The 1,153,433-nt window shown below is 38.7% G+C and overlaps 16 protein-coding genes and 2 long non-coding RNA genes across 53 annotated transcripts; 5 read left to right on the top strand and 13 right to left on the bottom strand.

Moving 5' to 3' along the window:
* Positions 1-73,867: 73,867 nt before the first annotated feature.
* ALDH8A1 (aldehyde dehydrogenase 8 family member A1) lies at positions 73,868-87,195 on the bottom strand. The gene is made up of 7 exons (XM_027746584.2): positions 84,708-87,195; positions 79,934-80,081; positions 79,399-79,554; positions 77,526-77,675; positions 76,597-76,853; positions 75,808-75,969; positions 73,868-75,015 (listed from the first exon to the last, which is right to left on the bottom strand). Exons 1-7 carry the CDS (start codon positions 84,846-84,848, stop codon positions 74,563-74,565), a joined length of 1,467 nt encoding a protein of 488 aa, XP_027602385.1. The 5' UTR covers positions 84,849-87,195; the 3' UTR covers positions 73,868-74,562.
* A 76-nt stretch (positions 87,196-87,271) lies between these two features.
* On the bottom strand, positions 87,272-147,549 carry HBS1L (HBS1 like translational GTPase). 3 transcript variants are annotated; one of them, XM_027746580.2, is made up of 18 exons: positions 147,418-147,549; positions 144,726-144,791; positions 142,634-142,771; positions 140,367-140,561; positions 112,901-113,009; positions 104,685-104,941; positions 104,059-104,224; positions 101,995-102,112; positions 99,252-99,398; positions 98,538-98,612; positions 97,731-97,848; positions 97,475-97,543; positions 94,502-94,606; positions 92,409-92,499; positions 90,696-90,804; positions 90,010-90,110; positions 89,005-89,149; positions 87,272-87,948 (listed from the first exon to the last, which is right to left on the bottom strand). In XM_027746580.2, the coding sequence occupies exons 1-18, from the start codon at positions 147,458-147,460 to the stop codon at positions 87,937-87,939; spliced, it is 2,064 nt and encodes a 687-aa protein (XP_027602381.1). In that variant the 5' UTR covers positions 147,461-147,549; the 3' UTR covers positions 87,272-87,936. The 3 variants fall into 3 exon arrangements, with proteins under 3 accessions (XP_027602381.1, XP_027602384.1, XP_027602382.1); XM_027746583.2 differs by lacking the exons at positions 140,367-140,561; positions 142,634-142,771; positions 144,726-144,791; positions 147,418-147,549 and adding an exon at positions 139,719-139,736; XM_027746581.2 differs by lacking the exons at positions 140,367-140,561; positions 142,634-142,771; positions 144,726-144,791; positions 147,418-147,549 and adding an exon at positions 120,920-120,940.
* Positions 147,550-194,248: 46,699 nt separating this feature from the next.
* On the top strand, positions 194,249-222,803 carry MYB (MYB proto-oncogene, transcription factor). 3 transcript variants are annotated; one of them, XM_027746652.2, is made up of 16 exons: positions 194,323-194,404; positions 198,085-198,202; positions 199,839-199,910; positions 200,570-200,662; positions 201,056-201,276; positions 202,804-203,041; positions 203,866-203,946; positions 204,347-204,451; positions 205,770-206,027; positions 207,255-207,410; positions 208,972-209,114; positions 209,821-209,935; positions 210,027-210,152; positions 210,825-210,935; positions 211,562-211,669; positions 221,374-222,803. In XM_027746652.2, the coding sequence occupies exons 1-16, from the start codon at positions 194,382-194,384 to the stop codon at positions 221,488-221,490; spliced, it is 2,085 nt and encodes a 694-aa protein (XP_027602453.1). In that variant the 5' UTR covers positions 194,323-194,381; the 3' UTR covers positions 221,491-222,803. The 3 variants fall into 3 exon arrangements, with proteins under 3 accessions (XP_027602454.1, XP_027602453.1, XP_027602455.1); XM_027746653.2 differs by lacking the exon at positions 207,255-207,410 and having other exon boundaries at positions 194,249-194,404; XM_027746654.2 differs by lacking the exons at positions 204,347-204,451; positions 207,255-207,410.
* A 5,727-nt stretch (positions 222,804-228,530) lies between these two features.
* LOC114001481 lies at positions 228,531-243,551 on the bottom strand. 3 transcript variants are annotated; one of them, XR_005563688.1, is made up of 5 exons: positions 243,492-243,528; positions 243,137-243,300; positions 236,553-236,662; positions 235,557-235,699; positions 228,531-228,706 (listed from the first exon to the last, which is right to left on the bottom strand). It is a non-coding gene; the product is annotated as an uncharacterized LOC114001481 (long non-coding RNA). The 3 variants fall into 3 exon arrangements; XR_003545577.2 differs by having other exon boundaries at positions 243,137-243,551; XR_005563689.1 differs by lacking the exon at positions 228,531-228,706 and adding an exon at positions 229,829-229,974 and having other exon boundaries at positions 243,137-243,551.
* Positions 243,552-249,289: 5,738 nt separating this feature from the next.
* On the bottom strand, positions 249,290-344,942 carry AHI1 (Abelson helper integration site 1). Of its 7 annotated transcripts, XM_027746639.2 has the most exons (28): positions 344,701-344,836; positions 344,124-344,160; positions 343,414-343,483; positions 341,637-341,679; positions 340,425-340,496; positions 339,921-340,042; positions 332,208-332,818; positions 331,472-331,629; positions 330,272-330,485; positions 329,308-329,500; positions 327,722-327,817; positions 325,937-326,122; positions 323,730-323,870; positions 321,486-321,618; positions 320,366-320,489; positions 317,930-318,159; positions 316,879-316,982; positions 316,143-316,261; positions 312,982-313,112; positions 308,469-308,609; positions 306,359-306,561; positions 294,934-295,051; positions 273,616-273,674; positions 268,053-268,118; positions 265,568-265,730; positions 264,023-264,123; positions 254,108-254,187; positions 249,290-250,434 (listed from the first exon to the last, which is right to left on the bottom strand). In XM_027746639.2, exons 5-28 carry the CDS (start codon positions 340,432-340,434, stop codon positions 250,203-250,205), a joined length of 3,735 nt encoding a protein of 1,244 aa, XP_027602440.2. In that variant the 5' UTR covers positions 340,435-340,496; positions 341,637-341,679; positions 343,414-343,483; positions 344,124-344,160; positions 344,701-344,836; the 3' UTR covers positions 249,290-250,202. The 7 variants fall into 7 exon arrangements, with proteins under 7 accessions (XP_027602440.2, XP_027602442.2, XP_027602445.2 ...); XM_027746641.2 differs by lacking the exon at positions 343,414-343,483; XM_027746644.2 differs by lacking the exons at positions 341,637-341,679; positions 343,414-343,483.
* Positions 344,943-457,614: 112,672 nt separating this feature from the next.
* On the bottom strand, positions 457,615-477,498 carry LOC120323351. The gene is made up of 3 exons (XR_005563703.1): positions 477,408-477,498; positions 469,736-469,835; positions 457,615-457,703 (listed from the first exon to the last, which is right to left on the bottom strand). It is a non-coding gene; the product is annotated as an uncharacterized LOC120323351 (long non-coding RNA).
* A 16,149-nt stretch (positions 477,499-493,647) lies between these two features.
* On the top strand, positions 493,648-666,335 carry PDE7B (phosphodiesterase 7B). 2 transcript variants are annotated; one of them, XM_027746616.2, is made up of 14 exons: positions 493,648-493,764; positions 493,923-494,037; positions 551,529-551,589; positions 628,560-628,643; positions 641,547-641,698; positions 643,136-643,199; positions 645,127-645,222; positions 646,914-647,014; positions 648,501-648,632; positions 653,997-654,088; positions 655,150-655,294; positions 657,213-657,309; positions 660,862-660,942; positions 661,437-666,335. In XM_027746616.2, the coding sequence occupies exons 2-14, from the start codon at positions 494,017-494,019 to the stop codon at positions 661,652-661,654; spliced, it is 1,344 nt and encodes a 447-aa protein (XP_027602417.1). In that variant the 5' UTR covers positions 493,648-493,764; positions 493,923-494,016; the 3' UTR covers positions 661,655-666,335. The 2 variants fall into 2 exon arrangements, with proteins under 2 accessions (XP_027602417.1, XP_027602416.2); XM_027746615.2 differs by lacking the exons at positions 493,648-493,764; positions 493,923-494,037; positions 551,529-551,589 and adding an exon at positions 586,814-587,144.
* On the bottom strand, positions 584,059-587,717 carry LOC120323341 (uncharacterized protein C11orf96-like). The gene is made up of 2 exons (XM_039381748.1): positions 587,346-587,717; positions 584,059-585,654 (listed from the first exon to the last, which is right to left on the bottom strand). The coding sequence occupies exons 1-2, from the start codon at positions 587,646-587,648 to the stop codon at positions 585,547-585,549; spliced, it is 411 nt and encodes a 136-aa protein (XP_039237682.1). The 5' UTR covers positions 587,649-587,717; the 3' UTR covers positions 584,059-585,546.
* Positions 658,055-690,147, bottom strand: MTFR2 (mitochondrial fission regulator 2). Its single transcript, XM_027746612.2, has 9 exons — positions 689,876-690,147; positions 689,135-689,266; positions 688,670-688,774; positions 688,315-688,439; positions 686,131-686,345; positions 684,829-685,129; positions 682,429-682,615; positions 680,933-680,998; positions 658,055-661,966 (listed from the first exon to the last, which is right to left on the bottom strand). The coding sequence occupies exons 1-9, from the start codon at positions 689,936-689,938 to the stop codon at positions 661,928-661,930; spliced, it is 1,233 nt and encodes a 410-aa protein (XP_027602413.2). The 5' UTR covers positions 689,939-690,147; the 3' UTR covers positions 658,055-661,927.
* A 3,197-nt stretch (positions 690,148-693,344) lies between these two features.
* BCLAF1 (BCL2 associated transcription factor 1) lies at positions 693,345-718,687 on the bottom strand. 12 transcript variants are annotated; one of them, XM_039381744.1, is made up of 14 exons: positions 718,523-718,687; positions 712,768-712,906; positions 711,644-711,717; positions 709,502-709,625; positions 707,720-708,625; positions 705,657-706,328; positions 705,373-705,542; positions 702,580-702,685; positions 701,602-701,686; positions 700,729-700,904; positions 699,404-699,584; positions 695,707-695,853; positions 693,845-694,054; positions 693,345-693,712 (listed from the first exon to the last, which is right to left on the bottom strand). In XM_039381744.1, the coding sequence occupies exons 4-14, from the start codon at positions 709,603-709,605 to the stop codon at positions 693,707-693,709; spliced, it is 2,763 nt and encodes a 920-aa protein (XP_039237678.1). In that variant the 5' UTR covers positions 709,606-709,625; positions 711,644-711,717; positions 712,768-712,906; positions 718,523-718,687; the 3' UTR covers positions 693,345-693,706. The 12 variants fall into 12 exon arrangements, 11 of the variants coding, with proteins under 11 accessions (XP_039237678.1, XP_027602388.1, XP_027602387.1 ...); XM_027746587.2 differs by lacking the exon at positions 718,523-718,687 and adding an exon at positions 718,109-718,240; XM_027746586.2 differs by lacking the exon at positions 718,523-718,687 and adding an exon at positions 717,774-717,912.
* Positions 718,688-724,724: 6,037 nt separating this feature from the next.
* Positions 724,725-751,317, top strand: LOC114001445 (vacuolar protein 8-like). The gene is made up of 14 exons (XM_027746609.2): positions 724,725-725,251; positions 728,376-728,495; positions 729,445-729,564; positions 730,631-730,750; positions 735,715-735,837; positions 736,883-736,965; positions 738,222-738,347; positions 739,156-739,201; positions 740,364-740,497; positions 745,003-745,131; positions 747,118-747,232; positions 748,141-748,275; positions 749,471-749,596; positions 750,396-751,317. Exons 1-14 carry the CDS (start codon positions 725,026-725,028, stop codon positions 750,515-750,517), a joined length of 1,725 nt encoding a protein of 574 aa, XP_027602410.1. The 5' UTR covers positions 724,725-725,025; the 3' UTR covers positions 750,518-751,317.
* Positions 751,318-753,966: 2,649 nt separating this feature from the next.
* On the bottom strand, positions 753,967-870,441 carry MAP7 (microtubule associated protein 7). Of its 8 annotated transcripts, none has more exons than XM_027746601.2 (19): positions 870,028-870,441; positions 805,121-805,189; positions 799,715-799,792; positions 789,068-789,231; positions 788,154-788,265; positions 787,201-787,287; positions 784,865-784,975; positions 779,376-779,489; positions 775,893-776,044; positions 773,372-773,487; positions 772,705-772,985; positions 768,936-769,119; positions 767,054-767,249; positions 765,504-765,605; positions 765,171-765,221; positions 765,019-765,076; positions 762,867-763,005; positions 756,453-756,679; positions 753,967-755,794 (listed from the first exon to the last, which is right to left on the bottom strand). In XM_027746601.2, exons 1-19 carry the CDS (start codon positions 870,071-870,073, stop codon positions 755,784-755,786), a joined length of 2,298 nt encoding a protein of 765 aa, XP_027602402.1. In that variant the 5' UTR covers positions 870,074-870,441; the 3' UTR covers positions 753,967-755,783. The 8 variants fall into 8 exon arrangements, with proteins under 8 accessions (XP_027602402.1, XP_027602404.1, XP_027602401.1 ...); XM_027746603.2 differs by having other exon boundaries at positions 805,121-805,186; XM_027746600.2 differs by lacking the exon at positions 870,028-870,441 and adding an exon at positions 855,738-856,331 and having other exon boundaries at positions 775,893-776,020.
* A 2,286-nt stretch (positions 870,442-872,727) lies between these two features.
* On the bottom strand, positions 872,728-977,652 carry MAP3K5 (mitogen-activated protein kinase kinase kinase 5). Its single transcript, XM_027746585.2, has 30 exons — positions 976,818-977,652; positions 945,187-945,326; positions 942,423-942,446; positions 932,333-932,526; positions 931,900-932,068; positions 930,819-930,925; positions 927,698-927,868; positions 923,593-923,705; positions 917,134-917,293; positions 914,924-915,077; positions 914,291-914,398; positions 908,942-908,991; positions 904,875-904,970; positions 903,397-903,478; positions 901,327-901,460; positions 895,880-896,007; positions 893,920-894,056; positions 893,182-893,287; positions 891,280-891,437; positions 890,607-890,784; positions 889,780-889,800; positions 888,570-888,747; positions 888,301-888,469; positions 885,171-885,356; positions 881,790-881,895; positions 879,120-879,360; positions 876,241-876,353; positions 875,242-875,354; positions 874,270-874,346; positions 872,728-873,457 (listed from the first exon to the last, which is right to left on the bottom strand). The coding sequence occupies exons 1-30, from the start codon at positions 977,215-977,217 to the stop codon at positions 873,397-873,399; spliced, it is 4,074 nt and encodes a 1,357-aa protein (XP_027602386.1). The 5' UTR covers positions 977,218-977,652; the 3' UTR covers positions 872,728-873,396.
* Positions 977,653-984,480: 6,828 nt separating this feature from the next.
* PEX7 (peroxisomal biogenesis factor 7) lies at positions 984,481-1,026,875 on the top strand. 2 transcript variants are annotated; one of them, XM_039381773.1, is made up of 11 exons: positions 984,481-984,619; positions 985,919-985,976; positions 987,473-987,623; positions 991,908-991,985; positions 992,301-992,409; positions 1,003,559-1,003,665; positions 1,004,081-1,004,194; positions 1,008,448-1,008,503; positions 1,009,855-1,009,944; positions 1,015,714-1,015,813; positions 1,026,378-1,026,875. In XM_039381773.1, exons 1-11 carry the CDS (start codon positions 984,490-984,492, stop codon positions 1,026,444-1,026,446), a joined length of 1,062 nt encoding a protein of 353 aa, XP_039237707.1. In that variant the 5' UTR covers positions 984,481-984,489; the 3' UTR covers positions 1,026,447-1,026,875. The 2 variants fall into 2 exon arrangements, with proteins under 2 accessions (XP_039237707.1, XP_027602468.1); XM_027746667.2 differs by lacking the exon at positions 1,009,855-1,009,944.
* Positions 1,026,876-1,033,013: 6,138 nt separating this feature from the next.
* SLC35D3 (solute carrier family 35 member D3) lies at positions 1,033,014-1,038,191 on the top strand. Its single transcript, XM_027746681.2, has 2 exons — positions 1,033,014-1,033,464; positions 1,034,599-1,038,191. The coding sequence occupies exons 1-2, from the start codon at positions 1,033,029-1,033,031 to the stop codon at positions 1,035,426-1,035,428; spliced, it is 1,266 nt and encodes a 421-aa protein (XP_027602482.1). The 5' UTR covers positions 1,033,014-1,033,028; the 3' UTR covers positions 1,035,429-1,038,191.
* A 26,204-nt stretch (positions 1,038,192-1,064,395) lies between these two features.
* On the bottom strand, positions 1,064,396-1,084,857 carry IL20RA (interleukin 20 receptor subunit alpha). 3 transcript variants are annotated; one of them, XM_027746664.2, is made up of 7 exons: positions 1,084,769-1,084,857; positions 1,072,644-1,072,773; positions 1,071,109-1,071,287; positions 1,070,269-1,070,444; positions 1,069,138-1,069,282; positions 1,067,843-1,067,982; positions 1,064,396-1,065,754 (listed from the first exon to the last, which is right to left on the bottom strand). In XM_027746664.2, exons 1-7 carry the CDS (start codon positions 1,084,851-1,084,853, stop codon positions 1,064,813-1,064,815), a joined length of 1,797 nt encoding a protein of 598 aa, XP_027602465.1. In that variant the 5' UTR covers positions 1,084,854-1,084,857; the 3' UTR covers positions 1,064,396-1,064,812. The 3 variants fall into 3 exon arrangements, with proteins under 3 accessions (XP_027602465.1, XP_027602466.1, XP_039237699.1); XM_027746665.2 differs by having other exon boundaries at positions 1,072,644-1,072,742; XM_039381765.1 differs by lacking the exon at positions 1,084,769-1,084,857 and adding an exon at positions 1,077,368-1,077,419.
* A 23,015-nt stretch (positions 1,084,858-1,107,872) lies between these two features.
* Positions 1,107,873-1,114,277, bottom strand: IL22RA2 (interleukin 22 receptor subunit alpha 2). The gene is given in 8 exon segments (XM_027746651.2): positions 1,107,873-1,108,305; positions 1,109,380-1,109,558; positions 1,109,993-1,110,162; positions 1,111,432-1,111,610; positions 1,112,438-1,112,588; positions 1,113,553-1,113,628; positions 1,113,630-1,113,748; positions 1,114,073-1,114,277. Coding segments are annotated over 6 exon segments (771 nt in total). The 5' UTR covers positions 1,113,669-1,113,748; positions 1,114,073-1,114,277; the 3' UTR covers positions 1,107,873-1,108,305; positions 1,109,380-1,109,402.
* Positions 1,114,278-1,123,323: 9,046 nt separating this feature from the next.
* IFNGR1 (interferon gamma receptor 1) lies at positions 1,123,324-1,144,937 on the bottom strand. Of its 2 annotated transcripts, none has more exons than XM_027746649.2 (7): positions 1,144,762-1,144,937; positions 1,134,125-1,134,239; positions 1,133,552-1,133,736; positions 1,131,977-1,132,125; positions 1,131,193-1,131,364; positions 1,130,044-1,130,156; positions 1,123,324-1,124,332 (listed from the first exon to the last, which is right to left on the bottom strand). In XM_027746649.2, the coding sequence occupies exons 1-7, from the start codon at positions 1,144,847-1,144,849 to the stop codon at positions 1,123,829-1,123,831; spliced, it is 1,326 nt and encodes a 441-aa protein (XP_027602450.1). In that variant the 5' UTR covers positions 1,144,850-1,144,937; the 3' UTR covers positions 1,123,324-1,123,828. The 2 variants fall into 2 exon arrangements, with proteins under 2 accessions (XP_027602450.1, XP_027602451.1); XM_027746650.2 differs by having other exon boundaries at positions 1,133,552-1,133,724; positions 1,144,762-1,144,936.
* Between the last annotated feature and the right edge of the window lie 8,496 nt (positions 1,144,938-1,153,433).

The raw sequence follows: 1,153,433 nt of genomic DNA, 5'->3' as shown, positions 1-1,153,433 counted from the left end.
AAAAAAAAGATTTTTTTCCCTTTTCTGTCACAGACTTCTTGACTTCAAATATTGGCAAGTAGCACTGCCTCTCTCTTCCTCTTCATCTTCATCTGTCTTATTGATTGATGCTGAAAGTTCTTTGTAGCCAGGTCTTGACTATATTTCATATATGGGTCCAATCAGCTGAAAGATGTCTAGGCTTCCCTGCAAATTCTCTGAATCACTGTAAAATATTAATAATTAAATGTGTTTGAAGAAGTTTGGCCTGAGTAAAACAAAGGTGGTAACCAGTGATTTAGACAGCAGTTAGCTCTCACAGATCTATTAATATACAATTTGAGTAGTTTTGTTGTTCTTGAGGTATGTTACCAGAAATAATTCAAATTTAAAAGGTCTTTGGAAGAGAGGTAGAATTGAGAAGTTGCCACATGATCAAAACAGAAAAAACCCCCAACACAATGTTTTCTCGACCTTTTTCAGATAAGTATAAAGGTGGATGGTTTAAATAATTGCTTCAATCAGAGAGATCTAGATATTAATCTTATGAGATGAGGGAATTACATTAAATGCTATGTGCTACAAAGTTTCAATTACCTCATTACACAGCTAGTGTATTCAGGAATGCACAAGTTTTTCAGCTTGTGACACTGTTCAATAAATCTTAGGAAATTATATAAAAAGAGAGGAGCTCAAGGTTAATATTTCAAATACTAATGAACTTTTAGATACTGAGGAGCTTTATTTGGGCCCATGAATACTTTCTACTGATCTCAAGTACATTAAAAACCTATCTCAAATTGAGAGAAAATAGTCTAGTTTTCACATCACTCACTTAAAAACTTTGGAGAGCCATAGTGAATTCATTATTCTGCCACTGGGTACCATTTTACCCTCTTATTGAGGAAATTTATGCAGGATAAATTAAGAAAGCCTGGAGTTTTGAGAGATAGAGTTATCTATTTCTAACTATCTAGAGTTGCCTCTAGAGACATGAGTCTGCTCAGTTCTGCATTATTTGGTTCATATTTGAAAGGTGAGTTTCTTTTTTTGCACATAACAGATTGCAAACCCACATCTGCTGACACACAGAGGAAAACCTTTCCAACTCTCTACAGAGGCCCTGAAACAATGAGACAAAAAAATCAAGATTCATTAGGCAGAAACGGGAAAGGAAAAAGTTGGAATTGGTATTCTTACAGGCTCATCTAGGAAAAAGGAAATTTAGGTTTCAGTCCCTGTACCTATGAAAGTTTTTTGCATTTTCCATTGGAAATTTATGGGACAAACAAGCGGGAGTCTGACCACTCACTGACTTAAAGAAGACCATTCCTTTGAAGTCTTAGCCACAAAATTGTAAGCGAGTTTTTAAAATGAAATGGAGGAATTAGTCAATTAAGCATTAGAACACTGATACCACTGCCTAAGTATCTTTGCAAACAATGACCTATTGTATATGGACTGTGTCCTTACACATAAACTTATATGCCCAAAACCACCAGAAGGTAGTATATGTTACGTGTTTAACATCTTTGGGGATCTTTGGTCTCCAGATACCAGCACCACATCAACACAATGCTACAGGTAGCACCCAACAAAAAGACCGTAGGGAGTTCAGTTGTAAACCATCTCAAACACAGATGTGGATTCTGCTTTCCTCTTGCTGCTTAGAAAGACCATACAGATTTGTGAAGGTCTTGGAGGTGAATTTTTTATAGCCTCAAACTGATACCACTGCAAACACTGAAACTTTTGATGAAACATATTAAAAATCACAGACGTAGATTGCACTGACAAAATTATGGCAAAACTGGCTTCAGACTCTATGTATTCCACAGTGATGTTAATAATTTACATAGACAAAAGCTGTCTTTATGTCTGTTTGGTGTGCTAGGGAGTGCTTGCAGATATACCTTGTATTCCTACCCTACCTAAGCCCCTGACTTAGATGTACTTTATGTGCATGAGAAACACATGTGGTTTCATTGAGTGGGAACCTAACTTTTCATCAATTTTTGTCTGTCACTGAGAATAATAGGAAAAGTACATCACAAGTTTTGGATACAAATGATGATATCTGGAAAATTTTCTGCAAAAGCTGCCAAGGACAATAAAGATAAACCAGAACTTGACCTTTCTAGTATAGAAAACCAAATGGAAAAAAAATAAAAAGTTCACAGAGAAGCTGTAGTTCTGCCATGTCATATCCTAGTGAAATGCTCACATATGGTATATAAAGCTACACCTTAGAAGATACAACAGGTATACATATGTACATTTATTTTACTGGTTTGACATTTATCTTCAAAAATCCCCTTATGAATTCCACTGTCTTAGCATGTAAGCATCTTAGAAGCCCTTTAACTTTACCTGGGTAAGTAATTGTATGATGGGGGTTCTTGTTTGTTTGCATTTCTTTGAATCAGTAGCATGGAATGTACCAGAATATCAGACCACAAAACATTCCTGACATTTTTGAAAAACATGTTTTTATACTACTGCTGTTAAGCTTTCAGAAGACCATTTCATATCTGTTTACACAGATACACCCCAAACAATGTAGGGAAACCCCACTTTAGTGGCCTTATGTACATCCACAACAGCACTGCAGGTAAGTTCCACGTACATGTAGAAATGATCTATAGAAGCACACTGCCATACTGAAAATTAATTTTATTTTGTACAATTTGGTAGGTGTTTGACTCTTATTATTTTTTCCTCTTTGGCTGGAGCATGCTTATCTTTATTTGCAGGTATGTGTGTATGTACTATGTATATACAGATATGTATAAAAACAAGTCATGCAAGCCTTGCATAGGTTAAATGTTATGGCAGTGTGCATAAAAGGAAGCAGATGCAGAATTTTTCAGGTTCAGGTCCATGTTAAAAATGATTAATCTGATTCTTCAGCTGTCCATATAACTATATGCATCAAGAAACACTTTGAAAGCATGCAACCTTTGCTGCATTTTTCCAAACAGTCATGAGACAGCAGGTTACATTTACCACACAACAATCCCAGAACCAAATCCCAGGACTGATGTGTTCCGGAAGAGGCACTGCTTATTAGACCTCAGTCTCCACTTGGTTCAGTTATCTGCAGAAATATAAGGCAGTTTCTTTCCTGTCTTTTTGTGTTATTGTTAAGATTAATTGCCATCAATTCCACCAATTACTGCAGTGCTCACTATATTCATGAAAAGGAACTCGCCAAATAGTAAACTCCAATAATATTTTTCTGTCACAGTTGTCGTAGTCTGCCTTAGAGTTGGTTCTGCTAATTTCTTTCCTAGTTGAGGCCACAAATTATAAGATAGAGTATTAGTTGATTGCTGGTTTGCGAAGTACTTTTTCACTCTAATGAATACAAACATATAGAAAAAAAATCAGCAGCTTTCTAAAACTTGAAAAGTCCTCACAAATTGTGAACTCTTCAAAAAATACATAATGGAAGAGCTGGCTGTACCAGTCCATTAGAGTAATCAATGCAAAATAAGACGGTAAACAAGCCATACTTGGAACCAGGAGCGGCACAGATCCCTAGGATTCCATTTTCCATTAATGGTCAAATTAGTATCTCAGGTGATATAATGAGTTAAGACTTCTCAAAATATATTATTAGATATGATCATTCCTCTTCCACTGCTTCCGTTAGTGAGAAAAATCCACATACTCTATTCGCAAAGTTTAGGGCCTAAGGGAACCACTAGGTTATTTGTTGTTCCCTCTAGTACATCACATGTAAGTTTCATCCAGTTGTCTGCCTGCTAAATTCATGAATCTGCCAACAGAAAGACACTGGATTTTGATTTGAAGAATTTAAAGGGCAAAAATCCACTTCCTACCTTGTCCTGAAGATTTATGTACTTCATTAATGAGTTGCTTCTCCTTGAAATTTGTACAGGATCAGCTGCTAGCATTCACTGTGCTGCCTTCATCCCCTGTGCCTTTTTATAGTTGGCATGTTTCTTCCTATGAAGAAATACTTCATAGAATCACAGAATATGCTGAGTTGGAAGGGACCCACAAGGATTATCGAGTCCCACTCTTAGCCCTGCACAGGACCATCCCCAAGAGTTACAGATGTGCCTGAAAGCATTGTTCAAATGCTTTTTGAACTCTGTCAGGTTTGGTGCTGTGACTGCTTCCCTGGGGAGCCCATTCCAGTATCCAACCACCCTCTCTGTGAAGAACCTTTTTCAAACATCCAACCTAAACCTCCCCTGACACAACTTCAGGTCGTTCCCTTGAGTCCTCTCATTAGTCACCACAGAGAAGAGACCAGTGTCTGCCCCTCCTCTTCCTCTCCTGAAAAAGTTGTAGACTGTGATGAGGACTCTCCTCAGTCTCCTCTCCTCTGGGCTGAACAGACCAAATGATCTCAGCCACTCCTCTCAAGGCACTTCACCATTTTCATTGCCCTCCGTTGGACACTCTCTAATAGCTGAATATCTTTCCTATATTGTGGTCCCCAAAACTGCACACAATATTCAAGGTGATGCCTCCCCAGTGCAGGGCAGAGTGGGACAATCACCTTCCTCGACCAGCTGGTGATGGTTTACCTCATGCCGCCCAGAACTTCAATCAAACCATCTCCCAGACACTTCTATTTGCACCTGCAGGGCATATTCTTCAGTCTTCAAATCACTTGCATGCAACTGTTCTGTTGTCTTCAGTTTCTCAGTCTTTCTTTTTCACAGCAATCTCTGTGGTTCACTACCAAAGCTCAGCAGCACTGTCACAAAGGGAGAAGCTGTCTCCACAGTCTTGCTGTTTTGTACACCCCAGCACTGCCTTAGTTTTCACTCTCTGCAGAGGGTTGCTGCTGAAATGCCTGCACAGGCACCTGTCTATGTCCAAAGACCATATTCTGCAGCCATGCCCAACTTTCTTTGATCCTGGATTCTAAACCACCATTTGAAAATTACTGAATGTCCTTGCTTACCAGAATACCATGATTCCTCAATTTGACAGTCTGCTGATCACTGTATTATCTCCATATTTTCTCAGTAACAAACTAAGACTTCTCCTAAAAATAAGCACTAGTTTCAGTTCTGTGACTTCTTGACAATATCTTGCTAAGAGATAGAATAAGATCTATGAGGGTTCCTCATTTGCAAGCAGTTGCAGGATTTTTCATTTACCTTGATTCTGACCTAAAATTTTGCCTTGATAAAAGACAGTACTAATATGTAAATCAGAACACAGCAATGCTGACAAAGCATCTTTACAGTCACTGATCACACTGACGTACATCAGTCAGCTCTTCAGCCAACTACTCTATGCTAGATTAATACAAGTAAACTATGCCTACTGCTTTTAAAGGATTTGCCAGAGATATTTGCCATCATCCTGCTCAGATAGTAAAGGTCTCTAAGATTCTCTATCAGGTGGAAATGATTTCTTCTACTTCTTTACAGGCACACAGAGCTATATTTAGTGGGTTTTTTCTCCTCTTCCAAATCTCTAGCTAGTAATGTGCCACCAAATTTTCAAAATTTACATTATGGCTGGAGTACTTACGCTCTTTATTCGTCTTTTTCCTGGAACTTGATTTTTTATTTTTTCTATTGTTTCCCTAATAATTTTTTCTGTTACATGACCTGTGATTTATTTGATTACTATATAATTCTATAAATTTTAGTTTTATGTGTATGTATATACACACACATATAAATCACTTTTTTGTTTCATTCCATCTTTGAGCCACGAAGTGTTTTACTTTCTGACTATTTGGTACTGTAATGACATGCATTATGAATTGTGCAATGTTCTTATGTGACCATTTTGCATCAGTCATTCTCAAGGATTTACGGGAAGTGGGCACAGATGATATGACTGGACAAAGTAACATGGCTTTGCAATTATCCTCCGGTACACACTTTCAGTCACTGGCATTAGGAAATAAGAGCTCATCGGGCACAACTAAGCTGCTTTGGAAAAATACTCAGGAAACATGTGGAAGAGATATTAACAGAAGCATTTCATCTACCCCTCATTGGTGCCAGATGCTGAGTAGCCAGCAGACGCAAATTATTTTTAGCTTACGGCTCAGCATCTGTCCTCAGGTCAAGAGTTGATGCCCTTCAGAGAGAGGAGTCATGGCACACTCACAGGCAGCAGGGTCATGCTTCTACTGTAGATTGAGCTTCCTTTGCTTTCCTTTCAAGTACATGATAGTGAGAGTCCTCTAGAAGGGAGATGAGTTAGTTGATAGAAGCAAGGAAGTCAGAGACTTGTGAAAGATAATTCTCCCATTTCCTCATGTTGATTTCTATCCTGTGTATCCAGGATTTTTTTGCCATGTTCCTACACCATGTATTACATTAGATTTCAAGGCTCACTTAACCAAAAAGTGTTCCTCCATACAGATAAGTCACTCACAGCTCTGCTTAATTTGCCACTGGGTCCTGTTCTGATGCTAATAAAAACCTAGACATTTTTCCAAGATCAAGTGAATCCTCCTCAAATACTGTAAAACCTCTGAAGATAACCTTTTCTGGACAGTTAAGAGGATGTATAAGAAGCTCCAGTGAAAGGAACCATTCAAAATTCCTTGAGGCCTCATATTGAAATAATACTCATATAATATTTTCACTGTATATTAACAAATGTGTTCCATATATTAAACACATACTTTTAGCAGGCCTGTTTCCAGTGATATTCAATGTGCAAATATTATTATTTGTAAAAGTACTTAGTCCTACACCTAGCTTCACGTTACACAAAGAAGAGAGGAATGCAAGGTCCTGGGCAGAGAAGGAAAACCAGCACATTTCATTCTCAGTCACTGACTCAGATTAAGGTCAGCAGCAATCAAAGTTGTTTGCAGAAAAATGGAATTCAATGGTTCATGTGAAATAAATCATCACTCTCAGCAGTCAGACCCACAAAGACAGTCACTCATGTTGCTAAAAAGCAACATGAATAAAAGAGAATCCAGAACCCCGTTCCTGAGCAGACACATCCTGCAAAGTGCCTTACAGGTAGCCCCTGCCCTGAGTAGCACTGACAAGATGGGGAGGAGAAGCCATGTATCCATTGCTTTCCTTGAGCCTATTCCATGAATCAAGGGATTTCTATTTCCCAGGCAGTGAGATGTTCCTTGTCAGGAGAAGATGATCTTGAAAAAAATGAAGGTCTTATTTTGCAGAATAGGAAATCATTTTTGTACACCTCAGGAAGTCATGTCCATCTCTGATGCACAGAAGGAGTGAAAGATGCCATCCAATTTGGTAGTGCCACAATTTTGAAAGAATGCAGGAGGTGAAAATTTCGCCATCACCATCAGCCAGTCCCAGTATGCTGATCACAAATGTCTTGGCCAGCTTTGGGGGAAGCTCTGCAAAACAGACTAAGCTCTCCTTCAGTCTGATGGTGGCTTTCAAGACATCATTTTTCTGCCATTCAACCCAAGTCCAGATTTACTAGTGACAGCAATCCAGTGTCATGGGCTAGCATTTGGTATGAACCATCAGTCACTAAGAAGGTAATGGCCAACGAACACCTTTCTTCAAGGGAGCAGATTTCCAAATCCAGATGTTTCTACACAAAGCTCACATCTGCCCTGCTCTAAACTCTGTCCTCCCAGTCTACAGCCAACCCAAAACAATGAAGGAAGAGAACCAAAGAAAATGGGACATAAAGACTGAGGACAGAGAGAGACCCTTGATCCCAGGCCCCTAAAGGGCATAACAGCATCACTGTGCAATGCAAGGCAACTGTTGATGTGGACAGATTTTCCAAGGTACTTATCAAGAAGCTGAGCAGACCTGATTTGGGAATCCTCTGTCATGCACTCAGTCTGGGTCACTCAAAGGTGCTGCTGCACATAGCAGCATTCCTGAGAAATTCTTATTTTAGGTAGATGTGACTGGCATGAGCCTTAATGTTAACAAAATAAACTGAGGCCTGTTATTAAGGCACACAAACTCTGTGATTTCTGACATCAATAGCAGTACAAGCTAGCTTAGCATCCTATGCAGTAGTCTTTTCCTCCAAAAGGGAAAAGACTGACACTCCATGAGAAGTTGAGAAAATGTCAGGAGGAAAACAATGAGCATCTTTTGAAAACATTTCCTGGTAGCTTCACACACACAGCTGGAAAAGCGATAGATAATAAATTTGCTAATCACCTTTCTGCCATAAAACTTACCTAGGTGAGGTCATAATTTATATAGTTGTGCTTCAAAGCAATAAGCCTGTCTGATCTTACTGTTCCAATCTTCTCCAAATTACCATTTTTATTGTTTTTTTTCAGACACTCTTATTTATAGCAGAAGGAAAAAAAGTTATTGACAAACTGTTCAAGCTGTTACATAGACAGTGTAATGAGATCCTGGTTATGTTGTACCACTCCATGGAGAACAAATCAGCTTGGTGTGTCTTCTTATGGCAGAAAGCTGCAGAGGAGACCTTTCCATTGGCTATCAAAAAGCACTGGGAATTTCTTCTGGTTTTGTTTGATGCTGGAGCTTTGATTTTTTAAAAAAATTATACACTCTGACAATGAGCCTAGATGCTAGAGGAGCAATTCAGAAAGGAGAGTACCAATTATTGGGTGCTTTTAATTCACACTGGGGTTTACAGACATAAGCTCAGCAACCCCAAATCAAGAGAGAGGATATACCCAATAGTGAACATCAGCTACTTCACTTGGCACCAACTGTGTGCTAAGCCTATTTGATTTGATTGACTTATGTGGGTCAGAGTCAGTCAGCGCTGAGCAGTGAAATGGGACTCCATGACAATAGATTGACAGTTTTGTACAATCAAGTATAAATGACTCAATACAAAACTTGCAACCTGAAATTTATAATTGCTTTGGCAATCTATTTCTATGGCAGCAGCTAGTTTCCTGCAGCTACTTCATTGAATAGTAATATCAACTATTATTGCAAAAAGATGTCTCTTCTTATGACTCAACTACCAGAAATAATATATGTGCTAAGTGTTAAGAAATTTAACCTATATGCCTCAATAAAGTCCCTATTGACACATGAATAAACTCAATATTTCTATAAATTCAAACTTTTGTAATGCAGATTTGAAGACCAAAAAAAGGAAGAATCGTCTGAGGCTTACATGAATAAGACCAGCTCAGCAGTTTCTATGGCACAAGATTGACAGAAAAATAACCGTAGCAAGGCAAGGAAGAAAAGGAGGTTCAGGGGAGGCCTTGGCACTCTGTACAACTGTCTGAAAGGAAGTTGTAGCAAGGTAGGGGTCAGTCTGTTTTCCCAAGTAACGACTGAAAGGACAAGAAAAAATGGCCTCAAAGAGGAGACAGATAGGATATTAGGAAAAATTTATTCACCAAAAGAGTTGTCTGTCAAGCATTGAAACAGGCTGCCCAGACAAGTGGTGGATTCACCATCCATGGCGGTATTTAAAAGACATGCAGATGTGGTGTTTGGGCATGGTTTAGAGGTGAGTTTGACAATGTTGGGTTAACAGTTGGACTTGATGATCTTAGGGGTCTTTTCCAACCTAAGCTGTTCTGTGATTCTGTGCTGGCTCACAGAATGTCATCTAGTGACTGCTGGCTGCAGTGTGAGCAGGAAGAATATAGCAGGGGCAGCATGAAAGAATCAGTCTTGAACACTGAGACTTTCTAGCTGACTGAAGCGTTGAGGTCATGAAGGCAGCAAACCAAACCATACTAGTGTCATCCTCCTTGAAATAGGAGTTGTGTTCATATAACATCTACCAGGTTGCCTGGTGGTGTCAGTGTGGTGTACCATGAACTCTTTGGCGGCAGCTGCTGCTGAGTGTTCTGCTTTATGACATACATACACAGTAAAGAGGGGAAGGGTCTTCAGAGTCCTCTCTCTTTTCAGGCAGATGATGCAACCAATAAAAAGTATACTACATGGCCTGTTAACACCCACAACGCTCTTCTGATTTGTTTCCCAAGAGAAACCACTTGTTTGTTGCTGGTATTGAGAGGTTCAGAACCTTGTTGGGACAAGCTCTGATGATTAACAACAATCTGCTGCCTTATCTAGAGCCTACATCAGATTTCTGGTTTGGGGAATTGGACCAGTTCATGAAGTCTTATCTCTAGAGGCATTTAGTTCTGCAAGACTGATGCTCAAAAAACAAGCAGAATATTTTTTTATTGGGAATAATTTTTCACAATAATTAAAATTCTGCAATATTTATTCCTATTTCCTTCAAATGAAAGTAAGAAAAAATACATTTAGTTTTAAATCAAAAATTCTGTGTTGAATCAAGCTGCAAAAATTGATTCATTTTTTCCATTTTACTTTGGCTTTAATCACAGATGTTTCTTTTTTTTTTTTTTAAATCAGCACGATTTTATCCCCGGGAATTTAGACTAAATGACTAAATTAAATCAATTTTAATTAAAAGCTTTAGTTATTTCCCTGCAGATTTGTTTCAAAATCAGAAATAGGCATGGAAGTTACTGGCACTATTCAGCATATAAACTTTTTACTAAAAGCATAGGAAAATTTGGGTTGGGGGGAACCTCTAGAGGTCATCTGGTCCAATCTCTTGTTCAAACCAAGAGTCAGTTGACTCAAGGTCTTCTCAAGCTACGCATTCAAAATCTCCAAGCGTGAGGAGTCCTCAGCCTCTCTGACATTAAATTGCATCTGTCAGACACATTTGCTCTATGAAGTAGCTTGTGTGGTGGTCTCCCACCGTGGGATGTGACTTACACAGTTATCAGAGATCAACTTAAAATGTCTTCAAGTAAATCAAAGTTCAATATATCATGTGCTACTGTGTGCAACAGTTTTTCAGAGATGTTCAGATGCTCTTGCAGCGAACAGGATTGCACACACAGTAAAGTCTATCTTTTATGAAAACAATCATCAGGAAATTCAAGGTAGTTACCCAGGTGTGGAGTGTCACAGTTATTCCAAGCCTGAATCTGTCACTTTTCACTGATTTATTTCTGGGAATTAGAAGTAAATCTAGTAAATCAGTGAGTTTTCCTGCACTACAAACTTTCATAAATTTTTCTTCAGGAAAAATAGAAATTAATGTCCTTATAAACACCAACAGTTCATTAGTTTACCAAATCTCCATTCCACTTACTCTTTAGAATTATAATTAAAGAATAGTAATAGCTTTTATCTAGCTCATCCCTGAAGTAAGATCTGAATCTGCACTCTGGAGGTGCTGATATCCCTTCATTTCTGGTGAGTGAGTGTATTGGGTCTGGCTGAGCTGGAGTTCATTTCCCCACAGTAGCCCTCAAAGTGCTGTGCTTTGCATTGGCAGCTAGAAGGGTGTTGGTAACACACCAGCGTTTTGGCTGCTGCTGAGCACAGCATCAGCACTGTAACATTCCTTCCTCAAACAAGGGCAAGACCCTCAGAGGGGACACAAGTAGGCCAGCTGACCCAAACTGACCAGAGGGATATTCCAGACCATGTGACGTCAGCTCAGATATAAGAGCTAAGGCAAGGAGCAGGAAAGCAGGCATTCATTGTCTGCAACGGTTGCCTGCTGAGGAACTGTCATGCGTGCTGAAGCCCTGGTTCTCAGGAGTGGCCAACCATCGCTGCTGATGGGAAGTAGAGGATAAACCCTGCTATCTTTTGCTTCGTTTTTGCGCACGCAAGCTTTCACTTTGCTTCTGCTTCAATAAACTGCCTTATCCCAACCCATGAGTTGTTTTCCATCTTACTCTCTCCCCTGTGTGGCTGGGAAGGGGACTGATAGAGTAGCTGGGTGGGCACCTGGCATCCAGCCAAGGTCAAAACACCACAGTGAGCAAGCTTGGTTATTTGCCCAGATATGGTTAGGAAGAATCAAGGTCAATGTGTACGTCTTTTAGGAAGCAAATGCCCTGTACTTGCATCCAGCAACTGACAGTTTGCCACTGTTTTCCTTCTTTTCAGCTGAAAGAACCAAGTAGCTGTAACTACAACAGCATAACAGGAAAATACAAGAACATTTAAAGCTTTGCTCTTGTTGCGCATTTCCTGTTCATTTTTGGTGTGCTCATTTCCACATTACCAAGAATTTCTCAAAGCTTCCAACACTGTCATAACAGTTCAAAAGACAAGTTACATCCAAGTTTGTCAGATGCCAATACAGACTTGACTTTTTTTCATGAATTTCTAAAAATAAAGCCCACACCTCACCACATACTGATATTGCACAGTGGTCTCATGATAAGCAGCAACATATCAAAATTTTGATTATTTCTTCTGCAATCTGTTGCCAACTCCTATTCCTCTGGGATCTTCAGACGTGTTTCTCATACTGATAGTAAAATGCTATAGATGTAGGAGTCCTTGACAGTTTTCTTCCCGTGATCTTTCAAGATCCTTCATCTGGCTTCTTTCATTACATATTTCTTTCTGCTCATCTTCATGGTCCTCCTCATGTCCCCTGCTTTCGTTTGTTATGCCCCCTTCTTCCCAGCCATGTAACCCAACAAATTACTTTGCTGAGCTTTCTCCAATAGTTTTGTCCTGTGTTTTTTAATTCTCTATCTATAATTGCTGCTAACATTCTTTCCTGATAGGCACACTGTCATGCACTCTTCAACATGCACTTCTCCGAAGAAGTCTAAAAATCATAGCTCTTCACCTAGAAAACTGACTGATCAAACGAGTTACAGTTACAGAGAACAGATGTTCTTGAGGGTGATACTGGGGTCAGCAGAGCACAGCGATGAGCTGAAGCAGCAAGTGTTCAGTTTTCTCCTTTCTTTGAATATAGTGTGTGTGCCATCAGGTTTCTAAGTTTTGTAACTGTCTCTAAAATGCTTTATTAATAATAGGAATAATAATCTTAGTCATCAGTTCTGTCCAGTTAATCACAAATATCAGTCTTAAAATTTTCAGGGAGGTTTTTCCAGACTGAAAACTGGCATCATTGTATAGGGCAGCAAAATGCCAGTGATTTACCACTCCTTGCTTCCTGTTTCTGGAACAGTCATCCTGCAGAGCATCTCATCCTAACAGCTTGATGCAAGGAGAGTCAGCATCTTTTGTGTCATTTTAATTGTCTGGAAACTATTTTCCAATTCTCAAGTCTTTGAATTCCATCTTTTCCAAACAAAGTAGTTGCAGCATGGTCCCATTGGTTATTTCTGCATTATTTGCTTGCGAATGGATTATAGCATGTGACAGTAATTAGCTGCAGAACCCTCATCAAATGCTGAATTTGTGATTAAAATCATATTAGGTAAATAAATACCAAATAATTGATAAACAAAGGCTTCTGCGGGAGTTGATTTTATGAAGAAAACTTAATGAAAGTACTGTGTCCTGAAGAACTTCCCCAAAGAATGGAAAAGCAGCAGGGACAGAAAAACAGCAATAACACCAGGATTAGCGTGCTCTTAAAAGGAAACAGAAACTAAAATAAGAGAGGACTAAACAGCTGGCTAGAGGACGTGGATGACAGGAGATGGTGGAATCATTCAAAGGCTCCTGGGCCTGGAGGTTACTTGATCACTTCTCAACCCTCTTTAAATACACTGAGAAGAACTAAGATTGATTATTTACTGCAAAAAAACACAGCTCTGTTGAGCTTATCTTCTTCAATCAGGTAGTACTGATTTACACTAGATGAGAACCTGATCTACTCGTTAAAGACTCATGCTTGATACCAGCAGGTTGTTTGCTGGCTTTACACCAGACATTAGAGAACATCACTTGCCCTTTTAATCCAGATTTTGAAAGAAAATAATCCAAATCCATTTGAATTTTTTTTTAATTTTCATTACACTCCCTAAGGAAGTTCATGAAGGAGAGGAGGGGGGCAGCCCTTTTGCAAAAGGATGACAAGCCATTTGGTCAGTCTATATTTTGTTAAAAAGAAAATGAAGTATGAAATTTAGAGGAGTATATTTTCTCAGTCAGAATCAAAATCCACTGGACCATGATATAGTCTCAAATTATTCTTTTGGGGATTCATAAATCTTTGGTTAATTTCAGCAAAGATACCCTCTAGGGGAATAATACTCCTAATGGAATTGAAAAAACAAGTGGAAAATGTCTTTTCTGGTCAGATTCACACAATTCCTTATTCAGAAGGAATGGAGACACAACTGAGAGCTCAAGGCAAGCAGTTCTCTTGAGGTTTCTTAAGAACTGGAAGCTGTAATAATTATTGTAGTCGTCAAAAGATAAGTATTTAATCAGACGAACAATGTCTGATTTTAGATTTTAGAATCAGAGCATGCAATGCTAACTATAAGTCATATTAATCGAAGAGAGCTTTGTCATTTGGAAGAATATAAATAGAACCTTCCTAAAGCAGAAGGATTTTCTGTCCAAAATCTCTTTTCTAATTCGAATGTGGCAAAAATGAATACGTATGGATGCAAACAACTGAGGAGCAGTAGGTAATTAAAAATATTTCTCCTCTTATTGCACAAAGGTTTCATGTTCATCTAAAATTGAATGACCATATTTTCAATCTAAGAATAATTTCTCCTTGGAGAGTGCTATTCAGAAGACTTCAGCTCTGTGTCAAATAAAATAGTGCCAGATTTGTTGCTATGATGATGGGTCAGTCCTACAACAAAGACCACAAGACAAACCGGCTTGTTATCCTGAATGGTAGTCTCCCAGATCATCTACTTCTTGGCGTTAAGGAGGAGGATCATTGAAATTTTTAGCAGGGAAAAAGAACATTCCTTTAAGATATAGAGGTGAAGAACTCACTCCATGTCAGGGTTAAATAAACCCAGCAGCTGGAACAGACTGTGCTCTTCATTGCATCTGTGATCTTCACCAGGTTAATCAATATGAAAATACGACTAAAATCTTGATATTTGGCAACATAGTGATTTTATTTGCTAATAAATCAGCCAGTGCATATATAAAGCTTTTTCTGATGATCTGCAGGACTCAAGAATAAAATTCAAATTTCCTTGAATTATGTCTTCAAAATGAATAGGCAAAATACATTTTTAACAATCTTATATCAAAGCACAACCATAGGTTTTCAGCATGTTATCCTTTTCCTCTCACTGGAATACAATATTGAAAGTTACAAAGCACTTTCAAACAATATTGCGTTTAAAACCCAAATCTCAAAGCAACAAGGACACACTCAGAGTTAATATAGCCAAGGTATTTTTAAAACCACTTCATTTTTCCCAGCTGGTGTGCACACTGTCTGCATGCCAATGGATCTCACACAGCGAAGTATGCTTGCGTTGAATAAGTCTCTAGGACAGCTCTCAGAGCTGTAGAAATGATCAGGCATGAACCTTTTGCTGCAAGGTCACTAATTAAACACCAGCCTCAAGACAATAATGACTAATCTCTTTTAGTTAGTGTTTTACTATCACGTGCATAGCAGGGCAGTTGTTTCAGCCCTGTTTCTAGCAGCCGGCAGCCACAGTACAGAATGCGCTTACACACCAGGAAGTGTTTGTTTGTCTGTTTGTTTGTTGCGCTAAAAGCCTCCAAAGACAGAAGGATGTAAAGGACTTGAAAAAGAAACTCCCTTGCCAGACGTAAGTATGGCATTTGCTTATCATGCAAAATGCTAGAATAGTAGCATGGGGGAGCTTCAGGACTATGTATAGGCCTAAGTAGTTGTACTACTCACTATAATGTCAGGGCAAGATATTATATTCTAGTTCCCTTATACCAGGACCCAAGAAAATCAGGCTTTTCTTCTATTGATCTAAAGAGGGTGAGGACCTATGTTTTCTCTCTCCCATCTCATTGCCCTGTAGCAACACATGTTAAGTCCTGTTCTTCAGGGATGTCCTCTCTCATCTCCTGCCTAAAATCCCCCTCTTACACCTTCCGCTGAGTTCCATCCCTTCCTCTTTGGGGAAGCAACAGCTTTGCCTTGATTTGGAGAAGCCCCGAGCTGGGTGTAGAAGCCCGTACCCACTCCTATCCCAGCTAAATGGAGAGCTCACCCCCCCGTGTTGTGAATCTGTCACCCCACTTCACCTACCCCAAGTTCTATCAGCTGTCAGGCACCACCAGCTGACATCTGGCTGTAGGATGTCCTCTGTCAGTCCCTTTGAAAAGTTTTACTCGAAGAGTTCATAAAGTAATTATTCCAGGATAATAGCTTTGTATTTCCAAATGTGACATTTAATCCCATGTCTATGTACAGTCACAAAGGAAACTTCTGATCATGACTGTAAATATATTTATAAATTCAATTTAAAATCCCTTTGGCATTTCTTCTGGCATGTTGGGTTTTTTTCTTTAATAAAGATTAAATTGCTAGAAAATTTGCTTCTGAAGACTTGACCTTGAAGTGAAATTCAAACCCTTACATGTCTAGACTGTACAGAGGAACCAGCTCCTTCCTCTTGCTAACTCCAGCATTTCTCAGAGGACTGCAGTTGAAGATAAAGGCAGCTGGTGACAAGGAGCAGTCAGACAAATGTGTACACATAGAATACTTTCTGTCTAGGGGATTTCAGCTTTTTTCCTACATTCTTTTGATGAAAATATGGAAATGTTGAGCTTCCAAAGCAGCCTGAACTTATCAGGACTCTGGACCTCTTAAGAGATAAAGGCACTCAAGACCTGGTTAGGAAATGGTCACTAAAAAACACACAAGCTGTACCCTGCAAAAACTTACCTGCTTCAAAACTCTCTCTTCACAAAGAACATGAGCTGTTTTTCAATACCAATGCTGTTAAATGGCATATTATAAACATTGCATAAAAGAAATCCACTTGACTATACAGCAGCTATAGAAATTTGCTTTGCAGGCACACATTAAGGCACACTGGAAGCTGTGCTTACCATTCCTCCCCAGTCACATGGAAGCTGGCTGCTCCTGTGGTCACACACGTGAGGCAGGAGCGTTTTGCTGCAGCCTGTGGAAAGCTTACCCATGACACGTGAGGGTGGCTCTCTTCTAACACCAGATTTCCCTCTGGCTTTTTCTTGCTCCGGCAAATGTCGATTCTACAGTTATCCGCTTCTTAAAATATTTGCATTTATTTATCACTGCTATTTTGAACTACATAACAAATGCTAAACCCATGTCAGCACATACATAAAGGTTTTTTTTGATAGAAAATCTCAGAGGAGCCAGAGTGCCCAGAACAGCCATCTTAGTGCTGAGGGAGTCTTGCAGCATAAATCCTCACAGGTTGTTCCATTAATTAATAATCTGTAAGCATTTAATTGCTATCACTGGATATATTCAGAACATAGAAATGACAGTCTGAGGAAGGAGGTAGCAGAGGCAGAGTTCTTTCAGGAATTTTTTTTTTCCTGTGAATAACTTTTAGCCTGACAGTCTACCAACAAAGCTCTCCCTTCCACACAACATCCGGGGTGCTTCTGGGGGATACAGATGTCTCATGCTTCCTTCAATAGATGTTGTTGGTATTCTTGGGGCTTCAGAGCAAGAAGAAACATAAGCAAACCCACCCTTGGGCCTCTTCCAGAGGCCACAGAGGGCAATGGAAAAGCTCCTGTTGACTTTGGACACAATGTTTCCTCAGCCCACAATCATGGCGGGTGACGGACTTCCTGCGTAAGGGCTGGAGGGCCTGCTCCAGCAAAGGGTTTTGGTGTCAGCAAAATCTTTACCAGCTGAAGGCCATGACAATGCTCTTAAAAGGTCTTTTATTACCTATGGGTAAGTATCAGCCTTGTTGATAATTGTTTCCAATGCAGCAAGAAAGAAGGCTGAGCCCCATTAGACACAAGAGCATCGCTTCTCACCCTTCCTCTTGCTAAATATATGCATAATCTAAAAGGAAGCACATACCTTCCCATCTCAGTGAGCAGTGGGGCTGCTGATCCTGTTTGTCGGTGTGGTCAAGGCCGGCATGCACTTACAGCATGCACTTATAGCTAAGTTATTCTGAATAACTTAGGTTGCCATACCCTAACCTCCTCCTCTGTTTATGGTCTCATTTTTCAGCTGGGCCTTTTGGAAAGTTGGTATTTCCCTGCCTCAAATGTGAGTCATGACAATATTTAGGTGAGCACAAAATGCTTGCCTTCTCAGATCAGGGCACTTGTCCCCACATGTCTGGGCTCAGACTCACTCAGGGAGGGAGCTGTGCTCTTCTAAAGAGAAATGATCATCCAATTCAAGGTTGAGTTGGAGGGTAGGATTGTTCAAGCTATCTTTTCAGCTAACTTCCAACTAATTCCCACCTTAAGTGCATAAGGCAACAGTCTATATCACTCTGTATGTTTATTTAGAATTCGTATGTACAGTTTGTATTAGGAAATCTGATTCACTTGTCTGCCAGAAAGTATCTGGCAAATATAAGCCTAGTGTAAAGACATAAAAATGTTCCTTTGAATGGTTTACAGAAGTGGTTAAGGAATTTGCAGAATTTGTTTTAGAGGCATAACCTTATACCTCCTGAGTTATGACAAAAACAGGTAATAGCAAGGACATTCTAATAAATGATAACTGCTACTGAGGAAAATAATATTTGCTTTTAAGCTAAACCAGGTAGGGTATGTTCTGAGTGCCCAGTGACAAGCCCTTGTAAGCATGTACAATAGCTGCCAAAGGTATAACTTCCAGAATGCATGTGTTCTCAAAGGCTGCCATATTTCTTAATCTTTCCTGATTTTACCAGGGGTTTTCATTATATACACATTATTACATTGAACTTACTGATAAATACTATTTGTAGACAGAAACACTTTAGCTAGGCATAGCAATCAGTTGTCACAGCAGTTTTGCACCATTACAAACCTTAAGGCAGTACAGCAGTCCCTGATGCCAGAAGGTATTACACATTTTACATAAGAAACTCATTAGATTACACCCTCACACACACTTACCCCACCCCCACCAAAAAAAAAAAAAAAATAGGAAAGAAAACTAAACTAAAAATCAAATCACAAAACTACTTTGGTTTTATCTTAAACTACTGTTATGAAACCTGTGCAACCATTTTCTGTCAGGAGACAATTGTAAGCCATAAGACCATCAGTTAAATGTATCTAATGGTACTACAAATATCTTTCAAGCAAGAGAACACTTGATAGGTAAGCAGTAGAGAAGCAAAATAAAAGGATGTTTTAAGGATATTGGAGATTGTTTTCTATATACTCTACTTTTTCACATAATGCTGTTTCTCACAGATATTCCTCTAACTGCATTTTAGAGCAATTTACCAAGGTTTTATTTCTGTTCACCCTTGTGTTGCATAGTTCACATACCACCACTGCTCAACACTTTCTTAACAGTGTGGTGACGGGCTGCAGGTGCCAGGGCTTTAGCCTTTAGATTCTTGCTGAATTCCTAAATGCAAGGGAGCCTCTTATTTAGAAACTGTAAGTGGGCACATCAAAAAATACAGCAAGCAAATAATCTGTGCAAGTTGTTGCTGAGTAAATTTCTTCAGAAATGCCTCTTCCTTACCTTGCTTGTGGCATTTGATATACTGATACTCATTTCCAGTAATAGTAGCTGCAGGGTGTGTCATAGATGACTGGGTCACATGTGCATAGCCTCCTCAGCCTGTCTAATTCCCTGCATTAATCCCTTTGCTAGCCTGGATAACTTTTTTTCATTGACCCAATTTTTTCTTTTTTTTTTCTCCTTTTTTTGATTCAGAGAGTTCTGCACATTTCATTCATCTGAGGACTTACATCAATCCTTTATCTGTTCTCAGGCTCAATTCTGCTCTGAGAGTGCAGCTTTTTGTACCCAGCTCTGGTTCTGGGTATGCAGACTAGCCCAGTCCTTAAATGCTTCATTTAGCTGAAAGTCCTTTAAAATAACCATCTCCCTAGTACCAAGGCTTACTTGTCTTTTCTAGAGTTGCAAAGTTGAGAAGTTGACAGAAACTTTAATTTCCCAAGATTTAATTCCCAATTTTAATTTCAGATGTATCTAAATTCTGATGTCTTCAATGGGAAGGTTTCTGACATAACTTGTACCTACATTTTGAAGTTGACAGCATTACCTGTCTCAGCTGAAGTATCAACTCAGCATCATCCTCTAGCCTTCATGGTGAATGCCACTGACTTTGAGGACTTACCTCTAGGCAGACATAGAAGGTTATAGACACCCTTTCTGAAGCTGGACTCAAACTTTTACAGCTGTTAGTCCTACATGGTGAGAAAGATGCCACTTCTCCACAAACACAGAATTTCTGGTCTCTTCACTTCTGAATCTATAGTCCAGGAATTCCCCTCTGACAGTACAAAGTTGATATTCATATTATAGTTCAGGTAAACTGCTAGAGGGTAATTTTAAGGGGCAAATATATGGTAGTCTTAACTGATCGATAACCAGTGTTTTATTTTATCGAAGAAAAATCAAGTTCACACTACCTGTAAGTTCTATTCAGTCAGGTCTATCAATAGAACTGTTTAGTTTCACACTGCTGAACTTCCTGAGCTACACTCTTTGTAAAAAAAGTAATGAATCTGACCTCTGGCTACTATTTGAAATGTTCCAGTACTTGTAATTGAGAAAAAGTCTTGGACATTGTTATCTGTCTAATATAGTCTAGTATTTCCTAGAAGTTTTGCTATGGGGCCCATCATTTGTTACAGAGATTTTTCAAGAGGCCCTGGAGCAGAGCTAATCATTCAATAGCTATTTTCAGTTCTTTGAGCCTCTATTGTAAGACATTGTGCTGTTGTCTTTTGAGCATCTCTTAACACTAGGTTTTAAATTGTTCAGCTAACATTATTAATTATTTTCCTAAGATGTGAGTCACCAATGTTGTACATCTGGTGCTGTCATTCACCTTACAAAATAGTGAAAGATTATGAAATATTACTGCTCTGATGGCTAACAAGCCAAGAGATTCATTCTATTATTCATCCTGTTAAGATGCAGCCCTCTCTATTACAAAAAAATCAAAATTACTTCAGCTAACATAACAGTCATTTGCCTTAAAATTCCTCTGATGACTTCTGCTGGTCCATATGTTATGGATGGCAAATACCCACTTTGGTCCATGAGTTGAAGTGTAAGCTCACAATTTGGTATAGGGAAGTTTAAACTGTAGGCAAGCTTTTTACTGAAGTATATGGTGAAGGGGAATAATCTTCTATAACAAAGTTGATTGCAGGTGTTGCAGAGCATTTTTAAACATCACCTATCTTTGAAAATAGAAACAAGGGTATGCCTACACTGCCGTTACTAACCTTGCTTCTCAAACAGCAAATTAGAGAGCTCCATGCTGCCATGTCTGCTCATACTCCAACTAGCTCAAATGCCTAACAAGAAGCACAACCCTGGCTGACAAACTACTCTGATGAACTTAGCAGCACTGTTGAAAAGCAACAAGACTAGTGATATGAAAGACTAATTTTTCCACAGAGCAATTTTTCCTTTTATTTCAGTGCTGGCTTTTAATGGTTTGTTTAAATCATGCTGAGTAATTATAACATTCCTTTAATCCAGGTCCAGATGCTCCCTTGCTCAAGTTCTGTGACACCCACGCACATATTGCAACCTCTTCATTTTGAGCCAGCTTCACATCTTACCCTCATGCTCAGCAGTTGCTGTCAGCGCTGCCATTCCCTGATACCAGCTTGGAGCCCATTTAGCAGGTCTAGATGACATTGTAGCAGATGTCCCCTCTTAATAAAGGAGAGAGATGTTATATATTTTTCTATACTAGAAGAAAGAATGGTCAAATGTATATGCAAATAGCTTGGAAGTGTATTTCATCCTTTCATAAATAACAAACGAATTATTACAGTGTCTTGAGAAACTGAATTCAATTAAGAAACATCTACATCACCATCCTTTGCTCTGATCCTCCTGTGTTACGATTCTCCTTGGGAGTCTGCCTTCCTGACAGAGAGATGTGCTGGTATAAGCACTTTACAAAAGCACTTTACAGAGGCATCTACTTCTAGCTTACTATCTGGGCTGCTACAAAGCAGTTTTCATGAAAGTGTTAGTTCTAAGGAAAAATCAGAACAGCTTCTGCTCTCTTCTTTTAAAAAGGAAGAGTTTTTAATGATGGTAAGCAGACACATATACCTGAGGGAAACCATCAATTCCACTGTGTGCAGCCAACAGAATATATGAAACCAAGAGCAGCCATGAGAAACTTGGGTAAGAGGGCCACTGTGCCCAGGTTTGCATGAAACATAATAGCTGTTTTTGCATAAAGGTTTCTTTTTGTGTTTCACTGCTACCTGATTTCTCAGTGGTCAGTTTTCTTCTAGACAAACATTGGATAATCCACTGCTTCTCTAGTGTCATGTGCAATCATCTCTGGAATTTAAGATCATTCTGTTACTTACAGTAATTACCTGTCCCTTTGTTAATGACTACAGTTATACATGGACAAAAAGCCTTTCATGTACTTACACAAACTGGAAGGCACAGGGCAGTATGAGACAGGGTTCAAAGTCCAACTGACTCTAATTCCACAAACTAGTAGTTTCCACAGCATCTGTCCTCTGAGGATCTTGCTGAACCTCCCTATATCCTCATGAAAGTTAGATGAACCCTCCAAATACAATAGCAGATAGTGGTTTACCACCCATATAGTACTTCTTGCCTAAGGAGGGCACATTCTCTGAAGAACACCATAACAATCCCGACTATCGCTTTTTCCACTTTACTGGCAGCCCCCAGAGCTACCAGGAAATTATGAAAGAGTTAGTTCTGAGGAGACAGTACTTCCAGTAACGAGAGGAAAATATTTGATGCATGTCATTTCAAGTGAGAAGACATATCCAAAAATATCTGGTCTATCAAAATGTGAATCAAATGTTGCAAACTTTGAGAATTCCCCAAACTCAAGGGGTAGAATTGAGTTTTGGTTCCCAACTACTTTGACTGTAATTGCCAGCAGTGCTTATAAGACTGCAGATAACCCTCCTAAAACTACATCTACAACAGCCTTCTACAACAGCTTTAAACTACTATACACATACACATAGTATGTCTTTCAAACTAGTCTTGGCTATTGCTGGCTTTATCTAAGTTACAGTGGAGGCTCCTCTATTTTACTTACACCCAGGCATGTCAGCCAGACTGATGAATGAATGGCAGTATGTTTGCACACATTCTAACATAAGCCATGTCAGAATGTAGCCTAGGTATAACTTATCACAAACATGGAAGTAAATAATAAAATTCAGATAAAGGTTTTTAGGGCCAACCTATATAAAATGTGTGGGATGAATAAGCACTTCCCAGGATGGGATCATGTGGTCTCCCCAGTTATGTCCTAGCTCTTATGATGAAAAGAGACATGGTTGTGACCCCTATCCCTTAAAACTCAGGGTCCCTCTGTATGGCAAAAGAGCCAGGGCATATCCCACCAAGTTTCTTTAGTTGGCAAAATACACCTGTATTTCAAATATAATTGTGAAATGGCTGGCTCTTTTCCTAGGAGTTGCCACATGCCTCCAGTTTCTCATAAAGTCTCTGGCATCATAAAAACTCTGCAGCTCTCAGGGTTTAGCCTTTGCATTAGGAGTAATCAATCTTCAGCCTTTGAGGAAGCACGATCCACCAATACTATGGCAGAAGCCCTTAAAACACAAGCATATGCCTCATCAGAGGGGAAGAGCTATAAGTCCAGATGCCAGTTTTCTTACAGATATACTACATCATTGTATGTCAAATGTCAGCTATGACAAATAATGGGATTTTCAATACCTACTGCTGTAAGCAGCAAATTTGTGATAATGCAAACAACAAGAAGTCACAGAACATGGACATGGAACATATGACACGAAACAGCTCTCTTAGTGAGCTTTTAAAACAAAAGTGTACAAAAAAAAGGACAAAGAACTAGTTCTCTACCAGTGCCACTTCCTGAGCACAGCCTGTGACAAGAAATCCAGTCTCTGGGCTGTTTCTGATTCTCATTTTGAGGTTATTATTCCAAGTGCAATCCCCAGCAATGAGGTAACAGAGATATTGTGGTTTTTCTGTGGGAGACCTCAGAAGTACTTGTTTTGGAATATATGAAACTGTTCTCTTGAAAATCAAACATACTCTAGTGTTGGGTTTGTACTTAAGATGAGTGTTAAATGACCCTGGTCAAAAGACTAGAAACATCTCAAACCAGATTTAAGACTTCCCATTTCTTTCACCCACCCTCTTCTCCCACTACAGAAATGAAACTATTTCTTTAGTGGAAGTATGCCACCACTCTCAAAGCTCTAGCATTTCACTGCTGTCTCTGGCGCATGAAGCATTCCCACAGCAGAAACAGGAAATTCTGCTGGAGCTCACATTTTAATATTACAGTGACACTGTGGTCTGGTAAATTTGAGTATATTGGCTGAATGCTGGAGCTCACATTTTAATATTTCAGTGACACTGTGGTCTGGTAAATCTGAGTGTGTTGGCTGAATTTTTTAAAACATATTTTTTAAATCTCTGGTAGCAAATTAATCAATGGAAATTCCTCGTTGTCTGTCAGTGCAGTTGTTCATATGCGGTGAGGGTGCTCACTGATGCATGTCCCTGGACCATGGGCCTTCTTCCTGCTGAACTGGGATTCAGCTCCTTCTCCAGGCTTCTGTTACCTCCAGAGACAAACATTTCATCCAGAGGATGATTCAGAGCAGGACCCTCAGCCTCTCTGACTCATCGACTCTCCACTGATGATCAGAGACAGCAAGGAGATTATCTTCACCTGGCTATGTTGAGCCTCTACAAACACTCTGCTCAGAATTATTTCTGTAGCTCCACCGTTTGCCTAACACCTTTCTATAGTGACTTCTAAAATTATCTCACTTTCTGAATAAGTTTTGCTAATCCTTTTGGAAAGGTCTGAAACAGTTTCTTAAATTACAGTGACAATTCTAAAGTTACCTTCTAACAGAAGACATTTCCCTAAACACACTTAGATACATTCTTTCTTTAACATGATTTTATGATCAAGGATAAACATAAAATTAAAAAACCCAACTTATTACAGTAAAAGAAAAGCTTACACCTCTCCCTGGTTCTCCATAGTGGATGAGACATATGATGTGTGATTCACAGTGGGGAGAAATTGTCCATTTATCTTTTTTAAGGGACCTGCTTAGATAAAGTTTTTTATTCTGATCACATTTTCTGTCACAACACTCTTGAGATGCTTTTTCAAAATTACTGTATACAATTTACATCACAAAACTCCTGACAGAGGATCAGTCAATGGTATCTAATAGCTAGTACCTTATCAAATCACAGAATGGTTCAGGTTGGAAAGGACTACAGTGGGTCATCTGGTCCAACTTCCCTGATCAAGCAGGGTCACCTAGAGCACATGACATAGGGTTATAACCAGACCGTTCTTGAATATCTCCAATGAGGGAGACTCCACAATCTCTCCGGACAATCTGTTCCACTGCGCGGTCACCCACACAGTAAAAAGTTCTTCCTCATATTCGGGTGGAACTTCCTGTTCACCAGTTTCTGCCTGTTGCCTCTTGTGCTATTGCTTGACAACCTCCCTTCAGATACTTACAGACATTGATGACGTCCCCTCTGTGATGTCTCTACTCAAGGCTTAAGAGTTCCAGCTCCCTCAGCCTTTCCTCAAAAGAGAGATGCTCCAGTCCCCTCATCTTTGTTGTCCTCTGCTGAACCCTCTCCAGAGGCTCCATGTCTCTCTTGTACTGAGGAGCCCAGAACTGGACACAGCACTCCAGATGCTGCCTCACTAGCCCTGAGTAGAAGGGTAGGATCAGCTCCCTGGGTCTGCTGGCAATGCTCTTCCTAATGCACCCCAGGATACCGTTGGACCTCTTGGACGCAAGGACACACTGCTGGGTCATGGACAGTTTGTCCACCAGGACCCCCAAGTCCTTCTCCACACAGCTGCTTTCCAGAAGGTCAGCCCCCAGTCTGTGCTGGTGCAAGAGGTTATTTTTCCCCAGGCGTAGGACTCTGCATTTGCCTTTGTTAAACTTCAGACAGTTCTTCTCTGTCCATCTCTCCAACCTGTCAAGGTCTTTCTGAAGGGCTGCACAGCCCTCTGGGATATTGGCCATTACTCCCAGCTTTGTGTCGTCAGCAAACTCACTGAGGAGGCATCCACCCCTTCATCCAAGTAATTGATGGATAAGTTAAACAATACTGGGCCCGGTATTGAACGTAGGGGGACACCACTAATAACAGGCCTCCAACTAGCCCCTGTGCCACTGATTACAACCCTCTGGGATTTGCCATTTAGCCAGTTCTCAATCCACCTCAGTGTCCGCTCATCCACCCTTCCAGAGTTTGCCCATGAAGATATTGTGAGAGACAAAATTGTGAGTGTCAAAAGCCTCGCTGAAGTCAAGGTAGACAATATCCACTGCTCTCCCCTCATCCATTCATGTAGTTTTTCATCGTAAAAGGCAATCAGGTTGGTCAAGCATAATCTCCCGTTAGTGAACCCATGATGACTACTCCTGACCACCTTCTTGTCATCCATGTGTATAGAGATGGACTCCAGAATGAGGTGCTCCATCACTGTTCCAGGGACTGAGGTGAGGCTGATGGGATAATGATTCCCTGGGTCCTCTTTCTTGCCCTTTTTGAAGACCGGGGTGACATTTGCTTTCTTACATTTGCTTTCTTATAGACATACTCCTGTCTTTTCATATTGCATCAATTAAAAAAAAATTATTTAAAATAAATTTATTTTATAATGAGAAAATAAATAAAACTACTGGCCACTTCCAAGAAGACACTTGCATTTAGCAAAGTGAGAAGAATCACTGATTTTATTTTTTTTAAGATAAAGTTAATTTTTCATCATATTCTTAACACTACCTTATCCATTCAATGTCAAACAACAGTGAAAAGGAATCTACATCCATATCAGACTTGTGATTGCAGGGATCTTCCAGAGCACTGCACCTTCCCTGTCTGACAAATATATCACATCAAAGGCATGCTGGAAGGATGGAGAAAGCAAAATGATGCTCATACAGCGATGTCACCCACAGCATCAGTCTGCTCCAGTCACACTGATTGGAACGCTTGCAACCAAACTAAAAGGAGCTGAATTTCTATCAAAAGGCATAGCCTCAGAGCAGAAGCCTTACAAAAGGGATCTGATCATATATATATTTTATATATGCATATATATATTGCATGTAGACATGCTGTGTGAGATGCTGTGCCAGGCAGTGGCTATTAGATCCTGGCTCCTCCTCCCAGGAGTGAGAAAGCTGCCAGCTTTCAGTGCAGGGCTGACTTTCACAGAAGATTGTCCTTGAAAGAGATTAGGAAGCATAAGGATAGTTAACCTGATCATAAGTGGGTCATTGCATTTTATTATGACTGAACAGGTATTATAGAAATATTTTGCCTTTAGTTAAAACTCCAGTCCCACAGGAACAACTGACATTTCATGGATTAATTTCACACATAATGTTTGACCGTAAGAGGACTGAAAAGAAAACCAGTTCTGCTTCAGACCCACAAGCTTTCTACATTTTACTAAGATAAAATATTATTACTGAGACACATTGTTTTAAGGAAACTTCCTTTTCTAGAACCATCTGGGAATGTAGAAATAATCAAGCATAAGACAAAAAATCAAAATGACCATTAAGTTCACCAATCAAGTAAGAACAGAAGCTTTTGAAATCCTTCAAGTCGCTTTTATGGAAGGAAGGCAGTCCTCAGAGTCATGATCAACAGTTCTGCATTTCAATTCCAAAACTTGATTTTTCCAATATTTAATTTTTATGCAATTAACTATGCTCACAAAAGGTTGTTTTGGGGGACTCACAGGAGGTTGTTTGGAGGGAAACATGATTAAACAATCAGTGAGACATGTATGCCCCTAACATGCAGTGTAGCATAATTAAGATAACATTTGCTTATTAATTGGGTTATAAGGTGAACATATGTTTGGACTATTAACAGTATTTGGCTTTAAGTCATTATTTTCCTTGAGAAATAATCAAAGCCATTTGCAAAAATGAGTGAGTGAAGCCTTGCCATACTCCTGAAGTCATTAGTCCCACTTCATTGCCGAAGACATGTCATGCTCTGTACATCAGCACAGAGGGATAACAGGACTTTGCAACAGCAGCAGAGAAACTTATCATCAGGCTAGAAACAGGACCAAGGTAACCAGGCTCCTTGGCATGCATGTTACGCGCAGAGATTCAACCTGAGTCTTCCCTCCCCACATAACAGGAGCAGAAAAAAAATGAAAAATGCCACAAAGCTTCAGACCATGCCCTATACTAATATACTAGTCTCTCAAATGGTGATTCTCTCCTTCCTTTGGATCTTTAAAATGTGTCTGGCTTTTCCTTCCTTCACCAACTGGAAACAAATGGCAAAGTTCAGCTGTGGCTATATGGTGACAGCAGGAGGACACTAGGCACAGAGTCTGTCTGTTACTGAGCATGGTCTGGCTGCCTCACAGCTCATGAGGAATATGTACAAAATCCTCATGGCAATTTATGCAATCTGGCCTGCAATCAGCACATTCTCGTTACCAGCAGGAGCATAGAGCTGGTTTCCCCAGTCACCCAATTCAGTCGCTGGCATACGGGCCATTATGAAATGCAACCTGAAATCAATAACATTTAACAGGGCAAAGTGTAAAAGTGTGTCAAAGAGCTGGCAGTGAAATTCTGAGGTTAAGTTCCAACTTTTCTAGCTACAGGTACAAGTATAGGGACTTAAGATGAGACAGACATTTAACATTACTTCATCTACCATCTCTAGATTTCTTAGCACAATTCTGCATTTCTCAAGGCCTTTCCAAAAAGAAGAATGAAGATCAGCTTTATGGGACAAGAAAATTTCCTACGGAAAAGAAGGACTGTTTTATACTGTGAGAGAGCAAAGATGTGTAACTGTCCATTCACATTTTAGAGCAGGGAATATGGTGAAGCAAAACAACAGGGAAAACTATGAAATCTTCCCATTTACTTTCTGCTGTGTAATTTATTCATCTCATAGCATAAGGGTACATCGAGAGAAACAAGGCAAAACGTTTTTTATCAGAGTTCAACCAGTGTCGTGGAAAAAGAAAAAGACATCTTTATCCTTTAGGCAATTCTTCTTAATTGTGAACACAGTCCAACATTTTTATAAGGATGCTCGCTGCAACTTCTCAAAAATAATTAGTGTGGATGATGTTCATAATTACCAGTTTTAAAAAGGCCAGAGGAACTGAGGTGCCATGTGAGTCCCAGTTTCCTACCACACAACATCTGAACAGCACAGCAGACCAAACCAGATGCATCACTGGGCAGGCTGCAGCTGTCTGTTCATCTCATTATGCTGCTAATGGCCAGTCATGTCCTCCATACCCCCCTCCCAGTCACACAATCTTGGGAAAACAGGTTTCTCTTTGTCAAATATTTTATGGCAGTTGGGGGATCCAGTCACTCTATTTCCTTACTCTGTCTCCAGTGCAATGAAAAGGAACTTCAGGGCAGCAGAGAGTAATGCCCAAAGAATTCAATTCCTCAATTTTTTATGCCTTTTAAAAGTTTTTAAAAGCCTAATGCATAATGATAAGGGTATTTTCTACCAAAAGTGCATTGCTGCTGACAATGGCAAAGCATTGGATATTCAACCCTTGCTTTTATCTGATTCCCTTCTGTAATCTCCCAGATAAGAGCAAGAAAAGCATTTTACTTGTAGACCCTTCATATCCCTCCTGGGTAATTAAAAGTTGCAAAAATCCACCATAGAATACTGAGAAGCTTAAGGGAGAAATAATGAATGCTTTTTAGCAAGAAAGGAAGAAAACTCTGAGGAACCTGAGGACAGAACTGTAAGGAAAGTCAGCAATGACTGAATGGCTCTGGAGAGTAGGATATCAGCCAACAATAGATCATTATGTATATGGTCTTAAGGGACTCCACCCAGAGGAGATAGCAGGGAAAGTTTCTGCAAGACAGGAGAGAGACATAAAGTTTCTCATCCCTTTCTTTCTGATTCAAGAGGAAAGAGAAACACTGTACCCTAAGGGCAGCTCCATGTTGAAGGATGGCATCAACCCATCCGGCCTGCACGAATGCTGGGGAGGAGGGTCAGGTTTTTCAACTGAACTGCATTTCAAGGACAGAATTTACTTTGAAGAGCCACACAAATTTGGCATCTCTTCATTTTTATTGTTGCAAGTTTTTGCAACAGAAATAAAAAACAATGACAGAGAGGATATACTCAGTTTTGTAAAGAATTCATTATTATTTATAGCTAAGGAACGAACACCAACATGTTTTACACTTCCCGCTTGCAGATGTCATTTGATGCCCTGTGTTAAATGTCCATGTTGTCCAATGCAGTCTACCTGTGGCTCTGGGCTGCTGGACAATGCAGTATTTTCCAAGAGTTTGAGGGACTCACATGGACTTGAACATCAAGTGCTTCAAGCAGAAGTGAGCACCGTCAGCCCAGCACTGTATGGAACTGAAGGAGTAAAAGAAACAGAGGGAATATGTATAAGGGATGTGGCTGAGAGTCTGGGAAAAAAGACATTTGGACATGAAGGGTAAAATGAAGAGCTGAAGAATATCAGTTGAGAAACATCACCACATGTGGTACTATGTTCTTTATTTTTAGTTTTACTGATTGTTCCTAGTGCTCTAAAGCACACCCATTCCAGATCCTTTTCAGGAGGGTCTCAAAATTTGAGTTTTTATTGTTGAACAACACTCTGACATACATGGTTTAGGCAGGGTCCTGTGTGCTGAGACAGGCCAAAAGAAGTTACTCCTTATGTCTCTGCCTATAATGAAATGAATCTGAGGATTCAAGGAGTATGTTATTGAATAACATAAAGCCATTAGTGAAATATGAGTATATATCTCTAAAACCTTAGATGACAACTTTCCAACCTGAACACAGACTGTTATTGACCTTATTATAGTAATATGTATATAATGAGTACTGGATCCAGAGATGAACAGTTTTGTTGGGAAATGAGCTTTTCAATGCACAAGTGGTCCAAATCCCAGAGGGGAACAGTCCCACATGGGACTGGAACAGGGAAGCAAGAAGACATGTGAGACCTTATGGTGTTCCTTGTAGTTGGGAATCTGAAAAACCCAAGCCAGAAGAGATCTGCAGCTGCCAGCTGAATCTGAGAAAGACTTAGCATGGATAAGGCTCGAAGTACTCCCACTTTAGAAGGGCAGAGACAGCTGACCTGACTGTAGGCTCAGAGGGAACTTATAAAACTTATGAAGCTGAGTTCATCACTAGATTCAGACATGCTGGTACTGCAGCAATAAGGGAGACTTTCTGCATACCTCAGTGAAGAATTTACTCAGATATTGAGATTTATTATTTAAAAACAACTAATGCTATTTTGCCTTTACAGACAACTACACCAAGACATGATTTCTGCAGGCATTGATTTATGAAATATGTAAGATAGAAAGATAGGTATGAAGTATATATAGCCAGTAATTATTGGACAAAAAAGTAACCTTCAGATTCCATTTGCAGTACAAATCTGCCACAGTAATCAATAAAGGTCAGTTAAATATTAGTGAAGAGAGAACAAATGGGGAAGGAGCATACCAGAAAGATACCACTTAGATTTCAATTAGCTGCTAAAATCCTTCTCTTTTTAATCTGTGGCCTCCAGAAATTTAGCATTGTTTGGCATTGTAATTTGTCTCCATTATTTACACACTTACTCTTTGAATGCCTGCAGCAGTCTGATGGGAAACATTAGTGGAAAAAGATATTTCTGAAAAGACTTTGTTTGGAAGAACACAATTCAATAGAGATACGTAGAAAATGTGATTCAAGAGGGCCACATACACGCTTACATTTTTATTTGTAATCACAAGACCAGAAGGGGAATTAAAAAAGAGGTGTTTTTATCAAGAGAGAATTTTAGTGGAGAAGTGGGGAAAACTGACTGAAACTGGTGAAAAACAGTGTATCTGACGGGTATGGTCTTCTTGTTACCTTGGGTTCCCTCTTCTGACTATTCTTCCAGTTATTCCAGCTATTTACCACATGCCCAGACTACAGAGCACAGCATAGCAGTGAATGCCTCCTGCTTTGAACAAGCTTCCCCAGGCAGCACAAGGAGCATGCTGTGCTGCACTTCAGGTTCCCACTCTGGAGAGGTCAGGCTCACCAGCAGCGGGTCACAATACCAGCAGCAAGATGGTTGTTCACAGGACTCCCTGACATGACACTGAAGCTGTCGACAGTGATACTACAAGTCTGGCAGCCCGCAGGACATGGGTCCTGTCCCTGCACAAAACTAACAAAGTATATTGTGTTATAGTCCTTTCAAAATTCAAGATCTTTTGAAGAATTAAACAAGACTTATGAGGCGCCTCTTTTCTCACACAGATCCTCTGCTTTAGCGGAGAGAGTAATTTTTCAAGAGGGAATAATCTCCATTCAATTTGGTCTCTGTGATATAACTAACCATTAACATGACAGGGAGATTAAGCCCCAGAAGATGGTGCAGTCACATACCATTGCTTATTAACTGCCAATAGCAACACAAACCAAAGGCTTACTGGCAGATTTTTTTAATCTGGATAATTTGACATTTAACAGCTAGGAAATGCACCCTCAGAAAAAAGACTGGCAAGTCAGGGTGGTCTCCAGAGAGCAGGATACTAAAAAGAAAAACAAGTCATGATTCATAAACTGCTGTAGTGCCACTGAATGTAGCAAAGCTCTACTGGTCCACATAAACTCAGACTCTGTCTGACAGGGCCAGATCCATCAGGTCGCCACACCTAATAAGTGAGCCATGCTGCCCACATGTTAATTCCTTGTGTTGTCCCACAGGTTTTCCCAGTCACTCCACCCCTGCACATACCTTAACCAGTGTGATTTTGGAGTACTAACATTCACATGAAATATTGCTCACTACTGATAAAGGACCACACTGCCACTTTTATCCAGAAAAGTTGTCAGGGTACTGCTCAATCTAAGTGGGGAAGTAAGATACGCTTCCAGGAAAGAAATCATGGGCAGTAAATTACAGACATTAAGTCTCCTTAAAGAGTCATCTGCAAGCCTTTGCACTTATCCAATGATGACCGCACACTGAAAAGCTCATTTGATTAGGAAAAAAGGTTGGATCTGACAAATCCTTGTGACTAAGAAAAACATGTCCTGAGGAGGCCGTTCCTGCTACAGTACAAGAAAGCACATTGTGAAAGCACCATGGTGTGGGTGGGAGAAGCAAATTCCAGAATTGGGGATGGTATGTGGCAGCATATTGATCACTCCCTGACAGGACTGCCCCAGCTTCACCCAGGCAGTTTACTTGAAGGAGGCAGAACACAGAGAAGCAAGTAACTCCTGCAACACAGGAACTATTCTGAACAGTCAGTTCATCGCCTGCATGGAATTGTCCATCACGGCTAAAGTTGTTTAGTTTCTTCAAAATCTCTCCATATTCCTGGGCTTTGGGCTTTGAGACTATGGAAGCAATGAAAAGGACTTTCCAAATCAGCTGTTAAACTGCAATATAATTACTTTAGTTCATTATATAAAACTAAGAGCTCTGTTTTTATAATAATGTAGATTCTCTTGTTTTTCTAAAGCCCTATGCAAACTTTTAGCTATGTAACAATAAACTTTGGAAGGCTTGACCTTGTTCTTCATAACAAAAACATGGGGTAGGGAGCCTTCTCTAAGATGAAAGGCCTGCATTTCCACCCTTGCACCATATTCAGCTGTAAAAACAGTCTTCATGCTCCTCTGGAGAGTTATTGAGCAGGTTTAGCAGTGGAGTGCCTGAAAAGGAATTGTCTTCACAGCCCAGAGTGCCCACAGTTGTGTTTTAGCTAATACTGAGGGAGAAACCTGAAGTGAATGCTGCTAAAAGGCCATCACACATAAGTGGAAATGGGAGCGGATTCAAGTAGAGACATAAACTTTCTGCTTCTCATGACTGAGGAACGTGAGGACTTTTTGCCCACATTGCAGGTTTAGTTTGGCCCAAATGTCCCCAAGTCAGGTACTTACCCTTCAAAGCCTGAGTTCAAACACTTCAGAAATGGCAGCATCCCCTACCTCCAAGAAGGCAAATTGCATTTGGAAACGATTGCCATGCCTTCTGGGAGACTTGTGGTGAGTCCTGGACCTGCCTCTGATCCATTAAGACTGCTCAAACAAGCAGACTCAAGTCAGTAACATATCTTCAATATACTTGATGCTCTGGATCTCCAGAGCCTGTGATAGATTTGAAGTTGTACAGAGACAGTGACTGAATCCAGTTCTTGGTCACATATCCGTAAGTCAGCATGAACATGTTCTGCTTCTCCTGCCATGTCTTATTTGCCTGCTTGGTGGTCTTCAGAGTTCCCTGAAGCAAAATAACATCATTTCCTATCACTCTTCACACAACTGTGCAGACAGTCAGAGTAAAATTTTCTTGCTAATAAGCACTAGAAATAGGCCTTATTGGAGTGAAACGTGCCATGAATATTGACAGGAAACTTCAGGATGAAGGGGCATCCCAGCTCAACCTCAATATTGTCAATGCAGACCAAAATTCAGGCTCTGTCAACCTTTTCCCCAACCTCTGTGCAAAGCAGGCGGAAATACTTCTCTTCTGCTTCTAGCTGGATCAAGCAAACAAAAAAGAGGCAAAGTTCAGTATTTAATTTTGTAAAAGATAATTTTGTAAAACAACTATTGCACAGCAATAGGGATGATGTTTCATTTCAATTTATCAGCTATAATATATAGGTACCTTGACACATTTTTGTAAGGATGAAAAATTGGAACAGCTCAGTGAAGAGCAGAGAGATGAAACACAAATACCAAATGGTAGGTCATTTCCACCAATAACAGTTTACAAAAGTAGAAAGTGATGATCATCTGAGCCAGAGGAAAAAATAGAAATACAAGTGTGCTACATTGCTAGAACAGTGGGGAAATAAATGAGGGCAATCAAGAATTATGCCCACTCAAAGCGTAGTCATGGCCAGGCACAAACGCACTCATACAGGGCAAGGCACACTTTTGCTACTGTCACAAGTATAGGATCTCTTAAGTATAGGACCTCACAGACAAGTATTAGCCCATATTGAAATAATTTTAAGTACTTCTGATGATGAGTACTGAAAATTTCTATGGTTCAACTTAATTGTTAGGTGCTAGATAATTTATATTTTTTACTCTAAATAAAGAAAAAATCCTCTCCTAATTAATTCTAGTGCCCACTAAATTCTTTCAGTACTAGTTTAACACATTGCCATCTAGGCTGAGCCATTCAGTATAGCTCACTGCAATATAGATCATCCTGTGAAACTGCATTGTGTACACTCTTTATTATCTCAAAAGCTTTTCGTACAGGCAGTAAAAACCAGTATAGATGGAACAACATATCCCAGGGCCTTATGGGCTCAGAGGGGGTGGAAGACTGCCAGACAGTTGTTTCTTACCCAGTACAGCAGTACCCTGACTTCTCTGGGTAGGGAGAAGTCCTGCTCACAGATCAAAATACACAGAATAGAAAACAGATCTGTGCTGTCAAAGATCTTAGTTATGGCTTTCACAGGAGAGCTGTGAGCTGTAAAATGTGCAGTCTAGCCATTTTCCCTTCATATGTAGTAGACACAAATGCTTTTTGAAGGAATCAATGACTCAGGGAAAGGTTTGTTTGCTCTCCAAGTAATTTGGGAAGGCAAAGAAGAATGCTGTTGGGGAGTTTTTGGCATGAATTTACAGCACAAAGATAACAGCCTGCAATGGAAGTTGGGAAGTATTTAGAAAATTTGAAAACAAATTGTATTATATTCTTCCTGTCTCAAGTGATGTGTGGACGATGTTCACCTCCCTGCGGGAGGGAAGGGGGTGGGTGGCTGAGGAGGGAGGCAGTGGAATTTGCACACTCCAGTCCCACTGGCCTTTGTTTTGGTACAGAGGGAGGATGGAGGGCAAGGAAAGGACACTGCTTGTATGTCTAAAAATAAAGAGATGTTTTAACTATCAGGAATATATTGTCTTGTATTTATAGCTTACAGGCAAGAGGTGGAGAGGAGAGGCAAAGTGGAGGTTCTTTCTACCCATGGACTAGGCAGCATGGGAAAGCACACATTTAGAGATAGTCAAAAATTTTTACCATATTAAATTCTACAAAAATTTAGCCCATTTTGCAAAACATAAGTTGTGGTTGTTTTAACAGGACGAGGGAAGAGGGTGGGGTTGGGGAAAAAAAGCAAAGAAGAGAGGAAGACAAGGTACATGAGAACAGACACATGTAAGACTTCCCAAAAAGTTCAAAAAAAATATGCATAGACTAAGTTATAGTACTTTGGGAAGTTTTGGTTTCGGTTAGGATCACCTGTCAGGTTTGGCCAAAGTAGCTAGTCCACAGTGATCCCTAGTAAATCACCACACATTATCGCAACATTACAAGAGGCCATTTTCAACATGACTGTTCGCCTTCCAATTACCACCAGTGATGCCTTGGTTATGTAAGTCTACCCTAATTACACCAGGTGTAAAGCAGATCAAGGTCTTAGAAAAAAACAAAGCTCAATTGGCTCTGTTTCTAAGCAAAAATCTTATATTTCAAGATCCTTGCAGTTCAGCTGTCCAGAACAGCTAAGCTCAGAATGCTGTTGATAGTGGTTGTAGAAAGGAGCCATGTTTTTATATTCCCTGCCTGCCACTGGCTCCAGCAGTCCCAGACACAGCACAGGAGGAGAACTGGAAGTGCCATATGGGGTTACAGAGAAGATTGTCTTTACATGGTTGTTAGCATCACTATGGGCCACTGTTTAAGGGGAAAGACTCCTTGGTAATATCTAGGTATCTAAAATTTAAGTCAAGAGGGAGTCAGACGTGTTCACTAGCCTTTCAATGCCCTGTGCCATATGACACTACTACATAAACCTTCCTCTCTCCCAGGCTGAGTAGGAGCAGGCAGTTGCCTACCTAGTGCACGTGCAAGTATCCATCGTACAAGGGGACCAGTGCCAGATTTCAGTATTTGCTACTTCCAGCAACCATTTCACTCCAGTTATGTGATCTATGGGAATCATTGGGGGAGTGTTTGCACAAGCTAGTCTGAAAAAGGTCAGCCTTATGACCTCATAGCACCAGAACTCGTTTGCTTTCAAAATCAGCTGATGCAAACCAGGTCAGGTCAATAACGTCCAGTTTGGTACCAGCTTACATCATGGTCAGACTAGAATGGACAGTCTTGCTAAATGGGATAAATTGCTTTATCATGTCTATTCTGGCATCTAATTTCTATGTTAACTGTTTGCTGAATTCTGTATCCTCTGTCCCTTATCTATTGTAATGACATATTAAATATGAAAAGAGTCAGACTTAACATTGTTAGTGAGATGGGAATGTTTCCATGGTACAGTTACCAGTTCCAGGCGTCTGTTTACTGCATACTAAAAATTGTGTCACTAATGCACTAACACTCTAAAGTATGTAACATACTGGCCAGTGTTTCAACACATTATAAAGCTACAGTTGCATTAGGTATTGCTGTTCTTATGGCCAGCAAGATCTGTGTGAAAGCTAAGGTGAAAAAACTGAGGATCTTTTAAAAAAGACAAGAGAAATTGTCTTCTGCTACATTCACATCTTCTCATGCACTCTTCCTGGAAACATTAAACCACCTATTTAATTAGGTTAAAACATCCGCAGAGATGGACTTTATGCTTACACATGTAAGGATTTTACATTTTTACCTCATTAAGTAGTCACACCAGCAACCTCGCTGTAATTATACTCAAGTGCAAAGGGACAGTATCTTTCATCCAATTCAAACTTTCATGTCTGTGGTACAGAATTTGCATTCTCAGCTCTGAAAACATAGGGTCAATAAAAGTCAGGAACAAGACTGTGAAATAATTTTGATTGATGATGTAAGGTTGTTCACAGTCCATTGCCTAACTGAGCAGTAGGAAATCTTTCTACGGTGATGAATCAGCATCTGTAGCTGGAACTAGATGCCTAACAGCAGGTTAATACAAAATCTAACACAAAGGGATCACCAAGGACTAAAAATCATGCTAGCACTTTCAACAACGAAAAATGGCCACAGGCAAAGGGCACAAATATCATTAAGAGTGTTCTTGTCACATATGTGACAACAAACATTTCTCCAGACTAGCACTGGATGTACGTGGCTTTCCAAGGAACCTGTTGGCAATCAGGAATCTCAGATGTTTATTTGGGTTTGTGATTACAGTCCAGCTCCAGTATTCTGTGATGCAAACAGAAGCACACAGCGAGTGCGAGTCGCCTTGAACTCTTCCTGTGCAAACTGACACATGGACACTGGTGGTACTCTCTGAGATACACTTGAAAGCAAAAAGTGATGCAAGACTGCATCATAATGAGATATTAGGTGGTTAGAGGTACATCAGGTTCTGTTTCAAGTGGGTTTGTAAACCCTTAAGGAACAAATAGTACATTTATCCTGTACTTCCTGAAAAGATCCCACTTATTGCCTGTGCTCCCTTACAGATTTTGCTTTCTAATGGCCCACTTTTTTTGGCACAGTTTTCTTGGCAAAATTCAATGTTTTTAACTACTTAGAACAGATGCATAGTCACAACATTTCCATCATGCTCACATTTGGATACAGATCTCTAATTTTTTCGTAAGAATGGATGGTAGGTGTTATCTTTGTTTATGGTTTAAAATTTTCAAAACAGTCAGGTGCAACATTTGCCTAGAGGGATCTTGCATCTGAATAAATACACAGCTTTGAATGAAGCACTAAGTATTATCACAGGTTTTACATGTATACGCCTGCTCAGTTCTTCCACTTTTATTATGGAACAGCCATTGTCTCAGTTATCTTCAGCCCAACTTAGCAAATAATTCAGCAGGTAGAAATCTCTATCACTTACAGTGAAGACTGAGCGATCATGTTGATTGGATGACCTCTGGAGTATCTAGCTTGAGAATGTTCTCACCTCTCCAGGTTTTGAGCTGAGATAATCAGTACATATTTTATTAGCTCTACACCAGAGCAGTTCTTCCAGTTGAAATACAATAGTTAGAACACTCATCTGCTGAAAAATGGTCCAAGTGGAATCAGTTCTAGTCTGCCAGTACCCACCCATATGAAATGTATGTGTCAACCACCCTCTGGATTTACTGAAAGTGGATTTATCACAGTTGTTTCTAAAGAATCCTCTAAAGCAAAAGCCCATTCATTGAAGTACAGTCTTAATTCATTTCAGGCTCTTTCATGCCCTGTCATGTTACAGATATTCCTATTTCACAATCTAAGCAAGGAAAACAGAACAATTCATCCTTTGGTTCGCCAAAACATTCACATGAGTTGATGACAAATATGCATCATGGAAGAAATAAGAGCTTTCACATGATGCCTAAAAAAGAAATGTTCAAATGGAGTCATTTTAATAAAAAATTTTAGTTACTTTGGACAAATATTTATGCACTTCAGGAAATAAAACACCCATTTTGTTTTTCATCTACTCACTAGAAACAACAACAACAAAAAAACTCTTAGGAATTCAAAAACACTGCCAACTCCCTTCTTTCCCCTGATGTTTGTAAATTGTCTGCAGCAAGTGTCCCACATACATTGAGCAAAACTGCTGATTGCTGTCAAAAATGAGACAAATAGCACTACAGAGAAAGACTTAGACTGAAGAGGAGTTGATTGACCCTTCCATCATGCACCATCTGAAAGAGGGCTGTTGCTGATTTCTGAAGTAGCAGAACAGTACAAAAGAGCAGCTTTTCCTGATTCTCGGGCCAAAGGGCTTGCAGCACAGTTTGTATCCCTACCTTTCACTCAGAATGAAAGGTCAGAGCATGCTGAGCTTGTCACTCCTAGCTGCTCCTCGAGATGTGCAGCAGATTTACATTACCCCCAGTTATGTGACTCAAAAATCCAATATATTAGTTACAGAATACTGATAAAAACTGAAGTGGTTTAGAGTATTCCTGTCTCCTCTCTTCAGGTATCTTTTTTCCCCTTTCTTAATTTCCAGATTGAATGTTCTCTGGTGCTAAGAGCTTTTAGTCTTGACTTTTTAAATACTGCACAGGACGTTTTAAGCTTTCCTATCCAAGTGCACTAGATCCCTTAAGGGGTTCAGCCCTGAGGACATCACCTCTCTGTACACAGAAGGGCAATGATCCATCTGTTGAGAGGGAATCTTTGAATTGCAAAACCAAAGACAACAAAACTTTTTTATTTCATATACACTCCAGTGCTGAGCTCCTACCATTTTCTTTAAAAATCTTTTTTTCTTTCCTTTAATTTGGCCCACAGTTTGCTCCTTTGCATTCAAAGGTTGTTGGCAGCAAAGGAAGCTGGAAAAGAAGTACAATAAACAAATACAAGAACAGCAGAAGTGTCTTGGTACATTTTTTGGTCCTTGTCTTTAAGAAGTCTTACAGCATATTTTGAGGTCAGCAGAAGGGTGTTTATTATTCACACTGGAAAACATTACTTAGGCAAAACAACTAATCTTAAATTCTTTTTTACTTTGACTTATACTAATTAATATGTAAACTTTGAAATAGACTCTGCTTGCCTTGACTCACTCTTTAAATTGACTGAAAACTCAGGGCAAGTGCCTACTCCATAACAGAGGAACGCAAAAGACAGATAAGCTGGTCCAGAGGCAACAAAATTACCCCCTATAATTTTTCCCTTAGAGGCCATGCCTGCAACGCTCCCTACCACAATTGTTTCTGCTTGCAGAAGATGATGCAGAGGATGCCTGTCTGACATCCTCTGGCAAACATCTGTCTCACAAAATGACACTCTTCGCTCACCAATCCATTGAAAGTTATATTATGGGAAAGCGGCCCCACAGTATGTAAAAACAGACTGTGGCATAAGTGGAAGTGAAAGAGCTGTCTAGCAGGCTCGAGCCCAATAGGAGAGGTGGTCTTGGTTTTTCAGCTTAGCTCACCAGGGTTAAAAAGGGAAATTGTTTCAGCCACTTTTTTTATCAGGACTGCATTAATAACCTCAAGTGGGAAGCATCAGGTCACAGGGAGCCTAAATCACTTGAGGGATGCAGGAAGTTCATATGAGTTACACAGACCGAATAAAGGATTTGAGTTACAGAGATGAAATGAAGGACTTATTGCAACAGCATAACTCTTTCTCTCTGAGTTCACCTGCTCTCCTTCCATTCTTCTCATGATTACATCACCTGGAAATGGAGGCAAATCAAGGGTCACAGTGCTCCAGAAATCTGGAGTGCTGCTGCCAGCAAGGAGGTAAGAAAAAAATGCAGTTATGTAACTTTATGAACATTTTGGTTACACAGGAAATTTAATCAGCAGAGACATCGTGTACTTTAGGACTTCCTAAGTAGCAGTATTATCTATAAAAGGAATGAATGCTATTACATGAATTCCCCTTCTGAAGGCAGAAGTACATTTCATACCCTTTGCCTGCTTGGCATGCCTATAAAACCTAAAGTATTTACAGGTAATGAGCTCCAGGGCTACTAGGCAGTGAATATTTGATTTCAGTAGCTCTTCTGAGCACCATATGTTGTGTGATTCAAGAGATGAGTTTTAAAACCTCTAGGTTTTTTCATACTAGTGACTTCTAAGTCACCGGTTGTTCTATAGTTGTGGTAACACAACTCTTGTCTTGTTATCTGTCTCTCAGTAATTTCATTTGACATCTATAATACCTTAAAATCTCTCCTCTTTCAGAGGCACACAACTTAAAATCACATCACAGGTCTGGAATAAGAGAGTCTTGTGCTCTAAACTGCAGCATCCCTGAACATTGCCCAGTCCCAAACTCCATTTAATACAGAGGGAAGAGGAGGCAAAGCCATGGCGATATGCTCCTTGGAGATGTAGTCAGGGTTTAAGTTCATGTTTCCTTCTCAATCTCTTATGCACCCAGAGAAGACACCAGGAGGGGGAAAAAAAAAGAAAAAAAAGATGCAATAAGCCGACTTATCCTGTATTATATTCTTCTCTGAGGTTTTTACACAGTTTGTTTGCTGGAGAGTTCCTCAGGCAGCTCCATGTCTCTGCCGTGCAGGAACTAAGAAGCTTCTTAGCATGTCTTACAGGACTCTGCAAGTCCCAGGTGCTTTACTACGAAAATTAAGATATTATGAGAAAGACAGCTTATATCATCTTTCCTTAAACTGACACTTCTTACTTCCTGCCTATCAGGGAAGGAAGAAACTAGAAAGAAATAACCTACATATTAAATCCTTCGAATGTCCCTCTTTTTAACAGTTAGATTCTACTAACAGTACCTGTAATATTTGAACATGAACCTCTTCTAGATGAATATCCCTATTATATATCCCTATTATATATCTTTATATCTAAAGGTATCAAAGATTACAGCATCTCAGCTTCTGGAGCATTTTACCATAACTAGCACTAACTCACCCACCAGGTCTCAAGCTTTCAGGCTCCTTACCATTAATTTTTTTGATCCTAAGGGAGAGCCTCAAATACCTATTTTCTATCAATTTTTCCTTCTTTGTCCATTTTCCTTGCATAGTCCTATACAAAGGTACCAACACCTAAAAACTTTGTCTGGTTTGCCACACAGAGGTATCCCAGATGATCAGCTCCACTTATTTTACATTACATTTCACTTTTTCAGTTCTGCATTTTAGTTCTAAGAACAACGTACGCTGCTAAAAATAATAGCGATGCTACAATAAGTATAAAGCAAGGACCTTTCTACTTGTGAGCAAGTTACCTCCCAAGACATCACAGGACAAAAATTGAGTACACTTCTCGTTTTGTCTTACACCAGTGTATTTGTTGCAAATATCTGGGAGACAATTTCTCCTTCTCTACATGAACATTCAAATGAGACAGGCAATACGCTGGCCAAAATAAAACCACAAAGTCATGTTATGTACTCTTAAGGCAAATGAGCTCTACTTGCTAGGCATGCTGTGGAAAGAACCGGAAGAGAATCAGAAGTGTTTAGAGACATCCCCTTGGGGTTTAAAAGAACAAGTTGAATTGAATTTAACTTGTACCATGAAAAGTACACTACCTAAAGCCGTAGAAGCAGAGAACCAGTAACTGAAAGCCACGCCATGCTTGGGCACCACAGATAAAACAGCGCAAACACAGAGCACACAAATTATGTCCGTGTAATTAATCATTGATCTGAAAAGAGAGGAGTAATGTTCATCATTCATCTACTTCAGCATATGACATTAAAATAAATCAACACCTTCATGAGCTTGAGAACTTTGAGGAAGAAAGCATTGTGTTTTTAAAGAGCGAAGGTCCACAAATTCTAATCCAACCTATGTTAGTGAGTGACAGAGGACAAATACAGGCGTTGAAGGATCTGAGAATTAGAATAAATAGAGGGCACAGTGTGAAAAACAAGGAAGGTTCAGCATTCTTAACAGCTTTTAGATTACACTAGGGAAAAAGAGAAGTTCAAATTTGGATCTTAAGGAAAAATTGACAAATTTACTCAACTATGTGCTTTGCACTACTATTACCATTATTTTATTATTACTTTAATTCCTGTTCTCAGGTGTTGATATAAAACTGAAAGAGAAGAGCAGGAAATCAAAGTTATCATCCTAGAATCAAGAAAGGATTTTAACTGTTACCACACTTTACTACACATACATGCTATGAGACAGAAAAAATCATTTGCTTATTAATAGCACCACTGTATAAAGCAAAGTGACTACAAGCCTCTCACTAAATCTTCTGAGGATTTTAGTAGTTCTTCTCACAACAGCTGTTAAGATGGGAAGCTGAAAGACACAAGCCAAAGCTCTTAAGCTGGCTCCTACTAATTTGTCAGGTGGCATCAAATTGAACACTTCAAATGAACTTCTCATATTCCAGATGAATATCAGTGTGGAAAAAACTCCACATTGGAATTTTTTTTTCAAATATGGCCAATTCACACTTCTCTTGTTGTGTGTCCCCTCTCCACCCCAAAAACAGGGAAATTAAAGTTTTAAAATTCCAGAATTTGAACATAAGTTTACTATTAAAAAAAAAAAAAAAGTTTCAGCTAGACACAAACGTTTCTTTTCCAAAAATGAAAATTATTTTGACCTTTTCTGTTAGGAAGGGGTGAACAGTCTTTTCAAGATAGCATCAATATTGCAGTTCTTAAACTGGAGGAGACCTTTTGTTGTACTGCTGCCAGTTTATTGATCTTAACTTCTTCTAAAGCTCTCATCACACACCTCTGAGCACCACACAATCTTTTAATCTCTTTATCCTTATGGAACCCCTGAGAGACAGTCAAGCACTGTTATCCCCATCTGTCAGGTGAGCTGATGGAGGTAAACCAGTTCCTTGTGCACTTGCACCAGAGTCCCTGGCACAGGAAACAGGGAAAGGCTGAAGATTGCTGCTCAGCAGCCACCTAACCCTGCATGTGCCCTGGGTGTCACTGTCATTCACTCAAGGTTTCACCAAACCACTGGTGCCATGGGTTTCTGCGGATGCTCCTAAGGTGCAATTCTTGCCCCGGCAGTTCCTGGTGATTATACCAGAGCTAAGCCCTAAGCAGACAAAAATCCTAGAGCAGAGCAATATCCTCCCAGCAAAGGGGCAGGAAATTTTATGTATGGCTGTGATACCTCACGAGATGAGGAAGACCTTGAGTCTTTGCTCCCAATTAAATAAAGAACTGAATTCCTCTCTTGGTCATTTTGGATATTTTCAGTGTAGTCCAGCAGCTATTCATGCATATCATTTGATATCATATCTCTGCATCTGAACAATGAGCCCGCTTCAAGAAAAAGTACCGACAGATAAGAATCTTGTAAAGTAACCATCCACCTCTGATGACTCCTGCTAAGCTGGTGCCTCAAACCTTCCTGTGCATTTTGCTCATGGTTGCCTCTCTGCAGGATGCTGTTTCTCCCCGCACACAGTGTAGGAAATGTGCGCTTTCAACTCAGTGCTTGGAAGAGCCCTGAAGGAGTTGAGTCTTGCAGTGCTGAGCAAGAAACCTGAGTACAAGCACCTCTGAAGGTCCAACCCTGAGTTGTCTACCAACAGTAATAGGAAAAAGGTGGTTGAAGATGAAGCAGGCACATAAATTCAGGTGTTCCTGAATTTGTTTGTGAATTCTAGTGTTCCAGCCCCTAGACTATCCTTGCTGCTGGACCATAAAAATTTTTGAAAGGAGATAAGAATCATTCCTACCCTCACCAGCCAAGACTGTTTTTATCCAAGAATATATAAAAATCTCTTCTCTCAGCCATCTGGCAACAAGATGAGCACCCATTGGGTGGGAATGTTAATGCATTATATTAGCTTCCTTGACCTCCTCCACCTGATATCTCACGATGTACAGTTATGTGAGTCTGATTTATTCAGAAAGATTAAAATCATTAAGTGTAGTTAACTTGACCAAACAATTTCTAAAATGGAGGTAACTGTAAGCATCAAATAATTTAGAAGACATAAAAACTGAGTAAGGAAATTAACTAGTTAGGTTAATCCAAAGGAGTAGAAATTGTTCTGTATGGTGGTGGTTAAGTACTGTCATTTTTTATACTAGACTAATACAGAGATTAAAAATTGAAAAACAGCAAACATTTAATGAGAAAGCAGCAAATTATTCTATCTACCCTACTACACCACTACAGGTTTTCTTTTCCTCTTTATCTACCCTACTACACTACTACAGGTTTTTTTTCCTCTTCTGCATTCTATTCTCTATTTTCCTGTTTTATTTCACAGAATCACAGGATGGTTGAGGTTGAATAGGAACTCTGAAGGTTATCTTATCCAAACCTCGTGCTCAAACAGGGTCATCTAGAGCCAGTTGCCCAAGTCTACACCCTGATAGTTTTTGAATAAATACATTTATATTGTCTAAGACATTTAACCAGCAGTAAAGTCTAAAACAAAGTAAATCTAGCATACATTCTAGGAAGTAAACCCGTGATGCTTCTAGGCAGAGCAATCATGTAAGTTACAGATGTCCTTGGAGAGCCCACATACAGCAACTGACTATCCAGATCAAGCAAACTCGGTTGTCATCTAAATTATATTCCTTTATATTTATTCTAGAAAGATACAGCTGATGAAAACAAGAACTGTACCTCTGAAAGTCACTCGAGAGCTTAGATAATCTTGATGTATTGGACCCGAACCTCTCTGTCCCAAGATGCTACAGAGTAAACAAACAATGCTAATGAACATAAAAAAAGGAAAAACAAAAGCTGGAAGAGATGTCTCTCCTATCTTTCAAGAGAACAATGGTACAGAGAAGAGATGAGCTCCAGAACTAGCGGAGTGAGAACAGCCCTGAGAACAGGGTATCTATCCCATATACCCTCTCAGGTATGTTGTCTACTAGCATGATGCTTTTACATTGAGACTGGACTACTGAGAGAGTACTGTGGGGTAGCTTCCAGTTCTATAAACACAGAGCTATCATTTGCAGTAAAAAAAAAAAAAAAAATAAAAATCACAATAGATGCATACACTAGAAACAATGCCAGGGAACGGTAGTCATCAAAAATTTTTCATTTTTTTTCATTGACCACTACGAGAATTTGATATCACCGAAGAAAAGCTGGCCCCCTGTCCCACAAATGTATTTTGGCCTATTTAAGCAGGCAGCTCTTACCCTTGACTTCAACAGAAATCATTGATTAAACTCATCCATAAGCATCTGCAGGATCAGAAACTGTGTACCCATAGTCAGCTTCTTCTAATACAGTTCACAGCACTGTCAGAGAATCATATTTAAGACTGTATTGTAGTATATCCAATCTATTTAGCTGGTAAGTTATGCATCTCAGGATATCTAATTTCCACAAACTATTGCTGAAGATTTGCTTTTCTGATCCCCAGTTGTCCTGATAATCTGCTTTCTTTTTCTGTCAACATGTAATTTATTAAACTGATTTAAATGGACTTTCATTTTATTTATGTTTAAATCAAGCTTGCTTAATTCCGTACGTGTATTATTTGTGATATGCATAACGTTTGGAAACACATGAGCAATACACTCACTAAGCATAGAAATTACCAGCTCCAAAGGCAAGAAAATTATGTTCATTCCATTATCTAGCTTCACCAACAGAAATCTCATTGATGAACTCTATTCTAATACACAGCCAGATAAGCAATCTTCTTACCTCATAATGATTTCTCTTCATCTAAATCTCCATTACTTCTGACATCTCATTTTTATGTAATGTCCTCCTGAAAGATGTTTTTATGTTAAATTCCCCAAGCAGACAATAAATATTATGTTTTCTTGATATCTATTGCAAAGCCTTTTATGTGGATTGAAAATAACTGTAGAGAAGCTAGAGGAAGGTTTTGTATCCTCATGCACTCCAACTATACATATTCCACAGTGCAAATTTCTTCTAAATGAAAGCTACACTCTTTCTTCTCAGAAATAATCCTATTTCCAAAAGTAAGGATTAGGAAGCTAAACTTCGGGCTTAAAAAACTTCTAATTTGATATTTTGTTATTGCTGATACTGGGCAAAAAAAAATTCCAGAAAGGCCCTACAGCATAACAGCTGAACCATATTCCACATATGATGCAATGGTAGCATCCTACAGTTCCTTCCTACTCACCAGTACAGATTTCTTGCTCTAACACACCTACGAACCTCACCACATTTGTCTTATCAAGGTATAGGTCCTGGAATCTGTCTCTTAAAGATGGAGAGGTGAAACCAAACCTGGATGAAACACAACTTGCATTTGGTAAGTACACATTAAACTAGAGTAATCTGATCATTTTTCTCTGAGAACTTACTAAGACTGCACTTGATCCCCTTGTCCAGATCATTAATAAAGATATTAAACAGGACTGGTCCCAATACTGAGCCTTGGGGAACCCCATTAGTGACTGGCCACCAACTGGATGCAGCACCATTGACCACCACTCTCTGGGCTTGGCCATCCAGCCAGTTTTTAACACAGCAAAGAATGTACCTGTCCAATCCATGGGCTTCCAGCTTCTCTAGGAGAACGCTGTGGGAGATACTACTGAAGTCTGCAGGTAGACTACATCCACAGCCTTTTCCCACTAGGTGGGTCACCTGGTCATAGAAACAGACTAGGTTTATCAGGCAGAACATGCCTTTCCTAAACCTGTGCTGCCTGGGCCTGATCCCCTGGTTGTCCTCTGTGTGCTGCATTATAGCATTCAAGATGATCTGTTCCACAACCTTCCCCAAAACCAAGGTCACACTGACAGGCCTGTAGTTCCCCAGATCCTCCTTCTAGCCCTTCTTGTAGATTGGCACCACATTGGCCAAATTGCAGTCATCTGAGACATCTCCAGTTAGCCGGGACTGATGATAAACGATGGAAAGTAATTTAGCAAATTCTTCCACGAGCTCCCTCAGTACCCTCAGGTGAATCCCATCCAGCCCCATAGACTTTTGAGTGTTTAAGTGACCCAGCAGGTCACCAGCTACCTCCAGAATAGACACCTCTAGGTGTCTATTCTGCTCCCGATCCCTGTCTACCCACTCAGAGGGCTTGTTGCCCTCAGGATAACTGGTCTTTCTGTTAAAGACTGATGCAAATAAGGCATTAAGTACTTCTGCCTTTTCCTTATCCTTGGTGACAATGTTCCCCACCCGCATCCAATAAAGGATGGAGATTTTCCTTGGCCCTCCTTTTGTTGTTGTATTTATATGTATTTATAAAAACACTTTTTGTGGTCTTTCACAGAGTGCCCAGATGGAGTTCTAGCTGGGATTTTGCCTTTCTAATTTTCTCTTTGCGTGACCTAACAACATCCTTGTACTCTTCCTGAGTTGCCTGCCCTTCCTTCCAGAGGTGAGAAACTCTCTTTTTTTCCCCCTAAGTTCCCATGAAAGCTCCCTGTTCAACCAGGCAGATCTTTTCCACTAGCTCTTCTTTAGGCACATAGGGATTGTCTGCTCCTGCACCTTCAAGATTTCCTTCTTAAAGTACGTCTAGCTTTCCTGGAGTCCTTTGTTATTAAAAACTGTTTCCCAAGGAACTCTTTGAACCAGTGTCCTGAACAGGCCAAAGTCCACCCTCCAGAAGTCCAAGGTAGAGGTTTTGTTGACCCCCTTCCTTAGTTCATCAAGAACCAAAAACTCTTATCACTTTGTGGTCACTCTGCCCCAGACGGCCGCTGACAACCACATCTCCCACCAGCCCTTCCCTTCTTTAAACAGCAGGTCTGGCAGGGCCCCACCCCTGGTAGGCTTGCTTATCAGCTGTGTCAGGAAGTTATCTTCCACATGCTCCAGGAACCTCCTGCGCCTTCTCTCTGCTGTGTTGAGTTTCCAGCAGACATCTGGCAGGTTAAAGTCTCCCACAAGAACAAGAGCTGGCGATCATGAAACATCAGCCAGCCAGTTATAGGATATTCCATCTGTCTCTTCATCCTGATTGGGCGGTCTATAACAGACTCCCACGAGGAAGTCTGCTTTGTTAGCCTTCCTCCTGATTCTTACCCACAGGCACTCAACCTTATTGTCACTGTTCTTGAGCTCTATACAGTTGAAACACTCCCTAATGTACAGAGCCACCCCACTGCCTCTCCTTCCTCACCCGTCTCTTCTGAAGAGCTTATAACCACCCAGTGCAGCATTCCAGTCATGCAAATCATCCCACCACTTTCCATGATGGTGACTACGTCAGAGCTTTCCTGATGCATGATGGCATCTGGTTCCTCCTGTTTGTTACCCATACTGTGTGCATTGTTGTAGATCCACTTGCTACTGATCCACTCCCCTCCAAAATCAGCTTCCATGTATCTGAAGTTTTGCACCTGAAAGGAATGTAAACATTTGAAATAACGGTCATTAGCTGTCCTTAAATTAATTAATAATTCTAACCACTGCATGATGCTGAAAAAGAGAGTATGCACGATTCAGACAAGTTCACATATGTGTTTTGAGACTCAGAAGAGAAGGTATTTTGTGTTAACAGGTTAGAAAAACAGTATGAAGAATGTCCTGAGGGCAAATGATCTAACAATTGCATATTTTAGAAAGAAAAAAAGATTAACTGCCATGGTGAGCTAAGTGATCATTTAGACTTTTGCAGGCAAAGGAAGTCCTGCCCTGCTGAGCTTTTAATGACTTGAGAACAAAAGCATCTCCATTTAGACACCAGAAGCATTTAACTCCCACAACCCGCTATTGCTGTGTTCACTAGGTTGTGCCCATACTGCCCTTCTGGTTCAGTGTTGAAGCGAACCCCCAACTGTCCCAATTTACCATCTGTCAGTTGAGTTTTCAGAGTCGTTTTAGCACATTCAAACTAGATTCTCTGAGGAGGAAACACATCCAATAGCTCTTCTCCATCCACTTATGCACCAAACTTACTCCAGTCTGTAGTGGAGAAAATAAGTGGCTAAATCAGTGACTTGTCCTTCAGACAGCCTCAAAATACATGTGAGATGGGGATATCAGGGGACCAGATTAAACCTAGTCCAGAGTAAAATACCCAAACTATTAACAATGTTGCTATGTTAGATGATGATTCACCTGCCCCACTTTACTACCTACTCCTTTTGCACAAAATTACTTGCTTATGTAAATGTGCCTACAGAATTAACATTATTAGACAGACACAAAAACATTATCTCTCCAGGTAAAGGTTGTGTTTTAATAGCTCTATCATGTCTTGTGATTGCCATTGGTTTGGGTTTTTTTTTCCCCTAATGGTGAATAAAAACTCACTTGTACCTCAGTGAAGTAATAATCAGGGTCTCTTCAGATCTTCAGATGTATATTTGACCAAGATTCAATAATGTGGACTTCTGACTAGACATTAGTCCATAGCAGACACCAATACTAAGAGAGAGCATAATGATAAGGCTACTTCTTACTGTAACAATTAAAATGCTTGTTCAGAAGAATTTCTTTGCATTTTATGATTCTATCGCATGGTAGATACTATTCACAAATCAGCAGAGAAGAAAGATTCCCATTACTGAATGATCAAGGCTGTTGTGAGAATTAAAAAATACTGTAGCAAAACTTGCAGGTACCAGAGATTAGATTTGAGTTCTCTACACCAGTTTTCACAGGCAGATATTTAGAAATATAAATTGCATTTGGCCTAGGGAATAGTCCTCAGTGTCCCTATTACAAAATTCTAATGCATGTCTCCATTTCATCTGTTTAGCACTACTGTCATTTTATGGCTAAACATGTCTGGATTTTCTCTCTCAACAATCAGTCTCATTACCCTCACAATATTGCAAAGTTAGGTTTTTTCTGATTCTTGTTTCATCTTGCCCATTTTAGTTGCAGCACTGAATCATGTTAACTTCAGAACATGTAACTGCTTATCCACATCAAAGGTAAGTAGCCTCACAAACCATATAATGTGAGATCCAAACAGGGTTGCCTAATGCCAAGGTAAACTTGCACCAGAGTAGAAAGACACCCCTCCTTGCTGCTAATTCTCTGTGTGTCCGTATCTTGAGTGACTTCTCCCTGCATCCCAATATGCTGAATATGACTATACTTTGAGCAAAGACTACATTCCTTGTGCCCATAACTCTCCTTCCTCTGTTGCACACGACAGCCTCATCACCATGCTTTCTTTTCTCCCAAGTATGTTCCTCAGACTGCCTTAGCCCAGGCTCTCTCAGTTGTGATTCTGAAACACAGCTTGAAACAAGCTCTGCACCTGAATGGAAAAGCACCATAATGTACCTGCAACAACCAGAGAGATGTGAAGCACAGGTCTCTGCAACACCAGGTGTCCAAACACATGTTCTCTAGCACAACCTGCAGCAGATCCAGGGGATACTCAAGGTTTAGTGACCACTGAAAAAAACCTCTTCCATGATAACCTTGGCTGCAGCCTTAGGAAGTACCATCCATGGGAGCTTTAGGTGAGGATAACATAGGGCACTGCGAGGGCAGACTACTGTAGATGACTTCCCACAGCTGCCATGTGCCAGGCTGCACCCATGCTTGACCCATTTACAGTTGCCATGGAGAGAATGAAGCATATAGAATTATCATTCCCCAATTGCACTGAGATCTCACAGAAATAAATATCTACTTCCAAATTTAAAGGGGAAATAAAATAAAATAATTATATAAATCTATGTCCAGTGACTGCTAGCAAACATGCATTATTTAACAAAGCTAATCTACAGTTCTTTGTTATCAGCAGGCTGCAGGTCTAGCCTAACCAACCCCCTTAACAAGAAAAGAAATGAAATTGGACACAGTTGTGGCACCATTCCTTTTAAGACTTTCACATTCAAAACTCAAATACTTTTCATCTTAATGGTCTTGCAACACAAAAATGGATTAAAGCAGCATTAAGCCAAGAATCACATTTTTGTGTGCAGTGCAGTTTCTCGCAAATTCTGTAAATAGGTTGGTCTCCCTCCCAGCAATTAGATTTCTTCCCTGTAACTGTGTTGCAGCTACAGCAGCTACTAAATAGAACAGCACAGTGAGACTGATTCTCCGAGATTGCAAAGAAGAGCTAAAACACTCACTCCTTCCAAGTGCTACTACTTGGCAAGGTTTCTTAAAGAAAGAAACATTGGTATACTAAGGTTCATGGAGTTGATAGGAAATTACCCAAACCTTTTCATTTAGTTTTCAGTCCAAAGTAAACATTTTATGCATTTTAATGATTTTTTTCATCAGTTTATTCCCCTTCTCTTGTAAACTATGAATTTATGAATCCCAACTAGGTATAAAAATGTTAAACTATTGAAATCAACTCTGTAGTCATGTGATAGCCCAATTTTGCAAGCTGAAGATAATTTTGGTCAAGCCTCTGATTGAGGATAATTGTAGCACATAATAGCAATAATTTATTGAAACTACAGCTCAGTGAACAATGCTATCTATGCTTGTGTGGCAGTGGATGGCCCCTGATTAGCCTTTTACATCCACGTAGCTAAGAACATTCATTCATTTTTATTTTCATTTGTTTAAAGAATTTAGAAACCTAGCAGAGGACCAGCATTCCCAAACATCATCTGCATTTGGGGGAGTTTAGTCTTAAAGATCTAATCCCACTTTTTTCTAATGAACCTGCTGAGTACCTTACATTGGTGATAGCAGGGAGAGAGAAATAGGCTAAAAGAATAGAGTACAAAAATCAAGCCATATAAAGTCTATTATTCTAACCAGAAGGTCCCACAGGGAAATGATTCAGGCCTAGCAATCCTGAACCTAGAGAAGGGGAAGCTGTGCAAAACCACATTTGATTAACACAGACCCAAGTTGGGTGGTTTCTGTGGGTTTCTGGTTTGTTGTGGGGGTTTTTCATTTGGGGAGGGGGATTTGTTTGTTTGTTTTTTCTTCATTTTCTTTCCTGGTAAACATTAAAGTAGCCAGCTGAAAATTCAGAGGTAGGCAATGTCTTTCATCCGTCCTAGAGATAGAGGGAGATGGTTTGTCCCGCGGTGATGCAGTGCCATCTAGTGATTCCTTTATTCAAGATAAAAAAAAAAAAAAAGAGAAAGAGAGAGAAAGAGGAAAGAGGAGGGGAGAGGACAGGACAGGACACCCGGTTTTACGGGTCCCCAGGGGTCGTGTGGCAGTCAGCACAGCCTGGGCAGACGGCGCTGGGGTTCCCTTAGCCAGCATTTGGCTTCCAGAATGTAATTAGAGGCTGCGGCGCTAAATGACAGCTCCCGAGAGGCAGCGGCACGTCAGCGCCGTTCTGAGGTGGTGGTGCCTAGAGAAGGCTACAGCTCGGTGTCAGGAGCAGCACGGACACCACAAAGCTGTTCAGAGGAGCCTCTACCCTCCCCTCCACCCTCTGCCCCCAGGCTGCCAGTATCCTGATTTTTACTAAGAGTTTTGCAACACTGGAGCTTACCCGTCTTGACTACATATAGTTAAAAGCAGCTAAATCCAAAATACTTACTTCACAGGTGTGGAAAAATTACAAAAATGGGAAGGAAACTTTTTCTTTTTTTTTTTAAGAAAAGTAAAACCAAAATCTCTCACCACAGAAGACTTCAAGAACACACAGTGATCTCCAGATGCTGGCAGTTACTCAAAAGCTGATTTATCCCTGTCCTGCGAATTGAGGTTCAGGTGTAGGTGTGGGTGCCTTCCAGAAGCCACACGTTCCCATTAGCTAATCGCTGGGCTGCATGCCACGAAATCCCACATATTTTGTTTCTGCTTCCATTTGGCCTGAAGAAACCCATCCCCTTGTGTAGCTGCCCTTGACCAGGAGGCAGCTGCAGGCTGCACATACAGGTGGGGAATGGGGTGAAGTTGCTTGGTCTCAACTTTGGCATGTGACCACTATGTGTGTCCACTGCATTAGCAGCTGCTGATATGGAATTGCTACCTTTCCCTCACCAGCAAATCTATGTTTTACCTTCTTTATTAGTAACTGAGAGGAAAATGAGTGAGAGGAAGATCAACCAACAAGCCTAGGATTTAGAAGTGCCAAATATAGCTCATTGCATGCCGTAGATGTTGAGTAACCTGTGATTCCCTGGGCATGTAAGGCATTAGCGGTGCTCACTGGCTCACACATGCAAATGCACTCTCTGGCCATGTCCTATCCTTACTCTGAGGTATGACCCAGAAGTTGCATCATTCTCTTTCATTTCTCCTGCCTATCTTCTTCCCCCGATCCCCATATTCCACAAAGAAAGCACAAGGCACCTAGGAGGGAGCCAACTAGAGGGCCTTTAAGAAGCAGGAAGTTAATGATATTTTCTTCTTTTGTAAATGAGGAAAATAAGGACCAGAATTAAAAGCCAGACACCCAAAGGAATAAAATAAGCAAATAATAAAACAGCCTTGAGGTCCTAAGCCATTTCAAAGGCTTGTAGACAGCTGTTCCTTCCATCACAAATGAGTGGTTCCAGTGGTAAGTCCAGAGTAGTTACCTGATATGTATTTTACATATATATATAAATCCTGATATATTAGATATATCTTATCTATATATACAAAATAAAAGCATGAGGCAAAGTATGTACGTTTAACCAGAGAGTTCTTGCCTACTTAGAATTCAAGAAATAGCAAACCAGAGCTTCCTTATGGGTCCAGTTTATATGGGTCCAGTCTCTAAATAACAGAGAACTGGTTCTGCCAGTCACTGCATCACATGATAATGATGTGTTCAGCATGCAATCTGCATATGAAAGGACGTCTACCATTCCTCACGAATCAGAGGCTGCAACATAGTTGGAGGCAATCAAGATCAGCTCAGGATGGTCTGTTTCGTTTTTGCTAAGTTTTGCTCAACACACTCTTCCAAAAAGTACCACCTCTAGCACACTCTGTCTAAGAGCACTAAAAACCAAAAAATGGGTAACAGAAAATTCCTCACAACTGAGGACAAACTGAAAATATGTTTAGAGGAGCATTATGTCAACAATTTCAAGATTCATACAAATAAAAATATTGATTTTATGTTTGGAGAGAAAAAATTAATGGGAGAGCACTAAAATGCTGAACATTGAACAATATATTTGCTTTCAAAACCATTAAGAATATTCAAGAACACAAGTAGTACCATTCAATATGACCTCAATAGCCATATTTCACATTGAAAATCAATAGTACTGAGCTTGAGAATTATTAGAACTTGTTAATACAACACCAGAGTAAAGGAAGGAGGAAAGACTCCTTATAAAGTCAAAGCTGGGATCTGGGGAAAATGTTCCAGCAAGGTTGATGCATTTCTTCTGTCTGCATGAGGACTTCGGAATTAACACAATATTGGGGAAAGAGTTTCCCATGGGATCCTGATTGTCTCTCTCATCACTCTAAAAAGAGTGCTGGTGACAAAGGAATGTGTTTGTGGAAAAATTACCAGTAACTGGTTCTTTTCCATATTCTTTCAGTGAGAAGGAGCAATATATCCCAAAGTCAAATTCCTAATGCAAAACCAAACAGAAACATTTGCACATTTTTGATTGAGCAAGTTTTTATGCTCTCATGCAGCTACATTTTCCTAGAGCTGACATTTTTTTTCCTTCAAGTGGAAATACTTTCCTGAAAACTATAGCTTACATATTGGGCCATAACAACATTCTGGTCATACAGAGCCTGAGAAGGTATATTGAAAACAATGGGGAACAGGCTTCTAGAACAGTAGAGGAGCCAATCTCGAAGGCTTCAATAGTTCAAAGCTGATCTTTGTTCGGCACTAACATGTAATTCTTAACTTACATGACATACAAGAAGCAGTTCTTTGCCTTATTCTGTCCTGGCAAGCTTCCGCTCCAATACCACAGCCAGGATTGGGGGTCATCTTCATGACATGTGCAAAGAAATCCAGCGGAAAGCAGTGAACAGTAAGAAATATCCAGAAAGCACGGCATACAAGGAAGACTTGCATGCGGTAATATCATCTAAAAGTATATGAACAGCTACTGAAAAGAGAAGTAATAAGATCTTCCTTTGCATTTAGGAGAATTCAGGTTGGGTGCTAGCAAAAAGCTCTTTAGAAGTAGAGGTAGTGATATGGGGGTAGGGTGCCTGAAAAGCTGTGGACTCCCTTCTATCAGACGTCCTTACAGAAAAATTTAATAAACATACAGGTATGATAACTCCAGCCTGAAGTAAAGCCTAGACAAGTTCATGAGGTTCTTCAAGCCCTATTGCTCCATGAATGCCTGATATTAAAATTTTAGCCTAGAAAAAAGTGAGCTTCCTTCCAACTGCCAACACAGAGTCAAAATACAAGTTCAGCCTGATTTGACACATACTAGTGTAAATCAAGAGGTACTAAGCTAAGAGCAGTGGAATTATGCTGCTGTAAAGCCCAAGGAGACACCTTTAAGATCATTAACCTAGTGGATTTTAATGTAACTGAAGGTGATTTCAAGACAGCTTTTGAACCCCTACCAGTCTCTTTGTTCTGTTCTATTCTGGGTTTTATAGCACTAACTATATATCATCACTTCATTACTCTGGTACCTAAGGAGTGTAACAGGTGGAAAAAAATATAAGCCAGGAGAAAAATTAGTTGATTTGATGCCCCTGTACCATGTTTTAAACCCACTGGTGGAAGGTTTGCAGTTGAGTACATTCTTTATATTAAACTCCACTTAATAAACCAGTTTCTCTGCCTTCTGTAACTAACAGTTTCACACAACTTTCTTTTTTTTAATTTGCTAATTTTCTACATGGTAAGTATTAATTAAAAATGGAACCAAAGAGCCTAGCTAAATCTTTGATCTTCTCTGTGCCCCAGTTTCCCAGCTGTAACACAGATATTTTATTTTTCTCACCCCAGACATCTGCTGGATAATTCATTTACATTTGTAGGGTGTTTTGATATTTCCAAGTTATTAAACTAGATCATAGTAGACATTACTAACACCGTATTAGAAATTAATTCCCCTTTACTAGACTTTCGATGAAATTCTGAAAATTACTGAGAGATCTGCAGTTTTTATTTCAAAGGTACACACTGTCAGCCAGAGAGGCTGGCCTTGCTGAGATCATTGATCAAGTCTCCCAGCAGCCTCACTGGGAACAGGATCAGCTCACACTTTCCCACTTTGTCTCCAGGATACCCAGCTCCTACTGACACAACAAGCACCTCCCAAGAGGTACCTCTACTTCTGCATTTGAATCCTCTTCTAGAGGAACTCCCTTACTATCACCTCCCACTGCCCCTTCGTACACGGGTAGAGAGCTTTCATTGCATATAGGAGTATTTATATGTCCTTTTTATTTAGCATGAAGGGCAAGGTAATCAGTACAACATTGGTTTAAGGTACTTTACTTATTGACAAGGGCCAGTCTAATATCATCTATTGCTGGGTGGAAATAAGTTCTCTTCTAGGTAAAGGGGATGCACAGTCTGCCTGACTGCACAAATGCCATAGAGTGCCCCATGTAGTTGTGATTATATTTAACTGCCTATGTGTGGACACTCTTATCCTAGGAGTAACAAGAGCATTTTCATGTTTAATTCACTTCTGAAGATAAATGCTGAGTGTGAAAAAACTAAGCAGGAAGAAGACCCTTTATCAGCCTGGAGCTGATAAAGGAAAGTTTATCAAGCTCAGCATGAAGACAAAACAAGACACACCTGAAGTTATGCATATCAAAAGCCCAGGTTCAAGGTAGGAAAAAAATCACCTTAAAACATCTAACCACACATGAGTAGCCTGAGTACTAGGAAGCAGGTATCTGGAAATGTGGGGCAACAGCCACCAACTCACCAAAGGTATCTGGGACAAAGTGTCATCACTTTCAGCTGTTAATGTTTTTGACTCCAGACAGCTTGACTTGTCATAGGTGAAGCTATTCACTTCCCCAGAACTGAGAGGATACCAAGCAAAGACAACTTTCACTGAACACTGCAGCAATGCTCTTGCTTGAGTACTGCAGTAACTTTGCTGTTTCTCACATTATTTGAAAATTGTGCCCTAGATATTTTTGCTCTAGCAAAGCTCCTTGTTTTCTAAATATAATTCTGAAATAAGCAAGCCTTAAATTTAGGTTATTGCCTTTGAATTCCAGATTATAGTTTCGATTGTTTATTGCCACAACAGACTATTAAAGAGGCACCTCCATGAGAAAAATTCAAGATTTTGTCTTTGAGCATAATAATGTCTCTGAGAGCTGCTCAACTCTAAAAGGATATTTAAACATACACATAAATTTAAGCATGCAAGGTTGTCCTCTGAGGTCAGTCAGAATGTTGTTTAAAAATAAATCTGTGGTTAAGTTGCTATTTACAGACTTTTTTTTTCCTCAATAAAATATAGCTGCTAGGCAACAATCACTAGCATAGCACTTGTGGCGAAAGGCAGAATGCTTTGATTATTATATAAAGATTCAAATCTTCAGAATTAAATTGTTTTACTAGCAGCTAATGTTCCTCCTGTTGGCGCAACAGACCATAGTGAGTTTTTATTAGCTCTGATAAGCAGCATCAAGACAATGATTACACAGCATGCTCTAAAAGACCACTTTGCATTGCAGAATTAACAAGGCATTGACTTCCTGTACAATACCCCAAAGATGGCACTGTAGAACAGATGTTTAATCTACAAAGAAACTGTCTTTCCCTTGGTAAGGAAATCTTTTAATTTACCTCCTCTAAAAATTACACCTAAGAGACTAAATTATGCAAATGCTAATAACAATCAAAGCATAAATATAAGAAGATTTCTGAAACTATTTTCTATGCTGAAAAACCTCAGACCTCCTAAACTGCCTGTTTTTAGATGGTGCTCTCACAGCTTGTCCTGAACCACTTTTTGGGAATTTTAGGGGGAAAACTTAGTTCCCCAGCAGTATCCCCATGACTCAGCTGAAGCACAGTTGGGCTTTTGCAACTTCCAGCTATCCCCTCTGCCCTTTCCATGAACATGTGTGATGTCTTTCCTTGATGTCACACCAGAATAGTCAAGGACCCAATGCCTTCTTATCACCTGCCACAAAGGCATATGGGATTTATATGAAATCTGAATACAAGCTACTACAAGAAACAACATCCCCAGAAACAATGACGTCTTGGGATTCAGCAGGCTCCAATGCTCTGCTTTAAAAGTAAAGAACAGACAACATCCCTGAAATTCAATGTAAATACATCTCTGATAGCAAGAACCATAAACTGAGACTTTGAGATTATAGCTGAAAAAAAATAAGGTAGGTACTTTTCATAGCATATTTTTAAAGGAATCTGTACTTATTCTGACAGTTTTCATGTAAAAGAATGGTCACACGTTAATTAAAAAAAAAGAAGATAAGAAAAAAGAATGAACTGTTGATAAGGGCTACTTCACAGTGGATCCAAAAAGCTACTTTAACTCTGCTTAACTAAGTTGTCTCTGAAATGGGAACACACCAGTGGAAATTTCTTTTGCCTCTGCTACCTATTTTTGGACTTGTCAAAAGCATATCACCTAGATTTTTCAGCTGATAAAACACTTGTTGCTTCTCCCAATGGCCCAATTCATAACATTAGTCAGGTCTTATGCAAGTGTAAATATCCTATACCCTTCTATTTAAAATACACTAGTTAAAGTCTCAGCATAGCCAGTGGAAGCTGAAATAAAACTAAACAGAATTATTATCTGCTACTAGAAGTGTCTGGACATTTTGACAGACATAGATTTGCATCAGTTTGAGGCAAATATCCAAAGATTTGATGTTTCAAAGTATATCACATCTGGATCTGGTCTAGCACCAATATGAAAATCTAAGCGCAAGGGTCCCTCACAGGAACAACTTTCCTGCTAGTTTTCAGTGCTTTGTCCTTTTGCTGTTTTGTATTTCAAACTTGCAGAGGCAAAGGTAAAGTAGACAAGAAAAACATCATGGTATAAAGCTGAGAAGGGTTTTTTTTAATAATCAGAATGAAAGTTCACTTCAAGAAGTAGGTGAGCTTCAGTAACTACTTTTTAAAAAAATTCTTACTCGTGATTTTCAAAACATTTTTGAAGTCTTTAACTGTCTTTAACACTGCACACTGACAGCAGTGATAGAGATCAGTAGGCTCTGAGATGAAAACCAGTATCTTCTCCCTGTCCAGAGAAATGCCAGAAAACTACTTGCTGGGAAATCATCTTTGACAGGCACATAGGAAAGCCTAGTGAAAATGTTTGACACAAACCCTGGGTCTCCTACTCAAAACTAGGGATGGCCTCCAGCCATGCATCTTCCACAGTTTTAAATGGTTATATGGGACCCAGTATGAGAACTTGATGTTCCTCTTTGTTTTAACATTAATCAGATTTTGCAGAAGCAGCAGAACTGTTTCATCCATTGTCTTTTTAATTTATAGAAACATTAGATTAAATAAATACATTAAAATCATTTTGCACACCTAAAATTTAAATTACTACAAAATTGAAATATAATTTCATACAGGACTGGAAAAAAACTATCAAAGAAGGAGGGAAAAAACTGAAAGTACTTTCCTATCCTAATATACATGATCAGTCAAATAAGTTTTCTATAACTACCAACAAATTTGGTTCACAAAGATTTCATTTGCAGTTCAGCACTACTAAAACACCCCCTAAACTTAGTCCTCCTTGCCATTTATTACCACAGAAGCTTAGAACTGTCAGAATATAGGCTTGCTCTAGCAAAAGTCATGAAAACATACACACACCACCACCACTCCCTGCAAATTATTTTACTGGTAAAATTCTTTGTGGTGCTCAAGATAAGAGGTATAAACCAGTCTCAATTCTGCAGACTGAGTCAAACCATTCCTCAAATAAACAGCAACCGGGTAGAAAGGAAAATTCCTTGCTTGGCTCAGAAGTTCGTGAATGCTGAGAAGGAGAGAAGACCTCTGCATGCAAGGGGAGTTCCTCAGCCTCCTCCCATCCCATCCCAATCAATCAGCAGTACAGCTTTACACACCCTTCAGGGCTGGTTTATATTTAGAACTTAATAAAGAATAAAAAATAGCGAATTATACACCCACTCTGCTTTTGGGAAATAAATGTGCTAGTCAACGGAAGATATAAATAATCTCACGATGACAAAATGAAACGCCTCATCCGGTGGCTTCAGTGCAAACTGCTGTCCAGAGGCCAGCAGAGCTGCTGGATGTACTTCATTAATCTCTTTTCCCAAGTGATGGATTCCTTTTTTGGGAAATAGCCCAGTTCACTGAGGAGTCATTTTTTCCCCCCATCAGCTGAGATCAGTCACCAGTAACTCATCACTTCTCATCCAGCCCACGCTCTTCACTTGTAACTGAGACCTTCCAGCAACGATACCACAGCTGGCCTGCAGGAAACACTCCTGAACTCACTATTCATAGTCTGGGAAGGGCAGAGGAAGGAGAGAGCAGGCAATCAGATACAGAGCGATAGAAAAAGTGTGACCTTCCTTTCCCTCAATAGCGACACCATTTTCTCCCTCAGCTTTAACCTTTCAAAAACAGTCAAGAAGCCACATGAAAACCCACAGCCTCATGCAATTAAGGCATAGTAATTCCACATTTTTAGCTACAAAGCAAAATCCATAGTGCTGGGTGTAAATAGTAGGCCAGAGAAGGTGATATGACCACAGCTCCATGGAAGAGCTATTCTGTGCTCCTATTGCACCAAATGCAGGCATTTCTACTAAAAACTGCTTTTATGTTCCATTAGATAAATTAGACAAGCTGTCTAGGAAGCAAGAAAACAAGAGTTTGGTGCATCTAGCTTGCCCACTCTGAAACAACTTACCTTTAGGGAATGTATGAAAAATAACCTTTATCAGGGACTTTCATGCTCCCTCCCTGCCAGCTGCGAGGTTGGCATGAGGCAGTAGTTGTAATGCTTCTAGACACACATGTGAAAGGATCGAGAAACCTGGAATATTTAGATGCTATATGTAGAGAGGATGTCAAGTTTATGTGATGGCTAAGCGGGGGCCTGGGACATCGCAATGTAAGAAACCACTCTATAAATAGCACTCAATCCCTTGCCTTGAGTGAACCTGGCTCTATATGTCTACTCAAATTCACAAGTACTTGCGGACATGTGACTGGAGGTGTACAGAGACAGCAGAGCAAAAAGTATGATTATTTATAGGGAAGGAACTGGGATGTTTGCTGCTTTCCAGCTGGCTTACAAGAAAGAGTGCTCGTATGGCAAGCTTATGCTCTCAAGAGAGCTCCTCAGTGGGTTGGAAAAAAACCAGGGAGTTTATTTACATGCTCAGTTGCTCTCTCTGAACTCTAATAAGTGCAAGAGTAGAATGAAATGAGGTCCCAGCCACTGTGGAGAATTGCCAGATAATGGCATTTATGGAAGAGTACGCGTTTATATACATCCCTCAGCAGTTAACCACTGTATCAAGCAAAATTTATGCTGTCAATTCAAGGGTTAAAGCAGATTAATAATCAGAAGGGAGACTACAAAGACTCTGATGCAATCCCGCTGTGCAGGACAAGGAGGCCGGTGGTGAACACACACCTGCTTTTCCTTATAGCAACAATATTTTTGTTCACTTTCCCAGACCACAGAATCAAAGAATCATAGTGCAGTTTGGGTTGGAAGGGACCTTTAAAGGTCATCTAGTCCAACCCCCCTACCGTGAGGAGGGACACCTGCAACTAGATCAGACTGCTTAGAACCCCATCCAACCTGGCCTTGAATATTTCCAGGGACCTTGGAGCAGCTATAAACTGCAGGGCTTCTTTTGTTAGCTGGGTTATCACTGCAGTTCTGAATCAAGTTAGTGCTAAAGCTCAAAAGCTTGTGTTGCCTCTTTGACGAGCAGCACAAAGTGAAGGAGTTTGATCCAACTCTTAGCATTAATATGGCTGTCGGCACCTTTGCTGACAGTTTCTGGGCACACAGAATTACTTTCTTCTTTCCAGTCCTAGCAGGGCAGAGCTGAGGTACTACTGCAGAAGATATTGCTTGATCTGCCTCTCTTTGGGGAGGAGTGAATGTAGGTCTCTTGGGCTGTGAATTCTACCGGCATTTCTTCTTAACTTACCTACGGTTTTCTCAGAATTAGGGGTGGTGGAGGAAACAAGTCTAAATAACCCCAATGCAAACATTTTACAGTGGAAAGAAAGCACCACCCTAAAAATGGCACAGAGCCATCATTTTAAATTACACAGGGTAAGAGCAATGCCCCTTTGGAAAGTGTAATTTCAAGGTAATGAGGGTGTTGAGGAAAGAGTGTGTGACCCTGCTCATATTTCTTCTCCAAATAAGTGGGGCTGTGTCACGAACAGCTGTTACCAACCTGAGCCGCTCCTTATTCCTGCATGGCAAGTTCTGCCTTGCCACCAAGAGACAAAGCACAGCCACGGCCACTACAATTGTTCTGTACAAGCGGCTCACAGCCCATTTATCACTGTGAACCTGCAGCGGGGAGTCAGCGGTGCCAAAAGGCAGAAATAGCAGCACTCCTTTTATCACGCAGTGTTTCACACTGCACAACGTGGTGCCAAAAGGTCCATTCCCCTCACTTTTTCACAGGGATCATCACTTAGTGTTGACATTTACAAGAACTGTAAGAAAAGGTTTCTCATTTCCATGTGTGGCAACGTGACCCTTACCTCTCAGTTCAGGATGTGGTCTTTATAAAGATTAAACTACATGGGACACATCCTGAGGAAAGGGTGCAGTGCCACTCTGCATGACCACTGTCTAAGATCATGAACTGCACTAACCTTCTGGAGGGCTTGTGGAAGGACGGGGAAAATGAGACTGCCCCTGATCTGGGATATACGGTCACCTTTAAACAATACTTCAGTCACACAGTCGGACTGTCTCTTTATCTTTGCCCCATCCCAGTGCAGGGGGGAAATTGCAGCTCTAAGCACAAATTTAAGAGCTGGGGCTGTTCTTGGTCAAACTTCCTATTGCAATGACCTGAAGCAAAGTAACAAGAATGGGCTGAGTCCTCCCAGCTCTGCAGACCTGGTCTGAGCTCACCATCACGCTCACCCATCCAGAGCAAAGCTGTCCCTGACAATAAAAAGGCATCCACTGATGTTGGAAGAACAAAGTGCTGCATTCAGTATCTTCCCTAGGACCAGAGAGCTCTTTCCGCATTCACATTTTTCCATTAATAAAGTATGTATCTGTCTTCCCTACAGAGAAATAAGAACTATTACCATTCCTGATGTTTCAGGTACAGGTGTTCTGCATGGAGATCTACAGGCCCAGAAATCATACCTATTCAAAGCATGGCAAATTGTTCAGGGCCATATAAAAAAAGAAAGGAGATTTCACATGAGGTTTGTGAAACCCCAGGCAACTTTCAGTTTAGTTAAGATAACATAACCCTGATTTGGCATGCCTAATGCACCTGCAGCTCTGATCATGCAGGGCTTAATCCATGTACAATCACGGCTTTGAGTGTTCACATTTCTTAAATTTAACTCAGAGACTAACTAAGTAGTCGCACATGGAAAGAGAAATAGTGCTGTGAATCAATCATAAAAATTATCTGACTTAGCTTCAAGAGCTATCAAAATCTGACAGCATCCCAGTGGCAGCTCAATGAAGTACAACTCCAGTCCTTAATGGCTGTTTCCTAAAACCAAAATAAGTTAAGTTCCTATACGACTTCATGGTAGTGAAATCCAGACAAAAATTCAGTATTGCTCAGAATATTGCGGTAGATTTGTGATTTTCCTGTCCCACGCATAGACGAGTTGTCAGTAGTTGCTTTTTCTCTGTATACGTGACTTGAATGACCTCAAAGGCAAAAGCCAACACCATCAGGAAAACCTATTTCATTTTTTTTTCTGACATTCATCCAAGTCTAGTCCTCACTTATATTCTGCTTCTTTACATCTGCTGTTATTTTTATGATTTAGAGGTATATAAGTGGATTTACAATATTCATCTACAGTGAAATAAGGTCTTACCAGACTTTGTGAATTAAACAGTCTGACATCCCAGTGATGCACACTGAAAGCTTTCATTCTTACTTTTCCTGCCTCAGCTCTGCTCTAACTCATCCCTACCAGATAATCAGCAGCCAAAGTACACACCAGCTGACACATTTTTCCTTGAGTTTCAACAGTTAGTGTTTTCCAGGATGCCTGAAGACAACATAAACCACATTACAACGAAAGAAAGGAAGAAGCAAGAAAATTTCAGCCAGGAACATTCTGCCTCTCCTCTCCAAAGCAACTTTCTTCTCTGGTGAGATTATTCAAACCTTTCAGAACATGACTGCATGAGGTAAAAAACACCTTCAACTCACTTTGAAGAAATATCTTGCAGGTATTAGTGTTATAAATTTCCTCAGTAGCAAAATGAAAAATGCTTCACACTTCCAGATGTAAGCTTAATTAGCCAAAGTTCATAAACTGCTTTGAAGATGGAAAGACCTCTGAAGGAAGCGCTAAGAACAGATAACCAGAATCCATCTTTTCTGGTATAAAAAAACCACCTCATAAAAAGCAGATTGATATTGCACAGAAAATGCACAACAGAAAAATTTTTCAATTGTAGTAGGATTATTCATCAATGGTTTACTTGGAGCCTCAGGGGTTGCTCAGAAACTGGTATTTCCCAGATGTATCTCAGAGCTGGGATTTCACTACCTATTTTTGACAGGTAACACAAATGGGACATTAGAGTAAATATTGCTGGAACACTATAACATTTTCTTCAGCATTCAGGGCTCACAGTTTTCACATTTAAAATACAGGAGATTTCTGACAGCTTCCTCAAAAAGTGATTTTTTTTTTGTGTTTGTCCAAGTACATAGCAACCCAGCTAAAAATACTGTTTCTGCAGCATAGTATGCCCATTAAATAACTCATATCACTGACTAACACTAGTGAGAAAGGGTATGTAGGAGTGAAACAACAACAAGTGAATCTGAGTGCATGAAAGCACATTTCTAATTATTAATTAGGAAGGAAAGAAAAATTGAGCACATTTAAAAATCAAACAGAAATGCACCTCTTACTGTGTTTTGTCCTTGGACAGAACATTATCATCTTGACATCCAAACTTCATAAACTGCAATAACTTCACCAAACCTCAGGAAGAATGACTGGAGAAATGACTTTCCTCCCCCGGTGGTGAACAGCTACATCTCAGACAAAGAAGACACTTTGGTAAACAATATTCTAATTCCACCGGGGGAAAGAGGTATTGGTCAGACCCTGGGAAGAAAAGTGAGTCCTAGGCAGGACAACAGCAAAACCAGAAGTGAACCATCAGCTGATGAGCAAAAGTAGACATTGATTTGTATCAGCTGAAAAGAATGTGACCTCCCATGAACCCTTGTCCTTAAAATAAGGTAGTTTTATTATTTAGAAGAGTGAATGGTGTTAAGCACTACAAATACACAGCAGGCTGTGCTATAAAGAGCTCAGGAATCTGAAAAACTGTTTTTCTTTTAGGCTGTTCATGGAAAGAAACTGAACAAGAAGGTAAGGTCTCAGACCAGAGTAAGATTTTCTTTGGAAGCACATGGATCAATAGCTCAGCTTGTCCTTCATACTGGAGCATCACACTATGGAAAGTACATATCTGAATCATTATGCACATATTTATTTTTTAAACATAAAGCAAAGGTTTCAAAACATATCACCAACAGAGGAAGCAGCCTGAAGCTCCTTGCAGGGGTCAACTGATTAGAAGAATCTCCCAGTGCTGTAACAATAAATTTATCTTCCAATCACCAACGAACACTTGTGCACGTGGCTCTTGCAGGATGCTGGTTTTCACTCTGTCCCATATGACTCAAAGTCACAAAGACCAGATACATATTTTATGATCAAAAAAACCCTCCACACTGTGCATTTGAATAGGAAAAAACTGACAGCTCTAAAAAAAATTATTAAACATAGGAATACAATTATGTACTACAAAAGTATAATATCCATCCTCAAAAAGCTTAGTGCAGTTCTGGAAGTAAACCAGCACAGGAAGGAGATCATTTCCTAATCAAACTTCTAAGACTATCTTATCATACCTACTCAATATCTTCTACTTGGAAAATTTGCTCCAGTGTCTCCTTGGAAAAGGGTGACTGAAATCCAGCCATTCAGCAGGGCTGAAATTACCTATTTTCAGCTAACAGATATTCATATGGAAATATGGATATTTCAGCACAAGAATCCCAAAGAGAATCACAGACTAGCATTCTGCTGTTTCCACCAACAAACATTCTGGCTTTCATCCCGAGGACAAAAGCTTGTATTTTCAGCACTTGAACACAGTTAATTCATTGAAGCCAAGTAAGTGTAAACAAATCAATTTTAAAAAACTAAGGCAAGATTAGGAAATGTTTCTCCTTTTTGTTGGTTTGTTTGGTTTTTTAAGTCAACCCTTGAAAATGCCATTCTACAGCTGCAGAAAATGTGACTTTTCCCTGACTTTTTCATTGGGTCAGCCAAACTTGAAGAAAAACGAGAAACCTCTCTGTAACCAAGGATAAACCCTTACTTTAATATGCACTGTTCCCAATGGGGAAGAAAATTCAATTACTAAAATGATAGCATATTTTATTATTATTATATTATTTCAGGAACTCAGAGTTAATTGGACAAGTTTAGCACCCTGCAAATGAATGTGTGTCCTCACTTCACAATAAATGCTCTATAATTGCTTCCATTTCTCTGAAACCAGGAGATAGCTCTCACTAGCAATGCCCTGAAAGAAGCCTTTTGTGCTTCTGGGTACTTAATACAAACCCCATCTTTATCATATCTGAGCACTCTTCAGCAGCTCTCGAACACAGCTAAAAGTTCTTATTTCATCTCGTGTGTAACTGCGCAAAGGCCTCGCACGCCTACCGTGAAGTAGAAGCAGTGCTTATTCCTCAACCTCAACTGCAGCTTAGCATCTGTCGGTCACCTACACATATCCCAGCAGGCTCCTTGGACCAGGCATTCCTACCTTCACTTGAGCCAACTGCAAGGTCCAGCACATCTTCCCAAAGTGCAGAACAAAGACCGAGTGGTTGTAACCAGGTGACGAACCTTGGCCCGATCCACCTGACATGTCATGACTTCCCATCTTCCCCTTTTCATCTTAAACCAATGCCCTTTCAGGACCCTCCCTTCTATGGGGGCATCTGCATTTTCTGGGAAATTATTAGGGACACTTGATGCCAGAGGAAAACACCACAAGACAGGCTGTGCCATGGTTAATTCATCATCCAGCAGAGAAGACATCTGTCAGGCGTGTACCACCATCTCCTGTGTTTTAGGACACAAAACTTGCTCTTCGACACAGCAGCCCAGAAGTGTGCATCTGCCCCTCTGAACTCCTCACTGACCCCTGTAATTGCTTCCCTGCATATGAACACACACACACATACACACACACCAGTTATCTCCATAAAATGTTTCTGAAGCCAAAAGGTGTTCCAACACATTGTCCAACTCCTGCACTAAAAGGACTTTTTTCAGAATTTGGAATAATTCACCTGCCTCTACATCCTTTAAAAGGGAACAGAAATAGATGCACAACATGACAGTAATATTACATACAAAGGTAAATATTATTTGCAGTTTCAGCACATTCTGCTTATTCTCTCTGGAATCATGCTGGCTCTCCTGTTAATTAGAATCATAGAATCCACTGGATTGGAAAAGACCTCATGGTTAGTAGACCATGGCACAAAGTGCCACATCCAGTCTCATCTTAAAAACCTCCAGGGATGGTGAATCCACCACCTCCCTAGGTAGCCCATTCCAATGTCTGATTACTCTCTCTGTAAAGAATTTCTTCCTAATATCCAACCTAAACCTCCCCTGGCACTGCTTAAGACCATGCCCTCTCATCCTACTGCTGGTTGCCTGAGAGAAGAGACCAACCCCCACCTGGCTACAACCTCCTTTCAGGTAGTTGTAGAGAGTGATGAGGTCTCCCCTGAGCCTCCTCTTCGCCAGGCTGAACAACCTCAGCTCCCTCAGCCTCTCCTCATAGGACTTGTGCTCGAGTCCCTTCACCAGCCTTGTTGCTCTTCTCTGGACCTGCTCCAGCACCTCAATATCCTTCCTGAACTGAGGGGCCCAGAACTGGACACAGTACTCCAGGTGTGGCCTTACCAGTGCTAAGTACAGGGGAAGAATCACTTCCCTGGTCCTGCTGGCCACACTGTTCCTGATACAGGACAAAATCCCATTGGCCTTCTTGGCCACCCGGGCACACTGCTGGCTCATGTTCAGCTTCCTGTCAATCCAAATTCTCAGGTCCCTCTCTGTCTGGCTGCTCTCCAGCCACTCTGTGCCCAGCCTGTAGCACTGCATGGAGTTGTTGTGGCCAAAGTGTAGGACCTGGCACTTGGCCTTGTTGAACCTCATCCCATTGGAATCCAGCTTGTCCAGGTCCCTCTGCAGAGCCCTTCTGCCTTCGAGCACTCCCCCCCCAGTTTGGTGTCATCTGCAAATTTGCTAATGGTACACTCAATCCCCTCATCCAGATCATCAGTAAAGATATTAAACAGGGTTGGGCCCTACACTGATCCCTGGGGACACTGCTAGTGACAGGCCACCAACTGGATGCAGCACCGTTCACCACCACTCTCTGGGCTCGACCCTCCAGCCAGTTCCTAACCCAGCACAGAGTGCCCCTGTCCAAGCCATGGGCTGCCAGCTTTTCAGGAGTGTGCTATGGGAGATGGTGTCAAAGGCTTTGCTAAAGTCCAGATAGACCACATCCACAGCCTTCCCCTCATCCAGGTGGGTCACCTGGTCATAAAAGGAGATCAGGTTGGTCAGACAGGATCTGCCCTTCCTAAACCTGTGCTGGCTGCAGTGACGTAGCAGAGCTCATGCTGAGTTCCACACTGTTGGGCTGGTTTGGCTGAACTAGTATTCTCACAGTGATTATGCTTTCCCTCATAATCTGCAAATCCTTTTCAACTGCTCCTTTTCAGGAGGCACAACCATACCCCTAGTTTCTGGACACATAACTAGCTTTCAGCTGCATTTAAATGCATCCAGGTTACCTGGTTCTAATACTGCAAGACTTCCCTCTTTTTCTCATTATACCCCCCTTCACCTAAAGTACAAGTGTTAGCAATAGGGATTCGACATATTGTAGAACAAAGCTCATGCATTGTCACCCCCTAAGTACAAGCATCACCCTCCAAGTGCAAAAACAAATGCTTGGAAAGTAGAGGAACAGAATTCAATGAAGAAAATGTCCCAGCCACCAGGATTTCCTCTAACTGTTGTGGGTCTCCTTTATTCATTATCTTTCTACATCATATTTGATTACTAACTAGTGTGGAAAGTGAGACCTGGTCTTACTCTAAGTATAGGAAAATTTAATTCCATATTCATTTTTCACTCTCTCACCACAAAGAAAATCCACAGATTTAATATAGAGTTTGAGGTAAGTACTTGGACACTTCAGACAGCATTCCTTCTACAGCTGAGACAGGTGTTGATCAAACATGCTTCAAGCTTGATCAAAAACTTATACCTCAGTCCTGAAGACAAGCCTGATAAGAAAGTCCTCACAGTTCCCTCAGGATCCCACTGGTCTTTTTATTTTTTTCTTCTTTTTTGTTGTAATTAAAAGGAAAATCTTAGGGAGTTGACTCCACTTGTGGAGCTGAATCTTAAGGTATAGCTTTCTGAAGCTTGGAAATTCAAAACTAAGGTTTTAAAACTAGCCTAGCTCACATTCTAATTCTGCACATTGAAGTTAGGCATGAAACCTTCTTTGACCCAAAAAGTCAGGTCTCTTTTCATCCGTGCTTTGCCTAAGTTACAAACACTGTGGGAACAGGAACATAGCTTTACTTGAATATAAACATTAGAGTTGTTGTGTTCCCCCCTCCAAAGTATGTCCAGAGATTCCCTAATCAAAGCTGTTTTCAAGCCTTATACAATAACTGGATACAGATATAAACAGGCTGAGAAAAGATCTGAAATAGAACAAAAATAACCTTATGCTAATTGAGAGCTGTAAAGTATGGTAAATGTATTAATACTTCCCTATGCAAAGTAATAACCTCACACTCGTAGATAATCTACTGTTAAACAGAACTGTACTTGCTCCATCAGTAAGAATTAACAGATGGAGCAACTCTTTGAGCTTTACATAACAGTAATTAAACAAATCCTCACAACGGTCACATGATTTCATGCACAAGCCAGGGCAGTCTACAGAAAAAAGCTTTGCTGTCATGTTGGAAAATTCCAGGATGTGTAGCCCAAAGAGCTCTGCAAGGGCCATCAGCCTGATGACTTGGATCAGCCTGCCTCATTCTCCAGGACATCCTCTTCACTGTGCACTCAGAGTGAGAGAAGAAAACTCGGAAACAAAACAGCTGCAACAGACACCTTCTTCATCTGCAGGAAGAAGTTCTTGGACTGCTTCATCTGTAAGATGAGACAGTTATCCATGTACATTGCTATATTGGAAGTCGGTCTGAATAAAAAACATGGGGAAGTTCATAGCATTCATCATATAGAAGAATTCAGTGTCCCCACAGAGAGCCCCTGGTACAAGCAGGTAACCTCTTTCATGTCACCTGTTTCACTACCACAAGCACCAGCAGCTCTCTTGGGTTGGAGCTGAGGCTGGAGGTGGGTGCGGGAAATGCAAAAACTACCCATTACTTCAGGCAGGAAAAGAAATCTCCCCACTAGGTAACACCCACACATCCGTACATATCCATCTGTTCATCTAAAAGGGCAAGAAATAGCAGAATAAACAAGGCACTTGAACTGCACCTTAACTGGAAAAGGAAGGAGTCCATCCATTACAGATGAAAAACACAGAAAGGGACAATATTTTGTACCTTCACATGGGCTCTCCCTCCTGTCCAAAAGTAAGCAGTATCATTAGCGCCAGTGGACGTCCCTTACCTCTCTGAGGTGCTGGACACAGGGATGATTGAAAGGGGTACCCCAGGAGTTCACCTCTGAGAAACCCTCAGAGCCATGCTGGACATGGAGTTGCCATGGGGGCACCTGGGGGTCCTACAGAGCTCCATCCCCATCCCACCTACTACTCCACTTCTCCACTACTCCACCTTTGATGTCTTGGGCCAGAAACATACAGATGACACACAGGCCTTTGTCTCCAGTATGTGAAATACACATAGAAGCCTTCCATGGTATCTAATGCAAAGATAAAATCAACACCTGAAAGCAAATTCATCTCAATAAGACTGAACCATAGACCAGATCCAGGTGGTGGAAGGAATCCATCCATATCTACTAATTGTGCAATATCCCATCTGCTGTTGCTGAAAACGTTTGCTCTCCCACCCCCAACTAATGAAGAGTTTTGCAGCTTTTGGGTTCTTCTGCTCTTCCAAACAGGATTTGTAAATAGAAAAAAAAAATAGGCAGAATGAAACATGCACTGATATAGCTGTTCATTCCCCTCTCAGCAAAATGAGTGACTGGGGGGGGGGGGTTAAAAACACCAAAGCACATGTTCTGCTGCCACCACCTGGCCATGAATAGACCTAGATAGAGTTTTAAAATAAAATGTGCTTCTTCAGAATGCATCAATTCACTAAGCCTATCATTTTTATATCCTTTTATTTTCCTTTACCTGTCTTCAGCTTGGTGTACTTGTACCAAATCCATCAGAAGCCCAGAGCCCCAGCCTGCCTGGCAGGTCTGCCCTGCAAACAGGTGGGATTCAGATATCTTGAAGTTCATCACAGACTTGGGCCTCAGCTCTGTGATAAAAGTTATTTTAGAAAAGTGTTCTGAAAATCACCTTTTCAGCCAATTCAGGACACATGTAGAAAATACTTCTGAAAGGATCCATCCCCTAATCTAAAACTTTTAGAGTTCCTGGCACAACTTGTGGAAAGTGAGGATGACATCACAATTACTATAGAGACTTCTCTCAACAAAAACTACTTAAAGAGAGAGAGAAGACTGTCTTTATGCAGCTGTAATCTGAAACAGCCTGTAGGCATTTTTTTTTTTTTGCTGAGAAAAGTGCAAATCCAGCATGAGCTTCACCAAACTCTGGAAAGAAAAAATTAATCCTATCTGGAAAACATACTCTCTAAAAGTAAACCATGCAAAAAACTTACCTTAAATAGAAATATCAAAATAAAGGTATGGATTGGTATTCATATATCGGCCTAGAGACTCCTCTAGATGGTCTGCATCAGTTTTATCAGTCTGGTATATCATAGCTCCACAACCTTAGAAACTTTATAAACCATAAATATGCCATTTTTTATTAACCCCAAATCTCTCTCTGTATTTTCTTTTTGGTGTGCAAAGGAGCAGCAGAGAGCAATTTGCTACTCCATTCTTTCACTTCTCTTTAGTCACAATTTTTCATCTATTTGTTTATTTTTTATATGGCCCTTTTCTTTTGCCCCAACACCCCTGAAAAAATATCCCAATTACTAATGAGTAATTGGGCATTTATGAGTAATACAGGCATTTATGAAACTCTATGCAGTTTTGTTTCCTGTGAAATGCAGCTCAAAACTTGAAAAACAAATCATGAAGGGTGGCTTTAAAAATTCAGTAGCAAGCTAACCTTCTCGGGAGGGTAAATGTGTATCCAGCTCTATATCTCTTTTTGTTGAATGTAAGCAATTTTGTGATATACCCAATTAAAAAAAAATCTCTGCAAACAGACGAGGAAAAGTTGAAAGTGGTTTTACATTTTGCTGACAAACATTTCCAACAGTTAGTTCTCTTAGGAGTCATTTCTAGTTTTTACTAATAAAGAATGACGTTGTCTGGGATGCAGCCACATCTTTGTTAAGGGATGTTAAAAACCACCATCACTGAGGCCTAGAAGTGAAAAAAGGCTTTAATTTCAAAATAGTTAGAGAACAGGCATTAGGATTATTCAGCTGCATACTATAAAGCAGGTTATAACTAAAACATTTATTGTCTCCATGAATATAATGAGAATTTCATGATCCCATGGTTTAAAACCACTTAGTAGATTAAAGGTAGTTCCTCAGGCTTTCAGTGTGGTATAACATTAGTCCTTATCTGATATCAGTGAAGTGCAATATGGATTGATATGTGGACCATAGAGTGAAACAGACTGATTGCCATTACAATATCAGCCTTACCATGTGCTTGCCACTTTGTCCCTCAAGGTAATTCATCAACCAGAGGTACAGTCATATATCACTCTTTCTGCAATCTGCCTTAGAGAGACAGATTTTTGAAACCTGAATACTCAAAAAACTTTAGGATCCATAAAATAGGCAGGTCATCTGGCTTGGAATGGGTTGATTGTGGAGTCCACACTGATCTTCTCATTCAACATGAAAAGCTGCCTTCAACAATAGCATTTGGGATGACTGTTTTCAGATGTCATTGATATTACTTGACCACAGTTCAAGAAAAAGATGGCCACAATAGCAGCCTGTGTTCTAGAGAGCCATTTTTGGTAACTCAAATTACTGTAATTTATTTCTTGTAACTCAAATTACTGTCATTTATTTTACTCTAAAATACTTCCTTTTACATATGTCAGTGCTTTATTGTGATGGTTTTGACCTCAGTGAAGAACTCGTAGGAATCCTTTGCTCCCTCCCTTCCTATGCCTGAGGCTTTCATCCCACCAAATGGCAAGTTCAGATCTCTCACAAGCCAGCAGTTGGTCCACACCAATCCAGACTGTAGCCTGTGTGCCACCCGGTGAACGCGTCCCACGTTGTTGGACCACACAGTGGCTGCCAAGCCATATTTCACACCATTGGCTCTTTTGATCACTTCTTCTTCTGTATCAAATGCTACCACACATGTCACAGGACCAAAGATCTCTTCTTGCATGCAACAAGATTCATCCTTAACTTCAGCAATAACTGTGGGCAACATGAAATAGCCTTTCTGGTTGCCAGGTGGGAGATCCAAAGCATCCACTCCCTCTCCACAGAGGACTCTGGCTCCTTCAGCCTGAGCTTTCTTCACATAGTTCCTTACCTGGGAAAGCAACAGGAAAACATCACTGCTAAAGGACACCAAATCCTGAGGCTCCACACATTAGCAGGAGCCCCTGAATAACTCCAAATGGAACATACTGCCCTCCTACAACAGAGGGCAGCTTTCCCCAGCTTTTGTTCTTAAGTTTCTTTAAAGGTAAAGCTGTGTATTTCTTGCTGAAAAAACAATTGTTTGCTCTTTCCTAACACTTACTAGCCTAGCAGGCAACACTGCTGGTCCTTTTGGATAAGTATTGTCTAAAGGGTAGGGCCCTTGGTGAAAACACAAGTGCTCCCAGAGCCTCCCTCCCTTCTTCTAGGAGCCTGGGCAGTATGCCATACATCCCACGCCATGGTTCACTCCATTACTCCAAGGGATCAGTAATATTTTCCTGCCTCACAGGCAGGCTTATTAAATTTTTACACACCACTAGGATGATGAATGCTACAGAAAATCTCATCAATAAATAATTAAAGATGTTTCCATGGCTGCTGCCACCATATGCTTGCTACCTTGAACACATCAGACATGCTGTTGATCTGCTTCTGCCTTTCTGCAATTGTTGCCTGGTTTCTCTTCTTATAGAAAGCCCAGAGAGACACCACAGGGCTTCCTTTTCTTTTTCTTCTTTTAGGCACCTTGGTAGGTTAAACTTGGAAGTCCTCTTTGGAGCCACAGACAGAGGACCTCGGGAAGTGGGTGTTTCTATCACTCTACTTTCAGAACCTCTGAAATCCCCTTGTGCAGCCCTCTAGAAGATGAGAAGAAATTACAAACTCTATGTAACATCACCTTTTCTAGATGTTCTTTACTTATAAGTGCTCCCACATCGACTGTAGGATCTGAGGGATTCCCGGTCTTCCACTTCTTGGCCTCTGCTACAAACCTCTTCAAAAACTCACTGTATATGCCCCTCTGAACAAAGATCCTGGAGGTGCAGAGACAGATCTCACCCTACCAAAAAGAAAGGAACAAAAAAAGAAATCAACAATGTTGGTTCATATTACACTGTACTATTGACGCATCCTAGGAGTCATATCCCACAATGAGACTTGTGTCTCCACATCCTCAGAAGTGCAAACTACATTAACCAGCACTGCAAAGTGGGATTTTTTTTCCAGATAAAAAAGGAAAAGGGAAGGAAAAGATGAAACAACATCAGGATCATGCAGCCACTACCATAAGTAAATTTGATTTTTCATTGATTCCATGTTTTCTCTTTCAACATTTTTCATAGGAAATGTGATTCCAATTCTGAATGATCTCTGTCTTTATTTCCTGATAATTGATTTCTGATACCAAGCTAGTTCTCTGAACATTTGCACTGATACAGTTTCCTGGCTTTGGTAATCTCTCCTGAGGGTAGCGATGAGGGAAGAACAATGTTGGTAAAATTTGGACAGAAGTCTCCTAATAAAACTTTCTTCATATTTTTCTACTTAGGTTTTTCTCACAACACAATTTCGAAACAGACCCTGACAATTTACAGATCCAAAGGTATAGGCATATGCACACGAACTCTTGAACACACGTCCCTCCTTGCTGCAAACAGGGTTTATATGCTATAGAGGTGGGAGGAACCTGGTTGGAAAAGCTGGACCTCAGGGTAGTAGGGATGCATTGGCTCAAGTCGGCATCATCAAAGATGATGGCAGGGTTTTTGCCTCCCAGTTCCAGCGAAAGCCGCTTGCAGTGCGGAGCACTTTTCTCCCTGATCCGCTGGGCCGTCAGCGTGCTTCCCGTGAAGGAGACCAGAGGCACGTCGGGGTGGCAGACGAGGGCTTCTCCTGCCTTGGCGCCTGTTCCGAACACTATATTCACCACCCCATGAGGAACCCCTGATGGGAAGAAAGGCACACAGTCATTGTTCCCTTCCCATTGCTCAGCAGGTTTCACTTCACTGTGTTTTGTCCCAGAAGCTAGAAAATCACCTGTAACTCTAGAGTGTCAAATACTGACCCTTAACTTAAGTAGAAGCTGAAATGCATGATGCTAAATAGCTCTGGAGATCATGGGTTAAATGATAAAACCAATTCCACTGATCAGTTGATCTCATCTGATATGCATCATCAGAGATCCAGTTCTCAGTCATTCAAAGAAGAAACAATCATCCTCCCAGTTTTAGTTAACAGTGCATCAAATACAACCATGACACAGATACCAAGAGCTGATTCTCACTCTTGTATGCTCTCATGGCTCCTCAGCTGGCATCACAGACTTAAGGACATCCTTAAGCAGAGTGCAGGAGGGGCAAAGGAGGCCTACAAAAACTTTTCATCAGAAGATAGTGGAAAAAAATGGGCAATAGCTGGGGTTGGAGAGATGGGATAGTATGAGGACTGGGAAAGCTTTTTTTCTCCAGTGCAACATTCAGCTACAGCAAACAGGCTTTCCCAAAGCCTTTGAGCACCTTCTGATTTCTGCAACAACAAAAGAACCCCCAACAAAATGGTGCACAGATAAGCATTTTTCCACCCCATTCCCCCTCCTTAGCATGCTACAGGACTTACCTGCTTTCTCCAAGAGCTTGCACATCATCCAAGCTGTGACAGATGTCATCTCACTTGGCTTGGCAACCACAGTATTTCCACATGCAATGGCAGGAGCTATTTTCCACGTCAACAAATACAGTGGCAAATTCCAAGGACTGATTAAACCAGCTACAAAGCAAAACAGAGGTAGAAATTCAATCTGCTGGGATACAAAACTCATATCTCTGACCTCAAGAAGTTATACACCATTTCAGATTTATGAAGGGAATTTGGCTATGGCTCTTATTTGCAGACAATTGTACAATAAATTTGCAGCATTTCTCGCAGGCAAATAACTTTTAAAAAGAACTGTGCAAATTATTCTAAAGGTGATCAACTGAACTCTCTGAATCAAAGTTTTGCTGCTTCTTCAGGGCAGAATCTGATATTCACAGGAAGTTTTTCAGTGTTTCCTAGGAACATTAATGCAAGGTTAGCCATAACAATCATTTACATCAACTGGTCTGTGGTTAGCAAACAGCAGGTGAAGGTAATTATTGAATGGTTTGTGTTGTGAGGGTCCTTAAAGATCACCTAGCTCAAATTCCCCTGTCATGAGCAGGGACACTTTTCATTTGACCAGGTTGCTCAAAGCCCCATCCAACCTGGCCTTGAACAATTCCAGGGATGGGGCATTGACCAGTTCTCTGGGAACCTGTTCCACCACCCTCACAGTAAAGAACTTTTTCCTAATATCTAATCTAAACCTACCTTCCTTCAGTTTGAAGCCATTACCCCTTGCTTTATCGCTACATGTCCTTGTAAAAAGTCCCTCTTCAGCTCTCTTGTAGGTCTCCCAAGAGCTTTCTCTTCTCTAGGCTATGTTAGCTCAGATCATTCTTGCTTTCTTTTGCTCTTCAAAGCTTTTCTTGTTTTTCAATTTTAATATTTAAAAAGTATGCATAACATATAGTACACATTTTCCAGATAAATTTTAGTCTAACTCATGAGTGCCAAAATTTGTCACTGTACAAAACTTTTGTTCCCACAAATTGCTCAGTTATCAGAATTATTTTCAGTAATTTCCTGTAGGAACATTTTCACTTTACATATTTATAAGAAATTATGAAAAATATCTGTGATTGCTAGGTGTGACTCCTCACAAAAGCCACAGGATTTCTTGCTGTTTGATGGAGTAGATACAGTGAGGGACTTTTTCTTATGAGAGTGATTTTACCAGAAGTAGTCTTGTTCTCCACTGCTCAAGAAAACTTTTAAATAGGTCCACTAGGTTAGCCAATCTTATGTTTGAAATAATTCAAGTGTAAATGTGGAGCACTCATATATAATTAATGTTATATGTTATTTATACTATATATATATCTAATATAACCTAATAATAAAATCCATACACCATCATTACTTTGTCAGCTCAGCATAGCCACCTTATTTGTGAAGCAGCAGCATCATCTAGTGGCTGAGTTCAGCAATTCCCCAGCTAGAACTGGTTTATCCACCCATGTGCACTCGGGTCACAGACTCGTTGCAAGCAACTACTGCTTTCCTAAAGGTGAGGAGTATCCTGTTCTCCCTGCAGGAGTAGCTGCTCAATGCTCTGCATGCCTCACTGACCCCCAGCTGTAATACTTAACTACAGACACACATGTCCAAAACACAAGAGAGATTTTGAGGGTGAGAGGTGGCAGGTTTGGCTTTTTAAGGCGCGCAATAACTTTTTTGCCATGAAGTAGCATAACTGATTTTATGTGAAGTTGTTGATGTTTTAGTGGACAAGCCATGTTTCGCACATAACTCAGAGACAATAAATGCTGTTGAAAAAATCCTTTCTTTTCTGAGCCACATTTGAGGCAGACATTTTGCCAAGCTATTCAGCATGTCAAGATCATCATACCAACTCCAACAGGTGCCCTCGAGGTGTAATGCACACAGCCCATGGTTGCCATCTCAGTGCACTCTGTGATGTGGTGAAGGATGGAAGAGGCAAAGAATCGGAAGTTGTACACAGCTCGAGGGATGTCCACTGTTCTGGCAAATGTAATAGTTTTTCCTGAAACAAAACCAAGCAAGCACGCTGCTATTATGGACAGAAACAGTGCTTTATACTCTGCTCTGAAAGTTGATTTGCATGCTTTTTGGGAAATGTCTTTTGTCCTGCACCAAAGTAATCCCCAGCACAGGGCAATCCTTAGTCAATGACAACAGCCCCCCACTAGTGATGCAATCCAAATATCTAACAACTGAAGCCAAAGTCAGCAATTCTGAAAAGCAAGAATGCCCCAGGAATCCAAAATCCAAAACTTCTTCAAAGTTCATGCACATCAACTTCAGTTTGCTCCAACAGTTTATACCATACTAAAAATTTCATCCAAATCCTTCATTTCAACAATCAGCAAGACACACTTGGGATGAACAGTTCCAATTTTTACCCTGATCCTTTGACTCTGCTTGTGCAAATGCTTCCAGGTCATGTTCAATAAGATCTGCCAATTTGTTCAGGATCTGAGATCTTTCCCATGGACTTTTTGAGGACCAAATTGGGAAGGCATCTTTGGCAGCTTTGACAGCAGCTTCCACCTTAAAAAGTAAAAGAGGGATGGTGAATGTTTATGAAAGGCATAAGAAAATATCAAACTCTCAGCAGATGAATTCAGATTTCAGAGGCTAGTAATCCAGATCACACTGCTGGGAAGATGACATCTCCTTAGAGCTTCTCCATTGCTATCAAGACACTATCCCGTAACTCAAAAAGTGTTATTGAAATAAGAGTATCTAGAAAAAAAAATTCCACAGGAACTCTTGCTTTTCTCCAAATTCCAGCAACTTGTAGGCAACCTCCAGGCCTGGAGGAAATGTTGGACTGGTCAACTGGTACTAGCAAGTGCAACTGACCAAACTGAAGCAGAATCTTGTTGCTCATGAAGAAAAGAGCAAGAATCTCCCCTGGAGCAAATGCAGTTTCAGTCTAAACATCCACAGCCCTTGCAATACAGGACTTCAGCTGTACCAGACGATGAAAGTAAGGGGCTGCAGAAGGAACAGAATGTATGTCCTGCCCTTGATTTCCTCTCTCCTTTGCACCATTTGGTTTCAAGCAAGGACTAAGAATATATTTACGGAATGGAAACTAAGAATATATTTACGGAATGGACACTAAGAATATATTTACAGAATGGACACTAAGAATATATTTACGGAATGGACACTCAGAAAAATTTTATCTTACCTGATCACAGCTAGAAATTCATTAATGCCCTCACAGGAAAAAAGTTCCTTCCTAAACTCTTGGAGTTTAGTCAGTTCTGTCATCAGACACCTATTGAAACCTACAGATAAGAAAGATCATTATATGCATTTATGTAAATGCATACCAGTCTTATCAGTATTTTACTTGAGATGTACATGACTGCTGCATGGTCCTTCAGCCTGACCTTTCTTCTGAATAGTGGCAGATTACGAGCACTTTTCTGAAGCAGACTAGGCTTCAAAGGATTAAAATTCATCAGAAAGCTTTCTCTCTCATGAATCATTTCCTCCGGACTCTTACATGGAAGTTACCTGCATCTATTGATTTATAAGCAGTTCCTTCTTGATGTTTACCAGTCTCAGACTAAGTAAAGATGGTCATCAATATCCTTCCATGTTTTAATTAAGTGCCCTATTTCCCAATTTTTCTTCCTATGTATCACTTCTTCATTGTTCTAATGCCTAATCAAGGTGAGTTTTCAGTCAAAGCTGTCTTAGCTGGTTTCCTAAAATTTTTGCAAATAAAATTTCTTCAGATTTTGGAAATCTGCCAAAATCAGTAACTAGGAGGATGCTAGTTATGACCTTTCCAAATGCTGCCACATTGCTGGTTCCCATGCAGTCACTAAAGGTTCCTTTCCACCAATTCTACAAAACTGAGTTCCAAATTTGTTCCTTCTGATGCCTTAGAGCTTTTTTGGATTTTTTTAACTTTTGTAGATTTTAGAAGTAGTTGTGTAGTAAATGTAGATTTTTATGTAGCTGTATTATATCCCTTACCCTTTATCAATGCCTCTAAATTGTGTTAGCGTGTTTAGTCTTTTTCCAAGGTAGAATTGTAGAAAAACACCCCTGTTTAAGAACATGTCACTCTAGGTCTGGACCAGGAGATATCACACAGACAAAGCAATCTTCAAGCCCAGAATTTTGGAGGAACTCCAAGGACTGTACATGCTTTGAAGAAGATGAAGATGAGGAATAAGGGCTCCCAAATGCCCCCAGACCCAATTCTCGAAGGGGTGCGTCGGGGGGCAGAATGGGGCAGAACTGGGGGTGGACAGATCTGGGATTGGATGGAACTTATTATAAAATTATAGAACCACTGTCTGGGTGTGTGCGTGTAGTGTGTATTCCTCTAGGCCTACTGGTCCCATTATCTTATCTTACACACTAAATTGGCCTGGAGTCTTTTTCTCTGGTCTTTTTAGGCAACACTTCAGATTGTGATGGGTGACATTTCAATTATGTTTTACTAATGAGGGCACAAAATTTTAAACAGGGGGGGAAAAAAAATCTATCTAACCCTTCTTCTTCACGGTCCCATGCACATGAGAATTTATGGTCCCCATAAAAATAAGACCCAGAGTTTGAGAGCCAGAACAATACCAGTACAGAGGCCAAGGAAGGAAATAAACCAACATGCACAATGTCACATGGATCACTTGCTATGTAGTTCAACAACCTACTGCTTAAGTGCTGATGATAGCAGGCTGTCAGTCACTGAACAGGTGAGGCAGGACCAAGGCAGGCCTGGGAAAGAGGAACTGCAGCTTCCTGAGTGAGTCCGGTGCAGATGCCATGCTACCCTGAAAAGGTTCACCCTCTGTGAAACCATACCACCTTCACTAATTAACTTGTTCTTCCACCCTCCCATCTTGTGGTGCTGCTGCTCATCTGTCTTCTCCTCTGTGGCCTTTTCCACCGGGTGCTGCCAGGACAGAAGATAACGAAGACCATCTGCATTTTTAACCCTTCAATGGGTTTAGAAGAAGGACAAAAATATTGCTTTTTCACAGACAGCAGAAAAGAAAACTAGCAAAGGAAGGAATTAAGTGGTAGTAGATTAATCTAAAAAAGGTAAGAGGAAAAAAGAAGAGATTGGTACAGATGTAAGAGAGCATACAAAAGTTAAACAGTTACTTAGTTTGACTAGCAAAAAGCAGGAAAGACAGTCAAGCCACAAAGAAAACACACGTAAGAATTAAACTATGAACTCGTGTGTCTGAAACACTTCCTTCTGCTTTCCTCTTCTGCACAAGACAGACACAGAGAAACAATACACAATCCAGACCCATCATAAAAGGTTGATATCAAAATACCCCAAACTGAACTGCCCTCAGGACATGATTTTGCTTTTGCAGGGGCTAACGGACAGAAGGAAGGTTCTTTAAAGAGAGGTTTTTAGAAAGTAGCTTTTTGCCAGCACTACTTAGTCCTCACCAGTCTGTCTGAGACACAGGGCACCTGCTCAGCTTGCTGTGGTACTGCTATTTAGAATTTAAGACATCTAGGCGAGGGAACAAACTAACCCCTGAAAAAATACATTCAGTGTTTTTGGCAGAAAGTGGCTGAAATGGCTACTGCAGCTGACCTGGTGTTAAACTCCAGGGTCAGCAACAGATTTGCTGTCTCCCTCCATTTCACCTTCTAATCTTCCACTAAAATTAACCAAGAAAATATCCAACTGGACATTAAGCCTTGCTGGAAACTGGCATCCTGAGTTCTTTGCTGAACTTGGGTCTATATGCTTAATTTGGTATCTCTAGATAACCTCTAGTAGTATGTGATTGCATTTTCTTCAGCATATTCCATCAGTCACCAGTGGATGCCAGCTCTGCAGAGCCCAGTCTTCTTGTGAGTAAAGGCAGGACTAAAGCACTCGCCAAATTTACAGGTCTTTAAACTGGGTTCCCATCGCTACACACAACCACTAACTCAGAAACTGAAAGAGAAAAGCCATTGCTCTTGGTATATTTGAACTGTATCTCTAGAGTGGCCAGTAGTCTACTTTGTTAGGTTGTTGTGGTATTCTCGAATCTCTCTTTTAATGATTTTGCAAATGAATGGACAGGAAGATTTGCACCTGCACATTAAAGAGAAGTCTGTTCAGGTATAATTAGGGTTGGAATGAACTTATACAGATTTATTCTAACAAACCCAGCCTGTTACTCTTTAACCCTTGGTCATCAGCATCTAACAAATATTTACCCAGTTGAAATTACAGTGCAAAGGTTTCTGCTGAGAGAAGCAAAGAGAAAGATGTCAATAAGGCTGAAATGCAAGTGAAGGAAACAGCTACATACAGCAGTAGTTTGTTTTAAATATAATTTTGAAAATACTGTCCGCTACTACTTGTCAATATTTTCCAAGTCTTTTATGCTATCCAAGCTTGTCCAGCAGCTTCTCTCTTCATTAAATCTGAAGCGCTATTTTAGACACAGACTTGTAGGTCCCTTATGAAGTAGAATCAATGAAACTGCAGCTCCCCTGATCAATGTCATTGCCCATCTACACCTGCACACGTACAAGGTAACAGGAAACATTCATCCCACTAGAGAGCATGGGACCAGGAAACTTATTCACGCAGACGACAGAGTATGTTATAAAGAAACGCATTCATCACAGCTACTCCATCACCTCTACTGAATATCCAACTGCTAAACCAAAACCAAAGAGGTCTAGAAGCTTTTTACCATCCTCAGAGAAGAGACAAGCCAAAAATCCTTTTAAATGAAAACTGCAAATCATCAAGAGACTAAGAGAGAACACAGTTACATATGGTGCCTCTAAGTTTATTTACAGAAGAGATCAATAAACGCTTTTCTCTCTTACAGATTGTTTATACTTACAGCCAATCTGAGTGTTATTGTTAACTTATGCACGACATCTCCCATGTGAGCTGACAGAGCTCCACGGAAGCTACTTGAGTTTTGTTGATTCGTACCAGTTTAGGATCCAGACCGTAACTGTCTAGTAGCAAAATGTGAAAAAATAACAGCATTTGCTGCCACAGCAGTGGATTACACAGCACTACAACGTAATCAAAAACTCACTCATTTAAGTGTTGAAGTCTTCCTAACTTTTCTGTTCTCTTACCGTCAGCCTCTCTTACTCAAAAGATTATTGTTATGTGCATTTAACATTTTTCACTTCTTTGTACCTCTGGACAGTACTCACCTCTTCTTTGCCACTGTCTGGCACCTTGCAATAGACATCTCCGGTGGACGGATTATAGGAGTCTATGTAGGAGGAACAAGGAATAAATTTGCCACCTATAAAGTTTTCCAGCACTAGGAGAGCCTTCGACTGAGCCATCATTAGCTGCTTGCTTCATCTGTGACTCTTCCTCTATGAGGCATCAATTTAGATTAGTGTATCTGCATGTATTTGCACAGTAAGTCTGAACTCCTCCCCCTCTCTCTCTCTGCACCGCTTGCTTGCTTGCAAGTGGGAACAAACCCGGGTTACAACAGCAGGAAAGGGGGAATGGGGAAAAATTACTATTTCTGTGACACTTGGTTCTTTTCTAGGAGTTGAAGCAAGGAGGCAAAAACAGCATAGTTGCTGGAAAACGGCTCTTCTTTCTCTCTGGGAAATGAAATACCAAAGAAAAAGAGAAAAAGGAAGGTTTGACAGGGAAATGTCTCCCAGTACCAGTTTTTCAAGCTACAGTTTGAAGACAATTTGCAACAACTAAACAAAATAACTCAAACACCTAGCCAGGAACCTGCTCCTTAGTGTCAGCAGACACAAAGACAAGACACCTAGATTAGCACGTCTGCAACTCATGTTCACTGCTTGTCATCATCAATACTTTTCCTTGTATCCCCAAAACCAATGCACCTGCCAAAACAAAATATTTTAAGCATTAAGAAACTCTCTTTTTTTCCACCAATATCCACAAACAACAAACAATACAAACAGCTGAGTGACCCCTCAATTCAAACACTTGAGAAGCACAATCCTACCTGGTACAGTATGTTGTATGCCATCAAAAATTCATCTTTTTAAAAAAAGAAGGAAAAAAAAAGCAAGACACTGACTTTCACTTTCCCTTCTGTAGATATTCCAGTGGAAGCCACCTTTCTATTACATATTATTAGGTTTTTCATTAACTTCCTAAGAACTCAAACTGCCTAGTAAGAGCTGTGTAAAAGACATTTTTCTCAAAGTGAGAATGCTTAAGATTATCAGATTGCTCTAAGACTGCATGCCACTTCCTTGCACTTCAGAGCTATTCAAAACACTACATCCAGAGAGCAGTATGTTGTCACCAGGAGATTGTGAATGTTTCAGTCAGCAGTTTAGAAAGGTTTTGCACCCTAGGCCACTGCCAAGCCATCAAATTTCTTGTGGATCAACATGCAAGCATATTTTGATTGAATAAAGGTGATATGTTTCTATTGCACAATAACAGATCATGTAGGCTTCAACCAATTGGCATCTCCGGGCAGAGTTCAAATCTGTGCTGAAAGATAGTGCAGTCACATTGAAACTGGATTAGGTAATACCTCTGCTTCTCCCAGGCTACAAACTGGGAAAGCATGCAGTAGCTTTTCTGCCATCACAGAATAGTGAGCCTCAAAATTTATTGCAATCATGTGTGAGAAGAATTACCAGAGGTTCACCCCATATCACACTTCCTTGTCCACAAACAGTAAGGAATTTATGCAAGTTTTAACACTGAAGACACAGTCTTGTGCCTGTAACTGCCCACTGCCTTAAAAGCAACCTAAACATTTTCAAGGTCTGAAGGCAAGTTCAAGTAGGACAGGTTCAAATGCAGGAGCTAGGCAGTATGAATCTCTGGAATCCAGAAGGGCACCAAAACATTCACAGCTGGCATGGTAAAACTGGTAAGAATTTAAGTGCAATTTCTGGACTATAAAAAGACATAACAAACAGTGATAATTCATAAGATTCAGTTTTGGCAATAACAGTTTTCAGGTAATTCAGATTTATAAGATTTTACGTGCACATAAAGCATTGCTGATACTTCTAAAAACGTTTGTGCAGTCAAGAATACAATTTATCTATAAGGTCAACTGCTGAACTGGAGCTAAAGCAGGTAAGTGCAAAAAAGTTACCTACCAAAAAAAGTACATGGAAAGTGTAGGTACAGACCATCCATGACTTTGAACTAAGTAACAATCACGGGCTTTTTGCATTCTTCACTCGCTGGACACGGCTTTACTTCAATTAACCCCAGTGACTGATGCTGTGGAGAAAGTATTAATTCCTGCCACCCACTACTAACTATGGGCAAAGTTGCATTGTCTCCACTCTGCACTCATGTACAGGTCCTGAAATACCTGAGGTATTTTCACACATCCTATTGAAAAAAAAAGACAAGTTGTAGTCAAGTGTGTCTCTCCTGAGCTTACACTGGAGGTCGCAGAAGGACCCTCTTTTTAGTTGGGAGGTTTCATCTGCCCCACTACTGAAAAGTGGGAAGGAGTTATAGGCATAAGTAAGCACAATAACTGGATTTAGCAGACATCACAAGATTAAACTGTCAGCCTTTGCTGAAAAGAGTTTTTTGGATGAAAGACATGTATCCGCAGTAGCTGCACTGACTAACATGAGAAAAACTGCAATTATTTCTTCAGAAGGACAAGTTGGATGCCAGTTTTACATTTTAACTTGCAAATTTACTCTGAAACTTCTCAGTTATAGAAAGTAAAGAATGATTTAACACAATTTAGAACTGTTTAAATAGTAAAAGATGAAGCAGACAAAAGTGCTCAGACAAATTTATTTTATTATTCTTACTCTTAAGAATATTCCTATTCTTAAAAAATAAAATTAGCCAAAGTTGGCACAGCTTCCACTACACAGCAAAAGAAATTTTTTTAAATAAATTTTGGGGCAGGGAAAATAATCCCAAGATACTACTACATGCCATTCTCTTAAAAACAAAGTAAATAGTTCTTTTTTCCCTGAATATGAATTGAACTCAAACCTAAAAATATATTAGACCAATAAAGTTACTTTACTGAATTAATGTGCAGCAAAAAAGCAATCAAAGAAAATATGTAAACAATTTATGTCTGTGAGTAAGGAGCTTTTTTCATGATAATTCATCATCTTTTTTTCTCCAATTCAACTTTCTAAGATTTTTTCCATCAACTTCTCTAAGGCCTAAATTCCACATAGAGACACACATGAGAGTCTTGAGATCGAGAAGTGCAACACTTGCAGTTCCTTGTCAGTTGGCATCTTGTTCTGCAGCAGGAGAAACTGATGAAGGGATCCCCAGATGTATCACACGATTTAGCTTTTGCCATCGTCATCTTCTCCCCAATTAATTGCACTTGTTCCTTCAACTGAAATAATTGCATTCTTAGACAGAAGTTTGGATATCTGATTGTGTTTTGGTTGGACGGTGGAAATTCTGTTACCATGGTCATTCTTTAATCTAAAAATATAAGCAAATGGAAAAAACCCTATGGTGAAAAATGAAGTACTGAATGTAAAACAATTACAGCATTTTTCAACATGATGCAGTTAGCTGTGGAAAAAAATAATTCCTTTTGTTCTGAAGTTCTCTGGAACAAGATCACAGGTACTAAAACAGCAATTCCCAAATGACAATCAGAGAGGTTATTTAGTCTCAATTCTACAAACATTGGTCATCACACATCCAAACAGAACCCCACTCACTTCAAATTAAATTTATGAAAAATGGGTGCAAGATGAAAGACCTAGTTCTGGATCAGAAGAGACCAGAGAGATCGGTAAGAGCCCTAAAGCTCCAAAAGGCCCAGAGCCTCTGACAGACCTAGCACATCATTCCTACACAAACATGGAGAAACCAGAAATTTTCATGCTCAAATTCCATGTTTTGACATTAAATGACTCAGCTTTAAGTCTCAGTACCAGAACTAGGTTAATGTGACTAAACTGCACTCCTTCAGGCCTAAAATTAGAACTCAAATTCTAATCCAAAAATAACAGCAATATTTTTTTAAAGGGACAGATAGAGGGACATTCATAGTTTTGGCTTCTAGCAGAACGCAAAATATTTATGTTTAGCCCCACAGTTTTTGATTCCTCTAACAAAGAATCAGAAAATATTTATAGCATCAGTGAGAATGAAAGGTACAGTTTTCTTTAATGTTAACAGAAAAAGATCTGGGACCCTAACTAGACACAGCAAAAACGGCCCATACTTTTTATTTGCAAGCTATTTCCAGTGTATTTATACAGGCAGATTTCAAAAAGACTGATGTGTGTTAAAATAGTGAAGGGTTATTTTTTAACTCAAGAGAGGTGGGAAAAAAATTCTAAATAGAGTAATTCTTACTCCTAATAAACTGAACAGGACCATGGCAAGTTTTCCTCACATCTTACTGAAGCACTGCCTCTTTTTTAGAGGAAAAAATTCACTTTTCAGACTAGAGAGTGTAAAACAGATCTTAACCATAATATTGTTCCTTTGCAGTATAGAAAGTCTCTTAGAAAAACGCCAAACCTCTGTAACAACTCCTGCAGCAATAGTGGAACCGCTGTAGCGTAACATAAACCTCCCCAGCTCTTTGAAATCTTTGTACAACTCTAGAGCAACAGGTCTTTGAGTCTGTAGTTCTATTAGAGCATTCTGTCCTTTAGTCAAGAACCTGCAGGTAAATAAGGAGAAAATTCTATTAGTAATATATATCCACAAATAAATGAAGAAAAGAACACTAAATGGGAAAAAATCAAGTTAAAAGGCCAAAGGTGTAAGTATCAAGCTTGATTTCAAGTATAATCCAAGCCATGAGACTGAAGTGCATATATAAGGTATCTGAGTTTTCTTCAAAAACTTCTAGAGAAGGGCACTCACCACAACATTTAGCAAATTGTTTTGAAGCTAACTATCTCATTAACACCTGTTTTTTCATGCCAAGTAGAAATCAAGTCTTGTTTCAAATGCCACAACTAAAGAGTCAATTCATTGCTCTGTAGAAGTCTGCAACAGTTTCAGACATGCAATTTCTGGAAAAGGATTATTTTGATAACATTGTACGTATCCAATAGCATTTCTAGCCAAATACAGCTTTAAATAACTAGAGGGATGTTACTGTAGTTGTATGGGAAGACTCTCTAAATTTTTTTTACGTTGACCCACTGCCTAGTCAAGTGTATTTTAGAACAGTAAACCAGCTCCATGAGATCCCGTGCTCTAACAGGAAAAGAAGAAATACTACAACCAAAAAAAAAGGAAAAAAATCCTTTAATTGCAGGGCTGTTGATCTAGGATTCACTCCCAATTCTGCAATCGACCTTAAGGAAGTCATTTGACTTCTCAGGTGCTCTGCATTTATCAAGTGGGCAGGAGGTTTTTTACTTTGTAAAACACACTGAAATCCAAACATGAAACCAACTAAAACAACAAAAGAATATTCTTATAAACATATTATCAATTCATGGTAGAAACTGCTTGATATTAAAAGTCAACCCATTTCTTGAGTAATCATTAACTGTTCAAACCACTTACTTAGGTTTTTTCTTTGTCACTTCACCAGTGCTTTTGTGCAGGACACTCAAGAGTCTTGTAATAGTAGCAGGTTCGCTTACTGTTTGATAGTGTAAAAGCACCTAGAAATATTTTTTTCAGTTATTAAACATTCTACAATAATTAGCAATCCTAGGTGTTAATACTTGAAAACACCAGCTTGTTTTAAGACTTTTTTTTTTTTTAAATGCTTATAAAACTTCTCTCGCAGGAGTGTCTGCCTCACATTCAGTTAACTGTTTCTAGCTCCGAAACTTTGTGATCTCTACAGATACGACATAAAGGCCATGTTTTATGTCATCATAAACACATTTTTCATTCATAAGTGTTTTGCTTTTGCCACCTCAATGCAGCATGAACCGATATTTAATTTACTGTAAAAGGGATCTTACAACTAAGTGCATCATTATACTTCTACAGGGTGTGAGCCTCTAAAGGACAGCCTAGCTGTGGCAAAACTCACGTTCTCTGAAATGGCCAGTAACAATATGCATAAGCAGACACAGTAGCCCCTTACATCTGCTTCAAATTACAGAAGAATCTGTTTCCTCTAGAGAGACAGAACCACTTCTGGATTTTAAATGTCTCTTGTATTCAGGGGATCAAACATGGAGAGGAAAAGCCCTGAGCAACCTGTAATGAACACAGGAGCTTTCACAGAGACTTACAGGAAATCCTTTAGTGATTGGAATCTCAATATTGAAGATGAGAACACGAGCTCTGAATCGAGTGCAAACTTTAATGGGTTCCTTGGGATCACAAAATACACAGCCCACACTACAAGAGAGAAAAAAAATCCCCATATATATGTCTTGACATACAAATGTTAATCACTGCACTGGAAAAAGGTAATTATTTAAAACAAGCAAAGGAAAGACAACACCACTTTAATATAATCAGGGCAGTGGGGGGGGGTTTGCATGGATATATCCAGGAACACTGTATTAAAGCCTGTAACAAAATTAATTCCTAGAGAATGTCTACCTTATTTTGTGTGTATGCATGAAGAGGTCTGTCTAGTTCAGTGAACAACTACATCCATTTCTAATCAGTTTCTAAAAATGTCACTGTTTCCTGTGCGTAGGTACTTTTAAGAATCAGACTTTCATTCAGAGATTCAGTGTTTCAGATCAATAGCACAAAGTAGTGTAGGGTGCCCAAAATTTCAGTGCTGCTGCTTATAACTCAACTGTTTTCTGGACAAAGTAACATCGTGATCAGGACTCAAAACTTGAGCTTTCAGCAGCATTCATTTCCAAAAAATTCTGCAGAGTCACAAGAAAGCTGCTGCTCACTGTAAGTTGACAAGTAGACTAGACAAAGCTTTTTCAGAGGGGTTAGTTTTAGCCATCTAAAATGAAAATAAAATTAATCCCACACAGGAAAACATGACTGAAGAGAACAAACATCATGACTAAACATAGATGTCATCAAATTTCATCAATGTCAAGAGGACTTAAAAATTCATAACTTTTCTTGACAAATCTAACAGATCTCCAAATGACATCAAGGTAGCAAATTGACTCAAGCCTTCATTCAACAAGTAGAGCAAGACTTCTTCCCCTCCCATTTACCACAAAAAATCACACTCCATTCGGAAATGGCAATACAGAAAAACCTGTACTTCTCCCTTAAAAGCAGAACATAAATTTGAAAAACTATCAATGCAAGGAAGTTTTCAAAGATTAGCTTGAAAGTTTGCTGTCTGAAGTCCAACTGGAATGTAAAAAAGCTGAAGAAATGATGGGTCTGATTTTCTGGACTAAACAACGACTGACACTTAACCTAAAAGCTTGAGGCTAATGCTTAACATGAGACCTATGGACTGGAATAGACACAAAGAGATTTGTTGTGTCTCACTATCAGACCACCCTCTCCAAAAGTAGGGTCAGCAAAACATTTAGGGAAACAAATCTTACAAGCAGCTAACTGTGTTGAATAAAGAGTTTCCATCAATTCCATTTGTCCAGATTTACTTATTGGTACAAAATGGGAGTTGTTTGGATGTGTTTTGTTAGAAAGATTTATTATTTGTTAAGTTCTTCAAAAATCTTTTGTTCTATTTAGCAACAAGGGTTTACTTAATTTAGCAATTAAAATGTCCAAGGACTAGTCTAAAGGAAAAAGGTTCTGAGGGTTCTCAGTGTCAGCACTAGGCAAAGTATGAAAACTAACAGTATTCTTCTGAGGTTGCCGTTGCACATGCAGCAGATGTTTCCAACGTTTGTGCATGCAAGCCAGGTGATATGCATCATTTTGGTTTTAAATATCCTGGTAGCCACATCATTCTTCAAGTAAACCGCCAATAGTCAAGCGTAATAGTTATATGGCTTTTCATTAAAAACAAACCGTTACTTAGACTGAAACCCAGTTCTGCTCACTTGATTTTGATGATATCCATGCCGGTCAAAGTGAGACTAACGTGATCTCCTGCTGCAGCCCAATCAACTGGTTCATCATGCAGTGTGATTCCTGGAAATGAGTAAGAACAGAACCTCAAAGTGAAGTACCTAGCTTCTGACCTACAAACAAACAGCTCTGTTTGGGCCCTTTGTGCTTCATCAACCATTACTCATCAGTTTTCAGTATGAATGGGTTGAGAGTAAAAGCTTTTTAACTGAGAAGACTGAGGAAGCTTCTTCCCCCCCCTCGGTGAGGATTCACTATTCTCTCTCACCCCACCCTGCACCATAACATGGCCTTATTTAAGCCAGAGGAGGGGATCTGGCACTTGTTATCAGCACAGATGACGCAATCCTGAAAATGCCGTAGTACTAATATCTCCATATCTGCCCCACCTATCCTTTGAGGCACATGCACACCCTAGACCGCATCTTTCGTATACTTTAATGGTACTATGTCAACTTTCATTTACCTTACGTGGGTTTGCTGACTCTTTCATAAAAAAGCATAACTGAAGCCTTTCATTCACGACACCATGTCTATTAGAAAGCATCTTTAAAAGTAATTTTTATTCTGATTTTGGTGTATTTTAATTTCTTTAAAAGACAATCTGGCTGGTAGATGAGACTAATCTGCTCTGATTTAACATTCCGAGGTTTCTCGTAGACACCAAGAGAGAAAGGAAAAAACTGTTTTTTAGAAATACTGCATATATTTATAGGATCTAGTTCTATTTTGCTACAGATTGTATCCATTGATTTGCAAATCTGTTCCCAAAACCACTTGCCAAAAATATGCCAGAAAGCATCATTCAACTATAAGCATGTTAAGTACCATTTTTTAGGCACTGTTGATAATTATTTCACATATATGTCATTCTCACAGAATAACTGAAATTCAGCCTCTTGCAATTAAAAACTTGATTCCTAATGTGCACACTACCTTTAGTAAACACTGTGTGATAAATTATTTCTTCTTTACATTAAAGGTAAATAATACGTGCTTAATGAACTAATATCCCCAATCTTCACTTGCATTTCAGTGATATGAGAGGCAGTACAAAAAAAACCCCATAATTGTACCACTAGTGATACTCAGACAAAATACACCTTCTTCCACGCTACTTCCTCCACTCACAAAACAGAGGAGTGACTACAGTGGTGTGATACCCATATTCACCCATATTACTGTAACATTCCTGTGCATGTGAACAATATGCATAGAACAGTATAAGCTGGCACACTGAAAGGCTTCCCAAACTAGCATTGAACAAGGTGGTTTGGGAAGAGAATGGGACAGTCAAACCAGCACATTGCTGAATTCAGGCTAAATACTTAGATACAGAAACCTTTTCATTTAGATTGAGGACTCAATCTTTTATTCATTGGTTAATGTAGGAAAATCATAATTTTATCTTTCTGTTTGCATATGAAACAAACAACTCTGCAGAACAAAGACAGCAAGCTTCATCAGGAAATTGATAAGCATTTAATGCCTAGCTACTCCTCTTTTCAGAAATTAAATGCATTGAAATTTAAATCCAATTTTCTTCTCTTTTCTAGTTGCTCAGGGCAATTATATCCCGAAAGTTTGATATTATGAAAGGATCAGTGACAAATCCTAGGAACACCAAACAGGAGAGACTACTTAATTCTCCAGTTTTTTCATATCCACTTCATAAGATTAATTTCTAAAGGTTGTTCAACATCTTCACACTTCCTAACAGCAGTAACACTTCACAGTAAAGCTGAATACTAATGATTCCTGTACTGCATATTTTTATAGACATTGCTGGAACTCAGATATTTTTACAGAGTCTTCATAAAGCAATGTCAAAAGTTACAAGGTTATTGCATTTGGATTATCTGGTATGGTAAAAAAAAGCATGCAAGATTTCACATACTCTTCATAGACATATTTATACAGACACAGTCACATCTAAAGAAATTCGTTTTATGCTTTCACAATTTATGTTTGACAGTTAGTATCAGTTTGACAGTCTGTTACCATTTCAGTAACTGCTTCTAGCCCAGCATTGACCTGAAAGTAAACATGCTTCTGAAGACTGTACCTTTTGCAGTGCAAGTTTCATTGGGAGGCATTGCCAGAAGTCGTTCTCCAACTTGAATATAGCCTGCTTCTATTTTACCAGTCACACAAAATCCTGACCCTTGGTCTGTAATAAACACAGCAACAATTTCAAAAAAACTTCATAATTTGGTCAATTTCCCACCACAAGTTAGTCTTTCAGCAGTGCAGTGAAGATTTTTTTCCCCTCCCAGTAGAGTGTTCAGTACTTGCCAGTCAGCCAGCTGAGCATCATAATGAAAATTAAACATTAAATTCAAAACCTCTAGATCTTATATTTTTCAGAACTAAGGAAGAAATAACCTTCTTTAAACAAATGTAGGTACATGAAGAAATATTTTTTAGTTTTTTTCAGTATTAGATTAAGCCCTTTAATTTCTAGCAATATTATTTAATTCAGCACTTTCTCACTATAATTAGATAAAAAGCATACAACAGACCTCTCATAATTATCATGCACAGGAGTGCAAATTCCTATGCCATTTACTTTTTAATTGAGTCAGAATCCTACATGCTCTGTCTGCATATTCCTTTTACTCCTGGAAAAGTCAAAGATTGATCCAGTCCTATTTAATATGAGAAACTATTATTAATAGGGATGAGTTAAGTACTTCTGAATAAAAGATCTGCAAAGTTTTTCTTCTTGAATGTCCTAACACTGTTCATCATTTGAATGATATGTCAATTATTTTCCACAGATATCCTACACATGCAGATTTATGCACATATACCTTAAGAAATGCCACATCTTCTTAGCATGTGTTTGCAGGTGTGTTTAAAAAGGAATCCTCTCAACTGATTCTACAATGACATTTTCAGTATCCATACAAACATCAAATACATCTTTTGCTGAACATCACAATTCAGTGATAAGCATGCATCTTAGTATTTTGTGTCTCGCAAAGCTGGATTTAAAGTTGAATTCAAAAGAGTAAGTTGACCTCAAATATTGAGGTCACTTATTACCAACTTGCTCTTTTGTGTTCATCTCCAATATTGATGAATGCTTCCATCTACCTAACTAGAAAAATGTTACCAGTATGCCTGCATGCTAATTTTACTCTATTTGTTCCAGCAAATGAGATGAACACAGTCAATTAACAGATGACATCAGATTCCAAGCAAACAGAAAACTGGAGAAGCAGATACTTGCTAGAAAAGGAATACCCAAGTCACGGTACAAATGCCACGTCAATATGGTACACAAAAGAACCTGAAGCTGCTTTTGCAAGCACTTCCAGGCAATGAGAAATATGAACCGGTTCCAGGCTCTCAACCACTCCCAAGCACAATCAAGAATGATTTATCTTTTGCTCACATCATCATCAGCTCTGGCATGGCAAACCAATGTAGTCTTTGAAGCTTCACCCCCTCCCATGCTGATTGCTTCCTGCAAAGTATCAAGTTCTTTCAGATCCCCATGAAATATAAAGAGAGGGGTTTTCCAAACTACCTAAGAGTACACTCAGCACTCGCACTTTTTACACACTTCTGTGGACAGCTCCTCCTGAGCATGCACAGGTACCGGAATAAAGCTGAGAACAACTATTGCTTCATGTACTTGTATCTGCAGCTACTTCCTCTGGTGCCATCCAAGTTAATTAAGTTTTGAGATCATAAGGTAAGAAAAAATAGCCTTAAAACCACCTAAAATGCTGCATTTAGTAATAAACCTCAAATATGTAAATTTAGTCCCTTTCAAAGCCACTATTTTTTTGCATACTTAAGCAAGGCAGATCTAGTCAATATAGCCCATTTTGTGAAACTTACGCTCAACACAAAAACTATTACTGCAACAGAAAAGCTATGATAATAATTTGAAAGATCTCAGTCAATAATCCTAACACGCTTTCCCATAAGTCACAAAATTAAAAAAGAAAAAATAAATACAGTGATGACACAGATGACAAAAACTAGTGGTAACACACTAGGGTAAATTCCCATGCAAGTTTTCAATATTTAACATTATGGCTTCAGTACCTTCAATCAGCTAACCAAGGGTATGTATAATACCCAGTGTTTTCGCAAAGGTACACATGAAAATTGCACAGTATTCCCAATTACAATCAGAATTTTCATCTGTTTTTTTTGTACTTCCCCTATAAACACCCTATATATAAACCAAAATTTCTTAATATATGAACTTCAGTAATGATATTTGATTACAAATATTTACAACATTTCAAATCATGCTGTCATTTAGTTTGCAACATTCCTCAAGGGACATACAGAATGTTTTATATGGGATGTGTCTACAAATCTTACTTCTTGTAAATTACCTTTAAATGTAAATGACTAAATGAAAAAAAAAATATCAAATTTACCATGAAAACCTTAAGGGCTCAAGGCAGTCTGTTTTTTACAGAATATCAAAATAAGTACTGATGATAGTTACTTGCTGTCCCTGTCTCTATTAATGCTAGGGAACAGCTAACTGCCTTTCATTAAACCTTGGCTGCTTATAACAATCTCACCACTACCGCCATTTTCTTCTACCTCACTTACCCCAATTTTTATACCAAAATTAAGGAATGTACCACTGTTCGCAGCTATGACAATGAAAATAAAAGGTACAAGACAAACTTGTTTAAAATCTAGGACTGGAAGGTAAAAGAGCCCAAAGCCACACTCATAAAAAGTTTGAGAACACTGATTTAGGTCAGCAGAATCAATTTGGGAAAAAAGAAGGTCCCACGTTCCGTCTCACAGAACCATAAACTCATTATACAGACAATTAACTGGTCATGCAGATTATCTTCCTCAATTTCTTTTACAGTGTGTTTCACCTTCGGCAGTGCTATTTAAAATTTGATAAGGAATAGAAAGCTTACTATTCAGGTCCAATACTACTGACACACATAAAGTTCCTAGTTTAAGCCTTATTTTGACAGCATTTTGCAACACTTGTGTTAAACATTGGTGAAATTATTGTGAAAATATTATAGAAACAACCAACCTTTAAAAACATCAGCAACACATAACCTAAATGGTTTATCCACTGATCTCTGTGGTGGCTTGAAAGAATCTGCAAATAAATTGATAAGATTTTTAGAATTTCTGTATTCAACAACTATCTCAACAACTTTTCAGTTGGAGATAAATCAACTATGGTGCATTCCAATGGCTTTGTCCCACATTTTCCCCAAAATAAAAGCTTTGACATACACAGAACTAAGATATTTTAGTTTTTAAATGAGGAAAATTGCACTCACCAATTTGCTCTAACAAACACTTTCCTTTATACCACTGTGTGAGGTCACTTGACTGACCCCTCGTGACTAGATTTTCACCACCAAGGCCACTTGTTGGGATATAAGCCACATCTGATTCCTAATCAAGAAAACAAACCGAGGTTAAGCATACATTAATAACAGGATCTTGTAGGAGAAGCAAGAGGTGCATTTTTTCAATATTACACATCTAAACTTTAAAAGAACAGTTGCCACATCCATATGTCCCCTGGAGAAGGCAGGTTGCTCAGTGGATTTCATTTCTGTTTCCCTCGTGCCTGATCACAATGCTCCAAAGAGTTGGAGATATTTAAACATAATGATAGCAACACTAACAACTAGAAACTGAGTTCAGGTAACAAACTCCAATTTCCTATCTGACAGGCAAAACTTTGGTTTGAATTGCTGCATTCTCCATAGGTATTGCAGGAAGGCCACAGTCCACACTGACAATCGCTCTAGTATAAAACTCTCTACTGTCATTCATATAATCCTGAACGTTAACACAGACAATTCTTGCTCTCTTCTGCTTCGTAGACAACAATCCCAAGAAAATACAAATGAGGTGAGTGCCCAAAAGATTCAACAAACAAAGATGATGACACAGAGTATTAAATAACTGACTAACCTTATCCAGGGCTCAATGTATGCTCTATCAGCAAGAAAAGGAATCTGCTATACTATGTGCAGACAGTAGTAGCAGGTAAGTGACACAAAATAACCTGACTGGAGGAAAAACTCACCCAAATGCTTGAACAAAGCAATAAAGGCCTCGCAAATTTACATTACCTTAAAGCCAGCTTGCTTAAGAAATTGGCCGAGCTTACTCGTAATCTCCTGAAATCTTTCCTGTTGCCAATTGACCTAAAATAAAGAACAGATTATGATACAATAATAAAATAGATTTTTAACCATGACTTGAACATACAGGTGCATGTCATCAATTCTGTAGTAGAAACAGGTGTGCATTTATAAATATGAGATTTCCAGGTGCATTCATACTTGAATATATAAGAGCATACACATTAACAATTACTGATAGCAAACAACGCATCACCTTAACTTTAGTTTGAACAGCAACTTTTTTTTTTTAAAGTTTACACAAAATTCAGATTCAGCAAGATATATTCAACACAGTAGTAACCTAAAATATAAATAGTAGTATTTAACACACCTTACAGGTTTAAGTAAAACTATTGGGGTCTTGACCTGAATAACCACCAAGATGCTCTCGCAGATACCACTGGGTTAACTGCTTACTTGAGATTTCCACAAGTGCAAAAGGACCCCTGCTCATTTTAGCAACAAAACTATCATTCTGTGTATTTTGAAAATACACCCATAAATAAAAAGAATAGTACTGTGAGGTCTAAACACAAGAGACAGAGCTGGAAAGCAAAGAAACAATACTTTAGCATTAGTTTCACAATACTGATCCTTAAACTTAGTATCCACAAATCTAGACAGAAGGCCTTCACTTAGATGAGGAAATTAAGCATGTACCTGGTCCATTTTATTGACTGCAACAGCTAGCTGTGTCACTCCAAGAGAGCGCACTAATAATCCATGTTCTCGAGTTTGTCCACCTGTCTCAAACCCTGCTTCAAACTCTCCTCTGCTAGCATCCACAACCAAAATTGCCACATCCGCCTAGATTAAAAGGAAAAAAAACAAAAACCAATCAAAAGTGGTTAAGAGGTGGAAATAATCTGGGTGAATACACACATATATCAGTAACATTTCAGGCAAAATATATTTTACAGAGGAGGAATCCTGACGTGCTCCAAATGTAATTGAAACTGCTCAGTCCTATTTGTATCACGTCCACTTTGATGAGATACTATGGCATTATGTCATCTCATGTCATAAACCAGCACCTCCTGGTTAAACACAAGCCAACTCTTGGTTTTGGGAACCTGTCTCTTTCAATCCACCTACCACGGATGTGCTGCACAGATCTCAACTAAACAAAAGCAGCCTATGCTCAGAAGCTTTACCAAGGGTATAAGCACAATACTCAGTTCGCCCTGCCTCAGTCTGGACACCTTTATAGTGAGAAGCTGCAAAAATTACAGATAAATCACCTCACTATATAACTGGGACAACCAGTTATATAGTTTTAGACTGTATGCTGGATGTGAATGCTTCACAGTACACTCAACACACTGGAGCATGCCAAAAACACAAGGTGGAAAAGACAAAGTAGTCTATCTTATCACCTAGACAAACTCTCTGCCACAGCATTAAAAGCAAATAGTCTATAGCACTGCACAAAAGTCAGCATGTAAACTCTGGGAAAAAAACACAGATCTTGCTGTTAGCCTTAAATGCTGTTAATATTTCTTCTACTTTTCCTGCTTTGGTAAGTAACTGTCTGTTAGACCATCATTGTGTACCAAATGATGGCAACAAACACGAATAATAAAGGTACTGCTGTCAAGAGGCAGGTATAAAACAATTCCACAGGACTGAAGAGATGGATATAACGGAAAGAGAGAAGAAAAAGTGGTACTTTCTCCCTTTCCTTACATGTTTATGCTTCAGGATGCCAGGAAAAGGAACAGAGCCCTGACTCTGAACTCCCCTCGCCTTGTCCTAGGCATGTAATCCCACAGCTCGTTCAGAGACCACACAAGTATGAGAATGGGAAAAGGATGACTGATGAATTTCCCTACAGCTTTCAGCCTCAGAAGTGCATTGTAGTGAACTTCACCCTCAAAAAAAAAGACATCCTGCATTTTCTAAATTATATATAATAAAAAAGGTACCTCGGGATTTACATAAATGTGTATCAAAGGCCAGATCCTGGCCCTGATAAGGCTGATTTGAATTCTGCATAACAGCAGCTGGGGATTCACCTTCTAACAGCATTCTCCACAATAAAAAGGCATTAAAGCCATTTCCAGCCATTGCTTCAGCACTGAGCCTACTCTAACAGGCAACGGAAAGTTGCAAAGTTTCAGTAATTCCTTAATAGGTTTCAGAATAGACCAGCCCCTCCCCATCCTGATAGTTGAGGGAACAGAGAGATAGAAGCTTTATTTGGTCAGATCCATCTTCTGCTGAACTGATACAACTGCTGGTAGATCTGCAAGTCTTCTCTTAATACTTCTGCCTGTATTACTTTTACCCCAAAAGACAAACCAGTTTAAATTACAATTGTAAAGAAATTAGCATGTCTCAGTTGACATTTTCCACTGCTCTGAAACTAAAGATCCACTTCTAATTTTAAAACTCATAAAATTGCTACAACATATAGATGACTGTGTAACAAATACACCATAATTTGCAAACTTCTGACTATTCTGCAGCCTAACCACTGGGTCATAAGGTATGAATTCTTACCCAGGCTCTGCTTAAAGCAGAACTTGGGGCACACCAGGCTCCCTACACTGTAGTTCTTTATCTGTAAAATCATACTAATAGTACTCATCCAAGTATTCAAACAAGATCTTATGATAAAACTCATATTTCAGACTGTTATGACACATGCAGAGCAAAAATCTATACACAGTAGCTTAGTTTTGGAAAAAAAAGAATATTTGATTAAGGCTCTACTTTGGAGAATCAATTTTACTATTTAAAAAGGGTGCCTTCAAGTGGAAAAAAGTCTCACACATTTTATGTCATGTAACCATGTTATTTTTCCCCCAACTCTGATTTATTATTTCCACAAATTAAATAACTAACCTATATGAGAAGGGTAAGTGCCATATCGAATGCAATGGCTAGTGGCCAATACTTTTGACTTCACCTACTGTTCCTAAAGCAAGTGGCATGTAGTCTCTGCAAATGTCCTCCTGACAAGACAGACGCATCCTGTATAAACTTGTTTTCTCATCCCATATAGAACATGCTATTAAACAGAAGAATGTGTTCTGTTTGGTCTCTTCAAATCTTTTTTCTTTAAGCTCAAAATTACTTGAAATCTTTACCTACAAGATCCCTTTCACAGAACTTCATTGAGTAGACATATACCACATGTAAATAGCTTTCAAAGCTCAACTGTGATTTTATCAAACTGCAACTTAGTATTCAAATTACTCCCAAATGTTAACATACAAAAAAAAGGAACTACCTTTAGTGTTTAAAAAACACATTCTTTTTTAAGTTTAGAAAACTCATTAAAACCTCAAAGCATCATCAATTATTCTATTTCATCTTAGATTTTAAAAGAAGAAAACCAATTTAAGAAAAAGTCACAAATAATACTGATATTGGAAAAAGCATTTTAGACCATTTCTACCTGTGCAGCTCCTGTGATCATATTTGGAATGAAGTCTTTGTGGCCTGGAGCATCCATCAGTGTAATTACTTTAGTCTTTGTCTCGAATTTGGTCATACCCACATCCATTGTAACTCCCCTTAAACAAAGCATACATGTAACGCACCATTAAAACTGCTTTGAAAGCTTCACAGAGATATAAACCAAGCTATTAAAACACATTAAATTATACACTTCATAGCTTTCATGGATTTAGCCTGCACACAAAAACCTGTTTCTTGGAAGAGCAGACTTCTAGATCTGCCTTTCAGTAACTCCAGTCATGAGGAAAAGCATCCAGAATTCACAGTACTAACCCCATGCGCCCATAGACTGTGTACCAACAAGCACAGCAAGAACATGAAAATTGTACTGCATATTTAAATCATTACTAATTCTACTTTTAAAACTTGGCTCTTCAGAAAAAGGTATCAGAGTAAGAGAAACACAGCCAAGTTTAAAAAAAAACAGGTGGTGTGGAACTATAGGAATACAGTTACACGTTTGCAGAGATCCACATGCAGAACTACTAATTACCGAGAAGGGATCACAACACACTTTGACTCAGCTCCACATCTCACTAACCATGATATGTTCTGCGTGGCACATAGGACAGGATTCATCTGATCAAATGCAACCACCTATCATACACATCTGTATCTGGGTTAGTCACCTGCATCTCCCTTTAAAGATGATCGAGACAGATAGGCACTTTCAAGGGACAAAAATTCTTACAATAGCAGACACTTTTAGTATGCTACTTCAAATGACCAAAACACTCCAACAACAAAATAAGCCCTCCAAAACCGAAACATTTACACATGACTCCAGAAAGCTTCTCTTTAAAAATACAAAACTTCAAGCAGAGAAAACAGAATCAATCAAAAATACCAATTCAGAAAACTTTTCCCTTAATTACTACAATTTTTCTTCTGAAGAGAAATCTGGTACCTAAATGCACAACTGTTAAGACACTAAATAAAAAAATCACAGACCAAGAGATATCACTTCTGAGGCTCATGACAATTATTCTCCCAACTTTACTTTGTATTAACATTTTACTCTTTGTAGGCAAAAAACACTTGCCTCTATTTCTGGTTTCTCATATTAATTACATCCTATCAAAGGTAGTTTGTATTAATAAAATAACAGATTTAATATAGTGTTTAATTATTCTATTACAGTTCTGTGAAAGGAATTGATCTTCAAAGTTTGTTTGGCTTACACCCATATACATCTACAGGGATTAAGACGACTTTTCCCCTATTAGCTTTTCCTCTATTACAACTTTAGACTTTAATGTCATGACAACACTACCACTATAATATCATCAGGCTTTACTGACAGAAAACTACTTCTAAAATTTGTGTTTGGTCACTTTGGGATTGCCCCCCCTCCTTCATATCTGCACCCGCAGCAACATGCACACACCCCCCTCAGGTTTGTATGTGTGCTTTGCAAGTGAAAGAAAGGACTCTCATAGGCAAGTTTAACTGTATACAGGGACACTGCAAAAGTGTATATGCCTTTGAAAACAACAGCTACACACTTGATAGGGACTGCCTTATTCCATGTTCTTCAGCATCAGTTTACGTTGTGAAGGTTATCTTTCCAACCAGAAGAGCTTATATGCTATTAAACCATGGGTGACAAGTGATTGCGAAAACATAAACACATACGAAAATGCCTTTTCTTATTACTTTGTGAATGCAGAATATCTTATCTAGCTTGCCATATAGTGTCCTTAAAAGAACTTACACATAGATTTTTTTTTAAATTGCTTCACTGCTTCCCCATTACACACTTCTTCGATATGAAAAAATGTAATCTAAAATTTCTTATTTCAGATTAATAAAGGCAGTTTATAAAAAATGCAAATAAAATTGTTAATTTAATTTGTAGATTTTATTTTCAAAGTAATGTAAGTCACATGTCACGAACTGACATTTCAATGCTCAGTTTATTAGATTAATATTTTCTAACAAATGCTGTTCTTTCAGTGAAAAAAGGTTTTATATTTTAATTTCCATTAAAATATATTTCTACCTTTCTCTCTCTTCACCCGTTTCATCCAAGACCCACGCATAGGCAAACGAAGCTTTACCAGCCTTCTTAGATTCCTGTTCGTATTTGTGCATAGTTCTTTTGTTCACATTTCCCAAAAGGTACAGCAAATGACCCATTAAAGTACTTTTACCTGCATCAACATGTCCTATGGAGGGAAATAAATATTATATCAATTTTATTTATTTATACAATTTAGGTATAGCACAAGAAGAAATATATGAACAACACATGCACTAATAATGCTTGTGCAACCCATAGAACTTTACAATTCTGTAAGACAGAGACACAGAGAGACAGTTTATTACAAGTCAGCTACCATGGTAGCCATAGAGCACCTCCAAATTCCTACTAAAAGGAACACGATGCAACAATGAAACCAAACCAAATCACGTTCTGTATGGTCAAAAGGAACCTAAGTCAACCTCACTGACCTAGTCAAAGACATCTGAATGTACTCCCTCCAAAGAATAACCCCCAAGATGTAACTGAAAACAGCATGAGATTTCCCTTCCCTAGAGAGAGTTTTGCTTCTGTATCACATCCAGATTCAACCAACATATTTTTTAAACTTTATGTTTGCCAAAAATATAATTTAACAGATTTACCTATTACCACCAAATTAAGCAGTTGCTTTCCTCCTTGTCTTTTCTCCAACTCTGCCTTCACATCTATTTGTGGTTTTGCCTTGCTTGACTTTTTTGCTGGAGTAGGCACCGTATTCTGCTCTTCTGAAACCTGCACTACTTGGGATGGAAGAGTAGATTTTGAGACAGCCTCAAGTACCCCAGAAGCTACATCGGCATCTTCAGGTAACAGTCCTTTCTGAGGTGTGTTAGTATGGCCGTTTTCTTCAGCAATTGCACTAGGGAAAAAAAGAAAACACAAAGAATGCAAATGATAAAGAAGACATAGAAATATAGGAGAGAAATTGAGTTTTCCCTTCACTATCGTGTAAACCCCAGACAAAGAGTATGTGATAAGCCCATTAAAGTGGAAGTGATAAGCAGCTGGATACAAACTGCACAGATACCAGCTCTGAACATCTTGTCTGAAAAGCACTGCTTACAAAAGCAAGATAAGAAGTAATCTTGACATGAAACAGATAAACAAAAGCTTCCCATAGCCTCTTCCTTTAACAGGAAGGGAAAAGACAATTGTGTAGAAGAGAGAGCTGGTTGTCTCTGATCTAAGAGCCCAAGTCAAGTCTGAAGCACAGATACTAAAACAGCTTCCACGTACACTACAATTACTGCAGCTGAACATAGTGATGTTCTACTGTCAGAACAGCAATATAGCACAAAGAATTGATATTAAGCATATGTGAGCTGAAATTTAAGATGTAGTGATTATACAGAACCATAACAGGCAAGTTAAGACTTATCAATACTGAGAAAATTTGTTTTATGCATAAAGAATTAAAGGGATCTAGGACTAAGATTTGGATTTTCCAACTCCCTTTTTCTAACACCCTGTTCTCCCACAGATCGCCATACTAATCTTAACAGCAAATAATCCTAAATATATTATTTTCTTACACTCTTTTTCTCTCCATTTTGTAAATTAGCATATTTTCCTAATTTACATAAGATTTCTGAGAATATACAATATTATTCTTCACCTGTTATGGCAAAGATGACCACTAAAAACAAACACTAAGAAACATCTTCCAGAGAGCAAAAGCTTTCTTACTGCCTGACAGCTCCAGGATGAGGCATTATTGTAAGCAATATGACAGGAACAGAAGCAGTTATTACAGGTGTGCCAACATTATATCACAGCAAACTTTATTATACAAACCACTGATTATTAAAGTATAATGAAAATCCCTATAAAATACTGTTTTTAAAACTTTACCCAAGGGGAAGAGGCTTCTTCCCCTGGAAAACTGGAAATCCCTTCCAGTTCAGTACCATCATGCTGCAGGCTGCTTTCTCCGAACGGGTTCATGTTCAGACTCAAGTATTTCCACATCCACAGTGAAATTTTCGCTCTCTGCTTTCTGTTTACACACCACAATTAACTTCCCAGTTTTAATCTTTTCAACCTCTGTAAGCCAAATTTTGTTTGGTACTTCAGAATTCCACATTGTGACATCTCTTCTTTTATTTGACATTGCTTCTCAGTTTCTGCCTGTGTAGGAGTATTTGCATTGTATTTGTCCCTTTCCGTTACATTTATGTCATGGAACAATACAATCTAAGCATGTTAGTCTACTGAACAAAGCCGTTCCAGAGTTTGATCTAAAAATCTAAACATTGTTAATGTTCAGATCGAATGCAAACTTGGCTTCTCACTATAGCACTAAGTAACATGGGACATTTTATGGGTCTCCCTTTTTCCCCCATTTTCAGAACCCACCTATGTTATCAGTACTACAGCAGACTGATTGATTTTGACACCTTTTTCATTTTTTTGGCTATAGTTCCAAAACCCAAGGTCAGGGTCTTGTCTCAAGGCTGGATACAGAGGCATATTTCTCAAATTAGCTAAGCAAACAGCCTGGTTTGCACCAGCCATGCTGGTTGCAGGGGTAATGATGGTACCTGTGCTTCTGCATAATGGATAGACAATTCATAAGGTTTATTCAAAAGAACTTACCCTATCAAAATATTCTAAACTACTTAGAGGAGAAGGACAAGTTTATATCAAACTACGGTCTTAGGTCATACAAGCATGACATTCTAGAATTTGCACTACAAAGTTGGCTGTTCTGTACCACCAAGTATAGCTCCAGTTTGTAACACTGCATCTTGGCAAGCTGAATAACCTTTATAAAAGGTTATTCTTGATTCTCTAAACCAAAAAACTAGTTGGTCATCATTGCTTTAGATGTGGCTATGAAGAAAGTTAATTATACAGGAATTATTCCACAGAAAAAAAACTCACTACAATTATTTATGCTTTCTTTTACTGGAAAATTTAAGTGCATTTCTCTAAGGCTCAACAGAAGGCTCTATTTTTTAAAGAGTCCTTATATAGTAGATTAAGTTCTAGCTGAAAATCTACTTTGGAATGGCAAAACAATTATTTTCTCCAATGACTCTTCATGGAAATTTTACTTTATAAAAATTGACTGAAACTAATCAAGTTGATAGAGGGTAATTGTGTAGAGAACTGTGGTAACAAAGTTTTCTATATACTTTAAGAAGGTATTTAAAATCATCTGAGTGATGTAAAGTACACCAAATCATTTTTGTTTGAATCATTTAAGAGAGCCTCATATATTTACAATTCATTTGCATTAGACGACTTTCATCAAGGTTAAGACTCTCTTCCATCTTCTTCCCTTTTTTCAGGCAAACTTCAGTTCAGTCTCAGCATAACATCTAGCATGTTCACACTGAAGTACTAGGACTAGTGCCAATATGCAAAGGTCACAGTGTAATGCAAATAAAGTATTTTACATTGCTATCAAGTTTTCTTCCTTGAAAGTCCAATATTTGAAGTTCTGGAGAAAAGTATTTGCATAAGAAATCACATCAAAGCAGCCTTCACAGTTGGCCATAATTTTCTCTCCTTTTCAATGTCTGCATTTCTTCCCAAACCAAATTTTCAAAAGTGAAAAAAATTTAAAAGGCAGTTACTTAGATGAAGCTGTAAGTAATGCGACCCCAAAACATATCTCTCATGTTTTTCTATAGCTTTCCAAAATATATTCAAAGATTGTCACATCAGCCTATTAAAAGACAAGAATGTATTTTCAGACACAGGTTATTTGTAAGCTTCTAAATTTTATTTTGTTAAGCTAGGTAATGACTCTGTCTAATCCCACATGCTGAGATCTTCTTGCAGGATTAAGTCTATGTCACTAAGCATTCCCAAAAAGAGGATGGATTTTGAGTGGTAGAATTCAAACTAATTACAGCACCTGAAAAAATCATCATTATTGCCAGATACAGACAGTACTCTCTCACTTCTAAGTAGCTTTTATTGCAACTACCACTGCTGCAGGTTGCCAAATAGCTTTTATTTTGGGTGGTGCAAAGAAAAAGTGCTAGATACAAACAAAATAATGAGCGCAACGTGACTCCAGCCATCATTAGGCCCTAGCATTTTTTCAAGGGTGCAGTATCTGAAGTCAGTATACTGCTCCATTTAGTTTTACAGATTTCAGATATTACCATGTTTTGGAAACCTGCAAACAACTTGTGCCATGATAAACAAAGACTTGCTATTTCAGAGAGTAAACATCAGAATGGACAGATACTCACAGAGCACCTCTAACAAGATAATTCAGCTTTTTGATGACTGGTGTCAGGGAAAGGGAGAGCAAGTTTATTGCTAGGTAGCTAAATAGGCAGGTGGGCAGATGAAATGTACAATCCCAGTCTCATGGAAGTACATGAAGCAAAATGCAACAGTGGGACCCTGACAGTTAGTTATGCCTCATGGCAACCAGATGAGCAGTTTACTGAAAACTTGATAAGAGCTCAGAAAAATGCTAAGGAGCTTTATCTCTGACAGTAAGTGGGAAAAAATGAATTACACTGAAAATGCTTTTCAGCAAGCCTTTTCCCCTGAGTTTTTTCAAAATTATTGAATTGAAAATTTTTGTCAGAAGACAGAACCTAGTGTGTCACCAGTACAGGCAGCTAAGGGTTAAAAACAAGTTGACTGCACTGGAAAGTTCCAACTTGGTCTGAGACATAATGAACTACCATATCAAGAAAAATTTATACTGGAGGAAGACCACTTCCTAACCAATTGCTTGCATCTTTGTTTGAGAACTTGATGGAACTATCAAAAGCAGTCCCAGTTTGCCAACATCTGTTCCTGTCTGCCACACCACTGCTAGCTGATAACGTGGAGCCACTGATTATGCAACTCAACTTCTTTGAAAGGACAGATTATGAACCTTGTATGTGCACTAAGGTCATGTACTCAAGAAAGCTTGACCACCAGCAATTCAGGCATAAATGTCAAAAGAGATTACCACACCTCTTTTGGAAATCAGTAGACATAAAAAAGCCTGGCAAAGACCAACTTTTCATCAAAATTAAAACCACCAGGTCAGAAACTTCCTATGCTGTTTTCCCAACAGGACCATAGGAGTAAACTGAGTACAATGTTATGAGTACATCACTGTTGTCTGAGGAAAATTAAATAATACAACCTATGTTATTATAAGACATGCTAGAAGACATTCACACAAATGAGAGATTCTTCAAAGAAGAACCTGAAAGCTTATTTGCTGAAGATTAACTCTTCATAATTTTGCTTTTAAACATTATTTTCAATCTTTTAGTCTGGATGCTTGGTGATTTATTTTTACACAACCGACTCTTTCGGAGTACTTACAGTCATTACAGAAATCTCTATATTTATTTCCCCTTTCAAAATTATTAATTACAAAATATTGGTCAGGTTAGTTAAAACAGTCACCCTTTTTTGGTCACGACTTTTCCTGGCTTCCTTCATAACTTAACAGGAAGAAAAAGTCCAGTAAATAGTTTTGTTAGAGCATCAGTTTGTCAGCTAACTCCATTTTTTGTAGACGTCCTCACTAAGAATACCAAGCAACAAAGGCAATCAATGCTCAAAGCAATTCATGACTTCTAATAATCCATCCATTTAAAGTAAGATTCATTTATTATTGTAAGGTCATATATTTCATAACAAGACTGAATCATAAAGACTGAATCGATAAATAATGGTTACTCCCTCTAATGCAAGGCCATTGGTTTTAAAAGCATGGTTCATAAAATACCTTTAAGATTCCATAGAAGGTGACAAAAAACCCCTAGTTTATACATACTATACAATCACCTTCTAACGGTGTCTGCGCCAGCACCATAAAAATATCTGAGATGAAAGTAGGGGGCACAGTGAGAGATGTTTTAGAATCCAAACTGCTATGAGTAATTTATACCTGTGCTTTTGGTCAGTGATATAAACCATGTACTTAAAAATCTGCATTATTTTAAACACTCTGCAGTAAATTTATCAATGAAACAGTAACATATAAAAGGTGTGAGAGGAGTCAAAACGTTCTTAGGTGTTAATAAGCAGAGATTCATTCTGTTCCCTGACAGGCTGTCCTTATGCTGCCAATAATCCAGAAGATAACTGCAGAAGAAAAAATCCAACTCTGAAACTCATTGAATTGAGGTGGGGGTTCATGTTTTGCTTTGTTTTTCAAGTTTAAAAACAGATGTATGCAACGTCAAGGTTCTAGTGCCTTGGCAGAGCCTCCACAGTGGCCTGTAGGACAAAGAAAAAAGGAGGCCATCACAGGCTCCTTGAAGAAGGGGTCTTTAGACATGCAGGTAACTTTACTATTTAAAATGTGCCTTCTTCCAGAACATTCATTTATTGGTCATGCTCCAAATCTCATGCTCTTTTACAAATCATTTCACTTCTTACCTATTCCTCCCACTTAAGGCTAAATGGCTAATGTATATCCCGTTCCTACAGCAAAAAGGTTTGGGTTTGATTAGTATTTCAGCAGTACCACTGAATAAGTGAGGTGAATTAAAAAACATCTTCACAATCATAGAATGACAAAATAGTTTGGTTTGGAAGGGGCCTTTAAAGGTCATCTAGTCCAAGCCCCCTGCAATGAACAGAGACATTTTCAACTAGATCAAGTTGCTCAGAGCCTGGTCCAGTCTGACTTTGAATGTTTCCAGGGTGAGACATCCACCACCTCTTTGGGCAACCTGTTCCAGTGCTTTAACACCTTCATTGTAAAAAACTTCCTTATATCTAATCTAAACCAATTCTCCTTTAGTTTAAAAACATTCCCCCTTGTCCTATCACAACAGGCCCTCCTGAAGTCTGTCCCCAACTTTTAGACCCCCTTTAGATACTGGAAGGCTGCAGCGTCACCGCAAAACCTTCTCTTCTACAGGCTGAACAAACCCATCTCTCTCAGCCTGTCTTGATAGGAGAGGTGCTCCATCCCTCTAATCATCTTGGTGGCCCTCTACTGGGCCCACTCCAACAGCTCCATGTCTTTCCTGTGCTGAAAACCCCAGAGCTGGATGCAGTACTCCAGGTGGGGGCCTCACAACAGCAATATTAAGGATTTATCTAAAGGATTTACCCACAGGTCCTGAGGGCTTAATTCTTCTCTGTCACAAAAAATAGTATGCTACTGAACTGGAAGCAATTACGATACAAACTACTTTAGGGTCCCTGAAGAGAAGCAGAATGGCTGAGAATCATGTTGGAGCCAACCAACTTTCCTCAGAGATCAAGTCATCACTAGCCTATCCATGAATTACTTGAGTCTACAGATTAGGAAGCATTCTTCTTACCTCCCCTTTCCCTGTAGAGCATGCACAGGTGCTTAATAAGTATCAAAGATACAAAAGTCTATATTTGCTGGTTTTTATAAACGAACATTTTAAATAGTCATTATTATAGCTAAAAAAAAAATAATCAATCACTACTACTTAACACTAATTGGAAGATCTTCTTCATTCACTTAATATTCCTTTCTTTTTATAAACTTCTATCCAAATTAATTTACTAAAGTGCCCATGAAAAACTCCAACTTCTAAGAAGTTCAGTAGGAACACAAGAGATGAAGGTGTCATGACATTAATAGGAATCTCATTATCAAGTCCAGTTGTCAAACCCAGAGCACTGATTAGTAGACAGCAAGGGGAAAAAAATATGCTCTCTTTAATATACTGCAAATCTCAAACAGTATAGAAAGATTTTGAAAGTCTCAGAAATTTTTCATTTGGAGCTTATTCCTTCTAAGGAGCTGAATGAAAGTGATGTCTTTTACCAATGACATTTAGCAGCATAAAGGGAATAATGACATCATTTTCACACCTGACATTAAATGTGTTTAAGTAGATGAAACTGCTTGCTTTCCACTCAGTTATCAAACATGCACAAGATACTGTAAAATAAAGACCATGCTGCCCTCTTACTCTCAAAAATGCTTTCCAGATCAGAAATACAAACCCTGTGGGATGAGGTTGGGATGTTAACACAGTTGAGAATTTTTTGACCCCAGGAGGAACTACGGAATTTCTTGCCAGAAATTAGGTGGCTATTGTAAGACTGGGCTCAAAAACAGAATAATGACACCAAAGTAAGAAAAATACATTAACCATTCTTACTAGAAACAGACTAAACCAAAAAATAAATAAAAATTGTGGGGAGCCACAGAATGCTCCACGTGATATTTCATGAACTGTATTCCCAACAAACATGCCATGTCCTTATATATTTCTTTAACTGTTCACTGCTGGCTACTGTTGTAGATCCAGATGTCTGTTTTCATGCTCTCATGAGACATCCTCCCCAACAGTTCCAACTCAGGACAAAATTAGAACTACTGTTCAACCACTCTAATTTAGCTATAGCATAAGTAGGACTGATCGCCACAACAGTTGTACCCTGGACACCTGTTAAAGTTAATAAAAGCTGCAGAGGAAGGCAAAGTTTAGCCAAAAGTGATTGTTTTCCCCATTAACTATTCTTAAATGTACTACTTCCTTTGAAGAACAAGCAATTACAGTTAAGATTTATTGATTTCATAATTCCACTTAGAGAACTAAATTTAAAATAAACGAGCCCCAAGAAAGTTCAGTATTCTATGAAGCGGATGTTTAAATAATCTGACTACCTGATATCTCTATGCACTATTCATAGTGAAAGGATTTGTTAAACTCAAAACGTGAGGTACCATCTTCTGAAAGTAATTCTGAGTCAAACAAGAAGCTGAGATGGTTAGTTCTGGAGAGTGACACTAAAACTGCTGTGAAAAATAGAAAAAAAAGAAAGAAGAAAACTTGCTACAGGTGCATCAGTCTGAAAGAAGAGCTACTGATGTACCTTGATGTATAAGGGCTTGGCTTACCATGGAACTTCAAATCCCATAGACTGTTTCTTTCCAGATACTGTCATTTTGGTAATTTTTGGCACAATTTCAGATTCCATTCTGGCTGATTCGGAATCCCTCGTTTTCCCTAGTAACAGACAAAAAGTAAGTTTGAACTTAAGGTTGCGACTAACAGGTGTTTATAAAGTTTAACAACTCACATTACTTCTCTCCAAACCAAAGATAGTAGTCTTTCATGATCAACTCTCACATTTCAGTGTCTTACTTACATATATTAAATAATTATTCAAAATTATCTACAGTTATATCCATTGTGAAAATCTCATCTCTATCTCCAAGCATTCACATGACACTTATACCATTCAAGAGCTTTACTCACAGCAGTTCTGCAGGGTGCCAGAAGCATTTCATGCAATATGAGGATGAAAAAATACTTTGCAGCTGCTCACTAGATGATTAGGTTAATTCTTATTTATAGTTTTTCTTTTGCCTTAACATTGTTAAGCCTCAAGGCTATTGTAAAACAGAAAATATGTCTATCTCAGCTATGTGTGGGCTACAAGGCCTTCCCTGAAACCTAGAAACTGACTTGTCTTGTACTGAATTACATTGAAGAAAAGAAGCAATACTCCAAAGCTAGCTAATTTAAAAGTTATTTAGAAATAATTACAAGAATTGAGTAACTTAATTACTTTAAAGGTATTAACTTTTACCATAACGTAAATGAAAACACAATTACAGTAAGGTTCATTCTTAATTTTGTGAAACTACAGTTTCACAACTAATAGCACTACAGTGCTATTAGTTTCTTTTCAAGCTGTAAAAAAAAAAAATATTTACTCTGCAGAGGAGTTGTTTATGTAAAAGAAGTAAACTAGGTCCTTTCTTTCCACAATTCCCTCTTTAATACGTTAGGATCCCTTCTTCCTTCAAGAAAAAGACTTTCAGCTTTACAGTGTGAGTGACAGCAGCTGCACCTTGTCTGAAGAATGTTACATACATGAGAAAGCAAAACAATAACCTGAATTCAGAAGCAAGTTTTAAACAAGCTTCAACTACAGATGTATCTGAAAACTAGAAAAATGACACTACTCTTCCAGTAGTAGACCAGTTCAGATACTCAAGAGCCAAGTGAATATCAAGTTACTCTTGATACTATATTTTAGATATACTATATTAGGATGAACTGTTGAGAGTCATTTGGTTCTACTCATTTAGGTTAACTCTTTACTGCATTCTTATGTATGACAGCTACACCTTTAAACCACAAAATCATACAAGTTTGCAGGTTACATAAAAAGTTGCAGTCAAAGCTGCTGAAGATTTCAGGTAAGGAAACAGAATCCCACAGACATCTACAACAGCAAACAAAAAAAGATCCTGTGTGACTTTTTCAAAACAATCACACTACAGATGGAGGAGACATTTTTATTTATCTGATGACTTGGTCTTCATCTCCCTCATTTCTCTTATCTGCTGATATTTATATGCCACCTGCAGATCTCTGAAAGAAGTAATCTATGTGTTTTATTAACAGGTCCATACAAATTACACCGTAAATAAGGAACAAAAGTAAGAGAAATAAAGGCAACAGTACAAAGCATGACTTATAAGAATCACAAATTATGTAACTGACAAACAAATATTAATATTCAGAATATCAAATTTTCACTGGACAGGGACTACTAGTTAAGCATAAAGATTTTGTTTCATCTTCAAGCTGCTAAATAGATCACGTATAGGATTTTTTTAATAAGTAGTTAAACACTTCAATCACGGTAAAAATTACATTACTCTTGTTGCCAACTTGGTATGGTTTTTTCCTCTTCAATTCTAACAATTTTCAAGCAAATCACTTTAAGTTAACAGGTAAACGTGAAAGCTTTACTTCTCATTTGAAAGCTGAATTACAGTTATTTCTCAAAAAATACCATGTTTGAGATCTGGCTGCAAGGAACTAATAATTACAAAAAACACAACTAAATTGAAATGAGATTCATATTATATTATGTCAAAATAACCTGTAATCTGTTGATCCAAAAATCAAAAGTTTTACAAAATACATCTTCTCTAATCAATTTCAAAATTCAGCTTCACTCTGTACAATTAATGTTGGACTGTTTATTACTGACCCAAAGTTAAACTGTACGCAGAGACAAAACACATTCCACTAATGGAGTATTTGACACAGAAAATAAACTTAAAACTATAATTTAGTTGAAAGAAGATACAAAACTAAAGTTACAAACAGTAAGACAAAGTAAAATAATTGTCCATTGACACTGACAGTATGGGTGGGTGTTTTATTCAGTTTTATAAGTAACGATAACAATGATAATTAATCAATTAATTAAATACTAAAGCACAGGTGGAATGAGGAAGCAGACTGGGATCATATAAAGATAAACCAAACCATAATAAGATAATCCTATAATGGACATTCAAACAGATGCAAAGACAAGGCAAGAATTATTAGCAACACTACTGATAGGAGTGTCAAATACAATTTTCTGATTTCAATGTTTTTATAACCAAGTACAGAAAAATCAAGCTGCACATTTGAGATAAAGACCAAGTCTGTATTTTATGCACTACAGGCGCCATTAAAGATTAATAATTATGGGCTTCATTACAAAGGACAGGAGGCTGAGAAAGGAATATACTTTATTATCTAATCTATAGGGAACCGGAGAAAACTGTATGATAAATTCTTATCTGCTTTAGCAGGCAAAGCAAAAGCTATTTGGCACTTAAAAAATTGCATACAGGTCCTTAGGTTGCACCTTGGAACTAAAAGGAAGTCAATGCACAAAGCTGATATAATTCTTAAAACACTTCTTAATCAACAAGCAGGGTATCCTATGGCAAGTGAAGTGCACTACAAGCCCAGAAAAAGTGTAGAAACAGTAATCCCAATCTGATTAGGACAAAAGCAACTCTGAGGAAAATTAACCTTTGAAGGGAAAGGAAAACATGGGTTAAATTTTTGCCAAAAAGGGCTTCATAAAGTTCTTCATGCCTACTGCCATTTGGACATTCTCAAACACATACCTAAGTAATTCAATGGCAATATATTACCTAAATCAAGAGTACACATAAAATTAAAACGAAGACAGATACATCTTTGTAAACTCCAAAAGAAGCCCCAGTGCCTCCTTGGTACATTTCACTACTCTAGTATTGCAAAAAGTAAATATATGTGTGGACCCTACAAGTAAATGCATGGTGTCAAAATGCAGAGCAAGAGATTTAACTGAAGAGGATATGTCATAAAAATCCTGGCAATTCACTAACTTAACATTACGAAAATTTTAAAAGTTTCCTTCCATGAAAACACATAGGATATATTTATAAATTATAGAAACGTAAAAACTTAAAGGCTTGTAAGCATGACAGTTCTCACAATTCAGAATGTTTAAAACCCCAAACTTCTAGTCTATTTTAAGCAAAGCAGCTTTCAGACAGACAGACTGCACTGACATCAGAGTACCTAGACTAAATCGTACTGCAGCCACAAGTCAAACACTATTACAAAACAAAATATGCACTGATGAACCTTGTTGCAGTATTAAATTAGGATAAGCCTAACATCAAAGGGAACAGACAGACCTGCAGTGCCATTACTCCAATACAACTGGAGTGCAGCACCCTGACAAAGCTCTCTTCTATTATTCTTTGTTTTTACCTCTCCTATGACTGCCAGTTGGTCTTCTGACTTAACAGCCTTTTGACTTAGTCAAAAAGTATGACACTAATGACACTTGCTGTAACTTCAAAATTATTAAAAGTACAACCCCAAAATCTGATGGCACAATAAAGTATCTGCAGGCTGATAAAAGGATACAGATACACAGATATGGAGGAAGGAAGTAAAACATAGGGACAGTCTTTAAAAATTAAGAGTCTCCCTGGATGTTCAAGCTAGAAGAGCAAAGTATCTAGATATACTCAGCCACCTTCCTTTACTGTAAGCAACTCCCTTTGGATTTCTTTGGTAAAGTCAGTTGTAAGGAGTACCTGTAAAAGATCTATACAAACAAATCAAAAGATTGCTATGGCTACTTTATCAAACATAACTGGCTTGATACATTCTTTTTTCAGTTTTGTTCATATATATACTTAACATTGGAAGTAATCTGAAGATAGAAACTGATCTTTTCTCTAATTCTGTTGGAGGTATGGAAGGTTTCAGTACATGAAAGTGTTGATTGATAGTCTAGTCTGTTCCCAGGTAGTTTAAAGATGAATAAAAATAGAAGTCTGTTAAACAGCCACTATCTCAAGAAAGACATGTTGATACCAGATGAAACAGGGATATTAGCATACTTGGAGAAATGCATGCAAACACTGGGTATTTAAATCCACAGTAGCTTTGTTCAGATGACCATACCTTTCCACAACAGAACGAAAATGCCATAGTTTTCAATTCCCATACACAGAGGCTTCTGCTCCCAACTTGTCTTCCCCTCATCAAACTGTAAATTGGCACTGAAACTTGAAATTCAACTATACCACTGCACAGAGAAGCCTGTTTCTGTTAAGATGAACCAGAATTTTTCATGTGCCTGAATTGAGCTTGAAAAGCAAGGACAAATGTCAACAAGTCTCCAGTCCATGCTTTTTTAGATGGCAATCCCATTTAAATAAATTCATGTCTACTCATAAAACAACTACTAGGGGTGTATCAGCAATGGCAAAGGATCAAACCTTCAAGGGAATTATGTTCTAATTAGCTGTGGCCAGATGGTAGTTAGTTTCTCTTTAAAGTTTTAAGTCATTTACATGCTTTTGACATTTTTACTTGGTTTATATTGTTGTTCTGTTTTCAAAAGTGGCATGCATACCTAAAGCCATATTTTGAATGGGGTTGAGGATCCTAGATTCTATTGACTCTTAATAAACAGAACTACACTTACTTAAGCAGGTTCTCCTAATGCTATCTAAACCAGCACTGCCATGAAAAAAAATATACATCTAATACCATGCTTTCTAATCTAGAAGATATGGTTTGCATCCCTTCCTCTGCTACAGACTTTCTATATAACCACAAGCAAGCCACTTAACACCTCTGTCTACTGATTATACAGCAACAGCCACCAACTGTATAAAAGAAAACAGACAGTGCACTTGTTTTGTACTGGTTTTGTACACCATGTCATGAGCTTGTTCCAAGTATGTTTAATGACTCACTGTTTTAAAAAAAATATTTTTTGCATGCAGTACTGGCAGTCCAACTATTGAGTGGAACAACAGAAGACATAGTTTCTGTCTGAAAAGCAGAGTTAATAGCTGAGGCTCCTCTCAAGAGCATACTCCCCTTCCTATATGCTGCACTATTATTTCAAACTAATTTTAAGGTCCTACAATTGTGAAAATATTTCAAATATGGACTCACATGAGTGAGTCAACCAGATGTAGGTGCCTGCCTGACAACACAAAATTTCACGCTCAGAAGTAGGTATCACCTGTCTGCCCACATACATCTGGATTTATATTAACATCTAACACATCCATCATGTAACAAGCCATCTGAAAAATTTCAAATTGTTTACATTCTTCTATTTATGTCATAAAACTCATCAGTTTCTAGCCTTTCATTAAAACTTTTAATTTGCCTTAAAAACAGTAAAATTTATTTTTTTCTCTTTAAATTACACAGCACACTGGAAAAAAATAACATGAGAAAATACTGAAATTTGTCCCGTTAGAGAGATATGCTACTGAAAAGAATATATTTTGGTTTTATAATTCAACTAAATTTTTTGACACTCCTGAATTCCACAAAATATACAAAATATAGTGGCAACTTGCAGTTTAGTTAAGTTTGCACTGGGATGCAGCACACTGGATCGTCAGTGGTACTGGGTATTAATATTATCATCACATCACAGTGCCAAGAATATTAGAAGTCCAGGACTCTCAACTACGCACTACCAGTACATAAGACTAGGGAACTTAGAACACCCCAGATTTCCTAAGTTTACAGTTTGCTAACCTTTAAAACATTCTGCCTGCACATAACTTGCCGTGCATTATCCCTGTAGCCCATCAATTAAATTTCTTTGGATGTAACAGTAGAGACAAAGCATGTTGCATGTGTGAGAACTTCAACACAGAATTCCTTCCATATGCAAACTTCAGTATTTAAAGTATACTGGTTCAAAATATCCATTTTTAGGAAAATGTATGACATTATACTACTATGAACCACGATATACAAATGGATGCTACTGAATATCCACAGCACTTATGAAAATAATGCAACAGTCCAAAATAACAGAAAAGGCAACTTGCTAAGTCACCCCTTAGTGATGAGCCACAGTCATTATAAAGATACTACTGAAAACAATTCTCCAAACAAGAACACTAAACTTTTTCTTTTTAAAAGAAAGGTTATTTCCTAATAGAAACCACAGTCAGGGGCTTTCCAGGTAACTTTGTCTTGTTGTTATAACTATTACCTTCTCTGCAAAGTTTCAGATGGTGAATATGACTTTTTTTTTTTCCCATGAAATTGGAAGTAGGTATTTGCACTGAAAAATGCTGAAAATAAAAATGTCTACTTGCACCTAACTAAAAGAATTTTTTATTTTGTTCCTAAGGTTTGATACAGCAGGAGGGAAGAAGGACACAACAGGATCTTGAGTGGTGATATTCCTGAGTATCTCCATCATGGGCCACGTTCCTGTGACCCACAAAACACCAAAAGCACAACTTGCTTCCCCAAGACTGAAGTTCCAGAAACAGTTTGCTTCACTACATGCAGCTGCAACAACTGGATGTGCAGCAGGCACAGTCAGAAGGGCCTGGCAGCCTCGCCTGTTAGACCCAGCTGGCACTTCTCACTTCTCTGGCTTTACTTTCAATGCTTGCAACTTTCAGCAAGTTGAAATCTCTAGTCCAAAAAATAATTTGTTCAAGTGAGGTTCCTGCCTGGGGCCTTATTTTCCTGCTAGACAGGGAGAACGGGGAAATTGGAAGATAAAAGACAGCAAATTTTTGAAAATGCCACCTAAAGAAAGTTATTTGCATAAATGAAATCCTTCAAGTGATCTTTTCACATTCTGAAAACCCACTCAATTTAGCCTTAGAAAAGTTTGCACACACTTTTACAGCTGAAGTTTTAAAATCTAAATCCCAGAAATACTTCATCAACCGTCAATATGTAGCTACTGTGACTAATTTTGTCCAGGCTGGACACGATTGCATCACCTGAGTGAAAATTCTGCCACTCCTGTCGTCTCCATAGTTTCCTTCCACATAAACAAACTGGCATAAATTTGCCTTGGATAAATCACAAAAATAAACAAAACTCGGGGGCAAGAGAAGAAAAACAACCATATGGTGAGCATTGGCAAGCAACAAGACACATAGACTATCAAGGACACACAAGGATTTCAAGAATGAAAATCAATAAAGCAGAGAAGTTGCAATGAGAGCTACAATGACAATACAAAAAAAAAAAGACAGTATTAGTGAACAACCTAACCTGGGAAAAAACTGCATGTAAAGAGAGGGAGAAAGTAAGAGGCCACATACTCAATGAAAAGTTACATGCAGAGCCAAACATGAACAAAGGAAACAAAAGAAGATCAGAACTGAAAGCGAATGCAAATTACGACTGGAAAAGAGCAAACATGGAAAATAATAATGGCTAATGATTGGAAAATAGGTAGGAAACTGGGAATGGCTAGATAAGGAGTTTAAAATTACAAAGTAGAGAAAATGGAACTGCAATAACAAATTTGGAATGACATGGTGAAATATTGTGTTTAAGACACAAACAGGAATTCAATAAAAAAAAACTTGAACATGACTTAATAAGTTAGAGGGTAAGAAGGACACAGATACTGACATTAGATCAGGCTGAAGTGGATGGGGTGGAACGTGTTATAACAAGGCAACATATTTTCTTCCTGCCTGAAACATTTCTGGAGCCTCACCATGTCTCTTGCCATCAATACTTTGTCCCCACCTGAAGACGAATGATACAGAATACAGCACTCAGTTACTGTTGTGTGCTCTTGGTCTTCTTACCTGAAACAAACACCTTCCTATGGACATTTTCTGGCCATCAGGACTTATTCAAATTACGCACAGTCAAACCTGCAAGTAGCACAAAATTAATTTCACCTGTCAAAAGCTACTTTTTCTCTGTGACTCCTTACTGCAATCGTTCCACTGAATGGTGTACATTTAATTTAGAATATCTAGTGCTGCCACAGAAACCCAATGTTTCATAGAACGGTGTATATATACATATAATATAAATTTTTATATAAAAATATTTTGCTGATCTCTATTGCAACTGTGAGCCTTCAGTGTTTTCACAACTTAAACTTGCATCTCTCAATATTTGGAAGCTTAATAGGGCATGTATGTTTTTATGAAATTATGTTTAAGCAACACACGACAACAAAGGGATGCATAGACCAGTTCTGTATGTAGACCACTGGTAGGGTCTTTCCAGAAACATAGATAATTGGTCTGGTTTACATTCACAGTTAATCTACTAGAGGAAAGAAAGGCACTGTCACTATAGTAAAACTCTCAAGATTTCCAGTTTCACTAAACCACCACCTCCCATGTAAAAGATCGGAGACCTGCTGTACAGAAAGACAGACTGGAGGGGTGGTGACTGTTTTCTTCTAGAGATTACCCAAACATCAGCTGTCTCCTTTCGATGTTTCTAATACGTAAATGCTTAAAGGCCCAATAGGAATTCACAACAATCAAAAGTGACTTTCTCATCCATCAAGTTTTTCAATACAATGTCCCTGTGGTATTTCTCACGCTACTGCTCATAGTTAAATGGACTAAAATCCAGTCCTTCACACAATTTAACTCAGCACAACTCATCCTGTAACTACTGAAACCTTATTGTGGGAGGTGTATTGCTTCGCACTCTAGCAATGCCAACAATACCCCTTCTAAATCCATAACTGAAGGTAAAACCTCCTGTAAAATTTTATTACACTTTTGCAGTTGGTCTGTTACAGCACCTTTACTCTCCCCCACATACACAACCATAAGTCGTTGGTTGTGTTTCCTAACTCAACGAATTTTTCTTAAATGACTGTGAATTTTCTTTCACTGAGATTTAGAAAAAGCTCGGTCTGATATTTCTGAAGTGCAACTTCCTACCATAAATGGTCACGTAAAAAGCAGAGTCAGCACAATGGGGAAGATAACCCTAAAAAGATATCCCCTTTACCCAGTCATTTAATTGACCAGAATACAGAGTCCATGCAAATTACCAGAATTTCTGTTAAAAACTTGGCCCAAAATGAGTATGTAAAACTGAAAGTACAATATGTACATTCTATTACAATTATATTGAATTTCCAAAAATAACAGACAGCAATTTCAGGTTGAATTCTTAACTAAAGCTCTAATGCCAGAGGATGGTGCTATTTGCCTGCACATCATCCAAGTAATTCAGAAACAACATCATGCCTTTTACACGTTGACACAATTACATTCCTGTTGACTGTATTGAGGAGCGCAAGGTATTTTACAAAAGAAAGCTTTCCTGATCTACGACTTCTATTTATGCACCAAAATCACTTCAGTATGAAACAGAAGTTTAAATATAAGAACTGTGAATATGAAAAACATATCAAACTGACAGTATTTAAATAGTAAAATCATCTTGTATTTGTTCAACTTTTCCATAACCATTCTGCAAATTTTCTCCAGCAACTTAACAAGGGGGCCTTTTAAAGGTGCAGAAGAAAAAAACGTATTTATTAATCACATATGATTAAGAATGTTGAAGCCACAAATATTTTTAGCATTTTTAAGTCCCAGAAAAGTGTATTTTACAAAATTTTAGTGTAGTGAGAACTTCTAGGTAAGACTAGCTAAAACTTTATTTAATTCAAATTTAGGTTCTCTGAATTCCGAACTCTCCCACTCTGCTGGTGACATTACAATCATACTAGTTTCTGATTAGGTCAGAGAGCTGACATATCTGTGGGAGAATTAATCAATTTTTGTCTTAAAATTCAGTCAAATTTGAAAGTCTTCACTTGTCCATGCATCCACTTTTTTTGGTTCTCTTCAAAGCTAGTCCTGTGTAAGAAAAAGAGATCCACTCAATGCCCTTCCATGGTTTCAGGGGCATTTCAGTGAAAATTGAAATGTCACAGCATAAGCCGCATTTCAGAGTGGAAGATTTGTGCCTTCAGAGCACCAAAAACCTAATCATATATCAGCTGTTGAAAAAAGCAGCTCAGGGGCTTATGTAAGATGTGATTTTAAAGAATCAAATGTGTTCATCAGATTGAGTATGGTTTAAAAGAAAGAAAAAAAAAAGAAGGTCTAGCAGTACAGCAATTACTGATAATACTAGATATACACAAACACCCCTCACTTACTGTAAATTGAATTCATGAGTATAAGTACTCACTAACTGAATTGACTTTTGCATTTCTGCTTGCAAGGATATGGTAATTAAATAGCAAGTCCTCAGAAATGTCCCCTTTTAGTTTGTGGGGGTTTTCCCTTAAGAAGACAAAAAAATAGACATACTCTACTTACATATTTTACAAAAAGTCAGCCAAATATTCCCATTTTGAAAGCTTTACCTATAATGAAGATGAAAGGAAATGACAGTATATATTACAATTTCATTAAAGACGGAAGGAATGGTGGTATGGGACTGCCAACAGAAATGGAACCAGAAAGATGGAAACACATGATGTGGAACAGTTCAAGGGGTTTTACTTTGGTTGCTATAAAACTGACTTCTTGATCATCCTTGCCATGCTCACCATCTCCTACTCAACAGAGATGGAGACATTTTACCAAGTTAGGGCACTTCTCTGGGATCTAGTAAAAACTAAGTACTAAAACAAAGTCCTCACTATAACTGACAGAAACTGGATGATATGTATATGATTCACACCACAGTAAATGTTCAGACTTTTGACATTTTTTGGGAGTTTTTTTTTTCTTTGCACTTAGACAAGCCACAACCTTCCAATTAAAAAGCACTTCACTATAGACTACTAATCAGCTTTAGGTGTGAGCCTCAGCTCAAAACCAACCATCTTTGTGTTCACTATTTGCTCATATAGAGAACTCAAAGATCTAGCTTGCATTTGTGCTAGAAATACTTCAATGCCAGTTAAATTCTACAGTCCATAGCCATAGCAGAGATTGGAACTCAAAAAGCATCATTTCAGGACACTGCACTGCTTTCATTAAGGCAGAAAACAGCTACTGAAGAAAAAGATACTAGGGTACAAATATGAATAAAGTTACAGAACTTTTTCTTCTGAAACATAAATAAGACTCTAAATATTCATAGTATAAAAGCAACATACCAAAGAGTATTACAACTCTCCATACTGAAAACTACAATTACATAAAAGAACACAAACAAAAAACCCATTGTTGACAAAAAAAACACTGATACAGTGAAAACAAGTGGGCAATTTCAAATCTCAAAATAAAAATCATTAAAAGATATTATTATTTTGACCAAATAAATTAGACACAGTCATTTCCCAACAGTCACAGAACAATGTTTAGTGTTTGTGTTTCTTGATCTTGAGCAATTTTAATAAATTGAGGAAACTGACAAGGAAAAAGATCATTACCCAGAATGGAAATGATGCTGGAAGGCAGGCTCCAATGAGAATGAAACCAGTAAGACGCAAGACTAACATTCTAACAAGCTTGCCTGCTTTGCAGAAAAAATTGTGTTTTATGCAAGCCAGCGCAACACCTTTTACTCTAGAAGGAAAAAAAAAAAACAAAAAAAACAACTTCAAAAGGAACAAGAATAAGAAGTGAAATAGGAACTACCATGTTACATTTAATAGATGCTCTCACTTTTTAAGGCAATCAATCATAACAGGGTCTGCCCATGTGCCCCCAAGACAACGGGAATTTTCTTCAGAGCAAGTATTTGTAGCTGTGCCCATAAAGACTTTATGTAAGATAAGCAGCTAACTACTGTAAATAAAATTTGTAAAGAAAACAGCTCACATGAACTAGTAATACAGCTGAATGATGGAAAAAGTACCTCTGACAGGTGACGAGTCCCAGTACAGAAGAACTCCCAGACCTAGGAGATGATAAGCCCCTAATAACCAGAGATGCAATCAAAGATGGAGGATAGAGTAGGAGAGATGGTATTTACAGTTTTACAAAACAGAATAGCTCAAAGGTACTGTTAATTTGAAAATCCTACCTCTTTTGGTATTCCAACTAGTCTCTTAATAACCAAAACTTAAGCAGATACTGAAAATGTATAACCTTGTAAAAAGTTAAATGATACATAACTGAGTTTATTTTAAAAAAACTGTGAACCTTTAACAGTTAAATACATGCATTTAAGAGTCACCTGAACAATTACTCTGAAGAGAAAAATGTTAAAGGTTCAGATTCTTACCAATCAGAAAGAATAAATGCTAAAAGGACAAACTGGAAACAAAAGGCATTAAAAATACATTGCTCTTTGTACATGTAAATTAAGTTAAGTTAAACATTTCACACAATCTGTTCAAAGGAAATATGCTGAGTGAACATACACTTTTTATAGTACTTGTTTTACTAGGACTGAATGTAAAATAATGAAGCAAAACATAGATAATTAACAAAACCAAGCAAAATAATTAACAAGGTGCTGTTTTTCCTTCGTGTTTTTTCCTCCAAATTAGAGACTAATACTGATAAACCTGCTCTTCCCCTCCTTAACTGTTCCAACATTCCATGTTTTATGCTATTAGTTCAATTTTGTGTTATTTCTCAACAACAAAATATGAAGTTGGTATAAACAAAATAAGTAACTGCAGGATCACAGTTCTTCAATAGAAATTTCAGAAATGCTAATTAAAGTTTTAACACTTTTTCTTATATCAGTCTAAGATAGTTTTAAAAAAATTAGATTTATAAATTATTTCTATGTAGATGGGACAGTTAAAGTACTCTGGAGGCATTCAATTTTAAAAATATAACACCAGGAGAAAACACTTAAGATTTCCTCCTTCCAGCTGAATTTTGTTTTCAGTGTTCTTACAGCATGAAACCAAAGGTTGTAGGTGCACCATCAAGTGTTTCTACAATATGCTCACAACCTATAATTCAATACTAAAAATTACACTTTACAATGTCCTATTATTTAGCAAGGTGCTCTCCCTATTTTTTATAATAGATACCACTTAAAATCAGAACATATTCCCATCATCATCCAGTCTTACTCCCCTCCTTAATGCTATTTTCCACTCATGGGAGAACATCAGAAGAGAAACAAAGGGAAATGAGGCTTCAAGTTCAGTCACATTCTTATCTACTAGTTTTTGGTACTATGTCCTTAACAACGGGGTACATGAAGATGTGTTATCCACATGCGACTGCTCTCTGTGGGAAGAGACCGTGACTGGTCATAATTATTCTAGTGAACCAGTATTTTATTCTACCTTACTACTGGCATTTGAAGCTCAGTTTTTCTGATATAATTAGCTACATCACCACCATCAGCTCTTGCTGGCAGACTTTCCAGATATTCCTGTGCTGTAAAGGATCCTTTTCTGCATGCACCTCCCAAACTCGAGTAACTCCTACCATTTGGAAAGAAAGACTGCAATCTCAGTTTTGTTCTCAGTGCTACACAGATGAAAGTTCAATAAATCACACACAAACCTACTCAACAGCAGCTATCTTTAGCAAAAGACAAGCAATAACTAAATACATCTATAGGAGAGGATGACCATATTCTCAAAGCACAGATTGAGACAGAAACTGGTAGATCGAGCCATTTGAAACTACTAAGGCATACTTTACTGTCACAATTTTATTCTAGTTCATTCTTGTGAAATTTTCTGGTTTTCTTCACTGTAATAGCAACAGGTTTCCTTCAACATCTACTTTTAGTGCTTCCTTTAATTCTAATGGAAGGCCCATTTCCTAAATAAACAGAATTAGTTTGCAACGCTGTCATCTTGTCCTGTTCATAAATACAGTACATTTGAGGAAAGGCAAAAATTAAGAGGAAGTAACAGTTACTAAAAATGCAAAGATATAGAAAAGCTTTAGCATTCTTTCTTATTTAAATATCCTAGTGGCAACACATTTAGAGACAAAGAAAATTTGAATGTTAGGTGAGAAATTGCTAAAGATCTCTGTATCTAACTTGCAAAACAAACTCAAGCTGCATCAATGCAGTACGCTGATCAAACCTACTTTAGGTTATCTGCAGTCCAGAACTGCCACGGTATTAAAAAAAACGTACTAGCAGGAAAAAAAAAAACACACCAAAAAAAAACACCTGAAAACAAGTTCATGCAACTATTACTACAATTTTAGAGACAAATTTTAAACTATTTGAAAAGCCACAAAGACAGTTTTCCAGGACCACCACTGTGCATCACGCTGTTTGTGTGAACACTTAGTTACAATAGATTATATACCAGAAAGACATAATTCCCTAAGGAACACATTATGGATGCTACCACCAACAATGGATATTACTAGGGATTTAGTGAATCTACCACTAATTTGATGATTAAGCTGACAGTAGGGCTTTTCCGTAGCTAATTGATACAAAATCCTAGAATTAAGCTCTAACTGTATTTACCAGGGAAACCACTGCAAGGAAAAGTGCAGACACTGGCCAAGCTGAAGTAAACAAGGTATAAGTAAGCCACTTGACATACACAGCAGCACACATTTGAGAAGCACAAAATACATTTTAAAAAATTATTTGTTCTGCACTAAAAAATCAGGAAAAGTTTATAAAAATGGCACCATCCTTCAGCACAAGAAATGTATTCACATACACAGTTCAGTTTTCCCTTTTGAACTGCAGCATGTTTTACAATATCTGCATTATTTATCTACACTTGAAATATTTATATAGATTATCATTCTGAAAACTTATTTATTCCATATTTTCCTATTAATTCATCTGGCGACAGCCAAATTTATATAATTCAAGTGTTATCAAAGATGAACTTGTTTAATTAAGTCTAGAAAAAATGGAGACCGAACATTACCATAATCTGAATAAAGGAGACCTCTATTTTGGAAAATAACAACCTATATATAGATGTGATGTGAAACATAAGACTGGAGGCTCTATTCTTCATTGCCAAAATAATTCAAAGACACAAACTGATTTATAAGAAGCTGCACATCTGAGTTTAGAAGCAAAACTGAATACGATAAAATATAACCTATAGTTTTAAATAAGCTTTGCACAATTTATCAGATGCAGAACGCCAGAACAATTTCATTTGCCAGTCTGAAGCAGTGCATTTCACCCTATCATGATTTCAGAAGGGAACTTGCATGGACTCGAGTTCATTGCTTAATGTTTTTCTCTACATTTCACATTTACAGTAACGCCCTTAGGCACACAGATTGCATCCACAACCCTGTAACAGTTTGTTTCCATACGTTATCAGAAAAATAGCTTTGAGTAGCACTTTACCTCCTTTTTTCAACTTAAGCATAGCACTTGGTGTATACACAGTTACACCATCTTGCCTAGTGGACAAGCAAAGTTAGTCATTTTCCTGTTTATGTGGGTCAGCGATAGGGAAGAGGAAAACATGAAAAATAGGAAAATGTGATTCTAAAACCACAAAAAGTGCTAACAAGGGCTTGAACAAGGAGTAACCAAAATAACATCAACTCATATTTTGGAATTAATTAGATATAAAATTTCCACTTAGGGTAAGCTTTTATATGCAGTAAAAATATGGAAAAAGAACTGAAGCAACAACCAGCCAAAGCTCTTCCATGTCTTTGCCAATAGGGCATTACAACTTATGCAGACACAGGTATTTTCCATAACTACGTTACCTAGTTTTCCAAGCTTTTGGCATTTTAAGCATGAATTTCTACTTTCTTATAGAGATTCTGACAGTAGGCTCACGAGTTTTAATTTTAATGGCCATTTCAATCACAAGTATAACAGAAGGGAGAAGCCTGGTACTTCATGCATTTGTAACTGTCCACTCTGAAGACCAAAATGCTAGCTTTATGAACAACACAGAAGCTGAGATGATGAAAAATGGGTAATGTTTTGTCACCCAAGAACAAAACAGTTCAGTTGTAACTAGTCACACAAGCATTAGGTGGGTGGCATTTCTGTTGATACTTATGTGCCATAGTACACTACACTATGCAACTAATATGCTTTATAACAATACTGAATCATACAGACAATTGCAGAAACACATCCAGAAGACAGTACGAAGTATTTATCGATAACACCAATTTTCTAGGGAAGGAAGTATTTGTAGTGAAAGACACCTAGCATAAGCAGACATTGTGAAGTAATTTTGTATTTTAAGCTTGAATTTTTACACCTTCCTGGTTTTTACTTTTTAATTTAATTTCTGAATTTTCACACATTTCCTGTTAACATTCAAACTCCTTTTTATCAGTAAGTAATGTATTTTAAACTGTTCCTTTTGCTCCCGCTATTTTGGATTTGATATGCCTATACTTCTAACATTTAGTTATCTTACCAGTTTCTAGAGCTGAAATGCATTACTTTTCAACTGCAAAATACTCGTGTGTCAGCCTTGTCAACAGCCCTGCTTTGAGTACTCAAGTGCAAACTTCAGGTGGGACTCACAATGTTTAAACTGATATACAATAGTACTACAGCACAAATGACTCATTCATCCTTAAGACTTAACAGGATTTTTAAAAAATGTGACTCCAACCTTCCTGATACTCCAGTAATCCCATCTGAGAACTTACTAAATTCTTCACTTTACCTTCTAGAGACACTGAGAAAACCAACTGGTAGTTGATTTTGACCATGACCTAAAGGGACTGACATAGAAGGTCACTGTAGGAACTAGCAGAGCTACAGCTTCCCCAGGATCTCTGATTCTTCTGGAATGCCAAAGCTCTAAAAAGGACACAATCATTTTTAGTTTTATCTAAGCTCTCTTAGTTTCCAAGCAAAACACCCAATTTTCATACAGGATACAGTCAACTACAAAAATGATTGACTTTGTATTGGTTTACACTTCATCCTAACAAAAGTAAACCAAACTAGTGTTAGGAACATAAAGGATAACTCAGAAAAAGCCTGGAGTGTCACTTTTTCCAGTGTAGGTGTATAGTATGTATGAGGAGAATCTCAAAAAGATATCTCAAAGGATTTTGAAAAGCTTTTCATTGCTGGTGACACATTTTTCCCTGAAATAAGCCACTTCCTTTCTAAACCCACACCGTACCTCAGTGTCAAGATTCAGTAACTTCTCAAAGTCTGTGTATATATTTTTCTTACCCAAAACACGGAAGTCTTACATTCTCATTTACTTTCCATGATTTAAGATATATCATGTCAGATTCAAACATTTCCATTGAGAAAAGAACGTATCTTCTTTATCACAGACTGAATGCATGCCATATCTGAGTACAATTAAGTACAATGGGTCCTCATCACTGTAGCAGGCATTTGAGAACTGTCAAGTTACAGGAAAGTTAGCACACCTAAGTGAAGTTGGGTACAAAAATTTCCTTTTGAGCTACCTGTTTATAAATAATGTATTTTCAAATGAGCAAAAATCAAAGCATCAGAGCCTAGTATGATAATTGGAAGTAAAACCTGAGGGACTCTAAAGCTAATGAAAATATATTGTACGTCGCCATTCAACTTCAGAATGTTTGCTCCTCCAGGATTTCTTTGGAATTAGACCTACAAATAAAACCCATAAGTATCAGTTTGTTTGGTTTTGTTTTTTTCATTTAAGACTCTCAACTTCACTTGTCCATAAACCATAAAGCAGAAGTGATAGAAGTTATCTGTTAAAGCACAATAATCTGCATTCTGACACTTTGCACTAGGAAGCAACCACTATCAGTGTCCATCTGCAGCATAAATAGACAGAAGACAAATAAGTATTCCTCCATGGAAAGAGAAACACCCACCATTCTGAACCAAAACTTAACCCTGCTGCATTCAACTGAGTTAAAAGTAAAAGCTAATTACATCGTCACATTGTGGAGATGTTTGCATGATTTTTTCTTTTTTATTTGCTACTGGTGTAAAACAAAAATGAAAGAAGATACTTATACAAGAGAAGCAAGAAAAAGAATTTCACAAAATGAAAAGAAACATTAATAAAATGCAAGCTAAGCACATCTCAATTTTATTTGTGCCTTTTCTTCTAGAAATTGCCCACACTGTATTAATAGTTACATCAAAAACCTGAATACATGCAGTATTAATAAAAATATAAATCAAAAATACATGCCAGTGAAAAAATATCTGCTTCTCTATTAACATCTATTAACTGCTTCTCTATTAACAAAGTAGTAAAGCCCAATATCTAGAAAACTAGACTCAGGTGTGAGACTTGTGCTCTATTCCTAGATTATCTGGCATATCATGAGTAAGGCTTTTCAGCTTCCTGTGCCTTACTTTCAATTCTGACTCTTTAGTATGAAGTTTGTTTCTTATTAAATATTTATAAAAACAGCCTTCTAAAAGCCGTTTACAGTGCTATTCCTGAGAAATTACCATAAAACAAAATAGCCAGCGCCACCACAAAGACAGCTCAACTCTAGATTCCTTGCTACCCCAACAACAATAAAACTAAACATGCTCAGTTCACAGTAGTTTTTATTTCCTGCAAGAACTGCACATTTACAGACATCTGACCTCCTTCTTGCTCAAGCATCACTAAAATCAAAAATCTTAGTGTCATAAAGTGGTTAACAATTCCGTTAATGGTGCCTGAAATGGAAGAGAACCTTGCTCAGTCACCAGTATCTGTTTGTTCTGCAACACTAACACAGGCAAAAAGAAATGAAATTGTAGCTTAGCCAGAAAAAAAACAAGCAGAAATGAAACGAAAATGCAGAGAATGCAGATCTTTTTGACTAAGAGGGTACCATTTTTACATAAATATTTTTTAGAAATGTGAATTTTAAGAAAGGTTTTTCAGAGAACCCATAAATATCAGCTACATATCATGACACAAAAATCTTTGCTTATCTTGACCATAGTGAGAGCAAACTTACTACAACCGTGTGTTTCAAATTACAATCTCTGAATATCACTAATCATACCAAAGTAAAGGACACCTGAGAAATGCTACATACGTCAAGAACATATGCCACCAGATAAAAAAGAGAAGTCTATATTAAGACTTCATTCTTTCATGTTATGGACAAAAATATTCAAAATAGCCAATCAAAATATTAAAATAATGTCCATCTTCATCTAGCTATTGCCTCCAAACATTGACAAGATCACAGAATCACAGAATATGCTGAGTTGGAAGGGACCCACAAGGTTCATCAAGTCCAACCCTTAGCCCTGAACAGGACCATCTCCAAGAGTCACATCACGCACCCGAAAGCATTGTCCAAATGCTTCTTGAACTCTGTCAGGCTTGGAGCTGTGACCACTTCCCTGGGGAGACTGTTCCAGTACCCAACCACCCTCTGGGTGAAGAACATTTTTCTAGCATACAACCTAAACCTCCCCTGACATAACTTCAGGCCATTCCCTCGGCTCACCACAGAGAAGAGATCAGCGCCTGCCCCTCCTCTTCCCCTCATGAGGAAGTTGTAGACTGCAATGAGGTCTCCCCTCAGTCTTCTCTTCTCCAGGCTGAACAGACCAAGTGACCTCAGCTGCTCCTCACATGGCTTCCCCTCAAGGCCCTTCACCATCTTTATTGCCCTCCTTTGGATGTTCTCTAAGAGCTGAATATCTTTCTTATATTGTGGTGCCCATAACTGCACACAATATTCAAGATGAGGCCGCACCAGTGCAGAGCAGAGCGGGACAATCCCCTCCCTTGACTGACTGGTGATGCTTTGCCTGATGCCCCCCAGGACACGGCTGGCCCTCCCGGCTGCCGGGGCACTGCTGACTCATATTCAACCTGACACAGACCAGGACCCCCAGGTCTCTTTTTGTGGCACTGCTTTCCAGCATCTCATTCCACAGTCTGTATGTACATCCAAGGGTTACCCCATCCCAGGGACAGAATATGTCACTTCCCCTTCCTGAACTTCATATGGTTGGTGATTGCCCAGTCCTCTAATTTGTCCAGGTCTCTGCAAAGCCTCCCTGCCTTCCAGGGAGTCAACAGCTCCTCCCAGTTTTGTATCATCTGCAAATTTGCTTAGTATTCCTTCCAGTCCTACGTCCAATTCATTTATGAAGATATCAAAGAGCACAGGATCCAAGATGGAACCCCACTAGTGACAGGTTGCCAGTCTGATGTCACCTCATTCACTGTTACCTTCTGTGCTTGACCTACGAGCCAATTGCTCACCCACCACACGATGTGTTTATCCAGCCGTGTGCTGGACATTTTGTCCAGAGGGACCCTGTGAGAGACAGTTTCAAAAGCTTTACTGACTGCCTTGTCTTTCAGGTATTTATCAATACCTCTGAAAGTAACCTTCTCCATAATTTTACCAGGCACTGAAGTGAGACTGACAGGTCTGTCGTTTCCAGCACTTCTTGAAAATCCAGACAATGTTTGTCAGCTTCCAGTCAGCTGGAAGCTGACAAAACTGATGATGAGTAAATACTTCACAAGCAACTCTTCTCTAAAATCTCCATATTCTCATTATAAAAACAGTAAAATAATTTTCACTACATTTTCACAAGTCTAATTCTTAAGAGATTGTTCAAGGATTCTCTTATCTCTGCAGACTACAACCATTTTACAGGTTCTAGTCATCTTCTGGTCATATTATTACCAGAAACTTGTAGGGTAATGGGTTATTTTCTAAAGGAATCCTACCAACAATAAGCATCCAAATCAATTATTTGACCAACGAACTACTGACACACCTCAGAAGTCACTGACAATTGTTTCTAATGGACCATTTTTAAGCATGCAACATAACGAATCCACAAACCAGATAAAGAACCCTTCCATGATGACACTGACACTAGAAACCCATGAACCATTTCATACAGATTGTTCATCTCAACAATCACCTAAAATCACAAAGAGCAATTAGCTTTTACTTTTTGGTAAAATTATGTACTTTAACAAGCTACATAAAGGAGCAACTGGCTGTATAATACGGCAATAATAGAACAGACCCATTCCCAATGAACTGCATTGAGATATCAATTTGGGAAGAAAAGAGACTGCCTCAATAAATAAATAAATAAAACACCATTGGCTTTGATTTTTGTTTCACCACATTGTTTTCTAGTACAAAATAAACATACCAGTTTCACAAAAAAAAAAGCTTCTCTTACTTCATCAGAGAAAACCCACAGTCAAAATGGATTAAAACCACACACAGAAGTATAGATAATGACAATTCCTTATCATCTAATTAGTAGTCTGGACACAGTGAATTGAACATCAAATCTACTTAAGAGTTTATCAGCTGTCTACACTTCACAGAAACAAAAAAAACCATGTAAGTTATCCATAAAAATTCAACTCAATTTCCAAAACCCCTTCCCCCCAAAAAAAACAGAGAAGCGTCCCCTGTCAGCACTTTAGGAAGTTTGCTTTTACTGCATGAATTACAATGTGATGAAATGTTTGCTTGAAATATTGATTCATAATCAATATTTGATACAAAAACATTTTAAACATTAGAGAAGTTGAGTACTTTAGATTTGAAAAAGATGTAAATAATTATGCATATAACCCTAAACTACTAGTACCTACTACTTGTATAATGGAATTGTAATAAGTTATATACCCTTCACAACGACAATCTGTATCTTCATACAAATCTTTTGTACAGCTATTCATTCTTGCAGTAGTAGTTTGCTGTTTAACTTTTTGCATAAGTGCAGATTTTCAGAAATTGCTGACTACTGAAAAATGTTATTTGAATGACATGATAAGACGAAATAGGGCAAAACACAAGATTGCAAAGACTACCTCACTGCACCAACTAGTCTCTAAGAAAGAAGATTTTGAAATATAGTTGTGCAATAGTTCCAGAAACTTAAGCAGCTTGCTGCATCTGAAACTTAAGATCTTGAGAACTGACCAAACAGATTTTGCCTTACTTTCTCCACAGGAATCTTCCATGCATCTTCCATGCCCATTCAGTCACAACTCTATTTCTATCAGGTAAGTTAATAAGAAATTGTAATTAAATCAGTGCTTTAGGAATATGCATTTTATTTACGTACATAAAGCTACATCAGTTTTGTATTAAAAATATTTAGCAACCATTCAAAAATTATGCACAAAATAAATTTAATGTACAAAACGCCTAAGGAGTATTCAGTTTGAATACCAGAAGTAGTACGTCTATGTAGTTTAGTATTGTCTTTTTCTCTTCATATGCAAACACAGACAGGTATCTTGCAATGTTAATATGTGAATTCCAAAACAACTAACACAATTAACTCATATTAAGCAAAGATACACAGTAGCTGCAAAACAAGGAGGGGAAAATTATATATATATATATATAAAGAAAATAAGCTCACTGTGTCAAGCATTAAACAGGTAGATTTAGTTAAGAAGAATTCTAACGTTCATCAGGCACAAATCCTTCAGTGCAAAGGCCAAACACAGCCTTGTTATACAAAAATGCCACATACTATAATATCATGCAGTATTCTAAGACAATTAAACCTGTCCTTGATAGCATAAACGTGGTTCTCAGTAAAGAAATTAAGGAATAATTAGGGAAATTAATAAAATACCTGTTTCATTTAAAAAGCAAATACAGTGACATAATACCTTTTGTTTAGAAAAACAAAACGATAAAACTGTCCAAGAATGAAAATAAATAATTTCTGCTACAAATTATTTGGAATTCAGGTTTATCCACCACTTAGGTACCTTCTGCAGTGTTCAGCCCGTAAGTTTGTACTAATTCAAGGCTCACTTCGGGATTCAGGATTGCAAACTAAAGAAAAATCCCTCCTCTACCGCTTATACACTGAACAGCACGTATGGCTCTTTCATGACCACTAACACTACAGTCAAATGCAAATGAAAAAGTAATTATATATGAAAATCTAGGTACCTAACAAGATCCAAAGTTGTTTACTAAGGTAGCAAACCCACAGTAAACATATAATGTTTTAGCCACCTGTTGAAACTTTAACCTGCATGAAAACTATGGCAAAACCGAGCTCCAAGTACTACACATTGCCCTCGCTACTTGTACATACTTTCCAATGGGACCCATCCAACATACATTTAGTTGTTCAGATCAGGCTCTAAAATTACTAAAATGCTAAGAAGTTTTATGCAGATAAGGGCAGCCAGGGGAATGAGAGAATAGATCAAAACCAAAGAGAAGCTAGACAAGAATAAGAAAATGTTTAGACGGAAAAGTGAAGCAATGAAAATTTAAAAAACCCACATGTATTAGAAATCTCTACCAACATTAATTAATGCCTCAAGAATACTTGGAACACAAGAAAACAAAACTACCTAAAAACATACCAGGCATGAGAATGCCAAACTTTGCACTAACGTTCTATGTTTAAAAATCAGAATTTCTATTCTAGAAAACACACAATCTTGGAAAGCTGAAATTTATAAATTCTCCAGATAGGACCTTTTGCCTCAGTAGGAGTAAGAGACTTGGATTTTTAAGCAGGGGAAAGTTAACCTTTGGACTAACTACAGAGAAATAGACCACTGAAAAGCATTTCATATTCTTCACACAGAAGTATTTGCTATTATGACTAATTAATAAAACTTCCAGTATTACTATCAACCAGGCTTCTATAGAAAGTCTTCAGAGGAAATCAATTATGCTCCTGCTAATGAACTTATCACTGTACAATGGATTGTATTTTTTAATCCTCTAAGGCACTCAAAATAGGTTAGGATACAGACGGCTAGATTAACACGTCAACTGGAACATAAACACTACAGCACTGTCATTATATAAAACTTTTATTAATAAGGGTAAGAAACATTCATTTCATTCATGAGGTCAAAGGTCACACTGCTCCTAAATGACAATTTCATCAACTAAACAAACAAACAAAATATACAGATCATTAAATTTGTACCTGAGAGAACTGGAACATGTTTTATTTTTGTTTAGAAACAGAACTGTAGTGCAACCTGAAGTCAAGAATAAACCTAAAGTTTTTGTCTTCTTTTTGATGTAATATGATTAACAAAAATTAGATTAAAACTAGATGAAAGTTGTATCTACTGTTTCATACTAGCTGCCAAGTTTAGCATGAATATGTGTATGGCAGTACATGAACAAACATATTTTTGTAGTTGCAGCAGTATCTTTATTGAACTTATTGCTGTTCAGAATTTAAAATAGTAACAATGACATTGGAAATATATTAGAAGTCATAATGTGTACTAAGAAGAAAGTTAAAACATATATACAGTTGCTAATTTGACCAACAGGGCACCAGAAAACCTCCAGAATGTTCTGATTTGGATCTTTCACCTGAAGATTCAAAGCAACAGTAATGGGTGCAAACAGTAGAAGAGAATGTATTTCCATTTCTAAAGGAAGTTTTCTTCAAAACAGACAAGAGGCAGACACAAATAGCACTTATGCTTTGCCTGATTTTTTTTTCCATTGAGCAAAGACTCTCATGCTACAGTTGAAAGAACTGTTACTCCAATACTCCTCTGAAAGACTTGAGAATAAACCATAGAATCCTAGGGAAACTTCTCATGAAATAAATGCAGCATGTATTTATATACCTATAAAATTGCTGTTTTAACATTCTGAATATCATATTTTGACAGCTGATTGGAGGGGGAGTACAACAATTTTCACTGCTTGCTCCCCTACAAATTTGGTCCTACCAAAAACTATACATGTCCTACCACAACCAGAACTGTCAAAACCTGAGGTCATTGAGGCTTTTTAAAAACTAAAGGTATTTCTGTTGTAATAGTGTCATCAGTATAAATATAGAAAGAGAATAATGACAGTGACTGGAAACATCAATTACAAGACTGACAGTTTAATAACATACCTTTATCAGAAAATCTAACCTTAAGAACATTTAATAAAACACTTGTAATATAAACTGAGGTTCCTGCTCCCCAAACTATACACCATATAGCAAAAGTAAATTACTTTACAAAATAATAATTCAGTGTTCTTCCCAATGAACTGTATCTTCAACACCTAGAGATATTTCAAGAAGTCTAATGGTGTTCACAGAATTTTGTACATGCAATATCTATACACTGAAGTTCAAGGCTTTGCGAAAGTTAAAAATGTTAAACTGTCAGTGAAAATTACGCAAAAATTAAGACATTCAGTGCAACAGTTTAAAAATTCACATACAAATTTGCTACCAATCAGTAAGAACTGTAATATGTCATTTTAAAAAATAAAAAAAAATCAATTCTGCATTATAAATATGTCCTATGTGATTTTTTTTTTTAATATAATGCGATATAAACAGTGAGACTTGGTTTTTCCTTATTACTGTCTTGTAAAAGCTTTTTTTTGGTTAGCTTTTACAATATCATCAGGAGATGCTGATTTGAAATCAAATGGTGTTATGGCTACTATGGGACCAGTTTCCTTGGGTTTTACATCTTGTACCTGTCTACTGTATAGGAAAGTTTTATGTACACCAACTGTGTGACGCTTATATCCTTTTGGAGGATAACGGAGGCACAAGGTTAAAGCAAAAGCTGAAGGTCTTGCACACAGCGCCTTCATCCATGAAAGGGACAAATCCTGCCTCTTAAGACCATGCCCTTTTTTGGTTTTTCTGTTTATTTTGGCAAAACCAGAACATCTTCCTCGTTTTTCTTTTACAAGTTTAGTTTCAGGGCTTAAGATACTTGACTGTCCTACCACATTTTGCTCTGTAGATACATCTTCACTTTTTACAAGGACACTCAAATCAATGCTGGTTCCTTGGGAAGGCCTGAATTCCATTACATTGTGCACGGGCAAGTCCATCCTTTGCTGAGTTTTATCTGTTTCAATAGTCTCTGCTATTAAATCCGAGAGTGATAAATTCTCAACCTCCTTTACTGGAGAAACTTTAGAGAGGGCTAGAGAAGACAAAGATCCTGTCAGCTCTGGCATCCCAACTGAAATTTGGGGTTGACTTACTAGTTGTAATAATGACGAGGTTCCCAATTTCCTATCAGTGAGGCTTGCTGTTGACTGGGTGTACAGATCAGCCAAAGAGTAACAGTGGCTAGCACTGCTTTCCTGGTGCTCCTGAAGTAAGTCAGCCAATGAAGTACTTCCAGGTCTTAACACTGGCAAAGCAGCCATGTCTGAAGAGGGACTTTCTTGTTTTCTACTTTGCACAAGCGAAGAAAAATTTTCAAGAAGTTCATTCTTTTTATTTACAGTATGACTGACTTCATTATCAAGAGCCAATTTTCCTAAAGCACTTGTTAAACATGGAGAACTGTAAAAATTTGCACTACTACTACAATCAGAAGTATTTGGGGAAATGAGAGGAATGTTGTCTTCAGGACTCAGAGAATCACAAACCACATTCTCCATCAGCAAGGATTTCAAGTCCTGTGTTTCCTTGCATTTCGAGGGGTTACTTCCTATGCTAAAGCAAACACTGTCAGGAACCAGACTTACTGCATTAGCACTTTCTGGTAGTTGCTTCTCTGCCTGTTTATTCACAAGTTCACAGAGTGATCCTTTACACAAATCATCACTGAATGAAGATGACAGAACAAGTGAAGAGGATTTCAATCCTTTCCTTTCACATGAAGGTATATCGGATTTTTCAGCATTAAGGAGTACTTTGTCATTTGTAATATTCTTTAAAGAATAAAGAGCTGAGCCACTTTTGGCTGTCAAGTTTCCAAACTCAGGTTTGTTGGTGTTGTCAGCAAAATTTTCTACTGCACAAGAGAAACTGTCTGTATCAACACACATTTCTGGACAACAATGTAAGTCTCCTTACCTTACAATAGCCAATAATTTTCAGATGGAAGTGCAATCACAACGAAATATCCAATTTTTTTAAAGTTGACAGCAGCGACAAAAAAAAATCAAGAAACATGAAAAGGCATTTAATTACTAAGTGTTATCCAAAGGTAAGGAATGCTCTACAATTAAATTACATGTATCTACTGAAATATCTAAGAAACTTTAAGCAAAGAATGTCAGTAAAGATTGCAAAGATTTAAGCACAAATCAAAATAAGAAAAGTTACTCTATAGAAACTACCAAAATAGGGAGGTATTGGGGATGGGAGATGTCAGTTCACCTAACAAATAATGGAAGCACATAAAATTTAAAGATGCTGTCCATCTTAAAGGGATACGCGTTAATTCAGTCATCATATATTATAAATCAGAAAACTATCATGAACTGCAGCTGTTTGCAGTTTGCATTTAAACTGACACTAAGGTGTTATTTTGACTTCCAGCTCAAGAAAAGTTACTGTTTCCTTTAAATGTTTTAGAATGCAGATATAGTAAGTTGATATTCTTTAATTCTCTAAGAAATTAATATTGCAATAATAAGCATCTTCAGTTTGTAAAGCCAAAATTAAACTGTAGATAGAAATTAAATCACCTTGAATGTAAACAATTAAATATAAATATACCTTTTGTATTCTTTGCTAAATTCACAGCATCCTTATTCTTGGTCTTCACATTTTGCTTACTGCCTTGTGAAAGCACAAGATCCAAAGCCTTCTGTACATCAAATTTACTATCCAGTAGTGCTTGCACCATTGCTTGTTCTGGTATGGACTCTGCCAAAATTTCTCTCATTTGATCAAGGCATGAATTAAGACGGGCTGAAAAAAACATAATACTGTTAAAAGCTGCACAAAAATGTGTCTTAGATGGCCTAACCACTAGCACCACACCTCTAATAAGAAAATAGAAGAGAAAAATATTACAATAAGTTAAAACCTTTAGAAATTAATTTCAATCTCACTTACTGCCCTGACAAACTTTGTTTCCATACCCTGCAGAATATTTGACCTATTTCAGACATTGCTATAAGGAACATATCACTGACTACTATTTATTAATTTAGAAAGTCTCAATATTGAAATATTTTGATGTTGTAAAATAACAACCTTAACTGCAGAGAAGAAATATAAATAATCACCTTAAAATTATCCAAATTAATTTAGTAAGTCAACGTGGAACCCCACTGAACAGTGTATTTTAAGCATTTACAGATGCTACAATTAACACCGGAAGTAAAACAGCATTTTTGAGGTCCTCAGACCTTAACAACTGAAAACTCTGGATCAACATGCCAGGTTTCAAACTACCTGCAATCTTTGCCTTTTCTAAAAGGCAAAGTAATATATTTTTTGGCTGATAAAATCAATTTTCTTTGGAGCGTATTTTTGCAACTAGCCTTGACTAAGATACTTGCTGCACAACAAAAGACTGAAAATTCACCAGTCTGCCATTCACTGGAAGTAGGGTGCTGATCAGCCACACAAACATAAAAGAAGAAAATCTTCCTGAATATCCCAGTTTCTGCCAGTTCAGGTTTTAGAAAACAGGAACTGAAGAACAGGAAGACAACTACATATTTTTTATTTGAACACCTCCTGAAAGATTTTTAAAAAACTTTGCTACAGGAATTCAACACCACAGAATTCCTGTGGTGTGGTTACTTAAATTAGCACCTTCTACCTGTAATTCAAATAGCAAGTCAATGTTGCCCACACGTCTGCCATGCCAAACAAGTATGGGCAGAGCCCTACACAATGGCTGGTTGCCATTTTACTATCTAACATTCAACAAGGACAATCTTTGCAGCCACATTGACTGCATCAATAACTTTGTATTAATGGCCAGCACTGCACATTGTCTCAAACATAACAAGTCTTCTGAGACCGCTGCTGTTTTCACAGTAGAAATGGTTATTTTGAGGTTTCTTTTCCTCCTTTTTTTTAGTCTAGAATGTTAGTTTCCTTCTTGTTCCAGTACCAGTTCTTGACCGATTAAGTCTGTCAAAAGCATTGTGAAAAGCTAGAGGACCATATGGTCTAGATCACCTGTACCATTGCACTGGCTCATTCTTTCAAATTGCCCTCTACAGCATTATTTCCTGCTATAAAAACAGGATACTCCCTAATGTACCATATTTAACCATATCTAAGCATTAGAATAACTTTTACCAACGTAACTGACATGGAATCAAAACTGTTTCTGTTCTATCTGTTGCTCTGAATTTTCTGCAACTTCTTTTAAGAACCAAATTTCAACGCACTTTACCTGAGCTTATCAACATTTTAAAAATAACCCTGATTATTTCCAAAACATTAAAAACTACATTATCTATTAATACTTACAAAGAGACTTGTCAATCTTTTTCGCAAAGCAAGTAATTAAGCAATCAGGCAGCAAGTTTAAAAAATTAAAGCAAGTATTTTTTCCCTCACCACTTAGCTTGTAATGTGGAATTCATGGCTGCAAGACTGAATGGAAACAGAAGTCTTATGAATTCAAAACAAAGTAAAAAAGATTGTAGAGAATACTGGCTACTGTTTCAAGGAAATGAGATACTTTGAAAACCCCTCTAATGCTGCTAATTGCTATACTTCAGAATGCAAAACAAGCAAAAAATCATGCTACAAATACTCAGTATTCAAGAGTCAAGACTTGAGCAGTCAGTACAGCTGTTCTTATGTCTGAATTTCACATGAAATCTCATTATTTCTAGTAAAAAAGTAGGAACACGTTTCAGTGTATGCAACCAAGTTACAAGTAATTCACAAAAGGTAGTTAAAAATTTGAAGTCACCACTGAGGCTACGTTCATGGAAGGTGTTGTTCTATTCTAGTAAATCCTTAATTCATATATGAGATTATTCTGATAGTTATTTATTTTCTATAATTACCTCTATCAACTTCAGTCAACTGATGACCGGATGTAAAATAATCAGCAGTATCATCGGTACCTTCATAGCCATATTCTTCTTCTAAAGGCTCAGCAAATGTGGCTGGTTTGTCTCGTCTGGAGTAGATAAACTGAGCTGCTGCATTAGATAAAAAATGAAGTATATAAAAAAAAAAGTCAAATTTTTTTTCCTTTAAAAACAAAACATATGTAAACGGAAAATAAGTTAGGAGACTGAATTGTTGCAGTGGTTTCAAGGGGGTGGGGGGACACTGCTGTATAATCACTACTACCTGAGAACTACACGGAGCATACAACAGCTCATACTAGAATATAAATAAGTCATCATCACAGTGAAACTACAAACTGGCCAATATCCTTGTATCCATGTAATCCAACAATTCTGCAAAGTTCAGTATTGGAACAAAAGAATATACTCATGGTTTGAAAAACAGTATTTTTTATACAAATTACCATCTGTGGCCTAATGTCTTCAGAGCCTTACTCCAGAATTTTTTTTTACTTTAGTTTCAAGTAAAAAAAAAGTCATCATGAAATTCACGTTGCTTTTACAGTATGTCACTGTCAAACTACTACTAAGACTTTCATAGAGTTGAACATATTCTTCCCTTCTTGGAATTTCATTGGAAACACAGCCCATGAGTTAAAATGTATAATCACACAGAACTTTAAACAAGTGTACAGTTTCACTCTGATTTAGCAACACATTAAGGCATATATAGATAAAACTCCTTGCTGAATAAGAGCCCCAGTCATTATACACTCTCAGAAATGTGCAAGGTATAATGTAAACAAATTGCCCTATGTTATGTAATATGCCCCCCAGCTCTGAAATACATACTGAAAGCATACATATATCCTGAAGTTAAGTAGTATAGCCTTAGAAACTGTTTCCCAAATGCACACATACTGTTTCATATTCAGTCACCAAAAACTGAAGCAACTATTAAAAGATCATTAGACGATCTAGATAAGATTATTTTATAAATGAAGCTTACACACAAAGAGTTCTTAGGAAAATTACTGTGCACAGGCAGGAATTATTTTTGCAAGTTATCAGTCTATACTTGAGTAAAAAGTATAAGTTACACATTTTCATCACAAAATAACAAGGCTATTACTAATTCTTAGAGAATGACTGAAAAAATCCAGCAATTAAACTCAGAAATTGAATGCAAGACAATCTGTTGGGGAATGTGACTACAAATACAAAAATTACACACCTAGATTCCCTCATCTAAAATCCACAGCATGAAAGAGGAACAGACTTTTAAAGACTTAATTATTTCAAGTTCCTGTGACCAGAGGTCACACACTACATCACAGTCACAGTGGATTTAGATCCAGACCAGTTACCCGCAGTAGCACAGCTTCATATCAACACTAGCTGTACTATTTCCAGGGCCTACTCAGCTCTAGAAACACTGCCACCCAACCTGGGGAAACCCTGAACTGATAACTTGCCAGAGACTTGACTGGAGAACACAACCTAATGGTTCTACAGTGGGGTTAAATTCCTCTTGGCTGAGCTGCTTCAATTACATCTTACCTGAGCACACAGCATCACTATTTTTAAACTTACTTTGCAACATTACAAATACTGGGAGGCTGGTTACCTCCACGTGACCTTGCATGAGAGGAGAAGCCACTGAGGATCAGCACTACAGCCCACAATAAGACTCCTTGCCCCACATTTGCCTAAAGTTGTGTAAAAGAATCAACTACCAGGTGCAGAATCACAACTGTTAAGCCCACATAGACTGTACTAACAATTTGAACAGATAGTAAATGTTTCATGATTATCAACACATTCCCACAGACCAGATTTCTCCATTATCAGGTATATTCTGACCATCTAAGATAATATAATATGCTTGTAAGAGTCAAGATGTAGCCAGTTGTCTAATGTGACTTCGAAAAATACAATACTAACACTACATAACTGACTTTAACAGCATTGTGGCTACTACGCACTTTTCAAAAGCATCACTAGCTTTTAGATATTGTTTTAATTAATAAATATCGGAGCAGGGATCAATGGACAATACTTATATGTAATTATATGAACTAACCTGTTGAAGGAGAAATGCAATAATCATCTTCTACAGATTGGCCATACACATCATCATCTTCAAAATCTATAAGGCAAAACCAGCAAGATTCATGTGCACAATTTCTAAATAATATTATAACTCAAAGTGTAGCTTTTGCACAAGGTTTTATGAAATTATGCATCTCCAGTATTTCAGAAGCACAGTTAAGTTCTTCTTATTCACCTAGGTAAGAATTTCTAAGTTACAATAATAGAATTTTGTTAGAATAATAGAATTTAACATTTAATACTCTATTCATTAGAAAAGCTGAAAATTTTCAAGAGCTAGAATGCTTCACGCCTCCTCCTTCAGCATCCCCTTTGGAAGGCTGCCCTCTCAGACCAAATCCAACTTTCTACAGCTACACAAATCTTTACCCACAGTACTTCTCTTGATAATTCTGCTTCACCTCTCAGTCTGAACCACAGACAGTTCAATTACAATCTCTACTCCAAAAACTCAGGATCAGCATTTCTACTCACTTCCTATGTATTTCTCACCTTTCTTCTCATTTTATCCTCATGCCCATCCACCTTTCAAATGAGGTTCAGCAAGGGAAAAAACCCAATTCACAATTCCCTTTGAATATGCAAAATTTTTCCAAGCAAAAAGCAAGAATCTTACAGTTACTTAAACATAACCATATACTTTCCTCATTAAAAAAAAGGCATCAAGAAGCACAAAGAGAAAGTAAGTTATGCCCTGTACCCCCAAAAAGCAATCCTAATATTATGTAAATCTTGAAAATAAATTTGTAATTTTCACCAAGTAATAATGAAATACACAAAAAAAGTAATAAACTATTGTTAAAGATCCTATTGCATACATTTGGCAGTTTCACAAGTAATACATATTGTTTATTGTTTTAAAAGACTTACAGACCACAGCGTGCACTGACCATAAAAATAATTATTTAAAAATTACAGAAATTAGAAAGAACAGAGTAGAAGCCACTCAAGCATTCCAGCTGTATCACCAACATACTCACAGATATCACATTCAGTTGTGATCACAATAACTCAAAAACAAGAGGAAAAAAATGGAACATGGTCAAATAAAGGCCACAAAATCTAAGGCCTCAGAAGTCTTCCTATGAAAGGAAACCAAAAAATACTGTAAATATTTACTTTAGAAATGAGATACTTAATTGGGCCAGATAAAGCATTACAGAATCATAAGTGGCATAAAAAGAACATATGGCATTAAATAAAGCAACAAAGAAGACACGAAATCTACTTCATTCGGGCCATAAATGATTATATGTGACTATAGAAGCAGTACATTGTGCAAGGATAAGACCCGACACGTAACCAAACAGTAATGTTTCCAACAGCAATTGCAACTTAATGGCTACAGCAAATTACTGTCCATCTCAACAACCTCATTAAAAGATTCTAATAAGTGTGTGAACAATGAAATGAATTCTATGAATTGGGCACTCAGCTTCACAGATGCCACAGTCTGAGCTGAAATCAACATTTCAACCAATCTGTGATGAAAAAAAAACTCTAAAGGATGAAAAATCAAGCAGTAAAATTCCCAATGCAGCCCAAGAGTTTTCCTATATTAGCTAAATTTACATATACAAAACCTGCAAGGTGGGACATACAGGTGCCACAGCTCATATGAATTTACATGACTTGCACAAATATTCCAAGATCACAGTGCAAAATAGAATTTGTGCACCTCTAATACATACACAGTGTGTCTGTTCACTCAACAGCAAAAGACTAGGAGCAGGCAAAAGCATTTCTAGTAATTTTTAAATAATCTGACAAAGTGAGGCAACAAAATTGCTGCTCTCTTAACAAAGGATTCTGTAAAATACCAGTATCAACTGGAAACGTGTCCATTTTTTCCACAGCCCAAGTCAACAGCAAAAAAAACTTTGAGGAAAAAAGAAGTGTGATTAATAGTTTGCCTAAGTTAATGGGCAAGGGCACAAAGAAAGCTACAGTAGTGCAAGTTCATTCCATGCAAGCTTAAGCATAGCAGGACAGGTGTCTGAAAAAGAAGTCGATCCCTAAATGCGCAATTTCATCTTTAAGGATTACATTTCTTCCGCAGGTAACAGCTGTTGCCTCTTATTTCTTGTTATGGCTGAACATCAGCAACAATTTATTTGCATTAGGCCGTGAACACAACTTTTAAGTTTTACAAGACTAAAGGTGGGTGGGTTAAAATTGTATTGAGGCTTATTTTCAAGTCACTGCCGCTCCTGAAAAACAGAGTCAACTTGGGCATCTCAAGGCAGCGCAGGGGGGACCCAGCTGTGGCTTGGCCGCGCTTTGCCCGTTTGGAAGCTCCCGGCAGGCCCGGGCACCGGGAGGAGGTCCTGAATGTCAGTGGCAGCGCGGCCACGTGTGCCCGACCCTCCGCTCAGGCGGGAAGCGGGCCGGGGACGGGGCGGAGAGACGCCTCGCACGGAGCCCCGTCCAACCCCCGCCGAGGGGAGGTGAGGGGGCGGCTTTTCCCCTCCCACCGCCCCTGACAGCCCCCCGGGCCCTCCCCTACCCCCGTGCCGGCCCTGCCACACCCTCCTGCCCGCGGCCACCGGGACGGGCGGCCTGGCCGGGAGTAGGGGCTTGGGCCGGGGGAAGGGAGCAAGGACGGACCGGCAGCTGGGGCGGCCCCGCAGCTCTGCCGCCAGCCTGCTCGCTATAACCGCTACCTTCGTCGTAGTTGTAGCCGCGGACGTTCCTGTGCCGCGACATGATGGCGGCAGCAGCGGCCTCGCTGTCCCGCCCGCGGTGGCGCTGGTACTGCGGGCCTACGGCGCCATGTTGGTGTCCGGCGAGGCCCGGCGGAATCCCCCCTGCGCAGGCGCGCCGGGCACCTTTCCGCCAGCGTTCGCCACCGCGCATGCGTCTCTCGCGTGGTTCGGGACCTTCCTCGGGCCGGCGGGGCGGGAGTGGGGAGCGGCTCGCGCTCCGCCCTCGCGCCGGGCGGATGCGCGCGGGTGGCGTGAGGGAGGGACCGCCCGCTCCCGGGCAAGGGGTGGATTATCGTTCCTGGAGGAGTTCAAGTCACGGCTGGATGTGGCATTTAGTGCTGTGGTCTAGTTTTCAAGGTGGAGAGCAGACAAAGTTTGGGCTCGATGAGCTCGGAGATCTTTTCCAACCTAAATAAACGGTGCAGTGATTCTGCTAGAGTGTTTCCTAAGGCTGCGGGTTACATTGTGCGTCGGGATACACGTTAGGTTTATGGGCTAAAGACAAATGCTCTCTAATGGCACAGCACAGTGCCATGCAAAGACACTAGCCCTGAGCTCAGTAAGAGATTGCCAAGGTAGTCCGTCATTCTGCTTGTGTTACTTTCCCTCTGACTGGTATAGCTCCGCGAAGCTAGCCAGTATGGCTTCGGAAAGATGTGTTGTACACAAAAACCCACTTGTTGGTCAGCACTGTGCTGACCATCTCATCTGCACTTTCTGAAAGCTTGTCTTGAGTACTTCACTGTGACCTTTCTCTGGTGAGTCCCCTTATTCCCATCTCTCTTCAGCCATGTTTTTCCATAGACTGTTCTGCTTCCCAGTGCATGCTTCCAGTCACCATCGTCTCAGATTTACCAACCCTGATCTCTGCTCATAGCCAGCCCACCCACTTACACGTGAAGCTACCTTGCCAAAGGTCTCTGCAGCAGCCTCTGGCGCTGCTGTGCTCAGCCCATCGCAGGGCAGGCTCAGCCTGGGGTAGCCACCAGCGCTCCTCACCCGCCCACAGCAGGGAAGCACCCTGGCCTTCGCGGTACCACGGCCGACATGGAATGCTGGCATCCAGCCTCCCACCCACGTGCACCTCACCCCCACATTGTTGTTCACACCTCTAACTCAACACAAGATAAATGGCCTTGCCAAAACTGATCTCTTTCTGACAAGCATAGAATCATCAGGGCTGGAGGAGACCTTCAAAATCATCGAGTCCAACTGTCAACCCAGCACTACACTGTAACCACTAAACCATATCACCCAGATGCAGATGCCTCTTAAACACCTCCAGGGATGGTGACTCCACCACCTCCCTGGGCAACCTATTCCAATGCCTGACCACCCTAACTGCAAAAAAGTTTTTTCTAGTATCTAATCTGAATCTCCCATGTCTCAGCTTAAGGCCATTTCCTCTTGTTCACTCACTGCACGCACAGTAGAAGAGACCAGCCCTTAGATCACTACAAGCTCCTTTCAGGTAGTTGTGGAGAGTGATGAGGTCCCCCCTGAACCTTCACTTCTTGAGAGTAAACAAACTCAGCTCCTTCAGCCATTCCTCATGAAATATGTTCTCTAGTCCTTTCATGAGCCTTCTTGCCCTTCGCTAGACACACTCCAACACCTGGATAACTACACCAAGAACTGATGATCAAGAACCCAAAATAAACTAATATACAATAGCAAGCAGCATTGCAAGATGTGCCAAGCTGTATGCTAAAAGCAAGAGGTTGAAAATTCATCCCTAATAAGAAGGATGATTTCAAGTTTACTCAGCAGTCTCTGGCCTCTCCAAACAAACTAGTAACATAGAGTCTATCTGTGTTAGATGTCTGTGTGGTGACTTAAGTGAATTACAGGGGAAAACTAGACATAAGATGCCCATTTTCTATCAATGACAGGTTTGATTCAAGCCAGAAATGGGAAGTGTGCATGTGCACACATGTAAGGAAGTGTTTTTAAGCTTATTCAAAACAGTTGCATCATTGAAATCATGGGAGCATTCTGGATTGGCCTACATTCACTAACGGTATGCTCATTTAAATTCACTCAAAATAATGTGTCTGTATTTGTGCACCACCATGGGAGCAAAGTTTGAAAGCCTTTGAAATTAACTGCAAGGTTTTTTCAATTCTGGAACTGAATCATCTCGAATTGATCTGGCTTGTTGGTGACAAATAGCTATTACAATCCAGTGACTGACTAGTGGCCCGGATTAAATAAACTGCTGTAGGTAAATGCAAGCTGTAGTAATTAGCATTACCTTTGGTAGTGTTAAGCAGCAAAATGTCAAAACATTAGGTCCCATGGAGGCCTTGATCTGACTTCATTGGCATATTACTGTGGCACCATCTAATGCCAAGTTTCATCCTCCGAGTTCAGTTGCAGTGCCAAGGGATTAGATAATCAAGGAATGTCCCTGCAGCTACTCCTCTTGTTGGGTTAGAGAGAGAAGAGCAAGCAGACAAGACTTTAAGCCTTGGCCGAAGAGGGAGTTGGGAGAGAGATCCCAGTTCACATAACCTCCAGCTCTGTAAGAATCTGCTTCTATATCTGCCAGCCAAGTTGTTCCCCAGGTACCTGCATTCATCTACATGCTCAGGAGCTGTTATGCAGACAATCCCATTAATGTTTCTCAAGTCACGTATCTTCATCTTTGAGACCTTTAATAATTTATTTACCATCTTTTTATCTGGTCTTGACAATACCAAAAATCCAGCCTCCTCCAGCCACCTGCATGCCCCAGGTGTCCTCTGATACCCCACCACACAGCCACACATCCCTACAAACACGCATACCATGGTTTTGTAACTGCCACCTAACTATTGTCTTGTCCTGGCCCACATGCCAAAACTGTCACTATCTACGACTCCACATCCTTCCTGGTCACCGCTAGAGGCAGGGTGTGTTAACCATAAGCCAAAGTTTGTGTTCATATACAAATTGTATGTAAAGCTGCAGATCGTTTCCTTATGTTATTTGCATATTTCTAACTAATTTGTACAAAGCAGCACATGCAGCTGCACAGGCTTAGGTTCTATATAATATCTTTCATATGGTGCTAAGATTAAAACAGAACCAGAAATAAAGATTTCTATTTAATACCAGTGTCCTGTTGACCTTATATTCTCTACAGCAGAGGTTTGATAGTGCTGATCCTTATCAGTCCCAATCTGTTGATATGAGTCAAAGGTACAAAAGTGAGGAATTGCTATCATACATAATGATTTAATATTACACAGCCAGGGTAGCACATTTCTAAATTCAAAACCTGATTCCAGAATGTATTCAAAACTGGAAAATAAATAATAGTTGTAAAAATATAAAGATCATCACTATGTAGTCTTTCCATGGCATTAACAGTGAATTTGAAAGGTTGCTATTTTTCTTCATTTCAAGTGTAGTAGGTTATATCATATGAGACCTAAGGAAAGAAACTCCAAGGACAACAATTTCATACAGAAACACAGTTATTTCATATTACAGTACTATCTTCAAAGAGTCATAAATACATCGTGATCATTCCTTACCTTTCTGTAATTATGAGACTTATGTTAATGTTTCATGGAAGGTGTTCAAGCAATAATGAGCTTTAGTCCTCAAGCTCTAGATATATCTCAGTTAGTGCTACTTGTATGTGAATATAAGGTTCATGAAAGGTATTCATCCAATAGCAAAGCAATCTAAAACTAAATATTATTTCTTCAGCAGCAATTAAAGCACCATCAGAGAACCTGCTCCATCAGCTCTGACTGAGGAATGACTAAGTCATTCCTAGTAATAGAAGTCATTCTAGTCAGTTCTAGTAAACATTTTGGGCATTCATTTCCTTCCTGCCCACTGAGATTATATGTTACTGTAAGGTGTGCGCATTAAGAAGTCAACTAAGATCACCAGTCTCAATCCAGGTGGTCGTCCTCTTATTCAGCAGTCTCCTGGACTTTCCCAACCCCAGCACCACTTTTTTTTTTTTTTCCTTAACAGTAAGAATCAATTAATAAAATATTTAATAATGTCTTTTTAGCTAAATAGAAAGTCTTTCAAATGATGTTATTTCTTCTTAAAGTGAAGTTACCAAGATTTTTAGTAGTTTTCTTAGTTGCAATATATTCAGTCTATTTCAATATTTTGTCCATTTAAACCAAAGTCAAATAAGGCCTCATCTGGGAAAAAACCAGCATAATTCCAGATGTTTTACCACACTACCAGGTGTGGGTGTTAAGTTCTAAAATATAGATATTGTCAATGTCACTAAACACTTTTCCAGCTGATAAATGACCTGAGTAGCTCAAAAGAACTGCAGTCAATAAATACGTGTCTGATTTTGTCTAAAATGATGCCACATAGTCAGAAGCTGATTTAGAAGTCAGAAGACAAAGAGTATTAATAAATGATCATTTTGTACATATGGTAAACAGCAAGTGTCTCCAATTTTCCACAGTACGAATGAGCTTGTTAAATATATTTATTATTTATTTGATAATGCATCAGTGCAGAATGACAAGTTTCACATGTGAGTTAGTGATTTATGTTAAGTCAAGACCTTACACAATTTCAGCAGAATCTAGCTAAGTCAGATGGCAACTGATGGCAGACGGTAATGTAATGACAATTCGATCTGGACAAGTGGCCTGTTTGGGTAGTTTAATATAGAATCAGAGACTCATTTAGATTGGAAAAGACCTTTAAGATTATCAAGTCTAACCATAAACCTAACACTGCCAAGTCCACCACATTTGTGTTCCTCATAAGTATGTAAACTTTCTGTTACAATAAGGAATAAAATATTTCGCTGACTTTATCTGTGTCTACACTTCCTGAAACACTTTGGTCTCAATCCCAAATTCCCCTGCCATCCTGCTGCCCCCCATCTGGCTGCTAGAGTGCTTCTCATCTGCAGTGACACAAATATCAGCCCAGAAAAGGAAGTTCGGTCTCTACAAGGAGGGGAATCACCTTGAACCACACACCTGGGAGAGAAAGAGTTCAAATTCAAGCATGGTCACCAAGTGCCACTGTGAAGCTCTCACTGAAAATCTGCGATCAATTACATTTACTTCTGAATGCAAAAAATATATTCTTACAACAGAGTGGCATTTACTTCTAGTTGGTCTATGAAGTATACTGTTGATACAAGGAGACATAAGTGATGAGAATCATCAGGGGCATGGGAAATTTCTTATACAAAGAAAGATCAAAAGTATTAAGAATTTGTCTTACAGAGAAGATGTATAAAATGAAACATGACCAAAGTATATACTTTGGTATATACTTAGAAATAACCTTTAGGTTTTTTTCTCATAGTAAAAGCATTTCTCAATTTCCTTGAGACTGAAAGAAGATGAATTTTAACCTGGTAAAAGTAATCAATTTTCATTCAGCATTGAATTAGACTATAAAATTGATGGCCAAAAGAAATGATCATGGCCAAAAAACTATCTGGATTCAAACACTTTAGATCCTTGTGTAAATGACAAGAATACTTACACAAGATCACAGTAAGTATTCAAAGGTTATATAAAAGTTCTTCAAGGTATGAAAATCTTCATGTTAGTGATTCAGCCTACTTTTGCTGTTACGGATGACAGGATAAATTAAGGGAGCTACAGACCTAAGGAAGAGGCAAAACAGAAGGCTGTCATTATGACTGGCTTGAATAATATGATTCATGTATCTGTGCTAAAGCAAATTATCATGACACATATATATGTAGTGGCAGTATTCTGTTGTGTGTGGTGGTACACATCAATTTATCAAGCACTTTTAAAAGTTTGTCATGGATCCTGGCTACTACCATAAACTGTTACTTCACCAATATATCTATGATGAGGTATATTTATTGAACGTAGGGATCTAGTCAAGCTTCCAGTAACACCAGTGAGACCTTCTTCTACTTCCTCTCTAGGAAAAAAAAACAAAAAAGAGGAACTCAGATTCTGGAAAATATCTTATAAGAAACATTACACAAGCACTCACAGCTGCAAATCAAAGATGGATGAATACAGTTTGAAAAGTCCCTCACTTTTCTGGATAAAGTAATTCATGATACAAATCTGACTGAGACCTTCCATTACTGATCTCTTCATTTAGACCTTAAATTAAAAACAAATGCTGACACATGTATGGTTGTGGGAGGCATAATTATATTTGGGTTGTTGGAAAGGCAGCTTGTTAAATTCTAAGCATTATCTTAGTATTACTCTGATTTTGTTTTCTGTGTTCTGCACTTCTACGTTTTTGGGACCTGCCTTTGGCAAACCCAAACAGACTGAATATGCTGTCAAGAAAACTGTGTGTGCTAGTCTCTCAGAGACTTATTTGTTGCCTGAAAAAAAGGTGTCTTAGAGGGGTGCAGAGGGGAATTGCCAAACACATGGAAAATTCAACACAAACTTCTAGCATACATTCAGACTTCCAGAAGACATACAGAAGAATTACCATTTCATATTCATATGTTAATTGGGGCTGTGGCAAACTTGGTGAATATGTGTCTGTTTTATTTGAACTGCAGACTCATACATGGGGTGTGGACAAGCCGTGGGGTATCCTGAAAGAAAAATCTCAGCTCCATGGTGTTTGTTAGGCCCACTTCGAGTACAGCCCGACTTACGATGTGCACAGTCTGCAGCCCTCCATACGTACCATGGAACATGGAGCGTTGCCGTGCCTCCATGTTGCAAGACTGTGCAGCTGTCGGTAGTCTGTAGGCAGACAGAGAACCGGTCACCTTCATGGGATGCAGAAGGGGCAAACTATAGGCATCCTAATGGCAGGAATGGCATGGATGCTGAGTCAAGGAAACCCTCTGTATTAATCTATCTTGGAAATCCGCTACCTCCGTGGTTTTCCTGAATCACATTCCTTGGCACATAAGACACAAAACTGGATCTATAAAACTGGAATACTGGTATTATTAAGTGGGTCAGGGAGCATCATTAGATGAATAAGAAATGGGGCTTCATTAAGACTGAAACTGTACTTCAGTCTTTGACCAAAGTCTTTGTTTTCTCCCCCCCAAAAAAATTCACTTTAAGGGGTGATTCTTCATGAAATTATCAAGTCCCTCTTTATCTCTAAACCAATTCTGATGTACTGCAGACTTGAGAATCCCATAGTAGGTATTGCAATCACTTCAAATACTCTTATTTTTCTTTTCTTTCTTTGTCATCTGGTTATATTTTATGTATCCTAGAGTCAAATGTAGTCCTGCAGCATAAAGCAGTGACGCTATCAGGGAATGGAAACTTAGCCCGATCTTGCACAATAATATCCTTTTAGTTTGTTTTTTTTTCTCTTTATCTGATAACCAGAAACTACTTAACAAGACGCTCATTTACTATCTAGTTTGCCTCACATGTTTAAAGTATAAAATTCTATCACTTGCTATTAGAACAAATGTCCTATCTTCCATGAGCTAATCTTGTATGGCATATGCACTGTCTTACATGTATAAATCTATGAGAAAACCAATCTGATAAAATTTTATGCCTGCAAAATGATGATTCACTTATATCAATGTACTTGTCACTCAGACCTTTAAAAAATATATATAATACCACAGAGTTGGGTGGGTGCTGAAAATATGCAAGACCTCGATAATAGGAAAACATTACCCACAAAGAATAAAGGAGAAACACCAATTAAAAAAAAATACCAGTCCAAATTCCCGAGTTTGTGCACCACATATTACGAAAAGGAACATATAAGCTTTTGGTCTTAGGGTACTGCAGCAGCTCCCTCATGGGTGATGGCATCATTTCAGTTTAACTGGAGATATCTTACTCATCTCCCCAATTTTCATATCTACACTTTTTATAAAAACAAACACGGCTTAGGCCTTATGAATCCATATTTTAATACTGGTGTCCAAAGCTGAACAGATGTGGCTGTTCTATTTAAACATCATGCTACCTCCAAAATATCCACTTCTGAAAAGATTATTTTCTCACTTTCTAAGCTACCTCTGAGGAGAGGTTAACTACATAAAATTTTTCTTCATGTGTTTAAAATCATAATTGTTTTATGTGATTTTCAATGTTGCTGATTGCAAGTGTAGTGAGGTTTAGTCTTTGTCTTGAAGTCCACGTGTTTTATGTTTGTATCCATGTAATGAATTGCCTGAAGGACACAAAAGCTTTGCAGTGTAAGCCAAATACAGTTAACATAAAAGTTTTTTTTTTTCCCCAAATCATACATAGACACAATGGTAAGAAATGGTCCTTTCTGTCCCTCTGCTATGGATAAAATAATTTCCCACAATACTTCATACTGAATCAGGTGCACCTTGCCCCAAGGATTCCTGCAGATAACCTCTTTAGAGGCTAACACATCTGACTTAAAATAACACCTACACCATCTCTGAATGGAGTGGATTTCTGCAGCAACAAAATCTCTCTTTGCTCTGCACTCATGAAAATCAGGAATTAACATCATTTTCCTTCTACATTAGTAATCTGTGTGGGAGGTTTTTTGCAAACTTTTATAGAAGCAAAGTTTATGAAAAAGGAGTTTTCATAAATTTAATCTTCATAAAATTCAGTAGCAAGATTCAAGAGAGGCACTCAAATTAGTACTCCCTCAGATGGAAAAACAGGTAAAAGCGAACTGTTACAGGCTCTGTAACTATAGTTTCACATTAGTCATAGTATGGGCCCAATGATGGTGTCATAGAGATATGGAGACAGCTCTGGTTACTGCTGTGAAGGGTAGCTGGGGGACAACAGTGCAGTGCAGATACAGTGCAGATACAGTGCAGATAAGAGTGCAGAAGAATCCGTGTTTCGTCCCTTCACTGCTCCGAGAATAGCTTGTTTTATTTGACATAAACTATTACTGGAGTCTGAAGTATTTAATAGAATTTCTCACAAACTATCCACATTATTTCGGTCGATGGTAGGATATTCAGGATTTAACGAAATTATTTCTATTCAGTATTTAATAATTGACACTGCAGGATTTAGAGTGGGTGAATTAAGTCAGAATAATCTATTTGGCAAGGCACATAAAAGTGTGTTCAGTGAAATTTAATCAGAAATTAATTTAACTCCATAGCATTTAATAATAAAATTTAATAATAAAATATCTAGTTGCTATTCACAAACCTTATTCTGGTAAAGCATTAGCTAGGTGTATAAGTAGCTTGCTGGATTTCATCAATTTGAGGTCATAATTTGCAACTATGATGCAATACCAGCACTCCGTATTGGTCACTTAACTCTGTTAAAGGAAAGTTTAGAATGATTGGAAATGTTACAAGCAGGATGAGTAAGGGCATTATTTGCAATAGAAACAAAAAATATTCCTACTTCATTTAATTCCACTGTGCTCATGAGAAAATCCACGTTTCATTCCCAATAAAAGCTATAGCAGAATTCTAGTAGTACTGACCAACTAAAAGCTTCTGGTCATCTTTTTATAGAAACTCATTTGGGACCTACTCCAAACCTTGTGAAAGTCAATATGCAAATAGCATTTGCTTTCATTAATCAATTTGACACTAACCAGACCGATAAAATATATAAAGGAGAGGATTTGGGTAGAACAAAACTACAAAACTGTACATTGGATTCCAGTGGAGTAAATTGTTTTAAAGAGACACCCTATTACTGCTAGAGGAACCATGAGCTGAGCAACAAAAGATAATTATACGTATAGTAAATTTCTTATCTGTGTTCTCAGGCAGTGAGAAAATGTCAATGGATGTTATCTGTGGAAACACAAAATCAAGTGGAAAAAAAAAGTGAAAAATAGTGAAGAGGAGGCAAATAACCAAGAGCCCCTTTCAGCTTGAGGAGGTGGGAGAGAAGCACTGGAAGGAGCCAGTCCTGAGCCATTATTTGACCAAAAGGGAATGCATCAAATGAGTCCTGCTAAGGACCAAGAAATCCGGCTGGATCCATTGTCTCCTGATTGTAGGGGCCTTTGGGGGCAGCCTTAGTCAGGGGAAATAACTTTGTGTTTTGCTGCTTGGTAAAGTTTGCATTTCAGGTAATGAGCTGTGCTTGAGGGCAGGGCAATAAAGAGCTTGGGTGCGGTAACAATTTTTTTTTCCCAGGCTGGTGAGGGAGCCTTCCAGTTTACAAAATATGGGGCCTTAGCAAGGACTGTATGCTTGTATGAGACTTCCTTCACCTTGCAATAAAGACATGATGCTTTCCAGTATTTTAAAGTAGACTTGACACATTATCTTTGAGTGTGTATCAAGAAAAATTATCACCTCTCAAAAAGAAGAGGAAAAAGAGATATTTTGTGATCCATTCATTTGAAATTTTTAAGAAAACTTCTTGTATGTTGAAAAGTAAATATTTTTCAACCAGAGGAAAAAAAAAAAAAAAAAGCTTGTCTCAAGTTGTAAGCTCTTTGGAAAAGGGCTCATATGTATTTTTTTCTGTATTTTTGCCCAACTGAGTACAGCACAATTCTTCTCCAGGACTGGCACACCAGAGTAACAGCTGTAAAACATTGGTATCTCACAGATGGATGTAAACCCACATGTATTTATGACTAGTCAAAAGACCGTCAATGTATTTGAAGTCCACTCATAAGCCTTACAGCAGAGTTGCATTTGTACAAGTTACATGACTTGTGTAGGCTTCTGAAATAAATTGTTGTTGTTCAAATGAGCATCATTTCTTGAATCTGCAGACACCTTTAATGTCACTGCACATTGATTTTGCAGGATTTAAAACTTTCACTTCATAACTTGGATGCGACAACTTTTTAAAGAAAATTCTGTTCAGGTATAGAGCTAGAGGAGCTGATTTTCCTGTCTTTTACATCATGCACTCATTCTGAAAAAGATCCTAAGCTATGTGTGAAATTGTAGAAAACTCTATTACTTAACCAATGTAAGTTAAAGAATCTGTAATTACTCACGCTGGTTCTGAGCTTCCAAAGCACAAAATGAGCTGCTGAAATCTTGTTGGGATGTTTTTCTATTGTAAATAACAGGGAGAAATCAATCAATTGAAAATGGAAGGCAAAAATATAGCCATAAGAAATATGTATACAAGGAAAATAATAGTTGAAGGAAGTTTCATCCATGAAGTTTCGTCCATGAAGTTTCATTCATTCATCCATGGTTGCATATATTTCCTTCAGTAAAGGGAAAATCTGTAAAACTGTGTCTACATTCAGGTTTACCCAGATTGCTAGTCTCTATGCTATCCTGTCTCTCTGACTGGGAAGCCAAATTTGTCTCTTACAGTGCTTTATATCAGTAGCTAAAAGCAAAACACAGACAGACTTTCAATGGAGTTTAAACGTGATCTCTGCATCAGCAATGTTGAGGAGAAAGTTTTACTGGTGAATGAGTGAACATGTTGCTTTGATGTAATTAGTTTTATTTCATAAGAATGCTCAAATACACAATCTGTTCAAGTTATAAGCAATGTGACTATTTATAGTCTAACACAAACATAATACACTTAACTGAGTAAATAATAAATACTTTGTAAGGGCTAAAAAGTGAAAAAAGAGCTGTTGTAGGCACTGCCACATGGTATACAGCTTTTGCTGAAAATGACAATGCAACATCTCCTCCAGGATCCCACAGGATGTGTAATTATGTTATTTCAGGGTCTCATCCAATTTATTTGACATTATTGTAAGATTCACATAAAATTGAATTGATTTTGGTCCTTATCTTGTCATGTAAAATACTGGCTAAAAACAGAGTTTATATTTGGCGAAGTGAAATAAAACCTTCCTATTCCCATACCCTGAATAAGCACTTTCACTTTGTTTAAGACCATTCCAAAAATAACAGGAAGCAGGCAGGTAATAGGTACTATCTGACCTAACATAATTGCAGCCCCAGGCAAGAAAGGAATAATGGATTATTCTATACCCATTTTCCCCATGACCAAATCTTCAAGGAAAAGGGACAATTGGAATAATAAAGATTCCAAATCTCTAAGAACCTTTTAAAAGCCAACTTATTAATTCATTACTTTAAAAAAATCAATCATTTTTACCAGTTCTATGCAGTACACACATAGTTGTTTACTATTTACTCTGTTTCCCTTCTTTAGTTGAGGGATAAATGTCTAATAAAAACAAAGTCTGGAGAGACCTGTGTGACCACAGCTCAGCAGATCAGTGAAGAAAAGTAAGCTTCTGCTTAAAAAAGTAGATCTCAGTTGTCAGTGTGCAAATTTATTAGGTTTTCTGATGGTAGGAACTAGGGAAGGCATGGGAGCTGGGAAGTCATGAGTGGCAAGGAAAGCCGGAGTGCCATACTCATTCTGGGGGATTGTGCTATACATTCATCCATCCCTCTGTCCATCCATCCATCCATCCATCCATCTTCTGTGAGTATAACCAGCTATAGGTATATTCCCGTATGTTGCGAAGTTCTTGTATTAATGGTGTTTGTGCCTTCAGCTGTCAATTTCCTGCTGTTTGTCAGTGACTTTAGCTTCACCCTTAACAAAAGCAGTGAGCTCCAGCTCTGTGTTACCTGTTTGTAGTTCAGCACCCTCTCATGAACTAAACTTAGCCCAGAAAAGCAAGAATTGAAGCCAGCACCCAGCCTTTCAAGTGGCAAAATGGTTGGAGGTAGAATGACAATATTACCATGACTCAGTGACAGGAGAGTCAGACAGGATTGTGGGAAGAAGCAAATGTGTCCTTCAGGTATCTGTCTGGGACGCACACACCCACACAGATGTGGGTGATCTGCAGGCAGATGTGTTAGGACCATCATCTGAGTGGTGCAATCATGACTTCTGATAAAGGATTTTAGCTAAGCCACCATCAATAAATAAAATTTTAAAAGCACTATATGCAATAAACTTTTTTTTCATTGTTTGATCCATGGACATGAGAATTCACATAACAATATTTCTCAAAGAGTGTCCCCATTCATAAGTGTAAATTTGTTCTACTGAACACTGAATTGTTGGTTACGCAATTTTAGTGTGACAATTCCTGGGGGATTTGTACATCATCAACAATAAGGGCTCTGTGCTCATCACATACGTGGCCTACAGATGATCAGAGACTATGTTTCAGCTCTCAGTTCACACTGTCTTGCTAAACTTGTCTGGGCTGAGGAAACTTGTTTTTGCTCCTTCCTGTGGGCCTCCCACTAAGAAACAAAGGTGAATTGATTTCAGTATTTCCATCTCTGCTCTCAAAACCAACCCAATCCTGAAAAATCAAAATGCCTCCACTCAAAAAAAATCACAAAATGAAACACTGATCTCCACAAAAGCAAGAAAACATTTACAAAAAGTTGAATGAAACCTCTGGTCTGTGTGCAAAAGACAATGAGTAATTTATGAAGAATAATATGTGTGATTTGTTTAACTAGAAATACCGCAGTGAAGACAGTAAGACTTTTCCTGCTATCAGCAGTGAGACCTGGAAGACAATGTTCACTTATAACCCACACGCAGGTTCCTGCTGATTTGCTACTTAGCTCCCACATCCAGTAATAGTGGAACTGCCTTCATCCTTGAGACAGCTATCATCTTCACACCTATTACTTATCTGTTTTCTGTGCGAGCTTATTAATCTTTTCTGGTAAACATTCTTTTCTGTCTTGTCCGGGAATACTAATCATTTTACAGATTATAAATCAAGAAGGTGTCTAATGTTATCCCATAATCTGGCCTCCTACATAAACTATTTGAAGCAGTTCTTATTTGAATTGATGCATGGCTTTTAGATGATTGGGTTTTTTGTACCCTTATCTCTTGAGTAAATGCTTCAAAGACAGAAAAAAAAAAAAAAGTTGAGGCCTGCATCCAACAACCCATGACCACTCTGTTCTGCCTCCCTGTCTACAATAGGCCTTTTGGGCTACATTTATACTTCTGAGTAAACCAGATTGGAGACTGCATCGACCCAGAAACCATGTGACATGGCTTGAATCCAGATCTGAAAATCCCCACCATCCCATCCCAACCCGATTCACTTTATCCAGACCTCCTAATGGGAAGGGTTCATGTAACATGCTGTCCACTTAGCGAAACCTACACGTTTTCAAGGACAGTAGTGCTAGTTGTCAAGGGCCAAAACTTATGCTTGGAAGTGTGCTAAAACTGTAGAGTATCAGAAACTGCAGAAGGGTACATGCGTATGAGCTCTGACCCTGTTTTACTTGCACATATAAGAAAAACTCAGTGACCTTTATCTAAGCTTGCAGCCATTCTCTTAGGTTTCTCCAGCTACAACTTACTTCTCTGTCATTTATGCAGCACTCCCTCTTTACATACTCCACTCCTCCCATCTACTTGACTACTGTGTATCTAATAAACTTGTGTAGTACACTCTACTACAATCTGGGGGCCTCAGGATCTCCAAGCTGTGTGCTCATACAGTTTCAACCTGCATCCCAGTTCTTATATATTTTGCTTCCTGTTTATTCTCCCAAGTAAATATGTGATGTAGTAGCTATCCTTGAAAGCAGACTAACAGCTAGGTGGGCTGACTGTGCGTGCTGAGGAAATGGGCAGATGTTGTCCATTGCAATGAAAGTAACGTGAGGAAACAGTTGCAATTGGTGCAATTCCTTGCGAGATCATGGTAAATGTCATGATGTGACAAAGCAGCATTTTCAGAATTGAAAATCCTGAATATTTACAGGAAGATTAATTATTCTGAAGGAGACGCACTGGTCACAATTCTATACAGTTGTCTTCTGAAGCTGTCTTAAAATCAGCCTTATTTCTGGACTGTGAGGGCTGGGGTGATATCAAGAAAAGAGGGAGTTTTTGACTGTTGCTGCCCAATCATAATTCTGTCATGATGGTGGTGAGTTTTCTTCTCTGACAGGCAGGAGGTGTCACTTCTTTATTCACTCAATGTCTGTAGGCAGGTAATGAGGTCTTAGGAAAGAAGATGTTCACAGTTCTTGAATAAGGGGAAGCTCCAAGCAAAAATGCCTTCTGTGCACACAGCTGCTACTGGGATCATAAGGTAGGATGGGAATGTGGTACACAGTCCGTGACTGTAGTATTTGGGAGAGAACTAAGGAGTAGGGGTCATGGCATGTGTTGATATGGCTAGGGCCTCAAATTACCCTAATGGAGATAATTGACTTCAGTGCTTAGAATGTGTTCCTTTTTGCTAGCTAGTATCTAACTTCTTTATGAATACAGCTAATTTTCTTTTCAAGGTTCTACACTGGACCTCTGACACTTATACAAAGTCAGACATGATTCATATTACTTTTGAGACTACTTCAAATACAGATGCAGGTGGCATCATGGTAGTGTTGGATGTCACCCTCTGCAAGATGTGCCTTTCTCAAAACCACAGTCTGCCTTTGTGGTTGTTGTTTTAGAAGCAGCCCTTCAGCTGGTGTTATCACATGATGATACAAAGTGTGGGAAATGAGACAGTCAACAGGTGCTAACAGACCTTGAATACTAGAAGCAAGAAAAAAAATGAAAAAAAAAAAAGACTAAAGTTAGGCCAAGGAGATAAAAAAGCACCAAAAATGCTGAAAATTTTTTTTCAAAGTAAAAATAAGCCAAGTCAAGAGAATTATAGGTCATTCTGGCTAGATCAGAGGAAACACTGTGTGAGAACAATGTATTTATAGCCCATATTGTCATGTGATTGTAGGATTTCCATGCTCTATTACATCAGGCTTTCTCTAGGACTAAGTAGAAAAACATTTTGATTTAGTGTTCTTTATTTGCAAAGTTTTGCTGGCAATGGTAAAACCATACCACACTGTCTGTTGTTTTAGTTGTTGCTTTTTCAGTGAACTTAGTTTCAGGACACGGATTCCAGGGCAACCATAGGATCTGGGGCAAACTCAGTCCTAGAGCTGTTGAAAAGTTACAGGAGATACTGTAACATCATAACTTTACCTCTTCTTTTTAAAATTTTAATTTCTAAGGGAATGAGTAACTTGGGCAGGTGGAGCTCGTCAGCCTTGGTAGGCAATCCACCTAAGAGAAGGTCACTCTAAACAAACCTTTTACCTCATTTCAGATAAGGGACTAAAATGAGTATTTGGTTGTGCTGTATGTCCAGAGGTCTATCTCATTTGTATGTCTCCTGCTCCATACCTTCTGATGTCACTGGCCAGTTTCTAGAAATTTCAAAATGTGGCAAGTATCTTAAAGATAATTATGATCCTAAGTGTTTCTTGGAATTCCATTTGTTCAACCATCCTACATTAATACTGCAGTAGAGAAAAAGGAAGAAGAATTCAGCAGTTACAAAAAATATTTGCCTTCTTGGCCAGTGAAGGTCCACATAGTAGCTGACCACAAAGCACATCAATCTCTCCAGGTCAGCCATGATATCGACATCTCCTTCACGCTGGAGGTGTTGAAGGAATTATTTTTGAAAGGTGCTATCGTGGTCGAAATGGTTAAGGGACAAAGGATTCAAGTCTGTAAGAAGCCATCAATTCCTTTGCTTATAGAACCACCTATTAATTACACACGCAAAAACTGCCTGCAATCAGAAATATTATGAATGCACTAGGCTATTCAATAAATATATGCATGAAGAAGTGCCCCAAATGCATCTTTAAATGCTATTAAATATGTGTACAAAATAGTTAAGGAATATGTTGATATGTTTATGCATCAGTTCTAAACATTGAAGTGTTTACTTGCATAAACAAATACAATTACGATACACTACAAATACAATTATAGCAGTTGCAATATAGGCACACAGAAAATTTGATTATCATTTCAGTTGAATTAGCATTATCTATTTTCTCCAGACTCCTGACAAAATCTCAAGTCCAATTAAAAATAATAACTATCCTGGAAGTATTTTAATGTATTGTGTATTTATATATGTACCGAAGACTTTTCAAAATTAATACCAGACCAAAATTGAGCATAATTAATTGTAAGAATATGTTTCAAAGCAAAGGCTGATAACAAAAGGTATCTTCTGAAACAAAGGCTGAGACAAGCTTTTAGTTTAAGACATTGTTTTTTCATTGCTATCACCAGTGGGGCACATGGTCCATCGTGGCTTCTCTGCCAACTCTTCTTTTCTATGAGTCATCACAGGATCAAAAGTCTGTCAAACAACAGAACAGAGATAACATATCCATAGACCACACTGTTTCGTACATGTTTCCCCAGTTTTATTCTAATATGCCAGAAGAGGAGACTCAAAATGACTTCTTCCTCAAGTCCAGACACTTCAAATGTTACTCTCCGCAAGCTTTGGTGAGTTGAACAAAGGACAAAACTGTCTGTAAACGACATTGGCATTACCAAGGGCTGTGGGTACTTGGTCACTGCTGTAGATTAGCCTGTGCTCCTGACCCCTCTGCCCAGCAGAAACACTGGGGTGCCTCAGTAGCTGTTCCAAAGTTATGCTTATTTCAACTACAGAAAACCCTTGATTTCACACCAAAAATACCAGGAGAGAGAAGTGTAGGGGCAACTACTGGCAAAACTGCATTACAACTTTCATTTTATTGATTTTAAGTTGAACCTGTATAAAGGATCAGGCTATCTATGTAAAAGACTCTATTGTACTGGTGAAGAATATTCCTCCCTAGATCAACAAACCAGCAATTAACTACTCCAAAATGAAGTCATTAGCTTAAAATTGAATTTCTTTGAAAATATCTACAGCAACTTTTAAAAATGCCTTTTAAAAATATTTTCATTTCTAAGGAAATATTCAGAGAAACTCTCTGGCCCTTTTATTGTATATGTTCAAATTTTCCAAACGTGACTGCAGGTATAGGGAATAACATTGATAGATCTCATTTATTAGGTGCAATCCTTCACTAATTGTAAAAATAATGAAAAATTCCAAAGATAGCCATGTCATGTACAATACAGAAAAGAATACTAAAAAACAAGCCATCTTTTAAATCAGCAGCAAGACCCTTCCCCAGAGACTGAGTACAGTCAAAAAATTCTACTGAATAATTAACAGGTGTTATTGAATGTGGGGTGAAGTGGTTTTAGGCGTATATCCTGAAGGAAGTAGCATGAGCAGGGTACCATACTAAATAGTGCATTATGTGAAGATGAAATTCTACCCACCTAGCTGCTGTTGAACCTCTAAGAACTGCCATTGCACAGGTGGTTAGTAAGGCAGGAGCTAAGAAGGAAGCCTGGAGCACAACTACATCCTACTTCTTAAAAGTGTTTTAGTATTGCTCCAGCAGACAACTAAAATCATCCTGGCAATGTTATAGAGGGCAATGTCAATTAACAATATGCCTGCTGCACTCTACATGAGTATCCAGGTCCAAAGCTCAGTGAACTCAAATGTGAGAGGGCTTCAGTGGGCCCTGGAATACGGCCAGATTGCATGAGGCAGAAAATATGCTCTCAGTGCCTGGGAAGGGAGGAAGCCCACGCCTCCCATCCTGTAGCACCCAGCAAGTGAGTTCTTCTTGGTTACCTATACATAGATTTCTGACTCAAAACACTATGATCCAAAGGTGAGTTGATGTCTTTGACTATTCAAAGCTTGCAATGGCTGAACCAAAAGAGGTACAGAACATAATGTTGCGCAGTTAGCTAGTCTGACAGACCGAAGTGTTTATGTTCATAGTATGGACTCATGTAGAAGACTCAGTGCGAAGGAATATCCTGAATAACTGAAAATAAAGAAAGAAACATCAGAAGGTATTCTTTGAGAAAAATACCTGTTTGACATATGAAAACTCTGACCAAAGCATGAGTCACTGCAAGTGACTTCTGATGATTCACTACCATTTTTTAAAACTCTGACAACAATCGCTAGTTGTTTCAAAACTTTTTTTTTTTTTTAATAAATGGGTTTGGGCAGTTTTCATATAAAAAGACTGTGATTTAGTTTTCTTCTTTTTAGCCTCTACACAGCCATACTAGTGGGCTGTAGTAGGTAAATTTGCTTACATTTCTTGCTCTTTGTATCTTGAAAGGCCATTTCTAGTACAGAGAATCAAGATCTTGACTACTCTATCTCAGACTGGAAATTGCTTATAATTCTCGTGGTGATGGACCCAGGACCAAGGGAACAGATCTCATGATAGCAAACCATTGGAATGCCACCAGATTATGTCTTTTGGCTACTAACATGGCCTTTGAGTAGTGACTCCTGCCTTACTTGTGCAGGAAAGTTTAGTCGCTTTCTTACACCAGTATCATTGCTCAGATAAAAATAGCTTGAACTTTCTGTCAGGTATGAGAAGGTTCCTCCCAGTCAAGCATGAATCCCTTTCCTCATGACGTAATATAAACTGGAAAAAAAAAAAGGTTTTCTGTATCAGAAAGAGACAGTTATGTGTTGTTTGTGTTCAGCTAAATCAAAGTAACTTGACACATTCAGCAGTGTCCATGTGGAAAGAGTTTAGTAGTGAAAGACTCTGGTCTATAATTACTAATCCTCTTGACCATTCCCACAGTCTTCTGTCCTAAAGGCTTCATCTCCAGCTGATCTAAATTTAGGCAAGGTAAAAATGTATCAAGGTATTCAGACAAATTTTGCAGGAAAACAGTTTTGGAAATTGTCACAATACAGTTTTGGAATAGCTTTGAATAGTTTTGGAAATTCATTTAAGTTTAAACTGTTTTGCAGATAAATTGTTTGAATAAAATAAATTATACCCTTCCTAGTTTAGACCACAGAAAGAATTTCTTCAGTCTGTTCATTCTGTATCTTATTACATAGAGGTAATATGAAAATTTCAGATGGGAATCACCGATAGTCAAGTAATTCTTCTGATAATTCTGCTCCAAGGCATACATCAATGATTTCAACCACATGAAAAAAAACCAACTAGCTTGGGGCTATTTGTTGCTCATATCATTGCTGACCCTGTGAACACTTGTAGTCCATTTCAGTGCAGTATTGAAGAGGTTAGCTACTAACTAAACCCATCTGAGCATGACTTGAGCTAATCTATATCACTTTGTAAAAGAATGCTTAATATTTAGTTACCAACCTCCCTGAGAATAGTAGCTAAGAGTAAATTTTTCTTAAGTTCTTTGTTAGAAAAATATGGCAGAAATAAAATCAAGCCTTAGGAGTGCAGGAGTAGACTGTAAAAATATTCATTCTGGGTGAGACCTAAGACTGATCAATTTGAGTCAGTATTCAGTATTCAATATCTGCACCGACCACTAGCAAAACTGCTAAGGGGAACATATAAGGAACAAGGCCAAGTACTAAGTGATGCTGATATGCATCAGCAGTCAATAATCAGAAGTTTAGGGGTCTCTCAGTTTGGATCCATCCTGTGCTGATTTGACTGATCTCTTTTAACTAATCTATATTTTGGCTTTCTTGCTATCCTATGGCACTGGTTTTGCCACAATGTGTGCGAACATCACATGGAAAAAATATTCTTATTTTCTTAAGCTTGCTATCTGATCATTTTATGAAGTGACTCAAGTTCTTATGTAGCAAGAAATAGAAGTAAAAGACAAGAAAGCTTTTACTAAATGTGAAATCAGTTTGTTGTGTTATATTTAACATATTAGTTAACTTATTGTTTAGTTATGGGTCAATATAAATTTGCAATTACTGAATTTTCCATTTGTTTTTAATGCATGTAGACCTGGCAGTTTATGCCATTTCAGTTACAGTACGGAGTTCAACGCTTTTCTGATTCCTATAGGGACATCTGTTCATTAGCACGCAGGGTGGCCAATATCGCTTTAGGTAAAGATCAGCTAGTTCCTCTGTTCTACACACTTCGGAAGAATAGCTTTGCTTATAAAATGTAACAAATGTTTCCTGGACTCTAGCCAATATATTTTTGATCCTTTCTTGATCTTCATTTTCACTAATCCTTTGCTTTTTGTATTCTTGCCTTTTGTTGACATGCCAAAACTCTGTCAGTCTTGTTTCCTCTTTCAAAAAACGTATTTTTGTTAAATTGAATTAAGCATTCTACTCTGTTGCCAAGAGCAAATTAAGTTCCCCCACACTGAAATCAAATTTCGTAAAGTGTCCGGGCAATTAGCTCTAATAAGTGGTTGCTGTAACTCTTAATTTTCCCCTTTTAAGGGTTTTCTTTTTTCTCTGTCTTTGTTTCTGAACAAATTCCGAATCGTGAGATTCATTCTCTTCCCTCTGCTTGTCACCTTTTTGTTCCCCAGCATTCAGCAACCATCCACTGATACTTAAAAGTGAGGTAAACCTCACTTTTAATCTATAACCCAAAGGCATTTAATAACAAATTGTTCATTCTTCAACCAGAAACCTAAGCTGGTGGACCAGTCTGCTGGAACTGGAACAAAACTTAAAGAACAGACATCTGAAGAGCTCTCCCATGCACCACATTTAGCATATCATATGCACACTGAGAGATTTCCCATGACAATTGAAAACTGGCACAGCTCACCCACATAACAACAGAAGTGTTTTACATCAGAACTTATCTTCTGTGCATTTGTTGTCAGGGGTTTGATTCCAAGAGGTTCAAGGAGGACAAAGTTTGAGCACATAATTATTCCAAGTAGATGAGAAAGACCCAATTTTAGAAGGATAATGAGAAAATTGTGCCTGTTTTGTGATGGAATGGCCTAGATCTAGCCTAACTTTCTTGCAAAGCTTTAGCATTCTCATGTCTGCAGCAGCCTGCCATAGGCTTTCCTCTCCAGGCTGCCTTCAGCAAAGAGGTTTTTCTTATCCTGCTCCCCAAACTTTTTGTCTTGATGCACAGGCAGAATGCACAAGACAAGGAATAAGGCTTCTCTCTGATTGCCATACCAAGCATTCTGTGATGAGGAAGGATGTAATCAGAGCCAAGGAAGCAGTTGTTCCAGTTCCAATAAAAAGTCATCTTTTACCATCAAAAAAAAAAGTCTCCTGGATGGTTTCCCAATGTCAACTAGATTAGAATCAGCTAATTTGTTCATGAGAAATCTGACAGTTTGAACATTACTCAGTCAGTCGCCGTCCCTCTCTTTCCTTTACATCCCCATTTATTTTGGCAGACTTGAATAGTGCACATGATAAAGCTGTGTTATAGTGACAGTCATCGTACTATTTTAAACATAACATTAGAAGTCAGAGAAAACCTGCTTGAACTCCAAAGGACATCTCTCACTCTCTCTCTCTCTAAATATATATATGTGTGCAAATTGACCAGCCACACTGCAAACATTCTAATGAAGCAATAACTGAATTCAACAGGCGAAACCTGCAATTTCATAAAATATTCTTTTGTTTAATAAAAATTGCTTCTTTCCATAGGTGCATACAAAAGTGTTTTCCTGCCTCCCATACTTCCCATTGCTGATTGCCAATTCCTGTCAATGTTATTACTCCTTTAAGTCAAAGACAGGGATATGTTCTGCTGTTCCTGTTCTCCCTTCTTATTCCTACTCCCCTGGCAACACTCCTTAGTCTACTTCTTCCCTAATGTAATGTTCTGTCAGGCCTGTAAGTGATACAGAAGGGAGGTGCAGCTGAAAGTCGAGTGTCTAGTCCTTGTTGAATTCCCTGGGGACTAGACATTAACTGCCCTTCAGTGTTTTGAAGATTCCTTTATGAATAGTAACACATTAATAACTCAGTCTCTATTTCCAGTTATTGCCACTAGAACACCATCCAGAAATTCAGAGCTAATCTTTGCCCTGGGTGGTATGATACCCATCTACTGCAGCCAATTCTTCTGCTTCTTCAGGCCACTTAAAATAATCTTCCTGTGGCCAAGGGCAAGAAGCTCAGCATGTATCTACAGAGAACAGGCAGAGGGATCCTGGGGGAGGATGTGGTGACAGATGGGAGCTGAAGCCTCTTTTCCTTCAGGTGTCCCACCACTGCCCCATGGAATGGGTGGGAAAGGGTGTGGAGCTAGGTCATGAGGCAGCCTACATCTGAACCTCCTCTCCTTTTATTCTAGTTGTCCTGGAACACTTTGCCATTCAAACCCCAGCACAGACTGATATCACATGATCTCACCACAGCAGCCACATGTGACCTACTCCCAATATCATGTAGTACAGGAACAACAGTAGCCACCTTTATGTAACCATTACCAGAACTGCAGTGCCTATACTCACAGTGCCTCTAAGAAAAGGCTGGGATGTCTGAAGGCAAGTCTGATAGCTTGTGAATTCCCACAAAGCCTGAAGCTCCAAAGTAACTCCCCAGTTTCATCCTTCTCCTCTATTTCATGAGTTGTCCCCTTCTATTCTCTCTTCACCTTTTAGTTTTCCATCTGGCAGACCTGATTTATGCTCTATTCTGTCCCATCCCACATGCATCAGCTTCTTAATCCTTCTTGATTCTTACCTCTGATAAGACTGATTTCTTCATTATTAATGTTATCAAAAGGATGAATTAAAATTAATGCAAGACTTGTAATTCAGCTGCATTGTTGAAGTGAGAAGTCAAGCCAGTCAAAACAGTAAATGAAACATGCTCAAAGGCATATCACAGCAGCTTTTAAAAGAAAACACAGACTATTTAGAAAAGCCTAGGCTTCAAAACAGAAAAGAGAAAGGTGCATGATCATACAAGGGACAATAAGTCTTGACAGAAGCTATTTGTGAAGCACATATGATATTTTTAAACATTTTAGGCCAGTCACATGATAAGCACAAGCCTTCTCATGATACAGCTACAGCATCCCTATGTCAAACCTATGTCAAATATAATCTTCCATAGGAAAAAAATAATGGTTTTTTGTATTATAATCTTGACACTGTTCTTCTAATAACATCAGACACTATTTTTTCTATATTTTCTTTATAAGTATTTTATCCAATATATTTGAGTTAGTTCATAATGCCTTATAATATATAGCTATTGGTTTTCAGCTTTGAGTGAAAGGAAGAAATCACCTTCTTTTTCAACAATTCAGTACGTTTCCCAGTGACTTAAATTCTCATTCTTTTCGAACTTTATTTTGCAAGCTAAGTAGTACTTAAACTTGTATTTCCTGGCCTTTAAGTTAGCATTTCCACTGCTACAGCGAGCACTCTTGAAAGGCATATTACTTTATAAGCATTATTTCCAAGCACAATCAAGTGGGAAAAAATCATAAAACCTCAGATGGAACACAGATTTAAATTATCACAAAGCATAAAAGGAAAGAAAAAAATGAATGTGTTAGAAAGAGGAGGAAAGCAATGTATAGATCCATTACATAATGTAGGAAGAAAGCAAGCATGGTTTCACACACACGAAAACAGGAAAGGTAAATTGCAATCAGCCACTTGGAAGAAAATATATTTTAACAAGGAGAGAAGAGTACCAGACAGAAGAAGCAGGTTAAAGAACTTATTTAGACAAGTAAGTTATGTTCTAGCCAGCACAGATAGATGGAAGTTACTCTAGACAAAACTAGCAAAACTTGGTAGTAGACTAGCTGATTTTGGAACTAACCAAGACACTTTCCCAAATATTAGTGATTACATGTGGGAACGTGTGGAGGACAAAAAAGCTCAGGAAAATGAGAAAAGTCAGAAGCCTTTTACAGAGGGAGGAAGGAAGATGTGAAGATGCTGAGCATCATAAACTAATCAATCTATAAAAATCATGGAATGAATTACTCAACAATACATGTCAAGTGACTTAAAAATGATAAAGTGATAAAAGCCAGAACAAGGGTGTGTCGATAACAGCTCGCTTTACACCAAACTAATTTACTACTTTGACAGGAAATAGATGTAGCACAGAAGGAAGAAACAGATGAAGGCTATATTTCAATCGCAGTAAAGCTTTGCCATTGTCCACATGGAGTTCTCAAAAGGAAGCAGAATCTTGATATAGTCACTATCAGGCAGATAGGGTTGGCTGAATTGGTTTCAAATCTGCTTATTGGGGATTCGTCACCAAACAAAGTATCTCAAGTGGATGCAATTTTTCCTTGAGTCTTCTGATTCCAATTATATTTATTATTTCTGCAATGACTTGCACAGTACAGTAGAAATTGCCCAGTACAATAGAGACTCAACATATCATGTGGCTGGGAAGAAAAAGGAAATACTGATTTATTCTGTGCTGGGGAGATTTCTGATGGTGCTCTCCCTACCTGTGCTGATACTGTGGGCCTCCAAAAGTATTCTAGTCATATCTTTATTGCATACCAGATGTATTCTGCTTCTCGAACCTCTTGCCAACCCTGTGATTCATCCTAGTTCTATTAAATGAGAGGTTGATGTATATTGCTTGTGCTGGGGGGTTTTGAAGAGTATTGTATTGTGAACTTAATGAATGGATCTAGGGATCTCACTCAAAGACCACTTTAGTTCATATAAGTGATAATGGTATGCAGATGGATGATAAAGACATTTGGAAAGACTTTACTCACTTCCCTAGCCAGAGTGACTGAAAGTATTTAAATAACTTGAACAATAATCTGACAACTTTATTTGTTTTTACTTTAGTGGCAGTAGTCTTTTGGAAGTAGCTCCACACTCCCATCATTAATTTACACTCAGGCAATTGAAAAACAGTAGTCCAGATGCTCAGTGAGGGAAAACTGGCTGCAGCACCACTTAGAAAAAGTAGGTTTGCCTAATTTATGAGAGGTCATTGATCTGGCCCCTGTTCCAATGTTAATATGTCTGTCTGTCTTATGTTAATGAGTTGGTGCTATTTTATTTGGTAGTATTTTTGAGGTTTATAGCAGTTTCCAAAAAAAAAAAAAAAAAGAAAAATATATATACATTTCTAGTTTATATGGCATCTTTTACTGAAAAAATCAATTATTTGATAGAGTTGGGTTTACTTTTGGTTTTTACTGAACATTGGTACATATAACATACTTAGGATTTTATATCAAAGGCCAATAACCACTGAAGTCAAGCTTAGGGGCAGGATTTCCTTTAGTTAATGAATCATACCTATACTTTTTGTTAACTTCAGAGTCAAATCACCTTTACTTCTCCTTCTCTTTATCTTTTCATCGCAAATTTCACAGAGAAAAGGCTAGACTTATTCACAGGCACCAAGGCACAAGAAGGTTTGATCAAACAGCAAACTAAATATCAAGCGCAAAGTTTCTGACTCAAAGATTCAAAAGCCTGCTCAGGCAAAACATCACCTCTCCATCTTAGCTGAGTACAAGAGTTTCCCAAACAGCAAAGTACTGGTTTTAAGTACAAGGTCAGATTAGCTGAACCTTAAAAAGTAATCTCATTCTATTTGGCCAAAAGCCTGGACAACTGAACAAAGTGAACCTAGATTAACTTCCAGGTTAGCTGGCTGAGTGTTGTCGGGACTCTGCTCCTGTGGATACTGCTCCAGAAAATGTAATTTCTTTGTTATAGCAACCATGGCCTAAAGTGCAAGAACAGGATAAAAGAGAGGAAAAAGAAAGCAGTATTTACAGTTGATTTTTATTTTACTTAACTCACACACAGTAGTGATTAATTTTTACCATTAGGGAAAGTAAGGGCATACCTTTCATGAGTCATAGTTTCTTGTGGATTTCTCAGTTTTTAATGTTTTGTTTCTTGATTTTCTTTGTAACTCCTTGTCACAGAGGTAAGATTAGCAGTAAAAGGGTGACCACCAGATGTGCTTTCTCCTGATCCTTAGTATTTTTGAACTAAGTTGCAATTCGGGTCTTCTTGTTACTAAGAATTGTCTGAAGTGAGCAGTTCAGGTCAATCTTAAGTGCCTAAAGTAAAGGAATCTAACAAATATGCATCTTTTCCATCTTTGGTCAAGGGATACAAAACCTCATCAAGCAAGCCACGTTGCATTGACAGACATAAAAGGAGACTGGGAACTTACCTTTAGTCTTTGCAGTTTGAAGATCTTGATCAGCTTTTCTGAAAAAAAAACCAAACCAAAAAACAAAAACAAAAAACAACAACCAAAAAAACCCACACAAAACAACAAACAAACAAACAAAAACACAAACAAAACCCCAAACAAACAAAAACCAAACCAAAACCAAAAGAACCCTCAAACAAACAAAAAACCACCCCCCCCCCAAAAAAACTCCAACAAACAAACTCAAAAAATTTTATATATACAAACATAAAGTTCACAATTTAGCCCCTGATATAACTCACCTGGGCCTCCCAAATCATACCAGAAGTTAATCAGCCATACAGAGGCAAGGCTGAAAGGGCTCAAAAGTATTCACTGACTTTGCATGCCTCTGTTTATGGTTGTCTGGCTTTAAAGACTTACCAGCAGGTGTCTAATTTAGGCTATCTAAAAAAAGAAGAACCCAAAATGTGGGGGACTTTCAGAAAAGATTTCCCCAAGTGACTTGTACAAGGATTTTGAGAGCGCCCATGCCCAGTTCAGAAAAGGTACCTGAGGACCCGATCCAAAATTGAGTGAAGGACATAGTTGGCTTGTATGACACTCATGCTTCTGGAAGTGGCAATCACAACATAAGCTGGACTGTGTAATATAATGCATTTGTAACAGGGTTCTGAGACAGAGAGGTGATAGTTTTCATAATGAAACTATATATTACTTTTGTATGCACTTGGTATGTATTCAGTATACAGACCTTGTCTTCTCTAAAACGAAAAAGGGAAAAAAAGTGAGGGTTGGTTTTGATCCAGTTCATTCATGATCTATGCTATAGTCCTGAAACCAAAGGAAAAAACAATCTTAATCTTTCTTGGCCAGTCAAGGAACGCCTGAGGAACCTACTGCAGTTCTTTTGACTGGTATTTAGAAAGTGTACTTAGCTTTTTCTTGAACTTTCTGGAAAATCAATGTCACTTGGGTATCAGCCATTAAAGTATTCTGATGCCAGATTTCTACTTCAGTTTTCATATCCCTCAAACACTGACTTCATAAGATTTAAAAACTCAAAATATCTTAACTTCTTTTTTTGTTTGTGTGTTTGTTTTCTGATTCTGTTTTTTGTTTTGGGTTTTTTTTATTTACTGCTCTGTTAAAATCCTTAGCCCCTCCTCACTGGCTAACAGGGCTTAAAAACTCCAGTTGTCTTATCTTCCTCAAGATTTTGTCAAAGATTAATTAACATGGCTTGCAATGCATCCCTTTTTAATAAAAGAAAGGCTGTATTTTTATTTTTTTTTAAAGTTACCACTAGGACAGTCAGGATATGAAAATGAAAGATTTTAGCAATATAGACAGAAAGACAGATTTGGAGAAGTTAGACTAACCACCTGACAGCGTCAGAGTGCAAACAGAGGTGAGAAAGGAGGTCAAATGTACGTCAGTTTCTCACACCTGTGAGAAAGTAGGTGTGGAGAGTTCACTTAAGAAAGAACAGGGAAATAGAAAAGTCTATAAGATACTGAAAACAGTGTTGAACTCCCACCCTTCCCCAGCCATTTTGTTGGAAAAAAAAGAAGACAGTATTTGCCTGCCTTTTAGTAAAAGAAAACCATGGTAAATTAACAGATTCTCTCACTATTTACAAAAGCGGAAGAAAATCCCAGGATCTTGGGAATTATATATATTTAACTAACAACAGTAGTTGGCCTAATATTTTTCTTTCTAAGAGAGAATTTATTTGTTTTTTTAAAATTAAATCTTTACTCAAGCAAGATAATACCTGCCTCAAAACCAGAGTGTGAAATCTTCCCTCCTGGGTGGGGACCTGAGCTGCAGAGCCATGGAAGGTTAGATACAAAAGGGATGCCATTGAACATCTCTGCACTTAATTTCCTCTCTGTCTGTGTGACCGAGTAGAGCAGCCCAGCAGCCATGCATGGCATGGTTGATGTTGAGGACCCCATGTCCACCCACTGAATGTTTCATGAGGTTTTAGGTGCAAGAAGCTGGAGCCTGGCACCAGGTGCTGAAAGCTGATGGGAACAGGAGTGCACTAGGTGTGCTCCTGCCAGGCATTCCCATTTTACTTCCACCCAAGAGAACATCCAGCCTTTGCACTCCCCAGCCACTCCACAACAGACTGGAATGGGGCAAGTGGGGCAGGATGAGCAAGGGACTTACTTCAAAGGTGTGACCATGATCTGCAGTGAACCCTGACTGTGCCTTCACCTGGGGCCCAGCCAGATGGGCTGGTAGAGGGGGTATCTGCCAGCCAGGCCCTGTCCCACTGGGAGGAAGCAGGTGGAGAAGCCAAGGCTTTTTGGTCAGACAAGCTCAGGCATGAACCAGGCCCCGAGCTGTTCAGTCATGTCCTCAGTGAAGCATTTCATACACAGGCAGAGAGAAGCAAAAGCTTCAGGGGCTGGTGGATTTCAGGCCACGACCAATAGTGGTTTCAGGACTGTGTCTTTTAAAGCACTATTCTGCTCCCTAAGCAACATCTTAGGCACCTGTATAGTACTTCAAATCATTTGCCTGAAGCCACCACAGCCATTTGTGGCAGAACAGGAAAATACACCTTCATCCCCAGAGGCTCTGGCTAACACCATAACCGCACCTACGTCCTTCCTCTTTTCTCCTTCCTCCTGGCTGGTCAGAATCAGCTTAATTTCACATAAGAGGAACACGTTTTGATCACAGAGAGATAGGGCCATGAGACAGTTCTTCCTGAAAAGGAGACACTTGATCACAAAAAGTCCGTGTGGCACATAACCAGCTGCACCAAGCCCACAGTGGTCCATTTGAGATGAAATGGCTGCAGCCATATGAAATGAGAGATAGTTGTGGGGATGCGCGAGGAAAGGAGATCATGAGGTAAAGAGAAATGCTGGGAAAGATATGTTATTTATTCAAAGGGAAATAAAATTCTTAGCTGTCATCCTATTTCACTCAATGGCGAAATTTTCACTGACTTCAAGACAACTGGCCACAAGTGTTCAACTCAGCTGTCACCCCTCTGTGAGGCTGTGAGATACCAGCATTTTGTTTCATCACAAATTAGCAGCAAAAATTTAAATATTTTATTTTTTTCCAAACTGAAATATTTTGTATTTGTTTTCAATATGTGACAACATTTATTTTAGGGCTTGAGTTTTTGGCCAATGCTATGATAGAAGAAGTTACAATAGTAAGTATGGAATGCCCTGCCTATTTACAGAATCACAGAATGCACAGAATAATCAAGGTTGGAAGAGACCTACTGGATCATCTAGTCCAACAATGAACCCATCACCAACATAATGACCTCTAAACCATATCCTCAAGTGCCACATCCAGACACCTCTTGAACACTCCCAGAGATGGTGACTCCACCACCTCCCTAGGCAACTTATTCCAATGCCTGACCACACTTTCAGTGAAAAATTATTTTCCTAATATCTAATCTGAACATCAGTTTAGCAGATCAGTATACAGAATATGAAAATTTTTGGTGATTTATTAAGTATTACAAAACTTAGTAATTCACAAGAATTTTTTCTTGTTTAACTGAGTAAGCACTTCAAGATTTCCACTCTGTTTTCAGTTCATTGTTTTATACTGGCTGTACTTGCATGAAGAGGAATTTTAATCTTAAAATATAAAGCTTGAATTTTCAAAACTCAGGCAAGTTACCATGCTCAAAATCTTGCTCCCTCCAATGAAGGAGCCTTGGCAATTAGTTTTAATGAAGCTGTGATGGCATCTATTACCTTTTACAAGTTTTGGATCTTGCCTTTGTTGAAAAATCTCTAATGATATCTTTCATAGTGGCAAAAATCTAAAGAGATGGAAATTGATCAAAAATAATTAATAGACTCTTTTCTCCAGGCTCGTTCCAACTTGTTGTTTAGTTTGTTTTAGTCAAATATTTTATTTGTAATACTTTATTTATTGGCTGTAAAAAGCAGTGAAAAACAACAATAATTAAAAATAAATCAAACTAATAGAAAATTTATCTTTATTTATAAGAATCTCCTCAACAATTCACATTTTCTAAATTACAGTGTCATTATTTATATGTTCATTGCACATACAGAAGTAGCAATGTATATGTGAACTGCTACCAAATATTCTGATGTATACATTTGCTTGTGGTATATTTGCAAAATTAATACAAGACATATTAATTTCCCATTCTGTCTACTAATAATTCTACTAATAATCAAGAGGAAAAGAAAGACAGCATCTCACAAAAAGGATATGGAATAAGATGTGGCCTTGGTTTTTTCCAACTCTTTAGATTTTTTTACTTCATGGTCCCAGAGTCCCAGCTCCTACAGGAGGGGAAAATGTCTCAGCTCTAGCTCCAGGTGGTTGGGTGAGTGCACAGGGAAGAGGACTAGTGATGGGCATGAGTGTGGACAAGAATGTCTGATCTCGTATGCACCCCATGAAAACTGAGAAGAGAATGTTTCTGACTATCTCCTTAATGCCAGGTAAGAAGAAGCTACATTTCCAAATTTGGGGCAAAGAGTCAAAATATTGAGATTTGCTTTATAAAACAAATTCCAAGTGATTTCTGGGAAAACATTAAAGCAACTGTATCAAAACTCTAAACATTGAAAGGGTTCTGCTAAATGATGTTAGTTTAGTAATGTAATATGTTATTGTTCTTTCTATCTTTAAACAGAATACAGATGACATAGTAGCACTAATGTAGAGGTTTTAATAAAATTAAAATATAAATCAAAAATTAAATAGCACAAGAAAAAGTTACATATGGAAGCTGAAAATGGTAGTAAGATTCAACCTCTTTAAAAATTAAATAAAACCTTGTAAAATATTTCTGATAGCTTTCTGATAATTTTCCAATATTTTGAAGGAATCTGATAATTAAGATCTTAGGGAAATGATGCATTTGGATTCTGCTTGTCCTTTCCTTTTATTTTTTTATTATTTTGGGCTTTGGACAATAAAATGTGCAACATGGGATATTAGTATCTAGTTCTCTTTGCGTAAGGAAGACAAGATATGATAGGATATGGTTTCAAATGTAGTTTTCCCCATGAATCATTTTTATTCTGAAATAACATAAAACAAATGCTCATCCCACCTACAGTCAGCACTTCCCTACCGAAATGCAACACCATGTAACATGGTTCTTATTTAGAAAGCAAGCTTTCTTGGAAAGTGTGGAAGAAAGTATTCAGAGGAAGACCAAACCACAGCAAACAGCTTAAGCTTGCCCCTGTTCTGTGCTAAATGTTTCCTTACACAGAGCTGTCAGCATCCATCCAGAACCCCAGTGATGCTGTCCAAGCTGATACAGTTTCATCCATATGCCATAACCTGCAGGGTCTTAATTCCTGTTGCATTGCTGTGGCTTGAAAAGCAAAAGAAAATGACACCAGGTAGGAAGCTGCTTACAATCATTCTGCTACATTTTATGAGATTAAATGAGGGGATTTCCCGTCAAGGTGAAGGAGAAAGCACACCTGTAAAGACTAAACATCAGCAATAATTTGGCATAGTTTCCTTCCTGCTCCCTAACCTGCTGGAACATTTTTCACTTTTTTCAAACTCTCGTTTGTGTTACAGATGAAAAACAATATACAATTTGAAAGCTGCAAAGCTGTACTTTCCCACCTGTTCATGTCTTAACATGGCTGGACTATTTTTGGTTTAGAAAAACTGAAGTACTGCTTTTATACCTCTCTACTTCTTTGCCTTCCAGTCTTGCTCTATGATTTATTTTGTCTCACTCTCCCTTTCTCTTTCATGTGTCATTTTGTTGATGCTCTTTAGAAACTGCCACACCCTCTTTACTTCACCACTGGGACAGCCTGGACTTTTCTCGTGCTTGGATCACTCACTTGGATGTCACTCTGCCGATAGAAGCCCAGAGTGCAGAAGGGAGATAAACCCCATTTCTCCTATATGAAATAACGGTTGGAGAAGAGTTGACCAAAATACGTTCTGAAAGGGCCTCATCTAATATCCCCTGTAATCAATGGAAGACCTTTAACTGACTTCAGCAGGTCCCAGATAAGGACCCACATTAATATTGCAATTATCATTTGTAACGGAGGCTCTCTGAACATTGCTGTATGGTATGGTTTGCAAGAATAGGAAACAAATATGGGATGGTGTGTTTGTCTCTGATGTTTTAAGAGAGCATTAGTTTCATGCAAATTTTTGCTTGCTTTGTTTTCTTTGATGCTTTTATGTATCAGATATTCCCTTGCTAGAGGTCCTCCATGTGATTTGAGATCTCTCAGGCCTCAACAGAAAGATAAGAATATTAAAAATCAACAAGGAAGTTTTTCTCACAAACAGTTTAAGCATTTGCGGTGATGAAGCTTTAAAGAAAAAAATACTTGGAAAAATTCAGATAAAAGAAGAAGTCCCACCTTATTTAATCAGGTCTCACTTGTATGGGTGACAGTGATACCGTTATCCTTCATGTTGCATTGTGTTCCAGGAAGAAACAGACTTAAATATCTCGTATAAGAACCCAAGCTGAACTTTCTCAGGTCAGAAATGTGTAAGACTTTAAAAAAAGGTGTAAATACTGCTTCCCTTTTAGAAAATTGCTTAAATACAGTGTAATAAAAGTCTGTAGAGATCAAAAAAATTAATAGGGATGTCTCTGCCCCTGTTGACCTCCACTGTGTGGAAAAAAAAAAAAAGAAGTGGAGCAGAAAAAACTGTTCTAAAAGAAGGATATCTCTCAGAGAGTTTTTTGCTTCAGTAATTTTCCATTTGATTTATATCGTGATCATTCCAGTGACTCTCATGAACTTTAATGCATTAATTTTTGAAATGCCCTCTAAAGAATGGAAATATTATCCCTTGCAAGAGTCCTTAAGCTGGACCCGCTGAAGCTGGATGATATGCTTTGGGTCATGCAGCACATCAATTGCAGCATGCAGGCCTCTTCACTCAGACAAGTCAGCTCAGCAACTCCAAGGTTACACTTGAGCACTTGAGGAAGTTGTACCTCTGTGAATTGCTGCTGGCCATTGCTCTTGAAGTCATCACATCTATAACTGAGCTTCACGAGTTATGTTCTGGGCTTTGTCCAATTCTCATTTAGATGAACAGAAAAATCCTTTTGACTCTGCTATGAACAGAAGCAGGAATATGACATGCAAGGAGCCTGTTCAAGAACTAAATGTAGGGTTGCATCTGAGTAAGTTTGAATTCTGTCTAAACTGAATTTATATATGTGCACATCTTTTTCTATCAATATCTAACAACCCGTTTCTTACACTTTACTCTTTTACCTCTTCCTCCTGATTTCTTACTTACCCTCACCCACAATCTTTGCCAGTCTAAGAGAGTTTGCCAAAAATTGTAGTTTGTATGCCCAAATCCCAGTACACATAGGAATGAAGCAACTAATCAATAACCACTTAGATCAGCCCTGTATTTTCTCTAATAATTATCTAGTAACTTCTCCAAGTACTTTGGATTGTAGGTTTTACTAACTCCGTACATCAAAAAGTGTATATAAATAGGGAGTTTAAATGAATGCAAACCGTATTATTTGTATATCACCAGTGATGTTTGTCTGTATCAAAAGCTAAGTAGTTGTAAAATTACATTTTCAGTTAAACCGGTAAAGTAAAAATAATTCAAATGTGTTATTCATATGAATTTCATCCCAAATGGATAGTTTAAGATAATACGAGTCAGGCTGAACAAAAAGAATATAATTTATAGCATTTCACACTTTTTTCACTCACCTGCTTTCCAGTGTGATTTCAGGATAAAGAACTTTAATTTTCATAAAGATGAAAACTTAAGTCTGGCCTTGGTACTCTGAAGCACTAAAATGCTGATGAAGTTACACAATAGCCAGAATAGAAGGAATCCTTACAGGCAACTATCAAGTTTTAACATGGACAGTTAAAGGTAGGGGAGAGATTCTTCAGTTTGTAGTAGGGTGTAAAGACAATATTGGTTTGCCAATCACATCTTTCCTAATCAAGGAGAAAGAAAAAAAGAAAAAAGAAAATAAAATATGGAAGCCTTGAAAGCCTCAAGAAATTTAACTATAGCTTTATGTCTGAATAAAGCTTTGTGAGATGGTAATACAGCCAAAGAGATACTGCAAAGTGTTTACCAAGATGTAACTGTATGAAAATAATTAAATGTTAGACTAACCTAGTAATTATTTCTGAAAAGGATTGGTGCGTGGCTTTCTATTCACATGCCATGGACACTCTAAAGAATGCCAATCAGGTGACCCTAAAAAATATGAAGTTGGCCATTTAACATACCATTTCAGACAGACATTACGAAAGTGTTTTCAGCATAGAAAACATGTGTGATCAAAACAATAGTCTGTACTTAAAGAATGATCTTGATCACAGGTGTGCTAGAAATGCAAAATGTAGGAAATGACAGAGGGAGGCTCATTTTTCAGTCGTGTGCTGAACAAAAAGGCACCCAGGAGGAGCATGCAGAGCCATTCTACTCAGGTTCTATTACTTGTGTTGCTAAGTGTGATGAATCCTGGAAAGTAGATTTCCTACTTTATGGTAAGCATACAAGCTTTAAAATACGCTTTGTATTTCTATTGTCAGCTAGTATACAATTATCTTCATTACCAATCCAAGTTAAAATAAACCAGTGTTGCCTTCAGTAGCTCAGCAGGACAGCTGGAAGTGAGGGTCAATTTACAGAGGAGACAACACAACACACATTGGTTGTTGTTTGAGACCCAGTGGACAGGATGAGTAGAGGTTTGCAGTCTGTAAAGCTGCAGTATCATACCAATCCAGCTGATACAGAAGTGTAAAGGGAGCAGCTGAAGAATATGGGTCTCTTGAAAGAGGCAAGAAGCATGAAAAGCTAGTGAGGCAATTCCCTTGTAGCTGTGATGCAAAGCATCATATCTCATTTCTCAACAAGAACGAGATCACTGCAAGTGGGAATCATTTTCCTCAAGAAAATGGAAGTAGTTGGTGTGCTTTGTGCTGTTCTCCTGTGATATGAGACCAGTGGAAGACACCTATTCTACAAATGAATCTTTTATGAGTTTCACTCTTGCCTATGGTAACCCTGAGGTCATTCTCCGCAGCCAGAGCATCTGTATCAGAAAGGAAAGGAATACACATGACAGGGCCTTTCCAACACCCATTAAAAAAAAAATTGCGTACCAAATTGCCTGAAAATGTTTGTTGCAAAACAAAAAATATTCTTGGTATTGGTCCCTTCCATGTAAGAGTAAAATGGTCCTCTTTCTTTCTTCTCTTAAATGAAACCATATGAAGCTTCTATGACTTTTTCCTTACACAAAATTTCTGTTAATAGAGTACTGGGGTGCATTACTCGGAAGCCAGGCCTTTTCCTACAGAAAGAATTGATAACAATGGATATCCCAACCCATCATACAGTTACAGAGAGAAAAATCTCAATATATTTATCCTGTGGAAGAAAGCACAGGATCAGGAAAATCTACAGGCCATTGCTCTTTGGAAAAGTCAAAACCAACAAAACTACATTCGCCTGACCAATACCTTACAGAGTAGAGTGAATACCCCCTGCCTTTTCAAACAGTAGTAAATTGCTAGCTACAAGCAAAAAAAGCATATTTTTTGTAGGTTTAGGGTAATCCCTAAAACCTGGAAAGGAAACTGAAAATAGAAGACAGGATGGCCCTGAGGCTTTCAGAAACTGCTGAAAAACTTCACTATTTCTAGAGTAGCCTACAGCATGTAAAAAAAAAGCCTGAAAATCTCTGAATTCTGACACTTTAGTAAGGCAGTAAAAAAAATAAAAAAGTGATTTTCTGATAATACCAGCTTTGTCTGAGGAAGACTAGAAGAGTGGATATCAATCTTCATGTGCTAGAGGGAGAGAAATAGCCAGCTGGGCTAGAATATTAGCCAAAATACTTATGAACTGTGTGATTGTCAAGTACAACTAAAATGTCACTGTGAAGGTTAAGAGTATGTTTTCTTACTGGGGAATTCCAGAGGAACTATTACAGGAAAAGAAAAAAAAAAGACCATGGTTTATAGGGCAAGGTTTCAAAGCTTTTTTGGCAAGATACAATTTCTACTGCATTATCACCAGCCCTCAATATCCTCAAGCAAAGGCAGAGACTGGAAGAAATGTGCAGACAAGATGATCCTTCCTTGGCACAGTTATGTAAAGATCAGCTCCTGTTATGTCAGCTAAATAAAACAGACTTCACAGAGGAGCACTTTCCATCTCAGTAGCTGATGCCAGAAGAAGCTCTGGTTATGTATCTACCTACCTATCTCCAGAAAACAGAGGTTGAACAGACCATATTGATAATGTCCAGCTGTTTCTGAAACATTTTAGAGATTTTAGGTGAGGACCAAAAAAAAATTTGTCTCAGCAAAATTATGTGAGTATTTTTCTACAAAAAATGCTGAAGTCTGTTATTATCAGGAGTACCCGAAACTGTACATTTAACAGAAACAGCAACATTGCCTCTATTGCTTGCAAAGCCAAGAGGTAGCTGAGGCTAAAAAAATTACATGATTTGCCACCAAAGCAACCTCTGAAAATAGGTTTAATACATATTTGTTTCAATCAAATGCGTTTAACTTGGATAGTATGAACTGGTACGGAATTTTTGCCTGTGTTTAAAGCAGCCTGAAGAAGCAGCTCCTGTGATAAGCTCATAGCATTCATTTGAATAAGTCTGAAAACTAGAGATGGACCATTTAGACATTGTCATTGACTACTTCATCGTTTATATTGGAAACATTAAAAATGTTTCTCAGTTCTGTCCAAACTCCTCCAGACTTAGATTTCTTCTAACAGAGTAAATGCCTCCAACTTCATTCTTGACCTCTAGAAGGCACTGGCTCCTCAGAATAGAGAATTTGTGTCTGTGTGTTAGCTTACCACACTAAATTTAGAGCATCTGAGGTTAATTTTAGTGCCCTTTCCAGTGTAATCTGATAGCTCCTACTTGTCTGTCAAGTTGTCATTCATCAGAGCTCCATAATGGCACTTAGCTGGTGTGTTGCCATTGTTGACTTCTAGTGCCTCACCCTAAGAGTCGTGTCCTGCTCTCTAGTTATATTTGGGCAGAAAATGGGGGCATAAGCAGATACTGGTCTCCTCGTCAATTTAAAACAACATCTGACAAGTGATAGATCAGTAAGGATAGGTGCTTTACTTATTCATATGCACCCCCCAGCAATTTAGCTGGTTCCCTAATCATCTTGTTTAAGAAAAGTGAGTTGTCTCTACTTGTTTTATATTTCTACCCACAAAGCACTATGGATCCTCCTCATTTTGTCATTCTCAGAGCTACTAAAAGTGCCTTTACTTACTTTATTTTTCCTTTTCTTTTGCAAGACTGCCTCTCTATTGGCGATCAGTCTGAAGAGTCAGATAATCAAGAAGATGAAATTGTTCTGTAATTTTGCTTATGTAATGTAGGTGTATCTAAAAAAACCCGAACACTCCCTCGAGAAACTGTGATCACTTATATTTCTAATTGAGAAAAAAGGGAACATCCCTAAAAATTGCAATTTACACAAAACCAGAACAAAAAATTTTAATGAGAGTTCCATGTGAAAAGAGAGACAAGGCACTGAGAAATTGTATGTGATTGCAAGTGAACAAAAAGTGAACTGAACCTAATAAAATTATTATACTCATGCTTCTTTCTTAATGAACCAAGTTTTATTGCAGAGTTAAGACTGATAGGTGACTAAGTAAAGGAAATTTTTCAAAAATAATGTTGCCTGACAAGTCCCTCAGCCTCAGTTTCCACAGAAAGGAAAGGAAGAAATATCCAACTTTGACCTAAAAGTACAGACCAGAAAAACTGTCTTTGGCTGCATGTGATTCTAGTCTAGCAATAATATCCCCATCAAACTGAAGTCCAAGTAATTGCCCCTACAGCAAGTTCATCTCTAAAAAGAAGTTAAGCACTCTAAATGCTCAGTTTCTGTACCATCTCCAAAAATAGCTGAGGAATCAGAACCCAACTGCTGACCTGGTGGTACAACAGGCAGATGATGGGCCAGCTCCCCTTTCACGGCTCTTTGTGTTTTACAGTGCTGACAACACTAGAGCTTGTTTTCATAAGTATACTATCCAGATATGAGTCAGAAGGCGTATGAAGAATATGTACCACTAAGATTCAATTTTTAAAGTCACTTTTCTGTTCAAAACCACACTTAAAAAAAAAAATAGAAAAAAAGGAAAAAAAAAGAAAAAATCAAACCAAAAAAACCCACCCCACAACAAAGATGTGCTAAACTGACAAAACCTATCACTAATAGCTGCCTAAATCAATTGGTGGTCATGTCTTGCACTCTAACTTCAGTGGGGATGAAAAAGTGGAAAGGTGCTTGATGTATAACTATGAAAAATGTTCATTTGGGGAAAGGTTTTGGATTAACAAACCTGAACACTGAATACTATCTAGCTTACAAAATAAAAAAACTAAGTTTATGGCAGCTGAACATAAACCAATTATATTAGTTACTATTCAAAAGAAAGAAAAAATAAAAAAGATTTCATTTTGGTGTGGACACTTTTTGCATCACAATATGCCTGCAAAATGCGAAGTGCCTATGAAGAGGAGAACAGGCACTTGTGAAGTCCACCTTTGAAGCTATACGCATGGCATGGCCATTTGCTGGGAGATCTGTAATTCATACTAGAAAGCAACAGTAGATGGCCTACTTTTCACAAAAAGTAGAGCTAGAGAAAACCACATTGTGCCATAGGGAGGGGAAGCACAGGCATAGCCTTCATTATTAATTGGCATACAGAGAAAGAGCAAGCAGAAACAAGACTAGTGAAAGAAAGAAGGGAATTCTCCCCGGAAACATATGGGAAGCACAAAACAGAAGTAATAAAACATTAAAGAATAGGGATACAAACACCAGCATGTCCAGAAAGTGCAATCATTAGCACTGAACATAATGAAAGCACTGGAAGTGTGATTGCAAAGGTTAATGGCTTCTTTTACACGTGTACAGCAAAAGACCGGGGTATCTAAATAGGAAATGTATGAAAGAGTCTTCCAAGTATCATTTTCTATATAACTCATCAGCCTTCACTAAAGGGAGAAGTAAAGGAAAGCACAGAAAATTCCACTTTGACACCTGTCCTTTAAAGCTGTTTTCATTTTCACAATTTATCTTTGTAGTTACTGCACAGCTGAGGTCCCAAAGCCAAGCACTGTTAGCAAGTCACTCTGGCCATAGACCTGGTGTTCTACTCACTTTAGTGGTCCACTGGACCAACTCCTTTTTTTAATTAGGCATCAAGGCTAATTTTTAGGCTAACCTTGCCATATAAGCCAAATAAATGCTTGAATTCCTAAAGAAAAATAAGCACTCAGACACTGATGAGGTGCCCTCTCCTCAGGAAGATGAGCACAAGCCTTTTCAATATGTTTGACTATCCTTTTCCTATCTGACTGAGCTCTCAAAACACAAGTTGCTGAATGTTGTCAATCGACATTTGCAAGACACTTTGGGAAATATTTTTGCAGCTCCACAAAGTATTTCCAATGCTGGAAAGCCAGTGCACGTAAACATGCAATTTGAAGAATTATTGCTAAAAAACATTTAGTGAACACGTTTTCAAAGATCATACCCAAACTTCATAGGACACAAATACTTAGTAATAACGTAGCAATTGTTTCACAGTTGTCTAAGTGATAGCAGTCACCTCTCTAGCCACTTGGTCTTGCTTCTAGTTAAGATCCAGCAAACTTCTTTAAAAGCTAAAGGTGTGATGTAGGAGTAGCTTAATGGAATTAAATGGCAGGACTTATGGGCACAAGGAAGAGAGGAAGGAGCGCAGCCGTATTTGTACACACGGTGTTACTGCAAACATAATTTGACTAGCTCTTAAAGAGTAGTGAATAGCAAGGGTTGCAAGATATAAAAATGGAGGTGATTAATTCTGTCTTGGCCTGAAAAAATTATTTTGCTTGCCAATATTTTGGCACCTCCTACTGACTAATACAGAAAGGGCCTGAGGATGTAAAACAGTGAAAAATGAAAAGTTTTGCTAGCTAGCCTACTTAGCCTACCATAAAAATAGAGCAAGTGGGAAGGAAAGTGGAAAAAGAAAGGTTGATTCCAATGTACAATTTTCGGTTAGTTAAATGATGAGAGAAGGTTTTAGAGGGGAAAGGTTATAAGCATAATAACAGAAATGGGAAATAGGGCTTCGTGTGTGAAGTGTCAGTGCCCATCACAAATCTATAAGATGAGATTAATAATGGGTTAACATCTAACAGAAAACATGTAAGAAATGGCTGCAACCAGTGAATTAGAACCACAGGAGACACATCTCCTTTGCATATCTTCCAGTAAAAGGAGAAATTAGTAAGTTTTACAATGGGTCTGACAAGAGTGTGCCCACCCTTTTATTTAAATTGGTGTAAATCACATGTATTTCCTTCCAGTGTATCAAGCCAATAGAATAAGAATGGAAAAAGACTGCTGTAAGGGAGAACCAGGCCTCCCCAGTAGCATAACAGTGAAAAAAGGGTAAATGTAAGCAGTTGGTGTCTATAGCACTTTGCTATGCCCTGCATTGCACAAATAAGTGGCTAAAATCATTTACACCTGTTACTCTCAAGTACACTACTACAGTTTACAGACCAAGCTCTGCTTTCAGGTGCAGACTGATAGTGCCTTCAGAAACATCACTGGAGTTGCTTTTGCGTTTACAAGGGCAAAAATGAGAGAGAAGCAGCAGATTGAATTCTCTGTTAAACGGGTGCAAAGGTGCAGCACCTCCCTCAGAGGACACTTTTAAAAGCAGCCACAGAACAAAAGCTTCTCTGCTTGCCAGACAGGCATGCATTATAGGAACCACACCCTTCTAGGTAAACATGTACATAGAGCAAATCACTTCTTTTGTGAATAGGGTTTACTTTATCATTTTGAAATGCATATTGCTGTTTCTTGACATATTAGTATGCTTAAAGGAATCATTTAAGAAAATAAACTTATTTGCCTATGTTTAGACTTATTTGTCTGTTATTAATCAAATGTGTCTAATATTTTTATCACATTGTATTTTAAATAAATAAATAAACACCACGATTGCCTCTCAAATAGTTAGCTAGCAATAAAAAAAAGGCAAGAAATCACATAGTCTCCTGTGTGATGAGAGTAGGTGGAAAGGATGTATTGCTCCAGGTATACTGGTAACAGACAATGTCAATACCCCACATATTGCGAATTTTCTATTGCTTTGAATGTCAGTGCCCTGCTACAGGTTAAAAAAATGAAGCTGCATATGCAATGAGTGCTTCTTATTGTTACTACTGTGTTTTAAAAAGAAATTAGATTGTTCTGCCTGATGATGTAGGGTTTTATATGGAAAGAGGCTGGTTTTCACAGGAGGCGCTGCACTTGGAACACCACCAAGAGCACCGTGCTTGGGCAGCCAAGACACTGTGTGGTTCTGGTGTTGTCCAAGGAACTGATGCCACTTGCCCCAAGCCTCATTTTGCACCTACTGTACCGTGCTGTTTCAGAACAAGTGAAATAACAGCTTTTGTGCAACATATGTTCAGTTCCTATAGTAAGTTATTTTTGCAGTTGGAAGGCCTCAGGCATTACTCTCCTTCCAAGCCATACACAAACAAAGAGGGCTTACCACAAAAAAGAGCCGCTGCTGAAGACTGTAAGGTTTACCTTTGCTCCCTCACTCAAGATCCTAATTTCATCAAGTGATGTCCCTTCCTTTCATTTTATGTTATATAGCTATAACCTGAAGTTTTCTCTGAGGAGCAACACAGGTCCCTTCTGGTTTTCCCTTACCTTTAAAACCAACAGGATCATCCAAGACTTTGCCATCAGGAAAATCTAGATGTCACATCTGAAAGGAAATAGATCTTTTATTCTGCTAGTAATCCCTTTCCTATAAAATTTCAGTTGATTCAATCTCACCTTATTATTGAATTCTTATTGCTAGCTGATCTGAGCTAAGGTCAACTATACTTGAAAAATAAATAAAGAAAAAGATATAGTGCAATCAACTGGCAAGTATGAACTGTTGCTGTCTTATTTCTGTTCTCTACCAGAACACACAGGATTTTCAGTATAGGTGTTCTGCTATAATCACAGGGTAACAGTGGTCTAGAGGGCTCTAAAACTGCATGTGCTGAAACCAGACGTGCAACTTAAAGATCTAGGGTACGCCATCTACATCGCTGGAGTAGGAGTCATCAGAGCACCTCCTTCTTTCTCCAAGCACATAGATGCATAGCCTAGGAGGGATCTTGTTTCCAGCTGCTGAAAGTTTCCAGTCAGCTCAGTACCCTTTCTCTGGCTGCAAGAAAACATGGGTATGATGGTGTGGAGGTAGCTGCATCTCCTACTGCCCACACTTTGCCATCTGTTTTGGGCCTATCCAGGTCCACACAATGTCCATTTTCATAGGGTAGGTGATTGCCACTCACACCTACGTGTTTGCTGTTCTTAGAGTCTCAGCACACATGCAAATCTGGGTGGCAACACATCCAGCTGCCTCTGAGGCAGGTACTCCTAGGGAAGCCAGCAGTGCAGACACCAGGCTGGCCCTCACACACCGCACAGTTTTCTGAAACAAAAATGTTAATGCATATTGTGGGACATAATTTGTATCCACAGATAAGGGAATCTGGCTAAATATGTGGCTCTAAGTGACTTGGTATGTGATACAAGTGGCATTAAACCCTCATCTCCTGTCTTCTTCTCCTGAGTTTTTAAATCAATCTTCTTATCTCCTTTCATGAGGAACTTATGTTAGGAAATCTACATCAAAGGAAAATATACATTTTTACTTTATTTCAAATGTGTTAACATTATTTATGAAAAACATTTCTGGGCAAAATATCAAAAACCATCTGATGTTCAATTATAAAAATACCACAACTGCATTTGAAACTTTACCGTAACTACAGTCTAAAAGTGAAACTAAAAAAGTGAAAGTTGCTTGTTGTTTTATGCTGCATAGACAGAAAGAAATGCAGAAAGTAAACAAAAAAGCACACATTAACATACATTTATAAAAATCCTTTTTGCATTCTAAGATACCTCTGGACCAGAGGGAAAGAGGGCTGGCAATTTATAACACTTGTGATAAGAAAAAAATACGTGTGTGACACTGATTTCACAGTATTCCTAGCAGATTCTGTGACAAACTCAGAAAAAGTAGGAACAGGTAGATAGAGATTGCTGTGGAGATTTTCAAAAGTCTAAAAAGAAGGTATGCAACTACCTCCTGTCCATTTGGAAAATCCTGGTGTTCAGTCTTACTGTTCTTCTCACAGCTAAATTTCCTTCCCTATTCCTTTTCTATTTGGTTATGCCTAATTAGCTAACGTGTGCAATACTCAGCCCAAGTCATGCCCACTAAATAGCAGATCACAACAGGAAAACATTAAGGAAGAGGACAACACATCTTGGATTTGATGTTTAACGAGGATGCTTCTAAACTCCATTTTGAGGTTTATGTTTGTAGTTGAGGTGCAGGAAACCAAGTGACTCAATGTGTATTTACTATTTATATAATTACTTCTGTTAAATTGCTTATACAATTTGTGTAAGCAAAAAAAAAAAATTCACCAGAACATGCAGTTACACTGTTTACAACTACTCTGTCAATTGATGCAATTACTATAAATAGGTTCAGAGACATCACTAATTAATGAAGTCGGAAGGGTAATATAAGAAGTCTGCTACTGCACATTTAGGGCATAAATCTTGAGATGTAGAAGGGTGATTTCTTTTTCTGTTGGGCTTTGGCAAGGATATATTATAAAGAACCCTGGCACCCCAAATTCCCCCAAGCTACAGATGCTCAGGAAAGAAAGCAAAATAGTAGAGTTATGGCTTGTTTTTAGCTAAATTTTAAACATTAAGAATGAACCAACACTAGTGGAGTGCGTGCACACATCTGACTGATTTTAGTGGGGTTTATATATGCAGAGTGAGTTGGGGAAGACTGATCTTTAAACCTGGAGCAGAGGTGCCATTTCCCTCTCTATTTTGAACACAGTAAGATGTGTTTTATTTGCAATTCTATGTAATCTTATAAACCAAATGTAGTGGATTTCTTTTTCAGTCTGGGAATTATTTTTTCGGAGTCACTGGAGAAGAAATGTAGCCTTGTACGAAAATCGTCAGAAGAAAATTGTGCATATTAACAGTTCTCTTGAGAGCAATAATAGACATTCTTTGCATTTGTTCAGCAAATTTACATCCAAATCAGGAAGATGTTGGGCTTGTCTCAGTTAACACTGAAATATTTGCAAAAATCAATAAGGGAAAGTGTTTCCTGCAGAAGGAAGAGATAACCTTGCACAGTTTTGTTTGTACCTTTTTGGGATACTATAGGCAAAATGATCACACCGTTTCAGTGAACTGTGCATTTTCAGGCACAGAGTAGTAGTATGTGTCCAGGACAGTAGATCCAGTGAATCCTGTCATATCCTTACAGATGCATTGATGACAGGCCCAGCTTTGGGCCTCCTGTGTACATAAGCAGTACTGACCAGTGGAGCTGTACTCAGAAGCTTCTCTTACTTTTAAATAATCTGTAAAGTATTCAGGAACATTTTACACACACACAGAGAAAAATTATACTCTTGTGGATTACGATCAGCTTTGTTTCTGCAACAGTAACATCCCCAAACTGGCCTCCTGATTTCCTTCATTCCTCAAATACATCTTTACCACAAAAAAAACCAACAAAACCCACCTCAAAAATCTAAATGATCTGAGTAGCCTTGTTCTCTGCTGATGCCAATACACACTTCATGCAAAGTTTACCAAGTGTAAAATACAGAGTTAGTCTTCAGTTTTCCAGTTCTCCTGTTGCCATTGGCATTAAAGCCCCCCTCTCGCCTCCCTCCTAGCAGAGAAATGCTTTGCAAAGATGTCACTGTACAAAGCCCCTTCCCCCTTCACTAATGCTGGTGCCCCGGTGCAGCAGACCCTTTTTACAGGTAGGCAAGTGGAGGCCGGTCGGGACGGCACCTCCTGCCAGATGCATGGCTGGGGGAAAACAGGAACGACGTGCACCCTCCGGCATTTGGGACGAGGTGTGATCCCAAGACCTGATGCAGAGCTCGGGGAGACAGCCCCGGCTGTCAGTCCATCTCCGCGCTGCCTGAGCCGATGAATCCCGTTAAGCGGGAGCCTACGGGACGCACAGACTCCCGACGGGGCGGTGGCGGGGACTGTGATGGGGCTGCGCTGTGCCCAGCGCACGGCCCCGGCACCCCTCCACGTCCCTCCGGGAGCGGCGCCGCGGGCTCGGGAGCGGCCCGCGGCCCCGCCCCGGCCCGCCCCGTCGGCGGCTCATTGATGAGCCGCGGGCCTTTGAGGAAAGGGCGAGTGCGCCGAAACCGCTGCAAAGCCATGATTTTTCAAGCAGCAGCGCAGCCTGGGAACTTTGCATGTTTCGCCATTTTTCACATCCTGACTCATTTCTGTATCAAAAAACGTGTTCTCTGGAGCTCATCGGACACCCGCCGTCTCTCCCGCCGCCGTCGCTGCAGGCAGCATCCACCGCCGGGCAGCAGCAAGGGGAACTATAGCAGAAATCCCCCGCGGCGAGGCAACCGCAACCGAGCCTCGGGCAGCCCCGGCCCCGGCTCCCTCTGAGTCCCCCCCAGAGTTCCTTTAATATTTCCAGCGAGAGTTGCTCGCCCCCCGGGGGCCGGTGCCGCTGCAGCCCGCACGCCACGCAGCGAGCGGAGCAGGTGCACCCGCGAGGGCCCACACTCCCCCGTCGGCAGGAGGCATCTACGAGGGCCTGGGGTAGGTGGTCGGCGGGGTCGCCTCGGGAGCGGCCGCGCCGCCCCACGGAGGGACTCTCGTTCCACGCCCGCCCCGCACGGGGGAGAGGGGCTGCCTCCCGCCCCGACAGCTCCGGCAGTGAGACCTCGGGGCGCGGGGGGGCTGCGGAAGCGCCGTCGAGGGGCCGCAGCGCGGGAGTGGCGACAGCGGCGGCGCGAGGCAGTCCCGCCGCTTGAGCGCGGGAGGGGCGGGGCGCGAGGGCCCCGTCGGGCGCGCGGCCCCGGTGCGCCCGCCCCGCGCCCGCAGCCGCGGCAGGGGCCCGCCAGGCGCCTGCGCACTGCAGGGGCGCCAGATTTGGCGGGAGGGGGAGTGTCCAAGGGCCCTTTGTTTGATGGCATCTCTGTTTACAGAGTTTACTCTTTAATCTCAACCTGTTTCCTCCTCCTCCTCCCGCGGCTCCTCGGCACTCCTGTGTGCGGCGGCGGAGCGCCCAGGCGCAGCCCGGCAGCAGGGCGCGGCGGCGGGCGCGGGCTCCCCCGTTCTCCTCCCCCAGCGGCCGGTGCGAGGATGTCCCGGAGACCCCGGCACAGGTAACCCGCTGTCTGCGGGCGAGGGACGGCTGGCCCTGCTCCGCTCCGCTCCGCGCCTGTCAGACGGCGCGCGGGACGGGAGAGGGGGAAAGCAGCAGCAGGAGACGGGCTTGCCCGGCGGACGGGGCGGCGGGCGGGCGGGCAGGCCGGCCCCGTGCTCCGTGCACCTGGTCTACTCCGCCCCCGGCCCCGGGACACGCCGCAGAGCCGCCGGTGACAGGGCGGTCGGTCCCCGCGCCAGCCGGGGGCCGTCAGGGACCAGGGCTCGCTGCCCGCCGGGGCCAGCGCGAAGTCCGACGGAGCTGAGCGCCCCGCAGCTGCGGGACAGGACAATGTCTGGCGGGCTCGGCAGCGGCAGGTAGCGCGTCCCGTCCCATTCATTCATTCATTCATTCCCGGCGGAGTGGCACGGCAGGTGGGCGGTGGGTGCGGGCATTGGGCTCGCTCCCTCGTCTGCTTTTTATTTATTCGTGCAGTGGCGGCCCCTTCGCCCTTGGGAGCGCGGCTGTCGCCAGCGGGACTAGTTACACCCTGCGGGACTTAGCTTTTCACCGGCACACGCCGCTCGGCACATGCCGGAGCGCGGCAGCGCGGGCGGGCAGCTGCGGGGGTCTGCGGGTCCGATGGACCGCTCGGCCGGAGCTGTCACCCGTGCCCGCCCTTCTGCCGCGCACCCGGGCGAGGGCGATCCGTGCCGCGCCAGGGGCTGGAGGTGGCGGCGCCCCGGGGACGGCGGGCTGGACGGGACGGGACGGGACTGGGCGGCAGCGCCGCGTGGCCGCGTCCGTGCCACCGCTGCCGGGCGGGCGCATAGAGCGGGGTTGTTGTCTAATTAGCCGGGGACAGCGCGTCGGACACGTGGAGGCTTTTTCTCTTTCTCTTTGCAGCCCGGCATCCTCTCCTCTTCCCCTCCCCTTTGGCTGGCTGTGACAGGGGAGAAGGTCGCAGCCCTGCCTGTCACTGCCCGGCTGCCGGCCCCGTCCGGCAGGACTGGAGGGCTTGGGGGTCTCTTTTTAAGGAAGAGGGGCTTACGGTGCGGGAGGAGGCGGCAAGCCGCTGGGCGAGCGCCGGGCTTACTCCCAGTGTCAGAGCGGGGTTGTCGCTAGGGCTGGCGGTGAGTCACCCGACCCATCTCTCCCGAAAGAGAACGGGACGGCCACCGCTGCCTCGCGGGCGCCTCCCGCAGGGACACGGCGCTCCGCCGCCCCGGGCTGGGCGGCAGGGACTGCGCGATGTCCGCCTGATCCGCGGGCGCGGCGCCGGCGGGGCCGCCCCGGCGGACGCGGGCTCTGCCCCGCGGGGCTGGTGCCCGAATTCCTTCAATCGCAGCAGCGAGTCATTTCCTTTACACCTTCTCTTTTTCTTTACTTTTTTTTTTCCCCTCTCCCCCTTTTTTTCCCCCCGTTCTTTTCGCCGTATATCATTGCACAAGCCGGTTGCCCGGGCGAACAGCGCAGCGCTGCTGGGGCGGCCGGGGGGCTCCAATCCGCTGTCCCGGCCGGGCGGAGCGCCGTGCCGTGCCATCCGTGCCGTGCCATCCGTGCCGTGCCATCCGTGCCGCGCCGCCCGGGTGGAAGCTTCGGGCCTTCGGCCGGAGGTGCAAAATAAAGTTTTAGAGGACCGCTGAGGGACCGGTTGGCTGAAGAAGCTACCGAGCGTCCCGAAATCCCGAAAAAGGGCCCTTTTCTCCTGCTGGAGATCACAGGTAGTACAGTGGCGTTTGCTCGGTACTGCAGTGCCAGCGAGGCCCCGGTTATTTAAATAAATCTGTTACAGTACTGGTCCCACATTGAAGTCCTTTAACCTGTTCGCCGCTGATGCTGTGCTACCGCTGCAGAGCGGCGTTTCCCTGTGGTGCCCGCGCGGCGCCGCCGCGCAGGAAGCGCCGCCAATGGATGCGTACCTGGTGGTTGCTGTCTACGAAACTCATTTTCAAAATGATACTTGGAAATTGAGCCACAAAGCTTCCTTTGGCATATGGGCAGTGGCGCAGCTGTCTCTGTGTGTCATTGAGAAAAGCGAATGCAGTTTGAGCGGCGGCTGGGGACGGAGCTGCACTCGTGGCAGCTGGAGCGTGGGAGCTTTGCTCAAGCACGAGAGGCTCCAGCTGCCAGCGAGGGGTGCCTGCGGAGTGGGAGCTTCAGTCAGGGCTTACCCGAAGTGATTACGTGGGCTGGGGAACAGGGAGTGAGCCGTGGGGCTGCAGGACTACAGCATGGTGGGGGCGAGTTGAGGGTGGCAGCGATGGGCTGGGTGGGTGAGTCAGGGGCCAGCTGGCAGAGACTAGGGGAAGGCCACATGCATCACGGTAGGCTGTGGAAAACTTCTTACATGTAGCGTAGTTTTCATGGCACATGCCACAGGCCAGAAAACGAGGTGGAAGATGTACAGTGTGATTAGCCCAGTACTTTAAAAGAATGTATGTTCAACAGCTTGCATTTTGGGGGTGTTTGCATCTTGACTAACAGTCTCTGCTTCACTGCAACTTAATTTAAAGTAATCTCCTGAAAACAGGTTAACAGCATAAACAATGCCAGGTAATTTTATTACAAAATAACTTTCTTTTAATGTCTTAGTCATACCTTAACACACCACAGCATGCCGTACCATCAGATATATCACAGATTTTAGTCTCGCAGCATGACATTGACTCCTTTCTAGCACTCGTGGTTAGCATCTCTTAGTTGAAGTATCAGGACTGTTGCTTATACCTTAAAAGTTAGAAATAAAATACTGTCCACCAGAAAGGCACCTCTTGTTGCGAAACACTCTCTATTAGTTTTAGTTAGCTAGGTAGAGCAAGTGCCATTTGTGAAAAGAGTAATGGAGTCCTTTTTTACCCATAGATAGCCTCTGGGGAAATCCCTTAGTCATGAATTAGGTGAGAAACAGAGTATTTCAAAAACAATAATGTGAGGGATTTAGAAATAGAATAGAGGTAATAAAGTATTAAGTTAGAGAAATGGAGGGTATGGAAGGGTTTAATCATTCATTTGTTTGTTGCAAGATATTAAACATACTTGTGCTCAGTCCTTTTCCGTCCAGACCCATAAATGGAAGGCACATTTTATACGAGAGCTTATAGCATGTTAACGCTGCCACTTACTGTCTGTACTTAATTGTAAAAACTTTTGCCTTTGCATATAGGGTCCATAACCCTTTTCTCAGACAAGGTTATTATTGTTTAACTTTTTGTATTTGTACACAGTCTGTTTTATTATGGAACAGTATAAATATCTGCTGTATAAAACATATAAACCCACTAATATTTTTCAGAATGTATGGCATGAGTTAAAGATCTTAAACATGTGCTTCTGTACTGGACACAGCCTCTAGTTCTCTTTATTGTCCCAAACATTGTGTTTTAATTTGAAACCTTCATTGGTTGAAAGTTTGCCAAATGTGTAATTCACCACTGATCTAACATTAAGAGCAGGTCTAAACATGCACAGTAATACGAAGGTTGCCAGCCCTTTGCTTGTATCTGTGGATACCAAAAACAGCAGAACCAGTTCAGAATACTAGAACAACAGAATGCAGAACAAAATCTTGTTGTGCAAGTTTTAAAACTTTTATCTCTGTAACCTTTGTAAGGATTGTACTGGAGTTTTTTTGTGCTTTGTAATTAAGCAGCTCAAATCCTCATGTTCCACTCTGTCTCACTGTGTTACTTTCTGCAGTATATATAGTAGTGATGATGATGAAGAAGATGTTGAGATGTATGATCACGATTATGATGGTCTGCTCCCTAAGACTGGAAAACGTCACTTAGGAAAAACCAGGTGGACCCGCGAAGAGGTAAATCCAAGTTCATTTTTCTCCTGCATGTAAAAAGATAGAGAGCATGGATGACATTCTTCTACGACTTGCTTCATGTTCTTCACCATGTTGCTTATCTGCAAACTCACTTCAGTGACAGTCCCATGTGTATCAATGAGGACAGCTTTTTTGACCCATTAGCTACATTCAGTCTTTTGTTGAACTTTGAGAATTGTTCTTACATTTTAAATAAAATGTGTAAATACAGGTTTTTTTATTTCCACTAAACTCTGTGTTGCAGGTTTATGGTATGTGGGTCTCTGTGTAATCCTTCTTGGAGAAAGAGGTTCAGAGTCACCTGTAGCAATGCTTGATTGTTACTACTTGGCTCTTTTTGTTTGAAAACGGTTGCTATGAGAGAACTGATGTGAGTTAGTGTCCCACAGCAGCAAACAACTGTGGCAGAAACTGCTGCAGTCCTTCTGTGCAATTTGAAATTTGCACATTAATTGCACCATTATGATTCCAAGTGAACATAAATTAAAAGCTGGAGGAAAGAAATCCAGCAGTATCAAAATTGAGCATTCAAGATGTGTTTTGCTTTTGAAGGTCAGAATATGTTTTAGTCATGATACCCTTGAGCTGACTTCTGGGAAAATTGTGGTATCAAACTCCTTTACCAGTTGGATATCCTTTGGCTGTTTAACTGGTTGGAGTTTATTGTGAAATACATTAATGGAGTTCTTAAGTTATGTTTTGACTTCTCCTCTCTAACAATGTATATTGATATATAAATAGTGGCAGGTCACCTCTTGTAAGCCTTTTTTTTTCTTTCTTTTTTTAAAAATCAAAATCTGCTCTTACAAAGGTGGACATGATTGTAATGTGGCCTTGGAGGAAGGAATGGCCATTTTCCTGTCACATGAACTGGGAGCATACTGGGAGACGCTAACTGGGGAAGGAGAGGCTTATTTTCCTCCTCTTATCTCTTGGGGCATTTCTCATTTGTTTTACACTATCTCAATCTTTCCCAGTACGTGAGATTGGTTTCTTTTGTCTTTAGGGTCTACCTTTCTGGCCTTATCATTAAAAATACTGGGCCAAATTTCTTGCTATTGCAAGTGTGCCAAATTCCCTCACAGAGAACAGGAGCAAAAGGGAGCCATTAGTTTTATCGTGCATTCATTGTACATGGGTAGGTCATGAGCAAATTATGGGTACTCCCATTACTTGCAAGACACATAAAGCTTAAGGCTATGATTTTCAGAGGTATCCAGATATCTAGGTGCCTGAGTGTTACTGAATTTAATTGTTATTCTGATGCCTGACATCTGAACATCCATGCCCTCTTCTAAGTCCAATCCAAGAGTAACAGTTACAGTGCTTTGAGCAGTAAAATGGGAATGTGTAGTGTGAGTCAAAGAATAGCACAGAAGAAGTCAGTCTTTCTCCTGCAGCACAGTGAAGAACTGTGCAAAATCCACCGGAGTAGAAAAAAATCTCCTGTTTTAGGCAATTGAAAGTATGACAAGTGTACAGACCACCCTCTGGTACACTCAGAAAGCAGAAGTGGATGCATAAAAAGCTAGAAAGACAAATTTTTAAAAAAAATTATTTCTTTTGCATTATAAGAGATTTCAGTATTAATTATGTCTGGTCTTTTTTAATGATTCAGGATGAGAAATTGAAGAAACTTGTGGAGCAGAATGGCACAGAAGACTGGAAAGTCATTGCTAATTTCCTTCCTGTAAGTGGATATTGGTTTCTGCTTCCAGGCCTAGTGACAAGTCTTTATCAGAGGTTTCCCTCATAAAGGGGAAGGGGAGTGGTTGCTTTATAGTTACATTTTTGCGGGAGATAGAAAACCTCCACAAATGGAGACCTTAAAATTTAGTTAGGTTACTGTAGAAACCCTTACAATTTTTTTCCTTTTCGCTTCTCAGAAAGGGTTGGAGAATAATTGAACAAGCAAAAATGGGGGGTGGTGGGGTCTTGCACAGTAGATGGTCAATGTGACACTGAAACAAAATGTCTCAGCACAGTGAAAAAAATTGCTTTGGTGAATTGTAAGTGTGGTTTTGAAGATAATTGCTTTGTGAACACTTTGGCTGTTGCTGAAACTGTATGTGAAAGCATGCCAGCTATTGTGCAGATGAGGAAGATTAAGTTTGTGTAGTTTGGGTGATACAGTCCTCACTGCAGAAGCGATGGAAGTCTATCTTTTCAGTGAGAAAATTGATAGTTGAGCACCTTTTTCTCAGACTTACTGTATCACTCTATGTTTTTTGGTAGTTATAGTTAGCAGTGAAATAGGTCGGGAACAAGTGTACCTAAATAAGAGCTTTCTCACTCTACATTCATCTTGTCTAAAGAATTATCTACTTTGTGTATTTTACATTTTGCTAGAATCGGACAGATGTGCAGTGCCAGCACCGATGGCAGAAGGTACTAAACCCAGAACTTATTAAAGGTCCATGGACTAAAGAGGAGGATCAAAGGGTAATCAGTTTTCCTTTCTGTCTGATTAATGCCTTACTAGCAGATTTCATGTGTTGGGGCAAAACTCCTGGAAGCTTTGGTGGTCTCAACGCTAATGTGGCCAGAGGCAGACTGTATTTGTTTAGTGCTTTCTAAGTTTGCTATGCAAATAAATTAACATTGCTTTACAGCACTGTAATGTAGAATTGCAGTCTAGAAATGCCTTAACTATTACCAGATTTTTCCTTTTGAGTAAAAGTAGGAATGGGAAGTGGGGACCCTTAATTGTCTGTTAGTTTTACTGTAGTAGTTTTGAGAAATGTTGTTGAAAATACTGCTCCACCACAGAAAAAAAAATTCATTGATTCATTATGCATCATTAAATACAGGCAGTTTTTATGTCCTTCTTTGAAGGTAATAGAGCTCGTGCAGAAATACGGTCCAAAGCGCTGGTCTGTCATTGCTAAGCATTTGAAGGGAAGGATTGGAAAACAGTGCAGGGAGAGGTGGCACAACCATTTGAACCCAGAAGTGAAGAAAACCTCCTGGACAGAAGAGGAAGATAGAATTATTTACCAGGCACACAAGAGGCTGGGAAACAGATGGGCAGAGATTGCAAAGTTGCTGCCTGGACGGTAATGACATATACCTTTAGCTCTTAAATAGGAAAAAAGGAAAAAGCTGCAGGTCTGAGCAGTCTGTTTCGGTCTCCTCAGGCTGCACTTTGTAAATTGAAAAATTTTGGAATCAAAACCTGGGAAGCCAGTGACACTGATGTGCGTTTTTCTCAGTGGGGAACTGCGCTGTTTGGTCAGTACATGGAACAGTACACTATTTTTACATTCTTTTAATGTTTGTCATAGGCAAAAAGACCCTGTAACTAGAGCAAGACCATAACAACTTCCTAAATGTCCATGCAGTCTTATTTCTGCCTATGATGACTTCAGATTTAAAGGTTCATATCTAAAGGATCAGGCTCTGCAAGGGGAACATAATTTGCATTCAGTGAAGGGTATGCCTTCAACATGAAATCCAGTCTCTTTATTCAAAGTGATTTAAGAGAAGGCTGCTTCAACTTTTGTAATTGCTCCTGAATCATCCAGATGATTTCGATCTGTTAAAAATCGATGTATGAATTAGGAGAAACTGACTTCCACAAACTCTGGTCCTTGAAATATTTGTCTTGTTGAAAGCCTATACACAGCTTGCATATAATTTCAAAGATTTAGTGTCTTATTCACTGTGATTAAAAGTGACTTAAAGTGTAGGCAAGGAAATAATGTAAATAATGTAAGCAAGAAAGAGGTTTCCCTTCTTACTTTTATTCCTGCTATTTGGTAAAACATCTTCAAGATCTAAACATAATGCCTAAGGTCATGATAGCCTTTTAAGCGGGCATTCGCTAGGCTGCTTTCACCTTCTAGAAGAAAACAAGAAAGGAATTAGCCCTTGGAAGTATTTTTGTAGCTTCCACACATCACAGATACTGCTTTCAATGATACTGTGTGGTGGTGATGTTTTTCAAATAGAGGAGATGTTTCTGAGCATACTCTTAAAATCTCACAGACTTGGTAAGTTTGCTTTTTCTGACTCATATATGTGAGAATTTGAATCTCAGTTTTTCTGTGTCTTAAGAAAAATCCGAACAGCTTTGTTTACCAAATTTTTATGCACAGCGTGGTATTGTCATTGTCTAGGTGGAGTGCTGGAAAGTTGCTTGGAAGTTAGTCTTTTCACAGCTGTTCTTCACAGCCTTTCTTTCCAGCAGTGAGATACCATAAGACTCCACTGAAATATTAACACCTAGAAAGATGATGTTGGCATCCTTTAGGTTAGCCTCAAAGGGGTGTTAGCATTTGCTGTCACCTCATCTCATGGGAATGAGGCAAAGCTGAATTTCTTACAGTTTGAGGATGTAAGGCATAGAGATTGCTTTTAAAAAGTACATAAACAACCTTAGCCTGCATTTATTTTTTCACTAACTTTTGTACTGAGCGTCTTTCCCCAGAAGTTGAGAGTAGAATTTGTAATGGCAGGGGAAGGAGGAAGGTTAGAGAAGAGCTCAGGGTTTAAATAGAGATGCCAACAGCAGTTCCCTGCCTATTGACCTGTCTGAAATGAAAATGCTCATTTTTGAAACTCCTCAAATGTATGTGTTGCAGAACTGATAATGCTATCAAGAACCACTGGAATTCCACCATGCGCCGAAAGGTTGAGCAGGAAGGCTACCTGCAGGAATCCTCCAAAGCCTGTCACTCCTCAGCAGCTGCTGGTTTTCAGAAGAGCAACCACTTGATGGCCTTTGCTCACAACCCGTCGCCATCTGCCCAGCTGCCAGTAACTGGCCAGCCCCCGCTGAGCAGTGACTACCCCTACTACCACATCTCTGAGCCACAAAACGTGAGTGCCGAAAATGTGCCGGGGGTGGTTGTTTGGCTTTGTTGAATAGGGGAGTGCAATTTAGCCATACCTGGTTTTGAGGAGCATGAAGGGTGTTCTCCCAGTCTTGGGGGACTTCTAGTGTTTGATGTCAGATGAGGACTTCTTTGACTTTTACTTCAGTCAGTGATGAAAACATGTACATTTCAAACTGATGGGATTCAGGGATTGGAATCGGGTACAGCGGTTTTAATGCCTTGTAAGCAGTTAACGTATTTCTTAGTGTGGTGAATATCAAATTTCTTGCAAATCAGTTGAATCTGGCTAGTTCTGTGTTCTATCAAAATCTCCCACGTTCCCTTCAGTAATATTCTTTTTGTGGGTTGCCTGTTGGAACCAAGTAAACAAGTATTGTTTTTAATCAGATTCCTTTTCTATTAATGATTAATAACGAAACGGGCTCCTGCTTCAGACAGTTATGTCGTAGTTTTAGATGATAATAAATTGCATCTTTTGCTTTTTTCACTTCAGTTTAGAAAATCCCTACAAATATGTCTATAAATTATTCATCTTTTCTCATTCAAGAAGGGTAAATATTTCATATATGAATGTTCTTTCTTCCTCTATAATGCTCACTCTCATATTCCTGAAAAACTGTTTACTTTTCTTGTAAACATTGTTAGGTTTTTTGCTATCATCTCCATAGATTGTAAATATTAAGTACCTAAACCTTAAGGTTTAGTATGTTTAACATGTTTAGTATGTATGTTTAACACAAATTCACAATGCAAGCAGATAATATGATAGAAATAATAACTTTTAGTGTCTTTTGCTTTTTGGCCTAGGTTCCTGGTCAGATCCCATATCCAGTAGCACTGCATGTAAATATCGTCAATGTTCCTCAGCCAGCTGCTGCAGCTATCCAGGTAGATAACTTGAACCTCATTTCAAGAGTTAATTTCTGGAACATTTGTTAAATCTAAATGCAGATATCGTACATTAAGGAAACATTCTAATGTATTAAGTGTGGTGAAAAGAGAAAATGGGGAAGGTGGGGGTGTTCTAACATGGCAAATAATTGCTCCTTCTGAAGTGGATTTAAAGCACAGTAGTTGACATCTGGTGTGATAGCTTTCACTTTCTCCATTTCAAATGTCTATATTGAAATTCAGCAGGGACTTTGATAGTGGAAAGCACAATTGACATTTGTTTCATCTTTGAGTCTAATTTGGCTGTTATAACCACAGGTCGGCAAGCCATAAGCATTTTAGTTGCTACATCCTATCAGACCTTTATCTTTTCTTTTCCCTTAACTCTTAATTTCAGAGACACTATAATGATGAAGACCCTGAGAAAGAAAAACGAATAAAGGAATTAGAGTTGCTACTAATGTCGACTGAGAATGAACTGAAAGGGCAGCAGGCATTACCAGTAAGATTGTCACCGTGTGCTTGGATGGAGGGATAGCAGCTTTACCCCAGTGCTTGTCTTTTTAACTTTTTACTCCCCCTCTGCCTTCAGTACTAATCAAGGCTCTATATTTCAGTTTTAAAAGGATGAAACATAGCACACATATAATCTACATTTGCTTCATAAATTCTTCTATTAAAAACAAACAAACAAACAATTTGCAGGTATTTTACTTTGCAGAGTGGGAGCAGGACTGGGGTCTGTAACATGATGTAATATCAGAAGCGCGATGATTGTACAAAAATTAAAAATCCTACAGATCTTTAATCAATGAGATCTGCATTTCTTAAAGTGTGCAATGGTTCATGCGATGAAAATGTAGTGCCTGTGCATTAGATTTTTCTTCTCTGTTGTATTCTTTCCTTCAGCTGTGTTTTTTACACTTTGTAAGCTTCAGACTTGGTGCATGTTTGACGGTCTGTTTTACTTCTCCAAATAATGTTAGATTCTTCATAACTGCATGTGTGGAGCAAGTGCTGGCTATTACTGAATTCTCACACTTCGTTGTATATGCCATTGGATGTTAATGTGTGAAAACCCTTACGTAATTACTTAACACCATCACCAAAGCGAAGAAGCCCAAAATCATTCTTGAAGTTAGGTGATAGCCAGCAGATTCTTTTTTTTTTTGGGGTAATATTGAAATTAATAGTAAAACAACTGCATGCGTGATACATTAGTTTGGCTACTTTTTAACTTTAGTTAATGTTTTGCAATTTCTTCTGTTGCATGATCACACTGGAAAGAAACTTCTGTTAATTTGTTCTTCTGCTTTCCTAACCACATTGATTTGACAGCCTCTTCATTGCATTGGTGTAAGCTGTAGCATTAGACAGGGATAGCAGAAGACAAGGAGATAAGCAGACAAAAGCAACTCTAACTCTTAAACCCTTTAGCCTTCTACAGGGCTGAGCGCTCAGTAGGGAAATCCTGCCGTTTCTTGCTTCTGACAGAAAACGACTTGCAGACACTTTTTGAGCTCTTGGTGGAACACAAATTGAATTGATAATGTGTTACTAATGATAAATGCCTATAATCCTGGAAGTGAATTATGAGGTAACTTTGGGATAACAAATACAATGCCAATATTACTTAGAACAAGGTCTTGCACTGATGAAAGGAAACATCTTGACAAATGTTTCATAGGCATAAGCTTTTAGATGATGATGCAACTATTATCTTTCTTCCAGTGGCATCTGACACCTTGTGCAATTTCATTGCTAAGTTCCTTCTGCCTTTTCCCCCTCCCTTTTCTTTTTTTTTTTCCTTCTTCCTTTAGACACAGAACCACACATCAAACTACACTGGCTGGCACAGCACCACAATTGCTGACAGTACCAGGACCAGTGGTGACAGTGCACCTGTTTCCTGTTTGGGGGAACATCACCACTGTACTCCATCTCCACCGGTGGATCACGGTTGCTTACCTGAGGAAAGTGCATCCCCTGCACGGTGCATGATTGTTCACCAGAGCAACATCCTGGATAATGTTAAGAATCTCTTAGAATTTGCAGAAACACTCCAGTTAATAGACTCCGTAAGTAGACTTGCCACCTCAGGTGGATTTGTGCATGGTCAAAGAGCAAGGGGAGAGGAACTGGGACTGTCCTAAATGTGCTTGTTGTTTTTCTCCGAGTAATTTCTAGTTGCTCCAGGATCTGAAGCTTAGCTCCTGACATAACAAAATGTAGCTGCTCGTAAATGAAGCCCTCGAGCATGGATGCGTATGCTTTTTGTGGGTGTCTCCCTTTCCTGCTACGTCTTGGTGTGGGAACATGACTTTTGGCAAGCTGTACAGTAGGAGCTTGAAACGATCTCTCAACATTAAGTCTCCTTAAAATAAAATCAGAGACACTGAGAAAGATTTTAAAAAAGGAAATGATACTTGTATATATTTGAAGTGATACATGCCATATGTATGGCTGCTCCTGTATTTGCATCATCTTCTAGAAGTTTTTTTTGTAGCTTCAGTAGCTGGTTCTCAAAGTTTAAGGAGCTTGCCCTGGCAAATCTCAAGGACTGTAAGCACATATTGAACTGCCAAGTGTCTGACTGACATCGACACGGGCCTTTTCTTGTTGTGGTCTCTGTGATGATACATGTACTGAAGTAGCACATTGAAATATGTTTGTTGGTGGCAACATCCATCAGCAGCAGAAGTGCCTGCTTCATGCGGCATCACGTCCCTTTCAGCGCATTCAGAGCAGGCTTGCAGGTTAGGAGTTTTGGTTTAGAGCACACATGTTTTGCTAGCGAAAGGCACATCTTCATACCAAGCAGAAAATGCTGGGCAAACAGATAGTAAGGGCATAGTGTGACTCATTCTTTAGGGACTCAGTTGCCAGCAACACTACTAGAATGTTAGACAGTTTGATGTGATCAAGGTATGTATTGAAAGCACAGTGTTCACAGTGTTACTACTAACATAAACGTGGTCAGGCTGAACTGAACTGGGAACTACTTGTTGTTGGTTACAGGCATATCCTAGCGCTGTATTTTCATGAGGTGGCACTATACACTGTCTTATACCTCTGTGCCTCCCACGTTGTTTCAGAATCCTTCATCATGGGGTGATCTCAGCAGTTTTGAATTCTTTGAAGACACAAAAACTTTGGCTAGCAGAGCTCCCTCAGGCAAAGTTGCACAGCTTCAGCAAAGAGGGGCCAGTGCTTGTAGACCTCAAGAATACCCCATCACAAATTTGAGCAAAGTCATGTCAAGTCAGGGCTCTCTACGCTCACCAAAGACCTTATCTGCCTCACAGGGCAGTGCGGCTCCGTGGGTCCTTCTTCGCAAAAGGAGAGGGCACTCCAGCCCCTTAGCCAGTGGCCACGGTAGCACCTTGGTCCTAGCTGACGTCAGCAGCTCAACTCCTACTAAGCGCTCCCCTGTCAAAAGCCTGCCCTTCTCTCCCTCGCAGGTAGATCAAGACTTCTGCACAGATGTTACTAAATTCTCAAAGTCACCCCAGTCTTAACAATTTAGAAACTAATCCTTTGGAACAAATGACTAATTACCGTTGTGCTTGTTGATTTTCACTCTGTGTTTGAATCTTCTCACTGCTCTTAGACTTCACCACTGAGTTTAGTTAATAAGCAAGCTAACTGTTGATTCTCTTCTTTTAAATTCATCTGTGGGGCTTGGGTTTTTGTGTTTCGTTTTTTTTCCTTTTGGGATAATTTCTGTAGGGGAATGAGATTCCTTGCTTTGCTCTTGCTGCTAACTCTAACTACTAGAGTTTAACATTTCTGACCATTTGTAATACTTTCCATCTCTGTCCACTTACAGTATGATTCATTGACCTAGAAAACCCCAAACTGCATTTAAATAGCATTCAGGTTGTGAGACAAACTGACAACAACCAGAAAATTCAAATCACACTCGCCATCCTCAGCCTAGGCCACGTGGGTTGGAGTGGAATAGGAATGAGGAGGAAAATGGCCTGTTAAAATGGCCTGGCATGCACTTCCAAATTCTGATAATGGTTGCTTTGTTTCACAGCTGTAGCACTATTTAAAAGTGTTTTGGATTTTTTGTTTGTCTATTTGTGTTGGTTTACCTTGGTTTTGCTTTAGTCTTTGAAGTCAAAGAAACACTATTTCATAAAGGATAGTAAAAGATTTCATGTAATGATCTCCCACTTATTTCCCGTTACCTGTTAATCCCATGTCATTTATCCAGAGAAAGCTGGATTTTCTTAGATGCCACATTTTTATAAAGTAGCAAGTTGAGTCCAGAAGGTAATACATTGAATTCTTGTCAGAGTAAAGGATACCACTATGCTCACAGATTTGTAGATGCTGGAAATAGAAACAATATTTTAGGTTACTAGGCAGAAACATGCAAGGGCAATTTTATCCAAACAAATACTGCTGCCTCCTTTTCAGTCAGCTATTTCTATTCCAAAACACTCCACGCCCCCATCACAGGTGGCAGTTCTCATTTTATGCTGTGAAAATGAAGCACTTTGTTTTGAGAGAGATGATGGGAAATTTATTTTCCTGTCATAAACACTTCATTTACTACCTTAAAAGCCCCTAGATTCCCCATGTAAATCTTTGTGGAATTTAACCCTGTTTCCTGTTACTGAAACATCCATTTACTCATTTTCATCCAGTTCTTACTTGGGCACACTGCTCTTAATTAAAATTTATTTGGAGAAATTCCAAATCAGGCTTTTAGGATTTGGCTCTTAGAGTGGTAGAAAGTGTTTCTCATTGTAACCAAGTGTCACTGTCTTTAGAACTTCCCTCTCTAGAATTGCTTGGTTTGGCTTCCTAAGTGATCCAGCCAAACTGTTGAGTATTTTTTCACAATGCAGTCAGGTATCCCACATACACCTACTTGCATCATAGGGTTAGGACAGTGACTCATGTCAATCAGAAGAAAATAATTTCTTTTTTTTTGTTCAACAATGTCATCCTAACAAGTCAACCATTTAATCTGGATATTACTGTTAATTTTTTCTTTCCAACCTGCAGTTCTTAAACACCTCATCCAATCATGAAAACTTGAACCTGGACAACCCTGCACTTACTTCCACACCAGTATGTGGCCATAAGATGGCAGGTACCACCCCGTTCCACAGGGACCAAACTTTCAAAGCTCAGAAGGAAAACCATATGTAAGTCTGTTGTCTTGTTGGACTCATGAGGGTTCATTTCTTCAGGTTTGCATATAACTATAGTGCTGGGTCAGTGTATGCTTCAGTCTGAAAGAGGGCAGGTTTAGACCAGATATAAGGAAAACATTTTTTACTGAGAGAATGGTGAGGCACTGAAACAGGTTGCCCAGAGAAGTTGTGGCTGCCCCATCCCTGGATGTTTTCTAGGCCAGGATGGATGAAGCCCAGGGCAACATGATCTAGTGGAAGGGGTCCCCACCTGTGGCAGGGAGTTTGAAACTAGATGATAAGGGTTGGACCTGAGGATCTCAGAGGTCTTTTCCAAACTGATTGATTCTGTGATTCTATGATATTTAAGGTCCCTTCCAACCTAAACCATTCTATGATTCTATGATTCTTGCAGAGTTGTTTGCTAACACATTTCAGATTTTTCTTAGTTTGGAGTAAAACTTTCACTTCATGACTGTGGAGGTAAGTTATTAATACAGAACAGTCATACATATAGGCTCACCAGTTTTTAAAATAAAGCCATTACACCTTATCACAGTAAAAAAAATGTTCTGCCAGAAAAGCAAAATGGATTATAGGCTTGCAGGGAAATATTTTCCCAACTCTTACAGCAGCTACTGCCTGTATGCACATATATATGTAAAGAGGTAGCATTTCCAAGTGTCTTCCTTTAAAGTTCCTCTCCCTCTTTTTAAAGTTTCAGAACTCCAGCAATCAAGAGGTCGATATTAGAAAGCTCTCCAAGAACACCCACTCCATTCAAAAACGCACTTGCAGCTCAGGAAATCAAATACGGTCCTTTGAAGATGCTGGTAAGCAGGAAACAATGATAAAAGTTGCTTTGATATTAGTGCAGAGGGATGTTCTGGGACTTGGATATAACGTTTCTTCTCTTCCTTTCAGCCTCAAACTCCGACTCATCTTGTAGAAGATCTGCAGGATGTTATCAAGCAGGAGTCGGAGGAATCTGCAATAGTGGCTGGGCTACATGAAAGTGGACCCCCTTTGCTGAAGAAAATCAAACAAGAGGTAAATCTCAAACTTACCTTAGGCAATTTAATTCAGAACACTTTCTGAGAAACTTATACGAATACCTTTTCTGTTAAATAGCTGTGTCTGTTTTTCTTTCATGTGAGCCCCAAGATCTTAGTGTCGGTTCCATTTAGTATACTAGGCATGCCTAATTCATCTCCCATTGATTTCCATAGAAGTCTTTCTGCTGTTTTCAGCAGGGGTTTGCTTGGGCTGTTCTAATGCAGTTTTCGTTTGAAACTTAAAAAGAAAAGAAAAATTAGATAGGAATTTGGATTGAATCTTTCAAATATTGGTGAAAAATATAGAAGAACCCTATGGGGACCAAGCTCCATGGAGTGCCTTAGAAACCTGAACATTTGAGGACATTGAATTATATTACTTTGTCACTGAAGTTCTAAAAATACATATATTCTCAATCCTTTCTAGGGGATTAAACTCCTGAATACTGACAGAGCACTGAGTGCAAGTATTCAAAGTTTTATTAGATGGCGATTTTTTTAAGAACCTTGAATTTTTTCTTCTATAAAGACCAAGGGTGCTGTAAAAGATGTTATTGTAAACAGGCATTAGACACAGCTGTGAAGAATATTTGTTCAATTTATTAAGCAACTGACAGAAATCTGGTCACTTAAGTACTGGTTGTTATCATGCCTTTCCTGCTTTCAGGTGGAGTCTCCAACAGATAAAGCTGGAAATTTTTTTTGCTCAAATCACTGGGAAGAAGAAAACTTGAACACTCAGCTCTTTACACCTGGGTCTGCTATGGAAGATGTGCCAGTAAGTTTTCACACCATCAAATAATTTTTTTTGTTTTACACCCCTGTTCAATTCTTACATGCAAGAGAGAAAATATTTTGTCTGACCTTCTTCACAAGTAGGCATTATTCATTATTTCTGTATCATTTTCCTGTACTAAGCATAAAAGGTGAAATCCCACTCTTGATTAGATCACCGTAGTGCCTGTAGAAGGTAGCAGAAGTTGCAGCCATTTTGCAGCCCACAGACTTTGGGAAGAGCCTGCACTAGGAGGACGCCTGCACTTGTGTATAGAAATGACTGTATCATGGAGTTAAAAACTGGTAAAAGAAAGAGAGAGTCTCTCTTGGTTTGTGTGCAAAGGAGACCTTGCATGTGAGTGGTTTCCTTTGCTTTGCCAGGACTCTTGGGACTATTCAATGTTACTGTTATTCTTATTTGGGAGTTTCACTGGATGGAAAACCTTTGCATGTGGCAATGCTCCTGCAAAGCCAAGTCCCAGGGAGCCCAGGCTGAGATCTACTCCCCATCTGTGATTACCCAGTATGACAACTTCTGCAGTCAGGCTGAGTTTGCTTTTAATACATTTGAATTCAGGTTGTTCCTGTGAGTTGCTGAAAACCATTTTTTTTTCTTTTCCTGCTCAGAATCTTCTTACCAGCTCCATTTTAAAGATGCCTGTGTCTGAAGAGGATGGTAGTTTTCACAAAACAGTTGCAGTACCTAGAAACAGGCCACTAGCTAGTCCTCTGCAGGTAACTATTCTTTGATAAAAATATCCCTTGTACATAAATATATATATATATATATAGTTTTCTCACAGACTGATTTTAAGTTTTGAGTATGGAAGGATGAGATGTTCAGATGAATGTGGCTGAGGATATCACTTTACCTGTGGAGCATGAGGACACAGTGGCTTCAGCTGTGCCAGGAAGCTGAATGGGACATAGTGCCATGTGTGGGGTGTTGTAACTCAGCTGGGTGCAGTGTTAAATTGGTAGGACTAAGAATTAATGTCAGCCAGAGGCTTTTTTTATGGACTTCTTGTAGGCAGCACTGCTGTTTTGGAGAGCAGGGGAGTTGAGTGGTATGGTGGTGACCAGAACTTGTCACTGGCCTAGGGGTGAGAGGAGAAGACTCTAGCACTGCCTGACACAGGTATGGCCAGTTTTGCCCATCCAGGCCAGCACTAGGATGGCCTTTCCCTGAGTGTTGGCTGAGGCTGGTCCAGAAATGCAATTGTAACGGGTGGTCTGAAGGGGTCTTTAACCCTTACGGCCAGCTGTACGTCTGGGCGTCTCTGAAATTAATGAAATGTGTGATTGTTGTAATGTAAGATAGATGTGAGGCTGGGCTTTATGTATCTATGTTTTTGCCAAGTGTTAACAAACATATACATTTGCTATACTTTAAAATATAGCTGTTACATAGGGCCTGATCTAAAGCCCACTAAAGTTATTAGCAGCCAGTTTGTCAGCTCTTGTGGACTTTAGATGGGCCCCACAGCAAGTCATTCAGAAAATGAAACACAATGTAGATGGTAATTAATCATCCTTCCACCACAACCCGTATTTTTGAGGTAGATGAATGTGATTTTGTAGCCCTTCTCCACACAGGAGAATTAAAGGAAAGTGTGTCATTCCCCAGGGTGAGTCACTGTCAGAAAGGAAATTGTAACTCCATAGTTCCTGACTTTCAGACAGATAGTCCGCATGGCTAATCCTTTCTTTCCTCTCTCTTTCCAGAATTTACATTAGGGTTTACTTACAGTAGGAAGGAATGAACAAAGGCTGGTTTTGATTAAGCATTTCTAACCAGGCATTAAAAAGGGAGATAATAAAATTTTACACGTCCCTGTTTGACACAGTTTGCCATGGAGTAGGCTTGTATTTTCACCGCAGATTCGTTTGATGAAAAACAGCTTTGGAGAGCTGGGACTATGTTTCCCCTCAGCACGGGGGTGTCTGTAGGGCCCAAAGACTCATACTCCCTATTGCTTATCTTCTCTTTTCTCATGAACTTGTTTTTTTTGCTACCCCGTGGTAGGTGACTGAGAGAAGGATTTTTAGATCCACTGCCCCTGGTCTAGGACAGGTATATAGGGACTGAATTCAGACCACCTCATGGCAAAGAAGCCTAGGGCTCCAGCTTTGCAGGGGGTTGCTGAAATTCCCTGGACGTCTGGCTCAGCTCTGCTGCCTTGCCAGCATGCCAACACCTCTCTGTGACCTGTGACCCTAGCCAAACTCCAGGCTCCTCCATGGGTTTAGGGCAACATTTTCAGGTAGCTAAACAACGTATTCTGTGTGTTGTCCTGTTAGCGGTAGTTGCCTGCACTCCGGCTGTAATAAAAAAGAAGCATCTGAGGTGCCTGTAAAATAGGATCCTTTGATCTTTGGTGTAAGAGTGTTATATTTCCTGCTATCTAAAAATAATTTCTTTATAAGCTGCTGTAAATGAAAGGGCTTGTTTAACCTTCTGTCCTCACTCATGCTGATTTTGTTCAGGAAGTTTACACGAGTCAATTTGTGGATCATTCTGGATTCAATTCTTCAGTCCTTTCTCAGGAAAAGCATGTTAAAAGTCAGGTATTCTCATTGTTCGGATAAAGAGGATTTTTTCTTAAGTAGGAACTGAATTAAAAAGGACTTCCCAGCTCATCTCAGAGTTTAAAGCATGTTGAACTGAAAGAAAAAGTAGTTGTAAAAAGCCCCAAAATTAATAGTTAGTAGGCAGTTTCTTGTTGTACTAGTATGAAAGTAAAATTGTTCTCTCTGCTGATGAAACATTAAACTTTTCAGCTGAAATATAATCTTAAGTGAAGGCTAGGGGTTTCTGTGATGGTGGCAGAGACAGCTTTTTCAGAATGAAATACAGGCTTTTTATAACAATGCAGTATTGTCTGACGATGGCTGCGCTCTCTGATTTGGATTTGATGTCATGGTCAAAAGTAATGGTAAGGCTGCTTGGCTTCATTTCAGAGGGGAGAAGTTTGGCCCCATGAAGCTCAGAAAAGATGTGTAGTTTAGCTCTTTTTCACACCAAAAACTGCTGCTGCTCTGTCCCTAATTCTTCTCCTCTTCTACCCCAGTGTAAATGGACTTGTATGATGGGGACATAGAGTGTCCAAAGGGTGCAAAGCAATGGGGAAGGTTGGCGTTTGTGCTTGTTGATCGGTTGCATTTTGTACCTGACCAGTTTTTAAGCATGTTTTGTTCTACACTATCTACACTTCCTAGTTTCTAATTTGGTATATTGCCTCATACATGAACACATGCATGGACACACATGTGAACACTGAACTAAATCCATTGATTCCATGCAAATAGACATGAAACACGAGGGAAATCATCTGGGTGAAATTTAATTTTGTCTGCATGTGTTGACATTGCTGCTGTTAATATTTTGGACCTGATCCAACTGTTCTTAGGCAAATTCTCATTGTCTTCAGTCCAAGTGAGAATTATAGCACTCTCTGCACCTTGGAATCTGTGCATGAAGAGGGAAGAAAGAAAGAAAGAGAGCACTGAACTTAATTTTTGTTTATATGCTTGGTTCTTAAAACTCCCTTTTAAATTTGAACTTACATAAGAGGGAGGCAGTATATTTACCAGCCCACAGTATTTTTCATTGCTTTAATAATTTGCACTTCATTTACATAAAGATATTTGGCTAGCAATAAACTGATCAAAATGCTTGATTACTTATGGTTTTGCTGTTAAATTCCAAAGAAGGCAAGAGTAACAAATGTTCAAACAGATCTCTAAGGATATTTTTTACTGCATTTTGGATACAACTGATCGTATGCAATTTAGTAATTAATAGCTGATGACCGTATCAGATAGCACAATATGATTCATGATCACTTAGGAGGAACAGCATGTTGCATAATTTGGCATGTGAGGTCAGGTAGCTGCATATAACAGCACTGGGAATATGGTGGTGTCAATGTTGTACTAGAGCAATGGGAGGAGAAGGCCTCTTAGACTCAAGAAGAGTTTGGGCTTGATCCCCATTCAATCCCGTGGTTAAGTCTCTCTATGACATTGGATGTAAAGGTAGCTGTGTGTAAGACCTTTCTGGTAAGGTGTGAAGGTTCAGTCAGTTTTTTTGTCCTACACAACAAATCTCGTGTTTGTACATTAAGTATTATCTTGCTGGCAGGAACAGGTCGTGTCTCACCCAAACCCACATGTTGCCTTGGGGTGGACTTACAGTCCATTGCACAGATCCCAAATACTTCTGCTTTATATTGGTGGAGTTAGTTAAAACCTGTATTTTTGCACCCTATATTTTTGCCACTTACATGGCAGGGAGATTCTGGCCTTACAAGCAACTTTTCCAAGGGTTAAGATTTTGGGATAACCTACTCCAATACTGAACATGTGCTTGAATAATGCCTCGTAAGAGGTTACATAAAAAAACCTTTGTTTCTGGCCCTTCCTATGTTAAAGTTAGATTTTATTTCACATTATGTTCTGTAACAGTAGCGGTACATAATACAAACTATCCTAACATAGACATTGTAACAGATAGAAAAGTAGGTTAAATCACAGACCTTCCACCTAACCCTGCAGGCTATCAAAAGACACCATGAAATGGAACCTTTTAAGAAAATAGCGCTGCTTTGATATCTTCTTCCCCCAGTAACAAAGGAAACAACACAAGGTAGAAGCCTTGCAAGCTAAAGAGAACGTTCTTCAACCCCTAGCTCCTGTCACTTTCCATTTTTTAACCACAGACTGACACGTTTCAGCTCGAATTTCCTGACTTTCAGCGGTTTATGTAACCATTTTCTTTAAAGAGTAAGTTTAAAGGATTTTAAAACAGTTACTTGGTTAACCTTTTTTCAAGAGTGTAAGCTGTCATGAAGCTTAATTTTCTCAATTTAAAAGGTAAAATGTTATTTCATTTGCAACTGGTTGTAAGATAAAATGTCCAGGAAGGCAGCATGGTCTCATGCAGTAGCAGGCTTTCTCTTGTTTTCCTCCATAGCTTTTCTGGGGCAAGAAGATCCTGAAATCTCATACTCTTCTTTGTTTAATCAAGGGAGAGGAGGAAGCATGCTGTGTTTGAGATTTGCACAGCAAGGGAAGGTAGCCCTGTGGGTTTCCCTCACTTGTGTTGCCCCTTCTCTCACCAGTGACTGATGTGTACACGAAAGAGCTGTGCTTGGCACAGCTGAGGGAGCAAGAGGAGCTTTGCAGTTACAGGTCAGTCATTGCATGTTTTCCGTCCAGGGCAGCAGAATTTGAGTTGCAAATAGATCAGATAGAGCTGCCCTAAGCTGGTGGTGGTCTCTCAGAAAGAACAAAAGCGACAACTTAACTATTACCCATTTGCAGCAATGTATCCTGATATATGAAAAAAAAAAAAATTACTTAAGGACAAAATCGGAAAGGAACTGAATATCCTAGCGTGAGTTGCAGATGCTTAACCCACTTCCATATCGCATCCATTAATCTTACTTGGAAAGCTCACACATCTCGAGCAGGAATTTTGTCTGAGCAAGGCTTCGGGGTTAAGCTCTTAAAAGTGCCATCAAATAGCTTTTTCTAGCTCTGGTATCATGCTTATAAAAGTTGAAAAGTTGGACCATCATCTTTTCTCACATTTAGCAAGCTGTATTTCTGAGCAACTGGGAAAACCCCAGAGTTTAGGAGAAGTCTGTCCCACGCTCGGGGGGAGAACTAGCAACGTGAGCAGAAATTGGAGTAGAATTCATTTATGGTCACTTCAGTTTTTCATTAGTCTTTACTGTCTGGTATTGATAAGTAAAAGGGCTGCTCTTGGTACTGCATCCTTACAGAACAGAAAGCCATGTTATTCTACGTGATATTAATTGTATTCTGCTAAGAAATTGTTTTGTTTAGGACACTGGTTTACTGTTTCAGAAGGAGTACCGCATTTCTGTTCCAAGCCCTCTTTTCAGTCAGTAGCATGTTCTGCAAACTATCCATACCATGCAATCTAAGGGAAAACTGGCAAGAAATCCAGCTTTTTGCAGCAGAAAAACATGATAAGAGACCTTCAAATAGTCTGAACCCTCTAAATATTTTAAAAATATTAGCTTTTTTTTTTTTCATAAATACCAGCACAGCTTGGCTAAATTAATGGGAATGTGTGTAAAACCACTAACTTTGCTGGAGTTGCTGAAGATACTTGCCAGCATAGTGGAGATTTAAAATCTGTTTTCTAGCACAGTTCTTTGGCCAAGGATTTTTACTGCACTTTCATCAGTTTGGGAGCTCAGCACTGCAGGACTGCAGCAATGTTTGGTTTTGGCATCAGTTCCTAACACACAAGGTGTCGTAACACTGGAGCTTTCTTAAGCTCTAGAGACAGCACATGAAAAGGCAGTCCCAGCTACGAGTGCAGTAGGACAAGTTCTGTTAGAAGAACACCTTTCCACAGTCTTTTTTTCCCTTACTCTGGTCTTGTTTTCTTTAGATGGTCCAAGTTTTTATTTAAAGTGCTTTAACTGGATGTCCCAGTTACAACTTTGACAGTTTGTTTACAGTTCACATCTGCCTGAGGGCAGTCGAAAGTGTATTACAGGATAAGTAAGGTAGTTTTACTGCCAGGAGAAGGATGTGCTGGTAGGATTATTGAAGTTTAAAAAAAAAGAAAGAGAGTGGGAAAAAAAAACCGCCAGGGAGAATGACATAGCTGGAATTGTACTATGGGTCTGTAATTTTATCCTATGGAAATTTGTAGTCGTATGCCTTCTTCTTCCCCCCAACTCCCTGATTTAACTTAAGAAGGGAAACTGCTGTCGGTGGAAGAGAAAAATACAGCTGGAAGTACTGACTGAAAAGGCTTAAACTCTTTTAATCGACAGCAGAACTATAACTAGTCTGCCACTCTTCAAGGCAATTCAAAAATTATGTATATGGGAAGAATTTACTATGGAAATCCCTTTCACTCCCCAGTGGCTGGGAATTTAGGTGCCAAAACAAACACCTCACTCTTAAATGACTGAATTTAAGTAGGGTGAAATACACTGAGTCAATGAACACATGTCCATCGATTCTAGTGGGTTTTGGGTCAGGCCTTTTGGTTTCTCATTACAAAGCTCTTGTGTTTCCACCCATTGATTTGCAGACTTAAACCTTTAAATGTGATGAGGAGGATGCAATGAGCTTTCTGCAAAAGGAGTGTTCTGACAGGGGTTTCTGTGCTGTTTTCCTGCATGCCTCTAGCTTTCTACCTGGGTCTCTTTTCTTTTGATGCATTTGAGGAGCACTGCTTTCTCCGGGGCGCTGCTACTGTCTTGTATCAGCCCTGTCAGTACTTGCTGTGAACCTGGCATGGAAGGAGGCATTGTAGCATCCCTTTTTATCCTTTTTGCTAAGAGATCCCGTAACTGTGTGTGACCAGGCCCGGGAAGGTGCTTTGCCTGGGCTGTGGGACCCAGCATTCCCTGCCAAGGAGGGAAGGAAATCTTCTTGCGTCAGAATGACTTTCACACGTGCCTCTGGCCCTGCACTGCAGGGCTGGCAAGGCAAAGGCATTGTGCTTTGTTTTGTGTTGGCTGCCAAGAGTCAAGACTTCAGACAGAAAATGTTTATTAAAAATGCCCACTGTAAATGTTCTCTGAGTTCCCCAGGGTAGAACTGAAAAATGTCTTAGTAAAAATGCTACATCAGAAAACATTACTTTTGGTCAAATTCTGCTTTCTTCACTAGAGCAAAGCTCTCACCGCCATCACTGAGATGCAAAGTTAGTCTCTTTTTATAAGTTTGTCACAAGAGGAAAAAAAGTAGTGTAATTTTCTGGGAAAATTAGTACAGCAAAACTCAAGTTGTTTGAAGCAGGCTCAAGTGAGGGGTTGAGCTGGTCCTCCTTGCTGTGTCTACCACCGAGTGCTCCCCAGGGTGGCCAAGCCCGGTGGGAGGGCAGAGGGTTACTGCCTGCCTGAGCAGCTTCTGCCACACTGACATCAGGTTAAATGAAGACCAGGCTTTCAGTGGAATGAGTGACATGTAGCAGCCTGCTGAGATGTTGGAGATACCAGGATACAGATTTATTATTTTTTTTTTCTACTAGGCACATGGCTGCTAATACAAAGAACTCAGTGTAGATACTAACGATTAAGCCTAATTTATGAAATAGGGACACTCCTTGCCTGAAGTTACTTTATTTTTTAAAAATTGACATACTGTGACAAATGGACTTCTCCTTACATGTTTTCAGTTATTTAAGGGACTGCTGATCTCTCATTTCTAGACCAGTGCATTGAAGCTGTGGGGGATCATAGGGAAATACCTGTCAGACACGTATTTGTGTTGAAATGATGGATATTCTGGAACTACCAACTACTTTTGAGGTGTACAGAACAAATTCAACTTCTAAGTAAAACCAATGGCATTGTACCAGGCATTAATTTGGTCCCTGATACAAATACCTCTGAAAGACTAGGGGAAAATATTCACAGGTACCTGAGTCCCACTGAGGATCAATAGGAGCTTGTAGGTTTCCAGCTTGTGTAGGTGCCTTTGAAAAAGTTACCTTGGAAGCTGTTTAACCAAAACATAAAAGAAGCTGTGGCATGTCGCATGCATGTCTGCGGCATGCAGAAAGTATGTCACACCTGCTTTCTGGCTGTGGCATGTGCCTTAGGCTGAGCCACAGCACAAGATATACAGCCAGCCCATATTGAACTGCTCTAGAAAAGAGGTGTATGGCATGTTTGTTCACTTCGCAGATGCAGCTTTCCCAGAAAAAGCTGCAGAAACTTGATTTGAGGCCTGACCTGGTTCTCCTTCAGATAAGGAACTCCCACAGAAGCTCAGCAGTTTTGCTTGCAAAGTGGCATCAGGAGCAGACAATATTTGGTACCTCTCTATAGAGAAGAGAAAGCCATGTCTAGGGAAGCCCAGCAGAAGTTTACAGAGGACTAACGCACTTTCCCTCATCTTGGCCATTCTGCTTTGTTATTCACTGGTTTGGTCCCTTTTTGGACTGTAGCCTTTCGAGGCAGGGAACCTTGGTCCCTGTGTTTGTACCAGTGCCCTGATTAGGGCGTGTTATGTGAAATTATCTATATTTCATATGTTGCCCAGCCTTTTACTATCCGTATGTCTCAGATAACACAGTTTACAGTCAGGAGAGCGTTCTCTAAACACTTAGGCCAGAAAATAATTTAAGGATCCTCTTGCAAAGTTATCAACTAGCAGCATAAAGAGCCATGGGCACACCAGGACAGTTCTGCTCTTAGCAGATGGTTTGCAGTCCAGTAATTATGCTTCATCCAGTGTCCTAGATGTTGGGAAGGCATTGGCCATGTCGTTGAGCAACATAGTTATTGAACTGCAAAGATGATCCTTTTTGAAAGCAATGGAAAACAGAGAAGGGCTTCTCCTGACTTGTCTTTATTGGTGAATCTTGAGCGTACACCTTCTCAATATTCAGCAGTACTGGGATCCCTTGTGGGCAGGCAGCTTTCTGTTAAGCACAATCGTGTGCATTTTTGGCATGCAGAGTACTCATGCAGCATACTCTATGTGATAATAGAGTTGTTATTCAGGGCTTAGGGAATATCTCAATGTGGAAAAGCAGACACAATGGGTAAGTGAAGGAGTTCAATAGAAAAAAAAAGAAGTTTGTGTATACTGGTAAATTCCAGGAGCTTTGAAATTTCATTACTGTTTATAGCTCAAGGCAATGAGAAACTCTCACATGTGTAGTGAGTAAATAAATACAGTGCACACAGCCTTCTGCAGATATGTTTATCTCACTTTAACATTATACTAAATGGTGTCTATAACCTCCATAAATACCACAAGAAGTGAAATGGCTTACATGATAATTAAAATGCTGTTTCTGCTGAGAGTCGAGCCCCCCTCCCCTTCTCCTTTGCTGGAGAAGCGGAGCTAATGGGCACGTGCCAATCACTGTGCACAGGTGAAAGCAGCCTCGAGCGCGGGGTTTTTCGTTGGCTGTGGTCAGGACGTCAAGGTTGTTGGGTTCATTTAGGGAACTTGCGGACAGCACAGCTGTATTTCTACAATAGATGTTCAGCAGGAATTTATGCATGGTCACAGCACTGAACATAACTGTGGGCTTTAGCCTGGCTGTATTCTGTTGACTGTAAAGTCCACTCGCCAAGTATATTCTCTTTTAGACCTTTCATGTAAAGGAAGGATTAAAGGCAAGGCTATAGATATGGCCTCGTAGAAAAGACATTGTCTGAGAGAGAAGCAGGGAGGTTTTGATCCTGGCTCTTGTGTTGTGCCCCTGTGCAGGTCATCTGGTCTGCCTACCCCTGTGGTCTCTAACCAAGGAGCAGGGGTGATATTTTTTTGCTTGTTGTGTTGAGATTTCAGTTTCTCTGGAGATGGGACAACATCCTTCTGCGTGTTCATGCAACAGTTAATTAGAAGCGGGCCCGGCTTTGGCTGGGGCTATGGATAAGTCACATGGCGTGCAACTCAAATCTCTCTGTTTTCTAATTCAGCATCTGAACAACGCCTGGGAGTCAGCATCCTGTGGGAAAATCGAAGATCAGATGGCTCTGACAGATCAGGCACGCAAGTACATGACCACCTTCCCCACTCGGACTCTAGTGATGTGAGAGGGTTGACGAATAGAGAAGCATTATGGTTTTGAGAACACTTCACCTCTGCTGGGAAATTCCTGTTCCTCTGCATGAAAACTTTCATGAATGGGAGAAGAGCCGATCTTTGTTGTGGTACAACAGTTGGGAGCAGCACAAAGTGCATTTACTCACTCAGCATATATATTCTTGTTGGATTTCACCCAACTTAAGAGTTGTTTTTTTTTTAATGATACTTGCCTAAATTATTAGGTATTGAGTTTGAATCAGTAATTAATGATCTTAAGTGCAGACTTATAATAAAGACAATTTTTCTTGTACTTTTTGAGATCAAGCAGACTTAATACACCAGTATTGTTATTTCAGTGATGTGCTAGCCAAGGGGTGGGGTTTTGTTTCTTTTTTTATTTTTCTTTAATAATAAAAGAGCAGGTACTCAAACAGATATATTTTAAATCACTGAAGAAAATGCATTGGTGTGAAATACCGAAGTGAAAAGCATTACTATAAACGCTTGTCTGTGCAAAAGGGGAAAACTGATTAAGATCATGAATACTCAGATATCCATGCCTCTTGAAATAGTCTTTTCTGTTTTGGTTCTAGACCAATATACATTGTGTGTTTCTGTTGGGGGGGTGGGTAATTAGCTTGCTTTAAAAAATATTACTGTATGAAACATAGATTTATGAGAAAAAATATATTTTTATTCAGTAATTTAATTTTGTAAATGCCAAATGAATACTGTGTTTTGCTGCTACAGACCATAGCGTGTAGAAATGCTGCTAGTGTAAAAGGAGCAGTAGAGCTTTATGGAAAGAAAACAAATGTTGATGTTAGCTAATTGACTATGCACTAGCATTCCAGACCTTTTTGTTTTAATTTTTTTACATCATCATTTATATTTTTTCCCCTTTTTTTATAAGCAATATTTTTGAACACTGTTCCTGGGAGATTTTTTCTTTGTCTGGATGTGTTGTTTTGTTTCTCATTGGTTTGTAACAGCATGCATTGCACCTTCATATGTTTGGGAGAACACTGTCTTGTTCATGTTGTCTCTTTTGTTCCATGTCTAGCTAGTTGTTCCCTAACTTGGGTCTTGTGTACTGAATCAGGTTCTTAGAAATTCATGGTTCTTTGTGCTGCCCTATCAACTCTTTCTTGATATGGCAAAACACTGATTTGATTTTATTTTTTTATTGTTTTGGTTTTTTATAACAGCCTATGAATTTGCTGCCTTAATAGCACTTGGTGCAGCTTCATCTGCACCTAATTTTTTATACAACAATGTACTGCCTTGTAGATAAATAAAGTGTGTTCTTTTTTACTTAAACCGTATCGTCTCCTAATCTCGTTTGTCTTTAGTGTTTTGGTGGTGGATTTAAAGGCAACAATCAAGCCAAGAAGGTTTTTCCCAGTGCACTCAGATAAGTAAGGAATAGGGTTTTGCACACCATAGATAGCCTCAAAATCCTCAGTTCTCATTGATTGCTAAGGAAGTGGAAGGAACACTGCACAAAACAGTGAGTACTGAGCATGTTGTGGTCTCAAGGCACATTTTTAGTGACACCAAAGTCCAGGTCAGCTTCAGTCAGTGGGAGACTTACTGCGCCTTTTGTGCAAAACCGCCCTTCTCCGAGAATGATGGCTAATTTATTTGTTCATCTAAGACTGCCAGGTCAGGAACCAATTGAATAAGAGGGAAATATTCTTGAGTTCTTACATTGTAGAACAAGTTTTTTCACACTTGTCTTAAAAAAAGAGAGGTGAGAATATACTTTGAAGCCCTGGTGCATTATGCTGCACAGCAAATAATTGGTCAGACCTGCAGAGCCTTATGCAGCTCAAGCGCTGAGTGACAGTCAGACCTAGGAAGGCTAGAGATAAAAATAATTCCCAACAAAACAAACAAAAAAGAAGATGCAACCTGCCAGGGAAAAAAAAAAGCATTTTATTTAGTAGCTCGAAAATAAATTGCAGCAGCCCCTCCATGTTTTGCCTGTATTTCACATCTATCCCACATGTGTGGCTTGGGCTCTCAACTAAATGCTGGGGGGCTGGGGAGAGGCAGCCCCAAGGCAGTTTCTCAGAGGTTACCACAGGCAGGACTCTGGTGCTGAGCATGGATTATAGAGAAGGGGAAGTCTGTGGGAGCACTTGCCTGTGCCGAAGCTGCAGGCTCATGCCATAAAAATGCTTGTGCAAGACGTGAGAGAGGACTGCAGGACTCAATGGTGTGCAAAGTGGAAAGAGGAAAAGGCCTGACTTGAGGCATGCCACATAGTTTAGCAACCTGTTACAGCTTAGGAAAAAGAGAAAAAAAAAAAGGAGGAAAAGGAGAAAAAAAAAGGGGGAAAAAGAAACACCAAGCTTACAACAGTTCTTCAAGGCAAAGCTCCTGCCTGGTAGGGCTCAACTCCACCAATCCTGGCTAAGTTTAAACAGATCATTATCCCAGGGCCAGGAACCATGGAGGCTCTGCCTGCAGGAGTGGGCTTTTTCCCCCCTACACCTTCTGTTTCTTTAAAACCTATTTTAAACATGTAAAACTACTACAGTAATTGTCTTGTTGATGGGCACACTTAGAGCTAATACAGAGGAAAATGTTTCTTTCCCCCTTTCTCATTTTACTGAAAATGTAAAGGACTTAGTAGATTAAGGCTGATTTGCATATGTTTCTGCATGCATGTGGTGCTCAGCTTGAGCAAAGAAAGAGGCTTTCTTTGGATGCTGTACCCAGGAACCTGATTATTTTCCCTCCACCAACGCTGGCTAGGTTTCCTTTGCAGCAAACTGCCACCTCCTACATGTCTTTCTCACACAAATATCCCCATGTGGCTGTGCTCTGCTCACTGTCTGAAACACATCTTTGAGAAGCCCAAGAGAAGTCCTACCTGTCTGGTAAATTCCATTTTAAGCATCAGACAGGCAACACCTATTCTGAGACAGGTCTGTGTAAATGCTCTTGGTGACAGCTACTTGGCCTTGCAGTGGCCTCTGCACAGGTGTATAGCCATCCTGTGCCCATTTAAACCTAGAGTAAGCTACCAAAATGAAGGGAAAGCAGGTTCAGTCAAGTTCTCATTTAATGGAGAGTAGATATTTGGCTCAAATTTCTATGAACCTTTTTCTTCGGTGTAATTATAATTTAATAATGTTGTCAGTGGGAATTCTTTTGATTTCTGAAAAGAATTTAAATTATCATTTCAGCATGTGCCTCTAATTAAAAATGAAGAGGCAAAGGAGCCAGGGCAAAAATAAAGGAAAATACCAGAGTGTGAGGTGTTTCCCAGCTAATGCCCTGCAATTCTCCAGTTTCTATGCAGAGAATCCCAGGGGTTCGATGCCCACAGGTCTGACCTATGTGACAGCTGTAAGCTAAACTGTAAAAGAGCCAGAGCTTGGATTGGTTTGGAAAAAAAAATTAGAGCTTGAATGAAAGAGCCAGAGTTTGTAGTTAGGAGCCAAATAACAAATCTGCAGAGGGTAAAGCAGGGAGCAAGCACAGCATCAAATATTCTGTATCATGGAGTGATCCATCAAAAAAGCCAGAAGACTTTTCCTCAGTATTTGTAATCTTGATCCTTATCTGTACCAGCTAAGTCAAGCCCCCACAGGCAGGTACATAAGCAAAAGGTGTTTCTGTAGGGTTGTGACAGGACCATCATGATCATCACCTCTTACTCCTGCCATATTTATTTGTATTTTTACCTCAGTCCTGATTTGAGAAAGGTGTGATGGCAAAGCACAGAAAAAAGCCTTGTTCCTAGAAATCTATTTAAAATGTTGGGGGTTGGGTTTTTCTGTAGATTGTTTTTTTGTTTTTTAAAGAGTATGTTATAAATACTTCAGTTTGGGAAAGAATGATTTTGAGGCACTGGTCTGCATTTTGCCTGTGTCCTCGTTACCTAGCACAGAGGGAGTCGGGCAATATCCCACATGTTGCTCCAGAGCAATGGTGGTGTTCTGCCTGGGTGGCCAAGGAAAGACGCTGGTCACATCTTTTAATCACCAGGCTAATGTCTTAATTTAAAAGGAAGTTGTGCTTCCTGACCAAATGTACTTGTTCCCTTTGTTTGCCTCTTTTATGTGAACTTGACTTTGATGTCTCAGCAGTTTTCCTTGAAGACTCTACTACCAGCATAAACTTGTTTGTGACTTCTTTGCTCTCAGTGACTGATGGAGGTTAAGATAATGAAGATGGACCATAGAGGTCCAAATTCTGCCTTCATCCATGTTTACAAGCCAGCAGTGGTTATACAGCTCATTGTTAAGGGCTACAAAATATATTTACTCTGCTATTATTTTTCCATAAATTATCTGTAATCAAGTTGTTGGTTGGGTTTTTTTCTACAATCCCTCTTGATAAATGACATTTCAAGAAGGCATTTTTCCAATCTATTTGAGTATCAGAATAATTGCTGACTTTTTAACTGTTTTGTAAAAGAGTCTCCCCTTCTCAGGCTGCACAGGCCTTCATTTACAGCCTAGCTCTATTCACACCCAAGGAAATTTTGTTTCACGGGGAAACAACTTTTACTACTTGATTCAATCACTACTCATCACCACAGCTCCAAGACATGCTCTGTACACACATCTGTCAGAGAATCGAAGAAGAAAGTTTCAGGAAGCTCTCCCCAGACAGGTTTCTACACTAACCATAGAGACCACCTCTGCATCTCCCAGTTCCTGCCAGCCCAGCTGCAAGCCTGCCATGGCCCTCCCAGTGCAGGCAGTCCCCAAAGAGCTTTGACAGGGTGCCTGCAGGTGTGCTTTCCTGCCTGCTGCCTCTCTTTCATGTTTCATTAACTCTCTCATCAGCCTCGATCAGCACAGGAGTTATCTGAAGGTGCAGGGAGGCCATAACTATTTCAGTGATGGGTTTTGATATCTTTGTTCCTACCAGCTCAAGGTAGAGACCTCCGAGGTGCTGGCTCAACCTTCCTGTGCAGATAAAGACATTGCTAGCCTGTGCTACCGGCTGGGAAATGTAAATCTGCAAGGGGTTAGAGCTCCTACCTGCCCAGCCAAGCCTCACTGCACCAAAGAATTAAACTGAGAAACAGCCATGGTTTGCTGCAAAGGCCTAAAACACCTTTCAGTGAAATAATAAAGAAAAGAGATGATACTTCACTTTTCTGCTCTGTTCTGCTCTGCTGATACTGGCAATCCCCTCTGATGTCCTACCTACTTTAATTGTTTCAACAAGGCACACCCCTGAAGAGGTCTGGCCCAAACACTGCTGAAAATGGATTGATAAAAGTCACTTGTCTCCGTGACAGCAGTGAGCCCAAGCCAATGCTTAGACAGGGCTAAGGACATGGATCATTTCCCTGCCCATGGTTGATGGGGTCCTGCCATTCCCACTCAGGAGAGGTCCCACACACTCAGGATGGTGTCCCTGCTATGCCCGGCTTCAGGAAAATCTTCACTGAAAAGCAAGCTCTGGTTGTATCTCAAGTAACATCCTCCAGTCAAGGAGGAAAAAGAAAAGCCTTTCACTGGAGGTGATTTGCCTCTGGCTGGGAGGCCCACCAGGAATTGGCATGACAGGCCATGTTATGTCCAGCTTTGGCACCCTCTCAGCAGCTGTCTGCCTGCCCAGGATAGGGACGAATTCTTCTGCTGGGACCCCCCATAAGGGTCCCACGGTGGCACCCCAGGAGCAGCAACTCACAGGCTCACCTCCTGAGCTACCACTGATGCAGGCACAGCCTTAACTTTCTTTAATCAAAAAGGTTAGAGTAATTCTTTCCTTACCAACCTCTGATTTGTGGCCACATCCTCTAACAGAAAACCCATAACAAATACCAACAGAGTTTGTATGGTGATAAGCTACAGATGTGATAGTCATCCTTCCATCACCGCTCTGAAACACATGGCTTTCTGGTACAAACTTTCTTTGCATCCAGTTGGTGTAGCTGCTGTTTGTATCTCAGAACAAGAACTAATATGATGAGAGAGAAGTGAACCTGACACACACTTGCATCACAATTTTGCCACAGGCATCAAAAAGCACAAAACATGATGATTAAAATAAGATGCTGAATTATTCCAGTGCCCCCCCTCCCTTGTTAAGTTGTCACTTCCAAGTTTTGCTGCGCTGTCTGATATCCAAAAAATACTTGTTACCATCTTCTCTGGCAATTGATCAATCAAGCAACTTGATAGCTTGAATGGAGTAAATGTGAAAATTTATTTGATACCTTGGTTTGCCTTCCTGTCAGTGGTAGAAGCTCTTCTTCCTTTCTCTTTAGCACTCATAACTAACTTTTTCCGAAGTATTTCCAATAATAGAAATCCGTTTCTGTCTAGACCACAGGAAGTTTTCCAGTAGGCTGAATGTCCTGAATGTGCCCCTGTACTCTCTTGAAGCCAATGCTGAGGGTGCTACAGCTTCAGTCTTGCTATACCAAAGCAGGTTTTCACACCCTAATCCAACCTTTCCAGTAGAGCCAGGCTCTGTGGAAGAAGGAGAGTCCAATTGCTATGCATGTAGGTTTGGACTGATTAGATTTCTATTGACTTTGCACACTGGCTGGCCAAGGTCACCCTAGTTCTGGAGCAACATTCTGGAGCTGAGGATGGTATGAGAAGTTGCATGTAGAATAACAAAATCAAACAACAGAGTGTGCTGCCATTGCAGTTTCCAAGTCCTTGAATCTTCTGAAGAAGTTTGCATTCATTAGAGAGCTGCTGTAAGTCAGCAAATGGAGAAGCACTGGTTTCCCTGAAAGGTGATGACTTTCCTTTAGATTTATTTAAACTAAGTGCATACAAATATATTCATGCCTCTCTCTCTCTCTCTCTCTCTCTCTCTCTCTATATATATATATATATATATACACTTATTATGTTAGAAATAAAGGAATGATATTTTACTAAGAAGGCCCAAATCCCAACCAGCATTCTGAATCTATCATAGACTGTGTATCATGTGCTTGGGTTATGGAAACTCTTGGCCCCCAGAACAAAAAATTATAAAGGACAGAACTCAGACAAACATCAGACTCCACACTCAGAAAAAGAGAAAACCATCCAAACAAGAGATTGCTGTGAGAACGTCTTTTGTGATGAGAACTGAAACTGCAAGTCACTGGTTTTCATTGAAAGCAATGCAACCAAGAGTCTGAAATCAGTCATGTCCCCCAACTGATGAGTTGTCTGAAAATCTGCCACCTTCCAGAACACATAGATCCTGAGATTTCTCAGCTTCTTCATCTGTGATCATAGATTTCTGTAAAAGGGTAGTTCATGATTAAAATCAAATTAATAACAATAATAATACAGACACCATGGAAACAAACATGCACTGAAGTTGTCTGACATGTTTTCTTTTCCTCAGTGAATAACGGATTAATGTTGAATTTATGCCGCAAGTGATTTCACACAAAACCTCTCATCCTAGAAGTTGGATTGTCAGAGGTTTGTCCAGATACATCACCGTTTAGAGTGGACTGGATTTAATTTCACAACTGTATTTTAACCTAATTCTTACATGCCTGCTGCAAGAGTTTCCAGCCAAGTCAATGGGAGTAATCATGTGAATAACACACGCAGGTTTTGGCCTGAAAATCTCTGCCACCCTCATTTGTGGGTCAAGGTTGGCCCGCTTGGAGAAAAGCACAATGCAGTGCCAACAGTGAATGGCCTTTACATGGTCCATTTCCAAGAGATACAATGATACCACCAAACCACCGGGACTGTATGCACATAATGAAAAGTGACAATGCAGTCATTTGTGAAGGATATAAGACAGCCATGGTAGTTAGGACCACATTTGCATAATCACATTAACTTTAAGGACCTACTTTAAAATTGACCTAACAATGGCTCTCATTGTTTAAAGCCACAGCTGTCCATGCTGATCGGACAACATGCTTGGTCAACTTGTGCTGCAGCCATCTTCTTCAGGAGTATTTAGAAAATTTGACTGAAAAAATCGGGGGCTCCAGGACATCCTGTGAATGTTTGGCCTTACAATGTGGTTTGGCTATCTGGGAATCCACAGCTTTCAGGGCTGCACAACTGTTGCATTTTCATTGGGACTGATGTAATTTATGACACAGCTTTATTTTTCAGAATTGTTCATCAAGGTCATGTGAAAAAGCACACACAGCTAATTTATTGGCTGCTAAGAATATTACAGAACATGAATAGTCTGGGCCCTGGTTATTTTAGGCTTTAGCAAGTTACTGCTAATATTTGAAAAATATCAGAACTTGTGCTCCAGACATGACACTTCAGTCACATGTTCTTTCTACACACAAGGAAGATTGAACCATTTTCATCTTCATACGTGTCTTGCACAATCATACCCCCCACAAAATTGCTGATATTCAGCCAAAATACCTGGTGAATGTTCTTCAGTAGAAAAGTATTTACTTAAATTATCAATACATTTCAGGGTAGTTGGCCATAGACAAAGTTCTGATGAAAACCTCGACTCTTCTTAGCTAAGATTTCTTTTTCTTGTACCAATTTTAGAAAGGCAGCCTTGTCCACCTTGAAAAACATGTTTATTTTTAGTATTTTCAGGATTCTCAGACAATCAAGGTGGTACTAGATTAGCAGCAGGGAACTCAAAGTTTCAGTTACAGTGTGTGTCTTCTTTGAATAACATTAACCACAGGTAGGAAAATGACTAGAGCATACACTCTAGAATGGAAAACAAATAAAGAGAAATATCAAATTAAAAAGAAAGTTGTAGCAAAAATGGTTCAGCCCTTTCTGAGAACAAGTTTGAGGAAAACTCGTTTCTCCTTGCCCTAGTAGGCCTAGTTAGCATAGCATGAGTCTGTGAACTTTAACTGACTTTTTGTTTTGCATTGCATACACTGTGATTAAAAACCCATTTAGGCTCCCCACTGTCATTTGGTCTCAAACCATAATAGCCAGTTAAAATATTCTTACATTGGTTTCAATTAAGACAATCTCCTACCTTTACACTGAGGATTGGGGACTTGAAATTTTAAGCAGGAGCATCATTTGTGACTCTTATTCCTATGAAGATCCATATAAATTTGGCCAGGTCATGCCATCTGAGCACTTCACTTGCACAGGAGCATGAAGGCCTCACCTCTGTTTGCCAGCTCCCCTCCTTGAGACTCCCTGGGCAGGACACACCACCCATCTGTGGGTAGGGGGCTGCAGCTGGTCGTTTATTACCCTGCTCCTTGCAGTAGGGGCCAATGCAATGTCACACAGGGGCTCAGCTAAGCTGCCTTGGCCTCTAAGGGGGGCTCCTGCTGGGAAGGACGAGGTTGCCCAACACGAACGTGAAGGGATGCAGATCAGAGGTGGGTGTAAAGGCAAGTTGGAAGCAATCGAAAGTACTGGCTAGGAGACAGATGTAAATGTGTGTATGAGTGTGTGCACACACATAAATGTGACTGTAATTAAGATTGGTATTGTAATGAATATACAGAAAAGTGGGGAATGATGGGAGGGTGAATTAATTGCATGTCAAACCTCAATTCTGACTCCCCTAACTTTGAAGTACTGCACTCCCAAGCCTTAATGATCTTTTAATTTATACTTTAAATGATAATTTACCTTTTGATTATTCAAGAGATGGGCAACATTTGACACCAATACTTTACATTTAAGCAAAGTAATTGAAAAGATGCAAATGCCTTTACTGAACAGATATGCAGAATGCCCCTCTGCATTAAGCACAGGTAAAGTGAACAAGCATATTAATATAGGCAAAGCTTCCCTAACCACACTGTTATTTATATTTGAGGCACTTAATTCGTCATGAAGATCAGTCTGTATTCCTCATATTCATATCTGATCATATTAAGGCTACTGGAATAGTTCAATAACATTACAAGAGAACTGCAGTTAGAGCAAAGATAGGGATGAGTTCTGTGAAACTTCTTCAGGAACACCTATGCTGTTTCAGCACTTTACTCTTTCAGTAGTCCAGAAACCTCTGTACTTTGGACTAAGAGAAAATACAGCTTCATATCCCCTAGACACATATACTTTTCCCACACAAAGGAAAACCTCAGAGGTGAGTACTGTTAAAAGAAAAAAATGCAATGGTTGTGTACTATTGTCTTCTAACAGTCAAAATAAACCTTTGGCAGGGAAAATTATATGAAATCTTCATTTGATCTTATTTTAGGCATCCAGAGAGCTATGGCAGTCCTTTTAAGTTAAGTCAATGTCAGGATTCACAATGTAATTTTAACTTTTGAAAATCAGCATTGCGTTATTCATACACTCCTATGAATTTGGTTATTACTGATGGACACAGTTTTGTTGCAATAAGGCAACTAGGTATTTCATCATACAAAAAGTCTTGTACGGGTTTGTGAAGGGACCCAGGATTGAATGGTCATTTTTCATTTTTCAATGAAATGAATGGCAAGGATGACAGTAGCTCTCTAGAAAAAATCTTTATGGGAGAGAGTAAAATGTGTAAAGTGCAAAGGACTGAACTAGGGAATCCATTAACATGCTCAGTAGTATCAAACTGCTCCTCCTCATACTGTGGAGGATCAAACTGCTCCTCATTGTCAGACAGGTCCAGTACCACCTGTTTATCAAGAATATTTCTACACTCTCACTACAAAACACATGCCATTAGATGCTATTCCCAGCACATCCTCGCATACAAGCCCATTCAATGTGGGCTAAAAAGCAAAGCTTTGCCAAGTGAATGGCTAAGAGCAAAACAGCACAGCATTCAACTCAGGCCTTCTCCACTAACTTGGCCCATCCAAAGTTTGTACAACTAAAAAGGAAGTTCTCTTCAGGAAATCACATTGTCGTTCAGGTTCGGTCCATTTGAGGTAAAATCTTGCTCATTTGTTTAAGCAATTAGCATTCACTTTCCTCAGTTACCACTATTTGTTGACGGATTAGATATTTCAGGTTTCAGCTCCACCATTTTACACAAACTTACACTAAACTTACCACTTACACTAAATGCATGTCTGCATTGGAGAACAATTTGAAATAACTTGAAAATTATGTTAAGTATGAGCTCACAATATCATCAAATTGGCCAATTACAAATAGCACCTATGGTAAAAAATACAGTCTGTAAACACAACATTAAATTCATCCTCTGTAAAACAAAATTAGTTAAAACTAATGCATCTGGATGTAAAAGGAGGCATAAGAATAGGATTGTAACTGCTTTATGTAACTCTCCATACAAAAGAGAAACACTGAGTCATTTATCTTAATGATGCCGATATTCTGTGAAACATAAGATAAAACTGCAGAGTGCGGATAGAAAGTTCAGAAACCCATTCAAGCACCATGCAAGTTCTCGCCAGCTATCAGTAAAAGTAACTCATTTACTACAGAGTCAGACAAGGTTTACAGGGAGAGCAATATTTTTATTAGATACAGCTTCTTAGATCAATGGTTGAACTAATACAAAGATATTACAGACTTTGATTTTTCTCTGCAGCAGAAAGCATAACCTCATTTGCACCTTTAGACAATCACAGGTACAAGAGCATTCACTAATTATACGACGCGTGGGACAAAGTCTTGTCCCATGACTACATATGAATGTAGTGGTGCAAAATGAGTACTGGCAAGACCTCCTACAAAGTTAAATGCAGCATTAACACCACACCTCAGAAACTCTAAACAGCACAGATGCATAGGAGCACACTGTGTATGTACTAAACCAGGTAAGATCTTCAGTCCAACTCTTATCCCATTTTGCCTTACACAGTAGGTGGTGGTACCTCTTGCTGTAGAGATAGCTGAGAACTATCTGCAAACCAGCAAAGTATTTTCTGCAGTGGTGGTGAAGAGGCAAAGGTGTTCTTTTTGGGGTACTGCATGCCTTGACTTGTGAGATTTGGTTAATCGTTCTGAATACTTAATGTTATTTTGCAGCCAGCTACCCATGTTATACATATACACTGTTTAAAGGCAGATTAGCATTAGAAGGTCATAGGCAGCTCAAAATAAAATTACACTAAACCAACCCAGCTACCTCCCCCAAAATCCCCACATACTTCATTGCAATATGCATGCAGGTTATTTTCAGCTGCTTGTAACTCACTGGTCTCCATTTAGCAACTTCTGTATTTTTTCCTCTTTTTTTTAATGGCACTTCAAAGGTGTGGGCTTATAGAGCAACGATGTAAAACAATAACCCAACAAACCAACCTAAATTAAGCTTTTTTTTTATATACCACTGATAAAAAGAGGGGGAAAAAATCAGATGTCTTCTGCTTCTGATAGTATTTTAAAACCCCACACAAACAGTGCATAACTCTCAAACTTTTCTGATGGATATTTTGGGGTTTTCCTCCTGCTAAAAGCCCTTTCATGGAGACTGTTATCCTGCAAGTCTTATGTTCTACTCACATTTAAATATCTCTGTTCTTAATACTGCTATTTACCTATTGCTTATTTCTACCACAGCATCGGTCAAAAATGTCACGGAGAGCCTTATTGTATAGTACAGTGTAGCACAACTCCAGAAAGTTCCCATTGTGTCAAGCAGAATTTGCTATGAGAATTATTTAATAGCATTGTATTGTTGCAAGAATAGATCTCCCATCATCAGAGAGTCCATGTGTTATCCACTGCTCTCAACAGGCAGTGAAGGCACCTTTGCAGCCAGGTGAGACTACTTATTTTCATCATACACTAGCATGTCATGACATAAATCTATTGGGTATCTGTGAGAACTTCTTTTGTAAGCATATATCAAGCTGTACAGGTAGAGCTCCCAAGCAATTCTTTGTCTTGCTTTGGTTTATTGGAGGAGCTACAACAGCTGCAGTAGTGATGTGGCATGGTATGTGTTACACAGGGGTGGCTTGTCTCTTCAGGTATGGTCAATTAGTTTTGGGGATTCCTTCCACGCTTCCACTGTCTCTCACAACAACAACAACAACAACAACAACAACAACAACAACAACAACAACAACAAAAAGAAAGAAAAAAAGAAAAAAAGAAAGAAAGAAGGGAAAAATCTGAACCTATTTCTTTAGAGTGGAGACCTCCACACAGTGACTAAGGCACTGCAGCCTGCTTCGTGTCTTGCCATGTTCTGTGGAAATTCAATCACTTTGATCCCTGGGGAGGTGAGACGGAAGTTGGTCTTCACCATTTAATTTTTTTATAGATAGCAAAGTCCATCCTTCCACCTGCATCCAAAGCACTGAGGCAGCTGGCAGAACAAAGCACTAGAGAAAAATAGTTGACCAGAATCTATCTGAAATTGCCAGCATACAGGTGCAGTCTTGTTTTTCATCTCAGTTGCAGCAGTCCCTAGTGACTGTGAATGTTTTACTGAAACTGATTAACCCTTTCTTTGCCTAGAATGGATCAGAGAAAAAAACCAACCAAACAAACAAAAAATCCACCCAACTCACCCACTGCCCAAACAAGAATATAATTACATGAGTAGAGAAATGCAAGAATCATGTCTAGTCCAGGACTGTGCTACAAATAAAAAGGTTGCTTGAAAAGTAAAAAAGGAGTAGCAAATCTATGGGGAAAATTTGCCTCTTGGGATTGCTGAGATAGTTCCAAGGTTAGCATGTTACTTCTAACACCTGAAGGAGGTGGTAAAGATAAACAGAGAAATCACCCACTGCTGAAGCACCGCCAACTTCTGAGTGCAAAGGAGCAATTGTTAAACAAGGAATAGTAAAACTGAACAATAAACTTGGATAAGCACTGTGGACAGGAAGTTAGCAAATATAAACAACCGAAGCAAAAGATAAGACTTTGAGGATAGATAAGAATTCCCAAAGCTGCAGTTTGGCTGAGCCATCAACATTAAACATTCCTTCAGATCCTCAAGGAGAAGTGGTGGCAAAGGAGCCTTATGAGGAAATCCAAGTGCAAAAGGCAGGACTGCTCCCTGCAATGTAGTGCCTCATGTTCCTTCTTTGTCTGGTTGTTCAAGTCCTAAACTACAGGCTTCCACTACTATCCTGAGGAGATGATCCCATAATCCCAATGTTAGGATTTTTCCATTTACATGTAGCCTAAGTTTTGCTTCTCATTTTCATCTCATTTCTGCTATTTATACCTCCTTCCATTAAAAAGAAAATGTCCACAGTTATAATTTGTGTATTATAATTATTTACCTCATTTTCACGCCCTAAGGAAATGGCTGTCATTAACAAGGGTATGCTTCATTCTCTGACAGCCTCCATGGCAGCCAGCTGTCAGTGGTGGTAGAGCTATTCCAAATCCCTCCAGCCTTCCAGGGCCAGGCTCACCACAGTGCCTGTAGAGAGGGAAAGGTCCTTGTTTCTCGCTGCCATCACCTGATACCTCAATATCTGGATCCCTTTCCCCACCCACGACATGGGGGAACCCATTTCTAGTTCCATCTCCATCTGAAGAACCATTCCGATGTCTTGAGGGAGGGGGAAAGGGAACTCCAGCGACAGGGTTTTTCAGGCCCCGAGCCTGGAGGGGAGAGGTGCCCTCCCCTCCCCCCAGCACCCACGTGGCTCCATGGCAGGCACAGAGACAGCACACCGGCGTGGAGAGGAGGCAAGAGAGAGTTTATTGTTGGGAAGGGGTTTATAAAGCTTTTAGGAGGGTCAAAGGGGAACCAATCACAAGTTCAGGGTCACACAGAAAAAACCATCAGGTAAAGGGTCAACAGCCAATAGGAAGGGGTTAAACAAAGGACCAATGAACACCTCAGGACACCTTCCCAGGACACCTTGTGTGGTAGACAATAGCTTCACAGGGGGTGTCTGGGAGAGGGAGACAGTGACACTGCAGAAAATACAAAAAGCCATTTTGAAACATGTTTAAACCAATTTCTCATCAGATTCACTGCTACATCAATATGGCCCTCTAAAAATGCATTGGACTTTTTTTCCTTCTCCAATCACACACTGAGCACATGTTTAACTTCACTAGCAGTAAAGTTTTTTCCATTGCGGAAAGTATAGTTGGTCCAGGTTACTTTTCTCCCCATCAGTTTTTCCAGAGCAACTTGTATTAGACCTAACCACCCCTGTGATTTGTCACAAACAGTGACAGCTTCCTACCCACCACCAAAAGCTGAGTGATGGCAGGCCAGAAAGGCCAAACAGGCAGGGAACATCTGGGCTTGTTTTTACCTTCATTCTTTGGTGCCTCAGCTTCCAGGGTAGACAGTTCACAAGGATGATCTGCAGCTGGTCTCCAGCTGTGACAAAACCCAGACTCAGCTTTGCCAAAGCCTCTGTAGCTGTAAATAAGGTGGTTTTGGTAAACAGAGAGTAATGTGTAAGTCTGGGAGGAAAAAGGGGAAAATGGGGGGCGAATTCTCCGTTGTGGTGGTACAGCAGGAGTTCAGCACTGGTGTTAGAGCTGCTGAGCCCCACCTGATTCACTTCAAACAAGCTAGTTCAAAACACTTCACCAGCCAGAGTTGGGGATTCTTGAGCTGCAGGTCACATTCCTGGCCCTCAGCAAAACAGCCCACTCTGACCCTCGGGAGCAGCGTCAGGGAAAGCAATGCCTCCAGACCCAAGAGGTGGAAGCCTGCCACAGGGCTGGAACTGCTGGAAAGCGAGGCTGTGATGCAATACTTTGGCAATCATTGGCTATGCTGTAGTAAAACTTGCACGACTGTGCCAGTTGTGCCTTCTGTATCCCTCACTTTGAAGAATGCCATGTGCAGACTCAGCAAAAGGAAAAACATCTCCTTTGCCAGGACACTTCAACAGCAAGCCTCAGATATTCTGCTGGCTATAAAAATAGAAAATACTGTTGGAAGGTATCTGAAATGGTCATTATGTTCATCCCCATGTTTTTAGGTAGCATTAAGTCTAAGAAGCATTCCTGCAATGGATTTGTTTAACCTCTTCTTGAATGCCTACAGTGGTGGAGCTTCCCAGTTTCTTCAGAACTCTGTTCTTCATGTGATATTCTCTCAAAGTCTTACCTGAATCTTCCTTGCTGCAGTTCAAGCCTACTCCTTCTTTTTCAATCAGCAAAATCATGGAGAATAGATTCCTACTTTCCTCTTTGCAGCAATGTTAATACTACTAACAAATAATCACCCTCTAATGAAACAGAATGGGATCTAGAAATATCAGCCATTAGGAGACTTCACCTGAAAGGTAGCTGAAAGTATGAAAGAACCTGCTCTCTTAAGTCTAGTATTTCAGGATTTAACTGGATTCACAACGCTAAATTGAAATTCCACAGCAAATGGAACTCCGGTCTTGCAAAACAACTTCCTCCCATTTATAAATCATATCACTTTGCATATATTTGAATGGCCAAACATCTATTTAGTCCCTGGAATTATTTGTTCTTTCATTAATGGAGACTAGATGAAAGCTGCAGATAACAGCTCAGAGTGACTGAACATAAAGTAAACCCCCTTTATTGTAAAGGATCTGCAGCCTGAGCACCATGGCAATAATCTAATGATGCCAAAACTTGGATGCCCTTCAAATGCTCCAGAACAATAGGTGCTGCCAGCATGACCTACACGAGGTACCAGTGACTGAAGCCAGACTCTGAAGTTACACTTTCCCTCTGCCACCGTGGGCAAGGGCAGTGCCCCAGGGGAACCCAGGAAGGGCTGTGCATGCAGAGAGCTGGGCAAGGGGCCAGCGCTGCTCAGGCCCAGCCTCTCGAGGCTGCTCTTTCTGATTTAAACCCTCTGAAGTCCAGCTGCTAAAACTCAGGCAGAGGTGAATCAGAGTCCTCGCTAGGGTATTCTAGAGCAGTGAAGCCCAGCAGTTTCCATGGATTTCAGCAAGGCTTGCCCAGCAATGAAGCATATAAACATCTACATTTGCAGAACTTTCGCATTTTAAAGTTGTCAGGGGTTTGGCCTGGGTAAGAGGGGTGGGATGGAAGTTGCCCCTAAAGCTGCTCGAGCACTTTGGAGCAGATAGTAAAGGAACCTTCTCGGGGACAAGTGTGCAGTACACTACAGGCAATTAAATACTTTGTGTGCATTCAGCTATACATCAGCAGCCTCTTTAGAAGAAATGTCCAGCTTCTGTCATTTGACACCAAAACCCAAATTGAGTGGCCAGTGTGATTATTCAATGTCATCATTCAATGTATGTGCCATAAAATCCACATGTGCTTTGTAGCATGAAACTAAAACTGCTGGAACAAATACATTTTACTTGCAAGCAAAAAGTGATTTCTCAGACTAATACTTGGAGTAGATTTGGTGCTTTCAGAGAGTTTGTGGGAATGGGAAAGGGTAGGGAAAATAACTGAATCAAAACATGGTGTAGTTAATTTCCGGTCTATTATTTCCCTCCTTTCCACCAAATGGTTGCATTCACTGACTAGATAATTTCCTGAACAGAAATCTGTTAATTCTGAGTTGCAGAGAAAGAGTCCCCCATTGAGAAAAAATGTGAGAAAATTACAAACCATTTACTGACTGAGATCATAAAAGAAGAAAAATGGACATGAAAAAGGTAAAGTTCTTGAACAGTGATATGTTTCCAACTGGACTCTGGTATTTAGTTTAGTTTAAATTCAGTGAATTAATGAAATGAAGGTGCATAGTTAGGACCCACCAGAAATATCCTCCTCTACCTACTATCATCATATCAGGCTCCATATTTTTTAAAAGCTGAAGGGGTCACAGCCTTTAATAGTCCCATTTCAAAGTAAAGACACTTCCACTCCTTAATGAGAGACTGCTTACAACTAAGATAGATACTGGAATTGCAGCATTATCTTCCAGTCTATTGATATGGCTTTATTATCTCATGTACTGTAAAACAAACAGGGTCTCCTCAACTACTTCTTAATACATTTGTGTTTTGTTATCAAATCAACACACCATCCTATATGCTGGGCAGGTATTCCTGTTTGTGGCGGACAGCAACTTGGGTCCTTTCCTTGCCAGCTTATCCAGCATTTATCTTCTCTATCTGTTTTGATGGTAATTATCACTTTTGAATGTAAGACACCTGAGGGGAAACGTAACCTCTCTTTCCTTGCCATGGAACATACTTCAAGGCTTTCAGTTTTTCTGGCCAGACTCCCATTCCAGAGTTTTGGAGCTCCGGTGGGGCTTACTCTATTATTATAGCTGCCACCAGAGCGTGTATTGTAATAAGTTATAGTGTCCAACTACAGCTGAATAATCCACTTTTATGAACAAAGGCCTTTTCCAGAGCTCTTTCCTCTCATGCCTGATACTGCCAGTCTCAAAAATAAAATAGTAAAAATTGCCTATCCAAGCCATAAGACTGAAAACCATGAGTTTACAGAAGTACTTAAAAAAAAAAAATCAACCTCAAAACTTAGTCCCAACATAAAATGGACTATTTTTCAATTACTTACTGTGTCATAGGTATGTGACAGCTAAACTTTGAAGATTCTGCTAGACAAGTGCTTGAGGACTGTACATTGTCAAGACAGTCTTACACAGATTAACTCTCAGGCTGTCCACAGGAGAAATATTAGTATCTCCAGCTAAAGACAGGGAAATTGATGTGGAGGTTCAATTTACCCAAGGCCATGCCATAAATCATTGGAACAGCACAATTAAAACTGAATAGCCATAGGCTCATGAGTTCTGGAGAAAGATTCAGGGTCAGGATTTTTGCTCCAGATAGAGATTTATGACAGAAGAGATAATGAATAAAACATTTTCACCATAATGTTCTTCTCAAAGAATGGCTGTTATGCACCAACACTGATCTACTGAGTCTTACAGATGCTGTTTTAGCAGAAGAAAAAGGCAACTAATAATAGTAAGCATAACATAGAGAAAGAAAGGAAACATATGATCATCTAATTTAAATGGACCCAGAAATACTTAGTTGGTTCACTTAGGTTTGTCATCTTTCACACTTTTCTGCAACAAAACTGAAAAGCCATTTTATATTTTGCCTTTGGTTTCTTTGTCCTCTAGCACAAACCTTACTGGCTGCCATTTTACCAATTTGCAACATTACTTCCATTTTCCAACATAATTTTTAACTCTGATCACGTCCTACAAACAGCCTGAAAACTCCTGGTGTCACGCACACATTTTATAAATATTACTACATCGTCCAGCTCATTAATGGAAATAGTGAATAGAAGTGACAGAGAACTGACCTCAGGGACCTCACTTGCAATATCTCCCTGGTATGATAACTAAACTTGGATAACTCTTTTTTGAATGCAGCTTTTCTTTTTTAATTAGTTATGCATCAACTCCTTGTAACAGTTTCATCTAGACCATATTTCCTCCCCTTTGGTTATAAAAAATATCATATAAGACATTATTGAAAATCTTACTGAAATCAATATTTGTCACACTTATTATGCACTCTCATTTACTTACACCAGTTTTACCATCAAAGAAGCAAATTCATTCAAGTATTTAACATCAGTATTTTTCATATAAATATTTTTCAAAAAAAATGGTCTTTAAATAAGCACAGAAGTTCTTTGTGAAAAACTGTCAACACTGTCAACATTTCCACTAACAATGTAGTTCTACTTTTTTCAAAATTATTGTAAAATCACTGTTGGTATTTTTTAGTAAATACTGATAAAACATAGCTCAGGTTAATGAATTAGGTCACTGAGTATTTAGACAACAATTTCAGATTAAAGTTAACTAATCTGCTTTCAGTTGAAAGTCACAAAACCAGCTGTAAATAAAACCCAACAAAGTGGAAATAAATAATAATTTCAACATCTTTTGACAAAGCATTTTCTTGGTTTTCAGAGAGCACTAAGTATCCAGATCACAACTTTCAATTTAACTTTCCAAAGCATTTCCACATGCTTTTCTTAGGTCAGAAGTAGCAAAAACCAGTTCTACTTACACCTTTCTAGTCAAAGAAAGTTATAATGGTAGTGGCAAATCACCAGCCAGCCAACCTAAACAAAAAAGCCAACCTTCAAAAGGGCCAATGCAAAACAAGGCAGCTATATCAATATTTGCACAAATTTGTCCAGGAGTGAATAAGTTCTTTGAGCTACATGAGGCATGAAGAAGTGAGTCACCCCAGGGATGGACGGCAGGGTGTCCGTCAGAGATATAAGCGGTGTTTGATGCCCGGGCATCTGGCATGCTGCCACCCATCCCATTTCTCCATTTCAGCTGGAGTTTTACAGAGGAGGCAGGAGGCCAGCAGGGAACTGAGGGCAGCTGGGAGGGAGAATGGGAGCAGCACCACAAATTGTGCGTCCTTCCAGGAGTCCTTAATCCCATGTGACATGTGCCACTGCTTACAAATCCGCGTATAACCAGGCCTGTTTTCCACACTGCTGCACTATGCAGAGAGACTACCAGTGCACTGCTCAAGCAGTACTACACTTCTCTGCTGGTATTGCACAGGTTCAAATCACAAGCAAATTCTCTTTTTCTCTTTCTGACTAAGTTCTTACTCAACTCACAGGATTCAACCTGACCCTGTAAAACGTATTCATGGCAAGAAACTCCCATTCACACAAGAACTCTGCAAGTGAGTTTAACCAGCATTCAGCTATGGTTTCAGGCACAAACACATGCATCTTCAAATTTGGAAGCTGCGGCAGTCCATTGCTAGGTCCTAAGAAAGCAGATATCTAAATTTAGTTGATTCTAGCTCTAGGAAAAGATGGCAGCGCTCCAGAAAAATACACCAACGGTTCAAATGGATTAGAAACAGGTTTCTTCAATGATATAGAGATAAATTTCCAATATGTAATACCACACATTAAGAAAAAAAGAAAAGTCAGAAAAAAAAAAGATACTCCAAAACATTCACAGATGTTACAGCACTGATCTTAGTGTGGGAAACTGGCAGAGTTCAAATAACTTGGTGAAGCAACCTCAGCCTACAAAAAGACTGAACCTTGACAGTGTTTGACCAGTATGTCAGCCCCAATGTGCTGAACTAGTAACTCTTTCCTCTCCCTACAAAATGTGTTCTTAGAAAAAGCAACTTGAGCTAAATATTAGGTTCATCATCTTTGGTGGCAGGCCCCATAAGTACATTTAGGCTGAAAGAGATTTGTGTCTTAACAACTTTCTGTTCCTAGTTTTTCATGGCTCAGGAGAAATCTTTGTTGGTAGTGGTATTGGTAGTGGCTGTCAGCATTACTAGTCCTGTATTGCTTCCCGTTTCACTGGCATGAAAAAATATCAGCGAAGGCTAAGCATTGTAAAAAATATTAGCTCCCTTGATGAAGCAAACTGAATCAAGTTGTTGCTAGATGATAGCACAAACCACCAAGAAATCATATCTTAGACGACATCTACACAGGTCTCTGTCCTTCAACTCAGAACCTGAACAAAAATCAGAACCTGAGAATTACCAGACATCTTTATCTCTATGAATTCAGGCTAGTCAGGGATCTAACTGGAGGCAGCCAACTCTGCACTCCTTGTCCTATGAACCTGTTGTCAAAAACACTGCCTCAAGTAAGTCTCAGCAAGAGCCAGGTGCCCAGGTTTCCAAATGTGACTTGAAAACCCATACTGTTGTGTTGCTGAAGAGTATAAAAGGCAAAATGCCAAAGACGATGAACTCAAAGAGCTACCATTGAGGGCTTTTTCTGTTTTCAGAGGAAACCTAACCCTGACGGAAAGAACACCAAGAAAAACCAACTATAGCTACCACTTCAACCAAGTGTGAGGCAAAAGCGCCGTCTAGAGCTTCCACCCTCCTTCCTTATGCTGGCTCAGTGACTGGCACACCACTCTGGGGAGCAGGAATCCTGAGCCCTGGCCCTGCTCATTACCTACCTGTGACCCCCTCTCTGGGGAGTGAGGGTACCCTGCTGCCTGATGATGCTGGGGGCAGCCCGCTTGCTTCTCATCCAAACCCTTGCACACAGGCAACAAATTAGGAACTCTGGGGCCTAAACTGGGAATCCTGATTCTGAGATGTTTCCTTTGGTGAACAGGACCTGCAAGGCCATACATTCCATTGGGAAGCAAGCCAGTGGATGGCCACATGTTGCTCCACACCTTCTGTCTGTCTGTGCATGTCCATGATGCATCACTGAGGAAAGCCACCCCAAGATATTTATTGCTCTGCAGTGTTCTGCCTCAGTTAACAGAAAAGCCCTTTTCAGTTGCCCTCAGTTGTAACCTGAACCTGCTCAGCTCTGGTCCTGCTGTTGGTTGAGGAGGAGGGATGGCAGGGGCCTTTGGCCACACTTGCAAAGCACATTTATTGCCCCTTCTGCCCTTTCCCTGATGTCACTGTTTTATTATGACATTATACCAAATCACAATGAGGATTAACCACCCCCGTATAAGCTTATTATAGGCTTATGCAGGCTGCTAGAGCTTGGCTTTGGATGGCATTTATTTTAATGAACTGATGTCACTATTACACCCATGACTGTATATCCCCATTAAGCACTAAAATGAATGCAGAATATAATATTAAGTTACCTTATACAGTGTCTATACAAAGGTGTCAAAATCCTGATGCATCATCATGGCTGGGCTTCGCGAACGAAGATTTGGGAAGGCTCTATCCACATTTGCTACAGGCACGCTGGTGGCTTATGAGGCCAATACGTGACAGACAAATCCGATTGCAAAAGGCACAGTAGAAAGACTCCTTAGATGGTGTATTCTGCAATACACGGTTCTTTCTGCATTGCCTTTTTTCCTCGAGAGTGATCCTGTGTGTGTTCTCAAAGGAGACAGCTGCGTTATAGATGGTGTGTCTCCAGGCCTCCCAATCTGAGGCTAGAGTAGACCAGTTATGGTGATCAATATGGCCAAGGCTGAGATGTTGTTTCAGGGAGTCCTTGTATCTTTTCTTCGCAAAATCCTGATGACATACACAGAAAAAAAACCTAGCTGATTATGCAATGGCAAAATAAAAATGTTGAGGTGGAACTAAGGGAATAATTACAGTCCATAATAAAAAGGCCCTGCCAAGTGAGTAACACTTGGTGAGGAAAACTATTTTCATTTACTCTGTACAGCTCACCTGCAGGAATGGATATGCAAAAGCTTAACTCATGCACAGTGCAAGCAAAGCACCAAACTAACACATTCTACTTATCAAAAATTTGTGAGGGAAGAAAGAGGGTTTTCTTCAAATTATACAGTTGTGCAGCGCTGAATTAGCTATGTTTAGCTGTGGATTAATAGCAGGGTATTCAATACTGAAGATATACCCAGAAAAAGATGAAATTCAGTACTTCTTCATTTTAACTGAGTGCTGAGGCAGTGAACTTAGGAAAAGTAGCTGAATGCAAGGACAGCCTTTTCTAGTCACCTTTGTAAGAATGAGAGCAGTAAGAGACATTAAAAAACTGATTTGTGAGAAATTTGTACTAATTCTCTTTTTGACTCACAGACAATTTCATTGGAACTCTTTCACTATTACTAAACAAAACTGAGTGTCTTTAACATGGGCAGAGAAACAAAAGTATGGACCAACCAAAAAGAAAGTTAAACTGGCACTGAGTGCCTCAGCTCCACTTATTAACTTCATCACCAAAACGCATGGCTAGGGCCTGCACTGACTCACAAAATGTGTGAAAAGAGGTTCCTCAGTTGAACATGTCCACAGAACTTCATTAACTCTCCTTCTGATCCCAGAACAGTAGGATCTAAGCCAATATATTCTGCAACAATTTCCTTTCCAGCTAGTACCTCTGCCTGCACCGACTCTGCCATGTACACTCCAGGATGTTGGTGAACGTGAGTCTGGTGAAAAATTTCTAGATAATAGAGAAATAATGGTAATATCTGTCTACCTTTTCTTTTTTTTTTTTTTTTTTTAATGCCTGCATTTTATGTGACTACAGAGTTTTCAAACAGCTATATCATAACAGTCTGTCGCAAGTGTATTGGGTGTTTCAGTTTGCCAGACCTGTCATAATAAATTAAATACAGGATGTTGCAGAAGTGGCTGAGTTCCAGCAGCATCTTGCACAGTTTAATATAGACCTATTTCCCCATTTCGATGTATTTGTGGTTAGATAAATCCTCAGAAAATTTACAGCTGCTACACACAAGTTTATTATACTCCCTGCCTTTGCAGGCTATGTAAGTGCAATAAAAATTTGACGTCTGCTGAGAGCATAGATTTTACTGATATTGCTTTACCGGTGTGGAAACATTTTTCCGCTAAAAGTGACATCTGCAGTTTGTGTTGATTATTTGCATTTGAGCATTACACAGGACTTGTAAACTTGCTTTCCACAGTCAAACATAGTGCAAATTCATTTGGTTTGACAAAGTTCTCAAAAAAAAATGAGATGCACGTAGTTTTACCTGAAATGCAGAGCTAACATTTTCCCCTATGGGTGCAAGATAGAAAATATTTTCCCAGCCTTTAAAGTTAGTGTAAACTAATGTATAAATTGCAGCCACGATGTTGTGACTCAAAGCCTAATCCTTGCTGACTTTGCTGGAGTTTTGAGTATAGGGGTCCATCTACCCCGAGCAGCTTGCAGGACTGGGACTCAACATATACATCACACTGCTGAAAAACAGACCCTTCTGAAGAGGAAGGCAGTGACAGACTCAACAAAAGACAAAACTTTTGCCAAAAACACAGTGAGCAGAACACGTCCACACATAACAAAAGGATTGTACAATATCTAATGTTTAAAACAGCAGCTTGATGCTTGGTGTGAAGTTCCAATCTCTGCTCTAGCTGTTTTGCACCAGACGAAAAAGCTGGAGAGGTCTGAATCAAGGCAGAGGTGCCTATTGCAATAGACAACAACTAAAAAGGTGCCCTCTGAAGACCTATGCCAGAAGTTAGGGAATGAAAGCTTCATCTATCCCAACAGCTCTTCAAGCCATAGACTTGAAGAGTCCATGCCATATGGACCTTCTGGACTGTAGCTCAGAGTTAGAACACTACTGAGGTAAGAGTTACTGGAGAGACACAGAATATTCCTCATAGGTTCTGAGAGTTCATCCAAAAAGCTTCTGTAAATGGTACAAAACAAATGTTTAAAAAAGTGGTTAAATATCCTAGTTTCTAAAGTCTAAAAAACATGACTGAAGCAACCCGAGCTCTGCTATAATGCACCTATACATTATCTTCTGTTCCTTCTTCTTGAGTTCCAGTTTCTAATTGCTACGTTTTTGCAAGTCTTCCTCAGGCAGCACCTTTCTTCTCAAGTTGCTTATTTCCCTCTCTCAGAACTCCTCCTGTTTCTACTCCCTATGCATAGCAGTTTTGTTCCTAATGCACATATTCTAAACTCCAAGCAATAAAACTCCTGGAACTAATACAGCATAGTTTTACAAGTGCAGGTGTACATCCACAAAATAATTTATCAAAAATATTCTCTTTGGCCATTGGACAAAATACTAAGGAAAAAAACCCAGAGTACCAGCCTCTGGACATGAATCTTCCTGGCCTCCCTCCACTATTCATAAAATACTTCTATCCCCTCTCAATCTCCACATCCATAAAACAGGTTGCACTGCATACATACTAATTTCATACGTGCTAGAAAAAGATCATTAAAAAACCCCACCACTCTTTGTGTTTACCAAACAAGTGTTTTTGCTTTAGTCTGTTCCCGCCTTAAACAAAGTATTTCCTATTCACCTGAGTAATTAGAGCAGAAGGATGTAGTGAATGAAGTGCCTCATTATCAAGTTTGTATCCACAGTCTCTGCAGAATGGCTACCATGCCGGCTATTTTTCATAGCTGTCTGCTTTTGCTTGTAATGGGCCATTGTTAACCCTAAATGATCCTGACATTCAATTCTCCATCAGACAATCGCGTCCAGCCGGCAGATTTAGTTCACTAGTCAACAGAGACTTTCGGTTGTCATGTTTCTCTGTGTTCTCATTAGCCCTTGTTTGACTGTGATCCATCCCCTACTGCCTTCTGAATTAAGTGATGCTACAAATACACTTATTGTGTTTTATGATGTCTGTTCCTCAAATTATTTTAAGGAAAAAACTAAATGCAATTTGATGGCTATTGGGAAACACAGGAAAAATGTGTCCTGCATTTGCTTCTGTTTGGCTGATTTATGCGTTGTTCTCGATGTCTCTGCCATATCATAAAAATGTAACAGCCACTGTATGTTGTAACCACACACACAAAACCTAGAAACACCACAACAATGAAAGACCTACTAGGCTGCTATCACCAGACAGCTAAAAATATCTAATATTTAGCCTTTTTTAAAGAACATATTATCTGTTTTGCTCCAGTAATGAACTTGGGTAACCCTCTAAGAATGCATCACAGAGACTTTTAGAACTCTTGTATTTTAATTCACACATCATGGCTGAGGGAACAATTTTACAGGGCACTCATACAGTTCTTCATCTAAAAAAAAAAGGAAAATTTTCAGTAGGCAATCTTAATCCCTCTGGAATTCTTTTCTTCACTGAAATTTAAGTCCTTTAAATACTTGGACAATATTCAGCATATGTACATGATATTAACTGTAAAGTGATTTTAAGAAATATGTAGACTGCATTAACACAGAAACAAGAAGCATTATATAAAGTTTTTAAATTAAAAATCTATTTTAAACCACTACCCTAATCCAAAATTTTTAAAAGTTGTATCCTCTTTTGTAAGTTTAAAATCCCAATAGCAATGTCTGAAGAATAAAAATCTACTAACATCAAAAAGCAGTTTTTCTTAAAGTGAATGTATCAGCCATATTTCTGAATGAAAGTTAAAAACTGCCTTTGCCATTGTGCCATGCTAATAATTTGTTAGGTTTTAGGCTGAAGGTTCTAATTTTAATATTGAAGAATCATAGACTTTTTCAAAATTTCAGATATTTTTGTTCCTTTTCTGTTAAATGAATGCAGAAGAGTAACACCACAGTGACATGGTAAAAAGGAATAGAAGTCCCTAACCAACCATGTGGTAGGGAGGAAAAAAAATTATAAAAGCAAAACAAAAGCTATTGCAATTACAAGTAAACATCATGAAAAGTTTATTTTCAACTCTTGCATTTTCATGTTTGGCTCTTATCTGATTCCTTCTGCTTAATTGTTATTTGGAACTGTGCCTTGGAAGGCACTACTGCTGCTTCTCCTCTCAATTTGGAAAGTGTGGCAAAGCAGCTCTATTCAGCTTCAGAGCAGTGAACATAATTGGAGCCCTAGTTCGCAAGCATGAAAGGAGGTGCTGTGCCTTTGATTAGAACTACCATTTCTCTGTGGTGTTTATCTGAAGTGTTATTTCTGTCTTCAGTGTTGACAATGCCAAATTAACATTTTACAATGCTTTCCAATGAGCTCCCAGATCTTGGCTGCTGCTCAGCTCTCCCTGACGTGGAGCCTGATGTCACTCTGCCCTTATTTTAAATGTGACCCAGGACATTTTAAGAAATGTAAAATGTTGAGATTTTTCTCCTTTATAAGATCTTTAAATTCCACACATCACACAGGATGGTGAGCTGAAATACATTGCAAAGGCTGAGAGATAAGAGGCAAAGAGCCCTGCTAGAATCAGGCAGTCCCAGGATTAACATAATTTTACACTATCTCTGACTGAGGAAAGAGACATTACTAAGTTTCCAGTACCATATAAGCAAGTTCTATTTAGGAGTGGACTCCATACACATACTGTAAGCAAAGTAAAGCTAGGACTATTAGCAAATATCAACTACTAGTGGGGTGAAAAAAGAGTATTTGCTGCTGTGCTTTACTTGAAAGAAAAAAGTTTACAGATTTTTCTGACTTTCAAATGTGCAAGAAAGTTATTACAATATAGAGCAACTAGTCCTCTGCATCTGGGTGCATTTCACACATCAGTGCCCAACACTGTTATTCTCACTTCTTTTTTTAATGGAATCAAGTGCCCTGTCTACTAAATAAGGACTTTCTAATTTTATGTTATTTATTGCTTCAGAGAGGGAGGAGGAAGAATTTCCTAGCAGAGTAAAAATAAACTGGACATCATCAGCCAGAAAAAATACCAACACTAACTGTTAGAAAGTATTTCATTTAATATAAAACATAAATTATTTAATACCATAGATAATTAATGAAGTCATCAGTAAAAGTTCACAAAATAATACTCAAGTAAAAAACCAGATTAATGACACAAGTGAATAAGGACTACAAGTAAAACAAACGGCATAGTTGGATATGAAATATTTCATTCAGACAAAACCAAAGTATCTTTGGCAAGACTGCTGCCAAAGCAGCCAGGAACTCTGACAAAACTCCAATGAATCTTCACTATGTGCAGAAAACCTCATCTGAAAAATATAACTGTCTGGAATTTGCAACACTTATTTACTTTGATAAGAATGAGTAGTCCTACTGAAGACAGTGTAGTTACATAGGTTAATTCCGTTCAGAGCTGCAAAATGCAGTCCAAGTGAGTATTTGATGTCAGAAAAATATTTTCAAAAAGCTTACATTTTTAGGTACACCTTAATGTCAGCACTTCTTTGGAATTTTACCGTTCTGAACACTCTTCTGTTTTACTTACAACACATTTTAGAATGCTAACTTAATAATATATGTAGTGGTTGAGCTTGTTTTGCTCTAGATCACACTTCTTCACTTGATTCTCCGCTCACAGTGGATTGATCTACAGCCTACAGAAATGCCTAAGTGAAAGTTAAATCAGATATTAAATTAGGAAATGTTGTATTTGACAGTTTCAGTTTTTTTCCAGTCCAGTGAGGAGCTGAACCTCACTGTTGATTTCAAGGACAAAAGTCACCCAAAGCAGGTTAACACCATCAGTAAGTCACAACAGGTGGCATTTTGCATATTTAAGTATTTTAATTTCTTTGTTTGCTGTTAATCCTAGAAGAGAGACCGAAATTGGAGCCTTCAATGTGTGTAATGAATATCACACCAGTATTCAGAAATAAATTATGACTATACGTCCCAGCATTCAGGTTCAAAGGCAGTATTTGTCTTTCCATTTGTGCTTAAGTTTGAGCCTCTCACTGCCTTTTTCTTTTTCTTCTTCAATTCCACCCCATGGGATGTAGGTTCATTTTCAACACCATTAGCTGTAACTGATGACAGAGGAGTATCGAGACTCATTAAGTTGTGCTGATTTTCTCTCTCATTCCTCTGTATCCTTTTCTTCTTTTTCTTTGTACCTCTAGAGGAAGGTGGATATAAAAAGAGTAAAAGAAACACAAAGTTAGCCCAAATTTAGAGCTTTTTCCACCCACAGCTGATGTGTTAGAGCAATTGTCTGCCTGTCCCCTTGAGCACAATGCTGAAACAACTACAAAAACTACTGTTCCAAAGCAGAACAAAGAAAGAAAAACCATGAAGACAAAATACGAGAGCACTCCACCAGTCTACTTTATCATAGCATTGCCTTGAAAAGAACTCTTCGTGATCTTAAAAATCAGCTTGCCTTGATCAATAGTAAACAGATGTAATTAAAAAATAGAAATTACTAGTCTCCTCCTCTCATAAAAGCAATTGGACTTTTATTTTTTTTACATTCCTAAGCTCAGACATCAAAATACTTGTAATTAAAGAGAGATTCCTGGCTTATTTATTCAACAAGAATAAGATTAGATTTTTGCATTTTAATTTACCTGAATGGGGACAGATTTACAGAATCAAAAATAACTTTAATGTCTATTTATGCTTATCAGACTTCATACAATGCCAAAAGCATCAACCAAGCTCCTGTATCTTTCCCAGTTAATGCCTTTAACTGGTCTTGTGCATGATGCCAGGGATTTTGCAATGTCACACCACTTCTACCATGAATTTCCACTCTTGGCAGAAGCTGTAACTTTATTTAGCTGTAAATACATAACAATACTTTAACTATAACCTTTCAAGGGCAGGTACAGTCTTTGTTCAAAATCTGTATTGTGTCTAGCAAAAGAGGTCTTGGTATGACCTGAACTGTTATGCTGAATGCTTCTGAAACACATAAGCAAATGGATGAATCAAGACTGAGGAACGTAATGTGTGCTGTTTCCCCAAAAAGTGTGCTGTAAATGCTCTACTGTTGGTGTTACTGTCCTAATGTAATCAGATTTTATACATGAAAATGTTTACACATCAGCCTTGCTAATGAACTGATGACTATCTGCCTATAGTTTGAATTTTTTTAAAAACTAAATTGTATATTTATGAATAAGTGGATTGCTGCAGCTCTAGTACTGGAACATCTTAAAGAAAAGGTTCTGGAGTTTAAGACCTTCTGTGTTATGATTTCTAGAATAACTGGAGAAGTATTGCAGCATAAGGAAACTGCGGAATAAAAATCATAATTTGTCAGTAATGTAAGTACCAGTGTACCAAACTGAGTGTTCAGCTGGGTCTTGTGTAAATTCATGCAGAGAGCACTACAAAACTGTGCAGCTCAACAGAACTGTATAACAGGAATATATCTAAGGAGATAATGTCTGTATTGACAAGTAGTATCTAATCATTAATATTCAAAGGTTACTATGAGGTTACTATGCTGGTTTCCAATGTAAAGCTACTCTAATTTTGAGAAGCAGTTTTCATCTTTTTATTATTTGAACATCAGATGCGATGATGTATCAAAACAAGACACTTAGATTGAAACCACTGAGCATCTATTATATGGACAATTCTCTGTATCTTCCAGAGTCTGCAGAAGATAGGTTAACTGCTTGGCTAAGATAAAAGTCTACTACCATCTTGCATAAAATTTAGCTTTCCTACTGTAAAACTTTAATTTCCATCCAGAAATTCTCAAAGACAGACATGTCTTAAGCACTTTCCATTCATTTTCTTTTACAGCAGGTATCGTGGCCAAAATGAATACTGCTCTAATAAGGCAAAACAGCAATCATTCATTTGGCATACTGAGTTGTGCAGGTGTTTACAGTTTCACTTCTCCATACTGAAAGCATGTACTTGGCAATCACATCTCACTTGATTCTTATGAAATTTATTTACTACATAATTCCTATCATATACATAGATGTGAGATGGATATTAAGGTATTTTCACAGAAAACAGAAGAATAACAGTACGTTTTAGGTGGAGCAACTATTTAAATACAGGTTGAACTGGACCTCAGGGCATGTTGATACTGCTGTTAGATGCTAAAACAGAAAACTTTTCCAGTTAAGATGGCAATACTAGCATGCATGTGATTTTTTAAGGATATTTCAGACACATCAACTGCAGTAGGCAAGAAAACTACAGCTCTGTCACAGCCCCTGCAGGTCATGTTTCTGATAACAATGAAGTGAGAGTTTTCATGAAAAATAGGCAGCCATGTTTCTGAGATGTTTTATTATCTAATCTGTCCTGTATAAACAGAAATATGTGAGATCTGTCAAACTAATAGCACCAGCAGTGTCAGAGGATCCTCCTCTCTTTTAGCTCTCAAAATAAGGCAGAAGCTTGTAGTCTTTTCTGAAAGAAACTTGGTACGCACAGTCACTGCTATGAAGTACTATGACATGGAGCATGCATGAATTCAGACTGGAATCTTTGTGATGCTCCCTATAGTTCAGGAGGAGGGAGCACATTTCAGTGACTCAGGCATGTAGGTGTTTTCTCTCACCTTTCCTAAATGTAACTGAAGTGGTTTTGGGGCTCTATTTCTTCAGTGTGACCTCTTTGTCAGGACAGTCTTAGTTTCCACTAAAATGAACATTTCACATATGTTATGACTCGAAATTCTTGAATTTGCTTAAATTATTTGTGATTCCACATTTTAATTTAGTAACCACGGCGGTAGTGGATCAAGGGTTGGACTTGATGATCTCAGAGGTCCCTTCCAACCCAGTTGGTTCTATGATTCTATGATTAATCTGCAATGGCACATTTTTCAGTGGATGCCCTGGAAAGCTCACTCAAAATAGTTGTTTCCTGAAGTTCTACTATGGAGTTGAGTCATACCAAATTTTTGATACTGACTTCTAACAGACTGTATTAACCATCACAGTAACTATGCATTTTAGGCATTTCCTTCCTTAATGTACATACTATCAGAATAGTTATGCCCAAAATTCAACACTGAATTCTGTCAATGTGTAATTATACAGCCCATTCCTCATCATACATGAGGGTTAAACTTTCCACTCACACCTTATACAGACAGAGATATAAAATTAAAATTTAAAAGCAGGTTAAAATCAGATATGTATCTGCATCTACAGCATATATGCACAGATTATTTATATGGGGAGGGGACCAGTGTGGAAAACAATCAGTGAAATAACTTTTCTTAGGTGACAGATATAATGGGAGACACAGGAAGTATTTTCAAATACACTTTTGAAGTACAAATGGTTTTATAATAGCTAAAGATATTGTGGAAGTTCTTATTTAAAACACTGAGATCTTATCTGCTTACAGCTTTCACGCAATGAACAGATATGATTTTTAAAAAATACAAGTGTCACCATCAAAGACGCTGGTTCACGCCTTCTTAGAATGTGACAATCACAATTCACATTAATTAATTTTTAGAAGGCGCAAAAATAGTTTAAAGTTTGTAGCAATAAATCCTAATACATAGCTAAGGCATGCCAGCGGACAGCCCCATATCCTGAGTCATATCCCTGAGTTTTGATTGTCATATACATTATAGCCCTTGCTTTTTTGAGGATAGAGTGTGTATGCACATCTGTGTGTGCAGATATACATGAACTGTAACTTATTTCACATTTCGAGTGTGAAGCACGCTCTCACTGATAATCTTAAAGCTAATTCTTGTTTTGCTTGATAAAACAAAATAAGCCTTCCAACGTTTTCATAGTTTTCAAACAGCAGTTGTAGAAAAAACTGCAAATTGTTTTAAGTTATTTCTTGCTTACTGTGTTGCAGGTGAGTCTCTATCTGTGTCACGCTTGGAGACAAATTTTAGGTCCCCTGACTTGCTAATGACTGGTGACATCTGTGAAAGAAAAAAGAAAAGGCAGGAAGGTAAAAAGAAGACAGACAAGAGGGCCAACACATGTGCATAGAAAACCCACCAGCTTCCTGAATAAGGAGAGAATATACCTCGTTTGAAAAAGAATGTCTATCAGCCATAAAATGTTAACTCCTATGTGGTTACAAACAAGGAAACAGCACCCTGCTATAAAAAAAAAAAGCTACTTGCAAATAAAAGACAGTTTTCAGGTATATGTAGAAACAGATGGTTATGAATCTGCTTGAAATCAGCTTAAAATACACATGGTCTGTAAAGAATAAAGTTATTTCTGCTCCTACAAGATTAAAAGCACAATGTTAAAAAGACACCTTATTGCACAGTTTTAACAAGATAAACCTGTGGGTTAAACCTGCAAGTTTAACTCAAAAGTAGTTGAAATCACTCCAGGTTACTTTATAATTCAGGGCTAGGAAGACCCCCCAAACCTGGAAAAGTTTAAGTAAATTCTCTCATTTCCACCCTAATTAGTGGGTCTCTATACAAATTGCTCCCTCTACAAACAAACCTCTTCTAATTCTAACAGGTCTCACAATTACTGCAGGAATTCCCATAAGGAAATGCGAGCGCCCTTCCTGAATCTTCAGGGACAGATTATTTTATAAGTTTAATATTTTTCTGCTGACTGGGAATAAACAGGATCAAGCTTTCATTGACTTACTGAATTCATATGAGCACACTGCCCACAACAACCATGTTCAAACATTAGTCATTGGAATTAGTCTGCTGAAAAAACACAGATTGCTGGAATAGTTTAGACAAAAGTCAGTCTATTAGAATACAATAAGTAGCTGAGCTAGGAAGAAAAATCATGTACTTCACACACAAAATCCTTGTTAATACAGCAATAAACTTGAGACTAAGTCAATGGTAAAAGTAAACACAAAAGAAGGAAATATAATGCCACTGATATGAAAATACAAAGGAGTGTTGTAAAGGGAATGACTCCGAGTAATTAATACTTCCTTCAGCACTTACAGCCTTGTGGTTCCCTGCCATACACAATTGTGAATTCACTTCGCTTGCAGTCAAAACAAAATCTTTTTCTGAAAATCCTGTGTGAATGATGTTGGACCATTTTTTAACCCTCTTTTTTGAGTAAATATTACAGAATCTCCTCACTGTACTAATACTATAATCAAATATAAACCATTCCAAAGAACAGTGAGGTAGAATTCCCTGAAGTGTTACTATAGAAGACTGACCTCTTATAAAACTAGACTAAGATTTTTAACACTTTCAGACACATAAACACAGAAAATTATACCTGTTTTACAGTTAGAAGATTAAAGTATCCACTAAATTAATGTGCCTAAGTGAAAATTCTTATGATCAAAAAAACCTCATCACATAGGCTTTACATATTAAAGCACAGCTCTTTAGTATAAGTACCAAGGAAAGAAAAGCACACAATTGGAGACATTCCACTAGCTGTGTTCTCCACACATGGCAACTAATGAGAATTCCTAGGGTCTGTAGAGAATAACTCCCAATTCTCCACAGCAGTGTTTGAGTATGATAGGTTTCTTACCTCATTCCTACAATCTTTAAAGCATGTAATGAAGAGGGAACTAGGTACTAGATCTTTTTGAAGCAGATTTCACTGCTGCTACCTTCTTTTGTCTACACTACATACCTTTGTGTCCCTCTTAACCTACTCCTTGAACTACTTTTCCCATCCTGGGGATGTAAGAAGTAACTACTGAAGGAACAAGAGGGATCAGCAGCAGATCCAAGGAGCTGGTGCAGGAGCTGGTGAAACAAGGGGATGAAGCAGCAAGAGGAGCACAGCAGAGTAAATGGAGGCTGGAAAAACAGGCAGGAGGTATTTGGCTCAGGAGGTGGTGGTAACATTTACATGCTGAGAATTCACTGAGGACATATCAATGTAAGGAGCAAGCCAGAGAAGGTTAGAGTTTGGAGGAGCTGAAGAGGCTGTTGATCTCATCTTTGTCCATTTTGAAACCTCTCAATGGTTTTGATTTCAAAACCATTTTGAAATCACTTGTTATACACAGGCAGATCTCCAAGGAAGTTCCAAACAGCTCTGCACTATCGTCACTATGTCTGTACTAAGATTCAGTAAACCTAGCATTGGACCAGATATGGTGTTAGTTATTACATTCATCCAGACTGCAGATCTTAAATATTAATACAGAATTATTAGGGCAGTGTTTGTTTTAAAGAAAACACCCTAATATTTGATACTTATGCGTATTTTTCTGTTCGCAAGAACAAATACTAAACACAGTAGAAAAAATTAGCTCCTTTGCAGAGTGCCACTAATGGTGTTCTATTTTGTTGCCATATTCTAATTCTCTATCCTTTGAGAGATACAATCCACCAGAAGGAGAAGAGAACATCAGTTCATATCAACTGCAGAAGCTTGGATTTTCTGAAGTTTCCTTTGCTTTGTTTATGATCATAAAAATTGTAACACAATACATATTTTCCTTTTCTAAAAGGTTTGCTCGCTTTACAGCACATTTTTTTTTCATACTTACTATTCTCTGTGATGCCACACAAGAAGCAACCAAGGCAATACAAGTAAAGGCAAAATACTCAAAAGTATATCAAGTTCCTAATCCCTGCTGTAGAATCCACACCAGTAAGTCAAGCACTAAACCCTCCCTGTGCAACTCATGGAAACAATCAGATATATCAGAACATACTTCCTAGCAGAAGCTGCAGCAGAGGACATCTAAAGGAAATACTAGTGCCAAAGTCTCATCCCAAGTCTACATCTTTGGCAGTACTTTACTCTAGGCTGTGCAGAGTCGTCACTAAGACTGATGGTCTGCAGAGGTTCTCTGACAGACTAAGAGGTAGATGGACAGAATGGAGTGGTGCAGAAGATCTATTCAGGTGATCCAAGCCATGACAGCAAATGAGCTTGCTCCATAGCCTACTCTGCAGAGAGGAACTCTCCCATAAAAGTTGTTTCTACAGAACTTGATCTAATAAAAGATTCACTGGATCAGAGATGGCAAGAATGAACATGTCTCTCTGCCTTTTCAGACTAGTCTTTCGGACTCAGTATTCAGTTTTTATTTTGTTTTCTATTACACAGTCCATGGATAAAAGACTCATAGTCATGTGTTTAACTCCTCAGAACGCTGCTGATGCCTCCTGACAAAACTGTTATAACAAGTCAAGTTTGAGAGAGATGTGGTGACACCACACTCATCATTTTCTTTCTTGCTATTCTGCACCCGTCCACACACTTCCTGATTAAATGAACAACTGGTAGGGATCTTTGCTAGCAGAATTACATATATTTCTTTTGCCAAGACTTTCCTATTTAAAATGCAATTAACTTATGATTGCTTTTTTCCCCTTTCTAGCATTTTTAAGAACAATTCTATCTAAATCAGATTGACCGTGTTCTAACCCTTATGTCTAACAGTATTAACTTAGTTGTGATCATCTAGTGGAACAATGGCTCTGTATACCACAGACATTGGCATGGATTTCTATCTTCTGCACAAAAGGAAAAATCTGGTGGGTGAAAACTGTAAGCACGGCTTGACGAATACTGTATTTCAGAAATCAAATCCACAAGATGAGTATTTGAGGGACAACAAAAGGAGGAGGAGGAAGAGTGGAGACAAGATACTTCAGACTGAAGCAGTATGGTTTAGAGCAGCTGTTTTCAGTCTTGAAGTCTCGGCCTTTGGGAATTTATCTGTGGTCACAGCTTTGCCTAAGATTTGCATAAAAATAGTTTAATTCTCTTCAGAAAGAGGCTATGAGGACCCAAGGAGAAAATGTGGGGAAGAGAGAAGCTAGGCTTGTAGTGAGAGCTATCTTAGTAATATGTGTCCCTCAACAGTATTTTTGGTTCTGTTTGACCAGTTCAGTGGCTCAGCCTGATTCTTCCTACCTTTAAACAGACTGGGCACTTACAGTAAATGAGTATTTAATCTCTTCTTTTTTTTCCCCTAACAGATAATTATTTGCTTATAAACCAGATACCTTCTCTTTCTTAAATACTATAGACAGAGGTATAAACATTTTTTGAGACACAACACATAGCTACCAGCTTACAAACAAAGTAGTAACACACATGCTTAAGAAAGGGTAATTCATCTTGCAGGTGCAGTCACACACTGGAGGGAAGGGATACCATCCAGAGGGACCTTAAGAGGTGGGTTGATGCAAACCTCACGAAGTTCAACAAAGAGAAGAGTCTAGGTCCTATAAACAGGTCATGGTAAATCCTCAACATACCTACATGTTGAGTGGAGAAGTGGATTGAGAGCAGCCCTGCACAGAAAGACTTGGGGGTGATGGTTGATGAAAAACTCAACATGAGCTGGCAGTGTGTGCTCACAGCCCAGAAAGCCAACTGTCTCCTGGGTTGCATCAAAAGGAACATGGTCAGCAGGTTCAAAGAGGTGATTCTCCCCCTCTACTCTGCTCTATTCCAACACCTTAGCATTCTGTGATTCTATAACTCTAACTTGAACAGTAAAAACTGCATTTTAAAGGGAAAACAGAGCACCAAGAAATAGGAAACTACAGAACTCAAAAGCTGAAATATGTTAATGTTGGGTAACCTTTCAGAAAAATGGCCCATTCCTCATAAGATGGTGCCACAGTAACATTTCCTTCAAAAGGAGGATTTCTTAAAGAATAATCAAAGTCCTTACTACTTTGAAAGTAGGATTTGTAAAGATATATCTATTTCATAATGCCATTCAACGATTTATGTGGAAGACTACACAGCAGTTTTGCAGACCAATTCTAGAAAAGCATAGTTTCTTTCAGCCTAGACATCAATACTTTCAGAAAGAGAGATCTGTAATCATATTAGCAATGAATGAAGCCCAGACTTACAAACTTCACTATAATACATTCTAATTCAATTGAATATCGCTTTTTTAATAGCTGCAACCTCTCTGAACCTTGAAAATGAACACACTTTGCGATGTGTCGAAAGTCTTCAGCTCTATTCACTGCAAGAGTTTCATTGTATTAATTTCTCAGTGTTTCCCTCATTATCATAATCACATCTTCTATTCCCTCCTCCTCTTCCTAAAAGGTAATCAGCCACTGAAGTGTTTCCCAGTAAACTGAAGAAAGGCACCATTACAGAAAATAGAAACTGCACAAACTCTAAAATAAAATTTTTGATTACATTAATAGAAAAATTTCTAGCTACTATTTTTGGAAAGCAAAAGCAAGTTTTCTATGCTTTTTAAAGCTTTAGATTTAATAAAAAAATTTTGAGCCCACAAAGACATACATACAGAAGGAGCTCAAGCCCAGGGGAAAAGCGTCAGTTGCTTGGCAAGTTAGTTTCAGACATAGTGGACTAAATATTCACAAAGTCCGACAACAACCTTCTCTAGGGGAAGAAGAGTGAGAGCATGAATTATTTATGTGAACAGTGATAATCCCAAACTTTATTTAAATAGACATGGAATCAAGTTGTGATGATCTTTGGGCAGATTATCCAAATTGTGCAATAAGAATGTGGTTTTTGACAGCAACCCTTTTGATGCTTATGACCATTATTTTACATCTTGGTATAATTTTTCAAAGATAAATATACTAGAAAACTATTTTCTTACACTTTTAATGAAAATTTTAAATTAAATTAAATTTTGGTTTTGTCTATTACTACTTCCTACTATTTTCATGTAATGTGGAATTGCATACTTAATAGTTAGAATGCATTTTATGTAGTGAGTGGTAGGCCACCTTAAAATTATGAAACGTATTCCCAAGACTTCATAGACAACGGAAAATTTCTAGTTAAAAACCCCCCATACTATCAACTTTGAAATGCTTCTAATTTGCCAAAATTTTGCAAAACCCACATTCTTGTTTCTTCCCTATCTGAATTCCTGTCCTTTCCACTTTCATCTTAAGGAACCTGGAAACAGCACATTTACTGGAGCAGTGAGATGATAAGTCTGTCTTTATTTCTTGGAATTCTTCATCAGTGCAGCGACACCTTCACTCCATGAAATTTCTATTGGCAGTTTAGAGGTATGTTGTAATTAAAGATGATTATGACCTAATTTTGTGGCACAGGAGTTAAGTAACTCATAAGGCAGGAAAACAAGGTTTGCATAAAATTATTATGTTACGAATGCAAAGCTGATGGTAGAAAGAATTTTGAAAGCAAGTCCTTTGAACTACAGCCTTTTTTTTAATTATTTGCAAAGACTAATATTGGATCTTGAGTATTACACCCTCTTCTAATGTTAATAATTCCACTTTATTCACTCATAAAACTCTGATGATTAGCTAGATATGCATTTGTTATATCTGCAGTTGGAAAACTATTTTTAATTAGACTATCTGGTATTCTCAGTAATTAAAACCATAGTCATATTCAACATTTTAAGTGCCCTATTTAGTCTTGTGTGGTAGTAAAATCTCACAGGTAATTTCTATAATGATTTTCACAGTAACTGTTTTGCAGGCTTAACAGAGCTAAATATTTGAGCAATCCTCCAAAAAAACCCAGAAAGAATAATATAGCAAACCTAGGTATAACTAAATATTAGGGGAAACATGCTTGTGGACAAAAACAAAAGACAACCAAAGAATGAATTATATTTTCCTGCTTGTGGTAACAACTTAAACAAAAACTTAATTATTAATTAAAATATATTTGGATTAAAAAAGAAACAAAAAACCCCAACCAAACAAAACACATAGGGATTACAAAGTAATGATTTTTCTTATGTCCCATGTAAAAGAAATTGGTATTTCCTTTTATCTGGTCTTACATTGAAAAAAAAAAATGTAAGGAATAGGAAGAAAAGTTGCTGTGTCACTACTGCAAGACAGGAACTGCCATAACTGATCAGCCCCCTCAGTGGTCACCTTAGCAGCTTTGTCTCAGAAGTATCCAGTATTGCCTAAAGTCAAAGCACTGCAGAACTTTCATTCACGCTGACAAACATTTATGACAATTTGTTTCTTCTAAGCAGAACTCTGTTGCTTTTGTAAACCCACTACACTTCAAGGCATCACAAGTCTTACAGAGGTTAGATTCATAATTTGATTCAACTGTCTTATCTTTTTGATGATTTATTTGGTGTTGATGTGACTTGAAATTTAAAAATCAGTCAGATCTGCATTTCCCATTTATTCAGATGCTTTTTGGAATTTCAGCCATTACCTCAGCCTAAAATGCGTTAAAGCAATTAATCTCTAAGCACATATATTTAATAGTGTCTTGTAGTAGGTTTATCAAGGCATAAACAAAAATTTCCTTCTACCAATTAGATGTGCTCCATTCCAGATTAATGTTCCCTGATCTTGTTTAACAGCAGAAGGAAAAAAAAAATAAAACAAAGAAGAGTGCATCCAATTCACATCAGGTACTACTTTATATGCTCTCTCCACTTGTAAGTATATCCTCTTATATAATTTTTTCCAGGACTTGTAAATATTTCATAACTTCCCTCTGGGCTCTTCACGATTTTGTAGTGCCCTCAGCTGCTGTGCAAGATAAAAAGCAACGTATTTGCTTTGTTTTGGACAGTCATTGTACATTTGCTTCATTGTATCTTTTGAATTTCTATATGTACTATATAGACTACTACAAAATTCCAACTAATTATTAAATATGTAGTCAATTTAACTCAAAGTACAAGTAGAATCCAAGTAAAGAGTATTTCAATTAAAAATTACTAAAACCGAGTGTTAGTAAAAAAGTACTCTAGTAATACAAAACCTAGTGTTAGAAAAATGTCAACCACAGACACTTGAAAAATTATAAGCAATCAGAACTAATTCTCACAAAGCTAACTTCTCACAAAGCTGAGTAACAAGTACTAGTTGCAATAATGTTAGTAACATTAGTGCACATAAAAGTATTTTTATGCAGTAAATTGACTAGATTTCTACTAGATAAAAACAGAAAAAAAGATGCAGATAACAATGATCAAGTCTAATAACAACAGGTGTCTTAGCACTTTTCTAATCTGAGTACAAGTGAAACTGGATGATTATAGCAACATATTCCCTCTGGGATACCTTCCTTGCCTCTAGCAACACAGACAACAAATGAAAGAAATCTTCAGTAACATAATTTTTCCCATATTTGTTAAAGTCTGCCTTTACTGCCAGTACCTGGAAGTAATGCACCCTTGTCTCTCCTGGACAATGGTTTGGCTATGAGTTTCTCAGCTATAAAGAGGTAAAAGATACTTCAGATTAATTATTACTACTCGGTGCAGTGATTAATTCCATTTTTCAAGTATAGTTAGAGACAAAACACTTAGTAATTCAATTTATAGCAGTTGGCTTCAAGAAAACTGCTAAGTGAGTAATCTGTACTCAATAATTTATTAAATGCTACCTCTCTCTATTCACCTACTAAAAACAGAAGCTACACAAAAAAGGTTAATAGAAACAGCATTGAGTATTTTAACCTTGAACACTGCAATGTCTTTTCCAACCTAAACAGTCCTATAATTAGATAGATCATCTGAAAAAAAAAAAAATCCCCAAAATTGTAACAAAGTAACATGGAGTAGTTTTGAGTCTTGCAAATCAGACATAAAATATTAGATTCAATTTTAGAAAAGTATGTGGAAAAGTCAAATAATCTGAAAGAATCTGAACAAAACTCACTTTTAAGTAGTTATGTTAGTAACACGAATAAATGAATAGTTATGAAAAGTACACTTATTAAGGATACAAATATTTTGAAATAAAAATTCCTTAAATTCTAACAGTTATTGACCTAATTTTTATCTTTTTTTTTTTGCTTACAAATTATCCCATGTTTTAAAACAAACATCAGTCTTATTTCACAGAAGGGATACAAGCTATGCAGTTTCTAATCTCCTTCTAGTGAAGTGAGAATCAAGTGGCCTGCTTTGCACATAGTAGAATCTCTAAAGCTCAGAAAAGAAAACCCTATAAAAATCAAATGCTCAATTTTTCTTGGACTAAAAACTGGGTCCTGCTTCTTTGTCCTTCTGCACATACTGTATTTTAACTAAAATCACAGAAACAGGAATGCTTATGCACACAATGCTTATGTGGCATGTAAGCAACAACATAATGCCATATGCAATTGCAACCCAGTATAAGTATATGGTGGAAGTGGAGAGATAGTAGATAGTGTCGAGGCAAAAGCCTTTATTACCTTTGCTCCTCCAAACTATGAAGTCTCTATAGTTCACCCTCCTAAGCAACATACAGGATAGGTGCAGCCACTCATATTGGAGACCCATCAGCAGCTTTTAAACAGAAAGAGCCACCGACAAGTAAGCACATTTAGATGCAGCATATCTCCTCATATGGTATAAAGGCTTCATGATCACATTGCGTATCTTTAATTAGGATATTACAAGAACTGGAAAACTCCCAAGAGAAAAACATCCCAGCTCTTTCCTATGTAACCCCATAGATAAGGAAATTTCATGGTTGAAAATCTGAAGAATATGTGGGCAATGCATATTCCAAGAACGACAGTCAAGCACCTGAAACTATGTCAGGTTTTGACAAATCCATATTGTTTCCTCAACCATGATTTACATCAGATAGCTGTAAGAGATACTTCTGTAAACCTTGGAGTCAATGGGAGATTTGCCCCTCATTACAATGGTGTAAATAAGCAGGATATTTAATTGCCAAATGACAGAACAGCTGATTCCACGCAAGACAAACATTAGACTGATGCTGAAAATCTACCTGCTTGCCTGGAACGAGGTCTACACATAAGAAATTCTTACAAAAAAGATCAAAAATTAATACAGTCCATGTGTACACAAGAGATACAATATAACACTACTTCCAGAATCCTTCCTTCTCAAATTGTTACCTTATCTAATGTCAGAGAACCTTCCTCTGCTTCTGTTGGTCCTTCTGGCAGAAGAGGAGCAGAATCTGATACTAATTCTGAAGGTTGTTCTTCATACTCTTCTGAAAAGAGGAACCATAATTCGCCATTATGAGAGACATGAAAGAATTTATGTGAACCACCATGACATTACGATCTAGCCAAAAACAGATGTGAACTGAAACAGGTGAAAAATGTTTGAAGCCAAACATTGTATGAGAATTTATTAAATTTTTCCCATAAACTTTTATTCATATTAGTAAGTTTAGATTTAAATGTGATTTATATATTGGTTATTATATAAAATAAAAGCACTCAAACATTTACCTAAGAACCAAGTCCATACTGATAGCAATGCAGCTGACACTTAATAAATGTATCATATGCATTTCTTTTGATTCAATAATAAGATGATTCGATCACCAACTGAAATAACACATCTACCAGAGATTTTTTTGCACAGCTGGACAACTGCCTCCAAAATTTTGTTTGTTTTTTTTTTTTTTTTTAAGAACATATTTTAAGGCCATCACTGCAGACTCTTCCTACAGACTTCTCTCTGGGTTATTTTGCAAGGAAGAAAGGCTGGAGAAAATCCACAGGATGTGCAAGGAGAGCACAAAGGGAAAGGGCAGTAGTAAATCTAACTTTAGCTATCCTCAAGTGAGCACAGTGTTATGTCCAAGTCTTTTTTAGGAAAGAGGCTTAAATACTAGATTTCACTCAAAAGACAGAGGGAGGAACTAGAAAATGGGGGAAAACATCTTGAGAAATGTTGAGTTAAAGGATTTCTAAACACCAGCCTAACTGATAGTTTGATAGTTCAGGATGGCAAATGAATTTCTTGTACTATGCAACCACATGCTGTGTCCACAAGCTGAATACTAACAACTATCAACACACTGAGCATCTTTAGAGCAGTTGACTAAGTAGGATGCTTCCTATATTATTTGTTCAGATTCATTTAGGTTTGTCTGTATCAGTTTAGTCAAAACTGTTTTAATAACAAGTACCTGGTTGCAAGTTCAACGCTTAGATATGACATTTAACCATGACTGTTCTTTTAAAACTTCATACTGAAATCCACTTTTTTTGGGAACTGAACATTCTCCAGTATGGAAGGGGGAAAATTAAGAGGTTTTACAAAAGCTAGATCTAGGGGAGATTGCCTAAGAAAAAACTAAGATGTTTGTAGAATGCTTTGATGTGTCCTAAATCATTACCAAGGTAGGGCATGAACCAGGCTGCTATATGTAAGAAGAGACAAGGAATCAATCCAGTTGACAGATAATTAAGTCAGTACTGTATTAGCTGGAATGTTTAACCAAGAGCATACCTTCCTAAGTCAGGTATGTCAACTTGCTAAGTGGTTAGATATACAGTTTTTGCACCACAATAAGTCATCATTATGCCATGTGTGTACTACACGAATTCCTATCTTCAGAACAATAGCAGTACAGCACAGTAAAATCTTGGACCATCAGTTAAACCCACACCGGTATACCAGGAAGACAGCAGTAAACTTACTTTCACCAGCCACATAATTAGCTGGAAAATAGCCTTGCTGTCCATTTGCTAGGCTGCCAAACCACCAGTTATCATTATCTTTGTATAACACTTGGATAATGTCACTGCGATGGATGGTTAGCTCATCTGATCGATGCGCTGTGTAGTCATAAAGAGCCACTACCTAAAAGAGAGATAAGAGCACCACAGCTTTATCACAACCATGCCACAGAGAAAAAAGCGCAACATTCACTTCCTCTTGCAGAAAAGCAGCTGAAACCAAAGCTGCACTTTGGTAAAAGCTGAGGCTGCCTCAAGTTTTGCTAATGGGATCAGGGGTGGTGGGAAAGCAGCAGGAGAGGCAAGATAAAGGACTGTGGGATTGCAGAAATGGTTAAGAACATTCAATTCACTAAGATTAGCTTCAAAACAGCAGCTGTTAGTTTTATAAGCAATTTGCTTGTGAAGCAAAAGGAAAAAAAAACTTCATACATTCAGTTTCTCAGAATTGTTACACCACCTTCAGATCCCATTCTCTGTGTGCTCATGAAGCATATGTGTTTGAATAAATACTTCAACAGTTTGACAGTTTTATCGAAGGAAAAATTTAATACAAAAAGAGATTGCAAAGTTTTGCTTTGATCACTCAATTTTTTTTTCTTTCTTTTTTTCTTTGTTTTGCTTAAAAATAAGGGTTTGGATGCACAACTTTAAAAATATCTTTTAAATATTTTAAAAATACATTTAAATTCCATTTCACATAATAAATCCATTTGACATACAGTGCACCTATACTTTTATGAAAAAGAATACTAATAGTCATCAGCATCATGCATACTACATAAAATACATTACCAGAAGCCTGCTTTCTACCCTGAATATGAAAATATCAAGTACAATTTCTTATTTATTTCCTATACCCTATCTACAAAAATCTGTCCTGGTGAACTCCAAGCAGAAAAGCTTGAAAAGAAAATAAATGAACCGAAACAATAAGGGAATTGCTCACTTTCCTCATCATAAGTGAGGAGTAAAATTATGACCTATTTTAGACACAGAATGCTGCTTCCCTACCTATAATTTTCATCTCAGATTCCTCTACAAAATTGTAAGTAAAGAGGTCAAAGACAGGGATTGTTAGGAGCAATAGGAGGTTTAAGGGGATTGAAGGACATAACAAAGTATGACGATAGGGATTTGAAGGAAAAAACCCCTTTTTATTACTCATGCATGCATTTAAATCTTAAGACTGCTGAACTGCACAATGCTTTTATATTTGTATTTCTACTTTGAGTAAGATCACCTGTGAGTTAGATGTGTAAAAATATAGACAATGTCACTTGTATTTTCAAAATTCCATGTCATCAATTAAACAGATTAAATCAGTTATAAATGGGAAAAGATGTAAATGATTCCATTGATTCCATGATACCATTTTAAATTTTATGTGGCAATTTTTGAGCTGGTCAGTATCAAAAATTAGTATCAGCATAGTTCTCACTAAACAGGAAATTTATCTAAATATGAATTCAAAAGTCCTGAACTTACATAAAGAAGTTAAACAATGAAATAACCCTTATCATAACTTTCCTCCCTGCATTAGGAAAGCTCATACACTAATTACAGGTGGTGTTGACAATCTAGAAATATGAACTGTAGCACAGAAGCAAACTAAACCACGCTAATGAGCAGCGTGATCATGTCCAGTAAGAGGTGCTCTAATAGTGCCCACTTCAGTTAAGTGACGACTTCATGAAAACCATGAGGTCACTTAAGGTAAAAAAAAAAACAAACACCAAAAACTAAACCCAAAAAGGAACATAGGAATGTAACACTAATTACTTGGCAGCATGAAAAACAATGAAAGGTAGAGCTACAATTACTTCATTTTGCAGTGTCTTTTTTAAGATAGTTCTGGTGTAAATGTTATGTTTTTTGGAAAATATTACAAAAATTCACTGCTACAAACAGTTCAAACCAATCAAGCAAGTCCCATTGTCTGTTTCTCAGAAATAAGAAATTAATAAACCAATGTGTCCTGTAATACAAATGGTTTAGTAGGCCTGACAATTTAAAAGAAATGTGGAAATTGCCACTATATTCTCTGGAGACATGTGATCAGAAAAATGACCAAGATGGGATAGAGGAAATGCACCTCAGAACCAAAGAAGAATGTAAACCACTTACAATTATGCCTAAAGCATTGGACTTTCTTCTGGTGTGTGACATTCAAACATTTGTCAAGTTCTGCCTGTGTCCAAGTCCAAGTGAAAAATAAAAAATTCTATATTCAACAAAATTTTACAAGATTGTTTTTCAAGAGTGATATAAACCCAGCATTAATGTAGTTATGCCAGTTATGAACATCTTTGTAAGAATTACAAAATCTATGGGAGCAAAAAAAATCCTTGGGATTTCATGCTACAAAAAAGGGAACATGCTTTCAAAAGCACAGATACAGTATAACAGGTATAGAAAATACTGCAAAAAATTACATAATACTTACTGTCTCTTGCACGAGTGGACAACTGCTTCCTCCTCCCACTCCCAGTGCTGTCAGGCTGTCATCATTCTAGAAGAATAAATTATGTTGAAACTTTAATATGAAGTATCTTGTTAAACTATGAGTATTTTCATGTCTACTAAGATGATAAGAATTATCTGTAATATAATGCTCTTTTTAAAAAAGAAAAAGCAGAAGTGATGTTAAGCAACACTGAGTAATATTGGCTATTGGTTGGTAGATATTTAAAAAAGATACCAAGTTTTTCAAGTATGTAAACTGCACTAAAGACAACTGGACTGGTGACTACGCAGTCCCATCTTGTTTGCATTGCAAATACAGCAGATATTTAAGAAGTTGTTGCAGTGAACTTTACCTCTGAACCAGTACGTAAAAGATGTCACTTCTATATAATGGAAATTTCAGGTTGGTCTTAATAACCAAAACTTTCCATTTAATTCTAGTTGTTCTATCTTTACCACTCACTCTTCAGACTTCCAACGAATTCAAAAGAATAGTAGATATATAATGCAATAATCAGGATATGCCTGTACCAAAAAAATTTATTTCTGTCAAACAATAGAATGCTTCAGTTGAAAGGAGATATATTATAGAAAAATTAAGAAAATTAGTAGAGTAACAACAAACTAGAAAAAAAAAGGAAGAGCTGGAAGTCCTTTGCTGGTATTAATTTTTTTCAGTGGTCGATCTTCACAAAGGAGAAGCCAGTTTCCCCTAGATTTTGTATGTGTCAAAGGATATACACTACAGTACAGAATAGAAATATTACAGAGCAATTAAGACATTTTAGAAGAGAAAAATCAAATGTGAGATTTGTGAAGTAAACATTTCTACCTCTAACAGATATACCACTTTATAAACACTTAAATTTGAAAACTTTTATCCAATATACTTCACCTTTTTCATATTCTACTGCCACTCCTTTAACTATCTTTTACATGAACTTCTTTCTCTTCTCTTGCTTTTTAAAAAAATGTATCTAAAATATAGTGCTCCTTTTATTTTCAATAGGGTTTTTTATTTTTTATCAGTATGGTTCAAGGAATGTCATTACATATTACAAAGAAAATCATTGCAAATCCTCAGCAGAATAAATGGCATTCTCAAGAACAGAGATCCTTGCCCTCAATGTTGCCTTCATAACTTAGTTTGGTTTATCCTATATGGAAAATAAATCACTGACTATCCTGAGGTTCCATCCAGTCTCCAGATTGTTTCAGAGCTGTCACAGTAGTTACAGACACATACAGTATATACAGATGAACACAGTGTAAAAGTGAACAGTTGTACTCAATTCTCATCATCTACCAGAACATCTAAACCTACCACCTAAAGAGTTGTGAGTAATTATGTACATGCACAGAAGGAAGAAAAAAAGTGTAACTGCCTGATTTGATAAACAAATTTCGAACAAGGACTGGTGGAGCTGCAGTTCAGAGTATGTGGCTTGTTCAGTGGTCTACTGGTAGTTAGCACTGCTGTACAGGTTTCAGCTAATTCTCATTTTCCATTCTCAAGGTTAAGAGAACTGTACAGGCAGTGTGCTTAGCCTGTGGGATGGGAGTGCCTCCTGTTGCTCAAAAATGATTCATCAGAATTATTAGCAGTATTATTTAGATATCTAGTTCAGGTATTCATATTGCCCCATTATTGTGTCTCAATCTGTCTCTCTCTCTTTCTCTCTTTTTAATAAAGTATTTATGTGGCTCTCAAACACTCAAGAAGAGCTTGAAGAGAGTGAGCTGTTTGGAAATAACAAGCTAAAATCCATGAATCACCCTGCGATGACGTTGAATATTCTCAGACACTGCCTTAAACTTTTAAGCAACAACAATCCATAGAGGTGCCTCTTAAAGAGATAGATACTCTGAGTATGTCACTGGCTCTACCTGGCAATTGCCACAGCTGTGATTCAAAGAAATCAAACTCAATTATCATTATATGACCCCTTTTCAGCTGTCTACCACAAATGTAGCTACTGCAAGGCAGAAGAGTTGCCTCTTCCATGCCATGCCATTCCTCAAATAGTGCCAACTACTAGTTACACTGCAAGAAACATCCAACTAAAACTACTGGCCTTTCAGCTTAGAAACATAATTTTTTACATGTTGTGTCACAAGACTAAGGCACATTTTCAGGATTCCAAAAAAGCAACAGACATACTGTAATGTATGAATACATAATTCTTAACGCAATATTAATGTCTCCTTTTTTTCATGCAGGATGGAAACTAGATAATCCTTTTTTTGCATTGGAACAGATGTGGGGCTATAGCCATCTTCCAAGGAGTTGGTCTTTTTGGGAGGCAGACATCTGTGAGAAACAGAAATGAAATCCTTGCTGAAAAAGTCTGCCGTGTCACACTGATTTTGGTTGAACAAAGCTGTTAGGAGCTTTCAGCATTAAAGGAACATCCTCAGAGGAAGATAAATAGATCCAGTCATTCATGCAGACTTCTAGACCATGGAGTATCACACTGGTTATCCATGACTAACTCACTTAGATACCCTTGAAATTTCTAACTCAAAACCAAACAAAAATGTTTCAAGACACTAATACAAAAGAGAACGTTGCACCTAACAGTAAACCAATAGATACACTGTTGTATCAAGTGTTATCAATTCCTGATAATACGCTAATTAAAATGTTTATGGCTTCTTTTTAATTGGGCAGTTTCAGTAATTGTGCTAATGGAGGTTTTGCTTTTTTGATGCAGATGTATAGCAGCCGACAGGATTTGGGCATTAGATATCTCTCATCCTCTTAGGAGAAGGAGCACTGAGTAAGAACAAGTGATCAGTTGTTACTGTCTTTTCAGTAAAAGTCTCAGCATTTCATTTGTCCTACTGAATCAATATATTTCAATTACCACATTATCAAAGTTTAAAGAAAAATACGGAAAAATGCAAAGTCTAATGATGTTTCCATGTTTTTACCTTATAGGTAAACATATTCTTCATTGTAAAAGAATAAACATACAGATTAAGTCCCACTTCTAAGAGTTAGTCATTACCTCTTAATGACAACACTTGAAAAATAAGCTTTTCTAAGACTAATTTTAGGCGACACTACACACACCAATGGGAACCCTAACGTGTATGCATACAGGGCCAAAGCCACCCTCTCTCCTTTTCCCATTAGTGACAGACTCAGTGACATGAAGAAGGACAAACAACTATTTCCTGAATGCTGCACAGCGCCACTACTTCTCTCCACTCCACCTCCCTATACCTGCCATCTGCCAGAATGGAAGAGAAACTGGGAATATTACTTATACAAACAGTCCAGTAAACACACAAGGAATGTGTGTTACAGCTTCTCTTGCCTATCCAGTAAATCTGTGCCTCAGTGTGTAATAGTCCAGGTTCTAAGACTGTTACCTTTTCAGGTTTTTTTGTTGCTGCTTTTGGTTTATGGTGGCTTCTTGGTTTGGTTTTTTTTTAAAGAAGACAAAATGAGAAATTAACTTATACAGCTTGATTGAAAACTCTTGGTTAGCTTAAAAGATAATATTTAAAACATTTAAAAATCTTACAGAATAGACCTGAGATTTTACTGTTGCTACATTGTCTTCCTTTTTTCTTATGAAGGGTTAGAAATTCAAAGAGTTAGAATTTTACTTAATTGTCTCCTCTCCTAAAAATGTCATGCAATCTCTTTACTGCAGTAATTGAAGTTTTAAATTAAATGCTAAATAAGCTGAGACTTAGAAGAAAACAGACGAATACTGTCAGCACTATCATATTTCTGTTCTTGTTCTCTGGTCCAATGCATTCTTTTTCCCATTAGTGACACCTAACTACAAATTTAGTCTGTGGGAAACAGAAGTACAAGTATTTGTATTAATAGGTAAATTAAAATTTTTCCAAAAGTATCAATTGCTAAGAATTCCATACTCTTCTTCAGTTGTAATTAATCTGTCCATAGAAACTTTAAAGTTACTTCCTTACACTTCAGATGACTACAATCCTGATTTGATCACAGCCTTTTAATATTTAATAATCATGGGAATGTATAATTTGCCTTGAGGAAAAAAGAACCTGCAGCAGACTGCACTTTACTGAAACCTGCAACATACAAACAGAAATAAGAAATGCAAACACAGCTGCTACAGTAAAGCCTACAGGGATAAAAAAAGAAAAAAGGAAAAGGAAGAAAAGATCAATTCAGAAGCATGTGAAATACTCCAGCTCCTGAAATTATTTAAAACCTCTTCAACTATTTCACCATTTCTAAATATGCTACTTTTTTGGTATTAATTATTCGGTTAACCTGCACTTACATACATATTACTGCATTTATAATAGGAGAAACAACAAATATATTCAATACTCAGTGTTCAAATATAACCCTTAATTTAGCCCCCTCAGAAAAAACTATTTTAAATTAGTTGCTATTTAGTATCTTACAAAAGAGCTGATCCTGTAAATGTTTATCAAGCTTGCTGTGGTGGAGAGCACTAATGTACTGGTTGAACAATTTATACTTTTCCCTAAAAAATATATATTGATGGCAAAAAATTTAAAGTGTGAAAACAAGAACCATTTAACCACTAACAAAACAGCAACGTAAAACCACACTTTCAAATTCCTTGGTGAATTCTACTTAGTTTACAAGCCTTCCACAACTGTATTAACAGATTCTATTAAATAAGGCAGGATCAAAAAAATCCTAAACCAATCCAAACCAAAACCCCAAATCCAAATTGTATAAATGATATAAATATACCAAAAGGTATAAATGATCAAAGTTAAATTGCGTCCATTTATAATATTTCTCTCAAAAATTACAAGTAGTGCAATTACAACAGAATAATAAACCATGGCATTCTGTTCATGAGTGCAGGAGGATTAACATCTCTAGTACAAGAGGCTCAGCTTCATAGAGATACAAATGCATTCACTATTCAGAAGCACCACTTGTTCTTCTGTCACTAGTTCCTCCATACATTTTGTGTTTAATACAAGTTTATCAAATGTAAAGTTGGAATTTATGGCATTTACAGATTCTGTTCGATTTTTATTATGGTGATCAGGAAACCAGAAATAAACAAAGGAACAAATATAATCAGTAGAAGCTTACAATCAATATTTAATAGATAAGCAGTTAAATAAGCAAGAGAATATCTGTGATTTCACTTGTTACAAAAAGATGAAGTATGAAACAGTAAACAACGAAAACATCATGCTACAAATAGAATTTCATTCCCAGTAACTGTCTCAGCTTTCTTTTGCTGTTTATGAATGCCTTCTTTCTCAGTAATAATAAAAAACTCGAGGGTGATTCTAGCTTATTTATTTCTAAACAACAAAAAGTAAATAATGAAAAAAATATAAAGCTTTTGATTTTCAGATATCTGATCTTCCTACCAGCTGGCTGCAGCATAAGCTAATTTGCCTATGTAGACAACTGGCTTGAAGATACCTCTTTTTTTAATAAAGACGGGATAAAAAAACCACCTCTCTACAATGAGAACTTGTGAATAATGACATTTTATAGTTAAACATCAATTTAAAAAAAAAAATGCAAAAAGAGAATTCCATACCATCTGTAGTCTACCCAATAGTGTTCGGCTAGGAGGATTTCCTACTGGGCTGAAACACCCTGTGAAAAGAAAAGGCTGTGAATTTTCTGCTTGTTATCCTTTTCCATCGAATAAACCATTTTATTTTAAAATCATTATGTTAGCAGGATATGTTTGACAAAATTCTAATGAAAAGCAGCAGCATCTTTCAGTCACAACTATGCAACCTTCAGTCAGGAACAGTTGGAGGATTTATTTAACTAACAGACCTGACACAAGGTTAACTAATCCAATATTTCCATTCAAATGATTTGGAGAAGTAGCTCAAGCTATGTCCACATGCCATCTCATGCTCAAAGCTGACACTATTATCTAGGCTGTATTGCTTTCCTCTTCATTGAATTTCTGAGTAATGCATACAAAGTTTTCCAACAGAAATGATCACAAAAACTCACAAAGGAATTACTTCCTTATTTTATCTGAAAGAATAACTATGTCTATTCAGTAGTTCCTTTTGATCATCTGAGTTCCTATCACAACACATCTTGCTGTTTATTTTATTCACTCTCTACAAAGCACACTTGAACAAGTACTTGTAAATTCTTTTCAAACTATTATGTTAACTACTAAGCTCAAGAAAATCCTTTCATCATCTATGGATTTATCTTTTTGTTATTGGTCTCCTCAGCTGTATACTTAAGAAAACATCTTAAAAAGAAAAGATACAAAAAAATCTGAAAATCGTTGAACATGACAGTGAAATATGCTACTGCTTCACTGGAGAACTGTTTCTCCAGCACAGAAATGCCAGGCAACACAGAGTTAAGCTCACTGGATTTTCTCTGTGAGATACTAGCTTTCAAACAAGTTTTGTTTTCAAAGAGGAATAAATTCTGAAAACTCATTTTCATTTGCCACACCAAAAGCCTGCTGTCCAGTATCTGAATAAAGAGTACTTTTCAGATTCAGATTCCCATGCACTGGCACAGCTCCACAAGGAAGCTTGCACAACTTCACCTACAGTATCCTTTCTAAAGCCTAGCGGTTTTGACTTTCACAGGAGATTTACTCATAAATGCTTAATCATTAAGATATTTATATATTTCTAGCTAGAATAAAAGCTGCAAGATCAAATAGTCATAGTTAAACCATGCTCCTGCAGATCTTCTGCATATGACTAATTTTGTACTTGTGAAAAATCCTGAACATGTGCAATAATACATTATTCAACTTTGCGTATGAATTAAAAGATTTCTGATCTTGATAACTTCAAAAAAGCTTGTATAAATTCTGAAATACTTCATTTTGAAAGGCTTTGCTTCTTATTACTTTACCCCATCTCTTTTAAGAAGAAGAAAGAGAAGAGAATAGAAACCATTTTCTGAATTTAACCCATGCTCAAGATGGTAGACCTGAAGCTAACCTTTTTTCAAACAAGCTATTTGCTAAAACATTTGTTCAGCACTAACACCAAAAGTCACCGGGGATATTACTTCTACTGATATTATTATCTACATACTCATACAAACCCAGATGCTACAGAGGTGATACTACATATTGGATATACTGTTGCATACAAGTGTTACATCAACTCTTTGAATAAAAAACCCCAAATTCAGAACCAATAAAATCTCTGCATGATAAAAAATAAATTTTTCTTTAGACAGCTAAGTGTTCTACCATAGGATAATGAATTTGAGCATTGCAGTGTTGTGCCAATTCACACAAGCGCATACTAAGATACAAGATATATTAAATATTTGATAAAAAAAATAGTTTGTTTGGAAAAGCCAAGTTTTAATTAAAAATAAAATTAATCTGTATTTTTATCAGTAATATAATTGACTTTCTTGTTTTCCTAAGGAAAATACGCATTACCTCCGGACTGTATGTTTATGCATGTGAGTACTCTTGTGTAGTCTGTCTATTTAGCTGCTTGTCAAGTGAAAACTTTATGGTTAGACTGATATTCCCAATTAAGATTCAATAAAGAGCAGTGCAGACCTGTTATGCTGCAAGCATAGGATAGAGACAGATGTGTAACTTAAAGATACAGGCAGTGTGCTGTACTGAATTCTAGAAGCTGGCACTGGTTTATACAGCATTTTCCATGACTAGAGCCAAAACAAACAGAAAATTCTCACTACTCTGCTTGAGGTGTAAAAGACCACAGCACACTTGGATCCAAATACTCTATGATCACGGCTATTGGTTACCCTAAACTAGTTTTTAGCATTATCCATTAGTTGTTTTCAGTTATTAAGTATTCCTTTAGTAGCCCCTACATTCAGAACAATCATATTAACAAATCTCAAGTAAATGAAACAAAACCAACAAAAAACCCTGTCCAAAGCTTCATCATTCCCAAAACAAGGCCCGTTTAGCAAGCAAGGGAATATCCATCCCTTCTTTCTCAAATGATGCAGAACAATTTTAAAACAATGTTATACAGCTACTGGCTTGATATGGTTCCATGCTTGATGAAGCATGTAAATGACATCAAGCAGGTGTGACTAATAGCCTCAGCAGTGCTTTCTTTGGTTATCTCTGATCCAGGCTGCACACTTTTCGACTAGTATAGTGAGGTACTGAAACTGAGGTCAGGATTGCAGAACGACATTTCCACTTAATCTGAAAATGAAGTTTACAGGACACCATGACCTGTTGGGACTCTCACTTAGTCTGAGTTAATAGAAAGGTCATTAAATCCCTTGTACAGCTGAGCCTGAAAAAACCCCCAACACTGCCAGGTTAATCTAGATTGTCCTATTTTAAGGATACTTCATAATCAGTAATGGAAAAGCATTTTAATTGATAGAGAGGGTTTATTTGAACTCTTCAATAATCTTCTTTCTTAACAGCATCATCTGCCTTCACCTTCAAAATCATGTACATCTTGAGAAGCTAATTTTCCCTATTAAAGTATCAACATTTGAATTACTGCATTTCTTATTACTCTACATTGATTCTTCAGTGGTTTCCTTTCTATGAAATTTTACATGAGAAGAACAGATTACTTCTAGAAAAACTTACTGCTAATGTCTAAATGAAACATTAGATGTCTCAAAATGATAGATGCTAATGCTTTTTCTCAAATGACCAGAATTTTCATATCAATACAATTTAACAGCAAGACAGCTCCTCTTTAGGGTCCACATAATCCTACTGTTAAAATTATCTTGTGAGTCCAAGCATGTGCTGGCTTTTGGGAAATGACTACCAAAGAACCAGTATCTTTTGAAAAACAAAGTAGCTGTCTGCCTTGAGAGGAGTCTGAAACCGTGTTAGTTTCCTGCATAATTTGAACAGTGAACTGAAAGTCTATCCTCAGTTCCTCCCAGGTCACTTTGGGCAATATATTCTCTGCCAGTAAAACAGCAACTAAAGAAAAAGGAAGACAGAAACCAAGTAGTTGTCCTGTCAAAAACACACCTATACTACTAAGTTCCCAGTTTTACGGCATGCTTTCACTGAAAAACTACCCTCTGCTCTAGACAAGCACATTAGCATGAAGTCATCAAATTCTAAATAGTTGGACTGAAATGCACAAAGTAGATGAGTTGGTATGATAACAGCAACGGTGCCCCCCAAAGTAGTACTTGTAATTACTAAGAAAACTTCCCTTTAAATAACAGGATCTTTAGCTATTTTATTTATTTTAAATTAATAGCATAAGAGCCAGAATAGGGAAAAACATTCCTTCTAGGAAGTCACATAAATCCACTATTATCCTACTGGATTGTCCACAACCACGCAATGTTAAATGTTTATGTGAAAAAATGCTCTTTTAAGAGAGGCTGAGAGAACATTCATTACAGAATTCATGTTTTAATTAACTTTTCAAAAGAAGGTTTTTTCTCGCTTTCTGATATGTTCTTGATAAATTAATTTTTTAATTACTAAAGGTATTTTAGCATCATAAATCTCTAAGGATTCCAGTCACATGGAATCTACAGTTAATGAAATCATCCAAAATTTCATCCTGGAAAATTCTCATAAAATCACAGAACATCAAAGAAAAAAGACTAACAAAACTGAAAAAAGTTAATATTCAGACATTTCTGTGATGAACGACTGTAAAGCATGTAGAGAGAAAAAAAATCTTACCCACTCCAATTCCACATTATTCTGTTTTTAATTGAGTTTTACTTTAAGTTTATACTAATTGCTAATGTCTAAAAACCCACAAACAGGTCCTGAAAGACAGGAAAACAATGCCTCTAGGAAAAGGTATTTCTTATTGCAGACATTACATCGTGGCCTCTTGCAACATAATACAGCCAAGTAAACAACAAAAAGTGGGGAAAAAGTCAACTCAGATATGAGATGAATTTGTGTGTATCAGCTCAGTCCTTTTCCTACTCATCTTCTGTGGCTTTAAAACTATTTTTCAGCAAGCAGAATTATTTTCAGCACAGCCACTAATTCAGAAGTATGACCTTTGTGACCAAAGGGTCTTTTAGTATGCAGTATAATCTCTACTTTAGCTTTCAAAGGTTTTAAAGGAAAGTTCCAAGGTGGGTTTTCTTGTTGGCTTTTTTTTGGTTTAGGTTTTTTGTTTGTTTTTTTAAGTAAAAGTTTTCAGCATTTTTATTATTCAAGCCAGGTATAATATAAGAGAAATATGATAATTTTGTAATGTTCTAAATATACGTTAATCTTCCTCCAAAGGCTTAATCCTCAAACCAATTATGCTTTAATAGATCAAACAGAATTCATTAAATAAAAAGATTGTTTATATATTGGATAAGAAGCTATTTTCCTTTTTTTAAACACAGGATCACAAATACTTAAGAAACCCACCACAAACATTTTCAGATGCAGTTCACATAAAATGAAAGGAATGGATGCATCCACTTAACAAGAACACCTTTTGTTTTACCAGCTAAATAGATGTTTTGCTAATATCCCTTGCTGCAGGTGAAAACCCACTTCCAATTCTGCTCTACATAACTTAGTCTAGCACCTATGATTTTGAAGATATTCTAAACTGAACAGGAGAATTGACAGGATCAAAGTACATTGAAAACTGTATCACAGTTTTTAAAACTACTTTAGATGCATTTGGCTGAAAGTAGATTAAAAAAACTACATTCAAAAGCAAATACAAGTGAGACAAGCAACAGAGTATTTTTAGCATTTTTTCTAAAAGAGCATACTCCTTGTAACTAATACAATGCCAAAGGAAATGGTTAATTCTCTTGAGAGCCTGTATCAAGAAGGGCAGTGGAGTTGGCGAAGGGTGTGGAGCTCCTATGAGAAACGTCTGAGGGAGCTGGGGTTGTTCAGCCTGGAGAATGGAAGGCTCAGGGGTGACCTTATCACTCTCTGCAACTGCCTGAAAGGAGGATGAAGCCAGGTGGGGGGTGGCCTCTTCTCCCAGGCAACTAGTGACAGGACAAGAGGACACAGTCTCAAGCTGTGCCACGGGAGGTTCACACTGGACATTAGGAAGAATTTCTTCATGGAAAGAAAGGGTTGTTAAAGCATTGGAATGGACTGTCTGGGAAGGCAGTGGAGTTACCATCCCTGGAAGTGGTTCAAGAAACCATTGGATGTGGCACTTAGTGACGTGACCTAATTGACACGATCGTGATTGGCCAAAGGTTGGACTTGATGATCTTGGAGGTATTTTCCAACAAAAATGATGCTGTGATTCTGTGATCTTGAAAACCACTTAAAATGTATATACCCAAAATAGGCAGTTCTCACATGTCATATTTAAGTGTATATACAAAAGTGCTGTGATTGCAACATTATCAAATGCAAAGGTCTTCTACAAACACCCATAGAATTCTAGGAGTGTATTCTGCACTGATAGAAGTCTATTCACTGTCAGCCGTTACTAGCATTCCCCTTGTCTTTCCCCCACTTTTTTCTTTGATCAGAGCATCTGGACAAGACTGAACTATCTCCTCAACGTTGTTCTCATTTTCCAAGTGGGGTTGCAATTTATTAACCTAAACCTATCTACTTAAAACCAAAACCCCAAATCTACAGGACAAATGGAATCCCTCTCTGTTTACTGTCTCACTTTTTATAAGTAATAAAGTTCTGTTAATTTCTTTAGTCAGTTGGATATGAGAGCTGTTTGCATGCTATATACACTTAAAAAAAAGAGAGAAAAGCCTTAGGTCTTCTGCTGCCAGATGTCTCTCCTCCAATTAGTGCAGATCGATCTAGATGGCAATGACAAAAACCCCAAAACTTAACAAAATACCAAACCCACACCACCCCTAGCCCCTCCCAGTTAAGGCAAAACAGAGCTGTACTGATAGGTAGAAAAGCATAGTATTTTTGTTTCCCTTCCCCATCCCCATTAATACAATGAAATCTTGCAAACTAACAAAATAAACTTGGGAAATTATGTCAATAGATCAGGCTTTGGCTGCTGTTCAAAATACTATACTATAAAGAAAAGTCTGCACAGAAGGATAAGTTTTCAATAAAAAAGTAAGCAATATTTACCTTTTTAACCATTTACTAAATACTGGTATTAAAAACAGTTATCTAGTAAAGTAACTCTAGGGAGAGAATTCAGGACCATGCAGTTCCATATATATTGCTGCAGCTTCTTTCACAGAAAATGTGATTTTCCAGTAGATGCCCCAACTCCAGGTATTAGGAGAACCTTATATTCTCAAATAAATCACAGCTGTCCTAAACTAAGAAAGACAACTGGTCTAGCTAGTGTGTTTTAACTTGGTAACTTCCTTATCCAAGGACTGATGCAGTTAGGTCGTTACTGCATCTGGCAGCCTCTGATTCCCCATCCCAAATGACCAAGTAGTGTGTCCTTGCAGCACAGTGAGGTGATTACTGGAGCAGCGGAGTAGAGCAAGGCTTAAATTCACACCTGGAGATCCACAGAGAGATACCTTTCCTGTAACACCAACTAATTCCAATCCTCATATAAGAGACCTCAGAATTAGACAGCACTAACATGAAAACACTATGCTTCTGGCAGTGCTAGATCCCACAACATAATTATATCTCTCATCAGCCAAAAGAATGCATAGAGATATTCATTCAAGCTTAGCCATCATTTTCGTTCCTGGTTCAAGGTGTACAAGGGCACAAACAAGTATTTGTTCTGAGAATAATTCTCCAGGAGGAACTATGGAGATTGTAACTGGATTTGAGGAGAATACAGTTTCATTTGAAAACATTTAATCTGTACTTAGGCACAATGAACAGGCAGAATTTGGCCCCTATTTACAAAGAGCATAATGAAGTAAAAACTATTGCATCACAAAAACAATTAAAAAATCCAACTTTTTAATTAGAGATTAAAATCAAATACATTAGCAGCCTACACACCCACCTAATTATTTCTGAGTAATCTTATCAAACCATCATCTTACATTTTTCTTGCAAATGTTAAGTTTCTACAGTACCATATATAAACAATGCAAGTAGTAGCACATGTCTCAAGCATTCTTTTGAAGTAAAGAACATTTATTGAATTCATGCTAATCAGGAATGTGCTAATTTATGACAACTTTGAACATTACATCACAATGGCAGTAGATACCACTGAAAATAAGCAGAGACTATAGTATCCAGTTGTTTCTTTCTACAATGTAGAGAACAGAAAATGATTCTACAGCAAACATCAATAAGCCTGCACAGATACCATCAGCATTCTTAAATCAGATTGGCAGTATTATTTACACGTTCTAGATAGCAGATAAAAAAGATGTAAGGAAAATGCAGACTCTGACGCATACTTTGTATTAATAAGAATTATTTTTCTTCTAGTGCTGCAGATATCCTGAGAAAGTCATTATTAATTTTGCTAAGCTTCCCTGGACTACTTAAAAGCAAACAAGTTAAAGTAAATTTGAAAACAAACTTATTTTGTATTTTATTAAATATAGCTTGCAGTGTTACCCTACGAAAAAATACATCATGAAATACAGAAACTGCAGTCCCTTAGAGCTGTGGATGCCCAACACTGAAGTAGCAACCTTCACTTTTTGGTTTAGTAATTTTTTTGCTTCTGCATTTACTTTCCCTCCTTCAATCAGAGGAAATGGAGCTCTTATGCAGGATTTATGCTCATCTGTCTCCTAAAAATATGTAGTAGGGTTAAATTTTATTTATTAATACAGTTAATTTATATGTAATACACTTAAATAGAATTTAACTCTATCTGCAACCATCAAAGTCAAGTCTCTACTGACCTCAAGAGTCTACTCCTGCCTTTAAAAAAACCAGAGTTGCCCATAGATAAAAGAAAAAGAATGAAAATTATGCAAGGAAGGAAAACAAAGTAATTTACTTCACATGGTTCCTCCCACAACAGAAATTCAGTAATGGCTAGTTATTCACAGTTACTTAAACTAAATTAGTCTGCTGTTCTACAAATGGAAAGCTGTAAGAAAATATGCTTACAATACCACAGATACTTTTCAAAATCAGCCATTAATATTTTTGCAATGCAGTCTTGTCAGCTAAGTAAAAACAGCCAGTTACCGCATAAACTACTGAGTTCCTACATTACCCAGTAAGCCGCACAATGTCAAATCAAGTCTTAACTGAAAAAAAAAATCTAAAAAAAATTAAAATCTTGTAACTGCTTGAAGAACTTATGTAGCATTTTCCTAATACTTGCATTCAAGGAAAAACAGTATCAGCAACATCATATGAAATATGCTGGATTCAGCTTGATATTTCAGGTCTTTATCATGACCAGAATAACTACTACTTTTTCTATTACATTAGCACTTTCAGCCAGTACTGAATACTAATTTTGACAAAATACTACCAGAAAATTCCAAGAAATTGCCGAACAATTAATACGTTATTAAACCTGAAAAATTTAAGACCACTGGCAGACACTAAATCAGGAAACAACTATATAAGATTTTTAATATGGTATCAAATCAAAAGAGTAAGGAAAAAAGTTCACAGCAGACACACTTCTTTCCAAAATAGAAGGCCATGTCTTTAAAATACATTCCCAAGTTTATTTTCCATTTTGTAGTTCAGAAACTAGATTGGTCATATAATTCATGAAAATACATGTGGTGAAACCAACCTACACATGAGAATTTTTCCATATCCACACTTTTGAGTTTTCAGATTATTTATGAACAAACTACTCTAAGAAGGAGTTTTTCTACATATCAGTGATTAGAACATGTATGAATAACTAAGTCCTTTCTAATTAGTTTCCAATTGTATAGGGAAATAAAATAATGGCCTGTAGCAACTTTGGTAATAAAATCTGAATATACTTCCTTGTGAATAACACATGACAAAGTGCTTGAGACTAATATTGGTATCATCTATTACAGAGGAAAATATACTGAAATGCTAAGTCTGACATTAAAGCAACATACTGCAGTTCCAGTTGGGCACAGATTTCAATTATAATGATTTTTCAGTTTCCTTCATCTACAAGGTCTGCAAAGTTTTCTAGAATGCACCAACAACCTGCTACTGCTTTTACAACAGTGGATTTTTAGAATGCCTTCTTAGAAAGTATCACCACTTCTATACTCTCAGTCTTCAGCCACTATGCAATTACTCTAGCAGAAGTTACACTGGTTATACAAATATGTGGATACCAAATGCTACTTTGCTGAAAGTAAAAAAAGATGACTTCGCCATTAAAGGTCACTTTCTACTACTGATAGAAAGTTTGAATTATCACTTGGCAAAGAGCTGAAAAGCAATTTTTTCTACACAGATTTTTCCTTGGGTCTTAGGTGGAAGATGCACAAAAAAAAAAGCATGGAAAGGAAACTGTTTGCAAAGAACGAAATTAAGAGGCAATACTACATTTCATTTACAAAGTGGTACCTGATCTGAGGAGAGGTAAAAGAAAGAGAATCAAGACAGGCAGGTTCATAAAGAAGGGCTGTGCTCAGCTTTGGGCTAAGACCACATTTCTAAAATTCCGGATATCCTGGAGAGAACAGACTTCTCTCCAAGGTTCAAACAGCAACACAAATCACTGCAGCTGGTATTAGAAGACAGAAAGACTTTACAGTATCTCAGCGTCAAGCCAGACAGTAGAAGTTACAGTCCTATCCAGTGAATTTTTATCTTGTTTTTATAGAAATTTTGCAAGCAAGATTATTTGCACAGCAGGTCCAAAGGTGTAAACAAAAAATATTAATGAAAATTAAATTCAGAATGAATAAAGAAATACCATTTGACTAAATATTTTCTATAGTATCATGAAAAACAATTTGATTAAGTACTTAATATAATAACATAATAGCTTTTTCTACATCATCACACAGGTAGTGCCAAACTGTTAGAAATTGCAGTACTTAAACATATAAGCTTAATTATATAACCAGTCCTCTCTGGTTTGACTACCATTAATAGCTAAAATCACTACTGACTCATACAGCATCTCCAATAACCCAAAATCCACACGAAAGCAAAAAATGTTAAGTTCTCACAATCATCAATAAGAGGAAGGGGATTCTTAAAGTCTGAATATTCAAGGAAAGGAAATTCTTCTCCAAAACTTATTCTGAAAATAACCACCCCTTTCTATACATTAGACATTGTGAATGATATCTCAGTTTCTTTAAAACTGACTTAATTGCAAAGTGCTACAAATATTTGTTTTGTCAAAAGGACCAAACAACTGAAACCCACAGAAAATTATCTAGTAAGACTCTAACTTTGGAAGTCTCAAAGATTATGTCTTAATAACCTTGTTCACTAAACCTTCCTAGATGGGTTTTGCACACACTTATGTGCCAATTATTAACTCAAGAGCTGCTGATACAGACAACCCTGGACACACCTTGTTCTCTTTGAGTGATTCCTGGAACTTACTTTGAAAATCATTTGTTTTGGTAAGAAAAGCTGATTTGCAGGAAGATTCTTAATTCAAACCACAGTTTCAACTGCTGAAGATCCTTTATACATGTGAATAGAAAAAAAAGATGGAAATTTCCTTCATGTTCTTTACTAGAAGGAAAACAAATTTCCAATAAATACTGCTATCAAGGTACACACGATGTGGTATATTATAGATGTACATTAAGTAGGCACTGGACTCCAGATTTTGCAAATAACAATAGAACAATAGCCTTTCCTCTCTTGGTGCTGCTTTTTATGCAGAAGTAGCCAAATCTGAGGGAAATATAATTGGGCAGAAGATACACTACGGTAGATTGAACTGCTGGACACAAAGTTACCAACAATTAATCTAGATACATATTCAGAATTTGTGTTTTGAACTATTTCTAAAATGAAAAATTCCAAGAATGCGTTTGGAGTCCTTGTAGGAGATAAATACTAACTTGGTTTTAGCTAGTACCTGGCTCACAAGAGAAGTGCTTCAACTAGCAACATGCAGAACTCTGTTACAACATTCTCCCGAACAAGTAGAGGAGGTGACACACCTAACCTCCTCTAAATTGATAAAGTCTCAAAAAAATCTATTTCAAGGACAGGATCATCCTTTTTTAGTAGAGAGGTGAGCTCTGCTTAAATGTGATTATCCATAATAAAAATTCAAAGAAGCAAGGAGTAGGATAACAGCCTATTTAGACTCTTCACCTGAAAATCTTACAAAGCAAATGTTAGAGTTGCAGCCACTGCTAGGAAAAAAAAAAAAAGAGCTTAGAGGAATTGTTTCTCATGCTCTACAGGTGCATAGTGACAACCTGAAGTTTGGTGACTGAATTCTCAAAACATTTTCTGCTAGTAGGTAATTTATCACAGCAAAATATGCTCAGTATATCTTTTGAAGGAAGCTGTAATTTTTTCTATTTTATTATTTGGCATAATAACTGCAGCAGTCTGCTTCATCTGACCAGTCAGGCTCTGAACGGATTCCAGAAAGACCTGTATCAACATATGCCACTGCAGCACCCTTCAGTTACTCTGTAAAAAAACCTGATCAATGAGGCACCAGCAGCTAGCCTACAGCTGGAGTACAGGATAGGAAAAGCGGATGTGATGCATATGGGGATGCAGTACGATGAAATCAATCTTTAGATGAGATATAGAGTTTCAAATATTATCTGTTATACAGCCGCATATATATACAGAGTCTTCTGCCAAAATACTGTCTGGCATGCCACAACAAAGCCTGGGGTCAAGTGAGCATGGGAGACTCTAAAGAGGTTTTTTGAATTTGCCTGTTTGTCACTTCAATCTTTTTTCTCTGGCCGAGGAAGTAAAAACTGAAGAAACTGAGCACTAATTGTGAGGGGAAAACATGAGAAAGGAACCTCTGCAATCTGTTCCTTCACTGTGTGCCTTAAGGTTGCAGAAAACTCCCAAATACAAGTTTTCGGAAGTAGAGTTTTAAAAGAATTCTAACATGCCATTTGAAGCCAACAAGCAATGAGTCACTTTTCCTTACAACCTCCAGTGAGCAAGAAAGCTCACTGTGAAGCTCTCATTTCATCTGGATCAAGGCAGCACATTTAGGCCAGCTCTGTAAATAACTTCAAGCTACTAGGTGGTGTGACAACAGCAACGTCTAAGTTACAAACCCATAGAGGCCTTCACTTCTCTGTACGTGCCTTCTGCTTTCTTAATGCTTTCCCAAACCACCATCCTCTATCATTAGTTTCTACAGAACCAACATGATCACTATCAAACTACAATGATCAGACTACATTGGTACCACAGACTATTGCGGAGCATAATGTACACCACACACGCACAAAATTTACTTAAAAGGTGTTATATTAGTAGAATGAATTGTGAGGGAAGCTTGCTCTCACTGAAATTGGTGCTTCAGCAACAAGGATAACAAGTTGCATATGAGTCCATGAAAGCTGAGTTGTTTCACACATAAAAATCAATTAACAAAATTAGCAAAGGCTTTTTAAAACACTTGAAAAAGTTTGTATGTACACCAAAATGGGATGGATAATATTTGTTTAAAACCTGGATTCTTTTTTTTTTTTAGTGTACTTGGGTTCTGTTAACTTGTCAAAACCAGCATTGAAGTCAAAGTACCTAGGTCTCCTCTTGGGAGATGGAGACCTCTCCCTCCTGTGCACCATGGCTGCTACTGGGTCTTTTGCACCTCCCAACTCCTCTGGAAATGACATAAACAGAAGGATTGAAGCACTACAAGGAGGGATCAATTTCCTCATCTTATTCACTAATGCTTATTGCTGTACAGACAGCATTCTTGCTGATCTGGGTTTTCTGCTGGACAAGAGAACTGATACTTTACTGCACAGTCCTTGGTAAAAGGACTGTTTCCACCTCTGCAACCAGCTAAAATTGCGTTTAAGCATGTTGTCTCATGGCTCAATAGCTCAAAATTACAGACAAGTTCAGAGTGAAAACAGTTAACAGGACCTCTCTACTTAGGAATTAATTAGATTCAGTTGTTTTAGGATCCACATAATTGAGAAAGTAAGGGCACACTTAGGCCAAATCACTTTTGGCAGAGACTTTCCACAGTACTACGTCACACCCTGATTTTGCAATCTATATCCATTGCTGCCAAACAGAGAGTAATGCTTCATTTAATCCACACCCTTGTATAATTTGGCTGAGAGTACTTCCTTTAGCCTGAAGGCTCAGCAGTAATTACCCTAACATACACCAATTTCAAGTAAATATAAATGGTGTTCTTCTGATAAAGTTTTTGGAATCTTCAAAGATTGCTGTTATTGTGCTCTGTATTTAGTGTAATTTTTAGTGAAATATTTTAATTAACTTGCCTAGAAGAAACATGAAAAAGAAGAAACATGAACATCTAATAAAGGAACATGTGTATCTTTGATCTCAGTATAAACAATTCTAGCAAGTTTAACTAGAAAATACAAACTCTTCTGACATTTATAACATCTTATCAATCAGACAGAAGAAACTGGATAAGCAACCATTTAGAATAGTAGACTGTCATTATTGTTAATGGATATGTCTCTGTATCTTTACTACTCTGTTGGAACATTTTTGTGGTTAGATGTATTTATTTATACAACTTATGTTTTCAAAGCAAAAAATAATTTTTACTATTCATTTTATAAATATAAACATTCAGCTCTTCCACCTTAAAACAACGTCCTGTATTTGTGCCTTAAGCCAAAACTCTGATGTTGTCCAGTGATGTGGGCAGGGCAGCAGGGTCACAGAGCTCTGAGGAAGTTCTTTCCCTTGCAGAATTGCCTGAGATGCCTGTAAGCCATGACGAGGGCACAGGTGTGTCCTTGTACTCTTTATTTTTATTTGCTGCCGAAGTCAGCTGTAAGCTGGAACATCATGAGCCTTTGTAACCTATTTGCATTGAGGAAACTAAGACACAGCTACTTCAAAATGTAAATGGTACAGCAAAATAACTTCTAAAAGAACCAGGTATAAAAAAATTATCAAAAAAATCTTGTGATAGATTTTTTTTTGTTTTATAAGAAAATTAACTTTGAGAAAAATATTTGTAAGTTGTATTTTTCAGTTCTTCCATTGTGCTGTAAGCAAATAATAACAAAAAAAGTTTTATTTTCTTTCTCCCTTCTCTCTTATACTTTTACCCTAAGTCAAAGTCAAAGTGAGAGGTATGACTGTCTTAAAATGAATGATCATATTCCCCTGGGAAGTTCCGATTCAAATTAACATACAGACATATAAAAAAAGCACTTTAGAATTAATGCTCTTCTGCTTATGGTAAAAATACTTGTACCTAACTTCAGTGTAGTTACATCAGTTGACACTTGCTGAGAGCTGTGGTGTTGAGCTGGTAATTTCTCTCTACTGAGTTCTCTTACCATTTTTTTAAAAATAAAGAGAAAATCTTCTATATTAGATCTAAAACTTAATCATTATAATAAATTCTCTGTGACTATGCAGTGCTTTTTAGTTAAAACAAAGCCTTGTAATGACTGTAAAGATATTTCTATCTTTGGTTAATAGGAGGAAAAAAAACCATAAGAGAATAATACACTCAAAAAACTAGGGACTAAAATAAGTCAAGTTTACTCACTTAAAAAGTGTTAGTATTCTGCACTTTCTCCTAAGAGTTTTAAAACATTATTGTTATCCAGGGCACGGGGTGGTGGGGGTGTTTCAGTAAATCAGTTTCCAAAAGAAAGAAAATATAGGTACTTGATCCAACCACAGTGTTAGAAGAAGTTATGTCCTACAAAATACAGAAAATGTGAGAATTCTGCCAAGTTGCAATTCAATACTTGTTATAATAACAGAAAGCAATTCACTTTTCTACATTTAGGAATGCAAAAGAAAATAATAGGTAAAATTTTCTACTTTTTGGCACTACTGTCCCATTAGAATAATTAAATGAAAAGGCCACATGTAAAAAAAATCCATCCCCATAAAAATATTAGAATTCTCTCAAAAATTATTTAAAGTTTAAATTTCTGAAAAATGTGTCAGGCAGGATCAGTTCTTCAAATACGTACTGCACAAAAATATAGAAAAATAACTGAGGAGTAAGAGACAAGTATTAGGCACCCTTTTCAAACACATGACATAATCTACTAGGAGCAGACTGTAGCTTGCAGGAAGCCAACCACCCTGCAAGCATTTATTCTTATGTATCACTTCCTATGTTGACAGCACCTCTATAGGATATACTAATATTGTTCTGTATTTCTACCCAGTTCTAGACTTAAAAACGATTGGTAGAAGACTACTAAGCAAAGATACTTCCCTCACTGGATTGCCTGACCATCCTGAGGCCATTATGACTATCCCTCAGTGAACAGGAAACTTGCATTTCTCCCTCCATAGTCATAAGAAAAAATGGAAAAGATAAATGTATCAGGCCACTAGGGAAAAGACTACTACAATCCTTTTGCACAGGCCTCATAGTATCACTTCATTGTTTGTTTAATCAGTATCACAAAAAAGCCCAGCAGACTCACCAATGCCAATGGAATTGAGAAAATATAAAATAAAGGAAAATTAGTTTCCATCATTACCTATTCCTCTTAGCAGCTTGTATTACACTCAAACCACTTTGAACTAATAGTGTGGATTCTGAACCACTTTTAGGTATGTATTTGCTACTCTTCACCACAACATGCTCCTGCCCCAATTTTAAGAAGATGCGGGGCTAAAAAGAAAAATCTCAATGCTACTTAGACGTGGCAAATTGCTACATCATTTCCATAGCTCTGATCTGTGCTGCCCTGCAGGCTTAATTGCATTCACCATCACGGCAAATCTAAATGAAGCTGTTGGTGAGCTAATGAGGCAGCACACATTACAGTTTAACAGGGAACAGATATATCCTGATTCTTTCAAAACGAAACTGAATTTTTTTTCTAATGTTTATATTCTTGGCAAGACATGTTTTACACACAATCAAGATATTTCTCTTGAAAAGTGAATAGGAAGAGATTTCATCCCTATGTTAAAGTTTGATAAAAGACAGTATTTACAGTAATATGCTAGAATAAAAAAAAAATTATGTATTCAGTGATCTGTGTGCCATTCAATTTGCCTGCATGGACTGGATGCCAGTAACATAAGCATGAGAATGCAACTTTTGATAGTGTTTCTGCAGTATCTCTGCAAAAATGTGAATTTTGCTACTTGATGTGCCCTTTTCTGATTCTAACACCCCTCCGAGAATAAAAACAGTATTTTAAGAACATTTAATTGATGCATAAATATTCTTCATATCTTTGATGTAGAAACCTATTTTTCACTCTTTGCTTGAGACTGGAAAAAGAAGTTTTAAATAGTCTATCAAATATAACGGAGGACTTAAATGCAAAGTCAGTTTTGCTAATATCTTCAGAGTGAGAAAGAGTGCTTTGAAGCTTTCACTTTATGTAGGTGGAAAACACCTTTGACTGTCAGTTGTGTTAACGGAGAGAAACCTTCTAATTGTTCTCAACCCTGCCAAAGTGTTGTGTTTTTTGTTTTTGAGATTTTCTTCAAAGATACAAGAACCATCACGTTATTAGCGCATAACGTAATTAATTTTTAAGAGCAAGTTTAATTAACTGGTTGTATTGAAGTCAAAATTTTAGTGAAAAGATCTGTGCAGTATTTATAGTCGAGCTTCAAGCTCCCAAGTAGAGTAACAATTAGGGTCACTGCTAACTTGAGATCTCAAACTTATTTTAGAAAGCATGTCTTGAATATAGTGGGAGTTACTGAAGAGTCACTGTTGAATAAAGCCTAAAAACACTGGCCATTTCTTTCATGGCATGCCATGGACCTGCAAAACTGCCTCATAGGAAAGTGATTTCACTGTGCAAAGATGCTCACAGTCTTAAGGAGGAAAGGCAAACAAAACCATATGGGATTTTGATGTCTGTCAGAGAATGGGTAATTGAAATCTGGAGCTTTTGCTACTCCCTTATTTATCTGAAAAATAACAACTAGGAAATGTGTTATCAAGGTATGGGGAAAAGACAGGAATGTCTAAGACAAAGCCCTGCATAATGCTATAGTGCAGTGTTGCAGAATAACACTACAGGATGGATATGATAGAACTATGCAGCAAAAGGAAGGCAAAAGCTCAAATCTGACTATCAAAGACAGGTCTTAAATTTTATGACCAAGAAAAAAAAAGAAAATGAAAGAAAGAAGAAAAGAAGTTCAGCAAGCTTAAATTTTACATACCTTCAGGGACAGATTCCTTAAAGAGTACTAAACAATAATCAAGCAAGAATAAAGTATTTCTGCTACATATGAAACAAGAGAAATTTACGTAGAATAAAAAACAGGACCAGCCATACGACTTTGTGAAGCTAAATTACAAATATAAAACTGACCTTCTCCAAAGACAAACATCTAGCAAACTTTTCAAATTATTGAAATAGCTATCAGCACAGCTGCAGCTTTACTGAGGCAGACGTAAAACTTACCCTGATATGGTAAAATGAGTCAAAGACTCAATGACAAATTTCATCTGACAGCCTATCACAATGGACAGTAAGAAAACCTAAGTTCCATGCCTTCCTCTCAAACTTAACATAATATTTTCGAGAGGAAGCCACAAAACATACATTTTCTTAAATTTAAATTTATTTTGTTAAAGCTTATGAAATCTCTCTAATGAAATGTTTAAACATAACACATATAAATAAGTTCATCCATGTCTTGTATTTGCTTTGTGGTTCCTACTTTACTCATTACTATTTGACAAAATTCATTACTTTTTTTCTAGAAATTCTAGCCATACTCTTGACAAAACCTTATCTCTTGCACAGCACTCTCTAGCATCAATGGGAAAGCAGCAGATGTTGTTAACCTTGAATTTAGCAAGACTTTCAACACTGTCCCCCACAACACTCCCACAAACATCTCAAGTATGGACTGTGTAAACAGACAGTGCAGCAGACTGAAAGCTGGCTGAGCTGAAGAGATCAGAAGTTTGTAACCACTCTTGTGACCCGTCTCCAGTGGTGCACTCCAGCGGTTGATACCGATGTCCACACTTTAACTTCTCTGTTAATGACCTGTATGATGGGACTGAGTACACACTCAGCAAGTTTGCATATGATGAAAAATTGGGAGGAGGGGCTGATACAGCAGAGGGACACACTCCCATTCAGAGGCACCTTGACGGGCTGCACAAATGGGCCAACAACAACCTCTTGAAGTTGAACAAGGGGAAATGCAAAGTCCTGCACTAGGGGAGGAATAATCCCATGCACCAATGCAGACTGAAATACACAAAATATCATTTAAAGATAATAAAAGCCCTTTACTGTGAGAACAGTCAAACATTGTAATAGGTTCTCCAGAGATGTTTTGGAGTTTTCTTCCTTAGAACTATTAAAAACCCAAATGGACATAGTCCTGAATTCTAGGTGAATCTGCTTTGATCAGGAGGGTTAGGCTACATGGTCAATGATCTTGTCTCAACTCATCTCATATAAAAAATATTCTGTCCTTGAGAAAGATGCTGAAGCTCTCTATTAGATGATTAAACAATGAATTATTCAATTTAGAGCAATCTAGTTGGAAACAAAGGCGGTCCTCTGTCTCAGCATCCTTGAGATAACTGATCTTGAAGAAAATGGGGAAGGTAAACAGCAGAACAAGGACTGGGTCTTCATAAAAGCCTATAAACCAGTGAAAGTATGCACCTGAAGAAAAGCCAAAACATGCTGTATGTTTGAGAGTTTACAGAACCTATTTGTCAAAACAAAGAGACATTTAAAAGAAATAGTAGTGAATATTGCACATACAGCTAATTCTGCAAATGTATCTGGACACAAAAAGATTTAAAAGTCAGGGAAGATCTGCTGTATTACTGCTAGTGTCCATAAATCACAAAGATGGCTTCACCGTTTCCCCACTGTTTCCTACCTAACACAAAACCTAGACAACTAAACTGTCTTAAAAAGAAAGGGCTGCATATATTGAGGCTGCACTGTCCATATTACAAGACATCAGCTACCACCTTATCAAATTACTAAAGCACTCACATACACCAGTTACACAGTGAGAAACATTGCTAAGAGAGGCTTACACATATAAAGGGGAATTCTGCATTTTGCTTTAAGAAACACTAAATATACAGCAAAAGGTGACAGGACTGAACCGTCAACATAACCCTCAGGAATATGTAACCATCTGCTGGACAAAAATGAAGGATCTCTAGTACAGGTAACTGTTAAAAATGCAATATTCCAGCAAGTATAAAAAGCATATATATTGTGTATATAAAATCAATACAGGAAAGAAAAGTTCTGTCCTTCCAGCACAATCCCTAATTAATAAATCTGTTTAAGTACAGATTTTCTATTATTCAAAAGCAAAATTTAACTGGCAGTTAGGAGCTATGAACACAAGCACTTACCTTATAGTTTATAACCAATGGGGAAAGACGAAAGAGATGAGTAAATCTTCCTCACATGTTTGAAAACAACTCTACCACAGTAGAACAACTTGGAGGCCCCCAACATGACAAGAAGTAATTTACAATTTTAAAATATTTTCTTACAGAAAAGTCTATTTCAATTGTGACCCACTAGTATTTTTATGGTCGTCTTAGCTTAAAAATCTTGATGTTCTCGTGGCTTCTTCTTTACTATATTTCCTTTTTTACCTTCTTTTTACTATACTTTCCTTGTGTAAATAATATTCTGTACTAGTGGATCATCTTGAAGTATTAGTCAGTTTTGGACACAACTACGGTGGGAGCATATGTGAACAGCTATAACGTATATAAATCTATATTTGCTCATGCTATTTAGGAAGTCTCCATCAACACATTTAGCTGTGCTTCTGCATAAAGTAAAATTCAAGAAAACAGAATTACTCAGTTTGAGCAATATTAGGAATAGCCATTTAGAACAACTTATATGTTAATGTTCTTTGAAGGGTTAGTCCAATTATTTTAAATATTCACAGTATGTAAGACAGAATACATATTCTACAGTTTCTGTAAGATTTACACACTCTGGAAATAACATGCATCTGTAGAGCAAAAGATGAATAGTATTAGGCTCTAAGCTCTTTTCTTAAGGTAGAAAATGGAAATACAGAAGTTAATTGGTGTACGGCCATTTGCATTGTGAATTAGTGACTAAGAGTAATTTTGAGACTAGTGGTCAATCTCTTAGACCATGCTAAGGACCCTTTCCCTGGCTGCTCAGAAAAAGTAATCATAACTTGATTTGCAAAAAAAATTGCCTGCCTTTAGGATATAATTCTATATAATTATAGAGATTATTCCTATCTTTACTATCTAAATTTTAAATCTCTATTACTTGTTTTTAGTTCATTATATATTCCACCCTCCCCCTGGAATTCTTTTTACCCTTCTCAAGGATACAAAACAAAAACACTTCAAAATTAAGGTACCAATTTTCTGTCTTATTTTACAAGTGCCCAAAAAAAAGAGAAAGATATGAAATCATAAATTTTATTATTAAATACTGTGATTAGCAATGAAACAGATATTATTAGCAAAATAAGCATCACAAATGTGCATATTTGCACTACTTGCCTTTTTCTCAAATTCTTTCAATACAAAATGTCTTTAGAAGAAAAATCCCCTAAAAGTAATTAAATACAACTGCAAATGAACTACCAAGAGCTATGGTTCTTATATAAGTATATATGCTTTTAAATTCTATTATTTTTGAGTGTCCATATTTAAGATCTTTTAGTAAGCATTAAAATATTACTAAAATATTAAATGAAGAAAATCTGGCAGTCTCATAGTCTTTTAGGAGCTGATATCACAATGAAATAAGTGTACGGTTTAAGGAAAAAAAAGCATTACAAAGGAACACGCATCAGTGTTGGACTGTATCACACTGCACTTTATAAACAATATCACATATAACAAAACCAGGACACTTCCTGAAAGAGCTGCACAACAAAATTTAAAAAGGCAGAAAAAACATCCTCGTAAAGTTATTACCCATTCCCTACAAAGAGTGAAGAAATAAAGAAACCTACCACTTTCAGTAGTGAAAGAATACAGAGGATTCAGTGGAGTGCTGAGAGTGCCTGGCAGTCTTAGCTTGGAGTGTGGTGACAGTGATGATGGCGCAGGAAGCAAGAGATTTGAGCTCGCCTGTAATAGGAAGACAAATCAGAAAGTGAAGTGTAATTTCCTGGGTCCTTTACTGATGCAATAGCTAGAAGAGAAATATTTGCTTACTTTAAATAACTATTATGTACCAGTAAAAAAAAAAATAAGACTCAAGTTGACAATGAATAGCAATTTCAATTTTTTTTTTTTCAATATTTGGAGGTACAGACTTGGCAAAATTACTGGCACAGCTATAAGCTGAATTGTGTGTTTATATATGGACACTACCTCTCAAGGAATGCAAACAATGAAACAGAATTCTTTCAACCACCATCTTGCTGCATCTTTGTATATAAAAAGACATTTATATATGGTCATAAACTTATAAATTCTCATTTTTGAGTATCCTAACTACACTGTATTTCTGAAGAGATTACTCACTATTAAAGAAAAAAAAATCTTAACTCAGACCTAACATAAAACCAATTTCTGCAAATCAATAAAGCATACTTTAGACCAAAACCCCAGACACTTCCTACATGTAAGTTACACAAAAAATATCTCCAATCCTAATTTCCACAGTAACAAAGATAATGTAATGAATATTTGTTTTCCTATGGAGTTTCTTGATATACATACAACTATTAAAATGCAAAAGCCCTTCCCCAAATTTTACTCTTGACATATTATCCCATACAACACTATGAAAAAAATGAACAATCTTAGGTTTTTACTTGATCCAATTGAGAATTTAACCGTTTGTTAAATATATGTTCATTGGCTGCCTTAATAATACAATGGAAAGAGAAAAAAACAGGCCTTAAATAAAATATTTGTAACTTTCTTCAAGCAAAACAGATTCTTGAGTTTTTTACATAAGGCAACATAATTCTTGATCCTTTCAAAAGTTAAGCCTATTTCATCATATAGATAAAATGCATATGATCGCTTAATCCAACTAGAAGCCCATACTCAGTGGAGTATTTCCTTCGGCCTCAGTAAACTCTAGATCAGAATCTTAAACTTCACTTGTGGGTCAGTGATATTTTGCAAATTTTCATCTACTGGTTTGTCAATTCTGTTTAAAGAATGGAGACGGCTAAAGGAAAGAGAATTGGTGGATCATTTCAGAAATTATGTATTTTATACAACTATTATTTCTGTAATTTAATAAATACTAATCAATTCAAGAATGTGTAATATTCGAGCACTGGCAGTTGTATTGGAATGCAGGTAATATAGCACTAAAAATGTGTGTTGAATGACTTGACTGGGCTATAGAGGACATCTGGAACCATCTCCTCTATACCACTGTACTAGACCTCTATCTTAATGTATCCACCTTTGATTAGCCAAAAACTCTTGTAACAACCGCGCACAATTGTAAGGACTGTACTCCAAAACTGACAGAAAGAAAACAATATAGAAAATCAGATTAATCATTGAACACAATTTAAAAAAAGCATTAAACCTGCTAGATTTTACTGTAATGTACAAATTTAAAAGAATGTTAGTAAACAGTAGTTGTGAAACATAAGCAGAGCGGAGGCCTGCTTGTCTGAACAACAACTACAACAAAATCAACCTGCTTTTCTTACATTTACATATGCAAGCAAGTAAGCTTCGTTGACATAAAGTTCTCTTTGATACAAAAAATATGGTAGAAAGTCACTAGCTTATGTATTTATTCAAATATAGAAAAATAATCTGTTCTGCAAATGTTTTGAGCTCAGCTTCCCAGTGTTGCATCTTCTTTAATCCACTGTAGGCTCTAGAGTCTTTCTCTCTAGATAAATGGGAAGACTCCCCTTTGCATGAATTTCTTGCTGAGTGGACACTACACCATCACACAAACATATGTTTTCCAGCCAAATATCCTCATGGAATTCTCTTTCAAATTTGCCAGGGAATACCAGGGAATGAAGATAGGTTGAATATATCGGTCTTTGGAAATCAAACTAAACACGGTAGAGCAAATTACTGAAAACTAGCACTTAACAGATGAACCCCAGTTCATCCTGGAAGGAAGAATTATGAAAATAGACTTGTCTTGATTGTGGTGTTTGAAGGAACTACATAGAAGATACGAAACACTATGTAAATTATTCCTGTACAACATTTAATTCACTTCTCTTTATTTTCCTGCTGTATCACACAAATAGTCTCATTATACAGGTCAAACAGTTGTGCTTTGCAATCAAACGCAACAGAAACACACAACAGAAGATTGTGTACAGTACCAAAGAGTTAAGAAAATCACCCATTCTAAAATGCAGCATAAATTCTCTTACAAGTCTTCCTTCCTCTCCAGGGCCTTAAAAACAAGATAAAAACCTTTTTAATAAAAGAGATATTAAAAATAAAGTTTTAAATCAAAGGAGTGATTCATTCCTCCCCTTAATGGCAATGAAGCTGAATGAAGGTGAGCTATAAAAGCCTGCCCCTCCAAAAGTACAGACAAAATCAGAGTTTTAATGACCTTTCTGCCACTATGTTATAAGTATTATTTAAACCTCTAAGAGGCCCAAAGAGGAAAAAAACATGCCACATTACAACAGAAACGGGAACCACTCAGGTAATAAATGAGGACTAATGATTCAAGCACAACTGCTTCCAGGTGAAGTGCACTATCCTATGAAATATAATTAATTCTCCTACAACAGGCAGACATAAGACTACCTTATGGAACAGAGTGAAGCAATCTTTTTTTTTTTGAAATGCATGCTGTGGGAAGGCATTGCTAAATACCTTTACAACGAGCAAAGTTGGCTAAGATAGCCAACCATCAATTTAGTTATTTTTCACAACAGGCTCTGCTTGCTTCATGCACAAACCACAGCTTTACCAAAGATACAGTTTACTACTGTCCTGAATTGAGTAAAACTAAGACTTATAACATTCATGTCACTTTTTGTAGCAAAAAAAGATACCTACATAATTTTTGCCAAGTTTAAACAAAGCTGTTTTGCATTTTCTTTTTTGTTAGGGCAGTTTTATGCAAATTACACAAAAACACATTTTCAGTGGAACTATTTTTGACATTAAAAGTGAGTTGGATGAGACAGAAAACAGAATATTCTAAGATTTGACAAGCTGACAAAAGCTATTTCTCTCTTTCCTAAGAATGCATTTCCATATATAGTGGCAAGCCAAATCATGTTGGTCAGCTCTATATTACTTCTCAATCTTTTAGTTTCAGGCTTCCCTTCTGAAACTTTAGGTCTCTAGGACACTTTTAAAGACAGTTTAAAAGCATTAGTAAAACCATGATTCTGCAGAATTTAAAAGCTGAATTTGAAATAAAACCAAAATACAAATTCTGATATTTTTCTCCACGTTAGAAGAAAATACATAAGCAATAATGCTTAAAGTAGGAATACAGCAATACAGCTTTTAAATTTGTAATGGAAGTTTGAGTCAAGTTCACATCTATATAAAAGTGCAATTTCTATGACAGTAGGGCTAGAAGGACTCCAGTGAACACTGGGATTCTATTATATTAGGTGTCCTGCAATCACTTGGAGACTAAACTATTTTGCTTTTACGTACTTTTAGACTAAGTGTAAAAAAAAACCCCACAGCTAAAATAAGGTATTATCCCAAAGACAGGCAAAACTTAGACAGATTTACTTGTCTGAAGTAAGTATGTTCCCCTGATGCTTCCTACAGTCCTCTTATTCTGACTACACTGATCAGGAACTCATCTAAACGGTAAATATAGGTTCCTCGTAACTTGAGTGCATGAATGTTTTTCCCCATAGAAGCCCAGAGGTGACCAGGGCATACAAATGAAAACTGACACTAAGAGGTGCTTGATTCTACTGTTTAGTCATTGTCTACAGATGTTGTCTCATCACACAGTAATTATGTATATTTAGTTCCTTAGTTCTGCCAGAAGGTTCAGGCATTTCAATTACAGGTTACTTCAAAAGCTTTCTTCCTTTTTTTTTCTTTTGTCTTAAAAAAAATATTAAGAAGAAATTAAGATTTCTATAAACATTTGGAATAGTATGCTTCTTTCATTTAGCCACAAGGCATACCAACTTCTTTGTACAGGACACAAAACAGTTAAATACAGGCTCAGTTATACACAGGAACTGTAGACTCACTCAGCCATTAAACACAAAGAGAACAACCTTTCCTGGATTGGATAAAAACAGCATTTCAACTTAAGAACATGCCTAGATATACACATCTTAGCAGAAGTGGGTAATGTACCACCAATAACAGTAAAAAGTAGATTTGTCTTGTTTATTAAGAGGCAAGTAGGTTACTATGTAAACTGTGACCTCATGTTATGATTCATGCTATCAAAAAACACATGATCGGGGGGAAAAAAAATCCATTACTTTTGTAGTTAATTTTTAAGATGTCTTCTTTTTCGTGCAAATGAAAAACAGATGTAACCTGTTCCACATAAAAAACACACCCAAAGATACTTGTCTTATGATTTTATTTCTCTTCCTATTACAGAAAATAGACACAGAAATTTTTCTGACTCACATCTTCTCAAATATATATATATACAAACCTATTGCTTTGTACCTGCTGGTAAAAGACATTAGGACATGACTATAAATACACTATACAGCTTCAGGTAACCACTCAGAAGTTTGTAACCTTACCCCACCTATCCCCCCACTGCCCACATATTTGGTTATACTTTAGGGTTTTCCTATCATATATAAAATACCTTTTTGGTAGACTTTTCCCCCCCCCCCAGAGATGTTAAAAAAGATGTATTCTGTGAAAATGTAATTATTATTCATATTATTTTTTAAAAAATAAAAACAATCAGACTTGCACTTCACTAAATCGTTTTTATAATTATGCACTTAAACAAAACATGTAAACTAATTTGTTATGTTGACAAGCCTTCATTTGATTATTCCAGAGATTAACTGTAATGTAACCATAAACACAGAAAGGTAAAAAACAACCCCAAACAAACTCTGACTAGATTTTGCAACAATAAGCAGCGCTCTCAGAGGCTAAGAAAAAAAAGAAAATAGTTATTTACCATATCTTTTATGTGAATGAAAAAATTCCACAACTAACAAAAAATAAAAGGAATCCGTGAAACCTTATAACAAAATTCTTAAAGGTTTAATCTTGTATATCCTTAACTCTCAATTTATAGTATCTTAATATTTGAGCCATGATCAGTGTTCCTTTCTGCACCCAACATAAAATCATTCAGGTTGGAAAAGACCTCCAAGATCATGGAGACCAAACCTTGTCAACTAAACCACAGCACTGAGTGCCACATCCAGTCATTCCTTGAACATTTCCAGGAATGGTGACTCGACTACCTCCTGGGCAGCCCGTTGCAACGCTTAACCACCCTTTCAAGTGAAGAAATTCTTCCTGATGTCCAACCTGAACCGCTCCTGGTGCAGCTTAAGGCCACTTCCTCTTGTCCAGTCACTTGTTGCCTGAGAGCAGAGCCTAACCCCAGCTTGCTACAACCTCCTTTCAGGACTAGATTTAAGCTAAAAAATGAATGCAATTCACTTTCTGTCTGGCATACCATTTATATAAAACATAAATCCCCGAGAGACATAAAATGCTGAAAAACGTCATTGTTTAAGTCTATCCCAGGCAAAACCAGGACATGCATCTATTTTGACTATGCTGTTTTAAAATTTACCTGCTTAAAATGAGGAATGCATAAAAAAATTCTTTCTAAGCAAAGAATCTTCTAACATAGGAAAATATGACAGATTTTAAGAACCTGACCTGCTTTGTCAGATTGTCAGAGGGCAGGGGAGAATGAATCAAACAAAAAACAAATCACAGAAAATACCTTCTATTTGTTTAAGTTTTTCTTACACAGGCAACTTGGTTAAAACTGGCAAATTTAATGAATTGACAAGGAAAATTCATCAAAATTTCTAAAACCTTACTTTATAAAAAAATATTTCTTAAAAACATACAAAGTAAAATTCTGGCAAAACTTTCATCAGCTATTAAGTATTTTACCTATATAAGCTTCTAGTAATAGTTCAGCCATTTCATATCAGCTATCAGTTTACGCAATCACAATGATTTAACATTCTGCTTGGCAAATGAAGAAGAGGCTTATAAAAATTATTGGTACATCGTAAAGGAAACGGTTGTAGGATTTCAGATCCACCATGGCTTATAAAATACATCCTTACCAGTCTGCAGCTGGGAGTAGGTATGTGTAAAGTAATAATTGTAAAAGAATTTCCTAGAGTAAGAAGAGCATTTCCTAGCATTCTGAAGAGGAATACAGGAATAGGAAAAAGTACACATCGTTATTAAAAAACATCTATTTAATTTAAAAGCCCTCATTCCAGTGAGACATATTGTGCAGGTCATCAGGAAAATGATGGCCTGTGTTACAGGATCACGTTCTCCACTAATATAAGAAAGTAAACAAAAGGTTTTAAACATACTGCAAATTTCTTATACATATGATAAGAATACAGAATATCAGTACCTCCCCTGAGAGCTTGTAGATAAAAAATTTGTATTGCACACATGATCGAGTTATTTCAGCCTGCAAAAACACTGCAGCATTGTCTTGTACTTGGCAAAAAACATTCACAGAACTGTCAATGCTTTCAAAAGAGTCCTCAGTACTTAGTATATTATGACTCTCCAGTTTTCCATCTTCAGGTAGAAGCCGTAGTAAGTTACTATAGAACTCCAGATTTGCACTAAAGCCCACAAGTCAAGCACGGTATTTCAGAATCTACCAAAATCAAGATGAACCAGAGGACAGATCCTCACAAGACTGCAAAACAAACCAAAATAACACCACTTGGGCGTCTAGCTCTGTGTCTAGGTCTTTGTCGCAGACAAAAGCACAAGTTTGTCTTCTTCCACTTGATGGTTTAGATACTATCAGTATCATGGTTATGTGTTCACCAAAAAGGCTGCATGTTTTTTTTTCTGAAAAGTAGCGGCTTTAAATTCTATTCTAACGTAAAAAGATATATTTTGCATCTCAACTAAATTATTAAAGAAGACCATCCGAAAGGACTACAAAGTATACTATCTGATGTATACTACACCAAAGCACCATTTATGAGCATACTTTGTAGTCATATAGCTTAATGATGAATGTTCAGTACATTTGATGGAAACTGAGGCATAAGCTTCTGGATTCTCTCACAGTAGCTACTCCTTTTATGAATTATGCCATAGCAATAAATACACTCAAAGGACAAAAAAATCCCACCAGTTTTAAGTATTTCTGTATACAGGAAAGAATACTTTCACATTCTACTTGTCTCATATTATACTTAATACACTCCAAATATCAGAATTTTGGTAACCACTTTGATAACCTTTTAATAACACTTTTCATAAATACAGCATGAAGTAAAGACTGGAAAAACTCATCATACTTTAATTTAGAAGCATTCACATGTTGAGAGATGAGGCAGCCAACATTTAATTGATTCCAAGATCAGTACTACAGAGTATATATAGATGCTATTCGTAAGTGCTAAAAAGGAGTTAGGCATCTAAAAATCACAATTTCAGGGGTGAATACTAACCTTTAAAGAAAGCCCTTCTCCCCATACCTAGATAACATATATCATCCTCTTGTTATGCAAAGTTGTAAACAGGTATTTTCACTGCTAGATGGAAGTGAAATTTTAAAAACATAAATAGTAACACTGAATGAAAAGCACTTATGACTTCTTTCAAGGACCAGAGATAAGTGCTTTCCCATCAAAAACTTCTGTGAATAGAATCATACATTCCTTGAGGCAGAGATAAATAATAATTGCTGCCAAGATTCATTACACTGTAATTTCTCTCTGTGGTAAAGAAGCCAATTTTGCATTCTGGTTTCATACAGAAATTAATTTTTACCTTTTGTAACAAAATGTCTCAGCTTTTGTGAATTGTTAAAGCTTAAACACAATAGTCAACTCTTGCTTCTAATTACACATTTTCTGGTCTAAAAAGAATGGTAATGTTGCAGAGGAGAAGAAAAGAAACTTCATCTATCATTCATTAAAGTTCCTGTTCAGGTAGCAAAGAAGAAAAACAGAAAAAAACCCCAAAGATTGCTTCTAAAGGTACCTGGAAAAGAGGCACTGGTCACAACACAAAAACCCCAAGCTCATACAGGATCAGAGTATTCTCTATTTCTATCTAGCTTAAACCAAATTTTAATGTAGTGACATTACATTTTCAAATCATGTACCTAAGTTGCAGAACTCCAAACTTTGCACTTAACAGCTAATAGATATGAAAGTAACTTTTAAGTTCACACATGTTCAAATCAGAGACCCCTGTGTTGGCAGATTTGCTGTTTGGGTGTTCCGGCACCTTTGTCTCATAAAACCTGACTCCAGGCATGATCTTAGGCCAGGTTTACTGTCTACAAGGTACGCTGCCACCATGCTTTTCCCAACATGGTATTTCTTACAAATCTATGACAAGCTTTTGGTATGCAAACATGAACTAAAGACCAGTACAAAGCCTACATAGTTTCCAGTTCCCTGCTGTTTTTCCCATTAGACAAATACACACAAGGTGTTCTCGTCTGGATTTTCATTTTCCAACCCTACCACAGGGCAGCTAGCCACCCTATGTGTGGCTTCATAAAGTCTCCTTTCTTTAGTTTTACTTGTCTGTCTCCAGAAATATAAGCACATTCTCACGCATGTAGCTGTGCTGCAATTTTTATTTACTTTGACAAACACTTTAGTAAATTATTTATGCAAGTGTGCTTTCTAATAAGCCTTCCAGCAAAGCCTGCACTGACGTACATGCATAATTTTTCACATAAAAAAACGAGTTGCACAGACATCCAAAACTGTAATTCCCAATTACAAATCAGTAGAAATTTTAAGTTTTAGTGTTGCTATATTTTACTCTGGTGTGTCCAGAACGTGATAATGCAGGCAGGCAAGACTGCATCCACATGCAAGAAATGATCCTATCCCTGCTTGAAAAGGCATTATCACTGTCTCCTGAATCTCATGTTGGATCACTGAAAAGATTAGTATCAAGAGTCCTTTCAAAGAAATCTCCTCCCAGATATCTCAGTGGTTCATAAAGCTCTGCCAGGAAGCACTCTCACAGTGTTTATAATCACCACTGCATGTGACAGGTATCAAAATGCATGCAGACTCTTTCAATCGCCATTCTCTACTGTTTGGAAACCCACATGGTGAGAAGACTCAGATGACCTTTTTGACATCTTCCACATAGGAGAGGATTTGGAGGATGTTGTCAAAAATGTTGATCATGACTCTGCTCACAATGAACTTACTCATCCCAAACTGGTCATTGTGCAATGGAAATCTAGGGTTACAAAACTCCAGTGGATGAAAGTTATTCTCTCAAACAAAACTGTAGGCTTATCTATTTCATCTAGCTATATGGTTCCATGGAACATCTATGTGGCTCTGCTAAACCAGATTTGTTTCCCACAGTCCAGAACCCCTGGCTAATCTGAGACTAAACAGATGCAATGACGAAGACTCTCATAAATTCATTAGCCCCATCTTTTTCCTCATGAGACATCCAGAAGATTAAAATTTCTTCTGGAGTATCTTCCAGGAACACTTGTCCTAGACACATAGTCCATTCTCTCCATATTGTGCCCTTCTCTGATAAAAAACTTGAAGGCACTAGTGTTCACTTCGTAGACGAGTAGGAACAAAATAAGCAGAAATCAGAAACAAGGCTTCCTTCCTTGTCTGAGACCTTGTTTAATTCAAAGGCAGAAGCAACCTGCTACTGTTATGCATGCGGACTACAACATCGGGTTTAGAAAGGAGTCCACTGGGAGTTCACAGTCCAAAAATCAAAGTACTGTGAGATAGCTTTCTTCTGGACAGTTTCAAAGCTCAGGCCTAATGGGATGTCAAATCCAGGGAACAAGACTAGATCAAATCCAAAGCACAACCCCTAAAGCATGATAAGAATAGCTACAGCAAACTCAGCAACAACTGCTTTCATCTATTCACCTGCTTCTTTTGTGATTCACTTATTAATAAAGACAAAACCTAAAACTACATGAAAAAATGTACACGTATTCAAAAGTACTTAAAACCAAAAAATAATAAATGCAAACACAAAGGCAGTTCATGTCATTGTGAAAAGTAATTATAACTTCATAGTGCTACTCAGGTCCATTATAAACCCTTGTTGCATGCAAAATTGTCTCGAGTTGGAGAATATCAATGAAATTTATTGCCCATTACAAAGGCTTTAATTACTAATGCAGGTATTGAGAAACACGACAAATAGTCAAGCACCCATCCAAAGAAAACACTTTTTATCCCTCTTTGTCCCAGCTTCGCGTTAGGCACCTCTTTTTCCTCATTTCTAGCCCCCAGTCTCCTTGCATTTGCCACTAGGTTACACTCATCCCTTTGGTACGGTGCTGCAAGAGAGTGGTCTTAAGTGTATAGTGGTTTGCTCTTTTTGACTCTTCTTGTTTCTTACTCTTTTCAAATGCTTTAGTATGGATCCTCCACCAGATAAAATACTCTTGGGGATTGTACCTGTCCAGCACAGATTCTTCCATAGGTTGCAGCCCCTTTAGAGATGTACCATCTCCTGTGTTTTCTTTTGCATGTCCTCATGTATCTCCTGTGTTTCCCTCACGCCTAATTTGTCTCCCCTGTATCGCCATTTCTGCATCATTTTGTGTCTCTTGCATCACCTTCGTGACTCCTGCTGTGTCTTCTTTCATGCCTCCTATCTCTCTTCCTGTATCTCCACTTGTGCCTTCTGACATGTTTTCCTTTGTGTTTCTCCTCTGCTGTGGTCTCTCCTGTCCCCACTAGATACAGACCTCTCTTCAGTATGTTTTCTTGGAGGTCCCATATGCCGTTTTGTTTTGCTCCAGTTTCAGTTGTGCAGTGGCTCTGTACTGTCCTTTGCAGAGCTGGCTTGAAACAGCTGTGCCCAGGACACAAAAGACCACGATCTCCCACAGAGGTCAGCCCTGCAGCTCTCTACACTATAAAACCCCTGCCATTTATGCCACATACAAGTTTAAAGGTGAATAGGGAAAAAAACCCCAAACAAACAAAAGAGAGAGAACATGCTGAAGCTCAACCATAATGATCTATGAAATAAATCATATTTCTGAATTGTCTGAATGGCAATGGCACTAGCAAAAAACATCCCTTGTATCAATACTTGATAAACAAAAGTTTTATATGATTACTCTTTTCTAAAGAGCTGCTTATGGGTGCATTAATATTAGCAAGAGACATATTAACTTCTGAAGATCAGATCTTATGACAATATATATACGTTTTGTTACATATACCAGTCCCAGAATATGAACTTTGGCTGAGAAGATTATGTAGTTCTGCAAATTAATTAAATTTGACTTACCAAAACAGAATCAAGTTTTTGTTTCACCTTCTGCATTCTCATTGATGCTCTTGCAACACTGACAAACTGATCTGCCGGAGACATCACTAAGTTTTTTTGCACAGGAATTTCAGAAAAACTGCTAAAGAACTGTGGCCCTCTTGGCGCAGCTGTGGTAAGTGATGAACTGAGATCTTTTATGAGTTCAGCTTCCTGTTGTGCAACTGTAGAAATAACCAATATTAATGTGTCAGGTGAAGTCTTATGTTGCCATGGGAAAAAAAAAACCAAAATTGAATGATTGCTGCCATTTTGCCAGCCATATCTTCAGTCAAACACCATCACAATCTGTACTAAAAGTGCTACAGGGAAAACCTGAAAATGACATGAAATTTTCTCCATACTACCCCATTTTCCCATAACTCTTCTGGTCACAATTCTCACTTCTGTTATCTGTGTTCAGTAATCTCTCACAGGGAACTGATATTTTTGTACTGCTTATGAGCCACAGTGTTCCTCATGCAGAAATATTGGAAGAGGGGAGAGCAAGGGGACAGGAAGATAAAAATTTTTCAAAGTCAGGAAAGGTATAAAGCTTGTACCAAGTTCAAGTCTAGGTACATTTCACATTTTTTCCAGCCTAGTTCAAGTGAGTTTATTATAGTTGAGCAATATTTCAGAAGTTATCAGACATATTATACAGGCACAGTAGGTATTAACTGACTTTTGCAATATTTTGTACTGTGGTCTCAAGCCAATACAGGTTAAAAGAATTCTTCACGAAAGTTCTGTGCAGGATATTAATAAAACTGTTGGTGTATCTAAAACATACTCTTAGAGTCTTAAAAAGTGTGTCAGTGACTAAAATTAGTATTACTACATGATTAACTCATTCAACACTAAGGCAGTAAGATTACTTTTTGAAAGTAAAGTGGGTGCTTTTAACCAAAAATGGGACAAAAAGATAGTAACAGGCAATGTAAAAATGACCACAACCTATGCAAAATTTTACTGTCACCAGTGACTTAGTTAAGCAGTCAGATGATACAAATAACTACCAGTGTGATGATATCTGTGTGATCTCTAATATATAAGTACACATATATATATATTTTAAACTACAGTATTAGATTTTTTTAAGACTCATTGTCTGCCGAATAGTCAAAAAATTTTAAAGAAACCCTTCAGCCCCCAAAAATTCCATTGCTCTCTAAAATGCAGATATCTTACTGGATTGAAGTTTAGCGCTGAATATTGATTGTAAAGTCATTTCATTTAATGTTCCTGTAAAAGTCAACCAATTCAACAGAAAAATAACCTAGACTCCAAGATTTGATAGGAGTAATCTCATTACTACATGTTACTTAAAAAGCCAGTGTATAAAGACAGGATTAGCTTTACAGATCTATGTTCCCTGCAAACATAATTCAAAGAAAAGAATTCCTACATAATTCATATTAACATTATCTACTGTCTAGATGCAAATGTCCTTAATTAAACACAACTATCGGAAAAGTCTTCAAAGGCTGAACTTTATTTTGTATACCAAAAATTCAAGATGAGCATTTATCACTATCTTCTCTTTAATATAACATAGGGAATAAAGCTATCTCTCACACAATTGCACCACAGATTTAACACTTGTTTTTTAAAAGTCTACACTGTCTGATTCAATTCTATACAGCTCCTCAATATTATTTTGTAACATAGCCAGCACAAAATACTGAGCTTCTGATTACACTATTCATTAATTTTCTGAATGATTATACTTTGTGGCTCCATAATCCACCTTGATACTGAAAAGGGGCTTTTAAATATTTGTATGACACTGCCTATGTATGAAAAAGTGCTGCAAAAATCACATAGTATGACATACAATAGCACATTTAAACTTGAGGTTATACAGGACCTCTGGTGACTACCTAGGCCAAAACCCTTGCTTAAAGCAGCAGCACCTAGAGCAGGTTGTGTGGGATCATGTTCAATTCTGTTTTGGAATCTCCCAGGAAAAAGGTATATATTGTCATCACACAACTGCTTTCTTTTTCCCTCAAAAGAAGTACAAATACTAAAAAATTGCTTCTAAAAATAAAATATTTACAGGTGTGTATCAAGAAAATTTGTACTGTACCTTTATAATCATAAATGTATATAAGTATTGGCTGATTTTGACCAAAGGCACAAAATGACACCATGTGTTCATGTGGATGAAAGGCAACATCACGAAGTGAAGATGTGAAGGAGAGTTCAGAATATATGGCCACCTGATCTCCTACAGAATTGAAATATGTTTATTAATACCACAGAAATGTATTTGAAACACACTGGATACAAAAAAATAACAGTTGGTTAAAGCTTATATTATTACAGTACAGTGTCTGACACTGTAAATAAATATTCTTCAGTCAATTTCCTTATTGAAAAGGATTTGGCATAAGACAAAAAAATATTGCATGCTTTTAAGTAATTCAATAAGTCATAAAAGTTGCAGTAGCTGCAGGAAATCCCAGAGGATACACTACGTTAGCTGAGTTCTCTTGTTCTGATAAGCAAGTTCTGGAAAGGTGGCGTTCCACAGTATTTGTTTGTGCTTGCATTGTACCAGAGATAGCCATCTTAGCTGCAGATTTCAACTATATAATACTGACAACAGGAGTGAAAGTTGAAGCACAGAATTATTACAAATATAAATAAATATAAAAATATAAATAAAATTAGCTCTTCAGATGATGGCACTATGAATGCCAGTACAGTGTGTAAATGAGTCAAAACCCAAAGAAAACATACTAATAACAAAGTCCTGGCTGGCAGTGATGACATTAATGAAAAAGGTACCAGGCTAATTAAAAATTACTTCAGGGCCCTGGGTTGATTAGTTAATGGGACAGGAGTACAGGTGGTGTTCGCCTTAGTTCCTGCAGTAGCAGGGATAAACGAGGAGTAGGAAAACCCATCTTAACAACAGGTTGCTAAAGGATTGGTGCCACAGGCAGAATTTTGGTTTTTTCGACCATGAGGCAAATTCTACGGTACCCAGCCTGCTAGAGTCAAATGGGCTTCATCTATCTAGCAAGGGCAAAAGGACTCTAGCCTGTAAGTTGTTGAGGCTGATCAGGAGGGCTTTAAACTAGGCTTGAAGGGGGAAGGAGTTGAAACCAGGCTCTCCAGAGATGAGCCTAAGGGTGGAAAGCCCAAGTCAGAAGTGAAATCAGCAGCCCAGCTGAAGTGCATGTACACCAACGCACACAGTATGGGTAACAAACAGGAGCTGGAAGCCATCGTGCAGCAGGAAAGTTATGATGCATTTGCCATCACAGAAATGTGGTGGGATGACTCGCATGACTGGAGTGCTGCCATGGATGGCTACAAGCTCTTCAGACGGGATAGGCAAGGTAGGAGAGGTGGAGGGGAGGCTCTATGTGTTAGAGGGTCTCTTGACTCTGTGGAACTTGAAGTCAGTAACAATAAGGTTGAGTGGCTGTGGATCAGAATCAAGGGGAAGGCCAACAAGGCTGACATCCTGGTAAGAGTCTGTTATAGACCACCCAACCAGGATGATGAGGGTGATGAATTATTCTGCAAGCAGCTAGTGGATGTCTCAAACTTGCCAGCCCTTGTTCTTGTGGGCAACTTTAACCTTCTGGATGTCTGCTGGGAACTCAACAGAGCAGAGAAGAGGCAGTCTAGGAGATTCCTAGAGTGTAATTTCCTGCTTCAGCTGGTAAATGAGCCTACCGGGGTGAGGCCCCGCTAGACCTTTGGTTCACATACAGAGAGGGGCTGGTGGGAGATGTGGTGGTCAGAGGCCATCTGGGGCACAGTGACTGTGAAATAATAGAGTTTTGAATACTCAGGGATGCAAAGAGGGCCATCAATAAAAATTCTACCCTGGACTTCCACAGGGCAGATTTTGGCCTACTCAGAAGACTGGTTCAGAGGGTACCTTGGGAAACAGCCCTTGAAAACAAAGGGGTAAAGGAGGGATGGACATGCTTCAAGAAGGAAGTCCTTAATGCACAGGAGCAGGCTGTCACAGTGTGCTGAAAGGTGAGCCAGCAGGGAAGACAGCCAGCCTGGCTGAACAGGGAGATTTTGAAGGAAATTGGGGGAAAAAAGAGACCTTACCGACTGTGGAAAAAAGGGCTGGCTACTCATGAAGAGTTTAGGAATATAGTTAGGTCATGTAGAAAGAAAATTAGAGAGACAAAGGCACAATTTGAACTCAGTCTTGTCTCTTCTGTTAGGTAGAACAAGAAGTGCTTCTACAAATACATCAATAGCAAAAGAAGAGGTAAGGAAAACCTTCATTCTTTGTTGGACATGGAGGGGAACATAGTCACTGAAGATGAGGAAAAGGCTGAGGTACTTAACACCTTCTTTGCCCTCAGGACAACTGGCCTCCAGAGCTGGTAGACAGAGACAGGAAGCTGAATAGCACCCCTGTAATCCAGGAGGAAACAGTTAGCAACCTGCTGAGCCACCTGGATCCTCACAGGTCTTGGAACCAGAGGGGATCCATTCTACAGTGATGAGGGAGCTGGCAGAAGAGCTTGCCAAGCCACTCTCCATCATTTACCAACAGTCCTAGCTCACCTACAGGGTGGACAAGGGATCAGACCCAGCCAGCATGGGTTTAGGAAGGGTAGGTCCTGTCTGACCAACCTGATCTCCTTTTATGATCAGGTGACCCACCTGCTGGATGAGGGGAAGGCTGTGGATGTGGTCTATCTGGACTTTAGCAAAGCCTTTGACACCATCTCCCATAGCACACTCCTGAAAAGCTGGCAGCCCATGGCTTGGACAGGGGCACTCTGTGCTGGGTTAGGAACTGGCTGGAGGGCCGGGCCCAGAGAGTGCTGGTGAACGGTGCTGCATCCAGTTGGCGGCCGGTCACTAGTGGTGTCCCCAGGGATCAGTGGTGGGCCCCAGTCCTGTTTAATATCTTTACTGATGATCTGGATGAGGGGATTGAGTCCACCATCAGCAAATTTGCAGATGACGCTAAGTTGGTGGGTAGCGTTGATCTGCTGGAAGGCAGGAGGGCTCTGCAGAGAGACCTGGACAGACTGGAAAGTTGGGCTGATTCCAATGGGATGAGGTTCAACAAGGCCAAGTGCCAGGTCCTGCACTCTGGTCACAACAACCCCATGCAGCACTACAGGCTGGGGACAGAGTGGCTGGAGAGCAGCCAGGTAGAAAGGGACCTGGGAGTTTGGATTGACAGGAAGCTGAACATGAGCCAGCAGTGTGCCCAGGTGGCCAAGAAGGCCAATGGCATCCTGGCCTGGATCAGGAACAGTGTGGTCAGCAGGTCCAGGGAAGTGATTCTTCCCCTGTATTCAACGCTGGTGAGGCCACACCTGGAGTACTGTGTCCAGTTCTGGGCCCCTCAGTTCAGGAAGGATATTGAGGTGCTGGAGCAGGTCCAGAGAAGAGCAACAAGGCTGGTGAAGGGACTTGAGTACAAGTCCTATGAGGAGAGGCTGAGGGAGCTGGGGTTGCTTAGCCTGGAGAAGAGGAGGCTCAGGGGAGACCTCATCACTCTCTACAACTCCCTGAAAGGAGGTTGTAGCCAGGTGGGCTCTTCTCCCAGGCTCTCTTCTCCCAGGTAACCTGAAGTAGGACAAGAGGGCAGGATCTTAAGCTCTGCCAGGGGAGGTTTAGGTTGGTTATTAGGAAGAAATTAGGAAAAATCAGACATTGGAATGGGCTGCCCAGGGAGGTGATGGATTCACCATCCTTGGAGGTTTTTAAGATGAGACTAGATGTGGCACTTAGTGCCATAGTCTGGTAACCACGGCAGTGTTGGATCAAGGGTTGATGATCTTGGAGGTCTTTTCCAACCCAGTTGATTCTATGATTCTTCCTCCTTTTATTCTCTTTTTAAAGTTTTCAGGCAAATTATGTAGTGGCATAGATATAAGCTAATGTAGTTGGAAACATGGAGAGAAATTCAAAACAAAACTGTTAGTTATCTGCCAGTTTTAAAATATTTACTTTTTCCTTTTAAAAAATTAATTAGATCATAATCAGAGACAGAACATTATGTCATCAAAAACAAAATGGTATTCTGCTACTTTCTACTGTCATTTTTGTCTCTTTTACCTCCTGCACAAGAAGACAGCAAACTCTTTATTTTACATTTGCTTGACCTTTTTTCAGAAAGATTTTGGTAGCTATTTTGAAACTACTTGGCTTGGGGACTAATTTACAAAGAAACCTTATATTCCACAGGCAAAAAATATTGAGTCTCTGACCACCCTTGGGAAACAGAAGAAGTGGTTCTCAACAAAAGCCTGATTCCCAAATCTAAACAGCACAACAGAAAAACTGATCTGACCTAAAACATTTTTTGTGCATTCCATTTTAAGACCTTCATGTAAGGAACTGCAGCATACAAAAAGCTGAGCTTCAGGTGCTCCAATCCTGCTGGATATTACAAATGCTACCTCTATTAATTTCCTCTAGAGAATAAAATCTCAGAGATTAATAACAGCTATTTAAAAGGTGGAGCTAAAGCCTCAGGATTTAAGTACATCTTACATAACTTTTACTCTGTATCAAAAGTGTTTCAATAAAGCTTAAAAAATCATTTCCCCCTCAGCCTTGAAAATTTGGCTTAAGACCATAAAATAATTAGTTACCTGTTTCTGGATTCCAAACATAAGCCTTTCCATCTTCACTTCCTGAAAACAGGAACGTACCACATGGTGTTAAGGTGCTGTGAATCTTTTCTCTGTAATTTGTGGCACCTATGAATTTCTTCGTAGCAAAGCTAAAGAAACAGAAAGTTTACAAATGTAGCAGATACTTTCAGAATAAACAATCTAACTTTTTATGCATCAGTTCCCCCCTCTATTCCTCAGAAAAATCAATACACCTTGCATCCCAAATAGATATGCACCTTCTGCAGAGTGCAGTGTTCACCCTTTATTTTCCCTGACTTTCATAATGCACCTGACATTACAGATGAAAGCATACATCCTTGTCTTTCAGTAGAAAAACAAAATCCTCAGATCTAGAGAATGGATACAGATGTAGTAATTTGCATTGTCTTGATCCTGGGCTTTGCAAAAAATGGGGAAATTGGCACTATTACTCCAAGCTTTGCCAAAAAAGTTTTTATTATGCTTCTTGAGCTTGAGTGCTTAAATTTATCTAGCAGCTCTCTTCAGCTCTTCAGACTAATGTCTCCTTGGTTAGAAAACCAGCAGTAGAATCAACAAATTTCAAGATATACATGTTAATTTACTATTAATATTTTTAATATTATTTTGCAGCTTAGGTATCCTATTCCCTTTTCCAGCAAAACACTACTGGTCAGCTTAGGAATCATGATCTACTGTCAAACAGTTTGCAGGCATCAAGTGGGAGTTAATCTACAAAAGGATGGAAAGAAGCGTAAGTCAGCTTTTAAGAGGCTATTTCAAACATGAGGCATAGCCTAGAAAACAATATGAAAGTTCAACATGGAGACTAACACAGCAGCAATACTATGACACAGAATTTGAGGCAAGAAGAATGGCAATAGTCCACCACATCCCTCAAAGACAGAAGACAGTAATTTTTCAAATGTGTTACTGAAGAAATAATGGAGGTATGCTGGGAGAAATGCAGTGCATTTCATATGACAGGAAGATTATTTTAAACAATATTCTGAATAAACATACTCCATACGCAATTCTATTTGGCAAGTAAGAGAAAAGGATTCCTTAATGATCACAGTACAAGACTGTATTAGCCCAAAAAGGAGTTTTAGCTGTGTGAATAAAAAGAGATAGTATCTCTGAGATGTCAACAGAAGAGCTCTGCAAGATGTAAAACTAACCTGCATATGAAACCCTAAGGAGAGGACTGAACCAAATCTCTGATCACATACCTAAGTGACAAGACAGCAGTATTAACCAAAAAGATCAAAAAAGCAAGTTAAAAGAGGAAAGTTAAGAGCAACAAGCTATCAATCAAAGTGAATTGTGAAGATCTGTGACCTCCGCCCCCTCTTTTCTCATGCAGGGAATGAACAGTTAATGCTGACGTGTAAAATTATCACTGCTGGGTATCTGACCCTGTGGTTTATTGATAGACTTAAGCCAATGTAACTGTGGGCTGTGGTCAAAGTAGCAGTCCTGCTGCTGTCCTCTCCACCCTTGTTTTCCCAGGCTCTCCCTCATTTCTTCTCTAGTGTTCGGGCAGCTATCAGACAAGTTTGATAAGATAGTTGATTAAAATGAAAATTAATAATTTGTATTTGTAGGCTGATTTTCAGTCGGATCAGCACACTGATCAGACTTACCCTGCATCAAAAGACCTCTAGAGATGACAAAAAGGAAATGCTAGGAATACATGGCCAAAGCTGTGGCAGACCCAAGGAGATGGTGTGTCCTATGGATAAACTTACTTAAAATAATTGTGAAATTGCACCCCATATCAACCCTTTCTTAAAGAGTAATATGCATGTCCATTTTCCCCTCTCAAACTAAAATTCTGTCCTTTTTAGAAAGCGTAGCAACAGAAGAACACTATCTGCCTCAAAAACTACAGGTTTGCTCTGTCAATCCACCGATTTCAAGCTTTGATTGAGTGGATACTTTAGGCTTCTTGCATAGTCATTATAATGTACCGTTTACAGTAAAAGAGGAAAAGTGCACTATAATACTGTAAAGTCTTCAGTTAGTTCAAACATTCAATCCAATAGAATAACAGAACAGCTTAGTTTGGAAAAGACCTTCAAGAACATTAAGTCCAACAGCTAATTCAGCACTGTCAAGTCCAGCACTAAACTATGTACCTAAGTGCCACACCTACATATCTTTTAAATATCTCCAAAGATGATTTTCTGTATAGTGAGGGGAGGAAAGACACTTATGAAATTAAGGATAAAACATTTAGGAAGCATGTTCGTATTTTTAATGTCACTTTCCAGAACAGAATGTTCAGGTACATCTTAACAATGTATTTAAGTGATTAGAGCGAGACCCTTCTAACTTTCACCCAATGAAAGGACATGAGGGAATGGACATAAACTGAAATATAGGAAGCTCTGCTTAAAATTAAGAAAAAAAGTCTTTTACTTTGAGGGTGAATGAACACTAGAACATGTTGCTCTCAGAAGCTGTAAAATCTCCAAGATATTAAAGACCCTTCAAGATATTAAAAACCCAACTGTATAAAGCTCTGAGTAACATGCTGTTTGTGATTTGATTATTGGGTTGAACTGGTCACTCTCCAACATCAAAGACTCAAGTGAGACTGTAATCCCCTTGCTTTTTATTGTAGTTTATTACTAAAGAATCATGTTCATAACTATTAAGAATGAGATAATCATCAAAAAACTATGTCAAAATATCTCACAGCCTGCTTAATACATCATAATACATACATCATTGCATTTTTCAGTATTTATGATGACAATCATATTCTGTTTCATTATCCAAATACCCTTCCCAGAGTCTTAACAATGAGAAACTAACACACAAATAAACGTTATCATTTCAAAGTTATTTTCACGCCTAGATTGCATTTGAAAAGGGATTTCAATCTTTAGGAGACTAACACTGTCTTCTTCATGCCACCTTATGCTCCCACGTAATCTAGTAATTTATGGATATTCTATTCTAAAAGACTTACCCAATATCACACAAAAGGTCTGTAATACAGCGGTGTTTTGAAACCATTTCCTAACCCTTGATTATTAGGACATCTTTCTCCTCCCCAGCTACACACCTAATACATCTATGGTATTTTATTTCCCCAAGTAAATTTTAAAACAAAAAGGAAATACACATTTGTCACCAAAAATACTAACATTCTGAGATCTATAATTCTCAGGATACTGTCTTTGGCATGGATCAATAAACGCCTTCCATTCGGATGCACCTCCAAATGATTTATTGGTGTCCCTTTAATATCATTTTCTTTTATTTCCTACCGAAAGAAGGAAAATAAAGAAAAATATATAACCTTGTGTTTTAAAACTCATCTTTCTACACGTTATTATTCATTTTTCTCTTGCATTACCCTTTTTTTCTCAATTCATTCTATTTGATTAAAAAGTGCGTTCCTATATTAACGCATTACATCCTAGACATCAACTATTCTCAACCACAAGGCAGATTCTGTTGTGACTGAATTTTAAAAAATTCAGCTGAAGACAGAAATGCCAACTGAACATTAGGCCTCTAAGGTATGAACAAAGGTGATTTGTAAAGGCTATGGTCTGTTTTATTACTGTCTCTAGAGAACAAACCATGTACCTGAGAGTCCAAACACTTCTTGAACTTTGTCAAGCTTGGTGCTGTGACTACTTCCCTGTGGAGTTTGTTCCAGTGCCCAACCCAATTAAGTTGCAAAACAATTAAAAAAAATTAAGTCACTGAATCACAGCACATTGTTTCAGTTCTTTTGTACTGGTTTTTACAGAAAATACACCTTAGCAGCTAAACAAAAGGTAACGTATAAAAAAAATTCGAATTCAAATCAAATTACTAAATTTAAAACAGTTCACATAAAAATTACAATGCTAGTTTAAGAAACCTGTATACCTTATTGATCCTCCAGTGTTGAAATAGATGTTGAGAACTTCCGTTGACAGGTGTATCCCAAACTATTATCAATCCTGAACTATCTCCTGAGAACATGTGCTGTCCTGTGAAATAATGTCTTATAAGTGAAATACCACCACACCAAAAAAATAATACAGAAAACTATATATAAACAAGAAATCACCTTTTTTTTTCTATCATTTCATCCTAGCATTTTTGTGAATAGGCAGTTCTTCCATCTCTTTTGCTATAATATACTACTTGCAAATGCATTTTGCTCATATTGTATGATATAAGCTGATACCATAAATTTGGATTTAGCATATATATCAGATATAGAATATACTTTTAATTGGAACAAGAACAAATACTGTTATCCAATACTTGTTCTTTAAGTACAAATATTTATTCTTTATAAAAATGCAGCTTTCCTCTCCATAGTACCTACTTCAGTGACTACCTCCAAAAACGAACCACCTGATAACTAATGATATCACTAATACCAGAAAAAGTCAAACACATCCAAGTACCTTTAATTATTCATCTTCAACTCTTCCTTCACTAGTACACGTCAGTACATCACTCACTTTCAGCGGTTAATCTACCAGTTAATATGACTCACAATGGTCAAATCTCTGTCCTTTTCTCTCAGTGTTTCCTATTTCTGTCAATGTCAAAAAGTTCATCACCTTCTCACTTCTGCAGTCTAGTGTTAAAATTCTCACAATCTAACTATACTACCTCATTTTCTTTACCAAAGAATTACAGAATGGTTTGGGTTGGAAGATCATCTACCTCTGTCCTCCCTGACCTGGGCAGGGACACCTTCCACTAGACCAAAGCCCCAGCCAATCTGGTCTTGAACACCTTCAGGGATGGCACATCTGCAATTTTTCTGGGCAACTCGTTGCAGTGTCCCACTACCCTCACAGTAAATAATCTCTTCCTAAGAAGAATACATTGCCTCTATGACATAAAGCAAATTAGTAACAGTCAAGTTGGCCTTCGACAAAAAAGACAACTACTTCAAAAAGTAATACTACCTACATACCTTCTGCATCAAAACAAAGTGTGTTGATGAAACTTTTATGACTATCAAGCTCCTGTAGCAGTTGCCCATGGATTTCTTTCACATTTGCATTCCAGATTCTAATCACTGAGTCATAACATCCTGTCACAACCAATGAGTCAGCAATTGGGTGGTACTTTGCAGTGTAAACAAACGAAGGATGAGGGAAAACTCTCACTGCAGATGCCGCCTGCATTTCTATTTTCCACATTCTTAAAAGGAAATAAAGTTAGGATATCTACTGTATAAAGCAATCACACACACAGATATAACTGATGCCATATTTTGTGCTAGTGGTTCTAGAGGTAAATACTTGCAAACACCTAACAACACCCACTTATCCTACCAATTTGTTTCACCTATATCTAATCCTTTAATACAGTAGTTTGTAACAAGAATTAAGAAACATTTACTGCTTTACATAGTACTCTGTCTTCAAAGTAAATTCATGACTACTTACTCATTTAATGGATATATTACACATTTTAAAATACACATAAAGAATTTCATGGAACGGATCGGTGTCTTTCTTTCAGGAGTTACAACCAATTCAAGACCTTGTTGGATATCACTAATTTAAAAAAACGTTAGAACAAAAAACCCGCAAAGTAACATTTAGGGTCACTAAATATAAATAAAACCCCAGAAAATTTTACAGTAGTAATTACCAACCAAACAGTGATCATGATCTCAAGGATGTTTGCATCACATAAATTCACTTCTTACTATTTATCTATTTCCTATCCTTTGACACCCATTGCTGTAAGATCAGATTTTTCTGTGTTTTCTATTTGATGGTATACATTTTATCACCGAGCCTTCCCCAAAGATAAGTCCACAAAGAATAGAACAGTACCTGAATCATTAAATACAGTTGGGCAGCACATTAAACAGAGTGCTCAGTTACAATATGGAATTGAATTGCTTTAGTGACACCCTTCCAGGTGAGGTGACCACTTCTGGTGGCTATTGACGAATTCTAAACTTACTCTGAGGTGACCTCAGAGTCACCTGCAACCCTTTAGAGTACAATTAATTTGCAACTTAATGCAGAAAGGTCACAAGGAATCTACCTATCTTTTAGAATGGTTTTGCTCTAACAACATAAAAATTAATTTATTGCTTATAAATTATGTGGGACTAAACCTTGCAAAGGCTTGAGGATAATATAAAAGAGTATACAAAGAAGAATTCACAGAAGTTCCCAAATTTCCCTTCAAGTTGCCCTAGAATTCAGTACAAGAGATGGTCTAAGTAATAAACTCATAATGAATTTAAAGCAATGGGGTGTTGAAACTTTTTAAGGAGCTTAAGGCAACGGACAATAAATACAGGAACTAATAACTCGTACAGTGACCATGCGTAGCACACAGAAAAGGAGGCAGACCACTACAGTTTCAGCTTGCTGCCACAAATTCAAGAATTGAGGAACAGCTGGTCCTCCTTACAGGCAACATAAATGACAAATTAATATTTACTTCAATATAAAAAAATATTATTTAATCCACTCCCAAATTAAAAAAAAATTGGGCCGCGTTCTCAAAACAGTCTTTTTATGCCTACATACAAGCAACAAAAAAACCTAAACAAGTTCCACATATACGATATACCCTTTAACAATTCTGGCATTTCAATTATGCAACTGCCTGTAGCATTACTGAGTTGCATAACAGAAACAACACATAGGAACCTGAAGAGCTAAAAAAAAAAAAATAAAGCTCCATGAAAACCAATGAAGTTGCTCATCATAAAATTGCACAGTGTCACAGCCATATTTTCATGTATTTCTACAGTTTTGAGGGTTTTGGCTTTTAAAAGTTGAACAGATTAGTATTTTGATATTAACATTGCACTGAAGAACACTTTTTATTTGTAGAGGAAAATGTGTACATGTTCGATTTAAGAAATAACAATATCAAATTTTATTTTCAGCAATTTAAGTGGAATTATTTAAATAAGTTTACAAAACCAAAAAAACCCCACCAACATAAATATATGCAGTGTGGCCAATTTATAGACATAACCTGAATCTTGCATTTTCAATTTATTGCTTCATGTTCAAATTTGCAAACTTAATACTGCATTCATAGCATGGCAATTTCTCCAGGGACCAAATATCACAACTGTATCAGTGTCTTCTTGAAATATTGAAAAACCTTTTGGTTTTTCAGTACATTGTAGATTTAAACACTACAGTTTTTTGAAAAGGTTTGGTCTCACATACATATACATTAGAAACCAATATAGTAAATATAGTGTCAGTGTCTAACCCAATCACAATTTTTATGTTATTGTAGTCATACCGTAATTAAATCTTTAACTAAAACAGTATAATACAGTTTGTAGTAAGATATTGAATTGGACTGCTTTCTTTTCTGCTTGTGATGCTATCTGCCAGAACATCATCATCATACTGACCTGACAGTGCCATCAGAGGATGCAGTAAGAAGGTATTGATTGTCTTTTGACCAACAAAGATCATACACTATGTTAAGGTGACCATAAAACTCTCTCAGGAACTGTCCAGAAGGAATTTCATACACTAGTGAAGTTTAAATAGAAAAATAAAAGTTTTGTTAAGTATTTACAGTCAAATATATGTAGCTACTAGAGCAAAGTTTAGTCTAGTCTTAGGCTGATTTTCTGCTAGCATAAATCAACTCATTTTCTTTATCTTCTCATTTTGAGAGAACAAGATCAAATAGTTGCTAGATATGCATGGACAGCAAGCATCTGCTTCCATCTAGTGGTTCATTAATGTCACAATGTCTTAACCCTTAAGAAACAGTTTATATTATCTTTAAATTAGGATTAGGATTAGATACATATATATTTTTTTTTTTAAATTTTGACAGCTATTTGACCAATCTTTGAATTATTTTACCATTGAGATCACTTTCTGGGGCTGTGTAATAAAGGAAATTAGATTTATTGTTCCTTGCATTTAAACATGTATTTTGTGTAAACTTAAAATACTGTTCTCTCTAAATCTCAAAATTCTTCTGGAAGGCTTAAGAACTATGCAATTGAAGATACTGTGATGAAGCAGTCCCAAATTTGAGTAATAAGGAATATTTGTATTTCGACTGAACTGGACCATGGAAGACAGCAGCTTCCAGTAGTCTGGAGTCGATGACAACATTCGGGCATCTAACCTTCAAGACTGGTTAGGAGAAAAACTTACATGAAAACTTTGGGAGGTAGGAGCTGAAAAAGTTATTTCACTTAAAACATTGTTATCAAAAAATATGTTCCTTCTGCAAACTGGTTTTGTATTTCCATTAGACCTTCAGGCTGAAAGTGTCATTTCATATCATTAAACTGTATACATATAACCATGTATGAAAAGCCAGTTCCAGCCCTATCAACACAGAAAGAGTATTTTCCTCAATGCTCTTTAATGCACATAAGAATTTGCAAAACACAATAATAAAACAGAACCCCTAAAAAAAGGACAATTTAAAAATACATCTTTTAACCTTTAGTTGCAAACCACATGAATTATAAGAAAAAAAACACGGAACATATTTAAACTTACAAACAATGGGATAGCCGTTCCTTCCGGCACACGCTGCTGCCAGCATTTTCCCATCATGAGAGAAACGAACACAGAAACAGCCCATATCTCCACCTCGCAGTGAAAACAGGTGTTTGTTTGGTATGCGGCAAGCCTAGCTTTTCAGGGAAGAATGGTATGAATATTAACTATCCAACACTTAAAACACATTCTTAGCTACTGACATGCATAAGTTTTAAAAAGCTAGTAACATCTTCATGGAATTTAAAAGAAAAATTCAACCTTATATACAGAGATGGTTCTGCAGCACAACTCAGGCTACATCTAGTTTGTATGTTTGTTTCTGCCCCGTTATTACAAACCACTAGCAAGTTTTAAAAACCTAAGAAAATTTACAATTAAAATAATTTCCTTAATTTTAAGAAGTGCTTAATAATGTCTATCATCAATGATGCAAACTGTGCAGTTAGACTGTAAGTCAAGCTTGTTTAAGGAGTCTAAGCACAACTTTCAGTGACTTAATGAACTCAAAAGTCTAACCACAGGCACTTAAACCTTGGGTTTACCAAATCACTTTTAGCATTCCTCATCTGTATTTAAATACCTGACTTTTAAAGACACAACCAGAGATGAAACATTTCAAAACACTGCACAGACATTTTAGTCCCTTTTCCTTTCTCCCAAAATATTTCCTCTTTTTTCACCCAAGGGCTTTTTCTTCAACACTAAATTCAAAGTTTAAGGTGAAGTAAAATATCCACAATAGCTATGTGATTATTTAACCTAAACCTGATTTACCTTTAGGAATGACAAATGAGTGTGAACAGATTTATATTCATTTAAAAGTATAGAAATAGATCTCATCACCATGGCTAGGCTTCGCGAACGAAGATTTGGGAAAGGCTCTATCCACATTTGTTACAAACGAATAGATCTACTCATGAAATACTCATATATACACTATTAATCTTGTTAAAAACTATATATGCAATTAAGGCTTCTAATGCTTTTTAAACTTGCTGTAAAATAAAACAATATTATGTTGAATTAGTAATTCAGCTCAGAAAAACTTATTTCATTTCCAGGTCACGTAGCTATAATTCACATATAAAATAAATTAAATATTTAATTCATGTATCAAATAAGTCATAATTCTATAGAACATTTTTGAAAAATAATATATCATCCATCTATGGAGACAGATACAGACATACTTTACAAAGATAGCTTTAATTGAAAACAGTAATTTAAATGTATAAAAAGGAAATAATAATTTTGATCCATTATTAAATTTTAAACAAGTGCATATTTCAAATATTTTTTAGCAAACAGACATGCCACATCATGCTAACCTTACTGAAACTTTTTCACAAGACAGCACATCACAAAATGCATCATCATTGCTACCATTTTTCAATATGCCCATGGACTAGTCTAAGCATAAATGAGCTAATAAAGTAACATACTTAACCTAAATACAACTTTCAGGTATCCTGCCATTTTTGGTAAGAAAATTCCCATTGTAAAAACTCTAGTCTATTCCTTACTATTTTATTATTATTAGCAAACAGTGCTGGAAATCAAGTCCATGTATATTTAAGCGTTCTTTTCAAAAGTATCCGTACAAGAATTACAGTAGGGAACCAAAATAAAAATCATCACTCTTTCTTAACAAATCTTTATGTTATGCTTTGAATTTGTATAGAGTCATGAACCCGTGCTAACGCTGTTCTACAAAATGATATGAAATTATTGCATGGACATTCTATATATAGTTGCAAAAATATTCCCATTTTATGACTGCTGATTTTCATTAGCTACAGTGATCTAGGGGTTAGGATGAAGTCAGCAAAAACCTTCTTAGGAAGGTTCTTCAATATAAATTCTTTCTGTTATACTGTGAAAATAACTTTAACAAACAAACAAACAAAAAATCTCAAGAAAATATATTTACAATCAAGCTGAAATCTGAGAACAGGTTTCCTGTCTTACTTCCATTACCCGAATAACCCTACTCTTTCAAATTCTTAGAGAATTCTGGAGATGAAAATACCTGACTGTTCTCGGAAAAAAAAATGGTTAAATCAACCATATTTGCTAAGATTAAGCATCCTCTGCTATCTATGAGACTTTTTTCATGTTTTAATATTTTTCTTAATTTTAATTAATTACTTGCTTCATAATACTTATACCATAAAAACAGTTAGAAAAATATAGTAGCTATTTAAATTATTTTCCTTTAAAAACAAAAGAAAAACACTTTACCTGTCCAGGCAATCTTGACCATTTAAATGGTTCCTTTTTCTCCTCTGGAAAAGGTTCGTATCCCTCTCTCTGGAGCTCAGACAGTGCTGTATTACTTTGTTCCTGCTGAACAGCTATCATAGAGCGAAAAGAAGGAGCAACCTTAAGGCAAACAAAACTAAGTATCAAGGAAAAATATTTTTGAAGTGAGCAATGTAATTTCTGAAAAGATTTTAACTTTAAATGTATTGTATTTTTACATCTGAAACACAGCGATTGGAAAAGGCTTAATACATAAAAACTGCATTGCAAAAACTTCATTTAAAGTAACCAGGAAGTCAGAAAGTAATCCAAGCTTCTAAAGTTGTGTCAATCAGATGGTATCACAGATTTATCAAATAACTGATACTTTTCTATTTTTAGTAACTATCCAGGTCAGTGAAAATTAGTAATACTCTTGTATTGTATTGTATTGTACTACTGCAAGGGTGTTGCATAAAAAAATAAAAAAAGCATTCCAGCATGTAAATAGTTGTAGTGACATTAACCTACTACCTTACAATCAAAATACTGCTTCAGTAACAAACCCCATTCTTCATATCAAAACATATTACCAGTGTTGTTCACTCTTGATATCAAAAGATATTACCAGCATTGTGTACGTTCAGTAGTTGCAAAGAAAGGAGGACTGACAACATTTATGATTTTAATAGTAGGTAAAGCATATATACTTTCCAGATTTCTGTAAGTACACTCACTGAACCTCACCTACAAGTTACACCAAGCTTGAACACACAGGAAACCTCAACACTAGGCAACAGCCCAGCAGCCCCTCTGAGAGGCACAGAGGCCATACAGCAAGAGCTGCAGTTCTGATCTGTTTTACTAATTCTCTTTAGAAACACACCAGAATACCACGCAAAATTACTGTTTTCTTCCAGGCTTACATTAGCTAGGTATTCACTGTCTAGGTTCCTGTGACTAAAAAAGAAGGCTGGACACATACTATGCAAGTAGAAATCAATTTAGGAGTTTAAATTGTTTGTCAACTTCTATGCAAATGCCCTGTTTTATCCGAGACATCTATTTTCACATCTACTAGCCCATGCAGAGGTATGTGAGATCTGGACTCTTCTGGAGAAGCAGACTAGGCAGAATTTGTAATAGATCTTAAATGGAAGCAGAAATCTATGCATAGAAAACTGTCATGCCATGGCTCTTATCTGGAGCTCAATCCCAGCCTTACCAAATCTGGCATTTATGAGAACAAGAATGAAATAATACCAGTAATCAATGAATCCAGTCAGGCACAAGTCAGAAAGCCTACAAATTCACCACATCAGCTGAATTTCACAGAGGACTGTAAAGTAGGGACAGCTGTAAACCAGTGACAGCACCTAAACCTACCAGGAAAACAATCAGACCATGGTAAAGACAGGCTCAGAGGACTTCCAGAAAAAAAGAAGCACAGATGCTCAAGCAAAGTGCACAGAATTCCTAACAACCTCAGCAGCTGACTGAGCAGGAGATCTGCAGATGTCATTCCAGTACACAAATTAGAGCATCCCAAACCCTGTGAACTAATCCCACAGATTAGCTCGGTTTTTGTCCAGGCACATCTCACCAGCCTTCCACATCACCCTTGACTGTACAAACAGTGAGCATAAGAAAGCTCTAAATACAAACAGAAAATTATATAATAGAACAATACTGTACTTGCATACTAGAAAAGTAAATGCTGTATTTATCTTGAATGTGCATCTCAGCCCACACCAATGTAAGCCTATCTTTAAAGGAGTTTTCATCTGAGAAAAAAAAATACAGCTCATTATAGCTTGAGGGTGCAGGGAATAGAGTTAAGTGACTTACATCTTCTCTCACAGAATTTACACACCTGCACGAGTCCAGTGACTTAAAACGGCATTTCCCCTAATAAGAAGGAACCTTAATCTTCAAGAAATTACACTAAAAGTTCTCTGTCAGTGACAAAATATTCAAAGTTGTAGATGGGAAAGTAAGCCTATTTTTCAAAGATAACTAGGAAGGGCTGAGTTTGAAACATATCTTCAGATGCAATGTTCTTATAGTGTATTTTATATACTGCATACAAGCACAGTTTTTATATCCATGCATACAAACACAGATGCACATACTCTAGCTAGTTACTAGTTCCTGCAGAAAAGTCTGCATATTTGTAAATATATTTATATATTATATATTTAACTTACATGATCCGGCAGTTTTATGCCTCTTACAGTTACATATAAAGTTGATGGGTAACGATTTCTAGGACATTTTGCCCACCAGTCATAAACCTCAACAACATTTGAACGTGACTTGGTCCTTGAAGGTGGGTAATATAATTGCAGACGAAGTTTTCCACCAATGTTTAGAACTCCATTTGCACCTACAAGCTGGAAGGGTGATTAATTAGAGGAAAGAGGAAGAAAAAGTTAACATAAAAGAAATAAAAGTAATTGATAATTTCTAGTATTTTAGCTACAGTATAAACTCTTGAAATCCACTGCCCATTGCAGAAATATACTAATCCTAGAAGTGGTAATGAATTTAACATTATTAAATGCCCCAAGATCAAATCACTAAGATTAAAGCTTAGATAGCAGCCTAGTTTTGAAAGATGTTTCACAGCAGTAATACCATGAAAGTGGGAAGATCTCTGTAGTACCACTTCAGGGGTTTTTTTTTTTTTGGTTTGGTTTAGTTTTTTTGTCTTTTTTTTTTTGTTTGTTTAGTTTGGGGTTTTCTTTGGGTTTTGGTTTTGTTTGGTTGGTTGGTTGTTGCTGTTTTTGGATTAGTGGTTTTTTTGGCTTTGTTTTTTTTTTTAATTATTACTTGCTAAAATCAACCAAATCTCAAAGGACTGCCAATCCACAAACAGCCTCTTCCAAATTTGTTTCCTTTGAATGTTGCAACAAAGGGCATTGCTAAGGCTTTGGTTCAGAGCAGAAGATACAGCAAAGCTGTAGCATCTCCAACTTCAGAGGAGACAGAGTTCTGTCTACTGATCTAAAGAACAAGTGTACCTAGTGCCATTAACCCTGGTCAGTGTTTATCAGGACATTACTTCGACTGATACAGATGAAAGGATAATGCAGACAGACAAGTAAGAACAAAGAACAGGCCACCATTTTATTCATATTTATGCTGAAAATTCACCCTTCCCTCCATTCAGGAGTAGGCTGTCCTGAATGCCTGGATGCAGAGCTATACACCCAGATATGCTGTACCAGACTTCGGTTTCCAGTAGATTCATCTTGGGCAGAGCTAAGAAGAATCTCCATATTGAACTGATATGAAGGTCCCACTCCCTTCACCTAAACTTGCAGTCCATTATCTTCTCCTGTATTTCTCATGCTGTAGACTGCTCAATGATTATCATCCACACAGGTAGGTGTTAATAAACAATCCTCAAGGAAACTAAAGCTTGCCAGCTCTTAAAGAACAAACTGACACATTCAAGTCTCTCCTAAAAGGGTAAAAAGGTACACATGTGCTGGCTAAACTACCAGTATCTCACATTTGCCTCATTTGTATATCAATTGTCACAGCATTCCCAATGCCACAACTAAAAATGAGAGGAAATTTCTAATTGGGCTAGGGAGTCTTTTCAAAGATTGGACAACTAAAAATGCCACTCTAATACAGAACAGCTGAGGTACAGAAATTAGTGGATTTGTCATTTTCTTCAAAATCACACAACCACACAGAAAACCCTAAGAGAAAATCTTTTTCTGTACCTTATGAACAAAAAAAAACCCTTACACGTTCTATGCTTTCTTAAAACCCACATATTTTTTATTGTCAAGCTTGTTAATGTGTTGATTTTATGGGGTGAAAGAAGAGGGAAAGGAGAGAACAGCCAAGCAAGGAATTTTTTCCACCATCTCTGTTGTTGAAAATATTAAAAAAAAGTTTCCCTACTAAGTACAGTTAGAGATTTTCAGATAAAAATATTTATAAATTTTGCTTCTTTAATTAAATATTTACAATACCTTTAGAAATGCCCAACAAATTTTTCGATAATGACCTTCCTGAATTTGTACATTGGAGTTGGCTCTCACTTCATCCATACTTAGACAATCAAGGACCTAGAAGTATCAGCAGGAATATAAATGTATTTCTAACGAACTTCATGGTAATTAAAAAATAATTGCTGAAAATATGCTAGATGCATTCACTAAATTAAACAGATTTCAATTTTAAGAAATTACAAAACCAGTATTTTTCCCATCCAAGGGTACAATTAGAAATGACAGATCCTTATGCATTTACCTGATGGCTATTTATGACCTGCATTAAAAAGAATGTCTGGTCTTAAAAAAACCTATTTTCGCTTCCCTTCTGTCTCAGTAAAAGAGGAAACAATAATATGTAATTTTCTTAAATCCTATACACTTCAGAAGTCATAGAGATCACAAATCTGACAGCTAAAACTAGGTGCATACTAATCCAGATGGAAAATGGCAGTCACAAATTTAATTTTCCTTTCCTAAATTTATCACTTTTGTCATAGAATCAGTCATAGAATGGTTTGGGCTCAAAGGAATCTTCAAAGACTATAGAGTCCTGTCTCATGGGCTGGGACATCTTTCATTAGATCAGGTTGCTCAAAGCCCCATCCAACCTGGCCTTGAATACTTCAAGGGATGCCCATAAGAATCTTCATTTTTCAGTCAGGAACCAGAATTTTATCATATTTAGCTACTTTTGGAAGTTTATCTTGGTATACAAAAAAACTCCCCTTAGAATCATACTTTCTTCAAATTGATTTTTCAATTGATAAACCACGCTGAAGTCAAACAGCATACTCGCAGTGTAATCATACTTTTTGTGGTCCTAACATCAGTTTGATTTCCATGAAGAATCTTTACAAATATAATTAGTTTTGTGTTAAGCAACTAAGGACTCTTAATTCTATAAATATGTTCATTTATAAGCATCACAAAACATAAAGAAACACACGGTAATGTATTATATTCAATCTATTTGAAACAGAAAAAAAACAAGGAATGAAAAAATATTTATTGTATTAAGATACCATTTTGAGGTTAGTACTACAGAATCTCTCTGTACAAATATTGAAATACTTAAGCTCAAAATTATGTTGAATATATAATTTACAATATAGAGGACAAATTAATAACTACTTTATGAAGATGGGGCCAGAAGTAGTAGACATGTAAAATGTTAATAGAAACAATGCAATAGCTTACTCATTGGTACAAGGAGCTGTTGCTACAAGCAGACAAATTCTGCCTTTCAGTTTCTGGTACTTCTTTTCAGATTTCAAGAGCGTGAAAAGAAAAAAGTGATATCCTTCATATCTTACCAGCCTTTCCCAGAAGGTTGACAGTTGATTTAATAAGTTTTTTACTCTTTATTACTATCAAAACAGGGGTTGTTTTTATTTTATGAAAAAACACTTTTTGGTATCTCCAGTTAATTCTGTATCTTAAGGCTATGCTATTAACCCATTCTAACTAAAACAAAACATCTGAATCAGTCAAATATATACTGCTGAAGAAACAAACCAAAAATCAGAATATGCATAAACTGGATGCAAAATATTTAACCTTACCTCAAAAAACAGGATAACCTGAGGGTTTTCTTCAGTGTTTTGGGTAAAATAAGTAAAACGCTCATTAAATATTACTTGTTCTTCCCACTCTGGAACTGTTGATTTAGACTGTCTAAAGTCATATGGTTGAGTCATAATAGGAAGAATGTGCTCTATTTCTTCTTGTTCATAAGATGAAACTTCCCTCTCGCTGCTTGAAAATTTCCAGAGAGTTACAATTGTTAGAGCACTTAAAAAAAAACCTCAAGCAAAACAGTATTTTCAATTACTGAAAGCAAACTATTTGTTTGACTCTAGAAAAAAACTCATCCAAAATTTAACACAATTTGCAATGTATATAGAAATGCTGCAGGCTAAAGTCCAAAATCCTAACCATTAAGTTACTGTTAGCAAATTTACGCATAAAGGTCGTGGTAGAGCCTACTGTTTAAACACAGTTAAAATTTGGGTTTCAGGAAAATCATGCATAATGACAGTGGAAACAAGCAACTCAAGCAACTAGAAATATGAAGAACTAAACTTTATTTCAGGATTTTAGAAGTTCTTTAATAAAAAAGAAAAGGTAGGCATTATTTATACTGCAAGAATTCTGCTTACTTATTCTAACCTTGGCTTTTACATATTTTTAGGACTTAGGAAATTTTCTCTCTGGAAAGAATATAGAATTAACTGCATTGCAAATATGGGGATCTCGAGAGCAATACAGCAGTGCAGAGCATTTAAAGTGCCAAAAGGAAAAGATAAATACCACCATCATTTATTGTAGGTATATATATATATACATATATATATATATATATATATATATATATATATATATATATAAACACGGATGTAGAAACTAACAAACGACTACAGATGCTTAAAATTGCTCATTGTTTTCATTTTTATACTTAATTTTCTAGGGAAGAGTATACCTATTTATTGTAAACATTGATAATAGAAACAGTTTATTAAAAGTCACCTGTGATCCTTCTTGACATATAAGCCACTTCTCTGATCAACAACATGGATTTTAACTACAGGATGAGATACCAAGAGATCAGTTTTAAGTCGGTCAGATCGATGGATATAAACTCCCAAAATCAGATCATCAGCAAAACCAAATTTAGACTGAGTTGATATTTCTGAATTCTTCTTTTCCTCATCATTTTCTGCAGCAAATTCTGTGGTTTCTTCTAGAAATAGGAACAAAGTAAATAAACTGTCACCAGTGGAACATAATAACCTCAAAGCAGTAAAAATGCTCTGTATTGTCTTCGCAAACAATAGTAAAGCAATAAAATTAAAAGTGTTCTTTATGTAATAGGTTAAAATAAAATTATCGAATTTGCAGCATCTTTAACATGTATGAACATACACAGAAGTACACATTAATTAATATAATCTATTCATATTAACAAACATTTTAATCTAAAAATCACAGGTCTTCCTCTTGATTGAGGTTCTTCCATGCCACAATGACTTAAAATCCATACAGTTCAACAGCCTGCAGTTGGTTTTGTTTGGTTTGTTTTAGAAAAACAGACAAAAAAAAGGCAAGCAGAAACTGATGCTTTCTCCATGTGAATATACCAAACACTGTTTTCAGAAATTCCTCATTTACAAGTTAAGAGGAGACTACAATACTTGATAGATATCAAGATACCTACTCCTCATCAGTTTCAGTAATTTCCTTTTTTTAAAATCTGATTTCTTACTTTGGCCTCCACAATATTTGAGGAATCAAGTTCTCCAATTTTACTACGCATTGCATGAAATAGTATTTCTCACATTTGAATTGAGCCATCAGGTCAAAACAGTGGCGATGAACCATTTTCTAGCATAAAGTAAAAAAAATAATAAAATAATAATTAAAAAATCAGAATACGCATCTTAATAATACACTATAAAAGTGGTGTATATGCATTTTTATATTATGCTTAAAAAAACCCAATTTTTAAAACTATGTCTCAAAACTATTTATAGTAAATGAACTTTCTAGATTTTAGATTGATACATCGAACTTCCTCACAAATATGCCTTAGAATTGGAAGAACAAAAGTACACTTAAGCAACTAGAGAAACAAGCAACTTCTGTGTTACCACTATGGATAAATATTTCTGTAGCAGCACAAAAAAACCAGGTAGCAAAGTATACACTATTATAACATAACTGGCAGACCTTTTCTGGTTTTCTTTTTAACCTTCCTGGCTTTAGGTTTCTGTTTATCCATGCTTTCCTTGAGTGTCTGTCCTTCCGATGTAAATAGTCTTTCGGGTGACTGACTTTCATTGCCATCTTTTTCCGGATGATGCTGCAGCTCAGAAATGGACATTGCACTGCAAAGTAATGAATTACTATCAGGGCAATTGCACTCCACTGCATACACTGATACAATTACTCATTACCATTACCAATCCACTTGGAATTCTGCAACTTATCATCTGTTTATGCTGAAAATGCAACACTCCTCACCCCCCACATTAGTGTCTTGCCTTTCTCACTGCTCTCCCTCCTTCACCTCCCCCTAATTTCCACACAATTGCAGAACCGCTCATGTGACTAGAGCTAAGCTAATGCTCTTCTGTTTGATCAGGGCCATCACTTGCCACAAAAAAAAATAAAATCATGCATAAAATTATCTTCAGTTACTTAAGAGCAAGTTCCACAGAAAACACAGATCAAATAGCAATGGAGGACATAAAAAAAAAAAAAGTTAAAAACAATCTGTGAGCTAAACATTAATCATGACAGAATTTTGAAAAAGTATCTGGTAATAATTTTCCATGACAGATTCATCCAATTAATCACTTAGGAAATACGAACAATTTATCAGAAAGCTTCTGTCTATCTTAAAACAAAATGAAACATTTTGCTTAAGATTCACAGACACACAGTGTACAGTTTATCATGATACCTTGTTTCAGCTTCACTTAAAACTGCTATTTCTTTCTTCTTTTTTTTCTTTTTGCCCACTTCATTGTTCAATGCAACTTCATGGCTTTGAACTGTGGATGTAGATTCAGACATCTGTTCTTTAAGTTTCTTTCTCATTTTCTTTTTAATTGCATTTGCCTCATCCTCAGCCACATGCAGTTGATAGGCTTGAATTAGCTGCTCTTCCTCTTCTAATTCAGTTACATTTCTCACTTCAGTCAAGGAATTTTTAATCTTTCTACCTGCTTCTTGAGGAAGTACATCTGTTTGTGATTTACTTCTTGTTTTCTTCTTTGGAAAATCATTAGTCTTTTTTTCAAAACTCCCCAATTTAGCTTCATATAAATCTTCCTCCTCATTAAATTGTTCTTGTAACAGTGATTTCTTTTTCTTCCTGTTTGACTTTGGTTGCTTTTTCTTCTCTCCACTAACAATATCATTGTTTATTTTCTCTGCAATTGATGCTTTCTCTCTCAATTTATTTTTTGTAAATCGTGGACTCTCCTCTTCAGGATTATATGTGTTGTTTATAATTGCTTCATCATTCACACTTTCCTTAGATAGATCAATTTTATTTCTAAAGGTATCAAGCTATAAACGAAAAGAACATAAAACACATTTGTACTAAAAATCATGTTCTAAAGATAAATGAAGCACTTCATGTTATTCCTTCAGCAATCTTACACAAAGTAAAATGTAATCAAAGATTTAGTTATTTTCTTGTTTTGATTTTAGAAGTGACAGATTGAAAGTCAACAGAAAATTCACATTGGAAAAAAACATTTGGTGTTTGGTCACCTGATCCTCAATGCTTCACTATGTTTTTAAATAACTTTTATGTAGACCCAGTAAAAAAAGAAATCAAGTCTACTCCATAAACAGATGCCAATGTTTACACTATGGAAGACTTGCAGACTACATGAAGCACAAAATCAAATATTTTTTCCATTGAAAATGCAAGTTAAGAGACAGACTTCTAGCTCAGATGTTTTGCTTCTCAAAATTTATCAATGAAATCATATTAAGAAGGGCTAAAACGGAAAAACAGACTTCCATTAAGACTTCTAAAAAAACCCAAACCAATATAAGTTGAAAAAAAAAAACCACAACAAAAACTCACCCCACATTATTCTTAGTGGAATGGCAGAGAGTTAATCTAGAGAACAGTCTTGTAAAAACAGCAAAGATGAATTTCAGCTAATGCATTTGCCTGTGCACCACTTCTAATTCTTGGAGGTTTTACAGAAAACACATTGTAAACTTTCCTCTTCCCTTCAAGTTTCTATTCCGGGTTACTAAAGGTAATAATGCTACCTCCCTTGGATGGGAAGGAGATCTAAGCAACCTGATATAGTTGAAAATGTTCCTGATCATGGCAGAGGGCTTGGACTAGATGACCTTTAAAAGTCCCTTTCAATCCAAACTATGATTCTGTGATATCACCAAAGAACGCAGCAAGTAACTGTCTAATTCTGTAAGGAGGTCAACACACAGACCTCTGATCCTCGACAAAACTTCTATAAAGTTGCTGAGGTTCATTTAGTCTGTTGTCTTCCAGAAAAATCCCTTAGAGACTCATCATGAAACATCAGAAAGGACTTTAAAAACCAATGAAAGCAAATTAAAAATAAAAAAGTTTGGAGAAAATATATGTATATGCATACAATCTTTTATTTGACAAGACTCTCTTCCTCAATAAACACAGACACTGTCCCTTTCTAGTTGGGATACTTCTCCAAGTTACAGAATCACGTTTGCCTCAAATATTTGTAAAGAGGGACAATATGTATAATAAGTGATACAAGCTTATAAGAAGAAAACACAGAGAATGAAGTTGCAATGGCAATCATGCTTTGGAGGATAGATCCTGACTTAAAAATGCCCACCTGTGAGAACAGTATTCTATGACTAGAAAGAAGAGAATACCCAATGTGCAAACCATCTACCTTCATATTCTAGGCCCTTAATTATGTGAGCCTGCAAACCTTCCTCACTATCTTGTTTTATTCACATCTGACACTTGGAGAGAGAACTTGGTGAGCAAGGAAAATATTACAAGAACTGAAAAAGGAGAATGAAGGAAAAAGAAAGGCAAATTTGAAGTATGTGAGTAAAAGCACAAGAAAAAAAACCAAGGAAGTTTACTATTTGTATGAGAAAATCGACAAATGAAAGCAGTGCGACAAGAAAAATACACAAAGACAAAATTTAACACATAAGTAAAAGTTGACATCTGAAACTATAGACAACTAGAGACCTAAAAATGCAATAACGACTTATTAATGTTAATCATTAAACAACACTCCACAAATAAAGCATAAATTTAACAAAAAAAGCACCCAGAATGTCATGCTAGTATGCTTATCTAAGACATCATAAAATCTAAAGCCATTCATATATCTTTTCATTAGGTATCTTTATTTTTAGCTCATATGTCTAAAAATAGTTTAAACACCAAATAATGAAAAAACTGTCCTTGTATCTTCATCTTATACTTGCTTAAACAAAGCAGTAACATCATATTTATTCATAAATCAGTGTTTCAAGAAGATGTGGAAAATCACATATGGATAACTTGAAATACAGAACAGAGTAAGGGAAAGAAAACAATTAAAGCATCAAGCTTGGTATAAACTAAAACAAACAAACAAACCAGAAACAAAAACTTCTAATAAATAGTTTACTTCCTTACCTTTGTTTCTATGAATGGCTTTAACTGCAGAGTATGAGGAATGAAGATTAAAACACACCAACAATTAAGACCCAACAGTGGCCAATAGCTGAGGTCACGCTTTGCCTTTGACAGAACATTAATCCATTAAGCCCAAGAAGTTTCTAAAACAACTGTGATATTCAAGAATCATTTCCTTAAAGAAATCTAGCAAAAACTGGCTTGAAATATTTACTAGAACTTGTCATTTATTATGCCTACAAACAAAAACCATAGATGATAGAATCTTTAAGGTTGGAAAAAACCACTAAGATCATTAAGTCCAACTGTTAATCCAGTACCACTGTGTTCACCATTAAACCATGTCCCCAAGTGCCGCATCCACACGCCTTTTGAGTGCTTCCAGGAATGGGGACTCAACCACTTCCCTGGACAGCCTGTTCCAATGACTGACCACTCTTTCAGCGAAGAAGCTTTTCCTCATATGCAATCTACCTCCTTTCAGGTGGTTGTAGAGAGTGATAAGGTCCCCCCTAAGCCTTCTTTTCACCAGGTTAAACAACTCCAGCTCCCTCAACTGCTCCTCATAAGACAGGTCCTCCAGACCCTTCACCAGTGTCACTGCCCTTCTTTGGATACACTCCAGCCCCTCAATGTGTTTCTTGTAGTGAGAAGGAACAAAACATACATACACAAATATGTGTCACAACTAGTAAGCACACAATTATAGCAAATTTACTTATAGGAAAAAAAAACACCACAGATTATCCTTGTAATGAAAAAAAAAACACAGTCTCAAACTACAGCAAATTCCTAGCACATTTATGGATACTGCAGGCAGCACAAAGCTGCTTCCACAGTTCAAACACAAATTCCTCAGATACACAGCCTGTATGATCTTAATTCAGGCCACTTTTTCCACATGTTGTAGTTATATGATGTAATTAAATAGAGAGGAAAGATGCAAAGGAGTCACAAAACAATAAAGTAAAAGCCACCAGATTAGGACTCAGGCAAAGGCAGGGATACTGGTATAGATTCTCTGACTGAAATGCAGGACTGAGAAATACCAACTAAGAGCAATTGTCAATACATAAACACACTTAAACTGAGTTAGAGAAAGCAGTTAGGCTGGAAAAGCAGCTCAGAGAATCGACCCTCTGGAGTTAACTCCAGAGACAGGCCTCTGACCTGAACATGACTTCAGCTTAAAATCTGGAACAAATAAGAAGGCTTTTTTTCAAAACAGCTCCATGGTTACATTACAACACCAGGGCAGAGGAAACACTCTTTCCTGAAAACAGACTTGCTTGCACTTCTGGCTTGATAGGAGAGAGAGATGGGCGCCAGCCAAGATGCAAGCAGGTGGGCTAACACTCAAGGCTCATATCACAATGAGCCAACCTCAGGTCACATCACTCGCCATTTGTGTCCCAGAGCTGACAGAAGGGACAACACCTAATAATCTTACGCCTTTTTAAAAAGGCTTCTCAAATATGCATGAGTGGAAGCTGGCAACATATCAAGTGAGTTTGTCACGAGTATCTGGAAACTCACATAACCAGATTTACAAAGGTACCTGAACTTCTTCCCCTAACACAGGCACACCTTGAAAATTAGGGGTGGACACTGCCAGCCCATTGAAGCGCTGATATGTACCAGTTGTAAAAGACCATTTACTTACAACTGAATTGGTAACGAATGTACTTGTGATGCTGATTTGTTGAGTTTAAGAAAATCTTCATGTGCTAGGAAACCAATTTTACTGCCATTGCTCATAGAAGACTATAAAATGTAGACACACTAAGCTAAAAGACCTTTAATTTACAGATAAGATGGGCTTGGACAAGTTTCACCAAATTCTAACAAAAAACATTGAGAAAACGTGTAGGTACATTATACAATCAACTATTAGCAGTTCTATTATTTTAAACACAAGAAACAAAGAAACATAGGAAACAAAGCAGAAACAAACAAGAAACACAAGAAACAAATGGATAAAACCCAGCAGAAATCTCCATAATTATTCAGTGTCTGTCAGCATATCCAAAAAAAGCAGAACCTGGGAAAATTCTACAACCTTAAAGCTCTGCAGGTTTTACACCTGAGACAGATGCTAAAGTACTGAATTGGTCAGAAGAAACCTGTAAAACCACCATCTTACCCAAAAGAATACAATAATTGTCAAGCCTGAAGATGGACTCCTACTATCTGTACCCACACGAAATTCCAGACTCCAGCCTGTCATTCAGGGTCTTATGAAGAAAGAGAAGGAGCAGGTTCAGTGAAGCAGGAAATATAAAGCTTCAAACAGGTAAATCTGTTGCAGTCCTGCCTTGAATATAAAACCTTAGTATCAATGTACGCCCACCCCACGCCCACTACAGTCTAGGAAAGAAATTTTTGCCTCCATTATGGGACCTTGCTTTTCATCTGGTAGAAAAATTCACTTATGTTTTCAGAGTTAAACATGCTCTTTTCTACCATAAAATTTAGATTAAACCAAATAAACTTAATTTTCCTGCTGACCTTAGACAGATTAAAATAGCTTGCCTCATTCTAACAACTTGTAAGAGGAGGAACAACTAGTAAAAAAAATTATGGTGACTGTTTGCCCTAGAAAAGATACTAGCAAATTCACTTTCTGAGTGTGTCTCAATTGCTTGTATCTTCAGCCATGCCTTTAGGCTTCACACCACTGCCCCTGTGGCTACTGAACAGCAAAACAGAGCTTTCACTGGCCACAGCTGATGCCTATTTCCATCTCCATTACAAGCCCCTCATTCCTATTAGTTGTGACTTCAAACTCATCCTGCCCTACAGACATCAACCTTTCCTCTTCCAACCAGGCTGTTTCCCTTCTCCCTAAGCAGGGTCTCCAGGCAATGGGCACACAGAGCAGCACAGGCAAGCGGGCAGGCAATCTCCTTATCCTCAATTCTGTCATTTAAAACCACAGCAACCTCCTGCAGCTCCAGAACTCAGATTTCAAAGAAACAGTGGACTACGAGGGAAAAGGTTTTATTAATCTAAGAAAGGCTAGAGCAAAGACAAAGGAAGGAAGCAGACTGGTACATTTCCAGTTGAAATATACTCTCAACCATGACCCGTTTCTGATCAAACCTAGGATACCATTTATAGCAAGTGCGTGACACAAAGCCAACCATCACTGACAAATTTCACATTATTTCAAGATATGTGAAACTCTATATAGTTAAATCATATGAACTGAAGAAAACGGGAACAAAACCAGCAAACCTCCTCCATCTACCTCCTCCTCCCTCCACTCCCACACACATTTATTTCTTACAGAGAAATGACTGTTTATTTGCTGAAGCTTTTACAGAAACTTCTACTTGAAAGCAACCAGCATGGAAAATACCAGCCTGAGCTCTTGCAACTTTGCCACACTTTAAGGAAAGTTCTTGGTTTTTAATTGCTTTGATTGGTAAAAATCTAGTTTCAACAAAGCTATAAAGTTAGGTGTCACATTGATCCTAAAAATGCTTCCTAATTTGCTTGCATACCACTAATTTTGATTCAGGTCATTGTGATTTTAAGTGTTTCTAGGCAACTCCAAAACACTAGTGTTTTATGTCAGAGACTTCTGGAATGGAAACCAAATTTAAAACCAAAGTAAGTGTAAAATATTTATGAGTAATATCTATTTGCATATGAACACATAATTATGTACTTAAAAATACTTAAAAATAACAATTAAAAATTCACATTTCATAAAGAAGGTTAATCTAACTGAGGAAGAATTTAGTCCTGTATTTAGACAAATGCCAGCAAAAAAGGAAAAAACCCACCCTTGAACTCTCTGTGATATATTTTAGACATCATGTTAATTCTTTGTATAGACTATTGACTAAATACAATATATTTCAAGGAACATAAATTAAAAAAATCCACACAAAATTAAACTTCAAATTGCCAATATAAGACAAAATAGCAATACTAAGTTTAATATAACTATTCTGAATATATTTAATATATATAATAAACACAGGTAACATTTTGATATTACACAAAATACCGCTTCTTTGTCTTAAATGAATATTAAAGAAGGAACATTCATTTCCAGCACCTGATAAGGATATTGCAAGAAAAAATACTTAAAACATAAAAACTAACAAGCGGGAAGTAGAAAAACAGAACATTTGTCTCTTAAGCAAATTGGTTTCTTTTTAAATTCCAAATCTTCTAAGTCAATAATCAGGTATATATAGGACTCATATTAGACATTTATTCTCCTGTTCAGGAAAAAGACTAGAATCTGAACCATAATTCAGAGGAATTTCTGAGGCTGTTTTAATGACAGATATGCCACAAACAAAAATGTCATTTAACCATAAAGTCAGGGTGATAAAATCCTTTCTAATAGGCAAGTCACAAGCTAAGGTCAAAATCTTTAAAAAAAGTTGACATGTGAACACAGGACCACTTAGACACAAAGCTCAGCACATGCAGAAATATTCTGATCACTGACATCAAATTAAAAAAAAAAAAAAAGTAGAAAATTGAATAAAGTTAATTATTATCTCTAATATTATTACAATTTCTCATCAGTTTTCAATTCACAGCTGTATTAGATGGACATGCTTGTATTACACAGATGTAGGACTCTCAAAATCAAATACTTTTAAAGCCATAATTCTGCTAGCCCTCAAATATCTAATTAACTCCAAGTAAAGTCAATACTGAATTTGAAAATATTAAAAATTTTAGAAAAAATGTGAATTGAAAACAAAGTACCAGCGGGCATTAGGTAAATGTATGCCTGCATGTGCCACTTTCTTTTTACCAGTACTATAGTCAATACCTCCAAATTACAAGGATGCATTGATGATACACAAACAACAAATAAAAGTCACATAAAAAATAAGGGATACGTGCAGAAACATAATTTATACTTAATTTTTTTTTTAATGTTTACAGCTCCTTTCTACAGTACATTTTCCTGATCTTTTTTCCATTATGGAAGGCAATCAAACAAAACTTACATGTGTTCTAACTCACCACAATACTCTCTGGAGAGTCAAACTTCTTTTTCTTTGATTTCTTTGCATCTGTTAGGCCTGCATGGCGTCTGAAGATTTCCTCAAAGCGGACTTTGGTTTTTGCCTTTGCTTCACTTTCAACTGCAAAAAGAAATCTAGAGTATGATTCACTGTCTCAATAATCACTATTGCTAAAAAAGTGCACAATCATGATTTAAAATTGCAAAGGATGAGAATTATTTATCAGGGAAAGTTTACCAAAAAATTCACTTAGTATTCAGTTAAGAAAAAGACTGTTGAATCCTCAGCTACAGTATATTTATCATTGCCATTACAATTTTTTAAGAGTCCCCAAGTTTAAAATAAAAAAACCCCAAAACTTCAAAAATCAACTATAATCACGCATTCAAAAAGAAGCCAATGCAGCATTAAAGATTTATATAAGACAGAAGTAACTTCTATCATTTGCATCCAGTTCTAACTATAAAATATGTACTGGAAATCAAACACAAAGTATTCTTACCTGCTGGCATTTTCAGTCCTCAGTTAGAAGTGGCTCAAAACACCAGCTGCCTCTTCCTCAGAATTCACAGTTCTATTTAAAGTAATTAACAATTTTCATTAACATAACTGGTCCACAGACTTGAAGCTAACAATTGAATGTGTGCTGATTAATATTGAGTACAGCTCAGGATTCTCAGCATCTGATACTTATTATTTGAGAGTAAATAAATAACACTACAATTCGCAATAGCCACATAATTCAGCACTATAGTCCTACAATCTTCTAAAAAACCCAACAGTTTATTTAAATAATAATGACCCACAAAGCCATTTATATTGAAGCCTTTCTAATCAGGTTCCTATCCTGACAGCATCATTGAGGAAGTCACATTGTAGTCAGTTCATAACTTCCAAAGCAAAGATTAGTATCTGCCAGCAAATCTAACTTTACTACAAATCTCTAAATATTTATGTTTTCACAAAGCATTTGTATTTTTCACAAAACAGAGAAGCAATTACATGAAACTCATTTCTCTAAAGAGAAAAATGTTAGGCCCTACTGGTTGTGGAGAAAAGCCTACAAATGCAATCCAAAAAAAGCTCGAAGGCAAGAAAAAATATTACACAGCTTTATCTTTTCATCAAGAAAATTCAGAATGTTTTACAAAAAACTTTAATACAAAAAGCTGTTTTATAAACAGCAGAACTAATGAAACCTAGATTTCTGAAGGTGTTATATTCCCCTTAGCCTTCCAGACAACAAACTATTGTACCTATCTCCCTGACACCCCATCCAGCAATAGCTCCAAGTTCTCCCTAGGCAACGTGTCCTGTTAAACACCAGGAACTCAAATTGAATAGACACCCAGACTACATCAATCCTAACAAATTAAGACATAGCATTAAATACTGCCAGGATATGGTTGCATTACTCTTGCCCCACTTTGGTCCAAGCCACCGAACACTCACTATATAGAGGTTAGGAGTTATTATGGATTATTATTAATAGGTGGTTCGCATGTAGCCACTCTGACTTGAGGCTGAGAGAGTTTAACAGCAGTAAAGTGAGCCAAACATACCACAGGGCCTCAACATGCACTCCTGGGCACACACATCTTATACCAGCAGAGGGAAGAGCTGAGGCTATATTGGGTCCCCAAGAATCTGCACCACCGTACCCTCAGATCCCTCTCATCTTTCTTTCACAGTGTTACTTGCACAGGCTACATACCTTAAAGTCATTCCACACTTGTTACTTAGCGTACTGTGGCCTGCTGGATAGCCAAACCAAACCAAATTAAGAAAAAAAAAAAAAGCAAGAAGTGTTCAGGTTGGTTTGGGATTATAGAAGTGCTGATTAGTCAGAAAAGTAAGGTGTCATTACTTTACTTTATATCTTAAGCAAAGCATTTACATTAAGTATCCAGCATTCTAAGGATGTTTGAAATGAGCAAGGATGGTGTGGTGGTCCCAGAAGGGACCTTATTGGAAGCAAAAAAAAAGTTTAGTTCTATGTTTCACTATGACACTCATGAGGTTGCAATATTTTCACTCACTGAAACATGTTTTGACTCGCAAAGCAAAGCTTTACTGTCACAACTAAACCAGTAACAATTAAAAGCAACACTTATTACAAGAAATGCTACCAGAAAACACCACTGGAAAATAAAACTGCTTTTGCAATTTATACTTAGTAACATCAAATGGGCATTTTAAAAGTACTACAGTTATTAAGTGCTGCTTTTCAAGTAGTCAATTCCCAATTGTCTAGAAAACTCCTATAATTTAGAAAAGTAGAAAACTAGACGTGTTTATAAAATACAGCAGATTCTATCACTTTAATCATTCACTGAGGACCACAGGAACATGGAAAAGTCTCTTATGATTAGTTGAGTGATTACAATCAGCCCTTGAAAACTAATTACAAACAAATGAAATGCTAAAGGGCTCTTAAAACAAAAAATGAGAGATAATATAGAACACAAAAGCAAAATGAGTAAAGTACATACCTGTTCCAAGTATAAAAATAATTTTATGGTCAAAGGTTAAATAAATCAGACCACAAAAAGACCCCCAAAACCCAACCTAGAGGTAAATTAATTTTGCAGATACATCACAATGAAACAAACACCTTTCCAGAGGGCAGGCTCACCTCACAGCTACCATCATTCTGCCTATTTATTCAGTAATTGTCTATCCTCTTGTGGCAACAAAATTGAGACAAAGTCCTCTTGATAGTGCTATTATTTAATATACGTTTCCAATTTAGAATTTCATGACTTTTTACATGGTGCATTAAAGCAACTATTAGACTTGCGTAAATACAGATCATTAATCAACAGGGGTAAGATCAAGGCTGTTTACTTAGTGTAATCTCACCTTGAAATAGGACAGATTTAATGGTATATCAAAGTTCAGCAACCACAGTGCCCCAAGCTGAATAAATTCAGTTATCATCAATTTTGTAAAATGCATTTTTGCCTAATTAGATTGGATCTCTTCCATGTTAGAAAATACAAGACAATTCAGGAATGACAAAAATACATACCTGGAACAGTGGCATATTCCAGCCACCATGAATAACCAGAGAAACAAATTAATGAAGTCCAAACTTTCAAGAATTACTATACACTTTTCCAAAAATCACCTAGTTTGCTCTTTTCTAACATTACATGTACATATATACATATATATTTATATCTAAAAATGCATATAGAATGTATTTATAAAAGTGATTGTGCATTAAATTCTTGCTCTTCTCACAATATTTTGCAATACTAAGTTCCTATATTCTACATCTGTAATATAGGAATTCTCTGTGCTAAACATGCCCAAAAGGCCACCATTCACAAAACCCACTTTTATTGGTCACTAAAAAAAGATATAAATCAAACCTATACTATAATGAGCAGAACGTACAGAATCTGTACTACATATTGCTAAGTGACAAACTTCCTACCCAATTAGGACCATTTAGGAAACTGAGTTGACAAAATATAATTGCATACCTCAGGATTTTCCTAAACTAAAATCCTCAACTTTTCTTTTGTCACAGAAAGTGAGTGTAAACTTCAGTGGCTGAAAACAAGTAGAACATCAGGCCTTGTTTACTTATCTTTTAGATCATAATTAGAAATCTTACGTTTTACTAGTAGGTTTCTAATGCTGCTACCTGTACGTATCACTACTTTGAATCTGAAAGAATTTCAACTCAGAATTATAGAGCAAAATAACACCAAACTGAATCTGTTTCTCTTCACCATTGATAAATGTGACATCAAAAAACAACCTGGTTTTAGTAAAGAAAATTTAATATTTAAGTCCAGAAAACTGACAGACAGCTTTATTATTATCATGTAAACATCTGTGTACTTGCATATCAATAAACACTACCACCAGAAGTGCAGTAGCCTTCTTCCAGTTCAGATGTGCCTGTAAAAACCTTGTGTTCAAACTAGCTTAAAAAGATGTTTTATAAAGCTGGTGCTACTCTCAGTTTTCTAGTAGTATCAGAAAGCTTCAGCTTTAGAGGAAGTGTTGGGATGGGTATTTTTCCCCCAGAAATTTGGTAGCTTTAGTCAAGAGAAAGTTGCAAACAGACTCGGTCTGCTCTGATAACAAAACTATGGACTTCAGTTCTATGCAAGGAAATATAGCTGACTTCTACTGTTTATTAAAGTCTCTGCCTTATCTGATAACTATGAAAATGCTTTCTCACCAAGTATTTTAATTTCCAATGCAGCATGTTGCTTTGCCTAGAAGAACAGTGGTAGATAAAACAGCTATAAATGAAAATTCACAACACGCACCACCACTGGATTAACCAATGGAATTATTTAATGAGCATGTGATGTGAAGATGCACATTCCTCATGGGAGGGAGGCATCCCCGCTTTGGAGCTCAACGTGCCAGGCACGGAGCAGCACTGTGTGTTCACGTGCCGCGGGATATAAACTAACCACGCAGTGTTACCCGGGTGAACTACAAAGCCTGTAAAGACGAGGGGGGGGAAATAATACTGCTCAAGGGATTACGGCTTCCCGCGGCACTGCTTCGTGCCACCACGCTGCGCCGAGACCGGCAGGCAACAGGTCTCCCTAGGCCGCCTGCCCCGACAGTCAACCCGCGGGGTTACCCTGAGCAACCACGGCGTTCGAAGGAGCGGGACGCGCTCCCACTGCTTCCCGAAGCGCGCCGAGGCCTCCCACGCATCCCCGCGCTACCGGCCCGCGCTGGCCGCCGCCCAACCCGCTCCCAGCTCCTGCTCCCAGCTCCTGCTCCCCGCCCGCGCCAACCTCCCCGCCACGGCGCGCCTGTGGCTGAGCCCCCCGCCCCGCGGCGCGCCGAGGAGCCGGGGGAGGGCCCAGCGGAGGGGAGGCGGGACCCAGCCCCACCCGCCCTGGGGGGCGCGCACCGGGGCGAGCGGCGGCACGCGCCCGGCGGGACCCCGGCCGCGCGCAGCCTCCCCTTGCCTGGGGCGCGGCCCCGCTGCCCCCGCGGACATCACTCACGTCGGTCCCGTCCGCTCCCGAGGCAGCAGCTGCGGGTGCCCCGCCTTCCCCCCCGCCAGTGAGCTCACTCCCGGTCCCCCCTCCGCAGCCCCGCGCGGGTGGTTCTGTCCAAAACAACCACAGCTTCCAAGGAAACGGCGCAGGCGCGTAGGGAAGCGGGGCGAGGAGGAGCGGGCGCGCCAGTGGCTGTGTCGCTTGGGGCCGCGGAGGGCAGCGCTCCCCGCGGCGGAGACGGGGCTGTTGAGGGTTGTTAGGGTTGTTTTGTTGTGTTTTACTCAACAAAATCGCGGTGCTTGGCTGAGTGGTACCGTCCTCTGAGTTCCGGGTCTGTTCACAGTGGTGTTTGCCTCTCATGCGTCATGAGTTGGTTACGAAAACCTGTCTGGAAACGCGAGGTTGGAATTTAATTAAAAAAAAAAAAAAGAGAGAGAAAGACTGTGAAAAGCATTAGAACCGGGAACGGTCTCGGGGATACCTTATGGTCCACTGGAAAAATGCGTCAGAAGTCCATAATAGCACTCTTGAGTTCACACTAACAGAAGTTGCTTGCGGCAGAATGAAGTCTCAGGGTAACGAGCTCTATTGGAGTCAGGAGGGCGTCTGTCAAGTGTTTGAAATGGATATCAGCTTTTTGCAAAGGGCAGCACGAGTGAATGTCCTTAAGCTATGCAGATACTGGAGAAACTTTTATTTTTGTCTGATTTAGTAGCTAACTTAAGCAGTGTTGGGTTTGGGTTTTTTTTTCCTCTTAGGAGTAATAACTCATTACTGGAATGAAAGAAATCTGTGTTAATTTCTTCTGTGTAAAATCTGATTAAAACTGTAGATCATTCCTTCGTGCACTAGAGAGTTTGAGAAATTAATGAAAGGTTTTGAATGAATGTGGTCAGATCTTTTCAGAAGCAAAGTTGGGTAAAATTAGCCTTTGGTTGACAGTGAGCAGTTTTTACTACCTAGAGGTGAGCTATTGCTTGTGATTCTATGGTTGTGACGTAGTTCCCGTAGCGTCTTTCAGATTCTGTGAATGAATTTACACTGGCTGCCAAAAGAATGCACATACTGAAACCTTGCTTCCTTATTTCTCAGGTGTTACTAGTGACAGATGCTGTTGTCTCTGGTACTTACTTGTCCTTTTCTTTCTCAAATGCTTGCATGCATTCATGTGATAGGTAGGGGTATTTCTTTTTTCATATGGCAGGTGTCCTGGGTTGCCTTGGCATAATACAAACAAAAACCAACTCCTCAGAATTTCTCGCGCTTCTTTTTTATCCTTGGTGTATCTGCATTCTTGTAGGTCTCCATCCTTGGTAGTACCCTGAAAGTCCATTAAATAATGGCTTTGAACAACCTGATTTCACTTTAAGGTTGGCCTTATATTGAACAGGACCAGAAATCCAGATGTTACTTCCTAGGTTGTATGGTTGTGACATTATTTGTTATGTCTATATTTGATGTATAATTAGATGACAGTTCTAGTGCTAGTTTTCACAGTAGCCAAGACACTTCAAACGGTCTCAGGGTTAGTCATAAGTTAAACATCCTAATCAAAGGCCACGCTGTATGTCTGTAACCTAGCAGGTTCAGAAAAATTCTAATCCAAATCCTAGCCCCAACTTCCAATGTAGACGAAATGACAAAATGGTTCCCCAAGAGAATAGTAATTTATTGATTATTGTGATATGTTACCTCTGTTTGATAAGCCTTATGTTACATCCACAAATTGTTTAGGATGCAGCAGAAAAGCTACCTCTTCAATGTTTTCGTTTGTAAACATCAGTACCAATCCTGACAACACCAGTACAGTCAATCACAGAATCACAGAATATTCTGAGCTGGAATGGACCCACAAGGATCATCGGGTCCAACTCTTAAGTGAATGGTCAAGAAACAGATAAGGTTTATACCTAACTTGTCAGCCACGATCTGACAAGTTGTACTAAAAACTAGACATTTTCTTGAGAATCTGTTACAGGACAATGACTGTGAAGACAGGCTCCAAAAAGCTTTCAGTACACTAGCTTGCACAGTAACCTGAGAGCTCCCTTGCACAGTTTTGCAGTTATGTCGTTGTAAGGGACGGTTAATGATTTACACATTCTGAGATCACCAAAAGACTTTTGCAAACTGAAAAGAAGCCGCTGCTCACCCAGCAAAGCCCCGCCCCCCCCCGCCCCTTTCTGGGTTGGGTTGCAATACTGGTATAATATGCATAAGCACTGTTCCTCCTCAGCAAACGCAAACCTACATACTGTGCATGTACACAGATATTCTAGCACAGTCTCCAGTGCTGTCTCAATGAACTCTTCATCATGATTAAAGTTGGGACAGCAGGAACTGTAGAATATATTGCTCGGTATGGCAAACCAATGTGGAGAGCAAGGCAGGTTGAAATGAAAAGTGACTCATGGTAAATTCTGAAGAGTGCTGTTATCCTTGAAATTACGCTTCCTCTGAGGATTAGGATTGGAGTTAAATAAGAAGGATGAAGATGTGGATTGGTGTCCACCATTTAAAGCCTCAGGGTATGTAGGGTTGTAATTCTTAGATGGTAAATGTTGAGACTATTGCCAGATGACTTTTCTGAGAGCAAGACTGAAGAAAGATCCTACTTTTTCAAATCTGTTAAAATGTAAGATCCCAGAACTCCCCCAGAGTTTCGATAAATGCTGAGCCTGGCAGAGTGAGTGGCTGTCCTGGCTCAGGCTAGGACAGGGGTAGTTTTTGCAGTAGGCAGGAGGGGACATGGCTAGGACCCAGAGGTTATTCTGTACCACCTCACATCATTGCTGGGGGAGGGGGAAAAGGGACTCTTCTTCCAGGGAGAAGGGGTCCCTTCTGGCCAAGCAAGGCCAGGGTGGACATAATTGTGTTTTAATGTTGATCCTAAGCCAGAGGGAGCAGTCAGGGTGGAGTGGCTGTGCTCAAGTCAAGCTCTGCACTCTCTCTTTTGTACACTTTTGTTATTAATATTATTCCTCTTACTGTTCATTTTATTATCTCATTGCTGTTTCCAGTAAATTTTTTTTACCTCAACCTGTGATCTTTGCCTTTTGTGCCTCCAATTCTCCAATCTGCTGCAGCAGGGAGGGGGAGGGAAAAGCAGGGGAAGGATTGACTGAGCTTTGTGTGGTTTTGCACTTTCAGTGGGAACAGTAAATTGGGGAGTACCATTCCTAAACCACAACAGTGGCCTATGACAGCTGGGAGGGCTCAGTTATGCTTAAAAAACCAGTCATTTTTAATCACTGACATAGAAAGCAGATTTTGATGTCTGATATTTGATCTGTCAGCAGTAGTAATGGGCTACAAAGCCTTCTAAATAAACTTGGCACTAGACATCAACAGGTTTTCCTATTACTTGTACAAACTTATGTCAAGTGTCCAGGAACACTTGTTTCATGAGAATGTCTTAATGAGTTCTGTGGCCACTACACCTATGAAAAATGCAAGGTATTTGTTGTGCACTCTATGTTCTATAAGCAAGTAGTGGTCAGGCCCATTTTCCATGTCAGAGGAGAATACATCTCACCTCTTCAGCTGACTTGTTTAGTTGGATTCTTTGGGCTATAGGCAGATGAAAACACTGCAGCTCTTATTCATAAAGAATAGATTCTGTGATAAAACCAATAAGTCTATGTTATATTTGGTACCTTCATCCTGGGACAGTTAAAAATCACTGTTCTGGAGTTAAGAATGTTCCAGATAGAAAGCTACTGTAAGCCAAGGTTTAATGTGCTGATCTAAACAAGACTTTTCCCCCTATGCTACTTCTTATGAGGTCCTATGTCATCAGTTCTTCTGATCTACTTCTTATGAGGTCCTATGTCATCAGTTCTTCTGATCTACTTTACATAGTGCATAACCTGATCTGCTGATATTAAGCAGTTCTTAACGTTGCTAATAACACTTTCATTACATCTGAAGATGTTGCAATATGTATTCCAATGTCAGTGTCATGGATCTATTTTTTTTCCATTTTCTGAAAATTTTTTTGCAATATTTGAACTTCACTCATTATTACAAAGGGAGTAGAAGTCAGTAGCAGTACCTAAGAAATCCAGCCTGGCAACCTGTACAGCACCCAGAATAATAGAATGAGTTTTGTCTATACTTTGATAGCCTGTGGAACAGACCAAAGAAAAGAAAGCACACTCCAAACACAACACATCCTGCCCAAATGCATAGACACGTGTGCAGTTCTTATTCTGCTAGAAGGAGGAAAGTAAGGTTTTTGAAAAAGTTAGAACAGCAATTATGTATGCATGGAGTTTTCAATGGATTAAAAAGCATGTGCTCACTGTGTTCACCTGATTTTTCAGTTGCGGGGGGCTTGCATAGAAAAATGTTTCCCATTATCTTACATTTGGTCTGTGTAGGAAATAGAAGTGATGGCTTACTGTAGTGTACAGATAGAAAGTTTGTTGATATCAGATATATTCTGAAAATCTTGCAGAAATTTCAGAATGATGAAGAATGGATCAATGTTCTTATCAGAGCCTAACTTTATAGCAAAAGGGTAGAATCTGTCACATGCAGGGACAACCTCTAGGTGTCACTTCGGTGTACAAAATAGAAACAAGATTTGCAGTTGGGTAACAGCTCTAAAGATGCAGTGGTATTTGGCAGAAGTTAGTTGTTTAACTGATCAGTGCGTTTTTTTTCTCTTGATAGCAAAAAGTAATTGAGTTTCTGATATTGGGTATTCAAAGCAAACAGTCTGATTGTTTGACACAAGTTGAAGCTTGAGTAATTTATGAGGCAACTGAAACAAGAATTTTAATTATATGATATTGATAGGAAAAAGAAGTGTCATAAAAGCTAAGTCAATCCTATTTCTTTAAAAAACTTAGAGACCAATTGTGCAAGATGTTTTGCATCCTGAGATTATTGCATCTTGCATGCTCATTTTCTAGTACTTTGAAAGGAAGTCATAAGGTCTGACTATGCTGGAAAGCTGGTGTTCCCCAAATATGTGGATTTTATATATGGCAGCATAGACGTCTGTATGTGTTTATTTGGCAGTCTGCATTTCTGTGGCTGCTTTTCAGAGACCTGAAACTCTTTGAGCTGAAAAGATTTCCATGTTAGTTCAATCCTTGACTTATCTTCTAATCCTGAAGTGAGCACCCTTAATTCAGGTAGATACATAAACAGTCCTTTCTTAGAAGAGAACTTTTGCATGTGTTTATCCTCATTGACTTTATTGAGTCACAGTCACCATCTCAAAGTGTTTTCTGGAGTATGGATTTTCTTGTGTTCTATTGCCTTCTTGTGGGTGATAGCTCCTCCAAAACTAAAATTCTGTAATGCAGAAAACTTATTTCGCAGTCTAGTACATTTTTTACTTCTAGACAAGAGCAAAAAAAATTATTCCGTTAAAATTCAGTAAAATACTTAAAGAAACCTACTTTTTTTCCTCTATTTGAACATGTTTACAGTTTGGGACTTTGAAATGTTTTAATAAAATCAAGCCTTAATTGTCATCTTAATGCAGAGACTTGGAGCAAGGTGGGACCTATGAATTGGCACAATCCTAGGATCTCGTATTAACGGGAAATGTAAGACTTCTAAATTTTTAATAAGTAATTTTATTTTTCATTTTAAATGGGTGGAAGTTAATAGGAGAGTCACATTAATACTCCCTTGTATCTCAGATTGTGTACCAATATGTTCAGCATACTAGATTATCTATTTATAATAATTTTTTATATTTATACAACATGAGGAAAAGAGTAAGATAAACTCTTTTTGTTTAACTGCCAGAAAACTATGTTTCAGAAACCATAGATTCAAATTGTCTTTCAGTAGAGTCAGTAGTTTTTGCGCAACATCTCCTGAGGTACGGCTAAATCTCTGCTGATGTTCTCCTGTCTTCAGAACAAGAATTCAGTCTTTCTGGAAGTGGATTATCATTTGGAAAGTGTTCGCAGAAAACTTTTGATACCTTGCCACAGGATGGCAGTGTAATAGCGCATCAAGTTTAATTTTTCTGAAGTGTTCTGGAAACGTTGGGTATTGGAGCTAGAATTTGTCTGTAACTAAGTGCAGCATTGTTGCTTTTTGACTTTTCAAAACACCATTGTTCTGCTTGTATGTCTAGTGCATCTTTGCATAAGTTTTAATGAAATTGTTTTCCTTTTGTGTTATTAGCTATACAATAAGCTTTAATAAAGAGTAATGAATCTCCTGAATATCCCTATTGTATCCTATGATTAAGGGTATATTATTTGTAGACAAGTTACCACAATCTTTTTTCAGAAAAGTAATTTATTCTTTAAAATGCACTTGTTTTGTTTTAGAATGTAATTGTTGATGTGCTTCATCTGGTATCTTTTCTTTCTTTTAAATGGTTGGGTTTTTTATCAGGTCAGTTTGAAGATTTTAGTTCATAGTCCTTTGCTAGGTTCTCATAGCTCTTTTTTTTTCAAAGCCTTCAAGCCTATCTTTTTAAATATTATTGTTTATCTCACTGGAATATTTTATTTAGTATTGTATTAAGGTTCCTTTCTTTCCATGTTCCCCCTGGTTTCTTGAGTAAGAATCACTATTGTCAGCAAAAAAGTTGCCATTTTTTTACTTGGGGAATACTTTAATAGTTTCATTGCAAATATTCTATTGTGCATCCTTGCTGTTATTTGCTTCTAATCGCTTTGTTGTGGAGTATTGCTAGACCTCCTCTGAAGGTATCTGAGAGGTAAATGAAACAATGTGAGTTTGTCTTCATGACAAATTATCAGGCCATATTTATCAAAAACATTAGTTTTGTGAAATTTATTTTTTTATATCAAAGCCATTAAAATTTTTCATCCTTTTGTGATTAGCCAAGGGATAACACAACTTTGGATTTGTACTGAAGTCCAAGAGTCTGCCTTTCTAGGTGGACTCTAGGTGATCCAATTGAATGTGTTACACTTGGCCAATGCATAGGAAGGAGCTGGTTTTTGTAGAGAGGACATTGTGCTTGAGCTGTCTAAATATCTGTCAAAGTTGAGATAACTTGCAGTGAGTTTTAAAATTTATTTGAACTCCAAGAAAGATGAAATAAGTTTTAACGGAGTGTCATTTTGTCATGAAACAATCTAGACCTAAATAGCATGAGAAATCTCAGTTTTGTTCTGAAATTCTGCATGCAACCTAATGTGCAGTTTATTTCTGCAGTGATGGGCACTGAATGATTTGGTGATTTTGCCTGCATTAGGGTGATGTGCTGGTACTGTGCTATAGTCAGTTTTAGTATCTGCCCAGCAAAAATAAAACCTTCAGCTTTAATTTGTCTTACTTAAATGCACCATTCTGTCAAAGTTATATATGAGGTTTATAAAGATGCTTTAGAAGTCAGTGTTAGTTGACGTTCAGATTAATTTCTGTATAAAACAAACTCAAAATTAAACTTAGTGAAGAAAATTACTAATTAAGCATCTAAATGGTTTGATGTTTGAGAGGAAAATGAACAGAAAACTATTTTTCATAAAACGTTCCTCCTTACTGTGCACAGTAATTACAAATTACTTGTAAAGATGCTTGTAGTTTAAAAAAAATCCTGCAATTCAAATATTCAGCATGGACAAGATCTAAGTCTCTGTTCTGCCTTTTTTGTTGAGAAAGAAAGCAGGAGTAGACTGAAGATACTTTTCTACCATTCAGTTTTCAGTGTTGACTAGCTCTATAACCTTTTATGCCATCTCTAGGGATCTTTAAGAATCCTGTCTTGACAGGTCTTTTTTATATATCTTTTTCCTGTCATGATGCGTAATGAGCATCTATTTTAGCCGTTGTTTCTCTGTCCTTTTTATCAATTCTACATTTTCTAACTCCTACTTACATGCCTGTCTTGATTCTGTTACCTGCCTGAGGTACAGGCATGACATCATTTAGAAATAAATTTTTAGCAAAAAGTTTTTCTTTTCCTTGTTTCTCATTTCATTATACTAAGTTCTTTTGTTTCTGAAACCAGAAGTCTAGGAATTGTGCTTGATCCTTCTTCTTTTCCTTCTATACTCTGTTTTTCTCTCAGGCTTTCTCTGTCTACTCTTGGAACACAGTCAGAATTTGTACTTAACGTAGTATTACCTCCTTTTTCTGTGTTTGTAATATTTTTTTTCTTTCCTGATTCAGCTGCTTCTTATGGTCTTTCTGTATCTTCTTGCTGCTAAGCTAGGTAATCTGAAGCCAGCAACTCTTTCTTGTTGCTGCAAGAGAATAGAGATAAGTTTTTTGCTTCAGGATGCAGAACTTAATACCCACGTGTTTTGCTACTGGCTTCTTGTGACTGTAAAAAGGCCTTTTAAAGCAAGGACACAGCAACCTGACCACATCAGGGACAAAGATCTCAGATGCAGGTAAATAAATCCATCAGTCAAATGGAAAATCTATTTCATGATACCAATGTATTGGAAAATAACAGGATCAGGGTTACTTGATTTACTCCTGAAATACTTACTAGATACTTTTACTTATCTCATCTCTTTGGTATTTTGATAGGCAAGGTTTCTTGCAAGGTGTTTTATGATTTTGCAAACTGTTTTGTGCCTATGGTCATTATGTTACTAGCAGGCTTTTCCTGAGATCATAGTCTGTTTCTACTTATCAGATACAGTGGTTTTCTATTATTGTCCCTTTCAGCATTTCAGCTCTTGGTTCAATTATTCTACTTTTACATGTCTCTGGTCTCTTGATTATTTCTCTTACTTGGGCCTGTAGATCCTTACATGATTAGAAGATTAGTTTTGTATTACCCTAACTCTCTGAAGCTTTCATATAGTGTTTATTGAATCATCTCCAGTCTAAATGGTTTTTGTTTTCCATTTCCCCACTGCAGCTCACTGCTCTTCATTATTAGATAAAGCTGGAATACATGCATATATAAGTCCAGTTACTAGTGATTGGTTATGAAATTAATTTCTCACTGTTCTTTTTAGTGTACTTTTTGTAGCGTACTTTGCATTACTATGTAATTCTGATGTTTCGTAGCTCTCATCTTTTGTTTACACTGCCCAAACATTTTTTTTTTTAATAAGCTGATAGAACTTGCCTTTTTTGGCCTAGCTCATTGAATTAATTCTACTTATCACTCTTAGTAGTTGCAGCAACTCGTGCTAATCAAATGAGCTGTGGAAAGAAAAGTCTGTTTTGATGTGCTTGGCCCAGATCATAGAACACAGGACTCTGAAGTGACCTGCAGTCTCTTTTGCCTTTTTAATATAAGGCAAACCATAACATATATCATTATAGACTGTTCATAAAAATCTTCCAAAGCTGGAGTTTCCACAGCCACTTCACTTACTGTGTCCTGCTGTGTTGTTACCTGTGGTCTGAGAAAGTTCAAAGAAGAAAAAAATGTCAGAAAATATCTCAAAAGATAGTCTGGTCCAACTTTTCATGTGAAAGGGAGTCTACTTAGATGGGCATGTCTACCACGCTGTCCAGTTACATCTCGAAAATCCCCACTGATGGAGCTTCTACCATGTCTCTGGGGAGGCTGTTCCAGTGATTGACTGCTTTCACGATTTCTGTCTTATATAGAGATTAAACCTCTCCCAGTGCAACGTGTACCCATTGCCCTTTCTCTTCTCCATGTGGCTTCTTGTGAAGAGAGAACCTCTGGCCTCCACGTAGCCACCCTTTAAGTACTGGAATACAGCGATGAGTTCCTTCTGAGCCTTCTCTTCTCCAGGGAAAAAGACCTAACTCCTTCAGTCTTTGATCATCTTTGTGGCCCCTCTTTGGAATCTCTCTAGGCTGTCCACATCTTTTTTGAATTGTGGGGACCAGAACTGTACTGCAGGTACAGCCTGGCAAGCACTGAGTAGAGTGGGACATTCACATGTCTATCTCTGCTAATAAGGCTTCTATTGCTTCCATCCATATTACCCCTACTCCCTGCAAAGAGAGTAGATTATTGCCTTCCTCTTTGCATCAGTCAAGAGGAACATTCTTCAGAATTTGAACAGTAAAACAATTTTTTCCCTGAATCTTTTCTCCAGCCTGAACAATCTCAGTGCTTTTGGTCTTTCCTCATACATAGATGGTGTGTTAGAGATTTTCAGCCATGCCTGTTGCTCCTTGTTAGACTCCAGAGTTGGTCCAAATCTCTTTTAAAATGTGCCTGAATTAAACACAGTATTTCAAGTAAGGGCTTAAAGTTGAAAAAGGTGAAATAATAGCCTTACCAGTCTTCTGCATGATAGTCATGCGTGCTTTTTACCAATGGCATTGATACTGTTGACTCACATACAGCTTGTCAACCCTGTAGTTTCAGATCCTTTTCAGCACAGCTGTGAGCTAAACATTTCCCAACTTGTATGCATTCTCATTGCTGTGCATCTACGTCTTGCACTCATCCTTACTGAATTGCAGCCTCCTTTTTCAGATTTATTTCCTGTTTGTCAAGATCTCTTTAAATTATAGCCCTTCTGCCCAAAACACTTGCAGTTCCTCACAGAGTGGTATAACTGCCAGTTTAAAAAGCTTCCTCTTTGCTTTACAACCCAGTTCAAGAACTAATGAATCAAATAGTATCAGCTCCAGGACAGACTCCTGCTAAAGTCACATTGATACAGCCTTTCTTATTGATAAATGATAGTGAATTAACAATAGCTACTTCTAAATAGGTGTTCCACCAGTTTTATACCTTCAATGTGCATGTTTTCTCTGGAGTAGGCAATATTTGTATAAGCAGAGATGTGAAAAAGTATTAAAAACTCTACAAAAGATGAGTGTATGATATCTGTTATCTCTTCCTTATGCACAAAAGGGTTACCCTTTCAAAGCATGTTACTCTTTCACAGAAACTATTATCTAACCCAATTTGTTTTCAACACAACTATGATGAGTGTTACGTCAGTCATGCTGACATGTAGTTTGATTACTCATTCCATGATTTTTATTTTTTTTTTAATAGGAGCTCCTGCTAAACTGATGGTTAGGTAATTTCCAAACAACACTTTTAATCTTTCCCCTACGCTTTTATATTTGTCCTTGCCCAGCCTTGGAAGTTCCTAGAGACAGTTCAGAGAAGGATCACAAAAACAGAACTGCAGAAGAGTTACAAGGAGGAGTAATTCTGTTTATTAGAAAGAAAGTTTTGATGAGGTATGTGTGCTGAACTACTTTCAAGGCTGAGGTGTTTAATAGGCTCATACTAATACTTACCTTTGGAAATGGGAAAGAGTTTTGTCTCTGGCTTGGGTTGACAAGAACTTTTGCTTCCTTTAGCAGCTACTGGTATGGTTTGCCTGCTGATACCATTCATCTTGGCTTAGCTAGCATCTTTCACTACCAAGAGTCAACCCCTTGTCTTTGCTTGGGACATACAGCTCAATCACCTGAGAATGGAAATGTTTTATGTACAGGGATATGTACATATACCTGGGTAAAATCTAAAGGCCCCTTACCTCCATAGGTAAGATCAGATTAGATGATTTAATGGTCCTTTGAACTCTTAAATGTTATGAAGTTTAAGAATAATCTATTTAAGAAAATTTCTTCCGATTTTCTATTTTGCTTAATTTTCTGGTACTAACAAGTGATTATTTTACTCCCAAGTTTATATTCATGTGCAATTCTGTGTTTTGTGGGAGACATCCATATTTCACAGAATAAAAACAAACACTTCATTGCAGCCTCTGATATGAAGCCACATACTGGCAAATTATAGTTGTGGGTTGCTGATTTGGAAATTCTTTTCATACACTTCACAACACAAGATCCACGTTAGAAGCAAATAATAATTTGGGTCAAATTCTGCTGGTTCAAGTAAACCGACTTTCTTGCTTGTTTTACAGAATTAGTCTTTTACATGTTACCTTCTTAAAAAGTATCAATTTTTACATATAGCTGAGTCACAATTATAGACTTAATTGTAATATTAAACTACACTATTTCTCTTACACAAAGTCTGAATGCTGAGATATTTTTGAGGGAGTTGAATATTATTCTAATTTTTACTGTTTGATAGTCTAATAATTGCTGGAAAAAGAACTCCAAAAGCATACTTTGCCTTCTTGTAACCACTGTACTGCAGCTAGACAAAGCCTTCTTTGTGGTGGAAGAGAGTTGGCTTCATCTCTTTTGGAAGCACCTTGAAAGAAAACTTTGTCAGATCACTTATGTAAAAATGGAAAAGTGTGTTAAATTTTTTATCTTTTTAGTGAATTAGCTGTAGATCCCAAATGGCTGAAGATAAAATACTTCACTTTCGCAGTCCTCTTTGCTCTTAAAAAAAAAAAAGGAAAAGAAAAAAGACTGGTACAAAATATCACCATGTTTCTTAGATCTAAAGGAGGACTAAATTATCCCCTAGTACATACCATTGTTCCAGTGACCCAGACATGCTGTGAAACTTAAATGATTATTAAGTAGTTTGCAGCTGACAGCATTTGCTTGCTTCAGACTTAAGTTTCTCTCTGTGAAAAAGGTCAGACTTTTCCAATAAATGCACTGCTTATTTTTTTTCAGTAACACAGAGATGTAAAAATATATTAGAAAGAAGGGGGGGTGGGGGAGGGGTTGTTCACTGAAAAACACCCTGTTCCCTTAAACTGCTTTAGTTGTATCTTTACATATTTATCTCTTTTCAGTTAAAAGACTTGAAAGAATTTCTATTTGTCTTATTTTTTTCCCCACCTGTTTTACTCAGCTGAGACACAAGGCAACTTGGAAGACAGAGACATTGATGTCTTGAGCCCTTGTGTCAAACTGGTTTAATTGGTAATATTCTCACATTTAGTGAGACATTTCATAGGTTTTGTGCTCAATCATACAAGCCTCTTGCTGGTGTGAGACCAACAAGGGATAGCAGTTTAACCTGCTGTTATCTGCACTGCTGACTGTCACAATGTTTCAATGAATTTATGGCTTTCAGATGAAACTGTGGTGCCTCCTCGGTGTCTCCCCCAAGCTGCTTGAAAGAGCATCCTCAGCCCCAGGCCAGGCTTCTGCTGGACATCTTTGTGGTGACAGTGCTGCCTTGAAAGACAGGCCATGCTCTCTCCTTAGCACTTCAGGAGCCTGGATTGGTCTCAAAGCCAGAAAGGGAAAAGTAAAAGAATCCAGCTGCCTGAGGGAATTTTGCTTATTTTCCTTAACCTGTGACTGATAGAATGATTTTCTTCATCTTTCTTTTTCTTTGTGGTGTAGAAAATGGAAATGCTCTACATGATAGCTTAGCAAAAGTCAAGGTGAGACAGAGAAGAGCAGAATGAACCTGGGGGCAAGTTTCGTTTGAGGCCTGTATATTTGACATGTACAGAATCACAAACTCTTGTAGCAGAAGGTAAAATTTTCTTTTTTGCTAAGGTGTCATGCTTGGAATAAGACTAGCTGTGATTCAGATGCACTTAACACAAGCATACCCTTACCGCCATCATTTTCTCATTCATGATCACATGTAATTATTACAAAGAGCCAATAGAAAAGTGCATTCTTAATTACCATGCAATTATTATACAATAACTAGTCCTCAAATGTATATAATATAGAAAAATTATGTGGTGAAATGAGCTTGTGTGCAAAAGTTCTAAAAACTTACCTGTCATGCTCATTTACACAGAAAAGCCAGTGTAAGCATGTGTTTCTTTGTTGATAAATGAAGTATTAAATCTGTCTATAACTATCCAGCAACAGGCTGCCTTTTAGACAACAAACTGCATTACATTAGCAAAGAAGTTGAAATTCATCTCTATTAAAATAACTGCCAAGATTAAAGATTACAGGAAATATGCAAGGATATATTTACACTGAGGTGGGTTTTCTTACTCCTACTCCAATTAGTAGTTCTTACTTAGGAAGGCTGTGCCTGGGAGTGCACCTTTTTCAACAACTGGGTTACAATTTCTATCATGGAAGAAATTTTCCATTGGTTTCAAATCTTGGTTCTGCCAACTAATCAGATGCTCTAAACAGAGCATCCAAAGGATACTATTTTTGACATTTCTCTTTGAGTTTTTCTCCAAATGTAGTAATGTATTCTTTGTAATGTAATCTTTTTAATGTATTGAAATAAAAGCAAATAGATTTTATTGAAATGTTATAATCTGAATGGAAGCTAAAAATCATAAAAGTAATGATCGTATTCAGAAGAAGTAGGTAGTAGTCTAAGTTAAGAAAATAACATTGCTTCTCTTGTGTACTTAGAGTTTTGTATCAGCAATAATTAAAAAATACAATACCTTTTTGTTTATAAAGGCAATTTATTTCCAACTTCTATGTGTGGCAATCAAGCAAAGGATTGCCACCTTTTTACAAATTTAAAACATTGCTTCATATGCATCAGCTTTTGTTTAAATGCCAACCCTTCTCCTCAAGTGCTACATTATTATTTTCTGAACAAAACTGTGTTGATCACTTTAGTAAGTTCCCATTTGTGTCCCATTTTCTCATGATTATCATAATAATTTCCACTTACTACTTTCAAAATGCACCAAATGGAAAAGTTGAATAAAAGTTTAAGTGGAACTTTGTTCTTTTATAGACTTCTACACTATGCTATAGAGAGTAGCTGTGTTTTTCTCTGGGTTTTAGGTTGGGATTGAGTTGATTTCTTTCCCCCTCCTTTCTTGTCCTGGGGCAGCCCAAGGCAAACTAGCACCATGAGGAGGGAAAGCATTGTAGAGTTAACACACAGATCAAATATTTTCAGCTTAAAAATAGTCATAATGACTTTGCTTTTCCCCACTTTGAGCATGAGGTGAGACTAGGTCTTCATTGATACTGGAGACAGTGGTGAATCAATCCAATGCTATCTTGCCACTATTATTACTTGTTAAATTTTTCATATCAGTTTTGTCACATTGCACTTTCTTTAAAGAAAGAGATTACAGGTGCAAGTTCATCCATTGTTTGATTTTACAAAATCTTCATAAACAAGTTTATGAAGATTTCTCCTTAGCTGTCTCCTAAGATGCATTAGTGATGTATTTGCTCCCTGGGTCTTCATATTTGGACTACTTTGCATTCCTATGAGTGAAAGACGAAAGTCCAAATCACAAATATTTTATTAAAAGGAAGTTGGAAAACTGCTACAGAGGTTTAAACATCACATAGTGCAACAAGGCAAGCAAAGAAAGAGCTCTGCTGCCTTAAATCCTAAGCATAACACTCGTTGTAGCTATCTACAGCCTAGTGAGCATCAGATACCCAATAATTTGCCATGAATCTTTCATTGCTGCTCCTGCATCAGCACCAGATTCCTTGCAATTTCCAGGATAAACATAGGTCTTCAGTCCCTACTGTCATCAATTCAAAACTCGACACAATCAAACCTGAACCCTGGCCTTAAGTGCAGGCCAGCAACCCATACACCATGCCAGATGAACTGTGAGCCAAAGCCCACTTGCCAGCTCCAGCCTCTTGCCCAGCCTGCCTGGTCTTCCAGGCTCTAGCAGCAAGCTTAGCTTTTCAGTCCTGTGCTTTACTGGGAAGAATGTCTCCAGCTATATCCTAAATCTGATTTTTAGAGAAAATTTCATGTAGTGTTTGGGATTCTTTGTTCTCGAGGAACTGTGTACTGATTTTGGTAAGCAAAGTTAGACTAATTCTTCGCATTTCCATAATGCAATAGAACTCTCACAAATACTGCTAGTAAAACAATTATTTCCTACCACCATAGGTTATCTGGAGCATATTTGTGTTAACTGAACTCTAGTGTTGCCCATATAAAATAAACAGAAACAGCAGAGGGTACATGCTGTTAATACTTACCCCATGTTTTATTGTCATACGTTACCAAGTTGCTTATCTGCAAAATTTCATTCTCAAATTTGAGAAGTGGGTGCTAAATTTTAGCTGTGTACACCAAGAACTAGATTTTATAGCTTGAAGCTATATAGCTTACTCTGAGTTGCTAATGGGAAAAATAACTGTTGCGGAAGAAAAGTAGAAGGTCATCTTTTTATACCCACTGGTACTTGCAAATAGAGTTTAAAAACCACAAGATAAGTCACATCTTTCTATCCATAGTAGTTATACAATTGCAACCTAGGAACTGAAAAAGAAACAGATACAATAATACTTTGTTATTTTTAATTATTACTACTTATTTTCAGTGATTTTGGGGAGGAAATTGAAAGCATCAAGTATTTTGCTCCATATTTTTTCTCCTGCAGATAAGCTGTTCTGCTCCATTCTCAGGATCTCAGACAGAAAGAGTAACTTTAAAATCATTTACTAAGGTTGTTTTAAAAAAAAAAGTTTTCTTCATCATTTAAGTAGTGCTACATGCAATAAGTTTCACTAGATGAATGAAAAAGCTGGTCATTAATATTTTATAATGTACCTTAATAACCAGACACCATAGCAATATCAAATGACCACTTATAGTAATAATATTAATTCTCTGACTTACTAAGAAACATCACAGCTCACAAGCTAAGAAAACATCATGAATTGCAATGAAACCTCATGGTGCTGTGTTACTCAATTAATGTTGCTCTTAACATACTGACCTTTATCACCACAAATATGTCATTACGCACATAACTTGCTTCTTGACAAAAATCACCCTAAAAGGCTGAGAGTGTGACATATTACAAGACTTCCATTTTCAAGTTTTACAGTGAACCCCTTCAGGTATATACAAAATACAAGGGGACCATGAGGTTAAAAACACTTATCCTCTGACAACTTCAGGGAGGGAAGAGAAAAAGGAATCAATCAGCCAGAGCCAGCCCAGGTCACCTGGCACAGCCTGAACTTAGATGGGGCTCCTGAGCCAATGGGCAGAGGAGGTGTGTGAAATCCCCAGGTGAGGTTGATCAAGGCCATTAAGCCCTATTAGAATATTTAGGGTCCTGCCAAAGGCATCACCTCGTTCTTCTGAGCTTAAAGCTGTATGTTAGTGTGTGAGCTAGCTAAATCAAGGTGTGCTGCAGAAGGCAGAAAATATATACCTGCTGTGGTGCTGACAGGCTAACAGCCAATGCGGTTGCTAAGTAGAAATGTTTCCAACAGTTCAGTTGTGTGCAGCATTGCGCCAAGAATCTACTTAAATTCAACAAGCAGCTTAGCTTCCATAGAAAAGTATCTTTTATACACTTGGAATTTGAGAAACTTCTTATAAGCTGTGGGGCAAAGGTTTTCACTTTATGTGATGGTGATTTTGGAGATGTAAGATGTCATTGGCCTTCACAGACCTTCTTTCTTCTTTCCTTCCTTCCCCTGTGTACTGAACAAGCAAGAGCAATTCCAGGCACTGCATCCCAATGCACTTCTGAGCTCAGTACGTGCAAACAGTGTCCAGGCCTCTTGGGCTCACTCCCTGTGACTACAGAAATATTTGTTTGTTGTTAAAATCAACAACTGAAGTTTACTTTAGCCCTTTGTGTTCTAAAATATGTGTTCTTGTCACTACTTATATCAAATAGTTGCATTTTCTTTTGAAATGGCTTTTGTGCTAACTAGTGCAAGCTGGCAAATCTGATTTCAGTTCCGTGAAAAATTTCAAGATTTGGAAATATTTTTCATCGCATGTTGGGACAAAATGTCAAGATGGTGCTCAGATGTGAAGAACTAAACTCCCACTAAAATCCTCAAATACTTTGCTTTGGACACAATATGTCAGAATTGTAAATTCAAAACTGTTGGATGTTTAAATTCAAGTTTTTAATCCTTTAGTGGCAAGAAGTATATAGCAGATACTCACTGCTTCTATTGTCTGGGGCAACTCCCCGTGTTTTAGAGAAAGTGGTTTTCATGCAAGCTGAAATTGAATGAAATTGAATGCAAATTGAAGCTTCCATTAATTCTGAAACCTGAGAGAATGCTGTGGCAATGGTTTTATCTGTCATGGGCAATTCATGGCTCCAGGCGTGCCTCCTGATGGTATACAAAGAATATGAGCTCAGTCTCATCACACAGATATTCAGTCCCATGTAAACTGGAGAAGGCAATGCCTACCAGTGAAGTCAGAGGGCTGAAGATGTGGTAATGGTAAATCATTGCTCTTCATTTTTCTGGAGCGTTCCTCATTATTTATGAATTCTGCTATATACAATGAACCACATTGTCTCTGATGTATGTACAAATTCTATCAGTAGCAATGAGAACTGCACATATCCCTGCCAAACTCTGTTCCTCTTTCACAGTCTTTTCATAACCTTTCACGTGGCATAGTTTAGTTAATCTTAGGCCTTACTTGCTTTGTTATTATTTTTTCATTTTATTCTACTTTATCTTAAAGAAGATTCTTGTGTTTAAAATCTTTTTTCCTCCTTGTCATCTATGACAGTCTATTTGGAATTCTGGATTAGAAATATTTTCTTACAGTATTTTCTCCATCTCATAGCAGTTTGTTACAATTTAGGAGTTTTGGCATTTATTTTATTTTATTAGCAGAGCTTTGAAACATTGAGTTTTATTTTTTTTTTACCCATTTGCCCAGAGAATTACATGAACACTGTAAAAAGATACAAAAAAAATATTTGGTCCCATTTTTACCCTATCACTTTTGATGATATCTGTCTTAGTCTAAACAGGGTATCAGTCTTTTAACCCATCAGAGTGCATGCAACATTTTCATTGAAGTGGGAGCAGTATGTGCATACTGAAGGACACGGCATGACCTTATATATATAAAACTTACCTGCTTTTATAACATAGTTTCTTGTTTGGGTAGCTGAGATATTTTTTAAGTCTAGAGAAAGGGAAAGTGATATTTTAAGGAACTTTCTGTCCACTTTTCATTTAAATAACATAATAATTATTAAAAATTAGCAATATCTAGACCCTTATACTCACTTTCCACTCAAAAGGTCTTAGGCAATTAAGAATGAAACACCTGCTAACAATACCGTATAGTCTCTTTAAAACCAGCTGCTGTTGGAAAGTAGAAAATATAAATCTATCATAAACACAGATCCTAGGGCACAGCTTTCAGAAGAAGCGGTTTGCTCAGAAAGGCACATGGAAGAGGGCCAGAAATCTGCAGAAGGCCGTATGGGACTCATCATCAGCAATGTTGCACCACAGGACACAGTTCCCAGCACCAAATAGAGCAACTACCCGTGGCACAGCAGGGGCCTCTATTCAAGTCACAGCTCCAGTGGGAGCGTAAAGCTCTCCAGTTCTCAGACTGCAGAGCATAGCTGGTGTGTCTCCCAAAGGCTGGAGCAGGAGAAAACCGTGTCCTTGCCCACACAAGGTGTGTGCTAAATAGGGAAATATTTTGCCAAGAAGCTGTGGAAGCAAGGGGACAAACTGCGCAGCATCAAGGAGCATAAGAAAGACCTTGATGACATCTTCATAGAGATCCTGCAGATACTAAAGCCTGAATATGTAAATGCACAGAGGGAGAGCAGCCAGAGACAGCAGTCAGTTGTGGGGGTTAAACGGAGAAATGGAGAATCCCAGTCTGGAAAACACAGGTATCTTGTGACTCCTCTTGTTATAAAGGCAGGGGAGGATGGCAGATCTGTTGCAAAACTGTCTCAGTGTGCTGGTAGCAGACAAGGTAGAGAAAGCCATCCCTGGAGAAACAACACAGCCTTCTGGTGAGCCATGCATTAGCACCAAGGGGAAGCCATGACTGACAGTAGCATAGGACTCACTTCTACAGGTACAGAAGGTCCAATATGCTGACCCAACTTTCTGTCTAGGAAGTCTGGTACTTGCTGAGAACTCAGATACAGCATGCTGCAAAGAAACTGCCAGGGCTTGTCTGACGTGCACTATTTCTCTTGCTACTTAATTATATTGGCAGCACTGATACATCTGGAGCAGGAACCTTGAGCGTATCAGGAGTGACAGGACAGCTATGGGAATGGGGTATGGAGACCCAGGTGATGTTATATTGAGTCCTACCAGTGCAGAGGAAAGGTTTGGAGAGGAGCAGACAGGTTCCATGGGTCAATGTCTGGTTGTACAGCTGACATCATTGATAGGAATTTGGCTTTTATGAGCATGACTCATTTTGGTCGGTAGGAACTGCTAGATAGAGATGGCAAAAGGGCTCTACAAAAAAGGATTATTGTCAGACAGCAAGATGGACGTGAGCCAGCAGCATGCCCTGGCAATAAAGAAAACCAACAGCTTCCCGAGCTATGCTAACAGAATCAAGAGAAGTAACTAGCCCCCTTTGCTCAGTACTCATGAGATCTCTACTCAGGAGATGAAATCTGGAAGGCTATTTCCAGCTTAAAGCCCCTCCATTTTATGAAAGACATGAATAAACTTGAGGAAGCTCAGCAGAGGGCAACCCAGATGGTCAAGAAGCTGGGATACTTGCCTTGCAAAGAGTGGCTGAAGAAATGGAACTGGGCTTGTTCAGCCTGCAAGAGAGAAAGCTTTGGGGAGACCTAACAGCAACCTTGCCTTTTCCTTGGCCAAGTTATAAAGAAAACAGAGACAGACTCTTTCACAGTGCTGCATGGAGGAGCACAAAGATATAAGATGAAGCAAGAGAGGTTCAGAATGGATGTAAGGAAAAAGTTTTTTACCATGAGGACAATCAAAGACTTCACAACAATTTGCCTAGTGGGGCTGTGTCTTCTCCATAGCCTGAAAAGATAAAGCCCTGAGAAATCTTGTCTGATCCTGCTGATCCTGCTTTGAGCAGGAGGTTGGAGTAGAAATCTCCTGAGGTCCATTCCAACCTGAGATATCTTGTCATAATATGAATATCCTATGATCCAATGAATATAAAAAATAATGAGCCAGTAAACTCACTGATGAACACCAGATTATTTACGTGTTGTGCCTTAGTTTTCCCTTTGCATCTCGTAGAGTTCACAGAAAAAGAAAGTATTAGCTGTTCAGATTCAGCCTGGAGGCTTGGCTTTAACAGAAGCAAGGGAGAATTTTTTCTGAGTTGATGGATTGTGCACAGCAATAGTTGAAAAGTGCATGCATCTTCCAATTTACCAAGTCTGCTAAGCTTCCAGCAGAAATGTGAGAGGGATAGGTGAAAGGGCTAGCATCTTAAATAGCCTGTTGTAGCTACATCACTATTTCTCTGTTAGGCTCCTTCCCTTTGTGTGCAGGAAACTAGTTTAAATGAACCTTAAATTGAGAAATAGAGATTGCTTGAAAAATAGTGATGGAGACAGCAGTGTACTCTGCATCATTCATGAGTTTCAAAAATGTACCAGAAAGACAACTGTGGTAACTTACATGAATGTACTCATTAAACTGAGAACATGAAACAATGTATGGGTTTACACAGGAATAGTGGTCTTAATAATATTATCATACCAACTGTTGCATACAAATAAGCACACATAACTAATGACACTTGAACAGTTTTTAGAAATTTGGTCAGTTGCTTTGAAAGCACTTTGCTAAGAATTGCAAGTATTGTGCTCTGTTTAATTTGTAGGAAAATTGTGGCACACTCAAGTGATTTGTTGAAGGTCACTTGGCAGGCTGAAGAAAAGAATTCTTCTTTTCTGAGCTTCAAACCTGTGTTCTATTAAACTGTAAGGAAAAAGCAGATTGAATCTTTGACCTGAAGTGGTCACCAAGCCAGTAGTTGGATATTGTAATATATTAAACTGTTTTCATTCAGTGATACTTGCACCATTAAACATGTAAGTTGAGCAATAACTGCATTACCGCTTTTGACTCTGTTCATTCACATATGATGAGTGTCATACTGGCCTGTTTACATATTTCTCAAAAAACTGTATTCTCTCTGATTGCAACAGCTTAAAACCATGAAATTTTGGGACAATATCCTTTGATGGGCTGCATTTTCTTTCATAATCTCCCTCTCTCATCTACATTCACATGTCCCTGTACATGTGGGTAAATATTTGCCATGGGAGAATTTTTTGTTTGCATTCCTCACTTTCCACTCTTTGAAATGAAGGAGGAAATACTCCATATTTTTTGCTCTCCTCCACATTTTAAATCTGACCACTTAAAACTGTGACATTCACTGTTTTGGGTGAAAACTTTGTTAGTTCTCTTTGAAGTCATCTGATAGCCTCAGGAGTCTCATCTTTGGATGTTCCTTTTTATGGATATTCCGTGGACCCGCAACCACTAGTGGGCTTTCATGTATCATCTGAGCAACTTTCACTGGTGTCAAGCAGTGACTTTCTTGGGTTTCTCCCACACTGCTGAGACTCTCTGTCACAGATTAGTAAAGCTCCACAGTAGCTTGTCTATCACTTTATCTGACTGTATTAACTCTACCTCACCCATAATATCATTCTTACCGTGTCAGTTATCTAAAATTAGAAAGGAGTGTGAAAAACTAAGTCAAAAGAATCAAACTTACACTTTTCAATTCACACTTGTTTATTTCAAAAGTGGTTACCCATCTATTAGAAAAATAAATCATGTGCACCTTTTCCCTACAATAAAGTCATTATCTCCTAATGCTGAAATGGCTGAAGAAATAAAATGTATTACAGCCAAATTTTCATATTCTTATGATCTCAGCTAGAGAGGATTGTTGGACTAACTAAGGACTGACTTAACTTCTTATTTTCCAACTTTACTACATCAAAGTAAGTGACTAACAGCCAGAATTGGCAATAAGTAGCAAGTCAAACCTCTGAACTAAACAGAGGTAGTTTAAGCTGTCAGCAGAGCACCAGAGGCATCTTTCTGTGTTTTTTATCCAATTAGGGCATACTTAAACAAATTGTAAAGCTATGAAGACAGTGAATGCTTGTGCCTTTGACAGAGCTTTTCAGTTGTCATTACAGAGCATGTTGATTTTCTATTTAATTATGGGTTCAGTTAGAAGCTTTGGTTTCAAATTTCCCCCTTGGTCACTTGGTTGAGTTCCTATGAAGACCAGCAGAAGGGTGTTCACATAGTAAATATTTTTACAAACTCTCCTGTCCAGATTTCTCTGTCATAGTGGCATACTTCGGGGCCCTTCTGCTATTTTTAAGGAGGCCTCAAAGACAGAATTTGGGAACCATGACAACTCTCTGGGATGGCTGAATGAGGAATAAAAGAGACCTGAGAACATGGGGAAAGTAAAACTCCTGAATTATTGTAGTGGTGGAGAGCAGAGGGACCCCCAAAGGAAGTAGCTCCCATGTGGACGAGGCGATGGTGCTCTTTGGTGCACAGATCCAATGAAATTGCCATCAGAGACCACTGCTCATCCTTTATGTGTTCTTCCCATCCTCCCTGTATTCATGTTGGGCATCCACGGAGTGCTGATATCCTCAGCACAGCCTTCATGCACCAAGCTCTGGCCAAACTGCTCCTTACTGTTTCTTTGTAGCTGGTTTCCCCCTCTTATGCTGGAGCCAGAAGGATCCCAGAATGCCTTAAAGCCCAAAGTCTGTGCCATGGCCCTGAAACCACAGAGCTATTCCAGCTAAATTTCTGGTTCATTCCTACTTACGAGATCCTCAGTGTACCTCTTGCAGCTGGTGTGGCAGATTACACCAGCTCTGTTAACACTTCATGTTAATGTTTCTGGAAGTCCCCAGTTCCAGAGCTAAGGAGTGCTGATATAGACAAGAGATGTGGAAATGTTTACAAAAGCTGTTGAATGAAATCAAAATTTTGCTTCTGTCAACTGTGCTTTAACAGGGATACTAATAAAGACCCAATGAAAACTGTTTCTAGCATTTGCTTTTTTATTATACTTCTGAAAGAGTAAATCATAACAACTCTGTACAGAATCTGCTATTTACTTCAAAATGCAGGTCAAACACAGCAAATAAAACTGCCAAGTGATACATTTCTCTTTGACACCATGTGTTCCAGCTCCTCTTGAAGCTCCCAGTATCCATCAGAAGTGATGACTGTACATTAATACCTTGTCAATCAGGACATATAGTGCTTCATGATAACACATAGGAGAGGGGGAAAAAAGGAAAGTTCCTCTGGATGAGGTGTGTTTGGACAGATAGGGAGGTCAGCTTTTTTACTTTGAAGGGGCAATACTGCACACCTCTTCATGAAATTATACTCACTACTAAAGGAGTTACTCCTGCATTGTGGAATCTTTTGGGAAATGTAAAGCTGCTGTAGCATCTCTTGTGATATTCACTTCTATTTTCTGTGCAGTCAACAGCACCATTTCTGTTTCTCCTTGTGAGAACCAAGACAAGAAAAAAAAATGCAGGTAAACTATTACCACATTCTACTGTAATGAACCATATACTTCTGAAAACCATCTTGAGATTATACAGACTAGGATGTGCTTTTCCCTGGATTATTCCTGGACCCATTGCTTAAAAATTGGATTATTGTTCTCTGTAAGTTTTTTTTGCTTGGTGGGCCTTCACAGACTCATAGAATATGCTGAGTTGGAAGGGACCCATCAGAATCATCGAGTCTATCTCCTGGGCCTGTGCAGGACACCCCAAGAATCACACCATGTACCTGAGAACATTGTTCAAATGCTTGAACTCAGATAGGTTTGGTGCTGTGACCACTTCCCTGGAGAGCTTTTTCCACTGTTCAGCCATGCTCTGGGTGAAAAGCCTTTTCCTGATATCTAACCTAAACCTTCCCTGATTCAGCTTCATGCTGTTTCCTTGAATTCTGTCACTGGTTACAAGTGAGGAGATCAATACCTGCCCCTCCGTTTCCTTTCATGAGGAAGTTGTAGACTGCAATGAGCTCTCCCCTCAGTCTCCTCCAGGCTGAACAGACCAAGTGACCTCAGCTGCTCCTCATACAGCTTCTGAAGATGGAGCCCTGCAGAACCCTTCTAGCCTGATGTTACCCCATTCGCTATAACTCTTTGTGCCTGACCTGTGAGCCAGATGCTCACCCATCATGTAACACAGTTATTCAGTTGTAGGGTGTACGTGTTGTCCAGAAGGATACTGGACTGGCTTTGCTGAAGCCCAAAAAGTGTACATCTACTGGCTCTTCCAGAACTACCCTGTCACAGAAGGAAATCAGATTCAACAAGCAGTACTTCCCCCCATGAAACCATGCTGGCTGTGATCAATGATTGTATTGTCCTCCAGGTGTTTTTCAATACTTTCCAGAATAATCTTTTCCATGATTTTACTGGCACTGAAGTGAGACTGATAGGCCTGTAGATTCCAGGGTCCTCCTTCTTACCCTTCTTGAAAATCAGGACGTTTGCCTGCTTTCAGCCAGTTGGGACCTCTCCAGATTCCAAAGACCACTTGAAAACCCTTGCTTGGTTCATTATCCATGTTGAAGACAGAGGCAAAGATTGCATTAAACACCTCTTCCTTGTCTATGTCCCTGTTTGTGGGGTGACCATCCTAAACCTGTAACTGGCCGATGCTATTTCTATGCTACTTTTTGCCATTATTACATTTGAAAAAACTCTTTTTATTGTTCCCTGCATTTCTGGCCTGCTTCAACTTCAGTTGAGCCTTGGCCACATGAATTTTCTCCCTGCAGCAGCAAGCAGCATTCTGTATTCTTCCCATGTCACCTGACCTTGTTTTCACTGGTCATACACCTTCCTTTTCCATCTTATTTCCAAAAGAAGATCCGTGTTCAGCCAAGCCAGCCTTCTGCCTCTCCTGCTTGACTTCTAGCATTTGGGAATTGCTGCTCCTGTGCCCTCAGGAGATGATATTTGAAAAGTGACCAACATTGATGGACCCCAGCACCTGCAAAAACATTTTCCCGGGGTACCTTGCTTACTAATTCCCTGAGGAGCCTGAAGTCTGTTCTCCTCATGTCTAGAGTTGAGGTTTTGTTTGCACTTTTCCTCCTGTCGACAGAGATTTTAAACTCGATCACTTTGTGTATGCTGTGGCCAAGACAGCCACCAATCTCCACTTTGCTCATGAGATTCTCTTTGCTGACAAGCCACAGATCAAAGAGGGCATCTTTCCAAGTTGGGTCCCTTTAGACTTGTTCCATAAAGTTGTCATCCAGGTTTTTAAAGGAATCTGCTGGCCCAGGTTGTACCAGCTGTGTGATGCTCCCAGTTAATTTTTGGCAAGTTGAAGTACCCCATAAGGACAAGAGCAGTTGACTCGGAAGTGTCCCTTAGTTCCTCAAAGAATAATTTGTCGGCATCATCGTCCTGGTCAGGAAATCTATAGTAGACTCCTATGATGACATCCACATTGTTTATCTGCATAGAGGCTCTCAACTGTGCCATTGCCAACTGCGAGCTCCATATATTCTAACCATTCTATTACATACAGTGACACTCCTCCACATCTTCTGCCCTGCCTATCCCTCCTAAAGAGCCTGTAACCATCCAACAGGTCACTCCAATCACAGGACTCATCCCACCAGATTTCACTTATGCCAATGATACCAAGTCTCTAGGGCTGGACGAAAGCTTCAAGCTCCTCTTGTTTGTTCCTCATGCTACATGCATTGGTTTTGAAACATTTCAGGTGTGGTACTTTGTAGTCACCACCTCATGAAGCAGATTAAGGGATCCCATTAATGCTCACTTCCTGAAGTTTTGGCGCACTGTCCCATTGGTCATCACTGCCAAGCCGGGTATTTTTCCTTTCCACCTTCCAAGCTAGTTAAAAACTCTGTCAATGAGCCCTGCTAGTTCCTGTGCTGGAACATTTTTTTTCCTTTGAGAAAGGCTCATCCCGTCAGGTGTCAGTACACCAGGTGCTGAGTAGATCATCACATGGTCAAAGAAACCCGAAATTTTTTCACTTACACCAGTCTTGGAGCCACTCATTGACCTGATGAAACTGCCTATTCCAATCAATGTTATTCCTTGTTACTAGAAGGATCAAGGAAATCACTGCCTGTGCTTCTGATCATTCAACCAATCATCCCAAGGCCCAGAAGTTTCTTTTGATTGCTCTCAGACTTCTTTTTGTTATTTCATTGCTGATGCCTTAAACAACCAATAACACAGAGCAATCAGAGGGCTTTACTAGACTGGAGAGTTTTCCAGTCATGTCTCTTACCCAAGACTGTGGGAGACAGCAGACTTCCCTGTGAGTTGGGTCTGGCCCTCCATTCCCCTTAGAAAGGAGTTTCCTATTACAACTATGCTTCTTTCCCTCTTAACAGAGAAGGTCATGATGCAGGGTACAGATGGTGGTTTTTTTAGGAGGTCTCACTGTCCAAAAGGACCTTCACCCACCTCATCAGTTTTCTGGTCTTCTAGTTCCATGGCTTCATACCTGTTGTAGATGGTGTCAGTCCTACTTGTTCAGTTTTCAGAAGGAGGAGGAACCTTCCTCCTGGTATGTGCAGTGATCTGCTTCCAACCTTCATCTTTAACAGACCCTTGATTAACAGTCCCTTGACTGAGGGTTCTGAATCCACCCGCTTCTCCACTACAATGGAGGTTCGGGACTCCCAAGAGTCTTTAAACTGTAGCATCTCTGAAAATAACAGGTCAGTCTTTTGCTCGTTCACTCGAATACTATGTAGCCTGTTCACTTCCTTCTGTAGCTCTCTCACCGGGTGACACAGCTCTTCAACCACAGCACATCTCCTGCAAAAGAACCATTTGACAGCTCCAGCCTCATGGGGAGGCATCAGGTGCTACTGGCAACCTGTGACCTGGAAAGCTGTGCCTGCCATCAGCAGGTCTGGCTGGCTGGATGCCTCTGACATGGCTGGTTCAGTGACTCCAGCAGTTACAGGGGAATGAACTCTACGGTGTGTCAACACTTACGGAGCTTAGTACACTACTGTACTAATAAGACTGGGACTGAAAGGATATTTTTGTGCTCTTTTCCACCAGATACTGAGTCTGTTTATCTGCCTCTATTGGCTCCTCCCGTTGAGGTCTGAGAGGAGGTCTTCCTGTTCACCCTGTCTGCTAGAACTGCCATGCAAACTGCTGAACTTCCTGGACTCATCGTGTAGTTTCTAGAACTGCAACTCCTCAATCTAACATATGGTATGTTATCAGAACAGTCTAGGGGATAATCATTCTACTTTACTCAAGAACTTGAGATTTCAAAATCTGACTTCATTTCCAATTGGGCAACAGCCAAATATTTTGAAATTCTCAGAAAGAAAAAGAGAAGTAAAACAGATGGATCAAAAGATTTCAACTGTAATGTTTATACTGGAAGTAATTTTAATATTTTAACACAAATTTGATAAAATTTGTAATTTTTAAACAGAAAAACATGTTTTATTTCAGGAACATGCTCATGGAATATTTTGAGGCTCCTGGAGTTACTTTCACTGTTTCTTTATAGGAAGTTTGCATAAAGCAAACATGGGTTTGAAAACATTTTATTTTGTCTAATGAAATAAGTCTGTTAAGGTGTATTCTATTTGTTTATTCACTAGACCTTCTATGACCTATCACAAAAGTAGAAAGAATGGTGAGGCTTTCTGCTGGAAAGCAGAAAATGTGAAGCAGAACGTCAGCTGAAGTAAAAGATTATTAGTCTTATTGAAATCTGCCCTCAGAATCTCAGAAGTCCCTACTTAAAATTTCCAGCTATATACATCTGGAATAGCAGGAAGGCATCATACACTGCCTTTTGCTCATTTCTGCAGTGCTCAGTTAGATAGGCATTTTCATTAGGCAGTTCTGTATGAGTGAATGTGTGTCATCTAAACGTGGGCATGAAGCTTCAAGTGTAATTTTGACTTCTGTATGGGCAACCTATATATTGTAAATGTATTATAAAGTATGTATATTTTAGGCAGAACATCTAAGTTATGTTGTGGCCAATATACTGCATGGTCAGATGTTCAAGCTTAAATATTCAGCATTTATAATCGTTAATTTCCAATGAGCTAATTCAAGCCATAAATCAAATAATGTTTTATGTCTCAAAGTAAAAAATTTCCCAGCACAGTAAATATGTAGCGGCTCAAGATGCTTCTACTAAAAATTTAGAAGTGAAGACATGGAAGGTATTTTGATTCCTAGAAACACAAACCCTTTGGAAAATATATGTACAACTTTTGGTGCACTTAAAAATATGTAGTATGCAATTTTTGAGTACTACATGGACATTTTACTCACTATCTGAATTTAAAACTGTTTTGCATCAGACCTACAGTCTGCCTGTCTTAGCTGCCTGCAGTAATTTCTTAGTAGGGTTGTGTGTGGTGTATGTGCTTAAGAAAATAACATTAGGTTGTGCTATCTGATCTTAACATGCTGTACTGTTGTGGTGAATTTCTTAATGCACCAGGGTGTCCATCAGGCCCCAGATAAAACCACAAAGCCAAGCCAGTGACGCAAATCAGCAGCTGATATAAACAAGTTGACACAAACCAGAAACTAGCTAGCAGTGAACCTCCGGAGATGCTTCTTTTTTCTCTTCCCTTCTTTTTTTGTTCTGGTGGTTTTTTGTTGTTGTTATTGTTGTTTGGTTTTTTTGTTTAGTGAAGGGAAACATTTCTCAGCAACTGAAATGCTTTTGCATTTGCCTCAAACTTCACAATTAACCTAAAATTGGCTCTGTAATGTGCAAGTTTATGAGAAAGAATGTGATGCAGACTGCTAGTAATAATTTATAGACAAACTGTGTGTTCTGGACTTAGAGTGTTTGTTGATTTTTAGAAGTACTCCAATGACCTGCTTTCCTATTTATATGCCATTTAATAATCCATAAGAATACTCACAGAAGAGACCTTAGTGCTTTATTGAAGTCCTGTCAGTTTTTCTTAATCTCTTTACTATTAAGTGATTAAGTGCATAAAATCATGTTCTTTACAGTTAGAAATATCTCTCTCAGTTTCCTTCTTTCCAAACTGTATCTTTCTTCTAAGGGTATAGGTAGTACTTTATTTTTACTATTTACTTCATAAGCACAAGCATCATCTCATTCAGATTTACAGGGTCATCCTTTGCCAGTGTATTTATTGCAGCCATGTACTATGTTAGTAGTACTGTGTGAGTGCTACTCACAGCACTTTGAGTAGAAGTGCTTTGTTCCATGAGGCAACTTGTCCTGCTTTCCTCCTCCATTCAGGCAAGTACAATCTTCCAGCCTAGGTACAGGTTTGTCTGTGTAACTGCATTGGCAACCATACTGTGCACCAGTAGCGTTGCAACCCCCTCACTTGACAGACACAGCCAAGCCAGCAGAAGTGCAGAGGGACATGATCAGGACTATCCACCTCCTCAGTTTTCCCAGAATAGTTACTGTTTATTCTGCTGTGTGTTGTTATAAGGTTGTTCAAGTACCTTATTTTGCATAAATAAATCATTATTAAATATGTTTATAACATTATTTTTGACCATCTTGTGACTTGTACTAAATAAACTCCCTCCTGGAAAGCTGTGGTTTTTTTCTTCTACGCATTTTTGTCTGAAAGTGTAATACTCTAAAGTTACTTTATTTTATTTATCTTCAGCTTTTGGGATCTCTTAAAGAGTATGTCACAAATGAAACAGTAGACACAAACTGATCGTAAGGGCTGACAGTATTGAAAGTCATGGCAATATGAGATAAAAGAGAACTCTCCAATCTATTTCTGACTGACACTCTAGTTTTAAATTATATCAGTTTAATTGATTAGCCTTTGTTTGCCAATGAGAATAATTGGCAAATATTTACAAAACTTAAAGATTATACATATATTAAATAGCCAACATTCATTACCAAAAATTCTTTTGAAGAATGAAATGCTGTCTATTTCATATAAGTTGCAGTGAAAAATAGTGTTTGTCACCTGATAGGGAAATGCCTGTATGACCATGCTAATATGTCTCATCATGCTACAGATCTGTTCCTATTAAAGGGATAATAAATACGATGTAAAAGATAGTGCTGTAACAGGAAATTGCTTCCATATGTGGCACACACATGCTAGGAAAAATAGATTTTTTGTATCTATTAATAGAAAGATGTCTTCTACTGGATATTATAATTTACTGAAGAGTCCCCAAGGTTAGTTAAGAAATGCTAGCTGTTTTTGCGAAGTTGCTTTTAATGCACTTCTCGCAAAATTTAACCTTCTGACAGAAAGTGGGTTGATATGCAAAAGATAAGGAAACAGCACCTCCTCATATGTCTTTTTTCTTATGATCTTTTATCCACCAAATAAATTACAGATAATATTGCCTGCATTTTTCTACTCTTCTGTCATTATCATCCCTTGATCTCAATGTAATACATATTATGATGATAAATAGGTATCTTTAGAGGCAAACATGGAGTGTTGAGAAGGTCTGTAGACTGAGACTGATATTTTTTCTCTGCCATCCAATTTTCATGGTTTTACTATCAAAAAAGATCCCCGATAAACAAAACTACAAGAAACCAGAACTTGAAGCTGCTGTGATTAGCTCTGTTCAGCTTTGGGAAAGGGTTCCAGGGATTAAAATTCAGATTTACAGGTTATGTATTTAAATTCAAAAATCTACTCTTTTCTACCTAAGCATGTGTTCTGCCTACTGCTCAGTTCATTGCAGTATTAGTAATACACAGCATAGTACCATCTATGTACTGAATAAAATAATAATATTATCCTCACTGGGTTGCTGCTTTTAGCACTGGATTTTACATTTTTTCTGTTGTAAGAAGTGCTGTTGCAATTTGAAGAACTACTGCTCATGAATCACTATGTAACGGAACTTTTTCATGTGCATGGACTCAGCCAGATGCTGTCAGGCTCCTATGTCAATGTAGACAGCTCAGAACTATCAAACTCCAGTCCCTCAGATGCCGATGGGAGGACACTGAAACTCTGGCTGGGTACAAGCACGGTCAAACTAGAGTTGGTGTCTGCAGAGACAGACTAAGAGGAGTGACCAAATCATATCCTTAAATAAATGAATGAGAGGAATTCTCCTCTTCTTGGTCTGCAGTTGTAGTTCAATTTTGAAATGCTGTTACTTCAAAGTGGCAATAACAGCAGCAGAGCAGTTCTCGTCGACAAGGTTCTCACTGAGCAGCTGAAGCAAAATCCATATTAATGGGTGCTGGTAGCCCTGTAACATGCACGCTCACTTCTGTTCTGCATGGTCCTCATCTCCACTCCTTGCAACTGAAAGGAGAGACTGTGTTACCAGTGGACTAGCAGAGTGGTGATGGCGTGGGATATGGAGCCTAGGGCAGTTGCTCTGCCTCCTCTATATTCAGTTTTGCCTACAGCGATGAAAAAGCTTGAATTGTCCAGACTTACAACAATGAGGTAGTGACATCCTTCATGAAGTCAGTCTTCTCCAAGAGCTCTGCTGGGGATGGTGGTTTGAATGTGGAAATCTCCCAGAAAGGAGGACAAAGAAATGACAATCTAATGCAGAAGCTTAAAAACCAAACTGCTGGCAAGCTCCAGTGGATGGGTGGAGGGGCAGCTAAAAAGTTTTATCTACACTGTCTTTTGACAGTTGCCCTCAGCCCAGCGTGTTTAGCCATTAAGGACAACAGACCTTCAAATGCAATACTCCAGGCGGCGGAGGTACAGCAGGATGTTAGCTACCTCCCTGTATGAACTGGACCAGCCAAGACACCACCTTCAAGTAGCTGTGTAAGTAGGTGGATGGGCTGCAGAGGGTGCCATTTTAGAGCCATAATTGCAGAAGCCTGTCACACCCTGTGTTGACTTATGCACTGAAGCATTCAGGCAGGAAACTTAGGAAAGGCAGAAAAAACTGAGATAATATTTTTATTATAATAGGCACTCGTGGAAGAGGAAAGTGTGCTGCATGGAAAGCATATCCCATGATATGGAGGAGAAACTCTTGGCAGTATTCTGGATGGGTTTGGACTGGATTCTTGTCTCCTGAGAGTCCTATGATCTCACCTGAAAGAATGCCCAAAATTAATTTAGAAATCATATACAACAAGGAGGCATATGCAGATAATGGCTCAATCTCACATGTTCTTAAAGGATGAATTGTAACACCAGAGTCCCCAGAGGCTGAAGGGAGGATATGTGTACTGTCAGCCCTTGCCTGGAAGGTCTAGGAAGTCTGGCCTGGGGGACATATAGAAAAACTATGTACAGGAAATATTCTAGAGCAGTCAGGGGAAGCCTGCCTGCAGTTCCACAGCCTACAGGGGTCAGGGGAATATTGACAATATGTAGGCCTAATGTGACTGGTTCTAATACAGTCTGAATAGTCTGCAGCTGAAAGGACCTTATCAGGACTGCCTGGCAGGATTTGTTACAGGGTGGGATATGTGCTGCTGCTGTCTTTCACCAGGGACATTATTAGGATGACAGATGATGCTGTTAAAATGGCAGTCTGTAGCAGCGTTTTAAAAAGGTCTTTAGAGTTGCATTTTTGTGTAAGACTTGTATAAAGTGGAGTGGAAACAATGTCAAACATGAACATGAATAGGAGAAAAATGAAGGAAATGGACCAGTAAGAGAGTAGAGAGTAGGGAAAGGTGGTGCATAGAAACAGAGGTGAATATTTCAAAGGTCTAATTTGAAAACAATCATCCAGATTACATTTTTTTCCTAAATCTCATAAAAAATATTGAAACAGTGGACCCTATAAAACCCTGAGGTAGAAATGTTCGGAGGCTTTTTTGTAATCTATACTTATTTATATTCATTAGTATTTCTGGGGAATACAAATTGCTGTAGAACATGCTGTATTGATATGTCTTGTTCTGATCAGAGCTGAAAAAAAAACAGGAGTGAAATTAAAATTATATGAAATATATAATGATTGACTGAAATTTAACATGTAAACTTAATAGATTTAAGACATTTTAGATAAAATCAGTAGGTGAGATAGTTATATATTTGTATATCTTCTCTCATGGTATACTAATGGCATTTTAAGGTAGTATATTTAAAATAGATAAAAAATAATCACAGAAGTGAAATTTACTGTATAGAATGGATTTCCACCAGGCAGAATAGTCTAGAATTAATGAGGATTCAAGACAGTATAAACTGACAATATGAAAAAAACCAAACTTAGATGAGATTTAGAAAAGTGAGAAGAGGTAAAATTTTTGCACTTCACTATAATCTTTTACTCTGAATCTGCAGCAGCTCAGCTGAGCACTACTGCAAGAAGGATAGTAATCACAGCTTCTAGTCTGATCACCTTTTCTGATCTGGTGAGGAGCTTTGTATGTTCTAATTTCTTCCTGCAAAACCTCTTTATGACTGAAAAAAATTGCATCAAATTATTTGAACATCAGCCACAATTACAAAGCTCTTAAGAATTGTAAGGAGCTGCCTTTATAACTGTATTTATCTGGTACTACTGTCTACCTTTAGTGATTCTTCCACTTTCAGTAGGATGTGGACGGGATAGAAGCCTTTGTCTGTACTTGCTGCTTCACTGCAGCTCTCCATGGCCCATGCTTCTTTCGCCAGTCATTCAAGAGCAGCTTGGTCTTTTTCTTAAAGATACATAGTTCTCTTAAGACCTTGGCTAACTGCTTTTGTGAGAGTTTTCATCCTCATGTTTGGCAGTCATAGAAAACAGTTTTACTAAGCAATCCATACCAAATCTAGTCCCTAGTGTGGGTGCCATCAAGAAAACATGGGAAGATGCAGCTCTGTACAAGAATATGATTAGATAGGAAACCTGTGGAGTATATTCCTTCATTTTTTTTTTTGCCAATCTGTCACTGTATTTAAAAGAAATTAAAATGTTTTGTAAAATGATGGATGAGAATAATGAGCTTACTGGAGCCACTCTGGAGTTTTAAAAGTGCTCAACTATTAAAATAGTTAAATAAGAAATGTGTGTAACTGCTATTTGTAGCAGTTACTGTATCTGAGGACATTAAAGAGGAAAATATAGTAGCAAACTTTAGAAGACCATGAGTGCTCTGGCAACTTACAGGCTCTGTCTGGCTTTATTACCAGCCAAATCTTTATAAATTTTAATAATTAGTAGAATGAATACTCAATACTAATAAACAATGCCAAAACCCAGATGGCTTTTGTAGAGACAAGCTGCTCTTGCTCATGTATTATGCTTCTTAGAAAGAGTCAACATGATGAGTTAAGCGTGATGAGTTAAGCGTACTTGTATTTACAAAAAAAGGTTTCATCAAGTCCTTTACAATGGTTTTTGAAGAGGCTAAACTGCTGCAGAAGAAAAGAAAAATATATTCTTTCAAGGATAAATTAGTGGTCAAAATATGAGTAAGTTCTCATGGTGTTGCAGGATTTCCACTGGAGTCTCACAAGAGTATGTGCTAGGAAAAGTGTTCAGCTCTTCATAAAGAGACTAAAAAAAGCAGTAGGACAAGGATATGAAGAAATTTTCCAACAATCAAAAATTGTTCAGGATGGCCAAAACTAGGGCTAGTTGCCAAAGGACTTTGTAATCCTTAGCAGTGGGTAAAAAGATGATGCATGAGTCTTAATATCAATAATGTACCAGGTTGAAGGGAAACCTTAATTATGTCTGCAAAGCAATGAATTTTGAATGAGCATCCTTTGAAGGAAAAATGTCGTGGACTCTTTGGGCAGGCCTCTGAAACATCAGCTTGGATATTACAGCCAAATCCAAGAAAAGAATGAGGAAAGGAACAGAGAGTAAAATAAACAGAGTCATTACACCATTAAATAAATCCAGGATATGCTCACGTATTGAACATTATGTGCAGTCCCAGTTACCTTATTCCAAAAAGTAAATATTAGGATAACCAAGTACAAAATGCTGGTAAGGAGTATAGAACACAGGGAGTTAATAGATTAGGAGAAATTCTCTGGTGTGGAAAAAGACAAGAGGTGAGTTGAGAGGAAAAAGCATAATAAAATAATGGAGAAGGCATGTAAGGAATCATTATGTACTTTGTAACACAGGAACTCTAACAAGAAAACAAAGGAAGCGCTCTTTCACACAATGCATGGTTAAGTTGTTGGACTCATAGCCCCAAGATCTTGAGGCCAAAAATATGATTGTTTTCAAAATGAAATTTAAGATTTATGTTGCCAGTAAACATAATGCCCCAAATACACCTTCGGTCTCAGAAGGTCCCTTACTAGATTGCCAAAATCCTTTCTAGAGAAAGGATCACTGTGTTTGTCTGTTTTATACTCCAAGCAACTGCTGTTGGCTGTTGTCAGCACTACTTTTGGCACCACTGTGTAGCTTCTCTGCTCATTAATTTTCTTGTTGTTAACTGAAATTGAATACCTTTTGCGTTTTGCAACTTTCAATCAAGGATTTGAAAACTGTAGTTTGGAGGGGCTGAGGGGCTTTTGTATCCTTAATGGTAAAATTTGAAGGATTCTGCTTATCAGGAAAGGTACAGCCTGTGAAAACCTAGTCCTTTAAAGCTATTGCAAAGTAAAGACATGAACCCTGTTTTAAAAGGCTTGCTTTTATTTGTTTGTTAAAGCATGTTTTGAATATCTGTATATAGAGTTGGAAATATTTCCATTCAATGTTTATTAAGACTTAATTTTTGTTGTAGCCATGTCAGATAAACAGTATTGTTTCACTTCATATTTATATGTGTTTTCAAAGGATGAAACTACTAAATTCTGCCAGGATATTTTGTGTTCTACTTAGAAATAGGCCAATTTCAAAAGTTTTCAGACTCAGATGGGCTTGTGTAATGATCCCCATTTGAGCTGGGGATCTGCAGAGAACAGGCACTCTCATGAGACTGCTGGTATTTCCTGTTTCTCATCAGACCAGAAATACAGTAGCAGAGGAAGAGCTTTTCTCTTAGCATTGTATGATATTTGAGCCTGAACCTAGGAAGTGCTACAGTGCATAAAACTGAAAGAAAACAAACAAGCAAATTTAGTAACCTTTGCAAAGCCCCAAAAATGTTCCTATTTGGCTTTTGTTTGGACAGCAGTGGTTCACCCCTCCCTAGTTTTGTGATATATTTTTGTTCAGAATTAAGGACTAATGTGCCTGAAGTTAATGCTTCTGAGGTTAACTACATGCTTTTTGTACATATGTTGGCTGAAAAGCTCTGATATAAGTATTTTACATTGTAAAGAAAGAAGTATTGTACAGTGGCACTCAACAAACTGAACTTCCTTTTTTGACTAAAAATATTTGTCCAAACAGATCACTTAGTGAGGTATGCATTAAATTAAAATAAGGTGTCTGATTTTCTCTATAGAGATCTAGTCATTTCTTTGTAAAATATGCAGTTCTGAATATAAATTGTTTTATGTGTAGATTTTAAACATAAAAGGCCAAGCGTCAATTTCAGAGTAGACAGGTTTGAACCAGCACGGAAGATTTCTATTGACATAAAGGACTATAGCATCACAGAGTGACTAAGTGTTCACTTGTGTCCTTCCAGTCCACGCACATTTTACATTACAACAATTTTTAAAATTCACATTAAAATAATTGTAAAATTTGTTTATTGTAATGATATGTTTGTGTGTGTAGATTATATTCCTAATACAATATAACTTTCTTTAGGAAAAATAATACTAAGGAGTAGGTTGTCTTGTCTTTTTATATTTCATATTTATTTCAGCTGCATCAGGCTTCAGTTATTATTTTCACCTTGCCGACCATGTGATTTTGCTGTGGTGAATATGTGCGTAAGTGAGGTTTTTCTTGTGGATTTCCTGCAGATACTGGGGATTTACAGATTGTGCAAAGGTAGCAAGACGGTTTATTATTCCGGATGTTAAGAGATGTTGAAGGCTTCTGAAATGTTTTGTTTAAAATATTCCTCTTTTAGTATATTAGAGGAAAACCTACTGTGAGAGCCCAAAACACAGTACCTAATTATCCTATCTGTGGTGTGTTGCTATGCTGTAAAGCCATTTCCTGTGAATAAATCAGTAACAGAAGCAAAATTGTACTGCTGCCACTAATTTGAGACACTTTAGAAACTCCACTCAAGATCTTTTCTTAAAGAAAACATAAGTCATACATACATGTTCTCAAATTTTTAATTTTGTTTTTCATTAGTTTTACAAGATTGGAAAAAAACTTTTCCATTTACAATTGTTACTGGGATTTTCAAATTTGGGTGAAACAGACCATTCTTAATCACAATTCAGTTGTCAGATAGCAAAAGTTTTCCATACTGAGGAAAGCTACTCCTAGTTGCCGCAATGGTGAAACTTTTTTGTCTTGAAGATACTTCAGTGCAGTAATCACAGGAAATGATTAGTGAATCTAGACAAGATGAAGGTACTTCACCATTTGGAGGTGAGCCCACCCATGCTTTAAGCTCCTTCTCTGGTGAATACAGAATCTGCACTGGCCCAGGTTACACCTGTCTGCAACCTGATCTTTTTTCAGTTCCTTTCTCTTGGTGATTCAGAACACTGAATTAACAACGTCTCCTGCAGTGTTTCCGGGAATGGAGTGCATCAAAACAAAATTCAAAACTTGCAATACTTTAAGAATGTGATTGCCTAAAATCAACAGGCCCTGCCTAAGACTAACAAAGTGGTAGGAATGCTAGAAAAGGAACTGCTAGAAGTAGACACTCTTCTTGAATATTTCCCCTTTCTGGAGCCCAGACATAATCTGCTCTGGGCTTTCAAAAGGATTTCTTTATTCTGTGGAGGTGCAAATCTCAGAGCAGATCTCTAAAGTCTTGCTTTAAAAAGCACCTGGGTAGGGCTTGTGTTTATTCTAATACATGGCCAGAGGCCCAGCTGGTAGTACCCATCTTTCATACTATAGGTTACTGCTTAGAGCACTTTTACAGGAAGTACAAGGTTTTGGTCAGTGATTTTATCTGCTTAAAGGTTTTTATATTAACTACTTTCACAACCTGTAATAAAATCCTAATCAGAGACTAGAGGAAAGTAAAGGAGAATATTTTTCATTGCATTTAATGAAAGTGTGTGGGAAAAATTCAAGAATTGTTGAGTCAAGAAGAAAACTATGACAATCGGGAATCCTTAGTAGTTTACTAGCATTTCTCTAGGAGCAAAAATTCATGGTCTCTAATATCTGTTCTGAGTATCATACTTGTGTTTTACATGGAAGAATTATTTAGTAAAATACAACGGTGTTCTCAGGTGGTATTTAGGGTATAGATTTGACTTCATCAGTTCAAATTTATTAGTTAGAATATATGTACTGCAGTTTAAATTGCTATATCAACATATCGTGAGTGTACTGCTGAACAACACTTTCACTCTTAGTGATTTTAAGATGGTTCATTTGCTGCAATACTACAGGAATGTGAGCATTTTGGAGGGGGAATTTCCAGCATGTTTGAGCCATATGAAATCATAACCAGATATGTAATCAAACTAAAATTTAGACTTCTCTGTAAATTTTCTCATGTAAATCTAATAATAATTAGATTTAATAATACAGATAATATTTGTAGATTACAGATAACCCTTTGTAGATTTTTAGCTCTAAACTCAGTAATGCTGCCTTTGGTATCTTCTTTAAATGGCACACTTCTAGCAAAGTGTCTCAATTAGGAAGCAGAAAGAAGATGCAACAGGTAGGCCATATGCAGAGACAACCTGTATTAACCATTACATTGCACACAGGTACTTTTTCTTAAACTCTTAGATTGCCATTCCTTTATTCAAAGTCTGTCAATGAAAATTAAAATTGCAAATATCTGCCTTCGCAGAAAATTCTCTTTGCTCTCAATTAAGCATGATTCTTACTCGCAAGACTTCGCTACATGAAATTTTCAGTAGTATTAAAGATTTTGTGTCTGGCAACTGTCTGGCAACACGAAGAACTTTTAATACTTATGAGTTACAAAAATTTTTATCAGAAAAAACCAAACTCCAAACCTCCCACAAAACATCCAAAAAACCACAGTATTTTTTAAACAGCTCTAAGAGTTTTACAGACATGAGCCTTGGAAGAGACTTTTAGCCAGTGCAGAGTATGGCAGGAAGTTAGGTAGTTTGTTTGTTTTGCTGTGTCATCAGGACACTGCTTACTTAGTATATAGTCCAAAAAAGGGGTCTGCTTTTTAAATGGAAGTATAACTCCATGTGCTCTGTGTTCCCACCAGTCCCATGGTGAATGTTTGTAAATCAGTGATTTCCTGAAGTGGGAGATAAATGAGAATCCTCTGTGATGAAAATATATGCCAGAACTTATGGGAAAATTAAAGCTTCCTATTTTATTTATTGTTTCTGATCATAGGTTTTCTGTTCCTAGAACTGTGAGTGCAGATGGATTAAAAAAAAAGCAAAGCAAAACACCAAACCAAACAATATCACTTCCCTTTTTTTTGGCTTGAAATTTGTAAAATACTCTACATGTTAAATTCAAGGTGAAAATTTTTACAAGATCTTTTTTTGCCTTAAAGTCTTCTTACGGCTAAACAAAAATTCTAGTCTAGAGAGAGAAAGTATTTGAGAGTTATATACAGTGAGATGTATTTATAAATAGATTATTTCTTCATTTCTAGTGTTCCTTACCATGGATTTTATGAGAAGAAATCTCACAATGATCCCCTGAAATGATTGCCCAGTGTTCTTCCATCTGAATATTGGGCTGGCACTGCTGAGATGGGTTGCAACATCTGTCTAGACTGCATCATCTGTCCTTTAAATCTATTCAGTACATAAGGGTTTGCTTTTTACATCCTGCCAGCTCTTCACCCCTCTATGTTCACATCCAGATAGAGAGATACTGGCCTTCATGGGAGATAATGCTAGGTAGGTACTAATCTCAGGATGTGGGCAGAGTGAAGTCGAATATTATGGCTGGAGTAAAATACAGGATTGTCGAAGGCAGAAGTAAGGAGATATGAGGGAACGCTCCAAATGGGTGTAGTGGTGTTTGTGCAGTTGTGTGTATGTGTCGAGAGAGGATAAGAGAAAAATACCAAAAAAAGAGAGAGAAGCAAGAACATCAAGAAGCTAAAAAGCCCAAGATGAGTGATATTTTTAGTATTCTTAGAAGAGTTTTCTCCCAGATCATCAGTTTGCAGCATAAGCAAAACCGTGGTAAGATCAGCAAGCTGTACCCACACCCAGCTCATCCACCTCTGGAGACTGGGATTGAATGGAAGGATTTCCTGGAATGAAATGTGGAGAAATGTTGACCAAAACATTAATAAATGACTACCATGTAGTTATCAAACATACATCAGTTGTCAAAGTCATCATGAGCCCTGTAAACCAATTAAAATGGTTAGTGTACATTTTCATTCTTTTTATGGTAAGAGAGGAGACAGTAATACAATAAAAGGAAGATGTGCCCCAGTGAGGTCTAGAGTTCAAGCAAAATACTTCGGTGTAGTCTGTGAGCCTCAGCTTATCTGCAGTAGGGCTGAAGATATTTCTAAATCAACAAGATAAAAAATACAAGAGAGAGAGAAGCAGGGGATAGGTCTAGCATGGGGCAGAAATGTAGGAGATCTGGTTTCTGTTGCTGTCCCTCTCATTAGCTTCTGGTGGACAATATTGATGGAGAAGTAAAACATTTTCCCATATTCCCACTTTCCTTGCTTATGCTCTTGTCGCATCTACTTGATATCTTGTCTACCATCTATGCTGATATAAACCATACCCACACTGATATTACAGTGGTCAGCAAGCATGTGTGCTATACTGACCCTTGTTCAGCTGCAGGGATGTGTGCAACCCCAGAAGCAGCCTTGCTTTGGGCTACTCAGGGGTTCCTTTTGCCCCTCAAAATAGAAAACCTTATAGGCCTTGTAGAAGGGACCCTACAACAACATGATATCTCCGTGTCCCAGCGGAAATGCAGAGAGGCAGCGGGGCATGGCTTGGCGTGGCAAGTCTGCCCAATCCACACCGCAAATTGTGAGCCAGGGTGGCATAAACCTGATCTTTCCACTTTCGGGGTGATCTCTGAAATAACCCTCAGTTTTCTCAGCTGTTCACGCTAAAAAAATGTGCCAGGCGGGCCTGTAACTGATCATGGACCCAGACCTTCACTTGTAGTGCAGTTTAGATGTAGCCATAAAGGCTAGAAAAAGGGGCCAAGTATGTAGTATGACTTTCTATCTACTGAATAATAATATGCTACATAATAACGTTTCCTTCAGTACACACATTTATGATTTTTTCTTTTAAAGGAGTAATGCAATGAATTCTGTTTTCTACATTTTAATATTGCTTTTTAGATATTTACTTTAAAATAATATTAAACTTGTAAATTTCCAGGAAACAGTTACTTCATTATTACAGAATTAGTAACTGTTACTGCAGGTTTTGGCCTGTTTCCACAAAAATAGGAAAATAACTTTACCAGATGCTGATGAGTCTTTTGCACACTGGGAGCAAGTCTCTCTGAAATAAGGAAACAACATGAAGAATGATGCCATCAAAAAGTATTTCCTTAGGAAAACACTGAGACTCTTCCTTAGGATTCAAAATGTAAATACACGTTTTTCCACTGCAGTGCCATGAAAGGAATCTTCTGTTCAAACAAGGTGACTGTAATTTTTAAAGGTACAGTTGCCAAGTAGTTAAATATGAACTAAATTATTTTTGCTATGTCTGACTATGAATGGAAGGTTACACCTTTCTTCTCTGCTTTCTTTCCTGTACACCCCAGTTTTTCGGAGCAAAATTACCTTCTAATAATTTCTTTCTGGAAGAGGTAAAATGGTAACAACAGTACCACTATTGGTACTGAAAGTTTTTAAAAAAATGTATAAAGGAATACTGGATTCGGATGATTAAATCTTCAATTGTCAATCGGTGTATCATATAATCCCATTTAAATTAATTGATATAGTTATTACGTAACATGACAGAATTTAACATACTCTGAGCAATTACTAGTTTATTCTGGCTATTTAATTTCTGATAGTAAATTTAAATAAAAAGTAGTACATCAAGCCTTGTAACTGTTATCTCTACAAAGGAGATTTTTGTTTTAATCTCCTCCTGCCATCATTTTGAAATAGCTTTTTTTCCCAGGTTCCCCTGCTCTCTTACCAAAACTCAGTCTAGATTTTAATGATTATGTCAAAAATATTTCGCATTAGTCTGCAAGATAATATTTAAAAAAACAAGAACTCTAATGATCCAATGAATTTTGCGATAGGCAGAATGGAATCATATCAGTGAATATCAAAATTGTATTTTGAAAGATTGAAAGACTACTAACAACAGTAGTGATAGTGAGCAAAGCCCTGTAGCTCTCCTACACTGGTGTAACTAGAAAAAAAGAGAAGAAAGACATTCATTAAATTTATATTGCATATGATCATGACTTCTCTAGGTTACCTGGACTGGTATCTGAAAATCTCTTCTAAAAAGTTGCCAGTCTCTAGGCAGAGTGACATTACTATCCCAAGACTGTCGTAAGCATATGTGTGAGTGGTATGTTAGTATGTCAAGCCCAGCTTCTTGAGATAATTGGAGTCAGCTTGGAAAAAAACACTGTCAGTGGAAAAGGAAGTTATTCTAAAGCACATATTAAGTGCCACTGCTATTTAATACACACATAATTAGAAATACTATAAATAGAGTGGACAAGTTAGTCTTCTGGTTGCTTCAGCTGTACCAGAAATGTTTACAGTGCATGATTGTGTAAGTCCCTTCTTGTCCAGCCATATGATGAAGGAAAAGATTGGACATGACCTATTCAACAGCATGCTGACATTTGTATCACGAGGTTAGAGCAACATGAGACAGACGATAACTTACGTAATGAACTTTTGAAAACGTTTTTAGAAGTGATTCCAAGAGGTTGGCTTATTTATTAGGGAGAATCTGATGCTGGGCCCATTGGGGAATTTGAGCAGGGGCCCCAAATATGTTCCCCAATCCTCTTGCAGCAAAGAACCTCAGGAAGAGTGTGAGAAGATGGAAGTGGGATATCTTTGGAAGATTAATTACTGAACATGGAAAAAGAGTCTTGGAGTGTATCACTTCTTCCCTCCTCCTGAGATATATTTCCCATGACCACCAAAATTAATCACGAGTTAGGGTTCATCAACTGAATTCTTGGAGATTTCACTGTAGGCTGCATTATTAGAAAATGGATTACTTTGAATGTTGACAGATTCCTAGTAAAAATAGAAAAAAAATCAATAAAACTTTGGAGATAGAATGAAACAGAACTCCCTTCTATTTCACTGCACAAGTTTTATGGAGTTTTTTCTTCTTTTTCTGTCTTGTTTTAACCCATTTTGCTTTAATTTTTTTTAATCCACAGTTTATACCACTCATAACAGAATGTATTTCTAATTATTTTTATTTGTCTCAGTGTAGTCACATACAAAGTCATAAATACATTCTATGATCTTCAAATCTACTTGTTAAAACCTTTGTGCTAAACTTAGTTGTTAATAATGTATTTGTTAAAATAAACTACATTAAGTTTCCTTTCTTTTACTGACCAATAGTTAAATACAGCACAATTACAACATTGAACATCTGAATAATAAACTGAGATCTAAATTAGTAAACTGAATTACACAAAACCATGGAAACATCTGACTCCAACTGTATAAAACATACTTGCTTTAAAAAAAGAGTCATCAAATCCTAAAGTTATAGTTTGAGATACAGTGTGTTTATTTTTTCACAGAATAGATCAGTTAATAAAAGTATTATGCATATTTTTCTGAGTCAGACTCTTTTTTGCCTTGAATTAGGTCTGATTTTTAAAGGAATATTAAATCTGAAAATAATGATCCTGTAATTATAGCTAGGGCTTATTTACCTTTGAATTTCAGGATATCCTGCAATGATAAAGATGGCACTCTTGCAAAATATTGTTGGTTTTGAGCAACAAGTTCAAATTTTTCCAGTACCTATAGACCTCAGGTTAATAATACCACACTTGGAAAATAGTATGAATTGATTCAAGGGATGTATTAATACAGGAAGAAGGTAAAGGGAATCAGTAGTGAATGCATACCAGGTCCATTTTTTCCCCTTTCTCATTCCCTAAATGATAGAAAGTTGGGTCTTGGACTGTTCTCAGATGTTTTTAAATTCTTTAAAATCCTACTGTGCTTGTCCTTGAAAATCACCTTTTTCATAAGCCCTTCTGAAAATTTCACAAAGTTCTGAGTATTGAATAGACAAATTGATGTACTAAGTCAAGATTAAACTCATCCTTACAATAGGATTTAGTGTATTAGCTTTATAATAGGATTAAACTCTTACTAGCATGAAGTAGCAATGGGTGTAGAGAAAAGTAATGTCTCTGTAATGATAAGTCATACATATTCTAGGACAAGGACTAGTCCTTGATCTTACATCTACAAAACAAAGATTTTGACCACTCCAGGTAAATGTTACTCTTTGGTAAACTGTCAATTTCAAAAGGACTTTTATGTATTCTGAAGGCAAAAGTCAATCAGTGTTGAGAAACATGAAAAAATTCCCCAGTTGTAGTCCCATTTAAGTTAATGCTTAAAAGAAGAGCACCTTAAAATTAACAGAATCGGAATTTGAACTTAAAGGTGGAGGAGTCTTGAGGACAAAAGCACTGTTTGATTGTTACATATTTTCTTTACAAATAATGAGCACGTAATTGTTCAAGAAATGAAGTTTTTGGAAAGTTTGAAAGGTTAATAATTGAGTTTCAGCATTTCGAAAGAAGCCAGGGGAAGAGAAAAGAATAGGATCTTAACCTCTGAAGCAATAAACCTTTGTATTACCCAGGAAGTCTCACTGCCTTCTTGCTAATTGCTTTTGACATCTATAGCCATGCTTATATAAAACCAAGAGGAACATAATCCCTTTCCTAGAAGTACTTTAAGTTATACAACATAAAATCACTTTTTATGTGGGAAGAATTAACAAGCACAGGGGGTTTTAGATGTGGGCCTTCTCCTAAACACTCATCAGAGTAACATTTAAGCAGCAAAACAGCATTTTAATGGGTAGTCTCTCTGGAAATGTGTAAATAATTTTGGTCTTGCTTTTTCAGTTTGTTATTTTCTTTAAATGGTTTTACATATAAATACTTTGATTGTATTTAGTAACCTTAGCTTTTTGTCATTAATACTCTTAATTAGGAATAAGACAATGTCTAAGCTTAGCATGTATTAAATTTGTAAATACAGACCAAGTTTTAACCCAGGATTTCATTTTTAGAGTCTCTAACAAAAGAGATCACATCTGTGATATGTGTTCCTACATAGAGACCCTGTGGCTTTGTACATCTGGAATGAAACAGAAAAAAGTGCCTTGTTATTTAAATATTTACATTAGCTGGAGTTGACAGTAGCATCTCCACACTATGATGGTTTGATGGAAGGAATATCTGATATGTATTAGCTATAGGAGCTGTATCTCACTATTCCCTCTATTATATCAATTTCCATAAATGTGACAAAAGTCAACGTCCCATGAGCACAATGTGGGTTGGTACCCAGAGATGAAATGGAGTTTATTATCTACACCCATGATGTTGTTTGCAACTAAGAAGTCATCTTGGACTTTCTTCTGTTTTCAAGTAACCAGGCTGCAAGTAGTGATTAACCATTTTATTCATACCTCTTATTGTTGTTTTTTGTAGTCTGTTCATAAGGAAGAAGTTGCCATACATTGTTTTAGGCATAGTCTTTTCCCCACGTGCCATGATCCTCACTTTCATTGTAATAAGGTTTATGTTACATCGAAGAGGAAGTAGAAATTTTATTGACATAGAATGTGATGGTTGACTTGCAGAAAATATGTGTTGCTTTATCAATAGCAGCTGCATAAATGGAGAGCATACATTCCCTCTACAGTAAATAACAGATTACCACAACTTAAGGATAGGTTCACTTAACAATTGTGCTTTCACTTTGAAGGCCATGTTTTCCTTTACTTAAGAGGTTATTTTAAATCTCTGCCCCTGTTAACATGAACCTCTAGCATTTCTGATATATCAGTATTTCAAATACTTTTACCCCAAAAAGTTTAAACAGTTCAGCTTCTCTCAGCTTCAGAGAACGTCGTTTCCCCTAGTAGAAGTTAGTAATTATGATAAATGGATGTACTTTCATTTAACAGAAGGGCTTTCTAAATTCACTGTCTTCACATCAGCAATTTACTTATCACTGTCATCTTCAGGTTTATCTAACCGAGGTTTGATCTATTCAGTTCTAGGACTAACTGCAGAACTTATTTCTGAGTTTGTAGTGTAGGATTCAGAGATTCTTTTGCTAATAGAGAGCATTTTTCTTTGCAAATTAAGAGCAAATAATCTTGGGGGCATGGGCCTGAAATAGATCATTATAAGATGAATGTGACTTTGACTTTTATTAGCAGTTGAATTTCATCCATGCTGAATATTAAGAATAACAGTAAGACAGTTTAATTCTGAGGGCTTGTCAGATTTAGGAGGGTATCTATACAGCACAGTGGAGCATAGCAGAGATACTTCTACTTACTCATGAATGCCCTATTTCTGGAACTTAGTCTACCACTACCAGATTGTTTCAGGACCTTAGCTCTGCCTGACTCTATGTCATGTGGATGATTTAGATCAGGTTAGCATCAGCATTGACAGAGCTCTATCACATGGTAGAGATACACTTTTAATCCTTTTGCAATTGCTATGTTACTGAGCAAACCTTATGTAACATGCAAATTTTACTGTGTTGCCGCTTTCAACCTAAAAGGCATCTGACATCTCTCTTGAGGTTGCCTGGGACTTTGACGAAAACTCCCTTGCACAGAGAAATCATTTAAACATTAAACTGTATGGCTGCGGTTACTGGCTGATAGGATGACAGCAAACACTACTTTAAGTAATAATTTAAATTTTAAAAATTATGTTAAAAGTGCCTAGTCTTCATTGAGAAACTTTAAGCATTAACAGTGATTAGTCAGTCCCGTTAGTTAGATACCTGCTGCACTAGAGCAATAATTTTTAGACTATACAATATTTCCTTTAAAAAGCTGGATTTTATTTGTATTCCATGTGGTTGTCACTTCTACAGTTAATGGTAATGACATTTTTACTGATGGGGAAGTACACATCATCTGAAAGAAATCCTGAAGGTCAGCCAAGCAATTCATCTGGTAGTATCAGTAAATCTTCTTTTGCTTTATATCATAGTGTAGTGACCATCAAATGCCCTCCCTGCTGGAGGAAAAAGTGCTGAGTGTTGTGTGATATCATCCCTGGGAGGCAGCAGGAAAAAAGACAGGGTTAATAGAAATATGTATTTGGCCAGTGGATTGTAACAAACCCTAACAGGTGTTGGGCTGTTACCAGCATATTAATCTGACCAGCAGCTGATGTACTCCTATTTTAAGGTCACTCAGTGCTACTGACTTTTTTGCAAAGTCCTCTTGGTATGATGTTTCTCAGGGAAGTTGATTGAAAAGTTTTACAGGCTGACAATGGACTGAAAGGGATTATCATTTACAAGTGACTAAGGGCAATGTGGCTGATCAGATCACATTTGAGTGTCTCAACTATTTAGAGAGGATTCTGAAATATTTTCAGCAATTGGTTGCATCTTCAGATCTGTGACTGCTTTCTTTCTTATATTTTAGAAACAAAAAAATATGTGTTTGTATCAGACACAATTATGGTGATGTGGAAATTCCTTCTCTGGAATTTACTTTTTCTTGTATGCTAGGATCTGCTTATTTTCCTTAGAACTGGAAAGAAAATATACAAGCCTAAAACATGGTGAAGCATCTTGCCTTACCCATAGCATCCTGTGTCAGCTTGTTCTTCTGATCTGCAGGTAAGGTGAAGCTGTTAAAATACTTTAATTTGTAGAGTAGTTTAAGCAATTTTTAATGCTGCATATGATTACAACAGAAATAAAAATACCAGTAGGTTTTTGGCACACAATGATTAACAGTCATCTGGAGGTATAAGTAATGTTTTGATTTACACTTTATTTCTGTATCTGTTTCTACAACAAATCAATAGCTACTAGACCAGCCTGGATAATTTTCAAAGGGAGTTTTTGAGATGTTTTCTTTTATATTTCACTTTGTAGCTTGAAGAAAAATGTCCCATAACATTATTCATTGAAACAAAGTGACTAAAACATTTTCCTCTTTGCCCAGTGAAATGATAATTCTTGCAACTGAAATGATATATCCTTAGGTCATATTATGTTCAGCATAATCTTTTCATTATAAATCTCTGGTATATAGTTTACCACACAGTCTAGAAATTGTGATTGGTATATATCTTATCAGTTATTGATAATGATAATATCTTGATTGGTAATATCTTAACAGTTGTACTTTTTCAAGTACTTTTTCAAGTATCGGAGTCTCTGTAGGGGCATCATCAGTATTATGTCAAATAGCTGCTGCTATTGAGACATTAGGCCAAAATCATGTCCTTTTATTTCTTTGGCAACATCTGACACAGGTATACTAATTCTACGTCACAGCTCTCAAAGCTAACACCAGAATAATATACACTTTTGAATGAGGATGCTCACTGCTAGTTATGCAAAGATTACTAGCACTACTGCTGTATTTGAACATTCTTCTGGGATAATGCAAGAGAGCTTAGATGGTTCTTTGGACTTAATGATCTTGGAGGTCTTTTCCAACCTTAAAGATATTCATATTATCTTTGTGAGATGCCATATGCATAGCTCTATACTGAAGAATAGATTATTAGAGCAAGGAACATAAGAATAAAAACACATAAATGTGCAAACTGTTTTTAAAAACCTACACATTTTCTGTAATGTGAATTTTTTTCAGCTCTCTGTTCTGATACTTTAGGTAATACAAGTTGTATAGCACTAGGTTTTAGTGTCACTTTTTTATGGAATCTCCCTTAGACTTTCTCACTTTTCTAACTTGTTAGTCCCACTAGACATATCAAATTTAGCAATTCAATATGAAAAGGTTCAGTGAAAACTGTCCCTTCTTTCTACTGCAAATTGCTAGGAGGGTTGAGTGCTTTTAATTTATTAGGTAATAGTTTTTGTTAAAATCTTTATAAAGTTGTATCTAATGAGTGAATTAGTAATTTGAGAACGGCTTTTTTGCTCTAGCATTAGTCATTCCTACCACTTTCATTTCATACGCACCACTGACTTTAAAAAGGCTGCTTCTTTCAGTTAAGCAAGAGTCTGAAGGAAAAAATAAGCAATTATTTATCTCCTTTAACTTGCAGTCTTGTATAATCTTGATCTTGTGAGATGTGTTTATCCATGTTATATCCATATCTTAGTTATGAGGACCAAAAAACCCTAGTGAAAGAAAGGGGAATCCATGTTTTATCTGTATCATGGGACATATAATCCATCTTTTCTGCACCTTCAGAAGCACATCACCTCTTTTTCAAATTGCCAAAAGCTTTCTGACTCTTTACATTTTTAACTTATCCTTCTAAAGCAGGTACTTCAATCAAAGCACAGTTCTCTAACTTGTGTTTGTGTTTTGAGGGGCTCATAGGGAATACTTGATGCTGAAGGGTGTGTGGAGGAATGAAGGCCAGGATTTCTAAGTAACTTCTTTATTTCACAGTCTTCAAAATGGAAAATTTCCATGTCTTAAGAGTCTCTTCTTAACCTTTCATGACTCCTTACTGTTGACAACCCCATTAATGTGATAGTTCTTTAAACTATAAATTTCTCTGTATTTAGTCTTCCATGAAGCCTCCCTCTTTGTATATTTGCTGCTGAAATACCCTTTTTCCCTTTTTCTTAGACCTTTTTAGTACAGCTGCTCATGATGGTTTCCCTGAATTCTTTCTTATCTAGAAGCTAAACCAGGTAAATGAATTTAAACAGCAATACTGCTTGAAGCTACTCTTCTCTCCACAGAAAGATTCACACATAGAATATTGCCTGTTTCCAAATTGATTTCAAACCTATTTCTGGGTAGTTGTTTTTGAAAGAATCAACAAATCTGCTTCATTTAGCTTTATCACCATCTGTAGGAAAATTCTATGTGTGCCAGCACTGCGAAGGAGTATGTTGTAACACATTAGGTTTAGTGAGTGCCAGGAATGGCTAGAGGTAGAGCAAGACATATGAAAGATAACCTGCCCCTCTGGAGGGGAAGACTTTGAAGTTCTTTGCAAGGACAGCTGGACACCATCTGATAGTTTATAGAAGATGCAATCCTATACCCGCACAGCCCTCTGAGACTCAGGCAATGGCTAGAGGTTTTGGAGTGTGTTGTCAGTGGGCTCAGTCTAGCTGAATCTTGATTGTTCTGAGCAGTCATCATGGGCTTTGCTAACACAATGTATCACACTCCAAACATGCTGATGATAACCAGTCGTTGCTCAATGGCATAGTAGTTCAGTATTGACAACTCCATCTGAATGACCATCTCTCCTGCACTTTATTTAGTGCTTATCCTCATCCAATATCTGAGACACGAGAGTCACATTCCAGTGCCATGTCACACCATGCATCCCCCTTTGGATGGCTACAATACAATCATGAAAGGTACTGTTACTTCAGATATTATTGTAGGATATGGGAAGGGCCCAAATCAGTCAGTGCCATCAAAATATGTGAATAAAGACAAGCTTCTCTTTTTGGGAATTAGCTCAAATTCAATACTTACCACCAGGAGTTATTGTAGTGGGTTTCTGTGGCTAGGTTTGGTAGTGGGGGTCACTACAGGGGCGACTTCTGCTAAAAGCTGCTAGAAGCTTCCCCTGCCCAGTGGAGCCAATGCCAGCCGGCTCCAGAATGGGCTTCCTGCCCCTAGCCAAGACTGAGCCACTCAAGAGTGATAGTAATGCCTCTGTGATAACATATTTAAGAACAGAAATGTATTCCACAGAAAGAATTCCAACCAGGGAAGAGCGGAGTGAGAACATGTGAACGATGTGTGAACCAAGGTCAGTGCAGAATGAGTGGGAGAAGGTACTCCTGGCACCAAAGCTGAGGCCTCTGCAGTCCATGGTGAAGACCATGGTGGAGCAGCTGTGCCCCTGCAGCCCATGGAGGACCATTGGGGTGCAGAGACCCACCTGTAGCCCATGGAGAAGCCCAAGCTGGATCAGGTGGATATCCGAAGGAGGCTGTGACCCCATGGGAGGCCCAAGATGGAACAGGGTCCTGCCGGGGACCTGCAGCTCATGAAGAGAGGAGCCCACGCTGGACCAGGTTTTTCCCTGGTAGGACTTGTGGCCTGCATGGGGTTCCTACGTCGGTACAGCTCATTTGTGAAGGACTGCACTCCATGGAGCAGACCCACTTGACAGCAGTTTCATGAAGAACTGTTGCCTGTGGGATGGACTCATGCCAATGGGGTCCATCAAGGACTGTCTCCACTGGGAGGGACTCCACAGGAGCAGGGGAAAGACTCCTCTCCCTGAGCAGTGGCAGAAACAACAACTGACCATAACCCCCATTCCCCGTCCCCCTGCACTGCTGGGGGGAGGAGGGAGAATATGGAAGGAAGGAGGGGTGGGGAGGAAGGTGGTTTCAAGATTATTTTACTTCTCACTGTTTTGCTCTGATTCTGTTAGTAATAAATTCAGTTAATATCCCCACTTAGAGTCTGTTTTGCCCATGATGGTGTTCAGTAAGTGACGTCTCCCAAGACTCTTATCTCAACTCATAAATCCTGAGCTGTTTTTTCTTTCTCTCCTCTGTCCAATTGCAGAGAGGAGTGGGAGAGTGGCTGTAGTGAGTACCTGGCATTCAGCCGGGGCAACCCACTACAGTTATAAAACCTGATGCCAGGCATTCAGTTTATGCTCAGGAAATGCTCTGGTTGTGTCTAGCTTGACACAACCAACGTCTGGGCAGTCATTAGCTTGCCTGCCAGAATAGGCTTTAACCTTCCTGTGTCTTCTTTTCTCTGCCATTAGAGGAAGATGTATTTATAAGGCAGAATGTATACATAAGAGATATTTTTCAGAACCATTTGAATATACTTTGACTAGATTTTGTTTCATTATAAACACTAATTAATTATGATTACACTTCTTTGCAGGAATGAATCAATTCTGACTCCATTTTGAGTATAATATAATAAATAGAATAATAAAATAAAAAGAATTGAGTCAAAGCCAGAAAAAAATTACCTTGCACCCGAATAACCAATTTATCTATGTTCAGTAGTGATATGTTCCGTGGCAAGATAGCAGACAGAAAATGGTCTCCTCTTGGATTCTGTCAGCTGATATCAGATACTGTTTGTGTTTATTTAAATATTTCATTGGTTTTACCATTATGTGCACTGCTGCAGTATTTTATACTTTAGCTAGCGTCCATAAGTGTGAACAATGTTCTGTAGTGAAATTGTAAGTGGGTTTGTAGGTTTGGTGAGAAGTCCATCCCTAGGTTCCTGAAAGATTTGTTAAAAAAATGCAGCAAATTTTCATTCTCTTATGTCTGCACACACGTAACAGTTGTTCACCTACTTGGAGATCTCAGTGATAATTTTGGGGGCAGTTTATCACTTCTTATATTCTGAGTCCAGGCTTCTACGTCAGAGATTATTTTGTTCTCAATGCTCTGCGTCTTCAGTCTTTTTGCTTCTGGTGGTGCATTTATTTATCTCATCTTTGTAATTCCATCATTCTAGTGAGACCTGTGCAATGCCTCCACTAATTTTTGACCATCTCAACAGAGGCCATGCAGCTATCAATTTCTGTCAGTATATAATTGCTTTGCAGTTCTTCCCAGCTCTTTTGTTAAAATGGGTTAGTAACTAACTTTGCTGTTGCTTCAAAATGAGTTGAGGATCACGTTAATCTGCCATATTTTCATGCTCAAAGATTGCCTTTGCTTAAAATGCAGCTATGCACATGTGATTTGCCTAAACTCTATTTGTGTAATTTTGGTAATAAGATCAGAGTGCTTCAGAGTTCTGTGTCTGGCTCTAAGTAATCTCAGTGGTCATGAATCCCTAATGGTCGCTTTTACCTCAAGCATAATGCTTAAGCATTTAACATATGCAAACATCATTGCATATTGGTTTTTATATCTGAAAGACCCTGGGAGTTTAAAAATTCTGATATTCTCTTCATTAATCGGTACCTATAGATCTGTACCTATGCCAAAATACATTTGTCTTTAGTTTGTTGTTCTCTGTGAGGAGACCTGCAAGTATCATACCATAGCTTATTTTTTTTTTTAAGATTAATTTCCTTACCTCTTTATTGCAGAAGTGAGATTTTTGTGTTCATATATCAGAAAGTGAGAGGTGTATCTGAAAATCCCATTAGAATGTCTTACTGTCAGAAATAAGTAGCCACACTAATTGACACTGACACCACTAAATTAGTAGTCACAGATAACAGCAGCAATAGTGTTATTTTTCCACTGCAGATTTCTAAAATTCTTATCGATCGACTGAAATGAGATGAAGAATGATTTTCCCACCCACTTCTATTTGACTGTACTTTTCCATGACATTGGAAAATATTATGTTTAACAGATCTCTAATATTCTTCACTTGTACGCATGTAATAGTCATATCTCTTTATTGCTTTTGTTTACGCTATTTGGGCTTTGCCTTGTTTCACAGGATGAGAAGTCATCTTGGAGGTTTGTTGCTCTAGACAGGAAGCATTTTTTCATGTCCTTAACTGTTCCTGTTATATTCATTTACTACTATTCATTGAATAATGAATACATTCATTGTATTCATTAACTACTGCTCCGATTGTATATATATATATTCTGTATATATTCCAGAATTTCCTTAAGTTATGAAATAGTATTGAAGGCAGATGATGTTCTAGGTCAGTCAGTTTATTCAGTTTGAGACATAGTATACCTGGGGATTGAGTTCTTCAAAAAGACTTTGGCAATTTTTAGCTATTTTGCTGCAGCTCTGTCAGGCTGTAATGTTCTCGTGGATAACCTTTTGTTTTATTTGCATATCTATTACAGTAATTATTTCTTTCAGATTTAATCTTAGATTTCTACCTTTTTTTCCTGGAAACAGCGACTATTGTTCTTGCACAATTTTCATATTCTTCATACTTGTGATTAGTGTTGCTCCTATGGTCTTCTTAAATTTGGTTTGCCATTACTATACATAGATACATCGTAATGTTAGAATGCCCACCTTTGGAGAAATCTCTGCCACAATACAGTGACTGGAATACAGGTCATATGCGGTCCTGGTATCACTTTGGGAAATTGAAGGGAAGTTTTTAGAACCTTAAGCAGGATGCTTTTGAACCATGTTTGTGTTTTAAATATTGTCAATGAAACCAGCATACATATATTTAAGTATAAAATACTTTATATGAAACTGATGATCTGCATTTCTATGTCGTGTCCCACCACAGTAATTCCAAAACATTATTGTTTTCCAGTTTTTAGGTCTGATTGCTAGATGTAAATTGCTGTTACCAAAATATAGATAGGTGCTACCAGGATATTCATGTAGCTGCTAGGTTAACAGAAAGCTACCGTAGCTTCTGACTCTAACTAGCTTTTTAGTCAATAGCCTTAAATTTGGACTTTTGGAGTATATACTTGTACATCATGAATTAAGCATGTCACCAGTGGTTGACACAGAATAACCAAGGGACAATGTTCAGTAAGATTTTCATATCTAAAACAACAAAACACCTATTTTAAGTAGTAATTTTGATATTTCGTTATTGGCCACAGTGTATTGCAAGAGAAAATTGCTACTATGAATATAAAAACAGTCCTCTGGATGCTGACAATTTCAATACAGCAGCATTTAATGCCAGTTATAAGGATTTTATCTGTCTGGAATGTCAGTACAGTTCATATGCATATATAGATTTTATATAGGAACCAATGATAATTATTTTGGACCTCAGTTTAGTAAACTTTACTCTAGAGAACACCTAAGCATATGCTGTCTTGAAGATGAAAACATTTCAATTGGTGTTTCAGTGGTTTATCTATTTAAGAATAGTTTTGGGGAGAAACAGTCTTGTATGTTCTCACAGACAAGGAGTGGTTAAACTGGTTATTGAAAACAAACAAAAAAAAAGAACCACAAAATTCCTCCCCAGGCTCAAAAGCTTTTTAACTTTTGCAAAGGCAGCAAGCAGAGTACTTTACTTTTGTTACCAGTGCAAGAATGGAAGGTTTTACGTCTATGTAGCTTGGCAACTCTGGTAACAGCATTACTTTGCAAGAGGTATTTGTTTACTTTGCTGATGTTGGGGTCCATTCTTTTGGATTTGTTTTCTTTTTCTTTCCTGGGGTGATAGGGTTGAAGCAACAGGATGAGAGATCTCAAGCATGCTTCTTGTAGTCTGACAAATATTATAGTCTGGCAAAACTGTATGGTTTCCTTTATCAAGACAGCTGTGTTTTTACATAAATGATCTTAATTTGGCCTGCAGATGGATTATGCCTGATACTCAAATGTATTACCTTGAAAGGTCATTCTGGATGCCAGTCAGGAAAGCGTCACAGACTGACATATGTTCTTGTTTAGTACGTAAGAAAATAGTACTAGAATGAAAAGTACTTCCAAAGCAAAGAAAGTTATTGCTACTCACGGAATCACTTTGAAATAAAGATTGCTGAATGGGCTGCTTCATTTTGATCACAGGGAATAGTTAAACTTTTTTGAATTAGGCTCCTGTTAAATATATTTTTATGTCTCTTAACTGTCATCAGGATTGTTCATAGAAGTATGACAAGACTGGGATGAGGAATAATTCAGAGCAGTTATATATCCAACACTGCAATTTGCAGCAATAAAAGAAATTGGTCTTTTATTTTAATAATCACTTATTATACATAATTTGGCCAATGATCACAAAAACTCATTCTAAAGAATGTCAAAGATGAACTCAAAGATATTTCCCTGTTTATTAAAAATCAGTTACATGAAAATCATTATTTTACACTTTCACAGAAGCTGTATGTTCATCACATAATATAAAAAAGGGGAGATTCAAGAGAGAAATGGATCTATTGCTATATAAAAGACCTTTCGTGTCATGAAAATTTTGAAGATGTTTTTGTAGGTCTAAATGCTGAAAATTTAATTAAATACGTTCCTATGTCATGTAACTAGAGACTTACATATCCTATCAACTGGCTAGATAAGATGCCCAAAAATCATACGCTTTAGTGGTAGAATTCACAGCTGATCATGAGATCAGTAATCTTGAGGCTTGGCCTTTTATCTGATTTGGAATCTGGTTGAGGCTGAGGCTTAAACATCACAATGAAGAATACCAAAACACATGAAAGTAAGACATGTTTTTAATTTAGTGTCCTTATGAAGAATGGAGATGCTCACAGCAACCCATTCAAGCTTTCTCATTTGCAAGTTCAGATTGGATACAGGTGCAGTGAATCAAACAGGAGCCATGTCCCATTTTTGCTATTTCCAGTTGTCTGGCTTGGTTTTTATGTGCTGCCCAAAATAGTATTTGGACACTAAAGCAGTAGTTCTGAAACCTTCTGGTCTGTTTTTTCTTCTCAACGTGCAACCCAAGTTTTTACATTTAGATGCATACATACTTGGAACAAATTGCTTCACATTTCCTTAAATATGGTGGGTTTGTGGCAAGAAGTGGAAGGGAAGATGTCTTGTGATGTAAACTTCTCAGTATCTTATCCTGTTTTTATCCTTACCCAAGCATAGAAAAAAATGCCCAGAAAGAACTTTATGAAGTCATGGTTAATATCCCAGGTACAAAATGCTGAAATATTAAATGTCTTTGCAAAAGAGAAGAGATAGAGACCCATGATAACTGTTCAGCATTCTGGACTAACCCATGTAAAATTAAATCTGCATTGTAGTGAATACTAAAAGACAGTTAAGTGACCTGAAGTCTATTTTTCAATCTCCTAATGTCACATGTACTTCCATTAGAATATAATGGAATAGGAATTGTTCATAATCAACCATCAGATTGTCTTGATAGCAGAAACAGAAGGGATTCTCACCTAAACAATAAAATTGTAAGTAATGATGAGTTTCAGAAAAGTTCTTTCAGGAAATTGGTATTTTTCTTAGCCTTACACCATACAGCACCAAGCAGCTTTAAGTCCTATCTCCCATGTGGAGAAAATATAACCATACCCTAGCAATTCTTCTATGTATTTTGCATCTTCCTTAGGAAGACTGGGCTTTGAAACTGTAGGCCATTTAAAGTCTTGTGTATCCCTTCCTTCCTAGAATTAGCCCCTGCAAGACTTAACATTGTCCTTCCTCAGTTCGCCAATGACCAAATGATCAGTAAAATTTTCACTTTTTACAAGTGTGATTAGGCTGTAAATTTGGGCACTTGTCTTCATATTCATATTTGAGACAGAACTAAGAAGCAGCAGTTTCCTGAAGCATTTTTCACTGAAAAGTTGAAGGCTTCTTAATGTTCTGTTTCTGTAAAGCACATCCGCTTCATACATTAAAATGTTGACAGTAAGTGACTGGTGAAGTTACAATTTGTATTTCATGTGACTGAATCTTACAAAACTAGAAATTAAGAATTCAGCTCAATGTAGAGTTTCGAAGAGTTGAGTAGTATACTTTCTAATTTACATACATGCAGCGGAGATATTTGAAGTGCTCCTAATCTTCCACTATCATATTAGATTTAGATAAAAATATCTTAGATGTAATCCTTATCACTGTAATTTGATAGAATATACTTGAATTAATTGGTTTTTTCTATAACTGCATTGAGCAAATTTTTTCATATTGACTTGCCAGAATCTGATCCAGTCAGTATCACAAATTTTACATATGTAAACTGATAACTCTACCTGCTGGTTTCCATCATCAGCTCTCTAAGATTTCTTCTAAATAATACTGGAAGTAACCTAGTGATGGTATGCAATCAGATCTAACACCTTTCTTTAAGTGAATAATTAGTAGGTATGAGTCCACTTTACAAAATACCATCATAGTTAATGCAAGACACACATGGCAAAACCAAAACCATGTGAGCTCTGAATTTGTTATATTTCTGGACAGTGTTAGAATCTTTTACCCATTCTTTGGAAGTAGTCACAAAGACAAAGTTGGTGTCACACATGGTTTAGACATTTCTTTGGCAAATATCTATGTTTATGCAGCAAAAAGGGAAATTGGAATATGAATAGGTAATTAATTTCTCATTATTTACCTCCCTAGTACTGGACAGCTTGAAATATTTCAGATATTTTTCTGAGATTTATAAGGAGATAATAAATCACATGAAATTAATAGTTACTGCTTGTCAGCACTTCAGGGCAGATCACTGTTAGTACGTCACCTTAAAGATACATGTAAATATATTTTTGAAAACTGGCATAACTTCTGAGTGCTTCATACAATGATAGAACTGAATGTCAGAGGTAACTACTCGCCTCCTTAGTAGTCATGATATGATTTAATTTTTACCAAATGCCAAGGAATGTAATTGACACTAATCCCTGATTGTTCTGTTTTTGTTAAGGACTGTCAGTTCTGTTGGCAATATTTTAGCAACATGAAGAGGTGTAAATAGTTGTGATATGGCTAAATAGAGGCTATTATTTCCCTGTACTTTTATTTCAACTCTTACCTGGTCAGTAAGTTGATTCATAGTATTTTTTTAAATTAAGGAGAAAAACTGCTCTAAAGCTCATTTTTGTATTCCACTGTCGCTTACATTATACTGAGGAGTCTCTTCTGCTAGTTATGTCTGTGGAAAATTATTTTTCAGCAATTAAAATGTGCTTGCAAAGACATAAGATCATGGTACAGCATAGCTGATTTTAATGTTCTCAGAACACTTTTCAGACCATAAAATTTATCATAAAATCGGTGTTGTCACTAAGCTACATAATGCAGAAGTGTAAATCAATGGTCTGGAAATACAGCAGAAATCATGCAGAGGCAAAAGTAATCATAGTCTTCCTAGAAGACACATGGTGAGATCCAGTTAGCTTAAATCACATACAGGCTTCAACTAACGGAATTGCTTCCAGAGATGCTGAAAACCCCCTTATTCTGGCTGTAGAGAAAATGAAATGCTGCATTTACAGAGGCTGCTTCAATATACGCCCAAATTATATCTATCCATGCTGGGGGAGAACAGACAGCCACTTGTTTCTTGGTCTACACAAAGCTAAGAGACCAGCTACTCAGAGGTAAAACGTTATGTATGATCTCACCAGCAGTCATGAAGGCTAAAACTAAGGCAGAACTCATCAAAAAGAAGTGTAAAGAAGACAGACAGTGTGAATGCAAAAAAAGTTCACAGAGTCAGACACGGAAAATTCTGTCAAGTTTGAAAACAGAATTTCAGCAAGATATCTATACAGTGCCCAGACTTCCAACCACCTTGACAAAGAACTGGCTAAGCTGGATGCTCATGCAGGACTTTTCTCTCATTTGTGACACGCAATGCAGGGCCTGGGAATTAACAAAAACCAAAACACAGAACCAAAACTAAGAACATACAACAGCAAATAAATGCATGTATAAATAGACTCAGTACCTAAACGAGGTGGACCTGTCTCCATCAATATAAAGAGGAAATTTAGAGTGCAAAACAAAAATTTTTTTTTAATCCTACTTAATTTAATACATGACAATTTTTGCTTTCTCTGTTATCAAGATCAAATGCCCTTTTCAATAACATAAAATGAATTCTCAGTAAAGGAATGCCCTGATAAAACTTCTTAGTCTGTGGAAGGATCACATGAACTGATCTAATAATCTCTTCTGTCCTTAATCTTATTATCAATTTTGTTTGACTCATGGTTTGTTTCTTTATCCCTTTTTATCTTAATATTTCATGGTTTTGTGTTAGCATTATGTATATTTATTATTGTTATTTCAATGGTATCCAGTGAATACACAAGTGGCAGTAGGCACAAACTGAAGCACAAGAAATTCCATTTACTCACGAGAAAAACCTTTTTTACACTGAGGGTGATCAAAGACTGAAAAGGTTACCTAGAGAGACTGTTCAAAACCCATATGGACATGCCTCTGAGCAACCTGGTCTAATTGTCCTTGCCTTGAATAGGAGGTTTGATCTCTAGAGGTGCCTTCATTAATGAGTTCCAGTTTGGGGGTTTTTTTGTACTTAGATGAAAAACCTCTCCCTTGTATTAATGTAGCAAGAAAGCAAAATTAAGTTTCAAATGTAACTAGGGAGGGCTGCATGATGAAAATGCAGTATGGACTGGCATCAAAAAAACGCCATAGAACGAAGGACACAGGAAACACGTAGTCTAGTGCAAGTATGGTCTTGTCATTGCTAGTATCTGGATAACATGAGCAAGTGATTTTTCTCAAGATTGATTTCCAGACTAATTAGTCCCATTTCCACCATTTGTACGTGAGGTAAACATTTCTAATCTTTCAAGAATGCTCAGTTTTGGGTAGGATGGGAGAGTGCATATGCAATCTTCATAGTCCACCAGTCAGAAGTCACTACACTGTCTTAGAAGCTGTCAGCTCCTCTTGTGCTCTTCCACCACAGCTCTTGGCTGTCTGTTTGTAGCTGTCAAAGAGTCAAACATTTCCTGCTTGGCGGCCGGATGGAAAGGAAGTCCCATCTGCTTCCTGGTGCTGGAGGTGGCGCAAAGAGCGAGGTGGCCAATAAAAGCAAATGTACAAAGTGAGACAGGATTTGATGACCTCTCAGAGTGAAGCTTTGTGTCATCCTGCTGGAAGGCAATCATTGTTCCTGTGTATAATTAGATGTCTGACTAACACCGTACCACAGCCTTGCAACAAAGAGGATTAGCGGGTTTAAAGGTTTAGAGATTCTTGATTCTTGTTTCCTTTTTCTTTCATAAATGACACATTTCTAGACTTGGATCACTCAGGATTGTATCACTCATCACCTCAGAAATAAAGACTTTTACTGGTTGTTTAAGATAATTTAATGCTTATGAAAAGTGCCAGACAAGTTGATAGCCTTAAAGCCTTCCTCTTCTCTAAATTCTCTGCAGTGCCTTCAGACACTGCTTGAAACATGTTTTCTGCATCTTCAATCTGTCTCTTTATTTTCTGACTGGTCTTGAACCCTAGACTTGCTGGTGTAAATCACTATAATATTGTAAAATTAATTTATACTGTGCTGGCTTGCAGGACACAGGGCTTTTGTCCAGAAAGTGTAGGTATGTGGAATGGCTCTCTGTACTGAGTACAGAAACAGCAAACGTACTTAAACTAGCTTGGAGGTGATGCATTCAATAAGATCTATTTCTACTATTTGAATACTTCCTCAGATACTTTATATTGTCAGAAGACAGGTTTTCAGTGAGCAAAGAGCCATATCAAGCCAGATCCACATGTTCACATCCATACTAGTGTTGTACTGGTCTACATCTTGCATCACAAGAACTGCTACCAGCTGTGCAGTGCTTCTCTCTCTAACTGTGGGACACATACTAAGGTACTTTCATTTTCTTATGAGTTTGCCAGCCTTGCACCACTATCTGTGTCAAGGATGTGAAAATTTTATTGTTTATATAAACAATTTCCATGTGAAGATGCTCATTATTAATGGAGGCAGATCTGAATACAAAATTTAAAGAACCCCCCCCAACACTACATTGACAGCAAGAGCTTTAAATGCAAATTTTCTTAAGGAGTTGAGGTTATAAAATATGGATTTTTCTCTAGTGTAAATGATAAATGTATCTGCTGTTCCATTGTTTAGTTTATGTTTTCTGTGTTAACCCCAATTTTATGGACTTTGTTAATACTGCACTACAGAATTTATGAGAGACTGGTATCATGGCTTTCTGGAAAACCATAAACTTGAGATATTTTTTTTTTAATTACATCTTGACTTACATATTATTAAAGAGCAGTCAAAGTAGATTGATTTATGTCAGTCTTAAGGTAGGTAATTTGCTTTACTTGTCTGTATTTCTTGTTAATGTCAGTTCATTTCTTTTGAAAGCTAGGGATTTGGTTTTGTTTGGGTTTTTTTCTATAGCCTTATCATGTGTTTGAAGATAGCCTTTTTGTGTTTGAAGATAATTTTTCCCCATTATCTTTGATTTCATTGTTATTCTTCTCAGCGGTACAATCAACAAAGCATACAGAATACACTACCAATGCCAAGTTATCTTGCAGTTGTATTAGGGAACTCTTTTTTCCTTTTCCCAGTAAAAAAGAAACAGAAGAGATGGTACTATGAATAGCTTTTAAACTACAAATTTTGGTGTTTAGTGTTTTTATTCTCCTTCTTATAAAAAAAAAGGTCACATTGAACCATTGCTGTCAGTCTCTTAAAATCTAGATCACGCAAACACTATCATAGCCATTAGAAACAGTTTATCTGAATACAGTGTTTATTTTATCTGGTGCCACTGCTCTAGATGTCATGTCCACTCGCCCCCAGGCCACAATCCTGCTTTGTAAATGGCACTGTTAGGACCATTCACTTGGTAGCTAGCAGTGGTGTCAGGCATGGTATCTCTGATTTGTGCTAACCATGGTTTTACAAACATAGCAAGGAGGGAAGAGAGCTGTCACAAGATTGTGTAACTAGTTCACTGTTATTCACTTCTTTTATATTTTCTTCAAGCACTGCTGAGTTTCAATTCAAAAATATTGAAAAGCAATATTATTTACTTTTCCTTGTTCTCCAGTTGCCTTATGTGATACATATTGGGAAGAAAAATAAATCTACATTCAATAAAAAAATCAGTTTATTGAACTAGAATATTAGTACTTTTATTTGCAAAGAATTTTTTTTTAAACATATGATTCTTTGACATCTCTAGAGGGGGATAGCAAGATATGATGGGATAATTGGCCCAAAACTTCCATCTGAGTCCATCCCAGAAAAATCAAGTCATGAAGCATGCAAACTTCAGCTTGCATTAAGAATAATTTTGAAATTGAAATAAGTCTGGTTTTCATTTGAAATATTTCACTATTTGAAATTCTGTCACAAGTTTTGTCAGAATTGCCTGTAGAAGATATAATATAGTTTTATAGGCTCTACTCAAGACACAATAATCTAGTTCCAGCAGAAAATATCTTTTTTCAGTATGCCTGATCCTTTTTCTCCAGTGTTTCAGCCCTCAACACAGCAGCAGTTCATCTGCTAGGACAATGAATGCAGTAATAGGAGAGAGTTTGGGAAAGGACACGGTGGGGAGGAAAGTTATGTGACACAGATTTTTTCACTGCTGTATTTAACGATACAAGACATAAACAGTGGGGAAGAAATATGGATTCTAGCATCAGCCTTCTGTATTTCTGCAAAGACAGGGAGCAGGGTGACTTAGCAGAAAAGAAAACCTAGAAGCATCTACCAACAGGGCCTAGGCAATAATGAGCAATATTTTAAAGGTATAAGACACCATATAATTGCTATACCTTAGGGAGGACTTGAAGTGCAAGACGTGGTCCAATATCACCTGACTTTTCACTTTGCATCATGTTATGATGTGCTTCAAGGACATGTCCTGGATCTCCATGTGATATTTAGGAGGTCAGGGATGTTAATAAGAGAAGGATGACATCTGCATGGTTCTGGAATTCTAACAATCACTTTATTAACAACATTTAATAGCATCAAAATACTCAGTGGTATTGTGCTTTCTTGGTCTCAGTCTTGTGAAAGATTGAAATGATACTGCCCATCATTTAATGAGACAAACACTGAACATGTCCAATAGCAGTTTTTGAAGCTGTGTGTGGGGAGGTATAATCACGGCCAAATTGCTTGTCAGATCTCACACAGAGTCCAAAAATTGATCTTGCTGAGGTCAAGATCAGAAAAGAGAAATTATTAGAAATACGGGATTTAAAGCTGTCTCTGAGAACAAAAAGGGTGATTAACACTGGACTGACTGAAAGGCACCTTTATCCTCACACTGGTGCCAGTTTGAACACTTGAATAAGTTTTGGCACAGACTTCTCTGTCATGAATAACTGAGTACCAAACAGCAATGGAGATTTTAAACCAGAGCCAAGCACTTTCTTTTTACTTAAGTATGGGGTATTTCTTGGTGAGGTCAGTGTCTGAACTTGAATCTATTTGAATTATGCTGCCCTACACTTCTTGTTCTAAAATGATTTGCAAGGCATTGAAGTGTTTCTGTCCTTTAAACCTGAAATGCTCAGGTTTAAAAGTAATTTATATCATTTAGAGTACTTACCCATTTTCAGTTATTGAAATGAAGTAATTTACAGTAATTCTGAGTGTTTGGACATTTGTTTGTAAAGTAACAGTTCTTGTAATTTCAGAGAAAAAGAGATATTTATCTTAGAAGTTAACAGGAAGCAATTCGTATTTTCTCATCAAATTTTCTTACTTCAGCAGATAAATAAGTTGAGGTTTAGTTTGAAGGAGAGTGAAGAGCTATATGTAATATAATTGTCTCATCTCTACAAGCAATTACAATGAAGATATATTTTAAAAATTAATACTATGAGGTGAGGCTATGAAATGTTAAAATTTGAGGTGGCATTTGGTCTTATATCAAATCTCTCAACCTTCTTATGCAAACTTGTCTTTACTTCATCAGTTATATCGACAATCTTTATCTTTGCCCTGTGTACTGTTTTTGTAGCTATCTTATCTCTTATTTCCATCCCACTCAGTAGTATCCTGTGACTTATTCCCATCACAGTTTACTCCCTTCTCTCTGACCAAGTTCTTTTCTCCTCTACTTTTAACTCCCTAAATCAAGGGGCATCATTGGGAAACCCAACAAAGTGTTTGCTGACCTTAGTTTAGGTGCTCAGACTTTACACTTGCAGCACAAGTCATGATAACATCATGTTCAGCCTCTTAGGGGTGACAACTTTGCAGAATTAAACTGTTAAAATCTTGATCTATTGAACATGTGTGAACTTCCTTCTCCACACACCCCTCTCCACCCCCCAATAGTATGAAATTTAATCAGCTAGGGTCAGATTTCAGAGGGATGCCAAAAGGCACATCCTTGATATGAAGTGTGCTCACTCCTCCCTCTGTCCTAGGTTTTAATCTGAAATGTGAAACACTCAGTTTAAGGTCACTGGAGTCAGTTCACATGGACAAAACTTCTTTTTCCATAGCCTTGTCCTTGAAAGCAGCCAAGTTATTTTTACTGTAATATACCCAAAACAAACAAACAAAAAATTTAGAACTTGTCAAATGGAGACACCTAAGATGGAAAATTTTATCCCAAATGATTGAAGCTTGGCAATGTTACAAATACCTGAAAAAAAAGCGCCATTAAATGGGAGGTGTCAGGGAATCTAAATGGGTTTTACTGTTAGCTTTGGCTTTAAAGTATGTATTAAAACCATTAGTTTACAGTTCCCAAGGTGTTAATCAAATACATTCATTTTCCTTCACAGTTGTCCGCAGATATAGTAATCTAGGCAGCAGCTCCATCACAGGTAATGGTGACTAAATATAGGTGCTAATACAGTGCCTGTGCTTTGGTCTTCTGGTTGTCTGTAAGAAGCCCAGCACTATTCCTATGCTTTGATGACCCACAAGATCCATGTAAGTCTTGAAAGTACATGGTGAGCTGAATTTTTACTGTTCAAATGATTAGTTAGCATTTTAAGTTGGCCAGATGATGGAGAAGTAAAAAGTGTAGGTAGAGCAACCAAAATTGCCCATTCTTGTGGTCACTGAAGGTCACTTAATAAAAAGAGATCCTGTGTGCTCCTGATCTTGAACAGATTCCTATCTATGGAGGTGGGTTTTTCAGACATCCTTTGGCCTAAGATATGGCATGAAGTGTTAAATTCTGGTAGGATCAGTGGAACTGATCAGTGCTATTTAAATCAGAGTTTTAACTTATTATTGTCCATGTTAAAAGACACAGTTCTGTAGCTATTGCTGCCCAACTTCAGATTTTTCAGGCTTTGAACACCATTTGAATGGTTCTTTCCAAAGTTTAAAAAAAAATAAATATAAACCCCTCTGTTATTACAAAAAAAAAAAATCACGTTCAGATCCAAGTAATATTTTTTTTAATTATTTTATTTGAGAAACTCATGGACATAGTAAAATACCATTTGCTCATGGAACCACAGCATGCGCTATTACAATTAAACCAGAGTATCCACATGTAAATGAACTTTTCCTTCAAAGTTCACAGGATGTTCACATTGGGTCCATTTCTTTAAGACAGGATCCATACCATTTTTTGTTTTGCCTTAGTTACCACAGTTGGTATCTCAAAAGTACGGCAAAGGATTAATTTTTGTTTGGTTTTTTCCTTTTTGATTTTTCCCTGTAGAATAACCATCTGAATATATTGTGATTACATTACTCTTTTTGAGAAATGAAACAAAGAGACTGAATTTTAAACATTAGTCTATTTCCTCTGTTAACAAAACAAGAGTGGTCACAGTAAAAGATTTTCTAAACTCTGAAGGAACATTGTCTTTCACTGCAAAAAAGTGTTGAAAAATCAGCTGCTCGGTATTAACATTTCCTGTGTCACATCTTCACACGAAGTGATGGACAGAAACGGTCCCTGAATTGTGTAGAGGCAAAGATTTCTGACAGCTGAACAGAACTTAGTTACATTCCAAGATAATTTGCCAGAACTGAAGAAAAATAATAATACTACCCAAATTATGCCATTCTTAAACCATTTAAAGCCTGTTTATTTATCTGCTAAATTAGTTTTAGTAACAACAAGGAGTTTGTACACTTTTTATACCAAAACTTTAGGCCCTGACAACATCAGGAGGTAGGCAAGGTTCTGTTTGCCCAGTGCTTGTGGTTTTGCTTTCCATCAATCCAAAATCCAAATGTTTTGGGATCCCAAAAACATTTGAGTAGACTACATTCAACCCTAATGCAGACAGTGTCTCATGATCTCACTTACCACATGATCACTGAGACCATTTCACATACCCTGTCATCATATAACATTCCTCTGGAAGGAAAGAATTTGTTTACATGGGAAACATCTCATGTACTTTAGGATTTCTTTTTCATGTGATACAGCAGAGGAAAACAAAGATAAAAGTCATTTTTCAAAGAGGAATACAAACATGCACCAAGTAAGCCTTTAGGAATACTTTTCCTAGCTTTAATGCCATCAGAAATGTTTATTTTGGATTTTTGGACATTTGAAAACAGATCTCCCCTTTGCAGCAAGAAATCTGAGACTGGCATATACAGTCATGCCAACAGCCGCTAGTTCAGCACACTGTTTCTGCTAGGACCTCTATCAGCTGCTTCAGAAAATGTTACAGAATGAACTGGCCACAGAGATGTTCTTCTTAACCCATGTTAGTTAGATGTTGTTCTGCCTTGAAGCCTAACTCCGTCCACAAACTCCTGTGGGCTTTTAGAAATGCTTATTTTGGATGTTCTTCTTACCCACACATGTCCAAGACTTTTTTTGAGTTCTGCAGGACTCTTGACCTAAATCATACTTCATGGCATGAATCCCAGACTGATTGCATGTTCTGGGTAATTGTTTCATTCATATTCCATTCCCCACACCACAACTGGGAAGCAAAGTTTAGGTTAAACAGCTAGCTACATATGCCAACTCTACAATAATGCTTTTTTTTTTTTCCTTCTAAATGCTGTTGGAACCTACCAGCAACTCAGTATGGCCAAGCAGCTGCAAAAAATACTCATTTCTGGATTACTCATCTGAGAGAGTCTGCCTTCTCTTATACCTGACTGTTTGTTCCAGCTCCTATACCTGATTACCCACAACTCCCACTTTCCCTGGCTCTCCCTTCCCTTATATTCTTCAAACTTATCTCCCTCTAAAATAAGGCCATTTGAAACATTTTGTAGTGACAGAGGCAGCTGAGTTAACCTGTGTAATGTAAGACACATAGGTAGCCCCAGAAATGCCAAGGCAGTGAAAAGAATTCAGAAAGTTTGTCTGGAAGGCCAGAACACAAGAAACTTACAAAATACCTGACAGTGTGGTTTACACACCGCCTGAGGGAGAAAAAGGCCAGTTCCCTCCCTCTCAGGGCCTCTTTATCCTCTCTGTTTCTCCCCCGCCTTCTCCTCCTCCTCTCTCCAGCACAGGAGAGAGAGAGAGAGAGATAACATAGGTCTCTCTGTAACCCCCTCTGGACTGCAGAAGGGGAAAAAAAAAATCTAACTCTCTTGAGAAGGCACTTTGCAGTCTTCCTAAGAGAAAACAAGAATTTCTAGCTTTCCTGTTACAAATGCTTCCAAAAGCAAACTACCTCTACAATCTTAATTTCTCAAGGAATCTGACTCTTACATTTTGCCATGTTCCTTTTTTTCTGGTTTTCATTTTTCATAAGGACTTCAGGATAAAGACTTATTATTTTAATGTTTGCAAATTATCTAGGATATCATGTTATAGTCCACATTTTGTCAGCCTTCATTAGTTAGTGTTAGCCAGGGTAGCACTTTAATGTTTCATATACTGTCTTATTTAGTTGGCTGTATTTTATACCCTAACATCCACTCAAGGTACTGCAGAGTATCCTTCCTCAGTTCACACCAAGAAGAGGAGACTGGCTATACAGCTAAGAGTTTCTACTCTTTAGAGAGACAAGGAAAGGACCAGTTCAGGAAACAATGCAGGCCACACAGTGTTGACCCAGTGCATCCTAGATAAATGGTCTTCTGACATGAGACACCTGACAGAGATGGGACCCCTGTGCTCACACCAGTACAATGCCCATCCTTCCTTTTACACAGCAGGATCCAAAAGCAGGCTGTGAATCATAATGGAGGCTGCCTCCAGATACCTCTAGAGTTGACCTGGAGGCTACATTCAGTGGGGCTTGGGTGTGGAAAGTGCTAACCTGGAAGAGGTTATCCTCTCCCAAGACTACTCACCTTGAATTTCTTGGCTGCTTCCTTTTCTTCTACAAGGTCTTAGTTTGTGGGATCTTTTTTGCACTAAGTTTGTGTGTCACCTTTGATTCAGAGAAAGAGAAGGAATGGGAGATGCAGACGTGATCAGAAAGCTAAGGGTGAAGACACATGTCCATCTGCAAGACTGAGGACTGACTGCTGGGCTGACGGTGTGTCTGGAAAAACATGGTTCCACATGGAGTGAGAAGAGTTAGCATTAGCATCTCTGTAAGAGAGAGAAGGAAAGAAAGTAGAAGAAGAGCACTTGTCCCTCGGGTATTGGGATAGGAACCTGAGGTCCGGGTGGGAAGGAGGGTAGTACTGTGATGTCCTAGTTAGAACAGCTGGGACCAATTCATCACTGGATGGGTGTAACCCAAACTGTGTATTCTATAGCCTTCCATGCCATTTCCCAGAAACTGTTATCAATAGAGCATTTACACCCTCTGCCCAGAGCAGCCTGACTCCTCAGGCTATAAACTTGACGTTAAGAGGCCTGCAAGATAGGAAGATGTTCCTGTCCTCACACCCTTTTATGGAATTCCCCTCTCTGAGGGAAGGACGGAGCATTCCTGCCTGAACTGGAGAATATATAAACTTGGAGTTTTGGAACCTTTTTACCACTCGTGGGATCCAGAGGAAGACTGCAGCTCACCGCTCTCGACCAGACTGCAGCTCACTGCTCTCAACCAGACTGAGACCACCACCCTCAACTGGACTGCAATCACCACTTTTGACCAGACTGCAACAGCTCTCCCACCAGCAGGTTTTTCCCCCTCTCCCTTTACTTTGGACTCAGGGGGGGCCCAAGAAACACCACTTTGTTCATGCCCCAGGGTGCTGGGTTATACATTTGGGTTTTGTGGGTTAAGACCAATTGTTTGTCTGTATAATCATACTTATTGTATTATTTTATTAAATTGTTATTCTGACTTATAATCTCTCTTTTGAGTTGAGTTCATTTCCCCTGCTGGTTAACTTTTAAACCAGCACATGTGACTACAAAATTTAAAGAGAATTGTGTTCTAATCAGAAAAAAGACAGTGTTCCAAGGGTGTGATTCTTATTGTATATGTTGGAGGCAGCAATGGCCATTTAAGGCATTAGATGTGATCTTTAAAGCTGTGGATACTGTAAAAGAAAGTACTAATGCTGCTTGAGTTTCTGCCCTTCAGTTTTGCATTACTCACCACTGAAATGCAGACAATTACATCAAAGCGGCTCAATAAAGGCTCTTGCAAGGAACCAAGCTTGAAAAGAAGGGATGCTGTATCTCAGTCTCAGATAAATTGGCTTCAAAGCAACTAAGAACTATGTTAATAGTGGATGGCTCCCTCCAAACTAGGATAATACTGTGGAGGTTTGAACAGTAAAAGGAGGAGAGTGAATTTAGGGTGAGGTAAACGCTAGGCTAAATATATAATAAGAGACTGGAAGACTGGTTTGATCCACTGGATATTTTTCCAGTTGTATCAATAAGACCAACATTTTGCATAATTTGTTTTGTTTCAATTATTTATTTTTCCTCAAAATATGTTTGTATTAGTATAGCATTCAGGAAATATGCTGGTTTGGTCTCAAGAGCACTAGGGGTCTACTCCCAGGACGAATACCTCAAGGGCAGCAAGAGATCAAAATGCTTCATAGTGACATACACAGGGTCTATTGAGTCAGAATCTGTTGTCCTTTTTTTGACAGATATTCTGTTTTTCATGTGATCCTTTTGAAGTCATGGGGCTATCCATTGTTTCAGGGATTCAAAATCTGACAATAGAAGAGTTCCTTCTAAGGGGAAAATGCTGATTATTTGTTCCACCCTTGATATTTTGGATAGCATACTTCACAGCCATGCTAACTGGGATAACTCTTGTTTTTGTGATGTTGAAATTGTTGGCTAAAGCCTTCATCTGCGTAATTCAGTATTTGATATTTCATCTGGAGGAAGGAGAGGAAGGAAGAAAGGGCAGTCTGACTTTTTTCTTCAGTTGAAGTTTTGTTTTCACAAATAATAACAAGCATATTAGCTAAAGAACTAAAAAAATAATTAGAGATTAAGGTTACTTTCAAGGTTCTTTTATGGTGTGGTATCATTAAAAGCAAGGAAGACTTGATATAACCAATGCACAAAATTGGTCTAGTCTGTACTTTATATATAAACGTGCGTGGTATCAGTAGGAATTCTTTTTATATATACGAAAGGATAAGCAAATCTCTCAGTTTATATATTCTAGGAAAATATTTGTTTGCTGAGTACATGCTGAGCATCGTTCCTGCCTTTTCTTAGAATAAGCCCTCATCTCCCTGTGGTTAGCCAAACTGAATACACAGTTCATATAGTTTAAGGATTACTTAATTTAACAAACCTCCATCCGTTGTACTTCGCATTTATGATGCTGGCACATCACAACAATGGCCGGATGTGCATTACTAATACAGTGTTTTTCGTTTTGATTTTGCCAGCTTCATATGATATTTTTATCTGAATCATATGTGCAGCCCTGGATTGTTACCGACACTGTACGGTTAGCATGTGTAGAAGGAAAACTTCTTTCTTCCTTTCCTGTTAACAAGGGGAGTACTGATGAGAATAGTGCCAGACTAGTTTAGTAGAGGCAGAAATGCAGTATAAGCTAGTCATCACTCCCAAATTCTGTCTTTTCAGTCTAACTCTAGATAATGGAACTGCGCTGGTTGACAGGAACTGTAACTTCTCTCCTAAGGTAAAAGGCAAGATCTATGTGGCTAAGAGTGGCAGAGGCAACAAGTGGGTGAAGTTGTTTTTTGTTTACCCTGATCATTTCCATGGTGCAGTTTATGAATTGACACCAAAACAATTTGTGTATCAGTAGTTACAGATTGCTGTGCAAAGGAATCATAAAGTCATATAATCATCAAGCTTGAAATAGACCTTTAAGATCATCAAAACCAACTGTCAACCCAGCACTGCCACTGTAACCCCTAAACTACTAACCCGAATCACCCGGGACCACAACAGACACCTTGTAAACACCTCCAGGGATGGTGAAGGAACGAGCAGGCTGGGATAATAACAGAGATAACATCTCAAGCTTAAAAAGCTTTATTATCAGAAAAAAACATACCTAGAATCCAGGCCTAAATCTCACAGATTCATCTTCTTTTGTCTTGCTCCTTACCTTTGGCTCCTCTGCCCCCAAAAAACTAAGTTCTGTATATATCAGGAATTTGAAACAGAAAATTGTGACACATCTATTTAAGTTACCTTTCTTGTATATGTGCTGTATACACCTTGAGTCGCTATCTCTATACATGTTTCAGTTATTCTTACCTGGCAAATTCATAATCCACAGCCTCAACATCTGAGAAGCCATTCTTTATAGTCTGCAGTTCCAGCTCAGTCACGGTCACAAATTGAAAGTGAGATGAATTTAGGAATGAGAACAAAGGCTCATTCGTCTACTTAAAAGCCACAGGGCTTCCATTTATTCGACTCTTAACTTTCTTAACTTTCTTAACAGCAAGGTAGGGAATGAGCCAAGAGGCAGACAGAGCAGCAAAATTATTTACTCAGAGCAACTGGAATTAGATTAGATATTAGGAGACATGGACCTGAGACAACAGCAAGTTTAATGAAAGTGCTATGGGAACATAAGTACATTGATAAGGGCACTTGGGAGAAGTAAGAAAAGAAGTAAGAAAAACCTTTCAAAAGGCTGTGAAAAGGGTTAGATAAACAGGACGACTGATGCAGGCATTCAAAGAGTGGGTTGCTCTGCAAATTGGGTTTGACAGTAGCCATGTCTTTATACTCCACCATTTGGAAAGATAGATACAGGAAAAGTCTGGCTGGTCCCTGAGTTGGATGTGTTCTTCCCATGAGCTGGCTTCATATGTCACATTTGTAAGGTCCTTCTAAGCAATATTTCTTCCTTAATGGGACTCACCGCATTATCCTTTGGCAATTTCTACCTTGACTGTGTCATGCTGGTGATCATATCCAGTGATTAATTCCGAATTCAGGGCAGTTTCAGAATGAGTCTTATCCTTCACAGGCAGTCACCAGCCCTTACCCCCCAAGAAACCTGAGGGAGTTTCTGAGGACATGATGCTTATCCATCTCCCTGGTTATCAAGTTGCTCATGGGGACAGGGGTTCAGAGGAGGGCTATACGTGGACCAGCATGCCTTGGACACTAGGGAACAAGAAGAGAATATCAATATCAGGAAACCTAATTCTGATTTGCAGATCATCAGCTGCCACGTACCTATGCATAAGCTCGCTTTATGGCCTCTGTTATGCTAATCCTAAAAGTTACAGATATCTGACCTAATTTCCTAAGACGGATCTTCATTACCACTGTCTGACTAAATCTCTGGAGAATGCTATAACCTTCAGGAAAGACAAACCACAGAGGTGGGAAGGGGAATGGAAAAGGGAGAGCTTCCTGCAGTGAAAGATAAAAGGGCAGATTAAAAGGCCTTCTTCAGTAAGGGGACAGGATACATCAGACGCTAGCCCTGATCAGTCAAAGGAAACAAATGCAGGAACACACTGCACAAGAGACATTATGGTTGAGTAGGAGGAACAGCCCCTGTGGGATGGTTACCTTCTGTAAAAGAAGTTCATGTGGATAACTTTTCAAGAAAGAGAAATAAACATTTTTCAGGTGAATAAAAGAGTCACAAACTGGTATATTTAAAAAGACACACTTCCTTATTTTGAAAATTAATATTGAAATCGGGTGAAAATTAATATTTAATAAGAATATCTCAGTTACCCTAAAACTGTCTCAGAGGAAGATGATAGTCAAACTGATAGTCAAATTAGACTTAAATACTTGCTACTTTTGCTACCTTCAGCACTGACCAATTTACTTTGAAATTACTGGCACCCACTGCACCAGATTTTTACATTAGCGGAACTCCAGAGGCAAAGTTAGAGTTCTTCATTGTTAGACTCAAAGCTGTCATGGTACCAGCAGTGCAGAGGACATGATGGTGCAGGGATATGGGAGAGGCAAAGCTAATACAAAGAGACACTTAATTTCCTTGGATAGCTGAGAGAAACAGGCAAGCTTTACAGTTCACATGCCTTTCCCAGTCAGTACTCCAATAGTCAAGCCGAGTGAGGGTGGTTCAAGCATTCAGTTCATATCGATGCCTGAAATTGCTAAACAGAATTCGAGAGCCCGGTTGCTTGCAGCACTGGCTCCCTCCACCTGCTCTTTGCTCTGTCTCCTGCAATGACAAGATAAGCCACCACTGAAGTGCATATGCACATGAGCAGGGGGCAAATGTGGAAGTCAGTGCTTATCTTTCATCGCAGAACGCTTCCAAATCCATGAAAGAAGATCACTATAAAAGGTGTTGGTATTTATTTTATGATATTACTAGTACAGCAGCTGCTGGACAGTATGTGACATCACTTCAAATGTTCTCAGCAAAATCTGCTATTTGTTCTGAGCACTGATTGCTTGGATAAACCCTGTGAAAAGTTTGTGCATGCATTATGTATGATATGGGCAAAAATACACGTTTTATCAAAAATGCCATTAGTTTGAATAGAACTATAAAGTATGTTAAAAGTATTTTCTTGAAGGCTTCAGGTCTACTAAATTGACCAGGCTGATTGCCTTAAAATTAAACCCAAAAGAATAATATATTTTGAATAATTTGAATGTTACATCTTTTTCTCCTCATGGGATAATAAAAAATATCCTTTTTTTCTCAGTTGCTTTTTGGAAATATTCAAACATTCTATGATATAATTGAACTCTAAATTTTATGTGAGGGTTTGGTATTTATTTCAGTATGTTGTCTCATTGTTAATGTCAGATGTCATATGAATTCATTATCAGTTTCAAACAGGTTAAGTATAAAAATGATTTATTGTGAAGAATTTTGTATTGTATGATTGTCAACCCAACAGCTGTCAACACTAGCACATTTAATGCAATATTTTGTGTTCAACAAAAGTTTAAACCACTTCATCCTCACTCTGATATCTACGGAAGCATCAATAACAAGGGGCACAAACGAATATGGCTTGTAATGGAAACTATTGCCAAGTTGGTGTCAGTGAATTATTGCAGACTTTTTTGTAGTATTCAGTCTTCTCTGATGAATTGTTTGATTTAATCTTTTGTCCATCATTTTGGCAAAAAATGCCACTACACTCTATATTCTGTGTGAAAACATCCTTGATCGTAGGAATTTGGAATTTGTACTCTTCCTGCTCTAACTTATTTTCTCCCAGAAGCTTCTACAATGATGACAAATTAGAAAAGCAGGTCCTAACCTGAATTGAGCAGATCTTCCCAGTCAGTGTCTCCTACGTACTTTCAGATAGTAATCTGTTATCCTACAAGATATTTCATTTGAGTCCTTTGGAGTATTCTTTCTCAAATCTCATGAATTTTCAAGTCTGTGAAATTCCCCATATCTGTGGATCAGATGTGGAATTTTACTTTTCCAGTGCTTAATGAGAGTATATTTACACAAACTGTCAGAATCTGCCACCATTTTCTTTGCCATTAACCAAAGACTGGGTTAGAGCAGTGATTGTAAATCCCATTCACTACAAATTGCAACATAAAGTTCTGCATAATGTCACACTTGTGGGGCAAAATCCACCCTAGCCCATAAACTCCAATGGGAGCAAAATGCTTTGATTCTTATGGACTTCTTATGGACTTCTCTGAACTGGGATCGACTGAAGGAGATTAGACATTAAGAGCTGATAGTGTAGAGTTGAGCATCCTGCACAGAGATGGCAGATATGAAGTGCAACTTTCAAACTTCTCCTAAGATTGGATGGGTCAGCATTGCCATAATAGACTCAAAGAGAACGTCACAGTTGATCATGGAGCAGTTGTACACAAACTGTACACTCCATAAACTGAGATCAAATACGGTGAAATAATGGCATCTCTAAGTTATTGTCTACGCTCAGTACTCATTAAATATCTCTTTTGGAAAGTGCTTCTCAGAAATTAGGACCTGAAAAAACACACTTATTTTATAACTGTATTTTATAAGCTGATTTTATAAATCTGCTGCAGGAACAGATTTATGTAAGAACTCCAGTAGGCTCTCTTCTTTGCCTTGTATAGGTGTATGAGTGCTTTCTGAGCTCCTAGGCTAGGCACAGTCCCACAGGCAGGGACCTTGGGACCTACTGTAGGTCACACTGTTGTCAACTCAGAAATGCAAACGGGGGCTGCAGTCTCTTCAGTTTTCTAATAAATCTGTGAGTGCTTGGGGAACAATAGTGACATTTAAAGGGAATCTATTATTTCTGTCTAATTCCAGAGCTGGTTTTAGGCAGGACCCTCTGCTGTGGAGTTTAAAGAATCCCTCTGTGTTTTACAGTTGTCCTTAAAGTAGTTGAGCTGAGATGTGCAGAGGTTCTAATAAGTAAACCAGAAAAGGGAGAAGTTGTGGGACAGCAAACCTGGTTGGGAGAACAGGGGTGACAGGGCTGTATGTGAAGCTGAGGAAGCTAGAGATGGTAGCAGATGCTGATCACTCATCAAACGAAGTGTGTAAATACCTCTCGCAGTGTGAAAGGTTTTTTAGGAAATCACAAAAACCTTTCAAAAAGTTGCTGACTAACTTCTGCTTGCTCATGCTGGCAGATGTGGCTCTTTAGTTCCTACAGGAGCCAGGCGAGGCAGTACCTTTCCTCTAGAGGAAGTTAATCCCAAATAGGCTCTCCAAGGGCATTACAAGTGTGACCACCCTTTCAGTGAAGAAACTTTTCCTAATATCCAAACTAAACCTCACCTGACACAACTTGAGGCCATTTCCTCCTGTCCTGTCTCGTTACCTGAGAGAAGAGACTGAGCCCACCTTGCTACAGATTCCTTTCAGATAGTTGTAGAGAGTGATAAGGTCCCCCCTGAGCCTCCTTTTCTCCAGGCTAATCAACCGCAGCTCCCTCAGCCACTTCTCATAAGATTTGTGTTCCAGACCCATCACCAATTCCATTGCCCTTCTCAGGGCATGCTCCAGCACCTCAACGTCCTTGTAGTCAGAGGCCCAGAACTGAACACAGGATTTAAGACGTGACCTCACCAGTGCCAATTACAGGGAGTGATATGTCTTGAAGTTCTATCCATTGGGAATTCAGTAAAATAATGAAGTTAAATTTAGGGGTTTTGATGATGGTCCAAGGACTTTTTTGAAGGATGAAATGTCCATTTGTTGTGAGCTGATACAGCTAGTGGAGCTTTCCCTTTGTAAGGCCTGTTCAAATCATGACAGAAACTCTACAAGCCCAAAGTATATGACCCTGAATTCCTTGGGTGCTCTCCCAGTGGGAGGGCTTGCTGCACTGGACTCCGGCCATCACCATCGGTTTATGGGTGTCATCATTAATTGCTAACATTAAAAGAAATGAAAATACATTTGCACTCTCCCTTTCTTAGAAACCCAAATACTAGAGGCACTGACTTTCATAAAGTGCTTTGCCAGTATGCATACCCTAGTTTATCCCATCAGATTGGACTACAGCTGTGTGGGACATGCTGTACTTCCTCAAGGGCACTCTTTTACACAGGCCAACAATATCAAAACCTTGTGGGCAGCACGAGCCAGTCCTTCACATGCTTTCAGACTGCAAATTCATTTAACCAGCAAGGGCTGCAGTATCTCTGATTAAAAATTATACATATAAAGACTCTTCTGATTTTTTTATTCATTATGGGGTCCCCTCGTGAAATGCAGATTGTCTCCCATGGGCACACATAGCAGGGAGGAGTGGACATCAGCAGTGGCTCCAAGCTAGCATCAATACCCAAAAGCACAAAGAGGAACCCTAACAGGTTACTTTATTTTCTTCTGCAATTTTTTATATTTGTGCTCTGAAGTTTGGAGACGCTAGAATTCATCAGTGAAACATTTGCAAGAATTTAGTAAGAGAAGAAAAGTTGTATCTCTTTAGCCATACTGAAAGAAAGCAAATTTTTTCCTTTTTTTTTTTTTTTAATGGGAAAAAAGGATCAAGACTGAAGCAATAAGGAAAAGAAAATCAATTTGAATAAGATCATCAAAGTCATCAATTCTGGATAAATTTATAAGCAACTTGATCTGTTCTATTTTGAAAATTATTTGGTGCTTTGTTAATGTCAGTCCATATATCAAAAATCCAGAAGATTCTGACTGCAAGACAAGGTAACTCTCTAAAGGCAGTTACCATGGATCTGTTTGTCAGCAGTAGTAACCTCTGTGTAATTTCACATACAAGATCTTGGTTTACCTAATTTCTATAACATGCTACTGTCTGGAGAGAGTATGTTCTCTGTTTAGGCAGCAGTCCTGTAATCTGAGCTGCCTGAGGAAAATCAAGATTACTGTTTAATCTGCTAATCTTCCTCCTTGAAGGTATCTTCTAGGCAAATTCAGGAAGCACAGATATTTCAAGAAAAAGGCAGTAAATATTAAACTAGCATCTTTGAGATTATTGCAAGGAAGTTATTCTGTATGATAGACAAACCTAAGAGGTATTTAAGACTTTTAGCTCTTGAGCACTCTCAATGGAGCAGCTGCTGACCTCAGAGCGAAAGTAACCCTTTGGTTAATATAATATCAAAAGAAGGTGGTCTTGGCACTAGTCACATTAATAAATTTCTTCTTTTAAAAAAAGATTAGAAACTTTTAATTCAGACTTCACAGTTGTTTAAAAAATGCACAATGACTTACTTGTTCATCAAAAAGATATTTAGTTTCCTTCTAGATGGAAAGTTCATAAAATTCATTCGTAGCTGAGAAAGAAAGTGGCAAGCTACAGATTAACATGCTGTGGGATGCATAATGCACTACCAGTTATACAAGCAGTAAATGGGAAAATACTGAGCTTTTATACGCATGTTCCAAGAAGAATATAGCTCACCAAGAAATATATTAAACATATAATTGAGCTAACATAATACACTGAATAAATTTACCAAATTTATCATATTCAGCAGAATAAAGAAAATGTAATAAAATGGGAGCCAACCATACTGAACAGGATAAAAGTCTTCATGAAACTGATAAATGGGTCACTGCGCCAATCTAGTGTAATCAGTCAGTAAAGCAATTAAATGACACTTGTAACAAGCACGTGAAAGATACTTAATCAGAGGGACTACAGGAACAAATGAATTGTGCAGTAATAGATTTAGCTTTACAAACTCCATAGGTGTGTTGGTTTTGAACTATACATCAGTTTCATAAGACTTTTACCCTGTTCAGAATGGTTGACACCCATTATATTTTCTTTGTTCACGTTATTGTGATGCTGCAGTAAAAAGGGTTGGGGGTATTCCTACAGTTCTAAATGAGGATTCTTACAAGCTCAGGTGGTGACAGTTTTGAAGAGTTTGTCCCCATATGTTCTTGCCTGAGAAGGATCTGAAGAGAAGTGTAGATACAACATTCATAGAACTTAAAAATAACTCAATGACTGTTTTTTCTTTCCACCTTGTTACACTGTTAATCTTACAGCAATTACTTTCTGCTCTCCTTTCAAGATTTCAGTTTTTGTCCCCAGATTGTTTACATTTTTACTCCTTGTAGGCTATTTGTCACTTCAACATTCTAGCAAAAATATCTTCAAGAAAAATCCCTGGTCAGTTCTGATATTCATTATATTCATTTCCTGAAGATGGTCAAAAGATGTGCTTGTGTTAGACAAACAATTTTTCCCCATTCATTTTAGAGTTATTGTTACAATACTAACTTTGTTATCGAGGTCTTTTAAATAGTACAAGAAAAACTTTATCACTGTACACATTCAGTAACAAGGCAGAGTTCTGGAGTATAGGACCTTTATCTCCACCTTCAGCACCTGTATCACCACCAAAACAGACTGTATCTCCACCTTTGGCACTGACTTTTGTGAATATGGGGAGAAAATGTTTTTGTTCTGTGTCTCTGTTCTCCCACATTTAAAATGGAAAAATCAAATTATCAACAGTTGTCTCGACATTTGAGATACACAGATAAAAAATGCTGGAGAGCTACAGATGTTGAATTCTAATAAAATAGTATAATTTCAGTGTGTTGGGGAGATTAGCTTTTTTTAAACACCCTTAAAAACTTTGAATAATTTTCTAGAGGGAGGCTGTGTGACCCACAGAAACTGATTATTCAAACTAATTTTATTTTTTCTCTCCTTGTTGATAATTTCTGGACTTTAATTCTTTGTTGACACAGTTGGTTGTATTTGATGTGAAGACTTATTGTGTCAGTACTGTACAGTGTACTCTGTAGTGTCCTGATATATAATCATTGTTGGAACTAATCTAGACAAAAGATTTTGTTAAATTAATTGTCTGCACCTTGATGGGCATTTCAACAAGATTCAATTATGAAAGATTTCTGCAACTTGAAAAAAAATCCCAGGGCAACGTACCACAATGTAGACTCCTAGAGGAGAATTGGACTTCTGAAATGTCTCAGAATTAGTATAGTCCTTAAATGGTTATGGGAAGGGCCACTACCAAAACCAGAATACTTTCATAGCAGTGTTATATGACTCCTATCTTGTTTACTGCAGATGCAGTTTAGAGTGAGAAGATTGGCTGAATGAGTGAGAAGTGTTTTTGCCACTGTTACACAATTAAATTTCATGTCACAGCAGAACCAGATGCAGAATTTCTGGCACAACATCTTATGGGCTAGATAGCTGCTATAAGCTTAAGACCTCCTACTATGATCTGATTTCAGACAGCTGTGTTGGTTTAATTCTGCATTATTTTTTACTGTAGAATATGATAAAATAGAGGTGGTGTGTTGAATTTTCTCCCTCCAAGAACTTTGTAACACAGAAAAATGTCTCAAGTTTAGGTATTTTCATATAAAAACAATACATTACACATGAAAAGACAGTTACATATTGAAGCAGTTACCTCTTGATTTTTGTCTACTATATTTGCACATAAACTTTGCACTACAACGTTTAAACCTTCAGAGTGTTCATCTTTGCTAGGATTCGTGTTTGGAGTCATTAATAAATGTATGACTATTCATAACAGAAAAAACTCTGTCTTAATAGAAAATTTTTCTTTCCTTTCATGGTTAAATCCAGGAGATGATTCCATATGACAGACAAATTAAACAAAAGAGAACTTACCTTAGAAAAAGTAATTATTTCTCTTCTCCCATGAAGAGCCTGAGGCTAAAGTGTTTGTCAAGTTTAAAACTCAGAGTCTGGAGCAGGTCGGGTTTGGAGCAGATTAGGAAGAATGTCAAAGAAGAACAGAACAAAGCACAATTGCTTCTTGTTTAAAGAATGGTAGCTCTTTAGCTGAAGCTTCTGTGTAATTCCTGACAGCTTGTGTGCAAGAAAACATTATATGAATAAAAAAATTACAGAGAATTTATTTACAATTGCTCATAAGTGATTTCTTCACTGAATGCAAATGAGTGTGTTTCTTTTTCAAAATAGCCATGCTATTATTGCAAGCTTTCTTACTTTCTTATTCATTGCTGCTTACTTTCTCTCTTCATTGAAGTCACATATTTTCAAGTGTTCAATGACCAACATTCAATCAGAAGATGAATATTTTATCAGCCTAAACAACAAGGAATCATTAATTTTAAACTTGGCAGTGGAATATGAGCCAATATTGTACATGAAACAATGATTTATCAAGGAAAATAAAGCAACAGGTTGTAAAAGTTAAATGGTTAAAACTTAAGACACACAGATATAACAGTTCTCCATTAAGGAATTATTTGAACTAAATATAGAGTTAAATAGCAAACTACAGTAGATTAAGTAGAACAAGGACAAAATAGATTTTATTAGGTTAAGATATCTTATTACATGAAGACTTTACTGAGTCAAATTCATTCCACTGGAAAATTATTTTTGTGTAGGAGAAAGAGATGGAAATGCTGAACTTTACATGAATAAAAATTATCAAGTTTTGTAAAATTAAAAAAAAATGTAAAAATTTTCCCCCATCCACAAGAAGAGAAATTTTTATACAGACAGATGAGTATTTTACAATTTACCAGCCAGATTCGGGAACGTGCCTTAAAAGTAACAAACAAACAAAATGCACATTTATGTATAACTAAAAGACTTTATATGGATAAAATATTTAATCTTACTATCACTTAACTTTTTTTTTCTGGTCCCAAGGGTTTTCACGGGAAAATGCAACAAATTTTAGAAGTTCTTAGTACTTCTTGGAATTTCATTAAATGCTGTCATGCAATTCTAAGAATTAAGAATACATGATAGGGACAGGAAATACTTTCCAGAGGTCTCAAATAGCAATATTACAGAAGATTGATTTGTCACTCACACAGAACAAATAATCAGAAGACTTCTTCTGTTGGAGGCAAAGAAAAAGTGACCCCCTTACAAATTAGACATAGATTTATTTATTCTTACTAAAAACACAACCTAGAGAAAAGAAACATCCTATGTGTGTTTGACATTAGCCACATTCCTTTGAAAACATTCTAATGTGCACAGTGGCTTGTAGTGGAAAAAAAAATAATTATTGGTCTTTCACACATGGCATAGTAAACACTGACAGATACTGTGTAGTATGCCATGATATGTTCTATAATGAGTAGAGGCTTCCACGTGTAACTACTGGGTTCCATTGTCCCTTCGTCTAAACAACGGAACAACTACTCACAAAGTAATATAGAACTTCCAGAAAAAGGACAAGATGTGATATCAGGTTGTATCTAGCATGATTACTTTATAGAATAGTACCAATGAATCATGAATTGTAGGCAGAAATGATTTTTGTTTCCAATAAAAATTCCTTCACTTACAGAAAACATCAGTCACCAGTGCAAGATGTCAGTGCAAACTCCTCATCCGATGTAGTTTGTGCTATATATTTCATGTTCATCGTTATGAACAAAAGCCTTTTTATTGTTTGTATCTAGCAAACATAAAAGTAGAAAAGAAAAAAGAAGATAAAAATAGTGACATTAAAAAGGTTCCTTTTATCCACAATTTAATTCCTGGAATTGTTATTCTAAGATACACCAACATGTTCATCAACGGTACTTTAAGGTCATGCAACCGTAAGTGCAGTAAGTCTTTAGAAAATAATATCCTAGGACGTCATGCAGCAATTCTCAGTCATTACTACTTTGTTATTTCCACAGGGTTAGAGTTATACACATATTTAGGTGAGAGTAGAAAGGAAGGAAAAAGTAGTGGAGACTTCCATATTTTAATGCAGGAGCTAGACAAAGGAAGAAACAATTCTCCCTCATGTCTACTTTTACAAAGAATGTTCTCTGTCAGCCCAACTAATCTCAAAATCATAGAATCATAGAGTCACTAAGGTTAGAAAAGACCTGCTGTATCATCAAGTCCAACCTTTGACTGGTACCATCATACCCACTAAACCATATCATGAAGTGCCATGTCTGCTTGTTTTTTGAACATTTCCAGGTATGGTGACTCCAACACTTGCCACAGGAACTTGTTCCAATGTTTAAGCACTCTTTCAGTGAAGAATTTTTTCCTAATATTCAATCTGAACCTTCCTTGGCACAGTGAATGTGCTTATATGAAAAATACACAAATAATATAATTTAAATAAAATAAACACCAAGTTTCAAATCCTGAAACCTGTTTTAATGCTATCTTTGATGTCACTGAATATCTCTACTTCTATCTATCTATAAACTTAAGTATTTATGAATGCAGGATTTTCGAGGAACCATTGAGAAAGAATTAGATTAGTTTAAAACGGAATGAATTTTAATAGTAGTAATCTTGTTAAAAATGAGAATAACCTCTGTCAGACAGATATACACTATCTGGTAATAAGAAAAGAGAGGAAAAAATCAGCGTAGGTTAGTTAATTGGACCACAAGTCTTGTATTTGTTGTGGCTGTGAAGAAAAAACAAAAATCATCCATATATCTCTGTACATATCCAGAGAGGTATCTTCTGGAAAAGACTGAGGAGTCTGTGGAAGACTTCATTTATAGAGTTGCATGCAGTTCTACTCACTTAATTTTTTGGCATATTTGTTCAAATAGAATACAGATGTAAAGGAGGCCTGTAATGGCAATCAAGGAGATATACCTTATACCAAATAAGAAAAAAAGGTTTGGTGTTTATACCCTAACTAAGTGAAGACTGAGAAAAATAAAAGTTGTTCTCTACAAATGCATTGAGGTGGTGCATTTTACCAGAAAAAGAGAATAACTATTAAACTTGTCATAAAAAACTTATGTGGGACATTGGAATAGTATTTCTAACCGCAAAAGGTACAAGACTCTAAAAGAAGATCCCAGTAGGAGTAGTGTAGGTAGACATTCTAAACACTTTTTGATTCCTTCATAAAAAGGACTATATGACATGGAACAGCAAGAGATTGATACACTTTTATGCTGTCAGATATATAAAACTAACATTATAATTCCACCTAAGTTTCGGTCATAAAGATGACTTTTTAATGAGAGACAAGAATTTACCTGCTTGGATAACAAAGGAAAATTCGAGAATGCACATGGTATTAAGGGGGGGGAAAAGTGAGTAGAACTGCATACAGTTTTCTGATTAATGCTTTCATGGAACCCTTAATCTTTTCTAGAAAACACCTCTCTGGATATATCTTGGGATTTTGTTGACCTTTTAATAGAATAGAATTTCATTATTTAATGGAGTTTTCATTAGTTTCATAGAAACTAATGGTTTGGGTTGGAAGAGACCTTAAAGATCATCTAGTTCCAACCCCCCTGTAGAATCACCTTTCACTAGACCAGATTGATCAAAGCCTCATTCAACCTGGCCTTGAACACCTCCAGGAATGGGGCATCCATAACTTCTCTGGACCACCTGTTCCAGTGTCTCAACACCCTGCCAGTGAAGAATTTCTTCCTAATATTTAAGCTAAATCTTTCCTCATTTAATTAAAAACTATTATCCCTTGGTATTCTGAATTTTTCTGTAATTGGATATAAAGTAACAAGAAAATAGTTCAACACTACTATTTGTTTGTAATACTTGAGAGTGACTGTATCTGTCCTCGTGCATGGATATTAGCTAATTGACTAGCATTCGGCCCAGTAAGCCCGAGTTAATCTTGGTAAACTGCAGGAAGTAGTTGGATATATGTAGAGACTGCATCTGTTCCATTTAATGAATGCTTCTGTTTTTCATAACTTATGTTTACCAAATACTCCAGTGTTGATACCAGGCTGCATCACATTCCAATATTGCTGAGGAAAGTTATTCCCATCTTTGGTTTACAGATGACTTTGGTCTACTCTGAACACAGACCAGGGCTTTTTCCATTTTGAGATAGATTGTTTGCACATATTACGAGGCTTTGCATTTAAATCATTCCAGAAACCATAGCTGGTGCACAAGTGACACCTGACACTTAACCACTGCATTTTGGCAGCATACACGCGAAACTGAATTCTCACAAATGTCCATGTGAGTTTCCAGATGCAGCTGAAGATATGGATTGTTTTGCAAGAATGAAGTGGAACCTACATAATTCAGAAGCAGTTTTATACTCCCTATCATTCTACCACAGCTCTGCTCGGTAGAAGCACTTGAGCTGGATTAAGAAAACAGAAAAAAGAATAAGTGAAAAAGAAAGGCAAAGAACAAGGAAAGATAAGGGGGTTTTCTCATCAGGGACCTTCAGCTTTGAATCTAGTTTTTTTCTGTCTCATTTATAGTCTCAATAGTACCAAAATTTAATTTTCTTGTGTGCACATGAGAACATTAACCTCTTTACCCAGACTGTGAAAAAAAGCAAAACAGAAGAACATGGCACTTGTAAGAAAGGAAAATGTTGTTGGATTTTATTTTTATTGTAGATTTACTTTGTTGGTAGGAGAGTTTAGAAGCACCTTTAAATATCAGGTTAAAGATTGAGATACCTACTCTGCTTTTATATGTTAGATTTTACAAGAAAATAAAAAAGGAGTTGCTTGCATTTCAGTAGATAGCATGTGACTGAATCCCTGGAGGCACCAACTATCACTTCTGTTCTCCAGAATACAAGATTTCAGTCATAACTTCTTTTCTTCAACATCCCAGCTGTCAGTACTGAAAACATCTTTTTATTACACTCAGGATATAGAAGATATGTATAAAATCTAATGTCAAGGTTTCTTTTGTTTGTTTTTAATTCCAAAGAAAGGCTCTCATTCTTTCTTGTGTGGATTTTGAGGAAGATGACAAATAAATTACAAAGCTTGAGAAAATTGTTTCCAGACAACACTAGAAATGAACAAAAAGCCACTGAAACCATTTGACTCAGCCTTGGTTTCTTCCAATGTAAAAAAAAATAAAATAAAAAAAATCCATCTGGTCTCAGAAACAGTGGATTAACTTTAGAATGAACTGAGATTGTGATGAGTAAAATACAAGCTAAATGAAAAAACTTTGCTTGTGTGCATACATGTGAAAAATATAGATACCTAATTGTGACCTTTCAGTACCTAAAAGGGACCTACAAGAGAACTAGAGAGGGACTTTTTACAAGGGCATGTAGTGGTAGGACCAAAGGATAATGATTTTCAATTAAAAGAGGAGAGATTTAGATTAAATATTAGGAATAAATTCTTTACTGTGGGGGTGGTGAGGCACTGGAACAGGTTGCCCAGAGAAGTTGTGGATGCCCCATCCTGGAAGTGTTCAAGGCCAGGTTGGATGAGGTTTTGATCAATCTGGTCTAGTGAAAGGTATCCCAGCCTGTGGCAGGGGAGTTAGACCTGGATGATCTTTAAGATCCCTTCCAACCCAAACCATTCTACGATCTATGAGTCTACAAAAATAGTTTCAATGAAATATTTTCACTTTGGGAATCAAAATATATTAATTGCATCAAAGCATCATTAGATCATGTAACAAGTGTACCAAAAAAAGTAATAGGGGAAGGCCTGCACATCTTGATGCATTAGTCTCCCTTGGCTTCCTCCTGTCATGACATAAAATACTAAATGCATCTAGTTTACGGGCTGACAACTGTGTCTGCGCCAGAATACTCCAGGGATAGTTCAGAACTGCACAACATAATGGTAACATGTACGTCTGGTTGGGAGAGTATTCCTGGGAGACAGCTGTGAGAGTCTCATATTCTATGCATGATACCTGACATCTGGCTTTCACTAAATGGGCTTCTTCATGAGACTGTGATCAGAGGGAAGTGGGTTGACTCAGTTTAGAGCATGGTGCTAACAGTGCCAAGGTCATGGGTCCAATCCCTGTTTGGGCCATTCACCTAAGAGCTGGACTTGATGATCTTTATGGGTCCCTTTCAACTCAGAATATTCTGTGAATATCAAGAAATATATTAGTATGCTCAATATTTCAGTTATAGGCTCGTCAGAGAAATTATATTAACATTTAGTCCAAAAGCATTGATATGTTTTAGCTATAACCATGCTGAACATAGTACAAAATATAGAAGTATGAGAAAGTGTCCACCCTGCCCAACTCACAGTATAACTTCTGAAATAAATGTATAATTCTTGGAAAGTGGAGGCACAATGAAGTTAAAGGGCTTGCCTAAGTAGCTGGTCAGAGATACCACCAGGAATACAACTGCCTAATGCCACTCTCTGATGCCCCAGCTACTGAAATACTGGACCAACAGTTGACTAAAACCTATTCTTACTTATCAATGAAAATGTAAGAAGCTGTCTTACTGAAAACATGTTCCAATTTATGAAAGCGTCTATTTATCTTGGGGAGTTTGCCTGTGATTTTCAAGTATAAAATTCAAACTATTGCTATATTTAAAATAAATGAAGTGGCAAATGGAAAATACATGTTCCCACCTTACTAAGCTAGAAAGGCAAATGAAAAATGGAAGGTTTTCCTTTTAGCCAAGGCTTCTCAAACCAGAAATGAGTCCCAAAGAGAAACAGCAGTGTTGGCTCCTTCAAAAGCAAGGGCCTGGGGCAAAGCAAGAGCCTGGTAGTGTTTTCATCTGCTTCAGCTCAAGCAAACAGACACACTTCTCAGCTGAGGAATGCAAAGTCCTTGTCACTGGGTCAAGTCTTGGGAGGGGAGCGTGGGCAGTGCCCTTTCACTTCACTTTCACAATGCAGTGGAAGAAAAGACATCCACCCATATACTTGCATGCACGTACCCGCTCACACACGTGCACAAACAGTATGTGCACGCACAGGATCTTTTCAGTGTTTGCTGAGCTGCCTGACATGCTTCACTTTCCCCTTCTTTCTTTTTATGTAATCCAGCTAAGGTAGACTTCTCTGAGCTGGAAAGGAAATATCAATAATAAGGGTTTCTGTCTCACTGAAACGACACCTGACTGTTTTGTATGAATTGCCTATGCTGCTGGGTATCCACTCCTACTTCATAAGCACATTCTTCTGGCATTAATTCCATTGTTATGAATTTTTACCATCCTTCATCACTATCTGAACTGACATTAGTTTTGATAGGAAAAAAACAGTTCAAGAAAACCTATTTGAGCCTTCAAAAACATTAGATGAATGATCAGAATAAAAAAATAAAACCAAACATTTACCAGGAGAGATTCAGATTAGAGATTTAAAAAAAAAAATTCACTGAAAGAGTGACTAGGCATTGGAATAAGTTACCTAGGGAAGTGGTTTTGCCGATTCTGGAAGTGTTCAAGAGATGACTGGATATGGCACTTGCAGGTATGGTTTAGGGATGATTATAGTGGTGACTGGATGATTTGAAGGCCTCTTCCAATGTTGATGATTCTGTGATATGTAAGAAAGTATTTTATTGTTTACTGTGTAATCATAGAGACACACATCCTATAAATCACTGAAACTATAATGGGAATTTGGCAAGGACAGTGCCAAATGACATTGGAGTGCTGTTAATGGTGACTTTCATTTAAGCCTATGGTTATTTTTGAGCTGTGTGATTTACCTGAAAGAATCCTTTAATCAGGTTATTTATCTGAGTTTCTTGGGGTGATCGACTGTAGTGGGGCACTTAAAAACATGGACCTACATTTTGCTGAAAAGTCTAATTGCTTTCTAACCAAGAATTCTTAGAGGAGAACCCTGAAGATGCAGATGAGAAACTCTGTTTCTGGTATCAATGGCAGTAAATCAGCAAATGCAAGGTCAGAAATAAGATATTTGGATTGAGTTTGATAGTTGATTCTGTGAAATCTTGTTTCCCAAAACAAATACACACACTTATTTCCTTAGGCAGAAGAGTCGTATCTTCTCAGACCCATCTCCTTTATTTCACCAGCTGTTCTCCCTATGCTTGTGTGGTCTCAACAATGCATACTATATCCTTCATTACTTTGATTCTCTCTAAACAGTGTAAACTTACTTTAGTTTAATAAGTTTTGTCCAGAGTTACAGCTTACATTTTGGTTAAACCAAACTGTAGTATGGAAATATTTTTCTGTAGTTGTATGTACACATCTGAGCCTGTAGAACCTGATATTTGAAAGAATTCAGTAGAATAGATATATGTGGTTGTGTTTCTGGTGAATAAATGCTAGTGAGCTGAGCATGCAGTTCAACCAGATAACGCCAATTTTAACACTTAAAAATCACTTTAAGTTCTTTGAGACAAAATGTGTTTTGTATTTGGACGGGGGTATAAACGGAAAAAAAAAAGAAACCAAATAAAGCAGTAGTGTACATATCCTTTGCTCACTTTTCAACACCCATACTTTGTACGCTACAAGCATTTTTGCCTCTTCTGCATAACAAACTCTGTATTTTGAATATACAGTTAGTCACAACTCATACATCTGCTGTTGATATTTCTCAGGTCTGATTTCATTGCTTCATTGTATGTGAGTTATTTCATGATTGTTTTATTAGCTTTTAGAGGTTTGCCGGTCTGGTCTGGGGAGGGGGGGGGGAGGTGAAGGGTACCAGGCAGGCTGTGAGGGTCCTCGGACTGGAGGGTGGTCAGGTAAGTAGTGCGTGGGAAGATATGAGGAAACACGTTGGTGGGAGGACAAGATCAGGGTGGATAATAGTTTCCTCTGGAGCTTGGAGATCTTGGCCGGGCTGGGGCCTGGAGAGGTCCTCGAGCCCTAGGTGGGTACGGTGGCCAGAACAGTTTTGCTCGTTTGTTTGTTTTTGGCTCACCTGCGGCTACTGCCCAGGTTTGGTATGTCCTGGATTTATTTGTTACATCCTGAAAGGTTGGTCAGGACAAAGGGCTGATCCTGGCTGTTTCCCTGGGATTGAATATAGACAGACGGCAGAAAACTAGGTAGTGTAAGACTTGCCCTAATCGTTTTTAATAGTAGGAGTGCAGCCTGTGTACCCCTATGTGGTTGCGAGCTATGCTGGCGATGGTACATGCCTTCGGTAGGGTCGCCCATGCCAGACAGGTCAAAACTGTAGGGTCGGATACAATAAATCTGTGGGCAGGATGAGCTCGTTAGCCTTCTGGCAGTCATCCTAGGAGAAGGACAACTCTAATCTCAAACCCGGGCAGATGGAGCTCGCTTAGCCCTGTAAGGCCATCCATCTAAGAGAAGGTCACTCTAATCAAACCTACATCCTGAGGATCTTGCTGCCACCGTCCAAGCTTGCTCAGCCCTGGCAGATGAACCTTAGGATTAAAGGGTGGGTTCAGTTCCACGCATACTGCATCTCACCTAAAAATCCATTGCGCAGGCTTGAAGGCTTTACCCACATGCAAAAAGTCCTGTAGCGACAGGCGAGGGTCGAAACGGCAGGTGAAAGGTGCACTGGAAGCCACAGACTCAACCCTGCATGCAGGCGGTTCAGGATATTGGTCATTTGAGACTGACCGGAGATGACAGTCTCTTGGGGTAGCACCCTGAATGACCAAGCAGCCTTTCTAAGGACAGCACTGCTTGCTCCACTCGGAGAGGGGCCTAGAAAAGGTGGCCTAAACAAAGCTCATCTCCACTTTCACCCGGTTGGTTAACCGCAGACCAACGGGCATCTTCTTCCAATGTGGTCACACAAAGATCAAAAGACGAAGGCACGCACCTACCTCCAAAGGTGTACCTAAATTAACTCTAGCATGTTGGAACATCAGAACCATGCTTGATTCTGCGGATAGCGGACGTCCTGAGCGACGTTCCGCCCTAATTGCCCATGAACTGGCTCGTCTCAACATCAACATTGCTGCTCTCAGTGAAGTTCATCTTCATGAAGAAGGCAGCCTCAGAGAACATGGTGCCAGTTACACACTCTTTTGGTCAGGTAAGCCCAGAACTGAAAAACATCTCTCAGGTGTCGGCTTCATGATCAAAAACTCTATTCTTCCCAAACTCGAAAATCTGCCGACAGGTCACTCTGACCGCGTTATCTCCCTACGCCTTCCACTCCACAACAACCAACACATCGTCCTCTTCAGTGTATACGCCCCAACTCTCCAAGCTGACCCTGCTGAAAAAGATAAATTTTACGCTGACCCAAAAGGTGCCTGCAGATGATAAGGTCATCATCCTTGGTGATTTCAACGCCAGAGTAGGAAAGAATTTTGATGCCTGGAAAGGAATATTAGGCAAGCATGGTGTTGGAAACTGCAATGATAATGGTCGACTCCTGTTAGAATTCTGTGCAGAGCAACAGCTCACCATCACTAACACTATCTTTCAGCAGAAAGATAGTCTGAAGACAACCTGGATGCACCCCAGATCTAAGCATTGGCACCTCATCGATTATGTCCTGGTGCGACGGAGAGATGTTCGCAATGTCCTCCATACCCGCATGATGCCCAGTGCAGAATGTCAAACAGACCATCAGCTTGTGCGCTGTAAACTCAACTTTAATCTCAAATTCAAACCTAAAAGGGGCAGTATCCCAAGGAGGAGACTCCAAGTTAACAACCTCCAATCAGCCACAGTTAGAGACAGTTTCCAGGCAAACCTTCAAACTAGGCTTGAAAACCATTCCGCAGATTCTGCAGATTCCTCTCCTGAAACAATTTGGCACCATATTAAGAACAGCATCCTGCAATCCTCCAAAGAATCCTTAGGGTTCTCCCTCAAGAACAAGGACTGGTTTGACGAAAACAATCAAGAAATCCAGGACTTGCTGAGGAAGAAGAGAACTGCCCACCAAGCACACCTTGCACTGCCATCCTGTCACGCAAGAAAAACAGCCTTCCGTCTCGCATGCAGTAAGCTCCAACAGAAACTCCGTGACATCCAGAACAAGTGGTGGACCGATCTAGCTGAAAAAACTCAATTATGCGCAGATACAGGTGATCACAAAGGTTTCTATGAGGCCTTGAAAACAGCATACGGGTCTACATACCAGGTACAAAGCCCTTTACTCAGCGCTGATGGTCAAACACTTCTGACAGATAAAACCTCCATTCTGAATCGATGGTCTGAATACTTTCAGACTCTATTCAGTACCAACCGCGTAGTCCAAGACTCAGCAATTCAGTCCATCACACAACAACCAGTAAAGTATGAATTGGATACTGCTCCCACTTTAGGAGAAACCCTCAAGGCCATACAGCAGGTGAAAATCGACAAGGCAGTTGGGATTGATGGAATTCCACCTGAAATATGGAAACATGGGGACCTTGCACTCCACACCAAATTTCATGAGTTCGTGGTGCGCTGTTGGGAACTCGGCGAACTACCATCTGACCTTCGTGATGCAGTCATCATCACTTTGTATAAGAAGAAAGGAATTAAATCTGACTGCTCAAACTACCGTGGTATTACTCTACTCTCCATTGCTGGTAAAATCATGGCTAGAATACTATTGAACAGACTAATACCCACTATAGCAGAAGGAATCCTTCCTGAAAGTCGGTGTGGTTTCAGAGCCAACAGGAGTACCACAGACATGGTGTTCATTCTCAGACAACTGCAAGAGAAATGTAGGGAACAGAACAAAGGTCTTTATGTAACCTTTGTCAACCTCACCAAGGCTTTCGATACTGTGAGCAGAAAAGGTCTGTGGCAGATTTTGGAACGTTTAGGATGTCCCCCCAAGTTCCTTAAAATGATCATCTCACTCCACGAGGATCAACACGGTCAAGTCAGATATGGCAATGCACTTTCTGAGCCTTTTTTAATTAAGAATGGTGTAAAACAAGGCTGCGTTCTCGCTCCTACCCTATTCACAGTCTTCTTTAGCATGATGCTCCAAAGGGCCATGGTAGATCTCAATGATCAGGACGGTATCTACATTCAATATCGTACTGATGGAAGCCTATTCAATCTAAGGCGTCTGAAGGCCCACACCAAGACTTTAAACCATCTTGTCCGGGAGCTGCTCTATGCTGATGACGCCGCCCTTGTCGCCCACACAGAAGCAGCTCAGCAGCGTTTAACATCCTGCTTTGCAGATGCTGCTGAACTCTTTGGGTTGGAAATCAGCTTAAAGAAGACAGAGGTTCTCCATCAACCTGCACCTCTGGAAGTCCCCCATCATCCCCACATCACCATTGGCCAATCAGAGCTCAAATCAGTCCATCAGTTTAATTACCTAGGCAGCCTCATCTCCTCGGATGGTAAGATTGACGGAGAGATAGACAACAGGTTAGCAAAGGCATACAGTGCTTTTGGAAAACTTTCCAAAAGAGTATGGTGTAATAAACACTTGAAGAAAAGCACCAAGATCAGTGTTTACAAAGCCATAGTGCTGTCTACTCTCTTGTATGGATCCGAATCATGGGTCATCTACCGCCACCACCTGCGTCTCCTAGAACGCTTCCGTCAACGCTGTCTCCGTACAATCCTAAACATCCACTGGTCAGATTATGTGACCAATACATCTGTTCTAGAACAAGCAGCAGTCACAAGTATTGAGGCCATGTTGATGAGAACACAGCTGCGATGGGCAGGGCACGTCTCAAGGATGAAGGACCACCGCCTCCCTAAGATCTTGCTTTACAGTGAACTTGCCACTGGCTGCCGCAAGAGAGGAGCCCCAAAGAAAAGATACAAGGACTCCCTGAAACAACATCTCGGCCTTGGCCATATTGATCACCATAACTGTTCTACTCTGGTCTCAAATCGGGAGACCTGGAGAAACACCATCTATAACGCAGCTGTCTCCTTTGAGAACACACGCAGGATCACTCTCGAGGAGAAAAGGAATCGCAGAAAGAATCGTGTTCTGCAGAATATACCATCTAAAGAGTCTTTCTGCTGTGCCTTTTGCAATTGGATATGTCGTATTGGCCTCATAAGTCACCAACATGCCTGTAACAAATGTGGTTAGAGCCTTCCCAAATCTTCGTTCGTGAAGCCCAGCCATGATATTAGCTTTTACAAGCGGAGATAAGACTACAGTGAAAAGTGCCATTTGTAGGAATGGTAGATTTTCCTCATAAATTTAAAAAATACTGTGAAGATTTTCTTAGACAGAAAAAGATTATTATTATTTTGAATGTGGAAAAAAAAGACTACTTCTTTTGGGAGAATTAATAAATTAAATGCTTAAACTTCACTCCATTACTAAAGTTTAAAGTTAAATATATGTATTATGCAGCTAAAAGGATAGTTTTATGTAAATTGGTCACAAATCAGATTTTTAGCAGATTTTCACAAGTTCAATACTTTCCATTTCAAACCACAATGAAATGAGTGAAATTCAGAATTTCCTCGGAAGATAAATTATATAAAAAATGTTCTTATATTAGGCCATTTTCTTTGCATTTTCTTATTTCAGTTTCTCTGCTTTTGTGTAAAGGCTGCAAAAAATAAAATGAGAACTTCAAAAGATTTCTGAAAAGGAGCAACTATTTTATTTTACTTTTTTAGGGATTGGATTCTTATCTTTGCATGAAGCATTTTGCTTGTGATAAATTTGCCAAATAGAATAAAGAAATCCTTATAAGAATTCTAATGAGCTTGAGATATTAGAAAAATATGTTAGAAATGAAACCTATGAAACACTAAAAGAATCTCAACCTCCAGCTCAGCTCTTCCTGACAGAGTAGATCAGCAGCAACCAACCAGAGAACAACAGCAACTTTCTTTTTTTTTTTTTTTGCAAATTTATGGGCTTCAATTGTATATGATCAAAGAAAATTATATTTTCTATACAGTGAATGGTAACTGGAATGGACGAAATCTGTTTTGCTCTTTTATCTCTTATCTGGAACTTAGAGGTCTTCCAGCTCTGCTTTTCAGCACTTGTCCTATCAAATATTGGCCCAGAATGATTGAATAAACCTGTTTCAAGATCTCTTTATAGTTTTAAAAAAAACTAGATTTTTAAAAACTCTGAATGTTTCCTGAAAAAATGAAATCAAGTTTCTCTGTGGTTTTTTGTGAAAGAAAAATTTTGCCAAATGTTTCCTCTTTTTCTCATTCAGTTACTTAATTTGTGGCTTTTGATCTGTGCCATGGGCTGCCCTCAACCTTCTCCTTGTTTTGAATTTTTAAAAGAAGAATGTATTTAGTTGTGTGGTAATGCCTGCTGTGTGGGAAGTATTTACTGATGGAAATCTGAACTGGCAAAGCTTTAAGTCCTGTTGGAGCAAGAGTGTAGTCAAGAACATTTACATTAAGAAATAACTTTTTAAAGTCCAAGTATAATTTTTAGACTAGTGCTTAAAGGTCTAAGTTGTACTGAAAGCTAGACTTAGATTGACGTATTTTGGAAGTAAAACTAGAAATGTTCCATAAGCCTCCTTAGCTGAAACCTGCGAAGTGAGACACTTCTCTGTTGAGTGTTATCTACATGCGTATTCATATTATGATGTGTTTTTATACTGCAGATGCTTGTCAGACTTGTTTTGCCTTAGATATGCCTGGAAGATGGTGTTTTTCCTCTACATGCTTGTGTCCCTTATATCGTCTCATCTACTCAGCTGAATCAGAACACTTAGACAGTGAAATGAAACATTTTTGCCAAAAACCCCTCTTTCTACACTTTTTTTTTCCCCAAACAAAATGCTTTTCATATTATTTCATTCACAGGTTTTGGGTGGGAGTGCTTTTGTTTTGTTTCCTGTTAATTTTTCCAGCTCTGTAAAACAGTATAAAGGTTGCACTCAGCTCTGACCCCATAGTACCTTTTGTTCTTTTTTTCTTTGTGGTACCTTAAAATTTCCATTCATGTTAATTAATATTTTACCACCACATTTCTATCATGACCTTGCCAGTTTCTGTAGGTAGTTTCACCCTTCATCATCACCATCTTTTAACAAACATGTTTTTGCCATAGACACCTATGTTTAGGCTTTGAACAGACGTTGAAGTTGCTGTTCTTTTAATTCCTGGGCACAAACAGACTGTGATTTGTACGTCCATAAGTATTTCTTGGCCAGACACTGTCTTCGTTTTGAATCCAGATAGTCAAGAGTTTTTCAAGTAGTCGAGTCTTTGGCACTCATGCTGACTACTAATCCATCTTTGTTGTCAGTTCTGGAGGAGACTGATGACCTCAGTTCTGCAGGTGTCAGTCTTCTAAACTGACATTTAAAATACTCTTGCATCTTCACTCTCCTTCTGTTTTCCAGGTAGATAAGAAGGCAGTTCCCTTTGACCACGGGTGCACTGGCAGGAGAAGCTTGGACAGAGTGCTGAAGAAGAATGCAAAAGAACCCCAGTCACTGGAATTAAGTTCCTTTGCCTTCAACACTCATCCATATGCATTAACATTGGGGGTGATCCCATGCACTTCTTATACTCGTTAATTACCTAAAGGTAAAACTCCTGTTATAGCTTCTTCTGAAAGACAGGGTGGGGGGACTGGAGTCAAAACAGTCATTACTGTGTAGATCCAGAAGTTCTATTCCTACGCAATAACAATGCCAGAGAAGAGACGAGAAAGAGTGGTATGGTTCTGTTCTGAGTAAAGGGAGAAAATAACTCACAAAAGTCTTTGATGAATTCTAGCAGTATGGAAGCTGTTCAGATCTTCAAACTAGTTCTAATCTGTATTATTGCAGCAGCAAGGATGGGAATGAAGTGGTGTGAACTGAAGCTGTTCCTCGAGTAAGAATGATTCACATAATACTGCAGAGTGTAATACTGCCAGGTACAATTTATAATTATATTTTTTTAGTTTCCTTCACTTTCATAGGTTTCTAGTCTTGAAATCAAGAACTTAAGCTCTTGATTTCCTTGATTAAATTTTAGTTTGTGCTTCTAAGCTTGTGTGGTGAAAAGCCTGACTCTGGATAAAAATTCAAAGAAAAACCAAACCGAACTTCTCTGGAGAGTAACTAATTCAGTAAAACTGTTTCTGCAGGCAACAGCCTTCCTCCCTGCAAGAATCTGATATATGACTTTTACCAGCATCTAAGGACTAGTTTGAAAGTACAATGAGCAAGTATTACGGTTTAGTGGCGGAAAGATCATATATAGCTACAGGTACACCTCAGATCATTAATGTGCTAGTTTTTTAAATTAAAGTTACATGTTTTTGAAAATTTCACCCCTAATCAATAATTCTTAAAAACAACCTAGTAAATCTCATGATTTTGGAAAACAGAAACAAACTTCAGAATCAGACAATCTTGATGATTTTCCAGAAAGATTATGTAGTCAATCTTCTGAAAAATGCCCTGGTAACAAGCTCTGGTCTTGTTTTCTAATTGTTGAATTATTTGTTTTTCTTCACAACTTCAGTACTATCTCACTATTCCTAAAATCATCTGTCATCAGGAAGGCAAAATATCTGAATCGTGAGTTCTAATTTTTCTTAGGTTCTATGGTCCTTCAAGACAGAATTTAGCATATAGCCTTGAATGCATTACTACTCTGATTAGGATTTGTTCCTATACTCTTATTAGGATGAAACATTTTTCTAGGCTGAGGCCACAAATGGTCTGATTCCCATGACCACCAAATTAAAGGTCAACTTGAAGAGCAGGGTTCAAATTTCTTTCCTTACAGTCTACTTCAGAAATCTATGAAAATATCATGCATATTTATTAATGTCTGTTGCACAAGACTTTTTAATTCACTTGATAATGTTGAACTTTGTTCTCTTGCCTGATACATACAGATTAATTTAAATTCAGCAAGTCATACCGAAAATCCTTAATTTAGTAGTTTTGTCTATGGTCTGATTGGAACAAAAAAAAATGAGTAATTGGCGAAAGTTTAAAAGAACTGATAAAAATCAATCAACTTTTCCTCTTTTACCTTTTTCACCAAGGAAACAAGTGCTTGGCATCTTTTAAAATTTAGGCTAATGGTCTATTGGAATGGAATGTTTGTAAAACTAATGTCTTGATCATGAATAGATGTTAAATACTGGGTAGCCGAGAAATTCTAGTGGAAAATTTTCTGTTTTCAAGAACTCTTTCCAAGACCAAGTCAACCACTACAACATTGTTATTTGTGACACTGAATATGGTTTTGAGCACTGTTCAGATGAGTTAGTTGTAAGTATTTCAGATTTCAAGCCTTTTGATGATAGGTGGGTGTCAGTAGAGTCTGTGATACCTGCTGTCTGATGCAGCTGCCCTTTGAACTACTTAGTGTCATCATTTCCTATTCCTCTAATCCTAATCCTAAAAGCAGTTTAGTAACAAATGCATTAGCAGAACAGAGTGGATATCTGCGTCCTGATGTTTCGGCCTGGGGTTACTTTGTACTTATGCCTCTCTGCTGTCTCAATGTTGAATTTGCTAAAATCTTGAAGCATGACCACTCCACTGTCTTCCTGTCACACTTGCTTTTATGTAAGCTACAAAAGACTGCAAACTCTAGTCTTACTTGTGACATTAGCACAAAAGCAAACAGTTGGAGAAGATGACTCAGGAAGTAGGGACCATCAGACCTACTGGATAAGGGAAGCATGAAAAAAATCAATCCCAAACAATTTTTCTTGAAGGAGAAGTGTCCTTTCTCCAAGTCCTCCCAAAGTCAACAGTTGGCAGTGACTTTGTGGGTTGAAATAAACACTGAAGCCTTCTCTGCATTCTTAGGAATGGTTTTCTCATCTGTTTCCTCCAGAACTCAGCTTTGAATCATCACCATGCTGTAGGTAAGCAGCTTAGTCCTCTCAGGAGTATCCCAGTCTGTACTCATGGTGCTTACTGTTTCTCTTGCTGCCTTTTCCACTCTGCATTTAAAAGGTTCTGCAGAGCTGAGCTTGCCCTTGAGAAAACAATAAATTCCCCCCTACCTTCTCCTTTTCAGAAGTTTCATTTTGACTTAGAATACAGCAGCCAGAATAAGGTAAATATACAACCTTCTTCTTGGTTGCCACCGATGCAATCTCTATAATATAACTGGAAATATACACTGAATTTATGCAATAAACTTGAAACAATCTATCATTTGTAACCACAAAAGCAAAGTGTTTCCAAAATTAGACACTTTTTAGTAACAACTTGGATTTAATAAGGCTTTATTGTACTATATAGAAATAGTTCCGTCCACTACTATTTCACCTGTTCTGGGAAATATTGGTTTGTGCCTTTCAGCACATAGCACACCTATTCTCATATCTAAATATTTTATTCTTGGGTTTCACAATGGAAGGAGATTATTTTTAAATAAAAGCCCTTCCATTTAGATTTCCTACAGCACTTCTGGTCCTCAACAAGGTGCTATGAGTCTTAGGAGATTATTTTACATGCGTTTGGCTAAACCTGTTTCAATTTGGGCAACTCCTTGAGCACAAAACTAGCAATATACATCTGAGTAATTTCTAATTATTTGAAATCAGTTGGGGATTACAAAGTCTAAGGAATTCCTACTTTTGCAATTGGGTGAATAACGTACTGGGGAAATTGTTCTTCCAGTGTTTGTCTGTTATACTCTCTGCCAGTCCATAAGTTCTTTGACTCAGATTCTGTCACTTTGTATGTGCTTCTACAGTATCTGGCTCCTGCCTTCATTAGGGTGTTTAAATACTGAGATAATAAAATAAAAATTAATACAGTTTTAAGCGTCTTGTTCTGTAAATGCAGAATTTGATAGAAGGACTATGGTTTCTTTTGTTTGCAAATCTGGATTCTAGGGAGCAGAAAGTAATGTCTGTTTTTCCCAAACGACGAAAAGCATATTTCCAATATGAAATAAGTACTCACAAAAGTTCCTAAAACATATTCCCACTATGCCAGTAATTTTCAGAACTAAATACAGAACTAATTTCTTCAAATTAAGTTCATGTCAGTAAGTATTTTAGCAAAGGTCTCAATTTAAGCACAAAACTGATGAGACAACATTGGTGGTAAAATACACAAACATGTTTCCCAATGTACAAGCATGTCTATGTTTTCATTTGAAGTGCTAAACTAATAAGAAAAATCTGTTTCAATGTCATTCTCTTATTACTTTGTGTTGATATTACTAAATGAAATATCAGTTATTAGTATCCTAGGAGTTTTATATTTATTAGGAAATCAGTGAATATAACCTACAAAACTCTACATTTGCTTTCAATTACAAATGAGAAGTATAGGATTCTCAATACACTGTCAAAATGGGAAGCTGAAATGAAAATGTTAGGTAAAACTCAAGCAGGGTGAGAGCGAATGCTTCAGAAGAAAAAATGTTTCACCTTGAAAACCCCTAGTCATCAAATGCATCTGCACATTAAGGATATGCAAAAAACTAGTCAGTGCTGGGTTGAAACCATTCTATCCCAGCCAACCCTTCCTCAGTTTACTTGCTGGGTGGGGAAGGAGGCATCTTCATGGCTCAGAATCCTCCCTGGACAGATGGCTGCTGCCTGTCAGCTGTTGGCTGGCCACATGAGTGAGTCTGGAGCAGCGTAAAACCTCCAGGCAATATTTCTGATGGGGCTGGCTTTGATTAAGCCAGTTCTTATCTTCAGAATCTTATGACTGCTTTGATACTACTGATTGCTCAAATAGTGTGACAGCAAGAATAAGTAACTGTAAATTTTTAACAAATGCCCTGAAAGTTGTCTCAAATATTTCCCCACTTATCCTCCTGTATATATTTTTTATGGGAAAAAAAAGCCCTCTCAAATATGTTCAATACATATTATTGGAAAAATCTGTACATTTGTAGCACCGAAACCTGCAAGTCCTTGTTATATAAATGTACTTACATTGCTCTCCAAAATCAGTTCCTGGTCTCCTTAGCAACACAGGCTGCAAAGAGCTCACCAGCCTGGAGTTCTGCTGCGTGTACAAGCTTCCAAGTCAACTGGAGGAGTTTTCGGTTAGGATTCAGAGCTTCCCTTAGACCAGTTCAAGCTACTTGTAAGGGAGATTCTTGTTCTGCATATAGTCTCACGAAAGCTATAATTCATTGAAATACATAAGCAATGAACTAACAGGAGCTTCTGAGGTAAGAAAATTTTCATTGCAGAAGACAGAGCAATTTATTCCCTCTCCCTGCACACCCATCCCATGTCTCACAACCATAGAACAAAATATTTTAATAATGAAACTCAATTCTTTAGTATACCTCCCTTTAATAACTTATTTACATAAGGATACAAGAATGTATACAAGACTAATACAATGTCTTTCCCAAAGCTTCTAGAAACCAATGCATTTTTCCTGTACTGTAAGACAGAAATGTAGAAATCTTATTTTGCGATTACACTTGTCATCAGTGTAACCTGTTGTGAGATGCGATTACAAGACTTGTAGTTAACACTATCATGACTGGATTTAGCCATTGAAGATTTAAATTAGTTCTGGAAACAAAAATCTCCTTTGAAATCATTCCTCCCTCAGTCCCTTCAGGTTAACCTGGGGGTTTGTTTGGTTTTTTTGGTCTTGTTTTTAAACTTCATTTTCATGCTAGTTCTGTACACACACGAAGTAATAGTAATTTTGTTTAGCATTAAGACTGAGATTGTTTCACTGCACTCCATAGCATTCCATGATGTCAACAAATTGACGAGGAAATCACTAATGAAGGCAACATCACATGCGTTTACTTTCAAACTTTATGTTACCCAAAATATTCACAGGCTTCTTGATTCACTTACCCTGTGCTGAGAACCAAGATAGGAAACCCAAGAGACCATCAGTCTTGTAGGTCAAGTGGCTTTGAGCTGCAAGTCCCAGGATCCTATCTTTGCCTCCAAAATAGGCTGCTGGGAAAAATGATAGAACCATGAGGTCACTCTGTACTTCTACAGAACTTCCTTTTACCAATGTACTTAAACACACAGGGAACAATTTCTCTGTTAAAGTGAGGCCCACTACATGAAGATGGGCAAAGGTTCAACCAAAGGGAAAGAAAAATACGTTCTTGTGCCAGGAGATTTTCCTGCCTGAATAAGTGGGGAACACCTTTGTTGCTCATTTGCTGGAAAGCTCTGGGACCTGGAAGAACAGGTCAAACAGGCATACAGAAATCACGAATTTCCCTCAGCAATGGAAGTCAAGATTGTTTTGGTTTTCCTTCAGGGGTTTAAATTATAGGGAAAAAGCTTAAAGGTTTGTGACTGAGGACTTCAAGTAGAGAAGTTACAATGCCCAACTCTGCTGGTGACGCCAGGTTACACATCTTCCACCTAAGGTCTGGGAGCATGTTGTGTTTGTACTCTCTGTGCTCTGACTTCTCAGCAACATAACATGGCTGGGTCTATCACTGCCATAATTTTCTGCTCCAGAGCAGCACGAAACCACTAGCCCCAGAAAAAAAATCCATTTAATTAGATTTTCCCACACATCCAATTGGATCCAAGGGACTTGCTATACATTGTGCTGCCTCCAGGTAATACAAGAGAAGGACTTCTCTAGTCTGTAACAAACTCCTGCCAGGAGGGGTTTACTCATGTTACTGTAATGCTCTGTAAAATAAAATTTAGTCTGACAAAAACCAGCTGCAAGAAAACAACAATACTGGTTTCTGATGAAAACTTGAATGACTGGATTCTATTGCTGTGTATTATTTTAAGCAAAAATATTTCTTGTATCTAGCTTTTGGTGTCGTATAGCAAAACTGTAGCTGAAACAAAAGCAAATAAACTTACAAGTAGATTTTATATCTGTGTCACTTACAGGATATGTTAGTACCTCCAGCCTAGAAGCACACATATAATTATTTTTCATACTTAATCCGTAAATAAATCTTAATTCGTGAGAGTATCTCAAATTGAAACAAGTAAGATCTTTTATTCTCATTTTTCCCTCTGTTAATCAGAATGAATTCAGAATAGGAGAAGTGGTCTCCAGATCTGTCATTGCAAACTAAATAAAAAACAGAAGTAAGAAATACAGGAAGACTTTCTGTATACTGTTTGTTTCCCAGTCTTTTATTAGCATTTTGACCTGAAAGTAGTTTCCAATGAGAAGCTGTACCAGTGAAAAACATGGAGAAATTTTAATGCAGCAAGATAAATGTTAAATTAGCATTGCCTTATTGGTTTATTTTTGCCCATGATAGTGCATTAGAGAGATCTACTAATTTTCATTTAATGTTCTGTGTTTGTATGAGTGATTGTAGCTCATTCTTCATTCACTTCAGGCAGCTAGGTGGTTATGGAGTGAGGCAAGTCCTGATTTAATTGTCCTTTGCTTATGCAAAATACTATTTATGAATAGTTATTTGACTCAGTAATATATGGTAGCTTAATGTATTATTCTGCAAAATAATGTATTAATTACAGTATTAACCAGAGCATTCAAACAATTAAAATTGACTTTGTGTGTTCAGCCTGTTTATGAACTAATTTAATTTGCACCTTATGTGCAAATGGGCTGGTTTCAATGCCAAAAAGCAGAAAAGGATCTGACAATATTTTGGGGATGTTAATATAGACAATAGATTCAGACAAAGCCTTACATATGGCTAACCATACTAAAAAAAACTACCTGAATTTGAAAGCACCCCCAAACCACGTAGAAAAATAATTAGGTTTTTCTCCATAAAACTAAAATCTGCTCTGTAAATGCACATGCACATGGGAACAGAGACACATTTCCATGTGAAACTTTAGCTCTGGCATTTCTGAACTTTTGAGTATTAATTGTGCAATCTTCATGCATTCTTAACTTGTTTCTTTTACTTTTTTGAATGGAGTATCTATTTGTGCTGGAGACAGATAAGGATCAAACATCTGACAGTGGATGTACCAGCCAACTGCTTTCAGGCTTCACCAGGAGAGGAAGACCCAGTTTTTGGGTACAGAAACACCAGCCTCTACTCAACCACACTGTCTACTTTTCCTAAGTAGGCTATAGGGTATAGTCCTTCCAGCAGAGGGCAGTGGAATGGTAGGTATATAAGACAGTATTTTAAAGTAATTTAGGAGAGAAAATTCAAATATTCATTAAAAAAAATTGAAAAAAAATAGACAATAAGCAAGAGAGATCATTTGTATTCCCCTTCAGGCATAATGTGATTTTGCTTTGGCTTTATTCCAAGAAATACCAAGGAGGCCTTTTAATTAACAATGGTATGCCATTATGAAAAACACTCTAATGCTTAAGAATTAATAAAACGTGAATTTCTGAACTAGAAAAAAGTGTACTCTGTATGTCTTAATTACTAAAGGTCTCGTTTTGGTATGGTCCCATTTAAAGTACATGTTTTTCACAAGTATTTTTTCTCTGAAGAAAAGATTAGACTAGTATTTTCTATCAAACATTTTCACAACAGTATTGGTTGCAATAAAAAACTATGTAGACACATAAAGGACCTGTGTCTTTAACTATTTATTGCGAGATAAGATGTTCTTTTCAGATTTCTGACCTCTACAAAGATGAAAATGCTCCCAAAATGTTAAGACTGTGGTAGGTTGGAAATCACTTATCTTGAGACTGCATTGCATGGTTATGAATAAGTATGACTCAAAGCCTTTATTGACAGCTACAAATCACCTCCCCCCCTCCCCCCCCGCATTTTCATGTAGAATATCCCCTCTGAGGATTTCATACTTGACATCTGAACCTTAGCAGCTTCAGTGGCATATGGCAAATGTTAAATGAACATACTTCTTACTCTCATGCAGGCTGAACTTCTGTTCTCTTAGAGCTTCCTCTAGAAGTTTGGTGAATGGAACTGCTCCTTCTTATTGCTACACTCATTTAAAGCAAAAGAGCAGCAGAATTATCAGTGCAATATTCAAGTAAAGCAGTGCCACAACTAACAACAGTATTTCACAAGAATGCTTGAAAAGAAAATAAATGTAATAGCTGACTGAATCCTCATTTTCTGGTCTCTCTTCTGGATTGCAGGTGCCTGATTTAATGTCCATTTATTCTCTAAATCCAGAGTCTGCATTTCTTAATCACTTTTTTTTGACTAAATTTAATACTGGCATAAAATTTTGTAGTCAATGCAGTCATCCCCAAAAAAAGAGAAACTGAAGAAGGAAGAGCAAAAAATGAGAACCTTCAATCTGAAGTAAAGTGATGTATTAGCATGACATTGAACTATCTGTTTTTTTCCCTAGGCAGAATAACCGTGTTCCGTATCCTAATCAGCTGAATCAGTTGCTAGGTCAGACACAGTGTTGGTCTACCCCAAAGTCAAGTAACTTCAAAGGCTAAATATTCCGAAGATTGCTTTTTAAATATGCTATGATGAGATTTCATACTACAATTTTTTCTAGAATTAACCAACATGATACTGTTTTTTGTGGGTTTACATGGTTGTCTTCTGCACTTTTTTACAAGTATGCGAATGTATTTTGCGTTTTCATGGTATTTTCTAATATTTTTTTATTTCATTTGCATTAGTGTGAAAGAGATGAGTGACAATTAATAATCAGGATTTAGAGAAACGTAGTGAGTTCATGAGAATGTAAAATTCCAACTGTGTGTAAGTTAGGTTCTGGGCTAAACTCCTGAAATGTACTTCAGGCTTGAGGTATTACCGGTAAGCAAAGAATCAGATTTCCAATTCCAGCTATTTACTTTATATAAACATCCCGCCTGCAAATTAACCACAAAAATGTTGGATAAAATCATGTTCTTCATCTAAATCTACAGTGAATCTACAGCAAAAATAAGTATTTTGTTCTTTACCAGTACACCTCAAAACTCTTGTTGAGCTTTCAGTCTGTTTTGTTTTGATTACCTTATAATTTCAGCTACCCATAAACGTCATCTTTTGATGTATATCAGTCTTTCTACAAAGGTAGCTCTGGAGCAAGATTGAACCTCCTATTAAATAAGAAATTCTGCTCTTCACTTCCAGAATTATAAATAACATGAGGAATGTCAGGGCAACCTTGGGGTTAAGCCAAGTCTTAACACAGCTGCTATGACCTTGTATGTCAGCATCTTAGCCTTTATTAGTCTTTGATTTGTGTACAACATGGAATTTCTTGGGTTTTACATTAATTTAATTTGTGTTTGTAATTTGTGATTAGGGGAATCTTAAATATAGAAAATAATTTCAGGCTGCATAAGATTTCCTAGAAGGTTTGCTTGACTCTCACTCTTTATTATTCACAATAAAGAAAATTTTACCAATTTACCCTGGTACAAGGTAGCCACTGCAGCCATATTGTAAGCCTCTGTGGGCTAAAGCCACTATCCTCACTATTAAAGTTTACCTCCTGTAACCTACTACACAGGACTAAGAGCCAGAAAAGAAGATTTGCTTAAAAGCAGAGCTGTGAATAATGGAAGTTTTGTAGGAACTAATTCTCTTCCCACTGCAGTTCTGTACTTCAATTAAGTATTCTTTAATGAATGGCTAATTTTAAACTTGCAATTAGTCAGAGTGAGAACAATAGACCTACCTGTGCTTAATTTCCTTAATGTGTCAAAGCTGTACTGACTTCAACAGAAGTGTAATCAAGTTTCTGCAGTTCAGTAGTTACTGGATAAAAGCTAACTTGTGTCCGCAGTGAAAGACTGAATTCAACTTTTCTTTTACAGTTCACTAAGGTTTTCTTAATACCTCTTATTAGGTATGTATTAACTTATATCGCCACTACACTTTCCTAAAAAGTGGCCCGGCACCACCAAGATGCTTCTCCCAGTATCTTTACTGGGCTCAATTATTCCAAGCAGTAGAAAGCACACTGCTTTTTTATTACATATCTTGAGGTTTTTCTGAACTAGAGCACAAAATTTTGAGGCAAGTATAGCAGTAGTATTTAGAAAACCCACAGCTAAGAAGCATATAACATTATTCTGTCTTTGATTTTTAACATTGTTGATCTAGTTTCCATCTCTTCTATACTATATTAGTGGGGCTTTTTTACCTGCTGTGTCCACTTTATGATTACAACACTTGTGCTTTTGCTGGGAACAAATATCTAGCTGCTATATAAGGACTGGAAATACTGCCCGATCCTCAAATTCTTGTGTGTCAACAGCAATATGAATTCCAGGTGACCCCCAGAGAAGTTCAAGAAGCTGTTAAAGAGAACCCTTTGGTTTCCATGTCAAAACTCTGTCTTGTGAAGAGGATTGGTTTTTCTCCAGTTACTTTAGCTAGCAATACCTGTTTCACAAACATTCAGCCTAAACCTCTGCTTGAACTATACTTGCCAAAATTCAGTATGAGTCTCAAGTTCAGATTTCCAAATCCTAATAAGGATTCTTAGATATACGTGCAAAGAATTTATGAACACATAGAAATCTGTTTTCTAATAAATTTCTCTCTTATGACTGCTGAAGGACTCATTAAAGAAAGAGAAATCATAATTCAACATGACTGACATGCTATAACATGATAGATCCTAAAGCAGGATTTACAGAAAAATTTCTATAGATGGTTGTTTAAAGATAAATTAGACTCTGAAAATTTAGATGTGCAGTGATTCTGCTGTTGTTTCCTGGAAGCACAGTGATATTATTTACCAAAGTATTTCCTGACACTGTGTGCATAAACTAAAGAATCTGCTTATGTTTTGAATTATACACATGTAGCTTAGCTTTACCTTTTTTTTCTTATTGATTGTCACAGGTCCAATTAATGGAAAGGAAAATGCTGCTTATATTCTTTTCTATATATTATGCTTTCATTTTAGCTTAGATGGGAACAAGAGAAAATATTATGTTCTGTTAACATTAAATTTTATGAAAATCTACGGAAGTTAAAATTCATTACAGTGCACACTTTTCCAGTGCTCTCACAGCATTTTCTTTTCTCAGGCTCTGCCTGAAGGTAAATTTGTGTGGAATCCATTCAGCTGTATGGAGCTATCAAAATGCAGAAGTCATATTTCCTTCAGTGAGGGAAGTTTTCCTTCATTTTTCTTTTTCTCAATCCTTCCCCTAACCCTCATTTCTTCAACATACATGTTCAGCGAGTAGCTTGAAATGTTTGTGTGACCTATATACAATATTTACTGAGAAATATGTTTTCAGCTGTGTGAAAGCGAAAAGGTGGAAAATCTTGGAAATTACCAAGTCTAAGACTGTATCAAATGGCGTTTACATCCGTGTGGGCAAGCAATCAAAATAAGATGGATTTTCTGTGAATATTTGTTCTAGTAAAACTTAAATGTTTGCCTAAAGGTATGCTTAAAAAATGTATTACTATGAATGAAGTAAATGTGCTTGAGTATGTAACTCTCTCTTAGTTTGCACTTAGCTCCCAGCAATAGCACTTCTCAAAGAAGATGCCAAGATAGACATTAGACTGAGTGGCAAATATTTTTACAGGTTGTCCTAGGGTCTTGGCCTCATCCAAATCCAGATGCCTGAGTTTTCCTCCTGTAGAAAACAATATCCCTAAAGACACTTGCTGAAGATCCTCTGGGACCAGGGTGCAACTGGGGCATACACCAAGATCTCAGATCTTCTCAGCTGTGCAGTACAGGCTACACTCATTAAACACAGGTTTCCAAATTTACCTCAGCATATTTGGCTTCCCAAAGCTGTACAAAGCTTTTCCAGACCCCAGCAAGGTGTACCCGAATGAAGCAAGTGCACTGCTTTGCATTGTAGGTGGTTGTTCAGGTATAAGTAAAGAAAGAGTGAAATTTGATCAGATCAGAAATACAGCATTTTATGCCAATATTACACATATTTGTCTGAGACAGTCATACCAGGCATCTGTTTATTCATTTAATGTAGCTATTTTTTTGATACATGTTTCTATTTGCCACCTTGCTCAGCAGAAAGACAGTATTTGACTACAAAGTAGCCCATGGAAAGACAAAAATTACAAAGTGTGAAAAAAGGAAAGCAGGCTAGCAAAGTGTTACTTTGCCACATGACCTTTCGATGAGAATCTGCATTTAAGCCATTGTTTGCTATGGAGAAAGCATAAGCAAGGGTGCAGATATTCAGTGCCAGCCCACTGACAAATGTAACAAAACATATGGAACAGTAAGTGTCAAACCCCAGAAGCGCAATCAATCATATGTGCTGTTGCTGCATGCTCTGGAGAGGTGATGATGTTCATTCTTCTTCAGTTGGATACTTTCAACAGTACAGCCAATTCAGTACAAGCAGAGCAGCTGGACACGAAGCAGCATCATTAGTGCAGCATTGCGGCCTACTAAAGTAATTGTACAGCAAACTAGGTTATTTGCACACCTACTTCTCCTGCGTATTAAATGTGGGATAATGAGTAATTACTTGTGGTCTGTTCGGAAAAAATGAGTTGTTTGTTCAGCACTTTGAAATCATAAATCAATACATACTGCAAATGTGATGTGCCACATAGAGCCTCATTCAAGAGAGAGCAGCATTGGACAGGGAAAAAAGGTGCCTCTCTCTGGCTCTCATGTGCTGCCCTCTGCAGAATGTAGTGATGGGCATGATTCCCTCATCTATAGTTTGAGAACAAATACAATGCAAGGGGGCTTATTCACCACCTTCTCTGGACAAAGTGAGCAAAAACTAGATGAGGCAAGAGGAAGATAGACATAGTTGCCTGAATCACTTTGACTTCCATGGAGATGACTATTCAGTTAACAATCAGGTGACACAAGTATTTTCTTTGGCACTCCAAGAGCCTCTACGGGCACATCAAACTGATGTTTTCAGATAAGGTTTTTAAAAGAAAAGAAATATCTTTCTTAGGGTTTCTTCCAATGCTGGCTTTTGAATCCAAGGTCAAGAACTCTTAGTGAGATTCATTTCTCTACTTTATATTGATGGACAAGATAAGCTGGTGTATTCCCTAAGATGGCTTACAGAAGCTTTCAGGGCTCCCTGATTCAGTGGTTTCCTTGAGCTTTTTCAGAGTTATGGCATTTCTGAGCTCTTTTCAGCACCACACTACTCCATTTCTTTTCCTCCACTCCAGAGATCTTTCCAGGGATGCTCTGGAAAAAGGGAAGACTGAGTACTTGTAGGATTGTAGCTGCTTCCAAAAGGCTGCAAAGAAAAGAGCTGAATTAGGTTCCCTGCATTTACTATTTTCCAGCACTGTTTAACTGTTCATACCTCTGTACAATATTCTGTCAAACAATTGATAAATCCTAATGAGTTTGTGCATCAATATTTTTTTATATAATCTCAGGAAACTGTAGTTAAGTTTCCATTTTCAGGGTTAACTCTGTCTTTATGTTTTCTGTCTATGCCATAACCATAGCACTCCAGCTCAAGGAGTTAAACTAGTCTTTACAGTGAATCTAGAGCATATATTGATCCATGTGATTTTTTTTCTCTTTTGCTCACAGTAATGTAGCTCCATGGAGATATGATGACTGAGATGGAAATTCACTTACATTCAGTCCACCACACCTTGCCCAAAATACATGGATGACTGTTACAAAACTGTAGTTAACCATAACAGACAGAAAGAGGGAGAAAAAGAGTGTGCTTTTTTTCCCTTGTAATTAATATTAGGCATTTTGCTTCAAAAAATTCCTCATGAATTCTGTAGACACAGTTTTATTTATTTTAGATTTATTTTAGTTTATTTTAGATTTATTTTCTATACATGTGACCTACACTAAAGGGGAACCAGCAATCCTCACAACAAAATGGAGGGAATAAGGATAGCCTGGTTATGCAGGAACAGCTGCTTGTTTTCAGCAGCATCAGTTGAGAGTTTTTCGCATTCTCCTTCTCCGCCTCTCCCCAAATGTTCAGCCTGCTGTGTGCAAGCTGGGTGTTTACAGTTCAGGACTATGGAGGAGGAGGAAATATTTTGCCTATTGTTCAGTGACGTCAATGGCTTCGCTCCCAGTCACTTGAGGGACGCTGGTGCTTAGCAAATGTCAGTACACTGCTGCTACTGCATGTGCCTTACAGTCTGCTTGCAGGAATTTAAGGTCTCTCCTTCAAGATAGAGCCAGTTGGCAGACAAGGCGGGTGTGAAAGGCAAGGAGCAGTAGCCATGGAAAGCTGCTCTGCTGCTTTTTACATTTGAAAGCCTAACATACTAGTTATTTGTTCTGGCATTAATATGGCATATTTATTAGCATTAAATACTGAATTTAGCTTAAAACTGTCTTTTATTCTGCACCAAAGTCTTCTCTCTGACATTCTTTTCCTTTGTATTAAGAAGAATTTTGGAACCTTGCAGTAAATCAAGGATCTAAAAAAACCGTCAGAATACACTGACAATTTTATAATTAAACAGGATAAATTAAAATCTGACTATACTCATTGTTTTTCTGATGCCCTCTCATCGTCTATTTTTGTTACCAGATATTGAAAAATGAATGGTAAATGTATTTTGCTGAAGATTTTTTAGGCTCAGGGTTGATTTATTTTTTTTTAATGCATGTTTTATGAAAGTATCTATAGTCGATGTTGCTAAAGGGGCTGCAATTGGAAAGCCATTCTTTAATCAATTTTTCAAATAGACAATACAGAAAGAAGAGTATGTCATGATTTCTGTTGTTATAATAGTCCCCTGTATACCAGGTATAAGAGTTTTTGGAAGCAAAATCTATTGCTAGTCTTTTGAAAGAAAAATATTACATCACTTTCTGCTTCATTGGGGGTGGGTAGAGACAGAAATGAAGAGAGGAGGTTTCATTTCCTCCCTCCTTCCCTCCCTCCCTCTGCCTCCATCTCCTTCCTTTTTCTTCTCCCTTCCATTCCAGTGAGACATCTGTCTAAAGCTGTTCCGCTGTGTACTGTGGCTCCCTCATCTTAAACTCCTCCAAAACAACTAAGAAAATCTCCTTTAAAATAACATATAATGGTTTGGTCAACTAGTTGTTAGAGTGATATTCATATTGTTAGAAAAATCATTTTGAAGCAGATGGAAAGTATTAAATGTGAAAATTTCATCTGCTGGCAACACAGTTGAGTTAGTTGCTTTGATGCTTCCTGTGATTGTAGCCTGTATTTTGGAGAAAATCTGAGCACGTGATGATATATCCACCTCTTGACCTTTTGTAATGGTTTGGACTTTACTATTTAGACCCCTTAAGAATTGCTTTAGGGTAGTTGTTTCTGAGAAGGTTTTTCGTGAGCTCCACTATACCACATGTAGTGATGGCTCACAAGCCAGACTTGTCAGGAAAGCAGAGGACCATTCTAAGGTAGGCATGTCTCTCACTTGGGCTCAGACTGAAGACAAGATTTGCCTTTCAGGCAAAAAGAATATTATTACAGAACAACTTCTTCAGCAGTAAGAGAGTGGTTACTAAGGAATAAGCATCTAGCTGTTTTCATGAAAATCAAACTGAAATGAAATAAGAATATCGTGAACATCTTCAAATAAAGAAGGAAAGTACAGTCCTTGTGGGGAGAAATAATGCCACTATTTAATATATTATTCCTAAATAAATATTGTAATAGACATTAACATTAAATATATTTATAATAGCATATCAGATCTTCTGGGAGTCCCATGTATTTTGCAGGCTATTTCTCAATCACAACTGCAATGCAGTGGGTGGAACATCACAGCTTTCTGCATCTGAAAAAAATACACAGGATCTTTCAGCAAAATGCTGTGTGCATGAAGGACAAAAAACCACGCTAGCAATCAGATTGGAAGCTGGCAAGGAAATATGGAGAGGGGAGGAAAGAAAATATGCTTTTTAATTTCTAAATAGTAAGATGTAGTTTCATTTCTCCTCTACAAGATAACAGCATGTCAGCATGACATGCAAGTTTCCTATCAGCATACTAGCTTGCATCTTCAAGTAGCTGCATATTGGAGGAAGAAAAGGGAAAAAAAAGAGACTGGAGGAGGGGAAATTTGGCATATTACTAACCCATAAAAAAGTTGGTTCCAACAGTGCATGTTGGAAAGTATTCCTCCCCTTCCAGGATAGCATTGGAAGTGGGGTAAACACCAGGTGCAACACAGAGGGAAACTAATGCCTGGAGGGAAAGTTGTCACTTGATACTTGGAGGGAGTAACTGGTCTAGAAGAAGTGGTCTCGTTCCTCAGGTAGGGAAGTTTATCAGAACAAAGAGTGTGATTCCAGACCTGGAATGGGAAATGTCCCCTAATACAGAAATGGACATTTGTGTCTGGACTCAGTCTGGTTTGAATGATGAGAACAGTGTCAGCACGATGAAAAGTCAATTTTGGAGGGACAAATAATTATCTGAATTTTGTGACTGGTAGTAACTTTGTTCTGTCATTTGTGGCAGTCCATGGCAGGCCACAATGCTGAGCCACTTGGAGATGCTGAAAATCCAAGGAGCAGAATGATGCCATGCTGAAGAGCAGAGATCCATACAATTCCAAATCTGAGGCACGTTTTTCAGTCACACTCTCAAGGCTGTGTGCAAGACTAAGGGGGTAGCCATCAGGATTGCACTGGGAACTGAAATGGCTATGCCATCTATGCCAGATGTAGCATGTTAGTCTGGGCTGAACAGATCACTACTGGCCATCATTTAACCTCTTTCCACAATAAAATAGATGATATAGCTCTCACATTAATAGGATCAAAATTCTATGTCATTCCCCTTACCTGCCATTCCAAGCTTAATTCAGCAATGGTTCAAAGGAGAGAGGAACCATGAACTGCCAAGTGCTGTAATCTCAGTCATTTACAGCCATTTTTAATTTCTTTTTCCTTACAGAGGATTTTTATCATTTTTCTGTTTCTTTTAAATGGTTTTATAGCATTTACTACCATAAAAGTAGTATTAGAAGCAATAACATTTGAGTTATACTAGTCCCTAGAAATTCCAGTGAGGGTTGAGACATGTGTAAATAAAAAAAAAAAAAAAAAATTATTTTTGCACCAAGGAATTTATATACTGAATCTTGATGCAGTTAAATTGTGTTTTCTCCATTCTCCTAAATAAAAATGCTTAATAATGAGTAAAGGAGTTACCCTGTAAATACAAAAGGATTCCAATAGTGCATGACTCTCAACTCTCTTTCTCCTGTTCATTTATTGTCTGCAGTTGAATTACATTGCTTTTCCACTTCACGCCAAGAACGGATAGGATTGTCTTGCCACATATAATCAGATCAGTGCAGAAAAGCTCCTTTCTTTATTTTTTTTTCCCCTTGTGTAAAAACTCTTTTCCCTGAGCGGTGAATGAACAAAATTCTTACACTCAAACAACAGCTTTAATGTCTTTCTTACACACAAGATACACAGTTTTATCTTGATAGCCTAACAAGGGAATTGCCACAGGAATACTTTGTTCTATTCCCTTTGGCAAGCTATTGTATTTGAATACTGCCTTAATTTCCTATGGAAGGATGGCTAGGAGTGATGCACCCCCAAAACAGCAAAGTTGTAACAAAACATTATTTCACACAGGTTTTTTACACAGGTTTTTATGTGGGAAGCCAGGCTGTGGTGAATAAACCTGTCAGGTTCTCACAGAGGATTAGCATGGCTGTCACAGTGTAGAAAAGATTGTTAACTATGTCAACATGAACAGTACATCAGTCCTGCTGCCTCCTAAATTGCCACTTAATCAATATTCTCACAGTCCTCTCTTCTTTTTCTGATGACCATTTAAGGCAGCACTGTCTGCTCAGCTAAGATGTCTGCTGCTTCCCTTTGGTGCCTTTAACATGGTGCATGACGATAATTTTTTTCTGGATAATTGAGCTCTTATCTTACTGTATCTACTTGTGGTGAATGTGTGAGTGGCACAATTTTTCTATGTCTCCCATCAGCATTTGTGATTGAAGGAAGGAAAAGAATTAGATAGGATAAAGATGACATTTCACAGACCTGTAAAGAGTACAGGAGAATCTTGTCATTTCAGTTTGTTTCTCTTGCTGATTCCAAAGAGGAAGAACAGGTGAATGATACTGGTGGGCAAGTGTCCATCCAAGTGCATCTGAATGCAGGAATTTCTTGCAATAAAATATATCCTTTGAAACAGTGACCAAATATAAAAAAAATTGAAAATAGGGTGGGCATTAGTTAGCAAAGGGATGAAAAGATGGGACCATCTCTGAGGTGAGGCTCAACAGAGCAGCAAAGTAGACTGGGTTTATGAGATGTCTATTTTGCAAATAAACTTTTTTAGTTAAACTTAAAAACAAGGAAGGAAGATGTATTGAGGACCAGTCCCACCTCAGCTATTGATAATGACATAACTGTTGGGCTGCAAAGGTTGGTCTCAGTGTCCTTGTGAATGTGATGAAGGGGGTTGGACAAACCGAGGCAAAACCTGAGAATGAACCAGAACAGAGGAACTTTGGCTGGGTGAATATAATGTCTGTCATTGAGTAAATGCTCAGAGACATTTAACAAATAAACTTGAGCAGAGTGTTTGTAGATGGAATAAAACCAGCATGCCATTAGTTTATTTTCTTCCTGTAAATACTTTGGTTTTAGTTTTAGAAATTAGCCATATTCAAGCAATGTTGAGCAATGAGACTGTCAAATTGCCATGTTCACCTCTTTCATACTTCCCAAAACCAGATGGAAAGAGCAGAACCCAGCAGGCATGCTAGTTAAGTGTAGTGGACAGGTGCTGATGTCTAACTTTCAGATGTACGAGAACCAAAAAATTCCAGCTCTGGGAGAGGCATAAGGCTGAAGAGAAGAGAGGTCCTTGTAGCAACGCTGGCCAAAGGATGCAGGAAAAGCTACATCTGTAGCAGATGAACTAAATAGAGTTCTACAGCTGTAACATTTTAAAGAAGATCATACACTTAAAATTTATTTGAATGCCCATCCAAAAGACAGCATCCTCTTGGTGGTACCTTGCAGCAGAATATGTTTCTGAAAACATCTGAATCCCTAGTGATCTTGATTCAACCCTGAGTTCAATATAAATGGTCCTAAGATCATAAAAAATACTGAAGATTGTTGAATAATATTAAGATTGTCTGCACTGCTTCAGCTGGATATGTTTTTCTGTATTATTGATTTTACTGGTGTGTAGGTGATAAGTAGACTTTCTGGCACCATTAATTTAATGACTTTCTCTAATCCTACAGCTTACATTTCCAAAACAAGTTAATTGTTTCTACACGTACGTGCTAATAGGGATTTTTTGAAGTTTCTCTCTTTTTGTGTGCATAGACTATAGCTATAACTGTCTTTATTACAAATCATTTTTGACAGCAAGAGTCTGAAGGAAGTATGACTGGACAACACTTTGTCTTGTTAGGCATGTACCAATTTGTTTGGTTGCTATGACAAATGCTCCAAAGCCACATGTGATGCTGAGCTCTCATAGGACTAATGATACAGGGCAAGGTACAATAAAATGAAGTGTTCATTGATCTTCAGTGTCTTTGCAAAGCAGCCCACCCTCACTCTTTGCCTGTTTTCTCCATCCTCTAAGGTTTCTTCATTTGACCACTGTGGAACAAAACTGGAAAATGTCTGGTGTGTAATACAGAATGAGCCAATACAAATTTTAAGTTAATGCATAAAACCAGGTATACTATCCTTTCCCTCCCACAACATGCTGCTTTTTCTTTCCAGCACTGCTGGAGGAAGAATATTTTTTTTTGTCTGAGACACTTCTTGGGCCATTCCCATTTCAAAGCACTAAGTCTATCTTTTGTAGTAGTCAAGTGAGTCAATTAGTATAGACAGTTAACAATTTTCTTAAAGTTTAAGAAATTTTAGAAAGAGACTGAAGAACAATTTACTTATTCATAATTTCAGTAAAAACAAGCTTCTTATATTAATAGAAGCTGAAGAAAAAAAATCCAGTAGCTTCACTCAGAAAGAAGATGTCCCATAATTTTAAATGAAAGTAAGTTGAGTGAAATCAGCTTTCCAAGAGGCAAAGTTAAGGATGCAGAAGAAATCCTTCACAGTGAGCAGACATTCATAGCATTTGCATGTGAAAAGCATTGTGCTAAGGAAAACAAACCAAAAAAACCAACAAGTCATCAGGTCTACAGGGTTCAAATATTCCAGAACTCTCAGACTTACTTGGCAGTTGCTGCTCATAACGTAATTCAAGAGTGGAATATCATATGGTGTTAACTGTCAGGATTGAAGCCCTTCGGTAGCAATGTGTGTGGGAAGCCTGCAGAGCCTGCCTGCAATGTGCCTAACAACCAAAATTTTTGCATTACATTCACCCACAAATTGAAAATATATGCAATATTTATTCTAGTATAGTTTTTGGCATAGTTTACACCTCTAACACTTCGAACAATTTAAGCAAGTCTAGGGATCTTATCGAGGGCAGTAAATTAGAACGTTTTGTTTGTAGAAAAAGGATTTGCTGTACTCCACCGTAAAAGCTAAGCCAAAGTTGAACTATGTCCTTTAAAAACCAAAATAAGACATTTTTATAAGATAAAATGCCTCCATCTAGAAATCAGTTAAATATGACCTTATTGACGGCAGCTGAACAGACTTGCCATAGAAAAATGTGTAATTTTCAACGCATTTGGATTAAGGGTTTTTTCCCCCCTGCTTTATTGCTTTATGTAATTATATTTCTTTATTGTATACAGACCCTCACTGGCATTTGAAAAAATAAACACAAATACTAGAAACATTTTATAATTATTTAAGCTTTTCAAAAGTTTACTTTTAAAAAATCTTGAAGTACATATGCACTTTTCTATCCTTTTAAAATAGTACATGTATAGGGGTACAGACTATGTTTTAGACTGTGAAAATAAGAAAGGATATTTGCATGACTGAAATCTTCTTGCAGTTTGGGTGGATATGGCCACTTGAAACTATTGACAACAAACGCTGCAAGCTGTATAAATCCTCAGTGAGGCTTTTAAAACAAACAAGGCAATTAAGTTCAACCTACTTCTGAATAATTTACTGAGGTCCTTTGGCACTATCACAGAAATACCTTTTTTCTCCTTGGACTTTTTGTCCAAGTTGTTGTCTATCTTCTCCTTACTGTAATTTACATTACCCCCATTCTTTGTTGTGTCGTTTTTTTATGAAGCCCCTGTGAGATAAATACTTTCATAATCTCATTAGAAGAGAATAGAAGCATTGTAGATCCAGGCTACTTACTAAGTTTTTACAATATATTTTGCAGTAGATCAGCAAGTTCACTGAGCACCAACTAAATCCCAAATGGAGTAAGTCAAACATTGCATCGTTTAAGGTAATTTATTGTGTCTTTTTCAGGAATACACAAAATTTTCTTATTTGAAACCTTGTTCGGTAAAAGCTGCAATGATTTTGTATTCGAACAAAACAAAATTAAAAAAAAAAAAAGCACAACTTAAAACTATAGCTCAAACATGAATCACCACTTCTATAGTACAAATTGGTCACTCATAATGTTAAAATTCAGAGCAAAAGCTGGACAAAGCAGAGTCTTGAGTGGATCCCAAAGCAGATCAAATTGTCAACATTTGTTCCTGGCAAAGAGGCCTTCTCAACTGTAAGCAGACACCCAACAGAAGATGTAGTCTTTAATATTTTTATTCTGACACTAAGCTGTGTTAAGCTTACGTTCCAGGAAAGGAAAAGTTAAGTAATATAAGAGAAGCTTTGTGTTACATTTAGGGACACAACATCCACTGAATTTAATTTCTATCTCTACTTCATGTTACTCTAGATATTAATATAAGTATTTCTATTTTCTGCACTTGCTTTCTTAAACATCTGGTGATAACCAGTGGCAGAAATTGAGGTATGGGGTGTCGGGGTGTGTGGGGAGGTGCTCTATGTAGAACTCAGCTAGAGCTTTCATTTTCTGCAGTTGTTGCTTCCTCTTTTAAATTAATTTCAGTCACAAGAAGCAAATGGCAGTGTTTCTCTCTAATAATACAGAAATCATATTAATTTCAAATGTGTCTGGATTTATTACACTGTATTTGATTTATTTGGTTGAAGAGCAACTTCACATAGAAAACCCAGCAGGACATCACACAGCAGAAAATTGTGTCAGCTCCTTCTGAAGCTAGTTTATACTACTGCCATTCAACCATTGGGAAACCCAGGCAGAATGAGAAATGAATACTGGAGATATTATTTCTAGCAGCAAATTAATACCTGACCTTACTTTGCATGTTTCAAACAAGAGTACCACAGATTAAAAATAACTCACGTATTCCTTTTTAATTGTTCTTCTTCTATGTATTCAAACATTTGTAAAACATTTTTGTCTCTATGTTGTTAATATGATTATATGTGTTAATTAAAAGTGTTTTTAAAGTGTATAGTAAGGAATGACAGACATTTGGAAACCACTGGAGTTAGTGTCTATCATTAAACTGATGTGTTCTGAGATTTAGAGCTGTTTGAATTATTTATTGTAAATGGTTTATTTAGACATGACAGCAGAAACTTGGAGAAACTTGGAGAAGTACTCAAGTACTCATGTGATGTACCATGAAGACCAGTGGCAGCTCAGTTGTGGCACTGTAGTGCTCTGCACGGACTAATTAATCTTGTTCTTGGCTGCTTTTTTCTTTGCCATCTTCTGTTATGATTCAGATTTTGTTTTAATGTTCTTGTTAGTCATAATTATTCACCAAATAATTTATGCAAATAAGTTTCAGCTTTTAGATAGCTTTTTCTGTGCTCACTTACATGAAATATGGTATCACTCACTGAGTCACATCATTGTTTTTGTCCTCTGAGTCAATACATGACATTGCTACAAGAAAGCCTTAATACATAATGAATAACAAGACAAAACGCAACCAGTGCTCATTTATATAAACTTTTGAATTAGTTTTGGGACTCACGACTCTTCTATTAATCAAATACCAAGCCTCTGAATAGCTACAGTATAAATAAATAAATACTGAATTGCAAAAAAATATTCTGTTTCAATGGAACCTTGTCATGTTGAATAGTAAAACTCCCACTGATTTCACTGAGGTCAGGCTTTTAATGTTATTCATAAAATATTCACCAGGATTTTTTTGTACCATTCTGCCAATTTATTGACATCATGATTCACTGGATTTTTAATGTTTGATGGTATAACACTGTCCTGGTTCTGGCTGGGACAGGGTTAATTTTTGCAGTAGGTGGGAGGGGGCATGGTTAGGACCCAGAGATTATTCTATACCACCTCATTGCTGGGGATGAGGGAAAGGGACTCTCTTCCAGGGAGAAAGAGTTCCTTCCAGTCAAGAAAAAGTAGCAGAAAGAGCCATCTGATACTGTCTATTATTGGGGGGTGGGGGTTTCTATGAGAATAGTTTCTCTTCTTATACCCTCTGTCATTAGTTTTGTTGCTGTAACTGTTGATTTTCTTGTCTCATCGCTGTGTCCAGTAAATTATTCTTATATCATCCCATAATCTTTACCTTTTGTGCCTCCAATTCTCCTCTCCAGTCACCCACAGGAGAGAGGGGAGAGTAAGTGGCAGCATGGGAGCACTAAATTGGAGAACACAATTCCTAAATCAGGGCAAACACAATCACTTGAGCTGTAATATTTTTACTTGTAATGAAAATTAAGAACATGCTAAGAGACCTTATTTTTCAAAAAATTTCAATTGTTGACAATATATAGGACTGGATTATCTAAAAGGCAATCTGGAGTTCCAGCTATGTAACTTTTTGCTTGCTTAGTTGTCAATGACAAAATCTCAATGTAAAGAAAGATCTAACCCAAGACTGTTTCAAAACCCCAGCAGAACCCTATAAGGAATGCTCAGCTGCTTTGTTATATATTATTGTAGACACAAGATTAACAGAGCTAAGCAATAATCATAAAGGCTGAAAAAACTCTCTTCTATTTGCATCCCATTTGAGCTGTAAAATCATAAACCAAAGTGAGAACCCTTTTTTTAGCAATGTAAGATGAATTACCAAAGTGCTAGGCCTTTACTAAAATTTAAGCTAAATCAAAATCCCAGAGCATCCTACCAGCATGGAGCAGGGAATTGGACTCAGTGATCTTTATGGGTCCCTACCAACTCACAATATTCAATGATTCTGTGACTTCAGATGCCTAAAATGGCATTTTATCTCAAGTCACTGTCAGATATGCCCCTAATGTCTTATTTATAATACAACAGTAGGTTCTCACCCTAAGATTGCAATATGTTGCCTTGACAATAGGTTGAGAAAACATAACTTCTGTAAGAAGCTTGGGGAAAAGAGAAGACAACTGAAAAAGTCCTCAGGCAATTTGATTTCAGTATGACTTATTGATTACAGTCAAATAAGCAAGTTGACTCGTTATTAGTGTAATACAGCAACAGATAAGGAAGGAAATTCCAAAAGCCAACAAATATTCTTAAAAGATGTTTGAAAAGTCTCTGACGTTACAAGTTATTTAGTCATTGCTTATTAATGTAATTAGTCAAGTGTTAAAATAATTATTTTAAATCACATTAGGAATAGAAAGTAAAGCAAACAAAATTCCATTTGCAAAGCCTCCTCAATGGATCAAAAATACTGCAGCTTGGCTTACTCACTGTCTAAAATTCAGTTTGAGAGAAATAGACTGACGAGTATGAGAAATTAAAATCTTCTTAAGTCAATTTGAGGCAGACCTATCAGTTCAATCTAGACCAAAGCAAGGGCAGCACTAGTCCTCTTCTCTTCAGCTCTGTAAACATCACTACAGAGAGTCTGGCTCCTGCCATGGCTGTGGTGCAGAAATGACACTTGCAGTTCGAAAACTTTCCCTAGTTCAAACTAAAAGTGCCTTGAGAGCCACTGTGACATTCAGAGTGAAGCATCTTGCCTGTGCACAAGTTTAGCTGCGCAAGCTGTGAGTCAGGCATAACAGGTTTTTAATTGTATAGCTTGCATTTTGCCCCAGGTACCTGAAAAAACATTGAAGATCTCACTATCCAGGTCAAACCTGTAAGTCTGGAATGTCTTTTTCATCAGTCTGAACTGTTAGCAATAGTGATGATGATATAAATATTTTTCATCGGGGAAAATGTCTGGCAAGAGATCATTTTAATGAGGCAGTTTGAAAAGAATATTACTGCTTTTGAGGGATATGATCTACTCCTCTTACTAGGTTACTAATAGACTAAGGAGACGACAAAGAACGTGACTGAAAGAGTTGTGATCAAATGTGATAAATGCTGCCTGCTCTAAATTGTGAACCCACATCATTTAAACTTTTGATGTTTTATTAGTTAACTCAGTTTATTACATTTGGACTGCAGAATTCCTTAATACTCATGTCTTTCAGTGCTTTGCCTAGTCCACTTTTCTAAATCATGCAATCATATAGCAGGTACTGGATAAAGAAAGTGCTCCAGAGTAAAATAAGAGAGGTTTATCATGATGTTCAGCAGACACCTGCCTTTTTTTAAATGTAAGCTTCATTCTCTCCTTTTATCTCTGAACAATTCCTCTTGTTGATGGACTCTATGTCTTTCTATTGCTTTTATTAAATAATGCTTCCAAAGAGTTTGCACTCAGCCATATTATCTGCCCTAAGTCCTAAATCTTCTTTGCTGTCTCTGTCTATAGCTTCTTAGTTCTCATCATACCAGACTTCAAAGTCTTTTCAACATCTAGAAAGCTTTTGATTTTATCAATATAAATCCCAGATAACTTCACTAACACTATGAGTAGTCTAAATTCTCACCCAAGACAAGGCTAACATGATGCACACAAGTGCCAGGAAGACTGATAGGACTGAAGAGATGCATCAGGTACTGTGCATCTTTCGTTCTCATCCTGTTATGTGTGCAATTAAATTTCGTGGAGATATTGGCATTAGCATTCATCCTTTGTATGTAAAAGCTATGTGATTTCTTTCTAAAGGGTGAAGATGGGCTGTAGACACATGAACACATGTTTTCTTGTTTGGAAATTCACTGGCTGGATATGTAATTTGACTAGTGTTTTTGTATTACAGCAAACTTGGAAGGAGAGAAAAGTATTTGCTTGATTTTTAGAGCAAAAACATTCATTGATTTTGTCCAGTTGTATCCTGTGTTAGCCTAAGTCTTCTTTTAGCTTTTTGTACTGAAACACACGCTTTTCTGTCTGTATCATGCCAGAGCCCAATGACATCAGTAGAATTGTTCTGAATTTACAGAAATATAACTCAGAACAGAACTTGGATCTGTATCTAGGTCATTCGGTCTTTCATCGTAACAAACTTCCAAGCTCATAAATAATCACTGCTCTTCAAATTCTCACCATTGTGCTTATTGAAGTATCCAGAACTATACTTAAAACAAAATTAATAGGTAGAATATTATTAACTTTAAATACAGATGAATTAATTAAACTGTGAGAGTTATTCAGATAATTAAAATCAAGCACTGTTTAAGTAGCCTGGTGTGTTAGATCTCTGTATTTTACATATGTGATTATTTTAAAGGGACTTTGAGTATTAATACTACTAAAGTTATTGCAAAATAACTCAACACTTCTATCTATTGGAGCACTGGATTCAGATACTTCATTTTATCTTTGACCCCAGTGCCTAGCACGCAAAGTCGAACTGGAGATTTTTAATAAGATCAGTTTCCACTTTATCTGTTGATTCATCTAGATCACAGAATTACGGAATAAACCAGGTTGGAAAAGACCTCTGAGATCATCAAGTCCACCTATGATCCAACACCACCCTGTCAGCTAGACCATGGCACTGTCACCTCCAGTCTCTTCTTAAATACCTCAGAGATGGTGACTCCACCCCCTCCCTGTGCACCCCATTCCAACGTCTGATCATTCTCTCTGTAAACAGATTAATAGTGGCATGCATCTGAAGTCATACTGCTCTTATTCATTTCTATATTAAATTCTAAGATACTGTTGACTATTATTCTCAAAAGTTATATTTCACATTTCTCTTTCTGCTATATGTGGCAAGTTGCTTTTTTCTTCTCTAAATTGTATTGTATTTTCTTCTTTTCATTTATGTATTTCTAATTACTCTTCCCCTATATATTATTCATTTGTTCTTGTAATAATCATAACCACTTAAGAGTGGTTAAGTGTCCACTGTAAGAATTTTTTTGCCTTATCTTCTGTGTTACCAGATTACCTTTTGTCTTATTTTTATACTAATCTTATTTTAATGTCCCTTATCCATTTCAAACATCCTTACTTGAGTATAAACAAATAGGAACATAGCGATTGCCCTACTGACTCAGACTGATGATCCATCTATCCAAATACTCTAATGGTAGTAGGAGATGAAGCTCAGGGAGAACACCCAAGCCTGGTTGCTTTCAGTCATCCACTCCCCAGTTGTATTAGAAATATCAGAGGGCAGGACTTTGCCTCTTCCTAATGTTGCTTCCACACCTGTTTTCCATGAATTTGTCTAATCCTTTCTCACACTTGTTGAAAACCTCTGCCATCTGATTAAGTGGCATCTTGTAATAAATCTTATTTATTAGTTGATCTTGTATGAAAAGCATGGATCTGTGATTTACTGTTGGTCTCCATCTCGTCAATTTGATTAGAATCCTTCCTCCACTTTAAACAGGATCCCAAAGAGTAACAAGTAATATTTGGTCCTTGTACATGAATTTACCTCGACAACTGACACAAGCATTGATATCAAAAATGTGAAGTATGATTTCACAAAAGCAGAAACATCATGAGGCTGAAGAGTGAGATTCTAAATAATACTAGCATGACTAGCTGAAGTATATCATTAATAATAATTTTACCTTGTTTCAAGACCAGCTCTAGTGTGAAGCCCTCAATCTCATTAGATTATTAATCAGTCATTTTTAAAATAATTGGCGTAAGTGTATTTCTTCTCCAGCCCTTAAAAATAGAATAGAAAAATCTTAATTTTTCTGACATTTAACTTGTCTTCTGCAGTCATTCCAGTACAGATTACACCATTATACGCTCATTTAATCTGGTGTTGTGTCAAAACTAATTAGAATTTCATGGCAATACAATCCTTTCACCTCTTGATACTTCATCAGTGTGACTTTATTTACAAAGTGCAGCATTTATACCTCATAAACCAGTTTTACAGGAACTGTGTGATTCCATATGCACTCCTCATCATTACTGTTACTCTTCATTTGGTGTATGCTATAAACGTAGTGTCATATCAACCTCTTAGTAATTGTGTAGCCTGTTGCCATTCTTACTGCAAAATGACACTTGCAATTTTTTTTTACTGCCTTTTAATAGGCGTGGAAATGTATCCTTATAATTTTTAATTATGGTGAAGATAAAATCCTTGCTCCATATTCTTTGGCCACTGTTCTGAGGCCAGAATTGCATTCATTTAATAACGAGTCAAATACAAGGTAGAGCATGAAAGCAAAGCAAGCTACATTCAAAAAAAAAAAAAAAAAGTCATTATAGACATAAGGGAGTAGCAAAAATCCAAATATAATACTGCAAAAATTTGTACTTCTCGAATCACAATAAACAACAGCTATAACGAAACTGAACTGCAGTATCTTCCTCCAGTATTTGAGGTAATTTACTTTTATTATTTATTTTATTAAGCCTCACTTCATAGTACATGATTCACACATATTCTGGCAGTCAGTCCTCAGAGTTAATAGGACATTCCAGGATCTGAGCCCATTCAAAAAGTGACAATATGGTAGATGTGTCTCAAGGGTCTGCCTAAGATGAACAGTTCACAGGAGCAGAGCATTAGATTAATCTCTTCTTTGTCTTTGAAGTACCATTATCATTATTGATATTGTGAGAGCAAGTCTGAAGAGAGACAATAAAGTTATCCAGCACAAGCATTTTTTTTTCTGGTTTCACATCAGAGATAAATAAATGGATGTTACACTGCAAAATATCACTTTCATAGTACTTTTTGACTTCCAAGAAGAGCAGCCTCTGCCTTTTCTTCTCTGAAGTGTTGACTAAATGTTCAAATTGTGTGGACTAATACCAAGTTCCTAGAATATCCAGAGCAACTTCTGTTTCCAGTTTTAGACTAAAAAGGTAGGGAAAGGAGCAGTGACTCATTTCTGTGCTATGGAAGCTGCTATCAATTGCAGAAGAGGAAAAAGACAAGGAAGTGTTAAGGAAGATAGCATTATTTTCACCAGGAAGGAAGTGAGTCTGAACCTTTTACATCACAGCTCACTGCTGATGGATTGGAAGTGTCCAAATTTTTATCCCTGTTGTTGATAGTAATTTCCGGCTGTATCTGTTGGTGTCCCAAGGCTGATCACAAGCTGCAAGAGGCCCTTGCAGACATCAACAAAGAGGTTCTAGAACTTGTCTTGAAATGCTACAGAACCTCAACAGGGCAAAAAGAAAAATGCAGCCAGCATTTAATGGATTGAAAAAGCTAATTCATAATGGGCAATAATAGGTCTAGCAGACTAACATCAATCCTGGGAAAAACAGTAGAAAAGTTAAAAAAAAAATCAGTTAAAAGAGGCTTAAATAAATTATACTAATGTATAAAATTTATAAATTATATAAATGATGCAAAAATTTATAAAAATAGAATCTGGACAAAAGGACTTGTCAAATTATGTCTTTTAGTGAGTCTTTAAGTTTAAATCATAAAGTTAATGCTATTAACACAGTACACATAGGTTTCTGTGAAACATCAAGACCTGATACAGAATAGCGCTTTCTGCTATGAATTTAGGATGATACAAAATTAATGTTTTACATGTTAAGTGCATTAAAACTAATAGTCATGTGTTAAAATGGAGTCAGCAAACCCATATTTTTATACACCACTTAAAAAAAAAATCTGATTCAAAAACCATGCATGAATTCAAAGAACAAAAAGACCTTGTGTCAAAGTCACCAGAAATATGTGGCCTGTAGCTTCTGCTTTTGATTATATGTCTAAAACAGTATAACAGGCACCCTTCCAGTCAGATATATGTCAGATGCGTCCAAAACATACATCTAAAATCATGCAGTTCACAACAGACAGTAGAAAATGCAAAAGTAAAATCAGTTTCAAGATGTCTGTGTGCAAGTGCATCAGTGCAGCTGTTTTGGTATTCCACCATGAGATTGAGTCAACTGTGCCTTACATAGCATAATGCCCCAAAAAATTCATGCATTACACAGCACAGAATGCAGCAAATACTGTTACTTAGTCAGTGATGGGGGTGAAGCCTAAGGTAAATCATGTCAGCTCTAAGCCAGGCTTTGCGTGGTACCTAACTTCACAGTAAGTCTGTGTTTGTGAAGCAATAAGATTGTTCTGGTATTACAGCTTGGCAATTGCAGTAACTTCATGTATCACATTACGTATTTCCTTTTTTTTTCATACATGCTCTTTGTTCCAGTGGTCTGAATTTCCCTTTCTCATCCCTTACCATTTTGCCAAACCAGATCCCTGCTTTAACTCACTCTTTGACAAGAGTCAAACACTTAGCACATTTTGAAAGTTGTGTCTTATTTCTTTAGAACAGTTTTAAAAAAAAGAGAAAAAAAAAAAAGAAAAAAGTTCTTCTTTTATTGTGTGTTGTTAAAAGTTTTTCTCAAATGAGCAATTCTCAGAGGGCATTGTATAAATCTTTGTATGGTATTACCCATCTGTTCTTACACGTTTTCTGTAACAAAATAGTTAAGAGTACCGATATTTTAAAATACTATTTACATGAGGTAACAGTATTGCAATGAATGGGGCTGTTCACGTCTCAAACTATGGTTTCTTTTTTAATCTCTCTGCATATTCAGAAATTAGTTATGTTGGATACACTCAGATCACACTGGAAGTATTTAATTGGAAAACCCAAGAGGGACAAAGTAAATCCTTACCTTTCCTCTAGGAAGCAAAACAGAGCTCATGCAGAGCTCTAATGCCCAGTCAAGTTACCCTTATCAAGATTTCATCTGGTAGATGGGCAATGGAGGAATGCTCAGATGTAATCAAAGACATTTGCTCAAGTTATTAGTTTGTATTAGTATTGCTGGTTCTGCTGCTAAATAAGCAAGGATAATTTTCAGTTCAGAAATCAATTTATTTCCCCCTCAGAAAGACTTAATACTGTTGACAGTATATATAGTGTAGTTGCCAGACTGAATAGAAAGATAAAACCAGTACTGGAATACAGTTGCTGTTTATGATGGAAAACCTTACCTAGTGAAACTGACCCATAAAAAGGTATCAAGATCTTCATATTGAAGATGTGGTGTTTGAAACTAATTAGGAGTAATTCTGAAATATTTGTCAGAATGCATTTGAAGCTAATACAAAGCAAAGGAAAAATGCTTCAAAAATAGGATAGTACTGTACTGTTACTGAGAGCTTGTTGTCTTAAGCACCGATGAATAGGCAATCAGCTTGGAAAAAATAATTAATTCTTCAGTGCAAAAGTTTTTCAAATATATGGCCCAAATTTCAAATATAAACATTAATTTTGTTTAAATCTGAATCTGTGGCTGAAGTGACATACGCTGCATGGGACATCATATTAGAGCTAGTAGAATATCTTTCAAAAAACTAATTAACATAATACATATTACCAAAATATTATATCTTTTATCCATAGCAATTTGTTTACAATATTAAATAATGAAGAAATATATTTTGACTGTAAAAGGGTATCAGAGAAATAAGGTGGGCTTTTTGGTTGATAAGGGGTTATCAAGCACTTGATGACCAAAGTTTCCAGAACTTACACATTTATTAAATGAAACAATAATGGTAGAATTTGGTTTTCCCCTGAGAAATAACAATGTCTAGCATTATGATACAATGGGAGTACAGGGAAAGGGTTTAGGGGAAGAAATAGTACTACACAGTCAGAAAATAGCCTTTTGATTTCTCCTATGAGATTGCATGTCTGGAGTGTTGACATCTGAATAGAAATATTCAGAATAAGGAATTAAGCAAGATAAGTAGTAACTTCATGCTGCACAAATTATAACTTATGCTACACAAAAGCATAAGATAAAAATCAGCCCGCAGAATTATTTTTTAAAAAATAGTTTGTGGCAGATCAGCAGATTAATATAATTTAAAGCTGCATTAAGCCATATAAAGTAGTCCAACAATTCCTTGTATATCTGTTTCTATAAATAATTTTATTTTCTGACTAGTCCCCAGGATAACAGATTATTCTCAGTCTCTGTGCTAAATAGTCTATTTGTGTTCTATTTAGTTAATTAACATACAAATCACCTAGGTTAAAGTCAGAATTGAGAGCACTAGTCCGCTTGCATTGTGATTTCCCAGACATTTGACAAAATACTAAATTGCACAAGGTTAAGCAAAAAAACCAGTTTTAAGATTATATATTTTGTTTCATTTAATGTGAAAATAGCAGACATAAGGAAAACTTTTTGATTAGAAACAGCTGTTCTAGATTAGACCAAAGGGCCATCCATCTAAATTAGCATTCTGAAATTAGGAGACCCAAGAGTTCTCCATCACTTGAGCAGTAGTATACATCTTGCCCAGTCACAATCTTTTCGTTAGGAAAACAAGAATTAACAATACCTAGTAGCACATATACCATATTCCTTCAAGTATCAAGTTGCTTACAACTTTAAACTAGTATCTACCAATTTGCCCAAAGCAGCCTTAAACTTACAAGCTTGTAAACCCCATCCCACCCCAAACCACCCCTGAAACTACTTCATTAAATGGCTGCCATGCCGGTTACCTTCCAGTCATCAGGCACCCAACAATTCTAAGCAGGGGGTTACATGTCACAGTGGGTTTCAGCTGTTTCTTCCTTTAAAACTCTCAAGCAGTACCAACTGGGTCTTCTGATTTGACAAAATAAACATTTATAGCTTGTTCTGTAATCTCCTTTAATGAGTTTTCATTTTGCATCAGATAATCTGCTATGCCTGCCATATAAGAACCATGTAGCATGGGAGCTCACCCAAGCTCCTCTATAACGAACTCAGAAGCAAAAATCTTCTTAAGTTTTTTGTTTGATGGATTTTGGTTTGGGTTGAATTTTTTTTTTTGTTTTCTTTTTTTGGGGGGAGGTGGGTTTTATTTCTTCCCCTATGGCTTTATTTTCTATGAGCACTTTTTAGGAAGCTTTACAAAAAGTAACCTTTATTCACTGGATGTCTTTTACAAGTTGATTTTCAAACTGTTTTTTTCACTTGATCATCTCACAGCTGAATGTGATACAGTTGCTCCAAAGAAATATAAGGTCTGTTCAGGTATATTCAACGAATAGCATGTTCATCTAAAACTGCTTAGATACTTATAAAACTGTTGTTTTAAATATTGTATATTAATAAATGCTAACAGTTTCATGTGTTATCAACAAGTGCAAATTTTCCCAGGACATATGCTCGTTCATGAAACACTGGAAAAAATGAATTCTGATGGTACAAAGAACAGTTACATAGCTCTTGATGTTTCAGTCTCCTCAGAAAATAATACCTGGCTGAAAACAAAGTCAACTTACAAGCTAGAACACTTAAATATTTATGGTTATTTTTCTGTGCAGACAGAATATTATTCAGAAATAGTCCCCTACTAAGTGACCAGCCAGGATGCATCTTGTCTGACCTTGTGTCACAGCATGGTTGGGGGCCAGTATAGGACTACTAACAATTCTCATAATCGAAAAAACCAACAGGGAGCTAAGACTTCTTCCTCTTCTTTGTTTTTGGTTTTTGATTGGGGTTTTTGATTTTTAAGAACAAAGTCTAGCTAGTTCCTCTTCCCCAGAACTTTTCCATTGTTACTTTTTCAATTGATAAGGATGGGTCATCCGTATTTGAGATCACTGGCATTGCCCAATGAGCTCCACTTTAATTGCTCTTTTGTGTAAGAAAAAGATAAGTTTTTCTCTACCCAAAGTTTTATTAATCTGGGGCATAGAAATGTCTATTACAAAGTACATCCGGACAGTGAGCCAGCACATCTGTAGGAATTTGAGTCATTTGGAGTTTGGGAGGAGAAGCATCACTGATGTTCTCACAGTTTTAAGTTCCACATAAAGAAGTATTGATTAATGTAAGGCTAGCAGATATTAACCTTGCAATAAGAAGTAAAGGTTAATGCTATATTCATTTCAAAACCTGTGCAAACCCTGTTGCTTTCTCTTTTGTCTTGTCCATAGATATCACATATTCAGAGCCTCCATTTTTTTCCCCCGAAATACATGCTACTATAGATGTTAAATTTTAAACTGTAAAGAAGGCAATAAATGTTTTCTTCCTGAAATTACAGTGTGGTGCTGGTCCTATATAGGCTAATATAGAATCACATGTTTCTGTGAAAAAAATGTACTACCTTGTTCAGGTATGTAACAGGACAAAGAAAGCAGAAGAGAGCTGCTATCAGCAGATGCCGTGATGGCTGCCTTCAGCAGAAATTGAGTCTTTTGGTCTTGCTTAAAAGACAAGCATACTACTAGCCTGAGGCCTCAATCACGAACCAGGGTCTTTACATGTTGAATGTAAAGATGGTTTCTCAGTCACGGAGCTAGGTTTTAGCACTGTGCTCATGATCTACTAAAAACTGCTGCACATCAGGACAACAGAAGTTTAAAGCAGCACTTGTCCGTCACTTTTCTCTGACCTATAGTATTTCTTTGAGAAAACCCATCTTATACCTATTTAAAGACTCTAGATGATAGAGAACATTTTATATACCTAGTTAACTATTATATTTCTAGATGGAAAAATTATTACAGATAACCACTAAATTTAATTTTCTCTCCAAGTTGCATTGTAATCTAGGTAGTTTACATAGGAAAGACAGGGCTTTTTGAGCCATAAGTTTGAGACCTGAAATAATTCTTGTATAAATAATCTGAATTCTTTTCTATTTGTGAGCCTTTCATTTCAGTAAAAGGCTTTTGGGTAATACACAATAAAAAGACAATCATAGAATGGTTTGGGTTGGAAGGGACCTTAAAGACTATCTAGTTCACAACCCTCTGCCATGGGCAGTGACACCTTCTGCTAGACCAGTTTGCTCAAAGCCCCTTGAAGACTTGTGCCTATTCGGTTTCATCAGGTGGTCTTGAACCTGCTCTTTGGTCTAGTCCAAGAGATTAAATGAGATATTGGAATATCTGAGTAAATCAGAGTGCTTCAAACAACGTATGCTACTTCAATCACTACAAGTAATTTGAATTCCTATTCATCTGCTAGTACTATTGGTGAAATGGTTGAAAGTTGATACATTTTCATTTACTTCATTTGAACTAATTTTTCCCCAGTCTCCCCACAGATTCCAATTCAGTAAAGCATTTATACTGTATTTAGGAGCAGGCCTAGTACTCAGATATTTTGGGGGGGTGTTCATTTTCACATGTGTTTTGGCTCTGTAGAAGTATTTCAAAGACAGATGGATTTCTGATTTCAGTAATTCTTTGTTTGTGAAATGTATCACTTAATGCCTGTGTGTGGCTAACAATATAATTTCCTGAACAGAACACACATATGTCTCACCTCGTCCACTGTTTCAGATAAATCACTCTAGCACTGTGCCTTTTTCTAAATCTGTAAAACAAAACAATAATAAAAGAGACAGCGTTTAGATATAAGCATCTCCAAATGGCTTGGAATAAAAGCAGTATATAGAACCTAGATACAATGTGTGTTAGGGAAGAGAGCACAGACATATTTAACAACAAGGATTTAAAACAGGATTATGGCAGTCAAAACACTGCAGAACATCTCAAGTTTAGAAATTATCTATGAACATCCATAAGTTCCAAGTTGAATTGGCTTTCCGTCTATATAAAAGTTGAAACTGGCACTTTTAACATTAAGAATCCATCTTTTTGTAGCTATCTCTCTAATATCATCGTTGGTTTTCACTAGGAGCTTTCCTGAGATAATCAAAATGGATTAACTAGTTCTCATTGCAAAGATCAGCTCAGTTCAGCATCTGATAAATCTAATTTCTACATAAGAGCATGTCTCATCATTGGGAGCAATAACCTGATGAATTACAGACTTACTGGATGGCTGAGGCTGTGAGATAAAGAAAGGAAAAATTTCCCTCGTACTTTTTCTTACAGACAGGATAAAATCACAGGATTTGCAGCTGTACTCTACAAGCTATGTTCTGAGTTGCTTATTACAAGGCAGGATTCCTTTGTTGCTGTGGGGATATTCACAAATGCAATTCTAAACTAAAAACACTTGTGGGAAAAACTCTAGTGGTGATTCAAGGGTGATTGCTCTATGTTGGGGCAACCAGTGCATTAGATATAAAAGGAAGAATTTATTCACTTTGTCTTGAAGAGAGTGTGTGGGATTTTTTTTTTTCAGAGGTTTTACTGAGTGTTTTTCTCAGTTATGCATTTTAACTGTTGGCTAGCACTTAAGCAATGCCAGTCAACCTGCCTGGTGAGTGATATGTATGATACTGTCTTCCGAGTGAGATCTATATGCAAAGGCAGCAAATTTTCTGCTGCCACATTTGAAAAAAATGTGATTTAAATTCTCAGCTATGGTCTTCCTGTTTCATTGAAAATGACTACTTGGGATGTTCACAGAAAGCAGGTTTCTTGCTCAGACAATATCAACAACTGCCATAATGGCTGACTCAGGTTTAAGGTTTAGAAAGGGCGTGGGAGGATGGCCCTGTGCTCTTTGGTTTGCTCACCTGTAGAGGGGAGGAATTTGTTTTGCATGTGCAATTACTCAATCTAGTCAGACATCTCATGAGGAAGGGACAAAAAAAGTTGTGGTTTTTTATTATCTTTGTTGATTGATTTACTTAAAGCTTTCAGTTGCCTTCCTGATATGTGATACGTACTTCTGTACGTGATTCAGGTACAAATAACAGGGGATTAGAACTGTTTCTAGTTAGATTGAAAATATCTAGTAATATAAATTAAACATACAGTAGTATGCAGTAAAAAAAATTGAGTTTAAAGTATATATTAATTTGCAAGTCCATCTCAGAAATTTAATTGCATTTCTTGGACAAAATCAGTTGATCTAAGCAGATATTTGGGGATGGGGGGAAGGAAAAAACAAAGCCAAAACCAGCAGAAAGGAAGATTGGTTGTTTGTACTGTTCTTCCCTGGTCTAAAGTCTGCCAAGTGTAAAGCACAGTACCCATGAAGGTGAGTGCATTGCAGTTGAAAATTAAGCTGCTGTAGGGCAAACCAAGTAGTAGCTTAGTACTGACAAACTTCTGCTAAGCATTCATGAAACACTTGATTTAAATCTGGAAAGTCTTTCAAGACATAACGGTACAGAAGGCATAATGTGAGCACTTGATATGAGCTTGCAGTCACACGTAGAAAAGGGAGCAAGAAAGGACACCATTCCACTATCTGTGTTTCTTCCTTTACAAAACATGTTTGGCATCTGCATCTTGCAGTTTCCCCTGGCAACTCTCTACCATCACAGAATAGAATGTCCCAAGGCTACACTCCATTACACTGCACCATCTTTTTCCTTTTTTCTTGCTCCACAAGCTTTAATGAAGCCCATCAAATTTGCACAAGAGCCCTATTTACTGTACAAAGATTACGTCAAAAGGAACGATGTTGGCTTCCTATTAATGCTTGAAGATTGGCAAATGATCATGAAAGTCGATTGCTGTTCAGTTTGCTAAGTGATGGCATATATTGCTGCCTTGCCTAATTACAGCAAATCAGATGTTTCCTGTGGTGGAAAACAATACTAACAAATTACTAACTCTGTGTGTTTTAAGGGTAATAATATATCTTGCAAATCAGTTGAAGCAGAGCATTGGAACACAAATCTCTGTACATGTTTTACCATCAGGTTTTTTTAATGTGTATTTATGGATATGTAAATTCAGGAGAAATATTAAATCTTTACAATATACATGATTGATCAATTGCACAGTGGTAGCTATTCTCAACTGATTCAGAGCTGAACTGTATTCAGAGCTGAATTTGTTCATTGCTTTTTTTTTCTTAAGCTTTTCTCCAAAAATCCTCTGTTGAGTTACAAGAATAAAGGCACATGTGATAAGAAGTGCAGTAAGCACTAGTATGCAGAATGGTAAAGGTAATCTACAAATAAATTTCAGGGTGTACAGAGATTAAAGGAATTGGCATTACCACAAGAAAACTAACAGAAATTTACCTCTATCTGAGATTTTAGCTCTCACATTGAAGACAGTAAGGATATGGCTGGTTTTGTGCGCATGCATAGTCTTTCTGTTTTTCAGTCAGTAGTTCCCCAGGATATGCTTTTACACTGAGGGATTATTAGGACATCATGATAACTCCTACACACAGTCTTTGCCTAACTCCTGCATGTAATTTCAATGTCTCTAGCTTTACATCTAACAAAACCAGTTAGTGTGACAGCCTTTGGCTCTTTGTAAAGGATGACACTGATTTCCTTCACTTGTCACTTAACTAAGAGGGAGGCTGAATCAATCAATCAAATCTTTTCAGTGTAATATTAAAGAAAATAACTGTTGTTTAAGCCTTACTTACAGTGTAAAATTCAGCCTGAAGAAATATCTCCTAGCAAAATTTTAACTAGAAAACTAAATGCTTTTTATTTTCCTGAGACTAAGATGAATTAAGTGAAATAAAAATCATGTTTGTGATTTCATGCTTGAGAAATTGCCTGTTAAATCATGACATTGCCCACACACCTCTGATTTTGCTCTAGCAGCTCAGGGAAGGAAACAGAACTCCACAAAGAAAACTTCAAGGAAGTTTCTTAAAGACATATGCCAGCAGCAAATCATTCCTATATATTAATGTAGTGAATAATGTTTTCACGATTTATCAAAACACGTATCTAGTCCTTTTGGAGGTTTCTAGGTAGATACCTCCACTGGCCTCCCTGAAAATTTCCAGTTGGATGCATTGAGCTGAGAACCTCAGTGCGTTCAATTCAGCCCTGTGCTGAGCTTGTGTTCTGCTGATCAGAAACTGCTGAGAAGATACACGAGATCTTTAGGGTTTTTTGGAAGAAATGGAAAAGGATTCTCTCTTTGAAACTAGGGAGAAGATCAAGTAAGGTTTCGTTGGAGCATGTCAAGGAAGATTCTTCTAACTGCTGAGCACTTTCATTTAGAGCTAGACTGACGCAAAGTCCGTGGAAGGACTGAGAGACATTATGTGTGTACCAGAGGAATTTGTAGTAACAAAATGAGATCTCTTCAGTTTATTCCATTCCTGTCAGTTTCCATTTTGTCATCTTGCCCGTGATCAAGTCCTATGTGTTCGATCTCAAACATCTGTGGTTTACTCTAAAACTAAACAACTATGATTCTACACAAATTTCATACATAAATAATTTCAGTGCCACTGAAATGGAAAAATTTGGAAAAGCCTTCCTAGCGGCTCTTGTTTAAGATGGTTTTGATGTAAATTACACAGACTTGCTGTCTTTCCACTCTGTCTCACATTTCCTTCCTTTAAACTCCCCTTTAACATTTTCTCCCATCTCTTTCCCTGTCTTCTGTCCAGAGAAGCCAGTGTCTCATATCCTGTTCTCTAAACGTTGTTCATTTGCATGACCTCTACTACTCTTGATTATTGTAATGAGTATCTTTAATAATTATCATCATCCTGATCTATTTTTTCACAGCAATACCCACTTTGTTGAATTTCAGATTTATAAAACAAGTGTTATATTAGTAAAAGCTTAAATACTTCCTCTTTTCCCCAGTAATGCTTGTACAAATCTAATAAATCAGTAACTTTCTCCAGTGGTCCTGAATAAACTTACAGTCACCCTGACGGAAGTGCCTCAGCTGAACAGAGGGCATCAGCCAAAGTGAAGTGTGTTTCTCCATCAAAGTAGTTCAAAATTCCATTGAATTGCTGTGCAAGGAATTTCTCTGTGCCTTGCACACTTTCATGAGCATCTCTGCTTTACTTAATAGGTATTTTCAGTAAAATGTTCAATGGCAAAAGAATTAATAGTGTTGAATGTGTGTGCCTGTTAGTCATGGGCAAGGATTTTACATTGATAGGTGCTGAGCAAACACAAGTAAAATATGTGACCCTCTTTCTGAGACAACAAACAGATTCATGTTGTTGGCAGTGCTAATGGGATACACTTTTTGGTTTAACGCTATTTATCAGTATTTTAGTACAGTAAAGACAAAAAAATTATCTCAGTTACAGCCTTTTGCCATTACTAGTACACACTGAGAGCAGTTGTCTACAACAATATGAATGCATTGTCTGCAAGAACTTCAAATGAGCCACCAATTCCCCAGCTGAATCTTGCCTCTCTGGAACACAATGGCTCCTGATGAGATGGAGCTAGCACCATCATTCAGAAAAACAGTCAGTGACTCTGTAAGTAGCTATGTGGTACTATTAAAAGTTCTAAATGGCTTTATGACTTACCACAGTAAGTCATAAAGTCCCACTTCAGGTGCTCCATATAGATCTTTTCTACCTGGATGCACTACTGTGATGCTCATGTCTAAGCTGGCTCATTCAGCAGCAGCACAAAGCACGGGCAAAACCATGGTGGGCAGCCTGAACCTGCCTGGATGACATGGGTTAGTACACATCACAGCATTCCCTTTACAAACTCATGGGGAATTTCAGAATTCCTCTTTTTCTCTGTATTGGTAGTTAAGGAGAACCCCTCTCCTCTCCTTTATCCATTTAGGACAAAAATTTTTATCTTCCTACAATACCAACTATATAAGAGTTTCATTGTATGCAATGGAACTATGAAGTTCAAGTACAATACATGAACACAAGTTCTGATACAGGGATGTTGGTAAATCCTGGATGAGTCGCTTTACTCCTGTGGATCTTTAGTGGGGTAGAGATGAATGACATGCAACAAACCTCAGAATTCAGCACTGCTTCTTGGACACGTACTCATTATTTATAGTGCTGTATCTAAGTTCAGCCAGGCAAGTCTTTTGGTCTTTCGTGCTTGGGCAGAAGATCTTTCTCAGGAGATTTCTAGTGCTTCCGCACCCAGTCACAGTGGAAAATCTTTCATGTAATTTTACAAAAAAAAATAAATACAAACTGACTGGTTTTGCATCACGTTGTGAGTAAAATGGAAATCCCGGAGCCAGAATTCCTATTTTTTATATCAACCCAATCTTTATCTGTCTTCACTAATGTCAGTGTTTCATACAGTACCATTTCTATTCCTTAATACTAGTTCAGATAATAATTGTAATTTCTTGTTACCTCTACCCATATTTATATGGTAATTAACATTGTGTCTGAGCAAGACAGCAGTGAAAACAGAAGATGCAGATAAAGGCACTTTCTCATACAAAGTATAGGAATATCTTGTGTTAAAGAATTGCTCTTTCACTCAATGTCAAATGTTTTTAAAGAAAGTTTAATTTTGAAAGAGTCCTCTTTAAACCTGTACTGTGTAAGAAATTCTCCTGTTGTCCTCTGACCTTGAAATTCCAGGGATGGGATGGTGTAGCTGACCGAAAGATAAACAAGGAGACTTTAATAAAACAGTGTTTCCACAGGGTGACTAACCAATTTAAAAAGGAATAAGTACTTACCTCCATGCCTAATATATTGACCTCTCTTTGGAATATGTAAAGATCCCTTGAAGTTTATAGTTGTAAATACTGACAGTTTATAGAAGAACAATAAATACATGGTTGTATGTGTTTGTGCACCTGTGAGTATACAGAGCTGCAACCCAAAGAGGTTTTATGTGTCTAGGCAGGGAAGTCTAAATTGAGATTTCAGAAACAAAAATCATTGTCCATGTTACGAGATCAACCAGATTGATTAAACCAATGTGATTTTCACAGTCATGATCAGGCAACTGGGTATCTCAGTATGTGAGAGGAGTCTGCAATGCTGCTGCTATTTTAACAAGGCATTGGCTATCAAATCTCTCTTGATCCTCAATGTGTAGCTGCATTTATCTCTGAGCATCATTGAGTACATCTTCTTCTCTGTGTTAGTGCAGGCCACATGTTTGCTTTTGCCCTTAATCTGGGTCATATATTTCATGGGTGAGACATTTTGCCTTTAGGATTACAAGCTAAGCACACCGGAAACATACAGGATATGTAAAAATGTTTCTCTTCTCCACAGTGCTTGTTGGTTTTCTCTTTTTTTCTGCTCATTTTTGTTCTTTAGTAGTTTCCATTTATGTCAGGTTTGCCCTTATTAAAAGATTGATTTGTTTCCTGGTACTGAGTTATCTTAGTCATCACAGAAATATATCCCTTAGAAAAATATCTTAGATAGAGAGCAATTGCACTTCAGTGACGTGGCTGGGATTCTTTAAGCATGACAGCTGCAGTTCCTACAATTTTGATTCTGTATTTTCGCTTCACTACACAGTAAACTGGAGTTTCAGATGTGACCCAAACTGTAGAAGTACACAATATATAGTTATAACTGACACTGGAGTTTACTTTTCCAGTGTCCTGCAAGAATTATCCACTGATAATGCTTCTACATTAGAAAAATTGGAAAAGGTTGATCCCAAGATTTATAGGATTTTATAGGAAAGGAATCAACTTTTCAAATTATCATTTACATGTGTTTGCAAGTCTGAAATACATGTATAAATAGGATAGTATAAACATAAATAAAATCTAAGCTTTAGGTAAGTTAATCTGTGCCTACAAAAGACAAATGACACATTGAAGCAAGTATATCTGTATGCAATATTATATGCAGCACCCCACAATTTTCAGTAACCTACATTCTTATATACCCTGAGGTTTTAATCAACATAATATATTGATGGATGGAATAGATGAAGTCAGATTGCTGGAAGAGATGCTTCTCCAGGAGGTCGCTGTCCTCACATCAAGAACAACTGAACTGTACATGAAGCTGCTCCAGAAAGCACATCAGTGCAAGGAGGGCAGCCTCCACGTGATACATAGGCTGTTGAACTTGGGAATAATGACTTCTATCACTCAAGTTCGTCTATTGCCTGCAAACTCAGCAGAAAGCTATGGTCTCAGTTAAGGTCTGTGAAGACGTGGATCAGAAATGTTTGGAATTAGAGAACTGAAAAAGGAGAAAGGCAGATGACAGAAAATCAATGGTTTGCCTTCTGTCAATATTGTTGCCAAGGCAAATTGTCTCAAAATGTTACTGCATTCTGTAATTTACAAAATTACAGGTGCTTGGCACAACATCAAAACAACCTGTATTTTTCCTAATGAATCTGCCTTCACAAGAGGAGCTGAGCATTTAAATGTTTTGTGTCTTACTTAACTATTTTGCCCTTTTATCAAGATTCTGAATCTAGGTGAAGAAAATTTGAAGATTAGCATGGTTGAAGTATCTCTACCCTGTTACACTGATTGTATTCTCCATAGGCATATCATCATAGAGTATAGCAAGTATAATCCATTGAAGTGAATGGTGAATTCCCATTGACTTCAATCAAAGATTTTATTCATTATGTATCTTCAATACATTTCCACTGTTTTCCTGACTTACCTACCTTTACCTAGTGTTCACATCTTTAGCATTTGAATGAGTTCATACTAGTTTCAACCTCCTCCTTTAAAAAGTTTATAATTATGATTCATTTAAAGGTTCCAACCACATAGAAAACCACTGCAAATCATTGCTGTTCTCTGACAGCAACCAATTTATTAGTGCATAAATATCATTGGTTGTACACTGCTACATATGCTTTAATTTTATGCACTGTTTTACATGTAAGTGATGGTAATTAGGGATGCTTTTTTGTGAAAGATGGTAAGGAAATAAAGTTTTATGACCCCAACGATGTCCTTTGTCTTCAGTGAGGGAAAGTTATATTTTGACTTGCATTTCAGACAATATAGCACTGAGAAGATTTTCATAAGATAGGTTAAAAAAAAAGGTGTAAGAAATTGAGATTCAAACCTTGCAGTTTGGAAGAGATAAACACTGAGGTCTTAGATCTGTTGAGAATTTATGACTCGTATGTTTGTAAGAGAACTTAACCCTTTTATTTGTCCCCCCTTGGGAGTGTTTCTATCTTTCATCTGACTATTAGCTTTATAGTTCCATTGACTAATTTTAAGTAATGAAACAAAATTATGAAATTCTTAAAGACTTCAGTGAATTGGGGTTATTACTCAATCTGTGCAGTTACAGTGCTGGGCAGGGGCACCAGCCAGGGCAATGGGGCTTGTACTGTATGCTTACGCTGCTTTCACTCTTTCTGATAAGCACATGAACCAGAATAGTAATTTGTGTTCATTTCTCTATATTAAATACATAACTTATAATGAAATAAGTACAACTTTGTGGACTACACAGGTTGTTTGAAGAGAGTTCATTTAATGCTTGTAGACTGTATGGGAATCCCAAACCATAGGGGTGATACAGGCCATGGAACAAGAAGGTGAGGAGGAAGAACATAGGTGGATGACTATAGAACTAACGGGCTGAATCATCACTCATGTGCAAGTATTGTTGTTGAGCAAAAGCAAATGATTTTCACTAATTTTCATTTGCACATCTCAATGTACTATTCATCCTCAAGGCCTATACCTGCTGGATCACACTACTACATTTCAATCCAGCAGGATAAGAAAGTAAATCAATATTAGCTTCATGTGAAAGCTAAAAATCCCTTTGATAGGTTAAATAATCCTCTTATAAAATGTTGGTCTCTGTTTCATTGCAAGTAATGCCTATTTCACAGGAAATAAAACATAAGTAAAAAAAAATTTGCAAATTCTAAAAAACTTAGTAAAATGTCTAAGTAGTAAAATTGATTGAAAGTTGGAAAAATAGTCTTCCCGCTCCTAAAATTTTATAGGTGTCAGAAAAAAAATAGAAAAAGCAAGCATGAAGCTCTTTGAAGTTCATTCATATTGAAATGAAAATCTAGGAATTTTGTACCATATTCCCCAGTATTTTTCAAGAAAACATTTATCTGTGTGTTTATTTGTCTAAAATAGTGATGTAGTAAAATTCTTAATTATTAAAATGAGGTTTTGAATCAGATACTACGACATAATTATTATTCCTATCTTTCCTTACTTATTGATCATAGAATATAAGATACTCAATTGAACAAATAAGGATCTTTTTTTTTCCTTGCAATACTTTTTCCCTTCTACAGTTTCACTGGCTGACATACTAAGCTTTCTGACACTGCTTTTAATCCTTCAATGCAGAATTGCATCTGGTTTGTTTTTCTGTTGTTTCAACTTCCTCTGTAACACATAAAAGCATTGCTTTTAGTTTATCTCTCCTTTTCCAACTGTCTTAAACACCAGAAACCTCATAATAATAATCCACTGGCTGAAAAAGGGATGAAAAAATTGCTTGCAAAAATTAAGACTAGATTAATTTGGAGAAGTATCAGCAACTGTAGTATTAGGAAGATAAAGCTTTGGATTTGCTGATCTTGCTGCTCTTTACAACTTAAAATTTTCTCTGAACATGTTTCGATTTTAGCCGGAAGTTGTTCCACCCACTTATGAGTGATAGAGAGTGAAGACAAAAATACTCAGCATTGGCCAAAGTAAAAGTTTGTTCTCTTTCATGTAAGGAAAAATACTTAAACTTTTCACCTTTCTGTTCTGAATTTTCCTGAATTTGAAATCAAATGTCATACTATGAAGCAAAAAAAAACGTTTTTGCATATGGTCTGATCACTAAAACAAATATGAGTCATTCACAGCAACGTTTTCTCACCCTTCTTTTTCAATGCCTGGGAACTGCAAGTCAGTTTTTTTGTCCCATGTAATGAAGTCCTTTGTGCCTATATAGAGTATTTTCTGTAGCTTTATACCTCTGACAATATGGCTTTATACTGACTTTGGTGGCTTTACCACTGCTCCATGCACTACTGGCCAGGAAGCTGGACTCCAGGGCAGGCCATGCTGTTGTCCTTTTCCCTAGTAATCCAACTGACATCCTTCAAAATTCATTTAAATGCTGCAAAGCAGAAACCCGACTATAACTGAACTCCGAATTACTTCATAATATTAATTTATGCAGTTACCATTCTATTAATTCAGGTATCACATCTGCTGAAAATGAAGGTCCACACAATATTCTAGCTCACTGCCCCAAGTTAATGGGCACTTGAAACTTTCTTTCTGATGTTTTTATCATTCTATATAATGGTTGTTTATGTGAACTACCTAATCTAAAGATGAGAAATTATTAGTATTCTCTTTTGAATAAAAAAAAAATCCATTTCATTAGGGATATTTCCCATCACTAAAATCTATAAATAAGTATATAGAAGTAAGTGGAGATGTTTTCTAAAAATCTAGTCATGTTAGTCATAATTCCAAATGTTCTTAGGTTAAACCAAACCACATAAAACTTCTGGAACTTTTCTCCTTTTCTGTAGCTTTTAACATACTGGACAATATAAATTTTACAGGGTAGTAATGTGATATGTTAATTTTTTATAAACCAAGAAGTACCTTCTACATACATCCTTTCTCCCTAGCCTTGATAGAAAAGTTATCGCCAGTAACACCTAATACCAGTTCATACCTAATTCACCTACTATTATTTAAGGACTTTCGCTTCCCCAGATCTCCTACTGTGTAAATTTCCTTCTTTCTTCAGTACTCTACCTGCCTAAATCCCAAGGTACCTGTGCATGTGTACCTATGTATGTGCCTAGATTTTCTTTTCTGCCCTGTGAAATAGGAAGCCATTCACAAATCTACAGTGCTAGCCATCTTCCCAAATGCCCTTGTCTTCTCCATTGCCAAGGAAATGTCTAAAGTCAGTACAAATGGCCTGGTCACCCGCTACAATAGCTGGGCTCAGATCACAACTGTCGCCCACTACCAATCTGACTGTCCAAACCGAGATTCCTGAACTGTATTTGAGATGGAAAAAAACATTATACGAGAGGGACCTTTCTTCTGTACACATATCCTTATCTTTGTACTGTCCAAGCAGAAAGAGAAAGCTAAGATGAACAGGATAACATAAAGAAATACTCTTTTTTTAAACTCAGAAATCCAGATTAGAGCAGATGCAGAATGGGAAGAAGATTGTGAACTCTGACAGGGCATAGGGGACAGTTAGAGGGAAGTTACTTGCCAGAAACAGCTGAATTTCTAGATCATATTGGAAAACATGTCTGACAATAGGCAGGTACCATCAAGGCTGTAAAACCAGGCAGAATAATGCACAGATAAGTTTGAGAGAGCTGGAGAGCATTCCCTTGTGGTAGACACCTTTCTCGGGAGAAGTGTAATCTTGTTATGACAGCACTCTGAAGCCCAGAAGTCCAAACCATGCACCAACACACCAGCTTACAGGTCAGCAATCTGTGTCCTCCTTTGGGGACCACCTCGCTCTGAAAAACGTCATGCACTTACCTACCTCCATGCTCATCTGAGTCATATGGCCCTGGGTAATTTTGGACAACTCTGAACCTCAGCTGATCACCAGCCGACAGCAGCTTCTGTCAGTTCACACAGGCTGTCTGTAAATGCACTGAAAATATCACACAGATCCCAGCTGAAGAAGAGAACTGCAAGGGAATCTGTTCCACAGCCTGGGCAACAAGGATGCTTCCAGCATTCATTGCATCCATAACAAGACTATCTGAAGGCATTAATTTGTAAATAAACAGGCACAGGATATCCACATCTAGTCACTATTTACCAATTTCACATAATTCAGCCTGGAGAAATTGGCCTTCAGAAGTTTCCTAGCTGCAGTTACAGTGTAACATACGAACTCACTTGCAAGAGCAGGAGTATATCTGTTGTCCTGGGGTGGGATAGGTATCAACTTCCTTGATGTTATACTTCTCTTTCTGTAATTGTCCACCCTCTCCTTCCCTTCTTTTCCTGAATGTAGGAGACTGTGACTCTGGACTGGTTGTTCACCTTTATTGCCCTCTGACAAAGGAAGTTGCAACGGACTTTGCAAAGGACAACTTTCATCACAGAGTCTTCAGCATCCTCAGATTTATATGCTTATGCCCTAAGGAAATGTACCAACACTTTGGGGAATCACTGTAACATCTACAACCTTACATTTCAGAGCAATTTTCAGGGGAGCTGAGGAATATGGAAAGAAAGAGTCAGGTGTGAACTACTTCAGCAGTGGTAGCTTGAAAAGCATGACTCTTTTTCCACCTCTTATTCCCAGTTCCTTATTCAGATGCCATTGGTAGCGGTATGAAGAGCAATATGTGGTTCTGTACTGGGGCCCTTCCTAAAGATGGTCAGGGTAGAAATAAAGCAATGGGAAGAAAGTGGAAGGAGGCATCTTTTTGCCTGTCCATGCACAGTGCCTGCCATTCTATCATGTGCAAACGCAATTTTTACTGGCACTCAGATGAATTTTTTTTTAACTTTAAGGCTTATGTCTGGGTATAAGGAATGTGGTTTGGGTGAGGCCAGTTAAGCAGCCTCTCTAATATTCAAATTCCTTTCCAAAGAACACAATGGAAGGGTTGTAGATTTGAGGAGGAATACCATTACATGGTAAGAGAGAGCATGTCTTGGTGTGTCACCTATGTTGAGAAAAGAGAATAGCTAAAAACAAATATTAAAGTGTCTCCAGTGTTCAGCCAGGACTGTGAAAGGAAGTCAAATAAAGTACTTAATCAAGCAGGTTTCCTCAAAAAGGCAGGCTTATAAATTTGAGGGATTCCCATATGTACTCTGAAGGCTTATTCTGGAGAGAATGAGCCTCGGTGTCTGAGTCCAGTTCAGCTCTTTTTTCAAGAGCTGCATGATTAAAATCTCACATTATAGCCAAGATCTCTGCTTTGAACAATTCTATTAATTGCTAAAAAAAAAAAAGTTACCCACTTTGTCTGCCTGGAACCGCAGCAGAATCCAAACAATGCTTATATTCTTTTTTCACTCTTGTTTCCTCCTGTTCCTGAACAAGGTGTGCTCTTTCATAGTAGTATTGCAGTCACATAGTCACATGCAAGTTTCTGTTGTGTCAATTAAGTTGTAATTTTGATCTTGCATTGTGTTCCAGCTCCTTTTATTATTTAGGTGAATTTTACACCAATACAGAGACATCTAGGCTGAGCATCAGTTGGTTTGTTTTCTTTTTAATTCCTCTGATGACACTTTTTAAAGAATCATAGTTTTCATTCTTTCAGTTTTTTTGTTTAGGCCACTGTGGGTCACATTCATCTGGACATGCACATCACCAGCCTGACAGGATAGTTTAGTATAAATCCAATCAGATTAGCAAATCTATGTTGAAGTTCTTTGTTAGATGGACCTCACTTCTTCTCAGCAGTCCTTCCCATCCCATCATGGAAGTACGTGGTTATGCCGAGGTAACCAAGATCTCCCTTCTAACAGTCTTCACAACTGTACATTCTCATTTCAATCTTTAGTTGCATGCACTCGTGCATGCTTTGAGATTCTTTGTCTAAGTAGAAAACTGCAATAAGAAGTGCTTCTTAGTGTCTCTTCTTTTCACCCCATCTACATCACAAAAACCGCAGTGACCACTTACTGTCAGAGGGCCATATGATTCCAGGAGGCTGAAGTAGCCTCTAAGTTATTCATGAGAGAGGCGAGACCTATCTAAGACTTTGTGCAAAACTGGATTGTACCAGGACCCTAATTCAGGGTAATATTATTAATAAGATTGATGCTAAAATGCAGAAAAAGGAAATAATGCGACTGGAATAGACATTTGAAAATCTCCTACTCTTATATCTATAGTCCACAGTAGGATCCCCTATATCAAAACTGCTCATGAATGATAGTTGACTAACAATACTTTTAAAAATAGCCAGTAACAAGACACTGCAGATTATTACAGCCTAACTATTTCGGTACTTCACTCTCCTAATTTTAGTTCTCCCTAGGTCAAACAACTTTCCTCTGCTGCAATTTACTTGTTCTAACTACAATCCATATGGAGAAAAATGTATTCCCTTCTTCTTTGCAAATCGTCTGTATCTATTCTATTAAAATAAACAGAGCCATAACACATCCTGAAATGGTGGACCTTGATTAACTACAATGTCACATTCCTAGAATGGGCCTTCACAGAGCTTGGGCATTGCCCTGATCACTTTCCAAACACAGCCTGAGACATTACCAGCTTAAATGCAGCTATGTTGTCATGAAGCCTGTAAAAGAGTTTAAAGGCCAATTAATGTCTCCAGGCCAAAGAATAAAATCTAGTATTATTTATTTTCTTTTAGAGAAATATGCCCTTCATATAATTAAGAATACTTATTGATTCTCCTTTCTTTGGACTAAGCAACATCAGTCTCAGCCTTTCTTCACAGACTCCAGATCATTCCGGCTGGAACCTATATAATTTTCAGCTGACATTCTCAAAACTGGTTCCTGAAGTGCAATTCCCAAAGTGCATTACTCAACTGCCCCCTCACCAATGCTGAGTGAAGATGAACATGATGATTTTCTGTGAACTACAAATAAGATTTCTATTTGTGCATTTCAGATTGCTTCGTGCAGTTCTTTAAGTACAATCAGTGAACTGAATGTGCTCTAATTGACTTTGTAAATCTCTAAGTTATTTAATACTTTTTAATATGTTGTTCCAACATTTACAGCCCCATAACCCTTAGCATTTGTTTGTGAATCTGATTACACTAGCAGTGATAGCACAGGCAGACTTTTCAGTGAGCAAAAAACATTAAATATTTTGGCCTCTCTGGAGCTGCATTTCGGTAGCATGAATGCAGTTGGCAGTCATGGAGAAGTTCTATGACTTCTACTATTTTTGTACCTGTTCTGTGGAGCATTGAGAAACTTCTTTTTCAGGAGCTTTCTGCCTATCCATTTTCAAAAGCAGTTCTCTGTGTTTTAAAATTAAAGCTTACACTGTTAAGATTCTTTAGAATTGAGCTGTGCCTCATAGACCAATCTCTTTGAAAGGATTCCCCAGCAGAGGAAATCAATAAAATTACAATGATGAAGTTACTATTGTCAACTGACCTCCTATCTTGTGTTGTCGTAGCCTCTGTTGCCCACGCTAATTAACCTTGATTCATGTCATTTGTTTTTTGAAGCTTCAGCTGCATGATTTCTCCATTGGCAATGGTGTGGTGATGATGAAAGCTAGGCTTTACCATTGCTTCTTGCCTTTTGATGAGGACTCTGGTATGAAACAAAACACTGTGTGGTGGTCCACAGCAGAGCTCATAGGTGAGCATAGCTGGGCTGTGGTCTGCTGGTGGAATGCATGGTTGTTTGCCCAGATCAGCAGACCTTAAGTGTGACTCTCATGCGGTAAAGAAAGGAGTTTGCTAATCTGCAGTGTAGCTCCTGCTGACTGATAAAGGGATGTGTACAGTAGTCTCAGTCTTATCTCTTTCACCAGGTTTACACTGGTGTGACACTGCTGAATTTAGACAAGCAGTTCCTGATTTACTGTAGAGCAAGGGCAGAATCAGATTTTGCAGCACGACCCATAGAGATAACCCAGCTCTCACTGGAAAACATCTTGGGTGTACTTAGGAATACTTCAATATATGTAAGTATATTTATAGCCTTTCCCCATTTTGTGGGGATATTTTGGATCTTTCTGGTACTTCTCAATATAAAATCTTTCCAAGCTGAATCCAGGACAGATAAATCATGATTCCGGTTCCTTTCACGTAAGGTAGCCTGCCTAAAGCACTGCTACATTCCTCCCATAGTAGTCGTTTAAAATTAATAGCACATGCAGAGGAAAAACTAAACCCTTTGACGTCACTCCCGAAATGAGGAAACATAAACAGAAAAGGCTTCTCCCCACCGCGCCGGCAGCACGGCTGTGGATTGGTCTGCGCTCCCGCGCCTGTGGCACTGACAGCACCTCCCAGCCCTGCTCGGCCTGCGCTGGCTGACACAGGCAGCCAGACTGCAGCAGCCTCAGCGCTACCCCAGTCTCACCCTGGCACAAAAGTGCACTCTCTTCCCGAGCCCTTCTGCTTCTTAAGGTGGTTTCATTGGCTGGGCTGGGGGACTTGGGGAGGTTTATTTCCTTTTTTTTTATTATTTTTTTTTCCCCTCTTATTTTTTTTAATTTTTTTTTTTATTATTATTATTATTTTTGTTTCCTGTCGTTACTTATTTCTGTTCCTAATCCTGGATGCAGTTACTGGATTCTGCAGTACAAGTCTTCATGAACAAGCTGCACCGCTTAGAGATTTCACGGCATTCAAAGGTCACAGAACTGCCACTATGGTTAAATGTCTTGTTTAATGGTTGAGGTATGTACAGCAAATCTAAAAGAGGTAGCATGATTATTTGTTGAAGGGGAACTAAAATTGAGAGGGGGAGAGGGAGGTAATACTATTATTTAGTGGAAAAGATTTTTGCTGGTGATTGTTACTACAGCAACCAGTTTTTGAATTTCCTCCCTTTTTCTCTTTATTCAAACTAGATGAAAATTTTAACTTATGTTGATTTAACCATTTGATGGCTACAGAAGATTTCAGAAAAATTCTGTTATTATAGTCCTTCCTGACCCCACTGAGGAAAGTGTGATTGATTTTTTTATATATTTTCCTATTGCTCTGTGGCAAGAGAGGAGACCTGGGACTTGACTGGCTTAGATTAAGGGAGAAGAAGCAGAAACTTGTTCCCATCCTGAGGGGGCTGTGAGTTTGTCTGAGTGAGCACAGAGAGGAAGAGTTGGAAATAAACAGGTCAAGCAGAAAAGAATATTGGCCTCATTTTTAGGAGTACATGTACGGCTATTTTTATTTTTTTTTTTACTACATGCTTCGATTCCTTTACTTGGTTTGGGTTCAGAAGTTCAAAATTAAGAAGCAGCCTGAACTTTGACTTAGAAACAGATCCTCAGTGGGATGGGAGAGAGCTGATCATCTTATATCAACGCTGGTTTTCATACAGCTTTAGCTACTTAAATAGAGAAAAGTGGAACGTGCTTGGAAGTTGAAGTAGTGTAGCCTGACATCTGTTCGATGGCATATAGGTTCAATTCATATTCGAGCTAGTGATCTGTCTTGAATGAATATTGCAGCAGTACAGTGGGCAGTGTGTGCTGCAGTAAATGAAAACAACTGCTACCATAAAACTAACATTGTTTTCAGGAGCGTGATTATAAAATATAAGAGGAGGAGCCACTTGTCAGAGCTCGTGTGTATGTATGACTTAAAAACAGGCAATTTCTATTGTTAATTGGATTAATATACAGGTATGTTCGATGACTAGCAATCTTCGTATTTTTCCAGTTTGTGAAACGGGACTTTTTACAGCTCTGTTTGAGATGTTGCTGTACACATAAACCGTCTGCAATTTGAAAATATTTCAGTTTACTTTTAAAAATTATACCTGAAAAAACAATTCCTTTAGCAAGGAACAGAACATGAGCACACCTAGCTCATGCAGCACACCTCAAAGGGTTACAAAAATTGACTACCCTAGGCTGAAGCATGCTAGCTTAAGGACTGCAAAAATATTAGCTCTGAAATGCAGAGGATGTGCTATGTGCTGTGAATGGACAATTGCTATTCTGCAGTGCCTAGTGGGAAAACAAGGACTTTGTGTATTGCAAATGCATAACTGCAGCTCCTCCATTTCCTTTGCTGTATCTTCACTGATGACTGCAGAAACAAAGAGGCTTGTCACAGATAAGCTCTTTAGTGCCCCATCTCTTTGGAGATGCTTGAAGATATCTTTTTCTCATATCATCCAACAACCCAAAGTCAAGCTTAGTTAGTTGAACTATTATTCTGTAATCTCCATGTCATTGTCTCCTCCCTAGCCCTCCTTAAAGTCTTACTATGTGAACTGCCAGCTGTTTTCAAAAACTAAAACAGTGCTTCTCTAGCCACAAGTCTAGAAGGGTTAATATAGTATTTGTTAGATGATTAATTTGTAAATTAAACTAAGGGGAAGTCTCAGTCTGTAGAGACTATGGTATCTTCTTTAAGGAAGAACTCTGTAACTATGCAAATATATCCAATTTTCTGAAAGACAATCTGTAAGACATTTGCTTATAATAATTTCTGAGAATTAAATTATTCACTTCTTTTAACAAACAGAGAAGCTTAGTTTATAAGCTCTCTACATCTTGCTGCATCTGTGTTCTGTAGCAGCTGCTAGTGGTGATACTAACAGTAAGTATGGTAAGTGGACTTCAGCTGAGGAAATGATACAGTTTTTCTACTTTAGTAAGAAAAGTTTATCTGCAATGTTTCTTCTGAACAATCTTGATTCATTATTTAGAACGAAATACAATTTAAGGTTGGCCTTTCTGCAGTGGACAAAATGGTTAATGACACTTGCACACAGATTGGCTCAGATAAAAAAATCTGTACTGCAGAAGTTTCATGGGATATGAATGGCTGCTTATTCTGAGTTTATTTCCACAGGGTGGACAGAAGTTGTTACCACCGAAGTTCTAGTGATTCCAGCAGAGTAAGGCATGCTTTGCTGAGTCTAATACAATATATTGCAGATCACTTTTTTAAACTGTAAAATGTTTAATTCTGTAAACTAGTATATAAATATACCATTAAAACAGCAGCTTACCTTCCTCCCTGTTTATGTCCTTTTCCCTTCTGAAATCGAGCCCTCTGCTTGCCCTTACCAGACTTCTAGGTAGGTCATTGAAGCAGACTGATTTTCCAGTGTCTTCATTTGCAACTATGAAGTATATTTGAGACATTCAATCATATACATCTCCTTTTCACTCACTGCATGGTTTTCCTACCGCTAGCTAAAGCATATTTTAATGAGAAATATCTGAAAATTGGTATTCTATGAGGCATATATGGTTTTCTGTTAATTTTTCAATCTCATAGGGAAAAAACTGCTCTTGTACTGGTAATTTCCTTTATAGGAGCTGTATGAAGCAAAAATTCCAGCTAGCAACCAAGCCATTACTGCCAATAGAGTAGAACCTTATGCGTCTCTATTTAATCACAAGAAATGTTTAAGGCTTAATCTCTCCTCCAATCAAAGTAGATATATGGCCAAAAGGTCTTGATGGGTTTGGTTCTGGTTTCTGGGGTAACAGAAAAACAAGTCACTTGGTGCAGCCAGGGAGATATGCCATGTAAATGAGCATTCTTAGCTGCTCGCTATTGTGCATCATCATATTGTTACTCCGTTTTCATGCTTGAAATTATTACAGCATTCCATGTGTTTGTCACAGGGTGAAAATGAAAGGGACAGCTGGGGACCTACCAGCTGCCAGAACAAAATTAAGTGTTTTGTAATGAAATGATGGTTCAGTATTCTTCCTCTCAGATCCATATCGGGTAGAGGATATTGGAACTACAGCAATAATTTTTCTTGTTCTTCAGCCAGAAAGCAGACCCTTACAGGGTCATCAGTTCTTACACTTTCAGTGAAATATTGGTTTTACATCTAACGTGAAAATTGCACTTTTCAGTCAGAAGCTTCAGGGTGTAGAACTGATGTTATTTAGAGTTTTTACCCTGGGGTCACTGGGACACAGACATGCAGCTTAAGTGTCCAAAAGCAGTTCAGAAGTTCTGATGCTTTTTCTTTCTATGACCAACACTAAGTGTGTCAATTTTGGCACCTAAAGATGAATAATGCTGAGAAGCTGGGCTACAATGCCAGGTACCACATATGCAATCAGATGAGAACTTTTAGTAACTTTTTTGTGTTTCACAAATGAGTGGAAATCAAATAACGTGTCTTCTGATAGTAGTAAAAGTTCTTCAGATCTGAAGTATCAACTTTGTATAAATACTAGAGAGATAGAATGCATTTATTGTATTTAAGACAATTTATTGAACTAATTTATAGAATTTGAAAATGCGAAGTCAACTTCTGAAAGATTTTTTAGCAAAATGAATTCTTCTGTATCATCCCAAAAATTGTTTGAAGAACTTTTACATTTCATTTTTACTATTATTCTTACTACAGTGCCATTCCAAAAAAATTGCATTAGAAAAAAATATTTGAACCTCTGAACTTGTTATTTCTGTTTTCCTGTAACAGACTGTGGGATCCAGAAGATACATTCCTAGGGTTCACAGTGCTCAGGTCTGGCCTAGTGAGAGCTCTCTGTTTTAAAGCCAGAAGTTTTAAAGTAGAAAATTAACAAATCAGAGCCAGATAGAAGAGAGAGCAGTTCCAGAAGCCAGACTTCGGTGACAAAACTGTGAGTGAAAAGTTTGGGGCAGAGGCAATTCTCAAAAAACAGCAGTCATGAATTAAGCCTTTCTTTTGCACACATTTAATAGTGTAATATTGGCAGTCCATTGATGCAGTAATTTTGATATATATTTGTCACTTGTTCTGTTCTTTGAAAATTGAAAAATCTGTGGTTATCATTTTATTATGTAAACAGTGTTGAACTAGAGAAACTAATGAAAGGACCCTATTGAGTTGCAGTTTTTTTATTATATTCTTCACGGTGGGAGCTGTGAGTGAGGGTGGTTAAGAACTCAGTTTAGCTACTTATTTAAGTCACACAGTCTTATGGTGGCATATGATATTCTTCTGCTAGCTTGCTGTCCAGCCAAATAAGACATCCAAGTTGCCTGGATGGCTAAATATAGCTGATGATCTCTTCCTCTTAATAGGTGGGCATGAACAGTTAGTATTTTCCCAGTCACAGACAGAGACAAATTGGTTACAGTTTAGCTAAAGAATTGCCTGCAGACAAAAGCAGCAAGATCTACTTCTCTTCGAGTAGATTATTTTAAAAAATAAGAAACAAATATTTAGAAGAAAATAGTTTCAGAGGCATTTTTTTCTTTAGGTGGTAGGTTTATACTAGTTACCCACAAAAAGTTCTGGTGTGAGAAAATCACCAACTAATATCTCACTAAAATATGTGTTGATGCTGGCAGCGTAAGGTTTTTAAAAGTAGAGCACAGAATCTCCTGTCAAACTAAGTTTAGCTAATTGTCACAGAGGTATAAAAACACGTTTGTGGGGCAATTGCTGTCAGGACCCATATGCAATTTTTCTACATGTATGTTCATAGCAGAGTCTATGATATTAACCCATCTTTACGTAGTGAAGATGTTTTCAAGGATGATAGTTGCCTTTCCAAGAATAAAGAGGGAGGTACGCATATTTTGACTGAATATGAAGCAACTCAGGGATGGCTTCTCAATCTCAAGAAAACTCCTGAAGGATGGTATTGAGCTATTGTGTAATCAGTTTTGCTCCCTTTTTGGAAATTGCCCTTTATTCCTCCTGAAAGAATGGTATGTATGCCTATGTTCTTAATTCCTTCTCTTTCCCCCTACCCAACCGTTTCCCTTAGCACACTTCCTAATGTGTGTGTAAAGACTGGCTAAGCTCTGGGTCTTGTCTAGTAGGAAGTGTGCAGTTAGAGTTACCATCAAGTGTGCATGGACTCATCACTTGGAAAGAGATGTCAATTCCTGGGTGTTTTCTGTGTTTTGGAAACAAACACATATTGACATGAAATGCCATAGTGCTTTCTCAAAAATTCAGCTGTCATCCAAAGGGTGTAGCTATTTTTCCCTTTATGTATGATGATCCTGGTATAGAACAACTGAGACCTCTGCTTAGACAGACGCAGAGAATATAATCTGTAGAAGGGCACCAATTTCTACAAGAAACTAAGGGTGCAGCAGTGTTATGAGCTTCACTTATGTATGCAGCTGTACACTGAAATACGCTAAATATGGGCAACACTGACATTTGGTTTTGCCTTTTCCTCAACTTACCACTTACACTTGATTTTAAACCTCTGAGCAGGTTAGACAGAATGAGGTCTTGGTGCGTACCAGGCTGCTGGGAAGGAGCTGAAGATTTCACACAGACACCCAGAGAGAGATGAAAACAGATGCATGACATCTTCATGGAGAAAGTACATTTCTGGCTTTCTGTTAACTGACAACCATGTTGAAACAGGCTACAGGTCCTTTCTGTTTCAGAAGTTGGAATATGACTTGGCTCTGTATTATTTATGCAGAGTCATTTCTGTTTTACACACTGTCGTAGTGTCTGAGTATCTGTTAATAAAAACGTTCAAGTGGCATCAGAATGACCATCATAAATGTAATTAGGCAGTGCATCTCCAGTTTAATCAATATGGTCATTAGAAGAGTGTAAGACGGCCACAAAAACAGTAGTTAGTCCTGATTTATAAAGGAGAACTTGAACACATCAGAAAAGGAGAGCTGAGAGCTGTGCATGTTCAAAGCTTGGGAGGACAGTTAGTTACTTTCTGCTTTAGCAGATCTGAGAACACTGTTGTTAAAAAACGCTCTTTAAAATGCTTTCACAATAGTAATTAAAATTCTCTTATTAAAAACTTTTCTTGAAGAAACTAGATATCAACTAAGAAAATACAAAAGAAATGTATTTCTTCCCAAGCAAATTGCTCAGGTGCACAGCTGTTTAGTTTTTTTGAAAAGCAGAATGATTGAAAGATAAGAACAAGACTCAGATTGGTGTATGAGAATGTAAAATCACATAATTCCACCAGTTTATATCTGTGAAAGATCAGGCTTGCTCAGTTTTCAGGACTTAAAAGAACTCCTTCTCTTCAGCAGTTAGATCAAATTTAGGTTCATTAGCCTTTTGTCATACCTGTTTCATACCAGTTTTCCATAACTTCCTCAGCACTGTTTTACCACAGAGCTGCCTTGGTGGCTCCACAGAAGCTGTGATGCATCCTTTTCCTTTCATCACACTCTAAACTTCCCTCTTCTCTTTCCCTTTCTCACAGAAAATAATTCTTTACCAGATTTTATTTGAAATCAGAACCCCATAGTTAATTTTTAGCTTATGTGCTAGCATCTGCAAAACTCTATATATTTGTAATGCAGAAGGGGCTGATCTTGCTTGTTTTCAGTGAAGACCATGATCTGTTTCAATGACACAGCTATGTAAGTAATATTTTTAAAAGCTGAGGAATAACAGGGAAATAGTAATTTTGTTTAGGGTCCAACACGTACTGCACTGTATCACAAAATATTTTTCATGTAGTAAGAACCTAACATTCAATCTCTTTGAACCACAAAGCTATATCTTTAATAATCATATCCACTACTAAAGTATAACCTCTATAATAGTACGGTAACAAACACCAGTGCAACATGAGGATGTTGACTGTTCATCCTACATATCATCATCAAAGCTAATAGAAATGATCAGGCTTTCAAAAAAGCTCAAATTCACTTTAGTCTCTAAACAAAATGGCTGCATCTGAAAAATTGCTGTGCGTGAGAGGTTGCCTGGGAAATGTTTTCCCATTCTACTTTAGACAGAAGTAGCCAATAGCCTGTTCTTAGTGCTTTCAAGAAAGTATGGGAGAAAAATTTCCAAGTTCCCTCTCTGCTTCTGTCACCCCTGGGACGGATTGCCACTGCAGTGTCCCCTAAGGATTGAGCTCGATGTTCATGAGACCTGACAGAGGCAACCCATAGCCACTGCCTCACATTTAGCCCCAGCGTGGAACTAGAGCTCAACACTGCTGAAGGGACACACAAAGGTTGTTTCAAGCAGATCTTCACCTGCAGCTCCAGGAGTCCTGTCCTGAACCCAAGAAACTTTTCTGATGTGTGTTTTTTTCCAAATAAGCACCTCCTCCTAAACAACTGTTGTTCAGACAATTAGTTGTTTTTTAAAAAGAAAGCTCAGATATATTTGAAAGAAAGAAAAACATCTCACCGCTACCGCAGAATTTCCACCTTGCCTGTGAAGACAGAGACTTTGTTTGGTTTGGGTGCTTGCTAGTGGGAGTGATGGATGGTTGGACTACATGATCTTGAAGGTCTCTTCCAACCTTGATGATTCTGTGAAATTGTGGTTCCAGTGACCATTATGAAAAGTCTGCTTAGATTTTTTATTTTATAGTGCCCAAATTTAAAGCTCAAGGGTCACTGAAGCCCATTATTTCCAAATCTTTCAGCAATCCTCTTCTCACCCTCCTCCTAACGGACTTAGTTCTACTTTTGTTTCTTATTTTCAGAATAACTGGGGGAAAAATCAGCAATCCATGCTTTATTTATATGATAACTATATAGTGCTGAAGAGATTATTTCTGCATGTTAAGATTTGCTTGTACTGGTTACATTTTTTTTTTGGCTGTGAAACACACTTGCTTTAAAAAGATGTTTTTACATGCACCACAAATGTATTATTATTCTTCTCATCCCTCCCTCAAATTCAGCCCTTTAGGGCTTCTCTAGCAGAGTAAAGGAGTGTGGGATAGTGATTGGTTTTTTTATTTTTTGCTTAAACACCATAGCAAACATTGTTTCAAATCCTATAATATGAGAAAGGGAGGATTATAATGTTTAAATATGTCAACCAGTCAGAAAACCTCTCAGGGGGGCAGCCTCACATTCATCTGGACCACCTAGTATGCCACTGCAGCTTGGTCTCACTACATTAGAATTTTTAAATTGGTGTACATGATTTTAGAGTATCACTTGGCTAATCATTTTTTAACTTTTAATCATGTTTACTACTATTTTGAACAAGCTGGAGCTGACTTATGGTGTTTTGTAAGTATTAGTGAAAACTTTCACAAGAGAATAAAGCCAAAAGCATTTAATGCCAATTCATGTTTGGCATTGCACCTTTTTATGAAAGCTGATGAAAATTAGGTTGCAAATAAGCAAATCATTCTCTAAAAAAACTCTCAAAAATTCCAGAAGTTTAAGACATAGAAAACAATTACCAGAGAGGTCTCAGTGCTATGTAGTCCCCCTTTAATTGCCCTCTGTTGATAGTACTTTGACAGTTGAACTTCTTCAGCTCCGGTTTTAAGAGAACTTCAAAAGCCTCTGAGCTACTTCCTCAATTTCTAAAGACATTTTTTGAAAGAGTATATTAAAAGTGCATTTCTCCTTTTTGACTCTGTTACCCTTATTTTCTCCTGAGAACATTTGTCTTAAAATTACATTTTCACCACACTGATTTATAGGTTCTGGCATGGGAACTAACGCTCTTTCTCCTAGTAGCAGACAGAAAATTAGTCACAATCTGATGTTAACAATTTCTTCATTACCTAAACTGTTTTACACTTTATTAGGTTCAACATAAGCAAATCTAATGCCTTTGAACCAGGGAGTTCTTGCCTGTGTTGCAAATATATAAGACATAATTAATTTATAAAGTCACAATAGTAAGTCAGCCTCTGTGGCACTGGAATTGTTATACCACTGAGTTCTGCAGAGAAGTGCCACTTGAGTGCAGTAGAGAGAAAAAATTGGTTTAGTTAATTTACATCAAAAAGTCAAATATGAATAAGACTGTCAATACAGTTGCCCTTGTGGTTCTTGTTCGGAGATGAGATTCAATGTATTTTATGTTCACATTTGACACACTACATATTTGTGCTGGCAACAAATAATGTGCACTGTATAGTCTGATAGGGTGGTATAAGATACCTGTAGATTTCAGTGGCAGGGAGATCAGTAAAGCATTTATGAAGAGTCAGCCCAGTGCTGGATGTTTCTACCAAAATCACCAGTGGTGCTGTAATTTTCAGCTGATCCCTTAAATTTCCCTCACTGCTTTTCAGCATCAAGTACCTGCTGAGCACACAGGTCCTTTACTAGTTAACCTTCATCTTCATCTTGCCCATGAACCTCAGGCAGTTCCTGCAGTCCATTGCAGCTGGAAGAGGACCTCACAGAATCACAGAACGGCTCAGGTTGAAAGGGACCACAGTGGGTCATCTGGTCCAACCTCACTGTTCAAGCAGGGTCATCCTAGAGCCCGTGGCACAGGATTGTGTCCAGACAGTTCTTGAATATCTCCAGTGAGGGTAACTCCACAACCTCTCTGGATAATATGTTCCAGTGCCCATTGGAAACTCAGTCATATAAAGGAAATGGCCTTAGTCTTAGCCCAGGGACATATGAAATTGCATCAACCTAAGTTGTGACATTACCATGTATGGTATAAGAAATTATAAGTTATTTTTCATGCTTCGTGCATACAATGGAATTCACTGTTCTCAAAGAGTCTTGTGTAGAAGGATTTGTTAATGAAAATCATCATTTGGACAGAGGATGGTTCTGAACACTTGAATAAATAAAGAAAAAGGTGAGGTTTTTTAAGAGCAGCTTTACCATTATTAGTTTTACGAATGGGGCATAGAAATAGAGTTTTAGTTTGACTTGGTCACTCCAACACTTTTTCTTTAAATGAAGATTCTTTTAAGAACCACTCAGAATTTGCAAACTTAACCACTTCTTTAAAATGTTTTGGGCAGCTCATTTTGAAAACGGTGCCTCTTCTGTCCATATTCTATGTTACATTTACAGCAACTGCTTGCTACTTCTAAAAATTTACCTTATTGCTACAGTTAGAGCTAAAGAATTTTTTATCTAACTAATTTTAAAAAAATGAAATATCAAAAGGAAAAGAATCTTTTGTCTTTTGATTGTGAACCACTGCAACTACACTGTCCTGAACTGTAAGCAGAATTACTTACAGGAAGTTGAGGCACCATATTGTAGGCAGGCACAAGAGGAAGGTATAACCTTGTCTATCACAAAACATCAGAAGCATTTCTGATTATGACTGATAACAGAGTGAAAGTGAGAAAGGCAAGCAGAGATGGTCTCAGAGACTTTGGATCCCAAATAGGAACATGATATCATGTTCAGACTCATACCAAATGAAATACTAACCTAGAAAAAATTGTATGAGCTAAGAGATTATTTAAGGCTCTTGCTCTATGTTGTAAAGTGTGTTGCAGTACCAGCAGGGTATGAAAATGTATGTAAAATATTAGTCAGATCAGTAAGACTCACTTAAGTTAGACACCTCTATTCCCCACAGGTAGAAACTTGGGAAACACGGATGTATCAAAGGATACATTTTGGAAAAAGCTTCTCTATCTGTGCATAAATCTTTTAAGAGCTGGATATTCAAGTTTTTGTCACTCCCAATTTTCTAACTCAGAAAATTGTTTTTTATTAATCAGAAAGTATTTAGTGTTTAAATATAATATTTATGCTTTCTACTCTTTGTCTGTGAATCTAGTTATTTGACTGCAGAACAACCAAACATTTATATAAGAAGTTTATGTTGACAGAGCTTTCTACTATGGAAATTTGCCATTTCATAAAAGAAAAAATTTGTTATGGCAAATTGCTCTGTATCCTAGAGTTTTGGAGTTCTTAAACTGGAGATAGAATGAATTCACATCTATTTGATTTTTACTTTTTCAAATAAAAATTAAGGGTTCAGTTTACCTACAATATGCACCCTGAATACAAGCTCTACCTATCTCCCACTGAAGCCAAAGCACAGACTTGTTTCAGCAGGCAGGGTGAAAACCTTACGTACCCTGGGGCTCTGTTTGCTATAGGCACTCCCACAGCAGAGAATGCTGAATTGTGTGATCCCATAACTGTACTAACCTTTCCTCAGCATCAGTGGACACAGCCCATTCTGCATGGCTGCGAGCAGAATCTCCCACAGAGAACTTGTCATGCCTGACCCAAAATCCCCAGCTCTGCTTCACATTGTGTGGGCAGGGTGTGGGCAGATAGGGATTGAAAGGGTGGAGGAGGAAGAAAGGGAAAAGGGTGGATACAGAGAATGACGAGGGGGAAATTGCACTGTGTCTTGCTATCTTAAACATCTGTAATAATGCACCTTTCTCCGTCTGATATTGACTCTAAAATTGCTGATATTAAGTCAATGTAATCACTGCTATAGAATTGTTGATATTAAGTCTATATCAGCACCGTTTCTCCTTGTTTGCATCAAGTTTTGATCTTTTGAACCCTCAGTATTTCTACACTGGCTGTCCATAAAAATATTTAATCTGTTAAACATCAGGGTTCTTGGGTGCTTGGGTCCAGCGTTACACATCTTTCTCTGCGATGGTGGGCTACACAATTCTGGTGGAATGTATCTCTGGATTTGAAGTGATTCTGTGTCCTTCTAAATTTTGTATCAGTACGAAAGATTTCAATTGTGAATTGTTTGTGAGTTATTAAATACAGATATGAAAAATAAATTAAGATCTAACAGAAACTCGTAAGATGAAAGATCAGGTCTATGACTGGATGTGTAACCTGTCAAGGTATCCTGAAAAACTGCACGGTACAGAAAACTTAGTAGATATAAACCAAATTCTCTTCTTATATGTGTGAGAAGAAGTCTGCTTGGCTTTGTGGTAATCTTCCACGTATGGAAGAGGACTATGTTACATAAAAAAATTAATATTGTTTCCGGTTTTAGTATTCAGTTCATATCTGAGTCTGATAATAAGAAAAATCCTACTCTCCTGTTTTATCAACCAGGTCTTACTGATTTATGTGTTTTATGCAAGTTCTGTGTTAATATTCAGGCATCTAATCTCTACTGCATTTTACTTTGAAGAGTCAAACATCTAACAGTCCATCTAACAGTCTTTCTGGGATTACAAAACCTTTGCCACATCTTCCAACAAATATCTGTGCATAAATAAATTAATTTGGCAGAATTATCTCATTTTCTTGTCAACTAGCACATCAGTAAATCAGGCTATGCCTCTGTCTAGATTCCACATTCTTTATCATTCTGAAGAAATCAGTACACATTTAAAATAAACTTGCCTACAGGCACCTGAAATTATTTTAACTAATGAAATAAGTTCTAGGAACTTCAGTAGTTGCTTTGCAATTGTCACTTGGTTCTCACTTCAAAGACATATATGCCTCTCTCACTGTTGCTGTAGTCTTTTTGTGCTTGTGCTTAATTCTCTGATGGCATCTTTCCCTTTAAGTGATTGCCCTTTGCATCTTCTTGGCACCAAGTTTATTTTCAGCAAGCTGTACTCACAGTGCTGGCATCCATCCCAGGGAAGCTGCTCTGCCTCAGTGGCATTTGGTACATGGGAATTTCAGAGTAAGGAATGGGCAAAGGTTACCACGTGTTTTACATCACTCTCAGAAACATCAAACTAGACTATTAGTGTTTGACAACAAACAATGCATAAGGCCTCTAGGCATTGCAGTCTGTCTAATTCCTTATTTTCCCTGTTCTTGTACCTCTACTTATACCAGCCACGTTGGAATATTACCTCTGCATTATTCTTGTAATATCACCTTATGATGTGGGAAGTCTTGATAAAAGATGCAGTTTGACAAAGAATAATTTAAATGCTAGGAATTAGTTTAACTCCTAGGAAACAAACCAGTCCTCAATAAGATTTAGATAGTTATATTCTCAGACTTTATCAGGCCTGTGCTGTTGTAATAACTTAAGAGACTGATTTCAGCCTGGAAGTTGCTCTCACTGTCTGTTCTAAAGGCAGACAAGCAGCAACTTTTTTTGCACAGCAAAACTTGTCATTCTTCATAATCAGAAATATCCTATCAAGAAGCATCAAATGCACAGAATACTGTTGCTAAAAAGAAAAGGCAAATCAATTTCCACAATTTTATTTTCATAGTGAAGTTCTAGTTGTACTTCTGCCTACTGGAATTTTAGTTTGCAGACCTGGATCCTGCCTGTGAATCAAGTGTGCTCCCTGATTTGCCTGCCTTCAGACCACTCCTTGGTGCGCAGTCTGCCTGGCTGTGCCTCACAGTGTGGCTGGCAAGTCAGCAAGCATGCCAAGTGGTGCCATTGATGACCTTTGCCAGCCCTCGCTGGCTATTCCTGGGAACTGTTCTGCCTGTCATATGGGCAACTGTGGTCTGATATAACAGGGTATGTCACTGTTCTCTATTAGCACTGTCTACCTAATATTATTGAGAGTCTTTTTGTGGGTTTTCTTTTCTGATGTGGCAGGGCCTGTACTAATGCGTTAGGATGGTCAGTTGAAGACCACTGTTTGCTTAGTAACCTCAGAGGTTAGTGTTCACTAAAATTAGAATGGAGAAAGGAATCAATAAATCAAATGCCAGGGGTGAATAGAGAAAAACTGGAGTGTGCTATTAAGTCGCACTGTACTGGTGATTCATCTTACTACAAACTCAGTAGACTTTGACTCATACTTGATCCTTGAATACTGATCCTTAATACTTGTATGTAGAAAATCACAGATCACTATCTTCATTTTCTCTGTTTTAAACAACGGAAAAAAATTATGCTCCTTTCATTTCATGACAATAGTTTGAAAGGAGTTTCTTCCCAAAAATATAAGGTTCTCTAAAAATTGTATGAAACTATCTATAGGGAGTAAAGATTTAGAGCAAGTACATCAATATAAAAATAGTGTAATTCAAAATACATATATATTCAAGTCAATACTGTGATTAGCTAGTCTAGCCTTCCAGGCCTACTTAGAGATCTTCTTATTAAATCTTTATAAATGGATTTGTTACTTACAGCAGAAGATAATTTAGAATGCAAATGGGAATTTTTACATGAATGAACTGAATATAACTCTTGTAAAAATGGACATCATTAGGCAAAGGTTTAATACTAGAAAAAAAAATTACTGATCCATAATATCCTTTTCTAGTACAACATGTAGGAGGTCTAAAGTGCTGATTTTCAAGAACAGAGTAAAAATGGCTTACAAAATCAGATGTAATAATAACATAACATCTGATTTTCTGTATGCATCATAATCATGTCGAATTAGCATTTCCCACAGCTATTTGGGAACACTGTTTCTCTTCATTCAAATAGAAAAGTCAAATGACCACATGACAGTTTGCTAGAAGACCAATTCACAGGAGCCATGTGTTGCAAAGCCACAGTGCTTCCCTGTAGTATCTGGATTCTGCAGAGACCGGTTTTGTTTTGCTTCACTTCCTTCATTGTCTTTAAGGTAAGGCAGTTCTTCTTACTGTGAAAAAACTCTTTTTTCAATATATTTTAAGTGAAGGGTGGACTTGAGAACTAGCAGAAAAGGGTATAAATTCCAAGTAATTAGCATCTGAAGACATATTTGCTGCTGGAAAGAGTGAGAAGGAAGCTGCAATATATGTGTGATGTTTGAAAAAGGTAGGGGTAGTATATTACTATTTGAAAGTACGAACTTCTATTCTACAGGATCAGGGAGAAATTTTCCATCACCAGCAGCAAGATGTATTGTATCAAGGTATAAACAGACATTTTATATCTATATGTGAATAAGTCAATATTACCTATTCCTGGAAATCTGATACCTGATTTAATGTTTTTCTCATCTGGTCTGGCTTCTCTTAACTCAAAGTTTTTTCTCCACTGGACAGATTAATCCTGACATATAGAACTATTTGTCAGATAAACTGATTCTACCCCTATATTCATATGTAAAAATAAAATAACAGATCAATAAGTTTGTAGATCAGTGAGTTTTTCTGCTGTGACAAAATGTAGTTTTCTTTTTCTACGTCAAACTTTGTCAAAGATCTCTAAATTGTTTCATGGTATCATAGCAAAGTCTAGCTTTCCCTTAAAATACAAGGTTAAAGACAGACCTACATGAAAAATAAGGGAATATTTGTTTTCATGAAACATTTTTCTCATGTTTTTACTCTATGTATTTACTTGCATTACAACTATGCCTGTTTCCCTCTGCCTTTTCCATTGTGTCAGCTGCTGTGTATTCAAGGTCCCACACAGAAAAAGATACTGCTTTGGTCATTTAATTTGAAACAGAAGTCTAGGGTAGCAAACGAAAGAGGAGAAGCAATGTAAGCATACAAAACCAAGATTAGATATTTGCATTGGTTAACCGTTGCATAAGTTGCTATCTAAATTTTTGTAGGTTTTCAGAGGTAACATTTTTGTCAGTGATGTAGATGTTATCTTTTATATTTAGTTCAAAGCAAAAATGTTTCTGTTCTTTTTGAGGAATTCAAACTGTACTTTTACTAAAAGTTACTCTTTTTGGTGCACGCTCACTAGATTAAATTGTTAGCCTACCTTTGATCAACCTTGATTTGATCTAATGAAAACTTTGTAGGCCTTCTAAATTCACAGTCCTTAATGACAACTTCTACTGAGATCATTAGAAGTTAATGGTTTATGGACAATCCATTCTATGAAGCCCCTTCTGGAGCACTGCATCCAGTTCTGGGCTCTCCAGTATGAGAAAGACATAGAGTTACTGGAGTGACCTCAGTGAAGCACCAAAGATGAATAAGGACTGGGAGGATCTGTCATGCAGGGAGAGACTGAGAGAGACTGTTCAGCCCAAAGAAGAGAAGGCTGGGAAAAGATCTTATCGCTTGTATAAATAGCTGATGGAGCGTGTTAAAAAGACAGAGACAGACTACGAACCAGGTGATGTCCAGAGGTCCCTTCCAAACTCAACCATTCGGTGACTCTAAGCACTAGACATGACACCTGTCAGACTGGTGGAGTGTCAAGCCACACAGATATGGTAGGACTGCCAGCAGGCACCAGCTGGAAATGTAAAATATATCGCTTAGGAAGAGGACAGAAGGAATATCTCTCAATTAACAAGTTTCCTTTAACAGGGAGGGCCAAGCTAACAACTAATTTCATGAAAGTGTAGAAATTAATATCTTTAGTTCTTTATCAAAAAATGCAGATAATTCAAACTATATTTCCATTGTATTTCAGAATATTTTGAGGATATTCTGGATTATGTCTGTTGCTGCTTTTATTTTTCAGATCAAATTCTGCTTCAGTACCTCATATCCATTAATTCACATTGCTAGTGGGCATTCTAGGTCATCTGTGCTTTGATATTTTTCTGGCACATCCATTAGTATACTATGAGAGTTCAAAAGGAACATGATAGTAAATGTTTCAAATACAACATATGCTTTCATTCAGTATTTATGCTTTTAGAAGATGAATAGGAGATTCATTTCTTATGATGTTCTAGATAATTGCTACTACAGGTAATTTGAAGGTCTCATTTTGTTTATGTGTATGTATGTGTGTGCACATGCCCAGGCTTTGGTACTTGTATCTCTTCCAAAGACAGTGAAATCCACAGGGAAGCCACATTGTAATTTGCACATCATTTACCTTTACAGCTTCTAATTTTTTGAGCGTTTCTGCTGCCCGTGTTTGCTAGATTTATTCACAAGGGAGAATATTTCTAAACCCACTGATTAATAGCTTGTATCAGAGGGACAGGGTTATATAAAAGAGGTAGAGAAGCTTCAGCTGCATGTGCTTTGCTCCAATAGCCTATTGCTGAGAAGTTTTTTAGAACTAAGAACAAATCACAACTGATAATTCAAATATTTACATCCCTGAAAACTCCTAGAACTTTCGACCAAAAAAAATTGAAATTCACTACAAGTAGGGCTTAAAGCCCAACTAGTTCTCAGTTTGAGAACAACCTTGGAAAACCCAGTATGTTGTTCCCACCAACAGATAAAACAGAAAGCATATTTCTGTGTGGCAGCCCTGCTTAAAAGTCTACATTTGAAGATGAGAAGCAACATGTCATTATGTTAAACTGATCTCACACTACATATCCCAGATCCCTTGTTACAGTTATCTTTAATTAATATTTTAATTAAAGTGTATCAAATTAATGTAGTGAGCACTGCAATAAATCTCCTGTGGACTACAACAGAGCCAGAATATCACAAATAACCACGAGGAACTAGCATGACAGTAGGAACCAAAACTCTTAAGAACTTATTAAATCTCCCGACATGTCCCAGTCTTCCCTGTTTGATTAATACAATCATCCATGTGATTTATCTAGATCAAGAAATGGCAAGTAATCATCCAACAAAATTATTTTGCGCTCCAGTAATGTGGAGCTCTACATCTATTATTTCAGTGTAACTGAGTTTGATCTGTTCTGTTCTCAAGTAAAAATTATTTTTCTACAAAGATAGAATCACTTTCTAAAGTGGATTGCTATACTGTTCTTACTCTGAAGTTAAAGAGGTTCCTAACAATGGGAATAAGTAGTCAGCCAAGAAACTTATCAACATAAGAAACTGAGACTCTGAATGCAGAACTACAAACAGGTCTGTGGAAGTTGCCAAAATGTGGCATTCTAACACTTCGGTATTGTGGTTTCATCATATTGGTAGCAAGAAACTAAAAATATACCTATCTGAAACATCTGAAAGAAATCACACACCTAGATGATGGACTGACTGCTTAGCTTACTCTTAAACTTCATTACAAGATACAGATAAATTGCATTTGCCAATTCTCGGCCACCTTCTGGCAGCATTTATCTTGGTTTTGCTTTTGAATTTCAGGAATATGTTTTGTTTGTAACAGTTTTGGAGGATGCAGCCAATAGGAAACTAAACATATTTTTTTCCTGCTTAGGAACCAAAATTGGTTCAGCATTCAGTATAATGCAAGTGAATGAGTATGTTTCAATTCATGCATTGTCTGTATGCAAATAGTCTGCTGAAATTTTAATTTCATATGGGCAAAAGTTGAAACCTCATACGTTGAAACCTAATGTTATTGTCAGCATCAGCTGAGATTATGTTAAAAAGTTATACAGCTTGCTTACATTTCCGATCCAAGTTTTTACAGTGTGTTTTTAGCAATAGAATATTTAAACTTTCCAACTGTGATTGCATTTTCTAGTTATAAAATAATTTATAAAAACCAAGGCTGTGTTGTTTGTACAAGGGTTCTGTGTAAACAGGGTTTTCTGAAATAGTCAACATATTAGTTGGATGGTAATTTTGTGAAGAGTTTGTTTGATAGACTCAAAATGGTCTAAATGTGTTGATCAAGACTCTTCATACATGTGTATGACAGGATTTATTTTTCTAGTGCAAATATTAGTTGTGACAACACAGTAGCAGCAGGCCTGGAGTTATATTAGGTTGGGAAAAGAGAATTCAGTGAATATTTGATGTCAGACTTCACACTTACAGTGGTAGGCTTACTAGTTCTCAATGAGCCAGACTTTTAATACTAGAGCTATAAAAAGCTTTTAAGGCCTACATATCATATTTGTGGTCCTTGCACAGCTGTGTTTGTCTTCTTGAAGAATCTTTTATTATACTAAACTTGTAAACTCCTATTTGACTTCTGGTTAGAAAATATATATAAATATATTGTACAACGGTGTCTCCTTTGTTTGACAGAGACAGAGGCAGAACACAGTGATGCTGCAAAGTAGACAAAATCATTCCATAATAAGAAAATGCATTTTGTAATTTTCAAGTTAATAATTTTTAGTTCATTATTTATTATCTTATTTCATTACTGTAATGCTTTTATTCTTATTTGTGATTTAAGAGCAGATCCAAAGCCCATTAAATACCGAGGGCAGTCTCTCCTTGCTACGGTAAACTTTCAATCAAGTCTCTTGTCTGAGCATTTCTCATGGGTTCCTGGTAGGGGAAAAGTGCCTGCTCAGTGTTTATATTGCTTCTTACTAACAGTTGTCATCTGTAAAAGTCATGTAAATATTGTCCTTCATCATATTTGCACAACCTAGCAATAGCAATAGCATTTTATGCTGGGCACACCCATTTCATTTGCCACGTGTGACTGCATTAACACTGATGGTTGCCTTGCAACGTTTTCATATTTCCGCGTAAGAAGTGCAAAGAGTGCCCACGGGAAAACAAACAAGCTCTTCAAGCTATTGTTTGGGCCCATAAGATTTTACCAGCTTTGCTGTATTTTCTTCCTTCAGTCATATTTCTCTATCACTGTTTATTTGAAATAAGACTTGTAGAAGGGCAGAATAAAGGATCTTTGTTGCTAAGTCATAAGTGCTCGTCAGTGTCTGAAGTTTTACGTTTATATGCCTTGGAATTGCATGGTTATATTCCTTGGAGGTGGACTTCAATGATCCTCATGGGTCCCTTCCAGCTCAGGATATTCTGTGACCATCTAAGATATGATCAGCCTTAAATAGGAACAAGAATTTTGTCTAGTAGGGGTTCATGGTCTCACATTTTGTCAGAATTAATTATTTCAGCCTCTTGTATTTTTGTTTCTGTGTGCTTGGGAGTTCTTTGAGACTGTGGGTGTTTTATATACATTTACTAGCTACTTAAGAGCTACAGGGCTGTTACCCTGATATATGCCCAGACACATTCAAATGTGAGCAAGTACTGCGGATTCTCTTTCTGTATAACAAATACTTCTACAAGGCAATCAGTTAATGTCAGCTGCCCATGCCTCCATCTCTTTCATGTTTTTAATAATTATAAATTTACTAATTTATCCTCTTTTTGCATTCTATGAAAGCATTTTCCCATATCTTGTAATTCAAATGTGTTGTTCAGTACTGTTACCTTCATATTTTGTTTGCTGAGCAGGCAAAATTCCTTTGTTCTCCTGTTTTTATTGTGAGATTGTTGTTCTCCTACTTCCTCTCTCATTTTATAACTAGTCAATGTTTACTTGCCTAACCTGGCTTGTCCCAGCTTCCTGGGACAAGTTAGGTTCAAGGGTAAACAGTTCAGCTAATCAGTAGTATAAAGTCATCTGTAAAATATGAATCAAAGCTGAATCCTTCTAAGGTTCAAGAGCCATAATCTTCACAGAGGACAAATAATCCAGTTCCTCAAATTTAAGCATCCTCTAATCTGATTTTCCCAATTTTTAATTCCTGAAATTTAAATTTCCAAATGACATGTATTATTCTGATATTTATATGCTAAACAAACAATTCCCATTGATTTCTTAATTGACCACATCAACTGAATTTTGGCCCTGAGAAAATAACAAATATAAATTCATAACCCACTTTAAAAAATAAGTTTGAGCCATTTGTAAAGCTAATGTGTATCTCATCTTGAAATCCCTGTTGGTACATATTTGCATCATTATGAAGCAAAGTAACAATCTGTCCCTTAATTAGGAGGTGTAACCTACAAACGCTGTGAGAGCACCAGGGACCAAATGATGGTTAATCCTCAGCACTGTCACTTACCTGATACACCAAGGAGAAGTTCACTGGGAGAAAGACGGGAAGTTTTATTAGATTTTTTTTTCTCAAATATAGACTCACAAGAGAATGTGGGGGTTTTATTTTTGTTTTAACTGAAGTAAACTGACCACTGGGGTTCCTTTAAATGTTTAGTCTGTCTTAATTTTTTTGAACACAGAAAGGAGGACAGATTCCTGCATTTTTAAAGGGAAAAACCCCCAAACTTAGGAAACAGCATTTCTATCTGTTATGGGTGCAATTCGGCTAGGTAGCATTATCCAGGTTTCCAATGCAGCCGACAGAATAGTTCCTTACCTGGCATGAAAATGACCTCCAGACAAAGCCGAAAGTAATTTTCAGAAGTCTTCATAGATATTTGTTGATAGCAGGATCAAAAATATATGAGGGCCTCATAATGCCACAAGGGGAACCTGAAAGTGGACACCTTCAGCTCATAATTCTAGTTTTACTAGCTGCAGCTCACAAAGCAACAGCTGCATTCACATTGCAAAATGCCTCCCACACATACATACACACATAGTGTTTGCACAAAATACTTATTTTTTCCTTTAATGTGTGGGAATAAATTTGAATCTAAGATCTTACTATAGAGAAAGTGTGTGTTGTTTAGTTTGAAGGGCTAAAGATAATATGGCTCCCATAATTTGATCATGCATGTTGCAGATGGAAGGGGGATCCTGAAAAAAGAACCATTCCAGCAAATCAAGGTACAGTTTTACTGAAATCTTGCATCCTCATGATTCTTTTCATAAGATTATCTTCTTCCTATGTTGCCTAGCTGTATCCATTAATTAGAAAAGAGACTGCATAGTAGAATTAGACGCTATAGTGACTACTAATGCTTGTATATTATCTTTTTAAGATTGTACAGAAAAAAAAAAAAAAAAGGCAGAATCTGAAAATACTTGTACCCAAGCTTTGTTGAGAACTTGGAAGTGTGGGATCTTGTTTTCTCTATTTGCTGTGAGAAGAACTGGTCTGGAAATTTCTCAAGGGAATAGGATCTTCTACTAGTACCTTATTGTATAATCTGGAAACACTTTGAAAATGTATTTTGATGTTTTCTCATCAAAGTCATTAGACATATTTTTCCAAAAAGGGCTCCAGTCTAATTCACTTATTTAGTTAGTTCATCTATTTATTGCTGCAGCCTAAGCACCTAATGACTCTGGGGGATGGTTGGATTTTTCACTCTAACTGTTGTGCTCACTGCTGTAGTGTACTCACAAGTCCAGTGCCAAATCATATCTCATAGACTACTGTGCTTTTATTTTTATTTCAACTGACAGGTTTTTTCTTTAATTTTTTTTTTGTTTTAGGAAGGAGATGTGATCTGCAACGCTTGTTGAAGGGCTCTGATAATAATATGTTATTAAAATATTTTCAGTGCTACAAGGATGTTCCCTAAAGATCTTCCAGTATCATATTTCTGAAAAAGTAAGGAAACCCTTTAGAATGAGTGACAGGCAATGCTTCTTCAGATGCCAAAGAAAACGTCTCCTTCTTGATTTTTTTAATACTGTATGGCTGTTTAAAGTAGCCTCTAAACAATGTCCATTGTGGATTTAGACTGAATACAGCTTTATGAACTCATCCAGTTCAAAGTAGCAGATCAGAGAAGGTTACTATTGATTTGCAAGGTCCTGGCAAGCATAAATGATTCATGATCTGTGGTACTTGTCTTACTATAAGATTAAACCACCTTTTAATGTGTAAGGTAATGCTTCTGGCAGTCCATTGTGTCAATCAATGTGACTGGCAACCTTAAATATACATTAAACGCACTTTGCTCTTGTCAGTTGAAGGAAACATCACCTTCATTGTTTGCGACAGAGTGAAGAGACACAGAACTTGGACACAGGAATAGCAAGTCAGGTACTGCACATCTCTAGGTGACATAAAGAGACTTAGTAATGAGATAGACATAGCTCTGCAGAAACAAGAAAAATTCCTGTACTTTTAGGGCAAAGATATAACAGAGAACAAGGTGGAATAATCTGGGAACACATGCACTTGTTTTACAAAGACATCTTTTTTATTGGAAATCAAGCAGAGATCTGGAAATAAATTCCTCTAAAAAGTATCTGTGTTATATATCACCACATTCTTAACTGGAAGGAAAAATTAATTGGAAGAGGTGCTGCAGAATTTGTTTTGTTTCCTAATATCTCAGGATATAACACATGCTACAGCTGAGAGTGATTCTTTCCTGCCAGGTCACCCTTAGCTGTGCCAAAGTTAGTTGTCATTAACCATGCAGAAGTGTCTACTCAAAGACAGAGCATCTGTACTGCCCTTCATCATGACCTCAGCTGCCTGTGCCATTAATAGGTACTCAACATATTTTGGCCAAAACCTTAGAAGTACTCACAACACAGAACCAATCATTTAGGTTGATAAAGACCTTTAGGGTTGAGTCCAGCCATTAACCCGGCACTGCCAAGTCCACCACTAAACCGTGTACCTAAGCACCACATCAAAAGAGATGAATAAAAACGAAAAAATTATTTAGTTACCCTTCTCCATTTACCCACTGAGATCCTAATGCTCGGTTACTGGAGAACTGTCATTCTATAACTAAAAGGAAATTATGTCCTACATGCCACTCAGTCAGTTAAAAATATAATTATAATATGGCATAATCCTTGCTTACTTTAAGACTGAAATCATGGCTAGCCTTCCCGAACGAAGATTTAGGAAGGCTCTATCCACATTTGTTACAAGCACACTGGTGGCTTATGAGGCCAATACGAGATAGATGTGTCCGGTTGCAAAAGGCACAGCAGAAAGACTCCTTAGGTGGTAAATTCTGCAAGGCACGATTCTTTCTGTGTTACCTTTTCTCCTCAAGAGTGATCCTGCGTGTGTTCTCAAAGGAGGCAGCTGCGTTATAGATGGTGTGTCTCCAGGCCTCCCGATTGGAGGCCAGAGTAGACCAGTTATGGTGATCAATGTGGCCAAGACCGAGATGTTGTTCCAGGGAGTCCTTGTATCTTTTCTTCGGGGCTCCTCTCATGCGGCAGCCAGTGGCAAGTTCCCCATAAAGCAAGATCTTAGGGAGGTGGTGGTCCTTCATCCTGGAGACGTGCCCTGCCCAGTGCAGCTGTGTTCTCATCAACATGGCCTCAATGCTTGTGACTGCTGCTTGTTCTAGAACACACGTGTTAGTCACATAATCTGACCAGTGGATGTTTAGGATTGTACGGAGACAGTGCTGATGGAAGTGTTCTAGGAGACGCAGGTGGTGGTGGTAGATGACCCATGATTCGAAACTGTACAAGAGAGTAGACAGCACTATAATATGGCATAATCCTTGCTTACTTTAAGACTGAAATAATGTGGTGGGAAATGTGGTAGCATGAAGGTTTTGAGGAGCCTATTTGTTAAATGTTATTTTGCATCTCCATCAGTTAGAAATGATCTGTCATTGAATGAGGCAGCAAAGATGCAAATGAGCAGCTAAGTAAATGAGTAGCTGAAATGTCAACTTCTTCCAGCATACAGAAGTTTCGCACTCATATTTGGAACTGAAATGGCATTGATTACATTAGCAGATAAGCTTCTCTTAGACGTAATGAAAATTGAGTCCCATTTCCTAAACTGATTTGACAGAAGCTTTAAATGTCTTTGATTATGACCAGTTTCTGTATTACAGAAGGAATGTTTCTTCTTGCCAAAATACCTTCAGAGAATCATAGAGGGATTTTTTTCTTCTGTTGAAGGACAAGGTCTGTCTTGTCATCCTTTCTGATTAGCATGTGCTGGGATCCTTAAGAGACCTGTTTGAGAAGGTAGTGTGAAGTGTGAGTGATACACAGCACTGTACTTCTATTTAATCTTCTTATCCAGTTTGCACCTTCATTGTATAGCCCAGCGCTTAAGGTCTTCATGAGAACTACTAATGGAACGACAGCTGAGTGAAGTGGTTGAAGTGATGTTTGTGCATTACACAGGGGACAAATGCAGGTGATAGGATGAAGCTAGCATTTTGTGACTCAGGCAGTGTATTTAGTTCTTACATGTTCGCAAATCAGGGATATTGAGTCCTCATTTACTGATGTGGGTTTAGAGGAATCTTTCGCCATCTGTATATGACCTGATATTTATGACTTCGCTCTCGATGTGTTGATATGATTCCTATGATGGATATTTTGCCACTCCAAGGCTAAAATCTGAGGCAAATTTAAAGAGAGGAAGTAGCATAGAAGAGTATGAATATTTTTTTTTTGCCATATATATTTTTGGTTTGAAGTTGATGAAACTTAAGATTTTCTTTAGCAGGATAGAATTTCTAGGTCTTTATATTTTTTTCATATAAACATTTTGCCTCCACTGTCTATGGATTTTAAACATGAAAACAACTCTAATTTACACTAAAGACTTAATTTCATTCTGCATGACTATGTAGGTATTTGTACGGCTGCACTGAAGATTGCCTTAGGTTTGTTGTTCTTCTTCCCTAATTCATCATCATCTTCTACTTTCAAGAAGCTACAGGTGATTGCTAATCAGATTTTCTGTGAAATGCAGCCAGTTCCTCTTTTCTGATTCCTCTTTTCCAACTCTCTTCCAAGAACTACCTCCCCTTTTACTTCATGTAATGTAGAATTTATGATGATTCTGCATCACCCTCAAATTTACCACATTCCTGTTTTCCCATTTTCTGTGTCAAATACCAGCCTTATCTGCCTTGTTATAGTCAATGTGTGTTCTTGCTGCTGCATTGGGTTTTTTCTTTGTTAAATTGGTATTCTCAAATTCAGTCAATTTTGACAGATATTGTACCTAAGCTTTTGACACAGTTCCTTCCATACGATTGGCAGCATTTCCCATTAACACTTATTCTTGCTCACATTTCTTCCATATCTTCAGTCCTTGTAGTAAATTTTGTTTCATGATCTCAGTATCTCCTTTTTCTCTTCTTTTTCTGCTTTCTGTATTCTATGTCAGTGAGAGGTCATGTATTTTGCAGTGAAATAAGCTGATGCTGATTCTCTTCCAGGTTTCTCCATTTTTAGTGTTACAGCAGAAAGTTCCCAAAACTTGGCTTACGGCAGCTTGTCTCTCAACCCCAAGTAGATGCTACAGTTAGCTCCAGGAACACATTTAATTTCCACATGCACATCTACTTCAATGTAGCTTTCTTTAAAGTTGGTGACAGAAGCAGTTGATAATTACTCAGCCCAGGTTCCTTAGCAATGAGAAAGAAATTGCTTTAATATTTGTACTTGTTGACAATTTCACCCTCTTTCCAAGAGCCCATGTTTCAGACATGTCAGTAGTATAAATGAAATGTGGTCTGTAGTAGAGATAGTGGTTAAGAAGTCAGTTGTACCTTTTCATATCAGGCTTAGTGATTAATGCATTTCTCTCAAGAGACTCACAAATAGGCTGTATTTGTCTGCCTTCCGTTCTGTTGCAGCTGTGTGTTGACAGGGGGGGTGAAAGTTCTGTAAATAAACCAGTTTTATGGCATACTTGTGTAGCCGATGCCAGAAATGTCATGTAAATTCAGAGACAAAAATTGCTTGTAGAAAATCATTTCAAGCCTATATAAATGAACTGCCATGGTAATTCCAGTTAAAGCTAAAATAGTGACTTACCAGGAACACTTGCCCAAAATAAAAAGGGAAGAGTGTCCCCCGAAACACCAAGTTAGTCACTGACTCGGAATTTGTAACTTTGTAGAAATCAAAAGGTATTATTTAAGTACAAGTGAGGATGGAATTTGGCCCTGTTTCTTCAGAGGTTGTCTTCCTTATCTTGGAATTTGGTAACATGTTAAAGAAATGAGGGAAAAGTAACACTCTGCTTCCCCACAAATTGTAGCATAAAGTTAAAAGTGAAGTTGTTTCCAAGGACCAAAGTGCACTCTGGTATTGAAATGTGAAACCCCTTCTATATGAAAGCTCCTTTGTGGAGAGAAATGGTCATAGACATTGGCATTCTACATTCTCAGAGAAAAGCTTGTTAAATAACACAGTCATCCTAGCCACGTTCTTTATCGCCATGACAAAGTCAGGCAGCCAGTTCAGCCAGAATACAGCCAACCTTCTCTGGTTGTAGTAGGGTTTGTTGAGCATTAGTGTGCGTGTAAATGGATTTGGATTACAGTTCAAACAAAGCAATGGAGTGGGAGAAGTGTGATCAGTAAGAAAGGGAAAGATTCAGCAGAGGTCTAGAAGTTTTAAAAGGTATGAAAATTCACTATTTTTCATAAGACAGGAATTAGGAAACCCAAAATGAGAACGTCGAACAGCAGAGTTAAGCGAAAAGGAAATACTTTTTCATACAGTGCATAATTAAACTGGGGAACTCATTTCCACAGGATGTTGAGGATGTCAAAAATACAAGTAAGTTCAAATACGGACAATGCATATTCCTGCAGAATAGATCCATTAAATGCTACTAAATAAGATGGCCCAGCTGCAACCTACTCAGGAAATCCCCATGTTGCCAGATTCCAGAAAGGGGACAGCTAATGTCCTGGTTCCAGACAGGACAGAGTTAATTTTTGCAGTAGCAGAACTCAGAGGTTATTCCATACCACCTAATGTCATTGCCAGGGGTGGGAGGAAGGGAGTCACTTTCAGGGAGAAGGGGTTCCCCTCTGGTTGAGGGAGCCATCTGGTATTGTCTGTTGTCGGGGGGTTCCATGTGAATCATTCCTTTTCTTGTACCCTATATCCTTAGTTTTGTTCCTGTTACTTTTCGTTTTCCTATCTCATTGCTGTTTCCAGTAAATTGTTCTTATCTTAACCCACAATTTTTACCTTTCGTGTCTCCAATTCCCCTCTCTAGAGCTCTGCAGGGGACCAGGGGTGGGAGGGGTGGGGGGCTAGTGAGTGGCTCCTGCTTTTAATGGGAGTACTAAACTGGAGAATATCATTACTAAACCACAACAGCTACTTACCAGGGCAGGTTTACTGTCCCTGTTCTGTTTCTTTACCTCAATATCTGTTCCTTGTCTTTAGTAAAATTACTTACAAAGCAGAAGGGTCTCTAACCTGATACCATTTGTTTGTGGTTTTCCTGTTAATTGTGAACAATTGTAAACTTCAAGGACCCCCCAAACACACCAGCCTAGTTAGCTTTCTCCTGAATTCCTGTGCAGAGAAACCCTGGTACTGCTATGTTCTGCCTCTAGCTAAACCAGTGGCTGAGGGAATGTGTTAGGAACAACTCTTGTTTTGCTTTCCTAAAGCCTTTCCTAGCTTTAGGTTTTTTATAGAGCCAGCCCAGAAGAATATGATACTAACCTATGACAATTTATATATCTGCTTGGGTTGACACTTTACCTACGTGGCATTATTTTAAGAATTTTCCATTACTTTTTTTTTAACGAAAGGCAAACTCTTTAAAAAAATCGCCTTCTTTTTGTTATTTTTTGTGTGAAGGTGGATAGAAGTAGAAAAAGGCAAAGGATCCTGTCTGTGGTCCATGCATAGCATAGCCACTGCTCAGTCATAGAAATGTTTTCACATAGCACAACTGCTCACTGTTATATTTTGATGAAAGATTTTACTGCAAATGGTCTGTTTGCTTTGAACTTTCTTCTTTCTTCATCAGAAAACTGAAAAATAAAACATTTGCTCTCACAGGTGAGCTCTCAAGGAGAGCTCAGAGGAATGCTGTAATTAAACTCTCCAGGTATAGAAATCATGACAAACCCCCACCTTTGTTTGAAGTATGATTATTTTAGTAATAGGAACCTTTCAGATGCAGATATGTTTAGATCTGTTGTAAGTGGTTGCAATTCCTTGGAACTCCATGAAGCTTCAGCTGCTTGGAGCAGTTTTGAACCGGTCAGTGCCTTCCACCACAGGTCACCATCATTCCTTTCCCAAAACTTCTTAACTCTTTGGTCAACAGATTTACAAAGAAGAGACCAGCTAAATAAAATATTTGCAAGAAATAATGTATAGTTATTATTTCCAAATAAGAAATGGAGACAAATGTAAAGAAATTTTATTGGGAGTGGCTGATGTTTTCCTATATTTCTTTCCAAATCACAATTTTGACCAATGAAGTTTTTTGCACGATTCTCGTTTTTGAAACAACAACAAAAAAATCTATTTTGGAAAAAACTCCCACATTTCATGTAAAGATGCTTTTTAATTTTCAAGACTTTTTTTCTTTTTCCTAATCTCTCCTTTTGGCACTTTGCTATTTGGAAAAAATAGGAGAGAAAAAAGCAAAATGGGATTAAAAAAGGAAATTGCTGAAATAGTTTTTCTGCTTGTTTAAATTTGCATAAGAAATACCAACAGCACTTCTTAATTTTTTTTTAATTGGGAAAAGATTATTGATGAAAAACATGAAACAAAACAGACAGGTGATAGAAAATATTTTCCTCAAGAAAGTAATTTCAAAACTTTTGTTTGAAAGGGAAGAATAATTTTAACACATTTAAAACATCGTCATTTAAATTTTGTTGGCAGAATTTTTTGTTTGACAAGATCTGAATGTTTGGTTGTTAAGACAGTTTGCTTTTCTGTTCATAAATTAACTTGGAAATATTACATTTTATTTCATCATTTTGGTTTGTAACAATTCAGCAGATTTGTACAGTGATGAAACCAAGCATAACACTGTGCTACTGGAGCACAATCAGAAAGTCAAAGATTCAAAATAGAAACCACCACCACTTTATTACAGTTGTTTAACTATAAAAACTCAGTGTGGCACTTTTCGATAAAATTTCTGTAATATCAGAAAAACCTGGAGGTTGAAGTAAGCACAGTTACTTACATATTAAACTAAAGAGCAGATTTGATTGTGTTTTTATTGCAATTGTATTACTTAAATATGTACCTTTTTGGTAAGGATTTGCCATATATTATAATATTCTAACTCATGGTGGGATGTTGTCTATCACTACCAAAAGACAGTGTTTATGTGTAATATGGACATGGGCAAACACATGGTTGAATAAGGTATGCAAATGTGATCATAAAAAATAGATTCCTTTGTTTAGAGGCCTGACTAGATAGCTATCAGCTCAATGGTGTTTCTATGCCTTTCTGGAGTGAAGTTAAGTGGTGTCATTTTGCTCTTTTCCTGATTAACAAAGGAATAGCAACACCAAAGAATACTGCTGTGTCACACAAGGGCTCCAATTGTTTCCTCTTCATTTTTTAACCCTTATTGTATTTTATAGAATTTATTTTGCATTGATTTTTCTGCCACTGACTTGGAGTCTATAAACTCCAGTGTTTTATTTAGAGAAAGATCTCCATCTATAGATATATGCAGCAGAATTATTTTCATACAAACTCTTAAATGACAAGTAGTTACATGAAAGCTCTTGGATCACTTGGCCTGTTGCAGTCTGAGTGGTTTTCTCTCATGCTTACATAGCCTGTCCTTGAATATCTGGTAACAGCACCTATGATTCCCTTCCTTGGAATTCTGTTAGACAGACAGGTCTTTTGACTGCAGAGCACTTCTGCTTTTACCCTACTTTTCTCAGTTGCTGTAAACAGCGGGTTTCTGACTCGAGCCAGTTTCCCCTGCCTTCAGGGATTCAGCAGAGATGTGGTGTTATGAAATGTTTCCCTTATTGTGGTTTCATCGCATGAAATAAATGTGGTCAAACAAATAGAATAAGCACCATTTTATGCTTCTGATAAATAGCTATACTCTGGAGCATTATTTTGGTATACCCAAACAAGATTTTGCTGTCATTGTCATAGTGGGGAGGCACATACTTTTGAATACTTCACCTCTAAGAATTGTTTTACAATTACTTACTTCCATCCAGCATGTCTGTGTTGGAACAGAGAGAAACAGCAGAGAGAAAAGTAACAGCAACACTGAGAAAAACAGGTAGTCATACTTGGCTGAAAAATGCTAACATTAAAAATACTTAGAATACACATATCTTCATTGCCAGAACTCTCTTTACAAAGAAGGAAAGTCTATTGCATCAGACAATTAAAATGGGAAATACACTTGAGCATGTCTTGTAGCAAACAACCGAATGTTAAGTGGAAAATAAACAGGTTTTTACTATTTCTTAATTAATATATTTCAAAATTAACCACACAGTTAACTTTTTTTTATGATACTAGTTACACTGCTTGAGGACTTCTACTCTATTTTGACATTTACCTGTCAGGGTGCCTAAGAGTAATGCTTGATAACTCTTTACCGAAGTTTAATACTTAGTGGTTGCCTTTTGCATGGGCAGTGCTCTTCTTGCTTGAAGTTTTACAAGTTTTTATTTAATCTGTCTTTGTACAAGTTAATAAGATTCTTCATCAATATTTTATTTTTCTATTAAGATTGCATTTCACGGTAAACAATCAGTTCCCATGTATAAAATATAAGTACTGTACACTTACCAAGCACTCCCCATGTTCGTTCTTCAACATGGAAACATTGGCTCTCTAGCATACTATTCCTGCTATTAGAAGGAGAAAATCATAAAATAGAATCATTTAGGTTGGAAAAGACCTTTAAGTCTATGTCAAGGTTCATAGTCAAGAAAAAATGACAGATCAGATTTGAAATCATGTGCTATGATTGCTTCTGCTTGGAGTTAAATGGAGTATATCCAAGCTGTACTATATTTATGTGGATATACTGAAATGCTGAACAATTTTTCTGGCAAGCTTTATACTTTTTTCTCCAAATATTTACTATAGAAATTTCAGAGCTGAAAAAGCAACATTGGTCAATTTATAAAAAACCAGAAGTGTTCCTCTGACACCAAGACAACGCTAGAATTAGAAAACATGAAGGATAGGTATTCTTTTAAGGCAAGACTGGGAAGACTCCTTTTTGTAAGGTTCCTAGCAAAAGTCTTCCAAAAAGTTTGTGGGGACAAAATTTACTCCTCTAGACCACTTCTAAGTCACTGTCATATTATAATTATCCCATATCTTCATGACAAGGAGCAGAAGAATTATTTGTTCTTTCACCAGAAATAAAACTCTGGCAGGTAATGGGATTACCTGATACTGATAAGCATAATATCCTACTCACAGGTTTGCCCTATTTATTGTAATGTTAGGCTCTATAAACTTTTGAGATTATCTGAATTTAGAAAAAAAATTAATTGTACTGAATACATCTATATTCATGTGTAAAATGTATGTAAGTAATGCAAGTTGTTTCTGTTAAGGTAAAATGTTGCAGAACAGATTAGTTTTTGAATACCAGGTGGATAAAACTTTGGTATTTTTATGTGCTGAATATTCAGGGGGGTGGTTGTTCTGAAAATTAGATTCTCAGGTATCACTGTTCTTTTTAATTGAATGAATAGGATTTTCTCTACATTTGATTAACAGTTTTCAATGCCTCTATATACACCAGGCAAAGACAGTTTTATTAGGGACAATGGGGAAGGTATAATCATAGGACCACAAGTCAAGATTAGAACTGCTGTTTTAAAGAGAAGGTGTTCCAGATAAGGTATCCTGTGGTAATTAAGCCCACAACCACATGCTGTGCAATATCCTGATGATTCTTTTACAAAGCATCACTCTGACATCTTGACCAGCCAGATAAGGAAATTTCTGGTTCTCCTAGATGAGTGATTTCTTGCAAGAAGGAATCTGGAGGCTCTGCTAGAGATAGAACATAAGTATCAGATGTACAGTTCATATTATTTTATCTGGTGTAGCTTGTTTAAAGATAACACCTGTTGTTTTACCTTCTCTATGATTAAGTAAATTAGTTGCTTATCTTATAACTCTGACTAATAATCAGCATGGTCATGATCTGAAGCTCTTACACCATACTGCAACTTGTTCTTACGAGTTAAAAACAAGGCGGAGAAATATACAGCCTAGACGTGCTTTGGAGTGGTGTTACGGGCCTCATGCTGCAGTGTAAAACCTAGTTTGGAGAGTGGTGATAACACTGTCACAGCTGAGAAGATCAGTTTAGTTTAGAAGATGATAACAAATACCTCACTGAGGTGCACTTTGGAGGACAAGGGTGACTAGTTTGTGGTTCACCAAAATCATGCCGCCTTTGGAGAGAGTCTACTCTCAAGGAGAAATCTTTCCTGATTAACCCAAACCATGAGATCAATAGTAAACTAAAACACAAACCAAAAATGTTTTCAGAAGTCATGTGATTTCAATTAACATTTTCCCCTTTGCTACACCTTCTTTTTCCCCAAAGTTCCATTTTGATTTTGAATCTTTAATTCCATTTTCCATTTGTGCTTCAGTTCAGACAGAAAAAAAAAGTGAGGATCTCATGGCTTCTATCTGGTTTTTGTTTCATCTGTAAGTAAAAGACAGACACATGCTAGCAGGCATAATCTCATATGAAGAAAAATGACGGATCACATCATACTATATGGATAGAATTTTGATTTCCTGTCATAAAGAACTCATTGTAAAATAATTCAGGCACTAGCAATAGTACATAGCAGTCTGAATCAAAAAAAAAAAAAAAAAAAAAAAGACATAAGATTTACAATTGGTAAATTTACATCTAGAATCTAGTCAGTTTTCCAGTCATTGTGTGCTGTCTTTCTGGTTGCTCCAATATGGTGTGCGTTTTTTCTATACATTGTTGCAGTAAACCATCAGTGATTAGAAGCCTCTGGTGACAAAGCAAATAAGGCTTTTTGAATCTACAAAGTATCTTAATCTAAGATTTGTGGTGTTTGTATGTCAATAATTTTTAAGACTGAAAACATTTCTGGAAGAAATAAGTTTCATCCCAAATATGCAGGCATGAAGACAGAACCAATAATTGGCAGAACCTTTTGCCCTTAGGTTTACAAGTGTATACTGTACTGCCTTTGCTCTTACATGTTCAGATTATATCTGAATAGTTGCAGCACCACATCTCCAGTTAACATCGCCATCAACTGAGTCCAGAAACAATGTACACATCAATATTTCCATATATATCTTTTTCACATTTTTCCTGTTACTGTATCTTTAGCTTCCGTGTGTCGTTAGATGTTTTTTAAATGAGACTAAGCAACGTATAAGTCGTAAAGGTAATGATTCAAACTTCATGGCAGCGACAAACTTGACAATCTTGAAAGCAATGACATTTCCTTAGAAAATATAAGGGTTTAAGGTTGCCTTAATGCCACTTCATCATCAATATGTATTCAAGAGTCTTTAATGACATTACAAACTTTGCGATATTATTTTAGCAAAGATTTATTATGTACTTTTATCTCAGAATTATCTTCTATAATTCTTTTTATAGAAGAAAAAATAATTCCAATCTAAACTGGAATCTGTATTGTCTGTTGGCAGGGCTGAGACCTGCAGTGAGTTGGGATAAAGGAAACACTGGTGAACTTCTGTAATCTATGTAAACTAGCCACGCAACTTGTGTGAAATATTTTGCCATAGGTTTTTACAGCTTAGAAGGGAATGTATTATAAGACCCTCATGCACTTCTTGCTCTTCCAAGATTGCCTCGTGGTTCTTGACCTGCATTTGTTCCTGTTGTGTACAATTCAAATAAGTTGAATCTGATTGTAAGCAACTTTTTTCCTCTTTGTCCTTCTTCACAGTCTTTATAATGAAACAAATTAGGTTTCTTCTTTCTTGTCCTCTGCAATAGGTTCACTTCTACATAGATGATTTCTTTATGGATGCATGTAAATACATTACACCTGAACAACAGACATTTTTGTGGTGAAAAAGAAAGCCCTTATGTACTTATTTAATATATTAATTAATGTATTATCAATTATTATTTAATAATTATATAATATTTTATTATATTAAATTTATCTGTACAAGAATACAATGTGTGTTTGATGTGAGCTTTCACTGTATTTTAGTAAGAAAACTGTGTATTTTGTTTGAAACCACCCCAGAAAGCCATGGGAAGAGACTTCCATCAACCAGAGTCTGATAAGATGCAGAATTTCTGTTAAAGTTTACATTCTAATAAACAAATCTGTGGTACCAGAAGCCACAGGAAAAGAGTTTTTCTTAAAAAAAAATCATAAATGGCACATGTAACTACTTTTCCAATGTTAGGTTTTGATGCCAAACGGTAGATGAAATGAACATAGAACAAGTTTGTATCCAACGGAGAAACAATTTTTAAAGTTCCAATGCTTACATAGAGAAAAGAGTGGTTAAACACTGGAACAGGCTCCCCAGGGAAGCAGTGGAGTCACCATCTCTGGAAGTGTTCAAAAAACGAGTAACTAATGACACTTTGCTGTTGTCTGAAATGTGGGCTGGTGGTCATGGTCGTACTTGATCGAACATTGGACTTGGTATTCTTGGAGGTCTTTTCCAACCTTAATAATTCTACGATTCTATGAAGCATTAGTCCTAGCTAGGTCTTGTTTTTTGTGAAAGCTCACTGGTGACCAAATGCAGCTCGGTCCTTCCCCACAGCTTGCTTGGAACTCCACAACTTTTGCTTGACTGTTACTTACTTGTGCTCATTTCTTTTATTAACAAATCAGGTCAACAGTTGTGGTAAGAATAGGTAAATGCTACTATGGAAACTAAATTGTTAACTACAATTGCAGAAAAATTACAGAGCAGAAGCTTGCAAAGTCTTTGTGGTTTATCTCAACAACATAACCGCCTCATGATTACTGGCATATCTCCCAACTTCCAAGATATTGTCAGTGGCAAACAAAAGTACAGTACAGCTTTATTTTGTGAAGCATCTACCATGGAAACATATTCTCACAGGTTTTACCCAGTAACACATATGCAGTATGGGAAATGCAAGTAAAACTATGTTTTAGCAGTAACATTTTAGTTTTATTGAAGAGAGTTCCCTGTAGCATCTTTCTGGAGAATAACAGTGTTGATCTGAACAGGATCAGCTGCTGAATACTTCCAAATATCAGCACTCACCTTTACTCTATAGTGGGCTTTTACGAAATTTATTCCGTAGGGATTGTGTTTCTTATAGGAGCTGAAAGACGGAGCATTGTGCAACTGCTCTTTCCCATTATTAGTAAACAAACATTCAGGGCTGTTGTATTCTAGTGGTCCTTTATTTATTTATTTCTAAGTTTTGTATCCATCTGCCTCACCAAACTCTTCCTTAACTATTTTCCCAAATGTGGCTGCTTAAAAGTTGCTAAGTAACTGCTAAAATGCCTGTGCTGCCCACAACTCTAATGACTACTTTTGCTTTCCCTTTATCCTACACAATTGTTTTGCCTCTAAATCTTTCCAGAGCATGGATTTCTAGCCGAAAAATATCTGAAAGCATTTCAATGTGCTAGTAAAAAGGGCTGATTCTCTTCAATTTTTGTTTTTGAGGCTTTCATAAACTGAGCCACTTATAAACTGAGACAACAGCACTTTCAGATGGCAAATAGGATAAGTAACAATAAAAGTCTTTCTTGAACATCCCCCTTTTCAAAGGCTCATGCAAATATTTCTCTCCAAGGCGCATAGTGCAACTCCTTTTATTTGTTGATCCTGCCCCTGTTGAGAAACTGAAAAGCCATTTTCAGATTTCTTTGTATAAACAGGTGACTGACATTACAACACCATCCCTGCTATATTGAAGCCTATTCTATATGATCTTTTACTAAGGGCTTACTGCTAAGAGCAGTAATTTGGTGCGTGGCAGGCTGGCATCTCCTACCTTGCCAACCCCCAGACCACATGCATTTTGGAGTATGCATATGGTCCATATGATCTCTCGAATTTGTTCTTTGCCTAGTGCCATTAAAGATTGAGTGGATCAGGACCAATGGTAAGAGTCAGCAGTGTTCTCTGTCTTCATGGTTTGAACAATGGTGTTAGGAGAGAAAGACCAAAGGATCTGTAGTCTTTATTGGTTAATAGCTAATTAATACAAAATACTAAGCAGAATCAGGTGATAGTACCATGAGTGCCAAATGTTGCACTTTTACTCTTTCCCTATTGCAAACCAGTCCTTGACTCTTCACTCCAGTAGCTTAACTGTGTTTGATATCCTGAGCTGGCCGTTATCTGCAGTAAAAGAAGGGGCACTCACATATTTTCATCCCTTTTGTGGCACGTTAGGCAGCCATGTTGGTTTTGGATGAGATATTTATGTATATTTAGATATACCTTAAGCACAAACCTTTAGGGCATGTGGGCCCAAAGGCCCCTTTCAGTTCTCAAATGAGATATTCCCACATGAGACAAGCAGAGATTTTCTGCAGATGATTCCATCTAGTTCAGTAAAAACAGCTGTTGAAATCACAGCCAGTTTACGAACAAGTACTAAAAAGTCACTTTCAAAAGTTTTGTATTTTGTCACCACTGTCATCTCTCAGGAATACCTCTGTTCAAAGCTGGCTCAGCAAATAACACCTCTTTGCCTTCCCTTTCATGTTCAAACCTAGAAATCTCTTCTTTGAGGAAGGTCCAAGTTCATGTCAGGTTGATGTGCATTTGTCAGCACACCCTTGAAGACAGGCAACAAACTGCTTAGCAATGATAAATATACCCAGAAGTGCATCTTTAAGGAAAGAGGAAAAGTTGCTGTCAAAAATTTACGGAGCAGGGGATTTGATGATGGCACATTCATATATGCAAATTTCAGCTGTTCTACCTTAGCACCTTCTGTACATTTGTGGTCTGCTGCAATTTCTTTAAACTAAAGACAGGATTTAAACTAATGACAGGACATCAGTTTCTGGAGCAATTTGTGTTAGTTTATGTCCAAGTTGGTAAAAGATAAATATGAGAATCAGATAGTGGAGATAGAAGAAAAACATTTAGGAAAGGATGGTGAACGACAGTATTAGGAGAAAGTAGAGCAGTCTATAGACAGAGGAAACTAAAGGAAAATAATTGAACAAAAAGATTTGGGAAATGACTGCAGAGCTGTGGAACAACAGAAGAAATACAGCCTGAACAAGTATGAACATGTAACATTCTACTAAATAACAGCAACATTTTTTTTTAAAAAATGAAACTATTAAATTCCTAGGTAAAATAGTATAGAGATGAAGGACCTGATTTAGCTCTACTGCATATTAAATTTAACCAACCTTTGAAATCAGGGGCAAATAGCAAATCAGAGGCAAATAGCAAATTGGGTCTAAGCAAGAAAATAACAAGTTATGGAAAAATTTAAGAAACACTGAAAATACTTTTTAGTGATATGTTGTCAATATGCACATTCACAATCATTTAACTTATCCCACTCTCTCACCAATCCATACCATTTTCCAGAAGTATCAGAGCTCAAAGAAGGAGGGACAAAGAGTGGTGCACAGCATTATTTGCAAACTAACAGCATCATTCTCTGTGGATACAGTCATTTTTTTGTGTATTTGTGGGCAACTATTACAAGAATATGCTTATAGAGATTATATCTTAAAGGACAGCAGCTATGGGCAAGTAACCTGTCTCAACTATTACATTTTCAGTAACAGTGAGACATTGCTTTGATGACAGATCATCAGATTCTAATTCCTGCAGATACAATTTTCCTTTTTTGCATAGTGATATTTCTATTTTCAGTAATTTAAATTTTCCCAAATTAAAAAGAAGTCAACTAGCAAACATCCATTTAAGCACAACTCTATTTCTGAAATTATACCTTTTCTTACTCAAAATTAAACATTTTACTACTTTTTCAAATCCTCTCCACAGCAATTCTTTCTTTATGCTAAGTGTATTCTTCATAATACTTTTCTTACTCTTGGAAAAAAATTCCTTTTAGAAAACAAAAATTTTGTGCATTTTTTAATTTTGAAGAATTTATCTTTTCTAGGAACAAGCTATTTTTTCACATTTTCAAACTCTCCACAAATGTTTTGTCTTCATTTATGCTCTTTTTGCTTTCCTCTCACATCATATTCAGTCTATGACATCAATATCTGCTCCTTCATTAATGGACAGTTTATTCTTATTGCAAATATGAAATAGCAATACCGATATCTTTGCAGATTTCAGTAATTGCACAAATGAACAGGAACTGTGATGTCTATAACCAGTAAAAATAATTAGTATTCTAGGAGCATTGATAGTTTTTCAGGGTAGAAGTGTGATGTACATGCTGGGTGTGATAGTTAACACTATAATCTGCGTAAATTAAATACTTTCTAGAGTACGCATCAAATTTTATAGATGCTATTCATAGCAAGTCAATAAACTCATTTTGCTGCAGTTCTGTTAATTCAGGGAAGTTAAACCCAGTGTGAATTCAGCCTCCTTTGTGTGCCATATTAACTACCATCAACAGCTGGTACCATCCTAAACTCTCAAAGAAGTCAAATCCTTCTTTGAAGCACTTGGTGATGCAGGGAACCTTCTCCCTCTTGTCATCTCCTGAAGAGTAACCTGACCATACTTACTGATTTTAAAGCACAGAAGTTGTATCATAACAGCATATATAACAAGATATAACAGAGAAGGCTACCTAGTGTGACTATTAATGAAAGCAAGGGAGGAGAGCTCACACCTTCTGGACTGCGTGCTTTAAATTGGATTTGCACCAGTGTTACATTCCTGTGCTGAGAACATTTTGCAAGTGCTCTGATGCCAGCAAGAGGCTAGCTTATTCTGGGACTAAATTGAACCAAATGGCCTAAATGGGAGATGTGCAGAGATTATAACTATGTGTCTGTCTGCTTAGACTCTCAGGATTCGAAAGCCACAGGTCAGCTTTCTGCAATTTCAGCTCTTTTAATGCATTCAAACCAATATAGAGAAGGTAAAATGGAGCTTTAAATTGTAGGATATTTTTGTTTCCTGGAAGGGAATGGTTAAGGCAACTGAATTTTTGTCTCCCAACTCTCACTGTTCCCCAGGGAGGAGCAGTGTTTGCCACTGCTTAATAGGTGTAGATTTTTCTCGCTGGCCTCTTTCAAAGCTGTAAAACAGAAGTGTGCAGTCAGTGGACTATGATGCACCTCTAAGACTTCCTCTCAGCTGTCTATAACAGTAGCAATATTGTGCCCTGCTTAAACAGCCACCATTCATGCTAGATGGTCTGGCTTTCCCTGATTGCTGTGAGCCTACAGTGAATTCCTCCACACGTGCATACTTATCAGCGTAGTAGTCACTGGTAAGGGTTGTTACAATTCAGTAACAATATTTCCCTTAAGAGTGCTGTTTTCACACATATTTCCTAAGCAGTTTCCTCGGGAGCTAAAACTGTCCAAGGTTGGGTACTAACTGGAAAATCCATGCCACTCTGTGTGCAAATGCCAGGACATAACATGAAGTAGAAAACAGCAGCAACTTGTAAAGCCCTCTGTAAACAGTAGTCTTATGTGGGAGTCCTAAATACACTTTATTCCAAGAAAATAATTAATGAATTTGAAGTCTGTGCTATCTAAATGTCTGCAACCACGGTGCAAAAGCTACCAGAGGAGTGAAGAGAAGCATAGGAATCCAGAGCTCAGTCGCCTGTTCCATCTCTGCCTCAGTGCCCAGCTCACCTGCCTACTTTTCGTGTACCATACAGTGCTCTACAAACATTACTTTGCAAACATTATGTAGGTGGGCCTCACAACATCTCTGTGAGGTAATTAAACACAGAAACCTCACACTGTAAACAGGGAAAGGGAGACTCTGAGTTTGGCTTTCTTGCCAGGCTTACAGGAACAAGCAGTTTCACAGTAATTCACCCAGTTTCAGGGGATTGCTTATTGGTTCTTTCTTTTAGCAATTGTGTAGACTGTACTAATCCATGGGGTTTGATTTGATTCACAGCAATTTCATCCTCAGGTGAACTTAGTCTCACTTCATTTGTCACTGTGGGCTGTGGGCTGCTTTTAGTCTGCAGAGGGAAACAGACAGTTATAGGGTACTCCATTTCATCCTTAAATGGACCCCTGAAGTGTGCACTACAAACAAAACTGCCACTGACTGTCATGGAGTGAGACTGCAGTAGCTACTCAGCTGCAGGCACATAAAACAGGGTGAGACAAACCCCACTCCAGCCCATAATAATTAATAAAGTAATCTTAGAAAAAGTCCTGGAATTTGCCAATTATATGATCAAATCATTATCAATAACTGGGTGTATTCTTGGACAGGACTGACTACGACTTTTACAAAGAATTCATGGTTCAGTTTGAGGAGTCCACATTGGGCAAGGACTCAGTAGCATTTTGGTTGCGGCCACTGTTTTGGAGACTAACAGAATTTAACATAATGGATGTGAACTCTTCTGTGCCAGTTGGCCTAAAAGAACAGTTCCTGACATCATTAATTTGCTAATATAGACAACACTTTAATGTCCAAAATGGAAAGTTCAGAAAATAATTATGTTTTACTGGAATATGTGCAAAGAATGATTTTCCAGATAATACTTTGTCTCTGATGAAATCACTGATCTGCTCCTGAAAACTGATGTAAAAAGACTATATAGAAAAGTATTAGTAGTTTGTGATTATGAGATATTTTAAGTACTTTCGATGAAAGCATGAATTTAAATTCTTGTTTCAGGTCCTTTTTCTAAATTCTCTCCAAAGACTTGTCTGATCTGCTGTTGTTCACCTCTTTTGTAATGCAGAACCTGTGCTGTCACTTGGTTTGCTCTTCAGGAGGATAAGCTGTATTATGAACTGAAGAACTGAGTCTGTAGCTTGCTCATGTTTTCACATGTAAATTTGCATTTGTTCATGTATATCCTGTATTCTGGGCAAAACATTTTCCTTTCATTTTGAATAAGGTGTGAAGTGGTTTGAAAATATGTTAACCCTTTCTTATTTGGAAGAAGGCCAACATATCTGGTCATTTTAGTGTTCTGGAAGCATAGCCCACTGATGTGACTGGTCAATGAGAAATGTTTCTTCAAAGGCTCGCTGATGCTCTCTCTTCTTTGGGAACAAAGCTTCTTTATTGTGATGTTGCATGGGATAAAGAGTGTTTCTGGCAGGCTTTGAAACTATCAGTGTTTTGGTATAAAGGCTATTGGTGTTCTTTGTTAGTAATCTCTGCAGGAGGTGAGGTAAGATAGTTGTTTCTTTTTGTTGAGTGACAGATATCGGGTCTCCCAGATGAAAGATGCAGGTTGCCAGGATTTAAAATGATGGTTAGAGAAAATTTTAAAAGATGGTTGGAAAAAGATTTAGAGAGATACTTTTGTGGCTACTTCACTGTGCCTGGTCTAGCTACAGAGGGCTAAGCATTTTTTAGTAACTGCTGTTTTTATAAAAGAAACCTTGAGTTTTCACTGTGTCTTATGGTTTTGGTAAAGATTGTTGAAGAACCCTCTAAAAGCATACTTTCCCCATTATCTCTTCTTATGGGTTCTCAAGTAGTCCTTGCACGCTCCTGATTTTCCCTTTTAAAATACCATCTTAATGCTTTATTTAGCTGGTTGGTGGGTGGAGACACTCATGTCCTGGACACTTGTGGTGAAGGCCAACAGAGTAGACAAGGTTGCGATATCTTGTGTTTGTTTTGTGAAAATGTTCAGGAACAAAATTATAAAATATTTATTTTACGTATTGTTTCAAGTATTATGAAAAACCAATAAAAGTAAGCTGAAAGAAAACATCAGCATTTCTGATTTTAAATATCAAAGGACAGGAAATTCTCCATCCTTGAATTTCCATTGGGATTATAGCAATTTACTGTTTTGAAATTCCCTGCTTTAGTGTGATATAATGTATAAAGGATAAGCAGGATCAAGATGACATTGAATTTCAGCTTTGTTTAGTTTCAGTTAGACCATTCATAGCCATCACACCATTGTAAGGTGACATCCGTAAGCTTCCAAAGATATCACAGCCTAAACACTTTTTGATACTGGATTAACATCCTTTCTATGGGAATGACACATTTTTAATCTTTTTCCAGACTTATGTGTTATTACAACAGGCTTTTTTAATCCCTTCTATATAGTCATCAGATAAAAATAAATGTGTGTTCAAACAATGTCGAATCTCCATGTTGAGAAGGGAGGTGAACTTAGGACAGAGCTTTCTCTCATAAAGCAGTTTAACTGTGGAATAGCAAATATACTTCATAATATAAATCACACTGGCCCATGTCGTATTTAAAGATGTTGTTGTTAGTGAGCACCAGCAAAACAGTTCAGTAGTAGCTGAACTAGTGAGTCTAGTAAAGGTGAACAGGTAGCTTTGAATGAGGGGCTATGTCATCACAGTAATGTCAAGAATGCTGCTGGTGTGTGATGGCTTTGATTTTTGGTGGACATTCAGTGATGAACAGGACCTGTTATTAAACTCATATGTGGTTAAAACAATAGAAGACAGTAGTTTTATTTAATGACGGTGGTTTAGGAGTTAGGTGTAGAGGGGAAAACTGCCTTTCTGCTCATCAGAAAAGCAGGGTTGAGTCTTGCTTGGGATCGAGGTTGATGGTTGCCTCCTGATTTGTCTGCACGTGGGGGATGCTGAATATTGTCTACATCAGTCCCTGTTTGAAGCTGGAATTTCTAAGCAGCACTTACCCAATGTCACTAGACCTTCTAATTCAGCTGAAGCATGATTTCCAGTGGCAAAAGAGGTCTGTCCGTCAGCTAGAGATCCTTTTAGCAATGGCTGGAAATCGAGCTACTCAAGTAGACAACTTCCTATGTTAGAGAACATCTATTAATTTATTAGAGAACTATTTTTTTTCATTTAGAGAATCTAATATTGCAATGGATGTTTCCTAATGCACTGAGGAAGGAGGCCTCAGACATAAGAAAAACAAAACATAAGAAAAACATTGAAAAACCCACACAATAACTTTCTTATCGTACTCTTGGATTACTGTACATCCAGATGGGAAGATTAGTTTTACTTAGAGGTTTTTTTAACTTAAGGAGGTTTTGTTGATTGCTTTCAAAATTAGAATCTCTTTGGTTTCAGTTTTATGACTTGTTACCAAGACTGATTAGTCTGAAAACAGAAATCTCATCAGGATAAACCCTTCTGTGTTTCCCCTTGAAGGGAAGTCCTGAGAAGACAGTTTTCATCTCTATCCTCATTCCCATTTCTGTACAAATCCAATTAGTTTCATGCCAGATGAATATGTCAACACTAAACACAGAACAGACCATTCGATGCACAATGCTGACAACGCTCACCCTCTCCTCATGGTTCCTTTTGCTGTCGATGTGTGATGCCTGCTGACACCCCAGGGATTCACCCAATGGCTTTCAGATAGGGAGGTGGGAGGGAGTGTGTATGGTCATCTTTAGATAAGGAATCACTTCTGTACCAATCAGGATCTTTACTTCTCTGCAGATCAGAGTCAAACAATGCCTCTTGCACTCACCAAAACATTACCTGAATGTGCCGGATTTACTTACATACAAGTTCATAAGGGCAAAAATGGTCAATAAGCACAGGGCTGTTTCAATAACTGTGCTCTTAAGTCGTCAAGGTAGGTGCCTTTCAGTAAAAAAATCTTCTCAGTGTTTCTGGTCTAATGTGACATTTGTTTTCAAAATATCTCCCCCCAAAGCTGATTTTTCTGGCCTAAGTTGCTCAGTTGACTTTATGAGGTGAGAGTGCTCATCATGCAACATTATTAGTTCATATATTTACCCACCCATTACTCAACAAGATAAATGTAGTCATACTGTTAGTGTAAGAAATAGTACACAGAGCTAGAGGCAACTGGAATGTTACTCCCTGCTCTTTCAGTGGGCTGTTGACCTTTAGCAAGTTTATGTAATCAGTCCTTTCCTTGATTTCCCATCTGTACGGTATCTAATTGTAAAACCTTGCCTGCCCCAAGGGTAATGTTAAATAATATTGTAAAGAAGACCCTAACAAAATATGGAAAAAACTAAAAAAACATAAAAATCACATGACACTAGATTTTTTTTGCTTGCAGAGACCTGTTAAAAACTCACTACATTATTTGCATCAATCTCATCATGACATATGTTTCAGTCAGTAAGTCAACATTGTATTGCCAGCATTCAAATAGGAGAAATGCATCTGCATCATAGTACAGGTGTGTCTGAGCAACATGACTTTAGATCCAAATGCAAATTTCATGTGTTTCCATATAAACAGGGGGTACTTCAAAACCTCCTTTCATTAGAACTTAGTGCATTTCCACTGAGAAACTTGTTTGCACTGAAAGGCATTTTCACCTAGCTTATTAATTAGGATTCCGTGGCATAAAATGAACAGTACCTTTAGGTTTTAAAATAAAGTCAGCCAAGATAATTAGATACAACTTTGTTATTTATGTATTATGTAAAATCTGTTTCAAAAGAATTTTTGGAAATGCTAGGAAAAGAACTTTAAGCAAAGTTTCTAAACACTGATATAAAAAAAAAAGTCATTGTTCTTTCTTCGCAAAATGATACGGACGTACCACTTGTAATATGTGCAGTTTTATCAGTCACATGGTTCAGGTATATTGCAATATATGGGAAACCATGACTCATTTGTAAAGAATGACAACTGTCTGCCATATGTAAATACTACAGACACATACATAATAATGTATAAATGTTTTAAAAAGAAAATTTTTAAGAAGAAGTGTTTTCAGATTCTGGCGAGGAAAGTGCTTCTGCTCCTTGCTCTCGATCATTGCACTGCACAACTTCTAAATGTACCACTGCTTCCCACAAAGTATAACTTACTCAACAATCCTTACCTCCAAGAAATTATAGCTGTATTTTTATACTTCATTGTAATAATTCAATGTTATATACAAAGATACATAACAATATAAAATAAGAAAATGGTAAACATTATTTTCCTTACTGATTTATCATTTCTCTAAAGCTAAGAGGAAATTAGAGGATTTACCCATAGCTTCAGAAAAGATGTTGTTTACTGTGAAGAAAATAGCATATTTTCCTTTATCTGTGTGTGAGCCTCACAGCTGTATTGTGCTATTCACCTTGTTCCCAAGTGGTCAATTAGTCCTAATAACGGTCACCAAAGAAGTATTAAAAAAAATCTTCTAAATTCCCTCATAAAAATGCAATGAATCTAGAGCTGTTAAAAAGTCCATGCTGTCCTCCTTCTATAACCAATTGTTCTGGATATCGCACATGTCCTGGTGAGACCATTAGCAAGTCCCTTATTTCTGCTTACCTGTCAGCTGCCTTACTGTCATATGGCAACTGAGAGAACATTTTTTCAGCTGCGGAGATCCAGCCTCTAACATTCAGGATTAACACTGGTTTTAGGGTCCAAATACACAGTCGGTGTTTACATTTAGAGTCAGCTAAATCCTTCTAACTATATGTGATGAGAGTTAGGCATCCAGGCTTTCTCTGTAATCAGGTGGGCTAAATTAATCTCTGGAAATTTCCATCTCTCTTCATTTGCGAACGTAAAAATCTAGAGGTCAGTCCCTAAAGTGAGATCCAAAAAAGCCCACCATAGTTTTAAATATGATGTACATGTTAATTGTTTGGGAGTTTTAGAAAACAGACATTCTACCAAAACAGAGATTTCATTTAAAGGAAAAACTTGGTAAGACATTCAGTATCTTAGCAATTGTTTAAAAATATACAGGGAGAATGATTTTTTTTCTTTAAACCTTTCATATAACAATTGGGATTTCAAGGAAAAAATTCAAACCCAGGAGATTTTAGGAATTGTTTTTCAATTCCATCTTTAACATCAATACATAACAGCAGTTCCACTTAAATAGCACAAGACAAAAAAACCCAAACAGATCCAAGAATAAAATCTTTTGAGAAGAAAATGATAGATAATGCACCCAGTTTTCCCCTTGGGGGACCAGATAAAAAATGAACTATATATGGCAAGTATTAGTCACATTGCTTAGGATGTCTACTGCAAGAAACTCAGACGTATGGTGATAAGGTTGGTAACAGACACTGAATAGAAATGATGCCATCCATATTAGTCAGAATAAAATTGATTAATACTAAAAATCAAAGGCATTGTCTGGTTTTGTACAGACAGGTAGGGGATATATGATAGAAACTTCACTGGTAAAATGTTCACCATGTTGACTTCGGAAGGTAAGAGTGGAAGATATGAGCAGAGCCGGGACAAAAGACAATGTAAGATTATTCCCATGACAACAGAGGTTAACAAGTTAACATTTTTTAACTCTGCAGATGAAATACACTTCTATTTTCCCCAGAAGAACAGTATGTAGTTGAATAGGGAGTAACAGGAGACATGGCTTTGCCATTTTTGCAAAATACTTCAGGTTTACTACATACAGCAGAAAGACATGTCTCTTCACGAGAATTTATCTTCAGAAGGTAAATCCAGATGAAGGGAGGGAACTATATTCAACCAAGTCCTTCTCTAACCTTCATTTAGATCCCATAAATATTAGGTGTTGTGGCCTCTTAGCAAAGTCTGAAAAGAATAGTAACTACTTCCTTTTTCTCGTTTCCATTACAAAGAAAGTTGATTTAGTACAGAGGTATGGTATGAAATTAATTTGTAGCCTGTCTTTTTTAATAAATACTACTTTTCTTATATAACATGTTTTACTCTATGTTGTAGTTAAAGTGTGAGATGCATGACCTTTTTTCTACTGCAAAAATATAGTTCTTCATAATCAAGTCTGAAATACTTTTATGTTTCTTACTGATGAAAACTTAAGAAAACAAAACATAGCAGGTAAAATGCTTGCAGTAGAGTGACTTAAGAGTTCTCTTACCCTCCAATATGCTCAGGATCTTATTTGGATTACAGATGGAAATGAACTCTATAAGAGCATTTCAGACTTGTTTGAATACCTGTTCTTTAAACAGGATTATGACAGCAGTTGCAGATAGCTATGAAAATATGGTGGGTTTATTTTCTCTAGACTAGTGATTGATGGCTCTAGAAGGCATTGAGTGTCTACCTAGGGAACATTTTGTTCCCATAGTCTTTTTGCTATTTTGTATTCTAGTTGTTTCTGCAGTCTAAAATAAATGCTTGTAAAACCCTGTACAATTTTTTTATGGGGAATCAAGATGCACATCACTTGGGAAGGCCTTGGGACTCTGAGAGAAGAAAGAAGCTACCTGGGCAATTAATTCCTTGTGTAAACTCCTATGACGAGTTTTACCACAGTAAAACATTTGTAGGTGCTTTGCCCTTTCCTTTTACCACCTGAAGGGTAGGTATAGATTTAGTCTTGGCTTATAACCAGAATCTGTTGAGAAGTGACAGAAGAGAAAAGAGCAGCTTTGTGCAGTACTTGCCAGCAATACACCTATTCTGAACTGATACTTTCACACATAAAACAAACAAACAAACAAACAAACAAACACAAAAACCCAACAACAAAAACAAACAAAAACAAAACCCCAACAACAAAACAGAAAAAACCCCCACCAACCCCCCACCCCCAAAACAAAAAAACCAACCAACAAACAAACAAACAACACAAACCTCTGCTTCTGGGAATTATTTCCATGAAGAAAATTAGTCTTTTTAGCATTCCTCCAGAAGACTGCAACCTTGGAAACAGTAACTGATATATCCAAAAAATGTGTATATTTCCCTGTATCTTGAAATATGTTCATAGGGATTACTGTAGTAGCATCTAAGTATATCCTGATAATAATGACATTTGTATGGTTGCAGATAAGTTGTTAATCCCACTTTGAAAGTTGACAAAGATATGTTAGTACCAATGACACTTTTTTTAATGCAGAAGATGCTCTTCTGCAATGTTTAATATGAGAATTTTTGAAATCCAAATTTTTCCTGTCAAAACAATACTTGCTGTTTTTTAGGTCCATATGTTCAGCACATACAAACATGATGTATGCTAGCTATACTTGAAGTTATAAAAGCCATCTTTTCAGTGATAAAGTCACTTAGTTTTCTGGTTTGACTTTCTTTTCTAAGTTACACTAATGTAAGCATCACAGGATCATAGGATCACAGAATGAGTCAGGTTGGAAGGGATCACAGGTTGGAAGGGACCAGCCTCCCTGCTCAGGCAGGGTTATCCTAGAGCACGTGGCACAGGATTGCATCCAGATAGTTCTTGAATGTCTACAGTGAGGGAGATACTCAATGAGTATTACACAGAAGTACAATAAATACTTCTAATTGATAGCTACGACCGTAGAAGCATGTGTTAACAAGATAAAATAACAGTATAGATGCCCATTTTTACAGTAGGTGTTTGGTAACATGCTGGACAGGTGACCACAAAATTTTGTATCAGGCTATTTTTACAGAACAATTCCAGATAGAGCTTCTCTATTAATATTGCTTACAGTGGTAAAAGAGCTTAAAAATAAGTACAAGGCAGGAGAGCTCATAATGTCTGAGAAAGAAAACCAGAAGAAAATTTAGGAGTAAAACTCATAGTGGTTCGTGATAAACTCAGGAGATACAGTTTGAAGGGAGCTTTTCATGTTGTGACACATTGAAATCATCTGCACAGCTAATGAAAACAAGGCCTGAGGCCATCCTTTGGTAGTGTCCTCTTTGCACAGCAGTTGGACCAGGGTCTCCTTAGGGTATCACGTGACCACACAGTGTTGCAGAAAGGACTTTGTTCTTACAAAGTTTTATTTTACCTAGTTCCTTATGGATGGCAGACATCAAACTCAAAGTTACCTTAGGGAAAGAGCAAGGAGAGAAAGAGAAGAAGAAAAAAAAGGAAGGGAAAAGCTCTCTTTTAACAAGATGCCCAATTTTGCAATCATTGAGTATCTATCTATGAGACACTACTAACTTCAGATCCAAGCAGTGTGGTGCACACTGGAGGTGAGGAACTATGGAAAAGTAGTTTCCTGCTTTTTGCCTGTAAGTGCTCTATTTTCACATCTGCTGAAGCTCTAAGCTTGACAAGAAGTTCCACATGTGTGTTTTAAGGTTTGATGACTTCTAACTCTCTCCTACATGGTTTATTTGGTGCAGTGCTATTTCTGTTACCTAAGTATGCATCTATGCCAGAAAGCGAGTGAAAGCAGTGGACTTGTAAACACATCACTTAGTTGCTGGTATTCTTTGGGCATGGGTTGTTCTCACCAACTCCCATTCCTTAAAAAATAAGTCCTAGAAAGGATGAAACAGGACTGCCTCAGCACATTCCAACGTTTTAGGGAACCATGGATGCCCAGTTCTTGAGAAGCAAGTGGCCATGAACAGGTGGCCACTGGTGCTTGGTACCACTCAGAAAGTGGTCAGGAAGACAGTCTTATTAGGCAGATGCCTGTGTCAGCTTACTGGCACTCCATCTTGTCCTTCCTGAGACTGTGCTTTTGTATGCAAACCATATCGTATGCAGTGAGCACACACAAATAAGCAGGTGCCAAAATTCTTCTCACATTGCTCTGAACAACCTGAGGAGACTCTTCAGGAGACTCGTTCTCCCATAGCCCTTTGATTTGCTTATTGGAAAGAATGGTGTGTCAGCTGGTACTTCTGAGGCTTTGACCCTTCCTTTGATCCACTAGATCAGTGTGACAAAAACATGCAGTTGAAGCTGAGACCTAAATTTTCACAAATTAATCCCATATTTTCTTCCCGTTAGACATTGCAATAGAAAGTGAAAGTTAAAATGGCCGTGACCATAGAAAGCAATTAGCAAAACAGGCCAAGTCTACAATTCAGAGGAGGAAAGACAACTGTGTGGTCCAGAAAATGTTTAAATACAGAGAACTTTGATGTTTCACATCAGAGCAACAATAAATAAAGAGAACATATTTGCCTTTTCCCTAATGCTGGTATTTTCCTCCCATCTTCCCTCCCACTTAGAACTATTTTTGTGGTGGGAGGATCCATTAGGTAATCTACAGATATTTTACATTCTTTAAATGTAAACTAGAGAATAAACTGTAATGCATATTCATCCCATGAGGGTAAAAAACTCATCTGCTCTTTAACATTTCTTGGATGATGGCACCCCCTCAGAACATGCCTAGAAGTTGTGCCTTGCCTGTTAATGCACACTCAACTGTAACTTATTGCTTATTAAAACCCAACATTTTTATTGTTTAGTAATTCTGGATTTGGCTCCCAGTGCCCCTGTTATAAACAGGGATGCCGTATTGAAACACTGACAGATTCTCATGGGAGTCTACTGGCACCTCCCTAATGAAATCACAAACTGTTAAACTTTTTTCCTTAACTGAAGAAGAAAACAAAGCAGTTAAACTGCTATATCCATTTTCCAGCAACATTAATCTGTTTCAAGCCACTTTTAACTGTAGTAAATCACAGGTTTGTGAGAAAATGAACTGCCTAAAGGTTCACCTCAGTTTATTTAGCCCACAAACAAGACGCTGACTACTGGCAATGATGGTTGGTTGGGTATTATTGCTCAATTAAGTTGCAATTACTTATTTTGCTGTGTCTTCTATTCAGACTAGTCGAGGGTCTATACATGGTAAATTCCAGAATGAAATGCAGTGCCAGGGTGCTGCTGGAGATTGACACTGACAGTGTGGAAAAGCTACTTGAGCAACATGTTTTTAACTTCTTGGGGGGAAGAGAAACCTTCCCTTTCACTGGGGAAACTCAGAAAGGGAGAAGCTCTCAAAACAAATCTGCCCAGATAGAGCTATTCTACTCTGCAGAAAATCATCCAGGTGTTAATAGAACCTGAATTTTCAGTTTAAGTATGCCTCAATGCTGATACTAAATAGGGAGGCTGGAAACTTAAACCGTGAAATACAGTATAGCTGCAATTTAATAGTTGCAGTGTAATAGTAGTAATTTGAAGAGCAACAAATGTAGCACTCTGGCTTCTAATAGTATTTTAGAGGCAATTGTCAGTATGCTATGATTACACCACAGTTATAAATGGATGGACATACACATAATGCATGCTGGTTCAAGAGAAGTGTACTTTTTTCAGCCCTATTTAGTGAAACCCTTAATTTGCCAAATGTAGGTCTGAATTTTCAAGTAAGTATAAGATTTATCTATAATCATTATGGGAACAGTTAATAAGTCCTGGGAAGTAATACATAAAACTAATCACAAATTTTTATAGATCTTGGGCAATTTCATTAGTTGAAAGATTCTAGTGTTTGCTACCACCGGGAATGTTTTTATATGTAATTCTCAAGTTGTATTCATTATACACATATTTTCATGTCAGAAAGGCTAAGTAAAGTTCTTGAAAATGCAGTCAGCAATTCAAGGTTACATGAATAGGGTGATCTTTTTGCAATTATTGTCTCCAGATAAAAAGGATCAAATATTGGCCTGTTAAAATTAAAATATGGTATGATATAGAGAAAACTAGCTTTCATCTTTAAACAAATAAAAACAATGGCTTTCTTTCCTTTGCTCAGGCCAACAAAGACCACGGGTAAAGGTTCAGCAAATCTCAGAAGTATTTGACATTTAAGTGTATCTCAAGATTACGCAGAGTATTGGTAGGGAACTTCCTTGTTTTACATAAACATTGATTTAATAACTAGCAGATATTGTTATAAGGCTTTCATTTTGGAGGAGGTGATTGTGAAAAGGCTGCAGGCAAGATAGATGGCACATGTCAGTGTGTTTTGGTAGTTCCCATACTTTCTTTAGGCCCTGTCAGAGAACAGAGACAGAAGGGGAAATACCTAATACAAGTGTAACAAGGCATTGGGTATCCTACAGTTCCTACACTCTGATATTTCATCAGGTGAATCAATCTTAAAAGTCCTCCCATGCAACCTGAAGATGAACAGCATGTGGCCTGACTCTTTTTGAAATATTTCCCTTAGTTTTCAGCTATTTATGAGTGGCCTCTTGTTTTATAAAAGTTTGCTAAGACTTACCAAGTAGTGTTGTTTTTCACACAAACAGACTTTATATCTATAAATCCTTAGGCAAGTAGAATGATGTTTTTGCATAGTAGAGAGCTTTAATCAAGTACTTTTTAAAGGTGATGGAGAAAGAAATGTAATAGGAAAACAGAAATATGAGTAACAGTAGCACTTTTTTGCCTCTGAGATTATCCATTTATTCATAAAACATACAAGTTTTTTGCTCTGCCTTAAGTTTTTTTAATCAGATGTGTCTGTGAATATATTTTTAACTCTCTTTTCCAAAGTATATAGTAGTCTGCAAAAAAAAGGAAAGAAAAAACTCTTTTACCAAACTATAATGTTAAGTGGAATCCACTTCTGTCTACTATTGGTAAGAGCAAAGCATAATAACTTAAGGTTACTTTAAAAAAAGAAATCAGATGGACTCTTAAAAATATTTGGCATGCAATCAATGTGCAGTTAACACATCTCCTCTATTTGGAAGTACAAGAATCTCTGTCACCTCCTGCAAAAAGAAAGTGATCCAACATTTATTGTCATGTTCGGCTGATCATGTATATCAAGTACCTCACTGATTATTGCAATGTTGTAAGAGACGTGTTGAACTGCATACTCAGGATGTGCAGAACAGAACAGAACAGAGTGAAGAAGCCTATAAATATGGTTCTTACTCCAATAACCTTTTAACTGACTAAGCTGGCTTTACAAAACTTGGTGCCTCCAGCTTAAAAAGGTCAAAATTACAGATGTTCAAATGTCATGCCAGAACAATTCCTATTATATTTTTTAAAACGCTATACACTCTAACATTATTAAAACAGTTAAATGTTAGATAAATGTAATTATATGCCTTTAATAAGTAGAAAATTAACATGCCACTTAGTGGAATTCTCACGAAAAACACTTTCAGACCTTTATTTGCTGAATTTTATCATAGGAAAGAATTTAAACCCATTTATTTCAACTACTTGATTTGCATCTCTCTTCTTAAAATGAGTAATGCATTAATCCATCACGCAGATGGAAGTTGAATATAATGACTTCAAAACTGTTTTTTCATAGGTAAAGTTTTCTCCACAACATTAAAAAAGAAAACAAAAAGACCAACAAACTAAGGACATATTCTGGCTGGGGTACATATACCCTGTTTATTGCTACATATTGCTACATATCTCCAATCCTCAAACGCAGCTGGTGTGAGCCCAGGCATGCTGGAAATGGAAACCCATCCAATCCATGATCACGTAATACCAGAGAAGTAATACGAGATGCATTTCTGCATTAGTACAACGGACTAGAGTAGATTTTCCATCCACTCTATGCATGGACTTTTTTCCAGTTAGTTGTGCCCTACTTTTCTGCAGTTTTACTTACACTGTTTTGGCACAGGGCACCTTGCAGATGACTTCCTATTTTCCCTCCTCATAGTATCTTGCAAAGAGGTCATCTTTCTTGAGAACACCTTTCTCCAACTGAGTCTTAGTCCATGGAAAATGGTGCCTGTGTAATTTAGTATTTCCCTTTTCTGACAAGAGGTAGTGGGTCATCATAATCATTCAGGCTGGCTTCAAGCTCTCCAATTTACTTACCTCATCAAAGGGCTTGAGTTCATGTCACATTCTTTCTGAATACCATGTGTTTTTGTCCCTGTTCTCTAACAGCAACTGTCTCATTTTTTTCTTGTTGTTTTTTTTTAAGTTCCACTTTCAGCTGTTCCATGATTTAGTCTCTTTTCCACGGGGAATTTCTAAGTTTCATTCTAGTTTACTGCGTATCAGCTTGTGTAACAGACTCAACATCAGGGCATGCATCTTATCTCAAAAAAGGGAGTTGAGAGTAGATAATTTATTAATTCATTTTCTTTCATAAATATTAAAAAAATCTCACATGTGTAATGAACTGTCGGCTGCAATCCTATGTGGAAATATATCTCTATTACTGAAAATATTATTAACTGAAAGTAACTATCCTTTCCTTTTCTTCAGAAAGAGAAAAAACCAGTCTAGTCCAGAGTTAGTTATTCAAAATATATAAAGGTATAATGAAAACTCTGAGGGATGAATTTTACTTGTATTTGCCCATTTCTTTGTTAAATCTGACCACTTCAAAACACAACAGTGTTTTAAGATTTTCAACAGCAAAGGATCTCACATTTCAGGGGAATTGAACACTGGTGGTATTATTTTCAGCAGGGCTGCCTTTGTAAACTTAATAGCCAGACATCCAGGATTGCATACGACAGTCAGTCCAGGCAGTACTGTACTAGTCCTAGACATGAAGCCCAAATTGACGTTTAAAGTATCTCAAACTCAGGGATCACTTAGGTAATGGGATTTATCATATTTTTAGACACTGAAATCTTGGAACTTTAATGAGCTTTAAATATAGATCAGAACTATGAATCCAACCTCATCATAGATTTCAAGAAGTTTAGTTCAGAGGCAGGTCTTCTGCAGGAGTTCATTGCTCTTCCTAACTGGATTATATGTTTGGTCTTTGCAGCTCACCATTGATATGTGTGTTTCTCTAAAATGGGAACAGAAAACTGGTATTTCTTCCAGACCTGACTCCTCTGAATAAGGCTAGTGCTGCTTATAAGCAGCAGTTTCCAGAGGCTGTTTAGACAGTCTTTAAAGGAGATGTCACAGTTCTCTCTTAGCTTCCCCAAGCTTCACGTTTGGTGATCCACACACGTGCAATCGGTCATCTTATGTACAGCAGATATGTCCAGGGTTATTCTTCACTCTCTGCTTTCTGAGTGGTTGAAATTAAAAAGTAGAATAACCAGCCTCTAATGTTAAATGCCTCTTGCTGCTCTGATGGATCCATTACTGACCCTACTGCCAACTTAGACACTTTCAGGAGAGAAGGAGCAGCTGCTTTGACTAGTTTGGAAATGTATTGGGCCTGGAGACACTCCTGGCCACATCTCTCAGTACCAGACCCAATGTACAAGCAGGCAGAACAAACCCAAACCAGAAAAGGAAGTAAGCCAGGCCAAGAAAAGGACAGAGAAACTTATCCAACCCTGGCAGGAATTCATAGCTCTGATGGCAAAGTCTCAGTTTAATCCTAATGATTAAATCCTGAAATCATTCCTTACTTCTTATTCATGGAAAACATTTGCTAACAGCAAAAATGCCCAAACAACTCTATTTTTTGGATAAGGAAAAATGAGTTCCTGCTGTATTTCTGTGCCATTTTACACATCCAGGATCCAACTAGGTCTTTTTCAGATGCTCTAGGCAGTTTGGTAACAGTTTATTTTTCATCCTATTAATGTGTAGCTATGAACTTTTACTGGCAACAGAAATTAAATTGTTGTAGAAGCTCTTTCTCCTGGTATTTCCAGCTGCAGTGGTAGCAGTGAAAAAATCAAAAAATCTCCTTGGCTGACTGTTATAACATGATTTTCAAACAGTTCTGTGGGTTGTAGGCATAAAGGGAATTCAGATAAGACTGTGAGTTCATATACAGTTGTCTGAATCTTACTTGCAAAGTTTTCAAAGTTCATGCATCATCACAATGGATCCTGCGGGATGTTAGTGGACTCTGGGGAACATTAGCTGTTTTCCCAGTTTCATAACACTAAGACTGGTGAGTATTGTTAGATATTGTAAGACACCATTTGCCAGTCTGAAATGTGATGTTTATATAAATATGTCCGGAATATACAATACTTCTGAGGGACTGAATCAAAAATAACCAAAGGTTTTCACAGAGCAGGATAAATCCAGGGGTGAAGTGGGCAGTGAATTTTGACATGCTGCCTTACATCTGTGTTTGTCTAAGTATGTTGTGGTTGTGAAGAAGTAGCTGGGAGATTTCTGTGAAAAGGTGCCCATATCTTAACCTTCTTCCTAGAAGAATAAATATTTTATTCCTATTTCTCCTGACAGGGAGCTAGTATAAAAGCATTCATAAAATTAACTTTGCAATACTAGATGCTTTTCTTTTGCAATCTTTCAGTAGTATGTGCTCCCACCTAGGAAAGTTAATACAGGCGTCTGTTTACTCTTTTTAGATGTACTGATATATGAAAAGACTCTGTGTGGGACTTTTGTTTGTTTATTTGCGTTTATTTTGATGTGAGGGAGGTAAAGACTTTTTTAAAAACAGGGAGTTCCAAAAGCGTTGTTCATTTATGAAACTGTTGCTGTGTTTTATCTTCTTTGAAGTTCTGGAGCTTTTTACTTATCTGATTCTTTGTAGGTTTTCACATTTGCTGCGTCACTTTTATTAACTAAATGGCAAAATACCCCCCGGTACTAATGACTTCACCATAGGTGCTGAAAAGGAGAAAGTGCATAAGAGAGAGAAAGGAGGAGGAAGGGAAATGGACAACTGTCAGTGATTTCTCTAAACTTGACTCACTGTGCTTTCATTCCTATTTGGTCATAGATATCAAAACCATAAATATGTAGAAAATGAAGTATAGACCACTTTTACCCATAAAATATGAGGCTATCCTTAAGCCCCTGTCATGAACTTTGAGTGTAGTGATACAAAACTGAATCTGTTTTGTAGCACCTGAAGGAACCACTACTGAAGTGAGTGGGATCTGTACACTGACTGACTTTAATCAGAGCTGGATCAGACCCACGAGCCACACCAATTATGTTTCTCCTGGCAGCTAAACTGACAGACCTGTCTACATAAACTCAGAATTGATAGTGTTTGAAAACAACCCAACACTCCTGTATTCTGATCATAACTCTAATAATGTTCCTTGACTGGATTTGTGTAGGGAGAGAATCATCCTTGATGATAGGGACAGACATCAGTCTTGAAAATGTATCTGTGAACATTATGTGAATATTATTTTTCATTAACAGAACATGTTAGCATAGAAACATAAATTATTTTCACCTTACAAAAACCAATTTTACTCATAGGTATTAGGGAGAGTTCAAATTTTGTGAAATGACAACTTTGCTTAATAAATAATTAGGAGTTGGGGATTTATTTTTTTAAAATAAGTTCATTTTACAGAGATACAAATTATTTGATCAGCACAGCACAGTTTTGTTTTCAGATTAATCATTTCACAGATCCTGTGTAGGGTACAGCCACGTGACAACTAAATCTGCATACTGAAGAGGGTTGCAATATCTGCCAGTGGTAAATGAGGCCTCCTGTGTAATTGGGTCTGAAGCAGTAACATGGATCAGGCAGTAGCTTAAGACATAGTTACCAAGGCAATAGATGTTACCTTGAGTTTTTGGTGAACAGCATGGGATACGGTGTCGACCCATCCTTGCACATTAGTGATGTCCGTTTTTTTCTCAAACCTTGGCTGCTTGCAAATATTTTCATTTTGACATTCTTGCAATCTGTCTTTGAAAGTCTCTAGTTCCAAAACATAAGCAGAGATATCAGAGGGTGAGGACAGGGATACTGTCACAGATACTATCTTTAACTAAATATATCCTTTTTTTTTTTTTCCAGAGGTGCGGAGAAATCTCATTTGATAGTCCTGATCAGAATGCCAAATGTGTTTGCATGCTAGGTAAGGGTAAGAGTCTTTTCCCTTTTCAATACAAGTGTGTGGAAATATGTTTAATTGGGGATTTCTTCTAAAAAGTACATGATAATGACCATGACGATTCCCAATGACATCTACATAGCTCATCCATGTGTAGTCCTCATTAATATATTCTTTATGTGAACTTTCAATTATTTAAACAAAGAATATATGTTCCAGTAGTGTACATATGCAGATGAAAATATAGCTGTACTAACACTATAACTGCAACCTCTGATGTACTAAAGTCCACAACTCATATTCAAAAGCTGAAAATCTGCACTTTGAAAGAGAGTATTAATTTCATGAGCATATATCAAAAGTCTCTAGATGAGACTTTGAGCTACATCAAGGAAGAAAATTTCAATCACTATGATTTTTCAGATTTGCACCGGTTTAGCTTTGTAAAAATGAGTATTAAGTAGAAATGTCTATTCTTTAGAAACAATACAGGAAGGTTCTGCTATGTTTCATTAATTTCCGTGACCAATTTTATTGTGGTTGTTTGTTTCATCTCCAATGTTAGTACTGAAACATAAACAGCACAGCTTGTATCACAGTGAAAAACAGGGAGTAAGTGTCTAAAAACCTAAAAGATAGTGTTTAGTCAGAAAAAAATGAAATCATGGAACTCTCGTAGGATTAGGTTTTAAGTTCTGAAGACTTTGATCTGCCAGGTCATAAATACATGCTGCAAATTAGAGCATTGCATCTAATAACGTGAAGATTTAAATAGTCATAATTTTTAAAGCTGCATCTGGCAATGTCTAGGAACTTAATTTCCATCTGGGTGCATAGCTGTGTTCTGTAATAACAGATTATGTGGTTTGTTGTTTATATTCATTAAATCCTATTGTCACAATAGACTTTAATTGCTGCAGAGAAATCTGTCATGCTTATAGTGCACAGATCCCAACAGATGAACTGACACAATGGGCCATAATGATCTATTACATCAATGATCCATGGTTAGACCTTCTTAATGGAACAAGCTGACAGAAAAGATACACTTGTGATCCTTTATCATGCCAATTATAATCTACAGTGTAAATACAATTGAATTCCTAATACTCTAGTTCTAAGGATGTTATATCCATGCAATTGTTATTATGCATTGGGTGGGGAAATGCGAGATGGGAGAGAGGAGAACAAAAAAATAACCTTCTGCATGGGTTTGGTTCATCATTTGGTTTGGCATTTTTATAACAAGTCAGTAAAAAAGCGGGAGTTTGACATCCTCCCTAATGCAAATGATTCTTTAGGAGCAGTGAGAAGAACAAGACCTTGTTTCCATTAGATATATTCTTATCTATGTCTTTTAGTATATACATGTACAAGAATGAGAATATATGTTGTGCTGTGTAAGGAAACTGCTAGGAATGTAAAAATGACTCCAAGAGCACACTCCAAAGGTGTAACTGACTCTCAGAAGTTACATCTCTTGTATTAAAAAGTGTTTCGCCTGCTATTATTATTCTTCAGTGTCTCTAACAAATTAAGGACTACAGTATATAATATAGAATTTTACATTTCACCCCAATGTATTCCAAATCATGTACAGAGCTTAAACTATTCTAACTGCAATTTGGATATTCCAGAACAGCTTTGTAAGAGGTATGGGAAATAGAAATTAACAAACAGAAACATAGTAGAAGTTGTAGTTGCTCTGAGGGCAGCTACTGGAGACAAACTCTACTATCTCTATTTATCACAGAAATGTGTGTGGTTCTGGTAGTGCTGTAAAGCCAGAGTGTGTCCACTCTGGTACCTCTCCTTTCATGCTGAACTCTGTAGGGAACCAGAAACCGTGCAGCCTGAAAGGTCTAAGAGTTTGTGTTGAATGTGTCATGAGTGTCCAATCTCAGATTTTACAAGAGAATTGAATTTCTGAGAGAACATGACACAGTTTGTCACTTATCAATGTGAAGCTGACATTAATGTCTGTGGGCATAACTAGTGAACAAAGACACCATGTGCCTTCAGAGAGGGACATCCTTCTTGACTGCACCCTCTTTGAAATGTGCTGAAACAGTCGCGCTGTCATTTACTGTAACAGCGACACAGTGCTAACAGAAATCTAGAGGGCAAGTTCCAGCAACTGCAAGAGGATAATTATTCTAGTACAAAATGAAACACAGGAGTCTGGAGTACTGACTGTATTTCTTCAGGGATCTTTGACACAAGATCAGTCCATACTTGACACTGCATATTATCAAGCTTTACTCTAAAATGGTAGCAGCTGTTTTTGTCAGAAAATATCTGTATCTGAGTTATACTACTGGTTCTGGGTTAGCTTAAAGTTTAAAGTTTTTTAGGAGTAATGCCAGGCCTGCTGCTGTGAGTCCACATTCCTTGAGGTAACATGAATTATGTGGATGAGGTTCTTTTTCTATAAAGGTTGAGGAAGAAGGTTTGTAGTAAAAATCTTGTTCTCTGTCTTCCTGCTAGAAAATAGTAAATAATAGATAAATAAATGCCTAAATGCTTACAATGCCTATAGTGAAAGTAGGTAACTTTTCAATGCACTCACTAGATATCACCCAATCTAAGATTAAGAGCACAGAATCAGTTTAAAGCCTCATCTTTCAGATTCAGAGTGATGGATATTTGTAATTCAATTGTAAAATATAACTTGAATGACAACATTAAATGGTCACTTCACAGTGTTTCCTAAGGATTTAATAGATAATAACAATGTGCTCTTCCCAAGATATGCTTAGGATTAGTGTAATTATCTGTACTAAAGTTGTTACATAAAATTATGTTCTCCCTCCTAATTTTTATATGGTGCTTGTTTCTTTACACTTTTATATGCATCATGATTTAATCCCAGCTGGCAACTAAGCACCACGCAGCCACTAGCTCACTTCCCCCCTGCAGTGGGAGGAGAATCAGAAAAAAGTGAAATCTGTGGGTTGAGACAAGAGCAGTTTAATAATTGAAACAGAATAAGGTATTATAATAATAATTATAACAATAACAACAACAACAACAATAATAATAATAATAATAATAATGAAAAAGAGAGGAATAAAACCCAAGAGAAAAAAGTGATGCCCAATACAACTGCTCACCACTGGCAGACCAATGCCCAACCTGTTCCCAAGTAGCCATCAACAGCTCCCAACCAACACACATACACACACACACACACACACACACACACACATAGAGCTTTATTTACTGATCATGGTGCTCTATGATATGGAATATCCCTTTGGCCAGTTTGGTCCACCTACTCACTGGCAGAGTATGGGAAACCAAAACGCCCTTGACTTAGAGTAAGGACTACTGAGCAGAAACTGCAACATCAGTGCGTTACCAACATTATTCTCATACTAAATCAAAAACATAGCACTGTATCAGCTATTAAGAATAAAATTAACTTTATCCAAGCCAAAGCAGGACAATATGTTATACTAGTTAAAGAAACACAACTTTTATAACTGTCACAGAGGAAAGTCAGTCAGTGGTCCACCTTAGCCTTTTGGTAAGACCAGTGTTCGGATCCTAAATCTATCACAGCTTTCCTCAGTATTGCATTGAATAAGACTTTAAACCCTGCACATCCACCATCCTTTGAAAAATGGGAAGACAAGTGCTTCCTTATTTTTTAGGAACAAGAAGAATGAAATTATAAGTACAATGAGAAACTGAAGTTCTATAGTAATACAAATAATAAAAATACCACACTGTCAATAAATGTGTTATCAGAGGTTTCCCTTAAATCTCTGAGTCTATCTGGAGATAATGGCAGCTCATCAGCACTTCCAGGGCAAGTAAGAAAATCTGAACCATTCGGCTTAAATTGGAGCTGTTATCAAGTTAGTGAGGGCACTTGGCCATGACGAAATTGCTAGATAATGCTGAATGGGATGTCAAAAATCTTTTCCTTTATGCTACATTCTGGAAGTTAGAACCCTGGACTCCTCATGCCCTTTACTTATAATGATTTTGACTTAAAAAATTATAGTTAACACAAAAATCGAGATTATAGCAATGTACTCACTATGTGGTTGTTAGTCCAGAAATTCATATTATGAAGGGCAGAAGGGAACTATCCCTCTCCCTAGAGCACCCTCTGCTATTTTCAATGGCACAGCGCGAAGGTCATTTTTCCTGTATCCAGACAGACATATTCTGGGCTCAGACATGACACAATGTCATATCATGCAGAGATAATTGAGTTAGTTTGCTGTGAAAATTGCTGGTTGGATGCCTAAGCTAATTAACTCTGCTGGGAAGGATTGCATACTAGCTTGGAAGTGTCCAAAGTGTCCAACTTAACCAGTTCCCACATCTTAACTAGCTAACTCAGTAACCTCTACATGGCAGAGCACTGAGTTTTAAGAATTTATCCTGGAAAGAATAAGTTTCCATATCAGGCTCTAGGATTTATACAGAAGGGAAAAGGTCTGCCAACTGGAAGAGAAACTTCAGTGTATAAATAAATACCAGTTTATACAGAATAAATACAGTTGTCCTTATATATGCTGTATAGGAAATAGACACCTGCACTCATAACACATACAAAATCAAATGGTCCCATCAGTTTTAATCTGTTCAGCCTTACTGATGATAGTGAAATAAGGGGGATGGATGGTAAATGTAAGTTATCTAGTTTGTTACTTCAGCAACCAGTCTCTCATCGCCAGACTTAGTCCTTACTCCTTAACGAAATGCTGGGTAGATTTTGAAGTGGTCACATCATGCTGGCCAGCTCTGCTGTCTGCAGAAATTTTTCCAGAGGAAATGTGAATTGCCCTCCTTAAGCAACTGGTTAGTAAGATGAAAACACAAGCCTTCTAGATGCCCCATGGCAAAAGGCTGAGGTGCTTTCTTTTCATTATTGTAAATTCCACAGAGACAGGAATAATACAGCTGAGTTTGTTTCCCTTTTGGTGTAGACTTAATCCTTGCAAAAGCAGACAGATGAATCCTTGTTTGGAATAAAAGTAGTTTCCTCACAAATAGCCATTTAAAATTAATACAAGAAGAAAAGCAGTTATTAAAAAAAAAATGGCCGTGCCACCTTTTTTTTTTAATTCCCCAGACTATTAGTACATAACTCCGTTGCTTTGAGGCAACAAAGCTCTTCAGATTCCATCAGAGAGAGGTGCCTAACTCACTCATCCCCCCCCAAAAAAAGGCTGCTTTACAGCTTACTTCCACTGTTTATTACCTATGAAGAGTTAGAGTTAAAGGAATTGGCATTTGGCCATGAAATTAGTTTCGTGGATTCGGCTTCAGTCTTGGTGGCTCTTTGCCCACAGAAGAAAACCACCACACATTTGAACAGAGTTGGCAGCCACAGCTTAAGAGAGACATTACTGGAATAACAACTGTGTTGAAAGCCAGGATAGAGGGGTACTGGCAAGGCTCTGGCTGGCTGGCCTCTGCCTTATGTAACTATTGAACTCACCTTCACTGGCAGCTGAAAAAAATCTATTAAAATTTACTTTGCGAAACCTAATCAGGCAAATAACTGTATAACTTAATGGGGAAAAAAATATTGAAAAATAATTAAATGTGTCAATTTGCTCTGCAGTAGAGGGAGAAAAAGAAATGAGACATCTAGTCAAACGGTTCTGCGCTGGCTAAGCTCCGCAGCTTTGCAAAGCTTCATGGAGCCCTCACTGACATCATTTGAAATGTGACCCTATAACTCTTGCACACGCAAAACTTCTAGTGAAACTGATAGGCATGCATGAGCAATGGTGCTCTAAATAGCCCAATATAAGGACTATTAATATGCCAGTCATTCAAAGACTTGACCTTATGCAGACTTAAGTATTGTATCTCTGCAAATGAGAGGAAAAGAAACACATGAATTAGTCTTTGTAAAATTAAGCAAGATGTTTATGGGGAAACAACCTAAAATCTATAGTGACTAGAAAGAAATCTATGCTCATTGCTATACTGCCCATCAGGATTACTCAGAACTTCATAGCGGTTGAAAGGGGGAGGCTTAAGATGTCTGCTACAAAAAGACAGGCTTCTATTCCATGATCAGCTTGCTACACAGGATGAAGAGAAGTAGGGTTTTCCATTTAAAAGGCAACGGTGTGAATGCATACAGAAAGATATACACTATGTATCCTTTTGATAACCTGTTAAGGTAGATAAATTCAAATCTAAACTTATAGATCAATGTTATAAGCTTTTCACTTACATCTCTAATTGCCAACAAAAGTCTCACTGCCAACAATATATTCTGGTGAGAACAGCAGTATGTAGATAGCACTTCTGAAACTGCAGTTCTTCTACCCAATTGAGTAGACAAATAGTAGACAAATAGTAGAGATTTTCAAATAACTTCTAACAGTTTTTCCTTTTTTCTCCAAAGTATCATTCCAGTATATTAACACAATTTAAAAATAACAATTCCTGATACCGCAAGTATCTTACAAGCAACTATGCTTGTAAATGAATTTTAAAAAGTGGATTCTCTGTGTCCTTAGCACAGTGGAAATAGAGGTTTATTGCTCCATTATGTCACCTAAGACCTCTTCCCCAGTTTATTTCTCTTCCTGAAATGCAATACATTCTAAATCTCACCTGTTTTCTCCAAGAACGCTCCTTATTTTTTGGCCACGGTGGCACAGAGCAAGCTGAAGACTTGGTGCATTGCCCCATGCTTTATCTGGAAGGCCAAGATGCCAGGCTGCCTTCATTAGAGTGTTGCTTGGAGACAGAAGTGGTAAACCAGTGGGCACAAGGCCACAACAGCAAATCCTTTGTCAAGGACCTTATAGTGTATGCATGCCGTCATTGTGTCAGTTCATCACTGTGTTATGGTTTCAGGCTAAACGAGTAGGAACTCTTTGTCCTTACTATGATAAGATTTGTGCCTAAAACCACAAAGAATGTAAATGTCAAATCCAGCTTCTAGTTTCATGACTATTTGATTAATTTGGATAAGAAACTATAGCAAAGAAAGATAAATTAAATTAAAAATTCTGATGCCTTTTGTATATTTTAAAGAGCAGTTATCTAATAGCATCTTATTATTCCAGTAATTTTGATCTAATTACTATTTTAGGTAATTGTATAGCCTGGTAGCTGAGTGACAGTGACCACCGGTTTATCCTGTTCTGTCCTGTAAATCAGGTCAGACTGAAAGCACTTGTCTTGCAGTATTCTACCTTTCAGAAGGGTGCTGACAGAGACAAAAACTGGCTCTGGCCTTTTGAGCAGGCATATAAAACACTTTTCTAAATGTAATTTCTGATTCTTGGTTTTCTATCCCATAAACATTAACTTGAACCATATATAGTTTTATTCTATGTCTGAGCTTGGTACAGGAAAGAAATGGGGGAGTCAGAGAACTCGTAGGAAATGCAGTAATGAGGATTTGGCACCATCTATATAATGTAAATACAGCATGATGGCTTTCTCTAGAATAGAGTGTTACTGTGTTGCCTACATCCGCAAAAGCCATTCATTGGGACCACAAGATCCAGCTGAGATTCAAAAGCTCAAGAGACGATTAAAAAGACCCTCCAGTCCCTCAACTAAAAATACCCCAAATTCCTGACTCTTCAGCTTCTCTTTATATCAAAAAAGCTTTTTGACTTGACTGAAATCGCACCACATATCACATTTAGGAAAAAAACACAGGTTTCCAAGTCCTATCCAGCAGCTGCACTCAAAGTATGGATACAAATACTAGCAAATTCCAGTGGACTGCAAAGCCAAGTATCTCCCTTTTTGTCCAAAGCATGCTGCAAACAGAAAGATTGCATTCTGCTGTGCATTTATGCAGTAATCTAGTGAAAATTTAAACTCTGAACTTGCATCACCCTAAAACAGGTAAAGCCCACAGCACCCACTTTTTTTCTTACCAACCAAAATAAAGGTGGTGCAGGTTGGGATTAAGTGCTCTCTCTTCCATCTGTTGACCCTGCACAAGGACAGATGCTGGTATGGCTCCAGGAGGGTAAGAAATAGGTCCTTGATCTCAGGGAGCACACACAGAAGAATCCTCAGTTTTGTTTCACAGACATTTCACTTTTTTTATTTTTTTTTTTTTTTTAACTAGGCACTTCTTAGAAAAGCAGAGAAACAGTGGCTTGATTGATTTACTTAAGATGATCTCATATGTTATTTCATGGTAATTGTCACATGAGTTATTGCTGATCCCCTGTTGGAAAATAGATTTCAAGTGCCTATTCACTCTGCTTTCTAGCAGTTTTATTTTTCCTCATGCCTAACCTCGTGCCCAAACACGGACTGCATTCACGTAGTTTCTCATCTTCTTTGTCCAAACTGTTATGAGTGGGTTGTGTTTACCCAACGTACTTGCCGTACAGAAAACTGTTGTGAGTAACCATATTTTGTAATAATATTCTCTCAGAAGATGGGAAAGGGGAAAAGAGCAATTATTAGATCTAGTGATGTGACCAAAGCAGATATGGGAACACTTATTCAGTTTTACAGCAGCCATCCCTTCATGATAGCATAAGTATAGTGAAATCTCCAGACGTAAACTTTCCAAACTTAGATTTAAATGGTTCAAATTTATAATTTGTGGTTTGAGCTCATCTCTAGCAATTAATCTTTGTTTCTTTAATTATCACTTGGTGATACCTTGCAATTTCCTATAGATTACTGTGTAGCTACTCCTAGTAAGAGTGATTTAAACCTGAGATAGCCATGGAATTTTTGTGCTTTCAGTCATTCAGTTCCTGGCTGTACATGTTCAGAAACTTTTCAGATTAAGAATGCACTTTCCTGTGGTCTTCTCCATTCTGTATTATAAAGGTTGTCTCATATTCTGGAGCTAAAAATTTTTCTGTTCAGAAACGCTGTTAATAATTTTACCACTCTTACTGAGAATTGGGAGTATAGAATTTGTTGGAATTTTTTTCACATCTAGTATAAAAAAGAAAACTACCAATTCAAAATCATGCTTTTCTTTGGCCTTGTTACCTAGGTATCTAGCTTTCCTTGATGGTTTTAGTTTCTTTTTCTTTTTTTTTTTTTTATTTTTAATAATAAATTATCTTTTCTAATGATAATCTGTTATTTTCTTGTATGTCGCATACTTCTTAAAGCATTAAGTTGGTCTCTTAGATCATCCCTTGATCATCAAACTACTTAAGCATGTATTTACATATTCTCACTGGAGCCAAAAATGCGTAGGCTGAAATATGTTCCTATGCCAGGGTCAGTCACAGTGTCTAGCACTGTGCATGCTCAAGCCCTGATCTGATCCAAATACTTGAGCCTCTGGGCTTATGAAATCATGGAGTGTGACTGTGAATATTGGTAGTAAATGACAGAAATTCAATTTAGCAACAAGAAATGGAATTTCTGAATTGCAGATAGCTGTGTCAAGAGACTAATGTATTTCTTACAGAAAAGTTCAGAGAGTGCTCCTACTGGAATTCCCTTACAGGGCATTCTTCTCACTCCATAGATGAAATAATGCTGAAGACAGTTGGGATGCAATTCATCTGATAGAATGTCCATAAACATCTGAAAAAATTTTAAAGTCTACAGCCATCATCTAATCTTCCCTTTTGTAGTTAAAAAGAACAAGAAAAAGGTACTTCCTTCAGACTCATTGCAAAATAGATGTCTAAAACAGGTCTGAGGAATACTACTCAGAGGGCACCTATTTGTCCCCATTGACTATGCAAGAAAACGAAGTGTGAATGTGAGCATTTGGAGGAGATTAATCTTACTCCTTGAATACAGTCATTGTTTTTCATGGTGTTCAAAGCTCTAAATTTTGAAGTATAGGCATAATAGAAAATTTGGTTAATCAACCTCATCTGCAAGATAACTTATTGGGTTTTTTTTAACATAAGATCAAGTTCTAAGTTTTCAGGATATTTGTAGAAAAGTATTTGCAGAAAATTTTTTTTGTTAACTGAATTATTTTCCTCACTGCTTTTGTGAAGTCTTAATTTAAGGGTACTCTATAGCCTCTTCTTGCAAAGAGTATGTATGCGTTAGTGTTTATGTCATCTCAGGAGTGGGTTTTTGAGATTCTATCCCAAGTTACTGCAAACTTTGGTTGGCATTGTGAAGCAGCCTTGGAATGGACAAATTGAACAACTTTCACATGAAATAGAGCAAGGTGGGTGCTCTGGGAGTGTTCTAGCTGCTGCTAGACATTTAATCCATGGAAATAGATTAGGAGTAGTCCAAACCAACTCCTCCAAAGCATATAGAGTGCAGACATGGGGGCCTCCGTTGTGGCTGTTTAACTTGGCTAATCTGCTCTTCTTGTATTACCTGCTTCTCTGAACCTTGCCAGAGAGTCAACACCTGTTGTGACTTCAACCCAGCAGTTGCTCTAACATGCAGGCTTCTGTATCCATAAATTACCTTCAGGACCATTCAGCCCAGTTAAGGTTTAACTGAGGATGCTTAGGAGGTGTATAAATCATAATTTATGACTAGCTGTAAGCATGTGTTTTTCTGGGTATTGTTTGCCTACTTCCAGTACACGTCATCAATTTGTGCATACAACCTAAAACTATCAGGCTTTTGTCTTATATACTCAAACGAGGACAGGATTATGGGGAATGGCAAATGTGATTTAGTCCAGTGAGAAATCTGTCCTTTTTGAAACTTAAGGTAAAATGATTTTTAACTCTAGATTAGGATTTCACACTGATCTTACAGATTAATACAGAGCAAATTTAATTTAACACTTAATTCAGAGGAATTATTCATATTGCAGAGCTTTGTTTATTGACATACAGTAATAAGAGCCTCACATTTTACTCATGTATATACAGGAAAAATGATTATTGAGGTATTTTTGGTTTATAACAGAGATTGTTAATGAGAGGAACTTAGAAATACTGGCATCATACACTTTATTAGTAGACATTTTCTAGAAGAAAGCAAGGACTAGGGGACTAGAATTGACTTCTTCATCTAAAAATCATGCAATAAACAGACATCAGAACTGTATAACACTATCATAAGAAGAAGCATATTGCCATGCTGCCAGAAGAAGAGACAGCTATTTTCAGTGTCTTTCAGAGAGTTAGATAACAGTATGTAAAGACAGCTCATACAGATAAAAGTACTTTTGTCTTTTTTTGTTAAAAAATAATGTATGAAGTCATGAACATCCTCTTAAAGAAAAGCTTGTGCATTTACACTCCATGAGCTGTATTTCAGGTTTCTACAAAAGTAGCAAGACAAATTTATCATTAAGGTACATGACTGGGCGCTCTGTAAAGTCCCAGAACGCGCTCTGGCACTTCGATTGTTAAGACAGGCATTTGTCAAGGACAGGTCATTGTTTATCTAAGGAAAAGACAGAACTTTTACTTCCATCGGCTCTAACTGCCCTGTGAAGATTTTCTAATGGAACTTAATTTCTTTACCTATGGGTTTCCAGAGTTTTATATTTACGAGCTTGGATCAGTATCTGCCATACAATAAAATAATTTTTAAACTGGTATTACTTGGCTTTGCTTTGGAGACCTCAAACAGAGTTGCCAATACACCCAGACATTATGTGAATATTCAATTAAAATCACCATGGGACTGCTCCTATGACAGGAGTTTTAAGGATATGAAAGTAAGTTAAGGGGTAGCAAAAATTATTTGAGTCCCCAGCTAGTAGTATGTGATGTAGCAACAACAGCAGACACTGACAGAGCTCTGTTGGAAAGGGAAGATGAATGGCAGATGCTTCATTGTAATTTCTTGCTATCAGCAGAGAGCGTAACAACAGACATTAATCCACTGGTTTAATTAGAGGTAATAATATGTCCAGGAAGCTACCACATTTAAGGCACAAGTGCAATTGCTGACATTGTACATTTGTCCTAGAGGGCTTTTTAGGCAAGCACATGTCATAATATTTTAGGAGCCAGAAGATTCCAAATTTGCTTGACTTTAATTATTAACATATTTCACTTTTTTTAAAAAGAAGGAATGGAAGCATCATAAATCATGATGTCAAATCTCATTTACTTTCTGTTGTTTGAGAACAACACTCAGGGCTTTTGAAGTCTGTGTATTATTTGTTTCACAGGGGGAAATGACATTATAATAACCCTCAGAACAGCTTAGAGAGAAAATTCTGTTGGTTTTGGATATTTTTATTTTAATCCAATCCAGTTTCTCTGTGCCATAAAGGACTCTGTGTTTGGTTTAGGCAGAACCATCTTAGATACCACAGTTGCTTCAAATTGTGCGGCTCTTTGAGACAAAACAAAAAGTCTCTTCATAATTGATGACCAAATCAACGAAGAGGAAACTGGAGGCAGATGTGTGCTGGAAGGTTTTCTGAAATACTAGAATGGGGGAGAGTTCGAATTTGATTTTAATCAGAAGCACCACAATTTTCTCTTCACCCTGAACATTTTCTACTTGACATTTTTTTTGTTCTTAATCTTTGTTGCGGGAGGGTGTCACTGATGTTTAATTTTAAGTGAATTTCCAGTAGTAAATCTAGAAATGTTTTTAGGCTGGCAGCTGTGCAGCCTCAGGCCCTCCCTCTGCAAGACAGCATAAATCCCTATAACACTGTCCTGCCAGAAAGCTTCTTCCTCGAAATGGAAAGATCATCTGCAGGAATTACTAAGCTACTAGCACCTTTATCCATCTGGTTTTTATATTCTTGCTGAAGCTGCCTCGAGAGCAACAAGATGTGATGCAGGATCTCATATTATGGGCATATTTAACTCTCTTGTTAGGAGCTACACCAGAAGTACAGGTTCAGACAGACAGGGCCCATCATTCAGCTCCTGTCCTTATTTCTTCTGCCGCTATGCCCACCTCTCTTCTACTCAAAAACTTGCCTGCGTTTGATTACAAGTATGCACCTAAGCTGGCAGGAAGAAAATTTTCCTCAGAAATGTTTGAAAAAAAATTGTTTTCCTGCAATTAGATCTTGTAATTACATTACAGAAAAGATGAAAACTTGAAACCCAAATCAAATAACTTTTAGTGGAAGTTCTTTGGCTGGTAACAAGCTTTAGATTCAGAAAAGTAGCTGTGGCATTTTACAGGCAGGGTTCTTGTATGTTTCAGTCTTTATGTGGGAGGTACATCACTGTATCTGTCACTGAGTTACTCCAGCATATGATAGGAGTCCCTGATGACACCTCACAGCAGGTTCAGCTTGGCTGAGTAACCTCAGTAACAGAAGAAAATGGGATAAAGAGACAGACATGTTAAGGCTCACCTGAGGCATTCCTATGGCATCTGTGAATCCAGTATTTCCAGATGGAAACCAAAATTTTGTTTGTGGAAGAAAATGAGCACTAAATTGCTGTGACAAATAGAAAAAAATCCCCATGGAATTCAGAAATTTTTTGATACAAACATTTTGCGGCCAAAATTTCAGTTTCTACCATGTTTCTCTATCAAATTTATTCACTTAGAGCTAACAAGTAAGACCACTAGTGACCCTGCTTTGTAGTAGTAAACTTATCTGACATAAAGTAGGATGAGTTGGGTTAACACAGTGACATGAATGACGTAATGGGAGGGCTGGAGCTGATGTAGATAGTGCCTATGTCAGCTGTAGCTTGATGCTATTGTACAGGTTGTGACAGTGTCCTGCTGATGGAGGAGCTGTCTGCTTGACAAGATACAAAACTCTGCGCTTAACGCCCTTTACTCACTGATCGTCTGGCATGTCTTTTGTAAGAACAGTTATTACAGTACTCTAAAAGAGGACTTCTTCAGTTTTAAAATCAGTCAGGTTTTTTACTCGCTTTAATTGTTGGTACAATATGTAGCAACATATTGCTCTAAATTGGAATTAATTTGGCAAGAGATGGGAATGAAGGAGGGTTTTAGTCATTCTCCCTGTGTTCCAAGTTGACCAATGCAACACCTCCTCCCAGGTTCCAGGCTGCTTTCTCCCATGAGTGCTGGTGCACAAACATTTACCAGTTACTCTCTGACAATAAAAAAAAACAACCAAACAAAGAAGCTGTTTTTAATCAAGTTCCCAAAGCCAGACCATCAAAATGAATACATCTTTCTTGGTAGAACAGTTTTTTTCTACATTTTCCCTGTCTTCATAAAGCTACCCTAAAGTGTTGGCTGGTGTATAATGCAAGATTTTGTGGCAAGTTATTTGCAATTTCTCTGAGGCAAAACATCACAGTAATTTGTGTCCGAGTCTCACAGTGCCTGAGAAGTGCAAATGTCAATTCAAATGGGGAACTCAAATATCTATCTATTAAATAAAGTAACAACACTAGAAAAGGGAATTGACAGGTACAGTCTTTTAAAATTATTAACTATTGAAATAGTCACTCGAGTCCCAGTGGGACTTTGAAAGCATCTGTATATAACTTATCAGCCAATTAGAAAAAGAATATGAACAAACTAATGACAAACAGTTCCTGTATCAAACCTGATTTCCTTGTGTGACGAGGTGACCCATCGAGTTGATCAAGGGAAGCCAGCTGATGTAATCTTTTCGAATTTCAGTAAATCTTTTGATACTATCTCTCACAGAATCCTTCTGGACAAAATGTCCAGCACACAGATGGATAAACACATAATGTGGTGGGTGAGCAATTGGCTCAGAGGACAATAGTGAATGGGGTAACATCAAACTGTCAAGCTGTCACTACTAGGGTTCTACAGGGCTCCATCTTAGGCCCTGTGCTCTTCAACATAGAATCATGAATCATAGAATTAGATGGGTTGGAAAGGACCTCCGAGATCATCAAGTCCAACCCTTGAGCCCCTACCACTGTGGTTACTAGACCATGGCACTAAGTGCCACATCCAGTCTCATCTTAAAAACCTCCAGGGATGGAGAATCCACCACCTCCCTGGGCAGCCCATTCCAATGTCTGATTACCCTCTAAAGAATTTCTTCCTAATATCCAACCTAAACCTCCTCTGGCAGAGCTTAAGATCGTGCCCTCTTGTCTTACTGATAGCTGGGAGAAGAGACCAACCCCACCTGGCTACAACCTCCTTTCAGGTAGTTGTAGAGAGTGATGAGGTCTCTCCTGAGCCTCCTCTTCTCCAGGCTAAACAACCTCAGCTCCCTCAGCCTCTCCTCATAGGACTTGTGCTCGAGTCCCTTCACCAGCCTTGTTGTTCTTTCCTGGACCTGCTCCAGCAACCTCCATATCTTTCCTGAACTGAGGGGCCCAGAACTGGACACAGTACTTGAGGTGTGGCCTCACCAGCACTGAGTACAGGGAAAGAATCACTTCCCTGATCCTGTTGGCCACACTGTTCCTGATACAGGCCAGGATGCCATTGGCCTTCTTGGCCACCTGGGCACACTTCTGGCTCATGTTCAGCTTCCTGTCAATCCAAACTCCCAGGTCCCTTTCTGCCTGGCTGATCTCCAGCCACTCTGTGCCCAGCCCAACATCTTCATAAATTACTTGGATGCAGGACTGGAAGGGTTACTAAACAAGTTTGCAGAGGCCACAAAACTGGGAGGAGCTGTTGACTCCCTCAAAGGCAGAAAGGCCCTGTAGAGAGACCTTGACAAATTAGAGGACTGGGCAAACACCAACTATAGGAAGGTCAGCAAGGGGAAGTGATTCTGTCCCTGCGATGGGGAAACCCTGGACAGATTGGGGAACGAGATGCTGAAAAGCAGTGCCACAGAAAGGGACCTGGAGGTCCTGGTTGATGGCAAGTTGAATATGAGTCAGCAGTGCCCTGGCAGCCAGGAGGCCCAACCATGTCCTGGAGGCCATCAGGCAAAGCATCGCCAGCCAGTCAAGGGAGGTGATTGTCCTGCTCTGCTCTGCCCTGGTGTGGCCTCGCCTTGAATACTGTGTGCAGTTTTGGGCACCGTAATATAGGAAAGATATTCAGCTCTTAGAGAGCATCCAAAGGAGGGGAATGAAGATGGTGAAGGGCCTTGGGGGGAAGCCGTATGAGGAGCGGTTGAAATCACTTGCTGTGTTCAGCCTGGAGAAGAGGAGACTGAGGAGAGACCTCATTGCAGTCTACGACTTCCTCGTGAGGGGAAGAGGAGTGGCAGGCACTGATCTCTTCTCTGTGGTGACCAATGACAGGACCTGAGGGAATGGCCTGAAGTTGTGTCAGGGGAGATTCAGGTTGGATATTAGTAAAAGGTTCTTCACCCAAAGGATGGTTGGGCACTAGAACAGGCTCCCCAGGGAAGTGGTCACAGTACCAAGCCTGACAGAGTTCAAGAAGCATTTGGACAATAGCCTCAGGCACATGGTGTGACTCTTGGGGATGGTCCTGTGCAGGGCTAAGAGTTGGACTCAACGATACTTGTGGGTCTCTTCCAACTTAGCATACTCTGTGAGTCTGCGATTCTGTTCACTTGAGGACTCTCAGTCCTGCATTTGGTTTGTCTTACAAGCACTTAACTAACTTTTTAATTACAGAGAGCTACTATAAAGCTAGTTTAAATTTTAAAAAAAAATCTTTAATAAAAAAGGTTGACTTTCAAAGTCAAAAATAAATTAAATTTTAAAATTACAGCTTAATCTGCTCCAGTCAAAATCACACAATACTGAAGAAGCGTTCCTACACTGTGCCCTCTGACCCATAGAAGTCATGTAATAAAATCCAAGAGCAGACTGTGAAGCGTAGACAAGTAGACAAGACTCCCATTTTCCCTCATGCTAGGTGCATGTATAACCATTACATTACAAAACAGTTTCACTCTTGCACACACATAGTGTGAATTGAATTCTTTATTGCATAGACAGGCTGTTCCTGCTCAGTACACCTAACGCTGCAGGCAAGGTGTTCTGCTGAGAGCTACAACCTGTGGAAGAAGCATTCCCCCTGGCAGACAATGAAATTTAACCTCCACCACCGCCACCAATTTATGGATAACCCTTGTAAATGCTAAACTGCTGTATAAATTCCATGCACAATTTTATTCTTTTATAAAGAAAAGGTATCTCTTTTCCTCCTGTTCCCATTTTGTAATGGTCACCACTAGAGCTTGTGATATGCTGTACCTGGCACGTGCTGAGAACACCAACTGGAGTGAGCACAAGGGGACTCCAATAGATGAATGTTTCATGTCTGGATGCAAACAGGATGGAAACATGAAAGTAGCAGTGGCTTCTGAGCTCTGTCTCAATCTGAGATGCTTTTGAGCATGCTCACACTCAGATCTTTCAGACACCGAGTGTTAAGGTTAAAAAGCAAGCAAGCAAAGCAAGAAATTTGCGTTGGACACAGAGTTGAAGCATTTTCAATGTCAAACAAAAGTTAAGTTGAGGTTTTCAGGGTCTTATCCTTGGATTTAAGCACAAAATCTTACTTGGAATTCCTAAATCCCAGTTCAGGAACATTTTTTGGATCTAGTCCGTAACATCTTGATGACCTATGCCATGTTTTCACTTTCACTAAGAAACAGAGACTGATAGGTCTCATCTGCAATATACATGCCTAGAAGCTGTAGGCTGCTTCTAATCATCAACATTCTTTAATTATTAATACAAGTTTTATTGGCTATGAGTCAAAAGCTTATCTTTTTCTGGCAAAGGCGCGGAAAGATAATTTTTCTTTCTAACAGAAGATGTTTCTAAAGCAGATGTTTCTAAACCCAAAATTCAAACCAGATTTAAATATATTAAGTGCAAATCTCTGATTGTTTAGTGTGCTATATAGCTAAATTGATTAATACAAAATATATAACAAATAATTATTTCTATCAATGAATATCCCAAACAATTCTATAATGAAATTCATGCCTTGGTTTTCCGCTTTGTAGTGACTCTTTTTATTCTAAGAAAGCACAAGATGTTACTGTACAAACTTCATTTATGTTACTTTCTAATCTATTCTTAGGAAGCGTTTTAATGATAACACCTGTTGTTCTAATAATGGTTTTTGGTCTTTATCACTTATGGGATCTAAGGCTAATCAGAAATGCAACACTTCACTCTGTGTAGGCATGACTGATCCCTGTATATAATAGACTTTTTTTCTCAGTGCAAGAAATTTCTGTCCTTGTACTTTGCAACTACTGGCACTAAGAAGAACTTGGAATGAAATCAGTGCAAATCAGAACTATGACCTTAAGATTTCCTATATGTATTTGCTGCTTTGTCTCTCACAGGAGAGACTTCCCCTGCATTCCCCAGCTACATTACCACACACTATAAAGGAGGAAGTGTAATGAATGCAGTTGGCTTATTCTCCCCGAGAGTTCCCTTTGGTAGAGTATGTCAAAGTACTCTCAGCCATCAGTCTGTCAGGTCTGCTCGGATGTTTTGGAAGACAGCGTGCTCTGAATGGGAATGTAACAATAGCAGGCTGATTTTTCAGCAGCCAGCACTGATAACTCTGATAAACAGTCTTCTTGAGGTAAGAAGTGACGCATATCAGAGGTTCCTGCCTTAGACGCCAAGGTTATTCGTCATGTAATTGGATATTGTTGGAGAAAACCATAATTATCCTAGACTTAAAGGCACAAGACCATCTAGCTGATAGTATGTGGTCAAAGATAATTGTTTGCTGCTGAATCCACTTTAATCTTTCCTATTCATCTACTTTTAAGAGATGTGACCTAACCAGGTCTTACTTAAACAAAGCTGTGACTTGGTGGCTTCATGATTATTGTTAAATTACAGACCTGGCTCTCTTGCCATTTGGTTTGTATGGTAGGGTAAAACTAGACTCTCCTAATTCAGAAGTCTAGGAAGTTATAAGGAGGTCTAGTTCTAGCTCCAGCCAGCAGAAAGCAGCTGTAGTGAATACCTTCCATCACCATCAAGTTTTCTCTACATGTTGGCCCATTTCACCCTACAAGGCAATAAAAATTCCAGCTCACGTGCATGTGGGGTCCATTGTCAACTGCACCTGAATTTGCCACTTTTATCTGACTGTGGGCTGCCCAAATGATGGGAAAACTCACAAAACCTAGGCACTCTGCTACTCCTGTCCTCACCAAACTCTTGTCCCTGCTTTTGCTCTCTGGCTGCTCAACCGTCCATCCCTCTGCTGAAATCGTGTTAGAGCTGAGTCCCAGCAGTCTTAATGCTTCCCCTGGAATTGTAGTGGAAGTTTTAATCACACCGCCCATTCACTGACCCAGGAGATTCTAGGAGGTAGTGAGCTTGGCCACCCCAGTGTGCTGAGGCAATTAGTCATCTAGTGGGCTATCTGCTCCTTCCAGGAAGTCAAGGACTATCACACCACAATAGGTTTTAGCTCCTGTCCCCAGGGAAACAAACACATCAAAGCCCAAAAAGTTGTAACAAACAAAGTAATTCCTCTGGTCTGGGCCAGCTGCAGATCCCAGCAGCCTTGTCCCTCTCATCTCCCACCACCAGAAAATTGATATACCTCTTTTCCTTTAATGCTTGGCTCAATCATGTGACAGGAAGTCAGATTACCTACTGTGCTCACTCTCTTTCATATGCTAAACCACACTTTTGTGTTTCTCATAATAAACATCCTCAAACCATCCACACAAGCATTATAAAAGCTTCATCATATACGAATTCTAGAAATCCTATATGCTATCTTTAAAGATAGATTTTTGTTTGAACAACCTTTCAGTTGCTAATTTGCTTTCTCGTATTCCTAGCATGGCAACCATACATTACAATATTTTCTTCCCTAAAGGCTGCACAAATAAATGAGACTTTGGCTTTTCTCCAGATATTTTCCCATTGTTAACTGGAATATCTGTTTTTAGACCCTTTCCCGTTTTTCCGTAAAGGTAGCCTTATCTTCTTGATTCATCAGTAACAGTTTGTTACTGATATGGAACTCAGGCTCTTTGAGGTAGCCTTTCCTGTAATTGCTGTTTCTGTCATCAATTGTCCCCTGAAACTTGGGCTATCTAAATGGGATTTGTTTCAATTCCTTAGGCTTATATAGGGGGGAAAATAATTAAAATCTACTGGAGCTATTTGGAGGTATTTAATTTCCCTGTCTTATCATTATGGAATAGCTGTTAATGTTTGTAAGCTCTTTTTCCATCATAGGATGAATATGAAAATAGATAACTCTGGCTGAAGTTCTAGGTTGTTTTTGATGAGTGAAATGGGGAAAAGTTTGTAAGAGACTGGTACTGAGCCAAAATAACAAGATTCATATAGATCCTAAGCTTGTTTAGGCATGTTTTATGCATAGATCCAACATATAAAATAAATTTACAAAAGAAATTATGGAACTTTATAATAAAAAAGCTCCTACTTTTGAAGCCTTTAACTATATTCTCTCACTCCATCAAATCACTAAGGAGTTTCATTTAGGAAAAGGAAAGAAGGCAGGAGACAATAAGGCATAGAAAGGTCTTGGGAAAAGTGGTTGAAGAGTACAAATGAGGGATCTCAGATCTAAATAAGGAACTTTTATTGCACAATACTGAGAGGGGTTAATTCTCTTCACAGATAGCACATTGAATGGCCAGCGGGGCAGTGTGCTTTCTCCTTACCTCTTTTGTGTCTTTATATGTCCACAGTAAGAATGTTTATGTCTGAGGCTTCCTGACAGTGAGCAGAAAGACACAGGTATTTTGAAAACTCTTTTCAGCTTGCAAAATATAATGTGGCAATGTAAATACCTCTTATGAATCAGATAAGCTATTCATGTTGGTTTACTAGAACAGACCCAAGGATGATCAGTTCAAGAGTTTCCTCCTCAGTTAGGAGGATTAATAATGAGAGAGGGTAATTAGACTTTGAGAAGGCTCTCATGTATGAAGAGTCAGATATCCAATATATGTCATGTCTAAAAACAGCCAGTTCTGATTAGAGAATAATAAAGGGAATTTAAAAACACTTGATTGCAACTCAAGTCCAATCTTTATTTTTTAACAATGGTCATAGGTAATACAGCTACAGGTGTAGAGAGGGAGTTGCATATTGCCTGATATTTATGGTTTTAATTCTCAAATGTCCCACAAGTGCATGTGTAGAAGTGGATATGTCAGCTTGCCTTGCCATGTCTACACACATACCTATTTCACATATGTAAGCATTAGAGGGCACAGATGTTTTCTAGAAAATATACAGTGCTCATTGTGTAGTAATAAGTAAATGCAAGGTACTATATTGTGTATGTAAAAGGCATTTTACATGGTATAATAGAGAAAAATCACTACATTGGACATGCTCTGAGAAGGCAGATAATATTCCATGACATGGGAGGAATTAGTCCAGCCAAGAAACATGATACCACATATTTGAAAAGGCAATTTGGCTCCTTAAGGAACAATGATACCTTTTCCTCAGCTATTATATCTTTTCCATCATAACTTAAAACCTCAGGCTGTGATTTGATGATACCAACATACAACCTATTAAATAGATACCCTTTTAGTCAGAAGATACTTACTCATTAGTTCCTGAAAATCAATTAATTTTAGATGCTTCTAACTGGATTGTGTGGAATCAGGACAACCAAACCAGCAGTCCTCGTAGAAACCTACAGCTTCTAGGTTTTACAATCTACTAAATCATAATGAAAAGGGATATCATAAATTTAAATGCTTTTTAGTGTAGTACAATTGGAGGAGTTTTATGTAAATTCTTAGCAAAATTTAACAACAAAATAAGGTGTCTTCAGAAATGTGGAAAATAGCAAGTGTGAAAGAAATGCATGGAAACTGCTTACAGATATTCAGAATGACAACTTTACGAAGCCTTTTCCCATACATCAGGTCTTCTGAGGAACAAGACACCATTACTTTTAGAGGAAATGGGAAGATCTTCTTCCCACCCAAGGTCACACACAGTTAGAATGGAAAAATCACACAGGAATTTCTGCCTCCCTGTCTTATTGCTTCACAGCGTACCTCATGTTGAAGAGATACATGTCCCTTCACTTGTGATGCAGAGCAAACTGGCTCATCACAACCCCAAGAGCACTTTTTTGGTATTTAGGTGAGAAGGCAAAGATTTGTTGCAGATGACTTCAGTGCTGCAGCACACAGTGCTGGCAATAAGCCAGAGACAGCAATTTCTGGTCACGTCTCGCTCCAAGAGCATCTCAGCCTTTAGTCAGGCTCACAGCTTTGCCCAACACGTGCCAGGGTGCAAGTGTGGGCTGTGGCTGCCAGCTGCAACCTTTCAATTCATCTGTCAGTCACAGCAGGGCTGAAATAAAAGATGAATTAGATAAGCACTCTTCCCGATGTTACATTAAGGGAAATTACTTCTCCCAAACAATAAAGGTCATAAAGTAGCTGAGGCCTTTTTCACTTGTGACAATGATAGATGACTCTTAGAATGGGTCCTTATCCCATTGTTCTGACCAGAATTGATCCTTATCCCACTTTTTTGATCAAAATACTGGTTTCGACGCAACATTATTTTAAATTTTCCCTCATAATATATTCAAGTTACATAGGTACAAATAGTGTTTATATCCAGCCCTTTTCAGTACTGTTCACACTTCAGCTACGGGTGAACAGCAGCTCTTATAGCTGTTACTGTAGTTTGCAATTGTACCTTTACCTAATAGCCCAGGTATTACTGGCAAGACAGCACAAATAATAAAAGAAAAAAAAATGTTCAAATGTTTATTTTGAAAAAAAAAAATTGAAAACTTTTAAATACTTGTTCATAATACAAGTAACTAGAGATGCAAGACATGTTTTGTCAACCAGAAATACCCATAAACAATCATAACTGTGCTGGCCAATAAGACAACAATATATAACATCAGTTGAACATTGTGCCTGATAAGGACTTCAGGGGTGGTTGCAAGTACTCCCTCCCTTCACACACCTGGCCCAGGGAAAGGCTGCTCACGTGTGCGTAAAAAGGAGATGTTCAGGCCTGGTGGTTAGCTGGGGAGACAGCACCTTGCAAGGCCATGCAGGGCTGCCAGTGCTACCTGGCATGACTCACGGACATTGCAAAGTGATGAACTCCTACTCAACTCCCTGAGAAAACCACCACCATTTCTGAACCTGGCTAACAGTGTTATATTTAAACATGCATTTGTTATATGTACTGTCTTGCCAATTGCACTTGAATCCTCAGAGTGACCAGATAGCTATAAATCTTGATAGTCCAGAATCACAGAATCACAGAACCCTTTAGGTTGGAAAAGACCCTTAAGATCATCAAGTCCAACTGTTAACCTATATGTATGCAGCTATGTTTGAGACAAGTCCTTAAAAATACACGTTTAAGAAGAGGTATAAAGACTCTGTTATTACAGTATGCTAAAAGTTCATTATTCCTAACATTTATATTTAGTTTCTTCCTGTGAAAAAAGGTAACACTATTCCCATATGGTCCAAAGAAAACAGTCACATCTATACAATGTGACAGATGCCACAAGCCCCTTAGTTCTGGTTTCCTTATCAACCAACATTATCCAGTGCAACATGTACTTTTGCACCTTACATCCCTGGACTTCTTCATAGAGAAATCAGGAGGCAAGAGAGAAAGGAGAATTAGGCTTTGGATCTCATCCCAGCCCTGAGCTGTCTCACACTGCCAACCAGGAAGGAGGAGAAACTCAGAGATTAGGTAGCTTAGATATAGCCAAAGTGATTAAAACTGATTTCTTAGTATCACACAGGCAATGTGATAGACCGAAGAGCTGAATTTGTATCTGCTCTGAAAAGAAGTAAATTACTTTTTAAGAGTATGCGTAATGTGTGACAGATCTTTTGGATACTCTTGAGCTGACACCTGTAGAAATGTTAAGACCATTATGAAAGCATGGCTCATTTTACTTTGTTTTTGCATAAGGACTGTATAAAGGAGAAGGGAAGTGACAGAACGCCATCAATACAGTGAAACCCTTTTAATAAGAACAGATATTATGAAAACTGCTGAAAACAAAACTGTTTGGGTTATTCTACTAATTTACAAATATTCATGCAGCCATTACTGTTAATGTTTTCTCCAGCTTCGAGACTGAATTTGCAAAATCAACACTTTTCAAGCAATACTGTTGATACATTTAGTAGAAAAGTGCCAAACCTCAATACCTTTGGTGAGTCCCTTTTATTTAAAAAAAAGAAAAATAAAAAATTTAAATTCTGAATGTTTCAATTTGTATTAGTATCTTGGAATTCAGGCAGAAAATCTAAGATCAGAATTTTCTCATGAGATTCTCTTCCCTGGAAGCACCTTCTGCACCATTCTCCTCCTACTTCTGATCTCAGCAGAAAATAGGCTGTACAGATGATTCCAATATTTATTTATAAAGCAAAGGAACATTTCAAATGGAAAAACAAAAAGAAAGAAAGTTTGGTTGTTTGGATTTCTACCAAAGATACGATGAATTACACTAAGCAATGGTTAAACAGGAAATGTTACAATATAGGGCCTCTGGTCTGTATCAAGTGCTACTCCAGAGTGCATTACTGTAATTTAGGGTATAATCAGCTTACTCAAGTATCTGCACAAAACTTGTTTGGTTAAGTTATCTATCTGTTTTCTCACGTCTCTTCTTTAAGTGAAAGGGAAGACCTAGACTCTCTGACACAGTGATTCAGAGTAGAAGGCTAAGTAAACTAGTTGGCGTTGTGAAAGTCTCCCTGTTTCTTACACTGACCTTTAAATGATAATTAGGACTTGTCTGTATAATATCTAGCAAAGACATCTGTTACTCTGTTATCTAATTCAAATGATTTGTACTCCCACGTACACACTGAGGTATAGTGGCATTTAGTAACAAAGAAAAAAAGCTATTAGGAAAATTATATTTGGCTTTATGTTAAATAAAACTTCTATTTGCCCTTAATATTTAAATACATAAACTCTGATGTTAACATTTTTTATCTTATCTAGAAAACTATCACCTGCTTAATAAATGTTTGCTCCTTTCCTTACTTCTTTCTTTTTATTAAAAAAAAGAAAAAAAAAAGTCATTCACTATACTTAATAGCTACCAGTCACTGAAGTTATATAGTTATAGGTATACATGCCCAGAGGGGCGGTGGTGGATGCTTCACTCCTGGAAACATTCAAGTTTGGGCTGGATGGGTCTCTGAGCAACCTGATCTAGCTGAAGATGTCCCTGCACATTGCAGGGGGTTGGACTAGATGACCCAAACTATTCTATGATTCTCTTTTACCACTCATTTTCTCCTGTTCATCTCTTCATTTTTTAACTTTGCTTCAACAGGAAAACTGCCCGTCCCTCTTACAGTACATCATGTCCATTGGTCTAGCCACAGGAAAGGAGATAAACTGCAGAGCCGCTAAGGCTGGGGGTTTTACCACTGTTGGTTCAAAGATATTTGAGTGCTACAGAGATGTTATCAGGTCTTCCTCTCTTCTGTGCCAAATACAAGACAACTACAAGCCACTCAGCTCTTTACTCAAATGCATCCTCATTCTAGCACTCACATTGTCCAGTGCTTGCTCTCGCTTCCATACACTTTCAAATACAAAATGTTCAATAAGACAACTACGGCAAGCTGACTTTTTTTTTTTAGTGAAGTAATATCGCCTCAGAAAAGATAGTGTTTTAATTTTTTTTTCTAAAAAAAATTATTAACTTTTTTTCTATGAGGGAAAAGTTGCTTCTTTTTTCTCATTTTGTTAAGAAAACAACCAGCATTACACTCTGACCTTTTCTGGTTATTTTCCTTCACTATTGTTTTGTTAATTTATTTAGACCTTAATATTCTAACATGTTTATTCAAATGTAATTCAAATACCAGGTTAAATGTTATTCAAATATCAGATTATAGGATCTGTTATTATAATGCAATGTTTTGAGGTTATCTCAACAGAATACTGGCTACATCAAAAGGAAAAAATATATTTTCTCAGAGGTCATTTACTGTAAATTTTTAATTCCTGCCTGATGGACATTTGCTTTTAATTTCTAATTTCTAATAAAAACCAAGTCTGACATTTTCATAAAACAAATTCAGCTTTCCAACTTGCTACTGTTAACATTACCACTATTATGATAGGAATGGTATTCTGAACTAAGGAACTGTGCTTTTTAAAGTAAAATATTAAGGAACCATCAGGCAGTCCTAGATGAGCATGCACTTCTGTTTATGGTACGACTAGGAAAGGAAGTTTATGTTCATGCAAAAATGAGACAAATATTTAAGTATTTCCTGTTGGACCTACTCAAACACATGTTATAGCATAGTTGGAAACCTGGTATTTAGCCATTTAAAGAACAGCTGATGTAGATGGCAAATGTCAGCAAAGGAGATGCGGTTCATTTTCCAGTTCATTGGCATAGGAAACTAGTGGTTTAATTGAGTGATAGGCAAACTGATGTTTGATTTTTTTTTTCCACACAGTCACAAAATTTGGTAAAAGTTACATCAGTTCCTTGCATGCTAGTCCTGCTAAATTGTTGCCTGTGCCAATGTTCCAGCTGAAGTTGGAAATACTGAAGGATTTCTTTCCGTTTCTGAAAAGCCAGAGTTAATGGTGGCTGAAACCAATTTTGTCTGGTATTACTTGAACATTGATATTATACCTTAAAAAAACCCAGCAAGAACTATTTAATGAGTTTCATTGAAGGGTATAAGAAGTTCCTGATAAAAATAACAAACCATTTTACTTAATTAGTATATTCAGAATATTCCATTAAAAACAAGCCAGCATTAGTAAGAAGATAGACTAGGCCATTTTTCTGGAAATTTTTTTTTAAACTATGATTTTGATACACAGTAACAAACTCTCTGCAACATGTCCACTTTTCAAAGCACTCGAAAGCATGAACTGAGCTGTATGGAAAGTGGATACAGAGCTGGGGAGCACAATTGTCCCTGGCAGATCAGCACTCCATTGAGCACTGAATTTTTCTTTCCTTGGCTAATGGAACACCACAACCTCCTTCAGTCAGCTTCTTTGGGTGTGATCAGAACTCTAGAGACTTCAATGAAAGAGAGAAGATGGCACCTGGTCATTCTAAGAATCTGAGCTTGGTTTCTGAATTAAGCATCTTCAGACTGCAACTGGCAGAAACTGTTTGTGGGAGCAATCACTCTTACATTTAGCTCTCGACCCACTCAAACAGGGCTGAAAATGGTTTTCTAATTTCTAGAGGATCTCTGTCAGCAGAAGGCAAGCTAAAGAGAGTAATCCAAAAGTCTTAAAATTGTGAGATTAAGTAACCAGTGATGCCCTGTAATTGACTTGGCATATGATATTGCAAACTTCAGAAAAATAGATAAAGCACAAGCAAATGTAGTCCCTAGTACTGAACAGGTAGTGAAAGGGAGACAGAAATTTTGTCCTGACAATCCTGCCTGAACACTTCTGAAATTGCACTGCTACTAATGGAAAGAGATGTTTATGGATGTCAATACCATGACCAAAGCTAAGGTCTGGGGAAAAATCTGTATACAGTACAGTATTTGCCTGACTGTCTTTTCAAAGTAGCCTGAACAGTTTTCTCTTTTACTAAGCTTTGGATCAATTTTGGTTTCTTCTTAAATGTATCTTACAATTACTGTGTATCTAACTTAATATTGCTATCATAAGAACTGTGCAGCGCCCTGCAAAATGATGTGTGATTTTCTGGATTGGAAAAAAAAATGTAACAGATATCTTAGGAAACACTGGAAAACATTTATGTTTTTACATATGGTCAGAATATCTTGGAAAGCATACTACAGCTGGAACTGCATTACTGAGAGCAACCTACTCAAATACATCAGAGAGAAACAGGTTTTCCAAAAAGCCTCCCCTCCATCTGCAAATCTAGTGGATGTTTTTAACCAGTTACAGAGAGCTTTTCCTCTTAGGATATCTACTCAGAGCTTTTTCCCTTCTGCAGCATCATCAACAAGAATACATTTCAAGAGGAATCTGTAGTGAAGAAAAGAACCAATATGTCTTTGCATGATTATCAGTGGAGTTTGAGAGCACGGTGATAAAATGCCAGGACAGAAGCGACAGCAGATTTCCAAAGCTGCTCATCCCAGTGGAGCTACATTTATACAAACACATTTGTAAGAAACGCAAAGAGCTTGATTACAGTAAATATGGCCTGATTTTGCAGTCATGAGAAACTAGGTCAGAGGGAGCTTAGTTTATCACTTGGATATTTATGCATCATTGTTAGACCTTTCCCACGACTTCCCAGCTGTATCTCCTGTACATCCCCACAGCAAACTGCACTCACTGCTGTCATGCGAGATGCAAAGAAGGAAATGAGGCTGTATTACTTCTGTGAAAGGGCAAATAACAACAGTTTGGGGACATTTACATCATTGGAATGCTGATGTGCAGGCAGAATAAAGACACAAAAAGTGTGGTTACAACGTCAGCAGAAGTGTAGACATGGTAATCAAGTACCATAGATATTTAATCTGAAATATACTGCTATAATTTAGTGGTCTATGTATTCAACCTGACCAAAGAACCAAGCTTTTTTAGTCACTGCTAGTAATAAGTCTGCAACCAGAGCAGCATTGTGGAAAATCCAGTTCGGTTGTATTATTCCACTCTTGCACTGCAAATAGTAATAAATTTGGGAGAGGTCTGCACCTATGCCATCCTAATACTCATTATAGAGTCTAAATGGTATTGTACAAAGAGATAAATTCACCCTTAATTATTAAAGTCAGAAAGACATAAACTGAAGCATAATGAGGAGTAGATACTCTGCAATATTAATAGGCACAGCCATCAAATATCTAACAAGTATAAAAAGTTAAGAAATATGTATTAATTTTTTATTTTTCCTAGTCAAATACTATTTCATCTTCATTTTGAAACCTAAAAGATCTTGTGATATCTGATTTACAGATGAAGGAGCAAGCCCTAACATCCTCTGTATTTATTTTTTATATTTATGTCCCATTTATTATTACTGTACTGTGCTTTCTTTGAAAAAAATTTAAACTTAAAAAGGTATCACTTAATGCAGATTTTTTAGCTACTCACTTTTATAATTTCAAAAGAAAAAAAAGACAAAGTCATTGTTGGAAGTCTCTTCTATATACCATAAGGGGCAAGGATACCATACACTATGGAGCCACCCATACCATCTCATTAAGGTAAGAGGTGACAGAAGAAACACTTCAAATGTGGCACATCTTTTATCTTTCAAACCACTGGCACAATTTTTAGATGCTTATGTCCCAGCTGAGAAAATACGTATGCACATGCTCAGCTTTAAAGACAGCAGAAGTACTTTTGAATTAATTGAGACTATCCAGTTACTTAATAATGTTATGTATTTAGGGAATGTGTGTCCCTCATCTGGTTAGGCCCTTTTTCTACGTTGCCTTTTTCCACCTATTCACTAAAGGGAATCCTGTGGGATGCAGCAGTTATTCTTTTCATAGGGTTATTACAAAAAGATAATGACTAGCATGTCCACTGTCTCAAAGACTAGGTAATTATTTTCTGCCTACCTGATTTCTACTGACATTTTCAATTAGATGCAGTGTTCTTAACCTCCCACTCTATGAGTCCAGTTCATTATTAAGCATCTGTTGCAAACCCATTGCAATGAGTTTGGGATGGCAATGAGTTTTTCTTAAATTTCTTGGCTTTACATTGAATCAGGTAAATCTTGCTTGTGTGTAAGAATTAAGGGAGGGAATAAATTAATGGGGTCCATCAGATACCCTGTGCAACACAGTTAAATATAGTGCTGGCAATTCCCTTAGTTCTCTTTCAGCTTGTGGTTATTATTTTCTTATTATAGTTTATTAAGGTGAGATGAGTCTATTCTCTGCTATGTGTTATTTCCTTTTGCCATTTACTGGGGGAGATTTTAAGCATCATATTCTGTATGCTGAACTTTTAATTTTCCAAAGTGGGCAATGGAAATATTATATAACCTCACTGTTTCCAATGAGTTATGGACTTCTGTTTATTCCTCTACTCAAAGCATTTTTGCTTAGTTAGTAGTACAAATTGCTAATCGTAAAAGTTTACTACATCACTTGGCACTAAGAATGAAAATGGAATTGGCTCCTTGCCCTTCAGAACTCCAGCAATACTCACTCCTCCTTTTTCCAAGAAGTCTGATTAACTGATGACAACAAACAAAATACTACCATGAACCCGTAGAACACCACTGCATGTCTTCTATGTTCCCCAGTGAGACTCTCAGGGCAGGATGCTGTGCGCAGCTCAGGCAATAACAAATCCAACCATTCTCTTACAAACTAATATCACTGCTCTTGACAGTGAGTTGGTAGCAGATAAGAAAAATCTTGTTAGGTACCTTGAGTATGCACCAGAGAAAAGTTGTTGAGAATTCATAGCAAAAATATTAAAATAATTTCAGGGTTGGGAAAAAAGAGTTCTGAGATAGAGTTTAGAGAATTTATTATATCCAGTTAGAGCAAAGACATAGCAACTGTCCCCCCATAAATATAAAATTCTTCATATTTAATAAAGTAATTGCAATTATAGAGATAACTAGGAATAATTGTTCTTACTAGTAAGAATGAAATTAAAAATAATAGACATCTGGAATGAGACAAATGTGGAGCAAAGAATAAGAAAATTATACAAAGATTTTTAAAGCGATGAAAGAAACCTTCCAGGAGGTCATTAGAAAAAAATTCTTGCAAGCTCCACATAACTCTGTCTGCTTATGCTTCTTCTGTCATATTCTCCGAGCTTCTTAGGAACTCTCTTCCCATGTCCCTTCTAAAAGTTACTCACTTACATTCTTGTTTTCTTTATTGCTCCTTTTAGGCCATCTTGCAAATGTGCAGCATCATTTTTTGTTTTTACTTTATGTGTAAGGACTGTGCATTTGCAATCTTCTCTTTTATATTAAACTCACACCCCTGAAGCCTTCTAAAACTTGATCCTAGTGATGGCATCTCTTCTGACCCTAGGCAATGGCCTAGCCTATTGTCCCTGCATGGCTCTATGATCCCTCAGACAGAGGCAAAGACATACTTTTCACAAGCAACTACTGATTCAAGATAATTCCACTAATAAGTGCCATCTGAAGACACACGCTTTACATTTTGAACAATCAGTATCTGATAGTCTTTGAAACTGGTCTCTACATTTGAACTTCTTAATGTTTGTGATACACTTAAAAATTTGGAGTATTTTTCCAATTTTTAAAATAATATACTGTATAAATAGACTATATAAAGTCTTTTCAGGTGCCTGTTTGGGAATGTGCTCTTACTAAGTGTTGTCACAATGCAATGCTGTGGGTTAGCTGAGAGAATAGAAGAAGTTTCCAACAGTAATGAATCTGCCACTCTAATAATTTATGAGCCATTTTTTCAAACATCAGCTATCAGATAGAAGAGGGAGGAATAATACAATATAACTTCTGCTTTACAATAGTCTGTTAATATAGAAAGACAAAGGCGCCTGTACTCTAAGGAAGCTGTCAGCAAAGTAGCAGGCTGGAGGTCCCAGTATCACTTACAGTACTGGCAAGCAGGAGGTCATTTCTGGGGAATGAAGCTTGAGGAGAGAAGCAAAAGAAAAAGGCTATGGGGGGGTAGAAGGAGAGAATCAAGGACCTTTCTTCACCATTCTTTTTTTATAGCTTTTGTGTGTCTGGACTGATTTGTTGTGAGAGAGCTGCTGGAGACAGTATATTTGGCACAGGACAGGATAGCTCAAAGCCAAAAGGATGGTGCTATTGCCAGTTTAAACCATGGCTTTTCTTTTATTTTTTTTCCCCCTCCTTCCTTTTTCTTTGAAGGAAGGAAAAGAAAAAAGGGGAAGAAAGGGACTTGCAATGAAAACCAGAGCAGTGGGTTAACAACAACCCTGCAGGCTTCAGTAGACTGGAAAGATACACGAGGCACTTCCTCTACCATCTGGCATGCAATTCTGCTGCTGCTGCTGCTCTTAGTACATAACTTCAGAGTGAATAAGCAAACAAATAAAACTTTTTAAGAGACACTAATTATGAAACACCAGCTATTAATCTGCCAGCTTACTCTCTTCCCTTTTCTCCCACCACAGTATTCCTTTCCTCAAGTCTTTTCCAGTTCTCTTGTCTACCTATGAAAATAGGCACTGCCTTGTCATGTTTTCAGATGATTCTATTCACCTTTTGCTTGGCATTGGTTCTCAGGATGAATGAAGGCCAGAGCTAATACATTCATATTTCTCTCATAATCACTTCAGCTTCTTTAACTCCGAGTCAGATAGAAATGCAGTTAGAAATAAAGCCATCCATCACTGTTGAATGATTTCCTTCAAGTCTGGCTAGAAGTGAGAAAGCAAAAGAGAAGTTTTAGGTCAGTTGAGCTTGCTCAAAGACCGTTTAAAATGCAGTCACAAACGGCTGGGTACATTGAGTATCTTTTAGGAGTATCTTTTAGTTCTGATGGCTTTTCTCAAGTGCAATGAAAAGCATGATGTTGAGGTCACATCTTCAAGTTAGGTAAAACATTACACCACAACTGAAGTCAGAGAAACAGAGAACTTGCAAAATCTGAGCATTCTGTTAATTAGAAGTCTCTGAGAATGATGCTACAGCTGATTTTGGATGTTAAAGAATCTCATAATCAAGCATAGATCTTCCAGGCTTTCCTGTGACCAGCTTTTATGTGGGTCCATTCTTATAACAAAAAAGACAAAAAGAAAGTCAGTTACAGAAAAATCTTGGATGAATTAAGGATAAATAATCACTGAATTGTAGTACAACTGTGAAGCAGAAGTTTATTAAGAATGAGATGCATTAATTTCAGACACACCCACTAATGCCAAACAACAATTTTTACACTTCTTTTTTTTCATTTGCAACTGCTGATCCTTACACTGGCCAGGATTTAAAAAAGAAAATCCAACCTACCTAGAACAGTTGCTTTCATTTGACCATAATTTTCCAAGAAAAAAAATACATACTGTCTGTTAGGTTTATTATATAGCTTCTCGAAATACAGAAACTATAACAACAACAGATTTCAGTTTCAGTTTGGTTTTTGACTGGCCTCCTGCTTTGCATCTGTAGAACTGTAAGTGAAAACAAATACAACAATTAATCCTTCAGTTTTGGCTGCCTGATCCTATCCATAAGACAGGTACATACCCAAGTGGCCCAACTAGAGGTTGTACAAAATTTTCGCAGATTTAAGGATAAAAAAAGGTAGTGTAGACTTTAAAAACTCAGAAGATTGCTATTGCTGCTACCAAGAAGGCTGGTGGTTAAGTTCTGTTAAACACTTAAATACTCAGATATTAATCTAAAAATTGGTCTGGGCACCTGTGAATGCACTGTCTTCCAAGATGTCTTGTATCTTTTATCATAGAATCAGCAAGGTCAGGAAAGACCTCCGAGACCATTGAGTCCAGCTTTTGGCAGAACACCACCTTGTCAACTAAACTATAGCACTAAGTGCCACATCCAATCATTTCTTGACCATGTTTTGCATCCAGTAAAGTTTGGAAATGCCAGAAGGACAGCTTTAACTTCACAGTGCTCTGGCACATCTGCTCTTTGCCCCAATGGGGACCACAAAGCACAGAGGTAAACAAAGAGGAAAAACCATAACTGAAAAAAGTTACTGCAATTCCTTGTAGCTCAAAACTAAAATTAATTAGTTGGGGTGTAAGGTTTAAACGACCCAGTAGGCAAAGAATCTTCAAAGTCTTTTGGACTTCAGTTGCCTGGTTCATCCCTTTCTGACAGGAACATTGCTTTAAAAAGTAATTGCACAACATGCACTAATATGAAAAACCTACAATATCTCAAGAAACCATATGAAATTAAAAACAATAAAATTTGTCTTTCTATAACCACAGATTGTATGAATGTGTTAATGCTTGTGCTACTGTACTGCACCATCTATTTGTTTTCTTTGTTCTTAACCCCTTTGTTTTATGAGTCAGGATATCCTGATGCAAAGGACTCTGCAAAATATCAGGACAACAACAATAGTATAATACTTTGGAAGTGCTTCACAATTTTCAAGACAGAGCTACTAAGTGTAGTAGGCTAATAATATGGCACTGCAGTCTGCAGTCAAAACTTTTGCAAACCGTTAGAGTTGTGAGTTTGAGGTTGGAACATTAAGATAAGCAAGGCAGAGGATTCTATAAAAGGGGAAACAGCACGCTGGCCCTGCTTATGTTGATGTGAGGAGGAAAGGCTTGTGCACTCTGTTTTCTACATGTAAGGGTGTTAATTTTCAGTCCATTCTCTTGGCTTCTCTTCCTCTGTAACGGAAGATCCTGCTTGTTTGCCAGTTTTCTTTTCCATCTGGAGAGATGGCAGAACATTGAATGTAACCTGGAGAAGATAAATGTATTAACTATGCATGCTAGGAAATATTATAATGTTTACTCAAATCCAACTAAGTAAGTCCTGTGCAATTTACTGAAAACTAAGTGCTGGTGCAAAAGCTCACCCTCCACTCTTCTGCTGTACACTCAGTAAAGTAACAACTAAGGGGCAGACCAGTACCAACAGCAGGCTAAAAGGGATATATTGTATAAAGGCAATATAAAAGCTGTGAAAATCGCGTGGCCTCTCCGGGTCAGGGATCCCAGGGAAGAGCCCGTGCTGTTGCAGGGCCTGGCCCAAGGCATCCCACAATCCCGGGGAATCACTCGCTGACAGCTGCGCAGCCCCACCACGCCACCTCATTGCTGCTGCATGAGACACAGCACTGTCCCGGGTGCCTTTCCCTTGTTTTTAAAGATTAGTGATGAATAATTTTCTCTTCGTCGTAGTCTGTGAGCGATGGCCGCCACCAGGCAGTGTCCTAACGTGAACCCATTCAGGTGGAGTTTTGCAGCACCCTCCCCCAAAACTCTCCTTTCAGCAACTCGTTTCTCCCCGATCCCTCATGAGCCGGCACCTTCGCTGCCCTTCTGCAGGCGCGGACGGGGCGGCCGTACGAACGCAGGGCAGGCGGGGGCACCGCACGCCGCCAGCGGGGCTTGTGCTCCGCTCCCGGCCCTCGCAGCGTCCCATGAATCACCGCCCTTCTCCCGCCGAGGGCAGCCGAGGTGACGGCGGGGTTTGACTAAGAGGCCAAAACCCCCACCGGCTCCGTAGCCAGCCGAGCGAGGAGGAAGGCGGGGCGGTGGGAGCTCCCCCATGGCATCACCGCAGGGATAAAGTCAAACCGCCCCCGCCGTAGCGCCCAGCGGGGTTTGAGGGGCGGCTCTGCCGGGGCAACCCCTCTGCCCGCGACTGCCGGGCTGCGCCAGCCCCCGCTCCGCGCCGCCGGCAGCCCGGCCCGAGCCCACGCCCCCGGTCCCGGCGCTGCGCCGGCATGAGCGGCGGCTCCGCGCCTGCCCGCCAGCCGCTGCGCCCCGGCTGCCGGCGCCTGGCGGCGGGCTGAGGGCGCGCAGAGGGCGGGCGGCGAGCGCGGCTGCCGGAGCCCGGCGCTCCTTCCTTCCGCGGGGCCGGGCGCGCCCCCTGCGCGGGGCGGCGGCGGTGGGCGGCCGGGCGCCCCCGCCCCGCTCTGGATGCCCATCGCGGCTGCTCGGGCCGGGGGGTGGCTGCGGCTCCCCGGCGCGGGGCGCGGGCCAGGATGCCGGTGCTGGAGCGCTTTTTCCCCGCGGCAGAGCCGGGCAGGCGGAGGAGGACGGGGGAAGAGCCGATGCCCTTTCCCATGGGCAGCCTGCCCGGTTATCAGCAGGGAACCCTGGCCTGGGATTTGCCCGAGATGATCAAGATGGTAAAGCTCGTTTGGAAATCCAAGGGAGAGCTCCGCGGGGCGAAGCACAGAGGGGTTCTGGAGAGCGAGGATGCCCTGGGCGGTTCGGCAGGTAAGTGTCCCCCGCCCTGCTGCTCGGAGGAGCGAGGGAGCACACGCAGCTGGGGGCCGCGGCCGGAGCCGGCCCGTCCCGTCGCGGGGCAGAGCCGCCGGGGCCCAGGGCTGGAAAGGCGCGGAGCGCTGCCTGTCCGACCGGCGGCCGGGATGGAAAACGTGCTTTTGGCAGCTCCCTCCCCCGCGGGGACAGGCATACCGGAGTTTGTGCCGGATCTGAAACCAGGTCCATTTGCCGATGGCGCTCTCCCGGTCCAATCTGTTGCGTGGTTTTATACGCAGGGTGATAAAAGCTCGGCTGAAAAGTAGAGCAAGTAGCTCCGTGGCTTTGAGGCTGACCTCGGCCAGCCGCTGGGCTGGGTGCCGGCGCGGGGGAGCCTCTCCCCGGCCCGCACGGAGCTCGGCACGGCGGCCCCGCGGCCACGGTGACGGGGGAGCGGCCGGGCAGCGCGGCCGCTGCGGGAGCTTCCCCGGTTGCTTTCGTCGTGCCTTCCGAGCGCATGGCCTGTCCTCTCACACCGCCGAACACACACCGATCTTTGCGTGCGCTGGGCTAATATCACATGCTCTGCCCGCGCTTCCCTTGTGCAAAGCGGAGCGACTCCCTTACTTGTGTATTGTTGGCCACCGGTATGAAAAGCTTGAGACCAATTCTTGGAGTAACGCTGCCCCATCCCACTACTTTCTCTTTAAACGTGCTGTATTACTGGCTAAAGAGCACATGCTTTCCTATAAATCTTGCATGTCAGTATTTTCCTAACTCACCAACATATGGCACCACATCACGTGATTTATGGAAGTCCAGGTTAGACTTAACTACATTTTTATTAAGTAGAGACGAGTTGTCAGGTTAGCATGGTACTTCTGTTCTAATTCTGCATCTTGACCCATGCTCCGCATTGCTTATGGTTCAAAACATCTTGCCTTATGTTGGAGGCAACCTCTTGCCTCCTTCAAAACCTCTTGCCTTCTCTTGAATACAGGATTGTAAAGCTATAGTATCAACTGCTAATGTTTTATTCGCCTGTAATTGTATTACTGTGATTTAATAGACTTAGTGAAACTGTGTGGCTCATTCCTTCAGAACTCTGCATTATCTCATCTCTGCAACTTGGTCACTAAATTCTTCCAATGCACTCAGTCTTCAAAGATTATGTCTTCACCTTCCGTTGGTGTGCCCTTTATCGAGATCTATAATTGACAGTATTTTGTACAAGAATAATTTAATTTCTTAGGTAAAATAACCTCACTGTAGGTATTCGAAGTGCCTGTGTGTGTATGTATGTATGTATTCTCTGTGTAATTGTATAAATAAACTTGAATATTAAATAAGAATCGGTGTATCACTTTTGAATGCCCACTAAGGTTGACTGGTTGGCCATTGTGTGTTCATTATTTCAGATGTTTGCAGTTTAACCAAAAAATGCTGGGTTCCCTTCTGTTTTTGAAAAAGGGAAGATAGTTCTTTGGCTCTGAGGAAGATGTACAATTGGCCACCCCACCCTTTGGGAATCACTTCAGCTTAAAAGAATAATAAGTAAGAGTATTGTGGATAATGAAAGAGAAGGTCAAATTGCTCTTTAAGACATGGAGCAAATCAGCTGGGAAGGTACTGTAGCCAACCAGGGAGATTGTGGTTTGTGTGGTGAATGCCGAGTGTTCAGAGATGGACCCTAATAAAACAACCTAAGAAATCCTGCATTGGTTACACCTTATGTTTGAGTCATAGTGGTTTTTCAGTGTGCTTGTGTTTTATCTGGTGAAATTACTTTCATTAGGTAACAAATGAGATTCGCCGTCAGATTCCCAGAGGCAAGTAAAAATGAGCATGAATGTACAGAGACAGATTAGTCCACTAGCAGGATGTGAGTAACTTGCATTTACTCAAATGGCCATTAATCGTATCCTGTGGAGGGACAGTCCTCTTCATGATGCCAGATCCTATTTCATAAGCTCAGCTTGCACCAGTACAAATCAGAGCAGAAGATGACTCTTAACTCTCAACACTTTAAATACGAATCATCAGACAGTTTGTGAACCAGACCTGGGTTGCTGGTTTTTCCTCCTCAGCAACAGTCATCCTAGTAGTTTTCCCTCTTGTGGTTTCATTTTAGTCACTTTAAGTACATTGGAGTATGTGGGAAAACCAGTAAATGCTGAAATCTAGTATGCTTTATTAAGTACAGAGTCAAAGAATGCAGAAATGGGAAGAGAAGATAGTCATTTGGAAGACTCAGTAGTTTGAAGTACTCAGCTTCATGTTTGTATGGTGTTTTGTACATGTTTGACTCCTTAAAAAAATGAACAAAACTGTATCATTTACATGTTATAAAAAAGGCAGTACATAGTTGGGAATCAGATTTTCTTCAAGTGAAGTTAAAGCAAATAAGTTCTGCTTGAGGTACTGCTGGCTAGGCAAATAAATGTTGATTGTTCAGTAGCAGAGTTCACAACACTTTCCACATCAAGGGCTTTTTCACTTGAATTTGTAAGTGTTCATGTGATAACTCATGTCCTGTTATCACATCCTCATAAAACTACTTTGCTTACAGTAGAAGAGGAAATAGATATGAATTCTGGAAGGAAACTGTCAGGATTTCTGCCTTGCTTGATCATGATAATAGAGATTTAGCTAAGCAAATTGGTTTCCTTGCCTGAGTGACTGGAGTGGGTTTTGAGCTGGCTTTCAAGAAAGTTACAACCCTCTGAGGGTGAGGAGGAAGGAGAGCCATATCTGCACATGATGTGAGTTCTGTGGATGGCACTGTCTTGGGGACCCACATAGCCATAATTTATACCACATTCCTCTTTCCTGAGGTAGAAGTAGAGAGATGCTAGAGAGCAAAACTATCTGTGCATCCTGGGCTCTCAAATGTAAGACCTATGTCTGTGTCTTTCATCTTGTTCAGTACTGAGAATTAGCTATTTAATCTCCCTGCAAAAAAAGTGTTTGCAAGACATCATGCAGCATATAGCTGGGATGAATGAAGAACTCTGATCTCACAGAGACTGCCTGCCTAGGATGATGATTTATTTTCACTGCCAAAGCAATAAAATTCACATCTTGAACCTTCTTGTTGCACTGCTTTTTAAAGTTAATATCAGTTAAAACTACAGACCTTTCTCCTGCTCCTGGCCTGCTGTTGCTTGGTAACTCTTTTTTTCCCCCATTTCAATCCCTGACCAAATCAGCACAAAACTGTGGTTTGGTGAAGCCTCTCTCTGGCTGTGCCAGAAGCCATTTTGGTGGGAAATTGGTGTAATTTGATATCATTCCTTATAGTGTTTTGAATAGATTACTTGCAAGCCAGTCCTTTTGACTTGATTAAAATAACAGCATGTGTTGATTCTTACCTGAAACTATGTTGATCTCTAGGAGGGAACTGTGTTCTGTTTATGACCCTAACTTTTTTATCACCCTTTCCTAGAGTTCGGCAGTATCTTTGCAGATTAAACCTGATCAGGGAACGGGTACAGGTTTGCCTCCAAGAGTGTTCCTTATGAGCATTAGCAACCTCTTAAACTTGCAGTGATCATCCCAGATAACTCCAGAGAGACTTTGTGTATTGAGTCTTGCACGTGTGCAGACATGCAAGACTTTCAGAGAAGGTGCAGTGCTACTTAGAATTATCAAGGTCTGTTGAGAACACTGGGTTTTTTGAAATAACTCTGAACGTTTTTTTCCACTTATCTCTCTCTGTCTGTACATATTTTCTCAGAAATGTAGGTTCTGATTCATGAATGCATCACACTTCTTAACTGATGAGTCCCTTTGCCATGAGTAGGAAAAACAAACCAGTACTGCACATCACTCCTATTACAGTTTGCTTCTGGGAAAATTTCTGTCGGTTGTTGGTGTGTCTGTTTGCTTCTCCTCTTCAATCAACAGTCTCCTTTCCAATTCAGTAATCCATTCAAATGTCTTGCCATTGTCCAAACTGATGTTGCTCTTTCAAATTTTACAGCTGTACGCTGAGCAATCCTTGTGATACACCCGTTAGAGAGGTCAGAGTCAAATCATATGTGCTTCTTTGGTGGTCACTTGAAGGTCTTCCCTAAAGTTATACACAGGACCTCCCAAAGACTCAGTTCTTCATGGTGTCCAAGGAAACATGCCTTCTACTTAATTTTTTTTTTATATAACAACTTTTATCATGCTGTGCAATAGCTTTGCTGTGCTTGTTAAAATAAACTTCATGCTTCCTCTCCCCATCATTGCATCTGGAATCTGACCCAAAATGATTTGAGTCAGAAGGAACCTTTAGAGATAATCTAGTTCCATCCTTCCTGCCATGAATAAGAACAGGGATCTTCCACTAAACCAGGTTGCTCAAATTCACATCCAACCTAGCCTTGAACACTTCCACGGATGGGGCATTCACAGCTCCTCTGGGCAACCTGTTCATGTGTGTACTTGCTGAATTGTGTTTAGTTGGGACACCTTGAAACTTTTGCATGTGTTTGTAGTTCCACTGTAATAACTAATAATCATAAAATGCTTAGAATCTGTGAATTACTGAGAACCAAATGGGGGTTTGGCTAACAGCTTCAAAAGGTCATCATTTTGTGTAATTGATGTTGAGCATGTAGGTGCCACAGATGTAGATCCAAGCAGTAAATAAAACATGGGAGCTATCAAATGGCATTATCCTAGCATCTGACCAGTCTCCTGTGTTATTCCTTAGGTTGAAATCAGCTTTCAGCTTTGTTTATGTCCTGCTGAGAGATGCACAGCAGGCAGGAGGGCAGCTTGCTATATATTTCCTTTATTTTTCCTCCACCAAGTTTTATGTTGAGACTTGTTAAATCCATTACGGTTACTAGGGACAAAGAAAGTGAATTTGATAGGATCAAGGCTACCTGTGGCAACTTTGTCTGCTCTCTGACTGTTGTGTTGGAACACCAGCCCCTGAGAATAAGTATGCTCTTCTATATTCTTGTGAAGAGCTGGTTGAATCAGTGGGACTGTGTGTGATGATCTCATTAAGAACAGCGAAATGAGGCACTGTCCAGTACCACTTCTATAGTGTGTGTAAAGTAGACCAAGAGATAGAATTCGAAGTACATCTGTAGGTAGTGCTGTTCAAACATAACTCTTCAGTTTGCTGGCTGAACATAAGTTAATAATACATGTAAATTGGGGTTATTTTTTCCGAAAGACTTTAATAATTAGAGAATTGTGTTCAAAGATTTAAAAAAAAAATTTTGAGACATTAAATTGTGGTCACTGTTCAAATTAAGGCCCTTATTTAGCACCTAGCTCTTTATCTTAAAGTATTTTTAAAATATAGTATAGAATGAGAAGTTGAACTGCTAGTAGAAATCTTTGGTTTTGAATATGTCAAAATGAGCTGATGTGAGTGTGTTTGTCAACCAAAGTCTGTTTATTTTGTGAGGCCAAATTTTCACTCAGTTCTACTTAGCCACTGTGCTTAACCACTCTCTTTTACTTCATTCCTATGTAAATTTTCTGTTGAGGATTTGTTAGGATTTTGGGATATTGTTTAAGTTGGAAGTGACCTTTAAGATGACCAAGTCCAACCATTAACCTAGCACTGCCATGTCCACCAAAATAAGAGCTAGACCAGGGATAAAGAATTAAAGAAGAAATAATCTGAAAATCTCACTGATTTCTGAATGATCTTTCAGTTCAGCCTGGCTGGCGCATTTTTTGTTTGCATTATTGTTGGAAATGTTGGAAAACAGAATTTATTTACAGAAATACTTGGAGAAGCAATTTGAGCAGCTGTTCAGTTACGTACAGCCACGAAAGAGAGAAAAAAGATTACAATATTATAGAGTTAAGACTGTAGGATAAAGTGAGGAGATAAAATGTAATTGCCCAGGTTGGATGTTGGCCAGCACGAAGAAGGGAATGCTGCTGGTGTGCTAGAAAAGTGACAGAGGTGGTATGTCAACTCTGCTGAAAACTATAGACACAAATAGAGCAAATTCTGGTGAACTGCGAAATGGTGGACAGATCTGTGGTTTTCACTGAAGCTGTTCTAAATATCAGGAGCCAAAGATGTGGCTTTATATGTAAAAATAGTGTTTCTAAAGGAAAAGCTACTACACTGTAATATAAATGGAATTTTTTGGTTGTGGGTTTTTTATGGGTTTTTGGTTTTGTTGTTTTTATATCATTGTTTGCTTCATTAGGGTTAAAGCCGATGGCTTTATTTTACTTTGGTAAATTGTCTCTTAAATTCTCTATACTCTGTGAAGAATTCAACTGAGAAGTGGCTACCGATAGTAAGTAGTAGTGATATTAGCCATCATTAGTGGTGATGATTTTCTGTATTGCTTAAATGTTGTGAGAGAAATGTTTAAAATGCACAGTGGGAGGTGTGGTACTGCATCTAACTTCCAATGCTTCTAAAGTAGGAGTAGGGCATTCTATGCAACATATTTGCTATTTCAGCCCTTCTTCATAGCAAATGTATTTTGTGGTTTGTCATGCGTAAAACTGCTTGGAGACATGCATCCCAGACATCTTTCTGTAGTCCTGCTTTATGAAGTGTGAGTTTGGCTTTCCATTCAGGCAACAAAAGGAAAAGGGTGCTCATGTCACCATTTTCTTCACTATGATGTGAGAATCTATTCAGACCCCCTTCCCAGAGCTCTGCTTTGAGAATATGCTAAACCGTGTTGCTTATGATAGCTCACAGGCTGCCAAACTGCTGTCACATTTCCAAGGGGCATCTTTATGAATGGGCAAACTTGTCTGAATTGGAGTTGTCCTGCAGGAACTCACTGGTGTCAGCTTTGAAAAAAGTCAGCTGACCTCAGGCCATATCTTCACAGCAGTTATGCACCTGGTTCTGGCCATAATGCTCTAAAACATGCTAGTCCTCCTTTCTTCCTTTGGTCTGGACTAAAAAGTGAAACACTCTTGACACTTAAAACATGCTTTGACATTTGTTAAAAACTTTTTATAAGTCCTCCTAACCTTGTTCAAAAAGAGCATTTAGCCTGCTGAATTCTGGGATAAATTACATTAAGTACTCTAATGGTTTGTGGTACAGACTTGCAAACACAAGATGTCTTAGCTCTTCATTTTTTAACTCATCTTGCAACATAAAATTTCTTCTGTCACTGTTATGGCTGCAAACGAACAAACTCTGTATGGCAGAAGAAATAAATCCTTCTTGTAGGATAAAGCATTCTTTTGGCTCTCCTGTGAACAGCCAGCTATGGTTTTCCCTTTCCCTTCTTCAAATCACCACAAGATCATAGGAGTTCCTTGTTTTAACCTGTTACCTGCTAGGAAGAGGCATAGTCTTGTGAAAGTTCCTGATGCTGCAAAGATGAACGTAGTGTGGTCTAAGGTGTGTACAAAGAAGAAAGTCCAACACAACAAGGGTTTAGCAGACTCAACATCGAGAGTACTGCTGTCAAATCTGCCTCTCATCGCAGTAGAGGGGCAAAACCCCTCCATTTGAACAGAATACCGTGAAATTCAGGTATCCTACAAATTTCTCTCAGAAAATAAGATTTTGTAAATCAGTTGACAAAAGACAGTGGCAATCTTTGGGAGTGCTACCCTATGGGGGTGCTCCCCAGTCCAAGTTGCTGAGGACCTGGTTCAAATTGCACTGAAGCTAGGGGCAGTCTTTTCATGGACATGGATGGGCTTTGTTCTAAACCCCGACGTTCAGTAGTACTTCTAGGTAAAAATCCTGTGGAAGGTGTACTCTTAAGTGTCTCTTTATACACAGGAGACCATTTGGAGAAATTGCTGTAAACTTCCCCAGCTGTGATCCTTTTTGAAGGGGAAGTGTGTAAAACTCCATTTCCTTCGGGAGACTGTGAAATCCTTTAATCTGTAGCCAGCTCTGGTTTGTATGTGCTATCTCAGTGTTCCCCTGCTATCCCTGACCTAAGGTAAGGACAAAGTATTAACTCAAAGGCCTATGTAATAGATGCTCTGTGCAGGTGCAGTTAGAAATGAAGTGTTATCCTGGAGGGTTTTCAGAACTCACTGTGCTGTGGCAGGCATTGCTTCATTCCTGCTACTTAAGCACCGCCTTGAGATTGAATGTTTTGTTTTCAGCTGCTGGAATTACAGATCAGCCAGAAGAATAACTCTAAACTAGGTACTGCACAGCAGTGTTGGAACACTGCTTTTGAAAGTTAAATTGTAAAGCAGGTTCATGAAGTAGAAGGAATTAGTTTTAAGCTTGCTGGAGCTGTGTTTCAAAATAGTCAAAAGCTGGTGAATATTCAATTAAAAATTATAAAGAATAATTGGAAAATGCAGGCACAGAAATTTCTTAAGACATCAAAATTTTGACAGGTGCAGAAAACACCTTAAGCACACAGCCCACTAGCCTGTTTTTTAATAGCTGTTGACTAAGTTCTTCCTTGTCTAATAAGAAGTGGTTCCCTGAGCAAGCTTTCCGTTAGTTAAGGTTAGCAGCAGTTAATCCTCAGGGGGTTATCGTTTCATGTATCTGATTATCAGGAGACCGTGTTCAGTGAAGCACCCAGGTGCTTATCCAAATTGCGGTCTGTTCCAAACTTCACTTATCCAAACATCTTCCAAACAGTTCATGTGTGCAAATCTTAAGCTGGAAATCTCGTAATTACAGGCTTTCATGGAAGATTTCTTATTTCCTGCTTCCAGCCAGAGTGGATATACTGCAGGAACAGCTGCCTTCACAGTAATTCGGCAATTGCATTTCTAATTCCAAATGGAACTGAGAGAATAAAGGGGTGTGAGATACTGGGCTTCTGTGAAGTGCCAAAAAGAGCGATTTGATCCAGTTTGGGTTTTGCATGCAGGTTTGTCTCATTAAAAGAAGTGGGAGGAGGGAAGGAATTCTGCATGCTCTGCTTTCAGATTTTTTTAATGATACAGATTATATTCAGCCACACTAACAGTGAGAAACAGAAAACTGTGTGCAAGAGATTCTGAACATCATACACGTTGCACAGCTATTACACTTGCTTTCTCTTCTTCCTGAAAATACTAGTGAGCCTACATTTTGTGCTCTCATTTGGGAACTAAAGCTAACTGAATAAATTAGTACCGGTAATAGTACTGGGCCTTTCTTGAACTCAGTTCTGTGTGTGTGTAAAAGAGGTGTGTTGCTTTCCATGACCATTGGAAAAGAGACTAAGCAGAGAGGAATTTACTGCACGGATGAGAACTACCACCCTAAAATGGCAGAGGAGCGAAGCTTTTCGGTGAGACACTGTCAGCATACACTTCCAAGCAGGGTCATTTTGAACATCCTGCTTAGAGTCAGCAAACTGAGAGCTCTGAAGAAAGCTGAGCAGTGAGGAGCAGAGAGCCTTAAGAGGAGACGAGCAATGGGTAGAAGTTGGAGGGAGAGAAGAGGAATTTCTTGGTGCTGTTCAGTCCGCTAGCATGTCTCATTTAAGTTTAATCCCGAGTTCCCTCCTTGTCAGTCATGAGAAGGCAATGATCACTGCTGTATGCCAGTGCTGGCACAGCTTTTTCCCCATCTTCTTTCTGTCAAGTAGTCCTGCCCTCTCATTGAAAACCATAATTGCAGCTGTGGATAAGGGCATGGTGACACTGATAAGATGGGCTTGGTGCAGTCATGCATTGACTCTCAGAGGCTTTGCTTTAAGGAGCATCTTGTGCATTGTGAATTACCAGCTTTTCTAGCTTCATGCATCTCAGCCAAAGTGATGAAATAGCAAGGATAGCAACTCCAAGTTACAGTGGCATGGGGGCTCATGTTGACGACATGCTGCAGGGATGAGCATACAGGAACTGTTACAAGACCACACTAATTCAGCTTAATGAGTAATCAGGAGGTTTCAGCATGATATCTTGTGTTTCTTCCTGAATGTAACTAACTTGCCCACGGTAGAAGTGAAAAGAGTAGAAGAACTTAAGGGGTTAGTGCAGATGACATACTGCATACAAGGTGAAGTGCACCAAATAGTACTAAGTAGCTTAAGACAGAAGTGTGCTTAAAGACCCTATTTTACCCGTGGAGAAAATAAGAGAGTCAGAAGAACAGGATTTTCCTATCTTAACTAGACTGGGATGTATTCACTGAGTGGTTGGCATGGCTTACCTGTGAGAAATGTATGATCTTTGACAAGATTTCACAGAGCCTCAGTAGGACCTGGATGCTTGGATCTTCATGAATAATTAGGTCTGAAGTTCTGTTTTGTTAAGACAGAAGTCTGACTTTAAGTGTCTAAGAAGCTACCTGATTAGTGTTAAATAAATGCTTAAGCTACCTACAGAATACACTGTTCTGATTTTCTGAGTTACAAGATGCAATCTGTAAAATGCAATCATCTGTTGAAGGTGTGTAGCTGTTAAATCATATTTACATTAAAAAGATGGAATGCAGAATAAGGTTATAACGCCTAACTAGGCAGACTCGACAAGCTATTTAATTTCTCTGTGGAATAGCAATAGAACATATCTTCCCTTCCCCCATTGCCAGCCACGCACATCATTAAATATGTACTTAGTAGCTGGCAAAACAGACTAAATGTTAAACTAACTTTGCTAAGAGTGAGCTTGAATTCTCATACTGAAAATGCAAGGTACCTTATTTAAATGTTGGCCCCTTGACAGAATCTGTACCACAGGCCTCCCAAGACCGTCACTAATCTTTTTGTAGGTGCCCTGTAGCCAAAAATGTGCTGATGTCTGGCTTTGCACAGACTGGAGACCTGGGAGATTATATGTTTTGAATAGGATCAAATGACTAGAAGGGGAGAGCACTCTATACTTAGCTGTCTTGTCACACAGACAGAAAAATGTTTTGCATGTGACCTTGTTAACAGCATGAGTTAAGAGTAACACTGTGAAGTAGGGGCAGAGCTACTGAAGCTTGGATAATAATTGAGAATCCATGTTTTTCTAGTCATCTGCTTAATTATTTTTTCCCCCCATTCTCCCATTTAGACTTAGTGACTTCAGTTTTCATGCTGACTTCAGATGTCATGGAGAGATGAGGGTGAGAAAATCTAAGACAGCTAGAAGATCCGATCTCCCGGGGCCGGTTCTCCTCCATGTTAGAAAAGCAGAGCAATAGTTCAATAGAGAATTTCTTTTTCACCATCACTGTCAACTCCTCGATTTCTCTTAACAGTCACTTGTTGTCCTTTCATACTGCAAAGTCCGTCCAGGCATGTTCCTCAGCCACAGTGCCTTTGAGCATTTTTCCAAATTAATATGATCAGGCTTACTACCTCACTACAAATTATATATCTTTTGTTGCAATCTTCTGTCTTCAACATAACTGGATCCCAGACCTGCAGTCTTATTTGCCTCTTCTCTATTTCAGGTGGTCTGAAATCTTCCCTTCCTGCTGCCTTCACCTCTCTGCACAGTAGATTTTCACTGATGCTTCTTTCAACAGAAAATTGACATCCCTGTCCCTCTCACTCCCTCTTCCTCCTTTTTTAGAGACAGAGTTTTCTTTCCTCTACTGAAGGATAGCACATGGTAGATAAGACTGTTTCCTGTTGGAGTCTGCAGACAATGTCCTGTACAAATACAGCTTTCTCGGTCACTGTATCAATGACTTGTGAAATGTCTCATAAATATCTGTTCCCTAGCTCAAGTCAATAGAACTCCTGTTTTTCCCCAGATACCAACCCACGCCTTATTTTAGTTAGGTTAGATGAAGCCACTGGGACGACTGTCACCGTGCAAAGGCAGGCATGCTGCCAACCAGCAACTATTTAAATTATGTGTCTCAGCCAGGAGGTATATGTTCTATGCCCTGGAGGAGCTTCTCTTTCACTTCTGTCCAGAAGGATAGAGTAGATACCGAAACTTAATTTTCTATGAAAACCTTGTTGGGTACTGGGTCACAAATGTTGCAATCACCAAAATTGTATGGCTTGTTTTCAAGTGAACTGGTAACATGCTGCCGGTACAAACTTTTTTGGCTTTAATATTGTTGCAGAAAAGGTCTGTTCCAGTTCCCAGAAACATCTTTTTATCAAGACAAAGTCCTCAGCCTCCTGTGAGTGAGCACGAGCAGGGCATGCAGCAGCAAAACTTTGTATATGACTCACGTTGCTGTTGCAGTTAAGGTACTGAAAAAGTAACACAGAACCGTCAGAGCCACACACAGAGGCAGAAGTGGAAGAAGCGAAGATCAAATAAAATGAAGCAGCATGATAGTAAAAAGAAAAGCACAGAAAAATACGAATGCCAGACAGATGGCTTGGGTGGGGAGCACAACTAGTCTTTGGGATATCAGAACACTTGGATGACTGTTTTAAAACCTTTTTAGAGAGGGAAACCAGTAATTTAACCAGATCGGACAAGGATAGAGCAAAAATAAGCTGCACCGAAATGAAGAAAGAACAGCTTCTTAGGCATTATTGGTGTAGTGCTACATTACATTACAAATCATAGAATAGTTTGGGTCGGAAGGGGCCTCAGAGATCGTCTAGTTCCAACCTCCCTGCCATGGGCTGAGAAACCTTCCACTAGACCAGGTTTCTCAAAGCCCCGTCCAAGCTGGCTTTGAACACTTACAGGGATGGGGCAGCCACAGCTTCTCTGGACAACCTGTTCCAGTGCCTCACCACCCTCACAGTTAAGAATTTCCTGTATCTAATCCTTCAGTCTGAAGCCATCTCCCCTTGTTCTATCTCTTCATTCCCTTATAAAAAGATGGAATAAGAAAATGCATTCTTTAAGGCTCGATATGGGTGTTGGTGGAAGGTGGACAGTGAGGAGGCAACAAGTCACAAAATATGTGGCATTCAGTCCCCTCTGGGGACAGGAGTACTTATTCTTTGGAGGGGAGGGGGAGATGGAACAATTCAAACTATTTTCGCAGTTACTTCTCTCCCTTTGTTATCAAATGTAAAATCTGCAAACACAGATGTTACAGTGGAACAGGGAAGATCTGGGCAAATATGTTATTTTGCTGTGTCTGTTTACAAGATGTTTCTACAAATTAAAAAACATGGGGGAAGTACAGCCACCTGCCAGCTCCCATTGCCTGGAGTGGTGTATCTTCCTGCTTGCTTTGAGTGGAAAGCCACCCCTGATTGCTTGACTAGCTGAGAGAGGCAGTAAGTCAAGCTGGCGGAGCCACAGATGGTGATTTTCCTAAATCACCAGTCACAGACTGAAAATGCAACCTGCAAACTGTTACCAAAGGAGATGGCTTTCAAAAAGCTGTCTCTACTGCTTGAAAAGCAGAGGCGGGAGGAGGATGGGTGACCACTATGATGGGTTTTCTATATGAGTCTGTTATAAGATGCAGGGTGGAGGAAGGAACTGACTTTCTTCTATTTCCTTTTTAGCTACTGAAGGCATGAACTAATTTACAGGAAAGGTGCTAGGCTTTTTTGGGGGCGGGGGGAGGTGTGGAGAACAAAGGCTCTGTGTGTAACTTAACGCCTCCAGGGGGAAGTCAACTAGCATTTAGAGCTCTTAGATTCCAGTGTGCAACAGATCAGAAATGAGGTTAGAGTGTCAGCCATCAAAATACACACAGAAACCACTTTAAGGAGGCATGAATTATGCATGAGGCAGTCAGAAGCTTCTCAGGGCTAACTATGTTGACCTGTCACAGGTGATCTGTGCATCGGCTCAGTGGTGGTCTGGTGGTGCCTTCTTGCTGTGTGGTGACCGGGTTGTATTTCCTGGGCTGCAGGACGGTGTGGAGATTGAAAGTAGACCTGTGTCTCTGGCTTGGGCTGCTCAGGACATCGAGCGTATAAACAGGGCTACAGAGCTAAACAGGGCCACAAATGGGGAATCAAAAGGAATGCATTTCTTTCCATGCTGTTGCAGACCCTCTTTGTACAGCAGATTTAAGCAACTTCAGGCAGGAGAGACTTTGAGCTGCCGTGGCACCTTTCCAGGATCTAATAAGAACTTGAAATAGAGCCCAAGCCCTAAATGCACTTTATTTAGGCTGAGAGTGGCAGTTTTTATTACTGCTGTAATTCAACAGGAAAAAGCTTATAATTTTGTTTTTGAGTTTCTAGCTTTGAAACTAGATGGACTTAGGGAGCTTTCATGTTAATTAACAGGTAAGATGAGGGCCAAACCCTTCTTATTCTGGATTTACTTTGCCATCAGTGCTGACCTTCCGCACAGAGATTATTATGCTTGCTAGTGAGGTAAAAACAGAGTTTATATCATAGTCTCTTCTACAGTTCACCTTTAAAACCAGCCCGCAGCATGTGGGTACAGATGGATGATAGCTTTGGAAACCATGGTGGTATGTTGGAAGTTCCTGCCCACAAGTTCATTAGACAGGTTATTTAACATATTTAACGTATTTTACATTGAGGGAGGCTAGGGGTGTTTCCATGCTCCTCTAACATACCAGAGCTAGAGGGATGATACCTTCAGCAGCATGGCAGTTACTTCATAAACCAATATACACTTTGAGTACCATCACTTAACCTTCTCTATGCTTGAAGGTTGGTGACTGCTGGGAAGACTTACTGTTGTTGAAAACAATGACCTGTTAGCAAGACCAGCTACCAGTATGGCTGTTGTAACAGAACAGATTGCACCCCATATTTTGTAACTGACTCAGCCCTTCCCCATTTCCCAGATTGAACCAGAAGGGAATTTTTTTTGCTGTCTGACCCCATTTGGTTTGCTTGAGGCCCAGTAAAGCATAAAGTAAAGCCAAGGTTGTAAGAATCACTCAGCTGCAGCTCTAATCCTTCCTCTAGAACTTTTAATTTACTGATTTATGGCTTTCATTTTTTTAAATAGGTATATTCCTTTTACAAATTTTAAAACAAGGAAAAGTAAAATGGCAGTTGATCAGCAAAGCTGACTTCTCAGGAAAACTAACACAAAAATCAGTTTTGATGTGCTATTGAAGGAATTAAATGGTACTCATCCCCAGAAGTTTGTAAGTATGTCTAATTCAACCATGGAATATTTATTTACACTATGTATAGACTACTGATCTGTAATTTATGATTCTATGCCTTCAGAAAAAAATTATCACAGTTTAAGATACTTTGTGTTTATCCTGATGATAATTAAAATCTTTCAAGTGTAGCTGTCCGTTTGTCCACTGTGGCCCACTCTGCCCCACTTTGTGCTAGCAAAGAATGAGACAGAGGAGCTAAGCCTGCCAGGGCCTCTTGGAGTTTCATGAGGAGCTGAGGCATGATTAGAAACTGGAAAAAAGGAAACCAGGAACTTTTATGTGTCAGTGAGAAAGGATGAGAATTTTGTGAGTGTAGAATGTGAGCCAAAAAAAAAAAATATTTAAACTTTTGCTTCTGTTCCTAGGCACGATAGAAATAAAGAACTAATTGAGCAATAAAATGTGCTTATTGGAGTTGGCTAGTGTGGAATCACTTGTAAAGGATTACTAACAACAGGATGAGAGTTTTTCCTCTGCAGGGAAGAAAAGTTAAGGAGTATAAAATACATGGCCTTATATAGTCATAGGTGTTTGAAATGCAAATACATATAATGTCCTTACCTTCCTTCCAACTTTGGCATTCATAAATTCTTTCCACAGTTCTGGTGACGAAGGGAGGAATAAAACCTCAGCCCTGTCAATGAGCAGCAACTTCGCCGTCAGTTGTGTATGTCAGTGCTGCTTTAGGTATTTTAAATCTGTGGAGTCCTGTTTCTGAAGTGCGAGTAAACTGCATCGGGGCATTCTGCTCAATGATAGCTCAGGATTACTCCCAAAATAAACACTGTTCCCCATCCTTTACTGTTCATGCTGTTGTAAAACCTGATCTTGAAGGTTACCCTATTGGGCAACCTAGATGCCTCTGTCATATTATGCTGGGCACTGTTGGTGAAAAAAACACCTACAGTTATTACATTCCAGAAAACTGAAAATAAATCTAATAAACAAATGTAATCAATGGATGTCTTTGGAACTGCTCTCAAATAACGACTAAAATTTGTAAGTAAGACTAACCACTTTGCTTAGCAGTAAGTAGTTGTAGTACAGGATTTTAAGGAAAGACTGAAGGAAACCAAATTGCTCAGCTGCCACAAATATCCTGCTCTGTTCCTGTAACAGAACATAAAACAACAACTAATAAAAAGAAGTTTTATTAGCTGTTGGAAGAATTATTTCTATCAGCACTTCCCAGTAAAATTGATGTGACTTAATTCCCAAACTTTCTTTCAAAAAAGGCGTTTTATCAAGCTGTTGGAAGTTGGCCACTGAATGTGTCTGTAACACATTAGGCACTGTTTCTCAAAACACCTTGTGGACTGCTAATTGGGGTTTGCATAATACCACAAAATTGCAGACATTCCTTTGAAATAAGTAGGAATGAAAACTGCTTTTCTGGGGTAAAAGAAAAAGGAATTTTTTATTTTTAACAAAAAGGCCTAACAAAAATCCTTTGTTTGAATATGTTATAATTATTGTTTGCCTTTTTTTTCCCTGAAGAAATTAGTTTGAGGAAAAGTTTCTAAACAGTTTTGAATTACACAAGTTCAAGGAGGGCCTTGTACATACAGTACTACTGTTCAGGCCACGAGGTAAACAATTATGAAATGCCTTTGAAATGCAAGGTTGGTAAGGCTTTTCAAGGTTATGTATTTTGTCATTGAATACAACAGTAAGTTGTTGGGAGCAGGAGTGAGTGATACTTACTTATGCACAGATGTGCAAATGAAAAAGTTATGAAATTTAATAGCTGTGAGTCTGAATTCTTAGTTATAACACTGCTTTAAATCTGATTTATACTAGGGACTGGGTCAGGATCTAAAAGAAATAAAAAAAAATAATTAGAGAAATACATTTGCTTGGTCAAAATTCAGACTTACTCTGCTCTTTTGCTGGTGAGTTTCAGGCCCATCTGCGCTGCAAATCTGGAGTTGTACTGGGTTTGAGTCTGAAGGTGATTTTAGGGTAGAACAGGATTGAACTAGGGCTGGCACAGAAGAATATTAGGCTGCATTCTGCACTTCTGTTTTTTTTTAACCGTTGGATCACTCTGAGCTGTGAATCCTTTTCATGGCTTTGAATTTTCAGAATGTCAATTCAAGCAAGCTGAATTTGTTTCAGCAGTGTCCAACAACTTATCGTGACTGGACATGGATAGCAACTCTTTATGAAGAAAAAGCTGGAAAAAGCCAGTTTCAGAGCACTGTGAAAGAATGACTGGGTGCACAAGAGAGAAAATCCTGTCCAAGTAACTATTATTTCTACCTGAAATTCTGAAAGGGTAGATGTAACATCTTAAGCTCTGGATGACATACCCAGCCTGAAAGCATGAACATTGTATTTCCAAATCTGTTTCACCTTGCTGCGTGATTTTATGTTTAATGAAATAACAGCAAAACAGAAGCTTTAAGGCCAGCAGATCTGCTGGATGTTGATAGAATTGGAAACTTACCCTGTGTTTATCAGAAAGAACAGTCTCTTATGGTCAGGAACTCAGTACAGCAAATAATACAGTAGTTTGGGGAACAGAGAGATGTTGCAGAAAGGAGAATTTTTTTATTTCAAGTGCCAAGTTTGACAGGACTTTGTTTGTAGCTAATAAATACCTAATGCTTGTATCTCAGACACGGTATTTCAGTCTTGTATAAAGAAGGGTTTAAATGAAAAGTACACGTCCTTCATGTAAATCAATTACTCAAAAAAGGAAAGAAAATCACCTTTTGTTATATTTGAAGCACAGGAGAAGGCAGCAAGGGCAGATTAGCAGGGCTTTATGCAGCAGTGCCTGTGTATGAAATAAACAACTTTTGACAGGAAGATTACAAAAACTGGAATCATGAAGAGAGAAAAGCTGTTGCTAAATGGTAAGCATGCATTTGCTTTATTTACCCACCATTTTCCTTCTGCTTTAACAGGGATATCTTCCAGGCTCTTGATCATCCCTGAGCTGTCAAAAACTTTGTCACCTCTGCAGTAAACACACATTTACACAATCAATTGGGTGGGAGAAACTCCCTGCCCTCTCATGCAGCGCCCCATGGATTCCACTCTGCTGCTAATGCTGGGGCATGGAGTTTGTGCACAAAAGTGGCTGGCAGATTGCAGAAAGACAGGGTGTCCAGTGCTGTATATTTTTAACTTTATACATCTCTCTCGAAAAGACAGGTGGATGAACAAAGGAAATGCAGAAGAGCAAAGGTGGGAAAACAACCTGATGAGAGAAAAAATTCCTTCTTCAAATGAGGGGCTTTGTCACTGAGCCACAGACTTCAGAAAATAATGATGACTGGTCAGAGATATCTACTAAAGGTAGAATTCCCTTTAGATTGGTAACAAGAGCAGTTAGAGCAGAAGAAAAACCCTCTAGAAGAGCACAGTGTGCACCCATCTCTCTTAGCAGCAGTGATGAGAAAATCATCCTCCTCTCCATAGAGTTATAGAGTCCTTGTGAGTGTAAGGTGAAAATCACAGAAAACAGTCACAAAATCACAGAATCAGCTAGGTTGGAAAAGACCTCTGAGATCACCGAGTCCAACCTATGACCAAACACCCCCTTGTCAACTAGACCATGGTACTAAGTGCCACGTCCAGTCTTTCCTCAAAGACCTCCACCTTCCACCACCTTCCTGAGGAGTCCATTCCAATGCCCAGTTACTCTTTCTTGCGTAGAACTTCTTCCAAATGTCCGCCCTAAACCTCCCCTGGTGCAGCTTAAGACTGTGTCCTCTTGTCCTACTGCTGGTTGCCTGGGAGAAGAGACCAATGCCCACCCAGCTACAATCTCCTTTCAGGTAGTTGTAGAGAGTAATGAGGTCTCCCCTGAGCCTCTTCCTCTCTGGGCTAAACAACCCCAGCTCCCTCAGCCTCTCCTCATAGGACCTGTGCTCGAGTCCCTTCACCAGCCTCATTGCCCTTCTTTGAACATGCTGCAGCATCCTTCCTCAACATCCTTCCTGAATGAGGGGCCCAGAACTGGACACAGTACTCAAGGTGTGGCCTCACCAGCGCTGAGTACAGGGGAATAATCACTTCCCTGGTCCTACTGGTCACCCATGGTTCAAATACATTCTGTCATGTTTCTTATTTTAGAGCCACTTCTTAGAAATTGCAGGGGGGTACCCCAAAAGACAGATAAACTACACACTGAGAACAGTGTTTTCTGAGATCATGAAGAAAGTTCTCTTTGCTTTTTGGATTTTCTAGCATTTTACTTGTTTCCCCTACAGTTTAAGGTTTGGCCCACACTAGTTGAAATGTATGCTTACACAAAGCCTGCAAAGAAGTCTTATTTCAATATTATTTTGAGGATGGACATGAAGACTGAATCATACAAGGCTATGTGATCCTTGACTGGATTTGAACCTTAGCAGTCTACCTTACGTATATGGAATAGTCAAAGCCATTGATGTTAAGTTATGTGCTGGTAAAGAAGTGTCTTAAAGTAATTTTACTCCTGACCTGAAGATGGTAGATTTGTTTAAATTTAAAGCCCATCAAAGTTCTTTACCTAAAATCTAGTGTAAACTGAGGAAAAAATACTGTGAGATGGACTCACAGTATTTCCAATCCAGTCAAAATGTAATTTAACTTTCTTTGTGATTCTTTGCTAACACCAAAAGTGTTACCTTTCCATTAGCCTACTCCATCTAAAGGCAAGAAATTAAAGCAAAACTGTATCTCCAGCCATGAAAACTGTTCATTTTAGCACTAATTTCTTTAACCGAGCAGAGTTTCATCTATGTATGAAAGTGCACTGAACATCAAGTAGGCAACCATAGCGTTGCTCAGTTAGCTGAGTAAACTGTCAAATTGACTCAAATTGCACTTTCTGCACATACATGCATTTCAAATATAATTTTTTTACTCCTGTGGTGAAAATCCTCATTTTCTCTTGTTGCATATAACTGCTGAGCAGGTGCAGTGAAGTATAAGAATTAGATACTTCACGAGTGTGGTGGGTTTTACATTTACATTGTGGGACTGAATTTGGAAAGATAACAGGAGCCTTTAAATTAGTATTCACTGGTTTGAGATAGCAAAGATTATGTAGTTTTAGGGAAGCTGAAAAAAGATGTTTTCTTGTCTTTCAGTGGGTTTGTGCAGCCTGCGAGCATCTCACATACTGCTTAAGGATGTATGAGATGGTAGTTAATGAACTGTGGTAAGCTAAAAGTAAATATTCAGATATGGGCATCATAGTATGTAGCTCAATGAATTTGACCACAATTATTATATAATTACTGTGGTAATGAGTGGTTTCTGAGTTTTTACTTCACAAAGGATAGTTATGTACTGTTAGTATTTTCTTGCTAAGAGTTTAGTTTAATTAGTTGAGTTTAAACATAGCTTGCTGTGAAAAGCAAATGTTTTAGTATGTTATTTTTTTTATGAGTTAAGACTAGGGAAGTATGAATTTACAATGAGAAAACATACCAAAAGCTTAAGTGTTCTTCAGCAATACCCAGAAAATAGGTTTCTGCTGAAAACCTGTTTGGATTTCTCTTTTTCCCCTTGGTACTGTTGAACGAATAGCCTTTAAATCCAATTAGTTTTGTGTCAGATAACATTTGAAAATATTTTATTGTATTCCTTCCACAAAAAAAAAATAGGGTGAATCTAATAGAATTTCACATACTATTCTAAATTACTCCCAGCATTTAACATAGTTATCTCCTTTCTATACAGCTTGTCCTAGAGTTGTAGTCCTTCTAGAGAATTTTGTTCTTGATCACTAGGTGTCAGTGATTCAGCTCAAAGTTAAGATGCTTCAAGGTATAGCCAGAGGAAATCGAGTCAACTGAATACTTCTCTGGGCTCCACTGACTTATGACTTTGACTATAATGGGAGCTGAGACATGTAGCTCATATGCAAATGCTTACATTTAAGTATTAGATGTAGGGAAATAATTTTCTCTCAGCCTTTATGTTCTGCTAGACTCTGGTGAGGCTAGTTTGTGATGGTCTGATCTAGAGCCAGCTCAAGGTTTCTTGATAGACAAGGTAAAACTATTTGGTGCTCCAAGAACAAAGACAAAGGAACACATATTCTGTTCTTACCTTTGATGGCAGCAGAGCTCAATATTTTGGTGCCAGTAAAAGAAATTGAGGACAAGAAAGGCTGCGAAAGGCTGGTAGGACTTGTCAGGCCATGCAGAGGGGTGGAAGCTCTGGGAGAAGCAGATGGGCATGTGAAGAAACAGACTCAGAGGGATGTAGCAACTGTGAGTGGGAGTTCTGTTCCCCAGATATGTTGTTGGAAGGCTGGGATGGGTCAATGGGAGCCCTTACCTCAGTGACAGTACAAGAGAAACCTACGTCTTCACTTCTAAGTCCACTCTCTTTCCCGAGCTGCCTTTATTTCTTACGTTCCCAAAGTAAGAGCATCCAGAAGCACCCTCATATGCACAAACACAATGTGCGTGGCAAGCCTGGCCCTCAGCCTACTCCGCTGCCAGCACCCAGCAGCTCTGATAGCATAAGCGAACTAAGCAGAGGGCAAGCAAATACAGCTCTTGCTGCTTAACCCAACCCCTTCCCATTGTGGTTGTATGGAGAGAGAGCAGTCCTTCCCCCTCCTTCCTTTTTGTCCTGCCTGAGTTCTTGGAGGAGAGCTTGGTGCTGCAGGACCCAACATTAAGTGACACCCAACACAGTACACAACTAATTTGCCCCACTTCTGCCTAACACCTTACAAAGGTGTTTTTTTTTGTAATATTTTGGCAAAAAAAATTTTTAGTAGAGCTCAGAGGGTCTGAAGGTTTGCTTTTTGGCCAGTGTTTTTATTTCTTGACCTGTGCAACTGTTCTCTCTTTGGTGTGATGGTGAAAAGTAAGAATAAGAAAAAGTAAAAGAAAGAACAAAAGGAAGAACAAAACTCATTTGAGTTATGTCTGTCTGCCACTTCTCATGAAGTAGTTAGCAATTGAAGCATTATTTTGATGTCTGTCCTAATACTCAGTATGTGTAACTGTTGACCATGATTTTGGGCAGTTTCCTTATTCTGCATAAATGGTATTCTCCTTCCACATGCTAAAGCATTAAGGATATGCTCTACTATGTTGGAGGCTTATAATTTTTGTATTTTGTGGATTGGGGGAGTGGTTTGGGTTTTTTTAATCTATAATGAATTACACCTTAAAACAGCCTTCTGCTTTTCTGTTGGTCTCCCTCCTCAGTACAGAATAGTATCCCAGGATTTTCCCCACTTTGGTTGGTAGGGACAAACAACATTTGATATAGTCTGAAGCCTCTGAGAACTGCTTCTTTAATCTTATTTGAAAAATTACTACTTGACAGATGAATATTTTTTCCAAGTGGGATGTGCTGCTCTTGATAGCTTGTTACAGACAGCATGGAGCTGTTAGGATTGAATTGCTCTGTTCAGTCACAGCGTGGTCATTGTGGCTGCAGCTGTTCCCTTTTAGCTCCCTCTGAGTGGTTCTGTCCTGATCTTTAGTGTGATCCTCAGGAATAACAGAGCATCATCCTCTGGGCCAGCAGAGCCCTCAAAATTCCCTATTAATCACCCTGAGAGGTTCACATAATAGTGTAAATGATAGTGGTTGTTGTATGATGTGGAGATTTGGCTACGGAGAAGTAAACACAAACCAACTTACTCTTAATTACTTTTTAAAGGAAAACAGATTTCCTCTGTAGTGATAATCAATGAGGCTTGTGTTTGGAAGAAAGATGGATTATTCAAAATGAAACCAAATCTACCCAGGGCAGATTTCCAATTGATCTTATTCCTTTTTAAGTTCACTTATGCTTTCATAAATTTGCTTTAGGAACAATTTTAAAAGCAGTGGTCCAGTTGTGTCAGCCAGTACATTCTTCATACCTTTTATGATTTTCCAGACTTCAGTTTCCATGTCTAAATGGCATTGTGAACTACTCTGATATGTATTTCTTTCTGAATCTTAATCTTCCTAATTAAAAGTCAGTGACTACATAGTGACTTTGACTATATTTGTCAGATGCAGAAATGCAGGACATAGCTTGGGTCTCTAGGTCTTGAGAAGACACTCTTAACAAGTCTGTTGTCATTACCACCATAAGCAGCTGCATCAGTCACACCCACCGAGAAACTGTACCTGTAGTCTGGGTTCTTGTACCCAGACTCAGGTCTATCCAGCTTAACCTAGAACAACTCCTTTGATGAGAGGATGCTTATACGACATCTCTTTTGGGTCCAGTGTCTCACAGGCATGTATACAGCCATGATGTTTTCACTCTGTGCTGCTCTTCCAGTTTGCTATGTCATATACCAGTGTGCCACGCTCTTCCAACAGCATCATTGGTGTGGGAGGCAGCCTCAATTCCAGCACCTGTTTCTCCTCCAGGCTTGCAGCTGGAAATTGGAGGCCTATTCTCTTTCTGGCAGTTTTCAGGCCTGCAGAACCAAAACCCAGGTTTGGCATGTAATCCTCAGAAATACCTTTTATGAAAATTAACTTTGGGTTTTTTAAGAAGCACTGAAGCTGTGTGAATTAAAAGCATCACGTTATCGATTTCCAAGTAGAATGACAGATTGTTCCACCCTGTCCTGGTGCCATTGTCAGATCAGAAAACTGAATTCTTCATTCCTCACGATGTTTCCTTGGGTGAAAAAGAAATACAAAGTCTTCATAGCTAGAACTGAATAATGTCAATTCTGTAATGACAAGATATTACAAAATTACTGTCTCATGTCCTTTAGGATTTGTTTTTCTTTATCAGTCTCCTCTGTTAGAACATGTTTACAGTAGGTACTCTTTTAAACTAAAATTTCTAAAAAGATTCGAAGAAAGAAAATAGGGAAATTACCTTGACATTCAGTGACAGCTGTAATATCATGTAAATCATTACTAATGGAGAACAATTATGGAGGCTCAGAGTCGATTGTAATAGATTTTTCACACAAAGAAGGAAGGATGTTGGACCTGCTGCAGAGCCGTGAAGAAATAATTACATATCATCTCTCGTACCTAAAAAAATGATATATTTTTAAAGATGTCACACTAGACATCACACACTCAAGAACATCATGTCCTAGACAGTAGGGTGTTTTGTTTGCATTTACATCTTTTAAAGCAGCCATCTGTACTGCAGCATTCTCTGTGCCTGCTTCACAGTTTGGGTGTGCTGTGTGCATTGTTGTTTCATTTTGTGCAGTTGTTCAGTAACCTTGTGAGTACATTGCAGCCATTTAGGATCCATGTCCTATATACTGACTGCTGTCTGCTGTCTTGCCTCAACCAATGTATAAGTTCTTTTTCAAAGTGACTTCTACTTATCAATGTGACCTCCTCAAGACTAACCTCTCCTAGAGGAAAGGCATCCCATTTCTACAGTGATGTTTATACTAAAGTCTGAGAAGGTTTAATGAAATATAGTAATTTGAGGTTCAAAACTCTAGTGAGAGATAATTATTCATAGACTATGAAGATGGAATAGATGCTAGATGAATGCTCATTTGCTTCAAGGACATAATGCTGTGTTGTAGGATCATTTAGTGACATGAGTATAAATACAGGGACTTTTTGAGTGTCAACATTAATTTGCTTTAAAACAAGTCACATTTGGGGATCATGACTGTTTTCATTTGCTTGTCTGTTGCAATTGCCTGGGCACAGTACTTACCTGCTTGTTCTGTGCCTTTATTCTGAAGTGCAGAATTAGTTCTTTTAATTAATAGTCAGGTAAAGGATGAGCAGTGTTTGATATGAAGGAGTTTGGACTTAATGTATTCTCAGAAGACAGTTTCAGTTTCCAGCATTGGTGTGCCATCTGTGAAATGGGTTTTATATTTAAGAGCTGTGTAAGAATGAACTCAGCCTAGTTTATATTCATTAACAGGAAAAGTCTGGTGTTCTTCCTGTATTTTGGACTGGTCAGGATCTGTCTAACCATTTGTAGAAGGCTTTGCAAAGGAAAGCAACTTCTAACAATTGTAGTTAAAAAACCCCACATATTTTATGATCTTAACCACTAGTCACATAAAAAAATCTTTGGTGTTTCTTGAAGACATAACAGGAGCAGAACATACATGTTTTCTTTCAGTTAATCCCCAAACATCTGTTTTCCCAGTGAATATAAGTATAAACAAGAGAATGAGAGGAAAGTTTATTTCCCGAATTTCAATCTTTTTGTGAAACTTTCATCTTAAGTTTTTACAGGTAAAAAAGTTTTGGGAAAGGGGCATGTTCCTGAAATATTTGCAATGTTTAAACCTTTGTTTCCCTTGATAAAATACACACAGAAACCATTTTGACTACCTCATCAATTCACTGCTGTGGGAGACATCACATGTTAAAAATCTTTAAAACTTGTTTAATTTTTTTTTTACATTAAAATGTATTTTAAATGTGTGTAAATACATGTTTATATTTATCTTTCTTTGAGCTTTGCTTTTCTTCCCATTGGAGGATTGTTCAGGCAGCTGGCTACTGAAATGCTATACCAATCTGATTTAATTCATGGCCAACGTTGCCACTTGGTTTGTCAATATAGCCTTTAGAGAAGTCACATATCATTGCTGTCCATTAATAGGTTACTCTGGAGAAAAGTAGTTTCTGTCAAGTATACTATGATGCTGATCTCTCAGAGTAGTTGCCCAAGAATATCTGTAAGAGAAACCACTGCTTGGGTGAGGAGAGGTTAAACATATGTCACCATGATAGGCTTAATTTCCGCATGTTGGGTAAAGAAGGAAAAAAAAAAAAAAGAGGAAATGATAAAGTGGATGAGACATATAACTGATTGGCTAACAAAGGTAACTCACCTGGCCTTCCTTACTATAGTATATTTAAAGGTGAAAAGACAAAGGAGAGGCAAAGGAAGATGAGGCCTTATTGAAGACAGTGGAAAAGTAACCTGGATGATGGTTCCCTCTCACATCAGAGAAATAAAAGCAGTTTTCATCTATGAAATTCCTACCACACCTGGTAGTAGGTGATATTCCTTGGTGATATTCAACAGGTTTATATAAGCACTGGCCAGATTAATGTCTATGTTTAGGAAAGGAGTGGATTGATGTCCTGAAGATAGTATAAGAGGGCAAGGGCTTAGTAAATTATGGTAGAAAAGATAAACCAATAAAAATTATTTCAGTAACTGTTGAAGGGATGAAAAGCCCTTCTTTATATGAAGCTGAGAGATGTAATATTCCAACATTATAAGACACGCATTTATAGAGTGGTCTGCAAAAGATATCTGAGAGCATGAGGCATGCTGCTGTGTGCAGTCCCCTGTCCCCCAGATACTGGGGGAACTATTTTCTAAGCATTCTGTGTTGGGGGGAAAAGGCAGGTTACGAGTTGAGCCCTTGATCAGTCAAGTTGGCTGATAGCTACAGAAAGCAACACACAAAAAAGTTAGCAAACTCATTACAAGGGTTGTTTAATCAATGCCCTTAAGGGGGAGAGATTCCCTCCTCCTGGAAGAAAGCAAAGATATTTGTAATACTATTAAAAGAAGAGACTGCTTGTCTTCTCTACATATTTCATTCATAGGAACTGATTAGTTCTCATTAGTATTGACAGACTAGTAACATGTTAGATTTGTTTATCCAGAGCAGTATGGATTCATGGTAGGGGAAAAATTTCATATAATAATAGAAAAACTCTACTACTATGAACTAGTATTTATGATGAATCTGAAATGTTAAGTACCTGGTGTTTTGAAAAAAATAAAATTGTGAGGGGAAAACCCCCTCAAATTCTTTCAGTAGCGTAAGCATTCGTATGGATGTGACAGAAAAACAGAAGGTCTTACTGAAGGTTTATTGTACTGTGTAAAATAATAAAAGCCTTTGAAGAATTGGTAGAGATGAACCTTTCTTGGATGTGCAGAAGAGCTTTCAGTAAACTGAATATATTTTTTACTGTTGAGAGAATTGAGATTGTTAAGGAATTTCTTCTGAGTCTATCAAATGTGTAAGACTGTTTGGTCAGGGAATATTGTCCTTCAAGGAGTAGGATGTGAAATCCTCTGAAGATACTTGAAAATACCCGATAGTGTTAAGAGGATTTTATCCGTACATTTATTTTTACTGTATGTAATGTCAATATTTATAGAAAAATTCTCATATTTAATAGTAGCCTGCTCCACTATTGATTAGATGACATGGGATTTCATGAGAGTTAAAATTTATTTCAACAAAAAATATGGTAAGACTTAGCGTGTAAAATCTCAGAGAAAAAGTATCATCAAGGAAAGAAGTTCTGAACAGTGAGGAAAGAATAGAATAGTTGCTTTTGATCTCCCCCCAGGCTGTTCAACTCCTATTGGGGAGTAACCACATGTAGCCACCTCCACTACCCCTTTTGCACAAGATCTTTCTGCATCCGTGGCTGGTGGGACACCTGGAGATGGGTCAGCAGAGCTCAGATCAACTGCAGGAACCAACACAGGGACTGAAGGCACCAGTACTTGAAACCTGAGATCTAGTGAAAAACTGTCATTCCTATATGTGGGGAAAAAAAATATTTGCTGAACTTTATTTCATAAAAACTGAGAGAATAGGAACATCTCATACTGAAACAACTAATCTGAAGTATAAGCTTACAGCTGCAGTGAAGTTTCTACACAAATAAGGTGGTACTGGAAGAATCGATTTATTTTTCTCTATACCAATCCCTTCTTGCTGCAATGGATCGTGTTGCATTCTGGAGAGAGAATTAGTCAGCTGTTGGTATTGGGGAGGAAGAAAACCGGAGGCTTACTTCAAGGTGAACTTGAATATGCGTCCTTTGTTAGGATTTTAGGCCCACTTCTGTCTGCTGGTAGAGTTATAATCAATGTTTTTTGCCATGTAGTTGATAGAGGATCTGTGTTTGAATATCCATGAGTACAGTGTACATTAACTTGCTACACTTGTTTGGGAACTAGCAGAGTACGGTGTTTTTCCCAGTAATATACATCTGGTATTAGAGCCCGATCCAAAACATTAGTCAGTTTTACGACTATAGACAAAATTTTATGACATTATTCAGTAGTGTGATAATGATGAGCTGATTCTTACAGGTCTTCATGGACTTTTCAGCATAGAACCAAATTGAAATTAAGGTTTTTCAAAATTTTCAAGTGTTTAGGTAAGTGTTTCACTGGTTTTGTGAGTCAGACAAATATTTGGGGAGCGAAGTTTCTTGTAAGTTTTCTAGCAGTTTCTGAATTGCTTTTGTGTAATACATTCATAACCTAATTTGAAGAACCTTTATATTAGATATCGTTTGGAAGTAGAGTCCAACTAGTTAAGATTATTTTCATACAGATCTTGATTTTTCTTTGGAAGCCCTTAGCTACTGAATATACTGTTAAGGTAGAGTCTAGGAAAACCAAAACTTTTTTCTGAATGTTACTTCAAGCTAATCCGTTTTAAAGAAAAAGAGAGCAATCTTACTGCTTTTTCTGTGTTATATCTTGCAATTTCCAGAACAAAACAAAGGAAAAAAACCAAACCAACAAAAGGAAAAAAACCCACCTCTGCTTAGTATGAATTACACAAGAGCATGAGTCAAGAAATCCTTTTTATGTGTCTTCATATGCACATGCCAAAAAGTCTCTGCCAGAGTTACTCTTGATTGGAATTCACAGCGGTTTGTGAAGAATAAATACTGAAGTGTTGTCTTGCGCTTTCTCCTTTAAAATATTATTTTAGGAGGAGCCTGAGCAGCTGGATTGCTCAGAAAAGGATCTGTTCAATGAATATCTAAGAAAGAACTCTTGGGTTACTAAGCTGTAATTGAAAGGTAAATTTTGAGACAAAACAAAATTAAATTACTGTTTGCATATTTTGTTGTTCCTTTGGGATTTATAATAACATCTCTTGCAGTATTTTTTGCCTCCACCCACAAAAGTGTCTTTGATTGTTGAATTAAAAGGTTTAGGTTGCAGTTTCTTCCTCTTTCTGAAAGACTTGAGCAATTATTTGAATTTCCTAAGAGTATATTAAAACATGGGAGACAAAAGCCTAGCTTCTGTTTTCAGCCCTAGTTGTGGAGAAAGGCGGTGTTGCCATGTGTGCTGTCCATCAGAGGACCAGGCATTTCTCATGTAAAAAAGTCTGAAATGTTAATATTTTTGTTGCTAGTTTGGTTTTGTTGGTTTTTTCTATTAGCTAAAACCAGGGATTAAATGCACAGGGCTTTTAGTGGAAACTTCAAATATAAAGCTAGCCTTAAAGTTATAAAATTAAATATATTTGCTAAGGACACTTCGTAAAGGATGAAATAATTGGAAGACATGAAATAGGAAGTTCTTACAGTGTTTTTTGGCTTCCAGAAAGGGTATGGTGCCGGCATGCCCTGGACTGCCAGCATCCCCAGGAAGCTTCTTCCCTGGCTTCCTTCGGTGTGGGGTGCCTGCATATGCCTCTTGGTTCTTGATTCTGACACAGTAAATAAAACTTTGGCAAGGTTTATGCCACGGAGGGCCTGAATTGCAGATCTGGTTTTTAGGTATAACTCCAGTGCAGTTGTTCCTAAGCGGAGACTGCTAGGTCAGGACAAGTAGCAGATTAATCAGTAGTACAATTTTTAGAATGTGGATTCATGGTTTTGTCCTTTCATGGTGGTTTTGGAAGATTATTAATCCAACGTGTATTAAGGTTGAGCAGCAAGTAGTTCACTGTCTGAAAGCCAGATTTTTTTCTTCACTTTTTGTAGAAATAGGTACAGATTAGGAGGAAGGAGAAAAATTCTTTCTCTCCCCTGCTCTGTCCATCCTCCTGAGCAAGAGGTCCAGCACAATCCATTAGCTTCCAGGGCAAGACAGAATTTCCCTCCCCTCAGGTATGCTTGGCCTTTCCTCACAAAAGGTGATGTTTGTTGCGGGTCCTTTATGGGACAGTATTGTTTGTCAAAGTGAAATCAAGACTTGGTGTACATAATTATGGGATGAGGGAAGAAGATGGTGATGTTAAGGATCCTTGAAATGGATTACAGTAAGCCGTGTTTAACCCTCTCTGCATATCTTGCTAGTTGCTCTTCCTTTCAGATGATAAAGTTTCTGGAATAAAGAGCTGAGGTAGAGCCCCATATTCACCCTAAGAAGTTGGGCAGAGGCTCTCTGGTAGCAGCTTGCACATTTGCTGGGCTCAGCAAAGCTGTGGTTGCCAGCTGGGGAAGAAGCCCAAATGCAACTTGCTCCTGCTGCTTGTTGTCATGGTCGGGGTTCAGCCATTCCAGGAAACACAAAAACAAGTTCTGGGGAAATACCAGTCTTTGCCCATGGGAAGCACCTAATTAGATGTGTTTATCAAGTGTTTTGTAATTACAGAAATATGTAGCTAATTATTTTTCTTTGAGCCACCTCATGCTTATCTTTCTTAAGAATATGCCGTGAAGAACGAAAATAAACTGCTGTTTAATTGTACTTTAGAAATAGATATTTAAGGCAACTGAACCATAACAGTGAATGGGACACAGAGACTAGGCTAATGTTTGAATAGCATGAGATTGATATAGAACTTTCTCCTGTGCTACCTTTTTCTGAAGTTTTAAATCTTAAAGTGCGTAATACAGAGCAAGGATGGTCCAGATCAACGATCTGCTTATTTGCAAGAGGTAGCATATTTGCTAAATTCTAACCAGATTAGGGTTCTGGATTTGATTATTTGGGGTTTTTTTCTTCTTTTTTCTTTCTTTTTTTTTTTTAAGATCCAGTTAATTATTTGAAAAATACAGTGTAACAGGAAAAGTATTTTCCAAACAGTAGTAGCTTCTACTTAATGCAGTTTTATTCAAAGTGGAAAAGGTTCCACTCCAAATAGTTGTGTTATCTACAATTTTATACATCTATTTTTTAATTAAAATAATATTTTTTATTATGAATTATTACATGATAAAATGTAGACTATCTCAGGAAATACTCATCTTGAATAAGCAAATAATGCTAAGGTTACCTGTGCTTATTTTGGACAAAATTCTCTTGCCTTGTGATCAATGATTCACTGAGTTATGGAGGTATTTTTATGTTCCCCAGAGATACTAAACCAAATGCAAAACCAATAAGAAAGAAGATTTACAGCTCTTTGCCATAGATACTGCTTTTGAATACAAAAAAAAAATTATTGCAATATATAATGTACAAACAAAAATCGGTAACCTCAGACATTTATTCCTGCAGTCTCCTGTATACAAAGCTTTTAATCAGAGCAAAACTTCAGGTCGTGAGTAGTTCTCTGCAAGATATTACAGGCACCTCCTTGTGCTGCCGAGCCAAAGCTCAGTGCTTCCTCCTCCTCCTTCCCCCTTTCATTGCTCTCTCCCAGCCATGAAGACTCTGGGAGAGTCCCATCGGGAAGAATGAGTGGCCAATGCTGCTGGACTGGGTGCAACACCACCAGGCAGTATTCCAGCCTCAGGAGAAGGCAGGAAGTAGAGGGGAGGCTGAATTACCACTGAGTCAAAGACAGGGAAGAAGAAGGGTTTAGGAATATGTGCATATATATATGTATTTATGTATAGAACAGAGGGGAATTGGAAGAGAGGAGATGAAGAACATGCAGAGATGAACAAGGAAGGATGACCCTGTGGTTGATACATAAGATTGAGACTAATTTACTGCATTGTATATGATCTCTAAAGTTGGCTATGTACTTAAAGGGTTGTACAAGCACCATACATTAGATACGGGGAGACAGACTGAATCAGCAGAGACTGAATCTCCTCCTGTGTGAGGTGAATGGCAGCCATGCGATTCCAGGATAAAATCAGAAAGGAGCAAATTCAAAAGATCTTGAGCTTTAGCTACTTGGCTCCACAGGCTGACTGCCATTCTGTTAAAATACTGATAGACTTTAGGTTTTGGCTGATGGTAGGTGTTTCAAATGTAGGTGATGTATTGCTATAATGGCAATTGCTGTATTACTACTTATGGTTTTAAACCCGTATGTTTTGTGGTTTAATTGGAAAGAGAGGGTAGAGAAATCTTGTGGGCAAAGCTGTGGAAATAGAGGGAAATTTTCTTAAGTGTACTGTTAAAGAGCTGAAAGCAAATTGTGATTTGATGGCATGAGTAAAATCCTCTGCATTCATTTTCTTTCTGTGTTGTCTAACTTAACTGTTGGTTGTACAAAAAGCAGAGATAATTAGTGTTTGAATTGTGGTAATGTAGAAACCAGAACCAGGACTGCAGGTAGAAAATGGTGTTGAATTACTGAGGCCCTGCATTAGAAAAATTGCTATCTACTCAGAACAAACAAAACACAGAAGTGGAAAACTGAGGCATGAAAAGAAAACAATCTGTTCCATAAGAAATCAGGAAATGAGCTCAGGGCTTATGATTGTCATCCTGCATTTTAATTCCAAGTACACTCTCTCTTTCTCTCTCAGAAACAAGAGTTAATATCAAATTATTGAACAATTTAAAAAGAAAACAAACTCCATTTGTTCCATTCCACTTTGGAATTAGCAGCATTTTTCAATTAATATTTATGTCATTATATCCATTGTTACTTTACATAAATGAAGTATATATAATATGCCAAATTTTAGCCAATGACTATGCTAGATATCCATGGATTGTAACATCAACCAGTTTCTGCTTTTCTACATAACAGTACCTTAAGAGAAAATGAGAATGATACCTTGTGGCTCAAGTCAATGCAACCCATAAAATGTACATACTTGCAAACAATGGTTCTTGAGGAAATTGTAGAATAAAAAAATAAAAAATTAATTTAAAAGATCACTTAACAAATATTTTTAGTGGGTGAGAAATGAGAAGGCAAAATAATAGAAGGCAGAACAAACTTAGTTGAATAAATACTTTACAGTTACCCATGCTTTCTGCTGAAAAAGAATCTCTTCTTCAACTGCAAAACTCTCACTGGTAGATTCAAGGAGTCTGGTTGTGTTTTCACAGTGGAAACATTTAAAGCATTGACAATGCTCAAATCAGAAATCCGTGTAATAATATAAGATGTAGGTGTTTGAGAGAACTCAGTGAAGTTGCAATACATAGGCAAATGCAAAGGTGTCTCTGAAAGAGCATCTATATATAGAATGCTATTACAGTTAAGAAAATGTAATTTATACTTAGGATAACTTAGGGTCTTGCTGTATGTATGAGTGAAGAAAATCCTTATCTTTGGGGAATAACAATGGAAGTAGCTTCCCCTGATGGACTGGGCGTAGAGATCTGAATGCTATTGGCACTGGTTTTGACATTGGTTTTGAATAAAAAAACAGGTCCTTCGTACCTTTTCTTTTACACAAAATGAAAGTCTAATGACTTGGAATTGAAAGTGTACATGTCTTACAAGTTTTTTATTAAATACATGTTTATTTCAGTAGTTGGGAGCCTAGCTGAAGACTAGAATCAAAAAATTACCAACTGAATAACCAGTAATGTGCTTTTATTTATGCTGTAATTTATTTGGGAGAGAGATGGGAGTAGCATGATAGTAAGACATTATCTTCAAAGTTGCCATGGTAATGCAACCTACTACCTGTTGCTAAGACTATGCTGTGGCTGTTATTACTTTTATTACAGCTCTTAACATCTCAAGATGTATCCTTTCGTTTTAAGTGTTATTTATGATTCAGTTTCATTTGTAAGAAAACCAGTAAGTTTTGCCACTTGCCAGCAGGGCTCTAGAGCAATAGGAATGATAGCAATGCAAGAACCTGATTCTGTTAACATAGGTCCCATCCTCTAATACAGAGCAATGTACAGGCTATCAAACCATTTGGGAAGACAAGAATATCCAGACAGTTGAATTCCCTATCCACTTTCCCTGGAAAGTCAGTGATCAATATTTGGAGACAGAAATGCCAAAATGCTCCACCAATAATGCGATATAAAACCTTCAAAATGAAAACAAATGGTTCTTAGCATTAGAACTAGAAATGGTAATATCCACTTTTCTAAGAGGATCCTGTCTGCTGTAAGTCTGGTTTCCTGATCCAGCAAAGTGTCCTAGGACCTCTTTTACTGTCCTGAACCATGCTGAGCAGCAGCAGTATGGTAAGCCTAAATTCAACCAAAGTGCTTTCATTCAGAATCACAACAGCGTGAGACTCTAAAGATGCTGTCAGTCATATGCTACTGCATGTGAGTACTGTAAACTGCAGGTAAGAGTGGAAATCATAAATGGATCGCTCAAAAAAAAAAAAAAAAACAAAAAATCGGAAGCCTGTCTCCTCCTAGCTGCCTGTTCTCCCAGGCTGTCGTTTTCATCTATTACTAGTGAGTTCAGCCCCTCTAGATAGTAGATGGCCTTCTCAGTACAATACAGTTCAAGGAAAATGTTTACCCAAGTCAAGATGGTCTGCCTTTCATGTATGGAGGGAGTGATACATGACTTCTGTCTTCTGCACTAACAATGCTATATTTATACAAGTCTCCGTGCTTTCTCGTTGGATTCTTTTTTTCAAGACCTGTCTCCTAGCTTTAGTTCAATAACTCTTTATTCTTTCCTGCTGGATAGCAACACTTGTCCTTTTCATCTACGTGTGAAAGCCATTGGCTGAATTTTGCAAAATTTGTATTGGTAAACTCCTATATCTGAATTTGTCATGTCTTCAAAAAGAAAAATTTGTGATTAAGCACGCTGTGCAATTTACCTGTTCTTATGCTCTCTTTCTGTCTTTATGTCCCGTGGTTTAGCACTTGATCTAAACTTTTAGATAATTTTTTGTATTTTTGTCTAGAAAATACTGAAAGTTAAGTATCACACAGTAATATCAAAGAGAGACGTTACTGCATTTTATCCAGAGCAGTACTCTGGGTGCTATTGCAAATGGTCATTTTTGTTTAACTGAGCCGTGGGATAATACTACGCTGTATGTGCGTACACAGTACGTACGTGTTTTGAGGGTGTGCCTCCACTGATGGGAACTAAAGGTGTATGTATCTGTTATATTTATTGCAAAATAAATAGTCCCAGGGATAATCACAGTGAAAGGCATACTTACAGATAAGAGGTCTGGTGTGGTCTCAGCTGTCTGAATACAATCCTCATGGATGAGGTCTCAGTTTCTTCTCCAGCTATGCTCTGCTTATAATTGTGGCACCTAATTTAGGAACAGAAGCATCTTAGACTCCATCTGCAGTCAAAGACAAAAACATGCATCTCTGAAAGGTAATTCAGGCTCTTTAAGTGTTAGTCACTGGGCGGAGGCAGCTATTCCTCTCCACTGACTTACACCTACGAGTATGTGAAATATATTTGACCTTAAGGCAATAATTCATAGCCCATTATCAAACTCAGAGCCAATTGAAAGTGTTTCCAGTGCATTATAACATATTGGCATTTTGGAAAGCTACCTTCTTTAGCCCGTGCAAGATTGTCTGTCCTAATTGACTGGGCATTTTGTCAGTCAGAGATTGCAGGCTCTGTGTTTGCTCATGCAAGAACAAACAGGTCTGTGAAGAGGGAAATGTAGGTACTGCTTCAGTATCTGAATTTCTGATGGCTGCTGTTATATGGTTCTCTGTGGCAGTTTTCTCATCCTCTTGGATTTCAGTTGTCTGCAAGAACTTTTCCAAAGTCTGCATGTTGTAAGAGCTGTGCCTCAAGATACTTCAGTTCAGAATCTTTTCACCAGAGTTATTGATATATGATACGGTTTAAGGGAGGATTTCAAAAGTGTCTGTGTAATAATCATTTAACTTGTTCATTTGTCAACATGGACAACTGCTAAAGGCATGCCTGTGGACCTTAGGATCTTCCCATATATCCAGATAGGGTGTGCATCAGTGCGAAAACAAACTTACCAGGAGAATTCCAGTATTGAGAAGGGTTTTATGAAGATTGTCAACTTCTCTTTCTTGCATTTTACTGATTGGCACAAGGAGTGGTTATTATTCTGTTTGAGAGATTAAGATACAACAGTGGTATGGATTTTGGTCAGTAAAGGAGGACAGAAATTAGAGCTACAGGTACAGTCAAACAGTGCCGATAGTTTATGTTGAACATAAGAACCACCGTTCACTTCAAAGTACAGAAAGGAGGATGTGTGAAATGTCTCATCTGCAATGTTTGCAGACCTGGAAAAAGAAATTTGAATAGCTGAAATTCAAGTAGTTGACTGGTAATAAATAAATAAAAATAATTCATTCATGGGGTAGGACCACTACGATAGTTTATGTTGAACATAAGAACCACCGTTCACTTCAAAGTACAAAGAAAGGAGGATGTGTGAAATGTCTCATCTGCAATGTTTGCAGACCTGGAAAAAGAAATTTGAATAGCTGAAATTCAAGTAGTTGACTGGTAATAAATAAATAAAAATAATTCATTCATGGGGTAGGACCACTACAGGGGAAATTATGGTTTCTACACCATCATTTTATCCCCTTTTTGTATAAAAGGTGTACCAACAGTTACCTTCCTTTGCAGAGCATTTGGAAACAACAGTGCAGAAAGCATTGGATAAAATCATTACTTATTAGCTCATAAGGACTATTAGCAGAAATAGTAGATCCATGCAGTGTATGGCACAGAAAACCTCATGTTTTGGAATGTTTACATGTTTAAAAATTCAATGCTTATAAGTTAATGAAGTGAGATGGCTGGCCCAGTTTCTCCTGATGGGAAGAGGAGTCATCCTGTCTCTGTAACCGCTAACATCAGTCTCGCTGTTGTCTGTTCAGAGGAAATGTCCTTTTTACTGAAGAACTGATACACATGAGGAAATCCTTATAAAATGCTTTCTGCGAACAAGAATTTACAGTAAATTTATAACACTATTACAACAAAATGAAAATAATCCAAACAAGCACAAATCACCATGAACAAGCATTCAGCCTCTTCAGATAAAATATAATTCCAGTAATTCTGGAAACTTTTCACTTTGCTGCTTTTATGCAGCAACATTTCCCTCTTCTAGAAAGCTTTCCACTAAAACCAGAGTGATGCTTAAAACATAAAGAACTCCTCTTCCTTTAACTCAGAAATCTCAAGCCTTTTCATAACTGAAATAGTGGAGGAGCCATGGGCTCCATGGAGTCCACAAGAGGCCTTACTTCTGCCACTTGGTTTTCCATGAAAAGTAGTCAGCTGCTACAGTACATGCTCTAAAATACTCCATTTAAGAAATATTGGGATGAAGACTGTAGAAAAGCTTGACTAGAATAAATACATATAACCTCTTGTGAATTTGCTATGGTATTCCTGACTTAGCACATGGAACTGTGTGCTAAATAAAATCAAAAATTTGGTGGTTCATTCTAACTTCTGTTGCATGAAGCTGCTCTGTTGTTTTGTCACAGCTATGGCCCTATTTTCTCTTCTAATTTGTTGTGCTTGCTCAGTGAAATTGAATAGCACATCATTTAAGGCAAGTCCCGGAGAAGTTATTTTGCTCTGCGCAAATGGCTTTTTCCTCCAGATGTGACAGGCAGTTAAGAGCTGCCTCATTTTTTTCTTAACCCTTCTGAATCATCTTGAAATCCTGTTGATGCTGTGGCTGCCAGAGTGCTGTTGTTCTTGCCCCATAGCCGATTTTCTCATGCCTGTAAGCTGTCATGCATGTCAGTCACAGCATGCACTGCACAGGCTCCTTTTGTAGGTTGCTTTGGTTTGTTTGGTTTGCTTTCTTGTCTGTTTTAACAAGGACTGAGTAAAATTCAGGAGCACAGCAGCCCCTGGGAGATGTCACTGCTGGAAGCTCCTGTGGCAACTTGGCGCCAGTGAGAGTGCAGCCCTTCATGTTTGTGGCCGCAGATGTCCCAGCCTTGCATCTTCAGCCCAAAGCAGTCAAGAGAACCTGTACCCTGGCCATTTCCCTTCACCCTGCTTGTTTCATTTGGGAACACAATGAGCTGTCAAAATTTCCTGCCCTGTTTCCACAGAATCCTTCCTTTTGCTCTGAAAGGGATTATTTATCTAAAACTGCTAATAGCATAAATTGTCCGAACAATTGTTTAGCTTGATTTTAAGGTGGAGAGCAAAGAGATGTAAAGCTCTGGTGGACTGATGAAAGTTGCCCTCAAAGTCCTCTGTCAAAATGACAAAAAGAAAGTCTGGTATGTTGCCATGAATGGCCCTCACCTCTTGGACATTAAAAACCGTGTGATATGTTGTACCTCTGGTGCAATTCCTATTCTTAGTGTCTCTGTTGAGTGTACTTAGATGTAATTAAAAGTAATAGGGAAGTATGTAAATATTTTCCAAACATGTGAGCCAAGAAAAAATGGAGGAAGAGAGGTGTGGTTGATTTAGCCCGCCATCATTTCCTAACTAATCTTCCTCTAATGATGGAGAGAGAGACTAGGTGGCACCTGGTAAAGTATTTTGAAATAACACATTCATGAGGTAGAGCTACTTGATAACATCTTTGACTCATCAGAAACTTGCCTTCCCTGAGGATAAAGTTAATAATCATAGAATATAAAGATTTTAGTGGCTTTTCCTAAGTGATCAGGGATGCAGATTTATTGTGCGTATAGATTCCTATAGTGCTAGAGACAGCCCAAACTTATATTATCTGTAGAAAATGTAAAATAGCTGATTGGAATCATCAGTAATTTGCCATGACTTCAGGTCCTTGGCTTTGCTAGTTAAGTAAAACTCATTCACATTTCTTACTAATGGCATCATTACCTCCCTTGCTTTCCCTCTCTTTACTGGAATTGCTTGTCTGGATAGTGTACGTAGGTGTCTGAGTTGGCTGGTCTTTAGTTTGATATGAAACATCAGCAACACCATGAGAGGAAGCTGGACTACCAGTAAGAGGCAGGTAGCTGGGCCACAGAGCAGTTGGGGCAGAAAAGGTGACAGTAGTAGTGAACTTTATTTAAAATAGTTTTAGCTGTATGTACCTGCTATCTCTCAGCTTTGTGTTATCATCAAGTATTGCTAGTGCTTTTCTAATTCTTTGTCAAGATCATCAATAAAAAATCTTTAGGACCATTCCCAGTATGAGTTTTCTAAAGATCATGGAGTTCCCAAGAAAAGGTTTCCTTTCAGTGCGCCTTGTTATCGTCTAGTCTTTTCAAACTTCAGTTTTTGTACTCATCTCTTGCCTTCTCTTATATGTTTGACAAAGTCCATATGGTTGAATTGCACTACAGTATTGAATTTTTTCCTCTTGTCCAACAGTTACCTGTTTTGTTTGAGGTAATTAAGTGTGTCGTATGGTTTACTTTTGGTAAGCCCACATTGTGTTTTCTTCCATCTTCCAGTTGTCTACCTACCTTTAGTGTTCTCTTCTCCAAGATCTGGGGTCATACTGTTGAGATCAGAGTTAGGTAATCTTTCGATACATAACTGTGTATGATTTTGTTACTCTCTAGTACTGTGGTACCTCACTTGATCTAATAGATATATTATTTCATGTCAAAAGAGAAAATCAGTCTTTCTGGGTTTACAGTATTATATGTCATGGATTTTTTTTCAGATTTTTGGAGTTTGAATTTCTCTCTTTTTTTGAAAGTGTCTGTTGATTTAATCACAAGTGACATGTTTATCAGTGTGTTAATGCAGGGGACTATTTGCTGCTTCCTGTTAATTCATTGGTGCCTACAGAAAAACAAAAGCCTTGGTCAAGGCATGCTCTGAATTTACACTCGTTCTTAATTTGCTGATGCCTGTATTAGTAACAGGCTCAAGCCTGCCTAATTTTTTTGAGTCTATATAATGTGTACCATATGCTTGCCATTCTTACTCTTTCTGCACACATCGGCCAATCTGATGAGGCTACCTGTGACAGAGAGCAATGCTTTTAAGTCTGGGTGCTGCTTTATGGGCTCTGGCACGTGGGTGCTGGTGAATCTTGCTTTGGTGTTTTACAAAGTCTTCAGCTATTTGCTCCACCCTTCTGTCCTTTAACACGAGGATTGCAGGGAAATATGTTCGTATACCTTCATTGCCACAAGTTGCATGTAATTTTAAACTGCTGATGAAGGTAGATCTATGGCATTATCATACCTTTGTAGTGGAACAGCTGAAGAGTAGGTAGAGGTTTGCACCTGCTGCCTCTGCTATCAGAAGGGGTAAGTGGGGTCAACAACATCTTGAGTTGTTTTGAACTGGTTCCTTAGAGTAAGAGGTTGGCAAGCGGGAGCTGAGAACAAGGAACACATGTTCTGTCTCTGGAAACAAAAATGCTAAGCGAAAGGGTGAGAGAATGTAGATTTGTATTTATAATCAAAAGTGACTGTGTTTGAAATATTCTTAATTTGCATGCACGCTCATATGTCTTTCCTACCTCTGAGGACCCCTAGAAGGCACGGAAGTTTTTCTCAACCTCAAATATTTACCTTAATAATTCTACTTGGCTTTCTTCCCTTAAACATAATTGTAAGCATATTTAAAGCGAACATTAGATAGCAAAAAAATAACAGCATCTAACTAGGTCCTTCTTTTACTCTCCAAGATGTTTTCTTGTTTTTAAAGACAAGCAGTAGAGGCCAGGACTAACAGCCAAATTCTTAAATTATTGTTGTTTAGATGCTATATTTGTATATCAGAGGAAGGACAATTCAAACTAACTAATTCACAATTTCATTGCAAACTTTGAGAGAACTACAGTGAGAGCTGTGTAAGGATGTGCAGAGGATATGCTTTCAACACTGTGGCCTCTGTTTCTGTAGAAGAGGAATTGGTATAATGAAGAACTAGAGTACTCTAATTAGAACCTCTAAAATCTCCGACTTTGTCTTATTTAAGAATTTTTAATATTTTGGTCTTGTTAATTGTCTGTAAAGAAACAATTGCATTGCACTATTTAAAGTTTTGGAAATATAAAAGTTACATCTGCTTCCCACTACTTCCTATTTACTTGGAGAGAGGTTTTGTAACTCTTACTCATCCTGAAGAGCATTTTTCTCCTTAAATTAGTTTTGCCTATTTCATCAATATTACACAGTTTAGGTCAGGAACTAATCGATCTAAATTGCCTAGCAATACTAATTCTTAATATTGTTTTGTCACTTTATCATATTTGAATATATACCCTAAAGCTCTAGAGTAATGCTTATCTAAGAACATCAGGTTTCACTTATATAGAGCAGCTGCAGTGTTTGAGGAGAAGGCTTACATTTTCTGGAATGCTCAAAGAGCAGAAAGTAAAACAAAAACAAACAATCAAGCAAAAAAAACCCCACAGCACCCAACCCACATAACCTTAAAAACAGTCTTCATACTCTTTTGCGGGGACTTTTTCATCACCTAATGATTTTGAGACCAGTCCCACAACTTTGAGGGTCAGTTGGATTGTGAACCTAGCCCAAGGTTGAGACCTTTGTGTGTGATGCCATGACAGTCAGAGTTCAGCTGTTCTTGCCTGGGAAAAAACCAGACCTCTGCACTACTCCTGAAGCAGTGAGAGAGAGTCTGCTTGCTGGGCAAGAAGCTGTTCAACAGGATAATATTGTATCATTTCATCCCAGCCAACAACGAAGGGTTTTTTGTGTCTTTGTTCTGTTAAGAGGATCAGCTATAGTGCTTTACCCAATTACTCAGGGATGCCATGGAAGATGATTTTTGGACCTTAGTTTTCCCACTGGAGGAGTGTAACGTCATCACTTTGTATAAAAAATAGATTTAGATCTAAACAGCAGAGAAAGACAGCTGTCCCTCCTAATGTCTCTGGGGAATTTATGTTTTGCAGGAGATGCACGGGTGAGAGGTCAGACAGGGGTTCTCTCCGAGCGCCGTGGCTCCTACCCATTTATAGACTTCCGTCTTCTTAACAGTAAGTGCAACCCTTTCTTCAGGTCTGTATTTAAATTTAAAAAATCCTAAAAAATCTCTGTTTTAAGTATATGAACCAAAAAGTATCTCATCTCGTACGTATCTGTAGTTCAGCTGTCTTCACACAGTCAGCATTAGTAATTCTATTATTCTCATCCAGCTTTTGGCTGTGAAATGTTTTGATTGTATGAATAGTGTCCATAATGCTCAATCCATCAAGTGTAAATACAGTAGGGCCATGGGGTGTGCTGAGCGGGGGGAGAGGGGTGGTTCAGAATTAAAAAGATAAACCGCTGTGTCCTTTAGCCTCTTAGACAACAGTTGGAACAGATTTATGTGAGTCTGTTATCCGGTCATATAGAATTGGCACAGAAGGGGACCATGTGACAGCGCTGACCAGTGGTTTACAATAACATTAATTTTTCCAACAATTAGAACCCAATCCAAAGCCCCATGGAGTCTTCTCATTGACGTCAATGGATTTTGGGTCAGGCCAGCAGTGAACATCTGTTAAAAATAATCTTAACCTCATTTTGATTGAAGTTATTTTGCCACTGTTGTAAATAAAGAAGGGCAAATCTAAAAAGAAAAAGAATAAATCAAGACCCTGTTGGGTTTTTTTCACCTGATGTTTTCTCTATACTGATGCAAACCCATTAGGCAGTGTGTAAAAAAACATAATAAAATAAAAAAACAGTGACCACTTAGTCTAGGTCCCTGTAGCATTCAACCTGGATGCTGTGTTAACTTCAGTGTTAAGGCACAGGCAGATCTTAATTTATCCTTGTGTACTGCACAGACCCCTCTGTGTAACCTTTGAAAAAAAATGTTATTCACTGTCTTCATCAAAACAGATTGAAACTCACAACAGTTTTAGGGATGACACTTTTAAGCTTCTAGAGATTGTGCTTTTCATTAAAGATTAATTATTAAACCGGAGTTTCGATTCTGTTTTTTGTAACTCCGTGTCTGGGTGCCTGGGGAAGGGAAAGGGAAGAGGGTGGCAGTGAGCAGGGAGGAAGCCCAACAGAGAGTGGGAGGGCTGGCTGGAAGTCAGGAGTAAAGAGGAGCTACTAGAAAGGGGAGAACTTGGGCTCTGATGGAATGCTTTCTTGCATGCTGACAAAGTTACTGCCACCCAGCAAAGTGCTGCTATCAGTAAGACTGATAGAAGGTATTTTCTGGGTCATAAGATCATCAGAGGGTTTGCTATGACTGAGGTAGAAAGACATCAGGGGTAAGATGGGTCTATCATTTTTCCCAGGACAAAGGGAATAACTTACTGGTTAAGCAGAGCTTTGAGGATAATTTAGTCCTGACTCACCATTGAAAAACATGAAGGAAAACCCAGTTTAGGCTAGCTGAAAATAGTACTGGTCATGCCCTTATAGACTTTAGTCACACAAGTGTGACTAAATTAATTATTTCCTTTTTTATTTTGATACATACACATTATTTAAAATTCCATTCATGTGTTCTTTCCTCTCCATGGTTAAAGAAAGCAAAAATTTTCCAGATTTTTTTTCTGGCAATAGCACTTTCACTTTTATCCCCTGTAGATGAATCCTGCCATCTTTCAGATCCTGTCAGCTTCTGGGAAATGCTGGTGCTTTCCATGGGCTGTCTAGGGAGACATCTGTGGTGAGGGATGTACTGGTGAATACTCAATCTTTGATCATGCAAGGAGCAGAGCCCTCCACATAACCCCTCTACCATAACTGCTGACCTTAAAAGCGATACCTCTTTGTGTGTATACCTCTGGTCTGACAGAGGTGGGGCACCTGGAGTTTTATGTTCCTGTGCTCTCTGTCATGGAGACCTCTGACTTACTCTTTTTACTGCTTTTCCATAATCTGAAATCTGTGTAAGGAAAAGCAGTGATCCTGATTTTGGATTTCTCACTGTTTTCAGGTTTTTACGTATTTACCGTTTTCTGTCTAAAGAGTAGTGTTGGCTTAATTTTTCAGTACAAAATGAAGTGAGATTTCTAAACATTTGACTACTGATTTTGTAGATGGCAAGTGCACTGGGCCTGGCTCACTTGGTAAATGTAAAGTAAATGTACAAGTAAATGAAGATGCTCAGTGTCAGAGCATGCAGACATGTTTTGCCAGGAAGTAAACAGGCTTTTATATTATTTGTTCATCTACATCTGTCTGTTAAACCCAGTTCTGCTGTGCATACCATACAAGCAGCAAAAACCATGGTGCTGCACATCCTATCAAAAAGAGACAGATAAAAATGTCACTACTGCAGACTTTTTTTTGAAAAAGTGCCTGACTAATACTTGCAGTAAAATTTTGTCACCATGTTGTATTTGTTTGGGGGCAGCAACTGTATACTGAAAGATGTTAGAGTAACAGAGGGATGAGGCAGAGAATATTTTATGGGAAATATCCTCAGAAATTATAAGCAAATGCAGCATAAATGTTACTCCAGCCTCTCACTAATAAGCTGGGCTTGAATAGTGATTATTCCCTCTATCATCTGATAAACTATTCCAAATAACAGTACCAGCCTTGTTTTAAAGCAAGGGAAAACACTGAAGCTCATTCTTGAACAAAGTTGACATTCATTATGAAAATTGACATTTAAAAAAAAAAATACAGGGCATTGATACTTAATGTCAGACTAAAGGTTACTAAAATGTAACTTCTTTTAGCAAACTTGCAGATTCAGTCAAACTAGAGGATTTTTCCCTTCTATGTCTAATAAGGGTTAACACTCACTAGACCATATCTTTTGTTTTTTTCTGGATTCCTGCAGGAAAGTCACTGTGTAACTTAAGACACCATTAAGTCTTTTTGGATAGAAAAACTTCCTGCTCTCTGAAAATGGGATCTTCTGTAGCCTTAATCAAAGCCAACTGGATTTATGTTGGCTTCTTGCTGTTTGAGCTAATGTCTGTGATGCCATCTACACATGCTTTCAGTGCATCTCTGCAGTATATAGAAAGTCAGTGTTACTGCACCTTGTCTGTGCTAGGCTGTCAGGACCCTGAGGATTTTGCAGGATCCTGTCTGAAGGAGATGCAGGGCTTTAGTGTCTTCCTGTCTTTCCTCTGCCTCATTGTGAGCTTTCCTAGGCATAGTTGCACCAGTGGATTTGAGGACTCTTAAGATGACTCTGGAATACCACACTGAATGTAGAATATCCCTGTGTCACCAAGAACACCTTGGTTCTGTATTGTGAGGAGCAGATGTTTCCCTCATTTTCTAGAGTGAGTCCCTGCAACTTGACCAACCATATACTCATTTGGGTTGATGGTATTGAGCCAGAAGCTTGAGGGGAAGCTGTGCAGCAACTCCTCTCCCACAGGAAAGCTGCAGCAGCTGATGCTTGGTGTCAGCCCTCTGTGAAGACTCCTCAGGAGATAAGCGGACCATCCCTTCTTCCATCCTGCTGTGATATGGCAAGCAAAGCACCTACTCTTGATGGCCACTTATAACCCCCAGTAAAAAATAAGCTCGGCATGACAGACCTGAGGCTTCAAATTCACTAGGATGCTTAATGAACAAGTATCAGACTTTACAAACTTGTAACCTTTTTAAAAGAGAAGAAATTTTGCCCAGCCCTGTGGGTTTATAGGAAAGTAGAGTGAGGGTTTCCTCTTCAAGCAAATAGGGTAGTGGTAGAAGAAGAGACTTAGCATTAGAAAATTACTTTCCAGAAGCAGTAAGGATGGAATAGGCAAGTGTTGGGTGCCTTCTAGCAGCTGAATGCAATGTATAAATGATGTAAAATTGATTCTAAACCAAACCTCACAAATTTTAGGAAAGTTTGACTCTGAACTTGGTGGCTCAAGCTTGTAACTGAAGTTAATGCAGCTTGAAATTAATGATGGCACTTTATTGGCACTTCTGCATTTCTATGAATTAAGTAAACCTTATTGTGTTCACAGTACAGAAAAGGAGTTAAATTGAATATTTGCGGGTAATAACTTAGAATTTGAAACATTTCTACAGTGAAAATTATTCCCATTTTCCTTTTAGCACAGTATAGTTTGGATTTGAGAAATAAAGGAGCATAGCTACAGTAAGCAATAATTTAGTTCTCTAATTCACAAGGTTGCTCAGTGAGTCACTGAACCAGATCCCACCACTGACTAATATGTATTTATTTAAATAGATTTCATTATCTCATGATGGGTTTTGTTAATGATTGTGCTGGTACATTTTTTCATTGTGTTAAGCAAAGGTTTGAGGGAATTCCTTGTGATAAATCTAGTCTTGCAGGTAATCATGCAGCAATAACCAAGAAGACCTCACCCTACTCAATTATGTTAGACATTTTGTTTTATTGCCAGATTCAATTAAGGAGAGTAACAAAATAACATAGTTTAGGGCTGAGATGAGTAACTTAGTATTTACAAATTTGCTTGTCAGGCTTTTAAGTCAGAAGGCAAGGAGATTCTTAAGACTTAAACAGTGATTCACCAGTTCCCATCTTTTTTATGCTAAGCTTTTCTCTGGATTGAATTTTTGCTTGCAAATGACAAAATTATAAGCCTTTAATTGACTACATTTAATTCACTTCTGTATATATTGATCTAGGAAAGTTAACAAGGAAGGGAAAGTATGTAGTATGTGGCCTGCAAAGTGGAGTCTCTGTACCCAAATTGTGACATCCAAAAAGATTTTTGTTTTCTTACACCTTGCACAACAGGAACACAGAGTGGGATCTGAAAATATATATAAAATATCAAAACAAGTCTGTAGAAGCTCCAAAAGCATGTGTCTGTATTACCTAGGATCTTGGTGTTGTCATGCAGGCAGAAGTTGATTCCAAAAGAACCCCACCTGCTTTAAGCTTAGCTTGGCAAATTACTTTAGTACAGATAATATACTTTTAGCACAGGATGGTGATAAATGGTGATATTAATACCATTTAGTCTCTGTCCTTAATTTGATGTCTGAGTCAATCAAAATACTCTATTTTTCAGTTTGTTTGCAAATAAAATGGATTCATCACACACTTTTCAGGCATGTGATGAATTAGGTATTGGAGAAATGAAAAGTGTTGTCAGGATTAGTAAGGGAAGTCACAAAGAAGTCTCCATCTCAGAAAACCAAAGTCTGTGGACATTTGAATCTGTGGTTTCTGCCTGTCTCCAGAAGGGTCCATTGCAAAATTTGCATTCATTTTTGGATTTGGATTTTGAACACTCCAGGGCTTTCAGGTAGGGCCCATCTCCAGGGAAAATAAAACTTAACCACAACCGTCAACCCAAAACTGAGCCATCAAGTAACCCGAACCCAATTGAGTGAGGTTAAAAAGAGTTTGGTTAACTGTCTTGTTTTGTTGCTGTTGGCGAGAAAAAGAAGTGGGAGTGAGAGATGCCTTTTTAGGTATTTCTTAACCAGGTTAAATTAGGACATTAAAAGTCTTGTGAGGAAGTTTCAAGGGCTGATTGGATTACTTGGATCCCAACCCAGCTGGTGGAGATGAGTCCAAAGTTCCAGATGGTTATTAAATTAGAAAGGAAGAGATCATATGAGGTCTGCATTATTTCTACATAATATCTCCCTTAGTTCCTTATGGATAAGCACATCCCTAAGATACTCATCAACATCCTATGACACGTGGGCTTCTTAATCTGGTTAACTTGTGTCTGGTTTGAATGGGAAGAACATTTCCAGAGCTGGTCAGCCTGTGGCCTTGCTATCAGTTACCTGTTCAAGGAAGAGAAATCAGAATTCTTTTAATGTGTTAGCACCAAAATTGTTCTTTCCTACTGACACCATATTAAAAAATTCTTCCTGTCATTGGAATTCAGTTTAGTTCACCCTTTTCATCAAATAATAGCAAAGGTTTTTTTTCTTTGTGGTGGTGTTTGCATTTTTAAGTGTTTTTTGCAAGTGCTGCTATCTGCAAAATTTAATAACAAGGTTCGATTGAAAAGTATATTCTACTTCCTGCCATTCATGCTCCTTGTTTAGTTTTAATTCTACATTTGCAGAAAATGAAACCCAGAATGTAAAACTGATTGATGCACATGCCCTTATATGCTAGTAAAATGCATCAATTCGGGTTATGAATGCTTCAGGAGAACTCATGAGAGCAAAACAAACATAAAACCTAGATGAGCTTCACACACAAACTCTTAGCAAACACTGACCTGATTACACATTTGTAACTTATTTTTTTAGTACAGATTTGGGATTCAGTTAACTGAGAATGTGCCTTTAAAAGTTTCCAAATGACCCATTCTGCTACCCCACCTTCTTTTCCCTGATTAGGAAAGGGAAGGATGTACTGATGATAACACTGAGGATACCTTCCAAGTGACCGGAGGAAAAGAAAGAACAAGGAGAAGGGATCATTAAGATGATAAATGAAAGTTGGGTTTGCTGTTATTACAGGTTATGTTGTTTTTTCTCCAGGGGAGTGAAAAGGAGGAGGGGATGTACCATTTCCTGTTAGAGAAACTATAATCAGCCGTAGAACATTTACAGTTTTCGGAAGAAAAGGTCCTGACTGTGCTACTGTACAAAGATTGAAGTGGCAAAGCCAAGGTTCATATTGTAGTGTTAACAAGTTTGTGAAAAAGAGAACTCAACATGCCATTTCTTAAGAACTTGGAGGAGGCTTAGTAAAAGATGCCAAGATGTTTGTTTACATAAAAATGAGTGATGGCCCAAACAAAGACTGCAAATTGTGAAGAGAAACACATCTAAATTAGTCTGAAATTTGGATTTAATCTATTCCTCTTTCTGTTTTTATGGCAAATACTCTGTTACCTAAGTGGTCTTTGAAACCCTAATTTCTCCAGAACTTGGTGTAATAGGATTATTTGGTATATAAATTGGATTATCAGCATAATTCTTAAATTCTGTGTTCTCTTTGAAACAGTATCAAAAAGAATATATTTTGGGATGGGGAGGAGACTGCATGACTAGTGTTCCTCAAGATGCCAGCAATTGTGCAGGAACTTTAGGATTTGGAAACGGAGCTGTTACAAGCCACCATTACTTCAAGTGAGGTGCAAAGGAGGGGAAGCTCCAAAGCAAGGTGACCTAGAAAGTTGGTGTCTCAGAACCTCTCACACTAGCCAAAGAAACACACAAGTACCTCCTCTGTAGAGAGGGCTCTGCATTGGTTTTGTGCACTTGTGCACAAATCTGGTTGATTAATGGAATTTTTACTCGAAGCAGAAAAGTTTAAAGTTCTTTTGTTATACTTCTAATTTTCTGCTTTTCTCTGCTGTGTTCAGAATCCCGCTCTCACAGCTTCTGCCTAGCTGAAAAAATGTTTACCCCTTTAAAGTGAAAAAATAAAGTTGCAACGCATATGAATAATGGCAGCTAATGGAGAGCACTTGACCTCTAAAATTGAATTTTATCAGAAGTCAAGGAACTTGACTTGAATATTTTAAACATTATAGAAGCAAGTAAAAACAAAGTGTCTATAACACAACTTCTTTGGATTTCCATATAGTTTGTGAAGTGTCATGAGGATTTCTACAGTTACAAAGATTTCAGCACAACACTTGTTTATCTGTAGATATGATACAGTGCAAGGTGTTCATCTCTGTCTTCTTAGTTGCAGTGACCAGTGTATATTCAGATGATAAAATTGACAAAATCTTAATATTTTTGAATCAAACCTGTTTGTTGGTTTCTTACACCAGCCACAGATGACTGAGAAGTACAGCTGGGATATTCACCTGAGCTTCTTGGTCCTTCTGCACCAGACTGAAAGCTTTTAAGTACAGTCCTTCCACATAGGTTTCTGGTGCTTTGTGCATTTTCTCAGGCCTTTCTTCAAAACTGCAGTGTTTTCTTTCTGAATCTCTTTGGACTATGAGGTGAAACGTGTCAGGAAGGCCTAGACAGTGCAGAGAGAAGAAGTTTTCTGTTCTTCTAGTTTGCCAGTGCTTTCTCCAGAATTCAAATTTAAAATATTAAGTTTGTCATTAATTTTTAGATTACCTCGGTAAGGTACCTGTGTACAGCTACCCCTAGTAATGCTGCTGTTGTCTTTTGGATAGTATGATAAATCCATAATGTTAAAAAGATATTAGGAAGGCACAACAACTCTTCCATCAGTGCTAAGCACTCTTCTTTATAAGAAAAATTCATCAACCGAGCATGCAATGAATATGCCAAACAAGACTTCAGTACAGGTGATCTAAATGAATGGCATGGTTTTACATACAAAAACCCCAGACAAACACCAATTATTCCTCCTAAGTCAATTACACATCCCTTGGGCTCTTAAAGGAAAGCTGTCTTACCAGCTGTCAAGCCAGGAACCAATGCAGAAAATTACCTCCATAATGTGTAGGACCAGAGACAAACTGTTTCCCAGAGTTCTCACTGTTTGCAAACTGTCTGGACCTTAAATTGCAAGACTCATCCTCTCACCTTATCTTCCAGGTATTTTCAGCACTTTTCTGCCAATCCTGCCTGACTCTTCAGGCTGTGCATGGAATACCTTTGCATCCTGGGAAAAGGTATTATAAATTGTATGAGTCAAAGGCAGCTTCTTGAGGACCTGATTTATTCTGCATCCTTTTGAAAAGAAGAGAAAAAAACACTTTCTGAATCAGTTCGCTTTTGAAAATTAACAAACCTTTTGTTGTCCACTCATATTGTACACTGAGATGCAATAAAGTAAAAAAAGGCAATATCGTGAAGTAAAACTCAGAGGTTTTATTTAGATGCATAACCAAGTTTGCTTTGAAAGAACAGTAACAATGTAATGTATATCTGGTGCAGAGTTAACTACATCCTTGTCCAGTTTTGATTTAGGTGATCATTTCTGGATGTTAACTCCATCACTGTTAACATAACGTCTGTCATTTTTATATTCATGCTGCCCATGGGCACGCACTAGCGCATCAGCATGAAAGAAATGTGAAAGAAAACTGGTAGCAGTTCCCAGTGCAGGAAACTTAGTTCCCTGAAATAACAGAGGTTGGTGTGTAGTGAGCTGTAGATCATTTTAAGGCGAGAAGATCTGTGTAACTGGAGGAACTGTGTTAGGAGAGAGAAGGCAGCCACTGATTCCTGTAGCTTATTAACCTCTTGAGGGCCATGTGCAGTATGCAGACATCATCCATGGTCTGCTGCTGTGCGTATACGTGATGTGTCTATCAAATTACCTGAAGAAAAATGCAACCACTTCTGTCGCCTGCTAAAACACATCAGGAGATAGGCTGTGAGCTCAGGCTGCCTGGGCTTTTGAAGGTAGAAGTTGAACTTCGTGAAAAATGCTTGTAGAAACGGTTCTGTAAATGTGTATGTAATTCATACAAGATGTCTGCGTAATTCACACAACAATTTTGTTCAGTATACAAAGAAGAGTTTCTCTAACCCCTGTGCTAGGCAGTAACTCCATAGCATATGAGAATGGGCATCTTTTAAGAGATACAGATAATGGAGGTTTTTTAAGTAAACAAAACATTCAGAAGTTGCCACAACGATTAGAGATAAACACAGTTCTCAAGGGAAGTTTTATGGGTATAAACAAAAGACATTCTTGTTTGTCTTTCACGTTCATTTCAAAATTGCACTTAATTACTAAATCCTTCCCGTGTGAGCTTTGCAACTTGTGTTCTTTAACTAGATACTATAGCCTATGTTTTAGTACCCATAGTTTCATAGTTGAAGTTCAGGGATATCTGCAGTGGTACTTTTGGTTCATTTACTTTGTAATACAATTTAACCTAGGGGCACTGTATGACTCGTATCATAACTTGTCAACATCAAAATTTTATATTTATGATTTAAACTGAAATTTACAGTTGTCAATAAAGTAATATGTCCAGTGTGTTACTGTAAAGTCATTCCTATAAACCCTTAATTTCGTCTTAAAACTGTATTTTGATTTTGTGTCAGCTGGTGAATCCCGTCTGGGGGATTCAGGTGCAACTGCTGAGCTGAGGGCAGAATTTAACTGTTCACTCTTGGCTGTTTTGCCTTTTACTCTTCTTTTTTAATCAGCCTTTTTCTCTCCATTTCATATGATTGTGCTTTTCTTTTTTGTTAGACACTGATTTTGGGAGGAGAAAGAGAAAATGCTGATGAGATTATACTAGTTTGAGGTGTGCTGTGCTCAGAGAGGGGCAGAGTTTTAGTCCAATTTTATGCAAGACACTGTCATAATAAGGTATTACCTGTACATTAATGCAGATGTCAAAGTAATCTATCATGGGTCATAGGAATCATCTGATTAGTCCTGTGATTCAGAGACAAATCGATTATTACTGAAATGACCCAAATGATGTGATTTAAACATGATACTCTTTTAAGTCAACATCCAGAGTTTACATGTGGATAGCCTGGAGTGAGGGATTCAAGCTGTTCTGTCAAGAGCCCAGTTTTGAAAATACATTTGCTACTATTCTTTATTGGTATTATGAACTTCTTCCCTTATGAATGAAAATACAGAGCAACACATTATTGTGGATAATCTTTTTTACATAATACAGTGCTCACCTGAAGCCTCAAGTCATGTTTCAGAGGCACCTGTCTGCTGATGACTACATTTGAATTGAGAGCAATGTGTAACAAGGTTGATGGTTGAATTCAGAAAATATGTTTCATAATAAGAAGTTCTTTGTTTCCACCTGATGTGTCTGTGCTATGGCAAGTATTATTTGTGCTACTGAAATGATCTGGTAATCCAAAGGATAAAACAACCACTTCTTCATAATCCAGCATACAGCTCCTTGTTGGGACTTGGGCCAAACCTCCACCTTCAGATCATCCACAGCAACTATATGTATGAGTTAAAGACAGTTTATGAGAGTGTAGGTGATTATTTCAGTCATCTTTAACTGAAAAAAACCAGATATTAACTTAGATAAAAGTTGGTGGGAGCAACTACTAATTTTCAGTGTACAAAAGTAAAGTTTTTTGGACTTAAGAATTTAAACTTATTACCTGAAAGTAGTGACCATTTGGGGGCAAAGATGGAACTATGAAAGTTAGGAAGTTGAGAAACAGCTAACACAAGTTTAAAAAATGAATTTAATTTAAGAATGCTTTGTTATCCAGGAATTAAACTAAATGCTAGCCATTTCATAGCAGCTCTGTATAAGTAAAAAGAAATACAAAACCAAGTCTACTGGTTCCTCTACGTGTCACTGCCACTGGGTAACTGTTCACACCTACATTAGTCACTCCTTCAATGGGCCATGAAATCGTTCCAGCTTTTAAAATGTGTGAGAGAATTAAGGCAGGTGCTGACACATCATAAATGATAGCCTAACCTTCAGGCTGGTACAGTAGTGGCATTGTTACTGTTTGCATTCTGGAAAACACATGGCTTGTCAAGTTGCAATAAAATTATTTTGTGCTTTTATATTGTTAAAACTCAGTGGGGTCTTTGGACTGCCCATGAGAACCATGAGACTTACTGATGGAAATTATATTGATACTCAGTATGTAAAGATGGGTTTTTTGATGTTACTGGTTTTGTGTCACTCAATAGCTGTTGGATTACTTAATAAGGAAGAAACTTGCTACAGAATGTGCTCGCACATCTGCTGTTGGAGAAATCAAATACTGAACCATTGATGGTCAAAAAAACCCTTAACTACTTCTCTGAAAATCCTTTCAGAATAATAGTAGTTGTAAAAACAGCAGATAAAGTGATATTTTAATTTCACAGTAGAACAAATATTCAGGTTTTTTTCACAAAAGGATATGGAAAAATAGAGAATAGAGAGTCATCTTCAGTTCATGGATATTTTTCATGATCTATTATTTAAGCCTGGAATCCAGTGAATTGCTATGGAGCTTCTTATCTCAAGAAATCATTACTATTCTCTCAAAGGAGTGTTTAATCTTTAGTTTCTTACAGGTTTGTCTTACTGTATTGAATCTCACTACCTTTGACCAGTTGTTGAAGTTTCTGTCCTCCCTTTTTCCAAAACTTATACCAGATTGTCAAAAGGAAAACACCACTACTGTATGTGAGCTTCTGTTAAAAGTTCAGATGAAATTACCTAAATCATTATGAGTTTTAGAAAACCTGCATATTTTTCTTGCTAACAATAAGGTAATTTAATTACTCTAATTAGTGATTTAATCACTGTATAAAAACTGCCTTGGTTTTTGTGTCACATTTAGCCCTATATGAAAATCTCTTAATACAGCATTAGGGAATTAGAATTATCCTGGTACTGAGTGAAAACAACATATTCTGTTGTGTAACCAGAATTGCATGTATTTTCTGAATATACCTGCTTTCCTAATTGCAGAACTAAAATATTTTCTTCATTTATGATTTGCCTTAATATGTAGGAAGGACAGCAGACAATACAATAGGACTGTTAACCTATTCTTGCTTCTTTCTCTCTTTTATATCATTTTCCAAAAGTGAGCACACATTTATGTTTTCAAACTGTATTTTGAGGTCTCTTTTGGTGTCACTTTTTTGGTTTTATACCCAAGATGACCTTATCTACTAGTGCTATGCAATTTGTAATATATTCCAATGACACTTCTGTGAGGTAATGTTATTTTCAATTGTGTAGCTGGGGAACAGGCACAGAAGAGTAGGTGCAACTTTCCTGTACCTAGCTCTGCCTAGTCATTTAGGCTTCCTCTAGTCACCTAGTTAAGGTGATATATCACACCCCCCCCAGCCCGCCCAGTGACTTAGCTTGGATCACGTGGAATTCTGTGGCAGGCGGTGTACTAAACTCAGATCTTCCAAGAGCTACATTAGCACTCTTTTTATTGGAATGTACCTCCTTTCTGAAATAAACAAATATATTATGCTGAAGTACAGTGATTTGAATACTGCTCCTTCATGTGGATCAGCAAGAAGCGTAAACCTTATGATTATTTTATCACTATTTTAAAGGTTTTGATATTTCTCTTATTAAATAATTGATAAAGTCATCCATCATCTTGGTTTTCATGGTTTCTATACTGATTGCTTTCCACAGATACTACACTCTCAGGGGAAATCGGCACCAAGAAAAAAGTGAAAAGACTGTTAAGTTTCCAGAGGTATTTCCATGCATCCAGGTTACTGCGTGGAATTGTACCACAAGCCTCTCTGTACCTACTGGATGAGGACTACCTTGGGCAAGCAAGGGTAAGACAGGTCTCCAGATCTCCATTTCCTTTAATAATATTACAGAAAATGTCAATTTTGTTTCAGTCATCGGATAAACAAATTTATGGGTGATCTTTCTTAAATGACCCACATTACATGCCCATCTCACAGCAAACAGACTGTCCATTCCTCTTTTATGGTTACAGCTTTAAAGGCTCAGGTCTCAAAGCAACAAGAAAATGTCTAAATCTATTCAGCATTTCAGATTCCAACAACCGAAATTATAATCTGGATTTATTAAAGGATGGAAGGATCTCTGGCTAAGTTACTGATTTAAGTAAGTGCAGCCTTGACACGGGATTTAATGCATCCACTTGAAAAAAACCAGATGTCTCTCAGCTGGTATGGAACCCATTAGGCAACCCACAATAGTCCTCCATAATGGCAAAGACTAGGAAACAGGGAACATTCGCTGCAAAGAACTTCACAATGATCAAAATATAATTATATTATTTTGCAGCTCTTATACTCACTTTGAATGGTATTTTCTAATGAAATTTGCACAACTGATGGCATTGGGATTATGTGCCTAGACAATTTCTATTCTCTGCGAGGTGTTGGAAAGTAATGAAGAATTCAGAACGAGTTTGAATATAAACTAAGAGATGGGAGTGAATGCATATTTAATTCACGCATATGCCATTGTAGGTCATACAGCTAGTCCAGACTCAGTCTCTTAACTGAACTGATGTAGCTGTAAAAACACTGTATATGGTGGTAATGATGGATTCTTCTGCATGTCTGAGTGGGCTTCACAGTAGCACTGTAAGTTTACAAAAGCTATTCCTGCTTATTGGTTTGTTTAGCAAATTGTAACTCATATTCACCATGAGAGCTAAGATTTTAATACATTGTATTAAAAACCTAAGAAAATTTACACTGATTTTGGGGACATGAAGGAACAATAAAGAATTTGTGTAGTAAAAGGGAATATTTTCATTATTTTTGGTTTATATTATTCCTTGTCTTGAGCTCCATCTAGAAGACATTTTTAGTATTGAGTTCAAAACCTCCTCAGTTAAAAGTGCAAGTGATATTTTATGCAGTACAGCTACATTTGGTGCCTGATGTTTGATATTTCAAGTACACCTCTATAGCTTTCCTGAATAAAACTTCACAGAATCTCAGAATGTGATGAGTTGGAAGGGACCCACAAAAGGGATCATTGAGTTCAACTCCTGGCCCTGCACAGGACCATCCCCAAGAGTCACACCATGTACATGAGAGTGTCGTCCAAAAGCTTCTTGAACTCTGTCAGGCTTGGTAACTGTGACCACTTCCCTGGGGAGCCTGTTCCAGTGCCCAGCCACCCTCTGGGTGAAGAACCTTTTGATTGATTAACATGGAATAATAATTAAAATCTGCTTTACAGTTTGACACACCAGTCATTTGCCTTTTCATATTTGTTTTTTCCAGCATATGCTATCCAAAGTGGGAATGTGGGATTTTGACATTTTCTTGTTTGACCGCTTGACAAATGGTAAGTAATTTTTTTTAATATCTCTCATATATGACTATTCAAGAAATCCCTAATTAATTATTTGCTAAACATTTCCAGTTTAGGTAACTGAAGATAAATTTGCCATTTTTAACTTCTCTTAAAATCATATCATGGAATTTTATCAGGCTTTTACTGAACTATAGGGTAATGTTTAAAGTGGCCTTTTGTATTAATCTAACCTCCTACATTTGTTGTGGTCACCTCTTCAAGAAGGTATTTCTGTTTCCTTTACCTGGGAAATTGCCAAGCTACTTTAAACATACCTATTAGATACATTGGTCAATAATTCCAGATCGCCATAATCAGTCAATTTCTCTTGAGACAAAAGACCTTTAAGTAAACATACCCTTGCTTCTGTTCAGCAGCAAAAATTAGGAAATTTATTAAGAAAATAAAAATATGTAAAATGTTTTCCCTGAATGCCTGTAACATATGCCTGTGACTTATTTCCTTATCTTTCTTTGCCCCTGCTCAGTAGTTAGGGCCAAATAAGTTTTCATGTCCTTTTTGTTCATATATTTATTTTCTTTCTGGGGTTATTTGAAATAAGGACAGACTCCCTTCAAACATAGTTTATATGTAGTATGGGCTTGGTTTGTCTGGGGTGTTTTTCCTGACTTTTCTGGAAACACTGCTGCTGAATTAAGCAGTGCAAACTTTTTAAAATATTGTGTATACGTATAGTTGATCATGTAATACTAGTTAGGCTCAATTTTGCCAGTGTTCCCAGTATTGGATTGTGGTGGGTTGACCTTGGCTGGACGCCAGCTGCCCACCCAGCCGCTCTGTCACTCCCCAGCTGGACAGGGGAGAGAGTAAGGTGGAAAAAACAACTTGTGAGTTGGGATAAGGCAGTTTATTTAAAGCAAAAAGTAAAGCGGAAGCGAAGCAAAAGATAGCAGGGTTTATTCTCTACTTCCCATCAACAGTGATGGTCGGCCACTCCCGACAAGCAGGGCTTCAGTTTCTCAGCAGGCAGCCATTGGAGACAATGAGTGCCCACCCTCTTGCTCTGTGCTTTAGCTCTTATATCTGAGCTGATGTCATATGGTCTGGAATATCCCTTTGGTCAGTTTGGGTCAGCTGGCCTGCTTGGGTCTCCTCCCAGGATCTTGCCCTCATTTGAGGAAGGAATGTTACAGTGCTGATGCTGTGCTCAGCAGTAGCCAAAACACTGTTGTGTTACCAACACCCTTCTAGCTACCAATGCAAAGCACAGCACTTTGAGGGCTACTGTGGGGAAATGAACTCCAGCTCAGCCAGACCCAATACATGGATTTACAGTAAGGCCAGTGTATCATTACAGTGGGACTTGAGGCTGTAAGTGCTGCAACTCATTTTTCTTGTCTGCGTCATCATTATGAGATGCAACTGTAGCTGAGCTAGGTACATGGGCTAATTACATGTTTGTACAGTCATGCATAAAATAAAAAAATTAATTACAAATTGCTGCTTTTTAGTAATTAATTAATTAATACAGTTTGGCAAACCAAAGTGGCAGAAAAGCCATTCTCCCTTCTTCTATTTCTGGAGGTAGACCTGAATTATGAAGATGATGTCATTCGCAAACAAGCCTGTCATAAGACTTCCAGTTCAAACCACGTCAGTTTACCTTCTTCCAGTTAAAACCACAGTTTGCCTGTGTCATGCTGAAAACGCAAAAGTGACTTCATGGCAGCTAGACACAATAATGGTACTCCATTGGTACAGCTGTGCCATCAACTCTTGATTATATATAGGAGTACCTTATGTAAGTGACTCGTGAGTATATGAGTGTCATCTAAGCTCATATGATACGACCTAAGGTGATAGCATCTGATTAATAGGAAATTACCAAGATTTTTAGTCTTGCTTGTTTTGTAACTCCTGTTACGGGAATCTAAGAATTGTTCCTTTCTGCTTTTAGGAAACAGTCTCGTAACACTGCTTTGTCACCTCTTCAATGTGCATGGACTTATTCACCATTTCCAGTTAGACATGGTTACATTACACAGGTTTTTAGGTAAGTGCTCACCTCAAAGCCATCTTTGAATGAAGTTTGCAGCTTAAGTAGAGCATCAGAGAAGGCACTGGCTTGGTCTGTGTATCTACATAAAAATCATGCTGTTGTTGCAAATATTTCAGTAAAGCATTTCTGTGATATATGTTGGCATACAGTTACAGACCCTCAGGTACTTGGTTCAGTACCTAGTCAATGGAGGGACTTCAAAAGGCTCTGCATTGGGCTGAAGCATCCCAGTATCACAATCGTTCTGGTGATTTCACATAAACTATTCCATGCAGACATATGGCCAAGCTGTAGGCCCACACAGACAGACAAACAGACACTGCAGAACCTAAACGTGCTCAGTACAATTGTGGTGTAGTATAATTATTTTAGTGACTAACAGACCACTGAGACCCAGAGCAGTTAAAAGCTTATGTGCAAAATTTAACAAATTACATCAAGCTGTCTGCACTGAATAGTGTTGATGAAAGCCCCTGCTGCTGTTACTGCCAACACAGATATTAGCCCCATGCTGTCAGTGAACCAAAAGAAGAAATTGGCCAAAATCAATTACTTTTTGCATCATGTTTTGAATGCAGCTGAATGCCAGTTTGTTAGGCTGTCAGGAGGAGTTTCCAAGTCAGGGTCTCTTCTTTAAGAGTGCCTAATTGTTGTTTCTGGAAAGCATTCCTCTGGTATGGAGAGACAAAATATCCCTGCTGTTTCTAATTCCTGTGGGCAGCCATGAAGTGGACACTTGAGTCATTAGAACTAGTGGTACTCAGAGTTCAAAGGATTACCCATTGTACCTCACGATGCTTGTGAAGTTGGAAACAAACAGAAGGCTAGGACTTTCTTTGGCGTTCCCTGTGCTGGCAACGAGTGCCATGGGAAATCTGCCTGTTACCTTTCTGTTTGATTGATTTGATACTGTCTAGGAGAGTGTTTTGGGCAAGATCACATGCAGCTTCCAGTGTTCACATGGTGTTGTCCCAAGACCACCTAGTGGTGCAGGCACTGCTGCAAGGAACAAATGGGTGTGAAGCACACACCTCAATGATTTTCTGTGCAAGTGAAAGCTGAGAGTTAATAGGTTGGTGCTCCTGATCCAGCTGGACCAGTTCCAGCACTGTAAACTAAAGCAAGAAGGACTGGTATTTTAAAATGAACACATAGATGTGACTAAAATCATCACAGGAGATTTTGCTGTGGATACCCCAATGCTTTATCTTTTGATTCTATGCGTGGGGGATGTAGAAATGCCTTTGGCTGTAGTTCATCACTCAAATAACAAATGATGCCAGGATATCAGGGCCTTACTACCTGCTGCTGTAAAATAGGTGGTACTGTCTTAATGGCACACTGCTACCCTATGGCAGCAACCTAAATAATTACACACCGTTGTGGATAAATTTGCCTCTCTTCCTTGTTTATTTTACTCCTGAATGAGAGCCTTCACTAAGGCAAGAAAGAGTTGATTTATGCACCATACCCACTCTATGCCCTCAGGCCTCACAAATCCTTTCATGCATTTTTTCTCTAAAGGTGTCCCAATAAGAGCAGCAATCTAAATAAACTACAGCAATTTGAAGAAAGTCCTTAGACAGCTGACTGCAAAACCTCAGATTGTATTTTAAGTCCAGTTCCCACTTGTGGCCATGGCATTCAGAGACAAAAGGATCTTTGTTTTCTGTTTTGATTCCCAGTTATGGTTCAAGAAGATTACCATAGCCAAAACCCATACCACAATGCTGTCCATGCTGCTGATGTCACACAAGCTATGCACTGCTATCTGAGAGAGCCCAAGGTAATGACAACCTTTCACACTGGTGTTGCTTTCAGATGATTCTCAGATTTTTTTCCCAGGATTGAAATAAAAAGATGTTTTTAGATAGCGAAAAGTGATTGCGTGCTGGAAGTCACCAACAAGTCAGGAGCAGTGTCAGCTACAGATTACAGACATTTTAATCAAGCTACTAGAGTCACTTCTCATCGTGCAGGCAACGTCTCTAAATGCTGTCATATGAGCTCCATCCACCACGACAGTGTGTACCAGCCACCCAGCAGTGGCTGCAGTTCTTCTCCCATGAAACTCAGCAGAAGGCAATGCATGCCTGTGCCTCAGTCACCTCAGGGCATAAGGTCCTCTAATCAGTATTTCAGAATACCAGATTAGGCAGTGCCACACCAGGAAAGGGCAAAACAATCCCTTCAGATGGGTCTGTTGTGCAAGGGTGTCACCTGCAAAAGTAAACAGGAGCATTTGACTGCTGCAGCAAGTCCTCACAGCGTCAGGGTGTGACATTACCTTATGTTACTGGAAGGCACTGTGATAGTGGAGTGCTGAGCCACAGTATAAGAACATGACTAGTCTTTCCTGGCTTGACTTAAATGAAAGGATGTTCTGCTAGAACTAGCAGTTTGTTACACGAGAATATAGTAATGGTGAGGACAGAAGCAGGCCCCAGCTTTCCTGTATTTTCATCTCCTGCAAGATCTGCAAGTCCCTTCTGTCAAGACTTGCAGAGGACAGCCAACATCCAGAACCTGTACCATTACTGCTCTTCAGTTCTCATCTTGGGATGCTTCTTTCATCTCACAGACCTGTACTCTGTACAGACTCATCAGGCTGGTAATAGCTGCTTCACTGTCAGAAACAGAAAATGCTAAGACTTCCTTTCATTTCCTTTCAATTATAAGAAAATTTGCTTCTAAATGAGGTCTATAGCAGAAAAAAATCTGGACAGGTTTTCAAACTTGGATGTTTGAAATTAGAAAGATAAATTATATTCTCTAACAAAATACTTATAGTTAAACTGAAATAGCTAACAGCCAAGTTTGAAATTTCAAAAGCTGATGAACTCTGCATTTTATAACAGTGCCATGCTAGAAAAATGAAACCTAATCTATTGTTGGCATTACTAAATACTGTGTGAGGCAGAGCTCTCGCCATGGACGCTAGCGTAGCCAACCTGCCAGTATACTTGTTTAATTTTTTAAACTGAATATTTTAGACTATGCTCAAGCACTTCTATTACAACAATCCATATATTGCCATGAATGATAAAAGAGATAAGAAATACAAACTATAATAAAACATGATTATATAGTCTAATATCTTTAAAGATGTTTGTTCAACCGTCACCTTAAAAATGTTCACAAAATTTATTTTGTATTTGACATTTGCATACAAATGCCTATAAAACCAAGCAATGCCAGCTGGTTTGTTTATTTGCCAAAAAAAGAAAAAGTGTTTACTGTTCATGTTGTGATTAATGTGTGTGATGATTCAGCTTGCCAACTTCCTCACCCCATCGGACATCATGCTGGGACTGCTAGCTGCTGCGGCCCATGACGTGGATCACCCAGGGGTCAACCAACCCTTTTTGATTAAAACAAAACACCACCTTGCCAGCCTGTATCAGGTAAAACTGCTCATCAAGCTGCTAGCATGTGAAATGGTGTCAAGGAGAGTTTAAGCAATTTGCAGTGAACTCTAATGCCAAAATCTGGCAGCGGGGGGATGCTGATCAAGTCATCCTGCACTTCAGAGTCTGGACAATTTCAGTGACACCAGGTGTCACTTCTTACAGCAGAGCTGATACTCTTGAGAAAGAAAGTGGAAATGTTGGATTTTTTTGAGGACATTTATCAGTTGCCTGACATTTATCAGATCTGCTGTGTAGATCATCTGGGATGAACTGTGAGGAACTGTGGGTAGGAGATTTAAAATCACAAGAAGACAATTTGTACTTCATCTTCCTTCAGTGACCAAGTAAGCAGCAGGCATGCTCTAAATTGGTGCTGCATTAAAAGAAACTTTTGCTTCATATGGCTGTAGTAAAATCAAATACTTAGTGAACACTGCATTAAAAAAAATAGAGGAAACCAAAGGAAAGTTGTAGACATTTACAGTAATGTTCCTCGAGATATAAAGAAAGAACTTAAAAACAGCCAGTAGGTCACACCACAGGCTGTCTAGACCAGTATCCTGTTTCTAAGAGCAGCGAGTAAAAGATCTCAGAGAGAAAAGTAAGTCTGAGATAAGTACAGAGCTGTCCTTCACTTGGTATACTTACTTCCAGCTTTGGCAAGCAGTAGTAGAAAACTTCTGAAACAAAAATACAGACCCTCTTATTCAATAAATACCTATGAACACATGTTGCCTGATTTTTGTGGTCCCTTTTGAATATATTTGAGGTTTTGACCCATATTGGAAGAGTCAACTTCAGCCTTCAACTTCATAATGAGGTGTCAGAAATAGAATATCCTGAGGTAAAAATTAATCTGCCTGAAGAAGACTCACTAATAGCTATGTACCTTTCTACACGTACTTGGCAAATTGAGAGATTGCTGTGATGTCCTCATTACTCAATAAGAGAGTCTCTCTTGTTCTCCTCTACTCAGGCAATGTTTGAGTTTTCCCATTACACAGTACACGTTTCATTGTGCAATGGTGCAACTGTCCTGCCCTCAGATATGGGAATGGGCTGCATTGTGAGAGCTCCATCCAGGGCATAGTAATGCTCAAACACTGAAAAGTTTGTGACTGGCCTCATCATAAACTGAGGCGGCATATTATGTCACACCCATATGTGTCTGGTCCATTTTATTCCAGTCTTTTCTAAATGTTGGGCCAGCTGAGTGAGGAGAGAGAAAAGTCAGGGGCCTAAGCTGGGGGACTTTGGGAATGTTAAGGATCCTTTGAAGAGGAGTGAGGAGAGCCATTCCACAAAAAACCCTTGTCCTACTAAAGGTACAAACAATTCCTTCGCAAATTAATAGTAAGAAACAGTAGTATATAATTAGGTTAAAAAATCAGGCTAATCTGAAAGAAATAGAGCTAAAATATTAGTATCTTGGAGAGATGGTTTCTGCTCAGTTGACTGGGCTTGAATATACTTAAAAATGTTGGTTAGAAAAGGCAGTGACAATGCATAAAATGCAATCTTTCAACAGCAAATGAGATTTTAAGTACTCTACTTAGGGACATTCACTGACAAGTTTTACTTATTTTATCTGAAATTGATCCCAGATTGTTTCCAAAAATATTAGTAGTATAGAGTATATGGATGCCAGTAAAAATAACTACTGGAAAAAAGTTTTGCTGAGAACATTTTTAGCAAAAAATTTAGATTAGGAGAATAGTCTGTAAAACATGTACTTTACATGTGCTTGAAACTGAAACAAAAAAGGTCATGGTTTTTGGTTTTTAAGTAGCAGAACTGCTGGGATTAATCAGAAAAAAGATCAAACGAAAGTAAATTTTAACATAGCTGGCAGTCGTCTGTCACTAGGACAGTGGACTTATCCATGTATGGCATCTCTTTGCTTTTGATGGTTTGACATTTAAATTAGAACTTTACATTTGGAAGAAAAGGTTTTGCAAAACGAGGTGGCTCAGTATTTGGCAAAGATGCAGTGTTTGACACCTTCTGAAGTGCATATATGAGAAGAGTCGTGTTTCAGGAAGATAGGTGACATCACCTAGGACTTCAGAGCTTTCAATATTTATTTTCAAACTAAATCCCTATTTTATGATACAAGACTTTTTTTTTTTTTTCTAATCTATAGGGTAATTTCCACAAGAGTCTGTTGCATGTGGTCGCATGCACCATTGTTTTCCACAAAAATAAAAGTGCCTCATTCAAGTCTCCAGTATTACAAAGACAGTTGAGAGTGTAGAAGGTGACTGTAAGGGGTCAGGAGGTCACGGAATTCTGTGAGGAGCACACCAGCATTCCTTGTTATGTGATGCAGACTTTGCTTCTAACTTTCATTGTCTGGCTTTTAAATGAAGGACAAGAGTTTAGAAATATGGAAAGATCACATACAACCTCTGTAGAACAAAACAGGTTTCAGAAAACTATGAAAGAACACTTTACAACTTTAATATAGATATATATAAGCTGGAAATAAGAAGGTACGTTTTGGGCATCAGTTATAACAGTTCTACTTAAAAGCACCATTTCTAATTGAAGTGTCCATTTAACATTGTGTAGTTAAACCAATTGCTCAATGACTAAAAATAGATGACCAGACTGAGAGAAATTCTGATCCACTTCGACTTTGAATTAAAATTGCAGTTTACTCTGCACCTGGTTAATAGCAAGTCTTCCTCTCTTCAAGTTACTATTCTTTTCCAAATGCATATATTGAGTGCAGTGGTTCAAACAGCTCAGATAAACTGACAGATTGGAGATATTGTGATAGTTTAAGTAAAATAAACAGGTTTTATTTCCTCACAGTCCTGAAGTCTGTGTTTTAGCAATTCACTGTAAATATGACAAGCTTCCCATAGTGCAGCCTCTAAAACAAACCTGAGCTACTAAGTTTTTTAAAAAAATAAAACACCAGGTGAAGCAGAGCTGAGAACTCCAGTCTGTAAACCAGCACGCAGACTTTTCTGTGCATGGGACATCTCCCCACCAGCCTAGGCAATCCGTTAGCTCACGGCAATTAGTTTTAATAAGGCAGTAGTGTGTTCCTAGGTGGAATAGCTGACTCTACTGATTGTTGGCAGCTGCTTCAGGGATTCTGGCTCCTTACATTTAAGAGGAGAGTCATATGACTTCATGCTCAGTTACTGCTTGTTAACTTGACCTTTCCTTTTCTCTCCTCTGTGTACTTTCAGTGTGGAAAACTAGACAGTGCAGCAGTGTCAGTTTAGGGTTCCCCCTGTAGCAGCAGGCAACTCACAGAAGTGGAAATACTCCGAGATGATTACCTGAGTTTGCTTTTGCCTTTGAGTAACTATTAATTGGATGCAGGAAAGTTCTCAGATGCCTATGTGTTCAGCCCTGTTCTGGCTGGCCTTCAGTATGGCCAAAGAGCAACTGCATCCATGGAGCGTAATTCCCTGGTTGAGGTTGGTGCTGGTGAAGCAGCTCCTCACAGCAAGTAAGGCTGCCATGCTGGAAGGCATGTGGGGTCACAGGGTGCTCCAAGGGGGATCTCCCCTGTCAGGATGTTTCAAGGGTGCAGTCAGACCATGGTCCCAGGAACCTGTGCACACAAGCACTGCCTCAAATAAGTGTAAGCCTTCCCAAAAAGCAAAGGTGTCAGTCAAGTGGAGTCTGTCTAATTTACCTTCGGGTAGGAAGATGGAAGCCTGTGGTCTTGGGGTGACTCTTGGGACCAGGATTCAACTCTGTGACTGGGTAGGTGAAAAAAAAGAAGAAAAAATTTGTTGTTATGCCCTATTACATTTCCTTATTTTTCTTGGTCAGAGCATAGGGTTGCAGAAGTCCATCCTGATGTATTTAGGCAAAAGGAGAAAAGGAATATTTAGGTTGGCAAATGAACAGAATTGCTGTCAAATGTAATTTCAATACTACATAACTAATGTTGAGATCTGAGTCTTTCAGCTCTTCCTAATAAAAGGACTTAATTTTTTGCACAGTTTGAAAGTTTTGGAGTTAGTTTTACTTTGTTTCCTCCCCTCCCCTTCCCCAGTATCCCTCATACCTGTAAGGGAAACAAACAAGCAAACAAACAAACCCGGAGAAATACCAAAGCGACATTGTTTGTGTGAATTCAAAAGCAACAGAAAGTACTGTAATAGGAAGTCAATCCAAATTGCACTCTCACCATTGCACTAATTTTTAGCATGAAGCTTCAAGAAAAATAAAAATGCAAATTGGATCTTGGTTACTGGCAATGTTTAATGTTTCAACAGTCATTAGATATGACAGGATTACAAAGGAGGATGGGGGAGCCTTAAGGAGAAAATACTGTTCAGTCCCTCTTGGAAAAGTGGAAGCTGTGCATCATGTCCCACAGGAAAGGCAGCACTATGGCAGCAACAGCTCAGACTGTGAATAAGGGAGCTGGAGATTAACAGTGGCTGGAAAGAGGGATTCTTACTCTAATTTCCCTGTTTGCAGTGACAGGGTGGGGTCCTTGCTCTGTTTACCTGCTCAAAAGGTTTGATTGTGTGTTGATTTTTTTTTTAATCCAGTGCTTATCTACTGCAAAAGCCAGGGAACAGATGCTAGAGGTTTCTGAACAAGTGACATTTCTGAGGCATTTGGTGATAGAAGGTACTCTGTGAACTAAAGAAGTGATGATTGGCAAATGCATTGTGTGTTAGGATAATAATTTCAAGTCATCAGACACAAGATATCCAATTTGTTATAATTTACTGACAACCTAGAAAGCTGGGTTTCTGTTCTCTAGCAATTTTTTCCAACCTAACTTTGGTTCCACTTTCTTGGAAGGAAGCAAACAAAAAGGACTCAAAATTTGTTGCAGACTAAGTTGCTGAAGCCTGCAAATGCTCAGCAGTACTGTTACTCCTCCTCCTTTCACTGAACAGCTGCAGGTAGCTTCCAGTTCCCTGACTTCAAGGGAAATTTGGCAGTTTAGTTTTCTTTTTCTTGTCCACTCTGCATTCAAACTGTAGAGGTTGAGAAGTCAACCCGGGATTAATAGGAGGCAAAAATACGATTTTGCACTCCTGCTTTAATTCTTTTGTTAATAAATCTGTTAGAATGTAAGCTACCTCCCACTCAGGTGAGATTAGCTCCTCTGTTCACAGCAGGACTCAAAAACTGTAGAACAACAGGGCTCTAGGGCTGACATTAGCTAAGAAATCCAGAAGTACAAGGTCCTTAAGTATAGAAATCTAGACCAATTACTCTAATCCAAATGTGGCTAAAAAGCACACATTTTAGACTGATGTTACAGCATGTCCAGCCAGGTCTGGGTATCATGTGATATGGCAAATCCATATCTGTACCATGGATACCTGCCTAACCCTTGAATTTATTCCTGTTATTCCTCCATAGAACGTTTCAGTGCTGGAAAACCATCACTGGCGATCTACGATAGGCATGCTGCGAGAGTCACGGCTCCTCGCCCATCTGCCCAAGGAGGTGACGTAAGTGTCCACGGGAAGAAATGCATCACTGAAACTAGTCCATGGCTTCCTTCACTCTTCTTAAAAGGATACTAGCAAAGAGGCCCAGGCTTCAGAATAGGCTGAACTTCCTGCCCTCACTTGGTGCCAGTATGAAATCATGAGACAAGTTATACAGCAGAAGTATTTTCTAAGACCTAGCCGCTTCTGCAGCACAGGAATGGCTACTCTCAGCACCAGGAGCATGGGGAGGCCCAGCAGAAGTGGAGCTTTTCAGATCAATTGTTGGCATTTTTCATTTTACATAGCACCAACTGAATATGGAAAGATTTAGTGATTAAAAAGCATGAAATAGGAAATTGAAGGAGTTGGTCAAATAGCATCAAGACTGCTCAGGACTTCCATGCCTGCCTGCGAAAGCATGGTCCAGCCTTTATAGGTGAAGCAAAAAAAAGCAACAACATGAGCACCTTGGCCAAGTTGCTGCTAGCTTTGTATCTGCTGGTTTTGTGCAGTACTAGTCCCCCTGAGGAATGGAGGTTGAGCCAATGAACAGATTGCGTACCAAATTTTAAATCACAGGTGACCTTACCAAGAACATAAACAAGTTACCTAGAAGCAATAAGCTTTGTATCTCTCCAGAAATTCTTTGCATCAGACAGTTGCATCCACCTTCAGCTGGACTTCAGTCTAGACCTTCACAACTTTGACTGCAACTTCAAAGTTGCAGTATTAACCACTCAGCTCTGAGCAGCTGAAGTAAGACGTGAGCATTTTTCTTGATGCATTATGCTCTTGTTTTGGAGTGGTTTTTTTGTACTTTCCTAGCACTTTTCAGAAGCTTTCAGAACAACCTGCGCCAACAAGCATTTTTCGTCTACATTATCTATTCCTCTTGAACCCATTTAGGCAGGTAGAATGGTTGTACTCGGCAAACCCCAGCAGAGCCTGACCAAACAGATCACACTGGATCCATAAAGAGAGAGGAAGCTTTATGCTAGCTGTGATCCGTAGCAGGTTGGTTTGAGCTATTAATGTTCAATGGTTCCATGATTAAAGGGGCTTATTTTCCTCCATTGCAGACAGGACATCGAGCAGCAGTTGGGCTCCCTGATCTTGGCAACAGACATCAACAGGCAGAATGAGTTTTTGATCCGTCTGAAATCTCACCTTGACAATCAGGATTTGAGGCTGGAGGATGCACAAGACAGACATTTTATGCTTCAGGTAACTTCAAAAGATATTTTTTTCACTATTATTTTTACACATTTTTAAAGTCACAGTATTTCCTATTATATGTTGGAGTAACATATGATGGTATGTCTGGACATCAGCCTCTCCCTATTACCATAAACACTTTCCTTCTGCCACCTGGCATGTAAGGCAAGCATAAGGTGCCTCCAGTATTTCCTTTTGTAATTTCCTTGAGTTAAAAAGTTGTGAATGCAACAGATAGAGGAGTGTGTCAAATGCTAAGAAATGAAGATAAGCTAGTAATTATTTGATTTCCAGAACACTGCTTCTCTTGCCAGGTAATGCTTCGATTGTAGTGTCTCTCTCTCTCCACTGGTGTTATTTTCTAGCACCATGCAGGAGAGCCCCCTCATTGGTGTGTTTTCCAGCACAGTGTGACATCAGGTGTCCAAGTCCTGTTCCTGTGATGGACACTCAGGAACTGCCTCTGCAGAGACAGCTGTTGCCATGGCAGCAGATGCTTCTCTAGAGCATCTACCCAGCTAATGAGAAAACCATGCTTTATTAAAAAATGAAATAGATTCACACTGTTTCTGTGTTGAGCTGCAGTCATTAGCAGACTCTTCAGAATAAACCTCGACCTATTAAAGTAGCTGCATATACTTGCTTCTTTGGAGAAATTACATTAATTTCATTCTTAAGTCCATAAAGAAGTTGAAGTAATCATTATCATTTATAAAACAAATACCTACATGTTTTCCTTTTGTCTAAATTACAGTTCCTTACTGTTGCAAGGAACGAAATGCTGATCTGGTACTTCTTCCCCCTCCTGCTCACCTGTCCTGCATCAGTCATCTGTCAGATTCCTGCATAGACCATGCAGGGCAGGATGACAGGTTTATTATATTCCTGGACAGATTAGGCAAGAAAGTTGTGCAAATGCAAAAGCAGAGGAATTACAGTTCTCAACTGTGGCAAAAAAATTTCTTATGTACTTTCTTGAAAATAGTAACTAGGGAACAGACATGATGAGATTTAATTATCCGGTGGATTAGTTGTGGAAGAAAAAAAGAAAAAAATCAAGGAATCTTGATTGATCAGAATAAGCTAAAGAATGTCTGAAAGGTCGTTGTAATAGATAGTAACATTAGGGCTTAATCCAGAGAGAAAAGTAACCTGGAGACTTCCCTCCTCTGGTTCACAGGTCTGAATTTATACAGGAAATGTTTCTTATGTTTTCTTCATGGGTGCCAGAATGACTTCTGACTTCTGTCAGGCTAACTGACTGTGTTCATGACATGAACATCTTGTTCCAAGGCAGTAAGACAGGCAGACTAATACATGGTTTACTTTTCTGAAACAGTTACTTGATTTTCAAAACCTCTTGCCCTTCTGTACGCATTCCCCTGCAAAGCACTTAAAAGTACTAGTTAACTAAGTGAAACCAAGCCAGGGGCAGTGCTGAGAGCCTTATGCTCGGCTTTGTAAACAAAAATGTGCAGACATTAAGATGAAGTGTAATTGAAGTGAGATGCAAGGTCACTCACTGAGACTACAGAGAAATGATGCCCAAATATACCAGCTTGGCTCTTCCCTTCCTTGTCATCAGCCATGGATGCTGAGCCAAGCAGTCAGCAGGAGCCAGCCTGAGGCTTTTGTTGGCGTATTCCTTGCAAGGAATATCCAAAACACTTTGCAGCCTTGGAATTTGGCCCTCCTCTTGTTCTCACTACGGTAAAGTGGAGTGCTGAATGAAAGTTTTGTCTGCAGCTTAAATAAATGCTCTTTCCTCAAAGGGCATGTTTGGGTGAGGCTGAGTCTCTAAAAGGTAATCTTAACCCTTCCCAGCATTGCTGGTGAGGCCTGGGAGTTTCATGACTGCAGATTTACTGCTGAAGCATTGCTATACAGTAACTTCTTTTCTCACTCCTACTTTTCTTCTTGCTTTTAGATTGCACTCAAGTGTGCTGACATTTGCAACCCTTGCCGGCTCTGGGATCTGAGCAAACAGTGGAGTGAACGGGTCTGCGAAGAGTTTTACCGGCAAGGTCAGCCCCTTTGACTCACAGCATCCCCTTTTACCTCAGATTTCTGTGGGTTTTGTGTGATGAGTCAGAGGTAGAATTCAGCATAACCACCTTGCCTTGAAATGTCCCTCGAGGATGAGATGTTGAGAGCTACATTGCCTCACTGGAAAAGCGGCAAGGGGCAGAAGAGCAGCAAATGTTTCTCTGCCCTCGCCGTTCCTCTGCGAGCAGCAGGCAAGAGGGAGGGCTCTGCTGTGCCTCAGCATTGGAATTCAGCTTAAGAGCCCACGTCTAGGTTCTTCTCTGAGAGCCGTCCGGTCACCATTGGCATTTCTGAGCTGGAGCAGTGCCGGGGCCACACTGCCCCAAAATCCTACCACTGTCCACTATGTTTTATCTCGCTTTTCATGCTCCCACTACAACTCTGATGGGAGCCTTACCCTCACTGTTTCCCAAATATGACACATTCTTCTGCCTACAAATGCAGAAAAAGGGTTCAAACACGCTTCCCAGCACGCTGTTGAAAGGGCCAAAGCATGCAAGCCAAACCTCAGCAAGAACCTATTGCAAATGTTTTCGAACCCCTGCAGAGAGCACAGTCAGGCAGGGATTTTTTTTGAAACACAGTAATTACACCATTTGGCTCTATCTGCATAGGCAAGGTCATTCTGTGCTACAACACAGGGTGCAGCAGAGTTTAATCACTGCTAAATTCTTTGTTCAGAGCATCCTGAGAGTTGAAGGCAAGCAGTACAAACACTAGAAAAGCAGGCAATAAAATTCTCAGTTCATTTGAAATTTTGCACTACAAAATTAAGCCACATCCAAACTGGTACCTGGTACAGTTATTCCATAACAAAGACAAATAGGTCAGCAAGTTAATTTTCAGCAAGTGTCAGTTTCAGCTTTGATGCCTTTGAAGCAACGTAAGTAACTTGCCAGATGCAGGTTTATTTAGTCAGATGTATAGTCGAGGCATAATCAATATCCAGCTCATGAGAACGGGGCCCCAGTGATGTGGGACCTTAGTGTACTGAGGGACCATGATGAGAAAGCACTCTCATCTCCTATAAATGTAAGCTTTTTCCACAGCCCTCAAGATTTATTAGTCTAACATCTAAAATATACCTCTGAAAGGAGACACCCGATCTATGAGACCCATTAGAAGCATGAAAGGGAGAAAAAGAGCATTTCATGTGGGACAATATACAGAAACTGTGGTCTGACTATCACCAGTAGCTGTATAATCATGTTAAGTGATACAAAACCCCCCAATAATAAATAGCATGTGTTTAGATACCATTGCCACTTTAAAATGTTTTTGTAGACCTCTGTACCCCTTTACACACAGTGCTGGGGCTTGAAGGTATTTTTTGGCCCTAAGTTTAACATTTGGAAACCATAGCTCTCATATTTTGATTTTTAACTGTAGATGATACTGAGAATACCACTACTAGTGCCTTGTTTAATCTTCCTTCTGGAACAGATACAAAGTTTTAACATTTTTTTGTATCAAACATTTCTAATTCCATTTTAATAGACACTCAGATCCTGATCTTCTAGTCTTCTGGTGCATCTATGCTAAATCTGTTAGTAAATAAAATATACAACCCAGGTACATTTCAGGGAGCACCTGATGCCTACAGCAGCTCCTAACAAACTTTCTTTAGAAAAATACCTTACCTTGTTTTCAGATGTTTTACAAGGCAGTTAGGAAGACAAGGTAAGTAATGCAACTTGATTTATTTATATGAAACTGGAACTGGTAAGAAAAAGTTTCAAGAAAATGGCTGTCGTGGTTTGACCTCCTCCAAAAACCCACGACAATGGCTAATGTTTAAGCAACATTAATGATCAGTTTCTCTTATGATGTTTTACAATTGCTTGGAAGATTTTACCCACCATGAAAGTTTTCGGAAACTAATTCATGCAGTTCCTTCTACAGTAACTTGAAGCATAAGAAAATTGACCATCATTTTAAGTTCTTACCATACAAAGGAAAATCTTACTTTTGTCAATTAAATTACTTCTCAAAGACAAGATGATGTTGATACATTTTGAGCCAGGCAGGTCAACCATTTTCAGCCCAGAATACTTAGAGAGGGGATGTCACTGGAGTTAGACACTTTTTTTCAGTCAAAAAGTTTTGGAAGGTAGATGAGAAGAAGACAGTCAAACTGCACATTTGGAAACATGATAAACTGTTATTTTGTGTCAGTTTTGCTAAATTGTTCCTTTTGCTGTCTATGAAGCTAAAAATGTTTCCCTGATATTTTCTAAATAGCTAATTACAACTGAAAATACTCTGCTCACATTTAAGAAGAAATTGCATGCTGCAGAGAGAAGAAGGGCAAGGCTTAGAAATGCACATGGTGTTTTATATGGGACTGTAGAACCTAAGTAGCACAATAGCATTTAAATCAAAACTGTTAGTGGGGAGAAAAGAGCTTTTAAACAAAACCAGTGGATTTAAAGCAAAATATTTCTTTATTGGGTTTTGCAGTGTTTTGCCTGAACTAGCAAGTCTTTCTTACAGGCAATTTTTACCTAACCAGCCCTCACTACATTCTTATTAGTGAATCAGATGGACAAAATATTTGTTATCTGAGGGGAAGGAGCACATCTTAGCTTGCACACAGTTAACTCTCACTTCCCTTCCATACTATAGACTGGAAAGTAATCAGGATTGTACACTGGCAGAGAAAACTAACAATCACAAAGGATGAATGTGTTGCACTCACAGAGTTTGTTTAAAAAACAAAAACGCACTCAAAACTTTACTCACTTATAGCGATCTTTGTATAAAGTAATTGCAGGCACAAGGAAATGCAGAACAGAACAAGTGACTGTTGTCTGGATGACAATGAGCAAATGAGACTCTCTGAGATGTTTTTTTTCTGAATTCTTAAATCCAGCTGGCCTTTGGTCTTCTGTGACCACTCCAGTATACACAAGGTCATTGCTATTGATTACCTTCAATTCCATAAAAAACATCTCCTGTCATAGCTATATACAGAAGACTCCCCTGTGTGGCTGTTTCTGCAGAAATAGTTTCTACTGACTGTTTATAAGCATCATCTCAATGCCAAATCTGACCAGTTCTGCATCAGGAGCAATCTGAGTTGGCATCTGGAGTGAGCAGATCCCCCAGCCAACTCACACTATAGTACTACCAGAGGCACATTTCTTCTAAAATTTATATTCTGCAATTTTCTGTTAGGAAGACATTTGAGTAAATGAACAAGTGAATGAAATAAATGAACTATAAAACGTCTTAAAGGTCTTTCACATGAAGGAGTCTATTTTAAAGTCCTCAGAACACTTACATGCTCAGATTTAATGTTCATTCAAAAGTTATCCTTTCTTAGATTTTTCTTTGTATGGATAATCAGTTTCTCTAATACCTAAAAAGTCCAGAAAAGGAAAGTATTTAGACATCTGACATGGTCATCATTGGTAGAAGATTCCAACTGCTGAAATTCACACAGTTGCAGTCACTGTAAGAGTGTGGCATAGGTTTGGAGAAGGGATAAAAGTGGCACAAAAATATTTGCTCTTTTTTTTTTTTTGCAGGTGATCTAGAACAAAAATTTGAACTGGAAATAAGCCCCCTTTGTAATCAGCAGAAGGATACAATACCAAGCATACAGATTGGTAAGTATTTAATTCTCTTCATGGTTATCTCACTATGGCACAAGCTCAAAGAGAAGCTTTTCTCCACCACCTGCTCCACCCCACTCTAGTTGTGGATACCATAAGAGTTACGAAACATGTTCTAAATTAAAATGTTCAAAAAGAAACCTATCTAAGCCAAATGTTCAACAGAAAGACAAAGGAGTCATTGCATAGGGGAAAAAGTGTCCATGGAGAAAAATTGCAGCCAATGTGGGATTAAACACTGGTTACTTTCTTGTCTGAAATCTCCTCAGAGGGATGCCAACTCTCACAGATTTTACTGATACACATGCTGGTCAAAAGCCGTGTCTTGTCATGTATGCTGGTCAAAAGCTGTGCATTTCAAAAGGACTCCATGTCTGTTTGAGGGTTTATTGTTACTTCTTATCAGGGTTTTTGCCACTTACATTGCTCTCAAGGCACTCTCTGAATGGATTTGTTGCTCAACAGATGTCCCTTGTGTGTTTCCCCAGGGTTCATGACATACATCGTTGAGCCACTCTTTGAGAGGTGGGCCCAGTTTACAGGCGATACTCCCCTATCTGAAAATATGCTAAACCATCTCAGGAGGAACAAGGCCAAGTGGAGAAGCTTGCTCCACAAGCAACACAGCAGTAGTAGGAGCAATGACCACTCGGGTCAAGTGACTGGCAGCCAGGAACAGACTTTAAATGAAGAAGAGACTCCTTAATGGCAGCTTTGCACTTTTCCTTATAGCACTGCTATCTCCGTCTTGGTCACAGCAGCAAGTAAGATCCCGAGTAGCCAAGAGCCTGTTGTTGAGACCGTGCAAAGGGAAGAAATGGCAAAGCAGAAGCTGTAAGGGTCCTCACCAACAGGCCCAAGGTTCTGCTGGGTTTCTTTCTGATCCTCACGTTCCATTCCTCTCCCCTCTCTTCGTCCTGCGCATGCCTGATGTCATCCGTCACTCCTGACCACGAACTGTCCGAATGCGGAGTCCCAATCAGCAGCAGTTATGGCTGCCCTGAAGTAGGGAGGATTCCTGAGAGAGCAGGGGAGACAGAGAGGCACTCTTGGTTATATATTCATTTACCACAAGTCATACTGTGACATATGTATTTAGGCCCAGAGCGCCACACATGTTCCAGGCTGGCAGCTGGGCTGCACATTAAACCACCAGCATCTTCAGCATCCAGAGGACCCAGGCTGACAGACGGTGCTCACAGAGGGCAGAGAGAGTCTGGTTGTTTTAGTAATTAAAACGAAAACCTTTTTAACTTTTGTATTCTGTGCACTAAACAACAGATCTAAAAACCTTGGACTGAAGTTACTCTCTGTATACACGCCTCCAGTGTAACAAGGCTCGTTTTGGTAATCATTTTTATGCCACTTTGGATAAAAGACAGGCATCTTCTCATTGCAAGGAACAGTATTCCCTCGCAACCGAAAGGGAAGGTGTAGTACAGTCTAAACCTTTGAAACACGAACAGATCTATCTTTTGAGTACTGTTTCAAGTAACCTGTTTATATTCATATGTGTACATTTTCTGTAAATACAAAGCGCTACTGATTCCCATGCCAAAATACTGGAGTACTGTGGGATTGCTACCTGTAAAAACATTGGCACTGTGAACAGAATACTGTTAGTTTTAATACAAGAGAAAGCATTTGTAAATATGGTATAGAGTTTATTAATATACACCATTGTTTGTGGATAAAAGCCTTAACTTTTAGCATCCTTCATAGCTGCCAAAATCATATGATTACAAGATACAATTCTGAACTGCCTTTCCACTATCCAAGGTGTATCAAAGGTCATTAAGGAATGAAGTCCAGCAGGATAACTTCTTGAAAACTTCAAACACATTCCATATGGGTCCATGTTGTTAATCCATGGCACCTTGCACATTTGGTCTAGGCAAATGTTTCACAGAGCCTGAAGTTCAAAAAAACCCGAGCCCCACAGCAACACCACATGATTTGACAGTTCAACCTGATTACCATTTATTCAAGAGTGTGAATTTTTACTAAATAGCTTAGTGGTCTACAAAGCACGACATTCAGTAGTTCTGGAGTCCAGTTGTTTTCGCAAGAGATGTTGCAGTGTAGCTGATTTTTTCCCCCCATTCCCTCCTTAGATAGCCAGCGTCAAAATGCATTTGTATTTTTCTTGTAATTTAAGTACTACTTCAACTGACTTTTAGATTGGTTTCAGTCAATGAAGGAAAAAAATCTGTTGCAGTCAGACTATTAAGAAAAATCTCTTAACTGTCATAGTTGCTGAGGAATTTTCTATAATCTTGTGTTTGTGAAGGATACATGGCCTTAACTATGCCATAAACAACCTCAGTTGGAAAGTCTTTATAAAACTTAAGCTTCCACCATTTCAATGAGATTGTATTCTCAAGTGATAGTCCCCTTCTCCTTTGCCCCCAGTAAAAATAACTGCATTCAGGTGAAGTATAGTGTTCTAAACCCCCAATACATCAAATCTGTATAGCTGTTTTCCAAAAGAACTAGCAGATATGGCCATATAATCATGTTTGGATGTGAATACCTTGAGGAGGCCAACAAAGAAAGAGCTGTTTAAGTCGGTGTTTGAGAAAGATATTTACTCAAAAAAGTGCAAGGGGAGATATAATAGATTTTTCTCAATTACAGGGGATATGGACTTGATAAGAGAAAGTTCATGCTCAGAAGGTGACTAATATGTTAAAGGAAAATAAAAAGCATAAGTTTTAGTAAAGTATGTTTTACTCTACTAATTCTTTGTGTGTATCTTCAGAGAAAGAAGCTGAAACCCAGTGAAGTAGGAGGGTGGAAAACACTGTGAGAACACAAAGCACTCCAAGAATGATGTTTTTCTTCCCCCTCTACTGTTACATAAGGTATAACCATATGTAGGTAAAACCATAAGGTAGAAAATCTCTTTCTTCCTCCCACTTCTAAATGAGACTCACATATCAGAAGGACCACAGCAAGCAAAGAGAGAGAGAGAGAGAGAGTTGTAATATAATTAAATTATTTCTAACTACAGGACATAATTTCTTCTTAACCACCTGATGGTAGGGGCAGAAGCATCACCATTTTGCAGCTTTTTAGATGTATCTTTCCTTCTGACAGATTTAGGACAATTATTAGGACATTACACAAGCAGTGTAATGTGCTGCTTAGAAGCACTTAAGTACATACAAAAGGATATAATTTCCCTTGTTTTGTCTTTTTACTAAGAAACGAAAGCCCCTTTCCTTCTAGTTCAAAGAAATTTTTTACAATGTTCTGAAATTTAGTTCAACAAACACGGTGTCTAGCAGCATAAAAAGCTCTTGACAGAGACATTGTTGAGCTGTTTCTGAAGAGCTTCCAGAAAATAGGTCCAGCAGGTACAAATGAAATTTTGTTACAGCTACATTAAACTCAAGCCCTTTTCTACAAGTGGAGCCTGCAGAGTCCATTACAAGTTTGTTCTTACCAAGCTAAAACTTTTTAACTTTAAAAAGCTGCTCTGAAAATTGTGGGGGATTTTGGCACACTGATTTGCTAGATTTCATACCTGCTAGATTTCAATCACCTTGTCTAATGACATAGTGCTTGAAATAGGTTCAGGGTGGCTCCAGCAATACTTCTGTACTTGTGAGCCAAACCCATTACACAAATTTTGGTCTGGCCAGTTTGCCTCAGGTGTTTCAGACAGAGATGTGCCGAACAGTTAGGCTCTGGCAGCAGATTCCTGGCAGCCAAATTCACCGGGGTCTGTGATGCAAAGTGCTACCATCTGATTTCCCTTAGAAGCCAAACAATGACCGATAACAGCCAATCCAACAACACCAGTGTTCAGTATATGTGGTTGTGATACACACTTGGTATTCTGTAGTTTGGAGGGCATTTCTGCACCAGGTTTTCTCCCCAGGATGCCAACAGAATGCTGATGCACAGAATGGAAAAACTATGCAGATAATACAGATTTCTGTGTTGTCAGCCCCATTAGCCACTTTACAGAAAGCCTTTGTACAGTGTTTTTCCTTCTTACTGGGCCAGTTGCAGGTAAAAGATTTTGAAGTTTTTTTAAAACTGAGTTAAGGTTCCCATATATGGAAAGAAAAAGAAAACTACTAAAAGCAGGAGGTCAAAATGTTTTTATGGCCCACAACTGCAATTCATTTGATTAAAATCTAGCTTCTTTAAATAAAGATTTCATGCCATCAAAGAAGAAATTTTGTATAATTAAGAACAATAATAAGTAATGATAAGTGATAAGTGAAAATTTTAGGCTGGTTAAAATAATGCATACGTATGTATTGTCAGTAAGTCAAGATTTTACTTACTTTTGGGGTTTTAAGTGTCAATAGTCCAGCCACCAGCCAAAAGGACTATTAAAAACATGTACCTTTGGAATAAAGGAACAGAGAGAGGAGTAGCTGAAATGGAGTCTATGGGGGAAAAAGAAAAAAACAAAACACATGATCTGCCTAATCTACAACACAGGTCAATTATTTTTGTATAAACTTGTGATTTTCATTAAGGAAACCAAGGCCTTCCCAATGATTAGTAGCAGAGAAAGCTGTTACCACAGTAAATAAGATATGCCCACTGCATAGCTATCTTACCAGCTTTTCCAGTCTGTGGTTGAAATTTCTGTTAAAAGTTTCTGTCAAATTAGACACAAAATGCACACCAGCCCTTCCAAATGTATTCTCCTAAGAAAGGAGAAACACTCAAGTAGCTACAATTTTATTTTCAGGTACCAACCAGGGTACCAGCCATAATTTATAGCCTGATATTTTAAGTCACTCAGCTGAGTTGTCCATAAAATATGCCCATTCCTCTCCTGATACCACCATCCCCCACTCATGGCCCACAAAAATCAATAATTAAATTTGACTTAAGATCCTGCAAATCCAAAAGAAGCCACCCCAAACAGAAACAAAGCAAAACCACAAGGCAAGTTTCACGCCATGAATATGTATTCAAATTACTTTGATTGGTGCAAACTGTTACTCTATTATTTCTTTCTATAATCCATCCAATATTTTAGGTACATAAACTTTTAAGTGCAGAGCATAAGTTTGACTTGGATGTAAAATATATTCTGCTTATCTTTGAATTCAAGATTGTATATGTCATGTTTATTGTAAAGCATTTTATATATACATATTCGCATATCTTAGACAACTCTTTGGGCCAAGCACTGGTCCCCTCAACTTCACTGGGACCAAGAATCAGCCCCCGTATGTGCGTATATATGCCATATGCATCATTCTGAAAGGAAGCACTAGATTGTGTGAAAATGCTGTGACTGCTATGCAGTGATGCCAAGAGACTTAACTGTATCTTTTTTAACATACTGCTGTAAGTATTCATCATGTCAAAGAATGACAACTAATAAAAAAAAAAACAATGAAGTGTCTCAAGTTCTTTGGTAAAGCCAGTTGATTGAAGCATCTCCTTAGTTTGCAGAAGACATTCTGGTTTGACAAAACAGCAAAATTCCTGCCGCATCCATCCTCCCACTGTCTCTCCTTCTTAACAGCAGAAAAATCCCTTTCCTAGTGCGATGTTTCTCAGAAGAACTTTTCTCTAAATTTACCCTTAGCCTTGCTGTATGAATTAAACGGACTTAGGAGCAAGAAAAGTATTTCAATATAGTTTTCCTAAGCATGTAGTAAAAGGATTTTCAATCCCCAGGAAAAATGCTTTCCTGTTCAAGTATTTAAAGGAGAGAGTTGTCTTTTACTATTGTTTCAGCTCCAGTAACGAGTTCTCCTTACTATCATCGGTCAATGTCCATTTTCTCATTTCTCAGTTTCAGACCATATTATTTATATGTGCAAAATTACAAAGGCTTTTGAAGTTTAATTGAAAATATGAGAAGCATTGATGTTCTACACTGGTAAGTATTTCTAAGTGAGAAATACTTAATATTTGTCACTTCAGGGACTTGACTTTGACACATCTTTAAAGCCAGAATTTATTTGTACATCAGATCTTTAGTAACAACACTCAATGGTTTGTGCCATGCAAATACTACAATTGAATCAAATATAGGAGCTGGAAATATATTTTTGGGTTAAGTGCTATTTAGCCAACATTTTAAATTTATTTTCCTTAAAAAAACCCACCCTTCAAAATCATAGGAAGTTTTTTCCTGTGTCCTCCAGACACAAGCTGAATTGCAGAATGGACTCTAGAATGAAGCCCCTTAGAGATCTGTCCTATGTAGGGGTGGAGTTGTGATGGCTTCTCCAGGAGTAGTTTTACACAGTCAGCATTGGAAAACCACTCAGTTTTCCATAACAGCTTTAACAGTGTTATTTTCAAGTACAGCTAAGTCAATACATGTTCCCACTCTGCACAGACACTGGATGGATGGATGCTGATGTTTAATGGTTCAAAACAAATAACGCACACTAGCAAGTGGGAACGTATGAATGAACAGCAAAAGAAAAAATAATTATATGGCAATATTTTTGTCCTGGCCAAATACCTACCTGTGCTTTAAAGCTCAGGTGGAGAATCTTGGAAATATAACTATTCATTAAGAAAAGAAACAATGCAATATGCAAGTGACAAACAATTATTTAGGTGACAGACATTCCTTTTACCTCTCCAATGTCCACCACAGTGCAAACCTCTCCAAGATAAAATGAGTGCAGTTACAAAATACACTGTTTTTAGCAACAAAGCAGGTTTATGGTGTCTCCACTTCTACTCATCTCTATCTTTCAGTGATGTTGTATACAGTACAGTCTCAAACAGCTGTTTAGGGACAGACAGATAGAAAATGAACCACAGGATAGGAAAAGGCTTTAAAAAATAAAAAGGCTCTGACAGTAAAACCAATGCATCCTTACTATATATATCCTGGGCTAGTTTGGATCTCAGGCAGAGTTATACTAAACACCATGCAATATCTTAATCTGTGACATTTGAAGTTTTCTACCAGCAGCACCACCTCCTAAAAGCTACCTTGGGTGTCTACACAGGGCCGTGTAGACCTATGCACACAAGAAAGTGAGTATCACAACAGCAGATAAATTTCGTGTCAGACTTTATAGTAATACACTTTAGAGAGAAGATTTGAAACCTGTACCCTACAGAGCTCTAAATATATTGTACTAGATTAGGAAGGGGATCTGGGTGTCTTAAGAAGTTGTAACTAAAATGGAGTATTAGAATTCATACAGAGGAGTTGTCCTATTATTTCCATCACTCCTACTACCCAGAGATAAATTCAATGCCATCATTTGCATACCAATCATCCCTCTCTAGAAAGTGCAAGGACAAGAGTGGGAAGTGCAAAGGGTGGCAAAAAGTAATTTGAATCACGGAAAACCTCCAGAAAGGAGAGACAGAGGAAAAAAGACTGTAGCTTCATTAGTACCATGTATTAAAAAAACCCAGAACATTTGGGCAGACTGAGAGCTTCTGCTTTCCCCAGATCAAAACACAGGTGAAACAAAGTAAAGTAGTACATATGGAAGTTGCTGCCCCGAGCATACATTAACCTTTAACCACATAGTAAAGCTTAAAAGAACACTGAACATTTATATGAACAAAACGAAAATTCATGGTTAGAAATAAATATTACTAAGATCATAATCCTGAAGAAAATGCACTATAATACTTAAATCCACCTTTAGTTTAAAATGATGCTTTCCTGCGCTACTCATGCAGCTCAACAGCTGTTCCAGTTCAAATCCAGACTTTCCATTTTTATGTGCAGAGGATTCCTATGAGCTTAGCTCATTCATAAGCATATTTATGAAAGAAATATAGTTACCAAAAAGAAAAATCTAGTGCTACACCTACACATGCCCAGTCTCATTTCTATAGCCAGACCTACCAACACCTGCAGACAAATGCAGGGGTAGTCATGTCAGGCAATCAAAATCCAAAGAAAATAGGAAGTACTGAAACATACGGTAGATTCAAAGGCAGATTCAAAAAGAAAATATTGTCCCAAAGACCACTTGTTTGTATCTTTCATGTTTTGCATTCGACAAATATATTTCAAGTCAATCCTTAGAGGGAGGAGAAGAAAATAGATATATTGGTATCATCAACTGAGAGACCAAAACATGAGTGGAATTACTTTGTTTAAAATGTACTGTTTTGCTGGGACAAGGTTCCAAGTATAGAAGTACTTCAGGACTTGGACGTTGTCCTCTATGGTACCTGTGCACAACACATTTATTTCCCCCAGTGTATCAGAAAAGTCACCACCACCAGTTCTACCATTTCTGCATGAAACATTAAGAAGTGGCCATTTACACTGTGTGCTTTGAAGTACCTTTTATCAGCACTAATGCTGAATTAAGATGCACTGCCAACTGCGCAGCTCCCACATTAAAAGGAAATCTTCCTCAACAATGCCAGTAGCTGAAGACTGCCTATGTAAAGACAGATCTTAAACAAATCAAGAAACATAAGGAAGATCTGGGATGGCTACGTCAGTCACTCAAAACAGTTAAGTGACATTGGCACATTGTATACTTTAGGTGCATAAAAGTGTGTACAAGAGTTTTAATATAGCAAATACACTTCCGTCATTTATCTTCATTATAGCTACAGATATTACACACAGAAATTATATCACCTGAAGGTATTAGTGAATTAAAGTGAAGAAACCTGGAAAAAAACTGTATAGTTGACTTCCTTCTGCACTCGATCCTCAAATCCTCTGTTTGGTCAATCAGGAGTCCTATCTGCAGATGACTAAAAATGGTTATCAAGCCTCATTTTTATCTTCTTGGATCTCTTGCCCCCACTTCCTTCCTCTGCATACCTAATTATGGTCAGCTTCTTGAAAACACCAACTAATCAGAAGCAACACAAAAAAAAAATTTGAGTTGGGAAATTATGGTATTTATTATGTTTCCAATCATATGTTATGTTCTTTTAAAAAGCAGTGTGATTCCCTCCCCCCCCCCAAAAAAAAAGGAATTCTTCCTTCTCTGAGATGCTCTGGATTGGGCTAGAAGAGAAAAGTTCAGAAATGCAGAGGAAGGATCTCATACAAGAAAGCCATGGCAAGAAGTTCAGAGCTCACTTGGAGAATGCAGCAAGTAAATAAAGTTCTTGTGAGCCTTCACTGTCAGCCAGACATGAGAGGGGCCTAAGAGACTTGACTACAACTCAGAATAGTATTAAGTGGAAGCAAGAACTTGTATGCAAGGGCACAACCCCTTTTTTGTTTTCTGTCTTCCTTGATAATTTCTGTGTTCTCCCTTGATAAAACTATGGAGGTTTTATTGTAATAAAGCCTGGTTTTTTGATTTCAAAAGAAACAGTTTCCTGAGGCTCAGATCTGCTTCAATTCCTGTACCACTTTTTATTAAGCATACTTTACTATAGTATGAAATATTTTCTTTTTTTTAAGAGCATTTCAGTTTTATGGAACAGTAGTTAATAATATTACTATTAATGTTTGCTTAGGATGGAGCATAAAAAAGTGTCTGGATTTCAGCTGCCTTTTGCCAAATCCTCCATCTGCCCAAGACCTAAAGATATTGCAATATAATCTCGTGTTACCAACAATCTCCATTTTCTTTTGAACAGTTCCACTACTTAGGCCTATATGTTGGCAGGTTTGAAATGTAAAGTACTAACAAAATGATCTGACATTTTGACTATGGCAACTCAACAGTCACATTGTATGTGAAATGCTAGATAAAGGTGGAATTTATTTATTTGCACTGTGATTAAATTTCAGAGCACTCTAGTTATGGATTAGGACACCACAAGGGTCCCCACTGCTCCCACCATAAGTCTTCACAATAGAAATAATCTAAAAACAGGTTCAAGAAGAAAACAGTTCAAGAAGAAAACAGTTCAAGAAGAAAACCACCACAGATCCTGTAGAGAGCTAGATGTGAAAGGGCAGCTTTTACTTCAATGATAAAGGAGCAAAACTTCTATGGTTTTGTGGAAAAAGCAAATTGATCACCTCCAAGTACCTTATTTTTTTTTTCATTTATTTCCTCACCAATCCAACTGCAATTCTTTCTTTCTGATACTTCAGTGTCATTAATTTAAAGGGAGAGCTTACATTATCACTCTTGAGTTACTTGACAGTTTCAAGTTTTGCCTGTGGGTGTTACATTGCTCTCAGGGACATCTTATATAATAATGCAGATATCATTTTTTAGCTGGCACAGCACATCTACAAACTTAAATTTTACTGAGATCCATGATAGAATGAAATCTTCTCAAATAGCTGAATATCAGCAAGGAGTTTGAACCTTCAAGCGCAGCACAAGCTCCTCCCTCTGTGAAACTAATACTTTGGAGATTAAAACAAATATGTTAGTGAGAGCTGTTCTCTTTTTAAGACAACCTATGATAAATACACTGGAAAATAAACATCAGGGGAAGAGAAGGAAGGCACCATTGTCAAAAAGTGACAATTGTTTTACTCCATTGGTTCACTGTAGAACTACCTTTGGGTTCTACTACAGAGAGTAAATAAAGAAAAGTCACCAATTCCCACTGTGAATGTCATACTTATTACTGAAATGCACTCTCATTTAAATTATTCTAGTTTTCCCTTCCTATGATTGGTTAGTATTATATTTCTCTCTGCCACAAAAAGAGGCTTCTAGCACTTTTTTTTGTCTCCATGCATTCACAGTCAAGTCATTGCAAACAGATTTTCTGTTTCTGAAATAATACAGTGGCAAAACCAATAAGTTTGAATGAAACTCCTTTGTAGTTCTCCAACTGACTGTACTAGTATGTATTTTCTTTCTGAAGACCTAACCTGCTCTGGCATTATCACTATGGCCTTTTGCCATCATTCACATCTTCATTATTTTTCTCAATGTAATTTCTGGTTTTAATTATCCACAAATTTTGTCACTTATTTAATTACTAAAAATATCAAACTGCATTAACCCAGCACCATTCTCTATAATCCTAGTAGAAGTACTTCCTTTCAGTGATTACTATTATCTGCCAGTTAATCAGTTCCACATCCATTTAACATCTACTTTGTGGGTAATATGAATGCTATATTTAATTTACACTATTCTATTGTAGCTATTTTTGTCAAAGATGATTTAAAAGATCTGTTTTACAATGAAGTCACATGAGATCACTCCTGTTCCAACTCTGCACTAGGATCCCATCATACAGAATTTTTGCCTAGAATTGATACATGCTAATTGATCTACAGTCATGTGGTTTACTTCACTTTTCTTAAAAAGAAAACTTAGATGACACAATAATTTTCTGAACGTCTGTGTTACTTCAAGGCTTATTCAAAGTAAATATAAAAGGCCATACATGTCTTTCAGCCAGCTTTCTTAGAATTTGCAGATTCAAATTGCTTAACTATCCACAGTTTAGAGCTTTTTTTTTTAAGTAAGCAGTTTAACTTATTCCTCCATCAAAGAATTACATCAGTGGTAGTGAGCAACCCTGCTTTTTCTGAAGTTAATACATTTCACTTTTCCTAAAATCAATGCAGTTCCTCAGTGAGATTTTGATTCTTGTTTAAGCAATGAAATGGCAACTTCAAAATAAAAGCGCCAGTGCCATTAACAGATGTGATGTTCATGATCCTCAACTTGTATTGGGTTAGCTATTTATGATTGTCGTGCATAGTGAAGTTCTGGGCACATCATTTTCTTCAAAATCACTAGGTCTTGACTGTGAGACCTGTATGACAAAGGACTTAGTTCCATGGTCAAGACGCAACAACATTTCCTCATAGATTTTATTACATTAGAGAGGAGGAAAAAGGGAGTATAGGGAAGAAAAATATTGTGAGTTTATACAGATGTGTAGAAATAGCACAAGTTTCTGCGGGTTCCCCAGGCAACTACTAGCTTAGAGGACTGTTAACATACTCTTCTCCTAGCAACAGCACCAAGAGCTCACAAAGCATGAAGCAGGATCTCTCAAATTCTGTTTATTTTGCTTACCTTATGTCATATATTTTAAACATATTCTTTTATTTGTGACCTCAAAAATCTAATTTGACATCAAAAACTAGATCAGTAATAAACTAGGTTATAGAGCAGATTATTTGGTAGACATAAGTCTCACTAGCAGCCTCATTGTTCTAACATACTAAATACAAAGTATACTCTTCAAATCTGAAAGAAAACGCTATGCCACTACTGAGAAATAATAAATGGGCTGAGGATTTGATAGAAGTTTGGCAAAAAAAAAAGACTCCTCAGAAACATAACAAATAAAACTTCAATATAATTCATATACATGCAGACAGTGCATATGAGAAGAATAGGCAGGAGAAGGAAACACAGATGAAACACATCAGAGTGGTCAAATGAACAGATAGGAAAAGGGGGTGTTGATAAAGCCTACATTTCATCTGAGTCAAGACAAAGTAGAACTTCAAACTAGCTATTTTTACTTTCACCAAATACTGAGTTTCATATTACTTTCCCACCATACATACTGGTAATAAATTAAAAACAAAAAAACATTGAGCTTGACCTATCTTCAGAAACACGTCCTCACAAGCAAGGAAAGAGCATTACAAAACAGTCTGATTTATCAAGCCTGCCCCACTAGATGACAGTCAAACATGGTATGTAAGTCAAGCAAAAACATCTACTAGAAAAAGCATAATGGAAAAAGATGAGTAAAATACCAGTCAGACAAAATTAAGTAAGAAACAACAGACTATGCATATAAAAACCCAGTATTGTAAAGGACAGAAACCCCTCACTGCAGTAGTAGAACACACAACCTCTGATATTTCAAAACTATTAACACAGATTCCTACAGCTCTCACTACAGAAAAAATAAGACAGACACTCACAGGTTGTAAAATGCAAGGTGACAATGAATCAACCAACCATAAGGCAACAATAACATGGGAACAAACTAGAACTAAGCTCATTTCAAATTTCTTCCTAGTCTTCCTTTACACCACCAGCTGTTGCTCAGTGGCAACTGTCTCCCAGCAAACACAGCTGCTGTGTTACGGCATGAGAACTGTAAAGTAAAAGAGAGAAGCAGGAACAATCTGTTTAACTTTCCCCGTTAAGTAAAATGTAGAGTACCAAAGAGAAAGCACAGATGGCAAGAACAGACATCTCAAATGCACAAGTCCTCCACAGTTCAAGGTGATAGGATGGGCAAGATGTTCCTTATTTAAAAATATGTAGATGAATACTTCCTTTCACTCCAGCAGCTCTGCTGAAGCTGACAGCGATGCATAAGCCTTATTGAAGGTTAAACTTTGCCCAGCTCTACAAACATATACTTGCCCAGCTTTATGAATGCACCTAAACTCATTCAAGTCATCGTGTACCCGTGACAACCAATGAATGCCTATGTTTACAGAATAGTATAGTCCTCCAACTGAAAGAAAAAAATGTGAATTTTAATGCCCCATAGTCACTTTGACTTTTAATCAGTAAGAAGCAGCACATTTTCACCTCTATCATCACAAAGTTATTTATACAAATTCCTGCAATTCTGTGGCAGTGCTCATTATATGTGTACTGCAACACAAAGAGAAATTTTCTCCCATGGCCATTTTACATGGGATAAGAGAGGATATTTTTTCAGGAAAAGAAAGACAGATGAAGCTCTTCTCTAACTTACCACTTAAAATCTCCAGCCCATTCTTCCAGAAAATGAAGTAGTAGATTTACTTTGTGAAGAGAATAAACTAGCCTGGTGTTGCCTTATATTAATGTGAATGCATAAAAATACAGTTCGCCATAATGCTAGTAAGTTAGAATCATGTACCTCTACAATTTAGTGAATACCACTGTAAAGATAAAAACATAATGGGATTAAAATTTTGTTGTTCGACTTAATACTGACAAAGCAGAATTACTTTTAAATTCAAGACTTGCAGCATAGATCCAGTATAACACTGCTCTCTTGTGGTTAAATACATGAAGTTCATCTGCAGAATGTAACAACTATTTACATCAATTATTTTTAAAAATTTTCAAAGCTATTTTAATCTAAGACAGTTTTTGATGATCAGGAGTTTAAAGCAACCAGTGCCAACTCCACTCCTGCACACTATACTGCTTGTCTCCATTACCTAAAGAGAGATTTCAAACTCCTGCTTTTGGTTCTCTGAAATTAATGCCTACATGAGCCTTAAAGAAAAGGTATGCATACACCCATCCCAATAACAATGAAAGTGAAAATCTCACCCTTCTTGCTGACGTACATAAATAATTTGTTTTTAAAGCCTCCTTCGGCCTTCCAGGCTCAATAAAAATGTAAGCAGAAAGTAAAATGTAAAGAGGAGTAGCAACATAGCTGGAACAAAAGCACCATGCTGTTTTTCTTTCAATGTGCAAAAAAAAAAAAAAAATTAAAATTCCCATTGCAGGAGAGATCCTGCTGACAGGATTTTTGGGGGAAATAATAAATAACGAAATAAGGGCCTTTTGATTATTATAATCAAAATTTGTAAATAATCTGGCCAAGTAATACTGAAATGTGCAAAATATTTCTCAAGTCGAAGGACAGCTGTCATCTTTAGCCTTATCCACAGTACAATTTTAGATATTGTTAAAACTATCACCACAGTTCGTGATTGGGTTCCTAAACAAAATGTTTCAAGCCATAACTATGGAGCATAGTGCACTGTTACAAATCACTGAAACACTTACTAACAGCAACAGAGGAAAAAGCCTGTCAAAGACCCTTCCAGATTGTACCTTTCACATTTGTCTAACTGCAAGAAACAAAAGCAGAATAATTTATACAAACAGATTCAAACATTAACTCATGTCTTTTTCTTTTTACATTCTTTTTTCTCCTGTACACTTTACAACTCTCCTACAAAAACTCTATACTAACTATCCAATACCTCTTCTTTTTTGATATACTGTAAATGTAGAGTAACATCAGCTTCAAACTTCAAAGCATTTTGAATATTAATGAAAAATTCCCCTCTTTATACATTGATGATTCACAATGGGTATCTTATTCTTTCTAGCCAAGCTACATGCTTCTTCTTCAAATCTTTGAAATTAAATTGCCCTTCTCTGGATACACTCCAGCACCTCAATGTCTTTCTTGAAGTGATGGGTCCAAAAGTGAACACAGGATTCGAGACGCAGCCTCACCAGTGCTGAGTACAGGGGAAAAAACATTGCCCTGGTTCTGCTGGACACACTATTGCTGATACAAGCCAGGATGCCATCAGCTTTCTTGCCCACCTGGCACACTGCTGGCTCATGTTCAGCCACTGTCAAACAGCACCCCCAGGTCCTTTTTCGCTGAGCTGCTTTCCAGATACTTTTGAAGAGTCAACTTCAGCCTTTGTAATAAGATGTCAGAAATAGAATATCACAAGTTTAAAATTAATCTACCTGTAGAAGACTCACTAAAGCTATGTACCTTTCTACACATGCTTAGCAAATTGAGAGATTGACAGGTCACCTTGTCATAGAGGGAGATCGGGTTGGTCCAGAAGGACCTGCCTTTCATAAACCCATGTGGTCTGGGCCTGATCCAGTAGTTGTCCTATATGTACCAAATGGTGGCACTTTAAGACAACCTGCCCCACAACCATTCCCAGCACTGAGGTCAGACTGACAGTCCTGGAGTTCCTCAGATCCTCCTTGTAGATGGGTGTCACGCTGGCCAACCTCCAGTCATCTGGGACCTCCTTGGTTAGCCAGGACTGATGACAAATGATGGAAAGTGACTTCCACCAGCTCTGTCCATACCCTTGGGTGGATCCCATCTGGCATGATAGACTTGTGTGTGTCCAAGTAGTGTAGCAGGTTGCAAACCTTTACTCTTGAATTACTGGGGCTTAATTCCATTCTCCCTGTCCCTGTCTTCCAGCTCGGAGGGCTGGGTACCCAGGGACTAAGTGGTCTAGCTATTAAAGACTGAGGCAAAGGCAGCATTAAGTAGTCCAGCCTCTTCCTCATCCTTTGTAACTATGTTTCCCTCCACATCCAGTAAAGGATGGAGATTCTTCTTGGCCCTCCTGTTATTGTTAAAGTATTTATAGAAACATTGTAGAAACATTTTTATTGCTACTTCAGTAGCCAAAGTTCTAGTTGGGCTTTGGCCCCTCTAATTTTCTCCCTTCCTAATCTTACAACATTGTTACAGTCTTTCTGAGTTGCCTGACCCTTCTCCCAGCGGTCATAAGCTCTCCTCCTTTTCCTGAGCTCCAGTCAAAGCTCCCTGTTGAGCGAGGTTGGTCTTCCCCACCAGCTCATCTTAAAGACAACGGGAATGGCCCACTCCTCTCCTTTAGCATTTCCTCCTTGAAGAATGTCCATCTTTCCTGGACTTCTTTGCCTTTCAGGACTGCCTCCCAGCAGATTCACTCAACCAGTCTTCTAGACAGGATAAAGTCTGCCCTGAAGAAGTCCAAGGCAGTGGTCCTGTTGACTCCTCTCCTTACTTCTCCAAGAATTGAAAACCATCATTTTGTGATCACTGTGCCTAAGATGCCTCCAACCATCACGTCACCCACCAGCCTCTGTTTGCACACAACAGGAGCAGCGAGGCACCTTCTCCACTGCAAACTACTCAGATTTCACACAGACGTCCAACAATAATGCTCTAAAATATCATACACAATTAATAGATTATTTAGATAAACCTGGAAGGTAATACACATGTAGGTGAAGTCAGTGGCTGCAGACATTGCTTAACGTTGGGACATCACTTGCTTCAGAAGTCTTGCCTGCATAACTTTCTTTCCCCAAGGCATCTGATCAGTAACTCAAGGCTAACTTGTTTAGCAGGTTCCCTAATATAATATATATAATGTTACTATTTAGTTAGGGCTAAAGAACAATGCAATTAATTCCTGACAAGAAGAATAAACTGAGGGCAGTGAATACTGTTGCATATTCTCTGCTCTGCCTTTACCCAAAAACTCTGTACCTACATGTGCAGAGAGAAGACAGATTATATATTAATTGTCCCTCACGAGTAGTGAGTATCTGGACAGGTCTGGTATATTATAGGAGTATATCAGCAGTGACATTCTGATAGTTCAGGTAATTGTATTCATTAGTCTCCTTGTAATGGGAAGCTCACTCAAATCTTATAGGATCTCCTAGAGGAAAATCTGTAAAACTGTTTTTAAAGGACTGCATTGTACTTTTCCTTCTCACCCTATTTACTCAAAATATTTGAAACATTTATTCTTGTTTCAATTTTATCAACTGGAAAATTGGATATACTTATACATATTTTTTAGGCTTTTTAGAGGAAAACCAAAACCAACGTTCATTCCAGAGACCACCCCAGCAACCCCCGAAGGAAGACATGCTGCCCAAAAATTCATCGTGAGTGGTAGGAGAGTAAGTTTTTCAGACTTCTTCAGTGATAGAATAAGAAGGCACAGCCTTTCACAAGATTGTTCCAGCAGATCAGTAGAGCACTCATGTTCTTGAGTCTCTTCCTCCTCTCTTGTATTAATAGCACAACTCTTGAGTTGCATTGTGACTGAGTAATTCACTCAGGGACCTTATGTAAACCAGGGTGAATAGGTGAATAGGGCATGGATTCTAGGTGGGCATAGGTAATCTTCGAGAACCTCAAGTTGCTTCCAAGCTGTTGATACAGAAGCTCTAGTCAAAGAAAATAAGATGACAAAGCCACATTTCCATCAGTTCTGAAAGTGAGAAAAATCTCTGCAATGACTGATAAAACTTTTCATTGCTAAATATTCCTAAGCTTTGCAACTTCTTAGTACTGAAAACTGTCAGATGTTACCAGATGCCACCCACAGACTTCTCAAGGTATACCAGAGTTGAATGCCTACCCTAATTTATAACTGGAACTACATAAAATAAAGACTCTGTTCTCATAACATGTCTACGTGGTATACAGTTGAGAAAAAAAAAAACAACCCACATGGCCCATGATTTATTCTTTTTCCTAAGGAAGTGGATCAGCTTAAACTACTTTATAACTACAGTACTGCACAATTCACATCAAACTGACACAAACATCAGAGAGAGTACCCAACAACCAGAACGATCATACAGCTCACTAAAATTTGCAGATCATTCTGACACTAGATCATTGGTTTCAGAGGTACTAAGAAATTTCTCAGAAGTCCTTTCCAAAATGAAAAGACACTTCCAAATTCAAAATTCCTACTGCAAACTCCTCCTGTGGCCAAATCCCAAGATGAATTCTGAGGAGAACAGAAAAATATAAAAGGAGTCCAAAACAATAGTTCTTCCTGAAAACAAGAAACTGTTGGTCACATAAAGCAACTAATGTAAAGGAGAGAGACTGCTGTATTGAGGGCTTTGTAGATAATTCAGTCTCCCACAGAAAGAATTCCATCCTCATGTTTGTCAGTCACGGCAGAATGGCCACAAACCCTGAAATCCCCTGGATCTAGGAACACTGATATAAAACAGGAGATAACTTGCTGCCCCTCACCACAATGCAGATACTGAGGAAAAACGGAGCCAATTCACAGGCCTTATGCTCCCAGGGACTCTCCTGCCCTCATATCCTCTTCTGCAGGCACTGCATCAACTTCTCTCTCTGTTGCTCCTCGATGCCCTAGTATAGCAGACCAGAGCAGCAGACAAGACAATGAGGAGTTTTGATAGAAGAGGGTAAGATTGCCAAGTAGAGGGCCGAGCTGGCTATTCAGTATGGATTTCATAGCAGTTGTCAAATTTAGGTAGAGGAAGTAGCAAACGTGTATTTTGAAAGAAAGGGAAGGCCAAACTGTTATGGACCAAGCAAGGAATGGGAGAATATGATAAAGTTAAATAATTACTAAATCCAGAAAAAAAAAAAACAAAAAAAAACACATCTAGATGATGTCATTTTAGCAGTATAATATATCAAGTCACTTAAGCTTCAGTTTTAGTCAAAAGATAACTTTTAAAATTAAAATGGAAGTATGGCATTTGCACACTAATTTCTTACAACTGTGCAAAGAAGACTCCTCAGTAGGAGGGGATACAGTTGCCAGTCTACTCTGTGTAAGTGAGCAGGGAAATAGAAGACACACAGGATATATGAGGGACACATTCAACAGTCTGACGGGATTTAGGTTTTATACATCAGGATCATTAGACAAAGGATTAAATTAAGGCAGCTACTGTAAGCAGTGGATCATAATAAATATGTAAATAAGTGGCTCCATCAAATACTCTGGCAGGAAAAAATATAAGCTGTACTTTAATTAGTTTTAGATAATGCAATTTAAGAAGCTGTCTAATATGGTCAGTTCTTAAGATACAAAAGAGTCTGCAACACAAAAGGCCACTACCACACACATCTACAATATAAAGAAAATTTTATTTTATAAACTCATGTGAACGAAACTGAGGTCAGATGGACAAGATGAGACGGGAATTAATGTTTACTTACACACGGAATTTAAACTATGTGCTAGTAGATCTCTCTACAAGGTCTTTTTAATCTCAGAATGCAACTCCCTCATATTACAGGCACTTAATAGGCAGCTGCAGTTTACTTACAGTACAAAGTTTCACAAACATAAAAGTTCTTCTCCTGACCCAAAATAATTCAGAATACTGTTTGCACATGGAATAAGGAGTTGCATCAGCAAACTGCAAAGAAAACCATGGTAACTATACCACTCTAATGAAAAAGTATTACCATTATATACAGTCAGTGATAACACACTAACAAAAAGTTTATACTTCGTTATTTACACTGGAGTGCAAACAGAACATACACCTCAGCTGCTACAGCCATAAATTTCCCTCCCCACACACAGCTTTCCTCGATTTCCCAGGTTTCAAACACACTGCTCCACAGTAATGGAAGCATTCTTTCGGTTCTGTGCTTCTCATAAAAACATCACATTCATAAGTTTGGCTTCTGGGAAACTAAGGAGTAGGTAATTTTACAAACCCTACAACACCCAAACTTTAATAGCATAGGAAAGACCTGTTCTAGGAAAACACAATACAGCACCTTACGGCAGTTTCCACAAGTGGACCCACCACTTATGTACACTATGAAGTTTCCTCAGAAGTTTCCACTGCAGCTAAATATGAGCTCTCACTTTCCACGCTGGTACCTGTTCAACTTCATCAGTTCTTGTAAGGCTAGGTTTTGCATTTAGCTTCAGACTGCAACGTCCAACCTGGAGAGCAGGGATGGAATTACAATTATACCCAAGACAACTGAATTAGATGTTTACAATAGAAATGGTTTGGAAGAGTTGTTGTACTTCTCTTAATGTAGGAAGAATAAAATAGTAAGCTCATGCAATTCGTTTAAGTACATTTATTCTTCAAAATACTCAACAGTTAACAATTAGAGGCTTGATTACCAACTCTAATAAGATTATTCTGCTTTAAGCAGAAAAAGTCCATATTTTTGTATCTACTCCTGAATATGCTAGCTTTATGCAGTCTCTCTTTCAGGACTTTATAATCCAGCTGTTAGAGGATATATTTTTGATCTTTGTATCTAGAATCAGGTGTGTCAGCTATGCAATGCAATGGTCTGCAGCATCCAAAATACAAGCCTGGCTATTTTTAAGAAGCTGGGGTTTTTTTCCTAAAAAGGAAAAATTAAAAAGTCAAAGAAATTCATGAAGACTGCATCAGAGCTGTTGACTCACTGCAGTCTGTAAAATATATGCTACATTTTGCTCGCAAAATTCTTGTGGTAGTTGAAAAAAATAAAATAATTATAGCTAGAAAGAGGAACACACACGCATTATTTTTCCTCACATTTTCAGCCACGCAGCTAGCCTCATGTATGAGCAGCTGCCTTCAAAGAATGTCTGGATTTCCATTATATGTTTTGCACTACTATTATTTATTGGGATAACAAGTGCCACAGTCCAAATAATTTATCTCACTCTTACGATAAAAAGACAGAATTGCTAAACAGAGACACAGTTTAAATTACTGTCACCTATTTCTAACCACCTCGTCTAAGCAGCTCTGAGGTTTGTCAAAATGTTTAACAAGCAACCAACAGTACTGCTGGACGGTGTAAGCTGAGGTAGTTTGCACAGGCTGCTCTACAGAAAACAATGCTCAGACTCACCTTAGTCTGATGGTCCTGCCTACCATGCTTCTTTGTTCACAGAAAAAAATGCATTTTTCGTGGGCTTTACAACAGATTCACATCTCATTTTGGATAAAGATACAAACTGTGTGAAAATCATGCTACCTCAAAGAAAAATATTACTGACTATGCTTTTGATTTCATTTCTGAACACTTAGCACCTGTTAGTCAGACCTTTCTGTGCCTTCCCAACATCTTTATTTGTAAAATATCTATGCAGGGGTACTTGTCAGTTACCATCAAGCAAATGTCCATAGTTCAATCAACCATGAGCTGAATTTTTAAAATCAGTCTTCTAAGTTTTTTCTCTTGGCACATGTAGAATTGTACACCCAAAATAATTAATCTCTGATATTCTCTGCCTTGATTATACTTTTAAAAAAGCAACTAAAACTTGAAGAGAAGTTCTAGACTTGCAAAAACCCTACAACTATCCATGAAAAGAACAGTAATTTCAAGAATATAAACACACATTCTTATATAAAAACATACCGTTGGGATCTCCGGACTAGAAAATGGAGAGTTATCAAAAGATCGATTTTCTTTGTCCAGAGAATCATCTTCATCATAATTTTTATGTGCAAATTTCTGCTTTAGTGCATGAGTTAGTAGAGCAACTGGATCCCAATCTGAACTTTGCCTCTTTTGGGGTCTAGAAAGAGGAGTACCTCCAGGAGACCTGGGGAAAAAAAAAATAGTTATTGTCTCCCAACCCTATTCCTGATTACATAAATAATGCTGCTGTTAATTTACAGCAATTCATCAAATACAATTTATACAAGTACACCCAACAACTTGTCAGCCACATTCTTAGCCTGAAAACACCACTTGATGCTGTTCCATGAAGAAAAACAGCAGTAAATCAACACGTTGAAGTATTGCAAATAAACAGAGAAAATTTAAAAAAAAAGCAGAATGTACAGTTTTTATAGCAATTCATTTATAGGTTATATTAAGCTATATTAGTGGAAATGTCCCACTACAGTATCTCATGATAAATGTGAATGTAATCTGATTTAAACTTTATTCATTTTAAGTTCAGAATAGCATGGCTTTCTATGGTCCCACAAGAACAAACAAACTCAGGAAATTCCACAGAGCAATTATATTTAAAGAAAACAACCCCTTTAAGTCAAATATGCATCCAGGTAAACACAAAGCCCCATTTATAAGCTACACTTAACTCAAGTTTCATTATTTAAAAAGAAAAAAAATTAGCATCAGGTTTGGCACAAAGGCTTCAAAGACAGTTTTTCCCTCCAAGTAAGCACCTGAGCATCCAAATACGAAAATTTTATAGGCAACAAAAGTAGAGTTTGTATTTGAATTTAGAAAAACTGTTCTAAATTAAAGCACCTGCATCCCAAAACTTAACATGAATGTGGAAGCCAGTGACTAGTCCAAGAAAATAAATCATAAGAAAGACTTTCTAACCATTGAGGTATCTGAGGGCGAGGGGGGAGGAATCTAGAGGTGTTCAGAGTTCTGCTAGTAAAGCACTGCCTCCAGGCCAATGATTTGTACCTAATAATGCACACTGACACTGCTGAGCTTATTCAAAGTCTGGGAGTTACATGAGACCTGAAAGGATGGAGTTCACTCTTCCTACAAAACAAGCCAACAGAACACTTGCCCAGTGTGAAAGACTGTGTCTGGGGTGGTAGAAAATGGGATCTTCAGACTATCAGTTTCTGAGAACAAGGGTTTTCCCTTTGCTGTGCACACATGAAACTATTCTCAGACTGCAGGCTGAAAGATTATAGCAATTTTGGCCATTATTAGTCCCCCCAGCAATATAAATTCATTATCCAATTAAGTTCTACCTTCAGAATACAGGCAGATGCCTAAATCCAGAAAGCATTTCAGACACACATGTACCACTTCTAATTATGCTCATGGTCAATATGCTGGGTATTAAAACTGTCAACCAGATCAACTCACTTCCTTGACTCACCATACACGGAATTATATGGAAGAAAATATATGTAAAGGAAGCACACAGGTTTACCTAAGTGCACTTTATATTTGCCTTATTTACTGTGAAAATGTCATCAAAATGTAAAGACATGCTTTAGAGTTGCATAGAGATAATTGTCCAAGATTTGTGCTAGTTACTTTTAGAGATAAAGCTCACAGTTGGGAAAATGTTGAAATGAGAGCAGTAAGTTTTGCCAAGTGACATTCTTCCCACATTAAGAGCTTCAAATATTCATTATACACTCAGTTATTCTTACATACTTTTTCAACTCAAGAAGTTCAAAGACATCTGACAACCTCTATTATGCCTAGCACAGCACAGCAACACTGACCCGAAGAAGTGTTGCAGTCTTTAGTAAAGCATTTTTGTAACAGGTCAACTGTGCTTACCATCAAAACAGCTGACCATTAAAAATACTTATAACCCAAATGCACTATTGAAATACAAATTTGTGAAACATTTTCAATAAAAGATACAGTATATGTTTTCTTTAACACTTCGAAGCTTGAACCAGGATAGTTTGGGCATGCTAAAAGTAGTTTTCCCAAAGTTTCCCCAAGGATTTGGCCCTTCACTGTGAATCCAGAAAGTTACTTGTTCAGATGAATTTTCTGTGATGGTGTAGGAAACTTTGTAAACAATCTCCCACCTCCCCATACCAACCTGAGATTTGCATACCGAAGCAGCAAACTAGTTTTAAATGCTGTGATATTCAGCACGTTTTAAATGCACCTAAAAGCCATGTCCCAAGTATCTTACATTCCCAGCTGTGAACTTAGATGTTGCCAACTTCAGTTTGACAGCAGTAGCTGCTCATGAAATGATGTTTCACATTGGTGTTCTCCGGTGCTACTGAAGTGCTGTGATGCTTACACAGACTTGGCTTGATGAGGTACACATTTAATTCAACCTACCTCTCAATAGCTCGCAACTGAACTTTGTTTAGGTCTTTCAAAACTTCCATCATACTAGGAACATTCTTTGTCTTCTGGTGATCAGCACTATCAGCTGCACTTGAATCACCGTTTCTTGCAGCACGGCGTTGTTTTATAAGTTCCATTGCAGATTTACTAGAATCAACACCAGATGGTACACCAGAAGGAAGTGGAGGAGGCAAGGGAATTACAAAGTGGTTGTGAGAGACGGACAATGGTGTGGAAGTCATGGCTGGCACTGGGTAAAATCCATCTGGAGTGCTGGGTGTTTTAAAGGCTTCTGGATAGAGTTAAGAGAAGAAAAAGACTAACATGTAGGATGACTCGGTTTTAAGTCAAGATAAGACTGCCCTCTTAAAGCACTTTCTTATACACCTCACACATTATAACACAGAAGAACTAGACTTAAAACCAAGAACATAACTTCAAACCCACAGATTCAAAACACACAAAACAACGAATCTGAGGTGTCCTATGCTGCTCTGATTTTCTCTGTTTGTGTTTTCAATCTAAGCACTAGACAAATCAGCAAAGCAGCTCTCCAACAGCAACTACAAACAGTTTGTTCTCGAGGGTCTGAAGGTCATAATAACCCACATGAAGCAAAAGCAAAGATAGTCACGAAACATGTAAAATAGACTACAGTACTGAGTGCAATGGAGAAGAGACAGAAGAAGAGTCAACAGAACAACTAACTGAATCACAGAAGTCTTCATGATGCCACAGAAAAGTAAGTACCTCGCACCAGTTTACGTATTTCAGCAACCACAGTGGGGTTAGTCTGCAAGTAAAACAATTGAGACCTCAAAATTCTTAGGGGAAAAAGAGAGGTCACAAGATAGAAGTTCATGCTGGAGACCAACTATCTTAGACACATCTGTCAGCAGCGTTTGTTTTTGTTAAAGCCCAAATCTGACTGACTTAAAATAATTTTTCTATCCGTTATTTTGCCAACTTGTTAGAAACAGCACAAAACAAAAATGGACAAAATAGTCTGTAATTTTTTCAAACAATAATTGGTAGCCTGTATATAGTGATGTTATTAAGCTCCTTCACAGACATGGAAATGAGTACGAAGATTACTTAGTATCAACTTTTGAACTTGGCAAACAGGCCACAAAACAGAAGTGAGACAGGGCCACCAACAGCAAAAAGAGAAACAAAATAATATATTTGGTAAATTTACTGGCGTATCTTCAGTGAGAAAAGTTCTCTATCAGACATGGCAAGCTCTAAAGCATAAAAAGGAAAAGTGGTTTGCTTCAAACCAGAAGGGCTCACGTGATGGAATGCTTCCCAGTGTCTGCGCTGAAACAATTGCAGCAATCTGAGCACGAAGAAAGGTTAGCTCATCTTCAAGTGCAGAAATCTTCTGGAGTGCTGCTTGATCAATATTGTCTTCTCGTGCGTTGTTTTTTGGAATGCTCTGTACTGAATCTATAGCTGGATATAGGTCATGATGAGCTGTACGTTTCTCTTTTCTCCATAATTCAGTCCTAGAAAGCAATGAAAGACACAGTTTCAAAAGGCTCAGCCAACAGTGGAAATCTCAAAGCTACTGTCTATTCAAGAAAGTTACTGCCATTCAGCAAGACCTAAATTTTCAAACCATCTAAGAAAACTACACTTTTAACTACTCATAAGCTTTAAAATGTTTTAAGTCTCCCTTTGCTCAAGTACGATGTAGATCCTTGCAAAGTCATCATAAAAATTAGTCAGATAATTTACTCAGGGATAATTAAACATCATAAAGCCATACAGTAGGATTGAGCTGTCATTATTCAATAACTATTAGAATGACACCATGTGGAGTCTCTCCCTTCTCCCTATGTGAATATGAAAGGCAGGAGAGTCAAAGGCTAATGATCTCTTAATTAGGCTTCAGAAATTTTAGTCATTTATCAAACTCTACAAAGAACACTGCGATAAGCAAAGAAATTACAATCTTTCAGAAAATATACTGGAGAAAAACAAGGTTTAATATACACTTACAGAATAAGAACCTCATCTTGTATAAGCTACTATGAACTAAGACAGCATTAGAAAATTGTGCTGTAAGTCTCAGGTTTTAATTTTAAAAATTGTTTCGAGTCTGTGCCTGCAGAAAGAACCTTAAAATATAAAATAAGTATAAAATCAAACTGCCAGAATTTCATTATAAAACAAAGAAATTAAATTTACGTTATTTATTCAAGATGTACTAAGTTTTGATTGAAAACAAACCAGACCTTTTCTCTTATATTAACTATCCTTTTACTTCAAATCAGACCTGCAGCATTGCTTTCTGATTTGCCAAAAACCCTTGTTATTCACACTGCTTGAAAGGGAAAAGATATCAATTAGAATAGCTGTTCTTGGAAAACATCCCACAGAGCCAGAAGGGGAGGAAAGAATGGAAACAACAAAAGAATAAACTGTCATAGATCTGCGAATCTGATCAGCTAAAGAACAGCACAAGCATAAGCAAGACAAAGCAGGTCTTTTAACAATATGCCTTTGAACAATATTCTTACTCTTGCAGTATTTTACCAGTGTTGCATGAAACACACTGTATCAAAACTTCTCCAATAAAAAGTGTGTCCTTTGAATCCATCAGTTTCTTGTATTTTCATTACCAGTAAGTAGCACAAAGATCACAAACAAATGCCAATATGAAGTAGAATTACATCATCCTATACAGACAGAGTAAAAGACAATACAAGTGTCCACATTTTAATCTTGGTTCTGGCTCTCTAACTCATCCTCTGATTTTGAACAGATCCTTTAGAGGAAAAGTAAGACAACTTCCTATTTCTTCTCTAGTGGGGAAAAAAAAGAAAAAACTCGTACACTATTTGTGTCTGCAAACTCCTGGACACTTTCTCTTTTCACAGTACCTGAAATACTTCGTAATTTGTAAAAATATTTTCCTTCAACATTCTATAAAGGCTAGAAAGAATTATATAAACTACACTCAAATCTATTTCAAATTGTTAAGATAAAAGAATTATGTTTGTACTTTCCAGCAAAGCAATCACCAAGGTTTACACAGAGCAGTGCAGAAATCAAAGTCAAAAGGAGACATTTTAATATTTTTTCTTGTTTTTCCCTTTCTAAAATTTATCAAAATGGTTGCAAACTAAAAGGATAAAGACAGGAATAATCTTAGGGTATACTGCAATAACCAAATTTCCCTTCAACTCACAAAATACTTTGTGAGTAAAAACCAATTAAAATATCAGCAATGCATCTGACGTGCTACTATGAAAAGAAAATAGGAGACTAAATTTCAGAAATCTTTCGGATAAGAATGCTTTACACAGTAAGAATTTCCACGTAAGCAGGAACTGCCCCTACCAAAACCACCTAAGATATTTCTGGAAAATGCTAGGAAAAAAAAAGAAACAAACATGAATTCACACCCCATAAAGAACAGAAGGCATAACTCCTTTTACTCCTATTACTCCTTTTTATACTTTTACTTACCTAAGTCTAGTAAAAGCCTGTCCTTCATCATTTGCCACCCACAGGACATCAGCAAGTGATGGAGCTACAGGAGTTGGAGCTGCACTTTGTTCATCGTAACCCAATGGACTTGGGTCTTGAACAAGCTAAACCAAACAAGAATGACAAAAAAAAGTATGAAGAGAAACCGAATTCAGCACATACTGAAAGTTCTGCAAAAGGAGTTTTTAAACAGTGATGTAAGGAAGTTGAAAAGAGGGAACATAAGGGATGCAACACACAAATTACACGAGCTAAAAAGAACAGAAAAGCTATCATCAAATTAAGAAACAAGAAAATGCAAATAGGTGAAGTATACATATGACAAATTGCTTACTTGAAAATAAGGTCTTGGGTAGGGCTCCAAGGAAAGAATTGCCCCAAGTCTCCGGACAACACTTCGAGTAGATCCATATTGCTTTTTTTGGCAAACAGATGTGACCTAAAAATCAGAAAACCTTTGAAAATGAGAAGTAAAATCAAATTCCGCAGTTCTTACAATCCAAATTATTAAATCCTTTCAAATTATATGTAATTAAATATAACACAGTTAGGTTAACTTCACTTTCCAATGCTCTTCTCTAGCTGAAAGTCCAAAGAGGCCTACACTGGTTTTAACAAACAATGTCTAAGATGCTTCCAAAATACAGCCTGTTCACAGAATACTTTAAAGAGGCACAAAGGCAAATATCCTGAGATACTGACAAAAGAAAAACTGCACATTTTAAGTAATCATATGTATCTGTGTAAGTCTTTGGGGAAAAGAAGTTAGTAAAGAAGTGAAATAAATGTAATAATGTACCTTGATTTGATACTTCCTTATTATGGTGTACAACTGCTGGAAATGCCTTCCTGATGAGACTGCTGAAGGAAGGCATGTTCTGATTGCACGAGTGATACTGCTGCCAAACATGCGAGTTTCAAAAAATACGGCCTGTCAAAAAACACCAAGAAGTCCCAACGATGGAAACAGAAAATAAAGAGGAAAAACCAAACCAGAGTCCCTAGAGCCACTCTGGCAGTTTCACACACATATCCCAGATCCGCCTCAGAAGCACACGCTGCAGCAGCACCTCGCTACTGACACACCCACGAAGGAGCTGCCCACAGTTCCCCCCCCCCCAGCATCAGCGCCGACACTGCACCACTGAGCTGTCTCCGCTTCCCATACCGTACCTTTCCCAGGTCTCTGGAAACACAGAATTAACTTGGGAATGGGTATGTAGCCTTTCATTTAAAGCAGCAAAACAGGAACAGCTGACGCTCCTGACTCTATTCCTCTCTGTTCAGGGCAAAAAGCGCGCCTTGACCGGCCGAGCCGGAGCAGTGACCCACGCGTTCCCACGTGCGGGCAGAGTGTTCCGACGAGCCCAGCTGTGGGCACGGAGGGCGCGGAACCCGCCGCACCGCCAGCGGTGCCGATCTCTCCCTCGCTCCCTCCCTGCGCGGAACCACGGCGGCTGCGGGCGGGACGCCCCGCACCAGCGGGTCTCCGGGCGCCGCCCGGCAGCAGACTGCCCCCTGCGCCACCGCGGGGTCTCACCTGGTGGGGCGGCCAGCCCAGGAGCTCCAGCAGCCGGCGGAGCAGGTCCAGCAGCAGCGCCATGGGGGGCAGAAGGCGCAGCCGGATCAGCCGCCCACCGAAGGCAACACCGAGCCCGCCCCAGCCCCGCGCGGGGAGCGCCAGTCGGAGCCGGGGGCGGGGCACAGGGGTAGCCCACCAATAGGAACGCGGCAGTGCATGGGGTAGAGCCAATGAGGGGGCGGGGCGGGCCCGCGCGGGGGGTGTCGGGAGGGAGCGGTTTGAAGGCCCAGTGCCCTACGCTGCGACACTCCTGGGAAAACGCAGCTCCGGCGACTGCGAGAGCAGAACACAGTATGCATCAAGAGAAGAAACTCACTAGCACATGTTATAGCTCTGAATTCATGGTAAAGGGCTAAACTGAGATGGTTTGGATCCTCGATGTAGCAAACTCATAACTAGTTCATTCAAAGTATCCTCAGCACAGTAACTACCTGATAGCATCTGAACAAACTGAGTTCACTTCAAAACAAGAAATCTGGCTTTAGATACTGTTATTTAGATACCTGTTCTTTAATCGTGCTAGTAAAGATTTCTGCCGTTTCTTTAAAAAATTCAATACTTCAAGAACACTTGCAGTGTGACAAAATAAAACAGTGCTTCCACTCAGAGAAATAATATGGATATCTTTTTCCTCCACCTATGCAGATAGTGTTACTGTTAGTAGTGTAGTTACTATTACCCATAACTTGTCACATAGACTGATTCTCCAAGATCAAACACAAAGAAGGAACAGTACTGATAACACACACACTGTAAGAACAGCACAGAGCAGGTTCAGGGGCCTAGGAAGGTTTAAGCTTGAGGTTTGACTGGATCAGCACCAGTAACCAGCTGCTTTGGAACTAGAGGTGCAGTTGAGAGAGACCTCATACAGAAAGGCTTCAAGTCAGCAGGTACAACTCTGAGCAGTACAGAAGGGACCTCCAGGATCTTCTAAAGAAAAGGATTTTGTGACAGGCCAGCTTTAAGAAACAAGGAGAAGTGACATGAGGCTCAAGGCCTAATACTGCAGCCTTTACCTCTTGAGATGTACCAAAGCAGGTAACAGGAAGAAAGCTTAAATCTGATGTAGTTGCCCACTGTTACAGTAATGCAACTGATTCTGCCTTCCCAGGAACAGGATGTGAGGTTTAATTCCGAACCAAGAAACTGATCAAGTGCACACAGTCTGGAATAACAGGATAGCTAGATTTTTTGGTGTGTTTTGGGGGGTTTTTGTTTGGGTTGGTTGTTGGCGTTTTTTCTGCCTAGTGAAATGGATGTCTGATTTTATCTGAACTGCAGGGATAACTTCAAACCTTATAAGTACACTGCAGAGGTGAAGCAGATTCACAAAGTGCTGCACTGCTGGAGAGCAGCAAGTCAGAACAAATTATTGAACTCAAAAGGTAGTAAAACATTTAATGCCAGCATAATGTCCAGATTTTTTCCCTGGAGATCCATCAATGATGGTCTTTACCTTGTAATGAGAAATGCAAAATGCATGACTCTTGTGAATGGAATTTAAATGCAACTACCTTAGTAGTGCTACTTAGTAGCACCAAGTGAAAACTTCAAAACAGTTTTTTTTCACAGCAGGGAAAATTCACTGTTGAAAGACTAATAGGTGCTAAAGCATCAGTTTTGGATTTATAAAAAAATAATCTTCACTCCCACTTTCTTACAGATCTCTGATAATCAGATTACAACTTGCATCTTTGACTACATTATCTCTTAATTTGAACTAATTTATTTTTAAAAATTATTATGGCTGTCAGTATGTGTTCTGAAATCAAATTATATTTTTAATAAACTGCACTGAAATTAGGGATTGTGAAAAAAGGATTTTTATGATCTAACCTAGACAGGTCTGTAGGATCAAATGCCATTACCAAAGCAAACTCTACTAGATCTCCCTGAACATTCAGCTGAAGCACAAAACTTACATCTGCCTATTCACCCAGGAATTATCTTGCTTTATGACACATAGACCACAACCATCCACTTTCAACTTGACCTAGATGATACAGATTACCTGTTCTAAGGTCATGACAGCTCAAGTGTATCTTGGTCCTATTTGTTATTTTCAGATTGGTGTTAAATTTTACTTCATTAAGAAAGACTGATACTGATGTCAAGTTTGTTTTGTTCCTTTTCTGCTTATTCTGATTTAATATACAGAAATGTCTGTGTGAGTTTTGCTAAAAAGTCAAAGGAATATTCAGTTTTACATTTCAAACAGCTATTAAAACATGCACTGTACATGTAAAAGCAAATCTTGCAATGACAGTATAGTTGGCCTAAACTTTCTAAAACATAAAGAAGGAATGACTCTTTAGTAACTAACTACTACTGGAGGGCAAGTATTATTCCTATTTCCCTTTCTACACAGCTTCTGGCAAACTAGTACAAATTCAAAATACAGTTTCTTCAACTACAGTTAGGATTAGAGACAGTACTGTTTTTCTGCCTTCTAGTATTTAACTTGGATAGGGCAGATGGTTAATTACTCCCTAACAATAAAGCCAGTAAGAGGGCATACATTACATACATATTTAATACAAACACCTCTTCAAAGCTTTTCCTTTCCTTTTTTTTTTATTTTTTAAAAACAGTATGCTATTCTAAGGGGTGAATAAGAACAACTACACTTTTAACTCCATATAACATTAAGATTTAGTTTATCAACAGCTGTTGGAGAAAGAAAACCAAAGTAATCTTGTTGTATTAGAATGTCCTTGTCCTGGTAATACAAATATGTTAGTGTCACCCTTAACATTCTGGAGTTTAAGTGTGCAGCTACCACTAAACTAAGCTTGTGGGTTTGTTATTTTAAAAAAAAAAAAAAAAAAAAAAAAAAAAAGGCAGCAGACTAACACCTGCACTTTGGCTATAAAAATTCCAGAAGCGCAACTATTAGAAAACAGTGTATAGAAAGTAAGATTCATTTCTCACACTTCCACTATATCTGAATTATCTTTACCAACGAAACATTTAAAGACCTACTCTTGCCAGATTACAGGTCTGGAGAGGCAAGTCCACATAGAGAAATTAGAAGTTTTAACAAACTGGAAGGAAAAAAAAAAAAATGGTAAAAAAGATACTGCCACCAATTTATTCACTAAAGTGTTCTGCTGATGACTAAGCTATCAAAGAATACACTTGAAACTCACTTAGTATTTATGTACGAATGTATTTCTTAGGCTACTAAAGAAGAGCGAAAATTTCACCATTAAAGCAAAATTCTTGCTGCACTCTCGCAGGGTGGAATAAGAATCCAGGTTTATCACTGATACTATGTGAATGTGATTCTTGTGAACATATAATCAGCATTTTGCACAACTGTTTGTACTTACACTATGACTATGTAACTACCCTTAAACACAATTCTTATAAAAAGGCAACACAGAAGTAGTAATCAGTTTATAAAAAATGCTGCTCCAAGATCTCAGGTGTGCAGAACTGTAAGTTTACTTCAGAATAAAACACAGACATAGGGGAGAATCAAAACTTTCAGTTGTACTTGACCATATATTTGGACAAAGCAGAATTACACTGCATATAACAAACAGTAAAATTTCTTAAAAGTTGTTACAAATATTTTACTTTCTACCTGTACGATCATTAACATAGTTTACTGTATCATGATTTTTTTCTAAAGGCTTAAAACAAAAACAATCCCCCTAAACTACTTTCCAACAGTAAAATTTAAGTAAAATGCTTACATTCATTTGACAACAAAAAAACATATTAAAAATGTTGTGAGGGTGGTGCAACAGCTGCTCTTTCAGCTACAACTTTCTTCCAGGGTTATTCCTGTGGAAAGAAAGAAAAGTCTTGTTGTAAACTGTTAATAACCAAAGTCCAAAACCTTTTAAAGAGATCCCCACTCGCACCCAATGACTTACAAGACAAACTGTCTAATCTGCAATCCACTGAACCCTTTACCTTTTCCTCTTTGCGTCTGTCCTTTTCTTCATTATTCTCAATCGTTTCTTCTTCGTCTTCCACAATGCCATCCCCTTGATATTTGTCATGTGTCCACTTCGGACTGCTACCTGACTTTTTGAAGTTAAAACGCCCTCTGCCACGCTGGAAAGTACCACGGCCTCTTCCTCTTTTGGCCCAATAATCCACACCATCATCTCTGTCATCGTGCTACAATAATGCCAGACAGAAAGTAAGGTTAGAACACCTCTTAAATGTACCCCTTAATGTCAGCACTCTATAGCAAATGTATAAAACAAAGTAAATGTTAAAAAGTTCTCTTCGGATCATAATTTATAGAATCCATTATGAACTATATTCTTACAATTCATGATGCTGTAATTAAAACCACAACATTGTTTTAAGAGCTCTTATTAGCTCTGGGTCTACTAAATGTTGTAACAAATAACTTATCTGTCACTTATCTGTCACTTCAGTCAGAATAAAGAACTACTAGTTTTGAGGGGAAAAAATTGTTACTTTAAAAAGAAGAAGCTCTAGGAATGTACTAGCATTTTTTAAAAATAATTTTTATTTCAGTTCTTTATACTTAATAAGGAAAAATAACTGAAGGCAGTTTTCAGAAAACCCGCTTCCCCAGCACAACACAGGGCAAATGAAGTTTAAACTGTTTAAATCTGACATTAACAAACAACAGTTGAGTTGGTTAATAAGCCAAACTTTGCTGTCTTGCTACCAAATACAACCTTACACTGTTTGTTAAGTTCTGACAATCATTCCATGCACTGCATAAAAGCTACAGACAATTATTTAATATAAAAAAAGGTTTACATTTAGAATGGTGAGGTACACTTGCTTCAACATATGTTTTTTTACTTGTGATTTGGAAAGAAATCTGAACTACTAAACATATCACACTCATATTAAGCAGTTTAACAACTATATAAAAGTAGCTAAAGGGTGTAATTTTTGTCTAAAAACATTTTTAATGAATTCAAGTGTAATAGCTACAATTAACTGTTCTAGTATCATAGCATTTCTTAATAAATAGATTATCATATCTCTATGTTTACAGATCAGAAAAGTTTATATATGTGTAGGAAGACAGAAAACTCCTTGTACAATCATCCAAACCAGGACTGCATTATTTCTTAGTTACCTGTTAACATATTTGTGGCAAGCTATAATACTATAGGAGAAGGTCTAATCCTCACTACTTATTATTTTTTGGTGGTGAAACAATATACTTCAAAGTTTGCACTGTTAAGGAAATCAACTGGAGTAGAGGCCACCTTTTCAGTATACTACACTACTTAAGAGTGGTTACATCAACAGTCCTCCTTTCATAATCCAGATGGGAAAAAGGCATCAAAACTATTGTGATTTTCTTATGACTATCACACTACTCAACTAAGAGCAGAAAACTGCTCATAACAAAGTCAGCCTACATACATCCACAAATACTGTCAGCTTTTCCTGATTTTCCACTTTTGCAGACTTCTTAGTCAGACATCTTAAATTCCAGATGAATCTAAGACAAAGCTCAAATGTCATAAAGACATAAATCCAGGAAAACACAGCACAAATCTTTTTGGTTTAAAGTTTGGTTTTAATAATTTTTGTCTAAGCCTGCCCTCTTCCCCACTCCTGATGAAAGTTTTGGAGATAAATTCTGTGTCAGGCCTCAGTTACTGCCAGCCTGCTGCAGAAAGATGCAAGAGAAGCAGAACTAGACACTACAACCACCCTGATGATTCTCACGGTCACTGAAGTCCCTGTCCACACATGCATGCTACTTCTACACTTGTAGAAAGTTTGAAAAAACAAAAGCATGCATAAGACATTGAGTTCTCCACACCCACCAAGAAGTATTTCTTGCTTTTTGGGGTATATTCAGGATCCCATTCCTCTTCCTTCGGTCTCTTCTGAAAAGTAGTATTTGAGTTGCTGGGACCAGTATTTGTTCCAGCAAAGACTCCTCTGGCTCTTCCTCTGCCCCTAATTCGAAACTGATTAACCAAGATGTCATTTAATCCATTTACATAAAACCACAAAGAGTTCAAGTTCTCTGTTACTGAAAATACTCTTTCTGTGCTTAATTACAGTATCTGCAAGTGTAAAACCATTTTCAAATTCACATATTACCTTAAGTAATATATTCAAGCATTCACTTTGAAATAATGATTCTATTAAGCTTAATTGAAACACATTTGAACTTGGCATAAGTTTACCCACAACCACCAAAAAGAAACTTCCTTTGACTGCTGTTAAACCAGCAGTTTTTGTGTTGCAACAAAAGGTCAGAATAGCTTCTGAAGCTGTTCACAGACAAAAAAACAAACAAAAAAACTAGACTGGAAGAGGGAGAAAACTGTCAAGGGGAAGGTAGAGGTCATTTATGGAGTCAATCGTATCAGTTATGAGGAAGTGATTCTAGAATACATACTAACAATGCAGTTTTTAAAGTAGTATATCCACTGTGTGTTACTCACACATTTTTAACAGAGACTCAAAAAATGTACTTTAGGCCAAATTAAATTACAAATGAGTAAATTATTTACTCAAAAAAAAAATCAACAGTATGTACTGTTCAGAGTAGCAATGCTTGAAGTAAAAAAGAGTGTCTTAAAATATTCTCTATAATGTATTAATGGTATTTTTAAACATTAGGCTAAAACGTCTCACAGCAAAAAAACCTTTAAATCAGAGTACACTAAGTAGTAATATATATACTTCCCTTACCATGTAAATACTTAGCTTGCAGAAAACATTAAATGATTTTATATCCTTCATCCAAAGGGATAAGAAAGGTTAGGCTGGAAAGATAAAAACGCTAAAACTTGCCATTGCTACAGAACACAATTTCCATAAACAGCCTATTGCACAAAACTGCATCTTTGGAGTAACAGTACAAAAACATAACTTGGAGACTAATTTAATTTGTTAGAAATAAGTATGGTTCATAAACACAGACAAAAAAATTTATATGATTAACTAACTCAAAAGAGAAGTGTTATGAACACTTAATTCCCCAAAGCTCCAATACTTCTAATACAGAATTTATTCTGGACAGTTTTAAAACTACCCTGAAATCAAACAGACTGAAAAACAATCAGTAAAAGGCTCATAAGATCTATTCAATACCCTGCAGGCAAAAACCAAAAATAATTGCATGGAGAGTAATTTGTAAAGCAAGAGACTAACTGTACAGGAGAGGAAATACTACATGCTTTCTTTATTTCCAACAGCTTTACAAAACTAGGGCACAACAAACAGTATCCCGGTGGATCTGGGGAGTGGGAGAAGAATATAGAGACAAAATTATGACAGGATTAAAAAAGAAAAAAAATTATCAACATTTCCTGGTATTAGGTCCTACGATCAGATTCCCTTAAAGAAAAATGTCTAGAATTTTCCTCATCACTGTATGAATGCCTCCCCCTACCACATCATCTCTTTCAGGTAAAGAACTACAGGAGGTGAAATCTACTATGGTGTTATCTTTATGTGCTTGCTTACTACAAAAAATAGAGAGTACAACTTCTGTATAAAACTCCTTTTAAAGAGAACTTTTACACACAGATTTCTTCTGGAGCTGGACACTAATGACCCTGTCACTGAAAAATTCTACTTAACCTTATTTCTGTTCGTATTTGAAAACTATTCACAATGGTTATGTATGAGACGCATAGAATTAAACAGAATCGTATATCAGCAAAAGTTAGTGAAAAAACGTTGCTGATTTAACATGAAATTGACAATTTAGCTTCTATTAACTGGCTGGAGAGGGGAGATGTTACGTTCTTTAAGGCTTCACAACCAAAGCATCTTATTTACTCCAAAAGCAAAGCAGTATTTACTGGAATGCAGCCATGATTAGCCTGCATTTACAAACATATTCCTACATTAGCTGGTCTGTATTTTTCAGTACTTGCCAAGCTGTATCCCTAAAGAGGAGATCTGAGTCAAGAGGTTGGCCTATTTAGATTCACCTGTTCAGAGGATTTGTTAAAAAAGCCTGTGTATGGCCATGTATGTCATTACGGAACATTAACCAGCTATTACTGCATAGTCAGAACTGGCAGTCACTAGTAATTAAATGAGTAGAAGTCTAACCCAATTCACATCTACCTGAATTTCATATAAAACAGCATCTCTTTCACAATACATACAATCTGGTTTTATAAAGCAGGAAGCCTTTAATCAATGAGTCTTCTTCCACAAAATCTCTTAGAGAGGAGATGGAGTTTTAAGCTCTGCTTTTGCTAATTTCTGTTTTGTTTGTGCCGTTAGCTTATACAGCTGGAAATTGTGCTGATAGTCATAATTGATGCCTACACCATCCAAGGACTTACATACTTATGCCAGAGAGATGTTACTTAGCATAACTATATAAAAATAAGAAGAAAGGAGGAAATGATGCACTTTTAGTGTTAAAATTTAGAACTCTGAATTTTCTTCTAAGCAGCTACAGGTTTTTAGATGGATGATTCAAACCTTAAGTGTTGACACATGCCACAAGCATTTCAAACACCCTCATATGTAATTCAAAACTTATTTTGTACACTAATACAAACAATTCAATGTACATTTATACTAAACAATGCATTTTAGCATTATTTAGTCTTAATTACAGGCTACATGAAGGAATTATTGTTAAAGTATGAAATTTCTCCTACCTATTATGTAAGACTATTCAACAGTTTTTCCCCAACCACATGGAACTTGCACTTTTTTCTGTGATTCATTTTGGTTTGGGGGTTTCTTCTGCTGTGTTGTTGGGGGTGGGTGTCTGTCTCGGGGTGGTTTTATGTTTTGTTTAGGGTTGTTTGGGGGGTTTTTTAAGCGCTCCTTATCTTTTTTAAGGCCTCCTTTATTGATTACTACTCTTTTCTAATGCTCCTACATTTCCCATTTAAATAATTACATTAACATGGAATCTTGAAGTTTAAGATTTTTCTGAAGACTATAATGGTCAGTGTGTCACTTTCCAAATCACAATGCTTAAACACATTCCAGAGGTAAATCAATGAACGTTCAAGCTCACTGTGGCTAGTCCCAGCCAAAGAAACACAAAATAACAAGTATATCATCTCCTCCATACAGCTATTTCAAGGTTGAGGTGTAATTATGTGCCATTATCTATTTGACAAGTTGCAGGCATCACACACAAAGGAGGGTAAAACCAAACAAAGTGACAGGGAAAAAACAGCAGCTGCAGGGAGTTAAGAGGTAATAGAACACAAGATTTAAACTTTACAGAGCGCTAAATTTTCAGATCCTGTTAGGAAATAACATAATTACACAAGAGCAAGGAATAATCAAGAAATCCTTTTTCCCAGCCTCATGCTAGGACCTCTAATGGCAAATTTACATAGCATTTAACTGCTACTAGGCACTGCTGGGAAAAAAAAAAGACCAGAAAAAAAAGACTAGCTTTGGTATATCACATAAAAGAACTCAGGAGTAAGTCCAGTCTAATATTAAACGGTGAGACACTCCCTCATCTATCTGTTATGAAGTTTCCATATTTGAGGAAAGAGTAAGAGAAAAACTTACAAAGGTGCCTCTTGGCCTGTTGACTCCTGCAAAACCAGAGTATTCTTTTTGTTCATGGTGGGTTTTGAACTCTTCATCTCTTTCCTTCTTGCAATCTTTTTCTTCTCGAGAACTGGATGAAGAAGAAGATGGGGAGGAAGATGGGGAGGACCTAGCACGGTCTTGATCTCTTTTTTGTTTACTGAAAAATAAAAAAATATACTATGTGCTATTTTAAACGTACTAGATAGTCTGTAACATGCTATACTAAACCGTGTCTCTATATTTTATGAGAAACTAGCCCCCTTCTGGTTATAAAGTCACACGTGTTACATATTTGAGATATTAAGGCGAAGTATAGTTCCACTTTCCAGCCTCCTCTTACACATTTAAGTGCATTAAATGTTTATTATTGCTAGTGAGTTGGAAAGCAGCAGTCTGCAAACTGCAAAATAGTTTTTCTAGATTCTGACACCATGAAGAGATTGTTACTTTTAAGATCTGCCTTTCTTCTGAGGCAGAAAACAGAAGGTAAAGGGAAAAAAGCCCTCAAGGAAAAGTTTTACAGAAACTTTACATAGTTCAGTTTGCACACTGTTGAGAAGATATAGTATGGGCTTCCCTACGTAGATGGCTGTAGGGAATTAGCCAGTGGAAGAAAATGTGGATACCGAAGTCAGAAAGTAAATGGGAATCAGGAAGCGTAAGTAAAAATTCATTCTATATACAGTACAAAGCAGGGAAAAAAAAATTCCTACAGCAAGACTCTTAGTAACCCCATAGTGGCATTAATTTGACCCAATTTACAAGACTTTAATATTCTATTCAAAGAAAGGTCATACCTGAAGTAACTCTTACCACTTCTACACAGTATCCACTGAAATATGTTAATGTTTTTTTCTTAAAACAGCCCACTGGCTTTAGAAAAAAATAAAAATTCCCCTTCTCACCCATGTTAAAACCTAAGTATCAGTAAAATTGTCATACTCTGGGTGTTATGAGTTGAAAAAGTGCGGAATCAAGCATAACGAACCAAAGTTCTTACACAAACTGTTTATAGAAATGTACTGCATTGAAGTCCAACCTCCTGATGTAGCCTGGATAATAGGACAGATTAATTTGTCATTTTTTTTTTCAGTGTGTTAGCTTGCTATTCCAAAGTTTTTGTCCTCATCCACCATAAGCCGTGTAAAAGAGAGATAATACATATTTGCTGTAAAACAAATAATTTTAATTGTTTAAAATTAAATGTTCCATTATACATTGAAAATTGAAAGCAATTAAGCTTACAATTACAAAAGGCTAATTAGAAGGTATATTTCTATATAAGGACTTCAAATATTTACCTGTCATCTTTGTAAGATTTGTAATCCTTGTAATCTTTTGGAGTTTTCTCCTGCTTTCTTGACCCACTGGATTCCCTGGAACCCTTTGAGTCTCCTCGCTCTTTACTTCGTTCTTTTCTACGTCGGTCAATGTCATGACGAAGATCAGCTGAATCACACCTTAATTTTTTATCTCCCTGTAAACAAATATATATTTTGGAACACAATTATGAAATAAAACGTCCAGAAGAGAATCTCAGTGACAAGGGAAGTTGGGCATCAATTAAAAAAAAAAAAAAGATAGAATTTACCCATTTCTCAACAAACTTCAGCACACAAATTGACTTTGCCCTTTACATGCAATGGCTACATCTAAAAAAAAAGAACAGCTAAGAATTTCAGTTTCAAACAAGCATTCCCATCAAGGCAATGGGATATATCTAGTTTTTGGTGCATACACACCATAATGCATGGTTTGGGGACATATTCAAGTATTCATTTCTTCTGGTGAATTGTTTTTAAGCAGAGTACAAGCATCTTTGCAATTCAACCACACTACTCATTGACCATGTGGGTACTTCCCCCTGCCCCAACACTTGTTCTTTTTCCTTGGGCAGCTTAGTGGTCAAGACACATGCAAGAAGAAAGGAAGCATGGGAGAAGACTTGACCTTATATGCCACATTATCAATCCAGCAAAATCATGCTACATAAATGAGCTTCTAGATAACATGTTTTACTCAAAGGAAAAAAAAATTCTAAATAAAAGTACTCCAGGTACTATAAATATAAATGACTTTTTTATTTTATACACAAACAGAGATGAAATTCAGATTTAAAAGGAAACAATAAATTAAGTTTAGAAGCACAGGTAGGACATTTACTTAGAACCTACTTTTTGACTTTCTTCTTTAAAGACTCTCTCTTCACCTGCTAAACGAGTATGCTTCCTCAGGGTACTTGGAGAGATGTCAATCCTCCTAAATGTAAAATAAAAGCAGTGTCTTGCCATATACATATGTGACTGTTAATGGCCTCAAACACTTCTTTTCAACAGAAAACTGAGAAGGCATTTTTGCAGTAGACAAACTTTTTGCATATAAAGCCCCACCATCAGAATACAGAAGCAGATTAAAAATTGAAAACCTTGGTTCTGTTCTGTGTAAAGTATGCTAAAAACACAAATATAGGCAGATTGATGTTTCACATTTTAAGTACAGCTTTGAAGATACAAAAAAATGTTTAATGATTTATTTCAAAAGGATCAGTATATGTAACCAGCTGAAAACCCACCCCCTCCAAGAAATCATCAGCATTATGATAGTTAGCTGTGAAGTCAAAAATACTTTACAGTTAAGAAAACTTGTAGAGTTGGACACCATATCCTCACATGCAACACAAATATAGTACATTGCATCATAAAATTATAGCACATGATCAGACACTACATTTGCATGCCTACCTTCTTACCTTTTGGGTTCTCAGATTTTTCAAAAAACTGCTGTAAATTAACACACACAAAAACTAAAGTAGTATGAGATGGAACATTTCACACTGAAGAAGAAAGATGCATGTACAGGGCTTCTTTTCATCTTCAAGACATATGCCCCTCAATATTTGAGCACTGCATGTGAGAAAAGTAAATATATCCCAAATGAGATACAGAGGTAGAGAAGACATCTGTTACACAACCACAGATGAAGCCAGACTCGACTCAGATGAGTTCTCTTTTACAAGAGGGCTTTTTTTGGTATTTTGTAATTACACAAATTACCCCATACAGATTAGAAAAAATATTTTGGATTCTCAAAAGAAATATTAGCAGACATTATTTGAAACAAAAAGCATCTGCATATGTAGTTAACATATATACCTATGTATTTCTGGGCTCTTTTGTCGGGTGCTGTGTTCTTCAGTGGCTTTTTGATACGCAGTGAACCTCTCATTTAGGGTCATTCCAGCTGACTTGAAGTATTGCTCTGTTGGTTACAATAGAAAAAAACCACTGTTTCATTAGTTTAATTCAACTGACAGGTATTTTACTCCTGACAAAGGCAAGTAACAGGCAATAAACAGTATTTTCTATAAATTTATCAGGACAAGCAAATGTGGCGGCTTCCCTATTTTTCCACACTGTAACCCAAACAAAGTTAAGTGCACAGCATCACTGCAAGTCTACTATGCCATGACTGTATTACATCTAATTCAAGCATCATTTACTGATTGGACTTGCTCATTTTTAATGACATTTTCCTTTAATGAAAGAGAAAGAGCAATTTCTTAAACATTTACTTTATACTTTGCCCACAACAGAAAGTGAAGTTACTTAGAGAGTCATGAATACTTGCAGTAAGTACAGTTTACCATTCATCTCATCTTTAACTTAAAATAAGAGTAGGTGAAAACATTTAAGTAATGTATGCTTCAATAACTACATGAAAGACCTGACAAGTCTTTTTTTAAAGGGATACAATTTCTTGATTGGAAGTTGTGATGATAACAATCCAAGACAATTAATACACCTATACATAGGTAAAATCATTTAAGGATCTGGCATCTTGGCAAACTTGACAACTTCTCTGACAAATTTTCTCCTTCCTTCAAAGACAGTTAAATTAGCCACAGCAAAACTCAGTTTTCAAACCAGCTCAACAAATGTGTTCAAATGTAATATAGAAATACATAAAGTCATGAGCTATGAAATGTTACATATGAAGCAAGCTATCTGCTTAACAGGTCAACATACATCTGTATCAACTTACCGCCCGGCATCCAGTATTTGTCTCATAACCAACCATTAAAACTTGAAACGGCCACTACAAGGGTAGTGCCTCAATCATAATTCCATCAAACACAGGAATTTGAGCTAGCAACTCTGTTTTTATGCCATTTTTGCCAGGAAGACAGAAGGTTCAACTTTGCCTGTTTGGCATCTGTATCTTTCAACAGCTATTTTACTTTTGTAACATGGATTTTGCCATTTCAAAACACATTCCAGGACCTAGTTACAATGAAAAAGAAAACATCACTGGGCATTTTCAGCTCTACATCAATAAAGAGCTGTTCAGACTGGTCGCATCACACCAATAATGAACATAACTTCAGTTTGTTAAAAGTGTTACTAAAAATCTGATCACAGACCATAGTAAATATGAAACTTAAAGAGATGTTCTGCTTTCAAAACCAACCATAACTGTACATATTCTAATAACTTGATTATATAGGCTGTTAAGCTGTTATATTTACCAGATATTTAACACACAAAAGTTCATAGAAAAATTCTATTCTGTGATCAACATGTGAGAGTTTCAGAAGTAGTATTTTCACCTATAGCTACATATGCACCATATAAGCAAAAACTCAGAGAAGCTCTCACTGGATTGAGCCTTAAATTTCTTCACATAGCAATAAAATAAGATACTTTCACAACAAATCATTATACTCTAAACAGGTGTCCCAATATTGTTTTTTTATCTAATACATTACCATAATCCATTATTGTTGACTATTACCTTCTTCTTTATAAGTAATTCAAAATGCAGGAAATCATTTGCCTTTAGTAATCCGAATTATGCCAACAAAGTATTTTTAATGTCAGCGCATATTTCCAGCACATAAATCTTAGCAATTTTAAAATCTAACACATCTTAAAAACAATGCTTGGACACAGATTCACTGAAACTGGCCACCTAACTAAGCATTTCCACGTTACCCCTTAGTATGATAATGTGGTAAAATTACTTTCACTAGCTCCATATTATCTCAGTTATATTTAACACAGAAACAAGACAACAGCCCAGTGAAATAAAGCAAATGCTATACAAAAAAGCATTTGAAGAACTCTCTAGATATCCTCACTGGATTTTAGGAATTATCTATTTTCCCATCAAAAAAACTTAAGAGGATATATGATCTAAGTGAAATATATCTACTTTGATGGTCTAGGTTTGGGTTTCAGTGATTTCTGGGGGGGACTTTCATTGTTCTGATTGGTTTGTTGAGAGGGTTTTTTGGTGTTCGCATTAAACAGCCACTACTGTTAAAACAGAAAATGATTAGTGAGTAACTCATTTAACAGAGGTTTATTTAGCCACTGCCAAATTTCTTTTAAGTGAAATTCCTGACAATACTGTCAAATAGGAATAAAATGAAATATCACCATGGATTTTAGCATCATTTAGAACACATTTTTTCCTAAATCTTACTAAGAGAAAGACCCCCTTCTAATAAGAACCTGGAAATGACCTCTATGGTGCTCCAAAAGGAATGGCATTGTATTTACAGTACTAAAGACATCTGTCAACCCACATTGCACCACTTAATATAAATTGTGTATTAGAGTCATTAAAATAAAATTAAATAAGAAAAAATTGACTAATGTAGTATGTTTAAACTACACTAGAAAACTTTTTATGCTACCTACATTCAAAAATTTATCCAAAAACATAGTATAACTGCTACTATACTCTACACTGCTTGTGGGTTTTTTTTATACTAGTGTCTGCGGCTATTATTTTTCTAATTATTTTTATGCATACCTTAAAAGGAAGAAAGTCTGGCTAAATCAACATTAAAAAAGGGCTGAAATCTTCCCATACTAGAAACAGCAAATAGGCTTAAACGAAGTGGTCAGACATGTATCCCATACGATAAACTAAATACATACCTTTGACATGATGAACCAAGGACACAATGTGCTGAATAAATGACTCTGACGTGCTTTTGCTGGCCTGTGGCAACTTAATGTGGTCAAAGATGGATCGGAACTCTTGCTCCTTCTTGATGGAATGAACAAGTGTGCTAGCAAGCAGCCTGTCTTTAGTCAAGGAAGCAGGTCTAAAATGCATCAACAACAGAAAAGGGACACACAAAAAGAAACCAATAGTTTAAATAAAGATGAACAATACTGCAGACAAATGGAGAACCACACTGTAAAGTGGAATAATTTACCTATTGGAATCATCAAGAGGTACTGGTGCCATTTTGAGTTTAACTTCAGGACGATGGGAGTCACTGGCTATCATTTTGATCCTAAGTGGGCTCTCCTCTCTGAAGGTGGATTTTTCTCTCGCATCCAGATTCTTGTGTAGAGGGGGACTGTAATCAAAGAGTTCTTTGAGCTTTTCAGACTTTACCTGCTCAGGTGACTGAGTTTCTTTCTTCATCATTAGCCTCTCAGAACTCTTGTCTTCTTCCTTGTGCTTATCTTTTGTTGCACTAGGCCTTTCCACTACATAGCCAGTCTCTTTAAGCTTATAACTTTTCTCATCTCTAAATCCATCGCTCTCTCTATTGCCCTTGATTGATATTTTAGATTTGTATTTGGTTCCTTCCTCCTCAGCATTCCGGTGAGACGCAGTAGGAAAATTTTTACCCTGATCTGCCAGGACAGACTTTCTGAACTGTCTGTAATCCTCTGTCTCCTCTGTGTCCTCCCCTTCAGAGTCATTAAACTTTTCTTTCCCAGTCTCTTTATCAATGAAAAAATCTAAAGTTTCCTGTTCCTCCCATTCCCTTTCTCCCTCTGTCCTCCCTTTTTCTGATCCTCTCTCCTTCTGGGCCTCCTTCTCCCTGGTATTACCCCTATCAAGCAGGTATACTCTAGACTCTTCATCTGTGTACCTGTGGATAGCAAAGAAGAGACTCGTAACTCTGGATTGCATTCATTCCAGTTCACTTGCATTCCTCTTTCGTGTCAATCCCACACCAAGATGATGATGAAAATACATTCCTCCGAGCAATTAACTGTAGCATGCAACGCTTGGCACACCATTAACACTGTATCCACTGTCCTTTATGCACTACTGGAGGCATCTGAGGAAACTACCTAGAAATTTTCTGCTATAGTTTATAAGAAAGTAGTGGCTTTTTTTTCTTAATCAGTGCCCTTTTTCACATTCTCTTATACTACTCATTTTTTCCATCAAATTCACATGAAGTTTGAGAATTCAGACTACAATTCATTTTTGTATTTCTTTTACCGAAAAAAGTTAAAGGAGTACCACAAAAACGTGAACAATTTTCAAGATCCTGCATATTACTACTTCCAGAATCTGAAACAGGCTTAGCAGGGAACCTTTAGAAGGCAGCTCTCCTAAATACAGAACCACACTTACCAGTTGTTTCACACACTGCCTTATCTATACACTATTTTCACACAGGTTCTAATACATTCACCAACTCCAATACACCTAATCCAAGGGAAGTCATGTTTTGATCTTCTAAGCAGTAATTTTTTTACATAATAAATCACTGACTAGACAAATTCTTTTAAAAGCCTACAATCAAGCCTATATAGCATAGTCACAACTTCTCTCTGTAACACATTTTATAAGAAATCCACTGAAGTACTAGTCACATTAGAAAGGAACAGTCTAATATCAGTAAGATTTTTACAACTTTCAAAAATTACTACTATATCAAACATTTCAAGAACAAATTGAAGAATTTCACATTCACTGGAAAATATACACTGAAGTTCCTTCACATCAACAGAATTATGTTCCAAGAATACCAAGACCAACTCTTTTTGATAAGTAATGCATGTCAAGACAAAGCTGTCATATTGCACCACACAATTAGCAATCAGTGCTGTTTATGTTAACATAAAGAAACCATTGCAAAACATCATCATTTTCTGAGTTCCAGAAGATCTGCATTTCGAACTATATCAACCATTAAAATTTTGAAATACCTGAAGAGAATTCACTATCAAACAAGCAAGTCTGATGCACTATTCCAATTAAGATTTTTCTTAACAGCAAAAAATTGAGTACAAGAAAATACACCTTGAAGGAAAAGCACAAACCCATTTTTCCTCAAGGATACAGATCCCTATCTTCACTAGCCAGCAGTCAAGACCCTGAAGCATCTTAGTACACACGTTTCAAGCTCAGTTCCAACCAGACTAATAGCACTAGTGTTCCAAATCGCCTTTTTCAATGTATAGTGACGATCTTGGCAAAATTCTAACTTTTTAAGAGGCAACATTAGGCTTATAATTTAATTCTTACCTTTTCATAAACTTTCCACCTTTTGCAGCTTCCTGTTCGCCACCCTCAGGATAAAATGACCGCACTCGAGCTTCCTCACGGGGGGCACTCTGTGATGGGATTGTCTTTGCAGGGCTTCTCCTCGAAGGGATATGATGCAATGGGCTATTCTGAGAAGGGCTATAACGGCTAGAACCATTTCCAAGAGAACCAGAGCCAGACCTCTCAGGACTATGCTGAATGGAATGGGAATGTTGAGGTGTGTCCTTTGCTGAGTGGGCTGTGCTAAGCAAAGGGGCATCAGAGCAAGATGAACTCTGACTAGGTGGGGTGGCAATAGAAGGACTATGGGGTGACCTTGGACTGTTATCATACGCTGAAAGGCCAGGCCAAATGTCGCCAGAAGCTGCTGCTGATTTGTTAAAATCGTCAAGAGACTCTGATGGGTCATGTTCAAATGTATCTTTCTGTTCATCTTGTGATTTATTTTTCAAGGGGCTATCTTGCAAAGGAGCCCCTTCAGTTTTCTTTGCCTGCTTTTCCAGAGACGCACGTCTTTTGGAAGAGACAGGTGATTTGCTGTATGGGGATGAAGAACGAGATGAAGAGGACCTCGGGGACCTGGAAGATCTGTAAGATCGACGAGATCTGCTCCGGGACCTCTGGGAAGACACAGACCTTCGTTTTGGACTTCTGGAACGTGAACGGCCACGTCTAGGGCTTCTGGAGTGTCTTCGGTTCCAGACAGGCCTATAACCTCCACGATGGTATCTACCACCTCCTCCTTGATAATACCCTCTACCTCTTCCTCTGTAACCATAGGGACGTCTCATTCCTCTATTATTTCTGTAATCTCTGCGATAATCTCTAGAATAAACACGATCCCTGCTGCGAGATCGTGAATACGTCCTTGACCGAGACCTAGAACTAAAATTAAAAAGCAAATATTAACATCTGACAACTGGAAAACCAAAAAGAAAGAAGTGCCTTGACACTAAATGCTAGATTTCTCAAATGCAGTCAGAATGCTAAAGGACGCGGACTAACAGTCTCACAGTAACTTCTACAATCTCTATTTATTATTTCCGTAATATATTTACTGTAATAAGCATGTTTATACTTCTAAGGACTGTGAAGCTCTGCATCACATGATTAAGATGTTACCAGCCTCAGTGGCCTGCCCTGCCATTTTATTAGAGATTATCACCACTCTGGAAAATGGCATTCAGTTTCTCAGCCACCTTGGTTCACAGCCTGGAACATGAAGTTACATGACCCCCAATTTCATACGCCAGCCTGTGGATAGCAGCTGATGAGGCAGTAAACATTCAACTGACCCACTTCTTTTATGGGAGATGGTAAAGTCTACTAGTAAGAAAGATGAGTGAAAGGCTGAAGGCAACTAAGAAGACAAGGTACAGCAAAGATAAATGGCTTTATCTACTGAAGCCATAAGTTACTTCAGATACGAAAAGTGGAGTGAGAAATACAGAACAAATTACAGAGAAAGAGACTGGACAAAGAAAAGATCTTATGAAGGGGAAGAGAAGAATCAAAAGGGTCACAAATCATGAAGAACCATTTGCGTTCTGAAATTATCTTGAGATACATGAAAATGGAAAAAAACCCCCAATTATTAAACAAAGTAACGAAAATTACATTCAAAGTATAGTTTGCCTACTGCCTAAAATGATATAAGATCCCAGGCTCACTTTTGCCACAGCATCATGCAAGTGAAAAACATTTTCCGGACAAAACCTAATATACCAAACCACCTTTTCATGCAGTGTGACATCAACCTACCTGTATCTCTTTTTCCTTGAATGTGATCTGGATCTTGACCTAGAGCTGGACTGAGATCTGGACTTTGATCTTGAAGAATGTGATCTAGAGTTAGATCGACCCATTTTTCTCAGTAGATATACTCCTTCCCAAAAGGAAAAGCAATGAGGGGAGGGGGAAAAAATGGAAGCAACTATTTAGAGTCCATCTAAATGATATAAATGATACAAATGAACAAAATTTGGATATACTAAAATGACAGTATTAGAAAGAAGTATAGCATTTGCTAAATGAAAGAACTCTGGAGACAGTATGAGTACATTTATCAGTAAATTAAAAGCTCAACCACATTTTAAAGAATTTAACATTACTGCAGTGCACACACTTTGCCTGAAAGGATAAAGTATAACAGTAAAAGGTTTTCCAGATTTAACTGCAAGCTGATCCTGTAGAAGAGAAGAAGGAACAGAAAAAAACCCAAACCATTTCTGCAAATTAAGACACGAAGAACATAACTCTGGACATTCTGATGTATGTTAAACATAAGTCTTGCTATTGTGCAGTTTGTAGTTTCCTTGCATTTCCAATGCACTATTCCTTCTCTGGAAGAAGTTTAAAGTCCACTACAATGTACCTTTTACATAAGGAAAGAAAAAGCCCTGAAGTATTCTGTCCAGCAGTTAAGTTTGAGCCACAGGTATTATTTCTCTTTAACCACATGTACTAAAGCTAATCGCTCTAATCCGATTTTCCACTAGTCAAGATGCTCACCCTGCATCTTTTTAGGTTAACTTTGCTTTTTAATCTATAAGTAAAATGCATGGCCAACTTAAAGATTTTAACAACTAGTTAAATAATATGGCTTGCAACAAAATTCAATGTGCTTCAGCACAAAGTAAGCTATGAAAACTACAACTGATTATAAAGCCACGAGACCTAAAAGAAAATAAATAATAAACTATAATTTCTTCTTACATACAGTCACAGTAAATATTTAGAATTAATGCTAACCATAAAAAAATACACACCTTTTCTTTTTCTTTTCAGATCAGTGGCTAAAAATCCCCAATTTAATTAATAAAAACTTTGACCCATTACCATTTTCTTTTGAAATTGCCCAGCTTTAAAAAAAAAAAAAAAAAAAAAGGGTCACATTAGACAATCTGAATATAAACTATTAACAAGTAACTACATATTTTCAGGCCTTTGAATGCTAAATAATCATCACTGTTTAATAATAATTAAAACAGAAATAGAAAGAAACAAACATCTAGCTTTTGTGTTGCAAACAGGCTTTAAAATCTAAAATTACTGAATTAAAAATACAAGCTCAACACAGCAAGGTACTTTATATAACCTGTCTTGTTACCTGGGTGATACTTCAACTATGTAAAGACAAAACCAATGTCAGATTTTAATTTTAAGTTAATAAAATTTCAGAGATTTTAGACACGTCTAAGAGAACCCAAAAGAAAAAAGCAGACCAACCCTTTCCCCTATCAGCTGGTTCCTCCTGCCCCACATGACTTTCCCCACAAGTCTGCATGGCCCCAGAGGTGTAATCTCACCTAAACCAGCAAAACTTTTTAACCTAAACTAGCTTTACATGTAACTCAGAAAAAACTATTTACCTTGGTGGAGAATATGTTGAATGCTGTTTTTTATGGGCTCATTCCACTAAAAAGCAAATTTGCATAACCTATACTCAGAAGATGGTTTCTAGTTCATTGTGTTCAATTAAACTCACAGAAAATGGGTTATAATCTTTTAAGCTCAATACTCACAGGCAACATAAATTTAGAGCTTTTAAAGTGTTGTAAGACATGATGCATGCCAATTTTCCAAGGGTGATAGAAAAACTGATCTTTTTTCTATTACAAGTAATTTTCAAACCAAACATCAGATGGACAATGTTTATAATATAACCCAATCTCAGCTTTAAATAAATATATTATTATTTTCCCTGTGCTCAACAGTAACATTTATACATTTTGCATTCTATGTATGACAAGTATAGTTGATCTTTACAAGAGATAGACTAATTTATAAAGTTTTATATATTGTAGCTTCTTCTTGCAATCATAAGTTTTAGGAAAACAAAAGCAGTTTTAATTTTCAACAGTTGGGTTCAATCAGAACATTTAAAAACAGAATTCATCTTACCTCAAACTGTTAGTTGGTGCCAACGAAGCAATTATTTCAAAACTCCCTATTTGTGCTTTCAGCAATACGGGTTCCTACAGAACAGAAAATGAGACTGTCAGAGACATGAACGTTCACTAAAGGAGAGGTAACACCTTTTGTTTAAAGGGGTTCAAACATTAACCTGTTTATCATGAAAAGACAACACATAAGAAATAGCAAATTTACTCTTGGAAGGGCAGTGAAGCTGCATGCTAAGACTGGAGCAGGTCAAGAGCCAGCCACTGTCAAGTGGCAAATCCTACTCCCCTTGCACACGCGACCACTCCTCCTTTGGCCTTGCTTGCTGGGCTGTGTAACACATTATCTTCCCCTTACAACAGCCCTGACATCCTTCAGGTCCTTCAGTGACCAAGCTCTTGATACCCACGAACCACTTCCACATAAATAGGTTATCAAAGTGGCTTAATGAAGTGCCAAACTGAGCTGGATTATGGAGTAAATAAAAGCATGCAGCCAGAAAGAGGGGAGTAAAAAGGACAGTGACAAACTGTTAGACCAATTTTAAATCTAACACATAGCTCTGCACTTCATTGGAGCTACCATATTGGAAAGAAAATCAATTGGGATGAGGACTTAGGCCAACAGTGAAAGCTTTATCTTTAGGTTTCTCTTGGAACATTTATAGAAGCATTACTCTATTATACCTTCTTGTTTAAAATGCAAACATATATGATTTTGCCTAAACAGCCAACAGCTTCAAAAACTAGCTCTTTTAAGGTTATACAGAAACAAAGCATAATTGTAATAATAAAACCAGTCTCAAATGTATGAATTTTTCACTGGACTCAGCTGTTAACTACCTTCAAGCCTTAGGACTATGTACATTTGCAATTTGGCTCAACATTAAACAAACTTTTCAATTCCACTAAAGCAAGAAAATAGGAAATTTGTCCCAGTTCAATACAGACAGGATGGGTCTCCCAGAAACTACATCTCAACAATTTATTCATTAAATCCAAAGACGTAAGACATCCAGTGCTCCTAAAATGACACTTTCACACTTGTTCACAGACATTTTCCTCATCTAAAAGAAGAAATGTAGCACTTGTGTTCATAAACACCGCTTTCAAAAGTCCACTTACCATTCACTAGTAGTGACCAAGATATTTCCAATTTCTACAAAATATATGCTTTATTAAGATTAAGTTTTTACTTCTCATCATCAGCAAGCATGAGTCTCTGAAGGAGCACAGTAGTGTATCGGACCATTTCAGATTTTGTCTAGACAAAAGGCGAGATGGTATTAGCTAGTAAAGGTCAATGAAGGCATTCAGAAGTCTACTACAGAAAAAGTAATACAAACTTCAAATTCAGTCCAAGATTTTAAATGAATACTTAAATAATATATATTTCTGACTTTAACTGGTGTTAGCTTAAATCCAAATCGTAATTTAGACAAGTCTTTAGATCCTGGGGATATAGAACAAGATAGTTACTTCACCTTTAAAACCTCTAGGCAGAAGACAAGATCTCATACTCCAGTAGTCAGTTCCACATAACTCAAACTCCTGTAGTCAGTTCCACACAGTTTTAGGAATTTTCCCTAACAACTGACAAAGCGAAAAGTATCCACCTTTTTTTTTTTTAATTAAACAAGACATTGGATTTACTACATCCAACCCCAGCAGCTAAAATATTTTTGCTACCCTTTTCCCAAATATTTTTTTTGTAAGAAGAGTATGGATATAACATTTGAAAGAAAAAGAGCTTTGAATAGAAAACCTTAACTATTGAATAAAAACCACTCAACTATGTGCAGCTTTTGTTCCCATTTAATTGTAATGGGTAAAACCTTGACAGACAACACCCACACTTATCCAAACAATGTTTATATTAAAAAAAAATTGAAAATACTAGATTGCCAGTGAGTTTTTTAGTCTGTGTAAATATTCTCATAATATGCAAGAATCTCAAATTTATTAACCTCTACTAAAGCTTATTTAGAAACAATAATGGTAATAGAAATATGTAGGAAAACAGCTCCTTTTTAACAGTAAGCTTCTATATGCTGCATACTTTCACAGAAAGACTACGCATTCCTCAGAACATCACAACTACAACATACTGTTTGAACAGTATCAAATGAAATTATCCACAGCCTCTTCCTGTAGACTCTCATGCAATCTGTAGTGGCTACACTATGCCAAGTAAGGGCACCAGTACTCAAGGCCAAGGAAAAAGAGGTCCTAAGCATCATATGTTGCTATGCAAGAGCAGCTGCCCCTCTCACTTCAGCGAATGATGCTTTCCTCTGGACTAGTCTCAGAAAGAGACACACAGCCTGCCAGAGGGGCACAGAAACAAGGTGACACAAGAGGAAATTACTAACACCAGTGTTTTTAAGAGGACCACGACTGCAAGGAACATGGTCTATGCCTGAAACACCAGGGCTGTAATTCCCACGCTTTTGGCAACTCAAGCTTCTTTCCACCTTGCTTTCCACCCTAAACAGTAGAAAGGTGACACTTAACTCTGAGTCATTTCACTTCCATGTTAAAAAAAATCTGGATTTTACAAAGGAAGCTGCTAAAGCTCCACAGTACTTTAAATCAGAATACGTTGGCTCTGCTAGTTTAAAGAAACAGTCCCATCTCTCCCATCCTGTGTCTCCTCACATTCCTAATGATCTCCTTTATGCCACAACAAGTATTTCTGCAAGCACATACTAGATTACTTTCAATACATATTATTTTTTCTGATATGGTTCACTACACAGCTCCACAAACATCTGGACCAACACAAGGAAGTTGAAATAGCAGCCAGACAGGACTGCTTCTTTTGGCAGCACCACAGCCTTAAAGCTTCCCTGAAACCAGCCTGGCATAGCCTTCAGAAACAATAAACTTGGTATTTAAGCTTTTTAACAGTACTTGCAAGCAGCTTTAAAAAAAAAAAAAAAACAACCCACACACAAAGCCCCCACCAAAACAAACACACACCCACAAAAAATTAAAACCAACAAAACCAAACATTCCCAAACAACCAAACCTAAACACAGAAACCATGACTTTTTTAAAAATTGGCTAGTTCATCACCTGTCAGATATTGAGTCACATTCAAAAAATATTTCTTTATGAAATAACAAGAGGATCTGTGTCTTAAATTAGTCTTGGTCAGCAAGTGTAACCATTAAGCAAAAACAAGATATGCACCAGAATACCACAAGCAAGACAATAATGAGGAAGCAACACTGTTAGCATTTGCTATTTTTAATGAAAAAATAAAAAGGACAAGGAAAACTGTTTCCAACTCCTTTTAAACATTATTTTCCAGAGTCTTTACTGCACCACTGATGTTGAAATTTTCTCAGAGTACACAAACTGTAGATACAACACATCTCTTAAGCCATTTTACAGGTCACACACCACACATAAGTTTAAGACATTTTAGGACAGTTATACCCACTTACACTAGCAAAACACTGCTTCCTCTTAGCTTCGCTATTTTAGCTATCCTTCATTTAGAGTTATTTAGTAGTCTGTATTTCTCTTGCTTAAGCGTAACTTGAGAGCTGTCAGGAAGATTTAAATCCAAATCTTATTAAAGTAATTCACAAGCTGTTTCCAAAATGCATGTTCATTCAGAGATTCAGGCTTCAAAAGACATGGGGATTATACAATCATGACAAAACAAAAGGGGATAGGACAGTCTACTAGAAATCCCATACAACTTTTAATATTCTCTCATAATACACATACTGAATTACAGAAAGTCTTAATGAGACAGCACTGTAAGTCATCTATTCAGTGTGTGCACATCTGCCGTGCTTTCTTATCCACTCTTTACCTCTTCCCTCCTTTTTCTTTCAATGTCCACAAAAACAAACGTAGCAGCGGCACATTACACATAAGAACAGAATGCATTTCATAGTGACAGTGCTAGTCAGATCATCGAGGACTTAGATTCCTACAAATACTAAAATTCCATGGCAAATTTGCCCAAACTATCTTGGAATGTACAAATAAGATCTAGGAAGCATTATTCTCCCAGTTTCATATGCTGGAAATACAATGGAAACAGTAAAACATACTAAAGCCTTTTTTCCCCAAAATTAATTCATTTCTTTATAGAAAACAATACAAAATACTTGTAAGATAAGTCAAAAGACAGCAACCTAGTAAGAGCAAAATCACCTCTGAAAAAAACTGTCATATGATTGTTAGCTGTTCTTTTATGTAATACTACTGGCAAACAAAAGCATATTTCTCCTCTAACTAAAAAACACAGAAAGCAAAGTGACTTTTTAAAAGAAATTTCTCAATACACAAAAAGAAATTAGCATGCCTCTGGACACATGTTGTTTTGGATAGCCTTTCTGGTTTTTTGGTGGTGGTTTTTTTGTGTGCGTGAGTTTTAAACATAGTGTTTTCATATGCCCTTACACCGTGGTTTCCACAATCTCTGTGATGAAGTACAAGCATGCTGCTGCAGAAAAGGCAACTGTCCCTTCCTCATTTGTTTCAAGACTGATACCACAGCTTAGTGGGCTGCAGCAGTGACCTGATCCAGAAAAAAAACTACTCTGGACAAAAGCTGACTTTTCAGGTCTCCCAGATTCCATTTACCACAAGGCTGCAGGGAGGTCACTGACAGCACAGTGAACACCAGTGCACTTATTGAGAATACCTTTGGGAGAGACTGACAAACAGAACACAGCTGTAACCCAAAGGCTTACTTTCCTCATTAGCTTCCTTCACCTATCCCATCTGTAAACAATCCCTAAACGTTCTCTGGCATTCCTCAAACCTCTATATCACTATCTCTCCTTGACAACCACACTGAATATAATCCATTCAAATACCTGCACCCTAGATCCAAACAACTCCCTGCTGATGTTTTCCAAATTTCTACAACCACTTCGAGTTTTCTGCATGCCCAATGGAAACAGGTCCTTCTCCATGGTACATGATCCTCCCTACTTCCCCCTTCCCCCAGGGAAGAATTCCCTCAGCAACAGCCTTCACCTGTGGCCTCCACAGAGGAGGGCCCACTAAAGTCTCGGCCAGGAGAGAGGCAGTTACCAACAGATGTAACACACTGAACCTCGACCTGCCATTCAGCACAGCCTGTCACTCAACATCAAAAGCGACGAGTGGGAGGATGCAATTCCTACTCTCCATGCCATAAGAAGCTGCATGCTTGGAGCACACATCAGTGCCAGAGCCTTTATCCCCTTATTTTTCCTACTTTTGTCCAAAACAACGTGATTATCGGAGAGGAGAATGAGGAGGAAAGGGGAGAAAGACAACAGCTAGACAGCATTTTCCTGGAACCCCACGTTCTTTAATCAATCCCTCCCACACCGAGAACAACTACTCTAAGTGATGTTTTTATACATTTACAATATGCCAGCCATTGCTCAAGCAGTGACTACTTGCAGCGCCAAGAGCACCTTTGTTTTGCATGCCCTCGGGCCTTTCTGTATAGTAAAATTTAACTGCTGCAGTGAAGGCAAAACTTTGATCTCCGAGATAAACAAGTGACTTGGTAAAGGATCACCATGACACAGAAAGCGAGAATCTGATTCTCACAAAATTAAAGGTGAAAAGTAGGGAGGTTACAAAGCAAAGGAGAAATAATGGATAAGATCCTGCAACTACAGGCACACTACACTGTGATCAACACCGGGAACACAACAGCACCCTTCAGCAAGGGGCTGAAACCCACTCCTGCCCCTCAAGGGGCTTTGCGAGCATCTGTAAGCAGGGCAGGGAAGGCGCGGGGTGCTTCAGGCAGCAGAGCCTGAACCACAGCCATGCCCGAAGGGAAGTTCCTCCATCGACCGTAAAGGCTGATCCAATACCGGGAAGCATCCTTTCTCCCCAGCACCGTTTCCCTCCTCGGCGCCACACCCGCGAGAATAACGGGGAGATTTAACACTCCCGTAATCTGTGCTGCACAGCCACATCCCCTCGGGCCTTCCCGCCTCCCACAGGAGGCCCAGAGCCAAAGGCCGCACTCCCCGGGCGAGGCCCGACGGCGCCGGACGCTCCCTCCCCACACCCCCGCCTCGCGGGGCTTCCAGGGACCAGGGAACAGCTACAAGGAAGATCAGCCTCCGCTTCCCGCCGCCCCTTCCCCCTTCTACCTTCGGTTCCCGGGGCGCCGTCCAGGCGCGGGGAGGAGCGACGCCGGCTCGGCCCGGCTCCCGCGGGAAGCGGCTGCCCGCTCCTGGCCCGGTCCCGGGGTCTGGCCCGGGATAATCGGGATAATGGCTGCGGAGCGCCGAGGTCACGCGGCAGGGGAGGGCGGGACGGCGCGGCGCGCGGACACCGCGCGGCCCGGGAGGGGGAAGGGAGGCGGGAGGAGGCGCGGGGGGGGCGGGGCCGGGCTGGGCCCCCCTCAGGCTTCCCCCGCCATCTTCCCTCCAACCCGGGGCCACCGCCCTGCCGAACCTCCCCGCGGCCCCTTCGCCTCCCTCACCTGGCGGGCGGAACTCCCTGCAGCCCCGCTCCCCTATGGCAGCCGCACGGCCATTTTCCGTCGGGCCGGAGGAAGAGATACGGGGCCCGCGGGGAAACAGAGGAGCCACCATAGGGAGCGGGGCGGGCGCGCGTCACTTCCGCTCCGGGCGGGGAAGAGCTGGCCCCGCGCTCAGCGCCCGGGCGCCATCTTGGTTTCGGGTACCCGTCCTTAAGCAAGATGGGGGAGGGCGGCCGCCCGGCTCCGCTGTGTCCCTGTCCAACGCTGGGGACTCCGCGCCCGGCCCGCCGCTTCCTCGCCCCGTCGCCTCCTCGCCCTGTCCCGCACCGCCGCAAATAAAAGCTGTCGCCTTTTGTATTCTCATTTTCCGAAGAGACGCGGGGGGCTGGGCCGCGCTGGCCGTTGCCTGGTTACCTGTGGGGCGGGGTGCGCATCCATGCACGGGAGTGTCTTGGAAGCGCTTGTGTGTGGAGCGGAGCCCGGCCAGCGGCTTTTCATCCAGCGGCATTGGCAGCCGGTACTCCTTGCGCTGGTAGGGAGATGGCGGTGCCGCGGCGCTTCACTGCAGCAGCTTTGCAGCAGATGGGCGCCCGTCGCCTGGGTGCGATACAGCAGCGCCGCGTCCGGGAGAAGCGCGCCCAGGGGGTCTGCGCCACCGGGAAAGTGCAGCCGAGAGCTGCGAGTGAGCAGTATTGACTGATACACAGGATGTGTGTAGGCTGGCCGGGTCCTAAAATTCACAGGATCATAGAATATGCTGAGTTGGAAGGGACCCACGAGGATCACCGCGTCCAACTCTCAGACCTGAACAGGTCCATCCCCACGGATCACGCTGTGTGCCTGAGAGCATCGATGAGCAATTCCCGCTACTCAAATCTTACACAGCTTGTTTATTTTTTCGAAGGCTATTACATATTATTTCTGAGACAAGAAAAAAACATTAAAAATAGCAAGAAAGGATGCACATAGACCATTTTAACTGAGTTTTTAAATTCAGGGGACACTGACTGTGAGGCAGGCAAAAGCAAATGATAGAGGAAAAAGGCACATAATATGTGAAGCAGACATAATCCCCAAATACTGGTTGGCTGTTTCATGTGTAGGGAAAGTGATGCACTGCTTAGATCTATTTCTTTTAAGGTTTTTTTTAAGCTTGGCCTTCTATGGAGGCAGCAACTGATGAGTAGTTGGTACTGAAATAAATACAGTGAAAGCTTTTAGTTCTCACTAGTTGTGGTTAACTGATGAATGGCCTGGCCTAGAGAGGAACAAAACTCTTTTTAAGGTTTTTTTCCCTTCTGCAGGGGTAGCGGTAACTAACCTGTACCTCAAGTGCAGCACACATGCTACACCTTTTGCTGTAACCAACAATAAGGCAACAATTAGGAGGAGGCTCCTTGATCTGTGACAATGAACTGTTTTCAGAACTGTCACGGGATTTGGCTGCATGCAATACACCTTCTCCTATTTCTTAATGGTCCTGAGAACTGGTGGGATGCTCATGCAGGAACACCTTCCACTAGACCATGTTGCTTAAAACCCCATCCAGCCTGGCCACGAACACTTCCAGGGATAGGCATTCACAGCTTCTCTGGGCATCTAACTCTTAAGTTTTTTGCCCTGATCCATGTGCAGGACTTTGCACTTGGCCTTGTTGAACTTCATGAGGTTAACACAGTCCTATCTCTCAAGCCTGTCCAGGTCCCTCTGGATGGCATCCTTTCCCTCTTGTGTGTCTACCACACCGCTCAGCTTGGTGGTGTTAGCAAACTTGCTGAGAGTGCACTCAATCCCACTGGCACCAACAAAGATTTGTGGGACATAAGCCAACATAAAATACATAGGATGGAGACTACTACTCTTTCAGTTCTCCACTGTATTCAAGACAACGTGCTATATGCCCAGAGGAAACAAACTATAACATGAAACTTTTTGAAAATATATTTTAATTATTTCAAATATATTTGTCTAATGACAATTAATGCAAGTTGTTTTGAAATTTTGTTCACTCCTTGTTTTACCAAACTTTTGCCATTTGGGCTGTGTGATCCTTCAGTGCAGCCCCTTTGTAGCAAAAACAGCAGGACATGTACCTGTGCTTTGAAACACATCAAACCAGTGGCTTTCTAGGGGTATTGATATGAAATACAACCTGACTGGTCTCCCTTTCCTCTTGATGCCCTGACTATAATTTATGCTGTAAAATTGGGATGATTTATCTTGTAAAATTTGAGATTATTTTTTATACAGTTTTTATACAGTTTGTTCAAACCTCTAAGGTACATAGGCACTTCTGACCTGTCTTTGGTATTTAAGAGGCACTATCTTTTGCTACTGAGCAATAAAAAATACCAAAAATAATTCAATTTATGTACTTATTATTATCCTAGGTAACAGTAGCTCTGGGCATGACACAAACTGCTGCTTTATTTGAATACAGCAATAGTCCAGAAAATTTACAATAAAATATGCAGTGCAAGACAATGGGAAGATACATGAAGATACATAAAGACAAAGCAGTACAATAATACTGTGTCATCACCAGCCCAAGCCAGACCCTTGGTGACTGTTAGCAGATGTTCTCACCGTTCAGTGAGGCGGCTGCAAAGTTGTACATCTTCTGAGCACTAACATAGAAACAGGGAATGAGTAGTAAAGTCCATCGTTAGTAGTCAGCAGTGAAACTGGATTGTCTCATCAGGAAATGCCACTCCTAAGAGTTACAGAATGATAATATAACCTCAGTTCCAAAGATTTACTAGGAATGAAGAAACACAGAAAGAGGCTGTCTTTAATCTCTTCAAAAACTGTAGCACAGACTTGCACAAGTCAGTGGTGTTACTTACCATCTTTGGCCTGGTCCTTTATGTGCTGCTGGTACTTTACAAGACATCCACATCTATAGCAGCTGCTCCTCCTGTTAAAACCTTGTTCCATTTTACAACCCCTTTGAGTGGATTTTGTCAATCCATGAGTGGGACAAGGCTCAAGGAAGCTGTGTCAAGGAGATGCTTCAGTAGATGGCACTCTCCCTCTGAAGGAGAATGAGCAAATACCTCAGCCAAGGAATTTGATGCAATGAGAACAACTTCCTTTATACCCTACAAAATTACAATGAATGCAAATGAAGCTCTGCCTAGCTTTGCAATGAAGTAACCTCTGGCAGATCTTCACAAATCAACCTATCAAGTCCTCACATCTGACTTCCTACCTGCTTAAATGACTGTAGTCCATTACTGTTCATCTGAATTCCTCCTGAAATATATACATACATTACATACACACACGTACACAAGTGTATATATTTGCTATATGTATTATATATATATATATACAAATATATAAAAGAGCTCAGTAGTAATGTAAATTGCACACATTAGACTCAGGCTTTGCAGTTGTTCTGCTTCCCCAATCATCTTTTTCAAATTCATTCTTTTATTCTACTCTTTTGTTAATGGTAGGTCCAGTTTGAGGACTTAAGTCCTATGGTTTGTTGATTGTTTTCTGTTGGTATTTCATAGTCACAAAATTTCATAGATCTGGAAATTGTTCAAACCAGTTTACAGAGCAGTTGCACTGAATTAGTACAAGTGAGCAGGCCTTAACTGCAGGTATGGGAACAATAAAGACCTGCTAGGCATTAGGGGAGCTATAACCTTTAAAATCACATCTGTTCCTAACCAAGCAGTAATGCACAGCCATCATACAGCTTTCTAAACTGTACAGTGATTTCCTCACTGTTGAACAGGAAGGAGAGAGAAGAGAGTGAAAGAAACATGTGTAAGACAAAGTTGCAATAAAAAATGTCATGGGATAAATTTATAAAATGTAAATTTAATTATTTAAATCTTTTAGATTTTTGGATTCTTGAGTAATGTGAAATTCCATTTACTGCTGTTTAAGCATATAAATATCTGTTTTCTCACTTGACTGGCTCACAAGTCAAATAAGACTACATAAGTTTTCAATCGCTGCCTCTCCTCTCCCCAAAAATCCTTTTTCCATTTATTAAAATCACAGTGCTAACAGTATTTATAAAATCCAGAACCTGAAGCTATAATTTTGCTACCATATCTCAGATAAAGCTGACCTGTTTTTTCCAATATTCATGTCAGAGCCTGAGGGTGTTTTGTGTCCTATTAGTATGAAGAGGTCTAGGTAATATATGAAAGAGGAGTATAGAGAGTATTTGTATACATCTCTCCAGTGCCAGTGAACTTTTGGGCAACCAAAAGTTGTGCACCGTTGCAAATTAGATTAAGGAATTTCTGTTACAAGAAGTGGTTCAAGCAGTGGCATGCTGCACGAGCGAAATAGCAGATGAACAAATGTATTTTTGAGATTTTCTGTTCTTGATTCAAAACAAAACAAACCCACTGTGAGTGTCAGATGCTAAAGGGACTGTACTCAAAAGTAATATTTTCTGTAATTTGTAGACAATCTACACTGCAGATAAAATGCTGGACCAGTGGAAGCTCTCTACTGAAAGTACCATTTAACTACAGCATTTATCTATTATTTGGCAAATAGATTTAAACTTCCAAATGCAATTTATACAGAATTCCAAATAGCCTTCATACAATAATGTTACTGCTTGGAAGTCTCTTTTGCATACACCTGAATGGAAATGGTTTGGAGAGGCTTTTTTAACACTTTGCAAAGGAACTGATTTTTCTTTTCCTTGGAGAAAAAAATGATGATGTTGAGTGTGGGATGCTTAGTACTTGAAACATGTTCTGTAGAAGAATTAAATCAAAATGGTTTAGTACTATTAGAGTACTACTATATCTTCTCCTGCAGACTTGAGGTGACATTTTATTCAGTCAGAAAAGGAAACATATTAAGGTCATGAAACTAATCAAAAACACTGCATTTATAACCTTTACCTTTACAGCAGCTATTGTGAATTCAGAGTATGTTTGAAGACCCACAAACCAGCCTTCTACACTATCTTTCAAGTAGTGGTTTCAAACCAAAGAACAATTTCCTGACTGAATCATCAAACTAGGTATCGGGACACCTGAGTATTATGCCTTCAGGCAAGTTATACACTAATTTTCAGGTGTTATGCACTTCTTTAAAACAGAATTGCAAGAGCTCAGCACCTCTGAAATTTGTTTTTAAACGATTTTGGGAATATCTTCCTTACAGATATATTGAAAAGCTGTTTTAGTGTTTGTAATGCATTTTGAAATGCTTAGTAAGAACATGTTACAGAAATGCAGTCATTACTAAAAAATGTTTCATTGAAACAGTCCTGGTTTTTTCTCATCTCAGTGCAGTACAGTTCAAACTACCTTTAAAATGTCTCCCAATTAAACTTTACTATTCATTATACAGAACAGAGTAAGAGGTAGAAGGAGCATGCAATGGATTACCGGGGATCTGCTTTTAGATGAAGGCTGAAGACTGGAAGATCGTAAGCAAAAGGTGAAGAGCAAACAGTGGCAGAAGTAGGACCTGACGATCACATGGGTTCCCTGTGCTTGAAAAGATCCCTGCTGAAAGGATCCAGAAGACGTAGTGAGAAAATAGAAATATTAGCCTTGCTTTTGATAATATTAAGAAGTGAAACAGAGGTCAGAATTCAGTAGGCTTGCAGAACTGGTCAAGGAAGTAGCCAGAAAAATCGAAGTCCTGATTCTTTGTAATGGGTTGCATTATGTATTAGAGGTCTCATACCTTTTGGTTTACCGGTGTACTTGCCATGTGATACTTGTGTTTAGGAAAAGTACATCATGTGTAAGTAAGAGAAGAAAGAGCAGTAGCTGGACAGACCAGTGAGATTTAGGTGAGCCTGTTCATGAGTGCTTGGAGATGGATGCAAAACAAAAAGTTGATTTTCAAACATGATTTATTTAGAAACAAAAGATCTATTAAAGGACAGTAAGGCTAATACTTACCAATAAATGTATCAAATGCAAAAGTTAGAATAAATCTATCAAATCCATGAATAAGAAGAAGTTTATAAAAGTGATCAACACTCAGAAGACCAGGACCTACAGGATCCTTAATTAAGGTGATCTTGAATCAAACCAGATTTTACTGGAAACCTCAATATTACAAATATCACTTCATGCTACATTAACTAGACTACGGTAACTTGTAAAATTGTTCAACCAAGGGCGGGCACATGCGCTAGACTGGTGAATTAAGCAAAAGGATGGAGCAAAAGAAGAACTGCTCATTTTCCTTTTGCTACCTTTCCCTGCATGAAGACTGCAGATAATTTTTGCATTCTCCCATTGCTAGCTTTTCCAGCTCACTTTGCAGGACTTGCTTGACAGGAGGAAAACAGTGCTAAATTCATTTGGCCACTGTAATTTTTTTCCAGTTTTCTATTCTTGTTGATTTGCAAAGTCTCAGTTGACTGAGTTATGAGTTGTTTGTCCAACAGCGCCTTTGTTCTGGTCTGTGCTTCAGCAAAAACTGGAAAAACCTGTTCACTTTCTCCTTCTTTTTTTTTTTTTAATCTTCCTCTCCCATTGGTAGCTGCAGCTTGTACTCATGCAGGCAAGGTGGTGCCTACCTTTCATGTGGAAAGGTGTCTTACAAAAACTGAGGTTGCGTTTTCCAGAGCTTTTCTAACCTCATGAAGTTTTTTGTGGATGCTCCGGGTTCTCCACAAACTGTATTTAGGTCATTATTTTATTTTTCTTCAAGCAAAGTGTTTGAAGAATCCTTTTAAATAATAATTTGTACACTCTGGGAGATCTGCAGGAACCAGTCTTGTAAAATGTAGCTTTTTGGACACAGAAGATTGTCTGCTTTACAGCAGTCGCATATGGTGTGATGTTAGCTTCTGTAAGACGGAACAAACACTGAGGAAGCTAGCTAGTGCAAAAAGTGGACAAGTTGAGAAGAAACTTTTCATCTCCTTAGTTTTCTTCTTGCTTGGTGCTGCTGTTGGAACAAGAATGGGTCAACTATGTGGACGATGCATGCAGCTGCTGCGGGACTTCGTAGCCTTTGTTCAGAGGATGTCCTCCGATTTGGTGCACAGTGTCAAAGAATGCTTGATTCTGATAAGCAAATGCTCCTGCTTAAAACAAAACAGCTCTAAAACCAGACAGCTGTACAAGCCCATCCTACAGCCTCATGAGAGGGTGACAGCACAGGAGTTTCTGCAGCACATTGAAACCGGTAAGAGGACTTGTCTTTTTCTAAAGGGTTGTGAAAGAACAAGGAGGTTGATTTTGTGGGTTGAGAGCAGATTGCTATATGCTCTGGCACGGGCAGTTGGTGATGATGTAGGAAAGGCCAGAGCAACAGAGCACTTTCTTTGTGTACAGGACACCAAGAGCTCAAGTGGTGCCACAGCTGGATCTAGGTAGAAATGGTCAGTCACTTTCTTGCTCTGCTACCACTCTTAGTACATAACCCATGTTTCATAAAAGTGAGTCCTTCTAGTGATTGAAGTTAGTTCTTTTAAGTCAGTCACTGAGCTCACGGAGCTAGAGATGAGCTGTGCCAAGACCTGAGTGCTGAGCTGTGAGCAGGTAGATCACAGTGTGATGTGCACAGTTGAACACCTCCATGTTGGCTGGTTGCAGAACACTTGGACTTGTGCTAGGGGTGTCTGGGCTATATATGGGGAAGGTCACAAAGTCACCCTGGGACAAGCATAGTTGGGTTACCAGGATTCTAAGAAACTGTGCTTTTGTGCAAATATTTTAGAGACCAGGCTTAAGCACAGTCATGGGTTTCTGCTTGAATAAAAGTGTATCAATAACTCTTCATCTATCTCTTTTGTTTTACAAGCTACCTGCCTAATTCCCCTGTGTATCTATTTGTGATGTCCTCTTTGTCCTGTCCTAAGATACAACAATATCAATAAGAAACCTTTTTTTTTTTTTATTTCACTGCTGCAGTCATCTTATATGAGTGTATTTTGTCAGTTGTCCAGCCTAAAAACAGTCGTTGTCTCAAGCTTAGATAGGGGCCATTGCTTGTTTGATTTTGCTGTGTCTCACAGCTGATTGGGTATATTATTTTAAGTTTGGCTACTTTGGTCTAAAGCTACTACACAGAATTGCATAGCCTTTTACTTTCATTTGTGTGAAAGGCATGGAACAGAAACTGCTATTCCTTTACCTGCCTTTTTGGGAACATAAAACTAACATGTGAGGGGAACCAGGAGAGACGCTCTTCCTCCTTGTGACACAGTTAACGCTGTTTGAAATAATCTGTTGCGGAACAACCTTTGCAATAATTGCTGTGACGCTGGTTGTTGGCAACGTGTGTGAATTAGCCTCGGCTGGTATTAGCTGGTGTCATTACCCATGAAAGTGGTGGGTCCTGTGCTGCTAGTATGGTTCACTAATTGTTGCACCTTAAGCACTGGTTAAATCCTGACATTGATACCCAGAATAGGGCCAGATCTTTTAGCTTGTTATACAGTGGAGATCTTCCACGGCTGAACTTTTTCTTCAAAGGCTAGCATGCTCCTGACTGTATAAGAGATTGTCTTGGCAGTATCCCAGCTCAGCTGATAGATCAGGTGTAATGAAGGGGTGCTCTGGAAAAAATGGTGGGGCCAGAATGGCCCCTTGCAGCACCCTCTGGTGCTTCCTGTAAAGACTAAGTGTATGTTTTCCTGGAGAGATCCTTTCTTCTCTCACATCAGTCTTCAAAAGGCTGGTCTGGCTTGAATCCTCAGGAGTTGGGGTACAGCAGCAGGAAGCGTAGAGCTTCTCTGACAGCAGTAGACAGATGGCAATGTGTGCTTTCAGGGAGGTCCCACTGTCCATGACAGGACATACACAGCACCCAAGGAGCAGAACCAAGGTTAATTTTCTGAGTGGCCAAATCCTGGTGCCAAGATAGATGGAGGCAGGGAAGCCTTACAAAGAGAACCAAGACACATCCCTCTTACTTTAACATTCACCTGTGTATTTTATTCCAAGATGGAGCAAGCCCAGCCTTAGTTCTGAATAAATTATAATAAGCAGGAAGCCAGTGTTTGAACAATTTGCATGCAAGGAGAGACTTCATGATTGATCATCATACTGTTAGCTAGGGTGGCAAATGTTTGATATTATAGGCAGGTGAAGATTTTGAGTGGTTTCTGCTTTATCACTCTCCCAAACAAAAACAGAGATATGTGGAAGATTCAGATAGTCAGTGTGTAAGGACCAGAATTAAACCGCATGAAGAGATTTTTGGTTTTTTTTCTCTAAAACCTTCACACACAGGCCAGTCCTTCCTTTTGTGTGTATTGTTAATTATTAAACAAAATTGATCTTTGTATGAAGCAGTTCTTCTGTGAAGCTCACTTACCTAATCCTGAAAGTAGGAGTTTGCTAGTTTTGACATGTAAGCAGCTTCTAATGGCATGAGATATTGGCTGAGTTTTGCACAGAGGCATGAAAGCTCCTATCCCTCGCAACCCTCACATCTCTTTCTCCTATGGGAGGTAAAGTAGCTAGATATGCTTCATAGAGATATTTCAGTCATTAATGCACGGCTTTAATCTGTTGCCTGAAAATATATCTTATAATTGTGTGCTTCACCAGTCAATTTGTACTACATTACCTTTTCAGCTCAGTTCATACTACTGAGCATTGGTTCAACGTCCCTTTTATTTTCCTCTCAGCTGCTCCATTCCACACATTATTTTATACAGTGACTTTCAGAAGTCACGCATGACTGCTGTTGCTTGATGGCTATTGTTGAACATCTGGTTTATTCATAGGGGAACTATCATACTTAAGTACAGGTAGACTCATGCTAGACCCCGAGGCAAAACTATTTGCAATCCATGTTGCTATTCCCTTAAATTCTTTATTGTAAAAAATGATTGGGTATTATTGTAATACCCAAGATTGAAAACGCAGTGAACTTCAAATGTAGTAAATTAAAAATATATACTGTTTCTATAGTTCATAACTAAGAACACCACATTCAGTAGATTTTTTTTTAACAAAGATCTTCTGTAATTCAGAAAAAGATAAAGATTTTTATGGAGAACAAGAACACCTCCATTTATATTAGATAACATTAAAAAAAAGTGTTTAAAAATTATAATTTATCTTGCTTTGAATCACTAGCTTTGAGAGCTTTATAAGAGGCATTGCCAAGAACATGTTATTCCGAATTCATCTATTGCTTCTGCTCATGGAAACATGAATAAGGGTAGATGGGCTTTATGGAGTTGTTGCAGTACAAAAATCCTTATGTGTTTGGTTGGCTATAAATTTTAATGCATTTTTGTAAACTAACCCTTTTCGGGTGTAATTAAGCCTGTGCTGTCATTGTACATCTTTAGGTTTTGAAATGTCACCCCTTGGAAAGGACCCCCTGGAGGCCTTGAGGACCTTAGCCTTTTCAGAAAACCCAGGTTTACAGCAGTCAGCTGCCCTCTATTACCTGCATATGAGTCAGCACAGTAAGTTATCTCAGTGCATTAGAAATTTTTCACATAATTATAAATAAAAGTATTATTTCCAACTGTGAAATTTCCTTTGATTTATTAAGGAAAGATTTGTTGGGGTTTTTTTCCATGCTATGGTGTTTGCTAAGGAAAATGGAAATGCTGTCATTGCCATATAGACAGAGTCAATTCACGGTTTTGCTGTGAGGAGATATCTCTTATGATTATAAAAGACTGTCATTTATGTAATTGTAATACTTCTGTAAAACTCAGCAGAACTCAAAGTACTTAGTGTATACTGAATCTCCTGAGAGCAACACAGTCAAAATATAGTGGAAGGAAATGGGCATAGTGACCAGTTAATATTTTATATTATATAGTTTTTGAAAGAGGACAAAGTTCTAGAGGCCAGATTGTAGTGAAAGTTTATGAAGGAAACATTCTCCTTTATCCCAACTATTCTGTGGGAGCACTTGGCTCCTGAGGTAATTTGTAAATGGTTAGGAGTCAACCTAGATATCCCAAATAAAATTCTAGCAAGACTTTGGGCTCTAAAAAAAAGGTAGAAATACCAGCAACAAGCGGGTTGCAATTTATTATCTATTTGTTTGTCTTAAATTTACTTCAAAGAGAATATTCTGTCACTTGGTGTAATAACTTTATCCCATGTATTTTTTGCTGTATAAAATGTGCAGGTAGCCACAACACAAGGACCTGCTGTGAGGCAGAATGACTTACTTTGTAGCAAGGCATACTGCTTTCCTTCCCGTGATGTTTTTGAAGTACTTGATTATTCAAAACCTTTTCAGGAAACTTGCCCTGTTTGCTAATAGCAGTGGAATTTAAATGAAGGGGAATACCACTCAGCCTATGTATGGGAGCACCTGAGGCTTAAGATCAATAAGGGAAAAATGTGACTATGGTGAGCAATGAGACTCATGAATATTTCCTCTCTTTCTTGCAGTGAACATCCCCCTGCCTGTGGAGCATCTGGAACCCTTCTATGCCTTACTACGGTCTGCTGACCTGGAGGTGCAGCAGATGTCTTCCTTGTCCCTTGTCAACTTCTTGCTGGAAGGACATAGTGAGTAATTAACAGCGCATCTCTCTTCAGGTGAAAAAGTATCTCTTCAGCCAGACTCATGTAGAAGGAAGGCACATCTACACACCCAGGTCTACACAAATCTAAATCACTTTTTCCGTGTTCTAGTGGCACCAAGACATATAAGATCCCTCCAGCTGATTATATCATGTGGCAAGAGTTCTTAAGTCTGTGCACAAAAGCTGATAAATTATTCCCAGACTGGTGTGGGAATTCTATTCTCGTTCTTGGATTGAGAGCCCAACACTTGCCCTTTCAAACAACAGATAAAACTATTAGAAATAAACTCTATCTATGAGACAGTGCTCATTTTCTTGTTATTTATGAACGGGACCTTAATTTCTTGCAGATAAAAAAAAAAGTTAAAACATTTAGTAGAATTCACTTTCTTCTGTAACTAACAGGGCAAATGGAATTGAAATAGGATCTGGGATCTGCAGAAGAAAAACTTCCCAATAAAGTTTATGTTGATAGACAGGGCATGAACACCTCACACCTGGTCAACGGAGTCCTTGTTGCATCTACTACTTCACTCCTGGCACCTGGGCCACAAGTATTCCATCACTCAATCCCATAACAGCAGAAGATGGGATCAGTCTTCAGTGAAGCTAGCTTTTTTCTTTGCTTTTTTTAAAGGATTTTGCTGCAAATAATATCATGTCACTTATTAACAAGTAAAAAATAATATTTAAAGGGAAGAAAAACAAAGAGTGAGGGGAGTGGTGAGTAAATTGTTGAACCTATTGGAAAGCTGCAGTTGCTCTTTCCAAAATTACCCTTATGTTTGTAAACAGAATTGCTAACAGAAATATTTGGGACCTTCTACCCTAGAACTTCTGAACATCTCTTACACTCTTGCATGAGTCTGAAGAGGAATCGAGCAAACCAAGCTAGGGACTGTGAGTGGCTATCAGACTGTTTCCATTAGATCTATTTTATATAATCATAATATAGATTCTGAAAGCACAAGAATGATATATTCTTTCCACAGAGGCACTAACTATTTATTTTTTTATTTGTCCATTATTTTTCCTGAATTTATGAATAGTTGACAAAGAATTAGTTGTTCAAATGGGTTTACTTGAGCCAATTCTGGATCTACTTGAGTCAGAGGATCCCACTGTCCAGTGTAATTCCTGTGCCTGCATCATGACTTTGGCTGTTTCAGGTGAGTGTGCTGTTCTTTCCCTTTATCATCTGCAATGAATTCATTCAACTCTTAGATCACATTTCAAGAAAAAACAACCTATTTACATTTGGTTTAAGAGTCATAAGATGCAGCAGCAAGTTTTGGTATTCCCACATCATAAATTCAGCCTTTTGATATTCCAATTAAGGAATTTTTCTTAGTGTTTCTGACCTTCATTCTCTTATGATTACAAACCTTTCTCTGATTTTCATCCTAAATATATTCATGACCAGCTTATCTTAATTAATGTCTACCTTGGCTTTTGCTTCAGTAGTTCTATCTCTCTGGTCTATGCTGATGAGGCTCCTTCATTTTACTAGATCAAGAAAGCCAAGCTCTTTTAAGACTCCTTGTAAGTGCTCTCCGTTCATCTTCATAGTCCTTCTGGGTGTAAATGATATGTTCCAGGAATGAACATAGCATTTGCATCTGCTGTATTGTGATACCATAGACCTCAGGCATTTTTGTTACAGTCCCAAGATGTACATAAATGCTGCAGGAGTTCCGTTTCGAATTCATGTCTTCTGAAAGCGAAGTCACCAGAAATGTGCAGTATTTCAGCTGTGGCACCTAGGGAAATATGTTTTGTGGTACATCTCATGATAACTAACACCCACCGTTTTGGTGAGCGTGCCATGGTGATGTTGTCATCCTGCAGCTGACTTAATCACTTAGTCTTTCTCCTCCTCTGCTGCAATTTCCAGCAGATACCAATTAATTGAGGGTCTACCACAATTGTTTCCAAGTGCACATCCCTGCATTTTGTACTATAAGGTTTCATTCTGTTTCTGTTGCTCCAGTTTTCTAACTTGTCTGTTATTTGTAAAATATTCCAGTCCTCCACTTCATTGACAGTTTTGCACTCACACCTTTGTATTAACTTTCTGGTTCAAAACCAGCTACAGACCAGTCCTTGTGGAATTCCATTTGTAGCCTACTCCAGGTGGTCATTCCCATTCAGCAAAACTTGTTGCCAGCTTGGTTTCAGTCAGTTTGTTATCCATCATGTACTACTTGCATTTGTCATCAACTTCTTTTGCTTAACTATGCATATTTCATATCATAATATAAATATTTTCCTGGTATTCAGACAGTTCAACCACAGTTACCAAAAGAAAGGTTATCAAGTTAGTCTGACTACTTCTACCTTGTGCAAACTGTGCAATTCTACTGTACAATTTGTGTACAAGTTTGTATAAAAGCCATGAATAACATTAATTTCCCTCCCTGTAGTATTTATTCCACCAGCTTTCCTCTACAGAATGGGAGGTTGTCCCAGAAGGCTGAGAGAAGCATGATGACAGTGTTAATTTCTCATTTAAGTATTTAGGTTGCAAAAGGGAATGCAGGATGCAACTACATGAAAGTGCTGATCTGCACTTTATCTCACCTTTTTTTTGTGTGTGTATTTTCAGGTTTTTAAACACTTTTCCCTTAGGAACTTATTTTTAGGCATTGTATTTTATTACAGTCAGGTTAAGAATTCTGCATACAACATTACTTTGTGTGGAATGCAACTTGCCTCATTTAAGTGTCTTAATTAGGCATGGCATCACTAAAATTTTAGGTACCTGGCACTAGAAGAACTTTTTTTGTGTATGGTCAGTGAAGTTATGGCCCTGAAAATTTACAGAGATATCCGTTCACCTGTTTTAAGTAGCCCACAGAGAAAGTGACTTGTTTGGGGACCTAAGGATGTTACTTAGTCCTGAAGGCACTCTCTCCCTTCTAGATATCTTTATCCTGGAATATAGGGAACCCTCAGCTACTCCAGAATCAGTCCACCTTCATTCCCTGTTGAAGGTAGTCACATAATGCCTTTGCACACTCGCTTAAGTGCCAGTGTCCTTCTGAGCACAAGTAGTTCAAATTAAGCTCTCAAGAAGCTTTCAAACTAGACAGGAAAGGTAGGCAGTCCTGCAAGTGAATAGGCTGGGTTGCTGCCTGGCATTTGATAGGTGTTGAGTATCTCTGTCCCAGTTAAATCAGGATTTGGAGGGACTGGGTCTATCTATTTGTTTTTCAGATGATATTTAGCTACCACAGCAATGAGACTAAAGCAAGAGGCAATTCTCTAAGGTTTATTTAAATTTTAACTCACAGACTATGATATTTTGAAGTATCTGCTTGATAAAAGTATCCTGTTCGGTCACGTCTTTCAAGTAAGCCATTAATGCAAAAAGATACATATGGAAGCACAATCAAATTAGGAAGATCCTTAGATAGCTTGAAGGTGACTAAAATTCTGCGTCTAAGAACGGTCTTAATTCTGCTGCAACAAGCATGCAAGACTATGCACACAGTGAAGCTGTTTAGCAATGTGACTGCAAGTTATGCGTAAGCTGTATTGTCTGGTACTTACCTGCTGCAATAGGTAGCCAAAAATAAGAAGTGCAAACCAACCCATTCAGATGAACATGATTTGAAGGTTAGTTTGTTCCAACACCAGTATTTGTCCATGCAGCAAAAGGACACATGCATTTTGTAATTATCTGCAGCTTTTCAATCAGTGAGTGAAAGTAATCAGTTCTGGTATAAGAACTCTTCTCAAAGTATACCAGAACAGAACTAAATGTTCACAGCTTCAGGGTTTAGGGAGGCCTGAACACGTGCATTAAGCTAAAATGAGGATGTACTGAGTGTAGAGCACATTCAAAGCTGTTCTGATAGAAGAATTTTCAAGCACACAAATGTCAGAGAGTAGAAAGAAAGAATTTATAAATGCAGTTTTGAGGTGAGCTATTCAAACACAGCTTGAGTAGATGCTGTTGATTTCGCTACTTTAGAGTAGCATCTGAACACATGGTTTCCTTCAAAAACCATTCCAAGGGGCATCAGTGGAGGGACTGCATTATTTAAGATAAACAGGTGGTCCAAGAGAGAAACGTCTAGATCTAGCCTGTCTCATCTCTGACAGAGTTGATAGTACAGTTACACATCTTGGTGAGATAGGTCTCTCCAACCAGTCTGTCATAAGTTGACAAAACAGTGTTCATCCACAATATCTATCTAGACGGAAGAAAGAATTTGCCCAAGTCCAAATGGTTCTAATCCCTTTGCTCAAATATGAGGTTCTCTCCCACATTTACAAACATTCATGGAGTGTATTGTGTGCAAGAGCGAAGGAAGCAGTGATACCTGAATTCTCAATCCTTTTACCTTTTTCACTCAGCTGATTAATTTACATCACACCAGACTGGTTTCCATCACTTGGAGCCACACAAAAGAATTTCTGCTTCTGCTGAGGGAAACAAAAGAATAGTATGTAGGCGGCTTAGATTAGAGGAAGGTTTGTCTATGAAATGGACTAGAATATTTCACCAGAATAATAGCTTCCTACATGGAAAAGCTATTTTTAAATACATTACCCTTCCCAGAACAATTATTTCGCTCAAAATGTTTTTCCAGGATAAAAGGTTTTTCCTTGAGTATAAAATACTCATATGATGACAGAAGATTACTTGTCTTGGCATATTAAACTGGTGCTATCTGAACTATACTTGAATAAATATCCTGGATTATCTGTTTGTGCCAGTTCCCTATTAGATAGGCTCCAGGTATAAAAATAAGAGTTTTGTTCTCATAACTCCCTAAGTTAGTTGGCACCTGAAGACTTGATCTTATCTGAATACCTTCTTTTTTTTTTTGTTCTATTCTGCTTCATGTTTCTCTCAGCAAACTTCCAGAGACTGGCCATTGTTTAAACTGTCTATAAATGTATGTAAATGAAGCAATACTTTACGAAAACTCCTATGGTCTTCAGTGGCAGTTTGGCTTATATAAACAATGAAAGATGTAGACTTTGCTTTTTCCTTTTATAGAATAGTCTGCAGTATACTATGGCATGAAGAGAATTAATCAATGGTCTAATTCCCATATAAATCTCATCAACATTAAAGAACACCACTGCCAACACCTTATTTTTTCAAAATTAGCCACTAATGTGCTTATAAGATACAAATACAGAAAATATAGAGATAGAAATAAGATAGTAAAGGGGAGAGGACCATAGTTGTCTTAGTGTGGCAGCAGGTTACTTGTTGCCAATGTTTTGATGGCCTCATGGTAAAGGGGTAAGGAAGAGCATAATAGAAGGATTCCCTTCTGTACGGCACAGCTGGGGCTACCCTCAGGAAGTTCAGAACTAAAAGCAGATTCTTTCTTCTAAATTATATTTCATAACATAGTATAACTTCATCATATGTAGTATGCTTATATACATAGTATATAAATATGTTATATAGTATTTTATTGTATATAGTTAATTTTACAGCATTAAGTATTATAGGTTTTGGTTTTTTCCCCCAGTTTTTATCCAAGAGTCTCAAGGGACTCTGCAGATTTTTTTGAATTCTCCTTCTACTCCAGGATACAACTGTACAACTTAATGCATTGCCATGCAAGGAATCACCAGCACTTCAGAGAAGAAGCATATTTTCAAATTTCAGTGGTTAAATCAAATTCTGTCTTTAGAAACCTCTGCATTGTTTGTAGCTGTCAAAGGAGTGACATAGGGACATTCAAAGAGAGAAATTGGCCCTGAATATACCCTACTAAATGAATTCAATCTTACCTGCGGTTAATTATGTAGTTTTTTGTTGTCACACTGTGAATAGCTTGATCAGACATACCAAGGGTATGAGGCAAGTATGACACTTTGTTAACCTGTTTAAGTTACAGTCCTTTTTTTTAATTTATCCTAGTCACAAAACAAAAGCATTGAACCAGCTGTGATCTATAGCTAATCCAGAACTCATGAGTTGGTTTCTTTCCTATTTAGCTCTTGGAATTTTTAACAGTTTCCTCTGAGGATGTGGAGAAATTTTGATATATACCAAAGAATCAGAGAAGCAAACACTGAAGGACAACTCCCGCTAGTTATCCTGCTCCTGGCTCACAGTAGGATGGCACTAAGTATTTCTTTCTTTGATTCTTTTCTCCAGAGTCCAACCGAGAGGCTATTGGTGCTGCTCGAGGAGTTACACCCCTACTGTCTCTTGCCAAGTCCTATGATCCCAGAGTCCAACAAAATGCAGTTGGTGCTATTCTCAACCTCACACAATCAGGTACTTTCGGACTAATGGTTTACCTAAATTGCTGAAAGAAAATTTCTCACTGATAGAAAAACAATCCCAAAGGGTTAAAACAAGATTAAAGCATATCTAAGTGTCATTTCCTCTGCATATGGCATTTATGTTGATACCATAGGTTGATGATTTAAGTTTAGCTGATACAGGCCTTTTTTTGCTTAATAACAAAACAGAAAGGATTGATTTTCAACTCCGAGGGGCTAGTGTATGAATACTTAAATAATCAAAGAAATAGAAAAAAGAACCAAAAACATTTGTTAAAAACCTAACTTGGCATAAAATTTAGCAGCACATTTGGTAGTACTTTGAAGCAACCTCAGAATCTTATCAAACAAAATCAAGTTCTACAAACTTTTTACTTGTTCTAACTAACTTGATGTTGGAATATGCAAAATATAACTATTATGGGTCAGACATTAAAGGCTCCTGGGATATCTGCTAACAGCTTTATCAAAAGCAGTTATTTGGTCCTCTGCAATTATATGTACATAACCATACATTAACTCTGAAACAAACCAGCATTAAATCTCACCTACCTAGATGATACCATTATTCCACAGAGTTAAATGATAAAGTCATGAGTAACACCTCTTAACTCTACCTTGTGGAAAGAAACTGTTGGCAACAACTTATACACTTGGCTAATACAATTCTGTTATTATTTAGAATTTTTAAAAGAATTTGGTTTTGAAGCACAGAAAACACGGTGAAGACAATATCTGAGGCTTTTCAGCTTCTCTAGTGATCACAATCCTCAGAACAGTTTTTAGCATAAAACCAGCAAAAGCTTAATCAGGCAGCCTTCTAGTCGTTTTGCTAAAATATCTGCAAAGTGCAATATTGCACAAGCTCTAAATTATATACTCTCCAGTCACACTGGCTGGCATATATTTGGACATCAGCACTTTCTAGAATCCAAGGATTGTGCTTATCTCTTTTGAACGGTGCCTCCAGATAAGAAGGAAGAGAGGGGAAAGACACATTTACAGTACTTTTTTTTTTTTTTCCTTTTTAATGGCAGAGAAAATCCAACAGGTCCTATGCAAGGAAGGAGCCCTACCACTTCTTGCCTTGCTGCTGGAATCTCCTGACTCAGAAGTGCAGGTATGGCTCAAACAGGTCACATTTTAAAACAGTAACGGTGTGACTGTAAGGAGAGTGCAGACGTCAGTCTGTAGAAGTGAAAAGGTGGATAGGAAGGAAGGTTTCTTTAAAGAAGTTAGAAAACATGTGAGAGCATTTTGGTGAAACTCAGCTCAGTCAGATAATGTATATTCAAAATACTCAACTTGTCTAGCTCCTCAGGAGAAAGTTTATGATGCAGAAGCGTGTCTGCCAGCACACATTAATGCATGAACAGAATTGTTGTGTGCCTACCTTCTTATGTCTTTCAGATCATCAGACAAGTTGCAGATAGTCTCTTCCTCTGTTTTTTTGGTTTGGTTTTTTTTTTTTTTTGGTTCATTGGTTGGTGTTTTTTGGGGTCTTTTTCTTTTGTTTGTTTTGGGTTTTTTGCATCCTAACCTTGATCTTCCACTCTAAGCAATTTTGCTAAGTGTTCTGAGAACACATAACTTGTGAAGATCTTTTTCTTATCATTGTAAATATCTGGAAATCTTCTTTTATGCCTACCAAAGATACCTCTTTGTGATTCTGCATACTCAGCAGAGAACTGGTCTTGGTTCAAAAGTATGGTGATGAAAAAGCTTTGAATCAGAGTTGTAAGCCTTACCATTCGTTAGTTTGTTCATTCAGTCCTCTGAGTAGCACAGAATAGTTTTCTCCATCAGTTTTATTATCTCTATTCAGTTTTTTTTTTAAATGTCTGAAGGGATGGACCCTCTGGAATTGCTTTCTGCAAACTGCCTCAGCATTTTCAGGTTTCTCTGAGATTCATCTTAAAATTTCCTTGTCTGCAGTTCAGCCTGTTTCTTCTAATTATACCTCTCCAGTAATACATACTCCTATATGTAGAGTCCTCCCCAGCGTTAATATTTAAATCCTTTGGAAAGGATCTCTTGGCATGCTAGGGCAATAACTACATCCAGCTTAAGTAAATCAATGGAAACATATAATATAGTAAATGCAGATGACCTGGATGCCAGCAGCCATGTCGTTGCAGCAGCACAGGACATTCCCAAATAGCCAGGGTCCTAATGAGTTTGTACAACATGCCACAGCAGGACTGCTGCAGTAGCTGCAGCATGTTGTATCCACCCAATAAACACCCTTAAGATGAAAAAGCACTTTTATTTTCTTCAGCTCTAAATATGAGCATTTCTCCAATTTATTTGTATTCTCTTCAACACGACACCACTGTGACCTCCTCTCTCTCTACTCTTTTTCTTGGTCCTTTGCAGTATTACAGCTGTGCTGCCCTAAGCAACGTGGCAGCCAACGTTCAGCACCACAAAGCCTTGCTGAGACCCGGTGACAGATTCCTGCTACGGACACTCATCTCTCTCCTATCCTCTTCTGTGGACAAGGTAAAGCTGTAGCTTTTCCTTTGTGTAAAGGCTTAGCATTGAAGTAGAGCTATAAACTTGGGCTTCCAGTTTTCAGCCTCACACCATTCTGCTTACCTACTGTACAGGTACCCATGAGAAAAGACAGCTGTATTACAGCTATGTACATAGGTTCTACAAGGTCAATGTATGGAGAAAGCAAAGGGAAATCATTAAAGTTGTTCCACTGCCCTGGACACTTCCATTAGACTAGGATGGCCTGTATGCTATTAACTTGAAACTACATGTGTGAAGTGCCCTGTCCAGGCTCTGGCTTTGATCATTGTGTCTGTGACAGGAGGTGTCAAGCATCTTTCATGCTACTTTTTTTAATTTTTGGTATCTGGAACTTTTACTATATAGCTTCGAGGAATAACATCCTGAAAATTTTGCTTTGCTGGGAGTCACATCAAAGGAACTTCAATAAGCCACAGTACAGGATTTAAAGGGTGGAACCTCAAACACTGTGTAGAAGGGAGGCGAAAAAAAGGCAAAGCAAATGGGACAATTCCTTTCCCTTCATTTTCCTGTAACTTATCTGACATTCTAAACCAAAACCAACATCTGAACCCCATTGGCTCTTCTTCATCAACAACAGGATGACTGATACTAAGAGGTTGAAGAAAATTCATCAAAACTTTGAAAAAAATCATATGCCAAAATATATTCTCTGAAGTTAGAGTTGTCATGTTTATTTTGTGTACAATAGGCAAGAACATGCATTACTGAAACTGCTCTTTTTCTCCTTCTCTCATTCCTTTTTTTTTTTTCCCCTCTTTGGCGCAAGCAGGTTTCAAGCCAGGCATGTGTTTGCCTAAGAAATTTGGCTATCAGTGGTAAGCAATATCTTGGAGATAAACAAACCACACTATTTCTTTCTTTCTCTGCCTTTCAGAGTAAGCACAGTGGGCTGGGAACTTTTCATATTGAAAGCAAAGAGATACCCTCTTTTCTACATTTTAAATGGATGTTAGGGGAAGAGGGGGTGCGGTGCATATCCTAACTAAATCTGCCTCAGAGCTCCCAGGTAGCGAGGGGAAATATCTGGACAAAGTGAGAAAGGCAGAAGAGGTCTTCTTATGCACAGAGCCCTAGTAAGTTGCTAAGTTTTTTTCCCTTCCATGTTTCCTAAGCATTAAACCCGCTTAGGAGAGAGAATGTCTCCTGAAATTGCTGCTTGAGGGGACCTGTCTTCTCCCAAGGCATGATTCTGTCTATCATTAAAGATAATTTTCTCCCAAGCATTTTTCATCAGCTTATAAAAACCTATCCTATTAAATGTCCAGGTTTCGTTTCTATGACATACTTAGGAGATGAAAGTGGAGGACTGGCACGGTCAGTGCTAAAGCCTCACAGTCCAGGGTAGAGTTGTTCATCTAGAAAATGTAGAGGTGCTTAATTTTCAAGCAATCACAATTATAATGGAGCTGAGAGTGAAAGAACTGCTGCGCTGCTCCTTGGTGCGGTTGAAGCCCCCTGGTCTGCTTGACCATTTAGATTTGCCTCGCCATCTGCTAGCTGCTCTGACAGGGCCTTTTAGTGCCCAAAAGCACTTGCTGAGGTTGCAGAGACAAGTGAGGTATAACAATTCAGTGGGATGGCTGATCTCTCCCCTGGCAACCATAACTCTGCTTGATAGATGGTGCTTGGGGAGGTCTTTCTGTCTGTACAACAGAAGCTGCCACCTTCTTACCTGGCCTTATGCCAATGATGGACTCAGAAAATTCCCCTCATTCTTCTTTTTGACATTTAGATACAGACTGAGGGTGTCCAAACCTACATTCTGCCATCAAGCTTATATTAATCCCTCAGCAAAAGAAGCCAGAATGAATGAGGGTTTATTTTTTTAACCGTACATCTAGCGTTGTCCCATCTTGTGGAGATGGGGAGGTGCCCTCTAATTTGATCACTGAGGCACAGTCAACTGTTTGAGTCAGAGCCTGAATGCCTCCTTGCAGTGCTCTGAACCTCCCTGACTCAGTCATTTTCCCAAACCAGCGGACATCCAGGCCGAGATGGTTGCTGAGAATGTCCTGTCCAAGCTGTGCTCTCTCCTGGCATCTGGCAGCGAGGACGTGCGTCGTGCCTCCATCGCTCTGCTCTGGATACTGTCCCAGCACCTGCACAACCAGGTAGGGGAGGTCATTTCCCAAGAATGGAAGGGAAAGAGTAGTTCTGGCCTGGGGTAACACTCTGTTATGGCAAAACTGCATGTGAAATGGATTTTGAGAATGACCAATAGGCTCTGGGAGACTTCCCAACCCTTCTCTTTCCCACGCAAAAATAACAAGGCTTTGTTTACTGCATTTGCACTGTCACTAACTACCCAAGGAGCCATCTGTTGTGGTGAGTGGGATCCAAAGAAGAGACCAGTGAGAGAGTAGAGGGAGAGATGGGTGTCAGATTCCTTGGATATGTGGCTACTGCTTTGTGCTCCCTGCAACTCCCTATGGTCCCCTCAGTCCTCAGACCATAGGTCGCCACATGGGTGTACAAGGGGGAGGACAGATGCATAGCACCGTGAGAGACTGCCACCACGGGGGCAACCAAGGAAGTTATTCTTGGCTACAGAACTTCCCCATAGACTGAAAAGCAGAGAAACTAATTTAGAGCATTCATTTAAAGTGCATCAGTGCAAAATAAAGGGCAAATACGCATTACCTCTCTAAATGGACAGTTTTATTCATAAGTACACTTTTTGAATTAGGATCAAAACAACAAGAGGGACTAATAGAATTTGAAATCCTGTCTATCTTTAGCTAATTCATTGGGACTTTTACTAGGACTGTATATCCTCATGTCCTTAGTTACAGAATGGTTCTTTTGCCCATGATCTGGGTAAACACCACCATTAACAGTGCAAATACATGAAGAAGTCTGACTAGAAATAAACTACAGCAAATATTGACAAATTATTATTATTTTTAAATCTGCTTTCTCTTTAATTAAAGACATCCTTAGGAACATGGATGTAAAAAGTTTTCGATAGGTGTTTTAAGCTAACAAAAACATTTTAAGATAGTCAGAGGTTGGGTACATAAAGCAAAAAAAAAGTGAGAATCTTTCCTGCTTTGAACAGTAATGACAATCTGAATAACCATAGGTGGCCTTAGGTGCTTCTTGTGGATTAAATATACTCAGCCTGATTGGAATTTTTTTTCTGGGAATTGGAAGCTTGGTGCCAAGCAGCTCAGTTTCCTGTACACAGCACAGTGCAAACCAAATTGCACCTCATCTAACTCTGGGACATGATTAAAAAAATGGGTAAATTCAATGCCTGGGAAGTAGCAACTAGAGCTATTCAAAGGCACAGTGGCTTCACAGGTTTTGTGCTGGCTGCATGAGCACCAAACATCCTCATTGCTTGTCTAACTGCCTCATACAATCAAAACACAATTTGCCCTCAACAAGCTTACTACTGTAATACATTAAATTAATTGGAGGCTATTTGCACAGTAAAAACATTACTCAGTATGAGGCATTATGCTGGAACATTGTCCTCACAGAATCACAGAATATGCTGAGTTGGAAGGGACCCAAAAGGATCATCAAGTCCAACTCTCAGCCCTGCAAAGGATCATCCACAAGCGTCATACCATGAGAGTATCACCCAAACACTTCTTGAACTCTGGCAGGCTTAGTGCTGTGACCACTTCCCTCACTTTTGCTTTTCTTGTCCCCAAAGATCATTTACACTTTTTATTCTCCCAGCAAAGAGTACCTGCAAATCCTCTCCTCCCTGATCCTGAAAGTTGTCTTTACCAGTGCTTCAAACCCCCAGCTACAAAGAACCATCGCGCAGCGTCAGTGGGAGCAAAGGCACTGGGAGCTCATCCTTTTTACACCAGCAGTGAAACAGACCATCCTTCTTGGGGGAAAAAGGATCAGCAGCAGGAGACTGGAAAGCAAAGCATCACCCTTGAGGCTTTATTCTCCAGTGAGAAATACCTACATCTCAAAATTTGTTTTAGCAAGCAAACACGGCTGTCCCTGACTACTGAATGTTGTACTGAATGTTGCTGCTTTGTGCAAGCGAGCCCAGGGCACTCTGAGAAGAGGTTGACCTATCCTTACTCATATCCTGGCTCCCCACCTCCATGCCTTTTCTGGCCTGTTTTTCAAATCTTTTCAAAGTTTCTTTCTCTAACTCAGGCTGAATTCACTGTGAGTGAAAGAGGGACTTCTCCATGGGAACAACTGTTAGAAAACAAACCACTGAACAAAGCTAACCTTTACAACCAAGTCAAGTGATGCTTGAATTATTACAAATACTACCCAGGATACAATGGGGCAGAATCCATCTGCCCCTTCGTTACCATGAAGCAAACACCCAGGAATGTTTCACAGGAGCTCCTCTCCCTGCTTCAGCCCCTTTTTTCCAATCCCCTGACCAGGCTGTTGACAGGGATTCCCAGCAAGAGCTGGAAAACTTCCCTCTTGCAGGGGGAATTTTATTCAGTTCTCCCAAGGACAGCCCAACCCTGAAACACTAAAGAATCAACCTTTGTGAGAAAACAGTCTTTTGATTCAAATTCCTTTAAGCAAAGACCTGGAAGTCAGGCTGGCAGAGGTCTGTCTACTGCAGATGGTGCCACTGACTCTCCATTCCAGGTACAAAATAACTTTGCCTTCCCTTCTTGCTAACTGGTAAACAGGGGCAATATTTATCTTGTCAAGAAATCTCTGTGTAAGGAGTACAAGTGCAGCATTGCGATTGTAAGCACACTTGCTGCTAGAATGCTTTTCCTTGCCTTTTTAAAAAAATATTCTAAAATTGGGGGAAATGACATCAATACCCATCTGAACCACTCAATCTATTTTTACTCACAGTTTTCTCATGATTCTCTTGCACTGTGCAGGATTGAGCCAGAAAACTAAATCTGGATCCCAACCATATTCCAGCCAAAGAAAGAGGTTCAGCAAAATTCAAAGTACTGTCACTTGCTAATGTAGGTCCTAAATAAACAAAAGAATCTGGCAGGGAAGTCATTTTAAATTAGAAAGTTTATTTATAGTCCACAGAAAATTTCCTCCTCTCAGGCCGTAGCAAATCAAATACAAGTATCTTAGTTGATGGGATTACATATAAAAGAGGACACCGGGTCCAAAAGCATAGAAAACAGTCATCAATGGTAATTTAATTAGATTATCTAAATTTATATTATTTCTGCCTTTGAAGAGAAGGAAAAATAAGATTAAAGAAAATTTAGTCATGTCGGCATATAGGATTCCTTAAATGCCCTGAGTTTAGACATAGCACTGCCCTTTCCATTTATTTTCATCTTTTATTTTAGGATAGCTAGTTGTGACAGTGTTTAAAATAAATGTTAAATGAAGATGTCAGCTGATATTAAAAGAAAATAAGATACACTTTTGCAATTTAACCTAAGTAAAAGAAAGATGCAAGTTAAACTTAACTTCTAGACATCTGCCTTTCAACGCTACTTTAGCAATCCCGACATTTCACAGGTTTCAGAATTATACAATTTTTCACAACTACATACAGGACCAATGACTTGTTTTATATTGAACTCCCCTGCTAATGTGCCTCAGTTTCTAAGTAGTACAAATGATATAATTCATTGCAAACAAATAGAAGAACTGCATGAAGAACTCAAATTCCTAAGGGAAGGAGACTGAAAGAAAAAAACACTCCCAAGAGGAAATCTTTTGCTTTTACCTGCAGACCTCATCCAAAGCTGGCTGAGGGTCAGGTTTCTCTTACAAACAGCAGTGCCCTCTTAATCCATACTGTTATTCAGGCAACTACCTGGGCAGTAATCCAAACTCAGATCTGATACTATGGGACAAAGGGTAACAGCTTCAAACTGAAAGACGGTAGATTTAGATTTGATATTAGGAGAAACGGTTATTTACTGTGAGGATGGTGTGGCACTGGAACAGGTTGCCCAGTGAAGTTGTGGATACCCCATCTGTGGAAGTGTTTAAGGTCAGGTTGGATGGGGCTGTGAGCGGCCTGGTCTAGTGGAAGGTGTCCTTGCCCACAGGAGGGTGGTTTGAACTAGATGGTCTTAAAGGTCCCATTCAACCCAAACCATTCAATGATTCAATTAATATTAGTGGTAACTGGAGGAAGATTACAGAGAGAGATACTTAGTCAAGTCCTTCTAAAATATCCATCAGACAGCAGAGAAATATATGTTTAAACTCAGATGTTGTTCAGAACATGTTACTAAAGTGGTGCCTCATTACAAACTGGCCTAAAAACACAGCCCATTATTGTAGGCAAGGTGAATTGCTGAGGTACTCAAGGACACACTGCTGCAGCTACTTCACCACGTACTTTCACATATACCCTGACTACTTCTCCTTCCAGTCAGGATCACATGTCCCTTCCCCTGACTATGAACAACTTCTGGGAAGGAATTGATGTGCAAACAAAGATAAACTACAGGACCTTAAAGACTCCAGCCTTACACAGCAAGTGCTCTGTACATCAGTGCCAGTCAGTAGACCATATCTGAGAAAAAAAGCACTGGACCTAGCCAGATCATTGGTTTAAATGAGCTAACCAATGCTCTTCTTTCAGAGTTGAGATCGACCTGTCTATAGCTGTGTGAAGCTGCGATATGTTGCCCATATTGGATGTAACTGAGATACCGGTTACTCTTCTCAGGACACTCTGGCATGTGCTGAGCTACTGCAGAGCCTGGGGATGTTACTGTCGGTGCATAAAACAGACCCTGTGATTGTTGGACATACTGCTTGTATCATCAAAAACCTGAGCCTTTCCAAAAACAGACAGGTAGGTACCCAATATTTTTCATTGAGCTATACCCCGGGAGGTTGCCACTATGTTTATATCAAATCAGCATTAAAAAAAATTAAAATTTCTGTGGATAATTAAATATATGCCAAGGATATTCTACACAAAATTCTAGGTATGAATAAAAGGACCTGATGTGCCATAATGAAAGGAGGGTTTATTCATATTTTCCCAATACAATAATGCTAATGAAAATAAGACTGCATCATAGGTATAAAACGTTCCTCTAGCAAAGACATTTCATGCTAATTAAAGGAATTATCCAGGAAAATCTGAGGTCTGTTATAAGCTGCATCTTTAATTCCTAGCTCTCATGCTTCAGCTGCCCTTTATTGTCAAATATAACCTGACCTATTGATATATATTTTACCTGTTTGGCAAGATACCAGTTGTGCCAAAATGTTATAAAGATCTCTGTTGCTGAGTTTGCTTTGAAATCCGTATGCACAGATGCACTTCCTTTCTCCTTGCCTTTAAGAGTACCTTGATCAAATAGTACCATTAGTAACAATCAATACTGGGGGGAGGGGGTGGGAAACCAACCACCTAAATCCTCATTTCTGCTTTGTCCCACTTCCTAGTACACACTTTTCAAAACTCAGTTCTTTCTTTTCCTCTTTTTTCATGATCCAATTGCCACTAGTTCCAGACATTTAAACTAGCCAGAAGGAAAAGTATGGGATTTTTTCACTGGTACTAAGATAAGAATTATATAAATTTCTAATAGTTGAGCAATCAAGTTTTTCAAGGAACTCTATTCCCTCAAACTCAAGGCCCAGAGTAAGAGTAAAAATGGACCATCCTTTCAAAGTTTGACAAATATGGTCATTTTTTTAAAGTACTTAGATTTTGTGACTTTATTCTCTTATCAGCCGGGAGCTGGTTCACCTTCATAAAGCTTTATAATGTATAGACTACCTAGCTCTCACTGCATAAGTGAATACACAGACATAACTGGGAGTGCCAGGTTTCCAGGGTCAATTCTAAGGAACACTTTCTAAAACACAGAAGAGTCCTTGGCACAAGAGATAAAACCGGTGTTGTTTTTATGCCAGCAGGACACAGAGCGTGGGAGCTTGAAAGGCAGCAGTGCTGGATCCATCTTCAACCTCTAAGCAGCAAGTTAAAAACTGCAACATAAAAAAAAAGATATTCTCTTTTGTTGATAGACACCTGAGCTCACTTAAAGAGCTGTGATCAGCTTCCATTATTAGGATCTCCCAGTAAAGATGACTTTGTGATTCAAATTCATTACTAACCAGTCAGTTCCAGTCACAGTGAGGTGACGCATTCAGAACTCATTTTTTGGTCTCATGTGCTTTTAATCCAGGTCAGCACAGGCTAAGTCTCCTGTTTTCAACTCGGTCTATAAAACATATATCCCAGTACAGAGACATGCTGTCCAACACCACTTTTGGCATAGCAGATTCAGCCTAAAAGATAAGGGATACACAAAAACATCTAATTTGTAACATTTCTCTGCAGAAATAGAATTCACCATTGCTAGTGAGAGGTCATCCCATATTTCTGCAGATCAGAGCATTTCAGCACCAGATAGTTTTCAAAGACCTGAAGACAAACAAGGAAAACTAAAAACCTTCCACATTTCCCAATGCTTTGCCCTGGAGCACTCAGCTTATTCACCTCTGCAGCAAGATTTAAGCCAACGACAGCTCACTACTAACATACAGTGAGGTAAAACAGCAATAGGTCAGGAAGTTCTTTGAGCTCAGAATGATTGGTGATCATGAGAACATCCCACAGACAGAGCAAGCCCTGAGAAAGGCCCAAAATCGGATGATCTCTGAACAGTTCGAGGCATTGTCACGTGGTTGTGACAATGGGAGAAGACATTTCCATTATTGACGGTTTAGCCCTCAGTATTGTTACAGTACTTCTGAAGTCCTCAGAATCCACTAAACCATAAAGAAAATGCTAAACATCAATCTCTTTCCCTCGTTGCAGAGAATCATGGAGAGCCGGTGTATTGAAGGTCTCCTCCAGACCATGCTTTCTACCGACACTCAAGAGGACTCCCTTCGTTACGTGACGTCTTGCCTTGCTGAACTTGCAAAGCAAGGTAGGGAAGCAACCTCTCCATAAACATCTCAATCAGAGAAGCGTACATGTCCTTTATTAATTCCAATAGGAGATGAAGCACAGGTGAACATGGACATACAGCCTAGGTCTTTCCCTTTAAGTTCATTGTGAGTTTTGCCACGAGATTCAAGAGCAAGATCCAATTCACTGGCAGGACATATGGGCTCCACTCTCTGCACTTTCTTTCATTGAACTGCTTAAAATTTTTTTGCTCAGATTTTTTTGTGCTGAACTTTGCTGCTGTACATGGCCTGTCTACTTCTATTTGTAACATTTCCAAGTTTCTCAGGGTGAGATAATTTTACAATAGCAAAAACTAATATAAAAAGGGGAAAAGACTAAAATACAAAGTAGCATTTTCTCTTGAAATTTTTTGCACATGGATTTTATAAAAGATCCCAAATTAACAGTTGTGAAAGGTACAGCCCTCCTTATGGCAGAAAGGATCAGTGTAAATTTTCCCAACATGCCCTGGCACTGAATATTGTCTGTCAAACAAGTCATCTCTTGTATCTGGTGTAACGGCCATGTAACTGGCAACATGTCACACTCAATTTTGCAAGAGGTGCCCAGCAGCTTCTGGATTGACTGAACCTGCTAGGCTACAAGTGGATCGTACATAAAGTGGTTCATTGTTTCAGAACATAAAACCAACAAAATATGAAGTAAACCCATGGCCCTATCTTACTGAGAGCATAACCTCAGGCCATGACCCTTTTTTACAACCTAAACATACTTACTAACCAAGCTCAGCACTTATTTCGCTTCTCCAGCTGCATGAAGAATTCCCTATTTAGGCTGTATGGTTTCTGGCAGAACTCTCTACTTCATTTCTTCAGCACTGGACTTTCTGTTTACAGACTACTCTCTTATCTTTCTGTCTTCTAGAAGGAGCCACACTACACATGGTCCAATGGATGGATGAACATTTGACAAAGTGCTTGGTGAGACTGGCTGGCCAACTGGAACACACTGAGTCATCCTTTCAAGCTGCCTCCATCATCCAGCACATGATAGGTCACGGTAACTGTCACATGGGATTAACTCTGCTTTGAAGGAGTCTTGCGGCTGTCTGGAGTGAAATTAGCCTTTTCCAAAAGGAGATAACTGTCAGGCACCCAACAACCTTTAATGTTCCTATAGCATCCTCCATCTGGTCTCTACAAATGTATTAGCATAAAAGTGCCTACTGTCACCCTTGAAATAGAATAGTGCTTGAATGCATGAGAAAGCCCAGGGATGAAAGTGGACCACAAAGGTCTGAATCACATTTTCATTGCCTTCTTCAAGCACTGCCATTCTGCAGGGCTAGTCTGTAGCCAATTCTGAGGTCCTTAAAAACAACTTAAGTAGGAAGGTTGGAGACAGTTAAGATATTCCTTACCATGGGAAAGATGAGAACATGTTTCAGACAAGTCATTGTTACATCCTTCTGACTGACCTTCCTTCTCAGTATATACAATGTGATGGCATTCCCTACAGATAGAAGCAGAGGTTACATTCCAAAATTCTAGATAAACTCTGCTGTCTGACTAGCAAAAGGAAAGCTCTTACCGAACCAAATCCTGCTGTTGTAATTCTAGACTAGGTTAGCAGGAGCAGTGAAGTGGCTTTTAAGAATGGAGTCAAAATTTTTTCAGTTTCAGTGAGAGAGAATAAAAAGAGCATTACCTGTAGCAAACAAACAGCTTTATGCTGAATATACATGTGCCATGCAGCTGAGAGCCTTTAGACTTGCAAAAAAAAGGTGTTCAGATAATTCTTGCCATGCTCTCTAGAAAGGCATGGTTAGATTTTAGACCTTAGATGTGCAAAGACTGAAATCCATAATGAGTCTCCAGTAAGGGAAAATGCAAATCTGTTTCATTTCTGCCACTGAGGGTTTGCAACAGAGCAGACTCTCAGGCAGTGAACAGAGTCCAACAGCATAATCACTTCAGGTTAGTATGACAGGCTTATCAGTCCATAAATCAGCAGGCACCTTGCACAAGGACCAGATTCCTAGCACAGCAGCCCATTCAGCATTTTATTTACCTGAAGTATCAGCGATATTGCCAGAAGCTGTAGTACAGGGAAGTCCCTTGCCAGTCTTTGCAGTAATGCTGGTTGTAGCTGAAGGTAGATGAGTCATTAATGATCTTACAGATGTTACAAAAATCAGTTTTCAAAGTGTTTTAAAGGTTTGTATTGATCTCCAGTGGTCCTCCCATTTATGCAGAAAAAATGATGCTTTTATGGAAGCATCACATTGGAGAGATTCAAGCGTATCTCAAGAATTTTCTTACCCACCGAGAGATCCGGTTTCAGCAGCTGGGCATCTCCACATTCTGCAGACTACGAAAAGGTAAGTCCTTCCTGCTAGGCTGAGCCCCCCAGGTGCTCTCAGAGCCTGCCTGCACTTATCAGTGGCAAGCAGGCACTGCTTTGGAACAGAAATCAAAATCATTAAGCTTGGAAAAGACCTCTAAGATCATGGAGTCCAACCACTGACAGTGCCGGGCAAACTCCTCTGGGGACTAGCTCTGCTCACTTAAGCAAACAGAATAATCTCAAGGGTAGCTGTTACCACACCTGTTCTAAAGTAACTAAGAGTATCTTATGATAAAAGTGGGAAGGTTTTGTTTGTTTATTTGTGCGCTTTAAAACTAAAGGCTTTCTGATCAGCAGGGAAATAGGACTTCAGGTACAGATGCTTTTATCCAATATATCTGGCAATAGATGCAACCTAAAAATTCTTTAAATCTGAAAGCAGTTTATTTTGATAAAGCAAGCAAATAAGCAAATTGCATGATTAGCTGCTATTAAAGTGGGAAGTCTCACATCTTTTTCATACTCTAAAGTCCATTCCTTAATATTTTTCCGGTTTTAGTCTTTTTGGTTTTGGGTAAAAGTTGAGTACTTATGAGAGTTTTAATGTGGTAATAAATATATATAATATATAGCATATATCTTTACACATGTAGAGCCAGAGTCAACACCTTGCTATGACTTGATATGCAGCTGCTGCATAAAGCTGCATTTAGACATCTGGATCAGGAGAACTTAGCAGCAATCTTGAATAGTTGTAGGGATGAAAACTGAATTTGTATCTGCCTTCTGTGGTAGAAGAATATTGTTCTGCCTTCTCTGTTATTCCTTTACAGATCCAGAATTTTCATTAGCATTCAGAAAAAGCCAAATGGCCAAACTCCTTGAGCAAGTCCGTCAACAAACAGAAGAAACTCAAGAGCTCCTTAAGGCAGCTATTTGCCATGAAGACAGTTAAGCCAAATGGCTTATGAAAACTTATCACATTCAAGAGTCTGAACTTTCAGAGAAAACAACTCTTTTCATTGATTCCTGTAGTTAAAAGTTTTCCTGCTACTTGCAGTTTCATCATACAGAAGAGAGGTTCTGATAACAAGAACTGGAGCACGTCAAAAACCAATTCCTTGAACATTTTGGTTGGCTGCTTAAGTGTGCTTGAGGACAAGACTATGGTCCTTTCCAAATGGGGTGTGAAAAACACTCGTTATTCTTGGTTAATCCTCCATGGTTTGTTTTTGGTTTCCTCACCACCACCCCCCTTCAAAAAAAAAAAGCATTCATGAGGTTTTCTTCATATAACAGGCCAATTCCACTGAAGAGGCATCTCAAGTATGCAGGTTACTCTGCATTCATCTTTATCTTGTTTCTGTTCCATGCCCCTTATTTCAGAGCACACTCCAGGGTCTTTGGAAAATAACTGAATTAACCCACAGTATAAAAGTAGAAAACTACTAACAGGTTACTACAGAAAGTAAGTGATGAGGGACAGTTCAGAAATCGCAAGAAATTTGTAAGAGACAAGAATGCGGCAAGCCTTCCGGCTGATCCTTGTCCAAACTATAGACACTACTCTCCAGCAGAGGAGCAAAGGCACATTTAAGGCAAGTAAAATGTTGCACAGAGAATGTATACAATACAGTAGCAACCATGAATTATTTGGGTGATGTGTTTGAATACAGAGATCTGTGTTCTGCAAATGTTAAATTATTTCCAAAGGTACTTGCAACAGGGAAAAAGTAAAAATATTTGGTAAAATTAGGAATTGTTCTTGTACTTGGATGCTGATACTTCATTTTAAAAAGAGGTAAAACAAAAAACCTAGTAATATGTTTAAATTCAACTAATTTTCTTACATGTATACAGAATATGGGACAACCTCCCCTTCCTTCTCCTCCAGAGAAGAAGCTCTCTCACAAAGTCTTAGCCAATCAAAACAGTATTTTTCAGGAAAAAAAATGTAGCACAGAGCTTTGAAATTATGGGGCACTGTTTTTTTAATATAGGTTTTAATTTGTGAGAGAATAGTAATCTAATAATCATAAAAATAATAACGACAAAAATAATAATCTATTAGTAATCCAATTCCATCTTTGATCAATACACTGGTTTTTGAATACAAAAATCCTCCTGAAGCTTCACGTTGAACTAGCTGGAATACTGAAATTCTGGAACCATCTTATAGCAAGAATCTGCTGCTAGATAGCAGTTTCTTGTGAAAACATTTCAGAAGTTTCCTGACCGTCGTGGTGTAACCCCAGCTGGCAGCTCAGCCCCACGCAGCCACTTGTTCACTCCCCCTAAAAGTGAGAAGACTTGTGGGTTGACATAAAGACTGTTTGACAGGGAAAGCAAAAGCCACGCACACAAGCAAAGCTCTGCTTGTGTGTCCACTTCCCATGGGCCAGGCAGGTGTTCACCCATCTCCAGGAAAGCTGAGCTCCCTCACGTGTAATGGTTACTTGGGAAGACACACACCATAACTCCGAATACCCTCTCTTTCCTCCTCCTTCCCCTCCCTTTATATGCTCAGCATGACACTGTACGGTTTGGAAGTCCCTTTGGTCAGCTAGGATCAGCTGTCCCGGCTCTGTCTGCTCCCAACTTTTTGTGCATCCTCAACCTCCTTGCTGGTGGGGTGGTGTGATAGGCTGACTCTGTGCAAGTGCTGCTCAGCAGTAACTAAAACACATTGTTATCAACACTACGTTCAGCACAAATCCAAAACACAGCCCCCCTCTAGCTACTGTGAAGAAAACTAACTCTACCCCAGCCAAAAGCATCACACTGTCTTTTGAGGTACTCCTGATCATGTTATAACTCTTATGTGCATGTAGAGCTTTAGAGCTGCTATTGGCTACAAACATGGAATAAAAGTGAGAGTAAAAAAAAACAGTTTAAAAAAATAATTTTGTCAATTAAGAGCTCAATGTTGCATTTTAATGTGGCCCAAATCTTTAAGCTTAATTTTGGTGCTTTGGGGAAGCATTTTTGATAATGATACCTTTTAATATGTGCAAGTTTTTTCCAACAGTACTCATTGGGAAACAAAGAAACAAACCAACCAACCCACCTAAAACCAAACAAAACAAACTCCACACTCAAAATCCTCTCTGCAGTGCAGTAAGAGGGCCTGGTAAAGTACAGGGCAGACAGAAACCTCAGATAAAGCAATATGGCATTTTCAATATTCATGTGTGACAGAAATTTTGTTTTGAAATCTCATATGAAAAGCCATGTGCTCAGCTTTGGCCAGGTGGACTCAATGAAACAGAGGACTAACTGAATGACACAGCTAGGAACAAAATCCCAAAATCTCAAAACTTCAGACCACCTCTGTGGGTGACTTTAGATGAGTTTCCAAAAAGAAAATTAGTGCAATATTAAGTAATTATATCAGAATCTGTCCTGTATCTGTATTCTTGGGTATTTAATTGCAAACATTATTTCAAAGTCTTAGCAAGAAAAAAAATAACAAAGCATTCTTTATCAGGAATGAGGAGATAAAAGATGCGAAACAAGCAAAGCTAATGGTGAACAACCCACCAGTCGTGATGTACTGAACTACACTTATTTATGTTGTGCTGTTAAGATGTGAGCAAGGAGCTGAGTCTTTCCAAAGCACATAGCTCACTGCTGTGAAAGGTTACTACTCTGTACCTTCAGTACAGCTGTCTGCAACTTCTACAATTGCTAGTTCTACCTCACTGAGTAGTTCAGTTTTACCTCTGATAGTAGACAACAAAATCAGTGGCAATAGAAGGGAAAGAAGCTGGCCTTCACTCAATACTATATTTTATTGTCAAGAACAACACTCAACAGAAGAGAAACTATTTTCCCCTTCATTTAAAGAAAGAGAATTAACCAAAAGACTTAAAAATTCAAAATTCAATCTTTTTTTTTTTAAACTGATACACCTAATTCTACTCGCAATTTCTCAGTCTTTGTTTTGTTGTCAGGCCCTTGAAACAGAGGAAATTCTCTCTCATTTGAAGCAAACCTGGACTGAATGTAGTGATAAATTGTTAAAAAAAAAATCAAACCAAAAAAAGCAAAGTACAGATGAGAAATGAAGCAGGGCCTTAATCTGTGCTGCAAACAGTGAAGCAAGTGTTCTGCAGTCTCACAAAAAACAGATCAGCAAAATATAGACCCAAGCCAAAGTAGCTCAAGATCAACATAATTTAAACCTGAGCCTAAATGAATCCCCAGACTTAAAACTGAAGCCAAATCTTACTGGCTATTTTTTGTTCAGTTTGTAGCTGCAAGTGACTTTGTACTGATTTTCTATTTAAAAATGAGATGAAACCTGAAGCAAGTTTTAAGCAGACCAGGAGTAGTGAGAAGAGTTTTCCACCAGAGATTGACTCCTGCTTCAGCTATGCAAGAAAATGAAAATATAAGTAGAAATAAATATTTCAAACAAGTTTTATTTGGTACTTACATGCTATATATAGTTTTAAAGAAAAACTACATATTTTGGACACTTCAAAATATTGTGGCTATGTACATGGAAAACTAAAGAAAGCAAGAAAGGAACCCAATTCATTTTACTGTGTCACGAGTTACTATTGAAAGCATTCTGACTGAATGGCTGGTTTTTTCCCTTCCATATAGATTCTGGCAGATGAAGTCTCTTTCATTTTATTTCCATTGCTTTTATCTCATCTCCTCTATAAGATGAACACTTGGCAGCAGCAGAAGTTTCTTCAAAAATTCTTCAGCTTTTGTCTCAGAGGATTTCTTCTGCTAGCATAGACTTTCTGCACAGCTTCCTAGAGGCCTCGCTCAGTGCTCACTAAAGGCAAGTACAGGAATCTTAATGATACATTCTCTCTTAGCATGAGCTGAAACCCCGTGAACCTCCATTTCCCTTGCCAAGGATCTTCTCACTGACTTCAGAGAGCAATGCCTCAAGCCCTCCTTGATGCTTCAAACTCAAATGCCTAGAGTGAGCTCTGCCTGCAACAGCATTGTTTAGGAAAGCACAAAAACGTGCAAAATTTTACAGTTCTGCACAACACAACCGAAAGTGAGGGATGGAACAATGACAGCAGAAATCAGCATCAAACTAAAGAGAAAGCAACTTGCATTGCTCCTCTTATCACTCAAACTGCACTGCTTTTTAAAAACCACACACTGCATAAAAAGCACAATGACCATTTTCCATTTGCTCTGAAACGAGCAAAACCAAAAAATCCCAAACCTGCATCATCCAAAATCAAATATTTCAGGTTTCACACAGTCTTCAGTAGTTTGATAAGGCAAAGGAAAAGTCTTCCATCATTGGGAACAGCAGCAACTTACAGGACTCAGAATAAGGTATTTCCTTGTGTGTGTGTGCACACGCTTGTGTGCATATGCATACACATCTTTTATAGGTTTGTGAACATGGACGTAACCAAAAAAAAATCAAGTTTGCAGTATCTTTTTACCACATTTGTCTAATTTATTCAATTAAATGATTTATTTCTGTACTGAGCAAAATTCATAAATACATAATCTAGAAGAACAATAGGTTTTCCTCTTGTCCATGAAAAAATAACGCTTTCAAATTTTCACATTTTAAAATCTGTCTTGTTTCGTGTTTTTAGAGAAAATGTGAGAAGATCATAGTGACGTCTCAATTTACAGAATGTCCCTGTAGGGATTTCATTTAAAAGAACCTGATACAGAAGCCTATAGTTTGCCTCCATAATTAGAGTTCTCTGCAATAACATTTAAACCAACAGGTTTAAATAAAACACCCCATTAGCTCTACTTGTAGAGCGAGGCATTTATTTTTCAAGTATTAGAACCACAAAGTGTAAAAGATTCTTTGCCAATTTTATAATTATGCCTTTTAAACCAACACTCACCTTTTTTAAAAAAGCAAAAAAGAATCAGTCCCACCACCCCAATCAGCCCATTACTTTCAGATTCCAGTGTCTGGTGTCTTAAGGAATGCAGAAATATCCATTTACTAACAAAAAAAGCTCGTTGGAAATAGCCATATTAAGTAACGCACGTGAAGCATGATTTTTCTAGTGATGAAAGCTATTAGAAAGGTGATCCAAGTCTATTCCCCTCATTTCTTCTGCTGGTTTTACTAAAGTCCTTCCAAAAAAGATATTCAAGAAATCTTTAAAAAACTGGAGAGAAAAAATAAAACACTCCTTCATAGCATGGAAAAAACTCCACTGACTGCAGAGACGCTCATATCACCTTTGGTTCTTCAGAAGAAACAATCAGATCACTTCTACAACAGAAAGGAACAAAAATGACAGGTCAGAGTGGCAAAGCTTACTTCAAAATGTTACGTGCTTATGCAATTAAGGATTTTCCTTACATTTTCTGGCCACAGAAAAATAAAGGAGTATCCAATTTAATTTGCTAAATTAGTATTTGTTTACTAACATTCTTGAAAAGTTGTGATGTCATTGAGAAAACTAGTGTCCTGCAAACCATCCCTCAGTATTAATGCGTGCAAGAACTTGATGAGAAAGTACATTCAGAATTTTACAAAGTGATTAGGTACCAGGTCCCCTTCTGCATGTGCGTGCCAGGTACTGCACTTACAAAACTGGAACCTGATTGCTGACTGCTTGGAACAGCAGCTGTCACTTACCACTTCTGTTTGGCAGCACAGGGCAAACCTTTCCAAGCAACCACAAGTGGAAGAAAGTAAAACATAACTGAGAGGCCCTCATTCAACAAAAGATAAGGCCTCATCATAACTTGCACTGCAGCTACATGTTCTTGGCATGCACAGCTTTACAAAGAAGAGATACGCTCCTTTCCCCAAATGATGTGGGGTTTAAAAATGCTTAAATTAATCAACTGATATTAACTGAGAGCTCTAGGACCTCTGTCAATTACAACACATTACAAATGTTCATGAACCACAGCAAACCTACCTGCTGTTTGATGTGTTTGAACACTATCTACCTGAGGCAAAAGAGTCCCCTTATCTTCAAAGGCTAGAATTGGATTCAAAGGAATTTCGGGACTATTGCTTCCATCATTGTTCATGGCATCCAGCCGGGATGGTTTAGAACCAATAGGCAGGTTTATGATCTCTTCAAAGTTATCATTCTGCATAGACATTCCATTGTCATTTGTGTTTTTCTCTGGATTGAGATTGCTGAAAGAAAAACATAGTTATTTCCTCACACACTTCATCTAGAACAGAAATTTAGTCCTCCTCAAAGCAATATTACAAATGGAAGAAAAGTCTGCATCAATCCCGAGCGTTCTTTTTGCCAGTAAAAACAAAATTATGCTTCTACCACAGTAGATAAACTGTTTTTGCAGTTAAGTACTAGGTATGCCTTCCCTCACACAGGGTAGTAGTTACATTTGGCTACATGACACCCAGCTACAGTGCGCTGTATGTCTGAGAAGTGCCTGCAATTGGAAGCAGTAAGGAATCCCCTGCAGCACCACCACTGCTATCTGGAGCTACCCACCTAATGCAGTTTACAGCCTCTAACATATTTTTTCAGATTTCATAACCTTTTTAGTACCCTTCCTCTTATTGCAAATCAATGTAATTGCCCTTAGATAAGATCACTGTAATTTTTATTACTTCTTGGATCACCTCCTGCCACCAGTTAGGGAGCAGTGTCTTCTATGTGCCACTTATCCAAAGACTCCATTATCAATGTAGTGCTCTTTTCAGTCCCTCCTCCCCTACAAGTCCTTAGGGCTTATTTCCAAGGCACCAACCAGCTCCACACTCCTCTCAGTGATCATACCCAAGCCAAAAGAACCCTCTCTCAGCACCCCTCATTGTCAATCTGCACTTTCGGTTTCCATCTCCCAGTTGACAGAAATGCCTTATGAGTAAGATCTTGTACATCCCCCCTAGTCCAGAGCAGCACAAGCACACACTCTGAAATTATACATACTCTCCTGAGACAATACATGCTCATGTCTCACAGTCTTGCTCCTCCCCTCCCAAACCTTATATTAGGTGCTGCGTTGTCAAATCCTTCTGACTCTGGAGATAGCATGTCCTATCTTGCCCGAGGGGAGATACGAAGGTGCTCCTCTAGTGAACAGGATGACAGTAATGGGACCATAAGCTCCTCGAGAAAGAGCAAGTACTCCAATGACACTCAAAAATCTTGTTATCTTTCACAAGTGCTTCTTAAGGCCCCCATCAGTTAGATCCTGACAATCCTGGGTACCTATTCCCTATTCAAACCACATCACAACTGTTCAGGCTGTTTGGAACTGTCTCATCCACAAAGGCTCAGATGCAATTTTCCTAGATTGAAACTAGGCTATAAATTTCCTCAGGCCATTTCTCAGCAGGTGGTTTGGTTTCACAGGCTAATTTTCTTCTGACAGTGCATTTACTAGTCTGAAAAAAACCACCTGCTTGTAATTGGCATATAGTATATTTTCATGTCTTTGGGTGTCCAACTCTGCACAAACAATTAAAGAATTGTTTTACAGTACTTCCCAAGAGACAGAAAATGATTACTGGTCTTTTGAAAATGGCATTGCTTTATCCAGAGCCCAGATTTCCTGTGAGAACCACATGCTTGTGTTCATATCAAGCCCTTCCCAGATTTTCAAACCATCACTGGTTCTTTTTCAGAAAGGCACTCCCCTTTTTTCAGCTGTGCATATGCTGAGCAAATTTCAAAGTGAAAAATATGTTTCACTGCACTGAGTTTGAGAGCAGACACAGAAACCCTAATGGCTGCCTGAGAGGTCATAAGTCACACCACCCTTTGGTGCCAGAGACCCACATCTGTAAGATGAGGAGCAGAATCTGTGACATGCTCTAGGACTGTTAAACCCTGCTCTGTACTGTGTAGTTATAAGGCATATTCACTATATGTTACTCCCATTTACTGCCAATAACCATACCACAGCTAGGATAACATGCCAAGTTTGATGAATGGGGTAAGAAAGAGGTGTGAAGAGAGCAACTTCTCATCCATATAAATTAAAAAACACAGTAGTTCAACAAGTATTAGTGGAATGAAGAAGCCTTTTGCTTCTGCAAATCTAATTTTTCTACCCAATTGATCAGCTGACAATGGATAAATAGTTCTTCATATTTATTTGTCTTTGCACTGCCAGTATTACACAATGAGTTAGACCAGGACTCATTCAGACTTGAACAATGCCCTTTGAGACAGAGGAGATTCTACAATCACAAAGTGGGTACAGAAGAGGAAATCAAGACTATAAATCTTCCAAATTTTATGCTATAAAATCATCTAGATTCTGTGTTGCTTGCTCCACCAAATTAGAGAAGCACATTTAGATGAAACAAAGGGAAAATGGAATAGTGGAATTAATTTCCACTGGACATCTTAGAGGCCACAAGCTCAAAAGGAGATTAGATAAATTCCTAGGGGATTGGTACACCCTCCAGTTAATTAGCAGCTTAGGGACTACTTGAGCCTATGGTTGTATTTGGACCACAATGCTTAGTAACCCTTCATTGACCAGAGGATCTCCTGGTAATTACCTTTATTTTCCCTCTACACTATGCTACAGGCCATTAAAGAAAAGAACACCCTCCCCCCACCCCCCAAAAAAAGCATTTTTGACCTGCTACAGCTGTTCTTAACATCTTACGTTACATTCTTACTGATATCTTAGTTGTCCAATGCAACACCAGAGATATCCTTTTCAGACATACAGTACTGCAGAAAGAACTGGATAATTCTGGTATTCTAACATATTCCATAAGCGTGCTTGTAGCATACTTGTTCAGAGTGCATTTCCAAACATAACAGTCTTGCAAGCCTCTGAAGGACATCTCCAAGGTAGCTGAAAAACATCTCTGCAGCTTCACACTTTGACCTGAACACATCAATATTAACAAGATAGACTGGAGGATGTTGAGAAAAGAGCAGCTAGTTTAATTAAAGGAACTGGAACATCCAAAAAATTAAATATTACTCAAAATGACATCTGATGTAGATAATTTTAGTCAAAGTTCTGTGTAGACATAGCCTGTAATTAAAGAATTTGAAGAGAATAAGAAAGAAAGAAAGAAGGCAAGAATTCAGTATATCTGTCTCCCATAATTCATCAGAAACCAACAACGAATAAGAAAAAATAAAATAGTAATTTGCAGGCCTTTGAAAAGTATTTCCACAGCTGCCACTTCTGATCTGAAAGACAATGTCAGTCTTTATTGACAGGATTTTTGCAGAGAAGTCACAGATAGACATTAACAGCAAAATGGACCCCATAGTTTTTGGATGACTTAAATAAATGGTGCTTATGTTTCATCCACAGAGACAACAGCACTGAAACCAGCCAGCAATGAGGAGCTTTCTTCTCCAGGACAAGACATTAAGGCAATCACCCAGACCAACTGTAAATTTCTAAAAACTGGTTACCTAACCTACCCAGAGCCAGCACCCTGCATACAGGATGGAGACACAGATGAACTGCATAGGTGAACTGCACTCACTGAGGCGTTCTGCATTGCATTGCAGGTGTTTATAGAACATGGCACAGAAAAAAAGGCATTACAGAATAAGTATCATAAGGAAAATACTGTCAACATAAATCACTGTACTGAAATAACTTTCTAAGAAGTAGCAGACAAAATCTAACTTGGGCAAAGAATTAGAAAGCAAATTCTGCAAGTGGGCTATGGATAAGGCAGCTGTAGGGTTATCCCACTCAAATGCCTTCAATTGTGAGCCTTCTCACCACACACTTACAGGTTAGATTTAAGGTCACTACTTGCCCCCCTTTCCCAATAATATTCACTATTCTTCATTAGCATTCCATCATTAAATTGTTTAACCAAATTTACTTGTGGAGAAGACACTCAGAGCAAGCATAGGCAGCAAAATCAGAACCCTTGCAGCACCACTCAAAGCTACTATACCACAAAAATCATGTTCATGTTCAGACACTCATTATAACTCAGAAGACTATTGAAAAAGAAACTGTGTTTATGAACCCAGAATTTATGTAAGATCTGTTTGAAAACCTTGAGTGCTAGCATAGTAAAACAGCTCAATTCACAAGCAAATATATTTGTTTTCTTCTTTCACAATACTAAGTGAAAAAACTTTAAACCTACCAAAAATTGATTAACGTCCATTTGTTTAAAACACAAGAGTAGGAATACCAATAAAAATTTGGACAAACTATTAGCTGGGATAGATGATCGCACCAATCTACCATCTGCAATAAATATCTATCAGTAAAACTAATAATTGTTGACAACAGATAAATAGTAAATAAGGCTGCAGATCACAGCATTTTCATTAGGGTTTATGAAGATCAATTGCCCTGGAAAGCTAATGATGTTCCAGCAAAACAAGATCTGTATTGCTGATCAAAAGTAGCCACAGAGAATAATGAAATATTGAAATCCATTGTCTTCCCTCAGTGAGATTTTTTTAAGTTTTCCTCAGTTGCTTTGCACTGCTGACCACAGAAGCAAACATGTTATTTCCAACTGAATCCCAGCCACAGAGCTGAAACAGGATGGGGAGGAAGAGGGATGAAGGCTCAGCACACAGTCAGGCAACTTCCTATTATGCTCCAGAGTAACGTTCCTTATCTTCACATAAACCTCTAGTAGCTTTCCAAGTCATCCTTCTTCAGCACTACCAGTGCAAGGGACAGAGAGCATCTGCATTGTCTGGGGAGTGAACCAACTACAGATATTCTGACCTCAACTACAGCTGCCAGCCCTGTTCAAACAAGATGCCACCTTAGAAAGACCTTCTCCTTCGCTTCCTTCTCTTGCCCATACAAGTGCATGCCAAAAGTCCCCCAGCTAACACCTTTTTAAGTTCTGGTTAGAAATCTCATCTATCTTGTCGTTAAAACACGATGAAGTCTTTTTCAGACCAAAGTCAAATCTTGCCTGGGGCTGGAGTGAGGTGCTCACAACAAGAGACAATCTCCACCCACTGCTCTTGTGTGTGTGCTACCATGTCAGGTATATCTGGATGCCAGAAAACCACAGTACACAAGACACAGCAGTGGTGTTGGCACCTGTGGCTTTTACCATGTGATAAAATCTATGGGACACTACCAAGTGCTTCAGGCTTTGCCTTCCCAGTCACTGTGGATGTACCTCTGAAGCAGAGAGTCCCTCCACATCCCAACCTGGCACGCCAGTTTTCCCTTCCACAGTCTTACACGCACTTCCTACTTTTGTTCTTCAATCTCATTTACTCATTCTTTACTGTGGGCATTCTGAGGTTGCTTCCACACAGATTTTAATGCTACAGGACAGCACTCATTAGTGTGGCACATTTTGTATTTCAAACATCAATGTACATGTAAGGCTTGGAGTGATTAACATTTAAGAACTGCCCAAGACAATTATGAGGCAGCTCTGTGCAGCTCATTCAATGCATCTCAGTGCTCAGTGTCACTGACAGAACTTCTCTCAGCAGGAGCATCCTTGTCAGCATGACAGCAGGCTAAGATCCCCCAGGCATATGGAGGGATCGAGAGAGGGCAAATTCCTCCTTCAATTAGTGCCAATCACACCCTGAAGCATACTGTCCATTACAGACTGCATGATGGCTTCCCACATTCAAGTTTTTCTACACATATTATGCATATCCTGCATAAAACATGAAAGGGCTATGGGATTATTTGGCTTTCTGCATTACTAAAATTAGTAATTTTAGTAATGACATGAACTGACAGCTCATGCTTATTTAACAGATGTCACTTGGTTCAACACTGAGGTTTCAAGCATTTCAACAATTTCTCAAAGTCTGAGTGACTTGCTTCATGGCTACAGAGAGATCCCAGTGTTAAATATCTGCCTCCCCAAATTGTCCTTATAGAGAACAAAGGTGTTTTTTTTCAAATGCATAACCAAAGTGACTAGTTCCATATCTCACACGAGGGACATGACTACAACAGAACTTGCTGATACTTCAAGTAGTTCAGAATTCAAAACATCCAGGCTCAAGGCACAGTGTTCATTATTCTAATAAAAAAAATCAGCAAATCCAGAGTGGGTTTTATGAAGCTTAATTCATGAAAAGGAACAGAAAAAATTTGCCCTTTCCATTAAGTTTCAATCAATGTAATAATTGCTGGCAAACACATATTGTTCCAAACACTGCAAAGAACATGCTGTATTTTTTTTAGAATTCTTCCCTATCAGTTGGCGAAAATGGGTTACTGCTAAGGGAAAGATGACAAAGTTCTTTTCTGAACACAGGAAAAAATAATAAACAGGAAACAAGGTAGATTGAACTCTTACTTAGTTAATGAACACATGAAACTGAATATTATTTATTACTCTAGTAACTCTCATCTTCTAAACACCCCCACCTCTGACACTTGTCAGTTGTTCTTACCTGTCCACATTTACGGGGGGTTGGTGTGAAACAATCACATGTGTGCAGGTGGTGGGTGTCCCGTTGTGCGGAGATTCTGTTGCATGCAGAAGCTGAGGTCCTGCTGCAGGTTCCAAGGGAGATGCAGGACTGGCTGTGACTGGAGAGAGAAAACATGTTCTCCTAAATACAAGCAAAAGCATCTACCTGCAGATTAGGGTAAAAAATTTTCTACAAAAGTCAGCACAGCCAAGGCAAGCTACAATTTTAAAAAATATGGCTCCCACACGCCTCCCTCCCTCCCTCTCTCCCCTCCCATCTCCTTTGTTGAGTTTTTGGGCACACAAGCCCTGTTTCAGGTCCAAAGTAAATGTCACAGATTTCAAAGCTGTATCTTTGCAAACAAGAATAAACATTTTACAATGATATGAATAATTCCAACACATAAGCCAGTTGTCAAAATAGGCTGGTATCTGATAGAATACTATGCTAGTGCTTTCTAAGTAGCAACAGAGAATGGAATAGGAGAACACTGGGACATCACCAATTCCATACACTGGTATTTCTTGGTTTCAGTAACCCAGAAGGAAATCAAGAGGGAAAAAATCTTCATTGGGAAGGATACTTCTTTCAACAAGTACCAAATCACTACTATAAAACATTGCAGAGAGCAACATAAAATTAGCCTATCCTTGTCCCTCATGCTGAGATCATGTGATAGATGTTACTGGCCTGCCTTTCTGTTTTCTTTTAAAGTACAACTACAGCCTTCTGTACTGTTTTTACAGTCACACTAATCCACATATAGGTCAGTAAAAGGAAGCAACTGCACCATGCAAGCATCTGTTACAGTAATTGCAAAGACAATTCAGTATTCACAGGCTTGGACACATTTATCTCCATTACCCAAACAGAGGTCTGTTAGAGTGCAATATGGAAACTCAGGTGGCCAGAATACGTCCATTAATCCATATGTTTAACTCACTGTCATATCTAGATAACGCAAAGCCAAACAGGAGAGCAGCCCTGAGGGTGAGGGCAGTTTTGGTTTTATTCAGTCATTCAAGGATTCCAGCCTTCCCTTGGGCCTGGGGAAATCAAGATCCAAAGTCTCCCTCTGCCTTAGGAAACTGACTACTTGTCTTCTATCTCTAGAGGCAAAGCACTAGCCAAAGCTTATAGAGCCATTTATAGGAATTATTTAAACTATAATTCAACAGTGCCCACAGACAAAGATGGCATCCCAGATGTGTTCTGTATCAGTTGCTCACAGACTTTTTTCACCAAGATAATATGCAAACAAAAAACTTCTAAACACGTCATCTGCATCAAAATGTTTCCTGACAGTGCTAACTATAGAGTTCATTTTAAACATCAACACAAAAGTCATCCATCAGCCAGCACTGCTGCCTTCCCTGTTACTCAGCTCAAATGCAAAGGAGAAAAAGATAAAAGTCATTTAATATGTTATGCTACAATAGGGTAAACTATTTCATAGCTTGACTTCAGTATCTTTCAATAGTGCTAATTAACACTTGGTGATTGCTGGATATAAGCTACGTTTTATTTTTCTTCCTTTATTTTAAGTATTAAAGTCTCATATAGAAGTTTACCTAAAACGACATAAAAAGACAGAGGGAATGGAAGAGAAGAAAAGATTAAGAGCGCGGGTATGACAAAGAGACTAAGTGTTTCTAGTAGTTCAATTTTGTCCAAAAAAGAAATAAAGACCAAAGGAATAAGGCAGCGAGTATGAAAGAAAGAAGTCACAGAGAGATGTTTAGAATAATTAACAGTTTGTTTTGATGACATAATCTTTTAAGAAAATGGAGTAAATCTGCAACAACCACATCTGAAATAATATTAAAAAAGAAACTGTAGAATCCGTTTCTTTTGCGATCAAATCACAAAATAATTTGTTTCTTTTCACTTTATAAATAATTAAACTCATTAAGCCACTTCCTCTTGTTAAACACCAATGTGACAAAGTTGCTAAAACACTGGACTCATTTAGTAATGGCTAACTACCCATACAGAAAGGCTAAATAAATAATGTCTACTAACTACTCTCATGGTTTTCTTTACTGCAATTAGTGTGTCAAGTTTCAGAACTGTATCTCAAGTCATTGTGCTTATTCACCTGTTGTGCTCAAGGCAGAGTTAAGCACAATACCTGCTTCTCCAGTAATATTTGTCTTTGATATATGTCCATTTTGCTGGTCATTGGGTTTCTACAAAGGAAGCACAGTTTCGTAAGTTAAAAATGGCACTAGGGAAAAGACATGAAACATATTCAATATTTACATGTTAAGTAGCAGCACTGACCTTATCTACAGCTTCTACACGACGAGTTCTCTTCATGATCTCTTCAAGCCTCTACAATGAAACGTAAAGGGGTAAAATAAGGTTTGCTGGCATTATTTGAATATATCTCTCCCAAAACATAACTGCTTGTCATTTATCAGCTGTATCTGTTTATTGCAAAAAGCTGAATTATTTATTACTGCTGGCAATAATCCCTTCACTGTCACATCAAGCCAATGAGGACTGCAGCCTTTCTGAGAGCACATTTATATCATGGATAACTTCCTATTACTGAGATGGAAGCAGACTGCTAAGGCAAAACCAATTACAGTTTCTCTGCATGTACTGAGTTACCTTCTTCCTTTCCAAGCGCTCTTGCTCTTCTCTTTGGAAATGCTTTTCACGTTCTAATCGAATCCGCTCTGCCTCTTCCCGTAGGCGAGCTTCCTCTTCTTTCTACGTTGATGGTAAAAGAAAAAGAAGGAATAATTTACTATTTAAGGACAGTCTTACACTGTCTGCTTAACTATGCATATCTACAAGACCCTGAAAAGACACTTTTGGGGTTTACAAGCCACCAAAAATCTTTTCAGACTGAATTGCACATTTCTTGATCAATCTCCATGTTTTGCATAGCATCAAGAGAATGTAACTAAACAAAAGACATCATATTTGGTTCTGTGCCTGTTCTATAGCACACCAGATGACAAATAAGAAATAAATTTCCTAGCCTTCAGCATTAAAACAGCAGCCAGGAAAGCATTAAAGAGACTGATGTTTTGAGTGGTTTTTGAGAGTAAAACAAAAGTAGTAGAATGTTTCGTTTGGCCAACAGAGTAATTCTTTAACAAGACCAAGGACAAGCACAAACTTTCCATTTCTGTTTTTTAATGAAATGCAAAACTTGTCTGGAATACTTTGCTCCCTGACAGTGACAGTGTTGTACGATAGAACTACTACAACGGATCATTTGTTACAGCTATAATATCCAAAAAAGTCTTGGCCGTGCACTATCTCTGAGTGCTAAACTGAGCTAAACCTCAAGTTAATATTTCAAAGAAAGTAGCACACATCTTCTGAAAGAGAAGAATGCAGTTTCTAAGCCATATTCACTAACACAATCATTTAAACATTTATTATCGTAAGCATACATTTATATACCAGGAGAAAATCTTGTGTCTATGAGGCAAATTTAAGTGCTAGATGTTGGAGCAACAAAGCACACACAAGAAGTAAGAGCACATGCAAGAAGAGAAGAATCCTATCTAGAATGCTTAACGCAGCCTCTCCTAAAGTCAGGAAACCAACATTATGCCCATTCAAAAATGAAAGCACTCGAAAAACTTATTTTTAGTTTATTTACTCTTTTTTACGTCTTTTGAGTAGCTGCTCTGATTTCAGGACTGTACCAGGTAAAGGTTCTGCTTGGTTTTACTGAAGTTATCAAAACCTACCTCTTCCCACTAGCCCCACACAAAAGCAATATTTGGCAAAGGATTAGAACTCAGCAGTACTATGTCTCCAAAACAGTGAACTCTTTGCATATAGACTTTCTGTAAGTGCTAGGACAAAGAATTCTCTGGTGTAAGACCATTCATCAAAATTCCCCAATACAACTCTATTGATTTTTTTTCATAATGAATCAGGAATAGGAAAGGATTTGTTCTAAATACAATCTAAGGGGAGCGGAAAAAAACAAACCAAAACTCAACTCCCTAACACTGTAGAAATATCTTTACCCTTTGAACTACGCTATGGAATGAACGCTGCCTGGACACTATTCACTTTATAGATGGCATTTAAATTTTAGATATTGCTCTAATCTAGGTGGCGTGTAAGAAGTGCTGCTTCATCCAATTCTATGCCAATCAGACTGGCATAGAAATTCCAAGAGGGGAGCATACTTGTTTCTGAATGCGCTCCATCTCTTCTTTCTCCTTCTGTTCTCTCTCTTCTGCCTGGCGGCGCAGTCGTTCTTCCCTTTCCCGCTCCTCCTCTGCATCCTTCCTTTTTTTTTCTGCTTCTTGTCTGCGAGCTTCTTCCTCTTCTCGGCGAGCTCTTTCTTCAGCTATCCTCTGTGACAGCTCCTCCTTCTTTTGTCTGAAATCATTAAATAAGCATAAGAAAAAAAAAGTAATAAAAGGAGGGGGGAAACCCAAACCACCAGATTCCTAATCCAACCCTACAAAACAACTGGATATAGGAGGTACTGCTGTCTCATTCCTAAGTTGTCTGTTCTCCTTCCTGCATAGGCCAAACATGAAACGCTATGGAATATAAAAAGCTCTGCAAGGCAATACCAATACTTCTCCAGCACATGTGTGCCAATCTATGACTCGCATACATTCTGAGTCAGAAATAGTATCATTGACTAATACATTTTGCATAACACTTCTTTTCGCAGTTTCATATAATCATATTTTTAAACAGTACGTATTTTTGGCACCCATCTTATCTCATGGCAATGGTTCCTTAATTTAAAAGAAGTATCTAATTCTTCTGATTTTTGGTTATGTCCTAATACAACCTAATGGCTTTTCATCCTTGTATTATGGGAGTAACTTTTCCCCTTCGCTTTTGATGTTACTCTAATTATTTAAGACTTTTTAGCCTATCGTATCCCCGCTCAGAAGTAGAGGGTAGATGGTCTTCCCAGCTGAAGAATCCTCACCTGTTCGGTAGATTTTCACATGGGAGCTGTTTTGCACTTGTGACCTTCCTTGATGTCTGCACTTATTTTCCTAGTTTTACTGATTTTACTATCTCAAAAAAATATAAAACTCACATTCAAAATGTAGATTAATATTGAATAGTTCAGGATGACATTTTCATTTTATTCTCATTTTCTAGTACCTTGTAACAGTTCATTTACTTTTTTGACCATGACTCACCTGATATTTTCATACACTGAAGTCCAAACAAGATCTCTTCCCTCAGAATAATTTGCCCACAGGTCACCAACACAGGAGTTAAGTTAGGATTATTTCCTATACACATTCCTTTATTCTTACCAGTACAGCAATTCAGCTTCCATTTTGTATCTCAGCGATAGAAGGTATGTCAGAACCTCTTCACAACTGCCTTATCTCACTGAAGATTCACAATATTAACTCACAACAGCATTATCTCACTGGCCTCAAGTCCTTTCAAATTCGTTTATGAAGGCGCTGCACAGACACTGGAAACTCCTTTCACTGTGAAAGTTGATTATTCTTTAATTTTTATTTTTGATCTTTCAGTCTTAGTATTTATTCACCATGTTACTCTTATGCCACAGCAGCTTTTTTCTTTAAAACTCTTTTTGAGAGGGTCAGTATTGTGAGCCTATTGGAAAGCCAGCCTATTTTAACTGCTCAGCCTTGTTCCTATTAGCAAAGTTGTTCAAGAAGCCCAACAAATTCCAGAGGCATGGCATCCCTCTAAAAAAGCACTCAACTTGTGCTGTAGCCACAGTTGTAAGTATCCAGATGGGTTACTCATTTGCTAGTAGAAAGTGAGATGCAACAATTACCCTCCAAAACTGGTGCGGGGGTGTCTTTAACTGAGAAAACAGAGAGGTTTAAGTCACAATGGTTGGACACCTAAAACACTACCTGTGGTACAGACCTTACAATTTAAAGTAAGAGAGATTGCGCCAATCACAAAGTTGGAAACAGCTGTACAGAGTTCTCTAGCTGGAAAAAATAAGTACAGCTTTGTTAAACTCTGAGGAAACAATATAACAGCAGAATATATACAGGAAGCTGCTAAAAATGTATCTTCTCCACTGGAGAGGTCTAGAATTACCTTTCAAGCTCTTCTCTCTCTCTCCTTTCTTGCTCCTCCCGTTCCCGCTGCTCACGGGCAAGGCGCCTCTTCTCAGTCAGCAGCCTGGTTGCTTCTTCAGGGTCAGTTGTACCTGCAGAGGTCTTTGGGGGTGCTGGGGGTGGAGCAAGAGCTGGTGGAGCAGGAGGTAGGGATGGGCTGGCTGCTGAAACAGATGGGGGGAAAAAACTAGTATGTACAGACCCAGTAGCCAAGACGTTACTCTCTTGAAAGGAACAGAAAGTATTTTCAAAATATTTTCAAGCTTATGTAGTTTTATAAATGATCCAGAGAAGGAAGCCATTTCTAGGTGCTAGAGGTTCATATACCTTAAGGGAAGTTTGCTTTTGCAGGATATGTGAAAGCAGCTGCAGTTGAAAAGGTAAGTCAACTTTTCTGTCAGAACAAATGTTGACAAGTGCTCAACAGGAGTTGTACTGACTCAGCAAGTCCCTACCATCACATTTCCTAAGTTTGCCCAGTTCTATCTGGAGAGCAGAAATGAAACATTGTGAAATTGTATTTTCTTCTGTCTGAGAATCTACATCGAAAGAGCAGAGCTAGACTTTTTGGTAACAGGCCAGTCACTTGGGGTGACTTGGTGATCTGGACTAAGGGTAGGGCACCAGTTATCATCAATTTTGCAGCTGCTTCAACCTGAGGCAACTCATGGGATCAGAGCACAGCATCTTAATGAATTTTGCTACTATTGGTGAACTATGGCTTGTGTTCAAATCTTAATAGTGCCTTCATTTCAATTCTTTATTCAGGGCCAGCTTTGTCCACTTGGAAGAGATGATGTTACAGGTTTTTCTCAAGTAAAAGATTAGTTCACATTTCTGTAAGTTTGCCTGGCATTCTCTAGCTCAGGTAAAGAGTGCCTCAACCACACCTTTTCTCTAGGCACTAGGGACCATTACCAACACATAAGCTATCTGGAGGAAGCATTCCCATGTTAATCACATCTGCTAATGCAGACAAGCATGGATAGGGAAGACTTTGAACTGTCAATGGAATCAGATTCTGATCCTAGGAATATGCATGTAAAGTAAGTCATAAGGAACAGCTAGGAGATGGTTTTAAATCTACATATCTAACCACCCACTGGGATGTGACAGGAGTTTCCTCACCTCATTAACAACTTCCAAAGAGGGGTTTCCTCCCTGATCCCCCCCCCATACCTTGTCATGTATACAAACATAAATTCAGCTGCTTTCTGTGCTGAATTCACATCTGCTGACCTCTCTGCTCTGTTATCAACTAAAAACTACACAGGTCTTTCTAAAACTGCTTTAGGGCTTTCACCTTGAATTCAAGTGTAACTTAAATTTTAAATTAGTACATCAGTAATTTAAAGAGTGCCAGGGCCTGTTCTCTACCCCTGAGGTGAGCTGGCACAGTTTAGCACTAGAGCAATAGAGCACTATTCTCTCATTACCAAAACAGGTATTCAGTCCAACCCCACAGAACAGGCTGGACCTCAGCTAACCTCCAAGATGTAGCTGGGAACTCAGAAAAGTCTAGGATGTTCAAATATAAAAAGGCAAGTAATTTGATCACACTAAATCATGAGAGACCTTTAGAGCCATGCTCTTAGTAGCCTTGGGGACAGAAGGTAAGAAAATGAGAGGTTGCAATTACAGCCTGGATCAGAAACATACCAGAGAGCCTTTGTAATTGTTAAACAGTATAAATGACAGACTTCCTACATCTCAGCTCTTTTTAATTTACTAACATGGGCCAAGGCAGGGCCATCTCTTTGAAGGGAGCACAGCTTTGTGCTGCTTGGAGCTCATTTCTTGCTGCAGGCGCTGAAGTTGACAGCATAACAAGTAGCTTGTTTAATGCACACCTGCCCTGCTTTCAGAAAAGGTAACACCCAAAAGACCTTTAAAACTTCATTGGTGTTAGTAAAGTTGTGTGAGATTTGCCTGCAAAAGCCTGAACAACTTCGCTGGCAATCGCTACCTGCTGACCTCCTGGCTCCTCCAGCAGGTAGCTGAGCCAGACCAGTTAAAGGCCAGTGCTATTAACTGTAAGAAATGAGCTATATTCACTTGCAACACAGTCCCAGGAGAATCAGCAACATTCCTCTAAGCTCCAAATGCCGTACTTGCACATCTCTAGATTCTTGAATGCGACCAGTGACTAAGTTTTAGCAGCTGGGGCCTCCATCTGCAGCACAAAGCCTGTCCTCTAACCTCACATGTAAAATGCTTTTCCTGATGTCTATGTCTTTGGTTCCAACCACCGCCTCCTCTGGCTTTGGGAAAAGACATTCAATTTGAAGTGCTGCTCGCCACTTTGACTGTATCCTTTTCTTTCACTCGTCTCTACTTCGTATTCTTTTTTTGTATTCTTTGCTGTGAATACAGACTACTTCACTTTTGAATACCTTTATCACGCATAACCTGTTTCAATACTAAGAGACTTCATCACAAATTCAAATACTGACTGACTCTGCAAAGAAGTGAAGCCTCTTCCTCCTGAACTAAACTGTCAAACAAGCATGATGATGTTTCTCTCGTCTGCACCTTGTACTGGGGAACTATAACTTGCAAAGTTATCCCAGTGGCATCCCTGAAATAATTTTAAAAGGAAATTTTCTCCTTAAAAGGAAGCAGGCAAAAGATTATCAGAAGAGCAGTAAAAACCCATGCTAACCTGGCAATTATATCCTCCTTTACCTGCCCACAGCCAACAGATATATTCATTTATTGTTGTAAATTTCTAGCTTTTTGTGGGGTTCCACCTTGTGTGCTAGGACCTGGGTATCAGACAGGAACTACTGTAACAGAACTTATTAGAAAATAAGAAATGTTCTCATTCACATGAGGTTGTCTCACGGAACAAGACCCAACTACACTTCTTACAATTAAATGCAGGATTACTAATGCTTAAAACTGTTGTCTGAAGGACAATCACAGGGGATTCTACAAATTTTAAGTTCAAAATCCTAAGTAACCCAACTTGTGTATCCCGGTGGTCACAATGGACTTTCTATCCCATCTGCGAAAAACAGCTTATGCCATATTTACAACGGACTGAAATGTCTACCACAACAAACCTACATTTTTTCATTCTCAAATTTATCTTTTGCCCTTTCTATACTTTATGATCATTATTTTATTTTTTGTGTACATCCTTTTCTTCCCTGTTGCTTTTCAGGGGTCGTGGGGTTTCGTGTGGGCTTTTGGTTTTTTTGTTTGTTTGCTTTCCCTGAAAAATTCTGCCTATTCCTCTTTACTCCTCTCCTTGGTTCTTTGCATTCCACTTTATTGTGCTAATCTCTCCCATGATATGATCCTCTTGCAATACTACAGATAAGTTAACAGTGTTAGCAGCATAACTGTACTGAGTGTCCAGCAGAGCTGGACATTCTCACTGCTCACACTACCTTATGTGGTGGATTCCTGTACCATTAGTATTCAGATCATTATTATTCTACTTCAACTGTTTGTAAAGAAGCTGTGTTATGATATAGGGGACAAAATTCCAGTCCAAAAGGGCAGAAAGAGGCCTGTGAAGCCACATTGTGTGAAGTACCTCTGCATGTTGTTTTGACTTAGAAGCAGGAGGGCTTCAACCTGTTTACAATTTCCTCATAACATACGTGTGCAGGAGTGTTCTGAATAATTTAAATTAACATTTGACAGAAAACTACTGAAAGCTACATCATTGCAGAGAAAGGGAGTGAAGAACATAAGAGACTCTAACATATTCCTTAACTTAAAGGAAGATCTCTCCTTACCTTGAGTGGGCTCTGCCTGGACAGTGAGCTGTTCCTGACTTGAAGATTCTCCAGCACCTGCTGAAGTTCCTTTACTTTCTTCTGTCCTCTCCTCATTGGCCTTTCCAGCCTCTTTTTCTGGTCTTTTCTTCTCACCCTCTGGCTTGACCTCTTTTTTGACTGGCCGGATGTTGCCAGGAGAAGGAGGACGTGTCTGAGCAGAGGAAATTTTGGAGGAACCAGGTGGGGAAGTAATCTGCTTGGGTGTGCCAGGCAAAAAAGGCAAGGATTTTGATGCACGCCTGTGTAATCAAAGAGTGACAATGTTGGTTTCCACCTACATATCATTTCTACAACCACAGTAGCTAAAAATAAAACCATCTCTCTGTTTCTCTATCAAGCAGGACTGCAGGCACAACTGATTTAGTTTCATGCAAAATGCCTCTCTTTGCAGCTCCCCATATCTGTGAGCACTGAGCCCAGCCAGGAGGGAAGAAATCACGTTTTCCTCCCCACTTCCCCTTCCTCAGAGAAGCAGTAATATTTTTTTTAAAGTAGGACTGTCTTTCTTTTTTGCAGAGAGAAAACATCTACATAACCAAATAAGTTTGCACTGTTTCACATTTAATTAATAGAACAATCAGAGCTGCCTATAGCACATCTCCAGCTAAGCGTGTACTTGACTTACCAAACTGGAGAGGGAGCTGGTGATCTAGCTTTGGGGTTGGAAGTAAAATGACCTCCTTTAAAGTTGGCTGAGAAGCTGGATGACAAATAGTCTCTCTCCTTTTCTTTTCTGTCAGTCTATAGCTCAGCAAACAAAAAGACAAAGTCAAGCCAGAGTTCACACAGCTAAAGAAAGCAAAGCAAGCTCAGTTAAGAATGAGGAGTTGGGGGCTGATGAAAAGCAGTGCTGAGTTAGTAGTTTCTACAGCTTGTTTAACAAGTTCATTAATATAGGTCCTGTAACCTGACACCAACTTTGTAGTAAATACACAGTTGACAGCAAGAATCTTTCTTAATCGTTCTCTACTGTCCCAAGATGTAATGGGCTAATTTGCAGAGGCTTACTTTTACATCTTTGATGATTGTCACAGAGCACCTTCCACTACTTCCCATATATCCAGGATTTTCTTGGAAGAAAGAGCAAAACGAGCCTCTGCCCTCAGCTCATAGTTAGTCACAGTCTTCCCATATAGCACAAGTTTTTGTGTTCATGCTCACATGTGAATGCCACAGATGTCCTCAAAGATCTCAAATGTGGTACAAGAGTTATCCTATTCTTTTTTTCTTGGATGATTTCACCATTAGTACATGGTACTAATCACATGGTAGTGATTTCCTTTTTCCTTCTTTATTTTTAAAAAATAAAATCCTAAGTTGAGAAACATTTCTGTTACAGCTCTGGTCTGTAATAACAGAAGAAGGAATATATCAGAACTTAGGCATTTATGTACTTACCCTATTTAGGTATAAATGAAAAAAATTATGGTTCTGAAATAATGAGCTCAGACTCTGGGAGTTGAAGAATGGGAATACTGGAGAGTACGCTCAGCTGCCACTCAACCAATATGATGCAGAGGTTGCTACTCGCCACCTCAGCTGGGGCTTAAACACAACCCCTGCAGAAGGTGTATCATGATACTCTAGAGCCTCACTAGCTGAGAACTCTGCAATGCTCGTCCCCTGAACTGAAAACCAGGTTAACACTGGAAAAGAAAGGCTGAAAACAACTTAATGAGCACATGATGCGCTGAGTTATCAAAGCCTACACAACCAGAATAAATGCATTACAGTGAAAAAGAATGTTGGCTTGCTAGCAAGAACTCTCTATTGGATCTACTTTATTAGTACTGAAAGCAGACCATCAGAAAATTTTTCTTAATATCAATAAAGTAAAAAGCTGAATTCCTACAGAATTTCACAGAAGAATAAAAGATTCTCCACACCATACAGGCTACTGAAAACAGCTCTTAACTCACTCATTTTATATTAACATTTTTACATCATCTCCTCCATTAAAAAGTAACAACCTCTCTTCTTTCTAATTCAGGAAAAAAAAAAGTCAAAACCCAAACCACTTGCAATGAGAGAGACTCAAGAGGAAGAGGCATTAAACCAATAGCCCTCGAGATTGCAATGCACTGTGCACATGCAATGAAATTTCTCTACAGATACATCCCAATGCTATGCCTGATCTGAACTTCAGTATACTACCATCTGCCTGAAAGACTAAGTACTGGCTATGATTCATGCCACTTTGATTAACACTGCTTCCAACAAGGATGTCAACAGCAGCACTGTCTCTTGACCTTTTGCCCATCAGGCTGAACTAAAACGCAAGGACCTCTTACACAATCATTTGCAGAAATGACTTCCACTCTTCTCACATTCTGAACAAATTCAGGTTATAGAGTACAAGGAAAAATATAACTGCTCAGGTTCGGTGAATGATATCTGAACTGGATCTGACTGCATCCCTTTGGCATGGAGCACAGTCAACATGAATTTGTTCCGCCTGCATCACACTGTTATGATTTTCCTGAAAAGCTCAGATCAGTCACAGTACGGCTACAAAATCATTCAGAATGAAGAGGTGACCTGTGGAAAGCCTTGCTTACAAACCATGCTCCTGAACCAACCTCTTCCTTCTCAGTGAGGAAAAGTTTACTAGTCTGGTCTCCTAAGAAGTACAGATGAAGGGATAGTGCTCTGTGTGCTTGTGTATGCACGTGTGAGTGCATGCATTCCCCCTTCTTTATTCTAGAGGCTCAGATGAATTTTTTAGAGGCCTCAGAAGACAGGAAATTCTGCAGGCTTTGTGAAACCAGGTTGCTGGGAAAAATAGGTTCCCCACTGAGGGAAAAGCTGCAAAACAAACTTGGGCCTTAAAAACGCAGCAAAGAATCCACTTGAGTACAGGGCACACTCACTGTGACTGCCTCTGCGCCTCATGAGAAGCTAAGGCATCTGCTCTGCAAACATGGGTGTTTAGAAAACATTGGTGTTTTCCCACATGGATTCTTTGGTGCATAATCAGGCCGTGTCACCACATAACATGTTTCAGTTAAAATCCAGCCAACTATGATACAAACTGGAGGGGATGGGAACAGTGCTGAGGGGAGTAATATCCCTGCAGCTGTTTCAGTGCTACAAGCGATGCAATGAGGTGGTCATGGCATGAGACACTAAGCTCATGGCAGACTTACCCCTGCAAGGTGCGTTGTTGTTCTCCTACGTCCAACGGCATCAGTAGAAGCGTAAAGCTTTGCTCGGTCTCCTGAATTCCTACAGTTCATGACCTTGTAGGACAGAGGACTGATGGGGCTGCAAGATGCTGAACGGGGACAAACGGGGATAACTACGGTGTTGGTTGGTTTTGTTATTTATTAGTTTTAATAACAGAGTTGCATTGGAGAATGACAGAGGAAAGCCAGCAGGAACAGAAACAACAGAGAAAGACAGAAAAGAGAGAAGATATTAATACATGACTAATTCTTAAGTCAGAACCATCATTTGATATATTAGCTTGGCCACACATGCAGTAATGATACAATTTCAGTAAGTGCTCATGTATTTTTCCATTTGTAAACTAATAATTTCCTTAAAAAAATTAAGAAGTATGCCGCAATACTGAGTAGTAGACAGTAATGATGTTTTCCTGTAAAGTTTTTATACAACTGATGGTTCTGAAAAAGCAGTGGAAATAATGGCTGGTCTAACTGATTAGCTTAGTAGATGCATTGAAATGAGTTTCAATTACATTCAGAATAGAAAACAATCAAACTAAAATCAGAATGCCTATTAATTGCATTGGAAGTGAAGAAAAATTAAAGGAGACATCCACACAAAGATTAAAACACATTAACAATACAAAATAGTTTCACCTAGGAAATCAATGAAATTGCTGCCTACGATTTTTAGCAAGTGATGTGTTTTTAAAAATCCTTCTTTTTAGGAATATTTTAGCCCATCATATTTCTTGATAATGCGAGAATAAGAACTGACTCAAATACATTCTCAACAGCAAGCTATTTTATGCATTAAAAAAAGCAGGCTGACAACAACAAATCAACTTGGAAATTAGTATTTGAGTAACCAGGATGGCAGTTTTTGTTGGTTCCGCAAGGAAAAAGACTATGACCAAAAGATCACCTGACAATAGTAGGTGTCAGATATATTGTATTTTGAGTATATCTTCAAAGAGAATTGAAACACTTCAAAACATATCATGGGGAACTTCTTGCAGCAAAGTGTTCTGGGACTTTCTCTTGATTTAACCAAAGGAGAAGGTTGGGAAAAACTATGTTATTACTGCAGAGTTTTATTTGTGTGCTCCTGTTAGTCTCTCCTAGTCATTTAATAGAGTTTTAGCATAACTATTATCCAGCATGTTACTTGAAGAAAAAATAGGGACTATTGTATATCTTCCCTACTCTTTTTGTTTTTCCAAGTAACAGAAATTTACATCCTCAGTTTCTGTGGTAAAAACAAACCAATATTTCTTGCCTGTGGATCCCTCTCAGCCCACTTAAAAGAAGGCAGTTCCACATACAGTTAATTCTTCCAGTCTTACAACAGTACAGCTGCTGTTACAGGAAGAGCTCATAGAATTAACAGCACTAATGCTGCAAATTCTCCTGCACCAAGAGATTAACATTAAGAATAAAGAGGGTCTCATGTAAGTGTTACAGCAATGGCACCCATGCCTGCCTTATACTTCATAGGGATTTATGTTTAATAAGGTATTATGACTGACTTTAAAACAAGCAAGAAACAAAAAACCAGGCATTTTTGTTTGTGTTTTTGTTTTGGTTGAGGTTATCTAAAGCAAATCGGAGGCAGTGGCATAATATTAAGTTTTACAGAGGTTCTAATTCATGAGGTTCCTCTCTGTGATTCAATTCCCTTTCTCCATGCCGATTATCTGAAGCTACCACCATGGATGACATTTGCAAGTATTAAAAGACAAGCAGTTCATTTTCATTTGCGATGTTGCCAAACAATGTTTTAGGAAGTACTCCCAGTGATTCATATACTAACAGGATTACATTTATTCAGAGGAGCTTTATGAGAGCTATTTAAAAAATATTTTGGTCTGGGAGGATTTATTTAAAAAAAAGATCCAGACGTGCTCTTTTGTTGGATGTCCCTAATAGCTCACTTAAAATTTAAGGACGTGAATCCATATTTAATCCAGTTTGGATTTTTTGCATTGTAATTTATCTTTACAGCCAAAGGGCAGGGTAATTTTCTAGAGAATAATGGCAGGCTGGGATGAGTGGAGTGCTCAGAGCACAGCTGTGAGCCATTGTTATCACCTGATCATTAACCTCCAGGAAGCATCCTGCATGAAGGGGCTGCAGGATAAGACCTGCAATAATATCTGGAAAACAATGAGCAGATGGATTATTCTTCTGGGTGGTACAGTTCCAGTTAGCACAGGGAAGGTATTTCAGGGAATTGCCTTAGACTGACAAACCAGTCTTTCCTGATATTTGTAGTCTTTCTCAATATTCCACTCAGTTTAGAGCTTATTGTGCAGAATAAACATCAGCAGTCATGAAAAGCTTCACACTTGCTCTAGTAAAATAACCACTTACAAAATTAAGACACTAACTTCTCAACTATTCCCTAATGAAGGGCTGAATTTCCAATATCCTCCTTGGTAGATGACATTAAATATTAATTTTACAAGGTATTATTTGTGAAGAGTGAAGAGGAATTCTGCACTTGTTAATTCCCCTATTTGCAGAATATCATCCACATTTTTGCTCCTACAGCACTACCCCTGTGGAAATGTACTGCAGCCTAATTAGTTATAAGAGTTCTTAAGTGAAAGCTTCTTTAAAAGTAATCTTAGTAGATCTCTATTCCTTCTTACCTTCTATGTTCTTTAATTAGAATCAAAATCCTGTCCACATCAGACAAGAAAGACCTGCCTAGACATACACATTCAGCATGTCCAGCAATATATTCTTGTAATGGTAAAGTCCCCAGTGGATGATTATAAAACACCCTATGATAAAAGAAGAGGCAGCAGTCACCTGTCTAAAATACGTGATAAGCAACTGTGGCCCAGTTGTCCCTGGAATACAGTTTTGCCTGGGCTTTCAGCTACCACCCAGCAATATCATCACATTTCTGCGCGTTAATTTTCCCCTCAGTGAGTACATCAGGGAGCTGTTCTGGGGTTGGCAGAGAACTTTACAATTATTATAACCTGACTAAACCTGCACATTTAAGTTCACATGTATTAAATGCACAGTAACCAGGGCCTGTCTTTATACAAGTCTAACTTGGTCCCTGTGGGAAGTGCCCTGGTAGGGGGTGAAACTCCTTTGCAGCAAGCAGCTCGTAGCCTTAGCAGTGGATGTGCTGAATCAGCTGTTTACAAGATTGTGTGCATTTCCTTAAACAGCCATGGACGGTGTGATGTTGTTGCCCTGCATGTTCTGTGTTCATTTATTGCACTGATGAAGAGGCAAAAGAAATTAAGAAAGAGGGGGGAAGAGAAAGAGGCATAGCAAACAACTGTATAAACAAGCTTTCATGCAAACTAATTGTCGACATTCAACCTCATTCTGGGATGTCACCACACACTCATAATTAGATCAATGACTTTACAACATCTGTCAGGGAAGCTGAAAAAAAGTGTCTGAGACATGAAGCCTCTGTTCTTAAAGGATTACCTGCATCTCCAGACAATGCAGCTGTGCTTTTACTTCGGGCCAGGAATGAGTGAGTGGGCGTCAGGAGCCTGCTAACAATGCTGCTCTCCCATGGACTGAGCTGAAGACGGCGAGCTGAACGTGCACCATACAAGCAAGATGTTAGATCAAACACTTCACAAATAATTACATGCTGCAGCAGTATTAGTACTATTTCCTCACTACTGCATACCACCAAAATCTTAAAACTGTCCTTCAGAGATCAAAAGCATACAATAGTTCAGTGGTTTGCATTTTATTATTACACCATTTCAGCAGAAGAATTCCTATAGAAACACATATATCTGACCATTTAATTTTTGCTACTGCCTGTGGCATTATGGCAACTTGTTATCAAATTAATACTGATATTTTGCACATACATCACATTCCATATTAGGAACAACTAATACGCAGACTCCCAAATATAGATTTCAGAGATGTTTACGTCCCAAACTCTTTCTACATACAAGTCTTCTAGTTACAGTAAAACACCTTCCAAAGTCTGCCAGCCTAGCTAGAAAAAACAAAAGTTGCTTACTACTATACAGAGAACTGTGTCAGAAGTTTTATCAAAGCATTGCAAAAGGACAGCACACCTCAACTGCAGATACAAAACTCATCAGCTACAGTTGTCTCAGTAATACGTGAAGCCACAGAATACAGTAAATACATTCGATCATTAATTCTCTGTCAAAATATCCTGCCAATGACCACTTTCCATGTAGAACAGTAAACAAGAGTCAACTTTATGCATTGTTAGTCTTTTGTGAAAACACACTACATGTTGACCTCGCTGTAATCACTCCCTTGCTTTGCTTTTCCCAGTATTGCATAATGCAAATTTAGCTTGTCAATATATTCCTTTTGTCTTGTAATGTTTCTTTACTTATTTTACTTAAATACTACGTAATCGTTTATCATGGTGAAGCAGTAACCAAATGAGCCCTACAAATTATTTTCTGTATTGAATTAAATATTTCCTTGATACTCCAATGCAACAAATTGTATTATAACGGGCATCACAAACCAAAATATTCAACTAGTTCCCAAAGCAGTCCATTACGGTAAGCTTTCAATATTGCAATAATCATGAAATCAGGTCTTCTTACATCTCATGACTCTTTGGGCTTAGTTTGGTGTTTGCAGCTTGAATTTATGAGGCTCAGTCTCTAAAAGTCATTGAAGTGACTGGCTGTAATAAACTTGACATTAATTTGCATTTTTAAAGGTAGACATCCATCACTTTTAATAGCCATAAACTCTGAATCTGTCTTTAATCTACTCCATGCTGAGCACCATGAAAGGAGGGGCTGATCTCAATCTCATCCTATGAAAATATAACTGCTTAATCTGCCCTCAGTGCTGTTTTGCACTTCTCAAATCACTCCCTAAATTCTGCTAACTCAATAAGGGGCATTACTATAGAAATATAGGACTCTCAAACACAGCAGGCTCTCTGCATAACTGTCCTTTTACACAATGTACTACTGCCAGAGCTTTTTGTGATTAATGGTTCCATTCTCCAATGGTACATATCATATAGACACACAAAATACCCTACAGAGACCTCCATTACAGCACACACATTATCATTAAGCTTGTAATTTAACAATGAAGAAAAAAATCACAGAACTACCATTAAACTGGATGCAATAATGGTAATGTCTTTGCTTCCTTTCATCTCCAGGCACCATGCTCAGTATGATCACTGTTTAAAGCTACTGTTGCAAGACAACAGATTCTTTTTTTGTGGTCTTTACTAGGTGAGGCTCACATGTATGAGTATGGATGAGTCTGGAGAAACTCTTCTATTATAGTTTAACAAAGACCATACAACTCCAGGAAGCAATCTCTGAAATTTTAGGCTAGTACATCAGTGCTATGTATACCATCCATTTCTTGGAGTTCATCTGTACAGCTGCAAACAGCTGATAAGTAAATGTAAATATGGCCCTGTGGGCCAGCCCTAGGCCTTATCTTACATAGGAGGCCCCAGTGATGAAGTAGTCTCAAGGGGACACAGCTAAAAGACTGATGAATTAAAACACTAAATTGCCATGTCTCACCTATCTCATATCCCTTGCCCTAAAGCTGAATATGGTTTAATTCTCTTTGCCCCTAACACAGGGGAGTTTATATCCACATCACCTACTGGAAGCAATCATGTGTCCACAGCATCCAACCAAAGCACTTTGAGGCAGTGTTTGGGAGCAAGCTGGCTGATATGCACAACAGTGAGCTAAGAGAGACCAACAAAAACTTTCTTCTCTATATAAGCCTGGCTCAGAGATGTCAAACTACTTTTAGCCAGGACCTCGGAGTGAAGTTTCCCTGAATCTCTGTAATGGGTTTAGCTTAGAGTTCATTTAGATATACCTTGGCTTTGTGGCAGATTTAGTCTTTCAAATCATCTGACAGACAAGGGGAAGCAGTATTTTTTGTTCTGATGCTGTGTTAAGCTATCACTCTTAGGGCTGTTTCCTAGAATTATAGAATGGTTTGGGTTGCAAGGGACCTTAAGGATCATCTAGTTCCAACCTCCCTGCCACGGGGAGGGACACCTTCCACTAGACCAAGTTGCTCAAAGTCCCATCCGGCCTGGTCTTGAACACTTCCAGTGACAGGGCATCCACAGCTTCTCTGGGCAACCTGTTCCACCTGTCTCATCACCCTTAAAGTGAAGATTTTCTTCCTAATATCTAATCCAAACTTAGTCTCTTTCATTTTGAAGCCATTACCCTTGGTTCTATCACTACATGCCCTTGTAAAAAGTCCCTCTCCAGCTCCCCTTTTGGGTACTGGAAGGCTGCTATAAAGTCTCCCTGGAGCCTTCTCTTCTCCAGGCTGAACAACCCCAACTCTCTCAGCCTTTATTGCTCCTTGTTTCCACACAGGAAGCACATTGGTGATAGGGTTGCTGGTACGAGCAAGTACCTCCACCCCCAGCCACATGCAGGTTATTTTTAACAGATTAAAGATCTTTATAACCTAATTTGTAACTAGAAAACACACAAAGTCACAGGGAGCTGGCAAAAATGAATTGATTACAATCACCTGTATTTGTCTTTGGGCTATACAACCTGAATATTGGAAAATTGTCTTAGCAGCAGCAGAATAAATTGCAAGTAAGCAAACAGCAGCATCTGATTAGTTGCAGGAACAGATGGGAGGCAGGGATTTAACAGGCCTGCTGATGAGCACCACAAAGGAGACTCTCATTGATAAATACAGTGTTGGCTTATACAGAGACACAAATACCACGAGGAGTAAATGGGAGAAAACTGCTCTTTCAACAGGAAACAATACTGGAGTCCTTGAATGTCTTCTATAAAGGTTGCAGAAAAATGTGATACAGTGATTGAGACCATCTGCTTGAAAGAAAAATCACTGCGGGGAGGGAATCAAGTATGGTGTAAGTTTTGCAAAACTAAAAGTGTGTAACTCCTATCTCATCTGAAGTCTTATCCTCTCGCTAAGCTCTCCTTAAAGAGCACGATTACCAAAATGTATTGGTCAATAACAGTTTTCTCCACTTGAATGTGTGCATTCATGTTTTGTCACAGTTTCAACTACTCACTAACTACAACAACTCAATAGCATAATGAGAAGCCCGTTCTAGCTGCCCAACTGTACAACTGTGATAAAGAGCTATACAGCAATCCTATACTTGAAAAGGCAATTAGTTAATGAAAACTTTTGTCTTTCGATGCGCCAAAAAAATAATAATGTCCTTCAAATGATAAAAAGGTGCTGCTTAACAGATGACAAGTTCTGGTTGGCAGCTATAAGCCACTTAGTAGGTAAGCTTATCATCCTCATCTCTAGATTGCTGTTTTGCAGGTAGGGGTATGTATTACCAACAAAGCGTGATTGGGTGCCCTCTGGAAGGTGAAATGGTGAGCAGACAGTTAGACCTTCCTTTAAGCACTTGCCTTAAGAAGTTGAAGTCACTGGAGAGACCAGTGGCACTGGCTCAACTAGATTTAGGTATCTGACTTTGCACAAGGAAGAGCATTTATAGCATTTGAATTTACTTTCTGTCTTGGAGTCTGTGAAAGTCACAAGAGGCTCCTGAAGAGTTCTGTGCTGTTTTAATGAAAATGCCAAGCAAAGAATGCCTCGACATTTTGACATATGGCCGTCACTTCCATACTCCTTCTCTTTCCCCACTGCTAGACTGCGCAGTATTCAGTTTAACTTCTCCTGAAATGAGTGGCAGAAACTATAACGGAATGGGTTACAATCCATAAGAGACTATCCTTCATACTTAATGCCTGCGGCTGTTCGCCTGCTCATATCACGAAGACCCTTCATCAAAAAAGCATCCCCTGGCAAAGACCAGCAACCATCTGGAAAAAATATACACACCTGAAAAGCTAATAAAGTTTAAACTGACTGGATTTCAATATTTAGATCAAGAAATTATTGGTGTTTTGGAATAAATTATTTCCTAATGTACTTGGAATAAATGATTCCCTAACGTAATGCTGTATTTTTCACAAGTTACCAGAATGTACAACTAGGTCAGCCCACTAGGAAGAACAAGTCTCACCAAATCACCCAGATACACACGTCCAAGCATGCACTTAGCCCTTAGTTAAGACACACAAATAATGACATCGACCAAACAGTTTTGCAACACAACCAAAACTCCATTTTAAAAATTTGCTTTTAAAACGTGCATTTTTCTGGATTGAAATGGGACAGAACTCATTCTCAGTAGAGGACAAAAAAGTCCTTACCAAGTACTTTTCTGTAAGGCTCTTTGCACGAGTTACACAAGAGAGATTCTTTTATAAAACTTTTAAGCTCAATCTTGTAAATCCTCAGAACAGAGGCAGCAATTCAGTTATGTTAATTTTTAAAAGCTTGATGGTTTACCATTTTTGCACACTTGTAAACACCAAAAATGTACACTGAAATGAAGCAATCTCTGAAAAGTAACTGGACACAAAAAGTCAATAAACAGACAATATGAAGAACACCCACAATTCTTCGATAAAAATAAAAAAAATGGTAATAAAATAACCAGAAATTTTAATAAAGTAACTGCTTGAAAGCTTCATGCTTCTTAGATATTCAAGAACTCCTACCAAAAAAGAAAGGAAAACAAAACAATGACAAAATGGTCTAATGTAAATAAAAGGTCACACATGATTGCATGCACTATGGAGTGATGCATTCTTTAGTAGTTGTACCTCATTTACTAAAAACCTGACAGAAGCACTGCTTTTATAATTTGCTAAAGCAGGATTGTTTAGGTAAGTTCTCTTGTTTTAAAAAAGAATTATTTGTTCTCACAGGAAAAAATGTTCAACCATTTACTTGTCACATTTGAAGTCTTTCCACTACCACTTAGATGAAGTACAGAAAATGACTTCAGAAGCTTGTTTTATGTGCAAAGTAATACATCAGTATAGAACATTCTTTCTTGCTGCTCTTTTAAGTTTTTTTCTTTGAAACTGTACCTCTGTCTGGAGAATTTAGTAATGTTGCAGATGAGGAGGAGAGCCGCTTGTTAATGACTGGATCAACATGTTTCGAAAGGTTCATTGTTGAAACAGATCGCCTGTCTCGATCTAAAACAAATGGAGATAATGCTAATTGACAGCCCACATGCAATAGTGCAAGTTCCTAGCTCGCTAGTGGGAGGAGGAAAACAGGACTAGGTCACTCCTGCTCTACCACAAGAACTTTCAGAATAGAATGGATTTCTCAGAAGACATTGCATAGGCGACTCAAAGACTGGGCACAAAACAATTTAAGCTTCAAATGTGTAAAATGTTTTGTTCATTATCATTCAATGGGTTGCAATCTAAAGATTTTCAATATTCTCAGAAAAAGTTTGCTCATGACTTACAATAGAAAGCTTCAGGGAACGACCAAGGTGCTTGGAAACTCAGTTATTCATTAAAAAAAACTTCAGCACCTCAATAAAAGGTGACATTTGAAAGGGAGTTAAAAATCCCAGTTACATATAAGTGCTAAACTGCCCACCACAGAGCCATTTTAAACCTGCTGAAAATGAAGTTGTAGTGCGTTAATCCAAAACAGCACTTAGTTTAACAGATTACAGAAAATCAGTCTCTGTGGAAGGCACTTGTAATGCACATACATGGCATATGTAATACTAAAGCTTTATAATTTGCTTTTATTTTCTCTACACTTTAGATCAGTATCACATCGTTTGCCTGCACAACTGCTGCAGTCAGCATCTGCACCCTATTGAGGGGGTGATGGTTATTTCAAGAATAGAGATTGCACACACTTTGCGAGTATGTGTGTCACAGGAAGGTTGCTAGCAATAGCAAAAAGGGAGGAATGAGCTGAACAGGTCAGCTATGTCCTTTCTCTTTCAGAGAAAAAAAAAGCTACATACTTCAACTACACATTCTCCATTGCAAATTTCCATTTGGAAATCTGACATTCAGAACATGCTGTGAGAGTCAATTCTGCTTTTGCTTACATTTTAGCACGTACTGACCCTCAGCAAAGCATTCAACCATTCTGAAATGCAATGAGGCTTAAGCATATGTTTAACTGCTCTGCTGATTCATATTCTGTGTGTGCAAAAATATGTCTGCATACTTTTTTGGAAGAAGATACAAATTCAGGGCACTGACAAAATTAAGGATGATGTTGCTGAAATACTATTTGCCATTGTTTATTTATGACAAGTACATCAACATTGTATTTACCTGTTCTGACCTAGTGGATTGGAGTGTACACACTGTATACAAACAAATTTTCACAGAAATACAGTATATGAAAAATACCTTAACTCTCCCCAGATCTATGACCTATACAGGACTCACCATAACTGGCTGGGCCGAAGAAAGATTCTCCCCTACCCCATGTGATTATTTGCTAACTGTGTCTAATGTTAGAATGACTTAGTGAGGGTATAAAACTGGCAGACTGGGTACTGGAAGGGAAATAAAACTCAGAAATGGGTTTTTAAAGGAGAAATGTAGATGTCAAAACTAAGAACAAGACCTCTGTAGGCTGGCACGCTTATCCCACGTTGATCTATAGGGTATATTGGAGAATGTTCTGTGTGAGTCAGTCATTACTGGAGACAGGATGCTCAGGCTTCCTGAGAACAGAACAATATTTCTGGGAATGGGATGGGGATTTTGATCTCATATTTAATTTATCCCCGAGAAACTGTATAGTATATCAGTACAGCCATAAAGTTTCTGCATTTGGCATCTGAATTTAAAAATCACCTCTGTTATTTGGCATGCCGACCTTTCTCGTGTCAATGAACCACATTTAAATGAATGCCATTCAGCATGAGGATTTGCATATAAGTGTTGGCAGTATGAATCCTATAAATATAGAATAGGCCAAATGCAATCCATTGCCTAGAAAATTGCTGCTTTGTTCTAAAAAAAAAAAAGGCAAAAAAAAAATTAAAATACCCATGAGCAACATAACAGCCAATGCAGCTGGTTATGTGTCTGTGTTCATGTGCAAAATAATTGTAAATCCTGTGCGTATGCAGTATGCCAAAAGGGTTTTAGAAAATAACAAAATATTCAAATTGGGTCTCCTTAAATTCCAGTAGACAGAATATTATGCTTCATTTCAGTGAATTGTGCCAAATCTTTAGAGTCAGCCAGTAGTAACTCTCCAGAAAAAAAAATAGTAATGAAAAAATCTGGTGCTAACAACAGTTCTAATCTATCAGTATGATGTTAAACATGCATTGCAACTACATGAAGGTGGTTTAGTTACTGATGATCTCATTTCCTGGGAACTAGCTAAGGGTAAAGGAATAAAAAACCACAGCATTATGTACCAGGTTTTCTAGCACCACCCTGAGATCTGAAGTGGTGCTCCAGGCCTGCTAAATCGAGAAAGGTGAATGATGATTCAAAAAAATAACCTAGGGACAGAATGCAAGACAATGATTTTTCACAGAAAATAAAATAAAAATCAAATAAGTTATACAGAGTTAAGCAAAAAAGTAACCTATTATGAAAAATAACTGTTTATTGAACTTATACATGATAAAGATTTCAGAGCATTAGCATTCTTTTCTCAACTCTTTTTTTTCTTCCCTGATGAAAGGCTGGACACACTGAAATTAGAATAGGAAGAAAAGAACTTTAAGTACCACTTTCTGGTGGTAAATAAAGGAAAAGTTCTCTTTATGGGGGTTTGATTCATATTTAACAAGGCATATACACATTAATGATTGGCAGATTAAGTTAGAGAAGATAATTGGGGAAAAAAAGCCAAATATAGCTAAAATTCACTTAAACTTAATTTTCAGACTTCTATCTCCCAAAATATTTGTACAAGGCACAGATAGCTTATTACAGAGAACAACTTTTCTTCCTTGTGTCTATTTGAATCTCAGTATTTGGTCATTTCCACCAGATCTATTTTTTGAGGCATACAGCTAGCATTTGCCACAGTAGCTCATATCACAAGATTGACACAGCACAAGCACACCCACATATACACACACAAACAGCAAAGCAGCAGAAGCAAGAAGCTGTAGCAAGATAGTTACATAATTAGTCAACTCCTGAAACAACCTTTAACTTTTCTTCAGATTTCTCCTTGTTATCTTTCTGCTACACAAGAATGTCAGAAACATGCCATTTTTAGCAATAATAAGATCAAGAGCAAACAATTTAAAACAACATACACAGAACCATTCTTCATTTTTAACAGAAGCAAAATAAGTTTCAGTTAATTGGCAGGGGAAGGAAACTGGCTAGCAAACCAAGCCTCCCTCTTTACCTGGGTTATTAATGCGGTTATGTAGTGCTCCTCCCCAGGACCATCTGTTTTGCTTTTGTTTTGGCTTCTGGCTTCTCTCCATTGTGCGACGTACAACAGCTTCATGTCGTTCCTTAAGTACAACAGGATAATATATTTGGATACTACTGGGTTTTACACTTCATCTTCTCATCAAACACTGCTACCCTCCATCCCCACAGACAGAACCAAGCAGGCATTGTTTAAGCTTATGTCCTGCCTACTAAGATACACATTAGAACAGGATTAAGCAGCAATTAATCCATAAATAAGTTAGAATCTGAAAATTAAGTGAATTTTTGAAAAGGTAATATCTGTTTGAGAGCTGCAGAACTACAGAGAAAAAACAGTGGCCCTGTTATGGCAGCCACTACACAAACACACCCTAGTGCTACTTCCCACCTATTAAATACTAGAATAGTGGGAGAGAGAAGAAACAAAAAAACTCATAAGGATGAGCTGACTTTCACAGGATCACACTGCACATAGTTCCCAGATTAATTGAGACAATTCAGCCAAGAGCATATTTCATTACCCACTCACTTTTTAAAAGGTTTTGTTAGGGCAATTAATATGCAGCTACTGTTGTACTGAATGGCTAGGAATTAACACGTAACCATACAAACCTATCCCAATTCGTGTTTTTCTGTGTGTGTGCAGTTCCATACACTAATCCAGGTATGCACAACTTCACTGCATTTGACTCATAACAGGCACTTAAAGAAGCAGGACGCAGGACTTGTGCAAGTAAGACTTAAAATCCTTTTGCACACTCTGTCATACTAGCCATGGCTCATGTTGCATTCTTTATATCAACTCCTACAGAAAAAGTTTGATAGTACTGTATCTTATAGTAAAAGCAAGTTGAAAAGTGTTTTCATGACATTTATTCTCACCTTATCTTCTTCTATTCTCTGCCTTCGCTTTTCCTCTACGGCAGCTCGTCTTCTCTCTTCCTTCAGTCTCTGCTCTTCCAGCTTCTTTCTGCGTTCCTCTAGATGTTTTTCATAATGTTGCCGGGCTCTCTCTTCTCTTTCTAACCAGATGGATTCTCTTGCAGCTGTGAGAAAAATCAGAAATAAAAGGATTGGCATGCTATATGCAATGCACTCTTAAACACATTTTGAATAACCAAGCTAAATAGAAAAACTTTTGAATGAGTGAAAAAACTTTTGAACTAATTTTCTTCAAACATACATAATTTCCTAATCTCTCCTAATGTATAAAAATGGCCACACATCCATTTCATTTAATCTCAACTTATGTATTGTGAATTACCAACAGTTAAATTATTGAGTATATAGTTTCTGAAAAAAGGATTTCTTGTAATTTAAAATGCCTAAATACTAAGGTCAGGTTTATGTGAACAAACTTCTGTTGTACAAGGCACGATAATGCTCTGTAATATTTTACTGAAAAAAAGAAAAAAATAAAAAGAAAGATAAAACTATAGCCACTTTCACCTTTACTGATAAACACAGATTCCTTATGATAGAAGTGGCTGAGATGACAATTCTGGCATCCAGACTGTTATCTGTACCAACAGAAGGAAAGAACTTACCCACCAAAAAAGCCAGTCTAAAGGTGAACTTTAATTTCTCACATAACTCCACTGCTGCACAGCTCTGAACATGTTTCAGAAGAGCTAATCTAGACAAATCATGACGCACTAAATAAGACAAATTTTCCTCCCTATCAGGGTCTGAATTTTCATGAAGGTATTATCTGGAACATGGCCTCAAACTTCAGTCCACAGGAAACAAATAACATACGATGCTCGGGATCTCTCCCCATTGCTGTCTTGAAATCTTTGGGTCCCAAAAATTTATTTGTTCTAAAAAAATGTGTTACTTGGTTTTTCTAAAATCCCAGCCATTTGATACTTCTGGATCTTTGTGAACTGATAGGTGGGAGTGCACATGATGATCACAAGTATCACTGAGAACCACATTATAAAACCTTAATGCAGCAGAAACATGGAACCATGACAACAGTGTCAAAAAGCTTTTCAATTTCCAAGACCAGCAGTGTAAGGAAGTTCTCTGAGAGAGTTTTGGGATTTTTTAAATTAAATCTGAGGAAAAAAGAAAAAGAAAGAAAAAAGAGCCTATTTTTAAAATCACCTACCCTAGAACAACTTCAGCCTTCAATTAGAAGAGAGATTTGTGCTGTTTGACACAACCACTACCAAAGCCAAAACACCCAAATGCTTTTACATGTCCCGAGCAGACATTGCAATCACTTCTTATAATGCTAGGACTCATCATTACCATATTGCTCTTTTGCACCTTCTTGCCTACTTAAATAAATCCCACCTCACTCATGGGATGATCCCACTCAATAAATAACTTGGATTCCACTTTAAACCTTATGTATTTGCATACTCAATTTCATGGCAAATTTCTACCCTGAGTAGACCAGTTCATGCTGTAGAGTTATCTCCCTCAAGAAAATCCCTCTCTACCATTTCAGATGTCAAATACTCTGTTGACAAAAGCCGACAGCATGTTTAGCTTTGCTGTGGGATACAAACTAGCAGAGATGTTTGTTGAGCAGCTACAACCAACCTTAAAACACCCTCATGGTAAGAAGGGTGAAAGCTCAGCAAGATGTTTGCAGGAAATTTAACAATCATAGCTAGAATAATGACAGTGACAAGGAATGGTACAGTTGCTTAGATAATTAATAACAATAGGTGTGAGAAGTGACACCTGCAACTGTGAAATACTAATGCAACAGCCAGCAGAAGATTTCTAGAAATATTTTTCTATGCTAATTTAGTTAAGAGTGATTTGAAGGAGAAATGTAAACCACAGATTAAGGCAGAAAATAGCAGAATATGGCAGAAAAATCAGCTTCCAGGACAATTAAAATCTGCAAAGGCTTCTTCTTGTCACTAAAGCCTTACAGAGTAACAAAATAGGGCCAGAACTGGTGTTCCAAATGGAAAGCTAATTTGCAAAGCAGAAACATGCATCTGTTGCCCCTTCTTGGGATCCAAGAGCTCTCCAAGAGAATGTATGGACAGAGAGGTGACTCTCATTATTGCCTACTTTTCTCCTGGAACTACATAACCCCTCATGATCATAGAACCATAGAGTGGTGTGGGTTGGAAGGGACCTTAGAGATCATCTAGTTCCAATCTCCCTGCTGTGGACAGACACCTTTCACTAGACCAGATTTTTCAGAGCTCCATCCAACCCGGCCTTGAACACTTCCAGAGATGGGGCATCCACAACTTCTCTGGGCAACCTATGATGCCATCTTTCTATTACTAAGGTACAGAGAATACTGAGCAAAGGGCTCAGTCTGAGCTCACCTTTTTCAACAATTTGAGTTACATCGTGAACAGCTGAAGTATAATAAGATATGTCACCTCTGAGGTACCATCCTCTCTTTTTGTCTTTGCCTTCTACTTAACTTTTCTGCCCAATGCCTTGGGCAGAACCACTGTCAGCCTGTCACCAGAAAGGCAGTGATTTTTGCAAAAGCTTGCTCTTCCTATTAGCTTCTACACAGTTGGACTGCAGAATAGTGTCAGCCCAAGAATAAGCAGCCACATCAGTGAATTGCACTGTTCTTTCCACTCTACATGTATTTATCTTTTTTCAGCAAATGAGGATAATTTCCTCTAAAAGCAGCAACCCAGTTAATTTCAACCAACTACTTTATAAAAAAAATTAAAAATATTTATTATCTTCAATACCATCTAAATACCACTTAAAAAGTAGCAAAAGACATTTCTAAAGAGTTTCTGTTTATTGGGAAGAATAAAGAGTGTCCTTAATATTTGAATTCTGAACTGCAAACATTCCATGGTAACTATTGCTTTCTCCTGAATACTTGATTAAAATAATAAAAGAATTAAAATAATTGTTCATTTGTGCTAAACTGCGGTAATGTTAAATAACTGTTAAATACCATTCCTTGAGGATATTACTCTCACCTGTTCTTTCCTTATAATTACTTCCTGTGAAGCTTGTTATCATCTCCAGAATTGTGTCCTGTTGAAGTCTACTGTTTTGTTTCATTTCTCATGTGGAAATGTTTAGAGAGTTTGTTTCAGTTCTGTGGACAGTATTGCACAGATATATACAGAAGCAGAGCTTGTAACACTTCGACTTAATTTATTCTGACATGCAGAAACCGTAAAACTAGTCTTAATTTCCAGCCTAATATTTGTCTGTCTGTAGATATCACAGAAATGGATCTTGGGGGAAACAATATAAAAAAGAAAGAGAGAATCATTCACTGTCCTCCTCTTAAAAGGAAATTAGCAGTCTACTTCATTTATTGCAAGCAAAATTTGTATAATTTTATCTTTGTTACAAGCTTTAGCTTCCCTAATCAGGCATTCAAGAGAGGAACTAGATCGTTCCCTTATGCAACACAAGTTTGTAGTCTAAGTTAGACCTACTTTCACAAAGGAAATGCTCTAGACTCTTACAGCATCCTGTCACCATAGTCGTATATAAATGAATTTAAAAAAAAAAAATCAAAACAAACCAACGTACCATACAAAAAAAAAAAAACAAACCCCAAAAAACCCCAGCGCACGCACCGTGTTACGTAGACCCTGAACACACCACGTAACCAAAACAATGCAGTTGTTCAAAACCGGAATTCAATCAAACCATTTTCCAGAAGTTTTGAACAATCCATTCTCTTTGAAAAAGCTAAGAGTATCTAAGAAGCATAATAGCATATACATATAATGAAAGCCCATCTAGCTGCAGCGTGTTGGCTTTTACTTAATAGAAACTTCCAGAATCTAATGATCATATCAAGACAAGCCACTGCTGTGAGCCACAAGACTTCCACAGATCCTGTGATCTTTTGTGCTTGAAATCTGCTTACAATGGCAACTCAGCATGGGAAAGCTCTTTGGTTGTCCATCGAAAATTAATAAATTAAGAAAAGTAAAAAATAAAAACCCATCAGCTTTCTTAACTGATGTCACTGGAATATTAATTTGCCTATAAAAGACACGAAGACTGATTGTTCTTTTTTTATTAATGTAGATGGTTAGACATTCTTGAGCATTGTTTGTGGTGATTTCTATAGGCTTCAGGAACCATGCTGTTTAGAAAAAGTAACGAAAATAGAATATCTGAACTTCTAAATTCAAGAAGAGAAAGGATGAAAACATTTTTATGTAAAAGAGTTAACTTTCACGTACACTCTTTACTGCTGGGAAGACAATCAGAACGGTGAACCTCTGGACAGAACACTAATCTTCAGCTTTCTGCTCCTCATGGAAGGGATGATAAAAATCACACTTTTGTGATAAGGTAAGACAGCTCAATAACAGAAACTCACATTAGTGATGGATTAACCAAGGGAAATGGGAGTGTTCACCTGGAATAAATCTAAAACAAAACAGATCTGATTCAAAACAAATACAAAAGCTACCTCTTTCCATCAACTTTAAGTTACAGGCAAAAGGCAGCAGAAAATATATATCCATCTGTTAACTTAAGGAAGCTACTATGTTTATGCTTGGACTACGTATTTAACAAATACATGAAAATACGATTTATGATACATCTATTTGCTGAAAAAAGTGTAATATCTATTTTCATGAACTTTACTTCTTCTGCAGATAGAGAAATAATCTTAGTTACTTTTAGACTTATTTTTCAAGCATCAATTCCTATATTTTATCTTATTAGAGAATCAAAGGAGAATATCTGCTTTGTTTTCACTGCTTCCTATATGCACTACTGACATTCTTCTGTGAACTTAAGGACTCATTTTTTGCCACCTACAAGGCAGATATATACAGTGACATAAGGTAGGGTCCTTAGATATATGAGAATATCTTCAGGAAAAATAAGAATCTGTGTTTCATAGAGACACATACATTGAATGCTTTGCTGATAGAAGGAATCAGCAGATGAGCCTATAGGAAACTGAAAATAGCTCTAAAAGGTCTGATCAACTTGAAAGAGCAGCTGATTTGCAGGATGTGGAAGGGGAAAATATGATGGCTTCTCCAGAAACTGCTAAGAGCTCTGCCTGGTGCTGAGCCAACACTGCACTCCAGTATGGGTATGGTCAAACAAAAAGGTTTTTTCTTGGGCCTGAGTCTTAAGAGCTTCATGATACTCCTCTCCCTTGTACCAACACACGCTGCCTAAGAACATGCAAGAATCATTCGAAGAAAGGCTGGTCATCTTTCAGATAGCATGTGCATGCTGAAAGCTTAAATGCCATAGGAACTATTACATTGAAGCTGGAAAATACAAAGAAAAGTCACAGTCTGATCCTTCTTCTATCTCATTACTTAGTACAATCAATACATTTGAACACAGTCATGTGATACAAGGACACAAAATCAGAGCATAAAAACAGGATTTAGAAATTGAGCCCTAGATGTGCTGTTAATAGGTTCTGCTTGTTTGCAAACTAGTAATGCTGGATTAGATTACAAAACAACATAATTAAGGTTGTGTTTCTGACGGTTCTGAAGTGAATAACAGAGCAAAAGAAACCAAGGTCAATCACAAAAGAGACATTCTGATCTTAAGAGACACGTAAGACTTGAAATCAACTAATTTTACACTGGAATTAACTAATTTAATGTGGAAGATATTAGCTGCAAACCATGCATGTTTCTTTTGTGGAAATAATCTTGTAGTTTCTTTCCCCAGTCACACACATGGAGAGCCATTCTTTGCAGGGGTTTTAGGCTGTGAGGGAAAGGGAACATGCATTAAGTATCAAAGCCTTTATTTTCTGTTTATCCATGTGAAGCAAGGAAGGTGTTGCCAGATCCTCTTTTTCTGTCCCTTCACTTTAGTGCCTTTTTTCTAGTATACTGCCTATATAAAGGCAGATCAGTCTAGCACCATACTTTCTCAGTCTGCCTTATGCATCCACCTTAGACAGACAGCTTATCTGAGTAAAGATCCTATAGTCTTTGTCAATCTTTCCAGCCTTTATATTTTCTAACTTTACAGCACTGACCTCAGCCATAGCTTTCTCCTCTGACCGCTCTTTCACCTTTCCCCACTGCCAGCTCTGCACTGAAACTGTCATTGCCTCCTTGCTGCATTAGCAGTAAAATGGATCAGTGATGCTTTAACCATACCTAAAAATGGGGACATTACACAGAAGTGGCTGACTGAATGAATTAGAAGGTGAACGTCAGAGCTGTAATTAAAGGTGAAGTTAATGTTAGATTCTCTAAGTCAACCTTTCCCCAGTAACCATGCTCTGAGGGACATTCATCACAGAAATTTTTAGACTAGTCTTCCTTAAAAATTGTTTTCTTGTCTTATAAACCCTTTTGACATTCAAGTTCTTCAAGGAGATCCCAAAATTATTCATATGCTAGGATCAGCAATTCCCAGTTTCTGTGGGGCTTCTTTCTATGGAAATGTTGGATGAAGTTCTGCCCCCAACTGCCAGGGAAAAAAATACACCAGAAGGAATTTCACAGAAAAAAATTGTAATTTTTATTAATGTGGTATTTTGCCAACAATCACTTTCAAATGGGAGAGTAATCTCTATGATAATGTGATCTTTAAAGTATTATTTTAATAGTTATGCATTTTAAGTATTAAGAATTTAGTGGATTTAGCCAACTTGAAACTGAGACATTCTAAAAACTAAGATTAATAACTCTTCATTTAAGGAATGTGCAAAGTGAGAAGGCAGGATTACCATCTTTTGTTCCCAATGCCAGAAACTAAATGAGCCATGTGTCCTTGTCAGGATCACAACTCTGATAAAAAAAAAAGGTTAATTTTCAAGCAGGATTATTGTAGATAAAACATGAACAAATGTGAGACTTAAAACTGTTTTCTCAAGAATCAGGACTGAGATACTGCTAAGTAAGAACAAGAAAACTCCAACAACCTCCTCTATGCTAGGCCACTACCTAAGGTTACCAGAAAGAAACTAATTTTAAAATTTCAGTTGCTTTTCCTGTTGAAAAACACATTTTCATTTTTCTTTACATTACAGAGAACCAAGTCTATGCTAACAAATGGAACCAGAAACCAACTGGAATGGAACAACTTTGCCCTGTACTACTAAACTTCTACCCTCCAAAATGGCAATGGCACTTAGTCAACAGGTGAGGAAAAGCCCATGGGCCTCCCCTGCCAATTCCCAAACTTTGTCAGGGAATCAGCAAGCAGACAGCTAGTTGGATGGAGCCAAAACCCTGCCAGGATCCATCATAACATTTTAACAGTAAGAACAATTAAGTTTTAGCACCACGGAATGCTCTTCAGCACTGTTTAATTTGGTAGCACTGATACAATCAATACGGCAGTTAAGGGTGAAAAAGCAGTAACTTTTATTAAAATTTTACAGTTTGACCAGGCCGTTGACCATGTTTGCCTTCACAAACAGCTCAGTTCCAACATGTGTACATCTCACAGCCCCCACTGTCAGAACACAGTCAGTCAGCCTGACACATGCAAAGGAACTGCAGTGCCAAGCTGCAGCCAGAAATGTGACACCTCCCTTCACTCTGGCCTCCGAGAACAGTCCCATTTGACAGCTATCATCCTCACCTACCACTGCCTCTTTTGGAATTTCCTTCCTGCAAAACCCAAGCGGGCTGGTCTCACATAGAGAGATCTGATATTTATATTTTAAAGGACAGATGTTAATTTTAGGCACTGTGGGAAAGAGTGCTAGCAGAAAGAGCACAAAAATGAAAACCTGATCACTAAAGAGCAAGTGACAACACTGGAACCATTGTTTATAGAATAAAGATCACCCTAATAATCCTTTAAAGGTCTGAATGTGCATATCAACAATACGCACATTATGAAATAGTCAGAAGAATAAAAAAATTTAAGCAAAAAGCACACCAAATTGATACAACTTTAATCATGGAAAATGAACTACACGAAAAAGTGTTGAAGAATTCATATTTTAGAAATGTTGGGATGGCATTTCAGAAGCAATGCCTTTCCTACAGTAAAGGAACTAAAAAAAATCATTCCTTCTTGACAGTGTGATCTGCCGAAATAGCGTATGTGTCCCTGTGTACCTTCTATGTTATCTAAAGAAAGGTCCAAAAAGCAAATACAAATATACTAAGGTAAAAGGGGAACTTCTGTAAAAGTTTTTTTATTCTTTTCATTTAGGTGGCATAACATTATCCCCAAGAAGCTGACAGTTCCACTACACACATGCTATATCTATCCAGACAACAAAAATGACAGTATCTTTCCTACTCTCTAAACTCTCATTAAAAACAAGAGTTAGACACCAAAGTGTGCTAAATAGAATAAGACTGCTAAAATACCATTGCCAGGTGCAAGGAAACCCTCAAGAGTGCACAGCACCTACCAACCCATTATACTACAAGGAAAGTCAAATCCATCACAGCACAGTGGAACTTGAAAAAAATTAAGCCTTGAAAGTAAACAAAAGGGGGAAGAAAAAAGGTCTCAAATCAATTCTCATCAGAATATTGTCCAACAAATAAGCATAATCATTATTAAACTCCACATGTGGTACTCCACATGTTCTTAACAGAAGGGTAAAACAACTTAATTTTTCTGAGAAGATGGGTAACATGACCTCCTGCAGTTCAAGTGGCTGAAAATACAAAACAAAATTACTACCAGCTCTACACTTACAGAACTGAACACTGTCTTGTCTTTTTTTTTTTTTTTTTGAGAAGCAGAGAATAATTTTACTTCAGGTATGACTGAAATTCTCAACTTCTGCTTAAAAAGAAGTCTTTGCTAAACCTGACAGGTCCCCTGAATCAAAATGAAAGGAATTAAGTTTAAATCCAACTTAATTATTTTGAAAAAAAATTCCTTCCTTCAGTTGCTTTACTGTTGCATGGTTGATGTCCCAATATTAACAAAATCCAAGTCTAGTTTTTAGCAAGACACATTTATGTAACAACATTATACAACTCAATGTTTAAGAGAGACAGTTTCAGAATCTCTTTGCTATGGTTCACGACATGAATGACTGATTATCTAGGTTCTGCACTGAAAAAAAAAAAGTTGCATGTCCTAGTAAAAATTATTGCTTTGTTGTACTGGAACACAAATCTCAAGAAACAGCTCCTAAATCATACTGTTAGCAGACAAATATACAGATGAAAGTACAATGCTACTTTCAATTTTCTTGTTAGTTCAAAATAATTCTTCATGCAAGAACACACAATACACTCATACATCATATGGACATGCAGAACTCACTTGGAAATGAAGGATTCCATGTCAACTTATAAAACCCCCTGATGTTGCTTTTAAAACATGTCATGTAAAATGATACATTTCTCAAAAGAAGCCATGTCCTTCCAGTAACAGACACTCATTTGCCAATAGCTAGAAAAATCAAAGTCTGGGAAAATTTAAGTAAAGCATCTCTCTCTGCACTTGACTAAAGCATTGTTATTACACAAGGATCAAACATGAGAAAAGAATAAATACAAGACATGGAAATGACATATATGAAAAATTAATTAAAATGGACCAGTAACATTCATTTGCTCTGGAACCTGAAGAAACTAAGCTTACACATACCATCAACTCGAGGAGCAGCTTTTCAGGGATTAGCAAGCATCCTGTCACACTACTCTTTGAGCAAACCAAAACCAAAACTTTCTTTTTCCACTCCAAAACAACCCTTACGATTCATGCATGGCTACTGCAATGTTGTAAGGTGCTGTAAAAAAGAAAAGGCTATAAACACTATCAAGACCCAGGTGACAATAAATCATGGCTCCTCAGGTTAAAGCAGCATAACTCTGGCTGGAGTTATAAGACAGTTCTATAAACTTTCAGAAGCTAGAAATTGGAAATAAAGAACTTCGGTTTCTCAAGTCATAAGAATTCATCATCCAAAGAAATCAGGATGAATACGTAAAAAAGAGGAAATACTTGTGCTTGCCAACCTCCCAACTGCCACAGAACTTTGTCGCAGCAAACATATAAATCGCGTTCAGAAAGCCACCAATTTGGCTTCACATAATTCTTAGTTCTCTCACCACTGTACTCAGTATAATGCCCATCAGTATTACTTGTTAAATAAGTAATTCACCTGAATCGTGTTATACATGCTCATACACAGGTGACAGAAGGTATTGAGCACATCTATTTGACACCTATTAAGGGTTTTACCCGAAAAAATACCCCAAGTTTATATAAAAAAAATTCAAACCATACATTGGCAACATGTTCTGCAATTCTATTTTATGGCAATAAAGGATGTATTCAACATATTAAGTAGTCTAATCTTAATTGGTAAAATATTCTAAAACTTCAAAATTCCATTTATATCAGGGAAGCTTCCTTGCATGATTTCAGAAATCAACTCATCTTTCATTTACAGTCATAAAATAGGTGAGAGATATAGCACTGATGAATCCCAAGATGTGCATGAATTAAAAGATCTACTTTAAAGACAGAATAATGTATTAAGAATGACACTACTGCATATGTAGCACAATTATTTTACTGAATGTTTCTAAAAGTAAACTGGCAAAACCACCGCAGGCAGATGATAGTCCATTAAAAAATCTCAAACAATAAAAAACCCAGAGCAGGCCTTACCTAGCTGTTTTTCTCGTTCTTCTCTCCGTTCTCTGGCAAGCCGTTGCCTGTCATCAACCCTTAGTACTGTTGGATGATCTACAAATAGAGGGAGGGGGAAAACATTAGGCACATAGCATAAAAACAAATATTACCATAAACAAACTTTCAGGAAAATGGCTGTTAAACAACTCTAACTACTCTAATGTCTAAATAGATCACATTTTCAGAAATCTTATGAAAAAAAATCCAGAACAACTGATAATCAGTATGCATTCACATTTAAGATGTAAAACACTCCCAAAGAATAGACCAAGGTTTAACTGTGAACACCCAGAAGACTACTGCCTGTGAAAACTCAGGAAGAGGTTCTATTTCCATGCCCAAAACAACTTGACTGCTTGAGAGCATTCTGACAAAAATTTATTATTCCGTAACCTCTCTCCAAAATGCACCCACAGGAAATTCTATTACATTAAAGTATCTTCTTCCCAACAATATTGTCTCAGAACAACCAAAAAACCCTATTTCACAATACTGAAGAAGTCCAGCACCCAAGCAAAACAGTTTGGATCAAAGCACTGATCTTGCTGAGTAGTTCTGAAGCAGCTCTGGCTGAGCCTCTGAAGACAGCATGACAGTGATCTCAACAGATATTTGTGTGCACATGTATTAAAAACTCCAACAAATGCATTAAAAGCAGTGAGTGCAACACATGCACGGACTGGTATAATACCAGAAAAGTAAGACAACAACTTCCTCAACTATCCTTGTAGGCTGAAAGCAAGCTACATATCTTTAAGAATATCTGCAACTGGTCCCTTGGATCACAGCAATAAGACTAAGGATAATATGAAAAAAACCTCTGTCAGAGCTCAGGTTTGACTTTAAAAATTCAGGCTTTGCTGGAAAAACATCACTTGCTCAGTGATGTCTCTGGAAGTCAATAAAGTTCTGAACAGCTAGCATCCTACTTCCAGTCTCAGCAATGGAGTGGTTCCAAACAAAGGGAACAAAGTCCAAATTACCAATTCATCTCAGCATGCTGTGAAAACCAATTTCCTACTCATCCTTAGCCTGTGCTACTAAACCTGGAAAGCTCTTAATTTTATGCGTCTTTCACTAGCACTGAAAAAGTTCGCTTTGAATAAGAACACAAGTAAACCAAAAACCCCCCCAGAAAAATTAAAAAGATTCCTGGGTATAAATAAATGGTCTGATTTATTTTAGTATTGAGGGGAACACACTTTTAAAGTATTTTAAGATAAAGAACTATCCAGAATGCTGTCACCATGAAAGTGGACAAGACAATAGAGCCTTTTCACTATTCAGTGTAAATACACAAGTAAGTAACTTGTAAAAATACACAGCCAGTCTACTTGCATATAGGCTGCATACCTGTGAAGAAAGTTACTAGCAAAACAATACAATGGGTCATAAAACTGAGGTTAAAGATATTTGCAAAAATACATCTCTGAAGTGAGGATGAGCTAGACTAATTTGGAATAGTTATCTGAATTAGACAAAAAAACCCAATAATGAACCAGTTGGATGAACCAGTTCACTGACAACTTCAGCTTAAATACTCTTGAACTCTCACCAGTGAAAAACTATCATCTCAGCAACGTCAGACCAGAGCCTCAATTAAGGGCATTAACAGCGATGCAAAGTAACAGCTGCAAGGAGAAAACCTATTGCATAGTTGGCAGGAAGAACATTCAAACATGATAGCCACAATGAAAGGTGCAAACAGGAACAAGTCACCAGCAAAGACAAAGGTAATCCATCACCCAGTTACAGATCAAAACTGTAATGTTGGTTGAATAGCACACAGTGTTGCCATTTATGAAACCATGCCCAGCCATGCCATCGCATAGATTTGTCCATTGTATGGTACAGATTAACATTTGGCTGATGTGAAGAAGTGTGCTGACTCGCATGCAGTCTCTTTAGCATGCAGACACAGGTCAAAAGGGTAATAGTATTCCTTCTCTCTCGTGACTGGCACAGAGGATTCACAAAACATGAATTTCTGTAGCATGAGTAATTAGTGCTTGTGGAATAATGTACATTCAATATGAATTCCCCTGGAAAACAAGGATTCCCTTCAAGGGCTGTCAGCAAAGTCAATGTAACATTGAGTTGACAGAAAATGATGAGACACTGGGGAATAATGTAAAAACCTGCTTCTTTCAGAATATCCTTTCCGTTGGGTTTCCCCCCCCCCCCCTTTCTTGAGAAGAGAGATTTCCCTATCAAGGAAAAAAAACCAATTCTTCAAAGAGGCAGGAGGGTTACATGGACAGGCAAACTGAAAAGGTCTCCCTTAAGAATTCCTAATTATAAGCAACAGAAGGAATAAAATAAATTTTTAAAGTTGCCCTCTGACACTTTCTTGGAAGATATCCAATTATTTTTTCTATATCACACACCTGATGACATTCATGCATGAACAGCCCCTCTCCCAACACCTCAGGATTTCAGAACAATCCTAGAGAATTCACACAAAGTTGCAGGCTATGCACAGTGTAAGTAGGTCTTCAGTAACAAGCTATTTTGCATAGATTTGGGATCACAAAGACCTAAATCAATATTAGTACAAAGATGGGAATAACTCCTTTGTAGCAGACCATCATTGCATTTGCTCTGCTAGGGGTTGGAGCATATATTATCAGTGCAAATCTTACACTGATAATTAAAATGTCTTTTCTGAGCCTTGAAAATGATCCTTCATAGTTTGGCTACAAGCCCAACCTCCAACAATTGTATTCTGAATCCAAGTGATCTGCTGGCACCCTCAGTGCATAGCATCAGTAGTTTCAAATTGTGGCAAAACAAGGGAGTTCACTGGGTTCACTAGGCCTGCTCCCCATTTTCTTTCTCATGTCTGTACTCACTAACAACCCATCATACAAATACCTGTGGGACTGGCATTTTCCTTATTCAGTAGGAATACCAGGACAAACACACAGTACTTTGTACTCTCTCTCACTCATATTCATCATCAGGCAATAAGATTTACATTACTGCACAAGAAGATGGGAAACATGTCAGTTGCAACAAATCTTGCAAGAATTCATCATTTTTTACAGAAATAATTGATATGCAAAGCCTTATAGACAACACTCCAGGAAGATCCACATGCTGCTATAGAAGCTGCAGTTTAGTTATGATACAATATGTGGGAACTCACACTAAGCAACCTATTTCACTACATTTACATAACAGGTATAGAATTAAGCATCTGTATGAGAGGGATGTTTGGAAAATAAATAAGCCATAGTTCTATAAAGGGGAACTTAATTTTCTACCTGCTGCTGGAAATCAAGCTTTTAAATTACATATGAAAACAGTATTTTCCCATAAACTTACAACACCTGAGTACAAGTTCAAAATTCATTTTAATAAGTTAATAGTTTAATTTTTAAAAGCTTACAAGCTACAAATGTATTTTGCAGAAATTCAGCACTGAAACGTCCCTAACTATATTTTGGTCCCTAATTATATCACCAAAAGCAAAAAGCAAGTTTTCAAATCTTCTATATAATTAATACTCAATGAACTCTTAGGCACAGTTGACAGCTATAGGAATTAAGTTGCTAAATTAACAATTGTCATATGCACTTAGAACATACTGCCAGTTTCTGTGGCTCATACTATCAGCTTCACTCAGTGTGGCTTCAAAAGTCACTCAACTACTATTCGTCATTTCCATCTATAATCCTCTCACAATCTCTTCTCATGAATGGTCTACCTCCCCAGAGGGAAGGAATCCCAGTGTTGTCTGTGTTCAGATCACACATCTCTCCCATTTGCCCAAGACTCCTAGGGTGCTAATTTCTTACACTAAAGAAACTAAAAGGGATATCAAGTGGAAAGCAACAGTCAGTTTGTATGTCAGTTCACACCTACGAACTAACCCAGGGGAGAAAGAAATGGAAGCCACTTGAAAAGATGCATTGCTTGGATCTCAAACCCTTTTCCCTTTGTCTAACTCCCTTTGCAATGCCACGCACACATTCAAAGTTGCTTTGGACTCCCAATATTTTTTCATTCTACGGGCACCTTCCAGGCAATAAGGACATTGTTCATAATGACAGCTGTCACTGCTCCGCTGCAAACTGGTTTGTTTTTTAACTAAAACAGTTTGACACAAAATTCATATGCAGTATAAAGAAAAAACAACAACAAACCTCGAACAAACAAAAACCAAATCACCATCTCTCAGAAGCTCTCTCTTCAACATGGATTACAACAAGGCTGGGTGTAGAGTTAAACCCTAGACACATGCCTGTGCCTTCCCTCTCTCCGGCCCCAAGAATTTTGCGTTCCTTTCTACACACCAGCATAGATCAAGGGAACGTAGGAACAGCTAGGATGCTCTCCTGAGAAATGAAAATTGGATTAAACTACCTCAAGATAAAGTGGGTATTGAACACTGTCCAACACCAAGAGCTCTGTTTTTGCTGTGGAAGTAGGTAATGTTATCTTTATTTTCTCCTCTTTCTCCCACTGCCTTTCTGATTGAAAGCAGCCATGAATACTGTGCCTTGTGTAGGACCCAGCGCCGCCTGGCAGAGCATGCAAAGTGTGATCTGAACACAGACAGCACTGGGATTCCTTCCCTCTGGGGAGGTAGACCAAAGGTACCCCGTTTGGGGATAGAGAAGAGTCTGTCAGAACAAAACAGTCACTGAGCTGCCAAGCTGTCAAGGAGTTGAAAAAGGAATGCTTACAGTGCGCCTAGTCCTCAGCAACACAAGCACCTATGCTTTCTAAGGCACCTAAACAAAATCATTATTAACTGCATATTTTAAACTTGGGTACCTGAATTGCACTACAAGCAGAATTTAGATATCTAAGGGCTCTCCTGGACCTTAGTCTAAGCACGCAAGTGGAACAGACCCAGGGCACCAAGGACTGCATTAGGCGTTTTAGTACCTACACTTTCAACTGTATAAGTGAACAGTGAATTAAATCCACACGATGTACCAATCAGGTATGGTGAAGTAATAAGAAACATCTGCCCACTGCATAGAGTACATTACAGAATAGGGCATGCTTTGTGGTAAGTGAAGAAATGCCTCAACAGAAGCACATTTATAGAAAAGCTGTAAATCTCTGCCTACAGCAGATAATTCTCATTCAAGCACAGATACAAGTACAGTGGCTTCTGTTGTCTTATCTCACTTCCCAATCCTCATTCCTAAGCCGTACTAAAATAAAAGTAGACTCTTTTAGTTTTGCATCTTTGCAAACAATCACAGATTCCAGCCTAACTAAATACGAACAGTCACTGGTACCATTTTGACTGACACAGCAAGAGAGGTACAAAAGCAAAAAACTCTAGAAGTTCCTAAGCCAGCTGCTTCCCATACACCATTGAGGCAAACAGCCTTTTAACATGGAGCATGTGGAAAGGCATACCTGGTTTAGTTCCAGTGTTGCTTTGTCCTGAAGTAATTTTCTTGTCTTGTGTTTCAGAACCTTCAGCTGCTAAATAAGGAAGAAAAGAAGATATTAACCATTTTATTTAACAACAGCTCATTCACCTTATTATAATGTGACTTAAATATTGCCAAATTCCCTTTAAAATCAGACTGTTCCAAGAGATCACCTTAACGCCATTCTACACCATTTTTCACAGAAAAACCCCCAAATGCCACACAGAAAACACTGAAGCCACAATACAAGTTCCTATTTCAAGATGAGGAAAGAGCCACAAAAAGATTGCATTTTAACAGTGTATGTTTTAACAAGATATATCAGATGACTTGTAGACTCCAGGTTCCTAAAAGAATGCTACAAGATACAGGCAAAAACTTCAGAGACTCTTCACAAATTATTAACACACCCATTATGCGGAACTGAAGAGAGGACTATTTATGACCTGAATGAAATCTAACCGAGGCGATATTCCATTATTTACAATAGACTTTTAATCAGGCCCTACCAGTCTATAACGAGATCTAATTCCGGAGCTCTGAATGATCTTTCAACCCTTTATAAAGAAAAAATCCCAAAAGATTCATTACTATACTTCAAATCACAACCATTTCCTTGTTTCAGCACCTATCTGTAATTAAAAAACAAGCCAGGAAATTAGATGCCACGATTTTTTCAGCTTACTACTCATTCTTTTATCCAGCGGCTCCATGACAGGAGTGTTTCAGTCCAGAACACAGCAATCTGGGAAGAGTCTAAAGAACTCTGTAAGAATTCTGTAAGAATTCTAAGAAGCCTTCCACAAACAGCAAACGAGGATATTTGCAATATTTGCAAGCAAGAATAAAAAGATAGTTTATATTAAACAAAGCTTAAGGGAGGAAAGACACCAATTCATTTGAACAAAAATATCACTAGAAATGAAAGTTGGAAAAAACTGATTACTCCAGATTTAAAAGCTAAACAGGCGCTTTAGAAAACATAATTAAAAAAAGCTTTTTTTCAGAAGGCTCTAAGCAATTTCTTATGCATGTCAGCTTTAACAATATACACTGAGGACTTAGTGCCTAAGTGAGTTCATTCCCTTCATGGCCTCACAAAAGTCTTTGTTTCCTCACTTAACTCTCCACAAGCATGTTTCAGGATTAACATAGAGGATAAAAGGTAGCAGCAAAAACCTACGTTACATGTACTGTAATCTTTTTGCAGGTGGAAGGCAGGTTAGGGAAACAGAAAAATAGTGTTGATCAAATGTTTAGTGTTCAAGAGCAATGTTTTGCCAAGAGCAGTGTTCAAAAATCTCATCATCTCACCAATAAAAACGTGTGAAATTTTAAATAATTGTCAGTCACTCCTCTCCCTGAAAACTGTAGTAAGTCTCTTGTGATCAATAGAAATAACCACTGTTGAACTTAACAAATACTGATTCCAAATCACAACAAGAACTCTTAACACTTTAAAGGTAGCCCAATAAAAGATTTCAGAATTTGCCATTTTAAAGGCCTCATACAAAGGATTGGTTTGACCTATAGGTACATGGACCGATTTTTGCCAAGATAATTTGAGCAACACTGAACACTTGCACCTCCAGGCCTGGTAGGATCTACTATTATCAAAAGCCATATTTGGTGCTAGAGTGTGTCCAGAGAAGGACAATGGAGCTGGTGAAGGGTCTGGAGCACAAGTCCTATGAGTAGAGGCTGAGGGAGCTAGGAGTGTTTAGCTGTAGTGGGGGGAAACAGTTTTTCCCCCTGGCAGTAATAAAATGGTAAAACCCCAGGGGGTTGGATACCCCTCGTGTGTGCTGGCAGAGATCCAGCTGCTGCATGAGAAGAAGAGCGAAACAGATAAACCTGCTGCCTTAGAGACACTGCTGCTCTGAAGAAGGGATCTTTCCTTCTTCCCTCCAGGACTTTTATTTGGAGGGGAGAAGAGGTTTGATCCATTGTAAATACTAATGTCATGGTAGAGATAATTAAGATTGTATATAATGTATGTTAGTATTTATTTGTCCAGTCATTGTAATATATTCCCTTTCCCCCAATTTGAGTCTCGTGTGGTTGTCTGGAAAACCCATCTCACATTGGGTTGAGATGTGAGAAGGGGCTTAGACTAGGGAATTGGATTTTGAGGCTCTCAAACCATGACATTAGCCCAGGGAAAAGGAGGCTCAGGGGGAACCATATCACTCTCTACAACTACCAGAAAGGAGGTGGTAGCCGGTGGCGGCTGGTCTCTTCTCCCAGGCAATCAGCAACACAATGAGAGGAAATGGCCTCAAGTTGCACCAGAGGATGTGGCACCTGGGGCCATGGTTTAGTGGTGAACATGGCAGTGTTAGGTTAACAGTTGGACTTGATGATTTTAGAGGTCTTTTCCAACCTTAACAATTCTGTGATTCTAAACACTTCATATCATAGTCATATCATATCAAAGTTAAGGTAGTAGTAAAACAAGCTTTTCTCCTGCCTGTATCAACCACTCAGAACACTCTCAGAAAAAATACCACTGTAATGCAGTGGGCCTACATCACAATTCCCATCAGCCTGGCCTAGGGCACCACACAGAAGAGGAAACTCTTACAAAATAGTAAAAATATTGTTTCTAAGAATTAGTGAGAGCACTGATGTTCTAATAGCTTCAGCACAAATTTCTTTGCATCTCTCATACTGTGTATACACATTATTTTCAAGCATTGTGCCATGGGATTATGCAACACTTCATTAACTTCAAAAAATTGCTTAAATGCCATCCAGAAAATACATTAAATACACTTGTAACAGAGCCTAGGTACACAAGGTAATATTTTCCCCCATATTTCCTTGTCTAACATTTCCTTGGAATATTTTGTGACACATTTTGAGTACACATTCATATGACCACTCATATGACAAGTGATGAAAAGAACAGATGGTACAACCATGAATTTTAACGATGCTGGATACCAAATAAGAATTTGCACGAGTATTTAGTAACCAGTGTAGGTGTTCTCCCACATAAAATACTTCTTGAGCTAAGATACAAACAGCTTAATCAGACAACTAAACATCTAAGATCCAAACCTAAATATTGACAGCACTGGTTCCAGCAATACTCAATAATCTAACAGATGCCAGGAGAAATATAATTTAACTACCTAATACTTCCTCTGCTGCTTATCTTGAGCCACTATCTTTACATGGAGGGACTAAAAGTTGCATTAAGAAGTGTTAGAAAAGGACATTTTTGTAGCACTATATCTGATGAGAAACTTGTTTAAACATGTCTTAAAATGGCTCTTTGTGGTCCCTTTGCAAACACGTGTTTCTTCTTCCCAACACCCCCCACAGCAACTGTTATCTCCCATGCAGGAGTGTCCTGGGAAAGGTATCCTGAGGTGTCCCATTGGTCCTTTGTTTAACCCCTTCCTATTGGCTGTTGACCCTTTACCTGATGGTTTTTTCTGTGTGACCCTGAACTCGTGATTGGTTCCCCTTTGACCCTCCTAAAAGCTTTATAAACCCCTTCCCAACAATAAACTCTCTCTGGCCTCCTCTCCACGCCCGGTGTGCTGTCTCTGTGCCTGCCATGGAGCCACGTGGGTGGTGGGGGGAGGGGAGGGCACCTCTCCCCTCCAGGCTCGGGGCCTGAAAAACCCTGTTTCTGGAGTCCCCCTTCCCCGTCCCACAAGACGTCGGAAATGGTTCTTCAGACGGAGAAGGAACTAGAGCTGGGCTCCCCCACGTCGTGGATGGGGAAAGGGAAACCCATACATTTTTCTGTGAAGCATTCTGGAAACTTGAAATGCTGAAGCCAGCCTGGATAATAGTGTACATATATTGGGGAAGACAATCTAGGAATCCAAGTTGTTGAGACTGGAAGGGATTTCTGGAAATCATCTAGTCCATACCCTCTACTCAAAGTGAGGGTGCCTCAAGCAGGCTATGCGTGGCTAGCTTTTGAATACTTTTAAGGATGGAGACTCCACAACTGTTCTAAGCAACCTGTGCCAGTTTTTGCCCACTGTTCACAGTGCTCAAGTTTTTCTTATGTCTGAACAGGAATTTCTGTAAAACGGCTTTGTGCCCATCATCTCCTATCTTGTCACTGTGTGCAACAAAGAGGAGTCTGGCTGTTTCTTTTATTTCATTTCATCAGGTATTTTCTGATATGTGGTTCTTCTGATGTATGTGGTTTTTTCCTTCCAACGTTTTTGATGTTAAACTCAAGTGCTATATGATTTGTCCAGAGTCTCACAAGAACACACTGCTCAACCATCCCAACTGAGAGATCATACGGATAAACACTCGGCCCCGACCTTCCACAGATCAGAAAAGCTGTGAAGAGCTGCACCATCTTCACTTTGCAAAGACCTGCTACCATGAATGGTCTTCCAACTGTTGTCATCCAGAGATGAACTCTCCAAACCAGGATGCCCTGGTCAGTTATTAAACATTTTTCTTTGGCCCTCCTCCCCAGGCGAGATGGTTCTCTAACACCCATTCTCTTAGATAACTTTCAGAAAAAAAGTCAGATAAAAAGCTTTGTCTAAGTGAGGCCTACAAGGGCTAAAAATATGCAAATTAACCTACCTATCCAGTGCACAGATTTTTGAGACCACACAGAAATCACCCACTGACTGAAGCCCTGGCAGAATCAAAACCTTGTTTTCCTTCTGAACACATCAACGCAACATTGTATTATTGTGATTGGAAGTTGTCCCTTCGCCCCCTCCCCCCAACTCCATTTTTTAAAGGTGAAAGCATACATATCTGCAAGTTAATAGTAATTTTAAAACGGAGCAAGATTATCCATTTTACTTCAGCTATTCCTGTTAAATGCTCAGTGACTGCGAAATAACTGATGGAAACAGAGCACCGGTCTGGTGTAAGGATTGCTCTGAACTACTTTTATGGGCTAAAGCAATATCCCTATTACTCTATAAACACAACGTTATGCTCAACGTTATCTAACATGTCATCCAAAGTCACTGATGTACAAGACTGCTGCAGCTCACTACAGATTAGTGAAACTCCAATTTGCCTTGAGATGAGCTTTGACAAAGCTGCTTCAAACTTGTGGAATAATCTGCTTCCAGCTGCCAGAAATGCAGATTCCTTGAAGATGTCAAATACTTTCTCCCCTGAATTTTCAGTGAGTTTTCTCTACCTCCTTTCACCACATGCTTCTCCTCTAGTGTTAGTTACACAGACCTGCATGAAATGCCTAACTGCAAGTATGTAAATATTTATTTAACTAAGCAACAGAAGCCAGGACACACCAGAAATGTATATCTATCAGAATTAATTTAAGATATGAGCTACCAATAATTGCTTGAAAGGTTAGAACAGTGTAGAACTTCCATTTAAAGTCAGCTTTTGGGGGGATTAAAATGCAATTGTGAAACAATATATTCCTTTGGCAATACAAGTTAAATACATGCATTAGAATGGATTTTGTGTTGCTTGAATCACAGAAACAGTGAAAAAAATCAAAACTAAATTACCATAGCTTTATTTTAGAATAGTAAAGAAATAAATGTCACACGTTAAAAATTACTACTTTAGATTGTGAATTTAGAACAAGTTACATTTGCAAAATAAACTGGAGGACAAAATCACCAAAGAAACTTAAAGTACTCTGATGCCATCCTGACACGTGCTCTACATCACTGCATTTTGGTCTGCTAAGGATGTAACACAGTCTATAATAAGACCCTGAGAGGGAATCAAAAAACACTAAGCTCCCCTCTCTCAGCTCTGCCATTACTATATGCAATAGTATGAAACAGAAAACTATACCTCAGTTTCCCTATGTCAAAAAAGAGGGGAAAAAGAGGGGGGAAAAAGGCAAGGTACTAAATAATATGCATTTTTTAAATGCTGAGCTCTTAAGTGCAATCAGTTGCAGCACTGAATTCAGTACTTTAACATCCCAGAGGCAGAGGTGAAAGGGATCCGTAAGGCTGACTACTGCAAGGGAGGATCTCTGTTGGTTCAGCTTTTAGTTTTACTTTGAAACAAGACAAGTGGAAAACCAGTAGGTTATTCCTAAAAAAGTTTTGTGATGGAAATTAATTCTATTTAGAAATCTGTGATCAGTTCCAATATGTCTTTCACAATCTGAAAGGTTTAATCAATAATTCTAACACCAGGATAAGTACAAGCTCTAGGACTGACAAGCAATTTCATATAAAATGTCAGCTTACCCCATGATCAGTATCTGTCAGAAAAAAATGCCTTTAAGAACCTTACAGTCTAGGGTGTTGCTCTTGAAGTACTAAAATCAGTTACATTCAGCTTCTCCAGAAGAGGCCTGTGTAAGCAGAAATAGGAATTGGTAGCAGTGGGAAGCAAAACTAGAGCAAAGAGAAATTTTATCTTGATAAGATTCAAATCTGAGGAAAAGTCTCATAGGAAACATTGACAAGGGAGGAAAGTATAAGCTTTTAGTTCTTCTTTACATACCAGGTGAACTCTGATCAAAGGGAACTGGCCTAAGAGACTAAGATAGCAGATCCAAGGGGAAAAACTTAGTCGAGAATTAGAGCCCCATGAGGGTGTGCTGGAAAGCAGAAGCAATATTCGCCCAGACCCTGGAAAAAACACAGAATGCCAAGGAAACATTGAGCTGGGAAGCATCGCATGGATATTTTTGACGGGCTTTCTTGAAAATACAGGAGCTGTGCAGAATACAAACGTTCGCTTCTCAGACCATGGCACATCGAGTGCATGCTTGCACAATGTGAACCAGCTATTCCAGGGAGGTGAAAGGCAAAGCAGAGCCCTCAAAGCAAGGCTGAAAATCTGGATAAAAGAGGCTTAAGTTCTGTTCCATCAAAGAAGGGAACCAGCCACGGGACAGAGGCAGCTATACTACCAGGTCTCTACTTCCAGAAGTGGAATCTTCAACACACTAAACACAGTGTGAAGGGGCACTTGGGGACCACAAGCAAGAGGTGCTGCTTGGACCTGTGTCAGGCGGTCAGGATGTGCACAGCAGCTCCCCCTGAACTGCATCCTAGCAGGCATCTGAAAAGGTGAGCTGTACACAGGCTGCAAAGCTGTGGATGAGAGCACAAGCATAGGTAAGCCCCAGGCATGCAGACAGCCATGCGTGCCTGACAGCACAGATACGCCTCTGGGTAAAGGGTGCACTGCGCACCAAAGGGGAGATACCACCTTAGAGTTTCTTGCTCTAATTCCGCAAGTGAGGGAGAACTACTGAGAAACAGCCACGAGAAAAAAGAAATAGCTAAAACAGAGGAGGGGAGACTACAGGGAAAAAAGAAGAAAATCTAGCTGTTCTGTACCTGCCACTTGTCAGCTAATCTCCCTGTTTGACTGAACTGCTACTTAACTGTCAAAGAGAGCTGGGGGGTGTGTTGAGAGATATGGAAGGCATCAGAAATGACAGCTGGAACAAACTTCAGTAAAAAAAGTGTTGCCAATACACAGCAGAGGAAACTCAGCGCTAAACTGGGAAATTTAAAACAGAGCATTTTGGGAACTGATATATTCTTTACTCCTTAGCATCCAATTCTGCTACCTTGAATTACTTCCTTATGAACTTTGCAAAAAAACCCCAAACATAAACCCCACTCTTACATTCACTGGCTTATTTTATATAGCATGTTATGCCTGATATGCACAATGTAAAAAATGCATTGTTTTAACTACTCAGAATTAAGCAGAGAAAAGAGCCTTCTGGGGCTGTATAAGTAAGAAAAAAGAAGTGGGGCTAGTCTAGGCAGTTTTATTAGCCACTGGGAACAGTAGCTGGCTAGCATGTCAGTCATGTCAGAGGTATTGCTGTGCTGGGTGGAGTGTGTTGAAAGTGCAGACACAAGTCAGAGCTGATAAAGTTTATTAGCTTAAATTCAGAACCACATTAAGATTGAAATCCTGAATACCTGACTGAATAAGAATCTGAGCATTCAGCAACTGGCTGTTCTATTCTAAAGCAACAGCAAACGAACTTAAAGAGTTTCTCAAATGGTAAAACCTGAGCGTTTATCCTGTAAGTAAATTCACGTGAGCCATGATCTAGGTGCCAAATACAGGAAAAAGCAAAGTTCAAAATGAATCAAAGTTTTCCCACTTTAGAAGATACTTTTGTCTCTTCTAACATCCATAGTTTATGAACAAGACATGTAAAAGCTACCCTCCACATTTACAGTAAGCATACATCTTGCAAGTCTTTAACATTTCTTATTCTTTGTGTTCATATCTATATATACAAACAATATACTAAATATCTTATATTATTACATTAATATTTTAGTGCCATTTATTGCTCTAGAGTTCGGTAATTGCATTCATTCCATACTTGCATCCCATACTTATCTTTTACTTGCATTTTAAAATTGTAAGCTTGGGAACAAAGGACAGTTGGTAAGTAGGTCATAAAGTCCTAAGGCTGGCCAAAAATTACCAAAAGACATGCAGTTTAGCTGATAAAAAGGCAAAAACCAAGCATCTGCATGTTCAATATTAAAATCTTCAGAGTAAGTCAGAAAAATGTGTCAAGTGTCCACACTCCATTGCACCTGAAAAACCCCAACCCCTCTTAAAAGCACTGAACACCAAGTTCACAGAGAGACACTAGAAAGATTTCCCTAGCGGAACTACCACTTCAGAAGAAAAACAGAATCACATCTAAACCAACATCCTCAGCTTTCCTAATTTAAATTCTTCAGAAAACTATTAGAAGAATGGATAGGACTATACCATTAGAGATCCAATCAAAATCTTTTCATAACAAAACATTTTAATTATCAACACTGATAAAATTATTTTAAAAGAGATCTACAAGGTTTTTACCAGTACTACAGTAGTGAGGCAGTAAGAACTGCAGTGTGTGTGAATTCTCCAAAAGGCTCGAATCTAATGCATTCCAGTGTCTTAAAACTAAAATCTAGACTTCTGCTTTGAAAGAATACAAAGTTGTGCTTCATTCTGGTTAGATGTCAACACTTAGATTCTTTTGTTAAGGAAAGTAGGTCGAAGGAACTGTTGAGGGAACTAAGGTGAATCAAAGAGTGCTTCCAGACTACAGACTAGTTGGCTATTTCTGGTACAGGTAATACAAGCCTTCACGTTTCAGGTAAAAACTTTTTGAAATTTCCATCATTAGCAAACGGAAAATGCCTGTTCTTTTAAAGGCTAAACAGCAGTACTTAGAGACTACATTTACAAGTTAGAAGTTTGACTCAGAGGAATGACAGAATATCTGTATTTCATTTCTACTCACGGAAACAGTAAAGCAAAGTTCATGCCTTATTTAAACACACCTATAAATTACTTTTACATTAAAATATTTTCGACTCTTAAAATCTTGATGCTTTAGTACAGCTCTTTGTACCTCCAACAGTGTAGAACTTAATGGTCTGGTTTGCAAATATTAATAAATTAAAAGACACCAAGCTGCAGGGACCATACCAGTTCTTTTTGCTCTGGCACTTGTCATAGAAGTCTACCAACAGAGTTGCCAAAGAAAGCACTGTTTCCGATGTTCCTCATCTCTGGTGTCCTGGCTGAGCTAAGCGGAAGTGAAAACTCATCAGTATTAGTGTTTACTACTCATGGAATGGTATAAAAGTTGCCATTGTGTTAATCATATTGTTGACTTGAAAGATAAACAGAGGATTTAAAACTGTCACAGCTAATTTAGCACTCAGATGTAAAACACTAAAAACCAGAAGCATAAATAGACTTCTTTGGAAACAATCCACAGACATAAACCTGGATGATGCAACTAGCTATAGGGAAAGGGAGGCATTTTTAAAATTTTTTTTAAAAGATTAAAACTGTGTAACCGCTCCACTGGGAGATGCATATTTATAAAAGATTACTTTTGGCTGACTATGTCAGCTTTAAAAAGCATTGTATCCTAAAATATTAAACAACATAGAACATACCAACCTGAGTGCCTTTGTAGAGAGTTTTAGAATCTCTTAAATATGATAAAAGAAACAGTATCTGTAACAGCACCTACAAAAAAGCTGACAATCACATTATATCCTCTGGATAATTATATTGCATCATCTTACTGCAATATAAACCAAGGATATTAACACAAAAAGACCAGTGGAAAAAAGGTCCCTGCCCCGTTGTCTGCTGAAAAAGCCTGTGCTGTGAAGCTTGTTCTGCAGTTGACCAGAAGGCCGACAAGCTTGACCAGACACAGATGAGACACGTGAATGGAAGCTTTTTAATTACACATCACCAAAACAAAAGCTGAAATACCACTGCCTGAGGGCATGCAGGGCAACCTCAGTTCCATTTTACACTGTGCAGCCTATCTTAGACCATGTGCTCTTCAAATACCAAAACTAGGCAATATGCAAGATGCAGTGATTTATTTGAGTCTGTTACTCAAGGGCAAACACTTTCAGCCAAGGTGCAAGAGTACCAGCTGGTTTTCCTCCTCAGATTTCTGACTGCTGCAGGCAGCATTTGCTGCCACAATGTCAGACAGATTCCCACATCCAGGATCAGTGTCAGTGTATTGCTGTAGTAGCTGTACATGGAAGGTCACCTCAGAGATTATGAAATGGAGCACCTGTACAATTTTCTAGAAAAAAAACCTTTCTGGACTTCAACTAGAGACCTTTCTCCAAACCATGAGGTAATTCCTGTGAGTAATTCCAAGTCACAATGAGGTTTACACCTACTGCTGAGAAACGGAGAATTAGGCACAGACTAGCCTGCTTTCTATATCACACTGATTCCAAGGTCAGATTGCTTGAGCTGGGAAAAGCAACTTGAGTATCCCCATTATTTGATATCCTTGCTCAGAGGGCACAATGATCAAAGCATATTGCAGCCTTTGAGTTCTAGAAAAACATAGATAGCAACTGCAGTAAAGTGAATATGGAGATGGAGAGAAGGGGAAAATGGATACTTTGCTATACATTGCTCTATTAAGCAATTTGATCTTAAGACCTAAATATTTTTAAAAACAATTCAACCTCTTTGGTCTCAGCTTTGTAACAAGAGAATGTAATCACTTCTCTCCCCCAAAAAGGAAAATAAAATAAAGCATTCTTTTGATGCAATATATCTTTTAAACTTAGAAGAATATGTCACAAAATTAACAATATCTACTGATTAATTTAGGATACTCCCACTGACACAAAGCTCTCCAGACTGACACAGAGTTTTCTTCTTGCCAACCCACTGACACATACGAGTCATCACATCCCTATTGAACTCAGTACGTATCCACGCTTTCATCTGTGCTTTAAACTCTCCCCAAGTTTAACCCTCCCCAAGGCTGCACAAGTCTGACATGACTTAGCTCCTAACCATGACTTAGGTTCTTAGTTACTATCCCAGTGACTTCATGTTTAGTGAGTAGATCCATAATGGTGGTACTTCTGCCATCATAGAATCATGGGTTGGAAGGGACTTTAAAGATCATCTAGTTCCAACCCCCCTGCCGTACCTAGGGGCACCTTCCACTAGACCAGGTTGCTCAAACCCCCATCCAACCTAGACTTTTAACAATCTCAGGGATGGGGCATCCACATCTTCTCTGGGCAACCTGTTCCAGTGCTTCACCACCCTCACAGTAAAGAATTTCTTCATATATGGCAGCATACTGACCATTCAAAAGCAAGGCATTACTGTTTTTCTGTCTCACAATAATTAACCCCTTTCTACAGTAACCAAGTGATTCTGTTGTCATATGGGGACATCCCCACATTTGTATACCATATTCAGGTGCAATTTCAGTATGCCCTGTGTAATAACAAACACATGTTATCTTCACCATCTGTCTGCTGATGGCAGGTGAAGTTTAGACCATGGAAACAAGGTGAGGTTTTGGAACTGCTTTTTTCTATAGGGAGTAAATTCAGATAGGTACTGGCTTTCTGGGCATTATACAGAAGCAACAGATTTCAGCTGCTTATGTTTTGTTTTAATAATGGAATGGGTTTCATCTCCTGACTTGGCACCCTGAACTAACTGAGGTACTGAATGTGCGAGGGCCTTGTCAACACAGACACCACAGGAGCTCGACTTGGCTGAAAAGCCACGTTAAGCATTACATTGAGATAGCTATGCTGTTCCTGGTACCTAATTATCTTCATACAACATCACTTTAGGCCACTTAGATTTATGTCTGGGACATTTGCTGGGATTTTTCTTCCAGATAGATAAATTCTAGACTACCTACAAGTTAATTGGGACCAAGACAAGTAACATAGGTAATCGTTTCACTGCTGCAGGGTTTCCTGGGCAAAGCTCTCTGCAGCTCAAATTTTGCAGAGATGTTCAGAGTCCTCCTTCCAGTCTCAGAAAAATAAAACATGAATAATGCCTGCCAGTTACTATAGCAACAACCACCTCTCAACTACAGACAGCAGGAAGATTCACAGAAGCCAGGCTTTGTTTATATAACCCCTTCTGTACAGACAATTATTTCCGAAACAGTTAAAACTACAAAGACTCCATGCTGTTATTTAGCAGTTAAGTTGCTGGATGCACACGTTCAAGCCATTACTCTAATCCAGAGTACACTTGCCTGAGGAAAACAGGCAGTTTTCTGGTAGCCTGCCTCTGTCTCACTAGAAGGGTTGTTGTAACTACATAGAGCAAGTGCAACACTCCATTTGCTATTTCTTATCCTGTTCTTTATATAAAGATATATCCTATTACTGCAAGCCAAATAAAGCAAGCAATTAATGTGGTATAAAATGCATATACACAGAAACAGTGAGGCAAAAAAGAATGTTTCCTACCATTGCTGAGCAAGGAACAAAGCTGAAACACTGACTTAAGAAAATATATTTCTGTTGCATGTCTTATCCTTCATCACTTCAATCACCGTGAAAAGTTATGCCAGGACTACACTGTCGTATTTAAGGAGGCAGAAGACAAATACAGCTAATACCAACCAAGAGGTCAACAAAATTCTCAAGACACCATTTACTGGAAAACCTGTCTTTCAAAATAAACATCATAGGAAACTGGAAAATTCTATTTTCAATTCAGGGACCACTTCTTTACTGATGTCCAGCTGTCAGGAAATAGGACTTCCTGAGGAGTTAGGTATTGCTTGGCATAAAGGCAGCAGATTCTAATTGCTAATTACAACACTGCATGCACAGAACTGAGTCTGCACAAACAATCTTAATAATTTCTGAGCTCTATGTATTTGGAAAAATTATATAAATGAATATGTTTAGAGAGGCAAAGCTATATATTTGAACGGGAAGGTACTTACATGCAACCTTTAAATAACAGTAACAGTTACTTTTAAAATCTCTTTAACGTGAACACATCAAATGGTTACTAGAGCTCTTTGGCCTTTGTATTATAAGAATAATTCATCACTAAAATTCATCAAACCCAAAGTTTATTTTTTTCCCAGGTTCTCTCTGGGATCTGAGGCTGAGTGTCACACCACTAAAAAGTGGATCTTGTCTTTATATACTGCCACCCCACACCCCCACCCCCACTCCCACCATGTGCAGAAGCCTTTTTAAAAAGTAAATTTTGTTTCTCTAAAGAATTTCCATGGGCAGTTGATTTCTCTTAGACACAGACTACTCTATCTGCAGCACCAACATTTGCCCTAAGTCAAGGACTACAACAGCTCTTCATATATCATAAAAGCATAAAACATTCCAAGTCCATGTGGATTTTCTTTTAGTTCCTTAAGCACTGCTGTCATTGGCTTTCCAAGCACTTGCCTGTTAGCTCTCTTGGTGACTGCACTGCCTGACTGCCATAATTTGCAGCTCGTAAGCCTTTGGAGACGTAAAGACATGTCTCAGTCTTCAGAGAAACTTTTTGTCTCTGACTGACTAGATGTTATTTTAAGCATGTTCCACAATTTCAAAACCAGTCTGAGAGGATCCAGCCATATTAAGGTTTTAACAACCCCCCAAAATTAAGACTTCTAGAGAAAAAAAACATATGTAAGAATGGCTTGCTCCAGACAATAAATCAAAACCAACAAAAATCTTCCCTTACCTCATTCCACTGCTTTTGGTTTGATATACATGAGTAGTCGGTATATCCACCAAATCAAACAGGGTATTAAAAAAAAGTATTATTGTAATTCTATTTGATGCCTTAGTTACCTCGGGAAAAGCATCCATGGTGCTGTTTAGATTGTGTCTAACAGACAAAAACAGAATAAGTGTTAAACTTGTTGCCTTGTTTTTCAGATCTAATTTTTAATTATTTTATAAATTTGACATGACAGAGTATGTAATGTAAAACACCTGACTAAGCACTGCAACATGTCATAATCAGAATAAAACCCAAACCCAGATATTATTTTGAACCAGTGTTCAGTGTTTTGCAACAAATGCCTCTCATCCTTAACACTAAGACCTGCACAAATCTTTGCTTTTGGACAAATGTTTCCAGTAATTAAAGTACAAATTCTTACAAATCTCAGAAGATTTTTGAAGTTCCCATTAAACTGTACCATCAGGTATGCAGTACTACTGAGATAGATCAAAGCCTGACTTCATTCCCAGTTGTTTAGCCTTACTGATGAGAGGGCTATTAACTTTCAAGATCACAGTCACATGCCTAATCATTTCATAGTACGTACATGCATAAGCTGTATTAAAGCAAGCTGCAGGGTCAAGTTTCACTCTGAGACTTCCTAACTTTTCAGAGCTTGGACTTTAAACTCAAAAAGTTAACCAGAAGCTTGTATTATGTACTGACATATGTCAGTCATCTAAAATTAAAAACATACAAGCATTAAAAATAGATAACTTTACATACCAGCACCTTTGCTTTCCACCAGGTGCGCTCCTGTTCCCCTTCCCCTACTGAACTGCATCTTTGTCTCCTTTCCTATCTTACGCCCCCCTCCACATCTCTTCAACCTCCTTCTCTTGTTCCTGAACGTGGGACACTGCAACTGTCTTCTCCTTTCTACGTTTTATCCCTGTAGTTTTCTGGCTAGCATTGTTCCAACCCAAACACCTCCTTGTCCTCACGTTTCTCCAGAGGCATCAGATCACTCTTCCTACAAACCAAGCAGCAGGTACCTGGGGCACCACTGGAGAAGAGCAAGCCTCTATGCTCATAGTTGGTGCACCTGGTGCCAGAGTTGCCTGCAAAGATTGGGACTCTTCTTCCCTAGCTGCTCTCCCTCAGCCCCAGGAGCTCCAGGGAGGAGCATACTTAACTCATTCCACAGGGATTGTGAATCATTCAACCACTGATGAGCCTAAAGCTTTTGAGAAGAAAGGCTGCTGCCTCGGTTCAGTCAAAAAACCTGGACAGAAATATAGCACTCAAATGCTGAATGCATCCCTGTCAGGCATGAGCTAATTGTGACTTTTTTGGGGGCTAATTTGAATGGCTTTTCACAGGGTCAGGAGGAGGTGTAACTCTACAACGACATTCATACTGTCCCCAGTTTCAAATATTTTCTTTAAAGCATTATGTCCTTAAGCCATGCCTTGACATGGATAGTTTTTTTTTAAAGAAGTAAAAATCCCCATTTACTTTCCCATATCTCATTCTTAAGCAACTGGTCCATTTGCTGGAGATGAACAAAATAAAAGAGAGAAGGGAGAGAACCTGGCAAAAGAGAAACAGAGGCCAAACAATTTAAATCTAGCAAAGTTATAGAGATTGAAACAAGGCTCTTTTAATAGGAAATGTTATGCAACCTTTATTATTTCCCATCTGCCTTGTAAAATTCAAATCAAGCATGAGAAGGATGAAATTCTCACTTGGGGTTATTTTATTATGCAAAACATCTTGATTTTACAACATCACTGAAATGCTTCTTGGAATTACAGCACTTTAATACACAGTAGCTTCCTCTTTGTTGTGGATGGAGAAGAAGAATTTAGACTTCTAAGCCACTAGAAGAACATACTTCATTGCAGCAGCCTAGCCATGACAGACCGGTACCACCAAAGATAAAAGATACCACTCACTTTGACAGCAGAGCTAAACATTTAATTTCACAAAGGATCTTTGAATTTATCCCCAGAAACAATGAGGACTTGCTAACAGTATTTTATATAGCAGTTGGGTTCCTGCCTTTAAAGAGCAAATGTTTTACAAGGATTGCTAGACTGAACTATAGCGTACCATGTATACCTCTAGATGTTTTTGGTAGACCATGTTCTTTGTGTTGATTCTCTTGGTCAACGAAAATAGAGAAAAAATGGACTCTCTAATAAGTGTGTTTCTTGCAAGTAACTTATCTATGCCACCGCAGTACTTCAAAGTCAACCTAAATTTTCCGCTTCAGCACAAAAAAGAAGCATCACAAAAATATATACATTACATAAATAGTGCAAAAAAGGAGAAAATGGTTTAGCAACATAATGCTGAAATCATAGTATCATACTCTACACAGAAACACACTGTTTGCCATATTTCTGAAAGTCCAGGTAGCTTGCGCTAGATGTCTGATAACCACTGGTAACAGGTCGGGTAACTTCTGACAGTGTGACTGCGCTTCTCTTCTTTGTCCTGAACGGGGGAAGTGGGGATGGAAAAGTGCTCAGGACTGCTTTACCTTCAGGCAAGTCACTCCAGCTCTTCCCTTTGGTCACAGAGACAGCGTTTGGGAGGCCGGTTGCTAGAGCCATTAAGTTTTCTTGTGTGCAGCCACTGAATGGAACTGGCTCCATACCAGCAATGCAATGGTTCCCACAAATTACCTTCAGTATTCCCACACAGGCAACTTCCTGGCTTGACTAAACTATAACTATACAGTTTTTGCTTATATGGGAGACACACACAGCTCGCACCAGGCTAGTACTAAGTGCTTCCTGGGTTCCCTGTATTGCACTGGTGGAAATTATTTTAAGGATGCAAATGGAGTTATCTAAAAGGCTATTCTTTAAGCCTTGCCTTTTTGTTTGCCATTCCACAGGGAGACAGAACTCATCAAGCCTGCTTCAATCCTTCATAAAAGTAATTTTTATGGGCAGTGAGTAGCTCACCACCAGTGAGGTTCCAGGACACAAGATTATTAGAGCTCTGTGGAATGTGACTAAAATAACATAATCCATGTCCACCTTATTGGTTTGTCTTCATTCAACACAAAGGATATTTCAATGTCAATCACTTTGAAACAGTCACACAGGGTACTGCTGTGTAAGAGAGATCACTTTGCTTCACATCCCCTTGATCAGCACAGACAGGCAACTCCAGAACATCACTGGGCCAAGCTCTGAACAATTAAGATTGATATCACAACTACGGAGGACACAATAACAAGTGATGCCTTAAGCCCCTAATGGTTTTTTTATTTTTCTAATATTTGTAAGACTGGTAAGAATTGTAGGTTTTAAAAAGCAGAAACCCCTTTGTCCCCTTGTTCCTTTCCCTTGTTTACACATTCCCTAACCCTTTTACCCCATTCTATGCCTTCTATATCAAACCTACCCCTGAATTCAGTAGCAGTGTTTAGTCTTTTGTCAAGGCAAAGGCCTAGACTGTTTGGAGAACAGCGTATCAGGGCCTAAACCACAGAGTACGGTCAAAAATTAGGTAATCATGTACCCTTTGTACTCTGATGAAGTTGAAGATGATGAAGTAAGTGGTCCCAAAAAGACCCCAGACCCAATTCTCAGGGGGAGGGCCCGGGGCGGACCAGAGGAAGGGCCAAAGGGTGGACACATCTGGGATTGGATGGATAATGCTATAAAATGTAACCTCTCGGGCACGGCCGGGGCGCGCGTCTATATCACCTATTGCCTTGGCAAATAAACCCTTTCTAATCTCACCCCTAATTAACTGCTCCGGAGATTTTTTTCAGCACCAAAATACACAGGCAACACAAGACACACTCTGTTTCTGTCCAAAACACTTTAAAACATTACTTCCAATAACTGGAGTACCAGATAACTTACTTTCATTAGTGCTTACCTATTGCTGTCGAACCCGGGTCGCAGCGGTGAGAGTCAGACACTCTAACCACTAGACCACCAGAGGCCGGCCCCCTGGGCAGGTGGAGCTCGTCAGCCGTGGAAGGCAATCCACCTAAGAGAAGGTCACTCTAAACAAACCTACATCCTGGGGACCTCACTGCCACTGTCCAAGCTTTGCTCGGCCCCGGCAGATGAACCTCAGGACTAAAGGGTGGGCTCAGTTCAGCGCACGCTGTGTCTCACCTAAAAATCCACTGCGCAGGCTGGAAGGGTTAATGACCTTTCCCAAATCTTCGCTCGCGAAGACTGGCCATTACTTACTTACTTACCTATTGCTGTGCCAGCTTTGCAATTAAAACAAACAAAAATAAAAAAAAAAAAACTGTCAGCACTTTTTACTTCCAACAAGCACTTCTCCTGCTTTTAATAGAAGATCAATGCCAAAAGCTGATGCAACTAGAGATGAACACTCCGCAAAATCAAGGTTTGCAAGAGAGCACTTTCGAAGGTGCCCTCAACCTTTACATCACCCACCAGTTCTTGTCTGTGAGCAGCAGGTACAGCAGAGCATGACCCTAGTCAGTTCATTTATCACCTGCATCAAGAATTGTTCTGGAATGTATTAAACTCATCTCCAGGTTTCTAGCACCCAGCTGCATTGCCTTTTCAGAACACTATTTAAGAGACACCCATAACTACTACAGCCTGTGACTGTGAGGCTCTCTTCAGCTGCCTAAAGGCAGCAGCATCAGCTTCCTGTTCTTAATCAGGAGGTCTGCAGTACACTTTGACTACAGCATCACCTGTGCTCACACCCACAAGATTTCTACTGGCTTGTCACCTGCCCAAGGTCAAACTCAAATCATTCAAGCCATTCCTTTATATAGAGCACAACCCCTTCTCTTTACCTGTCCACCCTATTTGTTTTCCTTGTCACCCAGTAAATTTAGGCCTGAAATGCTTCTCAGGGCTCTTCAGATGACAAGGTCCATGCTGTGCGTGGACTGACAACAGGCTTGGGAGTGGATTCTCTCACATGCTAGGTGTTTAATCTGCTGTCCAATACTCTGCTTTGCTGCACAGGTCGTAACAGATAAGTGGGACAATTGGTATCACCTTTTAAATATCTTTGTTTTGGAAGGGATCAGGAGCAGTTTTATTTCAAGGCCTGGAAAGCAGAAAAATAGATTCTGAAAAAAAAAAAAAGTACCAAATATACAAGGCCTAACATTACTGTAAAGCTGAATATGATTTTTTAATGTTAAAACCAAGCTTGTGCTCTTCAGAGAGGTCTCAGGAAACAAGTGATTGGGAACTGGTTGCAGCCATCACAGTAAGATAAATTATTCTTCTTCTCAGTGTTCTCACACAATATTTTGGACCGGAATTAAGCTGCCCGTAAAGCATACACAGTATCCTAACCACCACAGCTCTTGAACAGACTATTTTAAACTACTTATCAAGAGAAAAACCATCCTTTGCCAATTTTTGAACATTCACACAGCTTTAAAAATTGTCAGATCTTTGAACACGCAGATTGTTTCTTGGCATTTCTACACTGCCTTAAACAACAGTACCTGATTCAAGACAGAGCCACAGTGGTGCCATTATGCTAAGCCAGAGGGAAAGAGAATTACCCTCCATTTTTGAAGTTCCAAAATTCACTAACGAAAAATGCCAAACCCACGCATTTTCAAACTACACAAATGAACAGTCATTAATGTCACAGTGAACTGATATCCATACCTGCATAATTAGCAGTAGGTAGTCCTAGCTCTCATCTCCTCCTAACCTCCTGCAAATTAAGAGCAGTCTAAATTTAGCTATACCAGTTAAACCTCCTGCTATTGCTACATCTAGACTGCAAAACAACTAGAAATAAGCATTTTTATATATTTATATATATTTAAGTTAATTCGAGAGAGTAGCAAGAAAATAGATAAATTTGCACACTATATAAAAGTTTTATTTTGTCTACATTTGAATTTATTTGGCACTGTCTCACAAACCAGTGAAAGTTGATCCTGAGTTGGGAGTTCAAGACCTTTTTCCCTGAATAAAGGTGTCCCTGATATCTGTTCATAAATAATGTGAAACAATAGTATGAATTAAGGAGGTTAACCATCTATTAATTTCTGGTAAGCCAGGAAAAATTATTTTTATTTTGATAGAAGACTAGACCTATGCAATTAGACTGTGTTAGATATGCAATTTGTTTGCACTTGCAGAATGTGCAACATTCTGCTTCATTCTTCCCCTCATAGCTGTGCTCAGTGTATACTGGAATAAAGCAGTGTGGTTTTAAGAGCAAACCAATATCATACTACCTCAAAAGAACAGAAGTTCTGTTGAAGAGAGCAGACCACTTGCCAATTCCCTATTTGAAAGAAATTCAGGTAGCGTGTGGAGTTACACGTGCCACTGAATATAATGAAGATCACCCCGGTAATATTGTAAAAAATTAAAAAAAAAAAAAAAAAAGAAAGAAAAATAGGGGTGTACATTATATTCCCCTCAGAAGAATTAATGTTATATTTAGATGACAGGAGTTTCCCTGTGATGCTCTCAAATCTGTACTAGAACAATAATCTTCTATGGATGTTCCAAGGAAATCTCTTAAAGACATGCTAGTAAGTCATCTGGTCAGAAGCTAAAGAACACTGACTGGCTTTGGAAACTGTTCTTTCTCAACATCTAATCTGGGATTAGATAGTATAATGATTAGGAGACTGTAAGCAACCTGGGAGAAGGACACTGTACTCCAAGTAATTCATGCATCACACAGTGCTACTGTGAGTCAGGCTATACATCCCCTTCACTAGGAAGCTAAATAACACATACATCTGCATATGTTAAAAACTTCTCTATGTAGTAGCAGCACTCAAAGTTCCTACCCTACAAGCAATTCCTCCTATACATAAGATTTACAACCCTTCTTTAAGACAAGAGACCATTATGCACAAATTTAAGGACATTCAGACTCTTCATTAGAGATGGATTTGAACTGACTCAGAAATCCCTAGCTGCTACAGAACAGACTCTTACTCTGGGTCTGCCTGACAAAACGGGAAAGTAAGGCAAGTTACAGGGACAGAATAGAAAAGAATTAGACTCCTCTGAGCTAAGTACAAATCAGAAGGAACTATACTAGTCGAATGGAAAGAAAATGCCTCTCCAATTCGAATAATATAATCCAGAAAGTCTTAAATATGTCCCAGATTCACAAGTGTCTAATTGCTACTACAGGCCAAGTTACAATTTTTCCCCAGAAAAGCTCTCAAAACAAGTCTAATGAGAGCTTCGTTTTCTAAGCACATGAAATGCTGGACAAATAATCAACTATCCTGTAACATGTACATTTTTCATATTTATTCATAAAACTACTTTCAAAGGTATTCTGTATTATTTTTAACAGATACTTTGCATGCCTGATGAGATCTGAAGCTTACTGCATCCCATGGATCATTAACTGTTAACAATTCCTACCATAAAGCATTCTGGATCCAAAGAAGTGCCCAAGATATTCCTTCCCTACCTCACGAAGTTCCTAATCCTGCCAATGAAGATATGACAGCTACATACATACTTCCCCTACAGCTGCAGCAGCCTGAGGCAGCTCTGGCTGCTCCTGTCAAGAGGTGGCCAACCAGCCAACTGCATTTAATTCTATACCACTAAAGGCAACACACGACCAAAACTCACTCAAACACAGCAGACAGCCCAGGTTGTCACGCTCCATCCTACCCTTAAAAGCAAATGGTAGAAAGTATTTGCATTTATATTCCTCTTCTTACTTTTGCCTAAACCATGCAAGTGCCCTAAAATAATAAGCATGGGGGGATTAATTACTGCATGTGTTCTCTTCTACAGGGCTAAAAGGTCAGTTGGGGTAAAAGCAAAGGGTAACATGATGAATAATACTAAACACTCGTGTTTTTAAGCAGCCACCTTGTTCAATGAACCACACACAAACCAAGAAAGGGTTCTTTTCACTACGTGCGGTCAGGCTTAAATGGACCAGCTGAGAAACAGCTACGGAACTAACTCCGAAGATGGAGAAAAAGCCTTATGTGGGCCTCCCTCCCAAGGCTAAGAGCTTAATGGTGTATTAAAAATGCAGACATCTTAGTGCAGATTTCTAAGGATTTCTCGACATTTACATAACAGTTGGCAGCTCTCTCATCTGTGGTTGGGATTTTTTGTTTCTTTGGGTTGATTTTTTCTTCATAAAACCATCTGCAACAGTGTACTTGTCTTTACAATTTTGTTTGTGTAGGAGATGTTCAACTGCATCTTCTCTTACTGCCACAGCCATATTAGTACTCTACTGGGTATGAGGACAGATGTAACAAACAGCATCAACCATCCCAAAGTGCTTTAACCTGAGACTGCATTTTAGAACTGATTTCAACACTTTCTCTGACATGATTCTGTTACCTTATTGCTGTATTTGAGTATTGAAATGCAGGCAAACATACAGTGTGTATGTTTTCCAGAAGCACTTCATGTTATACTGATTGTGGCCTAGCTGAAGATGAAACCCAGTGAGAACAGAGTAAGGCAACATCAAGCTAAATCAGAAACTTTAAGAATTTCAACAAACAAGAAATATTTCATTCTCCTATTCAAAAGTAATCTTTCTTTTTATTCCCATGAGGTAGAGAAAATTTACCGTGAGAGATTTCAGCTCCCATAATCTCTAATAGTCCTCAAAATCCCAAAAGCTAACACCGAGTCCATTCCTAATTTTGCCTTCAATAATATCAGTCTTTCCACAGAGTAAAAGCAACTAGAGAGAACATAAGTGTTTTGAATCCAGCAAGATGGATTACACATACTAATTTTTCAAGGTATATAATTATCAAATTCTTAAGTCACTTATTTCAGAGACTGTAGCAGGAGAAGGCATGCAAGCAGGCAGAACTTAAGCGATGTAAATGTTAATTAAGAAAGTTGGAGAATGGAAAGAAAATAACATAATTCCTCTCTATTAGCAAGTGGAGCCCTGGGCTTAGTCACCACAAGGAAGACCTTTCTAAAGGAAAAACAAGCAGAGCTCAGGCTTCAGAAGGAGAAAAGAGAGGGTCAAATTTCTTTGTGCAGTTTCCTGTCCTCATCCTCTGCACATCCTTCAGCATTCTCAGGGGACAGAAGCAGCAGCCTAAGAAAAAAAGGGGCAGATGTTGCTAATACACAGTCTACAGTACAACAAATCCCAAGGGGCTCTGTGGCCAGTACATCAGTCAGCTTTGAGGCTGAAGCAGTGAGGAAAGGTTCTGAAAACTCTAGTCTCTATTTCCCTGTCTTGCTTTTATTTTACAGATGTTTCCATTATTGCAAAAATACATATTTCGCCAGCACTAGACAGAATAGGTAAAATTTTTTTTCCCAGGACAGATGAACAAGCTTCATAAATCATGGGTACGTCACCCACTCCAGGCTGACAAAATATCTCTACATCAGAAGGCTCTACATCATGCAAAAGTTTGCAAGCCCCTGGGAGTCTGGGGGCACAGCTTCATTAAGCAAAAAGAACTTGCTAACACTGACTGCAAGGCTTGGGGGACCAGGTCTCACTTGGGCAGTGTGTGAAAGCTGCAGAAAGTACGAAAAGGGCCTAAAGACTCATTCATTGACTAGTTGGAGTGTCACAGTCTCCTTTACAGGTCCTATTTACGTCTGCTGTAGTCCTATGGAATATCATTTTTGCTTCCATGAGTGCATTCAGACTATTAAAGTTTGCAGGCTTAAGAGCTATCTTTGCATCTTGTACAGCTGAGGGAAAGACTTGGTTATGATTTAATTAAACAAATTTTCTAGAGTGCCTCCTCCAAATCTGTCCTCCTAAGACTACCAGTACCCCTCTGCCCTTGTATAAATATAGATTAAAGCAGCAGAAATGTTGTATTTTATCATAGCACAAACAATGGCATGCTTCAGCACAAATACAGTGTATTTTCCTCAGCTAAAAGCTCACAAATCTGTGACTGCAACAGCAGCAACTTATTTCACAATAACCTAGTTTCTGAACTACTCATCTGGCAGGCCCAGCAGCAATACTTCTTGTTCAGGACATTCTTAATGGATGTAACACATTCAAACCACCTACTCCCTTTCCAAATATCCCTCCTCATACACTCTTTGCTTGCTCTGCAGTTTGATGCAGTAGTCCAGCTGAAGCAGCATTAAGAACCTGAGAGTAAGGGCATGTCACCAATCTGAAAAGCTCTCTCAGTGTGTAGAGTGGAGCAAAAAAATCGGACTGTGTCACATCACCCCCTTTTTAAAGATTAAATCTAGCATGTGCCAATGTGCCTAACAGCAACCTGCCACTAAAGTCCAGAGAAACTCAGCTTCTCGAGTGACTGCATCTACAAGATCAGCTCTCACCTCCTACATGCCTTCTTAAGAATTGCCCAGAGTTATCCTAAATTTTATCAGGAAGCAGAAACACTCCCAAAATACTAAGACATTTTCATACATGTATGGTCTTGCTAAGATGCCAAAGTTGCTCTTTTCCAAGCACTATTTGCAGGTATTAGAGCAACAAACTAAGAACATCAAACAGGTTTTGCAACAAGAGTCTTAGAAAAACCAGATAACGTGAGCTACCAATTTGAAGACTTCTTCAGCTTTCAGTAAAGAATCTGTCTGACATCTCTTGAAAATCATCTACATTCTAGTATACATTTTGCCCTTCAGCTTGCTAGGAATGACCTATGCTGATAATTAGGGGAGCATAAGAAAGTTTTGAATGCATCTTAAGACATCACATTAAAATTATATATCCAAAAAACAGGCTTCACCATCCCACAGTTCAGGTCCTTTTTTTACCTGCTATCAAGCTACTTAATATTTCTCTATCTGTTAATACTCACATAATTTCAGCCCATTAAGTGCTGCAGTTGGAAACAAAATTGAGTGAGAAGGCAGGTGCAAGTGCTTGAGCACATGTGGAGAACTGATGGCAGAGAACAACAGTGGCACAGGTGCATCCTCAGAGTAGTGAGTGCTGCCCAACTGAGGCTGCACTTGGGCTGCACGCTTCCTGTCACTGCTGAACACAATATATTCCCTTGAAATGTATGTATTTGATAGATAGCAGAAGAGTCAGAACATGTTTTTGTGTTGGCTAAGTTTAAATACATTTTACTGCAATTTAGATGTTAGTTTGAGGAAAGACTGTTGCTTCCATGTCTGTTGGTTCAAATTAATCTCTGCTTAACTGCTGGAATGCACCACGGACAAAAATTTGAACTACTAAGTGACTTAACTGTAAAAATTTAAATGTGCGTCAACACTTTACCTTCCACTCATTTGCTTCCTTTTACAATCAAAAAAGTGCAGGAAACAAGCACACTGAAATAGTATGTGTTCCTTCCATTAACCACCAGCTATATTAAGTTATTTCCAGTTATCTGGACAAGAACACCAACATTTTGTCACCATCTCTAGAGACACTACTGTAGTTCTATACCTGTTAAAAAAAAGAAAACACAAGCATGCTTTAGTTCCAAATAAGACTAACACTAACATCTTCCTCTTCACCTCAGCGCTCTCCCCCAAAGTGTTCCTGGGTTGTCCTGATAAACAGTTAACACAAAAATTTCAGTTTGAATTCTGCCTTCAGTTAGGCTTCTCAAGTATTTGCAGGATTTGAAGTTAAAGATTTTAGCTTCCAATCTTTCTTCTCTCTCAGAAGAAAAGGCTGTAAAGAGTTAGACAACACCAACTTCCACATTCCAACATAGCCTGCAAAAGATACAATACAAACTAAGAGAAATAAATCTAACAGCCAACTCAACATACAAAGGAACTCCACAGTTCCTTGAAGCCTTTTTTTTTTTTTTAAACAGCTTTGAAATAGGTTTTCACCTCCAAATTCAGTGATGCATCTCTGTCTCATGACATTGGTTTCTGTAACAGGTAAAAGCCCAAATCCTAGTGTGGGATTTTAACTCACTGCAGCCATCTGTTTCAAGAAGATTATGTGGATTTTTTTAAAGTGCTAGACACATTAAAAATAGAACAATTTCAAATGCTTTCTCAGCTACCTTGTGTTAAAAATATCACTTAAGTTTGAAAGTCAAAGCTACACAACCCCGCAAATTTGCTGTGCCTATCGATGTCCTCTGACATCCTAAAAAAACCCCAAAAAACAGTATTGTAAAAAATCATTTATTAGCATCTCCACTTTTATAGTACATTACTAAAGGAAGCATGTGTAGTCACGAGCTAAGTCTCAGCTATCCTCAGGCTTTCATTTAATAGCATAATTACAGTTTAAAATATAGTACAACTTAAAACACTGCTTTTTGTTTTTATTTTGATCATTTAGTGCTAAAGTTTTCAAAACCAGAAAGAGAACATTTCCAAAGAACATTTTTTACCAAATCTGAAAGTCTTATTTTGCTTCGTGCATTTACTGCACACTTTCAAAGAACAAGCAGCATACTCATTTCATGCATACAGAAACGTCTTTTTCCGAGATGTTTTGTTGCTGGGCAACATAAGTATTTCAAATCTTCTACTGCCCAGAAAATAAAACTTCACAGTAATTTTGTTTGTTTTGCTTCAGATACCTGGAACTGATCTGCTTTCTGTCTGAGCTGTGACTTGCTCTGCATACATGACAAAAAAGTGCTTGTATCTCCATAGGCAGAACAAGAAAGCACTCCATATGTATTCTGATCCATGGATTTATTTTTTTCTGTTTTGTCCAAGGAATCTGCAAGCATTTTACAATGCCTTGGCCTCTGCTTTTGTTTCCCATAAAGATGTTGGTCACTGTACAGTTTTAAGAACTGTAGCAACTCTGACTTTGTAGCACTGCTTACAAGTACATGACAGCACTGGATAATGGCAAGAGAAGTCCAAAAACCTCACTTTGTAGTATTTTCTCATTATAAGTACTGAATAATTCTGTATCAGTTGTATATTCTTTTCTGCTAAAAGAGCCTCAAAATATAGGAATTTCTTGTTTAATTTGGTAATTCTATTATTACATTTATTTTTTAAAATAGCCAATTAAAGAAATTATATCAACATAAGTTATAACAGCATAAAGGTTTGCCTCATTTTCTACAAATTCATTCAATCAAGGCCTGATAAGGAAATGCTGTCTGTTCACATCCTCCAATAATGGTTTTCTTATTACGTTATACTCCCATTTCTACTTCGCAACATTTTCTGATACCTGCAGAATTCCATTGCTCTTGCAACCAATATTAGTATTTCAGACAAATTGCATTTCAAAAGATTTTGGCAATCACACAGCACATTGAAGCAACAGCCTTTCACATCTCAAGATCCTAATTATGTTTGAAATTAAAATGAGGTGGGTAGTCTCAGATTACTTTCATTGCTTGTTCCCCTCATGATTACTCCACAGCTCAGCACCCCCTTTTTATATTTCCCTAAATTCTCCAATCCCAACAGAAAAAGCCTGCAATCTAAACACAAGAATTAAAAAAAAAAAGGGAGAAATTCTTACAACCATCAAGAAAAATAGCTAAGTATGCATGCTCAGTAGTAAGCCACCAGATAACGCTAGCAATCTAGGTTTCACTTGTCCTGCTTAACTACCACAGTCAAAAAACCTCAGATAATTCATTGTCATAATTTCACAACGTGATCTGGAGATAAAAGAACCTTCTACTCAATTAACTTTCAGAACAATCCCAATGATTTAAGCAAATAAAAGTTGCTGACATCCAATCAGGCAACCTTTACTAAGACCTCTAATTGTGCAATGAGCACAAATGCAACCTCTGCTGGGGCTGAGCCCTCTGGAATGGCATCATAGGATGGGCAAGGGTTTACTGATCACTACTGTGTGCCAGGTACCACAACATCAGGCAACATCTGGAGGTGCTGACTCCCCAGTTTGCAGGATGTACGTTGACTTCCACACCTCCACATTAGCTCTAGAGTGTGACATGCCAGACACCAATTGTTGAAAAAAAAACCCCAACCCAACCCAACCAAACCAACCAACCAAGCAAAACACCTGCTGCAGCTGCACCTGGGGTACAGAAGATGAAGAAAATGACCATTTCTGTACAGGGACTGTCAGCTGCCAACCCCATAAGGGGAAATAAGGTCAGATAAAGGTGTTGCACATAGAAAGCATGACAGCGTGAAGCTACTATTCAATATCACGCTACTTCCAGGTATGTTAAGTAGCACTTAGAGCAAAGGAAATAGAAAGCAATTATGTTATTACTTCAGAGTCAGTTCATAGTAAACAAAAGGATAGCCAAAGTTTACGGAGTAAACACAGCAGGCAACTACCAAAGAGTAAAACAGGCATGCGAAATGACAAATTGAAACAGCAAAAAAAGCATCTTCATCAAAAGTGGTTTATTGTTTGAGGTTTTTTTAATAATTTTTGCTTTATTAATTCACCAGAAAATAACCTAAATGGAGGTATAAGGGAAAACACAAAATAATATTCTTGTTTTCATGCTCTGCATGTACAAACTTGAATAACTACAGAGACTAAGAGTTACAAAAAGCACCATTAATTCCACATTTGGGGAATAACTCAGGCAGCGCTTCCACACCACAGAACATCTTTCACCAGTTGTCTGGCCTACAGTGGATAAATGAAACATTCTGATACCAAAATTACTGCTACATTTGGAATTGGGATGCTGAATTGCAGCTGTTTTAGCAACTGCAGTCCTTAGCTTTCTTTACAGACAAACGGGCCCCCTCCTGTTCTGCATATTACCATCCTCACTTTCCATCAGTTTTGAAAATTCAAAGTTAAAAGTAATTAGACTGAATGATGCTGTGAACAAGTAGATAACTGCACTATATATCAAGAGCATGGCTACTCAGAACCAAGAAGTCAACTTAAATAAGCAATCTGGTGTTTCAGAAAACAATTAGTAGTGAATTAGTTAGTTATTAACAGCACATACTGAAGAAAGATAAAACCTTCACTTTCATAATGTATCTTTAAAAAAATAAAATCAGAATATAACGTACTTGCAGATTACTATTCTGCAACCCCTTGCATCATGTTAGACTACTTACAATTAATTAGAAAGTGAAAGTACAAAGGAAAAACACTACATGCATCTCACTAGAGATAGAGTTTGCCATTTATAAATTTTAATTGGAAAGCCATTTAAAAGGACTATTTCTGGAAATATGAAGAGCGAGGTGCTTACCTATTTCATCCATTATATTCAGTACTGAACACTCATTTGCACTGCAGAGGTCTACTGTGAATCCATAGCATGATCCATATCATCCCTTATGCATGGCTTCAGTCTCTCAGCCTACATTTAAAAAATTCAGGCCAGCAATTTTGTAAACCTGAAGTAGAAAGGAGGTGGCGTCACGGAAGGAAAGGTGCAGTTTCAGGAACTGTCGAGAATGCATGCCATCAAGATATCCTTTTGAGGCCAAAACTGACCCACTCTCACCATTTCTGGCCCAACACCTAATCAAAATGGAGTTTTTCACATCCACAGCATCATGAGATTATATGCAAGGACAGGGAGGGGGGAGAAGTCTGCCGAGCCCTTCCCCATGCTCTGCGTCAATAGATTTGGGCTTAGCCTCTGTTAAGCAGCTCAAACCACCGGTTATTGGTGCTGGCAGCTGTCTACCACACTGCCCCATTTCCTACTTCAAAACACACTGCCTGGAAAGGAAGCCTTGGTCAGTCATCTCCAACCTGCCTCCAAATAAAATGGAAAAGTCAAACAGTGGAGCCTCCATGTTTGCCTTGAACAGTCCTTCAATAGTCTAAAGTACACCTGCACCCCCTTTTTCAAACAGCTTACTGAAAAGATCAGGAACAGTAATATTAAAAAATCCAACATACATTTCAAGATCAAAAACTAAATTGAGATGGGGCCTTGATTTTAATGAAGAATTTTTGCATGTGTACATAAGCAATTGTTTACTCAAGATTTTAGTACTGAGTATAATGTTTGACATTTTAACATTTCTTGGGCATCAGGTAATTCTTGATGTGTTTCTGTTGGCTAGATAACAAATCAGCCTTTTCAACAATGATAAAGCAGTCATTGACACCGACATCTTGCTCAATATTATGGCAAATCAGTTACTAGCAATTTAACAGCAACTGCTATATGACTTCCCTCATCCTCCAAGAAAAAATACTAACAGAGCATCAAACCAGATTTTAAGAAATACCTGTGCTACAGTGCTACCTTTTCTATGTCATGTTTTACTTTACACTGCAAGATATAAAACACATCTATATAATACGACCAAACATAATTCTCCCCTAAAATTCCCTCATTATACATTTTTTTACAAAATAATTAAAATTGGATTTGTCACACCAACAAAATCATGCCATCATTATACCTACCATTTCAATATCAGCACCTTATAAACACACTGGTTTCTACACTAATCATTTGCTAAGCCGTAACAACTACTGTACTCGTGTGTCAGAAGGGCTTCTCCCACCCATTCTGCATGCTGGCCAATCCACACGAGCTTAAAAAGGCCCACAGAAGTCAAAGCTCTCTCCTGTCACCAGCGTCAAACCGGGGCTGCAATGTGATAAAAGCAGCCATGTGGCTATGATATAACCAGGGAGCCTGGGAGAGTGGGATTAAGCATGTGGTCTTGTCAGATCCTTCCCATATACCCACAGCAGTGACATGCTCAGGAGCACTAACACCATTTAGCCTCTCACAACTTGGACCTACATATTTAGATGAAAACATTCCTATTGTCCACTCTTTTTAGCACTCCTTTATTCAAATTGTTGGTTCTGATGCAAACATTCTCCTTCGGTCCCACAACTGGAACAACAAATTTTTGCTGGAGAACTGGCTATCCTACCATAAGAAACAGTAACTAAGGCTCTAGAGTTGTTCCTGTGAAAAACTGTGAGCCTGAAGCAGCAAGGTTTTATGGAATATTAGGGAGGTAAATTGCTAAACACTATGTAGTTTGAGTTGAAAACTCCAAACAGAGTGTAAGTATTAGTTATCTTTGATTATGAATACTAAAGATTAATTATAATTAATTTTATTATCCTTGTTCAGATGATGAGCAGGTAACTTGCAAGTGGTCCCCCTGAGGAACAGCACAAGAAGTAAAAGCACACAAAAAAACCCAAAACCAAGCTCATTCAGAACATGTCCATAAACACCCCATGGATACTGACAGTAAAACATAATTAAAAACCTACGGAGAGAACAGGTTAAATTAACAACACTCCTCCCCCACCCCAGTGCTTCTAAAAGCAGTGTTTGTATATTCTGATACATTCACACAGAAGTTCAGATCACATGGCCTGAGGAGGTAAAAGCTATTCTATCACTGACATGCAGGGCAAATTAACTTGCTAATTTGCTTTCTAACGCATGGTTCACTGAGCATACAATTACATAAAAATGGAAAATAAAAACTCATGCAGTCAAGTATATTAAATTTGTATGAGCTGAAACATTATACAGAGTTTTTTTTAAAAATTCTGATACATGCGTATACTTTTTTGTAAATCCAACCACATTATTCACTTTTAAATCAGTCACATGCACAGCAGTGAGCATATGCCATCCTTCTCTAGCACTGCCAGACAAAAGCTACATTGCCAAAAATAGCCACAGAGTGTGCTAGAGTTGCTGCAGAATGCCCTAGATACATTCAGGCCATAAAGATTGAGCAGCATTAATGCAAGGAAAGGTTAGGCAGGAAGGTTCATAACAGGCCAGGGCTGAAAACAGGGAGGAAGATGAATTTCCATCCTTGAAGCTAATTTTTAATAAATGTTTATTTAGCTCAGTTTAAAAGGGAGAGTTAAAAGGGAGAGAAGGCTGTTTCCATGCAGAGCAGGAATGCATGTGCATATACACGAATCATCACAGGAAGAGTGCATTAAAATACTTGGTAGAGGCTTTCTATGAAAAGGTTAGCCAAAGAAAAAGGTGTTCTTTTTTGGTTTTTTAAGAAAAGAAATATATAGAGTTGATTGTACAAGGCTACCATTCTAGGCTCTGGTAGATGTTTCTGAATTGTCTAAATATGATTTATTCCTACTCTTCTTTTTCTGAAAATAACAGGAAAATCTAATAGTTGGTCTTTTTTCTAGATCATGTAAAATCCTGTAAGCTGGAAGAGCTAAACAAGTAAAGATCAGTGTGCTAAGTGTTTAGGTCAGTTTGTTCAACACGGAGCCTCCTGACAACAAATGGGGTCTCCCTGTCTGTCTCAAAGGAGAAAAAGGATCTTAGCTCAGGAGTTAGCGGGGCTCATTGACAGCACTTTAAACTAGATTTGAAGGGGGACACAGACATAGCCAGGCTCAACAGAGATAAGGTGTAGGAAAAGGAGGACTATAGCAACCACCCTAGTAGCAAAAGGAGGTTTAAGAGGGAATACCTCGAGCAAGCGCAAGCAGCCAAAGACATAACCACAAGACAGGACTGTGGGGCATCCCTTTGCATCCCTACTGAGATACTGACACAATCAAATACTTCTATGAAGTGCCTGTACCCCAGTATGGGGAACAAACAGGACGAACTAGACATCTGTGTGCAGTCACAGGGCTTTGACCTCACCACAATTATCATCAAGATGCGATGGGAGAACTCACATGACTGGAATGTTGTCATGAAGGGCTACACACTGCTCAGGAGAGATAGACCAGGAAGACACAGCGGTGGAGTTGCCCTTTATGTGAGGCAACACCAGGCATGTATTGAATTCTGTCTTAGGGTGGATGATGAGCGAGTGGAGAGCTTATGGGTTAGTATAAAAGGGCAGACTAGTAAGGGTGACATTCTTGCAGGTGTTTACTACAGGCCACCTGACCAGGAGGAGGAAGCAGATGACACCTTCTACAGGCAGCTAAAAGTTGTGTCACAGGCACTGGTTCTTGTAGGGGACTTTACCCTGTCATCTGCTAGAGAAGCTACACAGCAAAGCACAGAGTAACAGTCTAGGAGCTTCCTGGAAAGCATTGATGACAACTTCCTGCCACAGGTAGTGGAGGATCCCACAAGGAATGGTGCGCTGCTTGGCCTTATACTAACAAATGGGGAAGGCCTTGTTATAGATGTGAAGGTTGGAGACAACCTTGGCTACAGTGACCATGAGATTGTGGAGTTCAGTACTGGGCAAGGAGGAAGCAGGGCAGGAAGTAAGATTACAACCACGGACTGCAGGAGGCTAACTTTAGCCTCTTCAGCAATCTTCTTTGAAGAATCCCATGGGAACTGGCCCTGCAGGGAAGAGGATCCAAGATCACTTCCGCCAGGCTCAAGAATGATGCATTCCAATGAGTAAGAAGTCATGCCAATGGGGGTAAGAGACCCACGTGGATGAATGAAGAACTGTCATTACACAAGCGCAAGCAGGTGTGATCAGGGTCATCTTCATAAACTTCAGCCACTTCATTTCAACAAATTTTTGGTGAGCTGGGACAGTGACAAGCATATGTTTCTCAGTCAAATACTGAGTGTGACAAGAGCTAATCTCTGCAGTGAAGAGGACAGTGTTCTGTCTTTCTAATCCTATCCTCCAAGTTACCTCTGAGGAGGAAAGCTCTGTCTGAGTGAAGAGATCATTGTCTATATCAACTGACCAAGACAAAATGGATTTCCCCAGATTAGCAGAGGATTGCCCTACACTGGCAGGCAAGGCTTCACCTTTAGGCAGATGAGCAGTAGGAAGACAAAATGCATCTCTACCCATACTCTGCACCCTAACTGACTTGACTCTCCAGGTGGGCCTTGTTACATTGCCTGTGAACCACCTACTGCTCTTCCCTTATGCCTATAAATGTCTCCATAATAAATTAGCCCATCAGTTGTTTATCATACCGGTACAGATTTATTCAATTTTTTTTCTATTCTTTACCTATTTTTAATTGTTTTCTTTCTGGTAAACAGGAAGCAATCACATTTATGGGGCTGAAGAGTCTCCTTGCAAGACATATGCTTCCACTGCAGATTCAATGTCCTCATGAAATTATTTCAGTACATTAACAGAAAAAGCTTCTGAAAATCTGAACAAGTAGTCACTTCCTTCCTCCCCAGCAGTAATAATACAACCTAATTTTTTTTCTGTAGAAGCCAATATTCACTGTGCCATGAGAACAAGCAGAAGTCAGGGCTCCTTCACTGTTCTGTTGGCTTTGCTCCTGGCCCACTGTGTGAGCTCTGTCCTTCCAATTGCACACACAAGGAGATGCCCTCACGCTCTAGCGCTAGCATTTAAACATCAAAGAGAACAATTAAACAAAAGCATTGGTACTGAGAGCAGATCTCATGTTGAAAACACTCCCCCAACTCCAAAGAGCATTTGCTGAAAACAGCTAACTGCAATAGCTTAAGACCAAGACCAATATAAAGATCCCCTCTGCCCCTTTTGAAAGTTCAGTCACTTCCATGGCTGTCCTGAAACAACCTGTGTAAGGCAAAGTATAGGCAGAAAGAGAGGACAGGGCAGGTAACTGCTTGGCAGTTGACAGATAACAGAAGTGCTCTGCGGTTCCCATTCCAGGAAGAGGAAAGAAATATACATCCCTCTTCAAGTCCTCATGAGCCATTTGTAAGGAACAATGCCTGTACATGACCCAGGTAGTCCACCGAGACATTTCATTAGATGCTGAGGAAAGCCTTCTTTCTGCCCAACAACATGATCCAAAATGTGCAGATTAATTTTTATTTTTAACCCATAATTAATTACACATTTGATTACACAGTTTAAGCAAAGAAACTTTCTTCAACTATGCTGTTATGAGCCTTAGGATACTGATTTGGTTTCAAGTATTTCTAAGTGTAGTTTATATCACTGTACATTTAGACTTCAGTTAGGCCTATATCCACAGAATTCTTTTTTTTTATTATTTTTTAAAAATCAGCTAATTTGATTAATAATATGGTTATGAGGTAATTTACTTGAGTGTGAGATTTGCTTCCCTTGTACCCAGCGTCCTAGAAGAGGAGAGAACTTAAGAGTTATTCCACGCATTTATGTACCTAAGCAATGATGTGTGATATACTCTTCAGTAGGAGGCTGTCAGGAGAGTCATGGCTTCCACTGTTGAGCAAAAATAGGCAAGTTTCAGTCACAAGTAGTTAGCATTAAGCAGCAGTATACGTAGGCTTCCTTAAGAAGAAAACAGGGGTAGAATCCAGAAGCTTGAAGTGCCATAATTTGCAGTTTAGTAGTGTCAAAAAAGGAAATTATTTATGTTTATTGCTATCATTTTGGAGCTCCAACAAATGCAGGCTACAGCAGACAAAGTTGCTTTCCCTAGGATTTTATTACTGGAAAGACATGGAAATTTCAGCTAACAGTTCTAGGGTAGGCCATTTTCCTCAGGAAGTGCACACCTTTTCCGAAATAATCTTTTAGTGTAGTGTCAAAGTGCTACACATGTAACTGCTGTACAGTATCCGTGCTATGCAGGTACCCTTTAGAAGCAATACCCATTCACTTTTGTTATAAGCATATCTGCATTTACCAGTGACTACACACCTACACATCTTTTCTGTGAGAACAGCCAGGAATTGCACCTTTGCATGCTGGTGCACCTTTTCTCCCAGATATTTCCCCCTTTCTCCTAGCAAACAAAACCCGGTAGAAGGAACAGTCTCTTCCGCATTTAGTTAAGCTGTATGTTTGGCAACTCTCTGAAGAAACAGCTCAGGACAAAGGAATTTGGTGAACAGATTTAAAAACCAGAGCCACACTATCAAACACAGCAATTACTGAACAGTGAATAGAGCCTGAACAACCGTGTAGCAGTGAAGTATCTGATTCAGTGGCAGAGTAGGAAGCCTCATTACTCCCCAAAGTGTTACTTGAGGCAGTTTCTAGACTGCAGCCAAATCCTAGTCTTAAAGCAGCAGCCTCATTAGCACGTTAAAGTACTTGCCAAAAAAAAAACCCCAAACCAAAAACAAACTCAAACCCGAAAAAGAAACAAACAAAACAAAACAAAGAAATGCCAAAACAACTTCCCCACAAAACAAAAACAAACAAAAAAATCCCCAAAACCCACCAAAAAAACCAAAAAGACCCACCCCAAAAACCCGAAAAAAGCCTCTCAAGGTAGCCAATAATTTTTGGGACCAGTTCACTGTTAAATAAAGCAGACTTCAGAGACCACACATGAAAGAATTGAGTGTACCACTTTACTTTTTTTGTGATACTCTCTCTGAGGCACAGGCTAACTGTATCAGTACAGTCACTTCTAGCTTTTGTGTTGCAAAGTGCTGACTTTATACATACTGGATGACATCCACAATCCATCATTTTAGCATTTCTGTCTCCCTCTCTCTCTGTATCATGATGCATCGCTTGCAATAAAATAAATGCAGTATAGTTGAATCCAGTGCCAGGTCCGCACAGCATAAGCAGTGCAGCAAATTGATGGTATGGATGCAAAACAATCTGGACATTTACTGCCAACAGCATAAGAACAAACCCAAGGAATCTGGACTCAGTCCAGCATAGTCTCTCCAGTTCTCGTAAAAGCTGCTTTGATCTTTGGGAAATGGTGAAGCACAAGTCAGATGAGCTGGTGGCACACAAATAGACACTACTCCAAGTAAACAGACAGTGCAAGCTTCTGGGAAGCTCAAGTAAACATTTCAATAAAGCAATATGAAGTGTGAAAAAAACCAAGATTTCAGGAACAAAAAATAGAATTAAAGTAGAAATAACTCTTCTTCATAATGCCTCTCTTCCCTGTGCCAGACACTGTTGACCTATCTTCCCATCAAATCCTATGGAGCCCTGTTCTCTGATGAGTAGCAGGCTGGGTACTTCAGGACTGAAGCCCTTTGTTTTTCCATACAAGTAATACCAGGCTGTGCTGGAGCAGCATTGCCTGCAGTCCTGCCAGCATGCTTCAGCCCTGACTGAGGGGAGAGATGATTCAAACCATTTTACAAGTGTCCTGCTCTAAACTCTCTTTCTGCAAGCTGCCCTAATTGGTCTACTAAATCCCCACTTGCCAAGAAAAGGTTTTTAAAAAATAACTACTCCACTGCAAAATTATAAAACTTTTTATAGCTATATTTTGAGACATGACTGAATGTGATAGCAGGATGTACAGACACACCATTAATTCAGAAGATAAACAGATCTGGGATTCAAAGGCCGATGAGAAACCTGCACCAATTTTTTCAAGGCAGCTTGAGGTACTACAGCTATACCTGACCTTGGAAGCTTTCTCATTCTTTGAAATCAATTTGAAATCAATCTTTCAAGCAAGAATTAGACACTAATTGTTTACATGCAAAACATGGTTCAGCTCAATAAAGTCAGAGAGATCCAGACAGGGCAATAAGTGCTTTCAGTTCGTTACCAAGAGAAAAAGATAAGTGTTTTGAGCCTGAGTCAGATTCACTACTTTATCAATTTCCTTTGCTCCAGAAGAATTACAACAAGGACAAAGTTTCAACTCCTATTCAGAGAGGGCTTCATTAAAAGACCTTTGAAAGAAGCTGTAAAAGCTATGGGAAAGGACCACACATGAAGTCTAGCTTTTCAGCGCTGACAAACAGAAGTACTTAAGTCCTTTAATAGGTGGGCTCCAACTGATACCATGGGACATCTTTCCAGTTGTGACAGCTGATTAGAAAATTCAGTGTCCATGTACTTGTAGAATTAACTACAGTAGTAATAGCCTAGCAGGGTTTTTTCCCCACTCCCTTAGAAGGAAAGCACTTAAAAGAGCAAGAAGAGGATCTAGAACCATTGTCTGCAAGGTTTGTGTTTCATTCTGCCAAAGCTTGTGATGCAATCAATAGTGTAACCTCTTTCCGCGCTCCAGATGGCATTAATAATCTGCCTACATCTGTATTTGTTTAAAGATCTTAGGGGAAAAAAATGGCACCCCGTGTCCCCCATAGATAAGTGTTCTTACTTTGTTTACCTGGGGGTACTTAGCAAACCATTTTGGCAGGCAATCACCACTGCCATCGGCTTGGCCACCAGCACCTCAGCACACACAGCTTTCAGCTCTACTGGCACATGAAGGGCAGGGCTCAGTGCACCACATGCTATGCAAGAGGCCCATTAAAACAGCCCTACTCTGCAAGCAGCAGTGTCTGAGCAGCTCTGACCAGCTACAACCCATGCTAGCCCGGCCCAACCAGGTCACAGAGTACAGCACCGGGTAACAGCAGAAAAGGCACAACTGCCAATTAACATAAGCCTCAACGCTTCGCTTACTCAGCAGCGAGTTGTATTCGACACAAATTAGCTTCTCTTTCAGTACAAAGTCCCAATTAATCTTGAAGGCATGCAGGACACCAACGGACCCCTGATTTTCCTAATTTTATTTTTCTCCCTTTAAAAACCAAAGCATAAAACATAATCCAACACTGCACTACTTTACAGCAGCAAAAAAATAAGGGTACTTGGAATGTGGCTTTAGCATTTATAATTGCACAGCAGTGTGTTATATAACGGGAAAGCCAGATCTCGATGGATTTTCCCATTTAAAGGTCCCAGAGTGCAATAGAGAGCAAAGGTTTAAGCATATGCGCACAGTGATTTCACAACATCTTTTAATACCTGCAAGTAGCAAAGTCTTCTCCAACGTGTGCAGGCAAAACATTTTGTTAAAAAAAAAAAAGTGACATATACCTCACAAACATATATATGTTATACTATATATTAAATCCTTATGGAGTATAAATTAGAACAACATTAAGTATACAGAATATTCAAGCAAAAGGTCAATCAAGTACGTTTCACAAAAGAAAGGGAGAAAACCCTGTGCAGAGAATGGGAAGTAGGTGCACTGTTGCTCAGTCACAAGTAATTAGAGCCTCTTTGGCTGGCTGTTTTTCCACAGAATAATATTCAGTAATCCCTACACAGCATGAAGTATTTGAGTCAGATGGGAAAGCTCTCATTATAATCACTATTGTCGGGATGTTCTGCAAAAACAAGTTCCCCCTCCCCAGAGAGGGAAACAGATACCGTGCTTGTAAATGTTACTAGACACTGTATTTTTTCTGTAAGTCACAAGAATTTTCATGTGAAAAGGCAGTCTTTGCAGCACACATCTCAGAATGACTGTTCGTCAATAACTGGTTGTCCAATAGCCAGTCTCAGAAGACACTTGCTTTCAAATTAAAAAACAAGCCTTCCTCAATTGAAGAGTATGCCTCTGTATTTATAAATACACGGTCATGCCTTCTGGAGAGAAACTTTTTATGAGGGCATGCAGTGACAGGACTGGGGGAATTAGCTTCAAACTGAAAGAGAGTAAGTTTAGATTAGATGTTTGAAGGAAATTGCTCACTGTGAAGGTGATGAGGCACTGGAACAGGTTGCCCAGAGAAGTTGTGGACATCCCATCCCCAGAATTGTTCAAGGTCACTTTGGATGGGCCCTGAGCAACCTGGTCTAGTGAGTGGCATCCCTGCCACAGCAGGGGGTTTGGAACTATATGATCTTTAAGGCCCCTTCCAACTGAAGCCATTCTATGATTCTCTTGACTTTCGTGAGTCTCTTTCACTCCCAGCCTCCTATCTTGGTGTACTTTCACACTACTCCAGTCTACCAAAGTGAGCTCAGGCTGGATATTCTTTGAAGGGTTGAGAAAGAGGAAGGTAAGTCTTTAAAAAAACAGTAGATGTCTCCCCCTCCTCCCAGACACACATTAGAATAGGTTCTGTAACCATGGAGAAAAATTCAAAATCTTATTTGAATTATAGCTGTTGGATCCTGCTTATTTCACAGAACATCCCCTTTATTAGCATGCAGTAACTGTACCAACCCAGTTTGTTATACGAAATATCTTGGCTCATTTTAAGAACTGATAAAACAGATGTTACTAACATTACAAATACAAAAGTGAGCCCTCTCATCAAGTTGCTCCCTATCTTGTTTCTTTCTAAGCTATGTTAGCTCACATCATCTCAAGAGCAGAGGTCTGCTTATGTGACTCACTGGATGCAGTGTTTCAAACCACACCCCCAGGAGCCACGAAAAGGGCAAAACACAAGAGTGATTGGTAAGCAGGAGGGTAACATCTCTCTCTAACAGAGACGCCTTTCTGAAAGCTTCTGGGGACTTACCAGTCAAGTTTACAAACCCAGATTGCTGTTTCCCCTACTTAAAAAGCAAAGCAAAGCAAAACAAAACAAAAACAACCACTCCCTCAAAACAAAAACAACAAACAAACAAAACAAAAACAAACAAAAACCCAACAAAAACAAAACCCCAAATCAAACAGAAAAACACCACCACTCAACCCCCTCGCCAGAAACAAAGAATGCAAATCACATCTTAAAGTACCTCTGCCCAAGAACTCCACTGAAAGCTGGCCTGCAGACTTCCGCACCAGGAAACCTTCTTGCCTTGATTTATAGGGAAAAAAAAAAAAAAGCTACAGTCCCACCATCTGGGACTAGATTAGTGATAAGAGCTTGCTACTGGCAACTATCTTGATATTTTCAAAAAGAAATCCTAGGACAAATTTAAGAAAACTCCAAAATCAGAGTCTGGAGTATCAAGAGAAGGACCATAACAGCAGCACTTCCTCAAAGAGTAAGCTAAATCTTCACTGAGATAAGAGTTCCCTTAAAGGAAACAGCTAGTAGCAGCAAAACAGACTGAACTCCTGTTTACAGAGCAATAGCAGGGCCTGTTTGCAGAGCTAAGATGAACATAAATCACCTCTACAAACCTCGGGGTCAGGAGCCTGTTCCGAACTCCAACATCATCGTAATCATGGAGATGCTGTCATCACTTCTCAGGAAGGGAAGAATCAAACCATCATACTGTCATCTTAAATATTTCAATCTAGGAACATTGCTCATTATGCAGATGCCACAAACAGGATGGCAACTAAACAAAATCCTAACAGAAAACAGAGGCATCTGTAAGCGTCACCGTGGTGTGAGCAGCACAGTCTGCTCTGTACAGCTTTCCTGAATCAGTTATTGACTACAAAGATTTAAGTTAAACACACTGTAGTGAAAAGCCAGGCTACTCTGCATACAGCCTTCAGTGACACTGAACATCTGAGATACAGTATACAGCAGCAATTCAGGTAACTCAGAGGGACGGTGAGGCTCACAGAAACTCCCTGGACGCAAACTATAACAGTTGTGTTTCTTAACCTTGAGAATAGCCTGGTGAAGAAAAATACAGGCACAAAAGTACATGCATACATTATGGAATAATTCAGAAAAAGCAGATTGGAAGTGTAAGAACATACCAAAACACTGATAACCCAGGCACAACAAGCACAAACTGCTTGGTCTGCAGCCTGGTTTTATTGCCAATACCTCACTCAGCAGCTGGTTGTTGCTGTCCTTTTCTGGTTTACAGATGGCAACTGCCATCTGCTTTTTTCTTTACCTCTTATTTCACAGTTCAGACTGCAAGTAAACACACCATTAACAAAGTTAAATGGCTAGAGAAGGCTGTGTTTTTAAAAAACAACAGGACAAAACCTACTTTTTCCTTCCTTTGCTGCAGGGAATAAGAGAGCGAGGTAAACATGTTTTCATTTTTCTAGTGAGAGGGAATGCACATGAAATGTGAAAGTAGCATTGTCTAGAATTTGTATGGACTGCATCTCCAATGCAATTCCTCAATGAAAGCACTGTTACAATTAAGAAAGAATGGCAGGCAAGAAGATTCATCAGTTTGTTTTCCATCACACTGCCTCTGCTGGACTCAGAAGTATAAGCCAAACTCCACTGTGCAAACTCTACTGACATGATACCTCTGTGTCTTCAAAAACAGCTCAGACATGTTTGATGTGATTCATGGTGTCCTAGCATACAAGCCAAAATTTAGCACTGTAATTTTCATCAGTGCATTTAGTCAGCATGCAGGCAATGAGGAAACTAACTTTGAAAAAAGGAAAAAACCAAAGCTGGAACTGGCTGTGTAAAAGAATGACTTCTTGTGTCAAGGGCGGGTAACTGGATAAACCTGCATTTCCAAAATAGCTTTCTGAAAAGCTTTCTGAAACAGAATTGAGAAACAAGATAGCTTTGTACACTAAGATACAACAGTATGAATCAAGTTCTGTCAGCAGTTCTATAATAAGCCTTGCCTGTGCAGGAGTTTAAAATGAAGTTGAAAAATATCTGGAATTCAAGAATGAAAAAAACCCAAGCCACTTCAGCACAGTTAACAATATGTTTTAGGGTACTATGAGATTTTAGGTCCAGGATCTTTCATTGGATTTTCAATTAGTCAGACTGCCTCTGCCTAAAACATCAGCACTACAATCATATTTCCAGCAATTAAATCAGAACTCCACCATCCTACAGAAAAGTTAATTTTGAAAGTGTTGCTTCCTCACTCCTTCTCCTTATTGTCTCCCAGCAAAAACATGATAAAAATTCTTCTTAATGTTTTCTGTGTCATCCAGTATCCTCAGATCTTTCAGGGAGCATCCCTGTTCTTGATACAGAAAGACTGCACTTTTTCAGCACAGCATACCATGCAATAGGAGGCGGCCATGGCACTAGGTTGCAGCAAAGCTCCTCTGAAGACAAAATTCCACCAGCTGGAGTATTTCCTGGCTGCAGGGGTCTGTAGTGGCACCAGCCTCTTTACACAACCCTCCACTGCTAAACAAAAAGACAGCAGCAGATCACAGAAAAGATCTGTGAGTGTTGTGCCTGGTATACCAGACTGTGGAAGGACAGTTGGTCCTACATCAGCTTCAGATGTAAGAGGAAGACCCAGAAGAGCACTGACTGTGAAAATAAATAAATAAACAAATAAACCTCCATGTGAAGGACTAGGCCACTTAGTAGGCACAACTGGAGGTTCAGACTGCAGTGTTATTAAACAAGAGAAATAAAGACTGATGAGGTGGTCAGCAACCAAACTACAAATTCAGTCTCTAAGTACAGCAAGTCCCTTCTGGGATTTCCAGTACCCTGACCATTTCTCCTGGGTTGTTGAGGTTTTTGGATAACTCAGAACAAGAGGCAAAGAGTCAGTTTGCCAAGGAGTTGACTGTAAATCTAGCTTCCAACACACACTGTTGAAGATCACTTACTGAGATGAGGGACCAGTTGTGAATCCACAAGTATGGCTTTTAACAGGAAACCCCTGCATTCCCTGAAGCCAGCAGTATACACACTAGCACCAGAAAAGAAAGAGTGCTTCAGTTAACTGAATTTTTATTCCTAAGTGACAGGCATCAACTGGAAGATTTCTGTGATTTGTAATCTCTGCTCCTGGCCACGTTTTACAGTCTCAGCAGATACCTGTGCTTGATTTGTGCCAACTTGTACTTCCAAACCTAGTTTCCTCTTGTTGACAACTGCACAGATAAACTCTATAAATTAGACATAAACTAAAATCTGAAGAACTATAGCTAGTCCCTGAGAAAAAACTATCTTTCCTCTTCGGATCGGAAGAGCTTCAACAGATCTGAAACAACTAGATGATAATCCATTTCCCCACAATTAACAGAAGGGAACAAAAACTTCAACAGAGAATCTTGTGCCATTGAAGCTACAGAAGGCACTATTCTAACTCAAAACAACTGAAGAGTTCCCCAGCACAAACACACACAGAGTACACCTACAGGTCCGTGTCAGTACTGACAGAGCAGTACAGCTTTCCACTTGTACAGCCTGCCCCCAACCCCTTGTCTCCTCCACTAGTACAGGGGTACAACTACTTTCTGGAGAAACCTGCATCCAGGTTAAGCTGCAGTGACCTGCCTACTGGAAGTTTGTTTAATCTAGCCATAATCAGCAAGTTAATCATTTAAAGGAGAAAGTGAAGCTAACATTCAAGTGCTTCTCTGAAACTGCTAGTACAAAACCAGAATTTATACAATCTGCATGCTATCCCTAGTCGTTCCTACCTTGGACTAAGCAGTTATGCTACATCTATACATACAGATCACTAAGATGGGGCTTGAGACAATTTGGCTATTCAATGGCTGTCATAGTCAAACCTATAAATCAATGAGTGTTTTGTGTAGAATTTGGTACATGTGACTCCAGTCCACTGAAAAAGAAAAGTATTTTACTTCAAGCAATGAGAAAGTTCAAGTGTTAGAATAGTCCCTAATTTAATTTCTGATGTTTCATCTGCATTTTTATTTGCTTATCAAACACTGCCCCATAGCCTCCTTCACCTTCATTATACAGATCCGATCCACAGATATCAGTGTCTATTCAAACCACGCTTCAACTCAGTGCAGCTAAAACTCATATGTATGAGTTTCAAGCAGTGCTTGGCTGCAAAAACAGTGCACTATGAGATGCATTTTCAGTGAGTGAAGGCAGTTCATTAAAGCAAATTGCATCAATCATTGCGGCACTTGTTCTTCTGGCACATTACTGTTGTGGCCTATGGTTGTGTAGACTAGATTAAATAATACCTTAGCACGTCTCACAAAACAAACAAAAAACCCCACAAACACAAATCACTTCTGAGGAGACTTCTGATAATAATACAGGACTATTTTGAAGTACTTTCATTTAGAACTCTCAATTCCCATATACCAGAAAATCAAGATCTCCAGTTGTAAAGTACAGACTGAATTTAAGGAAGCAGGAAAAAAATTAAAAAGGCACAAAAATTACTCTTATTAGGTAGATGAGTAACCAAAGAATGTACATATGTGAGTTTGGGCAGGAAGAAAAATTATGTACTCCCACTGATTGAGCTGAGCCCGATATTATGTAGAGCTCCATTGTCACTTGCTTACGGCCAGAAGCAATGCTCTAGGCCAGTACTCATTGATTTCTCTGGAGTTCAATATGACAAGCAAAAGGTTCTCTCTTAAAAATAAAGCCAGACTTTTACATACCTGGATACAAAGCCAATTTAGGATACAGCAGTTTCTGAGCAAGCTTGAAAACAGCAGCAAGAGTGCTGAGACTTACCAAACCACAATCACAAAAATATCAGGGGATCTAACTGCAACATATTTCTTTTAAAAATACATGCTTAGCTATTGCCTCACTTTTCCACTGCAAAATAAAAACACAGTACTACGCAGGCGTGAGCAATGCAGTACAACAGGGCACAGAAGTCCATTTCTTCTTGCTGTCAACTTATTCCAAAGGCCTGTTACTGTATAAACCCTTTCAAAAGAGTACTATTTGCGTATTTTCAGGGGAAAAAAGAATACAAGACCTCAGAGAATTTAAAGATTCTTGGAAAGATCTACCACTTTCCAGGTTTCTCTCCCTCCCATAAGAAATGATCATAAACTTACATTCCCTCTGCATGTATTTTCCACACTGTTAGGACTGTATACCAAATTCAAGGTTTTTAAAGTCGCAACTTTTACAGTGGTAATAGCAAAGAAGGAAGAAACTCCACTGCTTGCTATCAATTTTCATGAGTGGTGTTTCTTATACAAAGCTTTCTTGAGAGTTATCCAAAATAAATTGAACTCCAATCTTTTGGCAACTTCAACAAGTATTCTGTCCTGCAAGTACAGTAGTCAAATACTACATCCTGTTCTCACAAGGACAGCTCTGCTGAACACTATGTTATCATTTAGATCTTGGTTGAAATAAACCTGTTTACTTAAAAAAGTTGCTTTGCAAAATTCAGTCTTTCCTTAAATGGGACTATCCCTCAGTTTACATGCCAAGTTAAACTGAATTTGCTTTAACAAATAATTTAAAGACTGCTAACATTGTACGTTTTTTGACTTTCGCCATCGACATACTCAATGTCAAGTATGCTCCCTGAGCACATGAATAAACTACAGGCTGTTTCCCCCTCAAAAAAGTCAACAAAATATCTGAACACTATCCTCCACAATCATCAGTGGAAGCCTCTTCTCATATAACTAAACTAGAAGTGTAAGATGATTCTTACCCAGCACAGATAAGCGCTGTCAGTAATCCCAGCACACACTTTGATGAACAGACTGTGTTACAACACAGGCCAAGTCCTCAGACCTGGGACTTTCACTTTGAAAGCCAGAGGGACTGAACAAATCAGATTTGCTCCACTGGTCTGCAGATATATTCCGTGCTATCCCCCAGACTTTCAGCATAGTCTCTTTGCTGTACTGCTAGTAAATTACTTAATATTGGGATCTCTTTGTGTCATTATTACAAATGGGATGTTTCCTGCTACCTAGCACCTACAGCTATGAATGGAGAAACTCTATAAATGAGACAGCTTTGCAGTAGTTTCCTGAAAAAAACACAACTTCCTTCTTTACCCCAAGAGCTGCAAAGTAGGCAACGAATACAGGGCTTTTCTAGGAATGAACCTTCCAGATACTTTGAGAGTTGCTTTTAAAACAAATGTCCAGAAAAATCACAGATACTTTTAGACCCCCTCTTCTCCTGGCCTTGGCTAGCAGAAAGAAAGAGGAAGTGCAGAGAAACACCAGAAGAGCTCACTGGAAGGTGCAGGATGACAAATCACAATGCCCAGGTTCTCAGCCCTGCCCCTTTACACAACCAGCACTGTAATGGGAATTGGTACCTTTCCTTCCTTCCACCTACTCTTTCTCCTCACTTTGCCTCAAATGCAGATGGGCAAGATAAGGCTACCAACTGTCATGAAAACCTCCAGTACTTGATTTTGGTGAGCCAGTTCATCAGCCTTTGACAATTGCTCACTGTTCTGCCCCAAACAAACTGGAGGTCAGCCTACTGACTAGCATCAAGAGGCATCATTGAGACAACCACCATCCCAGGCAGTTTTGCTGATTTAAAGTGTGGTGGAAGCCAGAGACCAAGCTGTCATTCTGGATCCCGCCTGAAGCACAGACTCTGCAGCGTGGGATAAAATTACACTTCCACACCCCATGCAATACCTGTTTTGTAAGTATCCAGTTTCAGTTTCCAGGACTATCAGTTTAATGCCCTTGAAGATGCCAAGTTTCCTTTTCTTTCAGGTATCTTAAGCTTGCATTTGGGTATAGACGCACAGCAACAAAACAACAACTGAACTAAAAGTTGGAAAATCTGAGTTTAAAAAGAAATATATATTTCCCTAATAGGTGCAGAACATGGAGACTAAGCACATAAACAGCTGTGTTAGAAGAAATCTCCCTCAAGTCTCTGGAGGAATAAACCCTACATCTGAAATGAGCAGTACACACAAACATTACCATCCATGCCACAGTGGCAAAACCTGCTGGTGATCACTGACATCACTGTCATTCATCAAAAGACTGAAAAAAGCACTTCTCTTGTTTTCAAGATGACTAAGAACCAGTGTTACTATTCAGAAAACTAGGACATAAATGTCTAGCTTTGTATTAGCAATACCCACTCAACAGATTAGAGGTACACTCCCTTGATCAGTTTTAAATAAACAGGAAGGTGAAGGATTCCATTGTTAAGTCAGTTCAGACTTTTCATTGATTTGTTATAAATGTCATAACTATTTCAGTTATTAAGTATTCAAAATCATAATCCAGAAGCATGAGTATTACTTTTCTAGCCTCTTCAAAGGACAGTTTTAGAAACACATTATCAACAATCTGAGAAGGTCTTTCTCCTAAGAGGAAGGAGAGGAGGCATCACCTAAAAATTACATAGAATTGAATTTTAAGACTACATCCAAGGTGCACAAAATGAACAGGAGCAAAGGAAAGAAATCATGAGGCAAATTGAATTGTTTGTGCCTGAATTCAAAGAATGTCTGAGGCTGAAGTTCACACAGAGAGGATGGATACCTGTAATTAAACACTAGTTTACTCAGCCCTATCTTTGTGATTTCCATACAGAACCATTTTCATACGCTATGTTCAGTCACAGAAACAGTATTTGTTTTACAACACAAGCTTTAAGAAAATATTGAAGCTGTTAAGTGCATGGTTCTCTTCCTGTTTTGTCTGGTTTCTTTGAGGATATAGTTGCAGAACTGCTGGAAAGCTGGTAACTAAACCAAAAACTAATTCAAATGCAAATTAACCTTCTCTAAACCTGCAAAAATTGTATTTGAAGAGTGTACTATGTAGTAGAATTCATTCCTGTATGTTTTAAAGGGAAAGGAGAACAGAGACTGTTAATGAAGGTAAAAAGGGATATTCAAAGTAATTTTTATTTGCATTCTTCTACTACACAACAACGGGATCTCAAGACCCCGCAATAGCGGGTGTCATACAGATAAATAACAAAAATTCAGGCCTTGTCCCAAAGACAAGTCGAGGAGAGGAAGTTAAAATATTTGGTGAAAAAGCAGTGAATACAATTCACATCAAAGGAAAGGAAGTATCAGGAACACATGGCTACAAAGATCACTGCAGGCTTTTAATATCTGCAGACTGAAAAAAAAAATCCTTAACATTGTCATTATTTGCTTGCACTGGAGGAACAAACTCATTGCCTACCAGACCTCTCCAATTATAATACAGACAGCCAAAACCAAGAAAAGGAATGGCCTATATCAAAATCAATTTACAGAAAACCTCACAAATGTCAGCCACTTTAAGATCCACATAAATATTTGTTTCCCGAATAACAAAAACAACTCTCACACAAAGTCTAATCAAGTCTTCAAGTATTCTGAGAAGACCTGGACTATGAAAATATTGGTTATTTTAAATCTTGTGATGATATTCAAATAGCCTTAATGGAGGAAGGAACTTCTTTATTACTTTGGATCCATTAAAGGCTTCTTGGCTTTTAAACTGATGTACAAAGACAGATCCAGCATGATAATAGAAACTGCAGATGAAGAGGACATAAAGCCCACTTCCCCCAAAGATGACACTGACTTAGAATGTGCTAGAGAAGGGGGGGGGGGAAGGAATCCCTCAGCAGCTACAGGTGCTTGCTGAGTAAACAGGACAGGTAAAGAACTAAGAGCAAACACTGTAAAGTAGCAACAGAACAACAGACACTAAAGACTCAAGAAAGCCTCATATGGGTCCATCACACAGTCAGAGCTGCACTGGAGTGACCTTACTTGGTACCAGGTAGGGAGAACACCACGCTGAGTACATGCATTCTCCATTACCAGGCACTCCAGCTCTAACCCACCTAATGACTAATAACACATTCAAATGTACAAATGTAGTTATTTATCCACATATATCGGTGTGTAAGTGGTGTTCTGTTCTAGAGACAGTATGAGCCATTTTAAGTATTTACGAAACGAAAAGCAAATTAACATACTTCCAAAATATTTTGTACAGTTTCTTATAATATTTCTCACTAGGATCAGCCAAGGTAAGCCACCAAATTTTTATCTTATTAAAACCACATGCATTTGTTTGTTTGCTGCCTGTGTTCCCACGCACATTCATCTACTTACATTTCACAGCAACAAGAGAAAATAAAGGAATAATTGAAAATCAAATCTCGGTTAAAACAAAAGAGACAAAGGATAAGCATATCTATATAACTGCTGCAAGTAGAAAAGAGAAGCTAAGTCAACAAGAACTTTTACCCTGGGAAACTATCAGTGCTATTGAACAAAACCAGGAAAATTATTGATTTTTAGCTTTATGGACTGTTGACTCTGGAAGTCATCCAGTGGGTGACAAAGGAAAGTAATATGCTTCTTAAAACATTAAAAACTCAATAACCTCACACTAGAGTTTGTATCTCCATTTTATATGGGCAGTTTCAAATATACAGAATAGCAGGTAACTATGTACACAAGACCCTGACACAACAGGCACATTAACAATGGCTAGCAATAAATATTTTATCATGATGCTCAAATCCATTCCGAGGGAAAAAAAAGTACAAGCTGCAAACTGAAGAAAAAGAATAATCTTGTGCTCTGAATTTGTTTGTAAAAGCTACCAAGCTACCTTCTTCCTTCAGGAAAGGAAATCAGTTAGCTGTAAATTATTCAGCTCTAATAAATACACATAGTATAAACTTGCTATTTAAATGCTTTCTAGCCTCTCTTGTTACATGGTAGAATGGTAACATCTGAAATTTAAAACAGTGTCTTGAGGCTACAAACTAGCACTTGTTTTGTAAACAACAACTGATACAATTCATCCCCCTTCCCCAAAGACCACAAAAAAGAGTGTTCATATAAATAGAATCACTTGATCACAAAAAAAAGAATAAAAATTCCAGTCACAATTGTAAGTTGCAGGATCCATGAGGGAAACAGTAATTAGATGATATAAGATAGACAGTGGCTACACAGGCTTAACAGACCTGTTACAAATCAATGGCTATTAGAATCCCACTGACACCATCATTCACCTACCTTAAGCACCACAAATATTTTCCTTTAACAGTTACAATTTGTTAGGGTTTGTGTTTTCTCTTTGATTTGTTTTGGTTTGTTGTCAGACTTACAAAAGTCAGCATATTTGAACAATGTGTATTTTTCTATACTCTGCCAAAGGCTCACTGTCCCTCATGCACAGAAATGGAAGTAAAGCCAATTTTGCATTGTCTTTGGCAAAGCTGTCTTCTAAAACAGGTTGGTATTACATTCTGTACTCTCCAAGCCTACAATCACCTTGTTTTTAATAGTTATTTGTCCAGAGCGTGAACAGAAATCAAAGTAAACATACAGAAATTCACCAACGTATTTCTGATGCAGAATCCTTATCACTACCAGAAGAAGTGGGGTTAATAACTAAAATGTACTTTTTTCTTCATAGCCAAGGCAGCTGATTGCATAACAAGCCGGGGGATTTAAATACAGACACCTATCGTACATAGAGATTTTGTGGGTGCCAACGTGAATTGCCAAACTGCACCAGCCACTTACAGACTCTCTCTAGCACACAGAAGAGCTAATAAAACGCTGTGCCTGCTGTGCAGCATATCCCACACACAACCCTGATCACACTGCAGAACTGCAACGTACCTTTCAGTCTTTTGGAATTCCCGTTCTTTTGCTGCTCATCTTCTTCATCAATGGTGAATAAGCCCGGGGGATTTGGCCTGGCACTTTTCTTCAGTCTCTCTTGTCGGAGGGCAGTAGTTGAACCAGGCATGCTGCTATTGCCTCTTGCTTATTAAAAAAAAAAGTAAGAAACTCCAGCCCCTGCTTAGCTACTAGCTGCAACGCTGTCTGTTCATTTCAGCACTTGTAACAGATCCCCTATGGATAAGCAGTATGCAAACAGCTGACAAATACCAACATCCAGTCGGCAGCAAAAGGCTTGCAGTCTTTCCCCACCTTGAAGGAAAGCCCTAATTAAAGGCACATTGGTTTGGATGCTGCTCTTCTCTGTCTTAACTTGTTCAATCAGATCCTAGCCCACCGCTCCAGGTTCTTTGCTGCAGCACCTTCTTCCCTGCAACCAGCGTGCTAAAATATTCAGCACGCAACACAAGAGGAGAAAATATGATACGCCGCTGTTAACAGTTGCCCTGACAACACTGACACATCCTAATCAAAGGGGGGGGTCTATGAGTGCTGTCTCCTCAGCTGCAGCAAGCCGGCCTTGGGAACGCTGTCTCCTGCACGCTTGCAGAGAGCTGGAAGCACCTCGGCAGCAGAGGCTGCTCCTTCCTCCTCTCAGGGCGGCGGGAGAATGGAGCTGTGCTTGCACAAGCAGATGAGCACTGAATGAAAAGAAGCCTGGAAGGCTCCAGGCATGAACCTGATTTTTGCTCAGCTGCTCTGTTTATTCATGTGTAGAAATTTTAGCCTAACCTAAAACAATGAGGATGAGTCTTCTTCCATATACGCATATTGGGTGTCATGTGTGCCACCGCCCCCCCTTAATCACTTGCCTATGCAGTGCATACCTTTTGCATTAGGAATGCATACACCCACAATTACAGGTAGGTGTTGGAACATTCTTTTTCACGTGTGAAAACTCCAAAATCAGAATTTCTAGCCTGTATGGACAACATAGGACAACAAAATCTCTTTTGGAATGAATATTCTGTACCACACCATTAGTTTTACAGCACTGACCATTAACATATACTTTGCAAAATGAGCAAAGTCCAAACAGCCTGGGTGGTTTTATTTAACTGATTTCCCTCAGATGCTAGCATTCTGGATTTTCTTTAGCCACTTGTGACAGAGCACTTTCTCACAAGTTTTTCAATCTGCATGTTCCATCCTTCACAGCTCCAAATGCCACTACGCAACATGCTGGACGTTTCACCTGAGAGACACCTTAATCTTCATCCACTTCCACCTCTCTAATTCAATGTGTGCTCACCATTTCAAAATGCTACCAAAGAAAAACTGCAAGCTAGAATCACTCTATAATGTTAAAATTGCACGCTTTTTCCTCACTTCAGGGTTTTGTTTTTAAGAGAATATTGATGTAACCTAATCAGCCACCACAAGATGGCACAGACATTAGTCGACAAATCTCTCAGCGGCTCATTGAAAACGTGAGGTGATACAGATGCATTGATCACCTCAACAACACAGGTAACAATTCTGAAGAAGGGTCAGAGTTTATGACGTCAATATGGTATGTATCACAGTGGCCTGGGATGCTCTTGACGGAGGAGTCCTGGATCATGCTCAGCTGGCAGGACAGCTCTGTTTTCACACATCTCAGGCTCATAAGCCAGGAACACAGTGGATGGAGAAGAACACAGCACCACCTGAAGGCTCAGCTGCACTATTCTTCCTTCTTCTCCAGCACAGGCACTAAACACCCTAAACTAAACACACTAAACCAAACCAAAAGTCTTTTGCAGGAGGACACTATTTCTGAACCGAGCCCAGAGCCCATCTCTAGTATGTATTTCCTCCCGGCTACATCCTGCCCCTTGGCTACACCTTGGACTCTCTGGACATACACGGAAGCTGTATACAATGACATTTGTCTACAGTTAGAGAAGCTTTGTACTAAAGGGTGTGGCCAAAAGAAAAAAAAAAAAGGGTAAGGAAAAAAGCTCTAACACAAGCCTGTTCTTTAGCTCAGCAGTTAGCCTTCTGGCATTTATACAGGCTAGTACTTTATCCCATAAAGAGAAACAGCAGTACACATATAGCCACAAAAAGAGGACAGCAGTTAGTCCCATCAATACTTTTCATACATGCCAAGTTTGTTGCCAATAGAACTAAAATAACAGAAAACATTACTTCTATGATAGCTTAGTTAAATATTGCTCCACCCTGTTTCACTGTTTTAAATCATTATGAAAGGATTACTACCTTTTTAAATATTATGTTTAATTACCTTTAATTGCTAAACATCTTAAACAGGCATTTTAAAACATATAAGTATGTGACACACAAAATTACACCTGACTGGAGGGGCTTCCCAGCTTACAGGTATGATGACTGTTTCAGCATCTCCATTTCCCTATTATCAACAGAGTCATGCAGAACAGCCACAAGACTGAGAATGACTTTCTTGGTCCTTGCAGGATCCCCTGCACCCATACGAGTGACTTGCTCTGAGTATAAAATGTAGTAACGACCAAGTTCAATGCTTCAGAGACCGGTGAAGATGGATTTGGGCAATGACACACAGGCAATTGAGGTACATATTTCTTCCTGTTGACTTACTAATGCAGATGTGACAGAGAAAAACTATCAACAGGGCATTCAGCTTATGCAGTAAGATTTTATTTCAAGGCCCCCGTGGCTAAAACCTATGCCAGTCCACAACATGTTTCCAAATGCCTAATAAAATGCAACCTATCACAAATAAAAGACACCTATTATAATAAAAGATACCGTATAACTTTAGGTACTCAGGGTCTTTATTTTTGTGTGTGTGAAAAACATTCCTAGTAACACTATTAAAACAGGCATTAAAGGTACCAACACTGCATAAAAAGAGATTGTGCACACCACCCCTCCCCAAAATCCACTGGTTTAGGGCAGAAAAAGAAATTCCCAAGGTATTCCTAGGAGGAAAGCTTTGCTTATTTCAGCCTTGTCTCAGCTGCTTGGCAGCTTCTACATGAAAACTCGGATGAAAGCAATGTTCCCTTGAGGGAACAAGGAGGCGCATAATTTAGTAACGAGGCTGTTAAATTCTTTAAAAAAAGAAAACCCCAAAAACAACAATTTGCTTACATAACCCCTATTATAGTTTTTTTCCCCTCTAACCATTTAGTCATACTGTGTACTAATACAATCACAGCTGAGCTCTTACCGATGTGGTGAGACTCTCTCAAGAGATGGAATGAGAGCAACTGCTTATCTTGAGTGCACTGGATAATTTTCAGGTTTTCCTTTTTACCACACCTACAAACTCAGGTTTGCAGATAAACCACTACACTTAAACACATTCGCTTTCATCCACTGGATTTTATAAATATAATTACCTGCAAAAAATATCATCTGATATGCAACAGTCTTAAACAGCAATTTGAACAAGGACTATTAGGACAATTATATCATGATGTGGGAAATGTAAATATTTATAACAACACGTTGAGTGATGTTTCTGCTTTACCATCAGGTATTAACACTGTATATCTCTATTTATGAAATGAAAAGCATGTTGAAGTCAGTCACCAATGATACCTACATGCTGTCTACTATGGTTAATCTGATAATTTGCAATGGTTGAACTCTAGATTTGCAATCTTCTTTCATTGATAAGACTGTTTCAGTCCCTGTAAACTATCCAAACAGCACATGAAAGGAAAGACTGGATGTGGTATTTAGTGCCATGGTCGTGTTCAGTCATAGGTTGGACTTGATCTCAGAGATCTTTTCCAACCCAACTGATTCTGTGATTTTGTGATTCATAGGGAGGAAGGAGGACAAAAGGCAGTATTCAATGCAAGTCAGCTAGTTAACAGAAAAGAAAAACCTTGTGAAGGCAAGAAAATTTGTACCTTTTGCAAGAGCTGGCAGGCTGTGGTGACCAGGACTATATATTGTGAAGGAAAAAAACCCCACCTGGTGTAACTGAAAGTCATCTTGTCATTGGGTATGTCAGGATACATGATAGAAAATCAAGCCAATTCAACATAGGATCATATACTGTTGCAGAAGGGGCAAAAGAAACATAGAGAAATTGCCTCCGAAAAGCCTACAAACAGAAACACTCAAGACATTGCTCAATCATAATATACAGATTTTTCCTCTCACTCCATGGAACACCCACTGTATGATCATCAAGCTATATTTTATAGGAGTCTCATGTCTTTCTCCTGCTATTTTCTTAGCATAAGAACAGTTAAAATACTGTCTTAAAAGAATACCACACCAAATCAGTAAGCAATCAAGAAGTCAGGGTTTGACAGAAGACGATCCGTGCCCACCTCACACACCCCAGACCACCTCTAATCAAAAAAAAAAAAAAAAGCCAACATTAAAAAAAAAAAAAATACCATTAAAAAAAAAAAAAATAACCAAAACAAAACACACAAACCAGACAAACTACCCAACTCTTCAGTACCTCCAGGTCTAATAAGCTCTCAGTCTTAACACACAAGAAAACTACTGTCTGTCACTATTTAGAAACCCAGTTATTCATTGAATAGACCACTAGTTAATCTCCAGCCTTCAAGCTCCCCTTTTTCCCTACTGTCAGGCAGAAGGCTTAAAAAAAAAAACTCTGAGGCACAGACACATCAAGCTAGTTTCAGAAGCCAGGGCAGCCTGCTCACCACTGCTCTTCTTTCTGACACTTAAGCTTTCCAAAGCCTGAGGTAAGTTACAAGTGCTAGCCCTGGTTTCTCCAGTTATAAAATGGAATAAAAGCTTCGGAAGAATTCTTCTGAAAGAACTCAGTGATTCTCACAAAATAATTTTCTCTTTTAAGATACTTCGTACAACTTGACTTTATAAGAGCTACTGAGGAACCATTAAACTATTGAAACAATAAAGAAAAGACAAATTTAGACTACGAAAACAAAACACTGAAAAAAGAAGTCAAACATGTGCTTTAGTGCTTTTAGAACATCATCCTGTTTCTCAGTTTTATCCAAAAGTGCCAACAGCTGAAGAACATTCTCTTGCAGGGTATCAAAAAATCCCAAACCAACCAACAAAAAAACCAGAGCCCCAACAACCACAAATTCAAGACATATTTGTAAAGCAAATTAAACATTCACAGAATCACAGAATCTGCTGAGTTGGAAGGGACCCACAAGGATCATCGAGTCCAACCCTTAGCCCTGCACAAGACAGCCCCAGGAGTCACACCATGTGCCTGAGAGCATCATCCAAATGCTTCTTGAACTCTGCCAGGCTTGGTGCTGTGACCACTTCCCTGGGGAGCCTGTTCCAGTGCCCAACCACCCTCTGGATGAAGAACATTTTTCTAATATCCAGCCTAAACCTCCCCTAACATAACTTCAGGCCGTTCCCTTGGGTCCTGTCACTGGTCAGCACAGGGGCAGTGCCTGCTCCTCCTCTTCCCCTCACAAGGAAGTTGTAGACTGCAATGAGGTCCCCCCTCAGTCTCCTCCAGGCTGAACAGACCAAGTGACCTCAGTCACTCCTCCTACGGCTTCCCCTCAAGGCCCTTCACCATCTTCTTTGCCCTCCTTTAGACACCCTCTAAGAGCTGAATATCTTTCTTAATTGAGGTGCCCAAAACTGCACACAATATTCAGTGTGAGGCCGCACCAGTGCAGAGCAGAGCGGGACAATCCCCTCCCTCGACCGGCTGGTGATGCTTTGCCTGATGCTCCCCAGGACATGGTTGGCCCTCCTGGCTGCCGGGGCACTGCTGACTCATATTCAACTTGCCATCGACCAGGACCCCCAGGTCCCTTTCCGTGGCACTGCTCTGCAGCATTTCATTCCCCGGTCTGTACGTACATCCAGGGTTGCCCTGTCCCAGGTGCAGAATTCAGCATTTTCCCTTGTTGAACTTCATATGGTTGCTGATTGCCCAGTCCTTTGATTTGTTGAGGTCTCTCTGCAGGGCGTCCCTGCCTTTGAGGAAGTCAACAGCTCCTTCTAGTTTTGTATCATCTGCAAACTTGCTCAGTATCCCTTCCAGTCCTGCATCCGAGTCATTTATGAAAATGTTGAAGAGCACTTCTTCTCTTGGATGCTGATTCAATGCCTTCTAACATAAAAGGAAAGCTTCCCCTCAAATGTATTTTATAACATGAAACAGATGAAGTAAATATTTTAGCATATATTCCTTTACAGATTGCCAATATTTCACTGTTATTTCTCATTTTCTTAGAACTGAGAGGTTCAGGGCAGGGTAAGCATTTATCTTATATATTTATGTCAAGAAAGAACATGGCATTTTGCTTTTGTAATCATGTTTTCCCAGCATGAAACAATAGGGTTCCATTGGGAACCAGGTTCCAAATGTTTCTGTCTTGGTAAAAAAGTATCAGGAAAGTTAAGGTGCATTTAAAATTTCCCATTCTGTTCTGCAAAAACATTACAACAAAAAAATTTCAATGTACCTACTCGTCAAAACACAAAATCGTATTTTGTATGGGCATTTTCAATATTAATTGTCTATGTCAAAAGTTTTTTGTATGAACTCATTTAAAAATATGTAATATAAACAATGCTAAATCATAGAATATCTTGAATTGGAAGGAATCCATAAAGATCATGAACTCCAACTCCCTATTTCTTGCAGGAAAATGTTGGAATACACAGACGCTAACTAGACTTCAAACCCACTATTTCCCAGTTTCCTTCAGGAATCCCATCTCTGTTTATTTTCTATTTCACTAGGTCTTAAATCAGGAAGTCAGGCCAAAAAAAATGGAGAAAGTAAGGCTCTTTTTTTTTCTCCTCCTCATGTGAGAAAACAACTATTTACTCAGTATCAAAGGACTGGAAACCTTCTTTTCAATGGCATGTAAATCTAGGACAAAACAAACCAGCCCTAAAAAGACAGGTAGGATTCCCCCCTATACTCCCCTCCCACCTAGTTTTCATTTTTTTTTAACAGTTAACTTGGAAATTGCAAAAATAGCCACTGTATCAGAAAAAACATTTGCTTCAGTTAAAGTCAACCACTGTCTCAAACATCATGCACACCTAATTTTTTCCTCTGCTGCTCTTCTATTTTCAAAAAAGTACCTTATCTTTACACAGGTTTCTAAGTTTCTCTTCAAAAATATCTCTAAGGCCTCACTTTTATATACAAGATAATAAAGGACTGGTAGATCATTTTTACAGCAGTATGTTACTTTTTTAAAACAACTTTAGTATTTAGTATATAAATATCTGATATAATAATTGATTTCTGCTTTTCACCTTCTTGGAAGAAAAAAAGGTCCCTTGCATTAATCCGTTAGACAGAATATAAAATCCTAGAGAATAACAAGGGAAACCTTCTTCTTTTTGACTAATGAGAATCCTGCTGTCAAGAGTACAGAGGCACTCTGAATAGCTTTAAATAAGAAATTAATCAACTCATTTCTAAAAATCGAGCCATAAAACCACAGCAGTTGCATGAACTTATTCTTCATTGATCCACTGAATTAGGTGCTTCAAGAAAGTGCAGAGAACTCAAGAAAGTTCAGAACTGTACAACTTTTCTAAACAAATGTCCACTTAAATATGTTCTGGGGAAACTGGGGAGCAGCAATGGATTATTAAGATTCTTCAGAAAGCAAACTTAAGAAGCTTAAGAATGACAGGTTCAGCTCTTTGCATCTTTATCTTCTGGAGTTTATTAAATAAATGTATCTTTATTCTGGTTTTATATCTCAGTATCTCCCTTTTCAATAAATTGAATTCAGATGTATTATCTGTATCTGCCTAAAAAGCAGTGGATTTTAAGTAAGCTAGGTCTAGAAACAAAAAGCAGTCACCTATTATTTTCCTATTAACTGTCCTGACTACTTTGGCTCCTTTAGCTTATCCACTGCTTATGCATCCCCTTGCACATGCTGGAAAGACTGCGTACGTTCTAGATATCACTTTAATCAACACAGCAGGATGACATATTCCTCAGCCGCAGAGGAGGTGTAGGTGTTCTTAGAGCAGCCATGGCAATCCCCTCAGTGTGATGGAGAAGACTTGTTTATCCAGTCCCTACCTCCGGTCCCTACTCACCACAGTTCTGGTGAATCACAAGCAGGCAGCTGTGTCAGCAGTCTCTGACTACAGGAGCCTAGAGCAGGAGGAAACTCCACCATGAAACACACATCTGTGCACGTGCTCAGATACAGAAAGCTTCTTTTGGAGGTTATCTCTTCCCAGTTTGCTGCCACACACTGGGCCATTGAGCTCCTCAGAAGTACCCAGACAGAAGTTAAGTGTTAACTGTTTTCCCTTCAGTCAAAGAAAACTAAACCCGTGTGCATTTTCATGCAGAGGAAAAATATGGGAGAAGGCTAGAAGCCCTGCCCTGTTCTGATTCAAACTCATTCATCAGCACAAAAGAGACGTGAACATGAAGGTAAGAACCTCATCAATCGCAAACACATTAAACACACACACACCAATAAGACAATCAAATACAAGATGTATATTAACAAGTCTTATTATATTTTTTAATTAATTGGCATAATATGACTAATTATAAACATTGCACAAGGCATACCATGATGAATAAAAAACATATTAGAACATTCTTAGCCAACATTCTTTATATATAACAGAATGATACTGTATCAGACCCTACAGTAGAACATATCATGTAACTTCAACCAATTGTCATTTAAATAACGAAAGGAAGGAATCGGAACTTCACAGGACAGTAGGAAACAGGAATTCAGTAGAAGACAGAAGTCATCAATGCCAATTGTCCTACAACTAATAGCCAGGGCAGTGTTGCCACTGCTTCTATCTGTAAAAACAAACAAAACGAAACCAAAAACAAAAAACCACTTATTTTTTAAAATACCTCTTTTTCATACATGTCAAGAGAACCAAGCATTTGTAGAGCACTTGGGTATATTTTAAGCTTTTTGTTGGAAATGTGAACATACTTCAAAGAACAGGCTCTTTTCAGGTCTTTTCATAGAAATGTGAATATGAAAGAAAAGGCGATATGCCAAGACCAAATTATAATCTTCTCCATTGCATTACCAACAGTATCTGATGGATGGAACCCTGTGAACTACTTTGTGGTGTGTTAATTACCAATGCTTTTCTGACATCTTAGTTCCCAACGTGTTTCTTAGAAGGGGACCAAGACATCTGGACTTTTGGATAAGGGAGAACACATCAGAGTTTCAGACAGAGACTGATATTTGGAGAAATATTTGGAGACACCAGTACTTTATTTCTCCCTTCGATAATCTAATCTCACAATGACTCTCAGCCTGGAGCATAAAGCATTCTATCACATCTCTGAAGAATCTCATTGTCACCAAGAGCCAGGTTTTCAACTCCATTCATTTGAATAGTGAGGCAGCCTAGTCCCGTTATGTCATATTGGCAGACAACTTACGGTGTTCCTTGAACTCTGACAGGTGTCCTAGGATACATATTATCAAGACTGCTCTGCAAAGCCACAAAGGGTATAAATATATCTTCTACTTGTTTTAATGAACAAATATGGCATGACTCCACTCATGGAATCAACACCTAAAGAAAACTGCAGAGCTAAAGCTGAACCAGCTTAACAAATGCACCACTTCTCACACATTCTTAAGGTGAAAAAGACTATAACACACACATGGCCTGTTCTGCCACAATACTAGCACGCCACTGCAGTTTTCCAACAGAGGTCACATATCAAGGATTTCCTTCCTGGAGGAAAGTGCAAAGACAGTTACCACAACAACATTAGCAGCACACTGTGGCTTGTATTGTGGATCTAGACTTTACACAGGGTTTTTTCAAGTGGAAAAGAAAATAGGCTGTTGAAAGATTACACAGTATTTACATAATTGAGGCAATTATTGCTCTGATCATTTAATTGCCTTTAGCACCACAAATAATTTTCAGCTGTAAAGTATTAAACTTGTTTATATGTGATAGCAACAAATCAGTCATCATACAAGTAAAATGGTTGCCATCTCAGCTTACCGTAAATTTACAATTTTTACAGTTTGAATTAGCACACACAGAAGTACCTCCATTTTCAAAATAAAGCCCCAGTAAAATGACAATGTATATTACTTTAGTTAGATTAGTAGAGGTTCTCTTCCTGTACTGGAAGTACCACTTAAACCAGCTGCTCCTCCATCATTCATCAGGCTTGATATTTGATTAACTCAGACCTTTTTTTTTTTCTGGCAGTGTTTGGCTTTGGAGTTTTTTTGTGTTGGGGTTTTTGTGTGCTCTTTTGGGTGTGATTTTTTTTCTTTTAGTTTGCTTTTGGTTTGCTTTTTTGGGGGTGACTGTTGGGTTTTCACTGAGTTTGTGTTTGTTGTGGTTTGTTTCATCTCCTCCCTCCCCCCCCTTTTTCTCTTTTTTTTTTTACATTAGAAGCGCTGGGTGTAGGTGGGTGGAGAAAGACAGCCTGACTCACATTACATAATATGCATATAAAAAGGCTTGTTCAAACTTTTCCAGTGTGTAGACATTACCTGACCAATGAGAGATATCAAGAGACAGTACTTTGGCGGCTTTCTAAAGTTGAGGGGTGGCTTCTATAAGGATTTTAACCCTCTCATCCACACTAATAAATTTTATTCAGTTGTATCATTGTCATCCTACAAGCTACTGATAAGTCTGAGTCTCTGTGAATTCAGTACTGACTCAAAAACTATTAATGTAGGACCAAATAAGTAATCCTAAGGTCTGATACACAATGTCAAAATTTGAATAGGTCTTAATCAGAGAGGGGTGACAATAAAAGGATTACAGATCCACGACTTAAATAATATATTAAAAGACAGAAAATACTCTCAGTGGACTAACATTTAGATACTTATGGATGGAAATTAAAGCACGCTAACAACACACAAACCTTCAGCACTTTCAGCATTTGTAAGCAAATACCCTCACGGCAACGTAACATTTGGCTGGAGATCCCCGTTATCCTGATGACACCTGGCGCTCTGACAGCCGCTGTTTACAGTACGAGTGAGAGCACAGAGCCGTGGCCGGCGCGGGGGTGACCCTCGGGCGGCACCGCAGCCTGTGGTGGAGCGCTGGGACGTGTCCGCGGTGCCCGCAGTCGGGCATGGGCACAACCCCCCGCCCCCTGCCCTTCTCGGGCCACAGTGACGCGGCAACACCGGCGCCCTGCACCCGGCAGCTCCCCTTGGAAGGAACAGGAACTGTCTCAGCCGCCAGAGAGATGAAACCTGTGTGTCACGATACCGTTGCATAAATCCTCCCCAGCAAAACACGTTTCCCGTCGGGAAAGAGCCATGGGGAGCTGGCGCAAGTCTTCAGCTCCCACCCACTGTATGGTTCTGTACCTTTGCGTTTTCCCTAATAATTTATCTAGAAAAAAGATAACACAGTAAGAGGAAACTTAATTTATTCTCAGATGGAGAAAACACCAGGATAAGCAAGCAATAACGTCCCACCAGCAGTTAGAGAGCAAACATCCCAAGTGTTCAGCTTTTGCAAGCCAGCTATCACTGACATCATTTAAAGTGCAGACTTGTTTTGTCGCAAAAAAAAAAAAAAGGAACAATGATAAACTTACTTAGAAGAGAGCACTAACAGTGCACAAAATCATGGCATTAAAGCTTCTTTGCAACGATCCAAAAACACTTCGCTCTCTCTGGTCTCCCAGAACCTAAGCAAATTGTTATCCGTGCACAGAGCTGGCCAAGGCAGCCCAGAGCAGGCGCGGGGAAACTCCCACAGGCAGAGGCATGACTACGCTGATGGTAGGCAGCCACAAAATAAGGTGCCTTAGAAGCTTCTCCACGTGTTATTCCTCGTGAGAGGGCCTCTCTCATCTCAGGAATCACTGAAAAGCCTGTTAGCACTATAAAATGCTTGAGTAATTATCATTTAAAAATTCTAACTGGTATAAGCTAGCATACTCCCTGAGCACTGTACTCATTTTGCCATCTACACACTTATGAATGGCAGAGGAAAAAAACCCTTCACCCTGGTAATTAAGCCATTTACCTGAAGAAAGCTTGTTAAGTGCAGCAGACCATCTGCCCAGCAATAAAGGGAGCCACTTGTAACATCTCCCTGCAAAGCCTTTGTGGTGCCGTTAAAGACTTCCCCAGACCACTCCTGAAAGTCCCTGTGGACAGTCACAGGAGAGGCGGAAAACCAAACACACACCACAACACACAGAGCTATTTAGCTGGTTTGGTTTGTTTTGTAAACAGAGGCAATAAGTCAACCAGTAGGTAATTTCCCCAAACAACGATGGGATGTTGACCTTCATAAGGAGCCGGATCCAGACGCAAGGGTTCTGCCTGCGGAGCAGACTGCAGCCGAAGCCATCTGCATGGCCCTCCCTGGGCACACACATCTGCTCACTCACAGACAGACCAAACAGCCGCCGAGCAGCTCCCTGAGATGCTACGAGGTTGTTCCTGTTTGTAAACGCCGGGAAAGAGGCCCTCGATAACTCAGAGACCTAAAACAATCTCAACACACAATAAGCAACTTCACAGAAGTTTAACTTGGACCTTTCACACACGAGGAAGTTTTGAATGAACTTTGACAGCACAAAGCAATTTAAATTCAAAAAAAACGACTCATGCAAGTAGATCCACCTCCTGTCTACAACTACGGCCCAGTGAGTAAAAGTTCAACACAGTAGCATGCAACGAAACTATAAAGCAAACTCGGAATAAATCTAAGCACATAAGTCCTTTTAAAACTGTACATATATAATATACATGTAACCTGTTGGTTTGTCCCCAGTTTTGGTAAGGAATTAGAAAGAGATAATACTGATAATACAGTTGAAAAAAAATGACATCAGCAACGTAAGGTAAAGAACTTGAAAAGAATTTGTTAGACTTGGCTTTAAAAATACACTGACAGTCAGTTCTTTCCATGGAAAGTGAAGTTAATGCAATTACAAACTCTGAAATACATAGGAAAACAGATGTACACCCTTTCTGAAGCTGAACATTAGAGTGATGCCCAGGAGTGACTTGTAAGAAGGACTCCTGAGCAAAACACTACAATTTTCAAGTTTACTAACGAGAGCATTTGGATGGGTCTGCCCACAGTCGTTGCTTGTGACTGCATGCCTGCGTTACATAAAGTATGTATTAAAAATATTACACTGTGGAAACACAATCAATTAAGCAACAGCCATATGGCCTATTCATATGCTGTTCTGATGAAAAAGCTTGGATTCAGAGATAAACCTGGACATAGATTAGAGAAGGACTAGCAAAAGGTGAGTGGAATTGTACTGTGGAAAGAGATAAAAAAGGAAGAAAAGGAGAGGACTAAAAGTTGGAGTCAGCTTTCACAGTCCACCAAGCAGCACTCCCAGTGAACGTGCCAGAAAGGCAACCCCTCCACTGCCCACAAAGCAAACAGCATCCGCGCCTACGACAGTGATACAGCGGTCGATCCGCTTGCGTAAGCCAAAATCTCCTCCCTGCACCCTCCTCGCCCTTAAGGCCAAAATAAAAGCGCGTTAAAACGCTCTCGCAGCGTACATTCCTCTTTAGAGGAGATGCAAGGACATCTCCCTGCCTTCCCCGTAGGAAATAAGGGCTTGCAGCAGCCCGTCGCTCGCACGCGTTTGAGGCGCAGCCAAACCCGCAGGCCCTGCGGCGGGGCTCGCTCGGGAAGCGCCGCCAGGTACCTTGACCCTGCTGAGCCATCCCTCCTCTCCCGCCGGGGCTCACCCCATTCCCGCTAGCAGGTGTTGCGGGTATTCACCCTTCCTGCAGAAGTTCGCCACTACCTCAAGCCCCGCTCAGAGCCCGCTGCCCCCCACTCCTGCGTCGCAGCCCGGCGGCCACCCCCGCGGGCAGCTCGGCACCCCGCGCTATCCCCGCCCGGCGCGGACGCGCCGCAGCACCCCGATCCTTTAAAGAAGCTTTCGAAGCAACCAGCCAAGCTCTGGAAACGACGGCGCGGCCCCGCCGATGCCCGTCCGCGGGGCCGGGGAAGGAAGGCGGGGGGTCTCGCCGCTCCGGCGGGCACGGTCCGGGAGCCGCCCCCACCGGCGCGGCTCTGCCCTCCGGCTGCCCCCGGGCCGGGTCGCGGTGGGTGCCCCGCGGGAAGGGAGCGAAGCCCCCGCGCAGCCCGGCGGGCACGGGCGGCCAAGGAGCGCCCCCGCACCTGTTGCGGACGAGGCCGCCGCCGGGCCCCGCAGCGCTGCCGTCCCGCACGGCCGCCCGCAGCCGGCCGGGAGCGCACGGCCGCCCGCAGCCGCCGGCCGACCCGCGCCGCTGCCCTCCCTCCGCCCGGGACGGCGGCAGCGCCTCACCTGCGGGGCGCCGGCGCCCGCCGCTCCTGCCCGCGGCCTCCGCCATGTCTCCTCCTGCTCGGCGAGCGCGGCTGCTCCGCCCCGCGGCTCCGCGGCCCTGGGCAGGTGAGAGCGCCACGTCCCCCGCCCCCGCCGGCGGGCTCTGCCCGGCAGCAGGTGAGGGCGGGCCCGGCGTCCGCGGCCCGGGAGCGGCCGCGCTTCACGGGCAGGAGGCGCTTGTGCGGCGCGGTGCGGGGGCGCTTGCCCGCACTCCCGGCCCCCGCGGCGGCCCCGGGCAGCCGACGTGCCGGTGTTCACCCAGGTGTGCTGGTATTTTTCCTCAGAGCGGCTCCCGTCGCATTGGCACAGCTCGTTCGGTACCAGCGCGGGGAGAAACAACAGGTTTGGGGATGCTCGCCATCTCGACGGTAGGTGGGAGGAGTGGCGGCCGCCTCACAAGCCCAGGCGATGCGCCGCATCGTGTGGGGAAGAGCTGCACTGCTGCAGACTCGCTCTCGCTGCTGCGGCACGTGCTTTTGAACAGTCAGGTTTAGAGTTGCCCGCAACACATCGCTTCCAAAAAAATGGCTCTGTGAAGAGCTGTCGACGTATCAGTCCTTTCTGTAAAGAAACTCATGGCATACGGGTAAGCAGGTGGAGACACGCAGCTCCCTTAGTCTCGTGTGCTTGGACAAAGCCAACTTCAGCCACCGTGCAGCACTTTCAAGTTCAGGGCATGAGGTCTTCTAGGGGAAGGGATTGTTGCACCAGGAGCCATTTGTGCTCTAAAACAGCAGCAGCTCGGGGCTTGAGTGATAAACGTGCCCTGTGGTTTGTGGGCAGGAGGGCGTTTGGGATACAAGAACAGGCTGAGCTTTACACTGGAAGGCACAAAACACAGCAAGATCAGCACTGCCTTGATCGAGTTTTCACTTCTATGATCTCTTAATTGAGGGGCAAAGGTGTCTCTTGGTCCACCTGAGCCCTGGCTTACAACAGCATGGATCAAGGACCAAGAGGTTATCCAAGCTGAAACCCCATGGTATGCCCTATAGTCAAAATGTCGCCCTAGGCAAAATCCTGCACTGAAACGTCATGTGTCCTTACAATGTAATCTCAATTCCCTCACTTGTGGTCCACGTATCCACTAGCATATTCAGGGAGCCAGGCTGAAAAGTCCCAGATGTCTGATGCACTCTGTCCCAGAATGTTTTTCACATTCTTTTCGGGGATATAAAAAGTAATGTGACTAGCACAATCTATATGAAGTAGCCTGAAGTGGGGATATTACATAAGCTTTTGCGCACAGATCTAGTACCTCTATGGATAAGCTGTGCTGTTCAAGGAACCACTTCGGACCAGATCACAATCGCTCAAGTAGCCCAAGCGTAGTACATGGCCCAGCCTAGGCATGGATCAGACCCAATATAGTCTTACAGTGGAGAATACAGAACTGATTGCTGAGCAACTCTGCAGAAGCCACCTTGGGTCTGGTGAAGCCAGCAATGAACTATAGGAGTTAATTCCCAGCTGGTGCCAGGCTCGGTCTCATGGAGACATTCAACTGAAACCTCGATCACACTCCCTTCTGTTATACATAGCTGGCATTTCTGAGCGCTCGGAGTCATAGAGAACAGGCTGCATTGCTTTCAAAGTAAACAGAGCAATGCAATTACATTCTGGTCTATTGATGCTGTGTGAAATCGGGTTTCCCAACTGCAATCATGGACCGATACAGGATTGTGCTTCACACAAAAAATCAAATTAGGGATGTTCATTGTCCTAAGGGTCACTTTTCAATGGGTAGTGGTGTTTTTCAGTTGCTTTGGGTTTTACAAATCAACCTCCACCACTGGTCTTTCCAGTGTTTAAAACTATCTTGAATGTGTACTGTTTCCTGCTGTAATAGCAGTAGAAATTGGTAAACTGTAGCTATATTTCTCATGAAACGTAGTTAAGTTTTTGGAATGAGCTGAATCCACCTATGTCCAAAAATCAGTGGAACTGTCTTCAGAGTAAAAAAAAATCTGACTAAAATTATTTAACCTACTGTTCTTTGTTTAGCCTTTTTAAATGCATAATTGCTGCGTTTTAGTCAGTGGAAATTACTATATACATGTTAGGACAGCATGTTTATGTTTAAAATAAAATACTTAGTTTTCTTTGAAAATGCTTGCTAGACCTGAAAAATTGAGAACATAAGCCTTTCACTGACTACCAAGGCTTCTGAAGAAAGAAGTACCTTCTTGCCCAGGCAAGTCTTACTCACATTGGAATTTTTTGCAGCTGCCCTAGAAGAATCTGTTGATACCCAGTGCTACAATGGTGGAGTGACAGTGACAGTGGATGGACAGGGAACATCCACAATTGTTTTTCATTACATGTGAGAAAAGACACATTGCTTAAACAGAAGCAGAAAAAGAAACAACAGGGCACAATGACTCTTCAGTGCATGGAAGCAGGACTTTTCATTTCTCAAGTCAAGTAGAGCACATGGAGAAAAATTTTGTTTGGCCTTGGCTTGTTAGTACAGGAATTAGACTGAATAGGAAAACCAAGAAAATATTCAATGCTGTGATAATCCAACTCAAATCACAGTAAGTTTAACATGTGTCAGAAAGGTTCCCTTGATACTCAATTTGATTTTTTCTTTTTTTTTATTCCAATATTTTCCAGTTCTACACCTTTATTATTTTAAAAGTCCAAAAATATAGGAAAAAGTAAGTCTTAGGTTATTTTTATTTCCAACTGTGTATGTCAGAGATAGCTTTAGAACAAGCTAACATTACTGTGGTTCAGGTGTATACAACTGGTACAGTTCAGTAGTACATAAACAACTCTAAACCAAATGCACCATAGAACTTAAATTACCAAAAATAAACAATAATAAACTATGTAGGGCAGTAGGTAAAACAATTACCTTTAGAACTTGCACACTAAAAGAAAAATATCTAATTATGATTGAAATTATGAAGCTCTACTACAGATAATATTGAGATATATTACAAAGAAACTTGAAAAGTTGTCGTCACATTTTGGTTTTGTTCCAGTGATGTACAGTCACATGAAATCTTACATCAGTTTTTCATGAAATTAACATCTGCTTACTTTATTACAATATTTCATGAGTTTATCACTTTGTGTGTATGTGTATGGGGTTAAATTTTTGAAAAACTTGCATGTAAAAACATTTGAAGTAAAATAATGTTGCAGATTGTTTATAGATTCCTTATGGATTATAGAAATAAAAGCAGTCAGGAAGCTGCAGTGTTTTTAACATTGGTAAACAAATACTGGATTAAAGTGCAACAGTCCCTCTGACAGCACACCTGCTCTGTGCTGAAAGGAAATCTTTTCATCTCTGCAGAGAAGCAAAGAAAAATTTCAATGTCAGGTGTGTTTCTCTCGAAAGTCGGTGATAGCCTTCCAGAGCGTGCATAGCATTCCTCCTCTGAAAAGAAAAAGCGTAAAGACACTCAGGTACAAAGATACCCTCTAGCCTCAAAGCATTCCAATTTAGGTGCTTTCTGATTTTCTTGCCCTGGTTTTGATCAATGAAATTCAGTGGGAAGGCTGATCAAAGGTGAAATCCAACATGCAATACTCAAATAGAGAACAGAGTCCTTTCCTGATTATAGTACAGGGCAATCGTTCCACTTGGCAGATGCCTGCTGTCTGGAATTCAGACTTCTGGTCCAAAGGACTTGCATAACCCACATCTGACTTCCAACACGATGAAAGTGTCGATTACGTAAAAATCTTAACACTTGCCTTTTATTGTAATTTTTTAGTTACTTTTTTTTAAACTGACTGGGCACGCACATAGTGTCTGATAATTTCCATTGTTTTTACTTAAACTTGGTACTGCAGTGATCCACACATCTGGCATGATAAGGTGAAATCTAGTGTTACTTGCAGTCCATAAGTAAGATTTCTGAAGTTTGATGATGATGATAAACTACTGAAAGTTTTGCTATCTCTACCTTTTAAAATAAAAGCAAGGCTCTAATGGGATATTCAGTGTCTCCAGGTGTAGGGTAAATGCTTACCCTAATATTTTGCCTTTAATAGAAATAGCTTATTTTAAAATTTAAACAGTATCCAGCTGTTTAGCAGGACGGTGTCAGCATAGAAAGACATACTGGAAAATGTTACTTATTTTAAATTAATACTGCACAATACAATAAATTAGTATCAGTTATTTTCTCTTGAAACACAGCACAACTCCTGCTCAGCACAGTTCATTTAAACGTGAAGCATTACCTCAGTCTCAAACTTTTCAGATCATCTCGTGTAACATAGCAGAGAACATCCGTTAAGGTATAGTCTTCACCCAAGAACTGCAAAAAGAAGCTTAAATTAACATTTTGTTAGAAATATCATTTAGCTTCCTAAGCTCATGTTCCTAGGATTATCTGCCCTTAAAAATAGAAGGTTACACCTGGAAGAAACCTAAAATTGAGCTAAAACGTGGTACATGTAACAGATGAATCCACATTTGTTTTAAAAATACAACGGAGCTACTTAAATTTTACACTGTATATTCTGCATTGGCATACCAAGCACAACTTGAAAGGTGTAATGCTTTTACAGCTACTCAAAACCTTTGTCAACTGGCATTTCTGTTGTTACCACTGATATCTCAGAATCACAGACTTCACTGAACACAAATCAGAGCATAATTAATACCACATTTAACCCACAAGGAAATTAAAAACAACAGTTAAGGCCTACCTTTTCAAGAATGGCATCTAAATTTATGTAATTGGATTTGGATGAACCTTTGATCTGATATGTAGGAGTGATAACTACATGCAGGTGTTCCTAAGTCAGCTGATATTCTGAGGTGCTCAACACCTCTAAAATTATATAATTTGCTGCAGAGCATACTGATCTACTTCAGCATATTTTGCTTCAGCACAGTTAGCTAAGCACGAACAGGTACACTGTATTCAGCATATCATCAGCAGGGACTGCTGCAATGTGTAAAGACACTGAAAAAGCAAGAGTGTCTATTTACCAGGACATTTTATTCCCTTATTCCTAATCAGATTTAGGAATTATTAACAGTACTGTTTTTTTAAGAAGGCCTTTATATTCATGGATTTTTCTTATCTGAAAACAAATCAATCTCTCAAAATGTGCTGAAGTAATTAAAAAGGTTTGATATCTTCTTGCACTGAGACACAAAACAGTACTGCAACTGTACTAGAAAGTGAACAGAATCATTGCTACCTTGTTTATCGTGGCCTCATCAGCTCCATGAACTCTCAGCCAGTTTATGAGATCCGGGTCTTCGGTCCCTGTGCCAGTGGAATGACGATGACAGACAGACAATCCAGGAATATCTGAAACGAGCATTTCTAAGATAAGGTTTTATGTTGCCAAAGCGACCTCTTGTTATTTTTGACTCCTGAAGCACTTTCTTCTGTGAGCTTTCCATTCAAGCTTAGAATACCAGTATCCCCATAAATAAAGATAAATGTCAATTCCCAAAACCCACACTTAATTACAATTTATAGACATTCATTATTCCACTTGGTTAGGGGTACAGTTCAAGTAGTGTGAACGCTGATAGAGATTTTCTCCCCTCTTCATAAAATGACTTTACAAGTACAAGGCACATCGATTTCACTGTCACTGTTTCTACACGAAGGTTGTTGCATCAATTAACTGAACTGTTCAGTGTAACTCATACAATCGGTGCATAAGCAATGCCTTGGACTGAGGATCAGTTGCTTTTGGGAAGCAGCACTTCTCTGAAGCATATTACACAGAAACATCAAACTGCACTACCACTTCCACCTTCTTCAGGGCAGATACACAGCAAAGTCAGCTTCCCTCAGAAACCTTTAAGTTGTATTTACATTTCACCAATTAGATCCTCTTGAACTTTCGGTGGAACAATTGGAACAGGCTGTAATTCAAGGAACATATACCTAACATACTAGATTATCCTCTTCAGAAATAAATTTATTCTGTAGAATATGAGCCTCGTACTCTTCCATATAATCACAAACAAAAATATTTAAATCGTACCATTCCTTGTACTTTGATTAACAAATTCAGTAATTTGTTTCCACAATGTACATTCTTACTTCAGAGCAAACCCTACCAGAAGCAGCATAATAAAGCATCTTTGCTGAAGACTGGCTCAATAAAATGAACAGATGTTTAGCTGGCACCATTTCATCTGCAGCTAGTATAAAACTTTTCCTTGAAAATTTTTCCCACCTATTGGCTGTGACCTGAGCCGTAGGTTTCTGATCTCTTGATCTTTTTCTTCTATAGCTTGATGTAAGAGGACTTGAAATTCTCTCTCCTTTTGAACCAACTCCTCCAATAACCTGTGAAGTAACCAGAAGAAAGCACACATTTCCTTAATTAGCTTCAATTTTCAGGAAAGCAAAGATCTTACTATACTTAAACTGGAAACATTCCTGACAAAGACAAGGACAGACTTCTTCAGCTTTCACAGGAATATTCTTTTGCTATAGATTTATTATGACCTATACCAAGATATAAACATTCATTGGTTCCTAAAGCTATAACCCTAAAAAAAAAAAAAGCCCCAAACACATACACATTCACTCACTAAACAAGTGATAAAGAGTCAGTGAAATTTCTACAGCCGGCATTCTGCTTGAAACAAAACCGTGTAACTGAGAACAATATCAAAGTGTTTCATAAACCAAGGGCTAAACTCTGCGACATAATCCTTTGTAAGGAAACATGTCAGTTCACATCTCTCCAGCAGACATTTTCAAGGGTATGGCAAGGGTGGAGCTGTGATGAAAATGTGGTGAAAACGTATGGTTGCATTTCTTAAATGTGGAAAACACATTCTTAACCACAGATGGGCTGTCCCTTCTTCACATAGGAGGCACTTTGTGCCTGCCCTCCTAGACTACGATAAGAGTGAGAAAAGAGGAGGCAAAATACTTGCATCCTCCCCTAAGCAATTACATTTGAGAATGTCAAGCAGAAGTAAATTGAAACCCGCATCTGACCTCCATCATAACACAAACCCAGAGAGAAACCCAGAGAGATTCAGTAGCCAGCACCTTTCAAACTGATCAAAAGAAAATAGTCAGAATATAATGGAAAATTATTATGGGAAACTGCTGCAGCTTTCAGAAAAGTGATTTAGTAAAAGAGGGGATTTGTGAACAATGTCTTTTCAGGAACTTGATATGAGAAACTGGACATGGAGAACACACTCAGAAACCTGTTACTGACTTCTGAGTCTTAGGAAGTTCTGCCTTGAAAGAACTGCAGCACCTTCATCCGTTTCCTGAAATCTTTGTCAGCCTGAAAACTACAAAATAACTGTTCCATTTTGGCATGTTTCCTTTTATTATTTTTTTTACACCAGTTGAGCATTGCACCTTTTTTTCTGGGACAATGAAAGATAGGAATTCAGTTAGAAAATGTGCCACAAAAGCACCTTGCCTGTCTTTGCACAGAATTAAACTGCATCCCATATGATTGCTTTATAAAAACATCTAGTCCTACTCTTAGCTTGCATGCAGGCCTACCAGCAGCATAGTTGCATTTGAATGCTTCTGCACCCAAGCTAATAATTCTTAGCAGGTCCACTCTCCTTGGGAACAGAGCTGCTTTGTGCACCTCTGCACCCCCACAGCTTGGTCATTCTCAGTGCAGATTGATATTCTGTACAGACAAGTCACCTTCCAGTAAACTTATTCATATTCTATCTATTCTGGTTGAAAAAGGCCTTCTGGGCCAAATAATGAATTATTTTCTCCTGATAACTGCTTGCTGCTTATGCCAATGAAACTTTCATTAAGATTTAAACAACTGTCCGCATTACGTACCTCAAAATTTCTGCGTGAATGACTGGATGTGATTATTTGGCCAAAGGCTTTGCAGCTGAGAACTTTACAGAAGCAAAGTGCTAGCAAAAAAGTACCTCTACAAATTGATCACTTTTGAGGCTATTCCCCACCGTAAACTTGTGAATTAAAGTGAGCCAATCTAAAATAGTTACGTATTTATTTAAGTACATCAATAAGGCAATCCAAATTTTCTCAGTAGTCACAAGCAAGAAAATTAATTGTAACATAAGAACCCAAAAATACTGTGACTTTATTAAAAACAGTACAGTCTAATGAATTCCTCTAATTATGGCAATCTTCTTGGACACATTTAAAAGTAAAGTGCAATTTAACATTTTAACTTCAATTGGAACTGTAACTCCAAAGAATGTCCTATTGGCATAACCACCGTCTTATTGAAGACATGTTCTCTTTCTATCAAGATCACATTCAAAATTTACTGAGGTCAATAGGGAATCCCATGTCATAAATCCAATGCTGCAAAAGCTAAATATCTACTTTAAACAGACTGGTATATTTTAATGAAAAAAAACACAAAATATATAGAAGGTCATTTGAATAAAAGAACAGAGACAGATTTTTCTCTGACATTTCTTAAACAAACAAAAAAACCCCAAAGAACCACTTTTCAGGTTTAAAGTGTAATGCATATATTTCTGAAAAAAAATCCAATATCCAAATCTCTGGCTCATTTCTTCTTTTAAACAAAACACCTATTTTTCACATCTTTCTCTGATGAACAAATCTTCTTTAATAAAAAGATAATGGCTGCTAGTAAGCACAGATCCTGCTTGCAGTGAATTCTGTGCACAAAACAAGTCTGAAGTATCTTCCTTGCGGAGTTCACATGTGGCTGTCAGTCAGCTTGAGTTCACTCCCCAAGAATAACTACAGAAAAGAACAGCAAGTTCTGCCTTCGTGGAAACAAAGCATAACACCATTCATCAGCCACACAGAGCATACGAAGGAGAGAAAAAGCAGAAGCTTGGCAGCGACTCAGTTTTTTCCAGACCTTCCTTGAAAGGGCACCTGAAATCAAGACCAACCTTAACTTGCATCACTACTGTTTTGAAATCATTAAAACTAATATAAGTGATCAGTCACAGCTAAACATTTTGTCATTTAAATGAACACCTTGCAGTGCTATGGAATTTTGGCAATCACTACTCTTCTAGCACATGTATTTTAAAAGCTAAACAATATGTACGGTCCCAAGTAGGCTAGTGTCTCTTGTCTCCTGATGTCCAGACTCACCTGTTTGTCTCTAATTTTAGCCTGCCCAGCTGGACACTCAGTGATCTGTGAGCAGCCTGGGAGTCATGGGATACCGTAGAGCTGAGTGTGCTTACACCTGAGGTAGCTACTGCATCTTCCATGACAATGCAAGGCTGCTGGATGGCTTGATTCTGGGGCTGTTCATCTTGATCTTCAACTTCTATATCATCTTGATCTGCTGTATCACTTTCAGATGCAAGACTAAAATGTGGCCTCAATTCTATTAAAATATAAGCAAAAGAAAACACAGTAAAGATGTTAAACATTAGTTAAACATTAAAACAAAAGCAGACCTAAGTGACTATTTGCAGATCATCCTATAGCTTGGGGTAAACCAGATCTGAAATTTCTGTAACAAGAGAACAGATGATATTTTCTAGAGTTTTAAGACCACTTAAAATGTAACAGCATCTAATTTTTGCAGATTATTATTCAGCCTATTGAATGTTAAAAAGCTCTAAAAACCAAACATCTGGATAAATATGATTCCAGATTTGGCTAGCATTTTATTTCAAATTGTGCTGAAGTATTGTGTGCAGCAGAAGTTCTTTTGCTTAATTCCATTCTCAATAATTTGTATTTTCTATGTGTCTGACCTGAAATCTTTTTCAAACAAACTGTTATTTCTTTTAAATCCAGCTATTACTGCTATTGCTATTCTGTCATATTTGGCATTATCTCATTAGAAGAACACCATGTTTACCAAAAAATTTTATCCAAAGATATAGAGAGGAAATGACAAAAAGACCCCTCTTCCAAGAATTAAAAGCAGCACACTTCCCTTGTGCTTATTAGAGGGAACACTGCCTAGTTTGTAATGATGCACATCCATGAAACTGTGAACACAAAGCTGTATGTGTACTCTGGTTTGTTATGCCCTGTTTATACCATCTACCAGAGTTTACCAGGTATGCAAGATACGGACACAAGATCTGATACTCCTACAGAACCTATTATTGCAACAACATCTGTTTGTTAACTCTAACCATTTAATATAAATCTTTCTTCCTTCCTTCAATTGTGGCTCCTTACCGTTAAGAACTCCCTCTAGTCTCCTCACTGAAAAGTATTTTTTTTCCCAAATCGCACTTGGTTTTTGCCCCTTCTGCTGAATAACTAATAAGTATGTTTCTCTTCTTTACAAAAGAAACATCTGTTCCTTGATCTATTTCATCTCTTCATTTCAATGCTACATACCTTTTTCAAGGCTGAACATACTAAGATCAACAGAGCTGTGCTTCCTCTATATTAAAGAAAGCAAATTTATTATAAAGCAGTTACCCAAATACTGATAGGAAAATATGCCAGAATTTGCTTTGAACTTCTGTTCTTATTAGTGTGATGGAGAAGTTCTTTACCATTGTTCACCACCAGGAAGTATAACTGTATAAAATCTGCTTTGCAACACTCCTTAAACATCCCATTACTTTTAGAAGCGTTAGGGCCAGAGATAAATCTTTGCATCATTCTTAGAAGGGGAAAAAAAAGGTACCAAAAAAAAAAGAAACGAAAAGGAAAAAAAAAGTAGTCAGATGAAGGCAAGGGAAAGCAAACAGAAGTAGGGTAAGGCCATTAGGGAAGATGCAGATGATCAGTGCCCAAACACTATTAGGGCAGAGAGGCTTTTGTTTAAGCTTGAACTCTTACAATTAATGCTGATACTAAACTGTATGGGAAAGAACAGTCTGTTAAGGAGGATTCCACAGAACTCTTATTATACAGGAGTAAAGTACATGCCTATTAAAGTTGTTCAGCACTCTAATCAGAAGACAGATTGTCTTTATGACTTGAAAGTAACACACAAACCCTACTTATACCTTGATGGTTGTGTTAGGGATATGGAAAATACCAAGGAGAACAGGAACGGCTGTAACTTTTGTAGGAATTTTCAGATCCCCTTATTGATAATATAAGACTTAACCTATTGCAGAAAATGGGAACTTAAGTATTCTGACTTCAGACTTAAAGCATTAAATCATATATTTTAAAATATCACCATTAATTCCATTGTTAAAAGTTTAAGAAGCAGCAGAGAAATTAACTCTGGAAATAGGTAGAGAAATAACAGAATGGGCTACACTTTCTTCCAAACAGACTCCTTCCCTCAGTGAAGCCAGGCATTCTACTTTCACAACATTCAAAATCTAATATTCAAAGTGCAGGCACTGCAGACTGGTTTGGTTTTTGTAGGTTTCAGAGGTTTGGGGTTGTTTGTTGATTTTTGTCCTGGTTTTTTTTTTTTAGACAGCTTCTGACCATAAGCAAGAGAAACTTCCACGAGCTCCAAAAAGCACATCATTAATCTACACGTTGTAAAATACCTTCCAAAATCTGCATGTGCTAGTAAGAGGCCTGTCCTCTGGATTTCAAGGGGCAACATTGTGCATCTCAAAAAATTAGATCCATGAGCCCATTAACCTACTACTCCTTGTGTTGCAGAATAGTTTAGATTATGCATCATGGAAAGGTGCTTTCCAAAATAGCTTGGACACCTCACTGATTAGCTTTTGAATTGCAAAACAGACAGTGAACAGGAAAAAGGTCACTGCTGGTCTCAAAGTCTTAAGTGAAGCATCATAATCACATCTCTAAAACGTGTTTAAAGAGATCAGCTGATAAATATTTCCTGAGTATTAAGAAATTACTCACCTGGGACCAGAATTGTAATAGCAGTCTGCACAGCTTTTCTGATTATGCTGTCCAGTGCAAACATCCAATGTGGCTTGATGTTATGATTTCTGAGAACTTTATTGACCTAGTAACAGAAAATTCATTTCAGATATTACATACCCCACAAATTAAAACTATAATATATGTCAGCATTATATAAAGTGTTTAAACTTATAGATGCTGTATCCAAGCAGGTGATTAAAACTATTTCTTGATAGCAACATTTTTGTCAACTTCCTCCATTTTTTTTATGTCATACAATATTTTGTATTTTTTTATCTTGTATTAGTTCCTGTGTTAGGTGATTTTTGATGACTGTGATACTTAACCTTCATGGCTGTGGAGAGAAACTTAAAAAGAATGCCAGCAAGACAAATAACAAAGACCATGTTATGAAAGGCTTGTAACTGAAGCTAATTAATCTTGTTACTTTTTTGGCATCATTTTCACTGCTTGCTCTAAGCAATACTTGTCTATTTTAAAGTACAGCTGTAGGAAATATCAAAAGACTAATGTAATGCCACTCCTACTTAACTAAAAAAATAGTTAATTAACGTTTGTTTAAACAGTCAGGGGACTTTGTTTGCGTGCTGTACCATTTTCTCTTTCCTTCTACTTTTTACTTTATGCAAGCACATCATTTTCTACTCTGGGTTGCTCCTAATTGCTTACAGGCCTGCTTTCAAACTGCTTTTAGCCATATTCCCGGGGGCCTCTTATGGATGCTCCATGCCACTTGCAAGAACATCTCTACTTCAGGGGAATTGTTTTCCCCCTCCCAAATGACAGGGAAGAAGCAGGTGAGGTGACAGTGCTATAACGAAATGCCTAAACGACATTAAGTAGCAATTGCACAAAACAGACTATTAATCATATTATTTTCACTGCCCCAAAGCAATCATATTCGGTATAGGTACCTGTACTGGGTTTGGCTGGGATGGAGTTAAATGTTTTTCACAGCAGCCCACATAGTTTGGTGTTTCAGACTGGTGACTAAAACAGCCTTGATAACACACCCATGCTTTACCTATTGCTGAGCAAAGCTTACATAATGTCAAGGCCTTCTCTGTTTCTTGTGCTGCCCCACAGCAAGTAGGCTGCAGGTGGACTAAAAGCTGGAAGGGGACATGGCCAGCACATCTGACTCAAATCCACCTAAGAAATATTCCTTTCCATATAACATCATGCTCAGCAATAAAACTATAGGCTGGTTTTTCCAAAGGAGACATTGCTAAGGGATAGGCTGGGCATTATTCTACTAATGTGAATGATTGCTTTTGCATCACTTGAGAAGTTTTTCCCCCTTCACTCTTTATTTTGACCCACAAGTTTTCTTACTTTTGGTCATTCCAATTCTGTTCCTCATCCTGCTGGGAGGGAGGGAGGGAGTGACTGGGTAGGGGCTTTCCTCTACCTGCCAGCCCAGGTCAACCCACCACAGCTGTACCTTTGTCTCCTCAATTCTATTGCCAGTGGCCACAAGATGGCACTTGGACACTGTGTTTGGAGTTGGAGAGCTATCAGCAGTGCCAGGAGCCCCTGCCCTGTGCCTGACACCTGGACAGCAGCTGCTCAAGGGCCCCAAAGGTCTGCCCACTGCCCTCTGAGGCAGCATGACTCCCTTTTGCAAGCACTTAGCACCTTCCTATACTGACTGCTACCAAGACATGTTTAGGTAAGTGCAGCTTATTTGGGAAATGAAGAAACGCAATGTAACTTTATCAAGAACACAGCAATCTACAGTAACGGGATTTAGCTATTTACATTTCACAAAACTACTTTTTCTTGGTTGGTTCCATGAAGATATTGTGATATTAAACCTTGTTACCTAAGATTACCTTATTAAGTCCCAAGAACAAGCAAAGTACTTTCCCCCTCACTTTCAGCAGTATGTAAGTCTCTGCAGTATCTGAGGCCTTGATACTGTTTTGGATTTCAGTGTACTACTTTAGAAATCTACTGTGTGTCCAAAAGAACTAAGACTGGGCAGATATAAAGCAAAGTTTTTCTTTGAACTTTCTGTGGGTTTAATTAAATAATAAAGAGCTGGTAATGGAAGAGACATTTTTCAGTTACAAACCAGCAACTTGTAATGATGAAGTTAACAGAAGGTGGTAAATTTTTTATTTATAAGAATACAACTCAGGCAATTACCACCAAACAACTGATGCCCAGCATCATCTCTGTCAGAACACCAACCCAGGTTTTTGTACTATTCCCCCCTCCATTTTTTTTTACTCTTGTATGCTTGGGTTTTTTCTTGTAAGTGTCAAAAGAATATTATTATGAGGCTAAGGAGAATGGATAGCTGAGAGTGTACTCAAAAAAATCAAAGTGAAAACTCTGATTTGTAGAAACATCTATTTTACAGATTAATTTCAAACTTTGTGGGTTTTTTTGCAAATAGCATTTAATTCTTATTAGTGTAGTCTCTGCAACAGTTTACATGCTATGCCATCCTTCCTGACAGATCTTTTACTTGTCAGTGCCCCAGGTTTAAATGCTAACAGAATCATCCACCTCAAATGCCTACTTGGATTGCCATTTCAGTTGAACTGTGTGACTTCAGTCTGGGCAAGTGATACTCAGCACAGCTGCACCCTCCCCTGTTCATTATTCATCTTAATAATTAAGCCTAACTGCTTGTGATTAAATACATAGCTTAAGAAGAAAAAACATTGCTTTTTGTAAACTAGCTATTTAAAGGCTATCCAAGCATGTTTCATTGCTCAATGTAGGAAATAATAAATTTTGCATTAATTATTGATACAAAAGTAAGCTTTTAAAATTCCTCCTTATCCTGCTTATTATAAATTGAAATGAAGATAACTTATTCGGCAGAAATCTGCTGCTAACCAGAAATACTAGAATAAGAACTCACTACAATATTACAAGGTAGACAGACTACTAATGGGGGTATAGAGTGGTTTAATGCATTAGTTTGTAGGAGGAGTCAAGTTCAAGAAATTTGCATTTATGTAGGATAAGCCTGACATTCACTGTTGGTCTTATTTACCAGAAAACCCTCCAAAAGGAAATTTTTTTTAAAAAGGTTTTCCTGCTTTAATATTATGCCACAATATTCACACAACTATGGTGAGCCTTCTAGATCTTTAATCAGAAGATCTGAAAAAATCTCAGTTGGGTTCAGGATCTGTGTCCTGCCAAAGGATCACACAGCATCCAAATCAAGTCATGGCTGTTGCCTGGATTTTTGTTATTACAGGTACAAAACCTTCAAATATTATTGTTTCAGTAACTCTGGGTAGAAGTTAATCAAGTTCTGTTTGCTTCTGGCTTTTTTTGGGGGGGCAGGAGCAGTTTTGATATACGAATTTCTTAGTAAAAATGACAACTTACAGCATCTTGAAAACCAAACAGCACAAGCTGCACTTGACTGATACCATGGCTGTCAAAGTCTAACTCCAGCTTCAGTTTTGAAAGAGTGGTTGCAATGATTTTGCGATCAGTGGACCGTACAAACTCTCTGAGGCTCGAAACGAGTGTTGCGATATGTTCCCATTTTAGCTTGGGTTCTTCGGCTCCCTGGTAGAAAAGACAGAAAAAGAAATAGTTTTGATAGCTATCTTTTGAAACATACATCCAAAGGGACTTAAGCCAATAACACCAGTTGGCAATAAAAATTTTCAGAAACTCTGCTGCTATGGTTAAGGGAAAGGTGCAGCTGCAGGTCAGGTAATGGTACCAGTGTAACTGCAGCAGTACAAAGCTCTATCGCTCAGCTCCCTAGTAATGCAAGTAATCTGATGAAAAAGTAGCTGACTTTGGTTTAAATCAGTTGCTGAAGAGTATGTAGTCTGTATGGCTTTTTGTACAGGAGGGAAAAGATATGAATAAATATACTGTGCACTGAATACTACAAATTACTCTTAATTGCAAACAAACACGTACTTTGCATTTCTTCCAATTTCTGTGTGCCCCTCAGAGACAACATGCAAAATCCTCCAGCAGCTTTTAAAAGAAGAGATTAGTCAAAGCAATGCAGGAGGCTCTGGAAGGGACTAGTTCTTTCTTACATAACTTCCTAATTTCTCTTAATACAGAACTTCTCTTATAGCAGGTCTACAAAGGCCTTACCTTTCTAGTATAAATATTCATATGCCTATTTTTAAAAGCTTTTGTGTTTTTGCAAGAGCTATCAAAGTAGCGAAAAGCTCAAAAGCATTAATCAGAATAACCAGTATAGGTAACTAGGAAGCAGAGGACTGTATTTGCTCTCATAAGTAAAGTTATGCCAACTGAATGCAAATTTCAATTCCAAATCATAAAATGAAGCCAGAGTTGTTGTTCAACATAAAGTATTAGATGCCTCTTCTAAAGAAAGTTAAGTACATATTCATATAGACTAAAGATATCTAACACTGATTTCCATAACAGAAGGACATACGGTGTTTGGTTCTGTTGCATTTGCTAGCTTTATGCTGTGAATGTTACAGCTGGCCAAACACCAAGAACTCTTGTTTGCCAAAAACACTGAGCTTTTAACTACAGTAAGTTAATTCTGATCTGGATGAAACAAACATAAATTGATTACTAATTACTTAATTAGAGAAACTAAAATTTAAAAAAAAGTTTTAAAAAGTGCAAAAGTTCTAGAGCAGTCAAAGCACTGACTGAAGCATCCATCTGAGATAAAAGATCGTATCCTCTGATCTTGATCCACATTGGAGAATTCACTTGATGATTTGCTGTACTGAAGTGGATCCCCTCACTGTCCTGCAATAGCATATCTCCTTTTTTGTGTAAATAATTAAAAAGACACTAGGGCAGATAGGTAAATGCACACTGTAGCCCTGCACTAGAGATCAAAGTCCATCAGGGCACTATGGGGACAGGACAGCCAGTATGACTCCCTAATTAGAAACACTCACCTATTTTGTGAGGGCCATTCTCCTCCCCTAGCCCCCATACCCAATGACTTTGTTGAAACCTTTCTTGTGAAAAATTTTTGTGAAGAGAAAAATACTATCAAATCCTAAATGAGGCCTAACAAGCAAGTAACTTCTTGCATTTAAGCAGGACATATCAAGAAGCCAACTCAAATTCCCCTTAACTGCAGTTACTACAACTTTCTGATGGTTTGAGTAAGTTTCCTACTCTCTGAACAGGGTCCCTCTCCCAAGGGAGAAAACAGTTTTTGGGAGTCTGAGTTCTACATCCTCTCGAAGGGCAACCAGTGCCATGAATATGTACTTTGAACTCATAGGCTGTACAACTCTGTCTCTCTCTGCTTCTCTCTCGGGCTGTTCCAGCCCCAGTGAGAAAGGCATTAAGCAACAAGCAAACTCTCTCAGTTTTGAGATTGAGTTTCAGCCTCTCACGATCACTGATTATTATTTTCATACACATATTAACAACTGTGTCTGTTATAGCAACACTCTAGCAAAGCACAGATCACAGCCAACTCTCTCATTGACTCCTACTTAAACACTTTCTAAGGGTACTAGGACAACTGTGGAGTTTATACACACAGTCCCCCAAGAGTTAGAAACAATTTTTATTGGCATGGCAGCAATTTTCAAGTATATTAACTGTAGCATAAGAATCATATTGGTTTCCATCAGTTTCTAAACAGTACTATCTTTAGAACATGAATTGTCATGTTTTATACGAATAAGTTTTAGACCAGCAATACTTTGCCTTGAGAATGAAGTGAGTCAATTAACTACTAAGACACACAAACGAACAAGAACAAAAAAATCTCATCATCCTATTACGGTGTTGCAACATTTAGCAGTGTGGTCATGACCTGTTATTTATTCAGTGTCATCCTGAACTGATACATCATCATAATGAATCATCCCCACAAAGGAGTGCCAAAAGGCCATTCTGCAATTATTTTGTTGTTTGCTGTAACCCCCAGTGTTACTACACCTTTCCTCCATATGTGCTCCCAAAGATCATTGAGGAATAGCTGTGATTTATTTTCTCCCTAGCCCCCTCTTTCCCCTTTTATGGTTGTTGGCTAGAAGGCAATGGTGTACCAGTCAGCCCCATTTTTTCTACACAATAACCTAAGGCCAGACAGGCATAAACCTCCCTCTGTCGAACCAGTCAGCCAGGAGGTAGAACTTTTAAAGGGAGCCAAGATAATCCCCTCCTGGAGATGATCTACCTTATATGAGTTGACTTGACAGCCTCAGCTAGTCCAATTTGAAGATCACTGGCAAAATAGAGTACCGTGAAAGCATGTTTTTCTGTTATCTAGCCAGTACAAATACCCAAGCATACATATTGTAATTACAAACAACACAAAAGGCATATGTAATGCAGCATAAACAATTTCAAAGTCTATTTTTAATAGCCCAAATAAAACAATAATTGTGAAAGCTTACACAGTGTATGCTTTCTAGTTTAATCAAACTTTATTTTTAATTGCTTTACTATGTCTAATTTCAAGAGTTGCAGGTAACTGCAGAGAAGTCTTCAAATTCCATAGAATTCGTGCTGCCTTCTGAAATTACCTTACCTGAGTCAAAGCTTCCATCAAGTTCCTCACCACGTGCTCTTGGTCCTCAGTTAATATCCTGTGAAGGGTGGCTCTCCTTTCACTATCCTTCTTCAGCATGAAAAACCCAGAATCTTTTTCTTCAGGTGAAGGAGGTGCACTGTGATCCTCAAAGTGTTCATCTGGGATGCTGAATGAAAGACACTCAGTGAAAAGAAACTTTATTAAAATCATCCCAATGCACACATTCCTAATCTACTGTGTAACATAAATACCAGATAGCTCTTTACCTCAGAAAAAGGGACCGGATTCCCTTCCCGTCTTTTTCTCCACAGGATTTGGCTCTTGTTTTGAAAGAGAATGGATCAATTTTTAACTCTGTATCAGGTGAGACAGAACCATATTCACTGCTGCTACTTGTATCTTCCACCAGGACAGGGACAGGTAAGGATATGCTCCGAAGATACTCTATTCATATAAGGATATTCAGAAATTAGAATTTAATAATGTCATCATAGTGCTAAAGTGAAAAGATTACTCTTTCAGAAGAAATAGAAAGACTCCAGTCTTCCCACACACCAATAAAAAATATTAAAACAAAATTGACAAAAAAACCCTCCTAAAGCTTATTCTTCTGGAATAGAGTTACCTTTCAGTTATGTTTTTATTCAAAAGCTTCTTGAGAGATGGAAATGCTGGGCTGTTTGCAAGTTCACTTACAGAACTTCAACAATGAAGTGAACATACATCTCATATCATAACTTCCAGCAGTAGCAAAATGCTTCTCTAGGGTCATTCAAGCACCTTCCAAGATCTTAATTTTATGAGTGTATATAAATATGTATATATTTTTATATAATATATATACTATAGCAGGTATGTTTTTAATCAGATTATTTTGTACAAGTTTAATTAGTTTTTCATTAATAATAAACACACACTTAAGTCAGAACTTTGAGTTTTAAATTCAAAGCACACATTACTGCTGCAGGAAACTACTCATACCTATTTCAAACGTGCACATCTCAAAATGTACTTTGATACCAACTCAGCATGAAGGTAACTATGTGTGTGTTCAGTTCCCTCCTGCACTCTCCCCAGTTCATTTCCTGAAAGTGATCAGTATCCTGTACCCAGGCAGTACTGCTTTCTCAGTTTTAGAATTTAGTCTAACAAAAATCTGTGTTATCTTTCTCCACAAACCTTGGCTCTGTTGCTACTATAAAACAGCCACCGGTCCCCATAAACAACAACACAGCTCTTCAAGCCTGTATCACCCACCTGCCTAGACAATTAAGCCATAGTCTGGTAGGATTAAAAATAGTAATTTATATATGCACAATGGATTAGACATTCTTAACAGAGAGAGAGAGGTCACTTATTTTCATAATTGTGCCTGCTTCTCTTTCCAACATTTTAGTGTGACAAATCCTACCAGAATAATGATAACCACAGTATCTACACAGGTATGTTTTGATAGAGAAGTATGTTAAAACTCACCATTTGTGTTAGCTGAAAGAACTGTGGTAGAAAAGCAAAGAAAAAAAGGAAAGTTAAATATGCCAAAATTGACTGAGAAAATAAGCACAGTTGAAAGGGTATGTTGCCATTTTTATGGACTATCTCAACTCTCCTGTCTGCAGTCTCCAAAAGTGTGATTTATTGAAATTTAAAGTTAATTTTAATTTGAGAGGGTGGAAACCATGTTAAAAGTGATCATCTAATGCCATCTCCTTTCCCTGATATTTTTATTTAAGTATCATGCTAAAAATATACAGAAGATATTTTCATACGTATATATGCACACACAATAGAATATGTTATTCATGCTCTCAAAACTGCTTTGTTACTTTGTATAGTTTAGATCACTACAGGAAATTAATATGTGAAACAAAAATAATGCATTGCACACACATTTGCAATGGGACAAAGATTATTTTGCTCATGTAGAAAACTCCCCTGAGGTTCAATAGCATATTCAAACTTACAGAAAATATGATCTATGTAAACATTCTTTTGACAAAATCATATGCAAATTAAAAAAAGAAACACAAAACCCAATGATCATAAAAGCTGCACAAAACCATAACCAGACTTTTATAAACCCTATTAGAAATATTTATATAAATCACTTCTGTGACAACATGATAACAGAATTCTGCTAGAATTCTGCAGTGTTTCTGCAGCAAGCTGCTGGTAAAGAAGGTTACAACTGAATATTCATCTGGGATGGAGATCTGATGTGTTCATCTTAAAGACTACATGATTAGTTTTAGGAAACAATACCATTGGCAAGAGAAAAATTTCAGATTTTTAGCAATGCTTACCTGAGAGCTTTGATGGGGACTTTCTTTTCTTGCTTGAAACCTTCAAGAATTCATCTATAAGTAGCTCATGAGCAAAAGCTCGTTTATCAGGATCTGGTTCAAAGCAACGCAATATGAAAGCCTTGGCTTCTGCAGACATGGATTCAGGAATTTCTGGGTGTATTTTAAACATTCCCACCTGAGATAAATAAAGGGAGAAACAATAGCCTACACTGTTCTTTTCCCAACCACTACACAACATCAAAAAACTGTTTAGATAGTAAAAATGGTATATCATTCTTAAGTTTTGATATTAACTTTCTGTAACTAGTTTATTAATTCAAAGAAAAAAATCCTATTACAAACTGTATAAACAATTACATTTAAAAAAAATCAACAGATGTAACTAGAGGTTCTCACAAAGCAGAAAACTGCTCTTTTTTTTTCAGTTTGGCTCTGTTTTTTATTTAAACACCCAGGCTGCTGAATAGCTGCTATTGCTATATTACTCTATTCAAAAGTACACAGCACTCCCTCTCAGTTGAATCACATTATTCTTCTTAACATCCTCAAAAACCAAGCATTTCCTTTATCTTCTTGTCCTGCAACCTCTAATTCCAGCTTCTCCAAAACAGTTACAAGATTTCCTGCGTTTACAAATACCTCTCTGAGCTGTACAAGGAATATGTCTGACCTTAAACATTGCTGCTTGTGGTTCTCCCAGTTCATAAAAAGGGGGCTTCCCTGTAGCCATCTCAATGATTGTGCATCCCAAAGACCAGATGTCTGCAGCCTTGCCATAGCCACGTGGCCCTTTGTCTATAATTTCTGGTGCCATATACTGAAGGGTACCTGTTCAAAACATATTCTTTTTTTACTTAGGGCACTAATGCTGCAAACAGATAGCTAAAGGACCAGAGGAACAAAAACACAGGAGAAGTGAGAAATATTGGGAGAGTTAAAAAAACCCCTTTTTATTATTCAAAATTCAAGAATTTCCATATGCATTCCATATAAACTCAAAATACTACTCAAAATATTACTTGTGCTAAAAGCATTTGGTATCATCTACTGATGTGGATATTGGTTTTCAAAGTCAATGACAACTATTAAAGATTTCGATGAGCTTAGCATCAGACATAGTTCTCATTTACTGTATCAGATCTTAAGATTAAAATATGGGAGATCACTCTGAATGGCACCCAGAAAGGAAAAGGAAGGGACACCTGAAATCTACAGAGAGAGTAATCAGGCATTTACAGAGAGAGTAATCAGGCATTGGAATGGGCTGCCCAGAGAGGTGGTGGATTCACCATCGCTGGAGATTTTTAAACGCAGATTGGACGTGGCACTGAGTGCCATGATCTAGTAAATGGACTGGATTTGGACCAAGGGTTGGACTCGATGATCTCGGAGGTCTTTTCCAACCCAATCGATTCTATGATTCTATGATTCTATGATTCTAAACCTAAAAGAGTTGGTGATATGAATTCTGAAATAAGGGAATCAATCTAACACATCATTCGGCATTCTGTTCCACTTAGAGCAGCAATGGAAGAGCAGAGGATGGAATTAAAATAAGAGTCCCTTCTCATTTTGCATAATTATTTAATGCAGTGCCACTGCATGATTTAACATCCAAATCATATTATCAAGCAGAAAAAGGAACAAGTTAATGACAGGTTCTGTAGATAAGCGATTTTGGAGATGAAGCCAGGATGTTCAAGCCAATCAAGGGAGAAAAAAAAGATCAGCACGATGAAAAAGCCAAGCACAGAGGAGACAGACTGAAATACAATATAGGATAGACACAGCTCTTCCGTTGTACAGACTTTGATGTCACAAGTGGAACATCCAAAACAGCGTTCTCTTTGAACAGTGTGTCTTAGTTTGAAATTGCCCCCCCAGGAGCCAGGGGGCCTAGAGGTGATTGGGTCCCACGGCAGTTTCCCCTGAAGGACCAATCACCGCTCGCTTCGTTCGCTCCTGTGACAAACCAGATATACACAGCAGAGATTGGCACGGAACCAAGAGAGCACAGACTCAAACTGTTCCCTTGGACTTCGTAAGGAAGAAGAGACTTCAGTAAACAGCTGGAGGTTGGTGGGGGGAGTGAATCAAAGGAAACCCTTTTCCCTGAACACTCCCGTGAGAGAAAGACTGCTTACCTATCAGCCAAAGGGCTCCTCCTGGACTGAATTAAGGGAAGGGCTTAGAAGGAAGATAGAAGTGTGTAATATTGTATATATATATAGTTGGTTTTAGTTTGTACAGTATTTAATTTGTATAGAATAAATGTATATACTTTCCCTTCCTCCTATAGAGGTCTCTGCCTGAAAGTTTCTCTTCGGTGTTGAGGTAAAATTGTGGGAAGGGGTGGGAGAAGCCTGGAAATTGCATTTTGGATTTTTGTGGTGGTTCAAACCACCACACAGTGCATACAAGAACAGTGTATAGCTCAAAATTATATATCAGAAAGTTATTCTTGCAGTAGCATTTATACTGATTTGAAGTCAACGAAAGTTCAGCATCTGTGGATTCTGACCCTACATACACAATTTGAGTAAGGATAAAGGAGTCTCCTCTGGGAACATACCAGTGAAAGTTTCAGTACAAGGATTGATTCCTGCAAGTCTCTTTGAAGTTCCAAAGTCCGAAATCTTTAACACTCCACTGTACGTGTTGATAAGCACGTTATCACCCTGAGGAACAGAACATTCAGAGTAATTATTTTTCTCTGCAGACTCTTCATCTAAGACTTCTTGCATAGCCTGTTCCTACAGTGCACTCTTTACTAGGTAAAAATTACCTCTTAAGCCTTTTAAGAGAGGAGATAAAAGAGACATCAATAGTTTTTCTGGTTTATGTAATCCCATTAACAGAAACTTCATCTCAAAGTGAACTTCCCCTACTACCAGAAGGCTGTAGGAATTCAGTTAAAGAATATTAAAAGAGAGAAAACAGCTTTTTAAAAACAGCCCCCCCACACTTTTTTGTCTGCAATCTCCTTGGAAAAAAAGTTCCTAAGAATTGCATCCACAATCTTCACTTCTAATCAAATTTTATAGAAGTTCAATCATGTCACTGAAAACAGAAATAAAAATATCTACTTTATCACATCAGAAGTTGCTATATTTCAATTTTTCTAAAATAAAAAAAAAAAAACCCAAATATATTTTGTTGGTTCAAATTGAAATCAACAATGGTTCACCTACCTAACCCACAGTTCAGAATAGCAGAGACCTTTCAGAAAAACAGTTTTTAAATTACAGGGAAAATAAAAAGCTATGCAGTTATGTAACACTATGAGACTTAATTCTCTGCAAATTCTTACCTTTATGTCTCGATGCACTATTTGATTATCATGGAGATATTTTAATCCTTCAAGAATCTGCTTGGTGTAAAAGCCAATTGTCTGCTCGTTATTTTTTAATGGTCCCCATTTTGATCGTAGAAGAGCAGAAAGGCTGCCTATAATTTTGGACAGCAAAAAGTGAGAGTAAAAATCCAATTAAATTCTGCTTTCTCCCCAAAGGAAAAAAGTAACAACAAATATCAATCCCAATGCAAATGTAGGCACCTCTTCTATAACCAGAGTCCTCTCCAGGCAAATGCTTACTTGCATCATCACTGGCCTGAGTGATTAAAGAGAGTCTCGGTATCTCCACTGGCCTCAGATGCAGCAGAGAAGTGTATGCTTCCTCAAGCATGCAAATCAGAACCCATTTAACCAATATGCTCACCTCCCTCCTATACCAGGAGACAAGTTAAGCCCGGGAATGTTGTAAAAGAGTGAAAAAGTGTGGATGTGCATATGCATGTGTTTTTACATACACCAACCCCACAGTTACTCAAAAAGCTAAGATCAAGAAGTGGGATTTTTGTTACATCTGGCTGCTGTGAGTTCTTTAGTTGCAAACAGAAGCAACAATCACGAATCCCCTTTCTCGTGTCATGTACCTGAAGAGGGCTGAGCCACCAGAGAGTAGCTATGGTTGATCCAGTAGGATGAGCACAGATCATCTCTATCCTGTCTTGGGTTTGCATGGAAAGTGTTTGGTAGAAGGAGGGCTGCAAGGGGGAATTCTGTGAGAAGCTGCTGGAAGCTTCCCCTGTGTCTAATAGAGCCAATGCCAGATGCCTCCAAGACAGACCTGCCACTGGTGAAGGCCAAGCCCATCAGCAGTAGTGGCAGTGTCTCTGGGATAACAGATTTAAGAAGGGAAAAAAATACGTGCAACAATTGCAGCCAGAGAGAGAAGTGAGAATATGTGAGAAAAGCAGCCTTGAAGACACCAAAGTCAGCAAAGGAGGGGGAGGAGGTGCTCCAGGCACCAGAGCGGAGGTTCCCCTGCAGCCCATGGTGAAGACCATGGTGAGGCAGGATGTCTCCCTGAAGCCCATGGAGGTCCCTAAGCTGGAGCAGGTAGATACCCAAAGGAGGCTGGGACCCCGTGGGAAGCACATGCTGGCAGGACCTGTGGCCCCACAGGGGACCCATGGTGTTCCTGAAGGACTGCACCCTGTGGAAGGGACCCACATTGGAACAGTTCATGAAGAACTGTAGCCCATGGGAAGAACTCACACTGGAGAAGTTCATGGAGGACTGTCTGTCATGGGAGGGACCCCACCTGGAGAGGGGAAGAGTGTGAGGAGTGCTCCTCCTGAGGAGGAAGGAGCGGCAGAGACAATGTTTGATGAATTGATCACACTCCCCATCTCCCTGGGCCACTGGTGGGAGGAGGGAAAGAAAATTGTGAGTGAAGTCAAACCCAGAAAGAAGGGAGGAGTAGGGGGAAGGTGTTTTTAAGATTTGGCTTTATTTCTCATTATCATTCTCTGATTTGGCTGGGGAATAAATTAAATTAATATTCCCAAGTTGAGTCCATTTTGCCTGTGATGGTAACTGGTGAGTGATCTCTCCTTGTCCTTATCATGACCCATGAGGCTTATGTTCTATTTTCTCTCCCCTGGCCAGCTGAAGAGGGGAGTGACAGAGCAGCTTTAGTGGGCACCTGGCATCCAACCAGGGTCAACCCACCACAGATCTGAGGTCAAAGGAGCTTGCCTGTTACAGCAATGATCTGAGCTGTATCTGCAGCACACCTATCTACATACTGAAGCAGAGGCCTCAAGTACTTTGAAGACAGTTTTCCCCATTAACTTAGGAAAGAGACATTAAAGAATATTACACCTGCATGAAATGTATCTTGTGGCGGTATTACAGGTTTTTATACTTTTAAAATGCTAAAAAACCCCAACCAACCACCAAACCAGTATACCCCAAAACTTACCACCTGGCACCTGTTCCATGAATATCTTAATGAAGCCATTTTCACTAAGAGAACCTAAATACTGAACAATGTTCTTATGTTTGAGATGCTTATGCAAAGCTATTTCTTCATGCAGAGGTTGGGAGTACCTGGAAAGCAAAGAAACAGTTTATTCAAAATTGACCTTTGGGAAGAAAGCCTTGTGTTTACTGTAGTAGCTAAAACTCTGTTTTAGGTCTCATGAAACATATTTACACTGAAAGTGACTACTTCATAAATGCATTTAACAACAGTGGTTGTAACCACCACATAAAAAAAAGTGTAATCATATGTAAATATATATAACATATGTAAAATATATGTATTATTCTATATACATACACAGAAAATGTTATAAATGCATGAAAATTGACTAAGGAAAACAAAATTTGTAGAAAATTAATTGCTCTCCAGCCTAAGTCAAAGAGAATAAACAGTTGTTTAAGTGGCTGGATTTGTATTAGTGCCAAAGCAAACTAGTAAACTATAAAGTTAGCATATAAATAAAACCACCTTAATAATGAAAATGAATCACCATTTAAATTTTAATTAAAGTAGAAGCCTTTTCTGAAAACAAGAGTGGATATCAGAGTAAGAGAACAGAAATAATTTCATGGAGAGATATTTAAAAAAACAGATCAAAACAATATCATCAAATATAATTTAGTCCAAGGTAAAATATTTTTCAGAGATAAGCTTTTCAACAGTCTTTTTGTCAAGAAGGTTTCTGGAGTCAAGATCCTTCTCCATTGTGGAACACCACCGGAGCTCAACAGTTGATGTGCTCCCTGGGCCTGCCCTAACACTCTTCCTAACTTAGGACTGCCCTGCTTCCTCTTGGAAGCAGGTCAGCTGCCAGATTCTGTGTATTGTCTGGCAAAGCACTAATATCTGTGGTCAGCCTTCCAGGGCAGCTGAAATAGATGAAGGACACAGAACTACTTCTGTCGAGAAGCAGCTGCAGCATTTGAGCAAGTAGAAGACATTTTCAGATGTTTATACTAAGGGAGTACTAACAGCAAACTCCACCTTGCAGCTACTTGCCATCAAAAGGAATAGTTTTACTGCCACCTTCACCAGGTTACTCTCAGCACAGACTTCACATTAACACAGGTATATTCTCATTCATTATAATTCTTCTCCCTGCACTTTTAAACCGCACAGTTAATTGAGACTCAAGCAACTATAACAATTTTGCAAATAAAATAAAGCCACAAGAAAATTCTTCACTGGGATGAAGCATTTTTTATTTTAGAACTTAACCATTAGAAGACTTTAAATGGTACAAAGACAAATTCTAAACCATCATTATGGAATGGTTTGAATTAGAAAGAGACCTTAAAGATTATCTAGTTTCAACCCTCCTGACGTGGACAGGGACACCTTCCACTAGATCATATTGCCCAAAGCCCCATCCAGCCCAGCCTTGAACAATTCCAGGGATGGGGCATCCACAACTTCTCTGGGCAACCTGTGCCAGTGTCTCACCAGTCTCAGTAAAGAATTTCTTCCAACCTAAACCTACGCTCTTTCAGTTTGAAGCCATTCCCTCCTGTCCTATGTGCCCTTGTAAAGAGTCTCTCTACAGCTTCCTTATAGATCCCCTTTAGGTACTGGAAGGCTGCTATGATGTTTCCCCAGAGCCTTCTCTTCTCCAGGCTAAACAAGCCCAACTCTCTCAGCTTGTCTTCATAGGAGAGGTGCTCCAGCCCTATCATTTTTCTCATCATCCTTGTCTGTACCCGCTCCAACAGGTCCACATCATTCTTATGTTGGGGGTCCCAGTGCTGGATGCATCACTTGAGTTGGGGTCTCTTGAAAGCAGAGTAGAGAGTCAGAATCACCTCCCTCAACCTGCTGGCCACGCTGCTTTTGATGCAACCCAGGACATGCTTGGTTTTCTGGGCTGTGAGTGCATATTGCCAGGTCATGTTGAACTTCTCTTCACCTAACAGCCCCAAGTCCTTCTCCTCAGGGCTGCTCTCAATCCATTCTCTGCCAAACCTGTAGGTGTGCCTGGGATTGCCATGACCCACGTGTAGCACCTTGCACTTCGCCTTGTCGAACTTCATGAAGTTCGCAGAGGCCCACCTCTCAAACCTCTCAAGGTCCCTCTGGATAGCGTCCCTTCCCTCCAGTGTGTTGACTGCACTACTCAGCTTGGTGTCACTGGCAAACTGTCCATGTTGTTGACAGAGATGTTAAATAACACTGTCCCAATACCAACCTCTGAGGAATGCCACTCATCACTGACCTGCACCTGACCATAATTCTTGAGTGAGACCATACAGCCAGTTCCTTATTCACCAAGTGGACTGTCAAATCCATGTGTCTCCAGTTTAGAGACAAGGATGTTGTGGGGGACAGTGTCACGTACTTTGCACAAGTCCAGGGAGATCATGTCAGCACTCTTCCCTTATCTGCCACTGCTGTAACCCCTTCATAGTAGACTGGCAAATGTGTCAGGCATGATTTGCCCTTAGCGTTGCAGTGTTGCCATGGTGGCTGTCACCAATCACCTCATTATTTTTCATGTGCCGTAACATAGTTTCCAAGAGAATCTGCTCCATGATTGCATTAGACACAGAGGTGAGACTGACTGGCCTGTAGTTCCTAGCATCTTTCTTATTCCTCTTTTTAAAACAGGGGTCTTATTTCTCCTCTTCCAGTCAATGGGAACTTTACTGAACTGCCACAATTCCTCAAATATGATGACAGTGGCTTAGCCATTTCATCTGCCAGTTCCCTCAGGACCTATGAATGTATGTCATCAGGTCCCAAGGACTTGTGCATGTTCAGGTTCCTCAGATGGTCTCAAACCTGATCGTATGAGCAGTAGAAAGATACTTAAAAGTTGTTGCTTTCTATCAGAAGTGGACAATGCTCTCAGGCAGCTCTTGAGCTGCCCTGTGCAGTGCCAGGAGTTGGACTTGATGACCTTGATGGGTCCCTTCCAACTTATCATATTCTATGAATCTATAATCTCCTACAGTGGGTGGTTCTTTATTCTCCCAGTCCCTGCCTTTGCCTCCTGTGACCTGTGACCTGTGGCTGGAGCAGTTGTTGAACACAAAGGCAAAAAAGTCGAGACTTCTCCATGCCCTGGGTAACTAGGTCTCCCATTTCCTTCCAGAGTGGGACCACATTTTCCCTAGCCTTCCTTTTATCACCAACGTACTTATAGAAGCTTTTCGTGTTGCACTTAATGTCCCTGGCTAGATTCAATCAGGTACTTTAGCTTTCCTAACCTGATCCCTGGCTGCTCAGACAATTTCTCTGTATTCCTCCCAGACTACCTGTCCTTGGTTCCACCCTTTGAAGGCTCCCATTTTGCGTCTGAGTTTGTTCAGGAGGTCCTTGTTCTTCAAGCAGGTTTCTTAGGTCTTTTTTCCTGTAGTCTAACATTTCCTGAGAAATAAGTTATTTAATAGCTTATATTTAACATACAGCACTATTGAAGACTCACTGCTTTTTGCACAGAAGTAGTTTCGTTTCTAGCCCTGCTCTAATTCGGAACTTAAACGGTTTTTACAAATTCAAAAGATGGTAATTTTTGCTTTTAAAATTATACAAACTAATTTCAGAGATTAATCCTTTTCTTTCTATAGATTTCTTTCAAAGTGCAAAAAGATAAGGTTACAATTAATCAGAAGTGAATTATTCATTTTTTCTTATTTTGCCATTAAAAGAATAATACTTGGAATTCATTCTGGAAGCCTGTAAATATTTTTGGAAGTTTAGACGAAAGACTAACAGCTTCTTAATAATCCCTTCTGTGGTATGCTTTGCACACTGAGTCTGAAACCTTTTCCACTGAAAATTCTTTTAAAATGTGTATTGGAGAAGAAAAATACGGATTTTTTTCTTTGAGCTAGTTATTGTTCTATTCAGGCTAGCTTTCTATTAACCACAGTTGTTATAAAACTGCAAGAGTTATCACAGAGTGTTCTGTCAACATCTAGGCTCCAATACTGCTTAAATAATAATATTTGATGCTGGCTAGGTTGCAGAGAATAATGTTCTTTTTCTACAAATGGTTAATTTACTCCCAGGGGCATACATTCTAGCTAAATGTGAGAAGAGTAACAGCCATTGTGGTGGATTAGAATAGTCTCTTTTATTTACCATTTTGAATACCAGTACTCTCCTTAAGATAACTGCTATGTAGGATGGGTAAAAGCAGCTTCCTTGCTGATATTAGTTGTAGACTGAACACTGCACAAACAAGGATACAATTATTTCATCCTACAAAGGAAATGCAGCATGCCAAAATATGGGATCATAGTCATAAACCAAAAGAAGACAAATGGGCAAAAGACAATAAACTTGAAAATATAGATTCTATTCCCTCCTGAAATGATGAACAAAAATTCAACAGTTGGCACAGTTGCTATTTTATCTACATTCATTTAGTGTCTACTTCCTCCTGCTACCAAGCAGTGTTTTGTCTTTATCAAAAGAGCTTCCTTCATAAAAATTATTTCTTTAACCAGGAAAAGGGGAAAGGAAGGATTTATCTTTCTCTTGCCGACCATGGCAACCATGGACTTTATTTTCTACTTTTCATAGTGTTTCTGAACATAAGCCTGAGTTATAGTCTTTTATAATATTTTACAGTCTCTCAGTCTTTAAAGATTCAAGCACTCAAGTCACCTGCTAAGCAGTTTGTACAACACTTGACTTCAAAAACCAAAGGCTAATGTAGAATTTCAGAATAAGAATAACCTGACAGTTTAAACCAGTCAATTTCAGTAAGAATATATTACTTTCAACCTTATATCACTTTTATTACAATATTTGTGGAAATCTACATATACAAGATAGAATACACTGGAAGTCTTCAGATCCACAGATACTAAGGACATCAAGTGCCTGATCTTTACATGGCAACCTTTATAATTGAAAGAGAGTAACATACATAAAGTGATTGCATTAAAAAAAAAAGAATTAACAAAGAAGTCGTTCCACATGATTAACGTCACAAGGCTTCATAGTAAGTGGTGCAAAAACAAGAATGCAAAATGTCTTTATCAACAATTCAGGCTCAGAATTTTAAAGGACTCCACAGATCATGAATTTCAATATGAAATCATGTCCTTTTGTAAGGACATGTCTGAGTATGTCTAAGTAGATAGAGCCAATCACTAGGTGTTTGAATGAGATTCTGCACTTTAGCAGTATTTTTTTTTGAAAGAAGTAGTACTAGTACCAAAGCCAGTAAACATCTAAATTCTCAGTTGTGATCACGTTCTACTCCGTAACTTGGAAATATCTACTTACAAAGAAAGGGAACACAATTATATACCACAGACAAGTAAATTATTGGCAGCTTTGTAGAAGATGTACTCCTTGATCAACCAACTGACTAATCGCATTAATGAAGAAATTATGTAACGCACAAAATTTGGAATTAGCCACAATGACTATACCTGCTGTCTCTCTCTGGGATTTCTTTAATAGCAATTCTGACTTGATTGCTCAAATCTCGTCCTGCATATACAACGCCGTACGTTCCCTTGCCCAGAATGACTCGTTCGCCATTTTCGTCATACTCGTAATCATACTGCAAAACAAACAACAACAACATAAAGTGAAACAGAAGGATAAGATTTATTCCATCTCACCCTGTGCTCATAACTAAAGCATCTAGGATGCTAATAGTTTTCTGCAGAATGCAAAGGAGGAAAGAAAAACACTTCAAGAAGACAATTTGGATACCGTGCAGACATGCCTATGCTTCTCCACTGGCTTCTAAGGTAGCCATTTCAGGGAAGTGCACCAAGCTAAACTATGCTGGCCTTTACTTGTTCAGTGTAGTTCCGCTTGCATATCTTAGCAGCATCTGAAAATGTGCGGGCAGGTGCTGTACAAGCAGGAGCCGACGACAGAGGGCACTCTGCGCCAAACGGAGAACGCCGGCTCCCACACAGGCACGGAGAGCAAGGCACGATACACCTATTTGTTCCAGGCGCCCTCCTGACCTGACTACAGCTTCCAAAACCAGCACAGCCTCAATTCTGCCAGTGCCAGGTCTGTCAGCAGACTGTGCCAATGGAGGTTAGTGAGGACTGCAGTGCATTAAGAGTGGTTTCAGCTGAGTTTGAATTTCAAAGAGTTTAAGGCAAGTCCAAAAAGGTTTGTTAGACAGATTATCTGATCTGTCCCCTTTTGTGTAACAAAGGAATGTAATTTCACAAGCTCACTCCTGTGCTAAACCCAGTAACTTATGCTTAAATAAAGTATTTTTTATTTTCCATCAAATAAAGATGGCTATTTTTTTTAATAAGAGAGAGAATCCACTTCTTTTAGTACTTTGTTTCAACAATTAATTACTCTTATGGTGAAGTCATGTCTCTTAATTCAAATTTCTTCTGTTACTATTTAATTACATTTTTTTCAAATTATTAAAGAGATCATTAGCACATTGTTATTTTTCCTGTAAAAATATTTGCCCACTGTGATCAAATCACCCACTGCTTTTCTTTTTGCTAAAATAAACAAGCAGGCACCCTAAGGTTCTCATTATAGGCTATTTTTCTATGCCACAAGTTACCCTAGTGGTTTTCCTTTGCCTGATCTCTGATTTCAGATATGTTATAAAATGACAACATGAAAACTGGGAGAGAGGGCTGTTTGTATTCATTACACAGCACTGACTCTCTCAGTTAGTTATGGATGTCTCTAGAGCTTCGGGACAGCAGATTTTCATGTGACAGGGCATGGGCTTAGATATTCTATCCTGTTGCCCTGCCACCTCAAAGAAAGCCCTATTACCTTAAGTGCTGCATTGCACCCAATGGCCTGGTACTCACTTTTCAACTAGGTGTATGTTCAGATAAAACTCAGGGTGAGAACAGAGTGTGTAACGGTGTACTCAGCCAAGCTGTAACTTAGCTAAAACAGGGGTAGTAACAGAAGTAGGGCATCCTGAGCTTCAGTTTGAGTTTGTGGGCTAAGGGTATAAACAGACTCCCAGCAGCACCAACATCATCATCTGATTTGAGTTAGTTGTTCATTGCCGTGCTACCTACAGACAGTAACTAGCCAGGACAAGCCTTCCCCTACTAGAATTATATCCTTACTTGTTGTGCAGACGATCTGCCAATAATGTAAGTGCACACGATTCCAGTGATGCATGAAACAGACAACAAACAGTCTTTAAAATTTAAACAGATCCTAATGCTGCCTGACTATGAGTACATTCTGATGTAACTGTTACAGGAGTCACTCTGCAATCAGCACCACGGCAGAACTCCAACATTGTGTACCTTCTAAAGTGAGTATGCTAACTGAATTACAAGAGATTTAGCTATGCTGGGTATAAAGACTACATTAACACCCTTAAAAAGAATCATTAATAGATAAACAGTAGAGGATAAAATTTTATAAACAATAAGTTCACTAATTTCTCCCAGGAAAGGGGTGAGTAACTTATTTCTGTGAAATACTAGACGAGAAGCCCAAAATTTAGCATGTTGGGGGAAAAAAAGTAAAAATACCTCTAGAGAGTCTCCATCACATTCCCCTTCCTCTGTAGTCTTCCCTATTTCTTCAGTGATACTGTTCACCATGTCAAAAAATCTATACCAAAAAAAAATAAAAAAAAAAGAAAAGCAAATACACACTTAAGACAGTATGAGGACAAAGAAAACACTTCTCTCTAAAGTAATGAATGATAAAAGAGAGGACGTAAGTACAGTAAGTATTATTTTATATAATTACATATTATATAACAATAATACGTAAGTATATATAATTTATACAGTCAGTATAAATTCAGTATAAAACTTTGCCTATCAGTAGAAAAGGAAAATTTTGTTTACATGCAGAATTAACAGTCAAAATCTGCAGTTTTTCTACTTCTTTTACATACTTCTTTTATCATACTCCATGATATCTGAAATTATTAATGAAATTCGTATTTCAAAATCTACACCCAGGGTAAAATTCTCATCCTATACCATCATTTCTTTATGTCCAATGAAAACACTGAAGTATCATGAGAAGTGCCTAGAAGTCCTGCCTACATTTGGAAGAGTTTTTGTAGCGTAGGAATGCCAGTTTCAAGTTTTTGCTTGAATGAAAAGGGTGTCTATTTTGCATTTTTTCATTAAAAAATAGTATTATATATGGTTTCTATCCTTTTGAAAGAATGCAAGTACAAAAATCATGTCATACTTACTTATCTCTTAAGAAGAGCTCAGATATGAAGGGGAATGAACATGGTAAAAGAACCTATATGAACTAGAATGGATGAGCAAACAATCTAGAGATTGGGCTGGGAGGTGGCCACAGTCATTAATAGAGAGTATTAATTTTAGGCAAAGTTGAAGCCTTTTTTAGCACAAAAAGACATGAAATTTCCTCTGGAAATGCCTCCTGGATCAATTCAAGACCACAGCCCTTAAGCTCATGGAGCAGAAACACAGCCTAGAAAAACTGCAACACCCCTAATTTTGTGCAACAAACCCTTGCCAATTATCCTGCAGGGACACAGAAACAATCTTACTTACGTAAACATATGCTAATGTAAAAGAAATTAAGTGTGCTTCCTCATAATTGCAAATAAAACTGTAGTTACAGTTAAAGAAAAATCTTGACTTTCTTGTTACCCCAAATGTTCCCACTTCAGAAAGTCCATTTTAAGTTTATGATGCTTTGTTGAACTGGGGGCAAAGAGACAGTTTGAGTAAGCCTTAATACGATAAGTATTACAAAACTAACCCCAGGAAGGTGTGTGTAAAAAAATAATCAAATTTGTAATTACATTTGTTTCCAATGTTTGTCTGAGCTTGTACTTTGACCCTTCATACATCATATCTCCAGGGTACTGTAGTATTAAGCTTTAATAGATGACCACTTATGATGCTCAGATCAACTGTCACCATAGCTCTGAAACAGTCAGTCCCTGTTGTGCATGAAGACACCATCTACCCCATCACAGGCCATGCTTTTTTCTGAAATAACAGTGACAGACCTTTTGCAATGAAGTTCTGTGCAGAAATAGATTTGAAAGTCATCTGAGTTGTGCAGCACGTATAGGAAACAGCATCGTTCTTCAAACTTCGAAATGCTGAAAGAACAGCCAAGCAAGTTATTGGAAAGATGCATTTGGACTTCCACCAGCTTTGTCAAACCATACAGATCAACCCATTTAACATGGGAAAGCACCAGATTAAACCTGAGAAGCCATAGTTTTTCCTTATTGTAAAATTACCCTCTTCTATCCTCTGAAGTTCACATTCTGCTGTTTGCTATCATTCAGCTGGCCCCCCTTGTCCATGGATTGCCCAAGAAACAGTGGGAGCAAAGAAATTCATTGGAGTATTTCCATTGACCTGTAACACTTTTATCTTCCATGCATTTAGGTAAGGCCCTTAATTTTCACTCCTGCAGCCAGGATGAAACATCCTTTCAGGATCATATTAGAAAACTGGACTTTGAACTCAAATCAAGAATTCTTCCTTCTTTAGACATCAGCCACAGCTCAATCTTGAACACAAAAATTTCTGATCAGTGCTTTGTTAATTGGTACATTGATAGTACATTAGAAAAATATTTTTTAAATAAGTCAGCATCCAAATATGAGGTGAATGACTTTACCCCTTGCCCACCCACATCTTCCTTCAGTTTTGGTTTTATCTGCTATAACTGGAGAACAAAGGTAACAAGAAGGCAAGAATGCCACTTTCTTATAGATGCATGGATGTCTCAACAGAAAAACAGAAGAGGTGCAAACTCTGGTACAGTTATCAGTTTTCCACCCCGAGTAGGCTGCAGCTCTTGTAAAGATTCATGAGAACTGTTTTATATGCATGTCATTACTCTGCTCCTTAAAGAAAATATTAAATTTTATTTGAAATAGCTCTTTCTGTAACTTTGTCACATATTGAGTGCCAGCTGTCAAGCTAATGCAGTATAATTGATTGTTACTATATTCAAAAAGAGGGAAAAAAAGATGGCTAGAGGTGTTACAAGGGAATATAATGTAGTATGTGAGAAATCAAGACAAAGTCTCCTTATTTATATTATTAATATACTGGACCAAATCCACAGTCCTAGGGAAATCAATCTATTTTAGCTGGATCAAGATGCCATCATGTTTTTCCTTAATTTATGGTACAATAAAGTAGAATTATATTCTATGTTGTGCTAAAGGACTGACAATTTGATTAACATAACAGGTTTTTTTTAAGTATGAGGAAACACTTGGAATTTTCAGCCTTTAAAAGGTGTCTAAGGTTGTCTGATCCTTGCTTTCCTTTATGATTCTTCTATTGTAGAGCCCAGTAATTTTTGATAAATAAATGGCTCTTTAGACAAACTAGGGGGTCTGCCTTTCATGAAGCTTCTTATGAGGAGAGAGAACTTCATGATAAAAATATCTGTCTTTGGGTATGGTGACTCATTTATTTTCACATTAGGAAAAATTCATAAATGCTAAGTAATGTACACATTTGGGAAGAGAGTCACTGTCTCCAGTTTATAAACTATTTTTTAATTCAAGTTTTTCAAGCATATAAGTAAACTCTCTAGATATGGAGTAACTGATATTAACAGAATTACTCATTCATTTCAAGTTCCATGCGCGTTTCAACATTTTACTGAATAAACTGTCAGCTGAAACCTGACATGCCCAGAAACCACTGACTAACACAGCAGTGAATAAAGGGTTAAGAATGTGGAGTGTACACAGAGGCCATGCAAATTCATAAACATTTAAGACCTTTAGGTGAGCATTTACATTGCTTATATGTTGCTTTCCTTCCAGAAAAATGTTGTTGAAGTAAAAAACATCCAAGTTCTAAAAAGTGACTCTAAAAAGTGACATTGCTCAGGAAACGCCTCATTTTGACAGTGCCCAAGCAGATGTAGTACCCGCTGACTTCTACAACAAGAGAACTGAGGCTGAATTTGCAAAACTCCAGAAACAAACAGGGAAGCACAGCCTAGCATGGCCTTGTGCCCAGCTCGTGTACATCCACAACTCCCCTTAGTCAATGAGAAACACTGCAAATGCTGTAACTACTGATTACTAGTACTTCCAGATGAAGCAGCAGATGAAACAGTTGAACACTGGCAGCAACCACAGAAAAGCAGCTGTTTGGAACTTTTGTATGTTTGCTAGAAGTGTAGCAAGTACAGACACCTCTCACTGTTGTAATTAAGTTGTCTGATGGGATTCAAAGCTCCAAGAACTTGGAATGGAAGACAAATATCCTTGTGTTAAGCTTGTCTAAGTTCTTAAGCTACGAAGGAAACTGCATGCAGATCTGAATCCAACTTTTCCACTGTCTCTAACACTATATTCATCAGGATGACCTCTGAGGCACTCTCTCACAGAAACAACACAAGTAGCATGTATTTCATAATTCAGGTTTTGTTCTAAACAGTGAGATAAAGCCAACTTGTAGTCTAGCAACTTCAGTCTGCCACTTGATTTTTTGTTTTTCTATTGGAAAAATAAAGCACCTTGTGGTAGCAGCCATGTTCCAAAAGCTCTGATAAAGCCTTTAAGAATAACAGCACTTTCTGGCCTGATTCAATAAGAAACATTTGTACTTAAGAGGTCAAGAAGGCATATGGCAAAAGTAAAGATATTTACATTGGCACACAAACCGCTAATCGATGAGTTTCTCATGCTAAAGCCAGTTGCTATAACTTACTGCACACAGAGTGTGATCTAGCACTGTTCTGCTCAGGGAGTTCTATATACTTACCAAGTTGCTTTGTAGTTCTTGAGAGCTGAACCCCATTACTCATGAAACAAAGCACTGATTACACTGGCTGTTATGCAGCACGCAGAAGAAGTGACCCTCTGTCGCTTCTGCCAAGTATTTACCAGAAACATTTCAATGCCAGATGTCTCTTCAGGCCAGCCTGTCTCCTTATGTAATGCCATAAATATTTATGGAGGTCTTTGTTGAAAAAGCCTCCAAGATCATGGACAAAGACCTGCCTTGTACATTAAGGCTGCATTTCTAAAGCTGATTCTTACTAGTCTAGAAAGGCTGAGGATCCTGATAATGCTGGGAACTCCCCCTTCCTAGACCGCTTTAAGTCTAGGAGTTTCAAAGCAGCCAAAAATAGTCTTGATCCAAAAATAGGTTAGAAGCAGGCCTGGTTCTGAAGGTTCTCCCACTCCAAAGAATACTTGCCTTCATAAAACTGGGGAAAAAAAACCCTGTAAAACACTGAAAAATGAAATAACCAGAAATTTGTCTATATTTAAAAGAAAAAAAAAAGCTCATTCCTTTTTATGCTTGCATAAGATAAATATTTCCTCTTGCAGCTACTCATGGAGACAGCCAGAGAGTTCTCTAAGAATTCACAGTGACTCTTGGCTCACTGTAAAGTCATCTGAGTTGTTTTGGACATCTGTTCAGAAGAACAGTTTTGAAATTAAATTGACAAGTTAAATGATAATTCACAGTTTAAATAATGAATGCAGGAGGGTACACCAGAAACAGTATTGACCATAGTGTGGTTTAATAAGGCGTAGGGGAAGTAAAACCAAAAGGACAATATACAAACAAATTCTTTTTCCCCCCCTCTTTTTTTTTAGAAGCACACAAAAACATACTGTAACCAAAACCCAAACCAAACTGAACTAAGCATATCATTGCAATTTTTGCCTAAAATAAGCTGAATCCCACAGGATTGAATCTTTGTGCCTATTGATAGTTTGGTTTTTTAAGTTACTTTTTGGAAGGAAAAAGAACTATCCATCTGTACAAAAACATCCTGCAGACATAGCAACAGCTTTATGTGTCAAACGGTTATTAGAACAGAGCAATGACTATTTAAAAAATATAAGTTTTCTGGACTTTTTTCAATTACACTAAAAGCAAAGTGGAAAGTTGCAGGATGACAAAGTACAGATAAATCCTAGGGGGAAAAAAGAGACTAAGATGAAGAAGTGATACAAAGAGGTTACGGCAGTCATAGAATATCACTGTCACTCCTAGGTCCACAGCGGCAGCTTAATACAACATTCATTCAGTTACTCTTCTCATTTCAAAACACAAAATGGAAACAACTTACCTTACTCCCCTGATAGAAGCAGCACAGAAGTTCCACTCATGGATACCTTTCTGTAACACAGAGTAGAAAATATATAAATAAATAAAACATTCCTTCCTACAGATGAAGTGCCAGTAGGCATATCTTCTAGGCTGAAGCTCATGAGATGGAATGAGAAACACTTAAATTACAACAGTCTATTACCTGTTAACAGTTATTTTTCAGGGCTTTTTTTTCACCTGAAACCAAAGCAAAAGAAGTTCTATCTAGAAGTTTTGGGTTATTTCCTTACTGTTTACTCTGCAAACACAATATACTATTTTAGAAAACATTCAAAACAGCAGATAACAAGAGCTGCCAGTATAGCCTTGTCTGGATACTGAACCTGGGAACACATGCAGCCCTCTGGAAAGTGGGGGGAAAAATATTTCACCTCTGAGAATAACAAGAGCCTGCTCTGCACACTCAATCCCCTAATATGTGGGAAGACCAGGTGGAGAGAGCTACAAGTAGAAAATCTAATGCAGGAGAGCAAAGTGGCAAATTCTTCAAAAGTAGGGGGAATTGCTCAGGGAAGCAAATCTGAAGACAAAGTGTCCAAAGAAACAGAAAGGAGCCTATTTCACTAGGAATCCAGAAGAGAGCAGTAAGTACCAAAACCCCTAAGAACTGCTGGAGTAATAAACATGGCTGGAAGAAAGAAACCACTCTATGAAAACACAAAGTGCCAGGCCTCACTTTTTTTTCAGGTCTTTTAAACTTACAGCTGTCACATTCAGCAGAACTGAGTTCTCTCTGTAGACAGTCATATTGCTCTATGTTTATATTCTAATAAAACTTTACTGTTAGCAAACAGAAGTCTTTTGTATCTTCTAATGAAAACATTCTCCTTTCAGGAAAAGGTACAACTACACCACCTCACGGCCCTGGCAATGTTGTGATCCCATCACAATGAAGAACATATTTGAAGAACCTCTGCTTTCTAGAGCTGAATTTCATTTGGCATTTTAGTGATCCGAGCAATTAAAATTCACAGACCTTTCTTACTCATGCTCATGGCTAGGCTTCGTGAACAAAGATTAAGGAAGGCTCTATCCACATTTATTACAGGCATGCTGTACTAAGAGATAAATTTATAGCATAAGGGCATAGTGTCAAACACAAACATAATCAAATATATTCCATAATAAGGCTTTAAAATGTGTAGCTTATAAAATGTTTATTGAATAGTGAAATACACAGAAGTCAGAACAGACACACTGCCAAAATAGTTGCACAATGTGCAGGAAATGACAGTGGAAATTACTGTCCCAGCTATAACAGCTTTCTATAAGGTTTCCTACATCCTATTTTCCCTCCCCTATAATTCTTTCCTTCCTGCTCAAATCACATTGAAGGTTGTGATGCTAATATGAAATGCCTAAGACAATGTACCAAAAATGCAAGCAAATATCTTTCTTGATGCACAAGTTTCACACTATTATAATTGTAAAGTACAAAGAGATACTCCAGTATCTCTTCAATGTTAAATGGAGCAAGGGTTTCTCCAGTGGTGTACAGGAACAGGAGAAGAGCTTGATATTAGGAAAAGTCAAGTAGAAGTACTAACTGATGCTAGCATGAAGAGTTTGTGAAACTACTATCGAGTTGCCTGGTTCTCTTGCATGAAGTAAGATGACCAACTCAATTCCTCTGCTAATAAGGAGGTGTTTCTGCACTGTCTTTTACTCCTCCCTTCATATACAAAGTCTGTCAGTTTCCAGTTTTCAGAGCTCAGCTATTGGTGCTATCCACTATTAGGAATAATCTGAAATGTAAATAAATTAAAATATATGGCCTGGCAGGCAGAAATGCTCAAGAAACATAACAAGAAACATAATCATTGTGGGGTTTACCTGTATAATCTATGTGCAACTAATCTCTCACAAACTCATACGTCTTACTACACAAAGTTCTCAAGCAATGACATAATATAAAAGTTATGTTCCTTCATGATCTTGCCATGATCTTTGAATACGCTGGAGTAAATATATCAGGCGTGCTATCCAAATTCAGCATCTGTTCTTTGGTTAGGCAAAAAAACATCAACTACCCAAAACAAAACTCAAAATGGATTCAGAAGCCAATATGAAACAGAGACAGGCTGTTCTATTTCGAACTTAAAAACAGCACTGCTGCATTCCTCTAACCCCATGCGGAAAGGGCTGCTAAAATTAGGGAACTGCAAGGCAAAGGTAATGTGCATTCTACAAAATAAAATGCTGTCTGATTTTGGGAGGCATTTGTTTATCTTAAACTCAGTAGTAATGACATAAATGTTTAGATATGTTTCTAAAAAAAGCAACAAAAAAGGAAGAGGCCACGTTATTTATCCTGGTATTGACTGTCATTTGTCTATTTAATTTGTGCATGAAAGGAAGTTTATATGCTTTGTAACTCACAAATCTTATTCTTGGAGCACTGACTGAATTCTGGAAAACAAGTACAACCATTAATTTATGCACCAAAATGAACTGAAATCTGAAGCTCTGACAGACCTATAGTTGGTAGATTGAAATTGGACAGATGAAGTTTCCAAACCCAACTGTCTAACATGGCCTTGCAGTAGACACAGGTGGTATTTGCTTGTTAATCAGCCTCTAAAATGCCTGTTTTCGGCCTAGTAAGGATCAAAGTACAAGTATTCCTCTTTGCAGTGGGCTGACACAATAAATCATTTTCCTTCACAACATCTTGTAGCAAAGACAAATATTATATTGGTTATATTCAGCTGAAAAGGAAGTTGGTGCCTCCAAATTTTTCTAGTCCCTCTTCTCCCTGTAAGGTTTCTGATAGATTCTAAGGACTTTGACAAATTGCAACAGACTATAATTGTACAGCTGAAAGGGTAACTACCAAATTGCCCATGGCATTCTTTTGATGGGTATGATGGCTCACAGGGCAAGGATGCCTGCACTGAGTATTAATCAGATCCCTGGCTACTCAATAAGGTTATCACAGTAAGGATTCTGGCCAGAGCAAAAGTACTGGGAAATACATTTAATGTCTAATGCTACTGATTAACACTAGGGCAGCAAAACCAGGAAAACACTAATCCACAGAAAATACAAAGATACACGCCTCAAATCAGGAAGGAGAAGGGAAAAAGAGAAAGAGAAGGTATAACATACTACAAAGAAACTATAAACACAGGATAACAGATTTATAATAATGGAAAATGCTACTAAGCGAAGGTTACAAACCCTGCAAAGCCAAAATACCTATCTTCTGAACACCAAACACATATAGACCGATACATCCAAATCCTTCTCCCAGTCACAGGATAACTGGGCAGTCAAGTGACACAGATTTGAAAAAGGTTATTGCTGAAAGTATCAAGCAAAATATCCCAGTACCTAAACGATAAATGAATGCACCATGCAATACTATTTTTGGAATATGAGTGCACGTGCTCAAGTAAGGTTAACTCAAACTGAAACATAGGAAGTCATGGCAATGAGGTGCCATGTGCGGCCAGTATACCAAGCCTATTTGTTTTGCCTAAAAAGAAACCTACACAAAAACCCACACTAAGAGATATTAGGATTCTCCTTAAAAATACAGTAAGGTAAAGTTCTCTCAAAGAGAGAAAGGACCCACTTAACATAAACACTATGTTAGCAAAAGAACATGTGTGTATGAAATGACAACAAACAAATTCAGATTGAAAACGAGAAGACTTAAAGGAATACTCTTCTACTTCACCAGTAGCATTCCACTCTCGTCTCTAGAGGTACAGTGAAATTCTCAAACCACTTTCCAGCATGATCGGCCAACTGTGAAACCTACACTAGTATTCAGACAGAGCTTGATCACTTTATGTGAAACATAATATGGCAAGAGTGTCTGCAATAGAGGCAAACAGGACTCAACAGTCCAGAAAATTCCCTCTAGTCCTATGTTTCTTCTTATGCTACAGTTAAGCAACTTAACAGAATGGAAAGTATTGTCTGTAGATGAACTAAATACACGTACAAAAAAGCACACAAAAGCAAAACCAGTATGTAAGTACAAGTAGTTTCTAAACAAGCCAAATTCTGAATAGAGAAATACTTCCAGAACAGGTACTTTAGAATAGCAAGATTTAGTCTGTAATACTGACAAATAATTCTTTACTGTGGGGTAAATTTTTATTTTGCCCAAGAATTGTATAAATTTATTTTTTAAATTATTCTTAGAGGCTAAGCCTACTTCAAAAAACGTCACAGTAAACAACAAATAAACAGAAATTAATTGGTCTAGGCAAACATTTCAGTTTGTGCTCTGAAGATGCTATTTCAGCTGCCATTTATATTTTCTCATGAACTCACAGCAAAAACTCTAAGCAGTAGAGCCTCACTGTATTTTGAGTTCAGAAATGTTTCTCCTTTTACAGACTACTAGTTAGGAAGGCTGAAGATGCTGGACTTGCCAGTGCTAGGTTAACAGCTGGGCTTGATGATCTTAAAGGTCTTTTCCCAACCTGAACAATTCTATGATTACCTAAAAAACAGGTCTTCGCTGTCTAATCCTGCAAGCAAACAAAATGCTGCCACAGAAGAATGAATAGCGCTAGTTCTTACAAATCACACCATCCCCAGTGTTTTGCCTTAAGTTGACTCAGTCTCCTTCTACTCTTCATATACCCCTTCATGTTTCTGTGCTGTCATCTTTCTCCAGGGTTCTACGACATCCTCCCTGTCTTCCCCCTTACCAACATTTTGCTTCCTAAGTGTCTCAGAATGTAATAACCATTCCAGGTTTTCCTCTTCCCTTCCATTTCCGGTTTTTCTAAGCACCTTTCCAAATACATTTGGCTATCTCACACCTTGACGTAGGACTTCCCATCTTTTCCAATTTCTAGAGCATCCATCTATCCTTCTGCCACATACTTTTGATTGATTCTGCTCCCATTTTAACATACCAGTCTCTATTACTTTCATATTAGAATATTTATCACAGCTGACAAGTAAAACTGCAAGTAGAGGAAGAAAGCTCTGTTTGTATAAGCAATTTTACGCTATGTTATTGGTATGATGACAGTGTATTGTAAATTACTTATGAAATCTTAAGCAACAGACTTGTTGTATATTATTCACTGGTTTAAAACAACCTGAAAGAAGATGCAAGTTATTTTGAAAAATGATGGGAGACAAAAGATCCATTGAAAATCAGGATAATCTTAAGCACGGCAACATATGTTCACAGCATCTTCCTGTGTGTTACTAGAACACCTTACTACTTTTCAGAATCACCATTAGATGTAACTGGTTATATGTTACATGCATTATGTACCATGTATACTTTTCAACTGTGAAAAAAGTTACAATTACAGACAATATCATGGTATACCTTGTCATCAGGCAGCACATGCCAGATGGATACAGTCTTCTCCTCAGCTTCACTGTTGATAGAGAGATATGAGGGCTGATAGATTTTGGTTGGTTCTAATATTAAAACCTAGTAGAAAAAAAAATATTTTTAATAGTTAGTGCAAAATCTGTGGAACTTCAAAAAGTATTGAAATCTGTTAGAACTATTTCTGTAGTCATACCATAGTAAGAAAAACAGGGGAAACAATGAAAGGCAAAATTTTAGGTACAGGGCTAGTTTAGTATGGCTGACAGCAATTTAAGATTATAAAAAAGCCAATTTTACTTTAGTTTTTTTATATAAGGCTACTATGAGCCAATTTTGCAAACTACTTTTTTGAAAACTATCAGGTTTTGAAAATCTTTCTGTCACAACTCCTTCTCTTGCAATGCCACTCTAGAATGTCCATCTCCTATGTGGAGAAGATTCATGGTACACCTTTACCATCTTTTGGTAGAAGCATATTTGGCTAAATTAAAGAAACACATTAACCTAAACTGAACTGCTTTTGATTTAGACCACCATGAACTGTAGCCACCAGATCAAAAGATTTTCTCAAAAGCAACAAGCACCTCTGCAAATCCCCTAAGACCCAACAAAACAACCGCTTACTGGAAATCGAACTACAGTCACATCTGTCTTTGTGGCTTCAACAAGGAAGTCCATCCAGAAATCGACAAGTTCCTGGGTGGCCGTATGTTGCTCTGGAGTCAGTTTCTTAAAATGCTGATATATCAAAATAGTCTCTACAATAGACTTCAGGTACCTGTGATCATCCAAACATACACAGATAGTAAATTTAATACAGTTTGTAAATAAATACACCAAGGCTGCCAGTAACATTTTGCTTCTCTAGGACTGCTTTTCATAGTAGCAATTCCCAATTAGAATTGGAAACATAGGTGCTAGTCAACTCAAATATAAATGACACTCCTTCCTGCACATATTCTTAATACCACATATTGTCTTCTATCACACTTCATGATATAGCTAAATCCTCTACCTAAGTGAGCCCATGTCCAATTTGTTTCAGTAGCGACCTACCTCAAATAAAAATTCAAGTGAAAAGTCCAGTAGTTTAACTTTCTACAGTATTCTGTCTTCTATATGGTGTCTGCATTGACAATTATTTTACACAGATTTCTAAAACATGATGCTTCTGGAATTGATTATCCTATCAAGATGACAACAGCTATGCTAAGCAGTTTTTTGGCATTGCTAGGGAAGGACAACAGCAGTGCTGAATGTCTCCCCTAAATGCAGCTCTCTGCTGTTCTGCTTTCTGGTGCTGATTTATGGGGCTCCTTCATAACAGTGCTTTTTCTTAGCATTTTAGAAAAAAAAAGGTTGTACACATAATGTCATGCAATCTTTATGAATACTACAGCAATGAGATATACATGCTAAAAGAGGATTTATCACAGCTCTCACTTTATCAACATTAGGCTATTCATGGAAGCTTTTGTTTTCAAGTTCATGACAAGAAAATATAATGTAAACTCAGAAGGTCTTTTTTGAATACTTCTGTAGCTGTGCAATTTCCAATCATCCTTCTTAGGCCATGAGGATATCCAGCTTAAAGTACTGTATTTACTCCCATTTGCGCCAAGTAAGCCCTGCTATAAAGCAGGCAACAGACTGGGAAAGAATTGCTCACAGGAGAAATTCTTCCTGAAGCACAAATGAGTGTGCTGTATTTTCAGAGTTTAATCCACAGACTTAAAACCCAAAGGCACTGGGGTACATAAAATCCTGACAACCAGGCATTCATAAAGTCCAGAAAATTCTACCAGGAGACTTCCAGAGAGTACTATCCAGGCCGTCAGTAAAATATACACACAGTAAAAATGGAAAACCTTGCAAATAAATACACTGTGAATAGCATTTATGAAACATTTTGTTAGAAAATTAGAGTTCCTAATTTTGACCGTTTCCTATGTTATGTCAATGCAGAAGTTGAGCATTTCCATATTTTAGCACATATACATACACTCCCCTCTGATAAGCTTCTGGAGCCTTTATAAATTGACAAGAATACACAGGCTGCCACATACGCATTCTTTCAATTGGCAGCTTGACAACTTTTTCAGTCAGAAAGGAGTCTTGGTTCTTCCCAGCTAACAGGATCCCAGTCCTTAATGAGTAGTGACTGGTCCTTAATTGCTGCCTATATCCAAAGTGGAACAGGTGTTGGGAACCTGCTGTCAGAGCACACATCTCTTGGCCTTTGCATAACAGACGTTGAGTCTACAGGGTTGTCTTTAACCCCGGATTTATAACCTTTCTGTTAATTGGACTTTAATCTGCAGTCTTCTCAATTGTAACAAGACACAGCTTACACCATACAGCTCATTTGTATTCAATTCCTAAAACAACTGGTATGTGCCATATCCATCACAGTATTTAAAGGTATAACCAGGCCTCTCTAGCAAAGCTGTCTACATTCTCCAAAGCTTTCAGGTAGTTATGACTGAACTCTCAAGCCACTACCGCTTCTCTTCAGCAATGCAATGCAGCTGCTGACGTATGGTGCCTAGAACCAACTGCTCCTTTCCCTTTTGCCCTCAGAAGAGCTTGAAATCAATGGTGAATCTGCCCTTCTCAGACATCAAATTAAAGACCCATATCAGATCTATCCCTGAATAAGGGCACAAGAGGAAGAGAGTCCCTTGTCTGGGCAAAAGTACAGTGAAACAATGCACAGACAGCAAAATCTGTTAAAAAAACCCAAAACAAATCTCCTGTCAGCTAAATACAGTGGTGAATGTGAAAGCTGAAGGAATCCATTTAATACATAGCAATGTACATGTTTATCACCTTACCATGCTGGTGCCTTTAGTTTAAACAGCTTTTCTGAAGCCTGGATCACTCTTATATGATCATTAGCCAACATACTGGCCCCCAAGAAAGATCCCACTTCCCAATAGCTTTGCAGTTTCTCCAAGCTCCCCTTTTTACCAAGCAGGCTGCTGATCTTTACTCCTGTAGTAAAGAGAATAACAGGTCACAAGATTTTGTATTAATGCAGTTTTAAAAGAACCATTTCCTGACTTGAAATTGCTTAAATTACTATACCCTCTCCATTTTGATAAAGTAAGATGGAAATCATACTTACCGGTTAATGTTATACACCTTCCAAACACCCTAAGTGGTAGCAGACTTTTTTTTTCCCCTCCCCCTCTTCCTAAAGGCTTCTCAAGAAAGTAACTTTAAGACATCACTGTCAGGACAAGGCGACAGTCAGATTACCTATGTTCTTGCATGGACCTCATTACCTATGTTCTTGCATGGACCTCATCTGTAAAGGTAAATTGGGGCCTTAGGCTACACAACATAGCTGCAAAAACTTAACAGATGCTGAATAAGGCACCTATTATGTTTTTTTCTGCTTTGTTTTGACTTACAAGCCCCAAGCCCCAAACTTACCTTTATAGACAAGGTCCCATGCAGAAGGAACAGATGATCCACTGAGCTTCTTCCAGCAGTGATGTTCTTTTAATTGCCGCAAGTCCTACTCCAATGAAAGACATCTATTAATATTCATAAGTCCCTTAGCAACTCAAAGACTATGGAGAGCCTCAGGTTTTATTTTGACTTGCTAAGTTTGCCGAGAACTACAGGCTCCCCTGTGGTCTTCAGGATGATTTTTAGTTCATATGAGCTGCTACATATAGCTAACGTGAGACATGCTATACCTTCCCCTGCAAATAAACCAATTTGCAGCTTACAGAACAAGCCTCTTCACCACCATAGTCTTTTATTCACTTTTCCCACACTACTCCACTCTGACAGTTTCCCTCCCACATCACCTTCCATTGGCCTTGATATTCAGGCTGAGTATTCACAAGAAATTTCAATGTTGATCTTGATTTTTTCCTTAACCTTCCTTGAGTAGGTAGCAGATTAAACTTCATGGCGGAAGTAGCAATAAATACTATCAAAATGGGTATCATTACAATATATAATTTCAGTCTAGAAAGTTTATCTTGTTTTATCACATTGTTCACATTTTTATGTTATCAACGTCAAGATAATAAATGGTTTTAAAATGTGAAATTGTATCCAAGTGACCTATAGCTTATCTCACATCTGTATTTCACACTTTGTGCTCTCTTGCTAACAATAAATTGTCATGCTTGAGTAACATTCAGAACAAAATAGTTCTTTAATCATAAAAATATTATTTTTTTTGCTCTTGAGAAATAAGTTTTAGTTATTCCTGAAGAGAAAAACAACGCCATAGACGATACCAAATATCTCTGATCTGCCTCAGACACGATGCAACATACATCATCTCCATCAGCTACACAAGGTACAGTGGTGACCATTACTATGTAGACCAGCTCTGCAAGGCTTTAAGCCAGGGTGCTATATACATTCCCACTGTCAAAGAGACCACTTGAGAATGTACACCCACACTAATCAGTGTAGGAGAGGAAGGGGGAATTTGTGTTAAATGTGTTCAACTTCAGTTGGGTTCTAGAAACCCAAATCTGAATGCAATCCACAAAATACAGTAAATGGAAAAAATTAATCTCTCCCAGGATCCTACAGTAACACTTCTCAGCAATACCCTCAAAGGCCCAAGGGCTCTGCTAGAATGTTTATAACATTTGCGTGCACATGATACCAACGCACAGGAACAGACACCTACTAATTTCTGCAGGCTTTGAATGTGACCTCGCCACAAGGGAAGTAAGGAGCTAGTATCAGAGGGATATGTGGATCACTTCATATGGATATACCTTTGCTGGAAGGAAGGGGAAAGGGAGGAATTTAGCTGTGCATAGGGCCTTGTCAGTGACCACTGACAAGCTATCACAAGCTCTCTGCCACAGTGCTTTCTGGTTCACAGGCTTCCATGTTATGCTGTGTTTCACTGCACCTGCAGGAACCCACCCATCATAACCCTTCAGTGCTCCGGACATGGGAACAGAGCTAAAGCAAGGTACAAACAGTGTGCTTCTGATGAAAAGTACAACTCACATGGGGAGGGACTGGAATTACTTGCGTGGCAGGGAGAAGTGTTTGTTAGGAGGGTAAGACTGGTGACAGCAATGACTTTGAGTCCCAGATCAATACCAGGGAGCTACAGGAAAATAGTGGGAGAAAGGATGGATGTGTAGCAGCAATGATACTTGATGACACCAAGTTTTCAAATCATTACTGTTATGTAGTTTGGATAAACTGGAAGTTTTACCCCAGTATTCTGTGAAGCAGATCCTATTACCTTAGAGAAGACAACATCACCCTCTCATCAAGCTCTTCTGAGAAAGACGAGGTACTTGGTGCTAAAACCCACACTAGTTTGCTGACCTTCCACTACCAAGCTTATCTACAGTTACTTATCCCTGAAAGGCGAGTTGGAAAAATGCAGTTGCTATGTGACAACATTAGTGATAGGTTCAAAAGACTGTAACTCTAATTTAATAGAGGTGGTGTGGTGGATTATATTGTTTTCCAGTGGGTTTGGTCTTTTTTTGGGGGGTGGTAGAACAAAAAAATCTTTCTATGGAAACATGCAAAGTGAACTTTCCTGAATTTAATTCTGAGTTCATGGTCTCCTTGTATAATTTATCTTTTATTAGTTTATTTTCATTTCACCACCTTTAAAAGTTTTGAGAGTATAAGAAAATCCAGGCAGAATCAAGACATTCTTTCTTTCCATTATAAACTTGGGGGGAGAAAAAAAAAGCAGCAGCTGAATTCCAGAACAGTTTATGAAAAATATTTTGGCCTTTAAAATAAATGAGCCAAAATAGAGGAACTATTAATGCCAGAAAAGCCATTGCTTTTATAATGCCAAGAATATACCCACAGCTTGTGACGAAAACAAGATACAGTAAGTAGATACTACCAGTTAAATATTACTATGAAGGTTTTATAAATAAACTGCTTTCCTTGCTCAAATATTGACGGAACAATTCATACTACAGGATCCTTTGTGTGTGAAAGTTGCATAGCTTGCAGAGACCACTGCAGTTCTGTTCTGGGCTCAAAGTTCTGCAACTTTGTAGGGTTAAGAAAGCAATACTACTAGAAAATAGACGGAGGGTTTTCATTAATAATTCACGTGGTCATTTACTTATGAGCTATTATCCGACAAGTAGAGGTAGGAAATTTTAGAAGGCAAATTTTCTGATCTGATGCAGATTGGTAAAAATTCTCTTGGATAATGGATTTATTCTTATTTTTATTGGATTTTTACAACATTGCCAATGTAATCAGATATGCTTCTTCTAATTACAGCCTCATGTACCCTCTGAAGAGCTGTTAGTGACCATATTCTTCCTTAACCTTTCCCAGACTATCAATATAATTTCCATATAACCCAGACTGAACTTAGCTGGTTTGTTCTTGCTTCTCTCCAGATCTCCCACAAGAAGACAGACTTCCTCTAATTTCTATATGCTACAGATAATGCTGTGGGTGGACACCTGGCAAATCTAACTAATGCTAACAAACGGTCTTGTACACACAGATTACACAAGAGGTGACATCAAAAGAATTACATGCAGATAAGGGATTCTTGGGACAGGAAAAGAAAATCAAAACATTTTCATATACAACCTCTGTGATGTTGCCTGTTTTTGTTTAAAACATTAACTTTAGCCCAAGACAAAGAAAATACTAAATTTTTTTCAGAATCTAGCACAACTCAAGCCACCTGACAAATCTTGTTGCACAAAAACAAATGTAAGATTTTGCACCTGGGACAACATAAATAATTCAGGACTGCAGCACAGGCTCGGATCTACCCAACTGGGGAGCAGTTCTGTGAAAAAGGGTCTGGGGGTCCGGAAGAACAACGAGCTCAATATGAGTAAACAGTGTGCTACTTCAGCAAAGAAAGCCAACACAGTGTTGGCATGTATCAACAAGGGCATCGCCATCAGAGATAAGCCATTATCCCACTCTATTCAGTGCTTCTCAGGCCACACCTGGAACAGGCCACTGTGTTCAGTTTTGGTCCCTGCTATACAAAAAAGATGTGGACAGGCTGGAGAAAGAAGGGTCACAAAGATGACCAAAGGACTGGGAAGCCTGCCTTATGAGCAAAGGCTGAGAGAGCTGGGTTTGTTCAGCCTTGAGAAGAGAAGGCTTAGGGGAGACCCTATCACCGCATTTCAGTGTTTAAAGGGTCGCTACAAAGATGGAGATTCCCTTTTTACAAGGAGACCCGTGAAAAAGATGAGGGGTAATGGGTACAAGTTACTCCTGGGGAGATTCCAACTGGACACAAGATGAAAATTTTTAACAACTTGAAGAATCAGCCATTGGAATAATCTCCCCAGGGAAGCAGTGGATTTGCTCACATTGGACACTTCTAAGGTTCTGCTGGATAGGATGCTGGATGATCCTGTCTAGACTGTGCTTTTGCAAAGAAAGTTTGTACCAGATGATCCTTGAGGTATCTTTCAACCTGGCATTTCATGATTCTATAGACAAGAAATAAATGACAAATGACACACACAGGGTCTATACTATAAAAGTATTTGAAAGACATGTTTCAAGTAGCTGAGTCAGTCTGAAGCCTAAAGTATTTTGACATTATTTCCCATAACAAAAAAGAAAGATAGACACTACTAAATAACAGCAGGGGTTGCTGTATCAAGGGTTTCCAGGAGACACCAATTAAATGTTTACATAAGACAGGCAAACAAAAAAGAAAACCACCTAAGGAACAGGATATATCTCCACTAAATAATTCATCACCTGTGGCTAAAACCTTATATAATAAAGAACATTAATTTCTGTCATGTTCTCCATACAGACAACAGGGAAAACAACACTGGACAAATGCACAAGAAGATGACACCAAACATTTGATCCCTACAAATAACACCTAGATTTCATCAGTACAATTAATTTGTACAAATCTAGTTGGCTGTAGCCTGTATGCAATTGAGAAGTTTCTTTAAAATGGAAGGATTCAAATTAAACCACACAAAAAATATAGCCCGGTTCCATTAAACTATCTCATTTAAAGTTAGGCCAGCTAAGTGAATATTTGCAAATGCTATGCAGAATGCAGAACATATATTTTTACCTCCTACCCTGGCACAAGAATTCCAGTTTCAGTGTAGAATATGAAAATATTCTATGTGAACCAAAAAGCAAAATCTCACCCACTCACAGAATGGCAAACAGTATCTGGGGCAACTCTATGCAGCCTAACACATCCAAATTAATACCTTCACTCACACCTGAGAATTTAAATCTCATTTCCATTATTTATGTGAAAGTAATCATCTCACTCTGACCTTCACACTCAAAAAAACTTCTCTATCTGTAAAATTACTTCCAGACATACAATGCACACCTAATTTCTGAACTAGAGCAGTGGTTGATAACAGATACATTCTGTGGAGTAAAGAACATCGTTTCTTTTTCACTTGACAACCTCCTCAGGAGACACACAGATAAAAAAGACTTTACAGTAAATCAAGAGTTATACACATTGATAGAGAAGAAGAATACCAACTGCAGTGCATATTACAATATTCAGTGCTTTCTTCAAAACCTTCCTTGAATGTATTACTGACTAATCTTGACTTTTCACTCTCCTCAAATCCAGAAAATCACAAACAAAATGGACATCTTAATTCTTCTCTCCTAAATAAGAAACTTTTCATGACAAGACATTGAAGTAGTTTCCCCGGGGAAGTGAATGCCCCATTGCTGGAAGTGTCCAAGGTGAAGATGAACAACCTGGTCTAGTGAAAGACATCTCTGCCCACAGCAAGGGGTTGGACTAGATGGTCTTTAAAAGGTCCCTCCCAAAGCAAACCACTGTGATTCTATGATTCTATGTATACAGGCATTCAGAAACCTCCAAGAATGCATCAGAAGAGAAACGTTCTCCCAACAACAAGCTCAAGTCAAACACATTTTCCTAATTCTTAGGATGGACTTTTTGTCCATGTTCCCTACAGTTCTACAGTGGGGTTTTTTTGTTTGTTTTAAAGAGTGCTAGCTGGAATTGGATTCCTCCTTTGGGTGTTCTTGTTTCACACACGCACTATGCCATTACAAAGAAGCTTAGTTTTCACTAAGCTCTGGTAACCAGTTAAGACCTTGAAACTGGATCCAGATCTTTATGACAGCACTCACCTGCAATCAGGTGGGATCAGTAGTGGTGCAAGAGACCAACTTAAATATTCACATGCTCTCTATCAAAGCTTTCATTTACAACCATCAGATTTTTCCCCTAAAACAGCAGCTGGTGGTGTACTTTTGCTAGACTGTGATTTCACGGTGAATTTGCAAGTTATAATTACCAACTTTCCGCAGCTCAAAAGAAGTATCAAAGCAATGTCCAGCTGCCAGGAGAAGTACTGCATAATTAATTCCTGATGGTAATGTTGGCTCTGACTCAAATGCCTTCTTGAACCTAGAAAAAACAAATATACAAGTTTACTTTCTAGATAATGCAATCTACTATGGGCATCATTACTGTTTTAGGTACTTTAAGAGCTTATCTTCTGTTTACACAGCAAGAATCCATGGAAGAAAAAATATTTTACTGTTTTCCACACATTCTTTGTGGTTATTTTTAGGATTCTGTTATTTATACATCCTCCTCCCACTTCCTTTCCCCTCACGCAACAAGCACAGACACTACTCGTTCATCCCAGTAATGTTACATATCTTACTTTATTTTCTTTACATAAAATAATACTATCAGTTTGTAATAGACCTGTTTCACACTTACATTTATTAATAAGCTCATTAATTTATTCTTAAATATATGAATTTTCATTGACTTGAAACCTAGATTCTATTGTGGATCTGCTACAGTGACACACAGGCATACCAAAATGCATAAGAAGAAAAGCAAGGGATATAAGAATATACCTCACATTTAGCTACGATTACAGCTACTCCAAATTTTATTCTTCACTGGGTGTCTTATTGACATTGTCCTTATGAATCTATTCACAAATAAAAAGCACTATACCTAACTTCATTCTCCTCAAGAGGAAGTGAGCAATCAAGAAAAATGGCAGTGGTATTCCCCTAGCCTCAGTCTTGCCTTAAAAGAAGTGGAAAGGGCTTCACACAAACAGCACACACTCTCCTCGTACTAGCAATGCAACAGCAACAGCAGATCTACAGTGCTTTAAACTTATTCTTCAGTATAAGAACATCTTTGGTTGCATATATATATATACACACACATTTTCATGCCTCTGTAAGGAGGAGGCAAACAAGTGGAGTTTAAAATTTCTTTCAAAAGGATGGAAAAAAATACAGACAAACAAACGAAATACATAAAAAAATTAAGCAGGTTGTGAGTTTAATATATAAGGAAGGAAAGAAAAATAATCTATGCAAAACCTAAAGATTTGGTTTATAGACCACACTTTGACATGTAAGCAAAGCTAAGGCATTTTAATCCTAGTAGGCCAAAAATCTGGCTGATTTTTAATTTGTTTGTTTGTTGTTTTTTCTGCTCAAGTGATTCAGGACTTTGCATCCTTTAACATAAGCTCTGCTTTCGAAAACTGTAAGACAGGTTCCTCTTCAATCTGCTACATATATACACTTTTTATACTTCAGTTGCCCACCTCCAAAGAACTTAATCATTAGACAAGAGTCTAGTCCTCTAAAAAAAAACCAAGATGAGCAGAGAGGACTAAATTCTTTCAACATCTGCCATCCTCTTGTACTGTGAGTTACAACAAAATGAGGAAGAAAATAGATAAAAAGTATTCTTGCTCACTTAAAAAAGCCCCAACCAACCCACAACAAAAAAGCAAACCCCCTAAAAAAAACCCTGCCAACCTAACAGGACAACACTCTCATGGATTCTAAGTATATACACCTGAGAGAAGCCCACTGACTGGCATTACCTGTTTGGAGACATAGTACATAGTGATATTGGGAACTGTACTACCTTTTTTGCCCTAGACATCTTTCATGCTGTAATCATCATACAATAAGGAGAGAGGAAAGATTGACATGAGAAGAAAAAGTCTTGAAAATTAATATTTTTGTTCCAATACAAGAAAGATTGTACTTTCGGAAAAATGTTACAGTTGCTGACATTTGGGAAAATGTTGCAGTGCAGACACTGAATTAGGGAGGTAGCAGTGAAAAGATATGAATAAATTCTTGGTAGCTTTGGTAAATCTGATTCACACTGTCAGTGTCCAACAAGAAAGTGACAGTTAATAATTAATCTTTCATCTATTCTCTCATATTTATATGAAAGATGTCTTTTATTCTGCTATTTAATTGTCAGAAAAGTACACTGCTTTTTCTTTTTTTTGTGAATAGACTAAAGTACCTTGACATCGCTAGTTGTTGCAAGACCAGTGCTTTGGTTCTGCTGCCAAATTCTCATTATCTTTGCAATTCATTATAGTTCTCTTACATCCTCATTTCTCTAAGACTGAGATAATAACCTCTATCTCAACATAAAGTAACACTACCATGGAGGCATTGTTCCTACATATACCTTCTCCTGTTGTGGCCTGCTGTAGCACTAGGGTAGGTCTGTTCCTTTCTAAGAGCTTTCCACTGAGCTATGAGTCAACCTTTCAACCATGTCAAGCCTGCTGTATGACTAACACTAGAAATTTAAATCAACATTCAGCAAAAAGTACAAACCAAGAGCAACTGGACCATCCAGTATAGCTTCCAGCCAAACTCCAACTTGACTCACAGAGATCAACTGTTCTACGGCAGCAGGCACACACAGTGTTCTGCATTGTCTTACTTGCCAGAGACATCAGGGGTTATTTAGGGGCTGGTTGGCCAGCACCCTACCCTGTTGCAGGAGCTCTCAGCCTCTATCCTTTCCTAAACTGGAATGCCTGACTGCAATCACTTCCCACCATCAGATCTATGATTACCACAATGCATCTATTCAAAGTGTGTTAAAACGACAATAAGAAATTACCACTGTTTTACATATAATCATTTTTAGTTCAATTATGTTTGAAAATCTCAAAGTTTATCTAGTCATGAAGCACTATGAACAAGGAAAAAAGCAAGATGTACAATAGCAGAAGTAATTAATATTTCTTTTATTTAGCCTTTAATAATGCCTAATATTTATACACAGAACTACAGATTTCTTTTTATATTTGTTCATCACATTAGCAAAATATAATTTTTAAGAAAGACCCCTGAAAGTTTGTTATGGGCTTTGCCTTAGAGGACATGAAACTTTTCTTTAACTCAAAATACAAAGGGAGGGACGACAACAATATGCTGCATTCCTGTTACTTCAATATCTTTTAAAAATCCAGTAAGAATTGCAAAACTGTAAAGCATGACCAGAAATTATAAGCTGTACTTGTATTCTGAGGCCATAAATAATAAACAATTATATCTTATCTTTTACAAGAGACAGTTCTAAGCTGAAGTTTATTGAAAACAAGCGATAAATGACAAAGGGAGATGAAAGCTTTCCATTCTAAGCATTTACTTTAACCAGCAGCTGATGAGCACAAGATGAGAGCTAAGATGTGATGTGCAGGATACATAAACACATTGTCTGTATCCTCATGTGAGTGGAGAGAAGCAGCTCATCCTGACAGAACTCTAGGATGGCATCCAGTGCCTTCATTTTTTAAGCTCTTCCACATAATAGCATCTTAGTGCATTTCAAAAGGACTAAAAGCATTATTCTTGTCTCTAAAATGAAAAATTTACCTATTATTGTCTACTCCCCTGTGTGCTTTTTTGACTATGAATGTTATTGTAGTCCACTGCAATATGCACATACTATATGGTGATGATGGGGTGATAAAACTTTTGTCAGCATGAGTTTGAAACAGTCATATTGCTTGTGAGCATGGGGAAAAGACAGAATGGTATGTGCTTAGCATCAGTGCAGAGTTAAACCAAGCCTAGACAGCTAATATCTATTAGATTGCAGATAAACCAATCGATGCATGACTGATTGACCCTGAGATTAACTCATTTGTAAAACATGATGCTAATAATGCCAAGGTCACGGGTTCAATCCCCTGTATGGGCCATTCACTTAAGAGTCAGACTTGATGATCCTTGTGGGTCCCTTCCAACTCAGAATATTCTCGTGTCGTTCTGGGTGATTACTGTCTGGCCCAAACTCCTAAGAATAATATAGTAAATAGGAGACTTTGCATTTGGGGAAAAAATGAGGAAAATACACTCTGATGAGATACTTGAATTTCTAAGTCTGTGAGGCATTTCAAGAACTTTGCAGAATAAGATCTGTGAACAACATAAATCGCTCATTCTTAACAAATAAGCAAAGAAGTTTAGAAGATTCAGTCTATTCCTTAAGGAGCAAATATTTGGAATGAAAACCAGTTTAAATATATTCTTTTTTGAGGAATATTTTCCCCAAGCTAACGAAAGGACATAGACCAGGAAAACAGTACTTACCAGAATGTTCCTTTGTCCCTGCTTTCTATATCTATGAATCCAGATTCCAAAAACATGTCCATGTAAATTCGACCAACCAGACAATACATATCTGAAGCTACTTGGTCTTCCTGTTCTACCAGGGGAATCATAATTTCTAGAGCCTTCTGTCTGTCTCCAGGCAGATTTCGCCTATTAAAAATGAAAATCTTGATTAAGAAACCCAGTAAAGTTAACAAGAAATACTTTTCCATGACTGTATTTGAACACAGATGTATGACTTCATCCATGTAAAATGTGCTTCTAGACACAATGGACTATGTTATATATACATACTTAACTCCCCTTCCTTTTTTTTTCCTTTCTTAATATCGTGAGACACCTTTATAAAAGTCCCCAAATACATTTTCTCTCTCTCAGGAAGCATTAGATAGAGCAAAGCACTGAAAACAGCAACAAGAGCCTAAAGAGCAATTCTTAGAAAGATCATGTGTTTTCTTCTAAAACAGAAAGTATGAACGAACCTCACGTTCATATCTAATATTTCTTTTATTGTAATCCGTGCTTTAAAGGAAAAAAAGATTCAATCTTGCGTTTGTGATATTATTTTTTATATACATTTTGGATGTGAAGCGAGAAGTCCAAAAAGCACAAACCAGACTGAATTCCCATGATAGGGAAGGTTAGGAAGTAAAACCAATAAGGCAATAAGTACTTCAGGCAAGAAAACCACACAATTGCAAGCATTAGACATTTCCTAGTGAGTCATAGTTTTGATAAATCATTCAGTATCAAAAGTTTAGAATTTTAATATATTTGTGTTCTGAACAAGCAAATTACTCCCTTCTCAGCAAAAACAATGCTTCAGGGGTTTGGAGAGAGCATTATATGCTTTTGGTGAAATTGCCTGTTTTATTTTAGTAGCTACAATTTGCATTGGGAGGAATATGTAAAAGTGGGTTTATATCTGTTTTGCTAGCTTTGGACTGAAGAAGCTTACAAGAGAGGGCTACCTCAGAAAGAAAAGAGGAAAAAAAACACATCAAAAGCCTTCCTAGAGGAGATCCTACTTTATCTGAGGTTCAGTAATTGATTTTTTTCTTTCCCCTCTACAGGAACTTATGAAAGTTATAATGCACTTGCAACAGCAGTGTCAATATTAAACCTGACAGATCAGAGCATGTGTACTCTAAGTGATGCCTGAGCTCATGATCTCTGAGCTCATGTATGTAGCTCTAGAAAGGAGTGACATGGAAGAAAAGGTTTAAATCAAGCAGAATGGCTAACAGAGGACAAATGAGTAATTTTCCTTCTGTTTACTTTTCCATCATCAGTGCTCTCACACTTTCTTAATTTAGGTCAGACTAATCCTGACTAATTAAGCCGTTCCATCCTTCCGTACTAGTGACCTGGATTAGAAGCAAGAGACACAGCTTCTTTCACAGCAAAGATTCAGAAGTGCAGACTATTCCAGGCCCGCCTTAGCTCACAAAACATCCTCTATATTCTCAGTAAGGAGAAAGTTACAATTAGCCCAAGTAATTCCTTCTTGGCACACCAAAGCATGAACATTTTCATAACTGTCATGGATTCCAGTTTAACATTCAACGTGGAGAAGAGAGGAAGAGGAAAATCTCATCTGACCTTCTCCAGAGGTACTTAAGTATCAACTTGAAAGTAAGAAGTAAAGCGTTTTTGATAATATAGGTAATGAATTGTCCTTTTGATTTTGATTCAAATTGCTGGGAAAAGTGTTTCACTGAGATAACAAAGGTACTTCGGTTATCCATGCAGAAATGTATGTGTAGACCTTTTGTCAGATAACCTCAAAGGCTACATCTTAGAGTCACACCCATAAAACCAAACTTTTCAGTCTGAAAGAAATCCCAACAGAATCAGTGAAGTATTAGGATCTGCCTGAGAAGATTATACTGCAGTTTTGAAGTTTTTTTAATGCCTCAGTGAACTAGTCAAGTTGTCTTTTCAGAGGTGACTTTGTTTCAGAAAATTGTGAACTTGAGGTCTAAATAATTTGTTAAAATCCCAAGGAACACCTAGTGACCTTTGTGAAGGCTTTGCAGAAGTGGCAAATACATGCTGGATTATTTAATCTGCAAAACTTCACATATTTATGGCAAAGCAGAAACAAAAAAGGCGCAATATTTATACCTTCATATAACTGGTATAAAGGTACAAGAAAGGATCTGGACATTTTATTCAGAAAAAACAACGCCAAACAACTGCTTTTAATTTTTTTGCAGGGGTTGTTTGTTTTTTTCTTTCAAAACTAGATTTAGTTTTTCAGCTAATTAATTGGGACTAGTTTTGACATCACTTTGGCATGATATGCAGTTCCTCGGTGAACCTGAATTACAAAATTCAAACCTGTGAAAAGCAGAATTATCTGTAGACATTTTCTGTATGTGAGAATTTCAATGCCTACTGACACCTGGTCTACTCCTTTAAAAGTCAACAGCAAAATGTTTATTGTGATAACAGCAAGGAAGCAGAGAACATCTGTAATTTCCTTTGAAAAAAAACTCCCCTTTTAGTCCCTCGCCTAAATGCCATTACCCTAGAAAGAAAATCTAAGCTTGGCTTTCATTTAATCCAAGGAAGTAGTGTGTGTTCCTCCACGTATCACATTTAGTCTATGTTATCGGAGAACACAAAAATTAGTTCATTATTATAATACAATAAGATCTTCTGATGGACATTTGATGAACGGTCTGCTCCTGTGTCCCGACATTACCAGACCTCAGACTTGAACAAGATGATGTCTTTGCTAGCACAAATGCTGCAGCACTCATACTGCAATGTTAAAAGTGTATTTTACAGAGGGGAAAATACTGCTAGGCATTATTTGCTCCAATTCAGGTACTGAAACAAAAAATAATGCAAACCTATGGAAAGACAAGACAAACCAAACATGCTAAAAAAAAAATGAATGAAATTTGACAGTAGGAGAGAAAAAGCAACTTTGATTTATCACAAAGGTCAAAGTCCTCAAAATTGCTTCAGTCAAAACTGTAGGACTGCATATAAAGATTCCAGTAGGGAACTTCACAAAGGATTACCCACCCCTTATGATGTTTGCAGTTCTGATTTACTGCTCAACAGCAGAAGGAAGGGTACTTCTTACCTGTTTAGCGCAAATGCATAATGCAACCTCACATGGTGGTGGGAAGCCAAGTCAAAAGTAGGCAGTTTTTCTAAAGTTTTCACCAGTTTCACAATAGAATCATAATCCTTCCAAAAGAAGGGAAAAATTAAGTTTTAAGTGGCTGTACTGAGGTATGCCTATATAAACTCTTTGACCTAAGCAGCTAGTATTTCATACTAAGAAGTATATTCAGTTCATTGTAAGTTTTATGGATTTCGGTTTCTTCACTCTAAAACTGGTAACAGCCTAGCACTCAGCAGAAACGTCAATAATCACAGTATTGAGCAGGGAAACACAATTTGGTCTCCTGTGCTGCTGCAGCATGGACCTGTGGAAATTGCCATACATCTGTTTCATGACAAAAGTTAGTTTCAGGAGCTGAACACATATTAGCATTCATATTGTGAGTACATTACAAAGCTAACTGCATCCAAATTAAGGCATCCCAAAATTCAGAAGTAGGCATGACCCACAAAAACAAAAGACTCTTTGAATACCACAGTTTTTACCGTGGCTTACTCACTGACATATTTAAAAAACAAAGAAAACCAAAAATCAAACCCAAAACCAAACCACTTCAAAATGTTTAAGGAAAAACAGTTGAAATTATGTATAACAAAATAAAAAATTACTAGCCTCACTCCAAAAGCTGAAATGCATATGGAACAATTTAGGTTTCCATAAGAAATGTCACAAGCATGGTGACAAAGAATACATTTACCTATCAATTACAGAATGCTACCATGGCCTTTAACTAGGACACGCTACAGGCCATTCATCACAGTAACGCTGAGATGGAGAAGTTATTTTATGTCATGTACTTTTTAGGTACACTGTTATAAAACAACACTTTTCTGCTAGGTAAAGGCAAAGAACAGTGAAACTACACAACCGAAAAAAGAGTAAAAAACATCAGTGAAGATATTGTAAAAGATTTTTACAAGTGTGCTTTATTCATAGAGTTCGTTAACAATTCTGTGCAAAATACACTAACAATTTCAGTGAGAACATAATTTAATTTACTACTCTTTTAGATTATCTTAGTGCACAGAACTCGTACCTGGATGTCTCTGTAGGACAGCAGCAAGTTTATTACAATGTCAGCAGACAAGACTTCAACATTATCCACTCGCTGTCGAATCCTTGCCAGCTCTGCTGCAAGCTCTTTGCCTGTGTAAAGTGTACGGGCCTTCCTGATGTCGTTTAGAATGGATTCCCGGAAATACTGGCTGGAGAGAAACAACTTCACATCAGCAATTTTGGACAGGTCCCTTGCACTTGTTTTTCTGGCCCCGCAGCCCTCCCACAAGATGAATGCAGAACATGTATTGACAGAACGGTGTCAATGGAGAGATTTGGTCAAGCTAAACTATTAATTGTCAGTTTGTCTGAATAGAAGGCAAAATATTGCATCACCACAGCAAGAGCCTAACATTTATTTTGCCAGCAGGAATAGATGAATTTTACACAGATGTACAAAAAAGGCAACTCACCTTGAACTGGCCTGTGCCACCTTCAAGAGCTGAATAAATCGATCCACCAGAGGTAAGCATATAGGCCCAAGCAGCGACTCAAAACCAGGCTGCATCAGTTCTGTTAGTCCCTTCATGAAACTACTATCACAGCAGTACACCTTGTTGTGTGGAGTTATCATATAAGGAACAAATATGTAGTTCCCAGTGCACATCTGTAGGGAAACAAGGTGCAATATTTAGGGCAGTTATGGTTTCACACGCCAAACTATGAAACAACTGCATATACTACCTGCGAAATTTCACCTGTTAAAGTCAGAGACCTTACTTCAGTAAAACCAAGTTTCTAGCCACAAAGCCTAGGATACCATACATTCAGTTTTCACCTCAATACAATATACATCTGAAATGTATTCTTTCAGATTTCTGAACTGCTTCCTGTAAAATCAGTATTTTTAGAAGTACCAAGGTGACCTTAAAATAGTCATTGGCTCAATAGTGAAACAATTCTGAGGGCACACCCTAGTCACCCCAAAAAGGCTGGTGGACTCGAGTGAAGCTGATGTACACACTTTAAAGATGACAGATGTTCAGAGGAGAACAGTACAGTTAGGCTTACAGGTGCTGAAAACAATAACACAAGCTAGTTGCCTCACAAGAGGAAAAACATAGAGAAAACTAATCCTCATAGGAACTGCAAAATTACTCAAATAGCTTAGCATAAAATAACCAAATTAAATTCCCTGTAATATAGCAAATCCTTCTGGCCAGTGGGACTTAGAACCATACATATTTCAGAATAATCACTTTTAGAAGATCTTAGCATTACTAAACTGTATTGATTTCTATATATCAATGTATGAGAGATACTTGGCAAAAAACAAATAAAATTTATCTTCCAAGAAAGAGGAAGACAAGATGTCTGGTGCCTGTGGCATGTGTTTGAGTACACATTCATGCAGAGAAAAAGTTGCTTAATATTTGTGGTTTAAAGAGTCTTAACTATGAGACAGGATACCATCAAAATCAAGAGGAGAGAGGAGTTCCTCCATTTGGCTCTCAAAGCTCAGACTCTACTACTGAAGTGGCCAGCAGCCCAACAACAAAAGCCTTAAGAAAGCAATTCTTGAGACCTATCATTTTGGTACTCCTAAATTACTTCCAAGGTTAATGACTTCCTGGTCAGCTGCTTCTGTTCTCCCAGAAGTCAACATAGCAACGGGGACATCAGTTCAGAGACTCCCCGCCTAGCTGACCTCCATCCATTCAGAGGGCAGTGACTGAATAGCTGTCAAATGCCACAATACCAGATGTGTGCTTAAAATATGCATTTTAACATGCATTATTAGATTTTTAAAACATGGAAAGATTGAGATACTCAAGTCTGTAAAAATGTATGCATACAGATATGTCAGTAAACACGTGTTCGTGTACAAATCAGAGAATGGCTATGAAAAGTGCAGGAATTATTTTTTAATTACACCTCTAATACTATAAAACTGTAAGACCTCACTATAAAGGCAACCCCACTACGACTTTTGAGAGATATAGACCAACTTTGTAAACTTTAAAAGTAATCAATGCAGGCATTTACACAAGATCCATTGAGCTCAACTAACCCAGAACTTGGTTGGAGATTATTGCATACACAGCCTTGCACAATGGTTAATTTAGTCTTCTTCCCCCAACAATTGCAAACTATTACAGCTGAATAGCTAGGAAACATTATTCTGTGTGTGAGTTCAGCAATTTAAAAGGAAACTTGAGAACTGGGAAGTATATGACAAAATTTTTAACAAGTAACTAAGGAGTGTGATGCCAGAACCCAAACTGCTTGTCTTTACAATGGAGAACTGAATGGATATTTCTATTCAAGAATATGCTCATGTAAGGCAATCAGATGCTTTCAAGAGCGAATGGATGAACTTTTGACCCTGCTAAAACCTAATAAGCCCCACAGTCAAAGGCAGAGGGAAAATTATGAATTTGCTGGAGCTGGTTTCAGCAATTACAGGACATGGATATGTAGTGACTAATGGCACAAGAGCCACTATTACACATAGGCAGACTATTCTCCACTTTTTTTAAATAAAGAACAAAAAATTTGGCAAGTCAGAGTCAAGAGAAAGGGTGAAGTAGCTACAGATATCCGGGGGCAAGCATTTTACTTCCTAATGTTTATTCAGTGCATTAAAACTACATTCAAGACTGCTTGAAGGAAGGCCTTCTCAGACCTCTGGCACACTGTTTCCAATGCTCAGGTCTTAAATAAAAATCAACTCTGAAAAAGGATGTTTCTATCTTTTAAAATCCACAGAACCCAAAGTTTATCCTGGCATACTGGTCAGGCCACCTAGAGAGACAATACAGGAGTCTTCATTTTTAAATCTACAAGTGGGAAAACTACTCTTCCTGGTGAGTCCATTACTAAGCATGAGCTCTTTGAAACTAATCCTGAGTGCACCTTCTGTAGGAAGTAGGTATCTATTTCAGTGGAACAAGAGAGCCAGCAAAAGCTAGTTTACATGCATTTTTTTGCTGTTACCTGAGGGGGAAGGAAAAAAGCTTATAGAGCCCAGTACAGAAGACTTGCAGACCCAATAGTCTTTGGAAGCAGTGGACAAGGAAGAATTTAACAGTAAAAGACAGGAGAAACCACTATGTGGGAAGAAAACAGAAGAAAATAAATCAATTTACAATTGTTCAGAGGGCCCTGAGGGGTCTCATAGAATTGTCTCAAGGTAGAATCTCACCTTGATAGTCGGTGGCAAGTAGTGTAGGAACACAGTGGCCTTTTTCTCAGATAGGGCATTATTTGGTCCTTAAGTTAATCTAGACGGTTATCTTTTTTGGGAACTCTATATCTCTGAAACCTTTCAAATTTGGCTCAAAGTCATCAGACAGACAAACAGGCAGATACAGAACAAAGGTGGAGGATAAAAAAAAAGTAAAAGCTCTTAAGTTTCATTTCCTTAGGAAATACACTTTAAAAAAAAAAGAGCACATATGCAGTAAAGCTAAGAAACACAAGAAATAATTACCTCAATTTCCCTTCCCTAGCTCAAGAGCACATTAGATATCTAACAGCTAAACCTGACAAAGGCAGATATGCAGTAGGTCCGGTGTCAAAAGAAAAAAAAAGAATCAGAAGTTATATATTATTTACTAAAGGTGGTGGTGGACAAAAGATTAACAGTGACGGCAAGACTGCTCTAGTATAACAAAGTCTATAGTCTCCTACTGTGAAGAAGTGTATTTTGTCACCATCACAAATTCTAAATGCAAAGAGTCCAACTCTAACTGCATTTGGGCAATGATTGGGATGGCAGCCCAAGGACCAAGCTGTGGGGGCAGCAGCTGAGGTGCTGCTCCAAATGTCAGTCAGCTCTAAACCTGCTACCCCAAAGCAGCGTGTGTGACTCGCTTCTTTCCTCATTCCCAGGCGAGGCAACTTGTCTCAGCCACTTTTACTTCTTTCTCATCTTTCTTTGTCAAAATATAAGCTACACTGCCTAAAGTCAGAAAGGATCAGGTGGTCTTTCTGACACGCACTTCCCATCTGCTCACATATTGCTTTACATTTTGACTTAGTGCACATTACTCCACTTTAAAGTTAAAATATATTCCATTTATTCTATTAAAATCTGCCCTGTAACACTCCATCCCAACTTTGATCTCACAAACTCTGGTATTCTTTCCTAACCCTAATTAACTTCACTGTATATTCTAAGTTTGCTGAGCACACAAGACAAAACTGTTGTTTTCCTTTGATCCATTCTTGTAACTTGTCATATCATGTATAATGCAAGTAATAGAATCAAATCATTCAATAAAAATAGGATTTTTTGAAAGAGTAGCACCTTAAATCCAATTGTAATATTCTCAGTTACATCAACACCCTTTAAAACACACGTGTAGCATACAGGGTCTTCAAAAGTGGGTGTGAATAGATGCCCCAATCAAGAACAAATGCTACAAGTCTCATTTTCCAACTCCCTTCCTTTATTAATCCCTCATTATTTAAGATTCAAAAGCTCAAATTACAGTAATAAAAGTTGCAAAGGGATTGCAGGGCCCCTGAGTTGCAAGCTGAAGGGCATTACCGAAAACATCCGGGACTGGGACAGGCCACGCATGTACACACACACAGATAGTTACTATGGTTCAGCCTGATCCACATTAGATAGGTAATCTTGGCCTGAGCTCTCAAATCAGCTGAAGTACTTATATCTAGGAGATACGAACACACATATCTTTGAAGGCTTTGGGCCAGCACACTCAATACCTGGCAGCATCAGATCACTTTCTGAAAGCCTATCCATGTCAGCCCATTTCATCAAATCAGTCAGACTAATCCGAAGGCAAGAGGTGCTGGCTGGAGCCGGCTACACACATAAATGCTTAACTAAGAGACAAAATCTGTAATTCGTTTTTGAAAATGTTTCAATTGTTCTATATTTTTCTAATGTTTCTTCCTTACTTACGGTGCAAAATCAAACAATTCCAAACTGTTAGTAATTTCAGTTAATTACAGATGTAAGATCATCTTAATAGCTCTACATTTACAGAATTTAAGACACTGCTGCTTCTAGCTAGACCTAGTGGTCACTGGAACATTAAGCACCGCCTTCTTGTTCAATATCCTTTCTCGGCTTCTGAAAAGAAATTAATATAGCACCTCTCTGTATTTAAGAGATCATACAAATGAATAGCACATAATAACATTTTAATGAACACAATAAAAATATAAAACAGCCCTTCTTTCAATATCCCCCTCTCCTACAGAACTGCTACTTGTGAAAAGCACAGCCTTTTGGGACTTGAATTTGGAGACCTTGTCTTCTTAGAAAGAACATCTCGCAAGAAGATAAGCACTATTCTCTCCCCACAAACACATCTGATGTAATAAAAAGATTTTTCTCTGAAAGTTGCATAGATTAAAAAGACATGGTGCTAGGAAAATGAGCAACTGAATCCTGGCCAGTTAATCCTCAAATCTTGAATTTTACTTCAAAAGGAGGGAGAAAATATGAAAAATCCCAGGGAATCAATGATGTACAGTCCTCTCAGTTCCCTAAGGCTCTTTACTAACATTGCTCTGTTGGAATAATTTGACAGTCAAATATCCACAAACAGAAGAAAAACTGCCGTCATAGACATGAAGTGTCAAAGAAAACAAAAATCCCTCAAACCAAAACTACGATACTTTACTCACGGATGGGAGAACCTAGCAAAATCCCATCTACTTGCCAAAGCTTCAGGTCAGCATCCAATATAACTTAAAAAAAAAAAAGATCAGCTGAGGTAGTGAAAATAGCCAGTATCTCTCACAGTAGGAAATGTTCCTCCTGATGACGCTCCTCTGATTAAGAGAGTTTTTTTCTATTTATCTCACTAGTCCTTTTGAAAAATATTGGCTTTTATTTCAACTCTTCAGATGAAATTTTTAAGGTAATTGTCTGACTGCATATGGCGTTACATGTAGCAGATGGTAAAATCATAAACCAAGATTAAATCTATTCCCTCCATCCCCCAAACACGCAATATATCAACATGTGCTGATGTTTTAATGAATACAGACTCAGTTTGTGTTAACTTCAAATCCCACCCACATGAATGACAGCCTTACTATTGATTGGAAAAGGAACTTAAGTAAGTCTCATGTCTCAAATGAACTGAAGCACAGAGACTGGATCTACTCTTTCAAATACTTCCCCTCTTCTTTGAGAATACATTCTTCATATACCCAGCAATAGCATTCTATTGCAGCCATACTACATCCTAAATGCTTGTTAAAAATCAGCCTACACCTCATATGGTCCTTTCGTCATATTCACATAGGAAAAAAGTTCTCAGCTTTTTCCAAGGAAAGTATGTGTCAAATATATGTCAAGAATTCAAAAAATGAAAGAACAAGCAAGAGATAGTAATGTATCATAAATAATACCACAGTTATCATTATCAATGAAATATTTACTGAAGCATTTTGACATACTTGGATAACAAAAATCAAACCACCTCTAAATCTCTTTTTGGCTGGATGAAGAGTATTAAAAATATTTCCCCCTATTTTCATGGTGAAAGAGAACAATAACTAAACATACCCTCTATTCAGTCTTGTAGCATACCCTATGCTACAGTCTTCTAGCAATACCTATATGGAGATTCCAGTCTTGCAGATGCCTCTAGAACACCTCATCCAGGGTCACAGAATCACAGAATGGGTCAGGTTGGAAGGGACCACAAAGGGTCATCTGGTCCAACCTCCCTGCTCAAGCAGGGTTATCCTAGAGCACATGGCACGGAACTGAATATCTCCAGTGAGGAAGACTCCACAACCTCTCTGGGCAATGTGTTCCAGTGCCCAGTCATCCACACAGTACAGAAGTTCTTCCTTATGTTCAGATGGAAATTCCTGTGCATCAGTTTCTGCCCATTGCCTTTTGTCCTGTTGCTCGGCACCACCGAGAAGAGCCTGGCTTCCTCTTCTTGGTCACCCTCCCTTCAGATATTTATAGACAGTTGTCTATTCCCAAGGCTGAACAGCCCCAGCTCCTTCAGCCTTTCCCCATAAGAGAGATGCTCCAGTCCCCCAATCATCTTTGTTGCCCTCCACTGTACCTGCTCCAGGAACTCCATGTCTCTCTTGTACTGAGGAGCCCAGAACTGGATGAGTTCTCCCACTCACACTGAAGGAGCACTACACCAAACTGTCTCCCAAGCTACACCTTAAACAAGAGGCAGTTAGAAAAGTCTGTGGAAAACCAGTAAAAACTACAATCATAGAATCAGAATCGTTTGGGTTCAGAAGGAATCTTAAAGATCATCTAGTTCCAACCCCTGTGTCATGGGCAGGGACATTTTCCTCTGGGCCAGGTTGCTCAAAGCCCCATCCAGCCTGGCCTTGAACACTTCCAGGGTTGGGGCACCCACAGCCTCTCTGGGCAACCTGTTTCAGTGCCTTGCCACCCTCACAACAAATAATTTCTTTCTAATACCTAACCTAAACCTACCTCTTTCAGTTTGAAGCCATTGCCCTTTGTCCTATCACTACAATCTCTGATCCCTTAGGAAAGGAAACACTAGGAAAGGAAAACACTACTAAGTGTCCCCAGCCATACAACATTAACTCTGTTGCCTAATCACTATTGTTTGCAAGTCAGCTGCTCAGCAGAACAATTCCCTTGGCCTCCAACAGTCCTTCTGATCAGGCCAGTAGCTGTACTGCAGTCTCACACCCCAGGCAGCTCACCAGGCTGTCCATCACTCCAATCTGGTGCAAGCAAGCAGCCTGAACTGAAAGGTGAGCACTGTGTCAAGGTGTTACTGCAACTGTTTGTAAACTACATGTAGAATGCATGCACATTAAACACCCTCAGATTCAGCAAGAAGTCAGTTTTTAAAAAATTGAATAGACGTTTAGAACCAGAGCTGCAACTTTTCTCCAGAGGTGGTAAGATTCAAACCACAGAGAATGAGGATGAATAAAAACTGTTGAGCTAAAACAAGCATAGTGCAGTCATGAACTGTAACCTTTATACCAACATCTCCTCATGACTGAAACTCTTTACTAGTAATTTTTAGAATGCCTCTGCTGCTTGACTGACCTCAAAAATCAGATAACAGCAGAAACTGAACTTCAGCTTTCAACCAGCAAAGTAACTACCTCCTGTCAAGGTATTACTCCCTGAAAAAACGTATGGTTTTGGTATTACTGGAACACTTGGAAAAGGTCCAACTAAATAGCTATAAAACCACATATAACAGGAAATGAACCAATGTTATCTCATGCTGCTCTGCCCAGACAGGCTCCAGGCAGCTTATCCTAGCTATGCAACATTGTATTGACTATTATTAGGAAGCACAAAAACCCAGTCAGAACAAAGAACAAAACAGTTGGTAATAGATTTTTTTTTTGTTATCCCACATTTTAGGGATACGAGGTTCAGGAAAAGCAAACATAAGGCATTTCAGTTAAGACAGATATATATAGATAAACACACACACTTGTTTTGCAGCCTTTTTAATCCCCTGGTGCCAGGGACACCATAGTCCTGCTATGGCTGATGTTTGCATGCTATGAAAAAATGTGTTCTAGGACAGCAGGATCGAACTCCTTGTTTATCCATATGTGAATTTAATTTTTTCATATTTGCAACCTCATATGACTATTTTTGGTAAGGGTGGGCATCACAGTCTCAGCTTCCCAAGAACAGAACCTTTGTCAGACCTATTTATCCAGTAGTTCTATGAAGAAACATGACTTTCATGAAGCAGTGATTATATTCAATAGTTAGGCACGCACCAACATTGTGAAAAGTCTACTTCCAGGTAATTTGGCTGACACCATGCCAAAAAATGAGGAAATAGGAGGAAAAAAAATCAGTTGCAGAGCTGCTAAACCCATTTCACTGACTTCCCTGTTCTAATCCAAGGGAAAATATCTTCCTCCCAGAAAAGATGTTATGTGGGTGTGCTTGAAAACATCTAAGACTCTCAAGGAACACATTCTTTTTCTGGAATACACTGAAACATTTCTAAAAGTGATAAATGACAGTGTCACAGCCACCTATCCAAATTTAAATGGAAAACAGAACAATCCTTTCTGGAACAAACAAAGGCCAAGTTATCATACCTGTGTCAGGGACTGTCATTTAAAAACAGGACAACAACATCTCCCCTTTATTCTACTGTACCAGTCATCTCCTGCTGGTTTCCTGCTAACAGAGCTCTTCCCCCTACCCTTCCTGCGACATTACATTAGTCATACATCATTTTCCCTAGGTCCTGGGCCACCAGAACAAAAACAAAGAATGTAATACATTCATTTACAAGAAAGGCCTCACTGTTCTCTTTCATTTTATGAAAAGGCATAACTGATCATTTCTTCCACTTTCATTGAGGAAAGGCGAGAAATTTTTAGTCTAGCACATCTTTCACAGCATTCTTTGAGTCTCTGAAAAGCACTTTTTGGTTAAGAGCTACACAGAAACTCGATACGGAACCCTCTTTCCTTTTTTTTTTTTTTAAATAATCTATAACTTAAAATACAGCATTAGACCAAAGCTCGCACTGGTTTTGAAGCAATCTTTAGAAATTCTTTGCCGAGAAAAGACTGCAAAGATTTTCTTTTTCAGAAAATCATATTTCATACTGGCAGAAGTCATTACTGAATTCATGAATTTCACTCTTAAATAAAAAAAGTAAAGCCAGGAATACTGCAGTTTTTATGGCACTGTGAAAAATAAAACCTGACTAATTTCTGAAATTAAAAATTTAATATACCCCTTAGAAAAGGGAAAATATATGGAACTGTACAGCATACACACAGCACCTCAGGATATCGGCACACCACTGACTAACCTCTATAGAATTACATCTTAGTAAATATGGCTACCAGTAAGTCACGAATTGAAGCCAAGAACAACTCATGATGCCAGATATATATTCTGACATGACTGGCCCTGCTGCTCCAGAACAAAACACATTGAGAAAGCAGTGCTCTCACAGTCACAGCTCTCTGCCTCCCTCAAACTTGGGCATGAAAAAGGGAAAGGGGCTTTGCAAGGCCAACCTCAAAAACCAGAGGGATGCCAAGGTGCAGAAACCTACAATTTAATGACTGACAGTCACAGACAGACTACCAGCATCTGCACTGCACTTGGACTAACAGGCTCCAAGACTCAACTTGTAGAAATAAATACACACACACTACCTATTTAGAAATATATATATATGTATTTTTTCATAGCTGTAGCCACAGATTTCTAAAATGAGCATCAGTAAACACTATACAGAAAAAGGCAACAGAAAAAAAGATAATCAAAATGACAAATGTAAATGGATGTGAAAAAATATGACAGACAAGTAAAGGCAGCAAGGAAAATACCGCTGATAGATAGAGGCAAGGTGAGAAGTGAGTCTGGTACCTAGCAACCAAGTGATATACTCAGATTTGCTGCTAGGATTTCCAGAATTCTGCATCTAACTCTGTAAAACACAGTGGGAGAGTGTTAAATGATTCAAGTGGAAAACAGAAGATAAACAACATTAAATGAAACAGAAGTTTGTAACGCCTAGAATTCAACCAAAACCCATACATCATACTTACATTGTTCTTCTGGCAGATAATTTCCTGGAATAAAAAAGAAGAGAATAACATTGATAATAGCACTGAACAACTACTAGGAAAGATATCTGATCAATATGACTTGCTAAGATTAACGTTTACAGACACATGACACAAAAAGGTTGGTTGATAGATATTTTCTATATCTGTCAAATCAATATGTATGAAGTATTGTCTCAGAAGAGACAATTACTATTGAACCAAGTAGATACATACACCTTATAGATCCATAAGAGCATACATAATGTGTGCATGTGTATATACATATAGTCACATATATACATGTCCTTCCCTTTATAAATTTTCCTAGAGGGATGCTGTCCAGCAGTTGACTATTAATAAACATCTGTTCATATTTGAGAAGTCAAATATAATAAGTAACATTTTGCTACTTATGTTAGGAGAAGCAACTAAAACGAAAAGTAAGAGCAGTATTTATATGAGGGTTTAAAATGTTCCAAAACTGCTTGAAATTCACTTGACTCTAATAAGTCTGATGCAAAGAACTTATCTTCACGTTTTTAATGTAAAGTTTCAGAGAGCTAGAAGCACACAGAGATGGAAAGAGCTGATTCCTGCACATCAATCTGGGTGGTACAGTACAAGTGTAAACCACTTGTGAACAGTGACTTTGCTTCCAGTAAGATTCGTCAGCAAGTTCTGATCCCAGCAATTGATAACCCTAATAGATTTATCAGACATCTATGCCTCTGACACTGGGACTGCTGAGCAGGTTCACCTACACAACAGCATTAAAAACAAACACAGCATCAAATCGAGGTGCCTCGTACTGTCCATGTTGCTTCAGTCCGGCTTCTATAAAGCTGCTCTTCTCCCTGTGGAGAGGGCATGCTTCCCATGTGACTGTTGCTAGCTTTCAAAGTATGGGTCATAAATGGCTAGTCAAATCCCCAGCACGTGCAGGGACATCTTTTACTAGATCAGATTGATCAAAGCCCTGTTCATCCTGGCCCGAATGTTCATACAGAGCAACATTCCACCAGGAAAAGTTTACTTACATTGCTTTGTGCCCCAGTTAAATCATGTGCTGCAGTTCTGCATTTCCTTCATTTTCAGTTTTTGAATTCAACCCTTCTATACAAGATTAAAACTGCACACGCTCTCCTGAATTGCTTCTACTCTTATCTGCTGGCTGTAACAAATACAGGAACAAACACTGCCTCAGAAGGTGCCCAGGCATGCCCATAAACTGCCTTTTTTTTAGGCAGTTACTAAATATTATGGAAAGGGTCTTGCTCTTTGATGACTTTCCTACAGACTACCAAAAGCAGAAACATGGGCCCAGTTCAAAGCTAAAGGAAACTGGCAGGAGTCTTTCAGTGGACAAAGTACTCGTGGCAACTGTGACATCCAAGTCTCCCTGCATACAGCCGGGCTTTCACTGATGGCAGTGGGAACCCAGCACCAGACCCAATTACAAAGTTCAATTTCTAAACTAGTAAAAAGTTCTCCCAAATGCCCAAGAAAAACTGATGCCTCACCCCAAGTGATTTTTCAGGGGGTGTTGGGTATTTGGCTCTTTGCCCAATACAATGAAATTCTGCTCTGCTTATACTGTAGATCATTGTACTTGCATAATTGAATTCTATTCCCAGATACGTCTTTTATCATTAGCAGTTTTATTTTTAGGGCTTTTATCTGTATACTCTTTGTGTTGTAAAAAGAAAGGAAATAATTGGATTGCAAGCAGTCCAATTGGCTGAGAAAATTTGGAGGGAAGAGCAGGGGGAAGAAACTGAGTTACTAAGTATGTCTCTCCCAGTAGAAGGTCAACCTGAAAAAAATGGGACAGAATCAAAAACAGCCTGCACTTTCCAGAAGCAGTGGAGGCAAATCCTTCATAAGAGGTGGCGGTGCCCAGACTACCATCTGACTCCCCAAGCTGCTTAATTTAAATGCTTCTTTTCAGCAATGCCTAGAATGGAAGTGCAATAGCACTTTGCTTACCTCCTGAGCAAAGCCAATGTATCTGAGACAGGGGAAGTAATTGAACAGACTGCCATCCATCAGACTATCCTCTCCCATCATGGCAGTTACTAAACCTTTAGAAGGGCTGCAGGAGGAAGCAAGTATCAACTCCTTGGCTGACACAATTCACAGCCCAACAGATTACCTTAAAAAACCCTCTTCACTTCAACCAAAGTGTGAACTGAGGCATGAGTTTTGTTTTCACTAACTCCACTACACTGCTGGTAATCTCCAGCACAGCAATCTTGCACATACCTGACGTAAACAGCTGGTAACTCAGCAAGACATGCAGAGGCCATCTGGGGGCCCCATACGGTTTGGCAGAAAACTGCTAATCTAGAAAGGAGCTAAAGTTTAAGGATTATTTTGCTGCCTCCACACTACCATTCTCACAGGATTGTTATTACTGTAACAGTTTACCCCAAACACCAGTAATTCCCTTGAATGACAAAGCAATGTATTTAATTTCTCATCTCAAATCTGGCAAACTTATGTTGCTGTAAACAGCCATTTAACACCTAGGTATTTAACTGACTGTGATAAAATCATCAAAGTCTTTCTCTTTAGAAATCTAAACTGAGTTTCACAGCATTTCACTGCGGACATCTTCGACAGGCCTCAGAACATTTTTGCTATTCTTTTGTGAACGACAAGTGGTGTATGTATCTCACACAGTAACAGAGAGCTCATTTCAAGAGTTCGACCAGCTGTGACTTGCTCCCCACCCTTCCCCCGGCTTTTTTGCATTCAGAGCTACCTTCAGAGACTGCAGAGATTCTGCATTCGTGTCACAGTAGAGGATGATGTTGTTAGCCATGCTGAAGCTCTCCCTGACTCCCAGGTGGTAGAACAGGGAAGGCTGACGAAAAGCATCGCTCATCTCTACGACAGCAATATCTGTAAAAGAAATGAAAAAAGTTATCTCTGACAGTCAAGTATTTCTAGGCCATGTCTCTTCACACAATTTGCATTGATAAGAAGACCTGATTTTAAGTAGTAAATAAGAGACCTAGAGGGATTTTCCCATTTTAGCTACTACGCCTGAATTTTGAATATAGTCAGCAGGATGTGGTTTAGGTTTTTTCTCTTCCATTATTCCTCCTCCTTTTTTTCCTTTAAATGAGACCTTAAAAAGGTAAAAAGGGGTAAAGCCACTAATAAAGAAAAGGCAAAAAGGTAAAAGTTAACTTGGTGGCTTGAAGAATAAAATTAGTTTGGTAAATCTATACATAATGGCCAATGACTTTATGGGGAAAAAGAAAAGAAAAAAACTTACATTTTATGTGCTTTTACCCTCTCTGCACATTTCAATAAAAATTCACACAATTTCTATACATTACTGCAGAACACACTGTGTACATTCTGTACCAGAACTTTGGAAGAAAATAAACTAAAAGACAGGTAAACTAAAGTTCCATTATAAACTACCACTCAGATCTATTTTGATTCATACAGAAAGATGATAAAGAGAATGAGAAAAGGACAAGGTATAGACAAAGAGAAGGAAAGAGGGAGTGAAAATGTGAAGCCATAGAAACCCCCATGTAAGTAAGAAGTTTACTATGCAGAGAATTCTGTTCATAATAAATTTTACCCGTATGAATAAAATTAAGCACATGCACAAATGCTTACATAGCAAAGAATGCAGTCCCCAATTTCTCTTAAACCATGTGTTTCACTTGCCCAAATTCACACCAATGTAAGACTAAAACAAGAGGCCATTAACTATTTCTGTTGACGGTTTGTAATACTTCTGTTGTAACAGGCAGCGTATTTCCCCTGAAAAAGTCTTGTGGTATCAAAAGAGCAAAACAAGAAAACTAATTCACCTCTAACTCTTCTGCAAACACCTTTCTATCTTTTCACCCAATGCAGTTTTTTCTTATCTTTAAGGGAAAAAAAATTTAAAGAAAAGGAGAAAAAAAAAAGAAAAGGAGAAAAAATAAAAGAAAAAAAAAAAGAAGAAACCAACAAAAATCCAAACTCAAATCAGAGAAAAATATTTCTGTTAAGAGTAGGACAAAAAAAAAAGAAAAAAAGTAGCCTGGTTTCCAGTATCTCTCTACGCTTTCCTCTTCCTGTGGATGCTTTGATGACTTAAAAGATAGAAAGACAAGCTCTGTAGGGAAAAAGTTTATGTACCATCAAGTTTCTCTCATCTAATTAATCTAATAAGAGATTCTACATCTAACCACAACTTTTCACCTTGCCTACTTATTTAGGTCATCAAAACTGAAATGAAGATATTCAATACAGGCTTAGCTTTGTAGCCATGCTCTCAACTGGGGAGGCAGTAAGTCTCTCTAACTTGTAGAAAAGTAGTATCTTTGAGACATCTACTCTTCAGTCATACTTTCCTGTAACTGGCCTGCAGGCTTGTAAATTATTAAAAAACTGAAGAAAGGATAGATACACAAAGGAGAAAGAACAAGCATTTGCCTATACAACCTTTAGCTTTTCAAGGAACAAGATTAACAGAGAGAAGACTAACATGGTACAAAAAAGAGAATTCCCTCCCCCCCTTAAAAATCTTTTTAAGATTTAAAAAATGTTTTTTAAAAGTTTCATAATTTGTGTTCTAAGAATCTCTCTTTGTCCAATTTTACATAAATATTGGCAGTGTGGATTCCATCCAATTTTATTGAACTAAAAATGGCAGTGCACTGCTAAGACTATACATACGCTCACTTTCACTAATTCTAGGAAACTGAAACATCACAAAAGCCAAACAAAAATGACAATAACGCTGCTATATTTTGTTTGGGTGAAATTAGCATTTGGTTATTTTCTTCAGAAAGTTGCCCCAAGTTCTATTTTTAACTAGCTGTTTGTTTATTTTCTTCAAAAAGTTGCCATAATGCAAGTCTATTTTTAACTGCTCTTATTTACATAAAAGTCCAATCTTGAGCAACTCTAAAGCTATGGTACATATCTACCGTACTGAACAGGAGGAAAATTTGCGCAACTTGCCATGACTTAATTCTGCAATCTTGCAAGATAACATGCTCTTACTAGAGTTGCAAAACTAAGATGGAAAAGAGAAAGATGACTTTAACAATAAAGCAGTAGAACCTGATCAAAGTCATATTACAGAAAATACTTGAGAAATCCTATGGTAAAATGGCAAGTTCAAAAAAAGCATGTGTGTGTGTGTGCGTGTACCTATATATATATTACTTCAAGATCAGCTGGCCAAATCCATTGAGCAAAAGCTGACTGAGGGCCACACCATTAAAAAACATTCTTGGATCCTGTCTCATCCCTATCATGGTAATAATAAAATAAAATAAAAAAAACCCCAAACCAAACAAAAACCTTGAGTTACTTAAACAAAGTATGCAAGGACCACAATAATAAATACACATTTGCATGAAAAAATACACTGAGATATCTGTTGTGATACTTGTATTTCTTATGTAACTAAAGAGGATTTCTTTCCTTTGCATGTCAAGACTTCTGTGAAATCCAGGTCTTCTGGATAATCTCATTTGATAAAGCAGTGTCTCCCTTAGAATAGGTTCATCCTCTGTGAAGTTTTCCTGCTCGCTGTAGCAGTTATGTATTTTAAGATGAAGTTGTCGTTCATGACAGAGAGATCATATTTCTAAAGTCCAGTTTAGGCCTCAGGGCTGGTATCACAGTTTCCAAGGGGAGCGACCCAATTCTTACCTGCAATTCCAACAAGCCACAAAAGGTATGTGCACTTTTGGGACCAGATGTCTATCCAATTAAAAAACATATACCCTAAACCAACTCTTCTGAAAGTCCTATTTCTGACTATCTTCTTTCTCAACATCAGAAGAGAAATTCCTCTGACCAAAGGAGGGATCAGTGTATGGTGCACGAGTCAGAAGTGCAGAAGTCAAATACAATGCAGCAAATGGAAGCTCATTTGAGAAAATGAAAACAAAACCACCAAACAAAGAACAAACAAACAAACACAAAACTCAAACCCAGGAGTGGTAATGATTCCTGTAAAGCATCCGAAATGTACCACTGCTCTATAAAACACTAAACTCAGTTACATAAAATATGATTAGAAGTTTAACAAAGATGGCAAGACTGATGGTTTGCAAGACAAATCTAAGGAAAGTATACATACATCAAAATTCTCACTAGTTCAAAAGAGCCAGGATTTAGCTAAGCCCAAGGGAATTGTCTGGTCATCAACACACAAACTGCCAGAACCTTGTTTATCAGGCTCTCTCATTTCCTCCAGATGAAATTAATCTAATATTTTGATGCAATAAAAGATATGTTTTCCATTCCCTGGAAAATACAGTTTCATAAGTGGCGAAACGGTATTTTAATAAAGGTAGAGGAATTAGCTCTACAGTTACACTGGAATTATCCCCTTATTAAAACATCTGTGGTTTCAGTTACTAGGCAAGCAAAAACTATTCAAGCACGGGAATCAGAGTAGAGCTCTCTCAACACCTAAGCCCTCAGGATGAAACACTCTGAAAACCAGGGACTGACAATTCACTTCAAATGCTCTTGCACATCTTCAGGGTTGCAGCAGAGAAAGTCCGTTGAGGCTCCAGCAGACTAATGAGTAGCATGAGTATTGAAGCACACTGCATAAAACAGAAGGAAAAGACAGAAAAGTAGAAGAACTGCAATTCTTGCAACACCTGCAAGGGTTGCAGGAAAGAATAAATTTTATCCCTTACTTTGGTCACAAGATTAAATTTCACTTTCTGTATCTCATGAAATTGTACCTGGGTACACATCACCGATACTATATAAAGAAAACAGAGATAGTGTAGTCTTTGCATTAGCTAGTCATCTTTGACGTGACAGCTAAAAAGTCTTACAATAAATCTTGCAGTAAATTATTGTATCTTTCTATTTAACGAACAATAAAGTAAGTCTAATCACAATCTTTTCTCCCATCCCCTTAAACAACTGGTATGACTAAATAGGTATGACAAGTGTATCACAAGCATGAGACTAGAGCTTCACTCTGGCCTAGGTAGCAAAAGCAGCATAAATACAGAGCAAGCAGCTCAGTAACCTCTTGGTGTCCATTTCCTAAATCACCCCAAGCTCTACCTGCCTGCTGACAGCTACCCAACTGCCTCTAATAAAGCTGCCTACCTACACATTAGCTAAGTAACCACACACTGAGCTGCAGACAGGCCAACAACCACCAAGCAGTCACCATCTCTGTTATTAGGCTAACTAACATCTATATCAACAATAGCTGGAAACACACCATCACACACTCAAGAGATCAAAATATCAGTACACTGGTAATCGGCTTTGTATTACCCTGGGAAACCAGATTCACGAGACGGAATTGGAGGCAGCCAACTTGACCCTTTTTGCCTGAGAAGCATAAGGAAAGGACACATCTCCGTGACGCTTGGCACATATTAGAGCTGCATTACCAACAATTCTTACCTGTAGTGTAAAGACTGAGAACTTTACATATAAAATCTCTACTAATTAACCTTTCTTAAGAAATGGTAAAAACTTAAGAGTATACACATTAATATAGTCAAAAAAGGGTAAGCGTCCATTAGTGGATATAAAGCCCTTTGCTCTTGGCTATTAGTAATGCCTTTAGTAACCAAGAAAGTGATAAATGAAATGCAGTGGTCAAAGTTCATCACCTACTCATTGTTTTAAATGTAACAGGGCAAAGAAGAATGTTTAAACAAATGCTTCGAGATATCATACACGTACACCTTACTTTTTGATACTACCTGCTTACTACAGTGCTGCCAGGAAAAATAATGAATACAAACAGAGCAGCTGTACAACTAATGAATGTTTATGTTTGTTATTATCTTCTGATTAATTGATATTACAGACATGACCATTGCCTTACATTCATTGTCCCACAATTAATCAGGGCAAAAGGAAAGATGGTAATGGTAACTTCTGAGACAGACCAATGTTTTGTGTTCTTTTCCACTTGGCGGATAAAAGACAGAGTAAGATACTCTTCTGACAGACATAAAGAAGAAAAGGGATTAGAACAAAATTTATTTCAGTGGAAGTCTGAACACTAAGAGTATTTCATACTGTAGTAGTAGGTCTCCATACAGCATTAGAACAATGATTTTGACAAACTGTGATGACATTTACTATTGGGCAAACTTTGAGAAAGAAGCAAGGAACATCCTTATCTACTTTAACTTCTGTACGGTTCTCTATGCTTGGCATAGAGATATCTTCCTGTTTACCCAGAGAGTGCCTGCATGAGGTAGGAAACCTGCTTTGGCAATCCCAACACCACGTCGATACAGCTTGGTATTTCTGGTTCAACTGTGCAAACCACAGCATCACTGACTTGTCAACAGCACTGGAACCACACATTTCCTGTCAAGAGTGTCTTGTACATCTCCAAGAACGGAAACAATTGATGGGAGCCACTAGCGTGAGTATACCTAAACACAGGGGAATGGCTGCCCTCCCAGGAAACCCATCCAGCCAAGCCAGTCTGTTGGGAGAGGCTAACCAAAATAATAACTTTATAAAGGTGTCTGAGGCTTGGATACAGAGAAAGAAAAGCAGGTAATGGCAGTACAGGCAGATTAGTATGCCATATACTGGAGGAAAAGCAGGGTGTTTGTAGAAGCTCTAATTGATGTGCAAAGTAGACTTGAAGACACTAAGAAAGAGACATAGGATGGACATGTGCTAGTTCTTATCTTGCAAAAAGCATTATGAATTAGGAACCTTATCTAATCCTGTCTTGAGCAGTCTCATTTTTACGAAATGGAAGCAGAGATTCTGCATCACTGAAGTACAGACCAGATGCTGTCCTGCAATCTACTCAAAAGGGAATTTCTGAGCACACATTCCCAGCAGATGCAACACAAGCCCACCTGTCTGGTGGGTGTCTCTTTTCAGATAATGCATAGCACAATGTAGAGACAGAAATAATTAGAGCACTTAATACTTGCCCAAAAAGCAACATGTTGCCTTTAGATATACAACAGTACCATTTTGTCCTCGTGCTGGTACTAAAAGCCCACTGTTCCCTAAATAGCTAAACTGAGTTAAACTGCCCTTGAATTCCAAAGTGAACTTCTACACCTAGACTCATAAGCAAAAAGATATGATTTCACTTCAGATAAACTTATCAAACAGCTAGCTGTTACTGTTAGGGGTGGTCCTGACCCTCTCCACGTTTGTTACGTATCTAGCGAGGTCAATACCCAACAAGACAACTGAGTGTTCAGGATCAGTTGACTCCTGGATCAGTTAGATGATCTCACTTTCCACCCACACAATCACTAGGTCCTATACAAAGAAGACACCAGACACCACAATATCTGCAGGGACGCAACTTAATACCTCCCTACTTCTGCTTGAGAGTCCTGTATGTTTCCAGTGAATAAGTAAACTTTAATCCTCCATACAGACATGGATGTAGCATCCACTTGGTTAGGAACCCCACATAGGGGTTCCTCCATCACGGAGGAAGAATTTCTTGAGGAACAATACAGAAAATAAATAAATAAACGCACACACATACACCCAATCCACCTCAATACAGATACAAATTAAATGGCATTTATAACACACTGACAGACTCTGTATGTGACTCAATTTGGATCTCTAGGAATCTGCTCAATAACCAAAGTAAACTAGCTAATCACTTAAAAAACAATCTTTCATTTTTTTAAATCATCAATAGTTGCTGATTTCTTGATAGATAAGGTAAGAAAGAAGAACTACTTAAATTAAAGGACGAAAGTGTGCAAATATAAGATGTTCCTGTACAAATTTAAACCAGAAATCACAAGAAACTTCGTAATCTACAAATCACAATGCCCTGGAGCACCTCTCCAAATGTTGAACTGATTGGTGGTGTATGTTTTGCTGTCACACAGGAGCATTGCAAAATTTGCACCCTGTCCCACAATATATTAAGGTGCTCCTTAATAAAACTTCTGCAAATTGATTCCTGCCAACTTTTACAGCTAAGTGGCTTAGATCATTCTCACAAAGTACTTCACCAAGCAGAACCATCCACGCAAGGAGGAGAGAAAAACAACTGACTTTTTTTGTTACAACGACAGTATTCTATACTGAGATCCTCCAAGTGAAACCCTGGCCTTTTTGCCTGCATTATGCTTGAAGGACGTGAAGGGAAGAGAACCTCTTGCTTCTGTAATCAAAGGCTGACAGGAGCAAAGCAGAAGGTACTTACCTTAAAATAGCAGAAGTTTACAACCAACTGGTAACACAAAGGAAGTTCATACAGATGTTAGAAAAGGAATGAGACGGGGAAAATGTAGATAAAAAAACATAAAAGGGGTGTGTAAGAATTAACACAGCAAACTACCCAGTAAAATCTAAATTACTATATCAGTGATTTTAAGACAACCCGAACAATATAGAAAGGCTTTCTGATGAAGAAAAATAAAAGAAAAAAGAAGAAAGCCTGAGATTCAAAAAATCCTCTCTCTAGGCCCAAAACAAAGGACTTTGATGTTATCACATGATTCCAACCCCCAGTAATTGAAAAAAAACCCCACTCTCAGCGTGATGCATGTGGGAGGAACTCAGGATTAGGCAAGAATAAAAGATGACAAGCAAACAAAGAGCCATTTATTTAAAAATAACCTCAATATGTTCAGGCTCATTGCATCTGTATCAATCCTAGGGAAACAGGCTCCCTAGCGCCAACAACACCATATACCAAAGACTACCCTACCTCCAAACTTTGCATCAGCAAAAATACTCGGACATCAAGACGTAACTACCAAAGCTCAGCTGAAGGCGGGAGCACATCACAGGGCGAGTGTTAGTATCTGTACCAAGTGTTATTTAAACAATCTACAAACACAATAGGAGAAGCACTCAGTGAAAACAAGGCACGCCCCAGCAACTCAATACTTCTACAGTTAGAAGTTTTGTTCAGAGGATCTTCATCACTGCAAATTTTTTTTCGAAAAAGACTAAATGCTCCTTTGGTCTGGACAGGATCTTAAGTAGACAAAACCCCCTAAAAAGATGAATAAATAAAAAAGGGATGTGATGGTATCTGTGTGATTATTTTGGTTTATATTTCCAAGTTAAATGACTTTGAGATACATGACAAAAAAAGCGATTATTCATTGTCTAGAGAAGTGACTCAGACTACCCAAGGAGAAATCACTTGTGAGACCACAGGTATGCCAAAAGACAAGCTCAGAGAAGAAAGAAGAGTCATAAGAAAAACAAATAGTCAGGTCTCAGAGGTGGTGGAAAGTTTTCCTGAAGACTAAATGAACAGTAGAGGGTTTTCTACATCTCCAAAGTCGCAGAGTTCATTAAAACCAAGGCAGAAAACAACCATCCACCTCAAGGACGGGATGGGCAGGAGGAAAGTTGAGCAAAAGTTCTTTTTATTTCTGTTTATTCTGTACTGTTTATTTCTGACTTAGTGACCTGAAGTTTTCTCCACCTAAGAAGATAAATATTCCAGCTTTTACCCTAAAATCTGACTACTTTCACTTACGACACAGTTATATTTTGGTTTCTTAGTGCATCTCACTGTGACAAAAATGTCTAGGCAGATTCACCCCCAAGCTTCAAAAAACAACTCTGGGTTTCATTCCAGCAGCTGGAAGGATCAGATCAAAACTCTGTTGAGCTCAGTATCTCTTCTCTGCCATAAGCCAGCAATCAGTGTTGCAGACATTCTACAAATGGGGCAAATAAAGACTGAGCTTTCTCAGACAGCAATCCAGACACATTTACTGAAAACTGTTGAGCTCCCTAGAAAGCTGTGTATCAATAACTAATTTAGTGCTCAATATTATGTGAACAATTAGAGCCGCTTTTCTTCATATGTGTTACTTTGCATTCACTATCACTGAAGTTCAACTGTCCTTTACCTGCTCATTTGCCTCGTACCATAAGACTTTCTGCAATTCTTTACTGCCTATTCTTTATAGTTTTGACTAGCCTGAACATCAGCAAACATTGCCATCATGTTATCCACCAGCAGGAGATTTTCAGATCAGCCATGAAACTTCTGAAAAGCCCAATTCAAAAAAGAAAGTACAGAGCAATCCTTTCAACAGCCTATTTTTCTACTGGCAAGCTTCATTGCAAAACTGATCCTTTGTTCCTTTCCTTTAAGAATCCACTTATCCAAAAGATGTAAAGATTTCACTTCCAACCATTTTGTCCCTTTAAGAGGCAAAGAGCTTTCAACATACTGTCTTAAATGGATTACCCTTAAGTACGGGCTCACAAGAAGAGTGTGATTTCCTTCTACAAAAAAGCCATGTGAACTTCTCCCTACTGCCAGATTTTATCCATGAATCTATGCAATGTATTCTTTATTTATATTTTTAACCCATTTGCCCTAATGTAATGCCAATATCTCCCTCTCCTATGCTGCCAACATCAACTTAAGTCAGAAGTCACCATAGTTAACAGCTCAGCTTGTTTCAGTCAGGGCCCCTTGAGAACTTTTGAGTCATCATCCCATAGTTCCAATGACTTATTACTGTTCATTTCATCACCTTATTTTAAAAACTCTTCTGGCAATTTAAGTCTGAAGTACTTCCTCAGCCTTACTCCTTTAAAGAAAATCCTTCTTATGATCATAGTAGGAAAGCTGCATCTTTCTCAAGCCCTCCTTTTCCATCTTGACTGCACAGGCCCCCTACCTTGCTCCCTGCTGATGAAGCATTCAGGGATGCTTTTTTATTTTTCAGTCTTTCTTTAGCAAGTATTGCTCAAACTCTTTTGGAAACTGTCTTACTAAGGTTTAAATGCTTTTTTACATGTTTTTTTCTAACTTGTTTCCTCATCTGGACAAAAGTTCTCCTTTCAAAGGGGGCATCATTCCATTCTTTCATCTTCTTAGCAATGCCACCTTCCGTGGGTTACTTTAAAATTTCTGCTAATAAATAGCATACATTTTCTGGAAGGAATTTTCCTTGAGATGTCTTCATGCTACCTGAAAGCTTTTCCTCTTTCTAGCTACTCCTTTCAATTTCCCGTTAAGGAGTTTGCTCATTTTTATATAGGTTCTAGCAGAAATGTGGCCTGCACCAAGCCAAGCTAAATGTTTAAGACAGACTGAGGCAGAGTGCGTAGATCCTTCTGAAGAAGGCCAGAGCAGTGCTCACTAAGCCACTGAAAAAACTCTGGAATTTCTTCTAATCCAAAGATGTAGAATTATTCCTTACTACATTATTTTAAAGTCACAGGAGTTAATGTTTTCCAATCTAGTGATACCAAAAATGGTTCAAACGTAGAAGACTTATGACCAGCAAGCACAGACTGAAAAATAAATACAAGTATTTCAAGAATATGATGAACAGCAGCTGGAATGCCTGTACAAAATGGGAATCTTCCCAAGCTTCTGAAAATTTGGAAGCAGAAGTATTCTAAGAGATCCAAACAAGTGTGTCTGTTAAAAGTCTTTAGTTTGTCATGAAAATACTTCCATTCTAAGAAGAAACTATCTTTCATATATATAGTATTTGAGAATTTTAGGGCCCAAGTTTTATCATCATCAAAGGTACAAAATACACCTACCACTCCTGGTTCTCACCACCCTCTCCACAAAAGTCTCTACATTGTAGCATTTTCACTGCTCTGTCAAATGTTCTCCCAGGAACAGAAAGGCATTGAGAAAACTCATTGCCCAAGGGCTTTGGAGTCTCACACACCATGTTTTCTTATAGAAAACATCTGACTATTTTCACTTATGACAAAGTTATATTTTGGTTTTCTTATAGAAAACATCATCATCTCTTAAAAAGAACACAAATCTTTATCCAGAACAGAGTACATTCTTAGTAGCTTTGCTGGAAGGTAATCACAACAATTCATATTCCATTAAAACACTGATATGGGAAGTCACATCTAAAGTTCCTGGACATAACTACTGAGCTGGCAATATGCTACATTGTTTAAACTTCAAGCTGGATGCAGGACTCAGGAATTTAAATGGCTCATTCCTACTTTTTGCCGTTGGCTTTTGAATATTCTAATATAAACTCCAAGTCCTGTAAAAACCAGTTCTTCCTTATCAGAATAGAGTATTTACCCATGATTCACTGTCAAACTGCAGCTCAATATCACAAGCAACTCTGCAAAGTCACATTTGCATTCCTACTCGTATGTCAATAGAGCTAGAACCTAAGGCACCCATTTGAAAAGCACCCTGAAGGACAGGAGAGAAATTTTTTCTAAAGTGAGACTCACAATGTTCAGAAAACGTATTTATTATGCCCCATGCCTATGGATGCTGAAAAAAAATGTAAAACTGTCTAGACTGCATATAGGAAAGAAGAAAAATACACACATATACATATATTTTGCACTTACTAGCAGGCACAGAACGAATGAGCCAGCACTATAGGCTACTTTAAAAATAAACAAACAAACAAACAAACAATCCCACACACACACATTTTGTACTGTGTAAAGAGGAGTTTCATATGCAACACACAAGTCATCATTATCCCCTTCTATGTGCACTCACAAGGCATCAAATTGAATACTGTGGACAATCCAGGGCACAACTGAAGGAAGAAAGTTAAACTTCTGGCAAAGTACCCAAAAGAACGGAACAAAACATGACAGTGAGAAGAGATTTAAAGGCATCCAATTAAGGAGGAATGACTGAACATATTAGAGTTGTTTCAACTACAATTATTCTTGCACGTGTCATACTGTAACTCCTCACTGCATAAAAAGCTGCTGCCCAGCAGAAAAGCAAATTTCCCTGTGTTTGTGAACAGTAAAAGAACAATAGAACTGAATAAAACTTTATTTTAAATTAAAACACACAATATCATTGTAGAGTTTTTTTAAACATCTATTAGAATACATTGGCTTCCAAAAAAAGAGAAATTTAGAACAAATTTTGTGAAAAACAGTCTATCTTTAAAGGCAACTGTGTCCATGCAGGATTTACGGTAGGTTGAAGACTCCTTGCTACAGAAAATTTCCAGTAACAGACTGGATTCCTCATGGTGGTGTGCGGGCATCAATACCTGATCCATCCCTGGACTGATGAATCCTGCAGTTCAAGGGGGATTAGTGACTCCATAGATTCCCTGCCAACCCTATATTTTTCCATGATTTGCACTGCCCTTTTTGTATTTGCAAGCCACACTAGTCTCATTTAACAAAAATGATATAGTATTGCTGCTTATGACTTCATGATATTTAGAGAATAACTCTGTCAGTTTTATTCATGTTTAAAATGCATTCATACAATTTGATGATGCTTAAATAAAACAGCAATGCTTTTCTGCCAATATCGACACTGCAGGTATTCCAAAAAGCTCGCATACATAGGTCTGATCTAGAACACTTGGATTATATATCAGAAGGGCTTTCATGAAACATAGAAATTAATATATACAATAAAGAAGTAGACAACAAGCACCTCCAGCAGTCTAAGACCTCATTTTACTACAAGAAAATGCCCTTATCTGGATTAGATGTATAAAAACATGCAGACAATTCCCCCTTCAAATTTCTCTGAAATGAAAAGACAAAATAAAACGTGCTCAGACCATGCTCAATCATACTATGATTGGTTTCAGTATGGAAAGCAAATTGCACAAGACGAAAACAAGATGTCTCATGAAAAGTGTTCCTTTTACTCCAGGATGTTCCAGATACCTCTGATATACTTTTAGTGTTTTTGCACAAATCAAGGGTTGCATAATATCCCCCCCCCCACACACATACATCTCAACCAAAACAAGTTCCTAGAGCCACCTTCTACAAAACCTTCCTCACCTATCTGCAATTACAGGACAGTAACATTCTAGGAGACGTAATGAAGGGTGTTACCTTCAGAAGTACCCCATATTAGCCAAACTTTCTTTCACTTCAATAAAAGGTAGTTACTGAAGGGCGAAGGCATTAAGTTACTGATAAGAACTCAATTCCCTTCCCACTGGCAAAGTCCCCAGGCAAAGTATCCAGAAGTTTATTGCCATTCGACAATGGCCAAACCTGGAATTAAATAGATCAGCCTTGTTCATCACCATCAGTTGCACCTACTTCTGAAGAACGCAAATTTATTTATCTAGTAAATTAGTTAAAAAAATTATATCATCCATTAAACAACTGCGTCAGTTTGGTCTTAAGGGTAGCAGCATTAAGTCAAATCCACAGAGTGGCTGGAGAGCAGCCAGGAAGAAAGGGAACTGGGAGTTTAGATTGACGGGAAGCTGAACATGATCCAGAAGTGTGCCCGGGTGGCCAAGAAGGCCAATGGCATCCCGGTCTGTATCAGGAACAGTGTGGTCAGCAGGACCAGGGAAGTGATTCTTCCCCTGTACTCAGCGCTGGTGAGGCCACACCTGGAGTACTGTGTCCAATTCTGGGCCCCTCAGTTCAGGAAGGACATTGAGGTGCTGGAGCAGGTCCAGAGAAGAGCAACGAGGTTGGTGGAAGGGACTTGAGCACAAGTCCTATGAGGAGAGGTTGAGGGAGCTGGGGTTGTTCAGCCTGGAGAAGAGGAGGCTCAGGGGAGACCTCATCACTCTCTACAACTACCTGAAAGGAGGCTGTAGCCAGGTGGGCGTTGGTCTCTTCTCCCTGGCAACTATCAGTAAGACAAGAGGGCATGGTCTTAAGCTGTGCCAGAGGAGGTTTAGGTTGGATATTAGGAAGAAATTCCTTACAGAGAGGGTAATCAGGCACTGGAATGGGCTGCCCAGGGAAGTGGTGGATTCTCTGTCCCTGGAGGTTTTTAAGATGAGACTGGATGTGGCACTTAGTGCCATGGCCTAGTAACCACGGTGGTAGTGGATCAAGGGTTGGACTTGATGATCTCGGAGGTCCTTTCCAACCCCGCTGATTCTACGATTCTATGATCTTATCTCTACCATGGCTAACAGCAGCTATTAGGGAAAAGTAAAGAGAGAGCAACTGCAGAGCCATCTGGTACATCCTAAAGCATCAGGAAATTCAACAGCCCGAAGAGTTTCCAAGTAATTTCATATGTCCACCATGCATAACAGGTCTTAGCAAATCCACCTCTCATGAATTTTAGTACTTTTGAAGACTATTTAACTATGTCCTTGTATGAAAAAGTGCTTCTTTTAGGTTATTCTAAAGCTGCTCAAAGATAAGGTCAAAAATTAAAAACGAGTTACTGCTCCTTAATTAATCTTTCCTTTCCATTCCTGATTTTAAATTACGTCACTTTTCCCTTTATTTTCCTTCTGAAGAGATCGTATTTATTCAGTCTCCATCTGCATGGAAACAATTCCATGAAAGATTCTGATAATCCTTTTTTCCCTTGTCTGTGTCTTCCACCAAGATACAAATTCAATTTTTGAAATGCAATGAGTAGAGATGCATGTAGTAATAAAGATATGACACATCACAAATTTATACAGCAAGTAACTTTTCCAGTTTTTCTTTTATTTCTTTCCTTGCAACTCCTGACAAATTTATTTATAACTCCCATGAGGTTTTCACAAATTTATTCACAATAGCTCTAATCTCCGTGAGATATCCTAATGGTTTAGAAAGTAAGCATACTCACCAGCATTTAGTAATTTTGTGTCTCTGTCTATTTATTTCCTTTTAAAATCGGTCTGCACTGACCAATATTTCCCAAAATAAACCCATATAAACACTAGTTTATGAATTGCTTCATTGTTCACAGATTTCCAGGTAGCAAAGCATGTTCTTTCCCTATGGGCATGACAACGAATTCACCACTGCTAGCACAAGAATTTGTTATTATTTATTTTCTATGTTCAATGTCCTAAATATTCACTGTTAAAATACAAAAAGTTATGTCTACTTTTCTTATTCATTTGCATCTTACAAAGTCTATTTATGTCCCATTTCAAAGAAATCCTTGAAAAAACAGACATATCAGTATCTGCACCCATACCTCATATACCTTATCCATTTACAGCTCTTCCTTCAAAAAACAAAATTAAACAAACAAAAAACCACAAAGCAAACAGAAACCTCTAAACCAAACCAAACCAAAAACACAACTACCACCATCACTTTCTTTCATCAATAAAAGCAAGCAAGCTGCAGAATTACAGTTAAGTTGCTTTTTCCACTTAACACTAGTACTAAGGCTTTACAAGTCAAACATGATTTCAAAGAAGGTAGGACAATCCTCACAGGGTTTGGTCAGACCTTAATGATCTGTAAGTCCGAAGTACAACATTTGCACGCTGCCCTCCTTGCAATTTAGCAGGGAAAAATCAGAATCCTTTTTACCGCATGCAGCATTCAACCATGCAAATTGATTTACTTCAGTCAACACAGGTGAAGTGCAGAGTAAACAATGCAGACTGGATTAAACTTAATTTGAAAGATCCCCTGGGGTCCACCAAAAACACTGCAAAAAAAGTATCTACTTAAGACAAAAAATAAATTCTCAAATTTAAAGACAAGACTATAGTTTGGAGTATTCAGAAATTTAAAAAGCAACCCTCCGTCAGAACCCGGATATACATCACTAACACATCACGTGGCACTATAACTTACTTCTATCACAACTCACAAAAGATCTATCCCGAATCAGTGTCCTGCTTCATAAAGCATTCTACAGCGTGGATTTAGGTAGTCTTGCGTTAGCCTCAAATACTTTTGTTAGAAGGTAACAAAGATGAGGAGTTTCTCTCAAGCAGAAAGAAGCAAAGTTGCAGTCTTGTATACAGTTGCAGACATACAAGTTTGGTTACAGTGCAAGTATTATGGTCAGCTACAAGAACGTTGGAACGGCAGTCCTCTTGTAAACATCTCTCACCAGTTCCCAAGGACAAAAGTCTAGGATAAAGTTTCAGACAGACACAGACTTCATCTAGGCTGCTTTATTTAGCTTTATTTAGCTTTATTCATCTCCCTTTCACATAGACCAAGTTTGAAAGTAATTTCACAATTTGAGACACAACACTTTGCTTTATCCCGCTGCAGCACAAGTCCACAGATCACAGAGCTGCCCCTGATATTTCAAGACTCTCGGATTAACAGTGAAAGTATCAGTAAAGGGGAGAGGAGGTGATACACGCCTTATTCTTATTAAGGAGGACAAAACCTTACACACTAGTTTTCTACCCAAATAACTGCATGTATGCACATAAGTAGTTACTAGGTATTTAAGTTACTGGATTATCACACTCAAAAATTCCTGACAAGCAACTAATTATCTGCAAACTCATACAGAAAATACTACTGATTACTGCCTGGCCTCACAGGTAACTGCACTATTGCATCCCACAACAGAAAACGGATATGACTCATCTGAGTTAAATTCTTAACACTTGACATGATTGCTGCTAATTGTTGTAAAATGAGATTAAACAGGTCTGATAAGCAGGTCCGCATTTGGCTTTGTCAATTGTAACTCCAGGTGGCCTGCAATACCTATGTTTTTATTCTCATTCAATTCAGTTTTACAGCAAAAAGAACAGCCTCACTTAATGTTGCTTGTCACTCTCTATACCAATACAAGATGCTCAAACTTTACTTCCAAAGGCAACCCATCTCTGCATGTGATTCAGGTACCAAAAGCTGCTTTTATACAACTACAGCACTGATTTAGAATTACTGCAGTACAATTTAATATCCAAACACTGTGTAAGAGTTTTTACAACTTCTGATTTGATGTTAGTCATCATAGATGTTCTGTCTTCTTAACGTAAATGATGAATATCTAAACCACCAATGATCACAATAGCAGGGCATTTGATCTAGCTGGCAGCTCACAAACCCAGGAAACCTCAGTTCTCCTCTCACCTTTACCTGCCAAACTTCAGGCAAGTCACTTACTCTCTATCCTTCTAGTTTCACTCTGCTTAAAATGATGAGATTGCTATTTGTTCCCTCTATAAGGTGCTTTAGAATCTATAGATAAAATTCACAAATAGACACATTACTCAAAAGGAGAATGGCCAGCATCACAGCTGGTAGAAGCAACTTCAGGATAAAGTACCTAGAGCACTGTAAATGTTGAATTTGATTCTTAAGTATTTAGACACAGACATTCACCAAGTCAGCACAGTGCTGAACTCCATGTATAGAAAAAGAATACTGTTCCAGTAGCACTTCTAAAGCAGAATTAGCACTACAAATGAGGTTTCAAGTGTCTTGCATAGCACCATATTTTTGAGTAAGAACAAGGAGTACAAAACAGGAACACATTCAAACACACTACTTGAGAAAATAGACTACAAACTAATCCATCACCTAGATTCCTTAAATCTCAGCAGACAGCAAAACCTCACTCTAGCTAGCCCACAACTGAACCAATGAAATGATACTGGAAGAACCTTACGAATTCATCAATTCCAACTGGCTAAATCAGTGGGGCAAGAGAAAGTTTTGTGACTGGAATAGGTTAGTAGAGCCAAAGTGGGAGGAATTACCATTTGCATATAGAACAGATGATTTACTTAATCTTATATTCATATTCCTTCCATTTTCTATGTACATGAACATGTAGATAAAAATGTTTTCATCTCAAGTAACTTCCGCAATTCAGTTAGTATTCCAAGTGGTCTAGTACCAAATAACTAAAATAACTCAGTATGCAAGATCTCACTGCAAGATTCAACTGCATTCAACCTGCAGTGATGAAACGGTAAAGATAACAGTAATTTATGCTAAAAACAGAATTCTTTTCTTCCTACAGTGATTATTGATGTGAGAAGGAAAGTTACACTGATGTAAATCTGAATAATTGTCAGCAAAATAGATACTCAGCTTTACGAAAACTAAATAACTCACACAGCTGGTAGGAAACATATCTCACTTTGCATTTGTAAGATACAAGCACTTGAATTCTCATCCTTCAGGCTCTTCAACTTCTGTAGAGAAGAAAAAGAATCACTTAGGATGAAGAAACATTTGAAACACTGGAAAAACAAAAGTGACAACAGCCACCACCTACTCACACATTCATTTTTAGCAGAATAGCCACTCTTTCACTGAGGTTTATCCAAAAATACCTGGATATAAAGGCCAGTATATTAAACCACAAATTCTAGGAAACAATTTTGCCAGCATGGATCAAGCAATTTACAATTTCACAAATCCAAATTAAGCTCCTGAAATGTCATTTGTTTCTTTTTGCAGTCAACCTTCTTCAATTTCCACACTGAAGGCTTTTCAGTATAACTGTAGCAATGCAGGGCAGGTATATTTGAGCAGAAATTAATCACTGAAAAATACTATATCTTTTATCAAAAAAAGGAACTGAGAGGTGCTGAGTTATGCATTAGAGTTTGACTAAAAGTCCAAATGTACTAAAATGGAAAATAAAATTTTTACATCATATTCAATCGTGACATTTTGTACGTTACACGCAGATACAAAGGAGCTGATGATCCATGCTGGAAAAGATGCACAAATGCTGTACCTGCAATCTATTCTAAATGGTGTTTTTCTAAAAGATTATTTTCAACAAAGAGCACATATTAGCAGATTATTTGCTTAATGACTATTGAGGCCTAAGACTTGCAATAGCTACCCACTGCCCTTCATTCAGTTTAGGCCTCCAGGAAAGACTGTGAATTTGGAAGCTAAGATAGCTGCTAGAATTTTGCTTTCACAGATGCAATATCTTAAACCCATCTCCCTGAATGAGTATGGCACTGCAACTCTGCACATCCTCAGCTGTGAACACAAGCTTCTAAGAAGCACACTTGTTACACCTAAACCAGGAAACCAGTAAAGCAATGCTGCCTGATTAAACATGCCCCAGGTCCCACTTCTGCATGAGGACCAAGTGGCCAAGAATGGTTTACAACAGTCTTAAATTCTCCTAGCCTCAAGTTGCTCCCTCCAGACTGGCCACTGGGAATGCTACTGAGTCATTGTCCCAGGCCAAAAGCATGCCAGAAGTGATAATAGCCTAACAACATAAACCACTGAACTCTGATATCCACGTGTAGAAGCCTAGAAGATAAGGAGACTAATGTGCATGTCTCAAACACCGATAGCTGGATAGCTGTGCAGCCAACCAAGGATTGTTATGAAAAAGAACAGGATGTGGCTTGGAGAAGGGGGCCATATGGAGGTAAGGCAGTTCTTTTCTGGGACAAACGTCCTTGTTCTGGCTCCTAGAGATAAGCATAACACAGTACAGTGCAAGCACAGGAATGAGGTCATGAAGCAGCCATGGGCTGTAGGGGAGGCACAAAACCATCAAAGACACCCAAAGCCCTCCAACCCATTTCCAGAAAGGTCTAGAAGAAAGGACTGTGCATGATAACTAATTTGCATAAAAAGTGAGAAACTTATCTCCAAGGCAGGGAAAACTTATCTATAAAAAGGTACCCCCAAAAACCCTGGGTGCCCCAGGACCGTGGACACCCCAACAGCTGGACTGGCACTGGAGCCAGGACTAGTGATCTCACTTTCTCCCGTTCTTTCTCTCCTGCCCTCTTTAACCAATGTCTCTCTTTCTCTCTTCCCTATCGCCCTACCCCTTTATTCAAAATCCACTACTTTGTGCTTATACTAGGAGACAGGGACTAACACACCAATTTCCATGCCAAGTGTATAATCTACAAATAAAACTTTGTAAGCTTTAGCACGCTCTCTGACTTCTGCTGTTCCTTTTGATTGTGAGCATCTATGAATCTCGGGCATTCCCTTCCCCTTAAGGGTGGGACACCACACCATGAATCCTCTCATTTGCTAGCAAACATGTGGTCACAAATTTTGACTTGCAGAATCTTTGAACTTTCAGCTGATGAGAAGTCCTCAAGTTTTTATTCTGATACAGAGCAAAACTCAAACAGAGTTTTTCAAATCTACCTGTAAACTGAATGTATCTGAAAAACATCAGGCTGAGAGCACAAACAGCTGGCACAGTCAACATGAAATACATTCCTTAGCCACCCTTACCAGAAGAGGAAAGGATATGAGGCAATCCACGTCGAGACAGGATCAAGAATAACATGAAACCACACGTTTAGGCAATCTCAACACAGGTTGCTGCAGTCCTGCTTTTGGTCTCTCCTCTGGAACGTGAGCTCAGCTCGGAGAACTTACTCAACAGAAAGCTAACCAGAAGTAAATAAAGGGGTGAGTTAGCAATCAGGTCAGTTCCCTGACCTACCTCATCATGTAATTCTCTGAACACTGAAAGCAGCACCAGGAAGAAGTGCATTAGTCCAGTTTCTCATCCACTTAAGCTTCCGTGGGACTGCACCTCAAAGGATACAATGCTCAACGCTTCCAGCAGCCCTACTTAAGGAGCGTAAGTGCATAGACAAATGGATTTTATGATCTTCTTACTCTACTTAGCACTGCAGCTAGAGTGAGGCAGCAGTAAACTCTTAGCAGCAGGATAATTATCTTTTCTGATATTGATATGCATATTGCAGTAATTGTCACCTTACTTGTATTTATTTATTGGCTTTAAGGATTATTGGAAAATATGCCATGTCAACTTAGGCCTTTCAGTGCTAAAAGTCTGAGACAGTTCTACTGCAAAAGTACAGCTTGAAATTACTATGGTAGTATCTCTAAACCATAGAATCAGAGTGGTATGTGTTGGAAGGGACACTAAAGATCATCTAGTTCCAATCCCGCTGCCATGGGTAGGGATGCCACTTCCTAAATCAGGTTGCTCAGGGCCCATCCAACTTGGCCTTGAACGCTTCCAGTGAAGGGATATCCACAGTTTTAACTTTTCTGTTTAAAACCATTTTCCCTTTTCTTGTCACTATCTGCCCATATAAAAAGTCCGTCTCCCTCCTTTTTATAAGCCCTCTTAAAGTACTGGAAGGCCACAATGAGGTCTCCCTGAAGCCTTCTCTTCTCCATGCTGAACAACCCCAGCTCTCTCAGCTTGTGAATCAACAGCTTTGATTCATAATGGATAAGGAATATGTAATTTCTTATGAATTGAACTAAATCTTGAAGACAGACATCTGCCACCGGTCTGCAACCAGCCACAGCATAAACTGAAATGCCCTAAGGCTTGATCTGCCTACCAGGAAATTTTTCAACCAAAGCTACTATAGAGTACTTGAACAGAGAGGATACAGAGACAAGTACCAGGTTGTCAACACGCTGATTATTCAAAGCAGAGACACTTCTGGAACGCTGCAGAAAACAGATCAAAATGCAAGCAGTTAAGTAACAAAATGGACTGGAAGTTTTGCAGTTATACACCCATCTGGCAGGGCTTGCTGCAGAAGCTCTTGCTTAAGTTTAGTCCATTTTCCTAGCACTTTTATTGCATTTTGGCCTTTTTGCATCAGCTGGAAAAGGGAGATCATGGGTTCTGGTAACAGAATTACTGGCAAGAATCCTCATTTTCTTGCTTCTTTTGTGGAATGCTTTTAGAACACACACTTTTAAGACTTTCTCCATTTATCTCAGAATTGTGAAATACACTCAAGTGTGTGGAGGTATTTAAACTAAGTTAAAACCACTTCACACTTAATGACCTCCACAAACTTCTGACACTATTAAGCCTCAAAGAAATAAGTGCATTCGAATAAAGCTTCAATACAAGCTCCTTGAGTGGCTGCTAAGTCCTGCCCGAGACACTTCTCACCTGCAAACAGCATTCTGCCATACTCCTGGAGACTGGTCCAGCTAAAAGCTGCTACCACAGCTGGGTTTGGCTGCATCATGCAGTCTCAACTCTGGACAGTGCTGCCCATATAGGCTCCAGCCTAGAAGGCTTGTCCAGAACACAGCATACACCACCACATACATCACCAGTCCCTGGCTCTAGCAGAGGCCAAAGGGCTTCCTTCCTCATGCTGAGAGGCTGAGGAAGTGCTTTCTCTCCAGCTACAGATCTGGACTCTGTATAGCATGTGAAGTTCAGACTTCACCACTGAAGGTGGCCTTCTATGGCTGTAGTAAGTCAGGGTACCCACATGCTGCCCTTGGCCTGTGACACCAAGTAGAAGAGGAAAAACCCACCTCTGTTCACCCTGATGTAGGGGTAGGAAACAACATAATCCCTCAAGAATGTACCAGAGTGGGGCATTGCTGCACGATCCCAGCACTTCTTCAAAGATAACAGCATTGGTTGCATCAGGCTGCTCTCAAGACAAAGGCAGTATCTTTTCTCCCCTCCTCCCTTTAGAGCCACAGCACTAAGGAAACATGATCCTTCCCCCCTTTTACAAGCATCCTTTAAAAAAAATAATAAATCCTGTTTTGTACAGTAATGCTATAACTGTACAGGATATTTTGGAAATGCTACTTTTTTTCTGGCTTGCCCTGTAATCTCTGCCATGCTTCATACGTGCAACACTCACTATACTCAGAGCTGTTACTCCCAGATGACAAATCGGGAAAATTCCCAAAATCAATAAAACAACTGAAAGACATAAATGGAATGTAACACTCGAGGTGAAATAAAAAGAAACTAGAATGACCATGGTTTTGAGTTACACAATCTCAAAATAAAAAAAAAATAATTTAAGAAGTTCTGTTCCTTTTCTAATTAACATAAAATCATAAAAAAGAGTTGTGGAAGGTGCAGTCTTCAGAGTCTTGAAATGTGAATAACATACAAATATCGAATGAATTAATCAGGGAACTTTATCTCTTGAAATAAGTATCATCATCATAAGCAAAGGAAAATAGTTTCTACACAGCAATTTGCATGATTTGCAAGGTCACTGAAAACCCTCACAAGAGACTACATATTAAAGGATTCCAAGTATCATATGAAGTGTATTTATTTTTATATGAAGTACTAGTTAAGTTCAGCTCTGCAGAAAACAAAAACTGAAACTGATCCCAGGGAAATAGAGAACATAAATACACAAGACTTCAGTTTATTTACACAGGTAACAACCACTTCTTTTCCAGTGAAAGTGATCAGGACAGAGTCACTGAGCCCTCTGCAATTGCACTTGAACCAGGAATGATGGTGATGTTCAGAATTGACAAAACTATGCTCCCAAGGAGACTTGGAAGGTTTCCCCGTTCTTCATACCAATGGCCTGGCAAAAACTTCTCATTTCCAACTGTGATCTGGAAGACGAACTTACGTTCAGGTGGCAAACAGCTTCTGTCCTTCTCCACAGATGCCACATGTCGCTTCCATTGATGGCAAGAGCTGCAGGGAGTGAGTGAAGACGAGATGCACCACACAGCCAAAAACCTGACTTTCACTATCATGCCACATTATTGAAAGCATATGCAAGCTGAACCAGTGGTCAGCACACAAATATTCAGGTTAAAGTCAATCCATTTTCACTTGAACAACCCATGAGGTTACTGGAGGAAAGCTGAGAAACTTTATCTAAGTCAATAATAAACCAGTAAAACAAAAAATCATGGCATACATCTAGCACGTTTCCCCACAGAGACACTCTTCCATAGAGAAAAGATAGTAATATCCATGCTTTTAGAAGTGTGCATAGCTGCAAAAATCATATTGAAGGTGGAGCAGCGGAAGTAGGAGCTTTTAATCTTATGGGTGTGCCTTTATTGTGGACTTAAATGAAGCACTTTGCTACTGTGTCAAGATAACTGAATAAATTTATTCCAAGCAGGAGTGGCCCCACTTCTGAACCATAAACAAACTCCTACAGTGGTACAAGTGTTCCTTTACTCTTGGTACATCACTGAGTCTTCCTTGTTCACATCCAGGGCTTCCTGTGCTACAGTCAGATGAGTGACTTTGGCACTTGTGCACACTGCAGAACAGCACGGAAGCCCACGGGAAGGTGTTGGAGGACTTCCAACTCTCAATAATTACTTGACGTGCACCTTCGCTCTTCACAGACTGCAGGTCTCAGACTATAGTCCCCAGTAAGTCAAAGACTACTGGAAGTAGCATTATACACCTGTATCAGAGAGGTATTGTGTGAAGGGGAAGAAAATCAGATAAAACTCTGTGCAAGAACTGCAGGTGACATCACTGAAAAGTCATCTTCACCACTGAAAGCACCTGCTGCTGGCTCATCCAGAGAGCACTCTCTGCAAGAGCCACCCACAGACACCATCAGCAAGTCCCAGAACAACTCATTTACTTTATTACAGTAAAGGAGAAATGCAGAGCCAAATTTCTACAAGGGTATCTACCTCTTAAATCAAAACATACGTTTCTTGTGGGATTTGAAAGAAAGCTGATTCCCACTGACTTCAAATGATTCAGTCTGTGGGAAATCTTTAAGCCCCATGCTGCATCTAAACTTATCCCAATGGTTATGAATAAAGGCAGACATGATTTGAAAAAGAATTCAACTCTGGCATGCGTTTGTTACTAGTGATCAGCAGCTCTTCATAACTGAAATATTATATCTGCATCAGTCAAGGTATAAATTTGGTCTCAGAGGAAAAAAGTAATATAAACTAAAAAAGCAGCTTGTGCTTGTGTATCAAGCTCAGCCTGAGGTTCATGTTCTCTTGGAATATAAACAATTACAAACGTCTTACAGAAACCTACCTATCAGTGATTACCAGAAAATTCCCCAATTGTCAAAACAGATTCCTCTGTCATCTGTCACACACACATGTTCTGCTGTATAACTTCAATGACTGCTACATATGTTTCTAACAAATGCTGTACTTCTGATTATGTCTGTATCACTGAACATAAACTTCCAGAGATGCCATACAGAAGAAGCAGTAGGAGATTGCAGTGGATGTTCAGGGAAAATCTAAAGCAGGGAGCCCACAAAGAAAGATGTGAATCCCAGCAATAACTTCCATTTTATTAACCACAAACTTGCAAAATCCCTGTCATTGTAGAGCTGCTGAGGTTTTTCAGTTCTTTTGGGTTTAGCTTACAAAAACAACTTGCAGATTGCCTATGTACTCAAATACAGCAGTTCGAAATGGACACTGATCCAGAGGCACTGGGAAAAAAGAGGAACAAGTTTTAAATTATCAGCACCATACACTACACTCAAAACTCAGTTTTTCTATATTGAGACCAAAAAAAACCAAAAAAACCAAAAATCCTGCCATAAAACTGAAACTTTCACTTGCTTAACTTCATTTTTCTAAAGATCATAACAGAGGGGGAAATTTAATGAGGATAATGGTGCTAAATGGTGTACTTAAGGCCTATCTACTTTTCATTTGAACCTTTGGGCTCTAACGCAATTTTTTCAGTCTGTTGTCCCTTGCTACATTTACAACTTTTTGTATTGTGCTTCTTTACTTTGGAAAGCTATTAAAAAGAGAAGTCAAATTATTATCATAACTGCAGCAGATCCAGAAGCCACTTCTTTATGACACATCCTGTTGAGAGCTACAGAAATGCAAACTGCAGAAAAATCAGTCATAGGCTTTCTTCTGCATTACTCAAAAAGCATTAATTTAGCTCCATTCTGCATTTTCTCCAGTGGGGAATACACTTAGATGATTTCTGCTCATACAGATGCCTCATGAGTTTTATATCTTTACTGTACTTTAAGAGACTCTAATAATTTAATAACCAGCATTTCTCCCACCCCTTCAACTACCATGCAGTATTCAAAACTAGCTCTATTGCCCTGACGCATTTAACAGGGAAAGTAGCATTTAAAAAGTCTGTAACTTCTAATAATCCAACAAAAGCCTGGATGCAAGATTGTCTAGCCAGGTGTCTCACTGATATCACTGAGGGATTTAGTAAATAAACACTGCAAGAGCACACCCTTAATATTATCTACATTACAGACATGGCTGGAAATTCACACTAGTACCAGGTTTCTGTGCCCAGGGCACCCATGCTAGATGCTATGTGAGCATCTCAGCTGTGGGAGAGGCCCAAGGGTGCTTTTGCTGTACAGCAGAGTTACAAACTGCTATGACAGGTTGGTGACAAAGTCTGAAAGAGAACCCAGGTCTCTCAGCCCACATACATGGAGGTCATGTATAGAATGGGTGTATTTGCTATGTTCCTCCTACTTCAGAGAGAAACTGATGGAATACTAGTTTTCCAGTCAACTGCTGACAGGTAGCCCGATGGAAGTTATGCAACACAGTGCCAATATTGGAATCTGGTTATAAATATTTACAGCTGGTCCAGCAATGGAGTATTTGTAAATACATTGTTTCAAATCTCATGATTTCTTCATAAATTCAGTAGTTCTCCACTAGCACTATAAACACACAAAAGAAACTTTACATCAGGACTACAGATTTTTTTTGAGAATTCTCATAATTTTTGTTGTAGAGGTAGATCACATTCAGGTGCTTCAGAATTAAACACTGTTTTGTGTTGAAGATGTGCCATGCATTTGGTTTAGGTTTCTAATGCTGCTTTCTAAGAGTCTGGGATCAATATCAGGAGTCAAAAGGACTCATTTAAACCCACCCCATTTAAACATTACAATATGTGCTATGCATTCAGACACAAAGAGTCTGTATTCATAATACTTTGCATGCCTGACACGATAATAGTCATACTCTTAAGAGAGACATCAACTCTATTCCGCATACCATTGTTAAATTACTTGGCATTTCTTGCTCCAACTCATCACTTGCATCATAGTGCTGCTGAAATACAAGATATTTCAACATGAGTTCCACGGACGGTGGGACTAAACTTATTTTTTACTAGTTGCCCTTGACTCTGAAATCAGACAAGAATAATGCATCAGGATAGTTTCTCCTGCTATGTTAATGAGAACTATAATTTGGAACAGGGAGTCTCCAGTACAATGCTACAGAAACAGTAGGATAGATACAGCAGCACCTGGGGAATGGGGAGGTATCAAAAAAAGTAAAATAAGCGATGAATGTAAGTGCTGCATAATCACAGAAAGCATGTGCAGTATTTCAAGTGTCTGACAAAACTCTGTCAGTGAAATTAAAAAATAATAGTCAGGAAGCACAGAGAAAAAAGTAGTGAAAAAACAGAATCGTTCTGAGACAATGTGCAATAGAATAAAGCTTTGATTACTCTCTCTCTGATGGTGATTTTTTGCTCCTACAAACCATTAATATGCATGCTGCTTTTTACCAAGGAAACATTTAAGTCAACTTCTAGAATGAAGAACATAGCATATTTAGAGGAAAAACAGGAAGAAGCTGCAAGACTGTAGCTGAGCCCTGGTACTGCTTTACATTTTTGCGTGCCTGTAAATGCTTATGAATGCATAATCCACAAATGTTCTGTAGAATCTGCAGAAACAATTTAGGTGTAGAACATATTTGAAGCAAAGTTCACTTTCAGACAAGTGACTGTATTGATTCTCTGAACTCTTTGTCATTTTGTACACCAAGAGTCTCCCCAAGCACGTTGCACAATATGATTCTAAACCCAACAAGCCAACACTGACAATTTCTAGCCCAAGCTGGCATGAATTCTAAAAGCAAAGACAAGATATTAAACCTATTTTATTATCTCATATTTGATGAATTCTATTTTAAACAATCATTGTTGTTCTAGGGAATTATCTCAACAGCCCCACGCGACAGTGTTAGGAGAAAATACTATCAAAAGGGCCATTGATTCGTGAAACTTGAGCATATGCCTATGAAGCTTATGAAAAGGAAATTTCCCATTATAAGACAACATTAAAGTTACCAGGACAGTTTTGTATGTCAAGCTGTTTAGCTTGAAAACCAACCTAAAACAAGCGACTGCATAGATTAGAAAACCCATATCCTCCTCAGTCACTGTGTGAACTTTATCTTCCACCAGTCCCTCTGAGATTGCATAGAAATTGTCAGAATGCCCAATTCTGTGCTTCTAACAAATTCCCATACAAAACCCTGCCTAATTCAAAACACATGTGTAAAGAAATTACCTTGACTTAGAGCACCTCCCTACCACGAAGAACTGACCCAGATTATTGACTCATGTGACTTTTTTTCCTCTTATGGTACTTTGGCCTATTTTGTTTTTCCTCAAACACTCTGTTCAGCCAGTCCTTGATGCATTTGTGTAATACAAAGTGATGTATTACATGTAAAGATCTGTGCAGAAAGACAATATTCTAATTTCAATTGCCTAAAAAAGATAAGGACAACCCCCTCCCCCCCAAAAAAAGAATGCTTACCTAAGCCAAACAAAGTCCTTAGTACTCTATGCTTACTCATGGCTATTTACAAAAGGAACTGAACAATTAAAGTAAAATCAACAGGATATGAAGATGTGGTCATTGTGATGTAGAGAAATTACCATTTAATTACAAATATCAATGGTTACAGTAACTTTTAAAACAGCACGATTATCTACTGCACTGTAGAATGGTGTCTCTGCTACATTTTGGCATGGCTCTAATTGCCCAACTCTTAAAATACTCCGGAAGTGTTTAGAAACTAAGTTGACTTTAAGAAATACCTGCAATTCACCTGCAGCACCACAAAATAATTGAATAGAAAAAAAAAAAAAGAAAAACTCTTTTCCTTTACAAAGGAAAAGAACCTTTAAGACAGCTGATCAACGCAGATATATCAAGTTTTACAAGATATCGAACTACTTTTCCTATTCTCACCTTAGTTTCTCTTTAAGTGGAGGAAAAAGCTATAAATGTTGAATTCTGTTTCTGTCAGACCCTTCTCCAGCAGTTTCCAGTGCTTATTTGACACTTGCTTCTCAAAATATTTTTTAATTTTTTGCTGAAACCAACTGGTGATCGATATTTTAATATTTGGTGGTTGAATGGTTCAATTATACATAGCTGACACCTACTCACTAATATGGACTGCTAATTATGCCTCAGCATTTAAGGGCCATAGTTGAATGAGGCTGGCAAAAGGAGATTATTAGCGGGCTAATCTACATTTAGAGCAGATGATATTTTCATCTAAGATATTATACTTGAGGTTCTCTTTGAAGCAGTGAAAGGTATGAAGCAAACCTACAACAGAAATGACCAAGAGTTCAGACTATGTTATACAAAGCAAAAATAAGACAATAAAAAGGGAAGCCTTAATGATGGACAGGTATGCTACACTGTAGCTTTGCCCCTCATCACAGGTGATTTACATGCATTATAAGAGAGGTTTAATGTTTTATTTCATTCAAATACAGTTAATAAGCTTGATTTTCCAAAACTTCACAAAATCACATCATTTCTTACTCTTGTAGCTTAGCTGGCCTTTACAATGAGTCCAGGAAGACTTGATACCTTGAATATATATGATCACTTAACTATCACTTAATTTGAAAGCACTTTCACTGCTAAATTCTTATTTGACATGCAGTCATACTGCGCTATTTTCATACCCTATTTTTTTTAAATAATGTAGTGTGCAGACATTCTCTATGATATAACTAATGTCACCTTTGATCACTGAAAGCACACAGCATGAGAGAACAAGAAGGGCAGTAAAGAAGGAGTTTAGGTCACCTACAAATGCTCTGTCCCACCACCCTATTAAAGCAATCAAAAAGAAATATCTGCGCAACAGTTACATCTTCCATGACCATTTTGGTTTTGTTCCCCATTTGCGTTGTTCCCCATAAGCATTCTTCTTCTACGAGGCTTTAATGCTCTTTAACACTGTTCCTAAACTGAGAGACATTTTTTTCACTATTTTAAAGTTTCTGAAGAACAACTAATTCTTAAAAATAGAGAGAGTGTAGAAAGTGCAACAGGGATAAAGAAACTATGAAAATTCATGATTCCTCTAGACCTAGGATCAGTAGCATAATACAGTTTTGGGATTACTGCTGTTTTATGACTGGTCAGTTCAGACAGTACAGAGTATATGTTGATCAGACAGAGACTTCTACATCTAGCTCTCTTCAGTCCAGGAGCTTAATGTGATCAACTCTCCTAGTTCTTTACACGTTTATGGACTTGACTACTAAAGCAGAACGGTAAAGTATTTTTTCTCATTTGAAACTCTTGCATTAAAGTCCCCCAGCCAAACAATACGAAGCAAAAGTAAATTTTCACATTTACAGTTCGCTGAAAAACCATTGAAATAAGCAAATTATATTACATAAGTGTGCAGATATGTAGAGCTATATGCCAGACGCCTACTGCCAAAATTGAAAGGGGCCCACTCCAAGTCAAAGCTCTCATTACGAGAAAAGCCTCCATGAATTACTGAGACCCCACCTATTGCAAAGCTCAGAGTCTAGAAACTAACCAGTGTAAGAGTAACAAAAACATCATGGATAATTCAACCTTGTGAGCCCCACTATGAGACAGCTTCCACAACAGAACCAAAAGAGAATCTCAGATTCCACCTGCCCTGGAATGAAGAGATGCCAGGGTGCTTGAAATCTCTCTGAGCTATATGCAGAAAATATAGGATCTATAATGAAACTCTATGGCCTTCCTATTTCCACCTGCGAGGACAGTTCCTCTGACTTCTGAGAATTGTTACCTCTAAGAACACAACTCTGCATGAGGTAAAGGGAATATGCTGTGAATGCATGCTTCAGAATCACCCACCTCACTGAACTCACTGAAAGCAGCAGTCCATGAGGCAAAGCTTGCAGAGTTTCAAAGAGATGACAGGTATAATTGTGTCTGTGCCAAAGAGTCTTAGGTTGGAACTGCTTATAATACTGCCAGGAGATTTTTGTTGGTTTGGGGATTGTTTATTGGGTTTTTTCCTTCTCTTCACCCCTCCCCAAGAGAGGAGGAAACTACAATATCTGACAAAACCTATGCTTATTTTTAGCATATGTTTCATATACACCAAAGCCACATCACACAATAAGCTAAAAATTGTAGGTCAGGTCAATTTCCTGTTTCTGATTTTTTTAAAGCAAAAAAATGTTAATTTAGTACTGTAATTTTAGTTGTATGAAGTCTTTGTATCTGTCAAAAAAATAAAAAGATAGTGGAATATTTTTGTTGTTATTTTTACAAATGGAGCCATAAGACAGAAGCTCAAGCCACCACAGTGGTTTCAAATGAAGGTGTTTTACTGCCGTGAAATGGGCAAACTGGGTCGAGGGGATGCAGCTCTGGGTACTCTAGCCAACTAACTAGATTGGTGTGTGCAGCTCTTTGTTCAAGCACATCCATCACAAATGTTTTATGAAACCAATATCAAAAGCACAAACTTCCAAGCACAAACACACAGATACTGTCAGCCCCAAGAAATTGTCCAGCTACGCGTCTGGTGCTAAATCTACTTTTCAAAGCTCCCGTGGCCCCGCAGCTCCTGCCTTTCTCAGCCAGAACTCATCGTATTAGCACAAACTTGCATCCCTGCACTGTGTTAGGAGACCGGGAGAAAACAGCCAGGTCACGTTTAACCCGCTGGTAGCATCCACGAGCGCTGATTCACAGCACGCTTGCTGACAGAGAGTTTCTTCTCCAAAACACATTAGCGCGGGGGACAAGAGCGGGCTCTGGCGCACCCCTGCCTCTCCACGGAGCCGCCGTGGCCACCCGCGGGCTGTCACTGCAGCCGGGGCCGCGGGGGCAACGCGGGGCTCAGTCCCCGGAGGACTCGGCGGCCGGAGTTACTCGCGCGTCCCCGCGGTGACCCCGGGCCGGGCCGGGCCGGGGGGGTGAGCGCGGGCCGAGCCGGTCCCGCGGCGGCGATGACCAGCCCCGGGCGGGCGGGCGCTCTCACCTGCGTTGTAGAAGCGGTCCAGCACGGCGGTCTCGCCGAAGTCCAGCTTGCCGAAGTGCAGGGTCTCCAGCGCGGCCCCCACCGCCTCGCACGCCTCCCGCAGGCTCTGCAGGGCGCCGCTCTCCGCCGCCAGAAGCGGCCCCTGGCTCGCCTCGTTGATCACGTAGGTGACCGCGGTCCGCCGGCCGCCACCCTTGGCCCGCGCCGCGGTGCTCGGGCAGGCGGCGGCGGCGCCGTCCTCAGTCCAGAGAGAGGCGGGCGGCGGCGCGGCCAAGTCGGGCAGGAGGCTGCGGGCGTCGGCCCCAGGCGCTCGCCTGCCGAGCACCTCCTCGCACGGGGTCCCGCCGCCGGGCGGGCCGGGCACCGGCAGGCTGACGATCCCCTCGCTGCTGTCGCTCATCCCGGCGGCGTAGGAGCAGCCCCGGGCTCTGCTACGCTGGCCGGCGTTAGGCGGATGCCATACTGCGCCGCCCGCCCCGGAGCGGTCCCGCCGAGCTGCTGGACAGGAGAGGCGGCCGGACTGAAGCGAGGGGCTCCTACTCGGGCGCTAGCGAAGGCTGCCGCAGACGGGGAGACGAGCACAGCCTCCCTCCGTGCCCGCCGCCGGCACCATGACGCGCCGCTCCCTTCTCCCCCGCACCTGCAGGGACTACCCGGCGCGCCGACCCCCGGCAGCCCGGCCTCCTGCTCCTGCCGCCCCCAGCACCTCGCTCTTTCCCCGGCCTCTTCACTCCCCGGGCAAAATTCCTCGGCCACAGCAGAAACCACTTGTGAGATCGCTCTCCGCCGCCCCGGCTTTAGCCGAGCGACAGCTGGGGAGCCACTGGCAGCGCGGGCTGGGGCGGCTCCAGCGCCTGGCACCTCCTCCGGCCCCGCCTCCGGGCAGAAATAACCGTTTCCCGCCCACCCTCAGCGTTCCGGTCGCGTCCTGAGTGGGAGCTCCTGGGTGGGGATCCACGCCGTGTCCTTACAGCGCTTTTTAGGCGGAAAGGGCGCCGCTCCCCACGGGAAGTTCCGGACTAGCTTTCCCTGCTTCTTGGGTTGCCCCGGGAGAGGACAGCGGTACCGGCTCTTGGAGAGGGCCGAGGGCGCCCCTTCCCTGCCGATTCGCGAAGCTTTGCTTTTTTTACTATGCTTCCTCCTAACACGAGCCCACGGTTGTGCTTCAAACCTGTGGGTTCAGGTTGCGCCTCCCCGCCGCTGAAACAATGCGTGCCCTGACTCGCACTACAGTCTTCAGAGGTGCTTCGGGTTCATATAAAGGAGCCTGTGTTTGCACGAAGCCAGGTCCTGGTCCTGCTAAATGGGTTTTTATCACTTACTGCACACACATGTTTTAACTATCTCGTCAGGAGCGTTTGCACTGAGTTGAGAGTAGTGTCATGATTTAGTAATCGTTACCCCTTGTCTTCCACAATTAATTTCTCTCTCACTGTGTTCCCAAAAGACTTCGAGTTCACTGAAGGGTTTATGGCTGTTTCCAGCAGGATCACTGCTGCACCTGGAAACTGTAAAACTACCCCTGTATGTTGATTAAATATGCCAGTTTCTTGCGTTCACGTGCAATTTATCTGTCAAGAATACTTGAAAGCTTGGTAATCACCAAAAATATTACTTCACAGAAAAGCAAACTAGTAGGAATAACTAGCATATAGCCAAAAGCTGTACTAACTTTGTACGGTAGGGCATCCAGCTGAGGAAAAGATCCCTTGAGATTTGAAATAATAAATCATATGAAAAACCATCCCAAAATTTCAGATTATTTGCAGGCTAAGAGTGAATCTCTGGGGAATTCAAAATGGATGTGAAAATGAAATGATGTTGAGACTTCTGGAGTCTGTTTTTGAAGAGAAATACTGTAAAATTGGATGATTTCTTAAATATCTTTTTTTTAGGAGCTCCTATTAAACAGATACAAGAAAAAAGGAAAAACAGTACTTGCATATTTTTAGTTATGTTTATATGTCATATCAATAGGTCCCATCCTGTTAAAATTGATCTTGTTAAGACTAATCAACTTGTTGGCATGAAGCCTTGGTCTATATCATATTGTTCATTACTTAGGTAGACAGAGGGTCAGTTCTGGAATAATTAGAAAAATAAGTCACTGCAGTACCTTCAGTAGCTCTGTTTGCTTCTGTGTTGAGCAGTCCCCTTTTTCGACAAGATATGCCTGGCATTTGCTTCTGCTGATAAGAAATGGATAAATGGGGCGGGAAGATGACGAGCAAACTAAAGACTAATTTACAGGGAAAAGTTAATATTTGCTCATCTTCCAGACACAGTAGGTTATTGTTTCTTGCTACAATCTGAATGGCAAACAGTGTTTTTCTTAATTTTGGCGTTTTTCACGAAATGCAGAATTGGTGTTAATCCATGCAGCATTGCAATTACATCACCTTACAGGAAGCAAGAACAATATGTCTCTGTTGTTCTCGAGAACAGCCCGTGTTTGTCAAGTGCAGAAGGAAGTTATGGACTGAAAGGAGACGGAAGAAGCATGCTATTCCACTTAGCATTACTGACTTGTGACGCTTGCTTCATTATTAGCACCATGTCTACTCCAAATTTAAGTTAGTTTTTCTACTGATTTGGCTGGGAGTGAGGTTGGGTGCTAAACTGGGAAAGAAATCAAAATGCTGTTGAATAACAAACACAAATTGCTGATGCTTTTATAAAGTGAAAACATATCTTTTAATCTGTTAGCTCTCTGAAGTGAATGATCATTTAGGAGCTCTTCTGTTTTCATGTTTGATTAGGAGATAATTCCAAGGATTTTTTAAAAACCAAAATAACACTCCATTTGTTATCAGAAGTACTCTTACCTTGTTCCCTTGTTTCTCAAGAGTTGTAGAATTAACATCTTTAGCACCACTTTGCATATAATCACTATTCAGTGTTGTCCTGTTCCAGCTCTGTTTTTTTCAGACATGAAACAGATAAAAACATGTAACAAGCAGTCAGCTGTACACTTGTTGAAATAATGACCCTTTCTTCATTATGCATTTCTACAGCTATAAATCACTGGCCTCTAGTTTTAACATAATTATAACTTTAACATCGAAGAGTTTACCAATAGTAGCAAATGTAAATGCAATTTTTGATGACTGACAAACAGCACATGACAGATGCCACAGGCTTGATTTAGCTGCTCCAACTGGTGTAAACAAGATCCAAGACCAAAAAAGGTATTTCAAATGTATCCTGATTTATAGAGATTAAATTTAAAACATATGTACATTTAACATAGCTCTGTCCAAACTATATTTTTCATGTATTATGGCCATCAGTGTCTAGTAGAGGGAGAAAAATTACTGTAGAATAACCTGCATTTTGAATTTTGTTTATGGTAATGTCGATGGAATTGATAGAATGGACTGAAATATATCACTACAGATACTGGCTTTAAAGTGGATGTTAAATTTCATTCATACTTTAAGGTCCTCTTATTTAACTACAGGATAATATATAGGAATGAGAGATTGGAGATACACTGTAAGCTCTTCACTGATAAGCAGGACAAAGAAGTTTGCAGGAGTCCAGCATGCTTCAATTACGGCGTAAGAAAAAAAAAGAATTTAAAGAAATTTGCAGATACAAAAATCTGAGATATTAAAAGTACATAATGCAATTTTTGTAAGTTTTAGGCCAGTACTCTCACAAGCAGTAGAAACAATTAAACTGAAATAAAAAGAACTTGTTTCTAAAAAAGATCTTAAAAGTCAGACTAAATATATCACTGTAGACAATGAGAAGTAGCTTTTAAGTTCAATAGGGAGAAGGTAATATTTTGCCAATCTTTAAGAAAAGGTAAATTTACAATTACACTGAACATTTAAAGCGATATTTCTGTACAAAGGGGCAGATAGACAGAGGCTGGTGGCCATTGTGTAGGGATGCAGCTAATCATGGAACAGTAATAATGTGAGGAATCTGCTTACCAAATTATGGCCTGGTGCACATAGACGGCAGCCAGCAAAACCTGACTGAGCAAGGTGGATACATCAGCAGGGATGGATATTTCACTAGTCAGGACCATCCTTGAGGCCCTTTTCCTGTGAGCATGGTGAAGAATGTGTGCTGTTCTTGCTTCATACTCTTTTCCATTTCTTTCTAAATCACCTTGTCTAAATCTTCCTCTGCACCAGTGTCTTTCCCTTTCCCTTCTCTTGCTTCTTTTGTTGTTTTTTAGACTTCCAGAAAAGGCTCTGTGCTAACTGCCTCTTCCTTCCAAACGCCACAACCCTTACTTTCCCCATATGCAGGGAGCCTTTTCCTTTTCATTCATTCCTGCAACCCCCTTGCTTACTTTCATTTGCTTATTTTCCCTGCTGCCAGTTTTGCAATCCTATAATGAACCTTAATGCTTTTCTTAAAGCTTTATGACGGTATGGGAATTTCAGCTGGGAACACCTCTACGTTTCTATTACTCAATATGAGCAATCACTTGCAGAAGAAAATCTTGATGGCATGGAGCCTAATGAATGGTTCAATAGCTAAAAGACAAGAAAAAATTTTACTCAGTAAACCCAGTCCCTGGGTATCTTCAGTGTTGTAAGCTACTTGTCCTGGCATGTGAAGGAACGGCTCACATTCTACTTTCTCTGGTAGAAAAGCTCTTTTTATAAGTTCTTTAAACATCTGGACCCAAGCCTACCTGATTACTGTTTCTGATGACCAGCAAGGGTTTTGGAAGGATTGGCATATACAGCGGTCATGGTTACCAGCTCAGCTCACACCTAAGCTAGCTGTCAGATAGCAAGCTGATGAAATGAGGGACATATGTTTGTAACAGAACAGAACTCTTGAGACTGAAAGGGTGAAAATGCTGCTGTAAGCATCTCAACCACCTATTCTAAGGTTTAGGAGGGGTAGCACTCCGAGCTGAGCGTAGAGAAATGACAGCTGCATAAATACAGCCTAAAAGTTACATACTAAGCAACTTTTTTTAATTGAAATTATGTTGGGTTAGGAAAACAACAATTTCAGTGTAGTTGGGGATTTTTTTCCTGCAACTGAGGAGACTCGGTTTTTTGCATGGAACATGGCTGCCATCTACTGCTGCACATAGGATTTGTCTGCTTGGAAGAATCCGTGTGGATTCTTCCCCTGTACTAGGCACTGTTAAGGCCACACCTCACCAGTGAGTCCTGTGTCCAGTTCTGTGCCCCTCAATTCAGCAAGGACACTAAGGTGCTGGAGCAATTCCAGAGAAGGGCAATAAAGCTGGTGAAGGGACATAAAGCTGGTGAAGGGACTGGAGCCAAGTCTTATGAGGAGCAGCTGAGGGAGCTGGGTTTGTTCAGCCTGGAGAACAGGAGGCTCAGGGGAGACATTATCACTCTCTACAACCACCTGAAAGGAGGTTGTAGGCAGGTGGGGATTGGCCTCTTCTCCCAGGCAACCAGGGACAGGATAACAGAACATAGTCACAAGCTGTGCCAGAGGAGGTTTAGGCTGGACATTAGGAGGAATTTCTTCACAAAGAGGATGATTGGATTTTGGAATGGACTGCCCAGGGAGGTGAAGGAGACACTGGCCTTGGAAGTGTTTGAGCAAAGACTGGATGTGGCACTTAGTGCCATGGTCTAGTTGATGTGGTGGTGTTCAGTCACAGACTGGACTCAGTGATCTCAGAGGTCTTTTCCAACCTAATTGATTCTGTGATTGGTGTTACTCGGTGGAAGGAGCTGGCTGGTAGACCACCCATTTTCAATAGCTGCATATAAAGTGCTACTATGATTAGCAGTCTTTTATGTTTCTTTAATTTACTCAGATGACCAGAGGGTGAAGAGGAAATATAGTCATGTTTAGCAACTCTGTTTGTTGGGCCTTTCTCTCTTTGCTTGTAAAATAGCTTTTGTTCCTTTAGTTGTTATTCTCTCTACCTTGGAACTGTCCTATGCAAATATGTTCACTTGCTGTATTATTTTGCTTTCTACTTCTTAGGATCTTCAAAACCTGAATTCACAAGTTTGTTTGTGAAAAAAATGTTTGGGGAACTAGTCTTTCTCGCAGGACCTCCCTTTAACCTTTTATCCGCTTCTTGATCTTTATGTCTACAAAACTTGTTTTAATCGTGTCTTTTAAACAAAGCTGGGCCACCAATAAGAACTGCTTCCTGTTTGTGTAACCTCTCTGCAGAATTTCACTCATTACAAAAGATCAACTACTTTTGAACAATGCACTTGATGAAACCTTTCCAATTCAGTGATAAACTGTCCATAGAATAACTGGACTTTAAACCATCAAGCACTTGACTCACACACCTTACAAATGGCAGAGTCCAAATTTACTTACTGCACCACTGCAGTAGCCCTGTATCTTTTCAAGGGTTGTTACTGACATCCCAGTCACAAAGGGGACAATTACCTTAAAAACACTTGCTCAGAAAACTGTCTTGTAACTTGCATTTCAAAAAGATAAATTGATGTAAAAAGAGTCCACAGAGGGTAAAATTGGTTGATTTTGGCCTGGAGCAGCTTATTCTGTAAGGTATTCCTTTGCCCCAAGGCTAAAAAAACATTATCTCATGAGATATCCATCAATAAATTAAGACTATAAATTCCCAGTTGAGAGGATTTGGGAGCTGCTGTGATAATGCAAAGGATACATTAGATTGAGCTTCACTTGCAGTGAATTTGAACTGATTTTATTCTAAAATCCTGGAGGCTGCTTGATAAACATATTTGTTTTCATTTTTACCATGAAATCAAAGAATGAGTAGAACTCCTAATTCAGTGTTCTGCATCTGAGTTCCAGTTTAAGCAATTGGACATTTCTGTGGCTTTACAACAAATTTTGTAGTCAAGGTTTAATTTTAAATATAAGGCTAAGTAGCAGAAGTATGCTCCAAGCTCCATGATGTAACCTTGATTAAATAACCTGATTTGCCTTTGCTGTACCTTCCAAATGTGTAAAGTAATACTCTGGCGTTTTTATCTCTAAATACAGAGACGGGTCATTATAACTAATTAGTCTGTGTCCAAATGGAATAATCTCTGTATATATCTATCTATATGTGTATTTTAAAAGGATATAGATACATATATAGAACATATATATGTATTTAAGGACATATAGATAGGCTATAACACAGCAAAAGCTGCACCTGCTGCTCTGCTGAAATACTAATTTTCTAAGGCTGAACACCCCCACTGTCTCTTCCTTTCAAAGGCAAAATTCCTGCTGACTTAAAAAGAAGTTGTCATGGGTGTAAGAAGTTTGTTCATAGAAGGACTTCCATAAGGCATAACTGCCCAATGAGAATGAAAAAATACGCAGATCTATTTAAAAAACCTGAAGAATGAAATAGCTTAAGTCTTTCTAAAAAGAAAAATGGCAGATAACATGCATTCTTTGAAACATCTCGTGTATTCAAGCTGATGCTCATACAACGAGCTGATTTATGTCTTACGAGGCATAAAAAAGAGCGGACTGTCCTTGAAATTTGGAAGGGCTCTCGTGCTCACCGAGAAGGCGATTTCGAGGGCTTGTTTCTCCCGAGCTGCCGCACTGGCACAGCCCAGGCCGGTCCCGCCATCGCCAAAGATGGCGGTGGCGGCGCCGCGGCTCCGGCAACGCCCGACGGGCGGGCGCTTCCGCCGGGGCCGGGGCCGGGGCCGTGGCGCGGCGGCTCCTCCGCGGCTCGGCGGAGGTCCGGGCGGGGGCCATGGGCACCATGGCGGGCGGGGCCGGCGGGGCCCTGCGGCTGCCCGGGCTGCACGGCTACGCGGCGGAGTTCTCGCCGTACTGGCCGGGGCGAGTGGCCTGCGCCGCCGCGCAGTACTACGGCATGGCAGGTGCGGGGGGCGGCGGCGGCGGGGGTGACCGGGAACGTGGCTCCTCACGGGAGGAGAAGGAGGAGGCTTGAAACGTGGGTGTGCGGAAGGGCGGACGGTGTCTGCAAAAGCGTTTGGGGACGACTTCCCTTTACGCTGCGTTGGTTTTGCTGTGGGACAGCGCCTGTGCCCCGCGGCCGGGCTGGGGTTGGTGCGGGAGCTGCTCGTGCCGCCCCCAGCCCCCTGGGATCTGCCGCTTCCCGAGTCCCAGCCCGCTGCTGCCGTGTGTTCTCACAGCGCCCTCGCGGAGGAGCGCTCATTTGATAGGGTCGAGAATAAATACACTAGTAAAGACGTACACATGGTGAATAAAATGTCTGAAAATACTTTCTACACTGACAGGACGAAAGGGAACAGCACGAAGCTGTTTTAGGGGAGGTTTAGGTTAGCTCTTAGGAAAATGTTCTTCCCGAGAGGTGGTTGGGCACTGGAACAGGCTCCCCAGGGAAGTTGTCACAGCACCAAGCCTGACAGTTCAAGAAGTATTTGGACAAGGCTCTAAGGTACATGGCTCCTGGGGTGTTCTGTGCAGGGCTACGAGTTGGACTTCGATGATCCTTGTGAGTCCCTTCCAACTGAGAATATTCTGTGATTCTGTAGTTTCAGCCGTTCTTGTCTCAATACCTGAGTGCCCAGGCAGGCCCTGGCAACCCTGCGGCCCCGTGGAAGGGCCAGGCTGAATGTTCCTCAATACTGGGACTTTTTTCATTTTTAGTGGGAGTATTGCTCCCCAAAACATTCATTTTAAATAGAGTTTTCAAGCGTGGAATTACTTTGACAATATCCTATTAAGATACTGTCAAAACAGAAAAAGAAAAGGGGAAAGCAGAACCTGTGTGTTTTTTATCAAAACTGAATTTTTTGTTTCGTTTCTGGTGAGCTCTGTTTGTATTACTAGATTCAGGAGGGGGAAAAAAGTGTTCTGTCTGGTCTGCTGTGTTATCAGAAATACAAAAGGGAATCCCGCGTTGGTATGTCTGTCACATGAGGCCCATAAAATGCACTTTTATCCTTTATAAGTGAGTCTTTTTCAACCTCACCTACAGATGTACTGTAGTGAAGGAAAAAACAAAACCAAAATCAAACCAAAACTATCTGATCTAAATGAATTACTGCTTTAGAGAACACGAGACCACAAGATGTTTAATTGTGCAACTAATTGTTTGGTCTCTTAAAGTTCAGGTGCCCTTTCCATTTGCACATTGGAGAATCACACTAGGGGAACTAGTTGTGATGTTTTGTTTTATTTTGCTGGTTTAGGTTGTGGAACTCTGGCAGTGCTGGAACAAAATGAAGCTGGGATTGTTCTGCTGAGGAGGTAAGAAGTCTATCTTTTATTTTTTAAAGAGAAAAACTTACTGTATAGTTGTGAGTACAAGACAGAACTCAAGTATTTTGGGTTGTTGTTAGTGATATAAAGTATTGTATCTATGCTAACGTATTTACTGAATACCCATCTTTGTATTTACATATAAATGTATTTACATACAACACAGAGGATACGCTTACATTGCGTAGATTTTGTTGTGGGAGGTCATCTGGCTTGTGCTATTTCCATGTGTAAACCATTTTATAGAAAACTGACAGTGTAAGTTAAAAGCAGTCTCTCTGCCCTAGCTTGAAATTATAAGCTTTAGCTTTTTAGGAACAGTGCCTTGCCACCTAAATTTATGCCCTTATGATTGATTTCTACTGAAAATAGAGCAGGAAGGTACATAAAGTCATGGGGGTCCTTCCTAGGAGATTAAATATTCTAAGCATATGATAGGAGGTTGATTTCGTTCTGGATGGAAGGAGGAGAAAGGTTAAAAAGGAGAGGGTTTAATACTTGACTGTCATTGACTTAAAATTTTTTTAAGGAAAGTTTTGAAACAGCAGCTGTTTAGATTAAGAGGGCTGAAATAGAAATGCTTAAAAAATAGTTGATCATACTCAGAGAAACTTTTTTTCATTCATAATTATAAAGCAAGACTCTTTGAAGCTGTTCAGCACTCTGTTACTTCTGCTAAGTGCTCTGGCTTAGTACTGTTCATTTCTATGTTTTTAGTGAGTCCACTGACTTTGTGGTAGAGAGTCCTCTTAACTTCCTGACTGTTGTTTTTGCTGTCAAAGCATTCCATGTGCGTGCCTTTCCCTCATCATTACTGCAAGGTGCCATGAAGTTTAACCACAGCTTAGCTAAACCTTCAGTGAAGAGGGAATAAATAAATTTTATTTGCCATCAGATAGCAGCACAGTCATTGATAGTTGTCGTGGAGCAATTAATATATGGTACCAGATCCCGTGTGATGAATTGTTGGTGTGTTAATAGCCTTTTTAGGGGAGTGTAGAGATCTTCAGTAAGTTCATTACTGTGTTTCCATTGGTTTTTCATTGTGAATCAGATTCCTGATGGTGTTGTGAATTGGATAGGGCTCTCCCAACACACTTTTATTTCTTATTTTACCATAATTTTTATAAACAAAGGACTCCTACCTATGTAGAAGCACCGTGGAGAAACCATAGATCAGACCGAGACATCTTGTACCTCTGTCTTTGTTTGCATGGCAAGTTCAAGACTGAAATCAGAGTTCATTCTCTGTGTGTGAAAGGTCCTTGATTCATTTATGCTCTAACTATTTGGTCATACAGTTTTAGATGTTAGCATTATGGCAAGTAAGTTATAATTGTAAGAAGAGTCACTGGAACTCATATAAAAATATTCTTTAGAATGGTAAAAAGGGCGATTTAAAGAAATACTGTCTTTGCATGTAACTAGTCCGGATTTTTATGTTGTGCTTTCTCACAGACAAATATTTTCATTTTTTTGTTTAGTTTCGACTGGAATGATGGCCTGTTTGATGTGACGTGGAGTGAGAATAATGAACATGTGTTGATCACTTGTAGTGGAGATGGATCTCTGCAAATCTGGGATACAGCTAAAACCAAAGGTCCACTGCAAGTCTATAAAGAGCACACTCTGGAGGTAAACCAGGCAAACTTAAAAAATTTAATGGATGATCTAATGGTTAAATAATTAAGATTTATTTGTGATCTTGTAATCAACAGTGGCTTTTTGTTTCCTATTTTTCAACTTTTTTTGGGTTTGTGGTTTGAATTAATAACTTTGAATAACTTTGAGTATTACTTTGAATATAAAGTGACCTGCCTATTGTACATATTCTTGTGTACATTCATATGCTGTAGTAGGTACAGCTTAATTACACAAATCTAATACATTCAGAATAGCATTTGTGATTCCTTACGGGCTAAGTAATCATTGTGTTGTATGAAATTACTGCAGTCACACTGTGATTTTTGGAAACCCGCATTGGGTAGGTCAGAATCAGGTAGCTGATGTATCAGTGTTATCCTTGAGGTTATAGAGTGATACACATTATGCAGATCCTTAGGACTTCTGTTGCACCCAGAACTGCTTATGCTTTTCCACCCTAGCATCTGTGAGATCCTGCAGATCCTGTAGTCAAATGTTGGGACAGTGTGTATGATTTTTTTAGCCTTGATATGATAACTGTTGCATTTGATTTTCCTAAAATCTTAGTATGCAGTGTTGTATGCGTAGAGAATAATGTTATGTTCAGGTTTATAAATGTATTTGCATAGTTTTAAGGATATTTTACTGTACTACATATATTTTCTCCAAAGTGATTTTTCTACCCTTTTTTTTAAGCTTTCCTTCCAGCTTTCCACTCACTTCTGTCAAGTCTTTGAACTTCGAATGCAATCAGTTTTAGCCTGGATTACTGCTACTTTAGCTAAATGACAACAGTCTCAATAAAATAAATTAGTAGATATGTAGTTAATAAAAATGATGGAAGAAATTCAGTTGTGTTCACAAAAACCTTAAGATTTTTTCAGATATGAAGTACAAAGCTAAAAGCTGAGTGACTGCAGTTATACAACAGTCCATCTTCTGTAACTTGTTTCTTTGTAGTTTTGCTACTTTTGTTTAGTACATATATGGTGTAAATACAAGATTTTGAGAATTTTATGATAATTTTCAAAAGCTGATAGTAGTAAGGAGGTGAAGCAAAGTACCAAATTTTTTGTTATTTTGTTTCTGTCATTTTCTCGTTGAAATTCTGTCAGTAAGTTTATTTTGGTTATGCTACACCATCTGTTGTTTGTGAAGTAAACATTTCTGTGTCCAAGTCTTAGTTTAGCAGGTAGCATGGGGAGGTGGGCATATTCAACCATGATTAGAAAGACAGTGTAGGAAACACGGGCTGAGTGTTTATTGTGAGATATGAAAGGTTTATATTTATTCTTTATAAGTTTACATTAAGACGTAAGATCTCAGAGGGAACTTCCCTAATAGTTTGTGGTAAACACTGGCAAACAGTGCTCTCACTACCTTCCTAATTCTTAAACCTCATCTGACATTTCTAATGACGATTTCGTCACTGCATTTTATATTATTTCTAGTGCAAGATTGACAGGGATCTTTTCCAAATGAGATCATTGTCCCTTCACAAAAAGAACGTGTGTTTTTAATTTAGAAGTGAATTTGTATTATCAAAGGACAGTGAGTTTTATTCCAGCACTAACCAACTGCTGAATCTCATGAATAAATTAGTCTAATTTACTTTGGTTTTGGCGCAGTCTCACTTGAATGTAAGACAACTGAACATTTATTCTGAATGCAATTTTATGGTTTTACATTTTCCCCCCTTGTTTTTTCCTCTTGCCTAAGGCATTTCTTGCTGTTCTTAAGGCATAAACTAGTGTTCATGTATTTTATAAATGAAGATAAAGCACTATCTTCCCCAGTTGATCAACACAGCTTCTATTGAATTGTCTGCAAATTTACGTTGAATGGCAGCATGAAAAGGAAAGAATAAAAGTGAACCTTACTTGGTTCTCCACACCATCTTCTTTTCATTCTCTTCCTGTTACCTGGACCTGTCACATGCCAAATGGACAGTAGTTCTTGCTTTTTCTGAGCCTGTTGTCTGTTCTGTTTGTCTGTTCTATTTGTAATTCTTGCCTGGAGGAGAATATGCCCAGGTCCCATTGCCTCCGCTGCAGCTGCAGAGCGCTGAGCAGTCCCAGCCATGTCTGCCATATGCACACTGGTCTGTGTGTCAACACGTGCACAGCAGATCTGTGTGCTGATAGCTTGGAAGTGAGCTGCAAGCTGTATGTGCTCTTTGCTTTATCTGTGCAGTACAACTACCGTGTGTTCGGTACAGGCTGCATGAGTTGTGTGATACAGGTGCATATTTCCCAGGGATGTATTTATTTCTGGAAAATCTTGAACATGAATATGAGAACCAAACACTTCTACTGAGCTGTTTGGTGAAAGAGGCATACTGTGTAGTGATGCATTTAGGGGCATTTTGAAACAACAGCGGCTTAGGGGTTGAACACGGGCCATCACACAAATTCAGGGATAAAGAGAGAGGCTAATGTATGTGAGGAGCTCAGGAGGCACTTCGGAGAACTGTCATGTCTTCGACTCTTAGAATATGTAGCAGTACTTGTGTGTCTCCTTTGTTACTATTTTGGTAAGAGGAGTCAGGTTGGCAGGGAGGATGTTTTAATGAGCTGTACTACAATTAGTTAGCTAACAAAAGTAGAAAAGTCAAGAGGTAAAGGCATGGTTTGGCAAAACAAACAAAATAATTACCTCTAGTTATTTGGTTATTTGGCTTTTGTCAAGTGCTGTCACAGTGTCTTGTAGATTTGGACTATAAGCTCCTCAAGGAAGGGAGCTAGTACAGAATGGGGCCAGAGCAATATGGCTTTCAGTATGTGGGAAGCAAGACTTTGTAAAATAAAAAAGGACAGTTGCAGATAATGCACCTTCTTTTTCTGTGGGCAGTGGTTGCTTTCCACTTATGGAAAATAAGCAAATAGGTGAAAAACAGTTAATTTAAGCTAGATCTAGCATAGACCATATTATTTCTTAGGAAGGAAAATGCTCAGAAGTAGCTAAATGTTACCTCGATTTCCTTTTTCACACAGGACACTTTCCATAGAAGACTTTGGTGTTTGCTGGATTTCTTTTCCTTTCATCTTCTCTGCTTTTTTGTCTGGTGACACAGGTCGAAGCATTTTCACCTTCAAAACAGGGTTACTGTAATTTAATAAACAGTTTCATCTATCCAAAACAAACACAGCTTCTAGTCATGTTGACTTGCAGATCAATCCAGTGCTGTGCTAGGACTAGATTATCCCAGGTGGAGTACAAATCCTCAGTGGTTAGTGGCCCAGCTGTTGAAAGCAGTGCCACCTATTACTGGTAGGTAGTGATTATATTTCTAAGAAGTGTCATGGAAGATCTGATTGGATCAGGAAGTGAAGCAAATAAATTGTTTTAGCTAATATTTTTCTCCCTTAACACTGAAATGGTCCATGTCCTGCTGCAGCTTATTGAGCCGTTTTGGTGTGAGGTAAACTAGACAGAATGGAATGCACTTTCCATCAAGTAGATAAAGAGACTGTGTATTTGAAGATGGAAGTTGTACATGAGACTTGGGGATTTGTTTTTGCGAGGCAGCAGAGCTGAAAAATCAGCAGTGAAGGATAGAATTAAGGTATCCTCTTGTTAAGACAGGGACCAGTTCTACAATACGCTGTCAAGGAAGAGGGAGCTTTTTTCAACTACACAGTAAAAAAGCAATTTCTTAATAGCCGAAATGATTAGTAATGGGGGAAGTTTTAATTTCATTTTATTTTACTTGTTTGAAGATTTGAATGGTAAAAAAAAAAGATGTCATACAACCAGGAACAGATGAAAACCACGTATATTTTATGACATATATTTCTTAGGAGAATTAGGTATAGTAAAAAGCATTTATTGTTAGTCAGCTAAAACCTCAAAGTTAGATACAGAGATGACATTTACATTGCTCGCAACTGGAGACTGTAGGTAATTGCATAAAAATGGATCAGCAATAAGAAATTAGTCTGAATTACAGCTTTTAAGGTGGCAGACTTCTAGTGATGGGGGATGTATGTGGATTTTATTACAATTTTTTTTTTTCCCTCAGTTTGGCCCATCTGCTTTTTTGGATATTTTTCTGAGCCTATATGTACCTTTAATGCCTGATTGAGATGCTAAGTTTAATTTTTGTTCAGGTAAATAACATTGTTGGCAGTTTTGTGGTGCTTGACTGGTATAGTTTTTTAGCTGACTAGGACTCGGTCTGCAAATCCAAGTCTATTTTGTGAAACTTTGACTAACTACAGTCTCAAACTTGTATTCTAATGCTCCTTCTAAACTATGCCGTTATATCATTTATAGGCATATAGTGTTGACTGGAGCCAAACTAGAGGAGAGCAGCTAGTGGTGTCTGGTTCATGGGATCAAACAGCCAAGCTGGTATGTTGGTTTTCTGCTGAAGGTGAAAAATGTTTTGGATCTGATATTGCTTTGTGTTAAGAAAACAGCACTGATGCACTTTTGCTCTTTATTTTTACCCTAAGGCTGAAATTCTGTTTTAACTGAGGTGTTGCTTAATCCCTCAGTTGATACCAGTTTAGGTATACAAATGCTTTTCATAATACATGCTAAAAAGAAATTAATTTAGTTCTTTCTGTATGTATGAAGCTTTTTTTTTTAATGTTTGAAACCCTCTCTTTTCGTGTTGAATGTTTTTCTTTCTTATTGAACAGTTTTCTTTTTTACTTTATTCAGTGGGATCCAGCTGTGGGGAAGTCATTATGCACTTTTAAAGGCCATGAAGGGGTCATTTACAGCACTATATGGTCTCCACACATCCCAGGTTGTTTTGCATCTGCCTCAGGTAAACATGATGGTAAAGAGGTTCTCTCAACAAAAAACCAAAAGCCACCTTTTATGTTATTGGATTAGTTCAGCACTTTGTCCAGCAGATGGTAGCGTGTGTCATATGTAAAAATGAAACAAGGAAAGGTAAACATATTGCTGCAGCTGGATTTGTAGGTTATGTTACAATCAGTAAATCATCCTCTTGTCCATTTAAATGGCGATCAGCAGTTCTCTAGCAGTGACCTTGTAGCAATTTTTTCTCTTATTTTATGTAGCTGTCTTCCATTCATCTCACTCTTGTTATTGACCACAGAATTATGTTATGTACTTTATTTTGTGTTTTGGCCTGCGTTTTTGTTCAAACTATCTCAAGTGTCAGTAGATTGTTAACTCTGTAAGAAACTAGTCAGTTCCCAACGAGTTGTTTTAAGTACTTCTGTAGATTGTTGTGCGTTGTTCTTTGGGAAAGGTAATGATCAGTTTTACCTTCCTGCTTTGGCCAGTGCTGTCAATGCAACCATAACTGAGGTGGGTGTACCCCGAGGCAAAGAGAGGTGAGGTGGTAGTGTTTTCCAAACACTGCTACTGCTCCAGAGGCGCAAGAAGAGCTCTGGAGTGAGACTTGGAGCTCAGCTGATGACTAACTGGGCAAGGGGTGCTGGTAGCCATGGAGTTTGATTGGGAAATAGAGGGGCTGTAAGACACTGCCCTAATACAAATACTGATAGATTAACTCTGGTGGTTTGAATTTCTCCGATTTCAAGTCTGTTGTACATCTGTACTGATTTAAATAGAAATTCCTTGGCTCTTATATCAAGAGGGTAAGCAAGTATAAATATGTTTTCCTCTTACCAAAGTTAGAGAGACAGTGTGTACTCACAGATACTGGTCTTCACTATTCTGCAGGCAGTTTGATGAAAAAGTGCACATGGCTTTCATAAAATTTCAATCTGGCTATTTCCATCTGATTCTGCCTGCAAAGTTAAGCTACAATGACTAACAAGTAATTTTTATTTGTTCTAACATGGTAATACTTCAAAGCCAGGTGCTGGAGCACAGATATTTCCAACTTATTTGAAGAATCACTGAGTCAATTCTTAGTGAGATAATAGGATGTGCAGAAACTTACAGGATTGAGCCCTGTACACTGTATGAACAGTTTACTGAAATGCAGCTATATGCTACAAAATGCTAGCTAAGTACTGTTTGGTCAAGGTTAAGTGCTTAGTGTTTTTTGCAAGTTCTGAAGGATGTTATGGTCTCTTTAAAATTCTGCTCAGAACGCTCCTGTCCATGGTAGTCTTACTCATACAAAATTTGTGACATCCTAGATGAACAGAAGGGCTGTATTGATCCAGCTAACTATTTCAAATTTGAATCTCTAGGATATGAAACCAAACTGTCTTCTAATACATTGCCACTCGAACAATTTTGGGAAACACTGATTGTTAGATGGTCATAGTGTCCATTAATGGTACCTAAATTGGGTACAGCAGCGTACAATTGATCTGTTCTTTTAGTGACTCAGTGGGTGCAGCTGTTGCAAGTTTTGACTAAAACACTAAAGAACTCCTATTCTTTTGTGAATTTTGATTCTTGAAAATTACTAACATATCACTGGAGCCTAAAGCTAATTGCAGTCAGTTTTCACTGATGGATGACTCCACAGTATTATATACTATGGAAAAACAACATGCGCAGAAAACACAACGTTTTTCTTCTCTAGGTACTGTGCACGTGTGAAATAAAAATCTGCCATCAGAACACTGGTAGTGTAATGCTAGGTGTAAAATCATTAGGTAAGAGAAAAAGAAGTCTTCAGAAAGATGGTGAACTTTCTTACAGTTTCCAAAATAAAACATCTGGTGTGCTTCTAGATGAAATGTCATCAAGCCAAAGATCTTGCTTAGAAGTCATGACATCTTAATGTGGAAAAGGTTTCTGTGTTTGCATTGTTTACATTGGAATTTTCCTGTGGTTTGATTGGATTACTTCACTACAGAAAATACATATTGGAAATCTTTTCTTTGGTCATCAGGACTTTGAGTGGTAGAAGTACTCGTGACTCTCTAGCTCTCTGTATAAATGCCATTTCCTTATGGTAAAAAAGGCATATTAGTTTATCTTTAGAGAGTTTAGTGTTTAATGATGTTCTACTCTGCCAGGCAACATATGTGATAGCAGACAAGTGCAACTGTTCAGGAGGCTGGACCTCCTCATTTAAAACTTGCTATGGTCTGTATACCTTATAAAGATGGGACAGAAAGCTTAATTTCACTGCTGATTGATCTTCTATTGAGCTTAACTTGGAGCTGGGGAGAAACTGGAATATCAATGTGATAGTACTGTGTCGAATTTACAGCTGTTCCCTTCTTTGATACACTTGCTGGGAAGGTTGACCTGCAGTTTTGTGGTCTCTTATTTTGCGACTTTTAGTTGTCTTGACAATTAGTAACTGGAAATGTATCTGGAGGGAATTTTTTTTACTTCCTTTCATCTCCCCTTTTTTAAAAAAATTTTTGAACAGTGGCTTTTTGACAGTTATTGTCAAAGAGTATTGAAATGTTCACATCTTGAAGGAGTCTACACTTCTTTGGGATTGTAGAGTGTGTGTGTCTGTGTGTTTTCTTTCTGTCTCTTGCCCCACCTGTCCCCTTCTCTCATCCTCCCTCACACATGCCTGCTCACAACCATGTACTTACTTAATATTACAAAGTCATAGTGCTCAAGAAATGAACTGTTTCATATTGCAGTATCTTCAATTTTATGTATTAGTAAAATAAGTTAGATATGTTGTGAACCACAGATTGGAAAAAATGTTGGTCTTGAAATACTTCTGGTTAAACTAAATCTAAGTAAAGCAGTGCAATCTTTTTTTTTTAAAACTTTTTTTCTTTAAAGAAAATAAGAGGGAAGGATGTTTTAAGAACGTTTTGCAAGCTTCACCCCTGCCATTCCTCTGCCTTTATTTGAATCCCCATAGATGCCAGCAGAAGTTTAATTTCCATGTAACTAATTAGTTTGTGAACACTGAAAACAGAAAACCAAACAGAACCGCAAGCCACAATGAAACAGCTGCTCAGAAGAACCAACTTATGCCTGAAGCTAATCTCTGATTTTGGTATATGACTTTTTCTCAAGCTATTATGAGACTACAAAATGAATCTAGGTGAAGAAAATGAGAAACCTAAGACTGCAATATAAAGCAGTTAAAAAAAAAATTGATACTAGGTATAGCTATTTTGCTTCTCTAAGTCTCCATTCTGAATACATACAGGAAAACTGATCTTATCTACAGTGGACAATAAAATGCAATTGAATTACCAAAGATATGTATATCTGATGCTTCGGTTAAATCAGCTTTTATTCAACATCTGATAAACTTCCATTTAACATTTACAGGGACGTGGGAGGTACTTTACAATGCTGTTGTCTTCATGTACAATTATTTGTGCTCTAAAAAAGAAAGTAAATGGCTTATCTTTTTTGTTTGAAAATGGGAGTTAACAGTAATAGAACAAACTCTTAATTCTGTATATGTAAATAACTGCTCCCGTGATGTCAGTAGCAATTTCTGAGCTGATAAGATAAGCAAGAGATTCAGGAGTACATGTGGCACCAAACAGAGCCCTGGTAAATGTCTGCCTTACACTGAAAACACACTGATGTGGAAAATATCATTAAAGAAGTGGCATGAATGTTTTAACAGCATCTTCATGCCTAAAGGGTTTTAATGAGTCATTGTGTCATTTGCCCAGAAAATTTTCTTTTTAACCCAGAGAGCAAATTGGTGAGAAGCACATAAAGAGCTTGTGAAATGCAAATAACAGTAGTATATAGTCAAATGTAAATCAGTTCTACTCTATGATTCTCCATAACTGCAAAGTGATAGGCCTTGCTCAGTCCCGTGGTCTATAAAGAAAGTATCCTTTATAGTATCAACTAGTTTTATTGCCCTTTAAATTTAACTGTAGAAAGTAATTAATGAGTACCATTTTACCCTTATCTGCATAACTGTAGGATTCTTCAATACAGATACAACACTGGCAAATGAAAATAGGAATGGTTTAGATTTTACAAAGCCCAAATTTAGAATGACTACTAGCTTATATCTTAAGCAGTGGGGCCTCAATTTTATTGCTGCATTCCTTTTTAAATCACTTCTTAAGTTTACTGATCAGGGCAGGTATGTGATTTTAATAACATCTTAAATCATGAATAAGGGAAGGAAGTGTTTTTGAAATCTGCATGACAATGTCTGTATTCATCAGTACTTAGATCAATTAATTGTATTCTTTCCTCAAAGACTTATTTTTCAGACTGAAAGCCCAGGGCAAACAATTTTCTCATAGCACAACAAAGTGTGATAATTTCTGATAAATTTTGATTATGTTGACACAAGAGTTGGGTGACTGTAGCTTTGCTGCTTTACAAATGAACTTGTAAATCCAGGCCCCACTCTGGTAAACCAGAGTGCATTCAGTTGCATTCAGTGCTAGACTTTAAGGTTAAAGCTAAAAGCCATTGTTTATCTCGTATTCTGTTTTATTGCCAGCCCTGACTTAGTGAGTTGCCTTTTAAAAAATTTCCCTTCTTTCCTACTGGTCTCTTAGTGACCAGTATGTCACTGGTGTAGTTAAGGGGTTGTCAAGCTGTTAGTTTCATAAATGAGGCTGGCATGTAGTCTTGGCACACCTTTCTGTGTTTTGTATTCAAATTGTAAAAGAAAACTATAATTGGAAGAAATGATTTTGCATGAAATAAAGAGCTGGGGAAGATGTACACCTACTAAGAGAACATTTACTTAATTAGTTGGAAAGGAATAGTCTTGAGTGCAGTAGAGAGGTGTTTTTCATGTGTACGTTCCTGGACCAAGTTTGGGGTTTTCAGGTCTTTGACATCAGTTTTCAGAAGCTTCAGCTCACATTCCTGCTTCAAAAATAGTACAAGGAGCTGTTGGGGAGTGAGCTTGCAGACAAGTAATTCCAAAAGTGTTTGTATTTGTTCAGGTTCCTAAAAAATGGAAAAAATAGTCTTCTGTTTTGCTATGACAGTGCTCTGTCATGAGTTCTAAAACACTTTAGTAGAGGTTTATATTCCATCAGTTTGTGTGTGGTATGGTTCCACTTTTTGCTTCTTATGACTGGTTTCCTGGTTATTTCCTTATTGAATGTGCTAGAAGAAATGCCACTGTGAACAAGGTTCGAGGCTTTGCAAAAATTGGTCAGTTTTGGAATCCAAATCCTCAAGGGATAAAAGAAAAAGATGCTTCAATTTACTATATGGTACATTGTTGTACAAATCAAGCATCTAGAGAGCAAACTGACTGTGGAGTTATTATGTCTTGTTTCAGTTTAGCTGAACTACTGTTTATACTATAAGCTATTGAAATACAATTTACTTGCTTAGGTTGTTGTGTCAAATCTTTGTAATGAAGTGCGATGTTTTCATTTGCAGTCTGTTACTTCAAGACATACCAGCACAGTATTGAATTCATTCAAGTCTTGTGCTCAAGTGTCGTGGCTTAACCCCAGCCAGCCCCAAACAGCTACTCGCTCACTCTCTCACCAGAGGGATCGAGGAGAGGATCAGAAGGGTAAAAGTGAGAAAACTCATGGGTTGAGATAAAGACAGTTTAATAGGGAAGGCAAAAGCCATGCATACAAACAAAGCAAGGAATTAATTTGCTGTTTCCCATGGACAGGCACCTCCAGGAGAGCAGAGCTCCATGATGCATAACAGTTACTTGGGAAAACCCACACGATCACTCCAAACATCCCCTCCTTTCTCCTTCTTCCCCCCACTTTATATACTGAGCATGATGTCATATGGTGTGGAATATCCCTTTGGTCAGTTGGGGTCAGCTGTCCCAGCTGTGTCTCCTCCCAGCCTCCCATGCACCCCCAACTTCCTTGCCAGCATGGCAGTATGAGAAGCAGAAAAGGCCTTGGCTCTGTGTAAGCGCTGCGCAGCAAGAACAAAAACGTCTCTAGATTATTAACTCTGTGTTCAGCACAAATCCAGAACATGGCTAGCCCCGTGCTAGCCACTGTGAAGAAAATTAACCCTACCCCAACCAAATCGTGCACATCAGACAAGCTGTACTAAATCAACCTCTAATGTACAAGCTGAAGTTTTTCTCAGGAAATGAGTTTGTACCTCATTTTATAGTACATGCTATAATATAAAACACTTTCAGGTTATATATTTTATATTAGAATCTCATATTCTAAAATTGTTTAGTGCTGGGAAGAAATATGCAGTAACAGTTTTTTACAGTAAATTAATTTGTTTTGGATCATTTAAACTACAGTTAAGTATCTAGCCAATATTGCCATTTGATGAAGAATGGTTTAATAATGTCATAATTTTGGTAAATTTTGAAATAAATTTTTTTTCCCAAGACTTAAGTTTAATCATCTTGGAAAACACTGAAATAAAGGTTTTACTAATATTTTCTTTTTTTAATCTACTGTTTTAAGGAAAAGATTCTGTTGGACTCTTCTCTGAAATAACTTAAAACTCTTTTGATTTTTAGCTTGACAGCATTTTCAATGATCAGTTGAAAAGTATGTTTCCACTGGTAGTTACATTTACTTGCTGTGGAAGATGGAAATAGATTTTGTGCATTTGGTAGTACTCCTGGATGATTTAAGTAAAGCTGCTATTTGTGTCACTCTGTTTCTGCCTCTTTGTGTGGAATCCCATGAGCTTTATTAGTCCTGTTCTAGGTTTGCTTATATTGTTGTATAGCTTTAACCCCAGTTGGCAGCTCAGTACCACACAGCTGCTTGCTCATTCCCCCATGGTGGGATGGGGGAGAGAATCAGAAGGGTAAAAGGTAGAAAATTTGTGGGTTGAGATAAAGATAGTTCAGTAGGCAAAGCAAAACTTGTGCATGCAAACAAAGCAAAACAAGGAATTCATTTACCACTTCCCTTGGGTGGACAGGTGTTTAAGCATTTCTAGGAAACCAGGGTTCCATCATGCATAATGATTGCTTGGGAAGACAAATGCCATCATTCCAAACATCCCCCTCTTCCTTCTTCTTCCCCCAGCTTTACATGCTGAGCATGATGCCGTATGTTATGTGATACCCTGTGATCAGCTGTGGTCAGATATTCTGACTGTGACTCCCAGCCTCTTTGCTGGCAAGGCACTCTGAGGAGCTGAGAAGTCCTTGACTTAAAACATCAGTGTGTTATCAACACTATTCTTGTCTTAAATCCAAAGCAAAGCACTATATCAGCTACTAGGAAGAAAAATACCTCTATTTCAGCCAAAACCAAGACAATTATCTATGATGGAAATGATCAGCACTATCACTTTAGCATACATAAAAAGGTTGTTTCTAAGAGTCATGAGATTTGGGTTCTGCTTTTAATTCTCCCACAGATTTTCTATTTGATTTAATCTGGTTTAGTATTTAAAAACAGAGACAAGTAAGCAGGTGCTGTTAACTTGTAGTTGTTCAGTGGCACTGCAGAAGTATACTTTAATTAAGATTTTTTTGTTTTTTTTTTACAAGGGCATGTAGTGACAGGACAAAGGGTACTGGCTTCAAACTGCGAGTAGGTTTAGATTAGATGTTAGAAGAAAATTCTTTCCTGTGAGGATGGTGAGGCACTGACACAGGTTGCCCAGAGAAGTTGTGGATGCCCCATCCCTGAAGGTGTTCAAGGCCAAGTTGGATGAGGCTCTGATCAACCTCATCTAGTGAAAGGTGTCCCTGCTCATGGCAGGGGGGGTTGGAACTAGATGATCTTTAAGGTCCCTTTCAACCCAAACAATATATGCCAGTACTTGTGTCCTTTATGCTAAATTGTTTTCCTACAGTGAATTAAAGATATATTATTGTTTTCCTACAGTAAATTAAAGATATATTATTTGTTGGTAGTTTTTTTTCTTGATGAGAGAACAGTGTAAGAAGATCAGATTTCTTGCTTCAGAACACAGAACCCCCCAAACCAACCCAAAACCCAGATTCATTTTTTTTTAAGTAAAACTTTGAGCTAGCAGTACTTTAGTTCCTCAAAAACATTGTACCTGTCCTAGTTAGAATCCTTTTTCCATTCAGATAGTGTTTAAGGTTTCTTGGGGTTTTACTAACCTCCCAAATACCTAGCTATTTTTTATAGTTAATATTGTACTTCTTCACTGTCTGGTAATGACTGCTTAGCTGGTTGTTCTCACAGGACTTAGGAGATGGTGATTTATAGATTTGGGTAAAATATATCTGTGAGTAAAAAAGCTGGTATAAAACCTACATAAAATTTAAATCCAAAATAAACTTTTATCTTTTCACTATTATACATTGTCATTCACATTAGCAGTCTTTATCCTATGTATAAGGATGATATGCTTGTAGATTAGCATCTCTTTGGAAAATTTTGAATAGATGAGTGTATATTGTGTAGTTTTATTGATTCATCCAAGATTTCACAAATATTCATTAGAAAGAAAGAAGCCTGTACAATAGACAAACAATTCTGGAATCATAATTATCTAACAGACCAGCAAAAATCTGTTGCCATAGTGAAATTGCTTATTACAAAAATAGAATTATTTTGTGGGGGGAAATGTTGGCTACTTTTGTAGTTGCTTACTTTGGATGTGAACTGGAAGTGGCTGTTAGTGAATATGATTGTACTAGGTGTGCTTTCCTTGCACTTTCTATTATTATTATTCTACTTTTGCTTTACCATATGGAAGAAATACATCCTTAGTAATACAGATTTGAAGGAATCATGGAAATGGCAAAATTTTTAAGAGCAGCTTTTGTTGAAATTAAATGCAAATATATAAATATATATATATATAGCGAGGTAATGGAAATATGTTTGAGGTAAAAAAAAAGTTTGTTAGTGTTAGGGTTTTTTTAAAGTAATCTGATGTTTCCACTTAAAAGGAAAATTTGGATTTGCCTTTGGCTTTAATTCATTCTTTTCCATTCACAAAAAGGTTCACTTGCATGTTGTGTTACTCCATTAAAAACATTTCCCAGATAGTGCCAGTCAGAATTAATAACAGCTAAGTCTAGCATTTTCAAAGAAAGTTTAAAAAAAGGAAAATAACTCTCTTTTTTATTTTTCTCATGCATCAGCATTTTCTGTTAAAAAAGAAATAATTGGAACAATTGTATATTTAGTGTCAAAATTGTTATTGGCTGAATAGCCTACTTTTTCAAATGTTTTTGGCCCTCATAATGCTGCATCTCTGTAGCAGTTCATTCTAGTTCACCTGGATTTATATATTTATTTGCTTGGAAAAAAATGATCCTGTCTGCAGTGAAATATGTGTTTCCCCTTCAAATATATGTTATCTGATGAAATTAAAATAAAAGCTTTTTAAGAAGCCCATAATAATATCTCAGAAAGACTTAAGACTCAAACTGAAATCTGTCTTCTGCAGGCAAGCAGATTAGCAAGACTAATGGTGAGTGGATGGGCATACTACCTTTTTTTGCCAAGATCCTGCTGTCCATGTTTCTTCCCCTCCATATGTTGCCCTGTTTTTGTAAGCACTGTAGTGATGTTTGAGGCTTCAGCTGACTGCAGGATGTCACTGTCAGGAGTGCTGTACATGTCCTGAGCAGCAGTCTTCCTCCTGACAGTAGGCAAGGGCAGTGAAAACAGTGAGAAATTACATGTTGTTCCCTCCTTGCAGACAGGGAATTTATCTCTCACAGTCATGAGATCTGAGGACAGGGCAACCAACCACCAGAGCAAAGCTCTCCATGATCTGTATAGTACAACAGTCAGACCAGTCTTGTGACATGTAGTGAACCAAGCTCTTTCCACCTTCATTTTTTTTCGAATTTTCCAAATGTTTTATGTGTTTTTGTGAAGTCTGCAGGGCCTGGTAGTTCAGGCAATAGATGTATTACTGTTGTGGTTCTAGGGATGATTTTTTGAAAAGAACTATGATTTTTTGTGCCCAGCTGTATAGTCTAAGGCCAGTGACCAACAGGGCACTAAACCCATCAAAATACTTGGATGTAAACAGCATGAAAATATTAATTATTGATCATAATAAATTTGAAAATTTCCGGAAGTGTTTCCAATAAGGAAATACCAATAATTTCCTCAGTAGCAAGGTAAAACAGTGGTTTTTTTTAATTTAGGTAGTATTGATACATGGTTCCTGTAGAAATCACGGGTGTTTGGATACAGCCTTCAGTGATATAATTTCTCTCTTAAATAAACATAGGCATAATCATAAATTCTAATTAATTTTGTCTCTCTGTAAACTAATGAGCTAGAAAATCCATTTTTGCTGATACAAAGCTAAATATTCAGGCTAAGGAGAGACCCCCAATTTAAAAAATTGAAAAGGATAGTTGTCTTGTCAGCTGATGCAGCTTTCTATGTCTTTACAAGCCATTAGGAACCAAATTTATAAAAATTCTAAAGATCTTTAGGGGTAGAAGACCGTTTATGGCTGGAGGTAAAGAGAGAGGCTCAGATGACTCATAGCTCTTAAGTTAAGCTGGACTCCTTTCATTGCTCTCTGAAGACCTGTGTGTGTGTATGCAGGTGTGTGTATGTGCTCCAAGGTTAAAGCACGTGTTGCCTTTCATATCTGTAATAGTTACAGTAGAATGACTATGACTTTATCTTCCAGTATTTCAATAAATTAGAGTAACTGTAGGCTTTGTACATGACGAGTACAGGTGATACATCTTGAATTTTCCTTTTATTGAAAGAATCTTGATATTTCAAATACAGTTCGCTTTTCCTTGTGCCAAAAGCATGTGACTAGGTGGTACTTCTCAGCTGGCTTGCAAGTAAAGTTTTTTTTGTGATTCTGATCTTTTAAGTCCATTTCTAAATGGACCTTAAGCTCCTAGTTTGATTAAATGTTATTCAAGTATTTTAGCACATCTTCTTTTAATCAAATCAGAGTTTCAAAAATAATGGAAGTGTTAGTAATAAAGTGAAGTTGTGGTGTTTTTTTCTAAGGAAAGAGAGTAGTAAGTTCAGATACCTTTTTGGCATCACTCTGACTTCTGTGTCTGTAATGTGCTTGCTTTATTTGGCACGAGTGTCCGCATATAGTCATTTGTATTTCATGCAGCTAAGAAACAGTTGTCTACTAAGTACTAGTGGATTAACTGTATCCCATAACTGATGCAACAACATTGAATCAATTTCTCTATATTTCAGGTGATCAGACTTTAAGAATTTGGGATGTGAAAGCCCCGGGAGTCAAACTTGTGATACCAGCCCACCAGGCTGAGATCTTGAGCTGTGACTGGTGCAAATATGATGAGGTATAGAACTGTTCATCCCACTGTTTTCCTAATTGAACCACTCTCATTAAATAGCAAGTGTTTCTGCTGCAACAATATTACATCTTCTCTTTATAAAAATATGTCTAGGTGCTTTGTTGCTCTCATTCACTATTACATCTCCAGAAGAGCTTTGTTCCAATGGATAGACAGCCCAAGTAGGTCAGAGATTTTGCTTATTCTTTCGTATAGTGGACAGAATAGCCTGTAGTGGAGAAACAGTTTGTATTTCTCTATGGTCTTTAATGTACACACTGGAGACCTGACCTCATTTATCATAAATATGATTTATTCATCTGTATTGTTTGATTTATCTAACTTTTGTAACCAACATATGCATCACTGCCATCTAGTAATTAAATTGTCCTGGTATATCTGTGTTTTATCAAATCATCAGAACTTGCTGGTAACTGGTGCAGTTGACTGTAGCTTAAAAGGCTGGGATTTGCGGAACATCCGGCAGCCAGTGTTCGTCTTGCTGGGTCATACCTATGCTATCAGAAGAGTAAAAGTAAGTTGTATTTTATTTCCAATTGACCATCACTGAATTGTTAACCAAGTTTTTCTGGAAAGCAGTGATATTTTATGTTATCTAATAACTAGGAAAAAAACAGGATTTTAGATGTTACAGTGACTGTTCTTGAAAACTTTCAGTTTAGCACTGTAAAACATTATGATGTTTAGGAGATTTCCAGGATTTCAAAGTAAATATCTTCAAAGTCAATATATTTCCACAAGGAGTGTTAGAGAGCTTGAGAGAGGGCTAGGAGGGTTTACTTCAGCTAAGTTATATGAGAAATTGGAGACAGAGAAAATACTTTCCCTTTCTCATTTTTAAATGATGCTGTGCCTTTATCTTTCCACACAAAGGGTCAATATTCACAGAAGACACTATATAGAACTTGTTCTGAATACGTATTTTTCTGTTTACAAAGAAAATATTAGTAAGAGATTTTGAGATTCTAGCATGAAAGGCTACAGATGACTATATTGGATCTGTGTTCTACTAGATCAACCATCAACAGGAATTTATTCTGATGCACAATGGCTTTTTTTTAATATTATATGAAAATATGTATCCAAATATCTTTTTAGGTAAACTCAAAAACTACACCTATGTTTCCGTGTAAGATACTGAAGCCAGCTAAGAATTTGAGAGTCAAATGCACCAATATCAAAGTCTCATGAAAAGGGAGATAACACCTGATTCTTTTAAAGCCTTTCCGGAACAGGTATTAACATTTTCTAGGAAGTCTGAACTGGAAAAGAAGTTACCCTGAGTCAGTATTTTGCTTCACATGGCCTTGGAATCTTTAATATGTTTCTAAGAACTTTAGAAGCTACTGTGCTTAGTTTGTAATTTGTCAGAAAAGGATACGACACAGGTAGTCATTCTGTATCACAAATCCTGTTCGTGGTCAGACAACCTGAGAAGCTCCTGCCTCTCCTTATCCCGGCTACCACAGCCTGCTATCCCAACTGGTGGTTGATGCTTAGTCTTTTTTTCTAATTTAATGCCTGCATGACCACGCTCTTATCTGGCTCTGTGAAAGGTTCTTCATAGCAGAAGAACAGTTAGCAGTGCTGTTTGAGTTTGTTTATTTCTTCTTGTTTTTTAAACAAGATAATTTTGCAACTCGAATTTCACAGCCATTAAGACAAATGAATCAATACAGACTGTCATATTCTTACTCCCTGACAGTGGCATCTTTTAAAAACAACTCTGCCACTAAGGGATTCACAGCACATTGTCTTCATGATAAAATGGAGAAATTGAATGCAGAATTGTTATTCACCCTAACCTGTGATAATAGAACTAAAGGATACAATGAAACTTTTGAAATGTGTTTACAAACACATGGGAGTACTTCTCTTACACATCAGGCAGTAGACTTGTTGAATTAGGTCTCTGCACAAGAGGCTGCATAGGCAGGCAGTGTCATCGGGTTCATGATAGCAGCTAGTTGATAAATAGATACTGGAAGAGCTTGGCAGGGATAGCACGTCTAATTTTTCTGCTTTCTTTCATCCTGAGCTGGATTAGGAAGAGTACTGCCAGCAGGCTGGGGGAAGTGATCCTTCCCTGCTACTCACCACACCAGTGAGACTATGTATGGAGTGCTGGGTCTAGTTTTGGGATTCCCAGTAAAAGGGAGAGCGACGTAGACATGCTGGAATAAATTCAGCAAAGGGCCGTAAAGAAGATTAAGAGACTAAAACCTCTGTCCTACCAGGAAAAGCTGAGAGAGCTGAGATTTTTTTAGTGTGAAGAAGGCAAGGCTTAGGAGAATCTTACCACTGTGTATGAATGATTGGGGGAAATAGAGAAGACAAAGCCTGACTGTTCCCGGTGGTATTTGGTGACAGGACCAGAGGTAACTGGTATAAACTAAAATTCTGAAAATGCCATGTAAACATCAAGCACTGGACTCAAAGATTGTCAACCTCACGAGGTAGGGGATCTTATATATTCTTATGCTGTCTTATTCCATTTTATGGCCCATCATGCACCTTGTTTTCTTAAAATGGCTTGAAATTTTTATTAAAAGTTGGTCACCAGTAGATCTTTCTTTGCACCATCCTCTGAGATCTAAGCCACCAAGTGGTTTTAAGGCAATGGTGGAGAGGCTGAACATGCATCCATGTGCAGCAGAGAGGTATGTGAGAGTACATGACTTCTGTTCCATCTTAGGTGGCTTTCATTGCTTCCATTTCAAGGTAGACATGGTCCTTGTGGATATAACATGTGAGAATGTGGGCCAGCACTTAGAGGTGGTGCAGAGAGGGAGCTGGATACTGCCTAAATAGAGGCAGCTCTCCCTACTGATATCCCTTCCCCTACATTGTGCTGACACTAGCAATTATAAAGCTGTGCAGCAGGCTGGCTCATCTGATGGCTCTGACTGAAAATCCTGTCCCTAAAAGTGACTAGTTTCTGTCTGCATCACTAAGCTGTCTCAGTTTATTGCTCAACCACACAAATTGCAAGCCTTGACACAAAGGAGGAGGGCAGGAGCACACAGCCCGAAGGGGAAAGGAAAATGAAGCCACGAGTCTTGGCAGCAGTGAACTCTTAAATTAGCTTAAACCAGCCATGAAATCAAACTCTTCAGTTGTCTGTCTTTTGTGTTCTGTTCACTTGTTCAGGGGTTTTCAGATCTGAGGCTGGCAAAGAATTCTACCCAACATTATACTGTTGGGATTCCTGCAGATTTCTTGTGATCTTTCAGTGCGGTACAGGGCCTTATCAAGACACTGACATCATTTGGAGCCCTTTTCAGGAGGCATTGATATTGGTGCATTTGACTCTCACATCTTAACTGGCTTCAGTATCTTACACTGACACCTAGTTATGGTTTTTGAGTTTACCTAAAAAGATATTTGGATAAATGATCTGTTCAAGGTCAGGATAGATGATATGCTGATGTCTTCTGTCTATATACAACTGTTCAGATGATAAAATTGTAGTATCACAGTTAAATGGAACAGAATTTTAAAATACTGTCTTCTCTTGTAGCAGAAAGACATTATGCATATTCTTTCAACTTATGCGTGTAGTGCTCTGCTACGTATTTTGCATCTTAGATAAGCTTCTAGGGTACTTAAGGTTAATGACAAAGCTTTGACAAGATGTTTTTGCTTCATCTGAAACTATGCGGACAAAGAGGCAAAGGGGGTATATGAAAAGTGTACCGTTGGGTTTTGTTGCCCATCACACTTCTTCCCCTTTATTATTTGTTTTTGTTAGGTGCAGAAGAAAAAGATGTTTTGTTTTGATTTTTTTTTTCCTCCAGAAAAATGGAGGTTAAAGTTCAATCATGCACATCCCTCAGTTCTGCTACAGTAAAGGGAATTTCAGCAGAGTTCAGCAGCCATTAACATACACTGCTTTCTTGGCAACTTGGGCAGTTGTGGCAATAGCCCAGACTTAACTTTTGACTTTGTAATTGCTATGAATAATATTATAAATCTTGCAGGTAGACTTACCTATGATCCATGATGTGGGGGACCTGCATTTCAAACTCAAGTTATGTCAGTGGCTCGTGTATTTCCTGTTGAGAAACACAGACCTTCAAATAGTTGGAAACTGAGAGTTAGTGAAAAGCTGGAGCTGAAGTGAAAAATTTTTGCATAACTGCATCCTTATTGCTGCTGTTCTTAGACCAGTGTGCAGGAGTCTGTCAAAGGGTGTGCCCTGTAAAATGCCCCATAGAAGAGAGGGAAATCATGAAGTGACGTTATACTGCCTTCAGTTTTTCCACTCATCTCCAATTTTCCCATTTCTATAAACAATTTCAAAATTTTAGGATATAGAATTGATGACAATAATCTATCTTATGTTCTCTGCAGTAGGGCACAGGATTTTGTCTTTCTGAAAATAATTGACTGGTCACATAGCTGTTTTGAAACTTGATTTATATAATGAGATGATGCTCAGCCAAAAGCAGAATTTAGTAACTGTTTATATGACTGTTCTAGAACTTGTTAAATTTACGGCAGAGTTGTTTGGCACGGCTGTAATGAAATCAAAACAAACCAGGATCCCACAGAGCATTCCTTGTGATTATTAATTCTACGATTCTATGGTTTCTTGTCATTAGAAGCATGGTAGATAAATTTGTTGATGTAGTCTGTTTTGTTGCAACATGATGTGATACCTACCAAGACCATTTATAGAGTTGAACTTTGATAACTTTCTACTTATAGTAAGTCTGTATATATTCACAATGTTTTTACTTTAAAAGTTGGTTTGTTTTCTTGCAGTTTTCACCATTCCATGCAACCTTATTGGCCTCTTGCTCCTATGATTTTACTGTAAGGTACAGTACTTTATTTTTAATTGGATAAAAATAGAAAGATAATCTATTTTAATGTGGCTTGCGATAGAAAACAGTTCTAGAGAGGACATACTAAAGTGCAGTTAATGTTGCCATCAGATGTTTCATAAACTATGTTGAAAATGCACTGAAGCTTCTGCGAGTTCCCCTGGCTGCCCAGTATATCTGATACTGCTGAGAATTTTAAAGCTGATTAAAAGACCTGAAGAAGTGTAATATGATAGTGGGATTTCTCTAAGATACACGCTGTCATAAGTCAATAAACTGTGAAGTACGTTCCTGAATATCTCAGTCACATTCTTTGACCTATATTTTAATTTTCTAACATGGACTGAATGTATATTTCTAACATGGACTCCCATTTAGAAATGGGAGAAGCCCTCTTGCCTCCAAAAATTACTGCAAAGTTATCCCACTTGTCCAAATCATAGCAATTGATGTCACTTCTGGTTGTGTTCTGAGTGGTCTGACACCAGACATAGAAAGGTTCTGTTTCCAAAGGGAAATCTTGCTAATTCTCAGTGCTTGTACATGTTTCTAAATCATAAATCTGTACAGTCTTGTGCCATATATAAAGTTACATCATGAAGTTAGCCTTGTAAGCGTTGTAGGAATTCTGTTTATTTTCGAAAGTTCTACAGGAACAGCTGGAATACTCTGTTTTCTTTGAAGCTCCCAGCTCCCAGAATGCAGCTAACAGAAGCATGCAGGGGTGCAAAGGGGCTCTGAAGCTCTGCTATAGATGGTGAGGTACTGCTGGACATTGTACAGTGACAATGGTGACATTTCACAGGGACATAGTTACTGGAGCAGCTGTCCTTGGCAACCTCAGTAGCACTAAAGAGGATGTTGCCTTCTAGGTCTTAGCTGTGGGGAATGCCTGATGCCTCTTCCTGAGGCTGAGGGTGATGGTGGTGTCACCTGTGGAAGATGTATTCTCTTTGAGGTACTGAGGGGAAGGAGTTGCAGGAGGAGATGAGCAGTCTGTACACCATCAAGGGTCATAAATGCAAGATTGACAGGTCTTTACAGATATCCCTTAGAGGTGAGAGCCCAAATCCCACAGTCCAAGGAAGGAGGAGAGACAGTTAGAGACTATGTTTCAAGCAGTAGAGAATAAGGGTAAAGATTCTCTTGATGGGAAAAGCTGGAGATCTGAGACATCTGGCAACACACATTGGAGCTAGAGATTTAGTGCCCTGGAAGTGGATGAGCAACACCAGGCTCAGTCAGGGAAGGTGTCAGAATCAGCTGAGCCTGAATCAAGTGTCTGCACCAAAAGAAAAATGTGCATTATCACTGGAGACTGCTTCCTGTTGCATTCCCTCTCTAGGTATCTGTCTGCTAACACAGTTTGCTATCTTGGATGGTTTTGTTACCTCCCTTGGGTTGAGGTCCAGGAGGCTGTGGAGAAACTGCTAAGGTTTGTTCAGATTCAGAACGCTTCCTTTTCTCACTTATGGTTCTTATGTTACTGAAAGAGGTGATCATGAATATATCAAGTGTGGCTACATGGCACTGGGAGCTCAGGTGGTGTTTTCCTTGATCCTGACAGTGAAGGAGAAAGGTTCAGAGAGGAAAAGACATCTGCATCAAGTCAACATTTGGCTGCATACCTGGTGTCATGAGCAGGGCTTAGTCTTTTACAACCACAAAGTCCTTTTTAATCGATGGGGCACTGTGAGGCAGGCACAAGATTCATCTGATAATGTAGGGTAGGAGCATCTTTGCCAAGAGGCTTGCTAACTTACTGAGGAGTGTTGTAAATGACACTCAGGGCAGAGTGACTCAGGGCGTGTATCAGGGCAGAGTGACTATAATCTGAAGAGAATGAAAGCATGAGGATCAGAGAGGATTTTGCGTTTTGTGTTTTGTGACCTGTGAAAGTGACCTTACACCTGAGTACAGCAAAGGAGAGAAATGGGGAATTAGAAGTCCATGTGTGGCAGCAGAGGTATGGCCTCTTGGGGATTATAAAGAGGTGGTGGAACCACTCACAAGACTGGAGTGCTGCAATGAATAAAGACTCCCCAAGAAAGAGAGGCAAGGAAGGCAAGGTGGTGATAATGGCAAATCTGTCTGTTTCCCAGTCCAGTTACTCCCTTAAATTTTTGGTCCCTACATGGGCTTATTCCTTTCAAAAATTATGCCTTTGGATGGTGAGATTATATAATACACCTGTCCCCCACAGGCATGCTATTTTTTCACTAAAGGACTTAAGTGCTTGAGAACATTTCTTTATGTTAATTGTTATTATTTTGCTTACTGTAATAAGGTAGTCCCTTACCAGTGATACCCACTGGCATGTAGTTGCTGCTAGGGGCCCGACAGTGTAAGTACTGTGATGTCCATATGCATATAACTGTCTAGACCGCTGTACCCCCATTCTGCCTTACATAAAATGCTTAATTTTGTTTGTGTTTCAAATGCATTTCTCATAGACTAGCAGTCTGTGGAAGATTATTTATGCCATCTTACTTAACATGCTTTACTGATGCTCTGCCAGCTGGTTTGCAGTGTATTGTTTCTCAAAAGACTTCTAGGACTAAGATGAAAAGTGGTTATTGATTTCTTCCAGTGGCCTTGTCTGAGCAATAAGACAAATAATCAGCATGCTGATGCGTTGAAGTGACTTGACTGTGTTGTCATGCTCTTCCTGTTTTTGACAGCAACTGTCTGTCCTTCAGGTTTGGCTCTAACGCAGTTCATGTGGTACTGAAACCTAGTGCAATTTAGCTCTGACATTTTCATATGTGGAAACTGTCAGTAAAGACAGAGAGCTCCTAGCTCACATAACAGCGTGTCTGTAAATGCAGACCTTGGGGACCTCTTCACAAAATTCACTCTAGGCATTATTTTTCTGTCCAAATAATTACTTGTTGTGACTAGGGACAGAGGACAGGGTTGAAGAGATGAAATAAAGATTTTTAACAGTTTTCTAAAACTATTAGTTGTTGGGTTTGGTATAAGTGAACAAACAACAGAGAAGGCCAGGTGAAAGTCTTTGGAAAAAGGTGTCACAAGCGAACTATTCTGCATAATGGAGGAAACTTGTTACCATAAGACTTTGGGAACATCTCTTTTAAAGAATATATTGTACCTCTATCACATATCCTGTACTGTCATTTACAGAAAAGAATGTAGCTTACTGTAAGAAGTAGAGTTTACTTAGGAATGTTCAGAGTTTGACTGGATGCACCATACACTCTACATGCACATACACGCCCACATCCTGCCATGTATGCACATGAATATACACCACACACGTGTAGGTGTGTGGAGATGAGTATATGCACACATATAAATACATTTAAATTTAAGAATAAAAATCCTTGATAAATATATAAAAAACAGAAGAGAAGTAGGGATTCCAGTACATGGCATTAATTCTGGATCTTGTTGAACCTACTGAAGGGCTGTGACTTTTTAGTTCCATTTGATAGCAGTTCATAGAACAGCATGGTGTGGCAGTCCTTTAGAAACAGATTCATTTCAGTGTTCTTTTAATAGCAGTTTGGTTATGCGATTGCTCATTTATATTCTTTAATGTTTCTGTTTGAAGTTCAGAATTATCTGCAAGCATTAACTTATAGTAGATAACTGGATATAGCATAGCCTACTATGTAAGCTCTATAATATTAAATGTTACTGAAGCTTTATAGTTTGACCAGACAACAGCACATCTTAGATCAGATTAGCAAACTACCGTGTAAGAGGCAGGGGTTTTGTTTGTTTCAGGTAGAACAGCTAGTTTGGCACATCATCACAACTGGATATCTAAAAGCAAAAAATAGTAGCTTGAAAGCAAAGTTAACAATGTTTAGCTTTATCCTTTGCAAACAGAATAGTGATTGCATCTGTGCACTGTAGTCAAGCTACTGAAAAGAAACCTAGTTCACATGCCAACTTCATACTGGGAGCTAAGAAAAAGTTTTTACGTACTTGGGTATAATGGTTTGAATTTAACCCCTCTCCAGTAAATGCTTTGTTGAGACAAATTTTTTCTATGCAATTTCCTTACTCTTTGGAAGAGTTCAGAAAAAATGTAGGTCAATTAAAGAGCAGATTTAACACAAACGAATCATTAAAATGCCAGGAAATGCACAAAGTATTGTAACATTTCCAGGACTTCTTTAGGTCTGCATGCATATTCTTAAACATTATCTCTATCAAAATTCAGTTTGGAAGAACATCAGAGTCATCTTTTACTGGAATAACTGTTTTGTGTTTTTGGACTCTTCACTATGAAAAAGAAATCTTGGTGCATTAGGCACAGACAGTGCTCACCAAAATCTACACAGAAGATCTGATAAATTATAGAGCTTCATTAAGCTGGTATCAGGCCAGATCTTGAATTGTATTTACAGAAGCTTGCCCCTAAGGCAAAAAGGCAGCTTTTGTTAAAAATTGTACTATACTGGACATCATCTCTGCAACACACTTTCTCCAGCTCTTCATCACCATGTACAAGTTCAGTAACTTTGATCACAAATCTTATGGAATAAGGCTGCTCATAAAAAAAATTGGTTTTCACTTCAGTTAATTATCTTTATTATCCTTGTAGTGAGATATAATCCAGAGTATTGCCTTAAGGAAGGTAGGAGATGTAGCATTAATTCACCACCTGTCTAATCTGCTAGCTCCTCATCATGCAGCAACATGCATCGTACTACCTAGTACAGACGCTGGAACCTGAAATGATACTTGCTGCCTTTTTTCCCAGCTAGTGGTGAAGACGCAGGGGCAGGAGGTAAGGGTAGAGTGGGGAGGAGGACAAGGTAGGAGACAGGTAGGAGAAACAATGTTTGGGTTCTAAAAGTACTTTGGTAGGGGAGCACAGGGCTTCATGATTCTGCAACAGGTGGTACGAAGTACAAAATCCAGGCTTTTTTTCTTCACGTAATGCCTTGCTTAGAATAAGAAGTCCACTTGGAATATACGTGCAGCTTATTAATTGCATGTGAAGTGCATGTAAAATAAATAAAAAAAAAAATAAAAAAATGAGGGAAAAGGTATACTTTAACAATTCCATTGTAAAAACGTTTTAAGAAACTGCACTCATATAGGTTTTGGGGTATCTTCAGTCAGTGCAGATGTGACTGAAGTTGTGACTTCTAGTTATACATGATATGGGTAAAAATAGCAGTTCTGTCTAAGTGACACACCTGTGATTGTACAGGCTGTACAGACCTGTAATGGACCCTAAAATCTTATGTGGTTGTCTGGCCCACTTTTTAAGTTCATGCTGCTGACTGTGTAGACACAATTCAAGTAATGCAAGCACTTGCAAAGCTTGTGCTGTGAATGCCTGTACAGCCATCCTGCTGGGGTAAACAGTGTCTTAGGAAACTTGCAGTGCTGTTTCAGTCTTCAGAATGTGATGGAGGTTCACTGTGAATATAATATTGTTGTCACCATGCTGGTTTTGGAAGCTGTTCTATAGACAGTGTTTCTCACTTTGGACTGCAAAGTTGTTATGAGAGCCATCATTAATTTGCCATCAATGGTTCTCAGTCCTGACACTGAACATTTTTTTGAGCTTTAGCTAGTAATTATTCTTATATTAAAAAAATCAAAGCTCCCAGTCAGTCTGTTGTACTTGAACTGAGTTGCAGTACTCTTAAACTCTAAACTGCTTCTGCCTTTTACAATATAGAACAAACACCACATTGTCCTACTATTTTTAAAATTAATCAGAAAGTCTTTTCTAAGTTTTTATTCATGTAGCTCTGAAGTTAACTCCTTTAATCTTAGTTTTCAGTTATAAGCATCTGTCTTTCAAGAGTTAGTAGAGAGCTAGTGTGGTAAGGAAGGCTACCACTATTACTCAGAAACAACAAAACTTGTTTCCTTACCTTCTTGGGAACAAATGTGGGAGGATGAAAATGCTGAGGTGGTCTTTTGCTCCTCTCTCCTGCAAAATAAATTGTTTATCTTAGATCTCAGGTACTAGGAAAAAATTAAGAGGGTTGTTGCTATGACAAAGCCATTGTGCTGACACCAGTCTCCTTGTTTATGAAGGAAATAACATCTACATATTAAACAAACTGACCCTGCTGGCTCCAGTGTTTGCTATTTTACCTGAATCGCTTTGAACTTACAGTTCTTTCAGTGTAGTTAGTCTGATAATCAGCTGTTCTTGTTCAGTATTTTCACTTTCCCCAATAAGAGCAAGGCAAAGAGACCTCTGTAATTGTTACAGAAGTAATAAAGCATATAATTGACCCCCGTGGGAAAATTTGAACTGTAGAAAATTCGATTACAGCTGCCAGCCTACAAAATATGCTGTGCTGTGCAGCCTACGGACTTTTCAAAACAATATATACAACACAAAAGAGGAACTAATCTTTGATTTGTGGCATCATATGGGGTATTGTCAGTGTTTTATTATCTGAAAGTTCTATTCTGAATCCTTTTCTTTAACGACTGAGGTGTCTTTTACCTATACGTTGTCCCATCCACTCTTACATCTCTCTTATCCTTGCTGTTAATTGCATTCATGGACATTACGTCTAATGGGACAGTAGCTGGGAGAAGTAGAGCACCTCAGATGTCTGTTTTCTAAGTATTTTTTATCAACCAAGGCTTGAAACAAAAATTGCTTTTTAAAATATGAACTAGTGGAATTAACTGTGTAATGCAGCTGATCTCTGTAGTATAAATTTGTTATTAAATTACAGTATTAAATTCTGTTTTATGGGAACACAATGTGAATGACTGAGATCTCTAAATGAATGTGTCATTTTCATTTAAATAAAGACCCTATAGTTAATGATACCAAAAACTGAGGAAAAAATAATAAATTCTGCTAATGTCTTTCAGGGATAAAAGTCCCCAGCCCTCAAGAAATATAACGAGTATTTTAGCCTAAATTTTTTTACTCTGCTTTAATAGTGTCCCAAAGACTGCTCCTCAGTGCCAACTTTGATCTCAGTTTCTGCAACAGGAGACAAAGATGGCTTTGCCCAGTGGGCTTTAATTTATGCAAATCAGCAGATGGCTTTGCAGGAATATGATTTGTTATGTTTCCTAAGTGGATGAGTTTGCTTTTTTAAATATCCTGGCAGCAACAGATTTGTCAATATCTTGCATTATATTTTTGAAATGGCCTTTCAATTACTTTAATTGTGGTTTGTTTGATTTTTTTTTTTCCTCTCTCTCTTTCCCTTTTCCTCTTTTATTTTCTCTATAGATTCTGGGACTTTTCCAAGCCTAATCCTTTGCTGGAAACAGTTGAACATCATACTGAATTTACATGTGGACTGGATTTAAGTCTTCACAACCGTGGTCAGGTAGGAGCTGGATGAATTTACTTTTTGCCTATTATAGCCACAATGGTCATGGCTGGACTGCAGGACTCATATCCTGAATAAGTCACCAGATTGCAGAAAGCTTCTGGAAGTGAGTCTGGCTGATTGCTTATTAAATAAACATCATTTCAGGTCCATTTTTATTTATAAAGCAGTTACTTGCATTGGGTAGGAAAGGAGGGCAGGACAGACAAAATAGCAAAATCAGATAACTGAAAGCCATGGTAAGCTCAGGGAAAATGAAGTAGTTTTGTTTCAGAAGGAAGAGTAATAGAGAAGAGCCCAGAATGCAAAGTTGAGATACAGAGCTTTCTTCCATCTATTTAGATTGTCAGGTTAAACATCGGTAGTGTCGCACATGATGCCTAGACCTGGTTTGTCATACTGTTTGGAGGACTGTAAGAGGCTTAATATGTGGTTGAAATTCTAAAATTCTAACTTCCTCAGCTATTATCGTAAATGAGTGGAACCCTTTATCAGTGGCGCTTTTATTTATCTAGTGGTTCTGGTAGGATTCTGCTCTCCTTCTGTTGATACAGTCATTTCTATTTTGTAAGCAGAGGATTTTTTTTGTAGTATGAACTGGTGTTTTTGGACAAGAAACTCAGAAAACCTGAAGTTAATTATTTGCTTTAAAATGAGAAAGCCTTTAGTTTTCACTAGAAAGTACTGTAACTGAGTTAACAGTAACTAATGCATTATTTAATGTGCCACAGATATTACTTACATCTAGATTCCTCTTAAATTCAGAATGAAATGAATTTTTTATCCCAGATAAAAATCTGCATTTGTGGATGCATAACATCCACATTCAAATTCTGTTTGGACAAAGCAAATAAAACCATTGTCATTTCTGCTGATAAAAGGACACAGGAGAAGGGTATAAGTTTGGCAAAATACTTAGCTTAATGCATGTGGAACCATTCTAGCCAAATGATAGCTTGATGAGTTTTCTGCCTGGTTGGTTGTTCCTTTAATTCTGTTGCTTCAGTGGTGCTGCAGTAACTGTTCAGGAGGCCAAGCTGTGAACCACATAGGGGAATTTGTGAGGCTGAAAAAAAACTCTCAACGTTCAGGTTATTTTTTTTATTAAAGCAGGTCAAGAATGCTTAAAGGCCACTTGCTGGGAATTAAAACTTCATCCCAAGTGACTGCATAGATAGGATTCTACCTGAATTGGGTCCAGAGGGAGCAGCAAGCATAGCTTAGTACACTTAGGGCCTCACAGTGCTACAGCTCTGCATGTGCTGAGCCCAGTTCAGCTTTCTATGAAGTTGGTGTGGGTTTTGCATTGGATCTGAATGAGGCAAGAAGATTTTCTTTTCATTTTGTATTGAGGATGTGATTACATCTTGACTGTAAGCCCACGGCTTCGTGGTAGATAATGAATTGAAAGAAAACTGCTGCACATGCACTAGTATGTTGAAAAAAAAGGAAAATGATGGTGTGCATACCTATCAACATTAGGGCATTTGTGCATTCAGGTATCCTTTTTTCCATGCAGAAATTCTACAAGTCCAGTGTTGGACTTAATGCCCAGAATCTGTAAATCTGGGTACATATCTGTATTTACTGCATGCCAATGTGTGTTCCAGACAGAAGTTTGGCATTTGCAACAGCTTTAATATTCCTCTGTTTTTTTCTGTTGAGTTCATTTAATCTATTGTGAGGGTTGGATATCACAGCAATGCAAAATCTAAATGTTTTGGTTTTTAAAAGAAGTTTAAAAACCTGTGATAGAATTAAACTCTCACTAAGTTAAAGAATGAACACAAGGGAAACTTAACCCTCATTTTTAAAGGAAGACCAATGAGACATCACCTTGAGTACTCTGTTCAGCTCTGGGGCTTGCAGCAAAAATAGGACATGGACCTGTTGAAATGAGTCCAGAAGAAGGCCATGAAGATGATCAAGGGGCTGAAGCACCTCTCCTGTGAAGACAGGCTGAGAGGGTTCTTCAGCCTGGAGAAGAGAAGGCTCTGGGGACACCTTATAGAACAGTACTTAAAGGAGTCCTCCAAGAGAGCTGGAGAGGGACTTTTTACAAGGGCATGTAGTTATAGGACAAGATATAATGCCTTCAAACTGAAAGACGGTGAGGTAGGTATAAGGAAGAAATTATTTACTGTGAGGATGGTGAGACGCTGGAATAGGTTGCCCAAAGAAGTTGTGGATGGAAGTGCTCAAGGCCAGGCTGGATGAGACTTTGAGTGACCTGGTCTTGTGGAGGGTGTCTCTGCCAATGTCAGGGGGGTTGGAACTAGATGATCTTTAAGGTCCTTTCCAGCCCAAAGCATTCTGTGATTCTGTGAATGCTTACTGAATAGTTGCTTCCAGTATGAGCACATGCAGCCTTTCCCTGGCTTCTGCATCAATGCAACAAAGATAATTTGCTTTAATTTTATGCTGCTGTTCCCAATATGTAGGTTGCCTTCACGTCTGCTCTTTATCAATCTGATAATGAGCTCTATTGTTTATTTTATTCGTGTATTTGCATGATTTGTGATTTCTCATGTATGCTTTATAAGGAGTTACGACTTGAGATTTGAACTGCTTCTCTCCTTCAGGGAGATGGAGAAGGAGCATCCAGGGAGAATGCAGGGTATTTTATTCGTAATGGACAAGCTATTCATTTATACTCAAATTAAGTATCATTCTGGTAATTTACCTTTGTTTTCATTCTTAATGATATTTTTGTTGTCTAGACAGATTGTTTTATTTGGCTTTGCCCAATGAACTTCAGCATTTTGAAGTATCTTTTGCGTGTCAAGGGAAAAACTATCTGCACTATTGGAAAAATGTTCAAAATAGATATTATGATTAATTAGCTAACATAGGAATTATGAGACATTCCTGTGGAACTGATTGAGTTTTGAACAGAACCCTCAGGCACAGAGAAGGTACATGCAGGCAGGCTGGTTCTTGCACAGTATCTGCTAAGGGAGGCAATATGTGGAGAGAGATCTAGTCATAAGGAATTGGTTGTGAAAGGACCCATTAGTATTAGCTGGATGAAACAGAAAACTCCTTTGACCTAAATTAAAGATTCTAGTATCTGTTTTGGAGTGTGTGCCTCTATGTAAAGTAAGTGTTTTTTGAAAGCTTTGCATTTTAAAGATCAGCTGTTGTTTGGTTTAGTTTTTTCCCCCCACCATAATGTTAGTGTTAGGTTCACAGCAATTTGAAACAACAAACAAACTTTCAGATGCATAGAAAGATGGGTACTTCACAGTGCAAAGCATTAACAGAAATGATCCTCATGATATTCAGGGTATTTCTCTTTTAAACTGCAAGTGCTGATGTGAGAGCTTGCCAGGCAGGTTGTCTAGGAGAAAATACTCCCAACTCCCCCTTTCAGCCAAAGTAGCTTTGGCACACACAAGAACAGTGACAAGACCCTAAGCACCAAAAATCTTTTAAATTTGTAATGGTGTGTAGCATTAAGAACTGAACAAATCTCTTCACCTTGTCAGCCACATTAAGAGTATGCAGTTTTTTAAACCAGATAAGTTCTTTCTGAAGTTTGAGGATAAGGGAAACAATTAAAGTTTGCTTCTTTCTATACACGCTAGATATGCATAGGAAGTATGTAGGGATTATAAAACTGGTAATCAGCTATGTAGACCACATAGTGGAGTTGTACTCTGTAGCTCACTGGATTTCTTATTTCTCTCCTGATACTTACTTTCCCTGTATGTGATCTCTGAATGTTCTGATGAATTAAAATGTAATACTCCTTTAAGCCTGTCTCTTACTGGGATTTTGCTGTGTTTACATTTGTGCTTACATGCTGTAGCTAACTTCTTTTGGTATTGTTTGTGCAGCTTTATTTAAAAGCAGCCTTTTTCTTATGCTGTAGGTTAATGTGATATGGCAGTCATGAATTAATTTTAGATGTCTTTAGGCAATCCATTAATGACACAGATAAAAAGTACAGATCCTGTGAACAGTCACTTCTTGTCTTGATTCTGAAATTATTTCAATAAGTAAATGAAGAATAAAAAATGCATATATACCACAAATTTCTTTAAATCATGGACAGAAAAAATACCCAGCCATTTCTGTTGTAATTCTAAAGCTGTATTTTGCTTTACACAAACGTGAGAGATGCAGAAGCTCTGAATTTTGTCTGAAAACCTTTTTCAGCTACACCTCACATCTGTTCTCAACTCTATAAAGCAGCCAATAGAAAGTATAAATTAATGCTTTCCATCGAGTCAGGCTTTCTGTCTTCTGCTGAGAATAGGATTAAATATCTAATGGGAACAGGAGAGGAATCTTTCCATTTCTCTATATTTTTATGTTGCACACAATGACATTCGTAGGTTGCAAGGATACGTGATTTTTAACGGACGTGATGGCAAGTGGTGTAGTGGCTCAGAACACTTGATATGCGAAAAGCACGTTAGACATCTGTGACATGCCAAATCAGAACAAGACTTCATGACATACAATACTGAGCTAGCTCCCTTAGGAAATTAAAAATGTTCTGCACCAAATGAGGGTAAGCCAAATGTCGGTTCTGTAGTTCAAAATCATCTTGTTACCTGAATGCATGTTGAAGTCTGGGTTTTAGAATAACTTATGTACAGCACAAATAGCGATCACTTATGATTTGTTTTTACTGTGAATGTGTGTGTTTGGATCATAATTACACTACAAATAGACAGCTGTCTCTCTAAATAGTTATTTCTGTCAACATAGGTTGGGAGGAAACTTGTTTTCTCTAGTCCTCTGTCTGGCTGCACCTCCTTATTTTTCCAGTTCTCCTCCCCTCCGCCTGGTGGGGTTGGAGTGAGCGAGCAGCTGTGTGGTACTTCATTGCCGACTGGGGTTAAACCATGATGCCCAATCCATAATACCACATATTATGTATGATACATTGATAATACCAGTGGAGGACCCATGACTCTTCTGCTCTGTGTTACACTGTCCTTGTGATTCAGCTGTCCTGAACCTCCAGCTTCTTCTCCCTAAAGCTGCAGGGTATCGCCAGCACATGCTGCCAAACCACAGTCTGCTCCTTCCTTGCACCTGGCTAAGAGGTAGTTAGAACTGAGCAGAGGTGCCTGCTTTGTAGCATCGGTCTGTTGATCCCATGAAACGTTTCTGTACTGATGGTATTATGCATCACTACAATTTTAAAAGCTGTAATTTCTTACTAGTTGGAGGGACGTCGTAGCCAAACTGTATATACTTGAGCTGCATGCCCTGAAGGTAACTTGATATCTGGTTCTAAATTCGTCCAGCTTTATGGAGAAATTTTTGGTCATCTGTCAAGTTTCGGTGTACAGGTTTGTTCTGCTACTTGTTTTCTTTGTGCACCTTTTGCAGTGTGCTGCATTAGTTGTGCCAGCACACGAAGCAGGAGAATGAACAGGAGGGGCTGCTGAAGTTGGCTTAACCGGTATAGCCAAATATAAATGCAGAGGATGTCTTTAGTGAGGCTGTTTGGCTGTGTATTTTGCCATTCATTTAAATTAATTGTTCACCCTCAGCAGGCCCAGAAATACTGATTGTTCCATACAAAAGTGGAGTTATATCTTGTGGAAATGTGCAGAAAAACAGACTTTCTCTGCTTTTTTCTTTCAATCACTTGCTCTTATCTTTTACACTTAATTGCCAAGGAACTGATAGCTTCCATCCAGCTGTTGTGGCTGCCCCACTGCTATAATTATAACACTATCTGTACTTCATTTTAGTCTCTCCTTATGGTCCTTCCCCAAGATGCTACTAAAGTTATGTAGTTAGTGATTCTTTGAGATAAAAAGAGCCTACTTAATTTCAGAGTGGATTTTTTCATGAAAATACTAGATTTCATCAGCTGCAAATGTTAAACCAATTTGAACATCTTCCAGAGTTGGAGAGACTAAAAGAAGGTGACATTTCTTGCTGGTGCCTATAGTGTGTCTTTCCCAAACTGTTAAAACTGAAAGTTTCACTGTGTAAGTCAAAGCCAACCACTCATGAGTAATGATCACTTTTTGCCATTAGCAGCTAAAGTCTCTTCCTAAGGTGTTTGGAAAGGTTGCTGTCAGGCATCACAATTCTGTAATGCAATTTATCCATGCAAGTGTATGGAGAGGAAAAATGCACTTTGATTCTGAAGTATTGGGAAGGGTGGGAGGCACTCCTTAAGAAAGAAATGGATTTCTTATGCAGTGTTTGGAACATCTGTTTCTGATAATTCTAGTTTGAACCTAGATCTTTATAAAAAGTTCTCTTCCAGGGTTTGTTTTATTCTGTCTTTACTGGAAATAATAATTAAATTAAGGTGTGTTTTTTCAGAAGTAAATTAAAAAATACTGGTGTTACTGCACATTAAAAATTTGAAGTTATAATTTGGAAACTCACATCACTTTCACTCCTGTGTAAAGGTTAACATCATATGCAGTTCACCCTGGCAAGTGTTAACCAAACAGGCCACAGCAGTGGTTCAGATTTTCTAGACCAAAATAGGTATTGAATGAATTTAGTGGATCATGCATGATCCATTATGCACTTGACCAATCAGTTTTAATGTTCACCTGTGAAAGTAATTTGATGAGTAGCAAACCTAATAGCTTGTTTTATCTCCCCTTAATCTCCATCCCACTCGCTTAGAGGATGCTCAGGATGCCTCAAAAATACATAATAATGATATAAATAGACCGTTAAATTCTGTTTGAGAAGACACAGAAGATGAGAAACTAAAAGAGGAAGGGAAACACAACATTAATGGAAGTAAAGAACTGAATAATTTTTCTATTGTCTTTTCTACAGACTAAAAAAAAAAAAAGACAGGTCTTATTAGTTTTATTTGAAAATAGGATGGGGAAGAGCTGAGAAATGGATCACTCTCAGGCACATTTACGTATTATTGTACGATTTATTATGAGCACTCTGAAAGCCGCATTAGTTCTGGAAATATTAATCTAGAGAGGGCTGTACTTTGTTCTGATTAAACCTCTTCTTTGTTCCTGTTCTGATAAAGGCGTAACTGAACTCTTTAAATTATTAGTTGTTATTTTGAATGTATTTAATCTTGGTTAGGGCGTGGAGATTTAGTACGCCTTCAAATACTTAAAAAAAAGTTAGTAGCTAACTTCGGAGTTTTCTCTTGTTCTCTTGCTTCTGAGCAGTAAAGAGGCAGAATGTTATGCAGGTAATTGCACTACACTGAATGGATTGCCCTGGGATGCTGGAAAAGGTCTAAGTCTATTGCAAGGCAAGATGATTGCGAGAATAGAAAACAGAGAGCCTGTCGAGGGATTAAATCAGTTAGTGAATGGAAATGACTCTGATATATGAATGGGTGTCTGTATTAGATCAGTTGGTGGAAAACATTGTTATATTCTGGGACAAGGATAAACACTTCAATAAAATACAGGATAACTGTTTTAGTTGAGTTAAACTATGATTTTTTAGTCAAGCAATCATCTTCCTGTGACGACTGCAGGTTTTCATTTGTGTACTTGCTTTTTGGCTTTACTTGAAGAGAAATACAGTGGTCCTCATCTCTACTGGCAGACAAATTGACATGATATGTACTCTGCAGTAATAACCATACAGTACCTTTAGTGTATATGCTAATACTGCAAATTTGCTACTAAAATAAAAGCATTAAAGATAAAAGTCATTTTCTTAGGCTGCCTTTGTCACAAATAGCTTTAGTTACAATGAAAATTACCAGGTTTAGAATGCTTTTTCTATTTGCATTATTTCTTGATGTGGTTTACCAATCAGTGTAACATAAAATATTCTTGTTTTACAGTTAAACTCCAGTTATTTTCCTTTTCCCTGTAATTTATGGTAGTTGAAAGTTGCTATAGAGAATTACATTCTATAGCTTGATACAAGACCAATTCAGTTTTCATAAATGATAATGAAAATTGCATGGCATACAAAACATGCCATGCAAAATAGTCAGTAATACAAGAATATGACAGTTTATACAGTTCTTTGCAGCTGAAATAAACTGTCCTCTACTAGCATGTCAGTTTGAAAAAAAAAAAAATCGTGCACCTTCTAAAAACTGAAGTCAGTGAGATTTGTTTGAATCTGAGAGTAAAATTTGTCCCTAAGGCAGCAGACATTTTTACAGAAAGACAGACCTCCATGCCTTTATGCTCCTAACGCTGAGGACTTCTGTCAGGTAGGCAAATAAAATGTGAGTCCAATTTCAGTTTTCCTTTGTCCTTCATCCTGCCACAGGAAGATTTTCTTCACCTGTTAGTAACATTACCTCATTGATCAAAATATAAACTCTAGGAAATTGCAGCTTTTTGTATGTCATGTTTATTTACTGTAGTGTGCTGGATCAGCTCTCGTGTCAGTGTAATTTCTATCCCTATTTTAATATTTAGTTTATTAAAAAAAAAAAAAGGCTAAAGTGCTTTAAAGTATATTAAAAATGTTCACGTCTCATTAGATCTGACATTTGTAAATACTTTTAAACCACTTATATTCCACATCCTACGTTCCCCTGTTCTGGGGAAAGGCACACAGCAGTCATAAGACCACTGTATAAGATATGTCATAAGACAAAATGAAGGAAGACATTTTGTAAACTGATGCAATAGCTGCATGAACAGGGACTTCTCTTTATCTCAGGATTCATCTTAGTTGTTCGTATTTGAGGCAGTGATAATCTGTGAGATACTGCAAAGGGGCACGTAGCAGCTGTCCATCAGTGAATGCTGGCTGCTACACTCTTAGGTTACAGTTGTCCCCTTTTTCTGACAGTCTTGGCTGTATTTTGAAGGAAGTATGGAGAAATGGAAATGCTATTACATTTTGTAATGCTGTTCCATGCTGTAGTGTCCCAGTTTTCCATAGGTACCTGTTTGCTGTTCTTCGCATGTGTATTTTCATCAAGGTTTCTGATATCAGTATTTCATTACAGGCTTCCTGCTGCACAGGAGAACTTGATTCACTGTTATTTGCTGTAGCTTTTATTTTCCTTTTGTTGCGTGGCTGTTTTCTCCTTTCATGTTTTCACCTTTCACCATCAAGTCAATGAGTTGGGCAGCTTACCACAAGTGATCCTTTTCAAACTCCCCTTTAGTATCCCCTGTTTATTTTTAGTGCTGCTAGATTAAAAGGTTCGGTAACTATACTTGTTCAGAGGCTGTTTCAGGGATGCTAATTACTTTGATAACAGGTGGGAATTCCCATGGGATTTTTCCAAATGTTATTTCTGTTTCTTGTTTCTTTATGAAAGTAAAAAGTATTGCCTATAGAAATACAGACATTGATCTATAGCTATGGAGAATAGTAAAAAACCTGAAGTTTATGTGATTGCCAGTTTCTATACAGCATTTAGTGGAGAACACAAATTTTCTTTTTGGTATTATTTGGGAGACTGCAATGCAGCAGAACATTATGCTACAGAAAGCTCTATTATGTCATATGAATAGACAGACACGTTGTCAAGAGTTTTTTTGACCCATTTAGATGTATGTGGAAAGTACTTCAAATAACTAAGTAGAACCAGCTAAGGAAGCAGTAGAAATGAATAATAGTGCAGTATAGTAAACATAAAATGGGCTAATTATAGTCTGAAATCAAATATTGTAGATGGATTTCCAAATTTTTAGTGTGCAGCTGTTCATTCTGGCTCTAGAAGAGAACAGGAATTGCAGTCTATAGCAGAAGGAAGCTTGTTGTGCAGAGGATCCAATACTGTATCTTTTGTGATCCCAACTGGAAATGACATTGTAAAGATAATGCAATATGGATTCAACCAGATTTACTGGAGTATATTTGTGGACCTCATCAGCTTTTTCTCTTTAACTCTTCTCTTTCTTCTTCTCTTTGCCTTAGTTCTTGTCTCCCGCAATATTTTGTGAATATATATTATAGGTCATCTTTTTGAGTAATTGTCAGTGTGGTTAACCCTTTCACTTTGTTACAGACTCTAAAGTGAGGCCTCCAAATCTCAATGCTCAGCAAATAGACATCTCTCATCTCAGCAAAAGACAGTACAGTGATCTCATAGCTTATCAAGTGTGAGACTGAAATTCTGGCTTAATTCTTCAGGAAACTTCCTGTATGATTTAGTTGAATGTCTTTGTTTCTCCATTCCTCAACAGTCCATTAGGAAAATGTCTGTAATAAATTTCTGTACCCGTAAGTGTAAGAAAGTTGTTCAGATCTGCTCATGAACTGTTTATAGATATCATGGTAAAAGTATCCTGAGACTCTGTAAAAAGAAGAAGTATGACAAGGTCTGGACTTTTGTGTGTCCTTCCTTAATTTAATTCTCAGGTATGTTCTTTAGCCTATTTGGAATAATCAGTTCAAACCCAAAGATTTCCCAGCTTTCCTCATGAGGAGTATGAAAAAGAGGAAGTTGTTAATTTTCATGCATCTTTGTAAAGTTAAGACAAAGTTTTAAAAAAACAAAACAAAACCCATCTCATTATTATATAATTTTGAAGCATTGTAAATCAGAGTACTGACTGGTATTAACTCCACAATATGCATTAAATTCTTCTAAGTTCCCTCTGTTTTTTGTAAAAATGGCACTTATGAAGGATCTAAACAGAATTCGTTTGCTTTGTAGGTGGTGGACTGTGCTTGGGACGAACTGGTCAAGATCTATACTCCATCATGTCTGGCAGTTCCTGTTTAGAGGAAAAGTGATGATCTCACACACCAGGAACCTTTCTCTCTTTCAGACTTGTGCTAAAGTGTCAACTGTATCACTAATCTTAGTGTCTCTTTTTAAGTAAAACTACTTGAATGGAGTGTTGTGCACTTAAACATGTGGAGATTTTAGGGCTTGGTTTACTGTACGGGTAGTATTTGAACTAGCAAAATGTTCAACAGCCACTGAATGGCTGAAGAGTGGCCATAGCAGGATATGAGTGGTGTCTTTAGAGTCAAATCACCAATGCAGTTTTGTGATCTGTCTGGCTAATGATGAGAGCAGAGGCCTGAATCTTCTTGTTCGTTATAAAGAATAAAAGTAACTGGCAGTGTATTTTGATTATGTCACTGTAGAAAAGAAAAGAAAGGGGGGGAAAAAAGAAAAGAAAATAAAGGCTTTTTTCACTGTAAAGTTTGTATCACTCAGATGCATTTATATGTTTTGCTGTGACTCATGTTGCATTATTTTCTTTTGCAATATGATGAATACTCTTGATCGACAGTAAATGTCGTAGTTTATAGCCAGCTGATTCATTTGACCTTTCTGATTGCTGCTTCAAAAAGATGATAAAGATTATTTTCATATATTTTTTCTGTTAGATCTTCTTGAGTAAAACGGTTGATGAAGTTATTTAGAAAGATACTCCGATAATAGAGAAAATGCTTAGGAAAAAAATGAAATATATACAAAACTAATTGGATGACAGTCCTCAAGATTTAGAGATAGGGCAGCCATCTCTTCTATTAGACTTGTCTTTTATTTTCATTTAGGAAGTTTTTCCAAGAAGTAGAAGAGGAACGTGACCATATATTCAGTGTTTCTGGACCGCTGACAGCTCAGCCAAAGGGAGAGCTGATGTCCAGACCAACTGAACCTATATATATATATATATATATATGCAGATGAACTACATGACATAAACATAGCAGATCCAGCATGGCCAAACTATTACACATATTATAATATACCCAACATGTTATAGGTACGTTGAATACTTCGCATTCCCGTTTTGAGTTCTCAGCCCACATGCTGGTATTTTCATCTAAGTTTTCTCGGGCAAATAGAGATGTTCACTTGTTACGCTTCCCCAGTCACCTTTGAATAGTCTTTTAGGATCCAACTGTGGTAGTACTGCAGTGCTCATTGGTATATGTTAGGCTTCTCTCCTGGTTTACTGTTAGCCTTTTTTTTTTTTTTTTTACCTTCTTAAAGCCGTCTCCCTTCTGCTGTTAACCCACGTCAACTATCATTACCATCAAAAGACTCTTTGCAGGTCAGGTCTTTGCAGATCTTTGGTCAGGTTTTCATAGTCTGCTGTTAATGAATGCTGTACACTTCTGGGTTGCACCACTCATAGATCAAGCAATAGCAGACACTTCCAGATCTGCTGGATGCTTTGAAGCAATGAAAGGAAGAATGCAGCAGAGCTAAGACCTGAAGTTGCAGGGAAAGAATGATTCTTCTATCTTGGGGAAGGAGCTGGGGAACTAGCAGGTATCCACAGGGAGACATTCATATATTGATTTGATGTATAGGACAGGACAGGGAGAAACTTTCTTCTACAACAGATAATTTGGATCCCAATAGGATCTTGTATTTTTCTGAGTCAGTATAAACTGCCCCCAAAATACCATCTTTTTGAGCTGAATTAATAACAAAAAGTTGATTTTCTTTTTTTTTGTAACATTGTGCTGCACCAAATCCCCAACATTTACTGCACTTTAATTCTTTGTGCTGAGGAATAATGCAGCAATAAAGCTGTGCTGCATGCAGCTTTCAGCAGTACCATGGGCCATAAAATCTAATTTCAGGCATTAAAATTGATTATTTCAACTTCAATAGTTACTCCACTCTTCTGTTTTATCTCACTTTTCTGCTTTGACTTCAGCTTACTTGTCAAACTGGAACATTTTGGTGGTGGGTGTGTATTTTATATGCATGTTTCTGGGGGGACAGAGGGAGTGGGATATTCCAGAATGCTGCCATAACATAGTTGGAAGGGAAAATTTAGAAAACCTAGTGCAGGGGAAAAAATAATGGAATTCTGAACATGCACACTTAGCACATAGATTAAACCTTTCCTCAACTGCCTTCTCTCCCCTCATGTCTAGTTAGCTTCAGTGCTGAGGGTTGCTGCATCCAGATTTAATTCTCTTGAAAGATGAGCACATCCAGAAGATGCACACAGTAAATAAAAACTGTGGCCTTTAGTCTTCCTGCGTGGTCTTTGAATGGAGAGAATGCGCTGTAACATTTCTGCACTGTAACAGAAAAAAAACAATCTGGCAATAGTTGTTGCTGATTCTTAATTCTCAGGGAATATTTGCTATAGTTGTTTTAAAGAAATAATTTTTATTTTATGACCAAAATATTAGTTTCCAATCTTTTTTTTTTTTTTGTCTACTGAAACATTGTTTAATGACAACAATCTAAAAGATGTAACATGTTCTACTTTTAAACTTGCTCCTGTGGAAGATTTTGGTTTTTTGGAGTCTGTGGGTTTCTCTTTGGTTCAAGAAATATACTGATTAACCAAGTTCTTAAAGAGTGGATTAAAGAGTGGATTTATTGTTCTATAATGCTATTAAATTAATTGCACACAGTATCTTTGGCTATACTCTTGTGTTCACTTCCCCAATTAAGAAATGTCAATCAAAAAGTAAATGCAGAGAAAGATACTGAGAGTATCTTGTAAGTAGAGTACTGTAATCATGGTTTATCTCTTGTATAAATACTGGGTGATGGTCACATTTTTCCTCTGTACTTCTAGGGACCATACTTTATGCAACTTTTCCTAGCTGTATGTCCCATCAGGTCTGCCTTTTGACAAAGGAAAGCTATTTTAAATTATTCTTTGTGTCTGCTTGTGCAGAGTATGTGACAGTGAAGAAGTGATCTCTTTCTTCTAGCCAAGTACAGTGCTGGCCTCAGATTTTGCTGCATAAGCACGAGTGTACTAACACCTTTCAGTAGTACTGCTCAGCTTTGAATGTGCTCAGGGTTGTGGGATAGGGAATGGATACAACTCTGCACAATGCTTCCCCAGGAGACCTCATGGTCAAAGCAAATTGTCCATTAAACATTTTGTATAGATCTTTACCATTTTCATCCAAGAAACCATTTTAAAAAACCCTCTGCCCTTAGGAAGACACCGGTTTGCTCCAGACATTTTTTTTCCTCTCACCCATTGTACTTAGGTGAAATGCAAAACTGAGCATAATTTCCATTAAAGGATTAGAGTTAAGGCACCATAATCATCTCTTTAGGATAAAGAACCACAGAGCTATTCATGACTATGATCTGTGCCCCACTGCTAGGCCAAAGTTGTGTAAAAGAGTCAACTTATGAAGTAAGCACCCACTGTTCTCTGGACACCAGAACAGCTAGTGTAGGGGAAGTACCTTCACTGCAGTGTCACGCCAAATGATGTTTCTCTGTTGCTTTATCCAATTCCTTCCCACTGAAGTACAGGAAAAGACATTTTTTCTGACTCTGGAGTGGTGGAGAGGCCATGGGAGACTAGTACTGATTCTGGCCTGAATCCAAGAAAGGGATGGTTCGGCAAGGGACAACAGCTTCCCCTCCACCTCCGTTTGCTATCTGTACACAAGACTAATATTAGCAATACCATGAGAGATGTTGCAAGAGATGCTGCCCTTGCAACACAGATGAGTACCAAAAGTGGTACTTGGACACCTGAGTTTCCAAATTCAGCATTGGTGCAGCCTCACCTTGAGTACTCCGTGCAGTTCTGGGCACCACAATGTAAGAAGGATGTGAAGGTCCTTGAATGTGTCCAGAAGAGGACCGCAAAGCTGGTGAAAGGGTTGGAAGGCATATCCTGTGAGGAGAGGCTGAGGACTTTGGGCATGTCTAGTTTGGAGAAAAGGAGATTGAGGCGTGACCTCATCACTCCCTGCCACTTCCTGAGGAGGGCAAGTGGAGAGGGAGGTGCTGATCTCTTCTTCTTGGGATACAGTGATAGGATGCATGGGAATGGTTCAAAGACACACCAGAGGAGGTTCAGACTGGACATTAGGAAGCATTTTCTTACCAAAAGGGTAGTCAAACACTGGAACAGGCTTCCTAGAAAGGTGGTCAATGTCCCAAGCCTATCAGTGTGCAAGAGGCATTTGGACAATGCCCTTAACAACACGATTTAATTTTTGGTCAGCCCTGAACTGGTCAGGTAGTTGGACTAGATGATCATTCTAGATTCCTTATAAGTGAGATAGTCTGTTAAAATTTTTATGCTTCTGTTTGTTTTTCTGTTTCTGTCAGAGAAGTATTAAGTCCCCTAAGCAGATTCGCAGCCTGATACTCTGCAATGTCAGAGACTCACTTCTCTAGCAGTAATTTCACTGGGGAGGGGACTAAATTTTTTCTTCCAGAGGTTACGCTTAGGTGGAGTCCAGATTACTAGAGTATTTCCAGAAAGAACAATTAGATTTTTTTTCCATCTGCACTTATTTGGCAGAAGGAGCTTTTTTCTTCCCATGTGCATACACTGTCACGGTGATCCACATGTTCCTTTACGTTGTGCTGCATGTGGGCTCAGGGTGAGTCCAAATGGAGGCTGGTGTAAATGTGTTGGCACATTTCTTCAGTGGGTTCTGAAGCCAGACTTGGACTCCAGTACCTATGGTTTCCTTTCCCTCATTACCAATTTTCATCTTCAGGCACTCATACTCAATGTGTACTTTCTTTCATTTTATAAACCTTGCCCTGCCTCCTTTCCCCTGCCTGTACCAGCTCCACTGCTAGTTCTAACCCAGAAAATTTGTAACACATCCATCCTCTTTGGTGTGACTGATCTCTGTGACCACTGAGAGCTCATTACTGTGCCCAGCACTAATCCTGGGTATACACAGCTGCTCCCGGCTCAGACAAAGAGACCAGTGCTGTGGGTCCCGTGTGCTCTTTTTGCCACTCCTCCATACTAGCTTGCTCATTTAGTGCACACTTGCTTGCTTGGCATTCCAAACACCTGCCCTACTCTTGCTGGGAACTGTTGGCATCAGCACCCCTTTCCTGTGATTGCTACAGGTCTTACCTAACACCAAACAAGAGTTTCCAGGGAAATGGCTGGGAAGAAGGACAGCTGGCTTTGGAAGCTGGGGGTATCTAGTGAGGTCTGGGAAATGAACTAAGACTGAAATACAGTATTTTTCTGCAGAAAACTCACAGAAAATAGTTATGCTTTTTTAATACTGATGAAATGCATGGGGTGCTTGTGCAAAGTTCTGTACAAGCCCACAAGAGCTGGCAATCCTTGTCAGGATCTGCCCCAATCTTTTTATGGCAAGTCTTCTGAAAACAAGCTTTGGATATCAAGTGTGCCATTTTCTCCCAAGCTGGCTCTTCCTAATACTGTTCCCATGAAGAGGCGGGAGGCTGGTTTTATTTAAAATAAAGAATAATTTTGCTAATCTCATATTGATGTGTGAAAGGCATTCTTACTAGTGAGAGAAACCTAACATGTATAATGTTAAAAGAAGGCTCAAGATTATAAGGCAGCTCTGAATAGAAGTATAGTTTTTAATTCCCTTGCATTGCCTGACACTTCTGGAGACTGGTAGAGAGAACTGCTTTTGCTTTTCCTCAGAATCGAGGTGGTCTATTGCAGTCTCTTATTAAAACCTTAATCTGACAAGTCTAGAGAAAGAGTCAGCTTATTTAAACTTTACGATGCTTTAAAACATCAATTTCAAAGACTTTGTGTGGTTGCCAGTTTTTAGTGACTTCTCAAGGAAAATCCCCTTGCAAGAACCCGGTTCTTCCTGCTTTCTTAGCAGCCGTTCCCCTCTCTCGGACGTCCCCTGCCTGAGAAAGGGTTCCCTTGGACAAGCCGGGCGCGGCCGGGACCCCGACGCGGGGAAACGGGGGCTACGGGACGAATGTTGCCGGTATGCTCGATGCATGCTTTTTCCTGGAAGGCCGTATAATTTTGAGGAGAAAGAAGCGGTACCCTCCTGCTTGTGCACGCGGAGGGGAAGCTGCACTGACCTCCCCGCTCCGAGAGACGTGAGGTTTCCGACGGGTCTTCCACGTTATTTTGGGGCCAGAGGCACTCCGCCGCGGAGCTGCGGGCACCCTGCAGTTATCCCCGGGGGGAAAGCACCGCGGTGCCCGCTACCGCTGCACTCCCTCCTACACTCGACCGGGTTCGGGAGGGCTTGCGGGCGGCGGGGGGTCTTTCCCACTCCCGCTGAGCCAGGCGTGCTCCGGGAGACACCGCGGGGCGAAGCTGGGGAGACACCGAGGGCGGGGAGGGCGGGATGGAGGACACCGAGAGCGGCGGCGCAGACACCCTGGGGATGGCGGGGGTAGACACGGGGGACGGGAGGGGGCACGCGGAGGAGGGAGGACACGTAGGGGGCGGCGCGGGGGGTGCACGTCGAGGGGGGGTGTGGATGCCCTGCCGGGAGCGCGTCCTGCCTCCGCCCGCCCCCCGCCTCCGCTCGGCCCCGTCCCCCCGCGCCGCCGCCGCGGCGGGTGGCCGGGCGGGTGGCCGGGCGGGCGGCAGAACCGCGGGCCCTGGCGGCGGGGCCGTACGCGGGGAGGATGCTCCGGTGGCGGGGCCGGGCGCGGGGCGTCGCGGTGGCGGTGGCGCACGGGCTCTGCTCGGGCTCGCTGAACATCCTGCTGAAGTTCCTGCTGGCCCGCTACCACTTCGCTTTCCTGACGCTGCTGCAGTGCCTCAGCAGCGCGGCGGCGGCGCTGGGGCTGGAGGCGCTGCGGCGGCGGGGGCTGGCAGCGCTGCCGCCCTTCGGGCTCCGCCTGGCGCGCCCCTTCGCCGCCGTGGCTGCCTTGGCCACCCTGCAGTCCACCCTCACCCTCTGGTCCCTGCGCGGCCTCAGCCTCCCCATGTACGTCGTCTTCAAGCGCTGCCTGCCCCTCGTCACCCTCGTCACCGGCGCCCTGGTGCTCCGCGACGGCATGCCCTCGCCCGGCGTCCTCGTCGCAGTCCTCATCACCACCTGCGGCGCCGCCCTGGCCGGTGAGTGCGACCGCGGCCGCGACCGCACCGAGGGGGACGGGGCGGACCGGGATGCGGCGGGACGGGGCGAGCGGCCGCGCCGCGGAGCACCCCGACGGGGCCGCCGCCTCTGCAGCGGCAGCCACGGCCGCTCCGGCTCGGGTTTGGGTCGGGACAAGGAGGGCGGCGGGGGGAAAGACGTGAGGATACGGGTGGTGTGCAGTCCTGGGGGGACAGCTGCGACCCCACGGGGGCAGGTGCAGCCTTGCAGGGACGGATGATTGGTACACTCTTGCAGGGCTTGGTGCATGTGGAGATAGGTGCATCCTTATGGGGGTCGGTGTAAACCTGTGGTTCCTTTCTACGGAAGGTGCAACCTTATGGAGGGATGTGTAGTCTTATGGGAAGTGGGTGCACCTACAGGGGTAGATGTAATTTTCTGTGGGCAACTACAAGCCCATGGGGGCAACTGCAGCCCTACTGCAGTAAGTGCAATCTTACAGGGGTAGATGCAAGCTTAGGGGTCAGCTGCAACCCTCTGAGGCCAGGAGGACCCATGTTGCTTTCCAGCCGAGGTGTAGGTGGGCTAGGAAGCAAAGCTGGCACTCTGTGGCCTGGCAGCGCTCCTGAGGGCCGTCCCAGGGAACAGAGCGCACGCACAATGAATAGTTTAATATGCAAAGAGGTCTGATGGGGCTCAGAAGGGAAGGTCTTGCTTCAGGGACCCCACAGGGGTCTGTTGCTAGAGGGTGCAGAATGGCCAGTGAGTTGGAGGGCAGGCAGCCTGGCCGGCCAGAGCTGGCAAGTGTCTGCGCTGGCAAGAGGACGTTCAGGGTTGCTGTGTGTATGTGCGGTTTCAGCTACAAATCTCCCACAGTGTCTTCACAAAAGGGAGAAAACAATCTGATTTTGACTGTGGGATTTAGGGGGGGCATGAAAGACATTCAGTAGGTTTGCAGCTTGAAAGAAAAAGAAAATGAGATATCTGCTGAGAGGCAAGTGTGTCCAGCCTTGGGACAAGCATGACAAGTCCTAGGAGTTATGGAAAGTGCAATGATGTCTATTTCCTAAATATCCCTCTAGTCCAAAACAGTGCTCTCTTTCTGTCTCACATGCAAAACGCATGCTTATTTCTCTCTGTGACTCTCCTGACAGGAGCTGGTGACCTGACTGGGGATGCCATGGGCTATGTGACAGGTGTGCTGGCTGTGCTGATACATGCTGCCTACCTGGTGCTCATTCAGAAAACCAGTGTAGACAGTGAATATGGACCCCTGACAGCACAGTACGCCATTGCTGTTTCGGCCACACCTTTTCTCATCATCTGCTCCTTTGCCAGCATGGATTCCATCAATGTCTGGTCCTTCCCAGGGTGGAAGGACCCTGCCATGGTATGCATCTTTATTGCCTGTGTCCTGATTAGCTGTGCCATGAACTTTACCACCCTTCACTGCACTTACATTAACTCGGCTGTGACCACCAGCTTTGTAGGGGTGGTGAAGAGTATAGCCACCATCACGGTAGGCATGGTGGCATTCAATGATGTGGAGCCCACAAGATTATTTATAGCTGGTGTTGTGGTCAATACCTTGGGGTCTGTCATTTACTGCGTGGCCAAGTACATTGAGACCAGACGGCAGAGCAATTATGAGGACCTGGAGAAAGAAGCTAGAGAAGAGGAGGGGAAAAGGCAGGCTGGGGACCAAGCTCTGTTTGCCATGGAGGCAGTTTCCCAGGGGAAGGGGGCTGAGGAAGCACCAGTGGAAGGATCAGCCACAGGGGACAGCCAGAGCGGAGAGGAAGAGAAGGACATCACTGAGAAGTCTGCCAAGGCACCTGTGCTCCAGGGAAAATTCACCATCACACAAGAAGTGAACAGGAGCTCGCTGAAAGAAGCCTATCTTGGAGTATGGAGGTTGGTGAGGGGTGCTAATTATATAAAGAAGGATTATTTGATAGAAAATGAAGAGCTACCAAACCCTTAAAAAGCAGGTTTGAAAACTATTTCTTGAGGACAGACACCTGGTTCTCTGTACAGGGGAAAGGCAGAGCATACATTTTACATCAACGCTTACAAATCCAGATCATGCAGGATGACTTTACCTCATTGTCAAAAAGCAAAAGGTCATAGTTTGCTCATGCTTTGGGCTTGCTTTCAGCTGCTTTCAGTACATCACTTTAGTCCCACCTCAGCTAAGGTGTGGAGTCCTCTGCTGCAGACACAGAGAGAGAGTTGGGTAATGGGAAGTCATGGGGTGCTTGCCCAGCAGCCTGGGCTATGAGGGACATCAGTACCATTGAGTTAGTTGGCAGTGCCAGTGACACAGCAGTGGCCTAGAGCTTAGCTTGTGTCTGGAGCCTTGTGATTTTAACACATTCGGAGGCTCTGTCGATGTGCTTCCATGTCTATATCCATCCAATTATAGGTACTCTATATAAATATATTCCTACAATATAGACTCCTATTAACTGTACTTTTTTGTGCTCCTCTATGTCAATACGATTGCAGCAGAGCTAGAGGTTGTACCAGTTAAGTTATATTGGCATAAAATCACCCTCTTAACTGAAGAATTGAAACTCTCCAGGCTGAGACTTGGACCTGGTTTAAATTGGGTACTTTGTGTCTTCGGTATAAGTACTTTTGTCTTGTGGTGGTGTACGTGAAAGCAGAACCAGATCTGAACATCTAAGAAGCTTTGATTAGCAAAAGAAGGATGTTTATCTATGAGCTTTAACTACACGTAGCATTTGGAATATTAGCTTGACTCAAATAAAAGAGTTTGGAAATGTTATGTGTTGATTGGATTTGAGATGGCTATAAAAAAATTAGGGACAAAGTGTGTGCCTTCTGTCATCCCTCCTTGTACCCTAAAGTCAGGTGAATCAGAGCCTGGGCTGGAACCTAGGAATCCGCTCTATCCATTCTTTCATAAGTAGAGGCTGATAGCAGAACTGGGGACACCAACTCTCCGGAGTTCCCAGGGATGCTTTTGCAGGACAGTGCTTCTATATCCTGGCCGTGTGTTGGTACATGGCTTTGTGCGTATGAGCCCTTGCTGTCCCTGTGCTGTGTTGTCCAGTGGAAGGAAGCGTGGACAGGCAGGCGAGAGCTGCAGTGTGCTCCAGCAGATCCCATGGCTGAGCACTTGTGGGTCAGGATGCTCAGTGCGCTCAGCACCAGGATGTCCATGGCTTTCGTAGAAGCAGCTCCCCAGTGCCCACACTGTCCCTGTGGGCTGTGAGGGACAGAGCTGCCTCTATCCCCAGCCACTCAAGTGCTCCTGTGGAAAGCGTGAAGCAGTCACTTCAGTGAGGCCTCTGGTGAATGTGGTAATATTTTGTCACACATCTGTTTAACTGAAAGGACCATGGAAACAAATGTTCGAGTGTTTCTTAGCCTGGGGATATCCTTTTGGTAGGTGGAGGTACTTGCATGAAACCTTTGCTCAGACTAGAGAGAGAAAAGATTGGACACTCAGTATTTCTCATCCCAAAAGGGTGTCATGGCCATTGGGGCCATCTTGACCACAGACTGAAACAGTATCATCTCCTGAAAAAATGAACCAAGTTTGTTGTTGTTGTATTTAATATTGTTATTGTTGTTGTTAATAATTATTTATTATAATTTATTAAGCCACTGAACTGAAAATCAATTATTCCCAAAGCCCTAATTAATCTGTGCCTAGTCCAATGCTCTCTCAAGCTGAGCAGGCAGCATTAGCTCACAGCACATTCAGCACTGGAGTCCAGTGTGAGCAATTTGCCCAGCAGGGAATATTTGCAAAACTGCTCTCTGGGGGAGCTTTAGATTCTTGTCAATAAATGCAGGCAGAAACATCAGGTGCTGTGACAATATGTTTTCTGAGCCAGTGCAGAAGCTGGCTGACCTGGCATCACCCATGGATTTTGAAAGAGATGTCCATAAAGACATTTAGGCTAAAAGCCTGTAGCTGCTGAGCTGGAGGACAGGGCATGGAGATCTGTACATCACAGGTTGTGTATAGTTTGTGTTTGAGAGTTGAGAGACGCTGGCTGGATGCCAAAATACATTTACTTTCTGTACAAGCTCCATATGGGATGTTTTCAATAAAAGCACTATTTATTGTTTCTAGGCTAATATAATAGGGCTTTTGTTAGTTTTTCAAATGCATCCTAGACTAAAGACACTTGTGCCTATGAATTATAGTTGCTGTATTACTGGACTCATTATGATATTGAACTGCATTGTAATCATACAGATGGCTGGAGAGAAACCCACGTTTCTAATCTGTCCTCACTGTGCTCAGTGTTTTCTGTCCACAAAAAAAGTGGATCTTTTTACCACCTGGATACAAGTCTTAGATCCTGTAGTGCACACTCCCATGTTTGACACGTGCTGTATGAAGCTCTTCCCCTGGACTCCTGTTTCAGGAATTTTTCTCAGGGGGAGTAAATGTTTTGCCACTTACTGTTGTTGAATTATTCTTAGGAATCTGTGGAAATTCAAACAGTTTTGATTATTAAAAAAGCTGCTGTTACAGTGTTGTACATTTGCATGTATAATCAAATATGTGATTATATTGTATTCTGTTTATACGTGTAAATTCCCTAAATTAAAATGGGAATTTGGCAAATGCAATCCACTTTTTCAGTAACAGACGCTGTCACACAATAAAATAAAAATACTGCCTCGTGCTGAGGTATTTTAATGGCATCAGCGGAAGACTGCAGAATGAGATGTGGGAATAAAATGCATTGCTTTCCAAAAGCCTTCTGGTTTTCTTATTGTTGCTACTCCAGGGTGCTCATTTTTGGTTCATTTATAGTTATTCTTGTGCCTTTATACCATCCAAGTTTTCTCAACATGTGACCACATGCTATAAATACTGTTATGGACAGAGGGACTAAGAACAGAAAAAAGGAATACAGGAATTTGAAGTGCTGGGCCCTCTGTACAGCTTGAAGTTTCTGTGGTTCTCAGCAGTGATTTCTTTGGTTACCTGTTTAAAATGATTTAGTGTCACTGGCGTAACTGCTGTAACTTTAGAATAAATAAAAGTAAGATGATGCTCATAATTAATAGTTCTATTATAAAGTCACTGTATTATAAAATAACTTAATATTAATTTATTTATCAATGTTAATTATTTGTATTACCAGCTATGTCACATGGCAACCCTAGGAGATGACTTAAGCATTAACTTTTATCTTTTTGCTTCAAATGAAAGGTACATAATGAGCCTGTGGCTGAAACTGAGTTGTGTCAGAGCAGGCTGCAGTTGGTGATTATTACCGAATTCATCTTAGAGCTCCACACAAATGTGCCTCCAGGTTGATTTAGAGAAAGAAACTGTCCTTGTTACCAGATAATAAATGAACCTGATGCACAATGACCGCTTTGAGAATAAACATGAATTTCAGTGTCAACATATCCTCGAGTAACACCTGCTATAGCACTCTTAGATCTTCAGGTAGAAGCACAGACGTGCGCACAAATACACATGCAATAGGACAGCAAAAGCCAAACTGGCTTGTCTTTTCTGAAATAATTTTTTTTTCTCAAAGAAATTAAAGAGAGGACAGATTATTTGTAGGCAGGTACAGTTAAAATTTCTAAGGATAAATTCAAAATTTCATACACTGCTGACAAACTAATCTTGTATTTGCCATCACTTGCACAAGAAAAATATACAACAACCTACAGAAAAAGATCTGAGAGTGAAAGAAACTTTACAGTTTATTAAGCAACACTCCAGAGTCCTGTGTATGTCTGGGGAGAGTTTACTGCCAGTGCTTAACAACCTCCTGTAATTCGATTACGTCTGTTTGCTGCAAAGGCTTCAGGAGGCAGAAAGGTGCAAGCCCCTCAGCTCTGGTCTCTAAATTAATATTTGAGCATTTTGCTGCTTATCATGGTGAAGGCTTAACACCTTAACCCTCTCTGCCTGTGTCCTGTATAATTTCACATATCGCTTTGAGGTTTCTGCTGTGTATTTTTGAATTGAAGTGCTGTGCAGGCAATTGACTCTGCGTCTCAATTAGCTGCTATATTCATGATTCAGTAGCTTGTTGGAGGTCATCAGGAAGCCTTTCACTTCAACCTCTTTCCTGTCAGGAATTGATGAGCATGCACAACCCTCCTTTCTCTTTCCTTGTTCTCAATGTTTTTTTTCAAATCTTGTTTCCAGTGCCCATCCTGAAAACCTCTGCCAGTGGTGAAGGACTTGCCACTTGCCAAAACCTGCTATGGTTTTGTTTTTTTTGGTTTTGTTTTGTTTTTTTTTTTTATTAGAAGGGCAGGGAAGGATTGGACCAGAGGGAACTTGTATGACCAGATTTCTTCTTGCTACCTTTGTGCATGTTTCTGCCCACCAGCTCCCTGCATACCAGCTCCCTATATAGCTCAGATGTGGCTGTGTACCAGCTTCTTGTGGAGCTGGGCCGGGGCTGCGTACCAGTGTCCTGCAGAGCTGGGCTGTGCACAGGACAGACGCAGGAGTGAGGGCTCTCACTCTGCCAGCCAGCCAGCACTGAAATCTGGTTGTGCATGCCAGTGTGGATATTTATTATACACATAAAACCAGAAGGAGATTTTTTCGCAGTAAGAACATTTTAAGTAATAAGGCTATAAACCTGCTGTTAAGCAGCTGGTTTTTATTATAGATGGAGACTAAGAAAGCCAGTCACACTTCAGCGGTAGACATTGTACTTGCAAAGTAGAGAGACCATCTGAGAGAGTGGCAGAGAGCATGAAAACAATGCTCAAAGTACCTGGAATGGGATAAAGATGGATGGGGAGAATATGTGAATTACAAATTAGGATGAATGGGGAATATGTGATAGATTGCAGGAAAGCAAATGTTCTTGCATGAAGGAAAATAGTGACAGCATTAGAAACCTGTGGCCAAACAGTACAGTGAACCTGCAGTGAATAAACTTGAATTTGGCACCCTGAAAGAGCAATACACATGAAGGACAGAGGCAGAATGAATGACGAGTGTATTTGCTTTTTTGTGGTCCTGTGATTTTTTTCCTTATTGAACAGTTGTGGGAAATTTTGCTCTGGACACATTAATTTTATTAATAAGTTTGTCCTTTATCAAGTAAAGGCAATGCCAGTTCTGTTCTCAAAATTACAGCACTTTTTATAATTAGCTGCTGTTGATTTTGTTCCTGACAGAACAAGATTTCAACAATTCTTTAACAGAATTCAGGATTTCTCTGAAAAAGAGCAATAACTTCTAAGGTCACAGACTGTATCATACCTGACATGGCAGTCAAATGAGAGAGAATAATGAGTTGGAACATGATAGTAAACTGGTCAGGTTTTCTGGCTGCCATAAATAATGAGTATCATTAGTAAATAAAAACAGCTACAGGCTATGTATATCACCATTAACTCCTTGTGTCTTGAGTTGTCTTAATTCTAAATGAATTTTTTTGTCTTCAGAGTATCTCTGCAAATTTGTCCTTATGGTTAGTCCAATTCCAAACCACGTACACCTGATTCAAAGGTAAAATACGGATTTTCCCTTCTGATTATCAAACCACTAGCCAACCTGGGCTCTGAAAAGCAGAGGGGTTCCCTCTGTCAATGCATCTTCTTGAGTGAGTAATGTTCAGGAGCACAGAAAAGATCCAACAACATATGTTATTGAAAATATATGAAAAACAGCTAAATATGTCCTCATCACAATTTTACAGGGAAAAAAATTGCATTCCCTCAAGCATAGTGGCTGAGAGGCCACTGAGTCTGCATATTCATTGAACACCGGAAGGCCGGTGCACACACAACACACCACAACTGAGTGCACAGATACACAATTTTGGCCCTGGGATTTACAATATTTTCTAAAAGAAGAGAGACTGAAGTGCATTTGCCTGGCACCGTGGAAAAAATTGCTTAACTTAGGAAAGCTGTGGTGCAGGTCTCTGTGAAGAAGGATCCTTCAAAGAAGGGTCACTGCCAAGCCAGAACACTTCAGAGATTCCTGAGACAGGATTGGACTTTCAAAATGTCTCAACTTGTTTGTTTGTTTGTTTTTTATTCATAGAAGTTATGCATTGTCAGAATAATTTGTAATATCTGGTCATGTCCTGGGGTGCTTTCTGAGTGCTGAACTCTTCTGGGTGACTTGGATGTTGCAGTGACTTGATCAAACCAGTGCAACTCATGCTGTGTCCAGCTCTGTTATCCAACACAACCAGCACACATTTTTCTTCTGGAGAATCTGCTTAACAGTGATTAAGTAAGCTTGTCTTTTATAAAAACAGCTGCTCCAAATATTCAATGCTATAGTTCAAGAAAGACACTAAGCAATAGCTGGCTGATGTGGAAGATGAAAACAACAATCAGAGCTGCCTTTTTGACAGAAGGTTTTGCAGGAGGAGTTTGGGTTATTTGCTGTAAAAGCTTTAGACTTTTCCCAGCTTTATCTACTTCAGTGCCTTTCTTCAGAACCTGCAAATATTGGTCTTGGCTGAGCTTCGGTGTTGATTTGGCACCAATCATTTTTTTATTTTTTTTTCTGAAAACTTCGCCTGTCTCCCTGTTGTGGTCAGATAGGGCACAACATCCAGAGTCCTGGGCCTGGAACACAGCCTGTGAGTCCTCTTCAGGGAAATCAAAGCAGCAGCCAGCAGAAAAAAAATGTCAGGTGCCACTCTCACAGACAAAAATAAGGACAGATTGTTCTGTACTTGAGCTTCATTACAGATTTATAGTCATTATGAACAAGTACAGTGAGTAAGACCTTCAGAGCCAAGATGGTTTCACTGCACATCTGCATTTAAAGCACGGGTTGAAAACAGAGATTATTTCTTGGTGAGGCTCTTCTTTGTGGATTGTATAGATCCCACATGTTGGCACATAAATTGGTGAACTTTGAAGACTCAGGTTGTGGTGTGAATGCAGATTCCTAGGTGGCAATATAGAGCAGTATCTCAACCCTTCCCAGTTGCCATCACAGATGCTCTCATCCAGGAGTTCTCTCCTTTGCACTAAAACATTTAGGCATATGTTCATTTTGTGCCTTTTCTGAGCCTTCATTCAGTAGGACATAAACCTAAATGAAAGCATTTTGCTGCATTAGTGGCTCGATAGTGGCTGGTGTTCCACTTCCCCAAGCCAAGGAGAGTGTTGGAAGTGGGTTTTGTGATTACTTTTCTATCCCACCAAGGAGACATCTGTGCTTGAGAAGCTAAGACTCACAATTCCAGCAATGCAAAGTCAAAGAAACAGCCCCTCTGCCCCAAATCTATTTAGTGACGTTGCTGTGGCAATACAACTGATTGTAAAAGCAGCTGCTGCAGAAGAAAAAAACAGCTCCTTAGAGGGAGCTGGCACACTGCAGTTCACTCAGTCCCCTCCCCATGCACGGTAACAGGTCAGTTCAGGTGCTCAGTGGTATGGTGAGGGAGAGGAGCAGTACAGATTTTACCTGTGCAGTTCAGGCAGGCTATTACTGCAGAAAAACAGTTCTTTTATTACTTTTTTTTTAATGCCAATCACATCTCCCTCTATACTTCTGAAGGGAAATATGCAAATGCACTAATAGTTTTTTTAGAAGAAAAGATTTATTTAAGAAGCAAGTTCCTGCGGGCAATACAATGCTGGCTGAGCTTGCAAAATAATTCAAGGTATGGAGTGAATAGGTTGGTGGCTGCCTTATTTTCATTGCCTTCAAAGTGGCTGGGAAAACTAAGATGTAAAGGTGAGGACTGTAATAAAGAATGAGCTCTGTAAAGTGGCTTTGCTACAGTGAACGTTCAAATCCATTTGAGAATGTCAGGGATTTACCATTATTCTTGAGCTGGCTTGACAAACAATTACAGTTTGAGCCTTAGAATAAAAAAAAGTCACAAATTCAATCTCCTGCAAGATAAGAACTAGCCAGCTGATTCCCAGAGTGCAGGCAGCACTGATCTGACCTGCTATTGGTGATCTCTGGTGTGATGGGATATCTAATTTAGGTAAGTGCATTTCCAGCATTAGGGCACATAAAGTCTGACTGTGGGTGGCTGCCAGTAGAGACACACAAGATCAATTTTGCAAATTCATGCAAAAAACTACTCTCATTTTAACTAAAATGCTAAACTTGTGTAAGTATTATAAGCTATCAGGGAAAAAGGAAATCTAAGGGAAACAAAAAAAGCAGAGTCCCCCAGACACATTTCCAAAGACTTACAGTTGCTCTGCATTATTCAGTCGAAATAATGAATAAACATTTGAGTAGTAGTAAGAAGTACATAGATAATTTGGATTATTTTAAATCCAGCATCACTATCTGAACCAAATATAGGTGTGAAGCACCCCATAACGTGCTTCAGCAGGAGATGCCTGGATCTGAGCCATGGGCATCCCAACGCACCACAGCACTTTCAAGGCTGGAGAAGCCCCCATCCAAGGCACGCAGGGATCTGGGAGGCCATAAGTCAATACATCTGCTGCCTTATTTTGCCTTTGTGTATCCAGATGAAATTTTAAACTATTTCATTTGCTGACCTCTTTCTTTCAGGAGCAAACCTCTCTCCACCCATACTTTTTTGTGACAATGCCTCAACTGGCATTCACATTGCAGTATTGTCAGAAAAAAAAAGAAAAAAGAAAGCCAGAAGCATTGATTTATTTTTTTTTTCTGGACCACAGCCTTCAGACTAATTTAGTAATATATTTTTTTTTCTGCTAGCTTGCTTTCTTAAAGACTGGCAAAGATTTAGATGAACTACTCCATTTGCTTTTGGTCTATCTGATATATGAGATAAAGGTAAGATGATCCACCAAAGTTAGCATTTTTTTACACCAGTTGTGACAGGAGCTGCTGTGTTCCAGGGCTGATGTGTATGTCCATTAGACTTGGACTATATCCAGGTCTTTCATTGCTAGGCTCTTTTTCACTGTAAACAGAATTGTACTCCCTCTGAAACTGCGCTCTCACTCACTTTTGCAAGAGGACTCATGAGTATTTGGGGTTTTCATCCATTGATTTTGGACTGTGGGTTAATTCTGTAGATTTGGTGAGATCAATGTGCTTCAAAACAAGTAAAGAGCTGGCTTGCTTCTGCTACACTGTCGCTGTCCCATAATGCCAATGAAATTGATTGGGAAAAAGTTGTTTCAGGACAAAAAGGTCCCACGTGAGCTATAAGCATCTCTCCTGATCAGGAAATGATGGACATAAAACTACAGAGTTCTGTGCTGTGGCAGCAGAGAGAAGCATAAAAAAGCTCTTGTGAGGGGAGTGTGGTTTGATATACCTGTCACAACAGCTGCTGAGATGCTGTTCAGGATTTTTGCCTTGTTTGTTACAATTTCCATGCCGTGGAACAGTTCCCTGTGGGACTTGTTGTCTATCCAGAATTTAGGGATGACAAATGGAGAGCTTTTTACTGGCTATTTTTTCTCTTGGTGCTACACAGTTTGCTGCCATTTTGTCATTAGTTAAGGTTTTCACCCCATTCCCTGTGTCCAACCACAAACACTGTGCTGGGAGATACTTGCCTCCTGAGTTCAGATGCAGTCTACAAGTTGTGAATCTGCTTGGCAAAATTCAGGGGCAGGAATGTCCAATGCAGGAAACAGGGAGCAGATGAATTCAACAGAGGCTAAAAACTTCCTCCATCAATGGCAGATCCACTTGAGTTAATAACTGCCCTTCTTCTCCTTCCAACTGCCCACTGGCAGGCTCCTCATCTCAGTCGCCAGCTTCCTTGTAGAAGGATCTAAAGTGATTAATCTTTAGCTAAAAACTACATTCTAAAAACTACTATATTTTTTACTATTCTGCTGCATTTCACACTGTCAAATCTCAGGCTGATCTTGCACTGTTGACCCTTCTGGCCATATCTACACTGCAAACAGGGCAAAATTATTATGACTATTCAGTGCCATCAAGTGCAGACTGGCCTCTTCCATGTTTGGCCCTGAGTTTTCTTTTGGGTCTCAGGTATAATTATAATTTTCATTATGTTATTTTTATTCCAAGTAGAATTATCTGATGTAATGAGAGGACTGTGCAGTAGCTCTGGGTTCAAAACAAGTAGAAATGTCCTTCACACAGGAAGCATTAGACTGGTGTCACTTGCTGCCAAGGGATGCAGCAGAAGCTAAAAGTTTACTTTACAACGTAGATGCATGGAAGAGAACTCCATGTACCCATGTATGCAGGTACCAGAGGGTTAATAAATACAGAAACCCTCATACAGATCCAGAAGTCCTTTGAAATGGAAATATGTTGAGTCTGGGAAAGCATTCAGAGGATGTACCATGCACAGGTTCCTGCTCTCATCCCAGGCACCCGCTTATGGTGCTGCTGAGGATGGGTTACCAGGCAAGATAGAGCTTTGGTTTGACCTAGCATGGTCCTTTGTATGTTTTTCTCTAATGCATTCTCTAGGAAGAAAGTCTGTAAGGGTTTCTTCAAGGTATACTCCATCTTCAAGGGTCTTATAAAACCTTTCCCTCAGCAATTTACTTGCTCCTTTCTGCCACTGATCCTTATTTTAAAAACTGTGCTTACCTGCTGTTAATTTCTTTGTTGCCCTCTCTGGCTTGGTTTTTATCCTCTGCTGTGCCAAAACAGTGACTCATCATGGTTAGAAGCAAAGAAAGGTCCTTGCAAAGGCCATTGAGTTCTGCTTAAAAAGTTCACCAGCACTGACTGCTTTCGAGTGTATGCCCTGCTGGAATCTCCCACCTCCTCACCTATAAAACACCACAGTAATCACAAACAGACATATAATATCTATCATTATTATGGGCAGTGCCCATTTACACTGTGTTGCTAAGAGTGAGTTAGTATACCCTGTAAGTGAATGATGTACCTGCTCCAACCTCTCAAGGAGCTACTAGACAATGCCCAGTTTACAAGCACAACACAAAGCTGTGTCAATAGCCATCAAAACCTCCATTTTACTACCTCTACCCTTCATGTCTACAAAACGTGAATGGAATTGGGCTGGTATCTTGTTGTGCAACACCAAGAGAGGATTGCAGCTTTAGGAGGTAATGGTCTTATATGCTTCCCCTTTGTGGTATCCACCATTTGCTTTCTGCTCCCACATCCTTTGCAGGCATCAGCTCTTTGTATTGCAGAATGGAAAATATGCTTCAGGGTAGTTTGTGACACAAAAAATACTCCGAAGTTGCTAAAAATTAGGCTCCGGAGGATTGATCTAGCTGGATCTTACATGTGGCAGCAGAGGACAGTTTTAAAACAGCAAGATTCTTTAGCAAATCTAGTCAGCCACAGCTGAGTGAAATCTGTAACTGCATCTCTAAAATAATCCCAAGAGCACAGTAAAATGCTTTCATTGGTTTTTATGTATTTTAATCTGAAGACTTACACTTGTTCTGATTTGAAATGACTGGATTCAATGAGAATTTGATTCACACCTCTTAAAGCACTAATAGCTGAACAGAGGCAGGGCTGAACTCTCCAAAGACAGAAAACAGTGGATTTAAGCCATGTGGCCACTGATGACAAAACCTGATTTTAGTTGCTCCTCTAGCTGTGGAGCTCTCCACCCCTATATTAAGGTGACCGGCCCCTCCGAGAAGCCAAAGGTATGTATCAATGCTGAGTAGTTGAGATGCAGACTTTCCTGAGCTATGTGTAGCCAACAGGGCTGCAAAAAGTAGGATGGGGACAGTGATGTGTTGCATCTATGGCTTGGTCTCAGGAGCTGAACCCTGCACGCTCTGGCTATGCCAGCCAGATCAGAGCTCAACAGTTGTGTCCTGTGCCTTGGAGAGAACTGAGATAGTCAGTCATCATGGTTAATTTCTAACTGCTGCAGCCCACCAGAAAACATGCCAACATATGTTCCTTTGGTGCAGGACCTCAGAGATAGGCAGCAGCTGAGGAATACTTCTGTAAACACCTGGATACATGTGTATGTGTTTGTGTTTCTCCTTGGGCATATAGTTTGTATTTTTTCCTTGTACTTTTGCAGTAAATGCACAAAGATTTAATTTTGTAAAGGAATAGACACAACACCAAGTGCATTATACCAACTTTATGCAGTGGAAGGATTCAGGAATAATTCAATCTTGTGGATTGATAATATTTAGAATTTCCATCCAAAAGTGTCTGGAGGACACAGACAAAATGAGGTCCCTATTGCATTAGGCTCTGCTTATACGAGAGATAGTCTCAGTCCAAAGACTTTGCAATCAAAATACAATGTTGAGTGATATTCTTCAGTTGTATGTGCTACTAGAAGATAAAACTGCATCAAATACATAATAAAATTGCTCCCAGTTCACAAACCTGTCAGGGCAGATAGATAGTATTGCCTCATCTAATACCAGGTTCCATCTGTGGGTAAATTCTTGTTAATAAAATGTATTATGCAATATTCCTTAACAATTCATAATAGCTTGTCTCTGAAAAGAGGAAGATGAAGCAATGAAGAGAGCTCACAGGTGTAGAAGTGAGATAAAGCAGATGCAGTGAGTCCTCCAGCAGAGCAGCTGCTGTATGCTCTTTTTTGCTGTACAGAAAAGTCCTCTGAGGCCAGGGCGTATGGTTTGCAGTGAAAGGCTCAGCCAAGCTGTCACTTGGGTTCATACTGTCTAGCGTTCTATAGCAATGAGCTGAGCATATATATTGCAGATGAAAAATGTTGCTGCTACTGCTGACAGCTCTTTTTACTCTTTGGTAGAAGAAAAAAGTCAGCCTCTTACTGTAAACCAAGTAAGAGAAGGTAACGTGCAGGGTTTTTTTAAATACTTCTTTACTTCAGAAAAAGTCTTGGGCCTGTGGAGTTGCTGATTACATAGACTTAGGCATGTATGAACATCATTTACTTTAGAAGATAAGGGAATGTGAGTGCTAAACAGTTTTTCTTATCTGCTTCTTGTTTAGTTGATGGGAGTTTCACAGATGACTCCAATGGGACCGAACATACTAATAATCAGTGGTTATTTGAAAAAAATCCTGGAGAATTTCATACTGTGGTAGAAAATGTTTAATCTATTTCACTGGTAAGTATTCATTCACTAGTGAATACTTCTGTACGGTGAATCTTTTGTGTTTAGGAGGCTCTCTAGTAACAACATTTTGAATATGATGTTTCTGTGGTAACTAAACAAAGAAGGTGTAGAGGACTTGGGTTAGTCCTCATTAGCGATGCAAAAACTAGCAAAAAATGGCAAACTTCAAGTTTTAGGCAAATTACCACAGGCACCAAGTGAACAAAGAACTGAAATTACCTTGCCAACAGCATCTTCAGGTGCACTGCCTTGATTAGCATTTCCTATGTTAGCAGGTCCTGGTTGGCAGCCTGAGTCTCCAAATCCCAAGCTTAGGCACCCATTGCTGCCCTGAGCCAACTACAGGCCTGCATCCCTCCTGGGGGACACAGGACTCCACCGGAGACTGCCTTGCCCAAGGTCTTCTGCAGGGCTTTGAAATTCTTGTTCCTTCTCTGTTAAGTGGATTGTGACACTCTTGGGTTGGTCTGCTTTGGGGATTAGTGTGGGAGTTACTCTCTATAACTCCTGATTGTTCTTGGGAAGATTATCTAAAGTACAGATTGCCTCAGGTGCAGAGACACCTGAGGTAGCCCCGTGTGACAGCACGGGATTACTTGGATTGATTTACATGAGTGTAGCACCATGCGAACAGAACTGCACTGCTCCTGAGCTGCCCAACTCACATGCCTGGCCACAAAAGCCCTGACAAGGCAGCTTTCTGTGCCTCCATAGTATTTTATTTTGTCTTTTTTTGGGTTGGTTGTTTGTTGGTTTTTTGTTTTGATTTTTTGTTTTGTTTTGGTTTGTTTGGTTTTGTGTGTGGTTTTGGGTTTTGTTTGTTGTTTTTTTTTTTTAACGAGGCTATCTATTCCTGATACCAGAGATACCTGATACCTATGGAAGTAGCTACCCAGACACCTGTGACAGTATACTTAACTGCTCTTGTTGCAGACAACTGTTTCTATAGCAGGGAACAGTGTAGTCTCCAGAAGCAAGTGAAAATGGACAAGACTCTCCAGATAGGTGGAGAGTGATAGGATAGTGACTGTCAGAAGGTTGCAACAAATAAACCAAGTTTGTCTTCTTCAGAGACTCCCTCTATTGCCGCGGTCCAAAAGGGGAGGATGGGACCATGGCACAGCACGGGTCCGGGACACAAAGGTGGGATGCAGGTAGAGTCCTTTATTCATGCATGCACGTGGTCTTTTATCAGCTCAGGAGGGGAAAGGGCCAGAACATAGGGCGGAGCATGAGACAGACAAGCGGGGGGGACAAACCAGGATAGGGACACGGGCAAAAGGGGGAGGAGCGGGGGAAGCAGGGAGCAGGCAAACTCGTGGCAAGCCTGGGCATGTCCAAGCTGTGCACTGTGTAGTGCGAATACAATGAAACCACATAATAACAATAAAGTCCATATAATAACTGTAAGGTCTATATAATAAAATCCTGTCAATTGCTGTATGTTTTTCTCCACGCCTGGAACTGTTCCCATCACACTCTATGGTCTTTAGTCTGGGGCTGTCAGTGAGAGAGGAAAAAACCCTCAGTGGGGTCAGGCTTCTATTTCCCTGTCCTTAGAGCCAGAGGGTTTGGGACTTTGAGGTTTGGAGCTGGAGCCCATAAAGAAGGGCTTGCATTTTGTGAGAGACAGCAGATAATTGTCCTATGGCCAGGAAAGCAGAAGCATTTCTCTGTCATGGCTGAGCATAGCAAATTCTTCTCTTTGCATCATGCTGTCACTGCAGAGTTGTGCAGGAAACACAGGTCCCAGCTCCCCCCATCTCTTCCCAAAGTCACAAGTATGGTAAAGGCTTGCACTATGTTGAACAGCAAGTAGTTCTTCCACTTAATATGATATGTGCGACAATCCATTGCAGTGCATTACAGTGCTATGCTCCAACCTCAGATTTTCCTACAGCCTCTACAGCTCTCACAGTCTCTGATCCTTCCTGAGTGTTAATGTGAAGCCACTTGTGATTTCTCAAGCAATGTGTCTCTGCAAAAGAACAGGCTCCAACAAATCCAAAAAAGGTTCTGCACTCTAAAAATAAAATTAAATTTTAAAAGGGCTAAAAAAATCTGACTCATTGACTGGATCTGGATCATCTCCAGAGACAACAATATTCTATTTGTTTAAAACCCCAAGTTCTTCTCAAAAGGCACTATAGAAAACCTTTCAGAGACATAATGTAAATTAGAAAGCCACCAACACAGCTCATAATTGAATGAAACTAATTCCGACAAGAATGTCATGGGTTTACTAGCCCTTCCCTGGTGCTGGAGATGGTTAGTTCCAGGTGCAGAAGAAATTGGAGCCAGAAGGGTGAGAGAGAGAGAGCCACCAGGCCCAGGGGCCAGGGCTGGGGCGGTTTCCCGCCGCTTTTCCCCCCACACTGCGAGCGAGGGCGGTGGCGATGGCCCGGAGTGGCCAGCTGGGGACAGAGCCGGGCCCCCTGGGGGGCAGGCGCAGCGTTGGAGCGGGGCCGGCTTGGGCCGAGGGGCGGTAGCCGTGACCCTGGGTCCATGGCAGCTGCTGGTCCGGGGGCAGGCATGGCACTGAGGCCGAGCCAGGCCCCTGGCCAAGACATGAAGCAGAGCTCAGAAGAAATTCCAGAGAGGGAGAGAGAAACTGCTTGGGAGTTCTCTGACTGGCCTCGCCGCCTGCCCTCACCGCGAGGGAGGGGTGGTGGCAGGCTGGCCGGGCCCTGAGGTGCCTGGCGCGACAGCAGCATGTGGCATGCAGTGGAGCGGGCCCAGAGGGGCTCGGACCGGGCCCGGAGCGGCAGCAGTGCATGGCACGGAGCGTGCCCTGGAGTGGAGCGGAGAGGAGAGGAGAAGCACAGCCAGCACAGCTACCACTGCCACTCGAACTTGCAACAGAGAGAGAGAGAGAGAGAGAAGCCACACTGGAGCAGGTTATTTCTGGGTAGGACTCTGGTGAAAACTACTGGGGTATAAAGACTGAGATGAACCCCAGAACCTGCGACCCGGGGGACGGGACCCCTGAGAACCTACTGCCCTGGGAGGGACCCCACGTAGCAGGGAAAAGTCTCAGAGCTTTAACTCCCTGTAACCCATGGTGAAGATCATGGTGAAGCAAGTTGTACCCCCGCAGCGCATGAAAGGACCTCGGGGGGTACAGAGACCCCCCGCACCCCTACTGGAAGAGAGACTTTAGCTATCACCCTGAGAGTTCTTCTCCTGCATTGATGCAGGGGGCCGAGGGGTGGTTAAAAGTGTGTTTAATACTGTGTCTTTTATTACTTTTTAGTTTCTATTCTGTTAGCAATAAATTTTAATATTATTCCTCACGTTGAGTCTGTCTTGCCTGTTGTGAACCTCTCCCAACTTATAGCAATTTTGCAGGAGTTTGAAAAATCTGGCCAAAGTAAATCCACAACAAGGATGCAGCAAATACGGCATAACCACAGCACCACTCTTATTTTTTTATGCCACCAAAGCCTTTATTTCCTTTGAAGATGGATAATTGTAAGGAATACACTACTTTTGACTTCCCATGTAGAATTATTCTTCCTAGTCTCTCTAGGTTGCACAGTGTATTAGCTACAAATGATTAAAGCTGGCCTCCTGTCCCTTTGGTTGTTTTTCAGAGACTGTTAGTGTCTCCAGTGGGCTGAAGTTACCTAGCAGAAGACTGAGTATGAACATAAAAGCACCCTATTTATCTTCAAAGAGAAAATTAATTGAGAATGTCGATAGATCTCTTGATTATTTTGGTTTGTCAGTAAAAGGATTTGATTTTATTTAAATAATTTTCAAAAAGTAAGTAAACTCAAAGCAAAATACTAATTTCTGATATTATTATCTCTGCAGGATTGCTACCAGGTCCATATGGTCATTCTACCCGTGGCTCATACCTTCTGAAAATTTATTAATCTTGAACCATTGATTCAAAGTAGGATCAGGTTGTTTGCAGTGATCTGAAAGTGTTCCAGGGAATCTGGGCAGCAGCACTTGCCCTTTCAGGAACAGAGCCTTCATTTTCTGGCAGCTCTATGAGGAAGAAGATGCAAGCACCATGCTTTTTCTGATGCACCAGCAAAGAAACTAACTGTGGCTACATACCCAAGTGCTAGTGCAAGGTGAACTCCATTTCAAATGAACTTTTGTGGCATTGCTCCAGCAGAAGGGGGAAGCACTTGTTGCAGAATAGACATCCTTGTCATCACTGCATATGAGACTTTACTGCTTCTCTGGCTTTGCAGCCTCATGGTCTGGTACTACAGTCTCCTCATTTTAAGAGTGTCAGGAATAGAGGATTGCTGTCAGCATCTGTTTTTGAGTACGATGGTAACAAAATGTTCCCACTCATTTTGAGGACTCATGTCTCCATGTGTCCATACAGGAAATAAAGAGATGGTCTAGAATTTGCTTGAAACATGTTAATTATAGACCACAATCAAGACTAGGAACTTCACTCATATGTAATGCAAAAGCTGAAGAACTAGAAGCAAAATTTGGCTTTGTCTGCATTGTTACCTGATCTGGCTGAAATTTTATTCTATTCTAACAGTGGTTTCGATCCAACAGAAGGGTCATTGTGATTAGAGAGACCACAGGCCTCTGTCTCAGTGCCGCAGTCGAACCAACAAATGCTCATATACCTCCTTCCCCACACCCACCAAAAGATGACTCTCTTCTCTTAATACCAATGTGTGTCTTCAGACTCAAGTTTCTGCTCGCCTGCTTGCAGATGGATAAACTTCTGAATAAGTGGTTGGGTGACTGTTTCTGAAGTTCCCCCTCAGCTTGATAATGAAAGGTTTCCTGTAGAGCAAAATTCCCAGGAATGTTGGCCACCTCATAGATGAAACTATCCAGGTGGATGAACCAGCTAAAAGTATTTAGCTTGAGACACTAATTTTGATGAATAGAAGTCAGATAAGATTATAATCAGTCCTTGAGATAAGATGCAAAATCATGGTCTAGCCTTCCCAAAGAGGTCGCACTTGGAAATGAATATAAACGTATGGATGAAAGTGAGTCTGAGCAGTGTGTGTGCTCATCTGTGCTTAGTTACAGAGCCAAGACTGCCCTAAGTTTATGCAGTAGCCTCAGTTATGTATAACAGTCATGCTCCTTTGGAACAGCCTGTCTGATTTAGCCTTCTAACATTATATTGTAATGTATTCATCTAGGAGACATCCACTTGGTTTATACTTTTAGATATCAAAATAGCATGTGGATTTCACCCACTGCAAGCTTTTGCCTCTGTAGATGTGCTTATTATAGACCAGAAGGTTCATGTTGAATCTGCTACTCTGCCGTTTTAGTCCTTTTTCTATTACTGAAAAGATGCAGAGCAAATGAGATGTGTCTGAACTGTGTTCTGAAATTCTTACAACCTGGACAAATAACATAGAAATGGTGTAGCTGAGAAAAAAGGAGATGGACAATGGGGTTCAGCCTAAGGCAGAGGAACCAAATTCTCAGTCATCTGCTCTCCTTGAAACTCTGACTGACAAGTGTCTGGCTCTCTCCTTCCTCTTGCACTGCTGGCAACAGCTTTAAAATGTTAAAAAGCAGCAGTGGATTTAGTCTATCCATTTGTGATTTTAACTTCCTAGTCTGTTTGTGAAGATTTTTATATTCAATGAGCAACTTTCCTGGGTAGACTTCCCACCACATACAAAGACTTGACCATCCTTGGTTTCTCTAATGTACAAAGGGCCTGGACAGCAAACCCTCCCTCTGAGAAATCAAGAGCTTTGGAAAGCTAGGGACTTCTCATCTTGGGGCATTTATGGATTTGCTGACAGGGTTTCAGGTGCTGGCCTGGCCTCCCCACACAATAGTGTGACACATTTCTGCCAATCAGCTTTCATGGTTTACCGAATGAATCAATGGGTTTCCCCTGTAGCTCCTGGTCCTAGTTATAAGAAGTTTCAATGTGTCTTGCCAGCCAAAATGCTCCTGCTTCCTTCAGTTCTGCTCCAGCTGAATGAAAGCTGCCTTAGGGAGAAACTGAGTCCCTGCACGTATTGCACCAGGCAAATGAAAGCTGAGAGAGGTTTGGAGAGCTTTCTAAATAGTAAATATGGAGTAATAGAGGCAGAAATGAAATATAGGAAGAAAAATTGCTTTGCCTGAAGTCCTAGGGAAGCATGTTGCAAGCCAGAGGATTAAAGTCTAAATCACTGCCCTGAATCCGAACTGCTAAGAGTTTTCCATCCCGAACTGAAGCTACATGTTGCTATTTCTACTGTGCTTGTTACCATGAGATTTTTATTTTTAATAGATAAAATTTAGACTACCTAGTTAGGGTGCTCACTTGAACTGAATTTCAACCGTGGCTTCTGGTGTTTCTTTGCTACTAGGAGAGCTGGAGATGGCACTGGATCATGGAGTAATGAGATTACCTTGATGAGACTGTTAGGACAAGGTTCTTTCCAGCTAACTCAGTGTGGAGTCTCATGTGCTCTCTTGCAGAAGAGACAAAAACAAGTAGTAATCAAATCAGACTGAAAGTAATCTTAGCCATCTGCCCTGTGTCATGGTGATCAGAAGTTAGAAGATAAGCAAATTTACAAACCTAGTCTCAATGAAGTCACTTGATTTGGTCTTTATATGTATTTCCTGGGAACTCTGATGGCCTCACTGTAGCAGATAGCTTTCAGATAAATGTTAACAAAGTTATAAGGAACAGATCTGCCTTCTTACTAATGAAAAACAGAACAGTAAAAAGCTAGGGAAAACAAGCCACAACTGGTCCATTGACTTAATGGATTTTGATTATTGCTGTTTACTGGAATATTTGACATTGGATCAGCCATGAGCCTTGAAGATGCATGTCGGGCACTTAAAACACTAATTTTTAAGAAGCCAGTAGTAACATGATCACTGCACAAACTACAGATGATAGGGAGATGATAGGATGATGCTTTTTCATTCATAAGTTGGACTTCAAAACAATCATAGTTACTGAGAAGAAAGCCAGTAATGGGAAATTCTGCACTGTTGAATGCCACAGAAATATGAGGAAAATATCTGTTGTTAAAGAGTGTTCCAGGCATTCAGAACAAAATCTTCAGTTCCCATTTTTTGTCTTCATTGCATCAAATGTAGGACTGAACCCCCTTTCGTGGGAGAAGGTGGAGTTTCTATTCTAAATTCTCCTGTCCTTGTCAGGAGTGTCCAGCACTCAGTGCAATCATAGGATTTTCGGTGCTGACCACACTGCTTTTGAGATTCCCCAGGCCTGGCAGAAGCCATGGATTTCTCTCCTTCTCACTTTCCATGTGGTGTTGAGAAGGAAGCTGGCAATTTGGCAATGGCTTCTCTTAAATTTCCTGCAGGCTGAGGTGGCCAGGTTGCACACTGGATTTGAGAGAAGCATTAAAATGTCAAGATGGTGCTGAGATTTCCTTTGACATTAACTAGGAAATAAAAACTGGTGTTAACCTTAAAGGACTTGAGGAAACAGAATATGGCACAAGCAACAGGATAAAACATCTATTGCTCTAATAATGTACCACTCACTTCCAGGAGAATGGGAAAAATAGAACACGCAGTAGTGAGATCTAAGGCCATCTGAAATTTAATTAAAAAGGTTGTGGCTTGGCTACTCAATGTCACTTAGTCTGAGGTCAGCTTATTTCTATCAATCCTTGTAAAGTGATAGAAAGGCTACACAAAAGGAGAAAAAACCCTCCTGATGGTTTCCTGGAAAACCCCAGCACCTGGGGAGACATTCCCAGAAACTGATAAGAGGATTAAAGTGAAGAAAGGAGTGAACATCCTGGCTGCCCAGAACTTGGGAAGTGGACCCTTGGGCCTATTTCATCTGTCAGTCACTCCAAAATTAGTTTCTTGACTATAGACACCCAAACTGCCTAAGAAAAAGGTATAAAAAGAGATTGGACATAAACAAAAATTGGGCAGAAATTCCATCAGCTCTGCAGAGGTAACTGCCAGGCTACCTTTTCTCCTTCCACCTCCTCAGGACACCTTGGGTTGAGCGATTGCTTTATACATATATACTAATTTTACTTTTGCTCCATAGTACTTTAAAATTTTTACTTATTCTTTGTAAGTTGTCTTACTTATTTGTAAGTTGCTTTTGCTTTAGGGCATGTGCTTAAGTTTTTGCTTTAAGTTAATAAGTTGTATTAAGTTGCTTTAGAGCGTGTCCTCTGTAAGTGGCTTTGCTTTAGAGCTTTTGCTTAAGTTTTGCAGTTTTAATATTCTTTGTAAGTTTCTTTCCCTTAGTGTGTGTGCTAAGGGACTGTGTGTCCAGTCTTCTTGTTGTTGCTATGTGGCTTCAGTATAATTTTTGCAGTTAAACATTATCACCGATGACACAAACCCTATAAGTTGTGGCAAACTTGTATTAATAAACATGTTATTTTGTGAACTGTTAGAGTGAGTCTGCTTTTAGGTGCTGACAGTTTCGTCAACAGCAAAATAATTCATGGGAGAAACCTGCTGAGGGGTTTTCCTACTGCTATTAAGTGCAGTCCTTAAAAGGTATCAAATGTCCTGTCCGTCTCAGCAAATCTGTTAAGTGAAGAGTCTCATTAGGTGAGACGCTAACAGACTGTTTTGGATATTAAAAGGCTTTGATCTCCTGGGGGGGACAGTGATAGACAAAAGAAATAAATTAATACAGGTTGGACAGAAAATTCTTCTTTTCGGCCCCTTGCAATGTCACAGTGGTATTGATGCAATCTTAGAAAACGGGAGTGCTTTCTGATCCATAAGCATACTCTGAATTTTGAAAATGAAAAAGGATAGAGAGGCATGATAAGATTAAACTTGTGTTGGTTATGGAAAGGTTTCTATTAAAGATAATGATGTAAGTGGGGTAGAACTGGTCCCTCCTGAGAGACCTGTTTATAAAATATTTATTAGTTGGCATAATGGAAGTAAGAGTCTTTTTTCTGTGCCATACAGTTCAATTGTGTTTACTAATTGGGTAAAAGGTGATAGATAATCTTGCATCAGTGTGTTGGACTGGAATGTGTTTACAGAGACCTCGGACTGTTTAGATAAAGGCTGTGAGGCTGCGTAATTCTGACATCTGTGTTTCTGATGATCTAGAAGTACAACTATCCCAAAAGATAAAGATCATGATTAAATATTTGTGATGGCAATGAGAAATTATGGATTTTGCAAAAATGGAAATAAATTGGTATTTAACTAGTGGTGTGAAGTACACCAAAGGCATTGCAAACTAGCCATCAAGAGATGAATGTAGTAGATGGTTTCAAAGTTTTTTTAGGTTCATGCTCACATTCTTATATTAAAAGACTTGGGATCAGTTTGCTGACAAACCTTTGCTTCCTTAGCAGTAGAGGAACACACAGACTAGTTCACTGCTGGTTCCAGAGGCTCAGCAGAGCAGGTGACATTGCTGCAGGTGACATTGCTTCAGGCCCTTTCTTAAGCAGCTGCAATAAAATCCCTTAGCAAACAGGAGACTGAGAGAAAGGAGCAGAAGTCAGATTTCCTCTCACTACCCCTATTGTTCCCTAGAAATATCTTTGCTTGTAATACAGAAGCAGTTTGAGTACCAGCTTCAGGCAGAGGCTAAAATTGTAGCTAGAATTAATTTGGAGCCTTTGGTAAATGTTGTCATTTTGCATGCTGAGAATCCTAGTAGGTCAATGCTGGGATGTAGGCACTCCTATTTCCAGGAGGCAAGAAATTCCTGCCAAAAAGAAGAGAGTAGAAAGCTCCTGACGTTGTCCTGGGGCAGGCACAGGGCTTCTCTGCTCTTCTCTAGCATGATTAAACTCCTGATTCAGTAGAACAGAAGACAACCCTTAAATAGCTTTCACTGTTTCCCTTTGCTCTTTGGCAATGCACATTGTCTTTACTGCAACCAACTGCACTGTCTGTCATTAATTTTGCTGGCTATCTGTGGAAAATTGCCGACTATCCTTTTCTGACCGAAAACTGCTGTCCTACCATCAGACTGCTTTTTGGCTACAAATTAAAAATGTGAACCCCAGGGAGACTGGGTGTAGGAGGAAAAGAGAGAATAGCATGGAACAGCAGATCAGACTGCTACCTGTGTTTTCCCACTGAAAAATATGGAGGGGTTTAAAATTTCTGATTGACCATGAAAGTTATGTGAAGGTTTCTAAAATCCTCATGTAGGGATATAATACAGATCCTTGGTAAATAATAGACATTTGTTTCCATCAGTCAGTGAGCTATGCAAGATCAATCTTGCATGCCAGGGAGAAGTCCACACCAAGAGTTTTTAGGATTTATCTTTAAAACCTGTCTAATTGTAAACATTAAATAGTTTTGTTTTCTGTTAGGATGCATATAATATGTGATAACTGCTTAAAGAGTAAAATGTTTTTGTGACCACACAGGAAAACATAATAACATTCAATCTGGGAGAATTATTTTGGGGTGTTTTAGTAAGTCAGTTTAGAAGGAGACAAATAGAGCATACTGTGTTTTTAAGTCCAGTGGGAGAAGAGTAAACAAGTCTCTAAATTACGTTACACAAGCTGAATCCCTATGACCTCTTCATAGATGTGGTGGTGCTTGCATTACAAGGAGCAAGGAGTAACCTTAGGAAAATAATTTTACCAGAGACAGGGTGAGAAATAAATGTACATACATATTCCAACAACTGTTTATTTTGCACAGAGAATAATTCAGCGGACTCAGAAACATATAAACCCATTTTCCAACAGACTATTAGTGGAAGAATTTTTATCTTTGAGAGTTTGCAGAGCAGAGCTCATTCAGGAGGAGCATTTGGCTAAGTGTGAAATGACTATTCAGAGCTCAAAAGGCCAGAAGCCTAGAAGGCAGCCCAGGTAGGGAAGGACGTGACTGAGAAACCTGAACACTGGTGGAGAGGGCACCATCTCAGCCCAGGAAATAAGTTTGCAAGAGCAGAACCACTTCCCTCAGTCCATACTTTGTCTGAGGACAAGAGCAAAGGAGAAGTGTAGCAACAGTCCCATCAACATGCAGTGGGATTTTTCTTTGCTGTTTGGGTTGATGCCGTTTGCTGTATAAAACAGGAGCAGTTTGTTTGATTCTCACCCTGTGCCCTGACAAGATCAACTGTATTTAAACCACTCTGACAGATATTTCTCTATTTTTATTTTTTTTTTAATTCTAAAGGGCTATCTGCTCTTTCCAGACTATCTACTCCACTGGTCTAATGTCCTTCTTGGAAGAAGGAAGTGTTACAAAATAAACTAGCAAACAAACCACATCCAGCAATACAACGTTAATGTCAATGTTAATGAGGCTGTGGAGCAGAATGGGAGAGCATGGGGGCAGTGGAGATCTCACCCCACTCAGCACAGCAGAAATTAATGCCACCTTATGATGGCTGCATGGCATGGCTTGTTATCTTTTCTCCCCTAGAGAGTGGTTTACTTAGGCCTTTTTGGCTGACTTTGCCCTGGGGGTCAGGTTTGCCAGACTTCTGCTCTTCTTGTTGGCTTGGACTCTGCAGCTGGTTCACATACTAAATTTTTACCTTTATTAATTTAATCTTTTTAATTCAAGCCAAACTGTGGGTGTGTATAGCCTTAAACAGCCAACAGCCTGGAGTAACCAACACTATGGTGACATACTGCTGAGGGGAACTGTGACCTTAGCAGTTAATACATTGAGGAAGAGGGAATATGTGTTTTGTCCTCTCCTGCCCGGCACTCTACACTTACTATGTTATATTTTCTCTGCATTTTAGCCTTTCCATGTGTCAGTTTGCCTGTCTGTAAAACTGGGAAAGCAACTTCTCTTTCTTTGTGTTTAATGACTATGAAATGCTTGGAGAACCTGAAATGAAAACCAAGGCAAAATTAAAATATGCAAATGATATGCCAAAGTGCTGGAAAAGGCTTAAGTATTTTGATCTCTTTCTATCACACTGAAAGAGTCCAGGTATTTTTCAGACTTCCCTGCTGTTTTCAGTAGGGGATCCTGCTGAACGTTTTCTTCCATTCCCAGATTGCAACGATATTATCATTGAGAATTTAGAAACCTAGAGCAATTTGCTGCCCTGTTGCTGGGCCACACTGCTGTCAGCTTGCTGACTTTGGACATCTGGAAGACGTTGCTTCTTAATGGCAGTTTTTGGAAGGCAGAGCTGATGATGCATGTTTACAGCATAGGCTGCTGCTAAAGCCAGTACCTGGGCAAGTTACTGGAAAATGAGAATGGGTTTTGGCACTATGGGAGTCACTGCAGCAATTTCAGATGCTAGCAGACAGCATTTGCTGGATGAATAACTCCTTGTAACTTTGACAAGGTAACAAGTAAGGTGGAGTGAGATCAAGGAGGCTGCCTTGCAGTGATACAGAATTAGGACTGTTCCCTTTCTGCATGTTTCTCGACCTGCAGAGACCTTGTGAAGAGCAGTGGCAAGCAACACACCTTCAGAGCAGGGACCTTAAAACCTTACTTAGTCTAGAAAAATCTGTCTCAGCTAAACTGATCCTGGGGGTATTACAAAACAGAAGGTTTGGGGTTTTTTTTCGGTTTGCTTGTTTGTTTTGGTTTTATTTTGGGTTGGTTTTTTTTTTGGGGGGGGGGGGGGTGTTTGGGTTTTTTGTTGTTGTTGTTTTTTTTTTTTTTACCAGAAAGAGAAAAGACAGTGAGAAATTAAGGAGACCAGCTTAGTGTTACTGTCAGTACAAATTACCAAAAATTGATGGTTTCTAAAAGATTGCACTAAATATGAAAATGATTTCCTACACTTATTGCTGTGTGCTCCTGGGCTGGTGAAGCTTGAAGCCTAAATGCAAAAACAAGGTAGAAAAATTTTGACATGTTGCTGTAAGGAGAACATTGGTATTTTGAATGAACAATGTGAGACAGCCAAACAGGTTTAAATCTTTGACTTTGAAAGAATGAATCACAACACATAGAAGCTGCAACCATTCATAAATATGGTGCTTGGAATAATTGTTTTTTAGCTCCCCTGTATAGATGAGCCAACATTTTTTATTTAAAGGGGAAAAAAAGGATTAATCAATTTTTAAGACTTTACAGCGCATGAACAATTATGTGATTTAGCAAATTCCAGGCAAGAAATGTCACCCATCTCTTAGTGTTGTTTGAAAGACCTGCAGGCATTAGTGAATTTTCACAGCCCTTTGTAAATAGTCAATTGTCCACATTTTAAAATGTTCAAACCATTCTGCTGTTCTATTTTAAGTTTCACTTACTTCACATTCCAATCATTTTGTCTTGTCAAACCTGTGTTTGCAGGTTAGCCCATATGGAAGTCAAGACCTATTTTTGTTTTGATATACTTCGATAGATTTTGTCAGTCCCAAATTCAGGAATTCATTCCATTTTATGGAAGTGCTAAAGCATAACTTAGAATTTAATTTAAAATCAGCAGAAATTGAGCATGTTTCTGTGCATTTGTTAATAATGTTGTATAATAATGTTAATAGTATTGTGCAATTTCTAGACCCTGAGAATGTTTCTCAGGGCTCTTGCTGGATGTACCCTACTATCCACATGAAGAACTGTGCTATCTAATTAATAGTGTTAGCTGCTCTTTCCAGAGCCCATCTCAGGAGATCTCTTGATCACTTCCCTATGCTTCATGTTACAGGTTATCCTGCATTATGTATTAGGAAGTCATCATGTATTCCTCACCTACCTAACCTCGTGCCCACTAGGTGGGCACTTCGGTTGCAGTCCTTATCGCACCAGGCACGTGACTCATACTGCATTTTCTCCCTGATGTATTTGGACTTTTCCATCTGGTCATTCTCATTCTGCAGTAGCTTTACCAGGCCTGCTGTAAGTCAGACCACAGGTATCCTGCACTCAGCTGCCTGTTTCAGTCTCTCCTTCAAAAACCCTGTCACTCTGTTTAGGTAGTAAGCAGAAAAACCACACTTACAATTATACTTGCTTTACCAAAATTGTGTGTACCCACACCTAGCTATCAGTTTCATCACCATTAGATCTCACTTTGATATCTAGGTTTCTTGTTTTTCAAAATGCTCTGAAGAGCATTGCTTTAGCCTTTTATAGTAGCATTTGCCTTTTATCTTCACGGCTTGTGTACCATTGTAACCTGGATGCAGTTTTTCCAGTAGCAGTCACATCAGCCCTGTAAACACAGGCAAAGTTCTGATTTAATTGCTATAAAAATCAATAAATAGACATTCTTTTGTCCTCAACAAACTGCTACTTTATTCTATTCATCTCCTACATAATTTTCAAAAGCACTGATTTCACGGCTACAAGCAACCGTATGTTTGAGTACAATCTGTAGTCTAGATATATGCTTCTAGATATATGACCTTGCTTTTGTCTACATTAAGTCTACTATATGTGACTAACCAGCCTTTAATAAAGTGCAATAAAAAGACTAGGAACGTCTTAGTGCTTGGCTCTTCCCTGTACTTAATAGTTACCTCTTGTCTGAAATCTTGTATGTAGAATAAAAATTTTACATGAAAGTATTTTGCTCCTTGCTGACTACTGGGTTTACTGAAGGTACCATGTCTAGTCAGTTCCATTTCCTTAACATAGTTACAAGATTTTGAGGACAAATGTAAGTAACTCTGAGGATATTAAGAAAAGCCATTAACAGTGTACTGGTATGATATTGATGGAAATTGGCACTATTTTTTCTGCCTCATCAATTCCAGAACTTAACTAGCTAACCCAAAAAATTCTTTTGCATATAAAGAAGTTCTTAGCTTCATTAACGTGTTTTCAATCACATGGGTTGTTTTTTTTTGTTGTTGTTCATTTGGGGGTTTTTTAGTTTTTTTGCTGTGATCATCCTAACACTTTGAAAGTGTAACCTATAAATATGAAGAAGGACTGTTTGCATAATCTAGTATCAGTTCTGAATTTAATGCAAATTCTGATCAAAAGGAAGCAACAACAAAAGTGCTGCAAACTTCTATTACACATATTTTGGTCCAAAAATTAACCACTATTTCTAAGAATAAATTTATCATGAAAATAATTGCAAGAATCTCAATACCTTGTGCCCTAATCACTAGTAATGCTAACTAGGAAGGGGATGCCTTTTCAAGTACAAGAGGAAGTAAATACTATACAACTTAACCGTTACTGAAAAGTAAAATGCCAAGGTCATGCAACAAAAACATTAGCTGAGAGAAAAGATATAGCTGAAGGTCTTTCAAAATACACCTAACCACATACCTAGTTTGTAAGGTACAATTTTTAAACAGCATGGAAAATTTTTTTTCTCCTGTTTTGCTTATCATCTTCAAAACCAAATAAATCGTTACCATGTACATACTGTGTACTGTACATTTTTGGTGTAAAAAAAGAAAAAAAATAAATGAAAAAGTGACAGGCTTTGAAAAAAAAAGGGTCACCTGCCCTAGTAAGTAATCTCTAGAATATCCTGTAATTTTACTATCATAAATAAATATTACATGACATGAGGAAAAAGTGAACTTGCATCAGAAGTGCTGGTCAAGATATCAGGTAATTAAAGGAAGCCCATAGGTACACTTTCTTGGCCTGTAACAGCAAGTCTGATGAGTCTGAAGAAGCAATGGTGTGTCTGGTGCAGACCTCTCTGTCTGGGCTAGTGCTGCCGTGCTGCCACTGAAGTCATTGGAGCAGAACAGGCACCAGCAGGACCCGATTCACACGGATGCTCTGCTGCACATGTCCAAGGCTGAGTGAGACACGGTTCGTGCAGTAAGATCATAAGCGTTTCACTGAATTCCTTTGTACTGCATTTTGTCCCAGTTCAAAACACAACTACTGCTTGCTCTCTTCTGTCCCTTATGCCTGTTGAGCCTGTAGGCACACCTGCTAAAAGGATCGTTTCTGACTGCTTATCAGCACAGCAAAGTATGGAAAGGACCCCGCACCCCAGACAAGTCTTTCAAGAGAAACAAGTAAGAACTTTGTTAAGTAGAAGAATATTTGTAAAACAGAAACAAAATGTATACTGGAATACCCTTAACTTGCACAAAGGTCAGCTCAAACCACTACAAGTAGCAGGTATGATATCTAGAAATGACTGCATTGCGTCAAGATACATGAAATAGTGCAGAAAAATGTCATATTGTTGCTTTTTATTTGCTAAAAATAACTGTTTTCAAATGTTGATAATTTTTTTGGCAGGAATTAGGATGTGAAAACATCATCTGTAAAAATATTTATTTTTAATATTTATCTTTTAATTTCTTTTATTATTTCTTTTATTATTTTTTAAAAATAATATAATCTCATAACAATCATATTTTACACAAGAGGTTTATGATGGAAGTAAAATAATTTATATCACATCTGGAAACTGTTATCAATAACAGATAATGAATAAATATTCAACTGTGATGGTTCCAAAAACTTCAATACATTAAGATGTGTCTGCTCCCCTGAGTACATCACTCTCTTTAGCAAAGTAAACAGGATTTTGCATTTTTGAATATTTAAGAAAGTTACTTTTCAGTCTTCCATTTCTACATGAAGTCCCCATTGTTCCTTGAACTGCAGGAGGTACATTTCTTGGTCCTTTGATGATTCACTAGATACCTCATTCTTATACAGTCTGAACAAAATTTCCTCTTTGTCTGGATCATCATACTTGAATACTCCTTCACACGCCTGATTTTCAACACTGGACAAAGTAGGAATATACAGTCTTCCATTGTCAGGATCCCAATCAACTACTATGGTATGTTCACCTTCTTTATCTGTGAGGCCCTGTGTGATTTTTTCCAGCTGCCGATAGGATGACTGCCCAGATTTTTCAGTATCCAGGTCCACAAAGCTCATGTGGGTCTCACATGTCAATTCATCTGCTACATCAACCATCTTCAAATTAAGTTCCTCTGTTTTCTGTCCCAGACAAAGGTCTGCTACCCTCACCTCTAGTTGGGGGGAATATGGCTGTCCTATTTCCATATCAACCAAGTCCCCCAAAGTGAGCTGTAGCTCACAGATCTGTCCCCTGGGGGCAGAAAACTTCTCTTCTATTTTCTGACCAGGTCTAAAGTCTTCAGTCCTTACATCATGTTCATACTCTACAGCCCCTGCATTTTTCTTTCTCAAAGTATTCTGTGTCCCAGACAGGCCATAGGATATCCAGTTTCTAGTTTGGTCCCTTTCCACTAAAATATCTTCTCCGTGTGAAATCTCTTTGTGTGAAATCTCCTCGTGTGAAATATCAAGCAAGTGTTTTGTTTCCAGCACTTCTGTAACAACTTCCTTAGAAGGCAAATCCTTCCCTTCACTGCCATTGTAAACAGTGTAGTAGTGAGCACTTTTCCTTTCCGATAGATGACCGGATTCCTTACAGTCATCCCCAGTAACGCTGATAAGATTAAGCATCATTTTTTCACTTGGTATGAAAACCCTTTCCTTGCATTTGTCAGTGTACTGCCATACCTGGAAAGTAAGAAATATTTTGAGTGAAGTATAATAAAAATACCATCTTGCTTATTCTTATACCATCAGATATTTTTAAAATATAAGGCTAGGTTAGACTTTATTAGGAGGTTATTCCAATTTAGAGAAGAAAAAGGTTCATTATATAAATATTCATGAGTGTCAATATGCTCCCCTTTTTTTATTCTATCCAAAGTAAAATTATATTATGACCATTTCTAATATCCCTTTTCTCATCTTTCCCATGTCAAAATAATGGTTAGAACAATTCTGTCAAATACTGGTTTTGTTTCCACCAACATAAACTCAAGCAACTTTAGAGAAAACATGAGGGTTGTCCTTGGATCAAAGGTTACTCTTTTTAACCAGTGCAGAGAAAATGCAGCCAAAACCATTTTCCACAAGCGGAGTCAGGTAGCATGTTAAGGTATAGCTTACAGAGAATAGAATAATACCAGGTTTCCTTTCAGAAAGGAAGCTATACATCAGGTTGAAGTGCTGTGTATGGAGCCTACGTTGTGCAATCTGCCCCAAGCTGCTTTTGTGACTCTGTGAGAAATCATCTACTTTTCCTAAACAGGAATCTTTCTGAAATTACTTATATTTCTAACAGGAATAAATTAGTGTGTGGGCAGTCACTAAAGTGAAGTGCAATAGGAAAAACAACCAGAAGCTGCATTTGAATGCTTTCAAGCTTGAATAGAGGACTAAGACCACTAATCGATGTACCAGGTAGTCTGAAAGGTTCTGCAGGTCAGAAGTGCTGGGTCAAAACAAACTGCTTATTCCACCTCCACCTGACTACACAGGGTGCTCACGTGAAATAGTCTGTAGGTTGGGAAAGATGGAAAGCATCATTAAAATACCAGGTTTATATTCATTTTTTACTTTAACTGAATCTAGAGGTGGAGGTAGGGTAGTTGAACCAGGTGTCTTTGAAGGCCTCTACCAATCCAAACCACTCTGTACTTCCATGGTTTTGTAATAAAGCTGGTGCCTTGTCTAGTGCAGGAGGTGTCTCTGTGCACATCTGGACACACTGCAGCAATAGCCACTCTACTCCTTCAAAGCCATTCTGAACTCACAGTCCCTCTGTGAAGATTTCTCCTGTCACCTCTGTGCTGCTCTAAATTCCTTCAGAAAAGTCAGCGTGTTGAAACCAACTCCCTTGTATCTCCCATCCCACGGTGTTGTGCAGATTGGATTAACATTGAAGTGTTAATCCAATTCATACTGTAATTGCGTGTTTATGGTTGAGCAACTTGTTTAAAGATAGCCGTGAGAAAGATCTGTTCAGCTCATGAGCTGGAAACCAATAACATTTCATAGACTTTATGTGTTCTTTCTAAAAATTAACAAACTCTGCAGCACTAGAAATTCGCAAACATTTTTTGTAAAAAGTGTTTTGGGCTGTCTAGAAATTTGCAAACATTTTTTGTAAAAAGTGATTTTGGGCTGTCTAAATAACAGAGTGTGTTTGTTCGTACATTTTTAGGTGTCAGGAAATAGTACAGTATTTGAAAATATTCTTGAAATCCTGATTAAATTATCTGTGTGGTACACGTGTTTAGTCCTTCACGAACACAATTAAGTGGCAAAATCTGGTATTACCCAGCAATAGTCCAAGAGAACATCATGAGGTTTCTGTACTGCTTAATGGTCTTCCCTTCCTGTTTCTGAATTCAACAAATTAATAACATTTTCCAACTGACTTTCTACAGTGCTTCATCTTAGATACATTAACTGAGTTCTGACTTCCTAACAGAGTTTGCCTCAGTGCACCTCAGACCTTAAGATTCCAAACTCTTCCCAAACCAACAGCTCTGTTCTGATCCTTCTTACCTCTAGTCATCTTTTCAGATGTGGTCATCTTTTTAGACACAGTTGCTAACTTGAGTAATTACTCTCTTTTTCTTGCATTTAATAACCCTCAATGTAGTTTTCTTTTCTTGATCTCAGTGGCAACTAGAGCTTTTATTTGGAGCTAGATGTGGTTTCGTCCAAACCTGTTCGAAAACCCCGGAAAATGCACAGCTCTGCTGTGACTGCCAAAGTTGATAGTGACCTGCTGCAACATAAAACGCTTACCAGATTTCTTGGATGTTTTTGTTTGTGGACATGAATATACTTGTGCACACAATAGCATGTCACTGAAATAAAAAGGACAGCCAGCATGGTAGGGAGAACATATCCAAATGCAATTCTTATAGTCTCATCTTCTGTTTTATCTGTTAACAAAACAAAAGTTTTCATTGTAACAAACAACTTTTTAATGCATTCAGATAGCGTATGCATTCACCGCATTGTCTTTTGGATACAGAATGCAAATGTGCTAGATAAACAAGGAACTTTCAGGAAATAAATAAATAAATGAGTAACATTTAAGCTATAGACAATTTTTAGTATTGTCTAAATCATAAATGAAATTCTAAAATGAAGAAACAACCCCTCCCCTAGGTTCTCCTGTTGCTAACCTCAGAGCGACCCAACTCTGTCACTCCCAAACCTCATCATCATCATGGCTAGGCTTCGCGAACGAAGATTTAGGAAGACTCTATCCACGTTTGTTACAAGCACACTGGTGGTTTATGAGGCCAATACGAGATTGACATGTCTGATTGCAAAAGACACAGCAGAAAGACTTCTTAGTTGGTAAATTCTGCAAGACACGATTCTTTCTGCATTGTCTTTTCTCCTCGAGAGTGATCCTGCGTGCGTTCTCAAAGGAAACAGCAGCGTTGTAGATGGTGTGTCTCCAGGCCTCCCGATTGGAGGCCAGAGTAGACCAGTTATGGTGATCAATATGGCCAAGGCTGAGATGTTGTTTCAGGGAGTCCTTGTATCTCTCTTCGGGGTTCCTCTCTTGCAGCAGCTGGTGGTAAGTTCACCATAAAGCAAGATCTTAGGGAGGCGGTGGTCCTTCATCCTTGAGACATGCCCTGCCCAACGCAGCTGTGTTCTGAGCAACATGGCCTCAATACTTGTGACTGCTGCTTGTTCTAGAACAGATGTATTGGTCACATAATCTGACCAGTGGATGTTTAGGATTGTTCGGAGGCAGCGTTGATGGAAGCGTTCTAGGAGACGCAGGTTGTGGCCAAACCTCATTCGAAGAGAAAAAAAAAAACATTCTCCATGCACTAAGACAACTCAAAAAATGCAGATACTCTTCTTCAGAAGTACTGATGTACCTTCCTGTCAGTAGTTCCCAGCCATATTTTTTTTAAAGGCAAAGATTTTTTCATTGTTACAAATCCACAGAGAAGGGAGAGACCATCCTAATTTTCACTCTCAGAATGGATACATAAAAAACTCACAAATTCAGTCACCACGATTTTTTCTAACCCACCTCTTCTTTTTGTAATTTACCAGCTTGAACATACCTTTCAAGGTAGCAATGCAATATTCTTTGGAAAAGCCACTGTCCAAAAGCGGTGTGGTGACATGTATCTGCGCACTGACACAATAAGCTGTTTCAGGTTCTAACCAGGGCACAACCAGGGTGTGGTTTCTGATGGAGAAGAACCACTGGAAGACATTAAAAATAGATATTTCCCCCCCCCCGCTTTTAATTCCTCAGCTACAGAACAGTAACAAGCACACACATTTTCTGGAAAGAATAATGATACTGTAAGAGCTGCCAACTGCATCCTTTTTTTCCAAATGCAATCAACATTCAAGTTACTTAGTAGGTCACATCCTCTCTGAATATTTTCTCTTCCAATCAAACATTCTTCTATCACTACTGAAAAATTTCATGCTTCGTATGAAGCAGGACTATGTGCCACTACTAGCCCACGTTCTCATGCTGATGTTGCAACAGAGCTAAAGCATCACTCCAGCCCTGTCCTGATGCATAAGCCAATGAAAAGCATGTGGTACAGTTCCACAAAATCCTTCCAACTGGGATGTTCTGGTAAAGATAGAAGCCTTAACATAACAGATCTTACGTAGACTTTGGAGTCCAAAGTAAAGGAAATGCTATATGTCCTGCATCTTTATGAAAAAAAAACCAAACAAAAAAATCCCAACACAACTAACCAAAACACTAAACCACTTTTGTCTGCCTCTAGTTGCTAATCTTGGTATTTTAATATCCCTTTTGACAGAAGGTGATCTTTTTGGTGTAAAATTTCCGTCTTCTCATGAAATTCAGAGATTTGCCATACAGAGATTTTGCCTGAAGGATGGGAACAAATGCATGTTTTTGTAGCTGATCACTGAATCAAAGCTGATCATCTACTGGTTTACGCTGGGAACTATTACTTGCTAATCAAATGTAAACCTCCATAAGCAAATGAAATTTTCACATGTGGTAACAGAGGATGTGCTTTGTCATGATGTATTTTGAGTACTGCTAGTAGACTGAGTGGCTGTGGAGTGTCTTACAATCTTATAATTCCTATAAGGCTGTGAATCTTATTTCAATCCTTGCTGTTACAGACAGAGTGCATTTCAAGAAGCACAAAGCATAGATTTAATATGAGCAGTTCTACAGCCCTGTCAAAGCTTACCCGCTTCTTTGTTTTTTTTTTAAGGACAGACACGTTGTATTGCAGGCCAGGATACACTTGAAGCAGAGATATGGATTCTTCCTCAGGACTTCTTTTCCACTTCTCAGGAGCAGTCAGAATGATTGAAATAGATTTGTCAGTAGAAGATACACTTACCATGGGTGGATCAATTTTAGCTGGAAAAATAAACATGTACAAAAAGCAGTTAAATTCAGCAGAGGCATGCTGACTTGAGCAGTTTTTCAAAGGTGATAATATTAATTTTTTGCCATGTTTGAGGGAGTCTAAGTAGGACTTTGAACAATTTATTTGTATCAGTAGAAAATTACTTGATCTGAGGAAAGGATCTTTAAGGGAGAAGGTGAACACTGACTTGGAAGTTTGCCTAGGAATTCCTGGGACTTCACAGGATAAATAACCTTGAAACTCAATTTGCTAAAACAAGCTAAATTACCATCATGTTCTCAGATTATTTGGCACAGATAAGAAATATTGGGCTCTAGAGTACAATTACTGTTTGACTTAATAAAGCCTTTTCAAAATCAGAGTTCTCCATACTCTGGATGTGCCAAGGCTTTTATTTGCCTTGAGAAAGGCTTTGCCATAGCATGACAGACTATTCAGTATATGTAAGACTATACATATATATATAACATATACCCAAATTCCAATTTGATTATTTCAACTACATCTGCCAAAAGCATGAATTGGAAACAACTGCAAAAACAGTAACTTCATGTTAAAATTAAAATATCATATGCTATAAAGGCACATGCAATCTGAGCACACAGTATTAATCAAGGCCATTGAACATCTGGCTGTGTGCTCAGCTTTCCTTACTGTCTGTAAGAGGGTTGAATCGTGTGGTCTCCACCCAGTCAGAGAACATTCCATTTAGGAAGGCTTTAACACTTGCGTAGTATTGTTCTTCATAGTCAGAGGTCTCACTGGAGAGGTCACACCATGTTCTGTTTATATTCCTGCATTCTGGCTTTCTAATCCATTTGCCAACACCATACCTATATTGAAAAAGAAAGAGAAAGGAGCTGTACAAAAGCTATTGCCATTATTTTAGTCATCTGATAACATAATTTTCTGTGCTGTATTATGGCTGATAAAACAGCTTGCTTGTTTAGCAGAAATTTGCAACTTTAAGGAATTCCCAACCTTAGCAGAGATGAAGCACAAGACTTCTGAAAGTTTTTAATGAAAAATAAGTGAAGGGTAGGCCCTATCCAGAAGAGGCCAGCTAGAACTAACTGGGATGTTACTGATACCAATCTAAGTCAAGTTTTGCTTGTGCAGATCAGAGATCTCTCAACTTCAATCACCACTGCTGTAGTTTAAACTTTAAACACACAATAACAAAATCAGGATAACTAGAGACAATGAGTTCTCTCAGAATGGTCAGTCACTCATCCTCGTGTACGGACACAGATGATGCTCAGGTTTCCAAGATGAGTGAGAGGAGACTACTCATTCCTGGCTATGGCTTCTTTTTCTAGTTTAAAAGAAAGACTCCATTGCAATACAATGAAGTTCAAAATCCTTCTAGTTGAAAAAGTAGCATAAATATGCTACCAACAATTCCTCGGTACTGAACAGCTCTTATACACTAGCAGAACAAATCAAGACTTCCTTGGAAAATTCCTGTTTGGATTTGCTCAGAAGCTCCTGTTCCTCAAATTCACATTATTAAGAATTCCCCTTAGACCGCTAATTAGTAAGGGCATGTGGCGGCTTCTGCATGACTGCAGGACAGGATCACTCACCATCATTTTCCACCTCTCACACCTCTCCTAGGTGAGTACAAACATATGCATATTTTTGTATTCAGCATGAAAGATGGCCATACCTATGGCTACAGACTGTTTCATGGACCAGGTGGCCCTGCAGAGTCAGTGTAGCCAGTGCTCTCTGAACATTTTACTTCCTACACAATTATCATTCATTCATATCATGTCACTCCTGTTAGCACAGAGGGCAAGATCTGAGCAAAAGAGGTTGTAGTCCACTTCCATTTAAATGTGTACAGAAGACTCATGTGGACAGATGCCAATCCACAGCACAGTCCTTCTTCATTCCTCTGTCTCATTTTTTCAGGAATGCCTCTGAAAGCTTCTGTAGTATTAGAATGTTGCATCCTACGCTTATTTCATTGGAAGAATGTCTCCTTACACATTTTTTAACTGGATGTGAAGTAAACAGTTGCAGAAAGAAAAAATAAAACCCACATTGCTTAAGTCTAGCCCACACTTTATTAGTTCTCCTTTCTTTACTTTATATCAGCCCTATCTTGCATAATGTTTTAAAATTTATTATTTAAAATGCTAAAATAAAAGTCAGTGGGAGATAAAATAAACAAGCCAACTTACACTGAATACTTCACCTTGTAGAGTACTCCATTGCCCGTGCCTTCTGGTGCTGACCAGTGAAGGATATTCTTCATATTTATAGATTCAAAACGGACATTCCTAGGGTTGAGCAAAGAACAATACAACTCTCCTGAGAAGTAAAATGAGAAAGGAACAACATGCACTAAGAATCTGCAAATACATATGCTTTCAGGTTATTTTTAAATAAGCCATAAAATTCTACATTTCTTAACATTCAAAGTGCAAGGCTGTTGGCTATGGAAAATTGATTTTTTTAGAAGTGTTCCTAGCTAGTGCAGTCCCAAATTCCATCTGTACAAGTGTATTTTTTCTCTAGCAAAAATGTCTTTCCCATTTATAACAGGCACTGACATGGAAATATACATGGACTGAAAGCTAAAGCTAGAAAAGCTTGGCCTAGAAGAGACACACATTTTCAAAACTGCAAATGTATTTGAATATCAGAACACTTTAACAGTGAAAATTGTAAAAATATCCTTAATACTTCATTAGAATCTTCTTGTAGCTGAGTGGATTTTTAAAAGTCAAACCAGGTATTTTTAAAAAAGACACATGCAGTCTACTGCAAATACAGCTTTACAAACTGATGTATGACTTTGCACTAGAGAATCGGACTGGATTATCACAATAGCCCCAGGGTCATTTGACCATCCCTGTTGATTCTCCAGAAAGTCAAAAGCAAACATCTACTTTAGGTCACTCATCTAAATTGCTGTTCATTGCACCAGCTTTTGAAATTAATAAACAAGCAAGTCTCTTAAGAACTCAGTTTCACATCTTTCTAGTTCCCACTAGTTCCCACTCCTAATCTAATAAATGTAATGGAGATGCTCATATTGCTAAATTGTTTGCAAAACGGAGCCTGTGGGCCCATGGGAAGAATCCCAAGTTCGAAGTTTTGTCTCAAGCCCCAGCACGTCCTGCCAAGCGCCCACGGGAGCAGCTCTGAAGCTGGCACTGCTGGCAAGGAGCTTGCCATTGCAAGTAGCCATAAGAGCACAGCAAAGAGAAAAAGTGACTCTGTAGTTCTTCATGAGTTTTCATAATCCTTTAAGCTCTTCCTCCAGGGATGTAATTCTATTCTTAAGATAACAAAAAGAGGAAAAGAAAGAGGAAAATAAAATATATCAACAAACTGTAGGAACCTGTCTGAATGAACAGACCTTGACCTCTTACTTCTGTAAGCAGACCCTAAGGCTTTCTTGTAGTATATTTCACTATTACTACAGTAATAGTGTTCATCCTCCTGTATATGTAACATATAGTTGCTTTTGTAAGCAAGAGTCAGCACCATTTGCCCGATTAACTTGCAGACATAGCTGTCTTTGAGCCAAAAGTAAAAGCTTTTCTCTTCAATAGGTTTATTAAAACAACCACCTTGCAGTTTTGTAGAGACCAATTACTTTAAACTGTCTCAGTGCAGACTCTGGGTTTTCCAAGCCTCTAGCTGTATGTTAATGTTCAAAACAACCTCCTTGTTTTATACCTTGCAGGTATATGCCTGCATCTGCATTTTCAGATCACAAAACTGTTTATGAGTGGTATTTCTAATGTTACTCTCTTTTATCTCTAGCACTTCCATAGTGTTCAATGGCTTTCATTTTCTCTAGTTCAGAAGAAGTTTCGTCAGGTACAGTCTTTAGGGCAAGCTTATTTATTTACAAAAAGTATGTAGAAAGTCCTATTTCCTTGACACTTGGACACAGAAATGTCCTATGACAGTCAGCTTGTAAGAGCTTGAACTATGGACTCAGTTATAACACAATAAAAAAAGTTTCAGGACACTCAGGGATGTAAATGCAGCAGAAAGAGACCTCCTGGAATTTGCCTTACTCTAACACTTAATTCCAAGTGGGAGACAGAGAACCTAGAAAATAAAAGGTTTTGATTTCCCCCCAAAATAAATGTCCTCTGCAACTGCTTTAAGCAGGTACTAATGTAAAAATGAAGCTCTTCAGAAGAGCCAGAAAAACAGCCTAAAACTTGCAAAATCTCTTCAGTAAAATAGAGAAGCTCCTAAAGTACTCATGTGCATGCTACCAAGAAGAGCAAACCAAAACTAGCATTACATGGACTATGAAAAATCATTCATGCATCAAGTTTCATTCTTTGTACCACATCGCAGCACCATAGTGTATGACACTACAGGAAATCCAACTGCATAATCAGTAACTGTGAATAAGAGATTAAAAAAAAAACCTAAAAAATCTCACACAGAAGTCACACAGTCCTGCTGCTAAAATTCCCAAGTAGAAGGAAATACAACATAGGTATTTTCTTAGATTGATGGGAATCAAAGTCATAAAAGGTTCCTCATTATAAAAACAATGAGGAAAAACCAAAAAGCCCAACAAGGAGATATTAAATAATAAAACAGAGACTGGAGAATAATATTAGATATATATTGCACACTCCAAAAACCTCTGGAGAAAAGATTAAAACAATTTTAAACAGCAGCAGATGAGAAGGGGATTTGTCTCTGGTAACTTGGGTTCTGAGCAAGGCATCTAGTTTGCAGCAGCCATAAAATGCAGAGGAAGATAAGCTCCTCCATAGGGTGGTTCATCTCTCTAGTCAGGATGGACCAGACTGGGTGCATCTGTTTCCCTCCAGTGGAGGAGGTGGTTATGCCAATTAGCCTTTGGCTCTGCTTCCTTGGCAATTAAACTTAGGAGGGATGCATCTGGTCCAGGGAACAGTGACAGGGCACTCTCCAATTCTTTACTTGAAAAGGATAATCTACTTTCCTTGTCCACCACAAACAAGGAGGAAAAGGAACAGAGTTCAGTTTCAACAAGAAAGTGGGCACTGGGAATTACCCCTTGTGGGAAGAGGAGCAACACATGAGGATGGGAGGGCTGCTGGATGTTTCAAAGGACAGATTAGAAAAACATCTGTTAGAAGTGGCAGTAATTTAGCTGATTCTGCCTAGAAGTAGTGGGACAGACTTAAGGTCACCACCAGTCCCATTTTGATAGGCCTTCTACATACATCTGATAAATCTGACTTTGTTCAGTGTAGTACTAAATTTGGCAGGGGTACTGCTGAATCAAGTATAAGACAGCTAAAAGCATCCCTAACAGCTCACTTTTCACACATTTTTCTTTAAAATTTTTTAAATGTGTACTACTTATCAGGCTAGTCCATAGTCACCAAACTGAACTGGCTGGAGGCAGCCAGCTCATCACGGACAAGGGAAATTACTTCAATTGGTTTACTGAAGGCTTTTTGTTCACCTGTACTGTTCCACATTTGTCCGCCTTTACATAAAAACATTTATATTCTTCAAGCACATTTTAAAGTAGCAAGAGTCATGCATTTGTCTGTTACACTAAAATATTTTTAAATTAGTAACATGTAAAGGTAGCTCTTTGACTCTTTTTTTTTTTTTTTTTAATTTCTCTCCTCCCAGTGTGGTTTCTGCTGTGGTAAATGAAGTTTCAAAACAGAAACACTGACTGCAGCAGAGGAGCCAATCTCAGTACACAGAAGCCACAGACTCTATCTTTACAAGATCTAAAGCATTACAACACTGCTGGTGTGCTCCCACCTACCCCCAGCTCAGAGTGATTTGGAAGGCAGAGGGACGGAGACCGTTAACTTTCCATGAGCTGCAAAAGCAGAGATTTGGTTTCTATTTCTCGTCCCTGCACTAAAGGCTTCTGTTTGCCCCTACAACAAATCACACAAGTTAGTTATACCTCAATTCTGAATACGTAAAACAAGAATAAAACTACCATGCTCCCTATTTCTCCAGGAAGAGTTAAGAATAAACTCCATCATGTCTATTTGATGATCAGTAATATCAGGGGACATCATAGAAAATAGATCACACATAGAGCTTGTATGCTCCATGGTTATCAGTCAGGAAGGGACTCAAGTATGTGCATCAGCTGCTAATTTCAGTATCTTGTCTTTGAACATACTTATTTCAGCATCTTGTCTTTAAAAACAATATGTCCAGTTATATTCTGATTTTATTTCGATTAAATGAGATTAATGGCATGGGTATCACATAGAGTATTTTCAGTTCGTACTGGTCTAAGAGCAGAAATCAGTCATACATGTTGCTTTGCTAGGTTTAGTCTGCCTCATCAGTAGCCTGCAATGGCTGTCATCACTTTCCAATATAACAAGGCCACTTTATTTATTTATTGCATGGTAAAAACTGGAACCCTTATTACTCTCTTTGGAAAGGCTGTAAATCAAACCTTGAGTAATATCATTCCTTACGTCTTCTTGACTGACACCTGGACTGGAAATAAAGTAAACTTCTATCAGGCAACTCCCGATCTTAGAATAAGCTGTTGCAAGACTCTCCAAAACAGACATGACTTAGCCTGAAAACACCTTTACATGTGAGTGAAAAACCCCATTGACGTCAGTGAGACTATTCACATGACTAAAAGACTGTATGGCAGGTGCTTCATCTTCTCTTTATGAAAGCGGGTTTCAAAACCTGGTCGGCTTTAATCATATAGAGCCCCCTGCCAGGTACATGCCTTGCTCAAGTCAGTACTCTTCGAAGCTCAGTCTTGGTTACAGCTGTATCTACCTATCTATACACATGTATACTCGATGATCCTTCTGGGCCCCTTTCAACTTGGCAGATTCTGCAATTCTGTGATTTATACAAACACAAGTATAAACGTACACAATTTCCATGTTACAACCATTATCGATTCAGTGCATTTGCTTTTTACCTGCTAGGAGGCCCTGTTGCCTGTCTCAGTGACAAACAGTTGTGTTTAATGTCAGCGCTGCAGAACAAATACAGCTGCCAACTACCCATGTCCTCTTGCTCTAAACAGATTCCTTAGCTTTGCACTGGAATAAGGTAACCCGGCAGCTGCAAAGCATAAAAATACACAAATACATAAAAGCACAGATATTTTTTCTGTACACTAGCTAAAGTTCTGGGGTGGTGAGAAGGCAGAGGATCCACTGAAAGATGACCTATTGGCATCACAGTGCCTTCTGTGTGAGTACTGTTGTTGACTGTACTGTGTTCAAGCAGTGATCATCTGCTGCATTTTACTATGGCAAAGCATAAAGGTCCAAAAACCAAATTATCCAATAAAACATATCAAGACAGAAGGTCACAGGACTCTCTAGACAACTGTAAGATATAATTTAAGACAATGAGTGATGTGGAAAGCATTAATACAGAAAGACAAGCCTTACTACAACAGGTTTTCCCTCTAGTCACAGCAATAAAACCCAAGGACTCCTCTCCTACAGTCGTCTCAGAATTCAAAATGGGAACCGCTTTTCTGACAACAGCAGACTTTGTTGTCAATTACTGTCATATTTTCCTTTACGAAAGTGGCCTTTGGGAGCACCTCTGATGGAAGCACCTTAGTGCTGGGCACCAAATTTGTGGGCAATGCTGCAGGCACACCCTGTGCCTCACCATTTGCAGCCACTTCAAGCCCATGGATTGAACCCACACTTACACATCTCAGACAGAGGACAACCTCTCAAACTGTCTGAATCCCTGATTTACCTTTTCCCACTGGTATCTTAGACCCACCAGTGAATCATCTGGCAAATTAGGAGCAATCTAGGATACACTGCTTCTGGCAATGAATGCTGTAAGTCACTGCCTTGTCTTTAGTCTTTCTTTTCAGTTTTGTGTGAATTCCACCAAGCTCCTATGACATTTTGCTTGCTCCTTCTATGACGTTGCTCTTCGTTTTTCAAGGCATTTTTGCTCTTTTCTTTCTCCAGCTCATCTGTTTTGATGATTATGTTGTTCTCAGCGAAAAACAGTCCCTCAAACACATGCCTAAGCATAACATTAAAATAAAAATGGTCATACTCAGTTCAAGTGTCCATTTAACATCATGTTCAGTGGCACTTGTGAGCTGAGGGTTGGGGTTGTCTTTTCTGGCTCATCTCCAGCCTCAAGCAAGTCAGTGCTGGCCATGAAGGAATGTGGGGGAGTACACCAAGTAGTAAACAGGGAGACTGAGCCAAAATTGGAAATTGTAAGTTACATGGAGGAAGGAAAACCCAGCAAAGCCAGGAATACATTTTAGCAAACGTACTACTTATTATCTTAGCAACAATATAAACAAGTGAGTTAACTTCTTAAAAATTAAGTGAGCTTGAAAGGTTTTCTCTGTGCTGATTCTTTTTGACTAAAATTCAGCAATCTGGGTGAAAAGAAAGAGGAGAGGTATGTAGAGCCATTACAGCTCAGCTGCCTTCCTTCAGGTGGGTTTCTGGAGCTCTGGTGTTGCCTAGTATGAAGTCAGGCTAGCGAAACCTTTTGACTTGAGCAGCACTGGTGGGAATGTGGGGAGGAGCACGGAGGTGATTTCCTGTTTGAGTTGTAACGCTACTCAAGAGCTAACCACAAAGCACACACTTGCCCTCCCAGAACAGGAGCCCATCACTCCCATCACAGCCTGTTTAGGGGAAAGAAAGAGAGACTACAGGAAAACCAGGTGGTGAAGCAGATGGAAAAGCATTAGACAACAGGTGGGGATGGGTGGGAGAAGGATGAGACTGAGGCATGTGGGGATTGTTTTTCAAGAAACAGGCAGACTGCCATTGGAAACAGGTGAACCTGAGGAGGTCATTTGGCAAAAGACTGCAAGTAGAAATACAGCCTGAAGAATGGGAGATGCAGAAGTGGGACTGAAGCTGTGGCTTGCCCTGACATGCTCTCATCCTCCATACGAAGTCTTACCTTCATTTGTCCAAACCACTTCCTAATTTATAAAAATACCTCTGCAGAGAATATTGGTCAAAGAACATTACAGACTTAGTCCAGAAATACCCAACTCCAGAAAGTGTTCCTAGCCCATTGAAGGTTTGTTAGGAGACAGCTGAAGAGGGCCATGGCAGCTTACATCTATTGCTTTTTGGTAACTTGTATGACAGAAAAAAAATAAACTGAATTTTCTTCCCACTGTGTTGAAGGTTTGCAAGTGCAAGACTAGAACTCACATTACCTAGCCATGCCCTGCTACAAACACTTTCCTTGACAGACTGCAGCAGGCAGAAGTTGTGGGTATGTTTTCCATTAATTCTGAGTGATCAATACAGCCTAAAACAAGCAAACAAGGTGAGTGAAATTCAAGGTGTGCTTGTCTCAAATTAGTCACAACACCTCTAGGCTTTTAGAGTTGTAATCTGTTGGAGGTGTTTTAGGCTTCATGGTTTTGTTTAGTTTTTGTTTTGTTGTTAGGCTTTTTTTTATTTAATTTAAAATTGAGTGAGGTTTTGTTAAGTTTGGAATGCAAAAACATTTTCTGTCAAAAATTAATTAATTTTAAAAGCCCAGTGGTGACATAGGGCCATGACATAATAGCTGTTTTTTAGAACAGATGTTTTGAAGTTATATAGAATGCTAAAAATAGCCTGACTGTCCAGCCTTTAACTTTGAGGATTTTCTTTTCTCTGTAGAATATAATTAGCATTACCAATTTGTTACTACTTAGATCAACCACAACCCAACAAACAAGAAAATGAAACCTTAATTAGAATACCTCTGACAACTTACATTTGTTTTTCAAAATATCCAAGGGTTACAGTTAATGTCTCTATTTGAAATACTGTACAAATGATGCTCTGTGACAGTTATCAACCCAGTTCTCATACACCTCTAATTCATCCCTACATCAAAGATCTATTTTTTTACATATAAATGAGCAAAAATTAGGTTCGGCTTTCATCATTCAGTGATGACTAATAACTATTAGGCAACAACAGTCCAATTGGAACTATCAGCATCATATTTATTGCCTAATCAGTGTTGCTCCTGGCTCTATGACGTACTGATGGCTTGCCTAGAGAAGGGATTTTTCTCTTCTTGGTGTCAAGACTATTTCAATTTGTGAAATCCACGATTTTGAACTCACATTTTTCCCTTGGACAGGAGACTGAGTGTAATGTCAATGGAGGATGAGCACTTGCCTTCATATCTGAGGGAAAGGCAATCCTCAGAAGATGCAAGTCAAACACCTTCTTTTGCATCCAAGATCTAAGAGGAAAGACCAACACTCCCAGCAAGCTGTCACTGAGGTTCAAGGGAGCAGCCAACACACTTTGGTGAGATCAGGAGGAGCGTGACCGTTGTCTGGGATAGCAGAGAAGCTAACTTTCAAGTAATTTAGGTTGATTTAGACTTGGAAATCTGAACAGGTCTACTTCTGTGCCTGTCTGCTACTTTCTTACGGTGGTGAAAAGCCCTGTCAGCAATTGCACGTGCTTCAGCCTTCTCAGGGCACAGTCAGGTTTCAATGCTTCTGAGCCACATCCTGTACACTACTATTACTACACCTAAAAGCAGAATATTGATGTACTTCCAGAGAACACAAGGAAAGCCATGAGAAGCAAAGTCTTTGCAAACCAGATGCAATAATAAATACTAGCTCAACTGCTCCCTCCAGTCTTCAAGAAAGTAGAAGGAAACAGATTAACCCCTTTCACTTAAGAGCTATAACACCCACTCGTGCTCTTATGCATGGAGTGTGATTAAGTTCAAATACCTAAGTCTTGGTAACAGCATGTCAGATCCTTTCACCACCTGAAGCAATATTCTTCTTCTTTTTCTTCTCTTTGGACACATTCCTTTTTCCCATCACAGAAGATGAAGTGGGAAATGGAAGGCTGAAAAATAACTAATCTATCAGGTGAGATTTAACTAAAGGTGCTGGGATATAGAGAAGGTAAGGAGAGACTTCAGTCTTCCTCCTGTTCATTCACTGAGCTTAAAATACTCTTGCAGTAGCCAGACAAACAAGAAAACTCATCCATTTTCCATGAGAAAGAAATATAATTAATTTAATCTCTTCAATTGTAAACTATCCCATACCTCCAGTCATACAACTTATTTCCTTTTTTTTCTGATTTACCAGTTTTACTGTACTGTTTTCAAAATAGGATGAACTGTGGATAGAAACCTACAAGTTACTAGCACACCAAGTACAAAGCACAAACAGAGCTGTATGTCATTTAAACACAGCTCTCCAGTAAAACCTCATTTTTATTTAGAGCTTCCAGAAATCAGGCTCTTGCAAAAGTAAGCTTTCTAAAATATGGAAGCTCTTGTTTGGCTCATAAAGGGTGGCTTTTCTCTCTTAATCCTGCAGTTGTAGATAATCAACACTACTTCTTAGAGAGAAATCAATCAGCAGAAATCAATCTGTACAAGCCACAACTGTCAAACCAAACATAAACAGGAACCACACAAACACAAATGACCTGAGTAATCCTAACCACTTGCTTTGCTCGGAATTAAGACTATAAAGGCCACTAGACAACAACAGGCACAGAAGGGTATGGTTATCAGCTACAACATCTGAGTGTTTGCATACGGAACTGCAATGCACTTCTAAGTTTTGGACTTTAATCACGAATCCCAGCAATGTTGGAAGTTTCTCTATAGAATGAACTGCCTCCTCTAAACATTTCCATTCCTAATTAACAGTTGATAAGAATTTGTCAAGTTAAGGAAATCATAAGCAAAACTCAGCACTAGGGCAAAGATCACAGTGTTGTCCAAAACAGCCTGGCATGAGACTGGAAGCTGGAGATGAGAAGATAGGGATGAGCCTTTTGACTATACGAACATGACACTCCTTCATATACTGCAGTTCTCCTTATGCTAATATCCATTTTTATTTATTTTTATTTTACGCTTATTCTTCTTTCCTTCACACTGGCAGAGAGCAAGGAAATACGTAAAAACACGAAGCTCAACCCTCCTATTAACTTCCACTCAGTACTGAAGCTTAATGACTTCTCTGGCAAACAAGAAGACAATTGTCTGTGAGTTCTTACTGCATTTGGGTAATGTACAACCACCACTTGAAGTGCCATCTATTAACTCCACACAGACATCCCAGAATCCATCTACAGGGCAATTAGCTTATTTATTACATGCACACTGCATGCCTTATATATGAAATAGTATGATGCTTCAGTACACCAATAGTTTAATAGTTACTTGCTGTGTCTACACAACAGACCAGACTCTTCTCAGTTCCAAAAATGTACCTTAAATCACCTTGTGTCAACATTAAAACATCTCCCCACTGCTCACCTTGGAGCCAAGCATTTCACTTCAGTTAGTCACAAATTATGACTGGTGCTCAAAGACCACGTATTCATGGAGGAATAAAAGTGGTTGTTCAGGCTTTGTTTCTATCAAAATAAGCTGTGCAAGCTGCTTCAGTTGTCCCATTTTTTTGGGTGAAGGAATTACAAACAGCAGTCTCACCTCTCCTCTCCAATTTAGGAGCAACATCCACATAGACACTTCAAGTTTTTAAAGCACTGCATGTATGCTGACCTCAGAAAGCTTTCTCAAGTCTTAAATGAGAAGGAAAGGAAGTGGATTATTAGCACTGGAATATTGCCTGCCTTTTGGATGGTTTTAACATCAGTGTGGTCCCTGAACTCCAGCTCAATGGAGTTAACTTAACTGCAAAGTCCATACCATGACCCCTTTTAGGTTTTTATTCTGTATTTCCCAGAACAACATCTTGATAAAAGGGATGTTTAGTACATTTCAGTGCTCTAGTAACTGTGAAAGAAAACACATTGAAATTTGCTTAAAAAGAGGCCTGAAGCTGTTTCTCTAAATGTAGGTCTATTTATTGTTAAAAATACAATAAAGTGGAATATGAATGGCAGGTAAATTAAATCAGGTGTGCCAATGCAGACCAAGCAACTCACACAGCCATTAGAAAACATTAGAAGTGGGAAGTTTTTAAAGTCACATCAAAAGAAATGCTGCTACTATAGAGTTCAGAAAAGAACTCGACAAGAGATCCCAAAGGGACAGGCACAGCACAGATTCTGTAACATGTAATGTAAGAATCTCAGTCTACAAGGTTCTGTTGTAAAACTACTTTATATGGCACTTGGGTGCCAGCCCAATCTTCTATTCCAGCACAAGATCAAACGCTCAGATTGCAATACTGCAACCACAGTATTTTCAGGACTGCATCTGCTCCCAACTGGTAATCCAGGCTTCTTCTATTGGAACAGAGTACCCAAAAGGGACTCCTCTACCTATCACTTCACTTTGGAGAAAGCACATGAGCACTGCTATAACAGTTCTACACTTCATGTAATTTCTTCCATTATTAGCAAAATACTGCTAGGATGAATCAATCTAACATTTACTCTCTCATGCTGAAAAAGGTGAAAATGGAAGCCCTAAACTTTCAGTGAAAGGCACAGCTCTCCCTTCCTTGCTAGTATTGCTGACTGTCAACAAACCCCTGAAATTATGTCCAGCTAAAACCTCAGGAATGTGCAAACAGATTCCCTTTTGCCTTGAACAACCATTAGACAAAAGCAGCATAACCCCCTTGACATTTTTCTAAACTTTCTTTGGAATCAAAACCAGTAGTAATCACATTTTACAGGTTTTTTTAAGGGTAACTGAATACCAGTTATACAGATTTTCCACAACACTTGCACTGATGATCAGTGGACTTAAATAAGATGAAAATTATGTGGTCAGTTGCTTAAAAAGAAGCTAGCATTGCTACCTCTGAAAGTCACCCAATATCACTGATGCATATTGGAGTAGTTTGTCAAAAGAGTTAACTGGGACACGTGAGCTGAATATCTCTGCCAAACCCTCATCCTGACTTTTTTTTAATCTGGCTCTCGACTGCTTAGCTGGGGATGGCACCTGTCAAGCAGAACGGAAGATACAAACACCAAAGGTATTTGGGGAATTATCTCAATGGGTATAGCACAAACTATCTCAACAGCACGCTATCAATTTACAGCTGACAGCAAATTAACACAGACCTCTGTAAGACCTAATTCCAGCATAATTATGGAGAGAAGAAAAAGATGAAGCAACATCACAGAAATACCCAGTCGTTTGCTTCCAGTTGAGTGCCGGAGGCCAGAAACACGAACACCAAATAAAGGCACGATTGCCTAACACGGACGGCAGTAGCACTCGAGACCTGCTCCAGCCTGCCGCCTCCCTGGCTCCGGCCGGCCGCGGGCTGAGGGAACACGGCTCGGCATGGGGGCGCGGTTCCCGCTACCATCCCGGGGAGGGATGCGCATCCCCGCCGTGACGGCGACAGGCGGGCAGTGGGATGTGCAGCGGCACCTACCTGTGCACACCGCGGGGGCCGGCGGCAGGAGCAGGAGCACCAGCAGCAGCCAGGCCGCCCCCCGGCACGGCTGGCCGGGGACCATCGGGTCACATCTCCCGGACCGGGCGCCACCCGCTCCCCTGCGCCGCTGTCACGCAGGTGGAAGGAGCCGACGGGCGGGCAGGGCGGGGCTGGGCAAGGCAGCAGAGGTAGGGAGGAGGAGCTGGGCGGGCGGTGCCGTGCTGGGCGGGGGCTGCAATGCCGGGCGAGTGCCGCGCGGAGTTGCCACGGCCCCGTCTTCCCGCCGTGACGCTCAAACCGCGGGGTGACTTCTGCTGCACCCCTCGGTGCTTTCACCGATGAGTAACTCTACCTCGAAGTCACCGTAAGACGTGGGTGGGATGTTGTTGCACCCCTCTTTTTTTTGCAGAGAAAGCTGGAGGCCAACGTGCTACATTTTCCCCGCTGCTTTGCATTTAACAGTGTGTTTGGACATGGGAAGAGGCTATGGAGTCTACATCCTTGGAAATACTGAAAATCCATCAGTGATAGAGCTGAGCACCTTGCTCCACCTAACCCTGGTTGGAGTAGGAGGTCTGCAGAGGTTCGTTCCCACCTCAGCATTTCTGGGCTGTGAGAAATGACATGTTTTTGCTGTGAACAGAGCTCTTGCTGTGTTTGTGTGAAGCTGTTCACTACAACCAACACCAAGAGCAGAAGGAGGTGAGGGAACTGGACAGGGTGCACACTGTGCTTGTGGGGTCCTACAGACTGAATACTTGGGGAGGCTCTAGCAGGTGAAGGTGCTTTGACACAAGCCCTTCTTCCCTCAGATGGATACATGCCAGCTCCTTTCTTGCCTACTGACCTGATTCGCTGTCTTCCCACTTTTGTTCCCTTCAAGTTTACCTCCTCCATCCTGGCACCCTTCAGCCGCTTTTTGATTTCTCAGTCCTTTCATCACCATATACTTTCCTGTCATTTCCCTTAGGTCTTTCTGCATAAATGAAATATCATGCAAGCAAGAGGCAGGTATCAATACAGCTGCTACATATCAATCCATTTTGAAGTGATGGTCAGCATGGGTTGACTAGTAAAATAAGAGACTCTGTCTGAAAGTTAATGTCTTGCTTATTTATCTAATTCTAATTTGCAGAAAATTAGAAACTAAGAACTGCATATGGTAAATATATAAAATAATATATATTGTAAGTATATATATATATATGTATATATATATATACACACGCTACAGTGAAGCTCCTGATGGACCTCTCTCCTCAGTCACTGTTTCCATGTGTACCATGCAGGTTTCTCTCCCAATTAGCCGACTCTGTCACTCTGGCTTGTTTGCCTGTTGTGCTGACTGCATTAGAAATGAGGTACTTGGTGCCTTTGTCTGGATATAGAGGGCTACTCTGCGAATGTGGTGAGAAAATGAGGGGTTTAGCCTCAATTCTGGCTCCATGGACAAAGTACAGCTTTTCAAAGTTCAAAGCTGTGGTCATAACAAGTAATCCTGCTTGCTCATGGGCTTAAGTATACATACAGTGATGAGAGGACTTACAGTGAGTTCAGATACTCAGATGGACAACATCTATCCTGTCGATAAATTTTGTCCAGATTTTTTACAAGGACTGAAAAGGTACTTTAATGAAAGATCACACTACTTTCTCTGACTGGAAGTGTTTCTACATTCAGCTGAAACTTCTTGAACTCTTGTGGATAAAAATTGTTGGCATTTTAAGCAGAAGTGGGGGGAGGAGGCCTTCTGGTGGTTTTTTCATTCCCCTATCCTTGTTCTTGGAAATGTCCCAGTGACTTGACTTAGGAAGACTGCTTGGCTTCTAGACTGCAAACCTTGTTAAAAGTGGCTGAATTTTTTGAGTATTATAAAGAGTGAAACTAGCCCCTCAATTTCAGTGTCTCCTTTTCCATTTTCTGTTTTTTTTCTTGAAGAAAAAAATTAATACCATTTTCCTAGCAGAGTTTGGCACTGCCAATACAGTTTGCTATCACCTCTGACTACCTCTACGCTCATGTCAGTGGAGCTTGTTTCCATTGTAATTTGATCTTTTTCTTCTCCAACTCCATTTTTTGTCTAAAATAAAAGATATACGTAAGAAATTAATGATGGAAGAATCTAATTTTAGCTAGATGGGATCCCTCTCATTTACATTACAGCAAATTTGCATATAACTCTTAACTTCTGCAGATATGTTCTAGATTGATTGTACAAAAGAGTGGTTAAGAGTAGAATTCAATTGCTATCCAAAGTGTCTAAAAGACTTCTTGAAAAAAACATTTTTCAAGAAGTGAAAAAGTCAGAAGAACATTTAGGGTTATGGAAAAAGTCAGAAGAACATTTAGGGTTATGTATCATAAATATGAAAAAATCCAATCCTTGATATGTTGATTTATCCCCCTTTTTAGCCGCTGGGGTGTTGAAATGGTGTCTGGATAAGTTCCTGCCTTTGTCAAATAAGTGTGAGAAAGAGATGTTAATCTTTTCTGATAAGATGTTGTGTGACAGGTGTTCAGGAGCAGTTTGCTTCTCCTAGGAACTTGCTGGCAGCTTGGGGTGTTTTTTCACCTGACATCCTTAACCCTAGAAGTCCAGCAGGAGGGAGGAAATTCTGTCCTTGACAGGGTGGGGACATCAATGAATGCATCAATCTGGGACTGTGAGTGTCTTTTCTTTCCCTTTCCCTGATCACAAGAGCTGCAGTTGAAATTAAGTCATAGTTGTGCTTTTCAGCAATCTCATTCTCAGTACTGCTCATGTTTCTAAGAAAGATGTTTATGTTACAGAACAGTGCACACACAGCTTTTGGCTCCAACGCTACCTGTAATCCTGTGCTCCTTTCTCAGTCTAAGTTGCTGTTGGCTTTCATTGGAAATTTGCCTGAGTGAGGCATTCAGTGTCTGGCCTTATGTTTATGCCAATATGTTGACTAGGCTTGGGTGGTGACTGTTATTGGGTGTGTTAGCGAGTGACGAGTGAGGTAGATGGACTGCACAGATATTAATACAGACCATGTTTATTGTCCACAAGCAACAAAAAACTCACTGTTTGAACAAAATAGAGCTTCAGTCAAGAGCACTGCGTTGTTGATGCATCGCCACTGAACCTGTGCCTGCTAGCAGTGAAGACAAAAACTCTTCTGAGACTTTTCCTCCCACCAGCAAATAAAGAGGCTGTCTCAGAAAAAAAAGTGCCTATGCTTTACTCTGTAAATGGTTTAACTTGGGAGTGTAAATAAAAGATGCATTTCAATGCAGATAACATCAGACATGGCCAAATGTATTCATAAAGAACAACATGAGCACTAGGAAGGAACTGGAAAGTTCAGAGATGTGACCACAGTCCAATCCAGCCTTGCAAAATGGATCTTTCTATGGAAATATTTAAATGGTTGTAATTTAAGATGCAGGGAGGCTGCCCTGGACAATTTTTAAATTATACATGGAAAAGATAAACTTACACTGTTCCTCAGAAAACATTCCAGGAAATTTTTGCCTTTGCATTAATTCAGTAGGACAGTAGCAGCTTAGTATTCTTCTGAGGAACTTAAAGAAAAAGTACTTGAAAATACTAGAAGACACTATCAGACTTATGTTTTGAAATCCAGATGTAGAACTGAGAAAGGCGTTATTTCTGTTTTGTACTCAGCGTAGGAACAGATCTGTGTCTTGTGTATCTTGAAGGCCAACCACCTAGCAAGCCATGAATAAGTTTTTTTTTTTGGTTTAACCAATTGATTTCAGGTTATATTGGGGTGCTTTTGTTCTGATAATGTACAGTTTTATGCCTTTCATATTTGCAACATCCTTTTCCTACTCATCGGTTCTCTGCTGCCAATTGTGTATTCTACCAGCCAGGTTAAAACTCAGGTGCAGACTACTAGGTTTTGCTGGTGCAATCAAGAGGCCATGGTCTTGCTATTCAGCTCAGCAGAAGATAGATGGGAAAATGTCTCTTGCTAGACGTTGATACTTGTTGCTTTGCCCCTAAGTGCCTCTGACACTGTCCACATTAATGGGAAGTCTGCCCAACTGCTAGTTTTGCTACCCTCCGTGCTGTTATTTAAAAAAGTCTAAGGAAGAATCCAAAGGAAAATACAAACAGAGCTCATTCCTTTGTGATACTTCCTTTCTGATTATGAACGTCACTCACATTTTGAAAATAAATGTATACTTTGGCAAAAATAAGTTAAATAGCATTTTTCCCCTTCTTTGATATGTGAATCTATCAGAGCTTTCAAAGAGAAAACTGAGGGCAAAATAAAATTGCTCTGTTACTGAAGAGAGTTTTGGGTGATGATTCATATTCCTTCAGGCAGAGTTTATAGGTTATTCCTCATGCTACTACTTTCAGTGTAACAACAGTTACTCATCTTCACCCATAAAGTACCCCTCGAGAAATTCATCATCATCCTGTTTCCTAAGTTATTTCTGTCATTTACTATAAAAGATTAAATAAAAGTTCATGATTTTCAAGATATGCAAAACAGCACCGTTATTTTCAATCATAGGCTGAAAGAAAAAGATCAGATGTTTACATTTCTCTAAGATTTTAGGTAAAGAGAACAACAGATCTCATTAAAAAAATGTTTTCTCTAGAATTTTGGAAAAATAAACATCTCAGAAAATCCTGCTATTGCTCACAGTGAACTGAAACACCTTTAACACTGCTTGTTTGCTCTTCATAGACTGATTGAATACACCTGTACTTTAGGGCACTCCCTGAAGTGCAGGCTCTGATGAAGGAGATTAGCACTTCTAAACCCTGGAGATAGTTCAACTGGATCTTTTAAAAATGCTTTGTCTCTTGCCTCTTACAAGGTGTTGCTAATAAATGCAGACTTGACCAAGGAGAAAGTTCTCATATCCAAGATCCAGCATGTGTGTGGATGCTTTGCATATAGGCTCCCTTCAGTGAAAAATTTGGAAATGGAGATATACTTCCTTGTCCATCCCTGTCCCCCTCCATGGCAGCCAGTGGCAGTGCTGTCTCAGATGAAATAGTCCCACCTGCATCTGACCCTCATCTCCCCTATATCATGGCTGAATTGAAGTGAATTTTCTTCAGGATACTGCCTTGACTGTTTTCTATACATACATTTTGTTCTGGGTTATACTGACAGTGAAATCACAAAGTAAAAGGTCTTGTCCCAGAACAAAAAAAAAGCCTCAGACTACTTCATCTATCGTGCTGTCAATAACCCCTATAAAAATACTTATGGTAGGACTAAGAGACCAGGAAAGCATGGTGAGCCTTCCAGTGACCACATGTGTTAATTCCTTTACCAGAGCTGTTCCCTGTCTCTAATTCAACTAAGAAGAGTAGTTATGATTCACCATCATATTACATGTAGGAGGATATGGCATGAGGTCTTGCTCTGACTCCATCTACTGATACTACTAAAACCAGTAAAGTTAAGCCATTGCAAAAAGGGAAGTGAAAATCATACTTCCACCTTCCAAAGTCACAGCTGCAGAGCTATTTTGAATGGTGTATTCACAAACCCTGATCTGCATAGCCCAGGCAGCAGACCCAAGCACTGAGCACAAACAAGAGCATGCCTCCTGATTTGTAAAGCCAAATCCAAGGTGAGTTTACCAAGATGGAAAAAAATAACCAAGACAGAGAAATAATAATCATAACAGCACTCTTCCCAACAGAGCTCGAAACAGGACACTCTCTGAAGCACAAAGTGCTCTGAGAAATGTTTGAGCCCAACAGCCTGCCATATTGCACTGTTCCTCTGAGTTAGGATCCTCTGCTGTGGGTGGAAATTAGTTAACATCTCCTCAAGAGGAAAACAACTGACATCCTTGCTGAAGAGCATAATTTATCCTGTCCCCAGAAAGCAACCCTCAGAGCATCAGAAGGTTGTACCCAAGGATTAAGTGAGATCAAGAGCAGCCTGAATGGACTGACCATGAATTGCACGTCGCTCCACTGTTTCTTTGGGAGGGCTTAGTAGAGGAATAATGACTCAGTATGTAATTTCTGTGTATAGGTCTCACTGGGCTACTCAAGCCATTTTATTTCTTTCATCCCCTTCTCTTTATTAACTTATTAGATAATTAAGTGGTATGTTGAGACATAACTAGTGCAGTCCTGCTGTGACAAAGTAGAAGGGATTGAGCGTGCTGAAAAATGTGCCTGTTGTGCAAACCAGACTTCATAAATTGTTTATCAGAAACATTACTAACCTTAAGATACAGCCTAGGACCAAAATGAGTCTAGCAAACACCTGCAACAGGAGGGAAACCTATTCCTGCCTAGGTCCTCAGAGTACAACCTGCCCTTCATACTGTGGCACCTGGCCTAGAAACTGCAGGCAGGTGTCTCCCCTGCTGCTATATCTGTCATTCCTGACCTGAGAAGTAGAAAAATGATGCAATCTCATCAGGGTTTAGATCAGACATCTGAATTTGTGGGCTTGCTCTATGTTCACGAATTATTTTTGAACAGCTGCAGGTTTTCTAAGGCTACCATATTTGGAACTTTACAAAGCCTGATTTTCAGTCACCTGTTCAAGTGTCTATATTTTGACAACAACACGTAATTTAGGTGTCTTTCTAAATGAAGGACTACAATTCACTTTGGAAGACCTTCTTGTGAGTAGTGCTGTTGCTCAGGCAGCAAGAAAGCCACATAGAATTAATAACTTAAGTGCCCAGAGTCAGTCAATTCTTAAGAATCAGAGAAGCCTGAATCTGGATAAGTTATATTGTCAGGACTTTTCATTACATGGGCAGTAAGACTGGAGCCACCACACGCAGAGCAGAGTTCAGTGCAGACACGTAGATGCAATGGCCATCACACACGTAGGTATAACATGTTCAGAATTTTACTTAAAGTGTGCTTTCTGTGGGGATCACGCTTCAGGCTGTGCCTGGTTAGCCCAGGCAATGCTGCCATCTAGGAATTAGATGCACAAATATGGTCATACTCAAGAAACTGTGAATAAAGCATTCAAATATTTAGAGGTTTTGCTGTAATGTAATCAATACAGATGTTACATTGGTCTGTTACATCCCCTTGAGAACAGAGTGGAAACTGTCCCTTTCAAAGTGATACCCCCATTTAAGGTACTACAACAAAGAAATGGAAAAACACTGCAAATGCTTAATAAATCATAAGAGACAGCTGAAACAGTTATTCAAATGAATGGAGAAGGATTAGCTCCATATAAATACTGAATTACTTCTCCTGTATTGAAATGAAAGAGATGGCAAGTATACAAGAGGGAGCAGTGTCACTAGCAATGTTTTTTTTAAGGAAAGAGAGATGCCTAAAGGAAGGAGTTTGTCCTAACATTTGAAAAAAGTGCTTCCAAGTGGAGCAGGAGCATGCACAGCCGATATGACATGGTACTTCCCATCAGCTGGTTCAAGCTGTGGCATGCACCTGATATATGGTTGTTGGCATTGAAGGGTAGCTGGATGCTGATTGACAGAGAAGGTGCCATGGTTGGCTGCTGCACAGCACCTTAGTTGAGTCAGGGGGGTTTGCTGGTTTGTAGTAAATTTCTGAGTCTCTACTGAGACTCAGTAGAGGCAGAAGACCTTTGGCACTGCAATGTTGAGGGCTGCTGTACCACAGTGAACAGTTCAGGAGGGTGAACTTCCCCTTGGGTCATTTTCCCTGAGTCACAGAATCACAGAATCGGTCAGGTTGGAAGGGATGACAGATGTCATCTGATCCAACCTCCCTGCTCAAGCAGGGTCATCCCAGAGCACATTGCACAGGATTGCAAGATAGTTTTTGAATGTCCTGTGAGGGAGGCTCCACAACCTCTCTGGGCAATCTGTTCCAGTAAAAAGTTCTTCCTCATATGCAGGTGGAACTTTCTGTGCATCAGTTTCTGCCTGTTGCCTCTTGACACCACCAAGAAGAACCTGGCTCCATCCACTTGACACTTTCCCTTCAGATACTTCAGGTCGCCTCTCAGTTGTCTCTTCTCGAGGCTGAACAGTCCCAGCTCCCTCAGCCTTTCCTCATAAGAGATGCTCCAGTCCCCTCATCATCTTTGTTGCTCTCTGCTGAACCCTCTCCAGGAGCTCAATGCCTTCCTTGTGCCGGGGAGCCCAGAACTGGACACAGCACTCCAGGTGAGGCCTCACTAGGCCTGAGTAGAGGGGCAGGATCAGCTCCCTGGGTCTGCTGCAATGCTCTTCCTAATGCACCCCAGGGTACCATGGGCCCTCTTGGCCACAAGGACACACTGCTGGCTCATGGACAGCTGCTTGTCCACCAGGACCTCCAGGTCCTTCTCCACAGAGCTGCTTTCCAGCAGGTCAGCCCTCAGCCTGTACTGGTGTAGGAGGTTATTCTTCCCAAAAAACAATACATTAATAGTAATTCTTCCCAACTACTACTACTACTACCAATTCCTAATTCTAATTTGTCCTCTCTGAAAGAGTGGCAGCATGACGAGTACCCAAACTGAGGTTCACAGCAGCTTGAGAGGGCTGTAGGAGCTGGGCCGATGGGTTTGCCTCTCTCAGGGTTAGGGGTGAACTGTGCATCTCCACTCTGCAGGTACAGTGAGGTGAGAACCTCTGGGATAATGGTTGATAAAACATTGACCATTGAAACATACATATCCTGCTGATGACCTTTCACACCTCCACAGACATTCCTTTCTGGATCAAGGAATTTAAGTCCCCCGTGTCTTAACTGAATACGGTCCTTCTAGGATCAAGTAGTAAAGGTGGTTATTGTCACCATTTCCATTTTTAATTGAACTCATCAAGGAGTGTCACAGAAACAGAAGGCTTAGTTGAAAGAGTTAGATCATAGAATCATAAAATCATTTAGGTTGGGAAAAACCCTTAAGATCATTGAATCCAACTATTAACCTAACACTATCAAGTCCACCACTAAATTATGTCATCAAGGCTCCTGCCTTGGCACGGTCCAGTCTCCCAGGTTTGGCATGGTTTGAACACACTTTGTTGCCTCCTGAGACTCCTCCTGAGAACACATTCCCAGTAGTCTTGGGTGAGAAATATGTGCTTGGGCATCACCTGTCAGCAATGGCAGAGGTAGAACTGGACAGCTTCAAACGTCTCATCGTCTTGTACAGGTCAGACTCACTTGTTTTCCTGGCTGTGTACTGCTCCTTGGTTGCCAGGTGGAAGGTCTGGCTGACCTGTGGACAGCTGCAGTTGTAAGTGAGTACTAATCAACATGCACAGAGGAAATTGGGGTAGTTTGTTCATGAGGACAGCAGTAAAAAGGAAAGATTTGAAAGGACGTTGGAGGGTGGTCCTTGGCTGGAACAGGGTTACCAAGTGGAGGGTTTTCTGCATTGCTGCAGCAAAAAGAGACCAGGGAGATTCTGAGGTGTCTCAGCATCATCTGAAGCATGTAAAAGAACAGGTAAACAATGTTTTGTGCTGGTTCCTGAAAAGTATGATATTAAGCCCAATATCCTGATGGCTACCTCCTCTGCAATGTAGACTTTCTGAGATTACTGCCTAACTCCAGCCTGCATTTGATGTGTCTGGATGTAAAAGGAAGGTAGGGCATTTAAAGTAACTTGATGAGTGCTAATTGGCCTAGAGGTCTAATAAAATAATTCCCTGAATTTTTCTTTCATTATTATTTTTCTTTACCATCAAACTTTCTTGTGGCAAGGAATTATGGGAGTTGTAGTTTTCCGGGTTCTCACGCATGCTCAATCAATACTTGATTGAACATGTGTCATGTTCAAGTGCTGTATTTAAACCAAAGTGTCTGGTAATAAACCTTAATTCTGCCCTGGCACTTGATTGTGTCACTGGTGGGGTTCGTGCCTTATTCACCACTTCACTTCCTGACTGCAATAAGGCTTTGCCTCCAGTAATTCTTTGGATCTGGTTCAAAGAGGTGATTTGCAGTCTTTCATCCAGTGCAATTCCTCATGAAGCCTGCAACTGTATGTCCTGGGACAGTCACATCCATGGCTATGTTTCTTAGGAACAGGACATGACACACTCCTTCTTGAAGACAGCTGTTAATTTGCAAACATATTGGCAATGATCATAGGCATCTTACTGTGGACAAACAAGGAAATTAGAATAAATTAATGGCTTAATTAATAGACTGTATTCTACTGCCACTGCATGTGATAATTGTTACTACGATGCACACAAGTCCCTTGAAACCCATGGAAGTGGAATGTGATTCTAAAGCTCACAGAAGCAGAAACAGTGAATGTGTGCATATGGAGAAGTTTAACACAGCAAAAATTTAATGAGGCTACTAATTAGAAATTACTTATAGAAATCACAGCCCTGTTTTTCAGAGGCTAGAGGATGAGTTTGCATTTATAGAAGTAACAGCAATAAACTAAACAGAAATTTTGCTTCCATTATAGTTGTTCAGAAAATGAGCAAATCTCATAGCTTCTGAATAAAGTTTCTGTTGATTTCATCTTCCCTGCTTAACTCCAGCATCAGACTATTAACCCTTGAAATAAAGTTTTTAGAAGTATTTTGTTGCTGCAGGAAATTGAAAAAAGAAACAAATAGCCTATGAAGAAGCCATAATGGTGTAATTTTGAAAGCATTAGCTATAACTCACTGTTAACTTCTGAAGGAAAAAAGTATTGTTGCTACTTGATTTCCATGCAGTGATAAAGAAATCAATATGACACACAAATGATTGATATCATGAATACTCGAGTCATTGTAAATTCTGTTAAATCTGTTTTTTAAAATGTCAGCAATTCATCCTTTGCAGGAAGCTGCAACTTCTGCATTACATTTATCAACATCAATGTCATGCAAAATATATTTGCTACAAAAATCTCAAAGAGCTTATGAATAATTTTTATTTGTGTTTTCTTACTATACCAGCTCTTATTTAAAAAAAACCTTACTGGAAGGATATCAGTATTCATTGCCTTAGATCAGTGTTATTTAGGGAAGTTGTACTCAATGCATCAGTTTACATATATAATTAAATACTAAACAAAGAGGAAATAAACAGCAAAAGTTGAAGTTGCAGTTCTGAGTAAGATTAGTCTCAAAATTAACGTCCAATTAGCCAGCTGATGAGGATGTGCAAGCCCTTTGCAGGTCTCAAATGTCCTGTCAAATAGATAGCAGCATTCATCTCACTGAAACAGCAAGAATTACTTAAATGTAGAGAATGGATATGTGTTCTAAGTTGGCTTCTCTTCTTTGTTGTTACGATGTGAAGACCTGCCCTTTAATTTGCTTTTAATTTTTACCTTTCCATATAGAAGGATCTTTGGTTTTTGACTAATAAGCCTCCTTTTCTCAAGAGCTTATGTGCTAATTTGAATCTTAAACCTGATTTCTGCTAAACTTGGTGAAAGCCAGCGAATGTTGTTGGGTTCACATCTGCCTTAATATGTGTCTTTGACTCTATGATACATGTTTTTTTTCCTGCTACTGATTCTGCCACCATTGGCTATTTCTAAGCTTCTGCAGCTTCTGGAGTTTGCTCACCTGGGTCTTTCTCAATGCAAAGGTTTGCAATAAACCAGTCCATGAAGAGGTATTGAAACTCCTTCTGATGATCCCACATTATGCCATTTTATTAATTACTTTCATCTCATGAAATATTTATTGAGCTGAAAGTGGAAATGTAGTTAAAAATAATAAAGACACAGCAGGACTCCACAATTTGGTTTTTTCTTTAGAAGGCTCATTGCATCATGCTTAGTACTTTTTTTCTGGGATGGAATCACTTTCTCAATCAGAAAGAGTCTTAGAGTAAAAGTTAGAATTTCTTACCTTGCTCAGATAGATATGTCTTCCCAGGATGGGCTTCTAATATAAAAGTTTTTTTGCTCTATCAGAGTCCTTGCTTCTTTTTCTCTTTTTCTAAAATGTCCAAATTAACTAAAAAATTTACCAAAGTAATAATTGGATGCCATCATTTTCTTTCAGTATCTACTGCACCTTTTTGCTGCAATATTGCAACTCTTGTGGGTGGCCCACAAACCCATAATACAAGCCTAAAGTCAAGGCAGACCAAGATACTGCATACCTACCAATAAGGTCCTTGGGGACTCACTTTGAAATTAAACTAAAGTAATTTTCAATATGGAATCGTTTTATTGTGTGGGTGCATTTGCACATAAAGTTTACTTTGGGGTCTGAACAGCATATAAAGACTTGTGAGAGATAAATTAGACTAAGTAAAGCACTCATCATTAATCAGAGTACTAAACAAGCATGAGCGCTAGAGAATGAACACAGCTGCCGCTTCATTTATCTTGCTGTCAGAAGGTAACTCTCCTACAGAGAGAAGCTCAGAAGTGGTAGCTTTAGGGTCTTTTGTGTCTCTCAGCTTGCAGAGAATACATATGCTCATATATAATAAATACATATCTACATTACACACATATACGTTTTTATATTCACAGACAAATATATAAGCACATTTTTGTACTGGGGTGTGTATACTGATGTTTATGTTCTCAGTAGTGCTAAACTCTAGTTTGGAGCAGAGAGGTGAGAGATATGCCTGAGTTTTTTGATGAAAAAAAAAAGTATTACTCTGAATTTTCTGAGTCAATAACAGAAACCTTCGCTACAGTCTTATTGTGGGGTTATCTTCTGTGATAACTTTCCTCAATTTGCTCCTTGTGAACATGTGATGTATATGAAGCTGATATGGTAAATCAGAGTGTCATCTTCCATTTCAGAGTGAGTATGCGATTCTGGAAGGCAACAGAACCTACTTTCTCATTTTCTTTGGGGAAAAAAAGAAAAACAGAAAAACAAAGTATGAGTTACTGAAAGCCTCCAAGTGTTATTTTTATAGTAGCTGTTCTATGTCAAAGGATGTTTTGAAGACAAGCTAACAAACGGCTTGTCATATACTAAACTTATAGGGCAAAAGACTCCGGTGACTGGTCTTCCTTAGTCTGACCTTTTGCATGACAGCAATAAATCAGTGAGCCTTCCATGTCTCTTGTATTGTCCCAAGCTCTTGGGAAAAGGATGATTGAATAGGAAGAATTAGTGCTGCTGTATAGGATTTAGCATAATGGATAGATCATTAACCTTTTAAGTCTGGTATCCTGGCTTCCAAACTGGCCTACCATGGCTGCTTCAAGTAAGCAAAAATCTCCATACAATAGCAGGGTGGTTGGTGCAGGGAAGGGGAAAGATTTTGCCGAATGGAGTCATGAGAACGGGTTGCTGTGAGGCCCAGTGGCACTGCAGCCACAGTGGGACAGCGCTGTGAAGTACACAGGCCCCAGGAACACAGGCAGGGACATGACATGTGTGTCCTCAGTGCAGTGACTTACTCCACACTGCATGACCAGAGCTATGCACTCACTGTGCCAGGGTTATGTTATCCCAGTGGCAGCTGGAGGCCAGGCAGAATACCCTCAGTACCTAAAATGTACTTGCTTCCCTGATTTAGGCAGCGACATCATGTCCTAGATGTATGTTAACAATGGAGTCCTATTACAATGAAATTCAGTGTTGAAAATGAAACAAAGCTTCTAGTCTCTTGTTGGATGTTTAGTGTGAAAGAGGCTGTGGAAAGGTACAGTTTCAATTCCATTTGATTTGAACTTACCTCATAGGATGTGTTTCAACACTTGAAAACATATGTCAGAGGATTCAACTTGACAGGGTTTTCTGCAAGAGAAAGCAGCTAGATGTAGACAAAGATCAGTGACACATAATCAGATCAACCTCAAAAGTACCAGCTAAGCATCTTCTTCATTTCTGGTAATTTTGATGAGCCCACACTGAAAACATGTCCATAATGTAGTTCATCTCTGTAAAGTCTATGAAAAAAGACTTTATGGTCCAGGAGCTTTAATTCATGTCTTAACAACACCCTACACTGGTCATTACAATGCTTTGTGTGTTGTCTTGCCATCTGCCTACAGAGAGAAATTACAGTCCCATCACAATATGTTGTTGGGATCATGCTAAAATGCAAGAAAATATCTGAGAAGTTTTCTGCTTGGTTGATGCTCTGATATTTTTCAAATAATGATAAAGGTAGTAAGTGTGTCAGTTTGAGCTGACTTACACCTTACATTAGCAATGTCATGGAAATCTCATCATGATATTTTGTACTTCCTCCTTTCTTACTGCATGTTACTGACAAGCAGCAGTAGCACAAGACATCAGAGAGACAATCTGACTCTAAAGGAACTGAGAAGAGACATAAACTTGTTTCCAGGCACAGTGACACCTCTTTCCAGCAAACCGAATGGCAAAGTGGGGAATTTACGGGTGGACCAAAACTGGTGACTGACTGCTGAGGCTGTCTACTTCAAAGGCGATCAAGTATCTAGCCAGATAATTGGCTGCCTGAACTGTGTGCGTGTTCACAAAACCCTGTATAAAATCTCTAGGCATATATATGGTAAAGGTTTCTATTTTAAAAATTGGCTTTTTCGTGTCTAGTCCTGCCTACCTTTATATGGCTCCCTGAGCTTTGTTACCACCTAAGAGCAGGTATGCTGCCACTTGCCCATCACCTGACTAATCTCACCTCAAGAAACTTTCTGTTTCTGTACTACGTTCAAATCATGTCCTTACTGGTCTGGTTCTGTTGCTGCGGAAAAGTTTTTAGCAGTTTCACTAATAGTGTAAAGGCAAATTGTTTAAATAGCAGCAAGCATCACAAGCATCTGAGCTTCTACCAGTTATCTTCTGTCACTGGCATGTGTACTCATAGCATAACAAGTTTCACTCTTGGGAAATCAGATTTCTAGCTTCTACCTCTGTTTTTTGCACTGTTAATTTCGCTGTATCAGGGGAGGAATTGAGGACCTAAGCTTGTTCCATAAATGAAACTGGAAAAAAATCAGAGCGTAGACCTAGCTGTATGGGGAAACTTAAAATTCATAGATCACCCATGGAAACTTCCTTGTATGGGCAAGGTTTGAATGTCAAGAAACCAGAGGACTGCCACAATGTCACTTCCTGAGGTGTCCACCTTCAGAGGAAATGCCGAAGTTCAAGAAGAAAGCAAGGCTTTTTGCCTCTTCAGGTTTCTCTGGAAAGATCGTGTATACTGTATCTAATGGCCAGATTTGAAATGCTAATAGAATTTTCAAAGCAGGTTCTCATTTTCAAGCATTCGAATGATACGTTTTTCAAGCTAACACACGTACCCTTAAAACAAATCACAGGATGTTCTGATGTGGTCTGTTTTGAGCAGTGGTGGGGTGGGTTGACTCCTCTGGAGACACCTGAACTCCTCTTTTCTGCTTTCTGCAGAGGGTTGCTAGTCAGCACGTGGCTTGTGTAAGCCTTATCTAAAAAAATCTTCGCTTTTGACAGGGTTCCATGGAGTAGGGAAACAAATAGGATTCACGGACTGCAACATTCGGCATTCAACATTGTAATACTTAGTTTCTAGGCATTGTGACTAGCACAGTGCAAAATCTCGGGTGAAGTGCCTGACTTGCTGGGGAGAAGTCTCACTGCTGTCATTGTCTCTTTCTTATTGCCATAGTCCCACACCGGAATTTTTCTGTGTCTTGCCTGTCTTGTGAATATCTGTCCTGTCGACACTCCCTAACTGCTGCTTTCTTGCCTTGCCCTAGCCTTCCTAGCGTGCTGGAGAGCCTGTAGGCAGTCTGAAGCATTCCACGCATCAAGCTGTTGAAAGGGAAAGGTGACAGAGCAATACTTTCATCTCCCCCCTGTTTTTTGGAGGACCAGGAGTCTATGGACACTGGATGGATGCTGCTGCTCCCCTACAGGTACAGCCTTTAGCACAGTCTGAGAGGAGCCTCTGCATTGCTGGCAGCTGTACAGCTCCTCGAGAGGTGAAGATGGCTATCACAAAAATCAGGCTTCTGGCACGGTGGTGTGTGCCGGGGGCTGGCCCAGTCCCTGCTGGGCTCCCCCAAGACAGGGGCAGCCCACTTACACAGTGGTTCAGTGCACTCCTCTGGGATGTGGGCAGTGGCATGTACAGAGAGGGAGGGTGAATTGGGCTGCGATAGCCAGCACGTTGACTGAAATGGCTTTCTCTAGTCTTGCAGTAACATAAAATACAAAAATAATTACCAGTGCAAGGCAGCGCAGTGCTATGTGAGCACCAGAAGCACTGGATTGTGAAATAGCTTTTTTCAACTTCCTTGTTTATGACCAAGGAAGTTATAAGTATATTAAAGAAATACTGATTTAAACCTTCTCACCTCTGGTGTACTTTGAGTGTTTTACAGACCATGTTTGTTATTTTTCTTGTAAGTAAGCCATTTAATATTTGTATCTGTATTTATTCTGATAACTAACTGTTATGTCAGGACAGAGACGAGAATTATGCAGGAGACAGTGCTAGGGATGTGAAACTACACAAAGAAAAAAAAATCCTTTTAGTATAGATATCCTTTATACCATAGATAATAATTCCACATGTAGTTCACTTCCAGAAAACATTTCCTCAGTAGGCACAACAGGCATTGCCTGCACTTTTTCTGTGGACTGAAAGCAGCAAGTTCCTTACAGAAGGAGTCAGAGCTCTTCTGTAGTCGTATGCTACAAGTACTGTGCAAGGTAATAGGGAACAACAACACTAATTTCACCTCAACATAAAGTTCATTACAGCCAAAAGTGTGGCTCCTTCATGAAATTTGTACATAATAGTGGCATTAATAGGAATGTGTTTTTAAATTACAACAGAGGTTAAAAAGTCAGGACATAGCAGTGATTAACACACCTCAAGCTGTAGTTTGAGGGTCTACATTTTTTCTGGCCTGAGAAGTTGGCATTTTCTGCTGCAACACAGAACATACTATTTTTTGTTCAATGAAAAAGTCTTGCTGCTTTTTTTGTTGTTTTCTTCCAAGTAGCAAAAAAAGGAATGGTCTTTAGTCACTCTAGGATTGACTGAGAGGAAGGAGCGTCTTTTCTGTTGCTGAGCCAGCTGTTCTGTAACTTCTCACATCTTTTGAAGCACAGCTTGCCAGAATGGATATTTCCCCTTAAAATAAGTTGGCACTTATGATCCCTGCTGACCTTTAACCACTGAGACTGTTGACTGTGATGTAGGCTTAGCAAATCACTTAGTTCAAAGGGGATTGGCTGCCTGTATATCTTTACAAACACTTTTGAATATTTTTATAGACCAGATTAGAGCCCTTCCCTATTTCACATGGATACTGCTAAGACAAATACATTAATGGGTTTAAGGCACTCTGAAGCTAGGGGTATTTAGATTACTAACTCTGATTGAAGTCAGTAGTTTCTGAATAATGTGTTCTTCACAAGAACGTTTCCTCTTACCTAGGGAAGATAAGCTCTGCTTGCTGCCTTGCTGTTTAAGTAACTGTGGTCTTTATGGTCCTACAAAAACATCCCATGTTTCAAACTTCTCTCATAGCCCAGAAGGAAGGTGCACCAAGTAACTCTGCAGAAGTCTTCCAGCTTGTGCAACTGATGGCATGGTGGAACTGTGATTGGTCAACCTTGGTTCATGTCACCCTTTACCTCCCTACTACAACTATTCAGTAGTTAGGATGAGTTGTAGCTCTCCAGCACTGAGACTGATTCTTGTGACTCCACAGATGAAAAGGCTTTATAAGTCCACACTTGAGGAAAAATTATTGTCAGAATTCATTAGGGAGCAGGCAGTATTTTCTTATGAATGATCTAAGGCATTGCTGTGAAAACAAGAGAGGTTCCAATCAGTGATCAGATCACATCAGGAAAGAGAGGTACCCAGTGATCATGCTCAAAATATATTTTCAGGCTGTCTTTTCTGAATGGACTAGAGTTGTTAAAAATGTGATTCTGAGCTCTGCAGGCTGGGGATGTCCTGCCTGATTGCCTGTCCCCATGTCCAAGGGGACTTTCAGTCCAGAGAGCTTATTCATTGCCACAGTTCTGTTAATTATTTTTTTCTGCATGGTCTTTTCCCTCTGAAAATGTCACGTCTCAGGGCACATCTTGTGCCTGAACTTCTTTTCCCAAATATCAGTGGTATGGGAAAGATTATTCAACTGAGTCATTCAGGAATAATTCTTTGGAAAACAAAGACCTTTTTGGCTGGATGAAAGCTCAGAGTTTGGAGGCCTCCAAATGCACATCTGCAGCTGTGTGGGGTGTAGGGCTTTCAGCTATGGATTCAGACAAGAAAGCAATTTGCTCTGCATCTCTGTTATCTAGACAAGACTTTTCACTATGCTAAGATGTGGAAACTACTTCATTGTTCCATATACCATGGCTAGAAGCATTGGAAGGATCCAGTGATGCAGTCTGTTTTTTTTTATTTTCTCAGTTTCCTTGTCCCTGTTCTCAGTCTGGGACTGAGGACCCTAGACTTCGCTCTTCTCTTCAGCCATAGGGAGGAGAGTAGCAGAATAGCTGATGGTCACGAATGTGATTAAGGCATTGCATTACTTCTGTCTTGCCACAGTATGTCAGTATAATCCCGTATATGGTTCAGCCAGACTTCTTTTTATAGTTCCCTGGTTTATTTAGAAAATACTGCCTTGGGATTTGGAATTTTGCCCTTCTTTTCAGCTTTTTTCTTTTTTTTTTCAATCTGTGAAGTAACAGCTGCATGAACCAAGTAGAGATGAACAAATGTGCCCTTTTTATGCTTTTATTTAAAAAAATAGAGTGCAAGTATTCATGAAAGCCTCAGTTCTGAAATGTACTTTTCCAGGACCAGCTCATGACAAGTTAGATACACTTAGCAAATAAAAAGAAATTATACCTATGACTGTGGATAGAATTTTTTCTTTGTATTATTTAAATTGAGATTCTCTTTACCAAGTAATTCTGATTATTCTATGGCCATGAAACATTCATATCTTGTGTTTTTATGCAGACCATGGCTAAAATGCCAAAGCCATTTTGGCCAGCTTTTCTTCAATGCATCACAGATACTGTGTTTTCATACACTAAAAGGATCTCTCAGCTGCAGTAGATCTTGCTTGTTTATGGCTCTGGTTCTTTATTGAGGTCATAGCACAGCCTGTAGAGCAAGGAGGCATATGCCTTGAACATGTAGAATAATAGAGCTCCCTCTGCCCCCCAGTTGTATTTCCTAGTTGTGGGAATGTGCTGCTCAGCTCTTCTCATTGCTTATGCTTTATCCTAGCCTCTTTCATTTGAAAACTTAAGCACTCAAAGTACATTACACTTTATGTCATTGTGTGTCCGGTTATTTCTAGAAATCTATCTTTTTGTGGCAAACACCATTAACTGGCAAGAGATAATGGCCTTGTGTGCTCAGGGACAGCATAATGATGCAGCTTGTGCAGCTGAAAGGATTTAGGCAACTCAGCATCAAATCCCCACTGCCTTAGAAAAGAGCACAATGTTTAAAAATTTAAGACTATCTTCAGTATTTACCTCAGATGATGGAGCTTTTTCAAGTATTCCCTTTTTGAACTTTCCTTGTAAGCACCAAGGCTCAAGCCTCTCATTTTTCCTCATCTCAAGCCAAAATTCTGGCAGCAATGGCCCCTTGAACTGGGCCTTCAGCAGACTAAACACATAAGACTTACAATAAAACAGCCAGTTACTTCATCATTGGGGGAATTACATTTTAAAGGTTTTTTCCCTTGGAAAACTTTTATAAAAGATTCTGAAAACAAGTTGCAAAGGAGACTGTAGCTTTCCTAGCAGTGAACACCGATGTCTTTTCTTTCCCTCCCCTTCTCCAAAGAAGTACTCTTGTTTTGTGTCTTGTGTCCTTTGTGACAAACTAACACTCAGGAGTTTGGGGTGCTTTTTTTTTTCTTTATCAGCCAGATTTTACAGATTAATATCTTTGTAGCAAACAATGAAATCCATAGAAAACCCCACCTATTTATGATTAATTCTCTGCAGGCTGGAATACTTGATAACATCTAATAGGTCTGTGGCAAAAGCCAACGCCATTTCACAACAGAGCCCCACCCCTGGGCCATGAAGCGGTTCTTAGCAGAGATCAAGTCATGCAAGTAAATAAACCCCAAGTTCACATCTGATTAAAGCAGATATATGGGAGGTGTGAACAAGACTGGCCAGATGCTACATCATATGATAAACATCAAGGATCATGGCATCATATAAAAATGGGCATTTATATGGTACAGCTGGCTATGCATAATCTTCTCCTAATTTATAAGGCTGGAGCATCTGGTCCATTGCTGTTTCTCTATCAGCTTTTCTGGAGCCCTGTTCTTGAATTTCTGGTAGCTGAATACTGCTCTTGTGAGTGCCAGCAGAATGGGAAGATAAAGGCATTTATAGTAGGAGATAAGCACTTATTCCATCCAACAGATAAGATAATGTTCAAACACCATCATGAAAGAAAGAAGGGTAGACCCTTGTGGGATGGGCTCCACTTCACAACAAAGTCCATAACCTCAAACTCTCAAAGCCATAGTATTTATTTCTCATTAGAGGGACCCTTGGCTGTGATACAGGGACCCAGCCAGATGAGGCTTTTGTGACAGGCAGACATCTCTCAGCAAAGTGGCAAGTGAGAACTTACAGGATAGGTTGCACAAGTCCTAAGTCCTGCTTTTGTTACACTGTTTGGTCTTCCCCACCCAGTGCCATAACCCGAAAAGTCAGCATTTATTTATCTTTTTTCTGAAACAGAAGCTGGCGCTTGGGTAGAAAATGTCTCCTCTGTAAGTGACTAAAAAAACAAGAGAAGGGTGTTTTCAGCTGGGCCTTGCAAACTTTTAGCCAGAAGGAGCCAAGCCAACGATGTGAAAGCATCCTGAACTGAATGGTGTACATGCGCATGAACCACTGCAGAGCTGTGTGTCAGTCCAGGCAGTTCTGGAGATGGTCTGCTTGTGCCCATGAAGAGAAAGGGAAAGGAGAGGTAGTGCTCACTTTTCCAGGTATTTCCAAACTGACTTGCCTGCAGGAAAGTCCCAGCTGTAATTAAGAGAACTCCTTCTCCATTCCACCCTCATGGAGTCATAAATAGTGCAACATACAGTCTAAGGCACAATAAGTTGTTAAAAGTTACAGCATTGCCAAGGCTATCTAGAAGCTGTGGGTGCAGATCCTTCAGCCTTTGTGGACTAAAAATACAGCACCAAGCCCTTCCCTGGTAAAATTACATGTCAGAACAGCACGGAAAGGAAATTTGCATTTCAAATGGAAAGGGAAAATTTGCTTTTGCAGAACATCATGGGGCTGGCAATAATAAATCATGGTACTGTCAGAATGGAAGTGAGTTCCTGCAACTCTTGCACTGCTTTCCGTAAGCCTGTGTTGTTGCTGAGGAAGTGAAATCTGATTAGCAACACAACTGTGCAAGACTTCTTCAGATCTTTTATTGTTTTTCTCAGTATGCATGCTGCATATTTTCATAATTTAATAAAATTGAAAAACTTTCAGATTTCAAATGCATGCTGCATATTTTCATAATTTAATAAAATTGAAAAACTTTCAGATTTCAAATGTCCCTGTGGCGCTGCTTCTTCTTTTCTTTTTTTTTTCTTTTTTTTTTTTTAATGTTTTCTTTAAAAGAGTTTCACCCTCTGCATCTGACAAAAGTACAGTATTTGGCATTGTCTTCTCTGGCTAGGGTTAGTAGATGTTACCTTAACAACACTTTATCTTTGTGTAACAGTGGCAACATGAGCTGCACTAAGGAAAGAAGTGAATTTGATAAAGAACTTGAATTACTACAGATATTATTTTCAGGCTGTGATGACCCACAAATGGATGAAGTCACCACTGCTGAAATATAAGACAGGCTATTTTTTAATAGTTTGCCTGGTCAGTTTTATTGTTGTTCTGGTCAGTGCAAGAGGGGCAGCAGGGCAGTGCTTTATCTGAGGCTTGTCTTGGCACTAGGTATTGTACAGAGATTTAATAAGACTCACGTCCTAAAAAAACTTACCTAAATAAAGAAACTGTGGGATATGGGTGGGGAAAGCAACTGGAAGAACTGGGAAAGGAGTGAAAAGAGGAAGTGTGGTGAAAGAAACCTGGGGTTATAGACTAGATATATGGACATGGCTAGATGTCTGCAAACTTAGTCATTCAAATATATAATGTATTAAAATCAGGTGGTGGAAATATTTATTTATGGAATGACCTCTTTCATTTTGGTAAAGGCAAGTATGATGAGCATTCACTTCCTTAAGCACAGCCTCTTCCCAAACACCTACTGCCAGCACCCTCATGCAGTTGTCAGCTGTGATGCTTCCAGCTGAGGTGTTAGTGACAGACCATGAAAAATGCTTTGGATGTGGCTTAAGAGAACTCAAGCTCAGTTACTTAAACTGAATCGATTCACCTTTGTGTATGTGATTTAAGGGAAAAGTAGATAGTGATTATGTAGCAGGGAGCTCCAGTATTCCCAGGGCTTGCTTTGCCCTTTTGTGTCTGCTCCAATCTCTCCTCCTCTCATTTCATCTGCAGTAAGAGAATGTAGTTAAGTACTAATATTGTCATTGTCCTCGTGGTACCTGCCTTTGAGATATTTATATGCATTGATAAGATCCCCTCTCAGTCTCCTCTTCTCTAGGCTAAACAGGCCCAGCATCCTCAGTCTCTCCTCCAAAGAGAGATGCTCCAGATCCCTAATCATCTTTATGGCTCTCCGCTGGACCGTCTCCAGCAGCTCCTTGTCTTTCTTATACTGAGGAGCCCAGAACTGGACAAAGTATCCCAGATGGGGCCTCACTAGGGCTGAGTAGAGAGGGAGGATCACCTCCCTCAACTTGCTGGCCACACTCTTCCAGATGCACCCAGGACCCCATTGGCCCTCCTGGCCACAAGGGCACACTGCTGGCTCATGGTCAACCTGTCATCCACCAATACTCCCAGGTCCTTCTCAGCAGAGCTGATCTCTAGTAGGTCAGCCCCCAACCTGTACTGGTTATTCCTCCCCAGGTGCAGTTCCCTACACTTGCCCTTGTTGAACCTCATTAGGTTTCTCTGTCCAATTTTCCATCCTATCAAGGTCCCACTGAATGGCAGCACAGTCTTCAGGTGTATCAACCAGTCCCCCCAGTTTTGTATCATCAGCAAACTTGCTGAGAGTCTCTTCCTTTTAATTGTCTTTCATCAAGTGAAAGAAAGGATCTTTCCTGTTTTCGTTTAAATGAGTTCCTGGCTAATCACATACTGTTTTCACTGACAGAAATGTCATGTTGAGGGTACTAGGAAGACACTGTAAGCACGGGCGTACTCCTGTACTGTACATTTCTTATTTTAAAAAGAGGACACTTTTTACATATTCCGTTGCAACCGTAGTTCTAGAAGACATAAAATATCTGAAACTTCTATTTTATAAATTGTGTTTTAATTCCAAGGCTTAAAATAGAAAAACCCTAGAAGGAATCTTAAGGATATTTCCACAAATGCTTTTTGCACGTTTTTTTCTTTTATATTACAAGACTGTTTCCTTTGAAAATGCAAATATATACCATCATAAATTGTAATATAGGACATACAAACAATCCTTGACCTTCACGTAGCATAAAATGATTGTGAGGAATCAAATAATTTAATGCAGCAAAGGTTAGTTTAAAAAGTGTCCAAGTATGTATTCCAGACATAGACAACAGATGTTGATTTACAGCTGGATCTGTGATGGAAAGCGTCTTCTGCCATTATCCCTGTAATTGGGAAGAGAAAGATAATTGCTGCTGGAGTGCGCATTTAAGCTGGGTGGTATTAAACTGAACTGACACTGAACACATGCCATTCTCCTGCATTCCTCCTGCACCTCTGCAGGTTGTTTGGAAGTCCAGCTCTAACCTGAGCTTCCAGCTCTTTACAGTACTGGGAAGGTGAGCAAAACTGCAGGAATGTCCCCTAGAAATGGGCTCCCTCCTTAGCCTAAATCCACTGACCAAGACTCAAGAGAGATCAATGTTATGCATCATATTACGAAGCTGAAGAAAGGAAAACTTTTATAGTTAGGGTATAACAATTAGGGTAGAACAGAAGCCCAGGTTCAAACTCTGACGCTTTTTCCGTTTCCCCCTAGAAAGGGCCCAGATATGAGCTTGCTAAGGCCAATTCCAGTGAAGTCAGCTGTGGGCTAAGTCTTTGCACACTCCGTGCCTTTGCACCTGCAAGACAGGATTGATGGTAAATCTCTTTGCTGGGCATATAATACTTGAAGATAGTCTAGTGATTGAGGTAAGTAAAAAAACAAATTTTCAGACCAGCTAATGGAGCTAACTCTTGCATTTTGGCCCACAGGAACTTATGAAATTTGATAACTGATTTATTTTTTAAAAAATTACACTGAAGAGTGGCTACAAAAAGGGGACAGGCATATTTTAATTAATCCATCAGATCAATTCCTGAACAGAATTGAGATGCAGAGCTTGCAGGAGAACTGCATGTTAAAAAGGTTGGAGGTAACTTATTTTCCTAATTAATTCTTAATTGACAGAAAAAAAAAGAAAGTAATACTATTTATAACTGTTTAAAGAAAGGCACGGAGATAATTTTGAGGACAGTGCCAGCATGCAAATAATTTTCTATCCCATTCTTCTAACCTCCTTGGCCTTATCATTCTTAACTGGTGTGCAACTAACCGAGATTATGTAAGAATTCTAGCTAATATTGTCATATGGGATGGCAGTTTCTATGCCACACTTTATTTTCTCCTTTTGGAGAGCATCTGCCTTTGTGATCTTGACTTCCAGAGTCATCTCCAGTTTCAGCTAGTGACTTACCTGTCACGGAGGCACCAGCCCTGTCAGTGCAGCACAGTGCATTGCCTGCTGCTGTAGCCACTGCTGCGGTCCAGTATGGGCACGTATGTTTTAGCCACGATGCAGTAGCTGACTCCAGGCCTCAAATCTTTTATTTTAATAACCTTGTCTTTTCCTTCATACACCAGGACTCTGTGTTGCTTCACATACGGTGGAGAAAAAAGAGCCAGTCAAGCACATTTCTCTAGCAAATGTATTTGTGAGTAAAGTTTAACAACAGAGGGTGTAGAACAGCATGTGGACTTACACAAAGTCCACAGCATTAATAATTTATTTATGATTTTAAAAGAAAATTCTGCCCCTCCCCTCAAATTCCCCTCCTGTCTCAATTTTTTAATATATATCTTAGAGTATGAAATACTAAGTTGATGACAAATAATACAGGGAGGATTTACAACTCAGCTCAAACAAATTTTATTCCTGAAAAATAAGCCTACATTGTTTACAAATGCCTGTGCAGTCATCAATGCTCTCACAATCCCAGAAGACTATTTCAGCTGTGAAACAAGAATGGTGTGCCCATACTTTCCTGGCTTTTCAATGGTAAAGGGTTCATATTTGAATATACACTTACCTCATCTAGCAAGTTGTTAATTATGAAGACTTGATACACCAGATCATAATAATTTGTCATTGGTATCTTGCTGCCTTTCTTCCTTTTATATGGAGAATGGGGAGGCTGGAGCTTTACTACAATGGATTTGTTGCTATGAACCACAGTTACTATTGGAGGTCCTATCATAGCTAAGGAAAAAACCCAAAGCTATAAACACAACTCTAGTTTATTAATAATATTTCATAGAATGCAATTTGAATCCATTCAACAAATGATCATATTACCAACAATATATTATTCTGTATTTACTGTTAAAGAGTCACTTTATAAATTCTTCCTTCTTGGTGGTTATTGCTTGGTTATTGCTATTTCAGGGGTGACATTTCCTGTGTTTGTAAATCTAACTTTGAACCAAACTTTTTGAAATCTCTTAGAGCTGCATATTGCTGTGTGCTGCCTAGTCAAGCAAAAGGCTTTGGATTCTTTGTCCTGATTTTCTTTTTCCCTCATATTTGTCTGTGTGCTTGGACTGCATAAAATATCCATTTGAATCATTTCAGTTATGCCAAGAATGCAGTTTCCATCATCACGTTAAAATTTTTTGCAATCTACTTGGTTAAACACAGCTAAGGGTTCAAGATAGTGCCTGCATACCTGTGTGTGCAGCCCCAGAAATGTGGGGAGACAGGGCAGCAGCTGTCCCATACATCTCTTTAGGAGGAGGAGGTGGCACAGGACAAGATGGGCTATTGCTGCTGCAAGGTACTGCTTTATATCAAAGCTTGTGGTTTCATTTGTGCAGGAGGCTCAAGGTAGTTTGCACTGCAGAGCTGTGAAGTCACCCACATTGACAATTCAATTTTGCATTGACCAGTGAGGAAAAATTGGTTAATCCGTAGGGAACTTTTGGGTAGGTAGACTGGTACTGTTCAGTGTTTGGACAGTCCTCCATTTCTAACATCCTATGGCATTATAATGACAGAACTAACTAAAAGCTTGGCACATGTCTGTTCTATGTCCTTTATTGAAGTGAGGAAAACACATAAATGTGAGGAGAATAGTGGCCACACAGCACTCAGCTCTCTTTTTGCCCCAAGACAGGAATGTTTCCTTTTTTCCATCTTGTGTCCTGTCCTTCTAGCAGCTTGAAAACTGGCTGAAAATAATTAATGTAGTTCCCATGCCCTGAGGAAGAGGGCAATGTGAATTAAAGGGAGATGGGCACTTTTGATCTCCTAACTATTGGTAAGTGCCCATTTAGCCATAATTGGTTGGCTTTCAAGTGTGGGAAAAATTATTTTAGTATAACACTTCACCTGGGAGCAATTGACTTAAAACTTCTTTACATACAGCTTTGTAGCTAGAAAAGGATGCTTGCAAATTGTGAGCAGAAATTATGCATTCCATGCCTTAGAAGATCAAATTCCTTTCTGAGAGACCCATATGTTTGCACTTACTTTCTCGCCAGGGAGTGAATCTGCAGCTGAGGCTCCAGTTGGAATAGACACCAGCCAATGCGGCTTTTACTCTTCCATAGTAAGGCTCCCGGATGTCAGAGGTCTCATGTGTTAGGTCACAGACATGGCTTTGAATTCCCCAGCAGTCATGTTTGTTTTGCCATGTGGTCTGCCCATAACTATGGAGAAAGAGAAGGAAGGATGTAAACTTTAGCTATCACCAACTGGGTCCATGCAGATTGTTAGCCCTCTGTTTTACTTCAGTGTCACTGATGTCGGTGGAAATTTACTGCTTTCAATTTGATGACAGAGAAGGTTGATTTCATGGGCATTTGGGAGCTACAGGTTTTCATTTTTTCTGAAAGATACCTAAAGCAGAGACATGGGTCACCAGCCCTGTAAGAAGCCACCTCTTACTTGCCCTGTGGAAGAGGCAGGCAAGCTTTGGCTTAGCCAGTGTGCTCAACAATGAGCAGAATGCCAGATTTCACCAGGTAATTTCTCAAGGACAGTGATGATTTCAGGCACTCACCAGGTGTACCAGGGATGGGAGAAGACCCTGAGGACCAGCCCCTAGTGTTGCCTCAAGCTTGCCATCCAAGGCACCCTGAGACACTGTCATGGGCAAGGTGGGCCACTGAAACACCTTTAATGTCCTATTGCAGAAGAACTTCACCTAGCCAGACATGCTTCCAGCAGGCTATTGGACCCAGCGACCTTCAGAGGTGCCCTGCAACCTACATTTTTCTTCAACTCTGTGGTGCAATGAGGATACAGAGCATATTGCTGGAGGTGCTTGTTCCTTGTCTGCCTCATGCTGCTTGGCTGCACCTTATGGGATATTAATTGATAAGTGCAGTGACAACTGAGAGCTGGCAGCCAAGCGAGACATGGCTGTTCCCCAGGTATGAGGAGAATATCCCATGTCACCTGAGAAATCCTTTTGATGTGGCCAGCAGGGATAGGCCCTGGCACAGTGGGAGGCTGGAGTTCCCCCGGTACTTACACTTTATACTGCACAAAGTAGAGTGTGTCTCTTGCCTCTCTGGCCCACCCAGGCTGCCAATGCAAAGTGCTGTTGAAGTTTAACGAACGAAACTCTACCTTCTGTGGCTTAATCGAGTCTTGCAGGTCTTGGTTTTCCGTAAGTGAAAGTGCTGCAAATAATATGGAATGATAACATAACGTGTTTGTCCCAGACATGCTCCTCCGTATTGAAATCATGGGGGTATTGCCATAGACCATTTGGTTTCGTGACTAGCAGACCACAAAGGGAAATTAAATCTCCTGGATGTCACGATCAAAATGTTCCAAGTCATGAGATCTAGTAGTTACAGAACAAGCACATTTAGTACTATGAAAGGAACACTTTTATGTGGACTGTCTGGGTGGGGTTTTTTTGTTGTTGGTTTTTTTTTTTTTGTTTGGTTGTTTGTTTGTGTTTTTTTAAATTTTTGTGGGTTTTTTTCCTTAGTGAGTTAACTGCTGTGTAAGATGCCTCATGCACATCCCAGGAAACAAATCCTTTGGATCTATTCACAGAATCTGCAGTAAGCAGCCCATTCAGTAGTTAAAAGTCAAATGCTCTTTCCTCTGGGTTCAGCTTTAACCTGAAGAGATTATAGCTCTTTTAACTGTTGCCACAGTTGCGTTTACCAGCTCTTGCCTAATAAACAATAACCTGGGATTCACTGCTTTTTCTGTCTGCACTACTGGAAAAGCTGTCTGACAGTTTTTAAGGTCATCTGTTTTCAAACTGCAATATTACTGACAGAATCAGTTAAAAACCTCTCTGAAACATCCAAATCCTAGTATTTTTCTGGGTTTTGCAACCTAGATGACAGCAGCTTTTTCCCTGGCATATCACAAAATCTGGTAAGACTTGTACTGGCTGAACTGAAACTGGTAATACAGCCACGAAAAAATCTAACGGGTAACATGCTTGTTTTATCTGTATTTCAGAACCTTGAAAGATAAAATAACAGACTAATTTGAAAGTGACCAGACTTTTAAAACCCAGCAAAACATCCAGAGATTTCTTGACTCATCCAGAGATTCAAAAACAGGACCTGCCCCCTCCCCCCTCCCCACATAGGAAAAGAGCGAAAAGCCCTTACTTACAAGTTATCTCATCCTGAAGCAGGTGCATCAGTAAGCAGAGGAAGGAAAGCATGATCCTCCTCATGCTTAGAAGAGCAGCTCCATGACTGAAAAGCACCTCTCTTCCTCTTGGGCATGTCTTATGAGGAAATAATTGTTAACCACTCCAGACTTCCCCTCAGTGGTTTTCCAAATTCCCCGGTTTGGTTTAATTTAGCTGGAAAACATATGAGTTGCTCTAAATTAAAAATGAGCAATTGTTCTTACTTGGCAGCTGTGGTCACACTGAAGTTTGGAACTAATTATGAAGCAAACCATCATAAATAAGGTCCTTTTTTAAAGACACTAATTCCCAAATGATGTCTGTCAGTATTGTTTTATCCCATAAATTTATCACAGAAGCTTGCTTGCTTGCCATCCTTTTTATCGATTAAATTATTCATCTATTTATTTATTTATTTATTTATTTATATTTCAGCTCACTAGTTGCTCACAGCTGAAGAACACAAGAAATTTTGCTGCAAACATATAAAAGACCTACCTGAGGGTTGTCCCCTGGTTTGATGGACTGTCTCTGGGTCAAATGCAAGAGACAGAGTTTGCAGGTGTGTTCACAGCAGGACATCATCTAGGAGTGTATCATTAGAAGAATGAGGGGCTGTGAAATCGCTGCTGGCTGTTGGGCAGCACGTTCACACCACATGGGCTGCTGGACAGCTGATGGGAGGCTGCGAGACTACCAGCCTCCTAACAGGGAATGAGAAGGTAAGCCCAGCCCACTGGGCCAAAGTGCCTCTGGGTTGGACTTTCAGACTGCCAGTCATATGCCCCAACTGGTGCAGGTGTGCTGCAACACTGCCTGCACAAATATTGGCATTTGTCAGTGCTGTCATCTGAATCCTGTCTTCCCAATATGTGCATCCCTACAAGCTTGACCCCAGGGCTGGAGATGCCAAGGCTCCCAGGCAAAAAAAAAAATCTCACTTTGTGCTTACTAGTGCTTTAATGCCACGTATTCCTGCCTGGTGGGAGAGGAGTTTTGTGCTCCTGGGACGTATGGAAAACTCAGCCAAGTCGGTTGCTGGTGGTGGATGTGGTGCTACTGGAGGCAGCTGGGAGCTTGCTGGCCCTCCTGCCTGCCCTTGCCCCTCATGCTTCCCTCGGAAAACTCCCCGATGCTGACACCCACCAGTGCTTCGCTGCTCATGCACTAGTACAACTAGGCAAAGGTCAGGATTCTCCTTTTGCAAACTCAAGATGACAAGCAAGAAGAGAAAAATGCAAATTTTGTATGACTTAACGCAGCACTATGTAACAACTCCCACCAAAGGAGTACTGGATGTGAAGACCATCTGTCTGCAGATAAAAAAATTTGTCAGAGAATCATCTTTGCTTTGGGAAAAGGTGGAGGCAAAACACTTGTCAGGTTGAAAAAGTGCAAGTTTTGGTTCAAATGAAGATATTCTTTATTTAAAAGCAACCAGTTATATTCAGCAAACTGGACAATATCTAATCAAGAAGCTGACCTTGGTCAGACAGATGGGCACAGGCTCTCAGTTCAGCTGATCACCTATACCTCATTATACAAGCACTAAATCTGCAGCAGATATACTAAAATGCTAACTGTGCAGCTTTGAATAATTAATTAGTCAAACCAATTAAGGGAATTAAAGAATTGAGAAGAAATGAAGTGAAAAAACACCTACCAAAATGAAGGCAGAAAGCAGAAAGTCTACCCTGGCTGTAAATTTTTTATCTATCCATTTCCCAAACACATTTTCAAAATTCAGTGACCTTTAAGTAGTTCCCCACACCAAATGCAATTAGTATTTCGTCATGTTATATGAGCTCAAGTGCGGGAATAGGGAACTTTTACAAACCAATCACTAGACTGAAAGGTCATCAAAGTTTAGTCACAGATCACGTATTTGTTTACTCGAATAGTACCAACACACCTTCCCATACCCCACGTAACAGCTCATTGCCAGGAGCTGAAGTGTGGACCTTTGCCAAAATTGCTTTTGATGGTGGTTCCTCCTACGAATGCAGAACTGAGGGCCAGCCTGCCTGGCGCCGGTGGGTTTTGCTCAGAAAAAAACTGCTCTGCCACGTGGTGAAATGGGGCAAGAAACACCTGTCACATGGAAAAACTCATGGTTTCCTGTGTATTGCACTCTGATAGTGTTTTATCTGCAACTGGGCTCAGCTTTCTGCATTAATTGGTAACTCTTTATATAAATTTGGTTGTTATTGTAATTATAGCAGGTTATCAGCACCTGTAATGTTGTGCTACTCATCAGCTTCAGTCATGCTGCTTCAGGGCTTTCTGTGATAAAAATTACTGCAGTCAAAGAAGGACCAGCTACACACACACATATAGATACGTACAGACACATATGTCTCGAGTTTCATAGAATATGTACATAGTATATTTTTAAAAAAATTGAGGAACACTACAGGATGATGTGCACTGCAATGCCATTTAAAATACAAGAATTTTTAAAAACAATATTAAGGGTGCTCTGAACTTTATGAAGAAATGAAAAGTCAATATACATTACTTTCTCCAGCAGAATCCACATAAGTAGTTATGCTATTAGCTCATCCTAGCTTACACACTGAAGCACCTTTTTGATACAAACTACCGTGAAACAGCAGAACTGATGTTTTTGTGAACCAATATAGAACTCTGGGCATGAGGATCTTTTCCATTCCTGGAATTGAAACCTATCAGAATGCTGGGAAAACAGCTTTTTTTCTCTTGAGGACAAACTATTGCTACACAGAGGTGAAGTACAAGTACATTCACAGGTACATTTCACAAGTACATTCTTGCTGAAAGTTGCCTGATTCATCCCACTTCATGGCACCATCTCCTTGGTTATTCCTTTTCTTTCTTTTTCCCTTGAATGAGTTATTTTCCACACATAAGAGGAGACAATTTAACCCTGAAACTGTTACTGTAGCATGACCTTTGGCTGTGAGTCTCTGATATTTGCAGTGGATATGAGGGTTGGTTTTCCTTACATACCTGAATGAGTGTGCGGGAGGATGAAGAAAGGGGAGAAATTTCCAAAGCATACAGAAAATACTTCTAGTAACTGGCAGAGGCCAGGCAAGTCTCTCTCGTGTAGCATTTCACACAAAAATTAAAAAAATGAGTAGTTCACATTGCTCTGGACCTAAAGACTATTCACAATTGGAGCCAGAGTTTTCAGTCTTTTCTAAACAGCCAGTGTGGACTCACAGGAAAACCTGTCTTAGGACGGGACTCTGGAGGTCTTTCAGTCCAGCCTAATGCTCAGCACAGGGCTAATGGCAAATTTATCCTATACTTAATCACTTTCAGTGTGAGTTTCCTCCTGCATATCCTAGTGGGATTCCCCTGCTGCAATTTATGACAGCTGGTTTTTGTGTTTTTACTTGGGGCCTCAGAGAAAAATCCCTCATTTCTGCAAATATTTGTTATAATTGGCTACTGCAGTTAGATCTCTCCTGAGTGCCTCCTCTCCTGGCTGAAGGGATCCAGCTCCCTCAGCCTCTTCTGGTGTGTCAGGTGCAGCAGGGCTTCACCAGCTCAGTGGGGACAGGGAAAATGAATCTCTACACTACACACAAGAAAAAAAAAAGAAAGTAAACACCCACAGTCAGGCAGGAGGGACTTTTCACATTTTTCTTCCCTGCTCTTTAAGGAAGAGGCATTGCATCACATGAGTTCTCACAGAGAAGTTTCTGAGGAAGAGAGGTAGACTTTCACTGCACAGTGCGTGCTTTCCCTGCTTTTTGCCACAGGTACAACCTCTTCAGCACTCACTGTTAAAGGGCTTGGGTCAACATCTTAAAGATTACAGTTAGAAATTCCCAAAGCTGTAGCTGCACCTAGATAGTAAGACATTTGAACATATCAAAGATGAAGATCTGCTGAAGGCTTGCAAATAGCAAGTCATTATTTGCACATGAAGTATTTATTTAAGAATGTGCAAGACACTGAATTGCACCAGGAAGTTAGTAGCCAACACCAACATTTATTAGGAACTGAAATTAATACGAAACCCCACAATAGCTCAAAACATTTTATTTAAATGACAGGTTCCCTTAAAAAATTGTCAGTTTTTCCTCATTTGCAAAGCCATATGATTATATTTTTTCTACCCATAAGGAGTGCTGTAGTTTGTTTAAGACATTGAGAAAAGACCCACTTTTCTTTACATTGTGGATCCCTCACCAAATTATCTGCAGACAAAAAAACTACTAACTTGGAGACATGTGGAATTAATATTCCACAATTTGTTGGGTTTGCTTAAGTAATCTTAATAGCATAGGAAAGGTACCAGGTGCTCAGTCAGCCAATAGAAGCCCCAGATAAGTCTGGAGAGGTACAACACAAACATTGCTCATGCTTTCTTGGTCCACCTACTGAAGAAAGGAAGGCTCAAAGCCTGATAGTGCAAATTCTCGCTCTCTCTGACACACTGCCACCAGAGGCAGCTGAGGCAACTCCCGAAACATCCGTAGTGTGGGTAGGACACGACTCACACATTCATCTTGTAGGCAGTGGTTGGAAATCTCTGCACCTGATCACCACAGTCCTGTCTAGTCCGCAGACTGCACCAGGCTGACTCACCACACAGTACAAGAAGGCCAAGAGGCTGGAAGGCAGGCATTCAGAGAAAAAGACTGGAAGAACTGGAGTGCCTGTCTCCACATCTGTAATCAAAACTTCTGGTAGCCACTCTGGGCAATAAACCTTGGAAAGATCCAAGCTCCAGGGGTTTCCCTGGCCAAGGGAAAAAACCACCAGAAATAAAAAAAAAAAACAAAACCCTGCCTTTCACTCATCTCTTCTGCAAGTAGAAGTTTTTAAGCATCACATGTTCTAGCCTGTGGCTCAGTTCTGTGGTTGTGTTTTGAATTCTCAGTACTCTCTCTCTATCTATCATCCAAGGAGCACAAACTCTAGACCAGAAGTCTATTTTAACAAGTCTTTACCACCACTATCTCCAAATTACTATTGAATATACACACTGTAGTTTTACAAGCCTTTTTTTTTTTTTTTTTTTTAAATAAATACAATGTTTCAGATCTTGTGTAGATATAGTTCCTGAGCATTCAGGAATCAGCGTGCTGAGGTTTTCAGGACAGAACGCTCCATACTTAGCGGAATTGGTTTTCACACTTCTCAGAGGTGTTAGTTTCGAGTCTACTGCAATGTGACCATTTAACCAGAAAATTTTGATCACCGTGTGATTCTTAATGACAAAAAGCTTTGTTCCATATTCTTCTTAGGGGAAAGGAAGTTTTGTGTATGTCAAATAAAATTGCTAGTTTTGCCGTGCACCCTGAAGCAACAGATACAGTAATTCTTTGTACTTTCACAACCCAAATTCACAGTGTTCTATGGCAACTTCTATTCAGATTTCGGGGACAGGTAGGAACTGGTACTATACTAAAAGCTGATATAAGGCCAGACTGGTACCTGGGATGAACCCACATGGAAAAAGGGACTGAGGAATGGCAAAGGTGCTCTCTACCTCCTTGCTACCACTGCCCTCTAGCCATTCAGGCAAGCTTTTGCAACCCTTCCTTACTTGTTATAATTTATTTCACATTTAATCACATTTGCAGCAGGTCATCATAGGCCTCAACTCTACCAAACCTGGTAACAGAAAGCACACAACACTACTTATGGTTCCTGTCTTCTGGAATGGGACTGCACGTGCCCTCCACCCTTCCTATAATTAAATGAGCTGCTATTAATTTGCAAAATACACCACAAAACACTCATAACGTTAACACAAAACAGTCATACCCAGAAAGAAAATACAGTGTATTTATTTGTAGTCTTTTCACTCTGTATTTTCAATCTGAAAGGATTGTATTTACTCTCTGTGGAAGGGTATTTTTGAAGGGCTGTAAGTTGTTTAAGCAGCCTTTCTGAGTCTGTCTTATTCAAATGATGTCAGCACAGGAAAAAGCCAGATCAGACCTGACATTCTACTGTGCACATTGCAAATACTTGACAACTGCAGGATTAATTTTGCAAAACACATAGCGAGCTGGCTGGCAGAACCACCTGGTTTGCCTGCTCATTATCTGTTTGTAACGCTTTTCCTCTTTCAAGGTGTGGCTGGACAGTAGAAATAAAAACATGACACAAATAAGACTTCTGTGATCATTTAAACTTCTGTTAGTAAGAGTTTCAAGGAAGGCCAGCTTTCCTCACTCTGCAGCAACTAATCCATTCAAATGGTGCAACCATTTAATCATAATCCTTGTCCATAATTTTTAAATAGAACATAAGGAGAGAGTCTCCAGGCTCAAGCAACAGAACTGGACTGAAGTTACTGCAGGCTGCATCAACACTGTCAAAGGGCAAAAAAGAAATTGCAAAGCTGATGATGTAGCTGGTAAATAGAATATAGTAACTGGCCACATCTAATTAGGCAGACATATTTGCCACACACATCTCCCTCAAACAGTGTTTTGATTTTCAATAATGCTCAAGCATACGCTACATAAGTAACATGAACTCAGCCATCTTCAAAAGCAGATTTAGTCTTCAGAAGAAAAGGTAACAAAGAGGCAATGACACACATTCTTATTTTGAGATTATATTTTCATATAAAAACATTTCAAATGTACAGTATTTACAACATTTCAATTACACACTTCAGCCCAATGGTTGCATCCATTTAGAGAACATAGAGTATTAATAAACAAGGACTTCATAGTTAGAGGACTAAATTATAAAAAGAACACTGAAGAAATCTATGCAAGTCATTTATTTCATGAGATGAAAGGTGCTTTGTATTTGGTTTGTTGTTTTGGTTGCGTGTTTTTGCTTTTTGGGTTTTTGGGTTTTTTTTAGGCATGCTGAAACTATTAATTTGAATCAAGTACAACATCTTTTACTTATTAATACTCAACTGTTTAGATGGCATCACTTCAGAGCAACTGGTTACTCCTATCCCTGAGAAAAACAGGTCTTCTCACGCAATTTTCTTTTCCTGCAATCTTCTAATGAAGGAATGCATCTATCTGCATTCCTCTTCCAGTGTGGCAGCAAAGGAGAACCTTCCAGAACGTAAAACACCTAGTGATCTCTTATGTTCACACAAATCTAAGATGCTGAGTCTTAGCTCCTAGCAGCACCAGGGTTTCCAAATGCACTGCTAAGAATGTAAATTTAATTTTCCAAGAAATTACGTGCTTCTGACAGGATCTTGGCTTTGAGGCAGATATATCAAATGGAACTACAGCTAATTCCTGCCCATCTTGGAGAACATCAATATATTTTTTGGGGGGCAAGACTGACAGAAAGAAAACAAACTACTAACTGCAAGTAGATATAATACTCTGAGCAGCTGCAAAGAAGATACTCAGCAAACTGTCTGATCAGAAACTTCTTCCCAAAACCAAGGTAACTTCACAGTTTCTATTTATCCCTTCTGAGCGAAGTTAAACAGTTACCTGACATTTATAAAGTCCTGAGGTATTTATTACAGTTCATATTTATCAACAAACCTCCAAACCCAGAAAGAAATTATATCAACTCCAAGCTCCGCACAAGACGCAGCTGCTCATCTCGTTAGCAGATAGACAGCTAGAAGCTTCAGATACAAACCACATCATTAACTGAAAGGTCAGTTCAGTTGTAGTTTCAAATGCAAATTAATGCTGATTTTCAAAAAGCCTTCTTGTAACACCAAGAGAGTTGTTTTCTGCACTTCTGCCATGGAGATACCTACACATTAATGGATCCCAAGCAGTAAGTCACTGAGCATTGCCTTCTAGGAACTCAACCCAGAACATGACATTGAAAAAGTTGCTAGGCAGTCTCACTATGTTTGAATATAATGCAGAAACAAATCACAGCCAGCTAACAAATACCGAAGTCTTTTGAGTAGGGTTTTCCATTACAGCATAACTACAAAATTCACGTGCTTGATTTGGCTTTTCCTATAATTATCAAAATCCTGCTAAGCAATCTGTTACCTTCCTGTGGGTAGTGATGTGAAAAATAGCTATTGTCTTTAAATCTTTTGTACCATTGTGGTCAATATCTGATATATGCAGGAAAGGAAGAAGCCCAGAAACTGCTGTGTAGGCTAACTTCATCTTAAGAATACTCATATCACTGAGAAATATAAGGACAGGAGTACTACGACACTGGTTTTCCTTCAAAACCATCTGCTCCAACATGTTAACACTTCTGATAATCCTATAAAAATATCTTTTAAAACAAAGATACAATTTTGTACAAATGGACTAATTTGTGTCTGTAAAGCATCCTTTTGTTCTGAACTAAGCTCCATTAACAATTACTGTAAACATATCCTACAAATAGAAAATACCTATCAAATCTTGACTAAGGGTAAATAAATGGAATGCATGGATTTTAATTATTAAAAATATATAAAAAGATAAGATCCTTATCCCTCAGTTTTCAAAACTACAATCTCTATACTACAGAATTCAGAAGGCTGTCAGATGACAATAGCTTATGAACTATAACTTACCACATTATTTTTCTGTTGTCTTTAGAGGGAGGTGATTTTGTGTAGTTCCTGAGTTACATCATAAAAAGGGGAAACATGGTAATAATTTTCAACCTACTAGAAAACATGTTTGGAAGAAGTCCTATTGATTTCTATTTAAAGATTATATTGTTCTAAGAATCATGATAAATATGCTCCAGAAGAAATAGGCTTTTGAATTTTGAAAACATTTTCTGAAGAATTTGTGCAACTACCCATTAGATATTTTTTTCCAATAATGATCAGCCAGCATGCTAATACATTCCAGAATTATCCAGAATGTGACATGGTTACGCAGTGTATTTAGGTGATCCAAATGGATGTAGCCATACTCAAATAACAGCAGTTTTAAAAACAGGTAGGTTTTTTTTAGTCACAGGACTTAAGCTACAAAGGATAATGTCTCCTGCTAATTAACTGAAATCTACGAAGCGATGATCCTGAAAGAGTCCAAAGGAGGGCTACAAAGATGGTGAAGGGCCTTGAGGGGAAGCCATATAAAGAGCAGCTGAGGTCACTTAGTCTGTTCAGCCTGGAGGAGACTGAGGGGAGACCTCATCACAGTTACAACTTCCTCATGAGGGGAAGAGTAGGGGCAGGCACTGATCTCTTCTCTGTGCTGACCAGTGACAGGACCCAAGGGAATGGCATGATACTGTTTCGGGCAGGTTTAGGTTGGGTATCAGGAAAGGGTTCTTCACCCAGAGGGTGAAGTGGTTGGGCACTGGAACAGGCTCCTCAGGGAAGTGGTCACAGCACTAAGCCTGACAGAGTTCAAGAAGCATTTGGATGATGCTCTAAGGCACATGATGTGATTCTTGGGGCTGTCCTGTACAGGGCCAGGAGTTGGGATTCGATGATCCTTATAGGTCCCTTCCAACTCAGGATATTCTATGATTCTAATAACATATTTCTAGTCACAGGAAAAACTACAAGTAACTGGTTCTTTCCCATAGTCACGAAATCCGGTTGGAAGGTACCTCTGGAGATCATCCAGACCAACCCCCCATGCCAAGGCAGGGTCACCTAGAGCAGGTGACACAGAACATGTCCAGGTGGGTTTTGAATGTCTCCAGAGAGAGAGACTCCACAACCTTCCTGGGCAGTCTGCTCCAGTGCTCTGCCACCCTCAGTGTAAGGAAGTTCTTCCCCATGCTGAGGTGCAACTTTGTGTATTTTTAGTTTATGGCCATTACTCCCTATTTCTTTAACATGGAATCAAATTCTTAAATTATACAGGAAGAGCTTATAATCATACTTGTCCTTAAAAGAAATATTAGCATTTAATTTAACAAAAAAATACTCAAGAAGACAATCAAGAGGGCACCTCCAATAATGGCAAAAACTCTCAAACGTTTCTTGCACATCTCTATCATAATCAAATAAAGGACTTCTTAAGCACTGTGTTCATTGACTTAATTTTGAAAAGGATCTGAAACAGAAGTGACTAATGGTATGTTTACTGTAGAGTATTGTTAAAAAACACAGAATACTATTTCAAATAGGAAATACTAAATTATATCATACAAAAACACTGCTAAAAGTGGTTATTATGAAATTTCCCTACATTTTTTATGCAATTTTCAGGCACTACTTTCACTTGTGTACTGGTTACTTTGGTTGGATCAGAAGAAGTACAACTTGCAGATGTTCACAATTTAACCCAGATTTTCCATAATCTTCAGTAATGCTGTTTTTCCTGAGTTAAACCTCTGGTTAAACACTTCGGTTATCCTGGTTAAACACTTCGGTTATCCTGGTTACTCAGTTGGCCTGTAAGTATTCACAGGCTGTTCTTCACCAACATCTATCATCAACATATCTAATGGAACATGAGGCTTGTCATAGCCAGAAAACTTGAAACAGCTGCTTGGAATGACTTTTTGCTGTGTTTCTGTGGGAGAAACCTCTGTACCTGAAGAGTTACTGCATATATCCATTTGGCTACTGTCAGAAATGAAGTAACTCTCTTTTACTTTGTAATTCTGTTCATCAGCATCAAAAGATACCTCCTCTGTGGTTTCCTGCACAGACTCCTCTTCTGCTTTGGCTGGTGCCTCTGGGGTAGGAACAGAAGATTCTCCTTCGCCGGAATTCTTAGGACTAACAGTTTCTTCTTCTGGCTCTATCTCCAGCAAGGTTACTTCACCGTTCACTGGCAATGCTGACTGGCCTGACATGAAGCTTATTACAGATATATACTTTCCCTCCGATTTTGGCCTTATAAGTAAGGTGTCTTTATTTAGGTTTCTCATCACACTGACCTTAAATGAAAAAAAAAAAATTACTTTCAGTTTAGAGGTTAAAAAAGGCACAAGTTGATAATACAAATTTAAGGTCATTATAAGCAATCCCAAAACAAATTTGCAAAATTAGAATCGGGCACAGTCATTAGCCTATATCCATGTTTTCCAACTGTTTCATTGAAACCTCTATGCAATTTCTCAAAAATGCTTTCTCTGTGCAAACACATTTGCAAGGATCAAACCCATTTCATGTCACCCACTGTATTTTAAGTCATTTGAAGTTTTCAATGTAAAGGAAAATAGCAAAAGAAGAAAAAGACATAGTGCTCTTCAACTGGCTAGGGAAAGCTTTCATACTCCATAGTTAATGAGTGTAACTTAACAATGACTGTAACAATTTCTGACAACTGTCTCAACTGGGAGGGGAGCAAACTTTAGAAAGAGACTGAAAATGGCACAAGAACTTTTATGTATACCTGATATCAAGCCCCTCAAGATTTGAATCAAACTTTAGTTGTTAATCAGTAGCTGTAGCTGGACAGGCATGATTAAGTAATTGCACGGTGAACATTGTATGCTTAGCTAATCTTTTATTTTAAGGAAAAGGGAAGACAATCCCGAGATGAATGGGCTGTCTGGAAGAGAGCTACCAGGAGTGAAGTCAACAGAGCTGACTTTCCCCCCCTTACTGGGGGAAAGGTAATTCTGGCAGTAGAGATCGTGACCACCAACTCACTGACCACCTACTCAAAACAGACCCCAGACTCAAATGGAGGGAAGAACTGCACATGCAGAGTAATCAGCATGAGAAGGGAGAGAGATAACTAGCAAACAGGGGGTGAAGTACTAATTTATAAAAACTTATGTAACTGTAACCAATGACTGCTGATGCCTTTTTCTGTTAAAACCTATAAATACTGTAAATTTTTGATGATCGGTGAGCCAGCCTTTTGTAGGTTACCACCTAGCTCATTACTTTGCATAAATTAGAATAAAAAATTGAAATACCTCACCTCAGTGCATGAATTGGTGCTACACACCAGGTAATGAGCCTGTGTTCAGGACAACATACCCAGTAATCGTATCTATGACAAAGTTTTCCTAGTTATTTCACGGTGTCACTAAGCACTCCCTCAAATGCTGCAACAAACTTCAATGTTTCGCTTTGAAATCCCTCCACAGGGTGATCATATGAATTCCTTCAATGGCCAGGCTCCAGCTTGTTTTAAGCAATTATGGTACGCCTTCAGGCTGTTTAGACCCTTCTAATTTTTTTTTAATGAGTTCTCAAGAAAACAAACATATGAAAAACAAAGTAGGGCAAATTTTCAGCTGTTTGATGGTGTTCCCTAAAGATAACAGAATGCCTAGGGAGAAAGAGTTAATTAATAGTACCCTTTTCCAAATTTTGTAATTCCCTACATAGATGTGTCACAGACTATCAAGTATTATAGATACGCAAATTTATTAATAAAATACACAATCCCTGTTTTTTAGATACTTTGTAAAAAATAATCTCACTGAAATTTCAGATTGAGGCAAATTAGGAAGAAAGGGATGTAGGTAGGAAGAGGAATGGGGAAGAAAAATAATGTTAAGAAAAGTTACAAACAGGCATAAAGAACCTCCCAGTCTGTATTAGTCTAAGAACTGAGAGGGCCATCAAAACCAGACGATCAACTCTAACTGTGCTATTCAAGAGTCTTCCCTGATCAAAAGGTTGTGAGACTTAAGCTTCACATTCATACCTTCACAGTGTGCTAACTTCATTAGAACTTGCCTTCATCTCTCACTTCAGCCCTGTTATCCTTCCCCTCAGTAGCCCTGATATCTGTTGATGCTACTGTGGTTTAGGCTGGATTGATGAAACCATTGCAATTTAGAAAAAACAAGCAAACAACAACCACCAGAAACCAAACAAACGCTCCCTGGAGAGCAGTTATTTGTAATCTAAGTGAGTTTTACAAACAGTTGTGTGATCACCACCAAGGTGAGACAAACCCTGGGGAATCAAGGGCTGTCACTGAAAAACTTGTAAAAAGTGCCTTAAGGTGGCTCCTGACACACTACAACCTAGCTGCCATTCAGCCATCAGTGTATCTGGATCTTCATTTTCTGTTATGTGGAGACAGTCAGAATACTATATGAAGAATATTCAGATTAATTTTCATGAGAATGCATGGAAACCACTAATTCATAAGATGCAGATGCTTAAAAGTTAGTTGCAAAAATCAGAATACAGTCAATAATGGGTAGATACTGAAAATGCTAAGAACAGCTGGTAGGATAATTGTACTATTTTTAAAACCTCTTTATACAGATATTTGAAAAAATATTGCATATTCATGCTTACAACACTGACCTTGAAGGGACCAGCATTTATATTTTTTCAGGCGGGAGGGGGTGTAGTAAAAATCTAGCAAAAATCCCAGCAAGTGACAAGAGAAGATAATTCTCTGTGTAAGATGGAATACTTGAGGAATGTGAATTAAAACAAAATATTAAAGAAACTATTGCTAAAACCTTCATTTACAGCTTTCCATCTTAAATCAATGAGTACTTCTTTCTGTCCCTTTAGGATTTTCACATGGCTCTAAAAATCACAGTCCTAAAATATGGCAAGGGATCGCCTTGTACTCTTATACAGGTCCTGCATTTCACAGTGAATATACTTAGAGAGTTTGAGGATAAAATACCTATTCCCTGTACAGCTACATCCAAGACTTCTCAAAAAGGAATCTCATTTTTCTCTTGGCAAGTTCCTGACCAACGCAAGATGGTGCAAAGGCACTCCCATTCCCATCCATGAAAGAAGGAAGCGATTAGAAGAAAAAACTCCTGGGGATTTCCCAGTACCAAAGGTTTTCTAAGAGTCACTGAGTCATGACTACGACTTAGCAATTCATACAGTTGTTTCTAGCTTCAAAGATAAGAATCACATCTTATTACACTAACTGAAATGCCATTCAAAGTATCTCAAGCAACAAGTGTAATTAAGATATGGTTGCTATTGCAAGAAAAGTATTTGCCATAGGTAAGCTAATATTTTTTCTTTTTTTCACGTTATCTAATACTGGCAAACTGACAGCCAATGAGCTTAAGATGGATGTCAGCAGTATTTCCTGGCATATGCAGGTGCTCACACAACTTCCTGTCTCCAATGAGAGCACCTGAGCTTTCAGGACTTTCACTGTCTCAAGAGACGAGGGAGATATACTGCTGAAAGCCTGGCTCAAGAATACAGATAAATAACATCTCCCAAGCAATCTGTAACACTTAGTGTAATTAACAGATTCTGTCTTAACTTTCTTTTCTAAGGACTTATCCATGTATGAATTCCCAATAATTTTCAGGTGCACATTTTCTGGAGGAGAGTTTGAAAAGTCCATTTCGAGTCTTATTAGGACGGTGACAAAAATCTGCATGGCCTTTGCATGATTTCACAACACACTAATGATGTGTAAGTTTACAAATAGAAGACTACGTTACTGCTCTATAGATGCTCACAGGAAAAAAAAAACGTTTTCGCAAAAGATAATGAAGCAGCTTCTCTCTTGTAAGATGACAATTACTTGTGGCAAGTATAAGTTAAAATTTACAGGAACAATTACAGTTTCTCTAGATGAAAAATATATGTTGTATAACTAAAAAAAACAGAGCTGCAAAGAATATCCTGATTTGGAAGGGACCCACAAGGATCAGAGTCCAACTCCTGACTCCACTGAGAGCAACCTGGAAGTTAAACAATACATCTAAGAGCATGGTCCAAATGTTTCTTGAACAATGATGGGCTTCGGGTAGTGACCACTCCCCTGGGGGACTTGTCTCAGTGCCTGACCACCCAGGTAACAATATTTATAAATAGTTATAGGTCTCCCTCAGCTCCTTAGCGATAAAGCATGATGTGAACTGCACTGTGGTACACTGGAACCTGGGAATCGCAAGATAACATATAGCCCAGTAAAATGAGCATATGGGCACACAAATGAGCTTCTATACGGTGAGCTCAAACGTGAACTTGGAGCACACATCAGAAAGCTCACAGGCATTAAGGAGCACACATTCTACTTGTGCATCCTTTAGATGTGATATCACAGTGGTACTGGGAAGCCAAAATAACTACGGATCCATTGAGCACAATGTCGTTCTGAATGAGCCATCTTTTGCTATAATGAACTTCACAAAAAATTACTCTTCTGTGCATGTAGGACATAACTACGTATTCAGACAATTACATACTGATGTGAAGATGACAAAAACTCTGCAGTGTCTCTACAGGCCCGTGTGTTTTGATATTGGGGCCTAGCTGCAGATTCCATTGTAGAGGTTTCTCTCATCTAATTTTTTGAAGTCTGCAGTGTGAACGGCTATCACCAAACTAGTCTCATGGCTCCATCACAGTCCATGGAAAGAAAAAGGAATTTTAGAGTGCATTTTGTCTGACCAGAAGTGAATATTATTTTAGAACAAGATGAATAATCTTGTGCTGCACAGGTTGATGGACTAGATTACTGCTTTATTACAAAGGGACCTTGCTCTGGCTTGTTAACCTCCATTTAGTCAGAGCAATCTCCTCCTAATGTTCTATTCCAAAGAAAGCAGGGTCCAGGGGGATCTTAGGCATTGAGCCAGCCCTGCACTATGGAGGGGTCATTTTAAAGGGTCCTGAAATTGAAGAACATGGAATCAAAGATCATGGGCTACTCTCTCTATAAGCTTTATGAGACTTCCTACACCCACTGAGAAGATACACTTCCTTTGATGACTGTTTACTACTGCCTCACATGGCAGTTCTTTAAAGCTGCGATTGTTAAGCTGTGACTAACTGGGACACCAGGAGGACCTTATAACACTACTTGTTAGACCCTCCACTCTCGCCTGATGTGAAACCAAGGAGTGCTTCTGCTCTTTAAGGAACATCCACTCTGTTTCCTAAGGACAGCTACAAGGAGCTTTTAAGATAGAGCAGCTGCTGACCTCTCTTGCCTGTGACTGCTCAGTGAGAGAAAAGACTTCCCCTAGTCGTTCTTCCCTCTTCCTACAGCTCTATTACTCCCTCCCTCCCCTTACTCTGCATAACTCTAAGAACACTGTAGCAGTTAGCAGTATTGCAATATTACCATTAAATGAAAAGAATCTCACAGCTGTCCAGTGACAGGACAAAAGGAAATGAGCATCAACTGAAACACACGGAATTTTATTTGAATGTAAGAAAAACTGTGAGGGTGTTTAAACAGGTTGCTCAGGTTGCCCAGGGCAGCTGTGGAGCCTCCTTCCTTGCAGGTATTCAAAAGTCATCTGGATATGATCCTGGGTAACCTGCTCTTGCTGAGCCTGCTTGAGCAAAAGGGTTGGACTAAATCTTAAAAGTCCCTTCTAACCTCAGTGACTTTGTGATTCTGTATCTCTGCTACTAGGATGAACACAAACCTGCCTAGGTACACACACATTGAGTTTTTAAGAACTAAATTCTCAAACTAGACCAACTACTGCTACTTCAGTTAAAAACAGACTGAAGTCTATCTCTAAAAAAAAATAAAAGGCATCTGGTTGCAGATGCTATCAGAATGTTAGACTGGCATAAATTCTAAACATCTATTACACCATGGTAAAAAAAAAACCAAATTCCCAAACAAACAAAGAAAGAGATAGGCATAAAGATGTGGTAGTTATACAAGTTAAATAGCTGGATATTAAAAACCTGATGCAGATAAGAAGTCTGAACTTACCAAAGATTTAGGCAGCTTTATGTCCTTTTTCCTTAGTCTCTTGCAGCCACAATATACCATCAAGATTACGCTCAGGCTCCCAATAACACACACAATGATGATACATAGTACACCTAAGAAGTTAAAGCAAAATTTACTAGGAAGTTTGGAAAAACAAGCTCCTGGTGTATCATTTAGAATAACTTCAGAAATTGTAGTAGCTCAGAATGCTTAGCTGTAATGCATGAACGTGTCAATTTACTACCTTTTCTTACTCAAGAAAACTTAACTGATTAAACTTTTACTGAGTAAATAAAAATTAGCATGACAGAAGATTTTCAGTTTATATAAATATAACCATGTTTTTATAGAAACAAAGGAATTTTATAACTAATTTTTTGTTCCTTAAGAGATGACAGATGGGGATGAAGAGATCTGTACATTTTCCCTGTGACAGCATATTAACTAATTACACATAGTTTATGTACAATAAAAGTAAAATGCGAAATTTTCCAAAACATAGAATTCTTAACTTTTACCAGTAAGATTCCACTAGTCTGACTCTCCTTAATGTCCTCCCCCTCACTCATACTGCACCTCTTGTGTGTACAATAAAAGCACAGCTGCTTCTATCAATTTTATCTCCTTTCTCTACTGAAATTTCAGGCCATAATAAAGTAATATTAAAAACTTCGTAAGAAGTTATCAGAGGTATGAGGTTGGGTCACTAGCTGCCTTTTGCTCTCTTAAGAGACAAATTTCATGACCACAAGTTTATAGTCGCTTCAAACTCAAAAGTCTGCATACAGTGATGAGACTGAGCAAAAAGTGAGTTGTTAGAAGACACAAAACCCACCGCATCTAACTCAGTGAATGATTCATTTGTTATTTGTTTATTACACCAATGATCAGGTGCAATGGAAACAGGTTTTGTGATACCAATGAAGCAGAAGAAGCAACCAAAATATGTCAGGGTTACTTGAAAATTGTACTTGATCTTCAAAGGTCTTTAGAACTGTCAAAGTGCACCTGGAAAAGAATGATCATACTTTCCCTGTTTTTCTATTCTCCCATAGGCATCCCATGGCTATATCAGAGCTCAAATACTTGCTAGATCAGATCTCTGGTCAGATTCAGTATTTTCTTACTATAGTTTTAAAATCCTCTTACTCAATGTCTGCTCGACAGGAACAAGAATGCAGCTTTCCTCTGATGGGGTGCCAATCATCAGTTCTTCAAAAATTCCCTTTGCTGAAACACAGTAAGTAGAACCTTCAGCAGGAACTGTGATGTTGAGGCTACATTTATCCATTGTACAGTTGTCTGCATAGAACTCTTCAATCTGCAAAAAACCAGAAGACACATTATATGATTTGACTCGAGAGAACAATGTTACAGCACCTTCCAACACTTCCAAAAACATTAAAACACTATTAGATATGTTTCCTACATTACCTATATACCTTGCAAAAGCTGTGTGAACTTCAGCTATCAGCTTACTGGCTACCTTAAGATGTTACATTTGATCAGAACATGCTATTTTCCATCTAAAATTTGTGCTGTTCATAGTCTAGATTCACATTCCTAATTCACTTATAAAACTTGAACCAGGATGCATATGAAAAAGGTAACTGTAAGTAAACATACCTACTATAATTTTTCTCAAGTTCACCCTCCATGATTGCTAAATAAACTGTTATCAATACCTTGAAAGGTAATTTTCTTAAATGAAAGGTCTCTCTAGACAAGCGAAAGGGGTTTAAAAACCATTCATTTGGACAACTAAAATCCAGACCTTCCCGTTACATATCTCACAGTAATGCACTCAACATTTTAGGATTTCAACTTTTTTCTTGGTATCTGTTTGCTCCATTTGTCATAGGAGGAAATCTCCTGTTTACGCATTTACGGTAAACAAGTGTTTTTAATCTGAGATTTTATTTTCGGAACTTACCTCATTTTCACTCTTCCGAAAAGTCACCAGGTACTCGAGCTTTAAAAAAATGTCTTCAATACAAGAATGAGGGAATAAAAGATGGTAAATATCAACCACGATTTTATCACCGTGCCTTGATAGATTCAGTTTTGGTGGTCCTATTTTTCCTGCAAGACATTGCACCATAGCACCATTAGGCCAAAGCTTTTAACATAAAGTATGTTATTTATAGTTAGCTTTCCAAACTTCATCAGAGATTTGAGAAGAATTACATGTTTATTTCAATGCTGTTAAATTGCATAGCTGTGCTCAGACCTGTCTGTTGCTTAGAAGTAGTGAAGGCATTTGGATACATTAATGAATTGGCTTCTAAAATGAAACAGATTGTCCATGAAGAATTCCACTGTTAAGCAATTCAACTCTCCTATATACATAAGGCCATAAAAATTCAGCTGACAACAGAAAAGACTAACAGCAATTTTACATACACATGAACAAGAACCAAACATGATACTGCTGACTAGATCTCACCATAAATCACCCCATCTAAAAACAATATTGTACTGAAACAAAGACTACACAAAAAGCCAAACACATCTCACCTTGAGGAACAGTACTTTGGAAACCTGATTTCCCATGGCAATGGCCTCTGTGAATTTTTGGTGTCTAATGATCTGACCGAACATGAGTTTCTTGTTCAATGGGAAAAGGACTTTTTCTCTTTTCTCCATACATGGCTACCAAGTTTCTGCAAACTGTCAAACTCAGCATTATTACCATGACTTCTGTCCCTTAGTCAAACACTAGAAAGCAGCCCCTATTTCAAGTCATAGGACCACTGGATGGGGAAGGAATCATAGCAGAAAACAAAGAGGGACTCCACTCCTTCAGCTCCAGCATTGCAGAAATCAAGCTCTACCTAAGGCATAGCACTAGTAAGAGAATTTTGTGGTCATGTTCTGCCTGAAAGGTGTATGTTGACAATGGAGCGAGCATGAGAGGAATTCTCTTGGTCTTTCCTCACTCTGTAGCATTTCCTTTGCCTGCCACACGGTACTGCAATGGCCTGGATTCTAGACACAAAATTTACTTTTACAGTATTGATGTGAAAGACTGATTTTTCCCAAAGTAGCCCAAAGGATTTACATGAAGAATTGGTAACTTAGTTATCCAGGTACAGTGATATCCCACAGCTTCTAGATAGTACCCAGTACCAAAGTTGTCAGTACATGGCATTATAGTGTCAAGCAAGGCATAACTACTTCGGTCATGCCTAAAGGTCCATAGTGTCCGGTGACAGTTTCCTGCCCTAAATTGGTGTCTGGGACAGCAGGGAAGAATAAGGAAAGGATTCACAGAGTGCACCACCAGTATCGCCTTCTTGCCTTTAGATGTTTTGAAATAAATATTCAGATACCACAGCATCAAGGCTAACAAGTACTATGGAATCCTACTAAACAATCATCAGGCTTTGTTTCATCGCGGCTTTAAGATATTCCCAAATGAGACACAATAACACAACAAAAAAGGATAATTATTAACTTTCTAAATTTTGGGAAAAAATTAAAAGGTTTAGGTTATGATGCAACTTACCATGCCTTTGCAAAATAAATTCATTTGTCTCAACATATTCAGACTGTTGTGACCCAATAATAGCTTTAAGTCGAAGCCAGTGAGACGAATAAGGCTCACATATTTCCCCTGAGAGATCACAAAAATGAGCTGAAGTGTTCACACAAGTTGAGATGTTCTTATAGTCACCAAAACTGTAAAACAGACTGAGTAATAGTTAATACAATTCCAATTGCAGAATACTGTACAATACACTTCCTACCACAAAAAACTGTGAGCGTGGCCAGGTACTGGCAGATCGCCCAAGCAGGTTGCACAGTCTCCTTCCCTGGGGATAATCAAAAGCTGACTGGATGTGGTCTTGGACGACCTGCTTGGGCAAAGGGGTTGGAACAGATGACTTCAAGAGGTCCCTGCCAACCTCAACCATCCTGTTATTTGACTTAATTTTGCCTTAATTTACACTTGGACAACCTTCGCCCTACACGACTTCACTACATAGACACAAAACTGACTGAAATTTAATGACTGACTGCTTTTATGTGCTTCCAGAGAATATAAGGTACAGGAAATGACAAAATAGTAAGAACTTACTTGTAAGGCTTGATTTCCACAATAAAATGAGGAGTTTCAGACACAGGTGGATACTGCCAATGCAAAAGAGTTTTGAAATTTTCAGATCTTACTACAATCTCTGTTGGTGAAGGCACTAGAAGAAAGAGAACAATTGCACTTTGATAAACAGACCTATTTAAGTACAAGAACAGTCAAATGCACTCCTAAGTTATTCAGAAAAGGCAACATGGTAGGCATAAAAATCACAAATACTTCCCCCCCCGATGAACTAGTTTGTCACCAGTACAAACACATAAGAGCCCTGTAAGCTGATTTATTATTCTCTTTCCTACGGAGACAGCTTTCATCCTGTTTGCACCCCAGAACATCAAATAACCCATGCCCGTTGAAAGCAAGTCCATCAGATAGCCCATATCAGGTTCATAAGCAGTGATGATTATACGCCTATGTTGGTATTTTACAGATATATCAGCAAGACAGATAGTATGAATTTACTCAAGTTAGAGGAGATTAGCCCAGCTCCTGTAGGTTTCTCTTTCCATTCAGAAATTCAATTGGAGCAAGTGGAGGGTGAGGGGGGAGATACCAAAGCTGCACTATCAAGGCCAAAAGACAACAGGCCTGCTGGGGAAAGCCTGGATTCAACATGAATTTCTAACAATGACTTCTACCACTCCAGCAGTATTTTCAGTAACATGTGATGAGAAAAATGTATTACAAACATTTGTAAGGAATTTGAACCCTGAAGCTATAATGTAGTTCCATATACAAGAAAGCATTCAAAGTACACTTAGTAAACAGCATCTGAGGCAATGTAGTAAAATAGCACAAAAATAAAAAGCAGCATTGACAGTTTTCCTTGTGCAGTAAGTATCTCTTCTAAACACAGTGACACAGGGATATCAAGGGAGCGGCTGCAGGGGAAGAAAAATTACAGGATCCTGTAACCATTGAAGGCTGTCAGGAAGAGAAAAGAAATGAAGGTCACTCAACCAACTTTAACTGTTACTTCTCAGCTTCTCAATGCCTAGTTTATCATCTTTAGTAATCTCAATATAGCTTGTATGAAATGTTGACAGGTAACTCATATTTGATCTGCTCTAGGCTGCTGCTTGTTCACAAAGCAAGTGCTGCAACTTCACTCTGTGATATTTTGAGGGAAAGTAAACAATTTTCACATCTTAAGAGCAAGACCACAAATATAACACATTACTGAAAGTAATACACAGAGGCTGAGATATGCTATCAACCACCAAGGTTTGATACATGTAACATAGATACTCCGTAAATGGTTCTGTGGTTTATGCTTTAGTACGTACAAAAGTGGTATTTCAGCTATTGGAAAAAAAGAAACACAATCATCAAATTCACAACCACATGAAGAAAAAGGTGACAAGTTGACAGAAGAGGTGTCAAGTACACAAATGTTACTTCAAATATGCAGTTTTAAGGCACAGTGTAGTTAGCCTTACTAAATTTAACTTTTGTGTACTATTATACAAATAAAACCGCTTAACAAAAGGGGTTGACCCTTCAGAGAACTGAAGACAGTAGTAGATGTTACACTAGGACCCTTCCATCATCTGCCAAAGGTTTGGGAAGGATACCGCTGACTGGACACTAGCCACTATCTCAGTGTACAAGAAGGGCATGAGGAAAGACCCAGGAAACTACAGACAACCATCAGGAACAATCAACAGGAGTTCACAAAGTGAAAGTACGTTTAACTGATTTATTATCCTTCTACAATAAAGTCATCTGCCTAGTGGATGAAGGAAAGGCAGTAGATGTACTTTTTCCAGATTTTAGTAAGGCTTTTGATAGTGTCCCTCACCACGTCCTGAACAAGCTGTGGCATGTGCAGGTTCACAGTGCACTGAATGAAGAACTAGCCAAAGGGCAGAGCTCCAAAGCCTGCAGTGAACAGAGCTGCATCTGGCTCATGACCAGCAGTGTTCCTTGGGGCTCAATCCTAGGGCCTGTTCTGTTCAGTATTTTTACCAATGATATGGATGCAGGAGTTGAATGCACCTTTGGCAAATTTGCCAGTGATACTGTAATGGGAGGTGTCGTCGACCTTCGCAAGGCATGTGAGGCCTTGCAGAGGGATCTAAGCAAATGCTCTTTATTGTCCAGCTCACAGCCACTTTACTCAGACTGGCTGACTTCTAATCGTTTCTCCTCCAGCCAGTCCAGAGATCGAGCCTTGGGACACCCCAGCCTCATTTCATTCAGGCATCAAGAGTCTAGACCACAGAGGACATTGTGGATTTTCAAAGTTCTAATGTCTAATCTTTCTAGATGCTACTTCTGTCTATTGCCAATTAAAATGTATAATACTTTACATGAACACTGTTTTACTTAACCCATGATGAAGAATTTTTTTTAAACATTACACCATGTTCTATGTTGTTCAGCAGGCAAAATTGGAAGATGATGACATCAGCTAGTGCCACAAAGGTCACTTTTAAACATAAAACTCCTTTTAATTTATAATAAAGACAAATGCAGCAACACTCAAACCATGACAAAGGCGTAAACTCCAACAGTGAGAAAGTGTGGAAAAAGTGAGAAGAAAACTGATCAGCAATTCATGTTGTGATGCATTATACAAAACACTCAACAAGTACTAGTTTTCCTCCAGTTCAAATGAAGTGATTTCCATCCCCACTTCACCTTGCCTTGTAAGACAGCAATACTGGCTGATAAGAAGCCAATAGACATGGCAGCAAGAACACTCAATTTCACAGAAATTGAGATGTGTATGTGCATTGTAAAACAACATAAAAGAAGTCCAGACAGCAACTCTACATCCAGAGAATAAAGGAATAAAAGAACAGAAGGTGAGTCAGAGTTACAATTTTTTTAAGCAAACTAAAAGAAATTAAAATGTGCTTGGATTTTGAGGATAAAGAACTGGAATGCTGGAAAGCAAAGGTAGAAGTAAGAGAGGGGTAAAAGCAAAGACAAGCATGGTCGCAGGGTGACCTAGAAGTTGAGCATTTAACAGAAAACAGATGTGGGAATGCAACTGCACAGTTTATCTTAGCAAACTCACACCTGCATCAGCTTATAACTTGGACAGAAATATATTTATTTATACATATAAACAATCCAGATTACTGCTGCCATATGCCATGGCAAAGACCCTGCAGGTGTGACTACTGTGGGATGTCTGTATACAAATAATCAAACATCTTCTCAATGTGCCATTATCTTAACTAATGTACTTAAGATTAAATACACATTTACATCTTTAGCAAACTTGCACAGCAGACATTAAGGAAATAGATGTGTGAGGAAATAAAATGCCAAACTCCACCAGAAGTGGAGTTTTTTTTACTGCAAGTATCTGCTGCTGCTTGATTTCAGGTTGCTAAGAAATAAGGGGGATGTTGGGTTGGGTTGTATTTTTGTTCAAAGTAACAGAAACAAGCGTAGCTAGTGGTATCTTCTAAGACTAAGACACTAGTTACAACTAATCCACTACTTACACACAAGATATGATGCAGTTCTGCTTCAAAAGCATCCATCACAAAGTCAGAAAATGCTTGCTTTTATCTACAAGTGTAACTTGTGAAGAACAAGTCTAACTTGTCTTATTTAATACATTCACTTCCCCAAGTCAAGAACACCACACTGCACATCTCTCACAAATCTCAGCTGGGTCAGACATATGCAGGCCATATAGACACAAAGAAAGATTTCTATAGTAGTTGAAACTTGACTATCTTTTTCACTTCTGAATAATACTACCTATGGAAAGTACTTACGAAATACAAGTTTGAAGCAGCCATATATCCAATAAAATCTATTCTTAAAGCATATGCAGAAGGACTTAATGTTTTTTTATATATGTAGATGTTCTAGTTGTTCATTGAGCTTCAGCAATTCATTGCCCAACAGCAAAAATTAGTTCACTGAACTGGACAACTGAGAGGCGTAAAAACGAGACAGCCTTTCAGCTGATGTTTATACCTTATGCAACACTGAAATTCCTTCTCTCATTCTGGCAGAGGCCACGAGGCATTCCTGTATACTCAGAGGCTTTCATCATCACTGTTCACGAAAGTGGAATTTAACTGGAAGTGCAATAATGCACGTAACAGAATAGGGCCTGATTAATCCAAATGCAGACTTTACTGTACAGCTGAGACAACAGTGACCCGAAGAGCCAGAGAGTTGATTTACGTTGTATGTGCCTTTTAAACATCATTTAGACACTTAAATACAGATAGAAAGCACAAATTGAAAGCTTAAAAAGACTGAAAAAAAACCTAAGTAAAAACATCTTTTGAAAGCTTGCTCCTTTTTTAGATTTCCATTAAAAACAAACTAATCCTTATAATCTGCAAGTGATACATCATACGAAACCAGTTTTAAGCCACTTCAATAGGCCAAGAGGGACAACAGCTTGAACTCTGCTGTGGATTCATGCCAAGTGGGTAACTCATCATTTAAAGACAGCCAGCTGCAACGCTAACAGATCAGTCCCTTCTGGGCCCCTGACTGGAAAAAGTGTGCCTCCCTTGTGCCAGCCCTGTGCTCTACCTGAGCTCACACATCCACTTTAACTCCACCCAGAAAGGGTAGAAGTTTTGATTACTTCACAAACGTAAAAAAGTCCTTCTCCTTAGCTTTCACCATTACTGAAAATGAAGACAAGGGAAAAAAGATCAGAGAAATTTGTACTACCCAGAATGCTTCCGCAAGACTCTGCAGCCATACACAGTGAAGAAAAAAAAAATGGAAAAAAAAGGGGACAAAAAGGCAGCCAATACTCTGAAAAGTGGATTCAGAAGGCAGCAAGTCAATGCTAAGGATGAAAAATAGCAGATAAAAAGAATTCAGTGTCTCTGAAGGCTGCATTTCCTTTGTGTTTTTTGGACTTGAAGGGTTTGAGACAGTGACATATTTGATTGGGATGTACTAGATTGAATTTATAGCTGTTAGTGCTGTTTAGCTAGCAATGAGCAGGCCCCTGTGCTTGCCATGGGGCTCGCTTTCCTGACAGTATTTAAGAGTCTAGTGCTCGTTGCTTTCACTGCTTGCCATACTACTTATCAGCTTCCTGTATTCCTTTCCTGGGAACATTCTCATAACAGCCAGAGCAATGCACCAGGGCTGGCAGGTGGCCAGGGTATTGCTGCTGCTTTCTATGTTCCTGTACTGGACAGGAGCTTTGATGTGAACTTGAGTTGAAGGTACTGTTACATGTGAATGAGTCCAAAATGGAGCAGAGATCCACCTGCAGCCCATGGAGGACTCCATGCCAGAGTAGGTGGATGCTGAAGGAGGATTGACCCCGTGCTGAGCAGGTTTACTGGCAAGACCTGTGACCCCACTGGAGACACATGCTGGAGCAGTTTGTAAAGAACTGCAGCCCGGGGGAAGGACCCACACTGGAGAAGTTCAAAGAGGACTGTCAGTGGAAGACCATGTTGGAGCAGAGGAAGCAAAGATTCCCTTGCAGACCATGATGAAGACCGTGGTGAAGCAGGCTGCCCCATGAAGCCCATGGAGGACCATGATGTGGATTACACTAATGGCAGGCTCTAGCAGGAACCCCTTTTTGTAGCCAGGCTCTGGACAAGGGGAGGAGTTCATTGCAATGTTAAACCCAATAACCTAGCACAAAAGGACCAGGGGTGAAGATTGTAATGAATGTGCCTTTAAACTGTTGTAAGCCATGATTTGTGTTACAGGAATTACTATAACAAGAACCACCAGAAACAACCGAGAAGCCTTACAAGAAACAGTTGCAATGCAGCAGTGCCCTGACCTGGCTTTGGTGCTCACTAATTCTAAGTAACACATCACCCCTCCTGACCCAAGAGAACATCACAACAGAGGCCAAAAGTCATGGAGTAAATGAGTTCAACAGACATTTTATGGACATTTTGCAGGGGTGGTCTATAGGCTAAGGGAACGATACCTGTGCATTATATCAAAGAATGGGAAGGGTGCTGGTGGTTAATGAAGCTACACTAATAGTGTGGGACCTGGGCATGAGGTAAATGGTATGGATATGGGGTAGAATGTGCTGGTTTTAGCTGGGGTATAGTTAAAATTCTTCACAGTGGTGGCATGAGGCTGTGTTTTGGATTTGTGCTGGACACAGTAACGATAATATAGTGATGTTTTTGTTATTGCTGAGCAGCGCTTACACAGAGCCAAGGCCTTTTCTGCTTCTCATACTGCCACACTGGCAAGAAAGTTGGGTTTGCGTGGGAGGCTGGGAGGAGACACAGCCGGGACAGCTGACCCCAACCGACCAAAGGAATATTCCAGACCATATGATGTCATGTTCAGTATATAAAGCAGGAGGAAGAAGGAAGAAGTGGGAGGGACATGTTTGGAGTGATAGTGTTTGTCTTCCCAAGTAAACATTACATGTGATTGAGCCCTGCTCTCCCAGAGATGGCTGAACACCTGCCTGCCTATGGGAAGCAGTGAATTAATTCCTTGTTCTGAACACCTTTTGCTTTCTCTAATAAACTGACTTCATCTCAATCCATGAGTTTTCTCACTTTCACCCTTCTGATTCTCTTCCCATTCCCTCTGGGGGGGGAGTGAGCAAGCAGCTGTTTGGGGCTTGGTGGCTGGCTGGGCTTAAAACCATGACAAATAGTCCACTAATCATTTAGATCCTCATTTCAATCTGTTCTGAATCAAACAAAATTGGTCTGTACTAAAGCAGAGCACAGCCATCTGGGGGCTAGAAGAGAGCTAGGAGCACTGCCCAAAACCATAGGACAGAATCTGAGCAGGAAGGGGTCAGACCTTAGCACAGGCTACAGGAGCACAAGCACCTGTCATGGCAAGAAGTGGAAAATGGCTGTCAGAGAAGGGTCTGTGCCCCCTGCCATGTTCTCCTTCGAGGTAGCACACCTGGGTTAGCATGCACCCCACCCCTTCTATGTACACTTCTGGCAGGCCAGGCACTAAACAGCCCATTCCTGCTCCTGTCAGACTGCTGGAAGGGAGACTGCCTGTCAGCTGGCTTTGGTGGGGAGCTTGGCAGACTGGCACACACCAAGCAACAAAGTGCTGAAGAAATTTTGTGCCTGCTACTTGCCCAGCCTTCTCTTAAGTGGCAGAAGCCACACAGTGTATGTGGAAATGCTTGCATGTGCTTGCCTTCACTCACTTTCATTTATCCCTCCAAAAGAAACACAGGACATACATTACTCTTGTAATGCCACTCCTGTACCTTGATGGTACTTACTTGACAAAGTTACTACAAACATGCTTAAATTAATGCATGTAACAGCAATTCTATGCAGAAGGTTCTACCAGAAGTTCTCAAAAGATCTTAAATTCAAAAAATAATTAATTTACAAATGAAGGGAGTACAATGACCAGGGGTAAAATTTAAAGCTTCTTTTTTTTTTAATATTTAGTGAAATGAACATAAATTATTTCATAAGAATCGAGGACAAACACTATACATAGTATTTACAGCATTTTTACAGCTTCTATTTACCACAGGATTTTATTTTCTTTGGGCTCAAAGGTTTGACACTGTTCTATAGAGCTTTTAAAAGCACTGTTTATGATAAAAATCTCCACAAGATGGTAAGCTGTATGGAGATGAGAGGCAGACTCATATCACCATCTTAAAAAAACACAGCAAGTTGCACAGAATGGACACTAAAAAAAATGATGTAATAGTAGAAGCTAAATATTGTTTTATCTATTTTATGACTATTCTTCACTTTTATTATAGATGAGAAGTCATTATAATAGATGATATCTAAACACATAACTTTCTACCATATAATTTGTTTTTGTTTTCAGCTGGACAGACAATTGCTATGACTGCCAGTAACCTGAACCATAAAAGAACAAATCAAGACCACCATGATTATCACATATAACAGGAAGTCAGCTGCGCAAATGAACTACACATGCCCTTGGAAATCTGGCTTTCAGTGTGCAAAAAGCACCTGAACTGCTACCACAGCATCCAAATCTTCTTCTAATACTGTAATCTTGACCAGAGACCTCCTCTTGCAGGATACTAAAATAGAGACTGAGAGTTCCCATCAACAAGTGCCTAGCTCCACTGAGGAGTCACAGTTTGCATCAATGCAAATACACTAGACACTCAGTTGCAGGGAATGCAGGAGGTGTTGCAACACCTGCTAGGTTGTCTGGCTTTTCTAAGGAAAATGGTGTCCTACAACAGAATGTGAGGATGACTGGGCATTTCTCCATTACATACTCAGTCTTGAGATAAGTATTACACTACTGGCATACGGAAAGCCCTGCTAAGACTTAAGAAAAAAAAAATCATACAACTGTTGCCAATGAAATTCTGGATTCCCCAGTACAAGAGAGACATGGAGTTCCTGGAGTGGGTCCAGCAGAGGGTTCAAAGTTGTTCAAGGGACTGAGGTATCTCTCCTATGAGTAAAGCCTGAGGTGACTGGGTCTTTTCAGCCTCAAGAGGAGAGGACTGAGAGGAAACTTCATCAATGCTTACAAGTCTCTGAAGGGAGGGTGTCAAGAGGATGGAGCCAGGCTCTTCTCAGTGGTGCTCAGCAATAGGACAAAAGGCAATGGGCAGAAACTGATGCACAGGAAGTTCCATATGAACATGAGGAAGAACTTCTTTACTGTGCTAATGACCATGCACTGGAACAGATTGCCCAGAGGTTGTGGAATCTCCTTCATTGGAGATATTCAAGAACCGTCTGGACATAATCCTGTGCCACGTGCTCTAGGATGACCATGCTTGAGCAGGGAGGTTGGACCAGATGTGGTCCCTTCCAATCTGACCCATTCTGTGATTCTGTGAGTGAAAGCATCATAAACATCCTTCAGACCTCCCCTTGTACTTCAACTCTTCCACTGTAAGTCAGCGAATCTGCTTGCATCAATATAATCATGATAAGAACATTGTATTAGTCATTACACATTCAACTAATATACAGCAATATCAATTAGAATTCACTTCATGATTTTTTTTTCACTGAAAATGTAAGTTTTTACTTAAATGATGAAGTCTCTGAAGGGCATAGTTATAACTGGCTGAGACCAACCCGAGTGCAAGTCACCAGGAAAATGCTGCTTGTTTTCAAAACCTAACTCAGAAGCATATTCTGCTCCTTTGAGCTGAGGGTTTGCTACACTCATAGGCAGAAAGACGAGATTTTTGCTTCTAGGAAGCTTGCTACATCACCTACACCACAGCACTGCCTGTAGTCTTACACAGAGTACATGTGTTGTGCTGGATTATAGCAGGTTTTTTTTACAAGTGATTTACTGGTATTGTGTTTTTTACCTTAAAAATGCTTAATACAATGTAGAAATGGCATAGTTTACTAGCAATAAAAGCAAACCCTTAAAAGAAGTTAAGTCAGATCATGGAAGACGGTATTTAACATACCAAGTAATCCTACCACTCAAATGTGGAAAAGAGGGGAGTTTCCCCTGCAAGATTTACACGTTAACAATCAGCCACCAACTCATACAAACTGGATAGTCAAGATGTAAACTATCAAGGGACAAGAAAGCAGGCAGATTACCATTTTTAGTACTCTTAGTCCACATAAGATAAATTTAAATAGACTTCCATATGGTGTGGCCCATCCCCAAGGGCAAGCAAGTTCAGTCACTTCACCTGGGTATGGCTCTAAACTCCAGGACATCTCCGTTTGCAGAATCCAAGGAGCCTGGGCACATAGCCAGCATTTCTGTGACCTACTGCATGTAGCATTTTAGGTAAATGGATCTTGCTTTGTATGTGAAGCTAAGGAGAACACTGCTGCATTCATCTAACGTGTGGGCATGCTTCCTATATCGAGTCCTTTCATGAAGGGCATGATGTGCAACACCTGTATACAGCTCTCAATACTGCTAAAAATTAAATCCATGTTCTCGTTTGACTTTGGATAGCAATCCCTGGTTTTAATGAGCTGTTCCAGTTTGAATGTAAACTTGAAACCTGACCATTTCTCTCATAATTTACTTGCCGCATCTCTGCACAGCTCTCCGCTGGCCAGCCACCCCTTCTCCCCGCCAGCACTTGGCCGAAAGGTTCCCCCACACGCGTGGTCCAGGCCACGAGCCCGATGCCTTATTTGCGCTCCCCAGTCCCGTGCTCCCCATTTTTCGCACTGAAATTCCCAGCTTCTCTGGACATGTGAAGTTATAAAGCACAGTGGAGCACGCCTGTTCGATGCACAGCCTGCTCTGGCTTTGCGGAACAAGACGCCCAGACACCTGAAACAAGGGCTGATGCCAGCACCGCACGGCTGACGGTGCCGCGCTCCCACAGCCGGTGCGGGCGCTACGAGACGGCCTCTCCGGTAAGGCCGAACCGAGAGCGGGCTCGGCCGGCGCCGGGGCTCCTCGGCGGGACAGCACGGCACCGCCCCGGGGAACAGGGGGGCGACGCTCAGCAAAGTGGGGCGCGGTTCCCCCTCGCCGCCGCCCGGCTGCTCGCACTCCCCCGCGCCCGCAGGGGGCGGCGGCAGGACACGGGCCGGCGGCCCCACCGGCAGCGCTCGGTCACGGAGCACTCCGGGACGGGGTGCGGCACCGCCGGTCCCGCCGCCCCTCAGGAGATCCCTGCTGACCAGAGATAGATCGGTCGGCCTGCCCCTCCCCTCCCGTCCCGTCCCATCCCACCCCCGCCCGCCCGTTACCTGCGGGCGGCAGCTCCCCGCGGGAAGCCGCGCTCCGGCGGAGCGCCAGCAGCGCTGTGAGCGCCAGGAGCAGCGGCGGCACCCGCATGGCGTCCGGCCGCGCCTAGGGGGGACCAAGGGCAGACGGCCCCGGCTCCTCCTGCCCCACCGCGGCCCGCTCGCCTCCACCCCGCCCCACTGCGGCGCCTGCGCCCGGCCGGGAAGGGGCGGGATGCCGGCAGTGAAGGGGCGGTGCGGAGGTCACTGCCGGGCGGTGCCTGGGGGGCGCCGCGGGAAGGGGCGGAGGCGGGGGTTGCGGAGCCACGGAGGCGGAGAGGGTTGTGGTTTGGAGTTGGCCTCGGGCCGAAGTGATAAACGCGGATGTCGGCGTCTGCGATGCCTGCCCTGACTCTGTTAATGCTGTGTTTTAAGTGCTGTGTCATATCTGTCAGCCCCAGCCGCTGGAAAAGCCTTGTCCTCCTCCTCGTCGTGTTGGGACTTGTGCTCTCTCCCCATTTTTAAAAAAACCGCAAAGCGTTTACCCTGTGGAGTGTTTCAGAAACGGTACTCTGAATTAATACATGTAGAGGAATCCTAATTTATGGTGAGAGGATTTATTCTATTTTTGCAAATGTGTATACACTTCAAAAAATTGAAGTGCTGCAAAAGCAGGATGGAGTCTTCAACTTTTTCCACCCTCCTGTTTCTATGTCTCCTATCCAGTGTCCCAATGCCAGGTAATTCTGCACCTTAACCTTTCAGACTCGAGGCCACCCTGGGCCAGATGAGTAGATGAACACAGAAGAAACCTCTTCTGCTGCGCACCACCCCAGCTGTGAGAAGGATGTAGCAACTTTTTAAGCCCCTGTCAGACATTCTGCAAATGACACATTTTGTAAACCTAAAATGGAGACACCTTGAGGGATCCTTGACACCTGCGCATCTCAGGCATTCAAGGAGACAGAAAGGAGGAAACAGAGCCATTATGCTTACGCTTTCTCATACCTGTCTTGGAAGAAGTTCAGCTGTTCCCTTGCCCTTATTTCCTGTCCCAGACTTTGTCTCACTTCCTGGGGAAGGGTGTGAAGAAATTGATTTTTTTGCCACCTACCGTCCATATTTGCAAAACTGAGAAGACTTCACAATTTGCTGTGTTGGGAGGAATGAGTAGCAAGGGGAGGGGAGATCAGAAGCCAGCACTAGATACTGAAGAAAACACATCACTGTTACAGCCTCAGAAATTATGGTGTTCCCGCAGGTGATGAGGTGGTGCTGTGGTGTGTAGGATCAGCATGGGATAGAGAGCTAAACCAGCTGTGCTACGGCTGAAGAAAATGGATTGTGAAAGTACACTGACATTACGTAGTCACACTACACTCAGACTGACCTTTGTGCTTAATACAAGTGCAATAACAAACTTAATGTGAGTACAACAAGCGCTTAACTGTCTTGATTGAAGTATTGACCACTCACTTGCATGTGAATTTTAACTTCCTGCATGGTGACATGCTTGCCTGATACTTTCTAATACAAAATGTATTTTCTGGCGCATAATGACAGGACGAGAGGAAATGGCCTCAAATCGCATCAGAGGGGGTTTAGGTTGGATATTAGGAAAAATTTCTACATTAGGGGGGTTACTGAACATTAGAACAGGTTTCCCAGGGAAGTGGTTGAACCACCATCCCTGGAGATACATAAAAGAAGTGCAGATGTGGCACTTAGGGACATGGTTTAGTGGTGGACTTGGTACTGTTTCATTTGATCTTAAGGGTCTTTTTCAATCTACGTGATTCTGTGACTCTATGACTGAAATTATATTTTGCACAAAACTAAGTAGGAACAAGGAATCACTAGCCCTGGATAGAGGTTAGGTGTTCTAACAGTCATATCAAAGGCTAACAGCCTGTAGTTGTCACATAAACAGAGCTTAATAAGGTTGTGGTTTTTTTACGATAATACTGCACAGACTTGACAAAACATGAAAGGTGAAGGCAATGAATAAAAATTAAACTGGATTTGTATGGAAGAAGTAAATGTAATTCCAGTTATGAGAGCTGTTCCTGGCACACCTGCTGCCTGTGCCACCACAAGCTCTGTGCAGTCAGTGGAGTTCATCCCCACTAAAACATTGCAAACTTGATAAAGTTTTTCCTTGTCTTGTTACACACTGGAAAAGAAAAAAAATTGCCATTATGTATAGCATCTTGTAACTTCCTCCTTTGCACTTCTTCCCATGCGCAGCCCAAGTGGTGATCATGTGTCTTTCTGTCAGAAAAAGTCCTGACGAGATAAACAACTTCACACATTGTGGAACAAGTTTCCACAGCCTTTTGCTTGCTTGTTTGCTTGCTTGCTTGCTTTTTTAGCTATCACTTAGTTGTGTCACAGTTATTGTGCCTTCACATGCACGTGCAGCAGCATTTTTGCTATCCTTGCAGAAGTAGGTACAGGACTTTTGCTTCACTTAGTCTGAAATGCCTGCTCCTTTGATTCACTGTGACAGTCTTTGCGCTGCCTTTTCCTTAAATATCATCATAAGTAGAAATCACAGACACAAAGAAGTTATTGCTAATCAGAACTTTCCCCCATGATTAAAAGCACTACCTGTGTTCACCTTCAAAAGGCAAAAACAATCAGACACCACCTCTCCCCGCAAAAGAAATGAAATAAAAAAGTGCTCATTAGTAAACATTTTACTTCTATACATCCCATTAATCTTTCAGGAAGTTCACTGATCTTTTCATACAGACTCATGGCAAAAATATGCATTTTGATCTTCCAGGAGTGTCATTCCTAACTCTCTAACAGTCATTTCAAATTTATGCACATTTTTATTCTCCTCAGCTACCCATTCTGTCCAAATTCACAGTTCCAGGAGCCACAGAACTGAGTCAATGAGCCTTGAAGAAATCTAAGCTGTGCTCTTATCAGAGACTTCTGTCATTCACTCCAGAGGAGAAAGAAAATGTCCCACTACTCAGGAAATTATCCCTATCCTAGGATTAGAGCTCTTTTAAATGTCCATGCTGCATATCCTGTAATTAACCTTGTAATTAACCTTGTAATTAACTGAATCCTAAAGGAAGAAGATAAATAAAGCACTGTGAAACTTGTGGTATCACCAATTGCTATTACTAGTCTGTGGCAGCTGACTAGGGTGGCCACCTCTCCAGCAACAGTGAACTCTACTTATAAGTCAAACATCAAATCAAAGACAACAGGTTTAAATGAGGCTGAGGAAGGTACCTGCTAGAATCGTAAGGGGAAAGAAAACAAAGAGAGAAAGGCAGCATGGATAGATTAGAAAGATGGGGTTCTGTGCTGATGAGAAAGTCTCTAAAAAGCTGCATCATTTTCAGCATGACGGCTGCTCAGCTGTAGCTGCTGCACTGGCAGATGACCTCTCATGCTCTCTTACTTGTGTTCGTCTAATGCATGGCTGATCTGATATGCACCCTGAGACAAAACTAGCATAATGGGCAGTAATGCAGACCAGCTTTTGCATGGCAGCCAGACTGCTGTCAGACTGGGACAGGTATGCTCTGATGGTTTGGGATAGAGAAAAAGTAATTAACGTTCATCAAGTAAAGAAGAGGGCGTAAATTTAGTTGGATCTGTGAATAAGGTAAAAGAATTAAAAAACAGGAGCTTCTCACTTTCTTAACTATATTTGAATATTCTGAGACCCTTAAGAAAAGAGAAAACTTAGAGACAGTAACTTAGAGACAGTTACTGCGTTTGGGAGGTGGGTGTTTGTTGTTTTGTTTTGTTTTTTTTCTCCTTATACTGTAGTCTGTTGTGCTTTATATGTTAAGTTTAAGCACAAACCTTCCTTTATGTTAGTATGGTTGCTAGTCATATCCCCAGATACACGTCTGAGTAAAAGGCTAACCACCTTGCTTGGCAAAAATAGCATTGTTACAGGAATGAGACTAATCTACCTTTTTGGTTAAGAGGTGAGTTTGGTTTGTGTGGCAAAGTTTTGGTAGCAAGGGTGCTACAGGGATGTCTTCTGTGAGAAGCTGCTGGAAGCTTCCTCTGGGTCTGATCCAGCCAATACTTTTGACAATACACATTTTACAGAATAAGATATTTCATGCAAAAAAAAGCGAGAACCATGAGGTATTTTTCAATCCTCCTGACTGAGTGAATTCAAACAAATTTATCTACGCTTATATTTGTTGTGGTTTTGCTGATATTCTTACTTCATCGGAGGCCCCTTTATTTTAATTTAAAAGTAATCTAAGAAACATTTTCCAGTCAGAGCAAGGTATGCAATATATTCTCTTTGGCAACAACCACAAGAACACGATATCTGAGTGACTGTGGAGTGCTGAGCCAAGCAGTAGGTGTGTAACTCACATCAGCCATTTGAAGTGCTGGTTTTGTGTAGTGAGGGTATTGTAGGAGACAGGATGTGAGAATGAGACTTGGGAATCAGCAATGTAAATCCATAGGAAACCAGACTTCGTTAATTCTGCTGTTCAAAAAATTTTGTTACATGAATATGAGTTTGCTAAAGCAAGCTCAATTATCTGAAAAGAGAGGAGGTCAAATAAACTGTAACTGAAAAGAGTAACAGAGGAAGAAGGTGGAGTCAAATAGAAACATCAGTATATTAAAATGCCAATGTGTATACTGGTACTAGCCAAGCTTTTGTTTCTTTTTCACAAATATCCAAAGAGAATTAAATAACTATTGCAATAGGTGTTGTACAGTTGATCAGCAACAAGAAGAGGAAAATGAGGATTTTCAGATACTCATTTGTGCACAATGTTATGATTTTACCCTTAGGTGAAGTTGAGATGGGATATGCCTCAGTTCAGGATCCACATGGAAAAGGGGTATTCCTGAGCCCAGATACTGTTAGGCTTGTCTAAGGACATGTGTTGCTGATAGATAGCCTCAGAGAAATCTCAAATGACAGACACTAGTTTTCAATTAATTTCTTTAATATCTTTTACATATGCACCCACCATTCCAAATTTATCAACAATTTTTTTGTTACCTTAACCTTTTGTTAGGTATAATTTGTTGGGCTTATGCTTCTGTTGTTTAAAAATAACTACTAATATTTGATAAATTAGAGGTGGGTTAGGAAACTGGCGCATCGATTGAAGCCACAATGAGTACATGCTCTTTATTCTATGCAATAATTTCTTTCGTTGGGAAACTTGCTGTTACTGAGCTGTGTGCTAATTAACAAGACTGTGGACAATGATATCAGATGGTTTTTATCAGCTATCAGGCTAATAAACTGTAAATGTGTTGAATTCAGTAGAAAGAGGGAAATAGCAACTCCAGCACTTGAGGAAGCAGATAGATACCTTCTGCAGCATTGCACTGGGCTGCTCATGTCTCCCAAGAGGACAATGCAGTCAGGAACAGGGGCTGAAAGGAGCTATTCTGATCAACAGTTGAAAGTGGTATCCTCTCATCTGAGGAGGGGCTAAAAGTGCTTGACTTGTCCAGTCTGATAAAAGAAAAGGCTGAAAGAAAAGACTCCTCTCTGTAAATATTTTCATGTTTTTTAAACCAAAAAATAAAATTTACACAAAATCAAGAAATAGAAAATGTTCCTGTTAGAATTAAGGCTGAAAATTTGAAGAAGGTTTCTGATATTCGCAAGATTAGAGCTTGGAACAGTTTCCAGTTAAGAGTAATGGGAATTAAAATGTGGTTAGTTATAATAAAGGTTATTTATGTTATAAATAATTACTTGACAACACTACCTGCTATAGCAGTGAAAAGTGTTCTGGAAGAATGTGTGTAAATATTAGCTGCTAAGAATATTGTATTTGAGAACTTGTTTTTCTTGTAAAGTGTATAATTGATATCCTTCAACCCTTTTTTTTAAAAAAAGTTTCGTAGGACAAAAATCAAACTACACCCCCATAAGAGAAAAAAATCTTCTGACAATTCTTTGAAATAGTAGTGCCAAAAGAGAAATAAAACCTGGTGAAAGGAGAAAAAACCCCACTGGATTTAATAAGGAGTCTTTCTGATTTCTACTGGCCATGGGTTTAATTTTTAAGTGTACTGAAACAAAATGCTCAGCAGAGCTGCACATAGACTAGATAGTTCAAAGATCTGGCACAGTTCTGACATAACAAGATGAATAAATGAATGTATACATACACTGTATCAATTAAGAAATTAGTTGTAAAAACAAAGATGTCAAGAATGGTTTAGATTTTGTAAGAAAATTAATTGTGCATGAGACTGATCTGTAACAAACTTACACAGCATGTAGGATGTAAGTAATTCTATTGCTTATTCTATTGTAAGTAATTGCTATTCAACAAACAGGCAACTAACCAACCAATTAGTAGTTTGTGTGATTTTGTTTTCCTGAATTTTTCCTCACAATAAACTTTTCTACAGTTCTTTATTTTGTCCCTGAAGAACAGCATGAAACTTGTGGTGGTTTTCTGTTACTGGGAGGAGAACCAGATAAAGCCAAGGAGTTCAACATCATGCATATGTCAAAAAACAGGAAGTGATGTTAGAAAAATAAATTATTTGGCGGTAGAATTTCCTTGTTAAGGTTTAGGGCTTGATGTGCTTCAATGATCTCAGACCTAGGAGGAAGTTAACAAAGCTTGGGAAGAAGGATGTACTACTGATAGCGAACACAAAGAATACCAAATTTACGGGAAATAAGGACATTTGGCAGAAATCCTTCTCCTTAAGGGTGGGTTATCACAAATTCCCAAGGCAAGAAAGAAACTAACAAAGCCAGCTCAGAAACTGTGCTGAAATCAGCTCCAACTGGATAAAAGGTAATTCTGATGGGGAGATCATGACCACCAACTCACAGCCCACCAGCTCAAGAAACCCACAGACTCAAAAGAAGGGAAAGACTGAGCATGTGCGCTAATCAGCATAAGAAGTGAGGAAATAATTCAACCAGTAGAAGGTAGAACACTAATTAATAAGAGAACTAGGTAACTTGTAGCCAATGAATATTAATGCCTTTGTTTGCTAAAATGTATAAATAGTGAAAAGTTTTGATAGTCATTGTGATGACTTTGTGGATTTGCCAGCCAACACCTCTTTCTACATAGAACTGTAAATAAATCAAATACCTCGGCTCTATGTGGGGATCAGCCTCTTGCACACCATGTGAAAGAATCTATTTTCAAACAACAGGAGGATCTCAGAAATGATGTGTAAAGATAAAACCACTCCTCTAAAAAGTGTAAAGCTGCCAGGACCAGACACGTATGGTTTGTCCAGACTATACAGGTACAGTTTCTTATTGCTTTTTCTCTAAACTACTGATGTTCAGTTGCAGAGCTAATAATCACTTTTCAAGGAGAGACAGTGGGAGCCAGAGATCACAAAGGGCTGTGTGTACTGTAGATGTAACGCCATCAGAGTGTGATAAGTGAAACAACAGCTTTTGCATTCCAGTGCATTTTATTTTGTGGAGCAACTTTCTATGAACTGCAAAACTTCACTGCAGCTGGCAGACACAACTGCAGTTGTGCACCAAGGATATGCACACCTTTTATAGCTGAAACAGTCAGAGCTACTGCTCAAACACAGGCCACTATACAAGTCAGAAGCTGAGTTTTGTGAACGTGGTAGTAAGGGGAACGTGGCAGAAAACAATACTCAGAAGCACGTGGAGAACAGGAAGGAAAAGTAGAAAAAAACCTCTAACTATGTACAGAAGAAATAATTAATAGGGAATAAAACAATGACCAAGAACATTCTAGGAAGAGCAGCGCTTTGGAAAGAGCTTGTCTGTAATAGAAAATACCTTTCTTCTTCTTGTTTGCTTCTTAAAATGTTCAGGTTCTGTTAGAAAAGTAACCATGGCTCAATCTTCATTTTTTGCTCCTAAAGGAAACCAAAATCACTGTAAGATTCTGCAAGAATCAAAAGGAGTAACAGTGTGTTCAGTAAATAACAGCAGGTATGAGATAAACAATGAAGACCCAAGACAGCACTTCCAACACTGTGGATCTTGTTAACATAAAGTAAATGTGAACTTTGTTTTTGTGTTACAGATCAAGGATGAAGTCTTCATTTTTATATTGGTTTCACAGCACTAATAATATGGTAAGAAGCAAAAAATGCTCCTTTTTGCATTTTCATCCTTTTTCTCCTGATGTTATGCATTTTGAGCAAAATTTGATAAATGTTAAGACGTGTAATGAAAGCCCACTCAGATTTTAAGCTGTGACATTAAAGTACTTACGAAGAGACTACCTTTCACAGGATTTTCTTTGTCAATGAAGATGCTTTTGGCCAATGAAGTTTATCAGCAATTTTTGGCTGCAAAATGGTTCCTGTACCTTCTGTTAACTTTTGTAATTTCTGGATGGAGGCCAAAGAATGTGTCTGTAGTTTTTAATATTTTTTTTTCTATGGCAGCCTATGTGCTGAGATGTTTCACCATGTGCTGCAAGCCCAGCCTTCCTATATTTGCAACGCACTGTATACCGCAGAGTTTTGAAGAGGAGAGCATGAGGTGTTTGTGCTGTGCCTGCTGTGGCTGGGAGGGGGTTGTCTTTGGCTGACAACACATGAATAAAGCTGTAGGTTACGGAAATGGGGAGTGGGTCTAAAAGGGAGCCAGAAATAATTACCTAGTTTTTAAAAGCAGAGGGCTTTGTTCATTGCCAAGTCTTTGAATGATTTTGACGAAAGAGGAAGTGTGTATTTTTTTCAAGAGGCAG

The sequence above is a fragment of the Pipra filicauda genome, unplaced genomic scaffold (assembly GCF_003945595.2).
Source record: "Pipra filicauda isolate LSUMZ 115617 unplaced genomic scaffold, ASM394559v2 scaffold23_size5868930_pilon, whole genome shotgun sequence".
NCBI classification, from domain to species: Eukaryota; Metazoa; Chordata; class Aves; order Passeriformes; family Pipridae; genus Pipra; species Pipra filicauda.
Note: the sequence above shows the minus strand (reverse complement) of the source record. Positions and strands in the feature narration are given on the sequence as shown.

Coding starts and splice junctions, on each gene's coding strand:
- PDE7B (XM_027746615.2), top strand. CDS start 586,907: ATGCCGGTGCTGGAGCGCTTTTTCCCCGCGGCAGAGCCGGGCAGGCGG. Junction 647,015..648,500: donor GCTATCTGAGAGAGCCCAAG/GTAATGACAACC, acceptor GTGATGATTCAG/CTTGCCAACTTCCTCACCCC. Junction 660,943..661,436: donor AATACCAAGCATACAGATTG/GTAAGTATTTAA, acceptor GTGTTTCCCCAG/GGTTCATGACATACATCGTT.
- AHI1 (XM_027746642.2), bottom strand. Junction 330,486..331,471: donor TAAAAAGAAAACCAGAAAAG/GTCTGCCAGTTA, acceptor TCCTATTTCTAG/AAGAAACCACAGAATTTGCT. Junction 329,501..330,271: donor TATGTCAAGAAGGATCACAG/GTGACTTTTAAT, acceptor GAAATTTTCAAG/CAGCGAGAGGGAAGTTTCAT.
- PEX7 (XM_039381773.1), top strand. CDS start 984,490: ATGGGCACCATGGCGGGCGGGGCCGGCGGGGCCCTGCGGCTGCCCGGG. Junction 991,986..992,300: donor GGGATCAAACAGCCAAGCTG/GTATGTTGGTTT, acceptor TACTTTATTCAG/TGGGATCCAGCTGTGGGGAA. Junction 1,003,666..1,004,080: donor ACTGGTGCAAATATGATGAG/GTATAGAACTGT, acceptor TCAAATCATCAG/AACTTGCTGGTAACTGGTGC.
- HBS1L (XM_027746580.2), bottom strand. CDS start 147,460: ATGTCGCGGCACAGGAACGTCCGCGGCTACAACTACGACGAAG. Junction 144,792..147,417: donor CGGCTACAACTACGACGAAG/GTAGCGGTTATA, acceptor TTTGCCTTATAG/ATTTTGAAGATGATGATGTG. Junction 97,544..97,730: donor GTGTTTGTTAGAGCAAATTG/GTGAGTGCAATT, acceptor ATTTATTTGCAG/ATTCTTTCAAGCCACCACAG.
- IL20RA (XM_027746664.2), bottom strand. CDS start 1,084,853: ATGGTCCCCGGCCAGCCGTGCCGGGGGGCGGCCTGGCTGCTGCTGGTG. Junction 1,069,283..1,070,268: donor AAAAAAAAACAAAGAAGCGG/GTAAGCTTTGAC, acceptor AATGTCTTCCAG/TGGTTCTTCTCCATCAGAAA. Junction 1,065,755..1,067,842: donor AAAAACATCCAAGAAATCTG/GTAAGCGTTTTA, acceptor CTTACTTTCCAG/GTATGGCAGTACACTGACAA.
- ALDH8A1 (XM_027746584.2), bottom strand. CDS start 84,848: ATGATGGCTCAGTCGAAGGCTCTCCTAGTGCTGGAAAACTTTATAGGT. Junction 79,555..79,933: donor AGCAGAGTCAAAGGATCAGG/GTAAAAATTGGA, acceptor GTTTTGTTTCAG/GAAAAACTATTACATTTGCC. Junction 77,676..79,398: donor GAGGGCACCTGTTGGAGTTG/GTATGATGATCT, acceptor TTTGCTTTGTAG/CTGGTTTAATCAGTCCTTGG.
- LOC114001445 (XM_027746609.2), top strand. CDS start 725,026: ATGGGTCAACTATGTGGACGATGCATGCAGCTGCTGCGGGACTTCGTA. Junction 730,751..735,714: donor CATGACTTTGGCTGTTTCAG/GTGAGTGTGCTG, acceptor TCTTTTCTCCAG/AGTCCAACCGAGAGGCTATT. Junction 745,132..747,117: donor GCCTTTCCAAAAACAGACAG/GTAGGTACCCAA, acceptor CCCTCGTTGCAG/AGAATCATGGAGAGCCGGTG.
- SLC35D3 (XM_027746681.2), top strand. CDS start 1,033,029: ATGCTCCGGTGGCGGGGCCGGGCGCGGGGCGTCGCGGTGGCGGTGGCG. Junction 1,033,465..1,034,598: donor CTGCGGCGCCGCCCTGGCCG/GTGAGTGCGACC, acceptor CTCTCCTGACAG/GAGCTGGTGACCTGACTGGG.
- MYB (XM_027746652.2), top strand. CDS start 194,382: ATGTCCCGGAGACCCCGGCACAG. Junction 199,911..200,569: donor TCATTGCTAATTTCCTTCCT/GTAAGTGGATAT, acceptor ACATTTTGCTAG/AATCGGACAGATGTGCAGTG. Junction 207,411..208,971: donor TGCCCTTCTCTCCCTCGCAG/GTAGATCAAGAC, acceptor TCCAACCTGCAG/TTCTTAAACACCTCATCCAA.
- LOC120323341 (XM_039381748.1), bottom strand. CDS start 587,648: ATGCGCTCGGAAGGCACGACGAAAGCAACCGGGGAAGCTCCCGCAGCG. Junction 585,655..587,345: donor CAGATCCGGCACAAACTCCG/GTATGCCTGTCC, acceptor TATCTTCTCCAG/GTTACATTCAATGTTCTGCC.
- MTFR2 (XM_027746612.2), bottom strand. CDS start 689,938: ATGGCGCTGCTGCTGGACCTGCTCCGCCGGCTGCTGGAGCTCCTGGGC. Junction 688,775..689,134: donor TAAGGAAGTATCAAATCAAG/GTACATTATTAC, acceptor TCTGATTTTTAG/GTCACATCTGTTTGCCAAAA. Junction 685,130..686,130: donor ACTGGGAAGCATTCCATCAC/GTGAGCCCTTCT, acceptor AACTCTATCCAG/AAGCCTTTAAAACACCCAGC.
- MAP3K5 (XM_027746585.2), bottom strand. CDS start 977,217: ATGAGCGACAGCAGCGAGGGGATCGTCAGCCTGCCGGTGCCCGGCCCG. Junction 932,527..942,422: donor TTATCTGCCAGAAGAACAAT/GTAAGTATGATG, acceptor GTTTCCCTACAG/ATGTGCACTGGGAACTACAT. Junction 874,347..875,241: donor ATGAGGCCACGATAAACAAG/GTAGCAATGATT, acceptor TTCTTTTTGCAG/TTCTTGGGTGAAGACTATAC.
- IFNGR1 (XM_027746649.2), bottom strand. CDS start 1,144,849: ATGCGGGTGCCGCCGCTGCTCCTGGCGCTCACAGCGCTGCTGGCGCTC. Junction 1,131,365..1,131,976: donor TTCGGAAGAGTGAAAATGAG/GTAAGTTCCGAA, acceptor GGTTTTTTGCAG/ATTGAAGAGTTCTATGCAGA. Junction 1,130,157..1,131,192: donor TCCTGTCGAGCAGACATTGA/GTAAGAGGATTT, acceptor TTAACTTCTTAG/GTGTACTATGTATCATCATT.
- MAP7 (XM_027746597.2), bottom strand. CDS start 855,867: ATGCCTGGTTCAACTACTGCCCTCCGACAAGAGAGACTGAAGAAAAGT. Junction 776,045..779,375: donor TGCATTGTCTGGAGATGCAG/GTAATCCTTTAA, acceptor CCAACACCGTAG/TTATCCCCGTTTGTCCCCGT. Junction 773,488..775,892: donor CAACAACGCACCTTGCAGGG/GTAAGTCTGCCA, acceptor GCTGAGCTATAG/ACTGACAGAAAAGAAAAGGA.
- BCLAF1 (XM_039381744.1), bottom strand. CDS start 709,605: ATGGGTCGATCTAACTCTAGATCACATTCTTCAAGATCAAAGTCCAGA. Junction 706,329..707,719: donor GGTGGAAAGTTTATGAAAAG/GTAAGAATTAAA, acceptor TGCTATCCACAG/GTACACAGATGAAGAGTCTA. Junction 701,687..702,579: donor AAGAGCCCAGAAATACATAG/GTATATATGTTA, acceptor TTTTACATTTAG/GAGGATTGACATCTCTCCAA.